This window comes from Pantherophis guttatus, chromosome 5, assembly GCF_059756535.1.
Source record: "Pantherophis guttatus breed Tessera chromosome 5, ASM5975653v1, whole genome shotgun sequence".
NCBI lineage: Eukaryota > Metazoa > Chordata > Lepidosauria > Squamata > Colubridae > Pantherophis > Pantherophis guttatus.
The window spans coordinates 63,764,952-64,597,565 of record NC_142067.1 but is presented as its reverse complement, the minus strand read 5'-3'; the positions used below and the strand labels follow the sequence as shown (position 1 = coordinate 64,597,565).

General features: G+C 40.7%; 9 protein-coding genes and 1 long non-coding RNA gene across 38 annotated transcripts; 5 read left to right on the top strand and 5 right to left on the bottom strand.

Annotated features, from left to right (window-relative positions):
• Positions 1-2,200: 2,200 nt before the first annotated feature.
• Positions 2,201-114,319, bottom strand: LOC148113422 (uncharacterized). Of its 3 annotated transcripts, none has more exons than XR_015728221.1 (5): positions 114,253-114,319; positions 57,636-57,684; positions 3,150-3,349; positions 2,641-2,783; positions 2,201-2,555 (listed from the first exon to the last, which is right to left on the bottom strand). XR_015728221.1 is itself a non-coding variant. In XM_087871293.1 (4 exons), exons 1-4 carry the CDS (start codon positions 75,397-75,399, stop codon positions 2,245-2,247), a joined length of 519 nt encoding a protein of 172 aa, XP_087727419.1. In that variant the 5' UTR covers positions 75,400-75,487; the 3' UTR covers positions 2,201-2,244. The 3 variants fall into 3 exon arrangements, 1 of the variants encoding a protein (XP_087727419.1); XR_015728222.1 differs by lacking the exon at positions 114,253-114,319 and adding an exon at positions 75,384-75,487; XM_087871293.1 differs by lacking the exons at positions 3,150-3,349; positions 114,253-114,319 and adding an exon at positions 75,384-75,487.
• On the top strand, positions 5,533-14,063 carry LOC148113423 (uncharacterized). The gene is made up of 2 exons (XR_015728224.1): positions 5,533-5,767; positions 11,063-14,063. It is a non-coding gene; the product is annotated as an uncharacterized LOC148113423 (long non-coding RNA).
• XK (X-linked Kx blood group antigen, Kell and VPS13A binding protein) lies at positions 14,506-24,483 on the top strand. Of its 2 annotated transcripts, none has more exons than XM_034423799.2 (3): positions 14,506-14,996; positions 19,651-19,913; positions 21,757-24,483. In XM_034423799.2, exons 1-3 carry the CDS (start codon positions 14,752-14,754, stop codon positions 22,584-22,586), a joined length of 1,338 nt encoding a protein of 445 aa, XP_034279690.1. In that variant the 5' UTR covers positions 14,506-14,751; the 3' UTR covers positions 22,587-24,483. The 2 variants fall into 2 exon arrangements, with proteins under 2 accessions (XP_034279690.1, XP_087727418.1); XM_087871292.1 differs by having other exon boundaries at positions 14,594-14,955.
• CYBB (cytochrome b-245 beta chain) lies at positions 72,362-103,169 on the top strand. Of its 2 annotated transcripts, XM_034423798.3 has the most exons (13): positions 72,367-72,491; positions 74,434-74,529; positions 77,252-77,362; positions 81,185-81,269; positions 82,333-82,478; positions 82,687-82,877; positions 83,783-83,912; positions 86,053-86,145; positions 86,510-86,763; positions 87,507-87,669; positions 89,213-89,359; positions 100,174-100,298; positions 101,046-103,169. In XM_034423798.3, exons 1-13 carry the CDS (start codon positions 72,447-72,449, stop codon positions 101,170-101,172), a joined length of 1,713 nt encoding a protein of 570 aa, XP_034279689.1. In that variant the 5' UTR covers positions 72,367-72,446; the 3' UTR covers positions 101,173-103,169. The 2 variants fall into 2 exon arrangements, with proteins under 2 accessions (XP_087727417.1, XP_034279689.1); XM_087871291.1 differs by lacking the exons at positions 74,434-74,529; positions 77,252-77,362 and having other exon boundaries at positions 72,362-72,491.
• Positions 111,084-163,070, bottom strand: DYNLT3 (dynein light chain Tctex-type 3). 3 transcript variants are annotated; one of them, XR_015728223.1, is made up of 8 exons: positions 162,930-163,068; positions 156,684-156,725; positions 154,049-154,172; positions 153,053-153,130; positions 149,904-149,947; positions 127,095-127,164; positions 115,289-115,600; positions 111,084-114,320 (listed from the first exon to the last, which is right to left on the bottom strand). XR_015728223.1 is itself a non-coding variant. In XM_034423801.3 (5 exons), the coding sequence occupies exons 1-5, from the start codon at positions 162,957-162,959 to the stop codon at positions 149,871-149,873; spliced, it is 351 nt and encodes a 116-aa protein (XP_034279692.1). In that variant the 5' UTR covers positions 162,960-163,070; the 3' UTR covers positions 147,287-149,870. The 3 variants fall into 3 exon arrangements, 2 of the variants coding, with proteins under 2 accessions (XP_034279692.1, XP_087727420.1); XM_034423801.3 differs by lacking the exons at positions 111,084-114,320; positions 115,289-115,600; positions 127,095-127,164 and having other exon boundaries at positions 147,287-149,947; positions 162,930-163,070; XM_087871294.1 differs by lacking the exons at positions 111,084-114,320; positions 115,289-115,600; positions 127,095-127,164; positions 156,684-156,725 and having other exon boundaries at positions 147,287-149,947; positions 162,930-163,066.
• Positions 163,071-171,089: 8,019 nt separating this feature from the next.
• Positions 171,090-390,315, top strand: SYTL5 (synaptotagmin like 5). Of its 8 annotated transcripts, none has more exons than XM_087871275.1 (18): positions 171,093-171,371; positions 244,000-244,367; positions 318,723-318,935; positions 326,903-327,018; positions 329,240-329,375; positions 335,628-335,732; positions 346,680-346,827; positions 347,192-347,321; positions 348,598-348,704; positions 349,638-349,730; positions 357,266-357,328; positions 359,536-359,714; positions 368,927-369,029; positions 374,979-375,140; positions 380,412-380,520; positions 387,036-387,171; positions 388,075-388,280; positions 389,943-390,315. In XM_087871275.1, the coding sequence occupies exons 2-18, from the start codon at positions 244,249-244,251 to the stop codon at positions 390,083-390,085; spliced, it is 2,268 nt and encodes a 755-aa protein (XP_087727401.1). In that variant the 5' UTR covers positions 171,093-171,371; positions 244,000-244,248; the 3' UTR covers positions 390,086-390,315. The 8 variants fall into 8 exon arrangements, with proteins under 8 accessions (XP_087727403.1, XP_034279695.1, XP_087727401.1 ...); XM_087871276.1 differs by lacking the exon at positions 171,093-171,371 and adding an exon at positions 240,881-240,982; XM_087871277.1 differs by lacking the exon at positions 357,266-357,328 and having other exon boundaries at positions 171,090-171,371.
• LOC148113421 (uncharacterized) lies at positions 300,184-302,311 on the bottom strand. The gene has a single exon (XM_087871290.1). It carries the CDS (start codon positions 302,243-302,245, stop codon positions 301,208-301,210), a length of 1,038 nt encoding a protein of 345 aa, XP_087727416.1. The 5' UTR covers positions 302,246-302,311; the 3' UTR covers positions 300,184-301,207.
• SRPX (sushi repeat containing protein X-linked) lies at positions 355,562-601,283 on the bottom strand. Of its 14 annotated transcripts, none has more exons than XR_015728220.1 (11): positions 600,601-601,277; positions 489,008-489,067; positions 469,507-469,698; positions 457,075-457,251; positions 432,567-432,693; positions 414,645-414,766; positions 412,228-412,407; positions 410,921-411,054; positions 402,061-402,182; positions 400,612-400,680; positions 355,562-355,753 (listed from the first exon to the last, which is right to left on the bottom strand). XR_015728220.1 is itself a non-coding variant. In XM_034423805.3 (10 exons), the coding sequence occupies exons 1-10, from the start codon at positions 600,977-600,979 to the stop codon at positions 400,369-400,371; spliced, it is 1,674 nt and encodes a 557-aa protein (XP_034279696.1). In that variant the 5' UTR covers positions 600,980-601,283; the 3' UTR covers positions 400,052-400,368. The 14 variants fall into 14 exon arrangements, 12 of the variants coding, with proteins under 12 accessions (XP_034279696.1, XP_034279698.1, XP_087727413.1 ...); XR_004592429.3 differs by lacking the exon at positions 355,562-355,753 and adding an exon at positions 381,945-382,497; XM_034423805.3 differs by lacking the exons at positions 355,562-355,753; positions 400,612-400,680 and adding an exon at positions 400,052-400,549 and having other exon boundaries at positions 600,601-601,283.
• Positions 601,284-602,622: 1,339 nt separating this feature from the next.
• Positions 602,623-717,077, bottom strand: RPGR (retinitis pigmentosa GTPase regulator). Of its 3 annotated transcripts, none has more exons than XM_087871273.1 (18): positions 716,917-717,024; positions 696,332-696,457; positions 685,919-686,011; positions 685,085-685,147; positions 682,246-682,404; positions 671,060-671,209; positions 670,084-670,242; positions 658,142-658,297; positions 655,793-655,917; positions 637,345-637,521; positions 636,518-636,677; positions 624,852-624,958; positions 623,678-623,743; positions 608,071-608,256; positions 607,576-607,788; positions 606,651-606,690; positions 605,241-605,341; positions 602,623-603,121 (listed from the first exon to the last, which is right to left on the bottom strand). In XM_087871273.1, exons 1-18 carry the CDS (start codon positions 716,987-716,989, stop codon positions 602,897-602,899), a joined length of 2,379 nt encoding a protein of 792 aa, XP_087727399.1. In that variant the 5' UTR covers positions 716,990-717,024; the 3' UTR covers positions 602,623-602,896. The 3 variants fall into 3 exon arrangements, with proteins under 3 accessions (XP_087727399.1, XP_060550045.1, XP_087727400.1); XM_060694062.2 differs by lacking the exon at positions 716,917-717,024 and adding an exon at positions 716,389-716,580; XM_087871274.1 differs by lacking the exons at positions 602,623-603,121; positions 605,241-605,341; positions 606,651-606,690; positions 607,576-607,788; positions 608,071-608,256 and adding an exon at positions 616,241-620,994 and having other exon boundaries at positions 716,917-717,077.
• Positions 717,078-738,833: 21,756 nt separating this feature from the next.
• OTC (ornithine transcarbamylase) lies at positions 738,834-812,473 on the top strand. The gene is made up of 8 exons (XM_060694110.2): positions 738,834-738,909; positions 741,162-741,249; positions 741,603-741,756; positions 796,479-796,601; positions 799,174-799,227; positions 799,309-799,458; positions 810,500-810,637; positions 812,231-812,473. Exons 1-8 carry the CDS (start codon positions 738,861-738,863, stop codon positions 812,288-812,290), a joined length of 816 nt encoding a protein of 271 aa, XP_060550093.2. The 5' UTR covers positions 738,834-738,860; the 3' UTR covers positions 812,291-812,473.
• The last annotated feature ends 20,141 nt before the right edge of the window (positions 812,474-832,614 follow it).

Genomic DNA, 832,614 nt, shown 5'->3' with positions numbered 1-832,614 from the left:
TTATCAGATAAAGGAGAGGCCCAGGCATATCTGCAAGATAAAATCGCTCAGATCCGGACTGGGCTGGACTCTGACTGGGCAGAATCCACTGAGGAGACTGGGGCTTGTCTTGGCGGGGACATCTGGGTTGAGTTTGAGCCTGTTTCATTGGATGAAGTGGACAGGATGATGGGTCGGCTGGGGACCTCCACGTGTTTATTGAACCCGTGTCCCTCCTGGCTTGTTTCGGCAGCCAGGGAGGTGACTGGAGACTGGATCCAGGCTGTTGTCAACGCTTCGCTGAGGGAGGGGGTCTTCCCCCCTGCACTCAAAGCGGCGGTGGTTCGCCCCCTCTTCAAGATGCCCAACCTGGACCCTGACTCCCTTAATAACTACTGTCCAGTCTCCAACCTCCGCTTTTTAGCGAAGGTTGTCGAGTCCGTGGTGGCACAGCAATTCCCTCAATTCCTGGAGGAAACTGACTACCTGGATCCTTACCAACCTGGTTTCAGGCGTGGTCACAGCATGGAAATGGCATTGGTCGCCCTAGTGAATGATCTCTGACGGGCCCGTGATGGGGGTTGTTCCTCCATCCTGGTCCTTCTTGACATCTCAGCGGCTTTCGATACCATCAACCATGGTATCCTACTGCAGTGACTCGGGAGGTTGGGGATAGTAGGCACTGTTCTGCAGTGGTTCTCCTCCTATCTCTCGGGCCGCTTGTAGTTTGTATTGGCGGGGGCTCAGAGATCCTCCCAGAGGCCCCTCACTTGTGGGGTGCCTCAGGGATTGGTTCTCTCCCCCCTGCTCTTTAATATCTATATGAAGCCGCTGGGTGAGATCATTTGTGGTTTGGGGGTGAGGTATCACCAATATGCAGATGATACCCAGCTTTATATCTCCACCCCGGATCACCCTAGGGATGCCCTTTCTGTGATGTCCCGTTGCCTGGAGGCGGTGCAGGCTTGGATGGGTAGGAACAGACTCAGACTCAACCCATCCAAGACTGAGTGGCTGTGGATGCCAGCATCTTGGGATCTAGAGGTACCATCTTTAGTGATAGGAGGGGAGACTCTTACCCCCTCTGCCAGGGTTCGCAATCTGGGTGTCCTCCTGGATTCTCGGCTGTCCATGGATGACCATCTGATGGCCGTAACCAGGGGGGCCTTCACACAAGTACGTCTTGTGCGCCAGTTGCTCCCTTTCCTAGACCGAGATGCCCTCGCCACGGTCACCCATGCCCTTGTTACTTCTCAGTTGGATTACTGCAACACCCTCTACATGGGGCTGCCCTTGGGATGCATCTGGAGGCTCCAGCTGGTCCAGAATGTGGCTGCGCGGGTAGTTACAGGAGTTCGTTACTCACGTGCAACACCTCTCCTGCGTGAGCTGCACTGACTGCCGGTTGCTCTCCGGGTCCGTTTCAAGGTACTGGTGCTTACCTATAAAGCCCTACATGGCTTAGGCCTGGGGTACTTGCAGAACCATCTTCTGCCTTCCTCCCACCATCCCGTGCGCTCCCACAGAGCAGGCCTCCTCAGGGTGCCGTCAGCCAAACAATGTTGACTGGCGGCCCCCAGGGGGAGAGCATTCTCTGTCAGAGCGCCGACCCTCTGGAATGATTTGCCCACCGAGCTCAGGATAGCCCCGGACCTCCCCTCCTTTCACCGCAAACTGAAGACGTGGCTCTTCCGTCAAATAACTTGATTTACTAGGGGTTGCACAAACTGTAATAATTTTAGATATGGTTTTTAAGGGGTTTTTAACTTATTTTGTTATTTTGTGATTTGTATTATTGATTGTTGTTGTAAGCTGCCCTGAGTCCTTCAGGAGAATGGTGGCATATAAATCGCAAAAATAAATAAATAAATAAATAAATATTTAGATAACACATCGATAACTGCTAAGATGTACTTTTTTCCATTGTTCTCCTTAGAAAATTTGGAGACATCTATGAGGTCAGCCTGCCATTGATGATCTAAGCCAGGCACTACTGTTTTATTTCTAGGAAAATTAATTCTTGCAGGCTTATGAAGCATATAAGCATCTTGCTCTGACAGCCACATCTTGACTTGGTTCATGGTCAGGTTTTTATCATGTTTTCTAGCTTCCTGAAAAAGTGTATCCACACCTCCATAACTCCCTACACATCCTGGTGTAAAATAAATTTGGCTTAGAAGCTTTTCATGCATCATTATATTGAAAGATCACTGACAAATAGTCAAGCTTTGACGTTAACATGTTCTTTTATTGGTTATACAGAGTTCAGAGGGACATGGCTCCACCATCAGAAAAATATCCCTCATCACCACTATTAGAATCAGAAGATAAAGGTCCATAACACGCTATTTTACAATATGTTGACCCGCCTGTACCCCACAAATCATGTCCACAGTCACAAGCAAACCAGTCTTTACACAAATTGCAGCTCTTTAACTCACAGGGTAGATAGCATGGTCTCTGGGATAGCTCAGAATCCCGGTTATAGTCTAGATCAGAAAAATCTGCAGAAGCTTTGTGACCACGGCAATTACCATAAGAATATAAAAGCAGGATGTCTTGAAGTGATTCAGAGTCTGCAAAATAGAAAGCACAGCCTGTTAGTGTGCTATCCGCTCCAGCAGCATTAACATTATTATAAATAAAAACATATTTACTTACCATTGCTGGGAGATAATGTAGCATCATTCATCATTTCACAGGCTGTCTGGTAAGTACTCTGCACCTCATCATTAAAGTTAAAACACACCATGCTGCAGCCGTGCAAAACAGGTCTGAATAAAAAACTTTCTTTATCATAACCCCTGCAACAGAGTGTAGGAAGTTAGCACTCACCCCTCTCCTAGAAAAATGAAATATTTTAGGATATACTAAAAGAACAGAATATTTTCCCTAAAAGAGAAGTAGAAACTCAGAGAAGCAGAAACTCAGCCTCCCACCTTTATTAATGGGCCAGAGGCAGAAACTTAATCCTTTGTCAAAGGACCATCTGTAACACAATAGGACCCATCTAGGACAGAAAATCACCACATGGCACCTGGGAAGATTACATCAGCTAGCAAGGCTAACTAAGACCCCCCACCCCTTGGGAGTCTGACAACCAATCAGGATACTCTTTCAGGGCCCCAGGAAGTTCAAAGCCAGAGAGAGCATAAAACCGGGGGACTCACTGCGTCTCGCCCCTTTTCTGTTCAGGAACTCAAGCCATGTGATCCTGTCCACCATTAAACCATCTTTCCAAGCAGTCTCCATGTTTCCAGTGTCTTTGTCCCCACTTGGAGCTGAACCCAGAAGGATATTTCTTCCAACAAGAAACTCTTGCATTCTGCCGGCTGGAGCCTTGTGTCAGAGCATGCGACGCTAGCTTTTCCTGTTGTTTTTAAAAACATCTTTGGAATCAGAGGTTGCCATCTGTTCTGTCCCCAACCCCACGCACACACACCAACAGATGTTCAGGAGTTAAAGACCAAACCAGCCGGCAAAATCCTTTTCCTTATGATAACAGAACTTGGCAACAACCTAGTGGCAGCCTGCCAAGAGTTTATTATTTACGAAGAGGAGAGATAACTTCTCCCCACTTCTGATACATCAAAGGAAAGCAGCTCAATAATTACAATCAAGTCCAGAGATAATCCAGTCTTAAAGCAAAAGTCCGGCAATGCAAAATGGCATGGAAGCTTTCAGCTTTGTTCGTCACAAGGTTTGACTGGCCACCACGCTCCCTTTTATATCCTGTGGGGTGTGGTCCAGTGACTCAGCCTAATCTCGGGCACACCCTTTCTTCTGTTGCACGTGCTTATCTCTGCGACGCTGGCGTGGGTCCAGCCAAGACTCATTACCCTCATCACTGTCCATCTGTGGCTGCGTGGACATGCTTGGCCCTGGCCCTATCTCTTGCCCTTCGGCGGACACCGAAGGCATTGCCAGAGAGGAGGGTCCTGGAAAGGGAGGCTTTGCCAACTCCTCCCCTTCACTCTCGGAGTCCTTTCCTGACGATGACACAGGCTCTGGTAACAGAGCCACAACACCATCTTTAAAAGACTGTTGGAATTAAACCTGCCTGCACAAACTCCCCAGCCCTTGCAATGAGACATCCTTGAGCCTTGTGCATGCCCAGAATCAAGGAGTTATGACATTCCCGGGCATGTCCCGAACAAGTCTTAACCCTACTTGCCGCCTGGCTGCTTGCCTCTTGTGAGCATTTTAATTCCTGTTAATATTCCTTGTCTTTTGCTGTAGGGGGCAGAATAAATTTTATTAAGGCCGTGGTTCAAACGGTTACATGTACATGAGGATTTGAGGGGGGCACTTGGCAAAATATGTGTCTTTGGATTTTTACAAAGGTAAAAACCAGCTGTGGGTTTTAAAAGTTTTTTTTTTCCCCTGCATTCGAGGAAATGATTTTAAAACCACCTAGAAATAAATACCTTTTAGAAAAAATGGGGGTTAAATGCAGGCCCTGGCTGCCTTTTAGGGGCTCATTTTTTCTCAGTTTTTGAGACACAGATTTTTAAAACTCCACAAAAATTAAAAGCATCATTAGGCTAGAATGATTAGAAATAAAAAGCCCTTTTTTAATTTCACACCCCCGCCTCCAAAGTAGGGTATGTTTCCCAAAAACACAGGCCTCTGTTAATTATTCACTTTACTTAGCTATTTATTTGTTTGTTTGTTTGTTTGTTTGGTTGGTTGGTTTTGAATGTCCATAGAATTAGTCTAGGGTTAAGCTAATCATGTCCCCAGAGGCTTGACTGCACCACATGAGGTGGTGCACATCACATTCGGGGAGGAGGGGTATGTACATCATATCCGGACGGTGGGGGCTGAGCACATCACTTCCATTTAGGGGCATGATCTGGTGACATAATCATCACGTGGGTTTTTTTACTTTGATGACATCACTGATCAAAAGTACTGATAATTTTCATTAAAATTTGGTATACTCTATATCTATTGCTAACCCAATCTTAGTACATAGTTGTAGACTTTTACCACCATGATATGGTGGAACAGGTAACAAATAAAATAAAATAAAATAAATAAAAACACGAATCCAGTTAGATAGTCACTGAAGGGCCCCTCTTTGTTCTTAATATTGTAAGAGAGAAATTGCTTGCAATTATATTCAGAACACAGGATGCTCACTTCAAGGCCTCTCAGTTGTCACAGATAAGAACAGTCTACGTGATTTACACCTTGAGGTTAAAGTGACAGGGATGTCCACTTTGTTATTTCAACAAAAGATAACAGATATGCTTCAGTAATCTACAAAAAGAATTATGACTGTTTTGCAAAGAAATTCTGTAATGTCAATTAAAATTGATAAATATATAGGACCATATGAACTGCTAACTTCAAAGGATCTTTTGTTTGAAACTGTATAAAAATGGAGTCTCAGGATCATAACGGGGTTCAGATCTTGAGGTATCAATACCTATCTGATGCTTTTATTGCAATAAAATAATTAAACTGATTCTGTCTGCCCTAATTGGGATGTTTTCTTAATTCCTCATCTCCACAAAACATCTCTACAACAAAATTGGCACCCCAGATGGGACTTTGAGAAGCAGAGATTTTTTCCTTCCTAGGCGATCTGCCCCAGCGGGACCGGCCTTTTTGCATCGAAGAAATCAACAGCTGGCACAAGACTCCTTTGAAAGTCTCTAGAATTCTTCGTTGGGAGACGGCCGTATGCTCGCTGGCGAAGCAGCTTCAGCCAAGGACCCACAAGAGGGCAGACAAGACCCAGTAACTCCGCAGACGGCCGAAAGAAGACAGCATCTGCCAGGCAAGTAAATCATTTAAACGGGGAAAGATAGGTCTGTCTATTTTTGAGACAGAAAAGGGGATCTGATCAATCTCCTGAGAGGGGGAAACGGCGTTTTCCAACCCTCTAGATTAGGCTGTGAAGGGAGGTTAAACCAACGCAGTTTCTGCAGGTGGCTGTGAGTGTCCAGGGCCTCAGATCGTTGGTAGTGTATTAGAATGGGTGGGAAAAACAGTGTCCAGCGGACACCGTTACAAGGCATGCTAGCCCACTTTCAAACCGCTTTTTCTGAAACTTACGGAGGTCCTCCATGCAACCCTGACAAGTTACAGCACCTTTGCACCAACGTTTGGACAACTTTAGGTGTAAAATGGCCAGCAGGGGGCTCGCTCGATCCAATAATAATTTCAAAGGTGCATAAAATTATAACACAGAAAGGATTTTGGGAGCAGTTTCCGTACATTGATCAATGGCAGCTTACTCAAATGGCAAACCCCGAATGGCTTAAAAAGTATCAGTCGGAATGTGTGCGTGTGTGTGTGATGGCAGAACAGAATAGGAAAACTAAACAGGGAGCTAAAACTAAGATTTTCAGTCAGGAAGAGGAGGAAGAGACAAACCGCCCCCCTCCCTATGCCCCCCTTCCTGCAGCACCAAAACAAAACATTCATTCAGCGCAGCCTGCCAACATTCCACCTCGGAGACCTAATTTACAAGTCAAAAGAGAAGTTAAGAGTGAAGGAGAACAAGAGGAGACAGAAAACCCTGTTAGTTCCCGGACCAGATCTCAGACAAGTCTTAAAAAGGTAGCAATTGTAGCTCCTTTAAGGGAGATACTGGATCATGGACAGGACCCACAAGGTCAGCCTGTGATTAGGTCCCTGTTACAATATCAGCCCTTCACAACAACGGATCTCTTAAATTGGAAGCATCAATATGGTCCATTTAGCAAAAGACCCTTTGATCTTGTTGACCTTTTCAACACTCTTATGCAAACTCACCGACCCACGTGGGGAGATATCCAATTGCTGTTAAATACATTGCTTTCTATGGAAGACAGAGAGAAATTCAAACTTGCTAAAGGAAAAGTATTAAACCGCATGTTTCCTGATGCTAATCAAGCGGCCGCGAAGATAGCAGCTGCCGCAGAAATAGACCCCAACTGGGATAATAACCATCCCCCACATCAAACGCTGCTAAATAACTACCGCCTCTTATGTGTAGAAAGTTTGAGAGAGGCTGCAAAAGGTCCTGTTAATTATGCAAAGACCGCCACTGTTTTGCAGGAAAAAGATGAATCCCCGGAAGCATTTTTAACTCGTTTGATTGAATCTTATAAAACTCATACAGGCATAAATGTTGAGGATCCTGCAAACAGATTTATGTTGAATGAGAGGTTTATTAGCCAGAGCGCTCCTGATATCAGACGTAAACTTCAGAAGCTAGAGGGCGCTCTTGGCAAGAACACGTCTGAATTGTTAGAAGTTGCTAAGAAGGTTTATCTGAACAGAGAAAAAGAGGAAGAGAAAAGGCAAGTTGCTAAGGACAGAAAGCAGACGGAGATGTTAGCTTTGGCGCTGGGTGGGGTCGTTTTAGGACCTACTCAGTGCGCATTTTGTGGAGAAAATGGTCATTGGAAGAAAGAATGTCCCCGTAGAAGAATGGAACCCAGAGAAGTATCCTACGGGCGTGGATTTCAGATGGTGAGAGGAGGTTATAGAGGAGGATTTAACGGAAGGTCTGTGAGAGGGAATATGAGAGGAGTTTTCAGAGGAAGAAGAGGAAATGAGAGGCAATTTATCTCACCCAGCCAGTCAACCCAGAATCCAGAAGTTATCGGCTTAGCTGATATGGACTGGGACGATTGAAGCTGCCTCTGCTCCGTGGCTTCACCCCACCCCCCGGAGCCCTTGATGGATTTATGGGTGGGAAAATATCACGTACGCATGCTGGTTGATACCGGAGCCAGTCGATCAGTAATTAACACACAAGTGGCTCCTTTGTCAGCTAAGAAGATTAGAGTCCAAGGCGTTTCTGGCGATGCAGTTACACACAGTCTCCTGAAACCAGTTAAATGCAAAGTTGGAAACGGCTTAGTAGAGCATCAATTTTTGTACATGCCTAATTGCCCAGTTCCACTGATAGGCAGAGATTTGCTTTCTAAACTACAAGCCACTATCTCTTTCAATAATAATGGACAATACTTAACAGTAACACACCCAGTGGAAGAAACGTGGCGATTAATGCTAATGCAAGACACACTCATTGAAAGCAATTGGGAGAAATTCAATGTTCCTACCTTATGGGCAGAAGACAATCCCCCTGGGCTTGCTATATTTGCATCTCCAGTTGAAGTCAAGCTGAAACCAGGATGCCAGCCCATTAGAATACCCCAGTATCACATTCCACAGGATGCAGCTACAGCCATCCAAGTCTTAATTGACAAATTCTTAGCTGCAGGCATATTAAGGGAAACTAAATCCCCATGGAACACTGCAATATTACCCATAAAAAAACCAGATGGCGGGTTTAGGCCTGCACAGGATCTAAGACCCATCAATAATAGGACTGTAACACTTCATACAATTATGTCTAATCCATATATTTTGCTTGGAACTATCCCTCCTTCAGCAACATGGTTTTCAGTCATAGACTTGAAGGATGCTTTTTTCACAATTCCCTTACATCCTGATAGCCAGGATTTATTTGCCTTTGAGTGGAAAGACCCTAACTCACGTCGCCATTCTCAATATACATGGACTAGGTTGCCTCAAGGTTTTAAAAATTCTCCAACTCTTTTTGGTCAAGCCCTTGCTTTGGACTTACAACACTTTCAGCCAATTCAGGAAGGTGATTGTCTCCTTCAATATGTAGATGATGTCTTAGTGACAGGAACCACACAGGAGAATTGTTTTAAAAATACCCAAATGCTTCTGGAATTACTGAGAGACTGTGGTTACAGGGCTTCCAGAAAGAAGGCGCAATTAGTTAAAAAGGAAGTTACATATTTGGGATATAATTTGTCTCAAGGCCAAAGAAACTTGGGCTTACCTAGAAAACAGGCAATTTTGCAGCTGCCCCCACCTAAAACCCGAAAGGAATTGAGAGGCATTTTGGGAGTCATGGGCTTTTGCCGTTTATGGGTCCCTAATTTTGCTCTCCTGGCCAAGCCTTTGTATTCATCGACTCGAGGCGCTGAAAACGATCCTTTTGAATGGGGCAAAGAGCAAATAAATTCCTTTGAGCAATTAAAGACACTTCTCACTTCCTGCCCTGCTCTCGGCTTGCCAGATCTCACTAAGCCCTTTCGTCTCTATGTAGACGTCCGTCATAATGTGGCTTTAGGGGTGTTGACACAACAGCACGGGTCATGGCAACGGCCTGTAGCTTACTTATCTAAACAACTTGACGCCCCGGCCCAGGGATGGCCGCACTGTCTTAAAATGCTAGCTGCTGTCTCAGAACTTGTGAAAGATACAAACAAACTGACTTTTACTTCAGACGTAGCAGTTTATACATCACATGCTCTGCAAACTATTTTAGAACATAAAGGACATTTGTGGTTGAGTAACCAACGGCTGCATACATATCAAGCACTCTTGCTAGACAATCCTCAAATTACTCTTCATCAATGTGCGACCATTAACCCAGCTACCCTCATGCCAATACCAGATGCATCTCTCCCACTGCATGACTGTTTATATGTTTTAGATCATCAATATTCCTGCAGACCAGATTTAACTGACACCCCTCTTTTACATGCTCAGCTCACTTGGTTTACGGATGGATCCAGTTTTGTAGAACACGGGACTAGATATGCAGGCTATGCAATTGTTAGTATACAAGGGGTCATTGAAAGTTCGTCCCTTCCTGTGGGCACCAGCGCACAAGCAGCAGAATTATGGGCTCTTATCCGTGCATTGGAATTAGCCTCAGGCAAAACTCTTAACGTCTACACTGACAGTAAATATGCCTTTTTGACTATTCAAGCACATGCTGCTATTTATAAAGAAAGGGGCTTCACTGATTCTTCAGGCAAATTAATACAACATGCCTCTTTAATCAAAAGGTTGATCAAAGCTGCAAAGTTTCCCAAGTCTTTAGCTGTTATCCATTGCCCGGGTCATCAGAAAACAGACACCCTCATTGCCCAAGGCAATAGATTTGCTGATAAGGAAGCTAAACTCGCAGCACATCAGCCTATAGATAAAACAAATTCTCATCTCTATTTGGCACATGAAATTGCATCATACATTGAGAAATCCCATCCAACCTATACTCCTGTGGAAAGGGAAAAAGCTATTGGGGATCTCAAAGCCACTCTTGTGAGAGGATGGTACACACTTCCAGACAATCGCCCAGTGATACCAGTTTCCCTTGCGTGGCCCCTAGTAATGGAAGCACATCAAACATCACACATCGGCAAAACAGCTTTGGCTCAGCAATTACAGGCTGCTTTTTACATTCCTAATTTGCAGAGCCTGGTGGCCAAGGTCACTTCTCAGTGTTCCACTTGTGCTCAAGTAAATGCCAGGCAAGGACCACGTTTACCTGAAGGACAACAGCCCATCTCTTACTTGCCAATGGACTATTTAGTAGTGGATTTCACTGATATGCCCAGATGCAATGGTTATAAAGCTTTGCTCACTTTTATTGACACGTATTCTGGTTGGCTGGAAGCCTTCCCTACTCGAAATAAGTTAGCTATACAAGTTGCACGCTTTCTTTTAAAGGAAATAATTCCAAGATTTGGCTGCCCATCCCACATCAGTTCTGATAATGGCCCTGAAATTGTACAACGTATAAATCGCCACTTAGCTGAAGCAGCAGGTGTAAAGTGGAGATATCATTGTTCTTTTCGTCCTCAATCAGCTGCGAAAATTGAGAGAGCTCATCGCTCATTGAAAGCAATCATTACCAAGTTGTGCCTAGAAACACATTTGCCATGGCTTCAAGTCTTTCCTATGGCCTTGTACATTTTTAGAACTACCCCACGAACCAAATACCAGTTGTCTCCTTTTGAACTTTTATATGGAAGACCCCCGGCTTTGTTCAAACACCATTTTCAAGGTTGGCCTGACTTAGCTCAGAAAGGGGGAGTGGAAGCCAAGAAATTACTTTTGCAGTTACAACAACATAACAATCATGTTAACCAATTAAGGCATTATATGCAGGAGTGCAGACCACCCCCTATTACAACAGCAGGTCATAATTACAAGCCAGGTGATAGAGTGTGGGTAAAACATTGGAAAGATGAACCTTTAAAGCCTAGATGGAAAGGACCGTATACTGTTGTGATGTGTTCACCTCTTGCAGTTAAAACGCTAGAAGGCAAATCCTGGATCCATTGGACGAGGCTGAAACCGGCGAACCAGGCTGATCCAGTGACGTACGAGGTGATACAGACGGAGAAACCCCTAGTGCTGAGATTTAAGAGGAAGAACACGCCCTGCTGAACCCTACCGGCAACAGGCTCTTTACGCACGATGGTGACCGCCAGCCCTGTTGAATCACTCCGGAAGCTGATTCTCTACGCACGGCGGAAGATTCATCAGGAGGACAACGACCTTCACAGTGCACATATACATTCTCTTAGCTTTCATATAACTCTTTCATACATATGCTAATGTCACTAGAAGTTTGGGAATACATTTTGTGGGTATTTGTTTTTCTAATCTTACTAGTAATTTTGTTTTACATATATAAGGAACGTTTTTGTGGTAAACCTAGGATTTTTCTTGCTACTGCTATATCCCAAACCACACGCACCACTAACTCTCTCCCTGACCCTGACGTTGTGAGCTACACACCACAGTGATTATGTTTTGCTTATGGCTTTGTACATTATTTGCTCTTGCATTCTCAAGTAACCATGTAGGGAACATTGATTCCCTAGATGACTACACTTTAGGTCAAGTTCATTCACGCCAAAAACGCATTGTATATGCACGAGGTCGTTACCTTAGACCTAAGACAACTCCACCACCTAAGGTTCCTATCTTGACATACCCAGCTGAGGGGGGAGTAGATAAGGAAAATGGGCCTTTGCAACAATTACATAGAGGAGATTATATATCACGAATTCTGGAATTAAGTCAAGATCTTGTTAATCAGTATAACCCTACCCTAGGTCAGAAATGCTGGTTATGTCTATCCGCTGACCCTACATCTTATCATGCTATTCCTGTAAAATCACACCTTTGGGTCAAAACAAAGGCTACAATTCTCCTTGAAAGGGATAGTAAAGATAAAGTACCTGTCTCACCAATACAAGGAGATTTTTATGAAGCATTCAAACGATTGGGAAAAAGTCGTCTTCCTATCACAGGCCCAATTGCTACAGGTGTAGACCTCATAGGAACACCTTCTTTGTGTGTAAAGAGACATCAGAAACGTGGAAGGCCTGTAGGATCCCTGACAGACGAACAATGTCAGTCAATAATATATTTTGGCCCTAAAATAAACCTGGTGGACATAAAATTAACAAAGGGAATTTTTCCCTCTGCTTACCGCAAATTTCAACAAAGGGTTACTTTCACAGCTCCACCTGAACTGAACTTTAGGAAAGAAAAGTGGGGTGGAGGGAATCTGTCTTTTGAAAGCTGTCCAAGACCATTTCGACCTCCAAGATTTCCCCTTTGGTTCAACTTACAATCCAAATCAGGTTTATGTATCCTTTTTCCACCTGGAAATACTACCTCTCGATATGTTTTTGAAGGTCCAATTCTCAGAGATAAGCAGAAGGACCCTTCACTAGAAATCCCATTACAACCTTTAGCAGGGATGTTTGTAGCAGGTACTCTAGGTGTTTGGACTAATGAAAACAACCGAAGAATCCATGCCTTTTCCATGAACATCGGAATATGCGTGGAAGAAAAAGGAGTGTTTTTTCTGTGTGGAACTAATGCATATTTGTGCATACCAACAAACTGGACTGGAACTTGTACATTGGCCCACCTTTTTCCTAAAATAGGTGTGGTCAGTGCAGAGCATGCTATTCCTGTTCCCCTTTTGGGACATGTCCAGAAGAGGGTCCCTATACTTATCCCACTGTTAGTGCTTATAGGCATGGGTACAGCTGTTGGGACAGGTATAGCAGGAATTACACACTCAGTAATTCAATTCAGACAAATCTCAGAAGAGTTACAAGGAAGTTTGAATCGGATCGCTGGTACTTTGATAGAGGTCCAAAATCAAATAGACTCCTTGGCAGCAGTGGTGTTACAAAACCGACGTGCCTTAGACCTCCTGACAGCAGAAAAAGGAGGAACATGTATATTTTTAGGTGAAGATTGTTGTTTCTATATGAACAAATCAGGTGTGGTCAGAGAAGGTGCTCGGGAGTTACAGGATAGGGCTTCCAAGATAAGTCAGAGGTTACAAGCTTCTGACATGTGGTTTTCTTGGGTGCCTGGGTCCGGCTGGATTAAGCAAATGATATTTTTGTTCATATGTGCCATTGCTGGTTTAGCATTCATTCCATGTGTCATACCACTCCTCAGACAATTGTCCATAAAAGCAGTAAAGGAACTTAAAGTTGAAAGGGAACTAGCTCTGACAGAACAATTTCTTAATCAACTTGGTTCCTACCCTATGGAAGGACCTACAGATCCTGCTGTAGATCCATATGTGGAAATGGGACCAATGGAAAGATGGAGAGAATCTTCCTAAGACTTAGAAGAATGGAAACAATCATATATAATCTTTTATATGCCTTTAATTCTTATATTTTGTTAGCATTTTTATATCATAGAATTGTTTATTGGAACTTGTTATACTCAGTAGTTATACTTATAAGTAAGTTGTGAGAGTTTATGCTTAAGACAAACTCTCAGAGGGGGGAGTATGGTGGAACAGGTAACAAATAAAATAAAATAAAATAAATAAAAACACGAATCCAGTTAGATAGTCACTGAAGGGCCCCTCTTTGTTCTTAATATTGTAAGAGAGAAATTGCTTGCAATTATATTCAGAACACAGGATGCTCACTTCAAGGCCTCTCAGTTGTCACAGATAAGAACAGTCTACGTGATTTACACCTTGAGGTTAAAGTGACAGGGATGTCCACTTTGTTATTTCAACAAAAGATAACAGATATGCTTCAGTAATCTACAAAAAGAATTATGACTGTTTTGCAAAGAAATTCTGTAATGTCAATTAAAATTGATAAATGTATAGGACCATATGAACTGCTAACTTCAAAGGATCCTTTGTTTGAAACTGTATAAAAATGGAGTCTCAGGATCATAACGGGGTTCAGATCTTGAGGTATCAATACCTATCTGATCCTTTTATTGCAATAAAATAATTAAACTGATTCTGTCTGCCCTAATTGGGATGTTTTCTTAATTCCTCATCTCCACAAAACATCTCTACAACAATGAAACTGGGGGCAATTGTCACTGGGTGAATTTTGTCCATTGAGTATCTATGCCACAGCCTTTCTAAAAGCATTCTCCCTGATATCTGGGGATACAATATCCTAATTCATAATTGGTACCTAGACATTTGTGGAATATCTGGTTGGGCAAGGCTTTATTACTGTCTGCTGTTTGAGAAGGAGAGTAACACTCAGGGTAAAATCAAAAGGTTTCACCATTCAAGCCACCTCTTCCTTTCCCTGTATAACTAACATGGGGTATATCTGGGCTTGATTTGAGGTAGGGCCAAACTCCAGCATGTGGCAAAATACGTCTTTGTATCCAATGTAGAGAGATTTCACTGTTTCCAAATTCCGGGAGTTAAGCGACGAGTCGAACAGTGATCAGATGCCCGTCGCTCTCGGGGAGTGCTGCAAGCTGCTCAGTCCTGTCTCCTAGCGGCCATGCATTGCAAGCGCCCGTCGCTCCTCTCTTCGCCCAAGAAATTGAAGCGCCGTTGCAGAAGACGGAGATGGGCGTCAGGAGGCCTCCGCTGTGGGTCTCTCTGCCACGACATCCGCTTTCCCTTTCAGCCCCCTGAGCCGCCGGTTGGCCTGTTGGAAGGCAGGCCACAAAAAAGGAGCGATGAAATTCCCGGGCTCCGTCCTCCTCTCGCTATTCCTCTTCGTGGCAGAAACGGCGATCGCCTTGTACCTGAGCAGCACCTACCGCTCGGCGGGAGACCGCATTTGGCAGTCGCTGACGCTCCTCTTCGCTCTCTTGCCTTGCATCCTGGTCCAGTTCAGCCTCGTCTTCATCCACCGCGACCTCAGCCGGGACAGGCCGCTGGTATTGTTGCTTCACATTCTGCAGCTGGGACCCATTGTCAGGTGGGTGGGACGGTGGCTGCACGGAGGAGGAATGCCAAGGTTGGGCTCTCCTCCTGAGGGCTCTTCAAGATGAATGCGGTGCCCTTGTTCCCGAATGGCAGCAACCCATGACAATAAGCCGTCACACACTGCACAGAAGGATACAACCGTTTATGGGGTCCTGGCTGTATGACTCGGGATGAATCCATTGCTATAGGGAAGTGGGTGGTCCAACGCCTACAGTAAATAAAGAGCTTGGTCTTTGATACACCTGTAAAGCCTATTCTACTTTTAGCTGTCTGAGAATCTTTTTAAAAATCGTTAAAAATCAGATTCATATGGTGCTAATAAATCTTTCCTTTGAATGAACTAAAGGTCGATATTAGTGTTTCTCAGTATTGGCAGCTTCAAGTCTCTCTGGCAATGGGATGCACGAAGAGAAAAGATGATTTAACTTTTAGCTAATCATTGTTTCTTGTATGCGATAAATGCTTGGTCCTGAATGGCACCAGCCATGACAACACTTCATTGAATAGCATGATTCAATGCCATTCAATGAGCTCTGGGCCTTTAACTCACAATGCAAAATATTAAAATTCAAAATTATAATCTGTGTATCAGGATATTTTGATTTTTAAAAGAATCAAGAATTTTAAGCCTCTCTGGCACCAATATGGTCTGTAGTATATAAATATAGTCTGCATATATAAAATATAAATATAGAATATAGAATAGAATAGAGCTGGAAGAGATTTTGGAGGTCTTCTAGTCCAGCCCCCTGCTCAAGCAGGAGAACCTATACCAGTGATGGCAAACCTTTTCAGCACCGAGTGCCCAAACCAGAACGCACACGTGCACATGCATGCACATGTGTTGGAGTGCTGAAAACCCGAAGACCACGTGGTCTTCGGGTTTCCGGCATGCACATGCGCACTGGCTAGCTGGTCTTTGCACACGTCGGAGCACCGGAAACCCGAAGACCAGCTGGCCAGCACGCATGCATGCATCGGCACACGGGAAACCCAAAGACCATGTGCACTGGAAACCGGAAGACCAGGTGGCCAGCATGTGCATGCGCACTGGCCAGCTGGTCTTCAAGTTTCCCATGCTCTGGCACATGGGAAGACCAGCTGGCCAGCACGCATGTGTGTGCCGGAGACCAGAAGAGCAGCTGGCAACGGCATGCGGGCCTACAGAGGGGGGTCTGTGGGCCATCTCTGGCATACGTGCCATAGGTTCGCCATCATGGACCTATACAATCTCAGGCAAGTGACTATCCAGTCTCTTCTTAAAAACCTCCAGTGATGGAGCACCCACTATTTCTGAAGGCAAGCTGTTTCACTGGTTAATTGTCCTTACTGTTAGGAAGTTTCTCCTTAATTCCAAATTGTTTCTCTCTTTGGTCAGTTTCCAATCATTATTTCTTGTCATGACCTCTGGTGCTTTGGAGAATAATTTGACCCCGTTTTCTTTGTGGCAGCTCCTCAAATACTGAAATACTGCTATCATCTTACCCCTAATTCTTCTTTTCTTTAGACTAGCTAGACCCAAAATCTACAGCCGTTCTTCATATGGTTTAGTCTCTAGGCCTTTGATCATCTTAGTTGCTCTTTTCTGAACTTTTTCCAAAGTCTCAACATGTTTTTTGTAGTATGGTGACCAAAATTGGTTGCAGTATTCCAGGTGTGGTCTTACTAGGGTTTTGTAAAGTGGTACTAATACTTCACCTGATCTTGATTCTATGCCTCTGTTTATACAACCCAGGATTGTATTATCTTTTTTGTCTGCTGCTGCACATTGCTGGCTCATATTCAAATGATCATCCACTAGGACTCCAAGATCCCTCTCACAGTTACTGTTTTTGAGCCAGGTCTCACCTAATCTGTATTATACCTTTATTTATTTTATTTTATTTTTCCTGCCTAAATGTAAAGCTTTGCTTTTTTCCACATTAAAATTCATTTTGTTGGATAGGGCCCATTGTTCAAGATCTTTTTGGATCCTGAGTTTATCTTCTGGGGTGTTGGCTATTCCTGCCAGTTTAGTATCATCTGCAAATTTGATGAGTTCCCTTTCTATTCCCCATCTAAATCATTTATAAAGATAATTGAAGAGTACGGACCTAAGACAGAGCCTTGTGGTATCCCACTGCTTACTTCTTTCCATGTGGATGTAGTACCATTAAGGACTACTTGTTGAGTACGATTTGCCAACCAGTTACAAATCCATCTGGTGGTGGTGTTGTATATTCTACATTTTTCTAGCTTACCAAGAAGTAGATTGTGGTCTACTTTGTCAAATGCCTTACTGAAATCTAAGTATACTATGTTCACAGCATTTTGTTGGTCTACTAATTTAGTGACTTTATCAAAGAATGAAATAGGATTGGTTTAGCATCATCTGTTTTTAAATAATAATAATAATAATAATAATAATAATAATAATAATAATAATAATAATAATAATAATAATAATAATAATTTTATTTCTATACCGCCCTTCTCCCGAAGGACTCAGGGCGGTGTACAGCCTATTAAAAACACAAAAATATACAGACGTCAATTAAAAAAAAAGTTATAACTTTATTTGCTTATAGTTGTTCACAGATCTGTTTTTTTATTATCTTTTCCAGGATCTTCTCAGGTATTGATGTTAGACTAATTGGTCTGTAGCTTCCTGGATCTGGGTTGTTTGTTTTTTTTTCCTTTCTTGAAGATAGGAACCACATCAGCCCTTTTCCAATCCTCAGGTACTTCCCCTGTGCTCCAGGATTTTTGAAAGATTTGGTACAGTATTCTGAGATAACATTTGCCAGCTCCTTCAGAATCTGGGATGTATAAGCTGCAGGTCCTGGTGATTTATATTCATCAAGGTCAGATAGGTGTTCTCTTACTATTTTCTTGCTTATTTTCATTTTTATTTCTAGTTTGTCTTTTACAGCAGCTTTTTTGGTACATCAGGCTACAATTTCTTTTTGTGTGAAGACTGATGCAAAGAATGAGTTAAGCAGCTCTCTTTCTCCCTACTGCCTGTTACTTCCTTGCCATCTTCTCTCCTTAGTGGACCTACTGTTTCCTTGATTTTTTTCTTGTTATTAATATGTTGGAATAAACTTTTTAAAAATTATCTTTGACTTTTGTAGCAAGCCTTAGTTCATTCTGAGCCTTTGCTGACTTTGTCTTTGCATGTTCTGGCTATCTGCTGGTAATCAGCCTTAGTTATGTGTCCCTCTTTCTGTTTTCTATGCTTGTCTTTCAGTTTGTCAGAGAGATCAAATTGCAGCCATGATGGTTTCTTCTTGAATTTCTTGTTTTTCTTTTTGAGTGGTATTATGCTGGATTAGGTTTTTATGATTGCATTTCTCAGAGTTTCTCATTCTTCTTGAATTGTTTTCCCCTTTAGGATTTTCATCCATGGAATCTTTCATAGGATCTCTCTGAATTTGTTAAAATCGGCTCTTTTAAAGTTTAAGGTGCTGGTTGGATTATTTTCTATTGCTCGTGTTTGCATTATATTGGTTCAAAATGTAGCAGTTGCATGGTTTTGTGCAAGTCTAGATTAGCACACATCACCTCTCTTGTGGAAACTACATGATTGATGAATTGCTTCTGGATCCAATTCAAGGTGCTGGTTATCACATTTAAAGTCCTACATAGCTTGGGGCCAGGTTATTTGAAAGACCATGTTTCCCAATTATATCTATCCAGCCCACCAAATCAGGGAGGCAGGGTATGATATGGGTCCCTTAAATCAAGAAGGTCCACCTAGTGGGAACAACTAGGGGCCTTTTCTGTGGTGGCTCCCTATGTGCGGAACATCATCCCTACGGTGATAACACTAGCACCCATCTTCATATTCTTTCAAATGGCCCTGAAATCATAGTTTTGTCAGTGGGTCTGATGATTCAGGTTAATACGGAACCCATTGGATGGTGGGCTGTTTGTTGGCACCAGGGGCGAGGATGTCTATTGGATTTTGTTTGGGGGGGGGGTTATTCCTTTAACCTGCCTGGCATCACTGTCAGTGAGTTGGATGGCAATATAAAATTATTTAATAAATAAATCATACATAGTACATTGAGATATATGTAATATGGGTTTAAGGTTTTTTGCTGTCCTTGGGTCAACATCGTTACAAGTTTCCTACAGTCCCTACAAGTTTCTTGGTAACATTTTTTAGAAGGTGTTTCCTAGGGTCTCTTTCTAGGACCTTGAGAGACTGATTGACCAAACATTACCCAGCTGGCTTGTTCCAAAGGCAGGACTAGAACTCACAGTCTCCTGGTTTCTAGCCTGGTGCCTTAACCAGTATGCCAAAATGCTTCTCAAGATATGTGTTGGGCTATGTAAATTCATTAATGCTAAATGTGGATCATATTAGCATGTAACCAAATAGTAACATATCAAGAGAAGGAAGCTTTTCTCAAAATAATCTGTTTCCATGGGGATGTTTAGAATATTCTGGATATTCATATAAAATATTTAGTGCTATTACTTTGCTCTGTTATATAATCCATAATTTTAATAATTTTAAATGTGAGTTATCTGATTGATGTGTATACAGATTATCTCAGAGAGTGGCAGTGGGGTATAAATGTGCATGCAATCCATTAGACTTTTTAAATATGTGATAGAAATAGATAGCTGTGATGGTTTCTCTGGTTTGTTTCTTCCAGGTGCATGGAAGTTTTTTATATTTACTTTCATGCAGGTAGAGTGGAAGAGCCTTATGTCAGTATTACTAAGAAAAGACAGATGCCAAAAGATGGACATTCAGAAGAACTTGAGAAAGAAGTAGGCCAGGCAGAGGGGAAGCTGTTTACACACAGATCTGCATTTAGCCGAGCATCAGTGATTCAAGCTTTCCTAGGATCTGCACCTCAGCTAACACTTCAGCTTTACATCTGTGTCCTGCAACAAGAGATCACAGCAACTAGAAGTATGTACAACTGTGTTTTCTTTTTCTATTTATGTTTCAGTAAATGCTTTGAGAAGGGAATTATTTCTCTCTTTTTAGAAAGGTTCAGAAAAATGGTTAAAAGAGGTTATTGTGGTGGTATCACTAACTTGACATATGTTGTCAGAAACATTTTCAGGCAGTTGGTGTCATCATAATATTTACCAATGTTGTAGGTGCCAATGCTTTTAAAATAAATATTACATATTAAAATAAAGTAAAAATGGCTGCAATCTCAGATATTAGATTAGGCTACAATTTTAAATTATTTTCAAATAATTTTTTTTAAACCTGAGATTACCAATGGAGAGCATTGTACCAATCAAAGGTACCTCCAACAAAGATATTTGCAAGTAGTATGATCCATAGGGGCTACATTGTCTGTATTTGCATCAAGTGACAATTTGCTTGAACATGGTTTACTGAAAAAAAACACATTTGGTTAGATTTATTTCACACAATAAACAATAAACCGTTCTTTATAACCATAATGTCTGTATTCCCAGAACTCACTAAATGGAAGCCAAATAAATCACATTATTATCCTGTGGTAAGATGCGTGATCTTATAATACTGTATAGTGATATAGTTGAACAATATCTATATAAATATAATAGAATATATAGAAGAGAGTGGACAGCCATTTGTCTAAAATGGTATGGTAAAATTGGTCCCCTGCTCAAGGAGAGGGTTAGACTAGAAGACCCCCAAGTTCTCTTCCAACTTTGTTATTCTATGTTCTGTTTTATAACAGCTCCAAAAAAGGGCTGTGTGTAAAGGACCCTTGAATAATCCTCCTACCAGCCAGTTGTTATATGGCTATTTTCAAACACTATGCAATGCTCTTGGAAAGGAGTACTAAATCCATCTTCAAAAAGAGCCTAAATAACAGTTGATGGGCAGTGGGAATAGGCAGCCACTTTACCCTGCAGACATACTCAATCCCACTGCTGGTAGGTGTTAATCATGTTTCTATTAAGGAGCCCAAATAACAGGTGACTGATGGGGGAAAGACTTCACAATTAAGTGACAGAACAGCTTTACACACTTTGAGATCTGAAGCTCAAATCCATGGGCCTTTTGTAAAGAGGTTTGGAGGATTGCTGAGATGTGAGTATGATGTTTTTCTCAAGCCCTAAAGAGCTAAAATGTGAAGTGCTTGATTGATTTTTTCAACTTCCCTTTGTGTACAGAATAACTGGGTTTACATATTATGGTATGTCATAAAGCAGTGTGTTTTGTTTTGGCTTAGCACAATAGTACAGATTGTTCTTACTTAACAACCATAGTTAGGATCAGCAACTCAGTTGTTAAGCAAAGTGGTTGCTAAATGGAACTGCTTATGATCTTACCCAGCTTTTATTTATTTTAAAGACCTGGGAACTGTAACAGTGAGGATTGGTCATAAAGTTCCTTTTTTCATCACTGTTGTAACTCAGGGAACCTTGCACAGCTGATCGTTGTGGCTTATAAGCAGTAGTCTACTATATTCTTTCTGTTCAGTTAATAAATATGTTGATAATTAAGAAAGTTGTGCTTTTGTATAATGCATTAGCCAGTCATTCAGAAAAATAGTGTATGGTTGCTAGTATTATTTCACATAAGTTTTTGTGCTTATTTTTATAGCTTTTCTGGAAAAATATTTCCCAGCACTAGGAATAAGTATAAGAGAACTGGGAAAGTACTTTGCATAAGAAAAATAATATTTTAGTGCTCTGTATGGTTTTTAATTTCCAAATATAGTCTCATTCCTGCAGTTCGGACAGTGCTGTTTTTTTTTTAAAAAAAACAAAAAATTATTGTTTGTCGTATTTATTTTTCCAAGGTATCTTCATGGTCCTTTCCCTCCTGTCAATTGTGTATGGAGCACTGCGATGCAATATTCTAGCCATTAAGATCAAGTATGACGATTATGACATCAGTGTGAAACCTGCTGCCTACCTTTGCATTTTCCTCTGGAGGAGCTTTGAGATAGCAACAAGGGTGATAGTCCTTGTCCTCTTCAGTTCAGTTCTTCAGATCTGGATCCTGCCTGTGGTGCTGGTGAATTTTTTTGCTTTTTTTTTTAATCCTTGGATTCAGTTCTGGCAAAGCAAGTGTACTCTGCCAGAAAACATAGAGAAGGCCTTGAGCAAAGTAGGCACCACCATTGTCTTATGTCTCCTCACTTTCCTGTATGCCGGCATCAATATGTTTTGCTGGTCAGCGGTGCAGCTGAAGCTTAATGATTCTGATTTAATTGACAAATCGCCAAACTGGAGTAGACTGGCTTTGTACTATTTGCTGAGGTTTTTTGAGAATGCTTTTCTCTTAATAATGTGGTACACATACAAGACAGATGTCTACACATATGTATGTGCTCCAGTGCTGTTCTTACAACTACTGATTGGCTATTGCATAGCTGTCCTTTTTATGCTTGTGTTCTACCAGTTCTGTCATCCATGCAAGAAGCTTTTTTCTTCCAATATTTATGAAGGATTGGTAATATGCTTCAAGTCTTTTTGTTATGTCTGCAAACCTCTGACATCTGGCAACTTTGTAGAAAAGGAGAACTTAAAATCCCCAGAGAATACTGAAAATGATGCCCTGGCTAGTTACAAGGCAAATGAATCCAAAAATGGAAGCACTCAGCAGAGTGTGTCTTCTAATGCATAGAGTGTGTATCCGAGTTTCACAAGATCCTGTAAAGAATAGCACTTCAGACCTTCATTTGCTCATAAAACAGGTATAATAAATGGGATGTGTCAACATTATATCTTAGGCAATGTTTGTAGGTTTATCGTATGCAATGGGTTTGTACAAAGGTATTTTCTTTCAAAAGTCTTGTGCCTATTAAGATAGAAAGCATGTTTTCCTAGCAAGTTGTTGCAACTTTGGTTTGGTTATGCAGAAAGTGTGGATAATGATATGCCAATCAGTCTTAGTTACAGATTGTGACTATTGGGATTATGTAGTTCACTGAGCAATGTCCAGATGCCAAAGGATCAAAACTTTGCCCCAGTGGGCTTCTCCTAGCTCATGTAATATGATAATGCATTGACGAAGTAATTTACACCAGAAACATTCTAGGATTAAAAAGTGTGATAGAAAAGGAAGGAGCAGAACATCATGGACCTATTTGTTATATCAGGGACATTCCAAACAAATCTTATTTCATTTTGAAAAGTGGCTAAATTAGTAGACCAGAGAAATGCTGTGGACATATTATACTTGGATTTCAGTAAGGCATTTGACAAAGTAGACCACAATCTACTTTTTGGTCAGTTAAAAAATGTGAGATAAACAGCATCACCAACAGATGGATTTATAACTGGCTGACAAATGGGACTACATCTATATGGAACTATATCTATATGGAGGGAAATATGCAGTTCAGTGACCTGGGGTTCTGTCTTAGGCCCAGTAACGTTTAACATTTTCATAAATGATTTAGATGAGGGAATAGAAGGGGAACTGATCAAATTTGCCAAACTGGTAGGAGTAGCCAATGCACCAGAAGATAGGCTTAAGATCCAGAAGGATCTCAATAGACTTGAACACTGGGCCCTATCTAACAAAATGAAATTCAGTAGTGAAAAAAGTAACAATTTACATTTAAGCAAGAAAAACCAAATGCACAGGTATATATAATAGGTGGTACCTGGCTCAATAGAACTACTGTGAAAGGGATCTGGGAGTCCCAATGGACAACCACTTAAATATGAGCCAGCAGTGTGCTGCAGCTGCCAAAAAAGCCAATGCAGTCCTAGGCTGCATTAACAGAGGGGTAAAATTAACATCACATGAAGTGTTAGTACTGCTTTATAATGCCTTGATAAGACCACACTTGAAATACTGCATACAGTAATTGTTGCCAAAATATAAAAGAGGTGTTGGGAGTTGAGACTCTAGAAAGAGTGTAGAGAAGAACAACAAAGATGATTTGGGTTGGAGACTAAAACATATGAAGAACAATTGCAGGAATTGGGTATGTCTAATCTCATGAAAAGAAGACCCGGGATGACATGATAGCAGTGTTCTGATATTTGAGTGATTGCCACAAAAAAGACGAGAGTCAATCTGTTCTCTAAAACACCTAAAGACAAGGCAAGAGGCAATGGATGGAAACTAATCAAGGAGAAAACCAACTAAACAATTAACCAGTGGACTGTCTTGCCTCCAGAAGTTGTGAGTGCTCAATCATTGGAGGTTTTTAAAAAGAGATGGGACAACCATTTGTCTGAAATGGTATAGAGTCTCCAGCTTGAGCAAGGGACTGGACTAGAAGACCTCTAAGGTTCTTTCCACCTCTGTTATTCTGTTTTTCACCTACTATCAAGTTTATCTATGTAGCAAATGGCATCATTTTATCTGACTCTCAAAACTGTAACGGGTTTTTTTCTGAATCTAGAACTAAATATGGGGAAATTGCTGATATACTAAATTCATGAATTTGGAAATGCCCTGTTAAATTTTCTTTCAAAGCTGTTACAAAGCTGTTTATGTTGTAAAAAAAGTCCAGAAAACAACATAAAGACTTTATTTATAGTCCTCTCTTTATTGAGGTTCTTAATTGTGTTGATTGTGTTTCTGTTTTGTATGTTGCTATGAACTCTAATGGATAAGTATAGTTACAAATGCCATTTATGCATAGTAGCTAAGGAACTTTTAAATCATTGGAAGTGAAAGTATTAGCTGTATCTTAAAAATCAATTTTATGCCATTTTATAGAAATCAGTCCTTTATGTCAATACTTACATTTATTATTGTGCTGAAAACAGGTTTATTGGCTTGAATTGGTATTTTAAAATGAATTTAGGCTTCAAAATCCAGACCAGGATTTTCAAAGCAATTTTGAATGCTGGGCCTTGGCAAAATAGGAGAACAAAGAACAGTTACAAGTAGGTGTTGAACAAATCATGATCTTTGGTTGTTAATGTCATCATTACTCCTCGCTGTTAGAGATATTTTATCATGCATTTACTCAGAAAGATATTGTAAGGATCTGCCTCTCCTCTCCGTTCAAAAAAGTAAAGACTCTTGAAACTTCAGCATTTCAAAAGGAAACTTTTATTGAAAGAGAGCAATTGCAGGACAAAGGAAAGCAGGATCTAAAGTCCCCCTCAGGCAATACAGTTAGGATAAAATAGTTAGAAACCCCTCCCCTCAGTCTGAGGTTGAATGAGCCAATCCACAGGTGCAAAGTTGTTGTTAGAACATCTGGTCTGAGAAAGAGATAAGAAGTGATTCCCAGGCTCGGACTTCCTGTTGGTGCTTCGTGGCGAGAAGGTGGAAGGAGAGCGATCTCTGCTCTTCAACCCCGGATTTTTTTCATGCTTTGGGGACCCTTAGGGGCACAAGAGCCTGGAGGGCATTGCGAATTAGAGAGGGAATCTGGAGAGTGGCAAAGCGTGGGGCAAGTGCCTGCCGCTCAAACGGATGCCTCTGTTAACTCAGCGCGAAGACGTCTGTCATTTTGAAATGGCAGACTCGAGGCTGCGATAAACCAACAAAGAGCTGGGGGAGAGAAGAAGATCAGAGCAGATAGTGTTAGAAGTGGAGTTTTGCTGGAACATCGTAAAGACACAGGAGTTTGGAGAAGTGAGATCGGTCCTGTCAGAACAGAGGATTCCTGGAAGGAGACCGAGCAGCTATTGGGCGGAGGGAGAATGAATCAGCAGAATAATTTCAACTGACAGGATGACAGCAAAGAGAAACAACACTTTCGGTACAGCAGAGGCATGGAGGAACGGAGAGGAAAAGGTGATGGAATTCGTGAGTGAACAGTAAAGAGGAGGTTGTGTTGATGTGACAGAAGGAGATAAGGTTGGGACTGAAAAGAAAAGAAGCAGGAAGAGCTGCCATTGCAAAAGACGATTGACCAGTAGAACTGTGGGGGGAAAAAAGAACTATTAGGAGAAAGTTGGACTCATATTTGGAGGATTTTTTGGAATGGAGGACAAAGAGGTGACAGAAGGGCATCAAAAATAATTTTAAAAGGACATTAGAAACCTAAGAACTGTAGCTGGAGCAACATAAGGAAGGGAAGACGTGTAAAAAGGTCGTTGTAAAAAAAACCTCTAAGATAACTGCATGAAATAACCTCTGAATAGTATCTTGTAATATATTTATTAATATCTATTAAGATAAACCATTCTCTCTTTTGCTATTTTTCTAACCCCTTCTCTCTTTTTACACTGTTTGTTGAATGATTAATTAATTAAATTAAGTTTGTATACTGTTAATTATTAACTAAGTATAATCTATTAGATAATAACGTCTTGAGACTGTTATCTGGGATGAGTTTGATCCTGTGACCCCAGATGACGTGGACAGGATTCTGGGTAGATTGAACGCGACCACATGTTTGTTGGACCCGTGTCCCTCCTGGTTAGTGCTGGCTTCCCGGGAGGTGACGCGAGGCTGGCTCCAGGGGATTATAAATGCTTCGTTGGGTGAGGGTGTCTTTCCCGCCGCCCTGAAAGAGGCGGTGGTAAGGCCTCTCCTCAAGAAGCCATCCCTGGACCCGGCAATATTGGCTAATTATCGTCCAGTCTCCAACCTTTGCTTTGTTGCGAAGGTTGTTGAGAGTGTGGTTGCGCGACAGCTACCCCAGTACCTGGATGAAGCGGCGTATCTAGATCCGTTCCAGTCGGGCTTCAGGCCTGGGTACAGCACGGAAACGGCATTGGTCGCGTTGGTTGATGATCTCTGGAGGGCTCGGGACAGGGGTTGTTCCTCTGTCCTGGTCCTGTTAGACCTCTCAGCGGCTTTTGATACCATCGACCATGGTATCATGCTGCACCGGTTGGAGGGGTTGGGGGTGGGAGGCACCGTTTTACGGTGGTTCTCCTCCTTTCTCTCTGACCGGTCGCAGTCTGTGTTGACAGGGGGGCAGAGATCGACCCCGAGGCCCCTTATATGCGGGGTGCCGCAGGGATCGGTTCTCTCGCCCCTTCTGTTCAACATTTATGTAAAGCCGCTGGGCGAGATCATCCGTGGTTTTGGGGTGAAGTACCATCTGTACGCTGACGACACCCAGCTGTACATCTCCACCCCGAACCACCCCAACGATGCCCTTGAAGTGATGTCCCAGTGCCTGGAGGCCGTACGGATCTGGATGGGGAGAAACGGGCTCAGACTCAACCCATCCAAGACCGAGTGGCTGTGGTTTCCGACGTCCCGATATAGTCAGCTGACGCCATCGCTGGCTATTGGGGGCGAATCACTGGCCCCCACGGAAAGGGCTCGCAACTTGGGCGTCCTCCTGGATTCACGGCTGTCTTTAGAAGAACACCTGACGGCCGTGACCGGGAGGATTTTTCATCAGGTTCGCCTGATTCGCCAGTTGCGTCCCTTTCTAGATCGGGACTCGTTACGCACAGTCACTCATGCCCTCGTCACCTCTCGTCTGGACTATTGTAACGCTCTCTACATGGGGCTCCCCTTGAGGTGCACCCGGAGGCTCCAACTGGCGCAGAGTGCGGCCGCGCGGGTGGTTATGGGAGCAACATGGAGCTCCCATGTAGCACCTCTCCTGCGCGAGCTGCACTGGCTCCCGGTGGTCTTCCGGGTGCGCTTCAAGGTGCTGGTTACCACCTTTAAAGCGCTCCATGGCTTAGGACCTGGTTACTTACGGGACCGCCTACTACCATCAACAGCCTCCCACCGACCAGTACGCTCCCACAGAGAGGGGCTCCTCCAGGTGCCGTCGGCCAAACAATGTCGGCTGTCGGCCCCCAGGGGGAGAGCCTTCTCTGTGGGGGCCCCGACGATCTGGAATGAGCTCCCCCCAGAGATACGGAGGATTCCGGATCTGCGCACCTTCCGCCGCGAGTTGAAGACGCTTTTATTTCATCAAGCCGGCCTCGCCTAATTCTTCTCCCTTTAAACTGTAAATTTTAAATTTTTAAATGTATTTTAAAATTATGGGTTTTTAATTAATATTAATTCAGCCAAATTTATTTAATTCATTTTATTTGATCTTAAATTTTGTATATTTATGTGTTTTATTTCATGGCTGTGCACCGCCCTGAGTCCTTCGGGAGTAGGGCGGTATAGAAATTCAATAAAATAAATAAATAAATAAATAATTTATTAGAATTCTAACTGAATATTAATTGAAATATAGATCTTACTATTGATTTAATTTACTTTTTATATGTTTAGATTTAGACTTTATTGTATAGAAATTTAAAAGTACTTTTAAGATCACTGTAATTTATTTTGTGAATTCATATCTTTTTGAATATATAAAATATAAGAATAGAAAAGATAAAGGAAACATAAGGCATAAGCTAATAGATATAAGTTTTTACTGATTAAAATATTGGAAGATTTTTAGTGGGATAGTATAAACCAACATAAGTAAAGATAAGAAAAACAAGAATAAGACAAGTAGATAACAATAGTGGATGATAGTTTGGAAAAATATAGACAGGATTGTGAGAGATCAGAGAAGGATATTGAAAGAAATGACAAGCCTTTCTACAACAGCATTAAAAACCGGAAAGAAAACCACATCAAACCCAATGATCACCATGGCATCCCCCTCAACTCAACGGTCAACATAAGGACTGACGAAGACGGAAAAATCCATTGTAATCCCAAAGATGCAGGCCATGCAATCTACCTTAACTCTAATACAGGAGACGATGATGAAGATGCAGGAGAAAGTGTCCAGCAACCATAATGAATTGAAAACAGATATCCAGTCCTTGGACGGCAAAGTGAATGACATTCAAGATTCAATTCATAAAAATGAACAAAAAATAAAGGATGTAAAAACCAAAGTGGAACAAAATGAAAGGAAATTGGAACAGGTTGACCAAAAACTGATGGCTCAGAATAGAGAATTTGAAGACTCTATTATACAACTCGAAATGGACCGGGCGGTATTCTACCTAAGTCAGCGATGGCTAACCTTTTTGCCGTTGCATGCCAAAAGCAGGGGGAGAGTGGTGGGGGTTATGCACGCACATGCCCATACCCATAATTCAATTCCTCCCCGTGCCCCGCCCCCCCTGTGCATGTGCACGTTACCCGCTCCCCCCGCTTTTGGCACACAACAGCAAAAAGGTTACCAGTGGCCTCGGTAGGCCCGTTTTTCACCCTCCCCAGGCTCCAGAGGCTTTCTTGGAGCCTGGGAAGGGTGAAAATGGCCTTCCCCACTCCCCCGGAGGCCGGAAACAGCCCGTTTCCTGACTTCCAGTGGGCCCAGAAGGCCCGAAAACCAGCTGGCTGGCGCACACATGGATGCTGGAGTTGAGCTAGGGCAACGCTCATGTGACACCCGTGCCATAGGTTCGCCATCACGGACCTAAGATTTCAGAATGTAACTGAAGGGAAAGAGGAAGATCTGGGATAGGTAATAGCCGAAATGATTGCAGAGGCCCTACAGAGGGACAAGCAAGAAATAATTACGGAATTGGACGAGGTATACCGGGTTCAAACAAATTATGCTAGAAGGCATAAGCTCCCAAGAGAGGTCCATATTAGATTTTCAAGGAAAAAAGTCAGTAACATCTTGTATAATATAACCTGAGAAGAACCGATGATGTACAAGGGGAAGGAGGTTATAACGTTAAAACAAGTTCCCAGGAAAGTAAGGGAGCTACGAAAAGACTACCGATTCCTTGCTATGCAATGAAACAAAAGGAATATATTATTTAGATCAGTGGTTCTCAACCTTCCTAATGCCGCGACCCTTTAATACAGTTCCTCATGTTGTGGTGACCCCCAACCAGGGGTGGGTTCTAATTTTTTTTACTACCGGTTCTGTGGGCGTGGCTTATTTTGTGACTTGGAGGTCATGTGACTGGGTGGGCGTGGCTAGCTGGTCATGTGACTGGGTGGCCATGGCTATGTGTATAGGGACTACTCAGAGGGCTGAAAATAGTCATTTCTGACAGGTCCTCGCACTTTTGACTGATCCTCACACTTATGACCATCCTCACATTTATGCCCGTACAGCTTTCTTAAAAACCATGTCACTCATTTCACAACTGTTTCTCTTCACCATGGTGATAAGATAGGGCAAAAAACGTAAAATGTGAGGACAGTCGTAAGTTTGAGGACTGGTCAAAAGTGCGAGGACCAGTCAAAAATAACTTTTTCAGCCCTCTGAGTAGTCCATATGCACAAAAGGACTACCCAGAGAGCTGAAAAAAGTGATTTCTGACAGGTCCTCGCACTTTTGACCGGTCTTCGCACTTATGACAGGTCATCATTTATGCCCATTGTAGCATTCTTAACAACCGTGTCACTCATTTCACAACTGCTTCTCTTCACCATGGTGACAAGATAGGGCAAAAACGTAAATTGTGAGGACAGTCGTAAGTTCGAGGACTGGTCAAAAGTGCGAGGACCAGTCAAAAATAACTTTTTCAGCCCTCTGAGTAGTCCATATGCATAAAAGGATACAGCAATAGAGAGGGATGAAGGAAGGGAAGGGAAATTAGAGTAGGAGTGAGGGTAAGAGAGGGAGGAAGAGAGGAGGAGAAGGAGAAAGAAAGAGGAAGTAGGGAGAAGAAGAAGAGGGGGGGAAGAGAAAGTAAGAAGGAAAGAAAAGACAGAGGTGGTAGGTTTGAGGAGAAAGATTGCTGTACAATAAAAAAGATGAAAGGGAAGAAAGCCAACCCCAAACAAATATAAAGATATTAAGATAAAGAATGAATTGTTAAACTTTAAGGAATAAGAGAGAATAAATATGAATAAATAACAATAATTAGAAACACACATACAAACATACAATGTATTTTCTTTTGTAGGAAGTTAGCACTCACCCCTTTCCCGGAAGAGTGAAATATTTTAGGAAATATGAAAAAGGCAGAATATTATATTTCCCTGGGATAAGCATGTTTTGAAGCAGCTCCCATCTTCCTGCCCCCACCCTTTGTCAATGGGCCATTAAGGCCTGGGCCTGTCTATTCTACATAACAAAGATCTACCTCCTTCAGGCAGAACCATAGTAGGAATTGCCCAAGATCCAGTAAAGATAGGATTAGCTCTCTACCCATCTAGCAACAGAAACTCACCACATGTGACCTGGGAAGCACATGTGACCATCAGCCAGCAAAGCTAGCTAAGATCCCCACCCCCTGGGAGTCTGACAACCAATCAGGATACTCTTTCGTGGCCCCAAGAAATGCAGAGCCAGAGAGAGCATAAAAACCCGAGGATTTACTGTATCTGCCCTTTTCTGTTCAGAAACTCAAGCCATGTGATCCTGTCCACCATTAAAGCACTTTCCAAGTGTCTTTTTCCCCACTTGGAGCAGAACCTAGAAGGAGATTTTTCCAACACTTTGAACAGAGTATTTGGCCGGTTCACAAATTTAAACAGTGTTTAGTCATTTCAATTAAATTTACAATTTCTATATTTCCTTTTTGCCATATTTATTCCTCATCTATTTTTGTAAAAAACCAATATTACCCTTCATCCTCATCTCTAATCTTAATCAAATTCAATTTTTCCCTTCTATTCTATATTATGCCCCTTCCCATTGTCATCTATTTTTATATCCATCCTCACATTGGTTAATTATGTAATATTACAGTTGTTTAATATAAATTCAACATTTTAATATAAATCAATTAGTTATATAACTACTTTTTTTGTATATTAATCAATATGAACATGAATATTCCAATTATTTCCATGCAATCCAATTTCTTACAAATTAATTAATTATATTTACCAATAATAATAAACCAAATATTTTCCCCCATATATTCCTCCAAACCACAACTTAACCATTTCTGCTTTCAACACAATATACAATTAATAGTATCTCAATTATTACAATTCCCTAGTTAAATAGAGCTTTTTTTCTTTTGTGTTTTAAAATCTTGAACTCTCCTCTTTTTCCCTAAATTTCCCATTGTTTGCACCTACCTTTTTTGGTGAGGAAAAAAAAGAAATCTGCCTGCCTAATTTTCCAACTTGCAGCAACAGCAAAGCCAACAGCCTCTTTACTTTCAGTTTTGTTTTTCAGCATAGCTAGGGGAAAAAAAATCTGCTCGAGCAAGCAGCAGAGCCCGGAGCAAAACAGCTGAGAGCAAATCAGCTGAGAGTCGGGAGCCGATCTAATCAAGGGCTAATTAGCCTATGCTGAAGCTCCACGGGCCAATAAAATTACAAAAAAACACTGAACCATTTGTTAAATTGCTGGCTTGCCCACCCCTCGCCCACCACTATTTAATGGCAATAAATAGTGGTGCGGAGGGGCGGGGCAAGCTAGCAATTTAACAAACGGTTCGGCTGCACCACTGGCTATAGGGCGGCCCTTTGAATCCCCGCAGCAAGAATTAAACCGTTTTTTTTCCTCTAGCCATCAGCTGGGACTCAGGAGGCAGCAATAGATTGGGAGTGGGCGGGGTAAGCGAACGGCCGGCGATCCAACAGAGCAGAGAGAGAGGGTGAGTGAAGGTGTGGGGGGGGCAAGAGAGGGCTTTGGCAACCCCTGTGAAATGGCCGTTTGACCCCCAAAGGGGTCGCGACCCCCAGGTTGAGAACCGCTGATTTAGATGGACATTGCCGGAAGAAATGTTAATCACGTGGCAAGGGGAAAAAATAAAGATAGATAGTCTAATGACAGCGCAAGACTTCCTAGACCAACTGATAGGAATGGAAGAAGAACAGAGTAGCAAGGAAGAAGTAGAAATGATAACTCAGGAAGAAGAAACTCTTGACCAACGAGACCCTAAAGAAGGACCTTTGGAGAAGAAAGACACAGAAGAAAAAGAGAACAGACACAAAAGGAAAGAAACTAAGAACACAAAGGGTTACAAGGGCAAATAAATACTAACTCCTGTTAGGAAGCCAAAAAAATGGATGATTGGAAATTATTATCGATTAACATAAATGGATTGAATGAGATTAAAAAAAGGAGACAGATATTCACAAAATTAGCCAAACAAAACTCTGACATAATATGTCTTCAGGAGGTTCACATACGGAAACAAGATGTAAGATACCTAGAATATAGCAAATTAGGGAAAGTATACACTGCACTAGCAGAAAAAAAAAGGGGGGGTAGCAATATATATTAAGGAAGGGATTGTTGCTGAACAAAAATATGTAGATCCCAAAGGAAGAGCATTAATGATAGAAATAAAGAGAGGAAATTTACCAATATTACTAGTAGCTATTTATGCCCCCAATAAAAACCAGGGAGAATATTACAAAAAATTACACGAACGGATAATTAAAATGGAATACAGGAATATTTGTATAGTAGGGGACTTTAATGGGATAATAGATACAGAAAAAGATTATAAGTGTGGCAAAGACAATAACAACAACAAAAAGGGACAAATTACCCAAATTCTTCTTTAATATGATAGAAGAACTAAATCTAATAGATATTTGGAGGACCCTGCACCCAAATGAGAGAAAGTACACTTTTTACTCCAACCCCCAAACATCGTGGTCCAGAATAGATATGTTATGGGCAAATAAAGAATTAGGATTGGAAATGGAATCAGTAGAAATCAATCCCAATATATGGGCGGATCATAATCCCCTGGAAGCAAAATGGAGGGCCCCCAAAAGAAAGAAGATTAGGAGATGGAGACTAAATTTACAAGTATTAAGAGAGAAGGAGTATATAGAAAAGATAATGGGAGAACTGAGATTATTTTTCAAAGAAAATAAAAAGCAACATACCTTCCTAACCAATCCATGGGATACAATGAAAGCTTACCTAAGGGGGGTAACAATAACATATAACGCCCATAAAAACAAAGAAAAATGGAAGGCACATAACACTCTCCAAGAAGAAATTGGAAATATGGAAAGGAAACTCCAGCTAAGCCCAGGAGACAAAATGGTCAAAGAGAAATTAACAGTACTGAGGCATAAAATGAACATATTGGACCAGGAGGAAATGGCAAATAAACTCAAACAATATTATTTCGAGAACACAAACAAGATGGGCAGATGGTTGGCCTATAAATTAAAGAAAGAATATGAAAGGCAGATCATTCAACAATTGGAAGACAAGAAAGGAAATTTGCAGAATAAGGAAGAGGACAAAATCAAAATTGCCCAAGAATATTACACAGAGCTTTATAACAAGGAGGATGTAGAAATAGAAAAGATAGAAGAATATTTACAAGAGGGAGAGTCCCTACTAGTAGGAGAGGAGGAGAGAGAAAGGCTAAATAAGGAAATTACAATTGAAGAGCTAAGAGTGGCAATTTCAAAACTTAAAAATAACAAAACACCAGGCCCGGATGGTCTGCCAGGAGAAATTTACAAAAAATTTGACGAAATAATAACACCAAAACTATTGGAGATATGTAATGAGGCTCTATTGGAAGCAAAAATACCAGATTCGTGGAGGGAAGCATATATCACACTACTTCCGAAAGAAGGTACAGACCAAAAATAAATTAAAAATTATAGACTGATCTCCCTTTTAAACATAGATTATAAAATTTTCATGATTATAATTGCGGAAAGACTGAAAAGAATATTAAATTCCATTATAGACCCGGATCAGAAAGGCTTCTTACCTGATAGACAAATAAGGAATAACAAGAATAGTTGTGGATGCTCTCGAATATTCTGAAGCCCACCTGGAGAAGCAAATGGCTCTCGTATTTTTAGATGCCCCAAAAGCTTTTGATAACCTTAATTGGAAATTTTTGATCGAACAAATTAAAATAATGAAATTCGGAACCAATTTTGAGAAAATGGTAGAAACAATTTATAAATTACAAAGGGCAAGAATAATAAAAAATGGCGATATGACAAATTCATTTCAAATTAAAGAAAGGTGTAAAATAAGGATGCCTGTTACCATCTCTGCTATTCATCTTGACACTAGAAACACTATTAAATAGAATTAGGAAAAACAGCGAAATAAAAGGATTAAAGATTAGGGGAGAGGAGTATAAGACCCAAGCTTTTGCGGACGATGTAGTACTCATCATAGAGGAACCGTTAGAAACAGGCCCGAGAATTTTGGAGGAAATAGGAAGGGATGGGGAGGTAGCCGGACTTAAATTGAATAAAGGGAAAACTAAATTGTTAGTTAAAAATTTAACAGAAATGCAAAAGAAAGAATTAGAAAAGGAATTAGACCTATAAATAGTAAAAAAAAATAAAAATCAAATATTTAGGGATATGGATATCAGCTAGATGCTCAGCTCTGAAAGAAGATAACTACACACCTCTGGTTAAAAGAATAAAACAGGATTTGGAAAAATGGGAGAAAGTGCAATTATCACTCTTGGGCAGGATAGCATCGATAAAGATGAATATCCTGCCCAAGTTACTATACCTATTCCAAACGATACCTGTCATCTTAGACAAAAAATTTTTCACAGAAATCAACAAAATTATTAGGAAATTCATTTGGGCCGGGAAAAAACCAAGAATTAATTTGCGATCACTACAAGACAACAGAAGCAGGGGAGGTTTCGGATTCCCAGCATGGGAAGTATATTATAAAGCAGCCATCCTAGTATGGATAAGGGAATGGGTTTATTTTTATTTAGTTATTTTATTTTATTTCCAATTTATATACCGCCCTTCTCCCTGAGGATTCAGGGCGGTGTACAGCCAGAATTAAAAACATGAAATACAAATATTAAAAAACAATTAATATATATATAAATTTGGCCCAAAATTAAAAATACAAACCAATTAAAACATTTAAAAATTTCTTCTTAAGCCAGCCCGGCTTGCTGGAAAAAGTGGGTTTTAAGGGCACGGCGGAAGGCACTGAGGTCTTGGATTCTCCTTATCTCTGGGGGCAACTGATTCCAGAGGGTAGGTGCCCCCACAGAGAAGGCCCTCCCTCTGGGGGTCACCATTGATTGGCTGATGGCACCCTGAGGAGGCCCTCTCTGTGGGAGCGCATGGGTCGATGGGAGGTCGATAGCAGCAGGCGGTCTCGAAGATAGCTAGGCCCGATGCCATGGAGCGCTTTAAAGGTGATGACCAACACCTTGAAGCGCACCCGGAAGACCACCGGGAGCCAGTGCAGCTCGCGCAGGAGCGGTGTTACATGGGAGCGCCATGCTGCTCCCGTCACTACCCACACTGCTGCATTCTGGACCAGTTGGAGCCTCCGGGTGCTCTTCAAGGGGAGCCCCATGTAGAGAGCATTGCAGTAGTCAAGGCGAGAGGTGACGAGGGCGTGAGTGACTGTGCACAGGGAATCCCGATCAAGGAAGGGCCGCAACTGGCGAATCAGGGGAACCTGACAAAAGGTCCCCCTGGTTACAGCTGTCAGATGTTCCTCCAAGGACAGCTGCATATCCAGGAGGACTCCCAGATTGTGAGCCCTTTCTGTGGGGGCCAAAGACTCGCCGCCAATAGTCAGTGATGGAGTCAACTGACTATATCGGGATGCCGGGAGCCACAGCCACTCAGTCTTGGAAGGGTTGAGCTTGAGCCTGTTCCTCCCCATCCAGATCCGCACAGCCTCCAGGCACTGGGACATCACTTCAAGGGCATCGTTGGGGTGGCCTGGGGTGGAGATGTACAGCTGGGTGTCATCAGCGTACTGGTGGTATCTCACCCCGAAGCCACGGATGATCTCGCCCAGCGGCTTCACATAAATGTTGAACAGAAGGGGCGAGAGGACCAATCCCTGCGGCACTCCACAGATGACAGGCCTCGAGGTCGACCTCTGCCCCCCTGCCAACACAAACTGCGACCGGTCGTAGAGAAAGGAGGAGAACCACTGCAACACGGTGCCTCCCACCCCCAACTTGGCTCAACCCATCCAAGATCGAGTGGCTGTGGTTTCCGACGTCCCGATATAGTCAGCTAGTGCCATCGCTGACTATTGGGGGCAAATCATTGGCCCCCACGGATAGGGCTCGCAACCTGGGTGTCCTCCTGGATTCACGGCTGTCGTTAGAAGAGCATGTGACGGCCGTGTCCGGGAGGATTTTCCATCAGGTTCGCCTGATCCGCCAGTTGCGTCCCTATCTAGATCGGGACTCCCTACACACAGTCACTCATGCCCTCGTTACTTCTCGTTTGGACTACTGCAACGGTCTCTACATGGGGCTCCCCTTGAGGTGCACTCGGAGGCTCCAACTGGCGCAGAGTGTGGCCGCATGGGTGGTGATGGGAGCGACATGGAGTTCCCATGTAACACCTCTCCTGTGCGAGCTGCACTGGCTCCCGGTGGTCTTCCGAGTGCGCTTCAAGGTTCTGGTTATCACCTTTAAAGCGCTCCATGGCTTAGGACCTGGTTATTTACGGGACCGCCTGCTACCACCAATAGCCTCCCACCGGCCAGTACGCGCCCATAGAGAGGGGCTCCTCCGGGTGCCGTCGGCCAAACAATGTTGGCTGTCGGCCCCTAGGGGGAGAGCCTTCTCTGTGGGGGCACCTACGATTTGGAATGAGCTCCCCCCGGAGATACGTAGGATCCCGGATCTGCGCACCTTCCGCCGCGCGCTTAAGACTTTTCTATTTTATCAAGCTGGCTTGGCCTAAATCTTCCCCCTTTTTAAATGTGGAAATTTAAAATTTTTAAATTTTAAATTCGTCTTATTTATAGGGGTATGGGTAAGGCGTTTTAAATTGGGGAGCCATTTTGGATTTAATTCTGTTTTAAACGCATTTTAATTGTTTATATTGTATGTTTTTTAATTTTGGCTGTTCACCGCCCCGAGTCCTTCGGGAGAGGGGGCGGTATAAAAATCTAATAAGTAAATAAGTAAATAAACTCTTCCAGCCGGTGCAGCATGATACCATGGTCGATGGTATCAAAAGCCGCTGAGAGATCTAACAGGACCAGAACAGAGGAGCAACCCCTGTCCCGAGCCCTCCAGAGATCATCAACCAACGTGACCAATGCCGTTTCCGTGCTGTGCCCAGACCTGAAACCCGACTGGAACGGATCTAGATAAGATGTTTCCTCCAGGAATTGTGGGAACTGTCGCGCAACCACACTCTCAACAACCTTCGCCATGAAGCGAAGGTTGGATACAGGACAGTAGTTGGCCAATATTGCCGGATCCAGGGACAGCTTCTTGAGGAGAGGCCTCACCACTGCCTCTTTCAAGGCAGCGGGGAAGTAGCCCTCACTCAGCGAAGCGTTGATAACACCCTGGAGCCAGCCTCGTGTAATCTCCCGGGAAGCCAGTACCAACCAGGAGGGACACGGGTCCAGTAAACATGTGGCCACACTAAGTCTCCCCAAAATCCTGTCCACATCATCGGGAGTCACAGCATCAAACTCCTCCCAGATAACATTCTCAAGACTATTCCTCGTCACCCTGCCCTGATCTACCCAGTCAGAGTCCAAATCCCCCCGGATCTGAGCGATTTTGTCATACAGGTATTGTCCAAAATCCTCCGCCCTGCCTTCCAAGTTAAGAAACGAAAGAATCCTAATTTTGGAAGGGCACAATCTACAAAAAGGCTGGCACGCCTTCTTGTGGGACTAAAAGAAAAAGACCAAAACGTATTTCTATAGGCACAGGATAAAAAAAGTATTAATACAAGTATGGGAGGAAATTAGAAGAAAACAATACATGAAAATCCCAAATTGGCTATCGACGATGGAAGCCATGATATACCCAAATACATTAGAGATTAATAAAATGATTAGTTACAAAGAGCTTCTAGATAATCAAGGAAATCTTATAAGTAATCAATCGCTAGGCGAACAGGGAATACATATTGACTGGTGGCCATACCTACAGATTCAATCTAGGTACAAAAAAGATAAGGAAGAATTTGGCATTGAGATGGAAACAAACAGACAAATTACTAATAGGCCCAGAAAAAAAAGTACTATCTAGATTATACAATTATTTATTAGAATTCGATAGGGCGGAAGAGGTAGTAAAAGAGCCAATGATAGCGTGGGCCAAAAATATTGGACATAATATAAATTTGGACGAATAACTATAAATTAACAAAAGCAGCAACATACAAAGAAAACCAATATAAAATGCTATACAGATGGCACCTGGCGCCCGCAAGATTAGCAAAAACCTATCCAAATGTAAGCCCCAAATGTTGGAAATGTGGATGTCACCAAGGTACCTTCTTTCACATGTGGTGGTCCTGTCCCGAAGTGATGAGGAATTGGAGAAAAATCCAAAATTGGCTACAAGAATCAACCAATGAAAAAATAGAATTGGTACCTGAAACATTCCTCCTGGGAATACTAAAGACAAAATATCGGGGGAGGGGGGAAGATATCTAATCATACATATACTCACTGCAGCAAGAATAGCTTACGCCCAATATTGGAAAGGAAAGGACATACCGTCAGAGGAACATATTATTCAGAAGGTTCTAGAATGTGCCGAAATGAACAAATTAACATTAGAATTAAATGAGAAAGAAGACTCAGAATATTATACGGTGTGGGATGATTGGTACAGGTGGATTGATAATAGAATAAAGAATAAATAAAAGTTAATATAAATTTTAAGATGAATATGTAAATTACATTATATTACGATGAAAAGTAAAAGAAGAATCAATCTAACCTGTGTAGAAAAATAACACTGTCTGACTGATTGTATTGCATTGCATTATAATAAATTTCAATAATTTTTTTTTTAAAAAGAAGCGATTCCCAGGCTCATATTGCAGGAAGCTTCCTCCCTCCTCCCATATTACATTCCCCCAAAGGTAAATCAAGTTTAGGGCACATATGTGCCAGGATAAAGGCTATAAACTAGGGGGATACAGGATGTAAAATGTGCATTCTACTAGATCTTATGCCACTTTGAAATGCCAGACGAAACATCGCCAAGACACTTCCAATTTTACGTGGGAGAAGACCCGAATAACCAAAGACCTACATACAAACACCCGCGAAAACCTGAGAAAACATATATATATATATATGTGTGTGTGTGTGTGTGTGTGTGTGTGTGTGTGTGTGTGTGTATGTATGTATGTATGTATGTATGTATGTATGTTAAGAAATTATATAGGAAAAGGAAATAAATAAGAATATAGATGTATGTACATATAGATAATCTTTGCTACTCAATTACATGGTATATAAGTATGTACTTATACCATTCTTAATGTATATATATATAATGGGTCTTTAAAGGTAAATTAATAAATATATAAGTCATATCTTTTGCTTACCCATGTAACTTTTCCTTACTTTGTAATTCTACAATCTGCGGTACATCTTCTCTTACTATATCATTTAACTGTTTCTTGTACTCAATCTGGTCTCTTTCATTTTTTTTTATTTCATTTTCCTCTTCTCTAACCTCCCGTACCACTTGTCCCACACGCTATAATAATCAGTATCTTCTCTGTCATTGATTTCCAACGTTAACTTATTCATCTCGGCACATTCCATTATTTTACCGATTACTTGTTCCTTAGTTGGTATTTTTTTCTCTTTCCATTGTTGAGCAAAAGAGATTCTTGCTGCCGTTGTTATATGCACTGCTAGGTATTTCTTCTTTTTTGCCATTTCCGTCTTCAGAATTCCCAGGAGGAATATTTTAGGATCTAATTCAAAAGTTTCACCTATTATTTCTGAAAGCCAATTGCCAATCATCTTCCAATATTTTTTTGCTTAAGGGCAGGTCCACCAGCAATGGTAAAAAGTGCCTTGCTGATGCCCGCACTTCCAACACTTTGGACTTAGGTTGGGATAAATTTTGGCAATCCTAGCTGGTGCTAGGTGCCACCTGTAGATTTTCTTATACTGGTTCTCCTTGTAGGTGGTTGCCTTAGTGAGTCTTACATTGTTATTCCATATTTGGCCCCATTCTTCCAAATTTATATTTTTCCCAATATTTTTGGCCCATGCTAACATTGGGTCTTTAACCACCTCCTCCATCAGGTCATATTCTACCAAATAATTGTACAATTTAGCCAGTAATTTATTGTCCATGCTCATCCAAATCTTATCAAATTCTTTGCTACCCATTTCTATACCGTATTGTTCTTTATCTTTTTTGTACCTTGATTTTATCTGTGCGTATGTCCACCATTCTATGTGAGTGCCTTGTTCTTTTAACTGTTCTATTGTTTTAAGATGTCCTGCCTCGTCTAATATTTCTTTATATTTCACCATTTTACCAAGTTCCAGAACGTTTGGGTATATTATCGCCTCCATAGTTGAGAGCCAACTGGGGATTTTGGTATAGTGTTTTTGTCTTATTTCTTCCCAGGTTAGCTTCAATATATCCCTCAATTTGTGTTTATTAAAGTGTGTTTTTGTTTTTTCCCCTGTTTCCCATAGGAAGGCATGCCAGCCTTTCTGAAGATCATGCCCTTCTAATGTTAGAATTCTTTTATTCACCAAGGTCGCCCAATCTTTTAGCCAAACTAGGATTGCTGCTTTATGATAAGTTTCCCAAATAGGTAGTCCAAACCCTCCTCTATTTTTTTTATCTTGTAAACTCCTAATTGCTATTCTTGGCTTTTTTCCTCCCCAGATAAATTTCCTAATGATAGCATTAAATTCTCTAAAAAAAAATTTATTTAATTTAATTGGCGCCGTTTGAAACAGATACAACAATTTAGGTAAGACACTCATTTTAATTGTCGCTATCCTCCCTAAGAAGGAAATCTGGAGTTTCCCCCACTTCTCTAAGTCTTGTTTTATGCTTTTTACCAAAGGGACATAATTGTCCTCTTTGAGGGCCAAATATTTTGTTGAGATCCACACTCCCAGGTATTTAACTTTCTTCACAATTTGTATTCCCATGGATTCCTCCAGGGCTTCTTTCTGATTTTTCGTCATATTTTTGGTAAGCATTTTGGTTTTAGATTTGTTTAATTTGAGCCCCGCTACTTCTCCATACTTGTCAAGTGTTTCCAATATTTGTAAGCCTGTTTCCACCGGTTCTTCCATGATTAAAACAACATCATCCGCGAACGCTTGGACTTTATATATTTTCTTCCTGATTTTGAGCCCTTTAATTTGGTCACTCTCTATAATCTTCTTTAATAACACTTCTAGTGCTAATATATACAAAAGTGACATTGGGCATCCCTGTCTCATTTCTTTACTGATCTGAAATGTTTTAGTGAGTTCGCCATTTACTAAGATGTTAGCCCTTTGCTTCTCGTAAATCGTGTTTATTGTGTTTGCAAAATTTTGTCCAAATCCCATTATATTAATTTGTTGCTTTATAAACTCCCAATTCAAATTGTCGAAGGCCTTCTGGGCGTCTAAAAAAACTAATGCCACCTCTTTGTACGGGTGTTCCTCATAATATTCTATCACATCCAAAATTGTCCTTGTGTTATTCCTAATTTGCCTTCCTGGGAGGAATCCATTCTGGTCACTATGTATTATCTTATTGAGGATTCTTTTTAATCTTTCCGCTAATATGCTCATGTATATTTTATAATCAATATTGAGAAAAGAAATTGGCCTATAATTCTGTATCAATTTGGTGTCCATTCCTTCTTTTGGTAGGAGTGTAATATAAGCCTCTCTCTAAGATTCTGGTATTTTATTTTTCAGTAGGGCCTCATTAAAAATTTCAAGCATTTTTGGAAGTAGAATGTCTTCTAGTTCTAAGTTTTTATATAATTCCTCTGGGAATCCATCCAGGCCCGGAGATTTATTCTTTTTCAGTTTGGCAATTGCTGTCTTTAACTCTGTTAATGTAATCTCTTTATTCAACATCTCTTTTTCCTCCTCTCCGATCTGTGGCATTCCCTCCTCCAATAGATATTGTTTTACTTTCTCTTTGGGAATATCTTCTTCTTTATATAAAGACGCATAGTATTCGCGTGCTATTTCCAGTTTTTCTTCCTCCTTGGTTACAATATGGCCTTCCGGGTCCTCTAATTGGAAAATAATTCCTTTCTGTCTCTCTTTTTTAATTCTATAGGACAACCACCTGCCTGGCTTATTGGCGTTCTCAACATAATATTGTTTTGTTCTCTTAATTTCATATGCTAATTTTTCTTGATCCATTATATTTAATTTATGATGAATGGTCATCCAATTTTCTTTTATTGTTTCATTATCAGGGTTTTGTTGTGCCTCTTTCTCTGCCTTTGCCAGTTCTTCTAGCAATGTTCTTTGAGCTTCTCTCCTCTTCCGGTTGGTGACTTGTGGCGACATGGCGTGGTAAGAGCGATCGCTCCCTCCCACTGCCACTTAACACTACGTTTTGGGGACCCTTCGAGGCATGGAAGCCTGGAGGGCTTCACGGACAATAGTGGGGCTTCGGTGAGTCGAGTGGTGGAGCGCAAACCCACCTGGCGGGACCGATATCCACTGTCAAACCAACGAGGCGCGTCTGCCTGTTAATGGCAGACCCGAAGCCACGATAGCTAATGAGACGGGAAGCAAGAATTCCGGAAAAGAGAGGTGGAGTGCACTCGTAACCACTTCTTCTAGAGCACGCCTGAGATCAGCAAGAGCTTCGCCGGCTGGGTCGGATCAAAACGTCTCATAGGAGGAAAAAGCGGCGACTGAAAGAAAGAGGAGGATTTGACAGTTGAAAGGATCGCAGACAGGCCGGCAAGAAACAAGAAGGAGAGATTGGCAAGCGGAACAGCGGCGCTACCTGATTTGGATGTAACTTGCTGTATGGATCGATCAAGAGAGCTCTGAAGGCATAGGAAAGAGATTCTGCTGATTGGAAAGGAGAACGACCGGAAATTAGGACCGGAAGTGCAACCATACTTGATACCAACGAGAAGAACAACGAAGAGCTAGAGAGGAAAGAAGGAGCACCAGGAAGAGACAAATGGAATAATTAATCTCATTTTCATAAGACTCTGAAGAATTGAGAAACAAAACGGGTGATACCAAACTATTATACTTTCCTGCACAGACTTTAATAAGTGTGGTTTCTGAAGGGACTAAGAAGAACTGAATAAAAATTTGTACCTACATAGACTATTATTAGTTTAAAATTAGTCTAAATCTACAATATATTTATATCTATTTTCTTTTCTTTATACATTTAAAGTATTTAAAGTATTTATATAAGTATTTAAAGTATTTAAAGTATTTATATATTTAAAGTATTAAAAGTATCAATATAACGTAGCTAATTAATATATTTACAAAGTTGAATACAACTCTTATTGCATTAAATAATTAGTATATTATAAGGTTATATATCTGCATAGTCATATTAGGATTTACTCTCTTTTCTTGTTTACCTTCTTTTTTTTTTTTGCTTGTTATGTGCATAGATTGACTATATTGCCTAATATTATTAAGGATTAATTTTTTTAAACAGTGATTTATCTTATAGTATTAATTAATTAATTATTTACTGATTGGCTATTGAGCATTAACTTACTGGCCTCCTGCTGACTATATATATATATATATATATATATATATATATATATATATATATATGTATGTATGTATGTATGTATGTATGTATGTATGTATGTATGTACTGAGAGCTTTTTTATAAATTGAGAACTTAATTAATTGTTAATTAGGATTTAAGCTAAATAAGAAATATTGTCTTTAAATATTGACTAGGTACCAAAGCTAATTAGTAGGTAGCACAGTGGAGAAATTGATTGATTGTGCCATTTAATATTTGTCCTATAAATTGGGAATATTTTTAAAATAATTCCTAGTCCTGTTAATCTAAGTAAAGGGAAAGACAATTAGTGGATGATTATTTGGAGGAACATAGAAAAGATAGTCAGAGAACAGGAGAAAGTGCTGAGGGAGATGACAAGTCTTGCGTCTTGTCTTGTAGCAAAAACAGGAAAGAAAGTAACCTCCAGCTTCTCAAACCCCACAATTACAATGTCATCCCCTGCAACCCAAAAGTAGATAGAAGGGCTATCAAAAATCAAGAAATCATCAGTGATTCCAACAATGCAAGCAATGCAGTCGTCATTAGCAACGATTCAAGAGACAATGCTCTTAATGCAAGAGAAGATGTTTAGCAATCACCAAGAATTGAAAACAGACATCCAAGGCATTGACCAGAAAATGAGTGACATACAACAAGCTATACAAAAGAATGAACAGAGAATACAAAAAATGGAATCTAAGATTGAACAACAAGAGAAGAACCTAGAGACAGTAGATCAAAAATTAATGGCCCAGAACAGGGATCTGGAAGATTCGATTACGCAGCTGGAAATGGATAGAGCTTCTTTCTATCTGCGTTTCCAAAATATTGCAGAAGATAAGGACGAAAACCTGGGCCAAGTAATGGCAGAATTAATAGCGGAGGTTCTTCAACAAGATGTAGACGACATAATAAAAGAACTGGACGAGGTGTACAGGGTACAGACGAACTACGCTAGACGGAATAAACTACCTAGAGAGGTACACATAAGATTTGCACGGAAGAAAGTTAAGGACATCTTTTATAAAATGGTAAAGGAAGAACCAATCAACTATAAGGAAAGGGAGGTGGTTGTCTTGAAGCAAGTGCCGAGGAGGGTGAGAGAACAACGAAGAGACTATAGATTCCTCGCCATACAGCTGAATAAAAGGAATATACTCTTCAGATGGACCTTGCCAGAGGGTATGCTGGTTACATGGCAAGGGAGGAAAATTAAAATAAATAGCCTGGTGGAGGCTCAAGAATTCCTTGACCAACTGAGAGGGTTAGAAGATGAACAGAGTAGCAAAGAGGAATTGGAAGCAGCTACCACAGAAGAGGAACTCACCCAAAGAAGATCCAAAGAAGGGACCCCGGAGGGGAAAGAGAGTTTAGAGGAGAAAGAGAAGGAAGAGAAAGAAAGTAGAGAAGCAGGGAAGAAACAAAGACCACAAAGAGCGGTCTGAGGAAACACCAACCTTAAATTCAAGTAAAACAACACAAGGCAAAAAGGATGGATGATTGGAAAATCCTATCGATCAATGTAAATGGACTTAACGATTATAAAAAAAGAAAAACTTTCTTTAGCAAATTAGTCACACAAAATGTAGACATAGTCTGTCTCCAGGAGGTACATATTAAACAAGAAGACAAAAAATATTTGGAATATAAAAAATTGGGGAATCTTTATACCTCCTTAGCCATGAAGAAGAAGAGAGGGGTGGCACTATATATCAAAAAAGAGATAAAAACAGAATTGAAATATGCAGATCCAAAAGGTAGACTACTAATAGTTGAAATTAAGAGAGGCAACTCTTCAATATTAATAGCAGCGATCTACGCTCCAAACAAAAATTTGAAAGAGTTTTATAATAAAATGCGAGAAATAAGAAGAAGAATGGATAATAATAATATTTGCATCATTGGAGACTTCAACGGAGTGGTAGACTCGAATAAAGATCATAAAAGACCCAGAGGCCAAAAGAAAAAAAGGAAAAATCTACCAAAAACCTTCTTCAACTTAGTGGATGAACTAAATCTCGTAGACATTTGGCGAACATTACACCCAAATAAAAGACAGTACACTTTCTATTCTAATCCTAATAAATCATGGTCTAGAATAGATATGATGTGGGTGAGCAGGAATACGGGAATGGACATTGTATCAGCAGAGATCTTACCCAACACCTGGGCAGATCATAACCCACTGGAAATCCGATGGAAGAGTAGATACAAGAGAAAGAATACGAGATGGAGAATGAACACAATTCCTACGAGACAAAAAAAATATTGATAAAGTTAGAGGGGAGCTAACAAACTTTTTTGAAGAAAATGAAAGAGAACCAATGGACCGGGGAATAATCTGGGATACGATAAAGGCCTATTTAAGAGGCCTAATGATAGCATACGGAGCATACAGAAACAAAAAGGGAATTTAATCCTATTGACAGCCTTTCTACAGCTACTGATTTCATCTATGAGAATTTTTAAAATAGAGCCTGCTTCCTTGGCCACAGCCTGACAGTTGTCCCACTAGGGCAACTCAAATCCCTGGCTTTCTGAGCTTCATTCCAGTTCTCAAGGCAGTGTTCTCAGCAGCTAATTCGGGGCTGGACCCAGGGAGCTTTGCAGCATTTAAGGCCAATGCACCATAGAACTATTAACAGATTTTCCATTTTATCTTTTATATCTCAAATGTACTTCTGTGCATATGTGATGAAGGACTTCATAGTTTTGTATCTGATAGACTATTTGCTCCAAGAATAAAGATAACTACAGAAAGAAATTATTGAATGTAATGGGTTTGTCAGGAACTGGAGTGAATGCAAGAGAGTTTAGAAATATTTATGGTTCTCTGTGTGGACTTTTATAGAAATTACTCTTGCGAAAATAAATATCTACCAGTTATAATAATTCACATAGAGACTCTAATACTAATGTTTCCTTAATTTTTTTTTGAACTGTTTCTTTTCCTACTTCCAATTTGGGTTGATTTTAGCTCTAGTATACTTTTATCTTTTTGTCTTTTTGTTGCTATTGACAGGCATCTTTTAAATTTAACAGTACTGTGACTGCTTTTTTCTTTTTTAATAAAAATTAAACTGTGCTTCTCTTCTTAAAATAATTGTAGCTGCTTTAGAACTTTTATTTATATTTGTGTTCTTGATGATTGTACAATAAACCCGATTTTAAAAAACATCATTCTGTTCTGCCAGCCATTTCCAACCTTACATCTTCTGAACTAAATAGCTGCCTATTTAAAACACTCAAGAATTTTGCTTCAAAAGCCTGGAGAATAACAACACAGGTTAACTAATTTGAAGAAAAGTAATTTTACAGTAATTCAAATATAGGCATTATTCGGTGTAAGAAAAAATAGCTCTTTATAGTGGTTTTTATTGAGCAGGTAAAATAATGTTTCTAAATGGCATATCATCATCTAATGTGATGTTTAGTGGGATAAACAATATGCAAAGCAAAATCCAACTAAATTTAGCAGTTTAGATTTCCCTATTGCGAGTTGTTGGTAATCCAAGACAGTTGTAGGTTAAGGAGCCATACTTGCAGAAAAAGATACACTGTGTTTCTTCAACATATTTAATTAGCCCACCAAGGACTTTTACTCACACATTATACCCTCAATAATCAGGCAGCTTCTATCAAAACACTTCTAGATTATTCTTTTCAATTCACTTTTGTTTCTTTCAAACTTTTTCTCGTAAGCATACTTTCATTCTTAGCTTTCTTTTTTAGCATATTTTATGATGGCAGATACAATTGTCTCTTCTGAAAGATTCAGAAATAGTGATTTGAATAACAATATGATGTGTAAAATCTATAACGGCTGATTGCTAAACTTGTTCCTTCTTTACCAAATTTTGATGCATTTGAAAGCTTCCTCCTCCTACTTTATTTTGGTGTCTTTAATAATAATAGGAATGTCCACAAGGGGGCATTCTTGTTTCAAACATTGGGTTTAACTAAAGCTTGTCACAATGTAATGGTGCTGTTTCTTTTTACTCTAGTTTGCTTACTCAACTTCCTGTTCTTCCTAGGCAGGTGCAGATCATGAGTAGTAGAACAACTTCTAAAAGAATTGACCACTTAGAGGAGGGGTATCAAATTCATGTCATCATGTGATGTATCGGGACTTTTCCCCCTTTGCTAAACTGAGGGTGGGCGTGGCCAGCACCTGACGCATCCGACCCATAGGCTGTGAGTTTGACACCCCTGCCTTAGAAGAAGACGACAGATAGAAACATGTCACTCATAGAAAAAAACCACAAACCTAGGACAAAACCCCTGTCCAACATAACCCACTCTGATGCAGACCCATTGGTGCTAAGCAATTGATTTCAAGGACTCTCCCTGGAAGAAAACATGCAGACACATAGAAAAGAAGTATCATTAAATATCCCTTAAAAAATAGCACCATCAAATGCTTCTGTGATAGATAGAAAAATACCCCAAACCTTCCTAGGGAAAAAAAAGGCAAGTGTTGGTGATAGGAGATTCAATTCTTAAGGGAACAGAACCAGCCATCTGTAGAACAGACAGTCAATCCAAAGAGGTATGTTGTCTCTCTGGAGCAAAAAATCAAAGGTGTGCCTGAGAACCTAACCAAAATAATAAAACCCACAGATTACTACCCTTTTCTACTGCTACATAGTAGTAAGGGACGAATGACACAAAAAAGGACTTGAAAACAATATTGATTATGAGCAGAATCGTAAGGCAATCATAGGCAAGAAAGTCAAGGATTTAGGTGCACAAATAGTTTTTTCATCTGTACTTCCAACAAAAGGACAACATCCAGTAAGAGAACAATGAATTCGAATAATGAAGTAAGGAGGGATGGGAAGGAAGACAAACTGAAACACCAAATAGGAGACATAGGAAGCATACCCAGAGTTAGACATAAAGATCTCAAGTGTCTATATACAAATGCACAAAGTCTGGGGAACAAACAGGATGAACTTGAACTATTAATACATGATGGAAAATATGATATAGTTGGAATAACAGAAACTTGGTGGGATGAAATCCATGACTGGAACATACTGATAGAAGGATACAACTGCTCAAAAAAACCCAGACCCCATAAAAGAGGAGGTGGAGTTGCACTGTATTAAAGGACCACTACATTGCTACAGAAATGCATGGAACCAAAGACGAAAACCACCTAGAATGCATATGGGTCAATATAAAAGAAAAAAAAAGAATGGCATTGCAATAGGTGTATACTACAGGCCACCCAACCAAGCAGAAAAAATAGATGTCCTTTTTGCTAACCAACTAACAAATATATGTAGGAAACACACTACAATAGTAATGGGGGACTTCAATTACCCTGACATCAATTGGAAGACTAATTCCACACCAAGTGAGAAATCAAATAGGTTCCTAACCAACCTAACTGACAACTTTGTTGTCCAAAAGGTAGAGGAGGGAACTAGAGGGACAGCCATACTGGTCTTAATTCTTACAAACAGAGAAAAAGTGATAGAGGGAGTTGAAATTGCAGGAACCTTGGGTGAGAGTGACTGTGTCATACTAGAATTCAACATAACGCAACCACAAGCAATAGAACATAATGATACCAGAGTCTTAGATTTTAAAAGAGCTGATTTTAACAAACTCAGAACTTGGAAAAGATTCCTTGGATGAAAATCCTAAAGGGGAAAACAACACAAGAATCTTGGGAAACTCTAAAAAATATGATCATAAAAGCCCAGACCAACAGAATACTATTGAAAAAGAAAAACAAGAAATCCAAGAAGAAACCAGCATGGCTGCACAAAGATCTCTCAGAAAAATTGAAAGACAAAAAGGACAAGTACAAAAAATGGAAAGACACAACTAAGGCAGAATATCAGGAGATAGCCAGAATCTGCACAGACAAAGTCAGGGGGAAAAAAGGCTCAGAATGAACAAAGACTTGCAACAAAAGTCAAAGATAATTTTAAAAAAATTCTTCCAACGTATTAATAACAAGAAAAAAATCTAGGAAACAGTCTGTCCACTAAAGAGAGAAGATGGCAAGGAAGTAACAGGCAGCAGAGAGAAAGCAGAGCTGCTTAACTCATTCTATGCATCGGTCTTCACGCAAAAAGAAACGGTAGCCCAACCTATCAAAAACATAACTGTAAAAGACAGACTAGAAATAAAAATTAAAATGGGGGGGGAGGAAATAGTATGAGAACACCTGTCTGTTCTTGATGAATACAAATTACCATAACCTGACAGATTATATCCCAGAGTTCTAAAGGAGCTGGCAGATGTCATCTCAGAACCACTGTACCATATTTTTCAAAAATCCTGGAGCACCAGGGAACTACCAGAGGACTGGAAAAAAGCTGGAAAATTATATAAAACCCTCCTACTTTTGCAGCAAGTAAAAAGAAGAGGATGGGAAAAATACTTTGAGAATTGCAATAGTCTATTAATGTGACTTTACAATATAGATAGAGCTAATCTTCATTGTCGTGGTTCTTGTTTGGACTACCTCGAAGGAAAATAGGAAATAAAAAAGAAGCAATTAAATATTTCACAAAAATGTCAGGGGATTATCCAGAAATAACAGCAACCCACAAAGCAGGAGTTCTCAATTTCTCCCATTTTGACTTGGGTTGCAAAAATACAATTGGAGAGGAAAAAAGTAATGCAAGTGAGCTAATATAGTTACTGTCATTTGAAAGTGGATCATAAAGCAGGCTATTCTTTCAGTCGCAGGAGCCATATATGGGGAAAATCTCAGCAGAGCACCAGGGATGAGATCAATCAATTCTTAGTAGGTATGCCCTGTTTTATAACAAATTTGTATTTTGCTGAGCCAGGGAGATGAGGCCTCTGCCCAAAACCTCCTTGGTGAGTTATTCCAGGCTGGTTTGTGTGTGTGTGTGTGTTCCCAAGGAGTGTCATTCTACCACTTGGATACATCTAAGCCACAACAGCAGACAAAGGAGGTGGAGGGAGGCTTCCCAGCCTTAAGGACATTGTGATCCTAACCCACTGATTTACAAAAGGCAACCTGTTACTCCGTGTGAAAGCACAGATATAAATAAGCATGCAAGGCTAGCAATAATTTTGCGTTATGCTATTGGTGAACAAACAATTACAAGGTGTAGGGAAAACAGCAGAAAGGATGTTTTGTGATATCAAAACATTTGAGAGAAAACTGCAGGTTTTTGAAAGAGACATTGAAAATGGGCAGCTGAAATATTTTCCAAATCTAAAAATGCATTTAGAAAATTCTACAACATTTGCAGACAAATCTACAAGCCATCAGGAAATCTACCAGGAATTTTCTAGCATTATAGCAGCTGCAAAGGTGAATTTTAGTAACAGATTTTTACAGTTCTGTAAAATGGAGACAACCCTGTGTTTTCTTACTTCTCCAGATAAAGCCAAATTTGAAGAACTTGATCTTTCCTGTTTACACTGGTTAGATTTAGGAAATCTGGAAATGGAATTATTGGATTTCAAGAAAACTCTATCTGGAAAAATAAATTCTCTGACCTATGTGAAACACTTGAGAAGATAGACAGGATGACAAAGGACAGCATAGTAAGTTCTGAAAACAAAATCTTTAAAGTGTGAAATTCTCTGCCAAATAATTTTAAATCAATGAAAGCACTTGGGATTGCTTTCCTTACTTTGTTTGGATCATCCTATGCTTGTGAGCAGCTGTTTTCAGCTTTGAATTATATCAAATCTGATACCAGAAACAGATTAACAGACAACCTGAGTGCTGCATGTGTTGCTCTCAAACTTACAAAGTATGAGCCAAGGTTAGACAAATTATCAGCCTGCATACAACAGCAAAAATCACATTAATTGTTCAAAAGCATGCCAAATGCAAACGTTTACCTTTCAATAAAAAGTTGTTTGTATCATTGAAAGCTCTATTATTGTGTTTTTCTTTTAAGACAAAATATGTTAATATATGAGTTGTGTTTTCTAAACTAAAATCTCAGTATTCAGGTTAAATTGCTGTGTTGGCACCTTGCAGTAAATAAGTGGGTTTTGTATTGCAGTTTGGGCACTTGGTCTCAAAAAGGTTCGCCATCACTGCCCTAGATGATAGGCTCAAGATCCAGATGGATCTTGACCAGTGGTGGGTTTGGGAGGCCCGGTAGTGGTAATTTGGGCTGGTTCGCTGAACCGTTAGTAATCGCTGGCTGGCCACACACCCGAACCAATCCCGGCTTGCCCGCCCCGGCCGCCTGACACTCGCTTGCCCCGCCCCCTTCCACTCAGTCATTCCTCACTTCTTTTGTGTGGGTCCTCGCTTGCAGCTTGCCTGCCTGAAGCACTGCGCCCCAACTGAGCGGCCCTAATCTGCCTGCCAGGTAAGCCTGCTACTTGCAGCCTACCTAGCTGCCCCTGTGGCCAGCTTGCGAAGGCAGGCAAGTGGGCCTGGCCACCGGGACCACCGGGAAGGCAGACAAGCATGGCAGGGCTGCCTGGCTGTGGGGAAGAGAGCTAGCAGCTTATTCCCTTCCCGGAAGCCCTGCCATGCTTGCCTGCCTTCCACGCTACTTTCCTGGCATCCCAGTGGCCAGCTTGCGAAGTCAGGCAAGCAGAAGGCCACGTGAAAGGCAGGCAAGCATGGCAGGGCTTTGGGGAAGGGAGTAAGCTGCTAGCTCCTTCCCCGCTTGCCTGACTTCGCAAGCTGGCCACCGGGACATTGGGAAGGTAGCGTGGAAGGCAGGCAAGCATGGCAGGGCTGCGGGGAAGGGAGTAAGCTGATAGCTTCTTCCCAACTGCAGATAGGAGGGCAGCTGCGGCTGACTTGGGATGGAAACGCAGAGAAACATGCGGTGAAGCAACTGCCTTTTCCTCTCCGACTTCTGTTAGCAGAGAGAAGGAAAAGGCAGAAGTGGCAGAAGTGGCAGCGACAGCGGAAGGCAAGGGGCCAATCAAAGCCGGTGTGCTTACCCAGCGGGCTCCCTTCATGTGGCTCCCTTCAGCGCCGCCAAACACACACACAAGGAGACCTTCTTCAAGGGGCTTCAGAGACTGAGGCTTTTTTTTCTTTTCCTCCTCCTGCAGCCACCTCGAGCGTTGTGTGACATGGAGGATGCCGCCTCCTGAGGTTTGGGGAGGGAAGCGGGGCACATTAAACAAAGGTAATGGTGTGAGGTGGGACTTGGTCCCCACTCGCGATCCTCTTCCAGGCCAAGATGATTCCTCCTTTCAACCTCAGGACAAATACCTGGTCCTGCACTTGACCTGGCCGGACAGCACCCCGCCCCCCAGTGCCCTCCCACCTGTCCTTCCTTCTGACAGGCTCTGGCAGTTTGTCGTGGGAGCCCTTAGCACACCTGCTCCCTTCCCTAGGTTATTTGGCCACGCTTGTGCGCTGCGGGGGCTGGGTGGTTTTTTGGACTGTGCCGCCCTGAGAATTGGCCTTCTGACATTTCAAAAGTGTGTGTGTGGGGTCCTCAGCCCCCAAAGCAGATGAAAGGAGTCTCGGAGAGGAGGCCGAGCAGCCCTTTGTGTGCCAGGGTTACTCACCACTGAGCGCTGGACTAAAGTCTGCCTTTCGCCCTTCCAGTGGGGAATGGGGTTGCCTTCCCCAGTGCTTGACTCTCGGGGGAAATTCTGGGGGGGGCACAGCGGTGGTTGGAGGGGCTGTTGGCTGGATCAAGTGACCTGGAGGGCTGCAGAGACCGAAGGTCGGGGGGGGGGGGGCTTTGTTGCTCAGGCCAAGAAGCGACATGGAAAAGAGAGAGCCAGCTTTGCTGGTTGAGGAATTCTGGGAGTTGAAGTCCACAAGTCTAAAAGTTGCCAAGGTTGGAGACCCCTGCCCTAGACCACTTTAGGAGGAAAGTGGTGGGTTTTGCTGGCATTTCAGGAGGAAGGGAAGGGAGGGGGAGAGAGGGAGGGAGAGAAATAGAAAAGGAGACAAAGAAAGAGACAAAGAAAGAGAAAGAAGGAAAGAGGGAGAGGGAGAGAAAAGAGAGAGAGAGAAAAGAAAAGAAAGAAAAAGAAAGAAAAAGAGAAAGAACGAAAGAGAAAGGGAGAGACAAGAAAGAAAGAAAGAAAGAAAGAAAGAAAGAAAGAAAGAAAGAAAGAAAGAAAGAAAGAAAGAGGAAGGGAGAGAGAGAAAAGAGAGTGAAAGAAAGAGAAAAAAGACAAAGAAAGAGGAAGGGAGAGAGAGAAAGAAAGAGGAAGGAAGGGAAGAGAGAGAGAGAGAGAAGAGGAAGGAAGGACCACAAACCCTGGCATTAGACGTGGCTTCAGAAGACACTTTGAAACAGGACAGCAATCTAGGGCTGGAAGGGACCTTGGAGGCCATTTAGTCCAACCCCCTGCTCCAGCAGGAAACCTTATATTGTCTGGATTATTTTGGTGCCTCTAACAGAGAGGAAAATTGCCAGAAAGGAGGAGTTTACTAGGACAAGGCTGCCATGCAGAGGAAGGCAGAGATAGTCCTTGATTTATGACCACAATTGAGTCCAAAATTTTGGTTCCTAAGCAAGAGTGTTGTTAAGTGAGTTTCACCACATTTTACTCAATCCATGACCACTCCTGGCTCTAACAATCATGTGCAAGCTAGGGAAGAACATCTGAAGATGTGTTTAATGTTCTAAATGTACAGAAGTTATAGTTAAATGTGTGGCAGAAAGTGGACTCTGGGTGTGTTTTTTCAAATGTAGTAAGTGAGGTTGAGTATAGTTTTAGAAGAGCTGTGTGTGCGTGTGTACATACACATACAGTATATATAGTATCTTTTCGTGTGCCTATACACACTCTATACTATGTAATATGTATGTACAAATATGGCATGTATACATAGGATTAAATAGTACATTTTGGATGTTAAGTAGTAGTAAATAAATAGACAGGGAAATTGAGGCCTTTGAGGCGAGGAGAGGCCAGGCACCCTAACCCTAACCCTAACCCTAACCCTAACCCTCACCCACTTGACCTGAGTGATGTCAAGTTGGCCTTGCCCACCCAGTCACATGACCAACCAGCTACACTCACCCAGTCACATGAACACAAAGCCACGCCCACCCAGTCACATGACCAACCAGTCACATACACCCAGTCACATGACAAGCCATGCCCACACAATCACATGACCAAGCCATGCCCATCATCACATTACTATCAAGCCACGCCCACAAAATAAGCCACGCCCACAGAGCAGGTAGTAAAAAAATTTGGAACCCACCACTGATCTTGACAGACTTGAACACTGGGCCCTATCTAATAAAATGAAATTCAATGTAGAGAAAAGTAAAGTCTTACACTTAGGCAAGAAAAACCAAAAGTACATATATAGACTAGGTGAAACCAGGCTTAATAGCAGTAACTGTGAGAGGGAAATTGGAGTCTTAGTAGACAACCAGTTAAATATGAGCCAGGAATATGCGGCAGCCACCAAAAAAGCCAATGCAATCCTAAATTGCATTAACAGAGAGATACAATAAAGATCAAGTGATGTACTAATACCACTCTATAAAGCCTTAGTAAGACCTCACCTAGAATACTGCATCCAGTTTTGGTCACCACACTATAAAAAAAGGTGTTGAGACTCTAGAAAAAGTGCAGAGAAGAGCAACCAGGATGTTTAGGAGATGGAGATTAAAACTTACGAAGAACAGTTACAGGAACTGGGCCTGGTTAGTCTAGTGAAGAGAAGGACCAGGTGAGACATGATAGCAGTGTTCCAATATTTGAGGGGCTGCCACAGAGAAGAAGGGGTCAAGCTATTTTCCAAGGCACCTGAAGGCTAGACAAGGAATAATGGATGGAAACTGATCAAGGAGAGATTCAACCTAGAAATAAGGAGAAATTCTCTGACAGTGAGAACAATCAACCAATGGAACAGCTTGCTTTTAGAAGTTGTGGGAACTTCATCACTGGAAGAAAGATTGGACTGCCATTTCTCAGAAATGGTGTAGGGTCTTCTGCTTGGGTGGGGGGCTTTGACTAGATGACCTAAAAAGTCCTTTCCAACTCTGTTAATCTATTAGAACTGAGACTCCACCTGGGATTTGATATAAGTGCCAAGCTGGAAAGTGCCAAAACAAATAGAAAGGAATGAATCAATAGTACAATGAATGGGTAATAGGCTTAAATGATAGGAGGAAAGGAACTGGTAAGCATCAAATTATATGCTTCTGATATTCATGGTTTTACCATAACTCCTTGTTATGGATATATCTTTAAATATCTTGATTATATTTACAACAAAATACACACAGCACGTAATCTGTTGTTCACTTTCACAGCTGAAAGAATGTAAGAAGTAGTGGACTTCCTTAAAGCCATCCAGTAAGATCCAATTCAGAAAATTAAATCTACCACCCTTTTGGCAAAACTACCTTGGATATTAAATGTATTTCTCTTTCTCATAATACATTTAATTAGCTTTATTGTTTTCACATTTTCTCTCCATCATATCATTTGATTGGATTGTCTGGGACTATGTTTTTTCCCGGTTTCTTAAAATAACAGCAAACATTTAACATTCATTTCACTTTTGAAATACATTTTCCTAGGTTGAGCACAAGAATGTTCATAGTAACTAAATACAAATATAGGAGGGAGTAAAGTCTGAAATCTTCAGCTTCAGTGTAGGAAAGTTGTGGTATAGATAAGTACAGAAAAACGGAAGGATAATTTTGAACAAACAAGAACTTGGAAATATCTATTTCCAGCTTTTTCCTGTGATCAGAAGGTTGCAAAATAACTGACTTTCTGACTAGTAGGAAGCAAAGAGTCTGGTTATTTCACAAACTTGGTAATTTTAAGAGGTGTGGACAGCTGGGGAATTCTGGGACTTGAAGCTCACAAAGCTTAAAGTTGCCAAGTTTGAGAAACACTGTTCTAATTCTTAGTTGTTATTTAGTAGTCATCTGAATTGTTGCAGCCCATATCTACTTCAAACTAATATAAAATGTATTATTGCCTCCAGATAACTTTATGAAATGTTTGCTACTTTATGGTAATTAATAAACTGAATCATTGTGCATCTCCCAACACCTTGCTAAAGAAAATCAGAGAAAGACATGGAAGATACTGGAGGAGGGGAAAAAAATCCTGAGATTTCATATAGCAATAGCAGCTGTGTGAGAAAGAAGAACTGAAAGTAAACATCCTTTTCAGTTTTCTAATGGAGTCATTAGGACTCCAGCCTCCTATCTATCTTGTATATCTTGTAGAAAATCAGGAAGAATGTTTTCCAGGTTGTGGAAATTGCAGCTGAGTATATTTATATTACATTTACTGCAGAGATGGTGAATCTTCAGGAGATGGGCAGATTCCTAATCAGAAATATTTGGGGATATGAGGCTTTCATGGAGAGTTGATACCAATAAATTTTAATGAAATAAGTTGGAATGTTTGTTATAAGTGAGAAGCAGGCAATCTTGATGCTTTCAATAAAAGGAACGTGAATGTAAGAAATGAACAATCAAGTATGCTTAAAGCTATGCTTAAACAGAACTCACAACTGTACCTTCTAGATTCTGTTCCACAACTTGGCTGAGTCAAGCTGAAAACTCCACCTATAAAAACAAAATTTCATCAACATTTCAAAAGTACCTAAATGAGATAGCTATTTCTCTATACAGGTTTCATACTTCTTTGAGGTTATGTAAATGATTTGTTTGGAAATATTCTAAACTTTGAATCAAGTACTGAGAAGATTTCTGAATAAGCTTTGGGTTTCATTGAAAGCATTAATTATGTTCAGCTTCTGAATGAAAGCTGCCCAGAGTTGTTTCATTATGAGATGGGTGGCAAATAAAATAAAATTAAAAAATTAAATTAAATTAAATTTTAAAAAAGTGAATACTGATAGTCCTCAATTTGCAACAGTTCCTTTAGTGACCATTCAAAATTACAACAGCACTGAAAAAAGTAATTTATGACCATTTTTCACACTTACGACCATTGCAGCATTCTCATGGACCCATTTAGATGCCCCGCAACTGCCTTTGATGGTTGCAGGCTCCTGTGATCATCTTTTATGACCTTCTGATAAGCTAAATCAATGGGGAAGCCAAAGTCACTTAAGAACTGCAATGATTCACTTAACTGTGGCAAAACTCATTTAACATCTGTCTCACTTAGCAACAGAAATTTTGAGCACAATTGTGGTCGGAAATTGAGGATTACCTGTATCTTTTTCCTTAACTGTACAACACTTTTAACATATTGACATTCAAAACAAAACCTGAAAAGGGGATTCCAATAAATTTGTTCAAATAGATGGAGGAAATGAAATTGATTGATTATGAGGGCATACCATATGATGATCAGACATATCATGGTGGTGCTGGAGTATACCAGGTCAAATGAACATAAAACAAGAAAAAAATGCCTTGTGCTTTCTTTGGGAGGTAACCTGAGTTTTCCCTTTCAGCTTGAGCACAATTCTTGAAATGGGGCACTATGTTTTAATTGGAATTAAACTTGGAGTTGTAGCACACAAGCCTTTAAGTAGATATCTTTCTAACACCACTTTTCCAATGTAAAGTAGCAGATTTCTGTTTTGATAACATTTGCAATACCTCTTTAGTTTAACAAATTGGAAACAATAGAAATACCTATTACTACTGATTTTGGTAGGGCATATGATGCTTCTATTTTGGTCTACCAAAGTTTGATGGTTTAATAAAAGCAAGTAATAATTATAATCAATATGACAGTATATGGGATCTGATTAGTTTAACATATATTTTTAGAAAGCCATTTATTTTTTGCTGCTTGGGTTTCGTTTCCAAATTCTCTAATGCTTGCATATGTTCCCCTTGGGGATATGCAAGTCAACTTCGGAACAATAGGGTGTTTCAGCTGCACACTGTTCAGCTTAACATATTAAGTCATTGGAAGGAAGGTAAAACAGTTGTTTCTATTTCTGTGAAATCTTTCTTTTTGCAGAACATACCGCAAAACTCACATTGATTCCAGCCACCTGCACAAACCAAGATAAGTCAAAATAGACTTAATGAGATTTAATAAATACTATCGTAATACCCTATGTAGAGAGCCAGTTAGGAGTAATAATAGTTAAAGCATCAGGCTGGAAAATGGGAGACTGTGAGTTCCTAGTTCCTGCTTTAAGTACAAAGCCAGCTGGGTGACTTTGGGCTAATTACTTTCTCCCACTCCTAGGAAGGAGGCAATACAAAATACTGCCAAGAAAACTGCAAAGACTTATACAGGCAGTCTCCAAGAATCAGACATGATTAAATACAAGGAAAAAATCTATGTAATGGTTATATTTACTCAGTAGATATCTAATGAATAGAACCCTGTTTACATTTTTATTCCATGTATGATTTCATCTACTCATATCTCATCTTATTTTGCTTTAAACCAGAGTTTTTCAATCTTGGCAACTTTAACTTTAGCATGCTGGGGAATTCTGGGAGCTGAACACATTTGTAAGTAGTTAAGGTTGAGAAACATTGATCTAAACCAGGGATGAAATGTAAAATTTGTTACTACTGGTTCTGTGGGCGTGGCTTGGTGGTGGTGGGGTAATGTGACTGGGTGGGCATGGCCAACTCTTTTTTTTTTTACTTTTAAAAGCATTTTTTCTACAACCTCTTTGGCAGAAAAAAATGCTTTTAAAAGCCTCTGATGATCCCAGCTGAGCCGCGTGGTCATCAGAGGCTTTTTTAAAAAAACTTTTAAAAGCATTTTTTCGCCGAAGAGGTTGTAGAAAAAAATGCTTTTAAAAGTTTTTTAAAAAGCCTCTGATGATCGCACGGCGCAGCTGGGCATGGGGGAGGGGGGGCACAGGGATTTTTGCTACCGGTTCTCTGAACCACCACTGCCATCGCTACCAGATTGGGCAATCTGGTCCACACTGGGAGCATTTCACCCCTGATCTAAACTAAAATCTCATTTTGACTGCTTCTTTCTATACTCCCTGTTAGATCGGGCAATGGAAGAGACAGGACTCAGTGCGAACAGTAACAATAGCTCTTTATTGGTAGATCGGGGCAACCCAGCAGCCAGCTCGTCTGACTACCTGCCATTATATAGGGAGCTGTCAGACAGGTTGGCCAATGGGATTTGAGTATTTTTCCACCGGATTGGCGGACCTGAGTGAAGCCTATGCTCACTCTAATTCAATATGTAACATCCCTGCCCTCCTGGACAAAACACAGTCCAATCAAAACACAGTACATTATTTACAAACATAGTCACACAGGTAGGCAGGGCTTTGACAAGCTCTAGATGACCTGCGCAGCTTAGTTGTTTCTTGGGTATTGGCCTGAGTGGGTGGATTTGTAGTTGGTTCTGTACTTGCAAATGGAATCTTCTGGATTATGTTGTGAGGCGTGGCTGGAGTCTCTAGGCCCAACCTATCTGGGAGTCTGCACTGGAGTCTTGGTTCCTCAGGTGGGTGTTCCTGCTGTACAATCAGATTTGAGTTACTGTTAGACATTTGTTTATTTTGTAAGCTAGCGTCTGTAGGGATCAGCCTCTGGTCAGTTTGAACTATCTCTGGTAGTCGTAGCGGTGACGTTTCTAGATGGCCTCAGAGTTGGTCCAAGTGCCATCACCACAATCTACTGTCCTCTAGCTCAACTTTGTACGATCGAGGGCCAGATATTTCTACTACTGTGGCTGGAATCCAGAGGGCACCTCTGGCATAGTTCCAGGCATATACTCAGGCCCCAATATTAAATGACTGGATTTTTCCCGTTGAGTCAGGAGGTGTTTCTGCAATATAATTTGGGTGCAATCGGTCTAATTGTGAACTGATTCTCCTACCCATGAGGAGTTCCAGGGGCTCCTGTTAGTAGTTGCATTTGGGGTGATATGTTGCACTAGGAGAAATTTATTGATGCGTGCTTGCCAATCCCCTGGGCCCCATTTTGGACAGAGCCTCTTTTGCAGATCTCACGATCCGTTCAGTCTGCCCATTACTGGCTGGATGAAATGGGGCAATGAGGGCATGTCTGATGCCGTGCTCTGCCAGGAATAGTTCGAATTGGTTGGCCGTAAATTGGGGCCTGTTGTCCGATACCAAGACATCGGGAAGGCTGTGCGTGGCGAATAGTCTCCAGAGCACACGGATGACTGCTTCAGCTGTGGTGGTAGACATTAAGAATATCTCTAGCCACTTTGAAAATGCATTGACCACAATTAGGAATGTTTGGCCCTTTACTGGTCCCGCAAAGTCTATATGCACCCAGGACGATGGTACAGCTGGAGTTTCCCATTCCCTAGCCGGGGCAGAGGGGGGTGCCAGTCTGGATTCCTGACATGGGGAGCAGGTGGCAACCCATTCTGCTATTTCCCGGTCCATATTGGGTCACCAGACTTAGCTCCGGGCCAGGGCTTTCATCCTGACTATCCCAGGGTGTCCCACATGTAAGACTTCTAGCCCTGCAGGTCTTAATCTTGGGGGGTATGACAACCCTCTCCCCCCACAACAGGCATCCCTTCAACACAGTTCATTACACTGCGCATAATATGGTTGTACAGTACCCGGAAGTGGGCTACCCGGCCACCCCCGCCAAACATAATTCATTATTTGCATTAAGTCTCTATCTTTAGCTGAGAATCTCGCAATTTCAGCTGCGGTAATTGCTCCAGTTCCAATGTCCTCGATGAGAACCGGGCAAATGGGGGCAGGGTCCTTGACCAGGATGGGCAGCGGGCAGCAGCTGAGAGTGTCCGCGTGGCCCAGGGACTTTCCAGGTCGGTGAATCAGTCGGTAGCTGTAACCCACCAGAAAAATAGTCCACCTGGTCATTCTAGGGGACAAAATCGTAGGAATGGGGCGGTCTCTGGCCATTAAACCCAGGAGGGATTTATGATCAGTGACAAGCACAAAGTCTCTGCCATACAGGTAGTCATGGAACCTCCAGACCCCAGCGACTACAGCCAGTGCCTCCCTGTGCAGCTGGCTGTAGTTGTGCTCGGCAGAGGACAGGATCCTAGAGTAATAGGCAATGAGCGCTTCATGGCCATTGGGCAGTTGGTGGCTAAGGATGGTTCCCACCCCGAAAGGGGAGGCGTCACAGATTAGCACCAATGGTAAAGTCTCGCTATAGTGGACTAGCACGCTATCTGATGACAAAAGTCTTTTTACTGCATCAAAAGCAGTGGCTTCGGCATGACCCCAGTTCCAGGAAGACTTTTTCCCTAACAGCCTGTGCAGAGGTTCCGCCACAGTTGTTTTTTGTGCCAGGAACATGCTTTAAAAATTAAGTAACCCCAGGAATGCCTGCAATTCTTTCCAATGATGGGTGGGCGCCTCTTTGATTGCCGCAACCTTGCTTTTAGTTGGATGTATCCCGGACCCATCAATCATGTATCCCAGGAATTCTACCCTAGGCACAGCAATCTGATATTTTTCGCCCTTGACTTTAAGGCCGGCTTCTCTAAATTTAGTGAGAATGGTTCTCAAATGGTCGAATAGGATTGTTTTGTTGGCAGCAGACACCAGGACATTGTCAAAATAGGGTACTACCCCAGGGATACTTTGCAACAACCATTCCATGTTACTCTGGAACAGTCCTGGTGCCACGCTCACACCGAATTGCAGCCTGTGACATTTGAATGCTTCCACTGGTCCGCTGGTGTGGCGGCGTTGGGTTGCTGTCAGGTGCGGAATATGGCGGGCTGGTTAGCATGACAGACTGTAGCAAGGTGCCCCTTGCGGTCGCATCCCTGGCACACTGCCTCTTTATATCTGATAAATATAAAAAAATATAAAGCCTGATGGATCCTGAGAGATTCCAGATGGAGCTTGGGCCATTTCCTGAGGTTCTAGCACACGACTCGGCTGAGGACTTAGTGGCCGCCTGGGATAGGGCGGCGGCTGATGCTTTAGACCGAGTCGTGCCTTTGCGGCCTCTGACCCGGCGCCGGTCTCACCTGGCTCCTTGGTATACTGAGGAGCTGAGGGAGATGAAGCGCCGGAAAAGACGCCTAGAGAGCAGTTGGAGGGCTAGTCATTCTGAATCCGACCGAACACTGGTAAGATCTCATATTAAGAATTACCTAGTGGCGATAAAAGTAGAGAAGAGTAACTACTTTTCTACTCTTATTGCGTCATCAGATAATCGCCCAGCCGCCCTGTTTAGGGTGACCCGCTCTCTGCTCCATCAAGAGACGCGGGAAGACCCCTTGGAGGGTAGAGCTGAGGATTTTGTATAATATCTGTATGACAAAATTGCTCAGATTCGTGAACAGCTAGACTCTGACTGGATTGATCCAGAGGAGATGACAGGGGCAGGTCCTGAGAATATTATTTGGGAAGAGTTTGATCCTGTGACTCCCGAAAGCGTGGACAGGATACTGAACAGACTAAATGCGACCACATGTTTATTAGACCCGTGTCCATCCTGGTTGGTACTGGCCTCCCGGGAGGTGACGCGAGGCTGGCTCCAAGAGATTATAAATGCTTCTTTGAGTGAGGATGTCTTTCCCACCATCTTGAAAGAGGCGGTGGTGAGGCCCCTCCTCAAGAAGCCCTCCCTGGATCCAGCTGTATTAGCAAATTATTGTCCTGTCTCCAACCTTCGCTTTGTTGCAAAGGTTGTTGAGAGTGTGGTTGCACGACAACTGCCTCAGTACCTGGATGAATCGAATTATCTAGATCCGTTCCAGTCGGGATTCAGGCCCGGGTACAGCACAGAGACAGCATTGGTCGCATTGGTTGATGATCTCTGGAGGGCTCGGGACAGGGGTTGCTCCTCTGTCCTGGTCCTACTAGACCTCTCAGCGGCTTTTGATACCATCAATCATGATATCATGCTGCACCGGTTGGAAGGGTTGGGGGTGGGGGGCACTGTTCTACAGTGGTTCTCCTCCTTTCTCTCTGACCAGTCGCAGTCTGTGTTGACAGGGGGGCAGAGGTCGACCCCGAGGCCCCTTATATGTGGGGTGCCACAAGGATCAGTCCTCTCGCCCCTTCTATTCAACATTTATGTGAAGCGCTGGGTGAGATCATCCGTGGTTGTGGGGTGAAGTACCATCAGTACGCTGATGACACCCAGCTGTACATCTCCACCCCAGACCACCCCAATGATGCCCTCGAGGTGATGTCCCGGTGCCTGGAGGCCGTACGGATCTGGACGGGGAGGAACGAACTCAGACTCAACCCATCCAAGACCGAGTGGCTGTGGTTTCCGTCGTCCCGATATAGTCAGTTGGCGCCATCTCTGACTATTGGGGGCGAGTCGTTGGCCCCCACAGATGGGGTTCGCAACTTGGGCATCCTCCTGGACTCACGGCTGTCTTTTGAAGAGCATATGACGGCCGTAGCCAGGAGGACTTTTTATCAGGTTCGCCTGATTCGCCAGTTGCATCCCTTTCTGGATTGGGACTCGTTATGCACGGTCACTCACGCCCTTGTCACCTCACGCCTGGATTATTGTAATGCTCTCTACATGGGGCTCCCCTTGAGAAGCACCCGAAGGCTCCAACTGGTCCAGAATGCGGCTGCGCGGGTGGTAATGGAAGCAATGTGGCGCTCTCATGTAACCCCCCTCCTGCGCGTGGTCTTCTGGGTGCTCTTCAAGGTTTTGGTTACTATCTTTAGAGCGCTCCATGGCTCAGGACCAGGGTACTTACGAGACCGCCTCCTGCCACCAATAGCCTCTCACCGACCAGTTCGCTCCCATAGAGAGGGACTCCTCAGGGTGCCGTCGGCCAAACAATGTCGACTGACGGCCCCCAGGGGGAGAGCCTTTTCTGTGGGGGCACCTACCATCTGGAACGGGCTTCCCCCGGAGTTACGAAACATCCAAGACTTACGCATATTCCGCCGTGCCCTGAAAACATTTCTATTCCAACAAGCTGGTCTGGCCTAACTCTCCCTTTTTAATTGGCTTTTAAACTGGCTTTTAAATTGGGTTTTAAACCTCTTTAGATAAATTTGGATGTTTTTAATCTTTGAGCCTAAATTACTTAATCTGTTTCTTAATAGTTTTTAACTTCTATATGTATTTGTATTTATTATGGCTGTTCCCCGCCCTGAGTCCTTCGGGAGTAGGGCGGTATACAAATATGAAAAATAAATAAATAAATAAATAAATATCTGCACGCTGCCCTGGCATGCTTGCCCCCACATCCTGCACACAGTGGCTGTCTTTCCTCTGTGTCTGGGTATCGCTTCTTTTTCTCCTTTTCTGATTGTAGCTGACAAATGTCATCTTCATCTTCTGATGACTTGATTAATTTGGTGCTCTCCTGGTGGACTGGAGAGGACTGGCGCGAAGCTGTGGCATTTCCCATCTTTTGTAGGACTGCTGCAGATTTGTGCGAGGATTCCGTTGCTCTTGCCCCATTGAGCACTATCTGTAGAGTGAGGTCAGGCTTTGCTAACAGCCCCCTTTGTAAGCTAATGTCCCTCACTCCACTGATGAGCTGCTCTAGCAGTACGTCCTCCAGCTCTCTAAACTCGCAGTAGGCAGCGGCCTTCCTCAATGCCGCCACATAATGGTTGATGGATTTGCCTCCTTCTTGCACTCCGCTATGGAATTCACGCCATCGGATGAACTTGGATTGCACTGGAGCGTAGTGTGTTTGCAGTGTGTTCTGGAGATTGGCCCAGGGCACCGTCTGCACAGCAGCTGGTGCGACGAGTGCCTTAGCCATGTCAAACACCTTGTTTCCACAATAGCTGAGAAACAATGCTCTTTTTCAGTTGTCCAATAGCCCTAGGAGGTCGTTGGCCTCCATAAAGCACTCGAACCTGGTCATGTATGAGTCCCAATTGTCTGTGGCTGGGCTGAATGGAGTTGGCGGGGCTTGAGCAGTCATCGTGATGGTTGATGCAGTTCAGTCACTGCAGTTGTAGCCTATCGATGCCTGCCGGTGGCCCTCCTTCCGTTGGGAGTGCGATCTAATTCAGCTCTTTTCGTTCACTGCTCTTCCAATCCCACCTTCGTCACCAGTGATAGATCGGATGATGGAAGAGACAGGACTCAGTGCAAACAGTAACAACAGCTCTTTATTGGTAGATCGGAGCAACCCAGCAGTCTGACTGCCTGCCCTTATATAGGGAGCTGTCAGATGGGTCGGCCAATGGGGATTGAATATTTTCCTGCCAGATTGGCGGACCTGAGTGAAGCCTATGCTCACTCTAATTCAATATGCAACACTGCCCACTCCCAGTTCTATAATATTTATGATATTATTTTGATGTACAGTAACCAGAGCTGTAGACAGCTTTCAAATCTGGTCATTCCAGAGGTTTATAAAAGAGGATTAATGTATCCACATTTTAATTTTCAGTTCCTTTTCCAATGATTTGAAACATGGAACTTGTCTTTTACTTACAGCAACCACTCACTGTATTGACTCTGTAATCAGGCTATCTACTACGCTGCTGAGATCTGTTTCCTGATCATAATCATGCCAATTCACATTCAATCAAAGGACAAAATAAAATGACCAGAACTGACAAAAAAAGAACTAGTGTAACACTCAGATTTCAAACTATAACACCAGATCACCAATATGATTACATTCTTTAAAAGACCTAGGCCTAGGTGTATGAAATAGGTATTAGTTAATGCCAGAAATAATCACAGTCCCAAATAATACCTTGTTTTGAACAATTACATATAAATAAAAACAATCATATTGTAAATCTGATATCATAACCCTGCGATGGGTGTTATAACATTTCTAGAATAAGCATGCTTTGCTCTAAAGAGGTACAGAAGAAAGTATCTGGAATAATTGAAGTTTGATTAGGGTTGCCAGGTGTCCACTATTTGAGCGGACAGTCCACTTTTTTCACATTATGTTCACTATTTTTTTTATTCAAAAGCTTTATGATGAAATGGTACGTAATCTAAAGCTGTACCGTCTAAGAGAATAAGGATAGGAGAATCGCGTTTTGTCTTTTTTTTCATAAGTTAGAATGAGACAAAGATCGAATGTTCATTGCAATAATCACATTTTACACAACAGTGCAAAAAACGCATTAAAGCAGTTATCTTTTGATATCAAAAATGTAGTACTGACTTCCACCTGGCTCCGCAAGCTTTGAAGACACTCTTTTATGAGCGCCCGTTCTCTGGTTCCGTAAAAGCCCCAGTACAGCTGAAAAACTGCTGTCTGGAGGCTTGGAACCCTCTCCCCAGGCAAAGGGGAGAGAGAAGAGTCGACAGGCGGGGGTAGAGCCCCCCAAGTGCGCTAGGAGAAATCCTGGGGCGCAAAGGGTGTGGGCTCCCTGTTGAAGCCTGTCAAGCCACTCCGGACCAGAGACGACTCCGCTGAAGCGGAGCTAGAAGCTGCGACCAGAATCTGCAGAAAATCAACGGGGGGACTTTTAACATCTTTACTTTGAGAGCAGACAGAGCAAATCAGGAGAAAACAAAAGGAAACTTGCAAGTAACACTTTAACTCCGTTTTAATATGCAGAAAATGGCGCCTGAGGGCGGGAGGAGGAAACTACCAGGGAAAGTGCTCATTAAGGCTTGTTAACGTTTCACAGCTACTGGATTACACCCTAAGAGAAAGTTTTAAATGGAAGCAGCCAGGAAAAGAATTTGGTATTGAGGAAAAGAATTTGGTACTGACTTTAACTAAAATCTGTTTTTTATACTGTGTGGAAAAAAGTTGAATTGTTGTCCTGATAGCTGGATAAATACAAAGTAGCTGAAATATGGCTGACAACAGGGCTGGTGAATCAGCAAATTCCCAAGCTGTGACTGTCCAGGCTTTTCAAGAACTTCTAGACTTTTTTACCTCAGCCCTGCTGAATACAATCGAAAGGGCTTTTTCAAAAAATAGCTCGGGAAATTATAAGCAGTTGTTACAGGGACAGCAGGAAATTATTCAGAAGAATTTGTTTTTGGAAGATCAGGAAATGGACAGGATTAAGAGATTGGCTGGTACAGCTGAAACAAAGGTTTTGGTGGACGTTTCCATTCCAATGACAGAAAAGCAACAAATGGTTTCTTTATTGCAAGCTGACAATCTTTATGGCAATAAATTTTGGCTATATGGACAAAGAAATGGATTGAATGATTATACAAGCAAGAAGAGACGAAATGAGGATTTCAAGTTAGAAAATGTGACCTCAAGAAGAGAGCGAGTATTTCAGAAACATCAACCTCAAATCACCATTTTAAAAGTTTCCAAAATAAAACTGGGGGGATTGTTGAAAGAATTTATAAAAAAAAGGATTGGAAAAAATATAAAAAGAAGTGAAGAACAGAAGATTAAGAAAGATATTTTCCTGTGGATTTTGAAATTGGCATCGGGCAAATATGTGTTTTAATGGTATTAAAAGATTTTTAAAATGTTTAACATAAGGTTATATTATTTTACAAGATATATGAGATAAATTGTATAAGCTTTTAGGATGTCTAACCCTTTGAAGCGAAGAGGATTAATGTTAAACTCAGAATTTTATTGCAAACTGATAATTAGTTTTGGATAGTTAAGGGTTGTTCTTTAAAAAGTTAGAGGTATTAAGACGGTTAATTGAAAAATTGAAAGATACCCTCCTGTAGATTCTGAAATTTATATTTGGTAAATAAGTGTTTTAAAGGTATTAAGAGATTTTTAAAATGCTTAACATAAGACTATATTATTTTAAAAGATATATGAGATAAAATGTGTAAGATTTTAAGATGAAATTTTTTTCTTTTTTTCTGGTATAGAAATGGAATTTATTCATGATTTCTATTGTTTGTAAAACTGCTAAAGTATCGGATTATGCATCAAGGAAAAGGTTTATATATATATATGTAGGAAGAATGAATTTAATTTAATTGGTTTTGAGAATTTATAAAAGGGAGGTTGTTGAATTGGAGCAAAGGGAGTTAAAGAACATGTGGGAGCTTTGAACTTTATAATTTGTTAATTTATTTTAGCATATGTTTGTTAGATGCTATACCCTGTTTTTGCTCTGGGAAGTCAGGGGTGGGGTGGGGAGGGTGGGATAAGGGATGGGGGGGGGAAAGTGGTGAATAGAGAAATGTTTTAGTAGAAGAAAGTGTATTCTATGAGTAGAATATAGGAGTTGCTCAGATACTAAAGGAGGAAAATATTTCACAGCAAAGAAGTTAGAAAGGAGAGAGGAGGAGGGGGTAGGAAGAGGAGAGGGAGGGAGAGGAATGGAAGAAAGGAGAGGAGGAAGGGAAGGGAAGGGGACAGGAGTAGGAGTAGGAGTGAAGGTGAGAAGGGGGAAAAGAAGAGAGAAGTGGGGGAAAGGGAAAGGTAGTAGGATGAGGTGGGAGAAGAGGTAGGAGAGTAGGAGAGAAGAGGAGGGAGGGACGGGAAAGAAAGGAGGAGAAGAAGAAGGTTTGTTGTGGAATGAGGGAAGAAAGAGAAGAGCAACTCCGAATGTAATTAAAATGTCTTATTTTAATGCTTTCTTTAAGGGAAACATGTATATGGAGGATTTCTTATGTATAAAAAAATGTACAATTTATGTGGGGAAGGGGAAGGGTGGGGGGAGAAAATTGTTTGTATTTCTTATAAAACTTTTTAATAAAAAAAAAATGTAGTGCTGAAGGTTTTTGCCGAATTTTCGAATTCTGCGAAGAAACGAGAAGAGTTGAAATCATTTGTTGAGTTTTGCGAGTCAGAATTCCATGAAGTTTTGCACCATGTTCCAACACGTTGATTAAGTTTGTTTAAAGCGGTTGAAAGACTTCTTTTAAACTGGATACCTCTAAAATCGTATTTTATTTCTCTTGGATCTGATGAGTGCCACAAGGTTATCTGGAACCTTATTTCGGATCAGGAAAATGAACTCGGAAAGAACGATGAACCAACAATTTCAGAATTGTATTTATATTTCACGCACTTCTTCATGTCAATAATGCAAGACACCCTACTGAAGCTGGAAAGCAAGAAAATTCTTGCATGTGATCTTCACATTATCATGTGTAAGCTACGTGATTCTTTGCAAAAAAAATACAACGAGCAGTTTTTTGGAATGAAAGTTTTATTTGCTTTACGTAAAAAACATTTGCCTGAGAATGCCGTGCAAAAGTTCAAGAAAGAAGCCATCAACGTATATCAAAGAGCCATTGCGTACCTAGAAAAGTGGTATAATTTCACCGATTCAGTATATGAGACGCTAAATTGTTTCAATCTAATTGATCGCAATAATCCTCCAACTTTAGAAGAAATGACGTACATCTGGTTATTATCACCATGGCGAGAAGAACTTCCACCCAACACTCTCTTCGATGAAATTTCTGCCTTAGAAGAAGTTTATGTTCATCTGCAGGGCGATTCATCCCTTGATAAGTGGATGTACTTTTTCATGAAAGAGCCAGCTCCAAGTTTACTGAAACTGTTCCAGTATTGTGCATCAATTCCGGTATCAAATGCAAACGTTGAACAAATTTTCAGCATTATTTATTTATTTATTTATTTATTTTTCAATTTATATACCGCCCTTCTCCCTGAGGACTCAGGGTGGTGCACAGCCAGAATTAAAAACATGAAATACAAATATTAAAAACAATTAAAATCTATATAAATTTGGCCCAAAATTTAAAAAACCACAAACCAATTAAACATTTAAAAATTTAAAAAAATTTCTTCCTAAGCCAGCCCGGCTTGCTGGAAAAAGTGGGTTTTAAGGGCACGGCGGAAGGCACTGAGGTCTTGGATTCTCCTTATCTCTGGGGGCAGCTGATTCCAGACGGTAGGTGCCCCCACAGAAAAGGCTCTCCCCCTGGGGGTCACCAGCCTACATTGTTTGGCTGATGGCACCCTGAGGAGGCCCTCTCTGTGGGAGTGCACTGGTCGCTGGGAGGTCGTCGGTAGCAGCAGGTGGTCTCGAAGATAGCTAGGCCCTATGCCATGGAGCGCTTTAAAGGTGATAACCAACACCTTGAAGCGCACCCGGAAGACCACCAGGAGCCAGTGCAGCTCGCGCAGGAGCGGTGTTACATGGGAGCGCCATGCTGCTCCCATCACTACCCGCGCTGCTGCATTCTGGACCAGCTGGAGCCTCCGGGTGCCCCTCAAGGGGAGCCCCATGTAGAGAGCATTGCAGTAGTCAAGGCGAGAGGTGACGAGGGCGTGAGTGACTGTGCACAGGGAATCCCGATCAAGAAAGGGCCGCAACTGGTGAATCAGGCAAATCTGATAAAAGGTCCCCCTGGTTACAGCCGTCAGATGTTCCTCCAAGGACAGCTGCATATCCAGGAGGACTCCCAGATTGCGAGCCCTTTCTGTGGGGGCCAAGGACTCGCCCCCAATAGTCAGTGATGGAGTCAACTGACTATATCTGGATGCCGGGAGCCACAGCCACTCAGTCTTGGAAGGGTTGAGCTTGAGCCTGTTCCTCCCCATCCAGATCCGCACAGCCTCCAGGCACTGAGACATCACTTCAAGGGCATCGTTGGGGTGGCCTGGGGTGGAGATGTACAGCTGGGTGTCATCAGCGTACTGATGGTATCTCACCCCACAACCACGGATGATCTCGCCCAGCATCATGGGAAATTTGTAGACTGACGAACGTAACCGACTGCTTGCACCATCAGTTCGAAGTGAACTTTGTATATTTTTTAATATTTCTCAACGTTGTACTGAAATTAAAGAATTATTCCTTAAACACAAAAAATTGATCAAAGCTACGCAGTCAAATAAAAAATGCACACGACAGCTAAAAGTTTGGTGGGTGATGCAGAACATTTTGAAAAGAAGGTTGAAATTTACTCCTCAATTGTTTTTACTGGGTATAACGACGGATTGTACAGTATTAGAGACTAAATTGATTTTGAACTTAATATCAGCAGCTAGGCTGTTGGTAGCGCAATACTGGAAGAAGGACTCTTTGCCTACTATTGAAGAGTGGATACTGAAAGTAACGAACTTAGCAGAAGTTGGAGGGGGGGGAAATTCTTTTTTTCTGTAAAACTTTTCAATAAAAAAAAATGCACACGACAGCAAAGTAAAATGTAATTTAATATTTTACATATTATTATAATATATTTGATGTTTTGAATTTTAGGTAAAGTTTTGAAGTGATTATTTTAATACGTGTTAAAATGTTTGTAAGAAAATATATAATTTAATTGTAAAAATTGTTTTTATTTTTTTACTACTTAAACCCCCCCCCTCCGTTCGCTATTTTTTGAAAGCAGACCTGGCAACCCTAAGTTTGATTTTTAAGTATGAATTTTTAAAGAGAAAAGGGTGGACATTATTCTGAACACATGGAGGTTTATCTAATGCATGCAAGATGAAATAAGGAAACAGATTGTTGCAAGCCTTAGTTTGCACTTCCTTTTCTGAAGGAGAAAAAAAGCACATACTATATGATAATCAAATACAGCTCAGATTCACAACAGTTCTCATTGTCATCATGGGCAACTGGGTAGAGAACGAGGGACTCTCCATATTTGTCATTGTAAGTACATTCATTATGCATTTTAGTTTTCCAGAACTAAAATCCATTTAGTTTTATAAAAGCATCTTCAACTCAAGAAGTACAAAAATCTAAAAATGTCTTCCTGTTTTGAATGCATTGTAATGTTAATATATGCAGTATTTTTTTAAAAAAATTTGATTTATATGCCGCCCTTCTCCGGAGACTCAGGGCGGCTTACAATGCGCTAAGCAATAGCCTTCATACTTTTGTATATTTATACAAAGTCAGCTTTAGACCACTGTACTACCAAGGCTCTTCGATTTTAAGCAAGAAGAGTGTTACAGCTTTAAAAACAATTACTTATAGAGAACTCTTAATGAAATATGAACTGTCCTATTGGAAAAAAATAGGAAATAAATATGATTTATTTAAAAAGTTTAGTTAAAGGATGGTAGCAATTTAAGGGCTTGCAAAAGAAATTGGTGCCTTTTATAGATTATTATAAATTGTTATGTGAGTAGACATTTTATTTATGCCTTTAATTGTGTCTTTTTTCTCTACCGACTAGTTTTGAATACTTTTTTGGATACCAGTATGATACTAACAAAGTTTTTTGGGATTAGTATAAAATTACGCTGGACCATGAAACCATTGTTTACTGAATTTTTACCCAATTTATATAATTTCTAATTATATATTATTGTAGATATTTCCTTCAGAACTAAGTAATTATCTATTTTACTAAAGTAGTCGCATATAACAAAAGCAGCTCAGATTTCCAGGTAGATTCCAAAATGTGGACTACCTTTCTGTGCAACTTTTGAAGGCTACTAAAATATAATTAAAGCGCTTGATCAGTAAGCAAACAAAGTTAATGAAATTGACAATATTAACACCACTAAGGGTAAGATTTTAAGAAGTTTCACTTAATTTTGAGAAAGCTCATCTGCATTTAACATTGCTGTGATCAGTCTGTGAGAAAATCAGGGCATAGTCACCATCTTGTCTCTACTAGTGACAAAGAGAAAGGGTCAGGATCAGTGGTCTTCCTGTTCGGTCCGGTTCTCAAGAACCGTTAGTAAAACTGGCGGGAGGCTCTGCCTCCCGCCCCGGATGTCATCATAGGTGATCTGCGCATGCGATCCTGTTGCGAACCGGTAGTAAAGGTAAGCCCATCCCTGGTCAGGATGTTAAGCAGCAGCACCATTACTGACAGTATCCAAAGCTATTTTATTGCTCACGGTTAGGTTGAGGATGTAATTTGAAATTTAAAAACAGCAATGCAGTTCTAAGTGTCATCATTTACCTAAAGACCACCATCATTTTAAGATACTACAGGTAGTCCTTGAGTTATGAGCACAATTGAGGCCAAAATTTATGTTGCTAAGTGAAACATTTGTTAAGTGAGTTTACCCCCTTTTTCAATTTTTCTTGCCACTTGTTAAGTGAATCATGCCATTTTTTAAGTTAGTAACATGGTTGATAAGTGAATCTGGATTCCCCATTGACTTTGCTTGTCAGAAGGTCGTAAAAGCTGATCACATGACCCCAGGACACTGCAACCATCATAAATATAACCACTTGCAAAGCATTTGAATTTTGGTCACATGACTATGGGGTGCTGCAATGGTCATGTGAAAAACGGTCATAAGCCACTTTTTCAGTGCCATTGTAACTTTGAATGATCACTAAATGAACTGATTTAAGTTGAGGACTACCTGTATTGAAACACTTTGCACTTGGGGAAAAACCCAGCCTGCATGGAATACAACGCAATATAATTGTCTGAACCTATTTGGACTCACTGTTGAATGTAACTGTTAAAAGTAGAATTGGTTCAAATTGGGCTGTATAACCTTTTGACTTTGCTGCTTTTCTCAAAATCTGGGCTAGAATTTCCAGAAACCTATTCTGATCATTAGATCTTGCAATTATAGTAAAGTCCTGAAAATAATTTTAGGCCATGTTTTTCTTCTTTCAGCTAGTATGGCTGGGTTTAAATGTTTTCCTCTTTTGGCATTACTACTTAATATATGATAAAGGGATACTGTACTATTATACAAGAGAACTTCTTGGGGTAAGTCCTACATCACATGCTGTTTGTTTCCATGTTTCAGTGAACTTCATCATTGTTCTAATGTTTACTGGATTTGCTGCTAATTGTAGCTCAAAATGTGCATCGCTGATTTATACAGCCAGTTCTAACTTTTCAAGGTGATCAGCTCTGGAAAACAGTACTAGTGATAGCTTCTGCAAATCCACAACAGAAGGCAGGAAAATGACCACATTGAATACAAGTCTTTCTCCTCAGCTTTTCTTTAGTGATGTTGTGTCTAAAGTCTGTATGGCACTAGGTCATTAATGCTAGCAGTTTCTCAGGGAACTCGCAGATAGTTAACCAAAATAGCCATGTATGATTTCCAGTAAAGTCCATGGGTTCACAATTGAATCTATTAATTTTAAGATGCAGATAATGATAGCTCCAGAAGTTTATCTGAGTTCTCCCTGAATCTATAGGTAATAGTACTTCAAGCTTAGTCTTCTGGTTCTCTCCTTTTGACAAACAGGTGTCTCAATTTATTCTATATTGATGAAATCTAAAGTTCCTTTGGCTGTATTCATTCCCAATAATATCTGCCCTCTGTTAAGAGTCAATCAGCTTCAGTGGTTACTAATTTCAAGATGTGTCATCTGGAATTCCCAGAATTTCTCAGGCAGCTTCAAGCACATATCTTAAAGTTGCTAAATGGCTAGGGAATTCTGGGACTTCAAGTCCACACATCTTAAAGCTGCTAAAGTTGAGAAACACTGGTCTACTCTCTCATAATTTGTAGGTTACCAGCAATGCCTCATTTCCCCCCCAAATTTGAGAGTAAATCTCCTTTCTTTCTGTTGTCGTCCATATGATAATTGGATTGATTGAGAACCCACCTGTGATTGTAGCCATTTGACCAGCTTGCAGAGGTCCAGTTAAGCCTTCAATGTTTCTCTTTGCTTTGGGAAAAAACTTGAGGTTAAAACTCTCTTCTTAGTAATGCTGGCATGGGCAAAATACTTTTCCTTGCTTCTTTTAGCAAGAGAGAAACTACTGGGGAGAGCAAAGTTAAGCCCAGTCCCATCCAGTGATCCTGATCAGAAACACTAAAAGTTAGATTTACTTTTCCCCAGAAATTCTAATTATTGCTTCCTCTGCTGTTAATTTTAATAGACCAATAGCCTGGGGTTGGTTTTTTTGCTGAAAATACATCAGGAAGAAATAATACAGTATGATATTATGCTGAGAGTGAAAATCTAGATACATATATAGAATATTCCTCCATGATAAAATGTCAATTTCTTTTTCTCTGAAATGTTGCAACTTTATTTCAGCTTGACTGTTATAAAATGCAGCTGTCTATTAAGCAATCTTAGAAGTCCCTGTTCAAGCCCATTTCCCTTTTTTTGTCCTTTCACTTCACATCTGAATCAACGGTCAAGCAAACCAAATATAACACTCCTCCTTATTTAAAAATAATCCTTGTAGGATAATAACCCTAAACCACTGGAAGTTCTGTTACATCTATTACAAAGCAGAAAAAACAATGTGTGGTGCATCAGGATTCATTTGTTTCTCCTCCCCTCCTCCCACCATGAGAAGAGCCTAACATCAGCCACTACTAGAAGGGGAGGGCAGTCTTCCGGGAAATATTCTTAGGTGTTGCTTAAGAGTATTGCCCCATCAAGAACTTGATTCTTCTTGCTTTATGCAGGAATTGGAAGCAGAGTTTGAGCAAGACACAAAGGGAAATAGTAACAACAGTACATTACAAATTCATCTGGTTTAGTACTATCTAGCTGGGTAGATATAGAGCGATGCAGGCTGCACAACAGGGTGTCCAACTTTGGCAACTTGTAGACTTCAACTCCCAGAATTCCCCAGCCAGGTTGGACATCCCTGCTGCAGAAAAAATAGTTATTTCTCCTTTTTTTTTCCAGTCTAAAAGCATATGAAAGTGTCCCAAAATTCTGAAGGGAAACTAATTCCAAAAATTACCACAAATCAATAATTTTTGAATTGAGCAGAAATATTTTAAGAGTGGAGGGAAGAGAAAACTACTGGATAAGAAGAGTAGAAGCCACAAAGCAGATGTAACTGTCAAGAGAGTTCCACCAAAAACAACAAAACCAATGAACAGTCACAATGTGCAATAGTTAGAATCTCAGGAAAAACCCACCTTGTTCCTCTTAAAATACCTTTCTTCCCAAATTGTGTTTAAGGAATGCTATGGTGCTCTTTTCCTCCATGCTCCATCTTTTGATAACCTTTCTTCTGGGCAAGATGGTCATCCATAGGATCACTTAAAATAAGCTGAGGTGTTAGTCATCAGAAATAGTCTTGCCTCCATAGAAGCTTTGAATTTAAATAATGTTACTCTGTCTCTTAGAACCATACTATGACTTTCAGTTAGTATCAGTTAGTCTATGTTATGCCAACAATGCAAAGTTTCTTGGTGTACATTAGTTTGCAGTTAGTGTTTGTTTCAGACTTAATCCTATTTTTCTTCACATTCATATATATTGCAATAGATTTTTGTAAATGGCACCCCAGAAGCTCATGACTTTTCAGATGTTGTTAAACTATAATTCCCAGCATTCCTTTCTATTAATCATATTGGCCAGGTCTGCTGAGAATAGCTCAACAACATCCACAGTCCCTATATAATTTTAATGTTGATTCTCCCTAGGGCTTTTAGTTCTATTTCAATATATCCTTAAATGATATTGCTTGATTAATTATGATCCCATTGTCTGATGTTTAGCCTTATTTGGCATTGGCCCGGGCACCTGCAGCATGTCTGAATTTCAACTGCCTATTAATTCTGCTTCCTGTCTGTAGAAATCTGCTTTCCTTTCTCAGAGGCTCAAGTGCAGTAAGTATTTACTATTTTTAATGAAAAAATCATCATCATCCTAAGCAAACAAGGGTTGTCTTCTATTCTTTTAATCTTGTAGGTTACCTACTATTAATACAAATATTGTGATAGTGAATGAACTTTCTCTGAAGATGGTGTTCTGACTTCTTTGAACAGCTAAAACATGAGACTATTCAGAGTAGAGTCATTCATTGAAAGGGCGAAATTGCCTTCCCCACCCTCCTGGAGGCCCTCTGGAGGCCGGAAACAGCCTGTTTCCCGACTTCCGGTGGGCCCGGAAACAGGGGTGAAATCTACTTACCTTCCCTACTGGTTCGGAAGTGCACATGCCGTGCGGGAAGTAACAACAACCGGGCAGGTGGGTGGAGCCTAGCACTGCCATCGCTACCAGTTCTCCGAACCACCTGCCGCCATTGTTACCAGTTTGGCCGAACTGGTCCAAACCGGTAGCATTTCAACCCTGCCCGGAAGACCCGAAAATCAGCTGGCCAGTACGTGCATATGTGCTAAAGCTTAGCTAGGGCAACGCTCGAGTGCCACCTGTGGAACACATGCCATAGGTTCACCATCATGGTCCTAAGGTGTTGGAGAACCAATCTCTTGAAGCATTTCATCACTACAGACTTTAATGTGATAGGTCTGTCATCATTTAGGCAGTTAATCACTATTTTCTTCAAGACTGGGACAATAATGGCTGCTTTCAAGCATGATGGAACATTGGCCGTTTGCAGGGAGATGTTAAAGATCCTTGTCAGGACCCCTGCTAATTGATTGGCACAATTCTTTACCACTATCCCCAGCACCCCATCTGGGCCTGCAGCTTTGCAAGGATTCACAGCCTTCAAAACAGCTCTCACTTAGTGCTCATAGAGAGTGAGTGGCTGGGAATCAGAAGGCTGGTGGGCAGTGGCTATGGGATCTGGTCTTTTCTCCTCTTGGCGGGTGAAGAAGGTGCTCAACTCCTCCACCAACGAGGGGTCAGCATTGACCGTGTTTCTCGTGTTGCCCTTATAGTTAGTTAGATGCTGCAGTCCCTGTCAATGTGCTTTGGGTTATTATCGGCCAGATGGTTCTCCACGTTATGTTTGGATTGTTGTTTAGCCATCTTAATGCCTCTTCTAAGTTTGCCCTGGCCTCTCTGTATATATCACTGTCCCCTGCCTTAAAGGCAGAATCTTGGGCTCTCAGAAGCGTTCGTACCTTGGTAGTCATCCAGGGTTTACAATTCCCATAGACTTTGATGCACTTATCCATTGTTACGCTGTCAGTACATGCTTTGATGTAAGAGAGTAAGGCGTCAGTGTATTCATGCAGATCGTGATGTACTCCACTCAGTAGTTTCAAAACAGTCCTGCAACTGACTGAGAGCACCCTCTGGCCAGGTTTTAACCATTTTCATGGCTGGCTGAGTTCTTTTTCTGAGAGGGACATACTTCGGGCATAACAGGAGTGAAATATGGTCGGATGTACCCAGGTGGGGGAGGGGATTGCTCTGTATGCCTGTTTCAGGTTAGAGTACGCACAGTCTAAAGTGCTTTTCCCTCTGGTGGAGAACTGCACATACTGCACAAACTTAGGGAGAACTGTCTTTAGACACACTTGATTGAAGTCCTCAGCCATGACAAAAGTGCCCTGTGGATGAGTTTGCTGCTGCCTGGAGATGATGTCATATAGCTTAGAAAGTGCCATGCTGACATTAGCATCAGGTGGAATATAAGCAGCTATAATGATTATCACAGTGATTTCTCTAGGCAGATAAAATGGCCTACATGTGACAATCATCAGTTCCACATTTGGGGAGCAATACATATAAGCTATTCTGCTGTTAACACACCAGTTACTGTGTATATAGATACAGAGTCCTCCTCCCTTGCTCTTACCGGAGTTGCCATTTCTGTTGAAGCAATAAGTGACATGGCTTGTCATCCCCACTTCTGCATCAGGTACAGATGGATGTAGCCAGGTCTCTATTACAACCATCACACAGCTTTCATGGAGAAGCCTGTTTGCTGCCATCTGCAGCTCTAATTCGTCAATTTTGTGGACAAGAGATCTGGCATTCAACAAAGACACTAGGCAGTGCTAGTCTGTGTGGCTGCTTTTGAAGCTGAGCCAGCAGATGGAAAATGGAAAAATAATGAAATTAGGATATGTAGATTTAATGATTATTAGATAGATAAGATAGATAGATAATTTTATTTCTATACTGCCCCTCTCCCGAAGGACTCGGGGCAGTGCACAGCCAAGTAAAAAACACAATACAAATCCCAATTAAATTTAAAAATTATTAAAATTATTACATTTTAAAATTATTAAAATAATTTAATAATTTAAATTATTAAAATTATTACATTATTATTAATAATTTAAAATTATTAAAATTATTACATTCTTACATTAATAGATTATTTTAAAAAATGGATGTCATATTGTAACTATAGAATAAGAATTTAATGTTAGTTTCATTTATATCTGTTGTAAAAGAAGTCAGGAGTCATTCTCTCTTTGTATCCCTGTTACTTTTTATTTTGTTATGCTTCTGTTGTCTCTCTCTGTTTCTTTACTCTTTTTTTCTTCTACTCTAGGGATGTCAAACTCAAAGGGGCTGGATTTGGCCCATGGGGTGCTTAGATCTGGCCCATGGGGCTGCCCTGGAAACAGTGAAGGACCGGCTTGCAGTGCCTCTGCCAGCAAAAAATGGAGCTTGGAAGTCCTCTTGAGCTCCGTTTTTGCTGGCAGAGGGTTGCAGGAGGCCATCACAGCTGAAAACGAAGCTCGGGAACCCATTTTTGCTGGCAGAGCGCTCAGGCCACCATAGGCGCCCCCGATATGAGTGACGTTGAGCTGGCCATGTCTACCCTGGCCATGCCCAACCTGCCCCTCCGAGGTCAAACACAACCCTGATGCAGCCCCCAATGAAATAGAGTTTGACACCCCTGTTCTACTCTTTTTCTTATTATTAGTTCTTGTTAGTTTTTATCTTTCAGTCTTCAAATACGATAGCTATTTTTTAAAAAAAGAAAAAAGAAAGAGATATTCTTGATACTGTGGTCCCAAACGATGAAAATCCTGATCAATTAGTCATATCTTACCTGTGACTACAAATTAAGATTAAATAAAATCAATAGAATATCTTTATAATGCCAGTATTCTCAATGCAGTATTCTGTGCTAACTGAATTTCAAGGCCCCTTCATATAAAACACATTGTAAATAAGTGTAAATATGAAGTTATTGGGGTATGAACTGCTATATCAGAGCTACAGTAAAGGCCATAGCTGACACACTAAAGTAAACTGCAACAAATCACTTTTTGCCATAGGATCCCTTTTGTACCTAATAAAAACAATGGATTCAGAGGGAATACAACTTTTCCAGAACAAATTAAAAACAATATACCTTCACGTATAAAACATTCACTAACAGCACATACATTTTGTCCAGATTGAGCTTCAATTTATTGCTCCTTAACAGCTCCATAACAACTCCAACAACTCCGTAGCATGCATTGTTTTAGCACTTCCATTATCCACCCAGATGAATAAAAAGGAGAAATGGAGGGGATGATAATTTAAAGCTAGAAGAGAAAAACGGGCATGTTGCTTATAACTAAAGGCACATTCACAGTCAAGGCCTCCTCATTTGTTAGGGCCTGAAACAGATTCAATGGAGGCAGGTAGCAACTGGCAATGGGGTCAGCAAACTTTATGAGGTATTGTTTAGTATCAGCTCAAGAATGGGTAGATAGCACTTCAAACTCAGAAGAGAGAACCAGGAGAGACAGATGTATTGTATTTCACTTTTTCTTTTGAATCTCTAGTGTTGCTCAGTGCGTGTCAGAAGACAGTTGGACAGAAACCTGACATTTCACAAACTGGTGGCCTGGATGATTGCACTACATACTGGTGGGTGTTCCAAAGTTCTATTTTATTTAAAGTCTCATCAGTTTAATGAACAAAACTCATACTGAAAGAACAAGTTTCTGGAAAGACATGAGAAGTAAAGAAGACAAAACATTTGTTAAACTGATAAAAGAGAATATTTGTACCTCAGGGTTGGGCTGCAGGGTCCTTGGTGCTCTCTGAGCTTGGTTGTTTTCTTCCAGATGTTTATTACCACTCTAACTAGCTAACATCATCAGTGTAGTCCATTTGCTAAACCATAATACAGTAGGATATTGAATGAACTTGTCCACTCTGCTTTATAAAACATGACTTTTAGTTTTCTCTGCTGTACAAATCCAATCATAGTCAACAGATTATGATTAAGTAAACCATGATTTAGTACAGTATAGAAATCCAGATTATAATTCTGGCAACTATCAGACATGCAGAGGATATATGAAAGAGAAGTTTATTCTATATAATTATATTTAATTTTAGATGTCTCAGGTCATCAATTCCTATACAAAATATTAAAAAGAAATAACTTTGTAAACTTTTTGTTTAAAAGAAAATAGAAAGAAAAGGAACATAATATCTTGATATAAATTTACTGGGGTTTTCGCAGTTTTCATTACTGTGAATATGTGTTAGCAAGATATCTTTTTCATGTCCTGTCAAATTCCTTCAGCATTAAATGTACTTATTCTACCTTGCTGTCAAAGTTCTTGTGCTATTTTATATTTATTTCCAAACATTTTATATTTATTTCCAAACAAATGTCTACTTTTTCAAATTTTGCACAAAACCATTCACAGATTAATTTAAAAAAGCCACCTCATTACAACAGGAGAAAAATAATGTATTTAAAATAACTATGTATACAACTTAAGAATAGAAACAAAATGACCTATATCTGTAAAGTATGTATCTTTTATATTTTATAGAATGTTTCAGTTCTCAAAATAATTAGCAAAAAAAGCCCCTTTCCATATGAAAAAACAAAGCATTTTATAAGTGATTTATCTCTTTAATATTTAATATATTTTTTATATCCCGTTTTTTATTTATTTTTATTTTTTGCCAGCAATCCATACAATTGCACATTTATTTAACGTTGAAAGATTGGTGGATGCACGCACTGAAGAAAATGGAACCATTAAGGGTGCACTGTCTGATCTGGGTGACCAGTTAGGTGAAAGTTACCTGAATTTTGCCAGAAAAAAAATTTCGGTAAGGAGATGGGAGAAAAATCAGAGGATTATTGTTTCTCATGCATACATACAGAAAGATGTTATTTTTCCCTATAATCATCGCTACCCTAACAAAATGCTTTTTATTGGGGATATTGTTGCTTGGTTTTAAAGCAAAAGAAGTTATGCAACTCTGTCAGAATGGGTGTGTTTGGTATTATTATATCAACCTGATTTTTCCTTTCCAGAACCCTATCGGTGGCCTCTATGTGGCATTTACGACTTTGGCTGGCCTCAGTGGCGTTATCATTACATTGTGTCTAATACTAATTATCACATCATCCACCAAAACCATTCGCAGATCGTACTTTGAAGTATTCTGGTTTACTCACCATCTCTTTGTTATTTTTTTTGCTGGTCTTGTCATCCATGGATTTGGGTAAGTATTTGCACTTATTCAGATATCACATTCAAGAACTGCCTAGAGACAGTATCAAAGGGGCTTTCTTAGGACAATCTATCAGAACAATAAATGACTGAAGTCTGTAATAGAATCATTTTTAACCTGATGTCTTTAGACCAAGGGTCCCCAACACCTGGTCCATGGACTGGCACCAGTCTGGGGCATGCCAGAAACTGGGTTGCGCAAACAGGCGAAGCCACACCTGTGAGATGCCTGTGAGGTAGCATGCCAAACCACACCCCCTCCAGTTCACAGAAAAACCTTTCTCCATGAAACCGGTTCCTGGTGTCCAAAGGTTTGGGAGCCCCTGCTTTAGACTGTAGTTCCCAACTGGCCATGCAGTCTGGGGCTGATGTAGTTATAATTCAAAATAACGGAATGTGAACTCCTGAAACAGCTAATATGAATGGGCTTCTTCCATAACGTTTTGCTTTTTAACACTGAACTTGAAGATATATGTAATTGGATTGGTAGTTGTTCTAAATACACAACGGTTTAAATTACATAGCCCATATGTGTGGACTAGAAAGTAGCTAAAATGTAGGTACATAAATTAAAATTATTTAGTAAGCAATGGAACATACTGTTCCTAGTTCATATATTGTACTATGACACAATGTTCATTTTGATGTAGTGTGATGTATAAACCACAACATAAGCGGCGTGTTTAACATGCAATGATTATACCATGGATTGGTACAAAAGTCTGAATTATGATGAGTGACTATCATGGGAAATATATATCAATAAATATATATTTCATTAATATGTTGTTTTCAGAATTAGTGCATAATATTCCTGTCATGCTTCTTGTTTAATTGCTATGGATGTTTTTACAATGGATCAGTATTATTGCTCCTAACACTTGGTGTTATTTGCAGAAGAATCGTACGTAGGCAAACCACTGAGAGCTTGTTGGTGCATGTACCAAAAGATTGTGCCAAAAATTACACAATCTGGGGGGAAATATCTTCATGTCCTAAACCACAGTTTGCTGGAAATCCTCCCATGGTATGATCTCTTGCTTCCTTGTTAAAAAAAACCTACACAGCTGTAAAGACTGCTGAATTTTTAGTGTTAATGTTAGAGTTTGCTGAAAGAAAGAAAAGTTAGAGAAAATAGTTGAGGGTTCAATCAGACCATAATTTATATGAACATTATTATAAATATTTGATGTAAACATATTTTCATTCATATGTTCAAAAGTAGTTTCAGACAAAGGACAACATATTTCTTAACAGCAATAGACTTCTGAAATTAGAGATTTGTGAAAGATGCAACTTCCTATTAACCAATAGCTGTAAGCTTTTGCAAGCAACAAACTTCTTGTCTGTACAAAAGGCTAATGTCTGATTTCACAACTGAAACAAATTCTGGTATATACAAAGCAGCTAAGTTAGGGTTGCCAGGTGTCCACTATTTGAGCGGACAGTCCACTTTTTTCACATTATGTTCACTATTTTTTTTCACAAAATAGTGGACATTTTTTTTATTCAAAAGTTTTATGATGAAATGGTACATAATCTAAAGCTGTACCGTCTAAGAGAATAAGGATAGGAGAATCGCATTTTGTCTTTTTTTTCATAAGTTAGAATGAGACAAAGATCGAATGCTCATTGCAATAATCACATTTTACACAACAGCACAAAAAACGCATTAAAGCAGTTATCTTTTGATATCGAAAATGTAGTGCTGAAGGTTTTTGTCGAATTTTTGAATTCTGCGAAGAAACGAGAAGAGTTGAAATCATTTGTTGAGTTTTGCGAGTCAGAATTCCATGACGTTTTGTGCCATGTTCCAACATGTTGGTTAAGTTTGTTTAAAGCGGTCGAAAGACTTCTTTTAAACTGGATACCTCTAAAATCGTATTTTATTTCTCTTGGATCTGATGAGTGCCATAAGGTTATCTGGAACCTTATTTCGGATCAGGAAAATGAACTCGCAAAGGACGATGAACCAACAATTTCAGAATTGTATTTATATTTCACGCACTTCTTCATGTCAATAATGCAAGACACCCTACTGAAGCTGGAAAGCAAGAAAATTCTTGCATGTGATCTTCACATTATCATGTGTAAGCTGTGTGATTCTTCGCAAAAAAAAATACGATGAGCAGTTTTGGGGAATGAAAGTTTTATTTGCCTTACGTAAAAAACATTTGCCTGAGAATGCCGTGCAAAAGTTCAAGAAAGAAGCCATCAACGTGTATCAAAGAGCCATTGCGTACCTAGAAAAGTGGTATAATTTCACCGATTCAGTATATGAGACGCTAAGTTGTTTCAATCTAATTGATCGAAATAATCCTCCAACTTTAGAAGAAATGATGAACATCTAGTTATTATCACCATGGCGAGAAGAACTTCCACCCAACACTCTCTTCGATGAAATTTCTGCCTTAGAAGAAGTTTATGTTCATCTGCAGGGCGATTCATCCCTTGATAAGTGGACGTACTTTTTCAAGAAAGAGCCAGCTCCGAGTTTACTGAAACTGTTCCAGTATTGTGCATCAATTCTGGTATCAAATGCAAACGTTGAACGAATTTTCAGTGTCATGGGAAATTTGTGGACTGACGAACGTAACCGACTGCTTGTACCATCAGTTCGAAGTGAACTTTGTATATTTCTTAATATTTCTCAACGTTGTACTGAAATTAAAGAATTATTCCTTAAACACAAAGAATTGATCAAAGCTGCACAGTCAAATGAAAAATACACACGACAGCAAAGTAAAATGTAATTTAATATTTTACATATTATTATAATATATTTGATGTTTTGAATTTTAAGTAAAGTTTTGAAGTGATTATTTTAATACATGTTAAAATGTTTGTAAGAAAATATATAATTTAATTGTAAAAATTGTTTTTATTTTTTTACTACTTAACCCCCCCCCCCCCGCTTGTCCGCTATTTTTTGGAAGCAGACCTGGCAACCCTAGCTGTCTTTCTATTTAAGCGAGTGAGTTCACATCTCATGCTAAATCATAAAGTGATTAATTTTAGTTTAATATCTATGCACAGCCACTGGGATTTAAAAACCATTGTTTCAGTTGAACCATGTTAGATGAATTCAAGGAATAGTGTCATATGTGAACATTTATTAAGAAAAGTTAAACAATTCTTTATTCTCCTTTTACTCATTCTCTTGGCAGACATGGAAATGGATCATTGGCCCTATGATTCTGTATGTTTGTGAGAGATTGGTGAGGTTTTGGCGCTCACAGCAAAAAGTGGTTATTACAAAGGTAAGAGTCATAAAGGTGTCTTCTTACCTGTCTTATGCCACTAAAAATGTTAGTCATTTTGTTGTTGCCTTATCACCAGTGATACCTACAGACATAGATACCTACACATAATGAGATCCAATGCTGGGAAGAAATTTCCAAATTAATCATCAAATTATTTAACATATTTATTTGGAAGTTTCTTCCCAGCATTAATATAATTAACAATTCAAAATATTCAAAATAATTTGAATGAATGAATTTCATTCAAATTCTAAATAAATATTGGACTTAAACTATTGTTACTTCGTTTATCAAATTTGTGTTAACTTAGGACAAACTTTGATTTCCTCTGGCATTCTGAGAATTTTATTTCTTGTGTCAGGTTGTCACACATCCTTTCCAAACCTTTGAGCTCCAGATGAAAAAGAAAGGCTTTAAGATGGAAGTTGGACAGTACATTTTTGTCAAATGTCCTGAAGTATCTGTACTGGAATGGCATCCTTTCACACTGACTTCAGCCCCTGAAGAAGATTATTTCAGCATTCATATACGTGTTGTAGGGGATTGGACAGAAGGTTTGTTTAAAGCTTGTGGATGTAACAAAGAACAACTCCAAGAAGCTTGGAAACTTCCTAAGTATGTATTCATCATAATAGTAATTATATTTTCTATGAAATATCTTGTTATAAAGTGTCAATCATAAAATTAAATTTGGACCCTTTCAGTGCTATTCAGTACTATCAAAATGGGAAAAAATCTTAAATGGCTTAATTGTACTATGAAAGATCAGATATTCCTTGACAGAGATGAGTTTATCAACACTGGGAGCTCAAACTAGAGTACATTATAATTATTATTATGGCTTGTTGCACAGTTAGCCAGATGATTAGATTGGGTTTGGCACTTTTATCTACCTATCAAATCCTTCCCAAGGACCTGAGATAGGCAGTTGTTATTGAATCAATCAATCAATTAATTGAATTGTGGATGTAAGCTGTTGCAGTAAAGCTGCCTGGGATAGACATATGTCATTGCTTGACCGTCTTAAAGGTTTCATTGCAGGATATAAGCTGTTCCAAAGAAAGCTGCCTTTTGCAACTGACTGATAATGATTTTGTCATTGCCGATGTGTTCAAGTGTTGGTCCAGAAGTTTTGGGATTGCACCCAAGGTGCCTATTATTGGTACTATCTTTGCTTTATTATTATGGGCTCTGATTACAATTAAAATAAATTCTTCAAAATATGGAATAGTCCCTAAATAGAGTAAGGTTGGCTTCAGCCTGGTGGTAGATTATTACAGTATGACTCAGTAACAATGAGTCGTACTATAATCTTTCAATCAAACAATAAAATCTGAAACTTTATCTTCTCATTCTAGGATAGCTGTAGATGGTCCCTTTGGTACTGCTAGTGAAGATGTGTTCAGTTATGAAACCGTGATGCTTGTTGGTGCTGGCATAGGGGTTACCCCTTTTGCATCAATCCTCAAATCTGTGTGGTATAAGTACTGCAATAATGCCATGGACCTAAGACTCAAAAAGGTATGACCCCAAATCTGTTCCTGAGCATTCAACATTTGTTTTCTAGCATTCAATAGCACATATACGCTATAGCATATATACGCTATAAAAACTAGTATATCACATCCAACTTTCCCCACCCTTCCCCATCTTTTTCAGATGTCTTGGACTTTACAATTTCCAATTAATATGGCCAAGTTGAAGAAGACAGATTTATATTATAATATAATGCTTAAATATATATATATAAGGAGAGAGACTGTGTGAATAAATTAGGAACTGTCCTCACTTGACTCGAACTATAGCTTAAACATGTCCCAATAACTGCTTTTTTCTGCTATGTTCTCACAATATTTCTTTTGTTTTTATCCTCAACTAATATCATTATCATTTTCTTCCTGACTTTAAAATAGTGTTTCTCTCTTTTTCTAACACAATTTTATTTATTTATTTATTTATTTATTAGTTCGATTTATATGCCACCCTTCTCCGGAGACTCAGGGCGGCTTACAATGCTTTAAGCAGTAGCCTTCATACTTTTGTATATACCTGTTTAGTAGGGCTTTTTTGCCCCCTCCCAGCGGTGTTCTATTTTATACAAAGTCAGCTTATTGCCCCCACAAACCGGGTCCTCATTTTACCTACCTCGAAAGGATGGAAGGCTGAGTCAATCTTGAGCCTGGTGAGAATTGAACTCGCAGTAATTGCAGGCAGCTGGCAGCTAAGTGCTACTTTGACAGCAGTTTTAGTCCGCTGCGCCACCAAGGCAATTTTCTATGAACAAAATTAGACATTCCTCACTGACTATTTGGTTGCTGATGCAGTTAGCAATTGGCATTTGCTTGGCTCCTGTTGCTCCATGCATAATAACAACAAACGTCTAAAGTTGGAATGGAGTAGAGAAAATGACACTTTCCCAAGGGAATTAAGTTAAACACGATACTACACAAATGATTACATGCAAATTGGAACTGCATGTGAGTTTTATTGGCCAGTCACAGACATTTCTAGTGAATCAGAAATAGTAATAATAAGAATAGTGAAAAGAATATGGTCACACAATACCCTTGTTGGTAGAAGTCACAGAAAAGCAGCAATGCTTCCAGAGGTGACAAAATCAGCACCCAGATAACAGAGACTTCCTATTTTGGCTTAATGAGACTGAACATCTGCCCAAGTGATGTCTGACACTTATCAGGTATTCAAGCTCACTGTAAGTAAGAGTTTAGTGTTCTTCTGAAAAAGCATTAGACTGGCTTTTAAAACATGAGCTTAGTACTACCTTGAAAGTAAAAACATGAACTTAGTACAGTTGAACCTGGAAATACAGCTGTGTTTGCCAGCTGTGTATTGATGTTTCTGTTACCCTGAATGAAAAAAATCAACTCACATTTTAAATATTTCTGTTCTTTTCACTTCTATGCTAGGTTGATATCTACATTATTATAACCAAGGGATTGTCAGATGTGGCAGTACTTTGTGGGTTTAAGGGGGAATAAGTGAATAAAGTCACCTAACTAAAGAGGATCTAATAATGTGAACATGTTCAATTTTATTCCCTCAGATCTATTTTTATTGGCTGTGCCGAGATACCCAGGCCTTTGAATGGTTTGCTGATCTCTTACAATCAGTGGAGGCTCAAATGCAAGAAAAGAATCAGACAGATTTTCTCAGCTACAACATCTATCTTACTGGCTGGGATGAATCTCAGGTAACTATTAAATCAGAGCAATTGGATCTTTAGGAAAGGCAGGCAATCACTGCATATCTCCTAAGCAGTGGGATCTGGTTGGTTGGACTGGATCCAGAGTTGCTACTGCCCATGAATCCAACAGGCTTTTATTGGCCATTTTCACCAGTTGTCACATTATGGATTCCACCACTAAGGCACCACCACAAATATTTGAAAAGTAAATACTGTAAAGACAGATGGCAGCAGATCTAGATGTATCAACAGATTTACCAATTTTTTCTCATGGATAATTGTGATCACACTGTACTGAGACTAAAGTGTTATTGCTGAGAATCAAAGGCAAGTGGGTATCATCAATGCAAACGATTCAAGCAAGCTTATTTATTACAGCAATGCAAATGTTTCAAAAGAGACTCTTCAGAATGCATGGGATGGGAGTGCGTATGAAGATGCTTTTTAAGGGGTTGATACAGTAGTTAGCAGCATCTTCTTCCAGGCAGGCATGGCTGCTTGAAAAGCTGCTCCAACTATATTTTCATGCACATAACAGCCATTCTATTGAGCTTGCTTGTGGAGGGTGAATTAGCAACAGTTGGGGGGGGGGCAAGAGGAGGGAAGAGCCTTTTATATCTGGAAAAAGATGTAACTAATGTAACTATAAACAGAAAGAGGAGCATGGAAGCATTATGCATTCTGATGCACTTCTTTCAAAATATTTGCATAGCTCTCTAAAAGCAAGTGTTTTGTTTGTGTGAGTACATGTGTTAGAATACAAAAATATATGGTTTTTATTCAAGGTGATAGGCTTTCTACTCTTTCCTTCATATACCATCTGAATTAGAAATAAATAAATTACATACTGTATGTCGATTATACGCCATTTAGTCCCTGTCAACTCTAAGCGACTAGGGAGATAGATATTCTCCATAAAAATGATATATTTTAAGTGGGATTAGTAATATTACTTCTGCATGACAGATCTTTGTTTCAGCTCCTCACTTCTGAGGCAAGCAGCCTTTTTGAAGACATACAATATGACTCAGTTCTTCCTGAAAGTACTGTATAGGAACATTTCTATTTCTTCCTTTTAATTTAAAAGAAACCCTTCAAAATTTGCTTACAACATGTGTTCTGGCTACAAGATTATTAGGGGAAAGATGTCATTTGAAAAAGAAAGATGAAGTTTTTGTTTTAAAAGAAATCAGTGTAGGCTGTGATTGTGATTTAAATGGTCTCTTTGAAGGAGATGGGTGGTTTAGAAAAATGAAAAATAAATAAATAAATGTATGAAATTAATTTATTTATGTTATTTTTGAAATTACTGTTGGGGTAGAATATGGTAAAATGAAAATTATCTGCATGAAGATGACTGCAGTTCAGTAAATAGGCATTGCATGCTAAAGGATCTTCTGCACCAGGAGTTTTTTTGTTTTGTTTTTTTTTTATTAATAGTTTTTATTAATGATAAAAAGAAAAAAACAAAACCAACATAAATACATTGAAACAACATACAAAACGAACACACATCAATTCAGTCCAATGACTGACTCTTAGAAGATATTACAACGATGGGTTATTTTTCATATTTCTATTTGTATCAATATCTACAGTCACCTATTTACTTAGTTATGTATGTACATATATAGTTGACTCCTTATTTACTTCTATGCATTTCCATTGAATAGTCGAAATATCATCTTTATATTCCTATTTTTGCCTCCAGCCAGCTGTACCATCTTTGCCATACTAAATAGTAATCAGTATCATCTTTCTCTTGTATTTCTTTTGTGAGCTTATCCAATTCTGCGCATTCTGTAATTTTAGCTATTATTTTGTCTTCTGTGGGTAACTGTTCAGATTTCCAATGTTGGGCAAAGAGTATACGTGCTGCTGTGAGGATATGGATAATCAGATATTTTATTTCTTTGGTATATTGTGCTGTGATTATTCCCAATAAAAAGGTTTCCGGCCTCATTTCCAGTTTTTGTTTCGTGATTTCTTCAATCATTGTTTTAATTTGTTGCCAGTATTGTTTTGCCCTTCGGCATAGCCACCAGAGATGATAATATGTCCCTTTCTGTGATTTACATTTCCAGCACATCGGAGATGTATTTGGGAACATCTTGGCTAGGTGCGCCGGTGGGAGGTGCCATCGGTAGAACATTTTGTAAAGGTTTTCCTTGTAGGGTATAGACAATGTCATCCTGTAATTTATCTTCCACAGATTCTCCCACTTATCCAATTCAATATTATATCCTATATTTTTGGCCCATATTATCATATTCTCTTTGACAACCTCCTCTTCTAATTTATATTTTAGTAGGTACTTATAAATTTTGGTAATCATTTTCTCATCTGTACTTTGTAATATTTTATCCAATTCATTTGGTTCATTTTGGAATCCGAATTGTGCCCGATCAGTTTTATATCTTGATTCTATTTGCATGTATGGCCACCAATCAATGTCTATACCCTGATTTTGTAATTCTTGTCTTGTTTGTAATTCTCCTTCACTGTTCAGTAATTCTTTATAAGTCCTCATTTTCTCTATATCCATGGCATTGGGATAGATTAGTGCTTCCATTGTAGATAGCCATCGTGGGATCTTGATATAATGTTTCCTAATATCTTGCCATGATTTGTACAATGATTCTCTAATAATATGTTGCTGGAAATATCCGTGGTGCTTGTCCTTTCCCTCCCACAGAAAGGCGTGCCATCCGCGTTGTAATTCAAAGCCCTCTAGTGATAGCATTCTTTTATTCTTAAGGTCTATCCAGTCTCTTATCCAGTTTAGCAACGCTGCTTTATAATATAACTCCCAGTCCGGTAGGCCTAAACCTCCTTTTTCCCGAATATCTTGCATACACTTTATTTTGATTCTGCCCTTTTCCCATTCCAGATAAATTTTGTTATTATTTTATTAAGGTCCTTAAAAAAGTTCTTTCCTGGCCAGATTGGGGTTACTTGAAAAAGGTAGAGTAATCTAGGCAGTATATTCATTTTTATGGATGCAATTTTCCCTAGGAATGACAGTTGAAATTTGTTCCACGTTTCCAGGTCTTTTCTAATTTGTTTCATTAATTTATTATAATTGTCTTCTCTAATTGTTATTGCTTTAGCAGTAAGCCAGATTCCTAGATACTTTATTCTCTTTACAATTTGTATTCCTAATTTGTCTTCTAGTTTTGTCTCCTGTATCTTTGTCAAATTCTTTGTTAATACTTTAGTTTTTTGTTTGTTAATTTTAAGCCCTGCGACTCTTCCATATTCCTCTATCTTCGCTAGAAGTTTGGTTCCTGTTATTTCCGGTTGCTCCATTATAAATACCACGTCGTCAGCGAAGGCTTGCAATTTGTACTCTTCTTTCCGTGTTCTCAAACCTTTTATTTCGGCATCTTTCCTGACTTCGTTTAGTAATATTTCCAATGAAATTATGAACAATAGTGGGGATAAAGGGCAGCCCTGTCTCACACCCTTTTGTATATCCAGATTTTCAGTCATATCTCCATTAATCATAATTTTGGCCGTTTGGAGGGAATATACTCTTCTAATCATATGTAAAAATTTAGCACCAAAGTCCATGGTTTCTAATTGCAATATGAGGAAGTTCCAATTTAGATTATCAAAGGCCTTTTGTGCGTCTAAGAAGATTAAGGCTACTTGTTTATCAACTCTTTTCTCGTAGTATTCCAGGACGTTGATAATTGTTCTTATGTTATTTTTGATCTGTCTTCTTGGAACAAAACCGTTCTGATCTGTATGTATATATTTATGAATAATTGTTTTCAGTCTTTGCGTTATAACCAACATGAAGAGTTTATAATCTACGTTGAGCAATGAGATCGGCCTATAATTTTTAACTTGTGTGGGGTCTGTATCTTCTTTGGGAATAAGTGTAATAATGGTTTCAGTCCAGGATTTGGGAATTTCTGCTTCTAATAATGCATCATTGAGGACTTGGAGTAACAGTTCATCGATCGCATTTTGACAGTTTTTATAAAACTCCGTTGGTATTCCGTCCGGGCCTGGGACCTTGTTGTTTTTTTTGCTTTTTCCTTGCTTCCACCAGCTCAGACATCGTAATTGGTCTATTTAGTGCTTCTCTGTGGGACTCCTCTAATTTTGTAATATTTATTTTACATAAGTATTCTTTAATGTCTTCATCCCGAATCTCTTCTTTCTTGTAAAGACTTTGAAAGAAATCTTTGACTATACGTTTTTTGTCTAGGTTGGTATGGTATATTTGTCCTGTTTTGTCCTGCAATTGAAATATTGTTCTCCTTTCTTTTTCTTTTTTCAATTTATACGCTAACCAGCGCCCCGTTTTGTTTGCATGCTCAAAATGTTTCTGTTTTGCTAATTTGATTTTCTGTGCGATTTCTGTCTGGGTAATCAGATTGATTTTATGTTTAGTAAGGTTTAATTTTCCTTTTATTGTTTTGTTATGGGGCTCCTTCTGCAATTCTAATTCAAATACTCTAAGTTCTTCTAACCACTTATTCCTTGACTGTTGTTTCTCTTTATTTTTTTTTTGCCATATACGCAATTGTAAGACCTCTTATGTATGCTTTAATTGTGTCCCAAAGGTTTTGAAGCGATGTCTGTTCCTTAGTGTTTATTTGTAGGAACATTTTAACCTCTTTCTCAATCATCTGTATATATTCCTTATCTTTTATTATTCCCGTATCCATCATCCACCTCCTTTGCTTTCGATGTCCTTTCCATATTATTTTAATGGGGTTATGATCTGCCCAGGTGTTCACTGCTATTTCGATATTTTTTATTTATTTTTTTATTGAAAAAGTTTTCAAATACAAATTCCCCCCCTTTTTTTCCCCTCTCCCTCCCCCTCCCTAACCCCCCCTCCCCACCCATCCCCCCTGTGACTTCTTCATAACAAAAAAAAACCTAATTCATAACAGATTACTTACTCCCTCCTCTAGATATTGACCTTTACTTACTAAAAATATTATTAATATTATAACATCCCCCTTTATCCATACATTTCAGAAAAGAGAAAAGAAAGGAAAAAAAAAAAGACATTATACTATAACATTATAGAATAACTTCTCCACTTTAAAACTATACGATAAGTCCTACTTTAACATTTAATCTTCTATATATGTTACTATAACATTTCAAAGCGGCCTTCCCCATAAAATCTAGTTTAACATTTATTCCACTCTATCCATTTCCTCCACTCCCCTAAATATATCACTTAAAAATCCCTTTTCTTAGACTAATCAATCTACTAACTAGCTTATTCACCCACTATCATACAAAATTACCATACACAACATTTCTTAATATCTTTGATTCACTGCCCACACTACTTAAAAATATATGTCTATATTTTCCATTATATCTAAATAAAAAAAAAGAAAAGACAATGACTTTAAATTTATAATCCATATAGTATCTTCTTTGAGGTCTTTCCACTGGATTGGTAGAACCAACATCCATAATCGGGTAACATAGCTTGCTGGTGCAACAGTTTATTCAGGATCTTCAATCATATCTGCCCCCATCAGTAGTAAATATCTTCTTATATGTATAAAAGTAAAAACAACCACCCGAGTGACATTATAATTATATTCCATATAGTAATAATTGTGGGTTTCATCAGGATTATTAATTCCCATCATCGTAGTGGGTAACAACCCGATCTTCTGCATGCCCCAGCATCATTCTCTTGCCTTGTGATTCAAGATAATATAATATGTTTATCAACACAAAAAGAAATTCCAAAATGGATAATTCAAATCCATCAGTTTAAAGCTCGTTTCACGTCCCCAGATTACGGCCATGCAGAGATCTGCCACAATCCTCAGGATGATATTAACCAATACGTCGCCTCTTCTGTGTTTACACATAATCATTCATATTTTAAAGTCACTGGCTTCACTGTTGCCTAATTTAAAAATTTCTATTTTTATGCCACCTATTTCTCTTTTTCTTTTCTTTTTGTGGGTTTGGTTTCCATCCTGGTTTCCTTTCTACAATTTGTGTATCATCTGGTCGGTTTTTATTCTGCTTTGTAGATTGGTCTTGTTGGTTTTGTTTTTGTATCTCATGTTTCTTTTTTATCCCTTGTATATCCCCTAATTGGTTTCCATGCTTATCCTTGCCTTGATAAGTCATCACATTAAAATTAGATGCCACTTCTCTCAAATTTGTAGATAGTCCAGCTGGGGTATCCAATAAATCCAAAGGCAATTCATCTGGTACAGTCTCTATAATTCGATATTTTACCTTTATTTTCGGCTCCTTCTGCTTATCCTGTATTATACCTGAAGATGTTAAGTTCATTTTCAACCTATTTTGATAAAATTCTTCCGCTCTTTCAACAGTATTTAGCTGATATCTTTCTCCTTGGTATCTAAATATAATACCAACTGGGGCGTCCCACCTGAATGAGATATTTCTCTTTTTTAACTCATTCACCAGAAAACCAAATTTCTTCCTTTCCATCAATATCTTAGGTGGGAGTTCCTTGTAAATCCAAATCTTTCTTCCATACAATTGCAAATTAGAATTGAAGGAATTTTGCACGATATTATTCCTAATTTCCTTATCTGTAAAATAAATCACCACGTCTCTAGGCAATTGCCTTTGCTTGGCAATCCAGGAGTTGATTCGATAAACTCTGTCAATCCTACAAAACACTTCGTCAGGTTGAACCTTTAGAATCCCAGCTAGAAATTCAGAAGATATTTTCCTTAAATCATCTCTATTATTTTCCTGCAAACCTCTTAATCTTATCGCATATTCTGTGAAATTATATTGTACCATTAAAATCTCTTTTTCAATCTTCTGTTGCAGATTTTCTGCATTACCATACTTTTGATCAGCATCCATTTTAGGTTTTTCTTCTAAGCTATTATCCTGAGTGTTTGTCAAATCATTTTCAATTTTTTGAATTCTATTGTCCAATTTATCTTGAATTTCTTCCATTTTAGACTCTAGTACATTAGTATTTGTGTCCAACTGTATCATAAATTCTGTAAAACCATTAGCCACTTTTGAGAATTTTTTCTCCAAAGAATCAAACTTAAATTTCACCAATTCTTTAATTTCTTTAATTTCCTGCTTAAATTTTTCAAGTTGCTGATTCACAATCTCCTCCCTTCTTTCAATCTCCTCTATAAAAAATTCTATTATATTAAAATCAGGTTTCTGAGACTGAAGAGTTGTTCCTTTAAGTTATTGGTGGGGGAATCCCCCCCCTTCTTGTTTATCTGACTTTATGAGTCTCTGTGCCATGTTTCCGCCCAGGCAGGCTTTGTTAAAAAAAAAGCAAGAAAGACTTCTTTCCAATCAACAACAATATCAGATCTCCAAGGGAAGAAAAAGAGAAAAAGACACAGGAGCGAAGTTTTGTCTACAAATGTAGCCAGTGGTATTTATTCCGCTACATTGTATTAATAGAAAATGGAAGGACTTTCCCTTTCAGTCTCTCCTCCAGCCGACGCCATTTTAAAAGGCTTTTTTTCCTCTTTCTTTTCCTCCTCTCTCTTAAGTAATTTTTTAAAAAATCAGTAAAATACTTGCGGTTCAGTATTACAGGTCCAGCTCACATTTTCTTTGAGTAGTCTGTTAAATTTGCAGGCTTGCTTTTGACGCCTGGCTCTGCATTAGCAGAGGTCTCCCAAAGCCCAGAGCAGCGGCTGGGGATACGGGGCATCTCATCCGCTCCGTCCCAAAAGTAAAGAAAAAACTTTTGGGACTCCGCAGAGAGTTCTACCCACCCCTGCCGGCTCTATCTCCGTTTCCTCATGGAAACGGAGTTTTTTCGAGCCGCCATTCCGTTGTGAAGGCGGCTCTGACAGGCGATGGAAGCTGACGATCCCAAAGGAACGTCTGGCAGCGACAAACAGCAAACCGGAAGTCTCATATTTCGATATTTTTTACCTCCTCTCTGAGGTCTGAACTCATCCAGGCCATGTCGATCCTAGACCATGACTGGTGTGGGTTCGAATAATATGTATACTGTTTCGTTTGCATGTTTGCCTCTCTCCATACGTCATGTAGGTGTAGTTCGTTGATCATGTCTTTAAAAGGTTCCGGTAGAGTTTTCTTTCTGGTTTTACTTTGTTTATTACTCCGATAGTCTTTTTCTATGTCCATGATTGCGTTGAAATCTCCTACCATACAGATAGTTTCGTATTCGAGGTCTTTAATTATATTGTGTAGCTTTTTAAAAAAGTCATTTTGGTTTCCATTGGGTGCATATATGGATATTAATAATATTGTTTTGGATCCTGTTTGTATTTCTATTATTAAGAAACGTCCTTCTGTGTCTGCATATATTTGTTTTGTTTTTAGGTAATTCTTCACATATATTACGACTCCTCTCTTTTTTTGGTCTCCTAGAGCTGCATATAGTCTTCCTAATCTTTGGTTGTCCAATAGTTTTTGATGCTGTCTTTTGATATGTACCTCTTGGAGTGTTATAATATCTATTTCTAGCTTTTGAAGTTTTGTAAATGTCTGTTTTCTTTTAGCTGGTGAATTAAGTCCATTTATATTGATTGAAATAAGTTTTAGCTCTTTTTCCATCTCTCCTTATTTATCTATCCGTTGTTTGCAGTCTTTTTGTGTTTCTAGTAATCATTTGCGTCTTTTCCCTCGCTCCCTCTCTCTTCATTCTTTCTCTTTCCAGTCTTCTCCCCTCTTCTCGGTCTCTTTCTTCTTTCTCTGTCCGCTGTTCCTCTTGCCTCTTAAGTTCCTCTTCTTTTCTGCTCTCCTGCTCCTCCTCCAGCACGAAGTGTTGGTCAAAGAAGTCCTGTGCTTTCCCTACGTTATCAATTCTATATTTTTTGTCTTCCCAGGAGATTAGTAGACCCTCCGGTATTAGCAGCGGAACTTTATTTTAAATTTATTCAACTATGCCGTTAGAAAGTTGTAGTTCCTTCTTTGGTCCCTTGTCCTTTTTGGTATCTGTTTGAGGGTTAAAATTTCTTTTCCCTTATACATAGCTGTATCCTCTCTCATCTTCCTATAGATCTCTTCTTTTAAAGATTTTTTTGTGAATCTAATGTGTATTTCTTTTGGTAACTTATTTCTCCGGGCGTAGTTCGTGTGAACTCTATAGATTTCGTCTATTCCACTTCGTATCTCTTCCTTGTCCCTCTGGGTCACTTCTGAAAGTATCTCGGTCATGATTTCTCCTAGGTCCTCCTCCTTTTGCTCTTCTACGTTCTGAAACCTTAAGTAGAAGGATGCCTTCTCCATCTCAAGATATGATACCGTGTCCTCTAGGTCCTTATTTGTGGCTGCTTAGTTATATTCCATCTTCTCCATTCTCTTGTTCGTATGTTCTATTCTCTCCTCCACCTTATAAATCCTCTGTTCATTTTCCTCTATTTTATGTTGTATCTTTCCTATCTTCTCATCCATGTTCCTAATGTTATCCTTTATCTCTCCCACATCAATCCTAAGTTCCTCGTGATTTTTCCTTGTCTCCTCATGGTTGTAGGCCATGGTCTCTTGCATTTTATTCCTTCCTTCCTGAATCATCGTTAATACGGAGTGAATGTTTTGCATACTAAGGGTGGGGGTTGCTTTATCTTTTTCTGTAGTTTCAACTGTTTTTTGTTGTGCTGGGGAGGCCATGAGTATCATCTGGCTTGATGGTATTTTCTTACTTAACTTAGAGATTGTTGTTGAACTTGTAGTTGCCATTTGTATGCACCAGGAGTTTTAAGGTACTTGTCTTCTATGCTGGATAGAAATAAAACCAGTTTAAGAAATTGATCTTCAGATTTGGCAACATAGGCAGCCAGATATTTGTCTAGCAATAGTTTCTTTGATTAGTGGACTGCCCTGGTGTTTTATCCTTCTCATCCATCTCAGAAAATAAACACCAATTAGTTTCATTTCATGTTGGTAGATCTTTGGGGAGAGCCTTCCTTGATTGACACTCCTTCATATTCAACACTTTCCTATCCAGTGCATTCATTGATCGATCAGAGTAGGAAGGGACAGGCTTTACCAATCATCTTGTCATTTGGGCTCTAATGGAATTTTTATCAATTTCATTCAGTTAAAAAAAAAGAAAGCCCACCATTTCAACCCCCCACTTGTGAGCCTGTTAGAAGAAACAAAAATTGTCTTGGGTTTGTGCTGATGAGCCTATTTAAAAAAAGCAGACTTTCACTGCATCAAAGAAAAAGAAAAAAACACAGAGGTTCAAAACCCATCGGGGGAAGGTAACTTCAGAATTGATCGGGACAAAATGCTAAAAAGGAGCGGGCATTCCTACCACAATGCACAGGAGCCAAGTGGTAAGGAGTCATTTGCCAACAATTAAATGAAGTACTACAAAAGACCCATAAATGCTGTTTGTTCCACCAGAAGTAAGACAATACTGTTTTTTGATGCAATGCAAGGAAAATTGGGTTGTTTGCAATAGTTAGATAAAAAATGACATCATGCATTCTTAGCCTCAAGAAACAGGACACTAAACTCACATTAGGGCAAGCCATCAGGAAATATTGAGAGGCCTCCAATTAGTTTTTCCTCCAACATATACAGTACATATTTGTTGGCTTTGTGTTATATTTTTCTCTGTTGGATACTATTGGGTTATTTGGAGGTTATTATTTGGAACCAATCTCTCTCTCCCTCTCTTTTTTATATCAAACACAGTAACTCTGCTTATATTTCCCAATCTATTTCCTTCAGGATGTATTGGATTTCAACTTCTGTGGGTTGCTCTGGCTAGAAATTACAACTGGAAGACAAAAACTTTCCTAACAATCTTCTAATTTCTTACAAAAAGTTACCTATCTTCTAATAAAGATTATTTCTTGTTTTTAACTTTCTAGGCGACTCATTTTACAATGCATCATGATGAGGAGAAAGATGTGATTACAGGCTTGAAGCAGAAAACTCAATATGGAAGACCAAATTGGGAAAATGAGTTCAAAACAATTGCAGGCCAACATCCAAAGTAGGTTTCTTGTGCAATTATTAAATTTTATTATATCAGTATATAATTACTTTTGTTTCATTGGTTTAATAAGTGCTGGTTCCTGTTGATTTTTGCCATTTTGAACTTTGTTTAAAACCTGTGGTGGGATCTGCAGTTGAAGTTCAGGTGTGAAAGATCAAATTCATGCATTAAGGTTCAATTTAACTTATTTATTGCTAAAAGCCTATGTACAGGAATCTTTTCAACTAAGCTCAGCACCTGATTATAGTTAGATAAAGGTAATGGTAATCGAGGGGGGGGGGTTGGACTTAGTTTGTGGTTACATAATGATTTGAGGCTAACCCTCTTTTTACTCCTCCAACTTTGCCAGTCCTTCTCCTATAGAAGTGGGCGAAGGAGTTAAGAGACTGGCTAGCCAGAAATCACTGAAGGGGAAGAATCGATGGAAAACAAAGCTCCCCCCCCACAAAAAAAATCTTGGAGTGCTTACTTACTTGTTCAGTAGTGAGTCTAGAGAGATTCTTATAAATAGGCAAGTAGCAATAAACTTACTGTTCTGATCAGCTTCAGTGTCATTCTGGTTCCTTGCACCTGACACAACCTGAGAATGTTGCTATCAGTGTTACCTTATGAGGATTTTGATAAACATAAGGCTGTGCAGATTATAATGCTTGTAGCACAGTTCAATTTCCTGTTCAAGATCCCTACTTATATTATGTAGTATATTTGGGACCTAAATATCTGTTTTTTGCTTTATACCTTCAGTTCCAGGGTTGGTGTTTTCCTATGTGGACCTGAAGCCTTGGCTGAAACTCTAAATAAAATGTGCATTAATAATTCAGAAGCTGACCCAAGAGGCATACACTTTATATTCAACAAAGAAAATTTTTGAAGATGTACTTAGAAAATTTAATTTAGACATGGTGAATTAATTGATGAGAAATTAATATTTCATTGGAATTTTCTTAAAAGTTCCAGGTGTACTTTATGTACTTTAGAGGAAGAATATACAGTTTTAAATTGACCCTTTTTTAATCCCATGGCAAGTCTTCTTAAAAGGTTTAGCATATATTAGCATTGTCAAATATAGATTGAGTTCATATATTGTGTTAAACCACAAAGGAATTTGTATTGTTTTATGTTAGTGTGTAATCCAAATATATAAGTTTTATGGCAAGCTGGGCAATATGCAGACCATGGACTCTTTCGACTCCTCCAGCATGCCAGAATCTGATCCAGAATTAGTTCCTTATTCAACCACAAAACTCATTGAGTGATTTTGAACCAATCACTGTCTCTCAACATTACCAATCTCAATAGGTTGCTACTGGTAAACAAAGGACAGACAGTGTATACAAGCATCACTAAAACTATAGCACATATGCCCTAAGGTGCTCAATTACAATGCCTCATTCATTATAAATCTCTTGAGGCTATATAAATAACATTTTGCAATCCCTGCTTCAGGCACTTAGATGTGTATTATGTGTGTCTCCTAGAATAGAAATAGCACACCTGAAAATGAAAACTCTTCTCCTTCTTGGTATATTCTCAAATTAGGAGAATTATTAGAGAAAGGGTTTAAAATACTGAATATCAGAATGAGATTAGCCACATTCCAGTCCACATTAGTTTTTGTATAATATATCCCAGATGGAAATCAAGCAGATATCTAATTGTACTGGTTTCTGCTGCTCACTAAAGAGCATTTTAGAGCTCAATTTAATATCTTACCCTACAAACTATTTAGCCCACAAGTTTAAAAGAACTTGTCCTTGCAGCAAATACATTGTTGAGACATCTAATATTTGCTACTACATTGCTCTGATTACCAGGGCAGTCGGCAAATCTAATTGTTCCTTTACTGATACAATTAACAAGACAAAATGAAACTGTTCTTATGGCCTTCTTCTTGTTAGATGTTGTGTAATATTGCTAATTTTGCCAAATTTTGCATAGCAGCAATAAGATTGGCAGACAAATAACATACCTGGATACAGAGAAATGAATTGAAGGATCTGAGGGTTTTCTTTCAAATCATTATCATTGATTGGATAGTGCTTAATTGCATTCTTACCCTGATCACTGATTGAACAAATTTATTTCCTGTTTTGTTATTAATTTTATGAAATCCTAGCAATTTGTCATAAAATCTACTGGGATATCATTGATTTGCAGAAATGTATTTTAATAAGCTAATAGGCCATTACTTTAGCATTTAGTAAATATATTTCTTAGCAGTATTTTACTACTAAAACTATTAATACAGTACTTATTGACCACTTAAATGTTATTTCCCTTAGTATCCATTGTCTGAATTCATATTCTGCTTTACCTCCCTTTATTTGTATTTTATGTACTCTTTCTGTTCTTCTTAATCCTTTTTTATATTTTATAATTTTTGATGTGAAGTTGAATAAAATATTAGGCAATGAATTTTGAATGTACTTTTTTCTAGCTGGGAGTTAAAAAAGAAAAGGATGATATAATAGGAAACAGTTCAAATTGATGAGAAAATACTTCACTGAATGGCAACATTTTAATTCTTTACAATAGGACATAATTAAATGTTGATGATTTTAATAGAACAGTCCCTCCCAAAAAAAACCCCAGTGTAACTTAAATCTAGACTTGACTGAATTGTGTTCAGTGTTTTTTTTAAAAAATGTTAACAATTCTGGAACATCATACAATATAATAAAATGTTGGTATAGTGTGTTCCTTCCAATACCATTCATGCATGTTTATTTAGAGTTCAGTAGCAGTATATTCTGGATTCAAAGGCAGAGGATATAGAGTTCTACAAAGTGTATGTAAATAAGGGCTGCATAAAGCATATAATAGAAATAAAGTTCTTCTTTTCAAAATATTAAAACAGTTTGATTATTAGTACTTTTCAGTGTATTTTATTTAAATAAATGCTGTTTTCCCCCCAAATATGTTAATGTGGGAATACTGGAATATGGGAATGTTATCTTAGATTCTCTGACAATGTGATAACAATGGCAGATGAAGTTTTCCTTTTTAATCTTTCTACTTAAATTGAGAGTTCTTCTTCAGTAAAGTTTGTTATTTTCAATTTACTAAAATAGTCACACCCAACTAACTTCCTTCTGCTTCCCAGATTTCCAATGTATTATGTTTACAATTAAACAAAAAATAATTTTCGTTCAACTGTGTACATGCGAGTAATTTCGCAAAAATTAAAGATTATTGTATAATGCTTATTGAAGAGATCTTAAACACACCCAAAATTTGGTTTTCCTCTAACTTTTATAAGTGTGTTGCTTTTTTCCTATGTTTACCAGATGCCCAGTGAACGGAGGTAAGTCTTAAAATCAAATATAAACTGAGTGTCTTTAATTTTTGATTGTTTTCACAACAGTAATTATTCAAACCCTCATGTATTGTGACTTTGTAAATTGTCTGCTTCCTTCTTTCCCTCATCCATCAATAGATTTGATAGCCTAGATTTATATTATTTATTTCCTGATCCAAATAATCGGCTTCAATCCAAATCTGCTCTTTGTGCTGTAAGCGGTACTCTGAATGTTTGCAACACATATTTGCTTGTCTCCAACAAATGGAACTGTGGTGATTTAATGGTGTTTGCATTTTATTATTTTAAAAATCGCACTGGCTAAAACTAACACAAATGTTTCATTTTCTTTTTTTCTTTTAAACAACCTGGTTGCTGAACTTCATGAAAGAAAAAAATATGTTTAAAGGAAAAGAGTAAAAGCTTGTTTGATTTGTTAGAATATAGAAGGGAAGTTTGTATAATTAATCTTTTCTAACAGTTGTAACAAAGATTTGAATTTTACTGATACTAGCTGGTGGTGTTTTTTTGTTTTTTCTGTGCATTACTTCAGCTCACTGCAGCCTTCCATGCTTCCTGATCTGAAAAAGCATTTATCTCCTAGTTTCCCTTGTTGTTCACTTAAAAGTTTTGCAGGAATGCATAATTTTTAATACATTTGCATGCATATAGAGTTTGCATGTACACTGGGTTGCATTTTAAGAATTTTTGTTTCCTTGATAATAAAATCCTAAAATAGTGTCTAAAACAATTATAAAATGTGTGTGATTTAGATTTAGATTTAGTGATTTAAAATATGACAAAGTGTCAAACAGAAAAGTTTTAACATTTCTTATATCAGTTATGTATTATTCTCTTATATACATTATATCACAAAATAGGCAGATCACACATAAACGAAGAAAAGACAGGCAGAAAAACAAACAAACAAAAAAACCCCCCATTCAATATGTAAGAAATCGACACCGTATTTATTTGTTTACATCAAGCAGCAAAAGTAGAAAAAATGTGAAAGGTTCATGAAACTTGCACTTCTACTACGTACTTTAGCTACACACTTTGATATATTCATTCAGGGACTGTGTTCCTCTGTGCTGTGTGTAAAAAAAACCCAACCTAGAATTCATAATTAAAATATGCTGGAAAATATGTTTCTTCCTAGTAGGTGTATTTGGTGTTACAGGAGCCTGCCCTGTGTAGCTGTAAACCCGGCCTCTCCCCCTTATTCAAGAAAGTAAAGACTCTTGAAACTTGGCATTTCAAAAGGAACCTTTTATTGAATAGAGGTGATAGCAGGGCAAAAAGAAAGCAGGCTCTGAGGGCCTTCAGGCCATACAGTTAAAATAAAGGAATTAGAAATCCCTCCCAACAGTCCAATGTGGATTCAGCCAACCCACAGGTGCAAAGATGTTATTGTACCAGCTGCTCTGAGAAAGTGATAAGAGAATTTTCTCAGGGTCATCCTTCTGCCAGCTCTCGAACAATGGAATCCACATGGCCCTCCCTCCCCTTACATTCCCCAAAAGGTGAGAAAACACCAGGCCGCTTAGGCGCCAGGCTAGAAGGTATAAATCAGTAAATTGCAGGATACAGGATATATTGGGGAGAAAGCTATAAAGTATTAATGCAATAATAAATGCAGGGGTCCCCCTCTTCCCCCTTGAGCATGGCAGATTCACGGATCTGACAGTAGCATATGCACTAAAGAGGATATCTCTGAATCTTAAAAGATGCTTTCAAAATATTGAAACTCACGTAGGCTGCAGCAATGAGACCTGACAACATATTTTTTTTTTTAAAAAAAAAATGCCCTGGCTGCATGTATGGGAACAGTCAAATTTTGAGGTTCTAATAATGACTTTTAAGCCCTTCAGGGATTTAATTGGGTTGGGGGAAGGGTTGCCTTCAACAACCCAAAGCTATGAAGATATGGGAGAGGGATGACTTTAGTGTGGCACTGTGGAATTGTGGAGTCCTTCCCCAGAAGCAAACTGGTATTGGCATGTGCCTCTTGCATTCAGGACATGCCATCTATAACATAGACATGCATGTTCTCCCTAATGCTTCTTAGCTACTGTCCTTTATTTCTTAAATTGTGTACTATTAATTATATTACTAAATGTTATTATTTTGATGGATTGTAACTTGCTACAATGTTCTTTAGATAGTTACAAAGCTAGAAACATTTTAAGATTAAATGAAGCTAAATTACATAAATCTCATTACTTGAACCATTCTAATTTTAGGGAGGATTGATCAGACTCATTCTCAAACAGTGCTGTGAAGTTCTATTATCAGCCATATGTTCCAGAACAGAATACCTAGCCCTCTGTTTTGGATCATGATCTAGGTTTCCCATCATGATAACTATTTACAATCCAAGGGCACCACCTTTTAGGATTGCTGATTTCAAAGAGTGAAAAAGAGAACTCATGAAACTATTGACTAGTCAGATTTATGATAATACTGGGCATAATTCTAGAATATATTATTATGCAATTAGAAAAATATGCATTGCTTAGCAAGAAGCTAAAGTTGGCTTATCAAGAGTCAATTGACTATGTGCCATCAAGTTGATGACAACACTTAGCAATCACATAGATTTTTTCCATGATGATCTGTCCTTGATGTGTACACATTGCCACTGTAATTGGATCCATCCAACTTCCTTTGATTGTCCTCTTCTTCTCTTTCCTTCCACCTTTCCCATCATTATATTCTTCAGAGAGCTAGATCTTGGTATAATATTTCTGAAATATGATAATTTAGCCTGGATATTTATGCCTTGACTAAGAAGCGTGGGGTAATTTGTTTGCTGGTTCATTTGTTTGCTTTTTTGGCTGTCCACTGTATTCTCAGGAGCTTTCCCCAACACCAAATTTCAAACTTGCCAATATTCTTTCTATCTTGTTTCTTCAAAGTCCAACTTTTGCTTCCATAAAGTGTTCCAGGGAAAGGAATTAATATGACCAATCTCTACATGGAAGAGGTAGAAACCAAAGCCCTAGACTCCTTCACAGGAATTCCACCCACTCACTGGTATAGGTATGTGGACAATACTTGGGTCAAGATCAAAACACAGGAATTGGAAGTGTTCACCAAACATATCAATTCTGTGAACAGATATATCAAGTTCACGCAGGACTATTTAAGGAAAATAGTCTAGCTTTCCTGCACTGTGTGGTATACATAAAGACAGAAGTCTTAACTTTGAAGTTTACAGAAAACCCACTCACAAAGATCAATATTTACATTTTGATTCCCACCACCGACTGGAGCACAAAATGGGAGCCATCAGAACCCTATACCATTGAACTGAAGGCCTGCCTACCAGCAAAGATGGGAAAGAAAAAGAATGAAAATACATCAAGGAAGCCCTCAGAACAAGTGGGCCTTCATCAAATCTCAAAAACAACCTTACACAAGCTCCTCCATAACAGATAATTAAGAGAACAATGAACGAAGCAATGTTTTCATTCCGTACATTGCAGGCATATCAGAAAAGCTCAGGAGGATCTTCAGTCAAAATAACATAGGTGCACACTTCAAACCCAAGAATACACTAAGGCAGAAGCTTGTCCATCCCAAAGATAAAACACTGATATAAATTGAGCAATATGGTATATGTAGTACAATGCAGCGAACCATGCTCAGATTTGTATATTTGGGAAACAAAACTACCACTCATAAGCGCATGGCACAACATAGGAGAACAAACACATGACTAGATTCAGCAGTCCATCTGCATTTAAAAGACACAGGCCACTCTTTTGAAGACAGCCAAGTACACATTTTGGACACAGAGGACCACTGGTTTGAAAGAGGAATCAAAGAAGCCATCTATGTCTAAATTGAACAGCCCTCTCGCAACAGAGGGGGAGGGATATGACATCATCTATCTCCAATCTACAACACAGTCCTTTCAACAGTTCCAAGAAGGTTCCACACCCATTTGGACCACTCAGGTGACCCTGATGACACAGATAAATCTCCAGGTGACCTTAATGACTTGCTAAAAGAATGCAAATGACCAGTTGTCTGCAAGATGTATAAATTCTTCCACTCCCCATCCAGTCAGAGTTGAAGAAGCTTCTTGGATGAGAAGTGAAATGTCTTCGAAGAAAAACCAGAAAGTCCAGTTGCCTCTTGAAAAAGCACCTTTGGGATGTGCTTTCCTTTGATTCGATCAAACAGTTGAAAAAGGAAAAACTCCCTAAACTTGTTAATTGGAATTCATCTTGCTCAGGAACTAAAGGAAGGAGTTTTGAATATGTTTTCAATATGAAGCCCATCCTCAATTTCAAGGCATATTAGACAAGTTAAGTTGGCAATTCTTCCAAATCTGTGTTTCTGAATTCTATATATCGTGTTTCCCCAAGAGTAAGACCAGGTCTTATTTTCTTTTGACACCCCACCCCAAAAAATGGCTAGGGCTTCTTTTCGGGGGTGTCTTAATTTTTTTGAGGCGCAGGAGGCCACGAGTGCAGTCACCTCATAGCTGCTGGGCCTCTTAATCGTGGCCCATGGATCAGCTGATCCAGCGAGGGCCGGGAGTTCTGTCTCTCTGGGCACCTGTAGATGTTTCCGGCGCAAATCTCCCCCCCCATCATGGTTTGATTTTGCTTGAGATGCAGGAGAAGGAGAAAGATTGGAAGCAGGCAGGGTGAGGAAAACTTTTTCAGAAAGTGATCTCCAGGTGGGGTGTCTGTGGATTTTATTGATTGATTGATTGATTGAATTTCTATACCGCCCTTCACCTGAAGGACTCAGGGCGGTGAACAGATTAAGATTTCATATACATATAATAATTTTTTTTTTTTATAAACAGTAAATAATAAATTGAGTCAACTTGGTGTATCTGCTAAGACCTTGGCATAGAATTTAGATGTTTATGCTAGCCCTGCTTGTTGAAACAGAAAGGTCTTCAGGGCACGTCGGAAAGTGCGAAAATCTGGGATTATTCGTATTCCAGGGGGTATTTTGTTCCAAAGAGTAGGTGCCCCCACAGAGAAGGCTCTCTCCCATTTTCCTGCCAATCCTCCTTTCAAAGGGGAGTGGATTTTCCTGCCAATCCTCCTTTCAAAGGGGAATCTTGCAGACTGTACATACAAACTGCTCCCTCCATGGCTTTGAAGCCTCTAGCCTTGCAATCCTGCAAGGGGGATGTTTGCTCTGAAGCTACAGCAGAGCATTTCACTGGGAGGCATCCATGGGTAAGATTGAGTTGCGTGTCTTGCTCCAGTGAGAGGGGTGCAGGCCGGGGGCTTGGGGTCCAGGGAAGATGGGGTTTGGGGATGCAAAAGAAGAAGGGGTGATCTCCTCCTCCCTCCTGCTGCAGAGCCACCATGGAGCTCGCTCAGGGCAGCGCAACCACTGGCGAAGGGGGTCCTGACAGGGGAGGTCCTACAGAGGTGGTAGATCTGGGCTGAGTTGCCTCACGCCAGGCAGGAGCAGCCCAGGAGGGCTGCTGAAAGCAAGGCAGCCAGGAGGGCAAAGAGCCCCTGCGAGGCCAGCAGCAGCAGGTGCAGCTGCGTAGAGGAACCGATTCTGATGGGCCGCATGGCTTTCTGCCTCATCGTAGCAGCAGCCTGAGCAACACCCAAGATCCAGACCTGATGGAGCGCAAACCGTGAGCTGCAGAAGAGAGGGGCCCTCGGCTGCTGGGTTGCCTGGCACCATGGGAAGGGTTGGGACTAGCAAGAGTGCACTGGAAACATCTCTAGGCACCCTGAGAGACAAACTCCTGGCCCTCTCTGGATCAGCTGATCCGCTGGCCGCAATTAAGGATGCAGCAGCCATGGGGTGACCAGGGAAAGGCAGGGCTACCTCCTGTGCTGCTATGTCCACCCCTTCACTAGGGCTTATTTTGGGGGGGGGTAGGGAGTATATTAGCACCCCCAAAAAATTAGGCTTGGGCTTATTTTTGGGGTGGGTCATATTTTTGGGGAAACACGGTAGATATTAGCTTTCCCAATTAATCCCTCTACTTCTCTGGGGATATCATTCCATGTAAATATTCATTGGGATCTTAGGGCTGTGATCTTAGATATAAATGAGCAAACACTGTGCAATGCTGTTTTGTTAACTACATAAGTGAAATAGATTTTAAGTGCTGGGCAAGAAAATTATAGGCAGGCCTTGACTTAACAGTTCATTTAGTGACTGTTCAAACTTACAATAGCACTGAAAAAAGAAACTTATAGCATCCCCATGGTCACATGATCAAAATTCAGATGCTTGGCAACTGACTCATAGTTATGACAATTGAAGTGTCCCGGGGTCATGTGATCACCTTTTGTGACCTTCTTTTGAGCAAAGACAAGGGGGAAGCCAAATTCATTTAACAACTCTGTTACTAAATTGACCACTGAAGTGATTCACTTAACAAATGTAGCAAGAAAAGTTGTTTTTTCCTGAACACCATCACTCTGCCAAACAAATAATTCCCTCAACACTGTCAAACTAATTACTAAGTCTGCATTACTATTAATCTTCTCATCGTTCCTATCACCCATCTCCTCCCACTTATGACTATATGACTGTAACCTTGTTGCTGGTATCCTTAAGACTAATATTGACTGTTTCCCTATGACTATCATTAAGTATTGTACCTTATGATCCTTGACGAATGTATCTTTTCTTTTATGTACTTCGAGAGCGTATGCACCAAGACAAATTCCTTGTGTGTCCCATCACACTTGGCCAATAAAGAATTCTATTCTATTCTATTCTATTCTATTCTATTCTATTCTATTCTATTCTATTCTATTCTATTCTATTCTATTCTATTCTATTCTATTCTATTCTATTCTATTCTATTCTATTCTAAAATGAGGCAAAATTCATGTAACAAGTGTCTCATTTAGCAACAGAAATTTTGGGCACAATTGTGGCCATAAATTGAGGACTACCTGTAATTTTTTCCCCTTAAGTGTGCATCAAGATTATGCAGGTGATTTTTGTTATTCCAGGAACTGCTATAGCTCTGAAAATGGGGCAGTCTCAGTAAGGTTTGTATCTTCTATTAGTTAGCTGAATCACAAAATGATTCATGCTGTTTTGTTTCAAGATTGGCAGTAATCACATGGTTGATAAGAATGCAAATAGTGCCAGGTAGATGAACTCTGCCTAAACCGGACAGTCCTCAGAAGCAAAGAGGTAGGTAGCAGCAGCTATATTCTGTTTCCTCACACCACTCCATCTTTCATAGCCATGCCTTCACTGAGATCATATTCTGGAGGTTGACTGGACAACTGTCACTGTCAACATCTTCAGAACAGAAATTGAAAAGGTGCTCCTCTGCTCTTCCATTTCTCTTACAGTAATAGCCAAGGGGCAACAAAACTCCAAAGGATGACACCACGTTGTCTGTTGCAGACTCATCATCTCAAAGTCTAAGTTAAGAATCACTATCATAAGTGATTTTTAAATTAAATCAACCAAGGCAGATATAATTAATTTAAGTAAAAACAAAATATAGCTGCTTTAAGACAAATACCAATATAATTATATGGCAACCTTGCCAGTTTTGAACTTCTGAATCTCTGTATAAGTACGTTTTCAGCAAAACCAATTTTCAGATACATTATAAATACATGAAATCCAATGAATCAAATATTCTCATTTAGGAAAAAAGGTGGAGTTTATGTTTGTGTGTGTGCGTGAGCGTGTGTGTGTGTGTGTGAGAGAGAGAGAGAGAGAGAGATTTTTACAAATGCAATTCTCTAAGTAGATACAAAAAACTTATTATCTAGTACCCTGTTTCCCCCAAAATAAGACATCCCCTGATAATAAGTCCAATCGGGCTTTTGAGTGCATGGCAATAAGGCCAAGCACTTATTTCAGGATTCAGGGAAAATAAGACAGGGTCTTATTTTCAGGGAAACACGGTATTGTTGTAGTCTTCAAAGTCTTCCTCTTGTAGCCTTCCTCCATTCACCTTCATCCCATTTGTCAGTCTGTCCACTGCCTCCATTTTATTTTCCTTCAACTTTTCCAAACATAGTGGAGGGTTGGTGTTTCCTAGTTCATCATTTGCATGCACCACATACTAAAAGCAGCTAAGTTTTTGCTTGCTGATAACTGCCTCTGGAAAACAATCAGTCTTTATTTCATCCAGGATGCAAACAGGAATCTATTATATTCTCGGCTTTGATAAAACGTATTAACCTCCAGATTGTCTTACACTACTTCAAGAAAAAGATGAGAACATCTTATTACAAGAATAAAAGTAAAAGAATGAATTCAGAACTGTGATACAACATATAATGAAATAGTTTTGGCTTTCATGTTGCAAATATAGGTATTAATTTCAGAAATAAAGTTCACCTTTGATTATATAACAATCATTTGGGTTATACTGCTAATAATTAAATTGCAACAAATTCATTATAAATATTAAGATTCTTATGCTTTAAATCAGGGGTGTCAAACTCAAGGCCCATGGGCTGGATCTGGTCCGTGAGGTGGTTTGATCTGGCCCGCAGGGCCATCCTGGAAACAGTGAAGGGTGAAGCCCAGGCCGACCTGGCACTGATCTGCAACCTGATGGCAGCCATCTGGTCCAGATTGCAGCCAGCATTAGATCCGCACTGCCTCCTCGGTTCAGGAAAATAATTATTTGAAAAGAAGTATTCCATACTACTACAGGATAAATTTTTGGACTGATCTGGTGGATTATAAAAATTATAAGATTGTGGGAATTATAAAATACAGGTGGGAAATAGGAAGAGAAAAGAGTGTCCTTTCCTTGGTTTAAAACAGGGGGGTTAGAAGTTGGTTGGGGGCTAGGATATTATTGTGGTGTATTTTACTAAATTAAGGTCCCATTTAATCTGGTTACTAGACATAAGTAGATACAAGCAGAAATGACAATCAATCCAAATTTAAGCAAGTTAGGAAAGAAAACAACATCTGCACCATCATCTGCAGCATCAAGTCCATCAAGTCAAAGATCGATAGAGAGCATATTACAAGTAGAGAAATCAAATTCATTTCAAAAAGATGTGATGACAATGTTCCAATCCTTACAGGAGGCGATAATGAAGAATCATAATGAGGTGAAGAGTGAGTTGGGAGAGGTAAAAGAAAAGGTACATGACATGAATGAAAAAATAGGGAACTTACAACAGATGATAGAAAAAAATGAACAAAGGATTCAGGTAATAGAGGAAAAATCAGAACAAGACAAGGAAAAAAAATGAAGGAAATGAATCAAAGGCTTACACAGAAAAATAAAGAATTGGAGGAAAACGTGATTTCGTTGCAAATGGGAAAGGCCACTTACTTCTTGAGATTCCAAAACATAGAAGAGGAAAAAGGAGAACATCTACCTGATATAATCAGTGGTGAAATCCAGTCAGATCTATCCGGCTCGCGTGAACCAGTAGTGTTGGTGGCGGGAGGCTCCGCCCACCTGCCGGGACATCATTATGTCCCATTTTTGACCCTCTGCGCCTGTGCAGAAGAGGCACGGGTGAGCGTAGTGAGCATGCATGTGGGCTCACATTCCCGAACCAGTAGTGAAGGTAAGTGCATTTCACCACTGGATATGATAGAATTTCTGGCAAATGCCTTACAGATTACAAAGCAGGAAATGCAAGCAGAAATTGATGAAATATTCTGAATACACACACAACCTATGCGAGAAGACATAATCTCCCAAGAGAAATTCATGTCATATTTGTCAAGAAGATGATAAGAGTTGAAATACTTAAAAAAGCAAGAGATGAACCTCTGCAATATAAAGGCAAAGAAATTGTAGTGTTGAAACAGGTGCCAAGAAGAGTAAGAAACCTAAGAATACAATATCAATTCTTGAAAGGTCAGTTGATTAAATACAATGTAACAGAGGGAATTTTGGTAACTTGGAATGAAAAAAGATATAGAGCATATGAATTTTATGAATGTCACTTTGGAACTACTGAAGAAAAGGGAAGGGGAGAGGAAGGAGAACACAAAGGACAAAGAGAACTAGCAAATGTGGAAAAGATTATACAGCAGGAAGAAAGTGAGTCCGAGAAAACAGAAGAAGCAGAGCAAGAAGGAGCAAAAGCAAAGGGACAGAAAGAAATAAGATCAACTAGAACAATACGACCTACATACAAATGAGAAGATGGAAGAAGAAATAGACATGCTATCAATAGACATGCTATCAAGCAACATACCGTATTTTTGGAGTATAAGATGCACCTTTTCCCCCCAAAAAAGATGGTGAAAATCTGGGTGCGTCTCATACTCTGAATGTAGCCCACCCAGCCTTGCAAATGGAGATTTCAGAGGCTGAAAGAAGCCTCTGAAAGAAGCTTCAGGAAAAAAGCCTCTGAAAGGCTTTTATCTAAAATAATATGGCAAGCTACAAAAGAAGAATCTGTAAAGGTTCTAACCAAACTATGCTAACAAATCTGGAGAATGACACAATAACCAACAGATCGGAAGAGGTTAATCTATATACCAATACCTTATATATAAAGGAAACAATAAACGCCAAGCAAATATACAGATGAAGAAGGGAGAACTTTGATGGTAGAGGTAATAGTAAACCAAAAACTGTTACAATTAAAAATACCTAACCTGTTTTCTGCATATATGTACACTTGTATATGAGTTAAATATATGATATCACTATGCTCCTTCCCATTGGTCCCTACTTACCTTTTGCCCCGCCTCCTCTGTATATAAGTTGATGCTCCTGTCAGAGCAGTTGCTGTCCAAATGTAATTCTGTGGAAGATAAGAAACAAATAAATATCTTTGTAATAACGAAGCCTCAAGTCTTTAATTGGGCCTAACCAGAATAAACAAATAAGTAACAAATTGGTAGCAAGAGGATGGCTTGGTAGGCCCAACCAACCTAGAAATGCAAGACTCACAAAAAGAAAAAAGAAGACCTGTCACTAGACGTCTAACGAAAAGAATGGCAGCCCAGCTGACTCCTGAAAACAATACACCAAAAGAAGAAATGAAGAAAAATATACAATTCCACGAAAAAGAATTCCTGACAAACTCCAAACAATCACCAGATGGAACAGAAGTAGCTCCCTCAGCCTCAAACAAGGAAGGTGACATAAAAAGAAAAATACTAGAATTAATAGAAACGGCTCCAGATGACTCAAATCTGCTCGCGAAACTCCGCAGCCTAGTAAACGATCACAGAGCAGCAGCAGATGAAGAGATCGAACATAATAAACATGAAAAATCCACGGTAAGAAAGTCAACCCCTGACTACAAAACTAAAGATGAAGCTGGCAATGGTTTCGCGCCTTTTTCAGGGTGGTCATCTTGTCTATCTAATCCTTCTAAAATGGCCGACCAATCATTAAAAGGCTCCCAAAATTTAAATTACAAGGCTGGAAACAAAACCTACAAAGAAAAGAACTACTTGATTCCAGAAATAAATAAAAAACAACTATGTAACAAATATACTAATCAACCTACTGAACTAGAAATAGATAATGTCATGCAGGTGTTAACTGCGGCATTCGGGGCTAAGCTAAAAATACCAAACTCACAACCAGAAGATGCAAGAAAACTCTCTAAACTAACACCTAACAAAAGTCAAAAAGAATTAGACTACCTAGAAGAAGAACCAGCCACCCGAGAAAAAACGCGCCGGCAATCATACACTGAAGAACACCACCCGATGCCCACACGAGACGACCAAGACCCAAAATTTAAAATATCATACTTACTTGTCGCAGAACAATTCGCTGAGCGATCCAAACTCACCGACGCTGATTGTCCGAACCGGGCCCCATTCTACAGCCGCATCGAGGAACAAGGCCGCCAGACCTCCAATGAAGATTTCGCCGACCGCTGCGGTTCCAGAGACTTCCCGACGAGCTGGACGGCATCCTGGGCAATTATCAGCCAACAGAGGCCTTCCGGAGCCAAAGCCGAAGACCAGAGAGCCGACTAGGGCTTCATCCCGGGAGCCACAAGCACAGAGTCCTCTCTCATCGACTGCTGGGGAAGAATGAGATCTGGGCATGCGCAGAACGAACCTGCAAGAAAAAAAGAAGAGGACATAAATATAAGTCAGTACAGATCCACCCCAACATAGAGACAAGCCAATACAGACATGCCTCTAGTATACCTCTGTCTTATTGTGAGTATGCTAAGGTTTTAAACCATGGACAGCAACAGAATGTAAGTAACTATTCACACCAATCTGGGACACTACCTACAGACTTTGTAAAATTAAAATTAGATGGAAATAATCTGATGGAATGGAGCCAGCAGCTCCAGGTCATATATTTGAGAGAAAACATTTTGTTCTAATGATCCCCCAGACAAACCCTGGACTTATGAAATGGACTGCCTCCACCATAAGGCTTATTGTATCCTCATTGCCTCTATATCCCCAAGTATTTTTCCTAGCCTTGAACATAACCTGACTGTATCTGAAATATTCCAAAAATTATTTAATTTATTTTATAGCAAAAATGTAGCCACGACTACTAGAATTTCAAGGGAATTCCACTCTGCCAGGTTAAGGCATGGTATCCCCATGAGCGAACATATTCTAAATCTGAACGCAACTCGAGCAGAACTCATCCAAAGGGGGGAGAATATATCTGATGGCAGTATGAAAAGTATTATAATCAATTCCCTAGACTCCAGCTGGAATAATTACATAACTTTACTTGACAGCTTAATCTTAGAACATATTACATTAGAAAATCTTACTAATAAACTTATAGCAGAAGACAAACTTAGAAGGGAACGATCTATACATCAAAGGGAAGGCAGAAATCAAAAAAGGGTAGATTTCCGAGGCAGAGATAGATATCCACCTGAAAGCACTATATGCGGCTCAGAAAAACATCAAAAGAGAGACTGCCCTAGGAACGCAGGATATAGAGATACATATTATCACAAAGATAGATCAGATAGAAGAATCCATTTCTCAGATAGAACTTCTCCTGACTACAGACATAAACGCAGAGAATCACCCTACTCAAAAAACAAAAAAAATATATAGAGACAACTCTAGAGAAAACAGATATGGGTCATTATATGGAATAAAAGACAATAATCCATCAGCATCAGATTCATTCAACACCTGGCTCATTGACTCTGGAGCCACAAGCCACACAACTCACAATCAAAAAATTCTCAACAACTTCACAGAAAAGGAGTATTACATAAAGGTAGTGAATCAAAATAAAGTTCTAATAAGAGGAGTAGGTAACACTCATATCAAAGGTATAGGGAAAATAGAGGGGGTACTATTTATACCCGAAATTCCGCATAATATATTGGCGACTCTAAAACTAAGCGAAGAGAATGGGGTAGAGACCACTTTCAAAAATGGAAAAGTATTCATGACAAAAAACAATAGGAACATAGACAAAATATTCACTAAAGAGGGACTAACATATCTACTGCCACGAAATGACGAATTAATCTGTGCACACACTCAGTTAAAAAACAAAGAGACTAAACCCGATAGTCATGGAGGGAGTAAAAATATGTCAACAAGTGAACCCATTCTGTCAGAAAAATTATACAATGGTAAACCAATGCATGACAATTGTACTCATTTACTTCATAGGAAACTAGGACATGCCAGTTTCCCTGTTATACAGAAAATGGATGTTGGTCTTACCTGATACGTCCCTTCTCGACATGAGGAAAAACGTCAGTCAGGATGGGTATACGTCCTGTCTAGCCAATGACCGAGCACTTTCCAAAGACCAAAGCTCTGCCCCTTCGAGGCTGTCCCAGTTCTTTGTTGAGGCGAAGTGATGGACTCGTGCTCCGTGTCCTCCTGAAACAAAAGAGAGTTAATATCACCCCCCTCAACCACCACCGGAACGAATCCAAGGGTGGGGCTGACTGACGTTTTTCCTCATGTCGAGAAGGGACGTATCAGGTAAGACCAAAGTCCATTCTCCTACGCAGAGGAAAAACGTCAGTCAGGATGGGACATACCAAAGTCAGATGTCACCAGGGAGGGAAGAAACTGGTCCGGTAGTCCTCAAGAGAGATGGACCGACTGCAGCACCCTTCTGCCGAATGCAGCATCAGCGGAAGCGAAGGAGTCCACTTTGTAATGTCTGACGAAGGGGCTGATTGTAGTCCATGTGGCTGCTCGGCAAACTTCTTCGAGGGAGGCCTGAGTTGCCCAGGCGGCCGACGTTGAGGCGCTCCTTGTAGAGTGAGCCGTGATGGGATGCGGCAGAGGAGAATCAGACTGGCGGTAAACTAAGGCAATTGCGGCTCTAATCCAACGACCCAAGGTCACACTTGATACCCGCACCCCCAAAGAGGAAGGGTGAAATGCCACAAACAGAGACTCCGTCTTTCGGTGTGCGGCCGTCCGGGATATATAAATCTTCAAAGCCCGGCGGACGTCCAGCGTGTGCCAAGCTCGTTCCAGCCGATGGGAAGGATGAGGGCAAAAATTTGGAAGAACGAGTTCCTGTGCCCTGTGAAAGGTCGAATTTACTTTGGGCACAAAAGCTGGGTCCAGCCGGAGAACCACTCTATTGGTGTGGAAGACACAAAGGTCCGCCCGGATAGATAATGCTGCCAGCTCCGAAATTCTGCGGGAAGAAGTGATAGCCACCAAGAATGCCACCTTTAACGAAAGGAAACGCAGAGAGACAGAATGAAGTGGCTCGAAGGGAGGTGACATGAGAGCCTTCAGGACTTTATTCAAGTTCCACGTTGGAAACCTGTGCACAGTTGGAGGGCATAAATTCGTAGCTCCCCGAAGGAAGGTTGTGATGATTGGATGGCGAGAAATGGAATCTTTCGAACCGCAGGACAAAACAGAGGCAATGGCGGCTACTTGTCGGCGTAGCGTGTTGGGTTGAAGTCCCTTGCGAAGGCCCGATTGAAGAAACATCAACACGTGGATAATGGAAGCCGAAGTAGGCGAAACAGGAACCGATGAACACCACAAAACAAAAGACTGCCAGGTGGACTCATAAATTCTGACAGTAGAAGGTCTGCGAGCAGCTTGGATTGTGGAAACTACCTCAGGCGGGATTCTGGCCCCTGTCAGGAGGAGCCGCTTAACCGCCAGACGGTCAAGCGAAGCCAGCCTGGGTTCGGATGAATGAGAGGTCCTTGCGACAAGATGACCTTGGAGGCAGGGATCTGCCAAGGAGGAGCTACTGAAAGGCCCATCAAGTCTGCGAACCAGGGGCGCATTTGCCAGAATGGAGCCACCAGGATGAGCTGCGCTTGTTCGCAAAGCAACTTCCGAATGACCCTGGGGATCAATGGAAGGGGAGGGAAGGCGTATAAAAGTCCCGAGGGCCAGGGACTGCGAAGGGTGTCCATGGCTTCCGCTCGAAGGTCTAGGAACCTGGAAAAATAACGGGGGAGACAATGGTTCAGCTGAGAGGCGAATAAATCTACAACTGGACATCCAAATTTCGAGATGATATCCCGGAAAAGCTCCTGGGAGATAGACCACTCGCCCTGGTCCACCTGCGAATGACTGAGGGAATCAGCCTGGATGTTGTCAGATCCTGAAATGTAATCTGCACGGATGGAAGCGAGATGATCCTCAGCCCATAAGCCCAACAAGCGAGCTTCGTTCATGAGGGAATGAGACCTGGTGCCCTGCAACCTATTCACATGGGCCTTAGCCGTAGTGTTATCGGTCAGGACCAAAACATGTCTGCCGTCCACCAAATCGCTGAAGTGAAGCAACGCGAGCCGAATGGCCCGTAATTCCAACAGGTTGATACTGAGAAGAGATTCCTGAGGTGTCCACCGACCCTGAGCCATGTGATGATGCAGATGCACACCCCAGCCAGAGAGGCTCGCATCTGTAGTAAGCTGGAGTCTGAGTGGTTCCCTGAAGTTAGAACCCCGAGACAAAGCAGGAGAAATCCACCAGCGAAGGGATTGGTGGACAGGCTGAGGAATCCGGATGCGACGGGAAGAGGGTTCCAGATTCGCCCGTTGAAAGGGTAGGAGGAGCCATTGAAGCTCTCTACTATGCAAACGGGACCATGGTGTAATACCAAAAGTGGAAACCATCATTCCCAAAAGACGGGAAAGAACGAGGACAGTTGCCGAGCCAGACCTCAGACATTGACGCGCTAAGGAGCGCAGATTGGCCTGGCGTTCCGGCGAAAGGTAAACAGTGGAGGAGACGGTATCAATGGATGCCCCTAAATGAAGGATACTGGTAGAAGGGGACAGATGGCTCTTGGACCAATTTATAGAAAAACCATGCGATTGAAGAGTGGACAGAAAAAAGGACAAATCCTGCTGGGCAGTAAGAAGTGACGGAGACATAACTAATATGTCATCCAAATAAAACTGAAGACGAATAGGATGCGATCTGATGAATCCAATTAAGGCGGCCATAATCTTGGTAAAGACCCTGGGGGCTGAAGAAAGCCCGAAGGGTAAGGCCTTGTACTGGTAATGAGAACCTTTGAAGGCAAAGCGAAGAAACTGGCGATGAGCAGGTAAAATAGGGACATGCAGGTAAGAATCTGTTAAGTCAATAGAAGAAAGAAAATCGGAAGGACGAATGGACTCAAGAATAGACGAAAGGGAGTGCATCATGAACCGGCGGTATTTAATGTGCCGGTTCAAAGCCTTCAAGTCTAAAATGGGGCGCCAACCCCCCGAGGCTTTCTGGACCACAAAAAGCCGGGAATAGAACCCATGGCCCTGTTGAGAAGAAGGAACCTTCTCAATGGCGGAAATTCGTAAAAGATGATCAATAGCCGCCGAAACCACCCCTAACCTGCCTTGGTCCCGAGGAACAGGACAAGGGAGAAAACGGGAGGGGGGCAGGGAAGAAAATTCTAATGCCAAACCAAAGGAAATTGTGTCAAGAACCCAGGAATCAGTTATGGAGGAAGCCCACTGCTCACGAAAAAGGGAAAGGCGACCTCCAATGGGAGACTGGAAATGCTGCTCACCTACCCCTGCGAGACCAACGACCACCCCTACCTCCTCGGAAGGGTTTACGAGGGGGAAACCTGGACTCTTGTCTGACCTGGGGATCCTGTGAGGATCTGGAAGGGAAGGAATGTTGTCCCCGAGACTGAAAGGAAGAGGAAGCAGAGGTCCGAAAGGACTGATATCGTGGAGAGGAGAAGCGGGAATCAGAGCGACGAATAGCAGGAGGAAGAATCTTCCGACGATCCCTGGTCTCGACGAGCAAGGGTTCCAACGCCGAACCAAAGAGGGAGCCGCTGGTATAAGGAGCCGAAGCGAGCTGCCATTTACTGCGAATATCGGCTTGCCAATTTCTCAGCCACAAAAGACGGCGGGATGTCACATTAGAATCCAATGCTCTGGCTGAAAAACGAGTGGAATTCAAAGTGGCATCAGCCGAATATTCTAAAGCTGCAGCAATCTTATTTAGGTCCTGGTGAGACCGTGTGTCTGAGAGCGGAAGTTTGGCTTGTAGTTGCTTAAGCCACAGCAAGGCTGCCCTATTAAAGAAAGAGGCAGAAGTTGATGCTCGGATAGACCAGGCAGTAGCCTGGTGTCCTTTCAGGAGAGTCTTTTCTGCCCTCTTGTCCTCAGGTCTGAGAGAATCCTCCGGGGGACCTGCGGGATGAGCTGAATCAGTCAAGGCCACAATAGGAGGATCGACCGTAGGGGCCTGTAAAAGATCCGCTAACGGAGGAGCAGAGTTGTATAGACGCTTATCCAGACCGTTAGGGCTAGGCCCAGCCCCTGGCAAGGCCCATTGGTAGAACATCGGTAAACAGCTTTGGAGCCGGGATGATGTCAGGTTCGGTAGTAGGTTCCGCAAACATGGCCGCTGCTGGGTCCGAAGAAGACGAGGATGGAACAGCTGAAGGAAGAGACCCCAAACGGGTGACGGCAATTGCCTTAAACAGTAAAGAATGGAAGAGCTGAGGCTTAAAAAGGCCAATAAAGGCCGGCTGGTCAGGTCCCAGGCCTTCATCATCTGACCAGGCTTGATCCAGGTACTCCTCACCTTCAGACACCGATGCTTGGTCTAGAGAAACGTGGGGAGCAGAAATATCCTGATCCAGTAAGGAACCTTCCCGGGCATCGGGAGGAGAATGCGAAGAGGCTCCCAAGGTGGTAGTGGTAGGAGCTTGGTTAAGACAATCCGCAATCGACTGTTGGATAGCTCTGGAGATGAAAGCCTCCAAGGGGTCAGCCATTGGAGTGGACAAGGCTGGAGGTGGAGGAGGAGAAGGAGGCAAGGCCCGAGCCTGATTGGAATCCGGAATGGTCTGGAAAAGTCTCTGGGGCTCCGAAGGAGGAACTGTAAGATGATCGTCCGCCACGTCTGGAGAAAGGTCCCTCATCGAACGGGGAGAGCGAGGCCTTGATGGTGGCTGAGAAGCAGGGCGGTCAGAAAGTTGAGCATGAGACTGCACCCTCGAGAAGGCTTTTTCCATGGCCTTATGCCGGCGTTGTTCCTCTCGGGAAGAACCCGATTTAGAGGCTTGTGCCTTTGATGATTGGGCCTTATCCCTGTTAGAACGGGATTTCTTGGCTGGTGGCGGCAGTGAAGATGAAGGCCCCTCGAGAGGATTGCTAGGATGGCGCCTACGCGAGGAGGAAGTAGGCCCATCGGTACTCCGCATGGTGGACGCCATTTTGAATGACAGGCAGAGTCCCTAAAATGGCGACTGTAGAGAAGAAGGGCCCTCTGAGCTCACCGGGAGAACCTAGTTGGGATAGCGATCCGCCGCGTCGTAAGCCCTCAATCAAGAGACCGTCAGGCCAGGAAAGCGTCTGCTGTGGCCTAATCTCCCCGATCGCGCTCTCACGCCAAACAGCTGAGGCAAAAAAAGCAGGCGCGCTTTAACGCCGCTAGTTTTCCGGCTTGCTAGGCCTGCAAGGCGAGCGTCCGCTCCAGCCTTATCTGTGCGATCGCCCTGTGCGCCAATCAGCTGGAGAAAGGGGCCCTCTTCTGTCGCTAGCCGAAACGGCTTTAAACGTGACCCAGGGCTCAGCGCGCAACCGCTAGTGTCACCAATCTGCTGCTAGGCAACGGCCTTCTAAATGCAGCAAGAAATTGAGGAAACAACTCGCCCTGCAGCAAGACACGAAGTCTGCAAGGGCCAGAAGTACTTGTCGGGTGAAGAGGAGATCGGAGCCACGATAGGAAGCAATTAGCACTTGAGGAAAAATCTGTCAGAGGAGGACACGTCCTGTTTAGCGAAGACCGAGACGAAGAACTGGGGCAGCCTCGAAGGGGCGGAGCTTTGGTCTTTGGAAAGTGCTCGGTCATTGGCTAGACGGGACGTATACCCATCCTGACTGACGTTTTTCCTCTGCGTAGGAGAATGTTAGAATGTTCCGAAGACATCAAAGTAAAGAGTTGTAAAAACTATTTGGAGTGTTCAGTATGTAAATCCTCCAAGCTCAAAAACAAACCTAAGCCCAAAACAAACCCATTGATTGTGTGATCGCACCACACAATCAATTTTTCAATTGGTACATATGGATGTCGTAGGCCCAATGAAACCATCAATCAAATATAGAAAAAAATATTTCCTAACTATAGTCGATGATTACAGCAGGTTTTGGTTCGTGTACACTCTTAACCATAAAAATGAAGTTTTCAAAAAATTCAAAGAATTCTTTAAAAGAGTAGAAACTCAACATAATGTAAAAATCAAACAAATAATGACCGACAGAGGATCAGAATTTTTGTCTAACGAATTTTCCAATTGGCTAAAAATGCAGGGAATATTACATTTTAAATCCCGTCCCTTCTCACCCTTCCAGAACGGGGTCGTAGAGAGAAAAAATGGTTTATTACAAACCATGGTTAGATGTGTGCTAGACGATGCTGGTTTAAGTCAATCTTTCTGGGCTGAAGCCCTTACATATTCTAATTATACCCTAAATCGATTATGGTCCAGTGTAATTAACAAAACACCATATGAACTCATGTATAATAAAAAACCAAAAATTGGACATCTACAAATATTTGGCGTAACTGCAGATGTGTATGTGCCTAAACAATTGAGACACAAAGGCGAAAAAGTATCTAAAAGACTAAGATTCATGGGGTACGAATCAGGAACTAAGGGATATCGTTTCATAGATAAAAACAACCAATTCATCGTGTCTAGATCTGCTGTGTTCCATGAACACTCTAATTGGTCCAAAATACACCTTAACGAATTATGCCCCAAGTCAGAGAACACAACATCCACTCACAGAAAACACAATTCACCAGTTACTGAACCCAAAATCATAAAGACAGGCAAACACAATTATCAAAAAATAATTAATGAGGAATGGAAAAAAGGGCATCCTATCTTGAAAGTAGACCCACTAATTGAGAAGGAAGCAAAGTTTATGCAAGGTGCTGAATCTCCTCCTGATAGACCCATTAGATCAAATAGGGGTACAATTCCAAAAAGATTTGATGACTACATACTATCTCTCAATGCCAAAAGACTAACACCCAATACATATGATGAAATACTTAAATTACCTCTGGAAGAGAAAACAAAGTGGGAGGAAGCAATGAAAAAGGAGATGGATAAAAGGCGAAAGATTTATACGATCTGAAGAGAAACCAGAGTATGGCTGAAAGAATGGGAAACCCTGAGAAATAAAAGACTGTTAACTTTAGAAGGGTATGATCTCCAGAAGGGTTGGCATGCATATCTCTGGGATACTGGGAAGAAGATAAAAACTTACTTCCATAGACATAAAATAAGGGAGATCTTGATACAAATATGGGGAGAGATGAGACAGAAGCACTATAGGAAAATTCCGAGATGGCTTTCCACCATGGAGGCTATAATATATCCAAATGTATTAGAAATGGGTAAAACGGTCAGATACAATGAATTATTAGATGGGGGAGGGAACCTTAAAACAAGGGAAGAATTGATGGAACAAGGTATTTCTATAGACTGGTGGCCATATAACCAAATTAAATCCAGATATAAAAAAGATTAGGAGGAATTTGGCATTGAAATGAGCATAAATGGATTTGACAAGATATGGATGGGTACGGACGACAAAATTCTAGCTAAATTATATAATTACTTATTGGAGTACGATATGGCAGAGGAAGTAGTTAAAGAACCGATGTTAGCATGGGCCAAAAATATAGGACAGAATATAAATCTGAACGAATGGGATTCAATATGGAATAATAACCTTAAAATGACAAAGGCGACGGCTTATAAGGAAAACCAATACAAGCTGTTTTATAGATGGCACATGGCCCCAGCTAGGATAGCGAAGATCTACCCCAATTCGAGCCCTAAATGTTGGAAATGTGACTATCAGCAGGGTACTTTTTATCATTGCTGGTGGACATGTAATCAGGCACAAAAATTCTGGAGGATGATATGGATGTGGATTAGAGAAATAATAAAAGAAAATTTTGATTTCGACCCAAAAGCTTTTCTCCTGGGAATTTTGAAAACTGAATATGCAAAAAAGAAAAAGTATTTAATTATACATATTCCGACAGCCGCTAGAATTTCCTTTGCCCAGTATTGGAAAGAAAAACAAATACCACCTCAAGAACATGTTATTGGAAAAATATTGGAGTGCGCCGAAATGAACAAATTGACTTCAGAAATTAATGACAGAGAAGATTCAGAATTTTATAGTGTGTGGGACATGTGGTACGAATGGATGGGGGAAAGAAATAAAGAAGGTAATAGAGATTAAATATTAACTAATTAACAAAATCCATATGAATAGTATTATATTTAGTCTTAGAGAGTTGAGCACTATTATCTTTAAGTGTTTTGAAATTAAATCTAACTTCAAGAAACAATATCAATAAAAGACAAGTAATAATGCATGTAGATGTATATATGTATATAATTGCACCAATGAACCGAAAATGTACCGATTGTATCACTATATGTTATAATAAAAATCAAATTTAAAAAAAAAAGAAAAGAAAAAGGAGATGGATAGTTTGAAGGAACTAAACGTGTACACACCAGCAGATCCCCCCGCAGATAAGTCCCCCATTGGTACTAAATGGATATTTAAAATCAAAGAACTAGAAGATAACCAATTCCTGTATAAAGCTAGGTTAGTAGCTCAAGGATTTGCCCAAAGATTCCCTGATGATTATGAAGACACATATTCACCTACTGTTAGAGCAGAGAGCGTAAAGACTGCGTTAGTACTAGCTTCCATTCTGAATTTGGACGTGTATCAGTTTGATGTACAAACTGCATACCTACATGCCAATCTTGATAAGGAAATATATGTAAAGGCACCCCCAGGAAAGAATATTCAAAAGGGAGAAACTTGGTTGTTAAATAAGAGTCTATATAGATTAAAACAATCTGGTAAACGATGGTATGAATGTCTGTCAAAAATGTCTGTCAAAAATACTTAAAGATATGGGTTTTATAGCCACTTCATCGGATCTATGTTTTTTCACTAAAAGAAAGAATAACTCTATTGAATATGTACTAATTTATGTTGACGACATATTGTATTTTGGACAAGATAAAATCAAATGTGATGAATTTGCTGAAAAATTGGGTATACACTTCAACTTAAAAATATTAGGAAAAGTAAATAAATATTTAGGAGTACAAATTGATAAAACCGATAAGGGATTCAAATTATCCCAAAAAGAAAAAATTATAGAACTTATACAAAAGTGCAATATGATAAATTCAAAAACTTGCGAGACCCCCATGTCAACTGACTTCACTAGAAACATGCACCACGAATACGAGCCCTTCAAAGAAAACACTTTGTATAGATCTATTATTGGATCATTACTGTATATTTCTAATTGGACCAGACCAGATATCACTCTTGCTGTTAATCTATTGTCAAGACACGTAAGCAGCCCTAGTGTATATCACTGGGAAGGAATCAAAAGAATTCTAAGGTATCTAAAATTTAGTGCTGATGTCTGTTTATATCTAGAACAATTTATTTCAGAAAAGCCCATATTGACTTGTTATGCTGATGCTGATTGGGCTATAGAGACCCAAAAAGTCGAAAAAGTACCTCCGGTTATGTTTTCCTTATAAATGGTTGCACGGTACATTGGTATACTGGCAAACAAAATTTAATTGCCACCTCTACGGCAGAAGCTGAATACATTTGCCTATCTAAAGCAGCCAATAACCTGACCTGGTTTGATGATTTGTTGTCCAATATATGGGATGAACCCATTTATCCTATTCTTATCAATGAAGATAATAAAGCAGCAATAGATATATCAGCTTCCAAGACAATAGGCCAAAGATCTCGACACATCGATATCAAATATAAACATGTGAGACAATTATCGAGTATAGGATTTATTAAGGCTATACACTGCGATACGAGTGAACAGATTGCTGACATTCTCACTAAACCTTTAGCAACTAAACAACATACATATCTGACTTCTAAATTTAATGTACATATCTAAAACCGGTGATTTATTATTAGTTAGGTATTTTAGAAGGGGATTTGTTACAATTAAAAATACCTAACCTGTTTTCTGTATATATGTACATTTGTATATGAGTTAAATATATTATGTCACTATGCTCCTTCCCATTGGTCCCTACTTACCTTTTGCCCCGCCTCCTCTGTATATAAGTTGATGCTCCTGTCAGAACAGTTGCTGTCCAAATGTAATTCTCTGGAAGATAAGAAACAAATAAATATCTTTGTAATAACGAAGCCTCAAGTCTTTAATTGGGCCTAACCAGAATAAACAAATAAGTAACAAAAACGAGTACTTTTGATAGCAGTATACGCACCAAATAATAAGCAAAAATAATTTTATAAACAACTCTACATGAAAATAACTGAAATGGATTATGCAAATATTTGTGTGTTAGGGGACTTCAGTGCAATTGTGGACGCAAAACAACTATAGAAGTAGGAAAGTAGGTAAAAAGGCACAGAAAATACGCCCTAGGACCTTCTTTAAAATAATAGAAGAACTATCATTTCAAGTTACATGGAGAGAAATGAACATTTCAAGTTACATAGAGAAAAACCAATATAATTCTACTCCGACATCAATCATGTTCAAGAACAGATATGATATGGATGACACTAAAATTAAGAACAAATGTACAGGAGATAGAAATTGAAGCAAATGTATGGGCAGATAACAACCTAATGAAAATAAAATGGAAAGGTCAAAGGAGAAAAATGAGATGGATGTTGAATCAAGCCATATTAAAAGATAGAGTTTATACAAATAATGGAGAAAGAAATGGACTTCTTTTTCAAGGAGAATAAAAAAAATGAGACTTCACTACAAAATGTATGGGATAAAGCAAAAGCATATATCCAAGGATTAGTGATCACCTATACAGCAAAAAAAAAAAAAAAAAAGTAAAAGAGGCAAACACAAAATAAATTAGCAGAAGAACACAAAAGACTGGAAACAGAATTACAGAAAGAACCACAAAAATTAAAAAAAAATCGGACTGATAAAACATAAACTCAATTTAATGGAAACAGAAGAACTAGCACAAAAGATTAAAAGAGCAAAACAAATTACATTGAAAATGCCAACAAACCAGGAAGATGGTTAGCATATAAATTGAAAAAGGAGAAAGAGAAGAAATTGATACACCGCTTGCTAGATGAAAAGGGAATCCTTCACTATCAAAATGAAACTAAAAGAAAATCCAGAATTAGTACAAAAAACTATATAATCAAGAGGTGTCAGAAGAAAAAATAAAACAATATTTAGAGAAAGCTGAATTACCCATAGTACCAGAAATAATGAAGGTTATGTTAAATGAAAGGATAATGATGGAACTAAGAGAGATGATTAAGAGGCAAAAAAATAATAAAACACCAGGACCAGATGGACTACCAGCAGAGCTTTATAAATGTTTACAAGATACTTTGGGTTTGCCAATGTTGGAAGTTTATAATGAAGTACTGTTAGAAGCCAAAATTCCAAACACGTGGATGGAAGCAAATATAACCCTAATACCGAAAGAAGAATCAGATTTAATACAGATAAAAAATTATAGGTCAATATCACTATTAAATACAGACTACAAAATATATGCCTCAATAATTGCAGAAAGATTAAAAAGATTCCTGAATGAATTTATACACTCAGACCAGAATGGATTTTTACCCAAAAGGCAAATTAGGAATAATATGAGAATCATTTTGAACACATTGGAATACTATGAAATGGATCCAGAAAAACAAATGGCATTGATATTCTTAGATGCACATAAAGCATTTGATAATGTAAATTGGCAATTTATGATATTACAATTAAAATATATGGATTTTGGGGAGAAATATGTTAATATGATTAAGGCAATATATTCCAAGTAAACTGCAAAAGTAATGGTCAATGGGGATATGACCGAGAACTTCAACATAGGAAAAGGCACAAGACAAGGATGTCCATTGTCCCCTCTATTATTCATATTAACATTGGAAGTACTTAATAGAAACATTAGACAAGACTCAGAAATAAAAGGAATGGAAATAAAAACAGAATATAAGTTATAGGCATTAGCAGATGACCTGGTATTTATCTTAGAAAAAACACAAGCATCTGGATCCAACTTAATAAAAAAAAGGAGCCTGGATAGCTTAGAAGACTAATGCATTGTAATTTAACTCCAGCTGTCTGCAATTAGTAAGTTCGAATCTTGCCAGGCTCAAGGTTGACTCAGCCTTCCATCCTTTCTAAGGTAGGTAAATTGAGGACCCAGTTTGTGGGGGCAATAAGCTGACTTTGTAAAATATACAAAAGTATGAAGGCTATTGCTTAACGCATTGTAAGCCGCCCGGAGTCTCCGGAGAAGGGCGGCATATAAATCAAATTAAAAAAGAAAAAAAATAGCTGTCGGCGTTCCAGAAAACCCCAACTCCAAGTAAAGATGCAAAAGCAAGCATTTTCCAAAATTTTATTAGAATAGGTAAACTGGCACATCTGGGAATCTGAAAGGTCTGGGTTTTCCCTCAGTAAATCAAAATCCCCAAAACCATCCCCTCACTCCTCAGTCAATCACATGCTCCAATCAATGCCCGTCCCATCTCGACTCAGCACTCCGACCACTCTTTCTCCAGATGCCAGATTGCCCTGACCTTGGCTGACAGGAAGAATGTTATTATGTCTACAACCAACCCCTCTACTAAATCCCCCCTCCTACTTTCCCACAAATGAGAAGGTGGCAGCATGGAAGCTTCCAGCCTAATATGGCTTCCAACGCTGACAGGCGTCCCCTCCCCTGCAGAAAAAAACCACATCCTGAAAAATAAAACAGACAAAACACAAAAGACGGGGTTAACACCTTGTACAGGACCCCTTAACCCCCACCCCCCAAGTGAACCTTTTGATTTCTCAGGAAATTTATCATGAAATTGCTTCACAAGAGTATCAGCATTCACATCCCAACTCTTCACCCAAGTAGCTTCAGATAATAGGTACCCTTTCCAGTGTACCAAATATTGTAAGCAACCCCTGTAGAGTCTAGAGTCAAGGATCTTCTTCACTTCATAATGAGTCTCCCCTTGCACTACCAAAGGAGGGGGGAGCAGCTGGCAAGGGCCTCTCTTGCTAGTTTCAATAAGCTACTGTGGAAAACTGGGTATACTTTCCCTAATAGGTGAGGGAGGCTAAGTTGGACAGTCACTGGGTTAATCACTTTCACTATAGGGAATGGGCCTATGAATTTGGATCCAAACTTCTTGCTAGGTAACCTCAATCTTAGGTACTTGGTTGACAAATACACCTTTTCTCCTATTCGGAAAGGTGTTTGTCGGCCTGGGCCTTATATCTCTCTGCTGATTCAGCTAAAGCTTTCTTAGTATTCTCCGAACCCCTTTTCAATGAGGTCATCAATTCTGTTAGGGACATGGAAGTGGGTGGCTCTCTAGGCAACTCAGGCATCAGCACAAAATCCATGCCCATAGTTATCTGAAAAGTAGTCAACCCAGTACTGTGGTGTACTGTACTATTATAAGCCACTTCTGTGAATGGTAGTAAGTCCGCCCAGTTTTCTTGTTGATAATTTACATAACATCTAATGTATTGTTCCACCATTGAGTTCAATTTTTCAGCCGATCTGTTAGTCGATGGGTGGAAAGCTGAGCTAAGCCCCTGGGATGACCCAATGGACCGTAGGAACTCTTTCCAGAATTTAGGTGTAAACTGGACCCTGCAATCTGATATTATTCTCCTTGGAACCCCATGTAGTCTGTAGATATGTTTCACAAAAAGCTTTGCCAGTTTCTTGGCCGATGGTAGTCTGTTGCAGGCAGTGAAGTGTGCTTGCTTGGAGAATAAATCAATGACAGTCCAAATCACCTTGTTCACTCCACTGTCATGAGGGAACTTAACTATGAAGTCCATTGCAATCTCCTCCCAGGGCTTGGTGGGTTTGGCCAGAGCCTGGACTTCATGGTGGTGCAGGGGGTGCAGCTTTTCACAGTCTTCCACATCAGCTTTCATCTTTGGCCACCAGAATTATCTCCTAGTCAAATGGAGGGTTTTTAAAAATCCAAAGTGACCTCCTAGTCGAGAATCATGACTCCTCTTTAGCACCAGGAGTCGCATGCTGTGGGACACATAAATCTTATTCCCCTTCCACACCAACCCCTCTTAGGGTTAGGTCTGTCTGATTTTCCTTGAACTAGGAATCATTTGAGAGCGCCACTTTTACCTCTGCTGTCAACTTGTTTTCGGGGAGGTTGGAACCATGGCATTTGTGCTCTGGTGCGGGCTTGGGCAGCTGGTTGAGTTTCCGAGATCATGGCATGAACTATCTCTTCACGTCGGCTGTCGAACTGGGGCTTACGGGAGAGAGCATCAGCTAACAGGTCCCCCCCACCCCGGAATGTATTTCAGGTCAAAGTTAAAGCGTTTGAAATACTGAGCCCAGCGAACATGCTTGGGGGAAAGCTTCCTCAGGGTCTTGAGCGCCTCAAGATTTTTGTGGTCAGTCCACACTTCAAAAGACTCTTTAACCCCCTCTATTAAGTGTCTCCAGGATAAGAGAGCCCATCACACCACAAAAGCCTTTCTTCCACACTGCCCATCTGTGCTCAGTGTCTGTTAACTTTCTCGATATGTAAGCACATGGCATTAGTTTGTTTTGAGTGTTCCTTTGCAATAGAACAGCAGCCATTGCCACATCACTCGTGTATGCCTGAACCACAAATGATTTATTTGGGTCAGGGTGCTGTAGGATCGGCTCCACTGAGAATAGGCATTTTAATTGTTCAAAGGATTTTTGATAGTTCATTGTCCAAGCTAGGAGTTGGCTAGGTTTTGGCTTGGTGGGAGATGGACAGGTTTTTAGCAGTTCTGTCAAGGGGAGGGCAATCTCAGCGTAGGAGGGGATGAATTGTCTGTAAAAGTTTGCAAAATTACAGGCCAATCTCGCTGTTGAACACAGATTACAAAATTTTTACTACTATAATTGCAGAAAGATTGAAATTAATATAAAATGAAATAATAAAAAATAAAGATAAAAGAAGAGGAAGAAACATAATACTTTTTAACATGGGATATATTTTATCAATGGTTAACTAACAAAAACAGGTTAGAATTTAAAAAGAATTCAAAGACATAAGAAAAAATTGTATTGAAAATATTGTAAGATGAACTGTTTTATTTTATGATTAATATTGATATTTATTAAGATTACTAGTATGATTATGGTTATTGTTGTACCTTTATTCAAAATTAATTATACCCAGACAACACGCTGTTCAGATAGACATGGAATTTTTTGTTTTTAAAGAAAAAAAATGTATCAATAAAACATATATTCAAAAATAAATAAATTTAAAAATCATAAGTGACAACTAAGGCAGATATAATTCATTTAAGTAAAAACAAAATATAGCTGCTTTATGACAAATACCAATATAATTATAGTGCAACCTTGCCAGTTTTGAATTTCTGAATCTCTTTATAAGTAAGTTTTCAGCAAAACTGATTTTCAGATACATTCAGTGGTGGGATTCAAATTTTTTTAGTACCAGTTCTGTGGGCATGGCTAAGTGGTCATGTGACTGGGTGGATGTGGCTTGGTGGTCATGTGGCTGGGTGGGCATGGCTGGTTTTCTTTTATCCTTCCACTGTTAATCCCAAGGTACAAAATACATCTTTATTCCACTGTTAATCCCAGCATAATCATCTTTATTTTTCTGTTAATCTCAGTGTAATCATCTTTATTCAGTTAATCCCAGTGTAATCTTTATTTTCCTCAGTTAATCCCAGTGTAATCATCTTTATTCGCTGTTAATCCCAGTGCAATCATTATTTTCCTGTTAATCTCAGTGTAATCATCTTTATTCACTGTTAATCCCTGTGTAATCTTTATTTTTCTCAGTTAATCCCAATGTAATCATCTTTATTCACTGTTAATCCCAGTGTAATCATCTTTATTTTTCTCACTGTTAATCCCAGTGTAATCATCTTTATTCCACTGTTCCATCTTTATTCCATCTTTATTCCACTGTTAATCCCAGTGTAATCATCTTTATTTTTCTGTTAATCTCAGTGTAATCATTTTATTTGCTGTTAATCCCAGTATAATTCTTTATTTTTCTCACTGTTACTCCCAACATAATCATCTTTTACTTTTGTAGTTATATTATTAAAAATATTCAAATTATAACAATTGTTATAGGTATTTAAACAATATCCCAGTTATTATAACCATCAATTTCCTCAAGTAGTATCTTTTAACATCTTAATAAAAAAATGGTTCATTATATCCATTGCTATATTTCTTTTAATGTAATCTATTTTCCATATATTTTAGCTTCAATCCCTATTTCATTTCTAAATATCTGTAACATAATTCTTCTCATATTTGTTTATCTCAATATAGTCATTATATAAATCCAGGTCCTGGACTTCTTTAAATTTCTTAATATTTTCCAACCTTTTATTCTTTTATCATTCAGTATTAATCTCCATATAATCATTATATCATTATTAGTCTCAGTATAATCATCGTGTTATTGTTAATCTCAATATAATCTCTAGAGACCTCCTTTTTATTATTAGTATTCACATGTTCAATTATTTGTTCATATTTAACCACAATATCTTTATCTTCTTTATTTTCCACTTCTATGTCTTATTTCTCCATCTTCATTTTCTTGTCCACACATGTATACTCCATTTCGATTTTTATATCCTCAAATTTTGTCCTCTGTGCAACATTATAGTTATTTATTTCCATTCTCCAAATCAAATAGTTGCTCCAATTATAAAAGTTCCATTGTATTCCCTTCTATTTCTTTTTTTTATTCCTCCAAAAGTCAAGCCTCTTGTAGACAAGAAAATCCTCCTCCACAAGTTCTCAGGGTGAAGTTCACAATTTTCCAAAACAAAGAACCAAGTTACAATGTTCCTTTTTACTCCAGATGGTGTCTCTCTGCAATCCACAATTTCCAATTGCTTAGTAAGTATCCATTTTGTTTCCATTACATCATGATCTTACTTGACTTCTTTTTTTTTCTTCAATTTAAAAATATCAAATCATATTTAAAGTCCAGTCCAAATTTAAATAGCTCTTCTCACTTTTTTCCCCTTTTATTTATACATCCCTTTTTTTTCTTCTTAAAGCTTATTGTCCATTCTTTTTATTTTTCTTGCCATTTAAAAAAAAAAAGGGGGGGGGAAGGATCTCTATTTCTTTCCAATCCTTTAACCATATCTAATTATTTAAAGTTTCCAATTAGTTTGTTCAGAAATCAATTTTCAATTGAGTTTTTGTCTCTTCCAAATTACATTTCAAAATCCTCTTTGCCCCCATGCTCTTTAGCCACTATTACACATTAGGGGTCTTATAGTTGTAAGATGTTTCTCTCGTTGTTATTCAAGCCTGAGCTGTCACTCACCCGGCTTAAAAAAGACTCCGTTCCGTTTCTTTCTTCTCTCCAGTTCTATACTTAGCCCGGTTGTCTCAGCTTCGTGGCAGCCGCCATGGCTGCCACCCCCCACCGCCGATTCAGAGAGTTCCCTTTGACCTCCGAGGAACTTGCCTGTTCCTCTTGGTTGTCCGAGGCGCCTTTCCTCCCTGTCCCTGCAGGACGGTTCTGGTCCGAAGACCCATCGGCAGCGGTTCGGCAGCCGGGGTTTTCGCGGCGCTCATCAGAGCCCGCTATTTCCCCGACTGTCTCACTGCAACGCCAAACCAGAAGTCGGTGGGCTGCAAATTTTTTAACAACCAGTTCTGTGCCCTAATGACTGGCTGGATGGGCATGGGTAGGAGGCGTGACAGCACTCAGCCTCCTGCAGCACACTGTCAGTCAAAACAAGGTGCGGGGATTAATTACAAAATGTGGGCTTTGCTTTGTAATATCCAGACCCAGCGAGCAAGGGGTATGAACTGCACAGAAAGTACACTTTTATTTGGTTATGAAGAAATATCCCCAAAATCAGATATACACTAAATGTGTGTATAAATGTGACTTTTAGCTACACATCTTTCTAGCAAACAGCAAATTTTGAAGCTCCAGATAAAGAGGATTCATTTAGGATAAGTAACCTGTTACCACTTGGAGGTTCCTAAAGGAATGCTGGGAAACTCTGTATTTTAAAGAACATTTGAGGGAGGGGTGCAAAATAGCCCTTCTCTGCCTGAGGCTGTAGAGACCTGGTACCAATCAAAACACTGTTTGTGAAGCAACTGATCAACACTGACAGGGGGAAGCCATAGTATATGAAAATAAGAGCAAACTCCACTCCCTTCTAGTACTGATGATGTTACCTAGTTTGGTAATGAAGAGTAGGCCGAAGAGTAAGGTGGAGGAGCTTCAGCTGATGCTCACAAGGCTTCGAAAGGCTAAAGATGGCAACTAAATTCCTATCTTGGAATGTCAATGGCCTAAACTCACCACAAAAAAGAAAGTATTTCACTACTTGAAACAATTTAACAATGATGTTATTTGCTTGAAAGAAACACATATTAGAATATCAGACCAAAAATATTTGATAAATTCAAGATTAGGTACAAATTTTATGGCATCAGTGCCAGAGAAGAAAAATGGACTAGTCATATATGTAAGGAAAGGACTATCAGCTAATTTAATTGAGGCAGATGATCAAGGAAGATATATTGCAATTGAATTATCAACAGAGACTGGAAAAATGCTTTTTATTGGAATATATGCCCCTAATCAGCAACAAGACAAGTTTTATAAATTTTTACATACTAAAATAATACAATGGAACTATAAATCTTTTATATTAATGGGTGATTGGAATGGAGTAATTGACACGCTTATCAAAGATTTCAACACGTGCAAAACTACCTAAATCTTTTTTTGATATGATGGAAGATATAGAACCGCGAGATATCTGGAGAGAACGTAACCTGGAGGAAAAAGATTTTACTTTTTTTCCTGATAGACATCAATCCTTCTCCAGGATTGATTTTATACTAACCACAAATGATTTTATTTCCAGGGTGAAGACGATGAAGATATGTCCAAGAACTTTAACTGATCATAGTCCGGTTTGGGTGGAATTTGAACAGGAGAGGGAGAAAGGAGGTCTTGGAGGTTAAATGAAAACTTATTTAGATATGAAGAAAATGTAAAAGAGCTTAAAAAACAAATAAAAGAACTTTTTGTTATTAATATGAATAAGGGTACTCCTATGGAAATGGTCTGGTATGCTAGCAAGGCTTATATGAGGGGTATACATACGAACAATAAATATAGACTAAAACAACAAAAGAAGCGTAAAGAGATAGAGGAAGAAATAAAAAAGAAAGAACAATTACTTATATCTAATCCAGGAGATAAGAAAGTAAAAGAAACAATAAATATACTACGAGGGCAATTTAATATATTAATGGCTGATCAGGTGGCAACTAGTTTACAATATGCTAAACATAATACATTTTGTAATTCCAATAAACCAGGTAGGTGGTTGGCCTACATGTTGAGGAAAAAACAGAAATCACGAGTCATTAGTAAGATAGAATATAGAGGTAAGGAAGTTTACCAACAGAATATGATTAAAAAGGCTTTTTTGGAATTTTATACAAAGTTATATGCTAGTGACTCAATACAAGGTATAGATATAGATAGATATTTAAAGAAAGGAAATATTTTGGAATTAACGTTGGAACAGAGGGAAGGATTGAATCAACCAATAACTTCTGAGGTGATTGTTGCGGCAATTAAGCAGTTAAAAACAGGGAAAGCTCCAGGAACAGATGGATTAACAGCTGTTTATTATAAGAACTTACAGCTTGAAATGGTAGAGCCGCTTAGAGCTCTATTTTGTAAAATTCAATTAGGGGGAGGAGTTCCACCCTCTTGGAGAGCAGCTTTTGTTTCATTGATTCCGAAGGAAGATCAAAACTGTATCAAACCTGAAATTTTTAGGCCAATTTCACTTTTGAACACGGATTATAAAATCTTTGCTAAGATATTAGCGAATAGATTAATGCCAGTTATGCAACAATTATTCACAATGATCAATCAGGTTTTATAAAAGGGAGGCAGATGAAATATAATGTTAGACAAATTATAAACTTATTGGAATATTTGGAAAAAAATAACCAGGTCCCTGCAGCGTTCATATTCTTGGATGCAGAGAAAGCATTTGATCGCTTGAACTGGCAATTCCTGTTTAAAATAATAGAAAAAATGCACTTTGGGGAGTATTTCATACATTCAATTAGAGCAATATATCAGGAACAAACAGCACAAATAATAATTAATGGAGGTTTAACAGATGTATTTAAAATTGAAAAAGGTACGAGGCAGGGTTGTCCCTTGTCGCCATTGTTGTTTATTTTAACTTTAGAAGTTTTGTTGAATAAGTTACGTGATTCTGATAAAATAAAAGGAATTGTAATTAGACAGCAGGATTATAGACTAAGAGCGTTTGTAGATGACCTGGTTCTTACTTTATCTCAACCTATAGAAGCGGCTCCCTATATGCTGGACATAGTAGCTCAATATGGCAAAGTATCTGGATTTAAAGTAAATCTTCACAAGACAAAGATGATAACTAAAAATATGTCCATAACTCAAAGAGAAGATTTAGGGAGAATAACGGGGTTTGAAGTAGTTAAAAAGGTTAAGTATCTAGGAGTATATATTGCAGCCTCAAACACGAAATTGTTTAAAAGTAATTATGAAATTCTTTGGCAAAAAGTACAGAAAGAAATGGAAAAATGGAAAAAGTTACAATTATCACTACTGGGAAGTATAGCAGCAATAAAAATGAATGTACTACCTAGGTTTTTATTTTTGTTCCAAATGATACCAGTGCTTAAAAAAGATGGAAATCTGATGGAATGGCAGAAAGGGGTTAATACTTTTATTTGGGCTGGGAAGAAACCAAGAGTGAAACTGAAAATTATACAGGATATACGTGAGAGAGGATGTCTTAAAATGCCTAACTTAAGATTGTATTATGAAGCAGCAGCTTTATCACAAATTAGTGATTGGTTTAACTTAATTGAAGAAAGAATGTTAAACATAGAAGATTATGATTTGTTATATGGATGGCATGCTTATTTGTTATATGAAAAAAAGTGGATAAAGTGTTTAAGGGTCATATACTCAGAAATGCATTGTTGAGGGTTTGGAAAAAGTACCAATATAAGCTGAACTATAAGATACCTATATGGGCAAATCCCAGACATGCAATAGAAAATATAAGTATAGAGCAAAAAATAGAGGTGATTACTTATAAAGAGCTTCTTCTTTTGGAAAGGGGTAAGTTGCAACTGAAATCTCTAGATGAATTAAAAGAAGAAGGGATAATTTATACTTGGTTTCAGTATGGTCAGCTTCAAGCTAGATGGAGGGAGGATCAAAAAATTGGGGTTATGCAAAATGAGGAAAATCTGGTGAAACAGATTAGAGATTCATTTTTCATTTCATTTTATTGGATTTCTATACCGCCCTACTCCCGAAGGACTCAGGGCGGTGCACAGCCAAACAATAAAAACACATACAATACAAAATTTAAAAAATAGAATAAAATCAAATTAAATAATTTTGGCCCCGACAAATTTAAAACCCCAAACTTTTAAAACCAATTTAAAATTGAATATATAAAATACTAAAAGATATTTAAAATTTTAAAAATCTTTTATAAAAGAGGGGGAAAATTAGGCCAGGCCGGCCTGGTGAAATAGTAAGGTCTTTAAGGCGCGGCGGAAGGTGCGCAGATCTGGGATCCTCCGTATCTCTGGGGGGAGCTCGTTCCAGATAGTAGGTGCCCCCACAGAGAAGGCTCTCCCCCTGGGGGCCGCCAGTCGGCATTGTTTGGCTGACGGCACCCAGAGGAGCCCCTCTCTATGGGAGCGTACCGGCCGGTGGGAGGCTATTGGTGGTAGTAGGCGGTCCCGCAAGTACCCGGATCCTAAGCCATGGAGCGCTTTAAAGGTGGTAACCAGAACCTTGAAGCGCACCCGGAAGACCACCGGGAGCCAGTGCAGCTCGCGCAGGAGGGGTGTTACATGGGAACGCCATGTCGCTCCCATTACCACCCGCGCGGCCGCACTCTGCGCCAGTTGGAGCCTCCGGGTGCTCAAGGGGAGCCCCATGTAGAGAGTGTTGCAATAGTCCAGGCGGGAGGTGACAAGGGCATGAGTGACCGTGCGTAACGAGTCCCGATCCAGAAAGGGACGCAACTGGCGAATCAGGCGAACCTGATGAAAAATCCTCCAGGTCACGGCTGTCAAGTGCTCTTCTAAAGACAGCCGTGAATCCAGGAGGATGCCCAAGTTGCGAGCCCTCTCTGTGGGGGCCAATGATTCGCCCCCAATAGTCAGTGATGGCGTCAACTGACTATATCAGGACGTCGGAAACCACAGCCACTCGGTCTTGGATGGGTTGAGCCTGAGCCTGTTCCTCCCCATCCAGATCCGTACGGCCTCCAGGCACCGGGACATCACTTCAAGGGCATCGTTGGGGTGATCCTGGGTGGAGATGTACAGCTGGGTGTCGTCAGCGTACTGATGGTACTCCACCCCGAAACCACGGATGATCTCGCCCAGCGGCTTCACATAAATGTTGAACAGGAGAGGCGAGAGGACCAACCCTTGCGGCACCCCACATATGAGGGGCCTCGGGGTCGACCTCTGTCCCCCTGTCAACACAGACTGCGACCGGTCAGAGAGAAAGGAGGAGAACCACCGCAACACAGTGCCTCCCACCCCCAACTCTTCCAACCGGTGCAGCATGATACCATGGTCGATGGTATCAAAAGCCGCTGAGAGATCTAACAGGACCAGGACAGAGGAGCACCCCCTGTCCCGAGCCCTCCAGAGATCATCAACCAACGCGACCAATGCCGTTTCCGTGCTGTACCCAGGCCTGAAGCCCGACTGGAATGGATCCAGATACGTCGTTTCATCCAGGTGCTGGGGGAGCTGTTGCGCGACCACACTCTCAACAACCTTCGCAATAAAGCGAAGGTTGGAAACCGGACGATAATTTACCAACATTGCGGGTCCAGGGAAGGCTTCTTGAGGAGAGGCCTCACCACCGCCTCTTTCAAGGTGGCGGGAAAGTCACCCTCACTCAGCGAAGCGTTTATAATCCCCTGGAGCCAGCCTCGTGTCACTTCCCGGGAAGCCAGTACTAACCAGGAAGGACACGGGTCCAATAAACAAGTGGTCATGTTCAGTCTACCCAGAATCCTGTCCACGTCCTCAGGGGTCACAGGATCAAACTCATCCCAGATAACATTCTCAAGACCTGCCCCTGTCTCTCCCCCTGAGACTACCCAGTCAGGAGTCCAAATCTTCCCGAATCTGAGTGATTTTGTCATACAGATACTGAACAAAATCCTCGGCTCTACCCTCCAAGGGGTCCTCCCGCACTTCCTGGTGGAGCAGGGAGCGGGTCACCCTAAAGAGGGCGGCTGGGCGATTATCTGATGACGCAATAAGAGCAGCAAAATAACTACATTTTGCTGCTTTTATCGCCACTAAGTAATTCCTAATGTGGGATCTTACTAGTGTCCGGTCAGATTCAGAAAGACTGGCCCTCCAACTACTCTCTAGGCGTCTTTTCCGGCGCTTCAACTCCCTCAGCTCCTCGGTAAACCAAGGAGCCAATTGAGATCGGCGCTGGGTCAGAGGCCACAAAGGCACGACCCGATCCAGAGCACCAGCAGCCGCCCTATCCCAGGCGGCCACCAGGTCTCCAGTCGAGGCGTGTGCCAGAACCTCAGGAAATGGCCCAAGCTCCGTCTGGAATCTGTCAGGTTCCATCAGGCGCCTGGGGCGGAACTATCTTACCGGCTCCGCCTCCCTGCGGCGGGGTGCAGCGGTTCGAAAGTCAAGACGAAGGAGAGAGTGATCTGACCATGACAAGGGTTCAGTAACTATATCCCCTATATCAAGATCCCTCAACCACTGTCCAGAGACAAAAACCAGATCCAGCGTGTTTCCCCCTGTGTGGGTAGGGCCATGAATTAACTGGGTCAGGTCCATAGCTGTCATGGAAGCCATGAACTCCCGAGCCATCTTTGATTTCCCGAGAGATCAAAGTCAGATGCATATTAAAAGGTTGTATAATGCATTATTGGAAATAGATTCAGAAACGGAATTGGTTAAGGATTGTATGATAAAATGGGCACAAAACTTTCAGGAACCAGTGATGAAGGAAACGTGGGAAAATATTTGGGTCAGAAATGTTAAATTTACGCAAGCACAAAATCTGAGAGAGAATTTTTATAAAATGTTTTATAGATGGCACTTAGATCCTAAAAAATTATCATGTATGTACTCGAATTTGCAAGCTAAATGTTGGAGAGGTGAATGTAATGATGCAACCTATTATCATATATGGTGGACCTGTAAGAAAATCAAGGCATTTTGGATAAAGATTTGGTGGGTGATGCAGAACATTTTGAAAAGAAGGTTGAAATTTACTCCTCAATTGTTTCTATTGGGCATAACTACGGACTGCACAGTATCAGAGACTAAATTGATTTTGAACTTAATATCAGCAGCTAGACTGTTGGTAGCTCAATATTGGAAGGACTCTTTGCCTACTATTGAAGAGTGGATATTGAAAGTAACAAACCTAGCAGAAATGGCGAAAATCTCAGTGTATTTGAAGGACCACATGCAAGAAAGATACGTATCAGAATGGAGAAGATGGATTGATTATATTCAAAATAAGTATCAGACAAGAAAATATCAAATAGCTTATGAATGAATGTTAGTGTTAGAAGTATTAGGTTATCTATAGTGGAGTTAAGGTTTCGGGGGGGAGTTAGTACTTTGAGGATAAGTAGATTAATCTAGTTTATGATTGATTAAATGAAATACCTTGTATTTTGCTCTGGGAAGTCTGGTGGGGGAGGGTGGGATGAGGGGGGGGAAAGGGGGGGAACATGGGGGGGGGAAGAAAAATTTTGTATTTTTTTTGTAAAACTTTTCAATAAAAAAAAAAGAATAAAAAAATAAGAAAACAAGAAAACTATTAAGCTCAGGGAGCACCAAGGAACCCACAGTTCAACCCTGAGCTACAAATATTCTCTTCTATCGATAAACACTTTTTGGTTAGAGGGACTCGGAGCCTACCTTATATGAGATGGTTCCCAGTGGATTTCATTCTAAATGTTGATATGATTTTTGTAAATAAGGAATGTAGAATTATAATGGCTGAGTATTTGATCCTTCATACATCAAAAAAATACAAAGCTAAGGATAAACAAACAAAAAACAGATTTGAAAAAAGAAAAGGCTCAGGAAAGAAAAAGAGTGAAAGTGTAATAAAGAAAGAGGAAAAGAAGGAAAACCGAAAAAAAATGACTTCCAAGTATCTTTGGTACAGATCAGGGGTGAAATGCTCCCAGTTCGGACTGGATCGCCCGATCCGGTAGCGATGGTGGCAGGTGGTTCGGAGAACCAGTAGCAAAAATCCCTCCCCACCCCCATGCCCAGCTGAGCTGCACGATCATCAGAGGCTTTTTATTTTATTTTTAAAAGCATTTTTTCTACAACCTCTTCGGCCGAAAAAATGGTTTTAAAAGTAAAAACAAAAAAATGTTGGCCACACCCACTCAGTCATATTACCACCACCAAACCACGCCCACAGAACCGGTAGTAACAAATTTTACATTTCACCACTAGTACAGATAAGTGCAAAATATACTGCTCAAAAAAATAAAGGAAACACAAGCAGAAGACATCCGAGATCTGAATGAATGAAATAGCCTTATTAAATACTTTGTTCTTTACATACAGTAGTTTATACACTGCTCAAACAACTAAAGGGAACACAAAACTACTGTATGTAACGAACAAAGTATTTAATAAGGCTATTTCATTCATTCAGATCTCGGATGTCTTCTGCTTGTGTTCCCTTTATTTTTTTGAGCAGTGTATATCAAACTCTTACTCTAAGATTAACATTTGTCTACATTATTTCCATAATCCCATTGTGCTGTTCAGATGGTGAAGTATATCAAATTAGTTACCTTAAGAATTAAGAACTGTCTCTTTAAGAGATTGCATTCTGGGAGATGTAGAGAGATTGCATTATGGGAAATGTAGTCCATGACATGTGACCACATCTGTGTGTTTGATTTGCCACTGAGGGTCTCTGCCTGGGGTGTAGAACAAAGCCCGGCCATTATGAATTGCCACAGAGGAGAGAAGCATGCTTTCTGAACAGGGGTTGTCCCCCTGTTCTACTGTCATTTTACAGTAGGAAATGGGACAGATTATGAAATAAGGATGAATCTCACCATGACTCACCATGATTATAAGTCTATGTTTTTGAGGATACCCAAATAAATGATCTGTATGAAAACCTGTTTGCTAAGAGTTTAACTGCCTGTTCCCAGTGGAGCCGGATGCCTGGGGAACAGAACACCCATATCTACTCATCAAAGCACAGATCAATTTTTAATTTCAGTTTCTCACAAAAAGTCCAGTAATGGTTCATATCTCTTTAATTACTATCTGTAAGGAAACCATAACTGATATATTTAATTGCACCAAAATAAAATAGAAATGGAAAATCCTAAACCCTAGATCCATGCTTCTCAACTTTGGCAACTTTAAGGTGCATGGACTTCAATTCCCAGAATTCCCCAGGTAGCATTAAGTTCACCCATCTTAAACTTGCCAAGACTGAGAAACGCTGATCCACAGATAAGGATTTGTCCATGCCTTTTTACTGGTTCCTACTGACTTATGAGCAATCATAATGCAAAATCCCCACTTCCACACCAGTCCAGAGCAACCACCATTTCCTCACTAACCTGCTTTCCATTCTCCTACTTGCAGGGCAACAAAAGAAGACCATGTGACTACCAGTTTTTTTAAAAAAAAACTTCTGTCAGACCTTACAACTTCTCAGAGAAAAAAGATATTGCTAAGTTGGAAGGTCTGACAATTTTTTTAAAAAGTGGTAGTCACATGGTCTTCTTTTGTTGCCCTGCATGCCAGAGAACTGAGCTGGAAATCAGGTTAGTGAGGGAACTGTTGCTGCAGGAATATGCAGGAACAGTCTAAAAATGGACTGCAGAGTGGGGGGGGAGGGGAGCAGCCTCCCAGTTGATCAAATTGAAAGGGGGTTGACTGTCATTGACAGAGAAAGCGGGAACTTTCCCATTTTCCCAAAGTTGCACAAGCCGCGAACAATATTATTTCTCCGCTCCTGTTTTTAATTCCTTCTTTTTCTTTTTTTCTTTTCCTGCCTTGGATATTTTTCCCGGCAGAAAAAACTGGATGGCACACATAATCATCGGCTGGTTCATTCGCAGCCTCCCAGCTTCTCGGCTCGGCCAGTCCATTTGTAGCCTCCCGGTCAGGTCCCTGCAGCTTCCTTACCCTGAATGGCAATCCCCGGAGGGCAGGAACTTCCTCCCCTCCCTCTTTTGGGGAGATTTTTAAACAAAGAGCTGGGAACTTCAAGTGAGGCATGCACTGCAGCCTCGCCCACCCTGCCGGCAGCTCTGGGCTAGGCAGCAATTCGGCTTTATCAACTGGCGGCGGGCCTACCTTCCTCCCATGGCTGGTGGCAGAGGGGAAAGCGAGCCAGCCAGGGCTGAGCCATCGCTGCTCGGCTCCCCGCCAGCCCGTATCTCGTCCCCTGCCCAGATACTCTGCAGCTGCTGGGGCTTGTCTGCCGGGGGGCGCCAGGGGGCGACCAGGGAGCACGAGGCTATGCTGCCTGCATCACCCCTCTCCCAGCCACTCCTCCGTCGCTGGGCTGAGCGCTTTGGCCGAGTGCGGGCTGCTGCTGTGAGAACAGTGTGAGCCCCATGGGCTGGAACGTAAGGCTGAGGGTAGAGAAGGAAAATCCATTCTGGCAAAGCTTGACTGCCTTTTGAGCCCTGCTTTGGGCTGCCGCTGCTCAACCTCCGCTCCGCCTTGTATCCTGCATCCAGCCGCTTGGGACATGCTGCTTCCAGGCCAGCCAGCTGGTGGATGGGCAAGCAGACGATCCTCGGGGGAAGCATTTTCTCTCAGGCTTCCCACCTGGTGTTGTGGCCTGCAAGCGGCCTGCGTGGATCGTGGCTGATCCCGACGACGAGGAGGCTGATGTGGGGTTGCGCCAGCAGCCTGCACAGCCGGTGCTCACGTCGGACAGTGAGGAGGCTGAAGAGGATGTGGTGCCAGAGGCAGAGACTCAGCCAGGGCCTTCAGAACCTCCAGAGGCTTCTTCAAGTGGAGGAGGAAGCCCTTTGGCTGAGTGCAGCAAGCCCGGAGTGCCCCGCTCGCTGGCCTTCCACTGGGACCATCCTGCCCCCGCGTGGGAAAGCCACACCGCCAATCTCTCCCCTTACCCTCATACCTTCCTGAGCACGGAGGAAGGAAGGAGATTGCAAGGAGACGAAATGGGACCTTTAGGACCATGGGGCTTTCCCTGCCAGGTGTGGGGTAATAGGCAATTGCAGGGGCTGCGGGGGGCACGGAAGGCGAGCAGCAGGTGGAATGCAGTTTTTGGTATTGGGGGAGGGGCAGAAGCAGAACTGCTGTCTCGGAATCAAGCATGGAGGCAACACAGGGGTGGGTGGACAAACAGAGATGCCGCTGCTCAAAAAGGCTTCCCATTTTGATCCCTCCCGCATCGTTGCCTCTATGTGGCTCTCCACTCACTTCTCCCAGACATGCGCACGTATTTTGTATGTGCGCATGCACGGGGTGGGTGGGGGGTGGAGGGGGGAGTGACAGGCTGCAGGGGCTCTGCAGCCCGCTGCAACCACTGGGGTGGCCCTCCAAGCAGGTGTGGCGGCAGCAGCTCCGGCAGAATGGTGGTGGTGGGGAGGCATGTGATGCAGACGTGCCTGCTCCATCCCACTTAGATGGAATTGGCAGGCATCTAGGAACTGGCGCATCCAGCAGGCCGGACTGCGTGCCTCCCCCCTGCACCTCTGCCTCCCGCTACTGTCACCACTGTGAGACAAGGTGAGACTGGAGGTGGGAAGGCTGCTGCCAGACAGCATCGGCCTTGCCTACTCTGTCCTGTCTGTTTTTGCTTGCGTTTGAGAGGAGGTCACCACTGGTCATCTCCTTGACCCCCTTGCAGGTATTAACCTTGGTCCACGCATGGAGCGTGTTCCCCTCGCACACCTGATGCACCTCGGCACCACTGTGAACCACTGCCACCACCGAGGCCGCCAGCAGCTTGTGCAGTTCTGTTAGGCTGCTGCCATGGCCGGCTGGATCACCAGGCCCGCCCAGCCCGAAGGAGGCGAAGCAGCCAGCTAGAAAGCACGAGTAGAGGTGGTAGAGGATGCCCAGGCCCAGCAGGCAAAAGTTGGCCACTGCGAGTGAGGAAAGCCGGATCCCCATCGGCACCATGACTGCCCAGGCTCAGTGATGATCGTGTACCTCCCCCGTCTCTGTTGGGCCTGGGCAGCCATGGTGCCCATTGGAATCTGACTTTCCCTGTTCATGGTGGCCGACTTTTGCCTGTTGGGACTAAGTTTTCTAGCTGGTTGCTTCACCTCCTTTGGGCTGGGCGGGTTTGCAGAATGGCGCAGCAGCAGTCCATGGTGGGGCCAAGGTGCATCGGGTGCATGCGGGGAACACGCTCCACGTGCAGGACAAGGGCAAGACCCGCGAGGGGGTCGAGGAGATGACCAGTGGCAACCTGCTCTCCAGCCGCAGGCAAAATCAGACAGTGGGACAGTAAGCATGTCCAGTGGTCCGAATCATATGCCTCCCGCCTTCACCTGCTGCTGCGCATGCTGCTGGGACAACCAGCCCAGTGTAGTAGGCTCTGGAGTCGCAGAGTGCACCAGCTGAGGGGCTGCAGGATGTGGGTGCTGCCAGAAAACATTGGCCCCTGCACACAAAGGGTGGCGAGCGCACAATGGCCAACGGTTTCCAGCATCAGCCGCTCCACATTGCCTCACAGTGACAGCACCCCATTCCTATGTCGCCTCACCCCATCCTGTGGGATGAGCCTCCCACCCACCACCCCACCTGCTGGAGACCCCTAGATTCCCTCCCCAATACCGCCTGACCCAAGCGAGTGACATCAAACTGGCCACGCCAGTTGGCCATTACCATCCTGGCTATGCCTCCCCCCAGCCCCCCCGAGGACAATCACAGTGCTGATGTGGCCAGCAATGAAATAGAGTTCGACACCCCTGATCTAGAGGGAAAAAGATGCTCCAGAAAGCAGAGTGTAGCATCCATATACAGTACAACTCCTTAAACATCAAAGCTACTAATTCACTAATATGAGCCACAAGAATTCACCAACATTGCATCTGTAACAACTGTTCCAGAAATCACAGGAAAAGTTATGTTAAAAAAATGCAAGGCATTGATGAGAAAGTAATGGAAGTGTTCCAAATCTAAGAAATTTATTTAAAAGAAATGTTAGAATCCAGTATTTTTAAATAGAAATGAACAGCAGAATCAAGTTAGCTGTGTTTCCCAATGAACTGGGTCATATGAAATGCTAAAATATAAGCAATTTGGTTTATAAACAACAGCTTATGGCTTAGTGTCGTGATAGCGAACCTATGGCACGCGTGCCAGAGGTGGCACACAGCGCCCTCTCTAAAGGCACGCAAGCTGTCACCTCAGTTCAGTTCCACTGCGCTGCATTTTTGCGCACATTTGCGTGCGCCTCCAGCCGGCCAGCTGGTCTTCTGGTCTCTGCCACGCATGCATGGCGATGGGGGCGTGCAGGGGGGCAGTGTGCACATGCATAGGCCGCATGTGGAGGGCCATGCATGCATGTGCACATTGCATTTTGGGGGTTTGGGCACGCACCTGTTATTTGCACGTGTGTTTTGGGCACTCAGTCAGGAAAAGTCTAGCCATCACTGGCCTACTTTCAAGTCAGCCAATTGTACTCTTCTCAATAAACCATTATTAGGCAAATTACAGCTTAGCATAACACCTAAATCTAAATATGGGTATTTATGGGGCAGAGAATGAACCCTCCCCCCCCCTGGACAACCACAATGCTGATGTGGCTCACAATGAAATTGAGTTTGACACCCCTGCTTTAAATAATATTAATATAAAACCAAATTCACTACACTAGTCAAAACCCATTTCTGAAAATCTTATAACAATATACATTAGACCTATTATTTTCAAAAGGCCAAAATAAGAGAGTTTGGTTTCAAGATACAAATGCCTTCCAAACAACATAATAAGCATATGAAAAGCTGAAATAGTAGTTCCTTGAAACACAAATATATCTGCAGAAATACTTAAATCTTTTAAAGTTTTCCTTTAGAGGAATTATTGCTTTGATGTTTTTCTGTTTATTAGACCTAGGAATAATAAATACTACTGATTTTGTACATATTTCCTTAACAGTTAGTTTCATGGTTTTCTCTTCAATTTACTGTCAGATAAACTTTACTTTAATAATGCCAGAACTATTAAGCAGGCATAAGTAGCAAAGTTATTCGGAAACAAATGCCACTGAGTTCAGGAGATTAACTCAATTAAATATGAACAGAGTATAATTATTGTTAATTGTTCTATATCCTCATACTTAAATGTTTAAGTGCATTTTAAAATATGAAGCCTGCCTCCACACTTGAATGTGTACACTTTTAAGTCCAATATATGAAATATTATTTTATATATTTAAATGATTAAGGCACAATGCTATTCAAGGATGAAAAGGTGGCCCTTACTTAGAAACATCAGCATTGAAAATATATAGCAAACAGTAAAATCATAGCTGCATAATTGTGCCGGAGTATCTGCCTGAAAGATCATAATACTATTTTTCTTGGGTTATGGTTTTTACTGATGCAGCAATACTACACACAACGGATCCCCAACCCCGGGTTGTGGCCCAGTGCCAAGCTACAGCCCGTTCAGAACCAGGTCATGGAAGAGGTGGATGAGGGTGCGTGAGCCAATACATGTACACACAAAGCTGCGTTTTTGAAAGGGGCACACATGTGCAAAACCATCCCCTACCGCTCATCTTCCAGTCTGCTGAACAGAAAGATTGGGGAACACTGCTATGCACTATTTATCAATATCAACATTATACAAGATTATTTCAATTTTATAATTAAGTGCTAAAGATTCCATCATGGTGAATTCCAGCATGAAACTACATTCTCTTATAAAATATTAATGCCCTGTAAAGAAGAATATTCACTTTGGTTTTGGGGATATTCTGCATTCTACGATTAAACTCTTAAAATGTGTTTATCTTTCTTCTGTTCATTTACCATATATATCTTCTGACTACATAACTTTTTTAAACAATAGGTTTTGAAACCTACTGTTTTGTGGAAACTTTTCTCCATATAAGTTTGAACCACAACCATGGAATCCTTCAGTGGTGGGCTTTCTATGACAGTCATTCAGTTTTCAAGAGATCCAGTTCAGTTGTTCTCTCTGTGCCAGTATCAAATATTTATCTCAGAATAAACAAAACTAGATTTTAGTAATCAAGCTGAAGCTTATCAGTCATTATTTTGAGAAATAAAGAGGTTTCAAAGAGTTCTGAAGCAGGTTAAAAATCTTATTCCGAAATACTGAGATCTGTCACTCAATGCAAAATATATGTCAACTTATATATTATAAATAATTTATTCTCTGAGTATTTGTCCTAATTTCCTATTTGCGAAGTATTGGTGATAATACAGCATTTTTTGTTTTTGATTAATTGTATTATTTCCTTTTTGTAGGACAGAAACATAAAACAATTGTAGCATATTTTTGTCTTTTAAATACAGCAATCTCCCAACTGACAGAAAAAAAGGCTTCAGAATAATATAAACATTTTTGCAGAAACATTTTTAAAAATCACATTTCCTACTTCTTTTTCTCAGAATTAATATCTACTTAATAATTCTTACAGTACATTCTGATATTTGATAGTTTCTAATTTAAAAGGCTTTGGAATAACTTTTTTTATCCAGATTACAATCTTTAATCTTTGCTACAAGATTATGGCCACAGCAAAGACACTGACCACACAATTCATCGTTCTGTTTTCCCATCTGACTGTGCAAGTACCTGTAATGGATTTAAAAAATGATAATGATCAGGCAGTTTTCAATTCGTAAAATGGCAAAATCTCTAACCAATATTTTATAACCTATATTCACTCACAGGGAATAGCAGACATCTACTTCATGGTCATATTGGACTGTGCTGTTTTCTAGAAAATATATCTGAATTCTTTCAGCCTTATTTATACATTTAAGATATCATAACCTTGGTCCCAATTCAAACTATGTTGTGATACACTTTAGATATTTATTTATTACTAGCTGATAACCCGGCGTTGCCTGGGTATTTATTTATCCCAATCCTGTATTAGACAGGAATAGCCATCACTCACTGTGGTGAGAATTAGAGACCTAATTGCCCTGGCCAACAGCCTGGGAAAAATTCTACAGGGAACAGCCTTTGAGGTGATTATCTGCATTAGCAAGCACCTCCCCCGACAACTTGCCCTCTTTACTTGAAGCTGAGGCCTAGGGCAGTGATGGCTAACCTTTTTGCCGTTGCGTGCCAAAAGCGGGGAGAGCGCGGGGGGGGGGCATGTGCGCACATACCTACACCTATAATTCAATGCGCCCTGCCCCCCAAACGTGACCTCCCCATGCTCCAATGCTTTTGGTACGTGATGGCACAGTGGGCATGGTAGGCCTGTTTTTTCGCCCTCCCCAGGCTCCAGAGGCTTTTCTGGAGCCTGGGGAGGGCAAAAACTGCCTTCTCCACCCGCCAGAGGCCCTCCGGAGGCCAGAAACAGCCCGTTTCCCGACTTCCGGTGAGCCTAGAAGGCCTGAAAATTAGGTGGCCAGCGCGCACATGCGCGCTGGAGCTGAGCTAGGGCACCGTTCACGTGCCCACAGATATGGCTCCGTGTGCCACCTGTGGCACGCGTGCCATAGATTCACCATCATGGGCCTAGGGGGTTTATTTTTTGTTTGTTTGTTGTTTGTTTAAGAACCAATCCCCCTTACCAGAGGGAGCCCCCTTGTGGAGTACTGTGAAGCCATTACCATGGCAACTCCATTGAGATGTACATCAGAAGCCATTTTAAGGCACAACAGGGTATATCTTAACAGAACTTGAATACAAAATGCACACTATCACTGTCAAAAGTACTGTGATTTGACACTATAGATATAATTCATTCCTTTTCATTTCAGCAGCCCAGGCATTCCAGAGTTATGCTGGAACACAAACACAGACAGACTCATACACACCCCAAGGGGTGTTAGGGGTGTCTTACCCCCAAAGTATTTTTTTCCCAGAGAGTAAGTCATCTGTGTAGCAAGTTTTGTTATTGCTTGAGGTGTTCCAGAGTTATGCTGAAACACACACACACCTGAGAGGTGTTAGGGGTGTATTACCCCCACAGTATTTGTTTCCAGAGAGTAAGTCATCTGTGTACCAAGTTTGGTTGAAATTGTTCCAGAGTTATGCTGGATCATATATATATATACATACATACATCCTTTTTTATATATATAGAAGACATAGATATTGAGATTCTACCTCTCTTACAGTTCAAAGCAATCTAATTAATGCCTTTCCTATTTTACCTAACAACCCTGCTAGGGTAAGTTGGGTTGAAAGCAAGAATGCATACCTACACTAACCCAGTGAACTTTAGGACAGGCTGAAAGAAAGTGGAGATTCAGAAAAACCAAAAGAAGCCAAAGTTTACCGCATTTTGTCAATCAAGCTTTAGCTTCCGTGTTTCCCCAAAAATAAGACCCACCCCAAAAATAAGCTCTAGCCTGATTTTTAGGAGTGGGCCTAATAGAGGCCATAACCCAAATATAAGCCCGGGGGATGGGCGTGGCCAGCATAAGAGGCAACGAGTGCATAGGGGCTGACGGTGTCCAGCAGCAGCCGCAGCCCGTCGGCCCCTTGGCGCAGCGGATAAGTCTGAGTGCAGAGGTGGGGGGGAGACAGGCGATCTGGATGTGCTGCGCAGCTTCTTTGCTTGTGGGAGGATTGTGCGGCGGCACTGGCAGCAGACAAAGGCAGGAGGAGACAGGCAATCCGGACATGCTGCTCAGCTGCCTGGCTCATGGAAGGCTCATGCAGCGGCACTGGCAGCAGGCAGAGGTGGGGGGGAAAGCAGGTGATCCTGATGCCCTATGCAGGCACCTGCCCCAGCCCAACCACAGGCAAGCTAAGAGACAGTGGGAAAGAGTGGGCAGCCCGTTGGGATTGCCTGCCTCGTCCCCATGCCTCTGCCAGGCTCCACCATGCACTTTTTGCCTAGACGAAACTTCATCTGCTTGCTAATCACTCCGTTTCAAAGCACCCAATTTGCAAGCAGGCAAAGCTTCCAGTCTCTGTCTTTTCTCCATCTGGGCGAAAAGTGTTTGGGCACCTATGGGTCGCCTCGGAACAGAGCAAATTGCTCAGTTCCCAAGTGCCGCATAGGCGCCCAAACACTTTTCACCCAGAGGAAGGCGAAGCCCATGTTTCTCCCGTCTCCTCACTGTCCCACTCCGCTGCCAGCTCTACAGGCTGCTGGTGGACCACAACACTCTGCTTGCAAATGGGGCACTTTGAAACTGAGCCAATTGCTCCATTTCAAAGTGCCCCATTTGCAAGCAGATGAAGTTTCCAGTTTCCATCCAGGCTAAAAGTTTGTCTGCCCTGAGAAGCCGTTGCGGCTGCACGCAAGCAGATGGTGGGATTGGGCAGCCGCCCACAAAATAAGACATCCCCCAAAAATAAGACCCAGTCTTATTTTTGGGGAAGTCACACTACAAGCTACTGTACAATTTATTAGTTTGGACTCAAATCATTGTGTAAAGCCAGGCAACTCTAATTCATTCAATAAATCCTGCTAAAACTCTAGCCGAATATAATTGTGAACACAATCTTTGTAACAATGAAAATTGCACAAAACTGCAGATCACAGGCACCACTTCCATTGTTTCAGTTTTAGCCAAACAACCCTAATTTCAATCGCTAATAATTTACATATACTATGGGAGTTGTCAAATTGTATTTCAACTGGTATAGGATGCCTATGGTCTGCAGTTTTGTGCACTTTTCATTTTATACTTTCATTAAAAATTGAAGTGATACTACAGTGCATAATTTAACCAATGCTTTTATTTGCTGCAGCTTGATATTTACCATCAGTTGTAGTATCCCAAAAACATGAGCTTGCAGTATGCAGACCAGCCCCACACTTCTGCATCACAGCACAGGTCACTAATGGATGGAGGAAAAATTCAGCATTCATTAATAAAGCAAGAAACTGATAAATTATTCAAACTTGCAGACTTTCCTATAGAAGATTTTATTGGGGTTGGGGATAAAGGCCAACTATAAGAAAAACCTCTATCATTATAGTGGCAAAGTATATATATGAAAATCTTCCACTTTTTTCTAACATTAATTATACCAATTATGCTACGAAGTTTTCTTAAGTTTTTTTCCCAGAAAGATTAAATTAACGAGATTCGTTTTTTCTTCTCCTTAAAAAATCTTTCCACTAATAATTCTAGAGATTATATGTACAGATTTTTTTGGGTAAAACTAGCTAATTTTGCCTTTAGTAAATAATTCTTCATACATTTAATTTTCTGCAAAATAATCACTATTGCACTTAAAAGGCGTAGCCTCTAAGCATATCTAAAAATATGAGACCATGGGCTATGAATATTTTAGTCCAACAAAACTAGATAATACCAGATAATACCAGATTTGAGACAGCTACACAAGAATCTGATTTTCTATAGCTCTATTACTGATTTAAATATACTCACTGGAGATATCTGGGCATGTTTCTGCTTAAAAATATTCTACTCTATAACATAATAAAAAAATAACCCTCCCTTTTTACAATCCTGTAATCCCTTAATTTGGTAATATTGGCCAAAAAAGATTAGCAAGGCTCCTTGTCTTTCTCCTGCTCCTTCTATATTTGTGCCTGCCTCATGGGAAATGAGAATTAAATCCTAATCCCACATCTATCACTTTAAATACGTCTTCTTGATTATGGAGTTGAAGTCTCAGGATATCTGGAAAGAATCAGCATGAAGAAAACTGCTTTAGAAGAAGCTATTGGTATACGATATTAAGTTTTCACACAAAGAAATAGTATTGTATATTCACCATAAATCTTACCAATATACTTATATGTTTTTCCCAGTTTTACCAGATTTGCTAGAGACCGTTCTATTATAGCGGCAATCCATTTATTCACACTGTCAGGGTTATAATCTGCTTTGCCTAGAACACTTTCTATGCACTGAAGAAGAAAATAATAAAAGAACAAGTAAAAGATTTTTATAGAAATATAAATGTAAAGTTTTCATATAATGAATGGAAAATAACTCAAAATCCATGGCACTTTTTCTAATGTCTAGACTAGAAATTATGAGATATTAATTAGAAAAGCAATCAGTCAATAATCTGAGTGTTATCTCAACATGTCTAAAATATCTCATTGTGTTGAATTTACATATTAATGCAACAAATAAAAGCAGCATCTTATTTGTTTTCACAGTGCTGGACTTCTCTGGCGCAGTTGTAAACATATTATGATACAGATTAAGTTTTCTAGTTAAACACAAAAAAGGCTTCATCGCAATACCAGAAATACAGTTTACCATCTTTACAAAATTAAGCAAGTTTGTTACTACAGCAAAGAATTCAACAGAACACTTGTTGCTTTGCAATGCTAATCATAATTGGCTCAGATCCTAAACAGCCTTCTTGTGATCCAAAGGTCTCCTTCCAAAGAAGGATCCCCAATCTACCATATAATTTTGCAAATGAAATGAGTGAACACCAGTTGACACTTATTCACCTTTATCCTCACATTCAAGCACTCCTATGTTAGCTAGGTTATCACTCACATCCAATTATACCTTAGTCTGAGAGTATAGCAAGCTGTAGGAAACAGAACTGACGGAAATACAGGTAGTCAAGTTACAAATTTAATGGAGCCTGCCCATTCCATTTGTAACCGAAGGATATATGGGAGTGAATCTCGTACCTTGAACGAGCTCACTCTCTCCTTTCGCCCACGCATTCACTAATCAAATGCAAGGCTCATTAAGTGCACATGAGGTATTTCAGGGGTAGAGAAGGCGGGGGGGGGGACTACTGATGGAACAGGCCACCTTTCTACGATCACCCAAGCCCTTCCTGCCCCACTGAAATACCTCATGATGGCCAAAATTGGTTCCCCCCCAACCTGCTGCACCGGGTCACTTACCTTGTGAAGATCTAGAAAGCAGTCTCTTCTCCAGCCTCGTGCACCTCATTCGGGCCCCCACAGGCTTCCCTTGGCCTGTTGCAGGCTGAAATGGAGCCTCTGGGGGCCAGATCCCAGCCTCCATGGGCCTCTCCCAGCCTGTTGCAGACTGAAATGGAGCCTCTGGAAACCGGAAGCTCCATTTCGGCCTGTAACGGGCCTGGGAAGGCCGCTGGATGGCCGAATGAATGGGGCTTCTGAGGGGTGGATCCGCCCCTCAGAAGCTCCATTTCAGCTGGCGATGTGCTGGACAAATGTTGCAGAGCCTCTGCGGGTGTTTGTAAGGGCGAACAACTGCCGTGGTGCTGCAAGATTCATAGTTTCGGGCCTTGTTTGGAAACACTAGGGGGCAATCCAGGGTATTACCTGTAACTTTCTGCTAGTGTGTATCCTCTGATGTACATTTCCACTCATAAGACATTTAAAATTCAGTTCATTGTCTTGATCTTAATGTTAAAAACCTTAAAAATCTATTAATCAAATATGAATACAAAGTTTGGCTATCATCATAGCTATTGATACTTATTTCCAAAATTCAATAATACACCAAATTAAATGCATATAGTATTATAGCTCAAGTCTTTCAGAGATATCATATTTTTTGGTGTATAACACGCACTTCCCCCTTCTCAAAAGTGGGTGGAAATATCTGTAGTCTTATACAGTGAATGTTGCCGAAACCCCACCCACCCGCCGGCCCCCACCCTTCGGCCTCTGCTTCCCAGCAATTTGCCTCCTTGCAGCTAACAGCAAAGCCTGGTCAGCTTCAGCACAGCCTGATTTAGCACGAGCAGCTGATTGGCGGTTGGATCTGTCTCGAAGAATACCGCCTATCAGCTATTCCAGGCTGTGGGGATTGCCACTGCCCATTGCTGTCGCCACCTATCCGTGCCGCCCAGGGGTGGGTTCTATTTACCTTTACCACCAGTTCGCAATGGAATCGGGTGTGCACACTCGCTTTGCTCGTGCGCCTTGCTTCTGCGCAGATCGCTGATGACGACATCAGGGGTGGTGGGTGGGGCCTCCTGCCGGTTTTACTACCAGTTCTTGCAAACCGGTCCTAACCGGGGGCAACCCACCACTGCTGCCCCCTGGAACGGGCCGAAAACAGGGCACACGGAGGCCAAAAATGGGGCACGTGGAGGTAGCAATAGGTGGCAGCGGCGATGCGTGGCAATGGCGGCAATGGATGGCGGCGATCCCCGAAGCCTGGAACAGCTGATAGGCAGTATTCCAGGAGGCAGATCGAACCGCCAATCAGCTGCTCATGATAAATCAGGCTGTGCTGAAGCTGACCAGGCTGTTTGCTGTAAGGAGGCAAATTGCTGGGAGGCAGAAGCAGATTTTTTTTTCTTATTTTCCTCCTCAAAAGCTAGGTGCGTCTTATAGTCCAGAGCATCTTATAGTCCGAAAAATATGGTATCTGTCATTTCTATTTTTAATGCACATAAAAAAAACCCATCAAAAATGCATTTTATTACCAAAACACATATAACTCACATCTTTAATAATATTGTAGGCTTCTTCAGTGTTAAAGATCACCTGTAAATATATTAAAATATATAAAGATATTATATCCAAATTCTATCCAAATTTGAAAATATGAATTTTATCCAAATTCATCCAATTTGAGTGTACTGCAACTTATAAAAATTTAAACTAAATAAACAGTAAAGCATATCAAGTAACTTTCCAGAATACAAAAATATACAGGCCATTAAAAAAAAAATACAATTCCTTCAAATGCAAAGTTAATAGTCACAATCTTCTTTCCTTCGTTCTGGTAATGTAATTAATTTATGAAGTTAATGCATATTGCTACTATAACCAAGTTGTTATATCTTAACAAATATGTATCATAGTACTAAAACCCACAAAGTCTCAAATGTACTGTTTAGCTGTTTTTTTAATTCACTGCTTCTATCTTGAAAGATCAGAAACTAAAATCTGTATATAATCCTAGAGAATAATACATGCACAGTGCTTTAGATCTAGAGCAGAGTGTCAAACTCAAGGCCCGTGGGCCACATCTGGCCCACAAGGTGGTTAAATCTGCCCTGCGGGGCCATCCTGAAAACAGTGAAGGACTGACCTGTGGCACCTTGGCCTGGGCCACGCTGACTGGGCACTGATCTGCAACCTGATAGTAGCAATCGAGGCCGGATTGCGGCCAGCATTAGATCGCAGCCCCACCTTAGCCCCACCTCTGGGTGTGCGCACAGGAGGTGGTGAGTGCACGGGGCCTGGTGTCCCTGGGGACCATGTTCTGAGTGCTTCTCTTTCATCCAGGACACCAGTCCTCGTGTGCTCGCTGCCTCCTATGCACATGTACAGGGAGTGGGGCCGAGGCGGTGGCGCAGATCTAATTGCTGGCTGTGGTGCGACCCAAATGGCCACCATCAGGTTGCAGATTAGAGCCCTCCTTGCTGGCCTTTCACTGGGACCGTCCTGCCCCCGCATGGGAAAGCCAAGCTGCCAATCTTTCCCCCTGCCCTTCCTGAGCATGGAGGTAGGAAGGAGATGGCAAGGAGACGGAATGGGACATTTAGGACCATGGGCTTCTGCCTGCCAGGTGCAATGGGCAATAGGCGATCACAGGGGCTGTGGGAGGGATGCGGCAGGCGAGCAGCAGTGGCATGCAGCTTCTGGCATTGCAGGGGGCAGGGGCAGAAGCAGAACTGCTGTCTCAGAATCAGGCGTGGAGGTAACAGAGGGGAGGATGGACAAAAAGGGAAGCTGCTGCTCCAGTTTGTTTGTTTTTTACCTGCCAGAGGTTTCCCATTTTGATCCCTCCCCCATGGTTATTTCTATGTGGCTCTCCACTCACTTCTCCCAGACCTCCACACGTATTTGTGTGCGTGCGTGTGGGAGGAAGCTCCGCAACCCACTGCAACCACTGGGCTGGCCCTCCAGGATGCAGGGGGGGAGGTACATGATGCGGACCACCTTACGTGCCTGCTCCATCCCACGTAGCTGGAATTGGCAGGCGACTGCCTGGTGCATCCAGCAGGCCGGACTGCATGCCTCCCCCCTGCACCTCTGCCTCCGGCTACAGTTGCCATTGCGGGACAAGACAAGGTGAGGCTTGGGGTGGGGCAACTGCTGCCAGACAGCATCGGCCTGCCTATTCTGTCCTGTCTGTTTTTGCTTGCGTTTGGAGAGCAGGTTGCCGTTGGTCATCTCCTCGGCCCCTTGCAGGTCTTGCCCTTGACCCGAGCATGGAGCACATTCCCCTCGCACACCTGATGCACCTCGGCACCACTGTGGACCGTTGCCACCGATGCTGCCAGCAGCTCACGCAGGTCCATTAGGTTGATTCCATCGCCGCCCGGAGCACCAGGCCTGCCCAGCCTGAAAGAGGCGAAGCAGCCAGCTAGAAAGACCAAGTAGAGGTGGTAGAGCACGCCCAGGCCCAGCAGGCAAAAGTCGGCCACCATTAGCAGGGCAAGTTGGATTCTCATCAGAAAGTTGTGCCTCCCCCGTCTCTGCTGGGCCTGGGAGGCCATGGCACCGATGGGAATCCAACTTTCCCCACTCACGGTGGCTGACGTTCCTCTGCTGGGCCTGGACATGCTCTACTCGGGCTTTCTAGCTGGCTGCTTCACCTCCTTTGGGCTGGGCAGGTCTGCCAAGTAGCGGTAGTGGTGGGTCTGCAGTGGCAGGTGGCCAAGGTGCATCAGGTGCGCGAGGGGAACATGCTCCATGCCAGGGCAAGGGCAAGACTCATGAGTGGGTCGAGATGACCAGCGGTGACCTGCCGCAAGCAAAAACACAGTGGAACAGAGTAAGCACGTCCAGGGGCCTGCATCGTGTGCCTCTGCCTGCTGCTGATGCCGCTGCTGCGCATGCTGCTGGGAGGACCAGCCTGGTGGAGCAGGCTCCAGAGCTGCAGAGTGCGCCAGCTGAGGGGCTGGCAGGCTGTGGGTGCTGCTGGAAAACATCAGACCCCACGCACAAGATGGTGATCACACAATGGCCAATGGTTTCCAGCACCAGCTGACCCACCTCTTGTATCACCTTGCGGCAGCAGCACCCTTATCACATCCCGTGTCACCTCACCTCATCATGTGGGACGAGCCTCCCACCCACCACCCCACCCACCGGACACCCCTGGATTTCTTCCCCAACACTGCCTGGCCCCTCATGAGCAACATCAACTGGCCATGCCCCTGGGTCATGCCCAGTCAGCCATTACTCCCCCCCCAGGACAACCACAATGCTGATGTGGCCCACAATGAAATAGAGTTTGACACCCCTGATCTAGAGGGAAAAAGATGCTCCAGAAAGCAGAGTGTAGCATGCATATACAGTAAAACTCCTTAAACATCAAAGCTAATTCACTAATATGAGCCATAAGAATTCACCAATGCTGCATCTGTAGCAACTGTTCCGGAAATCACAGGAAAAGTTATGTTTAAAAAAATGCAAGGCACTGATGAGAAAGTCATAGTAGGAAGTGTTCCAAATCTAAGAAATTTATTTAAAAGAAATGTTAAAATCCAGTGTTTTTAAATAAATAAAATCCAGTCATTTTAAATAAAATGAACAGCAGAATCAAGCTAGCTGTGTTTCCCACTGACCTGGGTCATATGAAATGCTAAAATATAAGCAATTTGGTTTGTAAAAAAAAGTTTAGGGCTTAGTGCATTGTATGAAGTAAGACAATTGTACACTTCTCAATAAACCATTAGGCAAATTACAGTTTAGCATTAACACCTAAATCCAAATATGTGTATTTATGAGGCAGAGAAATAGACATGACAGCATTTCTGAATGGTGCCACACACACATATACCAATAAGCAGAACAAGTAAGAATTTTTCTTAACTCTTTAACTGGAAAAAATGGTTTAGTGGGCACCTGAGAATTCAAAGAAGTAATTCCCCCCATCAGAATAACAAATAATATAACTGTAAGGACTAACTTCTCCCCCCCTTCCAAGAAAGTAAGAACTCTTGAGAACTTTGTATTTCAAAAGGAGCCTTTTATTGAAAGGGATGAAAGCAAGTCAAAACTCAAAGCAGGCTCTGGGGTCCCTCAGGGCATGCAGTTCAGGATAAAGGAAATTAAGAACCCCCTCCCCACCGTCTGATGTGGATTCCAACCAATCTGCTGGTGTGAAGATGAATTGTACCAGCCTCTCTGAGAAACAGATAAGAAGAGCTTCTCAGGGTCATCTTGCAATCCACTCATTCCCTCACCCCTTTCATTTCCCAAGGTGTGAGAATTCTCCAGGCATTCCTGGTGTCAGGCATGGTTATTAATCAGGTTAAAGTTTATACAAAGAGGACCAGGCAGGACACATAGGAAAAAGAACTAAATGTGACAACTCCGAATCCCCCTCCCTCTTCCACGAAGAATGGCATATACACAGATCTGACAATAACATAATTGGAAGGGACCTTGGAGGTTTTCTAGTCCAACCCCCTGCTGAAGCAGGAAATCCTATACCATTTCAGACAAATCTCCAATCTCCAATCTCTTCTTGAAAAACCTCCACTGTTGGAATACCCACAACTTCTGGAGGCAACTTCCATTCCACTGATTGTTCTGTCCAGAAATTTCTTCTTAGTTCTACATTGTTTCTCTCCTTAATTAGTTTCCATCTGTTGCTTCTTCTCCTGCCGTCAGGTGCTTCAGAGAACAGGTTGACCCTCTCTTCTCTGTGGCAACCTCTTTCTGAATCCACCCATATATTGGGAATGTAGAGTCGAAAACATTTCATGGATAGATCCAACAGGAGAGCTAATTTCTCTCTGGAAGGGTTGGATCCATAAGTATTATATTTCTCAGCCTTGTAGGATTTGTCCTTGAATTATACGTAGAAACAAACTGACAATTAATGCATTGCTTATATTGTTGATGCATCATTGCCGCACTGGTTCTCATCCACCAGCATATAAGTGACTATATTTTGCATAACTGAAAGTTTCTAAGTAATCTTCAAGAGCAGTTTAAAATACAAAACAGTGTGGTATATATCAACATTTAAAACAAAGTACAAGCAATCCTCATGTTACATCCATTTGTTCAATGACTGTTCAAAGTTTCAATGGTGTTGGAAATACATGGATGTAGGACTGTTCTTTGAAGCTCTGGCCTTTGTGGTACCTAGTCCTGTGATTAAGCCCAGGGTATAACTGGTAACATCTGTATATGGATGGTATCTCACTCTGAACAGATTATCTTTTGTAGAAATTCCATACACGTGCTAAATAACATGGGACAAAACAGTCATTCTTCTAGCACTATGTAGTGGAGTAGTCAGGAGTTTGAATATTCTGTCCCAATTTACAGGTAGTCCTCAACTTATGAGCAACATTTCTGTTGCTAAGCGAGACAACTGTTAAGTGAGTTTTGCCACATATATTACGACCTTTCTAGCAACAGTTGTTAAATAGATCATTGCAGTTAAGTCAGTAATACAGTTGTTAAGTGAATCTGGCTTCCCTATTGACTTTGTCAGAAGTTACAAAAGGGCGTTGCCTGGTTATGACCCCAGGACGTTGCAATGGTCGTAAGTGTGAAAAATGGTCATAAATCACTTTTTTCATTGTAACTTCACCATTGACTGTTGTCATTTCAAAAGTTCGCTAAATAAATGGTTTTAAGTTGAGAACTACATTTTATGCTGTATGCAGCGCAGAGAAACTTCGAAGCAAGATGGGTGGCAAATAAATTTAATAAAAATAAATATCAATTAAAGTAGTAGAATAACAATAGAGCCAATAGTCCCTTATCTCCTAAAGATCAGGAGAACCATGCTTCTCTCCAGATTCCATTGGTCACCTACAAGAGTAATGTAGACTAATGCCACTCAGCCTGAACCCTAACTGTGAATCTGAGCAATTTATCCAAAATAAAAAAATATTTTTTTTTGTCGTTTGTTATCTGTCAATTTATTGTTGGATACTTAAGAGTTTATATGGGTGGCCTTAAAGTCTTTTAAATAATAAATATATGTATAAAAAATTACTATTTGTAAAGGAATATTGTAACTATAGATTTAAGCCTTCTGGTCTTTTTAAAAGATTTAGCATAATCTAGCACACCATAAAAGAAGAAACTTTGAGAAGTCCATGAATATGGGTTACTGTACAAGTTTCCATTTTGTGATGAGGTCAGCTCAAGGCAGCGTGACATGTTGTAGAAGCAAGTAAAGAGGTCAACTTAGATATTACTTCACTGCCTGTGACCGCCAGTGGCACAATGCCTCTCTACCAGCATGACCAAAGTCAAGTGATGAAAGGAGCGAAATTCTTTGAAGTAATCCTTAAAGTATTAATTCTATTGATTTTTGTAGCGTTATTTTTAATGGCTAGTAAAATAAAAAACCAATTGTAAAAAAACAGCTGGAAAATTAAAATGCTGATGCATCCTCTCCATCCCCGAAAGAAAAATCATCACATGCATACACATACATATGCAGGGTGTGTCCTCTTGATACTTCATGGCTGCTTAAGTATGAAGTATCACTGCTCCGACTTGGCTGCATCGCCTTTGATTGGCCTTATATTAGAACGACCAGGCCTGAAAAGCTCGATCGGTCTTGTTATGCCAGGAGATTTATCACCTCTCCCCAAAGAAGGTGACGCGAGCCCGCCCGGAGACGACGCCTGATGGGACTGAGAGAGCCGGCCTTGTGCTCCTCGAGGGCCTTTCAGTCCACAATCGAGCAAGATCGACCCCGGGAGAAGAGGGATTTCCTTGGTTCCTGCTGACCAGCGCGGGAAAGAACTGCATTACCTCATCGTTACGGGGATGAAATTCCTCCATAGCTGCAGCGATGGTAGCAGCAGAAGCCTCCCAACTCCCAGCCTCGCCCTTGCATTAGCTCAGCAATTCTACTTCCTCCTCCTCTGAGCCCGGAGCACGAGAGTGCCTCTTTCTGCAACTCCCTCTGCTGGCTGAAAGGCTCCACGTCTCCGAAGCTCGTTTGTGTGTTGTCCGGCTCATCCCCAGATTTACTTGTTTGCAATACTAAGAAAGAGGCCGTAAATATTTAGACACAAAAAGGACAATTCCCATCTTGGGGAATGCCTGTGTGTGTTATATATAAGGAAAATGATCACTTAAAAGAATAATTAGCATTTATAGGAAAATGGAGTTCTATTGTTTCTAAAAAGGAAAATGCTTGATATGTCAAATGGAACAATTATAAACAGTTTCAAAATTACCTGTATGTAGCAGCTAACAGCTAAGAATCAGCTGTGTGAAACCACAAGCCTAGCCAGCCTGAATCCCAGCAAGCAGAGGAAGTACAAAAATAACAATAGAGCTTATGCTAGCAAGAAAAAAGGTTATGGTGAACTTGTTAAAATTCTTTGAACAAAGGTGAAGTGGGCTTTTAGAAGAATTGAGAAGGATGCTGTGTCAAAAAGGGGAGGAGGAAATGAACTTGTGTAGGGGGATAAAAGCTGATCAATGCTTTGTTCCTTGTCCACGTTCTGCAATCGCCCACATTTTGTATTTGCATCTCAACATTGTACAGATAGTCCTTGACCTATGACTACAATTGGGATCATATTTCCATTCCTAAGCATGGTAGTTGTTAAGTGAGTCTTGCCTGATTTTACTATCTTTTTGCCACAGTTATAGCAAATCACTGCAGTCACTGTGGTCATTAAGCAAATCCAGTTTCCCCTATTGACTTCACTTGTCAGAAATTATCTGAGAGGGTTGCAAATGGTGATCACATGACCTTGGGATGCTGCAACTGTCATAAATACATGTCTGGTTGCTAACCACACAAATTCTGATTACATGATTGTTATAGAAATGAAAGGCTGGAAAACATTCCTGGGTCAGACAGATGCATTTATTTGCGCAAAGGTTCAGTGCAGTGTTTGGTTCTTGCAAATCTGAACAAAGACGAGCTATGATTTCATGATTTTTATATGTTTTCAAGACAAGGAGTTCTATGAGCCCTTCCGGCTTTCATATATGGTTACATTATAAATACATTATACTTACATTACACTTTACTAATTACCAAACCATTACATGCTAGTTAATAAAATTATTTTGGCTACACATTTTTACTACTCCATCATTTTACTAATTATTAAACCATTACAACTTTACTAACCCATCACTTTATAGTTTACAACTTTCCTTTAAGTGCTGTAATGTTTAAATGCAGAAATTTATGGCTATCCTTTAAACAATAAGTAACTTTCTGTTTCCTATGCATGTCCTTTCAGATGTTCCCATATAGCTGTATTTCCATAGTTTTGATTCTATTAAGAAGATATATAGAATCAGTGTGTTTGACACTGTGCCATAGGTCAAGTAATTATGAGGAAATCTATGATGTAATTGCTTAGCTTCTTCTCCTTATCAGAGTCTGTCATCCATCAGAACACCATTCTTAGCTTTCCTGATGGATGACAGCTAGGTCCTCTCAGAAGATATATTGCCAATAATGGAGTTCGGCTGCCTCTAACAAGCACGTTTCTCTCTTATGTGAATAGAGAGGGTCCTTCAGAGTTCACGCATCTGATTATATATATATCTGATTTGGTATGATTATTTCTTTTATTCACATTATTTCTTATTTGCTATATTCACCTCATGATCATAAGATTATTGCAACAGTCATAAATGCAAGGATCCCAGTCATAATTGCTTTTTTCAGTGCCATTGTAACTTTGAATGAATGCTGAATGAATGGTTGTTAAGTTGAGGACTGCCAATATGTACATATGTAAAGGGTAGGATTTGTGTTGCAGAACTGTAACAATTACATTATATTCAGTGTGTTTCTTTTAATCATAGCTTTTCTGAAACTTTGCTATGATTTTCCTTCTTCATATTAAAGTGAATAAAATAATAATGTGAACAAGGTGAATGGGAATAAAGTGAATAAAGTAGGAATCATGATAAAGTAGGAGTCAGTTACATGAACCCTAAAGGACACTCTTTATTCACTTTATTATAAGGGAGAAAGGGTCAGTTAAAAAACACTCTCTATTCACTTTATTATAAGGGAGAAAAGTGCTTGGAGATTATATTAAAAATCAGCTAAGTCCCATTATTGGTAATATATCTTTTGATGAGGCCTAGATATCGCGGAAGGACAGCCATATGGAAAACCTCTGAGGGGCCTCACTGTCCAAGACACAAAGACATGCATAGGAAACAAAGAGTTACTCATTACCTCTTATTACCCAAGGACAGCAATAAATCTCCCATTAGCAACTACAGCACTTAAGGAAAAGTTGTGTAGCTAAGATAATCTTATAAACTAGAAAGTAATGGTTTAGTAATTAGGAAGTACAAATTATCAAATGTATGTTAACCATATATGGAAAACTGCATGAGCTCACCAAATCCTTTGTCTTAGAAATGTATAAAAACAGTTAGATCAGAGCTCTTTTTTTGTTCAGACTTGCAAGAACCAAACTGCCTCTGAACCTTGCGCAATAAATCTGCATCTGGCTGACCCAGGAATGTTTTTCAGTCTTTCATTCTATAACAATATAAATAAGTATATTGATTCTCCCATTAATAACTGCTAAAGGAGCAAATTACAGGCCCTATAAATGTTCTAATATCTAAGGTTCCTTAAAGTTTTGGGGATGGAATGCATAACTGAAACGAAAAGAAGATATTTTAGATCATTATTTAAAACTGTTTTTGAAGCTTGCCTATGGATAGGTAATATTGGAATAAGAATTGGCAACAATAATAGATTTCATATCAATATAATTTTATCCACTCAAGGATGGTGGAGGGAAAAGGTCCTTAGAATATGTGTCTCAAGCCAGATCATGTGTCAAGCCAGAATATGTGTGTCAGGGATCATGTGTGAGAGGCATATACAAGTAGCCCTTTCATATATTTTCTTTACTTATCAGCTTACAAATCCTTGTGTGTGTGTGTGTGTGCCTTTGAATCATTGTTGACTCTTGTTAACTGCCTGGACTAATCCCTGCAGTTTTATTGGCAAAATTTTGAAAGTGGTTTCCCATTGCTATTTTCCTAGAACAGAGAGAGTGTGACTGGCGAAGGTCATCCAGCTGGCTTTGTGGGATTAGAATTTACAGTCTCCTGGTTTCTAGCTCAGTTCTTCAACCATTACAACAAACTGGCTCTCAACTATATGTTCAATGTATGAGAGCGGAGCAAAGGGGAATTAATAATAACTTTTATTAACAACAACAGCTAACATCAGACCCGCTCGGTGCTGAAGACCTTGGAGAGCAGGGCAGCTTCTGAGGCACTGACAGCTCTTAAATATGCAGAGCTGTCAGCGGCTGGGTCAATCGGGACGGGCCCATTTCCCGCCAGCTGGTAGCCGACGATCGGGCCAATCGGCTGCTCCGTCCTTATCACATGTGTGGCCTCCAGATGCAACACTATAAATGCACACATGGCTGAACAAATGTTAAAAAGCATTACAAGTAGCCTTCAATTTACTATCACAACTAAGACTGGAAATATGGTCATCAGCCATTATGGTCATAATTCGAGGCATCTATATGACTGGAAGTGATTTTACAAGCTTTTTTTGTGACTGACATTAAGCGAATGCCATGGTTGCTAATGAATCTGGCAGTTGTAAGTGTGATTCCATTCATCTGAATGGGTGGTTTTTACTGGTTTCCAGTTCATGTGACCATGCCTAGTTGTTAAGGTGACTGGTTGCCAAGCACCTAACATGTGTGGTCATATGACCATGTGGGGGATGCTGCAACCATTTACAAGTCAGGTGGTACTTTACGGGCTGTAAAGCACTCGTTCCATAGTTATCATAAATGTGAATGGTCATTAAGCAACTAGTCGTAAGTTGGAAGACGATATTTTTTTTATGTTCACTTCTTATTCACAGTTTTCAGCCATTTTCCGTATGTCTGGAACAATCCTTCAATTACAGAGTTGGTATTTTAATGTTCTAGTATAAAAGCTGAAAATTGGAATAATTTATTTATTTATTTATTATTTAAATTTTTATACTGCCCTTCTCCCGAAGGACTCAGGGCGGTGCACAGCCAACACTAAAACACACATACACAAAAAATTTAAAAGCAGTTTAAAAATATATTAAATAATTTGGCCCCGGTATTATTAAAAAACTAAAACAACCATTAAAATTCATGTTTAGGCCAGCCCAGCTTGTTGGAACAATAATGTCTTGAGGGCACGGCGAAAGGCACGTAGGTCAGGGATCATCCGTATCTCTGGGGGCAATTCATTCCAGAGGGCAGGTGCCCCCACAGAGAAGGCTCTTCCCCTGGGGGTCACCAGTCGACATTGTTTGACTGACGGCACCCTGAGGAGTCCTTCTCTGTGGGAGCGTACTGGCCGGTGGGAGGCTATCGGTAGCAGAAGGCGATCTCGTAAGTACCCAGGTCCTAAGTAAATTACAACCTAATTTACAATATATGATGATGTTCATAAAAATCCAGTTTCCTTAAGCATTTTATTGCATTAACAGCAGTTAATATACTAAGCTTTAAACCACAGTGTAGCTCACATCCTATAGAAGGCCAAAAGCAAACTGTGTATATTATGGCTTAATGTGTTTCATTTTTTTTATTTTACTGCTTTTAAAATAAAGCAGAAAAAGAAAAGAAAAACACAAAAGAATCATGTCCCAAAGATCCTTTTTTCAAGAGGCAACTGGACTTTCTGGTTTTTCTTTGAAGACATTTCGTTTCTCATCCAAGAAGTTTCTTCAGCCCTGACTACATGGTGGGGAATGGAAGGATTTATACCAGAGGTGAAATGCTCCCGGTTTGGACCGGATCGAGTGATCCATTAGCAATGGTAGCAGGTAGTTCAGAGAACCGGTAGCAAAAATTCCTGCCCCTCCCCCCTGCCCATGCCCACCCAATCGCCCGGTCCCCACTTGCCCACTTGGCAGCTTGCTGCTTCTTTCAGGCTCGCTCATGCTGCAATCCATTGCACCTGCCTGCAATCAATGCAATCGGTGAGCAACTCAGTCTGCCTGCCTGCCTTGTGCCTTCAATTTGGTTAGTAACTGGGAGCTTTAAAAAAATAGTTAATTAGGGTTTTTTTTAGGAGTTTTATTTTCTTTTTAGACATAGCAATTTAAAGTTAAGGAAGTTTTAAATTTAGCTGCTTTTATCTAAAAATATAAATAAAATAAAATAATAAATTTATTTATTTAAGTTGTGCAGCTTTCTGAGATTTGGTATGTTTCTGTAGTGTTTCACTCTATATACACAAACACAAAAAATCTAACAAAGCTGTATGTGGCATTTTGTGTGGAAAAAATGTGAAAGTTGGTTTTTGAGCTTTTTGTGCCTGAGGTTCCTGCTTGTTGCAGGGGCCATTTTGGGTGAAGTGCAGCTGCTTTTACATTATGTGTTTCAGTTGTGTTGTGTTGTGTTGTGTGTGTGTAAAGTGTGAAAGTTGGTTTTTGGTATCTCTTACTGTTTTGTGTACTTTGTTTATTATTTTTATTATTTATTATTATTGGCCATGCCCACCTGGTCACCTGACCACCAAGCCACGCCCACAGAACAGTAGGGAAAATTTTTAGATTTCACCCAATTTATACTCCTTGCAGATAGCTTGTCATTTGCATTCTTTTAGCAGGTCTTTAAGATCACCTGGAGGTTTATCTGTGTCATCAGGGTCACCCGAGTGGTGCAAATTGGTGTGGACCCTTCTTGGAACTGTTGAAAAGACTGTGTTGTAGACTGGAGATAGATGATGTTGTATCCCGCCCCCTCTGTTGAGAGAGGGCTGTTCAATTTTGACATAAATGGCCTCTTTAACCCTTCTTTCAAATCAGCGATGCTCTCTGTCCAAAATATGGATTTTGTTGTCTTCAAAAGCGTGGCCTGTGTCTTTTAAATACAAATGGACTGCTGAATCTAGTCCTGATGTGTTTGTTCTCCTATGTTGTGCCACGCATTTATGAAATGGTTGTTTCGTTTCCCCAATGTACACAATCTGCACATGGCTCACTGCATTGTACTACATATGCCATGTTGCTCAGTTTCTGTCTGGGTGTTTTATTCTTGGGGTGGATAAGCTTCTGCCTTAATGTATTCTTGGGTTTGAAGTGAGTACGTATGTTATGTTGGCTGAAGATCTTCCTGAGCTTTTCTGATATGCCTGCAATGTGCAGAATGACAATGTTGCTTCGTTTACTGTTCTCGTCATTGTTTGTTACAGAGGAGCTCCTGTAGGGTCTTTTTTGAGATTTGATGAAGGCCACATGTTCTGAGGACTTCCTTGATGTATTTACGTTCTTTTTCTTTCCCATGTTGCCCTGATGACACAGATAAACCTCCAGGTGACTTTAACGACCTGCTAAAACAGTGGTTCTCAACCTTCCTAAGGCCGCGACCCTTTAATACAGTTCCTCATGGTGTGGTGACCCCCAACCATAAAATTGTTCCTAAGACCATTGAAAATATGTATTTTCCGATGGTCTTAGGTGACCCCTGTGAAAGGGTTGTTCGACCCCCAAAGGGGTCCCGACCCACAGGTTGAGAACCACTGTGCTAAAAGAAGGCAATTGCAAATGACCAGCTGTCAGCAAGGAGTATAAATCCTTCCATTCCCCACCATGCAGTCAGAGCTGAAGAAACTTCTTGGATGAGAAGCGAAACGTCTTCAAAGAAAAACCAGAAAGTCCAGTTGCCTCTTGAAAAAAGCATGGGACAACCATGACCTGAATGATTGAGAATCTCCATAGACACAAAACAATCATGAAATACATATTTTATCAAAATGCATTATACGTGATTTTTAAAAAGGTGACAAAAATACGACAGAAAAAAAACCTAAAATATATTGTTATAACAGTAAACAGTTGCTGTTCTGCATTTATTTATCTGATGCAAATATTATGCAAGCATATATAGATTTCTAATACACTTATATAACTGATAGAAGAGAATATTTGTAGTTCAGGGTTGCACTGCGGGTTCCTTGGTGCTCTCTGAGCTTTCAGACATTTTATTACCAAACTAGATAATAATACTTAACCACACACACATACACATATATATATACAGTAACTACCATGCTTTATTTAACCTGTATTTTGTATAAATTAGTCCCATATTTCATTATACTTGTCCATACAGTCTATCATTAATACAATGTGTTTTGTGATCACACACACAAAATGTAGAGAAGACACTGATTTGAATTGATGAGCTCTGCATCACCAGGGGTGAGATTATTTTAAACAGGATACATTTTACAGCTAAGCAAAAAAGAGCCATATAATTGTATCCGTTAAAATAATTGGGCCAAGTCTCCACTGACTTGTATTCCAAATACCAGTGAGCTTGACTTGTTTAATTTAGAGTTTGCATATACTGTGGCATATGATTTAGCAAATAATGTGAATCTACTCAATTATGGTTTATTAGAGCATGTTAAGCAAAAATATAAAATAGTACAAAATATAAATCAGACCATCAGCAATGCTCCAATTTCACATGGATCTTTCTGCCTGGAGCTCCACATGATCCAAAATATATGAATCCCCAAAACAGAAGCAATCTGTTCCAAGAGCATTGTGCATCTGTTTTCCTATTCATATGAGACATCTTAAGTGACATTTCAGAATTTTTTATCAATGCAATTAAATAACAGCCTTGGAAACCATCTAATATCAACAGTGGCAGATCATGGTTGTACTCCCTATTTTTTCAGTTCTCCTCACCTCCTCTATTACCATTAAAACAGCACCCCCTTGCTCCGCAAGCATACTGCATATGCAGAAACGGGGCAAACGTTATTTGTTGACGCTGCTTGTCAGTCTGGACTCCGGTCCCCTTTTTCTGTCATTGTCTTATATTATCTTTGAAGTCTCTCCCACTTCCATGGGGAGTGCATGCAACCGGCTTTCCTTGCGAGTCGCCTCCCTTCGAATCTCACTGCGCTTCCGGAGCTGAGCCAGCAGGAGGCTCTACTGGGTTCCTGTTCCAGAAGGACAAGAAGATCTGCGCCAGGACTGGGACGGCGGATTTTCTGTAGGTTGTTTTACAGGCATCCATCCTTTTCAGTGGCAACTCGTTTTTGTTTTTGTTTTTGTTTTTTCCTTTCTCGAGTTAGAGCTGAAAGACTCTTCCGACGTTCAATGGGGGATGGCCAGGAAGGCTTCTTTTGCGAGCAGGCAGAGGTGCAGAAAGGTAAACCGGCACCGTGACGGCAGGAGCAATAACAGCAGCAGCAGCCACCGCCGTGGGAAAGGTAAGCGAGGACTGACTTCACGGTGGGTTAACTTGGCTCTCCTCCGGCCGGTTTCCCACCATTGGAGGACTATGAATGTCGCCCGCTTGTCCCTCACAAGCCCGGACCGTGCAAGTTGACGGTGCCTCGCCAGTCCAGGGCAAGAGTGAGGTAGCTGATTTGGAACAAGCAAGTAACCTATGAGCACCTTTCATAATCTCCAGGCTGTTTCCACCTTTTCTTTAAGAATTTTACAGTTGGCCTCTCGAAACGCAGGATGGTCGATGTTGACGCTTCCATTTTATACTTGTGTTTTTCTTTTCTTCCACGTAGCAAGGGGAAAGTGTGCTCTGCAAGGGGGAGGCGGCGACTTGGAGTGATCCTGTGCGGGAAGGTGAAGATGCTTGCTTTCTATTGAGAACAACTGAAAACAAGTAGTTTACTTTTTCCCCTCCTCATCTTTGCAAACCAAGTTTGCTTCGGGCAGTTCTGATTTGAGATAGAAAAGGAGAGCGTAGATGCCTATTAAACATTGTTCCTTGTGATTAGGATTACTTTGGAAATAAGGATGGAATGCGGTTATTATTATTATTATTATTATTATTATTATTATTATTATTATTATTATTATTATTATTATTATTATTATTATTATTATTATTATTTATTGGTTAATCTTTAGTGAGATTCACAGCCTTTGAGGCTGGTTAATAGCTCAGCAGCTCGAGTCCTAACCAAGGACCTAGGAACTGTTAAGGTATCGTCGGAGGATGTAAGCTGTTCCGAGTAAGGTGGTTTTTTGTAGAGTCAAAATGTTCAAGTCCGGCAAATTTAGAATTTCTAAATAGCGGGGTAGCCCTTTGGGTATTGCTCCGAGGGCTCCAATTACAATCAGTACAATGCATGATTTCTTTTTCCACAGTCGCTCAACTTCAATTTGTAAGTCCCGGTACTTTGTGATTTTTTCTTGCTGCTTATCTTCAATTCGTGCATCACCAGGTATTGCAATGTCAATGAACCATACTTTTTTCTTTTCAACTATTGTTATGTCAGGTGTGTTGTGGACCAAGTGCCTGTCAGTCTGAATCCTAAAGTCCCACAAGATCTTGAGTTTCTCATTCTCTAAAACTTTCTCAACCTGATGTTCCCAGTGGTTTTTGCTGTACTCAAATCCAAACTTCTGGCACAATTTCCAGTGAATGATTTTAGCAACACGGTCATGGCGTTGTAGGTAGTCAGTTTGTGAAATTTTGCTGCACCCACTGATCAGGTGGTCAACTGTCTCTTCTTTTTCATTGCAGAGGTGGCATTTGCTGTTGGTGGTAACATGTTGAATTTTTGCCTTCATACAGTTTGTGGCTAGGGCTTGTTCTTGAGCTGCCAAAATAAAGCTTTCTGTTTCTTTTTTCAGTATTCCTGATCTTAACCAGTTCCAAGTTAGTTTCTGGTCAGCTTTGCCTTCAATACTTTTCAAGTATTGGCCATGCAGAGCTTTGTGTTTCCAATTTTCAGCTCGCTGCTCAATTACTTCTTTCTTATATTCTGCTTTTGTTTTAGTTGTCTTTAAAAGGCCTCCTTTATTTACTTCCTTAATCATTGGTTCTTCACTTTTCTGGATGTAACCATTCAAGCTGCATTTTTCTTCTTCCACAGTCTGCTTTACTTGTAGGAGTCCTCGATCACCCTCTGCTCTTGGTAAATATAATCGGTCAACATCACTTTTAGGGTGCAAGGCATGATTCATTGTCATAAGCTTCCTTGTTTTTCTGTCCAAATTGTCTAATTCCATCTGGGTCCAGTCAATTATTCCTGCAGAATATCTAATCACAGGTATAGCCCAGGTATTTATGGCTTTTATGATGTTTCCTCCACTCAATTTGGACATTAATATCTTACGAATTCGTCGAATGTACTTGGCTGAAGTTAATTCCTTGACTTTATTATGCATTAAGTCAGAGGTTTGTAAAATTCCCAAGTACTTGTAGCCTTCTTCTGATTTTACTGCCTTTATCATTTCTTCATTCTCTAGTTCTATTCCATCCTCTTCTATGATCTTGCCTGCTTTGGTTGCTGCTATTATTATTATTATTATTATTATTATTATTATTATTATTATTATTATTATTATTATTATTATTATTATTATTATTATTATTATTATTATTTCAATTTGTATACTGCCCCTCTCCAAAGACTCAGGGCGGCTCACAACGCATTTAAAATCATTATAAAAAACATTTTAAAATTAAAAACATTAAAAACATTAAAACTCATTCACACCATTCATGGCCGGATCTCACCGGATTGCAAGAGCGAGATCAATGGCCCCAGGCCTGCTAGAAAAGCCAGGTCTTCACCGCTTTTTGGAAGGCCAATAGGGTGGGGATGGTCCAGACTTCAGAAGGTAACTGGTTCCAGAGAGCTGGGGCAGCCACAGAGAAGGCCCTCCCCTGCAGGCCTGCCAGCCGGCATTGTTTAGCTGACGGGACCTGGAGGAGACCAACTCTGTGGTATCTTACCGGTCATTGGGAGTTATGCGGTAGAAGGTGGGCTCGAAGATACCCTGGCCCTGAGGCATGTAGGGCTTTAAAGGTAATAACCAACACCTTGAATTGTGACCAGAGACCAATAGGAAGCCAGTGCAGCTCGCGGAGAATTGGTGTAATGTGGGTGTACCTAGGTGCTCGGGCGGCTGCGTTCTGGACCAACTGTAGTCTCCGAACACTTTTCAAGGGTAGCCCCATGTAGAGCGCGTTGCAATAATCTAACCGTGAGATGACAAGGGCATGAGTGACTGCGAGGAGAGCCTCCCAATCCAAGTAGGGTCGCAATTGGTACACCAGGCGAACCTATGCAAAGGTCCTGCTAGCTACAGCTGTCAGATGTTGCTCTAATTTTAGCTGTGAGTCTAGGAGGACACCCAAATTGCGAACCCGTTCTGAGGGGGACAATTTCTCTCCCCCCCCCGAACCGAGGATGGACAATCAACATAGTCTTTAGGAGGCAATACCCACAGCCACTCGGTCTTGTCTGGGTTAAGTTTGAGCCTGTTGACTCCCATCCAAACCCTCACAGCCTCCAGGCACCTGTCCATCACATCCACTGCATCACTGAATTGACGTGGGGTAGAGATATACAGCTGGGTATCATCAGCGTATTGCTGATACCTCACCCCGTATCGTTGGATGATCTCACCCAGCGGCTTCATGTAGATGTTAAATAGGAGGGGAGAGAGGACCGAGCCCTGAGGCACCCCACAAACGAGGGGCCTAGGGGTTGACTTCTGTCCTCCTACCAACACTGACTGTGATCGACCAGAGAGAGAGGAGGAGAACCACCGTAACACGGTGCCTCCCACTCCCAGCTCCCTTAGTTGTCCCAGATGGATACCATGGTCAATGGTATCGAAAGCCGCTGAGAGGTCAAATAGCACCAAAATGGAGGAATGACCCCCATCTCAGGCTCGCCAGAGGTCATCCATCAGCGTGACCAAAGCAGTTTCTGTGCTGCAGCCAGGCCTGAAGCCAGAATGAAAAGGATCTAGATAATCCGTTTCCTCCAATGACCACAGGAGCTGAAGTGCCACCACTTTTTCTACAACCTTTCCCACAAAGGGTAGATTGGAGACTGGACGAAAGTTCTTTAATTCTGCTGGATCTAGGGAAGGCCTCTTGAGGAGAGGCCTTACAACCGCCTCCTTTAATGGTTGCGGGAAGGCCCCTTCCCTCAAGGACTTGTTAACTAAAGCCTGGAGCCAGCCTCGTGTCACCTCCCTGCTGGCCAAAACCAGCCAGGAGGGGCACGGGTCCAACAAACAAGTGGAGGAACTCATCGCTGCTACAGCCTTGTCCACTTCCTCAGGAGTCACAGGCTCAAACTCATCCGACACAATAGGACTAAGACCTGCCCCCATCATCTTGGTCGGAATTGCCCAATCAGAGTCCAGGTCCATCTGAAACTGAGCGACTTTATCCGACAGAAACTGCACAAACTCCTCAATTCTACCCTGCAAGGGCTCCTCCACTCCCCCTACATTAAGGAGGGAGCGAGTCACCCTGAATAGGGCAGCTCGGCGCGAATTCATCACCCAGTTATAATTCTTGTTTCAATCTGTCAAGATAATATGACTTTATCAACATTTTATTCATTTGCAAAGATACCCATTTCTTCCCAAAACTGATCCTGCTGAATTCAGTAGCTGTTTTGTTCAGACAGTGGAGCAGGAATTGTAGGTTGGCTCTTCAGAAGGGTTTAATATATGATTAATTACACTCCCTTTGACAATGCTACTTATCTCCCCCACCCCCAGTCTCTCATGGACACTTTCACTTGCATACTGAATTTGGAAAGTAAACTGTGCAGATGAGTCTTTTTCAATGATAAAATCTGAAAGCTCAACACTGAAAGAAAATCTACTAAGCACTAAAACAAAAATGGTGTACCCTTGCTAGGCTTTTTGGTTTGTTTCTGAAAACTGAAGTGCCTTTGAGATATGAAGAGTGAGATCAAAGGAGTTGTAGTATAGAAACTGTAGTATGACAGAATTAATTGACATGCCAAAAGAAATTTCCCCTTTGCGTATGTATTACTCAATGGATCACCACTCATTGCATAAACTGCCTTTGAAATTCCCGATACTTTAGAATGGAGCCTTCTTAGCCTTCTGCAAAGTATCAGGGCAGACGTTACTGAATAAACAGGGAAATTCAAATAAAATATTAACAGTCCAATTTTATAGGCATTTATTAAAAGAAAGACTCAGTATTTTCTGTACTGTCTAATCCCATGAAAGGATGCTCAGAAGGCAGCCAACAAATAGTATTAATTTATGTGTACATATATGAATCACCTAAGCAAATTTTCATGTAAGGTAGGAATTTGAAACAGTGGACTGTGCGTGCCCTGTCAAGGGCTAAAGTCCAAAAATCGGAAAGTCATGTTTTATTTTGGAAGACAGGTTATAACGGGTACTTTAAATTTCTGGAAGACTTAAAATATCCTTTGGCTCTATAAAACCCTTTCCAGAATTTTAATTAATGCAGCAAATTTTGAAAAAAAAGTGTTAGCCCACTAATATGGAGTGTCAGGGGCCGTAAAGGAGATGTTGAATTGCTAGCCCTCAGGTCAGCATTTTTAATTTCAAATTTTTGATTTTTGACAGCAGTTTGCCATTACTTCCTTGCTTAGGGCTAAGAGACACTGCTCCAAGATCACCCAATTGGCTTTGTCACCCAACTGGGCTAGAACTACAACTCATGGTCTCCCGGTTTCTAATTTGGTCCTTTAACCATTATACTAAATGGGTTCAAAGTTACATAAAACCAAATACTTTTTATAGTGGATAATATCTTATTCAACCATAATTTGCATACATGTGTGTTTGTGCATTTTTAGATTTCAATCCAGTCTGGATGTTTTACAAAATCTTTGAGAAACAATGTTAAATTTTGTCTGCTTATCTAGATAAAATACTAACTTATCTAGTAGACTGTTTTATGCAGACCTTGTAGCATTTGTTTTATGCAGATGAAGGAAAAGGATTATTTTTATTTTTTTATTTATTGAATTTATATTTCCGCCCATTCGCCCTGGCGACTCAAGGCGGCTTACAGAATATAAAACCACATTTAAAACAATAAGACTAATAAAAATCAAATAAATAATATAGTATAATGTAATAAAATCACCCCCCGCCCTGGTGACAGCAGATCACTAGAGCCATTTAATGGACTCCATCCCACTCTGGATTCCCCAGGCCCACTGGCAGAACCAGGCCTTCCAGAAGAGTATTAGAGTGGGGGCCGTTCTAATCTCTGGGGGAATGATGCTCCAGAGAGAGGGAGCCACCACAGAGAAGGCCCTTCTTCTGGATCCTGCCAGGTGTATCTCCCTCAGGGATGGGACCCGCAGCATTCCCTGCCTCCCCATTCTAATGGGTTGGGTAGATGTAACTGGCAAGAGAGGGTCCCTCAGAGAACCTGGTCCCAAGCCATGAAGGGCTTTAAAGGTGACAACCAGCACCTTGAATTGCACCTGGAAGCAAATCGTCAGCCAATGCAGCTCCCGCAGGAGAAGTGATACGTGTGCACACCGGGGTCTGCACAAAACCATGCAGGCTGCTGCATTTTGCACCAACTGGAGCTTCTGGATGCTCTTCAAGGGCAGCCCCATGTAGAGCAAGTTGCAATAGTCAAAACGGGAAGTGACTAGGGCATGAGTGACTGTGAGTAGGGATTGTTGGTCCAGGAAAGGACATAACTGGCGCACAACCCGCAGTTGTGCAAAGGCCCTCCTAGCCAGGACCTCTGTTAGGAAATGATTTTACATAACTTGTTGGGTTGGCAATATATAAAAGATCATTATTTATTTATTTATTTATTTTATTTATTTATTAGTTCGATTTATATGCCGCCCTTCTCTGGAGACTCAGGGCGGCTTACAATGCTTTAAGCAATAGCCTTCATACTTTTGTATATACCTGCTTAGTAGGGCTTTTTTGGGCCCCCCTAAGCGGTGTTCTATTTTATACAAAGTCAGCTTATTGCCCCCACAAATTGGGTCCTCATTTTACCTACCTCAAAAGGATGGAAGGCTGAGTCAACCTTGAGCCTGGTGAGAATTGAACTCGCAGTAATTGCAGGCAGCTGGCAGCTAAGTGCTACTTTAACAGCAGTTTTAGTTCGCTGCGCCACCAAGGCTCTTTATCATTATAGCTTTAAGACTGCTGTATTGCTATATTGCATCATACTGTGTCCTGATTAGTTAGTTCTGTAGCCAATGTCCTTAAGAGGGAGCTAGAAACATGGTTTGTTTCTCTTTGCTGATCTTTGCTCTTTGCTGTGTTTTGCTACTGTTTGCAAATACAGAAGAACTGATTTTTGTGTATGACTACGACGACTGGTAAGAAGACTTCGTTATTGGATTATCCCTGGACTATTGTTTTACTATCTACTGCTTTATCTTTGTATGACCTGTACTGTTTATTGGACTGTGCCTTATTACTATTTCCTGAAAGTAAACACAACTCAGTGTATCTCTGTGTTGGCTGTGTTATTTCATAACTACTCTCAATCGCTTTCTACTCAAGGGTTGCTCTGCGACTTACTTAACATTGGTTATGGGCCCAGAATACTGAGAGTTAGTGTGAATACACAGTACCATATTCAGACAGCTGTTTTTGTGGTTTATTGTCCAAGTGAAGATGGCACAAGAACAGTCAACCAGCATATCTGGTAACCCGTTTGGATGGAACAAACTATGTTTCCTGGTCTATGAAGTGCAGCCTACTTCTGCGTAAAGAAGGACTATGGACTGTAGTTCATAATCCACCAGATGCAACTGCTTAGAATCCAGCAGATGATGAAGATGCAAAGAAAATAGCCAAATTTAACCGGGATAATGAAAGGGCTCTTTGTATAATCGAACTGACACTGAGTGACCAGCAGTTAGTCCATATTTGTGATGAGGAGTCTGCTGCCAAGTGTTGGGACACTTTGAAGAGGATTTATGTTCGTGATAGTGTGGGTGCACACATACACCTTACATGTAAACTGTTTAGAGCTTGTCTTCTGAAAGGTGGAGATATGTTAGCTCATCTGGAGTTTATGAAAGGAACTTTACAAGAGCTACATGAAAAGGAGCTGATTTTCTCAGAGTTTCATCAGGTTTATATCATTCTTTCCTCTTTGGATGAAAGTTATGATGACTATGTATCTTCACTGGAAGTCTTGACCAGAGATGAACTGACATTGACTGGCATAACCGGAAGATTGTTAGAAGAGTCCAGAAGAAGGCAAGATAAAGACCAACTGAGAAAGAGACAACCACAGGAAGAAAACCTGTCTTCAACTGCTTATACTGTTAGAAAATGTTTTTCTTGTGGGGCTAAAGGTCATATAGCTAGATTCTGTAAAAAGGGCAAGAAACTGAATAGTGGTGGTCAACAGAGAGCTAAAAAGAATGTTAGTTTAGCTATATCTAGCTCAACTACAAATGTAAACCATGATTTGTGGGTAGTTGACAGTGGAGCATCGCAGTCAATAATTAATAGTAGAGAGAGGTTTGCTAGCATGACTAAGAGTAAACAACATGTATCATTAGCCAATGGATGGAAAATGAAAGTATCTGGAGAAGGTACTGCATATTGTTCATGTATAAATGAGTATTTACCTATGTTGTATGTACCTAAGCTAAAATTTAACCTGCTATCTGTGAAAGCATTGTTAAAAGCTGGGTTTGTCGTAACATTTAGGGGAGATAAATGTCTGATAGAAAAAGATGGTACAAGTGTTACTGCAAAGTTAGAGAATGATTTGTTTGTTCTGAATGATGATCCATTAATCATGGCTAATGCTAACTCAGTTTACGATAACACGAAGCCACATGATGAATGCATTCACTTGCTTCATAGGCGTTTGGGATATGTAAACTTTAAGATGTTAAAGAAAACTCTGGAATTATCTGATGGGATAAAACTAAAACCTTGTAAAAAACATTTAAACTGCAATGCTTGTAGTCAAGAAAAGAGTAAGGTAACTCCTGCAAACAGAGTTAATGGGTTTACAACCAAGGAACCTTTAGAAGTAGTGTTTGCAGATATCATTGGTCCTAAAAAACCTAGTTTAGGAGGAGCCTTTTATATATTGAACATAATAGACCATTTTTCCCATTATGGTTTCTCTTACCTTATGTGTTCTGTCCCTGTACCCCACACGCACCCCCACAGACGGCCTGGAGTTAATAAGTCACATGATAAAACTCTTTGAAGATAAAGCTGGCAGCAACCCAGTGGCTAGCTGCCAATTCAGACTTTACTCACACAAAACAAAGATTAGACTGCCAGCATTCCGATAAAACAGGCAGAGTGTCAACAATACAAGGATTAATCCAAATGCAGTCCGATAAAGCAGGCAAAGTCCAGTAACACAAAGATCATGGAGTATTTCCAGTTTTTGCTCATCGCAAACTGAACTGGCCACCACACCCACATTTATACCCTGTGGGGTGTGGTCCAGTGACTCAGCTAATCTCTGGCACGCCTTCCCTTCTGCTGTGCACGCTTCTCCCTGCGCCTCTGTCGCGGGTCCAGCCAGCACTTATCTTCTTCATCGCTGTCCACCTGTGGCTGCGGGGACGGGCTTGGCTCTGAGCCTATCGTTTGGCCTTCGGTGTCCTCCGGAGGAATTGCCAGAGAGGAGGGTCCTGGAGAGGGAGACCTTGCCAACTCCTCTCCCTCACTCTCAGAGTCTGCATCTGTCGATAGCCCAGGCTCAGGCAACGGAGCCACAACATTATGAAAACCAAAGCAGAAACATTCCAGCATTTTTCAAACTGGCTGAAGTTTGCTGAGAGGAAAAAGAAACACAAGGTTCTTTGCCTGGTAACTGACAATGGTACTGAGTTTACCAATAACAGTTTTGTAACTATGTTACAGAAAGCTGGCATTGAACACAAGCATTCTGCCCCTTATAGACCGCAACTAAATGCATATATTGAACGCAGAGGGCAAACGTTGCAGGCTATGGCTCGAACCATGTTATCTGATTCTGGTTTGCCTGAGACACTTTGGGGTGAGGCAATAATGTGTGCTAACCATGTCTTGAATAACATAGTCAATTCAACAACTGGTGAATTACTATTCACACGTTGGCATAGTAGAAGACCAGAATTAAGTTATTTGCACACATTTGGAGCCCCAGCATGGGTTTATATTCCCTCGCAATTGAGGCGAAAGGGGCAACATAGAGCAAAGAAGCTGTTTTTTGTTGGTTATGAATCCAACCACAGGTCATATAGATTTTGGGCGCCAGGTTACTATTAGCGTGCCAAGTTCCTGGAGCATGTTGGTTGGAGTAAGCTTGAGCAGGAATCTGACAAGGTAAATGATAGTGTTATTGTGGATACTCAAGTATTTGCTGATAACCCTGATAATGAGATAATTGAGGAAGAACCTATTACTGTAAAGGAAGAAGAGGTTATAGGGGAGGTAGAAGAGGAAATACCTATACCGAGTCCTGAGGTACCTAGACGTTCAACTCGAGAGAAACGTCCACCTGATAGGTATCAAGCAAGTGTTGTGTGCCAGGTGAACATAGAGCCATCTAACTTTAATGAAATTAAACTGTATCCTGAAAAGGATCAGGTAGCTTGGAAGAAAGCGATGGACAAAGAGCTGACATCATTGAAGGAATTAGATGTTTATGAGAACGTTAGGCTACCACCAGGTGAGCATGCAATTGGTTGCAAGTGGGTTTATAAACTAAAAACTGGTGTGGATGGGACTGTTACCCATAAGGCAAGGTTAGTTGCTCAAGGATTTGCTCAGTCAGATAAAGACTATGATGAAGTGTTTGCACTGAGTTTGAGGGCAACTACGTTGCAAGCAGCAATAGTTTGGGCAGCTAAGAATAGATACAGGATAAACCATATAGATGTTGAAACTGCATATCTGCATGCATCATTACAACATACGATCTATATGAAGAAGCCATTAGGTTTAAATACTGATGGGAAGACTGATTGCTGGAGACTGAAGAAAAGTCTTTATGGCTTAAAGCAGTCAGGTTATGTTATCAGGTTGTTAATGAGTTAGTTGCAATGGGTTTTGTAGCTAGTATATCTGATCCATGTTTATTTAAGAAAGAGAAAGATGGTTTAGTTTCTTTATTATTGCTATTTACTGATGATATAGCACTTATTACAAAGTCTGAAAACGAAGCAACCGAAATTGTTTCTATGTTGCAAAAGAAATTCAGAATTAGGAATTTGGGAGAAATTAAGCATTATCTTGGTCTTGATATAGTTAAAACTAGTAAAGGTTACAAAATTTCGCAAGCCAAGAAAGTAAGCCAATTACTGAAGCATTACAATATGGAACTCTGTAGGTCTGCTAAAACACCAATGAGTCAGGATTTTAAACATAGTAATATTCAAAGTCCTGTATTCAATAGGGAAATATATCAATCCTTAATAGGCAGTCTATCATATTTGAGTAATTGGTCTAGGCCAGATATATCTTATAGTGTGAACCAACTGGCTAGATATAATGCTGAACCTACTGAAAGGCACTAGCAAGCTGCTAAGCGAATACTTAGGTATCTGAAGCAAACGATTTATTATTCATTATATTTGGAGCCTAGTAGTGACCTAGTTCTAATGGCATATGCTGATGCAAGTTTTGCAAATGATCTACCTACTCGTAAATCAACATCAGGTATTGTGGTAATGTTGGGTAATGCTTTGATAGGATGGAAATCTATTAGGCAAAAGCATATTAGTTTATCTACTATGGAAGCCAAATTTTCATGTTTATCCTTGATCTGCACTGAATTTATTTATTTATTTATTTATTGGTTCGATTTATATACCGTCCTTCTCTAGAGACTCAGGGTGGCTTACAATGCGTTAAGCAATAGCCTTCATACTTTTGTATATATCTGCTTAATAGGGCTTTCGGCCCCCCCTAAGTGGTGTTCTTTTTTTTTATATATATATATAAAGTCAGCTTATTGCCCCCACAATCCGGGTCCTCATTTTACCTACCTCGAAAGGATGGAAGGCTGAGTCAACCTTGAGCCTGGTGAGATTTGAACTTGCAGTAATTGCAGGCAGCTGGCGTTACTTAACAGCACTTTAGTCTGCTGTGCCACAAAGGCTCTTCCATATTGTGTATATATTATAAATAATTGTTAATTGATATAGGATTGAATGTGAATGATCCGTTTATGGTGTACGAAGATAATCTGCAATCAATATGGCTACTAATTTAGCTGTAAAAACATGGTCTAAGCATACTGATTTGCGATATTTAAACGCTAGACAGTGTGTAAAAAGTAAATTGATTCAGTTAGAGTACTGCATGACTGAACACAATATTGCAGATCATTTCACCAAGGCTCAGGGTGCAGTTAAGGACAAAGAGAGTTGTGAAAACTATGGTTTAAGAATGTAAAGTATTATATATCATCCTACCCAAAGGGGAGAATGTTAGGAAATGATTTTACCTAACTTGTTGGGTTGGCAATATATAAACCATCATTATAGCTTTAAGACTGCTGTATTGCTATATTGCATCATACTGTGTCCTGATTGGTTAGCTCTGTAGCCAATGTTCTTAAGAGGGAGCTAGAAACATGGTTTGTTTCTCTTTGCTGATCTTTGCTCTTTGCTGTGTTTTGCTACTGTTTGCAAATGCAGAAGAACTGATTATTGTGTATGACTACAACAACTGGTAAGAAGACTTTGTTATTGGATTATCCCTGGACTATTGTTTTACTATCTACTGCTTTATCTGTGTATGACCTGGACTGTTTTTTGGACTGTGCCTTATTACTATTTCCTGAAAGTAAACACAACTCAGTGTATCTGTGTGTTGGCTGTATTATTTCATAACTACTCTCAATCACTTTCATGTGCACACCCTTTCTACTCAAGGGTTGCTCTGTGAGTTACTTAACAACCGCCACCTGCTCTTTGAGTAGGAGTTGTAAAACCAGAAAAACCCCTAGATTATGCATAGGGTCTGTTTCGGGTAGTGCCACCCCATCCAAGACCAAAGATGGCAATTCTCCCTGATTATATTAGTATTATAATTTAAAAGTCTAGTGGTTATGGCATCAGCCTAGAAACCAGGAAACTGTGAGCTTTAGTGCTGCTTTAGGCATGGCTGGGTGACTTTGGGCCAGTCACTCTCTCTTAGGCCAATCCACATCACAGGGTTGTTGTGGGGAAAATAGGAAGGAGTATTGTGTACTCCTTGGCCACTTTGAGTTACTTATAAAATAATAAAGGTGGGATAAAAATCTAATGAATAAATAATTCAAAATACATGATTAATATGAAGTAATGGTAACTTGAGTAATTAAACAATTTGATGGAGTATGGCTGGGGGATGAGCTGGGCCTCTGGCTGTTGCTCTGAGGCCTCTTTCAGCTGCTCGCCTCCTCTGGCCTCCTCATTCTGCCATTCAGCCTCTCCCCTGACTCCCCAATGGGGAAAGGAGGGGAGTCCCCTCCTTATGCTCATCATCTTCTCTCTTTTCTGCCACCATATGATTGGGCCCCACTTTGATAGCCCGGACATCCCCAAGATCACTGCCTCCGTCATTTCTGGTGCTATTATGAACCGGATGATCTCCTGGTGCTCGCCTATCTCTAATTGCACAGGTGCGTTGGTCAGGTGCGTTGTGGGGGAGCTTCCTATGAGGGACCCATCCACCTGCTCAAACTTCATGGACTAGGACAGCTTCTTCACTTGTATACCTAGTTTCAGCACTGTGGACAGGTTCATTAAGGATCAGATGCAGCCCACGCTTATGAGTGCTTTCAATTCTCCCTGGGGTCCCGACTTGGGCACTATGATCCTCGCCAGGATAGAGAAGAGGCGGACGGCTCCACTTACCATCAGGTCACCCTCTCCCTCGTCTTTGCTCTCATAAGAGGCCAGCTGCTGGTCTTCCTCGTCCAGAATTCCCTCTCCTTTGCTATGAGGGAAGGAGAACTCTATGGCCTCGTGTGTTGCGTTCGACCTCTCTCTTCCCTTTTGTTGTGACTTTTTGGCTTGATGGAAGTGCCCCCCCTCTTGGTGGGGGAGCTGGTGTCAAGCATTCGACTGCCGTATGGCCCTGCTGGCCACACCAGAAGTATAGGATGGCTCTGCAGGCTGGGGTGACCGGGGGAATGGCCACCAGAGCAGATGTGAACCTTCATCCCATCAGGTGCCATTCTTGATTTCTCTCTGGCTCGGCCTCCATCTCTGTGACCTTCCCTGATTCTTCTCTGTCCTCCTGAAGGTGATCAGGTGGGCAGCTGGGGCTTAGGACCCCTGAAGGTTTGTTTGCTAGTTAAAGCTTAAGAAGTGAGAGCTGGTTTACTGTTAAGGTTCCAAGTGATGAACCCAAATGAGTCAGCACTTTGAGGCTTTTAGTTTCTTCAAAGAACTGCTTTATTGAGTACATCATTTCAGCACAGATGAACTTAAAACCAGCTCTGGCTATTTCCTGCACTTTCAGTACAATTAAAGATTAGATAGCTCCCTCCCTCCTTGTCATAGGTCACATTGTCCAATTAGGTGATCTGGCGTCTACTTGGTAATCTCTTCCAGCATCTGTTGGGATGACCTTGGTTCCCATGAGATAGGAAGTTGTTGATGTCTGGTCTGACATTCCAAAGCTCCCTCCTCTCCCCAAAGTGTGTCAAGCTGAGAAATAGAGAAAATTGGTTCTGATGGGCCCAATCCATTTTGAAGTTGACAGCAGTATTGAAGGCAAACTCTGCAGTTCAATCCTGACCAGCATTCCATCCTTCCAAAGTCACTAAAATGAGGACTCAGATTGTTGGGGACAATATGCTGACTGTAAACCACTTAGAGAGGCCTGTAAAGCACTATGAAGTGGTATATAAGTCTTATTGCTATTGCTATTGCCAGGACTGAAATCTGTTAAGAAGTTACATAGTAATTTCCTTTATATTCTCATACTGGCTGGGGAATTCTGACAATTGAAGTCCATACATTTGAAAGTTGCCAAGGTTAAGCAACACTGTTATGGCAGGCTTTCGGATTTCAGTGACTGGAAACAAAGGAATTTGAGACAGGTTAGGAATTGTCAGTAGTTTCCAGCTAAAGGATAGGAGGTAGCATAATTCACTAGCAGGGAAAGGTTTATAGCAATGGCTGAATACTGTTTACAGAATAAAGATGTGACACTATACAGATTGCTATTTACCAATTGTTAAAGCAAACTTCTGTCTTGGAAAAATGGGAGGGAAAGAGGAATATAACATTTTTGCAGCAGCATCTAATTTTAAAGGAGATGTTATAAAGTTGCTGAATTAGGAATGGGAGGTACCGATCCATGTTCACGTTACCCATTTTCTCCTGAAGGAGAAGTGTTCTCTCTACTTGGAGAATAACAAAGACTAAATTGTTCATTGGCATCCTTCAGTCTCAAGAGACTATGGTATCGTGCTATGGAAAGAGGTCCTAAAACAGCATCTAGTGTGACTAAAAAGGCCAATTCGAGAGTGGCAATTCCTTCCACACGGAGGGCAGATACATTCTGTCCCCTGCCCAGCCCCCAGATTTCACTGGTTCTGGGACTGCCTCTTTGCTTCAGCCTGCTGAACAAGTGTCTCTTCGAATTGGAGAAGGCCATGCTGCGTCTTTAGCCTCCAAGCTGAATAATCTTCTTCTGCGCATGCCCCAAGATGGCGCTGTTCGTGTAAGACCCGTCCGATGATGGGACGGTTTCTGGTCATTTGGGGGTCTGGGGAGCTGACTTGACCACCTGCAGCCCCAGCCCCAGCTGTGGGAGCCTCTGCCCAGCCTGTTGAGGGCTTTTTCGCCCTCCGGAGCATTGCGGCTGGGCGGAGCCGACGTGAGAGGCGCTGCGGGAGGACGGCGGCCTGGGTGCGGCAGTTTTCTTCTGCGACGGAGGCCGCGGAGGCCGCGGAGGCCGGGGCGGCCCTGCCCCCAGCTGTGGGAGCCTCTGCCCAGCCTGTTGAGGGCTTTTTCGCCCCCGGAATATTGCGGCTGGGCGGAGCCAACGCGGGAGGCGCCACGGGAGGATGGCAGCCTCTTCTGTGCTGGAGGCCGCGGAGGTCGGAGCGGCGGCAGCTGTGGGCGCAGCGGCGGCGGCATGGAGCGGGCCCTTCCCTCCCAGGCCCTGGATGTTGTTCCGGTGGTCCTGGGATGTGCTGAGGGGCCGGTTTTCCGGACGGCGTCGACGATGGCAGCTGAGGCGGCAATGGCAGCTGTGGCTCAATGGCAAGACGATGGCGGCGGCCTGGTGCTTAGTACTGAAGAAGGGGGGGGAGATATGGCCGCTCTGTTTCTGGCCTTACCATCTATACATGGATTAGACCATCTGACCTGGGGGCTGGAGTCTGGAAGCGGGAGATACAATCAGGGGGATTTATGAGGTTCTGGGGGTTGGAGAGGCTGGAGTGCGGCCAAAAAAAAACTGGTCATCTGGTCGCCTCGATTGATCTCTCCCCCCCCCCCCATGCCTTTGACTTGGTCTTTGGCTCCCCGCCTCCAGACTGTATCCAGCTGTATGTTATCCCTCCCTTTTGAATATCTTCTCTCCCGCGGGTTCAATATCATCATGCCTCTATGGTTTGGCTCCTTTTCCATCTTGTGCCCCAAGCTGGAGGGTGTTTGGGCAATTGTCATGCGGGAGCTGAGGGAGTTGTTGCCTTTCACCAATGGAGGAATAGACCATCTAACTTTCCTAAGCCCTTTCCATCTGGGCTAGCCACCGTGAGAGGGTGGCTTGGATCCTTACCTCCAATTTTGATGAACTGACACGGGACTCCTCCCACTGCAGTGAGAGGGCAGTGGAGTCCAGCCCACCGGCTCTGAGGTCCATCTTGCTCCAATACCTTAGACTATTCATCAAACTCCTGACCAGACTTTCTACCTCTCATCTATGTATGGCTTATACCTCAGCAGACCTGCTTGCGCTGCGAGATGCCCCCCTCTCGCGGCGATGGCCTTCCATGTTATCAAAGGCCTACCTTAAGGACGGGTTTTGGAGCCCTGAGAGGTGGCATGTTTCAAAGCGGGGATTAAGGGGTTTTTTAATTAGGGTTTTTAATAATTTTTTAAGGGGAACCGGGAGGACAACCAAAGGGGATGGGGGGGGTAATCCACCAAGGTCAGAGCCGAGCCCGGCACGGGGTAACGGTTTGGAGGACACTGGACGAGGGAATGGGGAGGGAGCGGAGGGCTATCCCAATGAGGGAAATACCATCAGCACGGTGGTTGGGAGGGGCAGATATGGCGGGAGCAGGGGGCCACATCATGTGTTGGGGACGCGCACTTGCTGTTTGAGAGCAATTGCGCGCCCCGGCCCCCAAAGCTCCCCTCGGATACTAGGTGGCTTAGATACTCAGGACCTGGGCCTGCGGCTGATGCTGTGCAACGCTAGGTCTGTGGTAAATAAGGCCCCCCTCATTCACGATCTTATCCAGGAGGGGGGAGCGGACCTGGCTGGTATTACGGAGACCTGGTTGGGACCGGAGGGAGGAGTCCCTCTGGTCGAGATGTGCCCACCAGGTTTCAGAGCATTCCATCAGCCGAGAGCCCAGGGGAGGGGCGGGGGGGTGGCGGTTATTATTAAAGAAGGTCTTGGTCCGAGGGAGACCACTGTGCCTCAGACTGCCGGATGTGAGTCCCTCTTCGTGAGATGGGGTCATGGGGTTCAGATGGGCTTGCTGCTTGCGTACCTGGCTCCCTGCCGCGTGGCAGCAGCCCTGCCTGAGCTACTTGACGTGATAGCCATGGTGGCAGTTGATACACCCAGGCTTATGGTCATGGGTGATTTCAACTTGCCATCCGTTGGTGAAACGTCTGGGATGGCTCGGGAGTTCATGGCTTCCATGACGGCCATGGACCTGACCCAGTTAGTTCATGGCCCCACTCACGGGGGGGGGGGACACACTCTAGACTTGATTTTTGTCTCTGGCCAGTGGTTGAGTGATCTTGTTATAGGGGATATAGACATGGAACCCTTGTCATGGTCAGATCACTCACTCCTTCGTCTGGACCTTCGTACCGCTACACCCCACCGCAGGGAGGCGGTCCCAATTAGATGGGTCCGCCCCAGGCGCCTGATGGATCCTGATAGGTTCCAGACGGAGCTTGGGCCAATTCCTGATGATCTGGCACACGACTCGGCCGAGGACCTGGTAGCTGCCTGGGATCGGGCGGCTGGTGGGGCCTTGGATCGAGTCGTGCCTTTGCGGCCTCTGACCCGCTGTCGATCCCTCGCGGCTCCTTGGTTCACCGAGGAGCTGAGGGAGATGAAACGCCGGAAAAGACACCTAGAGAGCGGTTGGAGGGCCAGTCGCGCTGAATCTGACCGAACACTGGTAAGGTCGCATATTAAGACCTACCTAGTGGCGATAAAGACGGCAAAGTGTAATTACTTTTCTGCCTCTATTGCGTCATCAGGGAATCGTCCGGCAGCCCTGTTCAGGGTAACCCGCTCCCTGCTCCATCTGGGAGCGTGGGAGGATCCCTTGGAAGGCAGGGCGGAGGATTTCGGACAATACCTGTATGACAAAATCGCTCAGATCCGGGGGGACTTGGACTCTGAGTGGGTAGATCAGGGCAGGGTGACGAGGAATAGTCTTGAGAATGTTATCTGGGAGGAGTTTGATGCTGTGACTCCCGATGATGTGGACAGGATTTTGGGGAGACTTAGTGCGGCCACATGTTTACTGGACCCGTGTCCCTCCTGGTTGGTACTGGCCTCCCGGGAGGTTACACGAGGCTGGCTCCAGGGTGTTATCAACGCTTCATTGAGTGAGGGTTACTTCCCCGCGGCCTTGAAAGAGGCAGTGGTGAGGCCTCTCCTCAAGAAGCCGTCCCTGGATCCGGCAATATTGGCCAACTATCGTCCTGTCTCCAACCTTCGCTTTCTGGCGAAGGTTGTTGAGAGTGTGGTTGCGCGACAGTTTCCGCAATTCCTGGAGGAAACATCCTATCTGGATCCGTTCCAGTCTGGTTTCAGGCCTGGGCACAGCACGGAAACGGCATTGGTCGCGTTGGTTGATGATCTCTGGAGGGCTCGGGACAGGGGTTGCTCCTCTGTTCTGGTCCTGTTAGACCTCTCAGCGGCTTTTGATACCATCGACCATGGTATCATGCTGCACCGGTTGGAAGAGTTGGGGATGGGGGGCACCGTGTTACGGTGGTTCTCCTCCTTTCTCTCCGACCGGTCGCAGTTCGTGTTGACAGGGGGGCAGAGGTCGACCTCGAGGCCTCTTATATGTGGAGTGCCTCAGGGGTCGGTCCTCTCGCCCCTCCTGTTCAACATTTATGTGAAGCCGCTGGGCGAGATCATCCGTGGCTTTGGGGTGAGATACCATCAGTACGCTGATGATACTCAGCTGTACATCTCCACCCCAGGCCACCCCAATGATGCCCTTGAAGTGATGTCCCAGTGCCTGGAGGCTGTACGGATCTGGATGGGGAGGAACAGGCTCAAGCTCAACCCTTCCAAGACTGAGTGGCTGTGGTTCCCGGCATCCCGATATAGTCAGTTGACTCCATCACTGACTATTGGGGGCGAGTCTTTGGCCCCCACAGAGAGGGCTCGCAATCTGGGAGTCCTCCTGGATACACAGCTGTCCTTGGAGGAACATCTGACGGCTGTAACCAGGGGGACCTTTTATCAGGTTCGCCTGATCCGCCAGTTGCGGCCCTTTCTTGATCGGGATTCCCTGTGCACAGTCACTCATGCCCTCATGACCTCTCGCCTTGATTACTGTAACGCTCTCTACATGGGGCTCCCCTTGAAGAGCACCCGGAGGCTCCAACTGGTCCAGAACGCAGCAGCGCGGGTAGTGACGGGAGCAGCCTGGCGCTCCCATGTAACACCGCTCCTGCGCGAGCTGCACTGGCTCCCAGTGGTCTTCCGGGTGCACTTCAAGGTGTTGGTTATCACCTTTAAAGCGCTCCATGGCATAGGGCCTAGCTATCTCCGAGACCGCCTGCTGCCACCGACGACCTCCCATCGACCCGTGCGCTCCCACAGAGAGGGCCTCCTTGGGGTGCCATCAGCCAAACAATGCAGGCTGGTGACCCCCAGGGGGAGGGCCTTCTCTGTGGGGGCTCCCACCCTCTGGAATCAGTTGCCCCCTGAGATAAGGAGAATCCATGACCTCAGTGCCTTCCGCTGTGCCCTTAAAACCTTCCTTTTCCAACAAGCTGGGCTGGCCTAATTCTTTTTAAGTGTTTTTAATTGTTTGGTTTATTGTTTTAATTAATGGGGCCAAATTTATATACATTTTTTTAACTGTATTTTAATATTTGTATTTGATGTTTTTATTTGGCTGTTCACCGCCCTGAGTCCTCAGGGAGAAGGGCAGTATACAAATCCAAAAATAAATAAATAAATAAATAAATAAATAATCGGAAGTCAAGGTTTCCCAGTTGTTAATGTCCATTCCCAGGGCCTTTAGGTCCCTCTTGCAGATATCCTTATATCGCAGCTGTGGTCTCCCTCTGAGGCGCTTTCCCTGCACTAATTCTCCATACAGAGATCTTTCAGAATCTGACCATCAGCCATTCTCATGACATATCACAGCCAGCATAGATGTCATTGTTTCAATAGTGTATACATGCTAGAAATTCCAGCATGTTCCAAGACTGCGCTATTTGGAACTTTGTCCTGCCAGGTGATGCCAAGAATTCATCGGAGACAGCGCATATGAAAGGTGTTCAACTTTCTCTCCTGCTGTACGTAAAGAGTCCAAGACTCACTGCAGTACAAGAGTGTGCTCAGGACGCAGGCTCTATAGACCTGGATCTTCGTATGTTCCTTCAGCTTCTTATTAAGCCATACTCTCTTTGTAAGTCTGAAAAATGTGGTGGCCACTTTACCAATACATTTATTCAGCTTTGTATCTAAAGAGAGAGTGTTAGAGATAGTTGAGCTGAGGTACACAAAGTCATGGATGACCTCCAGTTCTTGTGCAGAGATTGTAATACAGGGAGGTGAATCCACGTCCTGACCCATGACTTGTGTTTTTTTCAGGCTGCTTCTCAGTCCAAAGTCTTGCCAGGCCTTGCTAAAACTGTCCATAAGTTGTTGAAGGTCTTCAGCAGAGTGAGCAGTGACGGCAGCATCATCAGCAAAGAGGAAATCCCGTAAGCATTTCAGCTGGACTTTAGACTTTGTTCTCAATCTAGAGAGATTAAAGAGTTTTCCGTCGGATCTAGTCTGGAGGTAAATACCCTCTGTTGCAGTTCCAAAAGCATGTTTCAGCATGACAGCAAAAAAGATCCTGAATAAAGTTGGCGTGAGGACACAGCCCTGCTTCACTCCACTTCGAATATCAAAGGAATCTGAAGTTAAGCCATCAAAAACTACAGTGCCCTTCATTTCCTCATGAAAGGACCTGATGATGTTGAGGAGCTGAGGTGGACATCCAATCTTGGGGAGAATTTTATAAAAGCCGTCCATGCTAACCAAGTCAAAAACCTTTGTAAGATCTATGAAGGCTACGAAAAGTGGCTGTCTTTGTTCCCTGCATTTCTTCTGCAACTGTCTAAGGGAAAATACCATGTCAGTAGTGGACCTGTTGGCTCGAAATCCACACTGTGATTCTGGATAGACTCTCTGCAAGCACCTGGAGCCTCTTCAGTACGACACGGGCAAGCAGCTTCCCTACAACACCAAGAAGAGAGATGCCACGGTAGTTGTTACAGTCACCCCTGTCACCTTTGTTCTTATACAGTGTGACAATATTTGCATCCTTCATGTCCTGTGGTACTCCACCTTCCCTCCAACAAGGACAGAAGATTTCATGCAGTTCAGTGGAGATGTTCTCTTTATAGCACTTCAGAATTTCAGCAGAAATGTTATCTTTCCCGGGTGTCTTGCCAGAGGCAAGGGAGTCCAGGGCCGCATTTAGTTCTTCTAAAGTTGGTTCACTGTCAAGCTCCTCCAAGACAGGCAGGCATTCAATGTTATTTAATGCTTCTTCAGTTACCACATTTTCTCTGGAATATAACTCAGAGTAGTGCTGCACCCAGCGTGCCATCTGCTGTGCTCGGTCCTGGATAACCTCACCTGTAGCAGACTTCAGAGGGGCAGATTTCTTCTGTGTTGGACCTAAGGCCTGCTTGATGCCATCATACTTCCCCTTGATGTTGCCTGTGTCAGCTGCTATCTGGATCCGAGAGCAAAGCTGCAGCCAATAATCATTAACACATCTCCTGGTGGTCTGTTGGACTTTGCTATGAGCAGCTCGCAGAACCTGTAGGTTGCGCTTACTGGAACAGGCTTTATATGCAATTAGAGCTTGCATCAATGGCTGGTGTCAACTCCTCCGAATGGGCTTAAAACCAATCTGCTGTCTTTCTGATCTCCTTACCAAATACTGACAAGTATTCTCTCTACTTGGAGAGTAACAAAGACTAACTTGTAATTAGTGTATAATAGGGTAATCCAGTTTAAAGGGAGTGTCATTGATTATTTTAATTCTTTTAGAAGATAATGATTGTACCACCTATAATCATTTCTCCATTCTAAGTGGCTTCCAGCATGGTTTCTTTATTCTAAATGATAGGCATGGAACAACAATGGTGAAAGGTATTGACAAGCAAATAAACTTGTAGCAGTATTCAGTCCTGTAACTGAATTAGTGATATCCTAATTAAATGGCTGGCTATGCAGATCACCTTGCCTTAGAAGATGCCAATGATAGTTGCTGGCAAAACATCAGGAAACCTGTTGTCTAGAGACCACAATCGCTAAACCTCAAAGCCCAGAATGAAGCTACTTACCCCAGAATGGAATAACATGGTAGGCATGCCCCTTCATTGTCATTCAACTACAATGTATAATATTTACAGTATATTGTACTCAGTATCTATTATTAATATACCAGGAGATTTTATTCCTCACTGAAGCGGTTCTATTTTTTCAATTCAAGGTTGGAGAATTGCATTTTAGAAAATGATTCAAGCAGAGAGTATGAGTCACAGCATTTGATAAAGAAAATATTTTTCCTGGACAAATTTAAAGCTGGTACAATGAAAGCATATTTCTAAAATTTGCTTCTTGAGAATAAATTTTCTTTCATATGGCATGTATTTGTGTGTGTGTGCACATGTTTAAGGAAGGTATAGATGAGCAGTCCTTCCAGTTGCCATTTTGTGCAACACTTGCTCATGGTAATTAATTTCCATCACTTGGCAAAACAAAATCAAAAGTATTTGTTCTAAATACTCTACATTTATATCACAATAGGTCTGCGTTTGTATCACCAAAATATGAAGTTTCAAAAGATACATATTCATCTTTCAGTAATTCAGAGAGATCTGATTAGAACACATTGCAAGCTTCGTTATCTCATGTTGGAAGAAATATCCAGTTCCAGTTCCAAGCCAGTTCCAATGGAGGCTGGAGGCTGATTGGAAAGATGATTTAATGATGAAGCAGAATCACATGGATGGTCCTGGGCACCTGACTACATAGAGTTGAGAGTGGGTAGTTTTTGTTTTTGTTTTTTGCAAAAAAGTTTTTTTTTTTAACCAAACATACCAATTACATCTTTTTGGAACAGAGCTTTGATGCGGTCATCAATTTTTTGTCATCTTTAACAAAATTTTGTATATTCTATTTTGCCATAACACTTACTTCTCAATCTTAAATCACTTATTCAACTAATACCATCTTAAAAAGAGTTTACTCTTATTTACTTAATCAAAAGAATTACCCTTCTATTAACCCACCTAAAATCTTAAATCAGTTAATAACTCATAGTACATTTATCAAATTTAAATCTTATCTCTAATCTTAAAAATATAGCAATTTAACATTTGACATTTAGACATAGTTCTTAATTCAAATAATGCTATTTCAATTTTCTTTTCTTTTTTGTTTAAGTAAAAGTTCAAATTATTACAATTGTTAGACATATTTAAACAATATCCCAATTATAGCTATCAATTTTCTCAAACAATACCTTCCAATATCTTAATAAAAATTGATTCATTATTTCCATTTATATATTTTCTTTTTACATAATCTAATTTTACCTTTTCTTTTATCCTTCCACTGTTAATCCCAGTGTAATCATCTTTGTTCCACTGTTAATCCCAGTGTAATCATCTTTATTTTTTTCACCGATAATCCCAGTGTAATCTCTAGGAACCTTCTTTTATCATTCTACTGTTAATCCCAGCATAATCATCTTTTACTTTTGTAAATATATTATTCAAACATATTTAAATTATTACAATTGTTATAGGTATTTAAATAATATCCCAATTATTATAGCCTTCAATTTTCTCAAATGATACCTTCTAACATCTTAATAAAAAAAATAATTCATTATATCTATTGCTATATTTTCTTTCTTTTTAAACGTAGTCTATTTTCCATATATTTTAGCTTCATTCCATATTTCATTTCTAAATATCTGTAACATATTTCTTCTCACATTTGTTGATCTCAATATAGTCATTTTATAAATCCAAATCCTGGACTTTTTAAAATTTCCCTTAATATTTTCCAATCTTTTATTCTTTTATCATTCACTGTTAATCCCAATATAATCATCATTATATTATTGTTAATTTCAATATAATCATCATTATGTTATTGTTAATCTCAATATAATCTCTAGAGATCTTTTTATTACTCTTCACATATTCAGTTATTTATTCATGTTTAATCATAATATCTTTATCTTCTTTATTTTCCACTTCTGTGTCTTATTTCTCCATCTCCATTTTCTTGTTCACTCGTGTATACTCCATTTCAACTTTTATGTCCTCAAATTTTTGTCCTCTATGCAACATTATAGTTATTCCTCTTATTTCCATTCTCCAAGTCAAATAAATCAATTTGTTCCTTCTCTGATTCCTACGCCCTTTTTTTTTAGGTTGATATTATTCCAATTATAAGAGTTCCGTTGTGTTCCCTTCTTTTTATTTTTTTAATTCCTCCAAAAGTCAAACCACTTGTAGACAAGAAAAACCTCCACAAATTCTCACAGTTGTTATCTGTGAAGTTCACAATTTTCCAAAACAAAAAGCCAAGTTACAATGTTCCTTTTTACTCCAGATGGTGTCTCTCTGCAATCCACAGTTCCAGTTGCTTAACAAGTATCCATTTGGTTTCAATCACATCACGATCTTACTTAGTTTCTTTTTTCCTTTTTCAGTTTAAAAATATCAAGTCATATTTAAAGTCCAGTTCAAATTTAAGTAGCTCTTCTCACTTCTTTTTCCCTTTTCCCCCCTTTTACTTATATGTCACTTTTCTTTTTAAAGCTTGTTATCCATTCTTTTTGTTTTCCTTGCAATTTAAAAAAGAAAGGGAAAAAAGGGGACTCTTTATTTCTTTCCAATCCTTTGACCATATCTAATTGTTTAAAATTCCCAAGTAGCTTATTCAGAAATGAATTTTCTATTGGGTTTTTATCTCTTTAAAGTTGCATTTCAAAATCTTCTTTGCCCCCATGCTCCTTAGCCGCTATTGCCTCATTAGGGGTCTTATAATTGTAAGATGTTTCTCTTGTTGTTATTTCAAGCCTGGATTGGCTGTCACTCACCCAGCTTCAAAAAGACTCCATTCCATTCCTCTCCTCTCTCCAGCTCTATACTTAGTCCGGTTGCCCAAGTTCGTGACAGCTGCCATGGCTGCCGTCCTCTGACCTCCGAGGAACTTGCCTGTTCCTCTTGGTCGTCCGAGGTGCCTCTCTTTCTTCCCTGTCCCTACAGGATGATTGTGGTCCGAAGACCCATCGGCAGCGGTTCTATTGGCTATTGTAGGGGTCACAGTTGGCTCTATAGGTTGTCTGAGCTAAGTTTGGTTGAGGTTTGGAGGAAGATAAAATGTCCTAGGAGATTGTGCAATGTAGTGAGCTCTGCTGCTAGATTGTAGTGGGTTAATCCAATTATGTCCTGAAGGGTCATGTCTTAATCCCATCATCCTGGAGCTGAAGATCTTTTGTTTTGTAGATAGGCTGTCCCAATTTTTCTCAATGGGCACAGAATATCTGCTGGGGACAGCAAGCTGGGGCTCTTGAGTTTCTATCTCCCTTAAGATTTTTATTCTTCTTTTAGGGGAAATATTTTATCCTGCCTTTTAAAATATTTCTCAAAATACTTCATTCTTCTAGGAGAGCGGTGGGTGCTAACTTCCTACAATCCCCCCTTTTTGTGGGTGACACACACATTTTTCTGGCAAAAGATTAAAATTGATCAGATCAGGGAGACTTGATGGGTGCTTTTAATTTTTTATGATGCAAAGGGGAAGGCATTGATAGAGGCAGCAGAAAAGTATCCCTTCAGTGGCTCCCAAAAGGAGAGCTTTCAAACTATGAAGGTCTAGCAGCCAGGACAAAAGTTCTGGAAAGAAATTTACAGTATCCAATTTTCTATGCCAATTATTTTCAGATGTTTGATGTCACTTTCCGTGAGCTTCCAATCAGATTTGAAGCAAGCAGAATCCCCAAAATTCTTCACAGTCATGGTTTTCCTTTAAATAACTACAGACTGTCCATTCCAAAGGTTGATTCCTGAACCTGCCTTAGTTCTTAGTTTAGTGCATCCAGGGTTTGTGAGGCCTAATTGAGGTTAGCCAGTGTGCAATCCAGGCTATTAATATTGTGAAATTACGCACAATGAGCTCTGAGACTCCTACTAATGAGAGCACCAGTGCAACATATCCTGCTTTATTGGGCAACTGGACAACTGGACAGCATTTGTGAGTCACAAACAGGGCTTAGGGTTTGAAGATCTCTATTCTACTATCTCTTCAGTGAGGGAATTGCCTGAGAGGCGTGCCCCCTTCCCCATAGAATTGGCAGGGAGATATGATTGCTTGGGCCTTAGTGCCGTAGAGCAAAAACCAGCCTAGGAGAAGCTTTGTGTGGAGGTGGGTGAAGGGGTTAGCCTCAGTCTAATTCTGAAGTGTGTGTGTGTGTGTGTGTGTGTGTGTATGCAGCTACCTCTACAAGACAGACAATACAAAAATACTGGACAAATTTTCCTCCCACCAGACAGAAGTTCAAGGTGTTCAGAACTTGCTGTGTCAACCACTCCTAAATGCCATTCTTCCATGAATCCGTTCAACTGACTAATTACATCAAGGCAAATGAAGAAAGAAAAATTAGAAATGCATTTCTAAAAGCTGGCCTCCGTATCTGCTGGGCTATTAAGAAAGACTTGGACCCTGTTTTCTGACCCCAAGAGCATGTTTCTCCATTTCTCCTGTAGGGAAATATAATATTCTGTCTTTTTAATATTTCCTAAAATATTTCATTCTTCTAGGAGTGGGGTGGGTGCTAACTTTCTAAATGCTATGGAAATCTATTTTTTAATAAGAATAATTTTTAACTTTAATGTCAAAATGGAAACAACTTAAAGGGGTCATTTTGAGGATAGTATATAAATCATGCCACTGAATAATTTACATTTAACCAATACTGTGCAGTGACATGCTTCATTAATATTAATCTGTAATGCTTAAACATCAATAATGTTAGCAAAGTAACTTCTCTCTTGCCTCATTATATCAGTGACTGGCAGATTTTGTATCTGATAGAGAATGCACTTGTTTTCATCCATGATGTATGCCTGGCTTTAAAAGTACTGCACTCAAAAAAAATCCTTCTCTAAAAGATTAGGAAGAGACTGGCAGTCTGTATCCTAGCTTCGTAACTAGAACTGAAGAGTTCTAGAAAACATAATCATTCTATAGTAAAGTAGACTGATGGGATTAAGTCCTTGCTCGCAATGCCTACGTGTCTATGTGACATTGTGCAATGAGAGGATTGATGGGATTAAGCCTCCGTTCATGGTATACATGACATGAGCTACCCCAGCAGGACCAAGGAAGTGGGCATGTCATACCCATATATGGTAATCAAGTGTACATCCGGAAATGAATATACTGGCTGAAAAGAATATATAAACTTGTATGTAACAACCCTTCAGGGTTCAGACTTTGCTGAGCTATTGCTGCTGAACCTTGCGCAATAAACCTTTCCTTTCAATAAAGAGCCGGAGTGGTCTCTTTTCTGTAACATTATCTGGCGAGCCAGGCAGGAGTCACCAGGCGATTTTTTGCTCTGGACGACCAGGACCCCACGGTGGTGGAGGGATCCCTTGCCCAGGTACCTCAAGACACCACGAAGTCATTTACTTCAGAGGGACAGGGCAGGGAGCCAGCCACCGACGAGGGTACATCTAGTCAGTCCAAGGACCCTTTGTGAGTAAAGGAAAGGAAGTCTGAACGAATCCTGATCAGGACATGAGAGGAAGACCTGCCGCAGGTGAGTATACAATAGTGTTGGTTGCCTACTCCGCTTGAGAGTAGAAGAGGGTGCCTGATCACCGCCCTGGACTCAGGATGTCAATCCTAAAGAAGTCCGTGTAAGGTTTTGGTGTGGGTGGTTAAACCAGTGCAGTTCCTGAAAGTGACCGTTGAGTTCCGGCACCCCAGGTCACTGGTAGTGCGTTAGGAATGGGTGGAAAGAGTAGTGTCCCAAGGACACTGCTCCAATGTATATTAAATAATTTCCAGCAGGCTTTTAGCGGAGATTATGGGGATCCGAAAGCGGATAAGTTTACTTTGCAGAAGTTATGCAAAGATGAGTGGCACAACCTTCGGTGTAAGGTGGCCTTCGTCGAGAACCTTAGATCTCCGAATAATAGATTTAGTACATTAGGCGATTACTGATCCTGACACTGGTCATCCTGATCAATATCAATATATAGACCAGTGGCAAATAGCAGTATAAAATAACCCAGAGTGGTTAAGAAAATGCAGGGCTGAATGGATGCGAATGTGTGTGAGTCATACACTTGAGAATAGTCAAAGAAAGAAATCCCTGTGTCAGAAAAGATTAAAAACTGTCTTAAGCAGGGGAATGGAGGAAGAAATTAGGCCCCCTCCATATGTACCCCGATATCCGCCCTTGCCTTTGCAGGCACAAGGGGGAGCTGTGGTAGTTCACTCCGGAGGTCAATCAGTAAGACCGAAGGAGAAGAAACAAATAAAGAAGGAGAAAAAGCAGCTTTCCTCCTCTGAGTCAGAATCAAAGGAGGACTCCCCAGTGGCCCAACAAACCTGTAGTAAGGGCAATCTACCCAATCTAGTTGCCCCATTAAGATAAATGGGCCAGCAATTTATAGATGCTCAAGGTCAGCCCCATATAGCCTCTATATTTCAATACAGTCCTTTCACTACTACGGATCTATTAAATTGGAAACAACATTATGGCCCATTTAATCAAAAACCTAGAGAAGTTGTGGATCTGATTTAAACTATAATGCAGACCCATATGCTCACATGGAATGACATACACCTACTCCTGGGAACCCTTCTCATATCTGAGGACTGAGAAAAATGGAAGGCGGTCAGGGATAAAATCCTGAAGGAAAGATTCCCTAATGAGAATGATCAAGCCCTTCAAGCCGAAAGAAGACATAGGGCTACTTATTTATTTTTATTTGTTTTATTTGTTTAAATTTCTATACCGCCCTTCTCCAATGTAGGACTCAGGGCGGTGAACAGCCAAAGTAAAAACAAGACATACATACAAACATACAAAATCTAAAAACTGTTTAAAATAATTAAATAATTTTGGCCGTAATTAAAACATTCCAATTTAAAATCCATTTAAAATTTGACTCAAGCCAGCCCAGCTAGTTGGAATAAATGGGTTTTCAGGGCCCGACGAAAAATCCGGAGGTCTGTTATTGTACGTAGCTCTGGGGGGAGGTTGTTCCAGAGGGCGGGCGCCGCCACAGAGAAGGCTCTCCCCCTGGGGGTCGCCAGCCGACATTGTCTGGCGGACGGCACCCTGAGGAGGCCCACTCTGTGGGAGCGTACTGGCCGGTGGGAGGCTATTGGTGGCAGAAGGCGGTCTCGTAAGTACCCCGGCCCTAAGCCATGGAGCGCTTTAAAGGTGGTCACCAACACCTTGAAGCGCACCCGGAAGACCACCGGGAGCCAGTGCAGCTCGCGCAGGAGAGGTGTCACGTGGGAGCGCCTCGTCGCCCCCAAAATCCCCCGCGCGGCCGCATTCTGGACCAGCTGGAGCCTCCGGGTGCACCCCAGGGGGAGCCCCATGTAGAGAGCATTGCAGTAGTCCAGGCGGGAAGTGACGAGTGCCTGAGTGACTGTGCGTAGGGAGTCCCGATCTAGAAAGGGGCGCAACTGGCGTATCAGGCGAACCTGATAAAAAGCCCCCCTGGCCACGGCCGCCAAATGATCTTCTAACGACAGCCGTGCGTCCAGGAGGACGCCCAAGTTACGAGCCCTCTCCGTGGGGGCGAGTGATTCGCCTCCAATAGCCAGCGATGGCGTCAGCTGGCTATATCGGGACGCCGGAAGCCACAGCCACTCGGTCTTGGAGGGGTTGAGTTGGAGCCTGTTTCTCCCCATCCAGGCCCGCACGGCCTCCAGGCACTGGGACATCACTTTAAGGGCATCATTGGGGTGGCCTGGGGTGGAGATGTACAGCTGGGTGTCATCAGCGTACTGATGGAACTCCACCCCGAAGCCACGGATGATCTCACCCAGCGGCTTTACATAAATGTTGAACAGAAGGGGCGAGAGGACCGACCCTTGTGGCACCCCACAAGCAAGGTGCCTCGGGGTCGACCGCTGCCCCCCTGTCAACACAGATTGCGACCGGTCAGAGAGGTAGGAGGAGAACCACCGCAAAACGGTGCCTCCCACCCCCAACCCCGCCAACCGGTGCAACATGATACCATGGTCGATGGTATCAAAAGCCGCTGAGAGGTCTAACAGGACCAGGATAGAGGAGCAACCCCTATCCCGGGCCCTCCAGAGATCATCCACCAATGCGACCAATGCCGTTTCCGTGCTGTGCCCAGGCCGGAAGCCGGACTGGAGCGGGTCTAGATAGACAGCTTCATCCAGGTACCGGGGAAGCTGTTGCGCCACCACACTCTCAACAACCTTCGCAATGAAGCGAAGGTTGGAGACTGGACGATAGTTAGCCAAAACAGCCGGATCCAGAGAAGGCTTCTTGAGGAGGGGCCTCACCACCGCTTCTTTCAAAGCGGCCGGCAGGACCCCCTCACTCAAAGAAGCGTTAACAATCTTCTGGAGCCAGCCTCGTGTCACCTCCCGGGAAGCCAGTACCAACCAGGAGGGACACGGGTCCAATAAACATGTGGTCGCGTTCAGCCGTCCCAGGACCCTGTCCATGTCCTCGGGAGCCACAGGATCAAACTCCCCCCAGATAACACTCTCAAGACCTGCCTCAGTCATCCCGTCTGGACATACCCAGTCAGAGGCCAGCCCTTCCCGAATCTGAGCGATTTTGAAGTCAATCCACATTGGGATCCTAATGATGCAACTCATAGGACTCGCCTGATGGACTTCCATGCCCTCACCATAGAAGCGCTGATTAGGGCAGGAAAACCACCTGTCAATTTTTCAAAACCTGCCAGTGTTGCAAAAGCCTGATGAAAGCCCAGAAAGTTTCTTAGAGCAGCTAATTGAGGCATACGAGCAGTATGCCTAAATTGACATAAGACAACCACAAAATTTGGTTATGTTGAATGAAAAATTCATTGCCCAAAGTGCTGAGGATATTAGGAGGAAACTACAAAAACAGGAAGGAGCATTGGGAATGAATACCAGTCAGTTAGTGGAAATAGCAAGGAAAGTGTCTCTAAATAGAGACAAGGTAGAGAAGAAGGAGAGAGAGGGACGAATGCAAAGGAAGGCAGAATTACTTGCTGCCGCATTAGGAGAAGTGCCTCTTGGACCCAACCAGTGTGCCATGTGTAAAGAAGAGGGACACTGGCAGTGGGAATGCCCACGGCGATTGGGATCCCAGGGTAGAGGAGGAGGCAGGGCGTTGCCTCCTCCCACCATGAGGGGTAGAGGAGGAGGCAGGGCGTTGCTTCCTCCCGCCATGAGAGGAAATGAAATGACAGGAAGAGGAGGTTATGGGATAAGAGGACAAGGGAGGCGCCCCCCCCAGAAAGGGGGGAGTTGATTGGATTAGTGGAGATGAACTGGACTGAATGACAGGGACCAGGCTTAGAGGACCCACCCCCAGAGCCCCTGGTTTCAGTAAAGGTGGGAATGAATGAATTACCTACTGAGCTCCGGACGGCTCCTGATCTCTGCTCCTTCCGTCGGGACTTGAAGACTTGGCTTTTCAAACAAATAGGCTGAGACTGATTCCGGGCTTTATTATTTACTACTAATTAATTATTTGGATTAAATTATGATTTTATTGTACTTGTTTCTTAACTTGTGTTCTCTGCCCTGAGTCCTTCGGGAGAATGGCGGCATATAAATAAATAAATAAATAAATAACGAAGGATACGACTTTCTTGTTGGATACTGGGGCAAGTTGGTCAGTAATTAATAAACCCTTCGGGGTCTCATGTAAAAAATTCAGGGAGTGTCAGGAAAAATGCTTGGAAGGCCTATACTACAACCTATTTTATGTCAATTAGGTAATACGACTCTCAGCCATCAATTTTATATATGCCAGAATGTCCAATCCCGCTTTTAGGGAGAGACTTACTTACTAAATTAAGGGCGACGGTCACATTTACACCCAAAGATAGTGAATTAACCTTGAACCATCACCCAGCTCACACCTGGCACCTAATGGTTATTAGAGAGACTCCAAAATCTGGGAAATGGCAAGAATTTGATATCCCTGGGGTATAGGCGGAAGACAATCCTCCGGGATATACAAGATTCCAGCCTCTTGTGGTGGTAGACGTAAAGCCGTCTGCCCTGTACGAGTTAAACAGAGATACTATACCCCAGAAGCCACTGAAACCATTCAGAAACTTATCATAAGTATTTAAAGACTACGCCCCATACAGTCATCATGGAAGACCCCCCACGATTCTACGAAGAAATGTGATGGGCTGGCCAGACTTGTCCCATAAGGGGGGAATAGGGAATAGGAAATTAATTAATTGAGCAATTGCAAGGATTGAAAATATGCATAGAGGCTATAAGGACATATGTAGAAGAATAAACACAACCTTTATTAAGTACAAAATGCCATCCCTTTAAATCAGGGGATAGAGTGTGGGTAAAGCACTGGAAAAATGAACCTCTTAAACCACAATGGAAAGGGTCATATACTGTAGTGATGTGTTCTCCCCTTGCAGTAAAAACCGTGGAATCCAAATCGTGGATCCATTGGACCAGACTGAAAGGCACTGCTAATAGCGACTTGGTCCAGTAGGAGGCACAACCCACCGAGAAACCATTGGTCCTAAAGCTTAAATGTAAATGAATTGGAACTATATAAAATTTTAATTGCAGTAGTGACATTGGTAGTGGTTTTATTTGTCTACATCCTGAAAAGGACACTCTGTTGAAGCTTACTGGCAATAGGTTCCCTGCACAGAGTGTTGAAGAGCTTTGCTGGGTCACACTGGAAGCTGACCCTCTACGCACAGCAGAAGAATGGAACTGGGACTAGTACTCCTAATCATGGTATTAGGGTATTGTGCACTAGGGGAAAGTACTGTAGTGTGTATTGAAAATTTAGGCGAGTGGGGCCCTAGGCGAAGCATTATTTTTAGCGAGCCGATAGGAAGGACAGAGTGTGAGACCAACATAATTCGGCTAGACCTAGCATACTGGGAGGATAAGTGGCCCCAACCGTGTGATGATCCGACAACTTTTGATATACATGTCTCAATAATGTGCCTAGAGAAAGGGCCAGGAAATTCAGAAGTTTGTAGGAATCTGGGTAGGCTGTTCCGAATTGGTATATGTGGACATGCCTTAATAGACACTGGCCTGCCCCTGTTAAGTCTGGATTGCGGTTTCCCATCTTTCTTTGTTGTAGGACACGCAATCAGCCCATGGCAATTAAGGAAAGGATGGGCAGGGTTATGCTCAGTCTGGAAACACCAATCCCTAGTGGCCATTGCTATACATCAGAATACTCACAGGACCCGTAGGCGTCGGGAAGCTGTAAAATCCGACAACTCTGATAATTGTCAACAATGTGTTACTCGGGTGAAGCAAGGTTTGGCCACTGTGACTACGTTAATCTATCACTCCCAAGCCCCGAAAGATTGTAAGCCCACGGGAAGGACATGTCAGAAAAATGGAACCATGTATACGTTGTGTATTCTAGGAAGTAAGGATCTGTTACAAACCTGAAACTCCAGAAACTGTCACCTTGTATGCAGGGTTTGGACAACTTTATGGTGAGAAAATAGAGGGCTGGTATGCATATGTGAATCATACCACTGTCCTTAGACAGGGAAGTGAGAAAATAATATTGGAATTTGATGCGTGTATGGCTATAGATAAACCAGGCTGACCAGGTAAAGTGGGTTGTGGATCTGACTCTTGGAAAGATGCATACAAACACGACCATAAATATCTCTGTAGCACCAATACCTCCTGGATTACGGCAGGACATGAGTGGCTACCCTGCGCAGGTTCAGTGAAATGTGCAGGATGGGAATGTGTGTGTGACTATACAGGAGGTGGATACCAGGGGTGTGCGGGACTGGGCGAATTCACAAGAGTCAAAAACAGTAACCGGGTTAGGTTAGAAGTACTCAGAACCCATTCACCTTTAAAAGCCTATGGGTTTGGAATTGATGGAACAGGCCAGGACCCTTTGACTTACCTAACCATAATAATGGAAAAGATACATGAAGGGCAAACTAGAACTTTGGGCTGGTCTGTATATGATAATCTAAGGAAATTGGATAATGATCCACTCTCTATAAGTACAAAGGTTAACAATATGTTTGTAGAAATGGTGGAAGAAGTGGCTAAAACACTGACAGTAAGGAAGTGTTTTGTGTGTGCTGGTACGAATATGGGCGAACAATGGTCATGGGAAGCCTTGGAAGCAAGACCTGAAGTTTTCAATAATATGTCTCAGGCAGGGAATATTTCAGCCAAAACTCGCCTTTCTGGTATTGTATGGACATTATCAACTAACTTGGTGGGCCGAAATTGTTTTGTGAGGAATCAAGCTGAGCCCGTGGGAGACCTCATCTGTCTAGGATACTGGGATCAGGAGTATAAAAGCTGGATCTCTCCTGATAATAAGGCAGAGCCCAGTAAATTTAATATTACCTTACTTTACTATCTTAATAGTACCTTGGAGGAATGGGTTGCCCCAGACAACATGTACTGGATATGTGGCAACTTGGCATATGAAAAACTACCTTGGAACTGGTCAGGGTCTTGTGTATTAGGATGGATTAAGCCATCCTCCTTCCTTTTGCCTATTCAGTTGAGACAAGTGTTGGGTGTTCCTGTGTATGACATAGTGGGGTTACAGAGACGCAGAAGGGATGTGAATACAGCCTTCTCTAATTTTCCATGTAAAGAGTTGGCAGAATATGAAAAAACCATCACTTGGAACTCTGAGCGAATAGTATGCACATATGGACAGGCCACTTGGGCGGAGGATGGCTCATATGGATACAGAACCCCTATTTATATGCTGAGCAGGATTATCAGGTTACAGGCAGTTCTAGACCTGGCCGGTCAAAGGATAGACAAGGCCTTGAACATATTGTCTGAAACCACAGATAAGCTAAGGACAGCTGTATATCAAAATAGGTTGGCTCTGGATTACATCTTGGCTAAGGAAGGAGGAGTGTGTGGAAAATTTAACCTCTCTAATTGTTGCTTACAAATTGATGAAACAGGGAAAGTTATTAAGCAATTAACCACTGAAATGAGACAGCTCACCCACAATGCTGACCAGGAATGGAATAGATTCAATTTCAAAGACATCTTTAGTGGCTGGTTCCCTAAACTTCCAGGATTACAAGCGATTGTGGCATTAACAGGTTTAATTGCAGCTGGATGTATCATCTTACCATGTGTTATGCCTGTTTTTGTTAAAAATATGTCAAATAGTTTGTCTTTATTGGCAAAAAGGGAAGCAGTCACCCAGCCAGGTCATGGCTATGTGGGAATATCAGAGAATTATTGACTCTGACAATTATGAAAACGCCTCTTGAGAAGTCAGAAGAGTTCCAGAGGGGGGAATAAAATAGACTGATGGGATTAAGTCCTTGCTCGCAATGCCTATGTGTCTATGTGACATTGTGGAATAAGAGGATTGATGGGATTAAGCCTCCACTCATGGTATATGTGACATCTCACCTGTGCTGAGCTACCCCGGCAGGACCAAGGAAGTGGGTATATCATACCCATATATGGTAATCATGTGTACATCTGGAAATGAATATACTGACTGAAAAGAATATATAAACTTGTATGTGTCAGGGTGGCAATTAATCCCATTCTGCTTTTGGATAATTGCACCTTGATTAGAGAATGGATCGAGGCTTTTCCCTTGGAGTATACTTGAGAAAATAAACTCGAAGATATGTTTTCTAAGAAAAACTCATTTATTTGTTATAAAGAAAATAAAACATCTTACTAGCTAATTAATTACATCTTGGCAAAGCTTTCCCTGCCACCTCTCCTGGCCGGAGAACAAAGAAAGATTAGAAGAAAGTGAAAGAATGTAGACATGCGCAGTTAGCTTACTGATAAGAATTTGGCAAGCTACGGTAAGTCTGAAAGTTCAAAAATAAGAGCTCATCTGGTAAATACAAAAACGCAGTGACAGTATGTAACAACCCTTTGGGGTTCAGACTTTGCTGAGCTATCACTGCTGAACCTTGCGCAATAAACCTTTTGATAAAGAGCTGGTGTGGTCTCTTTTCTGTAACAATAGAGTCCAGAAAAACACCTTTGGAAGCAATTATTTTTATCTTGGATGCAAGCTAATTTATTGAAAGGTTTACAACTACCATATCCATATTAAAATTAAAACTTTGATTGCTCTTTATATACATATATGACATGTAATGAAGTCACATTTTCCTAGAGACTTCCGGTGGCTCCGCGGACCGACGAGGACGGTCTCTATAGACCGCCAGCCACCCGATCTGTTAAAACCGCCCTGACAGCGCTAAACAGCTGTCCGGCGGTTTGAAAAAACTCTCCTTCGGGCAAAGAAGGAGAGGAGAGTTGGAGGGGGTGGGTAGAGCTCCCCGTAAGTCACTGGATTAATTCCAGGGACTCGGAGGGTGAGAGCTCCCCAGTTCACCCCTCCCAATGCTCCGGATCGCTGGTGCCTCTGTCTATCAGAGCAAGTCGTCTGCGTCCAATTCTGCCGGCAAACAGTGAGTTTTAATGATTTCTATCAAGGCAGACAGAGCGGAAGCAAGAGTGCAAGCTTTTTAAAAGAAACAGAACTTAACTCCGTGAATACATTGTTGCAAACGGAGCTCTCTTGAGCTGGAGGCTGGAGAGGAAGCCTTTGTTATGGGCGGAAGGGAAAGTGAAACTTAAAGGAAAACTGCTTGTTAAGAGCCCTCTGCCTGAAGAGTAAATTGCTGGAGATTGAGCATAGTTTGAAGAGAGGATTGTTTATTTTGGAAAAACTTTGAAATATATTTTGTAAGCCTGTTTATAAGATTCTGTGGCTGCAAAAGGAAAAAACTTTTTTTTTAAATAAAATGGCTGCTAAACAACTAAAGCCACCAACTTCTAAAGGGGGAGGAGGTTCTCCTGTAGTGACTCAAAAACAACAACTTCCGGCTGATACACAGTCACAAGACCTTAAAGAATTTATAATGGGTGCCCTGAATAACCAGACAGAAATGATGAAAGAATTTTCAGAGGAGTTAAAGAATCTTACAAGTGTGGTGGAGGAAAAACATAATGAAATAAGAGATGACATTGTTTTTGCAGTTTCAGGACTGGCTACTCATATGTTAAAGATTGAGGAGAGAGTACGGGAAATTGATGATGCTAACCTGGAGCTTGCAACTAAAGTAGGAGAGGTTATGATACAAACAGAAAAAGTGGATGATGAAATGGTTATGTTACAATACAGATCAATGGAATTTGCCCTGAGGCTGAGAGGTTTGAAAGAAAAGAGTGGTGAAAATTTAAAAGATGTTTGCTCCAATGCTTTAGCAGAGCTGATCTCAGAAAGGCCAGAAGATGTGGCAATCCAAGTGGACAAAATTTACAGGGTTAACTCCTGGCTGGCAAAACAAAAGCAGCTACCAAGAGACGTGGTGATTTATTTCACAACAAGGAGAGTCAGAAATGATATTTTGCAAGCTTCTTACAGAAACAAGATTAAAGTGGAGGGACAAGAGTTGGTGGTCCTGAAAGAGCTTCCTCCTAAAATGTTAAGAGACAGAAAGCAGTTTGGTTTTTTGGTGAATGAATTAAGAAACCAGCAGCTCCAGTACAGATGGGATGTTCCATTTGGGATAATAGTGACATACGCTGGGCAAAGATATCGCTTAAACACAGTTGGAAAGGCAAAAGATTTTTACGCTAATGTTTTAAAGGCTGGAAGGCCACCCTCACCAGGGGGTGCTAGAAAGCAAATGGAAATTACACAACAAGAGAAAGATGGAGGGCAACCACAAACTTATGCTCAAGCATTAGCTGGAGGAGCCAATCTGGAAGAAGATCCACTAATGAGTGGGGGTCCACCACCAACTCTTGAGCCATTAACGATGATACAGCTGCCAAAAGATCAACGATTGACAAGAGCTACTTACAAACAACATCTGGCACAACAGCCTCAAGATTCAACTCAACAAGCCCAAAAAACACAAGCAGTGGGAGGAGCTAGGCCGAAGTCTAAAATGGCGGAGGAGGTTCAGCTGATGCTCTCAAAGCTTGGAACGCCCAGAGATGGCAAATAAATTTCTATCTTGGAATGTTAATGGTTTAAATTCTCCACAAAAAAGAAAGAAAATATTTCATTATTTGAAGCAATTTCAGAACGATGTTATTTGTTTGCAAGAAACGCATATTAAATCCTCAGACCAAAAGTACTTGATAAATTCGAAATTAGGTACACATTTTGTGGCATCAGCACCAGAAAAGAAAAATGGACAAGTTATATACGTTAAAAGAGGCTTAGTGGCCAATTTAATTGAGGCTGATACTCAGGGTAGATATATTGCAATCGAATTAATAACACAGAATGGGAAGCTACTTGTAATTGGAGTATACGCACCTAATCAACAACAAGATAAATTTTACAAACTTTTACATACCAAAATATTACAATGGGATTATAGATCTTTACTTCTAATGGGTGATTGGAATGGGGTATTAAATACCCAGGAAGATAAAAAAAGTCTCTCCAAGACTTCCATGCGTGCTAAGTTGCCTAAATCTTTTTTTGATATCTTGGAGGATATGGAGCTTAGAGACATTTGGAGAGAAAGAAATCTATTGGAGAGTGATTTTACTTTTTTTTCAGATAGGCATCAATCTTTTTCTAGGATTGACTTTATACTAATCACAAATGATCTTTTTTCTAGGGTGAAGCATACGAAGATATGTCCAAGAACTTTAACTGATCACAGCCCGGTCTGGGTGGAACTAGAGCAGGAAAGAGGGGAAAGGAGGTCTTGGAGGTTAAATGAGAACTTATTTAGATATGAAGATAACTTGTGTGAGCTTAAAAAACAAATGAAAGAATTTTTTATTAATAATATGAATAAAGGAACTTCGATGGAGATGGTATGGGATGCGTGTAAGGCATATATGAGAGGAACATTAATTTTTTTGAATAATAAATATAGATTAAAACAACAAAACAGACGGAAAGAGATAGAGCAGGAAATTAAAAAGAAAGAACAATTGCTTATAATTAATCCGGGAGATAAAAAGGTAAAAGATATGATTAATATTTTAAGAGAGCAATTTAATATGTTAATGGCTGGGCAAGTAGCAACCAGTATACAATATGCCAGACATAATACATTTTGTAATGCTAATAAACCTGGGAGATGGTTGGCTTACACGATGAGGAAAAAACAGAAATCACGTGTTATAGACAAGATAGAATTTAGAGGTAAAGAGATTTATCAACAGAATTTAATAAACAAGGCTTTTTTGGAGTTCTACACAAAGTTATATGCTAAAGATGCAATTCAAGAGGTTGATATTGATAGATATTTAAAGATGGAGATTCCTGAACTAACGCTGGAACAGAGAGAGAGATTGAATCAGCCAATAACTTCTGAGGAAATTGTTGGGGCAATTAAACAATTAAAAATAGGTAAGGCTCCAGGAACAGATGGACTAACAGCTGTTTATTATAAACATTTACAATCTGAAATATTAGAACCACTCAAAATTTTATTTAATAAAATACAAGTAGGAGGAGGAGTACCACCTTCCTGGAAAACAGCCTTTGTCTCACTAATTCCAAAGGAGGATCAAAATTCCATTAAACCTGAGAATTTTAGGCCAATTTCACTTTTGAATACTGATTATAAGATTTTTGCTAAAATATTAGCTAATAGATTAATGCCAGTTATGCAACAAATAATTCACAATGATCAATCAGGGTTTATAAAAGGGAGACAAATGAGATATAATGTTAGACAAATTGTAAACTTATTGGAATATTTGGAAAAAAATAACCAAGTTCCTGCAGCGTTTATATTTTTGGATGCAGAGAAGGCATTTGATCGTTTGAACTGGCAATTTTTGTTTAAAATAATAGAGAAAATGCACTTTGGGGAATATTTCTCACAATCAATTAGAGCGATATACCAGCAGCAAACTGCACAAATTATAGTTAATGGAGGTTTAACAGAGGCTTTTAAAATTGAGAAAGGAACAAGGCAGGGGTGTCCTCTGTCCCCACTATTATTTATTTTGACTCTGGAGGTACTATTGAATAAGATACGTGACTCAGAAAAGTTGAAGGGTATTGTAATTAGACAACAAGATTATAGATTAAGAGCATTTGCAGATGACTTGGTTATTACTTTATCCCAACCTATAGAGTCAGTTCCATATATATTGGACATAATTGATCGGTACGGGAAAGTATCAGGATTTAGAGTTAATTCACATAAGACAAAGATGATAGTTAAAAATATGACTATACTTGAAAGAGATAAACTAGTAAGATTAACAGATTTTGAAATAGTTAAAAAGGTTAAATATTTAGGGGTATACATAGCAGCTTCAAACACAAAATTATACAAAAACAATTATGAGGTACTTTGGCAGAAGGTACAGAAGGATATGGAAAATTGGAAAAAATTACAGTTGTCTTTATTGGGTAGAATTGCAGCAATTAAAATGAATGTTTTACCTAGATTTTTATTTTTGTTCCAAATGATACCTGTGCTTAAGAAAGATGAAAATCTGGAGAATGGCAGAAAGGTGTTAATATTTTTATTTGGGCTGGGAAAAAACCCAGAATAAAAATGAAAATTATACAAGATACACGTGAAAGAGGGGGTCTTAAAATGCCTAATTTAAGATTATATTATGAAGCAGCGGTCTTATCACAAATTAGTGATTGGTTTAATTTAACTGAGGGGAGAATTTTGAATTTAGAAGGTTATGATTTGTTATATGGATGGCATGCTTATTTGTTATATGATAAAAAAGTGGATAAAGTATTTAAGGTTCATATATTAAGAAATGCTTTGTTAAGGGTTTGGAAAAAATATCAATATAAGTTAAACTATAAGATACCTTTATGGGCAAATCCTAGACATGCAATAGAAAATATAAGTACAGAACAAAAACAGGAGGTGATTACCTACAAAGAGCTTCTTATTATGGAAAGGGGGGTAATGTACTTGAAATCTTTAGATATACTGAGAGAAGAAGGTATAATTTATACATGGTTTCAGTATGGTCAACTTCAAGCTAGATGGAAGGAAGATCAAAAAACTGGCTTTGTGCAAAATGAGGAGAATTTGGTAAAACAAATTAGAGATCAAAAACAAATGCATATTAAAAGGTTGTATAATGTTTTATTGGAAATAGATTCTGAGACGGAATTGGTTAAAGACTGTATGATTAAATGGGCACAAAATTTTCAAGAACCAGTAATGATGGAGACTTGGGAAAAGATTTGGATTAGAAATGTGAAATTTACACAAGCACAAAATCTAAGAGAAAATTTTTATAAAATGTTTTATAGATGGCATTTAGATCCTAAAAAAATATCATGTATGTATTCTAATGTGCGAGCTAAATGTTGGAGATGTGACTGTGATGATGCAACTTATTATCATATATGGTGGACTTGTAGTAAAATCAAAGCATTTTGGATAAAGATTTGGTGGGTGATGCAGAATATTTTTAAAAAGAGACTGAAATTTACTCCACAGTTGTTCTTATTGGGTATAACTACGGACTGTACAGTTGCAGAAACTAAATTGATTTTGAACTTGATAACAGCAGCAAGATTGTTGGTAGCACAACACTGGAAGAAGGACTTTTTGCCTACTATTGATGACTGGATATTGAAAGTAACTAATCTAGCTGAAATGGCTAAAATTTCAGCATATCTGAAGGATCATACACAAGAAAGGTACATACAGGATTGGAGAAGATGGATTGATTATATACAAAATAAGTATCAGACCAAAAAATATCAAATAGCTTATGAATGATTTCTTTTATTTGTATAAGTGTTATATAAGTGATATTAGAAGTATTATGTTTTAGAAATAGGATTTTATATATGGGGGGTTAAGAAGATTTTTTTTTAGGGGTGTTAGTTTAATGATTGGTTATGCAATTTAGTTTATTGTTAAAGGTCAATAGAAATACCTTGTGTTCTGCTCTGGGAAGTCGGGGAGGGGGAGGGGGGGTTGGGAGGGGGGGTTGTGGGGAAAATGTGTATTGTTTTAAAACTTTTTCAATAATAAAAAAAAAAGTCACATTTTCCTTATTTCATTAAGCAAGTAAAATGCAACTCTATGCATTTTAGTCAAGCAACTCTATAAAGTAACTTTTTGCTGATTATTGTTTTTATCTTCATAGAGTTTAAGGTTATTGAATAACAAGCTGATGTCTTCAAAAAGTATCTGGAAGCAGATTTTATATACCTTTATGTCCTTATTAGGAAAATAAAAGGATAACAATAAGTGTTAACAACCTGCTATAATTTGCAGTGTAAAAAAATAAAATGACGTGATCACTGAGGAATGTCGCAGAGTTAAATTAATTTTTTGTCTTTCATGTCAACATTTTTAATACCTTCAGAACTACTTTCCTGAGAAACAATAAACTGCCTACTCTAAAATATTTTTCTGAGTAATTCTTCTGTTGCCATACATACATACATTATTTACCATTTAAAAAAAATATTTCATATGAAGCTATACTCGGAGATTAGGGAGAATGGACAGGTATCACAAATATTTTACCCAGGGGTGAAATCTAAAATTTTCCCTGCCGGTAGTGTGGGCGTGGCTTGGTGAGGGGGGTGTCCTGTGACTGAGTGGGTGTGGCCAACTTGATGTCACTCACAGCCATGCCCACTCAGTCACAAGACCCCCTCCCACCAAGCCATGCCCACAGAACCCGGTAGGAAAACTTTTTAAATTTCTATTCTGCCGGCATGTCCTTACCTTTCTCCCGCGGCTCCGCCCACCCACCCCATTCCCCGGAGTCGGGGAATGCACCATTCCCCGACTCTGGCCTTGCCGCGGAGCCACTGCTTGCTCACCCTTGGCCACGCGGCTCTGCCCACCCGCCCCATTCCCTGGAGTCGGGGAATGGTGCATTCCCTGACTCCTACTGCTCACCTTTCTCCCGCGGCTGGCTGTCAGGGAAGGCAAGCGCCCGAAAGTTACCGGAGTCGCTTACTCTCCTTCTTGAATGAGCCGCTCTGGTCCATGCACTGGCTGCGCAAGCGCACACCCAACCTGTTGCTGATGAGTGAATTAAATAAATGGTGTGTGCTTGCACAGCCGGCGTGTGGACCAGAGCAGCTCATTCAAGAAGGAGAGTGAGCGACTCCGGTAACTTTCAGGCGCTTGCCTTCCCTGACAGCCAGCCGCGGGAGAAAGGTGAGCAGTAGGATACACTGCGTGGCGAAGGGCAAGCAGGCAGCGGCTCCGCGGCAAAGCCAGAGTTGGGGAATGGTGTATTCCCCGACTCCGGGGAATGGGGCGGGTGGGAGAGTGGGTGGAGCATCCAGCTGCCATTGCTACCGGTTCTCCGAACCACCAGCCATCATCGCTACCTACTCGCCCGAGCTGGTCCGAATCGAGAGCATTTCACCCCTGATTTTACCCTACCTAGATGTGAACTAGGTGTCCAATTATATATTGAAATATAATACTTTGATTATGTGCCATAAAATTAGTGCCAACTCTTAGCGACCATATAGATTTCTCCATGATGACCTGATTCTAATCTGGCTTTTCAGGTGTTTTAATGGTGCAACTATCACCAGTATAACTAAATCCATCCATTTAGCTGCTAGTCATCATCATCTTCTCATTCCTTCTATCTTTCCTGGCATTAGAGCCTTGTCCAAAAAGCTAATGTGTCATAATGTGTCAGAGTAGGATCATTTGAGCCTGGTCATTTGTGCCTTGAATGAGAATTCTGGGTTGATTTGTTTGACGATCCACCCAGACTATTGCCTGGTTCACACACAATGCTAAGCAAACTACATGATGCCTAAAATTGTGAATGAACCAGGCCACAGTTACTGAACTTGCTGAAGTTACTGCTGAGGAATGGAGTGCTGAAATGAAAAGTGGAATTTCATCCTGAATAGAATTGTAGATAAGGACTAAATCATTATTTTGCTTCTGTCCTGTCTATCAAATGTAATAGGCTACAGAGTAACATGCATTGAAGGGTTAATGCATTGGTGAAATCCAATTTTTTTTACTACTGGTTCTGTGGGCATGGCTTGGGGGCCGTGTGTGGCTTGGGGGCGTGGCTTGGCATGGCAGGGGAAGGATACTGCAAAATCCCCACTCCCTCTCCACTCCTGGGGGAGGGATATTGCAAAATCTCCATTCCCACCCACCTCTGGGGCCAGCCATTGGTGGTATTTGCCGGTTCTCCGAACTACTCAAAATTTCCGCTACCGGTTCTCCAAACTGCTCAAAATTTCCGCTCCGGTTCTCCAGAACCTGTCAGAACCTGCTGGATCTCACCCCTGAGTTAATGTACAGCTTAATAATAAATTGTGACAAACACAATAATTGGATTTAGGAGATTTAGCTTGTTGCCAAATATGTATATAAGGCTTTGGTGCAACTTTGTGTTGTGAGCCACTTGTGCCCATACCTGGATTGTGAAGCCCTAAATCATCTCTTGGTTGGATTACTGCAACATAGTCTGTGTGAGCCTACACTTGAAGACTATTTGGAAGCTACAGCTGGTGCAGAATATAGCAGTGAGCATAGCATGAGGGGAACTCTTATTGCTGGAGGTGGTTAACGGGGTAATGAGACCGTCTGCTATCTGTCTCTTAGGGTTTTTTTGTATAGTTTAAAATGTTAATCTGCATAGTTTCAATATTTTAATTACCTTTGCATTTATCTTTTTAGAGTCTCTTTATAGGAGGCATATAATGAATGAATGAATGAATGAATGAATGTATGTGTAGGGTTTCTTAAATTAATATGATTACAGCATTGGCTTGTAATAAATTGGGACCAGAATTCCTTTTTTTTTAAAAAGTTTTTTTTATTTTATAGACAAACAAACATACACTACATAATCATTCAGTGTATCATCTGAGTACATCTTTTGTGTCTTCTTTTTACTCCTCCAATCCTTATCATATCTTGATATTATCATTTCATTTATTGTAACATTTCTCGTAGGATTTATGTGTGTTTTTCCTCTAGCCGGGTTTTCCTACGTAACCAAGGTTTTTCTGCAGCCCTAGCTCAGTAGAATCACATCCACTCGATTCTGGGCTTTTTTTCTTTCTGGCAGCCAGCAAGTTCTGGTGCCAGGTGAGAGACTTATATAGATCTATTTCTGGCTTGTTAGCCATCATCAGTAAGCCACACCCACATCTCATGTATCCTCCCTGCCAACCCTAACCCTAACCCTAACCCTAACCCTCCCGCCTACCAGCCATTTGGAAACCCGCCCTTATTGACAAATGAGTCCCTAACACAAAGAATGACACCAGAGCCACACTCACGACAGCCACACAGGATGTAACCACCACACATCCACGCAGAAAGCAGACTCAAACCCACACTGATGATGAGCCATGACCACGGACCAGAAGCCAGACCACAGCTGCATCATTAGCCACTTTAAACCCCTCCAATCCATACATGAAGCAGACTGACACCCACCACGAAGAGGTGGCACGGCCACGAACACGAAGCCAAACAACAGCAACACAGCTCACCAGCTCAAATCCCCCTGCTACTCAGACTAACCCGAGCACAACCAAGCCCCCAACCAAACAGAACACACACCCATCCAATCAGAACACAGCCAAGCTCCCACCCAATCAGTTCACACCCCCACTGGCAGTTAAAAGGAAGAAACAGCTACGATCACACACATTGCTCCTAGAAGCACGAAGCCAAAAACACCAGCCTAAAGATGACGAATGAGACTTCGTCGAAACGTTGCCAAGACACCTCTAATTTTACGCGGGAGAAAACCCAAATAACCAAAGACCTACACACACACACACATGCACACGCACACACGCGCACACACACATACATATTCTCTAACCAATGGTAAAATTGCCCCCATATCTTAAAGTATTCTGATTCCTCTCTTTCTTTAATTGTCAAAGTCAATCTATTCATTTCTGCACAATCCAATATTTTCTTAATTACTTCTCCTTCTGTAGGGATTTTCTCTGCTTTCCATCTTTGCGCAAATACTATCCTCACTGCAGTTATAACATGTATAATCAAATATATATTTTCTTTACTAAATTTCTCTGGTAAGATACACAATAGGAACAGTACAGGTTTTAAATCTATATGTTGTTGTATCATTTCTTCTAACCATGTTTTAATTTTAATCCAATAATTTCTAGCTTCTGGACACGTCCACCACATATGGTAATACGATCCTGGTGTCTGATGGCATTTCCAACATTTAGCTGATTTATCTTTAAACATTTTTGCCAATTTTTCGGGTGGCATGTGCCATCTGTAAAACATTTTATATTGATTCTCCTTATATGCTGTGGACATCGTTAATTTATAATTCCTTTCCCATAGCTGCTGCTATTTATCTAACTCAACTGAGTATCCAAAAATTTTTGCCCAGGCTATAATTGTTTCTTTTACCTGTTCTTCTTCTAATTCAGTACTAAGTAAATGGTTATATATTTTTTAAATTATTTGTTCCTGTGAGTATGTTATCCAATTCTGTCATTTCTAAATAGAAACCATATAATTTACCATCTTTTTCATACCTTGTTTGAATTTGCATATAGGTATACCAGTCCATCTCAATCCCTTGTTCTTCTATTTCTTATTTCCCTTTCAATTCCCCGTTATCCAGTGGTGGGATTCTACCGGTTTGTACCGGTTCAGTACAACCGGTTGTTAAGTAGTTAAGCAATTTGGAGAACCAGTTGTTAGAAGAAATCTCGCATCTCGCTCGCATCTCGCCTCAGTCTTTGCAAACCCCCTGATCAGGCTGGTATACACTACTGGCGACGAAGGTGGGATGTGCGATCTGAGGTAACAGACAAAGGGAGCTGAGTCACTAAGAGCTGTCACTGGCGAGCATTCCATCAGACACGACGAGAAGTTGCCCGGCAACAGTCACACAGGGCGAGTGAGTCCCCTTACAATTGGTGGGAATGGCTTCCTCACAGAACTTTCCTCCATTCAACCCAACTACTGAATCGTGGGAAGCTTATGTGGCTAGATTTGAATGTTTCCTCATTGCCAACGACTACATAAATCTGTCAAGTGATCATAAGCAAGCATATTTTCTGAGTTTCTGTGGTATGGAGATGTTTGAGACCGCCATGATGCTAATGGCCCCTCAATTGATCCATTCGGGGATGTGGGAGGAATTCATGAATAAACTAAGGAAGCACTATGCCCCGGCACCCTCGATAATAGCTTGCTGCCAACATTTCTACCACCATGATCAGGCCCCGAGAGAGTCTATCAATATGTGGCAGCTCTGAGGAGAGTGGTGCAATACTGCGAGTTCATTAATCTAGACGACTATCTCTTTGACAGACTGGTGAGCGGCGTGAGAGATGAACACCTCAAACGGAGGTTAATCGCTAACCATGAACTAATGTTCCAAATGGCATTAGATGAGGCATGTGCTGCAGAACTAGCCATGCTGTCATTAGCTGAGCTACCTTGGGGATATAGCCCACCCAAACTGAAGGGGTCAGCCATAAACTTCAATGAGACTGAATTTTCCGATTCGGACGAGGATTCAGACATCAATCGTCTTAACGAGACGAAGAAGACAACCTGGCCGATGTACACAAAGCCCACTAAAACTGACTGACTGAGTTGTGGAGGGAATCACCCGAGAGCCTCCTGCAAATTCAAGGATGCTGTTTGCCGCTGTTGCGGCCGCAGGGGTCACATCGCTAGAGTGTGCTGGTTGGTGCATCCTCAGAGTATGCCTCAGTTTCAGCACAATACGGAAAAAAGACCACCCAGGCCACAGAATTATTGTTTTCCCAGTTTCCGAGGGTCATCTGATGTTCACATGGTGGGCCAACCACATAAACAACAGATCAAACAAAAGATTCGCCTCACAATCCACAACGAGGGAAAACCGTGCCTCATGGAAGTGGATACCGGCTAAGCCACATCCATTGTCTCCTGGAGCACAATTAAGTGGCTCATCCCTAAGCTGTCAAAGAGACAATTAGACCCCTGTGATCTCCTCCTAAGGGATTATCAGGGTACCCAAATTCCCATCATTGGCAGTGGAAGTTTCAGAGTAAACGTTAAAAGGTTCTCAGGTTGCCTGTCATTAGTGATTGTTGACAGACCCTTGCCAAGCCTCTTAGGGCTTAATTGGTTCGAAGCCCTAGGATTGACCAACCAAGGAGTTAATGCAATCAGATCGTCGGAATTGGAGATACTGGTTAAGGAATTCCCCTCTGTTTTTGATGAGAAGTTGGGCAAATACAACGGAACTCCAATATCTTTCAGCCTGGATCCACAAATACATCCACAAAAATTGAAGCCGCACCAAGTGCCATTTGTGCTAAAGCCTAAGGTTGATGCTGAACTTGACAGACTCATCTCTCAAGGCATTCTAATTTGCAATATGCCAAACATAACTCTTTCTGTAATGCGAACAAACCAGGCAGATGGTTGGTGTATTTGCTTAGGAAAAAACAAAAGTTACGTACTATAGAGAAAATAGAATATAAGGGTAAAGAGGTGTATCAGCAAAATATGACTAAAAAAGCATTTTCAGAATTCTATAGGAAGTTGTATACTAGTGATAAGATTCAAGGTACAGATATAGACAAATATTTACAGAGGGAGAATATTTCTATAGTTTCAGAAGAGCAAAGGGAAGGTTTGAATCAATTGATAACTGTTAAAGAAATTGTTCTAGCAATTAAGCAACTGAAGGTGGGAAAAGCCCCTGGGACGGATGGACTGACAGCGGTTTATTATAAAAATTTGCAGGCAGAAATGGTGGAACCACTTAAAGAATTATTTAATAAAATACAAACTGGAGGACAAGTGCCTCCTTCCTGGAGAACAGCATTTATTTCCCTGATCCCAAAGGAGGATCAAGATCATACTCAGCCAAAAAACTATAGGCCTATATCACTGTTAAATACAGATTATAAGATTTTTACTAAAATATTGGCAAATAGGTTGATGCCAGTTATGCAACAAATGATTTACAATGACCAAACCGGTTTTATTAATAGGCGATATATGAAGAGTAATGTAAGACAAATAGTTAATATATTGGAGTATTTGGGAAAAAACACCCAGGTCCCTGCGGTGCTAATATTCTTAGATGCGGAGAAAGCGTTTGATCGATTGAACTGGAATTTTTTATTGAAAATAATATAGGTTTAATGGGTATAATTAATCAATATGGACAAGTATCTGGATTTAAAATAAATGCAGGGAAAACAAAGATAATAATTAAAAATATGGTACAAGTCAAAAAGAAGAAATAGAAAGAATAACAGGATTTGAATCAGTAAAGAAGGTTAAGTATTTAGGGATTTATATTACGACATCAAATGCGAAACTATATAAGTATAACTATGAATTGTTGTGGCAAAAAATACAGAAAGAGATGGAAAATTGGAAAAAATTGCAGTTATCATTGCTGGGAAGGATAGCTGCAGTGAAAATGAATATTTTGCCAAAGTTCTTATTTTTTTTCCAAATGATACCAATACTGAAAAAAGATGGAAATTTGAATGAATGGCAGAAGGGTATTAATAATTTTGTGTGGGCAGGAAAGAGACCAAGAATAAAATGAAAAATAATGCAAGATATATGTGAAAGAGGAGGTCTCAAAATGCCTAATTTAAGATTGTATTACGAGGCAGCCGTGCTCTCAGTAATTAATGATTGGATTAATTCAACAGAAGAGGGAATATTGAATATTGAAGGGTATGATTTGTTATATGGATGGCATGCATATTTACTATATGATAAAAAGGTGGATAAGAATTTTGAAAGTCATATATTAAGAAATGCATTATTACAAGTATGGAAAAAGTATCAATACAAATTAAATAATAAATTACCTATATGGACAATACCTAGACATATGATAGAGAATATAAGTGTGGAACAGAAACAAGATGTGATTACTAATAAAGAGCTTCTTATCTTGGAAAGAGGCACATTGCAATTAAAGTCTTTAGAGGTATTAAAGGAAGAAAGGAAAATTCAAACTTGGTTTCAGTATGGACAGTTGTATACTAGATGGAAAGAAGATCAGAAAATTGGTATTTTGCAAAATGAAGAAAATTTAATAAAACAAATCAGGGATCAAAGTCCAATGCATAATAAAAGGCTGTATAATGCATTGATAGAAATAGATTCAGAAACAAAGTTAGTAAAGGATTGTATGATAAAATGGGCACAAAACTTTGGGGAATCAATAACCATGGATGTATGGGAGAAAATATGGGTTAGGAATGTAAAATTTACTCAAGCCCAAAACCTGAGAGAAAATTTTTATAAAAGGTTTTATAGATGGCATCTAGATCCCAAAAAGTTAGCTTGTATGTACCCAAGTTTACAATCTACGTGTTGGAGATGTAAATGTGATGATGCAACGTATTTTCATATATGGTGGACATGTAAGAAAATTAAGGCATTTTGGATTAAGATATGGTGGATTATACAAAATATTCTTAAAAGGAAGATAAAATGTACTCCACAGTTGTTTTTATTGGGTATAACTGTGGACTGTACAGCTATAGAGACTAATCTGATTTTGAACTTAACTGCAGCCAGACTTTTGGTGGCGCAATATTGGAAGAAGGAAGAACTACCTACTATTGAAGAATGGACATTAAAAGTAGCTAATTTGGCGGAGATGGCTAAAATCTCTACATATTTGAAGGATCGTTCGAATGAAAGATATGTACTGGAATGGAGAAGATGGATTGACTATATACAAAATAAATATGGGACTAAAAAGTTGCATATAGTTTATGAATGAAATATTTAGATGATTTTTCTTTTTACTTTGATATTTTGGTACCTATGGGGGAGTTAAAGAGTAAGGGGGAGTTAAGAGTCTATAGTTAGTTTGTTTATGTTAGATTATGTTTGTTAAATGCAATACCCTGTATTTTGCTCTGGGAAGTCGGGGGGGTGGGGGAGGGAGAAGGGAATGGGTGGGGGGAGGAGGGGGGAAAATTTGTTTGTAAAACATTTTAAAACTTTTCAATAAAAAAAAAAGGCATTCTTGAGCCAGTCACCCATGCCTGCTGGGAAACGCCGATCGTGACAGTTATCAAGGTGGATGGGTCTATCCGCATTTGCGTGGACTACCGGGCAAATGGAACAAGGACTACCGAGCCTGATGGAACGGCTGCTCCACAGAATCCCCAGGGTCATGCCTTATTTTGATGATGTGCTGGCATCAGGCAATTCCAGTCTTCAAGCAATTCCAACACTCTGGTCTCAAAGTAAAGAAAACGAAATGCCACATTGCGGTGCCCCAAGTGGAATTCTTGGGATTCCTGATTGATGGTAGAGGAATACATCCTATGGTGGCGAAGGCGAAGGCGATCCTAGATGCACCCCCACCTCACAGTAAGTCTGAACTCCAGTCATTCCTGGGACTCTTGAACTTCTATGCAATTTTTCTCTCTCACAAGGCTTCTGTGGCCGAGCCCCTGCACTGCCTACTGGACCGAGGGGTGCCCTGGGTGTGGAGTGCCAAAGTGGCTGCTGCTTTTTGCGGCTGTCAAATGTCTCCTGGTCTCCAACTCAATTCTCACACAGTATTGTGAGAATTTGCCGCTAGTATTAACATGTGATGCGTCCCCGTATGGGGTGGGTGCTGTCCTCAGCCACAGGTTTCCAAATGTGTTAGAAGCTCCTGTGGTGGTTTTTTCCAGAACCTTGGCGCAAGCCAAGAGGAACTACTCCCAATTGGACAAAGAGGCATTGGCACTAGTGGCCGGTGTTAGAAGGTTCCATGACTACCTCTATGGCCGACCTTTTGTCCTCATCACCAACCATAAACCTCTGCTAGGACTATTGGCTGGCGACTGACAAACCCCACCAATCCTGTCTCCCAGGATGACCTGTTGGTCAGTTGTCCTATCCGCCTATAGCTACACCCTGATCCACCTTCCGGGGAAGAATCTGGCCCACGTGGATGCGCTCAGCTGTTGCCCTCTGGACATCTTATTGTGTGACCCTGCACCAGCGTCGGCTGTTTTTCTGATTGACAGCTCACCGTTTCCTGTGATGGCTGCTGACATTGCTCGATCTTTGGTGCGAGACCAGCAATCTCCAGAGTCTTGGACTGGGTGATGAGGGGTTGGCCCCAGGGACCCTTTAGGCCTGAGCTGCAGCCTTACACCGTGAAGAAACTGGAGCTGTCGGCTCAAGGGGGGCATCTACTGTGGGGGCACTGGGTGGTGGTTCCACTCCCTCTCAGGAACTCCATCCTGGCCACATTGCATACGGGCCACCCAGGCATAGTAAGGATGAAGGTCCTGGATAGGAATTATCTGTGGTGGCCTAACCGAGATAGGGACATCACAGAATGGGTATCCACCTGCCAGAAGTGCCAGGAGTCTAGACCTATGCCGCCTAAAGCACGAGCCCGGGAATGGGAGGAACCGAGGGCTTCTTGGTCCCGCATACATATCGATTTTGCGGGGCTATTCCGTGGGCAGGTATTCCTAGTGATAGCGGATGCCTACTCAAAGTGAGTAAAGATCGTATTAATGCACTCTACCACTTCTGAAATGGTAATCAAAACCCTCCGGAAAGTATTTGCTATGCATGGATTGCCTGACCTGTTACTGTCAGACAATGGGTCCTAATTAACAGCTACCATGTTTGAAGTATTCCTAGCCAGGTTGGGAATTAGACATTGCCTAATTTCCCATTCCATCCGGACAGTAACGGATTTGCGGAACAGGCTGTCAGGCCGCCAAAGAGGCATTCTGAAAAATGGGCCGAAGGTGGGCGTGGCCTGCATCAGGCAATACGGTGTGGATTCTGGAGCTCCAGGAAAGCACCAATATCCTAGCCAATTTTGGGGATCACTAGGAATCATAGCTGTCTTGTGGAGACAGCAAAGAAAGAAGACGCTGGCTGGCATGGATAGGGAATGAGCAAGTTCCCTGAAGTGCCAGCATTAGTCTTCGACCTGTCGGCGAAGGAAGGCAGCCATTAAGGAGCTGTCACAAGCCAGAATGGCCACAATCAGAAAGAGGGAATGTCGGAGTGGTAATTGAATGGAGTATTGTTGCTGGGTGAGTAATTAGCCAACTCACAGGAAAAGAAAAGAACTTTTAACAGCTTGAAAGAAATCCCAGCGGAAATTGGTGGCTAATTAGCACTGGGGAATTTAAGCAGAGAGAGAGAAAAAAAGAACTTTAAAATCAAACCTAAAGCCCTAAAAGGACTCTTCCACCTGGATTTATAATTGGATTTGGAAAAAATAAGAATAAGACAAGGAAAAAGGAGACAGAAAAACGTTTTAAACTGCAGAAGAATTTAATTTAAAGATTGAATGCTTTTGTGTATTGCAAGATGGCTATTTTGTTATGGAAATTGTGAATTGGAGAAACAGTGCTGGAGGGGGAATTTAAGCGAAGAGAGAGAAAAAAGGAACTTTAAAATCAAACCTAAAGCCCTAAAAGGAATCTTCCACCTGGATTTATAATTGGATTTGGAAAAAATAAGACTAAGACAAGGAAAAAGGAGACAGAAAATTTTTTTTTTAAACAATAAAGGATTTAATTTGGAAAAGAGAAAATAAGCATTTGTTCTTGTGGATTATAAAATGGAGATTTTGGACTTCCGGTTGGCACTGCGGGGATCCAGACAGGGAAATAGCGGGCTCTTCGGAGCCCCACGAAAACCCCACCTGCCAAGCCCCCGCCAGCAGGTCTTCAGACCTCCCCTGTCCTGTAGGGACAGGGGGCATGGAAAGGGACCCCTCGGTCGGCCGAAAGGAATGGGCAGGTTCCTCGGGGCCGGAGGCTTGCCCTCTGCGCTGGTGGCGGCAAAGCGGCAGCCATGGTGGCTGCCCTGAAACCGCAGCAACCAGGACACAAGAATGCGCAGGAGGAGAGGAGGAGAAGCGGAGAACAGAGCCGGGAGTTTGTTTGCCGGTTGAGTGACCATCAGCCCAGGCGGGAACTGCCCATGGACTCTGGATTAAGATGAGCCTTAACAGCGGCTGTGAACTATTGGGGCATAAAGGCAAAAGACCTGTTGGAGAACAATGTGAAATAATAATTTTTTAAGAAATGGCTGCATTACAGTGTTGGATATGTTTTTGTTTTTGTTTTTGTATGGAAAAATGAGATTGGACTATGTTAGAGAGGGAAGAAGGAGAAGAGGAAATAACTATGCTTTTAAAAATAAAGAAAAAAAAAGACAAACGGAGGCAGAGAAAATGGCTGCTAATTGGCAAGTGAAAGTGACTGACTGCTTGTTACTGATTTACAGACTGCCTACTTGTTACATAAAGGGAGAAACTTTGTTACTTGTTTCTTTAAACTTGACTAATTTGGGGGGGGGAGAGAAAGACTCAGATTAAGAGAGCCTGATTCTGGATAGACAAATTTGTTTATTGGAGGATTTATTGAAGATCAGAAGGAAGAAATTAAATGGAACAATGGAAACTGAACTAACAGACATGGCAATAAGAGAAGGGTGTGGCAGCACAAGAAGGAAATGATGATACCATATATGGAATAGCCCAGAACTATTTTTTTTTTTTTTAAAAGTTGGAACTTTGATGGTATTAAAATGGAGAAGAAATATATTTGGACAGATTGGAGAAAGGAATATTGGAACATACTATGTAACAAGACAACAAATTATTATATTTTGATTTAAATAGATATAATAGTTTTTGGGTAAATGAACAGAGTTAGGAGACATTTCTTTTTTTTTCTTATTATACCATCTCTGTTTCCCTTTTCTGTCTTTTTATTTGTTTTGGTTTTTCCTCTTTAAACTTTTTTTTAACCCACTTGATTTTCTTTTCTTTCTTTTTTCCTTTGTTTTGATATATTTCTATCCTCTTCCCTTTTCTTTTTTTTTACTATTATTATTGCTGTATTATGATTATTGTCACTATTTTAAGGTAATTACATTATTATTGTCACTATTTCCTGTTTTCTATAATTATTACTTTTATATAAACATATAAATAACTTGATTAAGAAATGTTTGAAGGAAGAAGCATGAGTTTTGGATGTTCTAATGCCTTTTTGAATTTTAAATCTTTAACAAGTAATATTTATAGATTTAATAATCTGGAAGAAAATGTTTTTTCCTTTAAGGTGTTGGATGTTAAAAGAATTATTCATAGATTTAATAAGCATAGAAAAATGAATTTAAAATGGTTTAAAATGATGTTTGTATTGAAATATGAAATAAGCAAGTAACGGGAGAAAATTTTGCAGAAAATAAGAGATAAGATGTTTGTTGAAATGTATTTTTCTCTCTCTCTCTCTCTTTTTTTAATTAGCAAAAGGTATGGAGGAGAATAGATTGAAAATACCATTGAATAAGAGACCTTGGAGTGGCGGAAAATATAAAGCAAGATTCTGGTGATCAGTGAAAGAAAAGCTGAGACCCAGTCTTACAAATAGGGTAGGAGTGGAGGAAAGTATCATACTGGAGAACAGTTAATGCAAACTGGGAACCAGTTAAAAATAAAAATAGAAGTTAGGAGTGGAGGAAATATGCGCTGGAAAGCAGTTAAAGCAAAGCTGTGAACTGGCCAAAATACAGTTAGGAGTGGAGGAAAGCATACGCTGGCTAACAGTTAAACTGTAAGCAAAACTGTAAACTAGCAAAAAATAAAAAGGTAGGCATGGAGGAGACTATACCTGGGGATCAATTGAAATAAAGTTGTGAACCAGTTAAAAATAGGGGTAGGAGTGGAGGAAAGCATTGCTGGAAGGCAACCATCTGAGTTGTGAACCAGTTTTACATTACATTTAGGAGGAGTAAAGGAGAAGGTTGGTATGCAGTTAAAATTATACTGTGAACCAGCTAAAATAATTAAGGTAAGGAGTGGAGGAAGTATTGCTGGAAAGCAGCTGATTAAGATGTGAACCAGCTCAAAAATAAACCTAGAAGGAAGTGGAAGCGACATTATTGGAGAATAGTAATTGAACTGTGAACCAGTTAAATAAATAGAGAAAGGAATATTGGAAATTATAACTGGGAAATAGATATTTAAACCATGAATCAGTTAAACAGCTGGTCTAATAGAATTTGAGGATAAATTTGAAGTATTAAGGTCAAATATTTTGGAAGTAATAAAATATAGAAAGAAACGTTGATTTATTTCAAAATGATTTTAAGAGAGGAGGAAAATAATTTTTGTCAAGAATTGGATATCTGTTATCATTTAAGAGAGATAAAATATAGTTTTGAGGCAATGGGTTTTAGGATTGAGGAATATACTGTATATGAAATATTAATTGTTAAAATGATAAAGATTTAGAACAGTGTTTATTGTTTAGAATTTTGGGTGTTATAGCAGAATGAAAAATGTTTAGAATAAGAATTTTGTCTTTTTTTTATTATTATTCTTTTTTTTTCTTCTTAAAGATTTTAAAATTTGGAACAAAATTGATTGAGGGAATGTGAATAATTGTACTTATTTTAAGCCGGACCAAACCCCTGCTCTAAAAAGATGTATTTTATGTTTTATGCTAAAAAAAATAAAAAAAAATTTGGGGAAAAAAATAAAATGGAGATTTTGTTGTCAGAAGACTAGTGAATTGGAGAAAGACATTTGTTGGTGGAAAGAGCGTGAGAGAGAGGCGTTGGAGTGCATATTTGTGCAGCTGAAGCAAAGTTAGAGACAAAGACTAGACTGTGTTGGCTCAAGTAAATATTTGAAGTGGACATTTTTTTTAAAGAGACATTATATGGACTTTGAAACCTGAAGTATAAGAACAAGCTAAAAAATCCTAGCCTTTTAAAATTGAAAATATGGAGAAGTGGGAGGATGAATATGGGACACTAAGGGAGATATTTCAAAAAATAAGGGAAGCATTTAAGGGAAATAAGAAAGAGGATTGGTTAGATGGCAAAAAAAGAAAGAAAGAAAAGATGAATGAGAAGCAAGAGAAACAAGGAGATAATATTGAAAAGGAAATAATTGAAAAAAGATAAAGATGATTACACTGGGTTCAACAGTGATAGAATAAAAATGGATAAGGGAAAATACATCTCAAATATGAAGAGAAGAGAAATAAATGGGGAAAGATTGAGAATGAAAAGCAATAGAGTTAAAATTAAAAGAAAAAAGCTGAAGGGGAGAGATAAGATAAGGAAAAAGAAGAAGGTAAAGAAATGGGAGAAAGGGAGGGAAACATCAAGAAAGAGAACTGTGGAGAGACCAAAAGAAAATGGTTAAGAGTCAGTGAAAATGTTAATTTGTCAATAAAGAGAAGGATTGTAGAAATTGTATGTGAAAATGCTGTTAAATGAAAAATAGAACAATGTAACGTGAAAGAAAGAATGATATTGGAAGAAGCACTAAAAGGAAACAATAAATTATAATATAAGAATTAATTGAAATTAAGATGGAAAATGGAAATTAAATGTAAAATTGAATGAAATTGAAATGCAAAAAATTATTTAAATAATATACTTGTAAGAAGTAAAGTAGAAAAAATATATTGTTAAAAGTTAAAAGTCTGAGGGATGGAAGATTGTTTGAGTAAAGATTTAAAAGAAAAAATGGAATAAGATGAAATATACTGCTGATAATTAAAAAGATGAGGGGAAATTTCGAGAAATATACTTGATAAATGAAAGAAAGATCAGGGTTGCCTGGACTCCATAGTGGAAAATATAAAATTGAAAATGAATACAGCAACAGAGAGAGATGAAGGAAGGAGAAGAGAGATGGAAGAGATAAGGAAGGAGAGAGAGGGAAGGAAGAGAAGGGAGGAAGGAAGGGAAGGGAAATTAGAGTAGAAGTGAGGGTAAGAGAGGGAGGAAGAGAGGAGGAGAAGGAGAAAGGATGGGGAAGTAGGTTATAGTCTCTCATAATAATTTTGAATTATTTTTTTCTTTTCTTCATTTCTATAACATATACTTCCTTCTTCATCTTGTAATTGATTAATTAATTGCTTCTCTTTTTCTTTTTGTATGCCAACCTGTCTACCTGGCTTATTTGCATTTTCAAAAAAATTCTGTTTGGCTGACCTTAATTTACATGCCAAAAATTCTTGTTCAATTAAATTTAATTCACGTTTTTTTCAATTCCATTTGTTTTTTAATTTTATCATTTTGTGGATTTTTTTGTAATTCCTTCTTTAATCTCTTATATTCCTCTTCCAATTTCTTTTGTGTTTGTCTTTTCTTTTTATTCTTTTTTCCCAAATATGTTATTGCCAGGCCTCTAATGTATGTTTTCATTGTATCCCATACTTTCTGAAATGATGTATCTTCCTTTTTGTTTATTTTGAAGAAAAACTTCAATTCTTTTTCCATAAATTGTTGAAATTCTTTTTCATTTAGAATTGTTTGATTCAAAGTCCATCTATACCTTTTTTCTTGTCCTTTCCATGTTATTATAATTGGATTGTGGTCTGCCCAAAGATTTGAGTCAATATTTATTCTCCAGCGCGCTGCTTGGAGAATCCAAAGCAAGGGTTATTCAACAGTCTAGCAGTCAGCACTGAGTGTTTGTGTCTTTAAATTTCTTCAGGCACGCCCCCTTTGCTTGTCTGAGCCTCAGTTTTTATTCACTCAGTCAGCCATAGAGACTTACTTTCTCATTCTGGTGAATAGACTCTTGTTTACTTTGCTTTGGATTCTCTTTCTTCGGGACTATATCTCTGCATTGGAATAAGGATTTTCCCTACTATCTTTCCTCACCACTACCTGGAGGGTGAGTCGTTCTGGGGCTCCAGGCCGACTGCCCTTATCGAGCTGTTGCCTTCACAGCTCTGCCCTGTCTAGGACATCTATTCGTTTGGCCCCTCTGATAGCTACTGGGGCACAGTGGAGTCGGATTCCTCCCTCAAGTGTGGCTACAGAGTCCCTGCCCTGCTCTCAGTGGCACACTCCCTCATCTTAAGCCTCCTGCCGCTTCCAGAGTCCCTGCCCTGCTCTCAGCGGCACATTCTTTGATCTGGAACCTTGGACGCTTTTCAGAGTCCCTGTTCTGCTCTCAGTGGCACACACTTTACCTGCTGAGGTTTCTGAGGCACTGGGACCACTTTTGAATGCTTGCGCGCCTGTCTGCTGCCTGGAGTCACCGTATCAGCGCAAGTGAGGTGATTTTGCCTTTTGTGCCATTTTCGCCACTGCTGGGCCGCCATTATCAGCAGGAGTGCGTTTTGAGCAACGGCCAGTTCTCTGCCTGGCAACAACTCGGTGCCTGCGCAGTTCACTCTCGGCGCCTGCGCAGTCCTCTCCCGATGCCTGTCTGCCCAACAACAATCTGGCGATGGCGCGGTAGAGCTTCCGACATCTCCCTGCATAGCACAGACGCTGCTCTTGCGCACTAGTGACTCTGACAGAAATTGGACTATTTTACTCACTGTTGCTGCTCGAATTGACCGGCCCTGTCCAGCACTCCCTACAGGAGCCGGGTGGGCGGGCGATGAGCAAGCTGGTGACACCTGATTGTCAATCATCATCTTCTCTGCAATCCCGCCCCATTATCTGGCAGCATCCTCCCGCCTAGGGGCTTGAATAAGTGACAACGCTCGTAGGCCTCGCCTCAGCATCCTCATAGGGTCACCCTAAAGTCGGGCTGACTGGGTCGCTAACCCGAGCGCCACCCCATCCCACCATAAAAAAAAACAAAAAAAACCCACAGCCTACCTTTATCATCTTCCTATCTGCTGCTCAGCATGGCCGACTGCGACCTATCTTCAGATCTGGACCATAGCCATGGATCTCTGGAGGCTCTGGGGTCTCCAGGACCTGCAAAGAAAAAAAACCAAGAAGTGGCCTAAGCATACTCCGGCCACCTCGAAACCATCGTCAGCATGCTACAGTGACCGTTCATCAGCTGCGACCATGAGATAGGTAAAACCTTGGTCTGAACCATTGTCAGAATATAGTAGGCCTGAATTCTTAGCTCAAGAAATAATGTTCCTCATTGTCAGTTAGAAAAATTGCTGTATTAGCTAGAATGTATTTTTATCTTACTGACCCAGACAGATGCATCCTGTTATTCTTATATATGCTGTCTCAGATGTCACATGAAGATAACATATGATACTCCCTTTTTGTACCATCTCATCCCCAATGTCTGGAAGGAACGGTTTAGTTCCCTATCTTACCATATATGTCATGTATAACACCCCTGAATACGCCTACGTCTTCAATAGTATAAATATCTGCTTATGTAAACTCTTGGGGGTTCAGACATTTTTGCTTGCTTTGCTGTTTATTTGCTCCGCAAATAAACTTTCCTACAATGAAGAGCTTGACCTAGTCCTGTCTTTCGTACAACAGGAAGGACGCCGGCAGACGCCATAAGGCGTTAGAGCGCCAATTTAATTTGGCACAGTAGAAGGCACGTAAGTTGGCTTCACACACAGACACCTCGGTGGTTCACCCTGTCGCGTCCTCCACCTCCAGCTCCCAGGGGCACGCTCCTGTGGCTGTTTCTTCTCCAATGGCAGCAGTGGTGTCTACCCCCGCCGACCACTTGCGCTGCCTGTCGGGTCCTGTGGCTTTGTCTCACCCCCGACCACAGGCTATACGTCCCCCTCCGGAGGCAATCTATACCCCCACAGCAGCGGGGCTCCGAGCTCTGGACCGTCATAACCTATGTTATCTTGTGACATTGAGACACTCATTTCTCAGACTATTTCTAAGACCGTAGCGGCCAGTGGTCACCAACCGGTGCAGTACATGGAGATACCAGTGGCTCCTCCTCCTCCTCCTCCTCCTCCTCCTCCTCCTCCTCCTCCTCCTCCTCCTCCTCCACCACCACCACCACCACCACCACCACCACCACCACCACCACCACCCACTCAGCCTCAGGTCTATCATTATGACAGCCTGGCTGACCATGCTTCCTCTCTGCAGGAATATGGGCACACTGATGACTCCACATTAGAGGATGAGGACGTCCACAGAGACATGAAATTTTCTGATGATGAGGATCTACTACCAGATATACCGGCCTTTACGGGTCTCTTTAGGCCGTCTCTTTTTAAGTCGTTACTACACAAGGCGAAAACAACCACTCATTTGGCCGCATCTGAGGGCCTTTCCGATCCGCAAACCGCATCCCAACCACACGATGCTCTGTTTAATCTTCCCAAAACCGAACAAAGATGCATTCCGTGCCCACAACTTTTTATGGAAGTAGTTCAACATTCCTGGACCCTGCTGAGTTCCTTACCGGCACCCACCGGACTCGACAAGAAACTATACTGTTCGGCTCCCTGCCTCCAGGACTTATTACCTTACCGGCTGTTGACACTCCTGTGGCTAACTTAACATCGTCCTCATCGCTCCTGTCTAATGACATTGCTGACGGTCTCCAGACGGAAGATCGGAAGGCGGAGCTCACATTCCGCAAGACCCATAACGCTGCGGCTTGGGCAGTCAGAGCAGCAACCTCAGTGTCCTTTTTTAATAGGGCGACTCTCATTTGGCTGCGCCAACTCCAGAAGCAATTACCACTGGAGGACACGAGAGTCCACCAAGACATCAACAAGCTGGTAGTGGCGATGGAGTATTCTGCTGACGCTTCCCTTAATGCTGACAAATTCGCATCTTGTGCTTTAGTCTTGACGGTAACATCTAGACGTCTTCTTTGGTTGAGACACTGGAGGGCGGATATGAAGTTGAAGTGGAGGCTTGCCTCGGCTCTGTACAAAGGGGCTTGCCTTTTCGGGAAGGCTTTGGACCCAATTTTGATCGAGGACAAAGATAAGTATAAGATCATGCCTTCGTCATACCGGTGGACCGATCGCAAACTCTCCTTGTATAGCCATAGGCAGCCCTTTCGGGCTGACCCCGGCCCCAGCGGGCCCTTCGCTACCAGACAGTTCACTCAGGAATTCGACCGTTCCTCTGATAGGTCCTCCTTCAGAGATCGCAACAGACGCCCAGCCCCAGTCAAGTGCCCATTCAGAGGTACGGGGATCCGTGCCTTCCTGAGAGGCAAGTGACTCTCTCCATCAATTTCCCATTGGCAGACGCCTCCGACCTTTACGGCCCAATGGGAATCGCTAATGATGGATGCCTGGGTTCTACAGACGGTATGGCTGGGTTTAACCTTGGAGCTCCGATCCTGCCCCCACACCAGATTCATCCATTGCCCTGTATTGTCCAACCCAACCAAATGTCATTTGATGGAAGTGGAGATACAACATCTTCTCGAGATTTGCGCCATAGAGCTGGTTCCCACAAAACACCGTGGGACCGGTTTTTATCCAATCTTTTTCCTAGTTCCAAAACATTCTGGTGGCTGCAGAGGAATTCTGGACCTCCAGGAATTGAACAAATTTGTACTTTATAATCAGTTCAAAATGCAATCACTCAAGTCCATCTTGGGATGCATTCGAGAAGGGGATTGGATGACTTCCATAGACCTCAAGGAGGCCTATCTTCACATCCCAATTCAAACATCACAACGTCGTTTCCTCCGCCTCTCGTACAACCATCGTCATTTCCAATACAGGGCCATGCCCTTTGGACTTTTGTCCACCCCCAGGACATTTACAAAAATCCTGGCGGCTGTGGCGGCACATCTTCGACAGCTTCCTATCAGGGTCCTTTGTTATTTGGACGATGTCCTCATTCTATCGTCCTTGCAAGATCATGCTATGCGAGATCTGGATGTTGTATTCCAATGCCTGAGGCAACATGGCTTCTCATTGAACCTGCCGAAAAGCCACTTACGCCCCGCTACCCGGATTCTTCATCTGGGAACAATTATAGAGTCCGTCAAGGGGCAAGTGTTTCTGTCTCCAGAATGTTGCCTCAGCATAACGTCCTTGATCTCTCAAATCCTCTCGCTGCAGTCCATTCCTCTCTTGCTCCTGTCTTGCCTGCTCGGGAAGATGATCTCATGCATCTCCATAGTTCCATGGGCACAGTTTCATGGCCGACAGCTCCAATGGTTCATGCTTCCGTACCAACGTTCCTGTCGCAGCAACTCCAACGCTCAGGTCTCACTACTGGCAGACGTTCGCCGATCCCTTCGCTGGTGGACCTCGTCGGCCCTGATGAAGGGCTGCATCTTCCAGGAGCCACATTGTCTCACGGTGACGACTGATGCCAGTCTGTTGGGATGGGGTGCCCACATGCATTCCCAAGTCGCTCAAGGCTGTTGGTCGCCAGCGGATCGCCAGAACGACATCAACTGGCTGGAGCTCCGTGTGGTTCATCTTGCCCTGTGCCAATTTCAATCGTCGGTGGCGGGTCACCATGTGATGGTCCTGACGGACAATGTGACTACAAAGGCACATGTGAACCGTGAAGGGGGCACACGCTCAAGACCATTGATGGAGGTGGCAACTCGATGGCTGACCTGGGCGGAGACTCACCTTCTCTCCCTCCGGGCGCAGCACATCTCTGGGATGACGAATGTAACCGCAGATTGGTTGAGCAGGATGCAGCTCGACCACTCGGAGTGGCGTCTTCATCCGAACATCTTCCGTGAGCTATCCCAACGCTTTGGCCTGCTGGTCCTTCACCTTTTCACACGACGGGACAACACACAGTTTCCTCGATTTTTTGCACGATATCCTTGCCCCCATGCGGAGGGGATCAACGTCTTCTCCATTCCCTGGCTTCTGGGGTTGCTATACACGTTTCCCCTGATACCACTTATTCCGAGACTCATCCGCAAGACCTTGGCAGAGAAGGCAAACGTCCTACTGATTGCCCCTCACTAGCCACGCCAAGCCTGCTACGCGGACCTTCTGAATCTGTCTGTCGCCACTCCATGGCGAATTCCGGGGGACAGGATCTCTCTCAGCCAGGGGGTCATACTGCACCCAGAGCCTCAATGGCTGCAGTTGACCACCTGGCACTTGAGAGGATCCTCCTGAGATGGGACAACATCTCAGGAAAGGCAATTTCTACGGTTCAAGCATCTGGGCATCCATCTACGTGCTGCATCTATAATGCCACCTGGTCCTCATTCTGTACATGGTGCTCTCGAGCCCATGTGGACCCTACCTCTGCATCCGTCTCTGAGGTGCTAGACTTTCTTCAAGATGGACTGGACAAGGGTCTTGCACCAAACACACTCAGTCGACAGGTGGTAGCCTTGACAACGGTCCTGTCGGCTAAGAACAATCTTCCACTCTCACATGACGCAAAGATTTGGTGGTTTCTGAGGGGAGCAGCGAACCTGAGCCCTCCAGTTGTCCACTGATACCCAACCTGGGACCTGCCTCTGTCCTTCAGGTCCTTACGCAGCCCCCCCTTGAGCCATTGGGAGCCATCAGCTTACGCCAACTAACCTTGAAGACAGCTTTTTTGGTAGCAATTACCTTGGCCTGATGCATGTCAGAGCTGGCCGCCCTGTCTGTTCGGGAAGACCTCTGCATTTTCTACCCCAACCGTGTGGTCCTCCGACTGGACCTGTCCTTCCTGCCCAAGGTTAATACCCTCTACCATTGTGAGCAGGAATTGGTTCTCCTGGACTTCTGCCCGGATCCGAGACACCCGCAGGAGGCCCATTGGCATGTGTTAGACATCCGTAGAGCCTTATGCAGATATATCCGGAGGACTCAACGTTTCCGTAAATCGGAAGCGCTGTTCGTTTCATTTCTACCCGCGACAGTGGGTCGGAAGTGTCCTCGTCCACCATCGGGAGATGGCTGAAGGCCTGCATCTCTAAGGCGTACATGCTTCAGAATAAACTGGTCCCCAGTAGGATCTTGCCTCACTCTCCATGGAGCGCGTCCACCACGGCAGCTTGGGCGACTCAAGCCACTGTCTCTGACATTTGCAAGGCAGCCACATGGACTTCGTTGACTACATTCATCCGTCCCTATAAAGTTGACTTGTTTGCCTTGGTGGATGCCTCGTTCGGAAGGCAAATTCTGCAATCGGTGTGTTCTGTTTCAGTCACGTGTGAGCAGCCTTCCACCCTTCCTGTCTAGAACTTGCTTGGGTATATCCCTCGCTTTGGATTCTCCAAGCAGCGCGCTGGAGAACGGACGTTGCTTACCTGAACGTCCCTTCTAGGTGCGCTGCTGGAGAATCCAACCCACCCGGTCAGGCTGCTGGCCACCCTTGGGGTTCCACACGTCTCCTTGAACTGTTTCTTCATGAACAAAAACTGAGGCTCAAATGAGCAAAGGGGGCATGCCTGAAGAAATTTAAAGACACATATACTCAGTGCTGACTGCTAGACTGTTGAATAACCCTCGCTTTGGATTCTCCAGCAGCGTGCCTAGAAGGGACCTTCAGATAAGCAATGTCCGTTTCTTGTATATTGTCTATTAGATCTGTTGACATCCATATCATGTCTATCCTGGACCATGACAAGTGTCTATTTGAATAAAAGGTATATTGTTTTTCTTTCAAATGTCTATTTCTACATACATCTTGTATACTTAATTCCTCTATTATTGTGAAAGAAGTCTTTGGAAGTGTTTTTCTGGGTTTCTTATTTATTTTTGTCATTTTATAATCCAAATCAACATCAAGTACTGCATTAAAGTCATCCATTATGCATATATTTTCATATTCCAATTCTAATATTTTTCAGTGTAGCTTGACATAAAATTCTTCCTGTTGGTTATTTGGAGCATATAACGCTATTAAGAGTATTTGTTTAAAGTTCATTCTTGCTTCCATCATCAATATCCTCCCTTCTTCATCTTCAAATATTAGTTTTATTATTCTTTTATGTATAATGCTACTCCTCTTTTGCTTTGTTGTATCAATGAAGTAAATAAAACTCCTAATTTTGAATATTCTAATAATTTTGTGTGTTGTTTTCTGATGTGTACTTTTTGTAAACATATGTCCATCTTTAATTTATTTAATTCGTTTAAAATTCTATTTCTTTTTTTAAAAATTGTTTTTATTCAATGTTTACATCTTTTAAATCTTACACTTTTACAGCTTTCCAATACCTACATTTTTAGTAATATCCAATTTATCTTTCAGCCAACTATATATATACACATTTTGTTTGTTACATACTTATTCATATAGTTAATACATTTTATATACATACTACACATTAAATATAACATTTCATTATAATATCTTCTCTTTTGCTATACACTATCCATTAATTTTAGATTCCTTTTCCAGCCAATCATACCATCTGTTCCATGTTTCATAATAAATTGTTTCCTCTCTGTCCTTAAGTTCCATCATTAACTTATCTGCTTCTGCACGCTCCAACACCCTTTTTATAATCATTGTGTTTGTTGGAGCATGTTGTTTCCAGTTTTGGGCAAATGAGATTCTAGTGGCCTATTTCTTTTTAATGCCAAGTTCAGCCTATTTACATTTATTGATACTGCTTTTATTTCTTCTTCCATTTTTTACTTATTACTAACTTTCGATCTTATCGCTCTTGTCTCTCTTTGTTCTTTTGCATCTTTTGCTCTTGCTCCTTCTCTCATTGCTCTTTCTTTCTGTTCTTTTGTTCTTTGTTCTTTCTCTTTTATGCTTGCCTCTTAATATCTGGTCCCTCTTGCTTCTGCCATTTTCCCATCTCCTAGTGGACCCCAATATTGCTCATAAAATGCTGTTACTTTTTCAATGTTAAGAAATGGTTTTCATTGTTAAGAAATGGTATTCTTTCCTCAAATCTCTAACTCTTCTGGGTATTTGTCTCAACACCACTATCTCTTTCTCTTTATATTTCATTGCACTGTTTCTAGTTATTTGTAGTATCTCTGTTTTTATTACTTTCTTTGTGAATCTTACATGGACTTCTCTTGGTAACTTATTTCTCATTGCATATCTTGTGTACATTCTAAAAACCTCGTCTATCTCATTTAATATCTTCTCCTTAGGTTGTTCCAACACTTCTGCCAACATCTCTGCCATCACATCCGGCAATTTTTCTCCTGTCTCTTCCTCTATATTTTGAAAGCTTAGATAATAATCAGGTCGATCCATCTCCAGAGAAATAATTGTTCGCTCTTGGTTTTTGTCCACTGATGTCAATTTTTCCTCTAATTCTTCCACTTTCTTTTCTGTCAGGTCTGCTTTTTCCTCTACTTTTTGAATTCTTTCTTCATTTTTCCCAATCATCTCTTTCACTTCTTTTAAGTCTTCTTTCAAATCATCATGAAGCATCTATAAGATATTTTAAATCCATCGTTTCTGATGTTTTTAATGTTTCTGTTGTAGAGGGGCTTGCTGCTGAATGCAAATGTGCTATAAATTTCTTCATCCCTTAACGTTATATGTCCCAATTTATAATCCACTTGTAATTACTATTTGTAATCCAAATATCTAATTCACCCTACTGGATGAACTAGAAAAAAGAAAAAATATAAAGAAAAAAGTTAAAGAAAAATCCAATCCGTCCCCCAAGTAAAAAGGTATCCAAAAATACTATCCAGCAAAAGAGAGAGAGAGAGAGAAAAGGAAAAGAAGGAAAGGAAAAAAAGATATATATTTAAAAAATCCAGAAGATGAAAAAGATTTTTTTTAATCCATTCTCTTTCTTCAGGCTCTTCTTGCCTTAATCCAAATTTTAAACGAACCAGCAATATTTTTCTTCGCTCACTCAGAGAAAAAGAAAAAAAAAGGAAGAAAAAAAAAGGGACAAAAGGAAAAGTTTTTATCCAGACTTTGTTCCACCACCAAATAATAGACAAGGAAAAAAATAGAAGAATTTTTTTTCCCAAAACACCAATTCCAAAACAATGTACTTCAAAAGGCTCAAAAAGACAAACAGAAAAATAAGAAAAATAAAAGCTCAAGAAGTAAAAACAAATTCAGCACTCTAATCTCTTCATTCCTTTCCAGTATGTCTTTCTCTTTTCAACATCTGTTTTCTTATCAGTACAACCAGCGTTGTCAAGGTCAAATTTAAGTTTTATAATTAATTCAAAATCTTTTTAAAGCCTTTTCTTTTTGCCACTAGATGGCACTGAAATATAACAAAACTATACATTTCCAAGCTTCAATTCTTTAATCCATTTCTCTTTACTTTAAATTCCTTTATAATTCTTCCATTTTTCTCCAAATAATCAGTCAATTTTCTAACTCTTCTTAATTTCAAGTCCAGTCTTTTAGACCAATTCTCAATCAGTATTTCAATTCATTTAATTCATTCGGGGGGGAACCTCCCCCCCTTTGGGCTTTCACTTTCCTTGCCGATTCAATACCAGAAATGGAGAGCCGATACACACCCGCTCTCCCTCCTCGCTTTAGCCACTTTTCCACTCTATATTCATTCCAAGTGGGTATGAAAAGAAAAACTTTTATCTGTAAAGCCAAGTTCTCACCCAGATGATGCGCTTCCTCTCGATTTAACCACTCTGTTGCGACTACCCCAGCTTCTTAGTGGCTCCTATGGCCACTTTCTCAGATGTCCGGTTCAAGAAGCTACTTCTGATCAACCCGGGAATTTGCGGATTCCGTGAGTTACTCAGTTCATGCTTCTCATGTTCGCCGTCCCTACGAGATGGCTTAGGTCAATTAAGACCCCCGATCAGCTGAGATATCAGCAGTTTTTCCAGAGCCTTGAAAAAACCTGCTGTCATGCCACGACGCTGGCCACACCTCCCCCCTGCCTCCCCGTTCTGGACCAGAATTTCTGTTGCTAAGCAAGCCACTTGTTAAATGATTCATGCCTGACTTTATTACCTTTTTTGCCATCGTTATTAAGCAAATCACTGCAGTTGTTAATTGAATCATATGGCTGATGCCAAAACATCTGGAGCACAACTTGAACACCATCAGCATTAACAAAATCACCATCAGTCAATTGAAAAAGGCAGTTTTACTGCAACAGCTTACATCCACAATACCTTGAATTCATTGAACAACAGCTTATTCCAGGTCCTTGGGAAGGACTTGATAGATGGGTAAAAATGTCAAATCCAGTCTAAAAATCTGGCTGACTGTGCAACAACTGCAATAATAAAATTAGCTTTTTCTGATCTGTTGCCCTCTGGATATATTGAATTATAATACCCAGAATTTAAGATGCCAGTGGGAAAACAATATTAATTAATATGAGAAATACTAGAAGAAGAGATAGTGCTGTAACTTGGTATGACAAATCTGTTTCTTAAATCTTATACTTTCAGCAATTCTGATCACAATGTACAGTATATATTAGATCCTAGGAGGAAGTAGGACAATCTGTGAGTGATTGGTGGTTAGTTATTTATCCTTACACAGAGATAGTCATAAAATAATCTTAAGTGATTAGAAATGATAGTCAATAATTATTCTTAAAAGGCAGGCACTTCACATACTCATTTTAGTTTTTTATAATGCAAGACAGATTTTCCTTTTTCCTTTGGAAATTAATAGGGTTAGTGCTGCAGGTATTTCCTTGTACTTTGATAATTGGCTGCTGCTGATAAATATTGCATCATACATACTGGGTGTGTGTTTTGTGCAAATAGTTTTCTGATAGAAGAACAGCTGGTTTTTCAGGTTAATGGATAGAGTAATCGGTATCAGTACTCTGTAAAGTTGCTTACAAGGAACAGTTCAGCTATTATACCCTGGATATGGTAAGGCTTGATTAATCTGAATGCCATTTGCACAAATATTCTCATTTAAAAGCATACATTCATAGACTCCTGTAATTGTATATTTCTCTTTTTCAAGCTATCATGGAACATAAGAGTAAGAAGTGAGGTTTGATTAGGCCATTTGTTTAACATAGTAGCTGTTACTTTAACTTCCTGTTGGAGCAATGAATAAAACTGAGATGTTCCCACGTAATAAATTTCTGTAATTTCTGTTTGAAATATAGCATAAGAAACCATTTCACTCTGTAAAATCATCAAAGGTTTATTCTAGAATGATGTAATTGAACAATACTTTTTTCTTTGCTTCTTAAAGTACTTTTATAATCTCAACAAATCAGACTGAAGTATGTGTTATTATACTGGGATGCTAAGTTACTGTGCTGCTCTTGATCGTTAGGAACAAAATAAGGGAAATTTCAGTGTCAGTTGTTAGATATAATGATTTATTCAAAGCCTGTTGATCTACCATCCTTACTGCTTAAATTTGAGTATTCAGTCCCATTCTGTTTCTGAAAAATCAATGCTGTATTTGATGAAAGTACTGCTATTGGACTTTTCAAGAATAATTTACAGGTGGTCCTTGACTTATGACTGTTTGTTCAGTGACCGTTCAAAATTAAAAAGGTGCTGAATGAAAGGACTTACGGCAGATGCTCAAACTTAAGATTGTTGCACCAGCCCCACGGTTACTTAATTGCAATCTGGGCTCTTGGCAACTTGTTTGCACTTATGATGGATAGCCAAGCCTTCCGTGATCATGTGACCACCATTTGCAATCTTCCCTGCTGGCTTCTTCAGAAAGTCAACAAGGAAGGGAGGGAACTTACTTCTGACTATCCAGCAGGGAAAGTTGCAAGCCACTTTGTCTTTCTGTGGAGTGTGCCCCCTCCCAAGGAAGGCAGGGCAGCAAGGTGCTGTGCAGAGAAACAAATCTGGGACAACTTCACTTCTCCCCATAGTATACTGCCTCCTCTCCCCACTTATGAAAGTTATGAAAAATATTATAAAAAGGTTGAAACTGCAAAATTACTTTCTTTGGAAAGATCTACCATGCCTACTAGTTTCATCCACTAGTGCCAACCCACACATGTGCAGAAGCCCACAAAAATGCAGAAGTTTGGATGCTTTTCCATCATCTTCAAATCAAATCTTGAGTCTTGTGGCCTTTAAATTTTAAATACAGATAGTCCTTGACTTACAACAGTTCATTTAGTGATTGTTCAAAGTCACAACAGCATTGAAAAAAGTGATTTATGACCATTTTTCACCATTTTTAACGACTGTTGCAGCATCCTCATGGTCACATGATCAAAATTCAGATGCTTGGCAACTGGTTCATATTTATGACAACTGCAATATGTATATAGCTTATGCAACCTTTTGACAAGCAAAATCAATGGGGAAGCCAGATTCACCTAACAACCATGTTACTAACTTAATGACTACAGTGATTCGCTTAAGAACTGTGGCAAGAAAAGTCATAAAATGGGGCAAACCTCACTTAATAAACGTTTTACTTAGCAACACAAATTTTGGGCTCAATTGTGGTCATAATTACTACCTGTAATGTTAATTTTCAAAATCCAGTTCAAGTCAGACTGATCTGCATATCCTATAGATTCATTGGATGCAAATTTGGTCTGTTCTTGTCCAGCTAAAATAGATAACTCATAATGTATGTAGCATGAGAATATGGACAGGTGAGTTGTATTATATCATACTGTACTTGACCCTTGCTGGCTGGGGAGAACACACTCAATAGCAAATGATGAATGTGTCTTTCTGATATAGAATGATTTTTTTTATTTATACAAATGTAGTGGTGAAATTTTGTACTCTAAATTATTAGGTTTTTAACAGAATTCATTATTATAATATTTGGCAAGATCTTGAAGTGTATAGTAGAGTATTATAGCTCTATAGTATTCTAGGAAAGTGGATGACATTGGATGAAAATGGGTGACATCTAGGTAATTCACCTAGATCTATTTCAAGCTGGCTTTAAGGCTTTTTATGGGAGAAAGACTAGTTGAATAATCTTAAAGAACTCGACAAAGCAAACATAGTTCTCTTGGTTCTATTTGACTTCTTAATGGCTTTTGTTAGGTTGCAGGAATAATTTCAAAAGGTAGTGCTAGGAGATTCCCATTCATCCAAAATCTGTTAGCTTGTAATGTTCCTTAGGCAACTATCTTCTCCTCTAATATTTAGCTTTTACATAGTACTGAAAGAGACTGTCCATGAACTATAGATTCAGTATTGTTGTGGATATACAAAATCTGTGGTTTCATCTTCCCAGATAATACTTGAATTTCATGAACTCAAACAAAATCCACCCTGTAGTGCATATATAAAAGCATTGGTGGTATGTAATAGGTACCATGCTAATGACACTCGTATTTCTTTTTTCAGTTATAATCAAGAGAACTGATTAAGTTCTAAATCAGTGTTGAAAACTGCCAAACAAACTGAAGTTTGTCTAGAGGAGACAGAAATATTGTAATCCTATTTAATCAGATGGAAGATCAGGAAATATGATTTAACCTCTGTTAGACAGAGTTATCTTTGTGAAGACTGAGAGTCATATCTCAGTTGAACGGCTGTCAACCTGAATCCAAGTGTCTTGGGATTCCTTGTTCAATTTCAAGGGTCAGTATTAGCTAGGAATGAGTTTGTTCAGTTAAAACAAGTATTCCAACTGAGTCTGTTCCTGGGAATGAGAAATCTAGTTAGAGTCATGTAAAAGATTCTCTTCGGCAGGTCCAGAATGATGCAGTCAGACATATGTTCAATTGTTGAAATAACTTCCCTAGCTATTTTGTTTTTAATTGTCATTCAATTTCAGTTGTTATTTCTATTAATTAAATATTCCAGTTGTACAAACAGGTGGGCATTTGTTACTGTCTTGAAATTACTAAAACATTAATTCATTCAAGAAACAGCTTAAGTAAATGTATATTTAATTTTAATTTTTAATTTTGTTGTTTTCATTTCAGGTAAAACGATTCAGGGCAATTATTAACTTGAGGATAGTCTATAAAAGAAGTTCACAGCATGTTCAGAAGATCAAGCAAAAATTCCAGTGAACATTCAAATCACTAAAATGACCAAAATCTGAAACATATGAATTAGCTCCTGACAAGAAACTGTAGCACTTGGATGTTTCCAATGATGTGCTCTTAACCTCTGCATCTTATTGTCTGCCAGAAAACTCATCTATTAAAGAATATAACAATTGAAGGAACATGTCTAACAATGCAGAAATAATCAATCTATCATTTTTATTAGAGCATGAAAGAGAGACAATATTGGGAGTATTAAAAAGAGATGAATATTTGAAAAAAATGGAAGATAAACGAATCAGGTAATCTTTAAAAAATATCTATACTACTTAAAACACCAAATACTAAAGCTTGGTTTGGAAATGTGTGGCTGTTATCAGTGTTAGTAGTGATAATTATAAATGTTCCATTTTGCTTCTTTTTCATGTGCACAGTTTTGGCCTCCAACAGTCTGATTTACCCTTTAGAAAAATGAACTTTTTTAAAAAAGATTATTCTTTGTGATAACTGTAGCCTAATTACAAATTGTTGATGTGAAACATATGTGCACATGCACAATATAGTCCTGCATGATTTCACAGAAATCTGGATATGTTGCCCAAAATAATAGGTGTGTCTAGCACTAACATTATTTTAGAATGATGTTACACAAACATACATACATTAGTAGCACAAATCTTTCATACTTTGTTGAAATTATTGAGTGAACTATGGTTACATCTTCTGGTTTTGCTGATATATGGTAATATGCGTATGTTCACAGATTAAGTTCTTTTACAAATTCTTCTTTTATTGTTAATTCTAACTAATATGTATTATATTTCCCACTATCCAGCTCAGGAAATGCATTTCATATTAACTATTAATCTATTAATCTATTATTTCTTTGTTCTTAAATATTTTATAGAAAGCACACTAGTTAATTTCTGTGTACATTTAAAATAGCTTCGGCTATTAACTGATCTTGGCACTTTTTCTTTCTTACAAGTTTGTACATAGTAGGGAAAGAATTTTGCACTTGCCTTCCCTTAACACAAATAGTGTGCTTCAGTTTAAAACCCAAATAGCACAAATGAAGCTGCTGGTGCAATAATAAGGTATGGGCAAAACTGGTATTGGCAATTTTAAAAAATGGTTATTATTCAAACTATATACTATTTTTAAATTTTTGTACTATGCTTATATTTCTGTTCATCCTAGCCCTAAGCAAGAGAGATAAGGATAGAAAATTGGCTAAAAATCAAATCTTTTGCAGAGAATAGAAAGAGTGTTGGTCTTACCTGAACACTTCTTCTCGTCGTGCTGAAGGATAATCAATTCATGGGTGGTTCTTCTACTTCCTTGCTTGAAGCTGAGTCAATCATTTCTTTAGTCCTGCCTTCTTCTACTGCGCCTCCCCAGTTTTGACGAAGTCTGATTGATTGACTTTCGGAGTTCTTCAGTGCTGTTACTGATCACTTCCAGACCTAGGACCTGACAGTCTTCAGGGTGGGATTGTATTATCCTTCAGCATGACGAGAAGAAGCATTCAGGTAAGACCAGCTCTCTTTCTCCATTATGCTGATAGGATAATACAATTTATAGGAAATACCAAAGCTGGCTATCCTAAGGGTGGGGCAAGGTTTGGTCCTGGGTCCCCGCCACCATATGTACTCTCTAAAGTACTATCCTACCAAAGGTTGCCTCTGCTGAAGCAAAAGCGTCCAGCTTGTAGTGTTTGATGAACGACGACAGAGAAGACCACATTGCCGCTCTATAGATGTTCTTGATGGAAGCCTGAGTATTCCACACCACCGTTGTAGCCGCACTCCATGTTGAGTGGGCCGTCACTCGTCCAGGCAGTGGCAACGACTGCAGTTCAAAGGTCTTAGTAATGCATGCTTGAATCTACCGATCTATTGTCAATGGTGAAATCTTGTTGCCCAATGAGCTCGGCCTAATTGAAATGAACATTGGTTCCATCTTCCTGATAGAAGCCGTTCTCTTTAGAAAGCATATTTTTCGGAGTATAAGATGCATATTTCCCCCCCAAAAAAGAGGGTGAAAATCTGGGTGCATCTTATACTCTGAATGTAGCCCCACCCAGCCTCACAAACAGAGATTTCAAGAAGCCTCTGAAAGAAGCTTCAGAAAAAAAACCTCTGAAGGGCTTTTATCTAAAATAATATGGCAAGCAACAAAAGAAGACTCAGTAAAGGTTCTAACCAAACTATGCTGACAAATCTGGAGAATGACACAATAACCAATAGATGGGAAGAGGTTAATCTATATACCAATACCAAAGAAAGAAGATTGAACAGAGTACAGATAGCCCTTCAGAATAAAAGCCTCTGAAAGAAGCTTCAGAAAAAAAGCCTTTGAAAGAAAAAGCTGAGGCAGAAAAAAAAGTTTTTTCTGAAACAGAGTTTCAGAAGTTTCAGAGGCAGAAAAAAAAGCAAGGCACAGAGTTCACAACCAACGAACCTGTTGCTAAAATTCACCTCTGAGAACAGCTGATTGGGGGTATTCCAGGAGGGCAATCCACCCACCAATCAGCTTTTTTCTTATTTTCCTCCTTAAAAACTAAGCTGCATCTTATACTCCGAAAAATACGGTAGATGCGTATCGGCCTTTTAACGTCCAGAGAGTGCCACTTCTTTTCTAACTTGTGTACCGGCTTCGGACAGAAATCCAGCAGTATTATCTCCTGTGCCCTGTGGAAGGTGGAATTCACCTTCAGTAGAAAGGTGGGATCTAGCCGCAACACTACCCTATTTGGGTGAAATATGCATAGATCCTCTTATGGAACAGGCTGCCAATTGAGATATTCATCTGGTGGAAGTAATTACCACGAGGAAGACCACCTTCCAGGTGAGGAAGCTTAAGCTGGTGGAGAATAATGGTTCAAACGGTTCTACCATTAATCTTCTCAGGACCTTTGTCAGTTCCCATGTTGGATATCTATGAACCACTGGAGATTTTAGATTTGTTACTCCTCTGAGGAAGTTGTGCACCAACCTCCCGCTGCCCAAGACTGTTGCTATCGCCGCTACCTGTCTACGTAATGTATTGGGAGACAGGGCTTTGTCCAGACCTTCCTGTAGAAATACTAGAATTTGTATCACTGATAATGTGGTTGGTTCGATATGTGTCTTATCACGCCAACCACAGAATGCTCTCCATGTGGCATCATAGATCCTGTTGGTTGAAGGCCTTCTAGAGGCCTGTATTGTCTGAATAACCCTGGCGGGGCACTTGAGCTGATCTAATCTAGCCCGTTCAAGTGCTAGATGGTCAGTTGAAGCCACTGCGGTTCTGGGTGTAGTAGATCCCCCTGGCTGAGAGATACTCTGTCCGTGGAGATCCTCCACGGTCTGGCCACTGACAGGTTGACCAGATTTGCAAACCATGGCCATCTGGGCCAGTGTGGTGCTATGAGCAGGACCTCTGCCCTCTCCTCCAGTACCTTTCTTCTTCTTTTTTTATTTTTTATTTTTAAACATAAAAACACCATCATTCAATACAATCACAGAAAGTGTGTCGATCGGTTAAGATTCTTTTGTGCATAATCCCATATCCAAAATTACAAATTATTTAATTTCTCTTATTTGACAACTTTATATATCCCTTTATATTATTATTCTCATTTAACAATTATTTAACAAAGGCTTAACTCCCATAAGAAAACATTTCATATATTTTATCATTACCTTAATTTAATATTTCATACTTCATCTCCATGCTTTATTGTCTAGCCATTGGTAAAACAAATCCCATATCAAATAGTATTGTTTGTCTTCCTGTTCTCTAATTTCAAATGTCAATTTACTCATTTCAGCACATTCCATAATTTTCTTAATAACTTCATCGTCAGTAGGTATCTTCTCTCCTTTCCAATTTTTAGCAAATACAATTCTAGCTGCTGTTAAAACATTCACAATTAAATATCTCAGTTCTCTATTGTACATTTCTGGTAAAGTCCCTAATAAAAATATCTCTGGTTTAAAGTCTATGTGTTTCTTTGTCATTTTTTCCAACCATGTGTGGATTTTAGTCCAATATCTTTTAGCTTCTGCGCATATGGTAATATGATCTTGGAGTCTGATGACATTTCCAACATTTCTCCGATTTGTTCTTGAACATTCTGGCTATTCTCGTTGAGGGTAGATGCCACCTGTAAAACATCTTATACAAGTTCTCTCTATATGCTGTAGACATTGTCATTTTATAATTTTGCAACCACAATTTTTGCCATTTCTCTAAATCAATCCCATGGCCAAAATTTCCGCCCCATGCTATCATTGTTTCTTTAACTTGTTCTTCTTCCAATTTTACCTCTAGTAAATAACCATGCAATTTTTTAATTACATAGTCATCAGAACCCATTAAAATCTTATCTAAATTAGTCAAGACATTATAAAAACCTTCTTGTTTAGAATCTTCTTCATATCTAGAATGTATTTGCAAATAAGAAAACCAATCCATCTTAAAACTTTGTTCTTCCAATTCTTGCCTCGATTCACCCTTTTCATCTATTAATTCACTATATCTAACAATTTGTTTCCTTCTAAATACTACTGAATATGAAAATGCTTCAATCGTTGATACCCAGACTGGAATTTTAATCATCTCCCAGTTTAATAAAAAAGCCTCACGTATATGATGTCTTTTAAAATACCCCTGTATTTTTGTTCCTTTGTACCATAAAAAAGCATGCCACCCCATCAACAAATCATGACTTTCTAGATTCAATAATCTAGTATTTCTTAACGTTATCCATTCTTTAATCCATATCAAACTTGTCGCTTGGTAATAGAGTTCCCAGTTACGTAATCCAAAGCCCCCTCTCATTCTAGCATCTTGTAGCAACTTAAATTTTATCCTCGCCTTCTTTCCCTGCCAAATGTATTTTAACACTATTTTATTCAATTCTTCAAAAATATCTTTCCCCAATCTAATTGGAATAGTCTGGAACAAATATAAAATTCTAGGCAAAATATTCATCTTAATAGTTGATATCCTTCCAATCAAAGAAAGCTGTAAATTTTCCCATTTCGCCAAATCTGTCCCTATCTGTTGTTTAAGTTTATTATAATTATTTTCTTTAAGTGTGCTACATCTTGCTGTCAAGTGTATCCCCAAATATTTGACTTTATTTGTGATCTGCATCTTTGATATATCTGCCAATTCTTCTTTTTGCTTTACCAACGTATTTTTAGTCAAAATCTTCGTTTTGTCTTTATTAATTTTCAAACCAACCACTTTCACAAACTCTCCAATTTTATCTATCAATGTAGTTATTGATGTTAATGGATCTTCAAGAATAAAGACCAAGTCATCTGCAAATGCTTGCAATTTGTATTCTTCTTTTCGAATTTTCATTCCCTTTATGTCTTTTTCTTCTCTGATATTTCTAATGTTAATATAAACAACAATGGACATCCTTGTCTGGTACCTTTTTTTATCTCAATAGAGTCTGTCAATTCTCCATTTATCATTACTTTTGCCATTTGTTTGTGATATATAGCTTCTATTGCTTGAATAAATTTTCTGCCAAAACCCATCTGTTCCATTTGAAGCAACATAAATTGCCAATTTACATTGTCAAAAGCTTTCTGTGCGCCTAAAAATATCAAAGTCATTTGCGTTTCAGGATGGGCTTCATAGTATTCCAAAGTGTCCAGAATTATTCTCATATTATCTCTTATTTGTCTTTTTGGCAGAAACCCATTTTGATCTGAATGTATAAAATTATTTAAGTATCTTTTAAGTCTTTCTGTCAATATTGAAGCAAAGATTTTATAATCTGAATTTAGCAGGATTATAGGTGTCAGCGTATAGTTTTTTTTTTTTTTATTGAAAAGTTTTACAAAAAGTTTACATATTTCCCCCCCCTTCCCTACCTCAACCTCCCCCCTCCCCCCTCCTCTTCCCAGAACAAATTACAGGGTATAAACTTCAACAATCATAATCAATCCTAGTCTAAACAATTATGACATTCCACATCTCTTGTTCCTTCAATTCCCTAATTACCCACCTAGCTTTATTATTTAAAGACACACTAAATATCTATATAATCATTCATAACCTATCTGCAATTTCTTATTCCGGTATTTATTTTGAATATAATCTATCCATCTTCTCCAGTCTCTTAAATATCTTTCATTTGAATGATCCTTCAAGTACGCCGAGATTTTTGCCATTTCCGCTAGATTTGTAACTTTCATTGTCCACTCTTGGATTGTAGGTAAATCTTGCTTCTTCCAATATTGTGCCACCAACAGTCTTGCTGCAGTTATTAAGTTCAAAATCAATTTAGTCTCTATAACTGTACAATCCATAACTATACCCAGAACAAACAGCTGTGGTGTAAATTTCAACTCTTTTTAAGAATATTTTGTAAAATCCACCAGATTTTAATCCAAAACGCTTTAACCTTTTTACATGTCCACCAAATATGAAAATAAGTGGCATCCTCACAATTACATCTCCAACATTTTGGTTGTACATTCGGATACATACGAGATAACTTTTTTGGGTCTAGATGCCATCTATAAAACATTTTATAAAAGTTCTCCCTTAAATTTTGCGCTTTGGTAAATTTCACATTTGTCACCCATATTTTCTCCCACGTTTCCATCATTATTGGCTGTTCAAAATTCTGCGCCCATTTTATCATACAGTCCTTAACTAACTCTGTTTCCCAGTCCATCTCTATCAATATATTATACAATCTTTTTATGTGCATTGGGCTTTGGTCTTTAATTTGTTTAATTAAATTTTCATCACTTTGTATAACACCAGTTTTCTGGTCTTTTCTCCATCTGGCTTGTAATTGTACATATTGAAACCATGTTTGAGTTATTTTCTCCTCTTTCAACACATTCACAGATTTTAATTTTAATATACCTCCCTCCATAATAAGAATATCTTTATACGTAATTACATCCTGTCTACTTTCTATACTCATATTCTCTATTGCGTGCCTGGGTGCTGTCCATATAGGTATGTTTTCATTTAACTTATATTGATATTTCTTCCAGACACGCAATAAAGCATTTCTCAATATATGACTCTTAAATGCTCTATCCACCCTTTTTTCATACACTAAATAAGCGTGCCAACCATAGACCAGGTCATGCCCTTCAATATTCAATATCCTTCCATTTGTTAAATTAATCCAATCACTAATTGCTGATAAAACAGCTGCTTCATAGTACAATTTTAAATTTGGCATTTTCAATCCTCCTCTTTCTCGTATGTCCTGCATTATTTTCAGTTTTATCCTTGGTTTCTTACCTTGCCATATGAACTTATTAATACCTTTCTGCCATTCTTCCAGGTTGGCATCCTTTTTTAGTATTGGTATCATTTGAAAGAGGAACAAAAACCTAGGCAACACATTCATTTTTATAACTGCTATTCTACCCAACAAGGACAATTGTAATTTTTTCCATTTATCCATTTCAGCTTGTATTTTATACCATATCAATTCATAATTATACTTATACAATTTACCATTAGAAGATGCAATATAAACTCCTAAGTACTTAACTTTTTTAACTATTTCACATCCCGTTACCCTTTGTAACTCCTCTTTTTGATTAGCTGTCATATTTTTAACTATCATCTTTGTTTTTCCAATGTTGAGGATTATCAAGTGGTTCTCGCCAAGCTTCGAGAGTCTGAGGATGGCTTCTAGGTTTTTAACCTGGAATGTTAATGGTTTAAACTCACCACAAAAAAGGAAGAAAATATTTCACCACTTGAGACAATTTAAAAATGAAATAATATGCCTGCAGGAAACACATATAAGGATAACTGATCAAAAATATTTAATAAATACAAAATTGGGAACACATTTTGTTGCATCAGCCCCGGAAAAAAAGAATGGAATAGTGATCTACTTGAAAAGAGATTTGATGGCTAAATTAGTTGAGGCAGATCAACAAGGAAGATTCCTGGCAATTGAGATGATGATAGAAGGAAAGAAAACACTCTTATTGGGGATATATGCTCCCAACCAACAACAAGAGAAATTTTATAAATTGATACATACAAAATTATTACATTGGGATTATAATTCATGTATATTGATGGGAGATTGGAACTCCAATTTAATTTTGCCGCTTGAATTCCTTTTGTCTCCAATTTAATTGCCACTTCAATCTCAGGATGTTCTTAGTATTAATTTAAATTGAAAGTCTCTCACCACATCAACTCACTGTCCTACTCTTCTTCCGGAACTGTCCCAACTTCAGCAGCCACTATGGCTGCCACCCCGCTGCTGGAAAAAGGGCTTCTCCCGGATCAACCAGGGACTTTGCGGTGTCCCTGGGATCGTCAGACTGTCCCCTCCGCTATCACAGTCAAAACAAGACTGTGAGGTCCAAAAAGGACCGTCCAGCAGCGGGGGTTTCAGCAGCGATCCTGGAACCCAGGAATCTTCCGACCGTTCCATCACGACGTCAGCTCCTCCCTCTCCTCCAGTACCTTTCTGATCACTTTCAGGATCAATGGTAGTGGTGAGAATGCCTATAGTAGTCTCCTTGGCCTTGGGCTGCAGACAGTATTGGCTCTTTCTGCTCCCGGTGTTGGAAATCTTGCATAGAACCCAGTGGTGAAATCTAAAATTTGTTACTACCAGTTCTGTGGGCGTGGCTTGGTGGTGGTGGGGGTAATGTGACTGGGTGGCATGGCCAAGTTTTTTTCCCTTTTAAAACCATTTTTTCTACAACCTCTTCAGCGAAAAGGTTGTAAAAAAATGCTTTCAAAAGGCTCTGACGATCCCAGCTGAGTTGCCTGATCGGCAGAGGCTTTTTTTCTTTTAAAAGACTCTGCAGATCAAGCAAATCAGCTTGGATCGTCAGAGGCATTTAAAAGAAAAACAGCCTCTGCCGATCAGGCAACTCAGCTTGGATTGTCAGAGGCATTTAAAAGAAAAAAAACCTCTGCCGATCAGGCAACTCAGCTGGGATCATCAGCTGACGATCCCTTTAACAATCCCAACTGAGCCACGCAATCATCAGAGGCTTTTTTTTTTTACTTTTAAAAGCATTTTTCAGCTGAAGAAGTTGTAGTAAAAATGCTTTTAAAAATTAAAAGAAAAAGCCTCTGATGATTGTGTGGCTCAGTTGGGCATGGGGGGGGGGAGGGATTTTTGCTACCAGTTCTCCAAACCACCCGCCTCCATCACTACCAAATCGGATGATCCGGTCCGAACCGGGAGCATTTCACCCCTGATAGAACCTCAGTAGCTGCGTGTTTGTTTTGGATGCAAAAAGATCCTGGACTGGACTCCCGAATCTTTCTACCAACTCCCTGAATAGGTTGGGATGTAGGTGGCACTCTGAGTGTTCAAGTCTTGTTCTGCTGAGCCAGTCTGTCTGTATGTTTGCTGACCCGAGATGTGTTCTGCTCTGAGCGAAAGGAGATGCTTTTCCGCCCAAAGGCCCAGGTGTTCTGCTTCTTGCATGAGCGTCTTGGAGTGTGTGTCCTCCCTGACGGTTTATGTTGTCTTAGAGGCCATGTCCATCAAGATGAGTATGTGTCAACCCGTTGCGACCCTTTGGAACCTTATTAGTGCCAGGTGAGTCACTCTGAGTTCTAGCCAATTGATGCTGCTCTTGAGGTCCGCTGGGGACCATTGATCCTGTGCTATCTGGGACTGGCAATGTGCCCCCCCCCCACTGAATAGGCTGGTGTCTGTTGTGATGGTCAGGCAATTCGGCTCCTTGAAGCTACACCCCCTGGTTATGGCCTGCGACCTCCACCACCGAAGTGATTGCCTCACCCTTGGTGGGACCCACACCCTGATCCTGGCATTGCTCTTGCCTGATCTCTGATGTGGTAGGAGGAACCATTGCAATGTCCTTGCGTGCAAGCGTGCCCAGGGCACGATTCCTATGCAGGACACCATTTTGCCTAGGAGCTACAGTAGCAGATCCAAAGACACTGTTCGGTCTGTTAGGATCTGATCCACCAGTGCTTTTATGCTGGTTTGGCGATCCTGTGATAAATGCCACTTGCATGAGGTGGTATCTATGACTACTCCCAAATGTAGCAGTTGCTTGGTTGGAGTCAATTGGCTATTATCGAAGTTGATGGAAAATCCATGCTCCTGCAGTGCTTGTATTGCTATTTCCAAGTCCTCCTTTGCCCTGGCCTTTGTCGAGGACTGTATCAATATGTCGTCCAGGTAGCATTGGACGTGGACTGGAATGGTTCTGAGATGTGGTAATGCCGGCCAGCATAGCAGAATCGTAGGAATTTCTGATGAGCTTGAAGAACGGGAATGTGCAGATACTCCTGCATAAGGTCTATTGATGTTAAGATGTTGCCCTCTTGAATGTTCCCCAGTATTGACTGGAAGGACTGCATTTTGAATCTTCTGTATACTATGTGACAGTTTAAAAGTTTGAGGTTTAGAATTGCTCTCCACTCCCCACCCCCCGAAGCCTTTGCACCATGAACAGGATTGAGTAGAACCCTTGTCCCTGTTCATCCCGTGGAACAGGTTCTATGGCTTGGATGTCCAGGAGATGTTGAACTGCTGTCTCCATGATGTTCCTTTTTGTCCTGTCCCTTGATATTGGGCACCTTCTGAAGGAGTTTGGGTGTGTAGATAGGAATTCTAGTTCTAGACCTTGCTTTACTGTGTTCAGGACCCAGGCATCCTCTGTTATAGTCACCCATCAGTCGGCAAATAGGCCCAGTCTTCCACCGATGGGTGGATTACTCTTGCTGTCACTTGTTGCATTGGAAAGGCCTATTGGTTGAGCCCCGGAATGAACCTCTCCCAGGAAACCATTGTCCTGTCTTGTCTCTAAATCTGGTTCTGTCCTATTGACGGGTCTGGCTGTATGTATGGAGCCTTTAGTTTTTCTGGCGACCAAAACTGGCACCTGTGGCCTGAAAGGGCTGCCTGCGTGTATAGGGTGAGAAGCACCGCTGGGCATGCCCATATATTTTAGGCAAAATTTTTCTTTTGGCCCTGGTTTCCACCAGTATAGATTCTATGGACTCACCAAATAGCTTGTTCCCCTTGATTGGGACAGAGCTAGCTTCCATTTATGTTTTACATCCGCCTGCCAATGGTGGAGCCAAACCAAGTTTCTTACAGCTACTGACGCTGCGATGGCTTTGGAGGCGTACTTGGCACTATTGAGAGTAGCATCTGCTATAAGTTCCAGTGTAGCTATTACTTTGTTAAAATCCTTGTGTTCCGATCGAAGATCACCAGGTGGTGCCTTGTCCTGCATCTCCCGAAGCCAGATTAGAGCAGCTCTGCTGAAAAATGAGGCGGTTGTGGTAGCTTTGACTGCCGATGCTGCTGCATGGTGGACCTTATGAAAGGTCTGCTCTGCCTTCTTGTCCTCTCCTTTCAAGACCTCCTCTGCCTCATTGGCTAGGATGGTTGAGGATGTTGAGGCAGTCACTGGGCCATCAATTGTTGGAAGTTGTAGAGACTGCAAATTCCGGCTCTATATTATACATCTTCTTTTCGTTCTCACTTGGCATTGGGAAAATCACTGGTTGGACCATTTGGCCATGCACCACCTCTCTGAACAGATCGGGGGAAGGAACCATCTCGCCTATCCTTTGTGTCTGTCATGGATGGTTTTACCCTAGATGTCATTGGGTCAGTGCCCATGCCAGTTACGGCCTTGGCCTTGCTTAGCAAGAGCTTAAACAGACTTCTTCGAAACAGACCATTAAACGCTGGAGTATCTTCCACAGTTTCATCTTCATCAGAGAATTCTTTTTTTTATATACAATTTTATTGATTTTTTTTTACACAAATAAAATATAATAACAATTCTGTTTAACATCGGATTCGCAGTGTTTATACATATATACATGAATAAGTGTCTGGTGTCATTTGTACTATACATTTCTAATTAATTTCTGCACCTTTTATTTCTTCTTTAATTCTATCATCTATCCATTCGTACCATCTTCCCCACACAGTATCATAGTCAGAATTTTCATCGTCATTTATCTCGTGAGTTAATTTACTTATCTCTGCACACTCTAATATTTTGTTAATTATAAGGTCATCTGGTGGTAGGTCTTTCTTTTTCCAGTATTGAGCGTATGCTAGTCTGGCAGCTGTAGTTATGTGTATTAGGAAGTGGACCTTTTCCTTTCCGTACCCTTTCTTTACCATTCCCAGGAGAAATATTTCTGGATTCAGATCAATGTCTTCTTTAAGTATGTCTTTCAACCATTGCCGAATTTTACTCCAGTACTTTTTTGCTTCGGGGCATGTCCACCACGTATGAAAGAAGGTGCCATGACCATGGCCACATTTCCAACAATTTGGCTGCGCATTGGGGAACATCTTTGCTAGTCTTGCGGGTGCCAAATGCCACCTATGAAGCATTTTGTAGTGATTTTCCTTATATGTGGCTGCTCTAGTTAATTTATAATTTTTATTCCAGGCTTCTTCCCATTCATTAAAATTCAAACTGTGTCCAATATTTCTCTCCCATGCTCTCAATTGATTTCTAATTATATCCTCATCTCTGTCTTCCTCTAATAAATAGTTATACAGCTTGGCCAACGCTTTTTTCCCTGGCCCCATCAAAATTTTGTCTAATCCCTTATATCCTAATTCTAGGCCATACTCTTCTTTATCTTTCTGGTATCTTGATTTTATTTGCAGATAAGTCCACCAATCTAAGATTATACCTTGATCTCTCAGGGCTTCATTTGATTTAATATTTCCTCCTCCATCGACAATATCTTTGTATCTGCACAATTTCTCCATTCCCCACCTGTTGGGGTAAATCATTGCCTCTACCGTGGAAAGCCAGTTTGGGACTTTTGAATAGTATCTCTGCCTAATTCCCACCCACGTTTGTATTAGGGAGTCTCTAATTTTATGCCTGTGGAAGTAGGTTTTCTTTTTATTGTCTTTGTCCCATAGCTATGCATGCCACCCTTTCTGCAGGTCATGTCCTTCTAACACTAAGATTCTCTTATTCTCCAAGGTGATCCAATCCTTTATCCATATCAACTTTGCTGCTCTGTAATACATTTCCCAATTTGGGAGTCCAAATCCTCCCACATTCCTTTTTTCTTGTAGAATTTTAAGTGAGATCCTTGATTTTTTTCCCTCCCAAACAAATTCCCTAACGGTCTTACTTAATTCTGAAAAAAAAAATTCTTTAAAATTACTGGTAAATTTTGATATAAAAATAAGATCTTGGGGAGGATGCTCATCTTAATTGCCGCAATTTTGCCAATAAGTGATAATTTGATCTTTTTCCATCTATCCAGATCTTGTTTTAATTTATTAATTAATGGAGTATAATTATCTTCTTTTAGAGATGAGCACCTTTTGGTTAGCCAAATTCCTAAGTATTTTATTTTTGGGACAACTTGTAAGCCCAAGGTTTCTTCTATCTCTTTCTTCTGGATCTCAGTTACATTCTTAGTAAGTATTTTGGTTTTAGATTTGTTCAATTTGAAGCCTGCCACCTCTCCATATTTACCCAATTCCTCTAATACTATTTGTCCAGATATTAATGGATCTTCTAATATTAACGCCACGTCATCTGCAAAGGCTTGCGTTTTATAAATCTCTTTTCTAATTTTTAGGCCTTTGATTTCCTCGTTGTTTCTAATGTTTCGTAGCAAAACTTCCAGAGCCAAAATGAATAATAGCGGTGACAAAGGGCAGCCTTGTCTTACACCTTTCTTAATTTGAAAAATTCTTGTCCTGTCACCATTTACTAAAATGCTCGCCCTCTGATTATCATAGATAGTTTTTATCATTTTTTCGAAGTTTTGCCCGAATCCCATTATTTTAATTTGCTTGGTCATAAAATTCCAGTTTAAATTATCGAATGCCTTTTGGGCATCCAAAAAAATTAAGGCCAGCTGCTTTTCTGGATGTTCTTCGTAGTATTCTAGAGTATCTAGTACAATTCTCAAATTGTCCCTAATTTGTCGTCCCGGGAGAAATCCATTTTGGTCTTTATGAATCCAATTATTTAATATTTCTTTGGTTCTTTCTGCCATTATACACATAAATAGTTTGTAATCAGTGTTTAGAAGTGAGATCGGTCTATAATTTTGAATTTTTTTGGGGTCGGCACCTTCTTTCGGCAGTAGTGTAACATGAGCTTCCCTCCACGAGTCAGGAATTTTTGAGCCCGTCAAAACCTCATTGAAAATTTCCATTAATTTGGGTTGTAGAATTTCTTCCAATTTTTTATATATTTCTCCTGGGAATCCGTCTGGGCCAGGTGATTTGTTGTTTTTGAGTTTGGAGAGGGCTTTTTAAAACTCTTCAGTTGTTATCATAGCGTTTAGCATCTCCTTCTCTTCCTCCGTTATTTGCGGGAGCTCCGCCTTTGCCAAGTATTGATCTATTTTTTCCTCCGAGGTCTCCTCTTCTTTGTATAGGGATTCATAGTACTCTCTCGCTCTTTCTAGTTTATCTTCTTCTTTATTTAAGAGATTTCCCTCAGCGTCTTCTAATATCTGGATTGTCCCTTTTTCATTTTCCTTTTTTAGTTTATAGGCCAGCCACCTGCCCAATTTATTTGTGTTCTCAAAATAGTGCTGTTTTGTTCTTTTTATTTTTTGGGCTAGCTCTTCTTGATCTAGAATGTTTAATTTATGTCTCCACACTATCCAATTTTCTTTTGCTACAGTATCTCCAGGCATTTTCTGGAGTTTCCTTTCTGCTTCATCTAGCTGTTTGATAAGATCTTCCCTGGATTTTCTTTTTAGTTTGTTTTTATATGCGGTGTAGGATATTATTACCCCCCTCAGATAAGCCTTCATTGTGTCCCATACTATTTCACGGGGTGTCCCTTGGTTCTCATTTTCTCCAAAAAAAGTCTTTATTTCTCGTTTCAGTTTTTCTACGCACTCTTTGTCACATAATAGTTTTGTGTTGAACCTCCATCTCTGTTGTTTCTTTCTCTTTACATTTCTCCATTTTATTTCCAGGGGATTATGGTCTGCCCAGATGTTTGGGCTAATTTCTGCCATCTCTATTTCTAACCCCAACGTCCTGGTAACCCAAGCCATATCTAATCTCGACCATGACTGTTGCGAGTTGGAATAGAATGTAAATTGTCTTTCGCTTGGGTGCAAAGTTCGCCATATGTTGATTAAATTCATTTCCTCCACCAAATCGAAAAAGGTTTTTGGTAAAGTCACTCTTTTATTTTTATTCATTTTATTGCTTTTATGGTCATTATCTGGATCTACAATTCCATTGAAATCACCTATCATGCAAATTTCATTATGTTCCATATTCCCTAATTGTTCACGTAACTTTTGAAAAAAATCTCCTTGTTCTTTATTTGGAGCATAAATGCCCACTAGTAACATTTTAGAGTTTTCTATCGTAACTTCAACCATAAGTATTCTGCCCTTTGTGTTGTTATATTTCAATTCTGCTTCAATTCCTTTTTTAACATAAATTGCTACCCCTCTCTTTCTTTTTTCTGCTAATGAGGTAAATAGTTTACCATATTTTTTATACTCCAAACATTTGCCCTCATCCTTTTTTATATGGACCTCCTGTAAGCAAATTATATCCATATTTTGTTTTGCTAGCTTTGTAAGTGTTAATTTCCTTTTTTTACTATCGTTTAAACCATTGACATTTACTGAGATTAATTTCAAATCCTTCATTCCTGTTTTCCTTGCTCGGTTTTAGTTCTTATTTAGTCTTACGGCTCTTACTGGTCTTGTTTTTTTCTCCTTGGCTTCTTCTTCGGTCTTCTTCTCCTCCGCGGTTTCTTCCTCTTCTAGATTTGTCGCCTCTATTTCCTCCTTACTACTTTGTTCTTCTTTTGCACCTCTTAACTGGTCGAGAAAGTCTTGTGCTGTGCTCAAGCTGTCTATTTTTATTTTTCTCCCCTGCCAGGTGATTAGCATCCCCTCTGGCAGGAGCCATCTGAATAATACATTTCTTTTATTCAATTGCACAGCCAAAAATCTGTATCCTTTTCTCACCTCCCTCACTCTTCTCGGGATCTGTTTTAGTATTATCACTTCTTTTCCTCTGTATGTTATTTGTCCGTCCCTCGCCATACTGTATAAGATGTCTTTTACTTTTTTTCTTGCGAATCTAATGTGGACTTCTCTGGGGAGCCTATTCCTCCTCGCATAGTTTGTTTGGACTCTATAGACGTCGTCCAGTTCTCTAATAATCTCACGTTTGTCTTGTTGGAGTACTTCTGCAATTAGTTCCGCCATCTTCTCTCCCAAATCCTCGTCTTTATCTTCTTCCACATTTTGAAAGCGCAAGTAGAACGACGCCCTGTCCATCTCTAATTGTGTTAATGAATCTTCTAATTCCTTATTTTGCATCAACGTCTGATCTACCATGTCCAGTTTCTTCTCATTTTGTTCTATTTTTTGCTCCGCCTTCTGGATCTTTTGTTCGTTGTTCGAGATTGAGACTTGAATCTCATTCATCTTCTGGTCCAGTTGGTGGATATCTGTTTTTAGTTCGGTGTGGTTATTGGACATTTTTTCCTGCATGGCCATCATCGTTTCTTGGATTAATGTCAGTGTTGACTGTACTGTTAGTAATGTTGGTGTTGCTATGGCCTTGTCCATTTTTTGTAATCCTTCTGTTGATTTTTGGGTAGCCGGGGAGGTCATGGATATGGTGGGATTTGAGGGGGTCTTCTTCCCTGTTTTCAGGATCGTTGATGACATGCTCGTCATTTCTTTCAGAATTATTTTTTGTTCTCTAATTATTTTCTCGATATTTCTCCAAATTTTCATACACTGACTGTCACCTTTTTTTATACTTCTTCAAAGTATGGGGGGGAGATTTGATTTTTTTTCCCAATCAATGTCCAAAATCAATGTCTATTTATCACTTGTGTCACATGTATCACTTCCAATCACTATCTTAAATAAACTTAACAATCAATATCAATTCATCAATCTATATTACTTCCAATCAGTGTCTTAAATGAATAACAAGAGTTGATTTATGACTTATAGTTATGTAATTATAATAATAATTAATTGGTGTGTTAAATAATAATTGATTAATAGGGGCTTATTTCTACTTATTCGTAGTTAATTCAAGACCTGGTAATTCTAATCACAATAACCCGTTGACTCCTAGGTAAATCTATGTTCTATAACTACAATTCTTATGTCTAAATTACTGCTTAAAAAAAGTATTAATTCAAATTTCTATACTTCTGATTACCAATAAGTTAATATGTGTAGGAATTGTAATTCTAATATAGCAATATATCAATATATGAAAATATTATTTGTACAGATAAATATAAATGTAAATAGATATAATTAAATACAATTAAATGGTTGAATAAATAGATATAAATCTAATAAACTCTATAAGAATATATCTTGTATATAAGCAATTAATTAATATAGAGATCTACGCTTCTTTTTGATAACAATGTTAATATGCAGAGAATCAAAATATTAAAAAAAGATTTTTCAGAAGAAAGAGGGAAAGAGAGGGGAAAATCTCCAAGTTTTTAGTTGGGGGCAAGCAATATTTTCCCAAAAGTAAAGGGGTGATATTCTTTCTTTCTCACTCAGCCGCCAGTCTCATCCAGTCCTGTCTTCTTCTCACGTTTACTTTGCCACTGTCAAAACTCTATGGTAAGCCTCGAAGCTAGATCGTCTCCGTGCCTGTCCTTTTCAGTTTGCTCTGTCAGACTTCTTCAATGGCTGCACTTCCTGTTCTCTGGCACAATTAGATAGAGTCCAATCTCCAGCTTAGTTCATCTTTCTGCTTTAACCAGCAAATAGAGAAAAAAAAAGTTCTTCTGAATTCTTTTGGCTTCCTTACTCCCTATACCCACCGATCCTCTTCTTGCGCAGGTAATTCAGCGACCTCAATTTCTTGTTCTCTACGCCGGCTTGTCGAGCTCCGTGATCTTTCAGTCTATTCTCCACTCTCCGTCGCCGCTCTTTTCTGTTTAAGCCCTTCTCGCCCGACTCCGCCGGCCCCTTTCTGATGTTCACTCTCACGTAGGCAGGGAGGACACAGTTCAATCTCGACACTGCAGCCTCCGATCTTCCTTGCTTCCCGTCTGGTTGTCAGCTACCACAGCTTCGGGTCAGCCATTGAAAGGCTGACTTCACACGCGTTGGCTTGACAGAGCCGCCCGGTTTAGCGAGAAGTGTGTGCGCTTCACTTTCTCGCTCACCCGGCTCTCTCTATTGTCCGCGGGGCTCTCCAGGACCCGCGCCCCCGAAGGGATCCCCAAAACGCGGTGACAAACGGTGTTGAGGGGTGACAGTCACTCACTCAGCACCATGTCGCTGCAGCTCGCCAACCGGAAGTCTCCATCTTCATCAGAGAATTCTGTCCCTTTTCTTCCTCCTCTCCTGAAACTGAAGCCTCACTAGTGGTGGATGACATGCAGGAGTTAAATCTTTGTAATGCCAGGCCCCTTTTTTGCCTCCCTGCTGGGAAGGGGTGATCCTGTTCTGATATTCTCTCCACGTTTATAGGGTTGGTCTGATCCTCTTGCTCAGATATGACCTGCATTAAAGCCTCTGATATTAGAGCTTTCATCTTATTCATAAGTGCAGGAGATCTAGCTCCTGCATTTGTGGGAGTGTATGTGGCCTCTGCTGCCAGTCTCATCCTCTTTGGATGAGGTTGCCACTGATTTCCAAAATCCTGAAACTTTCCTTGCAATCCAAGCAATGATTCATCCTCTCCCAAACAAAGGATTGCTTGGTTTGATTGCTCACCAGCTCCCTCTGGTGTTGCAGCTCTGGCACTAATGCCTTGCTGCTCCATTTCTATTGACTGAAATACTGAAGAGCAGGAAATCCCATTTTGCTCCGTCTCCTTTTCAGCTCTTGCAAAACTTTTCTCAATAGCTTTCTGCCTCCTCAAAGCCTCTTTTTCCTCAGCTTTGGAATACTTACTGGAAAATAGAGACTTTCCTCTTATCTCTAGTGTAGCTGCTTTTGCAGCCACTCTGGGCTCTTCTGAGCTCAATTCTTGGGCTGGGCTTAGAGCAGGGAATCCCTGCTCCTCCCAACTTGCCCCTGTCTTGGAGTAATCCTCCATGTTTGTCCCCTTTGTTCCTGAGAGACAGGCAGACTCACCCACGCAGGGGCTTTGCTGCATGGCCCTTGTTTCTATGGCCGTTAATGAGTGTACTCAGCCTAAACTGAACAGAGACTGTAGGTCCTTTATTATTCAAATTATGTCCTGGGCTTCGGCTTTTCAGTTTAAAATCGTAGCAGACAGAGAGCTGATGTTTTTAAGGGATCGCTGCTGGACAGCTTCCCCCTCCCCCCCCAGAGCTGCAGAGACAGCCTGGTCTTTTTACTGACGGTTCTGCTACCATTACTTTTGCTTCTATTAGTTGGATCCTGGTCTAAAACTTTTTTCCCTCTGAAGCACCTCTCCTTGCTGCTTCTTGCATGAAAGCTGAGTCAAAAGTGGGGAGGCGTAGTAGAAGGAGGTGGGACTAAAGAAATGATTGACTCAGCTTGAAGCAAGGAAGTAGAGGAACCACCCATGAATTGTATCCTATCAGCATGATGGAGAAGAGGAGATAAGTCACAAATTAGCTTCCATAGAGAGAGAAATAAGCTCTAAGCATATAATTCATTTCATTTCATTTTTTTTCATTTTATTTGATTTCTATACCGCCCTACTCCCGAAGGACTCAGGGCGGTGCACAGCCAAACAGTAAAACACATACATACAAAATTTAAAAGTAGAATTAAAATCAAATTAAATAGTTTTGGCCCAGACAAATTAAAACCCCAAAACTCAAATCTTAAAGACCAATGTGCAGCTAAGAAGCTGACTGGTTGCTCTTGGGCAAACTTTATTAGCTGCAAGTTCATGTAGGTCTCTGGGCTTAGATGCACTTTGCTTTCCACAAAGACAAGAGTCAGTAACAAAGAGAAGATTGGACAAGCACAGCAGAATGCAAGTAGTGATTCTCCAGTAACAGATGTGTCTGCAGGTGTCAGATCCCTATCGTGATACTGCCATTCAAGTGGGGAGGGAACCCTGGATTCTTTTACTCACTTATTGCTCTGATCCTGTTTCCTATGTATCCTGTAATTCCCTAGTTTATAACTTTTACCCTGTCACCTATTCTTGGGGAATGTACAGGGGGGGGGGAAGGACCATCTGTTTTCTCTCAGTTTGGAAACCTCACAGAAGAAGCACATGGGAATGACTCCTTATCTCATTTACAGGATGACCATTTCCACAACATCTTTGCACCTGTGGATTGGCTCATTCAACATCAAACCGAGGGGAGGGGTTTCTAACAACTTTATCCTAATGGAATTGCCTGGGGAGAACTCAGACCCTGCTTTGCATTGTCTTGCATTCACTTCCTTTCAATAAAAGTTTCCTTTTGAAATGCTAAAGTTTTGAGAGTCCATGCTTTCTTGAACAGGAGGGAGAGGCAGGACCTTACATAAAGCAGGGTCTGCAAAAGTGTCAAACTGGAGAAGCAAACTCACTCTACCAAGGGCACCCTGCACACAATGTCCAAGCAAAGTGGTGAGCAAGGAGAGGGAGAATGCCGTGGTGAGACCTCCACCACCACCTAGCTAGAAGTCAACTCCATCTGCCCCATCGAAGACATTGAATCTGTTTTGGAAGGCCCCATGAAGCCCAGATGGTCGATCAGAGTGGTGAAGAAAGATAACTGGGATGGAAGAACCCGAGGAGTCACCCTCACCTGAGGAAGTCGACAACAGGGCTGGAAATGTGAGCTGGAAGCCCTGTCTGACTAGGAAGAGCCAATCGAAGAGCCAGCCGGAGATGATCGCCTCAAGAGAAACATTATGTGGTTCATGATGGAGGCTTTTGAAAACCTCAGAATCAGGGGGGAATTAGATTGACACCAGAGAGAGGGTGAGGCAGCAGTAGCAGTCAATGGGGCCAGGGCCACCAGTCTGGATCTAGCAGCAGCAGGCCAAGCAGACATGGCAGGGGGGCAGCAGCTATCGTGCTGCGTGGGGTGGGTGAACCCACCCCATGCAGCATCAGCCCTTGCAATTGCCCCTGGCCAGCTAAGAGCACTGCAACTGGAGAGGAAGACCCCCCCCCCGGGAATCTGAAGCTGAAGCGACCCGCATTAGCTGGGGTTTTTCCTGGCACATGTCCTCATGTACATGCAGGAGTATGGGAGGGATTTCCAGACCCAGGGTGTTTGGGTCCAAGTCGTCACAGTGGAAGGGGCAGCTGCACATTGGATGGTGGCAGCTGCCCATTAAGTGGTGACCCTCCACAACGCAGACGCTCCTGAACTGCGGAACTTCGACCGATTCATGATGGCTCTTTGCTGCCGATTTAAAGACCCCTTGGCAGATCACAAAGCTTGTGATCGCATCAGAACAGGGGCACCAGCTAGTAGCTTAATACACTGAAGAGTTCTGAGACCTCGCCTGCAGAGTGGACTGGCTGGAAGACATCCTAGTGAGCTGGTTCAGAGACTGCCTGAATGACAACCTCTACCATGAGAACTGGAAGCGTCGCGGCGATACTGGCTGGGAAATAGCAAAGCTGCGATGAGTTTCGCGAAAACCCAGCCAGACAAACCGCTGTCGGGGGGGTCTTCGGATCAGAACTGTCTTGGAGGGATGGGGAAGAAATAGAGGCACCTCGGAAGACCAAGAGGAACAGGCAAGTTCCTCGAAGGGTCGGAAGCAGTTCTTTGATCAAGCGGCATGTGCAGTGGCCATTGAAATCACTGCTACAAGGGCTTCCGGTTTGCTTCTCGTAGCCGCCAGATGGTCCCTTGGGACCGCCAGCCCCTTCGCCTGTAAAGAGCCGCCTTTACAACGGAAAGGCGGCTCGAAAAACTCCATTTCCAGGAGGAAATGTGAGATAGAGCAGGTGAGTGTAGGTAGAGCTTTCCGCAAAGCCCCCAAAGTTTTTTTTTTACTCTTGGGGGCGAGCGGATGAGGCTCCCTATATCACTTGCTGTTTGCTCCGGGCGTTGGGAGACCTCTGCATTTTTGCAGAGCAAGGCTACGAAAACAAGCTTTTCAAGATAATTAACAGATTAAGCAAAGAGGATGAGACCTGGACCTGGACCTGTGACCCTAAATTGCAAGTATTTATACTTATTTTGCAAAGTAAAAAAGAACTTTTAAAATGGCGACTGCCGAAATTTGAGCAGGGAAGCTGAAAAGGGAAAGTCCTTCCGTTTCTTATTAAGCTACAAAGTAGCGGAATAAATACTTCTGGCTACAATTGAACAAAAAGCTCCACTTTTGTGTTCTCTCTTTCCTGGAGATTTGATTTGATATTGATCTCGTTGGAAAGAAGCTTTTTTCTCTTTACTTTGCTTTTTTTTCTTTTCTAAAAAAGTTTGCCTGTGTGGAAATATGGCGTTTAGGCTTATAAAACCGGACAAACAAGCAGTGGGGGGGGGATTCCCCCATCCACAAACTATATGAACAAGTTCTTAACTTACAGTCTCAGAAAACTGATTTTAATATAATTGAATTTCTCCTGGAGGAGATTGTAAGAAGGGATGAGATTATGAATTAGAACTTTGAGAAATTTAAGCAGGAAATTAAAGAATTGGTGCAATTAAAGTTTGATATTTTGCAACGAAAGATTATAAAAGTGGCTAATGGTTTGTCAGAATTTGTGATCAAGTTGGATACAAATATTAATCTACTAGAGTCTAAAATGGAGGAAACTGAGGACAATTTGGAAAATAAAATAGAAAAAATTGAAAATGATTTGATAAACATTCAAGACAATAGTTTAGAAGAAAAACCTAAAATGGATGCTGATCCAAAGATTTGCAATGTAGAAAACATACAACAACGGATTGAAAAGGAAGTTTTAATGATGCAATATAATTTTACTGAATATGCGATTAGACTGAGAGGATTACAGGAAAATAACAGAGATGACTTAAGGAAAATATCTTCTGAAGTTCTGGCTGGGATTTTAAAGGTTCAACCTGAGGAGGTATTTTGTAGGATCGATAGAGTTTATAGAATAAACTCCTGGATTGCAAAGCAAAGGCAATTGCCTAGAGATGTGGTGATTTATTTTACAGATAAAGAAATAAGAAATAATATTGTGCAAAAATCTTTTAAGTCTACTTTGCAATTGTTTGGAAGAAAGATTTGGATATATAAAGAACTACCGCCTAAGATGTTATTGGAAAGAAAGAAATTTGGTTTTCTGGTGGCTGAGCTTAAAAAAAGAAATATCTTATTCAGATGGAATGCTCCAGTTGGTATAACATTGAGATATCAAGGAGAAAGATATCAATTAAATACTGTTGAAAAAGCGGAAGAATTTTATCAAAAATTTTTAAAAATGAATTTAACATCTTTATGCACAACACAAGACAAGCAGAAGGAGTTAGAAATAAAGGAAAAATATCGAGTTACAGAGGCCTTTGTAGATGAATTGCCTTTGGATTCTTCAGACACCTCAGCTGGATTATTTATAAATAAGAGAGAAGTGGCATTGGATTCTAACGTGATGATTCACCAAGTCACAGACAACCATGGAAATCAACTAATTGATACACAACTCATAGAAAAGAAATATGAGTCACAAAAGCAAAACCAACAAGATCAAGTCATAAATCAGAATGAAAACCGATCAGTTGATATACAACTTGCAGAAAGGAAATTAGGATGGAGATCAAACCCACAAAAAGAAAGGAAAAAAAGAAACAGGTCTCACAAAAATAAAAATTTCTAAATTAAGCAACAGTGAAGCCAGTTATTTTTAAAAATACATGACTGAATATATGAAAAGATGGTTGAGGCAAAGTAGTGGTTAATATTATCCTGAGGAGAGTGACAGACCTCTGCAATGCCGTAATTTGGGGATGTGAAAAGGGCCTTAAATTGTTGGCTTGGAATTATCTATTTTTGGTTTTCTTCTCATTGATCAATGTATTATATCTATGCTGAGCTATAAGGCAAGAGAGTTATGCTGGGGCATGCAGAAGATCTGGCTGTTACCCCATTATGACGATGGGAATTAATAATCCTGAAAAAATGCCACTATTACAGATATTATATGGAATACAATTATAAAGTCACTCGGGTGGTTGTTTTCCTTTTTTTATATATACGAAGATATTCATTATTGATGGGGGCAGATGATAACTGAGGATTTTGAATATTCTGTTGCAACTGGGATGTTATGTTACCCTAATACGGATGATGGAGTCAGCAATCCAGTGGAAAGACATCAAAGAAGATATTATATGGACTATAAGTTTAAAGTCATTGATTTTATCTATATAAGGGAATATTTTTTTAGTAGGGTGGGCAGAAGAACAAAGATATTAAGAATTGTTGTGTATGGTAATTTTCTAGGAAAGTGGGTGGAGACAGGCTAGTGTATTGATTGCATAGATTAAGAAAAGGGATGTTTAAGAGATATATTTATGGGAGTGGAGGAAATGGATAGAGCAGAACAAATGTAAAATTAGAATTTATGGGGAAGGCTGCTTTGAAATGTTATATTAATATACACAAAAGATTAAATGTTAAAGTAGGATTTATTATATAGTTTTAAAGTGGAAGGTTGTTTTGAAATATTATATTAATATACAGATATAAGTATGGGGGAGGAGAAAAAAGGGCAGATTACTGCTAAATTGGGAGTCATAATAATATTACTGTGTTAAATCAGAAGTTATTATACAGTGTTATAGTAGAATGTTATTTTGAAGTGCACGGTAAGAGGGGGAAGTAATAATATTAATATCATTAGAAGTAAGGGTCAGTATTTGGAGGAGGGAGTAAGGGGATGGTAAAATATTATATAATCTGTTATGTATTAGGTTTTTATTTTGAAGAAGTCACAGGGGGGATGGGGTGGTGAGGGGGGTTAGGGAGGAGGGGGAGGGAAAAAAAGGGGGGAAAAATTTGTAATTGAAAACTTTTTCAATAAATAAAAAAAAAGAAATGACCGCTACAAGCTGGGGCAACCAGACTAAGATTTGTGCAGGTGATTGAATAGAGCAGCGGTTCTCAACCTGGGGGTCGTGACCCCTTTGGGGGTCGAACGGCCATTTCACACGGGTCGCCAAAGCCCTCTCTCGCCCCCCACACCTTCATTCACCCTCACCCTCACCCTCACCCTCTGTTGGATCGCCGTTCGCTGTTCACTTACCCCGCCCACTCCCAATCTATTGCTGCCTCTGAGTCCCAGCTAATGGCTAGAGGGAAAAAACTGTTTAAATTCTTGCCGCAGGGCTTCAAAGGGCCGCCCTACAGGTGATCAGTGTTAAAAGAAAACAAATGAGTAGACCGGTGCCTGCAAAAATAGAAAAAACAGCCCCTTTCAGCTTCAACATAGGTTAATTACCACAAGTTGATTTGATCAGCCTCCCGACTCTCAGCTGATTTGCTCTCAGCTGTTTTGCGGAGGGCTCTGTTGCTAGCTAGCTGCAAAGAGGTAAATTGCTGGAGTAGATTTCCCCCCCCCAGCTATGCTGAAAAAGCAAAACTGAAAGTAAAGCAGGGTCTTTGCTGCAACATGACAAAATGAGGCAGAGAGAGATTTCTTTTTCTTTTTCCTCACAAAAAAAGGTAGGTGCAAAACTGCAAACAATGGGAAATTTAGGGTAAAAGAGGAGGTTCAAGATTTTAAAACACAAAAGAAAAAAAGCTCTATTTAACTAGGGAATTGTAATAATTGAGATACTATTAATTGTATATTGTCTTGAAAGCAGAAATGGTTAAGTTGTGGTTTGGAGGAATATATGGGGGAAATTATTTGGTTTATTATTATTGGTAAATATAATTAATTGATTTGTAAGAAATTGGATTGCATGGAAATAATTGGAATATTCATGTTCATATTGATTAATATACAAAAAAGATAGTTATATAACTAATTGATTTATATTAAAATGTTGAAGTTGTATTAAACAACTGTATTACATAATTACATAATTAACCAATGTGAGGATGGATATAAAAATAGATGACAATGCGAAGGGGTATAATATAGAATAGAAGGGAAAAAATGAATTTGATTAAGATTAGAGATGAGGATGAAGGGTAATATTGGTTTTTTTAAAAAATAGATGAGGAATAAATATGGCAAAAAGGAAATATAGAAATTGTAAATTTAATTGAAATGACTAAACACTATTTAAATTTGTGAACCGGCCAAATACTCTGTTCAAAGAAAATACATTGTATGTTTGTATGTGTGTTTCTAATTATTGCTATTTATTCATATTTGTTTTCTTTTATTCTTTAAAGTTTAACAATTCATTCTTTATCTTAATATCTTTATATTTGTTTGTGGTTGGTTTTCTTCCCTTTCATCTTTTTTATTGTACAGCAATCTTTCTCCTCAAACCTACCACCTCTCTCTTTTCTTTCCTTCTTACTTTCTCTTCCCCCCTCTTCTTCTCCTCCCTACTTCCTGTTCCTTTCTCCTTCTCCTCCTCTCTTCCTCCCTCTCTTACCCTCACTCCTACTCTAATTTCCCTTCCCTTCCTTTATCCCTCTCTATTACTGTATCCTTTTATGCACATGGACTACTCAGGGGGCTGAAAAAGTTATTTTTGACTGGTCCTCGCACTTTTGACCAGTCCTTGAACTTACGACTGTCCTCACATTTTACGTTTTTGCCCTATCTTGTCACCATGATGAAGAGAAGCAGTTGTGAAATGAGTGACACGGTAGTTAGGAATGCTACAATGGGCATAAATGATGACCAGTCATAAGTGCGAAGACCAGTCAAAAGTGCGAGGACCTGTCAGAAATCACTTTTTTCAACCCTCTGGATAGTCCTTTTGTGCACATGGACTACTCAGAGGGCTGAAAAAGTTACTTTTGACTGGTCCTCGCACTTTTGACCAGTCCTTGAATTTACGACTGTCCTCACATTTTACGTTTTTTGCCCTATCTTCTCACCATGGTGAAGAGAAGCAGTTGTGAAATGAGTAACATGGTTGTTAAGAATGCTGCACGGGCATAAATGTGAGGATAGTCATAAGTGTGAGGACCAGTCAAAAGTGCGAGGACCTGTCAGAAATGATTTTTTTCAGCCCTCTGAGTAGTCCCTATACACATAGCCATGGCCACCCGGTCACATGACCAGCTAGCCACGCCCATCCAGTCACATGACCTCCAAGCCACACCCATAAAATAAGCCACACTCACAGAACCGGTAGTAAAAAATTTTAGAACTCACCCCTGCTTGGGGGTCACCACAACATGAAGAACTGTATTAAAGGGTCGCGGCATTAGGAAAGTTGAGAACCACTGGAATAGAGTATTGTTACCAGATGAGTGATTGGCCAACTCACAGGTAAGGAGAAAAACTTTCTAAAGCTTAAAAGGGGTCCCAGTCTGAAATAAGCGGTTAATTGGCACTTGGGAATTCAAAGTGAAGAAGGAAAAAACAAACAAACAAACAAACAAAGTGGAACTTTAAAACTAAAGCCCTAAAAGGAAAATTTTCTACCTGGATTTAAAATTGGAAACAATATAAGAAAATGAAAACTGAGAGAAAGCATTATTTAACAATAAAAGGAATTAAAAGAAAAAGAGAAAGTATTGTCTTTGTGGATTTACAATTGATATTTTTTTGCCTGGGGATTTGTGGATTGGAGAGAGACATCTGCTGGTGGAAAAGAAATACTTCAATAAGTATTTTAAAGACTGAAAGAACAAAGGGGATTATCGTGAGAAGTTTTTAAAGGAGTATTTGTTTAAACAGCTGGAGCAAGACTTCATAAAGAACGGGAAAGAATAAAGTTTGAAACTGGAATGGTCTAAATGAATATCTGAATTGGACACTACTTGGGGGGAAAAAAAGGAAAAAGACATTATATGGACTTGAATTTGAATCATACATAAGTTAAAATAATAATAAACTAAAAAATCTTTTCTCCTTGAAGTGACAACATGGAAAATTGGGAGTATGAGTATGAGGAACTAAGGGAGATGTTTCAAAAGGTGCGAGAAGCGTTTAAGGGAAATAAAGGGAAAGTGTTTAAGGGAAATAAAAAATGGAGAGGGGGAAATATTTCTCAAAAAAGAAGAGAAAAGGAAATGGGAAAAGATTGAGGGGGAGAATTAAGAGAGTAACAATCTTAAAAACTAGAGAAAGGATGCAGGAGAGAAGATATAATACATACAAAAAGAAAAAGAAGGAAATAAGAGAAAGAGAGGAAAATGGAATTATGGAGAGACCAAAAGAAAATGAGTAAAACTCTTTGATGAGAGTTTGGAAGAAGCACCGATTCAAATGGGATTACAAAATACCGTTATGGCTGGATCTTGGTCATATCATGTGGAATACAAATATAATGTCACTCGGGGGGGGGGGGGTTTATACAAAGAAGTTCTTTTTATAGATGGGGGCAGATGGCAATTAAAGACATTAGAAACACTGTTGGAAGAAGAAATTAATTTAACTTGGCTACAGTATAATCAACTTCAACTGAGATGGAAAGAAGATAAAAAAACTGGTATAATGATGCATGAAGAAGAATTGGTTAGACATATAAAAGAGAAAGGTCCAATGCATATTAAGAGGGTTATAATGTTTTGCTAGAAAGGGATTCGGAAAATGAAGTGGTTAAAGATTGTATGATAAAGTGGGCACAAAATTTTGCAGAACCAGTGATGTTGGAAACATGGGAAAACATATGGGTCCAGAATGTTAAATTTACACAGTCGCAGAATCTGAGGGAAAATTTTTATAAAATGTTTTATAGGTGGCATTTAGAGCCTAAGAAATTATCGTGTATGTATCCTAATGTTCAACCAAAATGCTGGAGATGTGATTGCTTAGATGCCACATATTATCATATATGGTGGACTTGTAATAAAGTGAAGGCTTTTTGGATAAAAATTTGGTGGGTTATGCAAAATGTTTTGAAGATAAAACTTCAGTTTTCTCCACAACTGTTTTTATTGGGTATAGCTAAGGGTTTTACATTGGGTGAAACAAAGCTGATATTGTATATGGTGACAGCAGCGAGATTATTGATAGGTCAATATTGGAAAAGTGATGCTATGCCCACTATTGAAGAATGGACTTTGAAGATGGCCAGTTTTGCAGAGATGGCGAAGATTTCAGCATATTTAAAAGACCGATCTCAAGAGTCTTATGTATGGGAGTGGAAAAAGTGGATAGATTATGTGCAGAATAAATATCAAACTAGGAAATATCAGATAGCTTTTAGCTGAATGAATGTATTACGTAGGGATAGATTAATTGAGTTTTATGAAGGTATAAATAGTATACAGGGGGTGGAGGGGTTTAAGTTTCATAAAATGTATTTTTGATTAGGATTTTATTTTGAGGAAGTCCTGGGGGGAAAAGGGGAGGGTTAGGGAGGGTTTGGGGGTTTTTTTGGGGGGGGGAACTGGGGAGAAAATGTATTTGTAAAACTTTTCAAATAAAAAAAAAGAGTAAAAGGGGAGGAATAATGGATAGGAGAAAGGGAATTAAAACATTAATTGATTTAAGGGAATGGTATTAATAGTAGAAATTGTATATAAGAAGTAAAATAGAAGAAATATACAGATTATTGTAAAATGGAATACTGAATTGAAATTAGGATACAAAATTGAAATGTCAGTAAATGATGCAAGTAAGGATGAAATGAAATGAATGTAAAAAGCAAAAAGAAAAAATATACTGTTTAATGTAAAATAGATCAGCAGATGCAACATAAAAGATAGAATGGTTTATATGTGAAAATAATTGAAAATGAGATATAAAATTGAAATACAAGTTAAAGAGAAAAAAATGATGTGGGAATAAGAAATTAAGAACTAAAGAAAATAAGAGGTGGAAGGTTATTTAAATTAAAAGGTTTTAAGGTAAAAATGGAATAAATTGAAATATGTTGTTAATAATTAAAAATGTGATGGGAATTCTGAGAAATATATTCAATAAAGGAAGGAAAAATCAGGGTTGCCTGGACACCACAGTGGAAAATACTGAATTGAAAATGAATACAGCAATAGAGAGTGAGTAGAAGAAGGAGTAGGGAGATGGAAGGAAGGGAGAAGAGAGGAAGGAGAGAGAGGAATAGAAGAAAGGGAAGAGGAGAAGAAGAAAGGGAGGGGAAATAAGAGTAGGAGAGAAGGTTAGATAGGAGGGAAGAAAGGAGAAGGGGGAGAAAGGAAGGGGAAGTAGAGAAGGAGTAGGAGAGAAGGAAAGAAGAAAGTAGGAAGGATAAAAGAAGGGAGTGAGAGGAAAGAGAGAAGAAAGATTGCTGTAAAACAAACAGATGAAATGGAAGAAAGGCAACCCTGAATACGTTTAAATTTATAAGGATAAAGAATGAACTACTATGAAAGTTAGAAGAGAATATATATGATTAAAAAGGAGAAATTAGAATTTGAGGGTGGAAGAAGATGTTGTTTATATAATAAGGATAGAAATATCAAGATATGATTAAAAATATGGAAAATGAATATTTTGGCAGAATGTGTAACTATGTAAAATGTATTTGGATATGGCAAGTTGTATAGGATATGATATGGTCAATACTCCTCATAAAATATGTGGGTGGGTGTGGAGGAAAAAAAATCAATAAAGCTTGATTTAAAAAAAAAAAGAGTTCTGAGACCTCGCCTGCAGAGTGGACTGGCTGGAAGACATTCTAGTGAGCTGGTTCAAAGACTGCCTGAATGACAACCTCTACCATGCCTGCCTGGCTCAAGGGGCCCCAAACTGCCTGCACGATTGGTACATCCTGGCTGAAGAAGTGGAGATTGACATGGCCAGAAACCAGTACCAAGGGGGAAGAGCCTGGAAGTGGTCCCCAGCCAAGGGGAAGTGAGAGCCATTCAAGCCGCAAACTCCCCTGGCATCATCAGCCTGCATCAAATGCAGGAAGGAGGGACACTGTGCAGCTGAGTGTCATTCAAAAACTCCCGCTCAAAAGCCAGAATGCCTGTCCAGAGGAAATCCCGTGAAAACAATCCCCTGAGAGAAAGACACCACACTTAGAAGTGGAGAGACCATGGAAATCAGGGGAAGGAACTCCGGCATCACCAGGGGAGGAATCGGGGCTGTCTGAGAGCGACCCTGAGGATGACCCGCTGTAAGCAAACCAATTGAGCCACTCACTCTGCCCCTAAGACTATTCGTCCCCAGTCAGAAGGAAAGAGTGAAAATCTCAGCCCTCTTGGACTCAGGGTGCATCCGATGTTTGATTAGCCCAACCCTGGTGGGAAAATCGGGCATACACTTGCGGAAGCTAAAAAACCCCATCGCGTTCTGCCAGTTAGATGGGTCAGTTGCAGGGGGGGAACCGACCATTTTTGCAAAAGAACCGCTGGACATAGCAATAGAGACTCATAATGACAGGCTCACTTTCATTGTGGCACCCGGAATGGAATGGCCACTAGTTCTCACCTGGTTGAGGAAGTGGAACCCCAAAGTTAACTGGAAGCAGGGAACCCTAAGATTTCAATGGGGAGCGACTGGACCTGATGGTCAAAGGGAAGAACTGGGGGGGAGACTCAAACAAAGAATCAGTGATGATGGGAAAAGCTGTGCCAACCCAGGGCATCCCCAGGGAGTACAAGGACCTAGCTGAGGTGTTCAGCAAAGAAGGTTACAAAGAGCTCCCCCCCACACTGCGCCACAGACTACACTATCAAGATCCTCCCAGGGGCCAAACTACCAAAACCAAAAATGTATAGCATGTCCCCCAGGGAACTCAAGGAGTTGAGAGTCTTCATAGATAAAAACCTAGCTAGAGGTTTCATTGAACCCACATGACCAAAAATTGCCGCCCTGTGCTATTCCAAGAGAAGAAAGATGGGTCTTTGCACCTTTGTGTGGATTATAGAAATTTAAACACTGTGAGTGTTGAGAATGTGTACTCCCTCTCCCTCATGAAAGACAAGTTAGCCCACCTCTCAGAAGGATTTTTTTTTTCAAAACGATTTAAGAGAGGCTTACTACTGAATCAGGATTAGGGAAGAGGACGAATGAAAAACAGCTTTTAACACTCCTTTGAGGTGTTACCAATTCAAAGTGCTCTCATTCAGATTACAAAGCACCCCTGCCATATTTATGCAACTGATAAATGAGGTGCTCCATGAGCATCTGTATAAAGGGGTTCTGGTGTACTTAGATGACATTTTAATATACACTGCGACAAAAGCCAAGCACATAAAGCTTGTCCAAATGGTCCTAAACAAACTCTGCATTGCAAAACTTTACACAAAACTTTCCAAATATGAATTCCACAGAGATAGAATTGATTACCTGGGATATAGGATTTCCCATGAGGGTGTGAAAATGGACCCAGGGAAAGTGCAACTGGGATCGACTGGGCTCCCCCCCACACTCACAAACGACTACAAAGCTTCCTGGGGTTTGCAAATTTTTACCGGCAATTTATCCCAGCCTTTGCACAAATTGTGCTCCCAATCACTAACCTACTGAAAACAAACGGGAGGGGGAACAAACCTTAACCAAAGGAGCCCATAAACTGGACCATGGAATGCCAAGCAGCATTTGTTAGACTGAAACAATTGTTCTCAGCTGAACCAGTCATAAAACACCCAGATCCAAAACAGCCTTTCATACAGGCAGACGCCAGTGATGTAGCAGTCAGAGCCATCCTACTCCAAGAAAACAAGCAGGGCCAACTGCAGCCCTGTGCGTATATGTCTAAAAAACTAACCAACACTGAACAGAGATGGGCTATCTGAGAAAAGGAGGCTTTTGCAGTACGATGGGCTCTCCTTACTTGGAGGCATTTCCTAGAGGGAAATAAAATCCCTTTCGAAGTCCGGACTGATCATAAAAACCTAGAGGCCCTAAAAACTCCATGGAAACTCCCCAAAACAAATTCGCTGGGCTCAATACTTCAAATGTTTCAATTTCAACCTAAAATAGTTTCCTGGGGAAAAAAACCTTTTAGCAGATGCACTATCCAGAAAGCCTCAGTTTAATAGCAGGAAACCTGAAGTGATCAAACCCCTGCTCCCAGCCTCTCAACTGGCAGCCAAAGTGATGACCAGGGTGCATTCCAGGGGTGAAATGCTCCCGGTTTGGACTGGATCGCCTGATCCGGTAGTGATGGTGATGGGTGGTTCGGAGAACCGGTAGCAGAAATCCCTGCCCCCCCCCCATGCCCAGCTGAGCATCAGAGGCTTTTTTTAACTTTTAAAAGCATTTTTCTACAAATGCTTTTAAAAGTAAAAAAAAAGCTTCTGATGATTGTGCAGCTCAGCTGGGGCCATCAGAGCCTTTGAAAAGCATTTGCTTTAAAAGGCTCTGAAGATCCCAGTTGAGTTGCCTGATCGTCAGAGCCTTTTTTTTTAAAGCAAAAAAGAAAAAAGCTTTTAAAAGAAAAAAAAGCCTCTGACAATCAGGGAACTCAGCTGGGATTGTCAGAGCCTTAAAAGGTTGTAGAAGAGGCTGTAGAAAAAGTGCTTTTAAAAGTAAAAAAAAAAAGTTGGCCATGTCCACCCAGTCATATTACCCCCCACCAAGCCACGCCCACAGAACCGATAGTAACAAATTTTACATTTCACCACTGGTGCAAGCTAAACAAGAACCACTAAAAGACAATGCTACCACTCAGGCATTTAAAAAAGCCCTACAAACCAATGAATGGTTCCTTGCCCATAAAAACATCTGTTTAATTCAAGCTTAGCTTGAATGGGAGGAAAATTATATGTTCCAGCTAGTCAGAGAATTCCTCTCATGCAAACATGCCATGACTCCAAACTGGCTGGTCACTTCGGTTTCGTGAAAACCCTACACCTTATCAAAAGGCAATTCTGGTGGCCATCTCTTAAGAAAGACACTGAAAGCTATGTAGCCAGTTGCCCTATCTGTGCAGCAGCGAAGAGGAGACAAGGAAAAAAACCCAGTCTTTTACAGACAGTAGCCGAGCCTTCAGCACCCTGGAGAGAGATCTCTATGGATTTTATTGCAGAGTTACCTGAAAATGGGGGGAATAGTTATCTGGGTCGTAACAGACCTTTTCTCCAAGCAGGCCCACTTCATTCCCTGACAAAAAATTCCCACTGCTAAGGCACCCGCCAAACTGTTCCTGCAGCATATTTATCCGCTACATGGGGCCCCACAAAGGATAATATCTGATGGGGGGGTGTCCAATTCACTTCAAAGTTTTGGAAGACCTTTTGGGACCTTCTTGGAACAAGCCAGGGCCAAAGTTCTAGTCATCATTCTCAAACTAATGATTCATCCCATTTCAAGTTGAAACTGGCCAGGACTTCATCCCAATGCCTGAACCACCAGTAGAAGAACCAACCATACCCTCTGTTAAGGAGTGGTTACAACTACAAAACACCTGGCCAGTAGTGAGACTAGCCCTGAAGGAGGCTAGAGCCACTTTTAAAGCCCAAGCTGAGAAAAGAAGGACAGAACCAAAAATAGGTGATAAGGTTTACCTGTCCACAAAATTCCTACAATCCTTACAACCCTCAAAAGAATTGGGACCCAAATTTATAGGGCCTTTCCCAATCACTAGAATCATCAACCCAGTAATGGTAGAATTACTACTCCCCAAGACACTTAGACAGATCCACCCAGTTTTTCACTGCAGCCTGTTGAAACCCAAAATTACATCCCCTTTAAGGCCCCCAGCAGACACTCCTCTGACCCCTATTATGGTAGAAGGGGAACAACATTTTGAACTCAAAGAGATCCTTGACTCCTGCACCCAACTCAACTTAATACCTAGTCTCCTGGAGACATTTACCCCCCTCACAAAATGAGCTGATGGCTAAGAAACATGTTAGGGCCCCTGCATTGCTGAAAAAGTTTTAATTCACAGTATCCTAACAAACTGAACTAACTCTCTATGATGTTCATCTTTCTGTTCTCTTTTACAGGTAATCCCTTTTCTTTTTTTTCTTTTTTTTGAAGGGGGTTAGGGTTGGTTGTGGATTGACTCATTCAACATCAAACTGAGGGAAGGGGTTTCTAACCATTTTATCCTAATGGAATTGCCTGGGGGGGACTCAGACCCTGCTTTGCATTGTCTTGCATTCACTTCCTTTCAATAAAAGTTTCCTTTTGAAATACTAAGGTTTCGAGAGTCGATGCTTTCTTGAATAGGAAGGAGAGGCATGACATTATAGCAGGGTTGTTGGGTGTACCTATATTTTTAAAAGAATTTTGATTGTAATAGTAAAACCTAAAAACAAATCCATATCATCTTTTCAGTTCTGATGTCAGCAGAATAGTTCTTAAAATGTTGCCAAAGGTAGCACCATATCTTGTTTTAATCTTGATCAAATAAATCAATTTTATATTTCTTCCTTTTACTTCTAATACCCTTAATCTTTAGTTCCTTCAAATACTGTTGTAGAATTTGATTTCTCTTAATGTCTTCTTTATTTCACTATACAGAATTCCTAAAAACTTTAACAAGTTTCTTTTGTAAATCCAAAAAAAGAAAAAAATTCTGATATAGTCCCAAAGGTGCTTTTTCAGGAAGCAATTGGACTTTCTTGTTTTTTCTTTGAAGACATTTCACTTCTCATCCAAGAAGCTTCTTCAGCTCTGATAGGATAGTGGGGAATAGAAGGATTAATAATCCTTGCAGACAACTGGCCATTTGCATCCTTTTAGAGCAGGGGTCCTCAAACTTTTTAAACAGAGCCAGTTCATGGTCTCTCAGACTATTGGGGGGCCGGACTATGGTTTGATCTGCCTAATGACTGGCTGGGTGGGCATGGCTAGGTGGTCATGTGACTGGGTGGATGTGGCCAATTTAGTAGTTTATTTTGCCTTTGTCCTTCCTAAGCTGTACTTGTCCAATCCAAGGCATCTATTTATTTAATAAGACACCCCCCTCCCCGAAGGGAAAAAGAGCACAAACTTTCTTGCCACTTGCCTAACTTCATTAAAACAGTAGCTTCAGGTTTCTTAAAATAGGCTATTAAAAAAAGAATAAAACAAATAGGATTTCCTTCAAAATAACTCCTGATCATATGTTTCAGATGACCACACAATAAACCAGACTGAGAACTTCACCAATTAAGACTGTAACTAAACCCCACAAGATTTGGGAAAGGGAACCATTCTAAAAACCATTGGCACTGCATTTCTCTGAACACACCATATACAGTAGTGCTCCTGGGTCCTGTAGTCTGCATTTTTTTTTCTCTGCAAATCCATTCCTACTCCCACATCACTCAAAGGGTATTCAATGAATGAACAAGGAAGTCCAGTTGCCTCCTGAAAAAGCACCTTTTGGACAATCATGACCTGGATGACTAAGAATCTCTACAGACTTTCTGGTATAGTATTTTCTTTGCAAAACTGTCTGTACAGGTTACTTATATAAATTGTTCAGAATTTGGGTTTCTGTTTTTAACTAGTATTTTATTGTTTAAATCTGAGTGTTGCCATTCTTAGCAACAGTTAATTTTTTTCTATTGTAATTCTGTAAAATGCCTTTTGCTATACTAACGAATGGTATGAAAATTCAAAAAGAAATTGAATATAATATTAGAATATTTGAATCTCATGCCTAAAAATAAAAGGAATTTCTATGAACCCTGTTTTTCATCATTATTACATGCAGTGAAATCTTTAGTTTGGCTTGATTTTCTTCAATCTAATATCTGCAGTAAAATGGAGACTACAGTTTCATGTTTCCCAGTTTGATATTCTGGGAGTTGTAGGATTTGAGGCCATCAGCTTTGAACTGCTGGATTACCTCATTGATTTGACATTATGTGTGCTTATGTGTGCATGTTCTCCAGAAACACTTAATTACTTCAGTTCCAAAATCAGAGTATATTGTCACAACCATCAAATGTTTCAGTTTTGAAGATACCATAGAGGGATGCAAAACACAGCTGCAAGAATTTATAATGAACTAAAGCAGCAGCAAGGTTCATGTCATTTGTTTGATTATGTTCTTATTCTTCTTTTCTGTAATTCTTGAGATTATTGGAAAGTTCTTTTTATTTATATCCTGGCCAAGGTCAGACCTACAGTACTTAAGTTAAATGGAATAGTTGGATTTGGATGTTTTTAGACCATTTTAATATTTTTCTGAAAATTACTAGTACTAGATACCCACTGGTTGTACTTCAATTTGATAGAGAAAGTAGTATTTTTGCAGAAAACAGAGCTGAAGAGTTGGAAGAGCTGCCTATCTTTTATTTAATAAATTATGCTGCATAATGAAGAATAAAAGAGAAGCATATTTGAGCAGAAGTTTGCAGCAGCAGCTCTAGACTAATGACATCAGTTAATCAAATTGATTCAGGGCATAATCATTGCTAAGTGGTAGCATATGTGTTTTACATATTAAAAGTCAAATTGCAGCCTCTGACATCTTCACATTGGCCTGAGGAAGTGTCTTGTTTGCAATCCCAGAGAGTTGCTGATAGTCACCGTATCACATGTGGATTAATGGTCTAACTGAGGCAATGGTGAGGCATAGTTCTCCTTGGGAGTACCAGAACCTGTTCCATATTAGGATGTTGACCGAATTAAAATTGTAGCCATTATTCTCCATTGTAGTGGAGGCAGCATCCAGAAATGGGTTGTCCTCATCTGTTAGCCAATAGGACCGAGCTGTCAAAGTTGCGAAGACACGCCTACACCAACGGTTCCCAGCTTTTGTCTCGGTCTTAGCTGAGGACAGACATGTGTTTTGCATAGGACAATCTATTTCTGGATTTTGCTACCTTTTTGGTAGAATTGTTTAAATTGGTTTTTCTCTGTGGCAGCTTTACTACCAACGTACTTCTGTGCCACCAATATACCAGTGTGAAGAGCTTTTAGCTCGAGCCCACTGAAGGCCGCCCCGCGGCAAGTCAGATCACCGGCCGATGACTCTGCTGGGCAGCCAGTCGAGCATAGCTCACTGCGCTGACCCGAGAGCCTGAGGACAAGGCTCCGAAGTTTCCGGCTTGGTGGTTATCTTAGCGCTCCACTTCTAGCCGAAGGACAGCCAGGCTGACAGGGAAGCCTGGGCTGTCAGTGACAGCCGCCGCCACCGCCGCGTTGGGCCAAGCTTGAGGGGTCCCTGTCCACTGTGGGCATACTCGAGAGGAGCTGGCAAGAGCCCTTGGACGTGGGTACAATTCCCGAGCCTCTGCTTGGCTGAGCACACTCGGAAGAAGCCCAGGGCTCTGCTTTACTTGCGGCAGAAGCCTTTGATCAGCTCAGCTGTTTTGCGGCTGCCGAAAAATGGTGGACGTGGCCCCCAGCGTCAGCAGGACTCTTCCTGCCACTTTGACCACTTCGGAGGTTGGCACGCTGGGAGGTAAGCGGGCAGAGACTTCAGGATTGAGATCTGCAAGTAGGACAGCGGCTGCAAAGATCTCCAAGAGATCGAAGAAGCTTCCTAAGCCTTCCAAAGTGGCACAGAGAGATGAGGCTAGGAGGCAGAAGGCGATTGATAAGGAGGTTGCCAGGGCACTAGCCAGCAGTGAACAACTGCCTCAATCTTCGGGAGCGCCCTTTTCCCACCATTATGCAGAGTGGCAGTTGATTCTGCCTCAGCATTCTGACAGCCGGCCTAACTGTTCTCTGTCACCAGATGGCGCTGCTGAGTTGCCTTTAGCAGGCAAACTGCCCAGCAACAGGGAAAGCCTGTATGCTTCTCTCCCAGATCCTTTTTGTTGTGTTGGCGCGTTACCATAGCGATGGAAATGCCTGCACCTGATTGGTTGGGACGGGGTTATGCTAAGTGCGGGAGGTTAGTTGTTTTCTGTTTGGTTAATGCTGTTCTGTTTGCCAAGTATAAAAAGGCAAGCTGTCAGATAGACTGACAGTTCAGTGTTCTAATGTTTTGCTGTTGCCTGAAATAAACCGATGTTACATTGACATCCTCGCCTCAGTTAATGACTTTAATCCAAACACAACAAGTGGCGACGAGGGTGGGATCTTGAGGCGACGGAAGAAGTGAATGTTATTCTGAGCGCCTGCACTGAGGTAAAGTAAAATACAAACGAACCTGACAGGAATATGGCCTCTCCTACGTTCGCCCCATTTAATGCAGCTGCAGAGACATGGCAGGCATATGAGGAAAGATTCGAGTGTTACTTAGAAGCAAATGAATTCACTGAACTCTCAAGCAGCCGAAAGCGCGCTCATTTTCTAAATGCTTGTGGGCCAGAAGTATTCGCAATGGCAAGGGCATTAGTCGCTCCTCTTCCAGTACACATGGCTCCCTGGGAGGCATTACGAGAGAAACTGAGGAATCATTACTCGCCAGTTCCCTCCCGTATAGCCTGCCGTTTTAACCTGAGACAGATAGGGGAAGGGGAAGGGGAGTCCATACACCAATACATGGCTCGCCTCCGAACGGCAGCTTTAGACTGCGAGTTCAGGGACCTGGATGATGCCCTTGTAGAACAGTTAGTTTGTAGCATCAGGGACATCCAACTTCAAAGGAGGCTGCTAGCAAGGAAGGAGTTGGACCTCCAAATGGCACTTGAGGAGGCCCAAGCTGCCGAGATGTCCCATAAGTCTGCAACGGATATAAGAAAATTTCAACCAAATGCCGGTTTAGCCACCGCTGTTCATTATGAGGATGAGGCTACGGATGAGGAAAACGAGGGGGACGTCAGTCGTTTAAAGGCATCTACAACTGTAAAAAGGGGCCCAACGGAACAATCAAGATCCTCAAAATCATTTTGCCTCAGTTGCGGTGAAAATCACCTTCGGGCGAATTGCCGTTTCCTATCTGCCACATGTCGCCGATGTGGGAAACAGGTCCATATTGCTCGCGTTTGCTGGTCTGATAAACAATCCTCATGGGTTTCCAAGTACAAGCAGTGCGAATACAAAACGTATTCCACCAGTGAAGATTGCTATGCCATCTACCAAGGCTGCCGAGTTACCGAGGTGACCACCAACGAACACAAACCTGAGATGAGTAAGCTGTTCCTGACGGTCAAGATTGAGGGAGTGGCCTGCCAGATGGAAGTCGATACCGGATCTGCTAAATTGATTGTCTCCTGGACCACCATCAAGAAGCTATTGCCCAACCTCCGCAAAAGCCAACTCCATACTTGCCCCATCAAATTACGCGATTATCAGGGCAATCACATTCCTATTATAGGCCAGGGCCAGTTTTTAGTTGAAAACAATAATTTTGCGGGCTGCCTCCCTTTAATTGTAGTGGGTGGTTCCCTTCCCAGCCTTCTGGGTTTAGATTGGTTCACCTCTCTGGGCCTTGGCATTTCTGGCATACACTCCATGTCGGCAGGAGATTGCGATGCTCTGTATACGGAATTTGCTGATATCTTCAGCGGATCTTTGGGTAAATATGTTGGTTCCCCTATTTCCCTAAATTTGGACCCTCAGGTAGCTCCTATTCGCCTCAGACCGAGGCGAGTTCCCCTGGCTCTCCGCCCAAAAGTAGATGCGGAGCTGGATAAACTCATCTCCCAGGGTGTATTAGAGCCCACGGATCATTCTAAGTGGGAAACTCCAATTGTAATTCCAATCAAACCTGATGGGTTTATTCGCATTTGCGCCGATTTTAAAAGTACCCTAAATAAGGCTTTACAATCTAACCCATATCCTCTTCCCGTAGTCCAACAATTACTGCACACTCTGGGTCCTGGGTCCATTTTTGCCAAGTTAGATTTAGCTCAGGCATATCAGCAGCTCCCGGTGGATGATGCCTCTGCTGAGGCTCAGACCATCGTGACCCACCGTGGAGCTTTTAAGTGCCGGCGTCTACAATTCGGCATTAGCATCGGACCTGGCCTTTTTCAAAATTTAATGGAATGTCTGTTATTTGGGTTACCTGGAGTTGTCCCATACTTTGATGATGTTCTCATCTCCGCTTCTTCTCGGAGTGAGCTCATCAAACGTGTGCGGACGGTTTTACTACGGTTCCGAAGTGCTGGACTCAAGTTGAAAAAGAACAAATGTCTCATTGGTGTGCCTAAGATTGAGTTTTTAGGGTATCTCATAGATGCCTCGGGCATTCACCCCACCCCTTCAAAGGTGGCGGCCATCAAACATGCCCCCGTCCCCACCAGTAAATCCGAGTTACAAGCTTTTTGGGGGTTATTAAATTTCTACAGTGTATTTCTTCTCCATAAAGCTAGCGTGGCTGAGCCTCTCCACCGGCTCCTAGACAGGAACTCACGTGGGTTTGGACCCCGGCTGAGAACGGCTCATTCCAAGCTGTAAAGGATCTGCTCACGTCCTCGGCTGTTCTGGTCCAGTACACACCAGACCTTCCCCTTACCTTGACCGCCGATGGTTCCCCATATGGCATAGGGGGTGTATTGAGCCATAAGCTTCCCGACGGTCGGGAAGCCCCCATCGCATACTATTCTAGGACATTGTCCTCCACTGAGCGCTGGTATAGCCAAATTGATCACGAAGCATTGGCCGCTGTGGCCTCTGTTAAGCGTTTTCATGACTACGCATATGGCCGTCCGTTTGAACTAGTCACGGACCATAAGCCACTCTTGGGTCTGTTAGCTGGGGATAGGCAAACCCCCCAAATTCTGTCTCCCAGGTTGTCTCGTTGGGCAGTGTTTTTGTCGGCGTATAATTACACTTTGCGCTATCGGCCGGGCAAATTGATAGCCCATGCCGATGCTTTGAGTTGCTGCCCATTACCAGTGTCCGTCCAGGACCCTGCCCCCACCTCGTCTGTCCTCCTCATTGAAGAGTTACAAACCCCTATTTCCGCGAGAGATATAGCAACTCATTCAGCTAAGGATCGCACTCTTTCGCAGGTCCTTGACTGGGTAAAGAGGGGATGGCCGGATGGCCAAATTGCTGAGGTTTTCCTGCCCTTCTGATTACGACAACAGGAGTTGTCTGTCTATAGGGGTTGTTTGTTGTGGGGAAATAGGGTGGTGATTCCGGACACATTGCAAACCCCGGTTCTAGAATGCTTGCATGAGAGCCACCCTGATATCGTTAGGATGAAGGGTCTTAGTCGGAGTTACATGTGGTGGCCCAAAATAGATCGAGACATTACGGCGTGGGTTACCAATTGCCAGAAATGCCAGCAGTCTAGACCTTTTGAACCAGCTTCCCCCCCTCAAGAATGGGAATCCCCGAGGGGCCCTTGGTCGCACATTCACCTGGACTTTGCCGGGCCGTACATGGGACACACCTTTCTTGTCATGGTGGACGCCTATTCAAAATGATGTCCACCACCACGGAAGCCCTGATCCAGGTGTTGCGCAGAATATTTGCCACCCATGGTATTCCTGATATTTTAGTTTCGGACAATGGCCCGCAACTAACGTCTGCCACTTTCCAGCTGTTTTTAGCATCATTAGGGATTCGCCACGCCCAGGTTGCCCCATTCCATCCGGCAGGGAATGGCCTGGCTGAAAGGGCCGTGAGATCCGCCAAGGAGGTTTTGGCCAGACTAAGTCCAGGCAGGTGGCCAGAAAGGGTAGCAGCCTATCTGCTGCCCCAACATTCGACACCGTGCCCTTCCACAAACTGAAGCCCAGCCGAAATGCTGATGGGCCATTGTCTGAGAACAACTTTGGACAGAATGCATCCCGATTACTCACCTGAGTTCCCCATTAAGGGTCCCGGACCATCTAGAACTTTCAAGGAGGGAAGCCCTGTCTATGCACGGAATTATGGGGGCGAGCCGCGATGGTTACCGGGCCGGGTAATCAAAGTAACAGGTTCCTGTTCTTACAGGGTCCAGCTTGAAGACGGCCGAACATGGTGGCGCCACGTAGATCAACTGCGCAGAAGGTTGTTAGATGAACTGTTGGAGGAGGAAGGAGTCTCTCCACAGACTTTTTCCGATGCGGCAACCCCAGATATAACAACTAGAAGACGCGCAGCCCCATCTCCATTAACCAGGGCAAACAACAAGACAGATCGCAATTCCGAAGTGGCTAGCCCACCGCCAGACTCACCTGAAGGAGCAGTTCCGGCCAAAGTTCCAGATGAGCTGTCATTCCAATGCCCGGCGGAGCCGCATTCCAAAGGGCAAGCCGCTGACCCCGAATTGCGACGTTCGGGGCGAATACGCAGGCGTCTGGCGTACCTTGCGGACTACGCATGCGCCATCCAGGGGGAAAGAGGTGTTGTGTTGGCGCGTTACCATAGCGATGGAAATGCCTGCACCTGATTGGTTGGGACGGGGTTATGCTAAGTGTGGGAGGTTAGTCATTTCCTGATTGGTTAATGCTGTTCTGTTTGCCAAGTATAAAAAGGTGAGCTGTCAGATAGACTGACAGTTCAGTGTTCTAATGTTTTGCTGTTGCCTGAAATAAACCAATGTTACGTTGACATCCTCGCCTCAGTTAATGTCTATAATCCAAACAACACTTTTTCTGCCTCTACAGCTTGGCAACAGCCTGTCAGGTCTAAGGTTTCACCTACAGAGGCCACATTTACCCCAAGTGCATTGGAAATTCGATCAGGGGAGAAACACCAAGACCAATTTCCATCTAACATGGAGGCCATTATTTCTGTTTCATTGAAAGAGGTATAGCAGCTGGGTTGCAACACAGCCACAGGCACAGGGAGGCTTCCCTCAGGTCAGAAGGATCTATAGATGTGCCCATAAGAGGGCAGGTTTCAGGGGAACTGTTGCACCTTCAGAGGTCCTATTCCCCAGTGTCATCCAATCACTCTGATTCCCAAGAGGACATGGATAGAGAGATGGAGCTCTCAGAGGACGAGGGCTTATCCCCTGACCAGCCAGCCTTTGTTAGCCTGTTTCGTCCTCAATTATTTAAATCTTTGTTGTTTAAGACCACAAGCACGGCACACTTGGCTGGACATCTGCCTGCGCCAGACCCACCTGCTGAGTCAGCGCACGCCAGGGAATCTTTCTTCCCTGAACCCAAAGCTGAAGCCAAGGTGGTTCCCTCTCCACAGTTGTTTGTGGACATTGTTAGCAGACAGTGGGCCATTCCAGGGGCAGGAGCAAATCCTAGCTCCCTGGGTAAGCAATTTTTTAATATGTGCCCAGAGTTGTCACAAACACTTCAGGTGCTAGCTGTGGATGGACCAATTGTATCATTAGTTACTTCATCCATTATGACGGATGCCTCAGAAGATGCCCTTCAACCGGACGACAGATGAGCTGAGCAATCTCTAATGAAGGCTCACCAGTTGGCGGCATGGGCTGTAAAGGCCTCAACTACAGTGTCCTTCTTCAACCGAGTCTCCTTAATGTGGCTCAAGACAATTGCAGGACAAGATCCCTGTGGTGGAAGTGAGAGTCCATCAGGACCTAAACAAGTTGTTGGCAGCTCTTGAATTCTCAGCGGGCACAACACTTGGAACAGCGAGATTCGCCTCAAAAGCCATCGCTTCATCGGTGGCTTCCAGGCGCCTTCTATGGCTCTGCCAGTCGCAGGCAGATGCCAAGCAAAAGTGGCGACTGGCTTCTGCCCCATTCTCAGGGAAGCACCTATTTGGAGAGTCGCTGGAGCCGCTGCTCATGAAGACGAAGGAGAAACGTAAGGTCCTTTCCTGAAGAACAGATCCACGCCCTTCCCCATATTACAAATGCCAGTCTTTCCAGGGGCATGATGGGGGGTTTGGTTCAGTTAGGGCTCAGCATCCATTCCAATCAAGGCAGGATCAATAGCAGGATAGGCCAGGGAAATACAAGCACTTCCCACCCAGATGGCCCTTTCGAGGGGGAGGGAGCCGTCCTTTCCGGCGCCAGCGATAATTACCTCACAGGCCCTACCATTGGGGGATGCCTGGCCAAATTTGCCAGGCAATGGGAGGGCATTACTACGGATGCATGGTTCTTGGAGACGGTCCGGTCAGACCTCTCTTTAGAGTTCCTTTCTACTCCCCCAAGGTTTTTCATCTCTTGCCCTATTTCGGGTAACCAGACTAAAAGGGTGCTCATGGAAACTGCCATCCAACATCTTTTGGATACTCATGCTGTTTAACCAGTTCCAGAGGCCGAACAGGGGTTGGTATTTTACTCCATTCTCTTTGTAATTCCAAAAGCCTTGGGGGGGGTGTGTGTACAGGGCAATTCTAGACCTCAAAAGACTGAACCGCTGTGTTATTTACAAATGTTTCAAGATGCATTCTCTTAGGTTCATTTTGGACGGCGTTTGGGAGGGTGACTTCCTCACCTCTATAGATTTAACTGAGGCTTATTTGCATATCCCCATCTTTCCAGCTCATAGGAAGTATCTCCGCTTCTGTTATGCGGGCCGGCATTATCAGTACAGAGCTTTGCTCTTTGGCCTCTCATTGGTGCCTAGGGTATTCACGAAGGTGTTGGCAGTTTTAGCGGCCTACCTTCGGGCTCATCCTGTGCACGTCCAGTGTTATCTAGACGATATCTTGATCCAATCCGCCTCTAAGGTCCAGGTGTGTGTGGACCTCAATGTCACTATGCAGGTGCTTCAGGAGCATGGGTTTTCTATCAATTGGCAAAAGAGTCATTTGATGCCAACGACAAGGTTGCTGCATTTAGGAGTGGAGATTGACACTATTGCATGCAGGGTATCCCTTTCCCAGGAACGTCAGGCGAGCATAGTTGAACTAGTGTCTCAAATCAAGGGGGCTCATTTGGTGACCCTGGCGACACTTTTGCGACTTCTGGGCAAGATGGTGTCCTGCATTTCAATCATGCTGCTAGGAAATGGTCATTGCCTAACTAGTTGGCAATATATAATCTAACATTGTATGTTTGTATTGTGTAAATGTATTATGTTGCTTTAAGAACATTGCTGAATCATTTTGCATCCTGATTGGATAAGCTCTGTAGCCAATCTATTTAAGGAGAGCTTTATTGTGGTTAGTTGTGGACACTACACCATATTTTTACCTGCTACTATGCTGTAACTATTTTTGATCTCTCTAAATGGTCATGTCAGGTTTCGGTGCTATCTTGAATAAACTTCATTCTCAAACGCAAACTCTAATGAATCACTTTTATTTTAAGAATAGCCGAGTCCGACATTCCTGATTTCATTTTGCAGCCAAACTGGCCCCTCCTTCCAACCCCCTCCTCTTCTGCTCTCCAACCCCAATGTCCCATTGGCCATCATGCAGATCCATCTCTACCTCCCGGCACGTTCTTTTCACAGGAATGTAGCCCCCATCCTCGTCTCCCAGGAAACACTATCTGTACATACAAAACTAGGTAAAAGTTCATCTTGTTATGTCAGCGCTGGAAGAGTGCCTAATTTGGAACGCTGACATCCGGCCCCTCTCCCTTTACTTCTGCGACATCACCTATCCCATAGGGAAAACACAACAAGATTAGTCTCATCAGCCCCTCCCTGGCTGTGCACCCCCCCTCCCGGCTTTCTCGGGTGGTCTGCATGGAATTTTGCTATAAGGCGATCAGCTTGGATGTTTGCGCTCTTCACCCAGGAAGCCTCTGACAATGGGTAACCCTTCCATTTAATTAAGTACTGAAGGCGCCCCCTGTGCCATCTTGAATCAAGAATCCGCTGCACTTCGTAGTGCGTTTGGCCCTCAACAACCAGGGGCCCAGGGGGTTCACGTGGCGTTGGCCTTAAAGTAGACCCCACTACAGGTTTTAGAAGGCTACTGTGAAAAACGGGGTGAATTTTCCCCAAAAGCCGTGGTAACTGCAATTGCACTGTAACGGGGTTGATTATTTTTATTATAGGAAATGGTCCTATAAATTTTGGGCCCAATTTCCTGCTCGGGAGTCTAAGTCTCAAGTACTTGGTGGAGAAGTAAACTTTCTCTCCCAGCCGAAATGGTCTTTGGGGAGTTCGGTGCTTGTCTGCTTGGTCCTTATAAGATTGAGCCGCCTTTGCCAGCACCCTCTTAACATTTTCCCAAGTTTGTCTCAACATTGCCATCCAGTCGGTCAAACTGACTGAGGAAGGGGGCTCCCTCGGGTATTCTGGCATGGGAACAAAATCCATGCCACTCACTATTTTGAACGGGGTTAGCCCCGTGCTGCTGTGGACAGCATTATTATATGCAACCTCCGCAAAAGATAGGAGGTCTGCCCAATTGGACTGCTGGTAGTCGACGTAGCATCTTAAATACTGTTCTATCATAGCGTTCAGTCTTTCTACCCCCCCATTGGTGCTTGGGTGAAATGCTGAGCTGAGCCCTTGGGATGAACCTATGGATCGTAGAAACTCCCTCCAGAACTTTGCTGTGAACTGGACCCCTCTGTCGGAAATGATTCTCCTGGGGACTTCATGTAGGCGGTAAATGTGTTTGAGGAACAGTTTGGATAACTGACGGGCTGAAGGCAGTCCACTACAAGGAATGAAGTGTGCCTGTTTGGAGAATAAGTCTATTACAGTCCAGATCACTGTATTTCCACTGCTCCTCGGTAAGTCTACTATAAAGTCCATTGCAATCTCCTCCCATGGTCTTGTTGGCTCAGCTACTGGTTGCAACAATCCAGGTGGGCACCCTGGCCTTGTCTTCATCGTGGCACAAATGGTGCAGCTTTTTACATAACTGTCTACGTCCTTTCTCATATGTGGCCACCAGAACTGCCTTCGTACTAGGTGCAGAGTCTTTAGGAAGCCGAAGTGTCCTGCTGGTTTAACATCGTGGCTCCTCTTGAGAATCAGGATGCGTAAACTCTGTGGGACATAGAGCTTTGTCCCCCTCCATGCTAGTTCATCTCTTTTTGTCAAGAGATGTTGATTGTCCCGATACCAGGGGTCTGTCAGCGTTTCATTTTTTAATTTCGCAGTTAAGTCACTTGCAAGTTGGCCTTGCTGGTCACGTCGTTACCGTCTGGTGACCACTTGGGCCGCAGCTTGGGTGGAGGGGATGATGGCATTCACTACCTGCTCCCGCTCACTGTTGTATTGGGGCATCCGGGAGAGGGCATCAGCCAGGAAATTTCTCCCACCTGGGATGTGCTTAAGCTCGAAATTAAAACGATTGAAGTATTGTGCCCACCGCACTTGCCTGGGCGACAGTTTTCGTGGGGTTTTTAGGGCCTCTAGGTTTTTATGATCAGTCCAGACTTCAAATGGTTTCTGGCCTCCCTCTAGAAGGTGCCGCCAGGTCAACAAGGCCCACCTTACTGCAAACGCTTCCTTCTCCCACGCCGCCCATCGCCTCTCCGTATCGGTGAGTTTGTGGGAGGTGTAGGCGCAGGGTTGTAGATCACCTTGGTTGTTCTTTTGGAGTAACACGGCTCCTACTGCCACATCACTTGCGTCTGCTTGGATGACAAAAGGCTGTTCTGGATCCGGGTGTTTTAAGACAGGTTCTTTCGTGAACAGTCCTTTTAGCGTCTCAAATGCCTGTTGGCAGGTCAGGTCCCACTGTAGGGGTTGTCCCGGGTGAGGTTTCATCGCTGGGCTTCCTGTCTTTAGGAGGTCTGTCAAAGGTTTGGCAATCTTCGCGAACGAGGGGATGAATTGTCTGTAGAAATTCGCAAAGCCTAGAAAACTTTGCAGTTGTCTGCGGGTGCGAGGGGGCTGCCATTGTAGAACTGATTGGACCTTGGCTGGGTCCATCTCTATCCCCTCATTTGATACTCGGTAGCCCAGGTAGTCTAGCCGTGATTGGTGGAAATTGCATTTTGGCAGTTTGACATATAGGTTTGCCCGTAGCAGTTTTTTCAGTACTTGGCGGACGAGGGGTATATGTTCGTCTATGGTCTCCGTGTAGATAAGAATATCGTCCAGGTAGACGAGGACCCCTTTGTAAAGGTGTTCATGTAAGACTTCATTTATTAACTGCATGAACACTGCCGGGGCTCCTTGCAATCCAAAAGGCATTACTTTAAACTGGAAACTACCCAGGGGGCAGTTGAATGCTGTTTTCCATTCATCTTCTGCCCTTATGTGTACTCGGTAATAAGCTTCTCGAAGGTCTAGTTTGGTGAAAACCTTCCCTTTAGCTAGGTGGGCTAACATGTCTTTCATGAGGGGGAGGGGGTACAAGTTGTGTACGCAAACAGCATTGATACTTCGAAAGTCGACCACCAGTCTCATGGAGCCATCCTTTTTCTCTTTAAACATGACCGGCGCCGCTACCCTTGGTTTCACTGGCTCAATAAATCCCCTTTGTAAGTTTTTGTCTATGTAGTCCCGCATTTCCTGCATTTCTCGGGGCGTCATGGCATACATTTTAGGTTTGGGTAGTTTCGCTCCTGGGATAATCTCGATGGCACAATCGGTCTCGCGGTGGGGGGGCAGAATGTCACACTCGGCCTCGCTGAATACCCCTGCAAGGTCTTGGTACTCCCTTGGGATCTGGTTTGCGTTACAAGCGGTGGTGGGTGCGGCTTTGCTGCACCTTCTGGGAGGGACCCTTGTGTTGGTGGTGTTTTCTTTATCTTTTACCTTTGCAAAAGGGGATTCCGCCTCTAAGGCTTTTGGCACAGTCCCCGGGTACTTATCTGCTTCACGTTTCTTTGCTTGAAGTTCTGCGGGGAGGGAAGGTGGAGAAAGTTGAACCTTTGTATTTTCCAAGTTGGCTGGAATCACGACCGCTTCTGCTCCTCCCATTTCTTGAAGCAGGCTTTCCTCCGATAGCTTGGTTTCAGCCATAGTCCGTCCGACCAGATGTCTGGGAGGGAACGGGATGATTTAAACTCAGCCAGCCTGAATTTGGAGGGGAGTTTGGCTGTCTGTCAGGTTTCAGTGCTATCTTGAATAAACTTCATTCTCAAACGCAAACTCTAATGAATCACTTTTATTTTAAGAATAGCCGAGTCCGACATTCCTGATTTCATTTTGCAGCCAAACTGGCCCCTCCTTCCAACCCCCTCCTCTTCCGCTCTCCAACCCCAATGTCCCATTGGCCATCATGCAGATCCATCTCTACCTCCCGGCACGTTCTTTTCACAGGAATGTAGCCCCCATCCTCGTCTCCCAGGAAACACTATCTGTACATACAAAACTAGGTAAAAGTTCATCTTGTTATGTCAGCGCTGGAAGAGAGCCTAATTTGGAACGCTGACAGGTCATTGTTTAATCATGGGTTATTTATTAATGTTTCCTGATATTTCTTGAACTGTTTTTATATTGTTCCTGAATGTTCCTTGTATTTTTCTACAAACTGGTAAGAAGATTTTATATCCCTGGATTGATCTTGTATTGCATTTTATATGGCTAAGACTTGGATTGTTAAATGACTATGATTTCGCTTTATCCTCAAAGTAAAGTAATATAAAACCAGTTTATCTGCATGTTATTCACAATTACTCTCACAACTGTTTCCGTGTGTAAAAACTTCTGATGGTACTCTGCTTTATGAACCATGACTCTGGTTGTGACACAACAATATCCTTAACATTGGTTATGGGCCCAGAGCCACCCAGAGCCACCACAGAGTTACCCAATATTATCTTGAGCACTGAGAGTTGATGTGAATGATACTGTGGTTTATACAGACAGCTGTGTTTGTTATCAAGTATCGAAGTGAAGATGGCACAAGAACATTCATCCAGTATATCCATGATAACCGGGTTGGACAGAACAAACTATGTTTCCTGGTCTATGAAATGCAACCTGCTTTTGTGTAGAGAAGGACTATGGGATGTAGTTAATAATCCACCGGATATAAATGCATGGAATCCAGATGACGATGAAGATAAGAAGAAATTAGCCAAATTTACTCGGGATAACGAATGAGCTCTTTGCATAATTGGATGATACTGAGTGACCAGCAGCTAGTCCATATTCGTGGTGAAGATTCTGCTGCTAGGTGTTGGAACAATTTGAAGAGAATATATGTTCGTGATAGTGTGGGTGCTCATATACATCTTACACGTAAACTGTTTAAGACCCGTCTTCTTAAAGGAGGAGATATGTTAGCTGATTTGGAGTTTATGACAAGAATTTTTCAAGAGCTACATGAGAAGGAACTTATTTTTTCAGAGTTGCAACAGGTTTATATTATTCTTTCTTCTTTGGATGAAAGTTAAGATGATTATGTTTCTTCACTGGAGGTTTTGACCAGAGATGAACTAACATTGACTGGCATAACCAGAAGATTGTTTGAAGAGTCCAGAAGAAGGAAAGATAGAAAACAACTGAGAGAGAGAGACAACCACAGGAAGAAAAATTATCTTCACCTGCCTATATTGTTAAAAGATGTTTTTCTTGTGGGGCTAAGGGGCATATAGCTAACTATTGTACTAAGGGAAAGAAAATGACTGTTGGTGATCCAAAGAGAACCAAAAAGAATGTTAATTTAGCTATATCAAGTTCTACAAATGTTAACAATGATTTGTGGGTAGTTGATAGTGGTGCATCACAATCCATCACTAGAAATAGAGAAAGGTTTGTTAAACTGAATAATAGCAAACAACATGTTACATTAGCCAATGGTTGGAGAATGAAAGTAGCTGGGGAAGATATTGCACATTGTTCATTTATTGCCGAACAGTTATCAATATTGTATATACCTAGACTGAAATTTAACTTATTATCAGTTAAATCATTATTACAGGTTGGATTTGTAGTAACATTTAGAGAAGATAGATATTTAATCGAAAAAGATGGTAAATGTGTTACTGCAATGTTAGAAAATGATTTATTTGTATTAAAGAGATAACCCAGCATTAGTGGCTAAAACTGACTCTGTTTATGAAAATAAGAAATCACACGATGAATGTATCCATTTACTTCATCGAAGATTAGGACATATGAATTTCAAGGTATTGAAAGGGAATTAATTTTATCTGAAGAGATAAAGTTAAAACCATGTATTAAATATCTGAACTGTAATGTCTGTAATCAGGAGAAAAGCAAAGTAACCCCAGCAAACCGAATCAATGGGTTTAAAACCAAAAGACCATTAGAAGTGGTGTTTGCAGATCTAATTGGACCTAAACAACCCAGTTTAGGGGGAGCCTGCTATATACTAAGCATTGTTGATCATTCCTCTAGATATGAGTTATATAAAACAATGTTTGAGGTAATGGGAGAGCATATGAAAGATTTATTTAATGAAGTCCTGGGAAAAGCAGAAATTCCCCACTCATGGAGGGAGGCCAATATCAGTTTAATTACTAAAGAGGACCCCCCCCTCGACAGATATAAAAAATTATAGACCAATATCCCTTCTGAATTCAGATTACAAAATTTTCACCACAATTCTAGCAAGCAGATTAAAAGGCTTCCTGAATGAATTTATACATAATGACCAAAATGGATTTCTACCATCACGACAATTACGAGATAATTTAAGAGTCATGCTAAATGTATTGGAATATTACGAAGATCACCCAGGCAAACAGGTCGCACTAGTTTTTATAGATGCCCAGAAGGCATTTGACAGAGTCAACTGGGAGTTTATATTATTACAGTTAGAACACATGGGCTTTGGACAGAGATTTATAAACGCAATTAAAACTATCTATTCCAAACAAAAGGCCAGACTACTGATAAATGTGGACCTGACAGAAGAATTCCCTATTGGTAAAGGCACAAGACAGGGCTGTCCTTTATCCCCTTTACTTTTTATCTTATCACTAGAAACATTATAGCGTAAAATAAGGAATGAAGAAAGAATAAAAGGACAGCAGAATTGGACAACAGGTATATAAAACCCAGGCCTTCGCAGACGATGTGGTTTTTATCTTGGAAGAGCCCATAGAATCTTGTTTATATTTATTAGAGACAATTGAGGAATTTGGGGCGGTAGCAGGTTTATTAATCAACAAAAAGAAAACAAATATATTAACTAAGAATATCTTAGAGGAAGCGAAGAAGGGTTTACAGGAAGTGACTGGATTAAAAGTAGTTAACAAAATTAAATATTTGGGAATTTGGCTAACTGGCAGATGTTCGAGCATACAAGAAGACAATTATAATAAATTATTAATTCAAACAAGAAAAGATTTAGATAAATGGGGTAAAATACAACTCTCACTTCTAGGACGAGTAAGAACAGTAAAATCCTACGTTCTACCGAAGTTCAACTTTTTGTTTCAAACCACCCCAGTGAATTTATCCAAAAAGTTTTTCATGGAGTTAAACCAAATAATAACTAAATTTATCTGGCATGGGAAAAAGCCACGGATTAAAAAAAAAAAAAAAGATGATGCAAGAGATAAAAGAAAGAGGAGGCCTGGGCATACCATGTTGGGAGAACTACTACTCAGCCGCTCTGTTAGCCTGGGTAAAAGAATGGATTACTTTAGGTAATAGTCGTCGTCTTTTTTTTTTATTATTTTTTTTTAATTACTAACATTACAAACAACATATACAATATTTCACCCTGTGCTATACATAAGAAAGGAAGATTTGGTTCTTCGGATATATCCTCATGATCGCCAAAATCCACGTTCTCGGGGTACAGGTACCGAAGCATCCAATTTTCCCAGCGCATAGTCCACGAATGGTTTCCAAATTTTCCAGAAAATATCTTCTTTATAGTCACCATTTCTAATTTTAATATCACATGTCATTTTATCGTTTAAAGCTAATTTCCACATTTCACAATACCATTCCTCTATTCTAAAATTCACATCTAATTTCCAATATCTGGCTATTATAATTCTACCCATTATAATCATAATTCTAATCAATTCTTTCTCATATTTTGTTGGTTCTATTTCCTTAATTATCAACAGTAGTATAGTTTCTGGTCTCAATATTATTGCTTTCCCCATCATTTCAAATATCATTTCCTCCAATTGTTGCCAAAACTTTTTAACTTTATCACATTTGTACCACATATGTTCATAAGTCCCTAATTCCATATCACATCTCCAACATGGTTTACTAATTTTGTTATCCATCAATGACAATCTTAATGGAGTCAAATACAATTTCCAAACAACCTTATAATTATGCTCTTTAATCCTTACAGATAAAGTCTTCATAATTCTACTCTTCCAATTCACATTCCAATCTAAATCTGATATTTTAATATTAAGTTCTTTTTCCCAATTCATCTTCATCACCCTTTGTGGTTTTCCATCAAAATTTATAATCTTATATATCTTACTAACGAGTCCCTTTAGCCCAATTTCATCTTTCATAATTTGGAATACTAAATGTTCAAATTCAGTTTTACTTCTACTTATCGAACAATTGTCCCTTACCTTCTTAGTCCATTTTTCTATCTGTATTTTTTCAAACCAGCCTAAACCCAATTTTTCAATTATTTCTTTTTTCCTCCTTTCATTTTCTGAAGTTTTTAACCAATCTATTATAGTTTGTATATTTTCATCTTCCATTACCCTATCACGACTTATATTAGTTTTAATCGGCCAATTTTCAATTGTCTTCCCTAAGAAAATTATATCTGGAATTAAAATTTTAACAAATTTATTCCAAATTTTACTCAGTCCCTTTAACCAATAGCTATTAATTACACATTTTGATTTGGCTTTATCTAAAAACCATGTTGAGCCAAATCTCTTGATGTCTTTTAATTCTAAATCTCTCCAATGACTATCTTCACCTTTAAATATTTTTACCACAGTCCGAATAGCATAAGCCCAATAATAATTGAGTAGTTTGGGGATTCCTAATCCACCTTCCTTTTGATTTTGATACCACATTTTCTTCACTAATCTAGGTCTTTTTCCACCATTGCAAAATTTATCCAATTTCTTCTGATATCCTTCAATATCTTTCTCTGTCAAGTTTAACGGTAACATCTCAAATAAAAAATTAAACTTTGGCAACAACATCATCTTACACATTGCAATTCTACCAAACCAAGACAACTTTATCATTTTATATTTATCTATCTTTTTCTCAATTTCATTCATCACCACATCATAATTTAGTTTTTTCATTTCTTTAACTTTGAGTGAAAGTGTTATGCCCAAATATTTCAATGTTTTTTAATCCTTATCCCAAATTGTTCTTGCATATTCTCCCACTCCTTACCATTATTATTCATTAATAGTTCAGATTTTGACCAATTTATTTTCAAACCTGTCATTTCCTCAAATTCTTCCAAATGCTTATGTATCTTTTTCAAATCTTTCTCTATATCTTTCAAAATAATCGAAGTATCATCCGCATACAGATTTATCTTATATCCCTTATACCCTTCCAATTCTTCATCTTTTTCTATCATTTTAGTCAAAATTTCCATAACTAATAAAAATAATGTTGGAGACAGGGGACATCCTTGTCTCGTACCCGCTTCCAATCTTATCTCTTCTGTTCACCTTCACTCTTGCACTACTTTTTTGATACAGTTTTGAAATAACATGTATAAACTTATTACCAAAACCTAGTACCTCAACAATTGTTTTAATAGTTTCCCATTGTAGAGTCAAAAGCTTTAAAAATATCTAATGATACTATACCTATTTTATCAGCATTATATTCAGCAACATCTATAATATTTAATACTCTTCTGACAATATCACTCATGTATCTACCCTTCACAAAGCCTACTTGGTTATAACTTATATATCTGTCTATAAATCTACTTAATCTATTACTTATAATGGCGATAAATATCTTTGCATCTTGATTAATTAAGGAGATGGGCCGATAGGACTCAATCCTTTCTAAGTCTTTATCTGGTTTAGGGATTATAGATATCACCGTTTTGTTCCATGACAATGGAACTTCTCCACCATGTAAAATTCCGTTAAATAGTTTTTGCAATTTTGGTATTATTATTTCCTTAAATTCTTTATAAAACTCAGCAGGTAATCCATCTTCACCTGGATTTTTCCCTAATTTTATTTTTTGTATTACTCCATTAATCTCGTCTTGTGTTATATCTTCTTCCATCAAGTCTTTATATGTTTGGTCAATTTTCACAACATGTTTTTCTAAATAACTTCTCAGTTTTTCCCGATCAATTAATTTTTTCGAATATAAATTTTGAAAAAAGTTCCTGACCACTTCACATTTTTCTAATTTTTTATAACATCTTATACCCTTATCATCTATCAAGGCTCCAATTTCTCTCTTCTCTCTTTTATTTTTCGCCATCCTTGCCAATAGCTTAGAGTTTTTATTGCTAAATTCAAAAAAATTCCTATTGAAATATCTCATATTCTTTTTTACCAATTCTATATCTTCTTCTATCAATTTATTTTTTAGCAAATTTAGTTCCTCCAAAAAAAAAATTTCTTTAGTAAGCAAAAATTGATTCTCCAATTCCTTAATCTGGCTTTTATCTTTTTCAATTTTATTTTTATAATTTTTATATTTTCTGCTTGATAACTTGATACTTTCCCCTCTAAACACTGCTTTCATTGCATCCCAAACAATTTCAAATTTAACCTCTCCATTATCATTCAATCTCCAACATTCTTCCCATTTTTTAAATATCCATTTTTTATCCTCCTCATTTTTATACAGTTTTTCATCATATCTCCAACAACTTCCTTTTTTCTCAAAATTAAAATCTATTTCCATCGTAACTTCTGCATGATCAGAATCCTTAAAAATTCCCACATCTATCTTATCCACATTATTCAACAAATCTTTAGAAACTAAGATATAGTCAATTCTTGAATATGTATTATGTATCTTAGAGTAAAAAGTGTACACTCTTTCAGTTCCTTTCACTTCTCTCCAAGCATCCACCACGCCGTTTTGAAACATCCATTTATTTAAGGTCCCCATTTTATTTGCTCCTCCACAACGAGTGGGGTTAGTACTATCTATTTTATCTCTAATTAAATTAAAATCCCCAGCCACAATTACTTTCCCTACACTTTCAATTTCCAAAATTTTAGTTATTTTTTCAAGAAATTCTTTTTGCTTCTCATTCGGTAGATATAAATTAACCAGTGTCACTTTTTCCTCATTAATATTTCCCACAATTATTACATATTTTCCTTCTTCATCCACAATTACTTGTTCTTTTTCAAAATATACCCTATCTGATATCAATGTTGCAACTCCTCTAGCTTTTGAAGTTCCAAAAGATTTTTCATAAATTTGCATACCCTTTATATACATTTTATTTGAGTCTTCAGATTTCTGATGGGTTTCTTGCAAAAATAATATATCTGGTAGATCTCTTTTAATTTTAAGTTCCAATCGTCTTCTCTTGATCTGATTCCCTGTACCCTTCACATTCCATGTCATTATTTTTATTAAACCCATTTAAACTGTAACTTTTTTAATCCTTTCCCCTCCTTTCTGTGCCCAGATCCCAGCACCAATCTCCCACATTCCAAACAACATTCAACATAGAAGAAAAAAAATAAAAAAAAAATAAAAAGGGACAAAAGACACATCAAACATTAAATAACAAACAATCTTCGTCCCCCACATCCTCAATTAGTTTCCGCCTCTATAAAGAGAGTGGGGGAGAGGGGATGTGCTAATGGTCGGGTCACTTCTTTCGGGTAGTCTACTTAAATTCATCTCTCAGAGAAAAGGGTGGTAACTTCTCCCCGCACTCAGCTTCCTGCAATTCTTTTTCAAGATCCTTCAATTTCTTATCCGTTCCATCTCCCATTATATCATCACAACTTTTCTTTTGTTCAACCATCGCAGGTGAGATTTCCTTCTGCTTTAATCCTTTAGGGTCTTGTCCTCCAGCAGCCCCTTTTTCTTCTGGTGTTGATGTTTTTGCATATGTTCCACCCATCTTGAGCATTTGATCTTTTATCTCTGTTATGTCCTCATACTTTACAATCAATCCAAGTTCATGTAAGTATAACACTGCATCTGTTTCGAAAGTAATTATTTGCATTCTTCCTTTATAAAAAAATTTTAGTTGCTGTGGCGGCCTCCAGTTATATTTAATTCCATTGTCTCTCAGAACCTTTGTAATTGGCTTCAAAAAAAATCTCCACGCTCTTTCTTCTCTTGATATATCCGGAAAGACTTGAATAATTTTCTCCTCAAATTTCAAAGCTTCACCCATCTCTCTCACTTTCACCATCACTTCCAATTTGTCACTAAGATTTGCAAATCTGACAAGTACATTTCTATTTAAGCCGTTTTGTCTTTTAAACCCAATTCTAAAAACACTTGCCAGATTTGTTGCTGTAAATGTGATTTGTGTATCCAGGTCATTGAGCCATTTTAAAACTCGTTTCAAATTGTCCACTTTTTCTTCTTGAATTCCTCGAATAACCAGATTATATTTCCTCGCTTCTTCTTCCAAAAGACAAATTTTTTTATCTTGTTGTTCATTTTTAAAAAAGATTTCTCCAATTTGCCGATCTATCTTTGCATCATGTGTATGAATCTGCTCAATTTCATCTTTAATTATTGTCATTTCTACTGTTTGCTTTGCAAAATTTTCATTCATTTCTTGCTTCATTCTTTTAATTTCCAATATCATATTATCCATACTATCTGACAGTCCTGATATCTTTTCACCAATTTTAGTTAAGGCCACAGCAATTTGTTGCATTTCTAAAGATTGTTGGGTCGCCATTTTTTAATAAGTTTTAATTATCCACTTTTGCCAAGAGGGTCTGTAATGAAGATTAAGGGACAGCAATCCACAATTGAAGCTGATACATCTTATTATTGCACTCAAAAGGACCAACAATAAAAGTTTATAGTTCTCAATTCAGCTTACGTAATTTCCCTTAAAAAAAAGAAAAAGAAAAAGTAACATCCGTTGGAAGGCACTGCCCAGAAATGCGTTTTGCCGCTTCGACTCAGGCACTTTCACAAACAAAAGATCAACTTAAAATTCACATATTCTTCCAAGAAAAAAACCCCCTTTCCACCGGTCTTTTGATGTTCCGTGCCTTTATTCCACAGCAAAAACAAACACAGATCGTGGTAATAATGAGAACAAAGGCAGCTATTTGCTCCAAATACACAATCGCGACTGCCTATCTGGTCACTCCTCACTCCTTCCACTTTCCCACGCTATGAAAAGCTTCAAAATTCGAGTCATTCAGGGTGACCTACCAATTCCAAAGTCAGTCTGCTGGGCCAGTAGCTCTTCCGATACAATTTATAAAATTTTGGTCCTTATCGGTGCATTTCAAACACTTTAATCCACATTTATCTTCCGTAAAATGCCCTGCGAAGTGGAGAAAATGTCCTCACAATACCACGGCCATAACCACGCCCCCCAATAGTCGTCTTCTTAAAATAGAAGGTTACGACCTACAACAGGGTTGGCATATGGCACTTTGGAGAGATAATACTCCACAAAGCAAATGGTTCACCCGACATTACATAAGAAATATTTTAATTCGAAACTGGGAAAAAGTTAGTAAAAAATATTATATTAAAACACAGTGCTGGATATCACCTCTAGAAGCATTGACATACCCCAAACTTTATAACCCTGCAAAAAAATTAATATATAAGGATTTGCTGAATGTACAAGGAAAATTAAAATCTAAACAGGAATTGAACTCCCGAGGACTGCAAGTGGATTGGTGGACCTATCTACAGATTCAATCTAAATATAAAAAAGACAGAGATAGGAAAGGTATAAACTTTGACTTACAAGAATTAGACAAAATCCTGATGGGCCAAGAAAAAGTCATGATTTTGAAAACTTATAAATTGTTGATGAGAATAGAGATAGGTGATGAGATAATTAAGGATACAATGATTGCCTGTGGAAAAAATTTTGGGTATTCAATCCATTTAGAAAAATGGCAAGAGATTTGGTGGGGGAATATGAAATTAGTAGTTTATACGGCATACAAAGAAAACATCTACAAGATGATATACAGGTGGCATCTCCCCCCCGATAGACTAGCTAAAATGTTCACTGGACAGTCTGCTGAATGCTGGAAGTGGGTTTGAGCGTGGCACCTACTACCATTAGTGGTGGACATGCCCGAAAGCAGTAAAATTCTGGGGAAAAATAAAAAAATGGCTTAATGAGATTTTAAATGAAAGGATTGAATGGTGACCAGAGACATGCCTGCTCGGTTCCAAGCCAGAAAATATTAAAAAAGACTCATGGTATCTTGCATTACAGATTATCACAGCGGCGAGATTGACGTATGCTCAATTTTGGAAAAATCAAAATATCCCATCAGAGGAGGCAATTATAAAGAAGATTTTAGAATGTGCGGAAGCAGATAAATTGACTAAAAAACTAAAAGATAGAGACCAAACACAAACATGTTTATTCTGGGAAAAATTATATGTTTGGCTAGAGAAGAGGAAATTATAACCCAAACAAGATGAGGAATTGTATCTATTGAGAAACTTATACTATACAAGTAAAGTGAGGTCGGATAGACCTAATTGATTTATAAAGGTATACAAGTTGTTTTATCTTCTCCGGAATATAATATAGAAATACTGTACCGAATACTAGGTTATTAAGGTACTACTTATAGGTATGCTTGTTTTTTGTTGTGTTGTCCTGTATGTTATTTATATGGTGTGTTGTCTTCTGTTTTTAATGAAAAATGTAAATAAAGATAATTTAAAAAGAAAAAGACAGTAGAGTTATCTGAAGGGATAAAGTTAAAACCATGTACTAAATATCTGAACTGTAATGCCTGTAATCAGGAGAAAAGCAAAGTAACCCCAGCAAACCGAATCAATGGGTTTAAAACCAAAAGACCATTAGAAGTGGTGTTTGCAGATCTAATTGGACCTAAACAACCCAGTTTAGGGGGAGCCTGCTATATACTAAGCATTGTTGATCATTCCTCTAGATATGGTTTCTGTTACTTGATGAAAACAAAATCTGACACATTTCAGCGTATTAACAACTGGCTAAGATTTGTAGAGAGGAAGCAGAAACATAAAGTAGTTTGCTTGGTAACAGACAACGGTACCGAGTTTACTAATCTAAGGTTAGAGAATATGTTGCAAGAGGCAGGTATTGAGCATAAACGTTCTGCCCCGTATAGATCACAGCACAACGCTTATGTTGAACTCAGAGGTCAAACACTGCAAGCTATGGCTAGAGGTATGTTAGCAGATTCTAGTTTGCCAGAAACCTTATGGGGTGAAGCCATTATGTGTGCCAACCATGTTTTAAACAATGTTGTTAATTCATCTACTGGAGAATTACCATTTAAACTATGGCATGGGGGACTTCCGGTGGTGATGTCATCATGAACGGGTGAGGAAACCGAGGCTCCGTCTCTGATACCTAAATTTCCTTATTAATTGCTCTTTAAGAGCATTCCCGAACTCGGAGGGATCGGGAAATGAAAGAGGAATTCACGAAGCCCCCTGGTGTTGCGCTGTCATCAGGGAGGTCGAGTGATTAACCTCTTAAATTGGTGGAGAAGAAGTCGGCTTTTCTGGCGGACAGGAGTGATGGTGCCCGCCCAGATTGAAGCAAAAAGTGGAAGCAAATTCGAGTGACGGTCAGATAGATCACCTACAATAGAGGCGGTAAACAGGAGACGCACGATCGAAACAGAGGAAGACAAGTGAAGTTACAACAGTGGCGGTACAAGAGGAAAAGAAAAAAGGAAATAATCACAGCGCGGAAGAGAAAGAACCCATAGAATGACTAAGCAAATATAAGAGAAGGAGAAATAGCGCTTGAAAAAGACGAAGGAAGTGGTGTGAGAGCGGATTTTTACATGTGAGCAGAGGGACCAGTTTGTGGATTCTGTGAATATAAACAATCCGTTTGAACTCGGGATTTACAATTGATTTAAACCCAAAAAGATTGGAAAACTGAGCGCAGAGGCTGAAATACCGGAAGAGGAGTGAAAGGACTAAGGACTAAGTGGCGAAGTTCGCGGACACAGAAGACTTGTTTGGACTTTGGATTTATAATAAATTTGGATAATAATAACTTAAGTTTAAAAAGACCTGAAAACTGAATGCAGAGAGTTGAATATCAGGACAAGTAAAAAGGACTGAGACGGACATAGATCGCGTTTTAATTACTGTAAAATAACTGAAGGAGTGAGGTAAAAGAAGAAGACAAACAAAAGACCAAAGAAATAAAAACTAAGTTAAGAGGGAAGTGAATTATTAATTTTGAACTGTTTAATTAGCCAATACGTTTAACATCTAAAAGAAATATATAAGTAATAATATTTTTATAGCTATAAATTTTATAGCTATAAATTACAAACGGTGGTAAAAAAAAAAGATAAGGAATTATTGTTAAAGTGAATGATTGGAACTTTAATACAAAGTAGCAAATGAGTTGACTATATGTTTGAGATAGATTGATTGATAAAGGGAGTGATTGAAAAGATTGCTAATTAGAAAATTAAGAAAATCAAAACTAAAAACCTTGACTGATGAAATAACTATAAGTAAATTGATTTGTATTGTGAGTAGGAATTAACTGCCTAAGTGGGGTAATTAGTAATATAATATAATATAAATAAGTTGTGTGGAGTATAAGTGGTGTGCGGAGGGGAAAAGAGATACCAAGGAATAACCTAAAAATTGATATTAAGGCTGGAAAGCTTTACACGAATATTGGAAATGTCTACAACATCCACCATAACAAAAACAGGGAAAAACCCTACAACAAATACGATAGTAATGACTCCTGCCCCTTTACAACAAAAAACAATAGATAGCATGATGGGGAAAGAAAAAGAAAAGCTGGAAATGGCAGCAAATGTAATACAAGACATGTTTCAAAAGATCCAGGAAACACTGCTCAAAACACAAGAAAAAATAGCAGAAAACCAGGAAGAAATGAGAACGTTCCACGCAGAGATAAGAAATGAAATAGAAGTTAGGGAGGATATTAAGACCATGAATGATAAAATTGGGGGTATTCAAAATTCTATAGCAGAAAATGAACAGAGAATCAGGAAAAAGAAATAAGACAGAGGCAAGAAAAAGAGAGAGAGGAGAGAGAAGGTGCAAAAGCAAAGACACGGATGGAAACAAGAAACACAAAAAGACAGATACGATAGGCAATGGATGAACCAATCAAACTCTTTTTGGTAAACATTAATGGCTTAAATGCTCCAAAGAAAAGGAATCAGATTTTCACAAAATTACGAAAATTAGAAGCAGATGTGATATGTCTGCAAGAAGTACACATTCCAAAAGACTATCAGAAAATTCTAGAAAACCCCAAACTAGGAAAACTATACTCATCCCTGGCCCAAAAAAAGAAAAAAGGAGTAGTGATTTACGTAAAAGAAAAAATACAATCTAAATTAGTTTATACCGATGAGCAAGGTAAAATGGTGATGGTAGAATTAGAAAGAGGAAAGAGGAAAATGTTAATTGTAGTGATTTATGCACCTAATCAAAAACTACAGGATTTTTTAAAAGACCTACACACAAAATTAGCAGAGTTAGAATATGAAGATATTTGTGTAATAGGGGATTATAATGCAATAGTAAATGCAAATAAGGACTACAAAACTGACAAAAAAAAAACAGAAAAAGGAAATACTTCCAAAAGAATTTTTTATTATGGCTGAAGAACTAAACTTGGCAGATGTATGGAGGGAAACACATGAAGAGGAGGCCCATATACTTTTTACTCTCATCCGCATAATTCCTGGTCAAGACTGGACATGGCATGGATGACCCCAAATATCAAAGTAGAGGTAGAAAAAATTGAGATAGGCACAAATCAATGGGCAGATCATAATCCACTATTCATAAACTGGAAAGGGGAAAGAAGACATAAGAGATGGACGATGAATCAAAGAATATGTAAAGAAAAAGAATTTAATTTGATGTTAGAAAAGGAATTAAAAATATTATTTCAGATAAATAAAATAGAGGAAAACTCTTTGCAAAATACATGGGATACCCTAAAAGTATATATAAGGGGCCTAGTAATAGCATATACGAGGAAAAAAAAATAAAGAGAAGAAAAAACAATTAGAGAAATTAGAGAAAGACCTAAAACAAATAGAACAAAAACTCCAGGAAAAGCCGCAGGACAAAATAATAAAGGAAGAATGGAAAATGACTAAGCATAAATTGAATTTGATAAACCAAACAGAACTAGCCCAAAAAATAAAAATGGCAAAACAAAACTATTTCAAATACGCAAATAAAACAGGCAGATGGTTAGCCTATAAACTGAAGAAAGAACAGAACAAAAGAACGATGTACCAACTGAGAGATGATAAAGGGGAAATCCAACATAGCAAAGAGGCCAAAAAAGAAATTAAGAAATTTTATGCGAATTTATATAATCAAGAAGAAATAGAGGAAGACAAGATAAAACAGTACATAGGAAAATCTGGAATGCCAAAAATCACAGAAGAACAAAGAGAAATCCTCAATAGGCCAATAACTAAATTAGAATTAGATGAAGTACTGAAAAAGCAAAAAAACAATAAAATACCGGGACCTGATGGCCTACCGGTAGAAATATATAAAACAATGCAAGAAGTACTGGGAGAAAATATGTTGCGATTATACAATGAACCCATGGAGAAAGCCAAAATACCAAAATCATGGACAGAAGCGATAATAACAATCATTCCAAAAGAAGATACAGACCTCCAGTTAATTCAAAACTACAGACCTATTTCATTACTGAACGCCGACTACAAAATATTTGCAGCAATTCTGGCCGAAAGAATTAAATCAGTACTAAATACATATATACACCCAGACCAAAATGGATTTCTGCTTTCAATAACCAAAATTGGAAATTTATGATTGAACAATTACAAAATATGCAAATTGGGGAAAAATTTGGAAAAATCGTAGCAGAAATCTATACCAACCAATCAGCAAAGATAATTATGAATGATGACATAACAGATAAATTTAATATAACAAAAGGAGTCAGACAAGGCTGCCCACTCTCTCCCTTACTGTACATTCTATCATTGGAAATCCTGCTGAAAAAAATTAGAGAAGATCAAGGAATTTAAGGTTTAAAGATCAATAGAGAAGAATACAAAGCCCAGGCCTTTGCTGATGACTTAGTGTTTTTGATAGAAAATACTATGGAATCTATACCTAATCTGTTCCAAAAAATAGAAGAATTTGGAGAAGTGGCCGGACTAAAAATTAATAAAAGTAAATCTAAACTAATTGTAAAAAAACCTTATGGAAACTCAAACAGAAGAATTGACAGATAATATACAAATCCAAACAACAACAAAAAATAAAATATCAAAAAATGATAATTTAAGGGAGAACTTTTATAAAATGTTTTATAGATGGCATCTAGACCCAAAAAAGTTATCTCGTATGTATCCGAATGTACAACCAAAATGTTGGAGATGTAATTGTGAGGATGCCACTTATTTTCACATTTGGTGGACATGTAAAAAGGTTAAAGCGTTTTGGATTAAAATCTGGTGGATTTTACAAAATATTCTTAAAAAAAGGTTGAAATTTACACCACAGCTGTTTCTTTTGGGTATAGTTATGGATTGTACAGTTATAGAGACCAAATTGATTTTGAATTTAATAACTGCAGCAAGACTGTTGGTGGCACAATATTGGAAGAAGCAAGATTTACCTACAATCCAAGAGTGGACAATGAAAGTTATAAATCTAGCGGAAATGGCAAAAATCTCGGCGTACCTGAAGGATCATTCAAATGAAAGATATTTAAGAGACTGGAGAAGGTGGATAGATTATATTCAAAATAAATATCGGAATAAGAAATTGCAGATAGGTTATGAATGATTATATAGATATTTAGTGTGTCTTTAAGTAATAAAGCTAGGCGGGTAATTAGGGAATTGAAGAAACAAGAGATGTGAAATGTCATAATTGTTTAGATTAGGATTGATTATGATTGTTGAAGTTTATACCCTGTAATTTGTTCTGGGAACAGGAGGGGGGAGGGGGGAGGTTGAGGTAGGGAAGGGGGGGGGAAATATGTAAACTTTTTGTAAAACTTTTCAATAAAAAAAAACAAAAAATAAAATATCTAGGAATTTGGTTATCCACAAGAATGTCAGCAATTAAAGAAAATAATTATGATAAACTACTAGAACAAACAAAGAAAGATTTAGAAAAATGGGAAAATTTACGTATCTCACTCCTAGGAAGAATTTCGGCCATCAAAATGAGTATTCTACCTAAATTTCTATATTTGTTTCAGGTTACCCCAATAAAAATAGATAAATCATTTTTTGAAAAGCTGAATAAAATAACATCTAAATTTATATGGCAAGGGAAAAGGCCACGAATAAAATTTAAGCTGCTTCAGGATACAAAAAATAGAGGAGGAGCTGCACTCCCTGACTGGGAGGTATACTATCAAGCAGCAGTATTATCGTGGGTCAAAGACTGGATAGAACTAAAGGACTCTAGAACTTTAAGAATTGAGGGACACAAACTCCAAATTGGCTGGCAGTTTTTTATGTGGGATGAAAAATACAAAACACATTCATATTTTAAAAGACACACAATAAGAAACTCATTACTACAAATTTGGCTTAAAATTAAAAAACAGCATTATATGAAGATACCAAATTGGTTATCGCCGGTAGAATCAATTAGACACCCAAATCTAACAGATAAGACAAAAATAATTAGATATAAAGATATAATTGACTAGCAAGGCAAATTAAAGACAAACCAACAATTGGAGACAGACTTACACAGAGAAATAGACTGGTGGACTTACACTCAAATACAATCTAAATACAGAGAACATATAAAAATATATGAAATTCATAACCAAAAACAAGAAATAGATAAAATTATATTAGATTCAGAAAACAAATTAATTAGTAGAATCTATAAATTTCTTCTACGCTATAAAATGGAAGAAGAGACAGTCAAAGAAACGATGATTAAATGGGCTCAAAACATCAAACATACAATACCTTTGGAAAAATGGGAAAAGTTCTGGCAGGTAAACATAAAATTAATGAAAGCAGCGGCGTACAAGGAAAACCAACTGAAAATGTTTTATAGGTGGCACATGTCTCCAACCAGACTGGCAAAAATACAGCCTAAAAATAGCCCGATTTGCTGGAAGTGTAAAAAGACACAAGGGACCTTCTATCATTTATGGTGGACATGCCCGGCAGCAAAGAAATTTTGATCTAACATTAAAAAATGGTTGGAACAAATAACAAAAACACAGATAGAAAAAGAACCAGAAACATTTTTATTAGGAATTTTTAATAAATCATATCCTAAAGATATCAAATATCTCACAATTCACATACTAACAGCTGCAAGAATAACTTATGCAAAAAATTGGAAGCAAGAAAGAACACCAAATGAAACAGAAGTAATAGAAAAAAATCTTAGAATGTGCTGAAATGGATAGGTTAACCAAAGAAATACAAAAAGAGAAGAATCAGATTATTACAAAATATGGAATAATTGGTATAATTGGTTAAAAATGAGAAATAAACAAAAAAATATAGGGGGAAATATTACCGATTTTAAAAAAAATGTTATTAGATTAAGGAGAGGTGAAGAAATATAAGTAGAATTGTAGAATGTCACTTTGAAAAAATGCTTAAGAAGAAAACAAAATCTTTTTGTGTATATGTTGTATAAATGTTTGTTGTGTATATGTTATGTTATGTTTTTTTAATATTTATACTCAAATAAAAATTTATTAAAAAAAAAACTATGGCATGGTCGAAAACATAATCTTAGTTATTTGCATACATTTGGTGCTCCTGCTTGGATTCACATTCCCTCTCCATTAAGATGGAAGGGACAACAGAGAGTTAGAAAAATGTTTTTTGTTGGATAACCCCAACGATGCCCTTGAAGTGATGTCCCGGTGCCTGGAGGTTGTGCGGATCTGGATGGGGAGGAACAGGCTCAAGCTCAGCCCTTCCAAGACTGAGTGGCTGTGGTTCCTGGCATCCCGATATAGTCAGTTGACTCCATCACTGACTATCGGGGGCAAGTCTTTGGCCCCTGCAGAGAGGGCGCGCAATCTGGGAGTCCTCCTGGATACGCAGCTGTCCTTGGAGGAACATCTGACGGCTGTAGCCAGGGAGACCTGTCAGGTTCACCTGATCCGCCAGTTGCGGCCCTTTCTTGATCGGGATTCCCTGTGCATAGTCACCCACGCCCTCATCACCTCGCGCCTGGACTACTGCAATGTTCTCTACATGGGACTCCCCTTGAGGAGCACCCGGAGGCTCCAACTGGTCCAGAATGCAGCCGCGCAGGTAATCACGGGAGCCGCCTGGCACTCCCACATAACACCGCTCCTGCGTGAACTGCACTGGCTCCCAGTGGTCTTCCGGGTGCGCTTCAAGGTGTTGGTTACCACCTTTAAAGCGCTCCATGGCATAGGACCTAGTTATCTTCGAGACCGCCTGCTGCTACCGATGACCTCCCACCGACCTGTGCGCTCCCACAGAGAGGGCCTCCTCGGGGTGCCATCAGCCAAACAATGTAGGCTGGTGACCCTCAGGGGGAGGGCCTTCTCTGTGGGGGCACCTACCCTCTGGAATCAGCTGCCCCCAGAGATAAGGAGAATCCAAGACCTCGGTGCCTTCCGCCGTGCCCTTAAAACTTTCTTTTTTTAGCAAGCCGGGCTGGCGTAACATATTTTTAAACATATTTTTAAAATATTTTTAATCAGTTTGTTATTTTAAATTGGGGCCAAATTAATATATATCCTTTTAATTTTTTTTAATGTTTGTATTGTATGTTTTTATTGGGCTGTACACCGCCCTGAGTCCCTCGGGAGAAGGTGCAGTATATAAATTTGAAATAAAATAAAAAAATAAAAAATAAATATGAATCGAACCACTGATTGTTTAGATTCTTGTTGTCAGGAACCACTAGCATTTATTGTAGCTCTAGTGCAAAATTCTTGGAGCATGTAGGTTGGGATAAGCTTGAGCAAGCTGATTACAGAAATGATGATAATGTTATTACTGAAAATCAAATATTCAATGATATCCCTGATGAAGATATAGGTAACGTAGAGTCTACTGTAAAAGAAGAAGAAGAAGGAAGTTTAAGGGAGGAGACAGATGAAATACCAGTTATGCTTACTTGCACAATGTCTCTGCTCTGTCCCTTAGGAAAGGGATCTGCATAGGGCTGGAAGTGGGGAGAAATAAGAAAATTTGCATAGTAATGTTATCATGTAAATACTACAACTTATGTCAAAAGTTGGGATACAACAGAGTATTGGTGGCATTTGCATGATGAAGTCCTCATATCTATCATATTTTGGTGCAATTTTTGGTTTGTTATGGAAGCTGCTGGCTACTAGCTAGAAAAAAATAATATTAGTACAGTTTGTTGATGATGCATTAATGCAGTATTAATGTAAGGTGACCAGATTTTAACATTGGTAAAGCGGGACACCCACCATTTTGTGGGTGTGGCTTGGAGGTCATGTGACTGGGTGGGCGTGGCTAGCTGGTCATGTGACCAGGTGGCCATGGCTATGTGTATAGAAAAAAGTCATTTCTGACAGGTCCTCGCACTTTTGACTGGTCCTCATACTTATGATCATCCTCACATTTATGCCTGTGCAGCATTCTTAACAACCATGTCACTCATTTCACAACTGCTTCTCTTCACCATGGTGATAAGATAGGGCAAAAAACGTAAAATGTGACGACAGTCGTAAGTTTGAGGACTGGTCAAAAGTGCAAGGACCAGTCAAAAATAACTTTTTCAGCCCTCTGAGTAGTCCATATGCACAAAAGGACTAACCAGAGGGCTGAAAAAAATCATTTCTGACAGGTCCTCGCACTTTTGATTGGTCCTCACACTTATGACCATCCTCACATTTATGCCCGTGCAGCATTCTTAACAACCATGTCACTCATTTCACAACTGCTTCTCTTCACCATGATGACAAGATAGGGCAAAAATGTAAAATGTGAGGACAGTCGTAAGTTCGAGGACTGGTCAAAAGTGTGAGGACCAGACCAGTCAAAAATAACTTTTTCAGCCCTCTGAGTAATCCATATGCATAAAAGGCTACAGCAATAGAGAGGGATGAAGGAAGGGAAGGGAAATTAGAGTAGGAGTGAGGGTAAGAGAGGGAGGAAGAGAGGAGGAGAAGGAAAAAGGAAGAGGAAATAGGGAGGAGAAGAAAAGGGGGGGGAAGAGAAAGTAAGAAGGAAAGAAAAGAGAGAGGTGGTAGGTTTGAGGAGAAAGATTGCTGTACAAAAAAAAAAGATGAAAGGGAAGAAAGCCAACCCCAAACAAATATAAAGATATTAAGATAAAGAATGAATTGTTAAACTTTAAAGAATAAAAGAGAACAAATATGAATAAATAGCAATAATTAGAAACACACATACAAACATACAATGTATTTTCTTTGAACAGAATATTTGGCCGGTTCACAAATTTAAACAGTGTTTAGTCATTTCAATTAAATTTACGATTTCTATATTTCCTTTTTGCCATATTTATTCCTCATCTATTTTTTAAAAAAACCAATATTACCCTTCATCCTCATCTCTAATCTTAATCAAATTCATTTTTTCCCTTCTATTCTATATTATACCCCTTCCCATTGTCATCTATTTTTATATCCATCCTCACATTGGTTAATTATGTAATTATGTAAATCAATTAATTATATTTACCAATAATAATAAAGCAAATAATTTCCCCCATATATTCCTCCAAACCACAACTTAACCATTTCTGCTTTCAACACAATATATAATTAATAGTATCTCAATTATTACAATTCCCTAGTTAAATAGAGCTTTTTTTCTTTTGTGTTTTAAAATCTTGAACTCTCCTCTTTTGCCCTAAATTTCCCATTGTTTGCAGTTTTGCACCTACCTTTTTTGGTGAGGAAAAAGAAAAAGAAATCTCTCTCTGCCTCATTTTGCCACGTTGCAGCAAAGACCCTGCTTTACTTTCAGTTTCGTTTTTAAAGCATAGTTAGGGGGAAAAAATCTCCAGCACTCTGCAGCTAGCAACTACAGAGCCCTGAGCAAAACAGCTGAGAGCAAATCAGCTGAGAGTCGGGAAGCCAAGCTAATCAACTTGTGCTAATTAACCTATGCGGAAGTTGTAAGGGGCTGTTTTTTCTATTTTTGCAGGCATCGGTCTACTCATTTGTTTTCTTTTAACACTGATCAGCTGTAGGGCGGCCCTTTGAAGCCCCGCGGCAAGAGTTTAAACAGTTTTTTTCCCTCTAGCCATCAGCTGGGACTCAGGAGGCAGCCGGGAGCAACCCACCACTGCGCCGTGCATTCTTTCCAAAAATCGGGACTTTTTAAAAACACTGCAGGATGCAGGACAAATTGTTCAAAAGCGGGACTGTCCCGCCAAAAGCGGGATGTCTGGTCACCTTATATTAATGTTGTATTTGTAAAGTAAATTGGGCCTCAACATATGGATGTATGTGTGACTCAGAGTGCCTTATCAGTGCCAGTACAAATGCTAGAGGACAAAGATTACTTTTGAAATAAAAGGTATGGAAATAAAAAAGGAAAAATATAAATTACAAGCATTTGCAGATGACCTAGTATTTATTTTAGAAGAACCACTGGAAACTGGCCCTAAGTTAATGGGAAAAATAGAAGAATATGGAGAAGATAAAACTAAAATATTAGTCAAAAATCTTACAGAAAAACAGAAAGGTGAATTGACCAAAAAATTAGACCTACAGATAGTTAAGAAAGTAAAATACTTGGGAATATATTTAATAGCAAGATGTCTAATAATTAAAGAAGATAACTATATAAGACTACTACAACAAATGAAAGCAGATTTGGAGAAATGGGAAAATTTGCAATTATCAATGGTAGGGAGAATTGCAACTTTAAAAATGAATATTTTGCTGAAGCTACTTTTTTATTCCAAACGATTCCCATAAAAATAGGAAAAAAATTCTTTGATGAGCTAAACACAACAATTCTGAAATTCATTTGGCAAGGGAAAAAAGCAAGAATAAGATTGAAAATGTTGCAAGAAACTAAAAATAATGGGGGCTTTGGACTGCCAGATTGGGAACTTTATTATCAAGCTTCCATATTAACATGGGTGAGAGAATGGATAACTCTTGGACACAGAAGATTACTGTTTCTGGAAGATCATGACCTCCAATTAGGATGGCATGCTTTTTTATGGTATGATAAAAATAGGACTCATAGATATTTTGAAAGACAGTATATAAGAAATGCTGTACTCATAGTATGGGAAAAGGTGAAAGCAAAAATTTATTTGAAAATACCAGTTTGGCTCTCAACAATGGAAACATTTACACATCCAAATGTAGTAAATCTGGAAAAAAATCTTAACATATAAAGATATTTTGTGGAAGGGAAACTTAAAACTAAACATGAGTTGCAAAATCAAGGTGTGGACCTATCATGGTGGCCACATATGCAAATACAATCAAGATATGAGGAATATGTTAGGGTATATGGCTTCTACAAAGAGCAAACAATATTTGATCAAATAATGTTGAGGTAGATGAAAAGTTAATAAACTATGTAACTTTTTGTTAAGTTTAAAAATGGAAGATGAACAGGTGTAAAAGACAATGATAGTATGGGCAATTTTTTTTGGATATACTATAGAATTAGAAAAATGGCAAAAACTCTGGGTAAGAAACTGTAAGTTGACAATGGCAACTACCTATAAAGAAAACTTATACAAAATATTTTATAGGTGGCACTTACCAAAGATGTTTATAAACATGTCCGCCAAATGTTGGAAATGTAATCAGACACCAGGCACGTACTATCACATGTGGTAGACGTGTGAAAGCAAAGAAATATTAGACAAAAATACATGGATAGAAAAAATGTTAAAGCTGCATATAGATTATAAACCAGAAATATTTTTGTTAGGTATAGTACCAGAAAAGTATGCTAAGGGGAATTTGTATTTAATACTACATGTTTTGACAGCAGCAAGAATTGTATTTGCACAGTACTGGAAAAATGAGGAAACACCAAGAGAAGAATGTAATTAAAAAATATTATATTGTGCAGAAATGGACATACCAACATTAAAGATAAAAGAAAAAGAAAATAGAGTATTTTTGAACATGGGACTTGTTTTATAAATGGTTGAATAATAGAGGTATAAATTAGGATCTTGAAAAGTATTATTATGTAAGCAAATTGACCCAGACAATACATTGTTCACAAAGCACATATGCATGTTAAATGAAAATGTATAAATAAACTTTTTTTAAAAAAAGATTACTTTTGTAGCTAGTTTCAAGATAGTATGTCAGAATTGGATTAGATAGAATGAAAAGTCAGTATTGACTTGAAAGAGATGGTGCCAAAAATAACAGAATGGGTATTTTAGCATTTTCCTTCTGAAGATTTGCTTATCCTTTTGCAGCAAGTATGATGCCTTTGTATAGCTCATAACACCATAGGTTTAATCTTCTGAATCTTCCTTCTCTGGAGGAAATGCATATCATACTGTACAAGTGTTTTATGAGTCACAAAAAAATGCTGTATACGCTTAACAGCTGCCTCTCTGCAGAATCTGCATAATTGCCTTATGGAGACAGATTATTGGGCTGTTTGGCTAAAACTATACTGGGATTCAGGATCAAGCTCCAACTAATGCAGTGAAATGTTAATATATCACACTTGGATTATTGACTCAAATTGAACAAAGCTTTGTCTCTTGCTGTAAGGTAATCAAATTATGATACATGTCCCAACCATGTTAATATGATTTCACATCCCACATCCATTTGCTTCATCCCTTTGCCTATAACTACTTTTGAGCTTGTTTTATAATGGATAAAAGATTTTATAGTATCCATGACAGAACAAATAGTCTGGACTGAACTTGTCATCAGTCATGACCTGCTCCTTCATTTGGACAGCCTTTCTTACTTGTAAGAGCCAGTTATAATGGTTAAGGCACCAGGCTAGAGGTCAGGAGAACATGAGTTTTACTCTTGCTTAGGCAAAAAAACAGCCAAGTGACTTGGGCCAATTACAGGTAGTCCTCGACTTACAATAGTTTATTTAGTGACATTCAAAGTTACAATTGCACTGAAAAAAGTGACTTAAGACTGTTTTTCACACTTATGACTGTTACAGCATCCCCATGGTCATGTGATCAAAATTTAGACACTTGGCAACTGACTCATATTTATTATGGTTGCAGTGTCTCAGGGTCATGAGGTCACCTTTTGTGACTTTCTTACCAGCAAAGTGAATGGGGAAGCCAGATTCACTTAGCAATCATGTTACTAATTTAACAACTGCAGTGATTCACTTAACAACTGTGGCAAGAAAGTTTGTAAAATGGGGCAAAATTCACTTAATAAATGTTTTACTTAGTAACAAAAATTTTGGGCTCAATTGTGGTCTTAAGTTGAGGACTACCTGTATTCTCTCACCGCATTGAAGAAGGCAATGGCAAACCACTTCTGAAAATGCTCCCAAGAAAATGCCAGACACTAATACCAGGAGTTGACACTGAACTGACAGCATACACGCATCCCAATTTTAACTTAGGATCTCAAGTAGCATATATGGAACTCCTCCCTCTTATTTTCCTGCAAGCAGATATGTTGGGCTGAGAGAGTGGACCAAAGTGACCGAGGAAATTTCCATGATTGACCGACGTGATTGACGTGGGTCTCCTCACTACTAGTCTGACACCTTATGCAGGTATACCAGCATTTCATTTCTCAGAAGACCTGCAAGCTAGATGGATTCTGTATTGGGATTTGTGTGTCTTTCCTTTTGATTGCAAGGCTGCTGTGTAAAAAATCAGCCTATAGAACAGTGGTTCTCAACCTGTGGGTCGCGACCCCTTTGGGGGTCGAATGACCCTTTCACAGGGGTCGCCTGAGACCATCAGAAAACACATATTTTCAATGGTTTTAGGAATAATTTTATGGTTGGGGGTCACCACAACATGAGGAACTGTATTAAAGGGTCACGGCATTAGGAAGGTTGAGAACCACTGCTATAGAATATTTTATGCTCTCTGGGGGCAAAGGGTTAAAAATATTAGGTATACATCAGTTTTGATGCCATTCTCAAATTGTGTCTTGCATAAGCCCTTTGACTATTAATGAAACAGCAAATTCATATATTTCAAGATGTTTTTGTGGACTTCTGGATTTTCCTTTTCTTTTCTAGAAAACTAAAGAATGAGTTATTGGAAGTGAAACGTAAAGGTGGACGGCATCACCAGCAACATAACAGCAGGGTCTGCACTCGCTGTCAGAAAAATTTGGGCTTAATTTTTGACAGAGGTGACCACTGCCAAATATGTGGCCTGAGAGTTTGTAACAAATGTCATGTTTTAGGAACTGATGGCAGTTGGAAGTGCACAGTGTGTGATAAAATTACGTAAGTCTTGTTTTCTAATACCAGATTCATTTTCCTGATCTCTTACTTTTGTCAGAAAATATAATTATCAATAATAGGCTAGGAATGGTAGGAAGAATAAAGACATTTGGGGCTTAATTTGTTGAACCAAGACATTCATCTGAGGTCAGACTTTTCCTTGTTAACAGGGCACTGAAGTGAAAAATGTTCAGTGAGTTGCTAATAAACATTACCTTGTTTTAAGGACTCAAGAATTGTTGTGGGTGTGATGACTCAGAACCTCTTAACAGACTGCAGTGGTAGTACTGAGAACATATGGTTATCTGTAAGAATATCTTGTACAATAGCATAATGGCTCCCAGCACCAGGAAAAAGGTCAAAGGAAAAGCAAAGCATGTCATGCATTCTTAATGTATTTAGATGACATGTGAATGGTTGATGTAGCAGATCTCTAGAATAAAAAGCTTCTCAAAGTCTGGAATGTGCAGAAATAAAATTATGTTTTGATGTTATCTATGTATTATTAGTATTACTGTATATTTTAATATAAAACAATGGAAACACTTTTAAATATCTTTTAACAGAACATGAAGAGAATGACAAAAGAAGTAGTGTAGCATATTATCAAAGATCAAATCTCACTTATAACGTACACACAAAAGAGATTCCCTGCAAAGGGGGGGGATCCTCCCATGTACTGCAGGAACAGACCTCAAATCTGGCAAAAACACCAGTGAATGCCAACATTGTGATCTTTTCAGAATGCTGGCATTCACCAGCATTGCCCCTCCCCACTGGAAGGCTCAGAAGACCCAGGCCTCTCCCTGATAGTCTATTTAAGAACCCGCACAGTCCCTTAATAACTGCAACTGAAGAGCTGGGATTGTGGACATGAAACGAAGCATTCATGAGGCTCCTCATTCAGTGACCAAGATTTCAGGCTCAAATGTGGTCATATGTGGAGGACTACATCTAAACTGCATTCACCTCCTACTCCCTGTTTTGTGCGCAGTTGGGGCTGACCCAGTTCAGTTATGTGAACCAATAACTGTCAATGCAAACAAGGCATCTGTCTTTGAAGTGGGAAAGGATCTGTATCCTTGGAAAGGCTCTTGTGACTTCTTCCAAGATTGTTGCCCTTGCAGGTGTACATCCATACACATCAAAGGCAGTTCCAAAGAAATGTCTCTTCGTGCACGTGCAGAGAATTAGGGATATTTTCCAAAGCAGCCGCTTCAATGTTTTAATTTAATTTAATTTAATTTAATTTAATTTAATTTAATTTAATTTAATTTAATTTAATTTAATTTAATATTTAAATTTATATACCGCCCTTCTCCCGAAGGACTCAGGCCGGTGAACAGCCATAGATAGTTTTGTGGAAGAAACATTTCAGGAACTAACAGAAGGTGAAGTATCCCTTTCAGAAGTTTTGCACAGTCCTAAAATGCTAGCTTAGTGAAATAAAACTCCCTTCATTTAGTATAAGCAATAGTAGGTTAAGTGAAGGTAATACCAAAGTTTCAGCATCACAGTGTTTCTGGTTATTTTTATCTTACAGCTATAAAAGGTTTCTAGATTAAAATCTTTATTAAGTTTGCTTTGTTTATTGCTACAAATAAACAACTTAAGGTTTAATTTTTACTTTGTATGCAAACAAATTGAAACACTGGCTTTTCACATGTCTCTCCCTATTTACTAAATAAACCTAATTATACTAGAGGGTTTCCTTATTCCATAAAAATACATGAGATATAGTTGAGTAGTCAGCAGCTTGGATAGATTAGTCATTATTTAGGATATATACGCATTGTAAGCCGCCCTTAGTCTCCGGAGAAGGGTGGCATATACATTGAACTAATAAATAAATAAATATATTATAGGCTTTATAGTAGCCATAGTCACAAATATTAATCTCCCTGCTATAGTGTTTTCTTGAATGGATCCTTCTTAAATCAAGAGTGGCCAGTTGATGATTTCAGAGTAGTCATCTACTAGAGGCTGATAAAATCAACATGATGGCTCTGACCATAACCCACTGCTCTTTATTTTCTTTGGTCACTTGTGTTCTTGGTCTAATTCCAAAAATTCTCTGCAAGGAATCAGATCTCTGGAAAGATCTCCCTTCTTTTACAGCCTGGTGCATGGGAGGGAGGGAAGGTTTTAAAAGAAAAAAAAAGCAACCCATTCATTAGCTGATTTGCAGCAATCAACAGGGAAAAAAATATTGCCCACTTCTACTCAGAGACTAATTTCCAGCTTCATAAGAATCTTAATAACAGTGTATGATGAGTTTAAAAGAACCCTGAAGGCAACAGTTTAATTTTAATGGGTTTATTTGGTTACTTGTTCAGACTGACAGGACCCCTTGCCATCACAAATTTGATTAACCACTTTATCTTAATTTAGCTTAAATAACCCATTTGAAACTTTAGATTGTTTACTGTATATTCGTGACCTCAAGGCTTTATTGCTTGACACGTTATTGGTATTGGTATTATGAAGCTCTGGTTCAGTGGTGAAATCTGAACCAGTTTACTACCGGTTTGTTGGCTGCACATGCGCAGTGCGCATCACGCACCAAATGCGAGATGTGCATGTGCAGTGCATGCCAAAAGGAGGCATGTGGTAAGTAGAACAGCGCACGAGGGGGAGTGATCAGCTGTGGCGCGCAATCTTTTTTTTTTTTACTTTTAAAAGCATTGCTTTTAAAAGTAAAAAAAAAAGCCTCTGATTGCGTTGCTCAGCTGGGATTGTCAGAGGCTTTTTTTTTAACCTTTTAAAAGCATTTTTTCTACAACCTCTTCAGCCAAAGAGGTTGTAAAAAAATGCTTTTAAAAGTAAGGATAAAAGCCTCTGATGGGAATGGGGGGAAGGGATTTTTGCTACTGGTTCTCCGAACCACCCACCGCCATCGCTACCGGATCGGGTGATCCAGTCCGAACCGGGGGCATTTCACCCCTGCTCTGGTTTCTTTTAGCTCTCTGATAGAAGACACTAAGGTCCTTTCACAGTAAGATATTTGTTTTGATAAATAAAATCCATAGAAAGCAATTGCTGCCTAGTGGGGGCTCATCCCAAAGTTGGGCATTAGTGGGCACAGCCCCTTGGGTTTTTTGCTACTGTGTTTCCCCGAAAATAAGACCCTGTCTTATATTTTTTTGAACCATGAAATAAGTACTCGGCCTTATTGCCATGCACTCAAAAGCCCGATTGGGCTTATTACCAGGGGATGTCTTATTTTGGGGGAAACAAGGTACTGCTCCTTGCTATTTATTCTGCTGCCTCATTTTTCTGAAAATGCATGCTGGGATTCAAGAGAGAAGATGAGGGAATATTCCTAACTTGATGTAATGGAATCTCCAGCTAGAGTGGGGAAGAAAGGAAAAGACTGGTGGGCTTAGAGACCTTGCAGGAAAGGAAGTGTCGGAGACCTCCAAGAATTTCTGAAGCCTTTATCTGATTGTTCCCAAGAGAATGTAGATAGTCTGGTGAGATTCTTGTAAATAGGTAGGCAACAATAAAGAAGCAACTCTGATCAACTTATAGTGTTGTTCTGGATCCTTGCACCTGATATTTGTCCTGTACATTCCTTAGCATAGAAAAATAAGCAAAGGACATAGATGCAAGATAGAGGAAAATGTTTCTTCCCAAGAATCCCTTAAACTTAGAACTAGTACTGGGACCAATGGGCCTTCATAATTCAGGCAATAGATGAGGAACTGATATACATCTGAGGGATTTTTCTAAGGCCAGGGGTTCCCAATTTGTGGGTCATGGCCCACTACCGGGCCATGGCCTATTCACAACTGGGCTGTATGAGTGGTGGGCTGGTGTGTGTGAGAGAGCGGCGAGTGCCAGCACTGGCAGCCCCACTTGTGAGAGTTGGTGATGCTGGTGTCTGAAACATACCAGCAAAATTTTGTCCCAAAAGTGCTTTTTTCAAGAGGCAACTGGACTTTCTGGTTTTTTCTTTGAAGACGTTTCGCTTCTCATCCAAGAAGCTTCTTTAGCTCTGACTGGATGGTGGGAAATGGAAGGATTTATACTCCTTGCAGACAGTTGGTCATTTGCATTCTTTTAGCGGGTCGTTAAGATCATCTGGAGATTTATCTGTGTCATCAGGGTCACCTGAGTGGTGTGAATGGGTGTGGAACCTTCTTGGAACTGTTGAAAGGACTGTGTTGTAGATTAGAGATAGATGATGTCATATCCCTCCCCCTCTGTTGAGAGAGGGCTGTTCAATTTAGACATAGATGGCTTCTTTGACCCCTCTTTCTTTTTTTAAAAAAGTTTTTATTTATAAAAAATATACAAACAAACATAAATACATTAAGACAACATACAGAACAAACAAACATCAATTCAGTCCCATGACTGACTCTTAAAGTTACTACATCGGTGGGTTATTTTTCTATTTCTCTTATCTTTCTCTATTCGTATCTATATCTATGTTCATATATTTACATATTTGTATATAGGACATTATAGTTCACTCTTTATTTAATTCTATACATTCCTATTGAATAGTCAAAAATTGTTTTTATATTCCTATTTTTCCCTCCAGCCAGCTGTACCATCTTTGCCACACTAAATAGTAATCAGTATCATCTTTCTCTTGTAGTTCTTTTGTGAGCTTATCCATTTCTGTGCATTCTGTGATTTTGGTGATTATTTTGTCTTCTGTTGGTAACTGCTCAGATTTCCAATTTTGGACAAAAAGTATATGTGCTGCTGTGAGGATATGGATGATCAGATATTTTATTTCTTTGGTGTATTGTGCTGTGATTATTCCCAATAGAAAGATTTCCGGCCTCATTTCCAGTTTTTGTTTTGTATTTTCTTCAATCATTATCTTAATTTCTTGCCAGTATTGTTTTGCCTTTCGGCATGACCACCAGAGATGATAGTATGTCCCTTTCTGTGATTTACATTTCCAACACATTGGGGACGTATTTGGGAACATCTTGGCCAGGGGCGCTGGTGGGAGGTGCCATCGGTAGAACATTTTATAAAGGTTTTCCTTATAGGGTATAGACATTGTCAGCTTATAATTTATCTTCCACAATTTTTCCCAGTTGTCCAATTCAATGTTATATCCTATGTTTTTGGCCCAAGTTATCATGTTTTCTTTAACCACCTCCTCTTCTAATTTGTATTTTATTAGATACTTATAAATTTTGGTTATCATTTTCTCATCTGTACCTTATAATATTTTATCCAATTCATTTGGTTCATTTTGAAATCTGAATTGTGCCCAATCTGTTTTATATCTTGATTCTATTTGCAAATATGGCCACCAATCAATGTCTATACCCTGATTTTTTAATTCTTGTCTTGTTTGTAAATCTCCTTCATTGTTCAATAATTCTTTATAACTTCTCATTTTCTCTATGTCCATGACGTTGGGGTAAATTAGTGCTTCCATAGTCGATAGCCATCGTGGAATTTTAGTATAGTGCTTTCTAATCTCTTGCCATGTTTTGTACAATGATCCTCTGATAATATGTTGTTGGAAGTATCCATGTTGCTTATCCTTTCCCTCCCACAGGAAGGCGTGCCAGCCGCGTTGTAGTTCAAAACCCTCTAGGAGTAGCGTTCTTTTATTCTTGAGGTCTATTCAATCCCTTATCCAATTTAAAGATGCTGCTTTGTAGTATATCTCCCAGTCCGGTAGGCCTAATCCTCCCTTTTCCCGAGTATCTTGCATACACTTTATTTTAATTCTGGCCTTTTTCCCATTCCAAATGAATTTTGTTATTATTTTATTTAGTCCTTAAAGAAATCCTTTCCTGGCCAAATTGGGGTTACTTGAAAAAGGTAGAGTAATCTAGGCAGTATGTTCATTTTTATGGATGCGATTTTCCCTAAGAATGACAGTTGTAATTTGTTCCATGTTTCCAGATCCTTTCTAATTTGTTTCATTAGTTTGTTATAGTTGTCTTCTCTAATTGTTATTGCTTTAACGATAAGCCAGATTCCTAGATACTTTACTTTCTTTACAATTTGTATTCCTAGTTTGTCTTCTAATTTTGTCTCCTGTACCTTTGTCAAATTCTTTGTTAGTGCTTTAGTTTTTTGTTTGTTAATTTTGAGCCCCGCCACTTTTCCATATTCCTCTTCGCTAAAAGTTTGATTCCTGTTATTTCCGGTTGCTCCAATATAAATACCACGTCGTCAGCGAAGGCTTGTAATTTATATTCTTCTTTTTGTGTTCTCAGACCTTTTATTTCCGCATCCTTCCTAACTTCATTTAATAGTATTTCCAATGAGATTATGAACAATAGTGGAGATAAGGGACAACCCTATCTCACACCTTTTTGTATATCCAGATTATCAGTCATGTCCCCATTAATCATAATTTTGGCCGTTTGGAAAGAATATACTTTTCTAATCATGTGTAGAAATTTGTCACCGAAATCCATGGCCTCTAGTTGTAATATGAGGAAGTTCCAATTTAAGTTATCGAATGCCTTCTGTGCATCTAAAAAGATTAAGGCTACCTGTTTATCAACTCTTTTCTCATAATATTCCAGGACATTGATAATTGTTCTTATGTTGTTTTTAATCTGTCTTCTTGGGACAAAGCCGTTTTGATCTGCATGTATTATTTATTTATTTATTTATTTGATTTTTATACCGCCCTTCTCCAACAGGACTCAGGGCGGTGAACAGCTGAGATAAAACATAGCATATAAAATTTAAAAACAGTTTAAAAGATATTAAATAATTTCGGCCCACAATTTAAAACAACCCAGTTAAAACCAATTTCAAATTAAAATCGAAAGGATGGGATCAAGCCAGCCATGTATGTATTTGTGAATGATTATTTTCAATCTTTGTGTTATAACCAGCATAAATAATTTATAGTCCACATTGAGCAATGAGATCAGCCTGTAATTTTTAACTTGTGTAGGTTCTTTGACCCCTCTTTCAAACCAGTGGTCCTCTCTGTCCAAAATGTGTACTTTGCTGTCTTCAAAAGAGTGGCCTGTGTCTTTTAAATGCAGATGGACTGCTGAATCTAGTTTGTTCTCCTATGTTATGCCATGCGCTTATGAGTGGTAGTTTTGTTTCCCAAATGTACAAATCTGTGCATGGCTCGCTGCATTGTACTGTGTATACCATGTTGCTCAATTTATATCAGTGTTTTATCTTTGGGTTGGACAAGTTTCTGCCTTAGTGTATTCTTAGGTTTATCTGTGTCCTCAGGGTCACCTGAGTGGTACAAATTGGTGTGGAGCCTTCCTGGAACTGTTGAAACGACTGTATTTCAACAGTTCCAAGAAGGCGCCACACCACAAAGGATGAGGACCATATGTTACGTTTCAGGACAGAAGATTTATTGAAGCCAATAAACAAGAATCTAGTCAACTAACAGCACTAAATTGGCACTATATAAAGATCAAAGGAATTCAAGGGGGTGCTAGGCTTAGATCATTGGTAGCAGCATAAAGACTCTAAGATGATAACATGTTTAACTCGGCCCCCAGCTCTGCCGACTCTTCTACATCCTTTCCTTTATTTACTCTAAGTTTTAATTGCATATATTTGCATATACATGCATATAATTTGCATATAATTAATAGATATTAATGACCTCTTAAAGTGGACTTGATGAAATGTAGCTTAGTGTAATGAATGGCACAAATTTTTGGTGTATTGTTTCCAAAACTGGTTTTTTTTTTATCTTAGTAATTTCTAAAGCAATATTTACAAATGTCTTGGATGGGTGAGATAACCAGAGGACTAAGTGGCTATCCTAACAGTGAGAACAATTAACCAGTGGAATGGTTTGACTTCAGAAGTTATGGGTGCTCCATCACTGGAGGCTTTTAAGAAGATAATGGATAGTCACTTCTCTGAAATGGTATAGGATCTCCTGCTTGAGCAGGGGGTTGAACTAGATGACTTCCAAGGTCCCTTCGAACTCTGTTATTCTCCAACTAATGGTTAGAGTGACTTCACTGCTTTCTTTTTTAATACAGGCAGCTTAGGGTAGTAACAGGTGAATGGTTCTTTGAAGAGAGAGCAAAACGCTTCAAGCAGTCCAAGCTCCTTGGAACTGATATTGTTCGGCAGTCTATTCTTCTCAAAGGTCCAGGTAAAAAACAGGAAAGTAAAGTATGTACTTCCAAATAAATATATGGGGGCTTTGCTGAACTACAGGCTCCCAACAGCTCCAGCTTGTATGGCCAGTGGGAAATTGCATACGGGAAGAATAGTTGAGCAATTTTAGAGGATCACAGCTGCCCCAAACTGTTTAAAGTATTGCTGCTTTCTGAATTATTCTTTGCATTTTTGGAACATAGTTAATCGAGAGGGTTCCAAATATATTATTAGTACAGTACACTACAATGAATACTAGTCTCTTATCCCATTGGCTTATTGGTAAAAATAAGATCCTTCAATCCAAGTACTGTATAACATTGCAAATGTAGACCTGGGAAGATATTTCACGACATCTTGGAAAACTGTTGCCAGTCAAAGCAAATTATATAGTCAGACTTAATATAGAATAAGCTAACTTTCTATCTTACATGGTAAGATACTTTGATGTCATTTACCCAGGAAGATTTCACCAAAGACAGTACACTTTATAAGGTTATCCATACAATATAGTTTCTTATATACATTGCAGTATCCTTACCCAATCTGATATGTTCAAGATATGTTGGGACTATAATTCCCAACTGGAATTGGCTGGGGATTCTGTAAAGTGTAGCTCTAATGTATCTGGAAGGCATCAGATTGAGTAAGTCTGCATTAGAATAATCACATAGAGCTATTGGTACCAAAACATAGATATTTATCAATGATTATACACTTCTTGTGTTATATGAAGCATGCTTAACTTCTCTTTGATTTCTGATAAACTTTTGAGTCCAGCACAACATATTTGTTAATAAGTGGTGGGATTCAGCTGGTTTGCACCAGTTCAGGAAAACCGGTTGTTAAATTACCCACCCTCCACTATCAAAGTGGATCCTAGGCACTGCGCACCACTGCAATGGAGAAATGGGTAATGGAGTGGCCGGCACGAGGGAAGGAGAAGGCCGCTTTCCCTCTTTCTTCTCCCTGCTCCTCCTCCTTGTCTCGTGCCAGCCGCTCCATTGTCCATTTCTCCATTGCAGCGCAGCGCCCAGGATCCACTTTGATAGCGGGTGGTGGTAGTAATAATTTGCCTGGCCAAACTAAACTTGTAGTCTCCCCTACATTGGGCCCAGCTTCTATCATGTTACCAACTTAATTCCTTGCCCCTCTCACTTTTGCCTGCAAACTGACCAACACCCCCTGCACGCAGCTCCATGGGGAGGGGGGAATTCCTCCACTTCCCCCAAATTCTTTACCTTCCCACACAAGCTCTCGGGAGCATCAACTCCTTGTCTCTATGGTAACCCCCCTCCTCGTTCCTCAGAAACCTTGCCTCTTAAAAGAGCTGCGTCCAGAAGGCTGAAACAGCCGTGAGACCAACGTGCAGACAAGCACCCTAAGAAACAGCCTTTTGGCAAAGGGTGAAAATTTAACAACCGGTTTGCCCAGGATCAGGTTGGCTGACACGGGAGGCTTGTCCCACATGTGCAGCAGAGCTGGAGGATGGGGTTGGGCCACGCCTCCCACAACAGTGAATCTGACCCTGGGCAAACCAGTTGTTAACTTATTTGAATCCCACCACTGCGTTTAAAGCTTAAATGGGATTAATATTATGAAATATATATATCTTATTATACACTGCTCAAAAAAATAAAGGGAACACAAGCAGAAGACATCCGAGATCTGAATGAATGAAATAGCCTTATTAAATACTTGTTTGTTACATACAGTAGTTTTGTGTTCCCTTTAGTTGTTTGAGCAGTGTATAAACTACTGTAGGTAAAGACCGAAGTATTTAATAAGGCTATTTCATTCAATCAGATCTTGGATGTCTTCTGCTTGTGTTCCCTTTATTTTTTTGAGCAGTATATATTCCTACCTACTCTCTGTCTCTTTCTGGCCTTCTATTGATAGACATATGATGAAAGGATTCTATGGGGAGTAGGTCAGTACCTAAACTCTATAGCTCTCTTTTCTTGCAATTATTTCCCAGCCTTATCCCCTACTTTTTCATTTATGTTAGTTGGTCAAATTATTACAACATACATAAAACAGAAACATAGTATATATCTATCTCTATACCTAATAAAAGCATATCAAATTGTGAATGCTTTAGCTTTCAATGGTCCCAGCTTATTCAGTGAATATCTAACATTTGTGAAATAACTGGCTTAATTTTTTTTTCAGCTTGTAGGCATTTTGTTAACATAATCTGTTTCTTTCATTTTAAGATTCTTCCTCTGCACTGTTAGAAAGCAGATCCAAAGATCATTCTCCAAAAACCTTAGAGGATACATCAAAGCAAGATATGTTAGCTTCATTTACAAGTGGGACAAAATTCGTTCTCACTGGGCCTAGGAAAATAGGGTAAAGTATCCTTTCATCAAATGGTAAAATGTTACTATAATTCCAAAATACAAAGTAAAGTTTTTTTATTATGAATTACAAATCTTAAGTATAATTCAGTTATAAGCATTTAAACCTTTTCCATAAAAATGTATAGTTATCTTCATTTTATTTACATGATTGAAAGTAAAATTTTACTTAAAAAGGGATTTCAGTAACATAAACACTAACTTTTTCTCATCTAGCATTTCTCACTTTTCTCATATAAGCTATTCAGTTTACAAATAGTTTCTTCCAAATTGGCTGATATACAAGTTTTGAAGTTCACCCTTCGGGAAAAAAATATTAATCTTATTCTTCCATGTTGACAATAATGGTCTTACTTATACTGAGATAGCTGCAATTAAATCTTGAAATCATAGGTAGCAAGAAAAATTAACTATGAGAGCAGAGATATAGATACTTTAATAAGATGTAAAGAAAATGGACCTTGGGATATTTTGTGCATGTATAATCTTTCACTCAGTATTATATTAAGAGTTTGAGGAAAGCATATATACTATCTAGAAAATGTTTATCAAAAAATATAATAAATGTATATAATCTCCAGTTTAGTACTGACCAGAAATTTAGTGGGATTTACCGTATTTTTCGGAGTATAAGATGCACTTCCCCCTCCCCCCCCAAAAAAAGAGGGTGAAAATTTGGGTGTGTCTTATACACCGAATGTAGCCCTGCCCACCAGCCGGCCCCCACCCTTTGGCCTCTGCCTCCCAGCAATTTACTTCCTTGCAGCAAACAGCAAACAGCCCGTTTCAGCTTCAGCATAGCCTGATTAACACAAGCAGCTGATTGTCGATTGGATCGGCCTCCCAACCCTCAGCTGTTTCAGGCTGCAGGGATTGCCATTGCCTATTGCCACTTGGGCCTCCGCTGTTTGCTGCAAGGAGGCAAATTGCTGTGAAGAAGATTTTTTTTCCTTGTGCTAATCAGGGTGTGCTGAAAATGAAAATGAAACTAAAGCAGGCTGTTGGCTGCAAGGAGGCAAATTGCTGGGAGGCAAAGGCAGATTTTTTTTCTTGTTTTCCTCTCCAAAATAGCTAGGTGTGTCTTATAGTCTGGAGCGTCTTATACTCTGAAAAATATGGTATACTCTAATTCTTTTGGAGGACCTCAGACTGGGAAAGGCTAAAAAAGTGTACAGATAATTATTGATGAATGTCTTTAAGAACAAGCAAAGAAATATATAAATTGTTGTGTCCTTATATGGGCATCCGCCGGTGGCTGGCTAATCCACCGGCGGGAAGTTTAAATAAATGTCATTGCCCGGCTAGCTTTCCGGAGCTGTATATAAGGAAGGCTCGGCAGCTCAGCCAGCAGTTCTGTATGAGCTGAATTAAAGTGCTGAACGGACCTCTGCTGAGTCGCGTCTTCTTTTCCCTGCACCGATCTAACACTGGCGACGAAGGACACAAAAGAACTGACAGCATACCTCGTGGCATGATCGCCACAATCTACCAAGAGCTGATTCACTTGAGCTAAGTCACTGAAGCTGAACCAGATCTCGCTGGCTCCGTTCGATCCGAACCAGGAGAAATGGAAGTCCTTCATGGTCTTCATGGTCCGGTTCAGACAATTCCTGGCGGGCAGCAGTTTCACTGACCTGGACGACAACAGGAAGCAAGCCCTGTTCCTGGCTCACTGCGGCTCCGGGGTCCTGGAAAGGGCCATGGATTTCATCGCACTGCGGGACATCAAGCTGATGCCGTGGACCGAACTTCAGGAAGTCCTGCAAGAGCATTATGCTCCAACCAGCACCCCTTTAGCCAACCGGTTTGATTTCCACCAACGGAATCAATGGGATGGCGAATCCGTCAAGGATTTCATATCTGCACTCCGGACAATTGCAGCCAGCTGTGAGTTCGAGAACGTAGACATCCAACTGCGAGACTGGATTGTCTTCAGGATGAGGGATGTTTCCGTCCAAAAGAAACTCCTCAGCCGTAAGAAGGTCTCGCTGAGAGATGTGCTCGAAGAAGCCACAGCTGCAGAATCGTCGGAGAAAGCTGTAGCTGCCATGAGGAGGTCTAAGGGGATCCATAAGATTCACAAGAATCCCCAAACTTCATCAGACGAGACCACCATGGGGTCAGAGTCCGAAGCTGAAATGGCCGTCCACAAGGTCCTCAGACCCCAACGGCAGGAAAACCCTCAGGATGGCAGGCGAGAGGAACGCTGTGCCAGCTGCAACGGGGATCACGTGCGCGCCAGATGTCGCTGGGGGGATGCGACCTGCCGGCGTTGCAGGAGGAAGGGCCACATCACCGAGGTGTGCAGAGCAGCAGAACCAGTTACGGAGGCTCCCAGAACCCGCGACCGCGAGAACCAGAGATCATCTAGACAGTCCCAATACCCGAGGCGTGAGGGAGAAGGCTACACAAAGAGCACACGCCGCTGCTGAGGGATCCAACAAGTTCCACATGACCGTCAACATGGAAGGGACACCATGCCCCATGGAGATCGACTCCGGATCGCCCTATTCCATCATAGACTGGGCCCAGCTCAAGAGACTCAAGCCGCAGATTGCTAAAAACCACCTCCAGCCTCTGAAAGTGAAATTAGTGGATTTTGAAGGCCATCCAATCGGAATACTGGGAAGGACCAAACTCAGAGTCCACTACAAAGACTTCTCCGGGGACCTACCCATTGCAGTCTTCAGGGAGACTCGACCAACCCTTCTTGGAGTGGAGTGGTTCAAGCCTCTAGGGCTCAGCATTGGCGGGATTAACCAGATCAGGCAGAGCGAACTCGACAAACTCCTAGAGGACTTCCAGGACGTCTTCAATGGGAGCTTAGGTAAATTTTTGGGGAAACCCATATCATTCAATTTAGACCCCACAATTACTCCAATTCGGCTAAAGCCCCGCAGGGTTCCATTTGCCCTCTGTCCTAAAGTTGATGCCCAGCTGGACAAATTAATCACCCAGGGCATATTGGAGCCGATTGATCATACTGCATGGGAGACCCCCATTGTGACCCCAATGAAGCATGATGGATCTGTGCGCATCTGCGCTGACTATAGATGCACCATTAACAGGGCATTACAGCAGAGCGCATACCCAGTCCCAGTGGTGCAACATCTGTTGCATTCGCTAGGGAGTGGAACCATATTCGCAAAACTGGACCTGGCCCAGGCTTACCAGCAACTGCCAGTCGATGAAAAAACCACGGAGGCTCAAACCATTGTCACTCACAGGGGCGCTTTCAAATGCAACCACCTCCAATTTGGAGTCAGCGCTGCCCCAGGCATTTTCCAATCGATGATGGAATGCCTTCTGCAAGGCATTCCAGGGGTGGTGCCATACTTCGATGACGTCTTGGTCTCTGGCCACTCGGAAGCCCAACTACTGGAACAGCTCAGGCTTGCCCTGCAGCGGTTTCAGGTGAAGGGTCTAAGAGTCAGGAGGGACAAGTGCGTCATCGGGGTCCAGGAGGTCGACTTCCTGGGCTACCTAATTGATAGCAAAGGCATCCACCCCACCAAAAGCAAAATTAAAGCAATCCACGAAGCTCCAGCCCCCAAAAACAAAGCAGAGCTTCAGGCTTTCTTGGGACTACTGAATTTTTACAGTGTCTTTTTAAAACAGAAAGCCACTGTTGCTGAGCCACTCCATCAACTTTTAGCGTAGGCGGTCCCTTGGAAATGGGGAGAAGAAGAAGAGTCAGCTTTCCGGAACATCAAAAGACTACTCTCTTCGGACAGCGTCCTCATGCAGTACCATGAGACACTCCCCCTGCTTCTAACCTGTGATGCATCGCCATATGGAGTTGGCGCTGTCCTCAGCCACCAGCTTCCCAATGGATCAGAAGCGCCCATTGCGTTCTTTTCCAAAATGATGTCCACGACTGAACACAACTACAGCCAGCTGGACAAGGAAGCCTTGGCCATCGTAGCTGGCATCAAGTGCTTCCATGAATATCTGTATGGGAGAGCGTTCACCATCGTAATGGACCACAAGCCGCTGCTGGGACTCCTTGCGGGAGACAGACAAACGCCCACCTACATGTCACCCAGGATGACACGCTGGGCCATCTTCCTCTCCGGCTACTCATACAAGCTGGTACACAGACCTGGCAAGACCATCTGCAATGCCGATGCCCTCAGCAGATGCCCTATCCAAGAGCCAGTGGAAGACCCGGCACCCACTCTTGGACTGTTCCATATAGATGATGACCAGTTGTGCCCAGTGTCATCCACCACCGTGGCGAAGCACACACAATGAGATAAACCCTCAGGCAAGTCATGTCCTGGAGCTTGAGGGGTTGGCCGACTGGGAGAGTGGGCGAAGAGTTCAGCCTGTTCGTTCGGAAACAACACGAATTCTCCACAATGAAAGGTTGCCTCCTCTGGGGCGAGAGGGTGGTGATTCCACACGCACTTCAGAAGAAAACCCTAGAGACACTGCACAGCAGGCATCCTGGCATCGTCAGGATGAAGGCCCTGGCACGGAGCTATGTCTGGTGGTCAATGCTAGACAAAGACATTGAAGAGTGGATCGCCAGATGTGACCCGTGCCAGGAGGTGAGACCGGCGCCATCGCAAGCCCAGCCAACGGAGTGGGAGATGCCCAGCAGCCCCTGGTTGAGAATTCATATTGACTTCACAGGACCCATAGATGGCAAGTCTCTCCTCATCGTGGTGGATGCATTCTCTAAATGGCTGGAGGTAATCGCGATGCCCACCACCACGACGGAGGCCACCATCAGGGCACTCCACTGGCTGTTTGCCACGCACGGCCTCCCAGATGTCCTGGTCTCGGACAACGGCCCCCAGCTCACTTCCAAGATCATGGAAGCCTTCCTAGCAGAGTTGGGCATTAGGCACACCCTCATCGCCCCTACAGGCTGGCTGGAAACAGGCAAGTGGAGAAAATGGTGAGACTCACCAAAGACACACTCACCAAAATGGGCGCAGGAGACTGTCAGGAGAAAATTGATAAGTTCCTGCTCGTCCAGCACATCACTCTGCACACCACCACAAAGAAGAGCCCCGTGGAGCTCCTGATGGGGAGATGACTACGATCACCTCTGGATCGGCTGCACCCCCAATACAATCTGCAGGGTCAACAAAACAATGCCCAGCCGCCACAGACGCTCGGAATTGGAGATCCGGTCTTTGCGCTAAATTTCCAGGGCCATCCAAAGTGGCTGAAAGGACTGATTGGGAGAGTGACTGGCCTGAGGTCCTACGAAGTGGAGCTGGAAGACGGACGAACCTGCAGATGTCACATCGACCAGCTCCAGAAAAGGTGGAGGGGAGTTGAGGAAAACTAGCCGGATGAGGTAGGCCTGCACCACTCCGACGAGGTAGGCCTATGCCACCCCAGCGAGGCAGACTTCCGCCACCCCAATGAGGTCGGCCTGCACCACCCCGACGAGGTAGGCCTACACCACCCCGGCGAGGCAGACTTCCGCCACCCCAACAAGGTCGGCCTGCACCACCCCGGCGAGGCAGGTCTACACCGCCCCGGCAAGGTCGACTACTGCTACCCTGACAGGGTCGGCCGGCAACAAACACCACACCGTCCGCAGCCACAGCCTCAGGGTCGCCCCACCATGACAGTCAGCCAGAGTCCCGGAGCACAAGCAGAAGAAGGGAGGAAAGAGCCCAAGGACCTACTGCAGTTCAGCTGCACAGCCCGAGTCCAAGGTGAACTCCAGTGGCTGAGTCTCCATCATCCCGGCCAGGGAGAGGGACTCCACCGCCCACAGGATAATCCAGCAAACCCAGCCGGAGGCACCAGACAGGATCCAGCGCACTCGACGGCCGAGTTCCAGACAGTTCCACGGCAGGAACTGGAGAGGACAGAAGCCTGACCCGCCCGGGTCGACAACAACAAGAGAACTGAACCACGCAGGTCAGGTAGGGCTATTAGACGCCCCGCCTATCTGCGCAACTACGTGACCTACGTCGGTCACAGATTGACAGACTAAAAACTAGGAGGAGAGGGGTGTTGTGTCCTTATATGGGCATCTGCCGGTGGTTGGCTAATCCACCGGTGGGAAGTTTAAATAAATGTCATTGGCTGGCTAGCTTGCCGGAGCTGTATATAAGGAGGGCTCGGCAGCTCAGCCGGCAGTTCCGTATGAGCTGAATTAAAGTGCTGAACGGACCTCTGCTGAATTGCGCCTTCTTTTCCCTGCGCCGATCTAACATAAATAGTAGTGCTACACCATATTTACCACCATATTGTTTATGTTTATATTCAACAGAAAGGTTCTTAAGACAGCTACTAAAGAAGTTGTAAATATGAAAGCAGAAGATGGTAAAAGCATTAGCACAGACTCTGATGTCCAAAGTGACCACAGTGCCAATCAGTAAGATAAAATAGTAATATTGATGTTTCATCTGCTATTTAGAACTAATACAATTATTGTAAACCTTTGTTTAAAAATTAAAAACGTACAGTAATTAAGAGGAAATATAAGTAGGGAAATCCAAAAGTAAGTATGCAGAAGTTCACAGTACAATCATCATAAAAGAAATAAAAATCAAAAGTAACATTAGTTTGGTTCTACATAACAAATCTCTTCTGTCAGTTTAAGACTTTAGAGCATAGAATTAGAAGAATTTCCTGCTCATATGACTAAATTTCTGGTGAACTACATACACAGAATTCCAGTCATTTAATCCCTTTATCCTCTCCCATGCAGTCCAAGGCCATTCTAGAAATTTCTACGGAGGAATCATAGTTATATCTCAGGGAGAAAAGTTGCTGACATTGGCATCCTTCAGTCTCAAGAGACTATGGTATCGTGCTCTGGAAAAAGTCCTAAAACAGCATCTAGTGTGACTAAAAAGGCCAATTTGAGAGTGGCAATCCCTTCCACACTGAGGGTAGATACATTCTGTCACCTGCCCAGCTCCCAGATTTTGCTGGTTCCGGGACTGCCTCTTTGTCTCAGCCTGCCGAACAAGTGTCTCTTCGAATTGGAGAAGGCCATGCTGCATCTTTAGCCTCCAAGCTGAACGATTGGAGGTCAGGGTTTCCCAGTTGTTAATGTCCATTCCCAGGGCCTTTAGGTCCTTCTTGCAGATATCCTTATACCGCAGCTGTGGTCTCCCTCTGAGGTGCTTTCCCTGAACTAATTCTCCATACAGGAGATCTTTCGGAATCCGACCATCAGCCATTCTCACGACATGCCCAAGGCAGCGTAGACGTCGCTGTTTCAATAGTATATAAATGCTAGAGACTCCAGCACATTCCAAGACTGCACTATTTGGAACTTTGTCCTGCCAGGTGATGCCAAGAATTTGTCAGAGACAGCGCATATGAAAGGTGTTCAACTTTCTCTCCTGCTGTGCGTAAAGGGTCCAAGATTCACTGCAGTACAAGAATGTGCTCAAGACGCAGGCTCTATATACCTGGATCTTTGTATGTTCCATCAGCTTCTTATTAAGCCATACTCTCTTTGTAAGTCTGGAAAATGTGGCCGCTTTACCAATACATTTATTCAGCTCAGTATCTAAAGAGAGAGTGTCAGAGATAGTTGAGCCGAGGTACACAAAGTCATGGACGACCTCCAGTTCTTGTGTAGAGATTGTAATGCAGGGAGGTGAATCCATGTCCTGACCCATGACTTGTGTTTTTTTCAGGCTGCTTCTCAGTCCAAAGTCTTGCCAGGCCTTGCTAAAACTGTCCATAAGTTGTTGAAGGTCTTCAGCAGAGTGAGCAGCGACGGCAGCATCATCAGCGAAGAGGAAATCCTGTAAGCATTTCAGCTGGACTTTAGACTTTGTTCTCAATCTAGAGAGATTAAAGAGTTTCCCGTCGGATCTAGTCTGGAGGTAAATACCCTCTGTTGCAGTTCCAAAAGCATGTTTCAGCATGACAGCAAAAAAGATCCTGAATAAAGTTGGCGCGAGGACACAGCCCTGCTTCACTCCACTTCAAATATCAAAGGAATCTGAAGTTAAGCCATCAAAAACTACAGTGCCCTTCATTTCCTCATGAAAGGACCTGATGATGTTGAGGAGCTGAGGTGGACATCCAATCTTGGGGAGAATTTTATAAATGCCGTCCCTGCTAATCAAGTCAAAAGCCTTTGTAAGATCTATGAAGGCTACGAAAAGTGGCTGTCTTTGTTCCCTGCATTTCTCCTGCAACTGTCTAAGGGAAAATACCATGTCAGTAGTGGACCTGTTGGCTCGAAATCCACACTGTGATTCTGGATAGACTCTCTCTGCAAGCACCTGGAGCCTCTTCAGTACGACACGGGCAAGCAGCTTCCTTACAACACTAAGAAGAGAGATGCCACGGTAGTTGTTACAGTCACCCCTGTCACCTTTGTTCTTGTACAGTGTGACGATATTTGCATCCTTCATGTCCTGTGGTACTCCACCTTCCCTCCAACAAGGACAGAAGATTTCATGCAGTTCAGTGGAGATGTTCTTTTTGCAGTACTTCAGAACTTCGGCAGGGATGTTATCTTTCCTGGGTGCCTTGCCAGAGGCAAGGGAGTCCAGGGCCGCATTTAGTTCTTCTAAAGTTGGTTCACTGTCAAGCTCCACCAAGACAGGCAGGCACTCAATATTATTTAATGCTTCTTCAGTTACCACATTTTCTCTGGAATATAACTCAGAGTAGTGCTGCACCCAGCGTGCCATCTGCTGTGCTCGGTCCTGGATAACCTCACCTGTAGCAGACTTCAGAGGAGCAGATTTCTTCTGTGTTGAACCTAAGGCCTGCTTGATGCCATCATACATCCCCTTGATGTTGCCTGTGTCAGCTGCTATCTGGATCCGAGAACAAAGTTGCAGCCAATAATCGTTAGCACATCTCCTGGCGGTCTGTTGGACTTTGCTACGAGCAGCTTGCAGAATCTGTAGGTTGCACTCACTGGAACAGGCTTTATATGCAATTAGAGCTCTCCTTTTTTCCTCAATGGCTGGCATCAACTCCTCTGAATGGGCTTCAAACCAATCTGCTGTCTTTCTGATCTCCTTATCAAATACTGACAAGGCAGTGTTATAAACAGCATTCTTGAAATATTCCCATCATTCAGATGCATTTACTTCAGCTGGGCCTGAGAGAGTTTCCTTGAGTGCTTGTGCAAATTCCTCCACTTTGCCCTGATTGCAGGTCTTGTTGATGTCAATTCGTGGTCTTCCTTCCTTCTTCAAGTGATGCAATCGCTTTGTTTGCAGTTTTATTCTGCTGCACACCAAGGAGTGGTCTGTATCGCAATCAGCACCCTGATAGCTGCGTGTGATTGTAATATTGGGGAAGTTGGAGTGCCTAGTAAGAATCAAGTCAAGCTGGGCCAATGCTTTGATCTTGGACGTCTCCAAGAGACTCTGTGTTGAGGCTTTGTTTTAAAGTATGTATTGCTAACACAAAAACCATAGTAGCAGCAAAACTCCAGCAGGCATTGGCCATTTTCGTTCATCTTCCCGACGCCAAACTGACCTAAACAAGTGGGCCAAGAACTATAATCAGCTCCAACTCTGGCATTAAAATCGCCAAGGATAAACAGTGGTTCTTTCTCGGGGATTTTCTTGATAGTAGCAGCCAGATCGTTGTAGAATTTGTCTTCGGATTCTACTGAAGATGATAATGTCGGTGCATATGCGCTAATAAAAGTAACCAGCCCTGCTGATGAGTGGAGCTGCAAGGACAGAATTCTTTCACTTCCTGCAGCAGGTGGAGTAATGAATCCTAGTAAGGTGTTTCTGACCGCGAAGCCAACCCCATATTCCCTAGACTCGTTTGATGGTTTTCCCTGCCAGAAGAATGAGAATTTTCTCTCCTTAACAGATCCCAAGTCTAACAATCTTGTCTCTTGAAGAGCAATGATGTCCATCTGCAGTCTGCTCAACTCCATGTTAATGGCAGCTGTCTTACGTATGTCATCTATCTCTTGTAAATCATCAGAAAGGCCGGGGGTCATTGTCTGAACATTCCAGGTGCCCAACTTTAGGGCTAAAGTTTTCTCATGTTTGTTGCATGGTGCAAAGTTATCGATCTGCTTGTCGGCTTTGACCCTAAACCCCATGCCCCCTGTGAGGTTAACAGACTGTGGCATATAGTATAAAAGTTGCTATTATACTAAGATAAATGATAGGAGGAGAGGTGGAGAACGAAAGATAAATCAGAGAAAAAGAAAAAAGAGTGGAGAAAGGAAAAGGAGAGGAAAGATTGGAGAAATAGGAGGAAAACGCCACTGGGGCAGCGACCCACAGCAAACTTGGCCTGCTGAGAGAAGCCCAGCTGCACCTCAGAGGCCTACCCAAGAGTCCAGAGGCCCATTGAAGTGAGGTGAGTGGAGAGGCAAAATGAATCAGCAGAGAACAAGGAGGCGAGCTGGTGAGCAAGTGGGACCAGCTGTGGACCAGGGAGGAAAATCATCCATGGAGCAGAGAGACAAACTGACAGAGGACAAAGCAACTGGCAGAGAACAAAAAGGCAAGCTGGTGAGAGAGCAGAGCAGGGAGGAGGAGGAGAACTGGCTGTAGAGAGGAGACAAGAGGCGAGCTTATTGTTGGCCATCCAGGTGGTCCTGTTTGCTGGGAGAAGCAGCACATTGGCATGACGGTTCAGCAAATGAGAGCCACGTGGCTGAGGAGAAAGAACAGTGGCAGCGCAGCAGAAAGGAGAGCCAGCAGCAATGGGCAGCACAGTGAACCAGAGTCTGAGAGCAACGCAGAGAGCAGCATGGAAAGCGATAGTAGAGCAACAGTGGAACTGGAGGCTGTCAGTGGTGGTGGAGCATTGCAGCACAGCAGACCAGCGAACCAGTGACTGAGAATGGCAACAGAACAGTGTAGCAGACCAACAGATGGGGGGGAAATGATAAAAGGAGAGAGAGCTGAATACCCGGTAATAGCAGGAGAAAAGCAAGTAGGAAGAGAGGATAAAAAGACAACACAGGACACAAGGCAAAAAAAAAAAATTAAAAAAAAAAATCAAAGATGAGTAAACAATAGCAAGTATGGAACATATAAAGGCAGAGAAGAAAGTGATAAATAAAGCCCACAAGAAAGCAGGGAGGGAAAGGATCATAAGAAGGGAGGGAGGAAAGGAATAATTATAGAACATTCCATTACAGGCTAAGAACGAACCTTGCACTTAAGCCCACTCAGCACTGACAATTTTAAAATTGGACAATTTAAATGATCTGCTAGAACTTTAAATTTTTAAACTAGACAATTTTGAACTATAGAACTTTAAATCCTTAAACTAGACATTTTTAACTTTTAGAACTTTAAATTTTTAGCTAGACTTCTCCCAAATTTGAAATTTGAAATGATCTGTTAGAATATCAAAATTCTAAATTGGATATTTTTCCCTTTTAAAAATCTGTGGTTAAACCTGCTACACTTTCATTTTCAATTTTTTTAAAATCCACTCAGGGAAAAAGAAACTCATACTATTGTGATCTGCAAAACATGTTCCATGTATACACTTATGCCCATAGAATACCCAAACTATATATGTACTAAATGTAAACTAATCAAGTTACTAAAAGAAAAAGTAAAGGGTCTAGAGCAGTGATGGCTAACCTTTTTGCTGCCGCGTGCCAAAAGCGTGGGGAGCACAAGGGGGGGCGCATGCGCACGTGCCCACACCCATAATTCAATTCAACCACCCCATGCAACCCTGCTTTTGGCATGCGATGGCATAGTGGGCCTGGTATGCCTGTTTTTTGCCCTCCCCAGTCTCCAGAGACTTTCTAGGAGCTTGGGGAGGGCAAAAACTGCCTTTTCCAAACCCCGGAGGCCCTCCGGAGGCCGGAAACAGCCTGTTTCCTGATTTCTGGTGTGCCCAGAAGGCCTGAAAATTAGATGGCCTGTGCGTGCATGCGCGGTGGAGCTGAGCTAGGGCAATGCTTGCATGCCCACTGATATGGCTCCACCAGGGGTGAAATATAAAATTTGTTACTATTGGTTCTGTGAGCGTGGCTTGGTGGGGGGGGGGTGGTAATGTGACTGGGTGGGCATGGCCAACTTTTTTTTTTTTTTAAACTTTTCAAAGCATTTTTTTTAATGCTTTGAAAAGCCTCTGCCGATCAGGCAATTCAGCTGGGATTGTCAGAGAGGCTTTTTAAAAAATGCCTCTCTGCCGATCAGGCAACTCAGCTGGAATCGTCAGAGACTTTTCAAAGCATTTTTTTTACCACCTCTTCAGCCAAGAGGTTGCAGAAAAAAATGCTTTGAAAAGCCTCTGATGATCCCAGCTGAGCCGCGCGATCATCAGAGGCTTTTTTTTTACTTTTAAAAGCATTTTTTCGTGGGAAGAAGTTGTAGAAAAAATGCTTTTAAAAGTAAAAAAACAAAAGCCTCTGATGATCGTGCAGCTCAGCTGGGAATGGTGGGGGGGGCGGGACGCAGGGATTTTTGCTACCAGTTCACCAAACTACCTGCCACCATCACTACTGGATCAGGTAATCCGGTCCGAACCAGGAGCATTTCACCCCTGGGCTCCACATGCCACAGGTTCGCCATCACGGGTCTAGAAGAAACTCTAACCACTCTGAAATTCAACCTAGAAAATGAGAAACCCCAAACCTTGCAAGAAGAATATGCCCACATTGAACATAATAATGATCAAAACATTTCTAAAAGAATTGACCCCTTAGAGGAAAAAGAAGACAGACACAAACATGTCACTCATAGAAAAAAAACACAAACCTAGTACAAAACCCCTGTCCAACCCAACCCACTCTGATGCAGCCCCACTGGTGCTAAGGAATCAATTTCATGGACTCTCCCTGGAAGAAAGCATGCAGACACATAGAAAATAAGCATCATCAAATGTCCCTTAAAAAGTAGCACCATCAAATGCTTCTGTGATAGATAGAAAAATACCCCAAAGCTCCCTAGGAAAAAAAGGCAAGTGTTGGTGATAAGAGATTCAATTCTCAAGGGAACAGAACCAGCTGTCTGTAGACTAGACAGTCAACCCATGAGAAGTATGTTGTCTCTCTGGAGCAAAAATCAAAGATGTGGCTGAGAACCTAACCAAAATAATAAAACCCACAGATTACTACCCTTTTCTACTACTACATAATAGTAGGGGACGAATGACACAAAAAGGGATTTGAAAACAATATTGAGTGATTACGAGCAGCTAGGCATGAAAGTCAAGGACTTAAGTGCACAAGTAGTTTTGTACTCTGTTAACACAAAACTACTTGTGTTCTGTTCCACGTACTGGAGTGCCAGAAACCCGAAGATGAGTTGGCTGGCGCGCATGCGCGCCGGCCAGCTGGTCTTTGGGTTTCCAGCGCACGCATCAGAGGTGGTATTCAGCCGGTTTGCACCAGTTCGGGCAAACCATTAGTGGAAATTTGACAAGGTTCACCAATTTGGTAGCGACCTCTGGCTGGCCATGTCACCCGGTCCCCGCTGGTTTGCCCTGCCTGCCTCCCTGCCCGGCGCTGCCTGCCCCGCCAGCCCCACCACTACTTATAGAATCTAGACACGTACTTCTGCTCACCACTGCTGGCAAAGGTAAGGCCGAAGGGCACTGGCTGGCAAGTAGGCAGTGGAGACAGAGCTGGCGGAGGGGTGATACCAGCAGCGGGTGGACCGATGTGCATGGGGAGGGAGGGAAGCGCATGGGAGATCGTGGCACCAGAGCCCTTCCTGTATGTTTTCCCAAGCCAGCCTGGCCTGCGAGGGAAGCACACAGGAGATCGCGGCACCAGAGCCCTTCCATGTGTTTCCTCAAGCCAGCCTGGCCTGCGGGGAAAGCATGTGGGAGATCTTAGCTGCAGTTTACTCATGAGCAACATTGGCCAGGAGAGGCAGGGAGAAAGGCCAATGATGCTTATGAGGGAGGGTCAAGCCTCCCTGACAACATCTTCACCTGAGGGCATTGCTGGCAGACGCTTCCTGCATCAGGAGGTCCATGCTGCGTGGAGGCAGGAGGAGGTGGTTTCTTTCACTGCCTGAGCTTTGCGGGCGGCAAGCAGCAGAGCAAGTAAGCCAGCAACCTGCTGGCTGCCTCTAAACTGCAGTTTACTTGTGAGCACGTTTACTCGTGAGCATGGTGATCACGAGTAAACTGCAGATTAGAGGCATCCGGCAGATTGCTGCCTTACTCACTCTGCTGCTCACAGGGAGCAAAAAAAACCGCCGCCTCCTGCCTCCATGCATCGAGGAGTCCGAGCAGCAGCCGGAAGAGCACAGATCTCCTGACACAGGAAGCGGCTGCCAGCGATGCCCTCAGGTGAAGATGTTGTGAGAGGGGAGGGTCGACCCTCCTTAGGAGCCACGAAGCACTTGCTACCCATCTAACACCTGCCAAGCCTCCTCCCACCGTGCTTCACTTCCTCCTCACAAGAAGCGCTCGCAAGCGACAAGACATCTGTTATTTTTGGGGAGACTGCGGAATTGCCCCCCTCTGGTCTTCAGTACCTGGCTCGTTGGCCTCCGGACGTCAGATTCCCACCACCAAGCACCAGTTCAGAGGTTCCTTCACACACACCCCATGGACAGAGAGGGAGGAAGGGAGGGAGGGAGGGAAAGAGAGAGAGAAGGGGGGAAGGGAAAGAGAGAAAAGAGACACAAAGGGGGGATGGAAAGAAAGACAAGAGAGAGAAGAGACAGAGAGGGGGAAAAGAGAGACAAGATATACACACAGAGAGAAAGAGATGAGAGAGAGATGAGTGAGGAGATGAGAGAGGAAGAGAGAGAGAGGAAGAGATAAGAAACAGAGGGAGAAAGAAAGAGAGATGAGAGAGAGATAGGGAGAAAGAAAGAAAGATAAGAGAAATGAGAGAAAAAGAGAGAGGAGGTGACAGAGAGAGGGAGAAAGAGATGAGAGAGAGAAGGAGAAAGAGAGAGAGAGAGAGATGAGAGTGAGAGCCAGGGAAGGAGAAAAGAGAGAGAGAGATACCTGTTTAAAAGAAAATAGAAAAATGGCTCTTTGAGTGTTTAAGGTTGCAGAGCCCTGATTTAGCAAACACCATGGTCATTAAGTGAACCTTGTGGTCATTAAGTGGACACTGTGGTTGTTAAACAAGTCCATTTTCCCCAATGGGCACTTTTAAACGGAAACCAGAAGGAATTTTTGGAAACTGGCAAAAAACATGGAAAACCTCAGTCACAAGACTGTGTGGGATGTTGCAACTAGTCATAAATGTGTGTGCGTATGTGCATGGCTGTCAAAACTCCAAAAACAGGTCAAGTAGCTCTGGGGAGGTCAGTCATAAATTTGAACACTTGTTAAGCAACCGGCAATTAAGTGAGGACCACTTGTATTTGGTTTGCCTTAAGGGTTCAGAGCTGTATGGAATCTGATTTCCTATGACCCTTTGGGGGATTGCAAAAGGCCCGGATGCAGGAATCCTCGTAGGGGGAACTAGGATTGTGACCACCTAGCCATGCCTATCCAGTCACATGACCACCTAGTCACGCTCTGTCACATGACCACCAAGCCACACCCACCAAACAAGCCACGCCCACAGAACCAGTAGTAAAAATTTTTGAATACCACCATGCATGCCAGCCAGTTGGTTTTCAGGTTTCTGGTGCTCCGGCGCACGCAAAGAGCAGCTGGCCGGCACACATGCATGCTCCGGAAACCAGAAGAGCAGCTGGCAATGGTGCACATGCCCACAGAGAGGGCTCTGCGTGCATCTCCTCTGGCACACGTGCCATAGGTTCGCCATCATGGCTATAGGCCACCCAATCAAGCAGAAAAAATAAATGTCCTTTTTGCTAATCAACTAACAAATATATGTAGGAAGCACACTACAATAGTAATGGGGGACTTCAATTATCCTGACATCAATTGGAAGACTAACTCCACACCAAGTGAGAAATCAAATAGGTTCCTAACCAACCTAGCTGACAACTTTGTTGTCCAAAAGATAGAGGAGGGAACTAGAGAGACAGCCATACTGGTCTTAATTCTTACAAACAGAGAAAAAGTGATAGAGGGAGTTGAAATTGCAGGAACCTTGGGTGAGAGTGATTGTGTCATACTAGAATTCAATATAACGCAACCACAAGCAATAGAACATAACGATACCAGAGTCTTAGATTTTAAAAGAGCTGATTTCAACAAACTCAGAGAGAACTTGCGAAAGATTCCTTGGATGAAAATCCTAAAGGGGAAAACAACTCAAGAATCTTGGGAAACTCTGAAAAATACGATCATAAAAGCCCAGATCAGCACAAAACCACTGAAAAAGAAAAACAAGAAATCCAAGAAGAAACCAGTATGGCTGCACAAAGATCTCTCGAACAAATTGAAAGACAAAAAGGACAAGTACAAAAAATGGAAAGACACAACTAAGGCAGAATATCAGCAGATAGCCAGAATCTGCACAGATGAAGTCAGGAAAGGAAAGGCTCAGAATGAACAAAGACTTGTAACAAAAGTCAAAGATAATTTTTAAAAAATTATTCCAACATATAAATAACAAGAAAAAAAATCAAGGAAACAGTCCACTAACGAGAGAAGACAGCAAGGAAGTAACAAGCAGCAGAGAGAAAGCAGAGCTGCTTGATTCATTTTTTGTATTGGTCTTCACACAAAAAGAAACTATAGCCCAACCTACCAAAAACATAACTGTAAAAGACAGACTAGAAATAAAAGTTAAAATAAACAAAAAAATTAGAGAACATCTGTTTGAACTTGATGAATACAAATCACTGGGACCTGACTGATTACATCTCAGAGTTCTAAAGAAGCTGGCAGATGTCATCGCAGAACCACTGTACCACATCTTTCAAAAATCTTGGAACACTGGCAAACTACCAGAGGACTGGAAAAGAGCTGATGCGGTTTCCATCTTCAAAAAAAAAGGGGGGGGGGGAACAGGCCCAGGAAACTACAGATTAATCAGCCTAACATCAATACTCGGGAAGATACTGGAAAAGATTATTAAAAAACAGATCTGCCAACATCTAGAAACAAGTAAAATAATAACTAGCAGTCAGCATGGCTTTGTTAAAAACAGATCCCAAGATTTTCTACAAGTGTCAATTATATGACTTTAGAAACTTGTTTTTATTTATTTTAATTAAATTAAATTTTTATTTTTTGCCTAACCACTTTGAAACATATGTAAAATGCTAGTTTGCAAGTTTTAATGAGCTTGTTCTCTTTGATTTTAGATATAAGTAGATCAGCAAAATGGTATTAGGACTCCTATCCAGGTGATGAAATATTAAAATGTCCTCATGCTACTAAAGTATTTGTCTGAGTTTCTAATTACTGATGGAACATCATTTCTGATATGTAGTTTCTCCTTTTTTATTTATGCTGTATCAACATAAATTAGAAGGTTAATTTAGTGCAATTTCTCCAGGGGGAACACCTTTCCCTCAGATAGTCATCTTCTTGGAGACATAACTGGCAACATGAAAAATGCTGAAAGTCAAAGCAATGCTTCTACTCCACTCTGTCCAAGATCACCAGCACTGAGTGCACACAGCATGACTATTGACTACAGCAGGGTAAGTTGACTGGTGCAAAAATGGATTGGTTTGAGAATCGCTTCATAGTGGCAAATCTAGAATCCGGGTTTACTTGTTTTCCTCCAGTCTTTTAAGTATTGGACAAAGACATGGTGGAGAAAACAAATTGAGATTGAATATATTTGTGTATATTCCTAAAATTGATTCTGGCTTATTTCTTATGTTCAACAAATCATGCTTAAAGTAAATTCTGAAATATTTGAACAAACAATGAAAAGTTAGAGTTAATGGCTTGAACTTGGATGGGTGTTTGCTTCCTAGACTGTAACTAGTGTGTTTTCATATGTTAAAGAGTTTTCTTATATGTGTGATACATGAAATATATGTTGTTTTATGTGAGCAGGATTTGGAATTAGAAAACAACATTGTTATGTCTATCAGTGAAAGTATCCCTGCAGATTTGTCAAAAAGGCATCGTAGGAAAAGTTCTAGAACACCTTCTATGGCAATTTCTAAGACATCTTTAACATCTGGTGAGCTTTCAGTTACTGATATTTTGATGTACTTATGAATTGCTATTACTATCTCTTTTCATTGTTTCACTTGTTTTTTCCTCCCACAGTTTTTCTTCTTGGGGAATGTTTGTTTGTTTTGTTAGAATTGCTAAGAATTAGCTTTCTACCAGGTTAGACAACTTTTGTCATTCTAGATCAGAGATGTAGAATTTCTATCAATTCAGGGTTATATTGACAGATGCAGTTTGGCTGAGGATAGGGAGGGAGTTTACATGGACCATATTTTTGGCTTACCTACTCTGTCGTGATTACAGAAACTATCAAAGTATAATGATCGGGTACACTTTTTGTAATTCTGATCTGGATCCTAGTGCAGTATTGTTTATTTGATTGCCAGTGGCTCTTCAGACATACAGTAGGTCACCTGCTACCTGATTCTTTTACGTATAACTGAAGATGAAGAGGGCTGAATGGGATCTTCTGTATAAAATTTACACTTTATTGTAGAACTCTGGTTCTTCCCCTTTAATGAAGAAATCTCTATGTGTCTGTCATAATTATTCTTAAAACAAAGATGAGGTGGTTTTTGTATAAACATCTGTAAACTTTAGCCTTTGCTGATCATTTCTTCCCTAAATTTTATTCAACACATTTGTATGCATTAACAATTGGATGAAAGATACGCCTTTATAATCTGTTCCCTTACTAACAATAGACTAGATAGAAGTATTAGAGACTCAGCTTGCATGAAATACATTTTCCCTCTACCTGTTTGATTTTCCAAAGAGTGAGAAAAAGGAAACCACCATTGAATTTCTTCCTGTAATCTTTTGTTTATTTGTTTGTTTTTGAATTTTATCTTTTCTGTAGGTTTCAGGCAAAGAGGAAATTGATGGATTAAAAACAAGAAGTTGTGAAAAAATAGATAAATATTCCAACACACACAAATAAGTTAAAAGATACTACAGTATCTTCTGTCTATGCAGATTCTCAGTCATCCAAGTCATGTTGTCCCAAAGGGGCTTTTTCAAGAGGCAACTTGACTTTCTTGTTTTTCTCTGAAGATGTTTCACTTTTCATCCAAGAAGCTTCTTCAGCTCTGACTGGATGATGGGGAAAATCCTTCCATTCCCTGCCATCCAGTCAGAGCTGAAGAATCTTCTTGGATGAAAAGGAAAACATCTTCAAAGAAAAATAAGAAAGTCAAATTGCCTCTTGAAAAAGCATCTTTGGTATAATATCTTCTATATAGATTGCTAATGCACTATACATGGATTTTCCTTATATCTTGCAGATCGTAGTAGGTCAGAGAGAGATCTCAATGGATCCTTTTCAGAAGGAAATGAAGATACTTTAAGCTTAAGAAGTAAATCTGTACCTGGAGCACTGGACCATGATGTGGTGAGCTGGAAAGATACAAAGCTTACAAATTAGAATATTTTGACTCTTTTATTTTACCAGTAATAATAAACTTCTCATTTGACTAATTTCAGTAATTCATATATATGTCACAGTTTATATCAAAAGTACAATAACAATAATAAAAATGTAGGGGGTATAAATGAAGATAACTACAAATATATCCTTGCAAGAACCTTATGTAATAGTTAGGCTGAAATATCATGAATGGCCCCAGCATCCAATTACAAAAAAGATTGCATTTCCTTATTTAATTTAGATGCAGAATAAAGCAGGATGACACAGTCTGATTCTGCTGAAATCTCCCAAACTTCAGCCCTTGGTCCAGTCAGAGATCTCCACCAAGCACAACTGTCAACACATGCTTTATCTTTTGAAGTGAAGGGTTGCAGTTAGCAGCTGCTTAACAGAACACAGTTCTAATACAGTTCTAATACAGAATTATAATACAAAATGGAACTCAACCAGTAGCAACTGTTCCATGTCTAACAACTACAAGAGCAGTTGCATGGGGCTTTCAATCTTGGCAGGCAGAGGGTAGCATTTCTCTTCACTTTTTCATCTTTGCAGAGCCTCAGCTTGGTTTATGAAAGGATCAGCCACACTATGGGACACAGTTTGAATAACTGTGTAATGAAACCTTTTTGGGTATAATTTGTAATTATAAGGTAGAGTTTCAGCTGCTATCATTAAGTATGGTGGGCTAGATGTTCACAATAACTGGAGATATATCAGACACTAAAATGCTATTAAAGACAAAAGGTGAAACAGGGTGAGATACTACAGCTAAGGTAAATGGTTTTATTTAAATAGCAACAGAAGATAATGTTTTTCCTGTTTAGTCCTCCACTCAACCCCTTCCTAATAAAATATTTTATTCCTTAATTGTGGATATATGCCTTGCTTTTCCATTAGGACTACCTGAATGAAGCAGAAGAGAATATGGATGACATTATAACCTCTGGCTTTTCCAAAAGGCAAAGTAATTTGGCAAGTGGATTTTCCACAGTAAGTGGAATTAAATTGTTAAATTTAATTAAATTTAATTAAATACAGTATGTTATTAAATACATATTCATGACTTTTTTGTACTGTTTCTTCCTAAAGCATATTAGATTTTTGATACTTGGACCATGTTCCTTTCTAACATATTTTATTCTGTTGTGTTTCATTCCACAGCTGATTTTTAGCTTCAATTCTCTTGTTTTAATACTGGTAGATTAAATGTCATTTCCATTATTTGGATTTTTAGAGACTTTAATTTTTGTTAAAGAAAAGCATGAATGATTGCAGGTCCTTCTAGCTTCTAATAAACATAGAATGTTGACATCTTAGAGGAACCAGGGCAGCTGATCCATTTAAGCAAGATACAACTATTATGTTTACTGCACTTCATTTGATGGATACAAGGATATAGCCAATATTTCAAAGGTTCAAGGCGAGACCAGGTTAGAACCAAAGCAAACATACTCAGGCAACCGAGAAACTCAGTAACCCAGACTTTAATCCTTGAAAGCAGGCTGGAGCCTTGGTACACGATGAGTAGGAAACACAGTCCCTTTCAAAATCACTTATAGTCTAGGGACCACATCAGTAGTGGGTTCCACTTACCTTCGCTACCAGTTTGGAACTGTGAGTGCATATGCATGCTCACTTCGCTCATACATGGCACTTCTGTGCATGCGCAGAGCATCCGTGATGACATCCAGGCAGGTGGGCGGAGCCTCCTGCTGCCGCCACTACCGGTTCGCCCAAACCGGGGTGAACCGGTAGAAACCCACCACTGGACCACACTCTCCGGCTGACTGAACACACCCACTGGTCAACCAACATCTGGTAGACCATGGTGGCAGCCTCCTCTCCCATCCGGCAGTAGCAGCATGACCTCCCAACTAGCAGCATGCTTTGGGGCCTTTCACATCCTGATTGGAGGCCCATGCAGGAGAGCGATCAGCTGGCGAGTGGCTGTTCAATGCTGTCACTGGAAGACCTGCCACCATAGCTGCCTCCTCGCCCGTTACTCCTATTGCTCTCCCTGCTGTGTGCTGCTTTATTTCCCAGAGGGATCGTCCATGGGAGAAATCAGCTAGCGAGTGGCTTGTTGGTGCAGGCACCAGCAGTCCCGCCGCTGCAGCCTCGCCCATCGCTCTGGTCGCCTTCTCCACTGTGTGTTGCTCCATGGCCTTCCCACCTCCCCCCCCCCAGGTATGGCGAGCCCAGGATCATGGCTCGACAGGCATCTCCCCCCTACAAGGACTGTACTTGCAAGATAGGAGACATAAGGGTTAGACACGGCACCCTAACATGTATTCCCTCCCCCCCCCGGATTGCAGGGATAGTTCTTATGGAACCTCGTAAGCAATCTTGTGGCTCTCACATCCCAGTGTGCCACCCATGAGGCGTCAGTAGTGGGGTATCCTTTCCACCATACCAGGTACTACAGTTTACCCCTATGAAGGCACGAGTATAACACTTGGTCTATTTTGTACCGGTCCCCCACTACAGGACCTGGTGGCTAGGGAAGCGGCCAGATATTGGAGTCTTCCACAGGTTTCAGGAGACTGCTGTGGAGCACGGAGTGCACCTTCCCCAGCAAGGGTGGAAGTTTCAGTTTCACAGTTACGGGATTTATTACCCGTACAATTGGGAAAGGCCCCAGGTATTTCGGGCCCAGTTTCTTGCAAGGCACTTTCAAGGCACTTTTTATTGTAGGTCACCTCCTCAAATGGAAGGAGGTCTGCCCAATTTTTCTATTGATAAGTGACATAACACCTCAGATATTGTTCCACCATGGCATTCGTTCTTTCTGATGCACCGTTTGTGCTGGGGTGAAAGGCTGTGCTTAGATCTTGGGAGGATGATCAGGCATATGAAGTTGTGCCAGAACTTGGCAGTGAACTTCATCCCCCAAAATGATGTGCCTCAAAACCCCGTGGAGACAGTAAACATGTCTGATAAGCAGCTTTGCTAGCCTTCGCATTGAAGGCAATCCAGAACATGGCACAAAATGGGCCTGTTTGGAGAAAAGGTCAACGATCGTCTATATCACGTTGTGTCCGTTACTCTCTGGCAGTTGTATGATGAAGTCCATGGTGATTTCCTCCCAAGGCCGGGAGGGATCAACCATGGGCTGTAAAAGGCTTAGGGGTTTACCTGGCTGCAGTTTCATGGTTGCACAGACCGGACAGCTTTTTACATAACTCTCTATTTCGGACTTCATTCGCGGCCACCAGAACTGGTGCCTGGTGAGATGTAGAGTTTTAAGGAACCTGAAATGGCTGGCTTGCTTGGTGTCATGGCACCACCACAGTACCCTAGGCCTCAGGGTGAGTAGTATGTATAGTTTGCTGCCCTTCCAGGCAAAGCCATTCCTTTGGGTGAGTAGTTGTTGGTTCTCTAGGAGCCATGGGTTGACCAGTAATGCGGTCTGTAGATCATGTGTCAAGCCATCAATCAGGCCTCTGACCATCACCTGTGCTGCTTGTTGGGAAGGAGGTACGATGGCATGGATTACTTCTTCCCGCTGGCTGTTATACTGGTGCATCCGTGACAGGGCATCTGCCAGGAAGTTCTTACCCACCGGGATGTACTTCAGAGTAACGGAACCATTGGCAGTACTGTGCCCACCGGGCCTGCTTCGGGGACAACTGACATGGCGTTTGGAGTGCCTCAAGGTTTTTGTGGTCTGTCCGGACCTCAAATGGTTCTTTCAAAAGATGCTGCCATGTCAGCAACGCCCACCGTACAGCAAAGGCCTCCTTTTCCCATATTGCTCAACCGTGTTCTGTCTCAGTAAGCTTACATGAGGTATATGCACAAGGCTGCATCTGACCTTGTTTCTCTGCAACAGGACTGCTCCTACTGCCACATCACTGGCATCAGCCTAGATAGCAAACATTGTCTGGAGTCAGGGTGTTTCAGGACTGGCTCCCTACGAATAGGGCTTTTAGCGTTTCGAAGGCTTGTTGGCAGTCCATTGTCCACTGGAGTGGTTGTCCAGGTCGAGGCTTCATTAAAGTGTGCTTCATTTGAAGTAGGTCAGTCAACGGCAATGCCACCCTGGCAAACGATGAGATGAACTGCCGATAGAAATTGGCGAAGCCAAGGATGCTCTACAATTATTTTTTTGCAAATTGTGTTTTTGGTGCCTGCCACTCCAACATAGTTTGAACCTTATGTGGATTCATTTCCACCCCAGTGTTGGATATACAGTAGCCCAAATAGTCCAGATGAGTCTGGTGAAACTCACATTTGGAGAGTTTTACATATAGCTTTGCCACCAGCAATTTCCTCAATACCAGCCGCACCAACTGGGTGTATTCCTCCATAGTGGTGGTATAGATGATTATGTCATTGAGATACACAAGGACCCCTTGGTACAGGTGTTCATGTAACACATTGTTAATTAGCTGCATGAACACAGCTGGGGCTCCTTGTAGCCTGAATGACATCACCTGGAACTCCCCAACGGGTAGTTGAACACCATCTTCCACTCGTCCCCTGGTTTAATGTGGACTCAGTAGTAAGCCTCCCACAGATCTAACTTGCTAAAAAAAAACACCCCTTGGCCAAATGGGCAAACATGTCTTTCATGAGAGGCAGGGGGTACATATTTTCCACACAAATCCTGTTAATTCTGCAGAAATCAACGCATAAGTGCAGGGTCCCATCTTCTCTCTGAACAGCACCGAAGCGGCCACTCGCAACTGGGCTGGTTGGATGAGCCCCCTAGCCAAGTTCTTGTCAATGTACCGTCAAAGTTCCCCCATCTCCTTCTGCATCATCGAATGCATCTTTGGCTTAGGCAGTTTGGCTCTGGGTATCAGTTCGATTGCACAATAAGTAGGGCAGTATGGGGGTAGGGTCTCACACTCCTTCTTACTGAAGACCTGTGCCAGGTCTGTGTAGACCTGGGGGAAGGGGGAACGGGCCTCCTCCAGGGCCTCCCCAGGCCTCCCCCCTAGTCCACTCTCTGCCTCTCTCTGAGCTTGCTCGTGGGGAGGAGGCCTGGGCCCAACTTCTATCTTCAACTTCCTGTAGCCACCTTCCCACCATATTGTGCGGCCCCACTTATCCAGCCATGCCAATCCTAGGATAAGGGACTTGGTCATCATTGCCACCATGATTAATCTAATTACTTCCCAATGCTCTCCCATCTCCAACCATACTGGCTCCATGAGGTGGGTAGCAGGAGTTCCCCCAGCAATGAGCCATCCACCTGCTCAAACCTAACAGGCTTGGCCATCCCCTCACCCAAATCCCTAATGCAGTAACCACAGCTTGGCTGATAGGACATCGGGTACACCCTGAGTCTATCAGTGCACCGTACCGCACATGTTGTGCTAATTAGGGACTCACTATGGTGATGTGAATGATGAATGGATGGATGGGGTCACTTACCATTAGGTCCTCCAGGCCGTCATCCTTGCTGTCATAGGGCACCACCTGGAACTTCCCCACTGCCATTGCTTCTCCCTCCTCTGAGGACATCACCGAGGACGCCACCTGGTGTGCTCCCCAGGACCTTTCAGGAGTCTGTCAGGAAGGCCTTGCAGTCTTACCAGAGTTGCTGTGTTGTAACCCAAGCCCACGTAGTTGATATTAAATGCAAAACAGTTCCAAAAATCAAACAGATTTTATTAAAACAACTGAGAATTAACTCATTCTCAGCTTATTCTAAATGAAATGAAAACAAAGTCCTTAAAACACCAGTCTTTAGTTTATCTCTGACCTTGGGATAATTAGGCAAACTGCCAAAGGCTTTTCTTGGCAACAGTTCAGGAACAGAAGAAATAACTACAGCCAAACACGAAGCAATTCTCGCAATGGTTATTTTCTGGCAAAGAGGCCAAGAGCCGTTGCTGGCCCTTTAAGCCTTATGGGAGGGGCCAATCATCTCTTGGCCCTACTCCCGAGTCATCCTCTCTGATTTAGCTGCTCCTGCCTTCTGGCAGCTTGTCTCATACATGCACTAGGAACAGGTTCCTCCTGTTCCTCTGCCTCTCTACTGTCAGCCTCTAGAGGCTCCAAAGTCCGTGCATCACTCCCCGATGGCCCTGGCCCCATCTCTGCCTCTGACACAGAGCCCTCATCTGGGCCTTCCCCAGCCTCCAGGACTGGCCCATGTTCTTCTTCAGCCTCATCGCTGTTCAACTCCGCTGCCAGCTCCGCAGGCTGCTGGCGGACCACAACATGCTGGCTGGTGACTTCGGTAACTGCGACAAAGGTGCTGTGCACTCAGCTGCAATGTGTCCCAGTTGGTTACACCAGAAACAGTGTAGGAGCAGTCAAACAGGCCTCACCATAGGGCCCAGGGCACTAGGGACAGGCCGGGTTCCACCAGTCATTCTGTCTATAGCCTTCTGGGGTCCAGGGGCCATGTCCCCCTTGGGACAGAACTCCCGTAACTCAGCATCCAAGTCAATTACCACCTGAAACCACTCTTGCAGCCGATGTGGAATACCCCAGTAAACACAGGCCTGGCGAAGATAGCGGTCCAATCCCACCCTGAATTGATGGACCAACAACCTTTCCAGCCAGGCTCTCAGTTTACCAGAACTCCTGGACATACTCCACCACTGGCTGGCCCCTCTGCTTTAGCGATAGGAGCTCTCTATCTGCCCGTTGCACGCGGGACCCATCCTTGAACTGGATTCATAGTGCCTCCAGGAAAAGACCCACATTTGCCAACTCCCAGGTGTGCTCACTGTGCAAGTCCGCTACCCACTCAGCAGCCTCACCTTCCAACACCACTGTCACGGCCACCACCATTTCCTATTGCGAGGGGTACAACCGGGTGTACTGGTCCAAATGGCTAATGGCTTGGCTCAGAAACAAGTGTTGGGGTTCCCGTTGAATGAATCCTGCAATGGCGGCAGATCCCACACCACCTGCTGGGGTCAATATCCTGGTGGCTATATGGGGCCCTGCAGCACATCCTCCACATCTGAGGCTTCACTTCAGCCATCTCTGGCACTGTACCTTCAGCCATCGCACTGGCTTCCTTCCTCCTATCTGGTCAACCTTAATGGCTGTGGAAGACAACGATGGGAATAATTAGAAATGAAAAGCGCTGATTTTGTCTCAAAGGTCCAAAGCCGGATCGGGTTAGGACCAAAGCAAACACACTCAGGACACCGAGAAACTCAGTAACCCAAACTTTAATCCTTAAAAGCAGGCCTTGGTACATGATGAGTAGGAAATACAGTCCCTTGCAAAGTCAGCGCTAGGAGCTCTCACCTCCCAGCGCACTATAAAGCGCACTTTATAGTCCAAGGACCATACCCTCTGACCGACCAGACATGCCTGCTTGTCAACCAACTGGTAGACCATGGTGGTGGCCTCCTCTCCCATCTGGCAGCAGCGGCATGACCTCCCAACCGGCGGCATGCTTCGGGGCCTTGCGCATCCCAACTGGAAGCCCGTGCAGGGGAGCGATCAGCTAGTGAGCGGCTGTTCAGTGCTGTCACAGGACGTCCTGCAGCCGCAGCCTCGCCCGTTGCTCCAGTTGCCTTCTCTGCTGTATGTTGCTCCATGGCCTTCCCCCTCCCCCCTCCAGGTATGGCGAGCCCTGGATCGGAGCTCAGCACAATAGTTATGAATATACTATAACTACTTTTTGCTTGTTTATTTATAACTGGGGATTACAAGATGCTTCAGTTATGTTGTTGAAGTTTATAAGAATTAGTCCAATATTTCAGGAAGGCATAGGGTAGAGCCTATTTCATCAAGGTGATGAAATCAGGACCCAATCATTATTTTCCTTTTGTGCTAGAAAGAAGATTGTACATTTCACATATTAAGCAAATAATAGTTTAACACTTAAGGTAGGACTATTATGTTGTCATTATTATTAGATAAATATCCCTCCTTTATTTTGTAAAACTCAAGGCAGTGTATATAGTTCTCCTGCTTCCTCTTTTCCTCACAACAGCCACCTATGAAGTTGGTTACACTGAGAAAGAATGTCCAGTCCAAAGTCAGATAGTTAGCTTTCATGCTTATGGAAGAACTAAAATTCAATTTCCCACCTTCCAGTCAAGTACCTTAACCACTACACCAAACTGGATAATTTCACTTGATGCTTGGCAAGTAAATTATTCGTTAGCACCTAGCAGATAGTGTAATTGCTATAGTAATTACAGTATTTAAGTATCTTGTATTCTAAAGGATTTTAAATGGTTGATTAAAATACATTAGCTACAAAGTGCTGGTATGTGGGCAGATAGACATCTGTCTTGTGATAACAAAATATTTTTATCCAAATATTTCTGTAATACTGCAAAAGGAAAATGAGTGCTCAGCCTAAGGTTAAATTCATCATTGGAGAGATAATATAATTTCTTCTATGTCTATCTCTATAAATGGGAGTTATTTACTAATCACTTTTCTCCATACAATGTTTGGTTGTTATATTTCTAGTGTCACAACATGTCTTTTCTTTGTCCATTTTTTACTTTCTCAAACTGTTTCTTGAATTTCTATATCCCTATTGGTACTACATAATGCTCTTCTTTCCTCTGCCTTTTGCCTCCCTCATAAAGAATTCTTCAAATTCTGAAAGGAAATGGAACTACTTAAATGTTCCAGAAGCAGATGGTGATACTGTAAGTTCTCTCACTTTTCTGATGCATGCAAGAGCTCATATCAGTTCTTGTTTCATTTCTACATATATAAATAGCAAAAATAAATGTCTGTTAATTGAAAATAATTCCTCCATTAAGTCACTGGCTAACAGTAACAGCATCATATCCTTAAAAGTGAGAATTGCTGTTTTGTAATAGAAAGATGTATGGAGAAGTAATTTTTCTATCTATTCAGATTATTTGAATGGAGGATAACATAGAATCATAGATTGTGATTTCAAGTTCAACCTCCTATTCATTGAATGAAAGCATCAGGCTGTCTAGCCTTTGTGTGAAAACATGAAGGGGATCCAACTAACTCTTTGAGTAATATCAAACTATAAGCTTTCCCCCTCTCTTATTATGCAACCAAAATCTGTGTTCCTGTCATTTAAGTCTATTATTCCGCATCCTACATTCTGGAATGGCAGGACCAGTGGTGGGATTCAAACATTTTTACAACCAGTTCTGAGGGTGTGGATTGGTGGACATGGCATGGCTTGGTGGGCGTGGCAGGGGAAGGATACTGTAAAATCTCCATTTCCACTCTACTCCAGGAGAAGGATACTGTAAAATCTCCATTCCCTCCCCATCCAGGGGAAGGTTATTGAAAAATCCCCATTTCTTCCCGATCAGCTGGTACTTGGGAGGCAGAGAATAGATGGGGGTGGGGCCAGTCAGAGTGGCATTTACCGGTTCTCTGAACTACTCAAAATTTCCGCTACCGGTTCTCCAGAACTGGTCAGAACCTGCTGAATACCATCTCTGGGCAGGACTCTTGTGATGTGTGGCATCCTTTCAGGTATTTGAAGGATGCTATAGGATCCTTTAACCATCTTTTCTCAAAGCTAAACAAAAGTTTTTCAATTTCTCTTTATGAGATTTTGTTTCTAATTCCCTGATTATCTTCATTGCACTTTTATTGGTCAGCTACAGCTTCTCTAAATCCTTATTAAAGTATAATGTTCAGACAGATTGTTGAAGTAGAGGGCAACAATTACTTTCTGTGACTTGCAAATGATATTTCTGTGGATGCAAGCACATAGCATTGCACTTGCTCAATTTGCTACTCTATTATACAACTATCATTTCCAATCAACTAGTATAAAAATACCTTTTATGGCAATGATTTTTGATAAATTAGATATCTCCCTTCCTATAATCCTGCGTTTGATTTATGTGTCTGAAATGAAGATCATCATACTGTTCTCTTTTACATTTTATTCTGTTATATTCAGCTCATTTCTCCAATCTGTCAGGGTTATTTTTAATATAACTTCTCTCTTCTTGCTGTTAGCTATTTCACCCATTTTTATATAATTTTGAAATATAGTAAATATTCCTTCTACCTCTTAATCCAAATAATTAGTGAAAATTTTGAATTGTAGGAAATTCAGGACTGATCCTTTTGGTATCACTTAGATACCATCTAATTTGATTAGGGGTCATTACTGATTTTCAGGTCAGCTATATATTTCATTCTCATGAGTGCCATCCAGATTACAGTGTGCTAATTGGCATGTCATGGGTACAAGTAGTCCTCATGACCACAATTGGGATCAGAACTACCATCACCAAGCAACTCGGTTGTTAAATGAATCTGATTTTACAACCTTTTTTGCCACTGCTGCTTAAGCAAATATGGAATCCCACATTGACTTTGCTTGTCAGAAGCTGACTGGGAAAGTTGCAAAAGGTGATCATGTGACGCTAGAATCCTGCCAACTGTTGTAAGTACAATAAGATTTCCAAGTGCCTGAATTTTGATTAGATGGCTGAGGATACTGCAGTGTGAGTGTGAGGATCAGTCATAAGTCACTTTTTTCAGCACTGTCATAACAGTTGCTAAACAGATGATTGTTAAATCGAGGATTAACTGTACTTGCTCAGATGTTTTGCTGAAGGTAAGATATACTACAACATATATCAGTTAAGGAAGTTAATTAAAACATAAGTAAATTATTTTGGAGTTAAAATATTAAACTAGGCACTGAAGTCTCCATCCATGGGTTTACCAGATGAGTTTAGGATGATCTCTGAGCTTAATTTTACAGATATGCACATACATGAGAACTGAATAAGACACTTTGAGCTATTTGATCAACTAAAATAAAATAGGTATGTTTCTTCAATGGGACATTGAGATTGAATTTTGCCCTCAACCAATTTTGTCACCCTCTCTTTTTCAGACCAGCATTAACAGTATGATGAGTGTTTACAGTGAAACTGGGGACTATGGAAATCTGAATATTAGTGGTGAAATTTGTCTGCAAATTAGCTACAGCTATAAAACAGGAGCCCTTAACATACTTGTAAAAAAATGCAAGAACTTGGCCATTGCTGATGAAAAGAAACAAAGAACAGATCCGTAAGCAAATCTCTCTCTCTCTCTCTTTTTTACTAAACTTCTATTTATTTACTATCCTAGTTATGTTTTCTTGTTAGATTTGCCTTCCCCAGATCTACTGTTTAATATAGTAGAATATCACACACTTATATTTGGGTTGGAGTTTACAAAAAGTGAAAGACAGCATGAGTTTCTCCCATCTTTTTATTGAAGCGTTACTCTCCCACGCCCTGGTTGAGACCCTGGTGGATGCCTGGGAAATGGCAGCCGCCGGGGCTCTCGACCGGGTCATGCCTTTGCAACCTCTGACTCGGTGCAGATCCTGGTTTGCCCCTTGGTTTACTGAGGAGCTCCAGGAGTTGAAGCGCCGGAGGAGAGGCCTAGAGAGTTGTTGGAGATCCAGTCGATCCAAAGCAGACCGTGCACAGCTAAGATCTTTTACGAGGTTTTATCTTGTGACGATGGAGGCAGCAAAGCGTTCCTACTTCTCTGCCCTCATTGCATCCGCAGATAATTGTCCAGCTGCCCTGTTTAGGGTGTCCCACTCCCTCTTGAATCGGGAAGCAGGGGATGACCCTCTGCGGGGCTGGGCCGAGGAGTTTAGTCAACATCTGCTGGACAAGATCGCTCAGATCCGGGCCAGTCTGGACTCTGACTGGGCAGGGTCGGACGGGGGGGGGGGAGATGACTGGTCGTGTTATCTGGGAAGAGTTCAACCCTGTTACTCTGGAAGAAGTGGGGCTTCTATAGGAAGCCGCTGGGTGAGATCATCTGGGGTTTTGGGGTGAGGTATCATCAGTATGCTGATGATACCCAACTTTTTATATCCACCCTAAACCAACCCAGTGATGCCCTCGACGTGATGTCCTGGTACCTGGAAGCGGTGCAGATCTGGATGGGGAGGAACAGGCTTCGGCTGAACCCTGCTAAGACCGAGTGGCTGTGGGTACCAGTGTCTCGGTCCGATCAAGAGATTCCACTTTTGGTCATAGGGGATGAGGTGTTGCCCCCTGTAGACAGGGCACACAACTTGGGTGTCCTCCTGGACTCACGGCTAAATTTGGAAGATCATGTAATGGCTGTAACCAGGGGGGCATTCGGCCAGGTTTGCCTGGTGCGCCAGTTGCACCCCTATTTTGACCTAGATGCCCTACACACGGTTACTCATGCACTGGTCACCTCCTGTATTGACTACTGCAATGCCCTCTACATGGGGCTGCCCTTGAAGACCACTCCGAAACTTCAGCTGGTGCAGAATGCGGCCGCGCGGGTTGTGATGGGAATATCCCGACACTCCCATGTTACACCTCTCCTACGCGACTTGCATTGGTTGCCAGTTGCCCTCCAAGTGAGATTCAAGGTGCTGGTGATTACCTATAAGGCCCTACATGGCTTAGGCCTGGGATATTTGGGGGACCATCTGCAGCCAGCAACAGCTTCCCATCGCCCGGTGCGTTCCCACAGAGAGGGCCTCCTCAGGGTGCCGTCGGCCAGACAGTGTCGGCTGGTGACCCCCAGGGGGAGGGCTTTCTCTGTGGGCGCACCTACCCTTTGGAATCTACTGCCCTTGGAGCTCCAGGTGGCCCCCGACCTCCGCTCTTTCCGCTGCGACCTGAAAACGTGGCTTTTTTGTTTGGCCGGCCTGGACTAATGGGGTTTTAATTCTAATTTAATTTTAACTTGTTAGTCTTAATTGTACTTTTAACTGTTAAATTATGAGATTTGGATTTAATTTTTTAACTTTTTATTAGATGTTTCTTAACTGTTGTGAGCCGCCCTGAGTCCGGCTGGAGATAGGGTGGCATATAAATCAAATAAATAAATAAGTAAGTAAGTAAGTAAGTAAGTAAGTAAGTAAGAAAGAAAGAAAGAAAGACAAGAGCCATATCATTTTTAGTCCTTGAAAAGTTTGAGAAACTACAGTTGCTTCAGTTGGTGAAATCTAGAATTGACTAGTGAGATGGGCAGCATAGAAGTTTAATAATAATAAAAAAATCAATCTGGAGATGGTGAACTGGTATGAATATTTTTCCAGTTTGATAACAGTGCTACACTGTCTGGGAGAAAAGACTTAATTTTGGTGAAATGAAAAACCCATGTTTATTTATTTTATTTTATTTTATTTTATTTTATTTTATTTTATTTTATTATTTTATTTTATTTTATTTTATTTTATTTTATTTTATTATTTTATTTATTTATTTTATTTTTTTTATTTTATTATTTTATTTTATTTTATTTTATTTTATTTTATTTTATTTTATTTTATTTTATTTTATTTTATTATTTTATTTTATTTTATTTTATTTTATTTTATTTTATTTTATTTTATTTTATTTTATTTCTATACCGCCCTTCTCCCGAAGGACTCAGGGCGGTGTACAGCCTGATTAAAAGCACAAAGACAGACAAAATTTAAAAATAATTAAAATTATTAAATGATAGGTTCAATTTAAAACCCCAAATTTAAAATCCCATTTTTAAAAACCCAATTAAAATCTTTACCTTGATAGCCCAGCCTGGCGGAACAACAAGGTTTTGAGGGCACAGCGAAATACACAGAGATCAGAGATTTTACGAATTTCTGGGGGCAGCTCATTCCAAAGGGCAGGGGCTCCCACAGAGAAGGCCCTCCCCCTGGGTGTCACCAGCCGACATAATTTGGCCGATGGCACCCTATGGAGACCCTCTCTGTGGGAGCGGACTGGCCGGTGGGAGGCTACTGGTGGCAGAAGACTGTCTCGAAGGTATCCAGGTCCAATGCCATGGAGCGCTTTAAAGGTGGTGACCAACACTTTGAATCGCACCCGGAAGACCACTGGGAGCCAGTGCAACTCGCGCAGGAGGGGTGTCATGTGGGCACAACGAGTTGCGCCCATAACCACCCACGCGGCCGCATTCTGGACCAGTTGGAGCCTCCAGGTGCTTTTCAAGGGGAGCCCCATGTAGAGAGCATTCCAGTAGTCCAGTCGGGAGGTGACAAGGGCGTGAGGCATCACGATCCAGAAAGGGCTGCAACTGGCAGATCAGGCGAACCTGATAAAAAACCCCCCTGGCCACAGCCGTCATGTGTTCTTCTAAAGACAGCCGTGCGTCCAGGAGGACACCCAGATTGCGAGCCCTCTCTGTGGGGGGTAAAGACTCACCCCCAATAGTCAGCGATGGCACCAGCTGACTATATCACGACGCCGGGAACCACAGCCACTCAGTCTTGGGGGGGTTGAGTCTGAGCCTATTTCTCCCCATCCAGACCCGCACGGCCTCCAGGCAGCGGGACATCACATCAAGGGCATTGTTAGGGTGGTCTGGGGTGGAGATGTACAGCTGAGTATCATCAGCGTACAGATGGACTCTCACCCCAAAACCACGGATGATCTCACCCAGCGGCTTCACATAAATGTTGAACAGAAGGGGCAAGAGGACCGACCCCTGCGGCACTCCCCATGCAAGGCGCCTCGAAGTCGACCTCTGCCCCCCTGTCAACACGAACTGCGAGTGGTCGGAGAGGAAGGAGGAGAACCACCGTAACACAGTGCCCCCTATTCCTAACCCCCTCAACCGCTGCAGCATGATATCATGGTCGATGGTATCAAAAGCCGCTGAGAGATCTAACAGGACCAGGACAGAGGAGCAACCCCTGTCCCGAGCCCTCCAGAGATCATCCACCAACGCGACCAATGCCGTTTCAGTGCTGTACCCCTGCCTGAAGCCCGACTGGTATGGGTCCAGATAGATAGGTTCATCCAGGTGCCTGGGCAGTTGTCGTGCCACCACACTCTCAACAACCTTCGCCACAAAACGAAGGTTGGAGACCGGACAGTAGTTGGCTAACGGTAGAAGCCAGGAAAGGCTTCTTGAGGAGGGGCCTCACCACCGCCTCTTTCAAGGCAGCGGGAAAGCCACCCTCACTCAGAGAAGCACTTATAATCCCCTGGAGCCAGCCTCGTGTAACCTCCCGGGAGGCCAGTACCAACCAGGAGGGACACGGGTCCAATAAACATGTGGCGGCACTAATCCTACCCAGAACCCTGTCCACATCCTCGGGAGCCACAGGATCAAACTCCTCCCAGATAGTGTTCTCAAGACCTACCCTCGTCTCCTCCCCCGGACTCACCCAGTCGGAGTCCAAGCCTTCCCGTATCTGAGCAACTTTATCATGCAGGAATTGCACAAAATCCTCAGCTCGACCCTGCAAGGGATCTTCCCGCACTCCCCCCTGAAGAAGGGAGTGGGTCACCCTAAACAGAGCGGCTGGGCGGTTCTCTGCAGATGCGATAAGAGTGGAAAAATAGTTAGATTTTGCTGCTTTTATCGCCACTAGGTAGGTCTTGATATAAGACCTCACCAGTGTCCGGTCGGAATCGGATTGACTAGTCCTCCAAATGCTCTCTAGACGTCTTTTCTGACGCTTCATCTCTCTCAGCTCCTCGGAGAACCAAGGAGCCAATTGAGGTCGGCATCGGGTCAGAGGCCGCAAAGGCACGACACGGTCCAAAGCCCCGGCGGCCGCACTCTCCCAGGCGGCCACCAGGTCTTCAGTCGAGTCGTGTGCCATGGTCTCAGGAAACGGCCCAAGCTCCGTCAGGAACCTTTCGGGATCCATCAGGCGCCTGCGACGGAACCATTTAATCGGCTCCGTCTCCCTGCAGCGGGGGGAAGCGGCAGGAAAGTCCAAGCGAAGAAGAGAATGATCTGTCCATGACAAGGGTTTAATGTCTAAATCCCCTCTACCAAGATCATTCAACCACTGACCAGAGACGAAAATCAAGTCCAGAGTGTGTCCCCCTGTGTGAGTGGGGCCCTAAACTAATTGGGTCAGGTCCATGGCCGCCATGGAAGCCATGAACTCCCGAGCCACCTCTGACGCCTCACCTGCAGATGGCAGGTTGAAATCCCCCATGACAATAAGTCTGGGGTATCAACTGCCACCCCGGCAATAACATCGAGCAGCTCGGGCAGGGTCGCTGCCACGTGGCAGGGAGCCAGGTACGTAGTCAGCAAACCCATCTGCCTCCCACGGCCCCACTTCACGAGGAGGGACTCACATCCCCTATTTCAGGAACAGTGGTCTCCCTCGGACTAAGACTTTCCCTAATAATCGCTGCCACTCCCCCACCACTCCCCTGAGCCCTTGGCTGGTGAAATGCGCAGAAACCTGGTGGGCACATTTCGACGAGGGGAACCCCCCCCTCGTGGCTCAACCAGGTCTCCGTAATACCTGCCAGGTCTGCACCCCCCTCCAAAATAAGATCACAAATGAGGGGGACTTTGTTAACAACCGACCTGGCATTACATAACATCAGCCACGGGCCCAGGGCCTGAGGCTCTGTGCAATCCAGGACCCGAGTCGCGCATTGGGGGCCGGAGTGCGCAATCGCTCATAGGCAGCGTATGCGCACCCCCAGAACATGATGTGGTCCCCTGCGCCCATCATATCTGCCCCTCCCACTCACTATTTCAATTGCACTGCCCTTCCCGACACCCCGCTGTTTCCCAGACAGATTTCCTTCCATGCTCCCTCTGCTGCGCCCAAGCGACCCATCATCCCGCCCGGTGGCTATATGAACCCCCCCCCGGTCCATCTCTACAACCCCCTCCCCTCTTCCCAGGTCCCCTTAAAATTTTCCTTAAAAATCCCGATAAAAAACCCCTCAACCCCCTCTTTGCTGCATGCCATCTCTCAGGGTCCCAAAACCCGTCATTAAGAAAGGCCCTCAATAATGTGGAGGGCCAGGCCTGCGAGAGGGGGGAATCTCGCAGCGCAAGACGGTTGGCTTTTTGGAGCATCAACCGAATCAAGGACGGGAAAGGAAGGCCAGTCCGGGAGTCTATCATAGTCCAAAGGGATAACTGAGCATAAGAGATCATACAATATCCATTTGTAGGGCTGGACTCCACTGTCCTCTCACGACAGGGAGAAGGTCCAATGTTCTTTTTTCCCCAACAGAGGCTAATAACCAACCATCCTCTCACGACGGCTGATCCCGTTACAGGTGGTTATCGGAAATGATGTTACGTCTTCTCTGTTGGGATATAGAAAGTCCCTCAACTCCCTCATAATGGTGCTCAGTCTCTCCTACCAGCGAGGGCATGAGTGGAACATGGTGAGGGGTCCAAAGTATAGCGGTTTGTAAACCCCTCCCCCCATAAAGAGGGGGGGAAGGGGAAGGCGGGGAGAGGGAGAGGGGAAACAATATCCCCAGAGGAGGGTATCATCTCCTCCTCTGCTGATTTATAAGTCCAGGCCTGTTCACCTCGGCTTCTTCTCTTCACCCTCAGCAAAACTACCATTGCAGTCTTCTGCGATGGACACCATCAACGGCACCAGTGCCGCCCCCCCCAGCACCATAAACAGATGCGTCTATGAGGGGGGACAACCAACGCTGCCTACTAGCCTCCATCAACAGCACCGCCTTGGCTCTGTTGCTTTGAGTGTGTGTGGGGGAGGAGGGGGCGCATCGCCCCACGGCTACTTGCACTACCGCCGGAGTCACCATCCCCCTCCAGCCCCTCGTCCTTGGTAGAAATAAAGACCGCAGCCAGATGATTCCCTGTGGCCAAGCCAAGCTGCCACCACCATCGCTATCGCTGGTGCCACCACTGCTGCCACTACTGCCACCGCCGCCATTGCCTTCTCGGCACTCTGTGATGTTTTGCAGTGCCGCCATCGCCGCCATATCCTCGCGGCGCTCCAAGGCAATTCCGCAGCACCCAGGGTGGTTCCACAGTGCCACCGCTATTACCTCCGTGGTGCTCCGTGGCATTCCACAGCGTCCTCAGCGTCTCCAGGGCCTCTTCCAAAACGCTAGCCCCTCGCTCCAGCCACGACATCACAGGGGGAGTAAAAATCCTCCCCAGGTTGGGCAGGGGCTCTCCTTGCTGGGGCTCGGGTCGCAGACGGATTTAATGACCCTACACCTCCCGAAACAGCCAAACAGCTCCCATCGTCGGACCAGGAGCTAACCCAACACCGCCATCTTCGAGCATGCGCAGCTCGCAAAATTTACCGCTAAATGCCTTGTGCTGATATTCTTACTTCTCTTTTCCTATCCTAAAAACTTTCCAATTAGAAAATGCACATTTAAGTTATGATTGTCAGCTGACCATAATTCTCTGCAATTTTGTTCTGGCATGTGTAGTATGATTCAGTAACTATAAAAAGGAACCAGAGTTGAACAATTGTTTTGTTCCTTTGTTTTTCTCTACAATTATAACTAAAAACATAATCAATTTAAAGAAGCTGATTTTTTTTCTGTCTTCTCCTGCCCAAAAAGTGAATGATGGGAAAAATGAGAGGATTATAGCTTTTCTTCCACATTCTCTTGCAAATAATAGAAGGCTCTTCAGGAAGAGATTTCTCTCAGTGCAGTAAGACTGGAGAATGAAAGAAAAATTCATAGGAGTTTTTTGTGGTGTTCTTGTTTCCTTGTTTTCTATAAGTGAAAGTAATTCTGGGTACACTGAAGCCTCTTTTGAAGTGAAAGTAATTCTGGGTACACTGAAGCCTCTTTTACCTGCCTGAGGACAGATATGGTAGAAAGGAATGAGGATAAAAAATAAAAGGCTGAGTAGTAAGGCAGGAACTTTCCACAAACTCTAATATTACAGCCCACAGGCTCATACAAACTACACTTAGCACTTGGTAATTTACTATATTCTGAAAAATGGATTGTATGCCTCATCTTAATAATGGATGGAAACTGAACAAGGAGAGATTCAACCAGGAAATAAGAAGAAATTTTCTGACAGTGAGAACAATCAACCAGTGGAACAGCTTGCCTTGAGAAGTTGTGGGAGCTTCATCACTGGAAGCTTTCAAGAAAAGACTGTCATGTCATCTGTTAATCTGTTAGAATCTTTCTCAAGGGTCCCGAGAAGCAGTAATGGAAAGATCATCACTCTACAGTCTGGGATTGTGAACTTCCCAGCTACATGCAGTTGGTCATTGTGGGACAAAGAATGGGCTGGACCTGAAGAGTAACAGTTCTCTAGCCTCTAATTTGCATTGTTTGTATGAAATTCTGTGTTTCAATAGATTTCTGACTGCATATTTCTGGTGTTAGTACATGGAACTACTAGCCAACAAATAACATTTTGGGGAAAGATGACACCTGTTTTTTTATTTGCATGGCAGAAAATCAGGAGCAGGAATTATAATTCTCACTCAGGCTTGGTGTGGTGTCCAGAATGCATGTAGGAAGATAGATAGATAGATAGATAGATAGATAGATAGATAGATAGATAGATAGATAGATAGATAGATAGATAGATAGAGAAGTGGGGGGGGGAGATAGGGGTGGGCTGCTGGGGGTTTGCAGGGGTTTGGGAGAACCTCTAGCTAAGATTCTATGCAGTTCGGAGAACCCCCAAATCTCACTCCTGTCTGGCCCCGCCTAGCCTGCCCCTCCCAGGAGTCCCCACATGGCCCGTTTTGGATGCAGGTAAGTGCAGGGTGTGCGCGGAGGCTCGGGGAGGGCGAAAACCGGGCCTACCTGAAGTTCAGGAAGGCTGTAATGGGCCCATTTCCAACCTCCAGAGGGCCTCCGGAGCCTGAGGAGGACATTTTCACCCTCCCAGAGGCTTTCCTTGAGTCTCCAGAGCCTGTGGTGCAGGAGGCTGACTAGGCCATGCCCACCATAGCCACGCCCACCCAGCAACCAGGCAGAGAACCCCTTGCTAAAATTTTTGAAGCCCACTCCTTGGCTAGATAGATATAGATATATAGATATATATATTTTCTTCCCACAAATATATATTTATTTGAACTGTATATATTTCCAATATATCTCTTGCTACATAAAACAAACAAAAAACATCTGATGTACCATAACACATGAGAGAGCAAGTATAGTATAAAGTATAACCTTTCGGATGTCTCTGATTTAGTTTTGACAATGTTGTAGATAAGAATTTTTTGTATTATTTATTTATTTTTGATTTATATGCCGCCCTTCTCTGGAGACTCAGGGCGGCTTACAAGTCATTAAGCAATAGCCTTCATACTTTTGTATATTTTATACAAAGTCAGCTTATTGCCCCCACAAATTGGGTCCTTGTTTTACCTACCTTAGAAAGGATGGAAGGCTGAGTCAACCTTGAGCCTGGTGAGAATTGAACTCGCAGTAATTGCAGGCAGCTGGAAGCTAAATACTACCTATGGACATCTACATGTTTGTATACCAATATTGTAACTTTTAGTAAAATTGATAAATCTTCTATTATTTATTCTGTAGTTATGTCAAAGCATATCTTCTGCCAGACAAGTCTCGCCAGAACAAAAGAAAGACAAAAATCAAAAGTAATAGCACTGATCCAGAATTCAATGAAATGCTTAAGGTAAGGTAGGAACTGGGACAACATCATATTTATTAATATTTTCTTTATGGTCAAAATGAGAAATTATTGATTGGCTGGTTGGTTGGTTTAAATTATACGCTGCACAAAGTGGTGGGATTCAAATAATTTAACAACTGGTTCTCTGCTCTAATGACCGGCTGGGTGTCATGTGACTGGGTGGGCGTGGCCAACTTGATTGGTCTCACCTTTAGGAAATTTCTCCTTAGTCCAACTCAAAATAAAATAGCACGATAAAATAGCACTGTTCCAGTATTTAGCATAGCATAGCATAGCATAGCACAGCACAGCACAGCACAGCACAGCACAGCACAGCACAGCACAGCACAGCACAGCATAGAATAACAGAGTTGGAAGGGACCTTGGAGGTCTTCTAGTCCAACCCCCTGCTTAGGCAGGAACCCCTACACCACTTCAGATAAATGGTTATCAACTTTGCAATCCTATTCCAAATTAATAAAATCAATTCTGCTAATTAGAACGTATATTTAAAAAGACATAAGAACTCTGACAAGAAATTCCTGCTCTGTATTAATACTTTTAAAATGCCTTCACTGGCCTAATCCTGTCAAGAACAAGGAGAAATCCAACCTAGAAATAAGGAGGAATTTTCTAACAGTGAGAACAATCAACCAATGGAACAGCTTGCTTTCAGAAGTTGTGGGAGCTTCATCACTGGAGGCTTTCACGAACAGATTAGACTGCCATTTGTCAGAAATGGGTCTCCTGCTTGGGCGGGGGTTGGACTAGATTGGACTAGATGACCTACAAGGTCCCTTCCAACTCTGTTAATCTGTATGATCTGTAGGTTTCTATTGTTTCTGTGTTGACTGCATTCCTGCAGTTTTGTTATCGCAACTAAGTATTCGCCTGTTAAATGGTTCTTGGCTGTCTGCCCGGGGCTATTAGCTGATGGGAGAGAGAGAAAAAGACCACTTTCTTTCACTTTATTTTCTCCCCTGAGGTTTTTTTAAATTTTTTAATTAATATATATAAAAAGAGCAACATGTTCAAAATCCATATAAACAGTGTGTTGTCTGGTTACAATTCTTTTGAGTAAAATTCATAGTAACAATAATAGCATTCTCCAATAGTAACCTTATAATAATAGTGCTTTCCCCTCATAATAATTACTAATACTAATCAAAATTAATCAAAATTAATAAGTTACAGTAAACAACCCCAATAATAAAATTCATCTTTCTCTTGTAATTTTCGAAGTTCTAACTCCTGTTTTTCTCATCCAACCATCGATAGAACAGATCCCATACCTCAAAATATTCAGTGTCTTCCTTTTCTTTAATTTCAAATGTTAGTTTATTCATTTCTGCGCATTCTAAAATTTTTGTTATTATCTTTTCTTCTGTGGGGATCTTCTCGCCTTTCCAATGTTGTGGGAACACGATTATGGCCACTGTTAACACATGCATTATTAAGTATGCATTTCTTTTACTGTATTTGTCTGGTATGATGCCCAACAGAAATGTTTTTGATTTTAGATCTATATGTTCTTTTATCATCTTTTCTAGCCAGGTGTGTATTCTGGTCCAGTATTTTTTTGCTTTCAGATATGTCCACCACATGTGATAATACGAGCCTGGGATTTGGCTGCACTTCCAATACTTGGCAGACATATTCTTAAACATTCTAGCTACCATATTTTTCGAAGTATAAGATGCACTTTTTTTCCCCCTAAAAGGGGGTGAAAATTTAGGTGCATCTTATACACCGAATGTAGCCCCGCCCACGCACTGGCTCCCACCCTTTGGCCTCTGCTTTGCAGCAGTTACCTCCTTGCAAGCAAACAGCAAGAAAAAGCCAATAGCTCTACCATCAACTCAGATATGTTTCCTTTTTTCCCTTCCTTGATATTTTGAAACCTCAAGAAGTGTTCAGCCTTTTCCATTTGCAACTGAATTACAGTTCCTTTGAGTTCTTTATTGGCCTGTGTTAGTCTCTGATTCATTTCGTCCGGGGGGCTTTCTACTTGTTCTGACTTTTCTTCAATTATTTTAATCTTTTCTTCATTTTTGGTTATCATTTGCTGAAAAGTCCCCAGTTTTTCATTGATACTTTGCATTTTTTCCTTAACCTCTCCCATCTCAGTTCTCATCTCACCTATCTTCATCTTTATTTCTTTATGGTTCTTGATTATGGCCTCTTGTAGTGATTGGAACAATGTTTGCGTATCTTTTTGAATTGCCCAATGTATTTGTAATCCACAAAGAGTCAAATGATCTCAAGGACAAATTTCTATGTCTTTCCCATCTGTTTCTAAGTATCCAGTGTAAACAGTTTGCAGATGTTAATTCCACAGGACAGCTGTCAGTGATGGGTTGCTCCTGGTTCGCACAGGTTCGCAAGAACCGGTAGTAAAAATTTGTAGTAGTTCGGAGAACCGGTAATAACATTGGCTGGCCATGCCCCCGAACCGGTCCCCGGCCTGGTCGCCGCTCGCTTACCCTGCCCACCTTCGGCTGAAGAGGTTGTAGGAAAAAAAATGCCTTTAAAAGCCTCTGGCGATCCCAGCTGAGTTGCCTGATCGTCAGAGGCTTCTGAAAACATTTTTTCCTGCAACCTCTTAAGGTTGTAGAAAAAATGCTTTTAAAAGTAAAAAAAAAAAAAAAAAGGTTGGCCATGCCTACTCAGTCACATTACTCCCCACCAAGCCATGCCCACAAAATAAGCCACGCCCACAGAACTAGTAGTAAAAAAAATTAGAACCCACCCCTGACAGCAACCAATTAATTTTATCAGCTCAGTTCAGTTCTAAGGAACCCAAGCCTTTTGTATTGCATCAGACTATTCAGGGTCTTCTCCCTTTGCTTGACCAGTTCCACCAGCAGATGGCACCCTTATTCTATTTCTCCACTTTCATCCAAATCCATATCCAGGAGTGAATAAAAACCACCTCCTCTTTTTTAGAGTCTCATTTTCAGAAAGATGTTAATTTCTGGGGTAAATTCCTCAACAGGAGTTGGAAATTAAGAATAGCTCACCCAGATCACACATGCTGTTTTCTGCTCATCTCCTTTATTACTCTTTCATCAGAGCTGTCACAGCCGCGATCTGGCCAGTTTAATGGCTGTCTTTTCCCCCCATCAGAATGACGAGTTTTCCAGGGTCAAATAGTGAGTTTGCAGGCTCCCTGTGATTGGCGAAACTTCTACCTCCATCATCTCTCCAAGGTGGCTTGGATCCAATTGAGTCCAATTGGACCTCCTGTCAGGTAGAAAACAGCAGCTTAACACTCGCCATTCATGCCACGACGTCAACTCTCTCTACATGGGGTTCCCCTTGAAGAGCACCCGGAGGCTCCAACTGGTCCAGAATGCGGCCGCGCGGGTAGTCATGGGAGCCGCATGGTGCTCCCATACAACACCTCTCCTGCGTAAGCTGCACTGGCTCCCAGTGGTCTTCCGGGCGCAGTTCAAGGTGTTGATTATCACCTTTAAAGCACTCCATGGCATAGGACCTAGTTATCTTTGAGACCGCCTGCTGCTACCGACGGCCTTCCATCGACCTGTGTGCTTCCACAGAGAGGACCTCCTCGGGGTGCCATCAGCCAAACAATGTAGGCTGGTGACCCCCAGGGGGAGGGTCTTCTCTGTGGGGGCACCTACCCTCTGGAATCAGCTGCCCCCAGAGATAAGGAGAATCCAAGACCTCGGTGCCTTCCGCTGTGCCCTTAAAACCTTCTTTTTCCAGCAAGCCGGGCTGGCCTAACACTTTTTAAAATGTTTTTAATTGTTTGTTATTGTTTTTAATCATGGGGCCAAATTTATATATATCTTTTTAATTGTATTTTAATGTTTGTAGTTTATGCTTTTACTTGGCTGTTCACCGCCCTGAGTCCTCAGGGAGAAGGGCGGTATACAAATTTAAAAATAAATAAATAAATAAATAAACTCCCCCCCCCAAGTTTTTTTTTTTATTGAAAAAGTTTTACAAATACAAATTTTCCCATTTCCCCCCCCTTGCCTCCCTAACCCTCCCTAACCCTCCCCTCCTCCCATGACTTCCCCAAGGTGAAATCCAAATCCAAATCATATTATATCATACTTTATCGCCCTTCTATTCTCCCCCCTGTGTACTATATATTTCTACATGACATTAAACAATTCTACCCCCTATATACTATACATTTCTACACAACATTCAACTAAAAGCTATCTGGTACTTTCTAGTTTGATATTTATTCTGCACATAATCTATCCATTTCTTCCACTCCCATACATAAGTCTCTTGAGTCCGGTCTTTTAAGTATGCTGATATCTTTGCCATTTCTACAAAACTGGCCACCTTCAAAGTCCATTTTTCAATAGTAGGCAAAACATCCCTTTTCCAATATTGACCAATCAGTAACCTAGCCGCTGTCACCCCCCCCAAGTTTTAAAGGGGCTAGAATTTTTCTGCTGAGGAAATGGCTATGTAGCTATTTCTTCTTTTGCTTTTCCCTTCCTTTGGTTAATTACAAGTAAGCAGGAATGTCTGAGGTTTGTGTGAGCTACTGGCAGGCAGGCAGCCAGCCTTGACTATTCAGTTGGTTCGCAGAACTCCACAAAGAGTTAACAAACGGTTCTCATGAACCGGTGTAAACTGGCTAAATCCCACCACTGGCTGCCCAGAACCTTCATGATAAAGATGTCCTTGAGTTGAGCTATGTTTCGGATGATTCTGTGGACATGTCCAGCTAGTTTTTGGGTTGTGTATGTAAGTTATTTGCTCCTACTTTCCTAAGATATGTTTTTCAACTTCCCATTCTAGTCTTCAGTCCTGAGTTTCCTTGATATCACCCATGCGCTATGTGGCTATTTGTTTCAGTCCACTTTGTCTAGATATTTTTGAATTTTCTGTTCATCTAAAGCCATTCTCCCATATTTGCATCATCCACAAAACAGTTCCATTATCTTAGTCATTGATAAACATTTGAATTGCACACAGTCAAAAACAATCATTGTGGCATTCCACTTGATTCTTCTCTCCAAGATGAAATGAGATTGTTCAGCCAGCTAAGTCCATCTAACAGTAGTTTCTTCTACTCCATATTTTCCATTATTTACTTATTTAAATGTTTGTGCCATTCAATTACAAAACAACTGTGGGTGGTCTCTTTATTAAGAAAAATATGTACCATGAGGAACTCTGTCAAAGGCTTTGCTGAGAACCTGAGAACATTCCAGATCAATGAGCTGTAGTTCTATTATTAAAGAAGGAAATATGGTTCATTGGCACAATTTGTTTGCAACAAAACCACACTGGCTCCTGCTAATTGCAGTATGCATATCCAAGTGCTCACAGACATGTTCTTTTATAATTTGTTTGAGGACCTTGCCTAATGTAGACATTAAACTGACAATCCTGTACACTTCCTGGGCATTTGCTTCCCATTTATTTATTTAAAGGAGAATATTTGTAGCTTAGGGTTGAAATGAAGAGTTCTTGGTTCTTTCTGAGCTCAGAGAGCACCAAGGACTTCTCATTTATTTAATTGTTCTTTTTTTTAAAAAAGGGTTTTCAATTATATAATTCAAGACAGATAAAAAATGTGAAACACTTGTGGAATTTAAAGAACAACTTTTTTAATAAAAATAATTTTATAATTTTTAGAGAATTTAGTATCACCTGTTCATTTTCTTTCTATTTTAATAATTAATAATGTTTATTTTAATAATGAGTAAAATCAATATGCATAAAGGAGGAGATGGAAGGACTATAGTTTAAGACGTGTAAACAAGTTTTCAGGAGAATAATGACTTTTTATGCATTTCCCCTTCATAATTTTAATTGCACTTGTAGGAAGGGAAAATATTGCATCATTTATTATCTGTTAATAACTTTGGATATACTTAGAAGTTCCATTCTCTCACTTACTGGTTTCTAAAAATATTTTCCTTAAAAATATGCTCCTTTTCTATCCCCACTCAATAGTATGTCATTAGCCACACGCAGCTTGAGACTCGGACTCTGCAACTTTCTGTCTGGCATTATGACAGATTTGGGCGTAACAGCTTTCTGGGAGAAGTAGAGATTCCCTTGGACTCCTGGAACTTTGAAAATCAAATTGATGAATGGTTCATGCTTCAGCCCAAGGTGAGAAGGTCCTGTTGGTTTAGAGAAGTGGCATGCAAATTTATGAAGAAGTTAGAATTCATGCAACAAAGAGAATTGACAACAGTCTAGGCTTTTCTTTGTATTGGACAGCATTTTTTTTTTAAACAGCAAGCTGTACAAATAGGGAACTGGGAGAAAATAACTTCATTTGCTTTGTGAAGTTGAAGGCAACTTAGCTGAAAGATGGGTCCACTGTATAATGTTCTTTGAGTTTTGAAATTAAAGCCATCACAACAATAAAACTACTGAGGAATTATTGTGTATCCCACAAAGGCTGTATCAAACTACAGATGCCAGTGTTTTCCTGCAGTTTGGACAGATCAGTTTGTTCCTGTCTGACAAACTGCAAGTTTTATCATTCCATTTGCAATCTAATATGTGAAATCTGTTCTTTTTACCTTCTGTGCTTCTGTAGTCCAAAAGGAATGGATAATTCCTGTAACACATATTTTAGTCTGTTACGAAGACAAGTATATCTATTTTTGGGGAAGACCTCTAACTCACTTATCGCTCTCCAGATATTGTGAAAGTAAAATTGCACTATTGCTCATCATCAGTCATGCTGGCCGTGGTTAAGGGGAAATGGAAGGCTATTTATTGCCCATCTTTGATTTACAAGATAGTGCAGAAATTTAAAAAAATATTCTTAACTTTCAGAATTACTTTGTGATTTGTCATAACAATCCTAACAATTTTTTAGCACCTGGATTCATGAAGAATTTTGGCTACTCAAGCCAGATAAATGCCATAGTTAGTTATATGAGTTACATCTCTTTCCTGAAACATCTGGCCTTCTCCAAACATATGTGGCTCTATGTGGTTCTGGTTTCATTTTTTAAAACTTGATACCATTGTATATTTAATTGTTCTAATATGTATTCATCTTTGTTCCTTTTCTTGTTTCCCTCCCTACCCTAATGCTTGAGTTATTTCTGATTTACTTTGTTTTGTTGAAATTTGAAAATACATTAATGTGATAAATTTGATAAAAAAACAGAGGAATAGCAAAACCATCATGATATTATTGAAGTCTGCATACAGCTTAGAGTTAAGTGGGAATCGTAGTGACAAGGTATACTATCAATTAGATAAATATCAGAACAATGCTGAATGTCACAAGACCCCTTAGTTCCCATTTCTATCCCTATTAAAGAACTAGCAGTGGTTTTGCAGGAAAGCTCCAGTTTTACAATGATCCAAATTCTTTATTAAATTTAAACTAGCATTCCTATAGCCTCCTACGAAGAAAGCCTGTCTTAGAAGCACCCTCATGTTGCAGTGGGAAAGTTGGTCACTTTTCTTCTCTATCTTCAGCTACTAGACAAAGAGATGGCACGTGTTGGACAGATTGAAAGAAGCTTTGCAGTGGTTAAAGCTGTCTTACAAGAGAGACAAAAATACCTAGGAACTGGGCATTTTGTTATATATTTTATGTATTTTATTTTATATGTTATGAATATATTACAAATATGATATTAGTTAGGAATATAGAAAGCCTGCATATAGAACACCTGTGATATGAACTTTTTATGAACTTCTGTTATGAAACCATAGTTAGTCTTTTCATGAACTCACTAGGAAACTCATGTTGCTGGAATGTGTATACTACTGATAAAGAGAGATTCTGGGTATGTGTATGAGTGATTTATTGTTGGTGATACCAGGTAGTGCATTAGTGGGCATGAGGAATGCAATGGGATTCTTGGAATGAACAGTAAGGGTGTAAAGTTCCTGATGTGGCTGGGACAAGATGTACCATACACATGGACTTTGAGTAAACAAGTTGGGTATAAAGAGAAGACTCAATGAAGCCAGACTCCTGTTGGAGCAGGGCATGCCCTGAATCTGCTTCCTAGCCCACTGATCCAGCCTGATCACCTGTTTTGAGAGTGTATGTGAGTATTGTGTGAATGAGTAGCCTAGTTGGGTAGTAATACTTACAGCAATTTGAGTAGCCTTGTTGGGCACAGTTATTTGAATAACCTTTTTTTTTTTAATTAAAAAGTTTTATAAGAAATACAAACAATTTTTCCCCACCACCCTTCCCCTTCCCCACATAAATTATACGTTTTCTTATACATAAGAAATCCTCCATATACATGTTTCCCTTAAAGAAAGCATTAAAATAAAACATTTTAATTATATTCGGAGTTGCTCTTCTCCTTCTTCCCTCATTCCACAACAAACCTTCTTCTCCTCCTCCTTTCTTTCCCATCCCTCCCTCTTCCCTCCTACCTCTTCTCCCACCTCATCCTACTTCCTTTCCCTTTCCCCCACTTCTCTCTTCTTTTCCCCCTTCTCGCCTTCACTCCTACTCCTGTCCCCTTCCCTTCCCTTCCTCCTCTCCTTTCTTCCATTCCTCTCCCTCCCTCTCCTCTTCCTACCCCCTCCTCCTCTCTCCTTTCTAACTTCTTTGCTGTGAAATATTTTCCTCCTTTAGTATCTGAGCAACTCCTATATTCTAGAATACACTTTCTTCTGCTAAAACATTCATCACTTTCCCCCCCTCCCTTATCCCCCCCTCCCCACCCCACCCCTGACTTCCCAGAGCAAAAACAGGGTATAGCATCTAACAAACATATGCTAAAATAAACTAACAAATTATAAAGTTCAAAGCTCCCACATGTTCTTTAACTCCCTTTGCTCCAATTCAACAACCTCCCTTTTATAAATTCTCAATACCAATTAAATTAAATTCATTCTTCCTACTTATATAGAAAAAAAAGAAAAAAAAACTTTTTCTTAATGCATAATCCAATACTTTAGCAGTCTTACAAACAATAAAAATCATGAATAAATTTCATTTCTATACCAGAAAAAAAAAATTCATCTTAGAATCTTGCACATTTTATCTCATATATCTTTTAAAATAATATAGTCTAATGTTAAGCATTTTAAAAATCTCTTAATACCTTTAAAACACTTATTTACCAAATATAAATTTCAGAATCTATAGGAGGGTATCTTTCAATTTTTCAATTAACCGTCTTAATACCTCTAACTTTTTTAAAAGAACAACCCTTAACTATCCAAAACTAATTATCAGTTTACAATAAAATTCTGAGTTTAACATTAATCCTCTTCGTTTCAAAGGGTTAAACATCCTAAAAGCTTATACAATTTATCTCATATATCTTGTAAAATAATATAACCTTATGTTAAACATTTTAAAAATCTTTTAATACCATTAAAACACATATTTGCCCATTGCCAATTTCAAAATCCACAGGAGAATATCTTTCTTAATCTTCTGTTCTTCACTTCTTTTTGTATTTTTTCCAATCCTTTTTTCTTTATAAATTCTTTCAACAATCCCCCCAGTTTTATTTTGGAAGCTTTTAAAATAGTGATTTGAGGTTGATGTTTCTGAAATACTCGCTCTCTTCTTGAAGTCAGCTTTTCTAACTTAAAATCCTCATCTCGTCTCTTCTGGTTTGTATAATCATTCAATCCATTTCTTTGTCCATATAGCCAAAATTTGTTGCCATAAAGATTGTCAGCTTGCAATAAAGAAACCATTTGTTGCTTTTCTGTCATTGGAATGGAAACGTCCACCAAAACCTTTGTTTCAGCTGTACCAGTCAATCTCTTAATCCTGTCCATTTCCTGATCTTCCAAAAACAAATTCTTCTGAATAATTTCCTGCTTATAATTTCCCAAGCTATTTTTTGAAAAAGCCCTTTCGATTGTATTCAGCAGGGCTGAGGTAAAAAAGTCTAGAAGTTCTTGAAAAGCCTGGACAGTCACGGCTTGGGAATTTGCTGATTCACCAGCCCTGTTGTCAGCCATATTTCAGCTACTTTGTATTTATCCAGCTATCAGGAGAACAATTCAACTTTTTTCCACACAGTATAAAGACCAGATTTTAGTTAAAGTCAGTACCAAATTCTTTTCCTCAATACCAAATTCTTTTCCTGGCCGCTTCCATTTAAAACTTTCTCTTAGAGTGTAATCCAGTAGCTGTAAAGTGTTAACAAGCCATTAATGAGCACTTCCCCTGGTAGTTTCTTCCTCCCGCCCTCAGGCGCCATTTTCTGCATATTAAAGCGGAGTTAAAGTGTTACTTGCAAATTTCCTTTTGTTTTCTCCTGATTTGCTCCGTCTGCGATCGAAGTAAAGATGTTAAAAATCCCCCCTGTTGATTTTTCTGCAGATTCTGGTCGCAGCTTCTAGCTCCGCTTCAGCGGAGTCGTTTCTGGTCCGGAGTGGCTTGACAGGCTTCAATAGGGAGCCCACACCCTTTGCGCCCCAGGATTTCTCCTAGCGCACTTGGGGGGGGGCTCTACCCCCGCCTGTCGACTCTTCTCTCTCCTCTTTGCCCGGGGAGAGGGTTCCAAGCCTCCAGACAGCAGTTTTTCGGCTGTTCTGGGGCTTTTACAGAACCAGAAAACGGGCGCTCAAAAAGGAGCGTCTTCAAAGCTGCGGAGCCAGGCAGGAAGTCTCAGTTATTTGAATAACCTTGTTGGGCATAACTTATTGTAGTAAGATAACTTTGAAATTAGACAATTATATGTACAAATATAAAGGAACTAATTAAGTTTAATTGCACACTTGCCTTGCTTTTTGTTTGAATAACACAAGAATAAAAGAACTATTGGAAAACTTTACTTTTTACCAAGGAGCCTTGGTGGCACAGCACACTAAAGTGCTGTTAAGTAGCACTTAACTGCCAGCTGCCTGCAATTACTGCAAGTTCAAATCTCACCAGGCTCAAGGTTGACTCAGCCTTCCATCCTTCCGAGGTAGATAAAATGAGGACCCGGATTGTTGGAGCAATAAGCTGACTTTGTACAAAAAGAACACCGCTTAAGGGGGGGCGAAAGCCCTACTAAGCAGGTATATACAAAAGTATGAAGGCTATTGCTTAACGCATTGTAAGCCGCCCTGAGTCTTCAGAGAAGGGTGGCATATAAATGAAACCAATAAATAAATAAATAAATACATACATACATACATACATACATACATACATACATATATACATACATACATACATACTTTGAGTGGCTTGAACTCAATTTTATGACAATTTTAAAGAAATAAAAAAAAAAACCCTACCTACTTCCTTGCTGGAAGTTCATAGAGTATAGGAAGTAGAGGTTTGGTCATTTGAAGCTCATCTGTATACTTCTCTTTTAGATTGCTCTGCCTGTAATTATGTATACCTCAAAATAATGTGCAACATGTTATAAAAGTGAAGGTGAATATTTATTAAACAAGACTTTCTTCTATTTTACTTTCTTGTTTTAGATGGCGATTGCTACTGATATTGGGCTGCAGTATAAAGGAGAAATAATTGTTGCTTTACGGTACACCCCACCTGAGAGGAACCTAACACTTCCTCTGGGAGAGATTCAAGGTAAAAAAAATATCCTGTTGATGCATCCAGCAATGTTTCTCTTGAATTGTTTTAATTCATGATCTTCTGCAGGCATTAGGAACAAAAATCCAGTGCTGCAAAATATTGCATTTGTTGCTGTTCAAATTGGTTTACTACTTTCTAAAAGAATTTGAAACTACAAATCATTTCATCTTTCTATATTACTCATCTTCAACACAATATCTTTTGGAAGCAAGGGCAGGATTTGCTAGCTGTAAATTCATTAGCTGCCTATTAAACAGCATTTTCTTATAATGTCATCCTGTTGACTTGAGATTTTCACTGTATGCAAAATGCTGCAAAAGCCTGCCAATTATTTCTATTCAAAATTCCCATGTGTCTGCATATCTTAAGGTGACCAAGTTTTGGTGTGATTGACTGATTCCTGAGAACAACTGATAAGTGGATCAGCTATGCCCATCCAAATTCAGCAGAGGCTTGAGAAACAGTGAGAAGGTTTCTGAGATTTATAGGCAATCTACTTTTCAGACATGATGTTGGGATATGTTAGAGATTTGGGGATGTGTTGACCAATTTTTAGATAAACATTCTGTGAGATAGGATTTATTGTGTATCTTTTTTGATTTTTATTATTTTTATGACATCCATCCATAGTTAAAATATAATAAACAGAATGTTGTAGAATCAGAAAAGCATCACTTTCCTGACCAAAAATTGTAACTCAAGTTTAATAGGTCCAACTATTAATAACTCTAATTGCCATTGTGACCAGGAGGCCATTATCCTTCTCCTAGGTAACTACTCTTCAAAAACCTCTAAGAAGGTTGCAAAACTTCATCAATAGCCATAGCTGTTAGAAACTGCTTCATGCTATTCCTCCTTCATGCTATTAACTATAAGCTCACTAATTGTTTTATGATTTGCAGTATTTGCAATTTAAAATTTTCCTTTTATAGTTATTAGATTATATACTGATCTTTTATTGTGATTGGTCTTGGGCCATAAATATATGTTGAAGTTGCATCTGGTTTGGAGCATAAATCCACTCTAGAAACTCACGCAAGAACAAAATAGTGCTCATGTTAGGCAGTGGTGGGATTCAAATAATTTAACAACCGGTTCTCTGCCCTAATGATTTCTTCCAACAACCAGTTCACCAAACTGCTCAGAAAGTTAACAACCAGTTCTCCCGAAGTGGTGCGAACTGGCTGAATCCCACCACTGATGTTAGGTCATATAACCCTCAAGACCTCAAGATCCAGGCTTTTGTGTGGTCTGTGCAGAGATTTCAAACAATTCCTTTTCATGGTTTCTGTCCATATTAGAAATTACAGAAGCTATTTTTTTTCTTCAAATCATTTGTTTTCACTTAAATTTCATTGTATTGGCCTTGGGTATGTTAAGTGTGTTCCGTTGTCAGCTGAGACATTAATGAGGTGAGGTAGCATGAACAAGAACGGTTTATTTATCACAACAGCAACTATAGGAACGGAACAGAGAGCTTTCTGGAACTGACAGCTCTTTTATACTCAGAGCTGTCCAACGTGCTTAACCAATAGGAGCTCAGACAATCTCCCGCTCGCATTAGCCACTCCCCTCTAGCCAATCCACCGGCAGCGTCCCTGTTGCCAGGGCCTCCACGAATCACAACACTCCTTCATCCCCGGCTATAACATACATAGTCCTTTAGATATTCTGGGCGTTTGCGCACTCGGGTCGAACGTCTTAGCGCAGGTGCCGGTACGATGTCGGCTGGGTCTGCTTCCGGGGATGATGCTGTTGGTAGCTCCTCCTGCTCGTTGGTGGGTGTGGCGACAACCGGTAAGTCCCATTTTGACACTTGAGTTTCCGGTGTGGGCGGTGGCAGATTTGCTGCGGGAACAGGCAGGAGCCATCCGAAAGGCCTCCTTGTCCAGAATGTTTGGGGACGTTGTCAGTCGCTTCCTTAGTTGGTCCACGTGTCTACGCCACAGTCGGCCGTCATTCAAAAGTACCCTGTAAGAGCAGGGGCCAGTTACAGCACTCACAAGTCCTGGTAGCCAACGAGGTTCCCCCCCAAAATTGCATGCAAAAACCGTATCCCCTTCTACGAACTCCCTGGCTTTCCTTTCAAAACTCTGGGGACCCTCTGGGGTATAAGTGGGGTGTAGACGGTCTAAGACTGTTCGCAACCGTTGTCCCATCAACATTTCGGGGGGACTTCTGTGAGTAGTCGGGCAAGGGGTCATGTGCTGGGCGGTTAGGTAGACGGCCACTTTCTCTTGCCAGTTCGCTGGCGATAGCCGGGCGAGAGCCTCTTTGGCAGATCGCACGGCTCGTTCAACCAACCCATTTCCCGCCGGATGGTACGGGGCAACCTGGGCGTGGCGAATTCCCAAACTGGCAAGGAAGCACTGGAATGTGGCGGACGTAAACTGTGGCCCATTATCTGTCACCACGACGTCTGGAACGCCATGGGTAGCAAATAGGTGGCGCAACACCAGGATGGTCCACCAGGTTGTGGAACCCATTAGTTCCAACTCGACCCATTTGGACAGGGCATCTATCACTATCAAGAAGGTCCGGCCCATGAATGGGCCGGCGAAATCTAGGTGAATCCTAGACCAGGGCCCCCTAGGGGTTTCCCATTCCCGGGGAGTGGCGGAAGGTGGCGCTGACCTCAACCCCTGACAGGACATTTAGCCACCCATTCAGAGACATCCCTGTCCAATGCAGGCCACCACACATAACTATGGCTCAACTCCTTCATCCGAACGATGCCGGGGTGGCCCGCGTGCAAATATTCTAGTACCTTAACCCGTAGATCGGGGGGAACCACCACCCGATGCCCCCACAAGAGACACCCTAATTGCACGGATAGCTTGTGCTGCCGGGCCCGGTATGGGTCAAATTGACTGGGCACCCGCCCTAACGGCCACCCCTTTCCCACCCAGTCAAGGACCTGGGACAGGACCCTATCATGGCGGGAGTGGGCAGCGATGTCGGTTGCGGTCACTGGCAAAGCGACCTCGTCTACCAGATGTACAGGAAGGGCAGGTGCAGGATCTAACACTGACGCCGGCAAGGGGCAGCGACTCAGGGCATCCACATGGGGAATTAGTTTCCCCGGGCGGTAAATTAAAGAGTAATTATATGCGGCCAGGAAAACAGCCCACCGGGCCATACGGGGGGATAGAACATGAGGCGTTTGGCGATGACCTGCAAGAAGCCCCAGTAGGGGCTTATGGTCTGTTACTAGCTCAAATGGCCTACCATACAGGTAATCGTGAAATCTTTTAACAGAGGCCACAATGGCTAAAGCCTCCCAGTCAAGCTGGCTATACCGACGTTTTGCGGAAGTCATGGTCCTGGAATAAAACGCAATGGGCGCCTCAACCCCGTTGGGAAAACGATGGCTCAACACAGCCCCAATTCCGTAGGGGGAGGCATCCGCTGTTAGCGTGAGCGGTAGAGTTGAGCTATATTGCACCAAAACCGCAGAGGAGGAAAGCAAGTCTTTCACATTCAGAAAGCCACGGTCGTGTTCGTGGTTCCAGGACCATGGGGTGTCTTTTGCTAGTAACCTATGAAGAGGTTCGGCCAGGGAGGCCTTGTGGGGCAGGAACACATTATAAAAGTTTAATAGCCCCAGGAAGGACTGCAGTTCCACGCGGCAAGTGGGCGTGGCAGCGTGTTTAATTGCTGCCACTTTGGAAGGGGTGGGATGGATCCCCCTAGCATCAAGCAGATATCCCAGAAACTCAATTTTGGAAACCCCAATGACACATTTGGACCTTTTCAGGAGCGAAAACGGTGAAGGACAGCCCTAACTCTTTCGATGAGCTCACCCCGACAAGAAGCGGAGATGAGCACATCGTCAAAGTAGGGCACTACTCCCAGCAGGCCATGGAGCAGCCGCTCCATGAGGTTTTGGAAAAGGCCAGGGGCAACGCTAATCCCAAACTGCAGGCGCCGGCACTTAACACACCCCGGTGGGTGACGATGGTTTGAGCCTCGGCCGAGGCGTCATCCACCGGAAGCTACTGATACGCCTGGGCCAAATCTAATTTAGCAAAAATGGCCCCAGGCCCCAGGGAGTGCAGCAGGTGTTGGACTACAGGGACAGGGTAGGGATTTGCCTGCAAGGCCCTATTTAAAGTACATTTAAAATCTCCGCAGATTCTCACAGAGCCGTCAGGTTTTATGGGGACCACTATGGGTGTCTCCCACTTGGAGTGGTCAGTTGGTTCCAGGACCCCTTGGGCAATTAGCTTGTCTAATTCTGCGTCTACCTTGGGCCTGAGTGCAAGAGGGACTCTGCGTGGCTTAAGCCATATTGGTGCTACATTAGGATCTAGGTTCAAGGAAATGGGAGACCCCACGTATTTTCCTAAAGTGCCTGCGAACACATCGGCAAATTCAGTGAAAAGGCCATCTACCCCAGATACCGACGTGGAGTGTATCCCAGATATTTTTAACCCTAACACCCTGAACCAATCCATGCCTAACAGACTAAGCAGGACCCCTTTGACCACAATTAAAGGAAGAAGCCCCACAAAACCCTCTGATTCAACCAGGAAACGTCCCTGTCCCAGGATCGGGATAAAATTTCCCTGATAGTCCCGCAGTTTAATTGGGCACTGCTGTAGCTGTCTCTTTGTAATAGTGGGGATCAGTTGTTTCAAGACCCCCCAGGACACTATGGATTTAGCAGAACCCGTGTCCAACTCCATCTGACAGGAGGCGCCTTCTATTTTTACTGTCATCAAGAGTTTAGTGCCATTTGTTTTAAATGGGCGTACGGTCACCTCAGCAACACTGCGTTCGTGGACAATGGAGAAACAGTTCTCCTTGCCGGGGTGGCGAGGCTTTGGAACAGTAGGCGCCTTAGCCATCGAACGGCAGACTCTAGCAATATGCCCTTGTTTGCTGCAACGGTGGCAAACGGCCGACCGGAAACGACATGTCGCTCTGGGGTGGTCTTCCCCACAGCTGAGGCAGCTGGCGGGAGGTCCCGACTTCACTCTTGAAGCACTCCGCCGGGGTTTGGATGCCAGTAGGCGGCTGACGTCCATCTCCTCCTCATCAGTGGAGTTGTCTGAGGCAATGTCCTGCAGGTTCACTGAGGCAGCTGCCTGGGCTGACGGAGGAAAAGATTTCCTGATATCCGCGGTGGATTTCTCCGACATTTCCGCTGCCTGGGCTTCTTCGAGAGCGGTCTGCAGGTCCAGATCATTTTTGGCCAACAGCCGCCTCTGAAGCTGGATATCCCTGACCCTGCACACCAGCTGCTCCACTAGTGCATCGTCTAAATCTCTGTATTCGCAATCTAGAGCAGCCATTCTCAAACGAGCCATGTAATGATTTATCGACTCCCCCTCTTCCTGTACTACTTGCCGCAGCTTGAAACGGCGGGCTATTTTAGAAGGGGCTGGGGAGTAATGGCTCTTCAACTTTTCACGTAACAAGTCCCATGGGGCCGTGTGCACCGGGGCGGCCGCGAACAATGCTTGGGCGGTCGCGAACACCTCAGGGCTGCAGGAATTCAAGAAGTGTTCCCTTTTCTTGCTGCTGGAGAGATCAGTGAAATCATTTGCCTCAAGAAAACATTCAAATCTCTCCATGTAGGCATCCCACGACTCTGTGAGCGCATCATAAGGGGCAAATGTTGGCGGTGCCATTTCTGCCTACCTCTAATGTCTCAGCAGGTGTTACCACGGCAATCCCATCCTCGTCGCCAGTGTTCCGTTGTCAGCTGAGACATTAATGAGGCGAGGCAGCATGAACAAGAACGGTTTATTTATCACAACAGCAACTATAGGAACGGAACAGAGAGCTTTCTGGAACTGACAGCTCTTTTATACTCAGAGCTGTCCAACGTGCTTAACCAATAGGAGCTCAGACAATCTCCCGCTCGCATTAGCCACTCCCCTCTAGCAATCCACCGGCAGCATCCCTGTTGCCAGGGCCTCCACGAATCACAACAAAGTGAACATATTTTTTAATGAGCATATGTGTCAGAGGTGGGTTTCAGCAGGTTCTGACCAGTTCTGGAGAACCGGTAGCGGAAATTTTGAGTGGTTCAGAGAACTGGTAGTAAACATTCTGACTGGCTTCACCCCCATCTATTCTCTGCCTCCCAAGTCCCAGCTGATCGGGAGGAAATGGGGATTTTTCAGTAACCTTCCCCTGGATTGGGGTGGGAATGGAGATTTTACAGTATCCTTCCCCCGCCACGCCCACCAAGCCATGCCATACCATGCCCACCAAGCCACACCCACAGAACCGGTAGTAAAAAAAAAATTGAAAACCACCACTGATATGTGTTTCTGAAAAATTGCATTTTAAATTTTTTTTAAATTATTTGAAATCATTGAGGGACAAATAATGTAGATAAGGTTGCATAGTATAAAATGTTTCTTATATAGGACAGAGATATTTGTGGCTTAAGAGGCATGGTTTGATATGTATTGATTTTTAACCTTAGGATAGCATACAGTGCAAAATATGGAATCTTCATATATTCCTCCATTTTTGTTTTCCGTCTTTTAAAGGAAAGAAGAGTTCAAAGAAAGAAAAGAAGTCAACCGCACAAGTACCATCAGGAGGCATATTGGAAATTGTCATCAAGGAAGCCAAGAATTTAATGGCAGTGAAATCAGGAGGCACTTCAGATACGTTTGTGAAAGGGTGATTTCCTCCATTCTGTCTTTGGCTATGTATGCTAGTAGACATTTAATATTTCTGTATTGAATACAGGTAGTCCTTGCATTATGACCATTGGTTCAGTGACTGTTCAAAATTATAATACTAAATAAGGGGGGGGAGTTTATGACAGGTCTTAAAGAGTTCTGGCTGTCATAGCATCTCTGCAGACATGTGACTATGATTTCTGATGTTCCCACAAGCAAAGACAATGGGAAAGCTGGCAGGGAATCATTTGAGGGCCTTGCTTAACAAGATTGCTGTTTAATGACAGCAACTGAGAATTGCTGTTGCTAAGTGAGCCAGTAATGTGATGTCACACTTTATGATCACATTGCTTAGCAATGGAATTCTCGGTTCCAATTGTCCTAGTAATCACTTATATGATCATCTATTTGTTTCTCAAAAATGTCCCGTTTGGTGGCAAGATTTAGAACTTTGCACCTTTACTTCCTTCTACCTTTGAATATTTTGAATGGAAAAATAATATTCATATATCAGGATATAGTATTGTATCTCTTAATCTCAGCTAACATAATATTGCATTTGCTGTCCTGGTCCAATTCATAATTCACCTCCTACTACATGCTAATATAATCTAAAAATAAATTTATATGACTATGTATTATTTATAAATCACAATATTGCTCCATGTCAGAATTTTGTTTTAAGAAAGTAAAAAATTTCCAAATAAAAAGGGCTCAATGAATCTTGGAGTGGCCAACTCTTATGATAAATCTTTTGTTATAATTTATTCCTTTGAGGGAATGACTATAGATTACACATAGCTGTTGAGTGATACATCAGTATCTTCTCAATTATAATTATTATGACATTCATAACAAACCTCTATATTCTTATTTTTTTCTCCTTCCTTTTCTCTCTTAGATACTTGCTTCCTGACAACAAATCTTCAAAGTATAAAACCCATGTAATAAAAAAGAGTGTGAATCCCTACTGGAATCATATGTTCAGTTTTAGTGGCTTGAACCCTAGAGATATGCACAATGTCTGTGTAGAACTCACTGTTTGGGACAAGGAGTCTCTCGCCAGCAACATTTTCCTGGGTGGTGTTCGCTTGAGTATTGGAAGTGGTAGGTGTGGATAGACCTACCCTTTGATAGAATGGAATTGAAAGGAAGTAACAAATGAAATATTTAGAATACTCTTTATATTTAGAAAAGGATATCAGTACTTGAGAGATCTGTTTAGCTCTTTTTCTTGCAGCCTTTGGCTCATAGTGAAAACTTTCCATATCTTCCAAAAAAGATAGTGTAAAACTGCGGGAAATGGAAATGCAGGGCTTTTGGGAATTTAAATGCACCCCTCCATGCATAAGGTACTGGATTGGGAGGGAGAAGACTTGGGTTTTAGACCCTGCTTGGTCATGGAGGTTGACTTTGGACCACTCACTTATTCTCAGCCCAGCTCTGCTATGGAGGAAAATAAGTGAAAGCTTACTATATATGCTGCCTTGAGCTTCTGAATGAAAGACAGCATAGAAATCTAATGATAAATATATCAATAAATCCCCACTCTTATCATTTCTTGAATGATATGAAAAAACAGATAGGAAAAATCAGTCTTTATTATTGCCCACTGGCCTTTTGCAGAGTTTTGGATTGCTGACCCAGAAAATGTTGTCTGTGTTTGAATTAAAAATATTTATGATAACCCATTCTGATGTTTGCCTAAAAGTAAAGCTAAAAAGAATAAATAATAGTAAAATAATAATAAAAGATGCAAATAAATCTGATTAGAATTCCCAATAAAAAGGACTGCTAAGTTCTTGTCCTATAATTAATACAAAAAAAGAAGATGGCCAGAGTCAAATGGGTTTTTAGATTTATTTTTCAAGGTATTTTATTCTCCATCCCACTACTCTTGTAAGAATTGTCTAGGAATTATTTTTAAGGGCAACAGCTTCCAGTTTGTAACATAGATATTAATAAGATATTAAGTCTTTCATATTTTGTTCCTTTTGTTCCAGTCTTAATTGCTCATTGCTCATTTTAAATGAAACTGTAAATTTGACACTGTACCAATGGTAGAAACCAGAGCTACAGATGACAGTTTGATAAGAGTTGCTGTAGTTCTTGTGAACCTGGAGTATCATGTGTTATGAACCATGGGTGAAATCCTACCAGTTCGCTCTGGTTCAGGCGAACTGGTAGTTAGCTACTGGTTCGGGCAAACCGGTAGTTTAAAAAAAGCTACTGGTTCCTCCAAACCGGTATTTCCAATGATCAGCTGTGCAGCAGGGTTTAGCTTTGCTAGAAAGCAGGAAATCCTGCTTTCTAGCAAGGCTAAATCGCACACCACAGCTGATCCCCCCCTGCTGTTCTACTTACCTTCCCAAGCCTCCTTTTGGTGTGTACTGAGCATGTGCATACATGCAGCATGTACCAAAAGGAGGCTTGAGAAGGTAAGTAGAACAGTGGGGGGGATCAGCTGTGCAGTGGTGGTTAGCTTTGCTAGAAAGCAGGAAATCCTGCTTTCTAGTGAAGCTAAATCACGCACCACAGCTGATCCCCCCCTCGCTTCTACTTCCCTTCCCAAGCCTCCTTTTGGTGTGTACTGCGCATGCACGAACATGCGCAGAACATGCATTTGGTGCGCACTGCACATGCACACACAGTGCGCATTTGCGGCCAGCGAACCGGTAGCAAACTGGTTTGGATTTCACCACTATTATGAACCTCTGATGTAAAAAAAAAAAAAAGATCAGCTGACCACCGTGTTTTGCAATTTTACAGGTATAAGCAATGGCAAAGAAGTTGACTGGATGGATTCTCAAGGAGAAGAGCGACTTCTTTGGCAAAGAATGATTGATTGTCCTGGAGATTCTGTAGAAGGTGTATTAATGCTGAGATCCAGCATGGGGAAACGCAGACTCTGAGGAGTATGGTTTGCATAAGGCTGATGCTACAGTAGTGTAATTTTAAATTGTAATAAGATGTAATGGAGACTGGTCTCCTGTCATGATTTGCACGTGTAAACATAAGGAAGTTTATTTTTACTCTGAATTTAAATTTTCTGAAATGGATTATGAATGCATTCAGCACTTTCCTAAATCCATGCTGTAGCTCTTGAGCCCAGGCAAAATCAGTAAAGTCATTTCCAAAACAAGATTTGCTGAGTTGTTAGAATGAGGCCATATAATACTCTCTACAGAATACGGCTTAAAGATTTTTCTTTATTATTTCAAAATGTTTTCTCAAAAAACAGTATCAGTGATTGATAAATGAATGAAAAGACACTGAAGCTAGTTCATTGTAATCCAATTTCAAATAAGTCTAATGAGCTTGGGAAGTGAGCACCAAGATTGGAGGCACGCTCTAGGAGTAATTATGTCCCTAGTTTTCCCACACTGATACCCACTGCCCTTAATTCTATTAGTTCCTAATAGGTTTTATAATAAAGAGTTAGAGAGTCTCAAGTTACCTGTTCATAAACAAAATGGCATGGGTTAGAGGCAGTGGTGGGATTCAAATAATTTAACAACTGGTTCTCTACCCTAATGACCGGCTGGGTGGCTGTGGCCATGGTGGGCATGGCCAGGAATGTGTGGCAGGCAGCACTCAGACTCCTGCACCCCCCTGGGAGCGAAAACGGGCCACGGGGGGGGGCTGCCTCCTCGTGCCCCATTTTGGACCTAGGTGGCCTCCCTGAAGCCTCCTGGGAATGGAAATGGGCCACGAGGGGGCACCGACCCCCTGTGCCCCGTTCTGGGCCTAGTAGGCCTCCCTGCGCTTAACCTGGGAGCCAAAATGGGGCACATGGGGATTCCTGGAAGGGGCAGGGCCAGAAGGGGCAAGGCCAACTAGCAATTTAACTACCGGTTCACTCGAACAGACTGTATCACACCACTGGATTCAGCCGGTTCGCACTGGTTCAGGAGAACGGTTTGTTAACTCTTTGTGGAGTTCTATGAAACAGCTGAATAGTCAAGGCTGCCTGCCTGCCTGTTGATTCCAGCAGCTCACACACACCTCAGATATTCCTGCTCGTTTGTAATTAACCAAAAGAAGGGAAAAGAAAAAGAAGAAATAGCCACATACCATATTTTTCAGACTCTAAGATACACCAGGGTATAAGATGCACCAAGATTTCGAAGAGGTAAGTAAGGGGGGAAAAGGGTTTTGGCCCTCCTTCAGTCCCTAGGAGCACTCTGCAGACCTCCTAATTCCTCTGCATGCCTCGTTTTTTGCTAAAACAGGCCCATTTTTTGCTTACTTTTGCAAAAAATGGGGCACGCAGAGGGTTTGGGAGGCATGCAGAGTGTTCCTGGGGGCTGGGGAGAACAAAAATGCCCCCATTTTTGCCCTCCCCAGCCCCCAGGAGCACTCTGCCGGCCTCCCAAACTCTCTGTGCACCATTTTTGCGAAAAACAGCCCCATTTTTCACAAAAATGGGACTTGTGGGGCTTTGGGAGGCCAAAAATGGCTGTATTCGGTGTATAAGACGCACCAACATTTCCACCCTCTTTTAGGAGGGAAAAAAGTGTGTCTTATACTCTGAAAAATATGGTAGCTGTTTCCTCAGCCGAAAAATGCTAGCCCCTTTAAAACTCAGGGAGGAAATAAAGTGAAAGAGAGGTTTTTTTCTTCTTTTTCTCTCTCCCTTCAGTTAATAGCTCCTGGCAGACAGCCAAGAACCATTTAACAGGAGAATACTTAGGTGCAATAACAAAACCGCAGGAATGCAGTCAGCACAGAAACAATAGAAAGTTACAGATCATACAGATTAACAGAGTTCGAAGGGACCTTGTAGGTCATCTAGTCCAACCCCCGCCAAAGCAGGAGACCCTATACCATTTTTGACAAATGGCCGTCCAATCTCTTCGTGAAAGCCTCCAGTGATGAAGCTCCCACAACTTCTGAAAGCAAGCTGTTCCATTGGTTGATTGTTCTCACTGTTCGAAAATTCCTCCTTATTTCTAGGTTGAATCTCTCCTTGTTCTTGACAGGATTAGGCCAGCGAAGGCATTTTAAAAGTGTTAATATAGAGCAGAAATTTCTTGTCAGAGTTCTTATGTCTTTTTAAATATATGTTCTAATTAACAGAATTGATTTTATTAATTTGGAATAGGATTGCAAAGTTGATAACCATTTGTCTGAAGTGGTGTAGGGATTCCTGCCTAAGCAGGGGGTTGGACTAGAAGACCTCCAAGGTCCCTTCCAACTCTGCTATTCTATTCTGTTCTGTTCTGTTTTGTTCTGTTCTATTCTATTCTATTCTATTCTATTCTATTCTATTCTATTCTATTCTATTCTATGCTATGCTACGCTACGCTACGCTACGCTATAAAGCTGACAAGCCTGGATTGGAGACCCAAGCGTGGTGATACAGGATGAACTCTGTTCCTTGCCCCAGCTCATGCCCCCCTAGCAGTTTGAAAGCATGCTAATGTAAATACAGATTAATAGGTACTACTTCGGGAAGGTAACAACATTCCGTGTGCCTTTGGCATATAGCCATGCTGTCCACATGATCACAGAAAATGTCTTTGGACAATGCTGACTCCCTTGGCCAAGAAAATGAGATGAGCAGTGTGCCCTAGAGTTGGACCCGCTGAACAGAGAAACCTTTACCTTTTTTTACCTGTACATTGTTATTAAGGTCTATGTCAGACTGAGACATGAGCAGATTTTCAAATATAGCTTTCACTCTAGTTACAATTTAAAAATAAAATCAAATCCTTATTGTGGTCATAAACCAGCATAAGGAGGATGGGGTTCAGTCAATTAAAAAGCACAAAAAATACATCAGAGTCTAATAATAATGAAAAGCTAAATGCTATAAAAATACATTAAAACAAAGTATATATAAAAAAACAAGAATATAAAAGAGGTAAAGCATTAGATGGGTGTAAGGGAACATAAAAGTTAGTATATGGAAAACTGTATCAAATGACAGAACATTTCAGTATGTCATAAATCTATCATTAAGTCTAGTGTGTAGCACAGGTCCTAGCAACCTTGTATATTGCAGCAGGGTTGGTATCTGAAAGCAATAGAGCGGTGTAGAACTTTGTGCCCTGAGTATTTATCTAGTAATGGTGAGATGAGTACAAATATCTCTGCAGTGAATACAGGCATTAAAGATACACATGCTTTGTTGCTTCTGTGTGTCCAGAGTCATAGAGGCATTGTCTCTCCAGGCAGGGAATCTTCTATTGATTTTTATTTGGAATTTTTTTTTATTATCGTGCACTTACACACAAAAAATCTTGCCACTACTATCGTGATTATCTTGAGAAAGTATGCTGCCTCAAGTATTCAGGTGGCACTTCATTATACCTTTACTGTCTTAGTTTTACAGAAGATTAAGCAATCAACAAAGTTTCATGATCTATTTGGTTCTTTTTACAAAAGGACTCCCCCCTCCCAGCTTCTAAGAATTTCTACAGTTCAGTCAGTGATACAAGATTATGTATAATAATGTTTTTGAAATAAACAGATATTGGGAAGACTATTTATTTAAAACTTCCATGGCTAAATGGATGGCATCAAGAATGAATTATACCATACCATACCATACCATACCATACCATACCATACCATACCATACCATACCATACCATACCAATTATACTATATTGTACTATAATTCATAGGGAAATCAATGGATCTTAAATAAAAAACTATCCTTAACACATGTGAGAGCCAATTTAGTCTGCTGGGTAAGGCATCAAGTCAGAAATCAGGAAACTGTGGGTCCTGCCTTAGGCTAGAAAGCCAGCTGGGTGATTTTGGGCCAATCACTGTCTCATAGCCCATGATGTCAGGTTTGGGGGACAAGCCAGTCAGTCAATACCTGACCTAACCACTACATAAAATGGTTGATTCTCCACAAAAAATGCTAGGAAGAAAAAAATATGGTTAACATATAAATTACCAATAATCTGTTTTTGGCTTAATATTATTTGTAAACTTGGCTTGATTAAGTCATAATTTAGATCCAACTCATATTTCAATAATCTAAAACTGTAAATCTCCTGAGTCATATTTTTTTAGCATGGAATTGCATTGGTATATATTTGAACTTTACTGTTTTTTTCCATGAAATGTCTTGATGCTTTATGAAACTACTGTGAAACACCAGCTGCTACCCAAAAAGCTGGCTGAGTGACCGAACATAGATTTACATTAGCACCAAACTACAGAGAAAAAAAAATGTTTTTATTTCACAAATTTTGTTGTATTTTAAACAAATATATGAAACAATAAAACTGATTTTTTACATTTTTTTTCAAAATACATTTGGGAGGTGTAGGCAGGGCAGTGACCCTACATGATTGGGGGAGGGGCACCCCCACCCAGGAAATGTGTGTTTGTGTGTGTGAAGGCACCAAAGGACTCCCCAATCAGCCAACTCAGAGACCCCCAGGTCCTCGCGAACTGTAGGGTTGCGCCTCCACTTTGTTCATCCATTGCAGCCTCCATCTCCAGGTAGGCTCGGGGGGGGAAGTCCACACTCTCCTCCGGGGCTGCCATGAACCCCCTCTTGAGCTGTGCCCTCCTAAAAGACTGAACAGCAGATGAAGTCAAGGGAGATTTTGCCCAAAGACTAATGATGCGGCAGAAGGGAGAATTCTCATTGGTCCTCATTCCTGGCTACTCTCGATGGCGCAGGCGCAGAGAAAGGGAACAAGCAAGCCTCCCTGCTCCTGTTCCCCTCCCCTCAGGTGATGTCATGGTGTGAAGCGACTCTAGTAAACTCGGGCAAGCGGCCAGGCTGCAAGATGAGCCGCCCAGAGAAGAGAGGCTGGGAGGGAGGGGTGAGGCTTCAGTTGGTTTGCCGAACTGAGCAAACAGCCTGGTCAGCTTCAGCACAGCCTGATTTAGCACAAGCAGCTGATTGGCGGTTGGATTGGCCTCCCGGAATATTGCCTATCAGCTGTTCCAGGCTGCAGTGATCACCACCACCCATCGCCGCCGTCACTGTCCATTGCTGCTGCCGCCTATTGCTGCCTCTGCACACCCCATTTTTAGCCTCCGCATGTCCTGTTTTTGGCCTGTTCCAGGCAGCAGGGATTGCTACCGCCACCTCCTATCCCTGCCACCTGGAATGGGCCAAAAACAGGACACGCGGAGGCCAAAAATGGGGTGCACGGAGGCAGCGATAGGTGGCAGCAGTGATGGGCGGTGACGGCGGTGATGGGCGGTGGCAATCCCTGCAGCCTGGGAGAGCTGATAGGCAGTATTCCAGGAGGCCGATCCAACTGCCAACCAGCTGCTTGTCCTAAATCAGGCTGTGCTGAAGCTGACCAGGCTGTTTGCTGTTTGCTGCAAGGAGGTAAATTGCTGGGAGGCAGAGGTTGAAGTGTGGGCAGGGCTTCAGCAACATTTGCTGTATAAGATGCACAGACATTTCCACCCACTTTTGGGGGGAGGGGAAATGCATCTTATACACTGAAAAATATGGTAAATCAGGGACTGTTTATTTTTCATACACAATTTTTAAAGAAATTCATTAGTATAATTCAGTTGTAGCAATAAATTACACACACTGCATGTTTTACCTATTATCCTGCAGAATTCTATTCTGCTAGCATTCATCAAATGGTATTGGTGATGTAGAAGAAAGCTTTTGTTTTTTTACCAACAAAATATTTTGTTTAGTTTGTGTTAAAACAGTTAGATGTTTTTTCTATTTTATTCATTTCTATTCTATTTGGGTGGTTTAGGGGTGGGGAATTTGTGGTGGGTGGGGGTGTGTTTGGGGATTGTTATGTGTGTTGGACCTGGTCTTTGGATCTTAAGTGAATTTCGTTGTATGGGTATACTGTGTATACAGGTACAATGATAATAAAGTTGTTATTGTTGTTATTGTTATTATTATTGTTATTATTATTATTATTATTGTTGTTGTTGTTGTTGTTGTTGTTATTATTATTATTATTATTATTATTATTATTATTATTATTATTATTATTATGTCATTTGGAAATATTTATGTTGGGTATGAACAGTGTATATAAATAATCTTTAAATTATGTTTCATGAAACACCAATATTCCCTGAATAGCTTGGATGTATTCAATGAAGCTGAAATCTTTTTGATGGAAGTTCTCAGATAATAAGCATTAAATCAAAATTAGGAATCCTATTACTGATTGCATCAACATGTTTTCATGAAAGTGAATTTTCAGCACTTACTACATCCACAAATAAATATCAAAACAGACAGAATCTTCTCTTAACTCATAAGCTTCATTTATAACTCTGCCATTATCCACAAGCTCCTGAATCTCATTAAATTTTAAGATGTATAAAAGATAAGGGATAGTAAATATATTTTCACAATATTATTTTTCTTTATATAAAGCAATAGTCATAGATTCCATATTAAGATAAATTGCTTCATGTTTTGCAGTTTTGAAGAAATCCTATGAAAAATAGCTAAATAATATATACTTTTTAAATACACACTAAACAGTCTTTTACCCATCTATGTTTGTTTTATATTGTATTTCTTTTATTTATACACTGAGATACATGAATTATGGAAAGTTGAGTTGTTGTTCTGTGTAGCTATAGTAAAGTCATGTTTTGTGTGCAATTAAAAATTCATGTATATTTTAATTCATGGTCAAGATACTTTAACTGAAAAAATTCTGATAGCTAAGACACATCTTAATAACCAAAACTAAAAAGGCATTTTTAATGTGTTCCACAAAATGGTATTGTGTTTAGGAGTAAGTCCACTCTATCTTCTCTATATGAATCATTACTCTTAATAACCCTAATTATAGAGTATTTAGCCAAGCACCTCATTTCTTACAAAGAAGACTCATACAAGTAGGCCTAAAAGTATCTAATATTCTTAGCCATATCATCTTCAAATATTCTATAGTTTTAATTGCTTCACCCAGATTAGAATATTAAAATTTTAGGTCTATTCTTTAGTAATGTTTTGATGAATTAAGTACTGTAGATGCACCTCAATTTGATGGAGATTTACTAATACACAGATGCATCTCAATTTACTAATTCACAAGTAGGCAATTAGCATTCCACTAATCAGATCTGAACATTATAATTATGCATATTGCCAATCTCATTACACATTAATTTTAAAAGTCTTAAAAATACATACAATTCACTGGAACTAAAATGCCAAAATGGAGAAGGTACAGGTTTTGTTTTCACATTTTTCATTTCTTAAAAAGCTATTTGATTACAGTGCTGTATAACTGGGAATGAAAGTCTCTCTCTAAAAAGGAAGACAAATTATCTGTATCAGTGGTTAAGAATTTATAAATCTCTCACTTCAGTGAATATTTTAATTCTTCAATAAAAGGCTCAAAAGTTTTCCGGAAAGCTGTTTTTTAATATTATCATTTAATGTTAAAACTGCAATAAAATTGCAAGATGCAGTAGTTAATGGAAACAAAACTGAGTGTTGGTTTGTCATTAGACATTATTAGATTATCTAGATTTGATCCAGTAAACTAGATTAAAAAATTTGGGCCATTCAAGTTTAAGTGTAATTATAAATCAATCTGCATCCATTTGATCTGCGTGGTTGAAAGAAGCAACTGTAATTTTTCCTGCATACAAATCAGTGTTCCATTTTCTTATCAGTGAATCCATTTTTTGAAAACTGACTTGCAAGTGTATGCTATAATATAACTTTCAAATTACTTGCCAGAAAAGTTTTACACGAAACATTGACCTTTATATTAAAGCTCCAATTTTATTTGAATTATCACACTAAAACCTGGGCTGTGTCTATGTTGAACAGGTACTCTTCCTGACCACTATTGGGACCAGAATGTCAGTTGTTGAGCAAAGCGGTCATTAAGTGAGAGGCCCTGCGATGGCTTTGCTCAATGACTGCAGTGCTGGCACTCCCAGTTGTGAGAGTTAAATAATCTCATGGGTTATTAAGTAGCGTTCCAGCTAAGAAATGCAGTGGTGCCTCAGTGGGGAACCACTCAGTGGGGAAGATCCTGGGAGACATCTCTCTCTCTCTCTCTCTCTCTCTCTCTCTGTGTGTGTGTGTGTGTGTGTGTGTGTGTGAGTCCTGCAGCAAAGCTGCAGCTGCCTCTGGAAATCTCAGTCACCCATTCAGCTCACCAGTGCCCGCAAAGCTCCCATAGCCCAGGAAGTCTCAGCCACCAACCTTGCCAACAGAGCTTACGACTTAAGGGGCATTACAATTCTCCCTATTTGCCTATCTCTCCAACCCTGATCTATGCTGCCTCAAGCCCCACAAGTCATCCAAAAAGAGGACCTGACCTGGGGCACTCACATTGCAGCACTGGTCAAAAGGGCCCAGCAGAGATTATACTACCTGAGACTTCTCAGGAAACAACTGAATGAAAAACTGCTGATGACCTTCTACTGCTGCACCATAGAGAGTATTTTAACTTACTGCAACCTGTGTATGGTTTGCCAATTTCACAGTGGCAGATAGGACAGCGCTCCAGAGGATTAACATCATTGCCCAGAGCAGGGGTCGGCAACCTTAAACACTCAAAAGAGCCAGAAAGGTCCTAAACGGAAGTTCCCCGTTCAATTCTGGAGCCGACCGGAAGTCCAGTTTCCCCATCATAGTGTCTCCTTCTAGTGCAGCATCCTTTTACCTCTGCTGACCAGAAGTCTGGTTCTCCCACCATAGTGTCTCCTCCTAGCGCAGCATCCTTTTTCCTCTACCTGTCCTAACCCAACGTCCTATCAATTGTGGCACTGACCGATGACAGGGAGTTGCAGCAGAGGGATGAAAGAGCCACATGTGGCTCCAGAGCCGCAGGTTGCTGACCCCTGGCCCAGAGGATCATTGGTTGCCCTCTCCCCACTTTGGAAGAGCTTTATAGCTCCCGCTGCCTTAAGAAAATTCAAAGCATTCTTAAAGATCCATCTCATCCTGGGCACCTGTGTTTTGAACTATTACCATCTGGCAGACGATACAGGATAATAAAAACAAGGACAACTAGGCTGAAAAACAGCTTCTATCTCAGGGCAGTAACTATATTGAATTCTACTGTATAGTGCAATATTAATGCAATATTGGTTTTTCAATTCAATTGTATAGAATGTGAAGGATATGTGTTTGTGTTTTATTTTTATAGTTAATAATGTACACTGAAGATGGCATTTAATTTCATTGTACAAGGTGCAATGACAATAAAGTAAACTAAATTAAAGTCCCACACTGCATCTTGACATGCTAGCACCATTCTGCCAAGCCCCAGCTGTCCTATGTTGCACAGGATCTGCTGCACCCCGCTTCACCATTTTGCTTACATATGTGAGGTAGATGCTGGCCATACCAGGCCTGCTTACCAAGGCTGCCTTGCACCATTCTCCAAGCAGACACCATTCTCATGATTCTTTGGAAACATCCTTCTCCAAATCCCACAATTAGAAGAATGAGGCTTCCAAACAATCATGAGAGTGGAGCCTGCTCTTGTGATGCTTTTTTTATTCATCAAATATGTTTGCCGCTTATCTAGCTGCAAGGTGACTTTGGGCAGTTTTGGAAGCCTCATTCTCCAAACGGTGCAAGGCAGTCTTGGGGAACAGTGGAAGGCAGCCTTGATAAGAAGGCCTGGCATGACCATAGGTGTGCTGAAACGGCTGTAAGTTTAGGCACAAGTAGAAAGTCTCTTTGTTCAGTACCATTGTAATTATGAATGAATGAATGGTTCTGAGGACTGCCTGTATCCCAATGAGGTTTTATAGCCAGAAGAAGAGAACATTTTGTGGGCTGCCTAACAACGATGAATCCCTATTCAGTCATGTTTGGTTTGACTGAAATCAGTGAAAACTCCTTTAAACTTAGTCTGGAGCCTTTTTGCTGAATGAAAAACAAACAGCTTTGTAACATGGTGTTAATATAAATACTAAATCTGTAAAATGCAAAAATGTTTTATTAATAAAAGATCTGTGAAAGAAATGAAAACATTTACATGGGAACTAATATTCTGAAGGGTTAACCAAAGCAATTCAACATCATTACAAGAACCTTTCACAGCAGAAAATAAATCTTTGACAAGATAAAGAGGTATCATTTATAGGTTAAATGAAGAGTTTTGCAACATCCATAGCCTAAACACATACATACATACAAGAAAAAAGTTTTGTACAGCAGTGACTTTCATAATCTCACTCTTTGTGTACCACCAGAAAAAATTAGGCAGCGAAAATACTGAACATCTATTGTCTAAAATCAGGGACAAGACCGGCCAATTTCAGCTTGCAATTTCATCTCTTCTTTTCTCAAAGGGAAAGTGTCAATGAGCGCATAGAGCTCAGCAGGAGTTGCTGGAAAAGGATATCGTTCTTTGTCCACACCATGTTTATCAACTACTACCATATAAAAGTTATAGTGAGGGATACGAAGTAACAACCTGAGGGTATGAAAAGAAACAAGTTTGTTAACAACTTCCTTTCTCTTTAACGAAGAAATTACCTTGCACTCCTGATCACTGCTCCTGTTCATGTTCATGGTCATTCAAGGGCCTCTCAAGATCATCTGTTTCTAGACAAAAGTATCCCAAAGCAGCATATATCAGTCCCTGCCTGCAGCTTACAAACTAAACATGTAAGACAAGCAAAGAAAAGGGTAGGACAGGAAAAAAAGAACACTCCTTCATATCCACTCCCCTCCCTTTGCAATTCCTTTAGTTGCCCTTGGTTTCTCGCTGAAGCAGGAGGCCTCAATAGGTTATTATTCTCTTCTACCCAAAACAATCATCAACAGAGCTGACCATTATTTGGAAAAGAGTGACTAAAGAAGCTTCCTGAAGCTGCTTCTCCAGTCAATGTATGGGTGAAATTGATCTTCATTCCTATGTACAGTAATATTCTCTTTTACTTAGAGAATACAATAAATAGTCAACATCTGAAAAGGAAAATAATCCTCTTTCCAGATATAATTGTTAAACATCAAGCAAAGATAATCCAGTCCTCACACTACATTTTAACCACATGTAGTTTCTTGCTGTGGTCAAAACTTCCAACAGAGAGATACATTTAAAGCACTTAGTACTGCAATAAATACCTTGCATATCTAGTACATTCAAAATTCCAAAGAATATAGCAAAGTTCCATCTTGTTTTTAGACAGTAAGCATGCTCACTTTAGTCTTCCTTTACAAACATTTCATTGCATAGATACTCCATGCTTCTGGTACTCTAACTGGTATGCATTACTGGGATAGCTATATACTGCTATAACCAAAGGCCAGAGAACATTTTAAAAAACAAATCAGTGTTGCCCTTATGCTGAAATATAATTCTGTACTAATAAGTTGGAAAAGTGTTGATGTTTTACAATTTAAGGAAACTGTTTGCTTTTCATTAGAACTAAACCATAATGTAAGAATTTTCAAATTATGACCTTGAAATATGATATTTAAAAGAAATTCAATCAAGTGAACAATTTACAGCATTAAATATTGGGGGGGACGACTCCAAACTTAGACCATTTGTATTTCACACAGTTGCTTGACAATGCAGGGAAGAGAGATATATGCTTATGCACAGTTCAGCATGCAACCACAGTATCTGTGCAATGAACAAAATATTCATATTCTGTTCATTAATGAAGCAAAGAATATATTTTAAAGAACATGTTAATTTAAGTATAATATGGGGATCATTAAATTTATTTTATTTGTCAAATTTGAGTAAAACATTTAAACAAGATGTTCTATTTTGGAATTCTCTTGTATTAAAAAATCTCATTCTATAAAGTCCTGCTCTAAAAATCTAATCAAGACTTTTTTTTTAAAAAAAAATTGATTTATATGCTGCCCTTCTCCGGAGACTCAGGGCGGCTTACAATGTGCTAAGCAGTAGCATTAAAGACAAACAGCCAGAGGACATTTTTCCTTATAATTAGAGTCTATATAATTTACCTGAGTTGTACAGCCAAGGCAGGGGGCATCAGTCTTAATCCTATTCTTCCCAGTTGTGCTGGATAAACCCCAACCAATTCAATCACTGTAACATGCCGGAGATCTAAACCACATTGTGCTGGCTGTGTAAAATAGGAAGATAATCAATTGGTTTAATTATGAAAAGCATCTATACAATGTGTTTATGATAATCTTTAATGTGGGACTATTGTATTTGCAAAACTTTATATGACCAACCAATTGATGGCAATGATACCTTCTTATTTTTTTGGTGTCTGAGCTAAGAGTGGGAAGGTGCAACCATCCTTGTAGTCCTTGATATCCTAGTGATTTTTTTTTATTGCAAAAGTTTTACAATTACATTTTCACCCCTTTCCCCCCCCCTCAACCCACCCCAAACTTCCCAACCTCATGCTCCCTAACCCACCCTAACCCTCCCCTCCCCCTGGACTTCCCCACAATATACTCACATCAAAAAAAAAAAACCCTTTTTATAAAGCTTGAACTCCTCCATCCCCCTTATAATTTCACTAAATTAAAATATTTCTGTCATAAACCCTTAACTTTATTTTTAAATAAAAGCTATTTGATACTTCCTAGTTTGATATTTGTTCTGCACATAATCTATTCACTTTTTCCATTCCCATTCATAAGTCTCTTGTGAACAATCTTTTAAATATGCTGAAATCTTCGCCATCTCTGCAAAACTGGCCATCTTCAAAGTCCATTCCTCGATAGTGGGCAAAGCTTCATTTTTCCAGTATTTACCTATCAATAATCTCGCTGCTGTTATCATGTACAATATCAACTTTGTTTCACCCAATGTAAAACCCTTAACTATACCCAGTAAGAACAATTGTGGAGAAAATTGAATTTTTTTCTTCAAAACATTCTGCATAACCCACCAAATTTTTATCCAAAAGGCTTTAACTTCCTTACAAGTCCACCAGATATGATAATATGTAGCATCTAAACAATCACATCTCCAACATTTTGGCTGAACATTAGGGTACATGCATGACAATTTCTTAGGATCTAAATGCCATCTATAAAACATTTTATAGAAATTTTCCCTCAAATTCTGTGACTGTGTAAATTTAACATTCTGAACCCAAATTTTTTCCCATGTTTCCAACATCACTGGTTCTTCAAAATTCTGTGCCCACTTAATCATACAATCTTTAACCAATTCAGTTTCTGAATCTCTTTCTAACAAGACATTGTAAAGCCTTTTAATATGCATTGGACCTTTCTCTTTTATATGTCTAACCAATTCTTCCTCGTGCAACATAATACCAGTTTTTTGGTCCTCTTTCCATCTCAGTTGAAGTTGATTATATTGTAACCAAGTTAAATTAATCCCTTCATCCAACAGTGTCTCTAATGTCTTCAACTGCCATTTGCCCACATCTGTAAAAAGAACCTCTTTGTATAAAAACCCCCTGAGTGACATTATAGTTGTATTCCAAATAATATGACCAAGATCCAGCCATAGCAGTATTTTATAATCCCATTTGAATCGGTGCTTCTTCCAAACTCTCATCAGGGAGTCTCTAAGTATATGACTTTTAAATACTTTATCCACTTTATTTTCATAAAATAAGTAAGCATGCCATCCAAATTCAAGATCAAAACTTTCTATATTCAATATTCCAGTCTTTTTCCTTCCAAACCAATCACTTGCTTGAGATAAAGCTGCTGCTTCATAATATAACTGTAGGTTTGGAAGTTTAAGACCTCCCCGTTCTGGAACATCTTGCATAATTTTTAATTTCACTCTCGGTTTTTTCTCGTTCCAAACAAACTTATTCACTCCACTTTGCCACTCTTTCAATTGTTTATCGCTTTTAAGCACCGGAATCATTTGAAACAAAAAAAGAAATCTTGGCAAAATATTCATCTTAACTGCTGCTATTCTTCCAAGTAGAGACAGCTGCAGTTTTTTCCAAGTCTCCATATCTTTCTGCACATCTCACCACAACACCTCATAATTATTTTGAAACAGTTTCATATTTGATTCTGCAACCTGAATTCCTAGATATTTTACCTTTGGTACAATCTCAAAACCTGCCCTCCTTTCAAGCTCGTGTTTACGATCTTGTGTCATATTTTTAACTATCATCTTAGTTTTTTTCTGGTTCAGTCTAAAACCTGAAACTTTACCATAGTCTTGTATAATGTCTTTCATCTGGATTATTGATTCCATTGGCGGTGTTAGGATAACAACCAGATCATCTGCAAATGCCTTTATTCTGTAGTCCTCTTGCCTTATCATTATACCTTTCAAGATATTAGAGTCCCGAATTGTGTTTAGCAAGACTTCTAATGTTAAAATAAATAACAATGGGGATAATGGACATCCCTGTCTTGTTCCTTTTTCAATTTTAAACTCTGTTGTCAAGCTTCCATTGATGATAATCTGTGCCTTTTGCTCTTGGTAAATTGCTGAAACCGCCTGTATAAATTGATCCCCAAAGTCCATCTTTTTTAAAGTCTTTAATAGAAAATTCCAATCCACTCTATCAAAGGCCTTTTCCGCATCCAAAAAGACCAGCACTGCAGGTACCTGTTTATTCTTCTCAAGATATTCCAATAAGTCTATTATTTGCCTTACATTATCCTTCATGTATCTACCCTCGATAAATCCCGCTTGATCATCATGAATCACCTTTTGAATTACTGGCACCAACCTGTTGGCTAGTACTTTTGCATAAATTTTATAATCAGTATTCAGAAGAGATATTGGTCGATAATTCTCCGGTTTTTTAGGACCTACTTGCTCTTTTGGTATCAAAGAAATATAAGCTGTTGTCCATGATGGGGGTATTTTACCCCCTTGTTGAATATTACAAAATAGATCTCTGAGTTGTTGCACCATTTCTGCTTGCAAAGTTTTATAATACACTGCAGTCAAACCATCCGTTCCAGGAGCTTTAGCTGTTTTTAATTGTTTAATTGCTAGTATTATCTCCTCCTCTGTTATAGAATAATTCATTCTTTCCTTTTGTTGATTAGTAATTTTTGTAACTCTTTTATTATCTAAGTATTTTTCTATAAGTCCATTCCGCATATCATCTTTAGCATATAATTTAGTATAATAGTCCACAAAAGCTTCTTTAATAAGTTTTTGTTGAAAGATTTCTTTCCCTCCAATATCAATACTATCAATAGTCTGTATACTCTGCTTCTTCCTTAATGTATAGGCCAACCATCTGCCCGGTTTATTGGCGTTACAAAATTTATTATGCCTCGCATATTGTAGATTTGTTGCAACTTGTTCCGCCATAAGCATTTGAAATTGATCTTTCAGAAGTTTTATAACACCACGTATTCTTTCATCTGTTGGGTTTTTAATAAGTAGCTGTTCTTTATTCTTTATTTCTGCTTCCAATTCAGATCTTTTCTTTTGTCGATTCAGTCTATGTTTAGAATTCATATAAATGAGTACCCCTCTCATATAAGCTTTGCTCGCATCCCACACAATTTCAACTGGGGTACCCTTATTCAAGTTCATTTCAAAAAATTCTTTCAACTGCTTCTTAAGTTCTGTTATATTTTTTTCATATCTAAACAAGTTTTCATTTAATCTCCATGATCGTCTCTCGATTTTACCCATCTCAATTTCTATCCATACTGGGCTATGGTCGGTCAAAGTTCTTGGAAAAATCTTTGTTCTTTTTGTCTTAACAAGTAGATCATCTGACAACAAAATAAAGTCAATCCTAGAGAAGGATCTATGTCTATCGGAAAAAAAAGTATAGTCCAATTCTTTTGGGTTGTGTATTCTCCAAATATCTTTTAATTCCAAATCTTCTTTCATATCAAAAAAAGTCTGTGGTAGTCTAATCCTAGATTTCGCCAAACTCTTTTTATCTAATTTAGAATCAATTACACCATTCCAATCTCCCATAATTAAAATAGATCTATAGTCCCATTGCAGTATTTTAGTGTGTAGCATTTTATAGAAATGATCCTGTTGTTGGTTGGGAGCATAAATTCCAATCAAAAGAATTTGGCCATTTACTGTAAGCAATTCAATTGCTATAAACCTACCATCTTTATCTGCTTCTATAATTTTAGCTGTCAATCTTTTGTTTACATAAATAACCACACCATTCTTTTTTTGCAAAGTTGAAGCTATGAAATGTGTTCCTAATTTAGAATTTATCAAGTATTTTTGATCTTGAGTTCTAATATGAGTTTCTTGTAGACAAATTATATCATTATTAAATTGTCTCAAATATGCAAATAGTTTCTTCCTTTTCTGTAATGAATTCAACCCATTCACATTCCACGATAAGCACTTAATTGTCATCTTTATCTTTTTGAAGCGACGAGCAGAATAGCCGAAGCCCCTCCGAGATCTTCGGTTTTGCTCCCCCCATGGCTTCAGACTCTTGTGTAGTACTCTTAGCTCCCTTTTTGTATTGTCTTTCCTGTTGTTGCATTTCTTTAAGTTGCTTAGATTTTGCACGAGTTATACGCTGGTCCTTGACTTCAACCATCCGAGCCGGGTCCAAAATTGGAGAAGATTCTATCAGGTGCTCCTCCAGAGAACCTCCTACAGCATCCTGCATTTCCTCTGGCTCCACCTGCTTAGACTGTTCTTGCAACTCTTGCTGGAGTTGCTTCTTATCACTCTCCTTAATCTCCAGCACTGTAGACGTACGTGGAGATGGAGTTCTGTCTTTAAAAAAAGTAGAATAAAAATGCTCCGCCTTCTCCACCGTATTCAAGCGATGTCTTTCTCCATTATATTTCAAAATTATACCAGTTGGGGCATCCCACCGGAATGGTATCTCTTGTTTTCTCAGTTCATTTACTAGAAAGCCAAAATCTTTTCTAGCTTTCAACATTTTGGGTGGCAATTCTTTGTAAACTCCAATTTGAGCCCCCCCCCACTTGCACAGAGGAGAGAAAAGATTTTTGCAGGATATCATTTCTTATTGCTCTGTCTGTAAAATATATCACCACGTCTCTAGGCAATTGTCTTTGTCTGGCCACCCAAGAGTTGACTCTGTAAATTTTGTCTATTTTATAAAAAACCACATCAGGATTAATTTTTAATAACACTGCCAAAGCCTCAGCACAAATCTGTCTCAAATCCTGTCTGTCATCCTCTCTGACTCCTCGAAGCCTTATAGCGAATTCCATAGCCCTGAATTGCATCATTATAATTTCATTTTCAACTCTCTGCATTTTATCATCAGCATCAGAAATTTTATAATCATTGTCCGTAATCTTAACATTTAACTTCTGATATCCTAGTGATTTTTTGATACCATTAACCCTGATATCCTTCTGGACTGCTGCAAAGATTTGGAAGGGCACTGTTGCAATGGCTCTCCTCCCTCTGTTGTTGGTTCATTGCCCCTCACTTGTAAAATACCTCAGGACTCAACATTCTCACTCTGCCTATTTAACCTCTATATGAAATATCTGGGGAGGCCATTCATCCACTTGGGGTCCAGTGTAGCAATATGCAGATGACATCAAACCAAACATCTTGACCCTGGGCCTTCCTGGTATTGATAGCAATATATCGAGGTTGTTTGGGTCTGGATATTGACGCAATGTATCGAGGTTGTTTGGGTCTGGATAGGGAGGAACAGGCTCAGGCTGAATCGTGACAAAACCAAATGGCTATGGTTATTTGAGCCTCCTGCATCTGAGGAGTTTTCATCTTTGGTCTTGGATGAAGCTGTAAAACTCTGTTCAAGACTGAACCACAATCTGGGATCATCCTGGATTCACAACTCTGCTCAAAGAGCAGGTGGTAGCTGAGGTCAGGAAGGCCTTTGCACAAACCTATCTAATTGCCATTCATAAGAGGCCCTTCAGACAATCATTTATGTCCTATTCACCTCACAATCTATCAGTCACACCAAGTAAACCAGATCAGGAAGTCAATTTCACAGGAAGGCTAAAACTATTTTTATGGATATTGGCTATAATAACAAACTTGCAAGTCTGATTGTGCTGTACCCCCTCCCTCATCTTATACTCCAGTGAATTAGTGAGGCATCTGCCTCAATCCCTTCCAAATGTTATCTTGTTGCTAAAGGACTAAAAAATACTTCAGTCCTTTTTGTAATTCTTGCCTATTTTCATCTAAATTATCTACCTTACTCTCTACAAATATAATTGGACATGGGCAACATTAATAGAGACTAATTTTATTAAATATGTTTAATTGTGAATAGTTTAGCACTTAGGAAACTATTCACTTCTGAAAACTTGTCAAAAAAAGGTGGGGTTACACATGAAATGGACAATAAATTTACTTTCACACCCAAATTCTGTTTAATCACATACACTTTTAAGACTCTGATTTTTTCCTGGAACCATTTGGCACATATCCAAAACAAAGAGTCCCATTTCATTCTGTATATGAACCATTTATTTATTTGTAGGGATCTATATGCCTGCCAAAAAAAAATTTAGACTCATTTTGAAGAGGAAAAAATAAGCATAACTCCAAACTGTATGAAGACCATTATCCTCTAAGCTGAATTACTGCAGCAATAGATCAGAAGGGGAAGCAATTTTGCTGATTCGTCTGTGACCCCTGTGCTTCTGTTCCATCCAATCTAGAATGGATTAAAGACTTTCTAGGGGGGTGAATTTAAAGGGAAATTATGAGAATCACCTTCATTGTTTAACAAGAACTAGAACTTATTTAATTCAATCAGCCCTTTGTGAGTATGTAGGTCCAGATTAGCATTATGTGTATTAAATAAAGGAGCAAACACTATTAAAGACATTTCCATCTATATTAATTTGGGAGTATTTATTTATTTGATTTGATTTGATTTGATTTCTATACCGCCCTTCTCCTACTGGACTCAAGGCAGTGAACAGCCAAGAATAAAAACATTCACATACAAAATTTAAGATGAATTTTAAAAGAATTAAACAAGTTTTGGCCCGATATAAAATTTAAAATACCCCAACTAAAATCAATTTATAAATTAAAATATCTAAAAATATCTAAGGGGGGGGGGCGGGTCAAGCCAGCCTAGCTTGATGAAATAAAAAAGTTTTAAGGGCACGGCGAAAAGCACGGAGATCTGGGATCCTACGTATCACCGGGGGCAGGTTGTTCCAAAGGACAGGTGCTGCCACAGAGAAGGCCCTCCCCCTGGGGGTCACCAGCTGACATTGCCTGGCCGACGGCACCCTGAGGAGTCCCTCTCTGTGGGAGCATACTGGCCAGTGGGAGGCTATCGGTGGCAGAAGGCGGACCCATAAGTACCCAGGCCCTAAGCCATGGAGCGCTTTAAAGGTGGTAACCAACAGCTTGAAGCGCACCCGGAAGACCACTGGGAGCCAATGCAGCTCGCGCAGGAGAGGTGTCACATGGGAGCGCCCCATGGCTCCCATAATCCCCCGCGCGGCTGCATTCTGCACCAGTTGGAGCCTCCGGGTGCTCCTCAAGGGGAGTCCCATGTAGAGAGCATTACAGTAGTCTAGGCGAGAAGTGACGAGTGCCTGAGTGACCGTGCGTAAGGAGTCCCGATCCAGAAAGGGACGCAACTGGCGAATCAGGCGAACCTGATAAAAAGCCCCACTGGCCACGGCCGTCATATGCTCTTCTAAAGACAGCCGTGCGTCCAGGAGGACACCCAAGTTGTGAGCCCTCTCCATGGGGGCCAGTAACTCACTCCCAATAGCCAGTGATGGCACCAGCTGGCTATATCGGGACGCCGGAAGCCACAGCCACTCGGTCTTGGAAGGATTGAGTCGGAGCCTATTTCTCCCCATCCAGACCCGCACAGCCTCCAGGCACTGGGACATCACTTCAAGGGCATCATTGGGATGGCCTGGGGTGGAGATGTACAACTGAGTATCATCAGCGTACTGATGGAACTCCACCCCAAAACCACGGATGATCTCACCCAGCGGCTTCACATAAATGTTGAACAGGAGGGGTGAGAGGACTGATCCCTGCGGCATCCCACAAACAAGGCATCTCGGGGTCGACCTCTACCCTCCTGCCAACACTGACTGCAACCGGTCAGAGAGATAGGAGAACCACCGTAAGATGGTGCCCCCTACCCCCAACCCCTCCAACCAGCGCAGCATGATACCATGGTCGATGGTATCAAAAGCTGCTGAGGGATCTAACAGGACTAGGATAGAGGAACAACCCCTATCCCGAGCCCTCCAGAAATCATCCACCAATGCGACCAATGCCGTTTCCGTGCTGTGCCCAGGCCTGAAGCCGGACTGGAGCGGATCTAGATAGACAGCTTCATCCAGGTACCATGGAAGCTGTCGCACCACCACACTCTCAACAATCTTCACCACAAAGCTAAGGTTGGAGACTGGATGGTATTTAGCCAAAACAGCCAGATCCAGGGAAGGCTTCTTGAGGAGGGGCCTCACCACCACCTCTTTCAAGGCAGAAGGCAAGACACCCTCACTCAGAGAAGCGTTAATAATCCTCTGGAGTCAGTCTCGCGTAACCTCCCGGGAGGCCAGCACCAACCAGGAGGGACACGGGTCCAATAAGCATGTGGTCGCGTTCAGCCGTGCCAGAATCCTGTCCACGTCCTCGGGAGCCACAGGGTCGAACTCCTCCCAAATGATATTCTCAAGACCTGCCTCCATCATCCCACCTCCACCTACCCAGTCAGAGACCAAGCCTTCCCGAATCTGAGTGATTTTATCATGCAGATACTGCACAAAATCCTCAGCCCGACCCTGCAAGGGATCCTCCCGCGCTCCCAGATGGAGAAGGGAGCGGGTCACCCTAAACAGGGCGGTTGGGCGGTTATCTGCAGATGCGATAAGAGTGGAAAAATAATTACATTTAGTAGAATTAAATGTCACTTATGTATAATAAACTTTTCTTTACCTGCAATATTCCCAGCTGCATTCTGTAAAAGTAATTGGATGCAGTAGGAGTAGATATAATAAGCAATCTTCGTTTTTCATAAAACTGATCTAGAAGAGCTGCTGCTGTCCTCACACCAATATTAATATTCATAGCTGAAAGATATACAAAAAATTTATTCATGCTACCATGTTCATATAGAAACTTAAAAATAAACAACAAATCACATAGAAAAGGAGACAGAAAAAGTCTTAGCTAATGCCAAAGTTTAAAAAGTGTTTCCAGCTCCTGGAGAAAGATCAGCTTTTTGTATACATTTTCAACAGACCCTATTAGAGTGCCAGAAATGGGCTCCAAACCCTCCACCCCACAAATCCAGACCACAGCACAGTCCAACTAAATAATTAATTAGTACATCTGAAGTTATTTTTACGTTGGTGGTGTAGAGCTTTGCATTTGAAAGGGGAAAGATGCTTTGGAAAGTTACAGTTTGCTCATGCAGCATCAGCCATCAATTTCTTAAAGCAGCTGGATCTTTTCTTTTTCCTGGATTGCTCAGCAGCACAATCCCAGGAGAAGGCTCATTTAATTTAAGCAATTGCAGACAAGTGCTATGTGAGCAACCATACATTCTTTGGAAGATCTTTCCCCCTTTGACTTCCCAGTCTTAGAAATAAAAATAAAAAATAAAAAGAGAGATAGAAATAAAATCTCAATCTACCCCTCCCTTCATATTCTCTTAACTTTATTATATGGCTTTCAATAATCAACATTTATCCAGAAAGACCAAGAAATCCACAGAAATCCAAAGAATAGGAATGGGATGAAGAGAAATACTCAAGTTAGAGGACATCCATGAATTTTCATAATCCAGATAACCCTTTACTGAGTGTGTTCCACAAAGCTCTTCATTCCAATTCTGAACACTACAGCTTCATTTGTTTTTTAAGTTTAAAAAATAATTGAGAATTATAATGGGGAAAAACTTTAGGAAAGAAACAGAAAATATATTTATAGATTTTCCCCCCATAAATTTCCTCTAACACTGAAGATCTATGGAAAAAGAGAAAACTTTCATGACTTTAATACAATGAATACAAAAGTAAAAAGTACTATTATGTTGACTACCATTTTGCCGGCCTATTTACAAAATGAAATAAAGGGGTTTTTTTTATTGCTTATTGGCAAAATATTATCACATGTAAGTTATGTTAACAAGAAACGTGAAGAAACTTGAAGGGGTATTAGGTTAAACTATGTTTCAAATAATGCACATAATCCTGATCTATATTCTTCTCTCTTACAGGATTTATTCATTACTCACGTACGTGTACAGGTTGGCTCTGTTCCTGACCAGCCTAAATTATACTGGCAAACTCTTGCTGGACTTCCCTGCAACTCATACCCACCAATGCAGGAAAAGTCACAAGTTGCACCATAATTATCTCCATCACCAGAACATTTTATGTAGCCATTGTCTGGGGCATTCGATTTTCCACAGCGCCTAACTTTAAATACAAAATAACAGAATTCAGTATTCATCATCACTTCCAGTATAACAAAATGAAAATCTAGTACCTTCTTGAAAGATTATTTATTTACTTCTAGTTAACTAATTAATAAGTAGTATATAATTTATAGAGCCGTGGTGGCACAGTGGTTAGAGTGCAGTAATGCAGGCTACTTCTGCTGATCACTGGCTGCCAGCAGTTTGGCAGATTGAATCTCACCAGGCTCAAGGTTGACTCAGCCTTCCATCCTTCTGAGGTCGGTAAAAATGAGGACCCAGATTGTTGGGGGCAATGTGCTGACTCTGTAAACCTCTTAGAGAGAGCTGTAAAGCACTATGAAGCGATATATAAGTCTAAGTGCTATTGCTATTGCTATCTATTAATTCATGGGATAACAATAAGACTATCAGGATAACAATTCTGTTTTTATACAGTACTATCATTTATAAAGCTGAACTCCCAGTGATCCTAAAGCCAGAATAATTCCACTAGTTATACCTCTTTGCTACAATGGGAATTTCAACTACAACCTCCAAGGCAGGGGTGAAATTCTCCCGGTTCGGACCGGATCACCTGATCTGGTAGTGATGGCGGCGAGTGGTTCAGAGAACCGGTAGCAAAAATCCCTGTGCCCCCCACCCAACCACCACCACCATGCCCAGCTGAGCTGCACGATCATCAGAGGCTTTTTTTTTTTACTTTTAAAAGCATTTTTTCTACAACCTCTTCCAATGAAAAAATGCTTTTAAAAGTTAAAAAAAAAAGCCTCTGATGATCGCTCAGCTCAGCTGGGATCGTCAGAGGCTTTTCAAAGCATTTTTTTCTGCAACCTCTTGGCTGAAGAGGTGGTAAAAAAATGCTTTCAAAAGTCTCTGACGATCCCAGCTGAGTTGCCTGATCGGCAGAGAGGTATTTTTTAAAAAGCCTCTCTGACGATCCCAGCTGAGTTGCCTGATCGGCAGAGGCTTTTCAAAGCATTAGAAAAAATGCTTTGAAAAGTTAAAAAAAAAAAAAAGTTGGCCACACCCACCCAGTCGCATTACCCCCCCTACCAAACCACGCCCACCGAACTGGTAGTAACAAATTTTACATTTCACCCCTGCTCCAAGGTCCCTTCCAACTCTGTTACTGAATTAGATTGTTTCTATTTGCTAAGTGCAACATATCACATTAATAAACAGAATGCAATGCTCAGGTCTGATCAGCAATTTAATCCTTTATAGAATTATATGACAAATTACTGTGCTAAACTATGAAGGTATAATTATCTAAATCTGAGAGAGAATTTGCTATCATCAAGAGATAACCACAGTCAATCCCAGCACTATATGCAATAGAGGTTATGGAGTAGTAGCAAAATGCATCAACTTATTATCTTCAATGTTTTTGAAAAGGCTGGCTCCTATTTATTGTGTGTTGTCTACAAAAGCCTGTACTAGTATAGTGCAGGGGTGAAATGCTACCAGTTCACTCTGGTTTGGGCGAACCAGTAGCAATAAAAACTACCTGTTCGGGCAAACTGGTAGTAAAAAAAAAAGCTACAATCCGACGATCACCTGTGCCATGCAGTTTAGCTTTGCTAGAAAGCAGAATTTCCTGCTTTCTAGGGAAGCTAAACTGCGTGCCACAGCTGATTTCCCCCTTGCTGTTTTACTGCACATGCGCGCCTGCGCAGTATGCACCAAAGGGAGGCTTGGGAAGGTAAGTAGAACAGCAGGGGGGGATCAGCTGTGGCGCGCAGTTTAGCTTCGCAAGAAAGCAGGAAATCTTGCTTTCTAGCAAAGCTAAACCGCGCAGCACAGGTGATCATTGGATCGTACCTTTTTTTAACTACCGGTTCACCTGAACTGGTAGCTAACTACCAGTTTGCCTGAACTGGTAGCTAACTACCAGTTCGCCTGAACCAGTAGCTTTTAAAAAGCGCAGCGCGGGTTTGGTGCGCACTCTGCATGCGCAAACAACATGCGTTTGGTGCGTACTGCACATGCAGCGCACATTTGGTGCGCATGCACATGCACAGCATGCACTTGGCACACAGTGTGTGTGTAGCAACCGGTAGCAAACCGGTTCAGATTTCACCCCTGGTTTAGTGCCTTCCAGATATATTGGAACTGTAACTCTGAATATTGGCCCTGATGGGTACATTCAGGAAGCTAGTATACATCTCCGAATAACATGTGAATGTGGTTTGGGTTCAATGACTGTGCCTGTTTTCAGCTGGAAAGTGATCTTACCTCTGACTTTGACCAAAAATTTGCAAGCTCCCTTATTCCCAGCTCTGTCATACACAGTATATTGGATTTTGTGATTTCCTTCTGAAAAATATGATCCTGGTGGAAGTCCTTTCAAGATAACACTAAAAATGAAATAAAGTAATGTTAAATTTAAAAAAAACAGCAATGTATCATTCTTGCAGTATATATTTTAGAAAATATGGACTAAATTGTTAATATTATACTTAACTGGAACTTCTGAGAATCTGACTTTTTAAAACACCATCTACTAATATGCAACAACAACAATACTATAGTGTCACTGGTAGCATCACACTGCAATGAACAAGGACATATTCAATTTTGCAGCTACTAAGATTATTGGACGAGCAGGCACAAAAACAGCCAGGGAAGTGAAACAGGCCCCTCATCAGCCAACAGGAGCGCTGATTTACCACCAGCCTATCAAGTACTTAAAAGGTGAGGGCTGGGCAGCTCAAGCAAATAATAGCTAATGTCATAAAATCCAGCCACCAACACATCCCAATAAACATCTAAAAAAGCCAATTACAACAGGCACTATGAATACCACACACATACTCTGCTAGAGAGAAGTTCCCTGAAGATGGGCTCCAGTACGAGTCTGAAAGCTTGGAAGACAAAACCTCTGGTCCTGGTGACTGACCTAGATTGGATCCTGCAACACTATATATGGATATAAAATAAGCACTAGCTATTTAAAAGTTCAACTTGCATCTTGTTACTCTTCAATTGCTAGGCTGCAAAATTATTTGGACTGCATGTTTGAAAGAAAGACTAGGAACAAAAATGCTGTAAATTTTCAATTCATACTAGTGTCAAACCCCGAGCCCAGGGTTTGCCATGCCTGAAGGGAGGGCGGTGGGTGCTTGGAGGTTACGACAGTGGTGGGAGCTTGCAGCAGCAATGGCGGAGCTGAGCCAACACAGCAAGAGGCTGCAGCAGCAGAGTCGAAACCCAGCTTATGCTGAAAGCCAGCTAATTACGGCCGGCAGTGATTCAGCCAAAGATCAGCTGTTCCAGAGTATGGAGCAGCACACAGAGAGAAGAGCCAGGGAGCTGTGGCTGTTCTGTCAACAAGCTGCTGTTGAGCAGGCATAGGCTGAGTGGGTCTGGTCAGCTTGTTGCAGGGGTGGGGAGGGCATGGCTGATTGCTGCAGCGGCAGGACGTGGCACAGCTCTGAACTTTAAAAGATATTGGAAGGCAGATGCTCCCAGCACTGACTATACATCTAAATTTTGATCTTCCTGTGACATCACAGCAGCCAGAGGAGGCAAGGTACTCTTCTCCCAAGCCGATTCTCCGTTCGCTGTACCCGGCGGCTTCATTGAAGCTTCTTTGAAGCCACCACCGAGCGGAAAAGCTTGGTTGGAAAGAGGGGAGTTTGCCAGCTCCGTGTGGAAAGTGCAGGCTGCACGAAGAGACTGAAGTACCTCCCCGATATCGGCACAGTGAGAGGATGCCTGCTATGGCACCCTGAGGCTGTGGCTATACTGCTTGAGGAAGTCTATTCATCCCAGCCGAACTAAAAGACTGATTCGGTAATTTGAGACTGTGATTCGATTAGAAGCCGCAAGGTAGTGGAGTTTAAAATCTTTCCAACTCCCAGAGCCTAAACTGAGTGAGTTGGCAGTGAAGTTTGTTGGCAGTTTGAGAAGATTACCAACCTTGGATTATAACTGATTATTGCAATCTGATTTCATCCTGTTTTTACGACTGGTGAATTTTGAATTTTGACTTACTGTTTGGGAATGCGATTCCCCACGGACCTTGAATGAAAGAGGGCTGTGCTTCCTTTGATTTTCCTATCTTTGATTTAGCATTAACATTTTCTGTTTTGAAGAACGCCATTTGTATGAGCTGTTACTTTTTAATTTGCTTCCACTGCAAGAAGAGCTGGAGAACTGGAGAAGTTGGTGTTTGCTGCCATCTAGTGACCAAAATTGCTAACTGCACCTAGATTCATTATAGTTGGACTCCCCCCCCTTTTTTTCCCCTTTTCCTTTCCTACTTCCTTTTAGATAGCCAGTAGGAATTAGATAACCAGTAGGAATTAGTGAGTAAATTTACCCCTAGTGTGGTTTGGACATAGCGAAGCAAGAGTGAATTTTGATAATAGGTGGTGAAACCATTTGGTGTTATATGATTGCCTGGAAAGACTTTTTAGGAATATCCAAAATGGCTACCACGACTATTACCTTGAAGAAGAAGGCAATCATGACCTCTTCAGCCTCATCTCCAGCCACCACCTCTGTGACGCTACAAAAATCATCTGAAGACGTGGCTACTCCGGGAAAAGCATCAACGCAAGATATTCTCCAGTCTATACAGGAGACGTTGATTAAAAATCAAGATTCAACGTCAAAGACCTTGGAAGAGCTGAAGAGGAATGTCAAAACATTAACTACTGAGACAAGGTTGTTTCATGCAAAGTTTGAGGAGGTCCAAAATACTTTGACTAATCATGAGGAACGGATTCAAGCTTCCGAGATAAAGACCGAGAAGGTGACCTGTAGGATGGAGCGGCTCGAACTCCGGCAAGGCTTGGCTAATAAAAAAATCGAGGAAGAGATTATCTTCCTCGAAATGGATAGATCTGGCTACTTCTTATGGTTTCAGAATGTCCCTGAAGAGAAAGATGAGCGCTTGGATGTACTAATAGGAGAGATTGTTGCAGGAATTACTGGAAGAGATTTTGCAGAAGTTTCAAGAGATATTGACGATGTGTACCGAGTATATACCAGCTATGCTCGGCGCAACAAGCTCCCTAAAGAGATCCATGTTCGATTTACTAGAACAGCACTAAGGGATGAAGTGTTTCGGAAAACAAGGGACCAAACTTTTACTTACAAAGATAACTGACTAACAATATTGCTCAGCTCCCGAGACAAGTATGAGACATTCGGAGGAAATATGACTTTTTGACAACATGGCTGAGGAAACAAGGGATACGTTATCGTTGGCTTCTACCGAAAGGCCTGACGTTTACCTGGCAAGAACAGAGGTTACGACTGGAAACCGTACAGGAAATGCAGGACTTCGCGGAGGCCTATATTAATTTTAGTGACCAGGAGAGTGAAGGTGGTAACCTAGGTAAGAGCCAAGAAGAGGTAACCCAGGAAACAACAGCCACAGAGCATATTGGACATGACAAAGACACAGCCCAATCTGGAGAAGAAAGAGGAACAAATTTCCAAATCGAGACCAGATCCCAGAAACTCAAGAACGCAGGTAAGTAGAGGTATGGATGAGGTGCTCCACCTGTTTTCCGTTAACATCAATGGCCTGAATGCTCCCACTAAGAGGAAAAAGGTCTGGGCTAAACTTCAAAAAATTAATTATGATATTATATGTTTACAGGAGGTCCATATAAGGAAAGACCATTCTAAGATTTTAATTTATCCCAAACTGGGGAAGTTGTATGTATCCTTGGCCGACCAGAAGAAAAGGGGAGTTGTTGTTTACGATCGGAGAGGCCTGGTGAAACGTCAAGTATATGCAGATAGAGAGGGTAGGATACTGATGTTAGAGATTAGTATTGGCCAAAAAATAATATTGTTAGTAAATATATATGCCCCTAATGTTAACCAAATGGGTTTCTTTAAAGATTTGCATAAGAAAATTAATGAATTAAATTACGAGCATGTATGCATAGTAGGTGACTTCAACACGATTGCTGATACTTCAATTGATTATGATCCAGGAAGGGGTTCTCCTAAATACAAAAAAGGGCATAGGAAGGTACTCCCCAAACATGGGATAACCTAAGAATAGAAATAGGTTAAGAGACGTCTGGCGAGACTTCCATCCTATGCAAAAGCATTTTACATATTTCTCCCCCAGGCATAGATCGTGGTCTAGAATAGATATGGTCTGGTCAACCTCAGATTTGAAAGAAGGCATAAATTCAGTTGAAATAGGGACGAATATATGGGCAGACCACCATCCCCTGGTAATAAAATGGAAGGGGTCCACTAGAAGAGCAAGATGGTCTATGAGGGCTGAGATCATGAAAGACGAGGGATTTATAAATATGATTAAAAAAGTATTAGATCATTTTTTTTATCGAAAACAAGAGAGAAGATACTTCCCTTCAAAATATTTGGGATACTGTCAAAGCAGTAGTTAGGGGATTGGTAATAAAATATACAGCTACCAAATGGAGAAAGGAGAAGGCCAAATGGATTGAGTTAATGGCTGAATTGGAGAAAGCTGAAGGAGAGCTGCGTTTAGATCCGCATAATAATTTGATTAAGGAGAAAATTGACTTGATTAGTCATGAGTTACCTATCCTAGATCAAAAGGATTTGGCGAATAAAATTCAGAAATGTCGACAAAACCAATTTGAGCATGCTAATAAACCGGGCCGGTGGTTGTCATATAGATTAAGAAAAGAGGCAGAATCTAGAAAGATTGAATTTTTACAGGACTCTATGGGAAATTTGGTAGGTATATAGAGCAAAAAGCAAAGGTGGCCCAAGATTTTTATACCTCCTTATATAGCCAAGAAATCCATCAGAATCTACAATTGGAGATGATTCCGGATTACTGTAAAGAAATTTTAAATGCAGAAATTACAGTTGGGGAAATAGCAGTAGCTATCATGAAACAAGCCAATGGCAAGACTCCGGGACCAGATGGGATTCCTAGTGAATTTTATAAAGGAGTCTTTGACTCACTTAGTTTGTACATTAAAGATCTATTTAATGAGGTTTTATTACACTCTAGGATACCCCGGTCCTGGATGGAAGCCTACATTTCCCTAATCCCGAAACCCGATACAGATAAAACTCTGATCCAGAACTATAGACCAATCTCGCTCCTGAATGTGGATTACAAGATTTTTGCGACAGTACTAGTTGAGAGACTCTGGGTGTTCCTGTCCTGATTTATCCACCAAGACCAGAATGGTTTCCTGCCTTATAGGCACCTAAGAGATAACGTAAGGGTAGTATTGAATGCCTTAGAATACTATGAGACACAGCCTGATAAACTAATGGTAATGAATTGTTTTTTAATATTTGTATTGCATGTTTTTAATTTTGGCTGTACACCGCCCTGAGTCCTCAGGGAGAAGGGCGGTATAGAAATTGGAAATAAATAAATAAATAAATAAATTTTTCTGAATGCCCAAAAGGCTTTTGACAGAGTCAACTGGAATTTTATAATACAACAATTGGAAGTGATTGGTTTTGGGTCTCAATTTACAAGGGCAGTTCAAGCCATCTATTCTAAACAGTCGGCAAGGCTACTGTTTAATGGATCACTATCAGATGAGATACAGATTTATAAAGGTACCAGACAAGGATGCCCTCTTTCACTGCTGCTTTTTATTTTAACACTTGAACCACTTCTTAAGACGATCAGGCAGGATTCAGAAATTAAGGGCTTAAAAGTTAAAGGGGAAGAATACAAACTCCAAGCATTCGCCAACGATTTGGTTTTCATATTAGAAGATCCCCTTATTACGGGACCAAAATTACTTACTAAATTAGATGAATACGGGGAGGTAGCGGGGTTAAAAACCAATAAGGATAAAACCAAAATGTTAACAAAAAATTTGTCAGGTGCCCAAAAGGAACAGATCCAAAGTATTATGGGGATTAATTGTGTCAAAAAACTTAAATATTTAGGTATTTGGCTTACAAATAGATGTTCTTCTATCAAAGAGCTCAATTATTCCAAATTATTAATAGATACAGCGAATGAAGTGGAGAGATGGCAGCATATTCAGATCTCATTATTGGGTAGAATTGCTGTGATAAAAGCCCATGTTTTACCGAAATGGATCTTTTTATTCCAAATGGCTCCTGCAAGATTGGATAAAAACTTTTTTAGGAAATTAGACCAAATTCTAAGTAAATTTATTTGGCAGAGTAAAAAACCCCGTATAAAAAGAAAAATGCTGCAAGAGCACAAAATAAGGGGTGGCTTGGGGCTCCCTATGTGGGAGCTTTATTACCAAGCTTCATCCCTGGTTTGGATAAAAGATTGGGTGATCCTTTCAAGAAAGCACATTTTGGCAATTGAAGGATCTGATTTGCAGCGGGGATGGCATTCCTTCTTGTGGTTTCAGAAAGACAAACAATCCAAACATTTTACTAATCATTATATTAGAGGAATTATATTAAAGGTTTGGGAAATGGTGAAGAAGCAAGTTTACACACAGATTCCTAAGTGGTTGTCTCCGTTAGAGGCAGTGACCCTTCTGTGCACAATATAAAAAGGAACTGGGTTTATGGTGACTTGTTGGATGAAGTCGGGAGACTTAGACCTAGAGCCGTTCTCCAAACTAGAGGATTAGACATAGACTGGTGGTCCTATGTGAAAATTCAAACTAGATTCGCTAGGGATAAACAAGAACATGGTACCTTCCTTCATTTACAAACTTTTGACAAGCTTCTCCTAGGTGGCCGAAGGAAATTTATTTCCAACGTTTACAATCTTCTTCTGTCCAATTTTATGGCGGGGGAGATTGTAAAGGACACGATGATTGCCTGGGGGGAGAAATATTGGAACAACAATTCAGCTTGATGCATGGCAAAATGTATGGAACAGAACTATGAAACTGACCCTTTCTTCCCTGTTCAAAGAAAACTTTTATAAAATGATCTACTGTTGGTATCTCCCCCCCCCCCGCCAGAATCGCTAAGATGTTCCCAGGATCTTCTGATAGATGTTGGAAATGTGGGTCGGCCAAGGGTACTTTCTTCCATCAGTGGTGGATTTGTCTGTCAGCTAGACGTTATTGGGGGAAAATACAGCAGTGGCTGCTGGAAATAACAGGTATGAGCTTTCCCCTTCACCCAGACCTCTACTTACTTGGAATAAGACCGGATTACATCGACAAGAAGGATTGGTATATATTTGTCCATGTCTCAACAGCGGCAAGAATGGCATTTGCTCAACTGTGGAAAGATGCAGATACGCCCCCTGACCATCTGATAATAAACAAGATTCTCCGATGTGCTGAGATGGACAGGCTAACGTATATCTTAAAAGACAAGAAAGATTCAGTATATAATAAAAGTTGGGACAGATGCTTTGTCTGGCTCAAAAGAAGGTTAAACTTAGGAGAAGGGTGATAAGATAGTCTAATTAGATTAACTAGATATTTACTAGGCTTTATAACTCTTTATAATTTTGATAAAAACAGACCAATTGTTTTGTAGTTAGTAAAAAGAACTTGATTGCATTGAAATGTTTGGCTAGGATGATATTAGTTAATATTAATTGGAGAGTGAGCTTAACTCTCGGTTAGTCATGTTTGTTGTTTCGTTTTAGTCCCGTTTTAGTCATGTGTTTCTATATTTCGCTTCCTATATTGCTTTCCAATCATTATTGTGTGTTAATTTTATTGTAAATATTTAATGAAGATTATTTTTAAAAAAATAAAGAAATTTTGAGACTTCCGGTTGGCGAGCTGCAGCGACATGGTGCCGAGTGAGTGATCGCTACTCCTCAGCACCGTTTGTCACTGCGTTTTGGGGATCCTTTCGGGGGCACGGGACCCGGAGAGTCCTGTGGACAACAGAGAGAGTCGGGTGAGCGAGAAAGCGAATTGCAAACGCTTCTCACATGACCGGGCAGCTCTGTCAATCCAATGCGTGTGAGTCAGCCTTCAATGGCTGACCTGAAGCTGTAGCAGCTGGCAACTAGACAGGAGCTAGGAGATTCAGAGGCTGCAGTGTCAAAATTGGAACGCACCTTTCCTACCTAAACTAAATTGGACATCAGAAGAAGGGGCCGGTGGAGTCGGGCGATAAGGGCTAAGTGAGGAAGAGAGTGGCGATTGCGATCAAAGAAGGAGACTTAAAGATGACGGATCTTGACAAGCCGGCGCGGTGAAGGAAAAGACTGACGGCGTGAGACCAACTGCACAAAAAAGAGGTTTGGCGGGTTCAGCGAGCAAGAAGAAAAAAGAACCCAGGAAAAACTTTCTTTTTTGTTGTCTACAGCATTGAATTAGCGGAGGGTGAGGCAAGTGGCAAATTTGACCATACTCGACTGTAGCGAAGAACAGGAAGTGCAGCCATTACAGTGATTAGACAGAGCAATAACTACAAAGACTGGCACAGAGACAATCTAGCAGTGAGATCCACCATAGAGTTTTGACTCTGATCATTGAATTCGGGAAGAAGAAAGGCTTGGAGAAGTCTGGAGCCTGAGCAGTAAAGAACATTACACTTTCCAAGAAGAAAAAAAAAAAAAGGAAACCAAGGGGTTTGACATATGCTCTTTTTCCGATACTCTTTTCTGTAGTATTTTGACCTTTTATATACTATTATTAACTCTAATAAATATTGCAAATTTTTATACTTTTCAATCTTCGATCTTTTTTCATATATAATATATATTTTTGTATATTCTACCGTATATATATTTAATTATATCTAACCTTCTAATTATTTAAATATATTCACTTGGATTTGTAGTACTTATTTATATGTAGTACTTATTATATTAGCCTACTCTATTTATAGCTACATAATATTTTGTATTTGAAATCAATTTTAAGAATCAAGTAAGTTATAGGAAATTAAGGAATAGACTACAATTGTATTTTTAGGAAGTAGAGTGATTTAAGATATTAGGGAACGCTAGATATTTTTTTGTGTTTAGAGGACCTGAATTAACCCTTTATATGTATAATTAATTCATATTAATTAATCAATTATCAGCTGTTAAATTAATCAAGTATAACCAATCAATCAACTATAATTAATTAATTGCTATTACCAATATTGTAATTTAAGTGTTATTTGTCTAAGATATTGATTGGAAGTGTCATAGATTGTTAGATTGATATTGAGGGATTAGTAGACCTTTCCCATATCTGAAAACTAGGAAAAATATTAGTACCCTAAAACGACAGAAATATCAGACAAAAGAGATGACAACCAGTGAATGATAATTTGGAGAAACATTGAAAGAATAATTAGAGATCAAAAAATAATTCTGAGAGAAATGACAAGCATGTCATCAATGATTTTGAAAACTGGAAAAAAGACACCGTCCAATCCCACTATAACCATGACCTGCCCAGCTACACAGAAATCAATGGAAGGGCTATTAAAATGGAAAAATCCACAATAACATCATCACTGCAAACCGTGCAATCATCATTGACATTAATACAAGAAACTATGATGGCTATGCAGGAGAAAATGTTAAATAACCATACTGAACTAAAAACGGACATACACGTGTTGGACCAGAAGATGAATGAGATTCAAGTCTCAATATTCAATAATGAGCAAAGGATCCAGAAGGTGGAACAAAGAATTGAACAAAACGAGAAGAAACTAGACACGGTGGACCAGACGTTGACGATGCAGAATAAGGAGTTAGAGGATTCGTTAATCCAATTAGAAATGGATAGGGCATCGTTCTATTTACGTTTCCAAAATGTTATAGAAGATAAAGAGGAAGACCTGTGAGATAAGATGGCTGAACTAATTGCAGAAGTACTCCAACAGAACAAGCAAGAAATTATCAGAGAGTTGGATGATGTTTATAGGGTACAAACAAATTACGCGAGGAGAAACAGGCTCCCTAGGGAAGTCCATATGAGGTTTGCGAGAAAGAAAGTGAAAGACATCTTGTATAATATGGTGAGAAAGGGACAAATAACATCCAGAGGAAAGGAGGTGATTATATTAAAACAGGTGCCAAGAAGAGTGAGGGAGGTGAGAAAGGACTACAGATTTTTAGCCATGCAACTGAACAAAAGGAATATACTATTCAGATGGCTACTGCCAGAAGGGATGCTAATCACCTGGCAGGGGAGAAAAATAAAAATAGACTGTCTGAGTTCAGCACAAGATTTCCTCGACCAGTAAGAGGTGCGGAAGAAGAACAAAGCAGTAAAGAGGAAATCGAGGCAACAAACCTAGAAGAAGAAACCTCACATAAACGAAATAGCAAGGAAGAAATCACGGAGGAGAAGAAGACAGAAGAAGAAGAAGCCAAAAGGAAAAAAACAAGACCAGTAAGAGCCGTAAGAACAAATAGGAACTAGGAATCAGACAAGGAAATCAAGAATGAATGATCTAAAACTAATATCAATAAATGTTAATGGATTGAATGATTATAAAAAGAGGAAGTTAATACTCACAAAGCTAGCGAAACAAAATGTAGATATAATCTGCCTACAGGAGGTCCACATAAAAAAGGACGAGGGTAAATGTCTAGAATACACAAAATATGGCAAAGTATTTATCTCACTAGCAGAGAAAAAAAAGAGGGGGGTAGTAATCTATGTAAAAAAGGGAATAGAAGCAGAATTAAAGTACGATGATACAAAGGACAGAACTCTCATGATTGAGGTTACAAGAGGAAATTCCAAAATATTATTAGTGGGCATCTATGCTCCAAACAAAAAACAGGGAGAATACTTTAAAAAACTCCATGAACAATTAGGAAAAATGGCATACAATGAAATTTGCATAATAGGCGACTTCAATGGCATTGTAGATTCAGACAAAGACCATAAAAGTAATAAAACTAACAAAAATAAAAGGGCAAATTTACCAAGAGCTTTTTTTGATTTAGTGGACGAATTAAATTTAATTGACATATGGCGAACCCTGCATCCGAATGATAGACAGTATACATTCTATTCCAACCCGCAAAAGTCATGGTCAAGAATAGACATGGCATGGGTCACCAGGAAGTTGGGACTAGATATAAGGACGGCAGATATTAGCCCAAACATTTGGGCGGACCACAACCCTCTTGAAATAAACTGGAAGAGCATAAAGAGAAAGAAACAACAGAGATGGAGGTTTAACGTGAAATTATTGAGTGATAAAGATTGTATAGAAAAACTGAAAGAAGAAGTAAAGCTCTTTTTCAAAGAAAACGAGAACCAAGGAACACCACGAGTAATAGTTTGGGATGCAATGAAGGCCTATGTAAGAGGGGTAGTGATATCTTATAATGCATTTAAAAATAAAGAAAAAAGGAAATCCTTGGAAGACCTTTTTAATCACTTAGGAGAAACAGAAAGGAAGCTTCAAGAAAACCCTGGAGATGAAGTAGCAAAACAATATTGGTTGATGTGGAGACACAAATTGAATATCTTAGATCAAGAGGAATTAGCTCTAAAAATAAAAAGAACAAAACAATATTACTTTGAGAATGCCAACAAGTCGGGAAGGTGGTTGGCCTATAAATTAAAAAAAGGAAAATGAAAAAGGGCAAATCCATGTACTAGAAGATGCCAAGGGTAACCTTTTAAATAAAGAAGAAGATAAACTAGAAAGAGCAAGGGAATATTACGAAGCCCTATACAAAGAAGAGGAGGTCCCAGAAGAAAAAGTAGAGCAATATTTGGCAAATGCGGAGGAAGAGAGGGAAATGCTCAATGGAAAAATAACAATGGAGGAACTTAAAACAGCCCTCTCCAAAATTAAAAATAATAAATCACCAAGCCCGGATGGATTCCCAGGGGAAATATATAAAAAATTGGAAGAAACAATACAACCAAAATTAGTGGAAATTTTTAATGAGGCCCTGATGGGTGCAAAAATTCCAGACACATGGAGGGAAGCGCATGTTACACTCCTACCGAAAGAAGGTGCTGACCAAAAACAAATTCAAAATTACAGGCCAATTTCCCTTCTAAATACTGACTACAATCTATTCATGAGCATAATGGCGGAAAGAACTAAAAAAATATTAAATGCCTGGATACACAAAGATCAAAATGGTTTCCTCCCGGGGAGGCAAATTAGGGACAATTTGAGAACTGTACTAAACACTCTGGAATATTATGAAGAGCACCCAGAAAAGCAGATGGCCCTAATCTTTTTGGACGCCCAAAAGGCGTTCGATAATTTGAATTGGAATTTTATGACCAAACAAATTAGAATAATGGGATTTGGAATAAATTTTGAAAAAATGATAGAAACTATTTATGATAACCAAAGGGCGAGCATTTTAGTAAATGGCGACAGGACAAGAAGATTTCAGATTAGGAAGGGGGTAAGGCAAGGATGCCCCCTATCACCGCTATTATTCATTTTGGCCCTAGAAGTCCTACTACGAAAAATTAGAAAAAATGAAGAAATTAAAGGCCTAAAGATTAGGAAAGAAGTCTATAAAACGCAAGCATTTGTGGACAATGTGGCCCTAATATTAGAAGACCCATTAGAATCCGGACTAAAAATATTAGAGGAATTGGGCAAATATGGAGAGGTGGCAGGCTTCAAATTGAACAAAACTAAAACTAAAATATTAACCAAGAATGTAACTGAAGAACAGAAAAAAGAGATAGAAGAAATGCTGGGATTACAGGTTGTCAAAAAAATAAAATATCTAGGAATTTGGATAACTAAAAGGTGCTCATCCCTAAAGGAAGATAATTATATTCCCCTAATTAAAAAAGTGAAGCAAGATTTGGACAGATGGAAGAAAATTAAATTATCACTTATAGGCAAGATAGCCGCGATTAAGATGAATATCCTTCCCAAAATTCTATTCTTATACCAAAACATACCAGTGATCTTAGATAAATTTTTTTTTCTCAGAATTAAATAAAAACATCAGGGAATTTCTATGGGATGGGAAAAAAACGAGGATCTCACTTAAAATTTTACAGGGAAAAGGGAATATGGGAGGTTTTGGACTCCCCGATTGGGAAACTTATTATAGGGCAGCCAAGCTAGTATGGATAAGGGAGTGGGCCATATTGGAAAATAAGAGAATTCTAACCTTAGAAGGCCACGATCTACAGAAAGGGTGGCACGCATACTTGTGGGACACAGAGAAGAAAAAGAAAACATATTTCCACAGACATAAAATTAGGGAGTCCTTAATACAAACATGGATTGGAATTAGACAGCGATATTATACTAAAATCCCCAAATGGCTCTCCACGATGGAGGCCTTGCTCTATCCAAACAGGTGGGGAATGGAGAAAATGTGCAGATATAAAGACATATTAGATGGGGGAGGAAATCATAAATCAAATGACACCCTGAGAGACCAAGGTATAAATTTAGATTGGTGGACCTACCTACAAATTAAATCAAGATACCAGAAAGATAAGGAAGAATATGGCTTCGAAGTAGGACACAATGGACTAGACAAAATTTTGATGGGAATGGAAAAAATTTTTTTGGCTAAACTATACAACCATTTTCTAGATGAGGACAGAGCTGAAGAGACAGCTAGAAACCAATTGAGAGTATGGGAAAAAAACATAGGACATAGTTTAAATTTCAACGAATGGGAAGAGGCTTGGAATAAAAATTACAAATTGATCAGAGCTGCAACGTATAAGGAGAATCAGTATAAAATGCTCCACAGGTGGCATCTAGCACCTGCCAGACTAGCTAAGATGTTTCCCAATATGCACTCTAATTGTTGGAAAATGTGGCTATGGTCAGGGCACCTTCTTTCACATGTGGTGGACATGCCCCGAAGCGAAAAGATACTGGAACAGAATTCGGAGATGGCTACAAGAAACAATTGGAGAAGACATAGAATTGACACCGGAAATATTTCTCCTGGGAATAGTAAAGAAGGGGTATGGAAAGAAAAAGATCCATCTGATAATACATATAACTACAGCTCCTAGACTGGCGTATGCACAATTCTGGAAAGAGAAAACCCTGCCACCAGAAGAACTTATAATTAGGAAAATACTGGAGTGTGCAGAGATGAGTAAATTAATGTATGAAATAAACAATGATGAGAACTCAGAGTATTATACTGTGTGGGAAAGGTGGTATGAATGGATGAACGATAGAATTAAAGAAGGAGTATAAGGTGCGATAAATAAATAGCAACAAATAGCTTATGTGACACCAGATATATTTTATGTATATATGTATAAACACTGCAGATCCGATGTTAATAGAAATGAGATTTTTTGTGTATATATATATATATATATATATAAAATTCAATAAAGCATATTTAAAAAAATAAAAATAAAAAAAAAATAAATTTTGATCTGGAACCCATTGTGTGCCAGAGTCCGGCTTATGAAATCCAGAAAGCCTCAACACACGTGGCGTATTACCAGTTTAGGTTCGGGGCTCAGACCTTTGAGAGATAGTCAGCGTTTGGAGTAAAGTTCCATTTGAGGTTGGATGAACCATAAAAACCCTGAGGCACTCCAAACCCTGCAGAGATTGTCACCCAAGCAGGTGCGATGGGCACAGTATTGCCAATGATTCCGGTTTGCTTTGAAATACATCCCCACAGGAAGAAACTTCCTGGCAGATGCTCTATCAAGGATGCCTCAATATAATAGCTGCTGGGAGGAGGTGGTGCATGCCCTCATTCCCCCCTCTCCACAACAAGCAACATGGGGTTTGGCCCAATGGCCTACTGTGAGCGCAGATGAGTTAACCTGTCAGTTACGGGATGGACTGCTGACTGACTCCTGGTTCCTAGAGACCAGCAATTGCTCATCCAACAGGAAGGGTTGATGTGGAAAGGCAGTAAATTATACATGCCCCATGCCCTAAAGCCCCAAATGATAAATCCCATGGTAAATGCCATGATGTGAAACAGGCAGGACTCTTTGGGTTTCTCAAACCCCTGCATTTAGCCAAGAGACAGTTCTGGTGGCCCCGGATGCAACACGAAATAGAGGACTATGTCAAAGGCTGTCTGGTCTGTGCAACCATGGGGAAGCCCCCTGGCCTCTAACAGTCCATGGCCGACCTGACCCAGCTGTGGGAGGAGATAGCCATAGACTTCATCATGGAGCTTCCGGAGGGCAATGGTCAGACCATCATATGGATGGTCATCAATTTGTTTTCAAAACAGGCACATTTTGTACCATGCCCTGGGTTGCCATTGGCACAAAAATTGGCTAAACTGTTCCTTATGCATATCTATCACCTCCACTGCATGCTGCGGAGGATAATCTTGGATTGGAGGGTACAGTTCACAGCTAAGTTCTGACAGGACTTCATCAGAATGATAGAGTCATCCCAGGGTTTAAGCTCAGCATTTCACCCAAGTACGAACTGGGTGGCAGAAAGGACCAATGCCATAGTGGGAAGATATCTCAGAAGCTATGTCACCTACCAGCAAACCAATCGGGCAGAGCTCCTGCCATTTGCAGAAGTGGCATATAACAATGCTGTCCATAGCAGTATGGATTTTACTCCCTTCAGAGTGGTGCATGGAATAGCAATAGCAATAGCACTTAGATTTATATACCACTTCATAGTGTTTTTACAGCCCTCTCTAAGCAGTTTTACAGAGTCAGCATACTGCCCCCAACAATCTGGGTCCTCATTTTACCAACCTCAGAAAGATGGAAGGCTGAGTCAACCTTGAGCCGGTGAGACTTGAACTGCTGAACTGCAGCTAACAGTCAGCTGAAGTAGCCTGCAGTGCTGCACTCTAACCACTGAGCCATAAACATTGTTCCCATACCTGAATACCCTAGGGAAGCCCCTGCCCCTGTTGGCCCAAAGGAGTGGAGAGAAACCTTCCAGGGGGTGTGGGGAACCATAAAAGTGGCCTTGAGAAAAGTAGCAGAAACCCAAAAGTACAAGCCAACAGGAATCAAGCTCCACAGAAGCCATTCCAGATGGGTGTACCTGTCAACAAAATACCTGAAATTGAAGGTCCCCTGTTGAAAATTTGGTCTGAAGTTCCTAGACTTATTCCCCATCGTGTGGATAATTAACCCCATGACAGTGGAGCCGAAACTACCCTGACTGTTAGGGAAAGTCCATCCTGTCTTCTATAGTAGTCTATTGAAACTAATAGGAGAGGCCTCTGTCCAGTCACAAAGAGCACCAGTATCTAGCCCTGTGGAGGTGGGGGGAGACCCAATACAAGATCGATCAGATATTGGATTCCCAGCTACATAGGGGCCAGTAGGTCTGATGGAAGGGCTATCTCATCACAGATGCCTCCTGTGATGACCTGGGCCAGAGAACAGGTTTAACTCCCCTTTATTGCTTCAACTTTGCTCCCAAACATCTCCAAGTCATTTGCTCCTAAGTCCTGGAGCAAAGCTCTCACACAAACCTTCAACAGCCTCTGGCTGCAAGTAGTCCAGTAAGCAAGGTTAGCAAAACAGTAACCAGGGCGAGCAGTCCAGTAAGCAAGATTTGCACAATAGTAATCAGGACCAGCAGTCCAGTAAGCAAGGTTTGCAAAGCAGTAACCAAGGCCAGCAGTCCAGTAAGCAAGATTTGCAAAGCAGTAACCAAGGCAAGAAGTCCAGTTAGCAAGGTTAGCAAAACAGTAACCAGAGCCAGAAGTTCAGCAAAGCAGGCAAACCAGGCAAGCCCCACAAGACAGAGCACAGTAATCTCCAGACGTCAGCAAGTGCACACAAGGCTCCACAGATTCAATGCTTGTTTCTGACAAATGCCCCTTCCACCAGCATCTCCTTATATCTCAGTCCCCAGGTGTGCCTTGTGAAGGGGGACGGGGCACTCTCCTCCCTCGTAATCAGCTCAGTCTGTGTTGTTCTTGCCTTCTCTCTTCTCTTCGTGCTTTAGGATCAGGAGGTCCTTGCTCATCACCTGAGCTCTGTCTCTCATATTCATCTTGCCCCTGTTCCTCCCCATCTACAAGCTGTTCTAATCCTGAAATGCCTTGGCCTGACCGGCTCTGCCCTTCCCCAGTTTCCTCCAAAGCCAATGGAGCTGCCTCCTCAATCTCTGTCAGCTCCTGTTCCAGCTCATCTTCCCCCCGGAGATTCAGGCTCCAATGGGGGCATGACAACTCCTGGGTAGCGAGTAGAGATGTACAGGCACCCCGACTGATAAGGAGGTTCCACAGGGCACATCCCCATAAACCAGGAGGGGATGTGGGAGGTCAGGCATAATGATCTACTGATGTATGTACTCACTGCTTATACTTCCTGTCTTCCAGGTGTAGCCCTGGTAGAGAGGGGTTGCCTGTCAAACCCCGACCCCGGGGTTTGCCATGGCTGAGGTGGGGCGGTGAGTGCTTGGATGCTACAACAATGGGGGGAGCTTGCTGCAGCAACAGTGGAGCCAAGCCAACACACCACTCTGCAGCAGCAGAGTCGAAACCCACCTGATGCTGAAAGCCAGCATTTATTTATTTATTTATTTATTTATTTATTTATTTATTTATTTATTTATTTATTTATTTATTTATTTATTTATTTATTTATTTATTGGTTCAATATACATGCTGCCCTTTTCCGGAGACTCAGGGCGGCTTACAATGCATTAAGCAATAACCTTCATACTTTTGTATATACCTGCTTAGTAGGCCTTTCGCCCCCCCACCCCCAAGCGGTGTTGTTTTTTATACAAAGTCAGCTTATTGCCCCCACAAACCGGGTCCTCATTTTTCCTACCTCGAAAGGATGGAAGGCTGAATCAACCTTGAGCCTGGTGAGATTTGAACTTGCAGTAATTGCAGGCAGCTGATGTTACTTAACAGTGCTTTAAGTAACAGTGCTTTAGTCTGCTGCGCCACCAAGGCTCTAATCGCAGACAGCAGTGATTCAGCTGACAATCAGCTGTTCCAGAGCACAATCAGCTGTTCTGCCAATGAGCAGCTGTTGAGCAGGCATTGGTTGAGTGGGTCTGGCCAACTTGTTGAAGGGGTGGGGAGGGCGTGGCCGATTGGTGTGGTGGCGGGATGCGGTGCGGTTCTGAACTTTAAAAGATCCTGGAAGGCAGATGCTCCCAGCACTGACTATACATCTAATTTTGATTTGGAACTCATTGTGTGCCAGTCTGGAGTATTAAATCCAAGAAGCATCAACACATATTACTGGCTTAGGTCCGGAACTTGGACCTTTGAGAACTAGCTTGTACAGCATTATGTACTAAATTAAAAGTATATAAACTTAAAAAGTGTGCTTTGGATACAGCTTTTACGTTTATGTACTTTATTGTTTAATTTACTTTTTTACTTTTTACATCTTTACTCACTCTGTCAAAATGCCATCAGCAGTATCTCGTCCCTCTGGAGTATCCCAGAATACCCTGGATGTTAATTTATTGGGTTCTGCTATTTTCTCCTTTACACTTGGACACTGAATTCTTGGAGGTTCCATATCTATACATAAAAACACAGACAAACATAATGATTTGTTTTAAGATAGTGTTTACTGAAGCATAGAACATTTTTAAACAATAGTAATAACATTAAGCCACAAACTGCTACCAGGACAGTTAAAATTAAACTGTTGAATATTAAAATGATACCAATAAAATGTTATCTAAAATACTAGAGAACTATTTATAACACCTGTGCAAAGAAATAAAATGTTTCACACAGTGATTTCTTGCCTACTCTTCAATTTTAGTTACTTTTAGTTATTACTTATTCTAATTTTGCAAAAATAAGTGCTTCTTCTATTCAAAGTTGTTTTATTCAGTCTTCAGTTTTTTACTACATTATAATTATAATTGGCACCCCTACTTTTCTAAAATACTTTTTTCCCATTTTATCATTCATGTTGTATTTCAATGAAACTTGGTTTCTTTGTAGACAATCATTACTAGTAAGCCTGTAAAAACTAAACTAAAAACTAAATGGTTAAATTTACACTAAATTTCAAAAATCTGGTCTTGATTTTGAAGAAAATGGAATTATTCCAGTGAAAAAAGATGGCAAAAGACTAAGAGACTAAAGCTTTAAAATTCCATCTGCAGACTTTTAAATATTTTGCTTGCATTTGGATATCTAATTGAAATTACAGTATATGAAACTTTATACTGGGTATCCATTTTGCTGAAAGGCACTGTGTTCCCACTAAAGTATATATAGCCTGAAGCAGTGGTGGTATTCAGCCAGTTCTATCCAGTTCAGGCGAACAGGTAGCGGCTGGGTGTGGCTCTGCCCACCCACCCGGAGGTAATCACATCCCATTTATCCACGTTTTTGACACTCTGCGTATGCGCAGAAGGCCCTGAGCATGCACGGAGTTGAAGGTGTGTGCTCACATTTGTGAACCAGTAGCAAAGATAAGTGAATACCATCCCTGGCCTGAAGCCATATTGCTTCACATTCTTAGAATATTTATACAAATCAAACTGGTTCATACATTACTTATGTCAAAAATGGAATATATAAATCTATTAGGTCCAATGAATACTACTGTTCTTTTTTTTAAAAAAAACCCTGCATTGTAACATTTGCTTGCTGCTTAAGGCAAATTAATCAATCATCAGTAAATTGAAGCTCGTAATTCTGCATGCAACTACAAATGTTGTTAATGGATAGGGCAACCTTTTATAATGTGCTGCCCAAAGAACAGGCAGTTGCTGTAAATAAGGCAATGCCTAATAAGAATAAACTTAAATTAATAAAAAATGAAATATTCCAGTTTCCAGAATTTTCAGTGCTTCAGCTATATAATTCTAAGGACCCTCTCACTAAATAATAAAATATAAACTATATTTTTTAATAAATATCAGTTACATTAATATAACAATCCTGCATTATTATCGGAACTGTATCTCAAGACTCTCTTGGATCTGTAAATTCTTCTTGCCTGACCAGAATGTTCTATTCAGTTTAACTACATCGAAAGTTATTAGATAAACACAACCCAAATTCGCAAAAGGCAGGAATGTATGGTTTTATATATAAAGAAGCCACATGCAGCTATGCTAGTTTGCTAATAGCTTTCCAGAAATACCAAACCCATTGCAAAATTGTTGAAATCATGTATACTTGATGTTAACAGGAGTCTCAGAAATAACATCTATACATGATGATTACCTAACGTTTTTTTTAAAATTCTGACCTTCCTTCTAAAGAACTTAATATGGCTTATGTGATTCTGTGCCAACCTCTATCAATTTTATCCTTACGAAAGTTGGGTTTAGAAATCAGGATTTCATTAAGTTTCAGGGCTGAACATTGATTTGAACATATGTTAAGCAAGTGTCCAGAAGACCTAGCAACTCTACTACACTGTTTTTTTCTCTCTCTTTAATTGCTCCAACTTGAATAGCCTATTAAATATTCAGAAAGCTCTGTTGGATACCTAATTTAGGATGCGATGAATGCAGAGAAATATGACTGTTTTCTCATCAATGAGAACTCAATGCAGGGATGATAATGGCTCTCATTTGTTTTTAGCCATTTTTAATAGGGACACTATTTGCATGCTGGGTCTTAGTTTAGCTGCATTATAATCTTTTGATCCTTAGAAAATTGTATAATAGTGCCAGAAAGTATACTAAGGAACAACTGTGTTAATGGCCTTTTGCATTTTAAATTAGTATATCTCTTACTCAGAGGTGGGCTGCTGCCAGTTCGGACAAACCGGTTGTTACAATTCTGTGCACTTTACCGAACTGGCAAATCCCACCACTGGCTGGCCCTGCCCACCCCGCCCTGCTCTGCCTCATCCCGGCCTGCCCTGCTCCGCTCCACCCCACCACACCCTATCTCAGCTCTCCTGCCTTGGCTGATGGCTAGAGTCATGCCCACGCCCAGCTACTCCCTGGCTCACTTGCCCAGACCACACAACCCAGCTGATCTCCATGCCTCACCTGATTGCCGTCCTTCACTGCAGCCTACCACACCGGTCATGTGGCCCAGCTGATCTCCGCACCTTGCCTGCTCTGCTCACCGTGGCTGCTCATGAAGGTAAGGTGCTTGGCCGAATGGTAGCCTCAGGGTGGACACAATGAAGCTCAGCCACCTTTTGGGTGTGGCTCTCGCCATCCTTCCACCTGCATGCCGCCCGCTCACCCTTTACCTTGGGTCAGGGCCTGGGGGATGTGCCAGATGCTGGTTCTACCCTTCTCCAGGGCCTCCGCCGACATGCCACCTGCATGCCCCCCTCTGGCCTCAAACTGCAGGGGGCCCAAAGCAGTTTGGGTAAGGTTCTTACCTGTAAAAAGTCCCATCAGAAAGTGCTGCAATGGAGAGAAGCAGCCGGGTTGAATCTCCGGCGACTCTCAGATTTTGCAGCCGCTTCTTCCAGCCCTTAGTGTTGGGCAAGCCTTGGTCGCTTACAGAGATGTTCCATGTGTTCTCCAGGTCGGCAGCTATTTCTCTCTGCTGCTGCTCTCACTGGGAGGCTTCTTGTGCAGCACAGCAAAATTTAGCAGCCGTGAGCCGCCATTTTCCTCTAAGTCCCATCCGGAAAGCACCATGGCGAACCTGGTTGAATGTTGTTCTCTCTGCTGCAGTGCTTTCCAGATGGGATTTACAGGACCCAAAGTGGCGGCTCACAGCTGCTGAATTTTGCTGTGCTGCACAAGACACCTTCCAGCAAGAGCAGCAGCGGAAACAGCCACCGACCTGGAGAGCACGTAGAGCCATTCCATATGCTCTCCGGGTCAGCAGCTGCTTCTCTCTGCTTTTTTGGTTTCTGGGTTATATCTTACTGATAGCTTATAAACAAGGGCCATCCAATACATCATTCAAATCTGTGTTGTTAAGTATTCAAGTTCAGTCAAATCACAAAATGCTTGTTAAATTTCTTTTCTTTCTGTTTCATTAAACTTTTATTTTAACACTGATATGGGTAAGCACAAACAAGCCTTACTTTGAAACTGCTTCTTATGCTCATATTTAGTTACTGATGTCCACTGAGAGTCCTATGTTGATGTGGAGGTCTTTTAATCCAATCTCCTGCTCAGGCAGGCAAACCAATACCATTTCAGACAATTTGTATTTGGCAATGGATGAAAACAGAGTATATATTGTTGGGTGAAAACAGATCCCTTCCATTACCTACAGGCAACCTTAACCTGCAACCACAATGAAGTCCAAAGTACAACATTGTTTTATTTCTTTTGCAGTAGTAGCCTTTAACAGGATGAAAAGGCAACAGAGTTTGACCACTTTTTTCAGCAGGAAACCAAGATTGGAACCAGATACAACAGAATTGTTCTTGGATGATCCGAAACAGTCACAAGCACCACCACTTGAACTTGGAAAAAGCAGCAAGACAATTATTGGTGACTCTGAAATTGAAAATAATCTTCCTGAGTGCTGGACATTGCAACAGTATAACAAGTTTAAAGAAAAATATGAGGGACTGGAAATTTCCAACAAAAAAATAAGTTTATGTATTGTGCTAAATTTGACTTCACAAAAGAAAAAAGTGCTCATATATCAAAGGAATGCAGATATTTCCTGATTGAGGCAGCAGGGAAAAATAAAGTGATACAACAACAGTGGTGGGTTGCTACCAATTTGCACCAGTTCACGTGAACCATTGGCAAAAATTTGGGCAAGGTCGCTGAACTGGTAACGATGGCCGGCTGACCACGCCCTCAAACCGGTTCCCCGGTCGCCATGTTGGTCGCCACTATGTTCTTCACGCACTGCCTTCCATTGCCTTCCAAGTTCAATGAGATGCCTTCCCATTGCCTTCCAAGTTCAATGAGATGCGCATACACGAAGAACATGGCAACAACAGCAGCAACTTTTTCCTCTGGTACCTTTTGGTGGCTTGGAGAGAAAGCGGCTGGCAAAGAAGCCTTTTCGGAGACTGCCTTGCCAGCCGCTTTCCAGCAGCAGCGGCTGGCTGGGGGCTACTGAAAACTCCGGTCAGCTTGCCTTCCAGACTCTGGACCAGCCACCATGGAAGGTAAGCAGGCCGGCGGGTGGGCAGGGGAGGGAGAGCTGGCAGCGTGTGGACCAATGTGCGCTGGGAGGGAGGGAAGTGTGTGGGAGAATGCAGCACCAGAGCTCTTCCCCTGCCTTTCTCCAAGCCGGCCTGGCCCATAAGCAAAGCGTGTGGGAGATCGCAGCACCAGAGCCTCAGCGCTGTTGAACCAGATGCCCTTCAGCGGCAGGCAGGCAGGACCCTTATTTCAGGTCTGCTATTTCTCTCAGAGCAGCCCTGAGGCAGATTTTCTGGTTTGGAGAGCGACAGAGTGGGGGGTGCAGCTTGCTATCCTTGGCCGTTCCTGCACCTCCCACCTTTCCCCAGCTGCGGACCAGTCTTAGTGAGAGGCTTCCTCAGTTTAAACATGCTTTTCTGTCCCATAGTGGCTCGGGGACATTTAACGGGTCAGTGGCACTATCCTCGCCTTTTGTAACAGACACTCTGAGAGCGGCAGTCCGGGGCTGAGGAACTAAATTCCCTCAAGGGGAATTTAGAAGCCAATTTCAAAGGTTCACCTGCAGCCCCTTAAGTTGTGTGCCATGGTTTAGGAAACTATAATGGCTAATTTCATGTAATGTGTGAAGCCCAGGCCAAACAAGCCCCGAGGCTATTTAGCGAGTAAATCCAATCTACCACATGCTATTTCTGAAGATGAACATGGAAAACCACTCTATATTCTTGTGAACGCCCAATGAGATTACAACCAGCTTGCTTTTCTGAGAAGTATAAATCCTCCCCCACCCCAGATTTCCTTCTCCAAAATCCCCAGATATATGTTGCTATGGAGATTCTTAACCACCCAAGTCATGGTTGTCCCAAAAGCACTTTTCGAAAAGGCAACTGAACTTTCTTGGTTGTTTTCTCGAAAACGTTTTGCTTCTCATCCAAGAACTGAAGAAGCTTCTTAGATGAAAAATAAACCATTTTCAAAGAAAAAAAAGGGCCGCCAGTTGACATTGTTTGGCCGACGGCACCCGGAGGAGCCCCTCTCTATGAGAGCCTACCGGCCGGTGGGAGACTATTGGTGGTAGTAGGCGGTCCTGTAAATAACCAGGTCCTAAGCCATGGAGCACTCTAAAGGTGGTAACCAAAACCTTGAAGCGCACCCGGAAGACCACTGGGAGCCAGTGCAGCTCGCGCAGGAGAAGTGTTGCATGAGAACGCCATTCGCTCCCATTACCACCCGCACGGCCGCACTCTGCGCTAGTTGGAGCCTCCGGGTGCTCCTCAAGGGGAGCCCCATGTAGAGAGCGTTATATATAACAATACGCTCCCTCCCACATGCTGGGGTAGACCAAGTGTCTTGATAGAAAAACACTTAATCTCTTTCCCCTGTCTCAAGCTGATGAAGGGAGGAGAACTTATGGCTCAGAGGTTAATACAACTGCCTAACATGCAGGCAGCCCAAGTTCGAATCCAAGTAAGGGTATGGCTAGCTAATGAGAGCTAAATAGCTTGAAATAGATCTATACTAGTCTCCCTTTATTTCTTTATCAGCAAAATATAAATTATATATTTATCAGCAAATATATATATATATATTTGTTTTTGTAGATTTTCACGGGTACAGGTATGCAAGTCTTGGCGTATTTGGGTCTTTTCCCGTGTAAGATTGAGAGAACCTTGGCGACGTTTCGACTCGTCATCTTCAGGCTGGTGTCTTCGGCTTCGTGCTTGTGCAAGCAAAGTGTGATTGGAGATGCCGTCTCTCTATAAATACTGGTGGGGAGGTGTGGAGTCCTGGCTTTGTTGTTGTAAGCAGATTGGTTGGCTATGTTGTTACATCTTGATTAGTTGATGGAGTTGACGTTTGCAGATTAGTCGGCTGTTTCGTAACATCCTGTGTGGGTGAGGTCCTAGCTGTGTGCCCATTAGTCTTTTGTGTTTTAAGGACTTGGGTAATGGGTTGTGTGGTAGCATCTTGAGCTCTAATGTTGTGACATCCTGAGTTTTGTGATGTATTGTCTTGAGCAGATGGCTGTGATGCAACATCCCGGGCTTTGGTTTGGCTCCGAGTCTGAGGTCTTGTTATGTGCTCACAGCGTGTGTTAGTTTGCTTTGTGTGGGGATTGGAGGGGGGGCAGCAGCTGGCAATGCCGGTGTGGTCCGGCCCCTGGATGGTGGTTGCATTTCATCTATGGGATGGGATTGGGTTTGAATCTGGTGAGGATGATTGGTGGTGGCATCATGTGTTATCCTGGGTCTGGTGTCAATGTTTGTGGCTGGGGCTCGTTTGTTGACTAGGGCTAGTTTCCAGATGTCTGGTAGGCAGGAGGTATCATCACATTTTTTCATGTTATGTGGGTGTTTCTCTATTTCGATGGCTTCCATAATTATTCTCTTGTTGAAGTGTTCAGTTTTGGAGATTAATTTGGTTCCTTCAAAATCAATTTCATGTCCTGTTGTTTTAAGGTGCTGGAAAAGGGAGGAAGTTTTTTCTTCTTTTCTGACTGCATTCTTGTGTTCTGCGATGGGTGCATTTATTATCCTATTGGTTTGTCCAATGTATGTGGCTGGGCAGATTTTGCATGGTATTTCATAGACTCCTTGGTTTTCTAGCTTGATCTTGTCTTTGGGGTTTCTTAAGATGTTGGCTATTTTTTGGTCAGGGCAGAAGGTTGTCTTGATGTTGTGTTTGTGGAGAATTTTGCTGATTTTATCTGCAGTGCCTTTGATGTAAGGGAAGAGGGCGATGCTGTTGTCCTGTTCTGTGTCTCGGTTCTTGGGGGATATCTCCCTTTGGATTAGGTTGGTAATTGTGTTTCTTTGGAATCCGTTCGAGATTAATATGTTTGTGAGAGTGTGTAATTCAGTTTTCAGGTGATCTTTGTCGGCTAGGTGTTTGGTTCTGGAGATGAGAGTCTTGGCTACGGAGTTGATCTGTGCAGGGTGGTGATGTGATTGGGCGTTTAAGTAGAGGTTTGTGTGTGTGTGTTTTTTTTGGTAGATGGTGTGTCCTAGGGAGCCGTCAGGTTTTCTGTAGACTAAGATGTCCAGAAAGGGGAGTTGGTTGTTATCTTCTATTGCCATAGTAAATTGTATTTTGGGGTGTAGGTTGTTGAGATGTGTGAGGAAGTTGTCCAGTTTTTTCTTTCCGTGTGGCCAAATTATGAAAGTGTCATCTACATATCTGAGCCAGAGTTTGGGTTTGTGTTCAGATTTATCTAAAGTGTTGGTTTCAAAGTGTTCCATGTATAGGTTTGTGATGATGGGTGAGAGGGGTGATTCCATAGGTGCTCCTTCTATCTGTTTGTATCTTTGTCCATTGTGGATGAAGTATGTGTTGGTTAGGCAGTGGTTGGTCAGATCTAGGATGTGCTTAGGGGGGTTGTATTTGTTTTGGATAGCTGTCAAGGCTTCTTTAATAGGCACTTGGGTGAAGAGGGATATGACATTGAAACTCACGAGTAGGTCACTGGGTTGTAGGTTTTATTTCTTTATTGTTTCTATGAAGTGGAATGAGTTTTTTACATGTGAGGTGATGGATTCTGCATAGGGCTGAAGTTGTTTGGCAAGAAATTTGGCAAGATTCTGTAGAGGTGAGCCTATGGAGCTGACTATGGGTCTGAGTGGTGTTCCTTCTTTGTGTATCTTGGGGAGGCCATAGAACTTGGGGCATCTGGATGATTTCTCTCTGGGGATGATTTTTTGCTGGATCTCTTCACTGATGGGAAAGGCTTTTATTTTGGATTTGGTGGTTTTTTCCAGGTAGGTGGTGGGGTTTGTGTTTAGAGGTTTGTAAGCACGGTCTTGGAGTAGGTTGGATAGTTTGGCTTGGTAGTCAGATGTCTTCATCACCTCTGTGGCATTACCTTTGTCTGCTGGGAGAATGATTATGTTATTGTCTTTCCTCAAGTTGGTGAATGCTTTTTGTTCTTTTTTGTGTAAGTTGCTTCTGGGTGGATTGCTGGAGCAGAGGATGTTGGTGACTTCAAGTCTGATTTTATTGGCTTCATCTGGGTTGATTTTGGTTAGGCTAGCTTCAACGCCACATATGATGTTTTCAGTGGGGATGCGTTTGGGGGCGACTGCAAAGTTGAATCCTTTGGAAAGGACATTGGTTTCTGCTATGGTGAGGGTCCTATCTGATATGTTATGTACTGTTTATTTCATGAGTTGCTGTGGAGGGGGTTGGGCTTCTGGTGTTTTTCTAGTCTGTGGAGTTTGTTGGTGTGTGTGTCTGTCTTGTGGGAGGTTTCTGTTTCGGCTCTCCAGAGGGCTAGTTATTTGGATTTGTCCCAGAGTGCTGGGTGGATTTTGTTACTGAGTTTGAGGTGAAGAGTGAGTAGGTCTCTGTTGGTTTGGTCTAGTAGGAATCTTTCTTGTGGAGTTCATTTCTGATTAGGGCTAATTCAGTTCTTTTCAGGATCCTTTCGGTAGCTGAGGTTTTAGAGTGGAATTTTAGTTGGAAGCATGTGGGGATCACGTTTTTGTCTCGGCAGTTGCGTAGGAATGTGAGGTCACATAAGATGGTAGCCCTTTGGACTTCAAGTTTCTCATAGGTCCTGGTCAGCAGGAAGGTTTCCTCCCCGTAGAGGTAAGATATTTGTTTTCATAGATTTTCACAGGTACAGGTATGCAAGTCTTGACATATTCGGGTCTTTTCCCATGTAAGATTGAGAGTATCTTGGCGACGTTTTGACAAGGTCCCACTCGTTCCATAGATGAAATGCAACCACCATCCAGGGGCCAGACCACAGTGGCATCGCCAGCTGCTACCCCCCCCTCCGATCCCCACACAAAGCAAACTAACACACGCCATGAGTACATAACAAGACCTCAGACTCGGAGCCAAACTAAAGCCCGGGATGTTGCATCACAGCCATCTGCTCAAGACAATACATCACAGAACTCAGGATGTCACAACACTAGAGCTCAGGATGCTACCACACAACCCATTACCCAAGTCGTTAAAACACAAAAGACTAATGGGCACACAACTAGGACCTCGCCTACACAGGATGTTATGAAATAGCCAACTAATCTGCAAACATCAACTCCATCAACTAATCAAGATGTAACAACACAGCCAACCAACCCACTTACAACAACAAAGCCAGCACTCCACACCTCCCCACCAGTATTTATAGAGAGACGACATCTCCAATCATGCTTTGCTTGCACAAGAATGAAGCCAAAGACACCAGCCTGAAGATGACGAGTGGGACCTCGTCGAAACGTCGCCAAGATACTCTCAATCTTACATGGGAAAAGACCCGAATACACCAAGACTTGCATACACACACACACACACACACACACACACACACACACACACACACACACACATTATGCTGCTGTAAAAGTATTTCCTTTTAATTGTTAAGCATCTGTAAGAACATATGTCTGCAATCAATTGCATCCTTCCTGCATTAAGTTCTAAATCCTCCATAAATCCTTTTCCTTCTTCCATAAAATGCCACCCCGTTTCCTCCAGGAATTGGCAAGTATCTCTTGGCTCACCTATCTCAAACTACCAGAGCAATCCACACACCTTTTGCACTGTTAATAGGGGACCAAGTGGCTAATTAGGAAGACAAAAGGAGGAAAAGATAACAAAAAATAAACACTGCAGGAAGATGTAAACCATAAATTAGATTATATGACTGACTTTTATAATGTAGTTAGATTATATGACTAGAGTAATAAGAATCCAAAATTTTAAGTTTGATCAAAGAATAAAGTCTGTTTTCTTTGGTTTTCAAGCCTCCGTTTAAGTCTTCGTTTTGGTTCATTTTTGGCTTAAGCGTATTGCCAGACTTTACAATAGGAGTCTGTCTTAAACTAGGAACAAATTTAGGGCAGATGTAATTTTAGGAGTGGACGTTTCTCTATCCCAAAAACGTGAATATCAAATTAAGTATGAAGTCAGGAGGAGTTAATTCCAATATGTGTAAGTATCATCCTCTGCTTCCAATCAGATGAAAATAAGTATGATTCTTTGATTTCATTGGGATTTCTGCTCCAAGATAATGATCATAGGGGTTCACCTAGACCAGTGGTTCCCAAAGTGGGCGGTACCACCCCCTTGGGGGCAGTGGGATGCCTTAGCGGGTTGGTAAGAGGCAAGGGGGGTGGCAGGGGGTCACTAGAGGCAAAAGGGGGCAGCAGGGGAGTGCTAAGTGGCAAGGAGGGTGGCCCCCACCCTTTGGCCTGTGCCTCGCAGCAGTAACCTCCTTGCAAGCAAACAGCAAGAAAAAACAACTCCTTTCAGCTTCAGCATAGGCTAATTAGCCCATTGATTAGATCTGCCTCCTGACTCTCAGCTGATTTGCTCTCAGCTGTTTTGCGCAGGGCTCTGCTGCTTGCTGCAAAGAGCTAAATTGCTGAAGCAGATTTTTTTCCTCCTTGTGCTAATCAAGCTGAAAACGAAACTGAAAGTAAAGTAGGCTGTTGGCTGTTAGCTGTTTGCTGCAATGTTGGAAAATTTGGCAGAGGCAGATTTCTTTTTCCTCACCAAAAAAGATAGGTGCAAACAATGGAAAATTTAGGGCAAAAGAGGAGAGTTCAAGATTTTAAAACACAAAAGAAAAAAAGGAGAAAGAAAAAGGCAAAAATGGGAAGGGAGAAAAAGAAATAAAAGAGAAAGATGTTATACATATTTAGAATTGAAATATGAATAGTAGTAAGAAATAAATGGGAAATCATGATTGTAAAAATGAAATGAATAATAATTGGAATATTTGTCTTTGTATTTTTGAAATGTAGACAATGATAAGTTTCTTTTTTATTTTTTTTAGAAATATGAATAAGTATAAACTGTAACAATTGAAATACCTTTAATGGTATATGGTGGTGAAAGTAAAAAGGATTAAGTTGTAGCTTGGATAACAGCTAGAACATTTTTAAATTTAATTAGGGAAATTGTAACGATTGAAATATTTTTAATTATATATTGTGATGAAAGTAGAAATGATTAAGTTGTGTTTTGGAGGATTATATGGGCAAAACTATTTGGGTTATTGGGAGAGTTTAAGATGTGAAAATGAGTAACATAAGGGGAAAGCTCTATTTAACTAGGGAATTGTAATAATTGAGATACTATTAATTGTATATTGTGTTGAAAGCAGAAATGGTTAAGTTGTGATTTGGAGGAATATATGGGGAAAATTATTTGGTTTATTATTATTAGTAAATATAATTAATTGATTTGTAAGAAATTGGATTGCATGGAAATAATTGGAATATTCATGTTCATATTGATTAATATACAAAAAAGATAGTTATATAACTAATTGATTTATATTAAAATGTTGAATTTGTATTAAACAACTGTAATATTACATAATTAACCAATGTGAGGATGGAGATAAAAATAGATGACAATGAGAAGGGGTATAATATAGAATAGAAGGGAAAAATTGAATTTGATTAAGATTAGAGATGAGGATGAAGGGTAATATTGGTTTTTTAAAAAAATAGATGAGGAATAAATATGGCAAAAAGGAAATATAGAAATTGTAAATTTAATTGAAATGACTAAATACTGTTTAAATTTGTGAACCGGCCAAATACTCTGTTCAAAGAAAATACATTGTATGTTTGTATGTGTGTTTCAAATTATTGCTATTTATTCATATTTGTTCTCTTTTATTCTTTAAAATTTAACAATTCATTCTTTATCTTAATATCTTTATATTTGCTTGGGGTTGCCTTTCTTCCATTTCATCTTTTTTATTGTACAAAAATCTTTCTCCTCAAACCTACCACCTCTCTCTTTTCTTTTCTTCTTAATTTCTCTTCCCCCTCTTCTTCTCCTCCCTATTTCCCCTTCCTTTCTCCTTCTCCTCCTCTCTTCCTCCCTCTCTTACCCTCACTCCTACTCTAATTTCCCTTCCCTTCCTTCCTCCCTTCTCTTCCTTCCCTCTCTCTCCTTCCTTCTTCCATCTCTCTTCTCCTTCCTTCATCCCTCTCTATTGCTGTATTCATTTTCAATTTTATATTTTCCACTATGGAGTCCAGGCAGCCCTGGTCTTTCTTTCATTTATCAAGTATATTTCTCAAAATTTCCCCTCATCTTTTTAATTATTAGCAGTATATTTCATCTTATTCCATTTTTTGTTTTAAATCTTTACTCAAACAATCTTCCAATCCTTAGACTTTTTACTTTTAACAATATATTTTTACTTTACTTCTTACAAATATATCATTTGAATCATTTTTTGCATTTCAATTTCATTCAGTTTTACATTTAATTTCCATATTCCATCTTATTCAATTAATTCTTATATTATAATTTATTCTCTCCTTTTAGTGCTTCTTCCATTATCATTCTTTCTTTCACATTACATTGTTCTATTTTTCATTTAACAGCATTTTCACATATAATTTCTACAACTAGTGTTATGTATGTATCTATTTTGTGCGGGAAATTCAAATGCAGCAATGCTGGTGATTGGTTAACGGGTATTTCAGAACTGTATATAAGGAGGGCTGTTGCCTGTGTTTCTTTGCTGAAGTCTCACCCTGAATTAAAGAGCTGTTGTCACTAGCTTGCTTGTGCCTCTCGTTATTCCCGCGCTACAACATTGGCGACGAAGGTGGGATTGAGGCCACAAGAAGCAAATCAAAAAGAGCTCTGAGTTTCAGCCAGAGTGACGAGCGGACTAAGAAGACATACTGCGATATCTGCCTACGTCCCGCCAAAACCCTTCGACCCGATCCGAGAGAAGTGGGGGTCGTATCTGACCAGGTTCGAGTCTTCCCTGGAAGCAAGTGAAATGCAAGGGCTCTCTGCGAATCGAAAAAGAGCCCTCTTCTTGAGCCACTGCGGGCCAGACGTTTTCGAGATGGCTGAGTCCCTCTGCGAGCCAACTCCAGTCCAGATGGTCCCCTGGGACGTACTACAAGCAAACCTGAGAGCCCACTATGCTCCCATTCCTTCAAAGTTTGTACAACGCTATGAGCTCTGGCAACCAGTACAAAGAGAAAGAGAACTGGTCAGTGCATATGTGGCTGCCCTTCGAAAAGCCGCAACGCATTGCAACTACCGGGACCTAGACGACGCGCTCCTCGAACAGTTGATTTGTGGTGTGAGAGACACTCGATTACAGAGGTGCCTGTTAGCGAAGCCAGATTTGACATTAGCCGGTGCGTTAGACGAAGCAAGAGCGCACGAAGCATCCACTAAGGCTTCCGAAGCGCTACAGCGTCCACAGCCGAGCAAAGATGGCCCAAAGTCAGCACCTGTTCATCGAGAGGAGGTGCGAACTAGTACAGAGGAAGAGTCAGATGAGGACGTCTTCCACACTGACAAAAAGAAGGGCGAGCAAAGTCGTCGCCGAGAAAACTGCTCGAGCTGTGGTGGAGCTCATGAGAGACAATCCTGCAACTACCAAGTCGCCATTTGCAGGCATTGTGAAAAAAAGGGCCACTTGGCTAGAGTCTGTAGAACTCAATTTCCTCGAAATTACAAGTCACTTGACTATCATGACCAACCAGAACCGACACGTTCAAACCAGCCAACCAGAGATGGCGGCGCGAGAAAACGGCGTGAAAATCAAAAGCGAGAGACCTACAGCACGAGAATCGGCCAAGCCAGCACGTCTGCTGAAGAAAAGGTCTACACAAGAGTAGAAATTGAAGGGAGACCATGAGACATGGAAATCGACACCGGGTCTACCCTGTCAATCATGTCCTGGGCTATGCTTAAATCGCTTCTACCGAAGTTCCAGAAAAACCAGCTGTCACAGCAACGAGTTCGCCTCCTCGACTACCAGGGAAACCGAGTTCCTGTGGAAGGCGTGGGCACATTCCGGGTCACCTATGGCGAGTTCCAGAAAGAGCTTCCCCTGACCATCGTCAGCAAGCCACTGCCAAGTCTCCTGGGCCTAGCTTGGTTTTGATCCCTCGGCATGGGCTTCATGGGTGTCCACAGCATCGGCGGACCATCTCTAAAAGAAAGCCTCCTGTACGAATTCCAGGACGTTTTTGAAGAGAGACGCTAGACAAGTACGTGGGGACCCCTATCTCTTTTAATTTAGACCCTAATGTAGCCCAGATTAGGTTAAAGGCAAGACGAGTACCATTTGCCCTAAAACCAAAAATAGACGCAGAGCTTGACAAACTAATCAAACAAGGGGTGCTAGTTCCTGTAGATCACACAAAGTGGGAAACCCCAATAGTCACGCCAGTTAAGTCAGACGGATCAATCAGAATCTGCGCTGATTATAAATGCATGATCAATAAGGGGTTGCAGCAGAGCGCCTATCCAGTTCCGATCGTCCACCATCTACTTCACTCCCTGGGCCCTGGCAAGATATTTGCTAAGTTAGACCTTGCGCAGGCGTACCAGCAGCTGCCGGTAGATGATGCTACGGCAGAATCACAAACTATAGTAACGCACAGAGGTGCGTTCAAATGCACTAGACTACAGTTTGGTGTTAGCATTGCCCCAGGGCTTTTCCAAAGCACTTTGGAGCGCCTTCTACAAGGACTCCCGGGGGTTGTCCCCTATTTTGACGATGTCCTCATTAGTAGCCAGAATGAGGCACAGCTGGGAGATAGAGTTAGACAAGTGCTAACCAGGTTTAGAGAAGCAGGACTTAAACTCAAAAGTCCAAATGTAAGATTGCGGTACCCTCTGTAGAATTTTTGGGCTACTGAATCAACGGCACAGGCATTCACCCCACAGAAAGCAAAGTAAGGGCCATCCAAAATGCTCCCACGCCTAAGTTGAAGGCCGAACTGCAGGCCTTCCTGGGACTTCTGAACTTCTATACCATGTTCCTCAAAGACAAAGCCACCATTGCGGAACCTTTGCATAGACTACTAGGAAAAAACGTTCCTTGGGTTTGGGGCAAGACTGAAGCAGCCGCGTTTAAGGCTGTTAAAAAACTTTTGTCTGAAGACAGCTTTCTTATACAGTATAACTCGGAATTGCCGCTTGTACTTGTCTGCGATGCGTCCCCTTTTGGTGTGGGCGCTGTGTTGAGCCATAGACTTCTGAATGGGTTAGAGGCACCCATTGCCTATTACTCTCGCACTCTGTCCAGTGCAGAATAAAATTACAGCCAGCTGGACAGGGAGGCCTTAGCGGCTGTAGCGGGGGTCAAAAAATTTCACGAATATTTGTTTGGCTGGACTTTTGATCTTATAACGGACCATCAGCTGTTGTTGGGACTTTTGGCTGGAGACAAACCAACCCTGGCCGCTCTTTGTCCCCGGATGACCAGATGGTCTATTTTCTTGGCCGCTTACTCGTATAAACTAATCCACCGACCGGGCTGGACTCTGGGCCATGCTGACGCCCTCAGCCGATGCCCCTTGTCCGATCTGTTGGAAAACCCGACTCCGGAAGCCCCTGTACTATTGATCGATGTTGTATCCCTGGGGTCCCTCTCATCTGGCGAGGTGGCTAGGGTTTCTGCCAGACTCTGTTTTACGTACTGTGATGGGCTGGGTCATGCGGGGTTGGCCAACTAAGGTGGACAGTGGGGATTTTCAAATGTTCTTCAACAAGAAAAATGAATTGTCTATGTTGGGGGGCTGTTTACTGTGGGGCGACAGGGTGGTTATTCCCTCTTGTTTAAGGCATCGGGTGTTGGAATTGCTACACAAGGGGCACCCTGGTATAGTTAGAATCAAGAGTCTAGCTTATGTGTGGTGGCCACATCTCGACCAAGACGTCACTGAGTGGGTAGGGAAATGCAGGCCCTGCCAGGAGTCCCGCCCGGATCCCCCTGTAGCTCCCGTTAGAGAGTGGGAAAAGCCTAAGGGACCATGGGGGAGGATTCATATTGATTTTGCAGGCCCCTTCCACGGCCAGAATTTTCTTATAATTGTAGACGCCTTTTCCAAGTGGCTAGAAATAGTTTTGATGCCATCAACCACTTCTGAGGCCGTAATTAAGGTCCTCATGAAATTACTCGCAACCCATGGGTTGCCAGAAACCCTGGTCTCTGATAATGGGCCCCAATTCATGGCAACCCAATTTGAAAGCTACCTGGCCAAGTTAGGAATACGACACGCATTATCTGCTCCTTTCCATCCGGCTTCGAATGGCCTTGTAGAGAGATTTGTATGAACGACCAAAGAAGCCCTGTCCCGATTTGATGCGGGGGACTGGCAAGCTAGGATTGATCAATTCTTAGCAATACAACATGCAACCCCATGCACTGCCACAGGGCGCAGCCCAGCAGAGCTTTTAATGGGCCATAAGCTCAGGTGCACTCTTGATCGCTTACACCCAAACTATTCCATAGATAATTTTAAGGGGGAAGAGGGAGGATTAAGACAATTCCAAATTGGGACCCCGGTATTCGCAAGGAATTATGCTAGTGGTCCACTGTGGATTGGGGGAATTATTGTTGGAATCACCGGTCCGAAATCATACACAGTGGACATGGGGCAAGGTAAAATTTGGAGAAGGCACATAGATCAATTGCGTAAATGGTTGAATAGTGAAGCCTTTGAAAACTCCGATATTGTTAAACCTAACTTCCAAAGTTTCCCCGAAACAGCTATCTCAAGCCCGAGTAAACCATTTTTGTATGTAAATATGTAAATAGATAGGATTAATGCCTTCTGGGAATGGAGGGGTGTTATGTATGTATCTATTTTGTGCGGGAAATTCAAATGCAGCAATGCTGGTGATTGGTTAACGGGTATTTCAGAACTGTATATAAGGAGGGCTGTTGCCTGTGTTTCTTTGCTGAAGTCTCACCCTGAATTAAAGAGCTGTTGTCACTAGCTTGCTTGTGCCTCTCGTTATTCCCGCGCTACAACTAGCATCCTTCTCTTTATTAACAAATTAATGTTTTCACTGACTCTTAACCATTTTCTCTTAGTCTCTCGACAGTTCTCTTTCTTGATGTTTTCCTCCCTTTCTCCCATTTCTTTTACCTTCTTTTTCCTGTTCTTATATCTCCCCTTCAGCCTTTTTCCTTTAATTTTAACTCTATTACTTTTCATTCTCAATCTTACCCCATTTATTTCTTTTCTTCATATTTCAGATATATTTTCCCATATCCATTTTTATTCTATCACTATTGAACCCAGTGTAATCATCTTTATCTTTTTTTCCAATTATTTCCTTTTCAATATTATCTCGTTTCTCTTGCTTCTCATTCATCTTTTCTCTTTCTTTTTTTTTTGCAAGCTAACCAATTCTGTGCTTCTTTATTTCCCTTAAATGCCTCCCTTACTTTTTGAAACATCTCCCTTAGTGTCTCATATTCATCCTCCCAATTCTCCATATTTTCAATTTTAAAAGGCTAGGATTTTTAAGCTTATTCTTTTCATTTACATATGTGCGGGGGGGGATGCTTTTCAAGGAGCCACAAGGGGGGCTGAGAGCAGAGTCATTCTGACTGTGTCTTTTAAAATTGCTTGGAAGACCCATTTATTCCCTAACAATAATGGTTTGTATACTTTGGAATAAAACATATACCTGGAAAAAGTACTTGCAAAACTTGGACAGAAGGAAAAGAAAGACAGGACAGGACTCATTATCAGTAGCTAGTTAGTTCATTGTTATCAGTGACTCCCACTGATTCTAAACTCATTTTAAGACTGGGATTGGTGACTACTGAAATTTAAGTATTCAACATTGGTCTCAGAAATCTTTGATTTGAACTATCAAATCTCTGATTTGAACTTTTATTTGAACTATGGCAAGAAAAATCGTAAAATGGGGCAAAACTCACTTAACCATAATAATTTTTAGATATTTTAAGTGTAGAGAATTCAAGTGTTGAGAATGATCCATTATTTCATCTCTTTTTCCGCACTAGGTACCACTATTTGATTTCTTTTCATTTTATTCAAATAACAACAGAAAATCCAATACAGTTCAGTATGAATTGGTTTTCCAGTCCTTCCTTGATGCACTTTTTCACATTGGTTATCTAGTTTAAATGCCAAAGAAAAATCAATGATATATTTTTCAGACCTTTGGAGGATCACACTGTCAATTGTTCACACTGCTCAAGCAAAACTAACAGGTGTGAATTAAGTTTTAGCTAAAAAATGGAGCTTTAATTCCAGAAGTCCATTCTTTAAACTTGGACTTCTGGAATTAAAAGGCTCTGAATTAAATGGTACTCCAGACAAAAGATGAGAAGAATATCTTGCTTTTAGACATGATAATAGCTGTCTAGAAAGGTGAGTTATGAGCTATTTTTATGTCATCAGAAATTTAATTTATTACCTGTTAAAAATGCAAAGACAAGGAGTACAAGGAGAAAATAAAAGACCTTCATGTTGGGGTTGGTTCTGGACCAAATCTTACTTGTGGGACAGAAACCAGCTCTCAGCCCTCCTTGTGACTTCTTGAAAAGCATCCTCCCCCACACGCTCCATCACCTGAGGAGGCAGGGGAGGGCTGCAGGTTGATCCCAAGGGAGTCTGGGAATGGATATGAATTCATCCCACAGCCATCTCCATCCCCTCCTCTGTGAAATTGCTTTCTCCCACTCGCTGGTGGTCAGCAAATTCAAAAGGAACCCCCAGCTGAGAATCACTGCTCTAGATTGGTTGATTCAGGGGATTTCTTTAGTGTTAACTAATAGTGTTAGCTGTTTTTGTTACAGGGATAGATTTGTATTGGAGCAGCCTGCAGGCCTCACAAAGGCCCTGTGCATCCTGTTTTTGCAAAAAACAGGCCCGTTTTTCACAAAAACGGGACATGCGGGGCAAGGCTTCAGGAGGCCAAAAATGGCTGTATTCCGTGTATTTTACTGTTACTATCTTCCTTAGTGGGTCGTACAAACCGCTATTCCGAACAATGCTATTTATAGGGGGTGGGGGTGGGGGCAGTGGTGGGTTGCCCTGGTTCTCACCGGTTCTATAGAACCAGTGGTAAAACTGACAAGAGGCCCCGCCCACCGACCCCAACATCACCAAAACGCTTCTGTGCATGTGCAGAAGAGCACATGCATGCAGGAGTGAAGTGAGCGTGCACGCGCGGCCCCGCTGTAAACCGGTAGTAAAGGTAAGTAGAACCCACTCCTGGGTGGGGGGCACTGAGGATGTGTTTGTAGTACCAAAGGGGTGATGGACTGAAAAAGTTTGGGAACCACTGACCTAGACAATGCAGTCGTTCAGAAGAAACGTGGCCTCAGTTTATTGAGGTTATTCTCAAGAAAATGTATTTAGGAATGTTAATTGTGGCAGAGGTGTTGCTATGTAACCTTTTAATTTTTTTAAAAAAATAGCAAAGAATGTGAACTAAAGCAGACAATTACCCATGTTGTTCAGAATTTCTTGTCTTGTCTGCTCTAATATCTTGAATATTGCATAAAAATAGAAGTTTCCCGTTTATTAAAATAATGATTTAGTTTTGGTGGTTCATACTAAAATTTTGTGCAAAAGGTTAAGCAAAATCAGGTTCTTTTGCTTTTTGGAGTATTGTGCAACTCATTTATAGCATTACATGAACACTTCCTCCTAACCAGAAGTGCTCAAGCGACAAGAAATGTGTTATTTTTGCGGGATTGCCTCCATCTGGTCTTCAGTACGTGGCTCATTGGCCTCTGGACGTCAGATTCCCACCACCCAGCACCAGTTCAGGGGTTTCTTTCCCTCCCCCCGCAACAAAGAGGGAGGGAAAGAGAGAGAGAGAGAGAGAGAGAAGAGACACACACAGAGAGGGGGGAAAGAGAGAGACAAGAGAAACAGAGAGAGGGGGGAGGGAAAGAGAGAGAGAGATGAGAGAGAGATGAGTGAGAGGAGATGAGAGAGAGATAGGGAGAAAGAAAGAAAGAGATGAGAGAAATGAAAGAAAAAGATGAGCGAGAGATGAGAAAGAGAGAGAGACAGGGAGAAAGAGATCAGAAAAATGAGAAAAAGAGATGAGATAGAGATAGAGATAGAGGGTGAAAGATGAGAGAGGGAGAAAGGGAGAAAAGAGAGAGACAGAGAGAGATATACCTGTTTAAAAGAAAATAGGAAAATGGCTCTTTGAGTGTTTAAAGTTGCAGACCCCTGGGTTAGGCAAATACCATGGTCATTAAGTGAACACTGTGGTTGTTAAGTCCATTTTCTCTAATGGACATTTTTAACTGGAAACCAGAAGGAATTGTTGGAAACTGGCAAAAAACATAGAAAACCTCAGTCACATGACTGTGTGGGATGTTGTAACTGGTCATAAGTGTGTGTGTGTGTGTGTGTGTGTGTGTGTGTGTGTGTGTGCGCGCATGGCTGTCAAAACTTCAAAAACAGGTCAAGTAGCTCTGGGGAGGTCAGTTGTAAATTAGAACACTTGCTAAGCAACCGGCCATTAAGCAAGGACCACTTGTATTTGGTTTGCCTTAAGGGTTCAGAATCTGAACCTTTGACCCTTTGGGGATTGCAAAAGGTCCAGATGGGGGAATCCTCGTAGGGGGAACTAGGATCATGACCACCTAGCCACGCCCACCCAGTCACATGACCACCAAGCCATGCCCACCCAGTTACATGACCGCCAAGCCAGCCCATCCAGTCACATGACTGCCAAGCCATGCCCACCAAATAAGCCACGCCCACAGAACCGGTAGTAAAAAATTTTGAAACCCACCACTGTACAACAAGCTTCTCTAAGGAAAAAAATGAAAGAACATTTTTCATCAAAAGCTCACAACTTTTGCACAGAGAACTTAAAGCAATGTGAGCAGGTTGCAATAACAAAAGGAATAAATAGGATGACTGAAAAATATTTAGGTACTACTTGTAGAATATTCAATACAGTTTACAGCCTGGCAGAAAAATGTAGGCCATTTTCATTCATGGAAGAAGTGATGGAATTGCAAATCAAAATGGAGCAGACATGGGAATAGGATTGTATTCACATAAAATGCAGTGAAAATAGTTGATTTCATTGCGAAAGAAATTAAAACAAAATTATTTACTAAAATTATTGAAAATACTTGGAAAATATGTTTGATTATTGACAAAGACTCAACGCTATCTTGCAAACCAGTTGCTATACTTTTCTTAAAAGTTGAGGATCCAGTTACCTCACCAACAATTTTTGTTGAGCTAGTTGAATTAGAAAAATAAGATGCAGAGACAATATGTTGTTTAGTTATTGAAAGTTTAAATAATGTTGGGTTTACTACGAACTACCTGGAAAAAAAATTAATAGGATTTTGCTCTGATGGTGCCAGTGTTATGCTTGGGAGAAAATCTGGAGTGAGCACTAGAATAGCAAAAGAGTTTCTAAACATCATAAACCATCGCCTCCAGAGGTGATATTCAGCCAGTTCGGACCGCTTTGGGCGAACCAGTAATGGAAATTTTAACTGGTTCGTCAAACTGGCAAATACTACCTCTGGCTGGCCCCTCCCCCAACCACCCACTCACCCCCGCCCACCTGCCCACTCACCCCACCCACACAGCCCCACACCACCCTATATATGTTGCCTTTACCACGTGACCCAGCTAATCGCCTTGCCTCTATGCCTCGCCTGCTCTGCTCACCAAAGGTTAGCATGCTGCCTGCTCGCCCTTCACCTTGGGTTGGGGGGAGGCAGGGATGCACCATTCCCTGAGCCCCTGCTCGCAGTTCGCCTCGTCCTGGTTGGGGAATGCACCATACCCCGGCTATGGCCTTCTCCGGAGCCTCTGCCTGCATGTCAACTGCTTGCCCTCTGGCTCACTCACCTTCGTCCATGCCTTGGTGAGGGGGGGGGACAGGGCAAGGCTCGGCTGCCTTTCGCAAGAAGCCTCCAGCCGCTGGTAGTTTTTGGCTGCTTTCCAAGCAGTTTTGCTGTGATGCCATCCCTCCGGCGCAGCAGGCTATTCTCCTGACTGGGTCTGGCCATGAGCAGCACCGGCAGACAATGGGGTGCATGTGCATGGTCAGCACGAAGAACAGGGCAGCGATGGCGGTGACGGGACTTCAGGCCTCTTTTTTGGCCTGTAGTTTTTGGTAGTTTTCAGCACAAGAAGCCTGCAGCTGCCACCTCTTTTTTGGTCTGAGAAGCCTCCAGCTGCTGCTGCTGGCTCAGTTCCAGCTGGCAAAGAGGTGGTGGCTGGAGGCTTCTCATGCCGAAAAAGAGGCGGTGGCTGCAGGCTTCTTGCACCAAAAACTACCAAAAACTATAGACTGAAAAAGAGGCCTGAAGTCCTGTTGCTGCCATTGCCGCCCTGTTCTTCACACTGGCCACGCATGTGCTCCCCATTGCTTGCCGGTATGTGTGCGTGTGCATGGTCGCACTCCATTGCCAGACCCGGCCAGGAGAACGGCCTTCTGTGCCAGATGGACAGCATCACAGCAGAGCTGCTCAGAAGGCAGCCACTGCAGCCTGTCCCTTTAAGGTACTTTGATGTGGGGGGAGGGCAGACCATAAAGGGTCAGGCCGTAGGAGCTGCCGTCCAAGCAGCTCTGCTGTGAAGGGAGGCAGAAATGTTCGGCCAAGTCTTCTCCTCGTTCTCAGGCATACACACAGAGCGTGCATACATCTCATGGCACTGGGACCTTCTGCGAGGAAACAGCTCGTGGGCAAGTCCCTCTGGCACCATAAGATGTGTGCCTGTTTCCTCTGTGTGTATGAAGCTGAGGAGGAGAGAAGCAGCCAGATTGAAAGGTAGAAGACTTGGCTGAACTTTTCTGCTGGTTCTGTGGGCATGGCTTGGTGGACATGGCTTGGTGGGGGTCATGTGACTGAATGGGCGTGGTCAACTCAGGGTCACTCACAGCAAGGTGCTGCCCCACCTTGCCGTGAGTGACGTTGAGTTGGCCACACCCACTCAGTCACATGATCCCCCCCCCACCAGGTCACACCCATGAAGCCATGCCCACAGAACCAGTAGTAAAAAAAATTGAATCCCACCCCTGATTGGCTCCAACTTGTTTTAGATGATTCGATAAAGGAAATAAAGCAAGTAAATCATTTAAAAAATTTTATTGATAAGATATACACTATTTTTTATCAATCCAATAAGAGCCAAGCTGAACTTTTCAAAATATGTGAACAATTTGGGATTGAAATTATAAAGATTGGTAGAGTTTTGGGACCAAGATGGGCTGCCTGTAGTTTAAGGGCAACCCTGGCTGTCTGGCGCGCTTATTCAGTGCTGCATCAGTATTTCCATTCAAATGAAAGTTATGGCTGCTCATCTCAAAAATATATATTTTATGACTGATTTGGCATTGATGATTGACATTCTAAATGGAATTTCTCTTCTTTCAAATGCACTGCAAGCAAGAAATGTAGATATAATAAAGGCTGAAAAACTTGTGATAAGATCAATTAAAGCATTTGAAATGCTTAGAAAGGAAAAGGGTGCATACAGAAAAAAAAGTGGATTGATTAATTATTTCAGAAACCTTCAAAAATCATTGATTTGTTAGTTTTCCTCAGGAAAGACTTTTAGAAAGGATTGTAACAAATTTGAAGAAAAGACTAATAGACTGTGAACATTTAAAAACAGGTAGCCAATTGCAAGACAGGACTAATTTATAATTCCTCAATTTTTTGGAGCCAGATTACTGGAATATTCAAGGTGGTTCCATGGAAAGCAGCTGAAGAACAATTGCTTGCATTTAGTGACATCTTTAATTACGAAAATAATATTAACAATTATCGAGATTTTGTGGAAAATGTTTTAAAAGATTCCCAGAAATATACAATTCCTGCCAGTATTCAAAAAGCTAAAAATATTGTTATTGTTTTGTGTACATCTTTTATTGTTCTTATTTAAGTATTAAATGCACGAAATAATAAACTACCTTTTGGTATATCTTTTATAAGCAAAGAAGTGACATTGAGTTGGCCATGCCCACCCAGCCACATGACCACCCAGCCATGACCACCCAGCCACACCCACCCAGCCAGTGATTAGGGCAGAGAACCGGTTGTTAAAAATTTTGAAGCCCACCACTGCTCTTACTGCTCTCCAAATACAATGGTGTATCATCATGATTTTCAACTTACCAACACAAGAAGCTGGTCTTCCGCTCCACGCTTTATTATCCATACATTGTACTACTCTATCTCCTTTTAACTGATATCCTGGTGAGCAATAATACTCACACCTGGAATTAAAGTATGCACCATCAACACACTTGAATCCTCCATTAGGTGGCATAGAAAGTGTTGGGCACCGTTTTTCTGTAAGAGAAAATCAACATTAATCACTGAAGACATTGTCAAGTATTTGCAAGCCATTGGCACATGTATCATACAGACACTAGTGGAGGCAGAAAGTGCCCCCACCCCTATGTGGAGAGGAGGGGCTTACACTGAGTATAAAACCCCCTCTAACCTTTCCACCATGCTCTCTTTTACGTTTGTTCTCCATGAGACATGATCTTTGATAAGGGTAGTCACACATGCTGTGTGCCCCCTATCCTAATGGATATTAAGACAGCCTTTGTATATAGTTAATATGTTTTGTTATATGAATAAATACATTTATCACATTTATTCATGCATCTGCCTTTGGACTCTTCTATGCTCCTGGGTGTTTCTACGATCCCAATTTCCACCGAATGGTAGCAGAGGGAATGGTAGCAGAACTCCACTCCAAGAGCTGTTGAAAAGGCGAGATGCCCTCCAAAATAACCTGTGAGAGAAGCTCCCCTGTTGTGACCAGAGGCCTTCAACAGAGGAGAACTTCACAGCAGCCCCAGTCTGAATCAATGATGGAAAACATTGAAGGGGGTTTCCATCCAGCTACACCCTGGCAGCCAGAGGCCACCCAGATGCAGCAAGAGATCCCAGGGGCCGAGCCAGGCAATGTTGGAGAAGTCTTCTTCAGCACTGACAAAGAGGGGGCAGAAAGAGAATATGAAAGCCTGGACAGGCAAGTGGCTGAGATGTCAGAAGAGGAGTGCCGAGCAGCGCTCGCCTTCCTCCTGAAGACAAGGGCAGCAGCCGGAAAGAGGCCTGAGGAGGCAGCACCAGAGATGCCTGCCATCCCAGTAAGGACTCCCCTGCCTGATCTCTCCAAGATGGCGCCTACCACCAGAGAGACTCCCCCCACCCAGTTTCCCGCCAAACAAAATGGCCGCCAGGCCACTTCCGGAGGCAACTTCCTCCAAGATGGCTGCTCCCCTGGGCACTTTGCCAGAACCACGAGCCAGGCCATCCCCAGCTCCACAGCCCAGGCCTACAATGCCAGCCAGTCAGTTCAGCATTCCAGCGGCCCAGAGGACCACTCCGAACCCACAAGCCCCTTGCCAGGCCCCGCCTGCCAAGGCAAACATCAAAGAGGCCATAGAGGCCCTGGTCGCTGCCCTGGAACTTATGGAGCAACCACCCACCGGCCGCCCCGAGGTCCCAGACCCAGCTGCCCACTTAAGGAGGGTCCCAAATCCAACCTCCCACCCCCGGAGGAACCCAGATGGACCTGCAGCCTCCCACCCCCCACTGCAGAGGCGCTCACCATTCACTGAATGCTCCACAGAGGCCCAGGCTGAGGCCTCTGCACTTTTCCGGTCCTACTGGGATGATCCGGAGCTGCAATCCTGCTCCTCTGATGGAGAAGAGGAGATCCAGAGACATTTCCAGGCCTATCCAGCCCATGGACCTCATCTGATGGGCCTCCAGTCTCCAGAAAGATCTCCAGGCCTTCTTCCCACTCCTCCAAGGTTTCCCCGCCACACAGCTGATGTTCGGGCCTATGCTGAAGCTCCAGCCAGACCTGACTTCAGAGCTCAGAGAGGGAGATCGGAGCTCCAACAAGAAAAGGCTTTGGAGCATGCTCCATTTCCTCCACGTGCCCAGTTGCTTCAAACTACAGAAGGACTACAAAAAGGAGCCAGACCTAAGCAATCAATCCCAGGCTTAGGGATCCCAATGCCATTCAAAACAGGCTCTTTTCAGCCATTTGAACAACTCCCCATGCAGTTTAATGGCAATAATTTTGTAACTTTGCCAAATAATTTTGAAAAATTACATTTAAGTGGTCAGAATTTTAAAAAATGGTGTAAAGAGATTCAGATAATTCTCTTAAGAGAAAATACTCTGGACATGATCAAAAGACCACCCCTTTTACCTTGGAGCCCTGAAATCGAGTTCCTGCATAAAAGAGCTTACACAACCCTGTTAAGTTCTATAAACACAGCTCTGTATGCCAGTCTTTCAGACGGCCTCACAGCTCAGGAAGTTTGGACTGCCCTATATAATTTGTTCCATAGTGACAATATGGCTGCAACCAGCAGATTGTCAAGAATTTTCCACAACTATAAACTCAAACCTGGTGTCAAAATGGGGGAACATTTGGCAACACTTAAAGCCATGAGGGATGAGCTTATACAGAGGGGGGAGCCTGTTTCTGAATCCACTTTAATTAGTGTGATGTTGAACTCCCTAGACAAATCCTGGAGTCCCTTTATTATTTCTCTAGAAGGGGTTTCTAGGGAACAAAGAAATATAGAATACTTTTCTGGCCGCTTTATTGAGGAAGATTTAAGGCGCAGAGATGAGGAACAACAAGAAATGAAGGAGGCATATCACAGGCCTAGGCCTCAGAGGAGGCGCCAGGACACAAGTGAAAGGATTAATACCCTTCCCACCTGCTTTGACTGTGGCATACAAGGTCACTTTAAAAGGGAGTGCCCTCGCTCTAGGGCCAACACAGCTGGACTTAAGCACAATAAAAATAAAAGAGGCCGTGGAAGAGGGGGAGGTGGTCATAAAGAATACCAGTTCTGTAGTGTCACTAGTGACAATCACACCTCCCAGGTAAAGGATGCTGAGGGGCTGTGGCTTCTTGATTCAGGTGCATCAACGCATATAGCCAACACAAAGCAACGATTTAAGGTTTTACACCCACTCAAGTCCTCAGTAAAAGTTGCCACTGGGGACAAGGCAGAGGTAACTGGGGAAGGCGTGATCAATGTGCCTGGTATAGGAGATGTCACAGGGGCACTGTATGTTCCCTCAATCAAGAACAACCTTTTAAGCATCTTAAAATTGACTGAGGATAAAAATGTAAAACTGGTTTTTGAGAAGGGTGGAAGTTATGTTTTCGAAAGTGGGGGTGTTGTTGGCGATATTGTAAAAATCAACAATTTGCCTTATTTTTCCCCAAAAGCAAAGGTTAAAAGGCACAAGAAACCTAACAAGAGGGCTCAGGGAGCTAACGCCCAGATAGAGCAGAAAGTTTCTGGGCCAGCCCCCAGGTTGTCCAAACTCAAGGATCCTGTACCTAAAACCAATGAAGCTTTTAAACCAGCTCCTAGGACATCCAAAGCCATTAAGGCTGAGCCCATTAAGGTCACAACTCCTCAGCCAACCCTGAGGAACTCTAAGGTGACCATTAATCCAGTGCCTACTCTCATTACTGAACAGACTAAGGCTTGTAATGGTAAGATACATAAGGTTGACAAAGTATGCATGGGTAAACCTTTACATTTGGATTGTGCTCATATATTACACCGCAGGCTCGGCCATGCCAGCTTCCCAGTTATTAAGAAAATGCAAGATTTTTCTGATGGGCTTAAGATAAAGAATTGTAATACCTATTTGGAATGTGCCATCTGTAAGGCAGCAAAATCTAAAACTGCTGCTATACCTAAGGTCTCTTCCCGTCATGCAAGGTACCCTTATTAGCTGGTACACATGGATTTGGTTGGTCCTTTTAGACCCTCCCTTGGTAGGGGGCGTTATTTTTTAACAGTAGTAGATGATTACTCTCGTTATGGCCATGTATTTATTTTAAAGGACAAAACTGAAGTCTTTACCAACTTCAAATATCTTTACAACCAGATCCAAACGCAACACAAGGTGTGCATCGCTCAGGTGCAGAGTGATAGGGGGACTGAGTTTACATCCAAGACTTTTGAAAAGTGGATGAAGGAGAGAGGTATCCTCCATTTTAAATCATCCCCTCGAACTCTGTCCGAGAATGGCATTGTAGAAAGGAGAAATGGCATGCTGCAGAATGTCATGAACTGCCTACTTGCAGATGCTGACATGAGCCAAGTTTTTTGGGCAGAAGCGGTCAAAATGGCTAATTATCTAGTCAACAGGACGTGGAGTAGTGCCATTAACCAAACCCCATACTTCCTGGTCCATGGAAGGAAACCTAGCCTCTCACACCTGAGAATTTTTGGTTCCTATGCCTGGGTCCATATTCCCAAGCACCTCAGAAGAAAGGGGGGCAAGGCATCAAGGAGGCTCAGATTTATAGGTTATGCAACCGGCAGCAAGGCCTCTAGGTTTGTAGACAAAAATAACCTTGTCATTGTCTCTAGATCAGCTTCCTTTGAGGAGGGGTCAAATTGGTCAAAAATTCATTCCAATGAACCCGGTTATTCCCCTATTAGAAGCGACACTGAACAAGCAGCACCACCTGAAGAGGATGAACCAACAAACTCCAAACAACTGACCAGCGAAGATCCGGATGGTGATGAATCCCTACCTGACTCTGACGATTCACACAAGGAATCCCTGGGTGACTTCACATCTCCTGCCTCACCTAAACGACCATATCTTCGCAGTGCCTGGGACAGAGGCCCGCCCCATTTTGATTGGAAAGATACCTCCGGCAGCTCCAATTCTGACACCGATGCTCCGGATGACAATGATGATGGTGAGTGGCAATTTCCCAGACGATCAAAATGCTCCAATAAAGGGGTGCCACCCAAAAGGTTGGACAATGGCTGTGTTGCCTCAGTCAACAGCGTTACCATGGCCCCTAAAACGTACTCAGATGTCCTCCAGCTTCCCGAGGAAGAACAGCGCAGGTGGAGGGTGGCAATGGAGCGGGAAATGGACAGTCTCAAAAAATTGAAAGTCTCCATCCCCATGGAAGTCCCCAAAAAGAGGAAAGCAATTGGCACCCGTTGGGTCTACAAGGTCAAGCCAATGCCCAACAAAAAACTCCTCTATAAGGCCCGGCTGGTAGCACAAGGCTACGCACAGCGCTACTTGCAGGACTTTGATGAAACATACTCCCCCACCGTGAGAGCGGAAAGTGTGAGGGCTGCTTTGGTCACCACAGCAGCACATGGGGAACACATTTTTCAATTTGATGTGCAAACTGCTTATTTACACGCACATCTAAAACAAGAAATTTACGTCAGAGGTGCCCCCAGATTTCAACGGCAGGAAGGCCACACCTGGCTTCTGAAGAAAAGTTTGTATGGCCTCAAACTATCAGGCAGACTGTGGTACAAATGCCTGACTAAAACTCTCAAATCACTGGGTTTCCATCCATCTCCAGCTGATAAATGTACCTTCACAAGGGATACCAAAGGGGGACTGGAGAAAGTCCTAGTGTATGTCGATGACCTTTTATATATAGGGCCTGACAAGGGGGGATGTATTATATTTGCCAGGACCCTACAAAAAAAGTTCACTCTAAAGTCTTTAGGATATGTAGACAAGTACCTAGGCGTACAAATCATCACTACATCAAAAGGTTTTGCTCTCTCCCAAAAGGAAAAGATAGAGGAACTCTTGGTGAAATGTAAAATGGAAGATAGCAAGCCAACGACTATCCCAATGCAGACCGACTATTATGGATTGGCACACAAGGATAGCCCAGAGTTCCAAAATAATACTCTATTTAGGTCAGTGATTGGCTCATTACTATATATAAGTAACTGGAGCCGTCCAGATATTGCCCTGGCCGTAAACCTGCTATCTAGACAAGTGGAACATCCTACCCAGTTCCACTGGTTGGCCATTAAAAAGCTATTAAGGTATCTCAAGACCACAGCAGATTACGTGCTTTGCTTGGAACCTGAGAATAGAGACAAGGCCCAATTAAAATGCTTCGCGGATGCGGACTGGGCCGGAGATACCAAGACACGTAGGAGTACTTCAGGCTTCTTGGTACTATTAAATGAGGCACCCATCCATTGGCATGTGGGGCAACAGAAATTTGTTTCGTGCTCCACCGCTAAGGCCGAATATGCATGCCTATCAGAGGCAGGGAATGATCTGATATGGTTTGATGCCTTAATTTCTAGCATCTGGACACCACCGACTTTGCCCATCCAAATTATAGAAGACAACACTGGGGCCATAGGCATTGCCAAAGCCTATGCGGTGGGAAAAAGGTCCAGACATATTGATATCCGCTATCAAAATGTTAGGCAACTAGTAGAGATGGGGTTTATATCTTTATCACATTGTCAGACCAAATATCAAACAGCTGATATTTTCACAAAACCTCTACCAGCAGATAGGCACAAAGATCTGTGTAAAAAGTTATGTCTCACAGGGTAAAATCTGTTGTGCATTGCATTTGTATGTTTGCATGCCATTGGCTCGCAAGGAGGGGAACTGTCAAGTATTTGCAAGCCATTGGCACATGTATCATACAGACACTAGTGGAGGCAGAAAGTGCCCCCACCCCTATGTGGAGAGGAGGGGCTTACACTGAGTATAAAACCCCCTCTAACCTTTCCACCATGCTCTCTTTTACGTTTGTTCTCCATGAGACATGATCTTTGATAAGGGTAGTCACACATGCTGTGTGCCCCCTATCCTAATGGATATTAAGACAGCCTTTGTATATAGTTAATATGTTTTGTTATATGAATAAATACATTTATCACATTTATTCATGCATCTGCCTTTGGACTCTTCTATGCTCCTGGGTGTTTCTACGATCCCAATTTCCACAGACATAATTATTACTTCCTATCAGGCTCTACATTATACTGCACTATATTTACAACATCATGAGTAACAAAAATCATTTTTGTATGAAAGCAGTATAGAGACACAGAAGTAGTCTGATTGGCTGGATGATGCAACAGAAAGGTTGTAATATACAGTACTTGATGTAGTAATTTCTGTAGAGGGTATAGCGGAATAAAACATGGGTAGCATTTTCTATCATTTCCAATCCACAAAGGCAGATGTATTTCTTATAAAGGAATCTGTATTGTAGAACAATTGAGGTGAAGTAAATTTATGGCCATCGATCCTTCCAGAATTTACTGTATCCCTCCAATTCTTATTGGAAAGTTGAAGGGTCTCATACCTCATAGTGCTTGATTCTTTTGAAGTTTGATTGGTTGCTAAGCAAATGATAAATTGTCTTGAATTTCATTATGGCACTGCATGAGACAATGATCCTTTAAAATTCAGAGGGAGAACACAGCTTTCAATTACAATTTATTCCCCTGATTCCCAGATGGGAAAAATTGCTAAACTTTCCAAACAATCCACCTAATTTTCTTAAAGTGGATCTATTTACCTTCACTCCAGGGGTGGGTTCTAAAAATTTTTACTACCGGTTCTGTGGGCATGGCTTATTTGGTGGGCATGGCTTGGTGGTCACGTGACTGTGGACGTGGCTTGGTGGTCACATGACTGGGCGTGGCTTGGTGGTCACATGACTGGGCGTGGCTTGGTGGTCACATGACTGGATGGGTGAAGCTGGGTGGTCATGTGACTGGGTAGGCGTGGTCAGCTTGACGTCATTCATGTCAAGGGTTATGGTTAGGGTGCCTGGCCTCTCCTCGCCTCAAAGGCCTCAATGAGAAATAATTTCCCTGTCTATTTATTTACTACTACTGAACATCCAAAATATACTATTTAATCCTATGCACATATGCCATATGTGTATATACAGTACATATTACATAGTATAGTGTATAGGCACACAAAAAGATACATTATTTACTATATATACTGTATGTGTGTATACACATGCACACATCTCTTCTAAAACTATACATATTCAACCTCACTTACTACATTTGGAAAAACACACCCAGAGTCCACTTTCTGCCACACATTTAACTATAACTTCTGTACATTACACGTGCCTTCAGATTTACTTCCCTAGCCTGCACATGACTGTTAGAGCCAGGAGAGATCATGGATTGAGTAAAATGTGGTGAAACTCACTTAACAACGCTCTTGCTTAGCAACCAAAATTTTGGGCTCAATTCTGGTCATAAATCAAGGACTATCTCTGCCTTTCTCTGCATGGCAGCCTTGTCCTAGTAAACTCCTTCTCCTTTCTGACAATTTTCTTTTCTGTTAGAGGCACCAAAATAATCCAGTAAGGTTTCCTGCTGGAGCAGGGGGTTGGACTAGATGGTCTCTAAGGTCCCTTCCAGCCCTAGATCGCTGTCCTGTTTCAAAGCGTCTTCTGAAGCCACGTCTAGTGCCAGGGTTTGTGTTCCTTCCTCTTCTTTCTTTCTTTCTTTCTTTCTTTCTTTCTTTCTTTCTTTCTTTCTTTCTTTTTCTCTCTCCCTCCCTCCCTTCCTTCTCTCTTTCTTGTCTCTCCCTTCCTTCCTTTCTTTCTCTTCCTTTGTTTTTTCTTTGTCTCTTTTTCTTTCATTCTTTCTTTTTTCTCTCTCTCCCTTCCTCTTTCCTTCCTTCCTTCTTTCTTTCTTTGTCTCTCCCTTTCTTCCTTTGTTTTTTTCTTTGTCTCTTTTTTCTTTCTTTTTTCTCTCTCCCTTCCTCTTTCCTTCTTTCTCTTTCTTTCTTTCTTTCTTTCTTTCTTTCTTTCTTTCTTTCTTTCTTTCTTTCTTTGTCTCTCCCTTCCTTCCCTCCTTTCTCTTTCTTTGTTTTTTCTGTCTCTTTTTCTTTCATTCTTTCTTTTTTCCCTCTCTCCCTTCCTCTTTCCTTCTTTCTTTCTCTTTCTCTCTCTTTCTTTGTCTTTCCCTTCCTTCCTTCCTTTCTCTTCCTTTGTTTTTTCTATGTCTCTTTCTTTCATTCTTTCTTTTTCCCCTCTCTCCCTTCCTCTTCCCTTCTTTCTTTTTCTCACTCTCTCTTTCTTTGTCTCTCCCTTCCTTCCTTCCTTCCTTCCTTTCTTTGTTTTTTCTATGCCTCTTTTTCTTTCATTCTTTCTTTTTTCCCTCTCCCTTCCTCTTTCCTTCTTTCTTTCTTTCTTTCTCTCTTTCTCTCTCTTTCTTCATCTCTCCCTTCCTTCATTTCTTTCTCTTTCTTTGTTTTTTATATGTCTCTTTTTCTTTCATTCTTTCTTTTTTCCCTCTGTTCCTTCCTTTCCTTCTTCCTTTCTCTTTCTTTCTTTGTATCTTTCTTTTTCTTTCTTGTCTCTCCCTTCTTCTTTTTTCTCTTTCTCTCATTTTCTTTGTCTCTTTTTCTCTCTCTCTCTTTCTTTCTTTCACTCTCTCTCTCCCTCCCTCAGTGGTGAAATCTAAAATTTGTTACTACCGGTTCTGTCGGCATGGCTTGGTGGGGGGGAGGGGGGTAATGTGACTGGGTGGGCGTGGCCAATTTTTTTTTTTTACTTTTAAAACCATTTATGAAAGCATAAAAAATGCTTTCAAAAGGTTCTGACAATCCCAGCTGAGTTGCTGGATCATCAGAGGCATTTAAAAGAAAAAAACTTTAAAAGAAAAAAAGTTTTTTTCTTTTAAATGGCTCTGACGATCCCAGCTGAGTTGCCTGATCGGCAGAGGGTTTTTAAAAAACCCACTGACGATCAGTCAACTCAGCTGGGATCGTCAGAGCTTGGATCGTCAGAGTCATTTAAAAGAATAAAAGCCTCTGATGATCGTGCGGCTCAGCTGGGCATTGGGGGGGAGGCAAAGTCTAGGAGAGTGAGACTGGGAGGCCCAAGAGAAAATGCCTGGCTGCGGCGGCGGCAGCAGCAGCAGCAGCACAGGGGTCGAAATGGGAGCTTCAGTGCCCTGAAACATTTCCTGCGTGGCTTTTGCCACTGCAGGCATTGGTGACGGCAGCGGCAGCAGGGAGTTCTGGAACTCCCCGGGACTTTTCCTGCATGGCTTTTGCCACTGCAGGCATCGCTGGTGACAGCAGCGGTGGCAGGGAGTCCCGGAACTCCCCGGGACTTTTCCTGCATGGCTTTTGCCACTGCAGGCATCGGTGGCACGGGGGCAGTGGAGGGGTGTCCTGGAAATCCCAGTGGCTAGGCCCGCTTGCCCGCCTTCCTCCCCCACCACCGCCTCCTTATTTAGGGTGCTTACATTCCATGGCTGGTCCACAGTCCAGAAGGCAAGCTGACTGTAGTTTTCGGCAGCCCCCAGCCAGCTGCAACTGCTGGCAAAAAAGCCTCCGAAAAGGCTTCTTTGCCAGCCGCTTTCTCTGCAGGCCGCCAAAACATACTGGCAGAAAAAGCTGCTGCTGTTGCCACCATGTTCCTCGCGCATGTGCATCCCATTGGACTTGCAAGGTAATGGGATGCGCATACATGAAGAACATGGTGGCAATGAGCATGGCGGCTGGGGCAAGCGACCGGCAACTGGGGGAACTGGTTCAAGGGCGTGGCCAGCTGGCCACCGTTACTGGTTCTGTGACCCTGGCCAAATTTCCGCCAACGGTTCGCATGAACCGGTGCGAACCGGGAGCAACCCACCACTGCTTCACTCATAGCAGGTGACTTCCTCATTTTGCTTGCACTCCTGAAGGTTGCTTATTTATGCTTAACTATATCTAGAGCAAATCTGGATTAAACTGGAGCATGGGGGCAGAGATATGCTGAGGGTTCTGAAAGGTATTTTTTGTAATTCTCTGTGGAAATGAGATATTTGCATCATGCAGAAGCAAAAAGTCAGTGATTTTTCATAAAGAAACTGAGCTCTGAACAGGAAATAATTTTACTGCTGCCTTGCTTTTACATGGTGCAGCATGGATGGTCAGAAACAAAGAGAAACAGCGATTGGAACAATGTTTGCATATCTTTTTGAATTGTATTCATTTTTTCCTGTTGAATTAAGCTTTCTATTGACCTTTGACTTGAAAGGCTTGACATTGCTGATGATGGGGTGGATGATGGGGCAGATGATGGTGCCAATCCAGTTTCCCCCCCTAATTTAGATAGGTTTGAATTTGACATTTTTATAAATTGATAAATATATCAGCAACTTTAGATAAAGTGCCCCACCACTCTTCAAGCCTCTCCCAGATTCTCCACTCCCTCTTTGTGCCCTTTTTAATATTAACCAGTAATACTCTTTCCCCCACAATTTTTCCCCTCCCTTTCAAACCTCAACTAATTTCACTATCTTCTAACTTTAATTTTAATCCTAAATTCCACACAAATTGTATCTAGAATGTCCAGATAGTCTCTTCAATATCCCTCTTAATTCACTTATTTTTCTTGTAGGAAATGGTATTTGTAATCTGCAAGGCCCACAAAAAAACTCACACCTATTAGTTGCACATCACCTCTATTCAGCAGTTCAAAAAGCTTCAAGTTGAGTCCAAATTTCACTCTGTCCAATGTATTTGTAATCCACAAAGAGTCAAATGATCTCAAGGACAAATTTCTATGTCTCCCCCATCTGTTTTTAAGTATCCAGTGTAAGCAATTTGCAGACATCCAATTAATTTTATCAGCTCAGTTCAGTTCCAAGGAACCCAAGCCTTTTGTATTGCATTAGACTATTCAGGGTCTTCTCCCTTTGCTTGACCGGTTCAAACAGCAGGTGGGACCCTTACTCTATTTCTCCACTTTCACCCATTCACCCAAGTGAATCCAACTTTCACTTTTGCAAAGTTTGTTTTCCAGGATTACAATATGTATTATATATCAAATGGTATTTTAAATATCCATAAAGCTGGCAAAGTATCCACAAGCAAAACACTTGGAATTCCAATCCGTTAAAGGTCTATTTTTACAAAGTGCTTTCTTCTCCTTTGCTCAGGTCTGTCAGCAGCTCATGTATTTAGTCGCCACCATTCTAGAGGAGTGAATAAAAACCACCTCCTCTTTTAGAGTCTCGTTTTCAGAAAGATATTAATTTGGGGGGTAAATTCCTCAACAGGAGTTGGAAATTAAGAATAGCTCACCCAGGTCACACACACTATTTTCCGCTCATCTCCTTTATTGCTCTTTCATCGGAGCTGTCACAGCCTCGGTCTGGCCTCATTCCCCATCAGGATGAGGAGTTTTCCGGGATCAAATAGTGAGTTTGCAGGCTCCCTGTGGTCAGCGAAACTTCCCCCTCTACCTCCACCACCTCTCCAAGGTGGCTTGGATCCAATTGAGTCCAATTGGACCTCCTGTCAGGTAGAATACCGCGGCTTAACACAGAGCCCTGTAAAAGTTCACCATTCTTCCTGCGATGTCAGCTCTCCCCCCCCACCCAATGCATATATTTAAAGCAGCCTATATAACCATATAGGGACATAAATGAAATTAATTACAACAAATATTGCCAATGCAATTAAAAAACCTCACATAAATTCTTCTGTTTGGAATATATAGGAAGACTAAAAAAAAGTATTTTGTTGTATAAAACTGAAAACTGTCAACTGTTTAACCAGCATAGAAAAACCTCCAATGCTGAAGTTACTGTTTCTTCTGTATGAGCAAAGAATTCCATAACTAATTTTTATTTTGCTAAAACACTAACTAAACTAAGAACTCCACTAAAATTCAATTATATATGGTCAAGAGTAACAGGATCAAAGCAAAGAAGTTGAAAGCAATTCTTCAGGAAAAAATGAGCCACTTACGTTTGCAGAGAACTTTCCCAGACCAACGTTTGTTTGACTGGCAAATAAGATGCTCAGGACCATTCAGTCCATAACCTTTCTGACAATGAATGTCACATGTGGTCCCCAAGACATTTCTGTAATACCCTTCCTGGGGACTTCTGCAATTTGCATAACCATATTTTACCTTGATAGGTGAGCACCATGGTATATCTAGAAAGAGAAACCACAGGACAAAAACCAACAAAGGAAATAAGAACAGTAGAATTAATTTAGTTATGCAGCTCATGTGGTGGGAAAAGAAGACTATGCAGTTACACAGGAAAACAGAAACTATATCATCAAAAGGCCTCACTCTCCAACATTACAGAACTGAAAACTATGACTTTCCTTGTTTGTTCCAGGAATTATTATATAAAAAATTATACAAATACTGAACTATTAAAACCAGCAAGATCGTATTTTATTCTAATTGTATTTTAATTGCGAGTTATTCCAATCTTACTTAATTTGTTTTACCAAACCTTTGTAATGATTTGTCTTTGTAATTCTGCACTTGATATGGCCCAAAGGGCTAATCAATAAATAAAAATTGAAATATTTATCTATTTAACTATTGATAGAGTAGATTTACTTACTCTTAAATAAGTAGAGATTCTGCCAGCTTTTGTTAACATATGGATTCATTGAAACATATTTTGTCTAAACATTTACAAGAGTTGTGTACTTCTAAGAATGTACTTATAATATTTCAAACAAATTTTGAAAGGAGAAGAAACAAGAAATCTACTGTTAAATATTTATTCCCTGGCAGTTGTCATCCTACCCACAGTCAGTGTTCATATCTTCAATAAGTAGATAGTTTCTTTTTTATTATTATTAAAGAGTTTTACAAAAAGAAAGAAAAAAAAATTTTTTACAAGTCCCCCTACCCCCCTCCCTTCCTTACACCCCCCCACCCCCCCGGACTTCCCAGAACAAAATACAGGGTATAACAATTAACAATCATATGCTAAACTAAGCTAATTAACTAAGGATTCCTATCCCCCCTTCACACTTTAACTCCCCTTTTATTAACTAAATATAAATACTCTTAATTTTTTTATTCATTCATAAGCTATTTGATACTTTTTAGTCTGATATTTGTTTTGAATATAATCAATCCATCTTCTCCATTCCGATATATATCTTTCTTGTGAGTGATCTTTCAAAAATGTTGAAATCTTCGCCATTTCTGCCTGATTCGCTACTTTTAATGTCCATTCTTCAATGGTAGGCAAATCTTCCTTCTTCCAATATTGCGGCACCAAAAGTCTAGCTGCAGTTATTAAATTTAAAATCAATTTAGTCTCTATAACTGTACAATCTGTAATTATACCCAGCAAAAACAATTGTGTAAACTTTATCTTCTTTTTAAGAATATTTTGGATAATCCACCATATTTTAATCCAAAATGCTTTAACTTTTTTACAAGTCCACCATATATGATAATAAGTGGCATCTTCACAATCACATCTCCAACACTTAGATTGTAAATTCGGATACATACAAGCTAACTTTTTAGGATCTGAATGCCATCTATAGAACATTTTATAAAAAATTTCTCTCAAATTTTGTGCTTGCGTAAATTTTACATTTCTTACCCATATTTTTTCCCAAGTTTCCATCATTATTGGTTCCTGAATGTTTTGTGCCCATTTTATCATAAATCCTTAACTAATTCCGTTTCGGAATCTATTTCTATCAATACATTATATAATCTTTTTATATGCATTTGACCTTGGTCTCTAATTTGTTTTACCAAATTTTCCTCATTCTGCATGATTCTCTGATCTTCTTTCCATCTAGCTTGCAACTGACCATACTGAAACCAAGTTTGAATTATTCTTTCTTCTTTTAATGCATTTAAAGATTTTAACTGCAATATATCCCCTTCCATTTTAAGAAGCTCTTTATAAGTAATCACCTCTTGCTTTTGTTCTACACTTATATTCTCTATTGCATGTCCGGGTATTGCCCAAAAAGGAATCTTATAATTTAACTTATATTGATACTTTTTCCAAACTCATAGCAAGGCATTCCTTAATACATGGCTTTTAAAGGTCTTATCCACCTTTTTGTCATATAATAAGTAAGTATGCCAGCCATATAACAAATCATATCCTTCAATGTTCAATATTCTTTCTTCTGTTGAATTAATCCAATCACTAATTATTGTTAGGACAGCTGCTTCATAGTATAATCTTAGATTAGGCATTTTAAGACCTCCTCTTTCACGTATATCTTGCATTATTTTTAACTTTATTCTCTGTCTTTTCCCTGCCCAAGCAAAATTATTAATACCCTTCTGCCGTCCCCTCAGATTTTCATCTTTCTTGAGTATTGGTATCATTTGGAACAAAAATAGAAACCTAGGTAGAACATTCATTTTTATTGCTGCTATTCTTCCCAACAGAGATAATTGTAGTTTTCCCCAATCCTCCATCTCTTTCTGTATTTTTTGCCATAACAATTCATAATTATTTTTATATAATTTTACATTTGAGGCTGTCATATATACCCCTAAATATTTAACCTTTTTTACTATTTCAAATCCTGTTAGTCTTTCTAGTTCTTCTTTTTGCTTTACCGTCATGTTTTAGTTATTATCTTTGCTTTTTGTTTATTTATTTTAAATCCAGATATTTGTCCATATTGGCTAATTATATCCATTAAACCTATAGCTGATTGTACTGGTTGAGTTAAAGTAACAACCAAGTCATCTGCAAATGCTCTTAATCTATAATCATGATGTCTAATTTTAATTCCCTTTATTTTATTTGACCCTCGTATTTTATTCAATAAAGGTTCCAAAATTAAAATAAACAATAATGGTGATAGAGGGCATCCCTGTCTCGTTCCTTTTTCAATTTTAAAAGTTTCTGTTAAACCACCATTAATTATTATTTGTGCTGTTTGTCTCTGATATAGTGCTCTAATGGATTGTGTAAAGTATTCTCCAAACTGCATCTTTTCTATTATTTTCAATAAAAATTGCCAATTCAATCGATCAAATGCCTTCTCTGCATCCAAAAAGATAAGCACTGCAGGGACTTGGTTGTTCCTTTCCAAATATTCCAATAAATTTACAATTTGTCTTACATTACATTTCATTTGTCTCCCACCTATAAATCCAGATTGGTCATTATGAATCATTTGTTGCATGATTACCATTAACCTATTTGCTAATATTTTAGCAAAAATCTTATAATCAGTATTTAAAAGCGATATTGGCCTATAATTCTTGGGTTGACTACGGTCTTGATCCTCCTTTGGAATCAATGAAATAAAAGCTGTTCTCTAAGAAGGGGGTACATCTCCTCTGGCTTGAATCTTGCAAAATAATTCCTTAAGTGGTTCTACCATTTCTAACTGCAAATTTTTATAATAAACAGCTGTCAGTCCATCTGTGCCTGGAGCTTTATCCCCCTTTAATTGTTTAATTGCTAAAATAATTTCTTCTAAAGTTATTGGTTGGTTCAATCCTTCCCTTTGCTCTGGTGTAATTACCGGGATATTCTCCTCCTATAAATACCTGTCTATATCTTTGCCTTGAATTGTATCACTAGCATATAACTTTGTATAGAATTCTAAAAAAGCTTTTTAAATCATATTTTGTTGATATACCTCTTTACCTTTGTATTCTATTTTTTCTATAGTACATAGCTTTTGTTTTTTCCTTAACAAGTAGGCTAACCATCTATCTGGTTTATTTGCATTACAAAAAGTGTTACGTTTAGCATATTGTAAGTTAGTTGCCACTTGGTCTGCCATCAACATATTAAACTGCCCTCGCAACAAATGTATTGTTTCCTTTATTTTCTTATCTGTTGGATTTAATATAAGTGCCTGCTCTTTCTTTTTTATTTCCTCTTCTAAGTCCCTCCATTTCTTTTCTTGTCTATGTCTGTATTTATTATTCAAATATATTAAGGTTCCTCTCATATATGCTTTACTTGCATCCCAAACCATTTCCATAGGTGTACCCTTATGCATATTCATAGCAAAAAAATCTTTCATTTGTTTTTTACATTCTTTCACATTTTCCTCATATCTAAACAAATTTTCATTTAGCCTCCAAGACCTTCTAGCTCCCTTTTCCTGCTCTAATTCCATCCACACTGGACTATGATCAGATAAAATTCTTGAACATATCTTTGTCTTCTTTACCCTAGAAAAGAAATCATTAGTAATTAATATGAAATCAATCCTAGAAAAGGATTGATGTCTATCAGAAAAAAAAGTAAAATCCTTTTCTTCAACATTTTGTTCCCGCCAGATATCTCTCAACTCCATATCATCCATTATATCAAAAAAAGATTTAGGCAATCTTACACGATTTTGGGTATTTTGAAGTAATCCTTTTTTGTCCTTTTGGGTATCCAATACTCCATTCCGTCACCCATTAATATACACGATTTATAATCCCATTGTATTATTTTGGTATGCAAAAGCTTATAAAATTTTTCTTGCTGTTGGTTAGGAGCATATACTCCAATTAAAACTCTGCAAGCTCGCATGCGCAAGATGGCGGCACTAGCTGAGATCGTGGCGTGAGGATGGGCACTGACCTACCTTTTGGGACCCTTTGAAGGTCGCCTTGAAGACCTGGCGACCCTGGTCCAGTTGGGGGGAACTTCCTCCCACTTGGGGGATGGCTTTCTGCTCCCTCTTGAACATCGTGGTGGGAGCAGAGAGCACAGCGTCGGCAAGGCTCGGAAGCCGCGGAACAGCTGAGAGGCGGCGGGGCGGTGTTTTTCCCCTCCAGCTGAAGCTCGCTGGGAGTGGGAGTGGCGGCAGTGGCATTGCGCTGGGGGCGCCTACCACGTGGACATTGCCCCAGGCCCTGGCTTTGTTGAGGTGCTGTCGGGGCTGTCGGTTCCCTGGAAAAACCTCAGGGACGCTGCCGGGATTTCTGTATGGCAGTGGGGGATGGCGACGACGGCAGCAACCGCAAAGACTTCCGGCTGGCTCTTGGCGGGGAGAGGAGCGCCCTATGGCCTTGATGAGGGGCGCTAATGTGGCCGAGGACCATCTTTTCAAGCCAGGATAGACGATGACTGGGTGTGTTATTGAGGGGGGGTCTCCGCCTGGGTGTCTTAGAGTGCCCTTGGGGACTGGGGGGGGTTAAAGCATAATCCCCCCTCTTTCCGTCTCTCCCCCTTGGAACACGCCCTTCTCAGACTTGCGCCCTCTTTTGGCCTCACCTCACCGACACAAATTGCTCGCTCATTCCACCTGAGCCCTCCCCTACTTGTGTGGAGGACTAATATCATCTGAACAGGAGCTGGTATATGACTCCCTCCCACCAGCTGAGAGGACCAGCCAAGAGCCTAACCACCGTGAGAGGATGGTTTGGGCTCTGGGCCCCACGGGCTGAGCTGGGATGGCATTAGCTATTTTGCACTTTGCACTTTGTACCTGCTGGCAGGGGAATGACCATCGGACAAACCGCCGTGAGAGGGCGGATTGGGGATTTATATCCTGGGTGCTGCACTGTTTCTGTTGTATCATCATTCGGCACCTGCACTTTATACTTTGCTGGCAGAGGTATGGACCATCGAATCCGCCATGAGAGGGTGGATTTTGGACCTATATTATGGGTGCCGAGTGCACAAGTTGGACCATTACTTCCATCTCACCAGTAAAGGGGGCAGACCATTGGGCCAAGCTGCTGTGAGAGGGTGGTATGACTTATCCCTCCCCCCCTTGGACTGTGTCGACCTGGAGACAGACTTGGCCTCTGTTGTGAGAGAACAACGGACTGGGTCTTTAATCCTGGGTCTTGTACGCAGCAGCGGAGCTTCTTGGTCTGTGAGATTCCCCCCTCTCGCAGGCTTGGCCCTCCACGTTATCGAGGGTCTACCTCGATGACGGATTTTGGAATCCCAAGAGGTGGCATGCCGCAAAGAGGGGGCTGAGGGTTTTTTTAAAATTGTCTTTGTGTAAATTTTTAAGGGGTTTGGGGAGGGGGTGGGGAGGGAGGGTGATAGGTCAGGCTTGGCACAGGGGCATGAATTGGGAGGTGTGGACCCGTGTGTGGAGGGGCTTAGTGTAAGTATGGAAGAGGGCGATTCCATCAGGACCATGGTTGGGAGGGGCAGATACAGTGGGAGCAGGGGACCATATCGTGTTAGGGGGGCACGCACCCGCTGTCTTCAAGCGGTGGCATGCCTTGGCCCCCAAGGCTCATCTCGTTTCCCGGGTTGTCCAGAGCTTCAGAGCCCAGGCCTTAGGCTGATGCTGTGCACGCCAGGTCCGTGGTTAATAAGGCCCCCCTCATCTGCGAGTTAATTCAAGAGGGGGGAGCAGACCTGGCAGGTATTAAAGAGACCTGGCTGGGCCAAGAGGGGGGGTCCCCCTTGTAGAAATGTGCCCACCAGGTTTCTGAGCATTTCATCAGCCGAGGGCCCAGGGCAGGGGTGGCAGTTGTTATTAAGGAAAGTCTTGATCCGAGGGAGACCACTGTACCACAGATAGCCGGATGTGAGTCTCTCCTGGTGAACTGGGGCCATGGGATGCAGATGGGCCTGCTGATCACGTACCTGGCTCCCTGCCACGTGACAGCGGCCCTGCCCGAGCTTCTCAATGTTATTCCCGGAGTGGCAGTTGATACCCCCAGACTGGTGGTCATGGGGGATTTCAACCTGCCGTCGGCTGGTGAGGTGTCTGAGGTGGCCCGGGAGTTCATGGCTTCCATGACGGCCTTGGACCTGACACAACTAATTCATGGCCCTACTCACACGGGAGGACACACTCTGGACTTAGTTTTTGTCTCTGGCGAGGTTATAGGGGATATAGCTATTGAGCCCCTGTCATGGTTGGACCATTCTCTCCTGAGGCTGGGCTTTCTGACCACTGCACCCCACCGCAGGGAGGTGGAACTGATTAGGTGGTTCCGCCCCAGGCGCCTGATGGATCCGGAGAGATTCCAGAGGGAGCTTGGGCCATTTCCTGAGGCTTTGGCTCACGACTCGACTGAAGATCTGGTGGCCACCTGGGATAGGACGGCCGCCGGGGCTTTGGATCGTGTCGTGCCTTTGCGGCCTCTGGCCCGGCGTCGCACCTGCCCAGCTCCTTGGTTCACCAAGGAGCTGAGGGGGATGAAACGCCGGAAAAGACGCCTAGAGAGTGGTTGGAGGGCCAGTCGCTCCGAATCCGATCAAACACTAATTAGGTCTCATATTAAGACCTATTTAGTGGTGATAAAAGTGGCAAAGTGTGATTACTTTTCTGCTCTTATTGCATTGGCAGATAACCACCCAGCCGCCTTGTTTAGAGTGACCCGCTCCCTCCTACATCAGGGAGCACGGGAGGACCCCTTGCAAGGGCAGGCTGAGGATTTTGCACAGTATCTGCACGATAAAATCACTCAGATTCGGGAAGGCTTGGACTCTGACTGGGTAGATTCCGGCGGGGTGGCTGAGGCGGGTCTTGAGAATGTTATCTGGGACGAGTTCGATCCTGTGACTCCTGAGGACATGGACAGGATTCTGGGGAGGTTAAATGCAACCACATGTTTACTGGACCCGTGTCCCTCCTGGCTGGTACTGGCTACCCAGGAGGTTACGCGAGGCTGGTTCCAGAGGATTATAAACGCTTCTTTGGGGGAGGGTTTCCTGCCACCTGCTTTGAAAGAAGTGGTGGTGAGGCCCCTCCTTAAGAAGCCTTCTCTGTAAAAGGTGAAAGATTTATACGATCTGAAGAGAAACCAGAGTTTGGGGACTTCTGGGGACTTCCGCTGGCTCCGCGAGCTTTGAAAGACGTTCTTTTGAGAGTGTCTGCTCCCTGGCTCCGTTAAAGCCCCAGAACAGCCGACAAACGCTGTCTGGAGGCTTGAAATTCTCCCCCCGGGCAAAGGGGAGAGAGAAGAGCAGGCAGGTGGAGGTAGAACCCCCCCGAACGCCCCAGGAAAAATCCTGGGGCGCGAAGGGTGTGCGTTCCCTAAAAGCCTGCCAAGCCGCTCCAGACCAGGGACGTCTCTGCTAATTAGCTAATTAGCGGAATTAGAAGCCGCGACCAATCTTGCTGAATGGAAATGAGGGAATTAACATCTTGAACTAACAGCAGGCGGAACGAGCAAGGAGAAATCAGACTGCAAGTATTTTTTACCTAACTCCAATGCCTAGAGCCTCCTTCGGAAGTAATCACTTAGTACTTTGCAACAATATGGTGATTGAAGCTTGAAAGGGCGGGGGAAACGGAAAGTTACAGGAAAAGTTTCGTTTTGCTGGCAGCCCTTCGCTTGGGAAAAAAAAAAGCTTTTGTGCTGACAGAAGGAGGATTTTAAACGTTAATTAACATTGGGAAATCTTTTGAGGAACTCTTCTTTTTGACTCTGAGTAAATATAAAGACTAATTTCAAACTGGAAATGGCCTCAAAGTCTGTAAAAACTGTTCCTACTAAAGGAACTGGGAGCGCTGGTAGCTCCCCAGCTCATATTCCTAGATTACAAGTTTCTGCTCCCCCAGCGGATCCACAGACTTTAACGTTGGAAATGTTGCAACAAGCTCTCCAAATCACACAAAATAAAATTGTTGATGTGATTGATGAAAAAATTAAGGAAACTAATGAAAAAATTAAGGAAACTAATGAAAAGATACAGGCTGTGTCAGATGAGATTGCAATTCGCAATCAGGGGATTAGGGATGATATATTAATGGCATTTAAGTGTCTGGCAAGCAATATTGAGATGGTGGATGACAGAGTTGAGGAAATTAAACAATCTTCTGAAATTTTGGATAGCAAAATAGGAGAAGCTCAAAACAGAATTCAAAGGGCTGAAGACGATGTAATAATGGTACAATACAGAGATATGGAATTTGCTTTAAGATTTAGAGGGGTGAAGGAGAATAAACAAGAGAATTTGAGAGAAATGATGTCTGAGGCATTGGCACCGCTGGTGGGGGAGTCCAAAAATGATCTGGGCTGGCAGATGGACAAGCTGTACCATGTTAACTCCTGGATTGCTAGACAGAAACATCTACCAAGAGACATTGTGATATATTTTACTACAAGGAGAGTACGCAACGAAATTTTACAGGCTACTTTTAAAAACAAGCTTCGGGTGGAAGGCCAGGAAGTAATGACAATGAAAGAAATCCCCCCTAAGATCTTGAGAGCTAGAAGGGAGTATGCCTTTCTGGTGGATGAACTGAGAAAACGTCAGATACAGTACAGATGGGAGGTGCCAACTGGACTAGTGGTGACTTATTCAGGAGAGAGATATCGGCTTAACACAATTTGGAAAGCAAGAGATTTTCATACTAATGTATTAAAGGCTGGCACACCCAAATCAACTAAATCACCAGAAGGCAAAAGAAAGAAAGAAGTAATGGAAGCTGAGACAGAAGAGCTCCTGACAGTAGTTCAGGGGGGAGCTTTGGCTGATCAAGAAGAAATACAAATTCAAATGGCTACTCAAGAGTTGGCGCTGATTGATTTCTCACAGTTACCAAAGGATCAAAGACAGACCAGATCGGTGACAGCTAGACTCAAGGAAGAATTAAGACAGCAACAATCCCAAATGGCAACTCAAGAAATGATTCAAGATACTACTAGAACAGGAGCAGTGGGGGGAGCAAGACCTAAAACTCAAATGAGATCAGAGCATCAGGACTTGCTTCAGAGGCTCCAAAGGCCCAGAGATGGGAACTAGATTTTTGACTTGGAACGTTAATGGCTTGAATTCTCCACAGAAAAGAAGAAAAATATTTCACTATCTTAAGCAATTTAAGAATGAAGTAATTTGTTTACAAGAGACTCATATAGGAATACAAGATCAAAAGTATCTGATTAATGCAAGACTTGGTACATCTTACGTAGCAGCAGCACCAGAAAAGAAAAATGGTATAGTTATATATTTGAAAAGAGACTTAGTTGCTAAATTAATTGAAGCAGACGATCAAGGCAGATTTTTAGCGATAGAACTTTTAGTAAAAGGAGAAAAAATACTTGTAATCGGAGTTTATGCCCCGAATCAACAACAAGAAAACTTTTATAATTTACTACATTCAAAATTGACACACTGGGCATATAAAACTTGTATCCTGTTAGGCGACTGGAATGGTGTTTTGGATGTTAAAAAAGACAAGATGGGACCTAAACAAAATGTGTCAACAAGAGCAAAATTGCCCAAAGCGTTTTGGGAAATGATGGATGACTGGGAGTTGAGCGATATCTGGCGTGAAAGAAACCTGGAAGAAAAAGATTTTACTTTTTTTTCAGATAGACATCAATCCTTTTCAAGGATTGATTTTATATTAATTACTAGCGATCTTTTATCCAGGGTGAAAAATACGAAGATTTGCTCAAGAACATTGACAGACCATAGTCCAGTTTGGCTGGAATTGGAGTATGAGAAAGGGCCTAGGAGGTCCTGGAGGTTAAATGATAATTTGTTTAGGTATGAAGAAAATGTAAAAGAGTGTAAAAAATTTATGAAAGAATTTTTTGTTATGAATATGCAAAAGGGCACATCGATGGAAATGGTATGGGATGCAAGTAAGGCATATATGCGAGGAATTTTGATATATTTGAATAATAAATATAGAAAGAAACGGGACAAAAAGAAAAGAATTAGAAGATGAGATTAGTAAACAGGAACGGGCTTTAGTAGCTAATCCAACGGATAAGAAAATTAAAGAGGCAATCAATTTATTGAAAGGTCAATTTAATATGTTAATAGCAGATCAAGTGGCAACTAATTTAAGATATGCAAAACATAATACTTTTTACAATGCCAACAAACCAGGCAGGTGGTTAGCATATTTGTTAAGGAAAAAGCAAAAATCAAGGACAATAGAGAGAATAAAATATAAGGGTAAAGAGGTTTATGAGCAACAATTGATTAAAAAATCTTTTTTAGAGTTTTATTCGAGGCTGTATACTGGTGATAAAATTAAAGATATAGATATAGATAGATATTTGCAGAAAGAGAATATTTATACAATTTCAAATGAGCAGAGGGATAGTTTAAATCAATCGATAACTTCTGAGGAAATTGCGTTAGCAATTAAGCAGTTGAAAGTGGGTAAAGCTCCTGGGACGGACGGTTTGACGGCTATTTACTATAAAACCCTACAGGAGGAAATGATAGAACCGCTGAAAGAATTATTTAACAATATACAACAGGGAGGAGAGGTACCTCCAACTTGGAAGACAGCATTTATTTCGTTGATCCCAAAAGAAGGGCATGACGATACAGATCCTAAAAATTATAGGCCAATTTCATTATTAAATACAGACTATAAGATATTTGCAAAAATTTTGGCAAATAGATTAATGACAGTCATGCAGCAAATGATTCACCATGATCAAACTGGTTTTATAAATGGTAGACAAATGAAGGGTAATGTAAGGCAAATTGTTAACTTATTAGAGTATTTGGGAAGGAACAACCAGGTCCCCGCAGTGCTTGTGTTCTTGGATGCTGAGAAAGCCTTTGATAGATTGAATTGGCAATTTTTACTTAAACTAATAGAAAGGATGCAATTTGGAGAACAATTTGTACAATCTATTAAGGCAATATATCAAAAACAAACAGCGCAAATAATAGTTAATGGTGGTTTAACAGATGTTTTTAATATAGAAAAAGGAACAAGGCAAGGCTGTCCCTTGTCCCCGTTATTGTTCATTTTGACGCTGGAAATTTTATTAAACAAGATACGCGAGATGAATACAATTAAGGGAATTAAAATTAGACAGCATGAATACAATGTACGAGCATTTGCGGATGACCTGGTTGTTACCTTAACCCAACCGGTACAATTGATTACAGCCTTGATGGATATAACCTGCTTATACGGACAAGTATCTGGTTTTAAAATAAATGCAGCTAAAACAAAAATAATAGCTAAAAATATGGTTAGGAGCCAAAAAGAAGAGATAGAAAGGTTAACAGGATTTGAAGTAGTTAAGAAGGTTAAATATCTGGGGGTCTATATTATGACCGTAAATACGAAATTATATCAGTATAACTATGAACCATTATGGCACAAAATACAGAAAGAGTTGGACAACTGGAAAAAACTACAACTGTCTTTGCTGGGAAGGATAGCTGCTGTAAAAATGAATATTTTACCAAAATTTCTATTTCTTTTTCAAATGATACCAATACTTAAAAAAGATGAGAATTTGAAGGAATGGCAGAAGGGCATAAATAAGTTTGTGTGGGCAGGGAAGAAACCACGAGTCAAACAAAAGATATTGCAAGATACTAGAGAAAGAGGTGGTCTTAAGATGCCCAATTTAAGATAGTATTATGAAGCTGCTGCCCTCTCAGCAATCACAGATTGGATAAACTTAACGGAGGAAAAGATATTGAATATTGAAGGATATGGTTTGGTTTATGGCTGGCATGCTTACTTAGTGTATGATAAGAAAGTAGATAAGACTTTTAAAAGTCATATATTAAGAAATGCTCTATTGCGTGTCTGGAAAAAGTATAAATATAAACTAAATGATAGGTTACCAATATGGACAGTACCCAGACACGCGATAGAGAACATAAATTTAGAGCAAAAGCAAGATAAGATTACATATAAGGAACTCCTTTATAAGGAAGGAGTCAGACTACAGTTAAAATCCATGGAACAATTAAAAGAAGAAGGGACTATTAAGACTTGGTTTCAATATGGACAGCTGCTGGCTAGATGGAGAGAAGATCAAAAAATTGGTATTTTGCAGCAGGATGAGAATTTGATAAAGCAAATAAGAGATGAAGGTCAAATGCACATAAAAAGGTTGTACAATGCATTATTGGAAATAGATTCAGAAACAGACTTAGTCAAGGGTTGTATGATAAAATGGGCACAAAATGTAGGTGAACCAATAATGATGGAAACATGGGAAAAGATATGGGTTAGAAATGTAAGATTTACACAAGCACAAAATTTAAGGGAGAATTTTTACAAAATGTTTTATAGATGGCATTTAGACCCCAAAAAACTAGCTTGTATGTATCCAAATTTACAACCCAAGTGTTGGCGATGTGAGTGTGAAGATGCTACATATTTTCATATATGGTGGACATGTAAAAAGATTAAGGCTTTTTGGATAAAAATATGATGGATTATTCAAAATATTTTGAAGAAAAAAATTAAATTTACACCACAGTTTTTTCTGTTGGGAATAGTTACGGATTGTACTGTAATAGAGACTAAGCTGGTTTTGAACTTAATAACAGCTGCCAGATTACTGGTGGCACAGTAGTGGAAGAAGGAAGATCCACCTACTATTGAGGAATGGACATTAAAAGTTGTGCATTTGGCGGAAATGGCAAAAATTTCATCATACCTTAAAGACCATTCAAATGAGAGATATATATCGGAATGGAGAAAATGGATTGATTACATACAGAAGAAGTATCCGAATAAGAAGATTCATATAGCTTATGAATGAAATAATATTAAGTAGTTTATGTTTGTTTGTTTTTTTGAGTTATAAGGAGTTAAGGACCTAGGGAGAATATGAAATGTAATAATTTGTTAGCACATTTTAGTTCTTGGTTTGTGAATGCTATACCCTGTGCTCGTTCTGGGAAGTCTAGGGAGGGGGGTGGGGGGAGGGAGGGGAAGGGAGGGTGGGAAGGGGAGGGGGGGTTGAGGGGGGAAGGGTGGGGGGGTGAAAATGTTTGTATTTTTCATGATAAAAAAGAAATAAAAAAAAAAGAAGCCTTCTCTGGATCCGGCTGTTATGGCTAACTACCATCCTGTCTCCAACCTTCGCTTTATTGCGAAGGTTGTTGAGAGTGTGGTTGCGCAACAGCTCCCGCAGTACCTGGATGAAAGTGTCTATCTAGACCCGTGCCAGTCCGGCTTCAGGCCTGGGTACAGCACAGAAACGGCATTGGTCGCATTGGTTGATGATCTCTGGAGGGCTCGGGACAGGGGTTGCTCCTCTGTTCTGGTCCTATTAGATCTCTCAGCGGCTTTTGATACTATTGACCATGGTATCATGCTGCACCGGCTGGAGGGATTGGGGGTGGGAGGCACCGTGTTGTGGTGGTTCTCCTCCTATCTCTCCGACCGGTCGCAGTCTGTGTTGGCAGGGGGGGCAGAGGTCGACCTCGAGGCGCCTTGTTTGTGGGGTGCCACAAGGGTTGGTCCTCTCGCCACTCCTGTTCAACATTTATGTGAAGCTGCTGGGTGAGATCATCCGTGGATTTGGGGTGCGATGCCATCTGTACGCTGATGACACTCAGCTGTACATCTCCATCTCAAACCACCCCAATGATGCCCTTGAAGTGATGTCCCAGTGTCTGGAGGCTGTGCGGGTCTGGATGGGGAGGAACAGGCTTTGACTCAACCCTTCCAAGACCGAGTGGCTGTGGATGCCGGCATCCCGATATAGCCAGCTGGCGCCATCGCTGGCTATTGGGGGCGAGTCATTGACCCCCACAGAGGGGGCTTGCAACTTGGGCGTCCTCCTGGACACACAGCTGTCTTTAGAAGAGCATATGACAGCCGTGGCCAGGGGGGCTTTTTATCAGGTTCGCCTGATATGCCAGTTGCGCCCCTTTCTGAGTCTGGATTCCTTATGCACAGTCACTCATGCTCTCATCACTTCTCTCCTGGACTACGCTAACGCTCTCTACATGGGACTCCCCTTGAGGAGCACCCGGAGGTTCCAACTGGTCCAGAATGCCGCCGCGTGGGTGATCATGGTAGCGACATGGCGCTCCCATATAACACCTCTCCTGCGCGAGCTGCACTGGCTCCCGGTGGTCTTCCGGGTGTGCTTCAAAGTGTTGGTTCTCACCTTTAAAGCGTTCCATGGCTTAAGGCCAGAGTATTTACGAGACCGCCTGCTGCTACCGATAACCTCCCACCGGCCAATACGCTCTCACAGAGAGGGCCTCCTCAGGGTGCCGTCGGTCAAGCAATGTCGGCTGGCGGCCCCCAGGGGGAGGGCCTTCTCTGTGGGATCACCCGCCCTCTGGAATGAGCTACCTCTTGGAATACAGCTAATTCCAGATCTCCGCACTTTCCGTAAGGCCCTGAAGACATTTTTATTTCAACAAGCCGGCCTGGCCTGAATAGGTTTTAGGGGTTTTTAATTGTATTGCTAGGGGTTTTAAATTGGGGCAGCCATTTAATTTAATTTATTTTTAATTATTTTAACTTTTATATTGCATATTATTTTAATTCTTGGCTGTTCACCGCCCTGAGTCCCTTCGGGGAGAAGGGCGGGATATAAATTTAATAATAAATTAAAAAAATAAAAATAAAAGTGTTTTCTTCCCTTCTATTAGGAATTCAATTGCAATATATCTTCCTTGAGCATCTGCCTCAATTAATTTGGCTGTTAAGTCTGTCCTTAGGTATATAACTATACCATTTTTCTTCTCTGGAGCAGATGCAACAAAATGTGTCCCCAATCTTGAATTTATCAAGTATTTTTGATCTGTCACTCTAATATGTGTTTCTTGTAGGAAAATTACATCGTTTTTAAACTGTTTCAAATAATGAAATATTTTCTTTCTCTTTTGTGGTGAATTCAAACCATTGACATTCCAGGTCAAAAATTTAGTTACCATTCTTGGCACCTTGAAGCTATAAGAGCACCAGCTGAAGATCCTCCTTCACCTTTCTCTTTGGCCTTGCTCCTCCCACTGCTTCTGTTTTTGTAGCTTCTTGAGCTTTCATTTGGGTTTGCTGCAACTTTAAGTCTTGTTCTTTTCACTTTGCTGCAGCGCGAGTCTGCCTTTGATCTTTTGGTTCTTCTCTTTTTTCTGCTACTTCCAAAGGTTGATCAGTACCAAAAAATTGCAATAAATCTTCTTCAATAAGCGAGGTCTCTCCTGCAGCTTGTGGCTGTTTACTTTCCTTCTGTCCCTGTATCGCCAGCTCTTCTTTTCTTCTCCTCATTTCCTGAGATGGTGGCCATCCAGCCTTTAATACATTAGTATAAAAATCTCTTGCCTTCCAAATTGTGTTAAGACGATATCTTTCTCCCATATAATTCACCACCAGTCCAGCTGGAACATCCCATCTAAACTGAATCTGTCGATTTCTAAGTTCATCCACCAAGAAAGCAAACTCCTTTCTGCTTCTCAACATTTTGGGGGGAATTTCTTTCAGCACTAAAACCTCTTGTCCTGCAATTTGAAGTTTATTTTTATAGAAAGCTTGTAAAATTTCATTTCGGGTCCTCCTCATTGTAAAATAAATCACAATGTCTCTTGGCAATTGATTCTGTCTGGCAAACCAGGAATTAACACAATATATTTTGTCAATTTGCAATGAGAGATCTCCTTGTTGCTCCCCAGTTATCTTTGCAAAAGCCTCTGCAAAGATCTCTCTCAAGTTCTCTCGATTGTGTTCTCTCAAACCTCTTACTCTCAGGGCAAATTCCATCGCTCTATACTGTAACATCACCACTTCATCGTCTGCCCTATCCACCTTGGTCTGAACTTCATCCATTTTATTTTTCAAATTCAAATTGGACTGATTAATTTCTTCTACTCTCTCATCCAACAATTCAATGTGTTTTGCCAGACATTGAAATGCCATTACTATGTCTTCTTTTATTTCCTTATTCCGAATTTGTATGACTTCTTTAATTTCAGCCATCTCTTCAGACACTCCCTTAATTTTCCCCTCTAAAAAAAGAAATTTGTTGCTTCAAAGCGTCCTGCAGAGATTCCTGTAGAACTTCCAAAGTCAATATTTGTGGGTTTGAAGTAGACAAAGATTGTAGTTTTGATGGTTGTGCTGGCAATCCTCCAGCACTTTTAAAGCCAGATTTTATTTGCTTAGAAGCCATTTTTAGCTTTCAATTTATACTTCCTACAGCAACCAAATCAATAAATCCAAATGTTTTAAAATCTTTTTTAAGTATTATAGTTTATTTAAAGTCCAAACTGTAGTCTTTCCACTTTAAATCTTTCTTTCTTTGTTGTAGAACCCAGTAGTCTTAAACAGCCTTAGAAGTGCTAACGATGTTAACTATCACTTTCACTATAACTTTCACTTTCACGCCGTGTTCCAGTTCAGGCGCCATTTTTGCTTTCGTTTTAAAAGTCTTAGAAGGAAAAAGTATAGACACAGAGTTAAAGTTCAGTACTTGCAGTTGCTAGGACTCCTGTTTTTGTTCTGCCTGCTTTAAGCTTATTTTGAATCTGAATGTTGATTGCAGGGGTGGTCGCGGCATCTTGTTCTGCTTGAAGCAGAAAAGCCTCGGATTCGGAGTTCAGTCGAACTACTAGGGAGCTCTCACCCTCCAAGCCCCAGAATTGCTCCTAGGGCTTTTGGGGAGCTCTACCATTGTCTGGCTGCTCCCTTCCTCTCTTCTCCCGAGGGGAAGGTTTCCAAGCCGCCAGACAGCTGATTTGCGCTGTCTTGGCGGTTTTAACGAAATTGCGGGGCTGACGGTCCGAAAGGAGCGTCTGTCAGCGCCTGCGGTGCCACCGGAAGTCTATAAGTAGATAGTTTCTGAAGTCTTTTTCAACTATTAGATTCTGACATACTAAAGGTGAATAAATTTGACTATCAAGGTATTATGGAGACTTAGGATACTAACTCATATTTATTAATTAGCACAAACCATATACTAAACCAACCTTACTTGCTTTTTCACAGCATTATGTTACTCAATCTTTGGGCTCTGGGTAACATCCACAGTAAAAAGAAATATTTAAAAAACAAAGATAAGTATAAGGAAAACTATCCTCCAAGGTCCCATAGAAAAGAATGGTTTAAGTGCTGTCTGCAAAGGATAGGGGTCACATGGGCCTACGGGACAGCAAATTCCATGTTAGGAGGACTGCCACAGAAAATGTGTACCTAACACTGCAAGCAAGACAGTGCCAGCTCCGTAATTTAAGTATCATCACTCTAACAGTTTTTTTTAAAATTAAGTGTCTGGCTGATTCAGATCCATCACCAGTCACAGAATGTGACTGGATCACTTTGGGCTAATTGCCATCACTTAGTCTAGTTTATCTCAATCTATTTATCTTTGTTGGTGGGATAAAAGTGGAAGGGGAGAGTTATGTATGCTGCCTTAAGAGAGGTGGAAAGAGAGCACATAATTCCAATTAATCATTGGTGTCATCACCTGCACATGGGTTAATAAAGAGGTATATAATAAAGAAGTATGAAATATAAATATTTTGGCTTTTAGCTTCCTTCAGGCCCAGCAAGTATGATTGGAATTGGAGGGCACTAAGCTTTCTAGATATGTTCACTGATATTGCTGTTAAAAAAATTCCTTACCCAAAGTATCTTCTATTTATTTGGCTTGCTTTGTTTGAATTCTGGAAGGGAAATACTTACTTTGAAACCATGGGACACATGCCACAATAACTGTCTTCTTAATCAAACTGTGAGCAACACATCCTGCTCTTTTCTGGCTTAACCAACTATTTCTCTGCCTAAAAGCTGAGCCTCAAGGGTGCCTTCTCTTCTTTCATGATCATTGGAAAGAGAGCTCAATCCTTCTATAGCAGCTTTGACAATTTAGGTTTGGGGGGGGGCGGAGATTCCTATAAAGCAAAAGTCTTTTTAAAAAGACAATTGAAGGTTTACAAAATAATAGCAAGAGTCAAATTTTTAAGATAAGAAGAAAAATATTACTACTCATTTCTGCATCAGATGATAGTCTTAGATGGAGTATGGGAAGCTCTGTAAAATATATAAATGTTTGCATCAGTCATTTTAGAATTTGATGGAGGTAAGAGCATAAATAATTAAGTAGTGCACTCTACTGTATAAACTATGTTCTAATTTGTGAGTTTGATATCCTGATAGATAATGCTAATACTATTGTATCACTTAATGTACAGTAGGTCAAGTAATCCACATGGTTTACCAGGTCAATGATAATACACTAAAAATGAGGACTTATATTAAGTATAAAAAAAAAAGCCTGGGCACTCAACTTCAAAACTGTGAATATATTTACAGAAATGAATGTACAATGCTATGCTTTATACAATTTTCTTCATTTTTAATTCACTATAAACTTCTGTATCCATGTATGAACAGGCTTCATTGTTCTAATTCTTGGATTACTGAGCACATTACTCATATGATACTCTGTAGTGATTCTCAACTTTGGTCATGGAGAAGATTCTTGAAGATATGTATAGTCAGGAAAACAAACAAATGGAATGTAGAAAATTCAAAGCAGAATGTTCCTTTAGAGTGCTAATGAACATGTTCAAATTATCATATTTTAGACACGCTATGCAAGACTCAGCTCCCTTAAGAAGTCCATAATGCTTGCAAAAGTTGAAAAGCAGACTATAGTGGAGAAACATGATTAAAACTAAGTAACAGTGATGTAGCGCTAAAATTAAAATTCTGATGGACCTATGAAATTACTATGAAATTTGAATAAACTGTTCACAACATATCATAAAACAAATTGTACAAAAATTGGCTGGTACAGACCTAAGCTTTCATGCTCCAAGCAGGAAAAGAAAAAAGCTCTCTTGCCAACAGATGATCCTCATTAGTATATAAGCAAAGCATTCACCTTTATATCTATTGCGTGCATACACATCTTCATCATCATCTATTGGTGAATATCCTGATCCTACAACACAAAAGAGAAAAAACAATGCAGCAAGAAGGAAAATAGAATGCATTTTAAATGTATCTGTTAAGTTCTTGCAAAGATAAGCAAAGGAAGATTTAGCATGTAACATCATACAGCCAGGCAAATTGCATAAGCTTCCATGTATAGCAAAATCTGTTTATTGTAAAACACATAAAATTATTGATTTATGATGTCAAAATTAGTAATTGAATTGGTTCCCAATTTTAAATTAGAAAAGGCTAAAATTCATGCAGCTGCAATCTTACATCACAAATCAATATTTTTTTTAGGTTTCACTATAAGACAGTTCAAAGATACAAAGATACATCAGCCATCCTAACAATTGCAAAGATGTCATGCGGACATACTGTAACTTCATTCTACATTCATCTATATGTATGATAAGACTTAGTTATGAAGATAAAGTGATGATTACATACACCTAAAGCTATTCCAGCAAATCAAAGCTTTAACAATATAAAAGAAATAATATATACTATAAATTACTAACCTGAATGGAAAATGAACATAGCATATATTGCCATACCTCATTAAACCTGTATACTATTTTTAATATAGGTACTGTCAGATCCCTATCAAGATACTGCCATTTCGCGGGGGGGGGGGCTGGATCATTTATTCACTTATTACCCTTTTCCTGTTTCCTACATATCCTGTAATCCCTTGGTTTATAACTCTAGTTCTGACATCTATCTGCCCTGTTCTTTGATTTACCTTTGGGGAATGTGTAAGGGGAGGAGGGCCATCTGTTTTGTCTCAGTTCTGAAGCCTCCTGAAAAAAGTGTCTGGGAACAGTTCCTTATCTCCTTGGAGGATGACCATCTTCACAACATCTTCACATCTGTGGATTGGCTCATTCAATCATGCAATCCCTTGCTTGACAAGGATGAATAGCCTGGTTGACAAATATTGATGTGGGGACAAATATTTCGTTGACAAATAAGGATATGGTGAATCTATTGTGCAAAAACTTTTTTTAAGAGTTTTTCCATAAAAGGTTCAAGATTATCAATTAATTCCACCATAGGAATATATAAAACTTTCCAGCTTCCAACTGCTGTTCTGCTTATTTCAAGTTAGACCAGCATATAGGACAGATGTCAAGAGCTTCATTTTGAATAATACAGATTAATTTTGCAGGATCCAATCTGGGTTGGTCAGAAATTATTTTTGTTCTTGAAAACAAATTTGGCGTTTTTAATGCCTCCTCCACCTACTGCAACTAGATTGCTTCACATATTGTCATCGGATTAACTTTTTTTAACCTAAAGGAAAAAAATCACTTATTGGTATTGCCTAGACTAGATGGGTTGGTGCAGGAGTTGAATATAAATGGAAGAGCAACAGTTCATATGACCACAAAGAAGATATATAATCACAACTGCATGTCCATTAGCTTACCTGAAAAGTTAGTGTTGTTTTATATGTGCATGCATGTGTGTTATTAATGCTACTTAGGTAGTATAAATACAAGGGCTATTGTAATAACATTGCTTTGTTGGCTTGTTGCTTTAGTTGATTTCAGTATGTTTAGTTGATGACAAGTTTTAAGATGTATTGAAAAATGTAAAAATAAGACATTCAAATATACAGAATGTACCTACATTATGGCTCAACAAGCTATGTTGTTTCTAGTCTTATACTGTTATTTTAATCTTAAAGTCACTTTTCCAGTTTTTTTTTTATTTGATTTATATGCCGCCCTTCTCCGGAGACAAAGTCAGTTGAGAAGAACCATCAACTTTTATCTGCCTTGACTTCCAGTTGGCTTCGTTGTCGTCGCTAGATGGTCCTTTTAAGACCGCCAGCCCCGCCACCCGTTAGAGCCGCTTCTACAGCTGAGAAGCGGCTTGGAAATCTCCACGATCCAGAGGAATTGGAAGAAGAGCCGGTGAGACAAGGTAGAGCCCCCTACGAAGTCCCCAGATTGTCTTTGTGGCTTCTGGGGAGGAAGCAGGGTGAGGCTCCCTATTCAGCTCGCTGAGGCTCCGGTCTCTGCAGTTTGCAGAGCCAGACGGTGCGACCAACGTAATGAGTGAAAGCCAAGAGAACTTTTAAAAAATAAGCAGGGTGGAATCTGGACTTGAAATTCAAACTGCAAGTATTTTCTTTAGCCCTGTGAATGAATTCAGTAACGGAGAAAAAGTAAAAGTTTCTTAAAATGGCGCCCGGCTTTAGCAATAACGAAAGCTGAAAGCGAAAGTGGAATTGTTTGAGCTCATTGCGCTACAAAGTAACAAAAAGTAACAGCGCTGGCCAGAAGAAAAGGGAAAAGTTCTTTTAAAAGTGAATTGATCTGTTCCCTCTCCCTTTGGACTTGACTAAAGCTGGGGAAATTTCTGAAAGGTTTTTGTGGTGGAAAGGGAGAGAGGACATCTTTTTTAGAAAGAATCAGGCTGCGTGGAAGAATGGCTTCAAAGCAGACAAAGCCAGCTAAAGCTGCAGGGAGGGGTTCCCCCACTCACAAGCCACAAGAGCAGCCTTTAAGTTTGCAGACACAGAGCCAAACACAAGAGTCTGGATTTAAAGATTTGAAGGAATTTATTGCTGTGGCTTTGAGGAATCAAAATGAAGTTTTAGACCAGAAATTTGAAAAATCTCAGCAGGAATTTAAGGAGGTGGTTCAAGAAAAGTATGACAAGATGAAACGGGACATACTGACAGTTATAACTGGTTTGTCAGAAGCAGTGGTCCAGATTGATAAAAAAGTGGAACAACTTAGCTCAGAAGTAGAATCCAAAATGAAGGAAGCTGATCATAAAATTTCCAATGTTGATAATAAAACGCAAAGGCTTGAAAATGAAGTGACAATGATGCAATTTAGATTTATGGAGTTTGCTGTAAGACTCAGAGGCATAAAAGAGAACAATAGAGAAGACTTGAGAAGGGTTTGTGCTGATGCTCTTGCTGTAATGTTAAAGGTTGATCCTGAGGAGATTTTATGCAAGATTGACAAGGTTTATAGAGTGAATTCCTGGGTGGCAAGGCAAAGGCAATTGCCCAGAGATGTGGTGATATATTTTACAGATAGAAGAATAAGAAATGATATTTTACAAAAGTCTTTTGTTTCTACTATTCAAGTGGATGGAAGAGAGATTGGGATCTACAAAGAATTGCCACCTAAGATGCTAAGAGATAGAAAAGATTTTGGATTTTTGGTGACTGAATTAAAGAAACAACAAATTCCATTTAGATGGGACACTCCAGTTGGCATAATATTGAGGTATCAAGGAGAGAGATATCGATTAAATACCCTTCAAAAAGCAGAAGAATTTTATTTCAATGTTTTTAAACCTGGTGCAGCATCTCCACGTACTTCCTCAGTGTTAGCCATAGTGGAGGGTGAGAAAGAGAAGCAATTTGAACAAGAGCTTTTTTTTTTTATTGAAAAGTTTTACAAAAAGTTTACATATTTCCCCCCCCCTTCCCTACCTCAACCTCCCCCCTCCCCCCCTCCCGTTCCCAGAACAAATTACAGGGTATAAACTTCAACAATCATAATCAATCCTAATCTAAACAATTATGACATTTCACATCTCTTGTTTCTTCAATTCCCTAATTACCCGCCTAGCTTTATTACTTAAAGACACACTAAATATCTATATAATCATTCATAACCTATCTGCAATTTCTTATTCCGATATTTATTTTGAATATAATCTATCCACCTTCTCCAGTCTCTTAAATATCTTTCATTTGAATGATCCTTCAGGTACGCTGAGATTTTTGCCATTTCCGCTAGATTTATAACTTTCATTGTCCACTCTTGGATTGTAGGTAAATCTTGCTTCTTCCAATATTGTGCCACCAACAGTCTTGCTGCAGTTATTAAATTCAAAATCAATTTGGTCTCTATAACTGTACAATCCGTAACTATACCCAAAAGAAACAGCTGTGGTGTAAATTTCAACCTTTTTTTAAGAATATTTTGTAAAATCCACCAGATTTTAATCCAAAACGCTTTAACCTTTTTACATGTCCACCAAATATGAAAATAAGTAGCATCCTCACAATTACATCTCCAACATTTTGGTTGTACATTCGGATACATACGAGATAACTTTTTTGGATCTAGATGCCATCTATAAAACATTTTATAAAAGTTCTCCCTTAAATTTTGCGCTTTGGTAAATTTCACATTTGTTACCCATATTTTCTCCCACGTTTCCATCATTATTGGCTGTTCAAAATTCTGCGCCCATTTTATCATACAGTCCTTAACTAGCTCTGTTTCCGAATCCATCTCTATCAGTATATTATACAATCTTTTTATATGCATTGGGCTTTGATCTCTAATTTGTTTAATTAAATTTTCATCACTTTGTATAACACCAGTTTTCTGGTCTTTTCTCCATCTGGCTTGTAATTGTACATATTGAAACCATGTTTGAATTATTTTCTCCTCTTTCAACACATTCACAGATTTTAATTTTAATATACCTCCCTCCATAATAAGAATATCTTTATACGTAATTACATCCTGTCTACATTCTATACTCGTATTCTCTATTGCGTGCCTGGGTGCTGTCCATATAGGTATTTTTTCATTTAACTTATATTGATATTTCTTCCAGACACGCAATAAAGCATTTCTCAGTATATGACTCTTAAATGCTCTATCCACCCTTTTTTCATACACTAAATAAGCATGCCAACCATAGACCAGATCATACCCTTCAATATTCAATATCCTTCCATTTGTTAAATTAATCCAATCACTAATTGCTGATAAAACAGCTGCTTCATAGTACAATTTTAAATTTGGCATTTTCAGTCCTCCTCTTTCTCGTATGTCCTGCATTATTTTCAATTTTATCCTTGGTTTCTTACCTTGCCATACGAACTTATTAATACCTTTCTGCCACTCTTCCAGGTTGGCATCCTTTTTTAGTATTGGTATCATTTGAAAGAGGAACAAAAACCTAGGCAACACATTCATTTTTATAACTGCTATTCTACCCAACAAGGACAATTGTAGTTTTTTCCATTTATCCATTTCAACTTGTATTTTATGCCATATCAATTCATAATTATACTTATACAATTTACCATTAGAAGATGCAATATAAACTTCTAAATACTTGACTTTTTTAACTATTTCACATCCCGTTACCCTTTGTAACTCCTCTTTTTGATTAGCTGTCATATTTTTAACTATCATCTTTGTTTTTCCAATGTTTATCTTAAACCCAGATACTTGACCATACTGTTTTATTATATCAATCAAAATCTTTGCTGATTCCACTGGATGAGTTAAGGTCATAACCAAATCATCTGCAAATGCCCGTATCTTATATTCATAATCTCTAACTTTGATTCCCTTTATCCCATCTGCATTACGTATTTTATTTAACAGCAACTCCAAAGTTAATATAAATAATAATGGCGATAAGGGACATCCCTGCCTCGTGCCTTTTTCAATTTTAAAAATTTCTGTCAAACTGCCATTAATAATTATCTGAGCTGTCTGTTCCTGATATATTGCTTTTATGGACTGCATAAAGCAATTCCCAAATTGCATCCTATTGACCACTCTCAATAAAAATTGCCAATCTAATCGATCAAAAGCTTTTTCCACATCCAAAAATATAAGCACCGCAGGGATTTGGTTATTCCTTTCCAAATGTTCCAATATGTCAACAATTTGTCTTACATTATTTTTCATTTGTCTACCTTGTATAAAACCAGTTTGGTCAGCATGAATCGTCTTCTGCATTACTAGCATTAACCTATTTGCCAATATCTTAGCAAATATTTTATAATCTGTATTCAATAAGGATATAGGTCTATAATTTTTGGGTTGTGTCAAATCTTGATCTTCTTTTGGAATTAACGAAATAAAAGCTGTTTTCCATGAAGGTGGTACCCCTTCACCCAGCTGAATTCTATTGAATAATTCTTTAAGAGGTAAAACCATCTCCAATTGTAAATATTTATAGTACACAGCTGTTAATCCATCCGTACCAGGAGCCTTACCAATTTTTAACTGTTTAATTGTTGAGAGGATCTCCTCCTCTGTTATTAATTGGTTTAACCATTCTCTTTGTTCCTCTGTAACTATTGGAATATTCTGTCTATCCAGATATGTCTCTACCTCTGCACCTTGTATTTTGTCTGCAGTATACAATCTTGCATAAAATTCTAAAAATGCCTTTTTAATCATATTTTGGTGATACAGCTCTCTACCTTTATACTCTATTTTCTCTATGGTACGAGATTTTTGTTTTTTCCTCAGCATGTATGCCAACCATCTACCTGGTTTATTTGCATTACAAAAAGTATTATGTTTAGCATATTGTAGATTGGTTGCCACTTGGTCTGAAAGCATCATATTAAATTGCCCACGTAATAAACTGATCTCTTCTTTAATTTTCTTATCCCCTGGGTTATCAATTAACACGCTTTCTTTTTTCTTAATCTCTTCTTCTAATTCCCTCCTTTTCTCCACTTGTTTACGCCTATAAGCATTATTCATATTTATCAGAACTCCTCTCATATATGCTTTACTAGCATCCCATACCATATCCATAGATGTTCCCTTGTTCATATTAAAAACAAAAAATTCCTTCATTAGTTTTTTACATTCTGTTACATTTTTCTCATATCTGAAAAGGTTTTCATTTAACCGCCAAGATCTCCTAACCAAACTGGGCTGTGATCAGTTAAAATTCTGGGACAAATCTTTATCTTCTTTACCCTGGAAAAAAAATCATTTGTAATTAATATAAAATCAATTCTTGAAAAGGATTGATGTCTATCTGAAAAAAATGTAAAATCTTGTTCTCTATAATTCCTTTCACGCCAGATGTCTCTTAATTCCATATCCTCCATCATATCAAAAAAAGTCTTAGGCAGTCTAGATCGCAATTTGGTAGATTGTACTATTCTTTTCTTATCAATACTAGGGTCTAACACTCCGTTCCAATCTCCCATCAGTATACATGAATTATAATCCCAATGTAATAATTTTGTATGTATCAACTTATAAAATTTCTCTTGCTGTTGATTGGGAGCATATATCCCCAATAAGAGTGTTTTCTTTCCTTCTATCATTATCTCAATTGCCAGAAATCTTCCTTGTTGATCTGCCTCAACTAATTTAGCCATCAAATCTCTTTTCAAGTAAATCACTATTCCATTCTTTTTTTCCGGGGCTGATGCAGCAAAATATGTTCCCAATTTTGTATTTATTAAATATTTTTGGTCAGTTGTCCTTATATGTGTTTCCTGCAGGCATATTATTTCATTTTTAAATTGTCTCAAATGGTGAAATATTTTCTTCCTTTTTTGTGGTGAGTTTAAACCGTTAACATTCCAGGTTAAGAACCTAGAAGCCATCCTCAGAATCTCGAAGCTTGGCAAGAACCGCTTGATAATCCTCTTGGAATTTTCTTTTAGGTCTCGCCCCTCCCACAGCTTCTACACCAGTATTCACTTCTTGTGATAAAGCCTGCTCTTGTAACTTTTTTAACTCTTCAACTTTATGTTTAGTAGCTGCTCTGGTTTGTCTTTGATCTTTGCCTTCTTCTTGTTTTTCAACTATATCCCATGCTTGGACAGCACTTGAAAGTTGCAGTACTTCCTCCTGCATACTCATAGCTCTGCCTTCCGATTGCTTTTGCAGATCCTCTTTTCTTCCCTCTGTCGCCTCTCTTGCTTTTTTGCCTCCTGGCACTGGTGGTTGTCCAGCCTTTAATATATTACTATAAAAATCTCTTGCTTTGTAAATTGTATTAAGGCGATATCGCTCTCCTGCATAATCCACTGATAATCCGACTGGGACTTCCCATCTGTATTGTACCTGTCGGTTCCTCAGCTCATCTGCCAGAAAAGCATACTCTTTCTTGGATTTCAGCATTTTGGGTGGTATTTCTTTAAATACTGCAACTTCTTGTCCTGCCACTTGCAACTTATTTTTACAGGCAGCTTGTAAAATCTCATTTCTAATCCTTCTAGTAACAAAATAAATCACAACATCTCTTGGTAATTTCCTTTGTCTAGCTACCCATGAATTAACACGATAGATCCGATCCATTTGCCATTCGAGTTCACCTCTGGACACTCCTATAAATTGTGCCAGAGCATCTTCAAAGATCTCTTTCAGATTTTCCTTCGGATTTTCTTTCAAGCCTCTTATTCTCACGGCAAATTCCATCATCTTATATTGTGTCAACAACATTTCAGCTTCTGCTTTGTCAATCTTAGTTTGTGATTCCTCAACTTTACCATCTAAAATCTCATTAGCTTGAGCAACCTCATCAATTCTATCTTCTACATAACTAACATGTTTTGCCAGTCCCTGGAGTGCAAAGACTATATCTTCCCTTATATGTTGATTTCTTGTCTTAATTATGTCCTTCATTTCTTCCATTTGATCTGAGACTCCTTTAAATGCAAATGCAATGTCCTCTTTAAAACCTTCTTTGATTTCTTTCATGGCTTCCTGAAACATCTCAAGTGTTAACATTTGTGCTTGTGGTTGTAACTGTGGTTGTAATTGAGCTTGTGTATCTGCCGGAGGCAAGAAGGTTTGCAACCTGCTAGTTTGAGCTGGGGAACTTCCCGCACTCGCTGCTTTAGGCAACACCAATTTTGTCTGCTTTGAAGCCATTTTAAAATTACACAGTCTCAGGAACAGTTCTTATAGCCAGCGAGAAAAAATCAGAAAATCTTTAAGATCTTTAAATTTTAATTTCCAAAGTCAGGATATAAGATTAAATCCAAAAATTTTTTAAGCGGAGTTGTTAACTGATAGGCATTAATGAGTTAACAAGCCTGTAACAACTTTCTTCTTAAGTTTCACTTTCGTCTCTTTGTCTTAACAAGCCAGCGCCATCTTCCCCTCCCTTTCCACTCCAGCTCCGCTCTTATAGGCTCGAAAAGAAACGATGTTCAAAGGAATTAAAGTGTAAGTACTTGCAATTATGTAGTCTCCTGTTTTTGTTCTGCCTGCTTCAATTTTCTCTTTGTATCAATTAAAAGCAGGGGCGGACGTGGCGTTTTGCTCTGCCTTCTGGCAGAGGCATCCCGGCTTTGGAGCTTTTCCCAGGTTCTTGGGGAGCTCGCACTTTTCGAGCCCCAGAATTAATTCTAGGGCTCTTATGGAGCTCTACCCTGCACCTGGCTGCTCACTTCCCCCTCTTCTCCCGGGGGGGAAGGTTCTTCGCCGCTAGACAGCTGATTTTTTGCTGTTCTAGCGGCTAACAAAGTCGCGGGGCTAGCGCTCACCCAGGGAGCGTCCTCAACGTCCTACGGAGCCGCCGGAAATCAATTTGAACAAGAGCTTGAAGAGCAGAGGAAACAGATGGAGATGGAGGCAATGGAGACTCAAGGAGCAACAGGATTTTTTTTAGATAAACCGTTGCTGGATCTTCCTTTAGAGCCTATAGGTGAACCACCTAAAAATACAAGAGAAGTGGCAGCGGATCTTGATCCGATGTTGCACAGTGCTAAAGATCAGCGTATAACTCGAGCAGCTTACAAACAATTTCTAGAGAAACAACACCAGAGTTCTAAGCTACCACAAGACAAACAGGGAGTCAATGGTAAAGCACAGAAATCCGAAGCCATGGGAGGAGCTAAGCCGAAGACTACTAGTTTGGAACAGCAACTTATTTATTTATTTATTTTATTTTTGAATTTGTATACCGCCCTTCTCCCTGAGGACTCAGGGCGGTGAACAGCCAAATAAAAACATCAAATACAAATATTAAAATACAGTTAAAAAATATATATAAATTTGGCCCCATTAATTAAAACAATAAACCAAACAATTAAAAAACATTTAAAAAGAATTAGGCCAGCCCGGCTTGTTGGAAAAGGAAGGTTTTAAGGGCACGGCGGAAGGCACTGAGGTCATGGATTCTCCTTATCTCAGGGGGCAACTGATTCCAGAGGGTGGGAGCCCCCACAGAGAAGGCCCTCCCCCTGGGGGTCACCAGCCTGCATTGTTTGGCTGATGGCACCCCGAGGAGGCCCTCTCTGTGGGAGCGCACGGGTCGATGGGAGGTCGTCGGTGGCAGCAGGCGGTCTCGGAGATAGCTAGGCCCTATGCCATGGAGCGCTTTAAAGGTGATAACCAACACCTTGAAGCGCACCCGGAAGACCACTGGGAGCCAGTGCAGCTCGCGCAGGAGCGGTGTTACATGGGAGCGCCATACTGCTCCCGTCACTACCCGCGCTGCTGCGTTCTGGACCAGTTGGAGCCTCCGGGTGCTCTTCAAGGGGAGCCCCATGTAGAGAGCGTTACAGTAATCAAGGCGAGAGGTCACGAGGGCATGAGTGACTGTGCACAGGGAATCCCGATCAAGAAAGGGCCGCAACTGGCGGATCAGGCGAACCTGATAAAAGGTCCCCCTGGTTACAGCTGTCAGATGTTCTTCAGCAAATTCTCTTAACACTTCAGGAGACTACAAATGACAATAAGTTTTTATCTTGGAATGTGAATGGACTGAACTCACCACAGAAAAGGAGGAAGATATTTCATTATTTGAGACAATTTAATAACGATGTTATTTGCTTACAGGAAACTCATATTAGAACACAAGATCAAAAATACTTGATAAATTCTAGATTAGGAACACAGTTTATAGCTTCAAATTCGGAGAAAAAGAATGGTGTAGTGATTTATACAAATAAAAGACTGCCAACAAAAGTCATAGAAGCAGATGATTGTGGAAGATATATAGCAATAGAACTTCTGACAGATAATGGTCCAATTCTGGTGATTGGAATTTATGCTCCTAATCAGCAACAAGAAAACTTTTATAAATTATTCCATTCTAAAATATTACAATGGGACTATAGATCTATCCTACTTATGGGAGATTGGAATGGAGTAATAGATCCTAAAATAGATAAGAAGAGCTTGGCAAAATCATGTGTTAAACTATCACGTTTTTTTTTTTTTTGATATGAAAGAAGATTTGGAATTGAAAGATATATGGAGAGTGCATAACCCAAAAGAATTGGACTTTACTTTTTTTTCAGATAGACATAGACCCTTCTCTAGGATTGACTTTATTTTACTAACGGTTGATTTACTTTTAAAAACAAAGAAAACAAAGATATTTCCGAGGACTTTATCTGACCACAGCCCGGTATGGATAGAAATAGAAATGGGAAAGAATGAGAGAAGATCTTGGAGAGTAAATGAAAACTTGTTTAGATATGAAAAGAATGTAAACGAACTTAAAAAACAAATGAAGGAATTTTTTGAAATGAACTTGAATAAGGGTACCCCTATTGAAATTGTTTGGGATGCGAGCAAGGCGTATATGCGGGGGGTACTGATTCATATGAATTCTAAACATAAAACAAATCGACAAAGAAAAAGCTTAGAATTGGAAGGAGAGATAAAGAAAAAAGAGCAGTTGCTTATAAAAAATCCAACAGATGAAAAATTACAAGGAATTATAAAACTTTTGAAAGATCAATTCCACATGCTCACAGCGGAACAAGCAGCAACTAATTTACAATTTGCAAAACACAATACATTTTGCAATGCCAATAAACTGGGCAGGTGGTTGGCTTATACACTGAGGAAACAACAGAGTACTCGGACTATTGGTAGTATTGAGTATAGAGGGAAGGAAGTATTTCAACAAAGACTAATCAAAGAAGCCTTCTTAGATTATTATACCAAACTATATGCCAAAGATGACATACAGAATGAACTTATAAATAAATATCTAGAAGAAAAGAGAGTTATAAAAATTTCTAGTGATCAAAAGGAAAGAACGAGTCTACCAATAACAGCTGAGGAGATTATTGTTGCTATTACATCTTAAAGACTTATTTTGTAGCATACAACACCGGGGAAAAATACCCCCTTCATGGAAAGCAGCTTTTGTCTCTTTGATACCGAAAGAGGAGGCAGGTTCTACAAAACCGGAAAATTTTAGACCAATATCTCTCCTGAATACGGATTATAAAATTTTTGCAAAAGTATTAGCCAACAGATTAATGCCAGTTATTCAAGAGGTGATTCATCATGATCAAGCAGGATTTATAGAAGGCAGATATATGAAGGATAATGTGAGGCAAATTATAGACTTATTGGAATATCTTGAGAAGAATAAACAGATCTCTGCAGTGCTGGTGTTTTTGAATGCGGAGAAGGCCTTTGATCGAGTGAATTGGAATTTTCTATTAAAGACTTTAGAAAAGATGGACTTTGGGGATCAGTTTGTACAGGCGGTTTCAGCAATCTATCAAGAACAAACAGCACAAATTATTATTAATGGAAGTTTAACTACAAATTTTAGTATAGAAAAAGGCACAAGAGAAGGTTGTCCGTTATCCCCGTTGTTGTTTATTTTAACTCTAGAAGTCTTGTTGAACACAATACGGGACACGAATACTTTGAAGCGAATAGTGATAAGGCAAGAGGATTACAGAACAAGGGCATTTGCAGATGATCTGGTTGTTACCCTAACACAGCCGATGGAATCAATAATTCAGATGAAAGACATTATAGAAGAATATGATATGGTATCAGGATTCAGACTGAATCAGAAAAAAACCAAGATGATAGTTAAAAATATGACAGTTGATCAAAAGAAGGAATTGGAAAGGAAGGTAGGCTTTGAAATAGTATCAAAGGTGAGATATCTAGGAGTTCAAGTTGCAGATTCAAACATAAAATTGTTTCAAAATAATTATGAGGTGTTGTGGCGAAAGGTACAAAAGGACATGGAAACCTGGAAAAAACTGCAGCTGTCTCTACTTGGAAGAATAGCAGCAGTTAAAATGAATGTTCTACCTAGATTTTTATTTTTGTTTCAAATGATTCCGGTGCTTAAAAGTGATAAACAGTTGATGGAATGGCAAAAAGGAATGAATAAGTTTGTTTGGAATGAGAAAAAGCCAAGAGTTAAACTGAAAATTATGCAAGATGTTCGTGAAAGGGGTGGTCTTAAACTTCCAAACCTGCGATTGTATTATGAAGCAGCAGCGTTTACACAAGCAAGTGATTGGTTTGGAAGAACAAAGACTGGAATATTGAATATTGAGAGTTATGACCTTGAATTTGGTTGGCATGCATATTTAATTTAATTTAATTTAATTTAATTTAATTTAATTTAATTTAATTTAATTTAATTTCCAATTTATATACCGCCCTTCTCCCTGAGGACTCAGGGCGGTGTACAGCCAAGATAAAAAACATAGAATACAAAAATTAAAACATTTAAAAATATATATAAATTTTGGCCCGAAAGTTAAGAATCACAGACTAATTAAAAGAATTTAAAAATTTCTTCTTAAGCCAACCTGGCTTGCTGAAAAAGATGGGTTTTCAGGGAACGATGGAAGGCATTGAGGTCCTGGATTCTTCTTATCTCCGGGGGCAACTGATTCCAGAGGGTGGGAGCCCCCACAGAGAAGGCCCTCCCCCTGGGGGCCACCAGCCTACATTGTTTGGCTGATGGCACCCTGAGGAGGCCCTCTCTGGGAGCGCACGGGTCGATGGGAGGTCGTCGGTAGCAGCAGGCGGTCTCGGAGATAGCTAGGCCCTATGCCATGGAGCGCTTTAAAGGTGATAACCAACACCTTGAAGCGCACCCGGAAGACCGCTGGGAGCCAGTGCAGCTCGCGCAGGAGCAGTGTTACATGGGAGCGCCATGTTGCTCCCATCACTACCCACGCTGCTGCATTCTGGACCAGCTGGAGCCTCCGGGTGCTCTTCAAGGGGAGCCCCATGTAGAGAGTGTTGCAGTAGTCAAGGCGAGAGGTGACGAGGGCGTGAGTGACTGTGCACAAGGAATCCCGATCAAGAAAGGGCCGCAACTGGCGAATCAGGCGAACCTGATAAAAGGTCCCCCTGGTAACAGCCGTCAGATGTTCCTCCAAAGACAGCTGCCTATCCAGGAGGACTCCCAGATTGCGAGCCCTTTCAGTGGGGGCCAAAGACTCACCCCCAATAGTCAGTGATGGAGTCAACTGACTATATCGGGATGCCGGGAGCCACAGCCACTCAGTCTTGGAAGGGTTGAGCCTGAGCCTGTTCCTCCCCATCCAGATCCGCACAGCCTCCAGGCACTGGGACATCACTTCAAGGGCATCGTTGGGGTGGCCTGGGGTGGAGATGTACAGCTGGGTGTCATCAGCGTACTGGTGGTATCTCACCCCAAAGCCACGGATGATCTCGCCCAGCGGCTTCACATAAATGTTGAACAGAAGGGGCGAGAGGACTGATCCCTGTGGCACTCCACAAATGAGAGGCCTCGAGGTCGACCTCTGCCCCCCTGCCAACACAAACTGCGACCGGTCGGAGAGAAAGGAGGAGAACCACCACAACACAGTGCCTCCCACCCCCAACTCTTCCAGCCGGTGCAGCATGATACCATGGTCGATGGTATCAAAAGCTGCTGAGAGATCTAATAGGACCAGAACAGAGGAATAACCCCTGTCCCGAGCCCTCCAGAGATCATCCACCAACGCGACCAATGCTGTTTCCGTGCTGTGCCCAGACCTGAAACCCGACTGGAACGGATCTAGATAGGATGTTTCCTCCAGGAATTGTAGAAACTGTTGCGCGACCACACTCTCAACAACCTTCGCAATGAAGCGAAGGTTGGAGACAGGACGATAGTTAGCCAATATTGCTGGATCCAGGGACGGCTTCTTGAGGAGAGGCCTCACCACCGCCTCTTTCAGGGCAGCGGGGAAGTGACCCTCACTCAACGAAGCATTAATGACGCCCTGGAGCCAGCCTCGTGTAACCTCCCGGGAAGCCAGTACCAACCAGGAGGGACACGGGTCCAGTAAACATGTGGCCGCACTAAGTCTCCCCAAAATCCTGTCCACATCATCGGGAGTCACAGCATCAAACTCCTCCCAGATAACATTCTCAAGACTGTTCCTCGTCACCCTGCCCTGATCTACCCAGTCAGAGTCCAAATCCCCCCGGATCTGAGCGATTTTGTCATACAGGTATTGTCCGAAATCCTCTGCCCTGCCTTCTAAGGGATCCTCCCGCACTCCCAGATGGAGCAGGGCGCAGGTCACCCTAAACAGGGCGGCCGGACGATTCCCTGATGACGTAATAGAGGCGGAAAAGTAGTTAGACTTTGCCATCTTTATCGCCACTAGGTAGGCCTTAATATGCGACCTTACCAGTGTTCGATCAGATTCAGCGAGACTGGCCCTCCAACCGCTCTCCAGGCGTCTTTTCCGGTGCTTCATTTCCCTCAGCTCCTCAGTAAACCAAGGAGCCGCCCGGGATCGGCATCGGGTCAGAGGCCGCAAAGGCACAACTCGGTCCAAGGCCCCACCAGCCGCCCGATCCCAGATTTTATTCTATGAAAACAAGGTGGATAAAATATTCAACAGCCATATACTTAGAAGCTCCTTGATGAGAGTATGGAAGAAGCACCGACTCAAATGGGATTATAAAATACCGTTGTGGTTGGATCTTGGTCATATTATATGGAATATAAATATAAAGTCACTCGGGGGGGGTTTATACATTATACATTTAATGATGGGGGCAGATGGCAATTGAAGTCATTAAACACACTGTTGGAAGAAGGGATTAATTTAACTTGGTTACAGTATAATCAACTTCAACTGAGATGGAGAAAAGATCAAAAAATTGGATTAATGTTGCATGAAGAAGAACTGGTTAGGTAGATAAAAGAGAAAGGCCCAATGCATATTAAGAGGGTTTATAATGTTTTGTTAGAAAGAGATTCAGAAAATGAATTGGTTAAAGATTGTATGATTAAATGGGCGCAAAACTTTGCACAACCAGTTATGATGGAAACCTGGGAAAAAATATGGGTTCAGAATGTTAAATTTACACAGTCGCAGAATTTGAGGGAAAATTTTTATAAAATGCTTTATAGGTGGCATTTAGATCCTAAGAAATTGTCATGCATGTATCCTAATGTTCAACCAAAATGTTGGAGATGTGATTGCTTAGATGCTACATATTATCATATATGGTGGACATGTAAGAAAGCAAAGGCTTTCTGGATAAAAATTTGGTGGGTTATGCAAAATGTTTTGAAGAAAAAAATCCAATTTTCTCCTCAATTGTTTTTACTGGGTATAGTTAAGGGCTTTTCAGTGGGTGAAACAAAATTGATATTGTATATGGTGAGAGCAGCTAGGTTACTGATTGGTCAATATTGGAAAAGGGATGTTATGCCTACAATTCAAGAATGGACTTTGAAGGTGGCCAGTTTTGCAGAAATGGCGAAGATATCAGCATACTTAAAAGACCAGTTAAGAGACTTATGCATGGGAGTGGAAGAAATGGATAGATTATGTGAAGAATAAATACCAAACTAGGAAGTACCAGATAGCTTTTAGTTGAATGTTGTGTAGAAATGTATAGTATATAGGGGGTAAAATAGCTTAATGTTATGTAGAAATGTATAGTACACAGGGGGGAGAATAGAACGGTGGTAAAGTATGATATAATATAATGTGGACGGATTTCACCTTGGGGAAGTCATGGGAGGAGGGGAGGGTTAGGGAGGGTTAGGGAGGGAAAGGGGGGGGAAATGGGAAAATTTGTATCTGTAAAACTTTTTCAATAAAAAAAAAATAAAAAAAAACTTTTATCTGCCTTTTTGTTTGTGTTTGTTTGCTGACCCTATCAATAGATTTGCAGGCCAAAAAAAAAAAAAAAAACACCAGAAAAGAGCACAGTAAAAAAATCAGTTTTTTAAAATTGTGCATGTGCCTAAATGTCAGGCTAAAATAAGTGAATGGCACATCTGTAATATGATTTTGTAAAGCAGATGATGATGATGATGATGATGATGATGATGATGATGATGATGATGATGATTTTTATTCAATTTATATGCCACCCCTCTCCGAAGACCCAGGGCAGCTCACAATACACTCAAAAAATCACTATAAAAACACTTAAAAATTAAAAACATTAAAGACATTAAAACCCATTCACACCATTCATGGCTGGATCTCATCAGATCAGAAAGCGAGATCAACGGTCCCAGGCCTGCCGGAAAAGCCTGGTCTTCATCACTTTTCGGAAGGCCAATAGGGTGGGGATGATCCGGACCTCAGGAGGTAACTGGTTCCAGAGAGCTGGGGCAGCCACAGAGAAGGCCTTCCCCTGCGGGCCTGCCAGCCAGCATTGTTTAGCTGACGGGACCCGGAGGAGACCAACTCTGTGGGATCTTACCAGTCGCTGGAAGCTATGCGGTAGAAGGCGGTCTCGAAGATAACCTGGCCCTGAGCCATGTAGGGCTTTAAAGGTAATAACCAACACCTTGAATTGTGACCGGAGACCAATAGGGAGCCAGTGCAGCTCGCGGAGAATTGGTGTAATGTGGGTGTACCTAGGTGCACCCACGACAACTCTCGCGGCTGCGTTCTTGACCAACTGTAGTCTCCGAACACTTTTCAAGGGTAGCCCCATGTAGAGCGCATTGCAATAATCTAACCATGAGGTGACAAGGGCATGAGTGACTGTGAGGAGAGCCTCCTAATCCAAGTAGGGTCGCAATTGGTGCACCAGGCGAACCTGTGCAAAGGCCCCCCTAGCCACAGCTGTCAGATGTTGCTCTAATCTTAGCTGTGAGTCTAGGAGGACACCCAAATTGTGAACCTGTTCTGAGCGGGACAATTTCTCCCCCCCAGAACCAAGGATGGACAATCGACATAGTCTTTAGGAGGCAATACCCACAGCCACTTGGTCTTGTCTGGGTTAAGTCTGAGCCTGTTGACTCCCATCCAGACCCTCACAGCCTCCAGGCACTGGCACATCACATCCACTGCATCACTGAATTGACATAGGGTAGAGATATATAGCTGGGTATCATCAGCGTATTGCTGATACCTCACCCTGTATCGTCAGATGATCTCACCCAGCGGCTTCATGTAGATGTTAAATAGGAGGGGAGAGAGGACCGAGCCCTGAGGCACCCCGCAAACGAGGGGCCTAGGGGTCAACCTCTGTCCTCCTACCAACACCGACTGTGATTGACCAGAGAGATAGGAGAACCACCGTAACACGGTGCCTCCCACCCCCAGCTCCCTTAGTCATCCCAGAAGGATACCATGGTCAATGGTATTGAAAGCCACTGAGAGGTCAAGTAGCACCAAGATGGAGGAATGACCCCCATCTCGGGCTCGCCAGAGATCATCCATCAGCGTGACCAAAGCAGTTTCTGTGCTGTAGCCAGGTCTGAATCTAGACTGAAAAGGGTCTAGATAATCCGTTTCCTCCAATGACCCCAGGAGCTGAAGTGCCACCACTTTCTCTACAACCTTTCCCACAAAGGGTAGGCTGGAGATTGGACGAAAGTTCTTTAATTCTGCTGGATCCAGGGAAGGCTTCTTGAGGAGGGGCCTTACAACTGCTTCCTTTAATGGTTGCAGGATGGCCCCTTCCCTCAAGTACGCATTAACTAAAGCCTGGAGCCAGCCTCGTGTCACCTCCCTGCTGGCCGAAACCAGCCAGGAGGGGCACGGGTCCAACAAACAAGTGGAGGAACTCATCGCTCCTACAGCCTTGTCCACTTCCTCAGGAGTCACAGGCTCAAACTCATCCCACACAATAGGACTAAGACCTGCCCCCATCATCTTGGTTGGAATTGCCCAATCAGAGTCCAGGTCCATCTGAATCTGAGTGACTGAGCGAGATGAAGTGGCAGTGCCTCCCTTCCTCCCCCACCCCCAAAAAACAATCAAGCTATTTCTTAATGTTTAAATAAATGAAAATCTCACAAAAATGGAAGGAATGTTAAAAATAAAATTGTGTGTGGCGGGGGGGGGGAGCTAGCCGGAATAGATGACAGACACTGAATTTCTGCCTCCTCTGGGCCATTGCAGAAAATGGATTTAAAAAATATAACACCCATCTAAAAGTTATGAAATTTAAGAGATTATGAAATGTAAGTTATTCCCTTGCTTTTTTCCTGAAAATTGGACTGTATTTGACTTGGAATTGGACACTTTTCAGAGGAGCTTTGAGCTTGGGTGTTTGGTTAAGAGACTTGAGAGGCTTTTGAAGGCAAATGGGAGAGGAAGGGCCATATGATTGAAGACTGAGAAAGAATTTGGAAAAAGTTTAAAGGATTACAGCTGAGAAGATAATAGCTGATTTATTGTATTGTATAGTGTGAAGGCCCATTACTCCCTTCTTTCAGTCAAAGTGTTGAGGTCTGGAGAAGGTGGAAGAACTAAATATTTTTAAGGCAGAGCCTTGATAGGATGTGTGTAATAAAGTTAATTGTTGCCATTGGATCTATTTAGTTTTATTATGTTGCATTTATGGAGATAAGTTGATAAGGACAAGGAGGAAGTGATGTTTATGGACTATAGACTGTATAATTCTTTTTTTTTTTTTATTGTAAAAGTTTTACAATTACATTTTCACCCCGTTTTCACCCCCCTAACCCACCCCAAGCTCCCCAACCCATCCTCCCTAACCCCCCCTAACCCTCCCCTCCCCCCCGGACTTCCATAGAGTGTACCCCATCATTATCCCCTTTATATAAAAAAAAACCTTGAACTTTAACCCCCCCCCCAACCCCCATATCATTTTTCATCTTCACATAGTTCAAATATTTCTATCTTAATGTAATATAATACTATCAATAAAAAGCTATTTGATACTTCCTAGTTTGATATTTGTTCTGCACATAATCTATCCATTTTTTCCATTCACATTCATAAGTCTCTTGTGAGCGGTCTTTTAAATATGCTGAAATCTTCGCCATCTCAGCGAAACTGGCCATCTTCAAAGTCCATTCTTGAACGGTGGGCAAAGCTACATTTTTCCAATATTTACCTATCAACAATCTCGCTGCTGTAATCATATACAAAATCAACTTTGTTTCATCCACTGTAAAACCCTTAGCTATACCCAATAAAAACAATTGTGGAGAAAATTGAATTTTTTTCTTCAAAACATTCTGCATAACCCACCAAATTTTTATCCAAAAAGCCTTAACTTTCTTACAGGTCCACCAAATATGAAAATATGTAGCATCTGTACAATCACACCTCCAACATTTTGGCTGAACATTAGGATACATACACGACAGTTTCTTAGGGTCTAGATGCCATCTATAAAACATTTTGTAAAAATTTTCCCTCAAATTCTGCGACTGTGTAAATTTAACATTCTGGACCCAAATTTTTTCCCATGTTTCCAACTTCACTGGTTCTTCAAAATTTTGTGCCCACTTAATCATACAGTCTTTAACTAATTCAGTTTCTGAATCCCTTTCTAGCAAAACATTATAAAGCCTTTTAATATGCATTGGACCTTTCTCTCTTATATGTCTAACCAATTCTTCCTCATGCAACATAATACCAATTTTTTGGTCCTCTTTCCATCTCAATTGTAATTGATTATATTGTAACCAAGTTAAATTAATCCCTTCGTCCAACAGTGTCTGCAAATTCTTCAGCTGCCATCTGCCCGCATCTGTAAAAAGAACCTCTTTGTATAAAACCCCCCCGAGTGACATTATATTTGTATTCCACAAAGTATGACCAAGATCCAACCATAGCGGTATTTTATAATCCCATTTGAGTCGGTGCTTCTTCCAAACTCTCATCAAAGAGTCTCTAAGTATATGACTTTTAAATATTTTATCAACTTTGTCATCATAAAATAAGTAAGCGTGCCATCCAAATTCAAGATCAAAACTTTCTGCATTCAATATTCCAGCCTTTTTACTTCCAAACCAATCACTTGTTAAAGTTAAAGCTGCTGCATCATAATATAACTGTAGGTTTGGAAGTTTAAGACCTCCTCTTTCTGGAACATCTTGCATAATTTTCAATTTCACTCTCGGCTTCTTCTCGTTCCAGACGAACTTATTCACTCCAGATTGCCAAACTTTCAATTGTTTATCACTTTTAAGCACCGGAATCATTTGAAACAAAAAAAGAAATCTTGGCAAAATATTCATCTTAACTGCTGCTATTCTTCCAAGTAGAGACAGCTGCAGTTTTTTCCAAGTCTCCATATCTTTCTGCACCTCTCGCCACAACACCTCATAATTATTTTGAAACAATTTCATGTTTGATTCTGCAACCTGAACTCCTAGATATTTTACCTTAGGTACAATCTCAAAACCTGCCCTCCTTTCAAGCTCATGTTTGCGATCTTGTGTCATGTTTTTAACTATCATTTTAGTCTTTTTTGGATTCAATCTGAAACCTGAAACTTTACCATAATCTTGTATAATGTCCTTCATCAAGATTATTGATTCCATTGGTTGTGATAGGGTAACAACCAGATCATCTGCAAATGCCTTTATTCTGTAATCCTCTTGCCTAATCTTTATACCTTTCAAGATATTAGAGTCCCGTATTGTATTTAACAAGACTTCTAGTGTTAAAATAAATAAAAGTGGGGACAACGGGCATCCCTGTCTTGTTCCTTTTTCAATTTTAAACTCTGTTGTCAAACTTCCATTAATAATAATCTGTGCCTTTTGCTCTTGATAAATTGCCGAAATCGCCTGTATAAATTGGTCCCCAAAGTCCATCTTTTTCAAAGTCTTTACTAGAAAATTCCAATCCACTCTATCAAAGGCCTTCTCTGCATCCAAAAAGACCAGCACTGCAGGGATCTGTTTATTCTTCTCAAGATATTCCAGTAAATTTATTACTTGCCTTACATTATCCTTCATATATCTGCCCTCGATAAATCCCGCTTGATCATCATGAATCACCTCTTGAATTACTGGCATCAATCTGTTGGCTAATACTTTTGCATAAATTTTATAGTCATTATTTAAAAGAGATATTGGTCTATAATTTTCCGGTTTTTTAGGACCTACATGTTCTTTTGGTATCAAAGTAATATATGCTGATTTCCATGATGGGGGTATTTTACCCCCTTGTTGTATATTGCAAAATAAGTCTCTAAGTTGTTCCACCATTTCTGCTTGTAAAGTTTTATAATACACTGCAGTCAATCCATCTGTTCCAGGAGCTTTAGCTGTTTTCAATTGTTTAATTGCTGCAATTATTTCCTCAACTGTTATAGGGTGGTTCATTCTTTCTTTTTGTTGACTAGTAATTTTTGAGACTCTTTTCTCTTCTAGATATTTTTCTATAAGTCCATTCTGTATATCATCTTTGGCATATAATTTAGTATAGTATTCTACAAAGACTTCTTTAATCAATTTTTGTTGAGAAATTTCTTTCCCTCCAATATCAATACTCTCAATAGTCCGTATACTCTGCTTCTTCCTTAAGGTGTAGGCCAACCATCTTCCCGGTTTATTAGCATTACAAAACGTATTATGCTTCGCATATTGTAAATTTGTTGCAGCTTGCTCCGCCAAGAGCATTTGAAATTGATCTTTCAAAAGTTTTATGGCACCAGATATTCTTTCATCTGTTGGGTTTTTAATGAGTAGCTGTTCCTTATTCTTTATTTCTGCTTCCAATTCGAGTCTTTTCTTTTGTCGATTCTGTTTATGTTTAGAGTTCATATAAATGAGTACCCCTCTCATATACGCTTTACTCGCATCCCATACAATTTCAATTGGGGTACCTTTATTCAAGTTCATCTCAAAAAATTCTTTCATCTGTTTTTTAAGTTCTGTTATATTTTTTTCATATCTAAACAAATTTTCATTTAATCTCCATGACCTTCTCTCAGTTTTTCCCATCTCAATTTCTATCCATACAGAACTATGATCAGTTAAAGTTCTTGGAAATATCTTTGTTCTTTTTGTTTTAACAAGTAAATCATCTGATAACAAGATAAAGTCAATCCTGGAAAAAGATCTATGTCTGTCAGAGAAAAAAGTATAGTCCAATTCTTTTGGGTTGTAAATTCTCCATATATCTTTTAATTCCAAATCTTCTTTCATATCAAAAAAGGTCTGTGGTAGTCTGATCCTTACTTTCGCCAAACTCTTTTTATCTAGTTTAGAATCAATTACTCCATTCCAATCTCCCATTATTAAAATAGATCTATAATCCCATTGCAATATTTTATTATGTAAAGTCTTATAAAAATGATCCTGTTGTTGGTTCGGAGCATAAATTCCAATCAGAAGAATTTGGCCATTTGCTGTATACAATTCAATTGCAATAAACCTACCACCTTCATCTGCTTCTATAATTTTAGCAGACAATCTTTTATTTACATAAATAACCACACCATTCTTTTTTTCCGAGTTTGAAGCTATAAAATGTGTTCCTAATTTGGAGTTTATCAGATATTTGTGATCTTGAGTTCGAATATGAGTTTCTTGTAGACAAATTATGTCATTATTAAATTGTCTCAGATATGTAAATAACTTGTTCCTTTTTTGTGGTGAGTTTAATCCGTTAACATTCCAAGATAAAAGCCTAATTGTCATCTTGACCTTTCTGAAGCGATGAGCTGCCTTGCCTCGCTTCTTCTGAGGTCTTCGGCTTTGCTCCCCCCATAGCTTCACTTTGTGTGGTGCTTTTGGCTCCCCCTTTATGTTGACTTACTTGTTGTTGTTTTTCTTTTATTTGCTTGGAGACTGCGCGAGTTATACGTTGGTCCTTAACTTCAGGTATCCGAGCTGGATCCAAAGCAGCATCTCTTGTTGACAAAATTGGTGAAGATTCTAGCAGGGATTCCTCCATAAGGCCTCCTCCTCCTACAGCTCCCTGCATTTCCACTAATTCCGTCTGCTTGGACTGTTGTTCCCTCTCATGCTGAAATTGCTTTTCCTTATCACTTTTTATCTCCAGCATTGTAGATGTACGTGGGGATGATGATCTTTCTTTAAGAATATTATAGTAAAAATATTCCGCCTTCTGAAAAGTATTCAATCGGTGTCCTTCTCCATTATACTTCAAAATTATACCAGTTGGGGCATCCCACCGGAATGGTATTTCTTGCTTTTGCAATTCATTCACTAGAAACCTATATTCTTTTCGATCTTTTAACATCTTAGGTGGTAGTTCCTTATAAACTCCAATTTGAGCTCCCTCCACTTGCACAGAGGAAAGAAAGGATCTTTGCAAAATATCATTTCTTATTCTTCTGTCTGTAAAATATATCACCACATCTCTGGGTAATTTTCTTTGTCTAGCCACCCATGAATTTACTCTATAAATTTTATCTATTTTATAGACCACGTCTGCTGGATCAATTTTTAACAATACAGCCAAGGCATCTGAACAAATCTGTCTCAAATCTTGCCTATCATTTTCTTTTATTCCTCGAAGCCTAATAGCAAATTCCATGGATCGAAACTGTAACATTGTAATCTCATTTTCAACTCTCTGCACTTTATTGTCCACATCAACAATTTTAGAATCAGTATCCTTCATTTTAACATTAACTTCTGATTTAAATTCTTCCAGTTTGGAATCCACTTTGCTAATGGTTTCTGCCAGATCAGAAACCACATTTGTCAATTTGTCAGACACCTTGTCATAATTCTCTTTCATTGCCTCTTTAAATTCATTAATTTCTTTCTTCATTTCCTGTTGTGATTTTTGAAATTTATCATCCAGAGCCTGGGTAATAAAGTCCTTCAAATTTTGAACATCAAAGTCCTTTCCCTCACCCTGCTGGCTGGGAGGGGGCTGCTGTTCCGATTTATGAGTGGGAGATCCCTCCCCTGCAGCCTTTCCTTCCTGTTTCTTTGAAGCCATTCTGCCACGTAAATTAACTTTTCTAAAAAAAGGAAGTCTTTTTTCCTTTGCACCTCCACAAAGTCCTTTGAAAAAGTCCCCCAGATTTAACCAAATTAGAAATTAAGTAAGCTGAAGCAAGCTCAGGTTTATGTTAAAAGGAATTTTTTCTTCCACTCTTCTCTGTTCACTTGCTACAAGCAGTGCTACAATGTAGCTTGTTCAAATAGCTTTGCAAGATCACTCTCCCTTTCAGCTCGTTAACGCTGGAACGGCGCCATTTTTTTTTCAAGCCGTTCCGCTCACTCTAGCCTTTTCCCAAATCAAAAGTTCAAAAACAAAGAGTTACTTGCAGTTTCTTGGTTTGGGGGTTGAGGTTGTTTTGTAATAAAATTATTTTTCATCAATTTAAATGTTTGCTGCAGCCGGCTTGCTCTGACAAGCAGAGTCGTCCCACGCCGTCCGGAGTCTCCGCAAGTTGAAAGGGAGCCGCGCCCGTTTCCTCCCCAGTAGCAAACTTCTGGGGGTTCACAGGGGCTCGACCTGCCTCTTGCTTCACTCTTCTCCTCGAATCCTCAGGATTTAGGAGTTTTCAAGCCGCTCCCCTCACTCGGAGCGGCTCTACAGGCGGCTGGGCTGGCGGTCCTTCAGAAGCGACCGTCTTCGCCGGTGGCAGACAAACCCGGAAGTGACTGTATAATTCTTAAAAGGTTGAGAGCTCTTTTTGGACGGTTGGATGTCAAAACGCAGTAAAAGTATAGAAAATGTTTGGCAAAGACATTTATAAGTAGGCCTTAGACCTTCAGAGTTATGCCTGATTTGAGTGGAAAAAGTCTTAGAAATGGAAGCAAGGAAAAAAATCGCCTGAGAAATCACTGACTCAATCAGATAAATTTGATGTTCTCTTACAAGAGTTAAGAGAAATGAAGATAAATATAAAGGAGGATTTGAAGCAAATAAATGATAAAATGGATAGTATGGATATAAGAATAACAGATTTGGTGAAACAAAGTCAGGATATGACATGAAATATTACAGAAGTGAGGACTCAGATGGGAGAACATGATAGGGTGTTAAAAAGCCAGATAACTATGATGCATCAGGTGAAAAGGATTTGATCAAGATACGGGACCATCAGAGCCGCTCAAATTTATGGATACGTGGATAGCTGGAGAAAAGTGAAGAAAATGAAGCAAAATTGATCCAAGAAGTACTACCTTGATCCTCCCAGATTATTATTATTATTATTATTATTATTATTATTATTATTATTATTATTATTATTATTATTATTATTATTATTATTATTATTATTATTATTCTGTGCAACGCCAAGTCCGTGGTCAACAAAGCCCCCCTCATTTGCGAGCTGATTCAGGAGGGGGCAGTGGACCTGGCGGGTATTACAGAGACCTGGTTGGGCTAGGAGGGGAGGTCCCCATCATAAAGATGTGCCCACCAGGTTTCCGTGCATTTCATCAGCCGAGGGCCCAGGGTAGGGGTGGGAGGGTGGCGGTTATCATAAAGGAAGGTCTTGATCCTAGGGAGACCACTGTACCTCAGATAGCCAGATGTGAGTCTCTCCTTGTGAAGTGGGGTTATGGGATGCAGGTGGGCTTGCTGATTACGTACCTGGCTCCCTGCCGTGTGGCAGTGGCCCTGCCCGAGCTCAACGTAATAGCCGGGGTGGCGGTTGATACCCCCAGGCTTTTGGTCATGGGGGATTTCAACCTGCCGTCCATCGGTGAAATGTCTGAGGTGGCTCGGGAGTTCATGGCTTCCATGATAGCCATGGACCTGATCAAGTTAATTCATGGCCCTACTCACATGGGAGGACACACTCTGGACTTGGTTTTTGTCTCTGGTCAGTGGTTGAATGGCCTAGATACAGGGGATATAGTCATCGAACTCTTGTCATGGTCAGACCATTCTCTCCTTAGGCTTGACTTTCTGACCGCTACACCCCACCCTAGGGAGGCGGAACCGATTAGGTGGTTCCGCCCCAGGCGCCTGATGGATCCTGATAGGTTCCAGATGGAGCTTGGGGCATTCCCTGAGACTCTGGCTCACGACTCGACTAAAGACCTGGTGGCCGCCTGGGATAGGATGGCCGCTGGTGCTTTGGACTGGGTCGTGCCTTTGCGGCCTCTGACCCAGCGCCGAACTGAGGAAATGAAGTGCCGGAAAAGATGCCTAGAGAGTGGTTGGAGGGCCAGTTGTTCCAAATCTGACCGAACACTGGTGAGGTCTCATATTAAGACCTACTTAGTGGTGATAAAAGCAGCAAAGTGTAATTACTTTTCCGCTCTTATTGCATCGGCAGATAACTGCCCAGCTGCCCTGTTTAGGGTGACCAGCTCCCTTCTCCACCTGGGAGTGCAGGAAGACCCCTTGCAAGGGCGAGCTGAGGATTTTGCACAATATCTGCACGATAAAATCGCTCAAATTCCAGAAGGCTTGGACTCTGACTGTGGAGGTTCAGGCGGGATGTCTGAGGCGGGTCTTGAGAATGTTATCTGGGATGAGTTTGACCCTGTGACTCCTGAGGACGTGGACAGGATACTGGGGAGGTTGAACGCAACCACATGTTTATTGGACCCGTGTCCCTCCTGGCTGGTGCTGGCTACCCCAGGAGGTTACACGAGGCTGGCTCCAGAGGATTATAAATGTTTCTTTGAGTGAGGGTTTCCTGCCTCCCGCCTTGAAAGAGGTGGTGGTGAGGCCCCTCCTCAAGAAGTCCTCTCTGGACCCGGCTGTTTTGGCAAACTACCGTCCAGTCTCCAACCTTCGCTTTATTGCGAAGGTTGTTGAGAGTGTGGTGGCGCGACAGCTCCCACAGTACCTGGATGAAACTGTCTATCTAGATCCATTCCAGTCCGGCTTCAGGCCTGGGTACAGCATGGAAACAGCATTGGTTGCATTGGTTGATGATCTCTGGAGGGCTCGGGACAGGGGTTGTTCCTCTGTTCTGGTCCTATTAGACCTCTCAGCGGCTTTTGATACCATCGACCATGATATCATGCTGCGCCAGCTGGAGGGGTTGGGAATGGGAGGCACCATTTTACGGTGGTTCTCCTCCTATCTCTCCAACCGGTCGCAGTCTGTGTTGGCAGGGGGGCAGAGGTCAACCTCAAGGCATCTTGTTTGTGGGGTGCTGCAAGGGTCAGTCCTCTCACCTCTCCTGTTCAACATTTATGTGAAGCCGCTGGGTGAGATCATCCGTGGTTTTGGGGTGCAGTGCCATCTATACGCTGATGACACTCAGCTGTACATCTCCACCCCAGGCCACCCCAATGATGTCCTTGAAGTGATGTCCCGGTGCCTGGAGGCCGTGTGGGTCTGGATGGGGAGGAACAGGCTCCGACTCAACCCCTCCAAGACTGAGTGGCTGTGGTTGCCAGCATCCCGATAATGCCAGCAGGTGCCATCGCTGGCTATTGGGGGCGAGTCATTGGTCTCCACGGAGAGGGCTTGTAACTTGGGCGTCCTCCTGGATGCACAGCTATCTTTAGAAGAGCATATGATGGCCATGGCCAGGGGGCTTTTTATCAGGTTCGCCTGATTCACCAGTTGCATCCCTTTCTGGATCTCACTGACCAGTACGCTCCCATAGAGAGGGTCTCCTTAGGGTGCCGTCGGTCAAACAATGTCAACTGGCAGCCCCCAGGGGGAGAGCCTTCTCTGTGGGGGCACCCACCCTCTGGAACGAGCTACCCCCAGGGATACGACTGATCCTGGACCTCCGTACTTTCCGCCGGGCCCTGAAGACTTTTCTATTTCAGCAAGCTGGGCTGGCTTAAAATTTTTAACTGGTTAATTTTATGGGTAAGGGGTTTTAAATTGGGAAAGCCAAATTGATTTAATTATGTTTTTAATAATTTTAATTTTCATATTGTATATATTTTAATCTTGGCTGTTCACTGCCCTGAGTCCTTCAGGAGAAGGGTGGTATAAAATAATAATAATAATAATAATAATAATAATAATAATAATAATAATAATAATAATAATAATAATAATAATAATAATAATATGTTTGGGTGTAGAAATATGGTAAAGATGGTTAAGGGAGATGGAGTGGGCGACCGAAGTCTGTGTATGGATGGCTCCTCTTCTCCACCACCACCCCTCGGGTGGCCTTATGTGGCAGAGAGGAGGAAGCCTTCTGAAGAAGGGAAAGGGGACAGTATATATGTTTATGGATGGGTAAGAGGTTATTTACGTTTTGGGATAATATGTATACTGTGTAGTTTTAGTTTTCTAAGATTTATGTTAGAGCACATATGAAGATCACATATGTAATATGAGGAATAGATGGGGAAATTGTTGAAGGTAGCTACATGGAATGTACATGGCCTGGGGGGAAAATACAAATGAGCAAGAATTGAAAAATCAATTAACAAAGAGAAAATAGATATTGTATTTTTACAAGAAACACATCAAAAGAAAGAAGGGGTGAATGAACTTAGGTTATACTGGGCATGTATATGAAAAGGCATTTGGTACATCAAAAGCAAAAGGGGTAGCATCATTGTAGCTAAAACATGTGAATTTATGATAAAAATGGATGAAATGGGAAGATTTCTGATAATTCAAGGCTTGATTTATGGACAAGAGGTTACCTTAGCAAACTTGTATGCACCTAATATAAATCAAAGAGAGTTTTATAATACGGTATATAAAGAAATAGAAGAAGTCAAAAAAGGTTATGTAATAATGGCAGGTGATTATAATATGATTATGGATAGCGGAATTAACAAATCCAATCCATCAAAAGTGGAAATAAAGTATAATAATACAGACTTAAGAAAATTTATTAATAGAAATAGATTAAAAGATGTTTGGAGAGAATTACATGGTAATCAGAGTTATACATATTTTTCTGGTAGACATAAAATTTTTACAAGAATAGATTATATATTTGTAACACCAGAAATTTTATCTACAATAATGAAATAATAATTTTATCTACAATAATGAAAGCAGAGAGAAAAATAATTAAAATATCTGATCATGCAATGGTAACTATGGAAATGGAAATAGATTGTGATTATAAACAGGCAAGTAGATGGAGAATGGATTTGAGGATTTTTAAAAATAAAGGGATTTTAGAAAAAATGGAAAGGGAATTAAAAGAATATGGACTATAAATGAAGAGGGAGGTAGTAATATAGGTGTAATATGGGATTCAATGAAAGCAGAAGTGAAAAGTTTAGGGATAAAATACTCTTATAATATAAAAAAAACAAAAGAGAAATATATAAAATGGTTGGAGGAGGAAATTAGAGAATTAGAGAGTAAATATATAGAAAGTAGAGAGAATAGAATTATGTTAGAATTATTAGCTAAAAGAAAAGGGTTGCAAAATATTGAGATAGAACAGGTTCAAAGAAATCTAATATATTTAAAAGGGAATTTTATGAAAATAGTAATAAAAATTCTAGAACGTCGGCTACAGTCACACAAGTTAGAAAGGTAAAAAACCTGATTGGAATAATAAAGAATGATAAGGGGGAAAGATGTAATATGATGAAAGAAAAACTGTTGATATTTCAGAAGTTCTTTGAAAAGCTATATAAGGGAAACGAAATAAATGTGAATGAAAGTCAGGCATATATAGAAAAGAATTTAAATTGTAAAATTCAAGAATATGATAAAGAAATAATGGAATCACAAATAGAAGAAAAGGAGATACTGGAAGTTATTAATAAATTGAAAATAGGTAAGACACCAGGGTTAGATAGACTAGGCATAGAATATTATAAAAATTTTAAAGGACTATTGGTGCCGAAGATGAAGATAATGTTTAATAAAATAATGGAAGGGGAAAATATTGCAAGTTCCTGGAAGCAATCTTTGATAATATTGATACCAAAACTAGATAAAGATCATACAAACCCAGGATCATATAAATCAGTGATGGTGAACCTTTTAGAGACCAAGTTCACAAACTGCAACCCAAAACCCACTTATTTATTGCAAAGTGCCAACACAGCAATTTAACCTGAATAATGAGGTTTTACTACCTAAAATAATGATAAACAAGGCAGAGTTTAGCTAATTGTTCTAAGAAAAACATGATACATGCAGCTTTATGCCCCTTCATTTTTTTTCTGCTTTTGAAATATTACGTTTAACAATAATAAAAAGAAAAAAAATTGTAATATCATTTCTCTTCCCCCCCCTCTCTCTATCTTTCTTTCTCTCTCTCTGTCTCTTTATCTCTCTCTGTCTCATCTATCTATCTATCTATCTATCTATCTATCTATCTATCTATCTATCTATCTATCTATCTATCTATCTATCTATCCCTCTCTCCCTCCATCTATCTATCCATCCATGCTCTCCTGTCCAGCTTCATGTGTCATGTGAATCCACCCACTTGGGCTATGGAGGGGGAGTGGAGGCTGGCATGCAAAGCCAAGCGTTAGAGATCCACGCAAAATAAGGCAACTCCAACCTAGATCCTGTCAGGGAGACACCCCTCTTCCCTCTCCCTGCCCCCCCCCCCCCCGTGGCGGGGACCCGGGCGGCCTGAGCATAGCTCCCACCTTGGAGGCAACCAGAAAACAAACAAATGTGACTCTCTGGCTGGGAGGCGGCGACTCAGAGCCCTACCTCTGGCTGTGAGAGCAGAGCAGGCAGAGTGTGTACCTTCCCTGCCGCAGCACTGGCGCTGGCTGGGAGGGACACACAAGCCGAATGGCAGAGTTGGCAAGCAGGCTCTGTGGGGCTGCTTAACAGGGAGGAAGACACTGGCCTGTTTGGTTCGCTTCTGTGTGGGGTGGGAATGCAGAAGGTGGAGGAAATTCCACCTTCAGCCCCCAAAGATTCCTTTGGGGTGACTGGGAGGGGAGGGTGAGAGGCGGGGCCAGCCAGTGGTGGGATCACCCAACAGGGAGCTGCAGCAGAAGGATGAAAGAGCCCGCGTTTTGGCAACACCCTTCCTATGGCATACTGTGTTGGGGTGATGGCACACGTGCCCGCAGAGAGGGCTCTGTGTGCCACCTCTGGCACCCATGCCATAGGTTCACCACCAGGAATATAGACCAATATCCCTTATTAATCAGGAGAAGAAAGTGATAAACCACCTACAAGATGAAAAGGAAAATATATATTACAGAAATGAAGAAAAGAAGAAAAGAATTCAAAACTATTAAGAGACTTTATCATCAAGAGAAGATATCTGATGGGAAGATAAAACAATTTTTAGAAAAATCAGACCTACCTAAAATATCCGAACAACATAAGAGTATGTTAGAAGAAAGAATAACGATGATGGATTTAAAAGAAGCGATTAAACAGCAAAAAAATGGGGAAACACCTGGCCTGGGTGGACTACCAGTGGAATTATACAAGACATTACAAGAGATGTTAAACTGGATTTATTCAAAATTTTTTAGTGAAAGCAAAGATGCCAGATTCCTGGATGAAGGCTTATGTTACACTTATACCTAAAGAAGATACACATTTGCAACTAATAAAAAATTATAGACTGATTTCACTACTAAATCGGATTATAAGATTTTTGCTTCAGTAATGGTGAATAGGCTAAAGAGACTATTAAATGAATATGAATATGGACCAAAATGGCTTCTTACCTAAAAGACAAATTAGAGATAATATGAGGATAATTTTGAACACTTTAGAATATTATGAGATGCTTCCAGAAAAACAAATGGCGATGATATTTCTAGATGCTCAGAAAGCATTTGACAACATGAATTGGCAATTTATGATTAATCAATAACAGATAATGGACTTTGGAGAGAGATTTACAAACATGATAAAAACAATTTATTAGGGATTTTATCCCTAATTTATTAGGGAGCTTACTGAGACATTTAATAAAGAATTGCAATACTTAATTGTGAATATTTTAACAGTGGTTAGAATTGTATTTGCAAAATATTTTGTAATCTGTATTAAGTAGGGAGATCGGCCTATAATTTTTTATTTGTTTCGAGTCGGTACCTTCTTTTAATACCAATGTGATGTATGCCTCCCTCCACGAGTCTGGAATCTTGGAACCCCTCAAAGCCTCATTGCATATTACCAACAGTTTTGATATGAGTATTTCTTCCAGTTCTCGATTTTTATATAGTTCTCCTGGGAGACCATCTGGGCCTGGTGATTTATTGTTCTTTAATTTAGATATTACCCCCTTTAATTCCTCCATTGTAATCTCTCTATTGAGCATTTCCCTTTCTTCCTCTTTTATCTGTGGGAGCTTCTCCTTTGCCAAATATTGATTAATGTTGTCAATTGGGGTTTCCTCCTCCCTATACAAGGTCTCATAATATTGTCTAGCAAATTCGAGTTTTTCCTCCTCTTTGTCTAATAGCTTTCCTTCCAGATCTTCTAATTGATCTATAATCCCCTTTTCCTTCTCCTTTTTTAATTTGTCTGACAGCCACCTCCCTGGTTTATTTGTGTTTTTGAAATAATATTGTTTGGATTGTTTGATTTTGCATGCCAATTCTTCCTGTTCCAATAGATTTATTTTGTGTCTTATTGTCATCCAATTTTCTTTTTTTACATCGTCACTCGGGTCTCGTTGTAATCTCTTTTCTGTTTCTCCTAGCTGCACTATCAAATCTTTCTGTGTCCTCCTTTTTTCTTTGTTCCTATAAATATTATGCAATATTACTAGCCCTCTTAAGTAATCCTTCATTGTATCCCAGACACTCGCTTGAGAGATCTCTTGACTTTCATTTTCCACAAAAAACAATTTTAGTTCTCCCTCGAGTTTTTTAGTGTACTCCTTATCTGTAAGGATTTGGGTGTTTAACCTCTATCTCTTCTGTTTGGCCCTATGTAAGCTTTTCCACTTTATCTCTAGTGGACTATGATCAACCCATATATTTGGGGTTATTTCCATTGAGTCAATTTCCAACCCCAAACTTCTACTGACCCACATCATGTCAATTCTTGACCAGGATTTCTGGGGGTTCGAGTAGAAGGTAAATTGCTTTTCGTTCGGGTGTAGCACTTGCCATAGATCCACTAAGTTATACTCATCAACTAGGTCAAAGAAGGCTTTTGGGAGCCTTTCCCTCTTGTTCTTTTTTTCTTTTCCACTCCTATAATCTTTATCCGAATTTACTACCCCATTGAAATCTCCCACTATGCAAATATTTCTATATTCCAATTTGCTTATTTTACTACCCAATTTCTTATAGAATTCTCCCAAATTCCTATTTGGTGGGTAGATAGCGACTACTAATATTGGGATATTCCCCCTCATAATCTCAATTGCCAATATTCTCCCTTTAACATCGGCATATTTGAGTTCAGCGGTGATCCCTTTTTAAACATATAGTGCTACTCCCCCCTTTTTTCCCGCTAAGAAGGTAAAAGTCTTCCCAAATTCCGCAAGTTCTAAGTATTTCTCCTCCTCTCTTTTTATGTGAACTTCTTGGAGGCATATTATTTCAGCATTATGTTTTATTAATTTTGAAAATATATGTTTTCTCTTCCTACCATTGTTTAAACCATTAACATTAACAGATAGTAATTTCCAACCCTCCATCTCTCTGTTGGGCCTGCTTAGTTCTTGTTTACTCGTACGGCTCTTTGCGGTCTTTGTTTCTTTCCCTTGGTCTCTTTGGTTTCCTTCTCTTCTGTCTCCTTTTCCTCTGGTGTTTCTTCTTTAGGTTTCCTTTGCTGTGTGCTTTCTTCCTCCTGAGAGGCTGCTTCCAGTTCGTCCTTACTGCTATGGTCTTCCTCTGCACCCCTCAGCTGATCCAGAAATTCTTGTGCAGAGATAAGGTTGTTTATTTTAATTTTTTTCCCTTGCCAGGTGATCAGCATCCCCTCCAGTAAGATCCATCTAAAGAGAATATTCCTCTTGTTTAGCTGTATTGCCAGAAACCTGTAATCTCTTCTCAATTCCCGCACTCTCTTCGGGACCTGTTTCAGAATTATTACCTCTTTTCCTTTATAGATTACAGGATCTTCTCTTACCATATTATATAGAATATTTTTCACCTTCTTCCGTGCAAATCTAACATCTCTAGGCAGCTTATTTCTCCTAGCATAGTTAGTTTGCACTCTATAGACCTCATCCAACTCTTTTATAATATCCTTGTCCTGTTGTAATATTTCTGCTATTAAATCTACCATTACTTGGCCCAGGTTTTCATCTTTGTCTTCTACTACGTTTTGGAAGTGTAAATAGAAGGCTGCCCTATCCATTTCGAGCTGGATTATGGAGTCCTCTAGCTCCCTGTTTTGTGCCATTAGCTTCTGATCAATAGAGATTTCTTTCATTCTGCTCCACCCTGGTCTCAACCTTCTTTATCTTTTGTTCATTGTTATATATGGACTCTTGAATCTTGCTCATTTTTTGAACAATGGAATGGATATCTGTCTTCAATTCTGCATGATTGTTTGTCATCTTTTCTTGTAGTAAAAGCATGGTCTCTTGTATCATTGATAGGGTCATTTGCATTGCTTGCATAGTTGGTAACATTGTTGATTTTTCTGTTTTTGTTAGTCCTTCAACAGATTTTTGCGGTGCTGGAGAGGACATTGTTATTGTAGGATTGGAGGTCGTTTTCTTTCCTGCCTTAAATACAGCCTTGTTATTTCTTTCAGGACTCTTTTCTGATCTCTCAGAATCTTCTTGATGTTCCTCCAAATTATCATCCACTAAGGAAAGGGAGGGTTTTTTTTCCCTTCCTCCTCTTCTTCCTATCTATTCTTTATCTAATCGCAGAAAATGTCTAATTCATCCTATTTTTCTTATTTCTTATATTGTTCTGATGGCAAAGTCACCCAATTTATCAATTCATCTCAATCCAACCTAACTTGGGGATGAAAATTTCAAAGTAAATGATAGAACAATCAACTTTAACTTGTATTAACAATTACAATTCATTCAATTATTATCAATCAACGCTATATAAAGGTATAAGATAACTATACTTATCCGAGCCAATAGGCTACTATTGATTTGTTCGTATTCTATCCTTAATTGTTCTCAATATTCACCAGAATTATGACACAACGTGCTTATTAAATTATTAATTACAGTATATACACTACTTTAATATAAATAAATACTATATAATATATATGTTATAATTAGATAATTAGGTTAAGTATATATGGGTGTGTGTATATAAATCAAAGTCTATTGAACTATATAGAAGGGGTATACAGGTCTACACAGAAAGAGGTAGGGAAAATTATTTAAAGTATCTTATAGCTAAGTGGATAAGAGTGTACGTATAGAATAGTTAGTAATTTATGGTTTAGAGGTCCATTGTATTACATGGATTGTTGCAGCAATCAAGAGTTTTTCTCCTATGTGTTGATATACTTTGGTTTATTGCAAACAAATCTCAAATAGCTCTAGAGTCTTCTTACTGCCAGGTTTTGTTGATCAGGATTACAGTTCAAAATATCTCCTTCCGCTGTTTCCCGCTGTTACATTCCTACTATCAGTTATCAAGCTCAAATCATGGCTGCGCTTCTGGTTTCTCCTTCCTCCAAAAGTATCCAAATTATTATTTTCACGAATTCGTAATCCAATCCAGTCCAATTATGTCCGCAATCGCTGTCACAATTCTCTTTTCTTACTGTCTAAAAGTGCCCAACAAACTTCTAGCTGCGCCGTCCCTCCGCCTGAGCAATCTCTGCTTCCTCCTTGCAGTTTTGCCAGCAACCCGCTCATTTCCAATCTGCTCCATCACTTTCCACTCGCCGCCTTTCCACTCACCGTGAGCTCTTCCATCCGGCACCACCTGCTATATTCCTTGAGATTGATCCCCACGATCGCCTGGGATTGTGGTTTAGGTCTTCTTTCCACGTTGGCCACCCCGATTTTCTCGCTTCCCTGTTGTTGCTGGCTATCGTGACTTTGGGTCCGCCATTGAACATCAGACGCGCCCGTGCCGGTTAGACAGAGGCATCTGTTCGAGCGGAAGGTGCTTGCACCTCGCTTTTCCGTTCTTCAGATCCCCTCTATTGTCTGAGAAGCTCTCTGGGCTTTTTCGCCCCTTAAGGTCCCCAGGACACGGCGAAAAAGCAGTGCTGCGGAGCAGAGATCGCTCTCACAGCACCCTGGCGCCACAATTCACCAACCAGAAGTTGGTGTAATCGCGGGAAGGATGAAGATAATATTGAATAATTGGATCCACCCTGATCAAAATGGATTTCTTCCGGGAAGGCAAATTAGAAGTAATTTGAGGGTAGTGATAGATGTTTTAGAATATTACGAAACACATTCCGAGAAACAAATGGCACTAGCCTTCCTTGACGCCCAGAAGGCATTCAACAATCTAAACTGGGGATTCATGATTCAGCAAATTAAAAGGATGAATTTTGGGGAAAATTTTGAGAACGCGATTACAACAATATATGATAAACAGAGAGCAAATATTATATTAAATGGAGACATGACCAAAGCCTTCCAGATTAGCAAGGGAGTAAGACAAGGCTGCCCGCTCTCACCACTTTTATTTATACTGGCCCTGGATGTTCTGCTAAGAAGAATTAGACAGAATAACGAGATAAGAGGATTGGAAATCAGGAATGAAACATTTAAAATCCAAGCATTTGCTGATGATGTGGCATTGATCATGGAAGAACCGTTAATAATGGGGAAAAAAGTATTGAAAGAGTTAGATGAGTATGGGAAGCTATCTGGATTTAAATTGAATAAAATCAAAACCAAAATGTTAATCAAAAATATACCAGTAGGACAACAGAAAATATTAGAAGAAAATTTCGGCATCCAAATAGTTAAAAAGATAAAATATTTAGGAATCTGGATAACGACTAGGTGTTCAGCCTTAAAGGAGGACAATTATGTACCACTACTAGGTAAAATCAAGCAAGACTTGGAACGGTGGGGGAAGTTACAAATATCATTGCTAGGTAGGATAGCTACCATAAAGATGAGCATTTTACCCAAATTGATATATTTATTTCAAACTACGCCAGTCAATATAGATAAAAAATATTTCTTAGATTTGAATAAGACTATAAGGAAATTTATTTGGGGAGGAAAAAAGCCGAGGATTGCATTTTGAACACTACAGGAAAAAAGGAATAGAGGTGGATTTGGGCTCCCAGTATGGGAGATATATTACAGAACCGCTAACCTAGTGTGGTTAAGAGATTGGGCTACATTAGGAAATAAAAGAATTTTGCAATTGGAAGGGTACAATTTGCAGAAAGGCTTGCATACCTATCTATGGGACAAAGGAAAAGGGGCAGGGATGTATTTCCACCGACACAAAATTAGAGATGTATTAATGCAGACTTGGAAGGAAATCAGACATATACAATACACAAAAATTCCAAAATGGACCTCCACAATGGAGGCAATGATTTATACGAGGCATGGAGAAAATGTTTACATACCAAGATATTCTAGATGATAGTGGCAACCTTAAAACAAATGAGACCTTAGAGGAGCAAGGGATTCACATCGACTGGTGGCCCTATATACAAATTAAATCGCGATACAGGAAGGATAAGGAGGAAGGTGGTATAGAAATGGGGACTAACAGCTTCGATAAGATATGGATGGGAAATGAGAATAAATTACTAGCTAAATTATGTTCATACTTGCTTGAATATGATAGGGAAGGAGAAATACTTAAAGATCAGATGATTGCTTGGGGGAAAAATATTGGACAAAAGATAAATTTAGATGATTGGGAAGAAGTGTGGAATAATAATCTCAAATTGACAAGAGCAGTAACATATAAGGAGAACCAGTATAAAATGCTGTATACTTCTTCTAGTCCTTTAGATAGAGGTGGATTCTATTTGTCAATCAATATCAATTTGACAATCTATGTCACTTCCCAGCAGTGCCTTGGGCTGATATCACTTGATTTATGATATTACTAATAGAGATTAATTCGTGGTTTATAGTTAATTTGTAGTTAGTAAGTTTAACAATTTATAATTAATTAATTAATAAAAATATGAATTTGTTTGCAAATAATTAATTCAAGTCCTACTAGCATACAATGATTGTCTAATCTCTCTTAATAACTTAGATACTCTAGATAATATATAATACAATATACTATATTATAATCTATAACTTAATTATCTATGACCAGCTTAATTCTTGGCTATCTATATATAAATTAATATAAATAAATACTATAAATGGGAGTAAATACAATTATAAATAAATCTAAAAACTGTATATGATATAAATATAAAGATATATACTATATAATGCCAAATCCAAAAATTAATTAATAAAGGAGTTAACAATTCTTATTAATAATTATATATAAACAATCTAGATATTGAGAAAAGGGTTTTCAAAGAGTATCAAAATTGCTTTTTTCCCCTCCCCTTTTAGAATATAAGCTATTCTTCATTACTCAGCCTCCGATCTTCTCCAAGCTTCTTTTTTTTCCTCCAAGTTCATTAATTAAAGTCAGCTTTCTATGGTATTTCCCGCTGCTAAATTGTCCATGAGTCAGCCGTTTCAATTGTTCCTCAGTCAAGTCTCTATAATGGCGGCACTTCCTGCTCCCTGGTACAGTCAGGTACAATCCGTCTAGGCTCAGCCTCCGATAGATCTACTGCTATAGTCAACAAAAGGAGAAAACTTTTCTGAGTTCTTATTTCTTCTCACCAATCCTCTCTTTGCGCAGGTAGTTTCGTCTCCTCAGTTCTTTTATTTTCCTCACTGGCTCGCCGGGCTCTATGGCTTTTCAATCTGTTCTCTGCTTACTGTTGCCGCTCTTTTCCTCTTCGAGCCCTTCACTCCCGACTCCATCAACCCCTCCTTCTGATGTCAAATTTCACATAGGCAGGGAAGGTGCGTTAGTCTGATTTCAACACTGCAGCCTCCGATCTTCCTTGCTTCCTATCTAGTTGCTGGTTACTGCAGCTTCGGGTCAGCCATTAATTGGCTGACTCACGCGTGTTAGTTTGACAGAGCCGTCCGGTCTTGCGATCAGCATTTGCGCTTCGCTTTCTTGCTCACCCGGTTCTCTCTCTCGTCTGCAGAACTCTCCAGGCTCCGCGTCCCCAAAAGGTTCTCCAAAACACAGTGACTAGCGATGTTGAGGAGCAGCAGTCACTCACTCAATGCCATATCGCCGCGGATCACCAACCGGAAGTCCTTTTTCAAAGAAAATGAAAATCAAGGAACACCTCGTGCAATAGTATGGGATGCAATGAAGGCCTGCTTAAGAGGGGTTGTGATATCATACAGTGCATATAAAAGTAAAGAAAAAAGAAAGTCCCTGGAAGTTTACTTAAACCGCTTAGGAGAAGCAGAAAGAAAACTCCAAGAAAACCCAGGAGATAAAACAGCAAAAGAAAGCTAGCTAATGTGGAGGCACAAACTGAACATCATAGATCAAGAGGACTTAGCACAAAAAATAAAAAGAACGAAACAATACTATTTTGAGAATGCCAGCAAGTCGGGCAGGTGGCTAGCTTATAAACTAAAAAAGGAAAATGAAAAAGGGACAATTCATATATTAGAAGACTCCAAGGGTAAACTGTTGAACAAAGAAGAGGCTAAACTAGAAAGAGCTAGGGAGTTTTATGAAACTCTATATAAAGAAGAGGAGGTTCCAGAAGAAAAAATAGAGCAATATTTGGCAAACGCAGAGCTTCCACGAATAACAGAGGAAGAGAGAGAAATGCTTAACGGAAAGATAACAGCTGAAGAACTAAAAACAGCTCTCTCTAAACTTAAAAACAACAAATCACCAGGCCCGGACTGATTCCCAGGGGAAATATATAAAAAATTAGAAGAAATACTACAACCAAAATTAGTGGAAATTTTCAATGACGCATTGACAGGTTCTAAAATTCCAGAATCATGGAAGGAAGCGCATGTCACACTATTGCCGAAAGAAGGTGCCAACCTAAAACAAATTCAGAACTATAGACCAATTTCCCTTCTAAACACTGACTATAAACTATTTATGAGCATAATGGCGGAAAGAACCAAAAAAATACTAAACACTTGGATACATAAAGATCAAAATGGATTCCTCCCGGGGAGGCAAATTAGGGACAATTTGAGAACTGTGTTGGATATCCTAGAATATTATGAAGAACACCCCGAAAAACAGATGGCCTTAGTTTTTGTAGATGCCCAAAAGGCATTCAATAATTTAAATTGGAATTTTATGATTAAACAAATTAAAGTAATGGGATTCGGAACAAATTTTGAAAAGATGATAAAAACTATCTATGATAACCAAAAGGCGAGTATTTTAATAAATGGAGACAGGACAAAAACATTCCAGATTAGAAAGGGGGTAAGGCAAGGATGCCCCCTGTCACCATTATTATTTATTTTGGCTCTAGAAGTCCTCCTACGGAAAATCAGAAATAATGAGGAAATAAAAGGTTTAAAGATTAGGTTTACAAAACGTAAGCATTTGCGGACGATGTAGCCTTAATTCTAGAGGACCCAATAGAATTGGGACAAAAAGTGCTAGAGAAATTGGGCAAATACGGAGAGGTGGCAGGCTTTAAATTGAATAAAACTAAAACCAAAATATTAACTAAGAATGTAACCGAGGTACAGAAGAAAGAGATAGAAGAATTGTTGGGACTACAGGTTGTTAAAAAAATAAAATATCTAGGAATCTGGATAACCACAAGGTGTTCATCCTGAAAAGATGATAATTATACCCCTTTAATTAGGAAAATGAAACAAGATCTGGATAGATGGAAGAAAATAAAATTGTCACTTTTGGGAAAGATAGCTGCGATTAAAATGAACATCCTCCCCAAAGTACTATTTTTATATCAAAATATACCGGTGAATCTAGATAATTTTTTTTTCAGAATTAAACAAAATCATTAGGGAATTTGTATGGGAGGGGAAAAAACCGAGGTTCTCTAAAAAATTTTAAAGGGAAAAAGAGATATAGGAGGATTTGGACTTCCCGACTGGGAAACATATTATAGGACAGCTAAGCTAGTCTGGATAAGGGACTGGGCCACTCTGGAAAATAAGAGGATTTTAACCCTGGAAGGCCACGATTTACAGAGAGGGTGGCATGCATACCTATGGGACACAGAGAAGAATAAGAAAACATATTTTCATAGACATAAAATTAGAGATTCATTGATACAAACATGGACTGGAATTAGGCAGAGATATTATAAAAAGTCCCAAGATGGCTCTCCACGATGGAGGCCCTAATCAATCCCAATAGATGGGGAACGGAGAAAATGTGTAGGTATAAAGACATTTTAGATGAAGGAGGAAATCTTAAATCTAAAGATGCCTTGAGAGAGCAAGGAATAAATTTAGATTGGTGGACCTATCTACAAATAAAATCCAGGTACCAGAAAGACAAAGAACAATGCGGCTTAGAACTAGGATATAACGGGTTGGACAAAGTCCTGATGGGAACAGGTAAAAAGATTCTGGCTAAATTATATAATTATCTATTAGATGAGGACAGAGCTGAGGATATAACAAAGAACCAAATGAGTGCATGGGAGAAAAATATTGGACATGGCATAAATTTTAATGAATGGGAAGAGGCATGGAATAAGAATTTTAAATTGACCAGAGCTGCGACGTATAAGGAAAACCATTATAAAATGCTCCACAGGTGGTATTTAGCCCCGGCTAGGCTAGCAAAAATGTATCCTAACATACACCCAAACTGCTGGAAATGTGGCTATGGCCAGGGCATCTTCTTTCACATGTGGTGGACATGCCCTGAAGCGAAAGGATATTGGAGTAAGATTAGGGGATGGCTACAAGAAATAATTGGGGAAGACATTGAATTGACACCGGAAATATTTCTCCTGGGAATAGTAAAGAAGCCATATGGAAAGGAAAAGAATCATTTAATAATACATATAATCACAGCTGCTAGACTGGCCTACGCACAATATTGGAAAGAGAAAACCCAACCACCAGAAGAGCTCATAATTAGGAAAATACTGGAGTGCGCAGAGATGACCAAATTAACCCATGAAATAAATGATGACGAGAATTCAGAATACTATACCGTATGGGGAAGGTGGTATGATTGGATGAATGATAAAGTGAAAGAAAGAGAAAAAGGTGTGTTAAATAAAAGTAAAAAGTAGCCTAAGTGACACCAGGTATATATTCTGTATATATGTATAAACACTGCACATCCGATATAAATGGAAATGTTATTTTATATATGTTTATAAATTTAATAAAATTTATTTTAAAAAAAATGCTGTATAGATGGCACTTAGCGCCATCTAGGATAGCAAAAATATATCTGAGCGCAAGCCCAAAGTGTTGGAAGTGCGGCCATTGTCAAGGTATCTTCTACCATATGTGGTGGACGTGTCCTGAAGCGAGGAAGTTTTTGAAAACAATACAAAAATGGATTCAAGAAGTAATAGAGGAGAATATCAATCTGTTGCCAGAAATTTATCTCCTGGGAGTACTAAAATGGGCATATGGGAAGAAGAAGAAATACCTAATTATACATATCATTACAGCCACTCAGGGTGGATAAAAATCAATGTTTTTTTAAAAAAATCAAAAAAATCAGATTTTTTTGATTTAAATTGGATTTTTTGATTTAAATTGGATTTTTTTGATTTAAATAGGATTTTTTTTATTTAAATCAGATTTTTTTAAATAAAATGCTTTTTGAGGAAAATATATTACCATCCAAAGGTTATTCCATCATGAAATAAAGATTAGTTTTTTAATTATGTAGAATAAGGCTGTATATGTTTAATTTTTTTGATAAATAAATTCCATTAATCCTTTCACAATGTCATGCTCTTCCAGAGGTTTTTGTAAGATTATTGGGCAGTTTCTCTGCCTACAAGATATTATCACAGATGCTTGGTTTACTTTTGCAGTTCTCAAAACTGAATTTGACTCAGCAGAGATCACATGCCTCTTTTTCACAGCAAAAATGTTATAACATGAACAGAGAAAAAGACCTTAATCCTATTGTTCTACAAACCTATGAATACAGAATCAATCCCTTCAGTGCTAAGTTTCAAGAAGTTCAGTGAATAGAATAGAAACAATATTTTTCTGATTGTTTGGAGTAGATCTGCAAGAGAAGAAAGTGAAACTAAGTGTGAGGAGGAAGGGGCAAGCAGACAAGCAGTACAAAATGAAAGTGAAACTTTCTGAGCACAATACTGCACAGCCACAGACAGACAAGTCTTTGGATCTTTTTGTGTGTATGACCTGAGGTTTATCACATTCCTTCCTTGCAGCAGGCCATAAAAGAGACCCAGTTTGGCAATATTTTAATGAATTTCCTTTACCTATCGGTAAGGCAGGCATGCATGCAAACTGCAAACGCTGCAACAAAGAAATGCAAGGTCTGGTGGCCCGAATGAGGCAACATCATGAGAAGTGCTGTGATGAAGATGACCAAAGAAACACATTTGAACAGGCAGGATCTTCAGGTTGGTAAACATTTTTATTGAATCATATTTCTAAAGACTGCCTTGAACTGTCATGTTTGAGCAAAATTATATTTCTTATTATTACTGCATGTTACTGTCATTTGGTACAGTTATGAAGAAAAGCAAATATTCCTTTTGGGGCAGTGCTGTGTACAATAAGCAGAAATTGTATAAACAATAAAATAACAGCATTGACTTTTTTGTTTAGGGGAATTCGTGGATTCTGGAAACTATCCACCTTCAAGATCACCATCCTCCTGTTCTACAGTTTCAGAGTTATCCATCCAGGATAGTGCTTCATTAGCATCATCATCATCAGACACCCACAGCCACATATCACTATCACCTAAAAGAAAGAAAAAACTCTTCCCTCCTGGAACCACCATAGATAAATTTGTGATAAAAACTAGCAGATTAGAAAAAGAGTTAATTGATGAAAAAATTGCCCAGTTTGTTTATGTAATGAACTCTTCTTTCCGTCTGATTGAGAACCCACATTTCATTAATATGGTTCAATCACTGAGACCAGGATACAGTCCACCCAGCAGAGCAGATGTTGCAGGGAAACTGCTGGATAAAGTGTATGATAGAGAAATGGAGCAATGTGCAACAGCTCTGGAGGGTAGAATTGTTAACCTAAGTATTGATGGGTGGAGTAATGTCCACAATGATCCTATTGTGTGTGCTTGTATAACAACAGAAGAAGGGAAAGTCTTCCTTGCACAAACAATTGATACGTCAGGAAATGTACACACAGCAGAATACTTACAAGAAGTGGCAGTAAAAGCTATAATAACATGTGAACAAAAATTCAAATGTCTAGTACGCAGTTTGGTCACAGACAATGCTGCAAATGTATCCAAGATGAGAAGAAATTTAGAAGAGCAGGAAGGGAATACAAAGCTAATAACATATGGTTGCAGTGCTCATTTGCTGCACCTCTTAGCCAAAGACTTAAGTGTTCCAGAAATAAAGACTAATGTTGTTGAAATTGCTAAATACTTCCGTAACAATCATTTAGCTGCAGCAGCTCTGAAAAGGATGGGTGGAACCAAGCTAATGCTCCCACAAGATGTTAGATGGAACTCTGTGGTGGACTGTTTTGAGCAGTATATCAAGAACTGGTTTATTCTTTTATTATTATTATTATTATTGAAAAAGTTTTACAAATACAAATTTTCCCATTCCCCCCCCCTTGCCTCCCTAACCCTCCCCTCCTCCCATGACTTCCCCAAGGTGAAATCCAAATCCAAATCATATTATATCATACTTTATCACCCTTCTATTCTCCCCCCTGTGTACTATACATTTCTACATGACATTAAACAATTCTACCCCCTATATACTATACATTTCTACACAACATTCAACTAAAAGCTATCTGGTACTTCCTAGTTTGATATTTATTCTGCACATAATCTATCCATTTCTTCCACTCCCATACATAAGTCTCTTGAGTCCGGTCTTTTAAGTATGCTGATATCTTCGCCATTTCTGCAAAACTGGCCACCTTCAAAGTCCATTCTTCAATAGTAGGCAAAACATCCCTTTTCCAATATTGACCAATCAGTAACCTAGCTGCTGTCACCATATACAATATCAGTTTTGTTTCACCCATTGAAAAGCCCTTAACTATGCCCAATAAAAACATTTGAGGAGAAAATTGGAGTTTTTTCTTCAAAACATTTTGCATAACCCACCAAATTTTTATCCAGAAAGCCTTCACTTTCTTGCAAGTCCACCATATATGATAGTATGTAGCATCTAAACAATCACATCTCCAGCATTTTGGTTGAACATTAGGATATATGCATGACAATTTCTTAGGATCTAAATGTCACCTATAAAACATTTTATAAAAATTTTCCCTCAAATTCTGTGACTGTGTAAATTTAACATTCTGAACCCATATTTTTTCTCACGTTTCCATCATAACTGGTTGTGCAAAGTTTTGCGCCCATTTAATCATACAATCTTTAACCAATTCATTTTCTGAATCTCTTTCTAACAAAACATTATAAACCCTCTTGATATGCATTGGGCCTTTCTCTTTTATCTGTCTAACCAATTCTTCTTCATGCATCATTAAACCAGTTTTTTGATCTTCTCTCCATCTCAGTTGAAGTTAATTATACTGTAACCAAGTTAAATTAATCCCTTCTTCCAACAGTGTGTTTAATGTCTTTAATTGCCATCTGCCCCCATCATTAAAAAGTACTTCTTTGTATAAAACCCCCCCGAGTGACTTTATATTTATATTCCATATAATATGACCAAGATCCAACCACAACGGTATTTTATAATCCCATTTGAGCCGGTGCTTCTTCCATACTCTCATCAAGGAGTTTCTAAGCATATGGCTGTTGAATACTTTATCCACTTTATTTTCATAGAATAGATATGCATGCCAACCAAGTTCAAGATCATAACTCTCTATATTCAATATTCCAGTCTTTGTCTTTCCAAACCAATCACTTGCTTGTGTCAACGCTGCTGCATCATAATACAATTGCAGGTTTGGAAGTTTAAGACCACCCCTTTCACGAACATCTTGCATAATTTTCAATTTAACTCTTGGCTTTTTTCCATTCCAAACAAACTTATTCACTCCTTTTTGCCATTCCATCAACTGTTTATCACTTTTAAGCACCGGAATCATTTGAAACAAAAATAAAAATCTAGGTAGAACATTCATTTTAACTGCTGCTATTCTTCCAAGTAAAGACAGCTGCAGTTTTTTCCAAGTTTCCATATCCTTTTGCACCTTTCGCCACAACACCTCATAATTGTTTTGCAACAGTTTTATATTTGAATCTGCAACTTGAACTCCTAGATATCTCACCTTTGGTACTATTTCAAAGCCTACCTTCCTTTCAATTTCCTTCTTTTGATCTTCTGTCATATTTTTAACTATCATCTTGGTTTTTTTCTGATTCAGTCTAAATCCTGATACCATACCATATTCTTCTATAATGTCTTTTATCTGAATTATTGATTCCATCGGCCATGTTAGGGTAACAACCAGATCGTCTACAAATGCCCTTGTTCTGTAATCCTCTTGCCTTATAACTATTCCATTCAAAGTGCTCGAGTCCCATATTGTGTTCAACAAGACTTCTAGAGTTAGAATAAACAACAACAGGGTTAACGGACAACCTTGTCTTGTGCCTTTTTCTATACTGAAATTTGTGGTTAAACTTCCATTAATAATAATTTGTGCTGTTTGCTCTTGATAAATTGCTGAAACCGCCTGCACGAACTGATCCTCAAAGTCCATCTTTCTTAAAGTCTTTAATAGAAAGTTCCCGTTCACTCAATCAAAGGCCTTCTCCGCATCCAGAAGCACCAGCACTGCAGAGATCTGTTTATTCTTCTCAAGATATTCCAATAAATCTATAATTTGCCTCACATTGTCCTTCATGTATCTGCCTTCTATAAATCCTGCTTGATCATGATGAATCACCTCTTGAATAACTGGCATTAATCTGTTGGCTAATACTTTTGCAAAAATTTTATAATCTGTATTCAGGAGAGATATTGGTCTAAAATTTTCCGGTTTTGTAGAACCTGCTTCCTCTTTCGGTATCAAAGAAACAAAAGCTGCTTTCCATGAAGGGGGTATTTTTCCCCCTTGTTGTATGCTACAAAATAAGTCTTTAAGATGTTCAATCATTTCTGCTTGTAAAGTTTTATAGTACACCGCAGTTAAACCATCCGTTCCTGGAGCTTTAGCTGTTTTCAATTGTTTAATAGCTACAATTAATCTCCTCAGCTGTTATTGGTAAACTCGTTCTTTCCTTTTGATCACTAGAAATTTTCATAACTCTCCTTTCCTCTAGATATTTATTTATAAGTTCGTTCTGTATATCATCTTTGGTATATAGTTTGGTATAATAGTCTAAGAAGACTTCTTTGATTAGTCTTTGTTGAAAAACTTCCTTCCCTCCATACTCAATACTGCCAATAGTCCGAGTACTCTGTTGTTTCCTCAGTATGTAAGCTAACCACCTGCCCAGTTTATTAGCGTTGCAAAATGTATTATGTTTCACAAATTGTAAATTAGTTGCTGCTTGTTCCGCTGTAAGCATTTGAAATTGATCTCTCAAAAGTTTTATTATTCCTTGTAGTTTTTCATCTGTTGGATTTTTTATAAGTAACTGTTCTTTTTTCTTTATCTCTCCTTCCAATTCTACTCTTTTTCTTTGTCAATTTGATTTATGTTTAGAGTTCATATAAATCAGTACCCCCCGCATATATGCCTTACTCGTGTCCCAGACGATTTCAATAGGGGTACCCTTATTCAAGTTCATTTCAAAAAATTCCTTCATTTGTTTTTAAGTTCATTTATATTCTTTTCATATCTAAACAAGTTTTCATTTACTCTCCACGATCTTCTCTCATTCTTTCCCATTTCTATTTCTATCCATACCGGGCTATGGTCAGTTAGAATCCTCGGAAATATCTTTGTTTTCTTTGTTTTAAAAAGTAAATCAGCCGTAAGTAGAATAAAATCAATCCTAGAGAAGGATCTATGTCTATCTGAGAAAAAAGTAAAGTCCAATTCTTTTGGGTTATGCAGTCTCCATATATCTTTCAGTTCCAAATCTTCTTTCATATCAAAGAAGATCTGTGGTAATTTAACACATGACTTTGCCCAACTCTTTTTATCTTTTTTGGGATCTATTACTCCATTCCAATCTCCCATAAGTAAGATAGATCTGTAATTCCATTGTAATATTTTAGAGTACAATATTTTATAAAAATTTTCTTGTTGCTGATTAGGAGCATAGATTCCAATCACCAAAATTGGACCATTATATGTATAAAGTTCAATTGCTATATATCTTCCGCAATCATCTGCTTCTATAATTTTAGCTGGCAGTTTTTTATTTATATAAATCACTACACCATTCTTTTTCTCCGAATTTGAAGCTATAAACTGTGCTCCTAATCTAGAATTTATTAAATATTTTTCATCTTGTGTTCTAGTATGAGTTTCTTGTAGACAAATAACATCATTATTAAATTGTCTCAGATAATGAAATATTTTCCTCCTTTTCTGTGGTGAGTTCAATCCATTCACATTCCAGGATAAAAACTTAATTGTCATTTGTGGTTTCCTGAAGCGTTAAGAGCATTTGCTGAAGTTTCTGTTCAAGACTGGTAGTTTTTGGCTTAGCTCCTCCCATAGCTTCGGATTTTTGTGTTTTACCATTGACTCCCTTCTTATCTTGTAGTGGCTTAGACCTCTGCTGTTGTTGTTTCTCTAGAATTTGTTTATAAGCTGCTTGAGTTATACGCTGGTCTTTAGCATTGTACAATATCAGGTCGAGATCCGCTGCCACTTCTCTTGTATTTTTAGGTGGTCCACCTATAGCCTCTAGGGGAAGATCAAGGTTCATCTAAAAAGCCCCCTGTTGCTCCTTGAGTTTCCATTGCCTCCACCTCCATCTGTTTCTGCTGCTCTTCAAGCTCTTGTTCAAATTGCTTCTCTTTCTCACCCTCCACTATACCTAACACTGAGGATGTACATGGAGATGTTGCACCAGTTTTAAAAACATTAAAATAAAATTCTTCCACTTTTTCAACAGTATTTAATCGATATCTCTCTCCTTCATACCTCAATATTATGCCAACTGGAGCATCCCATCTGAATGGAATTTGTTGTTTCTTTAATTCAGTCACCAAAAATCCAAAATCCTTTCTATCTCTTAGCATCTTAGGTGGCAACTCTTTGTAAATCCCAATCTCCCTTCCATCCACTTGGATAGTAGAAACAAAAGACTTTTGTAAGATATCATTTCTTATTCTTCTATCTGTAAAATAGATCACCACATCTCTAGGCAATTGCCTTTGCCTTGCCACCCAAGAATTCACTCTGTAGACCTTGTCAATTTTGCACAAAATCTCCTCAGGGTCAACCTTTAGCATCACAGCCAAGGCATCAGCACAGACCCTTCTCAAATCCTCTCTATTATTCTCCTTTATTCCTCTCAGTCTTACAGCAAACTCCATGAATCTAAATTGCATCATTGTCACTTCATTTTCAAGCCTTTGCGTTTTATTATCAACATTAGAAATTTTATAATCAGCTTCCTTCATTTTAGATTCTACTTCTGAACTAAGTTCTTCCACTCTTTTCTGTCAGTATGTCACGCTTCATCTTGTCATACTTTTCTTGAACCACCTCCTTAATTTCCTGTGAGATTTTTCAAATTTCTGGTCCAAAACTTCATTTTGATTCATCAGAGCTGCAGCAATAAATTCCTTCAAATCTTTAAAACCAGTCTCCTGTGCTTGGCTCTGAGTCTGCGAACTTGATAGCTGCTCTTGTGACTTGTGAGTGGGGAACGCCCCCCCCTGCAGCTTTAGTGGCTGGCTTTGTTTGCTTTGAAGCCATTCTGCCACGCAATCTAATTCTTTCTAAAAAGGAAGTCTTCCCTCCCTTTTGACCACAAAGTCCTCTCAAAAATTTCCCCAGCTTTAATCAAATCTCTATAGGAGAAGAAACAGATCAGAATCACTTTAAAAAGAACTTTTCCCTTTTCTTCTAGCCAGCACTGTTGCTTTAGATACTTTGTAATGTATTAGAACACTCAGGCAAATCCACTTTCACTTTCAGCTTTTTTCCCTAGCGCTGAAGCCGGACGCCATTTTAACAAACTTTCACTTTTTCTCAGTTCTTAAATTCATTCACAGGGCTAATAAAAATACTTGCAGTTTGAATTTCAAGTCCAGATTCCACCCTGTTTATTTTTGGTAGTTCTCTTGGCTTTCGCTAGTTATGTTGGTTGCATCGTCTGGCTCTGCTGGATGCAGAGTTGTCCCCGGAATCCGGCGCCTCGGCGAGCTGGATAGGGAGCCTCACCCTGCTTCCTCCCCAGAAGCAAAAAGGACAGTCTGGGGACTTCACAGGGGGCTCTACCTTGTTTCGCCGGCTCTCCTCCCGATTCCTCAGGATCGTGGAGTTTTTCAAGCCGCCTCTCAGCTGTAGAGGCACCTCTTTACGGGCGGCGGGGCTGGCGGCCTTAAAGAGACTGTCTAGTGATGACGGCAGCGCCAACCGGAAGCCTAAGAACTGGCTTATTCTGATGACAGTTTGTGAAGAAAATCGAGATAAAATAGATGGCACTGTCACGGCCAAAATCCTCAACATTGGGTTTAAGAGAAATGTTGAACATATGCTGAGCATCCTGAAACCCATCTCTGAAGCTTTAAACAAAATACAGAAAAATAGCTGTTTTATTGCTGATGCTGTTGAAATTTGGAAGGAACTGAGTGAACACTTAAAAACAGAACTACACATGGACAGAATTAAATTACAAGCATTAAAAAAACGAATGGGACAAGTACTGTCTCCAGCTCATTTTTTGGCAAATATTGTCAATATCCAGTATCAGGGTCAAAACGTAAGTGCTGAGGAAGAGGAGTTAGCTATGACATGGGTATCCAGCAATCATCCATCTGTAATGCCAACTATAATAAACTTCAAAGCTAAGGGGGAACCATTCAAGAAATATATGTTTGCTGAAGATATTTTAAAGAAAGTCACACCAGTGAACTGGTGGAAGTCACTTAAGCACTTGGATTTAGAGACTGTTCAAGTAATGATTTCACTTTTAACAGCAGTAGCTTCTTCTGCAGGCATTGAAAGAATATTCTCTTCCTTTGGACTCATTCATTCTAAATTGAGAAATCGTTTGGGACCCGATAAAGCAGGAAAGCTTGTTTTTCTTTTCCAGATTATGAACAAAGAAGATGAAGATGACGAGTGAGCTACAGAGGACAGTACTTAAGTTTTTCATGTGTAGGCTGGACTGACAGTCTAAGTTTCTTAAAATATATATATTTTGTTTAGCCAAATTAGTTAACAAACATGGATGTTTGTTTAAGCAAATAACATATGCTGTAATATTATTGTTTCAGTTGAAATCTATTTAAATTGTTATTATTAAGGTAATGATTATTTTTCTCCTTCCTAAGTACAACAGAAAAGTTGTCCAAATATGAATGATTAACCTATTAAACTGGGGATAAAAAAACTAATATGAAAAGTTGTTATTCTAAAAATCTTCATCTACTTGCATATTAAAGTTATAACAGCAAGAATTAGTCTTTATGTAGAAAACCATGATTTAAATCAAGCCTTACTGACTAGTGATTTAAATCATGATTTAAATCATGATTTAAATCAAATCCACCCTGCAGCTGCTAGACTGTCATATGCAAAACATTGGAAAGAGAAAGGATGTCCAACCGAGGAACAGATAGTTAGTAAAATATTGGAATGCACAGAAATGTGCAGGTTAACACATGTGCTAAATTTATTTATTTATCTATCTATCTATCTATCTATCTATCTATCTATCTATCTATCTATCTATCTATCTATTTATTATTTCAATTTATATGCCGCCTTTCTCCGAAGATTCAGGGTGGCTTACAATGCACTATAGCAATAGCCTTCATTCTTTTGTATATACCTGCTTATTAGGGCTTTTGGCCCCCCCATAAGCAGTGTTTCTACAAAGTCAGCTTATTGCCCCCACAATCCGGGTCCTCAATTTACCTACCTCGGAAGGATGGAAGGCTGAGTCAACCTTGAGCCTGGTGAGATTTGAATTCACACTAATTGCAGGCAGCTGGCAGCTAAGTGCTACATAACAGCACTTAGCCCGCTGTACCACCAAGGCTCTTTTTGAGAATGAGAATGAGCATTCGGAATTTTACATGGTATGGGAATTGTGGTACAGGTGGCTAGAAAATAAATGCAAAAGTTAACTATTAAGGGGGACAATGCTTAACTATTTATCTAATCTATATATTATAGTAATACTATAATTCATAATGTAATAATCTATAAGTATCCTATGTTTTAATTTTAAAATACCTATGTAATCTATTAGATACCACTTATATAAGCATATAGCATGATTGCACGTTGCCAAACCGAAAATGTTGAATTGTAATATATTGTTTACTTAATAAAAATCAATAATAAAAAAAAAGAATTGTATTTGCAAAAAATTGGAAAGGAGAAAAGATAATAACTGATGAGGAAATTATTAAGAAAATGTTGGACTGTGCTGAAATGAGTAGACTGACATTTGAAATAAGAGAACAGGAAGATAAACAATATTATTTGATATGGGAGCTATTTTATCAATGGATAGATAATAAAGCATGGAGATGAAATATATGAAATGAAATTTGGATAAAATGTTTAAATAGTTGTTTTTTGCTAGAGGAAAGAACATTTGTCATATAATGAGATTGTGAAAAATTTTTGAGAGCACGAAATGATTCTAACCGATCGAAACACTGTCTGTAATTTTTTGGAAGGATGATGTTTTTATGTTGTTTTTGTTTAAAAAATAAAAAACTTTTTAAAAAAAACAATTTATGATAAACAAATGGCAAAGATAATGATGAATGGAGAGATGACAGAGAAAGTTAACATAGCGAAAGGAACAAGACAAGGATGTCCATTATCACCATTGTTATTTGTGTTGACCTTAGAAGTTTTAAATAGAAATATAAGACGGAATGAAGAAATAAAAGGGATGAAAATTAAGAAAGAAGAATATAAGCTGTTAGGAAATGATTTTACCTAACTTGTTGGGTTGGCAATATATAAACCATCAATATAGCTTTAAGACTGCTGTATTGCATCATACTGTGACCTGATTGGTTAGCTCTGTAGCCAATGTCGTTAAGAGGGAGCTAGAAACCTGGTTTGTTCCCTTTACTGACTCTTTGCTGTTTGCTGTTTGATCTTTACTGACTCTTTGCTGATCATTGCTGATCTTTGCTAATCTTTGCTGTTTGCTGTGTGCTATTTACTGCTTTTTGCTGTGTTTTGCTACTGTTTGCAAATACAGAACTGATTATTGTGTATGACTACAACGACTGGTAAGAAGACTTTATTATAGGATTATCCTTGGACTATCTACTGCTTTATCTGTGTATGACCTGGACTGTTTATTGGACTGTGCCTTACTATTTCCTGAAAGTAAACACAACTCAGTGTATCTCTGTGTTGACTGTGTTATTTCGTAACTATTCTCAATCACTTTCATGTGCACACCCTTGCTACTCAAGGGTTGCTCTGCGAATTACTCAACATAAGTTATAAGCCTTTGCAGATGATTTAGTGTTTATATTGGAGGTACCTCAAATAACAGGGCCTAAATTATTACAACAAATAGAAGATTATGGAGAGGTGGCAGGTTTAAAGATAAACAAAGAAAAAACAAAAATACTGGTGAAAAATATGACAGAAAAGCAAAAAAGAGATTTAAATGAGAAACTAGTTATACAAATTGTGAAGAAAGTGAAAGGAATACAATTAACTTCAAGATGTGTAACGATAAAAGAAGATAACTACTATACCTTAAAAAGACAAATTGAGAAAGATTTGGAGAAATAGAAAAACCTGCAGCTATCATTCATGGGAAAGAGCGCAACAATTAAGATGAATATATTACCGAGACTATTGTTTTTATTTCAAACAATCCTGATAAAAGTTGAAAAGACCTACTTTCAACATCTCAATAAGATAATAAGAAATTTATATGGCAGGGGAAAAAAGCAAGAATTAATATAAAGATGTTGCAGGATATGAGACTACGTGGAGGATATGGACTGCCGAATTGGGAATTATATTATCAAGCAGCAGTATTGACTTCGATGAGAGAATGGATTGAATTAAGAAAATAAGATTATTAACTTTGGAAGGATATGATTTACAATTGGGATGGCACGCATTTTTATGGTACAGTAGAAGTAAGATGCATACATATTTTCACAGACACTATGTAAGAAATGCATTATTATTGGCGTGGGAGAGGGTCAGAGATAAATATTATTTGAAAATACCAATATGGTTATCAACAATGGAAGCACTAATACACCCAAATATTATTAATTTCAAAAATATGCTTAGATACAAAGATATACTAACAGATAAGGGGGAATTGAAAGGGAAACAAGAACTAGAAGAACAAGGGATTGATGAACAGGTATACTCACATGCAAATACAAACAAGATATGAAAAAGATGTGAAATCATATGGTTTTTATTTAGAAATGACAGATCTGGATAGGATACTCACAGGAACAGATGATAAAATAATCAAAAAATATACAACTTCTTAGTATTGAATTGGAAGAAGAGCAAATAAAGGAAACAATGATAGCTTAGGCAAAAAAAAAATGGATATTCAATTGAACTAGATAAATGGCAGCAGCTATGGGAAAGGAATTATAAATTAACAACATCCACTGCATATAAAGAGAACCAATATAAAATGTTTTATAGATGGCATATGCCACCTGAAAAATTGGCAAAAATGTTTAAAGACAAATCAGCTAAATGTTGGAAATGCCATCAGACACCAGAATCGTACTATCATATGTGGTGGACATGTCCAGAAGCAAGAAATTATTGGATTAGAATTAAAACATGGTTAGAAGAAATGCTTGAACAACACATTGATTTAAAACCTGAGCTGTTCCTATTGGGTATCCTTCCAGAGAAAATTAGCAAAGAAAATGTATATTTGATTATACATGTAATAACTGCAGCGAGGATAATATTTGTGAAAAGATGGAAAGTAGAGAAAATCCCTTCAGAAGATGAAGTAATTAAGAATATATTAGATTGTGCAGAAATGAATAGACTTTGATAATTAAAGAAAGAGAGGATTTGGAATATTACAAGGAGACAATTGTAGACAATTTTACAATTGGTTAGAGAAGAGATATAGATAAATGTATTAATAGTAAACAAGAAAATGTTATAATAAATGAAGCATGGGGAGAATGTTATAATAAAGAAATGGGAAAAATAAAGAAATGAAGATCGGAGGAGAAGAAGAAGAAGATGATGATGAAGACACAATAGAAACATCTAGATGATACACTGAATGATTGATTATGTATTGCATGTTTGTTTGTTTAGAAAATTAAAAAAAATTAAAAAATAATCAGGACACTAAGATTTTTACAGCAATATTGGCAAATAGATTGAATATATTTATAGAGAATTATATTAAAAGTTACCAGTGTGGATTTAGAAGAGGCCGACAAATATCAGATGTAATAAGAAGGGTATTAAATATAGGTTACTATATAAAGAATCACAAATTAAAGGCAGGTGTATTAGCATTAGATGTACCCGTATTTTTCAGAGTATAAGACGCACCAGAGTATAAGACACAGCTTAGTTTTTGGAGAGGAAAATAGGGGTGGGGGATCTGCCTACCAGGTATTCATCTGGCTAGCATCCTTAGTCTGGTCAGCTTCAGCCCATTAGTTCTCTGGTTTTGAGAGCGCGCATGCTTTTTAATATATATCAGCTGATTGCCAAAGATGACTCCACGAGAAGTAATTAACATCTGATTAACTTCTTTATTAACTCAAACAGGAGACCATAACACGTTCTCCTCAGAACAGAACAGAGAACAAACGCTGACAGCTCTTATATACTCACTGTCAGCGTGGCTAACCAATCAGAATCTTTCCCCCTTCTGTACACTCCAACAGAGGGCTCAAACTAGGGAACCTGCTCAGTACACAACACCCCTTTATCCCTGGAACGCGCATGCGTAATCTTGAAGGTGTGTTGGCCGACGCCTAAGTCAGCCAGAACGGCGGGGGCCTTTGAGTTCTGCTTGTTTGTCTGCTCTACCCTCAGCCCCTGCAACTTCAGGTCTGGGATGGTCTTCAGCGACTGAAGGTAAGTACTCATTGTGCTCTTTTGTTTGGGTAGGTGTGCTTTCTGGTATTGACTGTTTGGCACTTTGCGGGGCCGTGTTCCGGCCGTCGTCTGTTGGCTGTTGTGACCTAAGTTGTGTGCGTGAATGGGGCCGTGGCGTGGTTGGACGTTCTCCCTCCTCGGATGTCGCAGTGGGTGTCGTGTCGAATGGGTTTGCTTCATTCCCATCCCCGTCTTGCCCCACTCCCCTGCTTCCAGTGACCTGTCTAATTCTTACTTGGTCCTGATGCCGTCTCCAGACCCTTCCAAATCCCATATCTATCTTATAAGAGCAGGGGCCCATAACAGCTAATATTATCCCCGATAGCCACAGAGGATGGCCCACATAGTTACGAGCATAGACTAAGTCACCCTCCTTCAAACTGCAGTGAGCACTTGCAGAGTGTAACGGCTTTTTTGGAGCATAACAAGGATGCAGCCTATCTAGGACAGTACGCAGGCGGCGGCCCATAAGAAGCTCCGCCAGGCTGCGGTTGGTCAGGGGACAGGGGGTTGAATGCTGGATAAGGAGATACTCCGCAACCTTTGTGGCCCAACCTTTTGCGCCCATGCGCCCTAAGGCGACTTTCGTAGATCTAACGGCCCTCTCAACCCGGCCATTACTGGCTGGATGGTAAGGAGAAATAAGACAATGTCGGATCCCTAACCCCGCTAAAAACATCTTGAAGGCTGCCGCCGTCAATTGTGGTCCATTGTCGGACACGAGTTCATCAGGCAGTCCATGCGTAGCAAATATTGTACGCAGCGTTCGTATAAGTGCATCTGCGGAGGTTGAGTGCATAGGAATAACCTCTACCCATTTAAAAAATGCATCAACAAGGATTAAGAACATCTGACCTTGGAGAGGCCCCACGAAATCAATATGCACACAGGACCACGGCTCCCTAGGATCTTCCCACACCCTGGGTGTCCCCTTAGGCGGCATGGGCCTGGTTTCTTGACACTGCGAGCAGGTGGACACCCAGTTAGTTATGCATTCGTCAAGTTTAGGCCACCAGAGATACGCGCAAGCTAGGGCCTTCATCCGGACTATGCCCGGATGGCCCGCATGCAGGGTAGCCAGGACAGACTCCCTCAGCGGGGCGGGGATAACTACCCGGTGACCCCACAATAAGCATCCCTCCTGGATTGTCAATTCTGACTTCCGCAGAGTATAAGGCTTCTGCTCGGGGTCCACCTCCCCTCGAGGCCAACCCCGCAGGACCCACTGCAGGACCGTCGAAATCTCATGGTCTCGCCCCGAGGCTTGAGCAATGTCAGCAGCCGTAACCGGCAGGGGCGAGTCATCAATTAAGAGAACTGTGGAAATGGGAGCAGGGTCACACAGTAGGGTTTTAAGAGGGCATCGGCTCAAAGCATCTGCATGTGCCAAATGCTTACCCGGCACATAGGCCAGTGTATAGTTATAAGCGGAGAGAAAAACTGACCAACGGGTGAGCCTGGGAGACAGTATCTGGGGCGTTTGCCTGTCCCCGGACAACAAACTCAATAACGGTTTATGGTCGGTTACTAAGGAGAAATGGCGACCATATAGGTAATCATGAAACCTCTTAATCCCTGACACTAGGGCTAACGCTTCCTTATCTAATTGGGAATAATTTCTCTCTGGGGGGGCTAAGGTGCGGGAGAAGAAAGCTACAGGGGCTTCCCTGCCATTAGGGAAAGAATGTCTAAGTACGGCGCCCACCTCATAGGGCGAGGCGTCACAAGCGAGTACCAAAGGGAGAGTTTCAGAATATTGAACGAGGACGGAGTTCGAAACTAGTAAACGCTTAACAGCTGCAAATGCGGAAGACGCTCTAGCATCCCAGGTCCACTTGGCCCCATGGTCCAGCAACTGATGGAGAGGTTCCCCATGGATGCCTTGTGAGGCAGAAAAATGGCATAAAAGTTAAGTAAGCCCAGAAAGGCTTGCAGTTCGGGCTTAGACATCGGGGGCGGAGCGTCAAGTATGGCCTTGGTCTTTGCGGGAGTTGGGTGGATGCCGTGGGCATCGATGAGAAAACTGAGGAATTCCACCTCTGGGACTGCGACGAGGCATTTGTCCTTCTTGACGGTAAGGCCAGCTTGTTGAAAGACAGTGAGAACATGGCGGAGGCGAGACATTAATTGTGGAACAGTAGAGGCAGAAACAATGACGTCATCAAAGTAAGGGGCGACCCCGGGGATGCCATGGAGGAGGCGCTCCATTAAACTTTGAAAAATCCCTGGGGCTATAGAGACCCCGAACTGCAGGCGGCGGCAGCGGAAAGCCCCACGATGAGTAACGATGGTCTGCGCCTCGGCTGTCAGATCATCAACAGGCAATTGTTGATACGCCTGGGATAAATCGAGTTTTGGAAAAACAGACCCCCGGCCCAGGGAGTGTAACAAGTGTTGGACCACTGGGACAGGATACGCATGATTCTGTAGGGCATGATTTATCATTGCCCGGTAGTCAGCACAAATACGGATAGCTCCATTTGCTTTAATGGTGATGACCATGGGGGTTTCCCACCTGGCATAATCCACCGGTTCCAAAACATCCTGTTGAATGAGCTTGTTGAGCTCTTCGTCCACCCAAGGCCGCAAGGCAAAAGGCACCCTGCGCGGCTTGAGGCGTTTCTGTGGGACCGAAGGGTCAAGGCTGAACGATACTGGTGTCCCATTGTATTTTCCCAAGGTGTCGGAAAAAACCGAGGGGAATTCATGTACTAAAGTATTAAGTTCAGCTGACCGGATAGCATGGATGCTGTGAATTGTAAGGCCCAGGGCGGCAAACCAATTAAGGCCGAGGAGGCTTGGAAGAGGGCCATCTACTACTACCAGGGACAGACGGACATTAAAGTCACGAAATTTTACTCTAAATGTTCCAGTCCCCACAACCGGAATGGGAGCGCCCTGGTAGTCTTTCAATAGGAGTGGGCAAGGCTCCAGCAGATGTTTAGACAACTTTGGCACTAGTCGCTTGATAGTGCTCCATGAGACTATGGATGTGGAGGAGCCCGTGTCCACTTCCATTTCACAGGGGCGTCCCTCAATGTGAACTGTCAGAGTGATTTTCGGGTTTCCCGCATGTTTCGGTGGCATCACTCGGTTGACAGCGGAAAACCCCTGTGGTGGCTGCGCATGCATGGATTTCGGGCCGGTTCGATGTTGTGTATTCCCCTCAGCTGGGAACCGGGAGCTAGTCTGCGGCTGCGCGGAGCGACACACTCTGGCAATGTGTCCTCGACGCCCGCACCTCCTGCATATTGCCTCTTTAAATTTGCAAGACGCTCGGACATGGTCACCCTCACAGCTGAAGCATTTGAAAGACCTTCCGGCCAGACTCCTAGCTCCCGAAGGCTTATTTTTAGCCTCCCTGACACGACAAACCTCGATTTCCTCCTCTGAATCAGAATATGTCTCAGTCTTTATTTCGTTAGCGGAGCTTACTCCTGCTTCTGTAGTGGGCACACTCTGACCCCGGGGTAGTTCAGCAATGGATAAGGCAGCTAATTCCACAGCGCATGCCTCGTTCAATGCCGCCTGGAAAGTTAGTTCATGGTTGGCGATCAGTCGCTGTTTTAAATTTTGATCGCACACTCTGCTGACAAGGCGGTCTAACAGGTAATCATCCAAATTTACGAATTCACAATGGCGTGCAGCCCTACGCAACGCCGCAACATATTGGTTAATGGACTCCCCCAAAGCTTGATCGCGATGGTAGAAATGCTGGCGCCTGGCTATTCTGGATGGGGCTGGCGCATAATGTCTTTTGAGTTTGGCTATGAATTCTTCCCAAGTTCCAGCATGTATGGACTGGGGAGCCATTAGGGTCATGGCTGTATCAAACATCTCCGTGCCACAAAAACTAAGGAAATACGCTCTCTTGCGCTCTGGAGACAGATTAGTGTAATCGTTGGCTATTAAGAAGCATTCAAATTGGGCTACATAAGCTTCCCACATTTCTTTGCCTTGGTTGAATGGAGGGAAATTATGTAACGCCGCCATCGTATGTCTCGTTTCACAGTTACCTCAGTTATGCTCACTCCAGCTGCTTATTCCGCCAGATCCGGCAATCCCACCTTCGTCACCAGTAATATATATCAGCTGATTGCCAAAGATGACTCCACGAGAAGTAATTAACATCTGAGGTAACTTCTTTATTAACTCAAACAGGAGACCATAACACGTTCTCCTCAGAACAGAACAGAGAACAAACGCTGACAGCTCTTATATACTCACTGTCAGCGTGGCTAACCAATCAGAATCTTTCCCCCTTCTGTACACTCCAACAGAGGGCTCAAACTAGGGAACCTGCTCAGTACACAACACTTTTTATTCCCTCCTTTGGGATAAAAACCAGCTTCTAAAGCAGAGCTGATCTTTGGAGAGAGAAGCAATAAGAAAAGCAAGCTCAGAAGATTGTTTCACTTGCTATCGCCTCATTAGGGCTGAAAAACAGCTTCTAAAGAACAGCTGAGAGGGAGCAGCAATGAGGAAAGCAGGCAAAGCACGAAAATCGTGTCACTCACTAGTGCCTCATTAGGGCTGAAAAAAGCTTCTAAAGCACAGCTCAGCATCAGAGGGCAAAGCGCGGAAGATCGCTTCACTTGCTAGCACCTCGTTAGGGCTGAAAAAAAGCTTCAAAAAAGCTACATTCGGAGTATAGGACGCACCCAAATTTTCAGCCTCTTTTGTGGTGGGGGGGAGTATATCTTATACTACAAAAAATATAGTATTTAAGGCCTTTGATTGTGTGGAATGGCTTAATATTGAAGATATTAATAGAGAAATTAGGTTTTGGAAAAAAATTTAGAAAAGTGATAAATCAACTATATTCAGAGAATAAAGCGAGAATAGTTATAAATGATGGCGTTACAGAGACAATAACCTTAAGCCAGAGAACGAGACAGAGTTGCCCTTTATCCCCAGTTTTATTTGCATTATTGATGGAGGTTTTGGCAAATGCAATTAGGGAAGATTCATTAATTGAAGGAATTGATGTACAGAAGAAAACTAAAATAAATTTATTTGGAGATGATACATTATTAACATTTCAAAATCCTGTAGTTATTATAGAGAGGATATATTTACACCTGAATGGATTTGGGAAATATAATGGATTACAAATAAACTGGGGGGAAAATCAGAAATGATGTTATATAACCATAGTAAAGAAGAAGTGGATGTACTGAAAGGAAAATATAAATTAAAAATAGTAGATAGTATTAAATATTTAGGTATTGACATCCCAAAAAATATTCAAGAGTGAAAGAAAATAAATAATGAAATGATAAAGAAAGATATAAAAGATAAAATAGATAAATATGAAAAAGTAAAATTATCATGGTTTGGAAGAATTGCAATGATAAAAATGAAAGTTTTACCAAAAATTATTTTTTTGTTTTGGATGATCCTAATTAAATTTTCAGATCAAGAATTAAAGCAAATACAGAGGTTGCTAGAGGTGTATTGTAATGGAGGTAAGTGAGCAAGAATAAGTAAAGCATTATGATATGAACCATTAAAAAAGGGTGGGCTGGGTCTTCCAAATATTTGAAATTATTGGGTAGCTAATGAATTAAAGGTGGTCCTGGATATTATAGCATTAACTAGAGATTTAATATGGAGGGATATAGTTGAAACAATTAAGGGAAATAGGTGATCCTATAGAAACATATTGGTTTAAAAAGGATATTTAAAAAATTGCTAGGAGGATTCAAAATCCCTTTTTTAAAAATTTGATATAACTATGGAATAGATGGAGAAACTGGTTAATGCCAGGAATTTCTCCTTTAACACCGGTGGTGGAAATGGAGAAGTTCCCTAAGATTGAATTGAAAGAATGGATTAGTAAACTAAAAGAAAATCAGATATATAAATGGGAAGACTGGAAGAACAAGATAAAGAATATAACACAACTAAAGAATGTTTTATCAGATATTAAATTCAATTGGTTGGATTTAATACAATTAGAGAAATGGATAAAAGTGAAAGAAAAAAATCGAGGAGAAAGATAGACAGTTAACAAAATTTGAAATAATTATAAAAGAATGTGAGGTGAATGAAGAATATATAGGTAAAGGAAGAATTGGGAAAATATATAGAATATTAACTGAATTAGAAGAGCAGGCAAAAGGTTTAAAATTAATTTGGGAATCAGATTTAGGAGAAATAAATGATAATGATTGGAAAAATATTTGGAATAGAAGAGTATATAAGAATATGTCAGTTAGAGTTATGGAAAAAGAATATAAAGTGATATGGAGGTGGTACCTAACACCACGTAAATTAAATCAAGTAGATGTTAAATATACAAATATTTGTTGGAGGTGCGAAAAAGAGGTTGGAACATAAAAACGCATGTGGTGTGATTGTGATAGTGCATAAAAATATGGGACATGGTGACATGGTGTTTAGGGAAATTAGAGCACTTTTGAATGTAAATTTAGATATGTCACCAAGGATTGCATACTGTTGCTGGTGGAAAAACAGGATATAAATGAAACAAAAAAGGAATTGATTGTAAATTTGATAATGGCAGCTAGATTAGTAATGGCTAAATATTGGGGACAAAATTGGGATATTCAAAGAAATGAGTGGTATAATGAAATTTGGAGTGTGGCAACAAATGATAAATTAACAACAGAAATTAAATTTTAAAAAGGGATGATTAAAGTAAACAATTATAATGAAATATGGGGGGATTTTATAAAAACAGTGTTGGTGGAAGACAAAGGGAATAAACCTAGTCAAGAATACCATATTTTTCGGTATTCACCCCCCCACAAAAGAGAGTGGAAATGTTGGTGCGTCTTATACATCGAATACAGCCATTTTTGGCCTCCCAAAGCCCCACCCAAAACAGGCCCGTTTTTCACAAAAACAGGGCGCGCAGAGGCTTTGGGAGGCCTGCAAAGTGCTCCTGGGGGCCGGGGAAGACAAAAACTTTTTTTTCTTGGTTACCTCTTCAAAGTCTTATATACCGGTGCATCTTATAGTCTGAAAAATACAGTTTAGGCAGGGAGAAGGGCACAATTGGAATATATTGTATATCTTTGAGTTGTTATAGAAGAAGAAATATAAGGAGAAAAATTGTCTCGGGGGTGTGTGTACTGTAATATTTGTATTTTTTCCTTTTTATGTATTTAGATTTATATGTATTATGTTTGTATTATTTGTATTCAAAATAAAAAAAAATATTATTTAAAAAAATTGTCTTGTTAAAATACTGTCTCAGTGCCTCGGTATTATTAAAAGTACTGTAAAGATTTTGTTGTTGAAGTAAAAGCCCCTGGGTATGTATGTATGTACTTCTGCAAAGTAGAAGTTGGGAGTAGTATGTAAGTCATAGTAGTACGTCATAGTAATAAGTATATGGGTAGTATATATTATATACTATTTTAGAATTGGGACTACAAAGTATGAAAAAAATTAAATACTTAGGAATTTGGCTGACAACGAGGTGTTCCTCGATTAAAGAAGACAACTATGTGAAATTAATACAGCAAATAAAATTGGATTTGGAAAGATGGGAGGCATTACAGCTATCTATACTAGGTCAAATTGCAACCATCAAGATGAATATTTTGCTGAAATTACTTTACCTTTTTCAAAATATACATATAAAATTGGAGAAGAATTTTTTACGGATTTGAATAGAATTACAACAAAATTTATGTGGGCAGATGAGAAAGCAAGAATAAAATTAACAGATCTCCAGGATAGTAGAATCAGAGGTGGCTTTGGGCTTCCAGATTGGCGACTGTATCATAAAGTAGCAACTTTAGTATGGATCAGGGAGTGGATTAATTTGAGAAACAGAAGATTACTTACATTGGAAGAACATGACCTACAAAAAGGATGGTATGCCTTCTTATGGGATAAGGAGAATAAATCTCATTTATATTTTTTTAGACATAAAGTAAGGGAAGCTCTGATGCAAATATGGCAAGAGACTAAGAGAAAGCATTATATGAAATTCCCCAGTTGGTTATCGACAATGGAAGCGATGATCCACCCTAACACTTTGGATATACTGTAGATAAAATGGTCAAATACAATGGAATTCTAGACAGCCAAGGGAATCTAAAAAACAGGCAGAAATTGGAAGAACAGGCATAATTATAGATTGGTGGCCTTATTTGCAACTTCAATCACGGAGCAAAAAAGATAAAGATGAGTATGGAACTGAGATGGTGCCACAACAATTAGACAAATTATTGATTGGCCCAGATCAAAAATTGATAACAAAAATGTATAATTACTTATTAGAATTTGATAGAGCTGAAGATAGAGTAAAGGGAGTTATGATAGCGTGGGCAAAAAATGTCAGGCATAGTATTGAATTGGAGGATTGGGAGAAAATTTGGAATAGAAATTATAAGATAACTAAATTGGCAAAGTATAAAGAGAGCCAATATAAAATGTTCTATCGCTGGCACTTGGCACCCTTTAGACTAGAGAAGATATACCCAAATTTAAGTCCAAATTGTTGGAAATGTGGTCAAAAACAAGGTACTTTTTATCATACATGGTGGTTGTGCCCTGAAATGAAAAAATATTGGAAAAAACATAGGTGGTTACAGGAATTAACAGGACATCAGATAGAATATACCATGGAACTATTTCTCCTAGGGATAGTTAAAAGGAAACACAACAAAAAAATAATATATATCATTTTGCATATAATAACTGCAGCAAGGTTAGCTTTCACACAATGTTGGAGAAATACAGACATACCTTCTGAAGGCTTAGTACTTAAAAAAATATTTGATTGTGCTAAAATGAACAAGTTAACAATTGAACTGAAAGGACAAATAGATTCGGAATACTATGCAACATGGGAGAAGTGGTACAGAACAGGAGAACTGGAGAACTGGATTGAGAACAGAAAAACTGGAGAACTGGATTGAGAACAGAAAAAAGGAAAAGAAATAGACAAAATAGAAGTAGAATTAAAATGTATAGTAAAAATGTATAGAGTGTATTTGAATTGAAATGTTATGGTATGTAAATGGTCGCAGTTATGCGTAAGATGTGAGTAAGATTTGTTTATTTGTAAAAATGCAATAAAATATTTTTTAAATATTATATACTATTTTATAAATTATAAAATAACTATATTATAAATAGTTTTTATTTATATTATAAAATACAAATTACATACTTGCAAAATATATACAAACTACATATAATTGTATGTATATTGTAAATTATATACTGTAAATATACATAATATAGTTGCAATATAATTGTAAAATTGTATATTATATACAATATAATGTATATTGCAAATGCATAATATATGTGTTATAAATTCATATTGCACAGTTTATATTTATTGTGTAGTATATAGTAATAGATACAAAGGGAGAAATAATAGATATAGTAGTAAGGAATAATACAGTAGTAGGGGATAGTAAGACAACTAGCTCCCTTATTCTTGTGGCCTGGGGGAACAGGAGATAAGAAAAGAAAAGCCATGTTCAAATTCCAGTTGCTTCTTAAGACTGGGTTAATAGAAAATTAATAGAAAATTGAAAATGAACTAAACAGCTCCTGGCAGTTAGCAGGTTTCTCAGCAGTAGATTCTTTGAACATAGCATGATATTATGTAAATGGAAGAATGCTCCTGAGCTATGCATTAAAAGATGTACATTTAATACATCAACATCATTTTTTAGCTTACAAGTGACATCACCATCTTTTCATTTATTATTAACTATTCCTAACATGGGCAGTAATGAGGGAAACCAAACTACTAATATCTACAATAAAACCGAGATAAAATTGATGTGTGTTAATGAGCATGTAGTTTTCAATAATGGCTTGGTGCACAAGTGAGATTTGTTTTCTAATCAAGACATAGCTGCTGTTCAATGGTATTGGACCATCTAAAAGCACAGACCGGTACCATTTTTATAGTATTAATGCACCTTCCTTTTCCACTCTCATAGCATATCAAGGTTTAATCCAAATCGCTGAGCCTGGGAATTGAGTGACCAACAATGACAGATAAAGCAGCAGCACAGATATAATCTATATAAAGTTTGGCACACCTTTGCAAATGATTTGACTCAAGTACGGTATTTCTTAACTTGTTTAACCACTGCATGCACATTAAGAAGCAGTGAAATGCATTGTGCACATTAAAGTAGAATTAACACTGCAGCTGCATTAATGAGTTAATTTATTAACAAATCCACATCTTTTTTTCAGATTTGCATGGAAATCTGCTTTAATGAAGGATAGACATGCTAATATAAATTACAGAGCACTTTTTTGAATCATTCCCAAAGCATGAACAATCCTACCATCATGTCAGGATGTTTAAGGATGGGTTTGGCTGCAAATAACTGCTTAAGTTTTTCAAAGACTGCTTGGCATGCCATTGTCCACTCAAGGGGTTGGCTAGGCTTTGGCTTAGCCTCTCCCTTTGTCTTTAGGAGGTTGGTAACGGGTAACACAATTTTAGCAAGGCGGGGATGAATTGTCTGTAGAAGTTTGCAAAACCCAGGAAGATTTGCAACTGCTTTCTGGTGTGGGGAGTGGGCACCATTCCATGACTGCCCACACCTTCTCAGAGTCCATTTCTATCCCCTCATGTGATATGTGGTAACCCAAATAGTCAATTTTATCCTGGTGAAATTCGCATTTTGACAATTTGACGTACAGTTCAGCAGCCCTGAGTTTTTTCAAGACTGCGCGCATTAACTTCACATGTTCCTCCATAGTTTCAGTGTAGATAAGAATGTCATTTAGGTAAACCAGGACCCCCTTGTACAAATGCTCATTCAGCACTTCATTGATCAATTGCATTAACATAGCAGGGGCCCCTTGTAATCCAAACGGGAGCACCCTCAACTGGAAGCAACCCAAAGAACAATTGAAAGTAGTTTCCCACTCATCTCCCTCCTTAACGCGGAATCTGTAATAAGCTTCTCTCAAGTCCAGCTTAGTAAAGATCTTTCCTTTGGCCAGATGAGCCAACATGTTCTTCATTAGGGGCAGTGGAGAAACATTCTCCACACAGGTGTTCAGTCCTTTATAGTCCATGCATAAACGAAGAGACCCATCTTTTTTCTCATGAAACAACACTGGGGCAGTCACCCGCAGCCTAGCTGGTTGAATGAAGGCCCGCTTTAGATTTTTGTCAATAAATGCTTGCAGCTTCTCCAGCTCAGCTACAGTCTGTGGAGCAATGGGGTGGGAGTGCATCCGAGCCCCTCTCGCTGTATGCCTCCCTGAGGTCCCAATATTCTTTTGAGATTTTCTCACCATCTAGGTGCTCGCTTGCTGCAGCTCCTAGCTCCCTCACAGCCTTGGCTCTGGATGGGGTTTTGCCTCCTCCTCTTCCCAGCTGTGTGGAATGGATTCATAAAAGCCCCTTCCTCCAATTCACATGAGGGTTCCATTTTTGGAGCCAGGGTAATCTAAGCAAGAGCTCCATCCCAGGGGCTACAATGAAACTCAGTGTTTTTCGGTAATCCCCCATCCACATCTCCAATGGTTCAGTTACAAAGTGAGCTGAGCCTCCCCCAGATACCAACCCATCCAGCTGGCAAAATGCTATGGGCACCCTCAGTGTTCTCAGTCTCAGTTTCTCTACCACCTTGGGGCTAATCATGCATCTTGTTCACCCTGAGTCCAAAAGGGCTAGCATCTTCCCCTGGGTGCCAGATGAAGGCACCCGCAGCTCCATTGGGATGGTCATGGGTGCTACATGCTGACTTACCAGGGGGTCATTGTCGGAGTTGGACTCACTTTCCTCTGGGTGGTCAGAGTTCCCAGCTCCTCCTGGCCAGGAGGGGTGAACTCAATGACCTCCACCCCTTTCAGCGCTGTTTTGCAGTGCTTTGCTGGCTGCTTCTTGGGCTTCCTGCCCCCAGCAGATGTCAGCTTGAAGCTTGGCTTGGTGAGGCAATCAGCTGCTTGGTCCCCTTTCTTCCCACACTTGAAGCACACCATGGATCTCGGTTTGGCTGCTAGCCTGCCTTTGGCAGCTCTCGGGGTCTCTTTTGGGGCAGAGGGGGAAGGCTTGCTCCAGCTGCGGCTTCCACAGTGCTGGACTCTGACCAGATCAATTTCTATCTTGGCTGCCAGCGCTGAAGGTCTTGAGGGGCTCCCCAGAAGACGCAGCTCTGATAAACATCATCATTAAGATTGTCTTTGTAGCACTCCATCAGGGCCTCTGGGGACCAGTCATGCATGTGGCAAGCCAACTTGTGAAACTCCTGGGTATATTCTGCTACTGACCTCTACCCCTGGCTCATGGTCTTCATCCTGATCCTAGCCTTCCGTTTGGCTAGGAGGTCCTCAAACCTCAGTGGGGGGCATCACTGTTATGAAGGATGACCATCCAATCTGCTGTGGCCCCTTCCAGGGCCATGGTGACACATCTCACTTTGGCTGCCTTTGAAGCAAAATCCTCCCCATACTCCTGCATGTGATTCCAGATTTGAGCTAGGAAGAATCCCAGGACTTTGGGATCCTCTCCGTATTTTACTCTTAGCTGAAGAACCTTTGGAATTCAGCACCTCTTGGGGATGGTCCCTTGGGCTGAGCTACAGGAATCACAGCTAACCCCAGGGCTCCCCAGTCTTTCTGGTCGCTCCCATGGGTTAACATTATGTGCTCAAGCCCCCTCGATAGGTCTCTGGGTTGGCTGATAAAGCAGATCCTGCTTAATGTCAGGCCTGCCTCTGTTCAAAACCCAAGAAAGAAAACTCCCAACTCCATTGAAGTAGAGATACTTTTACTGAGTTTGAAATGATAGCAACGAAAGGAAAGCAGGATCTGATCTAAAAGGTGTGAACGTTACATATTGAAAGTTTCCCCAAATTCCTCCCCCCAGGGACCCATGCTGAATGTCCAATCCGCATCCTGCATAGTGTCATGTGGAGCACATCTTCAGGTGCTTTCATCCATCTGGAGTTCTTGGATGGTTGGTCTTGACCGGGTGTAAACATCTCCATTCAGCAGTGCAGTCATTGTTGAGAGCAAACCTCCCTTTTAGTTCACATGGGCCTTCATCACACCAGCTCACTTCCCTAACATCAATGCCATGTCTCCCCCCACTCCTGATTACTATGACAGACGATAGCAAGCATGCATCAAAGGAAAACTCATGCTGGAGATCCGGCTGACACTACCATACTGTCCTCAGTATAATTACCATGGAAGTACTTTTAATAACCCATGCCCATCACTCTGTGACTCCTCAAATTAAGCTATATACCTTGTACCAGTTCTATATCTATTTATATCTTTTAATATATAGTTAATATCTATATCTATCTATGAAGACTTCTGGATACTTATGATATGTTCATATACACTTTTATAACAAGAAAAATGCACTTGTATATAAAATAAAACTATTCAATAGGACACAAAAGGATTGTATCTGATACATTGTCCTTATTTCCAATTTAGTAATTCATAAGGCTAGGTTCATCAGCAGGGCATACCTTTTTAGTCACTATTAAAGAAATTATATTTCATGTCAACACGGCTAGACTGAAAGCACTTATTATTTTCAATAAAGTAGCCTTTTTAAGTTTTGCGGTATACATAGGTAGTCTGGAAAGGCAAGGAATTTGCCCTACTCCTGAAGCATTCACAAGAAATAATGTCTACATCTGCCTTTGTGCCTCTGCAAAATCTCAGCACTGTTTCACATACATTGTAGGCTTCCTTCAGAATGCTCTTCATAGAAATGGAAGAGCTGGTCTTTGGGCATCTACTTGCAATTAGGTACCAAAGTGATGGATTATATTTTTATTTCTTTTAATGCATTTATTTTTTAAAATATGTGCTCAAACCTTTAATCTACTTAATTCATGAGATACAAAGCAACCAAAAGAAATCTGACCACAGATGCTCATTCTCCAAGCCATATGCTAAAAGTTGTTTGCAGTTCATGCAGGTGTAATTGTTTATGTGAAACAAAGAAGAAAGGAATTCATTTTGAGGAGAATTGCTGCAGGCTGCAAATAAGTCATTTGCTATGTCAGAATAGTCTTAAAAAACTCACTGTTTCTTTGACATATTTTAATTTGCATTCAATAGATTTCCTTGATAATGGGAGATTTTCAACTACATCAACTGTGAATCAAATTCTGCAGCATATGGGAGAGCTGGCGCTGATGTGCCTAGCAGACAACTTCATTGTCCAAAAGATTGAGGATGAAAGTACAGGAAAGCTTGTTCACTGGAGGAACTTATAGGAACTTTGGGAGACAGTGACTGTGACATCCTGGAATTCAAAATACTTTAGGCAGAAAGAACTGAAGGCAGTCGGGATTAGTGTTCTAGTTTTCAAATAAGCTGGTTTCAAAAAGCTAAGGGAAGAAGTAAGAAAGATTCGGTGAGGATCAGCTTCCCCCCCCCTCCAAGAAAGTACGAACTCTTGAGAACTTTGTATTTCAAAAGGAACCGTTTATTGAAAGGGATTTAAACAAGTCAAAACTGAAAGCAGGTTCTGGGTCCCTCAGGGCATGCAGTTCAGGATAAAGGAAATTAGGAACCCCCTCCGCACCTTCCGATGTGGATTCTGACCAATCCGCTGGTATGAATGCAAATTGCACCAGCCTCTCTGAGAAACAGATAAGAAGAGCTTCTCAGGGTCATCTTACAATCCACTCATTCCCCCACCTTCTCTTTCATTTCCCCGAGGTGTGAGAATTCTCCAGGCATTCCTGGCACCAGGCAATGATTATAAATCAGGGTAAAGTTTATACAAAGAGGATCAGGCAAGAAATTGGATACTTAGGACACATAGGAAAAGAACTAAATGTGACAACTCCAAATCCCCCCCTTCTTCCACGAAGAATGGCAGATACACGGATCTGACATATTGCCCTCCTCAGAAAAATGGAAAATCCACCTAGAAAGACATAATACATATAATACATTAAGATTTAGGATGGTTTGTATGGGTATTTCATGTGGAATTTCCTTAACAGCGTGGGGGCTTTTACATGTTTTTTGACTACCCATTCGTTCTGAGAGGATGGTAGGTGTTTCCATGCCACTAAACATTGTGTTGAGCCATGGTGAGTGCGGGAGTCAAGGATATCTTTGATTTCAAAATGTTGTTCTCCTTCCACCATAATGGGGGTTGGAAATGTGGGCAAAGGGGGTCTGACTTTTGAAGTGATTTCTGGCTTGAGTAGGCTGCAGTGAAACACTGGATGAACCTGCCTAAGTGTCTTAGGAAGGAGGAGTTCTACCATGACAGGGTTTATGATTCTGGTGATGGGGAATGGGCCAATGAATTTTGGTCCCAGTTTCTTAGATGGTTGTAAGGATTGTAGAAACTTTGTGGATAGATATACGCGGTCTCCAACCTTGAATGGTTTGGGTTCACAGTGTTTCTTGTCAGCTTGAATTTTAAAAGCTGCTCTAGCCTCTTGTAGAGCTAGTCTGACCACTGGCCAAGTGGTTTTTAGGTTGTTTATCCCCTCCCTTAAGGAGGGATGTCAGGTTCCTTAGCGGTAGCTCTGGCATGGGGTTAAATTCTTCTCCTGTGACTATCTGAAATGGGGTGAAACCAGTGCTGCTGTGTACAGAGTTGTTGTAAGCTACTTCAGCAAAAGGTACAGGTCAGTCCAATTGTCCTGTTGGTAGTTAATAAAACATTGTTCCAATACGCCATTAGTTTTTTCAAACCCCCCCCCCCCAGTCATTTGGGGATGGTGTGAAGAGGACAACCCCTGGGCGGAGCCTAATAGATTTGAAAAATCCTGCCAAAATTTGAAGGTGAATTGGACACCCCTGTCTGAGAGGGGTGCTCCATGAAGGTGATAAATGTGGACTAAAAACATTTTTGTTAAGGTTTTGGCTGTTGGGATCTTCTGGCAGAGTATGAAATGGACCTGTTTTGAAAAGAGATCCGTTACAACCCAAATAACTGTGTTTCCCGTGCTTTCAGGCAGCTCCACTATAAAATCCATAGAAATTACTCTCCAAGTTGCTGAAGGATCTGCTACAGTTTATAAGAGCCCTGGGGACTTTCCGTGTTGTCTTTTTGCAGCTGCGCAGGTGGGGCAGCTAGCCATGTAGCTCTCAATGCCTTTTTTAAGGGATGGCCACCAGAATTGCCTTTTGATTAGGTGTAGCATTTTCACAAATCCAAAATGTCCAGCTATCTTGGAGTCGTGGCATCATTTCATAAGCTCCAATCTTTGGCTAGCAGGGATGTAAAGTTTGTTTTCAACCCAGGCTATATTGTCTTTGAGCAAACAAATGTTTTTGTGTGCCTGGAACCAGTCATCCTTAGGTAGTGCCTCCTTAAATTTTGAGACCGTTGCATTGTCGGCAAGTGGTTCTTTTTTGGCTTGTGCTCGGGTAACTATTTGGCAGCTAGCTGGAGTGTTTGGAGCATAGGTTTAACAATTTCAGTCTTTTTACTGTTGTATTGGGGTTTTCTGGACAGGGAATCAGCTTAATGTAAATGAAGCGGGCTCTGATAGATGACCACTGGATAACTTTCTATTCACTCTATTCTAAAAAGCAATGCATCCGGTTGGAAAAAGTACAAACTCAGCCAAAATCCTTTTGGTTCCCCTAGGAGGCCTCTAAGTTGTCAGAAGAAAGGAACATTCTAATGACATACAGCTTAAAGGTTGGTTAGGTCAAGGGGATCCACATGAGTTAAAAGTTGTCTATCGTCAGAAGATGATTTGAGTCTATGCTTCAGTAATCTACAAAAAGAATTATAACTGTTTTGCAAAGAAACTCAGTAATTAGGAAATGTCAATTAAAAATGACAAATGTATATGACCATATGAATTGCTGAGTTAACAGAATCCTTTGTCTAGAAGGGTATAAAACCATTGTACCTAATTTCTGTCTTTGTTCAATGCTTCATGTACAGAGCTTTGAACCTATTGCACAATATACAAATTGTCTCTGATTAATCCAAAAGTTGTGTTTGTCTTATTAAATCCACAACATTTATGGCACCCTGCAGATGGGACTAAGGAGGAACTTTTGTTCTACCAGACAGCCTGCCTCAGCGGGAATCGATGCCTCTCCAAGGAAAATCCACTGGCCGGCCATTAGGACTCCTTTGAAGTCCACGGAGATTCAGTGAGGAGGTGCTGTAAACCCGCTGACGAAAACAGGCCAGTCAAGAATCCTTGAAGGTTAATCAGACACAGAGACTCAACATAAATACAAAAGAAAGAAAGAAAGAAAGAAAGAAAGAAAGAAAGAAAGAAAGAAAGAAAGAGGAAAAGAAAACAGGTAAGTATAAATCAGAGAGTTAAAGTCTCTCTGTTTAGAGGTGCCTACTCTTTAAGGGGTAGAAGAGTGGGGCTTGATCAACCCCCTGGGGGACCAGGTGGCATCCTGAAGTCTCTGGAATTAAGTATTTAAGTATTGGAATTAAGGAACTAAGTATTGTGTGTAATCTTATGTGTGGTAAGAGAAGAACTAATTGCAGTGTTATAAAATTTCTGATAAACTGACATTCTTAAACAGCCAGAGAACTCTGAAAGAACTAAGAATAAAGAAGACATTGTTTACTGTTCTTCCCACCTGGGGTTTAGCAGGCAGTAAAAAAGGTAAAGCCTGTCTAAATGGGAAAACAGATAATATGACTTGATCAATTTGGTGTGATTTCTGTTAAATATATATATGTATATATATAATGATAGTGTGTAAAATTGAATGGAATTGAATTGATTGTGATATGTGTGGCTGCCAGCAAAGTGAGTAGATTTGTGCTTGAGGCTGTGGGAGATGTTTGAGATGATTGTAATGGTGGGATTTTTTGTATGTGAAATTGGTTTAAACAAGAAGTCTGATTGGAGTACAAATGTGAAAGCCTGTGTGTTGATAAAGTGAGAAATTAGAGAAATATTGAATGTGTTGCTTTGTTGTAAGAGTGCTGAATGGAGGAGGGAAACGAGGCTTGGTTGCGTGCTGTAAAACTCCCCCCCCTTTTTTTTTCCTTTGGAGAGAAACAGTTCCTTTTAACTTTTTTTCTCCTTTCTCTCACACCCCCACCCCTCCTCCTCTTTCTGCGAAGCCTCTTTCATTAACATATGAAAGCTATGCAGATACATTCTCCTTTCTGCTCTGAATACATTTTGATTTTATTTTTATTTTTTTCTTTTCTGGCAATTTTTGGAGGTTTAATATGCTTAATTAAACCTGTCCTCAAAATCCTATTGTTCCATCAGGCTGGGTTAGCAACATAATTTTAAATTGGATGTTTTAAATTTCTGGGGTTTTAAATTGAGCCGAATCCATTTAATATTTTTAATTATTTTAAATTGGTGTTTGTCTTGTTTTGTTTTCAAAAATAGGCTGTACACTGCCCTGAGTCCTTCGGGAGAAGGGTGGTATAGAAATAAAATTATTTTTATTCTTATTTTTATTCTATCTCAAAGAAATGATTTTGAAAGATTTTTTGAATCTGACTTGCATTTTCCGGGAGGCAGAGAATTACATTTTGCAGCTAAAATTACTGCCCTTTTAGGAATTGTTACAGTGATGAGTTAGAAATTACAATATGTAGTAAGAGAGAGTCAGTGGCGTTTTTGTCTAAAATGTTAGATTCTGCCTCGAGAGTATGCTTGTTTTTGTTCACTTCAGTTTACAAGGAGATCAGATATTGGTGCTGAGGAGCTAATTTGTTTATAGAGGGATATACAATAGTTGAAGGAAGAGAGGAAGTTTAGTGGGAGCCAGAAGTTTGTCTACACAGACTTGTGCTGACAGCGGTAGGAGAATTGTATAAGAAGGAGTTAGAGAAAGTAGAATTGATGGGAGGGACAAGGTATGTGATGTGTTTTTGGAAAGTTATGGAAGTTGGCAGAATGAAATGTGGAAGTGCTAAGAACTAGAAGAGAAGTGGTGTTTTTCGTTGACAGAGATCAGATTAAGTGAACAAAGCATTTGAATACACTTAATCAGTGAAGGGAGTGTTGGAAGATTTGAGAAGCTCAATATTAAAAGAGCAGGGAAATTCCCCTAAAGAAAATAAGCAGAAACTCAGGCAGAGTTCAGCCCCCACCTTTACCAATGGGCCATTAAGAAACTGAGACGCCACCTTATTTTCCACAACAAAGGAAGAATAAAAGATGTGTTTGTTTGTTTCTTGCTTGCCTTACTAGGAACAATAAACTGATTCCAGGAGTTTTGAATTCAGGAAGGGAAAGCTCTGCCTTTCAGCAATCTTTAAAGGGAAAGACTTTTTTTCCCCGACAGGAGTAGTAAAAAACAAAACAAAAAGTCACTCCTGATAGAAAGGAGGGGTGGCGTCTCCGCCTCCATCTATAAACAAGCAAGAATTAAGATAATTCTATGCAAAATTAATTGAATCTGGACCTTGGAGTTTGAAATGGGAGGGACATGAAAGAGGAAGCCTTGAAAATTTCAAACAGGCTTTAACCAGGGCTCCTGTATTGGGTTTACCAAATTTGGAAAAGCCATTCGGTCTCTTTGTAGACACACACACACACACACACACACACACACACACACACACACACACACATTGAATTACACGAGGGGTGTTGGCTCAGAAAGTAGGAAATTGACCTTTGAGGGAGCCCTCATTGTAAGCACCCCACATCAAGTCAGAACTATCCTTCAGTGGTGGTTATCTGATTCAAAATTCTAAACAAAAACAAAATTCTAAACAAAAATTAAACAATTTTAATGCAGCAGACAGATTTGATTTTAACTACAGATCACAATTTGAATCAAGCACAGTTCTTAACCAACACCAGATCAATGGATCACCTTGGATGAGAACATTATGGTGTTGAAATAATTGGTTTCCATACAAAAACAAGACCTGATTTGGAGGGACACCCCCTGGAGACAAATTGCCTCGAAATTCGTCTGCTCAAACCTTTGAATTGTATTCATTAAATTAAGCTCTATGGACAGGGAGCCTGGATAGCTCAGTAGACAAATGCATTGTAATTTAACACCAGCTGTCTGCAATTACTGTAAATTCGAATCTCACCAGGCTCAAGGTTGACTCAGCCTTCCATCCTTTCTAAGGTAGGTGAATTGAGGACCCAGTTTGTGGGGGGCAATAAGCTGACTTTATGACAGCTATTGCTTAATGCATTGTAAACCTTAGTCTCTGGACATCATTTGGCAAAATATGGGTGGAGTCATTGGGGACTTCAAGCTATTGTAGATGAACTTTTAAACTAAGCTTTGGTTGTATTGGGATATATCCTTTAGTAACATCAATTATAAACAAATGTTTGGTTTGTAAAAAGGTGAATGAACATGCTGTCAGAAAACAACAGATGGGTAAGAGGTACCACCAGCTTTACGACCATTTCAATGTATTCATGTGGATTTTACAGAATTACCAAAAGTGGGGAGTGTAAAATATTTATTAGTCATAGTGAACCACCTCACAGGGTGGGTTGCAGCTTTTATCTGCGGTAATGCTACAGCAACAATGGTGTCAAGAGTTTTACCCAACCTAGACAGATTATCATCATATGAACTGTTGTTTGGAGTACTTTTCACTACAGGAAGCATATGCATTAATTCTCTGGAAGCCAGAGACAAAGTATTGAAACAATATGTGTATAACCTGTCCAGATATTTTGAAGTTTTTAGGAAACAAGGACTATTAGCCCAAACACCACCTTTGAAGTTTCCAGTCCACAAATTCCACCACGATGATTGGATGTTAATCCAAACTGGATGGAAATTAGACCCCAAGTGAACGGGCCCAATCTCATCAAGAAAATCCATTGAAGTTGATGATCCAAAGGATCCAAGGGACTGGTAGGCAGCCACCAGTGGGAATAGCGTTCTTCATCATCTGGACTATTTTTGTATTTTTTCTTTCTTAGGATTCAGTGGTTGCCTATGCTGTTTCCCAACTGAAAAGGACTACAACTGCTCAGATTCCTTTGCGCACTCGCCCAGATGTATTAGTTTTGTAATTGTGCTTTTAAGATCTTAGGAGGACGATCCTGGATCCACTGGATGAGACTGATACCAGGTAACAAAAAACTGACAGGCCATTGGCGCAGAAGTTTAAGAAGAATACACCCTGCTGAGTCCTACCGGCAACGGGCTCTCTACGCATGGTGGTGATCATCAGCCTTGCAGAATCACTCCGGAAGCTGATTCCCAATGCACGGCGGAAGATTCATCAGGAGGAAACTACCTTCACATTGCACATATACATTTTCTTAGCTTTAATATAACACTTTCTTACACATGCTAATGTTATTAGAAGTTTGGGAGTGCATTTTGTGGGTACTTGTTTTTCTAATCTTGCTAGTAATTTTGTTTTACATATATAAGGAACGTTTTTGTGGTAGACCTAGGATTTTTATTGCTACTCTTGTTTCCCAAACCACACACACCACTAACCCTTTCCCTGACGTAGTGAGCTTCACACCATAGTTGATTATGATTTGTTTATGGCTTTGGACATTATTCGCACTAGGACTCTCAAGTGAACATAAGATGAATATTGATTCCCCAAGTAGAGACACTTTAGGTCAAGTTCGCTCCCGCCAAAAACGCATTGTCTATGCACGGGGTTCTTACTTTAGACCTAAGTCAACTCCACCACCTAAGGTTGCACTATTGACATTCCCAGCTGAGGGGGGAATAGATAAGGAAAATGGGCCTCTACAACAATTGCATAGAGGAGGCTATATATCACGGATTTTGGAATAAAGTCAAGATCTTGTTAAACAGTATGACCCTACTCTAGGTCAGAAATGCTGCTTATGTTTATCTGCTAGCCCTGCATCTTATCATGCTGTTCCTGTCAAACCACAACTCTGGGTTAGAACAAAGGCTACCAGAAATAAACTTTAAGAAGGGAAAGTGGGGTGGATGGAATCTGTCCAAGACCATTTCAACCTCCAGAATTTCCGCTCTGGTTCAACTTTAAGTCCAAATCAGGTTTATGTATCCTTTTTCCACCTGGAAATACTACCTCTCGATATGTTTTTGAAGGACCAATTCTCAGAGATAAACAAAGGACCCCTCACTGGAAGTCCCATTGCAACCACTGGCAGGAATGTTTGTGGCAGGGACTTAGGGGTCTGGACTAATGCAAGGAACTACTGAGTGCATGCCTTTTCCATAAATCTTTTTATGTGGAAAGGATGCTTATTTGTGTTTACCAACAAACTGGACAGGAACATGTAACGAATCAGGTGTGGTCAGAGAAATTGCCAAGGAATTGCAGGATAGGGCTTCCAAGATAGGTCAGAGGTTATAAACAACTGACATGTGGTTTTCTTGGTTGCCTGGATCCGGGTGGATTAATATGGCTGTGGCAGACCTAGCTTTTATTCCTTGTGCAATCCCTATGCTGAAACATCTATCAATAAGAGCAGTAAAGGAGATTCAAGTTGAAAAGGAACTAGCTTTGACAGAACATTTTCTTAATCAACTTGGTCCCTATCCTGTGGGAGAACATAAAGATTCTGAGGCAGACCCATATGAGGAAATGGAACCTGTAGAAAGAGGTAGAGAATCTCCCCAAGAATCAAGAGAGTAAAAAAAAATCAAGAACTACCTATCCTTTACTTTTATTAATTATCTTTTGTTAGACCCTATATATGGTAGATTTGTTTATTGGAACCTTGTATACTCAGAAGTTAAACTTATATGAGAATAGTGAAAGTTTCTGCATTGAAAAACTTTCAGAGGGGGGAATAATGTAAATGAAGCGGGCTCTGATAGATGACCACTGGATAACTTTCTATTCACTCTATTCTAAAAAGCAATGCATCCGGTTGGAAAAAGTACAAACTCAGCCAAAATCCTTTTGGTTCCCCTAGGAGGCCTCTAAGTTGTCAGAAGAAAGGAACATTCTAATGACATACAGCTTAAAGGTTGGTTAGGTCAAGGGGATCCACATGAGTTAAAAGTTGTCTATCGTCAGAAGATGATTTGAGTCTATGCTTCAGTAATCTACAAAAAGAATTATAACTGTTTTGCAAAGAAACTCAGTAATTAGGAAATGTCAATTAAAAATGACAAATGTATATGACCATATGAATTGCTGAGTTAACAGAATCCTTTGTCTAGAAGGGTGTAAAACCATTGTACCTAATTTCTGTCTTTGTTCAACGCTTCATGTACAGAGCTTTGAACCTATTGTGCAATATACAAATTGTCTCTGATTAATCCAAAAATTGTGTTTGTCTTATTAAATCCACAACAAGCTAAGAAGTTTTTCCCTCCTGTGAGATATTTGAGGGTTAAATTAAAACGTTTAAAGTATTGTGCCCAACATACTTGTTTGGGGGAGAGTTTTCGTGGGGTCTTCTAAGTTTTTATGATCAGTCCAGACTTCAAAGGGTATTTTGTTCCCTTCTAAGAATTGTCTCCATGTGAGGAGGACCCATCGTACTGCATAAGCCTCTCTCTCCCATATGGCCCATCTTTGCTTGGTTTCTGTCAATTTCTTGGATGTGTATGCACATAGTTGCAACTGCCCCTGTTTGTTGTTTTGAAGTAGGACTGTTCCTACTGCCACGTCACTGGCGTCTGCATGGATGACAAATGGTTGTTCTGGGTCTGGGTGTTTTAGGACTGGTTCGGCTGAGAATAGTTGTTTGAGTTTTTCGAATGCCGCTTGGCATTCCATTGTCCAGTTAAATGACTGCCTTGGTTTTGATTCCCCCCACCTTTCGTCTTTAGCAAGTTCGTAATGGGGAGGGTGATTTTAGCAAAGGCTGAAATGAATTGACAGTAAAAGTTAGCAAAACCAAGGAAACTTTGTAGTTGTTTACGGGTTTGGGGCAGTCCCAATCGATGACGGCTTTTACTTTTAGTGGATCCATCTCTATCCCCTTGTGGGATATTCTATATCCCAGGTAGTCAATTCTTTCTTGGTGGAACTCACATTTGAAGAGTTTTGATAGAGTATGGCAGCTTGGTGTTTAGCAACAACTGCTCAAACTAGTTTTATGTGTTCTGCTTTTGTTTTGGTGTAAATAAGAATGTCATCAAGATAAATCAGGACCCCTTTGTATAAATGTTCATGGAGCACCTCGTTAATTAATTGCATAAACACAGCAGGGGCCCCTTGTAATCCAAAGGGGAGTAAATTGGTAGCACCCCAGCAGGGTGTTAAAAACAGTCTTCCACTCATCCCCTTCCCTAATTCTGATGCAGTGGTACACCTCTCGTAAATCAAGCTTTGAAAAGATTTTTCCTTTAGAGAGGTGAGCCAACATGTCCTTCATGAGGGGGAGTGGGTATATATTTTCCATGCTGATAGTGTTAAGGTTTCGGTAGTCAATGCAGAGGCATAAAGAGCCATCTTTCTTTTCGCAGAATAACACTGAGGCTGCTATTTTTGGTAGGGTGGGTTTGATGAAACCTCTTTTTAGGTTCTTGTCGATAAATGCTCTGAGTTCATCTAATTCTCTGGGGGACATGTAGTACATTTTTGGTTTTGGAAATTTAGCCCTTGGTAGGATCTCAATGGCAGTCCATGGCGCGATGGGGTGGAAGTTCATCAGATGCCTCTTTGCTAAATACCTCAGCCAAATCCTGGTATTCTTTGGGGATGTTAGTGGGTTCAGCAGGGTGGTCAGTCATTGCTGTTTCCCTGTTTCCCTGTTTCCTGTTTTTACGGTTCCTCTCTTCCAGTTTATTTTTGGATTCCACTTCTGCAGCCATGTTAGTCCTAGGACTAGTGGTCATTCCATTCCTGGGGCTAATATGAGCATGAGGGTTTCGCTATGAACCCCCAGCTTCATTTGCAATGGTTGTGTGGCAAAAATGGCTGGCTCCCCCCCACTACAGTTCCATCTAGCTGGCAAAAAGCAATGGGGGTTTTAATTTTCCTTAGGTGAATTCACAATGTCCTAGTCAGGGTTGCGCTAATTAGGCAACGGGTGCACCCTGAGTCAGGCAATGTTGCTACTTCCTCCCCTTTCCTTCAGCTGGGGATAAAACGTCTTAGGGGTAGGGTGAGCAGTTCGATTCGGTTGCTTATCAGCGGGTCATCTTCCAGATTGCTTTCGGAGTGGCTCAGGTCCTCTCAGGGCATCAGAGATCCTTCCTCTGAATTTGGAGGGGAACGGAACTCTGCGGCCTCTCGGCTTCTCAGCACAGTTTCTTTTCCTCGGGGTGTATGTGTGTGTGTTTTGCAGGCTTCCTGCCTGACAGGTGATCAGGCTTTCCGGCAGGGGTTTTCGACCAGCATTCTGCAGTGTGGTGCCCCTCCTTCCCACACTTAAAGCAACCTGATGGCCTCGGTGCCATGGTGGTTTGGGGTTTGAATGGCTCCCACTTCCCCTGAGGTAGGGATCTTCTCCAGGCCCTGCCGGTGCAGTACTAGTTTCAGGTCATGTCAATCTCTGCCTCCTCTGCCATCAGGTACCATTCATTCAGGCAGTTAGGGGCACCAGAGGCCAGGCAGGCAGTGTACAGATCATCGTTTAGTCCATCTTTGAACCAGCAGACTAGGATATCTTCTGGCCAGTCGACTTGGCCGGCCAGGTCCTGGAATTCTTCAGTGTATTCAGCAATAGGATGGTGGTCTTGCTTTACGACTCCGATGTGGTCATGGGCTTTGCGATTGGCATGGGGATCTTCGAAGCAGTGGTGCAGGGCTGTCATGAATTGATCAAAGTTACATAGCTCTGGAGTGTCAGAGTTGTGGAGGCTCACCATCCATCTGACTGCTGCCTCTTCTAAGGCTAGGGTAACGACTTGACTCGTGCCCCCTGGATTGGGAAATTCCGCCCGTACTCTTACATGTAGGTGAGGATTTGAGCTAGGAAAAAATCCAACTTTTGGGGGTCATCAAATTTTACCCCCAAGGGAGGGGCCTTCCTCTCTAACTGTGGGCCCCTGGGTTGGCTTAGGATGATCACCTGGGCTGGCACAGTGGGAAGTTGGGTACCTGACATGGTTGCTGCTCCACCGGCTTGGTCGTCTGCTTGGTCAGCTGTGGCTGGGTCAGGGATGATGGCTCAAGTTTCCTTGGCTGCTGGTCTGCCTGCTCTCCTTCATTGGTGACCCTGCAGGGTCACCTCGGTAGAGTGGAAATTAAGGGGAATTTTTTTTCTCTCCGGGTTGACCATTGCAGAGCCTGCTTTATGTGAGTACCAGCTTCCCCCTCCCCCTTCCAAGAAAGTATGAACTCTTGAGAACTTTGTATTTCAAAAGGAACCGTTTATTGAAAGGGATGAAAGCAAGTCAAAACTCAAAGCAGGCTCTGGGGTCCCTCAGGGCATGCAGTTCAGGATAAAGGAAATTAGGAACCCCCTCCCCACCTTCCAATGTGGATTCCGATCAATCCGCCAGTATGAATGCGAATTGCACCAGCCTCTCTGAGAAATAGATATGAAGAGCTTCTCAGGGTCATTTTACAATCCACTCGTTCCCTCACCTTCTCTTTCATTTCCCAAGGTGTGAGAATTCTCCAGGCATTCCTGGCACCAGGCAACGGTTATAAATCACGGAAACGTTTATACAAAAAGGATCAGGCAAGAAATTGGATGCTTAGGACACATAGGAAAAGAACTAAATGTGACAACTCCAAATCCCCCCCCCTTCTTCCATGAAGAATGGCAGATACATGGATGTGATAGATTCCATGGATAGAAATCTGGGGGGGGGGACCCCCAACAATTCAGGACATTCTGAAAAATAAGGTCCAATCACAAACAATATGACAAAGACAGAATACCAGGAAACAACCCAAATCTGCAAGAATGGGATAAGGAGGATGAATATTCATAATGTATGGAGGCTTGTTATTTATTTATCTTTATTTATGTATTTAATTTTTTTATCCCACTTTTATTATTTTTATAAATAATTCAAGGCAGTGAACATATCTAATAGTCCTTTCTCTTCCTATTTTCCTCACAATAACCTTGTGAGATGAGTTGGGCCGAGAGAGCCTGGCCCAAAGTCACACACTTGTCTTTCTTTAACTTCTATGCCAACTATGACATGTTCAATAAACTATGGTTACAAATGGTTTTGCATTATACATGGCAGTCTTTCATATGACAGGGAGCTCAATTATATCATCTGAAATATTTTTATATCAGTTGTTCTGATAAACAAAACTCAAAACTGCAAGCATACAACTTTCCATATCAGAAAGATATTATGTTACTAAATAAAGTATCTCCACCAGCAATGCTTATTCATTTATTTATAACATTTATATAGCTACCCATTTTACAACCATTTGTGAATAACCCATGGACTACCATAAAATGCGATACTGTATCCTACCCAAGCATATACAAAACTGAAGAAATCGATAATGGTACTTCTAGAGCTGCTCCATAACTCAGCTCACATACGTACTACCCAGTGGTGGGATTCAACCGGTTCGCACCACTTTGGCTGAACCGGTTGTTAAATTGCTGGCTGGCCCTGCCCTGTCCCTCACGCCTTATTTTGTCCTGCCCACCTTGACCGATGCCTACAGTCACACCTGTGGCACAGCTGCTGCTGCTCTCTGGTTCCCTCGCTTGCCTCAATTGCAGCCTCCACAGCCCAGCTGATCTCCACCTGGTGAGTCTTCCTCCCTTAGCTGCCTCCCACACAGAGGTGGGCTCCAGCCAGTTTGGACTTTGTTAATTTTTGCCTAGTTCAGTGAACTGGTTGATAGCACTACTGGCTGCCCCCTCCCCCTCCCCACCTGGCTCCTCCCAGCCACTCCTTATCTTACCTTGGCCACTCGCCTAGAGTGATGCCCGTGACCCAGCTGCTCTCTGGTTCCTTCCCCAGGCCCAGCCTTAGATCTGCAGCGCCACCTTGGCCCCACCCCCTGGGCATGCACACAAGAGACAGAGAGTGTGCCGGGCCTGGCGACTGGTCCCTGGGGATTGCTTGCTGAGTCATGCCCTTCATACAGTACACCAGCCCTCGTGTGCTTCGAGCCTGCTGTGTGCATGCCCAGGGGATGGGCCAAAGTGGCAGCGCGGATCTAAGGCTGGCCATGGGTGGCACTGGCACCTCCTGTCTCTGCTTTCTAGCATTTTCCTGGGACCACCCCACTCCCACGTGGGAAAGCCACGTCCCTACCTATGCATGGAGAAAGGAAGAGGTGGGAAGGAGAGGGCATGGGACCCAGGGCAGGGGCTTCTGCCTGCCAGCTGCCATGGGCGGTAGGAGATTGCACGGGCTCTGGGGGAGTGAGCGAAGGGAGGTGGCGTGCAGCTTCTGGCATTGGGGTGGGGAGGAAGCAGAGCTGCCCTTTTGGCATCAGGCATGGAGGCAATGGAGGCGAGGGTGGACAAAAAGGGGAGCTCTGTAGGTTGTTTTTTTTAAAAAAAAATGAGCAAAGGCTTCCCATTTTGATCCCCTTCCCCTGTCACTGCCTCTGTGCCTGACGGACCTCTGCCTGACTCTCAGCTCACCTCTCCAGCCTGTGTGTGTGTGTGTGTGTGTGTGTGTGTGTGTGTGTGTGTACACGGATGTGCATGCCTAATGAAGTAGTTCGGGAATAATGAGAGGCACAAGCAGGCAAGTGACAACAGCTCTTTAATATACAGTGAGACTTCAGCAAAAACTCAGAGGCTGCAGCCCTCCTTATATACAATCCTGGAGGGACTGTCAGCCAATCAGAAACTTAAGCAGGTTTGAATCTCCCGCTGAAAAGTATCAATACATAACACCCCTCCCTTCCCAGAAGGCACTAATACTCAAATATTTACATAAGTACACACAAAATCTCGCAGGTGCCCTGGCCGAGTTCTCGTTCTAGTTGACCTGTGCAGTTCAGTGTTTGGTGGGGCATCGAGCTGGTCGGAGGGACTTTCTGTCTCTCCCGGCTCCGCCAATGGAACCTCCTGGATTTTGTCCGGGGCGTGGTTATCCCTGGCTGGGAGTGGCGACTCGCTGGGGCAGCACTGGAACCAGGGCTTGTCAGCTAAGTATTCTCTCGAACCCGGGCTTGAGTTAGCTGTTTTGGGAAAGTTGTTGTAGTTAGGTTCGGAGATGTCTAAATTGATATTTGCTTCGCCGACTATTCTTTTTCTAAGTTGGTCTATGTGGCGTTTCCAGAGTCTGTCCACCCCTACATCTACCGTGTATGATTTTGGGCCTGTTATGCCCACTATGGTTCCTGCAACCCATAGAGGTCCGCTAGCATAATTGCGAGCGAACACCGGGGACCCCACCTGGAACTGTCTTAGTCCGGTGGTCTCTCCCTTGAAATTCTCATGTGTATAATTGGGGTGAAGCCTGTCTTACACGCACCGAAGCTTCCTGCCCATGAGGAGTTCGGCTGGGCTTCTCCCTGTGGCCGTGCATGGTGTGGCATGCTGGACAGCTAGAAATTGATCTATCCTGGCCTGCCAGTCCCCGTTATCTAGTCTGGACAATGCTTCTTTGGCCGTTCTTATGAAACGTTCAGCCAAACCATTAGAAGCTGGATGGAACGGGGCCAATAGGGCATGGCGGATGCCCAGTCCGGCCAGGTAGCCCTCAAACAGAGTCGCTGTGAATTGAGGGCCGTTGTCAGATACCAGAGTATCCAGTAGGCCATGGGTGGCAAATAGTTTGCGAAGGACTTTGATGACTGCCTCGGCTGTGGTTGAGGGCATTAGTATTATTTCGAGCCATTTTGAAAAGGCATCGACTACGATTAAAAATGTTTGCCCATGGAAGGGGCCGGCAAAATCAATATGGATCCTCCCCCATGGCCCTTTTGGTTTCTCCCACTCTCGGATGGGCGCTACCGGGGGATCGGGCCGAGACTCCTGGCAGGGTCTGCACTTCCCCACCCACTCGGATATGACTTGGTCCATGTTGGGCCACTAGACATAACTGCGGGCTAAACTTTTCATTCGGACAATCCCTGGGTGCCCCTCGTGCAGTAACTCCAAGACCCTTGTTCTCAATCTCGTTGGTATTACCACCCTATCACCCCACAACAAACAACCCCCTTGCATAAACAATTCGTTATGTTTGTTAACATAACCCTGGTACTCCCCACCGACCGCCTTGACCGGCCACCCTTTAAGGACCCAACCCATTACAGTACGAATTACAGGGTCCCTAGCAGAGGCTTTCGCCACCTCGCAAGAGGAAATAGGTCCCAGAGTCATAGCGTCGATCAACAGAACGGGGGTCTCCGGCGTGGGGTTGACCAGCAAATCGGGGAGGGGGCAGCGGCTGAGGGCGTCCGCGTGGCCTAAGGTCCGTCCGGGTCAGTGGACAAGCTTCTATGAGTAGGCTGATAGGAAAATGGCCCACCTGGTCAACCGTGGGGACAGGGCAGCGGGGGTGGGTTTGTCGCCGGCCAAAAGTCCCAGCAGGGGCTGGTGGTCAGTCACAAGTTCGAATTGATGGCCATAGAGGTATTCATGGAACTTTTTAACCCCCGCAATTGCAGCCAGAGCCTCTCTGTCCAACTGACTATAGTTCCGCTCTGTGCTTGACAGGGTGCGAGAGTAAAACGCAATGGGCGCCTCTAGGCAGTTTGGCAGTCTATGGCCTAGGACGGCACCAACTCCTACGGGGGAGGCGTCACAGACCAATACAAGCGGTAGCGCTGAGTTGTATTGGATTAGGAAACTGTCCTCAGATAGAAGTCTCTTTACCGCCTCAAAAGCGGCTGCTTGTGGTTTTCCCCAAACCCATGGTACATTCTTCCCCAATAGTTTGTGTAGGGGATCTGTGATGGTAGCCTTGTCCTTTAAGAACATTGAATAGAAATTGAGCAGTCCAAGGAAGGCTTGGAGCTCCGCTTTGGTCTTGGGGGCTGGTGCGTTCTTGATAGCCCTCACTTTGCTTTCGGTAGGGTGGATGCCTGTGCCATCCACCCTGTACCCTAAAAATTCGACTGAGGGGACAGCGATCATGCACTTATTTTTCTTTAATTTAAGTCCCGCTTCTCTAAATCTGGAAAGGACATTTCTCACTCTGTCCCCCAGTTGACGTTCATCCTGAGCGCTGATTAAAACATCATCAAAGTAGGGCACCACCCCCGGGAGCCCTTGCAAGAGGCGCTCCATGGTGCTTTGAAATAGGCCGGGTGCGACGCTCACCCCAAACTGGAGCCTGGTGCATTTGAATGCACCCCTATGAGTTACAATTGTCTGTGCCTCTGCCGTGGTGTCGTCAACTGGTAATTGTTGGTAGGCCTGAGCTAGGTCTAATTTGGCAAAAATTTTGCCGGGCCCCAGGGAGTGTAGTAGATGATGCACGATCGACACCGGATAGGCGCTCGGCTGCAAAGCCTTGTTGATCGTGCACTTGTAGTCGGCGCAAATTCTGATTGAGCCGTCAGATTTAACTGGGGTCACTATGGGGGTCTCCCATTTCGCATGGTCAACAGGGACCAACACTCCTTGTTTAATTAATTTGTCCAGTTCTGCATCGATCTTTGGTTTCAATGCGAAGGGCACCCGTCTGGCTTTAAGTCTTATTTGGGCTACGTTGGGGTCTAGGTTTAGGGAGATAGGGGTTCCCACATACTTGCCCAACGTGTCCCTGAAGACGTCTTGGAACTCGTTCAGGAGGCTGTCCTTCAGTGACGGCTCAGACATTCGGTGGACGCCGGTGAAGCCCATGCCCAGGGCTTGGAACCACCCCATGCCCAGAAGGCTAGGCAGCTGCTTGGTGACGATGGTCAGCGGCAGGTCCTTTTCGAAGACTCCGTAGGTGACTCAGAACATGCCCACGCCTTCGAGGGGGACCCTGTTCCCCTGGTAGTCTAGGATGCGCAGTCTTTGCTTGGATAGCTGGTCCTTCCGGAACGACGGCAGGATGGTCTTCAGGGTCGCCCACATTATGGAGAGAGCTGATCCGGTGTCGATCTCCATCGAGCATGGCTTGCCGTTTATTTCGACCACCGTGCTGACTTTGTCCTCGATCGCCGTGCTGGCCTGGTCTATGTGTATGCTGCGGCCATCTCGCGGTTCAAATTCGCGCCGTTTCTTCGCGCCTCCTTCTCTCATTGGATGCTTCTGTCGCGTTGATTCTGGTTGGCTGCGGCACTCATGTGGTTGATGTTTTCTGGGCAGAATGGCTCTACAGACTCGCGCCAAGTGCCCTTTTTTCTCGCAATGCCTGCAAATAGCCTCTCTGTATTTGCAGGACAGTCTATCATGGTGCCCGCCACAGCTGGGGCAGTTTCGCCGGGGGCTGCCTGCATCTTTTCTCTGGTGCTCTGTTCGGAAGACGTCCTCATCTGACTCGGACTCCGAGCTGGATCCGGCATCTTCCCTGTGCACTGGTGCAGACTTAGGACTGTCTTTGCTGGTCAGCGGACGCTGCAGCGTTTCTGCGGCTTTTGTGGAAGCTTCATGAGCCCTGGCCTCATCTAGGGCTCCAGCAAGTGTTAAGTCAGGCTTGGCGAGCAGGCGCCGTTGTAGCCTAATGTCCTGAACACCACAGATTAGTTGCTCAAGCAACGCATCGTCCAAGTCCCTATAGTCGCAATGAGTTGCGGCTTTACGCAGGCTCGCCATGTAAGTGCTGACCGGTTCTCTCTCTCGCTGTACGCGCTGTCTGAGTTGGTATCGTTACATGAACTTGGAGGGCACGGGAGCATAGTGAGCCCGGAGAGTTGCCATCAGGGTGTCCCAGGAGATGGTCTGGACCGGCGTTGCTCACAAAGTGACTCTGCCATCTCGAACACGTCCGGTCCGCAGTGGCTTAGGAAGAGGGCTCTCTTCCGATTAGCGGAGAGTCCCTGCATGTCGCTGGCTTCAAGCGAGCACTCAAACCTCGTTAGGTACGAGACCCATTTTTCGCGGGTCAGATCAAAAGGCTTGGGCAGAACGTAGGCAGACATGTTCGGTATGCCTCCTGTAGTTCGCCTCATCGCCTAGCTGAAGCTCAGGGTCTCACTGGTTCACCTCTTGTGGCCTCAATCCCACCTTCATCGCCAATGAAGTGGTTCGGGAATAATGAGAGGCACAAGCAGGCAAGTGACAACAGCTCTTTAATATACAGTGAGACTTCAGCAAAAACTCAGAGGCTGCAGCCCTCCTTATATACAATCCTGGAGGGACTGTCAGCCAATCAGAAACTTAAGCAGGTTTGAATCTCCCGCTGAAAAGTATCAATACATAACACCTAAAATCTCCCCTTTGCAGCCTGGCACTGTGACAAGAGAGGAAAACATCAGGAGAGGTTGGGGGGGTGGGGGCTGAGAAAAACAAGCTTTGAAAAAAAAGCTTTCATTAGTTTGCACTTTGCAGCCTAACACCACAGATGGTGTGTGTGTGTGTGTGTGTGTGTGTGACTGACTGATTTCTGGCATTGCGCGGGGGGAGGGGGCAGAAGCAGAGCTCGGCATCAGGTATGGAGGCAACAGAGGGGAGGGTGGACAAAAAGGGAAGGTCCTCAGGTTATTATTTTTTTAATGGACAGAGGCTTCCCATTTTGATCCCCTTCCCTTGTTGTTGCCTCTGTGCCTGACAGATCTCTGCACAACTCTCAGCTCACCTCTCCAACTCATGTGTGTGTGTATGTGTGTGTGCGCGTGCACGCCTAAGGTCTTCCCCCCTTGCAACCCGGTGTTGTGACAATGGAGAGGAAAACGTCGGGAAAGGTTTGGGGCTGAGAAAAAAAAGCCTTTTTTTAAGAAAAGAGCTTTTGTTAGTTTGCACTTTGCAGCCTAAGAAGTTTCTGTGTGTGTGTGTGTGTGTGTGTGTGTGTGTGTGTACGTATGGGGGGGGCGGGCACGGGGAGATGGCTCACTCATTTCAGCCTGCAAACTAAATGAAAGCTCTTTTTTACACACACACACACAGAGAGAGAGAGAGAGAGAGAGAAACACAATCTGGGAGATGTGAGCTAAAAACCACGCTGAAGCAACGATGGGGGAAGGGTCAAAATGGGAAGTCTCTGTTGGGACCCTTTGGCAGCTTTAAAAAAAAGGAAAGGAAAGAAAAGGGGGAGAGGAAGGAAGGAAGGAGGGGCAACTTGGTTGGAGATGCCCCAGTTCAAAGGAGAAAGTAATATGTTCTGTTTTGTCACAGACAGAACTTTGTTGGCAATCCAAGTTAACATTGGTATTTTTGAATTGTGAGCTCTTAGGAAAGTATCCCCTCCTTGTGTGTTGCAAACAGCCATTTCCAGTGGGGAAAACAGAATAAAGCAGGGTGGAGAAAATATTTTCCTTTGCTATATTTCCATTCTGAATTAGACAATGGCAGGCTCATTACCATCTCCCTTGTCAGATGTTATATCTTTTCTATCCTGCTCTATCAAGTAGAGAGTTGATCTCTTAACAGAAAGCCACTTGAAGAGACTAGAAGCATTTGAAATGTGGATTTACAGACAGCTGTTACGTATAAACTGGGTTGACAAAAGCAGAAATGAGGAGGTGATAAGCCGCCTGGGAAAGCCAAGGAAAATCATCAAAACTATTAAAAAGCAAAAGTTACAATATTTTGGACATGTGATGCAACACCCAGAAAAATACAGCATACTTCACTTAATCCTCCAAGGAAAGATTGAAGGCAAATGAAGATTGAAGGCAGAAGAACATCTGGACTGGTTTGGACAAAACTCAGCAGCATTTTTTCATGTGGCTGCTGATAAAAATAAGATCACCAACATGATTGCCGATGTCTGATGACGGATATGGCACAACAAGAAGAAGAAGGTGGCTCCCTACAGGATTATGTATTAATAGAAAAGCAACTAATTTACCTTTGTTCCTAAATGCTAAAGCTGTTGTACATAAAAAACTGAGGAGCTTTGATCAACTATCACAGCCAACATTTTGAGTTTTGCTGTTGTCTATGGACTCTCCCACTAAATGCAAGCACAGGATAAACTGAGCCTGGTTTGTTCTCAGTCTTTGGCCATAAAATACTAGCAAAAGTGGCATTTGATCACAAGGCAAGGAGGCATCGAGAAATGTTTCTCTTTTTGCATTTGAGCATCCAAGAAGGGACAGGAAAGACAAAGAAAAAGAAGGAAAGAGAGCAAGGAAAAGAAAACAAGGAAAGAGGGGAAGAAAGAAGAAAGGAAAATGAAGAGGGAAGCAAAAAGAAGAAAAGGGAAAAAAGGGAAGGAAGGAAGGAAGATTATAATGAGAGGGAGTCAGATTCTGAGGGAAGTTCTGCCTTAGCAGTTGCCCACCAGCAGCCCTGCTGTCCTTTCGCCATCCGCTTGTCCCCTCTTCCTGACCTCTACTGGTGGTCTCCCATCCTATTGCTGAAGATGCTTTGGTTACAAAACTGGTTCTCCTTACATGGAGAGGAAGTGGTCTCCCATCCTATTGCTGAAGATGCTTTGGTTACAAAACTGGTTCTCCTTACATGGAGAGGGAGTGGGCCTCCCTCTGAGCCACACACTTTGCCCTTCTGCATACACCATGAGCAACGTGCCCAAAGAGAGCGAAAACAGCAGCAGCATGTTTTCAGGGGCTGAACTGTGGAGTCCCAGTGCCCTGAGAGCTTGAGGGCCAGGCTGGGCGCTTTCCCTCTGCTGCCCAGGGCTCTTGGCAGCCTGCGCTGCTCTCCAGGGGTCCTTTGCGTGGCCTGAGAGGAATGGCAGTTGCCCCCTTTCTTTGTGGCAGCCCCTCAAAAGCTTGTTTTGTGACCTGCCTATCACACTCCTGGACAAAGCATGTGAGCCATTTCCTCCTTTCAGTGGCCCATGAAAGTACATCTATAGTATGTAGATGCAGATAATAAAGTCGAAAAAAGGTGAACATCTTTACAGAACTATGGATACGTTGAGGCCAGGCATGACAAGGAATGGCTGAAAGGGGAGGGGCCAGGCGAGGTACCCCTCAACATGAGTGATGTCAAGTTGGCTATGCCCACCCAGCCACACCCACCCAGCCACATGCCCACCCAGTCATATGACCACCAAGCCATGCCCACGAAGCTACGCCCACAGAACCAGTTGTTAAAAAATTTGAATTCCACCACTGCTACTGCCTATTTAAAAGTGCAAAGATATTTTAAAAGAAAGCTTATTAACCATTATTTAATATGCCACTGTATGCTAAACTAACTTTTCTATAGTCCTAAATCAGATTCTCAACTAATAACTAAGACTATTGCAAGGGCCACCTTTGCTCCTAAAGCTAGAAAGCATAGAGAATGTATTCCAAATGACTTTAATTGGGACAATTAAAAAGCCAATGGAAAGTCTGGGCCTGGGAGGAAAAATGTGGCATTGTGAAAGAGTGCACAATATAATGCCAACAGCAGATAAAACATTTTCATATATATACAGTATGAAGATTAAAAATACTGAAGTAAGTTTCTATTTTTAAAAAAAATCTATGTGAAGTCTTTGTAAGTCAATTGAGTGTAAACCTCAACATGTGTTTTCAATTATGGCAACATGCTATAAATAAAATGTAAAATAAAGATCTGGCATTTCTTTTCCAACTTTTTCCTTTTTTAAAAAAAAAATTGATTTATATGCCGCCCTTCTTCGGGGACTCAGGGCGGCTTACAATGCGTTAAGCAATAGCCTTCATTCTTTTGTATATTTTTTTATACAAAGTCAGCTTATTGCCCCCTCAAACTGGGTCCTCAATTTACTTACCTTAGAAAGGATGGAAGGCTGAGTCAACCTTGAGCCTGGTGAGATTCGAACTTACAGTAATTGCAGACAACTGGTGTTAATCACAATGCTATCAGTCTGCTGAGCCACCAGGCCCAGTACTTTTAAAAGTATTTGATTTAAATGCTTTTCTATTTATTTGCAAGTAAAGCACATGAATATTCAAACAATCTTAATGTTTCATTTATTTATTTAATATTCATAAAATAGAAAACAATGCTGAAATAAATCTTGTACTGTAATATATTAACAAGAAAATACAGATATTGGTACAATATGGAACAATAACAAGATAAGGTGTTTATGTGCAAAATAATCGGGAGGGAGGAAGGAAGGAAGGAAACAATCTAAATTTCAAACTAGATTCTGACATAAGAATTGAAGTCCATTTCTCATCAAAACTGGGACATCAGCTGCATAAAGATGGACAGACATCCTCTTAGAATTGCCAGCTTGTACCACAATTCTCAGAAAAGTTGCCCTTTGTGGTAAGTTAGAGAGGAGACAGACTGGCTAATGCTAAATCATGCTTAACCATCCATCCCACGCGGACTGAACTATAGCCAGATCAATTGTACAATGAATGAGGTGTTGGGGGAAAATGAACTGATGTAGAAGAACTATAAAGTTTTTCTAAACCCCAACTTTTAGTAGTTTCTTTCCATGTAATTAATTAAAGAAAGCTTGCATTAAAAATTACTTTGGTTATCTCGTATCTAAAGGAAAAGAGAAAAGGGAGAGGGGGAGGGGGGGACTTTTTAGACCAAAAACTTATTTAGCTTTTTGTTGTTTATTTCAAATTCTTTATGTTCTTAAGCTTTTAAATAATTTGTTCAGAGTTGAAGATAAATTCACCCATTGAAGAATTTTCAAATTTGTCATTCTTGTCAGCTTTAATAGTTTTAAAATACTTAACAGGCAATTTCTGAAAGTAATTACAATGTGAGGTTAGTAAATGTTTTGTTCTTTAAAAGTCTCCACTGTGCTTGTGAGCAAGATCTCATCATTTCCCAGTGTGTAACCCACTGGAAACTGCTGTCTGCAGTCTCCTCATAAGGAGCAGCCATCCAGAGCACTTGAAGGCAATCTTCTGTCATCTCCTTATCTGGAGAGGTTCCAAGGAATTGGTTTACTTGCTGGTTCCCTAGTCTCTGCTGTGGTCATCAGCTCTGCTTTTGCAGAGCTGTCTTCAGTTCCCCATACATCCCTCAAAAGCCTTTTATTGTATTTATAATATTAATTTATTAACAAGTTTCAGTTCTTTAGTAAAATAATTGTCCATTTTCCTGGGTAAACCAGACAGGAAATGTGACTATGAAGGTACAGATTTCTGCCCCACTTTTAACCATTTAACAATTAGGGCGTGTCCTTTCTAAGTTTCTTTCTCTGACCATTAATCCACTGGGGGCTCCTCCTACTCTTGTCTGATTGTTTCCTAGGCAGCATCTGTTCTCCTCATTCCCTCAAGTTCACCCACACATTACAACAACTGACTTTAATACAGCTTAAAATATCCTAAAATTAGCGTGGCAATGCAGCTATCAATTCAAGACTACTGTCTATACAATGGGTTGATCACATAGTTGTAATAGTTCTCCTTTTCATTAACCCAATGTACAATTTCAGGGTAAGACATAACTAAAATTTCCAAGGAGTTTCCACAATCATTTTCACAATGATCTTCCAGTTATTCTCCTTGCTTTACAATGTGCAGCAGTTATCCTAGTAAAACCACAGTAAGTGCAGTAAATTATTTCTTCAGAGGAAAATGAACCAATTAGTAATAAAGTGGAGTATTTGAAATAAATATCCCAACTGTCTAATCTTATTAAAAAATTGAAATCTTCAGGCAAAATAATATTGTTATTTTAAAGAAGGCAAAAAATAAGTAAATTATGTTACTGGTTTTCTATGTTTTAATGTTATATTATTAATTATTGAAGTGTTTGGAGTCTTTGGGAATGCAGTAGCAAAGGGAAGGGAGGGGAAGGGAAGGGAAGGGAAGAAGAGAAAACTGGAACTGTAGCCAACTTCTATTTGGCTAGGATATCCAAGCACACAAAAGAATGTCACTATGAATGTTATTAATGCTATATAAAAGCCACTCATGCATTCAAGATGAGATCGGCTTCAGCTCAATATATATACATTAGTGTTTTATACACAGTTGTATTCTACAAAACTACCCACATTTACACACATTTTCATACTAAGCATATTACATGGAATCACCAGGTCTTATTCACATGTATTTCATGGTGGGCTATGAGAAGTAGCTATTATCTTTCAGTGAGTAAAGGCATTTTAGTCTGACCACCACATCAATGTCTCTTAAGTTCTATAATTTGTTCTATATTTGCAAAGTTTTATCTAGTCTTTAAACTGTGGGGACAATGCAATTGCTATATTGGCAAGGTACAGTATATATTTGATCCTGCTCTTGCATTTGTTTTTTCCAGAATTATGACATTCAGAAATTGTTGTTGCACCTCTTTCGGATTTGGATAATAAATTATAATATATAGAAGTATAGACAACTGCAATAGAGTTCTGTTTTTATTTTAATAATTTATTTTTAAATTAGCTGAACTATCAGAATAGCAAATATGAGAATTTGAGAGCACCAAATGTTATTGTCTTCAGTTAGTTGATAAGAATGGAACATAAATTATTAAACAGTGAAAATGTGTTTTCAGTATCTTCCCTGGCTAGACAATAGTTGAATCCAGCCAAACATAAAAAGTACATGAACAAATTGTTTTAAGATTATTTAATTGGTTAGCATTATGGCTTCCAGTAACAATGTACTTAAGCAAAGATTTTTCATTAAGCAACATTAAGAGTCCAAGACTGTAACATATCTATTAAAAGTCTTTTCAGCTATTTAACTTAAGTAGACTTAGTTGTTCTAGCAATACAGAACAGCTTTTAAAAAATCTCTATTGTTGTTTCAAATATATTCTCTATTTCCAAATTGCACTTGGACTTTTCATGAGTTTTAGTTTTACATGAACTAAAACATAAGAAAAAATGTCTCTTTGGTATGTTCCTACCTGTCCTGAAGATCATCTTTAGAGAAGCTGCTCTGAAAAGTCTTCCAGTCTTGCTTCTCAGTGGCAGCTCCCAATTGTGGTATTTCCTCTCCACTGATATATTCCTAGCACTGATTTTATTGTCTTATTTCTGGGTGGCAAAGATAAGTTCATTTTCTCAGCTCTTTTAATATACCTGTATATTAATTTTAAAGGTATTCCTACACAGGGACTTTTAAAACTGAAAAACTACTGGTGGCCTTCTGCACCATAGAGAGTATTTTAACTTACTGCATCTGTGTATGGTTTGCCAATTGCACAGTGGCAGATAGGACAGCACTTCAGAGGGTTAACATCATTGTCCAGAGGATCATTGGTTGCCCTCTCCCCTCTTTGGAAAAGCTTTATAGCTCCCACTGCCTTAAAAAAGTTCAAAACATTCTTAAAGATCCATCTTATCCTGGGCACCCTTTTTTTGAACTATTACCTTTACTTTACTTTATTTTTATTTGATTTATATACCGCCCTACTCCCGAAGGACTCAGGGCGGTGAACAGCCAACAATAAAATACATACATACAAAATTTTAAAAGCAGAAATAAAATCGAATTAAATAGTTTGGCCCAGACAGATTAAAAAACCCCAATCAATTTAAAACAAATTAAATGTCAGGTTTCGATATCGTCTTCAAATAAAATAAATTGCATTTCCAAACAGATAGTCTTTGAAGAAATCTTTCATTTTATTAAGCACGACAATCTGGCCCCGATCGTGACATAGCCAGCTCTGGCTTCCTGACCCCAAACCCTCCCTTTCCGTTCCCCAAATCTCTGCGTCTCATTGGCCTTCTTCCAAATCACTCTCCCCATATCTACTACCTAAGCTCCCAGGAATGCCCCCCCTCCCTCTCATCTCCTAGGGGATATTATCTTCAAGGAAAATAAGTAGGTGAAGTGTCAAGCATCCTCTTGCCAGCTGGCCCCTCTTCTTCTTATGTCAGCACTAGAGTAAATGCAGGTTGAAGTGCTGACATTAAACTTTGAATATTAAAAATATTAAAAAGTATTAAAAAATTATTTAAAAAGAGGGAGAAAGTTAGGCCAGGCCCACCTGGTGGAATAAAAAGGTCTTAAGAGCGCGGTGGAAGGTGCGCAGATCCGGGATCCTCTGTATTTCCAGGGGGAGCTCGTTCCAGATAGTAGGTGCCCCCACAGAGAAGGCTCTCCCCCTGGGGGCCACCAATCGACATTGTTTGGCCGACGGCACCCGGAGGAGCCCCTCTCTAAGAGAGCGTACCGGCCGGTGGGAGGCTATTGGTGGTAGTAGGCGGTCCCGCAAGTACCCAGGTCCTAAGCCATGGAGCGCTTTAAAGGTGGTAACCAAAACCTTGAAGCACACCTGGAAAATCACCGGGAGCCAGTGCAGCTCACGCAGGAGGGGTGTCACATGGGAAGCCATGTCGCTCCCATTACCACCCGCGTGGCCGCACTCTGCGCCAGTTGGAGCCTCCGGGTGCTCCTCAAGGGGAGCCCCATGTAGAGAGCATTACAATAGCCCAAGCGGGAGGTGACGAGGGCATGAGTGACCGTGCGTAAGGAGTCCCGATCTAGAAAGGGACGCAACTGGCAGATGGTACAGGATAATAAAAACAAGGACAAACAGGCTGAAAAACAGTTTCTATCCCAGGGCAATAACCATATTGAATTATACGGTATAGTGCAATATCGGGTTTTCAATTTCAATTATATAGAATGTAAAGGATGTATGCTTGTGTTTTTATTTTTATAGTCATAATGTACATTACTAGAGTAAAGTAGCTGCTTTCATTGTGTATTGTTTATATATGTGTGTATTTATACTTACATATTTACTAACTTGCTTACTGGAGCATTTGTACCACTTCAATAATGTAGCACATTTTTTCCAGGGAAGGTTTCAAGGACAACATTCAAAGTTTTAAAATAATAATAATAATAATAATAATAATAATAATAATAATAATAATAATAATAATAATAATAATAATAATAATAATAATAATAATAATAATAATAATAATTTTATTTCTATACCGCCCTTCTCCCGAAGGACTCAGGGCGGTGTACAGCCAATTTAAAAACACAAGACACAACAATGATTAAAAATTAAAATAATTGAATAGATTTGGCCGATTTAAAACCCCAAAAATTTAAAATACCCCAATTTAAAATTATTATGTTGATAGCCCGGCCTGGCGGAACAACAGGGTCTTCAGTGCGCAGCGAAACACCCGGAGGTCGGAGATCTTGCGTATTTCCGGGGGCAGTTCATTCCACAGGGCTGGGGCTCCCACAGAGAAGGCTCTCCCCCTGAGTGTCGCCAGCTGACATAACTTGGCTGATGGCACCCTGAGGAGACCCTCTCTGTGGGAATGGACTGGTCGGTGGGAGGCTATTGGTGGCAGAAGGCGGTCTCGAAGGTACCCGGGTCCTATGCCAGGAGCGCTTTAAAGGTGGTAACCAACACCTTGAATCGCACCCAGAAGACCACTGGGAGCCAGTGCAGCTCGCGCAGGAGGGGTGTCACGCGGGCACAACAAGTTGCGCCCATAACCACCTGCGCGGCCGCATTCTGGACCAGTTGGAGCCTCCAAGTGCTCTTCAAGGGGAGCCCCATGTAGAGAGCATTACAATAGTCCAGCCGGGAGGTGACAAGGGCATGAGTGACCGTGAGCAAGGCGTTCCGGTCCAGAAAGGGCTGCAACTGGCGGATCAGGCAAACCTGATAAAAGGCCCCCCTGGCCACGGCCGTCATATGCTCTTCTAAAGACAGCCGTGCGTCCAGGACGACACCCATATTGCGAGCCCTCTCTGTGGGGGGCAAAGATTCGCCCCCAATAGTCAGCGATGGCACCTGCTGACTATATCGGGACGCCGGCAGCCACAGCCACTCGGTCTTGGACGGGTTGAGTCTGAGCCTGTTCCTCCCCATCCAGACCCGCACGGCCTCCAGGCAGCGAGACATCACATCAAGGGCATCGTTGGGGTGGTCTGGGGTGGAAATGTACAGCTGAGTATCGTCAGCGTACAGATGACACTTCACCCCAAAACCACGGATGATCTCACCCAGCGGCTTCACATAAATGTTGAACAGAAGAGGCGAGAGGACCGACCCTTGTGGCACTCCCCATGTAAGACGCCTTGAGGTTGACCTCTGCCCCCCTGCCAACACGAACTGCGAGCGGTTGAAGAGGAAGGAGGAGAACCACCGCAGAACAGTGCCCCCTATTCCTAACCCTCTCAACCGCTGCAGCATGATACCATGGTCGATGGTATCAAAAGCCGCTGAGAGATCAAATAGGACTAGGACAGAGGAGCAACCCCTGTCCCGAGCCCTCCAGAGATCATCCACCAATGTGACCAATGCTGTTTCTGTGCTGTGCCCCTGCCTGAAGCCCGACTGGTACGGGTCTAGATAGATAGCTTCATCCAGGTGCCTGGGCAGTTGTCGTGCCACCACACTCTCAACAACCTTCACCACAAAACGAAGGTTGGAGACTGGACGGTAGTTAGCTAATTCAGCCGGGTCCAGGGAAGGCTTCTTGAGGAGGGACCTCACCACCGCCTCTTTCAAGGCGGCGGGAAAGGCACCTTCACTCAGAGAAGCAGTTATAATCCCCTGGAGCCAGCCTCGTGTAACATCCCGGGAGGCCAGTACCAACCAGGAGGGACACGGGTCCAATAAACATGTGGCGGCACTAATCCTACCCAGAACCCTGTCCACATCCTCGGGAGCCACAGGATCAAACTCCTCCCAGGTAATATTCTCAAGACCTACCCTCGTCTCCTCCCCCGGACTCACCCAGTCGGAGTCCAAGCCTTCCCGAATCCGAGCGACTTTATCGTGCAGGAATTGCACAAAATCCTCAGCTCGACCCTGCAAGGGATCTTCCCGCACTCCCCCCCGAAGAAGGGAGTGGGTCACCCTAAACAGGGCGGCTGGGCGGTTCTCTGCAGATGCAATAAGAGCAGAAAAATGGTTAGATTTCGCCACTTTTATCGCCACTAGGTAGGTCTTGATATAAGACCTCACCTGTGTCCGGTCGGAGTCAGAATGACTAGTCCTCCAAATGCTCTCTAGGCGTCCTTTCCGAAACTTCATCTCTCTCAGCTCCTCAGAGAACCAAGGAGCCAATTGAGATCGGCATCGGGTCAGAGGCCACAAAGGCATGACACGATCCAAAGCTCCGGCGGCCGCACTCTCCCAGGCGGCCACCAGCTCTTCAATCGAGTCGTGTGTCAGAGTCTCAGGAAACGGCCCAAGCTCCATCAGGAACCTTTCGGGATCCATCAGGCGCCTGGGACGGAACCATTTGGTCGGTTCCATCTCCCTGCAGCAGGGGGAAGCGGTAGGAAAGTCCAAGTGAAGGAGCGAATGATCTGTCCATGACAAGAGTTTAATATCTAAGTCCCCTCTACCAAGATCATTCAGCTACTGACCAGAGATGAAAATCAAGTCCAGAGTGTGTCCCCCTATGTGAGTGGGGCCTTGAACTAACTGGGTCAGGTCCATGGCCGTCATGGAAGCCATAAACTCCCGAACCACACCTACGCCTCACCCGCGGATGGAAGGTTGAAATCCCCCATGACAATAAGTCTGGGGGTATCCACCGCCACCCCGACGACGTCGAGCAGCTCGGGTAGGGTCGCTGCCACGTGGCAGGGAGCCAGGTATGCAGTCAGCAAACCCATCTGCACCCCACGGCCCCACTTCACAAAGAGGGACTCACATCTGGCTATCTGAGGAACAGTGGCCTCCCTCGGACAAAGACTCTCCCTAATAATCACCGCCATTCCCCCACCCCTCCCCTGGGCCCTTGGCTGATGAAATGCACGGAAATCTGGTGGGCACATTTCAACGAGGGGGACCCCCCCTCTTGGCCCAACCAGGTCTCCGTAATACCTGCCAGGTCCGCGCACCCCTCCAATATAAAATCACAGATGAGGGGGGCTTTATTAACAACCGACCTGGCATTACACAACATCAGCCGTGGACCCTGGGCCTGAAACTCTGCACAACCCAGGCCACGAGTCACGCATTGGGGGCCGGAGTGCGCAATTGCTTGTAAACAGCATATGCGCACCCCCGACACATGATATGGTCCCCTGCGCCCGTCATACCTGCCCCTCCCACTCATTATTTCAATTGCATTGCCCTTCTTGTTATCCCCCTGCTCCCCAGATAAATTTTCTTTCCTGACCCCTCTGCTGCAGCCAATCAACCTATCACCCTGCTCAGTAGCTATCTGGACCCCCCCAGGTCCACTTTTACAAACCCCTCCCTTCCTCCCGGGTCCCCTTAAAGTTTTCTTTAAAAATTTAAATAAAAAACCCCTCAACCCCCTCTTCGCTGCATGCCATCTCTCAGAATTCCAAAATCCATCATCAAGGTAGGCCCTCGATAACGTGGAGGGCCAGGTCTGCGAGAGGGGGGGAGTCTCGCAGCGCAAGGAGTTCGGCGGCCGAGTACATCCAAGAACCGGGAAAGGGTGAAACATTATCTGGCTGAGGTTCCATAGAATAGTCTAATCGTCCTAGGGAATGGAGAGGCAGCAACTCAAGACATGGGAAAACTGGACTCCACTGTCCTCTCACGACAGTGGAAGAAGTCTCGTGCCATTTCAACAAAAACTCAGAAGGTGCTCTCTCCAGGCCATCCTCTCACGATGGCTAGTCAAGATGGAGTTGGCTATGGAGAGATTCGATAGTCTATCCACTCTGGTAGGGAAACGGCAGTTGAAACCGGACTCCCTCAGAATCCACATCAGAATTGTCCATTCTCCACACCATCAAGGGCATAGGTGGAATAGAGCCAGTCTAGAAGGCAGAATAGTAAACCCGGGGAATAGATGACACACGGAAGGCAACAGAAGGAGATGGCTTGCAAGGCAGAAAGCAGCTGGGGTGGTGACCATGATAAGGCCTATACAGGCCAACAAAAAGGGGGGGAGGGGGGAACAGCCCGAGACAGCCCAAGGCCAACCCTCGGCCGTCCTCCAACCTCTCCCACTCCCCAGGTCTTCCAGGTCTTCCAGCATTTGGTCCTTTTATACCCCCAGTCTACAGCCCCAGTCTCCAAATGGGGCCTCCGGATTCCTGCAGCAAAATGGGCCAGCAGAAATAAGCCGCCCCCTAGCAGGTCCAGGGTTCCAAGATAGAAGCCAGCAGCCTCTCACCATACCGTCCTCTTCGGTAGCAGCCAGCTGCTGCCCCCTCGCCTCCGCCATCGTCCAGCGGCTGCTGACAGCCCCGCGCCCACTGCCAGCGCCGGCGCCACTTCCACCATGGCTCCCACCATACTCCAGAGTCCCCAGGAGCCTCAGAAAGCCCCAGAGAAGCCAGGAATCCAGGGGAGCCACTGTATTGCCGCCGCCGCCGCCACCACCGCAGAGCTGCCGCCGTCAGTCCATGCCGGAGGCCGAGAAAAGCGCCGCCAGTCAAGTCGCTACCGCCGTCACCCCGCGGAGCCTTCAGCGGCCGTTTTTTTTCCTCAACCCGATGTTCCGGAGGGCAAAAAACCCCTCAATGGGTCGGGGAAAGGTTCCTTTTTCTAGGACTGGGGGCCATGGTGGATAATTGCTCCAGGAACCTCCCGAAATTACCGGAAATCACCCCATCTACCGGGAGCGTCTCAGGCTAGATCCGCCATCTTGGACATGCGCAGAGGAATATATAGGAATAATGAACTAAGAAATGGCCTTAATGTGATATATTTATACTCATGGGGTCCGGTTACTTGAAAGATTACCTGTCTCCCATTATTTCTGCCATCCAATGACCTCCATTAAATGTGATCTAACGGGACAAAGAAAGCATGCCTTCTCTGTCACGGCCACTGCCTTCCTAAGCAGAATCCCACTGGAGATATGTATGGCTCCCACCCTCCTTGGTTTCTATTAATCCTTTTTTTTTAAAGTAAAAGCTGTTTTAGCCTAATTTTAACTTTTGTATTGCATATATTGTATGTCACTCAGAGTCCTTCTAGAATTAGGCAGTTTTAACAAATCAAGAACCGAAGCAATAAATAAAACATTTCTAAGGACAGACAGACCTTACATGGATATTGATTCATATCAAGAACTCATACAAAAAGACAAAAATAGTAACTGGGGCAGGGTGTTTTATCCTTTTACAAAATATCTATTGTGTGAGAGATATGTCTTCTCCACAACTGTCGGATTTCTAAATGAATCACTGTGCTTCTGTCTCTACATCCTCTTATTTCCTGAAAATACCTTGAGATTTATTTAAAATTAAAGTTTATGCTAGAGTTTGGTGTTTTGCCTTTCTTCTTCTTCCTCTTCCTCTTCCTCTTCCTCCTCTTCTTCCTCTTCCTCTTCCTCTTCCTCTGTTTCTGCTTCTTCTGCTCCTCCTCCTCCTGCTTCTTTTAAAAAGTGTTAAATCAAGTCCCCAGGAAGCCTTTCAACTTCCTGCAGAAGCTACAGCATAGGAAGTTTGAAGTTTGTGCCAGATTTATATAACATATGCCCAGATCAATAACAAATAAGGATTTGATGTAATCCTGGTTACTGGTAAGCAAAAAGAAAATCAAACTACATGAGATGCTGACTGATCAGCAGTGAAACCAGGACATTACAGAACTTGACAGAATGAGTTTGTTTCAGGGGTGAAATCCAGCAGGTTCTGACAAGTTCTGCAGAACCGGTAGCGGAAATTTTGAGCAGTTCGGAGAACCGGCAAATGCCAGCTCTGGCTGGCCCCAGAGTGAGATGGGAATGGGGATTTTGCAGTATCCTTCCCCTGGTACGCCCACCAAGCCACACCATGCCCACCAAGCCATGCCCACTGAACCGGTGGTAAAAAAAAATTGGATTTCACCCCTGGTTTGTTTAGCATTTTTAGAAAACACAGCACTTACTGTATTACCTTGTTCATCTTTCCATTCAGTTTTTGTTGGAACTAGATTTAATATCAGTATTGTTTTAACATTTTACACAGGTTAAGGTTACACTGAAACCTTTTTGAGTGAAGGACAATTTTTAAGATTACTAAACAAGTCTTTGACTTACAGTTTGTTTAGTGACCATTCAAAACTACAATGGCACTGAAAAAAGTGACTTATCACCGGTTTTAACACGACTGTTGAAGCATCCCCATGGTCACGTGATCAAAATTCAGATGCTTGGCAATTGAGTAAAGGCAATTTATGACAGTTGCGGTGCCCTGGGGTTATGTGATCACCTTTTGCAATCTTCTGACAAGAAAAGTCAATGGGAAACCAGATTCACTTAACAACCATGTTACTAACTTAATCACTGCAATGATTCACTTAACAACTATGGCAAGAAAGGTTACAAAATGGGACAAAACTCAGCAACAGAAATTTTGGGTTCAATTGTTTTTTTTTAAATAATCTTTATTTACATTTATCATTAAAAAAGAAGACAACACACCAGATAAATGACAAACAAAACAACAAAACAAATAACATACATGCCTATAAGTAGTACCTTAATAACTTAATATTCGGTACAATATATCTATGTTACATTCCGGGGGAGGCAGAACAACCTAATTTACATTTATAAATCAATTAGGTCTATCCGACCTCACTTTACTTGTATAATATAAATTTTTCAATAAATACCAGATACTCCTAATCTGGTTTGGGTTATAGTTTTCTCTTTGATAGCCAAATATATAGTTTTTCCCAAGATAAACATGTTTGTTTTTGGTCTCTATCTTTCAGTTTTTTAGTCAATTTATCTGCTTCCGCACAATCCAAAATCTTCTTTATAATTTATAATTCTTTATAATTGCTTCCTCTGATGGGGTATTTTTATCTTTCCAGAATTGAGCATTTATTTATTTATTTATTTATTTATTTTTAAATTTGTATACCACCCTTCTCCCTGAGGACTCAGGGCGGTGAACAGCCAAGTAAAAGCATAAACTACAAACATTAAAATACAATTAATATATATATATATAAATTTGGCCCCATGATTAAAAACAATAACAAACAATTAAAAACATTTTTAAAAGTGTTAGGCCAGCCCGGCTTGCTGGAAAAAGAAGGTTTTAAGGGCACGGCAGAAGGCACCGAGGTCTTGGATTCTCCTTATCTCTGGGGGCAGCTGATTCCAGAGGGTAGGTGCCCCCACAGAGAAGGCCCTCCCCCTGGGGGTCACCAACCTACATTGTTTGGCTGATGGCACCCCAAGGAGGCCCTCTCTGTGGGAGCGCACAGGTCGATGGGAGGCTGTCGGTAGCAGCAGGCGGTCTCGAAGATAACTAGATCCTATGCCATGGAGTGCTTTAAAGGTGATAACCAACACCCGGAAGACCACTGGGAGCCAGTGCAGCTCACGCAGGAGAGATGTTGTATGGGAGCGCCATGCGGCTCCCGTGACTACCCGCGCGGCCGCATTCTGGACCAGTTGAAGCCTCCGGGTGCTTTTCGAGGGGAGCCCCATGTAGAGAGTGTTGCAGTAGTCCAGGCGAGAGGTGACGAGGGCATGAGTGACTGTGCACAGGGAATCCCGATCAAGAAAGGGCCGCAACTGGCGGATCAGGTGAACCTGACCAAAAGTCCCCCTGGCAACAGCCGTCAGATGTTCCTCCAAGGACAGCTACGTATCAGAGGACTCCCAGATTGCGAGCCCTCTCCGAGGGGGCCAAAGACTCGCCCCCAATAGTCAGTGATGGAGTCAACTGAGTATATCGGGATGCCAGGAACCACAGCCACTCAGTCTTGGAAAGGTTGAGCTTGAGCCCATCCAGATCCGCACAGCCTCCAGGCACCGGGACATCACTTCAAGGGCATCGTTGGGGTGGCCTGGGGTGGAGATGTACAGCTGGGTGTCATCAGCGTACTGATGGTACTTCACCCCAAAGCCACTGATGATCTCGCCCAGCGACTTCACATAAATGTTGAACAGAAGGGGCAAGAGGAGCGACCCCTGAGGCACTCCACATATAAGAGGCCTCAAGGTCGACCTCTGCCCCCCTGCCAACACGAACTGCGACCGGTCTGAGAAAAAGGAGGAGAACCACCGTAACACAGTGCCCCCCATCCCCAACTCTTCCAACCGGTGCAGCATGATACCATGGTCAATGGTATCAAAAGCCGCTGAGAGGTCTAACAGGGCCAGATCAGAGGAGCAACCCCTGTCCTGAGCCCACCAGAGATCATCTACCAATGCGACCAATGCCGTTTCCGTGCTGTGCCCGGGCCTGAAACCCGACTGGAACGGATCTAGATAAGATGTTTCCTCCAGGTACTGCGGAAACTGTCGTGCGACCACACTCTTGACAACCTTCGCCACAAAGCGAAGGTTGGAGACCGGACGATAGTTGGCTAATACTGTCGGGTCCAGGAAGGCTTCTTGAGGAGAGGCCTCACCACCGCCTCTTTCAAGGCCGTGGGGAAGTAACCCTCGCTGCTGTGATAATGTGTAATGCAAGGTACCATGAATCTTTTTTAATATTTCCCGGTTTGGAGCCGAGCAAGCATGTCTCTGGTCGCCATTCAATCTCTTGGTTTAAGATCTCGTTAAGCCATTTTTTTATTTTTCCCAAAAATTTTACTGCTTCTGGGCATGTCCACCATTGGTGATAATAAGTGCCACGCTCAAACCCACACTTCCAGCATTCAGCGGACTGTCCAGTAAACATTTTGGCCAATTTATCGGGGGAGAGATGCCATCCATATAGCATCTTGTAAATATTTTCTTTATATGCCGTAGAAACTACTAGCTTCATATTCCCCCACCAAATCTCTTGCCATTTTTCCAGATGGATTGAGTAACCAAAATTTTTCCCCCAGGCAATCATTGTATCCTTTATTATCTCGTCGCCAATCTCTAACCTCATCAACAGTTTATAACTTTTAGAAATCATGCCTTTTTCCTGGCCCATCAAGATTTTGTCTAACTCCTGCAAGTCAACATTTATACCTTTCCTATCTCTGTCTTTTTTATATTTTGATTGGATCTGTAGATAGGTCCACCAATCCAATTGTAGTCCTGGGAATTCAACTCCTGTTTTGGCTTTACTCTCCTCGTGCATTCAGCAAGTCTTTGTACATTAATTTTTTCACAAGGTTATATAATTTTGGATATATCAACGCTTCTAGAGGGGATATCCAGCATGGTGTTTTAAGATAGTATTTTTTACTGATCTTCTCCCAATTTCGAATTAAGATATTCCTTATATAATGCCGGGTAAACCATTTGTTTTGTGGAGTGTTATCCCGCCAGAGTGCCATATGCCAGCCCTGTTGTAAATCATGGCCTTCTATCTTGAGAAGACGACTATTGCCTAAGGTGATCCATTCTTTTACCCAGACTAACAGAGCGGCTGAATAGTAGTTCTCCCAACATGGTAAACCCAGGCCTCCCCTTTCTTTTATCTCCTGCATTATTTTTTTTTTAATCCAGGATTTTTTCCCCTGCCAAATTATTATTATTATCATCATTATCATTATCATTATTATTATTTATTGAATTTGTATACCGCCCTACTCCCGAAGGACTCAGGGCGGTGAATAGCCAAATAAAATACATATAATACAAATGTTAAAAAGCCATTAAAATACAATTAAATAATTGGCCCAGAAAACGAAATTTAAAACACCCCAAATTCATAAGACAAATTTAAAATTGAAGAATTTTAAAAATTTTAAAAAGTTTAAAAAGCTCATTCCAGATGGCGGGTGCCCCCACAGAGAAGGCTCTCCCCCTGGGGGCCGCCAGTCGACATTGTTTGGCCGACGGCACCCTGAGGAGCCCCTCTCTATGGGAGCATACTGGTCGGTGGGAGGCTACTGGTGGCAGAAGGCGGTCTCGTAAATACCCCAGTCCTAAGCCATGGAGTGCTCTAAAGATGGTAACCAAAACCTTGAAGCGCACCCGGAAGACCACCAGGAGCCAGTGCAGCACGCGCAGGAGGGGGGTCACATGGGAGCGCCCCGTCGCTCCCATGTTATTGCTTGATTTAGTTATTGCTTGGTTATTGCTTGATTTAGATCCATAAAGAATTTTTTTGATAGATTCGCTGGGGCAGTTTGAAACAAAAAATTAAACTTCGGTAAAACATAAGATTTTATTGTTGTTACCCGTCCCAAAAATGATAGTTGAATTTTACCCCACTTGTCAAGGTCTTTTCTTATTTGGGTTAATAATTTATTATAATTGTCCTCTTGTATGCTCGAGCATCTGCCGGTTAACCAGATTCCCAAATATTTAATTTTATTGACTACTCTTAATCCAATCGCTTCCTGTAAACCCTTCTTATCTTCCTCTGAAACGTTCTTGGTTAATATATTTGTTTTCTTTTTGTTAATTAATAGGCCTGCTACTGCCCCAAATTCTTCAATTGTCTCTAACAGGGATAAACAAGATTTTATGGGATCTTCCAAAATAAAAGCCATGTCATCTGCAAAGGCCTGAGTTTTATATACCTGGTGTCCAATTTCAAGACCTTTTATTTTTTCCTCGTTTCTTATTTTACGCAGTAGTGTTTCTAACAATAATATAAAAAGTAAGGGGGATAGAGGGCAACCCTGTCTTTTGCCTTTGCCAATAGAAAATTCTTCCGTCAAGTCCCCATTTATCAGTAATCTAGCCATTTGTTTGGAATAAATGGCTTTAACTGCATTTATAAATCTTTGTCCAAAGCCCATGTATCTAACTGTAATAATATAAACTCCCAATTGACCCTATCAAATGCCTTCTGGGCGTCTATAAAAATTAATGCAACCTGTTTACCTGGGTGATCTTCATAATATTCAAGTACATTTAACATGACTCTCAAATTATCTCGTATTTGTCGTGACAGCAAAAATCCATTTTGATCGGTATGTATAAATTCATTTAGAAAACCTTTTAATCTATTTGCTAAGATTGCTGTAAAAATTTTATAATCTGAATTCAGAAGAAATATTGGTCTATAGCTTTTTATGTCTACCGGAGGAGGATCTTCTTTAGGTATTAAACTGATATTAGCCTCCCTCCATGAGTGGGGAATTTCTGCTTTCCAAGAACTTCATTAAATAAATCTTTCATATGTTCTCCCATTACCTCAAACAATGTTTTATATAACTCAGCCGGGAGTCCATCTGTGCCCGGTGTTTTTAAATTTTCCTGTTTCTTTACTGCTATTTCGATCTCCGTTAGGGTAATTTCCTCGTCCAAAATTCATTTCGTTAAATTGGGTATCTTAGGTAGATCCGAATTCTCTATATAATTTTTCGTCACACCTGCTAAAATCTCCTCTCTTTTATATAATTCCTTGTAAAAATCCACTGCAATTCTTTCTTTCCCTCCTTTATCTTTTATTAGATTTCCATCCTTATCTTCTAATTGTTCAATTCGTCTACTCTGTTTCTCCTTTTTTAACCTGACACAGGATTACAAAACAGGGGAAAACTCAAAAAAGGGAAACAGAGGACAAGATAAGAGGATCTTACCAGCTATTTGTATTGAAATGAGAGATGAACTAGGATTGAAAGATATTTGGCGTGAGCACAATTCAACAATTGAACAATTCACTTATTATTCTCCCAGGCACAAATCGTGGTCCAGGTTGGACATGATTTGGATGTCACAAGAACTTAACTCTCAAGTGACAGAGGTTAGGATTATGCTGAATGACTGGGTGGACCATAGCCCAGTATTAGCTGTATTAAAGAAAGAAGGGAAAAATAGGAAGAGCTGGATGATGAGATCAGAGATTTTGAAAGAATTTGAATTTACACAAAAGCTTAAGACAGAAGTGACCTTCCTCTTTCAAGAAAATAGGACAGCAGGAATGCCTCTTCAAATAGTCTGGGATGCTGCCAAAGCCTTTATAAGAGGTCTTATTTTCAAACACATGGCTATTAAACGCAAAAAAGAAGAACAAGAGAGGGGTGAGATATTAAGTAAATTAACAAAGGCCGAGGAACAATTGCAATATAACCCATTGTCTATTGAAGCAAAAGAACAGATAATATTGTTAAAACACCAACTTAATCTCTTGGATCTGGACAGGTTGAAACATAAGATAAAGGCAGCAAGGCAAAAACACTTTGAGTCAGCTAATAAACTAGGAAGATGGCTTACATTTAGGAGAAATTTTGGGTTCAATTGTGATGGTAAGTCAGGGATGACCTGTACTTTTAATGTTAACTGTATAGAATGAAGGTTAAGTTACAGTGATTTTATTAAATTCACTCTGCAAGATTATGACTTGATAGGAATTCTATTATTATTATTGTGATCTTAAAAATGTTAATAACTTTCATTCACTTTATATCTATTTATAGTAATCTATTCAGACACATATGTTTGAAGCAAACAATCCTATACTGAATGTGTATACTTGTATCAAAATGCTACAACTATCCTGAATGAAGAAACAATGGAATTGTGAACATTACAATATATGGCAGTCTCACACACATACACACAAATTACTTAGTTCTCTGCATGGTAATATACTTGTATGCATCGTTATGACATACAAGACATGATAGTATACCAAATTAAATTTTCTGAGATGAGATTTAAAATAGAAGTTCACAGTCTAGTAAGACACGATTCCCACGTTACTTTACTGTATTCATAGTACAGCAACAATATTCCACTGACAACACACACCCTCATAGCTTTCAAGATTAAGTGCAGAAACGTAAGATGAGTTACAGACATAGATCATGATTAACTGTTGAGCATATTTATATTCCTGAGTGTCAATATTTTAACACTGTATCCCTTTTAGACAGAGATGTGAATGCCGCTGGAGAAAAGGTACCTACCTATGTCTCATTCATCGAAGAAGAGCCAGCACTGCATTCTCCTGGTTGGCCAACTGTATTTACATATGGTTTACCAGGGCTGGCATCCGAGTAGTACTGACCACTGACAAGAGCCAGCGCTTTCAATGCTCGCGTTGCGCTAATGCCAATTTGGCTCGATAGTTGACCAGGAGCATTTATATTTATAGAAATGCCTTCCAGGGATTTAGAACGCTTCCAAGCGTCTTCCACGAACAATGCCTTCTTTCGCTCCGGAAATATCAGATGCTCCCAATGCGCGAGTATGACAATCCCACGATGGGAGCATATTTTTTTCCCGAGCGGACGCCACACAATTCCAAACGCGCTTCCACATTCCAGAAGTGGCCGCGATCGAAGCGCGGTACCTATTTTACAGTGTCAAGAGGTCCTTTTCGGACCGCAAGCCTTCTCCCCTCCCCTGCCATCCCCAGGCGTACTCCTACCTTGGTACGCGAGGCTGAAGCGCGAGCCCACAGCCAGCAGAACTGCCAAGCATACTGAAGTCCCCGTCATGATCCTCGGCGGCTGAAAAGTTGGGTCTCCGCTGCTCCAAGGCTCGCCCGAGTGAAAGGCGGGAGCAGTGGGGCGGGGAAGAGACAGAGCCCTTCGCCAAGCAAGCTGTGGGGCGCTCTGTGGAAACTCCTCCCTTGCGTCCTCTTCCCGCCGGCGAAGCGCACTGGAATCCTCCCTTTTTGTCCCCCCCTCCCAACACCCCTGGATAGTGTTGCAGGGAGATTGAGGAGAGACGCCGTAGTTGCCTTCCGAGGATACACGCAACTTGCTTCCAGCCCGTTCTCCCAGTGGGTAGCGCCTGTTGAGCATATTGAGTGTCGGCGTTTTTTCTGATCTCACACATAGGTTTAATAAAATCTTCACTACGCAGTTCCAAATACACTTTTCTTTTCTCCTTTCTCTTGCTGATTCTTTTAATTCCCGAAGAGAGGCTGTGGAGGAAATGGTTGCAAAAAGCTGGAGACCTCCATGAAGTTGATAGGAAACTGAAGCGCCTTCTGCCCCGACCCAAAGCAGCCCGAGCAGTTTGCCGCGGGGCTCCTCCCGCTGTAACTCTTCCAACCTTCCGCGGTTACAGCCTGGGCTGCCAACAGAGACTGCAAACCCCAGCTCTGCTTTGACAGGCTTGGGATCACTGCAGAATGTTTATTTTTAAAATCCTCTCTATTGTCGTTCCAGTAAGGTGCACATTCCAGAGCTGTGGTTGTAAAGAACAGAGCACCATCTACAATGTTCACAAGAAGAACGTTATAATGTGCTTTTCTCTGGCACCTTTACTGGGGAACAACACTGAAAGCCTACTTTTAACCTCCAAGTGGCCATTGTGAAAAAGAGGGCACTGATTAGATAAGTCAAGGGAGATCCAGTTCTCTCAAAGATGCTTTTTCAAAAGGCAACTGGACTGTTTTTTCCTTGAAGAAAAAGTCATTTCACTTCTCATCCAAGAAGCTTCACCAAGTCTGCCAGGATGGTGGGGGCAATGGAAGGATTAGTCCTGCAGGATTTTTTTTTTGGGGGGGGGGGCAGGCTGGAAGGATCATATTTTACTTCCATCACTCCCACCCTCCTGCCGGAACTGATGAAGCTTCTTGGATGAGAAGCAAAACGTTTTCTTCTTTCTCAAGGAAAAAAAAGTCCAGTTGGCTTTGGAAAATCACCTTTGAGACAATTATGGTCTGTATGACTGAGAATGTCCACAGACAGATCCAATTCATTTGCCTTTGCAGGCTAGTTGATGTAAAGAGCCTACACCCATAATTCAATGGGTCCCCCCCTTTGTCCCTTGGAACCCAGTCATCATTCATTCACCAGACAGGCAATTGAAGAAGTCAGCATTTCTGGCTTCATCTTGCACAAAATCCTTGTTTGACAGTTTCTCTATGCCTTGAACAGATGAAGCCATCAGGCAGAAAATGAATCAGCATCTTGAGAAATTACCCCCATATGTGAAAACACTTTTGCTGGGATATTTGTAAGCCGAGTTTATACACATTAGGACTGTGCAGTGCAATGGATTTGAATGGAAAAAGTTCCAAAACCAATTGTATCTAAGACTGTACGATAAGGGAATCCTGTGCTTTTGACTATTGCCTTCAAAGGCATGTACCAGTATTCTGTTTTAAATTTTCAGATTACAGAGACAACCAAACCAGTGTTATTGTACAGTAATTCATGATGGAACAGAGCTCCATCATGTTAATGTGATACCAAGAGTTAAAATACTTTCACTGGATCATAGAAACCATTACTTACACGTTACTTTAATATCCAGTATTTTAGTAAGAATACACTAAATTATCTTAAGGTTTTATTGTTTGCAAATGTTTCCTTCTAAAGGTAAGACTACTAAGAATAAACACTTTCATTAGTTATTCCTCTGCCTATTTCTAACCAAGAGTACACATGCAGTTGTACCTTTTTAGGAAAAAAAAAACCACAATCCTTATTTCAACTTCTGATGTACAAAAATATATTTTATTAAAACCACTGAAAGTTAAGGCCACAACACATCAATAAGACTGTATTTCCCATTTTGTGTCAATAGTAAAATTATGAATACAAATAAATATTGGAAGGTTGGTTCAAGTTAATCTAGATCAGTCCCAAAATGCTAAATTTTATGAAAAAAATTGTAATCATTACCTAGATGCCATTATTGTTTCCATGTATAAACTGCAATATCTGCTTGTAAAACCTCACATATATACAAGCCTTATATTTTCATTACTAAAGAATTATACATGTAGAAGAGGACTTTCTGTTCTGATATATTGATGGAGATCCCCTTTGATTTTTCCCAGTATGGTTCTGGTTTTCATCTTTACTCGTTTCAGCAGATATACTGGCTTGATTTCCTGTATCCTGTTCACTTTGAGGTAGGTTTTCCAGTTTGCTTTCATCACAACTATGTGTATTTTTCTGCTTCATAGACCTTCTTTTAAAAAAAGAAAACTAAAACACAAAAAGAAAACAACAAAGCATATAATAATAAACAACCCTGAAACAAATGAATAATATAAAGAAACTCTATATAAAATAGTTAAAAAGAAGGCAGCCTGAACAGTGGTGGGTTTCAAAATTTTTTACTACTGGTTCTGTGGGTGTGTCTTGGTGGGCGTGGCAGGGGAAGGATACTGTAAAATCTCCATTCTGTCCCCAATCCAGGGGAAGGTTACTGCAAAATCCCCATGTCCTCCGGATCAGCTGGAATTTGGGAGGCAGAGAATAGATGGGGGTAGGGCCAGTCAGAATTTTTACTACCGGTTCTCTGAACTACTCAAAATTTCTGCTACCGGTTCTCCAGAACTGGTCAGAATCTGCTGAAACCCACCTCTGAGCCTGAAGACTTTATCCATATTATTTTGAAATAGTATGAATTAAGAATATATTATATCTGCAATTTAGATCATATATTCTAAAGAATATTCCACTGAATTCCAAGGATTTATTTCCAAATAAACTTGCACTATATTTCAGATTTTAGCCATTTAATTACTACTAAAGCCAGCAGAAGTAGGATAAATGACTAAAGTTCCCAATGAATTATTGTAACAAACTGTTATGCAACCACATTATAATTGGTAACAGATGTTTTGTTTACAACGTTCAAATAGAGTGCAAAATATTTTGCTAACATAAATAGAATTATGTCAAAGCAGCTTACTTTGCTTTCAAACTAGCTCTTGTAGCTCTTTGATTGTTAAATTATTCCATCCATTGTTTTCTAATTTGGTTAAATTTTTTAATTTCCTTCCATTCAAAATACCCAAGTTAGGAAATAATTTGGCTATGGAAATCTTGAGTACTTCGTAAAAGTTTGTGAAATGTCCAAGTATCTTAGAAATTCATATAACGTATCGTATTGTTCGTTTAAATTTTTTCAAACATGCATACGTTTGTCATATTGTATTATGGAAACTGCATATTTCAATTTCAATGTTTTTATTGGAAAATCAGAATATTATTGAAAAAACTGGGCTAAAACATTTGGGTAGAGTTAATCTTCATCTTTCTGCTGATGGAAGCAAAAACCAGAGAACACTCTAACTGAAATGTATAGCTCTCCCACTTCTGCAATCTAAAATAAATAGTATTACAAAAGTATTTTTCTTTGCTTCCCTATTATACCAAAGTGGGTCTAGATAGGGCAATCTTGAATTTCCTTCTTATGCTTTCCTGTTTTCTTAGGATAAAATCATATTTTACTAATCACTGAAAGTTATTTTCTTCAAGGCCATTGCCATACTCCTCTATATATCTCATATATCTACTTGAATGTACATTAGCTTCTCCATCACTTAAAATCTTACATTATCAGGGTCCTCACACAGAAGTCATCTGGCTTCATTTTTTGAGGCATTTCAGTTGAAACTCTACAAAGTATCAGTTAACATTGAGTGATGTTAACCATATTTAAGAACACTGTGCTCAAATACAAATTAGCATACAAAACAGTTAGCAAAAATCTACTGAAATTAATATAAATCTAGATCCATGATGGCGAACCTATGGCACACGAGCATTGGTGGGCACGCAAGCATTGCCCTAGCTCAGCTCCAGCACACATGCTGATTTTCGGGCCTTCCGGGCCCACCAGAAGTCGGGAAACAGGCTGTTTCCGGCCTCCCGAGGGCCTCCAGGGGGGTGGGGAAGACCCGTTTTTCGCTCTCCCCAGGCTCCAGATGCTTTCTAAAAGCCTGGGGAGGGCGAAAACGGCCTTCCTCAGCCCCCGGAGGCCCCCCAGAGGGCGAAAAATGGGCCCACCGGACCCACCATACCATCGTGTGCCAAAAGCGTGGGGAGCGCGGGTGGGGTGACGTGCACATACACGGGGGTGGGGCCCATTGAATTATGGGTGTAGGCACATGAACACGCAACCCCCCCCCACGCTCTCTATGCTTTTGGCATGTGACGGCAAAAAGGTTATCCATCACTGATCTAGATCATAACCCAAAAAACATAAAATTATATTAGGGCACATGGCCCATTTTGCAGCTCCAGATATATATGTTAAATATGGAATACTTTTTCTTTTTTGATATTGTTGCAAATGATCATATCTTACTTTTACCCTTTTTGCCTTATCTAGTAGTCTTCCAGATGTTCTATCTTGATTGTCTGTAGTTGCTTGTGAAGAATTATTCTCTGTATGAATCTCAGTCTTCTCACATGCTAAAAATAATACAATAAATCAGTCACCATTTTAAAATATGTTCAAGTTGCTTCAGTCACAATTTTCAAGTGGTGAATTATTTACCATATTTTTCGGACTATAAAACGCATCGGAGTATAAGACGTACCAAGATTTTGAAGAGGTAAACAAGAAAAAGAAGTTTTTGCCCTCCCCGGTCACCATTTTTTGCAAAAACGGGGCACACAGAGGGTTTGGGATGCCTGCAGAGTGCTCCTGGGGGCTAGAGAGGGCAAAAACATGTTGCATGGGGGGAGGGATTGGGAGGCCAAAAATGGGTCCGTTTTTTGCGAAAATGGGTCTGTTTTTCGCAAAAACAGGGTCTACAGAAGGTTTGGGAGGCCTGCAGAGTGCTCCTGGGGGCTGGGGAGGGCAAAAACACGATGCATGGGGGGTTTGGGAGGCAAAAAACGGGCCCATTTTTCGTGAAAGTGGGGCCTGCAGAGGGTTTGGGAGGCCTGCAGAGTGCTCCTGGGGGTTGGGGAAGGCAAAAATGGCCCCGTTTTTGGCCTCCCAAACCCCCCGTGCATCACATTTTTGCCCTTTCCAGCCCCGAGGAGTACTCTGCAGGCTGCCCAAATCCTCTGCAGGCCCAATTTTTGCAAAAAATGGGCCTGTTTTTGGCGAAAATGGGATGCGCGGAGTGGGGTTCCAGGAGGCCAAAAATGGCTGTATTAGGTGTATAAGACGCACCAACATTTCCACCCTCTTTTAGGGGGAAAAAAAGTGTATCTTATACTCCGACAAGTACAGTAGCTAATTAGGTATTTAGTAAAGCACAAATTGTACATCCAAACCTCAAGAATTTTTATTTTATTATATAGATTTTTAGTCTGCTAGTTTTGATTTGCTTTTCACTTGGACATCAGATGCTTATGACTAAGGAGTTTTATATGGATTGAGTGCGCATGTCAAATATTTGCTTAAAAGCTTAGAAACAACGGATGACAGGGAATACCTACAAAAAAGGAAGAATACTACAAATAGCCTTTCCAGTAAGGTCCTGAACTATTCTTTGATAGTAGACATCAAACTTTCTCATCTGAATGCAACTGCTGTGACTGTATCAGAAAATTGTGAAAGCTTTGCTATTAAATTGGAACAGCAGAAGCCTTTCCAGAAGAGGCTGATATAACCATTATCAACCTGGAAAGAGCTATGAATACTTCTAGAAACAAACATTTTGAGCAGAATGCTTGTAGAAACAATATCATTTGAACAGAACTAATCAATATTTCTAGAAAAATGAAAGAATGAAAATTAAAAAGAGAAAAGTGAATTGTTTCTTACCTTGTTTAACTGGGCTATTATCTGAAATAGGTTTATCTTTCTAAAAGAAAAAAACAAGCAAAGTACCTCCAAAAATTTGTAATTTTTTTTTTTTAATTTATACATAAGTACATAAATACATCCATCACACTATCCCCTGCTCAGTTTAAAGCTGCATTGCACTGGTATTTTTCATGTAAGAATCTGTTAAGGCACAAGCATAATTAACAAACTACTTCTTGGGTAGTCTTTGCATTCACTTTAGCTACCTATCCCTTTGAAAATGGAAATAATAACAGCATTCTTTCAACCTTCAGACAAAGATACAATTTTCATACATTAAGCAAGTTGCACAGTATTCTATGAGGAAGTCAAATACGTATTTTAGCATTTTTCCAGTTATACACTGGAAAATATTACCACTTTTAATATTATCACAACAGTTACGTGTTCCTTTTCATAGACGTTTATGCTAAATTTACTGAAAACCGTATGCTGTAAAATCTAGGCTAAACATTGGCTAAAGGGTGGCTAGAACTCAGGCTGAAGAGTGTCTCCACAATCCACAATCAAACAGTCAAAAGGAGGATAGTTAACCCTAGTAATTTATAAATGTTGGAAATTCAAGACTACTTATAAATGGGGGAAGAGAAAAAGGAGTTCATAGAAGCCCATAAGACTGTAGATAAGAAATCCTTAAGAATTAGATTCATGATAAAGTTTATAGAAGTTTAAATATAGGCAACTAAGTAAATAATTACAGTGAGAAGATTCAGAAATAAGTATTAGCAATTTTGTTTAAAGACAAATTACAACTTTTGTATCATGAAACTTCTCATGCAGTAAAAGGATAAAAATATCTTACATGTGGTCTATATTATTCTTCCAAAAACTAGCTGTTATAATTCAAAAGAAATTCAGTACTGAAAATGAACAAAATATTTACCTCTGTTGTTTCCGTATTTGTAAGATTCTTTTCTTCATTTTCACATAATAGACTGCTTTGTTCCTCCTCATCATCCAGAGCTTGATCTTCATAATATTTTGCTGTATCTGGTTCTTTCTCTTCTTTTTCACAATCTTTGTTTTCATCATGGACTTTTTCATTGTCATCATCACTGCTAGTACAAGTCGCTTCCTCAGCAGACATTTTTTGATCCTTTGATATGAAGACAGATATTTTATTGCTAAGTTTATGAATCAAAGCTTCTTATCTCCACATCAAACTTTCACATTGGTCAGACACTGCAAAATAGAATTTTGCCATTTAAAGAATTTTTAGAATGAGATAATAAGAGCGTCATTTCTCCCCCCCACCCCAGAAGGTGAGAAAGATTGGCAATTCAACAATTCAACAATGTAACTAACTTTAAGTGGGTAATGAGACAGATAGCATTTCATTTTCCAAAAACTGAATTCTAAAAATGAACACAGCATTTACCTCTATGGTTTCTACAGCCATATGATTATTTTCTCCATTCTCAAAATATTTATTGCTCTTTCCCTCTTTAGGAACCTGAGCAGTATTAAATTGTTTTTGTTGATGTTTCTCTTTTTGTTCTTGTTCTACTTGTTCTTCGGTATTATGACTATCACTTCTATCTTCCTCATCATATGACTGTTGAAACTGTAATGTTTTTAAGACAGACATTAGATGTACATGAGAATGAATAAAACTTTCTATCAATATAGTTGCACTGCAGTATTGCAGGTCAAATAATATAATTTACACTTTGTGATTTAAAGTTATTTAAAGACAAGAACAGTTTTGTTTATAAAGAAATTCTGTGAACTTCTGAACAGTTGAACTGAAAGCTGGCAAAACCAATGACCTCAAAAGAAAGTAAATTAATTCTGGCCCAGAATGCAAATTACTTCTAAGTATCTCATTTTGCAACTTCATTAAAATGTTGAAAAGGTAGTAAATGTAAAAAAGTTCTATTTTTAAATTATGCAAATCATAAATTAAATTCATGCCGCTGGCATGATATAGTGGTTAAAATGCTGGATTAGGAATGAGGAGACATAGGTTCTAAACCTCTTTTAGGCATGGAAGCCATCTAGGTGATCTTGGGCTACTCAACATTTCTCGGTGTTAATCAGTGTCAGGCCCTGCAATAAATCAGTTGATAAACAAAAGCACTCTTCTCCTCATGCACTGAAGTTTCACCATGAGAGCGAGGTGACTAATGGTGGAAAAATAAGCAAGGGCTGGAAGGGGGGGGGGGGAGAGTAGGAGAGGAAGGAAGAGGGTAAGGGAAGGAGGAAGCGGGGAGGGGGAGAGGGAGAGGGGGGAGAAGGATAATTCAATTGAACTAATCTCTTGCAAAACTTAGTGGGAACTATAATCATAATAAATACTTTCATTTACCAATACTGTATGTATGATATGACTTCAGTCTGAACAAACTTATTGAAATAGTTTTAAAGATCTCTATGAAGAGAAATCTTAAAATTATAAAAAAATCCAACAAACTTTGCATTAGTAAAAATGTCTTATATTCATAACAGTTTTGTAGAAATTAAGTCCAAAGCAGGAACATTAGAAAATACCATGGATTTAATTGGAAATACAATTTCCTATATATAGGAAATCTTGATTGGCATCATAAGCACTTTCTTCATATTGCATAGAAATATTCTGAAAAGTTTCAAAAGCAAAATTTCAATTTTTGTTGATATGTTGATTTAAAATTAGCGTTTTACTGAGATTAAATGCTGTATTAATTATTTAAACAGTTTATTTTACACTGAGTAAACTAAAATAGTGGTGTTTGATATATACAATTATTATAAGGCATTTTTCCAATCTTCTATAAACTTGCCAATAAGATTGATTCTACTTCTGAATACACCTGTTTTCCCAAATCGGTTATAACTGTATTGTGTCATTTTTCCAGTATTTTACTAAAGACAATGACATTAATTAACATGAAAAAATATTTTAATTGATAAGTAACCTTTGCTAAACAGGTGCAGCTTAGTTGCAATATATAAAGAAAAATTATCCCAGCTGTTTATCTGCTACAGAATGACAAAATAACAACTATCAATGAAAAGTTCTAAATCAATGGACATTGTATCTTCACACACACCCACACCCAGTGAGCATCAAATCTTTGTCCCAATTAATTGTAAAAAGGCATCTTTTTAGTTTTTTTAAAATCATCTTCTCAAATTTTAATTACATTTCCAGATTCCATAATCCTGGAAAATTAGACATATGCTCATTCTATACATAAGAATGAGTACCTAAACTAATCAACTATTTCAATTTCCCCCCTTTTTTTGTTGTTAAACAATTTAAATTCATTTAAAAAATGAATCACATTTTTTTCAAAAAGGAGAGGATAGAATATTTGATAAAAGGTAAGAGAATGATGTGGGAAAATATACGCAGTTCACATTCTTAGATTAGAGGAATTTAGTTACCTTCTGACATGCCAGCAACTGAAGAGGTCTCAATTTTTCCCACAGCAAACATCTCAAGTTGATCCATTAATGATGCAGGTAATGGTCTTCCCTAGAACATTTCTTTAATTTAAGCATAAACTCAAAATCTCTCCTGCCCATTCAAACATTTTCAATATCTCAGGATAGTTTTCTATTCCTTGCAACAGATGGTTTATATGAAATCTTACTGAAGTTACTTGATTTCATTTTTCATTTTGCCAAATGACAAAAGGCAAGATTATATATTGATTATAACAAACAGAAGGGTAATTTAAATACTATGATCTATTTTACGGATAGACATGAATACTAATATGATAGTATCTTAAATTTAATAAAGTTCCACTTTTATTTATTGTACTAACAAACAAAATAAAATTTGGGGTCTACTGATTGCTCATACAATGCCTTATGCATGAGCTGAAACTCAAAAGTTATTTAAAAATGTAATTATTTCTTTTATGCAGAAGAGACTCTGGTTTGAATGCAGATCAGAGCTTTCTTTGCTATTTTATTATTAGCAATTCTTACAAAATATTAAGAAAATGGAGGAACAAATCATTGTGGCCAACATTCCTTATTTCATTCTGCAAATTGGCAGTGCCTTAATATAAAAAGTTATTTAACTATAATGCTGCCATCAAAGCTGACAACAGCCAGAGTATAGAAAAACTGAAAGAAATAATGCAAGATCGGAAGGTATGGAAAGACCTGGTGCATAGAATCACCAAGAGTCAGACTCGACTGAATGGATAACATCATCACCATCAACTATAATGCAAAAAGCATCAGTGCTACAATCTATGCAAAAGCTCTATATCACAAAGGTATAGAAAAACTATAAACATAAAATGGTGTACATCTTGGAAACACTTCTAGTTATTACATTAAGACATGGTAAACTGAACATTTTCTAAGAGTACTAATAAAAACAAAACAGATACAACTTGTTTTCTTTACAGTAATTTCAGTTTATAAAATATTCATAAGACTGAAATACAGATATACTACTTTGTTTGGACCTCTTCCAATCACTTAAAAATACCCAGCAATTTATAAGTTACCGGAGTAATGCATCATAAAGTGACTTATCTTAATAGCAGTTTGGCTACATAAACTCATAACAATTGCCAAAGCTGTATTTTATAAAATAACATTTGTATACACATTCATTAAAACATAGCCTCAATTTGAAATTGAGTATATGCAAAATGAAGGTGCCAATTTCAATAGTGGCCCAAAGTATACTTGTGCAATCTGCCAGTGCATTTTCTGATTGCATAGTATGATGCAAGGGAGGGAAAACAATCCAGTCTCCTACCTACTGTATTTTCTTACATCTGATCATTTTATTTCAACTCCTACCCTCAGAACGATGCTATAGAGCACTGCATACCAGAACAACTAGACACAAGAACAGTTTTTCCCAAACGCCATCACTCTGCTAAACAAATAATTCCCTCAACACTGTCAAACTATTTACTAAGTCTGTACTACTCATCTTCTCATATTCTCATCTTTCCCATCACCCATCTCCTCCCACTTATGACTGTATGACTGTAACCATGTTGCTGGTATCCTTACGATTTATATTGATATTGTTTCCTGATTGCTTATTTGTAACCTATGACTATCATTAAGTGTTGTACCTTATGATTCTTGATGAATGTGTCTTTTATTTTATGTACACTGAGGGCATATGCACCAAGACAAATTCCTTGTGTGTCCAATCACACTTGGCCAATAAAAATTCTGTCCTGTCCTGTTCTATTCTATTTCTAGTATCAGATTATTCAGTGGAAGATATCTGTAAAAAGTAGGGTTTCAATCTCTTTCCATGTGAGTAGGATAAACAGCTACAAAGCTACCATATCATTTCTAATGTTGTTCCTATGTGCTAAACAATAAAAAGAACCCAGTAAGCTAACAAAGTATATCCAACCATTTTTACTACAGTCTAAGTCAAGTCACCGTGGTCATAATCAAGTCATAAGTGCAAATTACCTTAGTGCACCTTAACCAATGGCAAATCACAATCACATAACCAAGGAGTGCTGCAAATGGTTGTAAATGGGAGCTAGCTGCCGAGTGTCCAAATTGTGACCATGTGACCAGAGGAAGAGGGTGGCAGTCATAAATTCGAATTCAGGCCATAACAGACTTTTTCATAGGCTGTTGTTAATTCATTGTTAAATGAATGGTTGTAAGTTGAGGGCTACCTGTAGTGTAGTTTTATTGTTTAGAATCATAGAATGCAAAGTTTGGAAAGAACTATGGAAATTATCTCATTCAACCACTGCCCAGAACAAGATTCCATTACTGTATCATGACGAACAGATGACTCTCCAGACTCTGTTTAAATATTTTCATTGAAAGAGAAGGTCCATCCCCACCCCATTCCTTTGCCAAACAGTGTTTGCTGTTGCATAGTTTTTCTTGTTGTCTAACCAAAATTTACTTTCTTATAATTTAAATTTATTGTTTCTTATCCTACATTATGTGACAAGTTTTCTACATGACACTTTCAGATCAGGGGTGGGTTCTACATTTTTTTACTTCTGGTTCTATGGGTGTGGCTTATTTTGTGGGTGTGGCTTGATGGTCATGTAGGCGTGGCCAACTCAATGTCACTCATGTCAAGGGGTGCCTCGCCTGGCCCCTCCCCTCCCAGCCATTCCTTGTCACACCCAGCCTCAACGTATCTATACTTCTGTAAAAATGTTGTTTACCTTTTTTCAACTTTATTATCTACATAGATGCACTTCCATGGACCACTGAAAGGAGGAAGTGGCTCACATGCTTTGCCCAAGAATGTGATAGGCAACAGGCTTTTAAGGGGCTGCCAGAAAGAAGGGGGGGGCAATGTATTTTCCAAAGCACCAGAAGGCAAAACAAGAAGCAATGGATGGAAACTGAACAAAGAGAGAAGCAACTTAAAACTAAGGAGAAACTTCCTGACAATGTGAACCAATATAGGTGCAGAAATACCGTATTTTCCGGCGTATAAGATGACTTTTTAACAAATGAAAATCTTCTCAAAAGTCGGGGGTCGTCTTATACGCCGGGTGTAGTTCTCCTGTAACCAGGCAGACCAGACCGAAAGGCTCTGACGAGCCTTAAATGGCTCTGGTGATCCAAGCTCTGACGATCCCAGCTGAGTTGCCTGCTAATCAGGCAACGCAGCTGGGATCGCCAGAGCCATGTAAAAGGAAAAAAGTTTTCCCCCTCCAGCTTGCTTACCTTAGCTGCTAGTCGCAATGCTTGCCTTGCTTCGCTTGCCTGAATCCATTCCATCAGCAAGCCACTCCTTGCCTGCAAATCAAGCAGGCAGGGAGTTGTGGACTTCAACTCCCAGAATTCCTCAGCCAGCAAAACAAAGCTGGCTGAGGAATTCTGGGAGTTGAAGTCTACAAGTCTTAAAGTTGCCAAGGTTGGAGACCCCTGTTCTAATTGGGTAAGTTTTTTTCCCCTTTGGGAGCTTTAAAAAAAATAGTTAATTGGGGGTTTTTTTAGTTGTTCTTTTTTAGACCTAGCCATTTAAAGTTTAGAAAGTTTTAAATTTAGTTTTCATATAAAAATAAAAATAAAATAAAATAATATTTGTGCAGCTTTCTGAGATTTAGTGTGTTTCTGTAGTGTTTCACTCTAACTACACAAACACAAAAAATCTCACAAAGCTGTATGTGGAATTTTGTGTGTGTAAAGTGTGAAAGTTGGTTTTTTTGTTTTGTTTTTTGGGCTGTGTGAGGTTCCTGCTTGTTGAGGGGCCATTTTGGGTCTAGCACAGCTCCTTTTACATTGTGGGTGAGCCAGTTGTGTTGTGTGTGTGTAAAGTGTGAAAGTTGTTTTTTTGGGCTTTTTGTGGCTGTGTGAGGTTCCTGCTTGTTGTAGGGGCCATTTTTGGCCTAGCACAGCTGCTTTTACACTGTGGATGAGCCAGTTGATGTTTTTTTAATTTTTATTTGGTGTGCGTTGGAAGAGGGGTAGTCTTATACGGCGAGTATAGCCCAAACCCTATATTTTAACAGAAAAGTCGGGAGTCGTCTTATACGCCCAGTCGTCTTATATGCCGGAAAATACAGTATTTCAGACATAATTTCACATATAAAATAGCCATTCGTGTAATACAACCTGCATATTGTTCAAAACAGTCATTAGTATTATGGCTGATGTTTGACAGCAAGCCTAAAAGTCAAAGATTACAAGAGTGCTTCTTTCTCGGACTTCCGGTTTGACATCGTAGCAAGACAGCTGGGGAAATAGCGGGCTCTCATGAGCCCCGCGAGAACCCCGACTGCCGAACAGCCGCCGATGGGTCTTCGGACCGGAACCATCCTGCAGGGACGGGGATGGAAGAGAGGCGCCTCGGATGACCAAGAGGAACAGGCAAGTTCCTTGGAGGTCGGAGGAACTCTCTGCAAGTCGGCGGTGGGGGGGGGGCGGCAGAACCTGGGACAAACCAGGCAAGTGATGTGCAGGAGGAAAGCGATGCCTTTTGAAGCCGGGTGAGTGACAACCAACCCAGGCTCGAAACAACGTTTGGAGTAATGGCTTTTTTTATTTGTAAGACCCCTAACCTTAAAACAATGGCTGAGGAACTATGGGGCATAGAAGATTTTAAGATGAAATTTTTAAAAGAAAAGAAAAAGACCCGACTGAAAATTGATATTTGAATAGACTAAATTGGAAAAATAAACATTGAGACTTGGTTCAAAATTGAACAACTTTAAATTTGAATTGGATTTTTAAAGAAAAGAAGATAAAGAAGAATTATTATCTTTAAAATACAGAAGGAGGAATGAATTAAGCTGGAATGTTACATAATTGAAACAAAATGGCGATTTGCATGGCTAAAGGAAATTGTGGATTGTAGAGGGACATCTTCTGGTTTAAAAAGAAACATTGTAACTTGCTCCTTGTTTTGGAACATTGTGAATGCTACAGATAATAACCGTGGGATTTTGGCGGTGGAGCTGTTTTTTCTTTGTCTGCAGGGGATTTGACTTTGATGAGGAAAAAAAAGGGAAAGTATAATGGAACTTTTATAATTGGACTAACTGGCGCAGGAACAAAAGAAGTCCAAATGGCACAGGAACAAAAGAAGAAAATTGATGTGATTTGCTTGAAATAGAAGTAAGAAAAAGAACTAAATTCATATATGGAGAATTAAATTGTGAACATTGAAATTGAAATGAAATATATGCTAACAGACAAGGAAATGAGGAACGACATACACACGGCTGGAAAAAAGTAGATAGAAACAATGTGATTCAAAATAAAGCAATGCATAGATGGACAGTAATAATAAAAAGGAGGTTTCTATAGATGAACAAAAATGAATATGAATATGAGAAGAATTTGATATAATATATAAAAAATTGAAATAAAGAAGAAAGTTAGAATATAAGAGGAATAGAATATATTAATAGATTTTTATTAATTTACATAAGGATGTGTTTGGAGTAAGAACCAAACCTCAATGTTAAATTGTTATAAAGATGATAATGACAATGTGATTGAACATTAATAAGCAATGTATAGATGGCTGGTAAAATTTTTAAAAAGGGGTGATTATGTTGGGATAAGCAGCAAACTAAGGTGATAATGCTGGGATAGACAGCAAAACATGGATGATTATACTGGATATAACAGTAAAAATAAAGACAATTATGCTGGGTTTGACAGCAAAACCAGAGGATTATACTGGATATAACAGTAAAGATAAAAATAATTATGCTGGGATTGACAGTAAAAATGATGATTATACTGGGTGTAACAGTAAAATTTAAGAAGATTATGCTGTGATTAACAGCCAAAAGAGGATGACTAAGATGAAGATTATATACTGGGATAAACCTTTAGAAATAAAGATGACCATACTGGAATTAATACTAACAATGAAATGATTATGTTGTGACTGCGTAAATACTTTGATGATTTATACTTTCAAGATAATATCCATCCATATTAAAATTGAAATGATATTGAATTAAGGACTTTAAGATTAGTGTAATGGGTTTTAAGAATTTTTTTCTTTTATTAGATAGAATTTATGGCAACAATGTTAAAGAATATTAAGTTGTTTTATTTGAAAACTAAGATTTGTGGTGAAATAATAGAGGATAATTGATTTGTGTAAAATGATATAAATTAGATAATTTCTTTTTTTTTCTTTTGGCTTTTTTTTTAAAAAGAGAAGGTAATTAGTGGGGATTTGGGAAAAGCTTTTGTTAAAGAGGAATTAGTAATTGTACCTACTTATGATCGGATCAATGGCTCGTTCTGAAAAGATTTTTGTATGTTTATGTGTTTTAAAAAAATAAAAAAAAATTGTTCAAAAAAAAAAAAGAGTGCTTCTTTTTCTGTATGTATACAAAACATCACATACCAGGAATAGCATATTAAGATGGACTTATGCAGTGGTGGGTTTCAAATTTTTTTACTACTGGTTCTGTGGCTTGGTGGGCGTGGCGTGGCAGCCGTGACAGAGGAAGGATACTGCAAAATCCCCATTCCCTCCCCACTCCTGGGGAAGGTTACTTCAAAATCCCCATTCCCTCCCCACCCCACTAATCTGCTCTGAGAAGGAATCAAACTACCCCCTCTTCATTTCCCCAAATAAAATATTACTCATAAGAAAAGCAAGGAAAAATCAAACTGCTAACAAGGAACCTGCCTGATACTCATTCCACATTCCTACCAGCTGCATAAAGGAAACTTTGTAAGAAGAAAACAGCTATCGGTGCTTAGAGATAATAGAAAGTGGAAGCCGGAAGTTTGGCTCCATTTACAAGCAGGCAGAAAACTCATTCAAGACAGGATATTTCACAATGGAAATCAGCCAAACCTTTTTAGAAACACAAAGCCCATGTTGCAGAAACCCCAAAACTTCAAAAACATAGAACCATATAAGAATCCCTCCTGTTATCCAGTTTGTTGTTCAGCTGACCCAGAAACGAACTGCTGAATGTCACTTTGCTTCTGCAAGTAAAAACTTCCTTCCAGCAGCTGCTTCTTGGCTTGTCAATTTAAAGCTACGGCGTCCCCCCCCCCTTCTTCTTTACCAAGTGATCTCCTGGCTGAGAAGTGAGTCTTCTAGCCGATCAGTTGGGAGGCTTCTTGGCATCTCAATTTAAAGTGATGGTGTCTTGTTTTTTTTTCTCTCTTCTTTGTCAAGTGAGCCCTGATTTTTTCCTTCTAGCCGATCAGTTGGGAGTCGGGAGGCAGTGAATAGATTGGGGGCAGAGCCAGGCAGAGGTGGTATTTACTGGTTCTCCGAATTACTCAAAATTTCCACTACTGGTTCTTGCGAACCGGGAAGAACCGGTAGCAACCGACCACTGTTTCAGATACATGAAATCAGGTGTCACATTTCCCTACAGCCTCTGGTAAACATATAAACATATCTAACATCTCCAACCATTCCTTCTAGATAAGGGGTGTCAAACTCGATTTCATTGAGGGCCACATCAGGGTTGTGGTTGACCTTGAGAGGCTGGGGTAGGTGTGCCCTGTTCAACGTCATTCGCATTGAGGGGCACCTGTGGTGGCTTGGGTGGGGCTGGGGGGATCCACTGTCTCCAGCATGCACCCAAGGGTGGGGTGAGGACAGCCCCTTGCTGGCTCCAGGATGGCCCCACAGATCTAAGGCTGACCACATTCCAACCTGGATGGCCACCACCAAGTTTTAGATCAGCGCCCGGCCAACCTGGGCCAGGGACAAGGCACCAGGGCTGGTCCTTTGCTGTTTCCAGGGCAGCCCTGTGGGCCAGATCTAACCACATCATGGGCTGGATCTGGCCCGCAGGCCTTGAGTTTGACACCCTTGTTCTAAATGTTTCTTTCTAGCCTTATCTTATTTTTCTTTTATATTCATATCTAAATTCCACATTACAAATGTCAAATCCTTAGCAGACTTTTTAAAAATAATTTCTCAGGTAAAACCAAAATGAAATTTATTACAGCCATGTATGCATACAATAACAACAATTATTAAAGCATGTCATAATTGTCATAAGGCACATCAAGTACATTGACTATATTGTTTTTAACAGTATTATTTTACAAGGATTTTTAACATTAATCTGTATGTTTACTGAATGCAAACATACGAAGGTGTCTAAATAATATTAAGTGGTAACCCAAATCTGAAGGATACCCTCCCCAACCTGGTGCTCTCCAGTGTATTACGTTACTAAAACAATTCCCATAAATCAAGAGTATATTGGATTAGTATTGGATGTGAATTATGTAGATTAACTGACAATATTTATGCTACTCCTGTGCAAGTCTTGTCCCTCACAATGCTGAGTATAAAACATTTGGAGGCACCAACATGGGAAGGCTGGCTTAGAGCATAGTGGCAATGAATGCAGTTGGTCAAATGCTTCAGGAAATTATACAGCGAGGACACATTAGAAAGAGCACCAAGGGAACTGGTTCTATACAGACTTGTTACTACTGCACTACATCATCTTACTATTTTATGATGAAATGGAGATAGGAAGCCATACTTTACAAGTTTATTCTAGACATGTTAATTTATATGACAGGTCAGGTTTAAAAATAATAATATGAAATGGAATTATACTTCAAAATAGGGAAATTAATATTTTATGAAGAATTCTGGCTCTAATGACCAAGGAGATTTGGTGAGATTTATCCTATGTAGATGGAAAGAAACTCACATTCTAGATGTTTAAGAGTAGTTTCAAGGGATGAGGTTTTTTTTTTAAATCAATTTCATATATATACTCTGTGTGTGTGTGTATGTATATGCATACATGCACTCATTAATGCAGGTATTGTATATAGACATTATACTATAGCTTTCTGAAAAAGACCTTCATGTAAAAATTATTTCTAGTCTCCAGGATTACTTTAGCGTCAAGTAATGTGGTAAAACATTGTTCCAAAATTCATGTGTGTGTTGAAATCTATTCACTGCTTGTTTCAGTGATCTTTTTTCTTTAATGTTTTTTATTTTGCTGCTTGTATTTTGATTTCTCCTTTCATTATTTTCTTTATGTTTTTGACCTTTGGGGCTTTTGTCTACTTTTTCTTCCTTTTCGTGCTCAACAATTTCTTCCTCCTCCTCCTCCTCCTCCTCCTCCTCCTCCTCCTCCTCCTCCTCTTCTTTCTCTTCCTCCTCCTCCTCCTCCTCTTCTTTCTCTTCCTCCTCCTCCTCCTTCTCTTCTTTCTCTTCCTCCTCTTCCTCTTTTTTCTCTTCCTCCTCCCCCTCCCCCTCTTTCACCTCTTCTTTGTCCTCCAACTCCTCATTCTCATCCTCTTCCTTTTCTTTCTCCTCTTCTTCTTTCTCCTCCTCCTCTTCCTCTTCTTCAGCTGCTTTTTCCTCCTCCTCCTCCTCCTCCTCCTCCTCCTCCTCCTCCTCCTCCTCCTCCTCCTCCTCCTCCTCCTCCCCCTCTTCTTTCACCTCCTCCTGCTCCTCCTTCTCACTTTGTTCTTCTTCCCCTTCATAAATATCTGGGTCATTTTGTACTTCTTCATTGTCTCCCTCTTCCTCATCTTCTTTCTCTTCTTCACATCCCACACTTTCTTCATCTACTTTTGTTTCAATTTCTCCCTCTTGCTTTTCTTGTCCTTCTTCCTCTCTTTCAGTCTCTTCCTGATCCTGTTCTTCAGGTTTCTCTTCCTTTGTGCTGTTCTCCTTTATCACCATAGCATCACCACTTTCCTCTCCATCTTCACATTCCTCATAATTTTGCTCGTTGTCCTTTTCTACTTCTCCATATTTTCTGTTTTCTTTCTCATCTCCCATTTCTTCATTGTCCTTTTCCTTCTCCATTTTTTTCATTTTGTCGTTAATTTGGTCATTCTTGATGTTAGGATTTTTTTCCTTTTCTGGCTCATATATGTCTGTTTCCTCTATCTCTTGCAGTTTATTATCTGTGTCATCTTTCTTTTGTTTTATCTGAAAGTTCTCCTCTTCCTTCAGATTCTGCTCATTTTCTGTTTCAGGTTGTAATTCATGATTTTCACTTTCTCCTTCATTACACTTGGTGTCTATCGTAGCATCCACCATGCCTTCACCTGCTTCATTTTCAACTTCCAGTTCTTCAGATTTTTCTTTGCTGTCACTTTCTTTTTCTCCTCTTTCAGCCTCTTCCACATTTACTTTATCTTCTTCATTGCCTTGGTCATTTTCTGGACTTTCTTCCTGGGTATCCTTCTCCGATGTATTATCCATATTTTTCTTTTCATTTTGCATATTGTTACCTTTTAAATTTTTCTTTTCTTTATAATCAAATTGATTGCTTTCCCATTTATTATTTCTGTCTTCTATTCTTGTTTCAGTAGTTGTCACATTTTCAAAATTAAATTGGTTTATCTCAAAAACATAGGTTGCTGACTTATTCATCATTTCCTGACTTAAGGAAGTTGGCATTCTTACTGCTATTTGTTCTGTAATTCTTTCTTTGTTATTATATTCTTTTTGTTTTTCACTATTGTTACCTTGCATAATATATTGATCAGGTTTAGCTTCTACTTTATTTTTCTGATGATCTTCATGTTGTTTTTCCAGCTGATCATTACTAGAATGGCTGAGTAGCACTGCTTGCTGAGTTGGCCCGGAATTTATTTTGTCAATATTTTTCTTTTTTGTCACTTTAAATTCTTCTTTTACAGTTTGTTGTGGTTCATGGTTCAATGAAATAATAGAAAGCTGTTTAGATATATTTCCTGAATACTTTTTATGAGGCTTAACTTTCTGCACAAAAGCATCATAGCTATTTTCTTTGGTAGAGAAACCTTTTTCAAAACTTTTTGATGCCAAAGACTCCAGATGAGAAGATGATCTGCCAGACTCTAAGCAATCCTGAAACTGGGTATGATCAGAGTCTTTCAACCCACCCTTACCATCAATTGTCAGTTTCATATTCTTATTTTTCTTCTACTCCATGTGATAAGCAAGGAAAAAAAGAAAGAAAGAAAGAAAGAAAGAAGAGAATTAAGAACAAAGTAAGGGCAAATAAAAAGGCATCAGAAGATGAAAATGGCAGACAATAAAAGAATGGAGAAGATACTTAAATATAGCAAAATCAAAAAATTAAAACAGTAACACTAACATCTAAAAAGCATGAACCACTTTAGACACCCTTACACTCTTTTCTCTGCTTCAGGTTCCTATGCTTTATAATGATAGGCTTCTGCATGTTAGCAGAGTCAACATATCAGGGTAAATCAGGTTATAAAAACTATAATGGAATGAAGAATTTGACCTGTCCTGGAGGCAAGGTAAATGCTTTTGTGCAAACAGAAATATTTTTTCACCAAATACCTTTAGTTTTATCATTATAATCCTCATGTCATATTAGATAGTCCTTAACTAATAACCAGAATTGAGATTGGAAGCTCAGTTGTTGAGCAAAATGGTTGTTAAGCAAATCATCCACCTGACTGCTTCATGAATGACTAAAAACTGGCACACTTGATCTCCTGAGTCATTAAATGGAGTAAAGTAGTTGCCTGCCAAGCTCAGCTCCCATCCATGCACAGAAAGAAATTGCTCTGGTGGGCTGCCAGCTGGGATCTCGAGGATATGAGCTTCATTTCTCATTCCTGCTAGAGTTCGTCTCCCCTCCATGGATGGAAGAGAATTGTTTTGGTAGGCAATCCACTAGATCTGTTCTCTTCCATGCATAGAGGGGAAACCAACTCCTGCGGGGTGGAGAAATAGTTCAGATAAAAGAACAGTTCAAGATCCTAGCTCTCTCCCTACAGCCAACTGGAAGAGTTTGTCTCCCTTCTGTGGGTGGAAAACTCCTTTGAAGGGCTGTCAAAATGGAGCTCAGATCTCTAGGATTTGACTTCTGTTTCTGCAGCCTAACAGTGGAATTCTTCTCCCCTTGGCAGTAGCCCCTTTGCCTTCAGAGCTGCCTGCCAGGAGGGAATCTCATTTTCCATAGCAGATGGCAGCAGCTTTTCTAAAATATATATTTTATGACGGTTGGAAGTACTTTATGGGCTGTGAAGCACTTTTTAATCAGAATTGGGAAAACTGTTAAACAAACAGTCATAACTGGAGAACTACTTGTAAGTATGTTCCACACTTCTTTAAATTTGTTACATTAACTGGCTAGGTGTCAATCAGAAAGTCAGCAGTTTGGCAGTTCGAATCCCTACTAAAGGTCTCCTGTGTGAGCAGGGGGTTGGACTAGATGACCTCCAAGGTCCCTTCCAACTCTGTTACTGTTAAATAGTTGTAAAATTCAGGATTATAAAACATTCCAATCTGCTTGTTTATTCTTCAGGTTACATTTACATTAACATGATACAATTGCCAATTCTGATTTTCAGTTTTAAAATATACTTGTCTTATTTGTCAGCTACACTTATCTAGCATGCATGTATACAGTTTCTGCACAAAAGAACTTACTTTTATTGCATGTAAAGAATGCAATTATTTTATTTTAACTTAAAGCATGCAAATATTACTATTCAGCAATATTTCTTTTAATATGACCCAGGTGGCTTCTAATAGTGGGAGAATTCCATGTTTGTAACATAATCACTTAGATTATGACACTGATCTAGGATTTAAGATTTATAAAAAGTTATTAGTGTGTACCTACTCTCCTCCCATCATCTGCCCCTATACAAAAGTACTTTCCATGAAACTAAGTAAAACAATACTTTGAACAATAGGCAGTTTAAAGTTTTAGCAGTACTAACTGGAAACACAGCATGTTAATCCTTTCATTGACATATCAGCGGTCTCTTGGCTTGAGTTTTTTCCCCCCATAAAATTATGCAAATTGCATTCTACTTCTTCTAGCAATTGACTTGTGTTAACCTTTTGGTTGAGGTAAGCAAGAAAGTAATTTTTAGCTAATAAAACAATGCAAATAAATATTGCAATATTTGTTTTCTCACATTATTGCCAAGTTAAGGCATTGATATAATCTTATTATTATTGTTATATCCGGTAAGCAGGAAAAAAATTAAAACTATACTATCATGTCCTACAATATATATTTTCAAAAACAGAATTGTTTTTATCGTTTGAACTGATTAAGGTAGGTGGCTCAAACTGCTTTTTGAATATAAAGGTTTACATAATCTGAATGTGTTAATGCAGAAAAAATATTCTGAGGCCACTCAAAATTGTGCATCATTTGTTTTGTACAACAATTTATTCATTTCAAACCTGTATAATCAAGGAACAGAAGTTTGCGGTTGGTAGGATCCCTCTGCTGAAATCCTATCTCCTGTAAATCCATCAGATTGAGAAAAAGATTGCTTACACATACAGGGAGGGAAAAGATGATCATTTAAAGCCTTTTTTGCACACAGGGAAGAATGGATTAGTTCTCTTGTTTGTTAAAGAATATGGGAAACCATCACTCTCCAACTTTCTCCTGAATGCTTGATAAAAGATGAAAAAAATATGGAGAAAGGCAAGATGGAGAGAGGGATCATGGGAAAGATGGATTGCATCTGAAATGCCATGGGCAAGTTGTTAAAACCTTTGAGAGTGCATTGAATCTGCAGGCCAGTGGTTCCCCAGGTTTCATCTACTGGTAAAAAAGCATGAAAAATAAGCAACATGAAATATATAAACAATCCGACAATACCTTTTTTTTTTGAACTGGTGCTAATTCTACCAATTGGTCATTGGGATTTAGTTTCATCACATGGGTCTGAAAAACATTTTTATCCCAGTAGTAATAAAAGAAAGTAATTAATGTTTATATACATGAAAACTGCTTTTTTACTAGAACATCTCAGATCAGTTTCTGAACAATCTGAAAATAAACAGAATTAGAGAAATGCAGGAAAAAGTTCTACTAAATGCCAGACTATTTTTGTTTTAGTTCAGTCATGGCTATTTTGACTGATTTGTTTACATCCACAAAATATAACTTTTTAAAGAGTGATTGGAAACCAGGATAATTTCTTTTACTTATTATGTAACCTCACATATCTACAATTTCCCTACCCCCTGTACAGTAGGGCAGCATATAAATTTAATAAATTATTATTATAACTGGAGAATATTAGCAGTCTTATGCCTCTCAAACAAGGCCTAATTTTTCTGTAGCTTTGAAAAGTATAGCACATATTGCTTTCCTAATTCTAAATATTAAATGTGCTCAGTTCCTGAAATACATTTTAAACAAAATCTTATCTAAGAAAATTCTGAATTTTAAGCAGCAAATTTTTACATCTCTTTTTAAAAATGTTTTTCCTGATATAAAATAAACACTGCTACCAATCTAGGTCAGAGACTGTCTACATTTTTAGTTCAGATGTGCATATCTGGAATTTTGTAATTATAATTATCAGGCACAATCAGTTACAAAATTTCATGAATCAAGTGGTAAAACTGTTCCTGGCCTGAACCCCTAACAGAAATCCCATTTCTGATTATTTTTCCACTCCAGCTTCTTCTTTCCTGGAAAAGTAGGCACACCTAAACAAAGCATTGCAGTGCCTTCTATTTTCAATCTGTAAGAATATCTAACAGTATCATATGTGCCAGATCCTTATTTTTTATTTATTTAAATTAAAATTTAATTAGTTTTAAATTTAATTTTAAATTACCTTGGTCATGTTTTGTGTTATTCAATACTTGGAACTGTCAAAAGCATTCCAGTTGTTTTTTTTTCTGATGAACTGTAATTGATCCAGTATAGTTAGAAAGAAAATCTGGCACACAGTTACAATTCAAATAATACATTTTCCTATTTTGTGTATCTCCAGGTTTTCCTGCAGACCTCTTCAACCATTCATTAGTAAATACATTACCATATTTAGGACATCTGCAGTATCACCAAGGGTTCTTTCTTCATTTTCATCTGAATCATTCTCTGTTGAGTTGTCCTCTGTATCACTGTTCTCCTCTTTCTTATCTCCTTTAAAACAAAATATATAATACACTTTGACTCTTTGGGGAGAAAAAGTTTGTCCTGTTAATAGTTAATACAACAGGAGAAACTTTTTTATCTCAATATGCAAATAAAGAGAGACAATGAAATACAGTGAAACTTTATGTCAGCCTCCACTTTTTCATTGCGTGCTCGGCTGCCATGAAACAGGGGGAGGGGGGAGCTATTGGAATTCTTGGGAGGGGAGAAGTGAGCTGGTGGAGAAAAAGAGAGAAACTTTGCTTCAGCGTTTCTTTGAAGTAACAAGTCAAGGTCAACTGCCGTGGCACAGCAGGAGGATGGCACCACCAGACGTTGCACCTACATGACCCCTGGGGAATTGTGGATTGGATGATTTATGCTGGACAGTTGGGGGAAAGGCTTTAGGGATGCTTTCTATATGTAATTTTCGTGCCTTTTGCTTCAGACCTTGTTTTTCTTTGGTTGCATTCAGTTCATACTTAAAAGTACCTTTCTCTATGAAAATGGAGTGGGTTTTTTTCTTTCTTGAGTTTTGAAAGGAGGCATGCCTGACATTTTATTTCATAAACCTTGATGCGGTAGTAGAAATTACTACTATCATGCAAACAACATAAATCCCTGAGATGCTATATTCTCTTGATAGCCACATTTGCTATACTCACTTCCATCTTATCCCAACTCATGGGAAATCAGGTCTTCCTGGTCTTCCAAAAGGCCATAAGAATAGGGGCCCTCCAGATCAAAGGGCCAGGGGAAGCTATGGAGAAGGAATGCCTCCAAGGTCGCACCAGATGTCAATCTTTAAGAAAAGGGACTGGAAGTGCTCATTCTTTCTGACCTAGTGATGCTTTGGTAGAGATTGTTTCACAAATAAGCTGACCCATTATTCAATATTCCACTTCAAGATTTTGTCCTGCCCAGAATTTTGTGTTACAGGGATGATCCTGTAAGGAGTTTTACTATAAGCACAGGTAGCCCTTGATTTACAACTACAGTTCAGCCAAAAATTTCCATTGCTAAACTAAACAGTTAAGTAAGTTCTGCTTCATTTTACAACTTTTCTTGCCACAGTTATTTTTTTTATTAAAAAGTTTTAACAAATATAATTTTTCCCATCCCTCCTCCCCCCCCTTCCCTGCTCCTTAATTTTTTTACATGTCCACCATATATGATAATACGTGGCATCATCACATTCACATCTCCAACACTTAGATTGTACACTTGGATACATACAGGCTAGCTTTTTAGGATCTAGATGCCATCTATAAAACATTTTATAAAAATTTTCTCTTAGGTTTTGGGCTTGCGTAAACTTTACATTTCTAACCCATATTTTTTCCCACGTTTCCATCATTATTGGCTCTTCAATATTTTGTGCCCATTTTATCATACAGTCCTTAACTAACTCAATTTCTGAATCTATTTCTACCAATGCATTATACAACCTTTTTATATGCATTTGACTTTGATCTCTAATCTGTTTTACCAAATTCTCCTCATTCTGCAAAATCCCAATTTTCTGATCTTCTCTCCATCTAGCTTGCAACTGTACATATTGAAACCATGTTTGAATTATCCTTTCTTCTCGTAGTTGATTCAGAGATTTTAATTGTAGTATACCTCCTTTCTTATTAAGAAGCTCTGTATAAGTAATCACATCCTGCCTTTGCTCTACACTTATATTCTCTATCGCGTGTCTGGGTATTGCCCACAATGGTAACTTCTCGTTTAGTTTATACTTGTACTTTTTCCAGACATGCAATAGAGCATTCCTTAATATATGACTTTTAAAAGTCTTGTCCACTTTCTTATCATATAATAAATAAGCATGCCACCCGTAAACCAAATCATATCCCTCAATATTCAATATTCTTTCTTCTGTTAAATTCATCCAATCACTAACTGCTGACAGAGCAGCTGCCTCATAATATAGTCTTAAGTTAGGCATTTTGAGACCTCCTCTTTCACGTATATACTGCATTATTTTTTGTTTTATTCTCGGTCTCTTCCCTGCCCAGACAAAATTATTAATACCCTTCTGCCGTATCTTCAAATTCTCATCTTTTTTAAGTATTGGTATCATTTGAAAAAGAAAACATTCATTTTCACCGCTGCTATTCTTCCTAACAAGGATAATTGTAATTTTTTCCAGTTTTCCATCTCTCTCTGTATTTTTTGCCACAACGGATCATAATTATGCTTAAATAATTTCGCATTTGATGTCATAATGTAGACCCCTAAATACTTAACTTTTTTAACAATTTCAAATCCTGTTAGTTTTTCTAATTCATCTTTTTGATTTATAGTCATATTTTTAGTTACTATCTTCATTTTCCCTGCATTTATTTTAAATCCAGATACTTGTCCATATTGATTAATTGTGTCCATTAAACCTACAACCGACTGTAATGGTTGGGTTAAAGTAACAACCAAGTCGTCTGCGAATGCTCGTAATCTTAGTCATACTGCCTAATTTTAATTCCATTTATTTTATCCGACCCACGTATCTTACTTAACAGAAATTCCAAGGTCAAGATAAACAATAATGGAGACAAAGGACATCCTTGTCTTGTTCCTTTTTCCATGTAAAAAGTATCTGTTAAACTACCATTGATTATTATTTGCGTTGTTTGTTTCTGATATATTGCATTAATAGATTGTGTAAAATATTCTCCGAACTGCATCTTTTCTATTATTTTCAATAAGAGTTGCCAGTTCAATCGATCAAATGCTTTCTCCGCATCAAGAAATATCAGCACCGCAGGGATTTGATTGTTCTTCCCCAAATACTCCAATAAGTTAACAACTTGCCTTACATTACTCTTCATTTGTCTGCCATTTATAAAACCAGTTTGATCATTATGAATCATTTGTTGCATGACTGTCATTAACCTATTTGCTAGTATTTTAGCAAAAATCTTGTAATCTGTATTTAAAAGTGATATGGGCCTATAATTTTTTGGCTGAGTGTGATCTTGCTCCTCCTTTGGAATCAGAGAAATATAAGCTGCCCTCCAGGATGGGGGTACATCTCCTCCAGATTGTATGTTAGTAAATAATTCGTTGAGTGGCCCCACCATTTCTGACTGCAAGTGTTTATAATAAGCAGCTGTCAAACCATCCGTCCCAGGAGCTTTACCCACTTTCAACTGCTTAATTGCAAACATAATCTCCTCGGAAGTTATTGGTTGATTTAGACCCTCCCTTTGCTCTTTTGTAATTGTAGGAATATTCTCTTTCTGTAAGTATCTATCTATATCTATACTTTGAATTTTATCACTAGCATACAACCTCGCATAAAATTCTAAAACTGCTTTTTTAATCATATTTTGCTGATAAACCTCTTTACCTTTATATTCTATTTTCTCTATGGTCCGTGACTTTTGTTTTTTCCTTAACAAATATGCTAACCATCTCCCTGGTTTATTAGCATTGCAAAAAATATTATGTTTAGTATATTGCAAATTAATTGCGACCTGATCTGCCATTAACATATTAAATTGCCCTCGCAATAAGTTAATTGTCTCTTTGATTTTCTTGTCTGCTGGGTTCAATATCAAAGCTTGTTCTTTTTTTAAAATTTCCTCTTCTAAATCCTTCCTTTTTTCCTGTTTACGTCTGTGTTTATTATTCAAATATATCAAAATACCTCTCATATATGCTTTACTTGCATCCCAGACCATTTCCATAGATGTACCCTTATGCATATTTATAATGAAAAATTCTCTCATGAATTTTTTACATTCTGTTACATTTTCCTCATATCTAAACATTTTCATTTAACCTCCAAGACCTCTTAGATCCCATTCCATACTCTAATTCCATCCAAACTGGACTATGATCCATTAAAACTCTTGGGCAGATCTTCGTCTTCTTCACCCTAGAAAAAAGATCATTAGTAATTAATATAAAATCAATCCTAGAGAAGGATTGATGTCTATCAGAAAAAAAGGTAAAGTCTTTTTCTTCGGGGTTCCTCTCTCGCCAGATATCTCTCAACTCCATATCATCCATCATTTCTAAAAACGATTTTGGCAATCTGGAACGCGTTGAGATATTCTGCAAGAGCCCCTTCTCGTCTTTTTTAGTGTCCAAACTCCATTCCAATTGCCCAGTAAGATACATGATTTATAATCCCATTGTAATAACTTGGAATGTAAAAGCTTATATAATTTTTCCTGTTGTTGGTTCGGTGCATAGACTCCAATTAAAAGTATTTTTTCTCCTTTTATTAAAAGTTCAATTGCTATAAATCTTCCTTGATCATCTGCTTCAATTAATTTGGCAATTACATCTTTTTTTTAGGTATATAACTATACCATTCTTCTACTCAGGAGCAGATGCAACAAAATGAATACCTAACCTTGCATTTATTAAATATTTTTGATCTTTACTTCTAATATGAGTCTCTTGTAAACAAATTACATCATTTTTAAACTGTTTCAAATAATGAAATATTTTTCTCCTCTTTTGTGGTGAATTTAGGTCATTAACATTCCAAGTCAAAAATCTAGTTGCCATTCTTGGCCCCCTGAAGCATTTGGAGCATCTGCTGGAAATCTCCATGCATTTTACTTTCTGGCCTTACTCCTCCCACTGCTTCTGTTTTTTTTTTTTAATTGAAAAGTTTTTATTTTTTTATAAACAAACATACATACAATATATAATCAATCAATCAGTGTATCATCTGAATACATCCTTTTTCCTCTTACTCCTCCAATATTTATCATATCTTAATATTATCATTTCATTTGTTGTAACATTTTCCCCACATTTACTTTTATATTTGTACCTTTATCTATTATCCCAACCCAACCCTTCCCACCCTCCCCACCCCCCGACTTCCCAGAGCAAAAACAGGGTATAACATTTAACAAGCAAAAGCTAAAATATACTAACCTACTACAGAATTTAAAACTCCCTCACACTCTTTAACTCCTCTTTTACAAATTCATCATCCTCCCTTTTGTAAATTCTTAAAATCAATTGGGTTAAATTCTTTCTTCCTGAATATAAAAGCCTTTTTCTTGGTATATAATCCAGTAACTTTACCAATATTACAAGCATTAACAAACACTGATAAGTTTCATTTTCATCCCTCAAACACTTTTCTTTTTCAACATTGCTCCCTAATAAAATTCTAAATTAAACATTTAGATTTTAGATTTAGATTTTATTGAATTTCTATACCGCCCTACTCCCGAAGGACTCAGGGCGGTGCACAGCCATGAAATAAAACACATAGATATACAAAATTTAAAATCGAATAAAATGAATTAAATAAATTTGGCTGAATTAATACCCATAATTTAAAATTCCCATATTTTAAAATACAGTAAAAATTTAAAATTTACACTTAAAAGGGAGAAGATTTAGGCGAGGCCAGCTTGATGAAATAACAGCGTCTTCAGCTCGCGGCAGAAGGTGCGCAGGTCCGGAATCCTCCGTATCTCTGGGGGGAGCTCATTCCAGATTGTCGGTGCCCCCACAGAGAAGGCTCTCCCCCTAGGGGCTGACAGCAGACATTGTTTGGCCGACGGCACCTGGAGGAGCCCCTCTCTGTGGGAGCGTACTGGTCGGTGGGAGGCTATTGATGGTAGTAGGCGGTCCCGTAAGTAACCAGGTCCTAAACCATGGAGCGCTTTAAAGGTGGTAACCAGAACCTTGAAGCGCACCCGGAAGACCACCGGGAGCCAGTGCAGCTCGCACAGGAGAGATGTTACATGGGAGCTCCACGTTGCTCCCATAACCACCCGCACGGCCGCACTCTGCGCCAGTTGGAGCCTCCGGGTGCACCTCAAGGGGAGCCCCATGTAGAGAGTGTTACAATAGTCCAGACGAGAGGTGACGAGGGCATGAGTGACTGTGCGTAACGAGTCCCGATCTAGAAAGGGACATAACTGGCGAATCAGGCGAACCTGATGAAAAATCCTCCCGGTCACGGCCGTCAAGTGCTCTTCTAAAGACAGCCGTGAATCCAGGAGGACGCCCAAGTTACGAGCCCTTTCCGTGGGGGCCAATGATTCGCCCCCAATAGCCAGCGATAGCGCCAGCTGACTATATCGGGACGTCGGAAACCACAGCCATTCGGTCTTGGATGGGTTGCGCCTGAGCCCGTTTCTCCCCATCCAGATCCCTACGGCCTCCAGGCACTGGGACATCACTTCAAGGGCATCGTTGGGGTGGTCCGGGGTGTCGTCAGCGTACAGATGGTACTTCACCCCGAAACCACGGATGATCTCGCCCAGCGGCTTTACATAAATGTTGAACAAAAGGGGCGAGAGAACTGATCCCTGTGGCACCCTGCATATAAGGGGCCTCGGGGTCGATCTCTGCCCTCGTCAACACAGACTGCGACCGGTCAGAGAGAAAGGAGGAGAACCACCGTAAAACGGTGCCTCCCACCCCCAACCCTTCCAGCCGGTGCAGCATGATACCATGGTTGATGGTATCAAAAGCCGCTGAGAGGTCTAACAGGACCAGGACAGAGGAACAACCCCTGTCCCGAGCTCTCCAGAGATCATCAACCAACGCGACCAATGCCGTTTCCGTGCTGTACCCAGGCCTGAAGCCCGACTGGAACGGATCTAGATACGACGCTTCATCCAGGTACTGGGGAAGCTGTCGCGCAACCACACTCTCAACAACCTTCGCAACGAAGCAAAGGTTGGAGACTGGACGATAATTAGCCAATATTGCCGGGTCCAGGGAAGGCTTCTTGAGGAGGGGCCTTACCACCGCCTCTTTCAGGGCGGCGCGGAAGACACCCTCACCCAACGAAGCATTTATAATCCCCTGGAGCCAGCCTCGCGTCACCTCCCGGGAAGCCAGCACTAACCAGGAGGGACACGAGTCCAACAAACATGTGGTCGCGTTCAATCTACCCAGAATCCTGTCCACGTCATCTGGGGTCACAGGATCAAACTCATCCCAGATAACAGTCTCAAGACCTGCCTCCGTCACCCTCGCTGGATCTATCCCGTCAGAGTCCAGACCTGCCCGAATCTGAGTGATTTTGTCATACAGATACTGAACAAAATCCTCGGCTCTTCCCTCCAAGGGGTCCTCCCGCACTTCCTGGTGGAGCAGGGAGCGGGTCACCCTAAACAGGGCGGCCGGGCGATTATCTGATGACGCAATAAGAGCAGTAAAATGAGTACATTTTGCTGCTTTTATCGCCACTAGGTAACTCCTAATATGAGATCTTACCAGTGTTCGGTCAGATTCAGAAAGACTAGCCCTCCAACAGCTCTCTAGGCGTCTTTTCCGGCGCTTCATCTCCCTCAGCTCCTCGGTAAACCAAGGAGCCAGGCGAGATCGGCGCCGGGTCAGAGGCTGCAAAGGCACGACCCGGTCCAGGGCTCCAGCAGCCGCCCTATCCCAGGCGGCCACTAGGTCCCCAGACGAGGCGTGAGCCAGAACCTCTGGGATTGGCCCAAGCTCCATCTGGAACCTATCAGGTTCCATCAGGCGCCTGGGGCGGTACCATCTTACCGGTTCCGCCTCCCTGCAGCGGGGTGCCGCGGTTCGAAGGTCAAGGCGAAGGAGTGAGTGATCTGACCATGACAAGGGCTCGATGACTATATCCCCTATCTCGAGATCACTCAACCACTGTCCAGAGACAAAAACCAAGTCCAGTGTGTTTCCCCCAGTGTGCGTAGGGCCATGAATTAGTTGGGTCAGGTCCATGGCCGTCATGGAAGCCATGAACTCCCGAGCCATTTATCCTCTTTATTCCTTCATAAACCAATTATCAATTGCTAACTATTCAGCATTAAAAATTCTAAATTAAACATTTTAAAACTTTAAACATTTTATCACTTATACCTTTTAAAATAATATAATCTTATATTAAACATTTTAAAAACCTCTTAATGCATTAATAAGGCCTTCTTAATTCATTTCTCAAAATATAAATTCCAAAACCTTCAGGAAACTATCCCTTAAATTTTTAATTAACCATTTCTATATTTTTTCCAGTCCTTCTTCCTCAATCAACATTGCTCCCTAATAAAGTTCTAAATTAGACATTTATCCTCTTTAATCCTTCATAAAATTAAACATTTTAAAACTTTAAACATTTTATCTCATATACCTTCTTAAAATACTATAATCTTATATTAAACATTTTAAAAATCTCTTAATACATCAATAAGACATTAAGTCATTTCTCAAAATATAAATTTCAAGCCCTTCAGAAAAATATCCCTCAAATTTTTAATTAGCCATTTTAATACCTCAATACCTCTTAAAAAGCTATCATTTTTACCTCGATAACTCTTAAAAAGCTATCATTTTTATATCCAAAACCAATTGTAATAACACACTATATTATTATCTTAGAATAAAATTTAAAAATACAAATTTAATTAAGCTTCTCAACCTATAGCCAAAATCCTCCCCCCCAAAAAAATTAATCTTCAATTCTTCCCTTCTTTCTGTATTTTTTCCAATCCTTTTTCTTCGATAATTCTTTCTTCTTCAGCATTGCTCCTCCTCCTGCTTTTATTTTTGAAAATTTTAAAATTTGGATTTGAGGTTGATGTCTCTTTGAAAGTTTCTGTAAAGTTATTTTCAATAATACTTTCTCCTTCAGCATTGCTCCTCCCCCTGCTTTTATTTTCGAAAATTTTTGGATATAGATTTGAGACTGATGCATCTTTGAAGATTGCTCTCTCCTAAAAGTTATCTCCTTCATTTTGAAACTTCCATTTCGACTCTTCCTGCTTATATAATCAATCACTTCCTCTCTTAAAAGTTGATTCTGTCTGTAAAACCAAGAATTGTCGCGATAAAGTTTATCAGTCTGCAGGAAAGAGTCTATTTGCTGCTTTTCTATTAACTGCATAGAAGCCTCTGCCAAAACTTCTGTTTTCAATGTGGTAACTTCCATTGTGTCCCTGACAGACTCTTTTCCCTGCTCCAAAGACAAGTTAGATTTCCTTCCTCTTTTCCAGCCAGCAAATCATTTTTGTTCTCCAGATGATAATTTTGAAAAGTCCTTTCAATTGATTCCAGTATAGCAGAAGTATAGAAATTTAAAAGTTCTTGTAAAACCTCCACAGTCACAACTTGTGAATTTGCTGGCTTATATAGTAATGATCCTCCATCCTTGATGTCAGCCATATTTCAATTCCCAGTTTAAGTTTGTTCAGCTATCAGGTCAATAAATCCAATAATTTTCCACTCAATTTAGAGGTATAAAGTAGTTAAGGTCAATACCATAGTCTCTTTCATTTCACTAACACTTTAAATCTTTTTCTTGCCACGTAATCAGGTAGCTTTTACAATGTTGCAGCTTTAACGATCACTTTCACTTATAAGTTTTGTTTTAAACGCCTTAAGCGCCATCTTTTTTTCCTTTTTCTTTTAAACGGAGTTAAAGTTTAATACTTGCATTTTTTTGTTCTCCTGATTTGCTCTGCCAGCATCCAGGTTCAAATTTTAGTCCTTAAAATTGCGCTGCTGGTGTGGTCGTGACCCCTTGTTCTGCTTAAAGCAGAATCGTCCCCGATCCGGAGCACTGAAGGGCTTTCAGGGAACTCTCACCCTGCAAACCCCAGGCTTAAAAAAAAAGCCTGGGGGTCTAGGGGAGCTCTACCCAGACCCTTCTGCTCTTCTCTCCCCCTTTTTCCCTGGGGGAGAGTTTCAAGCTGTTAGAACAGCTGATTTTTGCTGTTCTAGTGGCAAACGGAATCGCGGGGCTGGAGCTTCTAAAGGAGCGTCCATTCGGGAAACGCGGAGCCACCAGAAGTCCCCACTGCTTCTGTTTTTGTAGTATCTTGAATCATCTGAAATTGCTGCACTCTTAATTCTTCTTGACGCTTGGCTGCCGCTCGGGTTTGTCTTTGATCCTTAGGTTCTTCTATCTCCAAGGCTTGAACAGTAGTTGAAAGTTGTATTAATTCTTCTTGAGTAATCAAAGCTCCCTTTTGGGCCTGAGCCAACAATTCTTCCTTCTCCCCCTTTCTTGCCTCCTCTGCTTCCGTCTTCCTTCTAGCTTCTGGGGTCTGTGGGCATCCAGCCTTTAGTACATTGGTGTAAAAATCTCTTGCCTTCCACACTGAGTTAAGACGATATCTTTCTCCTGAATAGTTCACCCCTAGTCCAGCTGGAACTTCCCATCTGTACTGTATCTGACGGTTTCTCAGTTCTTTCACCAGAAAGGCACAATCCCTTCTGGCTCTCAACATTTGGGGGGGGGGATTTCTTTCAGTATTAAAAGCTCCTGCCCCTGCACTTGAAGTTTATTTTTAAAAGTGATTTGTAGGATTTCATTGAGTATTCTCCTTGTTGTAAAATAGACTACAGTGTCTCTTGGTAAATGTTTCTGTCTGGCAACCCATGAATTGACACGATAAATTTTGTCAATTTGCCATTCGAGATTTGCTTTTTGATCTCCCATTATCTGTGCAAATGCTTCTGAAAAGATCTCTCTCAAATTCTCTTGCTTATTTTCTTTGAGGCCTCTTATTCTCAAAGCAAATTCCATATCTCGATATTGTATCATTATCACATCAGCCTCTGCTCTTTCCATCTTATCCTGGACCTCCACCATTTTATTTTCCAAGTTCTCATTAGAATGCTTAATTTCTTCCACTTTTTCATCTACTGCTTCAATATGGCCTGCCAAACCTTGAACTACCATGATAATATCTTCTCTAATTTCTTGATTTCGCTCTTTAATTTGAACTATCTCCTCAGCAATATCTCGAATTTTATCCTCAAACACCGAAGCAATTTTGTGGCTTGTGTTTTAAGGGCTTCCTGCAACATTTCAAGTGTTAATATTGTTGGTTCCGTTGGAACAGACAGCGATTGCAATTTGGACGTTTGAGCTGGCGAGCTCTCAGCACTTTTAGGTACAATAGTCTTTGTTTTGAAGCCATTTTTAGTTCCAATTTGAATTTATACAGCAGCCAGAACAATAAATCCACCAAATCCAAAAATTCCCAGTCTTTAAATAATATCAATCCCTTTTTTTAAAAGATCACTGCTGTAGTCTTTTTAGCCTTTAATCTTCTTTTTTTTTTAAAGCAGAAATCTCTAATTTTGAATAGGGGCTGCCAGCGCTAAACAAAACTTTCCTTTTTAACTTTCGCTTTCACGCCCCATTAAAGCTCAATCGCCATCTTGGTTTCACTTTCCAAGCCGCTAGACAGCTGATTTGTGCTGTTCTAGCGGCTTTACGAGATCTTGGGGCTGGCGCTCGTAAAAGGAGCGTTTTCGGCGCCTGCGGTGCCACCGGAAGTCCTCTCTTGCCACAGTTATTAAATGAATTACTGCAGTTGTTAAATTAGTAATACAGTTGTTAAGTGAACCTGGCGTCTTCATTGTCTTTGCTTGTCAGAGGGTCATAAAAGGTGATCACATGACCATGGGACACTGCAACAATCATAGATACATGCCAGTTGCAAAGCATCTTAAATTTGTTCACATGACCATGGGGATGCTGCAATGGTCGTAAGTGTGAAAAACAATCATAAGTCTCTTTTTTCAGGGCTGTTGTAATTTTGAACAAAAGGTTATAAGTCAAGGAGTACCTATAAACAAAACACAGTTTACCTGTTTCATGAGCCACAATGGATTCAGATTCTTTATTTCTATCAGTTCTGCCAAGTGGAAGAGTACTGCTGATGTCACTTGATGTAAGTTTTAGGGAAGTTTTCCCCAATGGGGGAAGCGTTCTCAGCAATCGACTACATTGTTCTGGTGATTTTTCCTTCTGAAAGGGTTAGAAGAAAGCAAATCACATTTATATTAGATTTTTAAAGAATAATATACAGAATATATTAAAGATACTATCCATATTTCAGATTTTGGGACAGGCTCTGTGAATCAAAACTGTTTAATTCCCTTAGAATTTTGGTTGAAATTTTTAAATTATCTGAGCCAGAGTTAATTTACATATTTAAGATTTAACATAATTCAAACCTTAATTTGAAGATTTAACAAGTTCATAGTACGCTGGAGTACAAATTCAAATTTATAAATTAGAAATAATGTAACCTTTTATTTATTTAGAGAAAGACAAAAAGAAAGTAGTTTATTTTTTGTATACTGTCATTGATTTACTTTTATACTGCCCAGGATTGCCCTATCAGGGAGATGGGTAGCATATAAATTTAATAAACAAATAAGTATCTCCCACCCTTTCATTAATTTCAATTAAGGTTACTAATCTCATATTTTATATTCATTCTTTGGAAGTATTACAGACCTATTCTTCCCTCTGATTCCAAAAATTACAATAAAAAATTCATAATGAAGATAAATTCATTTCAAGAAAAAAGTTCCAAAAATTAAAAGATTTAAAAATTTAAAATCTTTTAAATTTTTGAATCTTTTTCACACACATTTTTAATAGCCAGCTTGGAACAGTTATAGTGTACCTTCTCTCTCCGTCGCACACGTGCTGAAAATGTTTGTTGAAAGGTGTCTGCATCTCCTCCCATTTCAAAGACTTTAAGAGATAAATTGGGCTCATTTTCTTCTAGCTCGTGAATGTTATCATATGTTTTAGGCCTTGGGGCGGCAAAAACCAGCATATGACAGCCACCACAAGCAGCCTATAACATAAACATAGTAGATTTATTATTAGAAGTGCTACATGCAGGTTCATAACCCTGAACAGAAAAATATGTTCCTGAGTTTAGATTATTATTAATTAGTAATCTAATAATTTAGACTTTTTAATATCTCAAAAACACATAATGCAAAACTAAATGGGGAAAAAACTACATTATTATATAAATTAAATTTATTGATTTTTTAAATCAAGCCTGATTTTTTGTTGGAAAAACCCTTTTATTTTGTTTAATGTTCATTTCACCAGGATCATTTTCTGCAAATCTTTCATTTATCTTTAGCTGAAGAAGAACCACCGAGAAATATTGCCAAAAAGGAGCCTTGGTAGTACAGTGGTTTAAAGCACCCTGTTATTAACACAGCTGCCTGCAATTACTGCAGGTTCGAATCTTACCAGGCTCAAGGTTGACTCAGCCTTCCATCCTTTCTAAGGTAGGTTAAATGAGGACCCAGTTTGTGGGGGCAATAAGCTGACTTTGTATAAATATACAAAAAGTATGAAGGCTATTGCTTAGCGCATTGTAAGCCGCCCTGAGTCTCCGGAGAAGGGCGGCATATAAATCAAATAAAAAACAAACAAACAAACAAAAAAAAAAACTACAGACTTGAATCCTAAGCTTGTTAATATACTCTACTGTTGCTTTTACCTAATGTGTTCTTACTTCCTAACTATCCCCTCTAACTGCTGCCAATGTTTTAAGAAACAGTGACTATAAGAGAAAATTAAAATAATTGTCACTGTATCTACATACACTTGACAATGCAAAAGATACAGGAAAATGTTTAATAAAAATATTGTTTAATAGTTAAGAAATGAACAGGCATTGAGGGGGATTAATACTGTAATTGATCACATGCTGCCAAATAACTTCAGGTGTGGAAGCAAACTAAATTCTATATTTTCTCTGAATCTCATTCCTCTTAGTGTTGGAAGATGAAAAGAGGATGAGCTTTTTGATGTTACAAGAGGCAGGTGGTTAGAGACATCTTTATAAACTCAAGTGTTCTCAAGCACAGATAATTCTACACAGAAAGGTGGCATTTAGCAGAGGAGAAAAATATATATCTCTTTGAGTACAGTTCTACTGTATATATGTTAAATACAATGTAATTGTATGCATGGGTATTCAGACATGAATCTCATGCAATTCAATGAAATTTAGTCCTAAGAAAAGAAATATAGATTTCAATTTTGATTTTAAATATAACCACAGCATATAAATCCCAGAAGACAAAAGGACACCTTTATGTATGCAATAGAAGACTGTATCTTAGAAGCTTCCTTCAAGATGCACATTCCTTTGAACTATTTTCACCTCATACTGTGTTTGTTCACAATAAAAGTACTGTGTTTCCCCACAAATAAGACCCTGTCTTATATTTTTTTGAACCCTGAAATAAGCGCTTGGTCTTATTGCCATGCGCTCAAAAGCCCGATTGGGCTTATTATCAGGGGATGTCTTATTTTGGGGGAAACAGGATATACCTCATTCAAATGATTTCCATGACTTCCACATTTATATATTCCAACTGAAAAGTTTAACATGTAAATGTGACTTGGGGGGGAAGAAAAAAAATATAGATAATTGGAATAAAATATATCACATTATCTTGTGAATCTGTATCAACATATACATCTCTTTAGTGTAAGAGTTTTCCTTAAAGATGATTCATAGAACATAAAGTTCCTAGTATGGGTTTCATACATTAAAAAACCACCTCCCAATTGTGTTGGATAGAATGTAGAATTAGGGGAACATCTTACTATATATAATAACTCTATGATAGATTTCAATTTCTTTGGGAACAGGTTTTAAGGAAATAGAACAAATTGCACAACAAATAAATAGTACTCCTTAGCTGGCATTATTTAATTTGTACTAATCATTAAATAAAAATGTAACATACAGCCTTAGTGGAATATTTAATGGATGCAATTCAAATAATTGGGTTGCTAGATTTTTGAAAGATTTGATCAGAGCTGATACACATGATTAAAACTTTTATGGGATATTTTGTTACAGGAATTTTTTAAGACAATTATAGTGAGTTAAAAACAAGCTAAAATGAAAAATTTTATTATGACCTAGTCCATGTTTACTGAAGTAATTAACAAAAGAAGTATCAATCAACATCATTTAAAGGTATAAGAAAATATTGGGAAATATCTCATTCTTTCACAATACTTTGAAAATATATTTCAAATATTGTAACTGAATGAAAAATTTGTATGGAAATGAAACCTTTCTCATGCTATTTTGTTTCTTCTTTTTCTTATCATTGCATACTCTAATGTGCTTTTTATTTGGATAACATTAAAGCATTTTTTTGCTAATGTAAATAAAATGTACACTAAATTGTAAAGGTGGAGTGATGAATAAAACTATACTTAATGACTTCAGAACTCATGTATAATTAAAAAATAAATGAAACATAATACTAGTTTTAAATAATCAGATGTCAGGCCTGGAAGCCATCTTTTTCATTGGATCTTCAGGTCTTCCATATTTACTACTGTGAGAAACTGGGAGGGGGAATTGTACGGAGCCAGGATGATATATATAGTCATAATAACATTCCTTTCTCAGAAAGTCAAGGACATCTTGCCCTGCATCTGGATGGCTGGAACTGGGACAGTGTTTGGGACCACTGCTTGGATTGGACCATGTGATGGACATGTGGGGGTTGGGCAGGGACTTGAACTTTCCTTTGGGTGAGGAAAACCTGGAAGCTTTAAGATTCAGGCTTTCCCAGATGTGCCAATATGACATTTCTAATAAAATTGAACTTTGAGGAAACTCAAGCCTCAGAGGTTTTTTTTTCTTGGGGGTGTTACTTGGAACCCTGACATTAACCCGAATCTCCTTTAAAATTCAACCAGCTCCCTGGATACTGGGGTACTGTCCGGGGCCCTGAGCCCCTAACATCAGATGGAGAAAGACAAGAAAGCCATGGAGGGAACCATGGGGACTGGCTCAGCAACTCCTGTCGAGACCATCTACTCCCCTTCCCAAGCCGTGGTGGAAGCGGAAGAAGTCGCAGAAATAGAATGCCAGATGGGTGCCCAAAGAGCCAGCGCCTGAGCGAGCCACACAACCGGATCTAATCCTGTGGGACGAAGTTGCAGGAGCTACTCCGCTCCAAGAAGTGGTCGCCAGAGCAGCGCTGTTGGAACCACAAATGGGTGGAAGCCGAGCGGAACAGTTCCCAACCTTTGAATGGGCCAGTTGTGCCGCAAACACTCCAAAGAATGGGGATTCCCGCCGCCATCACACAGCCAGTCACTGGACAGTCTCCTGGAACAGTTTGGCCAACTCAGTGTGACCAGTCCCGCTCAACCTATGAGGGTTGAGCAGCCCAGATGAACCCTGGCTCAACCTACGTTCACCTTCCCGAGCCAGGAATCCGCAGGACCACTGAGCGGGGTGTCTACCTCCTTCCATTCGGCGCACAGCAGATTGTTCCATAGCCTCCCACATCGGGCCCGAGCTACTGGAGTGACAGCCACCACAGGGATTGGAATCGCACAGCAACAGAGCTTAGTGAGCCAGCCCGGCACGGGGTTGCAAGGACTGCAACTGGGGCTACTGGGACCAAGTATTCTACCCCAGCAACCAGCCTTCAGGCGACCTCCGGCGGACCAGATCCCTCCTGGATGGGCATTTTACCCTGGCAAGGGGTGGGTGCAATACCAATGGACACCTGCCCCAATCCTGCAGCCCGCATCTATCTATCAACCAGCGCACTTCCAGCCACTGGTCCTGGGGCCCCAGCCGGTACCAGACTTCGAACGGTTTCTGGCCCCCTTCCAGCAAGTGTCGCCAGGTTAGCAGTGCCCATCTCACCGCAAATGCCTCTTTTTCCCATGCTGCCCATCATCTCTCTGTGTCCATGAGCTTGTGGGAGGTGTAGGCGCTGATTTGTAGATTTCCTTGACTATTTCTTTGGAGTAGCACTGCTCCAACTGCCATGTCGCTGGCATCTGCTTGGATGACGAAGGGTTGTTCGGAGTCAGGATGCTTCAACACCGGTTCCTTCACAAACATTTCTTTTAGTGTTTCAAATGCCTCTTGGCAGGTTAGGTCCCACTGTAGAGGTTGTCCTGGGTGGGGTTTTGTTCCTGGGCTCCCTGTCTTTAGAAGGTCTGTCATGGGTTTGGCAATCTTCACAAAGGAGGGGATGAATTGCCTGTAGAAGTTCGTAAACCCTAGGAAGCTTTGTAGCTGTCTACGGGTGCGAGGGGGTTGCCAGCCTAGGACGGCTTGCACTTTGGCTGGATCCATCTCTATTCCCTCATTTGACACTTGATAACCCAGGTAGTCTAGCCGTGCATGGTAGAACTCGCATTTCGACAGCTTGACATACAGGTTGGCTGCCAGAAGTTTTTCCAGTACCTGGCAGACAAGGGGTATCTGGTTGCCCATGGTCTCAGTGTAAATGAGGATATCATCTAGGTAGACAAGAACCCCCTTGTAGAGGTGCTCATGCAGCACCTCATTTATTAATTGCATGAACACCACTGGGGCTCTCTGCAGTCCAAAAGGCATCACTTTGAATTGGAAGCTCCCTAGGGGGCAGTTGAACGCTGTTTTCCACTCGTCTCCCTCCCTGATGCGTACTCAGTTATATGCTTCTCTGAGGTCTAGTTTGGTGAAGACTTTTCCTTTGGCCAGGTGAGATAGCATGTCCTTCATGAGGGGGAGGGGGTATAGGTTGTGTACACAGACGGCATTGATCCTCAAAAGTCCACCCACAATCTCATAGTTCCATCTTTTTTTTCTTTGAAGAGGACTGGCGCCGCGACCCATGGTTTGGCTGGCTCGATGAACCCCCTTTCTAGGTTTTTTTCTATGTAATTGCGCATTTCTTGCATTTCCCGGGGTGTCATGGCATAGTTTGGGCTTGGGTAGTTTTGCCCAGGGGATGATTTCGATGGCGCAATCTGCCTCGTGGTGGGGAGGTAGGACGTTGCACTCAGCCTCGCTGAATACTTCTGCAAGGTCCTGATATTCCCTCGGGATCAGCTCGGTCTCTGGGGTTTTGTCAGATGTGGCTACCAGTTGTTCTGGTGTGCTCTTTTGGAGGGTTCCCTGCATGGGTGGTGTTTCTGCTGGCTGATGCAGGAGGGGTTGGGGCCCCCTTGCTATTCTCAGTCTGCGGATACCCCGTTGCCACCAGATGGTTGATCCCCACTTGTCTAGCCAAGAGAGTCCCAGTTTGACTGGATCTGTCATTTTGGGGGCTATTACGAATCAAATTACTTCCCAATGATCCGCTAGCTCTAGCCTCACTGGTTCGGTCAGGTGAGTGATATAGGCTCCCCCCATTAGGGACCCATCAACCTGTTTGAACCGAATTGGGTGGGTCAGTCTTTTTGCTCTGATCCCCAGTTTCAGGACTGTGATTAGGTTGATCAAGCATCTAGTGCAGCCTGAGTCTATCAGGGCTTGAAAAGCCCCCTGGGTCCCCATTTTTGGGGCTGTGAGGCATATTGGGAAAACAAAAGGGTGGACTGGTCCCCTCACCATTGGGTCGTTTTCGCCCTCGTCCTCGCTGTCATAGGATTCTGGCGACTGGTCATCATTGCCTGGGGTTCCCCCTCCTTCGGCTGGGTGGGGAGGGACCTCTTCAGCCTGGAGGGCCCTCCGGGATGTGTTGGTGGCCCGTTTGGGGCCTTGTTCCAGCTGTGCCCTGGGTGGTGGCTCTGGCCTAGGCCTCGGGGCTGGGGTCATGCATGCAGATGCCATGTGGCCCTTCCCTCCACATCTGTAGCACTTCAGCAGGCTTCGAGGGAGGGCTGGTTTTGGGGTCTGCCGTGGTGCTGTGGTTCCACATTGGCTGGACGGTTTCAGGTCAGGTTGCTCCCTCTCTTTCATGTCTGGTTGCTTTCTCATGTTGTTGGTGCGCAATCCACTGTTGACTTTTATTGATACTCGGAACCACTCAGAGAGCTGGTTTGGGATGTCCCAGTAAGCGGTTACCTGGGCAATTTGTTTGTCCAGGTTTGTTCTGAAAAAGTGCGCTAGCAACCGCTCTGGTAAAGGGGGTAACCTCCCAATGACTGTCCCAAATTCGTGGATGTGCTCTTTAATGGGACGGCCCCTCTGCTTTAGATAGCTGAGCTCATCTTCTGCATACAGGTCTTCCTCCGCCTCCTCGAATCTGGCCTCTAGCAGTCGTAGGAAGTCATCTGCATCTTGCAGTTGGGTGGCTCTCCTCTTGTGGAGGGCTGCTAGCCATTCCCTTGCTTCCCCCTTTAGCCCCTCTGCGATGGTATTCACCATGGCTCTGGGGGATGGGTAGAGGTGTCCATAACATTCTAGGTGGATCTCAGCTGAGTCAAGGAATAGAGCTAGCTGGTCTGAATCCCCATCAAACTTTCCTCTGAACTGGGGCAGTTCATTCAGCACTGCTCCTCTCTCCCCCTGTTGGCCTCTGTATGCTTGCATTTGATGTAGCTGGCCCTCTTCCTCAGCTCTAGTCTGGAGAGAGAGGGGGGCTTGTCTGCCCTGGGCAGCCTGCCTGCTGCTGGAAAAGACACTGGTTGCAGCCTCCTGATGGCCGGAGAAGGGGGGCTCTGTTCCTGTCTGCTTCTCCTCACTCCATAGGGATCCACTGCTCCTCCCCTCTCCTTTGGCCTGCGTGATGGCCCCTCATTGGGAAGGGTGGCCCGGTCAAATTTCTCCCTCGGCTGCTCTCTGGAACTCCTCAGGGGCTTTGGGGGCCTGGCTTGTTTCCAGTCCAGCCTCCACTCCACTCTTCCCAGCTCGCTCAGGGGCTTCCCCTTTTCCCGGACATTAGGGTGGGGGAACTCAACCTCAGCTGCTTTAGGGATTAACTCCCACCAATACTCATCTCTTCTTGCTTCCACCACTGGAGCAGGCATCTCAGCTTTGATGTCTGAGGGAGGCTGCATTCTGGCTGCAATCAAGTTCTCTTCAGATAGCCCGTCTTCGGCCATGGTTGTCTGATTTTCCCTCCTAGCACCCCAGATATTGGGGAGCGATTGGAGAGTCCACGATTCAGGAAACCTGGTAATATTGATAGATTTTAAAAGTAGTTGTAACTGTCTGTGAAGTTTCCGAAAGATGCCCTAATTAATTCATGAGCCATGAGCCAAACTCCCCCCAAAAATACAGTCATTTATTAGGAGCACCATTTCGGCAATATTCGGATGCAGTTAGAACTAATCCCACGTAGCTTTACGTTCTCCTATGACCCTGTCTCTCCCCTCCTCCCTGCCATGTCATAAATCACATTCTCCAATTAACCACTTTGGCTGGCTGTGAAATCCAACACCCTCCTACTGATTGCAGTAAGAAAGCATGTATGGAATGTAGCTTCAGTTAGGGAAATCAATCAGCTCTATCAGTTCTCCCTCCCTCCTGCTCATGGCAACCTGAAAGCTTTGCAAGTTGACACAGGGCTTCATCCAATCCGCAAAGTCCAAGGTGGCTGCTTAAAGAAAAGATGGGGGGGGGGATGAGGCTTTGCATGGATATTCGTGGAATTAATGTTGTGTACATGGAGAACACCTACCCCTCCCACTTATGAAGGACATGCTAAACCACTTAGCCAAGGGAAAGGTGTTCACCAAACTAGACTTGAGGGAAGCCTACTACCACATCACAATCAAAGAAAGAGATGAATGGAAAACAGCCTTTAACTGTCCGCTTGGCAGCTTCCAATTCAAAGTCATGCCATTCGGACTGCAAGGGGCCCCAGCAGTCTTCATACAATTAATCAATTATGTGCTGCATGAACACTTATACAAAGGGGTCCTAGTTTACCTGAACATTCTCCTATTCAGCAAGACCCTCAAGGAACACGTAAAACTAGTGCAGCAAGTGCTGAAAAAACTCCTTGTCGCTAAACTCTATGCAAAGCTGTCAAAATGTGAATTCCACCAAATTTCCTTTGACTATCTAGGCTACCGAATATCCAGCGGGGAGTGGTGATGGAAATGGACCCAGGAAAAGTGAAACCGGTGCTAGACTGGTAACCCCCACGCACCTGCAAACAGCTTCAAAGCTTCCTGGGATTTGCAAATTTTTACAGTTTATACCAGGGTTCGCAGAAGTCGCCTTCAATCAGATGGCTGATACCTGAAGGGATTATGGTGACATGGCAAGAACAAAGATACAGACTCGATTCGATTGAAAAAGCGAAAAGATTTTACCAACAATTCTGTGGACCAATGGATGGAGATTTGGGAGCGGTAGATGCTGCAAAAGAGAAAGATAAGATAAGAGGAGTGGTACTGTATATTAAAGAAAGACGAGAACCCAAACAAATGTTTGAAGATGAGGAAGGCAGGTTTTTGATGGTTAAAATAAAAATGAACTTTAAACAAATACTTTTGATAGCATTATATGCACCAAATGAAAAACAGGAAGAATTTTATTGGCGACTACACAGGAAAATTGTAGAACTGGACTATGAAAATGTATGTATTATGGGTGATTTCAATGCTGTAACAGATACAGATTTAGACTACAAAACAGTAAAGACAAACAAAAAACCGAGAAAACACTGCCAAAGGCCTTCTTTACAATGACAGAAGAATTGTGTATACAAGATATTTGGAGACAGAAACACTTAAAAGAGAATCAGTACACTTTTACTCAAATAGACACTTATCGTGGTCAAGGATAGATATGATATGGATGTCAATTGGATTTACAGTAACCGTGCATGAAGTAAATATTGACTCAAACATATGGGCAGACCACATCCCAATAACATGGAAAGGGAAAAGAAAAAGATAAGATGGACTCTGAATGCAACAATATTAAATGAAAAAGAATTTCAGAAATTTGTGGAAAAAGAATTGGAAATTTTCTTTAAAATAAATAAAAAGGAGAATACATTACTCCAGAATGTTTGGGATACAATGAAAGCATATATTATAGGCCTGACAATAACATATTTGGGAAAAAAGAATAAAAAGAAATGCCAGAAACAAGCAAGATTGGAAAAAAGAGTATAAAAGCCTGGAAAAAGTGTTCCAGAAAAATGGTCAAAACAATAAAAAAATTAAGAAACTGATGGAATTGAAGAAATATGTAATAATTTTAAATGAACAAGAAACATTAGCAAATCAATTGAGAACATTGAGACAGAATTTTTTTGAAAATGCAAATAAACCAGGAAGATGATTAGCATATAATCTAAGAAAAGAGAAGGAGAAGAAAATTATAAAATACCTTCAAGATGGAGAAGGGAAATTACAATATAGAACTGAGGAAAAAAAGAAAGTAATCCAAGAATACTATCAAAAACTCTATTCTCAAGAGAAGAGCTCAGAGGAGGAGGTACAAAGCTACTTGGAGAAATCTGATTTAATTAAAATAGCAGAACAATATAAAGAAATGCTAGAAGAAAGACTAACAATGATGGAATTAACAGAAGCCATAAAAAGACAAAAAAGTGGAAAAGCACCAGGACCAGATGGTCTACCAGCTGAACTATATAAAACACTACAAGAAGTGATCAGTAATGTAATGTTGGACTTATTTAATGACTTATTATTGAAGGCTAAGATGCCAGACTCATGGAAAAAGGCATATGTGACACTTATACCTAAAGAAGATACAGATTTACAACTGATTAAAAACTATAGACCGATTTCGCTATTAAATGTAGATTATAAGATTTTTGCCTCGATAATGGCAAATAGGTTGAAAAAACTGCTAAATGAATATATTCATACTGATCAAAATGGCTTCTTACCAAAAAGACAAATTAGAAATAATATGAGGATGATTTTGAGTACTTTGGAATATATTTTCATCCAGAAAAACAAATGGCATTGATGTTCTTAGATGCACAGAAAGCTTTTGATAATGTGACTTGGCAGTTTATGATAAAACAATTACAGAAAATAGACTTTGGGGAGAGATTTATAAATACTATAAAAACAATTTATGATACACATTTTGCCAAGATAATGATGAATGGAGAAATGATGGAAAAAAATCAATATAATGAAAGGGACTAGACAAGACTGTCCTTTATCACCACTATTGTTTATTTTGACTCTAGAAGTCCTAGAGAAGTCCTAAATAGAAATATTAGACAAAATGATGAGATAAAAGGGATGAAAATTAAAAAAGAGGAGTATAAGTTACAAGCATTTGTAGATGATTTGGTATTCTTTATAGAGGAGCTGCAAATAACAGGTCCTAAGTTATTAGAACAGATAGAAAGATATGGAAAAGTCTCTGGTTTGAAAATAAACAAAGACAAAACAAAAATCCTGGTGAAAAGTACAACAGAAAAACAAAACAGAGAAATAAAAAAAAAGTTAGATATACAAGTTGTGAAGAAAGTTAAATATTTGGGAGTACATTTAACTTCAAGATGTGCAACAATAAAAAAAGAAAATTATAAATTGGAATAATTTAAATTATAAATAATAATAATTTAATAAAAAAATGGAAGAATCTCCAATTATCACTTATGGGACAGATTGCATTGATAAAGATGAACATATTACCAAGATTGTTATTTTTATTTCAGACGGTGCCAATAAAAATTGAAAAGACATATTTTCATTATCTGAATAAGGTAATGAGGAAATGTATATGGCAAGGGAAAAAAGCAAGAATAAGTTTAAAAATACTTACAAGACAGGAGGTTGCGAGGGGGATTTGGTCTACCAAATTGGGAATTATATTACCAAGCAGCAACATTGACATGGCTGAAAGAATGGATTGAACTAAGAACTATAAGGTTGTTAACATTAGAAGGGCATGATTTGCAACTGGGTTGCCATGCTTTTTTGTGGTATGGTAGACATAAGATACATACATATTTTCATAGACATTATATAAGAAATGCATTGCTATTGGTTTGGGAGAAGGTTAGAGATAAGTATTATGTGAAAATACCAGTATGGTTATCAACGATGGAAGCTTTAATACACCCAAATGTTTTTAATTTTGGAAATATTGTTAGATATAAAGATTTGTTAACAGATAAGGGGGAATTGAAAGAGAAACGAAAACTGGAAGAACAAGGGATTGAGACAGATTGGTATATGTATATGCAGATAAGAACAAGATATGAAAAAGACGCTAAGTTACATGGTTTTTATTTGGAAAAGACTGAATTGGATAGGATATTCACAGGTACGGAAGAAAATTTAATTAAAAAGTTTTATAATTTTTTGCTATATATTGAATTGGAGGAGGAACAGGTAAAAGAAACAATGATAGCTTGGGGAAGAAATTTTGGACATTCAATGGATCTGGAAAAATGGCAACAGCTATGGGAAAGGAATTATAAACTAACAATGTCCACCGCATATAAGGAAAACCAATATAAAATGTTTTATACATGGCATATGCCATGGGAGAAATTAGCAAAATGTTTAAAGATAAATCAGCGAAATGTTGAAAATGTCACCAATTACCAGGATCTTATTATCATATGTGGTGGACATGCCCTGAAGCAAAAAAATATTGGAATAAAATTAAAATCTGGCTGGAAGAAATTACACAATTACATATTGAATTCAAACCAAATTGTTCCTATTGGGTATCCTACCTGACAAAATTAAAAAGAAATATATTTATTGGATTATACACCTAATAACAGCTGCAAGAATTGTTTATGCTCAAAATTGGAAAGCAGAGAAAATACCCTTGGAAGAAGAAGTAATAAGAAAGATTTTAGATTGTGCAGAAATGAATTGATTAACTTTGTTGATTAAAGATAGGGAAGAATCAGAATACTTTAGAATATGGAATTATTTCTATTGTTGGTTGGAAAAGAGATATAAATGATTAATTTTATAACTATGTGTTAAAATTTGATGGCAAGAATATGGTTATAGGAATGAATTGTTATAGTGGTTTGGATGACGATTAAAATAGAAGAAACTACTGGAACAAGAAGAACAAAAAGATCTGAAGAAGATAACACCAAGATGTCATAGGGGAGGGATGACTGATGTATTAAATGTTTGTTTGTCTTATAAAATAAAAAACTTTTCTAAAAAAAAAAAAGGTGACCAAAGAAAAAATTCTTGCAGAGATTGATGAAATATTTAGAGTTAATACCAGATATACGGCAAGAAACAGACTTCCTAGAGAGGCAAATGTGAGATTCACAAAAAAAACAATGAAAGCAGAGATTTAACAAAGAGCGAGAGACGATCCTTTAAAATACAAAGGGAAAGAAATAGTAGTCTTAAAACAGATTCCGAGAAGATTTGGAGAAATAAGAAAAGAATACCAATTCCTGACAAAGCACTTAATTAAAAATGGAATGAATTTCAGATGGCTGATACTGGAGGGAATATTGGTGACTTGGATGGAGCAAAGACATAGATTGGATTCCATAGAAAAAGCAGAACAATTTTATGAGCACTATTTTGGATCACAGGAGGAAATGCGAATAAGAGAAAAAGAAGAGGATAAGCAACAAAAGGAAGCTACAAGAGAGAGAAATATACAACAAAAAGAAGATGAAAGAGATTTGAAGGAAATAGCAAAAAAAGAAGAGGCAAAGGCAAAAGAACCGAGACAGATAAGAGCGACTAAAATGACAAAACCCATTTATAAGTAAATTATGGAAGAAGAAATAAAATTACTGTCAATTAACATAAACAGACTGAATTCAGGAATAAAAAGGAAAAGAATTTTCAGTCAATTAATTAAAATTAGATATAATCGGCTTGCAAGTAGTTCACATTAAAAAACAACACAATCAAATACTGGAATATCCCAAAATTGGGAAGTTATATACTTCTCTATCACAACAAAAGAAGAGGGGAATAGCTCTTTACATAAAAGAGACAATAAATGTTAAACAAATCTTTATGGATGAGGAAGGGAGGATTTTGATGGTGGAGATAACAATGAACAATAAACAGATACTTTTAGTAGTAATATACGCACCAAATACTAATGAAGAGGACTTTTATGGTAAACTTCATAAAAAAATAATAGAATTGGAGTATGAAAACATATGTATACTAGGAGACTTTAATGCAATTGTGGATGCAGAATTGGATTACAAACCTAGAAAGGTAAATAAAAAAACCAGGAAGACACTTCCTAAATTTTTCTTTAAAATAACGGAAGAACTATGCATCCAAGATACATCCCAAGGAAAACCAATATTCATTTTACTCAAATAGGCATATGTCTTGGTCAAGAATAGACATGATATGGATATCAGCAGAGTTAAAATCTAATATACAAGAAATAAATATAGAAACAAGTAAATGGGCGGATCATAATCCGATAAAAGTTATATGGAAGGGACAAAAAAAGAAATTAAGTTGAATCAATCAATACTAAAAGAAAAGGAATTTGTTCAATTTATGGAAACAGAATTGGACTTTTTTTTTAAGAGAACAGAAAAGAAGAAACGTCATTACAAAATGTATGGGACACAGCTAAAGCATATATTAGAGGATTAACTATAACATAGATGGGAAAGAAAAACAAAAAGAAGATCAAAGAAAGAAGACAAAATCAAAGGATACTAGAAGAAGAATACAAGAGACTAGAGACAGAACTACAAAAAGATCCACAAAAAAAGAATATAAAAAACCAAATGGAATTAACGAAACATAAACTGAATCTAATAGATAAAGACGAACTAGCACAAAAAATTAAAAGTGCGAAACAAAACTTATTTGAAAACGCAAATAAACGAGGAAGATGGCTGGCATATAAATTGAAAAAGGAGAAAGAAAATAAATTGATACACCAACTAATGAATGATGAAGGAACTTTTCATCATCAAAATGACGATAAAAAGAAAGTGAATCAAAACTATGGAAAACTGTATGATCAAGAGTTAATCCCAGAAGATAAAATAAAATAATATTTAGAAAAAGCGGAACTACCTAAAATACCTGAAACAGTGAAAGCAATGCTAGATGAATGTATATCTATGATGGAATTAACAGAAGCAATCAAAAGACAAAAGAATGGTAAAACACAAGGTCCGGATGGATTGCCAGCAGAATTATATAAAGACTTACAAGGTACTTTAAATACCCCAAAGTTGGAATTTAAAATGAACTTTTGTTAGAAGCGAAGGTGCCAAATTCATGGAAGAATATATTACTCTCATATCGAAAGAAGACACCGATCTACAACAGATAAAAAACTATAGATCAATATTGTTACTGAATGCTGAGTATAAAATATTTGCTTCAATAATTGCAGAAAGGCTAAAAAGATTTTTAAATCAATTTATACATCCAGATCAAAATGGTTTTTTACAAATTAAAGACAATATGAGAATAATTTTAAATACATTGGAATACTATGAGGCACATCCAGAGAAGCAAATGGCGTTGATCTTCCTAGATGCACAGAAAGAGTTTGATAATGTGAACTAGCAATTCATGATAGCACAACTAAAAGATATGGACTTTGGGGGAAGATTTATTAATATGATTAAGGCGATATATTATAAACAAACTGCAAAGGTGATGGTAAATGGAGATATGATTGAGAAGGCTAGCATTAAAAAAGGTACAAGACAAGGATCCCCCTTGTCTCCTCAATTATTTGTATTGACATTGGAAGTATTAAATAGAAATATTAGACAAGACACAAAGATAAAAGGCATGGAAATAAAAAAGGAAAAGTATAAACTACAGGTGTTTGCAGACGATTTATCTTAGAAGATCCACAAGAAACAGGGCCTAAACTAATTTTTTAAAAAAAGAATATGATGAAGTGGCAGGTCTGAAAATAAATAAAGAGAAAACTAAGATTTTAGTAAAAAAATCTTACAGATAAACAGAAAAAAGAGTTAATAAAGAGAATAGATATTCAGATTACTAAGAAAGTAAAATACTTAGGGATACAGCTGACAGCAAGATATATAACGATTAAGGAAGATAATTATTATAAACTGTTGCAACAAATTAAAACAGATCTGGAAAAATGGAACTATCTGCAACTATCATTGATAGGAAGAATAGCTACAATCAAAATGAATATATTGCCGAGATTATTGCACTTAAAATTGTGCAAAAGAAATACTTTGAGGAACTTAAGAAAACAATATTAAAATATATCTGGCAAGGGAAAAAAGCAAGAATTAGCTTTAAAATGTTTCAGGATTCACGAAGTAGAGGAGGTTTTAGATTACCTAATTGGGAATTGTATTACTAGGCTGCAATATTAACATGGATGAAAGAATGAATTGTATTGAGGCATATAAGATTATTGACTTTGGAAGGACATGACTTGCAACTGGGCTGGCATGCTTTCTTGTGGTATGGGAAAAACAAGATACTTGGTTACTTTCAAAGACATTATGTAATAAATGCATTAATGTTAGTATGGGAGAAAATTAAAGAGCAACGTTATTTGAGGATACCAGTTTGGCTCTCAACAATGGAAGCACTGATTCACCCAAATGTTATTAACATGGGGAATATTGTTAGATATAAAGATATTTTGAATAAAAAGGGGGAATTCAAAACTAAACAAGAACTGAGTGATCAAAAGATCGATATGGTATGGTGCAGATACATTCTAGATATGAGGAAGATGCTAAATTATATGGTTTCTATAAAGAATTAACAGAATTAGATAACATATTAACAAGAACAGAAGAAAGATTGATAAAGAAATTGTAATGTTACTTAGTGGACATAAAACTGGAAGATGAACAAGTGAAGGAGACAATGATAGCATGGGCAAAAAATTTTGGTCATACAATAGAATTAGATAAATGGCAGAAACTGTGGGATAGGAAGTACAAATTAACGATGTCAACTGCATATAAAGAAAATCTGTATAAGATGTTTTATAGATGGCACTTTGCACCGGCAAGGTTGGCAAAGATGTTTAAAGATAAGTCAGCTAAATGTTGAAAGTGCCAGATACCTGGGTCTTATTATCATATGTGATGGACATGTGTAAAAGCAAAAAAAATACTGGACAAAAATACATACATGGCTGGAAAAGATGATAAAACAGCACATTGATTTAAAACCAGAAATATTTTTGTTGGAGATTTTACCTGAAACTTATAGTAAAGAGAACACATATTTAATTATCCATGTATTAACTGCAGCTAGAATTGTATTTGCACAAAATTGGAAAAGTGAAGAGATCCCTACTGATGAGAATGTGATTAGGAAAATATTAGAATGTGCAGAAATGAACAGATTAACGCTTGCAATTAAAGAGAAAGAACAAACTGAATATTATATGATATGGGAATTATTTTATTGATGGTTAGAGAATAAAAATGGAAGTTGGAAGTAAAAAAAGAAGATTAGAGAAGAGTAGAAAATATGTTAAGATAGAGATGTAAACAATGCGATGATTGTTATTATTGTGACTATGATTATTATGCTTAATATTATTATTATATTCTTATTAGAAGATATGTTAAGAGAAATGAAATAAAATGAACAGGTTTACTATGTTCAATACTACAACTGTAAGATCAGAGAATTAATATCAATGTAATGAATGATGTCGTAAATTTTGATGGTTATTGCACAGAGATATTTGTACCCAGACAACACACTGTTTAAGAGAAGATGGAATGTTTATATTTTTTTAAAAAGAAAAACTTTATTAAAAAAAAGAAAAAGAAAATGAGACTAGGGAAGCCTCCTGGTGTCCTCCAGCAAGTGGCAAGCCCCAGCAGACCTTGGGAGGAAATTATGATGGACTTTATAGTTGAGCTTCCACAGAGATGGGGAAAATACAGTCATTTGGATAGTAATCAACATGTTTTCAAAATAAGCCCACTTCAGTTTGTTCGAGATTACCATCCGCGAAAAAACTGGCAAAGATGTTCATCAAACAGATCTACTGACTACACCGAATACCGCGTCGAGTCATCTCGGATTGAGGGGTCCAATATACAGCAAAATTTTGGAGAGACTTACTGAGATCGGTCGGATCCACACAAGGACTTTGCTCGGCTTTCCATCCAAGTACAAACGGAGCAGCAGAACAATTGAACGCAATGGTGGAACAATATATCAGATGCTATGTGGATTACCAGCAGGAAAACTGGGCAGACCTGCTGCCTTTTGCAGAAGTAGTTTACAACAACGCGGTGCACAATAGCACCGGATTAACCCACTTCCAGGTCATCAGCGGCATGGACTTTGTACCTATGCCTGAACTGCCCAGAGAGCCCCCCTCCTCTATGACCCTGACTGAGTGGATAGAGTCGCTGAGGAAAGGCTGGGAGAATACCAAAAAGGCACTACTGGAAGCTGCTGAAGCATACAAAAAGCAAGCAGATAAACACCGATCTCTTCAACCCCCTTCCTGTGTCAGAGATCGGGTTTATCTGTCAACAAAATACTTAAGACTGAGGCTGCCTAACAAGAAACTAGGACCTAAATTTTTAGGTCCATTCCCAATAAGTAATTAACCCAGTGACAGTTCAGTTTAACCTCCTCGCATTCTAGGGAAAGTACATCCTGTTTTCCACTGTAGTTTGCTGAAGACAGCCATAAGTTCCAGGTTAAGACCACAGGCTCAAGCATCTCCCAAGCCTATTGTAGTGCAAGGGGAAACCCATTACAAAGTTAAAAAGATCTTAGATTCTAGGTTGTATAGAGGTAGATTGCAATATTTAGTGCATTAGAAAGGGTACTCTTTGTCTGAAGCTACTTGGGTTAAAAGCTGGAATGTCAAAGCAGACAGGCTAGTAAAACAATTTTATGATAAATTCCCTGATAAGCCAAAGGGTCCCCCTGGGGGAGGGAGAGTATGCTGAATTAACCACTATGCTACTCTCATTTCAGGACATGCTTTTCTGATCCTGGGGGGGTGGGGCAGTCTGTCAGGCCTAGAAGCCATCTTTTTCATTGGATCTTCAGGCCTGCCACATTTACTACTGTGGGAAACTGGGAGGGGGGATTGTATGGAGCCAGGGTGATATATAGTCATAATAACATTCCTTTCTCAGAAGTCAAGGACATCGTGCCCTGCATCTGGATGGCTGGAACTGGGAGGCATCTCCAGTTGGGACGGTGCTTGGATTGGACCATGTGATGGACATGTGGGTGTTGGGCAGGGACTTGAACTTTCCTTTGGGTGGGGAAAACCTAGAAGCTCTCAGATTCGAGTTTTCCCAGATGTGCCAATATGACATCTCTAATAAAAGGGAACTTTGAGGAAACTCAAGCTTCGGAGTTTTCTTTCATTGGGGGTGTTATTTGGAACCCTGACGTCAGATGTTTTAAATGCCAGATGATACTTATTTCAAAGCATAAATAGGAAACTGAAGACTTACCAAATGGACAGTAAACCTCAAAAAATTGGAACATAATGTAGGTACAAACTGATTAGTGTAATTTTCTTTCCCAAGTCCTAATTTGCCATGCCGTCCATCGCCAAAAGTATACATAAGACCGTTCTCTAAGTACAAAGAAACATGTTAATATCTCAGCCAGCAGACAAAACTGTTATTCTAGCAGCAATTTCATACTTGAGAATTTCAACATGTAGAATAGGCTTTTCATTAGGAGTATAGAACCAGGACCACTGAAAATTTAAAGACTCAATAACAAGACTGCACATATGCACAAGTAAGCCTGTTATAAATTGTTGCCTCCATTTTTTTAAAAAAAATATGATTTTATTAAATTTCAAAAACATAAATAAAAAGTAAACATGCAAAAAAAGGAAGTATAAAAGAATCAGACAAAAAGTAAGATAAAAGTGCAAAGAAAAGAAGGAAAAATGAAAAAGAATGGCTTCTGACTTTCTTGGGTACAGATAGATTAAAATATATCTAACTCTTGCTCTATAATTAACAACAGTATACATTACTTCTATAATCCCATAGAACTCTAGTCATCAAATCCCAGAATCAACATTTAATTTCTCTTAGTTTCTTGCAAAAAGTCCAAAGGTGGCTTGCAAGTAGAAATAAAACAAAAAGTCTGTTGTATAATCAAAATTATCAGTTTTGCAATCTTCACCAATTCCATTCCTTTTAACATTCTTCTAATGTAAGTATTTGTAAGTCCTTCCACCTTTGTGCATATAGGAATATCACCACTGTTATCATATATAAAAATGAAGTCTCATGAGATTTTTCAATTTGTTTGTCCATTAATCACCAAAGAAAAATATCTGGTTCCAATTGTAAATTTACCTTTAAGATCTTCTGAATCAAGCTACATGTTTGATACCAATATTTTCTAGTTTTCTTGCATGTCCATCAAAGACAAAAAATATACCTTCAAATTGATTACAGTTCCAACAAATATTTGAAATTCCATTATATATTTTTGAAAAATTTTCTGTTGTCAAATACCAGCGATATATCATTTTAAAAAACATCTTTAATAGTATAATTGAACATGAAATTCAACCTTTCTTCCACGTATTTCCCCATTAGTCCATTGGTATATTATATCCAAGATTTTTGCTCATCTTTCATACAGTCTTTTACCTTGTTCATCCTCTGTTTTCATTTTCAATAAAAGTTAATACATTTTAGCAATAATATGATTGTCATATGTACAGCCTCCATTTCTGATTTGGAGAGAAATCACAATTTGCCATATTCATATTTAATGCCAATTTGTGGTTTTCAGAATAATGAAACATGGGAAAATCTGAACATATGAGAAAGCAGTTGTAACACTGATTACAGTGATTACAACTATAACACCCAGACCACCATCCCAATACAAGCCCATTGGTTAACAAATTACATGTGAATTTACCGTGTTTTCCCAAAAATAAGATGTCTTATATTTTTTTGAACCCTGAAATAAGCGCTTGGCCTTATTTTCAGGGAGGTCTTATTATTTTGGGTGCGTGGAGCAAGAAATAATCTTGCCATTTTACCCGATTTCCAGCTCTGTCTCCCTAACCCTAACCATAGGAAATGGCGGGGACCAGCTGTGCATGCGTTTAAATATTTTTGGAGAGGGCTTATTTTTGGGGGAGGGCTTATTTTCGGGGGAGGGCTTATTTTCGGGAAAACATGGTAGTTACCATTTTTTTAAAAAATGCTTAACTTAACAATTAAAGAATTGCTTTGAAATCTATTTAGGACTATGAAGATCTATTGACCTTTAATATGATAAAATGCTTACCATATTTTTCAGAGTATAAGACGCACCAGAATATAAGACGCAGCTTAGTTTTTGGGAAGGAAAATGGGGGGGAGGGGAAATCTGCCTACCAGGTATTCATCTGGCTAGCGTCCTTAGTCTGGTCAGCTTCAGCACATTAGTTTGCTGGTTTTGAGTGCGTGTGCGCACTTTTTATCCTCTACTCAGGGATAAAAAACAGCTTCTAAAGCACAGCTGATCTTTGGAGAGAGAAGCAATGAGAAAAGCAGGCAAAGCTCGGAAGATTGCTTCACTCGCTAGTGCCTTGTTAGAGCTGAAAAAATGCTTCTAAAGCACAGCTGAGAGTTGGAGGGAGCAGGCAAAGCTCGGAAGATCGCTTCACTCGCTAGCACCTCATTAGGGCTGAAAAAAAAGCTTCGAAAAAGCTACATTTGGAGTATAAGATGCACCCAAATTTTCAGCCTCTTTTGGGGCGAGGAAGTGTGTCTTATACTCTGAAAAACACGGTAGATACACTGCAAATGTAGCACCAGAGTTAACATTATGCGTACCTGTTATTAAAGCTGTGTGGTTTTCTCCACTTGCAATGTGACAGATTTTATGCTTTCCCAGATGATCTACCATCTTTGGTTCAGAAGTTTCAAAGATAAATGTGCCAAGTCCAAGTTGCCCATATTGGCCTAGTCCAAAGGTATAGACCTCTCCCCCTGAAAAATGCACATGAAAATAATATTCTATTCACAACTGTCATTTTCAAAAATCAGGCTGTTATAGCAGAGCTTGTTAAGATAAGCTTGTTAGCAAATAAAAGCAAACAGATATTCAGATCAGTAGCTATACTGATTATTGTATCAAAGAAATGTAAAGCTAGCCCATCCTACTTCCATTGCAAAATGTATCAGGATTATCAACATGGCAAGGTATGTCTTGTGCAAAAGGAAAAAAAGCTACAACTGATCTAGATTGTCATGTTACTCCAGCTTTCTTCTCCATTGCAAGTGGATAAACATTGTAAGACACAGAAACTTGTTTCCCACATTAGCCAGTAAGATTCTAAGAATAGCATGTAAGCAGAATATAACAGCAACAGCATTTAAAATCTGCCTTATTGATGCTGCAGAAATAAAATTCCTTACTTGGGATTCCTGCTTCCCACTTACTGATCTGAGCGTCTCAGGTTACAAATACACCTGGGCCTGGGATACTAAGTGACGTGGTCATGTGAGATTGCACTTTATGACTGCATCACCTAGCAACAACAATCCTGTTCTGAATTATCATCATAACTCGAGGTCTATTTGTATAGCAACTCCTTGTTTAGCAGCTATTGTTTTGCGAATACTTGCAAATACAATGGCAAGTTTTTTTTAAAAAAAACAATTTTCTGATCAATGCATACATTTACAACCAATTTATTTTCCAGATTCTTTTTATTCTGCCTCTTATTATTTTTAAAAATAACTCAAGGAGAAGAACATACATAATGCTAATTTTGGTTAGTCCTAGGCAGTGGGCCTTTCCGGTGTAGCACCCACATAGTGGAATCTTGTAGAATTGTGAAATAAACTATTATTAATACTATTCCATTTATTATTTTCTTTTTCTGTTTTAGCTTTGCTTTTTAGATTTTAATGCTTTTTAAAACAATTATTATATAGGATTGCTGTATGCTGCCCAAAGTCACAATTTGTGAAATGGGTAGCCATATGAATTTGATTAATAGCTAAATAAATAATACTCCTTCCTCCTCCATTTTCTCCACAACAGCAACCTTGTGAGATAGGTTGGACTAATAGAGAATGACTGGCCAAGGTCACCCATCTGGCTTTCATGCCTAAGGAAGGACTAGAACTTCCAGTCTCCTGGTTTCTAGACCAACACCTTAACTACAGGTAGTCCTTGAGTTACGACAGTTGAGCCCAAAATTTCTGTTGCTAAGTGAAACATTTGTTAAAAGAGATTTTCCCCATTTTACAACCTTTCTTGCCACAATTGTTAAGTGAATCATTGCAGTTCTTAAATTAGTAACACAAGTTCCCATTGACTGCTTGTCAGGTCACACAAGCTGATCACATGATCCTGGGACAATGCAACTGTCATAAATTTGAACCAGTTGCTAAGCATCTAATTTTTGATCATGTGACTATGGCGATGCTGCAACAGTTGTGTGAAAAACAGTCATAAGTCACTTTTTTCAGTGCCTTTGTAACTTTGAATGGTCACTAAATGGACTGTTGTAAGTCGAGGACTACCTGTACTACACCAGCAAAAGTCTTCAGGCTGAAACTGATTAAGCTCTGGTCAGTTTAAGCATCAGCAGAGCTGGTCAGAGAGTGCTACTAATAATAATTAAAGCCACAAAGCTCAGCATTGTAACTTTTGAGTTGGTACTTTTTAGGGAAGCATTGAGCTGTGCAGAAAACTCAGGAAAATGTATTGATTGATTGATTGATTGATTAAATTTATATGCCGCCCCTCTCCGGAGACTCAGGGCGGCTCACAATACATTTAAAAAAAAAACCATTCTAAAAACCTTAGAACGCATTCACACCATTCATGGCCGGATCTCGCCAGATTGCAAAGTGAGATCAACGGCCCCAGGCCTGCCGGAAAAGCCAGGTCTTCACAGCTTTTCGGAAGCCAGTAGGGTGGGGATGGTCCGGACCTCAGGAGGTAACTGGTTCCAGAGAGCTGGGGCAGCCACAGAGAAAGCCCTCCCCCGTGGGCCCGCCAGCCGGCATTATTTAGCTGACGGGACCCAGAGGAGACCAACTCTGTGGGATCTTACCGGTCCGCTGGGAGCTATGTGGTAGAAGGCGGTCTCAAAGATAACCTGGCCCTGAGCCATGTAGGGCTTTAAAGGTAATAACCAACACCTTGAATTGTGCCCGGAGACCAATAGGGAGCCAGTGCAGCTCGCAGAGAATTGGTGTAATGTGGGTGTATCTAGGTGCACCCACAACAGCTTGTGCGGCTGCGTTCTGGACCAGCTGCAGTCTCCGAACACTTTTCAAGGGTAGCCCCATGTAGAGCGCGTTGCAATAATCTAACCATGAGGTGACAAGGGCATGAGTGACTGTGAGGAGCGCCTCCTGATCCAAGTAGGGTCGCAATTGGTGCACCAGCCGAACCTGTGCAAAGGTCCCCCTAGCCACAACTGTCAGATGTTGCTCTAATCTTAGCTGTGAGTCTAGGAGGACACCCAAATTGCGAGCCCGTTCTGAGGGGGACAATTTCCCCCCCCCCAGAACCAAGAATGGACAAGCAACATAGTCTTTAGGAGGCAATACCCACAGCCACTCGGTCTTGTCTGGGTTAAGTCTGAGCCTGTTGACTCTCATCCAGACCCTCACAGCCTCCAGGCACTGGCACATCACATCCACTGCATCACTGAATTGACGTGGGGTAGAGATATACAGCTGGCTATCATCAGCGTATTGCTGATACCTCACCCCGTATTGTTGGATGATCTCACCCAGCAGCTTCATGTAGATGTTAAATAGGAGGGGAGAGAGGACCGAGCCCTAAGGCACCCCGCAAATGAGGGGCCTAGGCGTTGACCTCTGTCCTCCCACCAACACCGACTGTGACCGACCAGAGAGATAGGAGGAGAACCACTGTAACACGGTGCCTCCCACTCCCAACTCCCTTAGTCGTCCCAGAAGGATATCATGGTCAATGGAATCGAAAGCCGCTGAGAGGTCAAGTAACACCAAGATGGAGGAATGACCCCCATCTCGGGCTCGCCAGAGATCATCCATCAGTGTGACCAAAGCAGTTTCCGTGCTGTAGCCAGGCCTGAAGCCCGACTGAAAAGGATCCAGATAATCTGTTTCATCCAATGACCGCAGGAGCTGAAGTGTCACCACTTTCTCTACAACCTTTCCCACAAAGGGTAGGTTGGAGATTGGACGAAAGTTCTTTAATTCTGCTGATCCAGGGAAGGCTTCTTGAGGAGGGGCCTTACAACCGCTTCCTTTAAGGGCTGCGGGAAGACCGCTCCCTCAAGGACGCGTTAACTAAAGCCTGGAACCAGCCTTGTGTCATCTCCCTGCTGGCCGAAACCAGCCAGGAGGGGCACGGGTCCAATAAACAGGTGGAGGAACTCATCGCCCCTACAGTCTTGTCCACTTCCTCAAGAGTCACTGGCTCAAACTCCTCCCACACAATAGGACTAAGACCCGCCCCTGTCATCTCGGTCGGTATTGCCCAATCAGAGTCCAGGTCCATCCGAATCTGGGCAATTTTATCCGACAGTAACTGTGCAAATTCCTCAGCTCTACCCTGCAAGGGCTCCTCCGCTCCCCCAATATTAAGGAGGGAGTGAGTTACCCTAAATAGGGCAGCTGGGCGAGAATCAGCGGATGCAATAAGGGCGGAAAAATATGAACACTTTGCCGCCCGTATCGCCACTAAGTAAGTCCTAACAAAGGCTCTTAAAAGTGTTCGGTCAGATTCGGATTTACTGGTCCTCCAGCATCGCGCTAGACGTCTCTTCTGGCGCTTCATCTCCCGGAACTCCTCAGTAAACCAGGGAGCTTTCCTGGATCCATTGCCATTGAGAGACCGCAAAGGCACAATCTGATCCAATGCCCCAGATGCCGCCTTCTGCCAGGCAGCCACTAGGGTCTTGGCCGGACTGTGGACAAGGGAGTCAGGTTATCTCCCCAAGCTCCTTCTGGAACCCTTCAGGGTCCATTAGGCGTCTGGGGTGGAACCACTTAATCGGCTCCGCCTCCCTGCGATGGAGGAGTGGCATCTTAAAGTCCAGTCTCAACAGGAAATGATCTGACCATGACAAGGGCGATATCTCTATACCCCTTAATTCCAGATCATATCTCCACTGCCCCGAGAGAAATACCAGGTCGAGCGTGTGTCCCCCCCCTCATGGGTCAGACCCTGAACTACTTGGGTCAGGTCCATGGTTGTCATGGAAGCCATGAACTCCTGGGCCCCATCTGAGGATTCGCCAAGTGACGGTAGATTGAAGTCCCCCAGTATCATAAGCCTGAGGAACTCCACCGCCAACCCAGCTACTGCCTCTAGCAGCACAGGCAAGGCTATTGTCACGCAGCTGGGAGGCAGGTACGTCAACAACAACTGATGATACTCAGCTGTACATCTCCACCCCGGACCACCCCAATGATGCCCTTGAAGTGATGTCCCGGTGCCTGAAGGCCGTGCGGATCTGGATGGGGAGAAACAGACTCAGGCTCAACCCATCCAAGACCGAGTGGCTGTGGTTTCCGACATCCCGATATAGTCAGTTGGTGCCATCACTGACTATTGGGGGCGAGTCACTGGCCCCCACGGAGAGGGTTCGCAACTTGGGTGTCCTCCTGGACTCACGGCTGTCTTTAGAAGAGCACATGACGGCCGTGGCCAGGGGGACTTTTTCTCAGGTCCGCCTGATTCGCCAGTTGCGTCCCTTTCTGGATCAGGACTCGTTAAATACGGTCACTCATGCTCTTGTTACTTCCCGCTTGGACTACTGCAATGCTCTCTACATGGGGCTCCCCTTGAGGAGCACCCGGAGGCTCCAGCTGGTCCAGAATGCGGCTGCGCGGGTGGTTATGGGAGCGACGTGACGCTCCCATGTGATCCCCCTCCTGCGCGAGCTGCACTGGCTCCCGGGGGTCTTCCGGGTGCGCTTCAAGGTTTTGGTTACCACCTTTAGAGCGTTCCATGGCATCGGACTGGGGTATCTACGAGACCGCCTTCTGCTACCAATAGCCTCTCACCGACCAGTATGCTCCCATAGAGAGGGGCTCCTCAGGGTGCTGTCGGCCAAACAGTGTCGACTGGAGGCCCCCAGGGGGAGAGCCTTCTCTGTGGGGGGCACCTTGTCACTGCGTTATTTTATTTGCCAGCTGAACTCATAATTTCTGGACTATCAGACTTTCCGTACCTTGCCAAGAATTGTTATCAAAAGCTACTACGCATGTCCATCCACCCACATTCCTTTCACACACTCTTTCCTTTGTTCTCATGCCACAGGAGTGCCGGTTGCTGTGAAAAGCAACTGGCCCGAATTACTTTCAAAAATGTAGCAATTAACTTTTCTTAGTTAGTGAGGTGTTTTATTTTCTTTATAACAAATAAATGAGTTTTATTAGAAACTTTTCCTCGCGTTTCTTTTCAGAATATGGCAACTTGGAATAAGCCACGATCCATCTCCTCTAAACCAGGGTAATTAGTCCCAGAGCCAAACATGGGATTAATAAATGCCCGGACATCTGGTAGCAGAGGATGGTTGATTTATGGCTTTTTTTCCCTTGTTTTGTTACTTCTGATAAGAGCGCACAGGCAATTACTTTTTAGCTACTGAGGTACGCTAATTATTTTGCTAAGATGCCGAAACAGAAGAAGAAAAAAGGCAAATGATTGCATCTCCAGCAGGTCATGCCAATATTGCAGCTCAAGCACAAATGGCAACTGGAATACAGCAGATTCCAGTGCATCAGCCACAGCAGCTACAAATGCCTGCATATGTGCCCCAGCCACAAGTGCAAATAGGGCCACCTCCTGGCCCACCTCCAATGGCACAACCAAGACCATTTTTAGGTCCACAACAGGCACAGCAAATACCACAGGAATTTCTGCCAGCACAGCCAGCATATCAAATGCAGGCTCCTCACCAGGCATTTTCTGTCTCTCCACTAACTGGTGAGTCAAAACTAAAAATGTCAGGACATAATTACAAAGCCTGGGTCAGTGAGATTACACTATTGCTTCTTAGAGAAGGCACTCATTTTATGGTTTTAATCCTCCTGCTCAACCTTGGACTTATGCAATAAGAGATTTAGAGATAAGGGCTCGCACAACATTATTGATGTCCATGGATACTGAACTGCAGGTCACTTTTCCACCAAATACAACTGCCCGACAAATTTGGGCTGAATTGGAAAATTGCTACAGGCCTATCTCAATTGAATCTTCATGTTTACTCATGTCTGAACTCCACGGTTCGAGATTGAAACCCGGTGAACAAATTGGAGGACATTTGACCAAATTGAAAGGTCTGAGAACAGAATTGAGAGAAAGAGGCCATAACATTGAAGATATTCAAATGATCAGCATCATTATTAACTCTTAGAATTATGAATGGAAAGATGCTGTTACAAAAATTAACCAAGTCCCAATTGCTCAACGCACAGTGGACAATGTCTGTAGACTTTTAATTGAAGAAGAGGCATTCATGTTGGCCACACCACACTTGAGAGGACCACCCGCATCAAGAGCTCCAGCTAGGCGCCCCTTCCAAGGAAGGACCTACACTCCAAGGATGCCAAGATGCTACACCTGCGATCGTGTGGGACATGCCACCCGGGATTGTCCCCAACGAGTTCCAGCTCCCATCACGTACCAGCCCAGAGGAACAGATTCCAGAGGCAGAGGCAGAGGCAGAAGACAAGGTCGTCGTGGTCCCCAGCGTGATCCACAAACTCCACTCGCCACATTGGCTTTAACCAATGATCCACAACCTCAACCAGAGTACGACAGACAACTCCTGTGGACTTTGGACAGTGGTGCAGCATTGCATGTTACCTACAGAAAGGAACTTTTCACAGAGATGCACGAGCCTGAACCAGAACTACGTGAACTTTATTCTTTTTCAAATCATCCTTGTCAGGTCAAAGGAAAAGGAACTGTTTATGTTGAAGAGCTCGATGCATTCATTCCTGATGTTTATTACATACCAACAGCAACCTGTAATTTGCTTAGTCAGTGTCACTTGTCTAGAATGTTAAAGTTCCAAGTTCACCACCTTGAAAAAGCAAGTTACATAGTTAAAGATGGAGATATTGTTGCTGAAACCATATTAATTGGTGGTGTTTATTACTTAAAGCCAAAGCCTAAAACACAAACACAGGCAAGTATGCAAACTCCAAAAAGGGAGAGCACAGGCCCAGAGAGAGATGCTCCACAGAGAGATCCTGTTGCTATTCCTAAGGCTCCTAAAGCCAACAAAAATAGAATTGGTAAACAGGTTGCTCAGAGCAAGCCTGAGGTTCCGCATAAAAATGTTAATGTTGAGAATTCACTAACTGGTAAACCATTGCATTCCAGGTGTATCCACAAATGGCATAGAAGATTGGGGCATGCCAGTTTCCATGTTCTTAGGAAGATGCCGGAGTTCGCAAAAGGTTTGGATCTAAAGGGGTGTAAGGTGTTTTTGGATTGTGCTGTCTGCAAAAAGGCCAAATCCAAAGCAGCAGCCATTCCCAAACACGCTACACGCCTGTCAACACGCATTTTTGATTTGGTTCACATTGACATAGTTGGTCCTTTCCCGCCATCATTTGGTGGTAGAAAATATTTTCTAACAATTGTTGATAATTACTCTAGATATGGATATGTATATCCTATGAAAGAAAAATCAGAGACTTTTCAGATCTTTAAAGACTTTGCAACCCTTGTTTCTACCCAACATCAAGTTCGCATCGCCAGAATCCAGAGTGATCGTGGTGCCGAATTCATGTCTCAGCGTTTCCAGGACTGGATGCGTAAGAATGGAATTATTCATCAGACTTCAGCTCCTTACACACCGGCTCATAATGGAGTCGCAGAACGAAGACAAGGGGTCCTGCAAACCATCATGCGTTGTCTCCTAGAAGACGCCAACCTTGATATGATATACTGGGGTGAAGCTATAAAATATGCAAATTACATTGTCAACCGTACTTGGAGCAGTGTAACAAATCAGACTCCTTTCTTCATGTTGTATGGCTACAAGCCTGATTTTAAAAACATCCATATTTTTGGTTCATATGCTATGGTGAACATTCCCTTAGCTCAAAGAAGAAAAGGAAGTCCAGCAGCAAAGAGACTGAGATTTATGGGTATTGATGATAACTCAAATTGGAGCAGATTTATTGACTCTAAACATGCAATTGTGATTTCCCAATCTGCTAATTTTGAAGAAGATATTGACTGGTCCAGGATTCATTCCAATGATCCTGGAGTTTATTTTCCTAGAGATGATACTGCTGATGCCACGCAGATTGATGATCAAGATTCCACTGATTCCTCTCAACCCGATGTTCCGTCTTCGCAAGCCGCGGATGCTGACGCTAGCGACGAAAGTGAGGACGAGGACGAAGAAGAAGAAGACTGGACAGTTGTTCCGAGACGTTCCAAGAGGGTCACAAAAGGAATCCCTCCACAACGATATTCTTGGCAACTGACAAAAGCACCCTTGCCTTTGATTTGCAATGTTACACTTCCACCTGATAATTTCACACAAATCAAGCAGCTCCCTGATTCGGAGCAAGACAAATGGTATGATGCAATGCAGGTTGAAATGGACAGTCTAAAGAAACTTAAAGTATTTACACCTGCAAAACCTCCAGCAAACAAAAAGGTCATTGGCACTCGATGGGTCTACAGAATCAAAAAGAAACCAAATGGTGAGTCACTGTACAAGGCCAGACTTGTAGCTCAGGGTTTCGCTCAACGTTATCCTGAGGACTACACAAATACTTACTCACCGACAGTCAGAACTGAGAGTGTAAAAATTGCTTTAGCAACTGCAACTATCCTTGGTTTAGAAGTTTTCCAGTTTGATGTTGACATGGCTTATCTACATGAAGACCTAGACGAAGAGATCTACGTGAGAAGTCCTCCAGGATTCCAACAGCAAGAAGGGGATACTTGGTTCCTAAACAAAAGTCTTTATGGTCTGAAACAATCTGGTCTAATGTGGTATTTATGTCTTACTGACAAACTAAATTCAATGGGCTTTATTAAGTCCGAAACTGATGAGTGCGTGTTCACAAAAAGATCTAACAATGCATATGAGATAGTTCTTGTTTATGTTGATGATATTGTTTATATTGGTCCAAATAAGCAAATGAGTGAAATTTTTGCCAAAGCTTTGCAGAGATACTTCACATTGAAATCATTAGGTCACATTAGCACTTATTTAGGTGTTCAGATTGAAAAGACACAGAAGGGGTTTAGTCTTTCACAAGAAGATAAAATTGAACAAGTTTTGCATCATTGCAACATGAAAGATGCTAACACAACAAAGACACCCATGCAAACAGATTTTCACAACTTGACACAAGAAGAAAGTCCTGAGTTCGAGGATCAAACACTTTATCGTTCAGTCATTGGGTCATTGTTGTACATTAGTAGTTGGACCAGACCTGACATTGCACTTAGTGTTAATCTCTTATCTCGACATGTAGGGAAAGCAAAACAGTTTCATTGGACATGCATTAAGAAATTATTGAGATACCTAAAATACACCAAACACATGAAGTTATTGTTAGAACCAACATATACTGATTATGTAGAATTATGTTGTTATGCAGATTCTGATTGGGCAAGTGATAAGAAATCACGCAAAAGTACTTCAGGTTATATGATGTTCTTAAATGGATGTCCTGTTTATTGGCAAGTACGTAAACAAAATTTTGTTTCTTGTTCATCTACTGAAGGTGAATATGCTTGTGTTTCAGATGCATGTAATTCTCTAACTTGGTTTGATGCTTTAGTCACAGATATCTGGACACACCCAATCTGACCGATCACCGTGATGGAAGACAATGAATCGGTGGTTTATATTTCTGAATCTCATTTTACAGGTTCTAGGTCCAGACACATTGACATCCGTTATCAAAACATAAAACATTTAGTGAAAAAAGGTTTTGTCAAAATGCAATATGTATCTACACATGATCAAATTGCTGATATGCTCAACAAACCACTTCCAGCAGCTCAACACGAGTATCTGCGTAAGAAGATGTGCCTTATTTGATGATGTACTGATATTCGCTCAACTGGCAAAGAAGGGGAATGTCACTGCGTTATTTTATTTGCCAGCTGAACTCATAATTTCTGGACTATCAGACTTTCCGTACCTTGCCAAGAATTGTTATCAAAAGCTACTACGCATGTCCATCCACCCACATTCCTTTCACACACTCTTTCCTTTGTTCTCATGCCACAGGAGTGCCGGTTGCTGTGAAAAGCAACTAGCCCGAATTACTTTCAAAAATGTAGCAATTAACTTTTCTTAGTTAGTGAGGTGTTTTATTTTCTTTATAACAAATAAATGAGTTTTATTAGAAACTTTTCCTCGCGTTTCTTTTCAGAATATGGCAACTTGGAATAAGCCACGATCCATCTCCTCTAAACCAGGGTAATTAGTCCCAGAGCCAAACATGGGATTAATAAATGCCCTGACACACCTACCATCTGGAATGAGCTCCCCCCAGAGATACGGAAGATCCCGGACCTGCGCACGTTTCGCCGTGCTCTCAAAACTTTTCTATTTCAGCAAGCTGGCCTGGCCTAACTACCATCTTTTAAATTTTTCAATTTTTTAATTCGTGATTTTACAAGTTGGGTGTTTTAATCTGTGTTTCGGCTGAAATATTTAATAATTTTAAGGGATTTTTTTTAATATTTGTATTATCTGTATTTTATCTTGGCTGTTCACCGCCCTGAGTCCTTTGGGAGTAGGGCGGTATAGAAATTTGATTAATAAATAAATAAATAAATAAAATAAACAACAAGCCCAACTGAACCTGAAGAGATTGTTTAAGCAATCTATACGCCCTATGAGGCAGTAAAAAAGGGAGGAGTGGGTCTCTCTGTCTCTGTCTCTGTCTCTGTCTCTGTCTCTGTCTCTCTCTCCCTCCCTCCCTCCTCCCCCTCCCCCTCTCACCATTTCACTTCTAGGAACTGATTGTGATGATTAAATGAGGAGAGTATATATAGCACCTAAAGCAGGGGTAGATAATTTTAGATATTCACACGTTGTTGCTCTAATTCTCATCTGTTCTAATCAATACAACTCTTATGATAGAATTTTCAGTCCAACAACATCTGGAGAATCAAGTCTTGCCCTTCCAATTTAAAAGTCTCTCTTTGGTGTTCAGCTTAAAATGTGTTAAGAGATATGCAAGTACAGGTAGTCCCTCATTACAATCATTTGTTAAGTGACTGTTCAAAATTATAACGACACTGAAAAAGTGACTTACAACCTGTTCTTGCTGTAACAACTGTAACAGCATCCCCCGTGGTCACTTGATCAAGGGTTCGGCGCTCTGCAACCAGCATATATTTATGACAGTAGCAATCCTGGAGTCACATGATCACCATTTATTATACACAGTCAGAATCCCTCTGTGAGGCATTAAAGTTGTGGTTTTAATTTAATTTAATTTAAAATAGTGGTTTAAAATGTGAAAAATAAATAACTTTGCAACCTTCCCAGCTGACAAGCAAAGGGGAAGCTGGAGTCACTTAACAACCATATGATTCATTCAACAATTGCAGTGATTCACTTAACAACCATGGCAAAGAAGGTGTAAAATTGAGCAGAAGTCACTTAACAACCACCTTGCTTAGCAATGGAAATCCCAGTCCCAATTGTGATTATAAATTGAAGACTACTTGTATCATAATTTGTTCAGAGTGGTGACTATGAACACCAATTATATACTAGAAAGCAACAGAAAAAATATTGAAGGATACATACCTGCCAGTGCTACTGTATGTCCTCCTCCGCAGGCAACCTTATTAACTCTACTTGGAATTCCAGAAACAAGCTGTGGGACTCTATTGTTTTTCAGTTGTTCAAGTGACAAACCTAGTTTCCCATTGTCAGACTCCCCAAAAGTATAAAGTTCTCCATCACCTGTAGGAAAGAAAGTGGGAACATTAAGATTCATGACAGAGAGAGAAAAGACATTCATTTGTGGAATACTTTATGCAGACTTTATTTGTTATACTTGTATTATCTTCTGAACTATGCTAACTTCAATGTCTATGGAGATTCTCAGTCATCCAGGTCATGGTTGTCCCAAAGATGCAACTGGACTTCCTAGTTTTTCTTTGAAGATGTTCTCATCCAAGAAACTTTTTCAGCTATGCTAACTTCAACTTTTTGAAAAATAAACCATGTAATGCTAAGCATCACAAACACTTTCTGGAGAGATCAAGAAGAAATCCTTCATTAGGGAGATCGACAGGCAGACATTTACCAACAGCAAGAAGCCATGCCACTATGGAAATACCTGGAAACTCTGTGAATGTGATTCTTCCCACAGCTATTGCCAAATTCTGAAGCAGAATATGGGGTGGGGGGAGCAATGTAGAATATTAGTTTTGGGTTTTTAGATCCAAGGATTTTTTTTTTATTTCTTGGGAAAGCTCAAAATTTCCTATTATCCTCTAGATCTTGAATTAATAATCCACTATCTGTGAAACTAGAGAATATTGAAAATCAGAGATGCAAAACAGACTGCTTTTTTGTCTTGACTATCATAAACTATTAGGACTTTATAAATGGTAGAAAAATATTACCTTTACTCCACCGTCTTAGCCCATTTAAGACTGCTCTAAAAGTGATTGATATACCACTTGATCAGCACCATACAGCACTGCAAATACAGGATTTCAAGCCACAGTATTGGACTTTGAACATACAGGTATATAAGTAATTTTACACTTACATGTTATTAAGGCAGAATGATAATATCCACAAGAGATCCAGAAAACAGGTTTCCCAACATCCACTTGATGAGGAACACATGCATTAGCTTCATTTCCCAAGCCTATTTGGCCTTCGGAGTTGTCTCCCCACATAAAAAGTTGTCCATCCTCTTAAAAATAAGAAAGATTATTATTGTAAAAAACCTCCAAATTATTTAAAGAAGCAAAGTCTAAGGAAATGAGGTTTAAAGCAATGGAGACTAGAAAAGAAACTTGTAGTACAAAGGGAGAGAAAAGGTTCAGAAACAATAGAAGTTCCCAGTTTATATTCTCATAGTCAGTGAGTTACATTTGAAAGATAACTGCAAATTGTGAGTTTTCCATCTCTGAAATTATTTCTCTCTTACATCAGTCAAAACTTAAATAAATTTTACAAAGAAGGATACAATATTTAGAAGCATTTCTCTTATAACTAAGACACTGGGGTGGTCACTTCATTAAGTTACTTATAATCTTGTAAAGATCCTACACATACTACTTTATGTGTGTCTGGAAAAAAGAGTTCATTCATCTTGGAAAAGACTTTAAATGAATTTGGGATTATTATTATTATTATTATTTGCATTTTAAAAGCCAGGTCAACACTTGTAAAGCAGAGATAAATTTGTTAGCATAAACAAATTGTGCTAACATTATTGTTTCACATGCATAATTCAGTGACATCTTCTATATTATGGCAGGGTACAGTATTGGGGATATAGTGTGACACAGATTTAAGTGTACTCATTACAGATAACTGCAAAATAAATAAACAGTGTGTCCAGGCCAGTGGTGGGTTGCTCCCGGTTCACACCGGTTCGTGAGAACCGGTAGCGATAATTTGGCCTTGGTTACTGAACTGTTAGCCACAGCTGGGGGACCACGCCCCTGAACAGGTTGCGTGGTCATCGCTCACTTGCTCCGCCCGCCCGCATGATGCTCGCACGATGCACGCTCGATGCTCACTTGCCCATTCAAAGTTTGTCCCGCCCATTCCATATATATATATATATATATATGCATATTCTTTCTAGCCAGGTTTTACCTACGTAAACTTAGTTGTTCTACAGCCCTAGGTTCTGTGAAATCTCATTCACAAGTTTCTGGGCCTTTTTTTTCTTTTCTGCTGACAAACTGCAACTCTGTGTTGCTCTCTGGGAGACTCAGATAGCTATTTCTGCCTCTTAAGGCGTCTTCGGTGAGCCACACCCACTTCTCAAATATCCTCCCTGTAAAGGTATAATGTATCTTTTTTCCTTTTTCGTAGGCTTTTATGTGCATATTCTTTCTAGCCAGGTTTTACCTACGTAAACTTAGTTGTTCTACAGCCCTAGGTTCTGTGAAATCTCATTCACAAGTTTCTGGGCCTTTTTTTTCTGCTGACAAACTGCAACTCTGTGTTGCTCTCTGGGAGACTCAGGTAGCTATTTCTGCCTCTTAAGGCATCTTCGGTGAGCCACACCCACTTCTCAAATATCCTCCCTGTAAAGGTATAATGTATCTTATCCTACGAAAAAGGAAAAAAGATACATTATACCTTTACAGGGAGGATATTTGAGAAGTGGGTGTGGCTCACCGAAGACACCTTAAGAGGCAGAAATAGCTATCTGAGTCTCCCAGAGAGCAACACAGAGTTGCAGTTTGTCAGCAGAAAAAAAAAAGGCCCAGAAACTTGTGAATGAGATTTCACAGAACCTAGGGCTGTAGAACAACTAAGTTTACGTAGGTAAAACCTGGCTAGAAAGAATATGCACATAAAAGCCTACGAAAAAGGAATATATATATATATATATATAGATATATATATATATATATATATATATATGTCTTCTTAGTTTTCGCGAGTGTGTATATGCAAAAAAAAATTAAAATCTCGGGTGTTTTCCCACGTCATGTTAAATAAGTTAGTTAAAATGTTCAAAATTCTGGTTAAAATCCTAGCTTAAAATCTTCCAAAAATCCTTACAGAGCACTCTGCAAGGTCCTTTAAAAACCTTAGCTAAAATCCTACCAGTACCTTAAAAGTTTTTTCTTTCTAGCAACGTTTCGACAGGCTCACAACCCTGTCATCTTCAGGCTCTTGTTTAGTTAGAAGCTATGGGTGTGTTGCGAGGTCGGAGCTGTCACTTTTCTATGTTTGCTGCTGCTGACGTATGCTGGTTAGCCTGTAACTCTGTGTCCTGATTGGAGGACAGCAGTTTTTCTTCCTGCTTCCTCATCCTGGCTGTTTGGCTACGTGTTACAGGCCTAGCTTTCTCAGGTTCTCTATCATTATCTGTCTGCTGTAGAGGGGAAAGGATTCTGGTAGGCATCCCAGCACCCTTGATTGTTAGTTGAGATCTCAGCCTGTCTTCTGGCTCGATCCTCTCTCTCTCCCTATTGCTAGCCACCCTCTGCAAAGAGGGAAGAATTCTGGCAGGCCTTACAACACCACTGGTTGCTTGTTGGAATCTCTGCCTCTCTTCTGATGTTAACACTCGAGTTTCCCTAAGTGCAGGTCCCCAAATACTTGATAACCTAGAGGCGTCGTCTCGTCTGTTCGTATTCTGTGGCCTCTTTTCAATTTCGATGGCCTCCCTGATTATTCTTTTGTTGAGATGTTCCTCTTTCGCCACTATTCCGGTTTTATTAAAATCAATATTGTGTCCCATGGCTTTCATGTGTTGTACTTCTTCTGGCAACATCTAATGTTTGTGTAGTATTATTTTAAGCAGACTGTGTTTTTCTATTGTTTTTGACTTAGATGAAGTTCAGAGCACATTTTATGACCAATTCATGCAAAAGTTCACATACTTTTTCTTGCAACTGTGTGTGTGTGTGTGTGTGTGTGTGTGTGTGTGTGTGGGTATATATATATGTTTTTCTTCTAGCCAGGTTTTCCCTACGTAGCCAAGGTTTTTTTGTAGCTGGGCGCAGGCGAATTCAGTGGAGCAGAATGGACAGGTATATATATACATATACATATACATATACATATACATATACATATACATATACATATACATATACATATACATATACATATACATATACATATATATATATATATATATATACACACACACATACATACATACATGCATACATACATACATACATACCTGTCCATTCTGCTCCACTGAATTCGCCTGCGCCCCAACAGAGCTGCTTCCTCCCACCTACAGGTAAGCATAGCCGGCCCGATCCCCAGCTCCCCCTAGCCAGCCGGAGCTTGCTTGGAGCCCTGCTGGCCGGTAGGCCCAATCCCCAACCTCTATTAGCCAGAGGGAGCTTGCTTGGAGCCCTGGTGGCCGGCAGGCCGAATCCCCGGCCTTTAGTAGGCTTCGCGACCGCCTCAGCTCCATCCCAGGTGGCCTAATGTTTCCACTGTCCCTCCAGCCCCCAACCTGCCTTACCTGCCTGCCTTGTACAGCCTCCAGCCTTCAGGAGCCGAATCCTGTGCGTCTGGCAGGCAGACCTGCCTGGCTTGAAGTGGAATGGGCGTTGGCTTACCTGAACGCTTCTTCTCGTTGTTCCGGCTACAGTGGTCAGGATTGGGTAATGCCATGATCCAGTTATTGATTGAGTCTGCATAGCTGAGAAGCTCCTCCCCTTTGTCCTGCTTCGCAGCTTTCTGATGAAAGACGACGACGCAGACAGGCACTTTGAGCTGTAAAACAAGGGAAGAGACAGATCCACAGAAAACTTCCCACCTACGAGGGCCCAGACAGGGAGGGGCTGACCACTGTAGCCGGAACAACGAGAAGAAGCGTTCAGGTAAGCCAACGCCCATTCTCGTTGATCCCGGCTCCAGTGGTCAGGATCGGGACATGCCCAAGCAGAACCCTATAGGGAGGGACTAGCCCGAGCAGGTGGGGAAGGAACCCGGAGCACCTGTTGGAGCACCCTACGTCCGAAGGCCGCCTCGGCCGAGGCGAACCGATCGAGACGATAGTGTCTGATGAAGGGAGTGGGGGAAGTCCAGGCGGCAGCCCTGCAGACTTCCTCTAAGGATGCCTGGGTGGCCCACGCCGCTGAAGTGGCAGCGCTACGTGTGGAATGGGCTGTAATGTGCCGAGGCACCGGAAGGGAGAGGACTTCATACGCCTTGGCGATGGTAGCCCGAATCCAACGGCCCAGAGTGGCCGATGAAACTTTCCTGCCGAGGGAAGAAGGTTGAAATGAGACCAGGAGAGATTCCGACTGGCGTAGGGAGGAGGTCCGTCGCAGGTAGATGCGAAGGGCCCGCCTGACGTCCAGGGTATGCCACGCCCTTTCTCGGGCGTGGACGGGATTGGGGCAGAAGTCAGGGAGCACTAATTCCAAGGACCTATGGTAAGGAGAATTGATCTTGGGAAGAAAGGTGGGGTCCAATCTGAGGACCACCCTGTCGGGGTGAAAGATACATAAGTCCTCCCGAGCTGAAAGGGCCGCCAAATCGGAGATCCTCCTGGCCGAAGTAATGGCCAGGAGGAAGGCTACCTTATAAGAGAGAAAACGAAGCCCAACTTCCCTTAGGGGCTCAAACGGAGCTCTGGTAAGAGCCTCTAGGACCCGGGGAAGATCCCAGGTAGGATATCTATGAAGAGGGGCCGGGCGAATGTTGGAGGCCCCCCTGAGGAACTGCCTAACTAGAGGGCGGGAGGATAGGGAGGTCCGGGAGCCACAGCAAAGGATAGAGGAGAGAGCAGCTACTTGCCTGCGGAGTGTGTTGGGTGCCAAACCTGAGTCAAGACAATCCTGCAGATAGATGAGCACCTGCTCCGTAGAGGCTGCCGTAGAAATGATGGAGTGGCTGTCGCACCAAGATGAAAAGGTCCTCCAGGTGGAGTCGTATATGCGAGTAGTCGAGGGTCTACGGGCTGCCTGGATGGTGGCGACGACTCTGGGAGGAAGACGCCGGGAGCTCAGCAGACGCCGCTCAATCGCCAGGCGGTTAGCTGCAGCCATGCGGCGTCCGGATGAAGAAGTGAGCCCTGGCGAAGGATGACTTTGTCCGGGGGAAGGCGCCAGGGAGGCCGAACCGAGAGAGCCTTCAGGTCCGCGAACCAAGGCCTGCGAGGCCAATGGGGGGCGATTAGCAGCAGCTCCGCCTTCTCTTGTAACATCTTCCTGATGACCTTGGCCACGATGGGGAGAGGAGGGAAGGCGTATAGAAGGCCGGGAGGCCAGACACTGTGTAGAGCATCCACGGCCTCCGCTCCTGGTTCCGGAAACCGTGCGAAGAACCTCTGGGTCTGTCGATTGCTCCGTGTGGCGAAGAGGTCCAGGACTGGAACTCCCATGCGAGATGTGATCTCCCGAAAGAGAGCAGGTTCCAGGGCCCACTCCCCGGGGTCCACCGTGGTCCTGCTCAACCAATCCGCCTGAGAGTTCTCCACCCCCGAGATGTGAGTTGCCCTCAATGACCTTAGGTGCAACTCCGCCCAGGAGCCCAGTCTCTCGGCTTCCTCCATGAGATGCCGAGAGCGGGTCCCTCCCAAGCGGTTCACGTGGGCCTTGGCGGCCACGTTGTCCGTTCTGACCAGGACATGCTTGTCCTGAACCTCGGGGGCAAAGACTCGTAGGGCCAGGTGGATGGCCCGGAGTTCCAACCAGTTTATGTTGTGCTTTAAATCCGCCTGGGTCCATCGACCCTGGGCGAGGGAGGAGGATAGGTGGGCCCCCCAGCCGTGAAGGCTGGCGTCTGTAGTCAGTATAAGACACTGAGGAACCCTGAACTCCCGCCCCTGGAGAAGAGCTCCCGAGGACCACCAATCGAGGGACTGGAGCACCTTGGGAGGAAGATGGACCCGCCGGAGGGAGGACCCCAACCCCCGTTTCTGGTAAGGTAGGAGGAACCACTGCAGGTCCCTGCAGTGTAGACATGCCCAGGGAACTATGCCGATGCAACAGACCATCTTTCCCAGGAGTTGGGAGAGCGAAGCCAGGGAAGAGCCCCTCCCTGCCTTCACTGCCCTGACCAGAGACCGCAGGCTGGCCAGGCGATCCTGGGAAAGGTAGACCTTGCATAGGCTCGTGTCGATGATCGCCCCCAGGTGCTGGAGACGCGTGGCCGGGACCAGATGGCTCTTGGTCCGATTGATAGAGAATCCGTGGGATTCCAGGACTCTGAGAGTCGTTGAGAGATCTTGAAGGGCCTGACTCTCCGAGACCGACTGGACCAGAAGGTCGTCCAGGTAGAACTGCATCCGGATGGGGATGGACCTGAGAAGGGCCGCGATGGCGGCCATCAATTTTGTGAATACCCTGGGGGCCGATGAGAGGCCGAATGGAAGAGCCCTGTACTGATAATGCTGGCTCAGGAAACAGAAGCGGAGAAACCTGCGGTGGGCGGGGAGGATGGGTACATGGAGATATGCCTCCGTCAGGTCGATTGACGAGAGGTAGTCTCCAAGTCTGATGCCCTCCAAGATGGTCTGGAGGGACTGCATCTTGAATCGCCGGTACACTATCCGGCGGTTCAGGGATTTGAGATCTAGTATCGCTCGCCATCCCCCCGAAGACTTCCGGATAACGAACAAGCGTGAATAGAAGCCTTGTCCGAGCTGCTCCTGGGGCACCGGCTCGATGGCTCGGATGACCAACAAGTGACGAATGGCTGATGCCACCAGGAGCCGGGAGGATCTGTTCCGGGAGACGGGACAGCGAAGAAATCTCTCTGGGGGGGGGTGGAGAGGAATTCGAGAGAGAGGCCAGAGCTGATGGTCTCCCTGACCCAGGTGTCCGACGAGGTAGCTGCCCACTGGCTGGCGAAGGAAGCCAGGCGGCCTCCAATGGGAAGCTGGGCCAAGCCGTCAGCGTGATCTACGGAACCCCCGCCCCCTGCTCCCTCGAAAGGGCCGTCTGGACTGACCTCTAGGGGGAGGACTTTGGCGGTCCTGGGGTCTAAATTGCCTAGGTGGGGGGAACCGTTGGCGACGGCTCCCAGAGAAACCCCCGTCTGAAGGTCTGAAAGGACGGAAATTGGATTGAGACCTGAAGTCGGAACGCCGAGACAAGCTGGGCAGAATACGGCGTTTGTCCTTGGACTCTATGAGGAGAGGCTCCAGAGGGGCTCCAAAGAGCTTAGGGCCTTCGAAGGGGGAAGATGCTAGACGCCATTTAGATTTGGCGTCGGCTTGCCATTGGCGAAGCCAGAGTAGACGCCGGGCAGCTATGGAAGAGCCAATGGCCTTAGCAGCGAAGCGGGAAGAATTTAAAGTTGCATCCGCTGAAAAATCTAGGGCTGTAATGATTTTGCTTATGTCCTGCTGGGCCCTTAAATCGGAGACAGGGAGCCTGGCCTGGAGTTGGCGGAGCCACAAAATTGGGGCCCGGTTAAAAAAGGAGGCGGCCAAGGAGGCCTTGACTGACCAGGCAGTGGCCTGGTGAGATCTAACAAGGGAATGTTCCAGGCGCCTATCTTCCGGGCGTAGGACTTCCTCAGGTGGCCCTGTCAAATTAGTGGGGGCAGATAGTTCTGCCACAGGCTGGCCCACAGAAGGGACCTGCAGGAGAGAAGATAATTCAGGAGCCAAATTATATAAACGTCTGTCTAAGACATTGGGACTGGGGCCAGACGCCGGGGCCGCCCATTGGCGTTGTAAAACATCCCGAAAAATCTTGGGGCCCGGGATTTCTTCAGATTCAATGGTAGGTACTTCAAAGAGGGGTATAGATGAGGAAGGACCCTCCCCCGTGTTGACAGATGAGGCCTGAGAAGAGCCCAAACCAGTAATGGCCTTGGCCTTGTGGAGTAGGGAACGAAAGAGCTGGGGCTTAAAGAGCCCCACAAATGCTGGTTGGTCGGGGCCTAAGTCTTCGTCCTCAGACAAATCCTGATCCATAGGATCAGGGGCGGATATGGATTCCTTATCAGAATGATCAGTGGACTCTGCATGGGCAGGGGACTCAGGACCCTGAGGGGCTGCTTCTGCTACAGAGAGAATAGAGCCCTCAACATCCACCTGTGAAAAAGAATGGCTGGACACCCATGAAGAGGTCCTCTGCATTTCTTCCCTAACCCCCATCCTAATGGCCTCTCGGATAAGGGAAGCCAGGTTTGGAGCTATTTGGGGCTCAGGGGCCGGGGCAGGGGGAGCCAAGGGTGTGGAAACCTGTACAGGAATCCCCTGGGGCTGCGAAGGGGCAGAAGAAACCTCAGGTTGGGGCCCAAATAAGGCTGCGTTAACTTCCTTCAAACCTTCAGGCAAGGGAGAGTCCCTATCTGGTGATAAGGCAGGGGAGAGAGCTTGCCCTGGGTTATCTACCCCCTGCGGCTGGGCAGGGGAAGCAGCAGGTTCTGGGCCTGTGGGAGGAGGTACAGTGCTAGCTGAAGGTGTCACCACCCTAGAGGGATGGGGGCTAAGAGGTACATTCTCCTGTAAGGAAGCTGCTTGAATGGCCTTCTGGATGGCCTTTTCAATAGCCTTGTGGCGCTTGAGCTCTTCCTTTGACATAGCTGCAGATTGGGAGGGCTTGGGCCCCTTGGAAGTATGGTGGGTCTTCCTGCTTCTCTTAGCAGGCACCGGGTCAGAGGAGCTGAATTCCTCCTGTTGTGGGGGGTGCTTGGATGTCCTGGCAGGCCTTTGGGAAGCCATCTGAAGGGCCTGTAATTCCTTTTATTAGAAGAATAGGCCTCCAATAGTGCTGTAATAAAGGGCAAGGTAGAGAATTAAGGCAGGCCTGAAGTTCTGGCTAGGCCTCTAATGCCATGAGGCTGTTCCAAAATGGCCACCGGAATTCTAAAATGGCTGCCGGAACTTAATTTGGCCCCAGGAGAAACAAAAACGTTTAAAAAGGGGAACAAACTCCCCCCCCCCTTACTCACAAGCAATTCCAGGAGCCTGGGAGAAGATCAGGCTATCTGATCCACCCACGGAGCAAGGGCTGTGGATTCAAGCCGCTCCGCCGCTGCGCTGTCCCAAACGAGCCGAAGGAAGGCTCTGATGTCAATCCAGCACTCTGCAAGCTCGTTGTTGTCTGAGGCTTTTCCAGCAGCAGCAGTATTACAGCTATCAGATCCCAGATAGCTGGCAGAGATACCTCAGCCTGGCCAGGCAAGAGGTTCCAGCCACGAAGGCTGCAGTGGTAGAGGGAATAGCCCTCCACGCAGAAGTGAGGACCAGGCTCAACCAGCCGGGAACCAGCAGGCCTCACAGCCAAAAGAGTTTTCTTTTGGCCTCCAGCGGTCTCGGGTGCGAACCCCTTCGCGCTGGGAGCTCAACCAAGAGGTCTGGGAGCTAGAAATAAACTGGAGGCAAAAGGGAAATTTTTGCCAGAGCAAGGCTCAAACGTGCCTTTCTCAACCGGATTGAGTCAGAAAGCTGGGAAGCAGGACAAAGGGGAGGAGCTTCTCAGCTATGCAGACTCAATCAATAACTGGATCATGGCATTACCCGATCCTGACCACTGGAGCCGGGATCAACGAGAAGGCATCCATCTCTCGCGAGCAACTGAATCTGTCTGCCTGCCTGCCTGCCTGCCTGCCTGCCTTGTACCTTCAATTGGGTAAGTGGCTGGGTTTTTTTTCTTTATGCTTTTAAAAAAATTAATTTTAGGAAATTTTATTGTTTTTAGGAAATTTATTTTTTTTGGAAATGTTATTGTTTTTAGGAAATGTTTTTTTTTAATGTTATTGTTTTTAGGAATTTTTTTTTTTTTTTAAGAAATAGAGCCACATAAAATTTAGGAAATTTTAGCTGCTTTTATATGTTCAGATTTGTGCAAGCTTTGTGAGATTATGTGTGTTTATGTGGTGATTCACACTCACTACAGAAACACAAAATCTCACAAAGCCACATGACCTCGAAGCCCCTGCCCAGTCACATGGCCATCAAGCCACACCCACCATCACATGGCCATCAAGCCACACCCACAAAATAAGCCACACCCATAGAACCGGTAGTAAAAAAAATTGGAGCCCACACCTGGTCCAGGCAGCTATGAAGGCAAACAAAATTCTGGGATGTATCACTAGAGGGATTCACCAGCAGGAAAAAGGAAGTTTGAATCCTGCTATAAAGGACTTTAGTCAGACCCCATTTAGAATACTCTGTTCAGTTCTGGTGATTCACTTAAAAATAAGATTGAGTGAGTCCAGAGACGGGCAACAAAAATGGTGTAAGGTTTGAGGGACAAAACATATCAGGAGAGACTGGAGGAACTGAATATGTACAGCCTGGAGCAGCGGTCCCCAACCCCTGGGTCACAGCCCAGAACCAGGCTATGGCCTGTTTGGAACCAGACCGTTGCAAGCAGAGGGTGAGTGCACGACGCAGCTCCATTTGCACAAGCTGCAAATGGAGCTGCACGAGTGCACTTACCCGCTGCTCACACAAAACCATGTTCTTTCTTCCTCTTCACCGCCTGTCTGCAAAGCCGGAAAGGTTGGGGACCACTGGCCTAGAGGACAGAAAGAAAAGTTGGGGGGCATGATTGAAGCCTTTAAATGTGTTAAGGATTTGAATAAGTTCTAGAGGGCAGTATTTTCAATATTAAGCTAAAATCAAGAACATGGGGGCATAACTTCAAATTGACAGGAAGTTCAAAAGTAGTATTTGATAGTATTACTTCATAAAAAGAGTAATGGAAGCTTGGAACCAATTTCCAGCAGAAGTAGTGGGTCTATCATCAGTATCTGAGTTTAAACATGCTTCCATCATCCAACAAAAAATTAAAAACAAATTAAAAACAAAACACAAACAAGGAAAAAAACTCCAAGTGCAGACACAATGAGCCATTAGGTCTTTTTCTGCTGTCAGTTTTCTATGTTTCTCTGTACTTATGGACATTACTTACAAAACTGAAAGGATGCTTTAGACTCCACTACAATATGCCCTTGATAACCTGCAATGGTCTCACTTCTGTCCAAGCTGGGAGGAAAATGAATTGTTTGCTTATATCCAAATTACCAATTTTTTTAGAACTTGTTTATTTGGTCATTGTTTAAGTTTTAGTGATCAAATTCAGGTTATAGGCATATAAATATCATCTAATAATATCCACTTTATAAGCTTAAGGAAGCTAATAAAATTGTACTTTCTGCACTTACTGTCTGAATTTCACACCCTATTTTGTGAAAAAAAATGCCCTTTGATAGACTAAATATTTTTGATTTTTGGTTTCCATAAAGACCTAATGGAAAAAAACTTTCAACTAATTTCCTCTTCAGCATAACTTTCATATAAGTCACTACTGGGCTCACCAGTTAATGCTGCTGATGTGTAGGATCCAGCTGCTAACTGTTTGATCTTGTGCTGACTGGTAAAATAACTAACTAGATGAAATGCACTTCTTTCTTCTGTGCCTCCTAATCCCAGTTGTCCTTCACTGTTACCCCCAGTGGCATACAGGTTCCTTTTTTCTGTGTAGAAAAAAGCACAACCAAAATAAGCACACTTCATTTGAAGCACCAGGGGAAAAAATAATTCAAATAAAGAACATATTACACAGTCTCACATTGTCTTTAAGACTAATCACAACTGTTTAATGGTTGCCTGCAGAAGTCACTGTCTACAGTTTAACTCTTTTTAAAGAATTACTGACTACATAGTGGAATTCGATTATGCAAACTAGAATCAAAGAATCAGAAGGGACCATTTAAGCCACAGGCCCAGCACTCAGTTCAGTGCAGAAATCTAAATTAAAATATTCCAGAGAAAGGCTATCTCAAGGCTAAGGACTATAAAGTGGCTGTCTAACTATTGTAACCCATTCGAAACAGGGGAACCTATTACTCCTCTGGATCATGCATCAGTTACAAAACTTTCCTCATGTCTGGAACCTAGATTTTTAAAACAGGAGTAATTTCCTTCATTGCATTTCCTTCATTCCCAATTGGGAGGTGGAGAAAGGAAATATGTTTGGAATTTTAAAAAGCTTAAAACATAAAGATTCAATCAATAATTGTTTCATTCTACTTGTAAATATGAATATATGTTATCTAAAATCAGAAATGAGGTATGTACGAGTTAGGGTTAGCTATGATTAGCCTGAGAATTCAGGGCTAAGATTTTTAAAGGTGATATGGCTCTCCCTCTGGCTCAGTTCACTATATTAACAACTAATAAATGGAAACCTAGAAAAATGGAAGAATTCCCTTCCTGTCCTCATCTATTATTCATACCAGATACTGCTTTTTATCTTTTTTTCCCCTATTGGATGTTGTAAAGCATGGTTTAGGTTTCACTTATTGGCTTATTTCATTTTAAGGGTCATAAAAGATCTGTACCCTGAAAGACACTCTATTTTCTTTGCATGACAATGAAGGGTATTTTTCTTTAAAAAAAATAGTTACATAACTCATGAGTAATATTTAAAATTTCAATCTCATTTTAATTTCATTCTCTTGCAATTCTATATCCGACATTCATAATATTACATGCTCCTCATTATAGGACACATACTAATCATTGTATACACCATCTTTACTGAACAGATGTAATTTTATCACACAAATAAGCTTTTACTACAAAAAATTACCAGCAACAAAAAATAAAATTAATTCCAACACAAATATAAATTGTCTTGTCCACTACGTTTGAAAAGAATTAAAAAAATATTCTTAAATAATTAGCATCAGTTAACAATGGCAAATTTGGCTTCAGTTCCAGTATCTCTTGCCCTCTTAACAAGTCAGCACTAAGTTTAGTGCTGATACAGTATTTATATTTTAAAACATGCATTTCCTATCCTCCTGGATAAGTTGCAATTCTATAAAATGACACGTTAACTTTTATTTCCACCTATGTATCAGCACTCAGGATATAAATTGAAGGTACAAATACTTCATTTAAGTTATTACAATATATGGAAATATGTCAGAGATGTAACAGGTTAATTAGCAATTAGAGCTAATTAGCATTAAAATTCAAACTAAACTTAATTATCCATAAATGTGTTCAAATACTCATCTACAAATGCTAATGATGGCCATGAAATTAATTGACAGAAAATATCTTTCTCACATGCAACTTGATTCTCTCAATCTCATAAAATAAATTTATATCAAATGCCAAATGCCAAATTGAGCATGGTACATGTATATAATAATTCTATAATATTTAGAATTATTGATTTTACAATGCTTAAAACTTTCAGATTTCTCTAATTTGTCTTTATTAAAAGCATTGATAGGAATGCATCTGTTAAAAACGATTTCCATTTTTCAGAAAGATGAAAACCTATAATTTGGACATACAACTTTTTTTAAAAAAAGAATAGCTGAATTCCTAAATCTCCAGCAAATTATTTATATTTTGATTCACATGTTGGTTACTGCAAGCAAAATCCTATTCATTGGATTCATTCATTGTCAAATCCTAAAAAAAAAGTTTCTGGCCAAAATGTACTTGGAAACTGATTCAGTGACCTTTATGGCCCATTATTTAATTATAGAAATTAGGGATGTGCAATAAATTGGATTATTGGGAGAAAAGGTGATTTGGAATGTGCATAGGCAGGCATTTGTTGGCAATTCGTTCAAGAAGCGACTTTATGCCCACACATGATCCAAATCAGTTTCTCTTCCAAATATGTTTCATTGCACAGCTATAGCAGCTATTGCTTGTGTAAAGCCCACATTTGGGCCCAGTTTCCCATTGATGTAAGGCTGAGAAAAGCTTATCTAATTAAGGTCATAATCTGTTTTTCTTTGGGTAACTAAAATTCTGATAAATCATAAATCATAGAACAAACTTATAGTCTTACAAGAAAATAAGAAAAAAAATGGCCAAATTCATATCCAATTCAGAAAACTCTCTTAATGTGAAGGCTTTTATCATCTTAACAAGGACATTAGAACAGAGAAAAGACAAGCTTCTCTTGGATGGAAATTCCAGCCTTTTGATGCTGTTACCAAAGAATGCCTCTGCCTAAGTCCAATATATACTATATCAAGAAGTTGCTACCAGACCGATGGACCATTAGATTCAGTATAAAATAGCTTTATAATCTAATTACATTATATTCTATGTTACTGTTTACCAAAGCAGAAAGCTTCTACAGGAAAATCTCTTTGGCATATGAACAAATAAATTACATACCTGTATAGATCAAAGTATGATTTCTCCCACAAGCAGCTAGTTTCACTTTTTCAGGTTTTAGAACTATGGATTAAGGACACAAAAGGTTATTATTATTGTTGTTGTTTTAATAATTATAAAATGAATTGTGAACTTTGCTAAGTATCCAAATTTATAAGGAGATTAATTTTCCAATCATTATTTATCTCAGCATTTCAGAGCACATCATGAGTAAACTGGATTTTCTATTGAAGTTAGGTCTGAATCATAAAAATAATTTAGCAAAACTGCAATACTCTAAGCCAGTGATGGCTAACCTTTTTGCCATTGTGTGCCAGGATCGGGGGGGGGGGGTCGCGCACGTGCCCACACCCATAATTCTATGCATCCTACACCTGTGCATGCGCGCGTGACTCCCCCCATGCTCCTGGCACACGATGGCACAGTAGGCCCGTTTTTTGCTCTCCCCAGCCTCCAGAGCCTTCCTCACCACCCAACGAGGCCCTCTGGAGGCAGGAAACAGCCTGTTTCCCTACTTCTGGTGGGCCCAGAAGGGCCGAAAATCAGTTGGCCGGTGCACAGATGTGCGCCGGAGCTGAGCTTGTGTGCCCACCGATATGGCTACATGTACCACCTGTGGCACGCATGCCATAGGTTCGCCATCACGGCTCTAAGCATTTATTTGAAAATTACTGAATACAGCACAGCCTATTTCTACATAAATACACAGAAGAATTCCTATAAACAATACTGAATAGGGAGACTTCAATTCTTAATGCATCTAAAAGTATTTCATATTGGAAACTAGAAAGCTCAGATCTATTCTAAAACCTGACACATAAGTTAAAGACAAACCTTTCACACAAGTTGGCTTGCTGACAGTATTCTTTGTTCCAAGGCCTAGTTGTCCCCAGTTGTTGCTTCCAAACATGTACAGCTTACCATTTTCTGCAGAATACAGACATTAAAGAAAATAATTGATTGCCAATGCATTTGTGTTAAAATATACCCAATATTTTCAATTTAGTTAGACACAACTGTAAAAAGAGACATAATAACCATGTAATAAAGTAAGTCTGCAAAATGTTAAGTGTGTGTGTGTGTGTGCAGTTAATATCTCGGGTTTCTTCCCGTGTAATTGTAAACATATCCCTAAAAGGGTAGTAGCGACGTTTCGACGAAATCACATTCGTCATCTTCTGGCTAAAGTTCTCGGTTTGGTGCTTATGGGCAAACTGTGTGAACGTCACACAGTTTGCCCATAAGCACCAAACCGAGAACTTTAGCCAGAAGATGACGAATGTGATTTCGTCGAAATGTCGCTACTACCCTTTTAGGGATATGTTTACAATTACACGGGAAGAAACATGAGATATTAACTGTACACACATATATACCCGTGAAAACTTACATAAACATACATATATACATATACACATACACATACACATACACACACATACATACATACATACATACATATATATATATATATTTTTTAATTTTTTTTTTCTCAGGTTTTCGCGGGTGTTTGTATGTAGGTCTTTGGTTATTCGGGTCTTCTCCCACGTAAACTTGGAAGTGTCTTGGCAACGTTTCGACGAAGTCTCATTCGTCATCTTCAGGCTGGTGTTCTCGGCTTCGTGCTTCCAGGAGCAATGTGAGATTGCAGCTGTCTCTTCCTTTTAACTGCTAGTGGGGGTGTGAGCTGATTGGGTGGGAACTTGGCTGTGTTCTGATTGGGTGGAGGTGTGTTCTGATTGGTTAGGGGCTTGGCTGTGCTCTGATTGGATGGGGGGTTGGTTGTGCTCTGATTGGCTGGGGGTGTGTTCTGTTTGGGTGGGGGCTTGGTTGTGCTCAGTTTAGTCTGAGTTGCAGGGGGATTTGAGCTGGTGAGCTGCGTTGTTATTGTTTGGCTTCGTGTTTGTGGCCGTGTGAGCTCTTCATGGTGGGTGTCAGTCTGCTTCATGTATGGATTGGAGGGGTTTAAAGTGGCTAATGATGCAGCTGCGGTCTGGCTTCTGGTCCTTGGTCGTGGCTCATCATCAGTGTGGGTTCGAGTCTGCTTTCTGCGTGGATGTGTGGTGGCTACATCCTGTGTGGCTCTCGTGAGTGTGGGTCTGGTGTCATTTGTCGTGTTAGGGACTCGTTTGTCAATAAGGGCGGGTTTCCAAATGGCTGGTAGGCGGCAGGTATCATCTCGTTTATTCATGCTGTGTGGACGTTTTTCTATCTCGATGGCTTCTCTGGCTTCCCAAAGAGGAACAGACAGCACTACTTAACCTGAAAAAAGACACTAGCATAATAATCCTACCAGCAGACAAGGGAAACGCCACGGTGGTTATGAACACATCTGACTACCAAACCAAATTAACCAACCTACTCCAAGACTCCACATACAAACCCCTAAACACAGATCCCACCACCTACCTGGAAAAAACCACTAGATCCAAAATAAAAGCCTCCCCCATCAGCGAAGAGATCCAGCAAAGAATCATTCCCAGAGAGAAATCATCCAGATGCCCTAAGCTCTATGGTCTCCCCAAGATACACAAAGAAGGAACCCCACTTAGACCCATGGTCAGCTCCATAGGCTCACCTCTACAAAACCTAGCCAAATTTCTCGCCAAACAACTACAGCCCTATGCAGAATCCATCAACTCACATGTAAAAAACTCATTCCAGTTCATAGAGATCATAAAGAAACAAAACTTACAGCCCAGCGACCTACTCGTGAGCTTCGATGTCATATCCCTCTTCACCCAAGTGCCAATCAAAGAAGCCTTAACAGCTATCCAAAACAAATATAACCCCCCCAAGCACATCCTAGATCTGACCAACCACTGCCTATCCAACACATACTTCATCTATAACGGACAAAAATACAAACAAATAGAAGGAGCACCCATTGGATCACCCCTCTCACCTGTCATTGCTAACCTCTACATGGAACACTTTGAAACCCAAGCTCTAGAAAAATCTGATCACAAACCCAAACTCTGGCTCAGATACGTAGACGACACCTTCATAATCTGGCCACATGGGAAAGAAAAACTGGACAACTTCCTCATACACCTCAACAGCCTACACCCCAAAATACAGTTCACCATGGAAACAGAAGCGAACAACCAACTTCCCTTCCTGGATGTCTTAGTCTACAAAAAATCCAATGGCTCCCTAGGACACACCATCTACCAGAAGAAAACACACACAAACCGCTATCTGCATGCACTCTCACACCACCACCCAGCACAGATCAACTCCGTAGCCAAGACACTCATCTCCAGAACAAAACACTTAGCTGACGAACAACACCTAAAAACCGAACTACACACTCTCACTAACGTACTAACATCCAATGGATTCCAAAGAAATAAGATTACCAACCTAATCCAAAAAGAAACCCCCACTAAAATCCAAGACAGAGAACAAGAAAACGGCAAAGCCCTCCTCCCATACATAAAAGGCACCACAGACAGAATCAGCAAGATCCTCCACAAACACAACATCAAGACAGCATTCTGCACAAACCAAAAAATATCCACCACCCTAAGAAACCCCAAAGACAAAATTGAGTTAGAAAATCAAGGAGTATATGAAATCCCATGCACCGCCTGCCCCACCACATACATCGGACAAACCAACAGAAGAATAAGTGCACGCATTGAAGAACACAAGAACTCAGTCAGAAAAGAGGAACCAACTTCTTCCCTGGTCCAACACCTCAAAGCCACAGGACATGATATTGACTTTAAAAAGACCAGAACTATCGCCAAAACTGAACACTTTAACAACAGAATAATCAGAGAAGCCATCGAGATAGAAAAACGTCCACACAGCATGAATAAACGAGATGATACCTCCCGCCTACCAGCCATTTGGAAACCCGCCCTTATTGACAAACGAGTCCCTAACACGACGAATGACACCAGACCCACACTCACGAGAGCCACACAGGATGTAGCCACCACACATCCACGCAGAAAGCAGACTCGAACCCACATTGATGATGAAGCACGACCCCAGACCAGAAGCCAGACCACAGCTGCATCATTAGCCACCTTAAACCCCTCCAATCCATACATGAAGCAGACTGACACCCACCATGAAGAGAGAGCACGGCCACAAACACGAAGCCAAACAACAGCAACACAGCTCACCAGCTCAAATCCCCCTGCAACTCAGACTAAGCTGAGCACAACCAAGCCCCCACCTAAACAGAACACACACCCAGCCAATCAGAGCACAGCCAACCCCCCATCCAATCAGAGCACAGCCAAACCCCCAACCAATCAGAACACACCTCTGCCCAATCAGAACACAACCAAGCTCCCACCCAATCAGTTCACACCCCCACTGGCAGTTAAAAGGAAGAAACAGCTGCGATCACACACATTGCTCCTAGAAGCACAAAGCCGAGAACACCAGCCTGAAGATGACGAATGAGACTTCGTCGAAACGTTGCCAAGAAACCTCCAATTTTACGCGGGAGAAAACCGAATAACCAAAGACCTACATACAAACACCCGTGAAAACCTCAGAAAACACACACACACACACACACATATATATATGCATGTATGTATATATGTATATATATGTATGTATGTATATGCATATGTATATGTATATGTATGTATGTATGTATTTCTCTTTAGCCAGGTTCTTCCTACGTAGCAGGGTGCTTGCTGGCTGCCTGAAAAAAGCCTAGAAACTAGTGGATTATGATTTCACTGAACTAGGGCTGCATAAAAATCTTGGTTTACGTAGGAAGAACCTGGCTAAAGAGAAATACACATAAAGGCCTACGAAAAGAAAACATATATAGAGAATGTTTTCGAAAAGGATTTCACTGGATTTACATAAGAAATTGGTTGATGTTTTAAAATTTAAAGAGAAATACAAATGACAAGCCAACAAAATGACCTGGAGAATTTTTTCCTATTAGTTTACAAAAGAGGCTTCTTATAGCCTTGAAGAACCATATAAAATGGACAACCAAGAAAAGAAATCAAATCCTATGATAGTATTTTAATGAACTAAAGATTAAGACTGTTAGAAATAAAAGGAAAGAATATTTAATTGGCTTTTTTGATCAAGGTTAAAGCAAAAGATATTGTTATTTCTGACAACCCTTTGTGGTCTGTGTTCTGCTGGCATCAGGACTGAAAAGATTATGCTTTATGTTTTTATTTATAAATAAAGGCTGGGATATGCAATGGAGAATTGTAACCTCTTAGAGAGGGTGAACAGTCATTAAATGTGTTTATACTTGTTTTGATGAAGATTGGATAACGATGGAAAGACTCTTCTTTATATATTCCTTTTCTCTTTATTATAGTCTCAGTTTCTTCTGTCTTTTTTCTTTTTCTTTGCACTTTTTATTCTTTTTCTTCTTTTTAAGTTTAAATGTGTTAGATTTTACTATTATAATTAAAATTCTTAGCAAAACTACACTATATAAAAAAATGAAATGCAGCTGATATGATTTCTAAGTATTAGGGTTATATTAGAATTATATTTAATAAATATTTAATATTTATTAGAATTATATTTAAGTCCACTATAGGAAAGAAAATGCTTTTAGACCTCCTTTGGGCTATAGTGGAAAATATTCTTATATTCTTCAAAGAATCTAGATTCTTTACTTTGCATTATTAACATTTTACAATTGTTTATGTTTTATAAACCTATTTATATAGAGATTTATCAAGTAGCATGTGATAATATAGTTTGTCCTTGACTTATGACCATAACTGAACCCAAATTTTCTGTTCCTAAGCAAGACAGTTATTAAGTCCATTTGGCCTCATTTTATGAACTTGCTTGCCACAGTTGTTAAGTGAATCACTGCAATTGCTAAGTTAGTAACAAAGTTGTTAAGTGAATCTGGCTTCCACATTGACTTTACTCATCATGAGGTCACAAAAGATGATCATGTGATCCAGGGATATTGCAACTGTTATAAATATGAGCAAGTTGCCAAACATCCGAATTCCAATCATCTGACCATGGGATGCTGCAATGGTTATTTGAAAAATAGTCCTAAGTCACTTTTTTCAGTGGTGTTGTAACTTTCAATGGTCACTAAATGAATGACTATAAGTGGAGGACTACCTGTATATCAATGTGTGACAGTTCATGAATTGGAATAGAAATGGTAACAGGTCAGCCAATGGGGACTGTTTGGTGACCCAGACGGCTCGGAGCCTGGGCGTGGCTTAGGTTCATTGATCTGTATATATATGTATGAGTGCTTCTCTGATTCTATTGCTTCTATGATTATTGATTCTGTACTTCTGGATTCTGAGTTCTGATTCTGTCTTCTGCTGTATGGTATTGTATATAAAGAAGTTTCTTATATAAATGAATCCTTCTGAATTATTTACTTGTGTGCTGGTTGGATTGCTGCAAACTCTAACAGGTTATGGGCCCAGAGCATATCAGACACAGTAATACTGAACTGTAATTAAGCTGAAGGACTGCCTGTGTTAAAAAAGTAAAAGGAGCAAGGCAGAGAAGGCTTGGAGGATGGCTGTTGAATTCAAGGACAGCTCTCTGCCTCAATTGGGACAAAAGAATTATATCATTTGGGCTGCAAAATTGGAATGCTTCCTGAAGGCTAAGGAGCTCTGGGATATTGTTGTTAATCCACCTCAGGCACTATTAGCAGCTGCAGATCAAAGGAGGCATGATAAGGCACTGCCCTATATCATCTTAAGTTTACCTTCGCTACCAGTTCGGAACTGAGCATGCATGTGCATGCTCTGCTTGTGCACGGCGCTTCTGTGCATGCACATAGTGTCCGTGATGATGTCGGGGCAGGTGGGCAGAGCCTCCCACCACCGCCACTACCAGTTTGCCCAAACCAAGGCGAACCGGTAGAAACCCACCAGTCATGCCATGCCAGCCTCAGAGTTTTGCAAAAGATGCAACAGTTTGGAGAAGGGTTAAACTTAAAAGGGTATAAGGCATACTTGGACTATGCACTATGTAAATCATCAAAGTCCAAGGCATTCCCAGTAAGCAAGAGTAGTAACAAGAGCTCTAGAACTGGTACGTGCAGATTTGGTTGGGCCAATGCAAGCCAGTTTGGGAGAAGCAAAATATGCGCTGGTCGTTGTAGATGACTACAGCAGGTTTGGGTTCTGCTATTTACTAAAGAGTAAAACAGAGGTGCTATAGAAATTTAAGCAATGGGTAAGCTTCGTAGAAAGGAGATATAAACAACAGGTATGTCAACTGCAAACTGACAGAGGTTCAGAATTCATGTCAGCAAGTTTTTAACAGTGGTTGGACAGTTAGATATAAAACACAGATACACAAATCCAGCCATACACAGCAGCTGAGAATGGTGTAGTTGAGAGATGGAATGGAGTCTTACAAACAATGAAGGACTCACTGCTGGAGGATTCTGGTCTGAGTAGATCATATTGGGGTGAAGCCACGTTGACTGCTAATTATTTAATCAATAGGCTGTGGAGTTCCTCTATTAATAATACTCCATATGCTGTGCTATATGGAAGACAGCTATCTCTGGCACATTTAAGGGTTTTTGGAAGCAATGCATGAGTGCATATTCCAAAAAGCAATCAGGAGAAAAGGTCAACCAAAGGCTAGAAAGCTCAGGTTTACAGGCTATGAGCCTCGCTCAAAAAGCTATTCATTTAGCAATGGGAACAAAAGAATAATCATTTCCAGATCTGCTAGCTTTGCAGAGCAAATTTGGAACAGAATTGATGCAAATTTTTGGAGTGATCCTCTTAGTGATGGTGACCCACTTAGTGATGGTAACTCAGTGACAGTGTCAGAGTTCAGGGAGGAGAAACTGAAAAAGAGCAAGAAAAGGAGTCAGGAGAAGATGACTTGGATATGAAACAAGAGAGGATTGAAACACAAGAGCAGTAAATGCCACGCAGGTCAGAGCAATGGAACAAGGGGATTCCACCTGACAGGTATTCTGCTGGTGAGGTTAAGGTGTTTAATGTGTGGTATGAGCCAAGAAACTATCAGGAAGTATTGGCACTACCCAAAATTGAACAAGTAAAGTGGAAAGAAGCCATGGAAAAAGAAATGCAATTCATAGGTGAACATAGTGTTCATATCTATGACTTTGCCACAAGGTTGCAAAGCCGTAGGATGTAAGTGGGTGTACAAAAAGAAAGTACTACCCAACGATAGCGAGATTACAATATAAAGCGAGATTAGTGGCACAAGGTTTTTCACAAAAGAAAAACGTGCACCATGAGGTATTCATGCCAACTGTAAAGAGTGAAAGCATAAGGTTGGCACTAGTGTTGGCAGCGGCACATGGCCATAAAATTTGGCATTTTGATGTAACCACAGCATTCCTCAATGCAGAATTAGAGGAAGAAATTTACATGGTTCAAGCACCAGGGTATGAAAGCAAAAAGCCTAACACTGTATATAAATTGAACAAGGCCATTTATGGGCTGAAGCAGCCAGGAATTGGAATATCTGTTTAGATACTGCACTAAAGGATCTTGGGTTCAAGAGCTGCAAGGCTGATGGTTGCATATATACTGGAAAGTTAAAAGGTGGAGTGCACCATGGGAAGAATATTAAGTTATTCGGTTTTATGTCTATTCCAGTCATGAAGGGAGGAGTGTCAGTGTGTGAGAGTTCATGAATTGAAATAGACATGGTAACAGGTCAGCCAATGGGGACTGTTTGGTAACCCAAGATGGCTCAGAGCCTGGGTGTGGCTTAGGTTCACTGATCTGTGTATATATATATATGAGTACTTCTATGATTATATAGCTTCTGTGATTATTGATTCTGTACTTCTGGATTCTGAGTTCTGGTTCTGGCTTCTGCTGTATGGTATTGTATATAAAGAAGTTTATTATAGAAATGAATCCTGCTGAATTCTTTACTTGTGTGCTTGTTGGATTGCTGCAAACTCTAACACTGTATACAAACTGTATGAAGTTGGGAGAAGCTCTGAAAAGTGGAAAAAGCAATGATATACTGAGTAAGCTTAAATTATATTAAAATAGTTGATAGGAGTGATTATTAATAGTTAAGTTTTAAATTATTAAATAAAATAAGAATGGACCTTGTTTTTTGTTGTAAATACAAAATTCTTGTTATTCTTTTAAACTATATTTCTATGACATATAAACTGATATATGGACAAGAGTATTTTCTGGATCCTCTTTACAATTAAAATACTTATTCTTCAACATTGAAAGGGCAATAAACTAGCCCCAAGAATTAAATAGACTGCAGAATTTATATATTTGCCACTTAGAAATTAATACTAATTGGATAGTTTAGGTATGGATGATTACAATGAAATAGGGCTAGTGTTACTGAATTATATAAACTTTAAACATATATTTGTGTCTGGGAATACATGCCTCTTATGTTTTTGTTTCATTTTATTTCTCCATAACTTTAGTACAGTTGATCTTTTTCCTGGTTTTTGTTTCTATTAATAAAAGTAATTTATAACTTCTGTACTTTGCATTAGCAAGCTTCTAGGCATTTTTGAACTTACTGTTAAACATTACTATTTCTTGACTTCTGAGTTTCTTTGGTATTTCAGGGAATTTAGGCCAGAATTTAATACTTGGTCATGCTTGTTGAGAACCTGTGAGCAGGTATCCACAGCATGCAGCCTTCCTTGCCAGTTTTCCACTAACTTTCTAGGGAGGCTAGCAGAGAAAATTGCAAATACTGATCATATGACCACAGGACACTTGGCAACCAATCATAAATATGAATAGGATGCTAAATTCCCGTATCACAACCACATACATGACAGAAGGGCTTTACAAACTGTAAAGCAGCCTTTCTGAGTTGTCATAATTTTGAATGGTTGTTAAACAACCAATTGTAAGTTGAGGATTTCCTGTATTTGTTCAGTAAACCTTTAAGACTTTTTAAAGTCTATTAGGTTTGAACTACTCATGGATTTATAACATTTTTAATGTATCTAATCTGTATTTTGATTACATTTACGGACCCCAAGAGAGAAAGGCATCTACTCAATTTGACACTGTTGTTATATAATATCAATCAATCAGAATAGAGCTGGAAGGGACCTTTGAGATCTTCTAGTCCAGCCCCTGCTCAAGCAGGAGACCATACCATTTCAGACACATAACTGTCCAGTCTCTTCTTAAAAACCTCCACTAATGAAGCGCCCACAAGTTCCGAAGGCAAGCTGTTCTACTGGTTAATTGTACTCATTGTTAGGAAGTTTCTCCTTAATTCCAGGTTGCTTCTCTCCTTCATTAATTTCCATCCATTGTTTCTTGTCCTGCCCTCTGCTGCTTTGGAAAATAAATTGACCCCTCCTCTTTGGGGCTGCTTCTCAAATACTGGAATACTGCTATCATGTCCCTGCTAGTCCTTTTCTGTAGACTAGCCAAACCCAAATCCTGCAACTGTTCTTGTTGAGGGTAAAACTGCCCTCTGCAAAGTGGTGCAACGGACCATACAGCGAATAGATACGTTGCTTAGCAAAACACACAGATATTCACAGACTCTGAACGTTTAAAGAAAAATAAACAGTCTTTACTTGTAGTAAAACAAACAAACTTGGCTTCTCAAAACAAAGATAACACTTCTTCAAATAATCACGGTTCAACACAAAAACATAGTTTGCTTACAATTCCAGTTCTCTTCAGTAACACAGACACAGTTCCTTTCAGCAGTTCAACCTTCTAATAGCAGGAGCAGAAGTGAATGAACTTCCTGCCTTCTTTTATGTCTGCTTAGCACAGCCAATTAGTCATCTTGTAGCAGTTAAAGTTACAGAACATAATTTTCTATATATTACCTACCCAACCATAGGATAAGCATCTAACAGTTCTTCATAAGTTTTAGTCTCCATGCCTTTAATCATCTTAGTTGCTCTTCTCTGCACTTTTTCCAAAGTCTCAACATCTTTTTTGTAATGTGGTGACCAAAACTGGATGCAGTATTAGGTGTGGTCTTACTAAGGCTTTATATAAAGTGGTGCTAATACTTCACATGATTTTGATTCTATGCCTCTGTTTATACAACCAAGGATTGTATTAACTTTTTTGGCTAATACAATTTGGCAAGTCAAGGTTAACTTTAGAACTAGGCTTGGTGACTAGGAAAGCCTATTTTATCTAGTTCATTTTACAATAAAAGTATCAATTTCTGAAAATGTTAGTAAATGCCTTCATATAATATTATCAACAAAATACAGTCTTCGCTTAAAAAATCAGAACATCGAAACACATGGCTCTAAAATCTTGTTATACTAACCTGTAACAACAGATGTATGTTCATCTCCACATGACATGTGTAAAGGCTTGTCATTTTTAAACCAAAACTGGCTAGGTACATTTTCTGCAAATTTGCTTTTCCCAAATGTGAATATAGCACCTGATTCTAAAAAGAAAACACTTAAATATTAGTCTGAAATCAATTTTATATAATTTTACTAACAACTAATTTTGCCACTTAATGTCAAAATAGTGGCATTGTATACTTTTCTTTTTCAAAGTCTTAATTTTGCCCATATAGATGCAGACATTTATTCCATAATTAACTATTACTTACACCCCAATAACAATCAAATAGTATCAGGACTTCCGGCGGTGACGTCTGAGCGGAGTGGGTAAGGGTGCGAGTTACAGCTCCCGAAAACCCAATTAATTCCTGGAAAGGAGCCCTTTAAGGGCATTTCCAGACCCAGAGGGTTTGGAAAACTAAAGGGGAAGGCTTTGAGATCCGGGCGAGATGCTAGTGCCCAGGAGAATAAAAGCCGGACCCCTTAAATCCGGCAGGAAAAAATCTGTCTTCAGGGCAGATCGATAGCGATGGCAGCCGCGTAGCAAGGAAGCAAAGAGTGTTATCAGCGTTGGTGGTCGAGAAGGATTTGGATTCGAGAAAGTGAGAACACTTATAAAGGAGTGAGAGAGACGCAGAGAGCAAAGAGAGCGGCGATCAGGAAGGAGAGCGCTTAATTAGAGATGATCAACCGGAGGCAACAAAATAACAAGCAGTGGAAGGAGTAATCAACAGAGAAGATACAAAATAACATTTGGACTTGAACTCACTGTGGAGAAAGGGGGGAAAAAGGGAGTACAATTTGATCGTGAGGAAAATCAAAATTACAAATTGTGGAACTATAGTTTAAAAAGTTTCCCTTCTTTTCCAGTTTATTTCAATTGGTGGATTTGACAGACCTGGTGGATTGAGGAGGGGGTATTCTGGAAAGAATCTTATAGACGGATCTGTGGACAATTGGGAATTTATAAACAATAAAAAGAAGAAAGAGTGGATAGAGTCAATTAAAAGAAAAAAAATAATAATAAAAAGGACATAGGATAAAGAAGGAGGAGCTGGAATGACGTAGAGACTGTCTGTAAGAATTGGAGTGACTAAGCGGAAATGGGGACAGAAATGATCTGATGCAATAAGGAGTGGAAACAAGAATCTCAAAGGAAAGACTGGTTGGAATCTAACCAGTCTTTCCTTTGAGATTCTTGTTTCCACTCCTTATTGCATCAGATCATTTCTGTCCCCATTTCCGCTTAGTCACTCCAATTCTTACAGACAGTCTCTACGTCATTCCAGCTCCTTCTTCTTTATCCTATATATATATGTTTTTCCTCTAGCCAGGTTTTCCCTACGTAACCAAGGTTTTTCTGCAGCCCTCTCAGTAGAATCACATCCACTCGATTCTGGGCTTCTTTCTTTTCTGGTAGCCAGCAAGTTCTTCCTGCTAGGTGGGAGACTTATATAGATCTATTTCTAGCTCGTTTGCTTTCATCAGTAAGCCACACCCACATCTTATCCTCCCTGTATCTATTTTCTTACTTCTTCGTAGGGTTTATGTGTGTTTTTCCTCTAGCCAGGTTTTCCCTATGTAACCAAGGTTTTTCTGCAGCCCTAGCTCAGTAGAATCACAACCTGGAAAACCTGGCTAGAGGAAAAACACACATAAACCCTACGAAGAAGTAAGAATATATGTATGTATGTATGTATGTATGTATGTATGTATGTATGTATGTATGTTTTCACGGGTATATATGTGTGTACAGTTAATATCTCGGGTTTCTTCCGGTGTAATTGTAAACATATCCTTAAAAGGGTAGTAGCGACGTTTCGACAAAATCACATTTGTCATCTTCTGGCTGAAGTTCTCGGTTTGGTTCTTATGGGCAAACTGTGTGATCGTAACTGACGTTTTTCTTTGAAAAGAGGCAAAGGTGTATTCTGATTGGTCGACAGTGTTGTTGTATTCTGATTGGCTGATGACATAGCTGTATTTTGATTGGGTGGAAGCGCTGTTGCTTGGTTGTGGGTTAATGGATAAGTTATGCTGGAAATGGTGGCAACACAGGCATTATGATGAATCTTTGATCTATGGTTTATATTTTGTGTTAAGATTCGTCTGTCTATGAGAGCAGGTTTCCAAATAGTAGGCAGACGGGAAATGTCATCACGTTTATTCATACAATATGGTCTTTTCTCTATTTCAATGGCCTCTCTGATTATTCTGCCATTGAGATGTTCTATTTTTGCAACTGTTTTTGTGTTATTAAAATTAATATTATGTCCTGTGGCATTTATGTGTTGTACTAATGATGATGTGTGTTCTTTCTTTTGTACTGAATTTTTATGTTCCTTGATGTTCCTTCCACCCAATCAAAATACAGCTATGTCATCAGCCAAAAAATACAACACTGTCGACCAATCAGAATACACCTTTGCCTCTTTTCAAAGAAAAATGTCAGTTACGATCACACAGTTTGCCCATAAGAACCAAACTGAGAACTTCAGCCAGAAGATGACAAATGTGATTTTGTCGAAACGTCGCTATTACCCTTTTAAGGATATGTTTACAATTACATGGGAAGAAACCCGAGATATTAACTGTACACACACACACACACACACACATATATAAATTTGATTTATATGCTGCCCTTCTCCGGAGACTCAGGGCAGCTTACAGTGCGTTAAGCAATAGCCTTCATACTTTTGTATATTTATACAAAGTCAGCTTATTGCCCCCACAAACTGGGTCCTCAATTTACCTACCTTAGAAAGAATGGAAGGCTGACTCAACCTTGAGCCTGGCAAGATTCGAACTTACTTTAATTGCAGACAGCTGGTGTTAAATTACAGTGCCTTGTCTGCAGAGCTATCCAGGCTCTTTAATATTTAATATTTAATGTACTGATAAAAGTAGCAATTGAAGAGGGGTAAAATATTGTTTTGTGGATAATATTTGAAAAAGGGAAAATATAGAAGATACTATTAAGATTATTCTGACTTAATTTTTTTTTTTAAAAAATAGATCCGAATAAGAAGTAAAGGGGAAGAAATATCTATTTGTGTTGTTGATATTATTTGATATTATATAATAATTATAGTGAAATCACTTGAAAAAAAAGATAATATATGATCAATTAATTAACAATTTGGTTTTTTGGGGAGGAAAGATTGTTAAAGAGTATTTGAACGGTAAAATTTTTACTTGAGTGGTGGTGAATAAATTGAAGGATTTGATATATAAGACTTACTAGAAAAAGGTAAAGAATGTTAATTCAGAACATAGAATATTGATATAAACAAAAAATAAAGCTACAATCCATACAATAAAATACTTATATGAATAGAGCTACATAGATATACTGAGAAATAGAATTAATTAAAATAAATTAGAAGAGTGTCTCGAGACAAATAGAAGAACACACGTATACGATTTTGTGGAAGAACTTTACAAGAAGCTTAATAATGTCAACCACAACAACAGTGACAAAAACTGGAAAAAAAACAACCTCTAATTTAACTTCTACGGCTTCCCCAGTTACTCAGCGGTCAATTGAAAACATGTTAAGAAAGGAAAAAGATAAAACAGAGCCAACAATGAATAGCATGCAAATTATGCTCCAAATGATTCAAGAGACTTTAGTGAAGTCGCAAGAAAGAATGGCAGGAAATCAAGAAGAGGCTAGGAAACACCATCAAGAAATTAAAAGTGAAATAGAAGTAAAGGAAGATTTAAAAAATATGAAGGAAAAGATGGAAAATTGCAGAAAATGAGCGGAATATTAAAAAAATAGAAACCAAATTAGACCAACTAGATTATAAATTAGAAATGGCGGAGCAGAAGACACTGCAATTGAATAAAGAACTATCAGATTCGATCATCCTCCTGGAAATGGAGAAAGCCTCTTTTTTCTTGCGCTTCCAGAATGTGGAGGAGAAAGAGGAAGATTTGGGGGAGAAAATGATTGAAATAATAGCAGAATTAATACAGAGAGACAAATTGGAAATACGAGACATCATAGATGAAATTTACCAAGTTCACAACAATTCATAAGAAAGCACTGTCTAGCACGTGAAGTACATATAAGATTCACCAAAAAAACAATGAGGCGAAATTTACAAAAAATCAAGCGAAGAGACAGTTACATACAAAGGAAAGGAAATCATAATTCTAAAACAAATCCCACAAAGAATTTGAGAACAAAGACAACAGTATCATTTCTTAACATCACACCTTATTAAATATAAAATAATGTTTAGATGGATTATCCCAGAAGGAATTCTTATTACATGGCAGGACAAGAAGTATAAAGTTGATTCAATAGAAAAAGCTCAAGAATTTTATAATTCTTGAGGGAAGAATCACGGATTGTGGACATTTTGCCTGATTTTTAGAACGCATTTAAGATATTTTTTGAGTACTGGAAAACTTTGAAAAGTGAATCCTAATCATTCTGAAAATGGGGGAGTTTTATCATTCTTGAATTTTATAATTCTTGAATTTTATAATTCTTGAGGGAAGGAATCACGGATACCGAGAGTCTTGGATTATTTCTTCATTACATCGCCGGGGGGGCAGACCATCCTCTCTTTTGTCTTTGTGATTCTGGACTGGTCGCCATGAGAGAGCAGTCATTGAGACTTTATTCCCCCCCTGGATTGACTTATTATAGCCACAAGACTTCCCATCGCCGTGAGAGGGCGGTGGTGTTCTTATGTTCCAGTGTATTTGGTCTTCCTGTATAACAGCCTCCTTCCCTTCTGTTTTAACCATCTTCAACACCCTAAAGAAGAACTGTCTTGCATCACCTCCAGTCCTTTTCTGTCCTCGATGTATTCAACTGCGGAACTCCTTGCTCTGCGAGATTCCCCCCTCTCGCAGGTCTGGCCCTCTCAGTTATCGAGGGCTGCCCTTGATGACTGGTTTTGGAACCCCGAGAGGTGGCATGCTAAGAACCGGGGGCTTTGGGGTTTTTTAAATAGATTTTTAGCGTCAATTTTAAGGGGACCCGAGAGGAGGATGGTTTCTAATGTAAATAATGAGGTTGGTGGGTCTCTTAAGGATCAACAGCCCAGCCAGTCGGATGGGCTCGACGGGTTGGATGGGGATGGGGGCGAAGATGAAGTGTGGGGAGGAGAGGGACATTTTATACCTGTGATGGTAGGGAGGGGCAGAGGAGATGGGAGTGGGGGCCGGGTGTATGTATTCGGGTGGTGGCGCGCTCCCACTCCCACTGTTCATCCTGCTTCCCAGGGGTGCGAGAGCGAGGAACCCTGGTGTATGTGAATGCCAGGTCCGTAGCGAATAAGGCCCCCCTCATACAAGATCTTATCGACGAGGAGGGCGCGGACCTGGCTTGCATTACGGAGACCTGGTTGGAGCAGGAGGGGGGAGTGCCTCTCTCTGACTTATGCCCCCCAGGCTTTCGTGTACTGAACCAGCCGCGATGCCAGGGAAGGGGTGGGGGTGGTTATTAGAGAAAGTCTTAGTCCTAGGGAGGTCACTGTCCCTCAGATAGGCGGGTGTGAGTCTCTTCTATTGAAGTGGGACCCTGGAGTTCAGTCGGGTTTGTTGGTCATGTACCTATCTCCCAGCTATGTGGCCACTACCCTGCCCGCACTGCTCGATGTCTTGGCCGAAGTGGCAGTTGAACTCCCAGCCTTCTGGTTGTGGGAGATTTCTTTTTTTTTTTAATTTTAAAAAACAAACTTTATTGAATTTAAAAATATTAACAAGAAAAAAAAAGAGAAAATATACAAATTTTCTCACTCGTAAAATTTACATTTTCAATCCACAGTTACACTAACATACTAAATACGTGATTATATAAACACATATATACAAATATACAAACAGTGACTTATTTACCTATTCTATCTTTCTGACGGTGCATTTTTTATTATTATTATTATTACTTGCATTTCCCCTAATTCTTATCTTTACCCTTTTTTGCTTTGGTTTATTCACTTATACCATCTATTCCATACTATAAAATATTTTGAGTCTTCCTTGTCTTTTAATTCTAGAGTTAATTTATCCATTTCTGCGCATGTGTAGATTTTTTGAATTACTTCCTGATCTGTTGGCATACGATCTGTTTTCCACAGTTGTGCTATAGCCAGTCTGGCCGCCGTAATTATGTGTAGTGTCAAATATTTTATGTCTTTTCTAATATTCCTTTTTATCATGCCTAATAAGAAAACTTCTGGTTCTAATTCAATTTCTTGATCTATTATTTCTACTATCCATGTTTTTATTTTTTTCCAATATTTCTTTATTTCTGGGCAAAGCCACCAAACATAGAAAAAAGTACCCTGAGCTTTTTTACATTTCCAACAAACAGGTTTTACATTCGGGTACATTTTCGCTAGTCTCGAGGGAGCTAGATACCATCTATACCACATCTTATAATGGTTCTCCTTGTATGCTGCCGATTTTGTCATACTATAATTATTTTCCCATACCCTTTCCCAATCTTCTAACTGTATATTATGCCCGATGTTCTTTGCCCAGGCTATCATCTGTCCTTTTACCAGTTCTTCTGCCAAGTCAAATTCTAATAAGTATTTGTAAGTTTTTGAAACTAGTTTTCCTTCTTTGGATTCTAATAATTTATCTAATCTGTTTGGTTTTGGATCTATTCCTCCCTCCTCCTGATCTTTTCTGTATCTTATTTTTATTTGTGAATAGGGCCACCAGTCTATTAATATTCCTTGTTCATTGAGTTCTTCCCTTGTTTTCAAAACTCCTTGTGGATCTAATATTTTTCTGTATCTTAACAGTTTTTGTTTTACTAATAAACTGGGATGGGTTATTGCTTCTATCGTTGATAACCAGCCGGGAACTTTCATATGTTTGCTTTTTATCTCTTGCCATATGTCAATTAATGATTTCCTAATAAGATGATTATTAAAATGCTTGAATATTTTATTTCTAGGACTCCACAGAAAGGCATGCCATCCCTTCATTAAATCGTGGCCTTCTAATTTTAATAATCTTTGATTTTCCAGGATTACCCATTCTTTAATCCATGTTAAACTTGAGGCTTTATAATATTTTTCCCATGCCGGGAGTCCAAATCCGCCTCTAGTTTTATCATCTTGTAGTATACTTAATTTAATTCTTGATTTTTTCCCTTCCCACACAAATTTTGTAGTTATTTTGTCCAAATTGCTAAAAAACTTCTTGTCTAATTTTATTGGGATTGTTTGGAATAAATAAAGGAGCCTTGGTAGTATATTTGATTTTATTGCTGCAATTCTCCCCAACAGTGACAATTTTAATTTTCCCCATTTTTCCAAATCTTCTTTTATTTTTTGGACCAAAGGTCCATAGTTATTCTCTTTTATCGTTGTACTTCTGGCTGTCATGTTTATCCCTAAGTATTTCACTTTTTTAACTATCTGCAATCCTGAATCTCTTGCTAATTTCTCTACCTGTTTTGCTATTATATTTTTTGTTATCATTTTAGTCTTCTCCTTGTTAATTTTTAGACCGGCTACTTTTCCAAATTCTTCAATTTCTTTTATTAATTTGGGTGTTATTTTTATTGGATCTTCTATGAAGAAGACAAGGTCATCCACAAAGGCTTGGACCTTGTATTCTTCTTTTTTTACTTTTAATCCTTTTATTTCTTTATTCGACCTAATTCTAATTAACAAGTTTTCCAGAGTCATAATAAAAAGTAAGGGTGCCAATGGGCAGCCCTGCCTTACTCCTTTACTTATTCCAAAAAATTTTGTTGGGTCCCCATTTACTAATACACTAGCCTTTTGGTTCTTATATATTGACGATATCATTCTTGTAAATTTCTCTCCGAAATTCATATTTTTAATTTGGTATGTCATAAACTGCCAGTTGACTTGGTCAAATGCCTTTTGTGCATCCAGAAATATCAGTGCTACCTGTCTTTCTGGATGCATCTCATAATATTCTAAAACATTTATTACCATTCTTATATTATTTTTTATTTGTCTTGTAGGCAAGAAACCATTTTGATCCTGATATATTCTATTATTTAGTATTTTTTTCATCCTATTTGCAATTATGCCCATAAAAATTTTATAATCGGTATTTAATAAGGAGATTGGTCTATAGTTTTTTATTAATGTGGTATCTGCTCCCTCTTTCGGTATCAGGGAAATATATGCTTCCGTCCATGTATTTGGTAACTTTGCCTCCGTCAATGCCTCATTATATAATTCTAATAATGTCTCATTTAATGAGTCCCCTAAACTTTTATAAAACTCCATTGGTAGACTGTCGGTCCCCGGTGTTTTGTTATTTTTTTGTCTCTTCAATGCTTCTTTTAACTCCCCCATAGTAATTTCCTTGTCTAGTAATTCTTTTTCTTCCTCTGTTAATATTGGCATCCCTTCACCACTTAAGTATTTTTCTATTTCCTCTGTTGTTACTTCATCTTTCTCACAAAGCTCTTAATAGTATTGAATTATTATCTCCTTTTTCTTCTCTAAACTCTGTTGGATTATACCCTTTTTGTCCTGTAATTTCTGAATTATTCTTTTTTCCCTCTCTTTCCTCAACCTAAATGCTAACCACCTCCCCAGCTTGTTTGCTTGCTCGAAGTAATTTTGTCTCATGTATTTCAATGTCATTGTGTATTTCCCCTGTTCTAATATGTTCAAATTATGTTTCACTGCCATCCAATTAACCCTAATTTGTTTATCTCCCGGATTCCCTTGTAACTTTCTTTCCTATTTTTGAATTTCTTCTAATGCTTTATTATAATCTTTTTCCCTCTCTTTTTTCCATTTTGCATTATAGGCTATCGTCAAGCCTCTTACATACGCCTTAGTTGTGTCCCATAAATTTTGTAGGGAGATGTGTTGTTTTGTGTTTTCCTTATAAAACAATTCTAATTCCTTCTCCATGTACTCCTTATATTCCTTTTCTTTCAGGGTCTGTATATTCATTGTCCATCTACTTTTTTTTCTCCACCGTCCCTTCCATGTTAACATTATTGGGTTATGATCCGCCCATTTATTAGTCAATATTTCAATGGATTCTATTTCTGGCATCAACGTATTAGTAACCCATGCCATGTCTAACCTGGACCAGGACCTATGTGGGTTCAAATAGTATGTAAAATTTTTAACTTCCGGGTTATAAAATCTCCAGCTGTCTACCATATTTAACTCTTCTACTAAGTCTTTAAATGTTCTAGGCAATACATTTTTCTTATTTTTATTTCTCTGACCACTTTTATAATCTTTTCTTATGTCCATAATCACGTTAAAATCACCGATCAAACACACATTTTCTATTTTTTGTTCTATTATTTTCTCATGTACATTTTTATAAAATTCTAATTGTCGGCTGTTTGGAGTATATATAACCACCAATAAAATGTTTTTACTGTTGATCTTCAACTCTATCATCACTGTTCTCCCTATCGTGTCAACATATTTTAAATTACTATCTATTCCTTCTTTCACATATACTACAACCCCTCTTTTTTTCTCCTCCGCCAATGCTACATATGCTTTGCCTAGTTTCTTATATCGTACATACTTTTCATCTTGTTTTCTTATATGTACCTCCTGGAGGCACACAATATCTGTTTTTTGTTTCACAATTTTTCTTAAGATTTGGTGTCTTTTGGATGGTGAATTGAGACCGTTTACGTTCAAAGATAGAATTTTTAACTCTTGTTCCATTTCTTAATGGTTTTCCTGTTGTTTCTTTTTTTTTTCCTGCTCCTTTTTTCCCCCTTGTTTGTACTTGAATCTCTCCTTCCTCCTCTTCTCCTTCCTTTGACACTCTTTCACACTCTCATCTCTGTTTTCCTCTGGTGTTCCGTTCCAATTCCTCTTTACTATTACTTGTTATTTCATTACCCATCACTTGATCATGTAGTTCTCTTGCTTTGCTTTGTGTGTCCACCCTTATTTTCTTTCCCTGCCACGTTACCAGCATCCCTTCTGGTATTATCCATCCAAAGGGTATATATCTCTTGTTTAGTAACGTGGCTAAAAACCAATAACCTTTCCGCATCTCTCTTATTCTTTTAGGGATTTGTTTCAGGGTATTTATTTCTTTGTTCCTGTAATACATGGGATCATCCTTCGTTATTTTATATACAATGTCTCTGACTTTTTTTCTCACAAATCGTATATGTACTTCCCGGGGTAATTTGTTTTGTCATGCATAATTTGTATGGATTCTGTATACTTCGTCCAATTCATTTATTATTTCGTACTTCTCTCTTTGGAGGGCGTCTATCATCTCCGCCATTACTAACATTAGGTCCTCCTCTCTGTCTTCAGCCACATTTTGGAAGAGTAAATAGAATTCAGCTCTTTCCATCTCTAATTGTGCCACAGTATTCTCTAATTCTTTATTTAGTCCCATCATTTTCAAATCTAAAGATTCCAATTTTTCTTCAGTCAGTTCTGTTTTCTTTTCTATGGCTATTATCCTTTGATCGTTTTTTGTTATAATTTCCTGTATCGAATCCATTTTTTCATCTATCTTCTGGATGTCATTCTTTACCTCTCTCTTAACCTCATCCATGTCCTTCCTGGTTTCTTCGTGATTTCTGGTCATATACTCCTGCATCTTAATCATAGTCTCTTGTATTGTCATGAGTGTGGCCTGCATTGTTGGCATACTTAATACAGTTGACTGCTTCTCTGATGAAAACATTCCCTCTAGGGTCTTCTGTGTCACTGGAGAGGCTGATGGTCCGGTTAGTATTGATGCAGTTTTCTTCCCTGTTTTCAGCGTCGTTGTAGTGGTACTCGTCATCTCCTTAAGTATTCTGTATTGTTCTACCAATATCTTGTCTACCTTCTCCCAAATCACCATCCAAATTCTATATAACTTCTTTCTTTCTCTACTTTCCTTCTTTTTTTCCCCTTCTAACTTGTTTTCATGTATTCAGTTCCTTAATACTTATGTTATACAATTTCTTATAAATACAATTTCTCCAAAGTCAGCACTCCTACCTATTAATCAATCAATTAATCAGTCAATCTATCTATTGTTCAATCAATTAAATAGTAAATACTTAATTACTACTATATAAATTACTACTACTATGTAAATACTTAATTAATACTGTTATAAATACTAAACTTAAAATGACCTTATAAGCACTTAAATAAAATCTAATACTTCAATAATTAATAATTAATAATCTATACTTAGTTGTAAAACAGTTGGTAACAATTGCTATAAATTATTATATATATGAAAATTTGCAGTTATAAATAATTCTAAAAGATATTCTAAAAAATATTTACAGGTTATTTATGAGTTCAGTATAAAATATGTACTGTTTATATTTCTATAACGTTTCAATTAATTTACTACAAAGTCAATAAGAATAAATATGGAAAGACTAACAAATTACTATAGGTATGTGATTATATGCAGAAAAAGAGGGGAAAAAAGAATAATGCTATATTATCACGAGTTCTTTTTATCCAAGTTGTAAATTTTTAGAAAAGTTTCCAGTATCTAGCCTTTCTTCCGTTTCTGATTTCTTTTCCGGCTTAGAATGATTCAATATGGCGATCTGCAATCTGCACAGTCACACGTAAGCATTTCTTACTTTGCCAAACAACCTCTTTCTTTCTGTTGGGGCAGCTAAAAAATGGTTGTGGGAGATTTCAATCTGCCATCGATCGGCAAGACATCGGAGACAGCTCGGGAGTTCATGGCCTCCATGGCGGCCATGGACCTGACTCAGGTGGTGCAGGGCCCAACTCATAGGGGTGGACACACACTTGATCTGGTTTTTCTCTCTGGGCAGTGGATAAATGGCTGGGGTAGAGGGGAACTCTCCATTGCCCCCCTGTCATGGACTGACCATTCCCTCCTTAGACTGGACTTTCAACCCAATCCTCGCCGCTGGGAGGCGGAACCAGTAAAATGGTTCCACCCCAGGCGCCTGATGGCCCCAGAGAGATTCCTGATGGAGCTTGGGACATTCCCCGCTTCCCAATCCCGCGATTCAGCCGAGGCACTGGTAGCATCCTGGCAGCAGGCGGCTGCCGGAGCCTTGGACCGAATCGCACCTTTGCGGCCTCTGACCCGACGCAGATCCCGGGTGGCTCCTTGGTTTTCCATGGAGCTCCGGGAAATGAAGCGTCAGAAAAGACGCCTAGAGGAGCGTTGGAGGTCCTCCCGGTCTGAATCTGATCAAACACAGTTAAGAACCCATATTAGGTCTTATCTTGTGGCAATGGAAGCGGCGAAGCGGGATCACTTTGCTGCTCTCAATGCATCTGTAGAAAACCGCCCAGCGGCCCTGTTTAGAGTGACCCGCTCTCTTCTCAATCAGGGAGCGAGGGAAGACCTCTTACAGGGCAGAGCTGAGGATTTTGTACACTTTCTGCAAGATAAAATCGCTCAGATCCGGACTGGATTGGACTCTGACTGGGCAGAATCCATCCAGGAGACTGGGGCATGTCTTGGGAGTAGTATTTGGGTTGAGTTTGACCCTGTTTCCGTCGATGAAGTGGACAGGATAGTGGGTAGACTGGATGCCTCCACGTGTTTGTTGGATCCGTGTCCCTCCTGGCTTGTTTCGGCTGCCCGTGAGGTGACTGGGGACTGGATCTAGGCAATTGTCAATGCTTCTCTGAGGAGGGGGTCTTCCCCGCCTCTCTTAAGGAGGCAGTGGTTCGACCCCTCCTCAAGAAGCCTGCCCTGGATCCAGACTCACTTAATAACTATCGGCCTGTCTCCAACCTTCGCTTTATACCGAAGGTTGTTGAATCCGTGGTGGCGCAACAGCTCCCACAATTCCTGGAGGAAACGGAGTTCCTAGACCTGTACCAATCGGGGTTCCGATGTGGGCACAGCACGGAAACAGCATTGGTCGCTCTGGTGAATGTTCTCTGGCGGGCCCGGGATGGAGGTTGTTCCTCCATCCTGGTCCTACTTGACCTCTCAGCGGCTTTTGATACCATCGATCATGGTATCTTACTGCAGCGACTTGGGGGTTTGGGGGTAGGAGGCACTGTTTTACAGTGGTTCTCCTCCTACCTCTCAGGTCGCTCGCAGTTTGTATGGGCGGGGGGACAGAGGTCGGCCCCGAAGCCCCTAACCTGTGGGGTGCTGCAGGGTTCGGTTCTCTCCCCCCTACTCTTTAACATCTATATGAAGCCGCTGGGTGAGATCATTTGTGGTTTCGGGGTGAGTATCATCAATATGCTGATGATACTCAGTTATACATCTCCACCCCGGACCACCCCGGGGATGCCCTTTCTGTGATGTCCCGATGCCTGGAGGCAGTGCGGGCCTGGATGGGTAGGAACAGGCTCAGACTCAACCCCTCCAAGACTGAGTGGCTGTGGATGGCAGCACCTTGTGTTCTAGAGGTCCCATCACTTGTGATGGGGGGGAGGTACTTGCCCTCCCCCATCAAAAGGGCCTGCAACTTGGGTGTCCTCCTGGATTCCCGGCTGTTGCTGGAAGATCATTTGATGGCCATGACCAGGGGGGCTTTCGTGCAGGTTCGCCTGGTGCACCAGTTGCACCTTTCCTAGACCGAGATGCTCTTCCCACGGTCACCCATGCCCTGGTTACTTCTCGCTTGGATTACTGCAACTCCCTCTACATGGGGCTGCCCTTGAGGTGCACTCGGAGGCTCCAGCTGGTCCAAAATGCGATCGCGTGGGCTTTTATGGGAGCTCCCTGTTACTCCCGCATAACACTTCTCCTACGCAAGCTGCATTGGTTACCAGTGGTCCTCCGGATCTGCTTCAAGGTGCTGGTACTTACCTTTAAAGCCCTACATGCCTTAGGTCCGGGGTATTTGCAGGACCATCTCCTACCCGCCTCCCACCGTCCTGTCCACTCTCACAGGCCTGCCCTCCTCAGGGTACCATCGACCAGACAATGTTGGCTGGCAATGTCCAGGGGTAGAGCATTCTCTGTGGGCGCCCCTGCCCTCTGGAATGAGTTACCCATCAAACTCCAGACAGCCCCTGATCTATGCTCCTTCCGTCGAGGCCTAAAGACTTGGCTGTTTCAACAACTGGGCTGAGTCCGATTCTTGGGTTGTATTATTTATTTATCCTGTTTTAATTGTTTTTTAATTAGGATTTTCTATTATTGTATGTTTTTAATTTGTGTTCACCGCCCTCAGTCCTTTGGGAGAAGGGCAGCATATAAATAAATGAAAATAAATAAATAAATAAAAACTTCCTGGAAGAAGAGCAAGAAAGTAAGGACGAATCAGAAAGTAAAAGTCAAGAAGAGGATCAGCAAGAAGAGATAGAAAGAGAAAAAGAATTTAAGAAAACCCAAGAAAGAGAACGAGAAGAAAAAGGAGCAAGAGGAAGAGTAAAAAGAGAGACCAGAAACACCAAGAAACAGGCACAGTAGGAGATGGAAGAGGCAATATCTCTATTTTCCGTGAACATCAATGGTTTAAACGCACAGAAAAAGAGGACACAAATATTCACAAAATTAAAAAAATTAAATACGGATGTGATTTGCTTGCAGGAGGTTCATATAAAAACAGGATTTAAAAAATTACTAGAAAATAAGAAATTAGGAAGACTACATGTATCATTATTGCAACAGAAAAAAAGAGGAATTGCAGTTTATGTAAAAGAAAGAATAAATTCAGAACTAGTTTATGCAGATGAGGAAGGTAGAATTTTGATGCTAAAACTAAATATGGAACATAAACAAATTCTATTGGTAGTAGTATATACCCCAAACATGGATAAAATTATTCAATGCGCTGAAATGGATAGGTTAACAAAAGAGCTAAAAGAAAAAGAAAAAGTAAAAAGAAGAGACAGAGTATTATAAAATATGGGATAAATGGTACCAATGGTATAACGTCACTATTGAAGAAATACAATTAGAAGAAAAATAGAATAGAAATGTAAATATGTACACAACTAACTCCCCACGGGCGGATAAATTTATAGAGGGAAATTTAAAGAGAAAGATATAATCTCATTATGTACTGTATATATTAATAAGGGGGGAACTCTTAGGAGATGAAAATAAGGGGGGGGGAAATGGAAAAGAAAAGTATTAGAGTAAAATTAAGGGGAATAAATACAACTGTATTAGTTGGAAAACTAATACGAAACAAATGTTTCAAAAGTTTAATTTACTTATACGTTGTTTGTTGTGTAAATGTTTTATATGTGTTCTATATGTGTTTTAATAAAGTTTATATTTTTAAAATTAAAAAAAACAGGATTTAAAAAATTACTAGAAAATAAGAAATTAGGAAGACTACACGTATCATTATTGCAACAAAAAAAAAAGAGGAATTGCAGTTTATGTAAAAGAAAGAATAAATCCAGAACTAGTTTATGCAGATGAGAGAGGGTAGAATTTTGATGATAAAACTAAATACGGAACATAAACAAATTCTATTGGTAGTAGTATATGCCCCAAACAAAAATCAACAGGAATATTACAAAAAATTACATAATAGAATATTGGAACAAGAGATAGAAAATGTGTGTATGATAGGAGACTATAATGCTATAGTTGACAGTAAAAGAGATTATTACAGCAATAAGAAGAAGAAAAAAGGAAACACTTCCTAAGGAATTTTTTAACATGATATCAGAACTAAGTTTAAGGGATACATGGAGAGAAATTAACAAAGAAGAAAGACAATATATATATTATTCGCATCTGCATCAATCTTGGTCCAGGATAGATATGGCCTGGATGACAACACAATTACAGTTAGAGTTAGAAAAAATAGATATAGGAACAAACGAATAGGCTGACCATAACCTGATAATTATTCATTGGAAAGGACAGAAAAGATATAAGAGATGGACCTTGAATCAAACCATATGTAAAGAGAAAGAATATAAGCAGTTCTTAGAAAAAAGAATTAGAGATCTTCCTAAGAGTAAATAAGAAAGAAGATACGTCAACCCAAAATTTATGGGACATATTAAAAGATATATTAGAGGGTTGACGATTGCATATATGGCAAAGAAAAGAAAAGAGAAAATGTCCCAACAAAATAAAATACAGGAAGAACTTAGAAAATTAGAAGGAATTCTACAGAAAGATCCTCAAAATAAAAAAGTAAAAGAGGACTGGAGAATGGTTAAACACAAACTAAATTTGATAACCCAAGAAGAAATTGCTATGAAAATAAAGATGGCAAAAAAAAATATTTTGAACACGCAAACAAAGTAAGTAGATGGTTAGCCTATAAATTAAAAAAGGAGAGGGATAAAAGAATGATACAATGTTTGAAAGATGAGGAAGGAAAAACCCAATACAAAAAAGAAGACAAGAAAAGAATAATTCATACTTTTTTCTCCAAACTATATTCACAGGAAGAAACAATAGAATCAGAAATTAAAACATATTTAGATAAATTAAATATATGCAAGCTTACGGAGGAACAGAAAGATGTAATAAATCGACCAATCTCTGAAATAGAACTTGGATTCGCAATAAAAAGGCAAAAAAGCAATAAAACACCTGGACCAGATGGAATACCAATTGAACTATATAGGATAACACAAAAACAGACAGGAGGACTAATGATGGAAATATTTAATGAAGCATTAAACAATCCAATATTCCCCAAACATGGACAGAAGCCCTAATCACACTTATACACAAGGAAGATTCAGACCAGCAATTGGTACAAAATTATAGGCCTATTTCATTACTAAACTCCGACTACAAAATATATATGTCAATCATTGCTGCAAGGTTAAAGACAATTCTAGATAAGTTTATACACCCAGACCAAAATGGTTTTTTGCCTGGCCGACAAATTAAAAATAATTTACGGATTATAATTGATATTTTAGAGTTCTACGAAGTCCACCCAGAGAAACAGGTTTCACTGGTTTTCCTTGATGCCCAAAAGGCCTTTGACAATTTGAAATGGAGTTTTATGATACAACAAATTAAAAAGATGGAATTTGGATTAAAATTTGAAAAAATGATTGAAAAAATTTACTCAAAACAAACTGCAAGGGTAATTATTAATCAGGATATAACGGATAAATTACTAAATCACTAAATAGATCACTAAAGGCGTGAAACAAGGCTGCCCACTTTCCCTACTTCTCTTTATTCTATCATTGGAGCCGCTCTTAACAAAAATTAGGGAAGATCAAGAGATTAAGGGATTGAAGATTAAAAATGAAGAGTATAAATTGCAAGCCTTTGCAGATGATTTGGTTTTTGTAATTGAGGAATCTTTACAATCAGGCCCCAAATTGATTAAAAGAATAGAGGAATTTGACGTAGTGGCAGGTCTAAAAATTAACCCAAAAAAAATCTAAATTGCTAACAAAAAACCTTACTAAAAAACAAGAGATAGAAGTGGAGAACACTACAGATATTCAGATAACAAGGAGAATAAAGTACTTAGGGATTTGGTTATCAGCAAGATGTTCCTCAATCAAAAAAGATAATTAAGATAAATTAATGCTGCAAATTGGGAAAGATTTAGAAAATTGGAAGAACCTTCAAATTTCATGGATGGGAAGAGTGGCGGCAATAAAAATGAATATCTTGCCCAAAATACTGTTCCTCTTCCAGGTTATACCGATAAAAATAGAAAAAAGTTTCTTTGACCTATTAAACAGATTGATTGCAAAATTCATTTGGCAAGGGAGAAAACCCAGAATCAGATTAAAAACTCTACAAGATACTAGAGACAGAGGAGGAGTAGCCCTTCTAGATTGGGAGATTTATTATCAAGCAGCATGCCTGACCTGGATAAAAGAATGGATTGAGTTGGGAAACAAAAGAACTTTAATAATCGAGGGTCACAACTTACAGGTTGGATGGCTTACATTCTTATGGGGTGAAAAATATAAATCACATGGATATTTCAAAAGATATATAATTAGGAACTCACTATTAATAATTTTAATTTTAATAAAAATTAAAAAACATTATATGAGAATGCCAAATTGGATTTCGCCAAATGAAATATTAACCTACCCAAATTTATTAGATTGGACTAAAATAATTAGGTACAGGGATATATTAAACGAATTGGGAAATCTAAAAACGAAACAAGAATTAGAGCATGATTTGAATAGGGAAGTAGAATGGTGGACGTATTTGCAAATCAGATCAAAATATATAGAGGACACGAAGACTAGATACAATTGGAACAAAACGAACTAGACAAAATTATATATGGAAAAGACTAAAAATTAATTAGTAAAAATATAATTTCTATTGCAGTATAAAATGGAAGAGGAAACTGTGAAAGTCACTATGATTAAATGGGCAAGAAATTTTAACCACACGATAGAATTAGAGAAGTGGGAAAGGATGTGGAAAATAAACATGAAACTGACAGTATCAATGGCATACAAGGAAAACCAGATGAAAATGTTTCATAGATGGCACCTTCCGCCTGCTAGAATAGCAAAGATGTTCCCTGGTAATTCACCGAAATGTTGGAAATGCAAGAATAACTATGGAAGATACTATCACCTCTGGTGGACCTGTCCGGTGGCAAAACAATTTTGGGCCAAAGTTAAAAAGCTTTTAGAGGAGATTAATACAGAAACTAGTAAAGGGAGAGCCAGAGCAATTTCTACTAGGGATTCCAATAGAAAATTATACAAAAGAAATACAATATTTAACACTACATATATTAACAGCAGCTCGCATAATATATGTGCAAAACTAGAAGAAGGAACGTCCACCAACAGAAGAGGATTTAATTAAAAAAAATCCTCGAATGCGCAGAGATGGAGAAACTTACAAAGGAATTTAAGGAAAGAGAGGACACAGATTATTATAAAGTATAGTACAGATGGTATGATTGGTGGGAGAAAAGGAAAAATGAAAAAAAGGAAAAAAGGGGGAACTGAAATAATACTGTATTGTTTATTTTTGTGATAATATTGCTTGAATGTGCTGAAGATCAAAGTAAAGAGAAGTCCACATAAAGGAAATTGGATTATATAAGTAGATTGAGATAAAGTTAGAATATATGTAAATAATAAGAAAGGATCACCTTAAATGAGCTGTTAACAACGGAAAAATGGTATGTATACATGTGTTGTTTGTTTTGTGTTTGTTTTAATGTGTTTAAAATAAAAAACTTTTAAAAAAACAATCAAATAGTATCACATAAAGTAGTGGTTGGTTGATGTATGTTTGCCCTTTACATTCAGAATACAAGTAGGATGAAAATACAGTATAATTGATCATTAAAGTTGCTATACACGAAACAGCACTGAACCGAGTGGACTGTTTTTCCTTAGTCTTCTACAGAGATGCATTCTCCCTACCAATATCTTATACTTCTTCTATTGGCGGTATGAAAAACTACTGGTTCATTATTTAATAAGGGTGCAATAGGAAACATAACCCGAGGATGCTGTGCTCACACCAAGTACAGCAATTCCCCAAAATTTCCACAGCATACAAAAATAATTCTTCAAAAAAGAAGAAAAAGACAATACAACTTCCTATTGTATTCACAACCTTTTTCTACATTATTTTCAACACGTATGTTACAAAGCACATATAGTATGTATCCTGTAGTTCAACAGTCATGAAAGGCCTTATGCTAGAACTTTAGCCTCCCCAGGTTTGTTGCCTTACAACAATTCTAACTAGAAACCTGAAGCCTCAAACCTCCTTCATCAGTTCAGTTATATATGCCACAAAGTCAGCAACCTATGAAAATTAAGGTTATTTGAGGCAGAATGCAGACTAAACTTTATGCTTTTACTCCGCAAGCTGAAAAAGGAGATATACTCAGAAGACCGAGAACGGTCCCCATATTGTAGGAAGACAAAAGCCATGATTGAAATGCATCCCGCCTCCGTCCTTTGCAGCGGCGGGCTCGTGGACTAAAACCTTCAAGGGCGCCTTCCGAGGAAACGAAGTCCCATTACAACAGGGCTGAGCCTCAAGCAGCAAGCAGAGGAACAACGGGAGCGGAGAAGAGATGAGCAAGCGACGAGGCACCCGCGCCGGCTTGCTCGGCAAAGCCCGCAGACGGCGCCAGAAGCGAAAGGGGACTACCGGCACCAATCAGTTAACTTCCCGAGGTGAGGCCAGGACTCACCGGGTACCTGCTCCACGGCCTCCCCCATGACGGGCAGGAGGGGGGAGGGGGCGGTGCCGGGCTGGTAGATGGATCCGCAAGCCGCCCCGAGCCCGGAAGTAAACAAATCTTCTGCCATTAGCAACGAAGCCCGGCTCTACCATAGAGTACTTGTAAGGGTGCATAGAGCGTAAGTGGTGGGTACCATAGAGCACCATCCTCCCCTTGGCCTCCTTGTCGTCGCCCCGCCCCCACGAAGCAATAGCTAAGGTTCGAGCTGCAGTTTAAATGTATCAGAAGCCGGGCTTCCTAAATCAATAAATAAACTCCATAAACATTACTCGGGAGAGGGGAGACGCCGTTGTGCACGTTCAAATACATGCTTGTAAATAATTATGGCTAGTAGTGCAGTTAGGTAAATCTAAATTCTGAACAAGTAGAAGTGAGCATGTTAGATCGAGGTACGCAGATTTACTTCAGGCTGGCATAAAATTATCTCCTCCCCTGTATATCAGTTGATGGAATGTATCAGTAGTGGGTTCCACTTACCTTCCCTATCAGTTAGGAACTGAGCGTGCACGTGCATGTCCATGCTTTGCTTGTGCCTGGCGCTTCTGTGCATCCATGATGATGTCCAGGCGGAGCCTCCCACCGCCGCCACTACCGGTTCGCCTGAACCAAGGCGAACCAATAGAAACCCACCATGGGATGTATGTTCAGATGAGGCTCTGGGCATCAGAGGAAGGGTCATATGTGGAGTTAGGACCCAGGTCAGGGGTGGGTTCTAAAAATTTTACTACTGGTTCGGTGGGCATGCCTTATTTTGTGGGCATGGATTGGTGGTGGTGGGGGGTAATGTGACTAGGTGGGCATGGCCAACTTTTTTTTTTTAACTTTTAAAAGCATTTTTTCTACAACCTTAAGAGGTTGCAGGAAAAAATGCTCTTAAAAGCCTCTTCCGATCAGGCAACTCAGCTGGGATCACCAGAGGCTTTTAAAGACATTTTTTTTTCTACAACTGCTTCGGCCGAAGAGGTTGTAGAAAAAATGCTTTTAAAAGCCTCTGAGATCCCAGCTGAGCCGCCCGATCATCAGAGGCTTTTTTTTTTTTTTTACTTTTAAAAGCATTTTTTCGGCCGAAGAGGTTGTAGAAAAAAGGTTTTTAAAAATAATTTTTAAAAAAGCCTCTGATGGGCGGGGTAAGCGAGCGGTGACCGGGCCGGGGACCAGTTCGGGGGCGTGGCCCGCCAATGTTATTACCGGTTCTCCGAATCACTACAAGTTTTTACTACCGGTTCTTGCGAACTGTTGCGAACCGGGAGCAATCCACCACTGACCCAGGTGTGGATGTAATGGACATGTGAGTGAGGAATATGAATTCTGATAAAAACATATTTTTGCCTTAAAACAGGCAATAAAGCAGCTTTGCTCCTTTCTGTCTCTCTGTCTCTGAGAAGGAGGGGGCCTGAGGTGGGGTGGGGGGCTGCCTTCAGACAAAACTGTTTGTTCTTTTATCTCTCTCTCTCTGCAGAAGAGGGGCTGGGGGGGATTCAGGGAGTAGGGGTGCTGCCTTAGACAAAGAATTAAAAACTGCTTTTCTAGCCAATCCTGGAGTTTATACTGTAAGGAAATAGATATACTAAAATACTAGAATTAGTAGAAACTTGTTATTTGTTTCCTGCAACATATAGATATGTTATATAATATACTGTTATTGGGGTCTATAAAGTATCTGGCATTAGTCAAAACATATGTTCCACCTTTTGATCAGAGCCTTATCTCTGTATCTGTATCTTGAGTTCCCTTCACTCCAGGGGGCTAAATAGCCAAGTATGAACACAAAGAAGATGATCAGGAAGAGATAATGCTAATGGTGCTAATCAAGAGGCTTTACCCTGTTCCAGGGGATACACAAATCAAAGATGTCAGAATTGGAGGTTTATGAAGGGAGTTCACATCCCCTTTCTTGTTTTGTAGTTGTTACCTGCATGTATCTTGTATGTATTTGGAATAGCTAACCATTTAAGATTGATCAAGATTAAATGCTATTTTACTCAGGCCTCTGTTTACGTTTCTTGTTTGACATTTATGAGCTTAAACATATTATTATTGGACCTTACAATACTTTAGGTGTTTCGCATATAATTTACTAACAACACTGAGAAGTCTAATGGGTCTATAATTGCCTGGGTCATTTCTATTACCCTTTTTATAGTGTAGGAAGTTAGCACCCACCCCTCTCCTAGAAAAATGAAATATTTTAGGAAATACTAAAAAGGCAGAATATTTTCCCTAAAAGAGAAATAGAAACTCAGAGAAGCAGAAACTCAGCCCCCCACCTTTGTTAATGGGCCATTAAGGCCTGAACTAGTCTATTCTACATAACAAAGATCTACCTCCTTCAGGCAGAGCCATTTAATTGCCCTTTATTGCACCACCCACCAAGTTTCAACCAAACTTGGCACACAGACAACCTAAAAGACTAGCTATGACCTCTGGCAGCAACCAATTAGGATACTTTTCCTGGGCCCCAGGAAGTTCAAAGCCAGAGAGGGGATAAAACCCAGGGACTCGCAGCATCTCTGCCCCTTTTTCTGTTCAGGAACTCAAACCATGTCATCCTGTCCACCATTAAACCATCTTTCCAAGCAGTCTCCATGTTTCCAGTGTCTTTTTCCCAGAAGGATATTTCTTCTAACAATAGATTGGTATAATAATTGCTAATCCCCAATCTCTTGGCATACGGCCCGTTTTATCTATAAATGTAAACAGAGATGCTAAAAGTGGAGCCCACCAACTGGTGTTCTTTTTGATTATTTCTGGGAGGACATTATTAGCACCAGGTGCCTTATTAGCCTTGAGGGCTCCAATCAACTGGGATATCTCTTCTGGCATAACAGGGGGCCAGTAAGCAGTTTGGTCCAAACTAATTTGGCTCTCCTTAGTTACATAGTCAGAGTTACTATATAGCTCTCTAAAATATTCTTCCCTGACTTGAATCAGTATCTGATTAGTTGGGGATAGGGGGGATTTCCCCAATCCTCTGGTGATGTACCAAAAAGCTGCACTTTTATTTTCTTTTAGGAGGATCTTATATTTTGCCTTCAACTGCTTTAAGTGGTGAGTGTGATCTTCCGAAGGGTCATTTTTACTTTTTCTGTACTCCTTATTATATATCCTTTTTAGTTGCATGCAATTTCTATCAAACCATTTTTTATTCTTTAAAACCGGCTAATGGAATGAGAACCAATTTCAAATTTGAAATTAAAGCTTCAAACTCCTCTAAGTATGGTCCTTCAAACTTATTTCTTAGTAGAGATGTTCGTAGTTCTATGGTTTCTGGAACTAACATCCATTTAGTAACTTCCTTTGCATTTTTCTCAGTCCATTTAATTTTTACCTGGGTATTTTGGTTCTCTAACCTGGGTAGATAGACTGAGCCAGTCCTTAGCAATTTCTGGTAATGTAAAAGTAAGGATTAGTGGATCGTGATCACTTTCCAGTCATGAGTCTACCTCCATTTTCTGCAAGAACTTCAGGAGGTCGTATGATATTGTAAGGAAATAGATATACTGAAATACTAGAATTAGTAGAAACTTGCTAATTGTTTCCTGCAACATATATATATATATATATATATATATATATATATATATATATATATATATATATATATATATATATATATATATATATAGATATATATATATATATATATATATATAGATATATATAGATATATAGATATATATAGATATATGATATATGATATATATATATATATATATATATATATATATGATATATGATATATGATATATGATATATGATATATGATATATGATATATGATGTCTTTGTATACCTGCATGCTGTAAATATTTGTTTCCTGTGACACTGACATATATATTATGCCCTTTGTAGTTATAACACAAACATGCCACATTGACTAACTTCCTGGACTGTTATTGGGGTCTGTTGTGAAATATCTGACATTTGTCAAACTATATGTTCCACCTTTTTATCAGAGCCTTATCTCTCCCCCTCCTGCCTAAGAAAGTATCTCATCTTTGATATTTTGAGTTCCCTCCACTCCAGGGGGCTAAATAGCCAAGTGTGAACACAAAGAAGATGATCAGGAAGAGATAACGCTAATGATGCTCATTAAGAGGCTCTACCCTGCTCTACCCTGTTGGGGGGGGGGTGTATACACAAACCAAATTCCAGGGAATACACAAATCAGAGATGCCAGAACTAGAGGTTTATGACTTTCCTAAACAATATGAAAGGGGTTCACATTCCCTGTCTTGTTTGTAGTTGTTACACGCATGTATCTTGTATATGTTTGGAACAGCTAACCATTTAAGCTTGATCAAGATTAAATGCTATTTTACTCAAGCCTCTGTTTAAGTTTCTTGTTTGGCATTTATGAGCTTAAACACATTATTATTAGACCTTACATTTTTGTCACCCAAGGTGAGGCTCAAAGGCAATGCTTTTCTTTGAGATGGCCACATTTGGCCTCCCACATACTGAACTCCATTGAGGTTCAGCAGGCCTTCAACACGGTTGACAGGAAAAACTGGCATGGGCCACAGACAATGTCAAAGAGCACTCCAAAGGCTCTTCTGGTTTGGCATCGCGGTGAGACAGTCGGGGAATTAGCAGGCTCTGACGAGCCTTGCGAAAACCCCGGCTGACGAACCGCCACCAATGGGTCTTCAGACCAGAACCGTCCTGCAGGGACAGGGAAGAAAGAGAGGATGACCAAGAGGAACAGACAAGTTCCTCGAAGGTCGGAGGGAACTCTTTGTGACTCGGCAGCAGGGGACAGCAGCCATGGAGGCTGCCATGAAGCTGGGACAACCGGATCAAGTATTGAGCAGGAGGAAAGTGGAACGGAATGGAGTTTTTCAAAGCCGGGTGAGTGACAGCCAACCCAGGCTTGTAATAACATCAAGGGAAACATCTTTTAACTACAAGACCCCTAGTGATAACATAGCAGCTAAGGAGCATGGGGGCAAAGAAGATTTTGAAATGTAACTTTAAAGAGACAAAGACCCAATAGAAAATTGACTTTTGAATAAAACTAATTGGAAACGTTAAACATTGAGACATGGTCAAAGGATTGGAAAGAGTTTAAATTTGGACTGGGCTTTAAAAAAGATTTGATATTTTTAAAACTAAAAAGAAAAAGAGAAGCCAAGTAAGATTGCTATGTAACTGAAACAAAATGGATACTTGTTAAACAATTGGAAATTGTGGATTGCAGGAAGACACCTTCTGGAGTAAAAAGGAACATTGCAACTTGGTTTTTGTTTTGGAAAATTGTGAACTTTACAGATAACAACCGTGAGAATTTGTGGAGGATGATTTCTTTGTCTACAGGCAGCTTGACTTTGGGGGCAAAAAAAGAAAAGAAAAGGGGAACCACAACAGAACTTTTATAATTGGGATAACATCAACTTAAAAAGAATAAAATGGTGCAGGAATTAGAGAAGGAACAAATTCCAAATTGATTTGGAATGGAAATAAGAAAAATAACTAAAATGATACATGGAGGACAAAATTTGAGGACATTGAAGCTGAAATGAAGTATACGCAAGCAGACAAGAAAATGAAGAAATAAGACACAATGGCTGGAAATAAAGAAGACAAAGACAATATGATTAAATATGAATAATAATGTACAGGTGGATAGTGATAATAAAAAGGAGGTTTTTAAAGACGATATTGTGAATAACAATAGTTATAAAGATGATTACACTGGGATTAACAGTGAAAGTATTGGGGAATATGGGGTAAAATAAAAAAGTCCAGGACTTTGATTTACAAAATAACTATATTGAGATTAATAATGGTTAACAGAAATATGAGAAGATACTTAAAATTGAAATATGGATGGAAGCTATAATATATGAGAAATAGACTATGTTAAAAGAAAGTATATCAATGGACACAATGAATAAATTTCTATTAAGATGTTATATGGTATTACTTGAGAATAATTGATGACTATAAAAACTGAAAAAAGAAAAGAAGATTGAAATAATATAGGACTATGAATTATAAATAAGAATTACTTAAACTGGTTTTTATATAAAAGATATGGATAAAGAGATAGAATTGTGGGAAATAATTGGAAATTGTATTGTAGTTTTATTTGAATTAAGAACTATGTTTCAATGTTAAATTGCTATATTTTTGGGATTAGAGATAGGATCTAAATTTGGTGAAGTAATAAGGAAATAAAGATTTAATGAACATTATACGAAGTAATAATAAATGTGGGGAAGTTTTAGAAAGGGAAATAAGATTTTGAAATATAAACATGTATGACCTGTATTGTCAATAGCGAGGATTTAGGCTAAGAATTGTGAAATGTATTATGAGGTATTAATTGAATTGAGATTTAAAGTGGATTAATAGAAGAGTAATTGTTTTGATTAAATAAATAAGAGTAAACTTTTTATAAGATGGTAATAGGGGAGATAGGTGATCTAAGATTAAGTATTGTTAATAGTGAGGATTTAGGGTAAGAATTGTGAAATGTACTATGAGGTATTAATTGAATTAAGATTTAAGGGGGTTAATGGAAGGGTAATTGTTTTGATTAAGTAAATTTGAGTAATTTTTTTTAAAGATGGTATTAGTTGAGATAGGTGATTTAAGATTAAGAAATAAGTGTTATGACAAAATAGAATATATAAAATCTTGTTAAAGATGATAAAAAATTGTATAAATTGATGACCTGATCAGGGCTCTGTTCCAAATAGATGTAATTTGTGTGTTGGGAAAAATAAAAATAAAAAAACTTTTTGCAAAAAAAAAAAGAGCGCTCCCAATAAGTTTGAACTGGTGATGTTGGTCTGGCTGGATGACAGCAGATCCTGATTTCAGCCAGATCTGAACGCCCCATTGAGGCTTGAACTGGGTATTGGGGAAGATTCTACTCTGCTAAGTAAGTAGAGAATTTTTTTTCTTTTCCTTTTGGTGAGAAGGGGAGCGTTGCCTTGTGTGTGCGTGAATGAAAGGAAGGAAATTCCTACTAGAGGTTTGCCCTCCAAGTGAATTGTGGAGATCCAATCTGCGTTTCTGATTATCCGCAAGGAGATCAGCCAGAACTGTTCACTTTGAAAGGCATGTGATTGGTGTAATAAAAGTCTGCAGTGCAGGGGTGGGTTCTGGCCAAAACTCTGAGCTTAAAAGGGGAGCCCAAGAAATCCTTTTGAAAAAAGGAGAGTTTTGTCAGTTCCGAGCCTAGGAAGCACCCGAGAAACCCCCCTCACTGAGACAAACCCCCTTACAAAACCTGAGACACGGGAGGGTTTTAACCAACTCAAACCCCATTGACAAAACAGCCCGAGAAATTCTTTAGGGAAAAGAAATGTCTTTGGCCAGAACTTCAAGCTGACCCTAGCCTGAGAAATTCTTTTGTGGAAAAAGAAGAGTTTGGCCAGACCCCGAACTTGAGTCAGGATTATTTATTTTTATTTATTTTTTTATTTCGAATTCATATACCGCACCTTCTCCCGAAGGACTCAGGACGGTGTACAGCCAGATAAAAACATACAATACAAACATTAAAAACAATTAAAAAGATATATATTAATTTGGCCCCAATTTAAAATAACAAACCAATTAAAAATATTTAAAAAATATATTAAGCCAGGCCGGCTTGCTGAAAAAAGAAAGTTTTAAGGGCATGGCGGAAGGCACCGAGGTCTTGGATTCTCCTTATCTCTGGGGGCAGCTGATTCCAGAGGGTAGGTGCCCCCACAGAGAAGGCCCTCCCTCTGGGGGTCACCAGCCTACATTGTTTGGCTGATGGCACCCCGAGGAGGCCCTCTCTGTGGGAGCGCACAGGTCAGTGGGAGGTCATCGGTAGCAGCAGGCGGTCTCGAAGATAACTAGGTCCTATGCTATGGAGCGCTTTAAAGGTGGTAACCAACACCTTGAAGCGTACCTGGAAGACCACTGGGAGCCAGTGCAGCTCACGCAGGAGCGGTGTTATGTGGGAGCGCCAGGCGGCTCCTGTGATTACCCGCGTGGCCGCATTCTGGACCAGTTGGAGCCTCCGGGTGCTCCTCAAGGGGAGCCCCATGTAGAGAGCGTTGCGAGGTGATGAGGGCGTGAGTGACTGTGCACAGGGAATCCCGATCAAGAAAGGGCCGCAACTGGCGAATCAGGCAAACCTAACAGAAGGTCCCCCTGGCTACAGCCGTTAGATGTTCCTCCAAGGACAGCTGCATATCCAGGAGGACTCCCAGATTGCACGTCCTCTCCGCGGGGGCCAAAGACTCGCCCTCGATAGTCAGTGATGGAGTCAACTGACTATATCGGGATGACGGGAACCACAGCCACTCAGCCTTGGAAGGGTTGAGCTTGAGCCTGTTCCTCCCCATCCGGATCTGCACAGCCTCCAGGCACTGGGACATCACTTCAAGGGCATCGTTGGGGTGGCCTGGGGTGGAGATGTACAGCTGGGTGTCATCAGCATACTGATGGTACTTCACCCCAAAGCCATGGATGATCTCACCCAGCGGCTTCACATAAATGTTGAACAGAAGGGGCGAGAGGACCGACCCCTGAGGCACTCCACAAATGAGAGGCCTCGAGGTTGACCTCTGTCCCCCTGCCAACACAAACTGCGACCGGTCTGAGAGAAAGGAGGAGAACCACCGTAATACGGTGCCCCCCATCCCCAACTCCTCCAACCGGTGCAGCATGATACCATGGTCGATGGTATCAAAAGCCGCTGAAAGATCTAACAGGGCTAGGACAGAGGAGCAACCCTTGTCCCGTGCCCTCCAGAGATCATCTACCAACGCGACCAATGCTGTTTCCATGCTGTGCCCAGGCCTGAAACCCAACTGGAACGGATCTAGATAAGACGTTTCCTCCAGGAATTGTGGAAACTGTCGTGCCACCACACTCTCAACAACCTTCGCCACAAAGCGAAGGTTGGAGACAGGACGGTAGTTGGCTAATACTGCAAGGTCCAGGGAAGGCTTCTTGAGGAGAGGTCTCACCACTGCCTCTTTCAAGGCAGTGGGGAAGTAACCCTCACTCAACGAAGCATTGATAATTCCCTGGAGCCAGCCTCGTGTAAGCTCCCGGGAAGCCAGTACTAAGCAGGAGGGACATGGGTCCAATAAACATGTGGCCGCATTAAGTCTCCCCAGAATCCTGTCCACATCATCAGGAATCACAGAGTCAAACTCTTCCCAGATAACATTCTCAGGACTGTTCCTCGTCACCCTGCCCGAAACTACCTAGTCAGAGTCCAAATCCCCCCAGATCTGAGCGATTTTGTCATACAGGTATTGTCTGAAATCCTCAGCCCTGCCCTCCAGGGGGTCCTCCCACGCTTCCGGGTGGAGGAGGGAGCGGGTCACCCTAAACAGGGCGGCCGGACGATTCTCTGATGACGCAATAAGAGCGGAAAAGTAATTAAACTTTGCCTTTATCACCACTAGGTAGGTCTTAATATGCGACCTTACCAGTGTTTGATCAGATTCAGTGAGACTGGCCCTCCAACCGCTCTCTAGGCGTCTTTTCCGGCGTTTCATCTCCCTCAGCTCCTCGGTGAACCAAGGAGCCATGAGGGATCGGCACCGGGTCAGAAGCCACAAAGGCACAACTCAATCCAAGGCCCCACCAGCCACCCGGTCCCAGGTGGCCACCAGGTCCTCGGCCGAGTCATGCACCAGATCCTCAGGAAGTGGCCCAAGCTCCATCTGGAACCTATCAGGATCCATCAGGTCCCTGGGGCAGACCCATCTTATTGGCTCCGCCTCCCTGCAGCAGGGTATGGCGGTTCGAAGGTCCAGGCGAAGGAGCGAGTGATCTGACCATGACAAGGGTTCCAAGACTATATCCCCTATAACAAGACCACTCAACCACTGGCCAGAGACAAAAATCAAGTCCAGAGTGTGACCCCCCCTGTGGGTTGGGCCATGAACTAACTGGGTCAGGTCCATGGCCATCATGGAAGCCATGAACTCCCGAGCCAACTCAGAAGTTTCACCAACGGACGGCAAGTTGAAATCACCTATGACCATAAACCTGGGTGTATCAACTGCCACCGTGGCTATCACGTCGAGTAGTTTGGGCAGGGCCGTTGCCACGTGGCAGGGAGCCAGGTACGTAAGCAACAGGCCCATCTGAACCCCATGACCGCATCTCACAAAGAGGGATTCACATCCGGCAGTCTGAGGCACAGTGGTCTCCCTCGGACCGAGACCTTCTTTAATAATGACTGCCACCCCCCCGCCCCTCCCCTGGGCCCTCGGCTGGTGGAACACTCTGAAACCTGGTGGGCACATCTCAACCAGGGGGACCCCTCCCTCCGGGCCCAACCAGGTCTCGGTAATACCCGCCAGGTCCGCTCCCCCCTCCTGTATGAGATCATGGATGAGGGGGGCCTTATTTACCATGGACCTGGTGTTGCATAGCATCAGCTGAAGGCCCAGATCCTGAGTATCTGTGCCACCTAGCATCCGAGAGGAGGCTTGGGGACCGGGGTGTGCAATAGCTCTCAAACAGCGAGTGCGCACCCCTGACACATGATATGGCCCCCTGCTCATGCCATATCTGCCCCGCCCATCGACCGTGCTGATGGTACATCCCTCATTAGGATAGCCCTCCATCCCCTCCCCAATCCCTTGTCCTGCACCCTCCAAACCGTTACCCTGTGCCGGGCTCGGCTCCGACCTTAGTAGATTTCCCCCCCCCATCCCCTTTGGTCACCACCTGCCTCCCGGGTCCCCTTAAAATTTGATTAAAAGCCTTAATTAAAAAAACCCTCAGACCATGCTTCGAGGCATGCCACCACTTGGGGTTCCAAAACCCGTCCTTGAGGTAGGCCTTCGATAAATTTGAAGGCCATGTCTGTGAGAGAGGGGCATCTCGCAGAGTGAGGAGGGTCGCCGAAGTGTACGCCAGAATAAACATAAGAGGTGGATGTAAAACAGCGACAGGCAACCAAGATGGTAAAAAGAGGGGCAGATATAATGCCAAGATAGGAGTAAACCAGGCCAGTATAACCACCACTCTCTCACAGTGGTGGAGGAGTCCGAACAGCTGCAGTGAATAGGTCCAACGGAACCGGCCGCAACCGTCTTCTCACAGCAGCTAGGCGGAGAACAAATGCCAGTGGAGTCATAGAACAGTTCTTAGGAACATAATGCAGCAGCAGTCCACCAGGACTCACGGCTCTTCAGCCTGAGGCTCCATATCTCTGTCCAATACGCCAAGTCCAATAAAGGCAGTAATAGGGAGTAAAAGTATGAGATGTAACACATTGCGAAGGGGGGAAAAGCCAGGGATCAGATAGCAGATCAATAAGGAGGAAGATGACAAAGGTCTCAACAAACAGCTGAAGATGAATAGGCAGGGTGGGCCCAATCGAGCCAGGCAGTAGTCCGGGGGGGGGCATCAAAAGTGTGGGGGGGAGGCCCCAGGGAAGAGCAAGATGTACAATTACCACTTCCCCTCCGGCAAACTCCCAACCCCCCCGATCTTCTCCAGGTCCACTCACCCCGCAGTCATAGCCTGTCCTCGCAGGGCTATTACAGCCCAGATCTTCCTGGCCTCACGCCCTTCAAGGGCAATTAGATGTAATCTCAGCGGAATGGTCTGCTGGGTCATTCCCAGCACCTTCAGTATGGCACTCTCCGCCATCGACAAGGCCTCCATACTGCCCATGTTGCCACTGTTCTAGCCTCAGCAGATCCTCCGGGGGGGGCTGACGATCTTACAGCAGCCGCAGCGCCTGTAGCAGTCCCCCCCCCCCGATTCAGGAGTGCCGAGAACAAAGCAAACCGCATCTGGGTAGCACCGATCCGGCCAATGGAACTTTAAGGCTGTGGCACTATTGCAGAGGCCAACGCCGCCTTCCCAGCGGCGCCCAGCTGATGCAATCCTCTCCTTGCCAGTCCCAGGTCGTCCGAGAGCCGTCTCTTGCTGGAGACGGCTCATTTGAACTGCCAGAGGCTCAGCATATTGGGCAGGGGGCCGAAGAATGGAAAAATGGCCTCCCCCGGTTTCCCGTCGCTCATTCTTTCATCCACCGAACTCAGCCGACACTTCGGAGAACCGCCATCTTGCTCATGCGCAGCAAAGACTTGATCCCCTTAGAGAAAAACAAAACAATGGGCAATGATACTGGCAGCCTGTTTGGAACGAGTAACCTCGTTGGAAGAGTAGAGCCGTGTTCCCCTCTGGACTGTGTATTAATTCATTGGGACATTTTACAACCTATCGTAGCAAGGACTTGAAAGATGCATTAGCCCATGCTTCTGAACTCTCTGTCTCTGAAATGAAGGGATAGCTCCCGGAAAAGTTCCTGTGGCTTACCTATATAAAGTGCTGGATCCAGTGGCTAGAAGATGGCCAGCCTGCCTCACAAAATAACTCTGGGGGCACCCCATGACATTTATGTGAACATAGGTCTCTATACCTCTTATACTCCTTGATCTTTAAAAATAAGCCAGCGCTTGCTGGGAGGTCTAAACTAGAAAGAGAAGACACAGACACGCTAGTGCTTAAAGAGATAGATCAATGGGTAAAAGTGAGAAGTTCATAGAAGATATGGTTAAGTCATGCTGTTATGTGTGGTAAGAAGATCCAGGAGTAGAAATACTGCAGTGTTATAAAGATCTTGATAATTTATCATTCTCAAAAGAACCAGAGATTAGCAGGAAATAAAAAAGGTAAAGTCTGTCTAAATGGGAAGATTCAGATAATTTGAGTTGATCAATCTGGTGTGATTTCTATTAAAAATTCTTGCATATGCATCTATCATAATAGCATGTAGAATTGAATGGGATTGAATTGATTGTGATATGTCTGGCCAGCCTGCAAATTAAGTAAACTTCTCAGCTTGGAGCTGTGGGAAACGGAGAGTAGTTATGGCCCACAATCACATTTATGATTTAAACTGCTCTCTGAGTTTTCCCAGTGTTTTAAGAATGAACTATAGGTTGCCCAAGGAAATAAAAAGGGACGATTTAAAGAGACAACCTCCCCAGGTCTCCAAATGTTGTTTAATGGTATGTGTGTGTGTATGTGTCTGTGTGTAATCATTTCCAGACCTGGATGAAGGATGAAACTCTCAAAAATTATTTAGAAAATGGAGCTCATTGGCTTGTGAAATAGCTCCCTGAAATAATTGTAATGATTGGTTTGCATGAAATGTGTGTGTGTGTGCCTGAGAAATTGTTTCTGCAAGCAGCCTGATTGCAGTCTGTTGCAAGGAAAAGAAATAGAGAAACTCATTTTCTCGATTTCCCTAAGTGTGCTGAGGAAAGAAAAGGTGTGAGATTTCTGTGTTGTCTTTTGAATTTTTTTTCTGTCCTCACTGGCTCATCTTAAGTAACCTTTCCTCCCTTCTCTCGCTCTCTGCCGAGCCAGGTTAGGGGGTGGGCAAAGGGTGGGGGAAGTGCGGTTTTCCTGCTCATCTTAACGATTCCCCCTCCACTTTTTCTCTCTGCTGAGCCTGTCTGAGAAAGATGGGGCAAATGGGTGAAATGGGAGAACTGCTCCTGCAGCCTTGCCTTTCACTGTTTTGGTCTTTTTCATCTGCATAAAAAAGCTATGCAGATATATTTTCTTTTCCACCCTGAATACAATTTTGATTTTATTTTTTGTATTATTTTTTTCTTCCTTCTTTTCTGGAAATTTTTGAGGTTTAAACTGCCTAATTAAACCTATATTAAAGAAATGATTTTGAAAGATTTTGCTTACAGTTATAAATGTTTTAAAAGCAGAGAGTTGACACTAAACTTTGACCCAAAAATATTTCAGAGTATTGACTCAAAATACCTCATTTAGATTGTTTGTCTTATTTTTGAAGCTGTTCTTCCTACCTCCTTCTTTTATGTCTTTATGTATGAGTGCATTATTATTTTTTTTGATCGGAGTCAAGGTGCCCCATCCTATGGTATTTTGTTTGTTTCTTTGTATTGTTTGTTTGTTAGCAGCACAAGATGTGCCCCTTTTTAGGAACTATTACAGAGATAAGTTAGAAATTAAAAGATGTAGAAAGAGATTTAGAAGGGTGATCGGATACTGGTGCTGTGAAGGGATTAATTTGTTTAATAGATGGGAATGATAGAAGGTAAGGGAAGAAGTTTTAGAAGAAAGTAGAAAGCTAAATTTTGAATTTGAAGCTTGAGGCACTAATTTAGCTGAACTGAAAGTTTAATGTTAAGTGAGAAGAAAGAGTTTAAAAAGTATGAGCAAGTAAGACAAATGTTGATTTTGCTAAGATATGATGTAATTTGTTTTTGGGTTTCTGATACTGTGGATTTGTAAAACTTGTTAGTAAACAAGGTCTACACATGAATAAAAGGGAGGGTGTTGGGGTTTTTGTTGTTTGTTTGTCTCTTTCTCTGTCTTCTATGCAACCATGTGGTATGTTTGTTAAGATTTGTGTCTTCCCTAATTTAACTGAGCTTTATGTGTAAACCTCCCCTCCGAGTTCTGTTATCCCCTCTGTCCTTGTTTTTTTTTTGTGTGTGTATGACTTGCAACTGTTCAATGTCTGACAACTGTTCAATATTTGATCCCTAGAGATATGAATGTTACCTGTTCATCTCCTTCCTAAAGCATGTGAATCCAGCTACCTTTTCTCATCTGGGATATCCCCATATTGTACCAGTTTATTTAGTGCCTGCAATACTGATATGTTGTTGTTTCTTTTCAAGTTCTGTCTGCAAGCTACCTATCCTCCCCCACTCCACCGACCTCCCTAATCCTCCAACAATGCCTTTCCTCACCCAGAAAGGGAGGAGGGGACCCCAATCTCATGTCTTTCAGCCCTGCACAGATGACTCAAACCTGAGTGAGCAGAACACATGGTCCAGATGCTTCCCCCAGAGGAGACATTCCATCCATTTGAGCCAGTAATTGGGTTTGGATCCAGCTTCCACTGAAAGTTATCACAGCAACCAGAGTGGAGCAGACCTTCCCAAGCCTGACTGACCAGCCTTACCACCAAGCATGCCACCAAAAGACTCTTTTCAATCCTCAGAAGACAGCTGAAAAGACTACAGGGGGAGGGTGGAAATTCATTGTAAGGTTTTCTTTCTTGTTTAATGTACTCATATAATGATTTTATTTGAGAGTGGCTGGCACAGCAAGTTCTGAATACCTTAGATTTCTGCCAGTGGGAGGTAAATTTGCCCCATGAAAGAACTTAATAAGTATCAAATGATTCCTGGAGTCCAGCTGAGAATGAACATTTTCAAAAATGTGGTCATGATGATACGCCTGAGTTTTGTTTGAGATTTTTCTCCTTGCAGGAGAAACAATTTTTTGTCTTTCTGGCCTGATTGATGATCTCTTTTATTCCATCTGAAGATCCTAAAGGCAGCTGTGCAACTTCGCACTCTACAGATTGTGTTGGTTTTGTGATTGTAACTGTATCACTGAATGCTGATGTTGTTATTGTTGTACTTGTGAATTGATACATGAATAGTGGAACACTGTGATTGTTGAAATATGGAAGGGATTGCTCCCATAGAAACCTGACTTGGACACAGTAGTCCTAGGAGATAGTGATATCATAATCCCCGAAGATATAAAATGTATTGATTTAATGCAATGGTTCAATATTTGGAAATGATTTTCTTATACATAGGACAAATGGGAGGAGCAGATAATGCAATAATGATAAATGTGAAAAATCATAATTACCAGCAAGGGTATTAATCTGACACAACCTAGTAACCCATTTGAAAATATAACTAGACTGAGTGGGTTATGGACGGATGTGGCAACTCTTAATTGGCATGCTCCAGATGGCTTATATTGGAAATTTTGCCTATGTGCAATTGCCTAGCCGCTGGTATGAAGTATGCGTGTTAGGAACTGTGAAACCAATTTTTTCTTTTTTATATACTGTCCAGACAACAAGGTGATCAATTGGGTGTACTTGTTTATGAGGAAGTAGGCCAGAGAAAGATTACTGGCCTCCAGATTTCAGGTATACAGCCAACCACCTGGGCAGAAGCTAGAATGTATGCTCATTGAAACACTCCCATTTATATGCTGAATAGAATTATAAGGTTATTCACCATGATGGAAAGCATTCCATCTTTTAAATAAAAAGGGTGGAATGTAAGGAAATAGATATACTGAAATACTTATCAGAACCTTATCTCTCCCCCTCCTGCCTAAGAAAGTATCTCATCTTTGATCTTTTGAGTTCCCTCCACTCCAGGGGGCTAAATAGCCAAGTGTGAACACAAAGAAGATGATCAGGAAGAGATAACGCTAATGATGCTCATTAAGAGGCTCTACCCTGCTCTACCCTGTTTGGGAGGGAGGGTGTATACACAAACCAAATTCCAGGGAATACACAAATCAAAGATGCCAGAACTGGAGGTTTATGACTTTCCTAAACCATATAAAAGGGGTTCACATTCCCTGTCTTGTTTGTAGTTGTTACATGCATGTATCTTGTATATGTTTGGAACAGCTAACCATTTAAGCTTGATCAAGATTAAATGCTATTTTACTCAAGCCTCTGTTTAAATTTCTTTGGCATTTATGAGCTTAAACATATTATTATTAGACCTTACAATATTATTCAGTAATCAACTGTGGATTTTCTTCCTGCTCCCCGATACGTATAGTCTGCTGGGTAGTCACCCCATGTGGAACCGTTAAGGATACAAAGTTTCAAACGTATAGTCATCTGTTTTACACACAGTCCTGCCCGATTTGCCTTAGTGTCTTTAAATTGTCTGGAATGCAGGGGTTCTCCTGGTACAGTCTCATCATAATGGATCTTAAATTGATTAAATAATGTTTGATTGTTTGGACCCATCCTAGTGTTTAAGTCCCCCCCCACCCCCCCTAATTATTGCTGCCGTAGGGTATTTGTCTAAGCAACCCAGGATAAAATCTTCTATACCACCCCAAATCTTGTTGATCAAATTATTCTTATTGAGTGGAGGAATGTAGATATTAAAAAGCAAAATCTCCACCTGTTTAAATAAGAGTAAGGTAGTCACAACCCAAGGGTGAAAAGGTGGCAGTGATACACATTTAAATTGCAGGGATGTACTCACTAATGTCTCAATGCCCCCTTTAGCTCTCCCACCCACCTTACTTGGGACAGCTGGGATAGAGTTAACCCAATAACCATCTAACTGTATCTCTGTGGAATCCCAGGTTTCCTGTAAGAAGAGAATGACAAATTGTGATATACAGTCAAAAAAAAAGTTGGTCTTTTGATGGCACAGTCCACCCCGCTATATTCCAGGTTATAATGGAGAGAGGATCATCTTTTGCAGCTCATCAGGAAATTTGATTTATACAAAGGGAAGTTATAGGGTTGTTGCAATGGCTTGAGGTGTTGTCACATACAAAATTGGCCTTCTCTAAAAGGAGGGGAGCCCCAACTAAATTTTGTGTAGACTCCTGGGAAAATTGTTCAGGGTAAGAGGATTTAGCACCAGCTAACAAGGCTTGCCATTCCGGTGCCTCTTCTCTAGGTGTAGAGCAGGGGGTTATTAGGACATGCTCCATTTGGCTTTGAGATGATGACACTGAAGTGGGTCCTCTCTCAATTTCTTGATGTGGTGCTGAAGGTATCATAGGATAATCACATAAGGTTGCTAGCATCTCCTTCTCTACTGGGGCCTCTACTGGCCCCTGTGTATCTTGGCTTCTGTTTTCCGTGATCTCATATTCATGCAAACCCTTGCCCCCTGTGGGAGAAGTAAGAGGCTCAATTATAGGGGAAATCAGATCAATAAGCAGTTCAGCCATGTCGATTATGACCAATAAGGCTTTCTTTAAATTTTCTAACTTGAATAGTATGTTATCTTGTTCTTTCCTTGGGAGAGTGCCAAAAGCATTAATGAGACCAGTTTCTGTGCTGTTATGTACATCTTCGCCGGAAAAGTCTGGCTTACTCCCACTTTCTTCCTCTCTCTTTCTCAAGGTTGAGAATGCGGAAGAGACAGCAACCTTGGGAGCTCACATGTTAACAATTAAGGGTTTAACCCTTTCCTCACAGAAATATCTTTCAGATATTTCCCACAGATGGGAAATATCTGAAAGGAGGCCAGATGTGCCTTGATCTTAAATAGCATCAGCAGTATGGTGGGCTGCTTGAAAGACAGAAATATCCACTTCCAATTTGGGGCCTCAGGAAGCCATTCCGCAGCACAGAGATCAATCTGCCCCCAGTGACAGTGAAGAAGCTGGCTTAGGGAATTTACTATAGCATTCTTGGTATTCCAGTGACAATAATTAAATCTGTTCATATGGATTCCAAGCACAACCCGATGTGTTTGTAGTGAGTGATGTGATTGATGTAATTGTAAGTGAGATGCTTTACTGTCTTCCCATGAAACTTCTCTATTAATACCTCCTCCTTATCTGGAGAAGGACTGTTTTTCTGAGTGGGCTGCCACTTTTTAGCAGGCTCTTTAACTGTTTCCCTGGGTCTGTGCTCTTTTTCCACTTCCTTATCCTGAGAATGGAATTTACCCAAGTCTGCTATAAGGACTTTAGTGGGGGTGCCTGTAGCCCGATGTTGTGCTTGCGGAAAAACAGCTATATCTTTTTTCAGATAATCTATCCACCCAGCCAGCCAGCACTGTTTCTGGGTTAAATTGCATCCTCCTGCGCTTTAAGAAATAATGTTATATATGCTTTCTTCAACTATCTGCAGGCCAGGAAGAAACTTTAGGAAAAATGGATGCTATAGATGTAATATGTAGACATCCAGTAACTTGGATTACTGTTTTTGATTATATCTGCCTCTGCCCTCTGCCACACACTCACACTCTCACACACATACATACTAGTGAGAAAAAAGAAAAAGAGCTAAAAATGAGATAATTCTCTAACTATATGTATATGGGACATATGCCTAAATACAAGATTATCATAACAGAATAATAAAATTGCAGAGTTGGAAGGAATCTTGGGGGTCTTCCTGCTCAGGCAGGAAACTCTGAACAGAGGGACACCTTTTCTCCAGGAGCATGATCTGATCTTTAGCAATATGGAAAAACTCTGGAATGGACCATAAGTACTGCAATCACATGCTGATCTTGTCTTCTAATGATGCAACTATGAATTTTGCAACTCAGCTAACTATTAACCTTTATCTGTAGTATTTGTGTCAAGTTACATACCTTGCTTGTAGATCTAACAAATACTAAAGATAATATAGTCTCATGATTGTTTATCTTTGCTGCTTCACTGAAAATCAGAGTATTCACTATTTCATCTGGCTCTGATGAAAACATTTTCTTCTGCAACTAAAAATTATCATTTAATAAATATGTTTAATTACAAATTCCTATTTAATACAGCAAATATACATAAAATCAAGCATTCGGTACAATGTATTCGGTAAGTGTTTAAATATCTCAGAGGTGAATCTTACAGGCTGTTCTTTAATATCTGCTATAAAATTTATGAGATCGATGGTCTATATCTTTATTTTTAGTGTTACTTTATATTCCAAACCATAAAACTAAAACAAATCAATTTTATTTAAAAATAGGTATGTTGATGATATTACAAACTTTGTCCTCTGTTTCTAGAGTATGTGATAATTGTATGTACCGGAAATAATTTGCATATGTATTTCAAATCAGTGATATATTCTATTATTTACAAATGGTTTGACACTTTTCCTCTCTGATATATCTGAGAAATTATATAAAGTTCTTTTTTTTTAGTTTTATTGGGTTTTAACAATTAAACAATTCTTATTTTGCTCTTTTGCATGACTATGCAAAATATAATTTTGTAAAATTATATAGAGTATAGGAGAATATTATTGTGATGATATGTAAATGGTCACAGTCATATAAAGTTCTTTTATAAGTGTGGGGAAGGAAGACAAATCTTAGAAAAATTAATAAGAGCAACTTATTTGTTTATTTGGCATGAATAATTTTTAATTGTCTCAATATAATGTGAAAGGAAACATGGTGGCAGTAAATGTAATGTTAACTAAATCTTGGAATAATGCTAATGTGACCAAAAGAATTGAATTATATTGTCAAAAATTGTGTTGCAGTTATTCATTGGTTTTCAATCTCTCTTGATCTCTTGTGAATATAAAAGAAGAAAATAAAGAGATACTATAGCACCAACTTGAGTGCTCTCTAAATATATGGACTTCATATCCTATATTTCTTTGATCAAGAATGTTGCATAAGATTCTGAGAGCTGAACTGTCATGTTGATAAACGCTGCAATACTGTTTTGTCTTCATTAACAGTCTTGTCAGTTGATCAATTTGCATTGTTTCATGTAAATCTTAACTATTTATTTACCTACATGGTAAAAGTAAAAATAAAAAGGGGCTATAGACTCTTATGAGGACATCTGCTTTTAAAAGAGAGCTCATAGTAAGTATTTTATGGCTAACACTTGTCTGATGTGCAGACTGTGAGTTCTAGTCCTGCCTTGAGCACAAAGCCAGCTGGGTGACCTTGGGCCAGTTATTTTCTCTCAGTCCTAGGAAGGAGGCAATGGCAAATAACTTTTGGGGGGAAAAACTTGCCATGAAAACTGCAGGGATTTGTCCAGGCAGTCTCCAAGAATCAGACACAATTGAACAGAAGAAAAAAAAAACACCTTTATTCTACATACCAACATGGCTAGCGGGCTATTAACAGATGGGTCAAATTGCTGAAAGTTAGGAATATTACCAGTAGCTATCAACCTTAACTCTCTTTTGCAGAGTCATACCATTACACAAATAGTCCTCAACTTGCAACAATTCATTTAGCAATTGAACAGTTACATCAGCACTGAAAAAAATTACAACTGGTCCTCACACTTACAAGTCTTGCAGCATTGCAACCTATAGTCATGTGATCAAAATTCTGGCACATGGCAACTGACATGTATTAATAACCTCTGGATATTTTTTTATCTATTTATTCATATCCTTTTATTTTGAAGTGAAGTTTCAAAGGAAATCTATTTTTAGTTCTATTTGTAATCTAACAATGCAATTTGATGTCGTCTTGTTTTGACTGAAAAATTCTACATTCCTCTTCAACCATTTGTCTACTTCTTCCTATTCTGTTCTGCCATTCCCCTCGACCATGAAGTCACAATCCAGAAAAGCTTTCCTTTATCCAATGACTTTCAGATAGTTTGAGCTACAGTTCTCATAATTCTATTGAATTTTGAGGTAGAATGGGGCTGCTAAATATGTGCTGATGGCATCCTGGTGTGCCGATAGCACTCTTGTCCCTCAGAGAACACATCACATCATCTGATATAACATTGTCATCAATCCTTTGCCATGGTCAGACCTTTCTAGTTTATATGTATGTCACTAACAAACTTCATTTCCACAGACTAATAAACTGTTAAGAATATATGTTCTTCATGCTTGTTGGATGCCCTGGGTTCTCTGGGAATGCTGGAGGAGTTCCTGAGTGATTTTGTGGGAAGTTCCTCTGTGCATCTTGCCAACCTCTGGAACTCAGAGATGAGGAGGGTGCTAGATGAGATTGGCTCTGAGTGGCCTTTTGTTGACACAGATCTCAGAAGTCTCCCTGGTTTATTGAGATGTTTCAAGAAATTAAGCAGGTAAAAAGAGCACAAGTAGGAGGAAATGAAGAATGAATGTGATGCACATTTACATACTCCTGTTTGGGACTATAGAGAAACGAATAATCAGAGGGAACATAAATGATCACTTAATATTGATTATTTTTGAAAAGCAAGTTCTTAACTATAAATATTGTTGTCTCCCCACTCCCCTCCAATAGTTCTAAACACGGGCAACCTATTGAAACTTCCACTAAGTTAAAAGGCCAGGACCTCTTAACCCTACAAAACTATACACCTGAAGAAATCAAATATTTGCTTTGGGTAGCATCAGATTTGAAAAACAGAATCAAATACAAAAAAGAGGTAATATGAATACTTTTGCTTCCATTTTTTTATGCTTTTTCTTCACATATAGAATCTTGTGTGATTCTGTAACTATAGATATTAATTGTACTTCAGAAATTAGCAAAGTTTTAAAAATACTTTACTTTGTTAAAATGGCATGCTTATCATAATTTATATTTAGTATGTTATGGCTAATATATTTAAGCTAAAGACCTTGGGAATAAGTACCACTTATTGAAATTTTATTTGAAAGTAAAACGTATAACATTTTGTTTCTGCTTTGCATTATGTTATGTCCTTAAATGAAAGAGGGTAGTCTCAATCCCTTGGTTAGTTTGGAACTACAATTCCCAGCATTCTTCATGCAGGATCTGAAAATCCTTACCTGCTGAAAAGGAATATTTCATTTAAGAAAGAAAGAAATATATCATTTAAGAAAGAGTCCCATTCTTCATCTGAAAGCAATTCAACAGCAAAACACTATAAGCTGATTTTATTCAAAATAATCATTGTACATTTCAGTGTATGATACATACCATCCTTTTCTTTCTTGAATTTCAGTATTTACCATTATTACAAGGCAAATCTTTAGCCATGATTTTTGAGAAAAGAAGCACACGAACTAGATTATCTACAGAGACAGGTAAATAAACTAAAATATTATGGCTATACATATATTTTCTTGTGTGGCCTGCATAACATTTAACTGCTGAAGTTACAATATACTTAAGAGTCCTAAGGAAAGGCCAATATTGTTTAAAAACATGGATTGTCATTATTTAACTCACAATTAGTTGTTTAGAGTTATGATTTGTTACCATTGCAATAAATAAAACAGAATTTGTAACAGAAGGGATTATTTCAAACCATTCAGAATTTAACCAAAGTGATTACAAAGTACTTACAGTATATTTAATATAACCATCCTGATATTTTAGGGGCATACAAAAGTTATTTAAGTGTCTAAATCTGCACATAATATTGTGACTGTGATACCAATAATAAAATGTATTATACAGATACTGATAGCCTTTAACTTATGACCAAAATTGGGACTAAAATTTCCATTGCTAAGCAATGTGGCCATAAAGTGAGAGATCACATTGCTGCATTACTTAGCATTGACAATCCCAAAACTCCTTGTTGCTGTTGTTGAACAAATTCCATTCATTGTTAGCTGAGACCCCATCTCAAACCAAGTCATTCTGAGATTGTTTATTCCTAGCCCCAAACCTTGGTTGTTCCAAGGTAAGGAACTGGCTTCCCTTCAACACTCCCCACCTATTCCCTCCCATCTCTGTTCTTTTGGCCACCCTGCAAAGCTCTGGAGCTGCTTAAACATTCTGCAGTTCAGGGGTTTCTTGGAATGCCAGCTTTGGGGCTGCAAGAAGCCCCTGACCTACAGCACAAAGCCAAAACCACCCTTGGAAGCCTCAGTTGCTCCAGCCCTGGCCCAGTAGCACATGTCATCAGAAGCTGCAGCCACCCTGGGAAGCCCCAGCCTAGTTCCAGCCACAACTGCCCTTGCCTCCCTGTACTCCACCACCATAGCTGATCTTCACCATCTTCTTGCTCCTACTGCTCACAAGGTGTGCTTGCATTGACAATTTGTGGGGCAGCTGTTGGCCACTTGAGACCCTCTTCCCCAGGTCTTACTAAGAAACTGCCTTGTGCAACCTGGGGAAGAAAAGCCTCATGCAGCTAGCAGCTACCTCATGAAGGGCCAGGGCAGGAATTCTTAGTAAGCAGTAGGAACAAGAAGACTGGTGAATGTCAACTAGGGCAGGAGGGGCCACAGAGTGCAGGGAGCCAAAAGGCTATAGATGGGGGAAGTTGAAGCACCCCTGCAGCCATTGAATAAATGGTCATAAGTATTGAAGTGGCAGTTGGATTTTTGTAGTTCGATGCTAGTTTTCTTCCAAAACATTCCTGGAATTCAGTTACCCACACTACCAAATGGCACGGAAGTCATAAGCACTGTAACCTAGTGACATCTGGAGAACATCAATTAGGGAACTCTGGCAATATATTTCAGAAGTTGTGGAGAAAAAAATGGTCTTCAACGAAAGAAAAAGAGCATGTTTTTTATTTTACAAAATAGAATTAATAGCTACCAAGAATCACTAAGTCTGTCTGAAACATTGATTTACGTAGAATGTCTTCTTGTTCTCTGCACCCTTATTATTGGAAATATTTTAGGAATTGTAATAAACATGTGGCTATCACATGTTGAGTACTATTACTAATAATAAATTTATCTCTTACTACTTTCACTGCTTTATAGGTCATATGGCAATGGCTGTACCGCCATCTTATGGTGAGAATAAAGCAAATCTTGACACCTTCTTAAAGAACACCCACTTCAGTATAGTATTGTCAAGGGAACAGGACGAGGAAATTGAATAGAGTCAGGATCATGACATAAGATTAGGAAAGTCCACATTCTAATCAGAATTGACCGATCCTTAGTGAAATGATTATATTGTTCCACAATTTCCATCTCCCATGTGTATGTAACATGCAAACAAGTATTTTCACTGCAGAAAGTTCATTTGATTGAAGGTGGTGCTATGTGCATTCCAATATGAATTCCAAATCACCCTTTTTTCTTTAAATCTGGATTGCTGCACAATACTAGAGTTTGTGCATAGTTATACAGTACATTTATAGATCACTTCTTTTAAAAAGCAAAGTTTTGTTGCTACTGAAATTCCACATTTTTTGGAGGAGCTCTTCAGTCTTTGGAAGGTGATGGTGCTTGTTACTACATCTTTCAAGCAGAATAGACTCATTGTATAGAAGAATTTCTGTGGTGTAGACACTGCTGGACTATCTAAGTGCATAGCAAATGTTATTGTTTGTTTGTTTGTTTGATCATTTATTTATTTATTTTAGGATTTGCACTTCTTGGAGGACATCCATGTTTCCTTACATTACAAGATATACATCTGGGTATCAATGAAAACATCTCCAACACAGCACGGTTTGTAGAATATTCAGTGACTCTTTATTTTTATTTGTTTTGCATTTTTAGATAAAGTAAATACAAATTCAATGAGTTTTATTCAAAGATTAGATTTTTTTTCACAAAAAAAAAAAAAATAGAAGGAAAAAACCTGATGCTTCAAGAGCATTGACTGGCTTGAATCTAATGATATTAAAACTGTACATTTGACTTTATAACTAAGAAATGGTATCCATCCCAAAATATGGGCAAAGTGGAAGATAAGATAGAGGTTGCTGTACTGCCAATATAGTTCACAAGTAGAAGGAAAATTGGGAGAGATAATTATTGCATTGATACTTTGCAAAAGCTTTATATTTTGTTTTCTATAGGGTACTGTCAACCATGACAGATGCAATCCTGGCCAGAGTATATAAACATCATGACCTAATCACATTGGCAGAAGAAGCCATAATCCCAGTGATAAATGGGTTGTCTGATTTTGATCATCCTATCCAGATTTTAGCTGATTATCTTACACTTCAGGTAATAGCTTTCTATTCTTTGATTTAAAGTATAGTTTTAGCAATTTGTGCTCTTCTAAAAAGTTTGGTATATTTGAGTTTAAGAATATATATAAGTCTATCTTACAGAATTAAGATTTGAACTGAAGTTAAGAAATCAATAGAAGAAAATATTTGTAGCTCAGGGTTGAACTGTGGGGGTTCTTAGTGTTCTCTGAGCTTGGTGGTTTTGTTGCCATTTCATGGCATTTCATTATCAACTAGGTAACATCATCACTGATTCAATTCTTATTTCAGATTCAATCTCCCAGCAAGCTGCTGTTACTACGTTACTCTCATGTCTTGTATATGGGCAATAATATTGACATATTTTATAGAGTGGTCATAGAAATATTGATATATTTAGAGAAGTGTACTGTATATGATAAATGCTATATGTTTTTAATTATTTTCTTCAGGAGAAGAAGAAAGACCAACTGATATTTTCTTCCAGACATTGATTCCAGTCATAGTAAACATTAGTAGCATAGAACATTGGTTCCTGGCTAGAATAGCAAGACAATGTGAAGTAAGTTTATACTCAGGTTTCTGTAAAACAACCTCAAGGCAGAAAACCTTCATTATCTGATAAGGAAGTCTGCTCTGTAAGGTAACCAAATAGGTAGCACCCTGGAGAGCTCCAGGTATACTGTAATTTCCATCAAGAAAACCCTGCCTGAATTTAAGGAGGGTCATAGTTTTGATGATTAGCAGTGCCTCCTGTTGTCAAATTCTTGATACACCAACCAAGGAAGCAAGAAGCACACAGATTCCAGTAAGGTATCTTTATTATTAATCTGGGATAAATATAGAATCTTGAAAACAGTGATAGAAATTTACCAGCTTCAGTTGTGGTAAGTTAGTGAGCAGGGTCTCTTTAAAGTGATTTTCCCTAGATCTTTCAGCATTCGGATTGAGTTGCCTTTTCTGAAATAAACTATCTTGCTCCCAGTTTTCCCACAAGTTCTTATATCATTGTGTAAAGCTTCTTTACTTAAAAAAACTCAGCCTGGAAACTCTCAGGTGAATTCAGTGAGATTTCCTAGAACAGAGAAGTGCTGCTAATATAGACTGTATGATGCCAGATCATCAAGGTTTGTGTAAACATTTGTGACTGTTGTTATTTCCTCCTGTCCAAATCCCTGAAGTCATATTTCCAAAAGGAGTGAAACAAATAGTTATGAGAGTTGGAGTGTTGGCATCTAGCAGTACTTTTGCCTCCCTTCCCATTCCTATCAACTGGAATCTCTATCCCTCTTTATCATATGTCATATTGGATCATATATATATGAGGAACATTTTAATGGAAACATATATTTTTAAATCTACTGGAATTAATTCAAGTTATAAAGGCTTCACATTAATTTGTGAAGAAAAAAATAATAAGAAATGAGAAACCCAAGGGTGATTTAACACTCATATATGAAAGCTTGTATCCCTTCAGCTTATTTTCTTTCAGTACTACTATACTTTATGTGAAATAAGGTTTATATATACACTTCCTTGCTTAATTGTTTTATAAAAATATGCGTGTGAATTAAAGATAAGTTTTTAATGATCTAGCAACCACTTGCTGTTTAAAGTGTATAGTCATTCCTTTGACTGGATGAATCATTCAAATTATCTTTGACTGGATGTCTTTCAGTGCATGAAAAAAAATATGCAAGAACATCCCTTCAGGATACCAAAAATCTCTGTACTGCAGAAGACACTGAAGCCTTTCCCAGGCATCCATGTATTGAGATTGAGTTTTTTCCCATAATAAATATAGTTGAAGAGCTAATGGAACAACTATATAGTAATACTGTGAAGTAGCAAATACTCTTAATTGAAAATGAGAAGCAGTCAGCCTACTTAAAATGCTTTAAAAGTATAACATCATGTAAATTCATAACATAGAATTAATTAAGCCATTTTCATATTTTTTTAAGTTTTAAAAACAAACTTTATTAAGTTTAAAAAGATAAAAATATACAAATTATTTTCAATCATAAAATTACATATGCAATAGAAATCACCACAAACAAACTGAATATATGTAATTATATATACACACATATATAAACAGTGACTTATTGCCTACTCTATCTACATGACGGTGCCTATTTATTACTTTTAATTTTTCCTAAATTTTATCTTTACTTTTTTTTCTTTTGATTTATCCACTTGTACCATCTATTCCATACTTTAAAATATTTTGAGTCTTCCTTGTATTTTAATTCTAAGGTTAATTTATCCATTTCTGCACATGTATAAATTTTTTGAATTACCTCCTGATCCGTTGGCAAACGATCTGTTTTCCACAATTGTGCTAGTGCCAGTCTAGCCGCCGTAATTATATGTAGTGTTAAATATTTTATGTCTTTTCTAATGTTCCCTTTAATTATGCCTAATAAAAAGATTTCTGGTTCTAATTCAATTTCTTGCTCTATTATTTCTACTATCCATGTTTTTATTTTCCTCCTATATTTTTTGATTTCCGGGCAAAGCCACCAGGCATGGAAGAAAGTACCCTGAGCTTGTTTACATTTCCAACAAACCGATTTTACGCTCGGGTACATTTTCGCTAGCCTCGTAGGAGCTAGATACCATCTGTACCACATTTTATAATGATTCTCCTTATATGCTACTGTTTTTGTCATACTGTAATTGTTTTCCCATGCCCTTTCCCATTCTTCTAACTGTATACTGTGCCCAATGTTTCTTGCCCATGCTATCATCTGTCCTTTAACCAGTTCTTCTGCTAAATCAAATTCTAGTAAGTATTTGTAAATTTTTGAAATTAATTTTTCTTCTTTGGTTTCTAATAATTTATCTAATTGGTTTGGTTTTGGTTCTATTCCTCCCTCCTCTTGATCTTTTCTGTATCTTGTTTTTATTTGTAAATAGGGCCACCAGTCTATTAATATTCCTTGTTCTTTGAGTTCTTCCCGTGTTTTCAATATTCCTTGTGAATCTAATATCTCTCTGTATCTTATCATTTTTTGTTTGCTAATGTGTTGGGGTATGTTATTGCTTCTATTATTGATAACCAGCTGGGAACTTTCATGTAATGTTTGTTTTTGATTTCTTGCCATGTACCAATTAATGATTTCCTAATAATGTGATTATTGAAATGTTTGTATGTTTTATTTCTAGGGCTCCATAAAAAGGCATGCCATCCCTTCATTAAATTGTGGCCTTCTAATTTTAATAATCTTTGATTTTCCAAGGTTACCCATTCTCTAATCCATGTTAAGTTTGTTGCTTTGTAATATTTTTCCCATGCCGGAAATCCAAATCCACCTCTAATTTTATCTTCTTGTAATATACTTAATTTAATTCTTGGTTTTTTCCCCTCCCACACAAATTTTGTAGTTATTTTGTCCAAGTTATTTAAAAAATTCTTATCTAATTTTATTGGGATTGTTTGGAATAAATAAAGGAGTCTTGGCAGTATGTTTGATTTTATTGCTGCGATTCTCCCCAACAATGACAGTTTTAATTTCCCCCATTTTTCCAAATCTTCTTTTATTTTTTGGACCAAAGAGCCATAGTTATTTTCTTTTATCGTTGCACTTCTCGCTGTCAGATTTATCCCTAGGTATTTCACCTTTTTGACTACCTGTAATCCTGAATCCTTTGCTAATTTCTCTACTTGTTTGCTATTATATTTTTCATTATCATTTTAGTCTTTTCTTTATTAATTTTTAAGCCCGCTACATTTCCAAATTCTATCTCTTTTATTAACTTTGGTGTTGTTTTTATTGGATCTTCTATGAAGAAGACAAGGTCGTCCGCGAATGCTTGGATCTTGTATTCTTCTTTTTTTATGTTTAATCCTTTTATTTCTTTATTTGGCCTAATTCTAATTAGCAAATTTTCCAGAGTCAAAATAAAAAGTAAAGGCGACAGTGGACAGCCCTGTCGTACTCCTTTATTTATTCCAAAAAATTTTGTAGGGTCCCCATTTACTAATATGCTTGCCTTTTGATTTGCATATATTGACAATATCATTCTTTCAAATTTCTCTCTGAATTTCATATTTTTAATTTGATGTATCATGAATTGCCAATTAACTTGGTCAAATGCTTTTTGTGCATCCAGAAATATCAGTGCTACGTGTCTCTCTGGATGCATCTCATAGTATTCTAGGACATTAATTACCATTACCATATTGTTTTTTATTTGTCTTGTTGGCAAGAAACCATTTTGATCCTGATGTATTCTGTTTTTTAGTATTTTTTTCATCCTATTTGCAATTATGTTCATAAAAATTTTTTAGTCAGTATTTAATAAGGAGATCGGTCTATAATTTTTTATTAATGTTGTATTTGCTCCTTCTTTCGGTATCAGGGAGATATATGCTTCCCTCCATGTACTTGGTAGCTTTGCCTCTGTCAATGTCTCATTGTATGTTTCTAATCCCATTAGTGATTCCCCTAAATTTTTATAAAATTCTGTTGGTAGGCCATCAGTCCCCGGCGTTTTATTATTTTTTTGTCTCTTCAATGCTTCTTTTAACTCCCCTATAGTAATTTCTCTATTTAATAGCTCTTTTTCTTCCTCTGTTAATATTGACATTCCTTCCCCACTTAAATACTGTTCTATTTTATCCACTGTCACTTTATCTTGCTCATAAAGCTCTTGGTAATATTGAATTATTATCTCCTTTTTCTTCTCTAAACTCTGTTGCATTTTACCCTTTTTGTCCTGTAATTGCTGGATTGTTCTTTTTTCCCTTTCTTTCCTCAACCTATACGCCAACCACCTCCCTGGCTTATTTGCATGTTCAAAATAATTCTGCTTTATATATTTCAATGCCATTGCATATTTCCCCTGTTCTAATATGTTCAAATTGTGTTTTGCTGCCGTCCAATTAGCTCTAATTTGTTCATCTCCCAGGTTCTCTTGTAATTTTCTTTCCCATTTTTTAATTTCTTCTTGTACTATATTATATTCTTTTTCTCTCTCTTTTTTCTGTTTTGCATTATAGGCTATCGTTAAACCTCTCACATACGCCTTAGTTGTGTCCCATAAATTTTGTAGGGAGATATGTTGTTTTATATTTTCCTTATAGAACAATTCTAATTCCTTCTCCTTGTACTCCTTATATTCTTTTTCTTTCAGTATCTGTATATTCATTGTCCATCTACTTTTTTTCCTCTGCCGTCCCTTCCATATCAACATTATTGGGTTGTGATCAGCCCACTTGTTGGACAATATTTCTACTGTTTCTATTTCTGGTATCAATGTATTAGTTACCCATGCCATATCTAATCTGGACCAGGATTTATGAGGGTTAGAATAGTATGGTTTTTTTTTTTTACTTCCGGATTATAAAATCTCCAACTGTCTACCATATTTAATTCTTCTACCAAATCCATAAAAGTTCTGGGCAATACATTTTTCTTATTTTTATTTCTCTTGCCATTTTTATAATCCTTTCTTATATCCATAATGGCATTAAAATCTCCAATCAAATATACATTTTTCATTTTTTTGTTCTATTATTTTTTCATGCACTTTTTAATAAAATTCTGATTGTCCACTATTTGGAGCATATATAATCACCAATAAGATATTTTTATCGTTGAATTTTAGCTCTATCATCACTGTTCTCCCTACCAAATCTACATATTTTAAATGACTCTTTATTCCTTCTTTAACATATACCACAACCCCTCTTTTTTTCTCTTCAGCTAATGCTGCATATGATTTATCTAACTTCTTATATTGTACATATTTTTCATCTTGTTTTCTTATGTGTATCTCCTGGAGGCACATAATATCCATTTTTTGTTTCAAGACTTTTCTTAAAATTTGATGTCGTTTGGATGGTGAATTGAGACCATTTACATTCAGTGATAGAATTTTTAAGTTATGTTCCATTTCTTAGTGGTTTTCCTGTTGTTTCTTTTTTGTTTCTTCCTCTTCCTTTTTTCCCCTCTTGTTTGTATTCCTTCTTCCTCTTGAATCTCGCCTTCTTCCTCTTTTTCTCCTTCCTTTGGCGCTGTTTTACGTTCTCGTCTCTGTTTTCCTTTGGCGTTCCGTCCCAACTCCTCTTTGCTACTACTTGTTGTTTCAATACCCATCACTTGATCATGAAAATTCTGTGCTTTGCTTTGTGAGTCCACCCTTATTTTCTTCCCCTGCCACGTTACCAACATTCCTTCTGGTGTTATCCATCTGAAAGGTATGTATCTCTTGTTTAGTAATGTGGCTAAGAACCAGTAATCTTTTCTCAGCTCTCTTATTCTTTTTGGAACTTGCTTCAACGTATTTTTTTCTTTGCTCCTATAAAACATAGGATTATCTTTTGTTATTTTATATACAATGTCTCTAACTTTCCGTCTCATAAATCTTACATGCACCTCCCGGGGTAGTTTATTTTGTCGAGCATAATTTGTGTGGTCTCTGTATACTTTGTCCAATTCATTTATTATTTCATTTTTCTCTCTTTGGAGGGCCTCTGCTATCATTTCTGCCATTACTAACGTTAAGTCCTCCTCTCTGTCTTCAACCACGTTTTGAAAACGTAAGTAAAATGCAGCTCTTTCCATTTCCAATTGTGCCACAGTGTTTTCTAATTCTTTATTTAGTCCCATCATTTTTAAATCTAGAGATTCCAGTCTTTCTTCCATCAATTCTGTTTTCTTTTCTATAGCTATTATCCTTTGATCATTTTTAAAAATAATTTCTTGTATCGAATCCATCTTTTCATCTATCTTCTGAATATCACTTTTTACCTCTCTTTTAATCTCATCCATATCCCTCCTTGTTTCTTCATGGTTCCTACTCATGCATTCCTGCATTTTAACCATAGTCTCTTGTATTGTCATAAGTGTGGCCTGCATTGTTGGCATACTTAAAGTGGTAGGCTGCTTCTCTGATGAGAACATTCCCTCTAAGGTCCTCTGTGTCACTGGGGAGGCCGATGGTCCAATCAGTATTGATGCAGTTTTCTTCCCTGTTTTCACCGTCGTTGTAGTGGTAGTCATCTCTTTTAGTATTCTGTACTGTTCCACCAGGATTTTATCTACCTTCTCCCAAATCACCATCCAATTTCTATGTGGCTTCTTTCTTTTCCTTCCTTCTTTATCCTCCTACTATATTACAATATTGAATTAATTTCTAATTATTTCTTTAACAAATTCAATTCATTAATAGCTTTAAAATTCCTCCAAAATCAACGTTCCTGTCTATTGATTAATCAATTAACTGATCTGTTTATTTTGAATAATTAATTATTACTATGAAAATACTAAAAGTAAAATGGCAGAATAAGCACAAGCAAGGAGGGAGAAGATTGAATGAAACAATTAATAATAGTTGTCAGTGATTAATTATATATATATGAAATTTAAATAGGTTTAAATATTTCTAAAAATAATTATAGGTTCAGTGGTGGGATTCTGCTGGTTCTAGGTGGTTCAGCCGAACTGTTTGTTAAATTGCTGGCTTGCCCCGCCCCTTGCCCTGCCCCTCTGCACCACTATTTATTGGACTCGGCCCACGCAGCACACGAACTGTTTGTTAAATTGCTGGTCACCCGACCCTCCCCACCACTATTTATTGCCAATAAATAGTGGTGGGCGGGGCGAGCCAGCCAACAATTTAACAAATGGTTCTGTGTTTTTTTGTAATTTATTGGCCTCACAGCACACTGAACCGTTTGTTAAATTGCTGGCTTGCTCGCCCCTCACCCCGCCCCGCCCCACCACTATTTATTGGCTTCACTCACTGTGTTGCGAGCGAGGCCAATTTAGTTGCGAACTAAAGCTTGCCTTAGTGACACACCGAACGGCTGGCCACGCCCCCCGAACCAGTTTCCGCTCACTCACCCCACCCGCCTGATGCTCGCCCACCCCGCCCAGCCACTACTTGCAGAATCTACCCCCATACTTCTGCTCACCGCTGCTGGCAAAGGTAAGGCCGAAGGGCACAGGTGGCCGGGGAGGGAGAGCTGGTGGAGGGGTGATACCAGCAGCAGGTGGGGGAACGATGCGTGCAGGGAGGGAGCGGAGTGTGCAGGAGATCGCAGAGGCTCCTAAGAGGGGGTCGAGCCTCCCCGCCCACAACATCTTCACCTGAGGGCATCGCTGGCAGCCACTTCCTGCACCTCCCGTTCCATGCTCTTCCCACTGCTGCTCAGCCTCCTCAATGCACGGAGGCAGGAGGCAGCGGTTTCTTTCTCTGCCTGCGAGCTGCTGGCTGCCTCTAATCTGCAGTTTACTCATGAGCAAGTTTACTCGTGGGCATGGTACTCACGAGTAAACTGCAGATTACAGGAAGCCGGCAGATCGCTGGCTTACTCGCTCTGCTGCTCACCTGGCAGAGCGCAGACTGTCAGCTCCAGGTCATCTCTCAGCTGTTGTGTGCAGGGAAAAACCTTGCAAAGTAAAGGAAAACTTCTTCTGAGTGCGAGAAGTTAATTGCCTCACACTCCCTGAACTCAATGGCTGAGATATGACCCAGAGCTGCCACTCTCTGGTAAAATGCGCGTCTCGCAGTGGGGCACAATTTGGGGTGGCAAGTGGGGCAGGGGATGGGGGGAAGCTCAGCAAGCTTTGCTTTGCTTTGCTCCCTTCTCCCTGCCAGTCAGTCACGTTGCATGCAGCCGCTGCACTGGGACTGATAGGGGTAGCAGCAGCCCTCTCCTGTCTTTCTCCATCTGGGGGGGGGAGGAGGGGGACTTCACAAACAAGAGGGAACCATGCTCACGAGTAAACTTGCTCACAAGTAAACTGCAGAGTAGAGGCAGCCAGCAGCTTGCAGGCAGCGAAAGAAACCACTTTGGCTCTGGTGCCAAAAGAAATTGGTGGGGAGAAAAAGAGGGAGGGTAGGAACAGGGGAAGGGCAATTTTTTCATTGTTTTAACTCCGTAGCAACATCCTTCCCAGCTACTGCTTTCTCTGCTCAGCAGCAGAGTTTTCTTTTTTTTTTTTATAAGGTTAGTCTCCTTCTTCCTGGGAGAGAGAAGAGCGGGGGCAGGGAGAGAAAAAGAAGGCAGCGTGGGATGGTGGGGGGTGGGAGTGGGGGTCTTCTTAGTCCCAGCTGGATGCTGCTTCCTTGGGTCCCCTCAACTTTTCAGTCCCAGAAAGTGGCTGAAAAATACCTCCTGTTTCCATTTTCTGTCCTTGCCTCCTTCCTGTTTTTATTTGGTTTTCCCTCCCACCCTGAAGGGAGTTTCAAGCAAAAGAAGGGTGGGGGGAGTCTTAATGTCTGGTTAAAATGGGTAGTACTTCCATTTAAAGGAAACTCGTCACTTCCCGCCTGGACTACTGCACCGCTCTCTACATGGGGCTCCCCCTGGGGTGCACCCGGAGGCTCCAGCTGGTCCAGAACGCGGCCGCGCGGGGGATTATGGGGGCGACGAGGCACTCCCATGTGACACCTCTCCTGCGCGAGCTGCACTGGCTCCCGGTGGTCTTCCGGGTGCGCTTCAAGGTGTTGGTGACCACCTTTAAAGCGCTCCATGGCTTAGGGCTGGGATACTTACGAGACTGCCTTCTGCCACCAATAGCCTCCCACCGGCCAGTATTCTCGCACAGAATGGGCCTCCTCAGGGTGCCGTCCACCAGACAATGTCAGCTGACGACCCCCAGGGGGAGAGCCTTCTCTGTGGCGGCGCCCACCCTCTGGAACAACCTCCCCCCAGAGATACGTACAATAACAGACCTCCGGATTTTTTGTCAGGCCCTGAAAACCTATTTATTTCAACTAGCTGGGCTGGCTTGAGTTAAATTTTAAATTGATTTTAAATTGGGTTGTTTTAATTTACGGCCAAAATATTTAATTATTTTAAACTGTTTTTAAATTTTGTATGTTCTGTTTTTTACTTTGGCTGTTCACCGCCCTGAGTCCTGTTTGGAGAAGGGCGGTATAGAAATGGAAACAAATAAATAAATAAAATAAAATAAATAAATAAAGAAGAAAAGCATAGCTCAGACTATTGCTATGATTTTTTGCTCCTATATTCTGTTGTTTAGGTATAAATTTTGTTAAAGTAGAAATTTTACTTACAGCCTATTAAACAAAGGAGCTAGCTGTCTGCCTGCAATCATGTGTATCTATTAGGAGTAATTCCCACTGAAAAAGAGTAGCCTTACTGCCAAGTAAACATGCATAGGCTTTACATTGAGAGGGTATCGATTAGTATGAGGTGTATTAGAGAGAGAAATGAGAACTTCTGTAACAACAGATACTTTGTGCCAAGACCAGGTGTGTGTGTGTGTGTGTGTGTGTGTGTGTGTGTGTGTGTGTGTGTAAGAGAGACAGAAAGAGATAGACAGACAGAAAGAAAGAAAGAAAGAAAGAAAGGGAAGGAGAGAGAGATAGAAGAGAAAGAAAGAGGAAGGAAGGAAGAGAGAGAGAAAAAAACTCTGTGCTTATTATTTTTAATTGTTCCATATATCATGTATTAATATTTTACTCTGTCCTTACACCTAGAGTGATTTTACTGCCTTTCTTTTGTCCAGGGCTACCACATATTTTTCAGGGATTTACATGCATTCAATGACATAAATATGTGCGTGTTTATTTGTACATCAGGTTGCATAAGTCCATCTTAATATGCTATTCCTGGTATGTGATATTTTGTATACATACAGAGAAAGAAGCACTCTTATGATCTTTGACTTTTAGGCTTGCTGTCAAACATCAGCCATAATACTAATGACTGTTTTGAACAATATGCAAATTGTATTACATGAATGGCTATTTTATATGTGAAATTATGACTGAAATATTTCTGCACCTATATTGGTTCACACTATCAGGAAGTTTCTTTACAACAAACAAGGAATGCTTATTTTCTGAAATCATGTACATTCCAGTTTTTTCCCCTTCTGGGTTCAATGTGAGCTTAAAATGAGTACAGGACCACAGCCAAGTAAACATATATAGTAACAGTACTAACGATCAGTAGGTGGAGTAGCCATTTTAGATTATTTATGTTGGGTATTAGGGAAGTACCCAACAGTCTACTTGGACAATGCACAGCTGACTCTGTAGCTCTTAAATCAATCTCCTGAATTTAAAATGTTATATAGGCACTAGTCTAAAGAAAGATTCCACTATCAGTCCAGTGTGATATTGCAATCTCACATATGTCAGTTCTACAACAGAACTATTCACAACAGATATTTATTCGAAGCAAGTCCCACTGACTATATGGGAAGGTGCATATTCCCAGGTAATTAAGAAATGACTGGGTGCTTAGGTTGAGTGTTTAAGGTTGCAGACTCCTGACCTACCCCATCCCATTGCTTCACCTTGCAGCCAGCCCTGTAGGCCTGCGCCCACCTCCCACCTGGGCAGCAGCGGCCTACCTACCCCAGTTGTATCACCTTGCCCTGCAGCCGGCTCAAACGCCCACCTCGGACTGCCTCCGACTGCCCCAGCAAGTCATTTTTATTTAATTAATTTAATTAAGAATGCTACAATAAGCATAAATGATGACAGGTCAAAAGTGCGAGGACCAGTCAGAAACCACTTTTTTCAGCCCTCTGGGTAGTCCCTATGTGCATATGGACTACTCAGAGGACTGAAAAATTTTTTTTGACAGATTCTCACACTTTTGACCAATCCTTGCACTTATGACTGTCCTCACATTTTACGTTTTGCACCCTATCTTCTCACTGTGGTGAAGAGAACTAGTTGTGAAATGACTGACACGGTTGTTAAGAATGCTGCAATGGGCAGAAATATGAGGATGGTCATGTGTGAGGACCAGTCAAAAGTGCGAGGACCAGTCAGAAATGACTTTTTTCAGCCCTCTGAGTAGTCCCTATGCACATAGCCATGCCCACCCTGTGACATGACTAGCTAGCCACGCCCACCCTGTCACATGACCAGCTAGCCATGCCCCCAACTAAGCCACGCCCACAGAACCGGTTGTTAAAAAAATTGAATCCCACCACTGTATAGGTTATATATAAATATAAGCTATGGATGTTTATATAATGTTTTAAATAGTAGTTTACTTCAAATTAAATAAATATAAATATAAATACCAAATAAGTTCTGAGAAATATATAAATTTGTCAAAAGGAAAGAAAAAAAAAAAGATTGTCAAGAGTTCTGTATATCCAGGTTTTATATGTTTTAAAATAGTCTGATGTATTTCAGATGTAGTCTTTCTTCCGTTCCAAAGTAAAGTAGTCCAATATGGTGATCTCTAATCTATACTGTCAATCATAAGTGTCTCTTACTTTGCCAAACCACCTCTTTCTTTCTGTTGGGGAAGCTAAGATGGGGATAGAAAATAGTGTCCAATTCACTTCTCAATCCAGCTATCTAGATCGATCTCTCTCCACGTTCAATATTTCAATATTTCAGTATTTCAATCCTCTAATGTCTCTCTGCTGGTCTGAAATTCGTCCTCCTCCATTTTACTCTCCTCATCGTTTGCCGCCCATTTATGCTCTGAGTCTTTCTTCCTGCCCACTGCCCCTCCGAAAATCAACTTCTCCCCCTTCGGTTTTCCCACTGAGAAAAAAAGTTTAAATTGTTTGTAATCTGCTCACACCGCTGATCTTCGCACCATACTCACTCTTCTGCTTCCCGTTGGTCTCGTTCGGGGCGTCAGGCTTCTGAGTCAGCCGCTTCAGCTGGCTTCTTCTAAGCTTGGATTGAGGGTCCTTCTTGGTGTGGCAGGAGATGGCACCTCGCCTCGCCTCCTCTGAAGATTCCCTTCCTTACTGCCGATCCCTCCAGGACCGATCCTCGCCCAAAAAGGCACCAAAAACTTAGAAATTCGACACTGGGAACAGAACGATTCTTTTCCCGTGCCGCCTCGACCCTATGTCACTGCTGGAAGTCCTGCCATTTTCATATTTTCTATTTGTCTGGTATCTTTTTATCTACTGTAGTTTTCACTTTTATAGTATATTTCATAGTCAAGAATTGATATGTTTTCAGTTATCACATGATCTACTTTTTTATAGCAATTCACTGCCTATTTGCTAATAAATCACCATATAAGTTACCCTTCGGAATACCTACATTATCAACCATATTGTTGTGACTCCGACCCCCGAGCCCGTCTTATCAGAGGGAGAAGACTCCGAAAGTGAAGGAGAGGAGTTGGCAAGGCCTCCCTCTCCAGGACCCTCCTCTCTGGCAATGCCTCAGGTGTCTTCCAAAGGAGAAGAGATAGGCCAGGAGCCAGGCATTTCCGAGCAGTCGCAGTTAGACAGCGATGGAGATAAGTCTTGGCTGGATCCCCGACAGCGTCGGAAAGACAAGCGCGCGCAGCAGAGAAGGAGGCGTGCCAAAGATTAAGCTGAGTCACTGGACCACACCCCACAGGGGATAAAAGGGGGTGTGGTGGCCATTCAGGCTTTGTGACAGACAAAACTGAAAGCTAGCAAGTCATTCTGCATTTCTGGAACTTTGTTATATGCTCTGCTTGGACTGATTTTTTGGACTGGACTTGACTATTCTTTGGCTTTTGTGGACTTCGATATTTTCGGTCAGAGGAGATAAACCTCCCTTTGTAAGTAAAAAACTGTTGGCAAGCAGCCACTGGGTTGCTGCCAATTCTGTTATCAAAGGAAATTCTTGTCTGCTGGTTTATTTTAACTCTTGGTCAACTGCTGGTGTGCATGTGTGAGACGGGGACAGAACACATATCTCTTTTTTTCCCTTAGATTCTGGGATGTAGAAGGACAGTGCAATGGAAATTACTGTTTGGCTTCCATCATCTGATATAACTTTGTCTATGTGTTAAGGGATTAGAGAATACCTTTTTTTCCCAAAGTTTTTTATTTTTATTTTTTATCAACATATTTAAATGTACAGTCTTTTGTCCATCTTTAATCATTATTCATTCATCTTATTATTTAACTTCCATTTGCTAATTAGTTATTCAGGTCAGCTCTTCTACCATCTCCTTCCTTTATTTTAATACAACCTTTACTTTTCTTCTTCCCTTCTCTCTCTCTTCTCTCTCTTTCTACTTTCTTCATTCCTCCTCTCCTTCCCTTTTCTCCTTCCTCTTCTCTTTCCCCTCTCCTCTCTTCTTCCTCCCTTTCTTACCCTCTTTCCTCCTTTTCTTTTCCCCTTCTTTTTCCCCTCCTTTTCCATTCTTCTTTTCTTCTCTTCTCACCTCCCAACTCCTCTCCTTCCCCCTCTCTACTCCTCTCCCCTTTTTCACTCCCTTGTTGTTTCCTTTCTCAATTCAATCTGAGATGGTATTCAAGCAGCCCCGATTTCTATTCAGATACATCTTTATTTCAAATTTCTTTTTTACTTTATAATTATGTTTCTTCTTACATTCCTGTACATTATTAATCAATCCATGTATCATCTGGGTATAACCTTTTTGTGCCATCATCTTCATAATTTATCATCAATTCTCAATACATACATACATGTCTTCCGTTTTTCATTTAATTTTAATATGCTACAATTTATTCATCCCAAAGTTCTTATCTTTACCATGTTTATTATTTATACTCACTTTCTATCCATTAATAAAATTTTCCTCATATGTTATAATACTCTGACTCTTCTTTCCCTTTAATTGCCAATGTCAACCTATTCATTTCTGCCAATATTTTCTTAATTACCTCTCCCTTTGTAGGAATTTTTTCTGCTTTCCAATTTTGTGCAAATACAATTCTCGCCATTATTACATGTATTATCAAATATGTGTGTTCTTTACTATACTTCTCTGAAAGAATACCCAACAGAAACAATTCTGGTTTTAAGTCAATATGTTGCTGTGTCATTTTCTCTAGCCATATTCTAATCTTTGCCCAATAGTTTCTCGCTTCTGGACATGTCCACTACATATGATAATATGATCCCGATATCTGATGGCATTTACAACTTTTAGCTGATTTATCTTTAAACATTTTTGCCAATCTTTCTGGTGGCATGTGCCATCTATAAAACATTTTATACAAGTTCTCTTTATATGCTGTGGCCATTGTTAATTTATAATTTCTTTCCCATAGTTGCTGCCATTTATCTAGCTCAATCGTATATTCAAAATTTTTTGCCCATGCTATCATTGTTTCTTTGACTTGTTGTTCTTCTAACTTCACTTCAAGTAAATAACTATACAATTTCCTAATCATTTTTTCCTCAGTTCCTGTGAGTATCTCATCTAATACTGTCATTTCCAAGTAAAAACCATATAGCTTTGCATCTTTTTCATATCTCGATTGTATTTGCAGCTGAATATACCACTCCATTTCAATCCCTTTCTCATCTAATTCTTGTTTCGTTTTCAATTCCCCTGTTGCTGATAACATGTCTTTATATCTTCTAATATTTCTCATATTAATAAGATTTGGATGTACAAATGCTTCCATTGTTGAAAGCCATGTTGGTATTTTCAAATAATGTTTCACTCTAATTCTTTCCCATACTGTCAAGTATTTGCAAGCCATTGGCACATATATCATACAGACACTAGTGGAGGCAGGAAGTGCCCCCACCCCTATGTGGAGAGGAGGGGCTTACACTGCGTATAAAACCCCCTCTAACCTTTCCACCATGCTCTCTTTTACGTTTGTTCTCCATGAGACATGATCTTTGATAAGGGTAGTCACACACGCTGTGTGCCCCCTATCCTAATGGATATTAAGACAGCCTTTGTACATAGTTAATATGTTTTGTTATATGAATAAATACATTTATCACATTTATTCATGCATCTGCCTTTGGACTCTTCTATGCTCCTGGGTGTTTCTACGATCCCAATTTCCACAGAATGGTAGCAGAGGGAATGGTAGCAGAACTCCACTCCAGGAGCTGTTGAAAAGGCGAGATGCCCTCCAAAATAACCTGTGAGAGAAGCTCCCCTGTTGTGACCAGAGGCCTTCAATGGAGGAGAACTTCACAGCAGCCCCAGTCTGAATCAACGATGGAAAACATTGAAGGGGGTTTCCATCCAGCTACACCCTGGCAGCCAGAGGCCACCCAGATGCAGCAAGAGATCCCAGGGGCCAAGCCAGGCAATGTTGGAGAAGGCTTCTTCAGCTCTGACGAAGAGGGGGCAGAAAGAGAATATGAAAGCCTGGACAGGCAAGTGGCTGAGATGTCAGAAGAGGAGTGCCGAGCAGCACTCGCCTCCCTCCTGAAGACAAGGGCAGCAGCCGGAAAGAGGCCTGAGGAGGCAGCACCAGAGATGCCTGCCATCCCGGTAAGGACTCCCCTGCCTGATCTCTCCAAGATGGCACCTGCCGCCAGAGAGACTCCCCCCCCAGTTTCCCGCCAAACAAAATGGCCGCCAGGCCACTTCCGGAGGCAACTTCCTCCAAGATGGCTGCTCCCCTGGGCACTTTGCCAGCACCACGAGCCAGGCCATCCCCAGCTCCACAGCCCAGGCCTACAACGCCAGCCAGCCAGTTCAGCATTCCAGCGGCCCAGAGGACCACTCCGAACCCACAAGCCCTTTGCCAGGCCCCACCTGCCACGGCAAACATCAAAGAGGCCATAGAGGCCCTGGTCGCTGCCCTGGAATTTATGGAGCAACCACCCACTGGCCGCCCCAAGGCCCCAGACCCAGCTGCCCACTCAAGGAGGGCCCCAAATCCAACCTCCCACCCCCGGAGGAACCCAGATGGACCTGCAGCCTCCCACCCCCCACTGCAGAGGTGCTCACCATTCCCTGAATGCTCCACAGAGGCCCAGGCTGAGGCCTCCGCACCTTTCCGGTCCTGCTGGGATGATCCGGAGCTGCAATCCTGCTCCTCTGATGGAGAAGAAGAGATCCAGAGACATTTCCAGGCCTATCCAGCCCATAGACCTCATCTGATGGGCCTCCAGTCTCCAGAAAGATCTCCAGGCCTTCTTCCCACTCCTCCAAGGTTTCCCCGACACCCAGCTGATGTTCGGACCTATGCTGAAGCTCCAGCCAGACCTGACTTCAGAGCTCAGAGAGGGAGATCGGAGCTCCAACAAGAAAAGGCTTTGGAGCATGCTCCATTTCCTGCACGTGCCCAGTTGCTTCAAACTACAGAAGGACTACAAAAAGGAGCCAGACCTAAGCAATCGATCCCAGGCTTAGGGATCCCAATGCCATTCAGAACAGGCTCTTTTCAGCCATTTGAACAACTCCCCATGCAGTTTAATGGCAATAATTTTGTAACTTTGCCAAATAATTTTGAAAAATTACATTTAAGTGGTCAGAATTTTAAAAAATGGTGTAAAGAGATTCAGATAATTCTATTAAGAGAAAATACTCTGGACATGATCAAAAGACCACCCCCTTTACCTTGGAGCCCTGAAATTGAGTTCCTGCATAAAAGAGCTTACACAACCCTGTTAAATTCTATAGACACAGCTCTGTATGCCAGTCTTTCAGATGGCCTCACAGCTCAGGAAGTTTGGACTGCCCTATATAATTTGTTCCATAGTGACAATATGGCTGCAACCAGCAGATTGTCAAGAATTTTCCACAACTATAAACTCAAACCTGGTGTCAAAATGGGGGAACATTTGGCAACGCTTAAAGCCATGAGGGATGAGCTTATACAGAGGGGGGAGCCTGTTTCTGAATCCACTTTAATTAGTGTGATGTTGAACTCCCTAGACAAATCCTGGAGTCCCTTTATTATTTCTCTAGAAGGGGTTTCTAGGGAACAAAGAAATATAGAATACTTTTCTGGCCGCTTTATTGAGGAAGATTTAAGGCGCAGAGATGAGGAACAACAAGAAATGAAGGAGGCATATCACAGGCCTAGGCCTCAGAGGAGGCACCAGGACACAAGTGAAAGGATTAATACCCTTCCCACCTGCTTTGACTGTGGCATACAAGGTCACTTTAAAAGGGAGTGCCCTCGCTCTAGGGCCAACACGGCTGGACTTAAGCACACTAAAAATAAAAGAGGCTGTGGAAGAGGGGGAGGTGGTCATAAAGGATACCAATTCTGTAGTATCACTAGTGACAATCACACCTCCCAGGTAAAGGATGCTGAGGGGCTGTGGCTTCTTGATTCAGGTGCATCAACGCATATAGCCAACACGAAGCAACGATTTAAGGTTTTACACCCACTCAAGTCCTCAGTAAAAGTTGCCACTGGGGACAAGGCAGAGGTAACTGGGGAAGGCGTGATCAATGTGCCTGGTATAGGAGATGTCACAGGGGCACTGTATGTTCCCTCAATCAAGAACAACCTTTTAAGCATCTTAAAATTGACTGAGGATAAAAATGTAAAACTGGTTTTTGAGAAGGGTGGAGGTTATGTTTTCGAAAATGGGGGTGTTGTTGGCGATATTGTAAAAATCAACAATTTGCCTTATTTTTCTCCAAAAGCAAAGGTCAAAAGGCACAAGAAACCTAACAAGAGGGCTCAGGGAGCTAACGCCCAGATAGAGCAGAAAGGTTCTGTGCCAGCCCCCAGGTTGTCCAAACTCAAGGACCCTGGACCTAAAACCAATGAAGCTTTTAAACCAGCTCCTAGGACATCCAAAGCCATTAAGGCTGAGCCCATTAAGGTCACAACTCCTCAGCCAACCCTGAGGAACTCTAAGGTGACCATTAATCCAGTGCCTACTCTCATTACTGAACAGACCAAGGCTTGTAATGGTAAGATACATAAGGTTGACAAAGTATGCATGGGTAAACCTTTACATTTGGATTGTGCTCATATATTACACCGCAGGCTCGGCCATGCCAGCTTCCCGGTTATTAAGAAAATGCAAGATTTTTCTGATGGGCTTAAGATAAAGAATTGTAATACCTATTTGGAATGTGCCATCTGTAAGGCAGCAAAATCTAAAACTGCTGCTATACCTAAGGTCTCTTCCCGTCGTGCAAGATACCCTTATCAGCTGGTACACATGGATTTGGTTGGTCCTTTTAGACCCTCCCTTGGTAGGGGGCGTTATTTTTTAACAGTAGTAGATGATTACTCTCGTTATGGCCATGTATTTATTTTAAAGGACAAAACTGAAGTCTTTACCAACTTCAAATATCTTTACAACCAGATCCAAACGCAACACAAGGTGTGCATCGCTCAGGTGCAGAGTGATAGGGGGACTGAGTTTACATCCAAGATTTTTGAAAAGTGGATGAAGGAGAGAGGTATCCTCCATTTTAAATCATCCCCTCGAACTCCATCCAAGAATGGCATTGTAGAAAGGAGAAATGGCGTGCTGCAGAATGTCATGAACTGCCTACTTGCAGATGCTGACATGAGCCAAGTTTTTTGGGCAGAAGCGGTCAAAATGGCTAATTATCTAGTCAACAGGACATGGAGTAGTGCCATTAACCAAACCCCATACTTCCTGGTCCATGGAAGGAAACCTAGCCTCTCACACCTGAGAATTTTTGGGTCCTATGCCTGGGTCCATATTCCCAAGCACCTCAGAAGAAAGATATACTGCGCATGCCCCAAGATGGCGCTCTGGCGCTGAGTCTCGGCTTCTTGGGGGCGATGCCTCGGCTTGGGGGGGCTCAGGGGGGTCATTTCGAACATCTATGACCCCCCGCCCGGACGAAGCAGCATCTGAGGAGCCCGTTGGAAGCTTTGTCGGCTCCCCGGACCATCCCAGCGCTGAGGGGGATGATGTCAGGACGGCGGTGGGTGACGGCGGTCTGCGGCCTGCAGGGGAGCGGCACCGGCGGCGGCGGTCACGGGCGGTCATGGCGGCGGCGGCGGCAGCTCCTGGACGACGTCGGCGTTGTGAGGCCCCTACGGAGGTTCCCACGCCCCTGGATGCCTCGAGGTGGATCTTTGGAGGCAGGGGGCGGCTGGGGACGTCCGTGGGGGGGCCGATGGCGACGATGGCGATGGGGACTGCGGAGGCCGCGGCGGTGGTCGTGACGGGGGCGCCTAAGGTTGGGGCGGCTCCCAAGGGCCTAAAGACTTCCAAACAGACGGCCCAGGACTCTTCAGCAGCGGTTTTTAGGTCTGATTTTGGGGTGACTGGAGAGTATATGACCCTTGAGGGAAGGGTTACCCCCAGGGAGACCCAGAGCCCCCCCCCCAGGGTGAGCTGGATGGGGGGGGACGAAATTGGGGAGCTTTACCCTCTAGAATGGAAGGTTGAGGGTTATTGGGGCTGGAAAATGACTACAAACTTATGCGGTTTGAATCCCCCCCCTCCTTCCTTCAGACTGAGCTTTGGCCTATTGGCCTACTACGATCATAGCTTCCCATCCATCTTGGCCTGCTGAACTACTCCTAATTTTTTCCCATTTCCATCTGGCCTGTCTGGATTCCCTACCATGTAGAACTTTTCTGACGAACATTTACGAACTTAAACCTCCTTTGAGCTGGATATTGGATTCCCTGATGCTGCTAATCCCAGGAGGGATACTGGTTCTATGGACATGGGGCCGAGGAGGCGGAATATGGCTATCCTCACCCTTGAGCTTTCTATCAAAGTCCCCATGGATTGGCCTGGTGAGAGACGGCCACCCTGGAAACTTTCGGGGTCGAATGATATGCACCTCCTTAGCCACTGTCGTGAGAGGACAGTGGAGCTTGGCAGCCTGACCATGGACTGGAATTTTCCCTACGCTTATAACATCAGTGGTCCCCCACCCTTGGACTGTTTCCCCTTGATAGCTATATGTATTCGGTGTCGGAACTCCTCGCCCTGCGAGATTCTCCCCTCTCGCAGATTTGGCCCCCCACATTATCGAGGGCCTATCTCGATGACGGACTTTGGAGTCCGGAGAGATGGCATGGAGCAAGGAAGAATTTATGGGGCTTTTTAGGGAAATTTTTAAAGATTTTAAGGGGTTCTGGGGGAGGGGGTTGTAATTATTCTTTTAAAGATATTGGGAAGACGACTAAGGCGGATTGGGGGGGAAATCCACCAGGGTCAGAGCCGTGCCCGGCACAGGGTAACGATCCGGGGGGCACCGGACGAGGGATTGGGAAAGGGATGGGGGACGATATCTATGAGGGCTGTACCATCGGCACGGTGAATGGGAGGGGCAGATATGGCGGGAGCAGGGGACCACATCAGGTGCTGGGGGCTCGCACTTGCTGTCTGAGAGCAATTGCTTGCCCCGGTCCCCAAGGCTCTGCTCGGATACTAGGTGGCTTAGATACTCAGGAGCTGGGCCTTCGGCTGATGCTGTGCAATGCCAGGTCCGTGGTCAATAAGGCCCCCCTCATTCACGATCTTATACAAGAGGGAGGAGCGGACCTGGCGGGTATTACGGAGACCTGGTTGGGCCCGGAGGGTGGCGTCCCTCTGGTTGAAATGTGCCCACCAGGCTTCAGAGCATTCCATCAGCCGAGGGCTCAGGGGAGGGGCGGGGGGGTGGCGGTTATTATTAACGAGGATCTGGGTCCGAGGGAGACCACTGTGCCTCAGATAGCCGGATGTGAGTCCCTCCTTGTGAGGTGGGGCCGTGGGGTTCAGATGGGCTTGTTGCTTACGTACCTGGCTCCCTGCCGCGTGGCAACAGCCCTACCTGAGCTACTCGACGTGATAGCCACGGTGGCAGTAGATACACCCAGGCTTTTAGTCATGGGTGATTTCAACTTGCCATCCGTCGGTGAAACGTCTGAGGTGGCTCGGGAGTTCATGGCTTCCATGACGGCCATGGACCTGACCCAGTTAGTTCATGGCCCTACTCACAGGGGAGGTCACACTCTGGATCTGATTTTTGTCTCTGGCCAGTGGTTGAGTGGTCTTGTTATAGGGGATATAGACATGGAACCCTTGTCATGGTCTGACCACTCACTCCTTCGCCTAGATCTTCGAACCGCGACCCCTCGCCGCAGGGAGGTGGATCCAATTAGATGGATCCGCCCCAGGCGCCTGATGGATCCTGATAGGTTCCAGACGGAGCTTGGGCCATTTCCTGAGGATCTAGCACATGACTCGGCCGAGGACCTGGTAGCCGCCTGGGATCGGGCGGCTGGTGGGGCCTTGGACCGAGTTGTGCCTTTGCGGCCTCTGACCCGATGCCGATCCCGTGCGGCTCCTTGGTTTACTGAGGAGCTGAGGGAAATGAAGCGCCGGAAAAGACGCCTGGAGAGCGGTTGGAGGGCCAGTCTCGCTGAATCTGATCGAACACTGGTAAGGTCGCATATTAAGGCCTACCTAGTGGCGATAGAGACGGCAAAGTCTAACTACTTTTCCGCCTCTATTGCGTCATCAGGGAATCGTCCGGCTGCCCTGTTTAGGGTGACCCGCGCCCTGCTCCATCCAGGAGTGCGGGAGGATCCCTTAGAAGGCAGGGCGGAGGATTTCGGACAATACCTGTATGACAAAATCGCCCAGATCCGGGGGGATTTGGACTCTGACTGGGTAGATCAGGGCAGGGTGACGAGGAATAGTCTTGAGAATGTTATCTGGGAGGAGTTTGATGCTGTGACTCCTGATGATGTGGACAGGATTTTGGGGAGACTTAGTGCGGCCACATGTTTACTGGACCCGTGTCCCTCCTGGTTGGTACTGGCTTCCCGGGAGGTTACACGAGGCTGGCTCCAGGGTGTTATCAACGCTTCGTTGAGTGAGGGTTACTTCCCCACCGCCTTGAAAGAGGCGGTGGTGAGGCCTCTCCTCAAGAAGCCGTCCCTGGATCCGGCAATATTGGCCAACTATCGTCCTGTCTCCAACCTTCGCTTTATGGCGAAGGTTGTTGAGAGTGTGGTCGCACGACAGTTTCCGCAATTCCTGGAGGAAACATCTTATCTAGATCCGTTCCAGTCGGGTTTCAGGTCTGGGCACAGCACAGAAACGGCATTGGTCGCGTTGGTTGATGATCTCTGGAGGGCTCGGGACAGGGGTTGTTCCTCTGTTCTGGTCCTGTTAGACCTCTCAGCGGCTTTTGATACCATCGACCATGGTATCATGCTGCACCGGCTGGAAGAGTTGGGGGTGGGAGGCACCGTGTTGCGGTGGTTCTCCTCCTTTCTCTCCGACCGGTCGCAGTTTGTGTTGGCAGGGGGGCAGAGGTCGACCTCGAGGCCTCTCATTTGTGGAGTGCCGCAGGGATCGGTCCTCTCGCCCCTTCTGTTCAACATTTATGTGAAGCCGCTGGGTGAGATCATCCGTGGCTTTGGGGTGAGATACCACCAGTACGCTGATGACACCCAGCTGTACATCTCCACCCCAGGCCACCCCAACGATGCCCTTGAAGTGATGTCCCAGTGCCTGGAGGCTGTACGGGTCTGGATGGGGAGGAACAGGCTCAAGCTCAACCCTTCCAAGACTGAGTGGCTGTGGCTCCCGGCATCCCGATATAGTCAGTTGACTCCATCACTGACTATTGGGGGCGAGTCATTGGCCCCCACAGAGAAGGCTCGCAATCTGGGAGTCCTCCTGGATATGCAGCTGTCCTTGGAGGAACATCTGACGGCTGTAACCAGGGGGACCTTTTGTCAGGTTCGCCTGATTCGCCAGTTGCGGCCCTTTCTTGATCGGGATTCCCTGTGCACAGTCACTCATGCCCTCGTCACCTCTCGCCTTGACTACTGCAACGCTCTCTACATGGGGCTCCCCTTGAGGAGCACCCGGAGGCTCCAGCTGGTCCAGAACGCAGCAGCGCGGGTAGTGACGGGAGCAGCATGGCGCTCCCATGTAACACCGCTCCTGCGCGAGCTGCACTGGCTCCCAGTTGTCTTCCGGGTGCGCTTCAAGGTGTTGGTTATCACCTTTAAAGCGCTCCATGGCATAGGGCCTAGCTATCTGCGAGACCGCCTGCTGCTACCGACGACCTCCCAGCGACCCGTGCGCTCCCACAGAGAGGGCCTCCTCGGGGTGCCATCAGCCAAACAATGCAGGCTGGTGACCCCCAGGGGGAGGGCCTTCTCTGTGGGGGCACCTACCCTCTGGAATCAGCTCCCCCCAGAGATAAGGAGAATCCAAGACCTCAGTGCCTTCCGTCGCGCCCTTAAAACCCATTTATTTAAACAAGCCGGGCTGGCTTAAGATGAAATTTTTAACTGTTTTTAAATGTTTTAAACGTTTTTAATTGGTAAATGAGTTTTAATTGGGCCAAATTTATATATCTTTTAATTGTTTTTAATATTTGTTCTGCATGTTTTTTTAATCTGGCTGTACACCGCCCTGAGTCCTCAGGGAGAAGGGCGGTATAGAAATCCAATATAAAATAAATAAAATAAATAAATAAAGGGGGGCAAAGCATCAAGGAGGCTCAGATTTATAGGTTATGCAACTGGCAGCAAGGCCTCTAGGTTTGTAGACAAAAATAACCTTGTCATTGTCTCTAGATCAGCTTCCTTTGAGGAGGGGTCAAATTGGTCAAAAATTCATTCCAATGAACCCGGTTATTCCCCTATTAGAAGCGACACTGAACAAGCAGCACCACCTGAAGAGGATGAACCAACAAACTCCAAGCAACTGACCAGCGAAGATCCAGATGGTGATGAATCCCTACCTGACTCTGACGATTCACACAAGGAATCCCTGGGTGACTTCACACCTCCTGCCTCACCTAAACGACCATATCTTCGCAGTGCCTGGGACAGAGGCCCGTCCCATTTTGATTGGAAAGATACTTCCGGCAGCTCCAATTCTGACACCGATGCTCCGGATGACAATGATGATAGTGAGTGGCAATTTCCCAGACGGTAAAAACGCTCCAATAAAGGGGTGCCACCCAAAAGGTTGGACATTGGCTGTGTTGCCTCGGTCAACAGCGTTACCATGGCCCCTAAAACGTACTCAGATGTCCTTCAGCTTCCCGAGGAAGAACAGCGCAGGTGGAGGGTGGCAATGGAGCGGGAAATGGACAGTCTCAAAAAATTGAAAGTCTTCATCCCCATGGAAGTCCCCAAAAAGAGGAAAGCAATTGGCACCCGTTGGGTCTAAAAGGTCAAGCCAATGCCCAACAACAAACTCCTCTATAAGGCCCGGCTGGTAGCACAAGGCTACGCACAGCGCTACTTGCAGGACTTTGATGAAACATACTCCCCCACCGTGAGAGCGGAAAGTGTGAGGGCTGCTTTGGTCACCGCAGCAGCACATGGGGAACACATTTTTCAATTTGATGTGCAAATTGCTTATTTACACGCACATCTAAAACAAGAAATTTACGTCAGAGGTGCCCCTGGATTTCAACGGCAGGAAGGCCACACCTGGCTTCTGAAGAAAAGTTTGTACGGCCTCAAACAATCAGGCAGACTGTGGTACAAATGCCTGACTAAAACTCTCAAATCACTGGGTTTCCATCCATCTCCAGCTGATAAATGTACCTTCACAAGGGATACCAAAGGGGGGCTGGAGAAAGTCCTAGTGTATGTCGATGATCTTTTATATATAGGGCCTGACAAGGGGGGAAGTATTATATTTGCCAGGACCCTACAAAAAAAGTTCACTCTAAAGTCTTTAGGATATGTGGACAAGTACCTAGGCGTACAAATCATCACTACACCAAAAGGTTTTGCTCTCTCCCAAAAGGAAAAGATAGAGGAACTCTTGGTGAAATGTAAAATGGAAGATAGCAAGCCAACGGCTATCCCAATGCAGACCGACTATTATGGATTGGCACACAAGGATAGCCCAGAGTTCCAAAATAATACTCTATTTAGGTCAGTGATCGGCTCATTACTATATATAAGTAACTGGAGCCGTCCAGATATTGCCCTGGCCGTAAACCTGCTATCTAGACAAGTGGAACATCCTACCCAGTTCCACTGGTTGGCCATTAAAAAGCTATTAAGGTATCTCAAGACCACAGCAGATTACGTGCTTCGCTTGGAACCTGAGAATAGAGACAAGGCCCAATTAAAATGCTTCGCGGATGCGGACTGGGCCAGAGATACCAAGACACGTAGGAGTACTTCGGGCTTCTTGGTACTATTAAATGAGACACCCATCCATTGGCATGTGGGGCAACAGAAATTTGTTTCGTGCTCCACCGCTGAGGCCGAATATGCATGCTTATCAGAGGCAGGGAACGATCTGATATGGTTTGATGCCTTAATTTCTAGCATCTGGACACCACCGACTTTGCCCATCCAAATTATAGAAGACAACACCGGGGCCATAGGCATTGCCAAAGCCTATGCGGTGGGGAAAAGGTCCAGACATATTGATATCCGCTATCAAAATGTTAGGCAACTAGTAGAGATGGGGTTTATATCTTTATCACATTGTCAGACCAAATATCAAACAGCTGATATTTTCACAAAACCTCTACCAGCAGATAGGCACAAAGATCTGTGTAAAAAGTTATGTCTCACAGGGTAAAATCTGTTGTGCATTGCATTTGTATGTTTGCATGCCATTGGCTCGCAAGGAGGGGAACTGTCAAGTATTTGCAAGCCATTGGCACATATATCATACAGACACTAGTGGAGGCAGGAAGTGCCCCCACCCTTATGTGGAGAGGAGGGGCTTACACTGAGTATAAAACCCCCTCTAACCTTTCCACCATGCTCTCTTTTACGTTTGTTCTCCATGAGACATGATCTTTGATAAGGGTAGTCACACACGCTGTGTGCCCCCTATCCTAATGGATATTAAGACAGCCTTTGTACATAGTTAATATGTTTTGTTATATGAATAAATACATTTATCACATTTATTCATGCATCTGCCTTTGGACTCTTCTATGCTCCTGGGTGTTTCTACAATCCCAATTTCCACACATACTAATAATAATGCGTTCCTGTTGTGGCCAGCCAGTGGCCTGCGCGGATTGTGGCTGATCCTGATGACGAGGAGGCTGGTGTGGTGTTGTGCCAGCAGCCTGTGCAGCCGGCGCTCGAGTTGGACAGTGAGGAGGCTGAAGAAGATGTGGTGCCAGAGGCAGAGATTCAGCCAGGGCTTTCAGATCCTCCAGAGGCTCCTCCAAGTGAAGAGAGTGAAGTGGAGGAACCTCTTCTCAATGCACGAGCATGCAGCACTGCCAAAAGGCAGGAGTATCTCAGGAGGAGGTCTCCTCAAGAATAAGGCTTGGGGCTAATTGGCCTCTCCCTTGGCCTATTTAAGTTTGCACACAGCTGGCAAACATTGCAGGAAACAATGTGTGTTCATCCGGTCGTGCGTTGAGCATTTGAGAGTAAATTTTCCTTGCAAACCTGGTTTATGGGCTAATTGCCAACTCTTATAAGCCTTTATCTAATCTTTGGAATTTCTGGTAGGCTGTTAAGGACATTTTTAGTAATAGCCTGCATTTGAAAAAGACTGTGTTTGTAAACCGAGTTGTTCGGAGTTTTGTGTGTGCTACATTTCTTGGGTTCCGTAGCTGGGGCAGAACAAGTGCCTTTGAAAATAGCTATGCATCTTGTTCTTCCCATACCATAAAAAAGCGTGCCAACCCAGTTGTAGATCATGTCCCTCCAAGGTTAATAGTCTTGTGTTTCTCAACACAATCCATTTTTTTATTCCAAGATAATACTGCTGCTTGATAATATAGTTCCCAGTTTTGTAATCCAAATCCTCCTCTTAAGTCTTGATTTTGTAACATTTTCATATTAATTCTTGCTTTTTCCCCCTGCCATATAAATTTCAATATCATTTTATTCAAGTTTTCAAAATATTTCTTTTCCAATTTTATTGGTATTGTCTGAAATAAGAACAGCAGTCTGGATAATATATTCATCTTAATTACTGCTATTCTTCCCATTAATGAAAGTTGCAACTTTCCCCACTTTCCCAGATCTGTTTCGATTTGCCCTTTCAAGTTATAGTAATTATCTTCTTTGATCATTGCACACTTTGCTGTTAATTGTATTCCGAAATATCTTACTTTTTTTAGTAATCTCAATGTCTAATTTTTCCATTAATTTTCTTTTCTGTTTCTCAGTGATGTTTTTCACCAATATCTTTGTTTTATCTTTATTAATTTTCAATCTTGCCACGTCCATATTCCTCAATTTGTTCTATCAGTTTGGGTCCTACTTCTTTTTTTTTTTTTTTGAAAAGTTTTTACAAACATTTTAACCAAGTTTTGAGCCCCACCTCCCTCCCCATTACTCCTCCCCCCTCCCCCTTCTCCCCCCCAACTTCCCAGAGTGAAATAGAGGGTATTTCATTTAGCAACCTTAATCTAACATATGCTAACTATCTATAAACTCTTTTCATCCCTTTTTCACTTTAACTCTCTATTTACGTAGCTAAGTAATAACATATCTTCTTAAATCCAAATATTCATTCATATACTATTTGAAACTTTTTAGTCCCATATTTGTTTTGAATATAATCAATCCATCTTCTCCAGTCCACAATATATCTTTTTTGTGATTGGTCTTTCAAATATGCTGAGATTTTCGCCATTTCTGCTAAGTTCAATACTTTTAATGTCCATTCTTCTATAGTAGGTAAATCTTCTTTCTTCCAATATCGCGCCACTAACAGTCTTGCTGCCGTTATTACATTTAACATCAAGTTAGTTTCAATAACAGTACAGTCTGAGATAATACCTAGCAAAAATAACTGTGGGGTGAAACTTATCTTTTTCTTAAAAATCTTCTGAATAATCCACCATATTTTTATCCAGAAAGCTTTAACTTTTTTACATGTCCACCATATATGATAATAAGTTGCATCATCACAATCACATCTCCAACACTTAGGTTGTTGGTTCGGGTACATACATGCTAATTTTTTAGGATCTAGATGCCATCTATAAAGCATTTTATAAAAATTTTCTCTCAAGTTTTGTGCTTGTGTAAATTTTACATTTCTAACCCAAATTTTTCCCAAGTTTTCATCATTATTGGTTCCTGGATATTCTGTGCCCATTTTATCATACAATCTTTAACTAATTCAGTTTCTGAATCTATTTCTATCAATGCATTATATAACCTTTTTATATGCGATTGACCTTGATCTCTAATTTGTTTTACCAAATTTTCATCAGTTTTTATAACACCAATTTTCTTTTTTTTTTTTTTTTATTGAAAAGGTTTTCAAATACAAATTTTTCCCCCTTTTTCCCCCCCCTCCCCCCCTCCCTAACCCCCCCTCCCCACCCTTCCCCCCCTGTGACTTCTTCGTAACAAAAAAAAACCCTAATTCATAACAGATTACTTACTCCCTCCTCAAAATACTGACCTTTACTTACTAAAAGTATTATAAATCCCCCTTTATCCATACATTTCAGAAAAGAAGAAGAGAAAAAAAACAAAAAAAAAAACAAACACATTATACTATAACTATTATAAAATAACTTCTAATTTAGCATAATAGTGTTTTATATCTATACATTATTGCAACAATTCAAAACCACCTTCCACTTTAAAACTATACGATAAGTCCTACTTTAATAACATTTCAAAGCGGGCTCCCCATAAAATCTAATTTAACATTTATTCCACTCTATCCATTTCCTCCACTCCCCTAAATGTATCACTTAAAAATCCCTTTTCTTAAACTAATCAGTCTGTAGCTAGCTTATTCACCCACTGTCTTACAGATTTACCATACACAACAATTCTTGATATCTTTAATTCACTGCCCACACTACTTAAAAATATATATATATATATATTCCATTATATCTAAATAAAAAAAGAAAAGACAATAACTTTAAATTTATAGTCCATATAATATCTTCTTGAAGTCTTTCCACTGGATTGTTAAAACCAACATCCATAATAGGGTAACATAGCTTGCTGATGCAACAGTTTATTCAAGATCTCCAATCATATCTGCCCCCATCAGTAGTAAACATCTTCTTATATATATAAAAGTAAAAACAACCACCCGAGTGACATTATAATTATATTCCATATAATAATAATTGTGGGTTTCATCAGGATTATTAATTTCCATCATCGTATTGGGTAACAACCCGATCTTCTGCATGTCCCAATGTGATTCTCTTGCCTTATAATTCAAGATAATTATAATATATTTATCAACACAAAAAGAAGTTTCAAAGTAGATAATTCAAAACCATCAATTTGAGGCTCTTTCCATGTCCCAAAATTACGGCAATGCAGAGATCTGCCACTATCCTCAGGATGATATTGACCAATATGTCGCCTCCTCTATGTTTTCACATAATCATTCATATTTTAAAATCACTGGCTTCACTGTTGCTTGGGTTAGAAATTTCTATTTTTGTACAACCTATTTCTTTTTTTGTTTTCTTTTTGTGGGTTTGACTTCCATCCTAATTTTTTGTGTCTCGCATTTCTTTTTTATCCCTTGTATATCCTCTAATTGGTTTCCATGCTTGTCCTTGCCTTGATAAGTCATCACATTAAAATCAGATGGCACTTCTCTCAAATTTGTAGATAATCCAGCTGGGGTATCCGATAAATCCAAAGGCAATTTATCTGGTACAGTCTCTGTCTTTAGTTCCAGCTCCTTCTGCTTATCCTGTATTATATCTGAAGACGTTAAATTCATTTTCAACCTATTTTGATAAAATTCTTCCGCTCTTTCAACAGTATTTAACTGGTATCTTTCTCCTTGATATCTCAATATAATACCAACTGGGACGTCCCACCGGAATTGAATATTTCTCCTTTTTAACTCAGACACCAGAAAGCCAAATTTCTTCCTTTCCATTAATATCTTAGGTGGGAGTTCCTTGTAAATCCAAATCTTTCTTCCATACAATTGCAAATTAGAATTGAAGGAATTTTGCACAATTTTATTCCCAATTTTCTGATCCTCTTTCCATCTCGCATGTAACTGTCCGAACTGAAACCAAGTCTGGGCTATCTTTTCTTCTCTTAATACATTTAAAGACTTTAATTGCAATATATTCCCTTCCATTATAAGAAGTTCCTTATATGTAGTCCTATCTTGTTTCTGTTCCACACTTATATTTTCTATCACATGTCTGGGTATTGCTCATATAGCTATCTTGTGATTTAATTTATATTGATATTTTCTCCAGACACACAACAGAGCATTCCTTAATATGTGAGTCTTAAAAACATTATCCGCCTTTTTATCATACAACAGATACAATGCCATCCATATAATAAATCATACCCCTCAATATTCAATATTCTATCTTCTGTTAAATTAAACCTAATTGTTCATAAAACAGCTGCATCATAATATAATCTCAAATTAGGCATTTTAAGACCTCCTCTTTCACATACATCTTGCATTATCTTAAGCTTTACTCTTGGTCTTTTCCCTGCCCAAATAAATTTATTAATACCTTTCTGCCATTCATTCAAGTTTGCATCTTTCTTAAGTATTGGTATCATTTGAAACAAGAATAAAATTTTTTGGCAGGATATTCATTTTCACCGCTGCAATTCTTCCCAACAGGGACAACTGTAATTTATTCCATCTTTCAATCTCTTTTTGTACCTTTTGCCACAACAATTCATAATTATTTTTATATAATTTCACATTTGAAGCTGTGATACATACTCCCAAGTTTGGGTCCTACTTCTAACGGCTCCTCTAGAATAAACACTAAATCATCAGCAAATGCTTGTAATTTATACTCTTCTTTTTAAATTTTTGTCCCTTTTATCTCCTCATTTTTTCTTATATTTCTATTTAACACCTCTAACATCAGCACAAATAACAGTGATAGAGGACATCCTTGCCTTGTTCTGTTCATAATATTTACTTTCTCCGTCATATCTCCATTTATTATTATTTTTGCAAATTGTTTGTTATAAATTGTCTCAATCATCTTTATAAAACTCCCCCCCACAGTCCATAATCTGTAATTGTTTTGTCATGAATTTCCAATTCACATTATCAAAAGCTTTTTGCGCATCTAAAAACATCAATGCCATTTGTTTTTCTGGGTGTGCTTCATAGTATTCTAAAATATTCAAAATCATTCTCATATTATCTCTAATTTTTCTTTTTGGTAGAAAGCCATTTTGATTTACATGTATAAAATCATTTAACAAACTCTTCAGTCTATTCACCATTATTGATACAAATATTTTATAATCTGCATTTAACAAAGAGATCAGTCTATAGTTTTTAATTTGTTGTAGATCTGTATCCTCCTTTGGTATAAGAGTAATATATGCCTCCATCCATGAGTCAGTAATTTTTGCATTTACTAAAAGGTCATTAAACACTTCCAGCATCATATTACTAAGCACATCCTGACAAGTTTTATACAATTCTGCTGGTAACCCATCTGGACCTGGTGTTTTGCCATTCTTCTGTCTTTTGATGCTCTCTATCACTTCCATCATCGTTATTCTTCCCTCTAAGGCCTCCTTATATTCTTCTGGTATTTTTGGTAAATTAGACTTTTCTAAATATTGTATAATCTTCTCTTCTGATACTGTCTCTTGCTCATAGAGTTTCTTATAATATTTCTGTACCACTTTTTTCTTTTCCTCATTTTGGTAACATATCTGTCCTCGCTCATCTATTAGTTGATTAATTAGTTTTTTCTCCTACTCCCTTTTCATTTTATATGCCAATCATCTACCTGGCTTATTAGCATTTTCAAAAACGTTTTGTTTAGACATCTTTATTTGATAAGCCAAGTCTTCTTTTTCAATTAAGTTCATTTCATATTTTTTCAAATCCATTTGGTTTTTAATTCTCTTGCTTTGCGTGTTTTTTGTAATTCCATCTCCAGTTCCTTGTATTCTTCTTCCAATTTTTTTCTGTGTTTGTGTTTTCTTTTTATTTCTCTTTCCAAAATAAGTCATTGCCAACCCTCGAATATATGTTTTAACTGTATCCCACACATTTTGCAATGAGGTGTCTTCTTTTCTGTTTTCCTTAAAGAAGAAACCTAATTCCTTCTCTACCGATTGTTGAAACTCTTTTTCATTTAATATTGTTTGATTCAATGTCCATCTTAATCTCTTTCTTTGTCCCTTCCATATAATTATAATCGGATTATGGTCCACCCAAGTACTTGTTTCAATGCTTATACATTAGCTAATAAGTCGATTGACATCCATATCATGTCTATTCTGCACCATGACTTGTGTCTATTTGAATAAAAAGTATACTGCTTTTCTTTCAAGTGTCTTTCTCTCCAAACTTTTTTTTTTATTGAAAAGTTTTATGAAAAGTACAAACATTTTCACCCCCCCTTCCCCCCTCAACCCCCCCTCACCTTCCCACCCTCCCTTCCCCTCCCTCCCCCCACCTCCCTAGACTTCCCAGAACGAGCACAGGGTATAGCATTCACAAACCAAGAACTAAAATGTGCTAACAAATTATTACATTTCATGTTCTCCCTAGGTCCTTAACTCCTTATAACTCAAAAAAACCAAACATAAACTACTTAATATTATTTCATTCATAAGCTATATGAATCTTCATATTTGGATACTTCTTCTGTATGTAATCAATCCATTTTGTCCATTCCAATATATATCTCTCATTTGAATGGTCTTTAAGGTATGATGAAATTTTTGCCATTTCTGCCAAATGCACAGCTTTTAATGTCCATTCCTCAATAGTAGGTGGATCTTCCTTCTTCCAGTACTGTGCCACCAGTAACCTGGCAGCCGTTATTAAGTTCAAAACCAGCTTAGTCTCTATTACAGTACAATCTGTAACTATTCCCAACAGAAAAAACTGTGGTGTAAATTTAATTTTTTTCTTCAAAATATTTTGAATAATCCACCATATTTTTATCCAAAAAGCCTTAATCTTTTTGCATGTCCACGATATATGGAAATATGTAGCATCTTCACACTCACATCGCCAACACTTGGGTTGTAAATTCGGATACATACAAGCCAGTTTTTTTGGGTCCAAATGCCATCTATAAAACATTTTGTAAAAATTCTCCCTTAAATTTTGTGCTTGTGTAAATCTTACATTTCTAACCCATATCTTTTCCCATGTTTCCATCATTATTGGTTCACCTACATTTTGTGCCCATTTTATCATACAATCCTTGACTAACTCTGTTTCTGAATCTATTTCCAGTAATGCATTGTACAACCTTTTAATGTGCATTTGACCTTCATCTCTTATTTGCTTTATCAAATTCTCATCCTGCTGCAAAATACCAATTTTTTGATCTTCTCTCCATCTGGCCAGCAGCTGTCCATATTGAAACCAAGTCTTAATAATCCCTTCTTCTTTTAGTTGTTCCATGGATTTTAACTGTAGTCTGACTCCTTCCTTATAAAGGAGTTCCTTATATGTAATCTTATCTTGCTTTTGCTCTAAATTTATGTTCTCTATCGTGTGTCTGGGTACTGTCCATATTGGTAACCTATCATTTAGTTTATATTTATACTTTTTCCAGACACGCAATAGAGCATTTCTTAATATATGACTTTTAAAAGTCTTATCTACTTTCTTATCATACACTAAGTAAGCATGCCAGCCATAAACCAAACCATATCCTTCAATATTCAATATCTTTTCTTCCATTAAGTTTATCCAATCTGTGATTGCTGAGAGGGCAGCAGCTTCATAGTACAATCTTAAATTGGGCATCTTAAGACCACCTCTTTCTCTAGTATCTTGCAATATCTTTTGTTTAACTCGTGGTTTCTTCCCTGCCCACACAAATTTGTTTATGCCCTTCTGCCATTCCTTCAAGTTCTCATCTTTTTAAAGTATAGGTATCATTTGAAAAAGAAATAGAAATTTTGGTAAAATATTCATTTTTACAGCGGCTATCCTTCCCAGCAAAGACAGTTGTAGTTTTTTCCAGTTGTCCAACTCTTTCTGTATTTTATGCCATAACGGTTCATAGTTGTACTGAAATAATTTCATATTTGCAGTCATAATATAAACCCCCAAATATTTAACCTTCTTAACTACTTCAAATCCTGTTAACCTTTCTATCTCTTCTTTTTGGCTCCTAACCATATTTTTAGCTATTATTTTTGTTTTAGCTGCATTTATTTTAAAGCCAGATACTTGTCCATATAAGCAGGTTATATCCATCAAGGCTGTAATCGATTGTACCGGTTGGGTTAAGGTAACAACCAGGTCATCTGCAAATGCTCGTACATTGTATTCATGCTGTCTAATTTTAATTCCCTTAATTGTATTCATCTCGCGTATCTTGTTTAATAAAATTTCCAGCGTCAAAATAAACAATAACGGGGACAAAGGACAGCCTTGCCTTGTTCCTTTTTCTATGTTAAAAGCATCTGTTAAACCACCATTAACTATTATTTGCGCTGTTTGTTTTTGATATATTGCCTTAATAGATTGTACAAATTGTTCTCCAAATTGCATCCTTTCTATTAGTTTTAGTAAAAATTGCCAATTCAATCTATCAAAGACTTTCTCAGCATCCAAGAACACAAGCACTGCGGGGACCTGGTTGTTCCTTCCCAAATACTCTAATAGGTTAACAATTTGCCTTACATTACTCTTCATTTGTCTACCATTTATAAAACCAGTTTGATCATGGTGAATCATTTGCTGCATGACTGTCATTAATCTATTTGCCAAAATTTTAGCAAATATCTTATAGTCTGTATTTAATAATGAAATTGGCCTATAATTTTTAGGATCTGTATCGTCATGCCCTTCTTTTGGGATCAACGAGATAAATGCTGTCTTCCAAGTTGGAGGTACCTTTCCTCCCTGTTGTATATTATTAAATAATTCTTTCAATGGTTCTATCATTTCCTCCTGTAGGATTTTATAGTAAATAGCCGTCAAACCGTCCGTCCCAGGAGCTTTACCCACTTTCAACTGCTTAATTGCTAACGCAATTTCCTCAGACGTTATTGATTTAAACTATCCCTCTGCTCATTTGAAATTGTATAAATATTCTCTTTCTGCAAAAATCTCTCTATATCTATATCTTTAATTTTATCACCAATATACAGCCTCGAATAAAACTCTAAAAAAGATTTTTTAATCAATTGTTGCTCATAAACCTCTTTACCCTTATATTTTATTCTCTCTATTGTCCTTGATTTTTGCTTTTTCCTTAACAAATATGCTAACCACCTGCCTGGTTTATTGGCATTGTAAAAAGTATTATGTTTTGCATATCTTAAATTAGTTGCCACTTGATCTGCTATTAACATATTAAATTGACCTTTCAATAAATTGATTGCCTCTTTAATTTTCTTATCCGTTGGATTAGCTACTAAAGCCCGTTCCTGTTTACTAATCTCATCTTCTAATTCTTTTCTTTTTGTCCCGTTTCTTTCTATATTTATTATTCAAATATATCAAAATTCCTCGCATATATGCCTTACTTGCATCCCATACCATTTCCATCGATGTGCCCTTTTGCATATTCATAACAAAAAATTCTTTCATAAATTTTTTACACTCTTTTACATTTTCTTCATACCTAAACAAATTATCATTTAACCTCCAGGACCTCCTAGGCCCTTTCTCATACTCCAATTCCAGCCAAACTGGACTATGGTCTGTCAATGTTCTTGAGCAAATCTTCGTATTTTTCACCCTAGATAAAAGATCGTTAGTAATTAGTATAAAATCAATCCTTGAAAAGGATTGATGTCTATCTGAAAAAAAAGTAAAATCTTTTTCTTCCAGGTTTCTTTCACGCCAGATATCTCTCAACTCCCAGTCGTCCATCATTTCCCAAAACGCTTTGGGCAATTTTGCTCGTTAACACATTTTGTTTAGGTCCCTTCTTGTCTTTTTTAACGTCCAAAACACCGTTCCAGTCGCCTAACAGGATACAAGTTTTATATGCCCACTGTGTCAATTTTGAGTGTAGTAAATTATACAAGTTTTCTTGTTGTTGATTCGGGGCATAAACTCTGATTACAAGTATTTTTTCTCCTTTTACTAAAAGTTCTATCGCTAAAAATCTTCCTTGATCGTCTGCTTCAATTAATTTAGCAACTAAGTCTCTTTTCAAATATATAACTATACCATTTTTCTTTTCTGATGCTGCTGCTATGTAAGATGTACCAAGTCTTGCATTAATCAAATATTTTTGATCTTGTATTCTTATATGAGTCTCTTATAAGCAAATTACTTCATTCTTAAATTGCTTAAGATAGTGAAATATTTTTCTTCTTTTCTGTGGAGAATTCAAGCCATTAACGTTCCAGGTCAAAAATCTAGTTCCCATCTCTGGGCCTTTGGAGCCTCTGAAGCAAGTCCTGATGCTCTGATCTCATTTGAGTTTTAGGTCTTGCGCCTCCCACTGCTCCTGTTTTAGTAGTATCTTGAATCATTTCTTGAGTTGCCATCTGGGATTGTTGCTGTCTTAATTCTTCCTTGAGTCTAGCTGTCACCGATCTGGTCTGTCTTTGGTCCTTTGGTAACTGCGAGAAATCAATCAGCGCCAACTCTTGAGTAGCCATTTGGATTTGTAATATTTCTTCTTGATCAGCCAAGGCTCCCCCCTGAACTACTGTCAAGAGCTCTTCTGTCTCAGCTTCCATTACTTCTTTCTTTCTTTTGCCTTCTGGTGATTTAGTTGGTTTGGGTGTGCCAGCCTTTAATACATTAGTATAAAAATCTCTTGCTTTCCAAATTGTATTAAGCCGATATCTCTCTCCTGAGTAAGTCACCACTAGTCCAGTTGGCGCCTCCCATCCACCAGAAAGGCATACTCCCTTCTAGCTCTCAAGATCTTAGGGGGGATTTCTTTCATTGTCATTACTTCCTGGCCTCCCACCCGAAGCTTGTTTTTAAAAGTAGCCTGTAAAATTTCGTTACGTACTCTCCTTGTAGTAAAATATATCACAATGTCTCTTGGTAGATATTTCTGTCTAGCAATCCAGGAATTAACGTGGTACAGCTTGTCCATCTGCCAGCCCAGATCATTTTTTGACTCCCCCACCAGCGGTGCCAATGCCTCAGACATCATTTCTCTCAAATTCTCTTGTTTATTCTCCTTCACCCCTCTGAATCTTAAAGCAAATTCCATGTCCCTGTATTGTATCATTATTACGTCGTCTTCAGCCCTTTGAATTCTGTTTTGAGCTTCTCCCATTTTACTATCCAAAATTTCAGAAGATTGTTTAATTTCCTCAACTCTATCATCCACCATCTCAATATTGCCTGCCAGACACTTAAATGCCATTAATATATCATCCCTAATCCCCTGATTGCAAATTGCAATCTCATCTGACACAGCCTGTATCTTTTCGTTAGTTTCCTTAATTTTTTCATTAGTTTCCTTAATTTTTTCATCAATCACATCAACAATTTTATTTTGGGTGATTTGGAGAGCTTGTTGCAACATTTCCAACGTTAGGGTCTGTGGATCCGCTGGAGGAGCAGAAACTTGTAATCTAGGAATATGAGCTGGGGAGCTACCAGCACTCCCAGTTCCTTTAGTAGGAACAGTTTTTACAGACTTTGAGGCCATTTCCAGTTTGAAATTAGTCTTTATATTTAATCAGAGTCAAAAAGAAGAGTTCCTCAAAAGATTTCCCAATATTAATTAACATTTAAAATCCTCCTTCTGTCAGCACAAAAGCTTTTTTTTTTCCCAAACAAAGGGCTGCCAGCAAAACGAAACTTTTCCTGTAACTTTCCGTTTCCCCCGCCCTTTCAAGCTTCAATCGCCATATTGTTGCAAAGTACTAAGTGATTACTTCCGAAGGAGGCTCTAGGCATTGGAGTTAGGTAAAAAATACTTGCAGTCTGATTTCTCCTTGCTCGTTCCGCCTGCTGTTAGTTCAAGATGTTAATTCCCTCATTTCCATTCAGCAAGATTGGTCGCGGCTTCTAATTCCGCTAATTAGCGGAGACATCCCTGGTCTGGAGCGGCTTGACAGGCTTTTAGGGAACGCGCGCCCTTCACGCCCCAGGAGTTTTCCTAGGGCGTTCGGGGGGGGTTCTACCTCCACCTGCCTGCTCTTCTCTCTCCCCTTTGCCCGGGGAGAGAATTTCAAGCCTCCAGACAGTGTTTGTCAGCTGCTCTGGGGCTTTAACGGAGCCAGGGAGTGGACACTCTCAAAAGAACGTCTTTTGAGGCTCGCGGAGCCAAGCGGAAGCCTCTCTCCAAACATCTTTGATGCCTATTTCCTCTACCATTGTGAAAAAGGCCTTTGGGAGCATTCTTCTAGGTTTCTTATTAACTTTTGTCATCTTGTAGTCCCAATCTACTTCCCTTATCTCATTGAAGTCTCCCATTATACAAATATTGTCATACTCAAATTCTATTATTTTCCTGTGCAATTTTCCATAGAATTCTTCTTGTTTATCATTTGGTGCATATATCACCACCAACAATATTTGTTTATAGTTCATTGTTGCTTCCACCATTAAAATCCTTTCTTCATCAGCATATTTTTATTTAGGTTCTAGTCTCTTTTTAATATATAATACTACACCTCTTTTACTTTGATGTGTCAATGCGGTAAACAAATCACCCAATTTTGGATACTCCAATATTTTTTTGTGTTGCTTTCTAATATAAACTTCATGTAGGCATACAATGTCCATTTTTAGTTTCCCCAATTTATTAAGAGTTCTTTTTCTTTTTATCACAGAATTCAAACCATTAATGTTTATTGATATTGCTTTAGTTTCTTCTCCCATATTTTACTTGTTATTAGTTTTTGTTGATCTTGTCGTTCTTATCTCTCTTTGATCCTTCGGCTCTTTTGACCTTGCCCCCTCTCTTATTGCCTTTTCTTCTTGTTCTTTTGTCATCTCTCTTTTTTGATTTTCTTTTTCTTTCACCGCTTCATCTTGGACTTTAATTTCTTTTTCCTCTCTCAATCTTTGCTCTTCTTGGGGCCCCAAATATTGGTCATAAAATAATTCCGCTTTCTCTATCGAGTCCAGTCTATGTCTTTGCGCTTGCCAGTAAACCAATATTCCTTCTGGTATTAACCATCTGAAATTTACTCCTTTTTGGATTAAAGGTTTTGTCAAAAATTGATATTCTCTCACTCTCCTAGCTATCTGTTTCAACACCACAATCTCGCTATCTTTATATTTTATTGGAGTATTTCTTGCTACCTGAAATATTTCTGGTTTTATTGCTTTCCTGGTAAATCTTACATGCACCTCTCTTGGCAACTTATTTCTCATTGCATATCGAGTATGCACTCTGTATATCTCGTCAATCCCATTTAATATCTTTTCCTTGTTTTCCTCCACGACTTCTGCCAGTATCTCCACCACCACTTCTGCCAAACTCTCTCCCTTCTCTTCTTCTATGTTTTGAAATCTTAAATAGTACTCCACTCTGTCTATTTTGAGAGAGATAATTTTTTTTCTTGGGTTTTGTCAGCCATTGTGAGTCTATCATCCATTTCCTCCACTTTTTTTTCTGTTGAATCTGCCTTTTCCTCCACTTTCTGTATTCTTTCTTCATTCTTTCCCATCATCGCCTTCACTTCTTTAAGTTCTCCTTCTACCTTCTCCATTCTTTCTTTAAAGTCTTCATGAAAGACCTGTATCATATTTTTAGTTCCAATTGCATGGCCATAGTATCCAATGTCCTCTGCACTGCAGGGCTTGAAGCTGGTGTTGTGGAAGGTAACTGTGTTGTTGCCTTTTTCATCTTGTCCTGTCTTGTTTTACTATAATCCACTGGATTTATAATCCAAATAAGATTTAAATTTGTAATCCCAATACCTAATCCACCCCATTGAATGGATTGGTTTAAAAAAAGAAATAAAAAAGCTCCCTCGCATCCAACAACACATAGCAAAAGGCCAAAAGAAAAGGAAAAAAAGGGGGGGGGGAGGAAGGAAAAACCAAAGACTTCTGATTCTTTAGGTTCTTCTTACCTTAATCCAATTTTTTAAATATATCGTCAAAGTTGAAAAAGCCAACCAGCCAAAAAAAAAAAAAATGGAAAGAGAACAGAAAGATACAAAACTCAATCCAATCAATGGAAATCATTCAAAAGAAAAAAAAGGAAGAATAAAAAAACCCAAAAAATAATCAAATCCTAAACCAAAAAAGGGGAGGATAAAAAGAGAAAAAAGAAAAAGAAAAAGAAAAAGAAAGAAAAGAAGCAAAAGGACACAGTCACAAGAAAAAGAAAAAAAAGGTTTCCAAGCAAGGCTGTTTATATTGCCTCACTTGTCTTCTTCTTGTTTCTATTTCCAAAGCTTTAAAAGGCACACTATTTCAACTTCTATTAAGGCTATTTGTCTCAAGTATGCAATTCTTGCCAGACACAGCTGTTTCTTAACAGTCCAAGCCTACAATCTCAAGGCCAGTCCTCTCAGTCAATTTATTTAAAACAATATCTTTTTTTGTGTGTCTCTAGATGGCGCTGCAAACCACTTTCACTCAGAAGAAAAAACAGTGGGGGGAAAATAGGAAAAGTTTTATACAGTAACTAGTTCTTTAAATAAATTCCACTCAATCCAATTCCTTTAGCATAAATCCACAAATCCACAAATCCAAAATTTACAAATATTCAATCAGGATTCCTGTTCTTATTCTCTTGCTCTCCAAAAGTAATTTTGTTACTTCATTCAATTCCTTTCTTCTGCTTGGGTCAATCCACTTTCTTTGCTGCTAAACAGCTGAGGGTAGAGAGCTGACACACACCCCACTCTCCCCCCTTCTCTTTATACCCTTCACTTTTCTTCAAGTTGTTTCCCAGGGTTTATGAAAAGGAAACTTCAAATCTGAAGACAAAAAGAAAAGTCAGCTCCTCACCCAGATTAATCCATGTCTGTTACTTCTCCGGTCCCTCTGTGACCACCCCGGCTTTGTTGCGGCTCATTCAATGGACGCTTTCTTGTCTGGTTGAAAGGCTACTTCTGACTATCCAGGGAATTTGCGGTTTCCCTGTGTTAGCCTGTCCATGTCTTTCTTGCCCACTGTCCCTCCAAGACAGTTTTCGGTCAATAAAGACCCCAAACGACTTCAATATCATAGTTTTCTCGGGAGCATCTGAGAAAAGTGTTGTGCCGTGGCGACGCTGGCCACGCCTATCTAGAGAATACCTTTTTATTGGCTAGCAATGGCTATTAGAATTATCTAAGGCTATTATCCCTGTCAGAGGCAATTAGCCCCGTTACCTTCCTGGGGTAATTGCCTGGATCGTGGCATTTCCTTGTGTATACTTTTGATAAAATAAAACCGGAATACATCTTCTAATAAACTCATATTTATTGTAAAGAAAATAAAACATCTAACTATCTAAATATTTAATTGTTACATTTTTGCAAAGTTCCTATCGGCTACTTCTCAGTAGCCGGACTTCTCTTGGCAAGAGAAGAAAGAAAAGTGTGAAATGGAAAGAAAGGAATTTATTTTATTTTATTTATTTTATTTTTGAATTTGTATACCGCCCTTCTCCCTAAGGACTCAGGGTGGTGTACAGCCACATAAAAACACAGAGTACAAATATTAAAATACTATTAAAAGATATATATAAATTTGGCCCCATAATTAAAAACAGTAACAAACCAATTAAAATATTTAAAAACTGTTAGGCCAGCCCGGCTTGCTGGAAAAGAAAGTTTTAAGGGCACGTCGGAAGGCACCGAGGTCGGATAACTTGGTGCCTTCCGAGAATGCCAAGAATGCGGATACACGTAGTTAGCTTACTGATAGCAAAATTTTGGCAAGCTACGGAAAGTCTGACAGTCCAGAAAGAATGAGCTCAGTTGGTAAATACAAAAACGCAGTGACAACCCCTTCTTTTGCCAGTTGAGTGAATATCAAGTACATCATCAAATAAGGCACATCTTCTTACGTAGATATTCGTGTTGAGCTGCTGGAAGCGGTTTGTTGAGCATATCTGCAATCTGATCATGTGTAGATACATACTGCATTTTAACAAAACCTTTTTTCACTAATTGTTTTATGTTTGATAACGGATGTCAATGTGTCTGGACCTAGAACCTGTGAAATGTGATTCAGAAATATAAACCACCGATTCATTGTCTTCCATCACTGTGATCGGTTGGATCGGGTGTGTCCAGATATCTGTGACCAAAGCATCAAACCAAGTTAGAGAATTACATGCATCTGAAACACAAGCATATTCAGCTTCAGTAGATGAACAAGAAACAAAATTCTGTTTACGCACTTGCCAATAAACAGGACATCCATTTAAGAATATCATATAACCTGAAGTACTTTTACGTGATTTCTTATCACTTGCCCAATCAGAATCTGCATAACAACATAATTCTGCATAATCAGTATGTGTTGGTTCTAACAATAACTTCATATGTTTAGTGTGCTTTAGGTATCTCAATAATATCTTAATACATGACCAATGAAACTGTTTTGCTTTACCTACGTGTCGAGACAAGAGATTAACACTAAGTGCAATGTCGGGTCTGGTCCAACTACTAATGTACAACAATGACCCAATAACTGAACGATAAAGTGTTTGATCCTCGAACTCGGGACTTGCTTCATGTGTCAAGTTGTGAAAATCTGTTTGCATGGGTGTCTTTGTTGTGTTAGCATCTTTCATGTTGCAATGATGCAAAATTTGTCCAATTTTATCTTCTTGTGAAAGACTAAACCCCTTCTATGTTTTTTCAATCTGAACACCTAAATAAGTGCTAATGTGACCCAATGATTTCAATGTGAAGTATCTCTGCAAAGCTTTGGCAAAAATCTCACTCATTTGCTTATTTGGACCAATATAAACAATATCATCAACATAAACAAGAACTATCTCATATGCATTGTTAGATCTTTTTGTGAACACGCACTCATCAGTTTCGGACTTAATAAAGCCCATTGAATTTAGTTTGTCAGTAAGACATAAGTACCACATTAAACCAGACTGTTTCAGACCATAAAGACTTTTGTTTAGAAACCAGGTATCCCCTTCTTGCTGTCGGAATCCTGGAGGACTTCTCACGTAGATCTCTTCATCTAGGTCTGCATGTAGATAAGCCATGTCAACATTGAACTGGAAAACTTCTAAACCAAGGATAGTTGCAGTTGCTAAAGCAATTTTTACACTCTCAGTTCAGACTGTCGGTAAGTAGGTATTTGTGTAGTCCTCAGGATAATGTTGAGCGAAACCCTGAGCTACAAGTCTGGCCTTGTACAATGACTCACCATTTGGCTTCTTTTTGATTCTGTAGACCCATCGAGTGCCAATGACCTTTTTGTTTGCTGGAGGTTTTGCAGGTGTAAACACTTTTAAGTTTCTTTAGACTGTTCATTTCAACCTGCATTGCTTCATACCATTTGTCTTGCTCTGAATCAGGGAGCTGATTAACATTTTTATGCGGAACCTCAGGCATGCTCTGAGCAACCTGTTTACCAATTCTCTTTTTGTTGGCTTTAGGGGCCTTAGGAATAGCAACAGGATCTCTCTCTGGAGCATCTCTCTTTGGGCCTGTGCTTTCCCTTTTTGGAGTTTGTATACTTGCCTGTGTTTGCGGTTTAGGCTTTGGCTTTAAGTAATAAACACCACCAATTAATATGGTTTCAGCAACAATATCTCCATCTTTAACTATGTAACTTGCTTTTTCAAGGTGGTGAACCTGGAACTTTAATGCTCTAGACAAGTGACTCTGACTAAGCAAATTACTGGTTGCTGTTGGTATGTAATAAACATCAGGAATGAATGCATCGAGCTCTTCAACATAAACAGTTCCTTTTCCTTTGACCTGACAAGGATGATTTGAAAAAGAATAAAGTTCACGTAGTTCAGGTTCTGGCTCGTGCATCTCTGTGAAAAGTTCTTTTCTATAAGTAACATACAAAGCTGCACCACTGTCCAAAGTCCACAGGAGTCGTCTGTCGTACTCTGGTTGAGGTTGTGGATCACTGGTTAAAGCCAATGTGGCGGGTGGAGCTTGCGAATCACGCCGGGGACCACAACGATCTTGTCTTCCACCTCTGCCTCTGCCTCTGGAGTCTGTTCCTGTGGGCTGGTACGAGATGGGAGCTGGAACTCGTTGGGGACAATCCCGGGTGGCATGTCCCACACGATTACAGATGTAGCATCTTGGCATCCTTGGAGCATGGGTCCTTCCTCGGAAGGGGCGCCTAGTTGGAGCTCTTGATGCGGGTGGTCCTCTCAAGTGTGGCATGGCTAACATAAGTGCTGCTTCTTCAATTAAAAGTCTGCATGCATTGTCCACTGTGCTTTGAGCAATAGGCACTAGATTAATCTTTGTAATGGCATCTTTCCATTCATAATTCAAAGAGTTAATAATAATGCTGATCATTTGAATATCTTCAATAGGATATCCTCTTTCTCTTAATTCTTTTCTCAGTCCTTTCAGTTTGGTCAAATGTCCTCCAATTTGTTCACCAGGTTTCAATCTTGAACCATGGAATTCAGACATGAGCAAACATGAAGATTCAATTGAAACAGGCCTGTAGCAATTTTCCAATTGGGCCCAAATTTGTTGGGCCGTTGCATCAGGCAAAAAGGTAACCTGCAGTTCAGTATCCATGGACATCAGTAATGTTGTGCAAGCTTTAGTCTCTAAGTCTCTTATTTCAGGTGTCCATGGTTGGGCAGGAGGGTTAAACACCATACAGTGGGTACCTTCTCTACGTAGCAAAAGTCCAACCTCACTGACCCAGGCCTTGTAATTCTGCCCTGACATCTTTAATTTTGACTCACCAGCCAGTGGAGCAACAGAAGATGCCTGGTGAGGAATGTGCATTTGGTATGCTGGCTGTGGAAGTAAAGGCACTTGTTGCGCTGGAGGTGGACCAGGAGCTGGCCCTGGTTGTACAGCTGGAGGCACGTGTGCATGCATTTGTGGTTGAGGCTGTGGCATTTGAGCTGCAATATTAACATGACCTGCTGGAGATGCAGTCATTTGCCTTTGCTGCATTAAGCTTTGTTGTGTTCCATCTAAAAGGACGCCAGCACCACCAGGGGGTGCTGACGATTGGGCCTGTAGAGACACTTGTGGCATTGCAGTCTGAATCTCTGAGTGAGTTAAGGACATCTCTAATAGAGTCTTCTGCAGTAATTGTAATTGCTCTCTCAAATTGCGATGCATTTCAGCTTTCTCTAGTAAATTACTTTTGCCAGCAGATGGTGCTGCAACTTTAGTTTCGGGCAGCTCAGCTCTTTCTGCATACGTGGCATTGTATGTAATTTGAGAATAGGAATGATCATTTGACATGTGCACAGCTCTCTGTTCTGATTGGCCTGACACAAAATCCACCAGGGGGTGTATCTTTGGCTCTGAAGAAGAAGGCAAAATGGCGTTTTTAGAGATTTTGAAAGCACTAGACTATCTCTTATCTTGCTCAAGCATAGATAAAGCCATTTTTGTCTGAGATAGCTTATGTTCAAAAATTTCTATCTGGTCACGATAGTTTCTTATAGCTTGCTCTTTAGGAGTGACCCTGAAAGTTTGAGAGAGATAATACATTGTTTCTGTCTCTGCGTGGAAGGAGAAAGGCTTTGCCGTTTGTAGAAAATCTGGCCCTGCACCAAGCGTTACAAATTCAGAAGGTTCTAGGAAGACAGTTTGAGAGCTTGCATAATTAGAAGGGGGCGTTACTGACCTCAGTCGTGGTGCTTCACCTTCAAAAGCAGCTTTTCCGTTATTTTCCTCCTGAAGCCTTTGTAGAATTCTTTTCGCTTCTTCATTAGAGAGAGCAGAGATATCTATATCTTCAGCAAAATGCATTCTGTATCTGTTTTACTTCTTTTTTGGCATCTTAGCAGACAATTAATCAGTGTTCCGCAGTCGCAAAAATAATCATCTGGCTAAACTAGCCTAGAGGTCTAATTATCAAAGCAACAAGCAAGGAAAAACCATAAATCAACCATCGTCCTGCTAGCAGTGTCAGAGGCAATTAGCCCCGTTACCTTCCTGGGGTAATTGCCTGGATCATGGCATTTCCTTGTGTATACTTTTGATAAAATAAAACCGGAATACATCTTCTAATAAACTCATATTTATTGTAAAGAAAATAAAACATCTAACTATCTAAATATTTAATTGTTACATTTTTGCAAAGTTCCTATCGGCTACTTCTCAGTAGCCGGACTTCTCTTGGCAAGAGAAGAAAGAAAAGTGTGAAGTGGAAAGAAAGGAATCCGGATACACGTAGTTAGCTTACTGATAACAAAATTTTGGCAAGCTATGGAAAGTCTGACAGTCCAGAAATAATGAGCTCAGCTGGTAAATACAAAAACGCAGTGACAATCCCAAAGGTGCTTTTTTCAAAAGGCAAGTGGACTTTCTGGTTTTTCTTTGAAGATGTTTCACTTCTCATCCAAGAAGCTTCTTCAGCTCCGACTGGATGGTGGGGAATGGAAGGATTTCTACTCCCTGCAGACAGCTGTTCATTTGTATTCTTTTAGCAGGTCTTTAAGGTCACCTGGAGGTTTGGATGAGAAGCCAAACGTCTTCAAAGAAAAACCAGAAACTCCAGTTGCCTCTTGAAAAAAGCATCTTTGGGGAGTGGGAGGCGTGGCCAACATCATGGTGATATGGTGTGGATTCCGGAGCTCCGGGAGAACACCGATATCCCAGCTGATTTTGCGGATCCCCAGGGATCATAGCTGTCCTGTAGGGACAGTGAAGAATGGATGCACAGACTGGCACCGATAGGGAAAGCACAAATTCCCTGAAGTGCCGGCATTAGTCTCTCACCCAGCAGCGAAGGAAGGCAGCCATCAGAGCTGTCAAAAGCCAGGGTGGCCACAAACAAGAAGAGGAAGAAGAGCAAGAGAGAGTGGGTGAGGTCTTAGAAACAAGATTCCTTTTAATTTTTTTTTCTCCTGAACTTTTAAAAGGATCTAAATTAAAGAGAACTGGCAAAGAGGAGAGGGGAGGGAGCAGAATAAAGCTATCTCCCCACTTCTGGAATAGCGACAAAGCCATTAATAAGGACTAATTAGTAAAAGCGGAAAAAGTAATTTAATAAATTGGAAGCAGATTGGGAAAAGAGGCTTCTCTGGCTAATGAATTGTATTTTGAAAATTTGAAGTTTTTTGCATCTGGGAATTTAATGCTGAAAGAAGAAAAGTAAATTGATATTTTAAGACTATTTTAAGTGAACTGCAGTGCCATCTAGTGGTGACAGAAGAAATTAAAGATAATAAAGGAGCAGATCAGAGTGGAATGACCTTGGACAGTGTTTTGGAAACTGGCAAGAAGATTTTGATAAGTAGTCTTGTGATTTTGTAACAGAAGGGGAAAGATATAGAAGAAAAAAAAAGAACGAAAGCTGTTTCTCTTTTTTCCCCTTCACCTGATGGATTTATAAATTTTAGAAGATTTTGGAATAATGTTATTTTCGAATTTTTTTTTCTGTTTTTCCTTTCGTTCCTTTTTTTTTTTTTTTTTGTAGAAGCATCTTATTTTTGGATTAAATTTTTTTTTGATTGGCATGGTTTTTGTTTTTTCTATTTTTTAACTCTTTTGGGGAGATTATAAATATTTTTTCCACTCTTTTATTGCAGGTTGGATATTTTGAGCAAATAATTGGGCTTTGAATTTTCATTTTTGTTTTGAGTTGGTTATTTTTTTCTCTCTTGTTTTTCTTTGTCTTTTTTTATCTTGCCCTTTTGGGGCATCTTGGCTGCTTTTGATTTTCTATTCTGTTTGGTGTTGTTTTTTCGGATACAGTTTTTCTATCTTTTTTCCTCTTATATGGAGTATGGATTAAACCTATGTGGATTAGGGTAGCAAGAACCTGAACAGTCTGATTGGGCAGTTTGCATTTGAAGAAATCGAATATTTGGATTATAAATTGGGCAGTAAGATTTGAAAAAACAAGATGAAGAAAACAATGCAACATCTATCATCATCATCAATATCCACAGCATCTGGTACTACAGGGCAAAAGACAATAGAACTCACACCACAGCAAGAGAAAATCAACACAGAATTTAAAAATATGCTACAGACTATATATGAAGATCTCAAGACAAGATTAGACAAGGTAGATGGGAGAATGGAAAAAATGGAAGGAAACATGGAAATAATGGAAGGAGAATTGAAAGAAGTTAAAGAGATGATAGGGAAAGATGATCAACGATTACAGCAAACGGAAGAAAAAGCAGAAGCAACAGAAAAAAGTTGAAGAGATGGACTATAGACTTACAATTACTGATAAAAATCAGGAAAAACAATTATAATTCTGGAAATGGATAAAGCTAACTATTATCTAAGATTTCAAAATATTAAAGAAGAAAAGGGAGAAAATTTGGCAGAGAAAATTGCAGAGATACTAGCAGAAGCAATGGAAGAAAGTAAGGAAGGGATATTAAATAGGATCGACAAAATATATAGTGAACACAAGATATGCAATGAGAAACAATCTGCCTAGAGAAATCCATGTTAGATTTACTAAGAAAACACTGAGAACAGAGATACTGCAACTGATGAGAAACACAACGATAAAGCACAAAGGAAAAGAAGTAGTGGCACTGAAACAAATTCCAAGAAGAGTGAGAGATCTGAGAAAAGAATATCAATTTCTCACGAAATGTTTGATAAAGAGAGGAATAAATTTTAGATGGTTGATTCCAGAAGGAATATTCGTGAACTGGCAAGAACAAAGATACAGATTAGACTCAATAGAGAAAGTGGAGTTATTTTATAAACAACATATAGATGTCCAAGAGGAGGAAAGGTTGAGAGATGAAAGTGGGGATGGATGACAGGAGGAGAAGAAAGAGCAGCCAAAGGAGACAATGAGAGAACAAGAAGAGAGAGCATTGAGAGAAGGAGCAAGAGCAAAAGAAGTTAAGGAACAAAGGGAGATAAGAATGACTAGATCGACAAAACAAATAAATAAATAAGAAATGGAAGAAGAAATTAAAATAATATCTTTGAATATAAATGCTTAATTCAGCAATAAAAAGAAGAGAAACATTTAATAAATTAGAGAAGGTAAAATTAGAAATTATATGCTTACAAGAAGTTCATATTAGAAAACAACATAAAAAACTTTTGGAGCAACTAAAATTGGGGACATTGTATACAACATTGGCCTGTCAAAGTTTAATTTTACATTAAACAGACAATTCAATCCAAACAAATATTTGAGGATGAGGAAGGAAGAGTATTAATGGTATAAATTGTAATAAAGTACAAAAAATATTACTTGTGGGTATATATGCTCTAAATGAAAATCAAGAAGAATTTTATGCAAAATTACACAGGAAAATACTAGAATATGAATAAATTTGCATAATAGGAGACTTTAATGCGATTGTTGACAACGAGCTAGACTATAAATCTACAAAAGTGAATAAAAAACCAAGAAAGACACTTCCAAAAACATTTCACACAATGATAAATGAACTAAGCTTGTAGGATGCTTGGAGAAAAAGAAATCTTAAGGAGAAACAATATACATTTTATTCAAACAGGCATATGTCATGGTCAAGAATAGACATGATGTGGATGACAATAGATTTAATATCTAAGATAGATAAGATTGATAAGGAAGCAAATATATGGGCAGATCACAATCCAATAATGATATGGAAAGGACAAAGAAAAAGAATGAGATGGACATTAAATCAAAGTTTATTAAATGAGAAAAACTTTATACAATATATGGAAAAAGAATTGATTTTTTTTCTTTAAAGAAAATAGAAAAGAAGATACATCATTGCAAAATGTATGGGATACTAGCAAAGCATATAAGGGGTTTGGCAATGAACTATGCAGGAAAAAGGAACACACAGAATAGACAAGCTCAAAAGAAATTGGAGGAGGAATATAAGAAGGTGGAGAAAGAACTACAAAAAAATCCACAAGACAAAAAAATCAAAAATCTAATGGACTTGAAAAAACATAAATTGAATTTAATAGAAAATGAAGAACTGGCAAGGAAAATAAAATCATCAAAGTAAAACGTTTTTGAAAATGCAAATAAACCAGGAAGATGGCTAACATATAAGATGAAGAAGGAAAAAGGAGGGAAATTGATAAGCCAATTATTAGATCAAGAAGGAAAGATACGCTATCGAAATGAGGAAAAGAAAACAATAATTGAGGAATATTATAAGAAACTATATCAACAAGAGCAGACATCAGAAGGAAAAATAGAACAATATTTGAAAAAAGTAAAGACGCCCAAAATACCAGAACAATTTAAAAAAGCATTAGAAGAAAGAATATCAATGCTGGAATTGATGGAGGGAATTAAAAAGCAGAAGAATGGAAAAACCCCGGGACCAGATGAGTTACCAGGAGAATTATATAAAAAGTTGCAGGATGTACTAAGCAATACACTGCTACAAGTATTTAATGATTTATTAATAGAAGCCAAGGTTCCAAACTCATGGACGGAGGCGTATATAACCCTTATACCAAAAGAAGAAACAGATTTACAACAAATAAAGAATTATAGACCAATTTTATTATTAAACGCAGATTATAAAATATTTGCATCAATTATAGTGGAAAGATTGAAGAGGTTGTTAAATGAATTTATACATTCAGATCAAAATGGTTTTCTGCCTAAAAGACAAATTAGAGACAATATAAAAATTATATTGGATACATTGGAATATTATGAGGCATATTCAGAGAAACAAATGGCACCGTTATTCTTAGATGCACAGAAAGCATTTGATAATGTGAATTGGCAATTCATGATTTTACAACTACAAACGATGGATTTTGGGGATAGATTTATTAACATGATTAAGACTACATACAAAGACCAATTGGCAAAAGTAATAATAAATGGTGAAACGACAGAGAAAATAGATATAAGAAAAGGAACTAGACAAGGATGTCCGCTATCTCCACTATTATTTATTTTGACCCTAGACATTTTAAACAGAAAAATAAGACAAGATAAAGAAATAAAAGGGATGAGAATTAAAAAAGAAGAATATAAGCTACAAGCATTTGTGGATGATTTAGTATTCATTATGGAAGAACCAATAGAAACATGCCCAAAGCTTGAACAAATAGAGGAATATGGAGAAGTAGCTGGATTGAAAATAAATAAAGATAAAACAAAAATTATAGTTAAAAATATGAGAGAATAACAAAAGAAGCAATTAATGGAGAAACTAGATATTGAAATAGTGAAGAAAGTGAAATATTTGGGCATCCAATTAACTTCAAGATGTATTACAGTGAAGGAAGATAATTATTATAAACTTAGAAACCAAATTGAAAAATGGAAAAATTTACAATTATACTTAATGGGAAGAATAACATTAATCAAAATGAATGTATTGCCAAGATTGTTGTTTCTCTTTCAAACAATTCTGATAAGGCTGGAGAAGAAATACTTTGAGAGCTTGAATAAAATGATGTGGAAATATATATGGCAAGGGAAAAAAGGAAGAATTAATCTTAAATTGCTCCAAGATTCTAGAAGTAGAGGAGGATTTGGTCTACCAAATTAGGAATTGTAGCACCAAGCGGCAATGCTAACTTGAATTAAAGAATAGATTTTATTGAGATATACAAGACTATTGACTTTGGAAGGACATGACTTACAACTAGGTTGGCATGCTATCTTATGGTATGGAAAAAATAGGATACATGGATACTTTTAGAGACATTGTGTAAGGAATGGTTTGTTAGCGGTATGGGAGAGAGTAAAAGAAAAACATATGGAAATACCAATGTGGCTTTCAACAATAGAAGCGTTGATACATCCAAATATGATTAATATGGACAAGATTGTAAGTTATAAAGACATTTTAACAGAGAAGGGAGAACTAAAACAGAAGCAAGATTTAGAAAAACAAGGGATTGAGACTGATTGGTACACACAGCTGCAGATACAATCAAGATATGATAAAGATTTGAAACAATATGGTTTTAATTTGGGGAAATCATAGTTGGACCAGATAATAACTGGAAAAGATGAAAAAATGATTAAAAGACTGTACAATTATTTGTTACAAAGTAGACTAGAAGATGAAGAAATTAAAGAGACAATGATAACATGGGCGAAAAATTTTGGTTATGCAACAGAATTAGAGAAATGGCAACAATTATGGGAAAGGAATTATAAATTGACAATGGGAACTGCGTATAAGGAAAATTTATATAAAATGTTTTACAGATGGCATATGCCACCGGAAAGATTAGCAAAAATGTTTAAGGATAAATCAGCCAAGTGTTGGAAATGTTTGCATTTATTTATTTTATTTATTTATTTATTTTATTGAATTTGTATACCGCCCTACTCCTGAAGGACTCAGGGCGGTGAACAGCCATAGAATAAACATATAAATACAAAATTTAAAATAGAATAAAACAAATTAAATAATTTGGCTGAACACATTTAAAACCCCAATAATTTAAAACCAAATTTAAAATTTCCATTTAAAAAGGGGAAAAACTTAGGTCAGGCCAGCTTGATGAAATAAAAAAGTCTTGAGCATGCGATGGAAGGTACGCAGATCCGGGATCCTCCGTATCTCCGGGGGGAGCTCGTTCCAGATAGTAGGTGCCCCCACAGAGAAGGCTCTCCCTCTGGGGGCTGCCAGTCGACATTGTTTGGCCGACGACACCCGGAGGAGCCCCTCTCTATGGGAGCATACTGGTCGGTGGGAGGCTATTGGTGGTAGCAGGCGGTCCCGTAAATAACCAGGTCTTAAACCATGGAGCGCTCTAAAGGTGATAACCAAAACCTTGAAGCGCACTCGGAAGAACACCGGGAGCCAGTGCAGAAGAGGCGTTGCCGGGATCATATTATCATATGTGGTGGTTGTGTATAGAAGCAAAAAATTATTGGTCTAGAATACAGACATGGTTGGAGGAAATGTTACCTAAATCTATAGAATTAAAACCAGAGCTCTTTTTATTGGGTATTCTGCCAGAGAGATATAGTAAAGAAGATGTATATTTAATTATACATATAATAACAGCAGCAAGAATTGTATTTGCGCAAAATTGGAAGATAGAAAAAATCCCGTCAGAAGGTGAAGTAATAAAAAAGATTTTAGACTGTGCAGAAATGAATAGATGAACTTTAAAAATAAAGGATAGAGAGGAATCGGTGTATTTCAAGACATGGGAAAGATTTTATGAATGGTTAGAAAAGAAATATGAATAAAAATGATAGATATGAAGGAGTTAATAGAAAGGTAAATGATGGAGAGAACAAAAAAGAAATAAAAACCCAGACTACACCAGAGTAAATGGGAAAGGGGGAGGGGGGGAAGAAAGAAGAGTATAAGTATCAATGTACAATTACAATGCTAAAAGTGACAGATTGGGTAAAAATGAAAAGAAATTGAAAAGAAAGTATATATTATTAGAATATTGGAGTTGCTCAGATACCAAATAAGGGAAATATTGCACAACAAAGGAGAAAGAAAGGAGAGAGGAGTAGAGGGATAGAGGATGAGAAGGAGAGAGACGAATGGAAGAAAGGGGAAGGAGAGGAAGAAAGGTTAGGGAACAAGAGCAGGAGAGAAGGCGAGAAGGGGGAAAAGAGGGGAGGAGTGGGGAGAGGAAGGGGAAGTAGGGAAGAGGAGAGGAGGAGGAAGAAAGTAGGAGAGGAGAGGAGGGAGGGAAGGGAAAGGAAGAAGAAGAATTCTTTTTTAAAAAAAGCACCTTTGGGACATCCATGATCTGGATGACTGAGAATCTCCATAGACACTAAGGCTATTATGCTAACAGAATTTCAGTCTACCAACTAACTAACTAACTAACTAACTAACTAACTAACTAACTAAGCAAGCAAACAAACAAACAAACAAACATATATAGCAAGGTTAAATATGATTTTCCATTTATTGTTGTAACAATAATGTATTGATTCAGCCTTGGCTAAAATTGTAATTTATTAACAATAATGAATAATAATGAATACCTGTAGTTATAACAATAATTGTATTAACAAAATATAATACCCTGTAATGAAATAAAGAAAAGCAAGTAAAAGTTAGATTGACAATAAATAGGCCCAAACCAATATTTATTGCCAATTATTACCTGTAATTTATGATTAAAATATTATTCAGATTTAACTAATATGTAGTACTGTTGCTATATTATGCACATTCACTTTTTCCTTCTTGCTCCTTATCTCAAAATATTCCAATTTCTATATTCTCTCCCTCTTTCCTTCTTTCCTTCTCTCTTTCTTTGTTTTATTTATTTTTGGGGATAGGAACATTATAGGTCCTTGAATGGATTGACCCTCAGTTGGATAGGTGATGGAAACAATGTTCTAAACTCTATTCTGTTGAGTGCTGCTAAATTTGGGATGAATCTTCATGTTGCTACTCCAAAGGTAAGGTAATTTTATTGTTATAAATAGAACTCAGTTTGTGATGCTTCAATGTTTAAAAGATTTTAAACATAGTATGAGATGTACAGAAGAGGTAACATTTATTTATTTTTTTGCCTACTACGTCTAATCATGGAGTTTAACTATGAGGAACTTGGTGGACCAGAAATAATTTAAAAGAATAAGAATAAGAATAATTTTATTTCTATACCGCCCTTCTCCCGAAGGACTCAGGGCGGTGTACAGCCTATTAAAAACACAAGACAAACATCAATTAAAATAATTTAAAATTATTAAATAATTCGGCTCAATTTAAAACCCCAGAAATTTAAAACACCCAATTTAAAATTATTATGTTGATAGCCCGGCCTGGCGGAACAACAGGGTCTTGAGTGCACAGCGAAATACCTGGAGGTCGGAGATCTTACGCACTTCCGGGGGCAGTTCATTCCACAGGGCTGGGGCTCCCACAGAGAAGGCCCTCCCCCTGGGTGTCGCCAGCCGACATAACTTGGCCGATGGCACCCTGAGGAGACCCTCTCTGTGGGAGCGAACTGGCCGGTGGGAGGCTATTGGTGGCAGAAGTCGGTCTCGAAGGTACCCGGGTCCTATGCCATGGAGCACTTTAAAGGTGGTGACCAACACCTTGAATCGCACCTGGAAGACCACTGGGAGCCAGTGCAGCTCGCACAGGAGGGGTGTCACATGGGCACAATGAGTTGTGCCCATAACCACCCGCGCGGTCGTATTCTGGACCAGTTGGAGCCTCCGAGTGCTCTGAGTGCTCCGAGAGCATATTATAACTCTTGTCCACATTTTGCAAATATAACTTGCAAATATTTGCTACCATTCTCCTTATTCCCTTTGAGCAGCCTTCACCCAACATGGACTTTCTGAGTATGGTACTATAACTCAGTATTATAATCCTGAGGATACTGTATTAGGAAAGCAGGGAGAACGGAGAGGAAGAACTCTTATTAAGTTTCAGTATTACTGACAGAAAGGGAATTTTGTTTCTGCTTTTTATCCTCCCTCTCCCCACCTCCCCCTCTTCCTGCACTGTGTTTTTGTGAATGTGAATGTGAATCGGTAATAAATCAGCTCATTTACTTAACACAGGATATACCACAAGATTACAGGTACTCCTCCAGTTATGATAGCAAGTGGGACCAGGATTGCCATTGCTAAGTGATGCAATTGTAAATCACAATCTTACATAACTGCATCACTTAGCAAAGGTAATCAAGGCAGTCCCAGTTGTTATCTTAAGCAAAGAGAGTGGGTTGTTATGGGAGAAGCATCAGGAGTATGGGAGGAGGATATCGCAAGGGAATGGGAAAGGCCCTGGGAAGCCTGTCACAGGCTATACATGAGTTGGGGGAGGGGGGTGCTATAGTCCGGCACAAGTGATGCAAGTGCAGGGAAGGAGGGTGCAATGTAATTGTTAAGTGGAAAGTGACAGTAGTCCCAGGTAAGGAGTGTGGGGTGCCACAAGGATGGGGATGACCTTGGAAGGCATGGTGGAGGGCACATGAGTTGGAATGGGTGATGCAATTCAGCCCATACAGTGAGAGTGAGGGAGGGAGGTGCTAATGGGTACATGTAAGCACAGGGGGACTAGGGAAGGAGGGCACCGGGTGCATGTGAGCACAGGGAGGCCAGAAAAGAAGGGCATGGGATGCATGCAAGCATGTGTGCAAATGCAGGGAGGCCCAAGAAAGCATGGTGGGATACAGGAATGCAGAGGGAGGGGCGTACCAGAGCGACTTGCAACTTTCCCTGCTTGCTTCTTTATTAACTTAAAGCTGTCAATAAAGACTGCAAATAGTGGTCATGTGACTGTGGAACATTGCTGCAACCATTGTAAACATGAGGTGGTTGCCAAGCATCTGAATTGTAATCACATGACTGGGGTGCTCCAATGGCTGGGATTTTGAGGACCAGTACTAAGTACCACTCATCCAGTGTCTTTGCCATTTCTAATGGACAGGGGGTCCTGCTGAATGAGAGGTCAGTAAGCAAAGACATACAGATGTCCAGAAATGATTTTATACAGCAAGAACTGATAAAAAAGATAGAATGATTTCTTAAGCTCTGTCCACCATCTAGTCATTTTTCAGTTCAAACCATAACCAAAGTAGCCCCATCTTTATCATTGTAGTTGGAAAAAAAGACTATTGGCATCATATAATAGTAACAACCTACCATTGTGAACATGACAGTCCTTGAAGAAGAATGGGAAGAATTATATTTGAAGACATGCCACTTATTGTATATGTAGAAAGCCCATATTAAATGTGTTCAGTACCTACCAATAATCTAGGCAACTGTAATGAAAACTAGAGAATTATTTTATTTCCCGATAGACACTTATTAGGGAACAAACTTTAATTTGGTATACAGTAAGTTAAATTGTGACATAACACACATTTCAGTGTATCCTTTCCCTTTTACCCTGCTACGTAGAGAGGCCATTACAAGGCTAGACATTTTATAATTAGCCCATTTTCAGCATGTTAAAGAAGGTTTTATCAATATTAGATCATATTGTAATATGTTTCTTCTCATTTGATAGGGTTTTGAACCAGATCCCATAGTAATCAAAATAGCTGAAGAATATTCTATAAAGGTATGAGCATTAAATTTTAAAATGTGATTTCTAGTCTACAGCATGTTAATTTAGCATACCCCTTTTCCTTTATTTGATCAGTATGGCACCAAATTGCTTCTGACAACTAACCCATTGGAAGCTGCCAAGGGAGCCAGTGTTTTAATTACAGACACATGGATAAGTATGGGGCAAGAAGAAGAGAAACAAAAGAGGCTAAAGGCTTTCCAAGGTTATCAAATAACAATGGAGGTAAAATATGTTTTTCTTTCATTCTGTGGTTTATTCGTTCTTAAAAATTAGCTTCAAAAATACCACTAAGGATTTGCTAACTTATTTGGGAAAAATTAAATGAGATTTTTTTTTTTTTGATAAAACTTTCAGTTATTCTGAAGAAACTACAATGCAACAAGAATGACCAGCTCCTATTAAGGGGAAGAAGAGACTAAAAATTAATCTAATCTAGTTTGAAGATGTCCCTTTTGCTGTCCAATTTAAATCCAATCCTATATTTGACAGTATGCAATAATGAAATATTAGGCCATGTGTTGTGGGCAGTAAATTATATATTTATTGCACCTATATTTAGATTTATATGTGTTAGAACTTGCACAGAGTAGAAATTAAGTTTGACTAAAGACAGAATCTTTTTTTAAAAAAGTAAAATTTCTTTATATACTTGATATTATGTATCTATATCATATGGATATGGCAAAAAGTAAGAGATATCTGTTCTTCACAATAGGGGGTAATTTTCCATCTCCCTTAGTAGAGTGCAATAAATCATGGATTATTAAATACATGGAATGCATGTGGATAGAGGAATAGATTCTACTGTAAAAGGCCCGGCGGGCGGGCCGGGGGGACCTACAGTACATTAGTTCTAAATGCATCAAGATTCTAATATAAAGTATTGGCAATTTTCTAATCTGAAAACTAAATTAGTATTATTTGAAACATGAGGTAACTGTATATTTCATATATAAAGCTAAAGCTCATTTTACTTCTTTTTATCAACTCTCATATTAATGACATTTTTTAATGAGTATAAACATGCTCTGTTTATTGAACATTTTTTGTAGATTTTGGATTGCTTGTACCAAGCTGGGTGATATTTTCTTATTAACAGATGTGCAGTATGTGTTTATTTTACTTTCTCTAAATTTCGTTGCCTATTTGTAAAATCTTCTGATTAAATCATGCTAATACGCTTACTGCATTTAACAATAAATAAATAAATTAGGTAATACATTTCTGTACGTTAAAGTAGGATCTGGGACCTTCATTTTAAATTTTGGATGCAGTTGCATTTACCTGTTTGAGATAGGTAAGCAATCTGATAGTAGTTTTAGATCCTTAGCTCATGCTCAAAAGCAGTGCCAGCTTTGACCAAGAATATCTGCACATCTGGGGACCTTGTTGCACCCATTCCTGGATAAATAACCCCTTGAGATGGTCACTTGTTTTTTAATCATCTCATGGTTGAACTATTGGTAGGTGCTTTACATGGGAGTGCCCTTAAAGACCAGTTAGAATCTACATGTTGTCCAGAATGCAACAATGTGGATAGTGATGAGCATGTCTTGGTATGCACATGTAATACTACTGCATGAGCTGCACTGGTTGTATATAAATTTCCAAACCCAATTCCAAGTGTTAGTTATCATCTTGAAAGCATTTCATGACACAGGGCCTGGCTATTTCAGGACCATTTTTTGTTCGGGCTTGCTTGTAAGTCTCCTTTCTGCTTTTCAATCTGATTTGTTCCATTGGGCTTGGGTAAGGTGACCAGATTTTAACATTGGTAAAGAGGGACATTGTGGGCGTGGCTTATTTTGTGGGCGTGGCTAGCTGGTCATGTGACTGGGTGGCCATGGCTATGTGTATAGGGTAAGGTGAACAGATTTTAACATTGGTAAGAAGGACACCATTGTGGGCGTGGCTTATTGTGTGGGCGTGGCTTGGAGGCCATGTGACTGGGTGGGCGTGGCTAGCTGGTCATGTGACCGGGTGGCCATGGCTATGTGTATAGGGACTACTCAGAGGGCTGAAAAGTCATTTCTGACAGGTCCTCACACTTTTGACTGGTCCTCATACTTATGACCATCCTCACATTTATGCCCATGCAGCATTCTTAACAACCATGTCACTCATTTCACAACTGCTTCTCTTCACCATGATGATAAGATAGGGCAAAAATGTAAAATGTGAGGACAGTCGTAAGTTCGAGGACTGGTCAAAAGTGTGAGGACCAGTCAAAAATAACTTTTTCAGCCCTCTGAGTAGTCCATATGCATTAAAGGATACAGCAATAGAGAGGGATGAAGGAAGAGAAATTAGAGTAGGAGTGAGGGTAAGAGAGGGAGGAAGAGAGGAGGAGGAGGAGAAAGGAAGAGGAAGTAGGGAGGAGAAAAAGAGGGTGGGGGGAAGAGAAAGTAAGAAGGAAAGAAAAGAGAGAGGTGGTAGGTTTGAGGAGAAAGATTGCTGTACAATAAAAAAGATGAACGGGAAGAAAGCCAACCCCAAACAAATATAAAGATATTAAGATAAAGAATTAATTGTTAAACTTTAAAGAATAAAAGAGAACAAATATGAATAAATAGCAGTAATTAGAAACACACATACAAAAATACAATGTATTTTCTTTGAACAGAATATTTGGCTGGTTCACAAATTTAAACAGCGTTTAGTCATTTCAATTAAATTTACAATTTCTATATTTCCTTTTTGCCATATTTATTCCTCATCTATTTTTTTAAAAAACCAATATTACCCTTCATCCTCATCTCTAATCTTAATCAAATTCAATTTTTCCCTTCTATTCTGTATTATACCCCTTCCCATTGTCATCTATTTTTATATCCATCCTCACATTGGTTAATTATGTAATTATGTAATACAGTTGTTTAATACAAATTCAACATTTTAATATAAATCAATTAGTTATATAACTATCTTTTTTGTATATTAATCAATATGAACATGAATATTCCAATTATTTCCATGCAATCCAATTTCTTACAAATCAATTAATTATATCTATCAATAATAATAAACCAAATAATTTCCCCCATATATACCTCCAAACCACAACTTAATTGCTGGGTCGCCCGCCCCTCCTCCCATCCGCGCGGCATCAGCCTACCCTAGCCCAGGGCTGGGCAATTGTGGCTCTTTTACAACGTTTGGACTTCAACTCCTGCCGAGCCCATTCTGGGGAATTGTGGAGAATTCTGGGAGTTGAAGTCCACAAGTCTTAAAGCTGCCAAGGTGGGAGACATCAAGCATGAGGCTGGCCAAGTATCCTCCTTGAGAGACAACAGTTGAACATCAGGAGAGCTGTAAGAGGGCAGGGCTACATTTGGAAATTTTCGCATTTTTGCAGGTGGTGCATTACGATCTGGTGTCTGCAATGGAGAGCAAAATCCGGCTTCTTCTCTCCGCTGTAAGGGCGGCATCAGGATTCCACCTTGGTATATTTGCAGCACAAGGCAGCCCTCCTCTCCTGTCGCTTGGGACTCGGAGCGGTAAACAGCGTCTGGTTCGGGGAGCAGCCGGATTTTGCTCTCCATTGCTCTCTCGGCCCCCTGCAAGCTCTCGTCTCTCGAGGAACGCTCCCTGAAATGGCGCGGGAAACTTTGGTTGGGCTTCTCGAGAGATGAGAGCTTGCAGGGGACCGAGAGAGCAATGGAGAGCAAAATCCGGCTGCTCCCTGAACCAGACGCTGTTTACCGCTCCGAGTCGGCAGGAAACGAGGGCTGCCTTGCGCCGCAAATATACCAAGGTTTTTTTTTTTTTTTAACACTGATCAGCTGTAGGTCGGCCCTTTGAAGCCCCACGGCAAGAGTTCAAACAGTTTTTTTTCCCTCTAGCCATCAGCGGGGACTCAGGAGGCAGAATGAAAAATCGGGACTTTTTTAAAACGCCGCGGGATGCGGGACAAATTGCTCAAAAGCGGGACTGTCCCGCCAAAAGCGGGACGTCTGGTCACCTTAGGCTTGGGAGATGTCTCCAACCCTCTATTTTCTCCAGAAACTTTCGGCCTCCTTCCTTCCCTCCCTCTATCCTATCAAGAACAGCGCTCTCTACCTTCAAGTTCCTGAGTGGGAAGAGGTATGTGGCCGTGAACTCACTGGCCTTAAATTCCTCTATGAGACTGAGCTGGCTGATGCCAGGCACAGCTGTGGTGCACTTTTCTAAAGCATTTTTTTACTACGTATTCACCTGAGCCGGTAGTAAAAAAATGCATTTAAAAGGTAAAAAAAAGATTCTGATGATTGCGCACCTCAGCTGTGATCGTCGGAGCCTTTTAAAAAAAATTTTTTTTAAAGCATTTTTAACAATCTATTCGCCCGAGCCGATAGTAAAAAAATGCTTTTAAAAGGTAAAGAAAAGGCTCCAATGATCACAGCTGTGGTGTGCGATCGTCGGAACCTTTTTTTTTAACGGGAGTGGGGTGGGTCCATTCCCTGAAGCCTACTAGGTCAAAAATGGGGGGTGTAGGCCAAAAACAGGGGTGGGGGTGGGGGGTCCGTTTTTGCTCTCAGCAAGCTTCCCTGAAACCTGCTAGGCCAAAAACAGGGGGTGTAGGCCAAAAACAGGGGGATGGGGGGGGTCCGTTTTTGAAAGAAAGAGAAAGAGAGAGAGAGAAAGAGAGAGAAAGAGAGAGAGAGAGAAAGAAAAAGAAAGAAAGAAAGAATGAAAGAAAGAACGAACGAAAGAAAGAAAGAAGAAAGAAAGAAAGAGGGAGGGAGGGAGGGAGGGAGGGAAAAAGGAGAGGAAGGAAGAACTACAAACCTGGCAGTAGACGCAGCTTCAGAGGATAATCCAGGACTGGAAGGGACCTGGAGGTCATCTAGTCAAACCCTGCTCCAGCAGGACATTGTTAGTGAGTTTCTGTCTTTTGATCCCCCAGTCACATGGTTATATAGATATTGCCCTGTGGTGGGATTCAATTTTTTAACAACAGGTTCTGTGGGCGTGGCTTAGTTGGGGGTGTGGCTTGGCAATCATGTGACTGGGTGGGCGTGGCTAGCTGGTCCTGTGACTGTGCAGGCGTGGCTAGCTGGTCATGTGACCGAGTGGGCGTGGCTATGTGCATAGGGACTACTCAGAGGGCTGAAAAAAAGTCATTTCTGACTGGGCCTCGCACTTTTGACTGGTCCTCACACTTATGACCATCCTCACATTTATGCCCGTGCAGCTTTCTTAACAACCATGTCACTCATTTCACAACTGCTTCTCTTCACCATGGTGACAAGATAGGGCAAAAAACGTAAAATGTGAGGACAGTCGTAAATTCGAGGACTGGTCAAAAGTGCGAGGACCAGTCAAAAATAACTTTTTCAGCCCTCTGAGTAGTCCCTGTGCACAAAAGGACTACCCAGAGGGCTGAAAAAAGTGATTTCTGACAGGTCCTCGCACTTTTGACCAGTCTTCGCAGTTATGACTGGTCATCACTTATGCCCACTGTACCATTCTTAACAACCGTGTCACTCATTTCACAACTGCTTCTCTTCACCATGGTGACAAGATAGGGCAAAAACGTAAATTGTGAGGACAGTCGTAAGTTCGAGGACTGGTCAAAAGTGCGAGGACCAGTCAGAAATAACTTTTTCAGCCCTCTGAGTAGTCCATATGCATAAAAGGATACAGCAATAGAGAGGGATGAAGGAAGGGAAGGGAAATTAGAGTAGGAGGGAGGGTAAGAGAGGGAGGAAGAGAGGAGAAGGAGAAAGGAAGAGGAAGTAGGAAGGAGAAGAAGAGGGGGAGGAAGAGAAAGTAAGAAGGAAAGAAAAGAGAGAGGTGGTAGGTTTGAGGAGAAAGATTGCTGTACAATAAAAATGATGAAAGGGAAGAAAGCCAACCCCAAACAAATATAAAGATATTAAGATAAAAGAATGAATTGTTAAACTTTAAAGAATAAAAGAGAACAAATATTGAACAATACTCAAGGTTGACTCAGCCTTCCATCCTTTCTAAGGTAGGTAAAATGAGGACCCGGTTTGTGGGGGCAATAAGCTGACTTTGTATAAAATATACAAAAGCATGAAGGCTATTGCTTAACGCATTGTAAGCCGCCCTGAGTCTCCAGAGAAGGGCGGCATATAAATCAAAATAAATAAATAAATAAATAAATAAATAAATATGAATAAATAACAATAATTAGAAACACACATACAAACAATGTATTTTCTTTGAACAGAGTATTTGGCCAGTTCACAAATTTAAACAGTGTTTAGTCATTTCAATTAATTTTACAATTTCTATATTTTCTTTTTGCCATATTTATTCCTCATCTATTTTTGTAAAAAACCAATATTACCCTTCATCCTCATCTCCAATCTTAATCAAATTCAATTTTTCCCTTCTATTCTATATTATACCCCTTCCCATTGTCATATATTTTTATATCCATTGTCATATATTTTTATATCCATCCTCACATTGGTTAATTATGTAATATTACAGTTGTTTAATATAAATTCAACATTTTAATATAAATCAATTAGTTATATAACTACCTTTTTTGTATATTAATCAATATGAACATGAATATTTCAATTATTTCCATGCAATCCAATTTCTTACAAATCAATTAATTATATTTACCAATAATAATAAACCAAATAATTTCCCCCATATATTCCTCCAAACCACAACTTAACCATTTCTGCTTTCAGAAATATACAATTAATAGTATCTCAATTATTACAATTCCCTAGTTAAATAGAGCTTTTTTTCTTTTGTGTTTTAAAATCTTGAACTCTCCTCTTTTGCCCTAAATTTCCCATTGTTTGCACCTACCTTTTTTGGTGAGGAAAAAGAAAAGAAATCTGCCTGCCTAATTATCCAACCTTGCAGCAACAGCAAAGCAGTTTCAGTTTCGTTTTTCAGGATAGCTAGGGAAAAAAAAAATTGCTCCAGCAAGCAGCAGAGCCCTGAGCAAAACAGCTGAGACAAATCAGCTGAGACTCGGGAGCCGATCTAAGCAAAGGCTAATTAGCCTATGGTGAAGCTCCGCGGGCCAATAAAATTACAAAAAAACACCGAACCATTTGTTAAATTGCTGGCTCGCCCGTCCCTCGCCCATCACTATTTATTGGCAATAAATAGTGGTGCGGAGGGGCGGGGCAAGCCAGCAATTTAACAAACGGTTCAGCTCCTAGAACCGGCAGAATCCCACCACTGGCTATAGGGCGGCCCTTTGAAGCCCCGCGGCAAGAATTTGAACAGTTTTTTTTCCTCTAGCCATCAGCTGGGACTCTGGAGGCAGCAATAGATTGGGAGTGGGCGGGGTAAGCGAACGGCCGGCGATCCAACAGAGCAGAGAGTGAGGGTGAGTGAAGGCGTGGAAGCTGCTTTCTCCATCCTGCTCTCTTGCGTCCGGAGCCGGTGGGGAACCACATGGCAGCCCATGTGGATCCCAGGCAGCGGAACTCAGGCTAGGGAAGGGGTGGGCAATTGTGGCTCTTTTACAACCTGTGGCCTTCAACTCCCAGAATTCCTGAGACAGCCAAGCTGTCTCAGGAATTCTGGAAGTTGAAGTCCACAGGTTGTAAAAGAGCCACAATTGCCTACCCCTGGCTACGGTAGGCTGGCGCCGCACGGGTGGGAGGCGGCGAGGGGCGGGCGAGCCAGCAATTTAACAAATGGTTCGGTGTGCTGCGGGGCCAATAAATTACAAAAAAACACCGAACCGTTTGTTAAATTGCTGGCTCGCTCGCCCCATTTATTGGCAATAAATAGTAGTGCGGAGGGGCGGGGCAAGGGGCGGGGCGAGCCAGCAATTTAACAAAGGGTTCGGCCGAACCCCCTAGAACCGGCAGAATCCCACCACTGGCCACACCCACCCAGTGACATGACCCCACCAAGTCACACCCATCAAGCCACGCCCACAGAACTGGTAGGAAAGAAATTTAGATTTCACCACTGCCTTGATGAGATGTTGTTTAGTAATGGACATTTCATATTTTGCAAAGCAACTCGTTTCAGTTGGGCTTTGAAGGAAACAGTTTGCACAGCATTGGTGTTAACTGACTATTATTTGCATAGGTTTTTTCAGGTTGTTCACTTTCCACTTCTTTCTATTAAGTAGGTTATTTCTCCATAATAAAATGTTTATACCATGAAAATTAGAAAAGGGAGCAGGTAGCTTTGTGTATTTCATAATGTGCACAATACAAAATTTTTACTGTCTCTTTTTTTATAGTTTCAGTCTTTTAAATATTGTACTGATTGAGAATTTGTCATTTATATTTGAGTAGATAAACATCCGTCTTCCCAGGAAACCACTGTCTGTGCTCTTCAGACAGTAGCCTGGGAAAATAGATGTGCCTTTTCATATAGTTAGGTAGGGCCTTTAATTTTAATCTTTAGCATAATATTAATTTTAATTAATATTAACTTTTAATTCCTAATCAAAAGTGGCTATGCATGAGAAATGAAGCTTCTTGGAACACTTTGCAGATAGTCCTTGAATTACGACTATAATTTAGTCTGGTTGTAAGTCGTGGTCACAAGTTGAGGTATGTGACTGGATTTGAGGTTATTGCTGGTTTTTTTTTACAACAGTCATTAAGCAATTGTCAGTCATTTAAATGAATCAATTTATCCCTATAGGCAGTTTTTCAGTAGAAATTGGCAAAAAAAAGTCACAAGTAGTGGTCTTGTGTCCACGGGATATTGCAAAAAGGTGCAAAGGTGAGCTGATTAGCAAACATCCAAATTCAATCATGTGATTGCAAGGAGGGTTGTACAGCTGTTGTAACTCCAAAAATGGGTCATAAATAGGTCGGGGATGTCCATTGTAACATTGCAACTCCCGGCCATCCGCTCACTTGGCTTCCCAGCCACCAGAGCCGCAAGTAGGTGGCTGAAAGGCCAGGCAAGCAGGCCAGAGGCTAGGCAAAGGTTAGGTGAGCAGTTGGGAAGCTGGGTGGCGAGGCGAGAGGCCAGGCGGCGAGGCACCAGGGAGTGGCTGGGAGGGGAGGGGCAAGGAGAGCTGAGGCGCCCCTCGACGTGAATGACATTGAGTCGGCCATGCTCACCCAGTCACATGACCATCCAGCCACGCCTACCCAACCGGTCATTAGGCCAAAGAACCGGTTGTTAAATTATTTGAATCCCACCACTGGATATTTGTGCTTTGTTTACTATCAACCACTGTTTCAAATGCAATTCAATAGCATAGAATAAGGAACTTACTTTAACTGAAAGACAAAAATACCAGATTATTTATATTTAATTTAAAGCATACAATATAGTAAAATATAGTGTACAATATAGTGTTGCATAGCACTTCAGGTCTACACAGGCTAAAAAGTAGTTTATAATGCTTAAGGGGAAAATGCAGTACCTTTTTTTACAATTCTTTAAACCAAACCCACCTTTTTATAGGTTGGTTCTGTAGCTAGAAAGACCAACTCTGCAATCTTGTGGAAAAATGCAGCTTTTTTAAAAAAAACAGGTGCTAACACAATGAAACAAGTTTTTACCTTTAAATTTGAAGCACTGTGCAGCCTTATATACACTATCACGATCATGCTGTAGTTATCAATAATTTCCAGTTTTAATAAATATGGTAAGTTGTACGTCCTTTCCAACTGTCAACTTATAAGAGATATCTTGATATAAGAGTTGCCTTATTGGTGATATATATATGTGTGTGTATATATATATATATATATATTTGTGGGTGTTTGTATGTAGGTCTTTGGTTATTCGGGTTTTTTCCCACGTAAAATTGGAAGTGTCTTGGCGACGTTTCGACGAAGTCCCATTCGTCATCTTCAGGCTGATGTCTTCAGCTTCGTGCTTCTAGGAGCAATGTGTGATCGCAGCTGTTTCTTCCTTTTAACTGCCAGTGGGGGTGTGAACTGATTGGGTGGGAGCTTGGCTGTGTTCTGATTGGGTGGAGGTGTGTTCTGATTGGTTGGGGGCTTGGCTGTGCTCTGATTGGATGGGGGGGTTGGTTGTGCTCTGATTGGATAGGGATGTGTTCTGTTTGGGTGGGGGCTTGGTTGTGCTTGGATTAGTCTGAGTTGCAGGGGGATTTGAGCTGGTGAGCTGTGTTGCTGTTGTTTGGCTTCACGTTCGTGGTCGTGCCACATCTTCATGGTGGGTGTCAGTTTGCTTCATGTATGGATTGGAGGGATTTAAAGTGGCTAATGATGCAGCTGTGGTCTGGTTTCTGATTTGTGGTCATGCCTCATCGGTGTGGGTTTGCTTTTTGCGTGGATGTGTGGTGGTGACATCCTGTGTGGTTTTCGTGAGTGTGGGTCTGGTGTCATTCTTTGTGTTAGGGACTCGTTTGTCAATGAGGGCAGGTTTCCAAATGGCTGGTAGGCGGGAGGTATCATTTATTCATGCTGTGTGGGCGTTTTTCTATCTCGATGGCTTCTCTGATTATTCTATTGTTAAAGTGTTCAGTTTTGGTGATAGTTCTGGTCTTTTTAAAGTCAATATCATGTCCTTTGGCTTTAAGGTGTTGGACCAGGGAAGAAGTTGGTTCCTCTTTTCTGACTGAGTTCTTCAATGCGTGCACTTATTCTTCTGTTGGTTTGTCCAATGTATGTGGTGGGGCAGGCAGTGCATGGGATTTCATATACTCCTTGATTTTCTAACTTAATTTTGTCTTTGGGGTTTCTTAGGATGGTGGATATTTTTCAGTTTGTGCAGAATGCTGTCTTGATGTTGTGTTTGTGGAGGATCTTGCTGATTCTGTCTGTGGTGCCTTTTATGTATGGGAGGAGTGCTTTTCCGTTTTCTTGTTCTCTGTCTTGGATTTTGGTGGGGGTTTCTTTTTGGATTAGGTTGGTAATCTTATCTCTTTGGAATCCGTTGGATGTTAGTACATTAGTGAGAGTGTGTAGTTCGGTTTTTAGATGTTGTTCGTCAGCTAAGCGTTTTGTTCTGGAGATGAGTGTCTTGGCTACGGAGTTGATCTGTGCTGGGTGGTGGTGTGAGAAAACCCGAATAACCAAAGACCTACATACAAACACCCCCGAAAACCTCAGAAAACACACACACACACACACACACACATATGTACACACACACACACACAGAGATACATAGACACACACACACACAGATACATAGACACACACACATACGCATATATATATAATATATAATATGCTGCCCATGTCACTGATGGGGGGGAGAGAGACTATAAACTACATATAACACTTTCTTAGTGAGATGCATAAAAACAAAGTTGTTTTTCCTTTCTATTGCAACATTACTTACTAATGAGATTGAAGTATATGTATTTCTTCTGAATATTTAGACTGCGCAAGAGGCTGCTTCTGATTGGACTTTCTTACACTGCTTACCCAGAAAGCCAGAAGAAGTTAACGATGAAGTATTTTATTCTCCAAAGTCACTGGTTTTTCAAGAGGCTGAAAACAGGAAATGGACTATTATGGTATGGACATTATAATCACTTAGATGTGAGCAATTCTGTTCTCTAAGTGATGGAGTTTTACAGGTAGTCCTTACAACAGTTCATTTAGTGAGTGATTGAAGTTACAATGGCACTGAAAAAAGTGACTTATGATCATTTTTCATACTGATGACCATGGCAGCATTCCCATGGTCATGTGATCAAAATTAGATGCTTGGTAACTGATTCATATTTATGACAGTTGCTGTGTCCTGGGATCATATAATCATCTTTTGCTACTTTCTGACAAGCAAAGTCAATGGGGAAACTAGATTCACTTAACAACGATTTACTAACTTAACTGCAGAGATTCACTTAACAACTGTGGCAAGAAAGGTTGTAAAATGGGGCAAAATTCACTTAACAAATGTCTCATTTAGTAAAAGAAATTTTGGGATCAATTGTGGTAAGTCAAGTACTACTTGTATTCTATTTTTCTTTTTGATAGTTGGAATGACACCAACTATCCAATATATATTAAATTGAGGCCTGCAGTAGTAATAATTTTTAGCCTTGACTAAATAGTCTTCAGTTGCTTAATTGCAAAAATGGCAGAAATGGGCTTTTCCAGTACTAGTTTCACTAATATGGGTGGGAGGGAGAGGCAGGGCTGAGTATTAAAAATAAGAACAAGACAAGGCAAGGAAGTTTTGATGGATGTAGTCTTGTTATTATGTATTAGACACACTTGTTGATGAATGGATAATTGATTAAGTTTGAATGAACTACCTCCTACAAATTCATGATTGTCAACATGGAGGCAGAAACTGTGATTAGGGTTATTTAGAAGGCAGTACCTCCAAGTTGAGACAGTTGCTAGCATCAATTACATGAGCTGACAGAATATTTTTTTTAAAAAATCTCTTTAAAATCTCCCAATGTATCTTTATAGGAGATCACTCACTCTTCCATTCTGAGGCCACCCCTCCCTTCTCCCTTTGTTATGTGACCCAGAGTGGATAAGTTATTATTATTATGGGGTTAATTGTAGTTTTCTCTATATTGTTTTTTCTAGATTCTTGTTCTCTGCTGCCAAATATATATTTTAAGATAAGCAAATCAATCACCACAAAAGCAGGTGATGCTCATTAACTAACTAACTCATTCTACAGAGTTAAACAAATTTCTTGCTGATAAGGCTATCATTGGCTACAGTGATGTTTATAAGATACCTGCAAGATTACAAGTGGCAAACCTTTGAACTCCATTTGCCAGCAAGCTGTAATAGGAAAAGCTTTTATTCCCTTGTATATCTACTTAGCCTTATGGGAAAATGGGATACTGGACTAGATCCAACTTTAGTCTTGTTCAACAATGTTTTTATGCATTGACTTACTAATATTGATATAAAAGGACACTGCATATATGTTCTACTTTATTATCATTTTACTGATACTTCCAATGCTGTCTGCAAACATTGAGTTGGATTTTGGTACCCGTGAAGATTATGGACTGAATTAGTCATGACCCATTCGATATCCAATTTATTTTATTGGTTATTAATTTAACAAACTAAACTCACACTATATATGTAATATTTTTTCCTAGTGTAATTGTATTAATTCTCTCTTCTAGGCTGTCATGGTTTCCCTGCTGACAGATTATTCACCACAGCTGCAAATGCCTACATTTTGATTTTGAGGTTTCTGCCAAGGAAAATATTCTTTACAGCAAAATAATTTGCTTTATAAAGGAACTTTTTCATTGAAAAGCAAGATCAAATCAGTGATAATTATTTAACAATATATAACAACATGTTATATTTTCACAGTGTATCTGTTCTTTTATTTAAACATTGCAGCTGCACATTTTTCTATTGCCTACCTCTTCTGTGGTCTGTATTTTGATTAGATTCCCATATATTTAGTATTTCAGCAAATGGATCATTTCAAAATCCAAACAATTGTTTTCACATTGTAGAAGTGATCTCATAAACATGTCCTGGAATCATTATTGTAAAAATCACTGCAGTTTTCTCAAAAGCTTTATTCTTTTTCTACTGATCTTGGAGAACATGACCAGATATGTCCCTGTGCACTGTGAGGAGAGGGTTGGGGAGTGAGAGAAAAAGAAAAAAATACATGCATTTCAGATACAATTGGAAAAAAATCTAAGCTCTTTTGTTAACTCTGAAGTGAACCTGGCTGAAGCCATCTTTTGCTGCCTTATAGTTGTCATAAACTCTGAAAGGGGGAAGGGAGGGGGAAGTAGATAGACTGGCTAACAGTCAAAACAAAAACTTTTCTTGTGGGAACCAAGGTCATCCCAATAGGTGGCAGTTGAAGGAGGAGAGGAGTGACCAAGTAGTCTGCCAGCTACTTTCATTGGACAATATGACCGGTAACATCTGTGGAGGGAAATATTTGCTCTTTTAATTAGGGGAAAAACCACAGGAACTTTTAGAGTTGGTTTTCACTAGCTGTGCCAATATGAAGTATTCAATAAACATATTCTTTGAGGAATCTACCTGCCTTGGAGTTCTGTTTTGGTGGATGCATTACTCGGAATGCTGACATTAAACCAACTCTCTTAACTTTCTGTTCCAACCGGAGCTGGTCCCTGGGGTCCTGAGCCCCAGCTGCTCACCTGATCTTTTGAGGGAGTACAGAAGACTCAGGGAAGGCCATGGAAATGGAGAAAGAGGGAGGAGTTGCCAGGGCCAATGCAGTCCCTACTGAAAGCCTGCAGACAGCAGCAACACTAGCAGAGATCGCCCTCCTGGGGGTGACACAGCCAAAGGAACATTGGGGATTTGAACGAAGAAGATTTCAGGCACCAGGGCTCCAGCTAGGGGTTTGGAATGGAGTTCCTATTGACATTGACACAGGGCTCGGTCACCTTTGCTGCACACTGGAGGGCAAGAAAAACCCTTGAGCTGGACGAATCCAGGAAATGGTGATACCTGATGGCCCTCCCTGGTCAGATGGTGAAGAACCTGTGGGACACATTCGACCAAATGAGCATTGAGGGATGGGACAGGCGTGTAGGTTAAAACTGCATGGAGTGATCCTTAGACAACCTACCCGGTCGTTTCAATCCCGCCATGGCGTGGGGTTCCAGCTGCAGTGGCTTGGTCGGCTAGCCCTCCTCCAATGCTGTTGGCACAGTCAAGCCCAGGGCCACAGCAAAGCCCGCTGCATCACTGTCAGGTGGCAAGCCCGCCCAGCCACCTGCACAACCTTCCAGGGTGGCAGGGATGCCCACCATGGGCATAATTTTCTGGAGCTGGCTGTCCCAGGGCATTGGCCTCTGGCTTGAGCACCACCACAAGCTCCTCCTCCTTCTCAGTCACCCCTCCCCCAATGAAAGCCACATTTGACAGGGACCTGGAGAAACTTGCATTCTTCCTGAACCAGGCGTGGGTTCATATAGGCGACCATGCGATGAACTACCCAAGCAACCAGGCAATGTTCCGTGCACTGACTGTGAATCTGGAGGGAGAGGCAGCAGAATGGGTGACCCAGCTCCATGATGAGGATGCACCAGAGCTGGGGAATATCGACACCTTCCTTCAAGAGCTAAGAGCTAGATTTGAAGATGACTCCCAAGCCCTTCAATCTGAAGCAGAAATCTGCAAGATTAAGCAAAGGGGCTGGCCCACCAAGGAGTACATCTGAGAGTTCCAGAGAGTGGCTGAGAAGTTCCAACAGTGGCTGGAGAGGCTACCGGTCCACTTCTTTAAGGAGGGCCTGGACCGTGACCTGCTGCACATGAGCATTTACCAAGGGATCCTCGATCAAATCCACGAATGGTATTGAATGGCAATGGCAATGGACCTCGAGCTCAAGTGGTACAAGAAGCATGGAGCCATGGAGCAAAAGCCAAAAGCCCAACCAGAGAAGCACCAGCTTGGGAGATGATTGACCCCCAGTCAAGTTGCAGACCCCTCTAGTGGAGCCTCGGGACTGCCTATAAAGTGCTTCCATTGCAGCCAGCAAGGCCATTGGGTGGCCAAATGTCTAGTCCCAGGTCCCCAGTCAAGGGGGAAGCTGCCGGAGCCTGCCAAGGCAAAGAAGCCCCACCAAAAGGTGAAAAAGAAGGGGAAGTTCTCCTGCCAGGCTGTTGAGGTCTCTCCCCCCTAAGCAAGGGAGAGAGAACTGTAGCTCAGGAACCCAGCAGCCTGCACCCTACAACAGTGATGATGAGGGCAAGGACTACCCAGTGGTAAGTGAAGCCATCTGCCCCTTCACCATCCCTGTGAAAATTATGGCACCAAAGTCTGGGGTCCAAGGGAATATGGAAGCCCTAATAGACTCAGGATGTACTCACTGCCTAGTCTGCTTGCAAACTGTCCTGAAGCTAGGGATCAGGGCTAAAACCATGACCCAGCCTATAAAGTTCGAGCAAGTCAATATATCACTGATAGCCCACACCACACTCCTCACAGAACCAGTAAGGCTAGAGATGGGCAGGCACTGGGATATCATCCACTTTTTAATGGTGCAAAAAATGACTGAGGCAGTGATCCTGGGACTGTCCTGGCTAGATAAATGGGCCCCCACCATCTGGTAGGAACAAGGAGAGAGAAAGCTAAGGCTAGGAATAGGTCCTCTCCCCCTTCCTAGCACTTCTGAAAGAGGACCTGTCCAGTGGCTGAAGGACACTAAGTGAAGCGAGAAATCAAGAGGCTCATCAGAACAACTCCCAGGGACCCCCTCCCTATTCCCAAGGAATACCGGGATCTAGAGGAAGTTTTCAGTGAGGTGGAATGCAATACACTGCCCCCCACCATTGCCCCACCAACTGTGCAATAGAGATTGTGCCATGGACAAATCTCCCCAAACTGAAGCTGTACTCCATGATCCCTAGGGAAATGGAACTAAGGGAGTACATCTATAAAAAGCTGGCCAGAGGGTCATACAGCCAGTGAAATCAAGGGTGGCCGTACCAGTGCTGTTCAAAGAGAAAAAAGATGGCACTATGAGGCTATGCATGGATATATGTACCCATTCCCCCTGATGAAAGACATGCTGGTCCACTTGGCAAAGGGAAAAATCTTCACCAAACTAGACCTGTGAGAGGCATATTACTGGGTGAGGATTAAGGAGGGGGATGAGTGGAAAAGAGCATTCAATTGCCCGCTGTGGAGTTTTCAATTTAAAGTGATGCCGTTCAGCCTTCAGAGGGGGCCTGCTGTATTCATGCAACTGATCAATGAGGTGCTGCATGAGCACCTCATTGGGGGTCCTCGTATATTTAGAAGACATTCTCATCTTCACTGAAACCATGGAGGAGCACATCAAATTGGTGTGCCAGGTGCTCAAGAAACTGCTAGCGGCAAACCTGTATGCCAAACTATCCAAGTGCAAATTCCACAAGACCAGCCTAGACTACATAGGATATCAGGTGTCTAGTGAAGGAGTGGAAATGGACCCAGGAAAAGTCAAAACTGTCCTAGACTAGCAACCCCCTTGAACCTACAAGCAACTCCAAAGCTTCCTGGGGTTCACTAATTTCTATAGACACTTCATTCACTTCTTTGCTGAAATCACCCACCCAATCACCGAGCTACTGAAAACTGAAGGGGGGGGGGAGTGTAACCCTGGCAAAGTCAGCCCTTAAAAGTCAGAAGGCTTTCAAGACTCTTGAGCTGACTCTTGAGCTCTTGAGCAAAAGACTCTTTGGCAAAGAGTCAATTCGTAAGCACCCAGAGCCAGAGCAACCTTTTATCATCAAAACGGTGGCCTCAGTTCTCCTCTAAGAAAACAAGAGGGGAATTTACAGCCATGCACTTACACCTGAAAGTTAACAAAGACTGAAAGAAGGTATGGGAGAAGGAAGCATATATGGCCCGCTGGGCTCTGCTGACATGGCGTCACTTCCTCAAGGGAAGCCAAGTGCCTTTTGAAATATGGACTGATGACAAAAACCTGGAGGCACTTAGGACCCCATGAAAATTTTCACTTAAACAAGTTCCTGGCACTTATGCCTGTGAAAATAAGTTTTCATCCTTTTCCCAGTGTCCCAGAGATATGCATGCCAGCCCTTCTGGAGATCATGCCCTCCTAAAGTTAACAATCTTTGTTTCTCAAGATTGCCTAATCTTTCAGCCATACTAGGTTTGCAGCTTTTTGATATAACTCCCATTTAGGTAATCCAAGACCCCCTCTTTCCTTCTTGTCCTGTAGGTTCCTAATTGCTATTCTTGGTTTCTTTCCCTCCCAAATAAATTTTCTAATGATAATATTGAGCTCCAAAAAGAATTTTTTATCTAATTTGACAGGAACCATTTGGAATAGATACAATAACTTGGGTAATATACTCATTTTTATTGCCGCAATTCTGCCTAATAGTGATATCTGCAATCTTCCCCACTTTTCTAGGTCCTGTTTAATATTTCTAATCAATGGTAAATAATTATCCTCTCTGAGGGCCGAGCATCTTGATGAAATCCACACCCCCAGGTATTTTACCTTCTTGGCGATTTGGATCTCCATTAATTCTTCCAATGCTTTCTTTCTTACCTCCGTCATGTTTTTTGTTAATAATTTAGTTTTTGATTTATTTAATTTAAAGCCTGCTACCTCTCCATAACTGCCCAATTCTTCCAGAATTTTAGTGCCTGATTCCAATGGTTCTTCCATAATTAATGCCACATCATCCGCGAATGCCTGTGTCTTATATATCTCTTTTCTGATTGTTAGACCCTTTATTCCATTATTATTCCTGATCTTTCTCAAAAGTACTTCTAGAGCTAGAATAAATAAAAGTGGGGATAGAGGACACCCTTGTTGGACCCCTTTCTGATTTGAAAAGCATTTGTTAATTTTCCATTCAGTAATATGTTAGCCTTTTGTTTTTGATAGATTGTGGATATCGTATTAACAAAGTTTGATCCGAATTCCATTTGGGTAATTTGTTGTTTCATAAATTGCCAATTAAGATTGTCAAATGCCTTTTGGGCATCAACAAAAACCAATGCCATTTCTTTGTTCGGATGTTCCTCATAATACTCCAATATGTCTATTATCATCCTTGTATTATTCCTGATTTGCCTCCCAGGGAGGAATCCATTTTGATCACTGTGTATTAATTTATTCAAAATTATTTTTAGCCTTCCTGCTAAAATGCCCATATAAATTTTATAGTCCGTGTTCAGGAGAGAGATCGGTCTATAATTTTTAATTAATTTTGGATCCTCTCCTTCTTTTTGGAAGAGTGTAATATATGCCTCTCTCCAAGATCCTGCCAGCTACTTTCACTGGACAATGTGACCAGTAACATCTGGGGAGGGAAATATTTGCTCTTTTAATTAGGGGAAAAACCACGGGAATTTTTAGAGTTGGTTTTCACTAGCTGTGCCGATATGATGCATCCAATATATATATTCTTTAAGAAATCTACCTGCCTTGAGTTCTGCTTTTGGCAGATGCATTACTCAAAACACTGATATCTTTCTTTTCAAATACTACACTTTAATTTGATCCATGAGACCTACTTTTATGTTAGAATTCTCAGAAAAGAATAGAATTTGGATATAATTAATAAACTGTTATGCCTGTTCCAGATAAGCTTGCCAAATTTAAAATTGTAATGTTTTCACCTATATCTCTCACATTATTGTTTGTAGTATGTAATTGTCCTTCAGATTTTGCTCTTCTCCAAACATTCCAATGTAAAATTCAGGGGAAAAAAATCTTATAGTTTGGTATAATTCATTTGATGATATATATACATATTCATAATACTTACTGTTGAACTGAATAACTTGACATCCCAGATTAAAATGACCCCTAAACTGCTTTTATGCAAATGACCAGCTGTCTGCAAGGAGTGGAAATCCTTCTATTCCCCACCATCCAGTCAGAGCTGAAGAAGCTTCTTGGATGAGAAGCGAAATGTCTTCAAAGAAAAAACAAGAAAGTCCAGTCACCTCCTGAAAAAGCACCTTTGGGACTGCTTTTATGTAGTTCCTGGAGCTTCCTCTAATGTAGGGCTGTCAAACTCATGCTGTCACACTGGCGTCGCGTGATGTATCGGGGCTTTTCCCCCCTTTACTAAACCAGGGATGGGCGTGGCCAGGGCGTGACGCATCCAGCCTGTGGATTGCGAGTTTGACAGCCCTGCTCTAATAACATGAAAAGCAAATGATAACTGTAAACACACGCTTTCAAATGCATTCAACATCTTTTTAAAAATCCCCCTTCCAATAGGCATACATGATAACAACAAAATGACACATCATGTGTTATGATTATGTAATTTGCAGCAGTTGCATTATGTTTGCTGCAAGTAAATAAGTCACATTGTTTTCATAATGACATGTCATGTTGTAAATGCCTATGCCTTTCCTTCCTATTCTAAGTAAAAACAGAAAATTCTGGCTCCACCCACATGGTGATGCATTCCCATCTACTTTGTATCCCCTCCCACTGTAGCCCCAAAAACCCAAAAATACCCCACCCATTTTAACTGTGTATTTTACAAACTATAAATTTGGAAGTGAAGTCTGCAACCAATAAACAGGAAAACTAAAATCTAACGAGCAATGTTGCAGAGGAGTTCCATTTCTGTACTTACTGGGCTCCATATAAAATTCTTAAAATAGTTTTTGGATGCTTTAAAGACTACAATGTATTTAAGCTGCCACAAGACCCTACAGTAATATATTTGGAAGGACAATTTAAACAAATAGTCATAATATTTTATGCATTTAAACGGCTCTCTCTTTTCATGCATTCCATATTTTCCCAAATGCTTATAGTCACTAAGACCCACATTTCCAGAATGCAGATTGTTGCAGTGAAAATGCTGACTTTTTCATGGCACATTATTTCACTTAACAATATATCCTATGAGGCAGATTCTCTTGAGAGATTTAATTTTCTTGCAGTTTGCACAATATGTATGCAAAGTTTAACTTGATTTTGCCATATGTTGAAAAAAAATGCATGAAGAAAGCCTGATTTGCTCATTTGAAAACAATGGAGTTACAGCATCTATTATGAACATGCTTTGATTATAAAAAGTGGTTTAACACTCAATTAGCTGTTCAGGGAATAATTCTCTTTGACTTGGTTTGAATCAGGGATTGCCTATTTCATCTGAATGACTATTCTAAAGCAAGATTATACCTTCTGTGACAAGTAATACCATGTTTCCCTGAAAATAAGACCCTGTCTTATATTTTTTTTGAACCCTGAAATAAGTGCTTGGCCTTATTGCCATGTGCTCAAAAAGCCCGATTGGGCTTAATAACAGGGGATGTCTTATTTTGGGGGAAACAGGGTATTAAAAACACAAGACATATGTGTAAGGGGAGGGGGTCCCCAAACAAATGGAATTAAATTTGCAGGAAAATTATGATGGAATGAAATAAATGCACATTTTTCCTTTATATTTGTTTCTTGTTTTAGGAGATTACATGAGAAAATATAATATCCTGCTGTAAAAAGAAATCCTATCAAATTTTAGACAAATTAAAAAGGCTGTCCAGAAGGAATTTTTAAAATGGGGAAAATATTAATTTAGCTGAGTTCCATTCAATAACATGTGAAGGGTAGCAACAAGCTTGGGAAAGTAGAGAATAGAGGGAGAGAAATGGGTATCTATATAGTCAGAGTGATTTGGTGCACAATGAGGTATACCACATGTAAAGTTATAATACTTGCTCCACAGAGCTTCTGCGAGGGTTCCTATGATTAAAAGGATCAAAGGAAGTCAAGTGTCCTCTCAATCATTTGACTCCTTTTCCCCTTTCCCTTAGCATACTGATTTTTATAGAAAAATGTAATCAGTGCAGCCATATTCGTAAAACGTTGGGTCTGCTATCAGAAACACTGTCCTATAATATGCCATGTCACCCATGAAACATTCTGGTTTGGTTTTGTTTGCATGCATTATACCTGCCCATGGAAACATTTTATCAGTATTTTTTTTTTTTTTTTTTTTTTTTTAAACTTTTTTTTTTTAAATTTTTATTAATTTAAGAAACCACATAATACATTTATAAATGCAAGTAAAACAATTTACAACAAACATCATCTTTATAACATCTACCTATAATATCTGAATTGTTACAATATCAATATCCTATATTCTTCAATATACAATATTTCTCTCACCTTATATAATGATATTATTTTATTGATATCTCGTGTCTCTTTCTTAAATTTCATTTGATTTAAAACTTTATTTTACTCTATTGATATCTTTTCTTTTATTCAATTTTTCTTTCTTTCTTCTTCTCTTCTTTTTCCACTTCCCTCTAACCATTTATACCATTTTTGCCAGACTAGATAATATTCAGATTCTTCTTTTCCTTGGATCTCCTTGGTAAGTTTATCCATCTCAGCGCATTCCATAATTTTGGATATTAATTTCTCTTGAGTCGGGACCTCTTCTTGTTTCCAATTTTGTGCGTATATAATTCTTGCTGCAGTCAAAATGTGTGTTATTAAATATATTATTTCTTTTTCATATTTGCTTGTAGGTATTCCTAATAAATAAGTTTCTGGCTTTAATGGCACCTTTTGAGTTATTATTTGTTCTAGTTGCATTTTTATATTGTTCCAGAATTTTTTAGCTTTGGAACATGACCACCATATATGATAATATGTCCCTTTATGCGCTTTACATTTCCAACAGAGTGGAGATGTGCCAGGAAACATTTTAGAAATTCGCGCCGGTGGTAGATGCCATCTATAGAACAATTTATAAGCATTTTCTTTGTATGGTACAGATAATGTTAATTTATTAATATTTTTCCACAAATTTTCCCACTTATTTAATTCTATTGCATACCCAAAATTCGTCGCCCATGTGATCATATTCTCTTTAACTACTTCCTCTGCTAGTTTATATTCCAATAGAAAATTATAAATTTTGGTTATTAATTTCTCATTGGGGCCTAATAAAATTTTATCCAACTGATTTGGTTCCATTTGAATTCCAGTTTTTTCCATATCAGACTTATATCTGGATTTTAATTGCAAATATGACCACCACTCTATTTCCACATTTTGCATTCTCAATTCTTCTCTTGTTTTTAGTTTTCCTTCTTCATTTAAGATGTCCTTATATGTTTTTAATTTATTTGTATCTATTGTATTTGGATAAATATGTGCTTCCATTATGGAAGTCCACCTAGGAATCCTATCATAGTGATATTTTCTGATTTCATTCCATATTTTAAGCAAATTATCTCTTACAATATGTTTGCGAAATTGTTCTTGTTTTGTAATTTTCTCTCCCCAAAGATATGCATGCCAACCTCTTGTTAAGTCAAAACCTTCCAATATTAATGTTCTTATGTTTTTGAGTTCGATCCAATCTTTTATCCATATTAACGCTGAGGCTTTGTAATAACTCTGCCAATCAGGGAGTCCCATTCCCCCTCTCTCTCTTTTGTCTTGTAGATGTTTTAATTTGATTCTTGCTTTTTTCCCCTGCCAAATAAATTTTAATATCATTCTGTCTAAATCTTTAAAATATGTTCTTCCTGGGTTTACTGGTATTACCCTAAATAAGTATAACACTCTTGGCAGAATATTCATTTTAATGGTAGCAATTTTGCCTAAAAGAGACAATTGGAGTTTTGCCCATTTTTCCAAATCCTTTTCTATTTGTTTAGCTAATTTAATATAATTGTCTTCCTTCAAAGTTGATATTTTGTTTGTAATCCATATTCCTAAGTATTTAACTTTCTTTGCTATTTGTATCCCTAATATATTTTCCAATTCTTCTTTTTGATACTTGTTAAGATTCTTTGTTATAATTTTAGTTTTTTGTTTATTAATTTTCAATCCCGCTACTTCTCCATATTGTTGTACTTTTATCATTAATTTTGGTCCAGATTGTATGGGTTTATCTAAAATGAATACTATATCATCTGCAAAGGCTTGCAGTTTATATTCTTGATTTTTTATTTTTAGTCCAGTTATTTCTGTATCTTTCCTGATTTCTTCTAGTAATATTTCCAATGTTAATATAAACAATATAGGAGATAATGGGCATCCTTGTCTCACTCCTTTCTTTATATCAAATTGTTCAGTTGTATCGCCATTAATTTGTATTTTTGCTGTTTGGGTGTTGTATATCTTTTTAATCATTTTTATAAATCTTTCTCCAAATTTCATTTTTTCTAATTGTGCTAATAGAAATGTCCAGTTGAGATTATCAAATGCTTTTTGCGCATCTAGGAAAATTAAAGCTAACTGGTTTTCCGATCTTTGCTCATAGAATTCCAGAGTGTCAATAATTGTTCTTGTATTGTTATGAATTTGTCTTCCCGGAATAAAACCATTTTGATCAGGATGTATATAGTATTTGACTAGGTTTTTCAATCTCTGTGTTATAATTGATGTGAATAGTTTATAATCTACATTGAGAAGAGAAATTGGTCTATAATTTTTAATTTCCGTGGGATCCGAATCTTGTTTTGGTATTAATGTGATTATTGTTTCATTCCATGACTTCGGAATTTCAGCTTCCATTAATGCATCATTGAAAACTTGTATTAATATATCATCTAATGGTTGTTGGAATGTCTTATAAAACTCTGCCGGTATACCGTCTGTTCCCGGTGTCTTGTTATTTTTTTGTTTCTTTCTCGCTTCTATTAATTCTAACATTGAGATTGGTCTATTCAATAATTCTATATGTTCTTCTTCTAATTCTTGAATCTTTATTTTATTTAAATATTCTATGATATTTTCTTCTCTAATCTCTTCCTTTGCGTATAAGTTTTTGAAAAATTCCTTTGCAATTCGTTTTTTGTCTTCAATATTCTGGTATAAACAACCATCTACATCTTTTAACTGTATTATAATATTCCTCTGTTTTTCTATTTTCAATTTATATGCTAACCACCGTCCAGTTTTGTTTGCATGTTCAAATTGGTTTTGTTTAGCGATTTTTATTTTTCTTGCTATTTCTGTTGTTGTGATCAAATTTAATTTATGCCTTGTTAAATTTATTTTCTCCTTAATTTCTTGATTATATGGCTGTTTCTGTAGATCTAATTCATATTGATGTAATATTGTCTGTAAATTTTGTTTTATTTGTTGTTTGTTTTTATTTTTTTGTGCAGTATAGGCAATTGTTAAGCCTCTGATATATGCCTTGGTTGTGTCCCATAGATTTTGTAGACTGGTGTGCTCTTTCACATTAATTTGTAGAAATATTTTCAATTCTTTTTGGATCATATCCACATATTGTTTGTCATTTATAATATCTCTATCCATCATCCATCTTTTACGCTTTTGGTGTCCCTTCCATGTTATTTCAATGGGGCTATGATCAGCCCATGTGTTTGTTGTAATTTCTATTTGTTTAATGTCTGCTATAAGCTCTGCTGTCATCCAAGCCATGTCAATTCTGGACCACGATTGATGTGGATTTGAATAGAATGTGTATTGTTGTTTATCATAATTGAGTTCCCTCCAAGCATCTTGTAATTGAAATTCTTCTACTATATCATAAAATGTTTCTGGAAGTGTTTTTTTCCTGGATTTATTATGTTTACAACTCCTATAGTCCTTCTCTATGTTTACAATTGCATTAAAATCTCCAATTATGCATATGTTTTGGTATTCCAATTCCTTAATTTTGTTGTGCATCTTATTTATCATTTATTATTTATTTTTTTATCAGTATTTTAACGTCTTTTTAAAAAATCTGTTTCCATCTCTCCGGGTTGTTAATTGGAACTGTTCTGTCCTCACTACGTTAGTCTGTGTGCAGCTCGACATGCAGCTAAACCGACCTATCCTCCAATAAAACAGATTGCATGTGTAGATCTCGATGCTTTATTGAAGGAACAGGAGATGGTGAAACTGGGAAAAATAAGGATACATACAATGAGAACCAAATACAAGATAGACAGTATCAAGTTACTGCTGAACATAACAATTAATAAATAAAAGCAATTTAAATATCACCAGCGATGCTCTGTGTGTGGGATGTGGGTTTCTCCTTGGATGACCATGTGTCACAGATTAAGATGGATTCTTCTTTGTACTTCTGCCTTCTCCAATGCTAAAGAAAGTGGAGTTTGGCTTCCCAGCATGCACTTGTTTTGAGAGTGTTGGCTGCTGGGTAAGGGGTGGGGTCAGCTTCAAACAATATACTTGGTATTTGTCTCCCTCCAGCCACTAGATGGGGCTAGTATATATAGGTTATACTGTATGCTGGGACATGACCCTCCCTACGTGGTATCAACTGATACCACTATTTGAGTTCTGAAATGGTAGCATTAGGTGAGCTGCCATTGCTTTTTTGCTGATATGGTTTCAATGAGGTGGTGCCACTGCAGTTTCTGATGAGGTTTCTGGGAACTTGACAGTGATCTAAGTCTGGAATATAACATCCATTGCTAGCTTCTCCCTTAGAATTGCTGAGGTCATCTGATATATATCCAGCACCATTCTGTAGAAATAGGACCCGAGTCATGTCAGAAGGTATCTGGATAGTGACTAGGCTTTGAGGCTGGCACGTCGTCGCTGCTTCTGTTACTGTGAGGCTGCCTTCAGATTCTGTGTTGAATGAAGAATCTCCAGTCATCCGGAATCTGTGAGATGTTGAACATTCTTCCTTCAGAAAAATGTTCTTGTTTGCAAGACACGTCCATTAGCAGATGCAGATCAGAGGATTTGCCCTTCTGCTCTTTCTTTCTCAGCATTTGGTTTGGATGGATGAAACAGAATCTTTGGCATATTTGCTGGGAGGACCCACCTCTGAGATGAGGAAACCAGTTTGTTTTGAGGATGCAACAGTCTCTCATGTATTTGTTCCACACCTTGTATCAGGAGCCTCCTGTGATTGACTGAATGGAAGTTCCTTTTGAACAAATACCATAGAAGGCACTGCAGAAGACTGTTTCAATTGCCTTTTGAAGCTTGCTGTTGTTTGTGGTGTGGCTGTAGGCTGCTGTGCCATTTGAGCTATGGTGTTGTCCACAGGTTCTGAGGTATGAATGGCATAGATGGGTTCTGGAGACTGTGGCAAGGAGCAGGCTACAGCTCGTTCTTTGTTAGGTAAGCATCATTTCTGTGGTCTGAAGGGAAGAGGAGTGACATAGCGGTCACTATCTTCTTTGACTAATCCTTGCTCTGTCTTTTCTAAAGGGAGCTTGTCCTCAGTAGATGTTGCCACCTGATTTGTCATCTTCCAACTTTTGAAAGACTGTGACCTGATTGGGGCATGTAATGGTTGCGTGGAGTGGGGTGAAAGAACTTTGGATTTTGGAATTGGGGGGGGGACAGGGAGCTTCAGAGTCGGGTTTTCACCAGCTGTGTCAATATGAGACACCTAATAAATCTGTACTTTGAGGAACCCTCTGGTCTTGGAATTTTGATTTCATCTGGGCTGTTACTTGGAACCCTGACAGTAACTTTGCAACCAGTTCTCACATTTATGACCTTTGCAGGTCTGTAAAGCAAAGGAAACTGAAATAAGTTGATAAGCACGGTCATTGTTTTACTTTTTGGATTAATAAGCTAGTTGCTAAACCTAATTGTGGTCACTAAACAAGGACTACAGTACGTGCAATATTTCCATATTGCTGCAAACGTACCAAGAATCAAGCTTGACTGGAAGAAGACTTTAAAACTAATTGCTTCTCAGTTACTATTTCCCTTATTAAAAACCTTAATATTAACCTATTTAACTTTATCAGATATAAATTCCATGTTTTTAAATTAAATATTGTGTATTTGCATTAACCTTTCCACCACTTTACAGTTCTCTAAATTTTCTTTTTACTAAAGAACAGTGTTGATTACTCCTTTCTCAGGCCATGAAGTGGAATAAACATTCTGGAGGAAAGCAAAGCAAAACCCTTTTGTTGCCAAGAAAACTGCATGGGTATAATCAGCCTAGGAATGGAACTCAGTTAAAAAACATTTTTATTTTCGACTAAGTTTACCTTGGATCTGTCAAGCCCTTTCTTCTTTCCTGTTCTCTATTCCATGCCCTTTTTTTCTCTCTGAATTTCCCTATTAACTATTTCTTAATTTTCAGGCATATAAACATTCCTACTCCTATTGTTTTATGAGCAGTGGTCAGAATAGGCCAGCTTGTTACACTAGGATGCTGTGTGGAACCTGCTATGTTCAAGACATTGAAGGGATGCTGTGTGCTTATTCAAAAGTAAGGTATTGCTTTTTCTGGAAACTGAATTAATAGTAGTAGTTATATGCTAAAGCTTAGATTCCTTCCAAATAGTTGGGAATCTTGTCTATTATTCTGATAACCCAGAAAAGGTCTGCTTATACTGGTTTACATGTCAGCAAACAAAAATGAGGCTTCAGATATTTCTACAAATGTGTGGAAATGAACTTGAGAGCAAAATTCAACATTTCTTGTTACAACCATAAATAAGAAAATAGGATTCTACAAGCTTTAGGCATATATAGCTCCATAGTTATTAAAATCAGATGCCTATCTTAGTTTTTAGGAAGAAATTAAATTCTTAAGAGTGAAAGTATGTCTAATTCACATATGCTGGATTATTATTTTTTAAACCATGGGTTGTTGAATAAACCTTAAGTAAGTTCACGTATAATACAACAAAAACCATGATTTATAAATCAAAATGGCGGGTCACCAATTGTAATAAGAGTCAAACAAATGATGTAATTGCTTCATGCAATGTGAAAATGTAATTGCAAACCTTTCTAATAAGTAAGACAAACTGGAAATAACTGAATGTTATCATGAAGTTAAAGTAGTGATGTGTCATCCCTTTTATATAGTCAGTCAGAGATGTAAGCTATATGTGATAGAAATTCCATTATTATGACAATTGTTTTTGAAACAGATGGAAAAACCTTAGGCAAACTGGCGAGGAGGCAGCTCTTGAGTAACCACTCTCCCTTTCCCTCCTTCTCCTCCCCTTGCTTCTGAGGTGAGGTGACAAAAAGCCCCATTGTTCCCAGCTGCCAGGGTGAGGCTACCTGGCTTGCCATGCTTCTCACACACATGCCACTCTGACCCTCGGGCTCTGCTTGGAGGCCCAGCCCGGCGGTTGCAGCACTCTGACCTGTGCTGCATGGGCTGCAGCTGCTGCCGGACATTGTTGGCCCCCGTGCGCTCACCGCCTCCTGTCTCTTACTATCTCCGGTACTGTGTTACCCCGAAAATAAGCCCTAATGCTTATTTTGGAGCCCCCCAAAATATAAGACCGGGTCTTATTTTTGGGGAAACATGGTATTGTATATCACATAGGTCTTGAAAATATCTACACACACACACACACATAACAAATTTGTTCCATTTTAAATAGGAGATATTAAAGGTATCTCCCATTGATACACTTGATAGTAGTGTAGCAGAATAATTCACTTGGTAGATGTATAGCTAGATGCAGAGTCTTCAAGAAGCTAAAATGTCCGTGTCAGGTTCCCGTGTATAAAGAAAACTTCACACACAAAAATGGTTTGAATCCTTTACCGGCACGAACTAACATCCATAAATCAATACAGGAAGATTTTGTTGGAGCTAATGCTTTTTGCTCCCCACCACCTTATAAAGCTTTATCACCCAGGTGACCCTTAACCTGGCTCCTCCCCACTCATTATCATTGTTCCCTTAGATGCTGCAATTAGGCATTACTCCCGCACACTCCCAGCTTGCTGGCTATCCCTCCAGATTAGCCATCATTACAGCCATTTCCAAACCTCTCCATGACCTTCAGTGTCTCAGCCTCTCAGCCTCCTCCAACAGCTGCTCATTCAGCAGTTCCCAGCTGCACTTGCTGTCCAGTCCATTCAGAAAGTTTGCTGCCAGGCCGGGAGATGATGAAGAGGCAGGCAAGGAGGGATCTTCACATTGCTTGGTGGCCAGGAGGTAAGCTGAGGAGCCAGGGTGCCATGGGAGCTGCCACACTGCCAGAACCTCCGTACCCACTGCAATGGCAGCCCTGACATGCAGCTGCGCATTGGGGCTGACAGTCCGGCCAATTTAGCATCATGGCTGTGCTGTAGTACCTGAATTCTCAAGGCAGTAGGGACATACAGTTTGGCTCCTTCCATGCTAGTCTATCCTTGAGGATCAAGGTTTCTTTGTTGTTGTTGAACCAAGGGTCTGTGGAGAGGGCTGTTTTCAGTGCTGCTGTCATTTGGTCGCCTCCGACAGCAGAATCATTGGGCTTGGCCTTGGGTGGTGACTTGGGCTGCCAGTTGGGAGATGGGAATGACAGCATGGATAATCTCTTGGCAGCTGTTGAACTGTGGTTTTCTGGACAAGGCGCCAGCGAGCAGGTTTTTTCCTCTGGGGATGTATTTTAGTTCAAAGTTGAACTGTTTAAAGTATTGTGCCCACCAGAACTGCTTAGGAGAGAGTTTTTGGGGTGTTTTCAGTACCTCCAGATTTTTGTGATCAGTCCAAACTTTGAAGGGCACTTTACTCCCCTCTAAAAAGTGTCGCCAGGTGAGGAGAGCCCAGCGGATGGTGTAAACCTCCCACACCACCCAGCTTTGTTTGGTGCCAGTGAGTTTTTTGGAAGTGTAGGCACAGGGTTGCAGTTGGCCTTGGGGGTTCACTTGTAGCAGTCCCACCATTATGATCATGTTGCTGGTGTCCACTTGGACCATGAATGGTTGATCTGGGTCAGGGTGCCCGAGGATGGGTTCCTCAGCGAATAGCTTCTTGAGGGTCTCGAAAGCTCATTGACACTGTAGGGACCAGGCCAGTAGTTGACTTGGTTTTGCCCCCCCTCCAGTTTTTAACAGTTCTGTGAGGGGAAGTGCCACTTCAGCAAAGGCGGGGATGAATTGCCTATAGAAGTTGAGAAGCCTGAGGAAACTCTGAAGTTGCTTGCGGGTATGTGGGGGTTGCCAGTCTAGGATGGCTTGTACTTTTCCTGGGTCCATCTCTATCCCTTCATTTGACACTCGGTAGCCCAGGTAGGTCTTGTGGAACTCATATTTTGGCATCTTCGCATAGAGCTTGGTTGCGAGGACTTGGTGTACTAATTTAACGGGGTCCTCAAGGGTTTCACTGAAAATGAAAATGTCTTCCAGGTAGACTAGGACCCCTTTCTAAAGGTGTTCATGTAGCACCTTGTTGATTAGTTGCATGAAGACTGCAGGCATTACTTTGAACTGGAAGCTGCCTAGTGGGCAAATGAAGGCTGTCTTCCACTCATCTCCCTCTTTGATGCAGACCCTGTAGTATGCTTCTTGCAGGTCCAACTTGGTGAATACCTTTCCCTTCACTAGGTGGGCTAGCATGTCCTTCGTTAAGGGCAGGAGATAGGTGTTTTCCAAGCAAACGGCATTGATTCCACAGAAGTCCATGCAGAGCCTCATTGACCCATCCTTCTCTTTAAATAGCACAGGGCCCTGGACTTGGCTGGCTGGATGAAGCCCCTTGCCAAGTTGGTGTCGATGTAGTTCCTTAGCTTGTCCATTTCCCTAAGGGTCATGGAGTACATCTTGGGCTTATCCTGGCACTATCACTCAGTCAGTGAATTGGTAATGGGGGAGGGCATTGCAGTCTTGCAGGTTGCTGTATGCATCGGCCAAGTCCCCTGTATTCTTTGGGCACCAGGGGGCAGCCAGGTGGTGCAGTCGTAATAGCAGTGACTTTCTCACTAGTATTTGGGTCGCAGTGTGGCTTTGTGGGGCTGGTTTTTTCATTAGAGTGGGGTGGCGGCAGAGCCACCCCTTTTCTCATAGTCCTATAACTGCCCTCCTATGGGATAGTGGGTGCCCATTTGTCCAACCAGGCTAGGCCCAGGATAATTGATTCAGTCATCTTTGGCACTACTATGAAGCGGATGAGCTCCCAGTGGCGACCCATCTCCAGTCTCACTGGTTTGGTGACTAGTGTGGCTGAAGCCCCCCCCCCCATGAGCGTCCCATCTATCGGTTCGAAGTGTATGGGGTATGCCAGAGGTGTAGTGGCTATCCCTAGTTTTTGGACTATAGGGAGACTAATTAGAGATCTAATGCAGCCAGTGTCTATGATGGCCTCTATGTTTCCTTGGGTTTCCGTTCTGGGCACCACTATCCAGGATTTTATGGCAAAGGGGTGGATGGCTTTACTTACCATCGGATTGTCTCCGCTGTTGTCAGTGTTGTCTCCAATAGTGACAGGAGGGATCTCGGCAGCCAGTTTCCTCACTCCCGGTCAGAGGAGGGGAGACTTCAATGGCCTGCCAGGCAAACTTCCCCTTCTTGGCCAGTTTCTTTGACCTCACCACTGCTGGAGTTTTGGCCTGAGGGACCAGAGCCAGAGCAAGGCACTCAGATGCTTGGTGCCCCTGCTGACCGCACCTGAAGATTTTGATGGCTGCGGCCAGAGTCGGCTTGGGCTCCTCTGGCTGTCGCAAGCCAGACCGGCATCCCAGGGCTTTCTTTGGTTTCCTCTCTGCAGCAGGTTTACAATGTGGGTGGATCTCCAGGTCCATCGCCACGGCCATCCGGTACCACTCCTGTATGTGGTCCAGGTTGCCCTGACAAGCGCAGGCTTATTGGAGATCTAAGTCCAGGGCTTCTTTGAAGTAGTGGACCAGGAGGCATTCTGGCCAGTCTTGCAGCTTACCTGCCATTCTCTGGAACTCCCACACTAGCTCTTTTACCGGGCGGCCTTTCTGTTTGAGTTCTTTGATTTCGGCCTATGCCTCCTGCCCCTAGCTGGTGTCTTCAAACTGGGTCCTTAGTGCCTCCACGAATTCATCAGCATCCCCAAGCTCAGGGGCGCCTTGATCGTGTAGTTGGGCTATCCAGCCAACTGCCTCACCATCCATGTGGTCAGCTATGGCTGAGAACATTTATTTTTTTATTTTATTTTATATTGGATTTCTATACCGCCCTTCTCCCTGAGGACTCAGGGCGGTGTACAGCCAGATTAAAAAACATGCAGAACAAATATTAAAAACAATTAAAAGATATATAAATTTGGCCCAATTAAAACTCATTTACCAATTAAAAACGTTTAAAACATTTAAAAACAGTTAAAAATTTCATCTTAAGCCAGCCCGGCTTGTTTAAATAAATGGGTTTTAAGGGCGCGACGGAAGGCACTGAGGTCTTGGATTCTCCTTATCTCTGGGGGGAGCTGATTCCAGAGGGTAGGTGCCCCCACAGAGAAGGCTCTCCCCCTGGGGGTCACCAGCCTACATTGTCTGGCTGATGGCACCCCGAGGAGGCCCTCTCTGTGGGAGCGCACGGGTCGATGGGAGGTCGTTGGTAGCAGCAGGCGGTCTCGGAGATAGCTATGTCTCGATTGGACCGGTACTGGTCCCCATAATGGTCAAGGTGGGACTACATCCAGTTTAGAAAGTAAGAAAGCTTTCTGGGGTTTCCATCAAATGTGGTTTGAATCATGGTGGCGCAGCTGGGGGGTGCGGCCAGTGGTGCTGCTGCTGCTGGTTGCAGAACCAGGGTAGGCGCCCATTGGCACTGGACCCAGTCCTGCCCAGGGTAGAAAGCAGCAGCACCGTTGCCAGCACCACTGGCCAATCGGGGGGGGGATCTGGTTGGCTGGCAGGAGCCTGGGTGGTGGTGGATGCAGCGGACCAACCGGCCCCAGCAGCCTGGAGGCTCCTCTTTGCAACGGCGGGCTAGATTGGCCTACAGGCCCAGTTGGTGGGTTGATAGCTGTCAACATGGTAGATCAGGCCTGTCGCGGAAGATTCTTATTATTATTTTATTATTTTGTTTAATAGAGCACAACAAGTTGTACAAGATGGCCAAGTTTTGTTTCTCTCAACAAAATATTGCCAGAGATATTATGTGTCAAAGTTGCTGAAACCTCAGAGTCATGCTGTCAAAGGCTGCAGTATGGGGTCAAACAAATGACTATATCACCACAAGTATTGCTTTGGCAAACATAACACTTTAGCAATGTTCATTGGGGATGTGCGTGCATGTTCACACCAAATTTCATTGAAATCCGTGATGGTCAAGCTGGGAGCCCCAGACCACTTGACATGGAATGATCCTGCTTGGATTGGCATCTGTTTTTCAGCTTTGGCAATGATACCAGCCAGGTGTTCTGTCTAGATGGCAGTT

Coding starts and splice junctions, on each gene's coding strand:
- CYBB (XM_034423798.3), top strand. CDS start 72,447: ATGGGCAACTGGGTAGAGAACGAGGGACTCTCCATATTTGTCATT. Junction 72,492..74,433: donor GACTCTCCATATTTGTCATT/GTAAGTACATTC, acceptor TTCTTCTTTCAG/CTAGTATGGCTGGGTTTAAA. Junction 89,360..100,173: donor CTGGCTGGGATGAATCTCAG/GTAACTATTAAA, acceptor TTAACTTTCTAG/GCGACTCATTTTACAATGCA.
- OTC (XM_060694110.2), top strand. CDS start 738,861: ATGATTTTTGAGAAAAGAAGCACACGAACTAGATTATCTACAGAGACA. Junction 799,228..799,308: donor CTGAAGAATATTCTATAAAG/GTATGAGCATTA, acceptor TTATTTGATCAG/TATGGCACCAAATTGCTTCT. Junction 799,459..810,499: donor GTTATCAAATAACAATGGAG/GTAAAATATGTT, acceptor CTGAATATTTAG/ACTGCGCAAGAGGCTGCTTC.
- SYTL5 (XM_087871275.1), top strand. CDS start 244,249: ATGTCTAACAATGCAGAAATAATCAATCTATCATTTTTATTAGAGCAT. Junction 244,368..318,722: donor ATGGAAGATAAACGAATCAG/GTAATCTTTAAA, acceptor TTTCTTTTCTAG/AAAACTAAAGAATGAGTTAT. Junction 318,936..326,902: donor ACAGTGTGTGATAAAATTAC/GTAAGTCTTGTT, acceptor TTTTTAATACAG/GCAGCTTAGGGTAGTAACAG.
- DYNLT3 (XM_034423801.3), bottom strand. CDS start 162,959: ATGGAGGAATTTCATCCCCGTAACGATGAG. Junction 156,726..162,929: donor TTCATCCCCGTAACGATGAG/GTAATGCAGTTC, acceptor ATATATTTACAG/GTGATCTTTAACACTGAAGA. Junction 154,173..156,683: donor CCTACAATATTATTAAAGAT/GTGAGTTATATG, acceptor TTTCTTCTTCAG/TGCATAGAAAGTGTTCTAGG.
- RPGR (XM_087871274.1), bottom strand. CDS start 716,989: ATGCACAGAAGCGCCAGGCACAAGCAAAGCATGGACATGCACGTGCAC. Junction 658,298..670,083: donor ACATACAGTAGCACTGGCAG/GTATGTATCCTT, acceptor TGCATTTTTCAG/GGGGAGAGGTCTATACCTTT. Junction 623,744..624,851: donor CTGCAGATGTCCTAAATATG/GTAATGTATTTA, acceptor AATGTTTTTCAG/ACCCATGTGATGAAACTAAA.
- LOC148113421 (XM_087871290.1), bottom strand. CDS start 302,245: ATGGCGACCCAACAATCTTTAGAAATGCAACAAATTGCTGTGGCCTTA.
- LOC148113422 (XM_087871293.1), bottom strand. Junction 2,784..57,635: donor TGTGGAACAGAATCTAGAAG/GTACAGTTGTGA, acceptor ACTCTGTTGCAG/GGGTTATGATAAAGAAAGTT. Junction 2,556..2,640: donor TACATTATCTCCCAGCAATG/GTAAGTAAATAT, acceptor TCTATTTTGCAG/ACTCTGAATCACTTCAAGAC.
- SRPX (XM_034423805.3), bottom strand. CDS start 600,979: ATGCTCAACAGGCGCTACCCACTGGGAGAACGGGCTGGAAGCAAGTTG. Junction 457,252..469,506: donor TGGGAAAGTTCTCTGCAAAC/GTAAGTGGCTCA, acceptor TTTCTCTTACAG/AAAAACGGTGCCCAACACTT. Junction 432,694..457,074: donor AAGACCAGCTTCTTGTGTTG/GTAAGTTGAAAA, acceptor TTTTATGTATAG/ATATGGAACCTCCAAGAATT.
- XK (XM_034423799.2), top strand. CDS start 14,752: ATGAAATTCCCGGGCTCCGTCCTCCTCTCGCTATTCCTCTTCGTGGCA. Junction 14,997..19,650: donor CAGCTGGGACCCATTGTCAG/GTGGGTGGGACG, acceptor TGTTTCTTCCAG/GTGCATGGAAGTTTTTTATA. Junction 19,914..21,756: donor AGAGATCACAGCAACTAGAA/GTATGTACAACT, acceptor TATTTTTCCAAG/GTATCTTCATGGTCCTTTCC.